This window comes from Lampetra planeri, chromosome 21 (genome assembly GCF_965212315.1).
Source record: "Lampetra planeri chromosome 21, kcLamPlan1.2.h2, whole genome shotgun sequence".
NCBI classification, from domain to species: Eukaryota; Metazoa; Chordata; class Hyperoartia; order Petromyzontiformes; family Petromyzontidae; genus Lampetra; species Lampetra planeri.
In genome coordinates this window covers 2,803,123-3,693,122 of record NC_136127.1, presented here as the reverse complement: position 1 = coordinate 3,693,122, position 890,000 = coordinate 2,803,123, and the positions used below count along the sequence as shown (strand labels likewise).

At 47.8% G+C, this 890,000-nt stretch overlaps 12 protein-coding genes and 1 long non-coding RNA gene across 29 annotated transcripts in view; 8 read left to right on the top strand and 5 right to left on the bottom strand.

Annotated features, from left to right (window-relative positions):
• The window catches only part of LOC144724529 (corticotropin-releasing factor receptor 2-like), a 101,126-nt gene extending 96,815 nt beyond the window's left edge, over positions 1–4,311 (top strand). For both annotated transcript variants that reach the window (XM_078603753.1, XM_078603752.1), the window contains exon 13: positions 1–4,311. This exon is cut by the window's left edge and continues 1,299 nt beyond it. The gene's annotated coding sequence lies outside the window, so the exon portion shown is untranslated.
• A 128,887-nt stretch (positions 4,312–133,198) lies between these two features.
• On the bottom strand, positions 133,199–182,240 carry RAB3GAP1 (RAB3 GTPase activating protein catalytic subunit 1). 2 transcript variants are annotated; one of them, XM_078603751.1, is made up of 24 exons: positions 182,150–182,240; positions 179,088–179,143; positions 177,156–177,231; positions 175,855–175,996; positions 175,144–175,222; positions 174,612–174,731; positions 173,619–173,784; positions 173,039–173,138; positions 171,398–171,479; positions 170,071–170,139; positions 169,012–169,085; positions 167,896–167,988; positions 162,612–162,787; positions 161,495–161,599; positions 159,954–160,126; positions 158,577–158,631; positions 157,649–158,152; positions 156,256–156,393; positions 154,441–154,506; positions 152,695–152,974; positions 151,907–152,010; positions 150,403–150,518; positions 150,115–150,217; positions 133,199–137,309 (listed from the first exon to the last, which is right to left on the bottom strand). In XM_078603751.1, the coding sequence occupies exons 1-24, from the start codon at positions 182,165–182,167 to the stop codon at positions 137,007–137,009; spliced, it is 3,198 nt and encodes a 1,065-aa protein (XP_078459877.1). In that variant the 5' UTR covers positions 182,168–182,240; the 3' UTR covers positions 133,199–137,006. The 2 variants fall into 2 exon arrangements, 1 of the variants encoding a protein (XP_078459877.1); XR_013586513.1 differs by lacking the exons at positions 133,199–137,309; positions 150,115–150,217 and having other exon boundaries at positions 150,425–150,518; positions 152,705–152,974.
• Positions 182,241–188,268: 6,028 nt separating this feature from the next.
• ABCB6 (ATP binding cassette subfamily B member 6 (LAN blood group)) lies at positions 188,269–233,277 on the bottom strand. Of its 4 annotated transcripts, none has more exons than XM_078603748.1 (21): positions 232,808–233,274; positions 226,198–226,470; positions 224,885–225,157; positions 220,773–220,910; positions 217,799–218,003; positions 216,052–216,144; positions 213,423–213,615; positions 212,396–212,517; positions 210,340–210,449; positions 209,058–209,123; positions 207,761–207,886; positions 204,715–204,791; positions 203,409–203,472; positions 202,111–202,196; positions 201,426–201,483; positions 200,210–200,314; positions 199,508–199,682; positions 198,529–198,641; positions 196,233–196,327; positions 195,176–195,244; positions 188,269–193,794 (listed from the first exon to the last, which is right to left on the bottom strand). In XM_078603748.1, the coding sequence occupies exons 2-21, from the start codon at positions 226,438–226,440 to the stop codon at positions 193,629–193,631; spliced, it is 2,577 nt and encodes an 858-aa protein (XP_078459874.1). In that variant the 5' UTR covers positions 226,441–226,470; positions 232,808–233,274; the 3' UTR covers positions 188,269–193,628. The 4 variants fall into 4 exon arrangements, with proteins under 4 accessions (XP_078459874.1, XP_078459872.1, XP_078459875.1 ...); XM_078603746.1 differs by having other exon boundaries at positions 232,963–233,273; XM_078603749.1 differs by having other exon boundaries at positions 232,884–232,902.
• A 3,345-nt stretch (positions 233,278–236,622) lies between these two features.
• Positions 236,623–609,949, bottom strand: EEF1AKMT2 (EEF1A lysine methyltransferase 2). 5 transcript variants are annotated; one of them, XM_078603761.1, is made up of 7 exons: positions 609,743–609,949; positions 247,259–247,383; positions 243,825–243,890; positions 241,617–241,731; positions 240,404–240,511; positions 238,660–238,891; positions 236,623–237,471 (listed from the first exon to the last, which is right to left on the bottom strand). In XM_078603761.1, the coding sequence occupies exons 2-7, from the start codon at positions 247,333–247,335 to the stop codon at positions 237,374–237,376; spliced, it is 696 nt and encodes a 231-aa protein (XP_078459887.1). In that variant the 5' UTR covers positions 247,336–247,383; positions 609,743–609,949; the 3' UTR covers positions 236,623–237,373. The 5 variants fall into 5 exon arrangements, with proteins under 5 accessions (XP_078459887.1, XP_078459888.1, XP_078459885.1 ...); XM_078603762.1 differs by lacking the exon at positions 609,743–609,949 and adding an exon at positions 249,609–249,628; XM_078603759.1 differs by lacking the exon at positions 609,743–609,949 and adding an exon at positions 248,947–249,127.
• On the top strand, positions 249,666–276,798 carry MLH1 (mutL homolog 1). Of its 3 annotated transcripts, none has more exons than XM_078603755.1 (21): positions 249,666–249,783; positions 251,596–251,729; positions 253,227–253,317; positions 254,003–254,101; positions 255,951–256,024; positions 256,765–256,837; positions 257,791–257,882; positions 258,692–258,734; positions 259,380–259,468; positions 260,351–260,463; positions 261,984–262,077; positions 262,569–262,722; positions 263,470–263,640; positions 264,454–264,566; positions 267,605–267,819; positions 268,753–268,861; positions 269,075–269,138; positions 269,674–269,838; positions 270,969–271,061; positions 271,953–272,072; positions 273,985–276,798. In XM_078603755.1, exons 2-21 carry the CDS (start codon positions 251,617–251,619, stop codon positions 274,129–274,131), a joined length of 2,232 nt encoding a protein of 743 aa, XP_078459881.1. In that variant the 5' UTR covers positions 249,666–249,783; positions 251,596–251,616; the 3' UTR covers positions 274,132–276,798. The 3 variants fall into 3 exon arrangements, with proteins under 3 accessions (XP_078459881.1, XP_078459883.1, XP_078459880.1); XM_078603757.1 differs by having other exon boundaries at positions 249,698–249,783; positions 251,589–251,729; XM_078603754.1 differs by lacking the exon at positions 249,666–249,783 and adding an exon at positions 249,784–249,869.
• Positions 286,636–320,641, top strand: UBXN4 (UBX domain protein 4). 3 transcript variants are annotated; one of them, XM_078603744.1, is made up of 13 exons: positions 286,672–286,877; positions 293,976–294,078; positions 294,686–294,714; positions 296,098–296,216; positions 296,858–296,927; positions 297,953–298,058; positions 307,891–307,945; positions 310,178–310,342; positions 311,270–311,397; positions 313,025–313,127; positions 315,083–315,214; positions 317,386–317,627; positions 318,478–320,641. In XM_078603744.1, the coding sequence occupies exons 1-13, from the start codon at positions 286,796–286,798 to the stop codon at positions 318,683–318,685; spliced, it is 1,542 nt and encodes a 513-aa protein (XP_078459870.1). In that variant the 5' UTR covers positions 286,672–286,795; the 3' UTR covers positions 318,686–320,641. The 3 variants fall into 3 exon arrangements, with proteins under 3 accessions (XP_078459869.1, XP_078459870.1, XP_078459871.1); XM_078603745.1 differs by having other exon boundaries at positions 286,673–286,877; positions 318,481–320,641; XM_078603743.1 differs by lacking the exons at positions 310,178–310,342; positions 311,270–311,397; positions 313,025–313,127; ... (1 more) ...; positions 317,386–317,627; positions 318,478–320,641 and having other exon boundaries at positions 286,636–286,877; positions 299,931–307,933.
• Positions 336,618–521,913, top strand: LOC144724525 (oxysterol-binding protein-related protein 6-like). Its single transcript, XM_078603742.1, has 25 exons — positions 336,618–336,806; positions 427,175–428,138; positions 439,226–439,318; positions 447,499–447,621; positions 449,520–449,573; positions 453,860–453,973; positions 457,634–457,789; positions 466,095–466,203; positions 467,793–467,896; positions 481,174–481,266; positions 483,704–483,792; positions 483,928–484,019; positions 486,445–486,581; positions 491,850–491,957; positions 497,685–497,819; positions 498,899–498,986; positions 500,474–500,721; positions 504,910–505,047; positions 508,827–508,890; positions 510,591–510,669; positions 513,887–514,031; positions 514,482–514,626; positions 515,297–515,423; positions 516,271–516,393; positions 518,439–521,913. The coding sequence occupies exons 2-25, from the start codon at positions 428,043–428,045 to the stop codon at positions 518,545–518,547; spliced, it is 2,769 nt and encodes a 922-aa protein (XP_078459868.1). The 5' UTR covers positions 336,618–336,806; positions 427,175–428,042; the 3' UTR covers positions 518,548–521,913.
• LOC144724762 (pejvakin-like) lies at positions 538,228–549,390 on the bottom strand. The gene is made up of 6 exons (XM_078604149.1): positions 549,180–549,390; positions 546,501–546,705; positions 544,985–545,150; positions 542,090–542,213; positions 540,742–540,900; positions 538,228–538,592 (listed from the first exon to the last, which is right to left on the bottom strand). Exons 1-6 carry the CDS (start codon positions 549,388–549,390, stop codon positions 538,228–538,230), a joined length of 1,230 nt encoding a protein of 409 aa, XP_078460275.1.
• On the top strand, positions 551,734–564,396 carry LOC144724524 (enkurin-like). Of its 2 annotated transcripts, none has more exons than XM_078603741.1 (7): positions 551,734–552,090; positions 553,597–553,678; positions 554,112–554,212; positions 555,587–555,732; positions 556,488–556,741; positions 559,865–560,011; positions 562,921–564,396. In XM_078603741.1, the coding sequence occupies exons 3-7, from the start codon at positions 554,130–554,132 to the stop codon at positions 563,092–563,094; spliced, it is 804 nt and encodes a 267-aa protein (XP_078459867.1). In that variant the 5' UTR covers positions 551,734–552,090; positions 553,597–553,678; positions 554,112–554,129; the 3' UTR covers positions 563,095–564,396. The 2 variants fall into 2 exon arrangements, with proteins under 2 accessions (XP_078459867.1, XP_078459866.1); XM_078603740.1 differs by having other exon boundaries at positions 551,952–552,090; positions 556,491–556,741.
• LOC144724523 (uncharacterized) lies at positions 573,382–607,120 on the top strand. Of its 3 annotated transcripts, none has more exons than XM_078603739.1 (16): positions 573,382–573,726; positions 577,153–577,311; positions 581,025–581,647; positions 584,065–584,195; positions 587,931–588,209; positions 588,556–588,628; positions 590,877–591,040; positions 592,140–592,298; positions 593,498–593,576; positions 594,804–594,877; positions 595,714–595,803; positions 597,019–597,144; positions 598,059–598,100; positions 599,276–599,363; positions 600,139–600,188; positions 603,594–607,120. In XM_078603739.1, exons 3-16 carry the CDS (start codon positions 581,122–581,124, stop codon positions 604,575–604,577), a joined length of 2,865 nt encoding a protein of 954 aa, XP_078459865.1. In that variant the 5' UTR covers positions 573,382–573,726; positions 577,153–577,311; positions 581,025–581,121; the 3' UTR covers positions 604,578–607,120. The 3 variants fall into 3 exon arrangements, with proteins under 3 accessions (XP_078459865.1, XP_078459862.1, XP_078459863.1); XM_078603736.1 differs by having other exon boundaries at positions 573,383–573,726; positions 603,570–607,120; XM_078603737.1 differs by lacking the exons at positions 573,382–573,726; positions 577,153–577,311 and adding an exon at positions 577,318–579,688 and having other exon boundaries at positions 603,570–607,120.
• A 4,319-nt stretch (positions 609,950–614,268) lies between the features above and the next one.
• LOC144724779 (uncharacterized) lies at positions 614,269–761,220 on the bottom strand. Its single transcript, XM_078604166.1, has 18 exons — positions 761,205–761,220; positions 760,877–761,065; positions 682,761–683,050; positions 680,654–680,816; positions 677,701–677,902; positions 676,053–676,140; positions 673,143–673,529; positions 671,142–671,611; positions 670,546–670,715; positions 651,036–651,169; positions 646,177–646,358; positions 639,669–639,796; positions 637,102–637,249; positions 634,308–635,278; positions 633,163–633,350; positions 632,663–632,794; positions 622,963–624,411; positions 614,269–621,980 (listed from the first exon to the last, which is right to left on the bottom strand). Exons 1-18 carry the CDS (start codon positions 761,218–761,220, stop codon positions 621,771–621,773), a joined length of 5,517 nt encoding a protein of 1,838 aa, XP_078460292.1. The 3' UTR covers positions 614,269–621,770.
• A 108,675-nt stretch (positions 761,221–869,895) lies between these two features.
• On the top strand, positions 869,896–873,663 carry LOC144724521 (uncharacterized). Its single transcript, XM_078603735.1, has 2 exons — positions 869,896–871,246; positions 871,756–873,663. The coding sequence occupies exon 2, from the start codon at positions 872,581–872,583 to the stop codon at positions 873,532–873,534; it is 954 nt and encodes a 317-aa protein (XP_078459861.1). The 5' UTR covers positions 869,896–871,246; positions 871,756–872,580; the 3' UTR covers positions 873,535–873,663.
• A 37-nt stretch (positions 873,664–873,700) lies between these two features.
• The window catches only part of LOC144724522 (uncharacterized), a 36,736-nt gene continuing 20,436 nt past the window's right edge, over positions 873,701–890,000 (top strand). The window contains exon 1 of the long non-coding RNA XR_013586512.1: positions 873,701–874,191. This is a non-coding gene — a long non-coding RNA (uncharacterized LOC144724522). The remainder of the gene's footprint in view (positions 874,192–890,000) is intronic.

Here is an 890,000-nt window from a genome sequence, read left to right as displayed (position 1 = left end):
AGACGTCGCCATCACCTGTGGTCCCCACGATGTGACAATCCATCTGGCACCCGCGAACGAGCTGACTTCATCGCTCCGCCTCCGCCGTGGACGTCCTCCCGGGCCGTGTCGCTGCCGCTCCGTTCTTAGTCTCGGCCGCCGGCCATTTTCCCCTTTCAGCTCCGTGATCTCAGAGCCACGGTCATTTATGTGCGGGAAATACTGTTCACTTCATACATTGCGTTCTTTTTTTTATCATCAGTTGCATTCCCTGCCCACACCCGCTTATTTTACCTAAAGGTAAATTTTATGTCTATAGCTTAAGTATTTTTCCGTGAGTTCCTCTTTCAATCTAAGAGTGTGATTCCCAGCATGCACCTCTCCATGCTTATTTGTACACTTTTCAGGTTTGGTCTCAGTGTCTTTGTCAATGTCCATGTTTCATTTGTCGTAGCACGTAATAATCACCGATTAAAATACATTTTTAGGCTCATTGCTGTTCTTGCTTCTCATTGTGAAGTTAAATTCCCGCAAATCACACCTTCTGCCTCTTTATTTCATCACTTTGGTCCCGTTTCACCTTTAATAACTTCCCTGGGTATAAATAATCAAATACATTTTCCCAGGTGTGACATCCCAACAGGTATCTCCAGTTGGCTATCAAAGTTGTGCATGACGTTTCTTCTGCTCAGATTTACCTTGAACCCCACCTAACAGCGTTTTTTTTATTAAGCTCGGCCACAACTCCATGTAGTTTGTTTCCACTGGTTATAACGACTCTGTTATTATCAGTATATATCAGCCAGATCCGGAAGAATGCTGTTTAACAGTGGAACAACGTGGACGTCCTGAATATGCAGCTCATTCGAGACCCATTTCCTGGCTTTGACATTCCCTCGACGACACTGGTGGTGGAACCATGAATCACATGTGCACATCGACAGGCCGATGTGCACATTCCCATCATGAATGAAAGATTTATGGCAGGCCACGGTCGTGCGATTTTGGCAATGCAACCCAAACGATTTCCCATAAATGTAAACATTGTAGTCTGCGCTCCTTCAACAAAGCAGCTGGATCTACAGACTTCCATTGTAGATTACTGGCCATGGGCAAGCAGGCATTGGAATCAAAAGTCGTGCAAGAGAGAAACAACGGAAATGTGGATTCACTGGATTTACCACCCCTCCACCCCCCCCCCCATATAGGGTTTGCGATAAGTGTACATCTTTGGCAGTGCAACGATAAGTAGGTGATTTAATTTTAAATTGTAGCCGTGAAACGTGTATTATTTAATTAGCCATCCTCCAGCATGCTAGCGAGAGAAAACGGGACGCATTCACGATTGCTGACATTTCTCCAACAACAAATGAAATAAAATAACAACATTTCGTATGACGGCGGTGAATGGGACTTGGACATAAAATGGCATTTTGTCTGGAGAACGTTTTCAACATACTTTAATTGTGAGGTTCATCAAAAAATTAATTGTTGATCGCTTCTAGAACACACACACACACGCGCGCGCGCGCACGGTGTGATTGTGCACATTTCCCAAACAAAAGCCTCGGACTTGCACAGACTTTGTCGACTCCGTTTTGCCCTGGAACAGAACGAGTCTGGCTGTTCGGAGACTTGCAGCGTGGTTCAGTTTTACCCATAACGAAGGTTTACTATCTGTCCACTGTGGCAGTATATCCCCAGTGCAATCATTTATCACAATGCTCGGAAGATCTGCCGTGCGTCATAATTGGGAGGTTTGTCCGTTGTGGACTTGTTACGATGTAAGTGGAACACGCAACGTGAGAGAAGACACAATACAACGACAAACAGCTTTTGTAGCTTACACACCTAGGCTCAATGAACAAGGCTCTCTAACATGAGTTTTGAAACCTTCTTGTTGAGAAAAAGACTTTAAATGGACATTCAGGAACACAGCTTATTTTGGCAGCGCCAGCGTGTCAGATAGCACTTAAGAAAGCTTATTGCACAGCCTAAGTGTGTAGCTAACGAAACGAAGAGTTTTTGTTTTGTCACGTGTTTGTTTAATATCTGCAGCAGAAAGAATTGCATTTGCATGTTTTATTTCATTTAATGGAATTTACTGTTGTTGTGCTTGAAACTGTACACTGTTGGCTTAAATGTTTCACATAAGGTACTGCTTATGGCACAAGCCCCGTGCATATCTTTGTATATATACTTACGTATAAAGTCATACACTATGGCTGGGCAATACTTTTATATTTCAATGTTAACAGTTTCGTGAATGATTACATTTTTTTTTAAACGGAGGAGCAATACGAAACTTGGCACAAGGCAGCAGAGGCTTCAGTGTCAGTGATCAATCGATGTCAGAATTAACAAAAATCACTTCGGTGCAGAATTAAATGACCATTTAAACTTGTCAAATCTTTATCGATGCAAACGAGGCTATTGTGCACCGAGTTTCCAATATGCATCTCATTGTATCAGTTTTATACGGTCGGTCAATAACTATGCCATGGTGGCATACAAGTATGTGTGAGTGTAATCTAGCCACTGTGGGAGTATATACAGATTAAATGTGTGCGCGTATATATATCTGTGTATGTGGTTAGCACATAGTGCGACAACTCCAGCAACAGGGGTTCAATTCGCAGTCATGGAATATGAACTTGTTCTGGACCTCCTGTGCCTCCTCGAAGTCAACTCAGTATTAAATGAGTGCCTGAGAGTGGCATTCCGTGACTCCAGTTCAGGTGGTCAGTGAGCTCCGTGCCGGGTTTTGCAATTGCAGGTGACATGAGCAGGTGATCAATGGATTAAGAATGCAATTTGAAGCGGTGGCGATGCCTAATGAACCAGGTTGCTGCCTCCCAGGAGGCCACGGAGATTTATTCACGAGAAAACCTGAAACGGAACCCATTACTCACCTGACCTGAACCCACAGTCCCCAATGGTGCCTGTTGGAATGACAGATATCTGCACTGGAGAGACAAAGGTGGCCGAGCACAGTACTATAGCCGTACAACCGCCTCAACGTGTCATGCCCCCCCCCCCCTAATAGATGCTCACTAACAGCGCTTGTCACTGTCATTTACGTGGCTGCATCGGCAACCCTTATCTGCGTGTGCGTAGAGTGCAGTGTACAATGCAGAGAATTAGCATAGTAGTTCATGTGCTTCACGTATCTCTGGTCACCTGGGTTCACCCTTTGCCAAGCAAAATACCAGTAGCAATTGGTATCTGTATCTATCACAGGCCTCTCCTAGGTGGACTAGGCCTGAGATGATTAAAACAAAGAAATTGCACCTTTACTCCAATAAGGGTTTGGCTGCGTTTATCTCCCTTGGCGGCACTCAGCCAGCAGTGGAAATTCCTCGTTCCCATGCCGGGAGCCACTCTTCTTCGTTAAAATGACCACTGTTGACTTCCCACAAAGTGGTACCCTTCTTACGACTGTGCACCGTTGTGATATGCAGCTCTCCAATGTGTTTTCAGATTGTGGCCGCTATCTGCTGTTAAGTGTGATGGGAGAAAATAAATGAATACTGACTCAGTTCCCGAAGAAGCTCCCGGCACGTGGAGCAAAATGGCAGACTTCACCGAAATTAATTTTCCTGAAGAAGCTCCTAGCACTTTGAGCGAAACGTCGGACATCATGCCGAACGACATGTTGTACAAGTGGAAGAATACATTGGAGAACTGCGGTCCTCGTAGTATCGACCTTGAGGGGATGATGGACTGAATCGACTGCTCATGCTCTTTGATTGTGACTCATGGTCTCTGACCACAGCACCCACCAAGGCTAAGCAGAGCAGCTGATGTGGGATTATTTCGATCAACAACCGCGCATTTTCTGGCCCCAACATCCCCTCGTATCCCACGTCGGTCTTAACAGCACTTCTTCGAACAGTGCATGAAGAAATTCAAATTATTTGTCTCTTGTATATTTGTATAGTAAATTAAATTATTCTGCTATCATATACAAGTTGAATGTAACGTTATTTTTAAGTGATTTTCTTTTTTTCTGCCTGGCAAGGAAACGTTTAATGTTGAGCTCAAGCTGGTCTTTATATATTTAGGATATACATTATTTTTACCGAGTTTGTTTTCTTTTTCTATATCGGTGAGAAAAATAACTAATTTTATTGTCCTTTAACCCTATACACTTATTTAATTTGACTGTGTATATGTTTATAAATGCATTGTGTTTTGTGTTACGTGTGTATACTACGTGTCATTTTCATATACTGAATGTGTGAATGTGTGTGTGTATATGTATGGGAATTACACGCGACACGCACATGTGTGCACAAATGAAAAATAAAACCCAAGTGAAATCTGTTGGCATTGATGTACGATCTCAGACTGATGAAATCTCACCGCTGACGTCATTAACAGTGCTCAGGCTGATAGCACGAACACGGCTCCCCGTGGGGGCTCAACAGTGGACGTCCTTTTCCAAGAGCGCCCTCATCATTCAGGACGCAGCTCCGCAAATCGCCTGCTCACGCCTCCTGCTTGGAAGACGTGGGGGTTACCCAAGACTTTAAACCCGTTGCACACGGTCCTTGCCCATCGACGGACCCGTCGTGTACCCGTTTATTCCGCTGCGGCGCACAGAGGCGTGACAGGAGAGCGAATCGAACCGGCGAACTGTCGATTGCAAATCCGGCGTGCGCTCACCGCTACGCCGCGGAAATGTGGAATCCCGCCGTTGGCTCGGAGAGGGCTTCCAGTGTAAACAAATGAACACCATCCGATGCTCAATTTAGCAGGAGAACGATTTGCATGTTTGCCTTCATGAAATAAACATATATTGTATATATATATGATGGGCAAACACTTTAGACACCGACGCATTCAAAGTAAAGAATCAACATTGCCTGAAAACGTCGGCCTCCTATATTTTTTTCTCTCACTATAATTGTCTCATCATAGGAATAATCATCATCATCGTCGGCCATGTTCAATACATTGCTAGCTGCGGGCTTTCCCAAGTCACTGCCATCGCTTGCGATCCTGCGTTGTAACCCTCCATCTGGACTATGCACGTGAGCTGATTCATTGCTCCATACAATGATGATGGCGGTTACCTATTTTCTCTACGAAAATGTTTGTTTTTTGCATATGCACTAAACACGAGTCAAGTCTAGGCATTTCCAGCACGAAATGTGAGGCAGTGCTCATATCTATTGGCAGCTCTGATCCAGTAGTGGGAATTCTGCCTTCTTCTTATGGCAGACGCCATTCTCTCCATGGGACAACGATTTGTTGACCTTCAACACAAAGTGGTACTTATTTTATCAACCACACAGAGTTCACAGGCTGAGCGAACTCACACCCGGGATTTGAACTTGCAGGGCATATTGAATTGTTTAACATTTATTTATGGGGGGGGATTTGAAATGTTGGGTGGCACGCAATGCCTTGCTCTTGTTAACAACATCACAGGGTCTTTAATATCCCCTCTCCCGCCTCAGCAGGCAAAGGGGGCATTTGGTGGATCACATGATCGCACTGCTGCAGTCAGTGGATCCCACTTGTCACACTCACTGGCTCAGTGCCCTTCGTCTGCAGCTAAGATTTACAAACTGAAGTCATTACGAACGGTTTGCAAAATGATTTTATTATCCTTAATTGGGGACGCACGGCTCGCGCGCTCATTCGCATTAAATATCCATTATTTCATTCGCATTTGCATTGAAAATAATTTCTTAAAGTTTGGCTTCAATTACAGCTAACATGTTTAGTGAGAGCAGAGCATATGCTCCAATTTTAGATCTGCAAACGGTTAACAATTGATCTGAAGGGGCTGTAACAAATTAAATTAAAACTGTGTTATGCAAACACAGCTTTAATTACTCGCAATTACAATGCAATGTTCTCAGATGAAAAGTTAATTGGTGAAATGTGTAATTAACCTGAGCGTACTGCACCAAGCTGTGATCCCCAAAGAAACGCAAAGCAATTTAACAATCAGTCTTGTTACAAAGATGTATTTGTCACGACAGCGAAACATGCCAATATGGGCTGTGACCTTTACTCTACCACTCTCTCCCTTCCTCAGTTTAAATTCCTATTTTATATATGCCATTGAGGAATAATGTTCTATCGCGTGTTAATTACCAATTCCGGACGGGTGGTGCTTGTGGAGCAGTGCTTTATCAGCGGGCGGAAGATTGAGAGCACAATTCCCAGTTGGGGGGGTGACTTAGGCCATACTTTTTCTGCTTTCAGTACAACTGGGACCACTTTGTGGGTCAACCCAATGAAAGACGGGACCAAACCATACGAATGTGGATTGTCCACCACCGGTTTCAGGACTCCACTGAGATGAACACTGCAAGTGTGTGAAATATACTTTAATGCAGTTGCAGCGAGGCACAATTAAGACAGGCAATTGGGGTTTTTTGTCGATCGGCTAGCGTGCTGTACAAGAGGTGGTGGACAGCCGATTGTTGAATACTCCACTGAAAAATCCCACCACTCATCATTACGTTTCATTTTGAAATGTGTTATGATTTATATCTCTGGTATTCACGATTGCATCCTTATTGGGCTGGCTTGTGCTTTGGCTAGAGGGCTTGACTTGCATTTGAAAAGTTGAAAGTCAAAATCCTGGTCAAAGAACCAACTTTCATCCTAATCGTCTATTCGTAGTCGAGATCTGAGCTCGTGCCTGTTAACCTGAGAATGTTGGAGATAATCTCCATTGATACGTCATACCCACGTAAATGTTGTGAGATTCCTCTCCAGCAACAACACCGGTGGTGATGCTGCTGAAGCTGTAATACGTTTGGCACGTTTGATTCATGTGAGACTTTTATTAATAGACTGTGCAGGGTGGAGGAAGGCTCACAAAAAGCTTGTTTACACGATGATCAAATCCAAAATACAACACTTACAGAGTGTATATCTTTGCAACCACGAACCGCCCATGAATGAAACTCTTACCACTTGAAAGGGCGTGGCATCGAGTTTCAAATGATTACCGCTAGATGTCTGTCCCAGTGCACAAACAGCCCCTAGCCTCAGCCATTCGCAAGACACGCTGCCTCAACGTTGGATAGGTAGCACGGGACCCCAAGACTTGGCGCTACACTCTTGGCCCCCAAGATCCCCAGACATCATCGCACCCTGCGGCCTTTTCTTGTGGGGATACGTCAAAGACCGTGTTTTTGTGCCACCGTTAGCGACTAATCTGGATGAACTCAAAAACAGAATCACGGCAGCGGTGACTTCAGTGGAAGAAGACACTTTGAGAGGCGTTTGGGACGAATTAAACTATTGTCTCGATGTTGTCCCTACAGCAGGTGGAGGGCACATAGAGCACTTGTAAAATGGTTAGTAAAACTGGAGAACTCATTAAACCGTTTGTAACTTGGTGTGTAATTGTAACATGTTGCCATCGTGAAATATACTGCTTTGAATTTGGGTCCATTTATTTAAAACCCCCTGTATTTTTCATAATATTGGTCGTGAAAGCCTGCGTATGAAATGAAATCGTAACCACTTTGTGGCAAGTCAAAAGTGGTAATTCCGCAGAGAGATTGGCCACAAGACATGGGAATGTGGCCTGGCAGCAGAAGTAAGCACTAAACAATTGTTTGATTGAGCTGGTGCGCATTAACAATACATTATTTTACGTACATTTACCCTCTCGTGACAGTATCGCACTTACAGATACCATCGTATGTTAGAACCGGCTCGTAAAACTGAATTCCAATAGCCTTGCCCGCACACCCATATTCCACTCTGCTCCTCCACGACAACCCCACCACCCTGTTGCAAGCTTGCCTAACAATCAACGACCCCTTTTAGAACGGCCACATCGCGAGCCAGGGGAAATGGATATGTCCATTCAGAGATCATTTTGGACGCGCAATTACAACGACCTAAATGCCTGGTGGCACTTCGAGTGTCGCCCCCCCCCCCCCACACAAATTGCTCTGGTAATTGCCCCGTTGCACTTTCCCACGTGGGTAGCCAAGCCTCGGGCGTAGCGCGCGAGACGCAAGCGCTGCCAAGCGTGCGGGCGTTCGGTTTGTCGGCGATCGAGCGGCACGAGAGAGGCGATGGCTGCACCCAGAGCCGGCCCAGCCACTAAGCGACCCTTGCAATTGCAAAGGGCCCCGTGGCCAGCAGAGGGTCCCCTAGAGTCACTGCTAGCGAGTGGGTGAAAAAATGCATACATCAAAGGGGCCTCCAACCAAATTTTGCTTAGGGCCCCCAAAGGTCTAGGGCCGGTTCTGGCTGCAGCTTCCTTCCGCTGGCCTTGCGAGCGCCGCTCGTTGTGATCGCTCGCCGGGTTATCGACGACGTGAGGTTTCGGAAGCAAAGGAACTTTTACATCAATATGTGGCATTTTGAGTTGAGCGTAAATTCAATCAGGTGCATTGAACAATTACGATGGTGATTATGGTGGTGGCAGAACAAGGAGCGATGGGGGGGGGAATGAAGGCGCTTAATTAAGGGAACCCAGCACGTGACTTGGCAACCATGTTCCAAAATTCGGGAGAGAAGCTTCACCCCTTCAACTCGTGGGCCGAACGCGGCCCGCTACTTAATTTTATACGGCCCATGGCCACATGATCAAGCCTTCCACTTTTAAATAACCTGTAAATTATATATTTCCATCACTTTGTTACTGCAAGGGCATCTTGCAGTCACATAAGCAACTGAAGTGTGTATTTTTCTTATTGTTTGGCATGCCAAATGTATTTGAGAGTGCTGTATGGTCCTCTCTAAGGAATATATTTCCCACTTCCAGTGGTAATTCATCATTCCTATGGCGCTGATTCATCTTTACATGGAATGGTGAATTGGCTAAGCAAACCTCTCAACGAGATTTGAACTTCTAACCTTCTGATTTGTGAGTTTTATAACCACAGCGCCACCCATGCAGTCCTCGCCATCGCAATATGAACATATAACCAAGGGCTCAATACCACCAATGTTCATGTGCATAGTCGAATGTTTGCATGACATTTTTTTTTTATAATAAAAAAAATTTGAATGATTAAAAATACAAAACAGTAATCCAGGCACTGGGACATTTGGCCAAAGACCAAGTATGCGGGGCATATATCCACAAATGCTCTGTATTTAGACCATTGAACGAACGTGGAACTTTAAATTTATTATGAATCACGAGAGATCAGGGCAGTCAGGTAAACGGGCGTTCCTTCGGGCACGTGCACAATCTGTAACACTCCACCGGAAATAGATTTTCCAACAGCCCCCCTTTCCCATGGTGCCTTCTGTTAAAAAAAATCCTGCAAATGCTTCTTAATTCTCCAGCGCCGGAGCCACAAGATTGGATTCCCCGCACAGCCGTGCGACGCGAAGTCGGTGCATAGGCATTGCCAGGAGTGATGATTAAACATCATGGTGAGCTGCTTCTGATTGAAAGAAAAAATAGACAGACAGAAAGCAATAAGGGCGCTCCTGTGGACACTGTGTGACCTTCCGAGATTATTAAACGTTTGCTTTTCACATTCTAGACACTAGTAAATTACTTTAAAAGCTTTTGAAAAAATGTAATAAGACCCTCGTAGGTACAAAGGTTCCGCGGCGAGCACTGCAATTAGATTTGCGTGGGGTGAGGCATTGCATACCATGGATTCACCTAGAAGAAGAAAAAAACATCCCCCAAGGAGTGATTGGTCATGAGAGTTTGCTCCGCCTGCCCTACGATTGTTGGTTTTCACCTGTCACGGGCTGCATATTTTAATAATTGACTGCTGATCTCCCAATGCTGGCAAGTGCTGATAAATGAATTATTCTGTGAGGTGGCCTCCTGACTCAAGGGGTTGAGACTTTTTTTTCTCTCTCTCTCTCTTCAGAATCAGAATGTTTATTCATACTGGAGGAATACGATGAGCCATAAATCTATTTTTCACTGATGTCCAATGGGAGCTAGTCAGATCGTTACTACAACAAACAATACAAAACATGATAGCAGTGCAAAGTGTAGGAAATGTAAACAAATCACATTCAAATGTAGACAAATAAAACGAAATTATTATTATTTTTACCAGGTGAAGCCTCCTGAGCCATAGAGCTTATTGTTCAGAAGCAACGAAGTGGCTTATCATGTGGAAATGTATAGCAGCAAAATTATCGAAATTACCTAAAAGCATGTTTTTTTGAATGATAACACAATACAGAACCCACAGTGATGAGGTCCTGTGCCTGGATTTTATCCAAACCCGTGATTAACACTGTACTCTCAAATTAATTCCCGGTGTCCATCTGGTTACATATGACTGCACAAAATAAAGAAATCGTCGAATTTTACTTTGTTTGCGAGTTCATTTCACTGATTGCAAATCTGAGGATTAAAAACTTCATTTTAATTGTTGTAGATTTTTTTTGTTCATGCTTTTTTTTTCTCCCCTATCATTACCCAGTGGCTCATCTTGGTGTGTGTATCTATGGGGACCTATTTGCCGGTATCAACAATTATTTTAAAATATATATAAGAAAAGGTTTTATACCCATTCTGGTATTCAAACAGGAGATGTTGAGATGTCTAATCACCAAATAGATGCCTTTTGCAAGGCATCAAGTCTGCATTAGCCACACGTACTAGTGGCAAAACATACCAACAAACATGCCGCCGTCGATGCATTGGTGTAGGCCCATCTGTTTCAAAGACAATTAATATATTATCAAAGAATGTTTGTATGTATGTATGTTTTAGTACGCGTGGTTAATGCAGACTTGATGCCTTGCAAAATAAATCTATTTGCTGTTTGGACATCTCAACACCTCCTGTTTGATTGCCAGAAAGGGTATAAAACCTCTTCTTATGTTCCCATAATTGTGGTGTGTGTGTGTGGGTCGTACGGTGCTTTGAGATGCAATCACATTTAACAATTTCCATCCAAGTGTATAGAATGATATACAAATACGTGTAAATTAATAAAATCATCATTATAGTTCAGGTACAGTTAGTCGACGGCAGGTGACGTGGGGATATTCCCCCACCTTTGCCCAAGCTGTCTCGCCAGAATGGTATAGAGTATACCAAGATAGACACAGGGATGTAAATTATCATTGTTTAATGATTCTCTTGTGAGAGAAGACAAAGTTGATCGTTGAACAGAGCCAAGCCACCTCAGTGATAGCACACGCATTGCCCTGTATATACAGATACTGATATCTAATACAGGTAGGAACAACAGTTCCACACTGCCCACCAGGGATTATTTGTCTGTCTGTCTGTCGTGCATAGCCCCTCCCAAACACGTACGCTCTCGGATTGGTTGAAGTGCGTCACGTGACCGCGAGCCAGCAGCCAACCAGAGATGCGCCCCTCCAAAAACATGTACGCTCCCTGATTGGTTGAACCAAGTTACTACCTGCCCACTCCGAAGGAACGTGTTCCGCATCAGTTAGAATGTATACAGTGTAAACAATGTTACAGACGTGTATGACCAAGTACTGCGTTGTACAGTTGTGCTCTAACGTATACACACGTGCATTAACCACGTGACATTCCTCGAAAAATTTGAATTTTGCCTCACTTGATACAGTAAATCTAGCTGTGACGGTCCCACCTGATGACGGGGACTTATGTTGCCTCCGAAACGTCGTGATTTCTAATTTTATTTCTATTATTATTTCTATTATTTTTATTTTATTTTTTATTTTTACTTACGTGACTTTACCGAAAAAACCTAAGAGTATGAATCCTTGCAGTCACGAAAGCTTCAAATCTAGAATTCCTCGAAGACAGCAACATAACCATCAACGGCATCAAAACACCAACAGGCCGATGAGCACATCTCGTGATGAATGAAAAATTTAAGACGAGCCCACAGTGCGACTATGGCCATGAAACCCAAGCTACGGACGGAATAGTTAACCAGTTGTAGTCTTCTTCTTGGTTCTTTCGGTAAAGTCACGTAGAAGAGAAATAATTTTAAAAAAATACAACGTAATACAAAACAATTCTCACGACGTTTCGGCCACAACGCAAGCCGCGTAATACAATAAAATTCAGGTGAAGAACAAGTCTGTCGGAAAGACAGCGTCTGAATGAACACCACCAAGCTTGGCAACGTATATTTAAGCTGGGTTAGAGGAGAAAGGGCGCCTTGACAAAGTAATTTGCATATCAACAGAGGAATTTAGCATATTTATGGCAAATGCAGATATGGGATTAGTCACTACAGTTGTAGTCTGCGCTCCTCCAATGGATGAGAAGTAACAAAAGTGCACAAAGTCTCTCCTGAAGCCTTCTGTAGCTAGCAACACCTCGACATTGGCATTGAGTGCCTAAACATATTGCTAAGTGAAAGAAAAAAAATTATGATTATATACAGCTATTTGTGAATACATTTCTTGATGAAGGCCTCACCACACCTTGTCAATCATAGACTAGGCCCAGGACCGGCTGAAATATCTTTCACCAACATTGTTAGTTTTGGCGTGAGAAATCGAACTCGGGTCAATGGGCTCATTGCTGCACAGTGGGGGGAACAGCTCAGTCACTGCTGTTAATTATTGGTTGTCAAAGTGTTTTGGTAGCATTTGTAAAAGCCAAAGCAATCTATTGATAGCATTAATGTATCACCCTGCATGGGCCAATAAATTAGGTATTCATCCGGATGGTGATGTGGTTAGGAGTTCATCTCACAGTCCGTCTAAAGCTCAAATGCCACGAAGAAAATGACTCAACTCACCATCCCTTTCGAGCCAATGAAGCGGTAATCACAATTGGTTGTCTTTTGGGCCCTGGAATTGTAGAATATCCAATCCTTGCACCAGAAACATTATCCAAGGCTTGTTAATACGTGAGAACAGTTTGGAACGTCATGTAATAGGATGGCATTAACACGTGATGATGATGATGATGATGAAAAATAAAATATCCTTTAGTTGGTGTGAATTTCCAAACTGTTAAATCTCCCATATTCAATATTTTTGACTAACTTTTGCATATCTGTATACACACAATGTATCATTCTGGCCGTCTCCAGCAGCATAGACAATTATTGTGTGGCTATAATGGGCCATTGGCTTCATTTATTTAAACTGCCTGAACAATATACCTTATCCATTATTATTGTCCTTGTTCTCCTACCAAATCCACATTGAGTCGCATGACGCGATTTCAAGAGAATCCTGCCAAGTTGTTATCAGTTTTTGCAGGAAGCAATGTGTCATCCCACTTGAGTTATTGCCGGCCATATTTCAGCGTTGGGATATTTACGTTTCGATTTAAATATTTCGTGACTGCAGGGATTCATCTTCTTGGTTCTTTCGGTAAAGTCACGTAGAAGGGAAATAATAAAATAATAAAAAATAAAACATAATAAAATACAATTCTCACGACGTTTCGGCCACAACGCAAGCAGCCATCCTCATGCGAAGAACAGGGCTGTCGAAAGAACCAAGAAGACCGGTTACGTTGTACGTTGTTTGAGCTATGGGAGGAAATTGGACAACCCAGAGGAAAGCCATGCAGAACAGTGGAAAAAACAGAAAGGAAACCAAGTAAAGAATCAAACCTAGGCACTTCCTGCTGTGAGGAACAAGTGTATCCAATGCACCACAATGCTGCCTTAAATACAGCAAGTTCAAGTTTCAGGTTTATTTTACTTGACCAGTTGAGAACTGAGCAGACCGGAAAGAGTCTCGTTTACAAGTGACCTGGGTCACCCAAAATGAAAAAAGCAAAACAAATAAAACATTCTAACAAAAGCAACTGCAGTATTGCAAATATAATTCCCTGCAGTGCAAATCGCCTCTCTTGAAATGTTTGAAATGTGTATCTCTATTAATTTATTGAAAAATAAATAATTATGGTGTGGGGCTTTTTTATGTGATATTAAACTGATGTGTCAATGTGTATGGTCTACGTACATTCCGTTCTCTTAATGTGACACTGTATACCCTTGCAGGAATGATAACACTGTGTAGCAATTCTTTTTTGTTCCTGGGTAGTAAGTGTTATTTCCTGTTCTTGGGTCTTTCGGTAAAGCCATGTAGATAGATAAAATAATAAAAAATAATAACGATATCACGACGTTTCGATCGCAACACAAGCAATCGTCATCAGGTGAGACAAATCGCGGGAGAACTGCTGAGAATATATGGGGACAGCGCTGCTAAGGTAAGGAGTTATAAAGGTGTGGGGTGGGTGTAGCCCAAGGGTCAGTGGGAGGGGCTAGAGATGAAATTTGCATGTAAATGTAAGATCGGGTAAATCTTGGCAAACTAAGCTGTGCGGGTGGCCATTGTATTGTGAGAGATTAGCATGTCAATGTAAGACATTTTCTCGTAAATGTAAGCTCGGAGAGAGCTCAGAAAAAGCCATCGCCGCATGGAGGTGGAGCAGGATTGCCAGCCGCCATTTACAAACGAAGCTGTGGGGGTGGCCATTGTATTTTGAGAGATTAGCGTGTCAATGTAAGAAATGTGCTTGTAAATGTAAGCTCGGAGAGAACTCGGCAAGAGCATCGCCACGTGGAGGTGGACAAGGATGGCAGGCCGCCATGTATTTATACAGCTAACGGTGGCTGTGTTAGTGAATGTAACTGCTAACATAGATAGGTAGGAAGGGAACATCACAGCCAGTTATGACCTAAACTGGTTAATAATGTGCTTCCAATGATTGCTCAGTTTGTACCCATCTTCTCGGCTGAAATTGTCTGTGTTTATATATCTGGATGGCTTCATGAACAAATCTTTGCTGATAGCCAGTGGGCTTGCAGAGTACCCTCGTCTTGGCAAAATCAATTTCGTGTGTGCCCCCAATTTGTGTGAGGCCTACAAGGCATATTTCGGCATGCCTGTTAGGGATCAAGACAAACCCTGGGCACCTCATTTCACCGATGAACAATGCTAAAAAAAAACTCTGGAAGGTAAGATGTACACTTGTTGCTCGGTATTTTATGTTATCAAATTTGTTGAATTTTTTTTTATTGTAAAAGTGTATCATTTTAAAATGTTTTACAATTTTAAATGTTATTGAAAACATATGTGAAAAATGTTGCGAGAATCTGTTACACATTAGTCATGGGTGAAATAAATGTATTTTTGTAAGATGGTTCAGAGGGGAAAAGAGAGCCATGAAGTTCGCTATCCCAAGAATTTGGCGGGAATCCACTGACCACTCAAGCAACTGCTGCTTCTGCATGGTGGACCCTTCCAAACGTCGGACTGGCAAGAATGCACCTGCTATCACGTATCCGGACCTTCCTTCATCCATCGCCCCGGTGCCACACTGCCATGAGCTCCCTGTAACCCCACCTCCAGAGAGAGAGCCGCCGTCTTTAGAAGAGAGCAGCAAGTCAGAGAGCGAGGAAGCTGTCGTAGATCCAGATGATAATTTTAGAGGTGGAGCTGAGGAGAGAAACCCATACTACCCCAACCAAAAGACCTCAACGACTTGATTAGAGATTTTCGTCTCACCAAGTCCAATGCCGAGCTTTTGACGTCTAGGCTGTCCCTGGTATATCGTGCACGTCAGAGAAATGGACTTCAACAAAAACACGTGTTACAAACTTGACGGGCAGGATTGGGTAAACAACTTGTGGAGGTTAAGAAAGCACGGCAGACGTAATCAGGAAGAGGTTGTGATGGGTGGGGCAGGTGTGCAGGATGGAAGAGAGGCAGGTTTACCGAGACGGGGGCATTGACACCCAGAGGTCAGCCACCACGGGGAAAGACCTCAAGCCGGGTGGCGCAGATGATACTGTGAGCCGGAGCGGACCTTGCGGTTGAGTCGCCGGCGTCAGCAGTTTGCGCGATTTGGCAAAAGTGTAATAAAAGACTTGACCACGATCTCTGGCTCAGTGTCCTTTATTCGGTCCGTACTGCGTTCCCACACGGCTGTCTCTCTTATTCTCTCTGTGCTGGTTCCGATGTCACTCCAGTCCACATCAGCAGCCCCGCTGCTGTTCTTGTCGCTCTTGCAGCCCCACAGCAGCTCCGCTGCTGTACTCTCACACAGCTCCCTTGGCTGTTCCTGCTGCAGCTCTGACAGCCTCGTGCTGTCTCGCCTTCTCGTCGCTCCTGCGACTCTTGGCAGCCACCCCGCTGCTCCTCACACACAGCCTTACTGCCTATCTCTATCTGCAGCTTTACACCTCCCAGTAGCTCCCTACTGTTCCCAGGGTTGGCTCCCGCTTCTCACGGTGCCCCCTCGGCTCGTACGCCCGCGTGGCCCCACACCTTCCCATTCACACCCCGACTGACTTCTCCTTCCGGTTTACCCGCTTAAGGACCCCCTACCTTTCACCCACGTCACCTGGCTCCGCCTCCTCGTGACGTCACATCCGGAAGGTCGCTTTCGCCCGCATTACACCACCCTCCCCCATAGAAAAAACCCAGCCGACCTCGGCTGAACAACACCAAAGCGTAATGCGGTGAACCGACCTTCCCCCTTAAAGGACACTAAGCATGCAATATAACAACAAGAACAACACACAAGTAACATCGACGAACGTACGAAAGCATGCGATAAATACGACGGCAAGAACAAGAACAATAACAACATACAATCAACGAAACGTAAGCGATTTGGAACGAGTGCGGGTCGCCGGCCCGTCCCGGACGGTCGGCGGCCCACTTGTAGAACGGGGACGCGATGGAACACGAGAAATGACAGGGGGTAATTCCCCTGCTGCGATTGGAAGTCCACCGACATCTCGTGTCCCTGACGAATCAGTCTTGGTCATATTCCGCGAATGCGCCTGCAGCGGGGTCGGAAGGGTCGCCGGGCTTGAAGGTCCCGCAGCCCTGGCAGGCGCCCTCCGAACAGGCCCACTCCTCCCCCGCGGTGTCACGGTCGGCCTGTCTGGAACAGGTACGACAGGCGCTCCAGCAAGATCAATGGACGCAGGCGGGGAAGAGTCAGAGTCAGCAGCAACAGACCCCGGCAAGGCAACATTGGGAGATGACGCATCACGTAGGGGAGCAACATATGGTTTCAACCGCGACGTATGAACAAACCAACGGCGAGAACCAAACTGAACGCGCGCCGACTGTGGATTGGGAACCTCAATGAGGCGCACAGGACCATGCCAAGGTTTGTGCAATTTAGGAGAGGTCCCCGGCCGCACCTGCGGGCAATGGAGCCAGGCCAGGTCTCCCACCTTCCAGGGGCACTCCCCCTCAGACCGCCGAGCATACCGCTCGTTCCGGGCCTGGGCTTTGGCCGTAGCCACGCGGGCGTTTTCCCGCGCCTCCGTAACCCGGCGAACCGTGTCCTGAATGTATTCAGGGAGTGGTTTACGAGGTCCCTTCACCCCAGTACCCAATTGCACATCCACCGGAGGCACGTTTTCCCGACCATACATAAGGTAAAACGGCGAATACCCTGTAGCCGCATGGGGCGTCATCCTGTACGCCGAAAGCACTCCGGGGATGTGCAGATCCCAATCCGATTGCTGTTCACTCACAGTATGGCAAAGCATGGCAGACAATGTCCTGTTCAGCCGCTCAACCATACCATCCGTCTGCGGATGGTATGGAGATGTCCGTATCTTCTTAGTCCCAAGGCCTGCGCACACTTCAGCCAATAATTTAGAAGAGAAATTTCGGCCCTGGTCCGTGAGGAGTCTCTCCGGCGCCCCCTTGTCCATAATGTACCCAAACAAAAAGGCGTCGGTGATGGCCGCGGCCGACTGATCGGGCAACGGCCAGGCCATCGGCCAACGGGAGAGATACTCAACCCCTACCAGCAAATATTTATTTCCCCTCGCCGATGGTGGGAAGGGTCCCAATATGTCCAGTGCCACCAATTCATTGACTCGAGACACCTGAATCGACTGGAGAGGCGGCACGTAAGGATGTTTAGGCGGCTTACGCCGGGCGCATTCAGGGCACGCGCGCACGTGCCCTACGACATCTGTCGCCATGCCGTGCCAAAAATAATGACGTTGTAACGTCAACAAGGTCTTCTGCACCCCTAAATGCAATAGTGTGTCACAATGGAGAGTTCTAATCAACTCAAATCGCAAGGACGTTGGTACCACCACACGCCAGCTTTCCTGGAACCTTTCTTGCCACATAAGCAGACCATCTCGGAGAGCGGTTCGCGGCCCCACAGCCGAACTCGGACTCCCATTGTCCCTCATAGACCGCTTCCGCATGGACAACAACGACTCGTCCATCATCAGTTCCCGAATCCAGACAGACTGCGGCAGATTCAAAACCCCATCAGTCGGTCCCGGTTCCATCGGAGTATCCGACTTCCCGACGGCCAACGTAAGCGGCTGAAGGGGGTTCAGAATCGGCGAACACCTATGCGTCCCCGACGCACATTTACAAGGGTCGCGCCCTGGTAATCTGGAAAGTGCGTCAGCGTTCGCATGGCGCACTCCCTTCCGATGTTGAATTTGGAAGGAAAATTCCTGCAGCGTGTCCAACCAACGTGCCCACTGTCCCGATGGCTGGTCCATTTTAAGTGCATATTGCAAGGCCGCATGATCCGTATGCACAATAAAAGAACGACCGTAAAGGTACGGTCGAAATTGCCGTAGGAAAAAAACAACCGCCAAAAGTTCTCTACGAGTGACACAGTAGCGTGTTTCCGCAGGCGACAAGACTCGGCTACCATACGCCACGACGCGCTCTACGCCCCCTTTAGACTGTGATAATACCGCCCCAATACCTGTGTCACTCGCGTCCGTATCAAGAATGAAAGGGCGATCAAAATCGGGATAATCCAATGTCGGGGCCGTAGCCAATAGATCACGCAGACTCCGAAAGGCCGCCTCTTCCGGCTCTCCCCAAACAAATTTCCGTCCTTTACCCGTAAGGAGATGCAAGGGCCTCGCAATCGTCGCAAACCCCGGCACAAATCTTCGGTAATACGAGGCAAATCCCAAAAAGCGCCGAACATCCCCCACAGAGGCCGGAGTCGGCCAATCCCGGACACACGCCGTCTTTTCCGGATCCGTGGACACCCCCTCTGCACTCACAATGTGCCCCAAATAACGGACGGACCGTTGCAGTAGGTGGCATTTCTTTGGTTTGAATTTCAAATTGGCAGAGCGCATCCTCGTGAACACTGTCTCCAGCCGCGTTAAATGTTCCTCAAATGTGCGGCTGAACACAATAATATCGTCCAAATATATAAGACACGTCTCCCACTGCAACCCCGTCAAAACGAGCTCCATCAATCTTTGAAATGTAGCAGGGGCCGCATTCAATCCCATCGGGAGACAGTTGAATTGAAATAACCCCTGCGGCGTACGGAATGCGGTTTTCTCCCGTGAGGACTCGTCAAGGGGAAGCTGCCAAAATCCCGAAGAGAGGTCCAGTGTGGAAAAGAACTTAGCCCCCGACAATGCGTCAAGGGAGTCGTCCATACGCGGCAGGGGGTACGCATCTGCCACCGATATCTTATTCAATTTCCGGAAATCGACACAAAATCGCAAGTTGCCATCCTTTTTCTTAACCAAGACCACAGGAGCGCCCCATGGGCTGTTAGATGGCGATATAATGTCCGCAGCCAACATGTCTTCCACCGCCCCCCGAACGTGTTCTCGCTCCGCTGGACTCATCCGATGCGAATTTAACCGAATAGGGGCAGCGTCGCCCGTCTCAATGTGATGGGAAAGTAACGATGTGCGTCCCAAATCCAAATCGTCGGAGCTGAACACATCCGAATACGTCAGCAACAATTTACGCAGCGCATCACGTTGCCCCACGGACAGGGAAGAATTTTCATCACATAAGGTAGCGATCCAACGATTATCCGAACCCCTTGGCTCGGAAACACCAGCGACCACTCCTCGGCGATGCGGACAATCGCGCGTCGCAAACGCCGTAGTGGCATGTGCCACAACCGTACCGGCCGGAACACGGATGTTTTCCACCCCCGCATTAAGCACCTGTAAAACCGGTAATTGATCCGGCCGGACGATGGTCTGTGCCCCAACTAACGCCAATCCCGTTGTTATCGTGGCGGATGGTGACAACAAGACCCCTTGTGCTCCTAGCCGATTGGGCAGGGGCTTCCGATACCGCAAGGGTATAAGCATCTGTGAACCAGGTGGGATGTCCACAGATGCGACGGACAGCGCCTGCACCTGTACGGCCGAAGCAGGTCGCCCCCAGGGCGACGGCAGAAACGAGATTCGACGGCCCCCCGGCAATTCAATACAATTCTCATTGATTTTAATCAAAATGGGCATCTTAGCCAAAAAATCCGTGCCTAGTAAGCAAGGAACCGCCAAAGATCTCGATATTAACACAACGCCCGAAGCCGACACATCCCCTATAGATATCTTAGCATCCACCTGGCCCACGATACCCATACTACCCCCGTTCGCAGCGACGCAAGACCCATAAACCGGACGCACAGCCCCCGGCGGAATGCCCAACAGATGGAAAATGACATCCGATATAATAGTCGCAGACGCTCCCGAGTCGACCAAAATGCGCACGTCCACACCTTGTATGGACCCCGGCACAGTGGACGAACCCGTAGCGGCCGCGACAACTCTCCGTGCCAATTTGCGCCACTGCGTAACTGAATGACAAGGCCCCGTCGATGGCCTTTCTTTAACAACAACAATAGGATCGCGCAACAAGGGTGGTGGGTGAGGTGTAAAGCCTTGCAGAGTGTCTGGTGCGTGCCGACATGCCTGTTTCGGAGGTTCCTTGGTCGGCTTGTCCGGTGTTGTGGGCTCCTGCTGCGGCGGACCCGGGAAGCGGGCCCAGCAATCTTTGGCGTAATGGCCCCTATGGCCGCAGCGGAAGCAATCGGCCTCGTTGCGCCGAAGCGCAGGTCTTGCATCCCGGCGGCCCCGTCCCGATGGCGTAGCGCGCGGCCCCGGCCTTCCGCGTCCCGACCATGGAGAGGAGGCAGCCGTCAGCTCCTGTGGACCCCGCTCATCCGGCACATAGATCGCCCTTGTGGGGTCCCACCCCATCGCGCCTCCTTCCTTGACGGGCCCACCCGTCCATGCCGCCACTTGCTTCCAGCGACGGAGATTAAACTGCGCATCCAGACACTTTGCTGCCGCCCGGGACGTGAGCTTCTCATGCCCACACACAGGCATGGGGATCCCCAGATCCCGAGACAGCTCCAGCATTTTTCCCAATATGAGAGGCTCGAGCAGATCCTGTGGCGTGTCAGGATATGCTGCCATGGCCAGCTCCAACACCGCACCCCTGAACGCCACGGGCGATTCTTCGGGTGCTCGTTGTCGTTGAGCGAATCGCCGATGCGCGTCGTCAGGTGGCTCATAGGCGTCGGCCATTTCCTCAAAAACTCCACATAAAGTCTTCTTCTTATCGGCCGTTATGGAACGGAAAAATCGAACAGATTCGTCGTCCAGTAGAGTCGGCAACACTTCCAAGGCCTCCGCATCGGTCCATCTTGCTGAACGAACCGCCGCCAAAAATCGGCAGGCGAAAGCGCTCCAATCGCCCCCGATAGAGAATTCCTTAACTGTAGTAAGGTGGCGACTCCGACTCCTCTTTACGCCGTCTTCCAATGATGGTTGTTCTGGAGGCAAATTCAAAATGGCGTCGGCCCGCGGCGTGGCCAAGATGGCGGTTTGGCGCCGCGGAGCGCGCAAGATGGCGTCTTCTTGCCGCGTGGCCAATGGCGGCGGCAGGGCAGGCAACGTGGCGGCCCGTGGAGCACCTTCTCGTTCCATCGTCGTCCTTGGCGTAACGAGGTGACATAGATGCGCCAGGACGTCCTTGAGTGTCTCCAGTTGTTCTGCCACCTGTTGCCATCTTTGGTGAGCGTCCGATGTTGTTGACGGACCCGCCATCGCGCCGACATCTTCCACGCCCGTCCCCGTGCTCGCCTCAGCAGGGCTCTCCTCCACCACCCCAGCAGAATCCGTGGTCGGAGGGAATTCGTCGTCGTCGGACGAAGAAGCCGATGCTGGCGCCGGGGGAATTTTCTTCCTTACTTGCTTAGACATGCCGTTTCACTTCTGACCCCAGTGTAATAAAAGACTTGACCACGATCTCTGGCTCAGTGTCCTTTATTCGGTCCGTACTGCGTTCCCACACGGCTGTCTCTCTTATTCTCTCTGTGCTGGTTCCGATGTCACTCCAGTCCACATCAGCAGCCCCGCTGCTGTTCTTGTCGCTCTTGCAGCCCCACAGCAGCTCCGCTGCTGTACTCTCACACAGCTCCCTTGGCTGTTCCTGCTGCAGCTCTGACAGCCTCGTGCTGTCTCGCCTTCTCGTCGCTCCTGCGACTCTTGGCAGCCACCCCGCTGCTCCTCACACACAGCCTTACTGCCTATCTCTATCTGCAGCTTTACACCTCCCAGTAGCTCCCTACTGTTCTCAGGGTTGGCTCCCGCTTCTCACGGTGCCCCCTCGGCTCGTACGCCCGCGTGGCCCCACACCTTCCCATTCACACCCCGACTGACTTCCCTTTCCGGTTTTTCCCGCTTAAGGACCCCAACCTTTCACCCACGTCACCTGGCTCCGCCTCCTCGTGACGTCACATCCGGAAGGTCGCTTTCGCCCGCATTACAAAAGTAAGCGATCGCGAGGGTGTGGTGGCATCGGCGACGTTGGATACGACGACCTCTTCGCCTGACTTGGACGCACACACAAAGACAAAGATCCCCCGCATAGCCTTAGCAGACTGTTGGGGCAAGTGCTGTTAGCGAGGACCTATCAACGGTACACGAGGGGGTGGGTGGCCAGCACCACGCCCGACCGCCTTTGTCTCGCCAGCAGCGATGTTTTTACACACCGCACTGGGGGCTCATTTGAGGCTGAGTAGACCTGGGGGAGGACGAGGACTGGTTCAGATAATCATGAGTGGGAATCGAAATCGGATCACCAGGTTCGTAGCGCAGCTACCTTGTCTACACCACCACTTCCCAGGAATACAAACACACACACTCATGCATATTGTATACAAACGTGTAAACGGCTACCTGCAATAAATATATGAATGCAACTAAAATGATCTTTGGAGAGGAATGCACTTTGAACTGTGACCTATTTAGCCTGGCACTCAGAACAAAAAAAGAGTGGTCATCATGGCCCCTTGCGAGAAAAGTAAATTAACTTTGGAAGAAATCCATTAATGAATGCAGACGGATGGCAGTTCAATGCTCTCAAACACAGATGGGGGCAAAGTTGAATTGATCTTCTGAAATTATGATTATCCTAATTATGTTTAACAATTCATTCTGATTCAGACATCAGTAATGAGCGCTACATTCAAAGGAAACTCGGCATGTTTAAACGTGCAAAATTCAGTGTCTTTCTGTACAAACAACAAATGAATGTTGTTCATCGTCATTGACGACTCTGAGCCAGTGGTAAACATTCCACATTCCTGTGCCAGTGGCCAGTCTTTTGAACAATGATGCTTGATTTCCAACAAAGCACAGTTAAACTCCTTCTGTGCGCGACGCTGTTATGCGTTAATGAACGTTGAACTTCTTTCGCACCTTACGTAGTCAACCGTGCTATTCAGAGGTGCGGGAAGACAACAAACTAGACACAAGCATGTTACCTGTATTCCCTCTAATCGTAAGTGCTATAGGATCTGTGAAAACTGCTAATTGCCATGCCTCTATTATTTATATTAGCCTCAGTTTCTTCAGAGTAAATTTACAAGAGGCATTCTATTGAAATGCGCCTATTCGACACATTTAAAGGATGGTGGTGCTGAGTTTTCTACCGCCCTTACCAACCAAATGTATCTTGATCATTATTTTAAAGTCATGTCTTTGTTGATATGAAAACCCGTCTGCTGAAACTCTTTCGGTCACCATAGCATTACATGGGCTCTGGAAACATTGGCCAAAGCTCAAACGAGACGCTCGCTTGCGCAATATTAGCATGTGCTCATTGATGCGCTGTAAGAACTGGTAAGAATTGTGCGTGTCAATCAGCCAATGTGCTGAATGCAGTGTTCCTCAAAAGTTTTTGACCACTCAGCCGATATTCTTGGTTTTTTCGATAAAGTCACGTAGGAGGGAAATAATAAAATAATATAAATTCAACAATAAAATTCTCACGACGTTTGGATTGCAACACAAGCAATCGTCATCAGGCGTGAAAACCACAGCAAAAAATGAAAAAAATTAACCCGTAAAAACCAAGTTTTTCACTATAAATCCTTTATATGCGTGTTCAATGGGCCACAACCCAGCCCACATTGGTCTTTGAAACGGGCGGCTAGAGTCCTCTCGTCCTCTGGCTTGAGATGGCTGCCACCTATGGGTTAGATGATTGCCTGCCACCATTAAGCAATTGGTAATTAAATATAAAAAAAAAATTCCTAAAAAGTGTAAAATTTGGGAAAAAAAAATTCACGAAAATAAATTGTCACGCACAACGAGTCTGTGTGCAAAATGTCAGCTCGATTGGATCACGGGAAGTGGGTTAAAAAACGAACGAAAGCTTTGCACGGTCGTAAGCGCGCAAGCAAGTGAACTTAATATAAATTATTTAAAAAGTGGCGTTTTTTTCTTAACGTCAGCACCACGGACAGCAACTGGTGGTTGTTCAGAAGGACGAGTCAATGTATGCTCGGAACGGAGGAGGGGGGAGAAAAGGAGAATGGAATGCGGTCTGAAAGTCACCGTAAGCGTGAACACAATCAATGAAGACCCGAAATGGTTTATCACATCCATCCAATGATTGCTAAGCCAGAATCCATCTTCTCGGTTGAAATTGTCTCTGTGTTTGTATATGTGGATAGCCTCATGAACGAATCTCTCATGGTAGCCGGATGTCTTGCAGAGAACCTCTGTCGATGCAAACATTTCCGCGGACCATCGTTTAATCAGGATAATTTGCCTAACTTCATTTTTTTTTATTAAATATCATGAGTAAAATATTAATTAACGTATAAAACAAAAGGATTAAACGTTGTTTTTATTGTCCGGATCAACCTGCATTTGCGGCACAGCCCAGCGGACCACCTCGAGGACCGTCACGGACCACCGATGGGATCGGGGACCACGCTTTGAGAACCACTGACTTCATGCACTTGTATGTATGTATATTGAACTTCTCTCGCACCGTACGGAGCCAACCGTTCTCATTATTAAATTACTTAAACTGTGATCCTCAAAGCCGGCATAGGTAAAATAGAGTGACAACTCCCATTTGCATGTGATAATAACGGACAGTTATTGGTGATCGGGCCATCAACCTTCCTTGAGTAAGTAAAATAGACTTTTAAAAATCTCAAATATACATGCTAGAAATGTTAGATTTTTAGATTAATCCAAGTATCTGAAAAAGCTGGCCCCGATACGAAAATGTGGATCATCCAAAGAAAATTTTGATTTGGATGGATCCAAAAAGGATGACAACCGAGAGATTTAAACCCAAGCCTCAGCAATGCCAGGTCGGTGTTCTGTGACAAACATTACCCCCCTTAAGGCACCTGGGTCACTGGAAACTACATTGCACACCTATGATGGGGCTGGATGTTCTCATGGCTTTCGGCTAACTTCACTGTGGGTAACTCAGAGGGTAACTGGAATAATAACAACAACGATCGTGGGTAAACAAAGCCCGGGCATGAGGTTTAATAAACAAACCCCTGGAGCCTGCAAGCTCTTTCCTAAATCATCCCCAGGGAGCTGTCAAGACCAGGCTCAGCGTTCGCACGCCGTAGTTGAGATGACACCCTCAGCTCCTCGTATCCGTTCACATCTCACGCACACCACGCTCTAATTAGTGCAATAAAGGCCGTTCTCGTCATGTCCTTGCCGCGCCAAGTCAAACCCAACGCGTCTCCCTCCTCAAGCGAGTGTAGTAAGGTGGTTTTCGTCTCTCTCTCTCTCTCTCCCCCTTCTAAATCCTGAGCCAGTCGTGAAATGTTCCACATTCCTATGGAAGGTGCCAAGGCTGTCCTACACTTTGCACTCCCATCGTGTTTTCGTATTGTTTGTTGTTGTTAACTTTCTGACCCACCCCTACCGGACGTCTGTTAAAAACGAGCTTTATAGCTCATCGGATTCCACAAATATGAATAAAAAGTCTTCCTCTGACTGGTGATTTTCCCATAAATTTTACTTGTTTTATTTATCCCAGAGAAATTATGAGATGAGTTTATCCTTTGGTGCCATTTGTAGCTGCAGCCTATCGCTTGTGGATTGACCATTTTAAATACAGCCCCAGCTGTCTGGACTGATTGCCCTATTGGAATGCTTTAATCCTACGCTTTAATCAGTTTCAAAAGTGTCAGACGTATCTTGTGGTGCCTTTGTAGCGCGCTCAACTGACAGTCAGTCATTAACTAAAATCCCCAGCAGGGTCGACTCAGTTCATCATACGTCTGAGGATGATGACATTATTTTATTTCCCTTGTGGGAAATCAACAATATCTCAAGGCCACCAATAACAAAAGACACCACCACCACGTACTTGACTGAAAGTTGTTTTTATTAGAACCTTCTGATATGTCAGTCCACTCAACAATATCCATAGATCATAGTTAGAGGCAATTTGACCATGACTTTTTGAGCAGACATTTAATTAGCCTTGATAGTTATTCATACAATGTTATATTTGACTATTCTAACAGTACATAACTGCCTACTCTTTCAAATTGTATCATAGGCTGCCCAAGTCACTTTACAGCATGGGCAATTCTCAACCGCTGAATGTCCATTCTGTCATTCTGCCACACGTACAAAACGAATGCCTGTGAGCTTCAGTGACATTTAGTGAGAGAACACACGATTTAACTGGTAGCACACCGGCTAAAACATTGGGTGGATGGGATGGGAGGTGGAAATCAGAGTTGGTTTGGACTTTAGGAAACCATGACTGGATTGGTAATGGAATGTCGCATTTGGGAAGTGAACGCTTACTGCGATTGGATATAGTAAACAAAGCTACAGTGAAGACACGTGGGGCGCAGCACAATGCTGCTGCGTGCGTACGGGAAGAGAAGGGTGAGAGAGGCGGAATTGGGCTTCTGAATTCCTCCACCCCCACCCCATCGAAACTGATGCTGTCCTCTGCCCATTCCATTCCCCCCATCGTTTCTGACAGACATAAGAGGTGGGGAGCGAACGTGATTAACAATGGCTAGAGACACAGGAAGTTGGTGTTCGGAGAGGACTCGAAAAATGCCTTTGTCGGCTTGACCTGGTTGCCAGTGACCTCAAGCTATCCATGTGCGTATGTGGCCCTGTCAGTTCACTCTCCCAACCCCCCGCTCCAATCTTAGCCTCCCTCAGGACCTTTCCACATTGAATTCATAAAGGAAATGGTAATTGACTGATGGCACTTTGCCAACTGTGGACGTGGTTATTGATGGCCAGTGAAAACACGTTTCGAGTATGCGGAGTTTAAAGGATGTGAAGATCAACTGAACGTGTCTCGATGCATTGTGGAGTGGAGCTCACACAAAGAGAAGCATTGAGCCGGTAACGTATTTCCACATTTTTAATGGGGGTTAGTGACTCCAGAAATCATTGTATATTGTACGACCTTGAATATTTAATCAAAATTGTGCCTCCCAATGTCAGCGCAGCGATTGTACGATTCAGTGTCATGATAAACTATATTCTTGTCAAATGGGCAATTAGTGCTTGTTGCAGAGGTTCACGGTTCGAATCCCACAACCGCCCTGATCAATACTGCAGGTGCATTAACCGTAAAAATTACACTCGGTCTGCTTGAGAGTGGACGTTAAAAATTGCATAATGTAATTCGTAAGAGTAGGTCATCGTGTGTCGGCGTCATGGTCCAATCTTGACTAGTTTTAAAAATTACCCGCAAATTATTCAACTGGAATCTACACGACTGTAAAAACTTGACACGACCCTCTTGAAAACGAGTCTTGGGGAAAATTAACAGAATAATACATTAATATAACTGGAACTGAACCAGTGGTGGAAACTCCACGTTGCTATGATAGATGCCATTCTCTCAATACGATAATCACCACTGATGTCCCCCAAAGTGGTAACCACTTTATCGACCATGTAAAGATGATGGGCTGCGTAGACCCCTGACTACCAGTGGTGTACTGCCCATGTAAGGCTTGTATTACATCTTAAAAATGCAATGTATATTTAAAAGTATATTGAAATTGAATTAGAAATGTACATTAAGGCTGGGAAATTGTTACGTATGCTTTAAATAAGTGCAAATAGAATTGCACTGCAATACATATAACTGTAAAACACGGCCTCTGGTGTACAATGTTTTTTTAAGTATTCCCGATGCAAATTGTTTTTGCTCAAGCCTCAAGTTTAAATACATTGCAGCCTCCTTTAGAGCCCAAATAAGTCAGGCGGCAGGCAGGCTTTGCAGTTACCGTGTGTTGCTAATCCACCGACCACCATAAATGGCATCGTGTATCCAAACGCGACCGTTCGTCTCTCGTTGTGAATGACCACAGCCCACTCCGTTCACAGCTACATATTAATTAGCACCGTCATCACCAGCTCTTTGGTATGCTACATTATTAAATCTCCATGCACTCATAAAATAAAATTTCCTACGTATTATTGCAGAATAGATATTTGTGCGATTGTGTATTTGTGATGTGGATTTAACGTGATTTGCTGCACAGTGGCATTAATACAGTGCGGTCATTATTGCAACTGCAAAAGGGGCTTTCTTTCTCCCAATTACATTCTCATTGTGCCCTATCACGAGATCAAAGCGCTGTCATTCGGGACTGCTTATATCAGCCGGTGTGAGCTCACCTGCGATTAATCACAAGTACAATTGTGCATTCTGTAGAATATGGAAACCATTTTGCATAGCCAGGTGCGTTTAATTTTTTGTATTATTATAAGTGAATGTTATGGCGATCAGAGATTGGGACCCCTGTGCCACCACGTGCACAATAGAGAACAAGGAATTTGGGGCTAACTTCTGGACGGTAAGCTGCCGGTCTACATTAGCTCCGATAATAGATCGCTTAAATTGTTCTCATTTGAATGTCCATCGACGGACGGGAACCCCCGTGATGTCAATTGACCGTCGATTGAGTTATCGGTGGCAATGAAAATATGCACAGTTGAGACTTTGCTATTCAAGTTGATTTCAATGTGCATCGATTGCTCGTCTAAAGTATTAAGGGGCCGTCCATAAATGACGTCACGCGATTTTGGACGATTTTTGACCCCCCTCCCCTCGTCACACGGCGTCACAAAAAGTCAGACCCCTCCACCGTCAAATATGACGTCACAAAGCTCTGCCCCCCCCCCAACCAAATTTCCATTTTGAAAATAAAACATGCTTCAAATCGCTTTAAACTATTGTCATTGTAGTGCGTATTTAATGTGGCGCTGCACTCTGATGTTGTAGGAGAAAACATTTATTAAAACGTCTATTTAATTAAGTAGAACGTGTTGTCTATATTTATTTAAAGTTGCGCATTTTGATGTGACATTACATGTTTAGAGCGGATGTTTGATGTTGGATGTTAAATTGTTTCTCGTTCAATGTTTGTTCAATAATGTATGTGAAATGTTGTTCAATATAATAAGCGGCTGTTATCATAATAGAGCTTTGGGCTATCTCTTGGACCGAGGAATTCATCTGCGGTGTTGTGATGTAGATGGGTCACTCTAATCGCTATTGCAGACACACAAATGCGCCCTTCTGAAGAGGACTCTTGATTCATAATCAACGTTTTTGGGTTTAGATCGCGTTATTTATAAATGTGTCGTAACACTCCACCACCCGACACGGCCAATCAGTAAAAAAAGTGTCACGTTGACAAAAGACAAATAGTTCACTGCTTTAGCCCACCGGTGTGTTGAAGCGTGAAACCACAACATTTACAAAAAAAATTATTGATCTCAAGTTTTTCCCGCTTCACAAACCCCTGGTGTTCAGCTGTTGTCAAGTCGCCCCCTTCTCCAAAGGACAGAACACAACGCAGAGTCTGCTCATCCTCTCCGAACTTATTTGTTATTGTTGTCTATTTAGCAGACCTGATCCCCCACTCCCTCGAAAGGATTCGCGACGGGAAGAGAGGGGACAGGGCGGGGCCGGCTACAAGCGCACTAATCTACGTCACACAGACTCCTCTGGAAGTTGTTATCATAGAACTACTTCTCAAGTCACTTCAATTGAGCTCTTTAAATATCACAGGGGGCACATATTGTAATGCCTTGCAAAAAAAAAAAAGAAATCATTCATTCGCAGTCAAATAATTGAGCTGAAAAATATCCAAATTAAGTCATAAACTATTGAATTATACGCTTCCTCGACCTTCAACAGTCTGGCTTCACGAGTGTAGTGTGGAGGGTCATCACGACAGCTTCCCGCCTCTCCACCCTCTCGCTGACCCCGCTTAGCATCTCGTTGAGGACCCGAAGGAGGGCAGTGATTCTCTCCCATCTGTCAAGCTAATTGCTCGATCTTTTCCTCCCGGAGGAGGCTCTGGTCTTATCTTGACTGTGGAAGCCAGTGGGGCCGAAGCTGACGATTTTTTTCCCTTGGCTCTGTCCGCCATTAAGCACGAGGTGGGGAGGGGGGGTCTCCCTAATCTAGCAACAGGAACAGACCCAAGCTATCTACAGAAGGCTTCAGAGGGTATGTAAATTGTCCAAAGACACGGACACTATGAAACAAACAAACAAACAAACCCTCTGGGATCCTAAAGTTAAAAAGGAAATAAATACATCGTCTATAAAAAAAAAAAATCTAGTGTAGCCAATGTACAAGGTTGTTTTCTAAAGTAGGGGTAGGGGCGGTCTGTTCAGCGCTGCTCACTCAGCCATTACATCAGCGAAAGTCTATCGTCAAAAACAATATTAAGTGATGGGTTTGTTTAAATATATACGTGCAATCATTTGTGACTAAACTTTGAAAATGAACTCGCTACATATGAGAACTGGGATTCGGAGGCATTATCTCAGTGGTGCCAGTTGAGTCTCCTGACCCATGAGCCACTGGGCCTCCACATGGAGTTGTTTTTTTTTATCATGGCAAATTAATCAACTGTTTTGGTATGGCGGTGTTGCTGTGTGTGCTTATGGGCCTACAATAAATAATATGTGTGTAGTGGTGATACGCGCTGGCAGTAGGGATCGTGGGGTAGCGCGTGGTGATTGGCTGTGTGTTGGTGACGCGCGCTGACGGTGAGGGATCGTAGGTCAGCGCGGGGTCATGGGTTATGTGATGGTGATTGGCTGTGTGTTGGTGACGCGCGCTGACAGTGATGGATCGTGTGGCAGCGCGTGATGATTGGTCGACTAGGGTGGGTGCTCACATCGCGGTCCGCATAGACTCCGTCTCCTTGGAGCGGAGGGCTATATAAGGCGGTGCGCGCGGGCGCTCGGGGAGTTGTTGGTGACCAGTGAAGACGGAAGACGGAGGAGGAAGAGATAGGGCCCTGAGACACCTAGTCCCGCTGTCCTTGTAGGGACCGGGGCCCTGTGTGGCTCAGAGGCGGGACCTTGGGACCCGGGGGCCGGACGTCCGTGTGAGGACCGGGCCGCGGGACCCAGTGGTCGTGATCCATACCCAAGCTGGGGTGGGTCTAGAGGTTCCCCCGGATGCTACAGGGCTGGAATGCCTGTGTGTGTGTAGCCGGGTGGAACGTGTAGCATGAGCTGTATTAACCACACGTGTCGGGTGGAACGTGTAGCGTGAGCTGTAGTGACCACACGTGTTATTGTGGAAACCCAAGTGTTAATAAAGTGTGCTACCCGTCAAGTGGTCTCCCGCCGTAGTTTACTATACTACATGTGCACTATACTCTTTGGTTCTTTCGGTAAAGTCACGTAGGTATACCTACGTGAATTTACCGAAAGAACCAAAGAGTATGGATTCCTGCAGTCACGAAAGCCTCAAATCAATATGTGCACTCCATATTCAGAGGCAGCTCGGGAGACACTCAAGCTAAAGAGCCATCGTAGCCGGTGGTGGAGTGGAAAATGGCCGCCTTCGCGTGGCCCACTCTGTTCAGTGAGGAATCACGACAAATGCTATCAACGCGGCGACTGAACATCGATCGTCGATCTCCCGGTCTCCAGAGCAACAACAACACAAGCCACGGCAACGGCCCTCTTCAGGATCAAACAACACGCCAGATGGGCCCTGTGACAAAGATCCTCCAATTGAATATTGAGGGATTCTCCCGGCTGAAGTATCTGGCATGACCACCTGAATGTGAAATTGTAGTTGTTGTTCTGCATCTACATCAGCCATACGAAAGAAGAAAACGACGGACAATGCTGTTGATATCACCACTTCTCACCATCACTTGTGCAGTCCACACCTCGTGACCCCCCATCGATCTATTGCTTATATCGAGGGTGTGAATGTGGTTGCTGCCCACACCTCCCAACCACCCACGATGTTTTAACCCTGGTGGTGTCTCCCCATTGGGATCCTGAAAGCAATGCCAAAAAGAACGTGTTACTGTGAAGGACATGGTACGCAACTGCTGACCAGGGTTTGAACTGGCAACCTTTCACTTGCGAATCAGTCGCTCTGCCGCAGCACCATCCAGCCGGATATTGCACGATCTGCTCGCAGATGTGGGTCTTTATAAATGTCACCAGTAGATGAGGTAGAGTTAAGAGCTCATGATTGAAAGGCTATACGTTCAAATCCCTGTCAAGATCAGCACAGGCTCCTATCATTATAAATAGCATCCCTTTGAACACTGGTCTCCTCCCACAGACAAAAAGGATAATACAATAATGACTCGAACAAACATACTCATTTTTTTATAATTACGCTTGTTAACCCAGGAAAGCCTCAATGAGCAGTGTGATTCTTTTTCAGGAGCAATCTGCCAAGTTTTCGAAGAATGAATGATGATTGCTACGTGCAATCCCAATTGAGTAATGTACGAGTAATTTTTTTCCATTCGGCAAATTTGGATGACACCGGCACACAATGGCGAATGACATCGAGTGACATTTAACGCCCACTGTGAAACTGACGGCATTTGTATTCATGGTTAATACACCTTCAGTAATAACCAGGATGGTCTCTGGAATAGAACCGTGAACCTCTGCACGACTATTCTAAAAGAGGGTCTTGAGGCTCAAGTTATGCTTTAATGAGTAAATAATACATCCTTTTTATATGATTTTTCACTTTTTAAAAACTCTATATATTTTATATACTATCTGGCCAAGAAGTTAGAGTGCATAAACCACATTTATAAGGTTGTGAGTTCAGATCCTGCCTGGGGCTTGATGCATCTCATCGGGACTAACACGGTGAGTAACCCTCCAGCACCAATACGATTAGTACCGTGTTGTGTAAAGTCAACAGTGGTTCTTCTTAGGAACGCCTTTTCCTTGCAATAATAACGTGGAATTTCCATCGCTGGTTCGAGGCAGCTAATGGAGATGATAATGATATAATATGAGCAGAGAAACACTTGGTTTTTTTTATTCCTTATTAAAATTAGAATATCCTGAAGGTTGAGGCCAATAGGCATGTTGGTGTCGCCAATGAAATACGTGGACTATTCTGGGGAACGTTTTGGCATTGACTTTGTCAGCCCGAGATTTAAGTCTGTTAATATCGTGTGACCTTAGCCTCAAGCTAAAGAAAATGCCACGGGGAAGGTAGGCGATAGACTTGGGTACACACAGATGGGGAGGGAGCAAGCAAACAGACACACATACCGGGGTCCTTTAGCCTTGGGAAGAATAAACAATGGTGTGGAACTGCTGACATCAAATATATAAATCAGTAAAAAGGACCTCTAAACACTGGCGGTTATTTGAATTTATGTTTGATAAACACGAGTCAGGCCAGCACGATTGTAAAACGCACCTTTAAAATAAGATTTCAATGCACAAGCCGCGCGTTGTGAGGCTCCTTGCAACCGTTTCATCGACTCAACTGCAAACCCTTGACACGAGTGTACGCGTGGATCGGTGTGCAAATGGGGAACAGCGGTTGCGGTGATTAACGCACTGCGCTACAAACCCTCGGTTACGGCTAATGGTAAAGTAGATAAATAATGAAGGGGTTGGGGTTGGCGGGGGGGTGAAGAGGCCCTGCAGCAATCGCTGCTTTCCACTGTGAACCCATCACCTGAGTTTGATTCAACGTGAGGCGCATCGTCAGTGGCGCTTGGTATCAGTGTCAAATTTTATATACGGTACCCTATACACTACGTAAACAACTTGAAGCAATGGAAGTCCTGCACGTGTATACATATTTCATGACGAATAACTAAAGTAATAAAAATAGAAAATAGTGTAATTCGGAATTTGACGGAGCACCGGTCTGAAGGCTGCATCAGTCCGACGATTGTCAAACACAAGTTGTTGAAACAAGAGTGTAATACTATGTACATCACCCCACGCAGAGTATTTTAGATTGTAGTGGTAAGTACGGTACAGTAAATACAGTATCTTTTAACGTTTTTTGTCTATTTTGTATGTTTATTTATGCCAATTTCATATAGTAAATATTGAAAACACCAAAAGTCACATACACAACACTTAAACACAATGTCATACAAGAATGTGCAAAAATAAGATATTTTAAATAATGATTAAGTGATTATCCAGTGTTTTTTTTTAATCCGGCGCCCCTGAAGCTGCCGGAAAATTATCGGTGATCTAGCGTGATTAAACTCAGGAATAATAGGAATCACCTATTTCCCCAGAGAAACTTCGTTGAAACGCAAGGCTTTTTTTCGCATGAACAGTAGTTGTCCTGTTCTTACTTTTGCCCACCCTAGGAATGTGGAATTTCCATCACTACCTCAGCATCGCCAGTAGAGATGACGTTAACCCAATGCTCGTTTGAGTAGTGGAAACACTTTGACTGATTTTGTTAAGTATTTCCCTACTCGAAATAACAGCGATGGCTCTTAGCTATTGATGGAAACTGCATGCTCATATGGCAGCATCAGTCTGGCCACACAACAACCACTTTTGACATCCCATATTGTGATGTGATTTATTTTAAAGACCTTAGGGGGACTATGGGCAGTCAACTCTGCCGTATGAAAGGGAGTATGCGGCTTAAACAAAATTAACTTCCGCTTTAGGGATGTATTCAGCGGATTTAATTAACTCCAAAGATTTTCTCATGAATACCCTAACGTCTTCCAAATGTCTTACACTATGTACATGAAATATCCAGACTCGATTTAATGTGTTCAATGTAATCTTATTCTTTTTTTAAACGTTATTAAGTTATTATAAGTGGGCATGCGAGTGGAAATTCCTGCAACATTAATTTTGTACCTTTGATTTGCAATCAGTGAAATCTGTTTTGACATTCGGAAAAATATCCCCGTTGGTGGCTCAGGCTTTTAATCATTTCCCAAGATCAATTAATTTCCTCTCTTGCCTGAAGACTCGTGTATTTTAAGGCATTTGCCGTGATCACAGAAATGCTATTTCACCCCACGTTAACCTGCGTGCGAAATCTCTTTTTTATTTTCCTTTTGCTCATTTGATGTGCTCGTGTTTATCGTTCTTGATAAGAGCATGATTTAATATGAACCTGTTTCGCATTTTATATATGCTTTGTATATATCTCATTTGTTTGGCATTGTTTCAAATGTTACGTGTGTTTTTTTTTTCTACAATTAAATAACATTCGTGTTGTGTTCACTAAAATTTCCCAACTCTAGGTCTCGCGGATAATTAAGTTGACAATTTTTGCGCAGCACACATCTCCATTAATTAGTGTGAAACGAAATGCCTTTAGACACACAGCCAAGAAAACATCCAACAACTCCCGCACTTTAATTCGACACAACAACAATAGCTGCCATTTGATGCAACGTATGTATGTTGAACTTCTTTTGCGCCGTACTTAGACAACCATTGCTAAACGAAGGTGCGCGGAGAAGGAGCACAACGACTAAACACGAAAAAAAGTTTCAAAGTAATTTGATTTTAAAAAGTGCATAGCTCCAGTGACTTCCTAATAATGGAAGGAAGAGCGTTCCAGACGGCCACAGAAGCGCACCTGAAGACACGTGATGCGGTGAGCACCGTCTTTGTCGAGTGACGGTGACCTCTCTCCACGCCGCTTGTTTCGTAGCTGCCACCCAGCGGCGATTACACTGGTCAACACACTTTTTCTGGCATAAGGTATTCCAACGGTTTTAAGGTAATTCGGGGTGCTGATTCCAAATCTGGCATCAGTTTTTGTCTATCACATCAGGTTTTTGAGATATCAAATATTGCATTTTCAATAAAAGCTGCAGAAGAAAAATATTAAATAAATGTGGATATCTACATAAAATTATATTCTAAACACACTATCCTAAAAATACAGCACCATATTTAACACTAAAGCAGTCACTGACTCGCAACAACTTGCAATCATAAGTGACAGAGTTAATTTCGGGTAAAATCAATGAAAATGAAGTATGCCGATAGCATAAAAATTAGATGTGATAGAGCAAATCTGAGATCGGATTTGGAATCAGCACCCTGAAATTAAACAGCTGCAAAAGTCCAGGCCAGAAAAAAATGTTTTTTTTTTGTTGACCAGTGTTATTGTTGAAGTCATTCTAAATCCACAGCCGATCAATCCCGGGACAGCGAACAACCTTCTCCATTTTCCCCGCTTGCACGAACGTTCGTCTAACGGTTCCAGCCACGTGCCAACGTAGGCCCAACGTTGGATGCTTACTGGGTATATACAAACCTACGTCTACATTTGTATTACTCTCCCTTGGTTGAAAATGACTCGAGGTTTTAGTGTTAAGTTTCATCAAACACATTCCTGCGGAGGGAGCTGGTAGGAACGTTGGGTTGCTCGGTCAATGGACAGGGTCAACGGCGGCGTGGTGTATTCCGCAAATATGGCCGACTGTGAGAGCGGGCACAAGCCGGCGTGAGTAGGTTAAACGTTGAGTTTTATAAGGGCACCAAGGGGTGACCAGCCCCTCCCCACCCAGCCCCAACCCTCCCCACCCAGCCCCTCCCCACCCTCTCCACCCAGCCCCTCCCCACCCTCCCCTCCCCACCCAGCCCCACCCTCCCCACCCAGCCCCTCCCCACCCTCCCCTCCCCACCCAGTCCCTCCCTCCCCACCCAGCCCCTCCCTGCACGACGGACACAATAATCCCCTGTGGGCTGGTGTAACCAGGAGGTTCCTACCAGTAAAAGTTTAGTACTACTACACTATGTATACTTTGTCGCATAAGATATATTCATTATCTCGCTGCTGTCCTCGCATTGACCCAAAATGTTAACACCATCATTCCCCCTTTCTATGATTATTCTATAATTAGTTTTAATATATAAAGTGAACGTATGGTACCATAAACCCGAAGGGTAATAAGCCAGTGTGTGTCAAGTCAGAGTAATCCAATCACACGCTGAAAAGGGTAATGATAGGCTGTTACAATTACTGGCATTTGGTAGTGTGGTGATTGTAATGCATTACTTTCGAACGGTGTCTTTAACGCTCTCACATTGAGGTTGAAAGCGTTTTGGGCATTAACTGTTCGTGTGTCTGCGTAACTGGGAGGGGGTCACGATAACTCTCATAGATAACATACAATATGAACACTACTTGAGTTGCTTTTAGGGAGATAGAATATTGAAAGCTGGCCAAATTGATCAAAGGGTTTCCTTTAACTTGGAGGACATAAACCAGCACTAAAGTGACCGCCGCCACTGCATGCCCAGCACCTGTGGTCAAGGCGCTCACTCCATCACCGGCAGAAGCGCTATCAAAGCCTCGTTTGTCTCATCCATGGCATAAGGACGTGACAAATTCCTGATACGGGGCACTGACGTTGTTATCGCCAATTTAAGACGAGCTGCAAAGCAATTGTGGCCATGCCACCAAAACTCTGGATCATATATCAAACCACTGTTGTCTGCGCTCCTTCAACGGAGGAGGAACAGCAAAACCACACGAATTCTCTCTCTCTCTGCTGAAGCCCTCTCGTCGTGTCAAGCGGATCTCGACATTGGAATTTAGCTTCTAAATTGATTGCCAAACAAAGGATTAGAATGAAGTATTCACGAATGAGGACGATTCAACGGACAAACTCATCATGGAAAATGTTACAGAATACATTCACGGACGTAGTTATTTCTTGTTCATGCATTATGTTAAATGACAAAGACACGCTGTGGAATGTGCTTTGTACAAAAAAACAACCAGAAATATAAATACAAACCGACATTTCCAATTCAAACATTTCTTTGAATTTACGTTTGCACAATAAAATACATCTCTTCCATAACGCCTAAATACTGTAGCCCTTAATTCCATAGGCATGTGGAATTTTTCACCAGCGGAATGCGTCAGCATTGGAGATGAGTAATGGAAAATATTTGAGCATTGAGAAATAATAACAGAAAATATTTAAAAAAAAAAATTCAGCTTTGAGAAATTATGACTTTTTTCATTCAACATTTCCAATATTTTTCCTGCATAGCTGCGCTTAAAAATGTGTCAATTGTGTCGTCTGTGTGCATTCGTTTTTCGCCTGAAATCTGTCTGAAAAGAAGGCATTAACTCGTCATTTTAGCAGACTAAATATAAAAAGATTGATTTGAAGCTTTCGTGACTGCAGGAATCCATACTCTTTGGTTCTTTGGGTAAAGTCACGTGGGTATATATTTCTTTTATTTTATACCTACGTGACTTTACCGAAAAAAACAAAAAGTATTAAAAAAAAGATGATTTCCCAACGCAAATATATGCACAGATTTTGACGACACACAGCGGTATCTCGCTTGCGAAAATACAGAAGAGACAATGCTAATCCGTACGTCTCGCTCCAAACAACATATTGCGTATCAGTGAGTACGCATCGTTTCCAGTAAATGGTAAACCACTGTGGTGTTTCATTTATTTTGCCAGGCCTAGTGACGCACGCATGTAATCCGGTGCTTGAAAAGCTGGGTTCATGGATCACGCGGAGATCATTGTTTGCGTAGCACTAAACAGTAGCCAAGTATAAATGGAGTACAGCAAGTGGGATGATGACCTACATGGATTTTAGAGTATTCTCTGGGGTCAACCAGGTTCCTCCCACAAGCAAACTACTAAATCAGGAACTGGTCAATCCTTTTGAACAAGACCCTCGTAAAAAAATGCCATGAGACTTAGACTTTCCACAGTCAACCCCCCCCCCCGCTCACCCATGAACCCGATGATGCCATTGCGTAAAGGTTAGCACGCCGTTCGATTCGACGCGATTTTCGCTGACCTTACATCGCACGGTACATCGCAATAACTGGACTGAGCCCTCTAAAGTTGGCGGTCGTGTGTCGCAAAAGGTAGTTCTGTAACTCTGACCTATTGTCGATGGACGCTACAAAAGTGCAGACTTGCAACTTGTCACAACACGTCCCATGCAGCCTGGAATTGGTAGCGGTGAGGCCTTGCGAGCAACGATAGCAGACGTGGATGCACACAAGTGAAAATACGGTTACTGCACACCTGATGACATGTGGCATGAATATTTCATATGGCCGGTCCTTTCAGAATAACAATACTTTTTGAAGATGTTTTCAGTGGATTTTTGTTGTTTTGGATCTACATTCAAGTTGTTTTTTTAAAGAGCTATGCTGTCGTGGAGTTGCGTTCAGGTAAGTGAAGAAGTGCACACACGTAACCCCTAGCGACACGGCACGAGGCAGAGAATGCCATTTGATATTCATCGTTTGAACGGATGTGATTGTTATTGAAAAGAGATGCTGAAAAAAAACAAATCTTGCCAATGTCTGGCTGGGTAGTAATGGAGTCAGAATCCTCGGATTACAGATTGAAACTCGAGGGTTCAATTCTCAACGCATCTGTGGTCAGTGGTCAATGATATGTATACTTGTTATTTTCTTTTTACCGCCTCCAGAGTTTATTTCTGAGCTCATCTCCCAGGCTACGTCACCGTTAATACAAAACGGAAAGGGGGGTGGGGGCACTGGGGGAGGGGGGGGCACTGGGGGGGGGGCACGGGGGGGGGGGCACGGGGCGAGGGGAATCTACGATGACAAAAAGGGGGGGGGGAGGATATGTGTACAACTTAATCAACAGCTTTGTGACCCATGGTCTATACTGGTCTCTATTATACGAATGAGGGATTTCCACCACTGGCTCAGGGTCTGACCATACTGCTAAACCTAAACCCGTGGTATGTCGCTGCTATTTCTGATGTTAAATCATCCAAATGTATATAGAGCTTACATTTCATCTAGAGCTGTCCGGGGCTTAACTCCAGAAAATATCTCTCCCCACCTCACGCTGCCTAATAACCAGATGGCCGCAGAAGCGCATCCGAAAGCGCGCGATGCAGTGTCCGTCTTTGTTTCATGGCCAGCCAAAAAAACCCCGCTGCGAGGATGACCGGAGTTCACGCGATGGTGTATGCCCCTTGACGAGATCAGCATTTGTGGCAAGCACTTTGTGTGTAATGGGTACGACCTTACAATGTGTTCGTTCAGCAACCGGAAGCCAATGGTCGCATCTTGCAGCAACCGATTACAGTGAAACGCAAGTCCTTGCTAAACAAAAGGACTCGCACACACACACACAAATTCAAGTGTACAGGAAAGAGGTTTGGCTATGACAGCGAGCGTTTAAAATGTTCAGCGTCTCTCTGCTCAAGCGAGCGTGGAGTGGTACTTTATATCTGGTTGGTGGCCTCAGGCCAGGAGTGGAAAACAATTTAGTTTCACATGCCAAGTTATTATAATTTTTAATCGTGATTTTAAGTGACTTTTATCTTGCATATCACTTGGGCGTTGTGCTATTTGCACTCAAATTGTTTCTATTGTTGTTTCCGTTGGTTGACTTTTTACATTTGTGTTTTTGGAACGGTTCTTTTCTGCATCCAAAAGTTGATTAGTGCCGCGTTTCTTTTCTCTTCCCTTGCGTTTGTCTCCAAGGGGTCCCACCTGGCCATGAATAAAGCACTTGGAATGATTGGCAATATGACGGTGAGGGGCAATTGACTCCCCAAAGAGTGCTACTCTGTGGCATTTTCACTTTCGACCTCATCACCATCACTAGCGGGATGGCACAGTAACACTTGTAGTATCACAGCGAAAAGGCTCTGGGTTCGATTCACAACTCGGGCACGATTTCCACTGTTCTGCATCGGTTACATCTGAGTTCTCCGATTTCCTCCCGTGGAGAGAAAACAACCCATAATTGTAACCAGTATTAACTCAACATCGCAATGGTGCAGAAATATTACCTGCCAACTGCTGCATTGGGATTACATTCAGCAGCAACATCGCCCCCCAGCTACGAAAACCTGGCAGGACCCTCCTCAAAACAATCGTCCGACTCGGTGAAGCTTTCCTGGGTAAACAAGCAGAGTAACAAACACATTCCTGCGGAGGGAGCTGGTAGGAACGTTGGGTTGCTCGGTCAATGGCCAGGGTCAACGGCGACGTGGTGTATTCCGCAAATATGCCCGACTGTGAGGGCGGGCACAAGCCGGCGTGAGTAGGTTAAACGTTGAGTTTTATAAGGGCACCACGGGGTGACCAGTTTCCACCCACCCAGCCCCACCCCTCCCACCCCCCACCCAGCCCCACCCTTCCCACCCAGCCCCTTCCCACCCTCCTCACCCAGCCCCTCCCCACCCCACCCTCCCCTCCCAGCCCCACCCTCCCCACCCAGCCCCTTCCTCCCCACCCAGCCCCTCCCTGCACGACGGACACAATAATCCCCTGTGGGCTGGTGTAACCAGGAGGTTCCTACGAGTATAATATATTTATACTCTTTGGTTCTTTCGGTAAAGTCACGCAGGAGAACTGCTGCTGCGTCAGCAGTTCTCCTGCTGCTGCTTGTCTCACCTGATGCAGGTTGCTTGTGTTGCGATCGAAACGTCGTGATCTATTCATTTTCTACCGACGTGACTTTACCGAAAGAAGCAAAGAGTACGGATTCCTGCAGCCACGAAAGCTTCAAATCAATCATATCTTTGTTGACCTGGGTTGCGAGTGAGGCTTTCACAAGAACAACACCACCAAGTCCAATTAGCTCATCACGCGAGAGGTGCCAATGAAGCGGGGGCTATTTAAGCGCATTCTCGATTCGGCACGCGCCGTGCCTACGTGCGCCGGGACACGCTTGGGCCTCGTGAGCGATCGCCCCTTTTCCGATGTCGTGGAAAAAGCGTTCAGTTGCCAGGTTTGTGCTCAGGCCATCAGGAGGCAACGCACGGACGGGGGAGGTGCGGGGGGGGGTGCACACGAGGGCGACGCTTTCGTGGTGGCTGACGCGCGTGTCGCCATCGGACACGGTCACCAATGGCGAGATGTTAACTACCTCGCCTGGTGTGCAGGAGGTCGTGGTTTTGATCTCAACCCTGACGCCTGCTGCTGTATATTTGAAGTTTGCGTGTCTTTCTCTCTCTCTCTACCCGTGATGGTCGCGTGGATTTATCTCCGGGTCTTGCGGTTTATCCCTCCACATTTAGAAAAGAGCATTTAGAGTATTTGGCTGCGATCAATTTCTAGGTGATAAGCCACTTCGTTGAGCTGTCATTTGTGGCCAGGTCGCTTCTGAAGAAGGCCTACATAGCTCAGTGAGTTTTACCTGGCGAAATAAAAAAAATAGTTTATAGTTTAGTCAATCCACTTTCTGGTTGAAAGCCTCCCTCAGAATGCTGCGACGTAATAACACGCATCAGCACCTCCCGTTAAAAAAAAAAAATCTCGAGCACAAGATCGTGCGCTGCAACCAGTGCTGTGGTTTTTTTTTCGTGAGGTTGTAGATTTTTTTTTAATCTAGAAAAGCACTCATACTTCCGACTCTCACGAAATGCCACAGGCGTTCATGTTTTTTCTATACAGTACATGTTTTAATTTTGTATTTTTTTCACGAAAAAATGTACTCATCCTAAGAGATCAACTACAATGTTGACCTACAAGTATTACAGTTTTTGCGATGAAAACAACTGATTTGCTCAAAATGTTTGTATACAAAAAAGTAACCTCCTTTGTCAATCCACTGCTGGATGAAGGCCTCCACAAACAGACATGGGGTTCTAGATTTGAAGTTTTCGTGACTGCAAGGATCCATACTCTTTGTTTTTTTCGGTAAAGTCACGTACTGTAGGTAAACATATATATAATAAACGTAAATGAAAACAAATAAATTCAATCACAATTAAATCACAATTTATTTGTTTTCATTTTTTTATTATATTTTTTTTTCCTACGTGACTTCACCGAAAAAAACAAAGAGTATAGGCATGGGGTTATTTAACCATACTTCACCACACTGGTCGGTGTGCGTTTGTGAGGAAGTGGGGCCCAAAACCATTTGAAATCTTCTTGGTTCTTTCGGTAAAGTCACGTAGAAGGGAAATAATAAAATAATAAAAATAAAACATAATTAAATAATATTACATTTTTATATAATAAAATAATATAATAAACTAATTCTCCCATTTGAAATATCCCTCGGTGTAAATCTTAGCCATTGCCATGAATCAATCTCGGGTAACTGGGTGCATCACACAGTGAGTTAACCATTGTGCCACTGCTCCCCTTTGATATACTGATACACCTCACGTGATTTCAATATGGTATCTACTTCCCCATTGAATTATGGATAATACATAAATAAATTCGGATGAATATACAAGTCCAATTGTTTTCCAATGTTAGGCTATATTAAATTCATACAAAAAGGTCATCGTTGGATTATGAGAATCCTCTTATCGTGTCTTTTTTATTTGTCGAAAACTTACAAATGGCAGTATTCATCAACCATATGGTAGAAATATCTCTTACTTTCCACCCGTTTACAAACAGTGTAGTTGCTGCTTCTGCTGCTGCTGCAGTGTGATTTCTTTGCGCGCTGGACTTGTGGTGCAGAGGTCGTCAGTTTGATCTCCCGGTGTGACAGTGGAAACAATGGTGCATGAATCTTAACCCCCCCTCCCCCTCCCCACACTGCCTTTGCCCACCCAGCAGCATAATTGGAAACGTCGCAGTCGATCGCCAGGTCGCGTGTAGTGGGGCAATGTATGGTGGTTACTCCCACCTCTTAAAATGTGTCTGGCCGGCGTACAAACGCAGGCCAACGTCACCCTGTCGAGGGGCTCTGGAGAACTCCCTTTAGCGGAGGCCCTGTTGCGATCAGTGGTGGTGAGCACCTGAATAGGACATTTGCTCTGAATATTTTCAACGAACAAAATGTCCTTTAATGACACGAGTAAATGTACTTTTAATAAAAAATTATGGAACATCGTGCTTTATCTTACCTTTTTTACACATTCATTAAAAAGTTGCAATGTCTCCCAACTCCACCGAGCATGGAGGTGGTGATCTTCTTTGTCCATGATCCATGTGCAAAAATTCCACATTCCCATGGCAGAAGACAATTTCTGCAACCACTCCTGTAAAACGGCACTCATTTTTATCAATCACAGACAGATGATGAAAGCTGAGACGATCCAAAATGTACATTGGACTCTCAACCCTCTTGATTGCGAGTATTCGACCAATCATGCCACTGACAAGGCCACATTTGTCAGTCACACTCCCGTTCAATCAGGATGCAACACATTTATTGCTTCATAAACGTCCTTAGTTTATCATGTTTGATCCGTATTTGTTTTTTGGGTTCGGCCAAATCGGTAGTTGTACCGTCGTTAACCCTCAAGCACCAAACAAGATTATGCACGGGCAACGGAAATACTATTATCATTATTTGTATGTGTCAATGCATTGATCAAATGTTGACCAAATAAATCTCCTCCGCGGTGGTGGCTTCAGACTTTTCACGACTGAATGCGGCATCAACATTCTCATGAAGTTGCACCACTTTAAAGAAGTCACAACGACACTGCGAAAGGCGCAAACAATAAATATCGCCGTAGGTGGGCAAGTGTTCATTAGAACGGAGTTCGTCATATCTCTGCCTTCGTAATATGAGGCTGGTAATGTAACATCGTGAAAGTTATTAACTCGATCAACGCGTACCAGATGTCTAATAAATCACTAGCGTCGCGTGAGCGGTGGGCCGTTAAAATGACTCGTGCAAATTCACCGCCGACACATTACCTAAACAAACAATTCGCTCGTAAAGCAAAATTAACGGGCACTCTCTTCTCTGAAAATAAGCAAACAGGCAAATGCATAAATACATAAATAACGAACGCAGCTTTCCCAGATCATAAAAAAAAACTATCCGTGTATTCTTTCTCCAATCTACCCCATTTAATGGCACGTTCTCTGCCAACTGCAGAACGGTTGTGTTTATCCACATTCCCTAACGCCCTTGATGTACATTTAGTCTGGGTGGGTTTATTTTAGTTTACCAAGGGGATAAAGGCTGGGAATTCTAACTAACTTTGTTAAAGGGCCACCTCTATGATGAATATATTTCCACATTCTGTTAGCAGCGGCCGTATAATAGCATTAATTTCACCCATAGGGATGATAGGCTGGGCTAAACCCATCAAAGAGCCCATTTAGAATTGTTATCTCTATTTTGACTTAAAACTTTAGTGACTGCAGGAATTCATATTCTTTGGTTCTTTCGGTAAAGTCACGCAGATAGAAAAAAATAAAGAAAAAATAAAATAAAGTGAATAAAAATATCACGACGTTTCGATTGCAACACAAGCGGTCGTCATCAGGATAAGGAGTTAGCATCTAAAGGAAAACTGTTTATAAAGGTTTGGAGATGGGCGTAGCCCAAGTGTATCAGCAGCACCAGCAGTATGGGCGGGGCAGCAATGCCAATGCAGCAACAATGCCAATGCAGCAGCAATGTCAATGCAGCAGCAATGTCAATGCAGCAGCAATGCCAATGCAGCAACAATGCCAATGCAGCAAAGGGCCACCATAAAATCACTGCACCCCACTCCACACACCACACTGCTGACGGTGGAGGTTGATTGACAAAAAAACACAAGTCAAGTCATGACCCAAAGTGGTTGATGACATCTTTACAATGTTTCGATTTAAAGCTTTCGTGACTGCAGGGATTCATCTTCTTGGTTCTTTCGGTAAAGTCACGTAGAAGGGAAGTAATAAAATTAAAAAATATATATATATGTTTTATTTTTATTATTTTATTACTTCCCTTCTACGTGACTTTACCGAAAGAACCAAGAAGATCTTTACAATGATTGCTGAGTCTACAACCTTCCTCTCGGTTGAAATTGTGTCTGTGTCTGTATATATGGATGGCTTGCAAAGTACCATCGTCTTAGAGAAATCAATTTCGTGTGAACCAGCCGCATTAAAATAATGATCAGCCACGGCAGAAGTATTGGTCCTACCCTGTTTCAGATCTGCCTTATGTTCACGAACAGGGTCCGAGACATGTCGTTTAGTTTCCCCAATGTAACTGCTGCTGCAGATACAGCTTAGTTTGTAGACGTCGGGATATTGCATGTCAGGAATCTTGTCCTTCACAGATGAGATAAGATCACAAATTGTATGTACTGTGTTAAATCGGACCTGGATCTTGTGTTTGTTCATGATTTGGGAAATATTTTTGGTTACCCCTGCTATGTATGGCAGGGTGATGGTTTTGATTGGATCCTCAGATGGCTCCTTCCTCACGGTTCGGGTGATGGCTTTGTGGATTGTGTAGTCAGAATATCCATTCGCCTTGAGAGCTTGGTGTACGTGTTTGAGTTCGCTGGTTAGGTGTTGATGGTCGGAGTTACATTGAGCTCTATGGTGTAGCGTTTTGATGAGGGCATTCTTCTGGGATGGATGGTGGTGGGAATCAGGTTTTAGGTATGCGTCAGTATGGGTTACTTTCCTGTAGACAGAATGGCTCATTGAGCCATCTGGTTTTTTTTTTATTAGGACATCCAAGAAAGGTAGCATGCCATCATTTTCTACCTCCATGGTGAATGTGATGGCTGGGTGTATAGAATTGATGTGGTTGAGGAATTGGTTTAGAGCCAGTCGGCCATGTGACCAGATGACGAACGTGTCATCGAGAATGTTCCATTCCAGGTGAAGTATGTATTGGTGAGGCAGTGTCTCACCAGGGCTGGTACATCAGCATTCAATCCTTGTTGAACCAAATCTTCAATTATTGCAATGATATCGGGCACAGAAACTTTGGTGAACAAAGAAACTATACCTGGGGACGATACCAGGTGAGCTGAGTTAAGTACAGAAGAAGTGGTCTTACCAGTGAATGGCTGCAAGGTTTCAGACAGATATCAGGCCACTTTTTAGGTGGGTGAGCCAATAGTGGAGACGATGGGACGAAGAGGTGTGCCTTCTTTATCGGTTTTTGGTAAGCCATATAATCTGGGTTGTCTAGCAGCAGAAGATTTTAAGGAAAACCGTTTGGTCTGTTCAATTAATGAAGCTGAATCAGTGATGATACTGTTAGTTTTGTAATGGGTGGCTCACGCGAAATTGATTTCTCTAAGACGATGGTACTTTGCAAGCCTACTGGCTATCAACAAAGATTCGTTCATGAAGCCATCCATATATACAGATACAGACACAATTTCAACCGAGAGGAAGGTTATAGACTCAGCAATCATTGGAAAGATGTCATCAACCACTTTGGGTCATGACTTGACTTGTGTTTTCTTGTCAATCAACCTCCACCATCAGCAGTGTGGTGTGTGGAGCGGGGTGCAGTGATTTTATGGTGGCCCTTTGCTGCATTGGCATTGCTGCTGCATTGGCATTGCTGCTGCATTGGCATTGCTTCCCCGCCCATACTGCTGGTGCTGCTGATACACTTGGGCTACACCCATCTCCAAACCTTTAAAAACAGTTTTCCTTTAGAGGTTAGCCCCTTGTCCTGATGACGACCGCTTGTGTTGCGATCGAAACGTCATGATATTTTGATTTACTTTATTTTAATTATTATTTTTTCTATCTACGTGACTTTACCGAAAGAACCAAATAATATGTTGTCTCTATGTCAAGGGAGTTGTAAATGACATCATATGGTCCTTGATGTGCCCATCTTTAAAACAGGCAGCTCATTTGGTAACTCTAAAGATATTACCAGACTCTTTATGAAGAGTACTGTAGTTTGAGGAGGTGGCCGGGTGGCTCAGATATTAGATCGCTGAGCTGGTACTGCTGAGACACTGCGTTTAAATTCAGGTTTCAGCTGCATGCAGCTTAAACCGGGTTCCTAGCAGAGGTGGGACAAAGTCATTGTTATGCAAGTCCAAGTCGAGTCGCAAGTCATCAAATTCATGACTCGAGTCTGACTCGAGTCCAAGTCACATGACTCGAGTCCACATCTCATAGGTGGGACAAAGTCATTGTTATGCAAGTCCAAGTCGAGTCGCAAGTCATCAAATTCATGACTCGAGTCTGACTCGAGTCCAAGTCACATGACTCGAGTCCACACCTCTGGTTCCTAGGTGTAGTGAGTTGTATGTATGTATGTTGAGCTTCTTTCACACTATACATAGCCAACCGTGTTAATCGGAGGTGCGCGAGTTAATGGTCTCAGCTCAGTCACCAATACCAATGAATTCACACGTAAACAAAAACAACCATGACATCCAATGTAGCTCTACACTTATTTTGGTAAAAATTCCAATTATTAGAATGAAATATCGGTTTCAGCGTCACGCATCGAATAATCACACGACCGAGGGTTGAGAGACACGCAGACTCCAAATAGACGGCAATCTTCAGGTTCGGGATCGAACCCACGGCCCCTGTATACCAGGCGAGGGAGTTAACATCTCGCCACTGTGACACCCAGGTGGCTCAGAGGGTGCGAATCCCGACAGCCTCTCGTGATTAATTGGAGCCCATGCTCTCAGCCAAGTCACCAATGAATGCACAACAACAAACCATCACATTAAAGTTACTGTTGCGCATACTTTGGCTATATTCCAGATCCGAGAAATTAAAATAGCAAACATTTCAACACATTTATTAATAACAGCGTGGCCTTAAAGTAGATATATAATAGGCAAAAATGGTGTGCAATGGTCGTTGTTCATGACACATAAATGTCACATGCTATATATGTTCCACTTAAAGCCAATGTTATTAATTAATGTGTAGAGGAGTTTTTGTTTGTTAATTGTGCTCGTGCATCATTGCCAACGGCGGCATCACCAAATAATGACAATGTCACTATGGCTGACACTCAACGGTCAAATTGAGAAGCAAAGTGCATGGGAAAAGTACAACTCTAAAGGGGAGGGGAGGGGGGAAGGGGGGGAGGGGGGGAGGGTGCAACAAAAAGAAAGGCCAATTGAAAAATTTGTTTGGGAGAAGTTTCTGTGAAAAAAATCTATAGTGGAACCAATCTCACACACAGGGGGCACACTGCTCTGTGGGACTTCCAAATGGCAGGACGCCGATAGGACAATTGAAATCAATTGTGGGAAAAGATGAAAAAAAAACGAATTAGGATTGCTCTTTGATACACTTAGGTTTTTTCGGTAAAGTCACGTAGGTAAAAAATAATAATACAACACAAGCCTCCGTCTTCAGGTGGGACCGTCACAGCTAAATTTACTGTATCAAGTGAAAAGAAATCCAAAAGACATTTAAGATCTTGTCTTTTGGATTTCTCCAAACGACAAGATCTTAACTAGTATTTAAGATCTTGTCTTTTGGATTTCTTTTCACTTGATACAGTAAATCTAGCTGTGACGGTCCCACCTGAAGACGGGGGCTTGTGTTGCCTCCGAAACGTCGTGATTTATTATTATTATTTTTTATTATTATTTTTCCCCGACGTGACTTTATCGAAAAAAACCTAAGAATATGAATCCTTGCAGAGTCACGAAAGCTTCAAATCTAGAGTTTTCTCCTCGATGTCAGAAATAGTGCTGCGACTGGCTCGTAAAAATTCCCACAATCCTCTACCTGCCCCTCTGGCTTTCGACGCTGCGAAGAAGGGCCATTACCCCAAAACGTCTGGTTGCTCTGTATTTCTTAAATTCTACGGCGCGGCGTTTGTGAGCGATGAGGGCGGGTAAAAGTATTTCCAGCCAGAGGCAACAAGCCCTTTCAATACCGGCGTTCTTCAGCGTGAGACCTGCGTGCTAGATTTTAGGAACAGATTCCTGCTTGCCGCAAATGATGTGACACAATGTGCAATTTACCACCACCTACATTTAAAAGCAGATGCAATGCTTTTTCTCATTCCGTACCATGCGACAAAAAATATTAAAACGGAAATAAATGAATGCTGCTTTGCACATCAATGGCAGTCCACACATAGATATCGACACATGCTCGTGTACATGCGTTTCAAGATAAAGATCCCCTTATAACCTGCATAGACTGTCAGGGGAGGTGCTGTTTAGCCAATTCCTATAAATGCCAGGATGGTGGATAAGAGGGCAGAATGGTCAGCACCACGCTAGGCCGCCTTCGTCTCCCCAGTGGTGGTGTATGCACACCGCATCAGGTACAAGGCATTGAAGGCTAAATCGACCAAAGGGAGACCCAGAACCGGTTGACATGTTCGCCACTGATATTGGCAGTGCGTTAAATAACAAACACGTCCCAGTGAAGGGCAGTTGCTCGTAATTAAGAGCGACATTTCGCAATTTTGTCATTTCAATAAACTTTTATTCATATGTGTATATGGAGAGGCAGGTTTTCATCATAGGAATATGGAATTTCCAGTCTGCTCTGGACCATCAATAGAGAAGATCAATGCTTAGTGAATGGTGGAGTAATAACTTGACTTTATTGATCATATATATTAACTTCACTTTATTGATGCATATGTTTTGCGAATTAATGAGAAGTGGATGGCATCGTGGGTAAAATGACCATAATCCCATGCAGTGTGAATACCTGGGAAATGAGGGGTTGGCGAAGGCAGGGAGCATAGACGTGGGACCATAGAAATACAGAACAACATTGGATTTTTCTGGACTGCCCACAATATATCCCCACAGATGCCGCCGCCTTTAACACCTTCCTTTTTCGTGGTGGTCACCCATTCAAGCACTGCCAAGGCTCAATTCTGCTTAGCGTCCGATATCTGAAGAGATCAAGGAGCATTGTTGGTAATTTGGTCATAGGTGCCATGACAACGTGAACTCCCAGTCAACCTACTCTTAGGTTTTTTCGGTAAAGTCACGCAGGTAAAAAAAAAATAATAATAATAAAAAAAAATATAAATAAAATAATAAATCACGACGTTTCGGAGGCAACACAAGTCTCCGTCTTCAGGTGGGACCGTCAAAGCTAATTTACTGATACAGTAAATTTACTGATACAGTCAACCACCCGTGATCTATTTGGCTTCCCTAAATACGGACGTTGTGACATTTGTAATAGAAGTCGCAATAGGTAAACTACTGAGGAAAAGTAAAATCAAAAATGTACAACTTTTTCCCGTGATCTGCATGTTTTCTCTAACCCTGTAGCTTTATCTCCACAAGCTACAAAGTAATAACTTGTAACGTCACCAAAAATCCCACTGAGACTCCTAAAACAAGTTTTGAGACTTGGTTAAACATTTATGGAGAACACATCTAAATAAATACGAATAATTTACAACCCCACCCCCTGTCAATCCATTGCTGAACGGAAGTCTCTTCATGATGTGTCATTAGGTGGGGGTTGTTGCAGCAGTGGCCCCGGATAAAACGTAGGGCACCGGGTTTATGGCACAGTGCGCGACCCACTGCAACCACTGTTACACCGCTATACATACAGAGCATAAATTAAACTTTTTTTATTTTACCGGGTAAGGCCCACTGAGCTATATAGTTCTTTTTCAAAAGCGACCTGGCTTATCGCGTGGAATGTATAGCAAGAAAAGACACTAAACGCGTGCTGATTTTAAATGTGGAGGGAAAAACCAGAGGACCCAGAGAAAAATTCACGCGACTACAGGGAGAACATGCAAACTCCAAATATACAGGGCTTCAGGGTCGGGATCGAACCCACGGCCTCCTGCGTACGAGGAGAGAGAGAGAGTGAACATTTCACCACCGCGAGTATAGTTTAACATTTTGAAGTACACAATATTCCTTAATATATTTAGTCCACTTGTTTGCCGTCAGAAGCAATAATCGTCCCCTCCACCGCACAACCACAGTGCTTAATTAACACGATACTTACAACCGCGAGCCTGGCTCGCCCACGTAATAAAACTTGACACTTTGCACGACTTTAATCACTTTAAATTCGTAGCCATGCGCTAAAACAGAGCGGTAGTGATTTCTGGTAGCCTGAAGCGTGCGTAAAAAAAAACGCCTTGCCAAATCGCGATAATAAAATTTGTCCCCGCGATTTATGGGGCATTGCGGTGTTTCATCACAAGCTGTGAGTGAGTTAGTGTTCGGGCATATTAAGGAGCCAGCGCCACACTTGGTTGCGGGAAAAGTGGAGGCTTTGTCTACTGTGGGCACCGCTCAGATCTGCTTGCATTGACACAAAGTACAAATTGTCCCCGTGTTCACGGAGCAGCACTTATCTCCATTAGGGGGGCCCGGAGCCGGTAATTCGATTGAAATTCACTTGAACAGAGCAACCACCGTTCATTTCCCACAAATTAGTACCAATTTTATCTGACATCAAGATATAACGTTCAGTTCACCCCCTTCCCCGTTCTACTCCTGCTCCTCTCCGCCAAACAGTTTTTTGTTGAACTTGTGACCTGATTGTGCGTGACCTTCAAGATGGCCTTGAGTCATGAATTAATTTAATGTCGCCTGGCTAAATTAATGAATAAAGTTATTTGTGCACTCAGCTACAAAACTGGTGGAATTCGATTCCTGGCCAAGAATCGTAGCAGTGGTGAGTGGTATTTGAACCAATGCGGGACGCTGTCTTCACCAACTTGGTGAAGTATGGCCATACAACCCTGATAGCGAACGCAGCATCGGGGAACCTTTCACCCATGATTGGATTGACAAAAGGCCGTGAATTATTATCACCTTACCCACTGTCATTCTGGTTCCAGCCAGACCACATTTGTCAATTTGGGATCATTACTGTGAGCGCTGACTATGGGTAAATCACTTGGAATGTGCCCCAAGCTCGTCACATCTCATAAGCTAAACAGAGGTGAACCTGAAAACGCAAAAATGACATTGCAAGAAGCAAAATATCGCATTCCTATGTGTAAAACATCTCTTTAGACCGCTGCACTCGCTAAAAAGTAATCGCTTGCTCGCCGCACTGCTGACAGAAGGGCCTCCACTCGAGGGAGCTCGAGAAAGCCCCTCTAGAGAGTTGTTGTCCTACTTTTACAGACCAACACACACAGCAAGCCTGCCGATCAACTCACCACCATGTGTCCACGCGTAAGCACTCGGACCGAGCCAGGCGGCGTAAGAATGGCATTGTCAATTACGACATGTTTTCACGCCCGTCAAAACAACTGCGGATTATTACGAAGTTCCCATTCTTCATTGACAAAAAAAAAACAGTCACCGTTCGTGAGAACAAGAGACACGCTGACACCTTCCTAAAATACGCCACCCTCCTCACGCTGCACCATTGTCTCGGGGATTGCGCGCATGGCGAGCTCTTCCTCCGTCGATTGTCGTCGTCGTCGTGTTCTTTCCTGCCAGAGAAATGCGCGTGCCCGCAGTGGGACCTCTCGTCTCATCCCATCCGTTGCTCTCAATTTTCGCAAAACAATTCTCAACGTGTCGGGCTGAATCTAACCAGCATTTGCGCCGGTGTTCATCTCGGTTGGCAGCATGCTGCTCATTGCCGTGGGAAGCTCCCACAGTGCGGCGCATACTGGGCTTGCAAACCCGGAGGTCGCCGCCTCGATTTTTATCTCCCGGCGTGGCAGTTGAAACGGCGGTGCAAGGCTCTTAATTCCACCTTGGTCGACCGGCATGTTTGCGTTGCGGTGGGGTAAAGTGTGCGTCCCCTCGCCTCTTCTAAGTCTGACCAGTCTGGAAGAGCGGGCTGCCTTACCCTCTAGATGGACTTTCTAAAAGCCGGCAGTGGCGCGAGTAAGAATTTGCAGGGCTGCATCTTTGCCCGTCTCTGTTGAAGGGCTCTGTGCCAGTGGTGAACACGTCACATTCCAGCATCAGAAGCCGTTCACTCCAGCCAATCATCACTTACTTCCACAAATAAGTACAGTACTCACTGTATTGGCCCCGAAAGATAATGAGCTGGGTTGACCCCTGATCTGGATTTGAACTCTCAAACCTTCTGATTGGTCAAAGGGTCAAAGGGCAACCTAGTTAAAAGTAGAATTGGAAAGCTTATAGTGAAAATATTTGTTTACATTCTTAGTGACATTGTTTACATTTTTAAATAAGCTCCATCACCTCAATATGTTTTGAGATTCTTCAATGAGATAATCGCCAATTTAGATGGAATAATGGTTTGGTGGTTAGCGCTTTGCACTAAGAACCCATTGGCGAATGATATCTAAGCCTGCCCTGGTTACCCCTTCACCAAACCATACAGACTAGCGTGCTGAATCTATGATCAAACAATTCCCACTACCAAAAAGGCATGGAAAGGCCTTCATCCAGCAGTGGATTGACAAAGGATTCTAATTCTTCTTTAATATTTCGGATACACCTGAAGCCTTGCAGGGTGGTGCACGCTTGTCATGCAGCGCTTTGCAATGCCAGGTTGGCAGATCACAAAGAGGCCATCAGGTGCTGTAAGGCTACCAAAGGAACTGGGATGCAGAATGGCCAGGGTATGGCAATACAGCAACTGGGCTCATAATGTCTCCACAAACCTTTGGGCGGTGTTTCTTCCCAGACACCCTCGGTTTCCCCCACATGCAAAACCACGGCTCCGACATTAAATTGTCAAGCGCTTAATGAGCAAATTGTTTTCCTTTAAGTTCAACTGTGAGTTGAAGAACAATCCTCACAACCAAGTTTAGCTAATTCAATAGGTTTGTGAGAATTGTCCTTTAAACATTTCAAGTGGGCTGAAATTACGATTACTTGGCGTGTCGTTAAACACTTGTACACCACGTGACGATTTAATTTGTTTGGCTGAGTCAGGGGTGGAGGGCCTTAACAGCACACATTTTTCTAGACTATTACCAAAAACTCAATTATAAATCGTAAAATATTGTCTGCGAAAATGTACATGTTAACTACTTAAATGGTATTGAGCCAAACAGTCAAATGCAGGACTCTCCTGAAAGAGTTTTGAGTTTCAGTGAGGCTCACCTGGACAATAAAGAGCATACATTATTATTATTATGCTTATACAATAGTGGCACCACCATCGTTTCTCTCACATGCATGCAGGCATACATGCGTAGCGTAATAGCACCGGCTGGTGGACAGCAGCAGCAACTGTGGTGGACAGACAGTACACACGCCTGTGAAGGTGTGCACGGTGTGTGGGCAGAGAGGAGGAACTGCGGCAAGGGTCACGGAAGACCCCGTCTGGAGGCCCCTGGAACCTGCTAGCGGGTTCTAGAAGAGAGGCGCGGTCAGGGCGGAGCCAGGCCGCGCTGGGAGCATAAAAGGAGCTGAGAACGGGAGCTCGAGGCTGCCGGTTCTGGGAGTGGTCTCGTCGTCGCTGTCGTCTCGTCGCCATTGTCGCTAACATCTCCGCTAGATGTTGCGCTACGAAGGAGAGTATTTGGCTATCTCAGTCAGCGCCGTCAGCGTTAGACGGCTAGTGTTGTGTGCAGGCTAGGCTGAGCTACTGTGGAGAGTGTGTGAACGAGAACATTCATACGCTGCCATCAGCCACATGTGGCCATACAAGGCCACTTGAGCACGGAATCTCCTGCCGCTGCCAACACGTTAATTTGAACTGGGAACATCTGTGCTTTGTGCTGCCAGCATACAGAAACATGCCATCTGCTTATCCCATCGCTTCTGATCACGTTAGAAAGGTCTTGCTTGAAATACCGAATGCCCTGCCGCCGGTTACGTGGGTAATCACACGGACCCTGTGCCAATCACAAGACCCTGACCTAAAGTGTATTATTAACATTATTATCATTCCGATTATTATTTCTACATTAAATCCTGCTTGATGTTTTATTTTGTTTTGCGTAAAAAAAAAAGTGTAAATGAGCATTTGGCGGCAGATATCTCTGTTGGCGGCTCTGAACAAGTGGTCGAAACATTTCCACGACACTGACCCGGTTTCACCATGGAATTAGCAGCGTTGGCTTCCCACAAAATGGTACTTGTTTTTATTGGCTCTGGAAGGATGATGGCCTCCGTTTACCCTCTGCCAAGATTTGAACTCACAAACCTTCCCATTTACGAGTCAAGGGGCTCTCATTCGCATTGCCTCCCAGTCAGATTATATATTTTTTAATGCCCAACCATTGTAATAGAAAAAGTGTATAATAACCGTAACATTATATTTAAATATAATCACCCACATCGTCCTCGTAAAGGAGAGCGAGAATGTCAAGTGGGCTCCCACCTGGTTAAATGAAGGACACTGACTCGAATTAACATACTGCTGAAGCGCATTTCTCAGCCAAAGAATAATGACTGAGTGAATAATAAATTGTGGAAGTTTTAATGATTTTGTGTTGAGCTGGAAATTCGCTCAGAAGTCACAACCTCCACAATTCACTTTGCCGCCTGCCTGCCCGAGCGTACAGCTCACCTGCAGCTTACAAAAGGGACAGCATAACCCGATGAAATACAAAGCGCACCCATGCTAACTCGTGCAGCCACGAGCCAAGGGGGTTGATCAATGCCACCTGGGTGGACAAATGCTACCAGTGTTTAGCAGCCACGACGGGCAGTATGCACGATGAACCAAACGATCTGCGTATATACTGCTTGTATTATTGACACACTTACGATTCATAATATTCCATAGATGTTTCATCTCAATATTTGTTTTCGTCTCAAACACAACACAGGGTCCCTTTTGGTGAGATGTGTCTCACAAACAGCTACCACTGTGAACTTGCTATAATATAGATCTGTGATATAGAGATCAAATTATTCCAGAAAATAATTCTTAGAATGTGCCACCCTAGGTTGTACCAATAAATATTTTCGGGCCAGTGAGCTTAATGACCAATAAGCACGCATTTAGTGCCTATTCATGATCCATGAACTGGATTTCGTAATTCGTATAGAGCACACATCACTATAGGTCCTGGCCAAATGCAATAATAAGCATTGCCCGAAACTTATTTTTTCTCGAATAGCGGTATTGTTGACGAACGTGTTGAGTTGGGTTTTTATTTTCTTTTAAAATCAATGATGACCTGCCACCAGCAATTACGTAGGGGAGCACCTTCATTTGAAAAGGGTCACTACAGGCAATGGCATTACCATTGTGTGGGTCAAAGCAGGTCATAGGCAAGCATTCATTTGCTTTACGTGTCTTGGGGCTCGCTTTGGCATGTGTCTGCCCTTCGACATTCCCCAAATTAAAAAAAAAATTTACACGGTTGATTTGGAGCCAATGGGTTCCGGCTCTTAACCCAGCAGCTGTAATGAATTGTGTTTACGGGACAAATGACAAAGATCCCCCATATAGCCTACAGACTGTCGGGGCAAGTGCAGTTAACGAGTAGCACCCATGAAGGCCGGCAACGGCACGCGAGAGGTTGGGTGGCCATCAGCACTGCAGGGGATACAAAGACAAAGATCCCCCATATAGCCTTAACAGACTGTAGGGGCAAGTGCTGTTAGCGAGCACCTATGAAGGCCGGCACGGCACACGAGGGAGTGGGTGGCCAACACCACGCCCGTCCGCCTTTGTCTCCCCAGTGGCGATGTTTACACATCGCACCAGGTGTTCATTTGAGGTTGAGTCGACCTAGGGGAGGCCCAGGACCGGTTCAAATAATCGTCACCAATGTTGGCCGTGAGCGGGAATCGAATCCGGGTCGCCAGGTTTGTAGCGCAGCGCGCTAACCGCTGCACTACCGCTCCCCATTGTGTGCTATGCTCGTCGGTCAATGTTTTACGTGCTGTGTTCATCGTGCACAACTAGGCAATGTTGAAGGTTCAAAGTTTGATTCCTGAAAAAAAACATCCACTAAACAAGGCGGTTAAAATAGGTACCACTTTGTTGGAATTGGACAATGTTCATTCTCTCGAGGGACTGACCTGCCACGGAAATGTGAACATATTACCTCTGGCTCAAAGCTGCCAGCTACTCATATGCTACTTTAACCGGGTGCACTATATACAGGAGGAATGGTAGTTGATTGGCATAAGGGGTGGCTGAAAGTATTCCTTGAAGAGGTAGGTTTAATGAATAACAATGTTTTTTGTTTCCATTTTTTAAAAAGAAAATCAAAGTTCAAAACAAGGGAGCGCAAGCACATCCGTCGTGCCGTGAACACATCCACGAGTTCGCCGATCGCGTCAGTCCACCGCGCGCTCTGCCCATGGTCACCATGCCCTCCCTCATCATGTTCAGCTTCTGGTGGTGTTTTGTCTGGTGGCACAGTGGTAACACTAAATGTCTAACAGCAAGAAGGGCCTGGGGTTTAATTCCTGACTCGGGTGGCATTCTCTGTGACCGTTTCTGTTCTCTCCCACTGGTCTGCATGGGTTTCCTCTGGATTCTCCGGTTTTTAGAAACATGCGATTCGACCGTTTAGATGATTTTGCTGCTATAAATTTCCACATGATAAGCCACCTCGTTGAGGTATCATTTGCGGCCGGGTCGCTTCTGAAAAATAAGCTAATAGCTTGGTGGACTTTACCTGAGAAGATAACAAAAAATATTTTAGTTTTATTTGTATATTCTTTTTAAAGCGATTTGTTTCCCTTTCCTGTACTGTGCCCTCCTATCGTGTTCTTGTCTTGTTTGTTGTTGTAACGTTCTGACCAGCCCCCACTAGACATCTGTGAAAAAGATCTTAACAGCTCGTCGGATTCCTCCAGTATAAATAGATATTCTGAGTCTGTTTCTTCCCATAGCTGAACATTTAGCATTGGTCAAACATCCCAATGCTGAAAAAAATCCTGCACATTACCATTTGGGAATACACAAAGCAGCAGCAGCAGCAAGGGCATTGCCTCCTACTGCAAAAACTTGGCAGGACCCTCCTGAAAAGGTATTGAGACTCCGTGAGGCTTTTCTGAGTAAACAAGTAAAATAACTATAGTTGTATCGGCTGTATGTATGTTGAACAACTTTCGCACCGTACATCACCAACCATGCAAATCAGAGGGACTGTTTCTAAATGCAATCTAGTAAATAGGTTTTGAGAGGCCTCAGCTACATTTAATCAGTAAGTTATAACTAAGAATGGTGGTGCATGCCTGTTAACTAGTGACTCGGACTGAGGGTTGATGGATCATGTTGAGATTGGGTGTGCGAGACACCAGCCTGTACAAAAACAGCGAGGTGCCTGTCAGAGGCGGTTCGTCAAAGGAGGTTCCTGATTCTAGATTTGAAGCTTTCGTGACTGCAAGGATTCATATTCTTAGGTTTTTTCGGTAAAGTCACGTAGGTAAAAAAATAAAATTAATAAAAGTAAAATAAAATAAAAATCACGACGTTTCGGAGGCAACACAAGCTTCCGTCTTCAGGTGGAACCGTCACAGCCCGACAGCTGTATCAAAAAGTGGGCAATTCCTGCCCCCCCCCCCCCCTCAACCATTATATATACGGAGTGGTATCTCCTGTAATCTCTCATTTACTTGATACAGCTGTCGGGCTGTGACGGTTCCACCTGAAGACGGAAGCTTGTGTTGCCTCCGAAACGTCGTGATTTTTATTTTATTTTACTTTTATTAATTTTAATTTTTTACCTACGTGACTTTACCGAAAAAACCTAAGAATAGGTTCCTGATTACCGACACGACTGTAGTCTTAGTCACATGTATTCCTAAAATAACACACAGCTTGAAATGGTAGCTTACGAAACACAAGAAAGTGTTGTGTAAATTTCAATAAGCACCAGTGAAAAACATGGCGTAACGCACGGAGCAGCGTGTCCGTAGTAAAAACGCGATGCCCGAGGCTGCCGTATTGCAAATGTGTTTACGTAATTCAAAACTCTTGTCATTTCACGCTATGCGTGTATTATTTTAGGGAAAATAAACGTGAAGAATACTCGATTGTGTGTGTTTTTTTTTTCTTCATCTGAAGACCCCGTGGTGTGGGATTGGGGTGTTTTCCCCCTCACCTTCATGCAGGCACTTCAAATTCTTCCCACACACACAAGGCACAGAGCAGAACCCGCTTGAATAATCAGAATCAGACTATTTATTTACACTTGAAAGAATCCGATGAGCTATGAAGCTCTTTGTTTCACAGATGTCCAGGAGTTCCACAGACGTCCAGATGTTCAGTCGAATAAATATATCAAGACTCAGCAGACTGGCTTGCAAGGACTATTGATGATTGAAAATGAAATTTGTGGCTTCTCTCTCCTCGAATGCCTCATTGAGTCTCAAGACTCTTTCAGGAGAGGGATGTTTGGCTGATGGGTCATTGTGTGTTGAGTGGAACAAGGAAATGCAAATTTCAGTAATTGTAAAATAGTTTGAAGGCAAATTCTAGAAATAAAAAACCTAAAATCTAGATTTGAAGTTTTCGTGACTGCAGGAATCCATACTCTTTGGTTCTTTCGGTAAAGTCACGTAGGTATAAAAATAAATAATACATATGAAAACCTAAAATGCTAAATATCTTGGTTTGCAGTCAAATAAGCTAGGGGACCGTTTGTTATTAAACGGCCGGTTATTACACAAATTAATTGACTATCAAAATGATATAATATGCGCAAGTAATGCGTGATAAAAAATATAAATGTGGCATTCACAAAGTAGGCATGGTGTCATATATACGGGTGTGAAAGAAACACGCTTTTCACCAGTCAGGAAAATTAAAAAATGATTGAAAAATAAAAATAAAATAAAGGCACTGAGTAACACCTTTGAATATTTTACAGTTATATAATAACGTATTAAAAAATAACACTTCTGGAGAAAATTAGATATTTTTGTTTACTCTCCGTGTCACCAAACGAGCTCAGGACGACTGGTGGATAATTGCGATTTTATCGGTGTGTTTTTTGCCACACGTTTATTTTGTAAAACACAAGGAACAGGGACCCAGAGTGTGACGTGGCGTGCTGTTGGAGACATGTGCAGACGAAACCTTCTAGAGATGTGATTTGTGGCATTGCACAAAGAAACTCCGCTGTAAGGAGAGCGACGAATAATCGAATGAGAAGAATCCATCGCGGAATAAGGACCGACATCGAATTGGAAGAATCCAGAAATCTTCTTGGTTCTTTCGGTAAAGTCACGTAGAAGGAAAATAATAAAATAATAAAAATAAACATAATAAAATATTTCGTCTTTTTATTATTTTATTATTTTCCTTCTACGTGACTTTACCGAAAGAATCAAGAAGATGAATCCCTGCAGTCACGAAAGCTTTACATCGAAATAGAATCCAGAAAGGCAAGCGGTACTGCTTGGGCACGATTCTCAGAGGTGAAAGGTCGCCGCAGAGCGTTCTGGAGTGAAGGATGCTGGGAGAAAAATAAAAACAAATCTTGCTTGACAACTTGAAGGCAGAGGTGGGGGGGTCGGGAGCAGAAGGTGAAATGAAGAAGAAAGCAGCTCGAGATTGTATCTCACCGAGATGTATACAGAGCCTTCGCCAGGGCGATTTGCAACAATTATAAAATTGTACACATAGGATGATAATGATTTTTGAATAAAGAATCGGGTTGATTTTAAATGATGGTGGTGTTGCTTCGATGGCAGTAAAACAAGAGGGATTGATGGGGGAAGGGTTGGGATAGGCCTGGTCGTAGCTTGGGGGCAGCTGAAAATGAATGAGACGTCATTGCATTGAGAAGACAAAGGGGGTTGGCGAAGTGCGGGAGCCAGGAGGGGGGAGGTGGCCAGAGCCAAGTAGCCCCCCCGCACTGACGCCGACGACGTCCGCACAGCAGAGGTCGCAACCGGGTACCCGATACCCGTACCCTGCCCGATACCCGGCTACCCGTACCCGGCCGGGTAAAGGTAGGCCGTGAGTCACTGGTGAGTAACCGTTTGTCACTCATTTCCCAACGTCTTGTCTCTTCTCACAATTCAAGTTCCTAGAATCAACACACCCGCGCCTGCAACATGGCTTCATCCCAGAGGTCGCAATCAGGTACCCGATACCCATACCCTACCCGTACCCGGCTGGGTACGGGTGGGTACGGGTACGGCTGGGTACGGGTACCCGTTTGCGACCCTGGTGCGGCCGGGTACGGGTAAGGAATCAAAACCCGTTTGCGACCTCTGCCGCACAGCGCAGCGGCGGAGTGCCGCCTGCCTGGGCCCTCGACGAGGGAAGAGAGCAGCGCTGAGCGGCCTGGCCGGCTCGCTCGCCACGGAGGGGAGTGTTCGAGGCAAAGGCCCGGACCATATGGCAGAAAGATTTAAGAGACGAGGGCCGAGAAGACCACGTTGTCGGAAAGTCATTAAAAGTGAGCCACTTTATGTAAAAATGCAGTACTTTTTTGGTCACCGTTTCATACTTTGCAAAAATCTAATCGTGCATAAATAAAAAAAATATATATATGAAATGTTCTCGATTTTTTGGTTATTAAAATTTTCACTCAGTATAACAGATCATTGAATTGTGATTTTTACGAAAAAGATTTATATCAGCCCAATATTTTCAACGCTCTGACATGATTATATGAAGCGCTTAAATTTTGATTTAAAATTCACTACATTAGTGTGAGTTATATTTTATTGGTCATGGGTAAAAAAAATTGAAACGTCATATCTTGACAAAAAAATGTGACAGGGACCTGACATTTTGACTGTATTCATGTATCATAAGTAAATATATGCCAATTATATTCAAGAAAGTGTGAAATGGTCAGGCGTGACCCGTTTCAGATGACCTGAAATTACCTTTATAATAACCCTGAGCATGCTTCTGGGTTAAACTCACATTGAGGAGGTTGAGAGTAAATGTATTTATTTATGTATTAAAACATGTATTTTACCAGGTAAGGCCCACTGTGCTATGTATCTCTATTTTCAGAAGCGACCTCGCCACAAATGATAGCCTAACGAAGTGGCTTATGTAGAAATGTATAGCAGCCAAACACTCTAAACACGTTTCTAAATGTGCAGGGGAAAACCAGAGGGCCTGGAGAAAAATCCCCACGACCACGGGGAGAACATTCAAACTCCAAATATACAGCAGCAGGCGTCAGGGTTGGGATATAATCCACGACCTCCTGTATATCTGTCAAGGAAGTTAACATCTCACCACCGTGGCCATCACGGTGGCGAGATGCATCAGATATCGATACAATTGGTACAGTTAGACTGGCCCCGCCCACAGGAATGTGTACATTCCATCATTTGTTCAGAGCTGCCAGTGTGAATCAGCATCGGCCAAAGCTGACGTGATCAGGGAGACACTACACCTGTCCCCTGACTTCTTTGTCCAGTCGTTGCTGACTGGGCAGAGACCATCAACTTACTTGCACTGGAAAACCCGGTTTATTCATGGGTGGCCACCCAGACTTCAAGGCAGGAATCTCAGCAGTGCCGGACCGGGGTTCTGTCGTAGGCGTAGAAGAACTGTATCCTGCGTTGAGATTTGAATTTGGAGACCTAACATAAACACACTAAGAGATAATAAATGTTTCAGCAAGAATAATTGCATTATCCCGATTGATGATACGACCCTGGGCAGCGAAGCTAAGCCTAATTATCATAGCTGCACACATTAGCATAAACTCATACATTCGCATAAATTAATACGATTATTAGCATAATTTATTTATTAGCATGTTTTACGATAATTACGCATTTCTTATTTCATTTTATTTTCATCAATTTTTCTAAACCCGACATATACAACACGTAGCATTGGTAACCCCTCCAGCTACGCGGCCACCTTGACGTTTTCCACATTCAAACGCTCAGATTTAAAAGGGGCCACAAAGCAAACAGGAGAGTGACGCTTTGCCAAGTCCGTGATTGATTGCGATGTTTATGGAAAGAGGCCAGCTCCTGCGAGATCCATCCTGTGTGTGGGGTTGCTTCGGTTCATTGTGGGGAGCGGTGGTGCAGCGGTTAGCGCTACGCTGCACTAAGAACCCGGCGACCCGAGTTCGATTCCCGCTCACGGCCATCGCCCGTGACGATTATTTGAACCAGTCCTGGGCCTCCCCTAGGTCGAATCGGCCTTAAATGAGTACCTGGTACGGTGTATAAACATCGTCACTCGGGAAACAACGGTGGCTGGGTGTGGTACTGTCCAGCCCCCCCCCCCCCCCTTGTGTTCCGTACCGGCCTTCATAGGTGCTCGCTAACAGCACTTGCCCAAAGAGTATGTTAAGGCTATACGGGGGATCTTTGTCTTTGTTCGTTTGTGAATCGAGGAGGGGTGGGGGGGGTGGCAGAGACTATTGCAGTGGCCGCACGTCCCGCCCGTGCATTCGAGAGGAAGCCTCCTGTCGTGTCGTAAGAGCCGTCGCACGGCGATCCTGCTACGCTTCACGGGACCAGGTTTCAGGCACGGTCGGTCCGACGCAGTTGCCTGGAACCCGGCCTCGTGACGTTGAAGTTTCACGATGCGGGGGGTTGAAAGAGACGCTGGTTCCTAACGCGGTCCTGGTAGTGAGGGTGCCTTGTTCACATCCAGAGCGCAGTTTCGGCCAAAACACTCCGCGTCACGTTTCCACAAATTAGTTTGACATGTCTTCTTGGTTCTTTCGGTAAAGTCACGTAGAATGGAAATAATAAAATAATAAAAATAAAACATAATAAAATTATTCTCACGACGTTTCGGCCACAATGCAAGCAGCCGTCCTCAGGTGAAGACCAGGTCTATCGGGGAGACCACTGTCTCCCCGACAGACCTGGCCGAAACGTCGTGAGAATTATTTTATAATGTTTTATTTTTATTATTTTATTATTTCCATTCTACGTGACTTTACCGAAAGAACCAAGAAGATGAATCCCTGCAGTCACGAAAGCTTTAAATCGAAAATTAGTTTGACATGCTACATAAATCTCACTTTGCATTGCCTATAAAGCTGTTCGTAGGATTATAGGAATATAGGGCTCAATTATATGGGTTCATTTTGCAGAGGTTACCTTCAGAGCAATTTTACCACTGGAAACTTTACACACAGTGATGTATTCCAAAGTGATGGGTTGAGTCAACATCTGCTGGATATTTAACTTACACAAGACTCACAAGACTCACAGTCTTGTGTGCGAACCAAAGAGAGAGGTCGTTTATGTGTGCCGATATGTGTCCTCTCTCTGTGTGTCCTTGTGATGTCTGTCTGCTTGTATGTCTGTCTATAGTTTTCTAGTTAGATGTTTGTTGCTATTTCTTTTACGCTTGATGATGATTGCTTGTGTTGCAATCGAAGCGTCGTAATATGCTATTATTTAATTTATTATTTTATCTTTAAGTGGATGGGCAGGTTAGCGCGTGGTGGGGGGTAAAGTGTGCGTACGCCCACCTCTTCCATGACGTTTGACCAAACGTGTAAGAGTAGGCCAAACACGCTCCAGAGGGGGGGGCACTCTAGTGGAAGCCTTTCTGCCAGCATTGGCTCGAGCGATTAATCGCAGCGCTGCATCTTTGCCTTTTCCATTCTTGCTCTCTTCCACTGCAACGAACTCTCACTGCGCATAAAACAATCATCTTCACGAACCAGCCTCCACTCCTCACTGAAAGCAACCCCCATCTCTTCTCCCTAGCCCAGTTACGACCTGCCCCCGCCCCCCCAGATACGACCAGGCCTACCCCAACCCCTATGACGACCTCTATCACGACCCTCATCGCTACCCCTGCCCGCTATCCCTACCCCCAACCCCTCCTTGACGGCTCCCACTTGCTCTTCCAACTCTCGCCGTAACTCCACCACCACCACCACCACCACTTTAAATCACCACACTCTTTATCTCAACCACTTTTCATCTAATGTACCATATTTTTTTTTTTATAATTCCTGTAATTTAATAAAGGCCTTGGCTAAAAAGGTGCAATATAATCACAAGTTTCAGAATCAGAAGTGTCCTTTGCCGAGTAAATCCCACCAAAAGTTCCCAAGAAATGAGTTTACAATCTAGATTCAGAAGTGCACAGCTCCAGTTGGCTTCCTAATAACGAAAGCACTTTCCAGCAGGATGTTTAATTCATCTGCCTCAGCCCCAAACATCCGAACGACAGGGTGCCGCCCGGTGTCATGTGGGGCGAGTTTGAAAGGGCAGAGCACAACTTACTCGTGTGTTTTTGTTTTCACCATTAGAAATAGAAACCAACGGGGTGGGAACGACACTACGGCCTCAGAGTGTGCGGTGATAGAAGAGCCATCCGTTGGGAAGAATACTTTCTACAAACAATAAATCTTGGATCACTTGTCGCTCAAATATTGAAACGGAAAATAAATCAACAAACACTATGCAGCGTGCAAGTGTGGTCAACTAGAAGTGTCCGTAGAAAGTAAAACGACTCGATGCCCGATTGACAAATAAGCCAGAGGCATCACGGCGAGGCACCACGCCGCTATTCCAAACGAAACGAATTGACTCAGCCACCTCAAAATAATGATAATCATATTGCAGTCGTTGCTCTGCATCAACATCAGCCACATTAAGTACAAAGCTAATAAGTATAACCCGTAAAAACAAAGTTTTTCACTATAAATCCTTTATATGCGTGGCGGCTAGAGTCCTCTCTTCCTCTGGCTTGAGATGGCTGCCACCTATGGGTCAGATGATTGCCTGCCACCATTAAGCAATTGGTAATTCAATATAATATTTTTGTCCTAAAAGTGTAAAATTTTGGAGAAAATTTTCACGAACATTAATTATCACGCACAACGAGTCTGTGTGGAAAATGTCAGCTCGATTGGATCACGGGAAGTGGGTTAAAAAACGACCGAAAGATTTGCACGGTCCTAAGCAAGCAAGCAAACTTAATATAAAGGATTTAAAAAGGGGTCACTTTGGTTCCAGCCAGACCACATTTGTCAATTCGGGAACATTACTGTTGCGGTGCCTCTGAGTAAACCACCTGGAATGTGCCCCAAGCTCGTCTGAAGTCAAATTCTAAACAAGAGGTGAGCCTGAAAAAGCAAAAATAACATCGCAAGAAGAAAAATATTGCTTCTTATATTTAAGTAAAACATCTCTTTTAGACCGCTGTATTCGCTAAGGCAGGGGTCGGCAACCAAAATAACAAGAAGAGCCATTTCTTTCCAATTCGGTACAAAATTCAGTATTTCAAGAGCCGCAATGCATCTGAGTACATACTGTACATACGTACATATCGTCAAGAAGCAGCCCGTAAAGAGCCGCATGCGGCTCCGGAGCCGTAGGTTGCCGACCCCTGCGCTAAGGGGTCATCGCTGGCTCACGCCACCCCTCGAGGCGGCTCCAGAGAGCCCCTCTGGAGGCTATTTGGGCCTAACCCTTCCATGATGACCACCAGACGTCACAAAAGAGGTGAAAGTGCCCACACTTCTTCTCCACCAATTCTGAGTGGACAGAGATTGGTCGACTTTAAAAAATACTTGCAACGTCGTTTCAACTTCCGAACCGGGACGGATGAACCTGTGACCTCTGCGCGACAAGTCCTGTGTGCTTAGCAATATGCCACCAGAGCAGTGGTCCTTTATTTTGGTGATTTCGAAAAGTGTATTGGTTTAGCCATGTTTGTTTGTTGTAGTACAGAGTTAGACTGATGGCCATAATCTAAGTTGTCTTGTGGTTGTTGTTGGTTGTTTGACTTGCATCCCACTGGGATTTTTGCACACAGCGTTGGTGTACGGTGTTTTTTCTGCAATATTTTGCTGTCTTTTCTTGGATTTTCTGTTTGCACTTAGTCACATATTCACTTTAAGATGTTTTCTTGTTCATGTTTTTGTTTGTTTGTTGCGGTTGCACCCGATTCAAGAGCCGAATGGCTCACAGGGCTATACCTAATAAATTAACTTGAACTTCTTAACCTGGGGTGCATGCACCACCTGGGGGTGCGAGATGCCCTTTCTGGGGGTGCAAGACACGGACAGGTTTTTTTAGAAGGTAAATAATCGAAATACAAATAAGCACGGGCACGTAAGTAACATCTTACTTTGTTTCATCAAACACTATGTGTTAATTAACATTTATAGATTTTGGTTTTACGATTGAGAGCCAAAGGAGTGCAAGGATGCAGTAAAGGCTCAGAACCCACTGCACGAGAGGCATTCCGCGTTCATTGTATTTGATTGGTGTGAGCCTGCGTGTGTGTGTGTCTTTGTTGTTGTCGAAAGCCTTGCGATCTCCAGGTGAAAGGCGTTTCAGTAGCGTAAGTTATTATTTTTATTGTCATCGTTATTATTACAATCGATGTATGATGAACAAATTGAAGTAGATCCCGTTACAAATTCTTAGGTTTTTTCGGTAAAGTCACGTAGGTAAAAAAAATAAAAATTAATAAAAGTAAAATAAATAAATAATCACGACGTTTCGGAGGCAACACAAGCCTCCGTCTTCAGGTGGAACCGTCACTTGATACAGCTATCGTGCTGTGACGGTTCCACCTGAAGACGGAGGCTTGTGTTGCCTCCGAAACGTCGTGATTTTTATTTTATTTTTATTATACTTTTATTAATTTAAAAAAATTTAACTACGTGACTTTACCGAAAAAACCTAAGAATATGAATCATTGCAGTCACGAAAGCTTCAAATCTAGAATCCCGTTACAAATTTGCCTCGGAAATAGCAGCGCTGTGCTGCGGCACTGCACTGCTACGCCTGCGCGTGTCCTTGCAATGATCCAAGCCGCTCACGTCATTATTTAGCCCCTCCCCCATGCCTCCTGTAACAGTTTGCATTGTTAGAGTTGTTATTTTGTTAACAATGAAATTCATCATAGACACGTAGGCATATTCGAAGCCAGAGTAATCTGCATTCAGAAAGTTGAGAAAAAAATATGGGCTTACCAATACAGTACCTGTCTTGGGTAGTCTATGTGGAGGAATGGATTACTCTTACAGAGATGAGTGAATACTGGCAAATGTGATCTCATTGTAAACTAAATAATTGCCTGGTAGTTACAGGGCAACACATTTCGTTCGGTTGATTTTATTACAATAATAATAATTCGCATTTCATCTCCCACCAATTCGCCGTGTATGGAAATCCAGGAAATAAACAGAACCTGCGGGATAAATGGCCAGAACTAGTGGGGCTGAAGGCCAATTTAAAGGCTTGAGTTTTCAAGACAGACTTAACGATATCTAACGACTCTGATTGTCTCATTAGCAAAGGAAATGCGTTCCAGAGCCTGGGAGCAGGAGTGGTGAAAGCCCGATCACCCCCAGGGAATGAACCTTGACCTCGGAGTACATCAAAGAAGGTGATTCGAATATATCAGGGACCTCGTTGGAGTGTAAACGTGAATCATGTCCTCATAAATATGGAAGCAGTTTGCGTATATTCATTATTACTCGACACATAGGCCACGTCAAACGTAATGCATCTCTTTATCGATTAGCATCGATGCCTGTGCTGATGATACACGCATCAAATCCAGTCGTGTGAGGCCCACCGCATTTGCAACGAATGTAAAGTGGCACGCGTGCCACGCATTCTCGTTGTTGGCCACGTACGGTGCGAAAGAAGAAGTTCAACTTACGTACGTGCGCAGGCTGGTGGGGTCAATGAGACCACGCATATCAGACGGAGTATGTATATGTAGTGGTGATACGCGCTGGCAGTAGGGATCGTGTGGCAGCGCGTGGTGATTGGCTGTGTGTCGGTGACGCGCGCTGACAGTGAGGGATCATAGGGCAGCGCGGGGTCATGGGTTATGTGGTGGTGATTGGCTGTGTGTTGGTGACGCGCGCTGACAGGGAGGGATCGTGTGGCAGCGCGGGGTGATTGGTTGTGTGGTGGTAACACGCGCTGGGAAAACGGATCGTGTGGCAGCGCGTCGTGATTGGTCAACTAGAGTGGGTGCTCACATCGCGGTCCGCATACGCTCCGTCTCCTCGGGAGCGGAGGGCTATAAATGGCGGTGCGCGCGGGCGCCCGGAGAGTTGGTGACCAGTGAAGACGGAAGACGGAGGAGGAAGAGATAGGGCCCTGAGACACCTAGTCCCGCTGTCCTTGTGGGGACCGGGGCCCTGTGTGGCTCAGAGGCGGGACCTTGGGACCCGGGGCCGGACGTCCGTGTGAGGGCCGGGCCGCGGGACCCAGTGGTCGTGACCCCTACCCAAGCTGGGGTGGGTCTGTAGGTTCCCCCGGATGCTACGGGGCTGGAATGCCTGTGTGTGTGTAGCCGGGTGGAACGTGTAGCGTGAGCTGTAGTAACCACACGTGTCGGGTGGAACGTGTAGCGTGAGCTGTAGTGACCACACGTGTTATTGTGGCAAGACAAGTGTTAATAAAGTGTGCTACCCGTCAAGTGGTCTTCCGCCGTAAGTTACAATACTACATAAAAAGAGACATCTTCTTTGGGTCTTTCGATAAAGTCACGTAGATAGGTTAAATTAATTTTAAAATATATATAAATAAATAACCATTTTAGTCAAGATTTATTTCAGAGACAATACAAATTAAGGCATTAAAAACGAATCGAAAACAAAATTCATTATTGAAATGTGTAACACCACCCACGCCCCCCCGGCACCACCGAATCTCGAAGAACCATCGCATTTTCCAGGGCCTGTAAATCTTTACGTTGCACGATGAGTATATGAAAGGGCCCCTGCCACTCTTATCGTCCCGATTTCAACTTCGCACGCGAGGACTCACGTGCGTTCATTCTTTATTGGCGATTGTGTTGACATCCTAACCAACGTTTCCCAACATCGTCGAATGCGCCCTCAAGTTCAAAGACAAGCGTAAGGGCGCGACGGCGTTGTACGTCGACTTCTTTGAGCGACGTCAATGTCGTCTATTTTCGGAGGGCGGTTGTCCTTGCGTAAGGACCAGAGGTCACATCGGGATACACCGAGCCGAGATGGGATCTATAGACTAAACAAGCCTTCTCCATTGCACCGGCCCCATTATTGGCATCGTTCCCGTCGCGACGTTCAAACTAAACCCCAGGTTATTCTAGGACAAAGTGAGGCTCAGAGCATTTTTGCCGTAATGCAAAACCCACACACATTTTGGATTATTCCAAGCACGCGTTGCTCATGCCCATCTTTTAAGCAGTCAGAATAAAAAACCCCTCGTGATCCGAGGGCCAATTTACGCAGTGAAATTCCCATAGCCTTTCGGTAATGTATAGGGGCAGCGTGGTACAGTGGTAGTACTTGTGCCTCACAGCAATTCTCTCTTGGGTTCGATTCCCGACTCAGGTGCCGTTCTGCGTCGAGATGAAATGTTCTCGACCTATTCTGCAGAGAGTGAGTGGAATATGTGTATGACATCCCTCTGTTCTGCAGAGTGCGAGTGAGTATGAGTGAGTGGAATATGTAAGATCTCCCTCTGCTTTGCAGAGTGTGAGTAATTGGAATATGTGTATGACCTCCCTCTGTTCTGCAGAGTATGAGTGAGTATGAGTGGGTATGAGTGAGTATGAGTGAGTGGAATTTGTAAGATCTCCGCCTGTTCTGCAGAGTGTGAGTGAGTGGAATGTGTGTATGATATTCTCCTGTTCTGCATGTGTTTTCTCTGATTTCTTCAGTTTCCTCCTATTGAAAAAAAAATGAAACCGGTAGTGGCTAAACAGCCCAATGTTGGAAAATCCCCTGCAAGTTACTAGAGTGAGATTACACAGAACAACATTGCCCCGTCTATAAGAATACTTGGCAAGGCCCTCCTGCAAAGTGTATTGAGACTCAGTGAGGCTTTCTTGGAAAACATGCGTAGTAGTGGTGGTAGTAACAGTAGTAGTGATAATAAGCGTGTTTTGCAAATTGCCAGCTGGTCCTGTGGTTGTGGGTTCAAACTCCCGGTAGGAGACAACTCAACCTATCATCTCTCCAACAAAACGAGAAAGGCTATGTTGGGGAAAGACAACATTGACTTTCTTCAGGAGAGACTGGCCGCTGCCATAGCAATGTGGAGTTTAAACCCTTGGCTAAGGGCCCTTCTTCTGAAGATAGGGACCAAGCCGTGCTCGCTCGAGACTCTCTGATTTTTGGCCGCTGAAAGGCGGACATCAAAGAACCTGTGGGCATCATTCACAAGAGCGAGTAAGTGTGTGCTAGAGTGATTCATTGCCCGTTTAAATTTATTTACAAAAATCTACAACTTGAAAGTATAACTGTTCCTAGACAATACAGAGTAATATTACATATTTCAAATGAAGGACATTGAGTTGTTATTGTTGTTGATGTAGTCAGAGCTTAATTTCTGAATGAAAATATACCGGGTCCCTGGGAGACTGAATTTGCCACATGGCTAGTAGCCAGAGCCAAAACGAAAGGTATCGTGGATGTGGCGTGCCAGGGGCATGCGTGTGCTCTGGTTTCCCGCACAGCACAGACCCGGTTGAAATTAAAACTCTGGTTATCATGATTTAAAGTAATTACTTTATCGATAAAGAATGCAGGTTGCTTATTGATTAAGAGATAAGCTATTTGCAAACACGCGTTACTCCAACGTCTACACGTGCACACATAAATAACGGTCGTAATTTTCCAACAAGAGACAATGACGTCGGCGCTGCACTTGTGCCAGGCTAGGTGCGCTTTTACGCCACACGAAGGGTAGCTGGCAGGAAGACAATGGACAGATTCACGTTGTTGGGTTATTAGGGCAGTGACTGGGAAAAGCACCACAGGCGACCCTCACGCTTATCGCTCCTTGTTTTATTATTCTTCTTACGCTTGTTTAGCCAGCAGAGCCTCGCTGCGTCTCAACTCTCTTTCAGGAGGTTCCTGCCCAGTTCTCGCAGTCGGGGGAAGGCGATGCCGCCGCGACGTGAATTCCCAATTGAATGAAATGTGTGCACGATCTTTCGCCATTGAAAAATGTGGCCGCGAACAGTTGCATTGTGTGCTTTTCTTTTTTACCTTTATCCACCCAACACTCTGCTCATTGTTGTGAGCATCACTTGACTCCCGACCGCTGCCAGCTAGCCAGTGGCATCATTCACAATCCTTTTACACACAAACGTTCCTAATTCGACTCATACACAAGAGCGGTTAGCAATCATCTTTCAAGTATAACATGGCACACGAGGAGGTGGTGTGACCAATAACCATTCCCGGCCACCTTTGTCTCGCCAGTGCGGATGTGCACATCCTGCACCACCGGAAGGTTGACTCTGGCTGCGTTGACAGAGTGGAGACCCAGGAGAGATTCCAATGCCACTCGTCGCGAATGGTATTTCCGTGGCCTGGAATCAAACCCAGGTCACCGGGCTCGTAATGCGTGAACCACTGTGCAACACCGCCAATGCAAATATCCACCATGTGCCACTAAGTGGCAGTTACATTTCGATTTAAAGCTTTCGTGACTGCAGAGATTCATCTTCTTGGTTCTTTCGGTAAAGTCACGTAGAAGGGAAATGATAAAATAATAAAAAGAAAACATTATAAAATACAATTCTCACGACGTTTCGGCCACAACGCAAGCAGCCGTCCTCAGGTGAAGAACAGGGCTGTCGGAAAGACAGCGTCTGAATGCACACCACCAAGCTTGGCAGCGTATATTTAAGCTGGGTTAGAGGAGGAAAAGCGCCTTGACAAGAGAGACTTGACAAAGGAAGGTTGGCCAGCTCCATGCTCAAGCCGCCTTTGTCTCTCTACTGGTACTCATTTGAGGCCCAGCACCGATTCAGATAATCGAGTCTCTCTCACACACACGCACAACAATCTCTGCGTGAGCTGCCAACCCTATCTTGGCAGCCCTGGATTTCGGGCCATGCACCGCCGAGATCGATCAACCCCAAGGCGCACAAGACTCTTGAAGGCAAATCCGCGCACTTGCAAAAAATGCGCATGTGGTGGCGTCGTCGTCGTTGAACAGGTGTATCGGGGTTAATTGGGTGAACTTTCCCTGCAGGCGCAACATAAGTGCCGTGTTATTCCCCCATCAGGACGAGCAAGGTAACAACGCATTAGTCCAAAACAGCGCGCGGAATTTGTCTCCCGTCTCACGCACACACACACAGCTCGTCTATTATTCATATGCGTATGCTCTTACTTATCCATGGACATCACCTCCCGTAGGACTTAGCATTTTGCAAGTTAATGTCATCTCCGTATTATACACAACACAGCCTTCAACTGCATAGCTATGATTAATTGTTTTTTTCCACCTCATCCCATGTCTTTCTTAACGCTTCACCCCATTTGACCCAGCTTCTATGAGGATAGCTTTTTTTGTTATTACGTTGCTAGCTTCGCCCGGGACTTGGATTCACCACGCCCGGCCGCCTTTGTCTCCCCAGTGGCGATGTTCACACACAACACACCAGTTACTCGTTTGAGGCTGAGTCGACCTAGGGGAGGCCCAGGACCGGTTCAAATAATCGTCACCGGTGGTGGCCATGAGCGGGAATCGAACTCGGGTCGCCGGGTTCGTAGCACAGCGCGTGAAGCACTACGCAGATGTGACGTCACCGTCCACTTGCCGTGCAAAAAATATGGATTATTGCGCCCTCACCCCCCAAAAAAATACAAAAGTCTATTTTTATAATTTGTGCATGGTGTACAGTCTGGAAAGTACCCACATGGAACATTTCAAGTGTGTTGCATGTCCGGAGGTACGCTCAACATTTTGAAAAGACACACATAATCACAAATTTCCCTTTTATATATACTGCATAGATTTCAGTTTCGTCGGTTTATTGTTTTGAGAACAACGTTAATTTTATCGTGGATTCCTGCGCTGCGTGTTGATGAGCAGTCGCCGAGTGTGTATGGACATGCTGATAAAGGAAGCTCACTTTCATTTTGTAGAGCCGAGAGCTAATAAGTATGCAGCAAAAACTCTGTTCTGTGGCTCAACATGTGGATGCAAATACTTTATGATTAAGTTCATCAGCCTAGTGGCTTTCCAAACCGGTATTATCCAAGCAGCATTTGTTTAGGCAAAGACACTCTTAATCTCTTCGGACCTTCTGGGTCTCATCAGCAGTCAGGCTTGTCTAAACAGTCACTGCTGAATGACCAGATGCTATTGGCAAGAGCACTCCATGTAAACTTTTGAACCACGTTCAATGCAAAAAAGCAACACCATACACACACTCGTTGTTTTGTATAGAAGCTTTCAACGATCTTCGTCTAAGCACTGAACGAGCTATAAATGACTGGAATGGCTTCGCTCGTTTGTTAGCAGGGCTACCAATCATGTGCTATGAAGAAGGGCCATCGTACCGAAACGCCACGTATTTTATCCTGTTTTTTTCCCATTTTGAGATAGGGGCCGTTCATAAATGACGTCACGCGATTTTGGACGATTTTTGACTCCCCACCCCCCTCGTCACACGGCGTCACAAAAAGTCAGACCCCCCTCAAATATGACGTCACAAAGCTCTGCCCCCCCCCCAAACCATATTTCCATTTTGAAAATAAAACATGCTTTAAACTATTGTCATTGTAGTGCGTATTTAATGTGGCGCTGCACTCTGATGTTGTAGGATTGTTATAACAATTAGTGTTATAACAATTCTATATTTATTTAAAGTTGCGCATTTTGATGTGACGTCACATTTCTCAACCCCCCCCCCTCGTCACAATAGTCTGACCCCCCCCCCTAGGTGCGTGACGTCATTTATGGACGGCCCCATAGTGATATTTTGTTGTTAACTGTGCTTGTGTACCACTGCCAACGCAGCAGCAGCCGCATCACCAACATAATTCGTCCAATAATGAGGGTTTGGATTAAAACCCTGGTCAGGGTCAGCATCATCATCAGCATCATCATCAGCATCATCATCATCAGCAGCAGCAGCCGCCATCAATTCAGCAGCGGGTGAAGGTCTCCCCAAGCCAATGTCATCTACTCTTTGGTTCTTTCGGTAAAGTGACGTATAAAGAGAAAATAATAAATTAAATACTAGCATACGACGTTTCGATTGCAACACAAGCAATCGTCATCAGGTATAAATGAAATAGAAACACAAATCTAGTATACTTAGAAATGTAATGTAATACAACAGAGAGTCGGATAACATAGCAGTCAACACCCTCAGTTTAACACGTAGGCTTTCGCGACCAATGTTATTCATAATCAACGATTTTTGGGTTTAGATCGCGTTATTTATAAATGTGTCGTAACCCTCCACCACCCGACACGGCCAATCAGTAAAAATGTGTCACGTTGACAAAAGACAAATAGTTCACTGCTTTAGCCCATCGGTGTGTTGAAGCCACAACATTTACAATTTGAGTACGACGTTTCGCTGGTAATTGCATCCATCATCATCGGGCAATTCGCCAGAATGGTGAGGCTCTGCTGTGTCTCCCGTTCTTATATAGAGCAGCAGCAGGGTGACGTCATCATTAACTCATTAACTCATCAGGTGCAAAGATTCAAGGGGGGAGTGATTGTAATTATATACTAGATTAGTAATCAGGCTATTGTTACGATGCGAGTTGTAGATTAGTAATAATTTGGAATGTGTTTTATTGTGATTATGCTACATTAGTAATCAGTTAGTGGTTGTTTCCCTTATAAGGAATTGTAATGTATCTTATTTAATAATACGCTTCCAGGCCGCACTAAGCCTGTAGCTGTCTGAGCGATTAAAGTTATTTCTGTTTCTCTCAATTTCAATCGATTCTCTAATTAGTCTTTGCCAGTAGTGACTAGTTTTACACAACACTTCCACGTTGTCAAAATCAATTGAGTGTCCCTGTTGGCATGCATGTTCTGCTACTGCCGACAGTTGTGTTTGTGATAGTTTAATATTTCTCTGGTGTTCTTTTAGTCTTACACTAACGTTACGCCCTGTCTGTCCAATATAGCATCTGCCACATACAATTAATCCGATATACACCTTCTGTTGATAATTTAGGTAATTCGTCTTTAGTGCACGTTACTAGTTGTTGAATTTTGTGTACTGTACCAAATCTTACTGTAATGTTTTGCTTTTGCAGAACACGGGCTAATTTGTCAGTTACTCCTGAGATAAATGGTATTTTTATTCTTTTAATAATCTGATCGCTTTCAGCAGTGTTGCTTTGCGATCGTGATTTGGCTTTTAGTGCTCTGTTAATTTGAGCATTATTGTAGCCATTCTGTCTTAGTGCTTCTTTAACATGTTTAATCTCTCTCACTAGACTTTCACCATCTGACACTGTTTTAGCCCGATGTATGAGCGTCTTGATAAGAGAGGATTTCTGAGCTGGGTGATGATGTAAATCTGCATTCAGATAGGCATCAGTGTGCGTTTGCTTTCTGTAAACGCTGTGTGTTATTTTACCATTTAGGCCATGCCCAAGTAAAATATCCAGGAACGGGAGTGTGTTATTCACCTCCATTTCCATGGTGAACTGAATGGCGCACAGGCTGATTTCCACGCTCCATCTCCAACCAAACTCAATTTTATCTTATCCTAAAACAGTATATACATCGCCTTGTCCAAGGCACTTTACGCAGAATTAACAATGGTGCATATGAATGTAATGGTGGCGATTAGGTGAATGCAATAGATGAGACGAAGCATTGGAGGAGGGGGCGAATCTGTGATGCGTGAATTCGGTGAAAGCGAAATTGACGACAGTGGATGATGATGATGAATGGATTGATTGGGGAATGGGTGAAAGCCGTGTGGGAATGTGAGAGAGGAAAAAGTAACGGTGGCAGTTATGAGGGTGAGATTAAGGGGTCGTGGGGTGAGCGTGGGGACAATGAGTGGATGTTGAGTGCGGAGCGGAAACTAGTGAGCGAAGGTGACTGCTTTATGTGGAGTGGGAAGTGTGTTCCAGTGAAGGGGGGTGAGGAGAGAGAGAGAGAGCGTGGATTGAGCACAAGGACAAGGAGGGAGAGAGAGAGAGAGTGAAGATTGAGAAGGGAATGATTATCTTAATTTGGCACGTAATGATGCATCAGCGATGCACGCAACAGGTCATGCATGTGAGCATCTTTTACTTGATCATTTAGGCGAATTATGTTCGGTGCAGTGCTTCGTACATTGCGCTAAGGGGCCGTCCATAAATGACGTCACGCACCTAGGGGGGGGGTCAGACATTTGTGACGTCACATCAAAATGCGCAGCTTTAAATAAATTTGGACAACACGTTCGACTTAATTAAATAGACTTTGTAATAAATGTTTTCTCCTACAACATCAGAGTGCGGCGCCACATTAAATACGCACTACAATGACAATAGTTTAAAGCGATTGAAGCATGTTTTTTTTGGAGGGGGGGGGGGGGCAGAGCTTTGTGACGTCATATTTAAGGGGGGGTCTGACTTTTTGTGACGCCGTGTGACTAGGGGGGGGGGGTCAAAAATGGTCCAAAATCGCGTGGCGTCATTTATGGACGGCTCCTAAGAACGCAGTAACACCAGTTGAATTACCAGCCTTGATTAACGTCAGTCGATTAACGTCAGTGGTTATGGAAGCTCTCATGGGCTTTTGCTGAGTGCACTGAGCCTTAAATTAATAGCCGGCGTGGAGTATAGAGATGTATGTTGAACTTCTTTCGCACCGTAACTAACCAACTGTGCTAATCGAAATGATAACAAACTAACACACACAATGCAGTTCTAAAGAAATGAGTCTTCAATCTAAATTTAAAAGCGCCTAGCTCCAGTGGCTTCCTAATATCGGAAGGAAGAACGTTCCAGACGGCCACAACAGCGCATCTGAAGGCGCCGTGCGATGCGGTGACCACCACCGTCTTTGTTCGATGGGTTAGCCAATAGCCGCTTCGAGGATGACCGGAGTTCACGTGATGATGATTTATGCTCCTTTGACGAGATCAGCAGCAAGGTGTCGTGGTTCATTTGTGACAGGCACTTTGTGTGTAACGAGTGCGAAGTTGCAACGTATTTGCTCGGTAACCGGAAGCCAATATAGCTCGGCGAGCACTGGACAGACATGGTCGGATCTTGTACCAACGCTGGGTGACACAAATGTGGCCGGGCGTCGTGCCTACTGACCACCTCCTCGTGCTCCATAACAACACTTACGTACACACAGTCTGAGATATATCTGTGTATGCGTCTTTGCCTTCTATCCTCCCACAAATACAAATACGTTGGGTTACCAAGCATCTGTTTAATGCCAGTAGAGCACATGTTTGAGTACAACCCTGGATTGGACTTAAACGTGGAACTTTTTTTGATTGTGTGCTGAGCACTACAACCATCTCAATTATCACAAACAAAAGGTCAACACAATCGCCAGTAACACTGCGACCTTGAAAGGCAAATTATGTAATAGGCGACGTTTCGAGCAATGCCCCTTCTTTTGTGCCTGCGCGCTACTGCCGGCGCAGCGTCACCAGATATTCATTAAGCATCACTGGCACGAGTGGAGCAATGCACATTCGGTGTCAATGCATTGACAGGCAGGCGGAGGCTTTGTTTGGAACCGCGCGGCTGATCTCCGATTGGATGACAGCCGACAGGCTATCGCTGGAGGCCACAAATGATATCAGGGAGAGGTCGACCGCTAGATGGGGCGATGTCATTGGGACTCGAGCCGCGGCTGACAAGGTCACAGCAGAGCCTGTTTGGATTACACGGCAATGCGCCGGTTGCCTGGCATATTTTTTCATATCCTCAGGAACTGCTTTTAGCAAACTTGACATTTAATACCCCTCTATAAATGTCTCGGACGATTTGGTGATGTTCATATTTCTCCTTTTCTTTTTTTGTTTGGGCTGCATAAAACCAAAACGGAGCTGCTAACACGCTTTGCGAGGTGGTGGTGTCCGCTTGCATCTGCTGCACAGCAAAGAGGTGTAGGCGCAGCCCTGCAATTACTTGCTTACGCCACTGCTGGGGTAAAGGGCCCTCCCTAGAGTGAGCACTCGAGAGCCCATCTAGCCTCGGTGAGATTTACTCTTAGGTTTTTTCGGTAAAGTCACGTAGGTAAAAAATTAAAAAAAAATTACTAAAAGTAATAATAGAAATAAAATAAAATAATACATCACGACGTTTCGGAGGCAACACAAGTCTCCGTCATCAGGTGGGACCGTCACAGCTAAAATCACTTGATGCAGTAATTTTAGCTGTGACGGTCCCACTTGATGACGGAGACTTGTGTTGCCTCCGAAACGTCGTGATGTATTATTTATTTTAATTTCTACTATTACTTTTAGTAATTTTTAATTTTATTTTTTACCTACGTGACTTTACCGAAAAAACCTAAGAGTATGAATTCTTGCAGTCACGAAAGCTTCAAATCTAGAATTAGGTGAGATTTCCTTTCACGTTGTCCAGACGTCTTAGATCGGGTGGGACTACCCACACTTTAGCCCAGGACACGCGACCCGCAGGTTGAATAGGAGTAGTTGTATCCATTTATCCCGCTGCGTGAACAAAGGACACGAGGATTTAATAACCACGTAGAAGGGAAATAATAAAATAATACAAATATAACACAATACAATTATCACGACGTTTCGATTGCAACACAAGCAATCATCATCAGGTGTGAAAACCAAAAATGTTCTTGCTGTGGTTTTCACACCTGATGATGATTGCTTGTGTTGCAATCGAAACGTCGTGAAAATTTTATTGTTTTATATTTTTATTATTTTATTGTTTCCCTTCTACGTGACTTTACCGAAAGAACCAAGCATATGAATCCCTGCAATCACGAAATCTTTAAATTGAAATTTGAAGCTTCATAACCACGACTTCACTGGGCCAGAAGATACTGGTAACCGGCAGCGGTTATTACCCTGCTGTGTAAGCGCAGCAGTGTAATTGGGAACTGACATTAAGTGTAACCATTCAAAAGGGTCAAGTGGCCCCCCGATCAAACGATCGACGGGACGATCCTTCGGGATCGTGAATGGGTAGGGGACGGCGACGGGATGGAGTGGAGGGGTGAGAGGCGAGAGAAGAGAAGAGGGGAGAGAATGGACAAAGTGGAAAAGGGTGGGGGTTTAACCGAAGGAAGTTAAGGAGGGAGACTCGTTAATGTAGAGCGGAAGTTGATTCCAGTGGGGGGATGCAAGGAGGGAGATGGGCCGAAAACGGGATTGGGCGCAGGGAGGAGGGGCAGAGTGGGAGAGACAGAGAGAAGATTGGGAACGAGGAGGAGGAGAGGAGGGGACATGGAAGGAAATGAGAGAGGCAACACTCTTCTGGACTTTAGCCTCTTGGGAAGTGAGATGTGTCCGTGCAATGGATGCCATGGACCGTGCAGCTGTTTCGTTTCTCTTTCTTCGTTGACGATGACCCCGTGCCACTGGTGCCGGCCTTAATGGTCACGAGGCAGTCGGACAAAGAGCGTGGGACTGACTTTCAAAATCCCGGTGGTGGCCCAGCAGGATCGATTGAGTTCAGTATCAATGTCGTGTGAATGGCTTGGGTTGAGCGAGCAAAGTGAGGCAACATCGCTCCACAATTGGGCAACACAGAGCGCGACTCGGATGCTCTGAGTTGCGTTTGCGTCATAACAACAGACATATCATCGACGTCGGTATGTGGAGAGACATATGTGTTGTCCGCTTATCTATTTTGATCGTCTTCCCAACTTCCCATTTTGTGTTGGCTATTTTTGGAGTACATTGTTACTGGAATTCAATTTCTTTTGACCGATTATTTAATTGAAGTAATAAAAAAAAACCTTTCTCGAAATGTCATTCCAATTGTTGCTATCGTCGTCACGTCACGAGTCGAGGAATCCATTGGGAATCTCACAGAGCAAAGCGACCCTTCTTGATTAGATTACGGCCCACAGAAGCGGATATCACAGGGCTATCTCTGATTTCCCTTTACAGTACAGGACAGCACTTCCACAAAGACAAAGATCCCCCATGTAGCCTTTAACAGACTGTTGAGGCAAGTGCTGTTTATGAGCACCTATTAGGGCCGGCACAGCACACGAATCGGTGGGTGGCCAGCACCATGCCCGGCCGCCTTTGTCTCCCTAGTGGTGATATTTACACACCGCACCAGGTTCTCATTTAAGGCTGAGTCGACCTAGGGGATGCCCACGACCAGTTCAAATAATCGTCACTGCTTTTGGCCATGAGTGGGAGTTGAACTCGGGTCGCCGGGTTCCACACCCACCCTGCCACAAACAGTAATACCCGTAGCTCGAGTCAAACCACGTGTTTATTGATTAGCACGGTTGGCTACGTACGGTGCGAAAGAAGTTCACACATACATACACACAGAGCTGGTATTCATTCAAATGAAGTGCAGAAGGAAATGTAACGCGATTGATTCTTTGTGTGCAGTCATATATGACCGGGCTGAAACCATCGACTCACTAACACTTGAGAACCCGGTTTCATCATAGACACGTGCTCATCGAATGACAGTGTTTAGTCTCATCTGACCCCACGGCGCTTGGCCTCATGTGGGAAGCACACACGCACACACACACGTGCCTCCTGCCAGGTCAGTTAGGATGCGATTATGAACATATCCAAGTTCGGCGTCTCGGTGCGCACACAAGCGTGGGATGCTGCTTACCTCTCTTGGCAGCTCTGAGCCGGGAGTGAAAATTCCTCATTCCCATGATGAGGCCAGTCTCTACATGGGACGGCCGCCGTTGTCCTTCTACAAAGTTGTATCAAATAATTAATTAATTTCACCATTAAATTATTGTATCATCTCCAAGTTGAACGAGGTGAGAACTCAACACTCAAGGGCCAGTATCAAAGTATGAAAAATAAGAATAGGGTGTCGGTCAATCACTTCCAGAGACAATGCGTATATCATATCAGAGCATGTTCGTTTGCATGTTCACCACAGATGCGTGTGGCTAATGCAGACTTTGATTTCTTGCAAAAAGGCATCAATTTGGTGTTTGGACGTCTGAACACCCGTTTTATTTCCAGAGAGGGTAAAACCCCATTCTTATTTTTCACACAAGGAAAAGTCTCATTTGCAAACGTGACCTGGGTTCACCGAAGATGGGTTGAGTTGACTCACAACTGAGGTGTTTGTTGTTGTTGTGTGCTGAGCACTCTAACGAAGCGCCGTGCAACCCAGCCATGTTTGGTTGCCAGTGAAGTTGAAACGTAATTGCTGCTGCTCCATAACTTCGTGCTGCCTTGGGTGCGATGGTGGGCACAATCGAAGGGGTCGCTGGTTACTAAACGCCCTTTGCGGCTGCTGAAAAATTGATAAAAAAAAATTAATATAATAAAATATAATTCTCACGACGTTTCGGCCACAACGCAAGCAGCCGTCCTCAGGTGAAGAACAGGTCTGTCGGAAAGACAGACCTGTTCATCATTCAGACGCTGTCTTTCCGACAGACCTGTTCCTCGCCTGAGGACGGCTGCTTGCGTTGTGGCCGAAACGTCGTGAAAATTGTATTTTATTATATTTTATTTTTATTATTTTATTATTTCCCTTATACGTGACTTTATGAAGCTTCACTTACGATGAGAAGTTTGTGGATTGAACTCCTCAGGTTCTGAGCAACCAGTGTTGATAAAATTAGTGCGACATTGAAGCAAGTCAACGGTGGTTATCTCCTCTGGAAATAATAGCCCCTGCCATGGAAATGGGGAATTTCCACCACTAGCTAAGGACCATCAACATTGAGAGCGTAGAGACACACTATATTAACCATGTGTGATCAAGTCAGATTCGTGATCATCTGTAGTGTGGGCTCCGGTAGAGGCTGTGGTGTACATTATATGAGGACTGTATTGTATATAATATATATAACAACCAGGTCTGTCGGGGAGACAGCGTCTCCCCGACAGACCTGGTCTTCACCTGAGGATGGCTACTTGCGTTGTGGCCGAAACGTCGTGAGAATTATTTTAATATGTTTTATTTTATTATTTTATTATTTCCATTCTACGTGACTTTACCGTAAGAACCAAGAAGATGAATCCCTGCAGTCACGAAAGCTTTAAATCGAAATATATATATAACAAATCTAGAATGAGGACTGTATTGTATATAATATATATAACAAATCTAGAATGAGGACTGTATTAATGAGCACGGACTCTGGGACATTGCCATACGACAAGGCAGCGCCGTGGTTAATCACATCATTCAATATTACATATCTGACTCACTGGGAACTGAGATGTAGGCGGATATCTGAAAAGGTTGGATATGTGAACATCTTTAGAAAATGACAATTACACCCATGCTCAATCACTGCAATGAGCGTGGGTGGTTAATTGGTCGGGGCAGATGTGAGGTGGTTGGCTACGTGATGTATTGTATGCGGGGGGGGGGGGGGGAATCTGCTTCATTATAAAAGATAATCAGTGTAAACAATGAATGCAGGCGATAACATTTAATCATCGAGCAGAGAATCTTCGCAAAGTGGTTAATGTGTCTCATTATACGTTATTCACAGTAGTATTTCAACAAGTCTGATGGTGTGAACGTTTACTGTATTACAATGAATACATTACTAAAAACTGCTCAGATTTAATTGCCCATGAAACTCATTTAATGTAATTAAGCAATCACCATAAAATATTACTCACATCACTTAGCGGGCATTTAAACAATGTGAAATCATAATATGGTCTCAGAATATTTTTTTTTATATCTTGGCAGATGAAAATATATATAAATACTGTACTATTATAGACTCGACTTTCACGAAATGTCAACTTTGTTGCTTCTATTTATTTATGTTTTCAGCCCAGCTGGGTTACACTCTCAATAGAATGCGAAAGCTTTGAGGCCAAGCCTCAGCACGGTGCCAACTCAGCTCATCACCCAACACACTCGTGGCACACTGAGCTGTGTTTGGCCCAATGTTCGCCCTAAACATTGGATATTTTACTGAGCAGAGGTAAAAAAAAACGACTCATACTAAAATTCACCCGTAGTCGTGCTATGAGTTAACAAAAATCCCTGCCATGGGAATGTGGAATTTCCACCGATGGCTCATGGCCACCAAATATGATGAACCCTATATGTGGTGAAGATGCAAACAAAAAACACAAAAAGCGCATGTTCACCACACGTGGTTAATGCGGACAGGATCCCTTGAATAGGGATTCTATTTGGTGTTTTAACATCCTGACACCTATTTTATTGCCAGAAAGGGTGAAATCTCTTGTTATATTTTAATATAATGGCAAGAAAGGTCCCGTATGATGAACCCTGCCAAACGCTCGCTGGCACAGGGAAACTCAACGCACATTTTTGGTGGGGGGAGGGCGAAAAATCTTCATTTGTTTGCAAACCAAGTTTTGAATCGTCACTGTGATAACACCTTTTCATTTCTCCTCCAGGATTTTGTCAGAATTTCTACTTCTCTGCCTTTTGACCGCTCACGCTGCGCAAGGCGCACGGTGACCTGCCTTTATTTATGCTACGCCACTAAACACCTGGTTTATAATCGCTCCGGCACGGTCGGGGAGACGTAGCGACTAAGATTTGTGTGAAGGAGCATGAATCTGACACGCCGTGACGGCCTCCCGTGAGTAGATCGAACAGGGCAACGTGGGGGAGACACAATGACAGATGGCGCCACAAGTGACCGACAAAAATTCATGTTAATGAACAGGCAGACGAGAGAGAGTGAGAGACAGACGAGAGAGAGTGAGAGACAGACACGAGAATTAGAGGAACAAGGAATCTGCGTACAGATAAGAGAGACGGGGGAAGGGGGGGGGCTTTGAACCTAGAACACAGATAAGAGGCCGGTGATAAATTTGGGCCACGGAAATGTAGGACGCAGATAAACGAGGACTGAAATTTTGTTACATAAAATGCAGTGCAACAAAACGAACTACGAAGTGTAATACTGAATATAATTTACTTTTCGGTCATTTCGGTAAAGTCACGTAGGTAGAGATAAAACAAATAAATTTTTATTTTATTTTATTTGTTTTATTTCATTTCTACCGACGTGACTTTACCGAAAGAACCAAAGAGTATGGATTCCTGCAGTCACGAAAGCTTCAAATCAAGATTGAATATAATTGAATGAGACGTATATCACGCAAAACTAAAGTGTACAACATACGTGTTTTCAAGGAAGGGGGGGGGAAAGGATTATTTAATAATAATAGCTGCTTCGTGTACTTTAGTAAGGGCAAGAGGTGATCACCACGAGTGTCATTAATGCAACCCATACTGGGCGAAGACCACGGGATCAACCCAGGACACGCTGACGGGACGATGTCACTCGGCTGGCCTGGGAAGGCCTGGGAATTCCCCAGGAAGAGCTAGAGCCTGTGTATAGTAGTGTAGTGTATAGTGTAGTGTATAGTGTAGTGTATAGTGTAGTGTAGTGCATAGTGTAGTGTATAGTGTAGTGTATAGTAGTGTAGTGTATAGTGTAGTAGTGTATAGTAGTGTATAGTAGTGTAGTGTATAGTGTAGTGTATAGTGTAGTAGTGTATAGTAGTGTATAGTAGTGTATAGTAGTGTAGTGTATAGTGTAGTAGTGTATAGTAGTGTATAGTAGTGTAGTGTATAGTGTAGTGTATAGTGTAGTATGTAGTGTATAGTAGTGTAGTATATAGTGTAGTGTATAGTGTAGTAGTGTATATTGTAGTATGTAGTGTATAGTAGTGTAGTATATAGTGTAGTAGTGTATATTGTAATATATATAGTGTAGTGTATAGTGTAGTATATAGTGTAGTGTATAGTAGTGTGTAATGTATAGTGTAGTAGTGTATAGTAGTATATAATAGTAGAGTATATAGAGTAGTAATATATCGTGTAGTGTATAGTGTAGTATATAGTGTAGTGCATAGTAGGGTAGTGTATAGTGTAGTAGTGTATAGTAGTGTGTAATGTATAGTGTAGTAGTGTATAGTAGTATATAATTGTAGAGTATATAGTGTAGTATATCGTGTAGTGTATAGTGTAGTATATAGTGTAGTAGTGTATAGTAGTGTATAGTAGTGTAGTGTATAGTGTAGTGTATAGTGTAGTAGTATATAGTGTAGTAGTGTATAGTGTAGTGTATAGTGTAGTAGTGTATAGTGAAATATATATAGTGTAGTGTATAGCGTAGTGTATAGTAGTGTAGTGTATAGTGTAGTAGTGTATAGTAGTATATAATAGTAGAGTATATAGTGTAGTATATCGTGTAGTGTATAGTGTAGTATATAGTGTAGTAGTGTATAGTAGTGTGTAGTAGTGTAGTGTATAGTGTAGTGTATAGTGTAGTAGTATACAGTGTAGTAGTGTATAGTGTAGTGTATAGTGTAGTATATAATGTAGTGTATAGTATAGTGTATAGTGTAGTAGTGTAGTAGTGTAAAGTAGTGTAGTGTATAGTGTAGTAGTGTATAGTGAAATATATATAGTGTAGTGTATAGTGTAGTGTATAGTAGTGTAGTGTATAGTGTAGTAGTGTATAGTAGTGTATAGTAGTGTAGTGTATAGTGTAGTATATCATGTAGTAGTGTATAGTAGTGTGTAGTGCATAGTGTAGTAGTGTATTTTAGTGTATAGTGTAGTGTATAGTGTAGTAGTGTATAGTGGAGTAGTGTATAGTAGTGTGTAGTGCATAGTGTAGTCGTATAATGTATTGTAGTGTATAGTGTAGTGTATAGTGTAGTAGTGTATAGTGTAGTGTATAGTAGTGTATAGTGTAGTATATAGTGTAGTGTATAGTGTTGTAGTGTATAGTGTAGTATATCATGTAGTAGTGTATAGTAGTGTGTAGTGCATAGTGTAGTAGTGTATTTTAGTGTATAGTGTAGTGTATAGTGTAGTAGTGTATAGTGGAGTAGTGTATAGTAGTGTGTAGTGCATAGTGTAGTCGTATAATGTATTGTAGTGTAAAGTGTAGTGTATAGTGTAGTAGTGTAGTGTATAGTAGTGTATAGTGTAGTAGTGTATAGTGTAGTGTATAGTGTAGTGTGTAGTGTATTGTAGTCTATAGTAGTGTATAGTGTAGTAGTGTAGTGTATTGTAGTGTATAGTGTAGTGTATAGTGTAGTAGTGTATAGCCCTACAGAGACCCAAGTTCGATTCCCGCTCACGGCCAACACCAACTAGTGAATACTTGAACCGCTCCTGGGCCTCTCCGAGGTCGACTCACCCTCAAAACGAGTACCTGGTGCGGTGTTCAATATCACCACTGGGGAGACAAAGGCGGCCGGGCGTGGTGCTGGCCACCCACCCCCTCGTGTGCCGTGCCGACCTTCATAGGTGCTAATCGCTAACAGCACTTGCCCCAACAGTCCGTTGTGAATACGGTGACAACTGCATGGATCTCTTATCATTTGTTCATTACTGTGTAATAATTCTCCGGAGACGGATTCGGAATCAGTCCTCTTTATTTTCACTTGACGGTACACTTGCTCCCACACGCTCCGTTGCTGGCAGACAACGTAGCGTCAGCGGACTCCCACCAGCTCCCACCGCGCACGTGGCACCCGGAGCCCCGTACGCGCGTGGCTCTCGCCCCCGTTCAGTTCCCAGACTCCCTCCTCGATCCTTCCTCTCTCTCCCTCTTAATCCCTTCGTCACGTGGTCCTCCCAGCCAATCCTCCATGGACAATCTCGACCGTTCTCGATGGTTCCCTGTCAATCCCGGGACCACGCCTCTTACCCGGGTCCCCATTGGCTGGGGTCCCAATTGGCTGGGCCAATCACTCCTGCTGACATGCCGTGATCACGCCGGCCCCACACTCCCTATCTCAACCCTTATTGGCTACAAGCAGGACCGGCAAGCCAATCCCCCACGTGAACCCACGATAGCTGTTATTACATCACCCCCCCCCCCGGTGAAAAAAATAGCCGTCTCGGCTGGGAAAGGGTGATAAACCAATTCCGAAACATATTATTAGGGCACCGAGGTGCGTTTAACGATATAAGGGTGAACCGGCGTCCCTGCGCCTACAACATATAAAAAGTCACCCATACAACAAAAACAACGACATACATTAGGGCGCCCCTGCAGCGCAGTAACAACAGGGAATAAAACAAACGACAAAACGTTAACGAAACGGAAGAGATTTCGACCGCGTACGCGACGCGGGACCCCCTCCGCTCTCAGCGCCTGATCCCTTTGTTTCCGGATGGACAGGAGGTGGTAGGCTTGAAGAAGAAGTAGGTTGTGGATGCTTGGTCACGTCCAGGTCAGGTCTCCTTGGAGGGGGGGCGGCTGGGGCCACCTCAGCCCTCAGAACCTGTTCATCTGTAGGAGGCACAACACAGTCCCCCTTGGGATCAATGGGTGTGACAAGCGGCGTGGTCGGCTCGACGGAACCCGGCAGGTCAACTAATGGGGATGAAGGGCCGACACGCGCGTCAACATAGGGTTTGAGCCGTGAGGAGTGGACATACCACCGCCGATTTTCATACTGAACACGGATACTCTGCAAGTTCCGAACATCTATTAGTGTTACAGGCCCCCGCCACGGCCTGTGCAGTTTGGGGGATGTGCCCGCCGGTACCTGGGGGCAGTGGAGCCACGCTCGGTCCCCCACTGACCAAGACATGTGCGTATGCGATCGACGCGCATAACGTTCGTTCCTCGCCTGAGCACGGGCTGTCGCACACCGGGCAGCCTCTCGCGCCTCCGTCACTCGTTTAAGCGAGTCACGCACGTGGTCAGGCAAGGAACGGGACGGCCGTTTGCCTGGCTCACCCAATTGCACGTCGATGGGTGGAACATTTTCACGGCCATACATCAAAAAGAATGGTGAGTATCCCGTGGATGTGTGCGGAACCATGCGGTAAGCCGCTAAGACGCCTGGTATGTGCAGGTCCCAATCGGTTTGCTTTTCACTGACCGTCTGACAAAGCATAGCCGAGAGGGTGCGGTTAAATCGTTCCACCATACCATCTGTTTGTGGGTGGTAAGGAGAAGTGCGAATTTTCTTCGTACCCAACGCGTCACAAACTTCCTTAAGCAATTTGGAAGAGAAATTCCGCCCCTGATCTGTGAGCAACCTTTCAGGTGCCCCCTTGTCCATGACATACCCGTTCAAGAAAGCGTCGGTAATGGATGCTGCCGTCTGGTCGGGTAGGGGCCAGGCCATCGGCCATCGAGAAAAATATTCCACCCCGACGAGAAGGTATTTATTGCCCCTCGCCGACGGGGGAAACGGGCCCAGAATATCGAGCGCGACCAATTCGTTAATGCGGGACACCTCAATGGAACGTAACGGTGGTACATAGGGGTTACGAGGCGGCTTCCTCTTTGCACAGTCCTGGCATGAGCGAATAAAATCATTGACGTCTGTTGTCATACCGGCCCAAAAGAAATCCTTCTGCAGTGCGGCCAAAGTCTTTTGGACGCCGAGGTGCATCAATTTATCAGCGTGCAAAGCACGAAGCAGGTCGTAGCGAAGTGAAGTAGGCACGACCAAGCGTGGCCGATCAGACAACCCGTCAGTACACATTAACAATCCCGACTTGCCTCGGATCATCTGCCATTTCCAACCCGCCAATCGAGATTTTTGTTTCCCTATCAATTTCCGTAGTGGAGACAGCGAGGCATCAGCCTCCTGCTCACATAGCCAAACCGCGTGCGGTAACCGCAAGATATCATCCGTGTCCACCGACCCTTGCTGGTCGTCCTCCTTCGCTTCCGCCCCTGCCTCGTCATCCGCTATCGCCCCCATAACCGGACAAGGCGAAGCGGCCGGTGCCGCACAGCGGTGCGTGCCCGTCAGGCAAGCGCACGGAGGAAGGAGCGGCAGCCTTGAGAGCGCGTCAGCGTTCGCATGACGGGCCCCCTTTCTGTATGTAATATCAAAGGAAAATTCTTGTAACGATTCCAGCCACCTGGCCAATTGGCCTGACGGTTGATCTAATTTCAAGGAGTATTGTAAAGCCGCATGATCCGAGCGAACTAGGAATTTCCGTCCATACAGGTACAGCCGGTACAAACGGACAAAGTGAACAATTGCCAAAAGTTCCCGTCTTGTCACGCAATAGCGTGTTTCCGCAGGGGACAAAACCCGGCTGCCGTACGCCACTACTCGCTCTACCCCGTCCTTACGTTGCGACAAAACGGCCCCAATGCCGATATCACTAGCGTCCGTATCGAGGATGAACGGCTGTGAGAAATCTGGGTAATCCAGCGTTGGCGCCGTGGCAAGGTGGTCCCGAAGTGCCATGAAAGATTTTTCCTCTTCCGCTTCCCATTGAAACCTTTGATTTTTGCCAGTCAGAACATGTAATGGCTTTGCCAACGTCGCAAAATTTTTAACGAAGCGGCGATAATAGGAAGCGAAGCCAATAAACCGCTGAACATTTCCCACCGAAGTGGGTGTGGGCCACTCTCGTACGCATTTCGTTTTCAGCGGGTCAGTGGATACGCCGTCCGAACTGACGATATGACCCAAGTAGCGGACAGAGTGTTGCAGAAGGTGGCATTTTTTAGGTTTAAATTTAAGGTCAGCCGTACGCATTCTTTGAAAAACCGCCTCTAGACGTTGGAGGTGTTCTTCGAACGTGCGGCTGAAAACAATTATATCATCAAGATATATGAGGCACGTTTCCCACTGCAGTCCAGTCAGCACCAATTCCATGAGCCGCTGAAACGTCGCCGGTGCCGCATTCAAGCCCATAGGCAACCGATTAAATTCAAAGAGACCTTGCGGCGTGCGGAATGCCGTTTTTGCCTTCGACTCATCGTCGAGGGGAAGCTGCCAGAACCCCGAGGACAAGTCAAGGGTAGAAAAAAACTTAGCACCCGATAAAGCGTCCAACGAATCATCCATCCTCGGTAAGGGGTATGCATCCGCCACCGAAATTTTGTTTAACCGGCGGAAATCAACACAAAATCTTGTACCGCCATCTTTCTTCTTTACCAGAACGACGGGCGCGGCCCAGGGGCTGTTGGACGGCGAAATGATGTCCGCCGCCAACAATTCATTTACCGCTCCGCGCACGTGATCCCTTTCCGCCGGGCTCATGCGATGAGGGTGCATAGAGATGGGAGGCGTCGCACCGGTGTCAATATGGTGCGACAAAAGTGACGTGCGGCCGAGGTCCAAATCATTTTTACTGAAAACATCAGTGTACTGTATCAACAATGAACGCAGGGCGTTCCTTTGTTCGTTCGACAAGGAAGAATTTTCTCCGCACAAATCTGCGATCCAACGTTCTTGAGAGCGATCGTGTGGGGGCCTACCAGCGGGCATTCGTGCGCGCGGCGCTGCGTCCCAAGAGGCGAAGTCGGTAGTGGCGTGAGCCAACACCGACCCCTCTGGAACAATAACGCGGTCAGGTCCCCCATTTAACACCTGTATAAAAGGTGCTTGACCCGGTCGTACGATCGTTTGCGCCGCCGCTAAAGAAAATGATTTAGATGCCGAATTAGATGGGGATAGCAGCACGCCTTCTGCACCCTTCCCCATTCGAAGGGGTTTACGGTAACGCAACGGTATCAACATCTGTGCTCCCGGCGGTACTTCTACCGTAGCAGCAACAACGGCAGTGACTGCGTTACCTGTAGGCGCGCTGGCCAACAAGGAAGGCAGGAACGCCATACGACGACCCCCCGGCATTTCTAAACAGTCCTGGTCGACTCGTATTTTCAGCGGCATCCGACGCAGGAAATCAGTACCGAGTAAGCATGGAACAGCTAGCGAGCGAGAGATTAACACAGGTCCTGCGGCGGTAATATTACCGATAGCGATGCTCACATCCACCTGGCCACAGATACCCATGCTTCCCCCATTCGCGGCGACACACGCATCATTAACCCTACGTATCTGCGACGCAGGGATGGACAACAGATGGAAAATAACATCAGAAATGATGGTGGCCGACGCGCCCGTGTCCACTAAGATGCGCACATCAACGCCGTCGATGGTACCTCGTACCGTCGACGAGCCCGAAGCCGCAGCTACCACCCTGCGAGCCAATTTTTTCCACTGCGTAGCAGAGCGCGTAACTGTAGCGGGGGAAGTAAATTTTTCCCGAGGAGTGTGAGAATGAGTGCGAATGGATGGGTGATGTGACAGGACCTGCCGGGTGTCCGATGTGTGCCGACTCGCCCGAGGTTGTTGCAGCTCCGCGGCAGGTGGAGGAGATGGAGGTCCCCTCGTCGGAGGAGGCGACAGCAGAGGCCGACAGCGGCAGTCACGGGCGAAATGGCCCCGTCTGCCGCACTTGAAGCAAGCCGCCGACGTCGGCCGGCGGTCGGACGACCCGGCCCTTGCACGCGGACGGCCCATGTAGTTGCCACGCTGGTCGCGCAGCCGCCGTCCCGGACTCTCGTGCTGAACAGCAGCAGCCAGCATGTCGTCGTCGCCCGAGTCGTCGGAGCAGTGGACCACTAGTCGTGGAGACCACCCCAAAGGTGGCCCGTCGATCTCCGGCTTCCCCGTCCACGCCGCCATCTGGTCCCAACGCCTGATATTAAATTTTGCGTCCAGGCAACGCGCCACCCATCGTGATGTAAGTGGTTCGTGGCCGCACACTGGCAGCGAAATCTTGAGTTCCTGAGCCAACTCCAGCATACGGGAGAGGATGAGAGGATCCAAATGGTCGGCCGTCGCGTCGGGGTAGGCAGCCATGGCCAGCGCCATCAATGCCCCCCGATAGGCCAACGGCGATTCCTCCGATGCTCGGCGACGTAACATAAATTTTCTGGTGGCTGACGTCGGTGGGTCATAGAATTCCGCCATCTCCACGAACGCGTCCCGCAGTGTCTTCTTCTTGGCCGCCGGAATGGAACGGAAGACCCCCAGAGAAACATCGTCGAGCAGTGTAGGTAGCGCTCCCAGTGCTTCCTCCTCCGTCCAATTGACGGATCTAAAAGCTGATTCAAAGCGCCATGTGAAAGCACTCCAATCACCTCCGGCGATGAATTCTTTGATTTGTGGAAGGCGATGTCCGCGGTGGCAAGCGCGCGCCGCGGGCGTCTCCGACTGGCGTTCCCGCTCTCCACCCGTATCAGACAAAATGGCGGCCGGCGGCCGCGTGGCGGTAGGCGCGCCCAAAATGGCGGCCGACGGCTCTGGCGCAGCTGCCCCACCCAAAACGACGGCGTCCTCCCGCGTAGCAGAAGGAATGGCGGACGCAGGTTCCTTCACCGGACTCCTTCCCACGGCGTCCAGTTGATCAGCAATCTGGCGGCCCGCGGCTGGTGAGGATGCCACGGCGGTCACCAGACTAAGCAGAATGGCGCGTAATGATTCGATCTGCTCCGCCATCAGCCGCCACTCGTCTTTTGTTCCTGCAGCGGTTACATCTGCCGTCGGTCGACGCTGAGAGACGTCGAGAGGTACATCTTCAACAGGAGGCATAGGGGCTGTAGCTCCCAACAGCTCATCTTCATCCGTCTCGACTTCCTCCTCCGATAGAGGCACAGGCAGGTTCTTTTTTCTGGGGTGCTTGGACATCTTGACGATCGTCCAAACAGTCGCAGAAGAACTTCTGACACCAATGTAATAATTCTCCGGAGACGGATTCGGAATCAGTCCTCTTTATTTTCACTTGACGGTACACTTGCTCCCACACGCTCCGTTGCTGGCAGACAACGTAGCGTCAGCGGACTCCCACCAGCTCCCACCGCGCACGTGGCACCCGGAGCCCCGTACGCGCGTGGCTCTCGCCCCCGTTCAGTTCCCAGACTCCCTCCTCGATCCTTCCTCTCTCTCCCTCTTAATCCCTTCGTCACGTGGTCCTCCCAGCCAATCCTCCATGGACAATCTCGACCGTTCTCGATGGTTCCCTGTCAATCCCGGGACCACGCCTCTTACCCGGGTCCCCATTGGCTGGGGTCCCAATTGGCTGGGCCAATCACTCCTGCTGACATGCCGTGATCACGCCGGCCCCACACTCCCTATCTCAACCCTTATTGGCTACAAGCAGGACCGGCAAGCCAATCCCCCACGTGAACCCACGATAGCTGTTATTACAACTGGATCCTTTGCATGGTCCAATGACAGCCCCTACTCCGTGTCTCTTGTGACAACGGCGACTCGGGTGACGACAAACAAACGCTGAGTGGAGAGTGCTGCCCCGTAGCATCGCAAGGGAGCTGGAGGCGGCTTGGCACTCCCCCCCCCCCCCCCTTCTGAAGACGGCACTGTTGTAGTCAAGCTAAGGGATGCAATTTACTCAATATTCACTGTGTCATGCCCCCCTCTTCCCCTCTGTGATTTCTTGTATGACCCCCCCCCCCCCCTCCTCGTTTAATCATATCACGCGACACGGTTGTAGAACGTGTAAACACATTCCTGTGGAGGGAGCTGGTAGGAACGTTGGGTTGCTCGGTCAATGGCCAGGGTCAACGGCGGCGTGGTGTATTCCGCAAATATGCCCGACTGTGAGGGCGGGCACAAGCCGGCGTGAGTAGGTTAAACGTTGAGTTTTATAAGGGCACCACGGGGTGACCAGCCCCTCCCCACCTAGCCCCACCCCTCCCACCCCCCACCCTCCCCACCCAGCCCCTCCCCACTTAGCCCCTCCCCACCCTCCCCACCCAGCCCCTCCCCACCCAGCCCCACCCCTCCCACCCCCCCATCCAGCCCCACCCTCCCCACCCAGCCCCTCCCCACCCTCCCCTCCCCACCCAGCCCCTCCCCACCCAGCCCCTCCCCACCCTCCCCTCCCCACCTAGCCCCACCCTCCCCACCCAGCCCCTCCCCACCCTCCCCTCCCCACCCAGCCCCTCCCTCCCCACCCAGGCCCTCCCTGCACGACGGACGGACACAATAATCCCCTGTGGGCTGGTGTAACCAGGAGGTTCCTACCAGTATCATTCAGATGCATGCAGTAACCAGATTTTCACCTTGGGGTTCAGTGACACCGCGACACTCCGGTCTCATTTTGACATCGACCAGAAGAGGCGAACACCGCATTGCTTCGGTGTCACGGTTCAAACCGTGTGCGGGTACGTTTGCGAACTCGCCGAAGCCTTGATGCCAACATTCTCTCTCCGAACGTGGCGGTCTGCTGCTGTCTCTCCCACGACACGTAGGCCCTGACAAGAGGTGGGACGATTTACCCGAAACGGTCGCTTTTCTTGCATTCAATTCGGCGATAAAAGAAAGTTCCGCCTCCTGAAGGGCCGGGACGTGCACATCGGAGCCCGCGTCAATCAATCGCCACCGCCTCTCATCCTAATTCCGATGTGTCTCTCAATCAAAGGGTGGCGCCACTGACCGGCACCCACCCAGCAAACTGCGCCATCGCAAGGGAGGGCTCTGTAATCATCTATTTGGGGGGGGGGAGGAGGGAATTGCAGGTTGACAGAAATGACGGTAATAGCAGCACGCGTCTTCCCTGGACGTTGTTATTTCGGTTAATAAAAGGCACGGCCCGCTTCAAATTAGGTGATTTTGTGTGATTTGCTGGGGGGAGGGGGGGGGAGATGTCTTTGTGAACTCCTCCTCGCTACACAGCCCTGGGTGTTGGCTTCCCAATCCGCGTGCGCAAGGATTTTTTTTTGGGGGGGGGGGGAACGAGGCTTGTGATGTGACAGAATTCCCCGCGTGTCAAAACGAGAGACACCCCCCCCCTCTTCCCGTGGATGTCATTGTATCGGGGCAGCCCACCCAGCCGCTTGACGCGACAGCGATTTGCAGACGCGAAGTTCGGACGCCAAAGTCAACGCGCCGTCGTCTCTCGCTCCGGTGGCTTTGACAAGCGAACAAAACAAAAAAAAACCACTAACACCTCCTTCCCATTATTCTTTGGTTCTTTCGGTCCCGTCACAGAAACGACCTCTCTCTTTGTGCCGATATGTGTTTTCTCTCTGTGTGTCCTTGTGATGTCTGTCTGCTTGTATGTCTGTCTATAGTTTTCTAGTTAGATTTTTGTTGCTATTTCTTTTATGCCTGATGATGATTGCTTGTGTTGCAATCGAAACGTCGTAATATGCTATTATTTAATTTATTATTTTATCTTTAGACGTGACTTAACCGAAAGAACCAAAGAATAATTCCTGCAGTCACGTAAGCTCCAAAATTAAGATTGATACCTCCTTCCCATGTTGGTCTCTACAGTTCGGTTCGCCATCCTTAGAGCGCATCCCATCTGCAGCGTTGATTCGGTGCAAGCAAACTGTGGGCCGGTCAGGCTTGCTTGGACCTCCGCTGGTGAAAATTGCGCGATGTCCATAGGCAAGGACCTTTTCTGTAAGGAATGGCTCTTGGTTGTGTGAGGTCAAACTACCCTTCATCATACGTATTTTTTATGATGCAAGGTATCTTTTAGAAGCCGTGTGTGTTCGGTGAGCTTCATGACCAGTTTCAAAGGTTATCAGAAGTGACACGTTTACTCTGCTTTGATGTGCCGCGCGCACAGACGCGTTTTGTTGTTGTTTGGATTTTTGTTTCATGATGTGGCGTGGTTTGACGTCTGTATCTCCTCGTGTTTGTGCTTTGGTAAGAGGGATCGTCTGACTCCGAGGTGAAGCCAATGATCTGCCGCTGAGAATGGTGATAATTTCAGCATTAATCTTGTTCATGAGACGTGATCTATCCACTACCGGTTAAAGGTCTCCCCTCTGTCGTTGACCTTTATCAGGATGCCTACAATGTCACAATCCATCTTGAATGCACGTGTGTTGAACTTCTTCCACCCCGCACGTAGCAACCCGTGCTCGTATTGCTATTGCACGTGACACTTATCTGATCGTTCCGTGTCCCTTATGGTCACACGCTCAGTCACGCTCCCTATGTTGACAGTCATTCCACCACGAGTCTTGTCAATGGACCATCATCCTGTTATCGCAATGTGTTCCCGTTATTTGGGCAACAATGAAGCATGTTACCAATTTGCGTTGGTCTGTGATCCGCGTGCTCTTCTCCCCGTCCTGGTGTGCGTGGGCTGCTTTGGACATGGATGCGTTCGGCATTTCCGTTCACATTTAAATTTAAAATAGAGCGGTGGTCAACTTTCGATTTAACACTTTCGTGACTGCAGGGATTCATCTTCTTGGTTCTTTCGGTAAAGTCACGTAAAAGGGAAGTAATAAAATAATAACGACAAAACATAATAAAATAATATAATTCTCACGACGTTTCGGCCACAACGCAAGCAGCCGTCCTCAGGTGAAGAATGAAACACCACCAAGCCAGGAGCGTATATTTATTATACCCTCCAACCCAGCTTAAATATACGCTCCTGGCTTGGTGGTGTTTCATTCTTCACCTGAGGACGGCTGCTTGCGTTGTGGCCGAAACGTCGTGAGAATTATATTATTTTATTATGTTTTGTTTTTATTATTTTATTACTTCCCTTCTACGTGACTTTACCGAAAGAACCAAAAGCGGTGGTCAACTTTAAAGCAGCAACCCGATTAAAGTGGCACATTGCTCCTTCGTACGAAGCCAATTCTTAAAATATATATTTTTTAAAACTCTGAAATTAAGAGAAACACAGAATAACAAACGTACAACATAAACGATTTGAATAACGCCCTCGGAACGCATCGCCATGATTTTTGCAGCGCGATCTTATTGTGTATTGTTGAGATTGTGAGACCGAAAAAACATAATGCAATACAAGATGAAAGGAGGGGAAGTAGCAGGCACTGTGGGTGTCTTGGGGGTCCGGAAACCCCCACCCCACAGCATTTTGGACAGAACTCGCGGTGTGTTTGAGATTCCAGATTTTCTCTCTCTTCAAACAAGGCCACATAAAACACTGACCGTTCTGATGACAGAAACCTTAAAATGCACAACGGCGCACTAACAGTATTAGGCTCAGTAAACTTGTATTTAATTTTACCAGGTGAGGCCCACTGCTACACAGGCCTTTCCCAGAAGTGACCTGGCTATCACAAATGATAGCTTAACGAAGTGACTCATCATCATGTGGAAATGTATGGCAGCCAAATACTCTTAAGAGCATGTTTCTAAATATGGAGGGAAAACCCGAAGGACCCAGGGAAAGATCCACGCGACCACGGGGAGAACATGCAAACTCCAAATATACAGGCGTCAGTACTGAGTCTGTATCCAGTAGTTGCGTATATTTAACAACATAATAATAGTTATAGTAAAACTCCTCTTATCTGTCCCGAAGTGTGTCCCGAGGTGAAGTTGGCAGACCCATCAGCAATCTACCCAGTGACCACCGGAAACCATTCGCTAGTCTGACTGCCACTACTTCCACAGAGTGGCTCCGATCCTGAGGTGAGGCCCTATCTTAGGTCACGTGGGGGCCCAGCTGGACTCAAGGCTTAGGTATGGCAGCCGTGAACCGGTATGCAGTTCATTTGGATGGCGAAAAACTCATTGATTTTGTGCCGGACACCAAAACTCAATCTCAAGGCTGCACAGCACAGAGATATTTAAAACACCCCTAGGCGGAGCTAAACATGCAGCTCTAATCCCACAGTTGCATTACATTTCGAAATTTTGCTAGGTTTATTTAATTTAGTGTGTTTCTCTCTCTCTCTCTGTCTCCCATCATTTTGTCGTTTTTGCGCTGGCGCCGTGCCACTCATTGACATGCTAATTTCTCTACCCCCCCTCCCCCTCTCTCTCTATTTAAGGCCTCGACACAGAGGCGTGGTTTCTCTGTGTGCCTATGTGGGTGTGTCTCTCTATGTGTCTCTGTGTTATCTCTCTCTCTGCTTATATGTCTGTCTATATGTCTCCGGTTCTTTGTTTTGTCTCTCTCTCAAATTTAGCATTCTCTGGAGAACGTAATCAACCAGGTACGGTGTTGACTGTTATGTTAACCGACTCTCTGTGTTGTATTGCATTATATTTCTAAGTATACTAGGTTTGTTTTCTCTTTCATTTATACCTGATGATGATTGCTTGTGATGCAATCGAAACGTCGTATGCAATTATTTAATTTATAATTTTCTCTTTATACGTGACTTTACCGAAAGAACCAAAGAGTAATTCCTGCAAGTCACGAAAGCTCCAAATTAAGTTAGATACAACACAGCCAATGCTACACCAGCACCCTCATGAGGGTCGCCACCTTTTCCACAGGCAGCCCGAAACCAGACGTATTTCTCAGCCAGCTTCGGTCTATTAAACTTTGCAGCGCACTGTGATAAAGTTCAATGCAATACCAGTACCAAATCAATTCCTGCCACCAGAACACAGACGCCAATTCCCAGACTGCACCGGGTCACAAACCCAGACAGGTGGCATCCCTTCCCCCAAGTTCGCGTCATCCTCGCTAGGTGCTCCAGTGCATAGAGTATCGTAGTTTCTTGATGTTGTATTACCGATGTATGGCTGTATGTTGAGCTTTTGCACGATACGTAGCCAACCGTGCTAATCGGAGGTGTGGGGGGGAAGGACAACAAACTAAACACGAAAGCAGTTCTAAAGAAATGAGTTTTAAACCCATGTCATTTTAAGCACAGGCGATAATAAATATTACATTTGCAGTTGTGGAAAAAAACACTTCATGTTACCAAATGATTGTCCGAGATGTGAAATTTTACATTTTTGTAACTGTCAGTGACACAAATAATGGAAAGATGAAGCTGAGACATGATGGTAATGAGACATTTCTTCAATTAATGATGGTTCTCCTTTCAGATTACTTTCATAAACGAGTTATTTACCGTTTGGGAAATCTGAACATGTAGTTTTTCATTATTGCATCAAAACATAATTTGGGCTTTATCTTGTTTGAATTATCGATTTGTGTCATATTTGCACGTTCAAGGTTATAGGTTAGGTGGATCACCATTGGATTGGGGGTGGTGTGGGTTAAAATATTGAAAGCTGCTGGCTCATCTTAAGTTGCAAGAAAATCATCATCATTGTCGTCACGATTATCATAATTAATTCTCATAATTCATCACCTTCATTTGCTATGACCATCATCACCATTAGAGCCACGATAATCATCGCGATCATCACCTTTGTAATCATCTCCTCCGAAATCGTCAATGTCATCGTTGTGTTTACATTCCAGTAAGTAGCATGCCAATCGGTGGAAAGTCTTAAACTAAATGCACAGTGAATGCCAGGTTTAACTAACCTAACACGTGGCTTTTCCCGTAACTTATTTTTGGGTGAGGCCACGTAATGATCTGGCCACATATGCGTCATTAAGGCCCTCAACCTCCCGATATGGCCAAACAATTTAAGTTGCTGTCCATAGAAGCGTTCAATGCACCAATGGTTATTGTTTCAGCTCAACCATGCGGGTTAGCTGTAGAACAATTTATTGTCACGAGTACATATTTTGATAAATGTAACTGCTCAACCCGAACTGTTAATACTTTTGTAAAGGAGAGCCGACACAAGGTTGCAAGGGGTTCGTCCTTTATTCCTCTTCTCCCATCCACACCTGTCCCCAGCCGTCTCAATCTCGTTCCTGCCAAAGCTCCCCTCTTCCCGCCCGTTCTCCCCTTATATCTCCTCGATTACCCCCCCCCCCTTCTCCTGTCACTGCCCCACTAACCTTCCTATTGGTGGGAATCCTTCCCCTGACACCCCTATACAGTAAAACCTTGGATTGCGAGTAACTTGGTCTGCGAGTGTTTTGCAAGACGAGCCAAATTTTAAAATAAATATGAATTTGATAAACGAGCGAGGTCTTGCAATACGAGTAGTACGTGTATACGCTTTGTCTGCCGAGCGTCACGTGATCACAACTGATACACTAGTGCTTTGATATACGAGTGCTTTGGATTACAAACACGTTTCCGGAACGAATTATGCTCGCAATCCAAGGTTTTACTGTACGTTGATATTTGCATTGTCTTTGTACTGTTCGCATTTTGTGCGTGTTTTGGACTGACACTGGTGGTGAGACAAGGCCACAAGAAGGCTGTCTGGTGTAGTTCTAGATGTGAAGCTTTCGTGGCTGCAAGGATTATTTTATTTTATTTCCATTATTACTTTTATTAACTTTAAATTTTATTTTTTACCCACGTGACTTTACCGAAAAAACCTGAGAGTATGAGTCTGGTGTAGGCCAATCCGTTTTAAAGACAACGCATATAATATCAGAGCATGTTTGCTTGCATGTTTTTACCACAACTATGTGTGGTTAATGCAGACTGGATGCCTTGCAGTAGGTTATCTATTTGTTGTTTGATCATCTTGACACCTGACAATAGGGTTTCCCCTTTTTTCTGGCAACAAAACAGGCGTTAAGTTGTTAAAACACCAAACTGAAATCTTTTACAAGGAATCATGTCTGCATTGTTATATTTTAATACTGGCAAAGAAAGGTCCCATGTGATGAACCCTGCCAAATTCTCGCTTTAACACCTGTAGATAATGTGTTGCTATGTTGGGGGTGTGGGCGATGTTGCTCATGTGTAATCCCAGATGATAAAAACACATTTCTGTAATGCAAGCCAATCCCAGTTCATTTGTATATACTTTTTTTTGGGCCTGTAAATTACCAATTCACGTGACATGTTCTTGCTTTAGAAATCCAGATGAATGTGGATGCATGTTGTTGCAAATGCTGGTGATGGAATTGAAGAAAAACACATCAGAACATTGACATACTCTTTTTAAAAAAATCACAAGAGAAGAATCTACCGTAACTAATACTCGCACTTTAAACTGGACGACATTTTAGAATACCAATTAAAACGCTCACGTGTTCACGTGGCAACGTACATTAAAGTCGGATAACCCAGGGGACCCCAATCAACCAGCAGTCTCCTTCACTTATAAACGCATACAAAGGGCATCTCTGTAACGGTGCTTAATTGCCTTTACTTTGCCCACTTGACTCCTAGAAACATGAGGTCCCATGCCGTCAGACAAAATGCGCCACTAAAACCGGGAACAAACCCGCATGGAAAAGTTCACATTAATTTCAGCAACAAAGGTGAAAGGTTAACAAGTTTGCTTTTGGAAATGAGACTTGATCTCGAGCTACCCCTCCAACCCACCATGTTAGACATGATTGACCTTTATCCCCCGCCCCCCCCCTTATATTATCACGAAAATATATATTGGAGCCTCTCGTGTCAACTGTGGAGCAGCTGCTGGTGGTGGATGTGGCAGTCAATCGTACGCATGTTCGTTCAACTTCGTTCACAGCGTACGTAGCCAACCGTGTGAATCGGAGGTGCGGTAAAAAGCGAGGTGTGGTGACATCAACAGCCACGATGGCATCTCCATCGTGATAAAAAAAGGTAATTAATTCACATTTTACAATATTAAGCTGGTGTTTCAAATGACAATTATTCAATCCATTTGCCTAAAAGGCCTTTATGACGTTTTGCTGCCAGTTTATTTTTTTTCTTTATTATATCGTGCAGAATTAATTGTTCGCGACGAAGGAAGACACTGCGTGTGTATTATTATCGGGTTAGGATGGCAACAAATTTTATGTTTAAATTGTAACCATTAAACAAAGGTTGATTAGCTTTCTGCAGAACCCAACAATGCTGAAACATTGCACGTGGATGTGTATTCATCGCACGCCATTAAACCGCCACCATAATAATTATTCCTGAATACGGTCATGTCAGTAAAATGTATTCATCATAAAAAATATGAGAATTTTTTAATTACGTGCTTATTATTATATATTTAAGGAAATATGGGAAACCACACGAGGACTTTATTGTTTGTTTACGAGTTAACAGTTTTGTTGTAGCAAACGAGGTAATCAGTAATCTGCGAATATAATTATTCTTTATTCCTGATGGAGGTATTAGAAGACATGTAACAATCTCATGTTTGGTATTTTCAAAGTTTTCTTCTATAATCCCAAAAGGAAGCTTGAGTGTCCTGGTTAAGGACTCTTAATAGACACAAGAACTGCTCTGTCCTCACTGGGATAAGGAGACAGATGTTAGCCTTGTTAATGCTCTCCAACAAAGGTTGAAAGTTTTAATGCATTCGCTCTGCCCATCTGCCTGTCCGTCTGTCTGCAAGATCACAGGCGTGCACCACCACCAACTACCACCATCAAAATACAGAGATCCCCCCGATAGCCTTAACAGACTATTGGGGAAAATGCTACGAGCAAGCACCGGTAACGGCACATAGAGGGGTGGGTGGTCAGCACGCCACCCGGCCGCCTTTGTCTCCCCCGGTGCTGATTTCTAACACACTGCACCAGGTACTCGTTTAAGACTGAGTCGACCTAGGGGAGGCCCAGGACCAGTTCAGATATTCGTCACTGACGTTGGCTGTGAGCGGGAGTCGAACTCAGTGTGTTCACCACTGCGCCACCACTCCCCAATCACTCCCCAGACAAAAGGCAAAGGGGGTAGGTTGGCAGCACCACGCACGACCACAAAGGTCTGCCCAGTGGCGAAGTTTACACACCGCAACAGGTACTCACTATCACCGCCATCACCACATCCAACAACCACCACACCTGGAGCTGTTCGTTACGCAGTCGAATTCTATTCATCAGCTGGGTCAGTTTTTTGAGACACTCCTTTGGGTAGAGCTATCAGCTTGTTCCTCCATAGACGCGACTTGGGAAGCTCAATCTTCTTCTTTCGTACGGCTGCTGATGTAAACGCAGAGCAATGACTACAATTTCACATTCAGTCGGTTCAAGCCAGGAGCAGCGGAGTGTATCATCGCTGTAATGTCTCCTTCGTATTTATGGATCAGAGGGCATTGCACCGTTATACGTCCTGTTCTGGATGACCACAGTCGGGCAGCTCAATGGAGACGCGTGGGGCAACTGGCAGCTCCTACCTCCACCAGCCCCGCCCACTTTTGCATAGCCACGCCCACCGAGGCACTATCCCAGAACGAACGGCGAGTTGCTTTTTCTAAGTGTCTCGTTCCGAGTGGCTCATTCTGCGTGGCTCTTTCTGAGTGGCTCCTTCTGAGTGGCTCTTTCTGAGTGGCTCTTTCTGAGTGGTTCTTTCTGATTGGCTCCTTCTGAGTGGCTCTTTCTGAGTGGCTCTTTCTGAGTGGCTCGTTCTGAGTGGCTCATTCTGATTGGCTCCTTCTGAGTGGCTCTTTCTGAGTGGCTCTTTCTGAGTGGCTCTTTCTGAGTGGCTCGTTCTGAGTGGCTCTTTCTGAGTGGCTCATTCTGAGTGGCTCATTCTGAGTGGCTCTTTCTGAGTGGCTCGCTCTGAGTGGCTTGTTTTGAGTGGCTCTTTCTGAGTGGCTCATTCTGAGTGGCTCCTTCTGAGTTGCTCTTTCTGAGTGGCTCGCTCTGAGTGGCTCGTTCTGAGTGGCTCGTTCTGATTGGCTCTTTCTGAGTGGCTCGTTCTGAGTGGCTCTTTCTGAGTGGCTCCTTCTGAGTGGCTCATTCTGAGTGGCTCATTCTGAGTGGCTCTTTCTGACATTGGCCTCGATCATTGCTCATAGGCTCCACCCGCTCTTGTGCATCCACGAATCAGGAAGCAACTATTCTCTGTGCATATCAGGGGCTATGTAATGACAAAGGCAGAAAATATTTAGACCTGGAAGAACATTTCAAAAGCTTTCCGATACCAGGACAGCCATTCTGATACTGGGATGTTCGTTTACCATAACGCACAGGTGCAGCTCCTTCAGGACTCACCGAATGGTTAAACGCACCCCTGGTTTATTTTTTTAAATAGATACATATATACGAGTTTAATACATATCAATCATAATCGTGAGGAAATGTGAACAACGTTGCCTGTTTACATATATACAACAGCGTTACACGAAATACATATGACGCAATAGCACAACGATGAAAATGTATTTAATTTTCTTTTTCTTTTACGATTTCCATTCATGTGGTGGTGTTGGAGATATAAAAAAAAACCTGAACCATTGCAGGAACAGGTGAAAGTCTATCAACCTCTCGTGACAAGGGGTGATAAAAATGAAATAAGAAATAAATAAACCAGAGCTGTAGATTTTGTTAAGGTGTTGCTCGCTGATGACTTGATTTTGAATTTGTCAAAAGAGCAGAGTGGAATTCTTTATGGACTCCATGCAATCACACACCGCTCACCCCACTAACACCGGTCAAGCGCAGGGTCAGATGAACTGTCGCTGGCGCCAGTACAAAAAAACAATCCGTATGGTGCAGCAATTCAAGGCCTCTCAACGATTCGATTAATTATCCTGATTCAGGACCTGTTGCAATCCTATGAAGACCGACCATTAAGAGAGCCTTTCGACTACTTCGTATCAGAGTTGCTGAATTGCGACCGCATCCACCCACCAATTTCACATGCCCTGTATATGAAGGAGTTTCTCCGTATCAGAGTAGGGGGCGGGGGGGTCTTCATCCCCAGAATCGATGCTATCATGCGAAGTCCCCTCGGGGTTTTGACCTTGGCACCCTGCGGTTTGCACCCAAAACGTCTCCCATTGACCACCCCATTGAGAGCTTTCGTGTTAAATACTATTCCTACGCAGATGACGTCCTTCTGATCACCTCTGTTTTTTATTCCACCGATGCCTCTGGATTGGAGAGGCTCTCCGAGGGCACCGCAGCCGTGGAGTAGTGGCTCAGGGTCCACAGTCTCTCTCTCTCTCTTGGAAAGCTTCCACGGTCGAAGTCGTCCTGATCACCATCAAACAGTGACTCGCCATGCCCTCGCTCCCTTCGTGTACATTAACCCTTTCCCGTTCCGTGACGCCTGCAAGTTGCAGGGTGGGTCCCGTTCATTGCTGAATCTCGGAACGTGCAAGCGGTTAGCGTTAATTGTATTTAGAGAAGCGTTGTTTTAAAGACACTGTCCTCTACTCACCGCAGAAAATCGTAGCGACACGACCACACTCTATGACGGCTGGCACAAAGTGAGCTCCACGCTCTCCCACGTGGTGACGATGCACGTGTTCATTTGATGACGAACACGTACGTCATCGGAACGGGAAAGGCTCCACTGCCCATTTGTTCGACGGCATCAAGTTCCTTGGCGTCACCCTCAACTCCACCCTGCCCCTCAACAGCTACACCAGCCACATCGTCGGATCTTGCAGCTACCACCTCAGGGCCCTCTGTCATTTATGTCCGCTCATCGCCGCCGACATCGCCGACACCCTCACCCGCAACTTAGTCGGCTCTGTTCTCGACTACCGAACCAACAGTTGGAAAACAATCTCGCCTGTATCGTCCTTTGGCGCCTGTGTAGTGTTGTACAGACGGACTCTTCAACGTCTTTTGTAGCACACACTTTTATTCGTCTTATGAACACAGTCCCTATGCACTGAGGGGTATTCGGTCCCCTCACCCGTTACACTCAGAACGTACAAGCCTCCGCACCCTACAGGCTACTTAATATCCCGCTCTTTCAATGTCCTCCTAAGGGATGTCTCCCCGACCACTGGTTACTCTGAACCCTAGCCCTTATAAGGGCTGGAGGGCTTGGTCCAGGGTCCTAGGCTTCTTCCGCCGTCTTGGGTCTTTGTGTAGTCGAACTCCCCGTCGAGCTCTGAGCGCTCTGGCTTTATACTTGTTCGTGGCCGGGTTGTCCAATCCCCGGCCACCTTGTGGAACCCTGTGATTGGTCGTTCCCAATCTGCTTTAGGATCCCAATTCACCCTATCTGACCCTGACCGTTAGGTCGCGCGGGAATACCTTGTTTACGGTCAGCTCTCACAACTTGTGAGACCCTGACCGTTAGTTTGAGCGGGAAAACCTTGTCAACGATTAGCTCTCCCAGTTTGTGAACATGGAGTGGGTAACTCTACTACACCTGTATTCATTAACCTCCCTCCACTCCTTCCTCTGCTGGCTTCCCATCGCTGGGCATCTTTCCTCCGTGGCAGCTTCTTGTCGCCTGGTGCGACATCCCGCTGGAAGTTCGCGGCATTCAATCCACACCAACTTTTAAGAAACGCTCACATGTCCCCACCTCCTTCATTAAGGGCCACACCGCTTTCCCCCGGCATTCCAGCTACACTCAGCTTGTGGCTCCACGTCTCAGAGTGACGGTGATTTATGTCTGTGAAATACTGTGCGTTGTTATGAATTGCACCATTATTATGATTATTGTTATATCCGGGGCAGTGCGAAGCTACACGGGCAGTGATTTAGAGTTCTTCGCCGCAGTCACACACAGCAGAGAGAGAGAGAGACGGGCCTTGATTTTCCACGTGTGCATTAGGGACGTGCTTTGTACGGATGCAGTTAAGATTCAGGACCACAGTTCTATTAAAGATTCGCTTATTTTTTGTTCCGTTTGTATGGTATGTCGTATGTTTTCTGCCCTAGTTTTTTTGTCGTGTTTATTCCATTCATAAATAATACATTCCATTCATTAATAATACATCATTCATTCTCAGCTACAAGATTGAATCTGTGTATTTTGAGCATTACAATCTATTTTTTTATTATTACACGCTTTTATTTAACTCACTCTGTCTGTTGTTGTCATATCCTCAAATATTGTAACTGAAATTTAACCCACTTCCCAATGTGGTATCGACTGAAAACTTCGTATACTTAAGTCTTACTGATGACAATACTATATTCTATCATAAAAAAAAATTTAAACAATCTTTTTACACGCTTTCTATTAACTCATTGTTGTTGTTGTCGTATCCAAAAATCTTGTAACTCAATTTTAACCCACTCCCCAATGTGGTATCGACTGCAAACTTGGTATAAATATGTCATACTGATGTCAATACTATATTCTATCATTAAAAATAAAATAAAATATTTTTAACCATCTTTTGTATGTCATGTTTCGCCTTGGCTCTCACGTTGGCTGTAAATCGCCACGGCCCCTTACGTTATGGCAAGCTTTGCCACTTCCTGGAAATCGTGGAGTTCTGACATTACTCGTACGGTACATTGCATTAAAGCGTGTTTAAAAAAAAGTATTTTTAAATATTACTTGTTATAAAATGAACTGATGAATCGTTGCACAGGAATTTCCCCAGCAGTGATGCAAAACAGAGCTCTGTGTGGCTATTTGTAGATTTGGCACCGGACACGTTAAGGAAATACCTCTTTAGCTTCATGGCATCCTCACACATCACGCCAGTTTATACATATCTAATCTCCAATTTCTATTACAATTCTGCTACAAGCATCATGGTATGAGTTAAAAGTACTGTCATGATAATGTGTTATTTATACTCTGTTTAACACAACACAAGTCACAAAGTACCATACAAACTGAAATCAACACTAGTAGTGAACGGTAAATAACAGCTTCAATATGAAAAAAGAAACCGGCAGATACATGTGGCAACATTAATAACAAACATCAACTGACGCGCTGAGCTGACATCATCTCCGTTAAACTAAACTATCTTTTATTTTACCAGGCAAGGGCCACTGAGATATACAGTTATTTTTCTGACCATCGCAAATGATAGCTCAACGAAGTGGCTTCTTGTCATCGTGTGGCAATGTATTGCAACCAAATACTCTATTAGCCGCCTTGCGCCAGTGGTGGAAATCCCACAGAGGTGGAAATCCCAAAGTGGTGAAAATCCCATAGTGGTGGAAATCCCACAGTGGTGGAAATCCCATAGTGGTGGAAATCCCACAGAGGTGGAAATCCCATAGTGGTGGAAGTCCCATAGTAGTGGAAGTCCCACAGTGGTGGAAATCCCATAGTGGTGGAAGTCCCATAGTGGTGGAAGTCCCATAGTGGTGGAAATCCCACAGTGGTGGAAGTCCCATAGTGGTGGAAGTCCCATAGTGGTGGAAGTCCCACAGTGGTGGAAATCCCATAGTGGTGGAAATCCCATAGTGGTGGAAGTGCCATAGTGGTGGAAGTCCCATAGTGGTGGAAGTCCCATAGTGGTGGAAATCCCACAGTGGTGGAAATCCCATAGTGGTGGAAGTCCCATAGTGGTGGAAGTCCCATAGTGGTGGAAATCCCATAGTGGTGGAAGTCCCATAGTGGTGGAAGTCCCATAGTGGTGGAAATCCCACAGTGGTGGAAGTCCCATAGTGGTGGAAGTCCCACAGTGGTGGAAATCCCACAGTGGTGGAAATCCCACAGTGGTGGAAATCCCATAGTGGTGGAAGTCCCATAGTGGTGGAAGTCCCACAGTGGTGGAAGTCCCACAGTGGTGGAAATCCCACAGTGGTGGAAATCCCACAGTGGTGGAAATCCCATAGTGGTGGAAGTCCCATAGTGGTGGAAGTCCCACAGTGGTGGAAATCCCACAGTGGTGGAAATCCCACAGTGGTGGAAGTCCCATAGTGGTGGAAGTCCCACAGTGGTGGAAATCCCACAGTGGTGGAAATCCCATAGTGGTGGAAATCCCATAGTGGTGGTGGAAGTCCCATAGTGGTGGAAGTCCCATAGTGGTGGAAATCCCATAGTGGTGGTGGAAGTCCCATAGTGGTGGAAGTCCCACATTTCCACGGGGGCTGGCACATTCTCATCATCGGATGGCCACTGTATGGTGTTAATGTCATCAATCACAGGTGGGGTGAACCCTTGGCCACTGCTTGCTTGCGCATTAAACCTTGAGCAAAATAGTTTCCCAAATGCAGAGCTAAGGTTATTCCATCCATAACCCCCTACCACAACAAAATAACATTTCACGTTGAGATGTATCATTGCATCCATTCTCTTGCCATACTTCAAGCGTCTATACAACGTAACCACAATGATGATATTTAAGACCGAAAAAGGAAGATTTCTCTACAACTCTGGCTGTCGCTTGATGCTGGTTATAATTACTAATAACGCATTTGCACGTTTTCTTTACATTACAAACCTTACTAATTGGCTGTGTCGGGTGGTGGCGGGTTTAACTACACACATTTACGCAATCTCCCCCAAAAAAACCTCTATTATGATAAGTAGTTTAAAAAATATGATTACACTTGTTTACCCAAGAGGGTCCTGCCATGTGTTTACAGTAGCAGGGACCATTTCTCTATGCATCATCCCAATGGAGACATTTATAGGTACATTTTCATAATTATGTTGTTTGGCCAATATCGCTTACATTTAACATTTGTTTGCATTTTATGTTTTTATTTGAGCCACATAACAATGCATCGATTCATCGACGACAATTAACGTACGTGTGTAAGCTCACGATACGTGCATGAGATTCCAAGTGTGACGATCGCTGCCTTTCAATGTGATCGAGTTGTACACAATGAGACGTACGCAATGGGTGCAGCCATCAGAGGTGCTGCCGTTTACCGCAATATATATGAAAATCAATTCTTGAATTGTGACAATTTATCAAATTGCCGTGGGGGCGTGAATGGTTCCCGTTTTCGTGATGGTTCCGTGAGTGTTGGTTGGTTGGCTAACAGGCTGTTAAAAATAGAAAAGGGTTAAGTTATACCAAAGAAAGATGACGCGAACAAGTGTGGCCACCGTGGTGATGGGTCTTTTTCTTGTCATTTACAGATTCGAGGAGGACAGACTTTTTTTAAATAAAACAAAAAAGGGCTCAACTATAGAACAAATTGTTCCATCTCCACATTGTTTCACAATCAATGTTTCATCATAATGGCTGTTCCAATGCATTTGATGGCTTGTCGCAGAGTTACTTTCACAGCCGCAGCACGCCGGCTCACGCTGCGTAGTAGCGTTGCGCTCGAAGTTGTACATCATTCGACATCCACTTCGCTGGGCTGGTAACGTTGTTTGTGTGTCCAACTCCAGACTCCCGAAGCAAGGCTTCTAGCCCCAGCTGAAATCGGAATGTGCGTTCAAGAGCAGGGCAGAGAAAGCGCTTCAAGGATATCGTCCTCAAGGCCAACATGAAGAAGGTCACCATTGACACCAACTCATGGCAGACTTCTTCTTGGTTCTTTCGGTAAAGTCACGTAGAAGGGAAGTAATACAATAATAAAAATAAAGCATAATAAAAGAATTCTCACGACGTTTCGGCCACAACGCAAGCAGCCGTCCTCAGGTGAAACCAGGTCTGTCGAGGCGACAGCATCTGAAATCATGGCAGACTCTTGCCCAGGATCGCCTCAGCTGGAGACGCAGAGTCTATTTCAAGGATCCAAATATTTCTCGATTTAAAGCTTTCGTGACTGTAGGGAGTCATCTTCTTGGTTCTTTCGGTAAAGTCACGTAGAAGGGAAATAATAAAATAATAAAATAATAAAACATAATAAAATAAAATTCTCACGACGTTTCGGTCACAACGACGGCTGCTTGCGTTGTGGCCGAATTGTCGTGAGAATTTTATTTTATTATGTTTTAATTTTATTATTTCCCTTCTACGTGACTTTACCGATAAAACCAAGAAGATGGATCCAAATAATTTGAAACTCAACCGCGGAAATAGGAAGATGAAGAGCGGGAACGGCGGAAACAGCAACGCTGCAGCCCGATTAACTAATCCAGTCCCAAACCACCACCACTCTTGCTGGACACGTGTGCCCGAGCTGCGGCAGAATCTGTCAATCCCAGATCGGTCTCGTCGGCCATCTTCGGACCCACAGACAATCCAACTTTTCTGTGGAAGACAACCATCCTCGATTGCGAGGCATAGCCTATCATGATTTGCAGGGACTGGACAGGGCCACCCACCACAACACCCGTCCGTTGCAATATTTATCCACGAAACAAGCCATGGCCAAGAGAGTAGTGTCAATAGATTTGTGTCGCTCGGTACAAACGGCTACCTAAGGGCAACGAGCGTTGCAGAGCTGAGACCGCCGCGAATGCGACAGTGGCTTAGGCAACCGCACGTAGCGATCGGAAAGCCAATCGCACGCACGAGCCATGCCACTTCACCTCCAGCGCCGTGCTCGCAACAGAAACGTTCTGAGCTCATCAACTGACTTGAATTTTGGAGAGACCGCACATTCCGACGTCAGAAACGAAAGTGGCTCTTCCGCTCAGACGAGCGTGGGACGATGATCATTCCCGAGCCGAAGGTGGAGATGCAATATTCCCGTGGCAGAGGTCAATCAATTTATAGGACAACCGCCGGTGACTTCCCCGAAAAAAAGCAGCGCTCGATTTATCTACCCGGCAGGAATGAGGGTCCGAAGTCGACCCGCCTGAACCGGAGTTTTGAGTTTGCGACATTGCGATTACGAGTCGCGCACTTTCACCGACAATGCAGCGAAAATACGGGGATGTTGAAACAGTTCATTTAGGAACGGTGGAGCAGAGGCCCGGTAATTGGTTTGCTGTGAACCAGGCGACCCTGTGTTGAATTCCCGGTCAAGGATTGATATCAATGTTCTTAATCAAAATCAGAATCTTTATTTAGACTGTAGGAGGAATCCGGTGAGCTATGAAGCGCTTGTTCACAGATGTTCAGTATGGGAGGGTCAGCTAATTACAACAGGAAACTATACAAAAACAAAGATCGGAGTGTGAAATGGAGAAAAGGGTAAGTCATCTTCTTGGTTCTTTCGGTAAAGTCACGTAGAAGGGAAATAATAAAATAATAATAAAATAAAACATAATACAATAAATTCTCGAGACGTTTCCGTCCTCAGGTGAAGAACAGGGCCCATTGTAGTGCGTATTTAATGTGGCGCTGCACTCTGATATTGTAGGAGAAAACATTTATTTAATTAAGTAGAACGTGTTGTCTATATTTAAAGTTGCGCATTTTGATGTGACGTCACATTTCTCAACCCTCCCCCCCCTCGTCACACATCGTCACAAATGTTTGACCCCCCCTAGGTGCGTGACGTCATTTATGGACGGCCCCTAAGTACATTTCCCTTCGAACCTCTTCGGACCGAGTTTGACAGTTCAATTCCCAGTAATCCTTAAATTTGCAACATGTGCCTTTGCATCCACGAGTGGCAATGCGACTTTTTACATATTTGAAAGGGTTTACTCCCCCTGCTTAATATATAAAAAGTGGCTGATTAATGTTAATGCGCGTGTACCAGAACGGCATAATAACATCAATTCTTTGGGACTTCCATACTAGCACAAATCAAATAAAGTTTTTTTATTTTTTATATATATATCAAATCTCAGTCACATTTCGTTACTGTGCATTGCTTTCATATTCTGTAATAGTTAAACTTCGCGCACGATGGATGTTTTATGCCGTGTTGCGTGCACCGTGGCATATGATGCCTCGCTCGAGTCTAAATGTCTGAATGTCCATGGTGCGACGGTTTCTATTTTATCTCGCGAATTATTTTCACACGTCACTTTTTTACACGTACATTTTTTTTCACACGTGACTTTTACACAGTTAGAGCACCCGATACGCAAGAATTTTATTTTTTATTCCATTAACACACGCTGTATATGCCTATGTTAAACATGCGAGCGGACGTCAGCCCCCACGTAGCCCACAGAGCTCATGCGTGACAGCCCCCTCCTCCTCCACCACGTGCAGGGCAACCAAGTCCACTGCGGCCACGCGCTGACGAACTTCACAGCCGGAGACGATGCGCGCGCCGCGGTGCACGGCGACACGAGACGACAGCCCGTGGTGCCGTGAACACCTGGCAAGCCACGCACACACACACACACCAACACACCAACCCACGCACGCGCGCGTCGCGTCGCCCGTGTGTTCGCTGTGCCTCCGCATTGCGGATCGCCCGCCGAGTGGCTGAGCGGTGGAGCGAGCGAGTGGGCTCGCGAATGAGTGAAAGTTTTGCGAGTTCAAATGCTGGCCGCGGGGGTTGACTCAGCCCCCAAACTCCGTCTGCGGTCGATCAAATGAGGCACCGCCTTGTGGGGAAGTCGACAGTGGTTGTCCTGTGGATAGACTCGTCCCCGTCATAGGAACGCGGAATTCACCCGAAACAACCTCAGGGCTATAAACAGGAGGAGAGCACCGCCTCAATTTTCGTCCGAGCAGGAAATCACTTTGACGTTTGTCTGGACACATTTACACAAGCGCTCGATGCACAGTCAATAGGTGATGAAAGAAAAAATCCCCGTTTGGGCTCCACTCAGCCCATCGTCTGTCACTGGGGTCATTCAAACAATTATTCTCCACTTTGTGCAATGTCTAGAAGAGTTTGCCCTGTGGCGAGATTGGTCCCTGCAACAGGATCGTGGAATTTCCACCACTGGCTCAGGAAAGGCAATGAAGATGACTACCTACTGGAGCAGGGAGCCACTCCAGCTTGTTGAGTCTTTTCTACCAGGTAAGGCCCACTGAGCTATATTGCTTTTTTCAGAAGCGACCTGGCCACAAATCGTAGCTCAAGGAAGTGGCTTATCAACGTGGATATTCATAGTGGAAGTAAAAAACCCGGAAGCCCGGAGAAAAATACACGCGACCGTGGGGAGAACATCCAAACTACGAACGTACAAGCGTCAAGGTCGGGATCGAACCAGCAAACCTCATGCATACCGGGCGACGGTAGTTAACATCTCGCCAGATAGATGTTAATCGATGTCGAACGTGACATTCACATTCGCAGTGCGGTCATGGCATTCACGGGTTTAATTATTCACCCTCTCCGAGCTTAAGTCCGGAACGGCCCTTTTCCGTCGCTTCGTTAACAACGGTGGGCTCCAGGCCACGTGGATGGGCGCAAAATCGAATGTTACTCGAGTAACATTAAAAATGCATGCTCACTCTGCTTTCCCAAGGGCAGTGTGAGTCGTTTATTTATTATGCTCCATTAAACTACCTGGCATCGCCAACTGCCAGGGTGGATAAGAGGTGCGTAATGTACTGACCTGTGTGAGGATGGCAATATGGGACTGCCAAATTTAGAACTATAGATACAATTGAATGGCCTATTTAAGAATTAATCAAAGTCAATAAATAAAGGGTCAAAATAAGAAGTATATATGTTGGCTCTGTCATGCATTCATGGCTCAATACAGACACCCTTTTACATAAGGAACTAAACAGATATTATACTCATTGGTGTTTTCGGTAAAGTCACGTATGTAGAAACTAAAATAAAATTTAAATGAAGAAAATATATTTTTATTTCTTTTTATTTCATTTATTTAAAATAAAATAAATAAAATAACTTTTATTTCATGTTATTTTATTTATTTCCATTTTAATTTATTTCTACATACGTGACTTTACCGAAAAAAACAATGAGTATAATTTCTGCAGTCATGAAAGCTTCAATTCGAGATGAACAGATATTCTCGTACAAGATGCTCTTGAAGTAGTGTTAAAAATCAGTGTGGTTTTCCCGCATGATAAAAATGTTAATATTTATCCAATCAAAGTGAGCATGAGGCATTGATACTTTCTACTGGAAGCCTTTTACTCGGAGTGTAAATTCCACATTCCAATGGCAGGATCCAGCCCTTCCTTAGGACAAGCACAGCTGATATTCCACACAATGGCACTTGATTTATCAACCGCAAAGTATTATGGCCTGAATCAACCCCCAACTGAAATGTGAACTCACTTTTCAATTGAGTCTTTGCCACCATGCCACATGGCTATTTTTAGGAAGCCACTTAGGTAGCCACCGGAGTTTTAAATATAAATTGAAAACTAATTTCTTTAGAACTGCTTGTTGGGTTTAGTTTGTTGTCCATCCCCCGCGCCTCTGATGAGCACGCTTGAAAACATACAGTGCGAAAGAATACATACATTCATGGCTGGGGATGTATTTAAAATTGAAGACTTTTCACGTTTAAAAGGAATGACATGAATACGATATATATAGCTGTTTACATCTCCATATATATAAAAGGAAAAGTTGTGAATATGTGTGTCTGTTCAAAATGTTTCGCGTACTTCCCGACATGCAACAAACTGGAAATTTGCCATGTGGGTACTTTCCAGACAGTACACCATGCAAACATTATAAAAATACACTTTTGTTTTTGGGGGGGGGAGCTCAATAATGCATATATTTTTTGCACAGCAAATGAGCTGTGACGTCAAATCTGTCATGTGACCCGCGCATGTGGAAGCGTCACGCATTGTAGTGTAGTGGTGGTTAGCGCGCCGCGCTACGAACCCGGCGACCCTAGTTCGATTCCGGCTCATGGCCACCACCGCTGACGATTATTTGAACCGGTCCTGGGCCTCCCCTCTAGGTCCACTCAGCCTCAAACGAGTAACCGGTGTGGTGAATTAAGTCCCGGGCGAAGCCGGGGTAGTAAAGCTAGTACTGTATAAATCCAAAGCATCATCAGCCGTGGACTATTCTCAGCTGGATGAAGGTGTCGCAAGACCGTGGAGACATGCAACGATCCGCCGAGCTCCTGCACACGAGCGAATTTTCTCACTCCACCTCTGCGGTAGAAGACCCCCTCTAGGGGCGTGTTTCCCTCCTTTGGCTGCCATTTTGTCACCAGACTTGACCATCATCGCCCTGTGCGGCGACATGCTCTGCCCGCGCCCACTTGCTTTCTTCACCATCAATAGTGCCGTGAATCTGCGTATGTTCCTCTTCCCTGTCCCCTACATGCACAGTATGTTCTCCTATAACGCGGCAGTTGCGTTCCTGAAGAACACCGCGTTTTTAGGGGGGGGGGGGGGGGAAATCGCGTTATAATAAATATATAATTGCGTACTCTTTGGTTATTTCGGTAAAGTTATAAAATAGATCACGTGATCTATTTTATTTTATACCCACGTGACTTTACCGAAAGAAACAAAGAGTATGGATTCCTGCAGTCACGAAAGCTTCAAATCAAGATTATATAATTTCGGTTAAGCGCAGTCCGTCATACCACGTGAGATGCATAAGCAGGCTGAACAACGACTGAGGCACGTGGGTAGCATCTAGAAGCATCCAGCAGCATCCCCGCCTCGTGTGATGCTACGCCGAGGCAGCCGTACAGCCGCTTATTCCTACTCGAGCGACGGAGTTCTGCTCGCTCAATCGCGTTATATCCAATTCGCATCCGCGTTATAACAAATGTGCACCCGAATACATTCATCGCGTTATATCCAATTGGTGTAAGGAAAACACGCAGCAGCATTATTGGAGAACAGACTTCAAATCAAAGTGTGCATCTCTCCATACTCCTGTGTACCCTTTTTAGCTTTCGTTACATTTTCTTTGTCAATGTACACGGTTCAGATTCACGCATCATGGCAGGTCATAGACACTGGTGAAAGACATTCATTTTTAGGTCCGTTTGCAACTTGTGTTTTTCATTATTAAGCTCAGTCTCCAAAAAGCTCTCCAACCCGCATTCAATAACTGCGCATGGTATACATAACTATGATGTGTTTTCGAATCCCTCCGAAAGATATCTGAAATTATCAAGCAAATTTGTGGACGAGTTTTGTGTTGCTCGTATTTATCTTGAGCTCCACTTTGCAGCGTTTTTTTCATCATTATGTACCCTTATCACTTCCTGTAGTGCTTGATTACTAAGTCATCGTGAAATCTGAGATGGTCAAATATGTGCCTTTATTTATATTAACTTCTTATATTGTTCCAAGAGTGGCCGAGTAGCACAATATTAACACTTGTGCCTTACACCAAGAATATATTGGGTTTGATTCCCGACTCGGACAACTTTCTACGTGAAGGTTGCATGTTCTCCCCCGTTCTGCATGATTGTCCTCCGGGTTCTCTGGTTTCCTTCCATGGATATAAAAAAAAACAAATGAGGTTACTGGTATTGACCAAACATTCCAATACTGAACAAAAGCACCTGAAATTATTCAATTGGGATGACAGCAGCAACATCGCCTCCCTACTGCTAAAACTTGATATTCACATCATCACCACGATCCATGGACAGATAGACCATAGGCGTCCACTGCACATTTCGTCATTTATTTCCACTTTCCTCTGTTTTGTGCCAATATGCTCAAGTAGTGGCCACATCTTCCTGGCACCGATCTCTTTCTGTCATTCTCTATTGGGTCTTCCTCTCCTTCCGGTTCCTTCCATTTTTCCGAAGAACACATTTTTTTTATTTTCCTGTTGTTGCCCATCATCTATACGTGTCCAAATAGTGGCAGTGTCCTTCTCGTCACTGCCTGCATCATCAGGTTGTCTTCTTCTGTGTGCAACCTTTGCCTTACCTCTACGTTGGTAACTCTTTGGGTTGGCATTACCCTCCTGGAAAATAGTCTTGAGGCTTTCTGGGGGAAAACAAGCATAACAATAATAATGTCTCCAATCACACGTCTGGACATCTTCAGCTTCTGTGAATGACTCTGGTGAAAGCACGTCTCTTTGTCAAGACTCCCTTTGTTGCTTTCGTATCGCTGTTTCGTTTGTATAAATGTTTTTCTCATTCTTTAAAAATATTATTCAGTTAGAAGTTGCTTTGTGAGAGCTAGGATGACTGCATCAATTTGCACCGAGTCAAATCCCTATTTGTAGTCGAGGCAATGGGATGATGGTATGACATTCATTGTCATTTCCACAATCTGGTTGATGTGTCGTGATATAGAATGGATCACTCCGGCGCGTAGGGCTAAGTACAGTAGAATGAGGAAATATTGGTGTAGAGACGAGCACACCATGCAGTACCACACAGTAGGTCGCTCGGGTACGTGGTACTGGGTGCCAGCAGAGAGAGGCTGATGAGTCCTACCGACAGAGTAGGGGGTGGCAGCCACTCCGCCAGCACAGCGAGTGAACGCCACGTGATTGGTCACTCGGGAGCGTGATGCGGGCTGCTGGCGAAAGGGGGCATGTGAGGACGAGTCACACCGGCCTCGGGTGAAGCACGTGATGGGCCGGGGTGAGGAATGTGGGGTCAAAGGTGACCGAGGGGTCACGGGAAGTGTGGCCGGGAATCTTCTGGAGAGTTCCTGAAGGGGGCGTGGTTAAGGGCGGAGCCTGGCAGGTGGCACGTGCAAGGTAAAGTCACGTAGGTAAAAAAAATCACGTTTCGGAGGCAACACAAGCTTCCGTCTTCAGGTGGTACCGTCACAGCACGATAGCTGTATCAAGTGAGAGCTATCGTGTTGCCTCCGAAACGTGGTGATTTTTATTTTATTTTACTTTTATTAATTTACATTTTTTACCTACGTGACTTTACCGAAAAAACCTAAGAATATGAATCCTTGCAGTTACGGAAGCTTCAAATCTAGAATGTGCAAGGTAGCCTGGAACCTTCGGGAACGTTCCAGAAGGGGGCGTGGCCGAGGGCGGAGCTAGGCCGCGCCGAGAGAGATAAAAGGGAAGCTCCGATTAAAGATCGGGGTTGTCTGCAGGTGAAGTGAACCCGAGGTGCTACGGCTTACGTGATGAGTCAGACAGCATGTTGGCTACTCTGACCCTTTTATAGTTATCCCGTGTGTAACGGTGTGTAAGAGATAGGCATGTTGTAGTCCCGTGTGTAACGGTGTTATATAGGGTAGAATAAACGTCATTGCCTCATAACTAGTGTCTCCGAAGTGACTCACTACAGATGGTATAAATCCAAAAAGTGTGAATTGAAAAACTAACTTTGAAGGCACCACACTGGATACCTGTATTATCACCTCCAAAATATCTGGAGGCTACTGGGCGATTGATGCTGTGAAACTAAATGTCGTTGGTTATCACTTACCGTACTCAAAGCCAAAGTAGCGAGGTCTGGGCCCCCCTACACTTTCGTGTTCCATCGTCAAAACATCTTTCACAAATACAATTCAGCTGCAATATACGCTGGTGTGTCCGCTTGGGCAAACATCCTAAGTGACTCATTTTGACAACAGTGGCCCCACAACCCACGCAGAGACGAGTCAATTAATTGACCGTAGACTTGTCCCGCAGGATATAAAAAAAAAATCACAGGGCTGACAAAAAACGGTGGCCTCAAATAACTGTGGCCTGTGGCCACTGCGAGTCACGCGCCTCGCCCCACCCACCTAAAAATAACCTCGCGTGCAGTCAAATACAGATGGGGGAAAAATAAAACTTCGCAACATCTAAGTTATAATAATTAAAATCTCTTTTCCTTAAATGAGTCTTGTGCAAAGCTGAAATCAATCGGAGGTCCTGAGCCAGTTAGAGGAGCTTCCACATTCCTAGAATTCCTACATGACTCAATTTGGATTACACATAGCAATCATTGCCCCCTTATTGGCAGACTAATGCCCGTTTTTGCAGAACTAGTGCTGAGTTGCGCCCACGGGACCAGCTGCCACTGGGACTGCAGTTTCAAATGCGTTGAAATGAGATGTGATGTAAAGCACCCTCGAAACACCCCCCATTGTATAGGGCGCTATATAAAAACAAATCATTATAATCATTACAGTACTCTTGGGAAGGAGATGTGTAAAGCACAAAATGCCTTCGTTTAAACACACACAATAACTGGTGCAAGTAAAAATGAAGCCTAGCCAGGTTCCGTATTCATAATTATTATGGCTCACTGCCAGTGTTGGGACATTGATTTCTGGAGAGTAATCAAACATCTATAACCGATTACTCGATTTTAAAAAGTAACGTGACCTTTTTAATTGACTTTACAGATACATTTTGATAATTATAAATTGGAAATATTTTGCGCTACGCTTTGTATCTGATACAAATGCAATGGTTCCGGATGCCCTTACACCAACCCAAGATGCTGGCACAAATAATTTAGACCTATAAAAAAAACATAAAACTCAACACATTTATCAAACAACCTGTGGCCTTAAAAGGAAGAACATAAAGCATCTTCTCCATAGCACATAGACAGGCCAGAGTCGGAGACTGCACTTTACACAATGGGCCTGATGAGAATTAAATTTTTTGAGTTTAATGATGACGAGTTTTTAAATGGGCCTATAATAAGTGTTATTGACGAATGTGTTGAGTTTTATTAATTGGTTTTCATGCACCGCTGCCAACGCAAAATCAGCAAATAATTTGTCACATTATTTAAATCAATTTAGATTTTTATAAGACGTAATCGTAAAATATAATAAACTGGTAAAGTACATGGTGAGGGATAATATAATTATACACTGAAATCAGTTCAAATATTAAGGAATTACTTTGGATATTTCATAAAAGAACCACACGGGAATGAATTACTTCCACTACAACAGCATATCAAGGCCACGAAAGCAATGGAGTGAAATCCAAATTGGCAAACATTGGTCAAGTGCACATCGAGCGCTGTGAAAATACGCCGCACTAAATCCGGCCTCTTCCAAAGAAAAATGTTCCACAGTATTGTGGCATAAATCAGGAGGGGCCCGATTCTACTCGCTAAATGTCAGCTGCCTGCAATTTTCAGATTAAGCTTTGAGCTGCACGCATCCCGAGTCAATTCTCCTTTGTTCAAGGGATTGTCTGTGTCAGGGTTTAGTGGTCTGGTTGAAACGTACCCAGCCAGACATTGTGGGTCTGGTGGTGGGTTCGGTGCTGTAGGTCGGCATCCTCGACATGTAAGTGGTGCTGGTGGATCACACACAGAGCATGCAAGACACCCATCTGCGTGGGCCCACGGTCTTTGCTGCAAAGCATTACAACAAGTAGGTTAATGACATATCTGTTGTTAATGGAGTTGGAATGTTATCTCAGTTTTCTATTAATTTCTCCAGAAGTTTGGTTTCCTTACTTCCTTGTGTAATAAAAACCAAATTAGTCGGCCAAACATTTCAAACAGCACCCATCTCTGAACGTCTTTAAACTCAGGTGTTCCTGGTGACATTAAGGTTTCACGTTGGTTTTAGATCATGTTTGTAAAGTAAACGAATAGCCATGACATTGTTCAAAATTGAGTTATTTTGGGTGAGATCGTGTGGGCATGCCACAAGTATTGCAGCCCTCCACCACTCGACACGGCCAAAAAAATCGGCACACGTGCTCATTGTTAATCAGCAAACCGGTTACGTTTGTAATGCGAACAAGGACAGGGTGGGCGCTGCCTCCGCACCACTCACACGGGCCGGAGTATTGGGGAGGCGGAGCCTGGTCGACGGGGCGTGTGGGAGGAGCCACTGCTCACCTCGGCTCCAATGGGAGTCGGGGTGAGTGGGGGCGGAGACAGGGGCAGTGCGGGAAGGAGGAGTCAGGGTCACGTGAGAAGGAGGATATAGGGTGAGAGCCGGAAGAGATCTGGGAGTCGGGAGAGAGTGGAAATAGGGGAGAGCCACGCTGGGTGGTGGTGGAAGAGTGGCGCCATTTGCCACGTGGTCGGAGTCACGGCACCGTCGGCCAGCGGTGCACGTGGGGTAGCAGTAGCTAGCGGAGTGTGAGGAGCTAGCGGGGTGTGAGGAGATAGAAGCGTGTGCGGGGCACAGGGAGCAGCGGTGTGGTTGCGGGGTGTGCGGAGCACATGACGCGTGCACGGGGCGCATGACAGAAGAGGCGCGGGTCCAGAAAGCGGACATCGCGGGGTGCGAGACAAGAACCCAATAAAGGACAAACGGAGACCTACATCGCCTAAAGAGTCCTTTATTACACGGTGATGAGCGAACCAAATTTTAGATTTGAAGCTTTCGTGACTGCAAGGATTCATACTCTTAGGTTTTTTCGGTAAAGTCACGTAGGTAAAAAAATAAAATTAATAAAAGTAATAATAAAATAATAAATCACGACGTTTCGGAGGCAACACAAGTCTCCGTCATCAGGTGGGACCGTCACAGCTAGATTTACTTGATACAGTAAATTCACTTGATACAGTAAATCTGGCTGTGACGGTCCCACCTGATGACGGAGACTTGTGTTGCCTCCGAAACTTCGTGATTTATTATTTTATTTCTATTATTACTTTTATTAATTTTAATTTTATATTTTTACCTACGTGACTTTACCGAAAAAACCTAAGAGTATGAACCACATTTTGACGAATTCGACGTTTCGCTGGAGATTGAATGCAACATCATCAAGCGTCAACAAGAGCTCAGATTCTAGATTTGAAGCTTTCGTGACTGCAAGTATTCATATTCTTAGGTTTTTTCGGTAAAGTCACGTAGGTAAAACATCAAAATTAATGAAAATAAAATAAAATAAAACAAAAATCACGACGTTTCCGATGACGGAGACTTGTGTTGCCTCTGAAACGTCGTGATTTTTGTTTTATTTCATTTTATTTTCATTAATTTTGATGTTTTACCTACGTGACTTTACCGAAAAAACCTAAGAATAAGAGCTCAGATCTCGCGTTTTAATTGCTCGCTCATGCCACTGCTTGACAGAATCGCCTCTATGAGGTGGAGTTCTCGAGAGAAACCACGAGAAAAATATATACATTTAAAATGTATTTTACATGTTCTAGATATTCTCTTTCGCCTTGCTTCATATCAGTTTACGTGCAGTTCATACGTATATTGAAAATTCAAACTAAAAACTAGTTTATATTTTATCAGGTAAGGCCCACTGAGCTATATAGCTCTTTTTCATAAGCCACCTGGCCACAAATGATAGCGCAACGAAGTGGCTTATTACATGGAAATGTAGAGCAGCCAAATACTCTTTAACACATGTTTCTAAATGTGGAGGGAAAACCCGGAATACCGGGAGAAAAATCCACGTGACCATGGGGAGAACATGCTCTCTCTCTCTTGTTCGTCCATCATAGCTGATGATGACCATGGCACGTTATGGTAAAAAAAAAAAGTGCCATGACTTGCGCAGAGAACTTGGATTTAAGTGAGGGTGATTTGCGCAGCGTCAACCTCACTCTCTCGACTAGCCCCATCTGTACCCAGTGGCAAGACGTAGTCAAGACGACTGGAGATGGTCCTGGTTGTAGTGGAAGGTCCAACGATCCTTTTGGTGGAATTTCCTCCACCAGGTGTTCCACATGCCCAGGCTCAGACAAGCTGAGTTTTCCGGGTTAATCTTCTTGGTTCTTTCGGTAAAGTCACGTAGAAGGGAAATAATGAAATAATAAAAATAAAACATAATAAAATAATTCTCACGACCTGTTCTTCACCTGAGGACGGCTGCTTGCGTTGTGGCCGAAACGTCGTGAGAATTGTATTGTATTGTTTTATTTTTATTATGTTATTGTTTTCCTTCTATGTGACTTTACCGAAAGAACCAAGAAGATGAATACCTGCAGTCACGAAAGCTTTAAATCGAAATTTTCCGGGTTAGTTAACCGCCGCCCGGGGTTCGGCGTTGGCAGCTGCTGAATGTAGCGACTCACCAGGAATGTTGAGCCTGGTATGCGCCTACGGTAGCAGCTAGAGGGCCGGCCCAGATGGAATAAGCCTGAGGCACAACTAGCTGGTCATGCAAACTACACATGTACAAGCGTCAAGGTCGGGATCGAACCCACAACCTCCTGTATACCGGGCGAGGTAGTTAACATCTCGCCAGATAGATGTTAGGCAATGTTGAACGTGAACAAACACACTTCTCAATGTGCAGGGAAAAACCGGAGGACCCAGAGAAAAATCCACACGACCACATGTCAGTGTCTCGGGGTCGAGCCCACGACCTCCTGCATACCGGGCGAGATAGTTAACATCTCGTCACCATGGCGCTCCTATGACGACACATGGACGAAAATCATCAAGCGTGACGATGACTACGACAACTGCCCACCAAAGAGAGATCAAAGCGCGATGAAATGAGATTAAATTAAAGAGCATCGGCGAAGACGCAGACGAGGCTGTTTTTAGTAACGTCATTAGAGACTCATCTTCTTGGTTCTTTCGGTAAAGTCACGTAGAAGGGAAGTAATAAAATAATAAAAATAAAACATAATAAAATAATTCTCACGACGTTTCGGTTACAACGCAAGCAGCCGTCTTCGGGTGAAGAATGAAACACTGCCAAGCTTGGAGCGTATATATAAGCTGGGTTGGAGGTGGAAGTCATTAGAGACTGCAGTGCGCTGATGAAGACCAAACGTGCTGTCTATGTATATAAGTATAAACAGGTGTGACTAAAAGCTTGAGTCAACTAGACTAAGATAATTAATACATCGATTAGAAAAGCCCGTCGTTCCGTTTGCCCGTCAGCTAACAGAACACCAAAGGAAGATGGAAAAAAACCTCCCAAATACAACTGTCAGCAGTAGCAGAACACGCGTGCCAACAAGGACACTCAATTGATTTGATGATGTTGAAGTTCTGTTCAAAACTAGTTACCACCGGCCAAGACTAATTAGATAATCTATCGAAATTGAGCGAAATAACAATAACCGTTCTGATAGCTACAGGCTGAGTGCTGCTTGGAAGCGAATTATCAAGTAATACACCGTTTAACTGCATGCCCATACAGTACAGGTCACCAAACGTCAATGGTGATTAACTTTGAGCAGACAATAACAAGTATTTATAATGTGCATGCATAATGTATGTCGATTACCATATGCATAACCCAACCGGCAATGGGTCTCCATTGTAATTCACGTGCATACATTCAATGGCGGAGCCAGGATTTTCAGCAATGAAAAATGATAGTTGTTAGTTAGTAAGTAAAGACTTGTCCCTTGCTTTTTATTCGACGCGTGTGCGGCGATGGCGCAGCCATCGATCGAGGGTCGAATTCGAACCGCGTTGTGTGATCGGCATCGCGCTCGCTGAAGGTGAATGCCTTCAGAGAAGTCGTATACTGTATACGCAACTGCGCACAATTCTGAGTCACTGATAACCGCTTTGCCGTTACTTATTGCCAATTATGGACTCAGACTATTGTCCTATCATCTCAGAGTCGCTGGCACGTAATAATATGCTACACAGTGGCAGTGGGGGTCGCAAAAGGCCGATTTATTACTAATAAACCCCAATGATCTGATCGAAATTAGGGATTTGGATCGGATTATTGGGGGGGCACGTGCCACCCCCCCCACTGGCTCCGCTAATGCATATATTAGCCCCCCCCCCACTCTTGGCCGTCGTCCCTGATTGGCTCATGAGTGACATCATCACATTGATCCCTCTCCAGTATTTAAGTCCGAAGCAGGATTTCTCAACAACTCTGCCTGTCGTCTGACGATGCTAGTTGTAATTACTGGCGAAACGTCGGACTCGAATTGAAAAAAATGCTGTGGGTTTACTCTCCAACACACCGGTGTGCTGCTGTACCTGTAACGAATGGGCACGTTCTGTTCACGTGACAAACCTTACTAGTTGGCTGTCGGGTGGTGGCGAGTTTATAAGCGAAAGCCTGCTACGTGTTAAATAGAATTAAAAGACACAATCATGTCCGAGTTGCCACTGGTGCTGTAGGAAGTGTCGAGCTAACCACGAAGGCGTCGTGCTTTAGAGGAAATCCAGTGGAGCAGTGAAGCCGCAACGCATCGTCCAGACACAAGAGACGTAGCGACAGACCCTTTTGCCTGTTTTATTACAGCAATATCAAGGGCACGAGTGTCACATAGGCAAATGGCAACGTACAATCACTGCCTCTTGGGATTTGATACAAGTTCAAACTCGGTCTGAGCAGAGAATAAACCGCTGTTTCAGGTTTTCTGTAGATTTGTCCTACTTTATCCAGGAATTGTGCGTTATTTTAGTCAAGTCGACCCTTTTCTACAGATGTCATTGATTAATTCACGTACTATGTGCACGGAACTATGTTACACAATCTTGGCTATTCATTCTGGGTGAAACAATTCACCGCCAGACGCAATGCACTGTTGTGATTCAGGGTCAAGATTCGATTCAAGCATCAACAATTTTTTTTACATTTTGGTGAAAGGTAGTGACTCTAATGGCTGCAGGCATGATGTGAACACGTTTCATAAAATACACAAAACATACAGGGATCTAAAACCATGAGCTTTTCCACGCGGAAATGTATGCCTACATCGTGAGCTAAATAATAATAAATGTTGATATTTGGTTGAATATTAATCTGCTATATTAATCGAGGCATCATTCCATCCATGCTACTCAAATGTAACATTATGAACGTGTTTATCTTCTTTAATATTCGCTGTATTCACTGAAAGGGAGATGAGAAACAATTGCACGTTAATTTAAATAAGGAGCCGACAAAATTAATGTCAGTGCCAACTTGATGTCCGAATCATCGCCAAAAAGGGTCAAGTGCTCAAACAGGAGTCCACAAGCACTCGCCCTTCCTAACAACTCTAACGCAGCAGTGGGAATTCTACATTCGGATGGCAGAGGCCAGCATCTTAGAAGTAAAACCATTGTCTATTTCTTCGAAAAAAGTGGCACCCATTGTATTGACTCGGAAAGGGACGAATGAGAAAATGTGTCGACCACCAATCATGAGTTGAATTCGCAACCTTCGGATTGTGAGCCAAGTGATCTAACTACGGGACAAACCAGCCGGATACCAATCTCTCAATTACAAAAAGGAATGCTATTTCATGAATCCCCTACAAAATGAAATACTTTGGCTGCAACACTGGAATAGTTGCATTGATGACAATGTCAATGCTTCAATTATGGAATATGCTATGGTAGCAGTTCTCACATTCTACAATGTAGGCTCAGCTTTCGATGCCTTTCAATCAACAGACACATGACGGGACACATTAGTTCACCTGTCAATCTTTACCCGATTTGCATGCGAATTGGATCCCGCATAGGCTATACCTTGAGAATATATGAGGTCATGAGCGCTGGGAAATTGAGAACAGCTGTTACCAAAACAATGGGCAGCTATCAGATAACAGAAGAGAGGCAAACACATGAATGGACTGACCTCTCATTAAGCACTGGTTGGCTGTGGGTTTCTACATCAGGCCTTGGTTGTGGATTGGAGAGCATGCGGAGGAGAGCTGTGAGATGAGAGAGGATAGGTAAGTCCATGGAGGTTCTTAAGTGTGCAAAAGCAGATGATCGAATCGTACTATAGAAACACCACGCTTCAGATATGACCCTGAGAGCTTGTGTAGCACAGCAGTGAATAAATATTACATAGAGCAGAACATTAAGCTGTCAATGGAGTGGGAACTCTTCCCTTGCTTTATTTAAGCTCCGTGTGGCAGAGCCTACAGTACACCCTTTGGATTTCTAAAGATTAATTTACATCTGAATCCACGTGAAGACCTGTCCAAAATAAGAGAACGTGTCCATAGTACGAGCTTTAGAAGATGCTTTTTTTATATACAGAAGTTATATTTGGAGAGGTTTGGCGACCACAGGACAAAGGGGGATTGGAGACAATTGTATGGTGCAGGCGAGTATGACGACAGTCACAGAGAGGAGACAGCCATCGAAGAGAGAAACACAAATCCTTCGTGCAGAACTTTAACAGGGAAAGTAAACGAAATGCGTAAACAGCCAGGGGAAGAAAATGACGATCTAACAGGGGCAGCAGTGGAGAAGGAGCGACCTCCCATTGCACAGTGCTTGACAGGGAGTTTCGACGTGAAGACACTGATTGCTAGGGCAGACGGCACGTAGCTGGCAGCGGAGACGGCATGGGAGATGACGGAGGAATCCGTAAGATGGACAAGCACGTGACAGAACCTTTACTGCCACGAAATAGGAAGTTATTGAGACCCGGGGGGGGGGGGTCTTACTTAACAGCTCATTTAGATTCCACATCAAACTGTTACAATTGAGAACTAAATGTACCGAAAGGGAGAAAATCAGCTGACAAGTTCACGGTAACCCAAATGCCGCATGCAGTTCAGACTCATGTCATGCTAATGAGAACAGCTGACATCATTGGAATTTAAGTGCACTCTATTAAAGTGCCAGTCTAGACGAAGACACGTTGTGATGGCGGTGTCATGGTGTGAATGTTTGCATGGTTTTTAGAGGGCAGCAATATTGGTAAATTAGCGGGGGCCCAAGTCATAAGGTATTGGGTTCAGATCCTAGTTAGGGTAACATATGCCCACAGTCTTGATCATGAATTTCCATCATCATCTATCCAGGGTTGGTAAAATAGGTACCACCTATACTCTTTGGTTCTTTCGGTAAAGTCACGTAAAATAAAGAAAGTTTATAAAATAAATAACGTTTATTTATTTTATAAAATAAAATAATTTTAATTTATTTTATAAAATTAAATTAAATTTATTTTATACGATGTGACTTTACCGAAAAAACCAAAGAGTATAGATCCCTGCAGTCACGAAAACTTCAAATCTAGATTGGGTACCACCCAGAGGTGGGACAAAGTCATTGTTATGCAAGTCCAAGTCGAGTCGCAAGTCATCAAATTCATGACTCGAGTCTGACTCGAGTCCAAGTCACATGACTCGAGTCCACATCTCAGAGGTGGGACAAAGTCATTGTTATGCAAGTCCAAGTCGAGTCGCAAGTCATCAAATTCATGACTCGAGTCTGACTCGAGTCCAAGTCACATGACTCGAGTCCACATCTCATAGGTGGGACAAAGTCATTGTTATGCAAGTCCAAGTCGAGTCGCAAGTCATCAAATTCATGACTCGAGTCTGACTCGAGTCCAAGTCACATGACTCGAGTCCACACCTCTGGTACCACCTAGTGAGGGTGATGGGAAGTCAAAAGTGGAACGCTTAAAGATTGCTATATAAACGTGGACTCCCCTTCAAGGGTTCAGGTTCAGCAACGGAGATTTGGTGCAATCCGGTGCTGAATTGAGCATGCCATCTCCGGTATAAGTAAATATTACGCTCTGTTTAAGGCATGTTTAACTTGAACAATGTTTAAAAGCTAATAGTGCCCTGTCGTTGGATCTTGTTTTTTCTTCTTCAAAATAATATACGGCCAGACGGCACGGTGGAAATACCTCACAATACCTTTCAATAATATCTTAGCGATATTTAGTTTTTTTACAGAATCAATAAAGCTTTCAACACGTGAGAGTAGCATTTAATGCATATATCACTGCATTATCAAGGGCATGTGTAAGGATTAAAAAAAACCAACACACTAATATTCACTATTAAAATTAAAACCAGATCACAGTATTACGTATTAATGCAAGGCTTCAAGTAGGCTACACATTTAGAACAACAATTTAGCCTGCAACGTTTCCAAAAGTCTTGAGAATATGCGGCAGCGTTTCACTTTAAAGCGTTGATAAAGGCCAAGTAGGTTTTAAACCACGTTTCTTGGCGAAGCAATAACTCAGAATAGACAACAGCTGGTGGAAATGAGCACCGGCGGTTTTGTGTGCGGGTACTGAAAATTAACACAAATTTGCAAAAACCGGTCAACATTTCTTTGTTTCAAATAGCATCCGATGAGAAATAATTTATCGACGAAAAAAGGTCAGCGCTTTAAAATATGGTTAAAGTAATGGCGCATCAATAATTCAGGCTCGCTTCGCCCTGTTCTGTTACAGCCGTTTGTATTGCGAGAACGAAATTGACACCAATTTGTGGAAGGTTAAACGGCAAGAGGACAAACTATGCATCTTGCTGGCACGTATCACACACACAGAGAACGTGACAGTCAAATGATAAACTAGAGCATAAAACACGAGCGCTTGATTCTCAGGGCGAAACCCATACTGTTTAAAGCTTCAAACGTAATCGGTCTAGTTTCATTTAAGATTGTTTAGGAAAAGTTTCTCCTTATTAAAATTCAGCTCTCACACCCCCGCTGGCAATCCACCACATTCAAACTCCAACCAAGTTGTGAAATTATAACCTGATTGTGAGTCAAGAATTCGAATCGCAGCACCGCCCAGCGGGGGAAAAAAATTGGACTGTGCGGATGCATTTACAACCCTTTTTAAACCCCACCCCAAACGGGTCACGTAGGTTATTTGACCCACACCTCACCATGATAGTGGGTATGGGGTGGAAGGCAGAAAGCACACATGGTAAGAGCGTGGACGTACGGTACAACTTTGGAAATTGCTGATCTGTCCTCGACGTAGCTCCGCAGCAAGGATATCATTGAACGTAAAAAAATTAACCCGTAAAAACAAAGTTTTTCACTATAAATCCTTTATATGCGTGGCGGCTAGAGTCCTCTCGTCCTCTGGCTTGAGATGGCTGCCACCTATGGGTCAGATGATTGTCTGCCAGCATTAAGCAATTGGTAATTAAATATTTTAAAAAAATTCCCTAAACAGTGTCAAATTTTGGAAAAAAAAATTCACGAAAATTAATTGTCACGCACGAGTCTGTGGAAAATGTCAGCTCGATTGGATCACGGGAAGTGGGTTAAAAAACGACCGAAAGATTTGCACGGTCGTAAGCAAGCAAGCAAGCACGCAAGCACGCAAGCAAGCGAACTTAATATAAAGGATTTAATTACGACGGATTCTGTATTTATAAGATGTACTGGGGGGAAATTAATACGCACCCTAAATGTGTTCGGTGCCAATGAACATGGCCACTGACCAGATTATAAGATGGGACCCCCAACATTTGCTTTTAAATACAGGGAAACGAGTGTATCTTATAATTCACAGAATACAGTAATTGAGAAAAAAAATGCTTCCCGACATTCAAATATTACAAGACTGAAATGTCACTGGCCACAATACATCTCAGTTGGTATCATAGCAGCAGAGCTGTGAACCACCAATCGGGGTTCAAAAATTAGCTCAATGGGTCTTCGCCGAGACCAACTGATCGAGTGAATGACGACTCATGCCCAGGCTGTGGCCTCTTCAACTAATTGTCCTGCCCATGCCTGTTGGGAGATACTGAGCCAGTTGTTGAAATCCCCGCATTGGGTTGTCGAGACGCCAGTGTCTGCCCATGTTCAATTGGATGAGCCCCGCCTGGTGAGGCATAAATCAGGAGTGTGCTGGAGAGGAAGTGGCTACCACAATAAGAACGTGGATTGTTTTCTTTCACCGAAAGCTCGACAGCCATTGGGATAAGAGCATCGTCAACACTTATTTTAGTATACGGACATGACAAGATGCCGACACTTATTCACATCATACCCCGGTTACCTTTGCAATGGTTTCTGAGTCGGTGAAACTAAGTTGGTGATGATGCAACGCCACATGCCCTAAAATCGGGTGGACGTTGAATTTAGTTTTGCGTCAGAGGTCGCAACCGGGTACCCGATACCCATACCCTACCCGATACCCGGCTACCCGTACCCTGCCGGGTACGGGTACCTGTTTGCGACCCTGATGCGGCCGGGTACGGGTAGGCCGTGGGTCACTGGTGAATCACCGTGTGTCACTCATTTCCCAACGTCTTGTCTCTTCTCACAATTCAAGTTCCTAGAATCAACCCACCCACGCCTGCAACATGGCTTCATCCCAGAGGTCGCAATCGGGTACCCGATACCTGTACCCTACCAGATACCCGGCCGGGTACGGGTAGCCGGGTATCGGGTAGGGTACGGGTACCCGATTGCGACCCTGGTGCGGCCGGGTACGGAATCAAAACCTGTTTGCGACCTCTGTTTTGCGTCGGCTGGTTTGAATTCACAAAAATGTCACCGTGACGTCCCGCGCTGGTCTCCCCAACATGGAGTGGCCTCATCCGACACCGCCGTCTGCGCCTATTCGGCCAAGTAGCTCGTCTTCAAGCGGACGTTGCGGCTCCCCTCGCCCTGCGTGGGAGCGTCCCATTCGTATATGGAACCCCGAAAGTGCGTGGCTCTCATCGCCCAAAGGGACACCCACGCGTGGTCACACCTCATCACACTCAACGATGCCTATCCAGGAGGCTTTGCTAGGGGTACCGCGGTGGTGAGATGTGAACGACCTCACCTGGTAAACAGGGGGTCGTGGGTTCGATCCCGATCCTGACGCATGTATAATTTTGGTTGTGCATGTTCTCCCGGTGGTCGTGTGGATTTTTATCCGGGTCCTCCGGTTTTCGCTCCACATTTAGAAACATTCGCTTAGAGTATTTTGGCTGCTATACATTTCCACATAAGCCACTTCTCATTGGGCTATTTGTGGCCAGGTCGCTTCGGGATAAAAAATATTTCAGTGGGCCTTACCTGGTAAAATATAAAATGTTTGTTAGTAGTTAAATGGAGGAACATTTGAAGCGGCCCAGTGATAGCTTAGCAGCTATGACAACTACCAAACTACGAGTTGTAATGACATGAATCTTATTGAAAAATTGTAATTGGAAATTAAGAAAAGTTTAACTCGGGTTACCCGATCAAACAAGTACGAACTTCAATTGACCTGTGCCATGTTTGGCATTTCATTAATCAGAATCGGCAGCAATAACGCGCTAGACGGTCCATATCCTTTTATTACATTCGAGCAGCCATCTCGTGAAGCCACATACATGGCAACGCATTGTTGGCACCACTGACAGCAAGTAATTCAATCTGGCCAAATTACAAGTAGCACTTCCGCGTCAAGTTTCTTACAATGCTCACCCCATGTGCTGATCGCGGCCTAATTTTGTTGCACGAATAAAATGAACGACAATGTGGTGCATAAACTTCAGGGTTCTGAATATGTTATGACCAAATGACTTCCGTTTATTTTAACATATCGCTGTACATACGACCACCTAATATACCAGTAGCCAGTCACGCAACCCTGTAGTAGCATGCCAAACTGTTTAATTAATCGTGGATTTCTGTTCCTGTATTGAAGTTTTCCTAGTAGGATGTGGTTCTTTAAACAAACTTTGGTTGGGTTGCTCAAAATACTCTGCTGGTCTCATTACTTAACCAGATCTTCCTGGTCTTGCAAAGTGAGCTCCTAAATATTTAACCAATTTCAAAGTGATGGCTTCAAATTCACGAAAGCTATCATATATGTTTAATTTGATATAGACCAGTGTCTATAAAGGTACCACCCATGGTGAATAAATTATAATAAGCCGGCATTTTAAGGCAAGTCTATAAAGCAATGCACAGATGTATGAAGAATGTATCACATGGGTTTCATCCCTCTAAAACTGTATGCCCGTCACGGCATTGGTTAAGTCATGGCGGGCATGCATCAGAGTCCCAGGTATGTGGCAACATCTCAAATACGTTTTAACTGTTCTTGTTACGTGCTCAACACGTGTGTCAATTAGACTGCCTAAAAGGGAATAGGTGACACTCTAAGGCAATGTCCCTAATTCTGACATTGGACACTTTATGGACTCCGTGGTATCCACAAATGTGTGTAAAAACTAGGATTTAAAAATGGTGGCTGAGCACAGGCCACAAAAACCAAATGGCCAGCAACAAACAGCACTCTTGAAGGCGTCAAAGATGTGGTTGGTACTCATCTCCATGTGTGACCCTGACAGCCAGTGAGGGAAATTCAACATTCCCATGGTGGCAGGTGCCAGTCTCGTCCTAGGTCAGCCATCATTACATTTCCACAAATGTGGTACTGATGTTATCAATTCTAAAGAGATGCTTGGCCCGAGTTGACCCCAACCAGGATTTCAAATAATGGATTTCAGATAGAGTCAAGGCACCGAACTACCACGCCACCCTGCCAGTTTTGAGTCAATGAGTAATAGTGCAGTGTATGTGTTCAAGTGCTGTTGGCATAGCTAACTGGTGCCCCTCCATAGTTCTGGGGATTAAGGTTACAGCAACATTTCCCAAACACTATCCCTCAAACACGCCACCGTTTTATTTTTACAAGAATTTAGCTTTACATGTGTACCCATCTTCTTCACTTGGCATGACGGAGACACAGGAAGTGAGGGATCTAGAGAAACATGAGAGAGCTCAGGAGACACACATGGATGAGCGATGATGATGCTAGGAAACGAACGTGATATGATAGGGTAAGCAACTTGGAAGTTCATAGGAGAATGTGACAAAATGGTTGTAGGCATAATTCGTTCAAGGGCACAGATATATTTCAAGTGTCCGCTTCTCTATTGCCCATTTTCTTCGTCTTCCCTCCCCTCGCCCATCCACTCCTTGCCATCCCTCCCCTACCCTATGGTGATCCCTAAAAACCCTCCTATCGTGGTCACTCATTCTTCAACCCTTGCACTGCCCTGCCACCTAAATCATTATATTCTGTCAAACCATGTTAAGCGTCGTCAGTGAAAGCCCTCTACGGATATAACATTAATTTTGCTAAAATGTGGTAGTACCAATTTCTTACAAGGCCATTCGAAGTGATTTACGTGATAACATTTTCAAAATGAGTTGTAATATCATTAACTTGTTTTGGCCTCATAAACAGAGATCAGTGAAATAAACTTGTTGCCACCCGAAGTCATACCCATTTCTCTTATGGCCCACCGTGGTCAAACAGGCAGAGGAGGTTGCGATGGGCCAGTGACATATGCAGGACGGTGGGCAGATTACCGAGACAGGAATTGGCGTGGCACAGAGAAGTCGGCAGCCAAGATAAAAAAAACCCTAAAAGGTGGTGGTGGCGATGATGAGACTGTAAAAGCAGACCTTGGATGTCCCGTATGGTTCGAAAGAAGTTCAACATACATACGTATACTGTGTAACAAACGCAAGATCCAGGATAAGGCAGTGATGCCAAGGCGATGGCAAGATGCGGTGGCATGACAGTACTTTACCATGATGACCTCTGTGAAATTTACAGCTGGCCCCCATAGCTGTTACAACTAAAATCACAGGACAAGCAACCTGCTCCTTGGGGCAATACCCATACATTTCCCTGGTTCTTTGACCGTGACAACACGTTTAGGGTGAGAAATGTGCAAGTGGACAATTACAGGGATAGCAAGAGTCCTGCAATACATTTCGGTATGGCAGGCGTGGGCGGCTGATAAATAACAGCAGTAAGCCCAAGGCTGCACTTGCCTTTTCTTGAATGGGAAAAATGCCACTGTGTTTGCTACATTGTCAACTTCTCGAAGACAGCATACTTGGTTTGGATATAGCTCAGTGGGTTAGAGGAAATGTCCCCGATTGTGAGAAGGTATAATATAAAAACTATTGGGTGTTATTCTAGAGACCTCGGCCGTGTATATCACCCTAACGTGAGTTTCAAGCATGGCTAATGAGAAAAGTACACTTTGTTGGGATAAAATTTGTTTTCACTGTACACGCATTTTTAACTCCTTGTGATGTCACAAGGATGCAACAATACATGCAACGTGAAGATAAAACAAGTGAATGTCTGATTGGACACGAGGTAAATCCTGACATGTTTACGAATGATATTCTTCTATCAATGCAATATCAAACAGCGCAGTAAGCTATGTGTGCATATAGATGCACCCACGATGAAAATTCCTAAGCCAGCTGGAGTCTGCTCACCTCCATTAAACACAAAGCGATAACCGAAACACCATGGCTACATCACGACATACAATGGATTGTGAGAGCCATTCCATATTTTGTACAGCATGCGTGGACATGATACCCCCAAAGTGCTGATGTTGACACACCATATTAAATAAAATCCAAAAGGTTGAAGTGTATAACGCCTCCTCTATACGAGCAATTGGGAGGTGATCATCTCTGTTGGCGGCAGTGAACCAGTGGTTAACCGCTCCACATTCTTACAGCAGCGGTCAGTCTCTTCAGGATGACCGCTGTTGGCTTTCTAAATAAGTGGCAACCATCGTGTTCATTTACATCACAATAGCAGACTGCCCTCTCGCCAGAGGCGAAATGTCAAATGTAATGTTTGCCGAAGTTGATTACATCTGCCCATTAAACATGAATGGATATTCTGACAATGTTTAATCAACACAAAGTCAATTTCTGTCTTAGGTTGCTCTTTCATTTTTATCTGGCTAAGTGGCACCAGAGTTACAGCACTAGAATAACATTTTGTATGGCTGCGAATTTAAATCCCATTTAGGAACTGATGCAGCCTATCATCCCCCTGGGGTCGATACATTGAGTGTCTCACACTGGCTCAGGGCCTGCCAACAATGATGGGCTCCACCCCTATTGCCCAATGGAGGCCAAGTTTTGAAAACTAATATCTCAGCACAGGGCTCAGCGCGCACTCGTGATCACCTAGTTTATAAGAGTTGCGCATTTATAAACGTACTTACTCGGTGCCTCTGCCTTGGGCAAAGCATCGCAACATTTTCCAAAAGCCCCCGTCCGAAATTCCGACGCCGACAGTGTAAATCGCTAGTAGAAGGACGTGTCCGAGGAGAAGGCCCCGGCGAGGGTGAACTGGTCTTTGGAGAGGACGCAGAACATCCTGTGGGGCAGCGCGCGCGAGTACGGCGCAGGCCGCGGCACGGTGCAGCGCAGGATGAACTCGCGGCCCCGCGGGGCGGGGAATCCGTTGCCCTGCCCGCCCTGAGCGGAGCCCCCAGCCAGGCCCGCCGCGGTGTGGCTGGCGGGAGCCGCCCCACGGCGCTCTTCCGAGCCGCCCGCCGTCCCCGCGGCCAGCGAGCGGTCTTCGTCGACTGGCGTCAAGGAGGTCACCTGTCGGAAAGGGGAGGCCGGCATGGTTAATTTGAGAATTCCAGAGGAAAATGTATGGGGGGTGTATTGGCGACATGGAAACGTCGGCAACAAAACAGGATTTGGTCGTAGACAGTCGAGGGCTGTTGCCAGACGTTCGCAAAGCCAGCGGCCTCTCCGTAATGGAGCTGAATGAGAAAGACAGATAGTTTGGTGGTGGTGGCGCACAAGCGCCACCGCCACAAGCACCAACGCCACCATTAGCACTGCTCAGGTTGTGAGTTCAAACACCAGTTCAGAACTCACTGAGTCTAACATCTCTCCGAATGTGAGTACGATTACCACTTTTTTGGCAAGTCAAAATCATTCGTGATATGGAGACTACCTCTTGTAACGTAAATATTGAATGTCTAACTGGTCACTCTGTTTCAGGGCTGCCTAGGGAGACTAGCGCCACCTACGTTCATTAGAACAGTAAGGAGACACTTTGATCATAGGAACTATAGATTATCAGGCTAACACTTTCAACAATTACCCTTTGCCAGGGTACTAACAGGTGAGCCAGACTGACTGTCATGGCCGGATACCACACTTTATAATGTGGAGCCTTGAAAACAATGGGACATTGTAATATATTCACTCTCCAACTACAAGTCAGTAAACTTCATTGGCCTTTCTGCTCTGAACGAGAGACATTGTTTGAAATGTTCGCCTCCGAAACATTTTATGTTATGACGCAATATTCATGCCAACATTTTTCAGTTTGAGCATCAATATTTCAAATCCTTTCGTTTAGCTTTTGTATTTCGGAATTCCATCAGCAATTCTATACCACTATTATGCTTTTTCCCACAATTATATTCTCATTGTGCTATCGACAAATTTCAATTCAGAACGTGAACAAGCAGTGCCCTATCTCGAGAGAGAACAGCTCTGAAATATGACATCACATAACTTCTTCTCGAGTTGCTTCAACAGGCCTCTTTATCCAAATTAGGGACACACCTTTTAAATACCCTGCAAAGGGCGTTCGTCAACAGCAATTCACACAACACATTTAATTATCGGAGTTATAGAGTGCTGAATTAAAGCGTCGAACCAAATGTCGTATATTTGTTCTAGGCAATGGTGACCAGACGTAGACCATTATAACTAATCATGTGTGAATATCAAGTTTGATTTTTTATGTCTGAAACCCAGGCTGACACCCAGGGCCTCCGTTGGTGCCAGCTACCCGGCCGTGTTTCTCAGGAATGGTGAAAATTAACTGAAGGTCTCCAACAGACATCAGTACTACCCCCACTGGGTTAATTTAGAACAGAGATGCTTACTCTTTTTTTTGCTTTATATTTAGTTTATAACCAAAACGTCTGGAATGCACCCGCTATTATAAAATCTTAGAACCTAAGCAGGCTTGAGCTTATTAGACGCTCTCCATGTTGAGCTTGGATAGCAGTAGTATGTACTGAACATAAGATGCAATATATACACATATATTTGCGCAAAACCTGAAAGTAACAAAGTATCGATTTAAAGCTTTCGTGATTGCAGATATTAATCTTCTTGGTTCTTTCGGTAAAGTCACGTAGAAGGGAAATAATAAAATAAAATAAAAATTACATATTGACTTTTATTATGTTTTATTCTTATTATTTTATTATTTCCCTTCGTGACTTTACCGAAAGAACCAAGAAGATTAACAAAGTAACCAACAGTGGGTTGCGAGACAAGAATAGCAGCTAAGCGTATGCTTACATAGCAGCTTTAAAGACTGGCAGCCACTTAAAAGCCAAAAGGGACATATGTTGTGCATAAACAAAATCCGTGAATAATGCATGAACTGCGAAAACTTGCACGGCTTTCACTGAACTCCTGTGGGATACATGCCCAGAGAATTTCAGTCGAAGAGGAATTTGCATCATTCATAGCACTGCGTTCAACATCTGCCTTAAATAGGAAATATTTGCAGCAGTGACATTCCGGTTCGGTGGGTGCTGTGGTCGTAGCTATATTCCAGTCGGGGGTCGACTCGGAGCATCAGTTCCCTCGAGTAAATTCAATGAGTACCATCCTGTGAAAAAGCAACCTGTGGTTGTCATCTGGATAAACTGGCCCCGCCATGGAAACGTGGACTTTCCACCATTGGTTCAGCACCGCCGCCACATTGCTCATTTACGCAGGGAACCACTTTGAAATGAAAATGTTGAAGCGTGCGAGACGTGGCTGCTGATGTTCACACAATTTGAAAAGTACAAATCATCTACTCATTGCACAATCATTTGACCGTCCACACACAGGGAGTCAGAATTAGCTTCAACAAATAACTTTCATCTTTTACACCATCACATTTCAATAAAGGGAATTGTTTTACGTTAGCGGTGGTGGGAAAATATTATTCTAAAAACACGTTTAACTTTATAAAAACAAAAGCGTTAGATGTGCTGTACACAAGTACAAAATGTGCAGGATGGCAAGGTTCATATAACCAGCACTCACCCTAGCAGCAGATTGGAAATAGGCTTCCTTAATGTCAGATAACACATGTTCTTCGTAACGGTTTGCTGCCATTATTTGAAATAAAGGGAATTTAATGCGGACAGTTCAGCAAACACTCCGAATTGAGTTCTGTCAACAACAGAGGCTCCATCTGGCCAAGTCAATCTCAAAGCGGACGGGCAATGTCCTAGATTTAATGATATTAATGCACTGCAACGCCTTGAGAGGACACCTATTCATCGACTGCGTGTCAACCGCTGAATTTCAGCAAGTTGGTTCAGAAGAGAACTCTCAGTGCTCCGCAGCACAGGGAGCCGAGTCGATAGTCAAAGTGTTTCCTGGCACAAGCGAGCGTGGGGCAGTGCCGCGCAGGTTTTGGCCGGTCGTGCTGCATAGGCCCCAGATGTGTTTCCTGTGTGCAGCGCATATCGTTTGGCATGATGTCCCATGTTTCACTCCACGCGCTGGAAGCTTCTTCAAGGGTAGTGCCTCATGACAATTTATGGCCTGAAGGCAGAGCTGGAAATTACATCTTCCCCATAAGGCAGGACCTCATTTCACTGATCCCAAGGGTATGAAGAGGTGACCAAAATATGAACTCAGAAATGTATGCGGATGAGCCACATGCTCGAAATGGTTAGCAGGGGCAAGAGGACAAATTAATTGCTCTCTGATAATGTTAATCTACGGGTAGTGTTCAAATGCATGCAATTACTTTATGTTGATACATGGTAAAAGAAGGTGAATGGCCCGTTCATTTAATGATCGTTTAAAGTCTGTGTTCATGCTGAAAAGAGCATCAGTACATGCTCGGGTGAAATAAATATAGACTTCAATGCATAATAGAAACACCCATAACCACAAAACTCAGAGTTTTGTGGCAGTAGGATGGCATGGCTACACTGAACTGATCCTTAATAAAAGTGACAATTGCTACATAGCGTGGCAGCATTACACTGCAGGGATGTAACACAGTAAAACTGAAACTGCTGGTATAAGGCTGAAAGTGAGGGCCACACTTTCAGCCTTTTCATTTACTAAGATCTGGTAACTGTGAACTGCAATTACTATAATTTAGTGAACAATTTTGAATTAAACCCACATGAGAGCCCATTAAGATCAACAGCTTATTTTCTCGAGATGCTCCTATCCACGTAGGTTCAGATCTGTTTCCAGGATGCCATCTGACTACTACCAATGAAGAGAGGGCAATGCAAGTTGTAGGAGATTCTCACTAAATCCCTTCCAACCTAAATACATTTGATCTTGACATGCACTACTGAATTGCAGGTCAGAGCGTGCAACTTATGTGTTTGCAAAAATACCTTCCAAGGATTACAGTAAGCGGGATTCAGACGGCTAAACCACAGCAATCTGCCTTGTCAGTGGAAAACATGTAGATCATAAGGGAAACCAGCCATCCCCATGCCTGTTTTGATTGAGCTGCTATGTTAATGCATTGCTCATGAGCCGTGGTTTTAAACGCTAGCCCGATTTTTGATTTAAAGCTTTCGTGACTGCAGGGATTCATATTCTTGGTTCTTTCGGTAAAGTCCAGTAGAAGGGACTTTGCCGAAAGAACCAAGAATATGCTAGCCCGATTGTTCAACATGTCTCCATCCAAGTAGTGCACACCCAAGCATGGTTGTTCTATGAAAATAAACTGCAGACAAATGAAGCTTTTTTTTCGACAGAGAACATCTGTGATTAAGGCCAGCAAGATGGGGAGCCCCACTGAGAGCAATCAATAGAGATGGTGAAGCATCAGACAGTTATGGTGACATGGGAATGAGTGATGCATTCAAGACTTGATTTTTTTTCTGATTAATGAATTACTCTCTAAATAGCTCTTGAACATACTGCACTCTCCATTCCAAATACTATCAAGGAATACGTGAGGGCAGATGCATGACATGTACCTTCATGTATTCATGTACTTGTGCATTTCTGCATTAAAATCATTTTATGTAAGCAAATGCATGCAATGCGGTTGCATGTATGAAGGCTTTCATGTAAAGATTACCGTATATTAAACCATCCTCTTGCTCAAACAAATGTGGACAGGTGCTGATCCCCCCCTCTTGGTGCCACTGAACAAGCAGTGGAAATTCCATGTTCCCATGTTCGGAGCTAGTATCTCCATAGGAGGACCGCTGTTGACTTACCGCAAAGTGGAACTAATTTTATCAATCCGCGAGAGACAATGGAAAGAGTAAATCCCCCAACCAGGATGTGATGATTTGTCGAACTGAGTTGAGTGTTTCACCGCCAGTGAGTGTGGAGTTGGGCACTGCTGCAGAAGGCTGAGATCCAGCTAAAAAGCAACTGTGCAGAAACTCTACCGCACGATACCGCACGACCACTGTTTAGAATCGAATACTTGTGCTTCGTAACTCCTACTCCTTGGTTTTTTCGGTAAAGTCACGTAGGTAAAAAAAATTAATGAAAAAAAAACTCAATTAAATCACGACGTTTCTTCAGGTGGAACCGTCACAGTAAATTTACTGTATCAAGATTTTTGCATTTTTTCATTTAATTTTTTTTTTCATTTAATTTTTTACCTACGTGACTTTACTGAAAAAACCAAAGAGTATGAATCCTTGCAGTCACGAAAACTTCAAATCTAGAATTCATAACTACTCCCTTGTTCACGTAACTTATTTTCTCTCGAGCTTCAAGAGGCAAGACATAGAACCAATTTCGGAGCCAATTATTTTGAAAATGGGCACATTGGCTGCCTTCAAATCCATGGTGCAGATTGTAATTTCCACCAAGCAGCGTTGGGATGATTGTAATGTGCAGCCACGGGAAAATATTTATTTATTTTAAGATTCATATAACATTGTGAGCGGTCCTTCCGTTAATAGGAGCGACTAAAATGTGTGTCCCTTGTATCATGCACACGTTTCACCCCTTTAACCTAACAGAGGTGGTGTATTGTTATTACCTAGCTTCTACAAATGCAACGCGTTTCACATTGTCAAAAGTTAAGGTGGTTGCCCTTCAGAGAAACGGACAGCTGTTATAGAAACAAGCCCGTTCCGACCACTGGATCAGGTCCACCAATAGAGATGAGTACTCATCACTGCCCACTTCAGTAAGCAGACACTATGCACACACACAAAGTATATAGCTAAAATAGATCAAATGTTGCATATATGAATTCCTTACGCTCGTGTATGCGTACATACACGTGTCTGTATGTAAATTGGGAAGCGGTAGTGTAGTGGTATGCGCACTGGCCTACGAACTGGAGAACCGAGTTCGATTCCCGCTTCATAATGGTGTTGAATATTTGCTGGTCCTAGGCCTCCGCTAGATAGACACAGCCTTAAATGAGTACCTGGTGTGGTGTGTAAGTATTAGTACTGGGGAGACAATGGTGGTTGGTCATGGTGTTGGCCACCCCCCCCCCCCCCCCCCCATGTGCTGTACAGGCCTTCATGGGAGCTTGCTAACAGCACTTGCCCCAAAAGTCTGTAAAATGGCCATAGGGTTCTGGAACCTTGGTCTTTGTACGTAAATGACACTACCGTGATGTGCAACAGTGCGGCGCTTGTGGAGGTATCAGGTGACATGCTGGAAAAATGTCCAAAAGCCGCAGAGGTAACAAATAAAAAAAAAGCAAAGCTTGCAATTCGAGGCGGGCAGTGAAAATAATACACACAGGGTGTTAGTAGAGAGGCGTTGAGTTACCTCATCACTGGTGTCAGAGAGCTGGCAGAAGAGAGGGCGGAATAGCAGCGGTCAAAGAACAAGCGAGGGAAAAGGAAGAACGAGGCACAGGACAAGACAACAATTATGGAGGCTGGAAAATGATAGAAACATACACAAGGTTCCACCAGATATTAGTCCTCGGCTTAGAAACAAGAGCGCAGACCTTTTCATTGCACAGTAGAGCACCGTAGAGGGGAGAAAGATTACAAAAGTTGCCAGCACAACTTTAAAAGGTTCGTGGCTTCGACTGACCACGAAATTTCATGCCGTCAATATTTTTCTGATTGTGAAAAACTTCCTGAAACTTTGGAGTGATTTTAAGTTTCGGTAAAATGAGCGACCTGACATTTTCTAGACACTCAAAGTCCAACCTTTGGTCCACATTTTTCTATTTGTTGTTGTTGCAAAATGTCCAATTGTGATCTGAATGTATTGTATTTGTCAAATTTGACGATATGGAAAAAACTGAAACATACCAAACACTGTTGAAAGGTTTACCTCGCAATCAGAATATGAAATAAGTGTTGCTTATTCAGTCAATGTAGATGCAGTTACTGGCTAACAAAAGGAAATAATGAGCAACATTTTTCTATTGTGCCAAAGAGTTCAGTTGTTGGAACAAGAGGCCGCTGTTTTTGAAAAATCTATGTCTTCAAAGATAACCGCAACAGGCCAGACTGATATCAGCCAATTTTCGTCACTCAAAACTAGATTCATTTCAACGTACGTCACAAGAAATCTGGCCAGTTACAGCCAGTGATATTCCTAGAGTTTAATCAGATGTCGACGTTGTCCGGGCCAATGAATAAAATGGCTTTTACACCACAGTGTTTACTCAATGTATAATGATGGGTTTGACAAAGAATATATGTAGCTCAAATTAGAATGGAAATATGTAATGCTATTATTCTCTACAACAGTGCGTCTCAATCTGAGGGTCGCAATCCCAAGAGGCCACGAAAGGCAATTGTGGGATCGCAAGAGGTCTGTCTCGGGCCCCATGTCTCTCTTGCTGTGAGCAACTCCCTCTCCCCAAGTCTCTCCTTGTGCTGTCACTCTCTCCTTGTACACCCAACTGTCCTTCATCTATGCCCTTTCTCGTTTCTCTCCGAATAACTCTCTCTCTCTCAGTGTCTCTCTCTGCATGTGTCTATCTAACCTGTGTCTTTTTTTCCCCGTGTCTCTCTCTTCACGACTACCTCCGTTTGCCTCTCTCCTCATGTCTCACCTCATTTCTCTCTCTGTGTGTCCCGTCTCTGTGCGAACGTGAACATGTGCCTGCGTGCCCGTGCGCTTGTGTGCTGTACAAGCACGTGCATGCGAGTGCATGTGTGCTCATGTACTTGTACGCATGTGTGTGTGCAAGCAGGCGCATGTTTGTAAATGCGCACACTTGTCCGTGTAACTTCTTGTATGTTTGTATTGACGTGTGCACACTCGTGCACGTGCGCGTGATGATGTGTGTGTGTATGTATTGTAAATTTAGCAGTAGTGCATTGGTTGCGCATTGCGCAATGAACCCCACGACCCTAGTTCAATTCCCGCTGACAGCCAACATCAACGACAAATAATCTGAGCAGGTGCTGGGGCTCCCTTGTACATGGTGTGTAAACATCACGACAGGGGAGACAAAGGTGTCTGGGCGTGGTGCTGGTCACCCACCCCTCCATGTGCTGTGCTGGCCTTAATAGGTGCTCGCTCACAAGTAATTGCCCCAACATTCTAGATCTGAAGTTTTCGTGACTGCAAGGATCCATACTCTTTGGTTCTTTCGGTAAAGTCACGTAGATGAAAAGAAAAATGAAAATAACTAAATTAAATCACGACGTTTCGGAGGCAACACAAGCTTCCGTCATCAGGTGGAACACTACAGTAATTTTGCTGTGGCTGTTCCACCTGATGACGGAAGCATGTGTTGCCTCCGAAACGTCGTGATTTAATTTAGTTATTTTAATTTTATTATTTAAATTTTTCATTTACGTGACTTTACCAAAAGAACCAAAGAGTAATTGCCCCAACAGTCTGTAAAGGCTATATGGGGGAACATTGTTTTTAGAAATAGATGGTGTTTGTAAGACGGCACTAACATTAGCATATTGAAAAAGAGGTCGCTTTCCTGAGAAGTTTTAAAAGGACTCCTCTAGAGCATTGGATGGTGCTATTCTCTGTTGGCAGCACTATACCAGTGGTGGAAATTCCACATTATTTGAGAGGGGCAGTCTCTCCACAGATGCACTATTGTCATCCCACAATGTGGTATGTATGTTATCGACACCCAAGAGATGTTGGGTAAAGTTTCCCTCCAACTGGGATTTGAATTCACAACCTTACAAATTCAAGTTGGACATTGTGCCAGTGTCTACCAGCTGAATACATTTATTTTGGTTCGTAATTTGCTTAAAGCATCGAAAGATACCTCGGAATATTCTAAGACTCTAGCTGGAATAATGATCATTCTTGACATAAACCTTTCCACATGATTGCTATCCCCACCGATATTAAGGTCTAATGCCATCTCACAGAATAGCACAATTAAATCAGTGTTTTTATGCAAAATCTAAACATAAGGCGTAATCCCATTTGATGGGCTGGATTGCTGGTTTGTTTCAAGAAAGAAATAGAGAAACAGGCGTTGAGTGTCCGTCTGTTTGGAGACGAAACAGCCGCACGATGACGCAGGTAACCAATTTAACCGAGACATTTCCTGCAGGTATGTACATTGCCAACTGGTTGACGTGACACAGCTAAAGCATAGAGAGGAGACGTACAGCTTCTCAAAACACTGCAGAAGTATTTGACGACAACTTTTCCCGAACATTTTTAGTGTGTAAGTGAAATTAATTTCAGAAATTTACACTAAATAATTCCAGGTGAAATGAGCAAACGTCATGCACATGTTGTTTGTGTTGTTTGCATATTCCCTTCACTTACATAGACACGTATGTCTTAAATGAAATTTAAACGTATGTGTATGTGCGTTTGTGTTTTAAAGTATAAAAGCTTTTGAACGTCATGACGAATTGCAATCAAATTGTGCTGCGGGAGTGACATCAAAGGGAAAATAAAGTCCACACCTTATTCAGAAGACACAGCATCTTCACATCATGCCACAGAATGGCCCTCGTAAATGACACCACACACTCAAGGAGTCTGTTTGACCCAACACTAGATGGCAGTCTATCAAATCCTAATATTAAAAAAATTCAGCTTCATAGCTAAGCTAAGCTGAATGAAATACAAAACATATACTAAATATGATATCGTTGGTGATTGATCCAAGAACAACAAACCTTCAAATTAAATATATTTGACAATCTGGTTTGATCATGGACCCCTGCGTGGATTCGAACCGAGGTGCTCAAGAGTTTGCTGGCTGATTGTTCTGACTTGGGCAATGAGGCCCGTGAGACACTTAATCCTTTTGAGCGTTTTCACATACAGGATTAAAATCTCAGCCTTGATTGTTGTTGGGTTTAATAATAATCCACTGCTGGATGAATGCCTCCCCAAGCCACGTGGGTCATGGAAGTTGTTTGACCTATACTCTACCACGCTGGTCAGTGTGGGTTGACGATGGAGGGGGGGGGCAAACTCAGAACCAGTTCGGATGTCACTCACCACTGGTGAGGCCAGGAATTGAACTTAGGTGGCAGAGTTTACAGAACAGTGCGCTAACCACTTTGGCAAGACTATATGCAGTCGATGTAAAGGAGCTCCCTGCATCTTCTTGGTTCTTTCGGTAAAGTCACGTAGAAGGGAAATAACGACGTTTCGGCCACAACGCAAGCAGCCGTCCTCAGGTGAAGACCAGGTCTGTCGGGGAGACATTCAGACGCTGTCTCCCCGACAGACCTGTTCTTCACCTGAGGACGGCTGCTTGCGTTGTGGCCAAAACACCGTGAGAATTATTTTATAATGTTTTATTTTTATTATTTTATTATTTCCCTTCTATGTGACTTTACCAAAAGAACCAAGAAGATGAATCCCTGCAGTCACGAAAGCTTTAAATCGAAAGAGCTCCCTGCAATTGCTTGTTAATGCTAATGCTGCTGGACAGGCCTCAACTAGAGACTCATATTGCGTATTTTGTCTACTCTTCCACGCTTACCAGGTGTGTTGAAAGAGGTGGGCGTAAACCACATTTAAAACAGCACATTGCCCACACATTAGTGCAGTATATGACTCATTGCTTTAAGTCACTAATATATCAATCCTGTGATTGCTTTTCTACTGAAGCATCCCTAAAACACTGCTTTAATGTTTGTAAAAGCACTGCTGATAAAAATATATATATACGAGCTGACATACAAGGTTAACTTAGAGCAGTCATGTTATCCTGATAGCTTTACTTCAAAGGCTCAGCAAAAACGGTATATGCATAAGCGAGGTATTTTGAAAAGGCCATTGTTATATTGGGATTTAAGCCTCTCAGCCTGTGGTCACATTAACCATTTATGTGTCCTTGCGAGTGGGCTGTCGATACGTTTATCACAGTAGAAGTTAGTGCCTTTAATATCCGTCTGGGTGGCACTGTGGTGAGAGAAATTGTGAATTAAAATCCCAGTCAGTGGCCAACTCAGCCCATCATCATCATCATCATTCTGAGAACAAAAAAATAGGTACCACTTTGTAAGTAGTCAACAGTAACCATTCTATGGAGAGGCTAGAGTAACTCTGCCACAAAAAAATTGATTTTCCACCAACTAATTCAGGACTGTAAATGAATAAAAGCAGTGAACTACGCTCATTTGACATTGGACTTGTGAGGGCTTATTGTATTGGCCATTATGGAAGCATTATCATTGAACTTTGTTCATGAGGCTGGTGGCACAGGCTAATGCGCATCTATGACTAATGGACAAGACCACGAAAAATTGCTGTGATGGCTTCTGGCTCCAAAAAACGATTACTTTCACAAGTGATTGAGCAATGCAAGTGACAGCACAGCTGGCAAAGCAAGGTGATTCAATGCACAGTGTTACAGCGCACCCTACAGACATTTAATTTTAAGAGCAACTGTGCGGATCTTTAATAGATTATCTTTTTTTTATCTCCAACTGGATGACTGCACAATCAGAAGACTGTGCGTTCAAATCCAGGTTTGGAGTTGACTCATCTAAACATTCATCCACAGTTGATCAAATGAGGAGCCCGATATGGATACTTTCCTCACAATAGGAATGTGTAATTTCCACCACTGACTCCGGGCCGCTAATAGCAATGAGCTCTACCCCAATCTTATATGAGCAGGGAGACACATTGTGTATAGCATACAATCTCAGAGCTGGTCTTGAAATGAACACAATTTGTTTATGCTTTCATCCTTGTGCATATCTTGATTTGAAGCTTTCGTGACTGCAGGAATCCATACTCTTTGGCTCTTTCGGTAAAGTCACGTCGGTAGAAAATGAGATAAATCACTGTCACTCTCAAATCACTCTCTCTAGTTATTTTATTTCTTGTGCATAATTCGCTGGTCACCCCTCGGTGCATACTTTGTTACACTTAACAACCTGCCTTTGTTATTACAAATGGCTGCACGAGTGTGAATCAAGAATGTCAGCGGTCATGGCTTAGTCCTCTAACATGGGCACGGCATTAACGCCTCTCCCCCCCCTTCTCGGAGCCAGTTGGCCACCTTACAACTGCGCTAACGATGGTGTTGCCACACTGGCTGGGTGTCTATTGTTGCACAATGTTGATGTGCTCCAGCTAAACAACCAAATAGTACTCCCAAATGACTCAATGTAAACGTATGCGTGTACGGATAAATTCGCACACTTGATGATGAAGTGCAAATGTGCACATACGTAATTTGACAAAAACAATAGGTTAGTAAAAAATTAAGGTTTATTTTACATATATGTATAGTGCAAGGAGATAAACATTTTATATGACTGGCCTTTAGGAATGATATTGAGTTTTACAGAGCATTCACATAGTCTTGGTAGATGAGGTTAGGTTGTGGGTAGTGTCAGATTATGAATTCACCAGAGAGCAATGAGTCATCGGCGGTTGTTTTTTGCCCATTCTCAAGTTAATAAGCGCATTGCCTGTGTTGAGTGTAATACGTTTTCTCATTATGTGGATATCTAAAAAGTTGGCTGAGTGTGATCGTTCGATTAAATCTGGTGTAAAGAATATGACTGTGAATGTGAATAAGCCTTTTGGAGAACAAAATAACTGCACTCTGTCCTACATTCCCGCACGTATAAACAGTCGTCAATTCACTGAAAACACCTTAAGATCAAAACCTAATGCAGGACCCTCCTGAAAAAAGTCCTAGGAATCAGTGTGGCATTCGTGAATACAAATAAGTAAACTCTTATTATAATTTCATAGTATAAAAAAACTGTTGATTCCCTCCATCCAAGGATCACTACTGGTCCAGCATGGTTTGTGTGTAGCCTCTCGTCTTTGTGATAAACAGCCTGTTACTTACGTGATGCGACTTGAAAGCGCACCCAGGTTAGCGATTGAGCCCGAATCACTTAAACTTCAAAACATAAATGCCACTGCCAGACCAGCAACCATGAAGCCATCCCAAACACGTGTTGTCTGCACATGCACAACACTAGCCCGCAGCGGAGCGGTGAGGCGTGGCACAGCGTACCTGCTGTGCACTCATGAAGAGACGGTGGATGATGCTCCCTGCTGGGCCCCTTCCCGCACCAAAGACTGGAACCTCCGGCTCCTCCAGCAAACTCGACACAAACCTGAGGTCAATAAAACACACAGTGTAGGGTTCAGGTGGATTAAAATAGCGTAAACAATTATTGCAGTAATTAATGTAATGCTGCTGCTATTACTGATAAATGTGATAATTAATAAACGCATGATATTAAAGCTGATGTAATGATGACACCGGTGGTGCTGATGGTAATGATGGTGGTCCCATTACCTCTCCAGCTCCGTCTTCTCTTCCTCCTTGTCAAATGTGTTGATGGCGAACTTGGCACGAAGCGAGCGCCCACGGGCGATCACCGCCTCCGCCAGCGTCACTTGGCTTATCACCTCCTGCAAACGGGAGCACAAACGCATTCAATCAATCCACTCAAGCATCCTCTGCCTAACCAGGTGAGAATGCAATAAGATTAATCTCCATTGAGAAGGAACACCTCGATACAGTAAAACCTTGGATTGCGAGCATAATTCGTTCTGGAAACGTGTTTGTAATACAAAGCACTCGTATATCAAAGCACTCGTATATCATCTTCTTGGTTCTTTCGGTAAAGTCACGTAGAATTGAAATAATAAAACAATAAAAATAAAACATAATAAAATAATTCTCACGACGTTTCGGCCACAACGTGACTTTACCGAAAGAACCAAGAGGATGAATCCCTGCAGTCACGAAAGCTTTAAATCGAAATTTAACTTGTATATCAGTTGTGATCACGTGACGCTCGGCAGACAAAGCGTATACACGTACTACTCGTATTGCAAGACCTCGCTCATTCATCAAATTCATATTTACTTAAATTTTTTGCTCGTCTTGCAAAACACTCGCAGACCAAGTTACTCGCAATCCAAGGTTTTACTGTACCTGTTATTACATTCAAATAAGGCAAAGTGTTTCCACGATCAGGGCCACCAAGGAAGATGCACACTTCTCGACACTCATTTTAGCAGGGAGACAATTTACTTAAATTGACTTCAGCAACTGGGCTACATCACTTAGTTGAATTTTCAGTAACGTAACTAACATTTTCAAAATCAGATGTATTTCTTTTTATCAGCCACTACTGGCATCATAGACCATTATTTATACACTGTTTTTTTTAGTATGTTCCAGATTACAACTGCAAGTGAATGGAAATAATGACATACATCCACGTTCGACTTACACCTAATTTCACTGCATTCTAAATGCATTCCACAAAACATATCGGACGTATATACAGTTCATCCGGTTTGCAAGTGGGGTAGATTTTTTCGATAATTTTGCTGCTATAAATTTCCACGTGATCAGCCGCTTCATTGAGCTATCATTTGTGGCCAGGTCGCTTCTGAAAAAGAAGCTAATAGCTCAGTGGGTTTTGCCTGGTGAGATAAAAAATTTTACATTTAGTTGCATTTTTTGGTGAGTGATTTGTTTACCTTTTCTATACTTTGCACTCCTATCGTGTTTTTGTACCATGTGTTGTTGTAATGTTCTAACATGCCCCAACTGGAAATCTGTGAAAACGAGCTTCATAGCTCATCGGATTTCTACAGTATGAATAAACATTATGATTCTGACTTATTTGGAAGGATGTATCCATTTGTGTCCATCCCATTGATTTTTATGAGCTATTTTTTTTTATTAATCAAATTATCGCCATTTGTTTGAGTTAAAAAGTGAAATGAAAAGCCGCCCAAGAGCCCCCGGCCAGCGAGTTGTGTGGGATGCATGGGGACCCGACCTCCAGGCGGCGTGGGTCGGGGTTGGGGTGGCGGAGGATTCGGCTGGCGAGAGACACGGACGCCTTGAGCAGCTTATTCACTGTCGGCACGTCCTCCGATGACTCTGCAAACGAAAGCGACGTAAACGAGCGAACGCTCCTGTGCAGGTGTCCGCGGTTTTTCCGCGCAGCTCTCCCGACGTGTTACTCGGCACGTCGACGCGCTACGTTTGGCTCCACGCACTGGGAGCTTATTCAGGAAACGGATTTCGGGATGATGACCGAAACTTCGAGCATAAAGCTGAATAACACACGGTACGACCGAAAAGCAGATCAGAAAACATTCCTTCAGTAGAGGCACAACATTGGCTTATGGAGGTACAAGCTGTTAACAACACGTTCTATGGACAGGGTGATCCTTTCCAACACTGAAATCCTTCATAACATTTTATTGCATCAAAAACCAAAATCTTTTTAAAGTTTAAAACTTCACAATATAAGCATGAAGACATAATGGGTCCCCTTTTTACTCAGGTCAAAGGTCAATCCCGATAGTCGAAAGCCACTGGGGCTATTCACTTTTAAATCTAGATTGAAAACTAATTTCTTTGGAACTGCTTTTTGTGTTTAGTTTGTTGTCCTTCCCCCGCACCTCCGATTGGCACGGATGGCTACGTATGGTGCAAAATCAGTTCAACATGCATACAAACACATAGGTTCCTACATAGCTCATCATCAACATGACAGGTCCCCGACTGCTTCTAGAATGAACGAGCCCTCGCTGCCGACCTTTCAACCGGGAACCCCACCTTCCTTGACCTTGAGGAGGGCGGCGTGAATGGCGCAGGGTAGCAGCTGGAGGGTCACATCGGCCGGCCGCATGCCCGCCAGGTAGTGCAGCACCTTCTCGGCCTCGCGCGTGTCGTCAAACAGGCGTCGCTGGCGGCGAGCGGGTATAGGGCGCGTCGCCTCCCACGCCTCCACCCACACGTTGCCTGGCAGCTGCATGCGAGCGCTCAGACGCCCACGGGGGGCGACGGCTGGAGCGCCCGACTCGTTGGAGTCGGCGGCGTCCTCGTCCGGAGGAACCTGGAGAGCCGTTGCCAAAGCCTTTCTTTTTAACTGTTACAATAGAAAGCATGCACTCATTCGACCGCAGTCGGAATGCTGTTGTCGTAGTTGGGGAGCACCCCGGTTCCTACCTCACCGCACTTGACACAAGTCAATGTAAAGCAGTCAGATTGATTGATGATGTAGCACGAGCTGATTCCCTCCTGTCACTCGCCCGCGATCAGACGTCTCATCACTCATCTGTCACGACTACTCTGGGTATTCTTTCAATGCACTTCACTCATTGATTTCTCCACCCATTTTAAGGACTCAGTCTGCACCAACTGGATGCTTTCTTTCATCCACACTCGGCAACGAGCACACTGCAGGTCACAACACGACTCTTTCTGCTTCTTTCCTCGCACTGCTCGACTTTGGAATACTCTCACATCGTCTCTCTTCCCAAGGTCTTATCATAATCTTGCTCAATTAAAAAGAAGTATTAACTCTCATCTACTACACCTTCAATGGTGTTGTTTGTTGCTGGCCTTCTGGGGCTTTGGGCCTGTGCTCAGCAATTGTGATTAATAAAAAGTGTCGCCAAATGCAGAAGATTGATCACATAAAGTCTGCAAATTTAAGAGGCAGAAGACAGACATGCTTATGAAAAAATATAAAGATGCAATCCATAAAATAATGAGGTACATTACTACAATATCAAAGCAATACCAATACACACCAAAGTGATGAGTCAAATCGAATTCTTTATATATATATATAAAACTCGTATTTCATCTCAAATCTATGCTCCAGGCAATTACATTATCCTGCGCTCGCTGGTCAACTCCCACAATGAACCCTGCATTGCGATGTCGCTGGAGTCATGGGGCTGCCACTTTGTGAATTGAGAAATTATTCCACTGCGGCTGAAAAGCCTCCATAGGGAGCTATGGCAATGGACCCGAAAGTGCCATGAATGATATTTAAAAAAATATTTCCCCTCATTCAAGAAAGCTTCCAAAGTGTCATACAGCCAAGAATGCTTAGCGCAGTTATGTGCATCTCCAAAGCATCAGCTGTTTGCTTTTTAGGATTGCATTTGCCCTTCTATTAAAGATAGAGGGTCACTGCATCACACACTTTCAGACACACTTATGCGACCGTCTGGAACGCTCTTCCTTCTGATATGAGGAAGCCACTGGAGCTATGCACTTTTAAATGTAAATTGAAAACTAATATCTTTAGAACTTTTGTGTGTGTTTAGTTTGTTGACCTTCATCCGCACCTCCAATGAGCACGGTTGACTACGTACGGTGTGAAAAAAGTTCAACATACATACGTGGGATAGAACCCCATTTTCACAAACAATTTAGCGAACTAGCCTAATGAACAAAGCAGATTCAATCAAAAAGATAAACCCACACACTGACAATTAGAATTCAACTACTCGCATATGACATATAAAGTATTGGTATTATTGGTAAAACAAAAACATGAAGTCATACCTCCTCAAAGTCACGTGGGGAGTACCAGCGGACAAAATCTTCCAGATGGCAGCCTGGATTTGCAGCCTGCAACCCAAATAGTAACAAGAGACACTCTCTCTCACAAACACAATCTCCCAGAAAATGTATTGATTTCCATGCCCAAATGAGCAATTGGGCACCATTTATCTCCTTTGGCTATTGCAAGCCAGATAAAAATCCGAAATTGCAGACAGGTGGTTAATTCCATAGTTTGGCGATTTGATGATTGCTATCTTTAATTGCGATTAGATTCTTACCATCGAATACAAATGTGAAAATGATCGTGGGATCAGTGGAACCGTGGAACTGTGGAGGGGCCAGACTCTGTGGATCCCGGGTGGCCGGGTTGAAAGTGGCTCTCTAGTATCGGGGTCAAAACCATGTGGTCGTTGTTGCCAGAATCACCATTTAAAGATATTCCCAATGCTTAGAATGTGTCTAGTACTTGGAACTGGCCTGAATTCACCATGATTCTATCATGGCATTCAAGAAAGACGGGAGACCCTGGGGTCTGGTTGAGGGTCTGGAAAACCCCAGGGTTTGGAAGGCCGAGTTGAAACCTAAGCTATACACAGATCAACTAAATGCACAACCTAACATTTACTCAGGTATCTATGCCCTTGCATGCGAGATGCGCAAAGACGTGGGTAATGACTGTGCCCGTGATGGCATTCACTAGGCCGTCCATGTCCCAAGGGCCTTCCATTTTTGTTGAGCAGCTCAACCTCTGAGTCAAGTAAGGGCTCAATGAGGCCCCACACCCACTCCAACCCCCCACCAGGAACAACCATGTGGAGGACTGGGCCCAATGGGAATACAACTCATCTTAGTGGGACCACCACAACTACCACTGGGACCGACATGACTTTTATACTAAGGCAAACCTGGCTTACTACTGAGATGTCCAGGACCACTACTTGGACAAATATGACCACCAGCATCAGCACTCAGACCACTGGAACTACCACCGGGACCACAACTGTTTGAAACCATGTTCGTTTTCCAATATGGGATGAAAATGTGAAATATATTCTCAACGTAACACATACTTCAAATATATTTTCATTCGGCACGGGTTGTGTGATATCATTAGCATTCTTAGGTTTTTTCGGTAAAGTCACGTAGGTAAAAAATGTAAATAAAAATTAATAAAAGTAAAATTTAAATAAAATAAAAATCACGACGTTTCGGAGGCAACACAAGCCTCCGTCTTCAGGTGGAACCGTCACAGCACGATAGCTGTATCAAGAAAGAGAAATTCCAAGAAAACAGTCCTTGTATATATACTGGTTGAGGGTGGGAGGAGCCAAGGTAGGCCCTGGATATTATTATTGTGAGGTTCGGTGCGGCTGAAGCACGCTGTTAGGAATTAGCCTTTATTGTGTAGACTGGTTAAAAAGAGTTGTTAAGGTGAGGCTGATGTATATCAGCCTAAGAATATGAATCCTTGCAGTCACAAAAGCTTCAAATCTAGAAATGATATAATTAGTGATGATGATGTATGTTATGTGTGCAGAAAAATGGATGCGAATCTGTGTGTGTGGGTTCATGTCTGTGTGTTGTCTCCATTGCCATCATCTTCACGGTCTCCATCGTCATCATCTTTATTGTTGTATTTTTTATTGTCTACAGTAAATGGGCTTCATTCAAGCTCTAAACAAGGCAGCAGTATTGATCAATGTGGTAAGCTTTTTGTGTTTGTACACCGATACCAACGTGGTCTCCTAGTTTATTTATTTTTCAGAGTGAAGATGCGAACACGGGTCTTCTACGGAGAGGGCAAGACACACATACCTTGAATGACTCCATGTCTGACAACAGGCATGCGCTCTGCATGCGGGCACGCAGATGAGCTCCCTCTGCTGAGGTCCCAAGCTTGGCGAGGACCTCAGTCTGTTCCTCCAGCATGTCCTCCGTCATGGGAGCTGGCTCCTGCACATCACAGACACCATCCACCAGTAAGTGGCAGTGAAGTCATCACAGCACTTGTATCCAGGCTTGGGGTGAACATAAATGCCCTTTATACTGGTAGGAACCTCCTGGTTACACCAGCCCACAGAGGATTATTGTGTCCGTCGTGCAGGGAGGGGCTGGGTGGGGAGGGAGGGGCTGGGTGGGGAGGGTGGGGAGGGGCTGGGTGGGGAGGGTGGGGAGGGGCTGGGTGGGGAGGGTGGGGCTGGGTGGGGGGTGGGAGGGGTGGGGCTGGGTGGGGAGGGGCTGGTCACCCCGTGGTGCCCTTATAAAACTCAACGTTTAACCTACTCATGCCGGCTTGTGCCCGCCCTCACAGTCGGGCATATTTGCGGAATACACCACGCCGCCGTTGACCCTGGCCATTGACCAGCAACCCAACGTTCCTACCAGCTCCCTCCGCAGGAATGTGTTATTGGAAATTCTGACCTCATGGAGGTTCATTGAGATCGGTTGTACCTTGGAATGTTTACTAAATTATCTTCGAATTAGTATTTTACATGTGGGAGGAAAACTGATTACCAAAAGAAAATGTGTTCATATGGAGTGATAACGTAAAAAAGTGTAAAAACTCAAATTTCTGCAATTGTCGTCTCCTGGTCATCTCACAATCAAGCAGGTTTGAGAGTCAGCAGATGACCCAAAAAACCCCACTCCAAAGTGATCAATTACGGACCAACACCACCACTACACAGTGATACCCAGTCTCTGCATAGGATGACCAAGTGCTGTGGATTTCCCACAAAAAGTGATAAAAAAAATTGTGACTTGAGATTTCAAGCCCTGACTGGGATTTCAACTTGCAACCTTTTAATTGTAAATGCAGTGATCTAAGCACAGTACTATGGGGCTGGATGTAAAAAAACACCAACGATGTTCTATTCATTGTTGGCTGAATATCCCCCAAAGTTATCACCATCACGGTCTTTAACAGTTAATGTCTCGAACTTGCAAATTATCTGAAATGTAACACTTACTTAAAAAAGTATTCCTATCAAATGAAAGCCCATCCTTTTAAAGTGAACCTAGTAGTGAACATAATATTCTCAATTCAAGAATCAACACAAACAAAAGTGAATCGTAACCGTTTCCACCACACAGGTTCGCGTGCACGCAAAGTGAACAAGCGGTCCAAAATTCCGCCCGAAAGCAAACAAGCATTACACCTCAAACCGCCTGATGTAAAGACAGTCGCACAGTTTGCTGTTGCAGTCACCTGCGTGATGGGAATGTACAGGGGCTCCCCGCTTTCGATCAGCGTGATCTCCCCATGCTGGTGTAGACGTCCATCAGGCTTGCGCAGGGCGGTCGCGTTGGCAGCAGCTGTCGCTTTGCGCTCCTCCTTTCTCTCCGCGACTTTGCTCGCAGTGTCCTCGTTCGTATCGCCAATGCCACTCTGTCTCGTCCCTTCTGTCGATCCCTCCCCTCCCTCCTCTGCTCCCTCGCCACCGTCGCTCAGGTCACTCTCACACTCAAAGAACTCGTCCTCGCTGTCCTCACTCCAGGAGTCCCATGGCTTCTGTGCAGCCATCTCAGCGGATGTGCCACCCTGCTGCTGTCTCTCCACGGCCCTCCCGGCTGCCGCCTCCCTGCGCCCGTTCTTTGAGGTTGACGGAGCGGTGTCACTGCCGCCCGCACGCCCTCCTCCTCCTCCAGCGCTGCCCGATTCGCGCTGCCTCTCCTCCCTGCTCTTCTTCCTCTCGATGCAACAGTTGAGCATCTTGGGGACAGGAAGGGCATCGCATGGGTAGGATGCATTATTAGCCATGAATCTACTAATGGCGTATGCAACGAACGGAATTAAGCCAAAGTGTCTCCTCGTTCAAACATGTGAAGAGCGATGCTCATCTCAGTCAACAGCCTTGAGCCAATGGTGCACATTCGCATTCCCATTGCAGGGGACCAGTCTCCTCATAGGACAAGCACTGTTCATTTCCAATAAAATAGTGGTGGATGCCTGTCCTGCCCAGGGACAACCATATATTGGCTTTCCCCAAACTGGTAGTCGTTTAATTAACGCTGAAAAGATCAAAGACAAAGATAGCCCCTGACCAGGAATTTAACTTACCACGTCCCATTTTAAGTGAGGCACTGTGACTGACTACAGCACCGTACAGAAATTTGTATTTCCATATAGCAAATACCTGTAGCTTTTGATGCAATAAACAGCAGCTGTAGTCAGGAGGGCCAGGTGTTAATCTGGAGGTGAAAAAGATGGCCATCATAAATTAAGCAAAACCAAATCAAAGACATACACACACAACCATGTATAGTAACATAGGCCTTACTCACACTTCAAATGTTAGACAAATGTTGAGCTCTTTAAAAATGTTCACTTCTCTCACAAGGTGGATTACCTCATCCAACAATGTACTCGCACGCAATAACATCGTAGAAAGCTTGTACTTTGAAACGTTTAAAAATAACTTCAGAAATATATATTTTAAAGACAATCATGCATGAAACTACCTAAAGACACAACGTTTTCTCCTAAATGTACAACCTCACATCCTTTTGACACCTGTGAGGGTGCCACGGTGGCTAGATGTTAAATACCTTGCCTGGCATACAGGAGGTCGTGGGTACGATCCCGACCCTGACGCCTATATATTTTGAGTTTGCATGTTCTCCCCCGTGATTGTGTGGATTTTTCTCCGGGTCCTCTAGTTTTTCCCTCCACATTTAGAATCAACATGCGTTTAGAGTATTTCACTGCTATAAATTTACACGTAATAAGCTGCTTTGTTGATCTAGGTCGTTTTGAAAAAGAGCTAAGGAGCTCAGTGGGCCTTAGCTAGTAAAATAAAAAAATTAATTAGTTTAATTATTTTTTTCTTATTGCCTTATGTCCCATAGGAGATGAAGATGAGAAAGTAAGGCGTTTTTAGTTTTAACGGTGAAAAAGGCCCACTCCTAACCACTGCTTTATCCCTAACCTTGATACCCTACTATCCAGCCTCAGTACCAAATGTCTCAAAAGCTAAATCGTTATGGCATTGGATACGACTGCATGAAAGTTTTAAATAAAATGTAGTGGGAAAGAGATAATGAGGAAAAAGAGGTTGTCATGGGTGGAACGTGTACTGGATGGAACAGGGCAGGTTATTATTGAGCATGACGCAACAATTCATTGATTTCTCAATTAAAACTAATTATTACACTCACAATAAAAAAAACATTGAATAGCGCACATTACAATCAATTATTTCCGAGTCAAATTTGTTTATCACGCAATATATTACATAGACTCACACCAATATAGATGTGTATATCCGCCACAAGTATTAAAATATCTATTTGTATTTTGAATCAAAACGCCAAATCGTGTCAACTCATCAAATCATCGAGTGTGTAAATCTTGACAAACCTCTTCTCCGAGACAGTCACTGGTAATGGGCGCCCAGAGACCAAGAGGAACACCCAATGCCAGATGCAGTCACATTTGCAAAACTCCTTCTAAACTGAAGACAAACTCAACGGACGAGAGTGAAAGGATCCCAAGCAGTGCACGATCCTCTTACCCGGAGATAATGTAGTTGTTCTCCCAGCGGTAGCGCATCTCCAGCACGAACTCCTGCCAAAGGTGAGCCACTCCCTTGAGGCCGCCGTGCTGGTAGTTGACGGTGCAGAGGCACAGCGCAAGTTTGTGGGTCAGGCTGTCAGCCGGCGCCGACTTGAGGCTGCGATGCAGAGTCTAGCGGGGAGATCAAGCGGAGAGATTGTGAGCGGTGCGCAGATGCATAAATACACACACACACAGAGTATAGACAAAAAACATATTCTGTGTGCAGCCACAAAGACTGTGTTTGCGAGCACCTACGAAGGCCGGGACAGCCCATGAGAGGGTGGTATGGTCACAACCATGCACGGACACCTTTGTCTCCCCAGTGCTGATATTTATACACGATAACAATCATTTAAATCAGAGTCAATCTAGGTAAGGCCCAATACCTCTTGATATAATCACCACTTGTGCTGGCCATGGCCGGGAATCAAACTAGGTTAGTTTGGATAATACCAGGTAGTTGGTCTATGTGTTGAGTAGTGAGTGATGTCATGTCACGCTCGCCTCCGGTACGGTGACGGGATGTCCCCCTGGGGTATTTAAGGGGGGACCCGTGACGTAAAGGGGGTCGTCGTAGAAGTCCGAGAAAGGTGAAGGCTGAGAGTGGGACCCAGGGTAGAGGAATCTAACACGGGACTAAGAGTGGCTCTGTTCCCGACTGACTAGGGTTGGATCATCCCTCGGCCAGTCAGGGAGAAAAACCCGGATAGTTAGGGGGGTGTTAGGGATTCCCAGTACCCTTCCCTGGGAGGGGGAGAATAGAATAGCCAGGAGTGTAGGCGGGAGCAGTAACAGTTTAGGTGTAAGCCTCCAAATAAACCTTGGTGTCAGCCCTTCTGAAGATCTGTCTCCGTGTCATACTTTGCACCACAACTTATGAATGCATACAGTAAGGTCACAGAGTACGCAGGCTCAGAGTATGCGGAGCCGCTCATACGCGACCGACCCCGATTAATACTTACACTTGTGACTCGTACTTTCGCAACACGCACGGCGTGGGAAGCAAGGAGTCAAATCGGCGCCCGCCATCACGTGAATGTGTATTTGACAACATGTAACTGTATCACTCGCGCAAGAAACGAGTCCAAAAGCTATAGTGTTCTATCTGACGTGGATGCTACGCATTAGTGAATAATTTACTATACAGTACTGTAAAATGTATATAAATGTACATTTATGTACATTTATATACATTGTACATACACTTGTATAGACGAACCCCAACTTTCACGAATTCGCGCTTACGCAGGGGTACACGGAACCTAACCCCTGGGTACTCTGAGACCTGTTTATGAAAGTGTATTCTTCAGGAGACAACGGAGAAATATCAGAGAAAAAACAGATACACACAAGTGACTACACTGCAAGGACTATTTCTACTGCACTACCATCCTACAGGCAACTTATTACCAGGCTAATTGGTATGCCGTGCACAGCAGCATATCACGTATGTTTGTGTGATCCACCAACCGCCCCCCCCTCCCCCATATCACTTACCACCATTTCATCGTCTTCAGTAACTGGAGCTGTTGTGGCTGAACTAGTAGTGGGTTTAGCATCTGGGCTTTCTGCCGACTTGTCAGCTGCATCTGGGAAAAGGTACTGCCACAGCACAAGAAAATGTGACGAGCAGCAATTAGGGAACGCATCTGTCACGTGTAATAATCTGAAGCCACGATTCACACAGTGCTAGATGAAGCCCGTGCAGTATGCGGATGTTCAAGGAGACTTGGAAATTGATTTAAAACCGACCAGAATGAGATAGGTAATTCAAATTGGGTTCAAATCCCATTGGAGGGGGGTGACTCATCTATTGATGAAATTGGTGCCAAGTATTAAAAGTTGCGTGGAATGACCACTGCTAATGCCAACAAAAATGCTTTTTAGGTATGGAAACATTTTGAGTTTGGACTTTGATACGCAAAAAATTAATGAACCTCCTGTTATCCTTACAGATTGTAAGGATAAGTGCTATAAGTGAGCACCCACTCAGTTTGGCAAGGCACACAAGGGACAGTATGGCCAGTACCATACATGCTCAGAAAACTTAAGTCTCCCTATTTGCTGTTGTTCACACACTATAGCAAGCACAGTCAATCTATCGGAAGCCCAGGATAAGTTTAGATACCACTTAGAAACCATGTAGTGCCATGCACTCAGCACTACACCACTGCATAACAGTCACCATTCCACATTAAGTGGTGGTGGTGGTGCTACCACAACGGGATTTCTGCCACACTGGGTGCAATTTAGACAGCTTTAAACAGGCTGTTGGGATGAAAAGCCAAAGATCCCCTGGAAAGCCTTCACAGACTGTTGGGGCAAGTGCTGCTAGCGAGCACTTATGAAGGCCAGAACACAAAGGGGTGGGTGGCCAGCACCATGGAGCCTTGTCTCTCCAGTGGCGATGTTCACACATCACACGGGGTACTCATTTGAGGCCGAGTCGATTTAGGGGAGGCCCCAATACCAGCTCAGATATTCATCACTGGTGTTGGCCGTGAGCGGGAATAGTACTCGGATCGCCAGGTTCGTACCGCAGCGCACTAACCACCACGCTTCCACTATACTCGCACACATGCACCCATGCGCACAAACACGCGCAAATGCGCACCAGCAGCATAGAGTTGAGCAGGGCGTTGGGGATGGGCGTCTCCGAGGCGCGAGGCCGGCGGCTGCGTATGCGCTTGCGCGCGCCCTGCACCATGCTGCTCATGGAGGAGAGCGTGGGCATGTGCACGGGAACGGGCTCCGTCAGCCTCTGCAGCGCCTGGCTGATGTCTGCTCCCTCTGGTGACGGGGGGCGTGGTGGAGTAGGCAGCAGAGACAACAAGAAAGGTGAATTAGACATCAGAATCGCCACCTGGCCGCACGCACCACTGATGTGACACCTTCAGAACAAAGGGACGTTGCGAGGGGAACTCAACAAGTGCGCATCGTGCTGTTTATAATGCGGGACATGTTTCTATTTCATCTTCATACTTTCTGTAGTGGTGGCACAGTGGTTAGTGCACTGTGCATTGATCCAGCAGTGGTTGAACAAAGTGCTGTGAATTGTAAATGTTTGTCCTTTACAACAGAGATGGTAAAATGAATAAACTGATCACCACATCTCCATGCTGGGTTGAGAAGGGACAAACAATAGTTGCTGTTCTTGCAATATTACATTATCAAAGGACGTGATGCTGCGATTACAACAACTGAATCAGCTCCAAATTAAGTTTGAACTGAATCACATTCGAAATTTCAAGCGTACATAGTAGCATTATTACAAAATGTAGCGCAGTTGGCTACGTACGGTACAAAATAAGTTCAATATACATACAATATACCCAAATAAGATTAATAATACATGTTCTCATAAGATAAAACTACATCAAATTATATAAGTGCATTGCTAAATTCAATCCAAGATGAAAGTATATATATTACAGACATATACACAGACCAAACATATATGCAGAGATGAAATGTCCATATAAACAGTAACTTTGTTTAGAAATAAATCAGCAGAATTAAGAAAATTTTTAAATGAAGAATTTAAAAACTAATATAAAAAACACATTGAGCAGCGCTTATCCCTATTGGCAGCCCTGAGTGAGTGATGCAAATGCTACAATCCTGTGATAAGGGGCCTTTTATCCAAAGCTCTATCACTGCTGACGTCCAAAGCAATACAAAACAGCATTTTGCACTGTGCACATTGTTGTGCAATCAGCTCCAACGAAGGAAACACTTCTGCTGGTATTGTAGTCGAGAGATATGTTACAAAACAATGGACAATGCTTTGCAAAACAGCTTTAACCTAATAAATACGAATGACACCACAATACCACATTCACAAAAATGTACTGGCATAATCATGGTCACAATTCACGATTGTTCACCGCTACACAATAAAATGCGAAGTTCTCATTAATTTACCAGGCGACAGCCCGTTCAGCCACAATGTAACTTTAGCATGGGAAACTTTAGTCAGCAGAGGAGATAAACGTGGCACAATTTAGCTGCTGCTAATGTTACATTTAGACTACGGGGCATCAGTGCTATTGTTACATTTTTGTGGGACATCAACAGTGGTTTCTGCTACAGCTCCCACCGTACAAAGGTGAAATTATCCACGACTGAACCATGGCTGTCAAAAAGATGCAGAGCATCGACACATTATTTGAACAGATACACTACGACTTTGTCTAAAGAAGCACACACTAGCTTACTCTTATGAAGAATGTCACAGGTTGTTTAATGTCAATATTACAGCTTCGATAAACCCCCATGAACAAAATCGGATTGCCAACAGTAGGAATCATTGGTGAAGGCAACAATTCTAGCAGGTACACAGCGCTGCCTACATATCGAGCAAAAACTAATCAAATCAGTGACACAAATTACCCGTCAAGACGCGCCAACGCAGGCTCTATGAGGAGCCGATCTGGACAGTGGAAGGACACTTGTCCACACGGTGAGCTGCTGGATTAATTGTCTCATCCAATGGCGGAGCCAGGATTTTCAGGTAGGGGTGGCAACCCCTCCAACAATGAAAAATGATAGAGTTGTTAGTAAGTAAGGACTTGTCCCTTGATTTTTATTCGAAGCGTGTGCGGCGATGGCACAGCCATCGATTGAGGGTCGAATTCGAACCGTGTGTGATCGGCATCGCGCTCGCTGAAGGTGTTGATGCCTTCAGAGAAGTCGTGGACTGTATACGCAACTGCGCACAATTCTGAGTCACTTATAACTGCTTTGCCGTTACGTATTGCCAATTAAGGAACTCAGACTATTGTCCTATCATCTCATAGAGTCCCTGGCACGTAATAATATGCTACACAGTGGCAGTGGGGGTCGCAAAATGCCGATTTATTACTAATAAACCCCAATGATCTGATCAAAATTAGGGATTTCGATCGGATCATTGGGGAGGCACGTGTCACGCCACTCCCTCCACCAGTGGTCTCATCCAGGAGCAATGTCTCAGGGCTTTCAAGCTGGGTTGCTTGACAAAAAAACAGATTAGCAGGTCGATCCTTCCCAATTTAGACTGCACAGTTCTGCAACTCTGCCTTTTTTTACAGCACAGGAGCTAATCAGAGGCTCTAAGGCAGATAACAGAATGGCCAGCAAGATAAAATTACAGTTAGAAAAGTAAAGGACAGTGTCAGTATTTTAGCATTTAACTTAAAATATATTTTACATTATTTCTTGTATTGAATGCAATGTTTGTGTTTCTCCTTGCCTCTCTGTCATCAAGACAATGAAGATAAACATATATTAGACTTTCCCGGTTAAATATTTTAATAATATGAAATAATAACACTTACAATCAAGTAGCAGGAAAGGAATCAAGCAAAAGTGGGGTAATATCCAAGGACATTTATTACAGGGTACAATAATATAACCACACGATGCACGGTAAATACATAACCTGGTAGGTTGGCGCTATAGAAGAGTATTCGGCTCACCGTCAACATGGTTTGGTTCCGAGCTGAAATCTAGAAGCGGCCAACTCAGTCCATTATGACCCTGGGGTCGTTAAATTAGGTACTACTTTATTGGAAGTCAAGTGACCATCCTGCTGGACATCTGAGCTACATAGCTCATCGGATTTCTCCAGTATGAAAAAAAGATTGTGATATGGATAAAACTGGCCAAAGGCATGGGAATTTGGAAGTTCCATCTCTGGCTCAGGTCTGCCACTGGAGATGAGCGCCGCTAAATGTTTAGCACGGAGCTGCCACTTTTGACTCTACATCGTGTTGTTGCAACCCTGGGTATTAGAAAGTCAATGGTGTCACAGTTACCTGCACTTGCCAAATGCAAGCGTCGATTGCATTTGTCTCTAAGTCCCTGTTAATTTGAAAACATAACTCAACAATTCCTAGGTGGAGATTTTGCAACATGTTTTGAATCATTATCCTACTATATATTTTATGCTGAAGTTTTTTTTTTAATCTCCGAACGAATGCTGCCTCAAAATAAGGATGAGAATTGGTTTTAATTTTAAACACGTAGGAAAAGTTAAAGATAAATAGAAAATAGCACGTGGGTCAAAAGTGCTTTGTTTTTTGTCATTATTTTACTCTAAAATCAACACAACTGTTGCTCCGAATATGAATATGGTCACTGTGATTATCCGGAACATCTGTAGGACAACTAGCCATACGTATGGTTGCAAAATAGGGGTGCAATGATACGTTTATTCACACTCATATAATGAATCGTGGGTGGAAGAGTCGTAGCTTTTCAATTTGATAAGTTATATGTCATGGGTCCACGTGACCCCTGTAGCTGACAAAAGAGGTCGCTACATTTACCGCACTGTTAAAAAAGAATCGATTCTTCAATCAAATCATGACTCTTCATCATGACAGAGGTGAATCATTAAACACCCCTACTGCTAAGGGAACAAACTGAACAATGCAATAATACCAAAATCCCTATCAAATCATCATCCCTGCTAATCTTCACGTGCACTGCAATATCTTTATCAACCTTACCTGAACTAGCATTACATGCATTATTGTGCGCGTGCTGGTGCATTCATGTGTTCATGCACATGAATACAAATACACTGTTAACGCTGTAACAACCAGGTCAGTAGTTGTTGAGGTGTAATTTATACAAGTGTTTATATATTGTGGACACCCTGGTAAATGAGATTTTCCATGTCAAGGGATTTTCCAAATGAAATACATTGATGATAAAAAATACGTTATTTTTAAGTGCTTTCCAACTAAGACTAAATTGGGATGGCACTATCTTTGGTGTACAGCCCTGAGCCACTATCTTTGGTGTACAGCCTTGAGCCAGTTGTGAAAACTTATCTGGCAACGGCGAGTCCAAGGGCGAGTCTATCCACATAACATTCAATATTGCAACCCATGGTCGCGTGGATATTTCTCTACAGGTCTTGCGGTTTTTCCCTCCACGTTTAGAAACATGCATTGAAAGTATTTGGCTGCGAAACATTTCCACGTGATAAACCCATTTGTTGAGCTATCATTCCCGACCAGATCACTTCTGAAAAAGAGCTATTTAGCTCAGTGGGCCTTACCTGGTAAACTAAAAATCTCTAATGGTTTTTCTCACATCAAGGAACCTGAATGAGTAGCACATCATGCTCAATCCAAAATTTGTGCTTTCAGAGGTAACAAAAATTGTCGTAGTTTTATGTAAATTCATTTCAACTAATGCACTCCTGCAAAATAAATTCCCTTTGGCTAATTGAGAAAAATAATAGTGCACTGTTTGGGTTGCATTTTCTTTTAACTGTGGTCATGTTGTTCTTGATCATAACGTGCATGGCAGCTGAAAAATTCAAACCACACTCACAAATACAGATAGTCTCCGAATTACGGTGGTCCGACTTACGATATTTTGATCTTACGATGGCGATAGCGATACGACAAAATTGTAAAATATTAAAAATTTCGCGCGGCAGGCAATCGCAGCAGCGAACGATACGTTCAATGCATGTACGATACGTAGCTTTAGCGATTTCATTTTAGGGTTACCACGATACGATACGATACGTTCAATGCATGTTAAAAGTTTTTTAATAGCAGATAGGATTGTTTCCTGAAAAAACTTTCTATTAAATTGCAGTTCAAATATATAGTCTACGAATTTACCTTGTTATTTTACTTTATATTTTACTGTGCAATACAGTGTTGTAATTAATAAATACATACAGTATATAGTATATACAGTACGGTAATGTAAATTGCTTTGTTTTGCTAAATTATCACCATTCTTTAAGACTCCTGGGTAGGCTAGGCCATCTTCGACTTATGATATTTTTGACTTACGATGGGGTCATCGTAACGCATCTCCATCGTAAGCAGAGGACTACCTGTAGTTGCACTGTCAATGTTATATGGCGCATCAGTTTCAACAAATACCTTTGGCTTCATCGTCGAAGACCGCCTTCCCCAGCAGCTCGTCGGTGGATTCTTTGCGATGGCACAATGAGTGGAACTCGTACAGGAAGTCCCCTGCATCAGAAAATACAAGGAGCCTCTATGAATGAACTCTGCGCTTGTGACTAACAGCCCACATCGCATGAACAAATACTCAGTGCAAAGTTGAGAGGCTCCATTAAAAGGATGACAACACAAGGACGCGGCCTGTTTTTAATTAACAGTAAGTTGGTGTAACTTGTGTAGAAGACACTTTGGTTAAATTGCCATGTTTTGATGAGCCCAACATGTATGCCAAAAACGCTATAAACGTGTAGCTTTAGGGAAGTGATCTTCTCCGGTTTATAACCATAAGTCAGCTGAATAAACGATAAACATGACATTTTTACGTCCTGAAGTTTCCTTTTTTATTCACATTTCATGGCAACATGGTTACATAGGCTCTAGGATGATTTAGACTTCTGCAGAGAAAATTATGCAAATGCGGAAAGTGTCACTTTCGCAAAATTATGTTCTTGTTAAGCAATGCAATAAAAATATATTTTTTCATTAAGAGAAATGATAGGTCAAGCCTCATATTTTGGCAAAAATAAATCACTATGGGAAAATAGCCATGGACTAATACTTTCTAAAAGGCAACGTGGGCAAATGGCCATGTTCAGATTTACTAAAAAGCAAATGAATGCAAACTGGCATATATCAACTTACCCAGTTACCACTGTAAACAAGTAACCATGCTACACGTTTACCAAACATCTTTGGAATGAAACATTTTTGGAGTTGAAGAGCTAGGTATAAAAACATAAGAATAGGAAGAATAAACAGATCACCGATGCTTTTGTTAAAGCAAAAGAAATCAAGTGGAAATGGGCAGGACACGTCAAGAAAACAATTGACGAGAGATGGTAAGACAAAATTACCTTTGGAGTGGAGACTGAGAAAAGGAAAAATAAGCAAAAAGAAGTCAAGGGACAGACAAGAACTAAGCAAAGGAATGATATAAAACGTGGGAGCCTTTGCCCAGCAGTGCGACGTTAGAGGCTGATAATGACAACAATGACAACAACAGTGGGCACTCTGGGTAAAGTACCAACTTACCCAGAAGGCACTGTGGGTTATCAGCCATTCTCACTCGCACGGACCACTGAGGGGCTTGAACTGGGTCGAGATCACTGGACAGCAAGGACACAGAGACAAGAATGTCACTGTCAATTGTAGTAGTAGTAGTGCTAAGTGAAAACAACTCAATTAAATCACGACGTTTCGGGCGCAACACAAGCGCCCTTCTTGAGGTGGGGACAACGTAGTGAAAGCACAACCGCTTAAGTGTGTCTAAGAGATGTCTGTGACGATGAATTATATAGTCGCGGGGGATGGAGGGAGGGGAGGGGCCATGGTGAGTGTGTGGGCGGGCTGTGGACTGGGAGGCAACGTTGTGAGGCATGGGGGGGGGGGCGCTGGGAGGCAACGCATGGAGTTCAAACTGAAGCTTTGTGATGCAGGCGGCGGTTGTGCTTTCGCTACGTTGTCCCCACCTGAAGAAGGATGCTTGTGGTGTGCCCGAAACGTCGTGATTTAATTTAGTTGTTTTCATCTATTTTATTTTATTTTTTACCTACGTGACTTTACCGAAAAAAACAAAGAGTATGAATCCTTGCAGTCACGAAAGCTTCAAATCTAGAAGTAGTGCTAAGCTCTGAGAACAGGCAGACACTTCTTAGTAATTTGTGGCATGAGACTTGGCTCTACAACACCAGGTTTCAGAATATTTCACAGACATGAAAATAAATATATTTATGCTGACACCACCTGCAGACTTTGATCAATTAACCAATGATGTAGAAACATTTAATTGTGCATAAATAATAAAGCGCATCCCTCTCCAAAAAAAACATTGGGGAACATTCATCTCCATTCGCGGCTCTAATTCAGCAGTCCCAATTCCACATTCCCATGACAGAAGACAGTTGATTTATAAACGAATCACTTGACTTCTCATACAGATGGATTGCGAACTGCGTTGAACAATGACAGGGATTTTAATTGACAATCTTCTCATTGACCAAAGCCCCATCCCTTGCCACAGCACCACTTGGCAACACGTAAATACTCACCTGATATTTACAAGACTATGCAATGCGTGCACGCTCTACTTACGAGTAAACGTCATTATCCACGATAATGTCTTCTGTTAGATGTGGCCAAGTGGTGGCGAGGTGCAGTTCACTGCCAAAGGAAGACCACAGGATCAATACGACACATCTGCACTTCGTAAATTAAACACTAGCTTTACTACCCCGGCTTCGCCCAGAACTTGCATTCACCACACCCGGCCGCCTTTGTCTCTCCAGTGGCAATGTTCACACACCACAGCAGTTACTCGTTTGAGGCTGAGTCGACCTAGGAGAGGCCCAGGACCAGTTGAAATAATCGTCACCGGTGGTGCCCGTGAGCGGGAATGGAACTCGGGTCGCCGGGTTCGTAACGCAGCGCGCTAACCACTACACTACAATGCGTGACGCTTCCGCATGCGTGGGTCACGTGACAGATTTGACGTCACAGCTCACTTGCCCCCCCCCCCCCCGGGAAGTACGCTAAACATTTTGAACAGACACACATAATCACAACTTTGCCTTTATATATATATATGGAGATGGAGTGGGATGATAACTCGGGGGGGGGAGTAATGGCATTATCTAAACACTGATTATTACAGTCGAGGCCAAATCTCGCTGATGCTGTGCCAGTAAACTTCTCCACGACGCATCATCGTAGTGCTGCCCAGTACTGTGTGGACCAGAAGTCATCATAATCAACATGATCTTCATCATTGTCGTAATTGTCATCTTTGTCATCACTATTAATAATCATCATCATCATCATGCCCAGTCATCAATCGTTACCATCATGAAAAAAAACACACTGTAACTGGTATTGGTCAAAAACATCCCAATGCTGAAAATGTACCTGAAAACCACTCGATTTATATTACAGATAGCAACATCGCCCCCCCCCCCCGCCAAGACTTGGTAGGAATCTGAAAAAGAGTTTTGAGTGAGGCTATCGTAGGTAAACAAGCATTACATGCTGGAACTGCCAAGAACCTGGATTCGACTGTTGGGCAGTTTAATCATGGCTAAACTAGGTCCTCAAGCAGAGTGAATTTGGTCAACAATGAATTTGCAAAATAAAAACACTCATAGAAATTACTAAAAATATGTAGGAAACTGAACATGTCGATGTTTCATTAAGTAGATAACCACCATCGAAGTGTATCTGCTTAACCGATGATGGTGCTATACTCGTACCCATTGGTGACCCTTTGCAAAGGTTAAACATTCTACATCCTCTTGTTCGAGATCAGTCTTCTTCACAGGATAACCAACACAACGGCTCTCATTTCATGGTCTGTTCCGAATTCCCCACATTGCTTTCAACAAAGGGCACTCAAAAGGCAGCTCATCGTATGTGCATTGCCACTCACCTCACAGGGTCTTCACACGCGCCGAAGGGCAACTTGCCGAGTTCAAGAGCACCAACCTCGCCACCGACCAGGGCATCAAAGTCTGCGACAAGCAAATCCGCAGCACCATACAGTTCACGGTGTTCAGAGAATGAGCTTCAACGTAAACATCATTAGGCTCTCGCTTAGAATAATTAATGTTTTGCTGATCACATAAACTCTGGGGTGGCATTTAATTCCTTTAGCTGCCATGAACCAGCAGGGGAAATTCCTCATAATCGTGATATTGTGTTGAGAGTTGTGCACAAGCAAATAGGACAAAAAAAATAACACATAGTCATCAAGTGCATTATGCTAATAGTTAATTATATTGAAATGATAAGTTGGAACGAGGAATGCATTACTGCATGAATTATGTAAAAAATATAAATCAGGAAACGTTTTAAAAAAAATGATAGTTCTTATGAAGCCTTATGGTATATAAAGCTCTTGATAAAACTCTTAACCACTCTACCTCTGGCCTCTCTATGTGCTGCGCAGAAGGGCCATTGCCTGAAATGTCGTCAATTATAGATTTTTCTTTTAAAGACAGTGTTACTGGTTGGAACCACCTGGTTCCACCAGCCCACAGGGGATTATTGTGTCCGTCCGTCCGTCCGTCGTGCATCCAAAAATGGGAGGGGTGGGGCTGGGTGGAGAGGGGAGGGTGGGGAGGGGCTGGGTGGGGAGGGGAGGGTGGGGTGGGGAGGGGCTGGGTGGAGCCCTGAGGGTGGGGAGGGGCTGGGTGGGGCTTGGTGGGGAGGGGCTGGTCACCCCGTGGTGCCCTTATAAAACTCAACGTTTAACCTACTCACGCCCGGTTGTGCCCGCCCTCAGTCAGCCATATTTGCGGAATACACCACGCCGCCGTTGACCCTGGCCATTGACCGAGCAACCCAACGTTCCTACCAGCTCCCTCCGCAGGAATGTGTTATTGATGAATGTGTTGAGTTTCATAATTATCAAGGTAGAATCCAGTCTCCCCACAGGATGACCACTGTTATTTTTCCACTAAATGGTACTCGTTTCATCAACCACAGAGAGATTATGGGCCGAGTTGACGTCTAAGGCTGGAGATCGCAATCTTATAATATTGACTCCATCACTTTGTCACAGCGCTACCGAAAATGTGGCATGTATAATTGCATAAAATGCCACGTTAAAATAATGCTTAAACTTTACAATGAAACGGTAGAACCAATTCACAGTGAGTCACTATGTATCGTCGTGATCGTTATAATCACTCCTAAAAAACCTTAGCTCTGTAAGTTAATATAATATCTCATTTGCACAGCACATTTCAATAACAACCTTCAGGTCATACATTAACCAAAATACCATGACAAATGCAGCCTAAATTACATATTGAGAAAAAGTAATATTCTAGTGGTTCTACTAAAAAAAAACATCAAACGATACGAAAATGTAAATGTGTCCTTCGGTTCAAAAACATGAGGAACTACGCCAATTGAACCCACAACTCAAGAGTATAGTGGCTCAGGAGGTCCCATGATGGCTCAGTAGTGTCCACAGCTCGGCCATCTGGCCATCCCATAATCATGACGAGACAGTTGGTGAGAATGATGATGATAGTAATGATGTAATAGGGTTAGAAGAGCATACCTGGAGGTGGCTGGGGCCATGAGTACTGCTGGCAGTCCTGCAGCACATAGGTGAAGCGAATGCTGACACTCACAGGAGGTATGTGGGACAATGGGCAGGCCTGCAATCAGACACAACCAACATGAACCTTAGTGCCCATGTAAAAATAATACATGTTAAACAATGAACTTGGCCAAGAAAAAAAATTGAACAGCCAAATTCAGCAAATCATAGCATCGCTTACCACCAGTGTGTCAGATTTGTCACAGACTTACAATTAAAATTAATAAAAGTAAAATAAAATAAAAATCACGACGTTTCGGCGGCAACACAAGCTTCCGTCTTCAGGTGGAACCGTCACAGCACGATAGCTGTATCAAGTACTTACTTGATACAGCTATCGTGCTCACTTGATACAGCTGTCGTGCTGTGACGGTTCCACCTGAAGACGGAAGCTTGTGTTGCCTCCGAAACGTCGTGATTTATTTATTTTATTTTTTAAATTTAAATTTGAATTTTTTACCTACGTGACTTTACCGAAAACCTTAGAATATGAATCCTTGCAGTCACGAAAGCTTCAAATCTAGAATTACAGACTTACAATTTTAGACTTGAAGACGTCCAGCAGGCCCGAGAGGTGGTTGTAGTGATTGGGCGCCTTGCGCAGGTGAACCATTTCAAAGTCCGTACGTACGCCGGGACCCTCGCACAGGCCAGAGAACATGCGGCGCCACTTCTGCTGGATCTGCACGAATACTGGCACCTGACTGCAACAAAAACAAAGATCCCCCTTATAGCCTTTAACAGACCGTTGGGACAAGTGCTGTTAGCGAGCGTCCATGAACGCCGGCAAGGCACACGAGGGCGTGGTTGGTCAACACCACGCCCGACAGCCTTTGTCTCCCAAGTGCTGATGTTTAAGGTTGAGTCAACCTAGAGGAAGTCCAGGACCAGTTCAGATATATTTTACTGTTATTGGTCGAATCAAACATGGGTTGCCGGGTTCGTAGCGCAGTGCCCTAACCATTGCATTACCACTTCCCAAATGGATGCAACACAAATTGTGGATGCAACACACGCACACACGCATATACAGAGACAAGAATGTTTAGCGACGAGTGCACACAGCTTGGCACATACATAATCAAAATCAATAAATAGTAACAAAAAAACTACGAATATCACAGGAAGCAATCACTATTGTTTGGAATTGATGTTCCTGCTGCTGCTGTTGTTGTCGCTTTTGTGATTGATTATGTTAAAGATAATGCTATAGCTGGTTAAGCTCATAGTGATGCTACTGGTGGCGTGATGATGGTTATGTTACTAGACGTAATGCTAATGGAACTAATTATGTTGATGATTAAGTTGATAATGAAGATTGTTACTGCTACTGCTAACAACAATGTAATGCTAATGGAACTAATTATGTTGATGATTAAGTTGATAATGAAGATTGTTACTGCTACTGCTAACAACAATGTGCGAATAATAATGCCCCGAATGGTAACAGTAATGTTGTTCATGTTGCTGCTGGTGATAATGTTCATAAAATGCCAGGTGGCCCTAAGTATCTTCATGCTGGACCACCTACCAGCCCGTGTTGCCCAAGGCGATGCTCACAGAGCTCAGGAGCAGATTGCACTTGGATTCTGTGATCACAGCTTCAGAGGCAGCCGAGGGAGCAATGATGACAAAATTTCTCAGGCCATTCCTGCGGAAAATGGTAAACACACACAGACAGACGTGTGAAGCAATGGTAACCAGGCAGACGTAAGGGCTGGGTAGATAATGGGACGAATGCCTGTGTTAGTGCAAGGAGTAATTTTTTTTAAAACTTGGCTCAAAGAAAAAATGCTCAGCAGTTTAAAGACAATTTTAACAAAACAAATAGACAGGAAATGGTGTTCAGTGTAGACTAAAGTGGAAGGAATTGAATCGGAAATACATAAAAGTTATTTGCGACTCAAGCAACAGCGGCAGGAGAAAATAATGGAAGATACATCATGAGTTTGTTTTGTTTGTATTTCTACACAATACGAATCCAAATTGCACTGCAATGCATTGTATGCTGCAGAAGTAAAGTGACATGGGCTTGCATGCGTAAGCTGTGCTCGAGGCCTTACCAGCGCACGAGGCAGTGAGCTCTGGGAGAAAAGTCATTGTCCATGGACACCAGGTCCTGCATGGCTTCGGGAAGAGCATCTGCCACAATTTCCACAACACAAGGTTTTTTAAATTTACGGAACTTAACGACAAAAGAGCTGAATCTACAGTGAAACTAATCGCTATCAGCAATATATATATATATCTGGGAGTGGTAAGGTGGTTAACATTTCACTTTTACAAACTTTAAATTGTAATCATGCGGAAAGGCAGTGGTGGATACCAAGTTCCAAAATTTTGCAGTGCAGGGTAATTGCATCATTTAAAAGGGTATCTTGCTCTACCTAGGGTGAGGCTGTACTCCGTTCCTTTATCAGTCAAGAGCCAGTGGTGATAACTCTATAATCCTACGTCCGGTGGCAATCTATTCATAAGGCTTCTGACCACTGGCTTGTTGCAATTTTTCTCTAAGTTTATCAACACCAGAAGCACAACGGGAATTTGAACTCATTACAAATGTGTCAAACATCTTGCCACCAACATCACCCAGCTGGATATGTGTGCACAATGCACTAGAAACACATACCCATCCTGTATTAATTCACTAATTCATATCCCCAATGATTCAAGGTGTGGCAGCATCAACAGCATTTCCCACGATTGAACTCTTGACCCTTTTGACCACGATCTAAGTGTGTAAAGGGGCGCTCTAACACCAGGGCACGTTGTACCATCATCCTCGGCAGCCTCGGCCCTGCCCTCCTTGCCGTCGACGCTTTCCTGCTTCAGGTAGTGGTGGATCACCGAGAAGCGGAAGTTCGCGAACATCACCTCCTCCGTCTCCTCCTCCCATGTGCCCGTCGTGTACTCCCCCTCGTGGAAATCACAAATTTCACATTTCACTGAGTTTACTGATGGAGGTACGATAGGCCCAGTAACTATAACTGACGTGATAATTCTTATTAAGAACTAAATAACAATTGTTCACGTATTCCGCTAAAGGGGTCTCCTCTAGTTCTGTAACAGCATTCTCTCTTTGGTAAGGTAGACGTGAGTTTCTTTAATATATATATTTTTAATATATATAGTTGCAGGTCATTTTCTTACTTGTCAATTTGAGCTACAACACAAAGCACACAATGCCCTACCCTTGCAAATAATGTCACTTTTAACATCACATAATGACAAATCCTTGATATATGGACACTTATAAAAGGTCACAGGTTGCAAAACACTGTACACCACAACAACATTGTATTGTCAAGTCCTGCCGAAGCCAAGACTTTAAACAATGGGATTTTACGGAAAGAGGTAGCTTAAACAACCTTAGAGGTCAGTGTCAACCATGGAAGACTTGAATCTGGTGAAACAATGGGTCTATTGTCTGATGCATTAAGTCAAATTCGACTCAATGTAGTGTCATCAATGCTTAGCATTGCCTCGCTAAATATGTCTGAACAATTTTTACAATCAATGAAAGATGTGCATGCTACTTTGTGGCAAATCAACAGCAATTGTATAGTAATATATTATCCACCATTGGCTGAGGACTGCCAATAGGGAAAGATAAGCATTGCTCGTTTGATATAAAGTATCGGATCGGAAGAATAAAGGCATAAAGATTATTAAAGTATGAACCAACGCCGCTTCACCGAGATGCGGATGGAACATATGGGACAGAGAACAAACGAGAAATTGGAGAGATCTTGACTGTTACGAAAAGTACATAAACTTGGACATAATACATTGCTACAAGGATGATGGCCGATGGACGAGAATGGAGACGGAATTGCAACCAAAGAAGAGAACACAGCTGAGACGATGACCACCACAGAGCTGGGACGATGAGATCAGCTCATGCACGGGAGTGCGATGGATTGTGGCATCGCGGGACAAAGAGAGATGGTGACGACGTGGGGAGGCCTTCATCCAGCAGTGGATGACTTATAATGATGATTATGATTTAAATATGTGATTAAGAAAAATATTCAAATGCTGCCAGATGTATAAGCATATCATACAAGGTATTTACTTTGCGAACCGGTACAGACGGAGTGGTTCCAATCAGCTTCCAGTCGTTCATAACCTCCTCCACGCGGGAGATAAACCTGCATAATACAAAAACATCCGGAGTAAAGGAACAATTACATTTCATATATTGAAGAATAAATATGCATCGCTCATGCAATCAGCATTTATCCAATCAGATGGCACTGTGGTTAAAGTGCGAATTCACCATTTGGGAAGGTTAAAAGGTCACATCCTATTCAGAACAACCAATTTGGGAGAAGTCAACAGTGGTTATCCTGTGAAGAGCCCGGCTCAGCGCAGGGCTGCAAATGGACATGAGTGCTGTCCCTTTGACAGGAGAGACATCCTCAACTATGTTCATTAGCATTCAGAAATAAAATGAATTTTTCATTAATTTTGAAAGCTCATGAAGGAAGATGTAGTGGCAACACATTAACTTGTCTACAAAGGACATCAGTCGAAAGGTTTACAAGATTACAACCTCCAGCTTCAGCTATTGAGCTGTGCAGACAAATTAGACTCGTCCGTGTCTCAGCAAAAAAAAAAAAAGCTCCTCGAGAAAGCTTTGGGAATCTTAAATGTAAAAATGTAAATGAATTGATGATACTGGGATAGAGCGATGGAGCAGTGGTTAGCACCACATGGTGATTGTAATCTAAACCAGCCTACCCACCCTCCCTTCACCAACCTGAGCTCAACAGTGTGGTGAAGCATGGTCAACAAGGTGTGGGAAGACTTTCATCCAGCAGTAGATATACAAAGGACATTTTTTTTTATATTACAGCAGTTATTGTGTGGTCATTCATGACAAGACAACGTTCAATCCGTAGAAATGCATCCATCCACCTATGAGTGGAGATAAATTCAGTATTTCAATATATATAAAAGGGAAATTTGTGAATGTGTGTCTGTTCGAAATGTTTAGCATACTTCCCAAAATGCAACAAACTTGAAATTTGGCATGTGGGTACCTTCCAGACTGTACACAATGCAAAAAGTATAAAAAAAACTGTTGTATTTTGGGGGGGGGGGGGGGCGCAATAATGTATATATTTTGCACGGCAAGTGAGCGGGGACGTCACATCTGTGATGTCACCCGCATGCGGCAGCATCACGCAGTGTGCCTGCTGACGTCATGCATCCCCCCCTCCAACCCTCCACGTAGGCCGTGTATTAATCCAAGACAAGAATCCAAGTCTCGGGCGAAGCCGGGTAGTAAAGCTAGTCTGTTATAAAAATGGCAAGCGAATTTAAATAGTTAAAATTCCCTATAATTAGCTCCATGTGTACCTATGATGTATCTAATTAAATGAATAACCCTTTAAAAAAAAGTTCCAGTGAACCACACTAGTTTGCTGAATTATTAATCTTAACAGGAATGCTTAGTCTCTTCACAATCTCAATATGTGATTTAATTCAGTGTTGTAATATTGTATATCTATTCCCAGATGTTTCTTCCAAAGAGATACTCGACTGTATACGTTGCTAACAGACCAATCAATTTATGATTACACATTATATATACATTCGCATACGGTAAGTAGACTAGAAATTGACAATATCGGTTCACATTATTACTAAAGTAAATACACCAGCAGTATAAATACATTTCCAACAGCGAGAACCATAATATGTCAATCCACAGCCTTTCGTCAACGCTAAAACTAAACTGGTTTTCTTTTACCAGGTAACAAGCTGCTGGAACGATAGCGGCCCAACACTGTGTTGGTCATACGTGTAGTTGACCATACTTCACCATGCTACTTCGTGTGGATTAGTAAAGTGGGGGCCCCGCGACATCAGTTCAGATGTCATCACTCGCCAATGATTTTAGCTGTGGTCAGGAATTGAACTTGTATAGCAGGGTCTCTAGCACAATGCCCTCCACCGCCAACAATGACAAGACAAACACAATCCAAACACTGCACCGTACCTTTCCCATTCTGATGCAGTGGTGAAGTCTGTGATCTCAAACACCTCCGACTCGGGCTGTAGCATGACAAACAACAGAAATAAATGTGCACATTAAGTAGTGTCATCGAAATATAGTGCAAACGTTTTCAAACTAAACAACTTTGATAGTGACAGTGGATGAAGTTGACAACCGTTTAAAAAAATCATAGTTTAAGTGAGGATCACAACAGGATTGAACATGTTGTTGTTACAAGGTAGGGGCCATCTGTGCACACATTTGCCTCCTCTTGACCACACTGAACTCTGTCAGTCGAGTGCGAATACCAGATGCTCAAATTCCTAAGTGCACGGTTAAACATTTCGGATGTCAATATGTCCGAGTCATACAGGCAGTCTAAGACAATCTAAGCATTATTAAGATTCAATAACTACAAAAGTTTGACTGTTGAAAGGACCATAGGGAACATTACGATTTCGTGTGAATACCTGAGACTCAAAGTCAAATAAGATAACACGAAGAACCCTCGGGTTGAATATCAATTTGATGTATACTGAGGTCATAAAATAACAAAGCTGCCATACTTCACTGATTAGCATGGTTGACTAAGTACGGTGCGCAAGAAGTTCTACATACATATAATTGTTAGTTGGTTATTACTGAACATGTACATTTCATTTTAATGCATTATGTATATGTTAGCGTCACAAATCAATTTGATGTGGAAGCCTTGAGCCGGCAGTGTAAAACTGCTAACGAGTACCAGAGAAGGAGACTTGGGCTGGTGTACGTGTCTCTCACCCATCCTCACACACCAAGAACACCAATGTAATACAGATAGTCCCCGAGTTACGATGGTCCGACTTACGATATTTAGATCTTACGATAGTGATAGCGATAAGACAAAATGCATATTAAAAGTGGGATTGTTTCCTGAAAAAACTTTCTATTAAATTGCAGTTCATATAGGTAGGCTAAGAATATACCTTGTTTTTTTACTTTACATTTTACTGTAAAATACAGTATTGTAATTAATAAATACATATAGTCTATAGTTTATACAGTACGTACTGTAAATGGCTCTGTTTTGCTAAATTATCACTTTTCTTTAAGACTCCTGGGTAGGCTAGGCCATCATCGACTTACGATATTTTTGACTTACGATGGGGTCGTCGTAACGCATCTCCATCGTAAGTAGAGGACTACCTGTACACACGTCTTCAAATGGGATGGCGCTCATCCCCCAATGGCTTAGCTTGACACAGGGGTGAGAATTCCACATTCCCCTGCTGGGGCCAGTTCAACCATAGAAAAACAACTAGTTGACTATCCGCAAGGCTGTACTCATATTGATGCAATAACGCAGGAACTGTAATAATACTGGTAGGAACCTCCTGGTTACACCAGCCCACAGGGGATTATTGTGTCCATCGTGCAGGGAGGGGCTGGGTGGGGAGGGAGGGGCTGGGTGGGGGGTGGGAGGGGTGAGACTGGGTGGGGAGAGGCTGGTCACCCCGTGGTGCCCTTATAAAACTCAACGTTTAACCTACTCACGCCGGCTTGTGCCCGCCCTCACAGTCGGGCATATTTGCGGAATACACCACGCCGCCGTTGACCCTGGCCATTGACCGAGCAACCCAACGTTCCTACCAGCAATCATCATCCGTATACATACCAATTAATGTACCACGGTAATATAATAAGAGTAACAGTTAAACATTTGCATAGAATGCCATTGGGACAGCAATAATGCAAGACTAATAATCATAATACAGTATTGTACCCTATTTTATACACGGTATGGTAGAGGCGGTGTGATGGTTGGTGAATGCACTGCGCTACGAAGCCGGCGACCTCGGTTCGATTCCCAGCTTCAGCCAACGTCAGTGGCGAGTGACATCTGAACTAACACGTGGGATGGACTTTTTATTTATTTTTTCCAATAATGTCCAATAGTGTATTGTATTACATTGCTCTGTTTTTACATTTTTTACATTTTCTTGTTTCATTGTATGTAATGGCAGAGATTAGAGATTAATAAAGTACAACCATAACCACAATCATATAAACAGAAATCTATTTTAGAGCAATATATTGGGGGGACATTTTGAGCATATTTTAATATTGGGGGGGATTTGTGCCCCCCGCAATATTTATTATAATAACGACCTTGCAGTGAACCCTCTATAACCGGCACGGCGTGGAGAGGGCCTTCAATTATTAGTGGATTGACAAGAGGCTGTATATATCCATAATTGTAATTATTAGCACCATGTCAAGGTGTCTCTCTGCTCAAACAAGGGCAGGGGGGTGGGGGTGAGTGGCCAAAGTCCATTGGCCGCACTGCTTTCGTATGGATTCATAGCAGCAAATTAAAGATGTAACTTGAGATTTGATATCCACTCAATTGCCTGTTCAGAGTGGCTATCTCCTCCTTTAAAAGGGGTCAAGAAATCAGCTTGTTTACAATGTGGGTCCCATCGTTCGGGGAGCGGTGCCGAATCTTTGATGCTATTGGCCGCACCGAGCTAGGACTGTAGCGGGAAAATCCACATTTCCATGGCGAGGCCAGGCCATCCGGCCACTGCCGGATGACAGCCCCCACCCCCCTCGTCTCACCCCACGCCGTTTGCGGGGGCTATTTGACCATACTTCACCACGCTGGTCCATGAGGCTTGGTGAAGGATAGTCACAAGTGACAGGCGGATTTTGCTGCACTGCCCACTGAACGGTCACGTAATATCCGCGATAATAGCACAAACAATATGATTGTAAGGGTAACGTATGTAGCGTAATAAATAGCACTGTGATATAAAACAAAACAACGCAGTAACAACTACAAGTGTCATGTCACACATGTCGGAAACATGTTTACATTATACTTCCATCGGCACGCCAATGATACCCGTACCAAAAGCATTATCCTTGAACCTGACGTGAAATAATGTGACAGCCGGTCATCCATACTCGCAGGCCAAATCACAACACGCAGCTTAGACATTAGCTACAACAAATTATGTTGTTGTTGTTGTCAACGATTGGTGTTAGTCGACGGACTGGTGTTTGAACGCGTATTTATCTACCTCGCTGTCAGCGGCCATGGCTCCGGGCTGCGATGGTGAATCGGCGGAGAAGCCGCGGGGATGAGGCGACCACGAAGGCGGCGGTCTCACGGTGGGGCGGTCCCGGCCGCCATCTTACCAAGGGGAGCTTCCACAACCACCCACCACCAACCCCCCCCACCCACCACTAACCCCCACCCACCCACCACCACCAACCCCCCCCCACCCTCCGCCAACCCCCCCCCACCCACCACCAACTCCCCCCCACCCACCACCAACCCCCCCCCACCCACCAACCCCCCCCCCACCCACCAACCCCCCCCCCACCCACCAACCTCCCCCACCAACCCCCCCCCAACCCACAAACAAACCCCCCCCCCCACCCACTACCAACCCCCACCACCAACCCCCCCCCACCAACCACCCCCCCAACACACCAACCACCGACCCCCACCACCCCCACCAACCCCCCACCCACCACCACCCTGTTGCATGGGATGGAACAGGGTCTACGTCACCGCAACGCGACGGGAGGCCCCATTGAGCCCTGCTAAGGAACAGAATCCCTGAGCAAGATGGCCACACGACGGATGTACAAAGACAAAGGTCCCCCGTATAGCCTCTAACACACTTGTTGGGGCAAGTGCTGTTAGCGAATACGGAAATTTAATTCTCAGGTCCATACGGCGTACATCCGTTTCAGTAGGGGCATAAAATATGTTTTGTCTATTTTTTTGTGTTGGGACTTTGTAAGATGAGCGTTGGAATTTATCAGGGGCACGGGGTGCCCAGTTAGGTCTTAATTGGTCTGTCATAAGGTAGGGGCACTGATAAGAGGTTGACAGGTATGGGGCCGTCCATAAATGACGTCACGCACCTAGAGGGGGGGGGGTCAGACATTTGTGACGATGTGTGACGAGGTGGGGGGGTTTGAGAAATGTGACGTCACATCAAATGCGCAACTTTAAATAAATATAGACAACACGTTCTACTTAATTAAATATACTTTTTGATAAATGTTTTCTCCTACAACATCAGAGTGCAGCGCCAGATTAAATATGCACTACAATGACAATAGTTTAAAGCGATTTGAAGCAGCATGTTTTATTTATTTTTTTGGGGGGGGGCAGAGCTTTGTGACGTCATAGTTGAGGGGGTCTGACTTTTTGTGACGCCATGTGACGAGGGGGACGGGGGTCAAAAATCGTCCAAAATCGCGTGACGTCATTTATGGACGGCCCCTTTGCACCTGTATGAAGGCCGACACAATCGATTAGGTGGGGGGCCCAATATATTTGATTTGTCACGCACGGTCACGCCTCGGCTATTTAACGCGGCTCCTCTTATCACGTCACTTGGCATTTTCATAAACAAATACATTTAAACCGCGATTTAAATACGTTCTTGTTGAAAATATCTCACGACGGTTGTCAAAAGGGCCCCCAACTCGTAGCTTTGGCCACCAGAAGTGGAGGCAAGGCCCCCCCTGCCTACTGCCACCACGGCCCACGAGGGGGCGGGTGGCCAGCACCACGCCCGGCCGCCTTTGTCTCCCCAGTGGCGATGTTTACCACACACCGGGTACTCATTTGAGGCCGAGTCGACCTAGGGGAGGAGGCCCAGGAACCGGTTCAGATAAATTTCGATTTAAAGCTTTCGTGACTGCAGGGATTCATATTCTTGGTTCTTTTGGTAAAGTCACGTAGAATGGAAATAATAAGAACAGGTCTGTCGAGAAGAACAGGTCTGTCTTCTCGACAGACCTGTTCTTCACCTGAGGACGGCTACTTGCGTTGTGGCCGAAACGTCGTGAGAATTATTTTATTATGTTTTATTTTTATTACTTTATTATTTCCATTCTACGTGACTTTACCGAAAGAACCAAGAAGAAAAGACGGTTCAGATAATTGTCACTGTTGGTGTTGGTGCGCGGGAATCGAACTCGAGTCGCCGGGTTCATATGACAGCGTGCTCACCGCTACACTACCGCTCCCCACAGTACACAATTTGTTGTCGTTGTTGTATCCTCAAATCTTGTAACTAAATTTTCACCCACTTCCCAATGTGGTATCGACTGCAACCTTGGTATACTTATGTCATACTGATGACAATACTATATTCTATCATAAAAAAAATTTAAATTAATATTTTTAAACATTAGTTTTGATATGTTATGTTTCGGCTTGGCTCTAATTGTCCACGGTCAACTGACGTTGGCTGTAATTGGCCACGGTCTCTTACGTTATGGCAAGCTTCGGGGCCACATCCTGGAGTCGTGGAGTTCTTCCGTTACTAGTACAATTCATAAAAGCGTGTTTTAACTTTTTTTTTAATAATATTACTTATTTTTTTACCAGGTAAGGCTCACTGAGCTATACAGATATTTTTCAGAAGCGGTCTTCGCTCGTCACGCTCGGCTTCGTGGGTCAGGCAGTGCGTTACTGACTGACCCAGTTATCTAGTTACCCCGTTGTGGCCTAAGTTACTCGTGGTAGTCATCACCTATGTCAGTCTACCGTACGTTTATGCAGTTACCCTGTTAGGGTGTTAGAATAAACGTGTTGCCTCCAAGTTTGAGTGTGTCTCCGTGGAGTCCACTACCCTAAGAAGAGCCACTTTTATTAAAGATTCCCACAATAAGGAACCCTACTATAGTATTCCACAATGAGGGACCCTCGGCTTCGTTCTTATCTTCCTGCTTGTATCTTCCTCCGAGCGTCGCCACTCCTTGTGCTCTCCCCTCATATATCCCTCAACCCCCTTTCTCGAACCTTCTTGTCCTTGTTTTTACCTCGAGCCAATCCCTGTCCTTTCCCTTTAATGGATCCTTTCTGTTTTCCCGTTCAACCCTTATTCTCCAATCCAGGGGCGGTTTCTTCATTAGGGCGATTGGGCGACGCACCACCAATGTCATTCAACCACAGAGTCACGCTAGCCGTCACTGTGCCGCTGGATATAGTCCAATCAGCGTCATGTCACGTTCTGTGGAGTACCGCCTCTTTTTGGGCGATTTCCCTCCAGCTGAGAATCGCCCCGAGTGGTCCCATAGACTTACATTCAAAGATGTTTTTTTTTCGAACGGGGGCGCTGCAATGCATTCTCTATGGGTTCCGGGAGGGCTCGCCCTAACGTGCTTACGTCATCATACGTGCTTACGTCATCATACGTAAGCACGTTTCATCCAACAATATAATTTGTCGCCACCTAGTGGAATCTTTAATAAAATAAACCTGAGTGGTTTGTTTTAATAGTGAGTATAGAAACAAACAAGATGTATTGTAAGAGTCACTTTATTTTTCATTAATATTAAAGAAGTGAAGTTGCCTTTACATGCTTAAGCTGTTAATTTATCCATTGCATGGGTGGACCTTATCCTTATCAATCATCCAGACATTTGCCCCCCCTGAGAGATTTTGCAGGAGCCGCCACTGCTCCAATCCCTTTAAAAGTTTGCCTCCCGACCAATCACCGTGGAGGCCTCTTTCTTTCAATCGGAGACTTTTGTTTATTTTTAAATATCCATTAGACTGCATATGGTTTGGGGTCATTTTTCGGTCATTACATCGGTATGCTGCACTAGTCACGGAAAGCGCTGGACAGTGTACGAGTGTCGTGATTAACGTACCTCTTCAATGTTGCATGGAAGGCGGGTACAATACCTCTGGATTGGCAAACTGGGGTCATGGTCCCCATTTTACAGGTAGGAACAACAGGTTCCACACTGCCCACCAGGGATTATTTGTCTGTCTGTCTGTCGTGCATATCCGGAATTCCGCCCAGCCATGCCCCTCCCCACCGAACACCGAGCTACGCCGCGATTGGTTGACGATGTCGGGGAGGGTGGGGGGCGAAGGGTCAACACGCCCACTCATCCAACTGCCCCCCCCCCCCCACCTGAACGCCGCGCTGTCCAACCAAGCTTCCTACCTGCCCACTCCGAAGGAACGTGTTTAAGAAAGGGGGCCAGAGGGTGTGCTCCAACTAGAGAGAAATCACACTCCGCAGATTCCCGGGTAAAGCCTGTGCCAGAGTGCTGGAGAGAAGGCCGCGCCCGATGGTCAAGCCTCAGATTCAGGAAGGAACAGTGCAGATTCCGTCAGGGTCGTGGAACAATGGACCAGCTCTTTTCCTTCTCACAGATATTTGAGGGGTCATGGGAGTAACGTCCCGAGTCTGCCTCTGCTTTGCAGACTTGGAGAAGGCAGATGACCGAGTTCCCTGGAATATCTTGTGGGAAGTGCTGTGGGAGTATGATGTACTGGTGCCGCTTGCGAGTGCTTCCTGGTCCCTCTATTCCCAGAGTGAGAGCTGTGTCCGTATTCTTGGTGTTAAATCAAAGTCGTTCACTGTGGGTGTTGGACTCCGCCAAGGGTGCATCTTGTCTCCACTCCTGTTTGTGATTTTCATGGACAGGATATCAAGGCACAGCCGAGGTATGGAGAGTATTCAGTACGGAGGCATGGAGGTGGCGTCGCTGCTTTTTACAGATGACGTTGTCTTCTTTGCCTCATGAGTCTGTGATCTCCAGCGTGCACGTGAACGGTGTGTGAATCGGCTGGGATCAGCACCTTCAAATCTGAGGTCATGGTTCACTCCAAGGAGACGATGGAGTGTGCTTTCCAGGTGAGAGGGGAACAGCTGCCCTTAGTGGAGGAGTTTAAGTACCTCGGGGTCTCCTCCACGAGTGATGGTCAGTGGGAGCGGGAGATCGGCCGGCAGATCGGTGCGGCGTTCGGAGTGATGTGGGCACTGTAACGACCCGTGGTAGTGAAGCAGGAGCCGAGTTCTCCAACAAAACTCTCGCTTTACAGGTCGATCTACGTTCCCACCCTCACCTATGGTCATGAGCTTTGGATAATGACCGAAATGATGAGATCTCGGGTACAAGGGGTCGGAATGAGGTTTCTCTTCTGCAGGGTTGCTGGACCCACTCTCTGCGATCGGGTGAGGAGCTCGGTAATCTGAGAGAGCCTCAAAGTCGAGCCACTGCTCCTCCGCATTGAGGTGGTTCGGGCATCTGGTAAGGATGCCCCCCCCCCCCCTGTAGACTCCCCCTGGAACTCTACCAAACACGTATCACTGGCCGAAGACCCCGGGGCTGGCCCAGGACACGCTGGTGGGACTATGTCGCTCCGCTGACCTGGGAACGCCTGGGAATTCCCCAGGAAAAGCTTGAGTCCGTTGCCAGGGAAAGGCAGGTCTGGACCGCCTTACTCAACATGCTGCCGACGCGACCCTCACCATGACAAGCGGATTGAGAAACGAACCAACAATTAAGCTCACGAAACATGGATCATATCGTGCATGTGAGAATGGAAAATTGACACTTTACACAAATTGTATACAAGTTATATGATGTGAAAATTATACTAATGGAGACAAATTCTACATCCAATAAGTTACATGTTAATGTGCCTGGGACTATATATTTAAATTGTAGTACTGTTGATTATTTTGGAAATGTTAATATCTGTAAGGTACAGAATGCCACTTGTGTTGTTTTCATTTTACGAGTTTCTCAAGGCCAAATAAAAAATAAAGATTCGTAATTTTTTGGGCTAATAATTGAACAAATGTGTTTAAAAAGATTGCTACCACATGATGTAAGTTTGAGATTTGCTTTTTACACACAGTATTTTAAACTTTTGCATTTGGTAAATGTGCATCAGGACAAAAAAAACATTCTTAACAGTTCTTAGGTTTTTTCGGTAAAGTCACGTAGGTAAAACATCAAAATTAATGAAAATAAAATAAAAACAAAAATCACGACGTTTCGGAGGCAACACAAGTATCCGTCATCAGACTTGTGTTGCCTCCGAAACGTCGTGATTTGTTTTTATTTTATTTTCATTAATTTTGATGTTTTACCTACGTGACTTTACCGAAAAAACCTAAGAATATGATTCCTTGCAGTCACGAAAGCTTCAAATCTAGAATTCTTAACAGTTTATTTATGGGGGGAAATACAGCCAGGGCCTATAGCAATGCTCAACTGAGCAATGGTGCGGCGCGCATCTCAATTGGTGGCCCAGTGACAATATTGAAAATGTCCATGTCCCCTCCAGGACCTTTCCATTGGACAACCACGAAGTGGTATATCAATCAAGGGTGTCAAAAAATGAATAGACAGAACCAAAATGAAAGTTCCAATAGTTTTATTGTTATTCGAGATACTGACATACATTTCATATGAATATATGCATTAGACGAATACATTCTAGTTGTGAAAATTGATTGGCACTTTCTGCTTCAGGAAAACGTCATTTCAGATATTATGACACGTCTGCCCGTTCACACTAAACGAGCAAAAAAGGGGACCTTGAAGAGCTTAAACAATGTACCGTTGATGTTGTTGTGTCATCATCCATCCCGACAGATGTGTTGGAAAATGTTTTCTCAGTTTGAATGCCAAATTTGATTGATTAGTGAATAATGGACACGTATAATGTATGAATAATTCTAGGATATCTAATCAATATCATAAAAAAAAATTATAAACTAAAAGTTAGTCTATCACATGCATTCATATAAAATTTACGTCAGGTTCTCAAAGAGCAATGACAGAATTTTAACAACCGAACTGCGAGTCAAACTAGTGCCACTTAGTCATCAACTTAACTTCTGTTTAAACGACGCCCTGCAAAATGAGTCACATGTATTAAAATAAAAGTAGTATAAACAAAAAAAACAATACATTTCCTCGTCTTGTATTTTAAATTGTAGAATCCAAAAATATTTTCTAAATACGTTGAGTGATACAACATGCTTTATACAGTATACATATCCATATATTGAAACTGTGCTTGTATTTCAATCACAACATTGCCTTTCCCACACGTGGCTTTCAATGCAAGGTCCGCTGGGCATTGGAAGCTGCTGGTGGCCTTTCGTTCGGCCCCCGACAATACACGAATGTGAAAACACCCCATCGTGCTGTCAAACCGCAATGGTTTCAAAGGGGCCGTCCATAAATGACGTCACGCGATTTTGGACGATTTTTGACCCCCCCCCTCGTCACACGGCGTCACAAAAGTCAGACTCCCCTCAAATATGACGTCACAAAGCTCTGCCCCCCCAAATATAAAACATGCTTCAAATCGCTTTAAACTATTGTCATTGTAGTGCGTATTCAATGTGCCGCTACACTCTGATGTTGTAGGAGAAAATATTTATATAAAAAAGTATATTTAATTAAGTAGAACGTGTTGTCTATATTCATTTAAAGTTGCGCATTTTGATGTGACGTCACATTTCTCAAACCCCCCCTCGTCACAAATGTCTGCCCCCCCCCCAGGTGCGTGGTGACGTCATTTATGGACGACCCCAAATGTGTGGCGGCCCTCACACCGATGTATTATCCGTCAAAGTGTCCCCCCCCCTGAGAATGAGTGAATAACACTGCTGTACACCATACTGGAACAGACTGCGTCTCTTAGGCAGGAACACACAGCAACACCCAAGAAAGGTTTAAATAAACAAAACATACAAAATAAAGACCGAGTAATCTTCACCAATGACTTTCACTTCCCTAATTATCAAACTACCTTGTTTGTATGATGAATTACAAAGGCGACAATACTACACTTGCGAGCACAGTTACGATCCCAAGAAGTCTAAGGGGGAATCCCTCTGCTTAAATGAGCAATGGAGCAGCTCTCGTATCACAATGGTAGCCCTGAGCGAGTGGTGCAAATTCACGATCTAAAAAAACAGGCACTGTTGATTTCCCAAAATATCTTGAGGGACCATGGATGGAGTCGTTCCTTCAACTAGGGCTTGAACTAGCAACATTTCGATTGTGTGTTAAAAACTAAACGGCAATACACATTAGTTAAACAATGTATCATATTTTATAGTGTCTTATTCCGAGGCGCTGCACAGAAATTATACAAGTTGACAGTGGTTGAGATAAGGAGTGGGGTTTTTTAAATTGGTGTAGCTATCGTGACAGAACAGGCGTGAGGGGGTAGTGATAGGGGTTGGGGTAGTGATAGGGGTTGGGGTAGTGATAGGGGTTGGGGTAGTGATAGGGGCTGGGGTAGTGATAGGGGTTGGGGTATTGATAGGGGTTGTGGTCGTGGTAGGGGTTAGGGTAGTGGTAAGGGTTGGGGTAGTGATAGGGGTTGGGGTAGTGATAGGGGTTGTGGTAGTGATAGGGTTTGTGGTAGTGATAGGGGTTGGGGTCGTGATAAGGGTTGGGGTCGTGGTAGGGATTTGGGTAGTGATAGGGATTTGGGTAGTGATAGGGGTTGGGGTAGTGATAGGGGTTGGGGTAGTGATAGGGGTTGGGGTAGTGATAGGGGTTGGGGTAGTGATTGGGGTAGTGATAGGGGTTGGGGTAGTGATAGGGATTTGGGTAGTGATAGGGGTTGGGGTAGTGATAGGGGGGGTTGGGGTAGTGATAGGGATTTGGGTAGTGATAGGGGTTGGGGTAGTGATTGGGGTAGTGGTAGTGATAGGGGTTGGAGTAGTGATAGGGGTTGGGGTAGTGATTGGGGTAGTGATAGGGGTTGGAGTAGTGACAGGGGTAGACCTGGTCGTAGCTGGGGGGGTGGGAGCATTGAGTACTTATCAGTGGCAGGATGGGCTAGGGCAGTGCCTTTGACAGTGTTGTGGGGCAAGTGCTATTAGTGGGCACCTATGAGAGTTGCCACGACGCACAAGGGGGTGGGGGGGATGGCCAACATCACGCACAGCGGCTGTTGTCTCCACAATGCGGATGTTTATGCACCGCACCCGGTAATCATTTAATGGCATGTCGACCTAGTGGAGACCCAGGATCGATGAAAATGTTCGTCACTGTCGTCAGCAGGAATCAAAATCAGGTTGCCAAGTTTGTAGCGCAATGCGCTAACCACCGTCGCTCACCACAACTGCCTTCCACCCACACGTCCGATAAGCACAGTTGCTTATGTACGGTGCGAAAGAAGTTAAATATATGTACAACGTACACACAATCCAGGTTAGATTGAAATGTAACAAATTACATGCATTGAAGTGCATTTCCTTTGGTCTTAATAATATTCAGCTTGAGAGTTTATGCATTCTTGTGTTTTAGTGTCGGTATATTTGTAACCTTTGAAAACTAAATCCTCATCAAATTACATTTCACATTGTGTCAAGGACAAGCACGCCACCTGAATTGTGTGAGATAGAGCGATCGAAAGCTATTCTTTTCACACAAAAGCAAATGGTTGTGACAGGTGCACATCCATTACATTTGTGAATTACATTAATATGTACTCTAAGGTTTTTTCCGGTAAAGTCACGTAGCAAAAAAATAAAAAATAAAAAAAATGTGTACCTATGTGACTTTACCGCAAAAAACCTAACTGTATGATTCCTTGCAGTCACGAAAGCTTAAAATCTAGAACATTAATATTAAGACTCGACAGAAAAAAAGATGGTCTTCATTAAGTAGAAATATTCAGGTGCTACAGCAGCCTTCTACGTAATAAGTTTTTATGCACACCAGTATATCAATTGTGCCTACTAAGCCAAAGTATGATGCGATAACTCGCTCTTTACAGTAATTTGCCACAGGAAGCGGAGAATTAAATCACAGAGGGAATTGCCCCTAGAAAATAACACAGCACAACTATTCTCTTAAAGCAAACACAAAGGTGAGGCTTAATTTGCAGCGGTGACAACGGTTAAAAACACATCCATAACCTAATACGGTAAAACCTTAGATTGCGAGCATAATTCGTTCCAGAAACGTGTTTGTAATCCAAAGCACTCGTATATCAAAGCACTCGTATATCAGTTGTGATCACGTGACGCTCGGAAGACAAAGCGTCTACACGTGCTCCTCGTATTGCAAGACCTCGCTCGTTTATCAAATTCATATTTAATTAAATGTTTTGCTCGTCTTGCAAAACACTCGCAGACCAAGTTACTCGCAATCCGAGGTTTTACTCTAGTCCCACATACAAGTTATCCACCAAGAATATTGGCTCAATTCTAGGTGACCGTGTGAGACCATTAACCACAAGATTTGAGAACCAAGTGCAATCAGAGGTGGTTGCCTGAATTTCAATCCAGGATCTCAGCAGTGCCGGTGGCTCATTGCTCTGGGGCGCCGCGGTGGTATGATGTTAACTCCCTCGCCTGGTATGCATGCACTCCCCGTGGTCACGTGGATTTTTCTCCGGGTCCTCCGGTTTTTCCCTCCACATTTAGAATCAACATGTGTTTAGAGTGTTTGGCTGCTGTACATTTCCACATGATGAGCCACTTCGTTGAGCTCTCATTAGTGGCCAGGTCACTTCTAACAAAGATATAAATAGCTCAGCGGGCCTTACGTGGTAAAAAAAAAAATGACAAATAGTAAAATGGCCATTGTGAACTCAATGAGCCACCAGCCGGTGATTTCAGAAAGCTGAAACACATCCCGTATTTACACCATTGGAACCTCATTTGCCAGTAAAAAATATGATAATTGATTTTTACCCTTCTATCTGGCAACAAAACTGACACCTTTTTTACAAGGAGTCATGTTTGCATATACCACAATACCTGCAGTCATAATGCAAACAAAAACATAACTCTGATAATATGCACTGTCCTTGAAGTTGATTGGTTCACACCCGAGACATCTTTCGGGTGTGGACCAATCAACTTCAAGGACAGTCTTTTACGGATTAACATTCTGAAACAGCAATTCCCTTACAATAACATGTTTTTTGTGCCTGATATGAAATAAAAGTTTACAGATATGACACACAAAGATCGATCGGCTTGCTGCAAAACAATAATAGATCAGCAAGCATAAACGTACGACAACAATTGTTAAAGCGTGCAGAACATCCTGAGAACAAATCATTCAAACCTACGTGACACGGAAAAAAGTGTTCTTCTCTTTAAACATTGACAACTTTAAAGAATGTGCAAAGATATATTCAGAAACACGAACAGCACACGATCAAACTCTCCACTCCAGGGACCGGGCCAACCATGGAGGGGGGAATCCGATTGAAAATCTTTCGCAGTTTGTTTACATTGAGCTGCAGTTCTCTCTTCAAATTCTCTTCCCATGTCCCTGTGGAAGCTGTTAATCAGATCTTTGCACTTAAGGTCCTTCCACAACATCCAATAACTGTCAGACTGTGGGGAATCGTGTCAATTTTCACCATATACAACTCTTGATCCTCTTCCGTAAATACAGAATAATTCCACTTCAGGGTAGTGAAGACAACATCGGTTGTGCTCAAGCGCACCGATCTACCAAACACACACACGCACGCAATACACACGCGAATATACCTTAAACTTGCACCGAAACACACACTTCTTTTCGGGTAGGTTTTGCTCGCGAGCTCAACTCTAGATGTGTCATCGGCAGCGCCGACACGGAACCATGAGCGTCCCCGCACGTGTTGTGTGGAGGTAGAGACAATCACACAGGCGGGCTTGACAGACTCGTCCATGAGCGAGCTTCTCCCTTGCTCACGGACAGGGCTGGAATGGGGCTGTGCCAAGGCCCCGTGGTGTCTGTCTCTCAGTGGTGGTGTGCGTGGTGCCCACGTTGTGGGTTCCTGCCCGCCGGCTGCAGCTTCTCCGAGCTCTTGTCCTTGGTCTCCGTGTCGGACTCGGACGAGGCCTCTTGGGACTGCTTGCTCCACATGTCTGTGTATATGCCCCCTTTGGTCAGAAGCTCATCGTGCCTGCGATGCACGAGGAATGGAAAGGAAGGCAGAACTTAATTAACAAGAATGATAAGTGGCTTCCGTGGTACGTGTGGCATTGTATCACCACAGCGGCCAGAGTGGCCGTGGACAATAGAAGGTTGCGCCGTTTGGCTCGCCAAGTTAAAAACCCTCCAGCGGTGTGCGACTGTGATCATCCAGGACAGTCCGTAAAACACATAACGACGCAATGTCCCCAATCACAAATACGAAGGAGACATCACAGCGATGCACTCCGCTGCTCTCCGACACGATTATCTGGCTTGAGACCACCTGAATGCGAAATTGCAGTTGTTGCTTTGCATCTACATCAGCAGCCATACGAAAGAAGTTAGAAGCAGAATTATGCTCCTGCCCACAATGAGCAGGCCAATAGCGAGAGAGCCTTACTAACTAGGCCCTGAGTGACTTTCCTTGTGGCAATAAGCAATACATGTCACGTGCTGGCATTCCTTCATGGCAAGGCAATTACATTTTTGGAAGTTCTCCAAGTCAGGTCATGCCATCCTTGTACTGACACAATAAATAGTGTTACACCGATAATGGTCCATTATCCAGGAAAGGCTTATCGAGTTTAAATACTCTTATTTTATGAGGGTCCTTGTTGGGCAGCACTGTTAGCAGAATTCTTGGCTCACAATCGGAAGGTTGTGACTACAAATTCTGCTTATTGGTATCTAAATAAGTACCACTGTCTAGGAAGTTAAGTGTGGTTGTCCTACAGCGAGACTAGTTTATACCATAGGAACGTTTCATTTTTCACCACTGGCCCTACAATCACGATAAGTACCTCCCAACACTTTATTGAGCAGCAAAAACTGGTTTGAGTTGACTTTACAAACGGCAGGAATTCCAAATACTCACAGAAAACTCAACTATCCCAGGAAATTGTCAACCATTATTTCAGTGAACAGGAATAATAATAATAATATGGATAAGTACTATTTGGTTATTTCGGTAAAGTCACGTAGGTGAAAATAAAAATAATTTTTATTTTATTTTCACCCACGTGACTTTACCAAAAGAACCGAAGAGTATGGATCCTTGCAGTCACGAAAACTTCAAATCTAGAAATATGGATAAGGTGAAGGTGCAGCCTTGCACCTTTACCGTCACTAGAGGGGCCTCTATAGGGTATTTTGGCCTACTTCAGAATCAGAATCTTTATTTAGAATGGAGGAATCCCATGAGCTATGGAGCTCTTTGTCACAGATATCCAACAGGGGCGGGTCACAATTAACTTGAGAAACCTTTCTGCATCGGTCAACTGCCTTGGGATAGGTGGGCGTACCACACTTGACCTCACAACCTGCTGCTCGACGAACTGTGGCGCGTCCATTTAGACAACCAAGCCACTTACCTCCCTCGCTCCACAATCTGGCCGTCCTGCAGCACAAGTATCTGGTCTGCGTTGATGATGGTCGAGAGTCTGAACAGAAGCAAATGCAGGTCCGGCATTAATGTTCCATGTTTTATTGTGGTTAAGCCATCTGGGTGGAGCATCAGCAGAGAGCCGGGGGCCTTGCGCTTGGATAGGATGAGAGTTCAAATCCCGGTTAGATGCAGACTCCGCCCTTAATCGCTCTGGGTTGAATAACATTAGTACCACCCTAAGGAGCAATCAACAATGATTGTCCGATTAAAATACATTTTCCTGTCATAGGAATGTGTAAACTAAGCGGGACAAATTTTAAACACTGCCCTTTGTGTCTTGCCGTGGCAGTTTTTCCAGTGAATGAGATGACATAGGAGGCTCCCTGGAGCACTGTGGCGTCGACTGTGATCACCTGTGTGTATTCAAGTTGCCACAGTAGGGGGCACAGGTGGTGCATCAGCCAGTCATCTCGGTCATCTCAGTCAGTCGACCCGTGGCACCTGGGTCTGACCCGTGGCACCTGGGTCTGACCCGTGGTACCTGGGTCTGCCCCGTGACCTCCTGCCAGCGGGCGTTCGACACTTCACGTGGCCTCAAGGTGCACATGGCCTGGCACGAGTGTCGTGGTGACGTCACCGCCACTTAGTGGCGAATGGCGGTTGTTGTTGTTGTTGTATTCATGTGGTGGGGGAGTGGAAGGGCAGCGGTTAGTGCGCCACGCTACCAACCGAGCGACCCGGGTTCGATTCTTGCTCAACTGATCCTCGGCCTCCCCTAGGTCGACTCAGCCTCAACTGAATTCCTGGTGCGGTGTGTAAACATCGCTACTTGGGTTACAAAGGTGGTGGTGCTGGCCACTCACCCCCTCGTGTGCCGTGTCGGCCTTCATAGGTGCTCGCTAACAGCACTTGCCCCGACAGTCAGTTAAGGATATACGGGGGACCATTGTCTTTGTATTAACGTGGAATACATTTTTTTTGTACTCGTGTGTGCACACGCGTGTGAGTTAGCGCCCTGTCACCGACGGGCGACGCACACGTACCTGTGCGCTATCACCACGGAGGTTCTGTTGGCACAGATCTTCGCCAGAGAGGCCTGGATGTTCCGCTCCGTCTGTGTGTCGAGAGCGGACGTCGCCTGGAAAGACAAAGCGGTACCGCGCTGACGTCACTGCGCCGCCGCCGTTCTATGCACACGGCGACCAGAGAGGACGGCCATCGACTCGCAGCACGTTATGGCGCATCATTCATACCAAGGCCGTAGCCATGGAGTCAACATTGCGGGGGACCAAATCTTCCAAGGGGTCTGGGGGTGCACCCCCATAAAAAAAATCTCAATTTGAAAACGAATTTCCTGCCTAGAATTAAAACAAAAATTCACTAACACATATGATTGACTTTTTATTTATTTTTAACAATAGTGTATTGTATTACATTGCTCTGCGTTTTCTTTTTAACCTTTTCTTGTTTCATTGCATGTAATGGCAGAGATTAGGGATTTATAAAGTACAACCATAACCACAATCATAAACAGAAATCAATATATTGAGGGGGACATTTTGAGCATATTTGAATATTGGGCAGGATGTGTCCCCCCCCAATATAAATTATAATTACGGCCTTGATTCATACTACCAATGATTCCCATGTTTTTTTCTTCACAGCCACACATTGCGGAAGCGCATGCATGAAAACACAAAGCTGTCCTGTAGCCCTGAATTGACTATTTCTGTAAGCAAGTATATATCAAAACCTGGCGCAGAAAACAATGGGGACCCTCAATGTGGCCAACAACCATGCCAGGGCCACCTTGGTCTCTCCAGTGCGGATGTTGTACACAGCACCAGGTACTTGCTTAAGGCCGAGTCAACCCAGGTGGAGGGCCCATTACGAGTTCAGACAGAGCTCGTCACCGACGGCCACGATTGGTAATCAAACTCAGGGCGGCCGGGGTTCGTAGCGCAGTGCTGCATTCATCCCTCCTTCCTAACTCCACCACCGCCCCATGATTTGGCCGATAATGCTACACTGGGATTCACTGTTTATGTATTTATCTATGAGTATATATGTATAATGTGTGAATGTGTCTGTGGATGCCTACATGCACACGCGCATAAATATACGGACATATGTGCAAAGACAAGCATGCCTGCATGCAAACACGCGCAACAATAACAGACACCATTCGTCACTAAGTAACGGTGAAGTTACAACAGTGCTTTTGACAGGCTAGGTTATTATTTATTATTATATCCATTACCCAAAGAAAGCCTCACTGAGTGTGACAGTTTTTTTTAATGAGGGTCCTGCCAAGTTTTTTTTCAGTCGGGGGTGATGCTGCGACTTGCAATTCCAAATCAGTAATTTGCAGGTAACTTTTCAAAAATGGACCATGACACCAGCACACAATGGCCCATTCTTGCGAATGACGTCACGGGATCTGGCCCGTTGGATTCGAACGATGAACCACTGCAACAGACGGGGAACACGCTACCGCTAGGCTGCGCATGTTGATGCCATGTAAAGCGCCCAAGACTCCCTGGCAGGAGGTCATGGAACAGACTTAGATGTGACGGGTTAACTATGCATTTTATTATTATTATTATTATCATGCTTATTTACCCAAGAAAGGCTCATTGAGTCTCAAGACTTTTCAGGAGAGTTCTGCCAAATGTTGGCAGGAGGGGGCGATGTTGCAATGTGTACTCCCAATTTAAATAACTTGCAGCTCATTTTTCACCATTAGGATGTTTGGCCAACACCGGTTACATTGCACGTGTTTTTCAACTATGGAAGGATAAATGGAGAACCCGGAGAAAACCCACGCAGAACAGAGGGAGAACACACAAACTCCACACAGAGAGACACCCGAGTAGGGAATCGAACGCAGAGCCGGGCGCCTTTCTGCGTGGAATTTGAGATGATATCGCGGGTCAGGCAACCCAAGCACAAAGATCCCCCGTATAGCCTTAACTGACTGTTGGGCAAGTGCTGTTCACGAGCACGTATGAAGGCCAGCACGGCACACGAGGGGGTGGTTGGCCAACACCAAGCCCGGCCGCCTTTGTCTCTCTCGTGGCGACGTTTACACATTGCACCAGGTACTCATTTCAGGCTGAACCGACCTCGGAGAGGTCCAGGACCGGTTCAGATACTCGTCACTGGTGTTGGCTGTGAAGGGGAACCGAATTCTGGTCGCCTGGTTCCTAGCGCATCGCGCTAACCGTTGCACTGCCGCTCACCACACACACACACCCCCACAAGCCCAAACATGCCTGGGCACACCCACACACACACAGAGACAAGGACACAGCCAATCGTTGTGCTGCAGGGCGGCACCTCATCGAGCAGGATGAGTTCGGGGGCCTTGAGGATGGTGCGAGCGATGGCCACGCGCTGCTTCTCCCCACCGCTTAACTTGAGGCCGCGCTCCCCGACCTGCGTGTCGTAGCCTGCGCAGGCACACGCACGCACACACGCACGCAAGCTTACAACGATTACAACGGTGACAATCATAATCAACAACGGTCGCACTCATTACACCACAAATAAACTACAATACGTTGCTGATCTCGTCAAGGAGGATAAACCATCAGGCGAACTCCGGTCATCCTCGCAGCGGCTTTTGGCTAGCCATCGGACAAAGACGGTTACCTAAATGCGCAACAGATGTGCTTCTGTGGCCATCTGGAACGCTCTTCCTTCCGATAATAGGAAGCCACTGGAGCTATGCACTTTAAATCGAGATTGAAAACTCATTCCTTTAGAACTGATTTTTGTGTTTAGATTGTTGTCTTTCCTCCCGCACCTCCGATAAGCACCATTGGCTATGTATGGTGCGAAAGAAGTTCAACATACATACATACCTTCACTCACTCTCGGAGAGAGATGAACGACTCAGAGACGCAAGGAGCCACAGAACAGCGGGAGAGACAGCCACGCTATAATCCAGCACTGACAATTACTGCGGTCCTCCATATATTAAGGTGTTATCAGCCAATTCATCAGGGTTTGCATGCTGGAGGAAAGTGGAGCACCCGGAGAAAACCCAACGCATGCAAGGGATAAACACTCTACCTCATACAGACGAAACAGGGGAGTCCACATTTGTTGTACTGCCTTCTCCCGGCAAGCCAGGGTAGAGCACCTTGACGCAGATGGGGAGTTTCGCGACATTCGTGCGGTGATCCACCAACCGCCGCTGCCTCCACTGTGCTGGATTAGAGGCGTGCGCGGCGACCACGCGACAACGACGACGACTTCTTATTGATTTATTCACACGGCGCATCTCGGCGAGACTCGACACGCTTCGTCTCACCCTCCGGGAAGGAGAGGATGCGGTCGTGAATGTCCGCAGCCCTCGCCGCCTCCTCCACCTCCTCGTCGCTCGCCGTCACGCGGCCGTAGCGGATGTTGTTGCGGATCGTGTCATTGAAGAGCACCGTGTCCTGCGGCACCACCCCGATGTGCTGCCGCAGAGACTTCTGCTTCACCTGGACGAGGCGCGCGGCGTTCAAAACGTGGACAGCACGGTCACCCTCGGCGCTGTTGAACACAATCCTCGACTCTCTCTCTCTCGCAACCACCGATTCCCTCTCACCTCGCTTTACTCCCCTTCGCGTTCACACCGCAGCAACAACTACTTCCAACTTTTTACAAATTGGCACACACATCATTGACCCCACAGGGACAATGGTGGGCTGAGTCAACTGCGACCGATATTTCAACTGGCAACCTCACTCCATCTGTGAGTTGAGCAACCTAACAGCAGCACAACTCAGCCAGCCATACTTTCAGTGATAGCACTGACTAATTAGCACGATGGGAGTGCCACCTAGGGGTTGGAGACCAAAGACCTGAATCCACATGGGGATGGGGCGGAATTACTGTAAGAGCAGACCTTGCAGGTCAAATGTCAACTTTGCAACAGTTGAGTGATTTGGCAAAAGGAAGTGGTAACGAGGCGTGGGGGCATGAACAGCATTGGCCGTTATGACATCTTGAGGTTGACTCTACAAACCTTGGAGATGTCTTGACCATCAATGCTGATGCATCCAGATGTGACGTCGTAGAACCGGAATAGCAGACGCATGACTGTGCTCTTCCCCGCACCCGATGGACCAACCTGCAGCACAAGATCCATTATGGTGCCAGGTCAGAGCACAAACAGAATCATCGTGGAATGGAGCAACCTAGTTACATTTCAGCAAAGGAGTTAACCGTCCTGCTACATTAATCTGCGGGTTAAAGTTCCTTCTGCAATTGCCATCATGTGTGTCTATATCTCTTTATACAAGGTCTAATTGAAAATTGCATGGCCTGACAAAATGACGACTGTCCTTGCCGAAGCTGTTATTTCCCTACAGTGCGCTTGGGCACTGCAACTTATGTTGAACTTCTTTCGTACCGTACGCAGCCAACCGTGCTCATCGGAGGTGCGGAGGAAGGGCAACAAACTAAACACAATAATCAGTTCTAAAGAAATGAGAGGATTTAAAAATGCAAAGCTGCAGTGGCGTCCTAACAGACGGCCGAAGAAGCGCATCTGAAAGCGCGCGATGCAGTGGACATCTTTGTTCGGTGGCTAGCCAACAAGCCGCTGCTGCCAGGGTGACCGGAGTTCGCGTGAAATGTCCCAAGGCTTCAATCCCCAGCTGGAAGCACACTTTGTGTCACTCCTCAAAACCGCTCGTTAGCAGCACACGTCCTTCGCCTGTCACAAGAAAACCGCTCTCTCCAAGGGTGGCGGCTAAAACCGAGAGACAAGTGGAAGCCGCTCGGAGCCAAGTCCGTTTAGGAAGGGAGTTTTCTCCAGGTTTCACCAGAATTCTCAATTTTTCAGTAAACACATTTGGGATGTGTTTTCCATATGCAAGCTTATACTCTAAGACCTACATAACAAGCGGCTCATCTGTACATTTGTAAGTCCATCTGGAAAACTCCTCCTTGACTACTCCACCGATTAGAATGATGTATTATTTGAAAGCTTATGATACATCGTTTAAACAAACGAGGCAAAGTTTACAACTTTGTTTTTTACCTTTGACTCGATAATTTGGCCCATCGGCCTCAATGCTGCTTATCTACTATACCATGTGAAATATAATTCAAAATCACAGCAAATAGATGCATTCCATTGGAGGAATCTACCTCCGAGTAATTCAATGATTGTTGAATTTCGACGGCATATGCACTAGTTAAAATGAAATAAAAAACAAATCCAAGAGTACACTTACCAGAGCGATGGTTTTTCCTGAAGGCACAGTAAATGATACATTCTTCAGGATGTCCCTCCTGGTTCAGTGTGTGCAGTGGAGTGAAAAGGCCAGACATTTGAGAATGGAGGGAATTGAGAACATTTCATAAGAACAAATGTCAAAATGTACAAAATAGTCTCATAAATGACAAGCAATTAGAAAAAAATGTTTATTATTATTACTTTATATTCCAACCGTGCTGTTTGTGTTATTAAAATGTAACGTTATTTGGTGATACTGTGTTGGCAGTGGTGCAACACGCACAAATAGCAAAATAATACAATATTCGTCAATAACACTGCGGCCTAAAAATAAAATATATATTATAGTCTTTCTGCTTTGCAAAACTGTGTTAATCACATTTCAACCAAATGGAATTTGTGGTCATGAAACTCTGAAGAAGCCAAATTAGGTGAAAAACCACATTTAATGCAATGGCTTTCTTTATGCAGACACTGAGTGCCAGCACTGAGACCATCAACTCGCAACAACTTGACAACCAGGTTAACGAACGGCTGACCAGATCCAAACCCAAGATCTCAACGGTAACGTCTCGCGGTGCTCCGACTTAAGCGAACAAGAGGTAACGCTGCCAAACATTCCGCTGGGCCGTGCAGACACGTGGCCTTGACTTGCGAGCGAACTGTGAGGAAAGAAGAATTACCCGTTGACGTAGTTGAAGGAGACGTTGTCGAATTCCACGTTGCCATGGGAGAGATGCAGACTCACCGCGTTGACATCGTCCACCACCTACAGAGCCAAATAGTTCCACGCATATTACAGACAAGTGAATCAGTGTTACCTGCATAGACCAAATAATGCACTCTGATTACTAATCGAGTATATAATTACAATAACCCCCCCCTCCGCCTAAAATCGTTGCACCTGATGAGTTAAATGATGACGTCACCCTGCTGCTGCTGCTCTATTTAAGACCGGGAGCAAGAGCAGAGCCTCACCATTCTGGCGAATTGCCCGATGATGCTGGATGCAATTACCAGCGAAACGTCGTACTCTAAAATTTTAAATGTTGTGGTTTCACGCTTCAACACACGGGTGGGCTAAAGTGGTGAACTATTTGTCTTTTTGTCAACCTGACACTTTTTTTGCTGATTGGCCGTGTCCGGTAGTGGAGGGTTAGGACACATTTATAAATAACGCGATCTAACCCAAAAACGTCGATTATAAATGCACTCTTAATGACTGAATACTGTAGAGGAGCCGTTCCCATCTTGTGGTTCGGCGGACCCCTGGTGGTCCACGAGGTTACTACAGGGGGTCCGTGGAAAATCTAAAAAATAATATCGTCACCAAGGAAAGGTACAATTTCAAATAACACGAAGCGTGTGGTTGTCCACGAAATGATTGGAGGTTGAAACGGAGTCCGCACACTCGAGAAGGTTGGGAACCGCTCCTCTCGAACGATAATTATATACAGGAAGCCCTTCATTCGGTTTATTTGTTACATCTTATTTAAAAACGATATTTCGCCTAGAAAACCCCCTCGAGATGGAATATCTTCTTCGTAAGGATGTCCTGTGCATATTTTATTTAAATTGTGTGTTTTCTTTCTTGTTTCGTATACACATTGAACTTCGCTGTGTATAATTATTTAATGTATGATTGTATGTTGAATCTCTTTCGCACCATACGTAGCCAACCTTGCTAATCGGAGGTGCGAATTTAAGTCAATGTTAAAGAATGTTAACAGTTATGATTTCCTGTAGTCTTCATCAGAGCTGGTTTTAAAATGTTTCAAACAGTGTTGTTTTCTGCACTCTTTTTCACTTCATACATTGGAATGCAACATTGTGTTCTACCTTGTTTAAACGCAGGCCTATCTCCAAAGACTCCCGGAGTCTCGCCGACCTCTCGGCTGCTTAAACACGAAGGTCGTCTATCGCTCTCTCACTCTCTCTCTCACAGAGTCGCGACAGCCATGCAAAGTGACGAGTCACTCACCTCTTTCTCCTCGCCAAACAGCTCGAACATGTTCTCCATGTCGATAAAGGAGCTCTGGATCATCCTGAGAGAGATGGGCGTGATTGACAACATCAGCGCCTTTCACTTTTAATTATAACAATAATTTCGACTTGTAACGGCGCTGCACACTAGTATTCGCTCGCTCGATCTCCGAGACAGAGAACGACTCGGAAGCGCAAGGAGGAGCCAGAGACGACCAGGATAGGCCGCCACATGATGAACCGGTGCCCATTTCCACCTGCCAAGCTCTGTGATCCTCTATATATTAAAGTCTTCTTGGCCAATTAATGCACGTTTATATTTGTGGGAGGAAAGCGGAGCACCCGGAGAAGACCCACGCGTGCGAGGGGGCAACACTCTATCCTATGCAGATGGAACAGATGGAGTCCACGTTTGCTGTACCGCCTTCTCCTGGCAAGCCAGGGTATAGCTCTTCAACTCCCACGGAAAGGCAGTTTCACAACATTTGTGCGATCCACCAACCCTTGCCTCCACGGTGCTGGATTACAGGCGTGCGCCACGACCGCCCAGCAATAACACCATAGATGCCCTAATTGTCGGTGTCAATCACATTCAAAATTGACACTATACTCTTAGTTCTTTCGGTAAAGTCACGTAGGTAAAAAATTAAATTGAAATTAATAAAAAATAACAATAAAATAACGACGTTTCGGAGGCAACACAAGCGTCCGTCTTCAGGTGAAACTGTGACGGAAGCTTGTGTTTCATTTTTACCTACGTGACTTTACCGAAAGAACTAAGAGTATGATTCCTTGCAGTCACGAAAGCTTCAAATCTAAAATTTACACTGACATTCTGCACGACGAAACTCAATTACCATTGTGTGTTCTGTATTGTATGGGTGTGCGTCAAACTAGAAACCATTTCTAATGGATAGGGTCTTTGCCTTTAGACATCCGACAGTTCAGCAGCATTGGTTTAAGCAAGCCTGACTCTGCTGATGAGACAATTCATAGCGAAGCCAGTTCCTGAGTTTGCTTGTATTAAACCAATGCTGCAGCATAGATGCACTCCAGGAAGGATGTGTGGCTGATGGGATGTGTTAAAAAAAAAACGTGGAGAGACAAATATGGGCTGGAGGCATTACGTCTGCTTATTGATTGTGTGCCGTGAAATAATTAAATGATAAAAAACACACACACACATTGCAATTACAAGACCTGTTCTGCCACTACGCAGGTTTTCCTGATGGGGATTCTCAGTGACGGCATGCAATATGCGAATGTAATCAGGCCCGAGGGTGCTGGGCACAAAGCAGCCTCACCTGTAATACGTTCCGAACCAGTTAAGAGGCACGTAGAGTTGAATGATGTACGTTCCAAACAGCACAAAGTCGCCCACCTGGAATGAGATGTGTACAATGACATTTGGCTTTGTATCTACGTATGTACGTTGAACTTATTTCGCAGCGTACTTAGACAGCCGTGATAATCGGAGATGCAGGGGAAGGACAACAAACTAAACACAAAAAGCAGTTCTAACGAAATGAGTTTTCAATCGGGACCCCACAGGACCAATTACGAAACGGCACAGGAAAAGTGCTTCTCTTGAATACGGTTATAATCAGATTGCGCAATGAACGATATGCAAAAGCAGAGTTAGGAATTCTCTTATGAGTCCAGCCCATCGTGAAATCGAGGCTACTGGACTAATCTTTTTGGAGTGGTCCCTTTTGATGAGGTATGCTGCAGAGAAAATGCATTTGCTGTTGTGTAACTCTGATGTAATTACATCTTATTATAATCAGACATCTGTGTGTTCTGCAGGCCACGCTCTGCCTTGATGGAGGTAAACATGTTTCTAGATGTATTTTCTGTCAAGTTGTTTTTTTTATGGACTTCTCATTTCATATTTACACAAACAACATCGTGTATACTTTATTGCATATGGCAATGTAATAAAATGTCCTGTCAAGCCTAAAATTCATCCACTGCATTGGTGCTCAAACCTTAGGAAAAGCCCGAAGATTAAGCCCGGCCCTAGCTCAAGACTTAAAATGAACCCTGACATCAACAATGGAGGAATGACAGGTGAAGTCTATACCTGGCCAGGAATGTAACTCTCAACCTTTGAATGCTATGACCCCCGAGTATTTAGATGCTATATTAACTTTCCTTATTATGACTATTACCGCTATAACCCTAATTCTAATGCAAGCTTCAATCCTAGCCATTAGGGCTGCACTGATGCCAGCCCTAATGGGACACTCTAAGCCCCAGCAAAATCCCAAGTTCTATTCCATAACCCTGATGCCACAACCGTTGCTATAATTATATTCACGAACATAGTCTTGGCTCATCGCACCTCCGATTAGCACGGTTGGCTACGTATGGTGCGAAAGAGATTCAACATACTTACATACGTGCATACATGCTAAGAATATAGCCTTAACCAGAACCAAACCAAAACAATAACTCAAGCCCCAATTTCACCCCAACCCAGGCCCGGTGACATGTCCAAGCGGTACCGTGTTTGCTGCAGAGCTTTGCAGTTCAAACCCGACAGGCCGCGTTGGTTACGTATTCAGGTGTAGTAACCTTACATTACGTATTCAGGTGTAGTAACCTTACATTACGTATTCAGGTGTAGTAACCTTACATTACGTATTCAGGTGTAGTAACCTTACATTACGTATTCAGGTGTAGTAACCTTACATTACGTATTCAGGTGTAGTAACCTCACATTACGTATTCAGGTGTAGTAACCTCACATTACGTATTCAGGTGTAGTAACCTTACATTACGTATTCAGGTGTAGTAACCTCACATTACGTATTCAGGTGTAGTAACCTCACATTACGTATTCAGGTGTAGTAACCTTACATTACGTATTCAGGTGTAGTAACCTCACATTACGTATTCAGGTGTAGTAACCTCACATTATGTATTCAGGTGTAGTAACCTTACATTACGTATTCAGGTGTAGTAACCTTACATTACGTATTCAGGTGTAGTAACCTTACATTACGTATTCAGGTGTAGTAACCTCACATTACGTATTCAGGTGTAGTAACCTCACATTACGTATTCAGGTGTAGTAACCTTACATTACGTATTCAGGTGTAGTAACCTCACATTACGTATTCAGGTGTAGTAACCTCACATTATGTATTCAGGTGTAGTAACCTTACATTACGTATTCAGGTGTAGTAACCTTACATTACGTATTCAGGTGTAGTAACCTTACATTACGTATTCAGGTGTAGTAACCTTACATTACGTATTCAGGTGTAGTAATCTCACATTACGTATTCAGGTGTAGTAACCTCACATTACGTATTCAGGTGTAGTAACCTTACATTACGTATTCAGGTGTAGTAACCTTACATTACGTATTCAGGTGTAGTAACCTCACATTACGTATTCAGGTGTAGTAACCTTACATTACGTATTCAGGTGTAGTAACCTCACATTACGTATTCAGGTGTAGTAACTTTACATTACGTATTCAGGTGTAGTAACCTTACATTACGTATTCAGGTGTAGTAACCTTACATTACGTATTCAGGTGTAGTAACCTTACATTACGTATTCAGGTGTAGTAACCTTACATTACGTATTCAGGTGTAGTAACTTTACATTACGTATTCGGGTGTAGTAACCTTACATTACGTATTCAGGTGTAGTAACCTCACATTACGTATTCAGGTGTAGTAACCTTACATTACGTATTCAGGTGTAGTAACCTTACATTACGTATTCAGGTGTAGTAACCTTACATTACGTATTCAGGTGTAGTAACCTTACATTACGTATTCGGGTGTAGTAACCTTACATTACGTATTCAGGTGTAGTAACCTTACATTACGTATTCAGGTGTAGTAACCTTACATTACATATTCAGGTGTAGTAACCTTACATTACACGGTCTCCTTCACAGTGGACGTGAAAGATTCCCTGATGTAATTGGAAATGAGTAGTAAATTGTGCGTTGGCGGACAAGTCCAAATTTGCAATTGAATTTCCTCAATTGAGATTACACGTAGCAACATTGCCCCCTAGAGTCAAAATTAAGTTTTGTACCTTGGTAAAAACTAGTTTTCTAGTCCACTGCTGCAATGTTATGAACGAAGAAAAACTACTACAGGCTGCCTGTCAAACCCAGCACTTTCGTGATAGCCTTGCACTATAACAATGGCACCAGGCTATGATGCATACCAAATGTAATCAATCATTATTATCTATAGATATAAACACGAGCACATGCTCTTGACTTAACAACTAAGCCTATCTCGTGCCTTGGCCCCTAACCATAACCCCTTAACCGTGACCTCGACCACCCCCGGGGGAGGGCTTCAAATCTGCGCTCACCTGTAGCTTCTTGTTGGTAACGAAGTTGGCGCTGAGCAGGGAGCCGGCCAATAGGCCCAGGGCGATCACCACGTTCTGCGCTTGATTGAGTACGGCCAGAGAAGCGTTGGTCTTCCACTCGGCATCCTTCCCAGCATCAGCGAGACAAAGACAAATATCCCCGTATAGTCTTAACAGACTATGGGTGCAAGTGCTGTTAGCGAGCACCTATGAAGGCCGGCACAGCACACGAGGGGAGTGGGCGGCTAGCACCACGCCCGGCCGCTTTTGTCTCCCCAGTGGCGATGCTTACACTCAGCACCAGGTGCTCATTTGAGGCCGAGTCGACCTAGGAGATGCCCAGGACCGGTTCAGATAATCGTATTGGGCGTGAGCGGTACTCGAACTCGAGTCGTCAGGTTCATAGCGCAGCGTGGTAACCGCTACACTACCACGTCCCCAGAGCGACACAGCCACACATTCACACATTGCGTATTTCAGCAAAAAAACACTTTCACTTGGCGAATGTAAATATAAACATATAAAGGAGTTATATTTTTGTCATCTCCTTCCATGACGTGTACGCGTTTTTGTCTGTTGTTATGATTATTATTGTTGTTACCACTACAAGAATGAAAAGGATATTTTATTAAGTGACACGCAGTCCACCTATGGCCAAATAATGTGATCATTTCAACTGGTAACGCACCACCGCCGCACAGTATTCGCTCGCTCTCTAACAGAGAGAGCGACTCAGCGGCGCGAAGAGGAACCACAGACAAGTGGGGAAGGCGGCAGCAGCCAGGTGGTGAGCCGATGCCAATTCCCCCCCTGCCACGCCCAAGCTCTGTAATCCTCTATATATGTTAAGGTGTTATTGGCCAATTAATGAGCGTTTACAAATCACCATGAATGTGCCCGATCTCGTTAGATTTAGGAAGCTATGCAGGGTGGAGCTTGCATAGTACATGGTTGGCCAAGCCGAAACGTCGTGAGAATTATTTTATTTTATTATGTTTTATTTTTATTATTTTATTACTTCCCTTCTACGTGACTTTACCAAAAGAACCAAGAAGAAGAACAATAAGATTGTTTTAGGCTGCAGGGCTATGCGGAGGGCAGAAAATTTAAAATCAATTGCGCTGCTGTGCTTCCAACGATCAACGAAAGTACGCCCCGGCCTTCACAAACCCATAATGGCCACAGTAAAGTGTGGTAAAATAACCCGCACATGCCGCATGGCGTGGGGGAGGCCCTCGTCCGGTGACATGTTCATGACGTGCAGTGTAGTAGGCGTGGCTTTAAGGTGCCTACGCACCTGATATTCCACAATGGTCTGGTTGAATCTTTGTACTTCGTAGCTCTCAGCATTGTAGTATTTCACCTGCAAGAAAAATTACGACACTTCGGGTCAATGCCATTTCGTTCAACCTTTTTTTTATTCCTCCAAGTTTGCGGTTTTTTTAAGTTAAAAGAGTTGTGAACAACTTTGTAAGATGAAGAAAAATCAAGGTAACACTAATCGTGCTTCTGTATTATTGTCTGAATGTCACATACTTCCACATCGGATAATTGAGATGGGAGTAAATAAAACGAGTTGAATAACTAAAATTTGTCACGTAATTAAAACAAAAATTTTATTTGCAACAATTTAATGCGTATAAGACATTTGCAATATCAATAGGATGGGCTGGTACCAACCTGTTTCACAATAATGTCCTTCATCTAAAACATCCTTATCGTGCCTTGAGACTTTTTTTGGACGATCGTGCATTGAGATATTTTACCAGCTCCTTTATAGTGAAAGCCCACACAGAGGTCATGAACCCTACTTGCTGACCAACTCCTGACCAAATCGCAGCCTCAGCAAGAAGCCCAGGAGATGGGAGCCTCACGTACATGATCATTGCTGCGTATTTCCACGAACGCTGTAATAAGCATTTGCCACCAAGCATAGATCACATGGGTACAGCCACTGGGTGTAGGGATTGTCTGAAGACCCAGAAGATGTTTAGAGACACATCTCAGAGACACACGTTTTTTTGTATCATGGTAATTTGGAGTGATGTTTTTTTCCTTCAACAAGGCAACACTAAATGTTGATTATGCTGACGACGGAATCTTTTAATACACAGTAGCACTCACGGACACAAGTAGGCTCAGTACAGAGTTGGCAGGCAGTAGTAGCCAGTAGCTGTGTAGATTTAATATCGCACACAAAACTCCTCTTCCCTACGACAAAGTGGGGGGGGGGGAGGGCGAACTTCACCAATCAAATCTCCAATCTTCCCAATAACCACCAGGAGCCAGTCACTAGCAGGAGTCTCCCAACTTCCAGCGTGGCTGCGCCCCTGGTAGCCGAAGCTGCCACCTGCACCCGATTGGCAGCGGAGGTCTCTGCAGGGCGCGGTGGGCCCTGTTTAACACCCGAGTGTGGTCATCTGGGTCAGACTGCACGTTGACAATTTCTTCTCTCACAGGCTTTTGCTACGTGCTATACTGCAGGCATCTCCGCTCTACAATTCGGCCTAACCCCTACAAGACCGCGCGTGGATTACGAGCGGCTGCGATAACTTTCTTGCGCTAGAATTGCGCATTACCGTCTCGAAGTTGAGCAGCGAGTCCACGGCCTTAGACTTGGATAGGTTATCTTTGGTGTTCATCTCACGCCGGTACTTTGTCCTCCACTCGGTGATCGCGATCGTGATGCCTGGAGGGCCAATCGTCATTGTTGTCAGCAGCGTCGTCACCATTATTTTGGTCACAGTCATCGGCAAACATGCTTCACAATCATTCACGAGTTGGGCGATGGTCCATTGAAAGAAAAGCTTCAGACAAATTGACAAGTGGCTTGAAACCTTCATCATCAGTGCTGTTATTCACGATCGCTCATGGCAGCACCAATCTCCTTTGATACTGCATTGGCAAGTGGTGCACAAACACAAATAACAAAAACCCAACAAATCCAACAATAAAACTTACCAAACATAGGAATAATCTCCATATATATAAGGCAAAGTTGTGATTATGTGTGTCTGTTCAAAATGTCTTGCGTACTTTCTGACATGCAACAAACTTGAAATTTGCCATGTGGGTACTTTCCAGACTGTACACCATGCAAAAATTATAAAAATACACTTTTGGGGGGGGGGGAGCTCAATAATGCATACATTTTTTGCACGGCAAGTGAGCTGTGACGTCAAATCTGTCACGTGACCCGCGCATGTGGAAGCGTAACGCATTGTAGTGTAGTGGTCAGCACGCCGCGCTACGAACCCGGCGACCCGAGTTCGATTCCCGCTCACGGCCACCACCGGTGATGATTATTTGAACTGGTCCTGGGCCTCCCCTAGGTCGACTCAGTCTCAAACGACTAACTGGTGTGGTGTGTGAACATCGCCACTGGGGAGACAAAGGCGGCCGGGCGTGGTGAATCCAAGTCCCGGTGGAAGCCGGGTAGTAAAGCTAGTCATCTATAACAGAGGAAATTTGGGGCAATGCCCTTCCTTCAGAGCAAGGGCCATTTCCCCAAACTTCACCATTTTATTTTTATTTCCCTTCCGGGTCAGTGTTGTCGACAAACGTAATGAGTGTTTGTGACTTGAGAGCAAGCGAGGGAGGGCCCCCACCTCAGACCAGGAGTCCGGTTTTCAAAAGGGACTCGGATCAGAGTAAATACATCGGCACGAAACAACAGGATCAAGTGCAACGGACGTAAATGCCGCAAACAGCTCCTGGGGTGCAACCACCAATTAGTCGCTCTCTCGCGGGCGGTCGCCAAACTAATTACTCTTCTACTGCCAGTACCGTGGTTACACTTCCCCTCTGAGCCTCACTCATTGAGGTCGTCCACCGATGGTCGAGCACTCCCACACCGACCGTTTCATCCCATCCACACCGGGTTCACACAACGTGCTGCAGGTCACAAAGAGTCTCTTATCCTTCTGCCCACGCACCGCTTTACACCATGGAATTCCCTCCCATCGTCTCTTTTCTTCAAGCTCTAATAACTTCGCTCAATTCTTATCGATCATAACTGTGATAGTGCTGGCTGTTGCTGGACACACGACGTTTTGGGCCTTAGCCTTGTGCTCAGCAATTGTGTTAAAATAAATCAAAAAAAACTATTGTAAAAGGACTAAGTAGAACCCTGACTTGGCTTTTGAATTAATTCATAACCTTCTGCTGCTCGGCCATTATAAGACATTGTCCACGGTGGTGATAGCGAGGGTCTTGGGTCTGTGTTAATTGTAGTGGTGGTCAGGCCTGTGGTGAGGTCTTGTGTCTGTGTTAATGATGGTAGTGGTGAGGTCTGGGGTCTGTGTTAATGATGGTAGTGGTGAGGTCTGGGGTCTGTGTTAATTGTGGTGGTGGTCAGGCCTGTGGTGAGGTCTTGTGTCTGTGTTAATGATGGTAGTGGTGAGGTCTGGGGTCTGTGTTAATGATGGTAGTGGTGAGGTCTGGGGTCTGTGTTAATTGTAGTGGTGGTCAGGCCTGTGGTGAGGTCTTGTGTCTGTGTTAATGATGGTAGTGGTGAGGTCTGGGGTCTGTGTTAATGATGGTAGTGGTGAGGTCTGGGGTCTGTGTTAATTGTAGTGGTGGTCAGGTCTTGAACCTGTGCTGGTAGCCACCCAGAGTGGGTAAGCCTCCACTCACCGAGATAGACGCACATGCAGACGAAGACAATGAGGCCGAACCAGGCGTTGAAGAACGTGACGAAGTAGATGATGGCGATCACGATGTCAACGATCGTGGGCAAAATGCTGAACACAATGTAGCTGCAGGACCACAACGAATTACGCATTAAGAGATAACGCAATCGTTACGAGAGTTTATTCCGGGAGACTTCATTATAGAATGAGGCTCACAACACACACACACACACATGGAATTGTGCATGTAAAATCTGATTAGCTACATTGTATGCAACTTGTAAGCAAATGCTATGCGCATGCTGCATTTCGATAACGATGTAGAATGGAGATTGAACAAACGAGACACAATATAAGCGAAACGAAAAAATATACAAAAATAAATTATCCAATTCAATTTGTCAAATCGCTAAGCAGGAGAACCGTGACATGCGTAGGCTGGCATGCTCGCTCATCTCGCACACACACACACCCACACACACCCACACACGAGACACACACCTATACCGGAGAAGCGTGCACACACGCACTTGACACACACCTGAGACACACACACACCTGAGACACACACACACACCTGAGATACACACCTGAGACACACACATACCTGAGACACACACACACACCTGAGACACACACCTGAGACACACACACACACCTGAGACACACACATGAGACACAAACACACACACCTGAGACACGCACATACACTAGAGAAGCAAGTCCTGTTAACGAGCACCTACTAAGGCCAGCATGGCACACAAAGGGGTGGGTGGCCGGCACCACCATGCCCGGACGCCTTCCTCTCCCCGGTGCTGATGACATTCACACGCCGCACAAGGTACTCATCGAAGACCGAGTCCACTACGCACTTGAGGAACACGCACGCACACACGCACACACGCACACACACACACGCACGCACGCACACACACACACACACGCACACACACACACGCATGCACGCACACGCACACACACACACGCACACGCACACACACATACACGCACGCACGCACACACACACGCACCTGAGCAGGCTGTTGATGCTGCTGGTGCCGCGGTCGACGCTGCGCAGCACCTCGCCCGTCTTGCGGCCCAGGTGCCAGCGCAGCGACAGCGAGTGCAGGTGCTCAAAGAGCTGCACCTGCACCTCGCGGTTCGTGAACTGCTGCACGCGGATCCACACGAAGGAGCGCATGTTGCTGATGAAGCCGGACGAGCCTGCTCCACGACACGCGGTGGGGGGGGGACACGGAGACAAGAAGGGGGAGGAAAGCCGTGAAACCACTGCCGCTACTCCCTGCCCTCGCCCCCCCCCCCCCCCCCAGCTACGACCAGGCCCACCTGGACTCCTATCACTACCCCTTATCACTACCCTTGCCACTACCCCTGTCACTACCCCTGTCACTACCCCCTATCACTACCCCTGTCACTAACCTTGCCACTACCCCTGTCACTACCCCCTATCACTACCCTTGCCACTACCCCTGTCACTACCCCTACCTCTATAACAGTGGTTCTTAACCTTTACTGCAGCCTGGCACCCCTTTGGTTCTCAATCGATGAAAAAATGTACAACGTTAATAAAGACATAGAGTTTGATTAAACAAAGTAGTTGTACTTAGGTGCCCGTGCGTAATTTATGTTTTCGATGATTTACCCCAGAAAGGGCATCTCACACCCCCAGGTTAAGAACCACTACTTCATCACTACCCCAACCCCTATCCCAACCCCCTATCACTACCCCTACCCCCACCTCTACCCCTATCACTATCTCTATCACTCCCCCTACCCCAACCCCTCCTTAACCTCTCCTGCCCGTTCTCCTGTTACCATAACTACACATGTAAGAATCCCACTCTATCTCAAACACCGTTAATCCTACGTACAATTTTCTAATTTCTGTAAAGCGACTTCGAATAAGACACTACATCATTAGACCTCCTTTGCCAGTACCAAAAAATAATAATAGGGTTTTTCCCCTTTTTTCTGGCAACAAAACTGAAACCTTTTTACAAGGATTCATGTCTGCATTAACCATTACTTTGATAGTGCATTGTCTTTGAGCTGTACGCCTTTTGGCGTCCTCTGGTCGAGCACCAATTGGGTCGAGACTCAAAAGAAAGCTGTTCCTGGTGTGGACCAATGAGTTTCAAGGACAATGCCAATATATTATCATAGTGTGTTTTTTTTTGCATTTTGACTGCAAGTATTTTGGTTAATGCAGACATCCTTGTAAAAATGTTTCAGATTTGTTGCCAGAAAAAAGGAGAAAACCCCTATTATTAAGACACTACATATATCTTTGTAAGATAGAGTAAGATAGCTACTCAGATACGTTTGCAGTGATTTCGATGGTGAGGCACGATGCCGACTGCAGTGGTTGATCGGTGGATAGGCCATTAGAATGTGTAATTTCCACCATGAGCTTCAAGGCCAGACGCACCGACACACTGCACATTTCAGCAAGGGAACGCGTAGGGAGAGAAATTGTGGGTTGCGACACCACACACACATCGTGTTCGACTGAATGGATTTCAGTGAATAGATTCGGTTCCCGATGAATCTTCCAGCACATTGCGGCGCAAAGTCAGATACTGTGCCGGACGACACGCAACCTGAAAAGATGCTGTCTTTCCGACAGACCTGTTCTTCACCTGAGGACGCTGTCTTTCCGACAAACCTGTTCTTCACCTGAGGACGCTGTCTTTCCGACAGACCTGTTCTTCACCTGAGGACGCTGTCTTTCCGACAGACCTGTTCTTCACCTGAGGGCGCTGTCTTTCCGACAGACCTGTTCTTCACCTGAGGACGCTGTCTTTCCGACAGACCGGTTCTTCACCTGAGGACGCTGTCTTTCCGACAGACCTGTTCTTCACCTGAGGACGCTGTCTTTCCGACAGACCTGTTCTTCACCTGAAAAGACGCTGTCTTTCCGACAGACCTGTTCTTCACTTGAGGACGGCTGCTTGCGTTGTGGCCGAAACGTCGTGAGAATTATTTTATAATATTTTATTATTTTATTATTTCCCTTCTACGTGACTTTACCGAAAGAACCAAGAAGATGAGCCTGAAAAGGCATCGGTCAGCTACAGCCGCCATGGGATCCCATTGATCTTTTCCACCTGCCAGATTCAAAATATTCACATGCGACTTTTAACAGGAGCACGATCATCAACATATTTGGATGTTCGTCGTCGCATGTAGAATGCCTCTCTCGAAGCGTCTCCTTGCTGAGATGTGCAATGTGGCCATGCTCATCGGTGTAGGTGGTCCTGCAACAGTGGTGGAAATTCCACATTCTCCTGGCTAGGGTCAATCTATTCAAAAGTCAATAACTGCAGTAGGCATCTGCCTCATTGCCAAATTAAAAATGTAACTGAAGACCACTGACCAATGGACACACTGGACTCATCAGCAAGGAGAGGCCAGTTTAATAAACAATGCCGAATTGCCCAGTGTTAAGGAGGAAAAAGGGCGAGACAAACACGGTGAGGCCGTTGCACTTATTATTCAGCTTTTTTTTTTTTACCATCGTTGAAAACGTTTAGCCAAAAGACGACTTCGCAAACGAACCGGCAACTCGCTTAAAAACCCACAAAAAAACGACCGCTGAAAGGAGCTCGACAGCGAGGCCACGCTCAAGTGCACACGTACCTGCCCCTCCGCCCTGCAGAAACTTGAGCCCCACATAGGTGACCACAGTCCAGGCCACGGTGCTCCACGGAGCCTCCTGCGTGAGGTCATTAACTGGGTAATCCACCACGGGAAGAATAGACAAGGGGCAGCGTTTATTATGGTCGCCGTGAAAACGTGAATTCTAACCTTCTTCAATGGGTGTTTGCGGTGGGCAGGGGGGTGGAGCAGTGGTAATAATTGTGCATTGCAGCAAAAAATGGCCTGGGTTCGATTTCTGCCTCGAGCACCTTTCTGTGTGGCAAGGCCCACTGAGCTATATAGCTCTTTTTTAGAAGTGACCTGGCCACAAATGATAGCTCAACTAAGTGGCTTATCACGTGGAAATTTACATCAGCCAAATACTCTAAATGCATGTTTCTAAATGTGGATGGAAAAACCGAACGACCCAGAGAAAAATCCACGTGACCATGGAGAGAGAGAGAGAGAGAACATGCAAACTCCAAATATACAGGTGTCATGGCCAGGATCGAACCCACGACCTCCTGTATATCAGGCGAAGTAGTCAACATCTCGCCAACGTGGTGCCCCTAAGGAAGAGTCATTGGGCTTAGTGTGGCTTTGTGGGTAAATAACGGACAATAAGTGAAAATGGGACAAATCACACGCTTACGGGGTAGGAAGCAAAGTCCAATGTACCATTGTTTTTAAAGGGTGGCCGGTTGGCTCAAATGTCGGCACACATGGAGCTGGCACCGCTGAGGTGCTGGGTTTGAATCTGGGCAGGCACCCATTGGTTAAATATGGCTCTCAAGTGCAGCTTTGTTGCCAATGACTGCACACACACGAAAAAAAATGTTCGTAAAATTTTGCCGTGTACTCAATTCGTATGAATTGTAAATCTGGCAAATTTAAAACATCAGTTTGTGACGAACATTCCAAATACTGCTTATGGAGCAAGGTGGGTGGGAAAATGCTGCCCGATAAGCGTGGATAAGAGGTCAGCTGAGATTTCAGTAGTTCTCTGGTATCTCTTTGTTGCTGTTTGGTCGAAAACACGAGGTGACGAATTGCTCTGTGAGAGTTGCAAACGGATCACTGGTCTCACGACATTGGGAGGGAAAGACAACAATGTACAAAAAGCATTCCTAAGTAGATGCAACGCCTTTGAGTTCATTGCATACTGCCTGACAACCACCGGTGAACAGTGACCTATTTTTGACACATGCATGCGTGCATTCGCGACAGAGCGCTATAAATACTTGGAGGCTCAATTTAAAGTTCATATTTGTTGGCCGACTGTGTGAAGGGAATTAATAAATGATCTGAATAACATAGGGTACTTATTCTAGTGTTGGTGAATATTCATTTCTATCAGTTTTTTTTTGTTGTTGGTCAAAACACAACACATCCAAAATAACTAGACAAAGCATTCCCTGCTTTGGGTATCTCTGTGTCGTCTTGAATCCTGACCACTGGCCACCATCCCCTTCGACCGATACGTCCTTACCCTCGCCCACTTACTTTACATTGCAAATCACGATGTTGAGGTGAACATTAAATTTGCAAAACCGATTCTTGGTTTACCGAGGTTCCACGAACCAATACAACTGGGATTACACATTAGCACCCATCAACCCCACTGCTGGCAGAGAAACTTAGTTATTTATCATTGTTTAATCTTCGTGACTTGCTAACCTTTTCCCTATTTTGCACCGCTATTGTTTTTTTGTATTGTTCTTATTTTTTGGGGGGGCAGGCCACGCACCGATGTTCTTGTAGTAGAGCGGCACGAACACATTGACGACGCGCTCGCCCGCCAGCATGACCAGGCAGAGCAACACGGCGAGCTGCAGACGCACGCTGCCCCGCGGCCACATGTACGGCACCAGCAGGCGCACCTTCTTGCGGAAGTCCACCCACGCGGAGGCGTTCGGCGCCGCTCGCGCCGCGCCAGCGCCCCCCAGCAGGGGCTGCAAATGGAAAAGCGTTCCCGTTGATTTTTCGTTGGAACGAAATCGCTGACGGGAATAGGTTACGCGTTGAACTTCTTTTGCGCGCTGTACGTAGCCAAACATTCTAATCGGAGGTGCGGGGGGGGGGAAGGACAACACACTAAACACAAAACAAACTAAACACCACGCTGCCGATATGATCGTCAACGGGGCGTTTCTCTATTTGATTTGTTTGAGTCCGCGATGGACTAAGAATGGGTGATAATCGTCAAGCGTGACGATGACTATGGTTGCCCGCCAAAGACAGAAGCACGACTGACTCTTGATATTCTTCTTTCATATGGCTGATCCGGTGATGCAAAGGAACAACTACAATTTCGCATTCAGGTGGTCAAGCCAGATAACCGCGTCAGGAGCAGCGTGAGTGGATCACTCTGATGTCTCCGTCGTTATTTGTGGATCGGGCATTGCGTAGTTATATCTTGTACAGTCTGTTCTGGATAACCACAATTAAGATCATTTGTAATGTCATGAAAGACTGCAGTGTATGCACAAAGACCAAACAAGGGTAATTGGCTATCTAGAAAGAGATGTAATTAATTATATTTGCGGAGGGAAATTTGCACAACCCTCACACCAATATTTGGTCATTATGGGTGGACAGAATTTTTTTTCGAATTGGTCAACTAGACCAAGAGAATGACAATTAAAAACGATGACCAAATTACGATTGCTACAGTCAACTTGGGTCATGAGGGCTACTTTGGAGAGAAACGTAGTACGATTACCTGATTACTCTTAGACATTCCTCAATTCCGTGGTGGAAGTTCGCATTTCAATTATGTGACCACTGTCTCGTGCCAATTAAGTGGTGGTCATTTTATCATCTTCACACAAATTATGGGCCAAGTCACCCTCCCACCGTGTATTGAAGCAAGACCTTTTTAAAATGTTTTTTCTATGTGTAGTGACTGTGAATGTCACTGTGTGGTGCCGGGCTTGCGAGGCCAAGGCGGATAATATGTTGGCATTATGTGCAGCCCACTTACTGGGCCTAGTACCAGCCCTAGCGGGGCTTGGGTGAGCGCTGGTCAGCACGGAGGCAACGCGAGCAGCGTGCGGTGCGGGCTCCCGGTGAAGGAGCGAGAGGGAGCGTCAGCCAGCCAGGGTTACGTTGGGGCACGATACGCTGGTTGACCTGCTGTCACGTGACCGGATGTTATTGGAGGGGGGCCACCGGTGGACGGGGGCCGCTGGGCGGTCACGTGGTATAAAGGAGCTCTCGGGAGCCTTCGGGAAAGAACTCGAGAGAGATCTAGAAGGTGGGCGGGGCGAGGGGCGGAGCTAGCCCCAGCCCGGGCCGATATAACGGGGGCCCCGTGAGGGGCTCGGGGTTCTTCTTCGTGTGGCTGGTGATGAAGATCCACGTCGGGTTGAAGAAGCCTCTAGCCACGTGGTCCGGGACCCAGCTCGTGGTCCGGGCCGGGATAGCGAACCGTGTCTAGTTCTGCCGTAGCGTGGCGAGATGGGCATTCAACACCCGAGTGTAGGTTGCAGAGGTGGGACAAAGTCATTGTTATGCAAGTCCAAGTCGAGTCGCAAGTCATCAAATTCATGACTCGAGTCTGACTCGAGTCCAAGTCACATGACTCGAGTCCACATCTCATAGGTGGGACAAAGTCATTGTTATGCAAGTCCAAGTCGAGTCGCAAGTCATCAAATTCATGACTCGAGTCTGACTCGAGTCCAAGTCACATGACTCGAGTCCACACCTCTGGTAGGTTGTGTTATGTTGAGTTGATGTAATAAATAGTGTTGCTCCTAAGACAACGTCTGCGACTCAGTTAGACTCACTACATATGTAATGGGTTGTCACGTAACGAATCACAATGGAATGCAGCCATGCCGTTTGAACGTTTACGCATTTACATTGGCTTCATCATTACTCAAAATGAACTTCAATCTTACCAAGTCCGTGAGTTTTGTAATTAATAATCGATTCCGTAAAAAAAATGACGAAAACTCAACAATCGAGCAAACCTATCTGCAATACCAAACAAAGATGCATGACGCTGCATTGGCAGCTGTGCACAAGCACAATTAACAAAAACTCGTCACATTTTCCAATAACACATTCACCACAGTTCTCTTCTGTTCAGGGTCACTTTTAGTCAAAGTGATTTCCTGCTCAAATGAGCATTGAGGCGGTGCTCATCTCCAGTTTAAAGTCCTGAGCCAGAGGTAGAAATTCGACATTTCTACGGTGGAAGAAAGTCTATCCACAGGACTGCCTCTGCGTATTCCCCCCCAAAAGTGGTACCTATTTTATCGACCTCACAGTGAAGAATGATGGGCTCGGTCAACCCCCAACCAAGATTTTGAACTTCTTGGTTCTTTCGGTAAAGTCACGTACTTGACAGACCTGTTCTCCACCTGAAGACGGCTGCTTGCGTTGTGGCTGAAACGTCGTGAGAATTATTTTATTATGTTATATTTTTATTATTTTATTATTTTCCTTCTACGTGACTTTACCGAAAGAACCAAGAAGATGAATCCCTGCAATCACGAAAGCTTTAAATCGAAATTCAAGATTTTGAACTCGCGACCTTCCGATCGTGGGCAGCTCGCTCCACTACAGAGCCGCATGGCCGGTGGCAGTATCCCTGATGAACACGTGGAGCGTTCACGATCTGCGTCGCCAAGATTCAGGTGAGAAGGAGTGAAGAGTGGCGACGGGTGAAGAGGAGCGACGAATGAAGGAAAGAAGCGACGAGTGGAGGCCCTCACCCTCGCCTGTTCCACGTCCCGCTCGCCCTCATTGATGAGCACGGAGTAGGGTCGGGGGGGCAACCCCGGCGCCCGCAGTCCCAGGACGAAGAGCGCCAGGCCGCACACAAAGCGTGACACCCACAGCCCAAAGTCAACCTGCATGACACGGGCCGACCGCATGCCATCAGTTATCCAGCACACGTACCGAAGCAACAGAACGAAACTAGCACAAAACAAATTTCGATTTAAAGCTTTTCGTGACTGCAGGGATTCATCTTCTTGGTTCTTTCGGTAAAGTAACGTAGAATGGAAATAATAAAATAATAAAAATAAAACATAATAAAATAATTCTCACGACGTTTCGGCCACAACGCAAGCAGCCGTCCTCAGGTGGAGAACAGGTCTGTCAGACTGTCTCCTCGACAGACCTGTTCTCCACCTGAGGACGGCTGCTTGCGTTGTGGCCGAAACGTCGTGAGAATTATTTTATTATGTTTTATTTTTATTATTTTATTATTTCCATTCTACGTTACTTTACCGAAAGAACCAAGAAGATTTCACGAAACAATTTGGCCATGGCCACAGCAGCGCAAAGTCAACCTGCAAGGCACACGTCATCCAAAGTCAGAATTTCACGTTACACTCACCAACATTAGAAGAGAATCGCAGTACAATTTGGCGACAACAACCAGGGTCCATTGTCAGTCTGATTCGAGACGCTAATCCATACACTGGTCATCTAATACTCTCACCAACGTTACAAATGAGTTACAATACAATTTGGCTGTGTTGGAACAGTGGCACAGGTAGTTGACATCACAGCGAGTGTCATAATGGCATTCCTGACAGTGACTTTGAAGTCAGACAGCCTAAGTGTGTATCTCTGAGATAATACCGTTGTTTCTCGGGTTGCATCTTCCTTGAGAAAGCAAGCCAGGGAGAGGGAGCTGCGAAGATCACGGCCAGCGGAGATGAACTGGCCACATTTTTTCAACTCCTTGATTGGCGATCTAAATTAAATAATGGCCACACATTTAGTTATTTAAGCTGGTGGTCTGCTTAAGACTGAGAGCCTTTTTACATGCAACACACCTTTGTAAACATCGTACACCTCTGTGTGTTGTTAACGCTCAAGCCGAATTAAGCAGATGAAAAATCAAACTTACACAACTTTCGTTTATTGAGCAGGTAATGTTGGCATCTGTGCATTGAGTTCAATCTTGAGTGGCGATCAAAAAATATAATTTGTTTTTGATACAACGCCCTTGATGCTGGAGTATGTCAGAGTGCTTTACATCGTATCGCATATAAAACACTAGCTTTACTACCCGGCTTCGCCCAAGACTTGGATTCACCACGCCCGGCCGCCTTTGTCTCCCCAGTGGCGATGTTCACACACCACACCAGTTACTCGTTTGAGGCTGAGTCGACCTAGGGGAGGCCCAGGACCGGTTCAAATAATCGTCCCGGTGGTGGCCGTGAGCGGGAATCGAACTCGGTATCAAAATGTACAAGTTCTTTCGGTAAAGTCACGTAGGTAAAGAATGAAATAAAAATTAATAAAAATAAAATAAAATAAAACTACACGCTTTATTTTAACTCACTCTGTCTGTTGTTGTTGTAATTGTTGTATCCTCAAATCTTGTAACTCAATTTTAACCCACTTCTCAATGTGGAATCGACCGCAAACTTAGTATACTTATGTCATACTGATGACAATACAATATTCTATCATAAAAAAATAAAAATAAAATATTTTTAAACATTCTTTTTTATATGTTATGTTTCGGCTTGGGTCTAATTGTCCACGGTCAACTGACGTTGGCTGTAATTGGCCACGGTCCCCTTACGTTATGGAAAGCTTCGGGGCCACTTCCTGGAGCCGTGGAGTTCTGCCATTACTAGTACATTTCATAAAAGCGTGTTTAAAAAAAGTGTTTTTTTTTTATATATATATTACTTATTATTTTATCCGGTGAAGCCCACTGAGCTATTGGCTTCTTTTTGCAGAAACGACCTGGCTATAAGTGATAGCTCAACGTAGTGGCTTATCATGTGACATTTATAGCAGTCAAATAATCTAATTAATCAAAATAACCAGTGTAACACTATCTCCTGAAATTGGTTTCAAATGTTACTGATAAACAGACGCTAAATACAAACAAAGAGCAACTGCCCAAGAAGAGTAATGAATACAAGACAGAAATCACACCAAGTAGGAAAAATCCACTGCTGGATTGAGCTTGTTGGTAAGGTGTGGGTGGCTCCCAGCCGTCTTGTATTGGTTGTACAGGACACTTTTACTCGGGTTAGGCAGCTCTCACTCTCACCTACCCACATTATAAAATTTCCAATGAACTGTAATGTTTAAAACACGGCTGACCTCTGACGAACATGACCCAGCAAAAAAACGCCACTGGGCACGCCGCAGAAAAGTGCGCAGTCATGGCACATTCTTGTGTAACTCTCACTGCACATTGGACCTGCATGACCTGCACACGGAGTAAACAGAGCCTAAAAATAGCACGGCGAGCTTGCAATGTGCATCCTTTGTGGCATACTTCCTTTTTGAAACATTTTGCAGTGTCATTGTTTAACCGCTCCTCGTGGGCACAGATTGCTCCATCCATAGAGCCGTGGGAAATGATTAGTCATCCTCTACTACGAACCACCCTCAATTGCCACGATACCGGCACATGCAGAAACACAGACTCGCGACTTTATTTCAGCCGGTAAAAGCCCATTGAGCGAAATTGGCAGCAATTACAGGACATTGCAGTTACAGAGAGTTGCATACATATCCATAGAGTTACATACAGAACCATAGAGGTACGTACAGATCCGTAGAGTTACACACAGTGATACAGTGACACAACGACCAATATCATTAGATAGAGCCCCACAGACTTCGGCCGGTAGGGCCCACTGAGCTTAGCAGCTGTTGCAAGGACGACCACAGCCCAAGACCCGACTTGAATAACGGCAGTGACAGGACATCGCAGGGTGGGAATGTGTAACATAACAAGGACAACCAACAAAATTATTCATATGGAACCAAAGCCAGAAGTTACTGCAGATGTATGTAGACAAACTGGATCTACAGACTTGGGCGGAAGGAAGCTTGGTTATAGCAACACAATCGCTGCCCGCCATCAAAAGTTTGCCTGACTGCATACCAGAGTTGTAAGCCAGCCAATTTTACTTTATGTTTACAGCTAAACTGCAATGCAAGTGAAGATGTCTCTTTGCTTATACAAGTGGTGCTCATCTCCAATGACGGTCCAAATACTGTGTTGGGAATGCCACATTTCAATCGGCTGAAGCTGCTTCCTTTAAAGCTAAGTTATTGACTTGAATTATATTATCATCATCCGCAGCAGCAATGATCATTTAACTGCTGGACTGAGGTTGAAAGGCAGAGGAAGGAAATTCCAAAGCCGAGATGTGAGGAATATATCGGACAGTGAGGTCAACTGTACACTGCCGATGAGAGGTTTCAGCCAAGTGTGGAGAGCGTCACAGAAATTGGAGGAGGTATCAACAACCATTCCTGATATGGCGGCAGGAGCAGAAACGAGATGGCGACGATGAGAATGGCTGTAGTAGCAAAAATTACGATAGCAGTAGCAATCTGTCTTTAAATACTCATATAATTAAATCAGTAGGTAAACTCCAGCACATTGTTCCTACTCGAGCACTTCATGCTATTGGCCAATTATGGAGACACATCCTGTGCAGGTCAACCACCGGTGGCATGCCAAAAACTGGTGGTAAGTTGAGGACTCTAACCGTAGCTCCACTTGGCCGGACAAATGAGTTATATGAGACCGTAGCACGAATCAAACCCAGGAATGGAATCCAGGTTTCCACTAACTCGAAGGTAAGGGCAGTCACCACATTGCGTGCTTTTAGGTGTGCTTACGTGGCCGTTGGGAATGCTATTCATTCTGAAAATAGGAAGCCACTTGTGCCATGCAATTCTAAATGAAGATTGAAAACGAATTTCTTTAGAACAGCTTTTTTTGTTTGTTGTCCTTCCCCGGCACTTCCAATTAGCACAGTTGGCTACGTACGGTGCGAAAGAAGTTCAACATCCTGTACACACATAACACTGCTGACAGCTCACGCACCTTCTGCTCGCTGCTGTCGAGCCGCCACCACCACAGCGAGCTGCTCCACGAGACGAACGCGACGATGTCTCCCGCGAACGCCAGCCCCCAGAACGCCAGCAGTGCGGCGCCATGGCCACGCACGCGGTTCCCCGGCAGCGCGCGTCGCCTCTCAAGGCCCAGCAGCGCCAGCGAGGCCGCCCAGCCCACCGCAGACAGAGTGGCGTACGCCACGACGGAGCCCGCGACGCCGCCGCCGTGTGCCGTCGCGCCGTGGTACGCGCCGTACGCCACCTGCGGGTACGACACGCGGGCATCGACGATCGGGGATTTAGACGGGAAGATGCGATTCAAATTACAGTCTGTTCCCCTATAACGCGGTGGTTGCGTTCCTAAAGAACACCGAGTTATGGAAAATCTCGTTATAATAAAGAATAAATAATGTAGGGTAATACACAGTCTGCGATAACCCGTGAAATAAATATTCTGACTCTCATAAGACCTAGTGGCAATATACGCAAGAGCGGGAAATGTGTGCCGCATGATAACCTGAGTGGCAATTATGTAAACGAAAAAAAAATTAAGACCTTTCACCCATCGATTCCTTGGATGTGTTCCTGGACTATTTTTGTCACCCACGAATGTGAATAGCCAGGCACTGAGGGTCCGTGGTTAATAATGAAGGTACATAAACAGACAAGATATTTGGCCTATTTTTTTGTGTTTACATTTAGAAAGCCAAATATGCAATTATGACTGCAATCCAACTAATAAAACAACCACTCTGACTTAAAATCGATTTCGGTATCTTCATGTAAAACTATTTAGGACCACATGCACGCTTATATAGATAACTGATATTTGTTTTAAGTAATCAAGGTCAAGAGCTCATCGCACCCAATGCCAATGACGCTGCCGCAATTGAGCAATTGCTTCCTTCCTTCTGCCAGAAAGATGCCTCTGAGGTTATCATCAGCACCATCTACCTGGCTCCCTTCAGCCTTCCCCTGGCAGAACCAGTCTCAAACTACTGCTTGACTTTGTCCCGCATGCATGGACGACCTATTAACAAAGTAACAGCAATAGGGCAGCACCCAACTCTGCTGAAGCCCAGAGGTACTGGTATAAACTCCACATTACCGTGGAGTAATTGGAAAAATACAAAGGACATCACTTCCCATGAAGTACATTTTTCAGTTTAATCCAAAACAGAAAAAAACATTGGAATAGTAAAAAATTTCATCTTTAGGCCTAAATTTCCGATTACTTTTTTGTTGTAATGATCCAGAAATTGGGAAGGCACCCCAGATCCAGATCCCAGCAGGGCAACTCACCGCGAGTGCCGCCATGGCGACGGTGAGCAGAACTTGCAGGCGGTGCAGCAGCGATCGCGGCACGAACTTGGGCTCCATGGGCACGGCACGGCGGGCAAAGCGGACGCCCTGCACAGCGCCCAGCAGCAGCAGGGCACCCGGCGGCACAGCCCCGCACAGCGTGCGGTACAGGCAGGGGGACACGCCGCCGTCCACCCACGCGTCGCTCACCGGCCGCCCGCCCTCGCAGTATGGGCCCAGCATAGCTCCGCCGTGCGCAATGCCAATATCCGACTGCACGGAGGAAAGAATGAGGGAAGAGATCGGGACAGAGCGGGTCCCCGCGTGTTAACTTCACGGTGCGATACTGTGAGGATAGATTGCATAGGTCCGGGTGTCGGCTGTGGAACAGCTGAGGGGTGTGTGGCAAAGTGAAGAAAGCAATGGTGGCAACCAAAGCATTGGCCACAAGGTGAACTCTTGGCCTTGAGTCAGAGACAAACGAGTTTGAAGAAGTGCGTGGCTGTCCTGAGTCACCGGTAGAACGCCACATTCCCATGGCCAGGGACTAGATGGATTTTAAATCGATCACTGACCATGGCTGTTAGTGTAGATGCATTATGGGAAAATAAGCAATGGCAGAGTTTCCAATCGAGATAATGACCACCTGATGCTCATTGGGGCATGAAAACACGTTTACTCTTTATTGTATAGCATTACTGTGATCCTGTAGTGACCACTGTCAGACAAATGCCCACATTACCAGGAAATGTTTATAGAATTATAGACTGCAATAGCTACAGATCCTTTCGCCACATTTTAGTCTGCTGGGTGCAATGAAGCAGTTAATTTGTTTCACATTTAGTGCGTTTATGGGCTCAGCCCGTTCACCAATGACTTCACGCAAAAAAACTCCATCACGTTCAATTTAGTTCTGCGCTTCATTTAGCTAATTTCCAGCTGAGGATTAAATATCAGCTTGACTCATCTTCTTGGTTCTTCCGGTAAAGTCACGTAGAAGGGAAATAATAATAAAATAATAATAAAACATCATAAAATAAAAATTCTCACGACATTTCGGCCACAACACAAGCATCCGTCCACAGGTGAAGAAACAGAGCTGTCGGAAAGACAGCGTCCCCCCACTCATCCATCTTCCCCTGAGGACGGCTGCTTGTGTTGTGGCCGAAACGTCGTGAGAATTTTTATTTATTATGTTTTATTTTGATTATTTTATTATTTCCCTTCTACGTGACTTTACCGAAAGAACCAAGAAGATGAATCTCTGCAGTCAGGAGAGCTTTAAATCGAAATCAGCTTGACTGTCATGCTATGAACATTGCTCTTATACGCAGAGGAGGTGGAAAGTACTGCTTTCCACTGTGTGCGGAACAGAGTGCACTTGTGGGACGACCGCGGATATAGTTCGACGATATCCGCTTCCACGGGCCGTTATCTAACATCAAGGGTTGCACTGCTCTGTAAGAGTTGCGAATGGATGCTTCTAGATTTGAGGTGTTCGTGCCTGCAAGGGTCCATACTCTTTGTTTTTTTTCGGTAAAGTCACGTAGGTAAAAATAAAATAAAAAAGATATTAATTTACAACGTTTCGGAGGCAACACAAGCTTCCGTCTTCAAGTGGCACCGTCACAGCAAAATTACTGTAATTTTGCTCTGAAACGTCGTGATTTAATTTATTTTTATTTAATTTTTTGACCTACGTGACTTTACCGAAAAAACCAAAGAGAATGGATACGTCGTCTCATTGCATGGCGCCGACAGCGCTTGCGGGATAAAAACGGAAAAAGAATACGGATCAATACAAATTCATTTGCAACTTAATTCTTGCAACCACTGATCTATCCAGAACTGGCTGTCACAAGAACATTTCCCCCCGGCGGAGAGCAGAGAAGTTTAACAATGCAAGGGACATACATGGTTATTAAACACATTCCTGCGGAGGGAGCTGGTAGGAACGTTGGGTTGCTCGGTCAATGGCCAGGGTCAACGGCGGCGTGGTGTATTCCGCAAATATGCCCGACTGTGAGGGTGGGTACAAGCCGGCGTGAGTAGGTTAAACGTTGAGTTTTATAAGGGCACCACGGGGTGACCAGCCCCTCCCCACCCTCCCCACCCAGCCCCTCCCCACCCAGCCCCTCCCCACCCAGCCCCTCCCCACCCAGCCCCTCCCCACCCAGCCCCTCCCCACCCAGTCCCTCCCCACCCAGTCCCTCCCCACCCAGTCCCTCCCCACCCAGTCCCTCCCCACCCTCCCCTCCCCATCCAACCCCACCCTCCCCACCTAGTCCCTCCCCACCCAGTCCCTCCCCACCCAGTCCCTCCTCACCCTCCCCTCGCCATCCAGCCCCACCCTCCCCACCCAGCCCTCCCTCCCCATCCAGCCTCTCCCTGCACGACGGACACAATAATCCCCTGTGGGCTGGTGTCACCAGGAGGTTCCTACCAGTATTAATGCGAATGAACAGGAATGACTTGACTTCGCCCTCTCATGTTGACCGTGAAAATATTTATGTAGTTCAACTACTCATGAACCAGGAAACCACTAATCAGAAAGTGTAGCAGTTGTGTACACAGGCACACTTAAAGACTCAACAGTGGCCGGTTACTTATCAATGTGTCGTTGAAACGCACGAGCAAAATCTGTTAAGAACAGGAGTTGTGCAATCGTTTGGCATGCGTAATCGTTGGCTGTGCGAGATGAACATTACCTCCCGTCTTCACTCACCCACAATGACCCAGAGCGGTGCAGGATGGTCAATTAGTCAAGTAACCCCCGACAACCTCCAACGGCGTGAAGTGGCCCTCATCTAGCAGTGGATTAACAAGGGCCATTACGTGCACAGGGGGAATATTAGAAATCACCGTTAGGATTTTTCGGGTCCACTGATGATGCCCAAGGCTCAATGGGCAGGTTGTTTGGAATTTGAATCAGGTAGCCCAATATGACGTCAAAACGTATCGACGCTTACATTAGAATTTCAAAAACTAGTTTTTTCTTTCTTCGTCTGAACCAGTGTTTCTCAAACTTTTATTTAGGCCCGCCAACTACTTAGCCGATGCAAACATTTCCGCGGATCAACCAGCCCCCCACACACCCCTGGTGATATAACACATTCAGTTTTTTCACTCTCAAGACCAGTACTAGTACAAAATTATTAATATTATCAGAACATAAAAAACTAATTGATTGTTAATGCAGCTATAAGGTTGTTGTTTTTTTCTCTTGGGGGGGGGAGGCATTTAGATCATAGGGTTAGGGTAGTTTAATCAGGGTAGTTAGCTAACTTAATATTTTTTTCATTTAATGTCACAAGTAGAATGTTAATTAATGTCCGGAACAAAATGTTAGCGTTAAAAAAATTAACTCAACTATTTTTTTATTTTACCAGGTAAGTCCCACTGAGCTATGTAGCTCTTTTTCAGAAGCGACCTGGCCACAAATGATAGTGTCTACGAAGTGGCTTATCACTATGTGGAAATTATAGCAGCCAAATACACGAATGTTGATTCTAAATGTGGAGGGAAAAACCGGAGGACCCGGAGAAAAATCCACACGACCACAGGGAGTACGTGCAAACTCCAAATATACAGGTGTCAGGGTGAGGATCAAACCCACGACTATTTCAGGATTAACCTGCATTTGTATCTGCAGGACCATCGCGGACAACTGGTGGTCCGGGGACCACACTTTGAGAACCACTGATCTAAACCAACGCGCTTGTTATAGGATGGATATCGGTGTTACAAAGTGCTCCATTGTGTGCTATTCAAGTGACGTGGATGACGTAGCGTAGCGGATTTAACGGATATAACGTAACGCTGCTCCGAATCTAAATGAATTACAAGCGGGAAAAATTAGCGAGACGTGGCAAAGAGAATTGGCGTTCCACTTGGCACATTTGAAACCGGTTATGTGGCTGGGTGGCATTGGAAATATTCTGCAGTGCTCTCCAACAACACTGGTGTGCTGAAGCAGTAATACATTGACACCTGTGTCAATGTGACAACTATCTTAATGGGTCGCCCCTGGCGGAGGAGGGGTTTATAACACACATTTTGTCTACGTGATCCGACCCCAAAAGAAACTATTAGAAATCATTATACAGGGATTCCTCTACTTATGACCGAGTTAGGTTCCAGAGGTCTGCTCGTAAGTCGATTTGTTCGCAAGTCCAACTTTACTCCTGTCGATTCCAAACGTGTTGTACACTAAACATGGGGGGGGGGGGGGTGGCTTCACAAGTTGTATAATGTCCTGCAAATGTAGATGCCACTGGTTCTTCATTTGGCATCTACATGACAAACGGACAGGTTTGTTCGTATCTCTGAAAGATCGTAAGTCGAATGTTTGTAAATAGAGGAGTCCCAGTATTGGGTGACATTGTGTGTGCTTGACCCCACACACATATGCTCCAGCCATAGGAAGTTGATAATTGTACTTTGAATTATCAACCTGTGGATATTTAACCATGACAAATTACATTAAAACCTGACACCCCGAAGATAAACTGCACTATTATGTCCTGATGGGATGTGTCGATGCCAAGCCATTGCAAAACGTGGGTTTCACAAGGCCGTGTATTTCCAAGTCTAAGTTTGCATGCAAGCACAGAGCCTTTGAAGAGTGCAGCAACTGCACATAGGCACCACAGTGTGATATGCTTGTTGAATGGTAGTAAGCATGGAAATATAAATGTTCAGTTTTAAATTAGTATGTGATGTCATGCTTACGTGATCGAACCCAACAAAAACCTCCTCAGATGGATATTTTCCGCGGCAGCCTAAGTGTTAAACTTACGAATTAGTGCTTGTGCTTAGAGATGCATTTCCCTTCTCTGTGTTTATATATATACACACACACACGTGTAGCCGATGTGTCGATCCACTGCTGGATGAGAGCCTTGCTGCGCTTTAAGTAAATTTGACCATACCTCACCGCTGATCAGTGCGGGTTAGTAAGGGTGGGAGGTTAAATGCTGCACTGCTCTGTGCTGTCCATGCTTGTATTTGTGTGTGTGTGGTCACCCATGCCAGCACTATCCTGGCTCAAACTTATTTGGCCTTCGAGGTCTGACGGATCGGCCTACTTGGGAGCGATTTAGTCATCGGGTTCCCTTGTGTATACAGCAATAACAGCAAACAGTCCCTGGGCTGTTAAGCAGTAGTTAGTTAACAAAGGAAATTATGTCAATGTCTCACTGCCCAAACACGTGTAGGACAACTCATGAGATTATATGAATATGATGACTGCCAGTGATGGACATTCCACATTACATTGGCAAGAGCCCAGCTCTTCCATACACTTTGAAAAAAGTGAACACTCCAAAATCACCACTCCAATCGACACTCTAATTGACACGTACAAGTCCTCATTCAACAAGTCATTGCACAATCAATATCAGACTAATCGCACCTTTCCACCAAACAATAGAGTAAAAAAAAGGTGTGTTTTACTCATCACCATTATTTACACATTGAAAACGAAACTTTAATTTACCAGGTAAGGCCCGCTGAGCCTTACCTTACGTCGTGATAATTTTTTATTATTATTTTATTATTTCCCTTCTACGTGACTTTACCGAAAGAACATACAATATGAATCCCTGCAGTCACGAAAGCTTTAAATCAAAATTTATATAGCACTTGTTCAGAAGAGACCTGCCCACAAATGACGGCTCAACGAAGTGGCTCATCATGTGGACAATTATAGCAGCCAAATACTCTCACAACGCGTGTTTCTAAACGTGGAGGGAAACACCGGGGGGACTCAGAGAAAAAAATCCACGCAACCACTGGGAGAGGGACACGCAAACTCCAAATATACAGCAGCAGCAGGCGTCATGTCGGGATCGACCCCATGACCTCCTGCACACCAGGCGAGGCAGCTAACATCTCCTAGCTACCGTGGCGCCCCAATAACCACGACCATCGTCAACAACACCAAGCATCTCATCACCACCACCACAATCGTTACGAAACCTGTATCACAATTATAATTACCACCATCGTCAATGTCATCATCATCATAATTCTGGCAATTACCACCACCAATACAACTATCACCAGTACCATCAGCTCTAACGTCATAATCCCCCACCACCACCACCAACATATTCATGTCAAATAAATAATTCTCATCACCACCACCAACTACATCGTCACAATCAACTTGATGCCCGCCAGTATCACTCCCATCATCAGCACCGTCACACGCATCACCAACACCAGCCTTAACAGACTGTTGGGGCAAGTGCTGTTAGCGAGCACCTATTAAGGCCGGTCGGCACGGCACACGAGGGGGTGGGGGGTGGCCAGCACCCCCCAGTAGCGATGTTTACCACACACCGCACCAGCTAACTAATTTGAGGCTGAGTCGACCTAGGGGAGGAGGCCCAGGACCGGCTCAGATAATCGTCACTGGGTGTTGTCGATGAGCGGGAATCGAACTCGGGCCGCCAGGTTCCCAATAGCATCACCAAGACAAAGATGCCCTCAATAGACTGTTGGGGCAAGTGCTGTCGCACCAACATCTCCATCATCACACCCATCACATCTTCACCACCAAACCCACACACACACTGCCTAGGCAACACAGCCCAGCGCACATTACCTTGACAAAACTCCGGCAGCAAGCGAAGCAGCAGCAGTAGCAGCAGCGCGGCAACGCCGTGCCCACACACACACACCAGGCGGAGTGGTCGTTCGCGCGTGATGCGCTGCTACGAGTGTGTAAGATAGCGGTGACGGCGCATGTTTATAGCTTACTGGTGGTGCTTGTGAAGAGTTAGCAGCGAGGTTGCTAACGCCCCCCCCCCCTCTTCTCTCTGTGTGTGTCTCTCTGCCTCTTGCTCAATGCCTCCCACACACAACCGCAGCGTCCTGCCACTCTCGTTACCCGCCCTGCACCCCACCCCCCCGGGGTCGAACAGCTGTTTGCGGACGGAAGTGACGTCGCCCGGTGGGGGCGGGGGGAAGGGGGTCGACACGTGCGCGATTCTTAGGTTTCTTTGCAAACACGTGCGTCACGGTGACTTTTTAACTTTAATTCTAGATTTGAAGCTTTCGTGACTGCAATGATTCATACTCTTAGGTTTTTTTTGGTAAAGTCACGTAGGTTGAAAATAAATAAATAAATGTAAATACAAATAATAGAAATAAAATAATAAATCACGACGTTTCGGAGGCAACACAAGCTCCCTTCATCAGGTGTAACTTTAGTTTAACTTAACGCGTAGGCTTTCGCAACAAATATCTTCCATGAATACAGATTTTTTTTGAGGGGGGGGAAGGGTTAGATCGCGTAAATATTTAAGTGTGTCGTTAAATCCGCCACCACCCGACACGGCCAATTAGTAAGATGTGTCACTTAAACAGATCGTGACAATTCGTCACTAGTACAGCACACCGGTATGGTGGAGAGCCAAGCAACAACATTGAGTACGACGTTTCACTAGTAATTACAACTAGCTTCATCAGGCGACAGCCAGATTTTTACTTTTACACTGATGCTGGGTTTTGTGGCGATGCAAACCCAAGATTTGGGGGCCGCGTGGTAAACTACAGTACAGGTGCTATCCACGTGTTTGTGACCCCCATTTAATTATCTAAAACGGATCTGTATATTTTTTAAAGGTTTAGTTAGCTGCTGTGCATATTGTCACGTAAAATACAATTAAAGTAATTATAAAATAAACCAACATTCGTCAATAACACGACATTTAAAGAGATCAGAAAAAAATAGGCAAAGTTTTGGGCCCTTCTCCATAGCACAGAGGCCACTTAATACCATGTCGCGTTGATGCAAACTACATTTCACATTCGCTTTTTTAATGACCAGTTTTTGTTAAATTGGCATATTAATCGTTACACTGGCAATCACTATTGGGGAAGAGACACCAAAAAGCATGTGCGACGAAGGGCCATGACATGAAAATCTCGCCTATTGAATATATCTATAATTCTAATTTACATTGGTAAGGCGCATTTCATCCAAGGATCCCAATGCGCCGTGTATGGAAATCTGGGTAATAAGACAGAGCCAGCAGCGTAAACTAACCAAATTATGGGAAAAAAGCTGTGAGTTTTCAGGGCAGATTTAAATAGCTTTAAATATAACGATTGTCTTATCAGATGCAACGCGTTCCATTGTCTTGGAGCTGCACTGGCAAAATCCCGATCCTTTAATTCTAGATTTAAGCTTTCGTGACTGCAAGAAAACTTGGCTGTGACGGTGGAACCGTCACAGCCAAATTTACTGTATCTAGTGAAAATAAATCCAAAAGACAAGATCTTAAAAAGAAATCCAAAAAGACAAGATCTTAAATACTAGTTAACTAGTATTTAAGATCTTGTCTTCTGGATTTATTTTCCCTTGATACAGTAAATTTAGCTGTGACGGTCCCACCTGAAGACGGAGACTTGTGTTGCCTCCGAAACGTCGTGATTTATTATTTTATTTTTAACTACGTGACTTTACCGAAAAAACCTAAGAGTAAAAATCCCGATCACCAACTTTTTAAAACGTTCTACAAATCCACATTTGTATTACATCATATTAATGCTCGTCGTCTGTGCAACCATTTTTTTTTAATACTGCGACCATGCGTTGCCGAGTAATGGGCGAAAAAGAAACGCACTTATGCGGACTACAGAATTCAAAACCCCGCTGTGTGCAATACGAAATCAAATGTTTCTCTGCTGGCCGCGAGGACCAAACGCCAGCCTAGCAACAGGCGTCCCCATCAGCGGTGTCCCCAGAAACGGTATCCATAGTAACGGTATCCACGGTAACGGCATCCCTAGCAACGACCAGGCCTTCCGGAAGCCAAAGGTGAGCATCAGGGAGGAGCCTAGTGGGGAGTTCTGGACGGAATGTTTTACTGGTAGGAACCTCCTGGTTACACCAGCCCACAGGGGATTATAGTGTCCGTCCGTCGTGCAGGGAGGGGTTGGGTGGGGAGGGGAGGGTGGGGAGGGGCTGAGTGGGGAGGGGCTGGGTGGGGAGGGGAGGGTGGGAAGGGTGGGGAAGGGCTGGGTGGGGAGGGGCTGGGTGGGAAGGGTGAGGAGGGGCTGGGTCGGGAGGGTAGGGCTGGGTGAGGAGGGGCTGGGTGGGGAGGGGCTGGTCACCCCGTGGTGCCCTTATAAAACTCAACGTTTAACCTACTCACGCCGGCTTGTGCCCGCCCTCACAGTCGGGCATATTTGCGGAATAAACCACACCGACAACCCAACATTCCTACCAGCTCCCTCCGCAGGAATGTGTTACTGAATGAGGCAATAATGAGAATTGATTAAAACAGGTCCCTGCGGGGTGGGCTGGTAGGAACGAACAAATACGATACGAAGGGAGAGTTTGAGGCCTAGTTCTAGGCTTTAGGCCTAGCTGTAGGCTTTAGGCCGCTGTGAGTTAATTTTTAATTAAAATGTTTTAATTATTAATGTAAAAGCTTTACATTTAAATGTTTCTATTTAAAAACATCAGGGAATGTAACATTGTTAAACATTAACTCCCTTTCACACACGCGGGGGTACGATACGAAGGGAGAGTTTGAGGCTTAGTTCTAGGCTTTAGGCCTAGCTGTAGGCTTTAGGCCGCTGTGAGTTAATTTTTAATTTAAATGTTTTAATTAAAAACTATCTCAGGGAATTATAAGGGAATGTTACACTTGTTTAGCCAGGAAAGCGTCACTGAGTCTAAAGGTTTTTGTAGGGTCCTGCCAAGTGTTTGCAGTAGGGGGCGATGTTGCTACACCTAATCGGACATCGGACGGACGGACGATATAATCTATTGTAGGCTGGTTCACTTCGTTCCTACCAGTATGAGTCATTGAATGCATGCAACTTCCCAGGTTTAGAATGCAGGGTTCCAGAGCCTTCTCAATGGTCACGCATACATTTTGCAATGGTCAGTACACTGAAAACTGTATTACTCCCGTCTCTACATGGCTTAAGATGATTGCTTCAAGACTATTGCTGCCACGAATTCGAATGCAATTCCTAATTATCCAAATGAAACACTGAAATATTGAATAACATTACTTGTCACTCTGCACGTTTATTGAAATGCTCTACGCGTTTGTTGTTGCTGATTGCTAAGTTTCTGCATTTGCAGGCCTTCCTCCTGAATTATCATTTTCTTTTTTAAATGCGTTTGTAATTTATATTTCCTCTTTTAATATTTTCTGTATGCTATCACTCCTTGTAATCCCACTTTAAATCAGCGGGTCGCCCTTGAAAAAAACTGCTGTTTATCTCAATGGGCCTTGTCTCAAAATATATTTTTAATTAATTTTGGGAAATGATATTGCATACAGTGCTAAAGCCAACAAAATCATTGTGATACGGTCAGCCTGACTGATTTGCGAACAATAACTAAGATGTCATCTCAAACGTTACACTGCACTGCAAATGCTGCAACACTTTAACTCAGGTTCTCACTTTTATTAACAATGTAATAACATAGTGAAACCGAGCCATATACAAACTGTTCAATTACAAACACTTCACAATGACAAAATACATCATCATACTTTTCATAAACATAATCACCACTACTATTTATGGAAAATATAATTCACATTCAAAAGTGAAACATGTCAAAAAGTTTTTTTAAGTTTATGAAAGATTGAAATGGTGAGGAAAGCAGAAAGATGAGATAGATTCAAGGGGGAAATATAGAGAGAAGAGTAAGGGACCCAGCAACAAACCCTGCAGAACACTCACACTGAGGGGAGGGAGGGGATAGAGACTCGTGCAGTCAAAGTTACATTCTCTCTCCCTGCTCAAATGAGCGATGGGGCAGACCTCATCTCAATTGGCTGGCTTTTGCTGGTGGTGGATTTCCACATTCCCATGTCAGACCAGTAAATCCATAGAATAACCACTATTAATATCCCAAGCATTTTTATTACATTCATAGAACCTGGAGGTATGAGGAGCCGAGTTAGCTATTGACAAGGAATTGAACTTGTAACCTTCCAAGCGATGTGCGCTAACCACAGTGAAACCTGGCCAGCCAGTATGTACACAAGCCTTGCTTAATTTTATACCTGAAGAAATATTGAAGTTCATATTTCATTTGTAAGTAAAAAATATATAAAAGCTGGTGAGTTTTTTTTCATGAATAGTATATGCTGGTGCATTGCTTCAATTGGCACGGTGAGATGCTTAGGCGCTGTCAGCCCCGTCTTCTGAAAACCAGGGAGGTGATGCTGTTCCCTGTGCTGCCCCCAAAGGTGAAGGTCGGGGTCGGGATCTGCTCTTCCAGCTCGAACCCTGAACCAGGGCGACAACACGCACAGAGCTCAAACTCCGATCATAAACATAGAGCTCTGACCTTCAAGACTTCATCCAAATACAGACCTCAAATGCAGATCTCTGACACCAACCTGAAGCACACAATTCCATTCATTACAGACAAATAAACCCCACTTAGAGATCTTAAACATACTCCATACTGCACACTCCACGTATATATTGGATCCATCCAAAATTGACCATATAGATCCTAAATATCGACAAGAAAAAGGGACCTAAACATTCATCCCAAACACACACTTTTCCAACGCAGACCCATGAGCAAGATCCCAAACTCAGATCCTAAATAAAAACTCCAAACACAGACTCTACAAATAGGAGCATATTACAGACCCCAAAAACAAACGCCAAAAGAACACCTCATCGACTACAGATTATATATAATGTAAGGATGCTATTAAATAAATGGTAAAAAAAACATGGAAACTCAATCGTGGGAGATTCATGTCAAGCGACTCTCAAACGCAGCCCCCAAATACCTCCTCAATGGGAGATATTGTGTACCTATGTATGTTGAACTTCTTTCGCACTGTACGTAGCCAACCGTGTGAATCGTAGATGTGGGGGAAGTACCACGTGGTCGTGTGGATTTTTCTCCGGGTCCTCCGGTTTTTCCCTCTACATTTAGAAACATGTATTTAGAGTATTTGGCTGCTATACATGTCCACATAAGCCACTTCGTTGTACTATCATTTGTGGCCAGGTCGCTTCTGAACAAGAGCTGCATAGCTCAGCGGACCTTACCTGGTAAAATAAAAAAATTAACCCGTAAAAACAAAGTTTTTCACTATAAATCCTTTATATGCATGGCATCGGTTTTATTTTATTATTTATTTCTGTTTTTCTTGAGTAAGAGTTTCATTTTTATCACATTTGTATTTTAAATTAAATATGAAATTTATTTTTTCCTAAAAAGTGGAAAATTTTGGAAAAAATTTTCACGAAAATAAATTGTCACGCACAACGAATCTGTGTGCAAAATGTCAGCTCGATTGGATCACGAGAAGTGGGTTAAAAAACGACCGAAAGATTTGCACGGTCGTAAGCGCGCAAGCAAGCAAGCAAGTGAACTTAATATAAAGGATTTAAAAAACATAGTTTAGTTTAAGTTTGAAGCACTGTCGAGTATTACGACGACGTTCTCACCGTCGGAGAAGTGCGAGAGCAGCTCGGGCCGCGTCCAGTTGCACGAGGTGATGACGAAGAGTCCACCGGGCGCGAGCACTCGCCGCAGAGCCTCCACGTAGTCCGCCCGCCGCTCGGTCGCCCCATCGGGGCTCAGTGACACCGCGTCCAACGTGCCCTTGTCCACGCACACGTCGAACGGCCCCAAACCGCGGTCCCCCGCCGCCGCTGCCAGGGCCAGGAAGTCCGCCTCCTGCAATTAGTCCGTTGGTTAATGAGGGTAAGTCGACTCTGTTTGGTTTATCTACGAGGCCTCAGAACCAGATGAACAAAACAGGCGGCGAAAACAAGTGGCACTTTGCTTTATGTATGTCGAACTTATTTTGCACCATACATAGCCAACCGTGATAATAAATGTATTTTTATTTTACCAGGTAAGGCCCACTGAGCTATGTAGCTCTTTTTCAGAAGCGACCTGGCTATCACAAATGATAGCTCAACCAAGTGGCTTATTACGTCTCTATTATGTGAAAATGTATAAAACCGGAGAACCTGGAGAAAAATCCACGCGACCACGGGGAGAACATGCAAACTCCAAATATACAGGCGTTGTGGATGGGATCGAGCCCAAGACCTCCTGTATATCAGGCGAGGGAGTCAACATCTTGCCACCACGAGGTATGGGGGCACATAGGCTGTGAATCTCTGAAGGCTGCATTAAGATAATCTCGAGTTTAAAATCGCCATCACGCTTGCAATGCAGCACTTTGAAGGCAGGGATTGGTGAATCATGCAGATTAGTAAACTGCCAAAGCTGCTGGCCTGCGAGTTATCTCGAAAATACATCTTGAATCAAACTGTGCAGAGTTTTGTGTGTTATTTCTATTTACCTTTGGTTTTTTCTCTGGGTACAGTACAGATAGTCCCCGAGTTACGATATTTCGATCTTACGATGGCGATAGCGATACAAAAAAATTGTCAAATATTTTAAATTTCGCGCGGCAGGCAAACGCAGCAGCGTACGAGGTACGATACTGTACGTGGGACGCTGCCGGGATGTACGCATCTCCCGCCTTGTGTGGTGATGCCTCATTTCTCACCAGCGGTCGATGGAGTTAAGTGTTAGCGCGTGTATTTTTTTCTCCTGGGTAGGTAAGGCCATCTTCGACTTACGATATTTAAGTAGAGGACTACCTGTAGTCTGTTTTCCTCCCATGTACAAACTGACCAAATATCTGAACACATGACCCGTCTTGAGAATCGCCACCATACTCTAGTGACATCACTGCAGTGATGTACTAAAACCTTCGGCGTGATGCTGTTGACTTTCTTTCAAATACATTTATTACTAAAGCTTCAAACACATGCCAGTAGGAATTGGTCACAGATTTAATATACAAAAGGAGTCGAAAATTGGTAGCAAATTGTTTGGCAGTAGAGACATCAGTGCTTTAAAAAAAAACATCGTGTCAAAATATTGAACAATAACTGACAGACCTTCGTCAATCCACTGCTGGATGAAGGCCATGCGGTGTGTGTCAAGGGGGTTACTTGACCATACTTCACCATGCTGGTCAGTGTGGGTGAATGAAGGGGAGCCATTGCTGGTTCAGACATCACACACCACTGATTTCAGCCGTATCCGGGAATGGAACACGAGCCGCCAGTTTCACCGTGCATTGCGCCACCCACTGCCCCACTGCTCCACTCACAATGTGTCTATGGGTCTACGTAATGCAAACTCGGAGTGACGTGGCGCTAATACCTGGAATACGATGTGCGGGTGTCCTTGCTCAGATGCGATGGACTGGGCCAACCTGACAGCAGCCGCAGAATAATCAATGCCAGTCAGCCGCGTGAATCCTACCTTGGCCTGTGGGTATAAGACACAGATATACGGACACGCTTGGACATGCTCATCAACACGACACAGCCAGAAGACAAGGGTGCCAGGCAAGCCGGGCTTATCTAGAGATGCGGTCAAGTGTCTCGGGGTGCTAACATTATGCCCATGTCAAATTCAGATATAATCTGGCATGGCTAAGTGATGCTGTGGCAGCGTGGCTCAGGGGTCTATAATTCTATGCCCATGTTAGAGCACCATGTGGCAGCCTGGCAGTTACTTTGTTTCAATACCAGGCTGCTACAATGTATGTATGTTGAACTTCTTTCGCACCATACGTAGCCAACCGTGCTAATCGGAGGTGTGGGGGAAGGCCAACAAACTAAACTCAAACAGCAGTGATAAAGAAATTAGTTTTCAATTTAGATCTACGAGTGCATAGGTCTAGTGACTTCCTAATATCAGAAGGAAGAGCGTTCCAGATGGCCGCAGAAGCGCATCTGAAAGCGCGCGATGCGGTTTATGCTCCTTGACGACATCGGCAAGGTAAAATGGTTTCATTTGCCAAAAAAACAAGTCCACGAGTCTATTGTTTGTTTTAGAAGTCTCCAATCATCAAAGTAAAGGGGTCATCAAAACTAATGTTCTTGATACCACCACCCCTTCCTTATCTCTCCTATACCCTGAGCAGATACTGAGCTAACACATTGGCCTATATTGTGTCTTTTTAGTATTTGTAAAGTTTCATCTCGCAAACCTAATTTACTACCCCTGTGTACCTTTAATCTAGGCGGGTACAGAACATCTACAGACAATGACAGTTACACCATGCACAAATAGGTTAGCAGAACAAATTAAGCACAATTTACAGAACTTTAGAAGTGAATGCACGTGAGATAAAGAATACAATACTGAGCATGACGTCGGACCAGGAATATATCTATTTAAAAAATGGCACTTACACCACACGGACAAATATTGTTGGTGTGGGCGGTTAATTGGTCGCGGAGAAGATGTGACGTCGGATATGTGACGCTGTGATGTAATACTTATGCAGCCTGTGTAAATGGGCGATGGAAGTAATGAGAGGTGTTCTGCGGTTCCGAGGCAGCATTACGAAGACAAGAAACTGCACCAGTTCTAGCAGCAGGACGCCGTTCCCTGTACCAATGTCCAGCACAGAGCTGTCCTTGTCCGTCCCGCGAGCTTCCATCCAGCGCACGACACGCTTCATGCTGTCCCGTCCAAACCTGCGGTCAAGAGTGACAGTTCAGTGCACCCAGCCGCCCGGGAATTAGCAAAGCGCAGAGTGTGCTGCAGAGGTCGCAATCGGGTACCCGATACCCGTACCCTACCCGATACCCGGCTACCCGTACCCGGCCGGGTACGGGTACCCGTTTGCGACCCTGGTGCGGCCGGGTACGGGTAAGGAATCAAAACCGTTTGCGACCTCTGGTGTGCTGTAATGGGGGCATTAAAGACCCCGTGACGTAATTCTCAAGGGTAGACCATTGGGTGCTGCTGTCGTCTACGTTTGAACAATGGCTGTGACTTGCCTAAAAGATGAATGTGTACAACTACATTCCAAACTGGACTTTCAAATTCTCTTTTAAAAAATCTCAGTTTACTCTTGACTGGTTAAATAAAGATTAATTAACTATAAGATCCAGTAATATAATTTTCGACACAAGTTCCATTGTTCTAGTTTAAATATCTCAAGTCCCAGTCTGGATCTAACTTTTAAATTAAAGTCTGTGAAGTCAGAGAGTCTCCATGCCTAATGAAGCACTGGGACAACCACTGTTGACTTACAAGAAAGATGTGCTCATATATAGGCCCCAAACGGAGGATGGGCTGAGTCGACCCCTGGCCAGGATTTGAACTGTGAGTCAAGAGCTCTGCCCACAGCGTGACAAAGCTGGGCATCAGCAAGAATATGAATTACTCATACATACAGTAAACACGGTTTCCCAGTTCTCCCTTACGATAGAAGTAATGAATCTCATACCACGGTCTCACGGCCAATAAAATATCGGCTGGCCTGCATAGTGAATCGGCTAGTAGACTCAAACCAGTTTCCTATGGTAGCCTTACCGGGCCAAACCAGCTCAAAACAAGCCATGGTAGCATGCTTTTCCTGGGTCACATGGCTTGCTTTGTGAAGGAAGCTACACATTTTTTTCCGACGTATGGGGGAGTCAACAGTTGTGAAATCCCAGGCTCAATACAGAGGAGAATGACGCACCATCAATGACATCTCTCGCTTAGGTCAAGATCATGGCCATGTTTTTGTAATAAAACAAAATAGCCACTTGAAGGGTTTTTCTGAAGTTCTGCGAAAAAACGATATATTGTGCAAACGTTTTCAGAAACACAGAGCCACATTGCTCTGAGAGATTTCAAAATCGATTATTTCTTCAAAGATTTCGATAACACACGAGGAATAAAATTGTGAACAATCGAAAACAAAAAAATTACAAAATCTAAAATAGAGAAAGCTTTCCCCCAAGCAAATGTAAAAATTTTTTAAAAGCTAGCAATTCCGATCGCTTCCCTCTGGCTGCAAAGGGGAGGGAGGGAACTGGAGGATGGAAGTGTAGTGCCATAAGAGGGGAGGGGCTGCTGGGGGCTCTGGGATCCTAGGCAGATAAGCCTTGGCGCCAGGCGCTGGGATCCCAGGCACCCCAGCCAGTTAAGCCCCTTGGCGCCACCAACGGGGGGGGCTGTGTGTGCTCTGTGGGATATCTGGGGGCGCACACAACCCCACCCATCGTTGGGGACGAGGCATAAAAGGGCAGCTCCCTGGCCGATCGGGGCCAGTTGTAGCTCAAGACCCAAGACCCGCCAGCCAGCCAAGCTTAGGACCCTGGACCCCCTCGTCCCGCTTGTCCTTGTAAGGGCCGGGACGCTGTGAGGGCCAGTGGTGGGACTCTGGGACTCCCGGCTCTACGTCCTTGTAAGGGCGAGTTCCGAGGAAGCCAGAGTCCAGACCCGCACCTTGGCTCGGTCGGGTCAGATAGGCTCCCCTAGGGTAGTTGTAGCCGGAGGACCCCAGAGCGTAGCCAGAGTAGTGTATCTAGGCTGTGTACCTAGGCTGTGTACCTAGGTTGTAACAGAGTATGAGGACTGAATGGAGTGTTGTATTGTAATAAAGAAGTTACCTCTACAAGTGTCTCCGGAACCCATTACAGAAGGGTGGAGCCAAGGCCACTGAATCACGTGGCTTATTGAAGCATTGGGGCAATAAACGAGCACTGCTCAGGTCTGATTTCTAATCGTCATTGGAAAAGTGGCATCCGTGATGTTTTAACGGGCCTTGCACGTGAATGAGTGCTGTGCTTACCAGACCTCACCCACGTCCCCCGTGTCCCTGTATAGAGACAGTTCCCGCTGGTAGGCATCCTCCCAGCTGCAACATCACACCAGCATACAGCCTGAGTGGGCACATGCGATAATACTAACAATACAAAATATACATTTTTTAACGTAGGCTTTCACATTCAAACATTGATTCATAGTTGTGTTTTTGGGTTAGGTCTGAGATCTGCTGTTAACCTGATGATGCTGGATGTAATCTGTCGTGGAACACCATACTCATTTAAATGTTGTAGGCTTCCTCTCCAACACACCGGGAGTGTGCTGAAGCAGTGATCAATTTGGCACGTTTGTTCACGTGGCACTTTTATTAATTGGCTGTGTCGGATGGAGGAGGGTTTACGACACACTTTTTTTACATGACCTAACCTAAAACCCCAATTATGAATCACAACACACCATATTGGGAAATCACAGAAAATTCATTGTTGCTTTTTCAGTCCATTTGTGCAGAGCTCTGAGTATTATCCTTGTGTGTATGTTTTTTTATTTTTTACCTACGTGACTTTACCGAAAAAACCTAAGAGTACTTGTGTGTATGTGTTGGCTTACTCCATGTATTCCAGTTTCTTGCTACATGTAAATACAATCAGTAATGGGAATTGCTAAATATCTCAATGTCAGACCCTCGTGATAAGGTGTCTTGAGATTGAGGCTTTCCTTGTCATAGGAAAAGAATATAACTGATGCCTCAATAATATATGTATGTAGCAAACTGTGCTAATCGGAGGAGCAGGGGAAGGACAACAAACTAAACAGATAATGATGTAAATATAAAGACATCCCTTTGCTATAAACCAGATGAATCACAGTTATAAGGATGGAAACATTCCTTTATAAATGGGTGGCAGCAATGACCTGATAATATAACCATATCAGAATAACTATGAATATAGCAATGATTGCATGATTTGTAAAGAAACGTGAAACAGGAACTCATTTATTCTAGATTTGAAGCTTTCGTGACTGCAAGGATTCATATTCTTAGGTTTTTTTCGGTAAAGTCACATAGGTAAAAACATTAAAATTAATAAAAGTAAAATAAAAAAAAAATCACGACGTTTCGGAGGCAACACAAGCTTCCGTCTTCAGGTGGAACCGTCACAGCCATAGGAACTCATTTCTAAATGTCCTAAATATGACAATTATAGTAACATAAGATGCACTTAGTTCAACTCATCATCCTGCTAGAAGTTGATGAAAATTAGTACTACTTTGTGGAAAGTCTGTCAACAGTGGCTCACTTGTTAAGAAATCAAATGTATCATTCCGGATGACCGCTGCAAAGTATGATCTTGAATTTTTATTATAGTGTGCTGATCTTTAAAGGTGTATTGCATTTTTTTATACTGCTACTGATACTCCTGCTGTTATGGAGTGACTCATGCAGCCAGCTATGGCTGCAAAGTTTGGTCATACATGTTATGTATATCGTTTATTGTTAAATTTGAATCACAGTTCCTATGATTACTGTTACATTGTTTTTACAGCTTTATTTTGTTGATTTTGAAAACGTTTTGGTTTAACCACGTTTGTCTGTTGTAGTACAGAGTTAGCCTGATAACTTTAATCTAAATTGTCTTATGGTTGTTATTTTTTACTTGCATCCCACCAGGATTTTTGCACACAGCGTTGAAATACGGTGTTTTTTTCTGGAAGATTCTGCTGTTTTTTCCTGGATTTTTCTGTTGCGTGTAGTCACTTTAAGATGTTTCTTGTTCATGTTTTTGTTTGTTGCGGTTGCACCTGAGTCAAGAGCCGCATGGCTCACAGGCTTATACCTAATCAATGAAACTGAAAACTTAAAAACAGCCCGGTCATGGGAATGTGGAATTTCCACTCCTGGCTTTGGCCCATCAACAGATTAACACTGCCCCATTGCTCACTATGCATCGAGAAAGAATGGCATTACATCAATAAAATGTCCCAGTTTAGGAGCTATAGTGAGAATAAAGGACTTGATGCTTTGTTGTGATTTAAATCAATTTAAAAAAATCTATTCTGCATATGGAAAAAAGCTTACTGTTGCCAAGAAAAATTGCCAAGGCCCTCTACGCAGGAGAGATTCAGCTTAAACATGTTCTTGTTGAATCTCCCCTGGCAGGCACTCATCCCAAGGAAATTAAAGTGGCATTAAAGCAATATGTTGTTGTTGCAAGTACTGCAGTCAATCTTATTTATTTGACAACTCCCAGTACAGATTACCCCGACACTTAGCAATTAAGTGCTGTTGCTGTAAAACGCGGTACTAACGGTGCTCCTGATCCAATCACTATTGACAGGTCTTTCTCGAATGCAAAATGGATAGCACATTTACTGTTATTGGCAGCAGTTAGGGTAAGATACATGAGTTTTTACAGGCAGTAACTGCCTGGTTGGCTCACACCTTTATATTAAAAAGTTAGATCCCATTGTGAATATTTTATACCTTACAGTTACATGCTAATTTCTCACATTAACATCATGCTAATCTCTCACATTGACATAGCCACTTTCGTACCCTCGTCGAGGAGGCCGCTCTCCTATCTTACAGTTACATGCTAATTTCTCACATTAACATCACCAGCCCCGGCCACTTCTTTACGACCCTTCGGCTACACCCATTTCAAACCTTTTAAAACAGTCTGCCTCAACAGCAGACCATGATTTCCCACCTGATGACGGACGCTTGTGTTGCGCCCAAAACGTCGTGATTTATTTTATACCTATGTGACTTTACCGAAAGAACCAAAGAGTATTTTACATCTGTTATGCCAGGACAATTTTTCTCCATCGTGTCAAAAATGTGCCGTGGATAATTTATAAAATGTTGGGAGTTAGGTTATAACACGAGAACAAAAATGCTCAATAAAGAATACCAATGCATACTCAAGAGTTTAACAGCTGGCGGCACACTTTGGTTGACAATAAATGCCCTGCAGAAATGAATGGGAATCGAACTTTTGTGTAAAGTGTCAACCATGCTACCTCACAGCTTTCATGTGACAACAATGTACCCTCTACTATGATGTATTTAAATAATCCAACTGTACAGCTGAGATCAGTTTATGGCAGCATAGCAAGTACAATAATCTGATGACCTCTTGGGGACTTTGGAATCCACTCTTGCTCATTAAAACATTGGCGAAAAATCCCATTGTGCCATTCATTGAAAAGAACCCCTTCAGTATTATCTGGTTGAATCTTTAAAAGTCAAAGTTCGTCATACAATCAAACAAGCGATGGATCTCGTTTTTCCCTAGGACAAGCACTTTTGGCTTTCCTTAAAGCAAGACTCATTTCATCTACCCCGGAGGAATACACCCTTGACCAGAATAACTCACGATCTTCGAGCGTGATAACCACAATGTCACCTGGCTATATGTGCACGTGTGTTGTATAAGTTGCATTGAGTTATCTTACTAGGACTTGGTCCCCAGTTGCGATGGTTCGAAATCTCCATCATCCTGCTCATCCACGCACCCGGGCACTTTGTTCATGTCCACGTCCACCAGCTCCTCTCCTGAGCTTAAATGTTCACCGCTTTCCTAAAACAGCAGCGCAGACAGGAGCACGCCAAGTTTATTACACATCATTTCAAAGCAAAACCACCAGATCTCCGTTACAAATCAGTTAATTCCAGATAGCAATTCCCAGACTATTCAGGTCAAACCCCAGACAGGTAGCAAGCCTAATTGGGAATGTGTCAGCCCATAGGCCAGACACGAACTCACTACTTCATTGAATATGCCCCGTAGCCACATGACGGCAGTCTGTGTTGTGTGCCGGTGAGTGGCCTCGCAAACTATTTCCATCAGTGAATGCATCTTGGCCGCACTAATCGGGTACTGGTGGGGGTGGCAAGGGATGTTTTCGACTCGGTAACACGGTGTTTAAAATGTTAGCGTGCCCATTCAACTTCTGCAACTGAAAGGTCCCCTTTCAGTGTCAGAAGTTACCTCTGTGTGTGTGTTAAAGTGTCGTTTCCCACCAAAGTATGTGAAAGTCTTGTTTTTGCGTGTATGTATTCTAAACACACATGTTTAGAATACATACACGCAAAATGACTGATCTGAACTCCACTGCACCCTCAGCCACAATCGATTGCTTCTCAAAGGTCAGCTATAGCCTCACACGGTCATAAATGCACCCAGATACATTAACACGGCTAACAGAGATTATATACTCAGATCCGAAAGGCTCAACCACAAACGCATTTAGTGAACTTGAACGTAACTTCAGTAACGATAGATTAAACCTTTAAAATTGTGTATCAAGCACTTGCCCAAAATTTCAAATCGGCCTCAATCTCACATTCTCTCAGATTCACTCTCTACTCAATAATAGTTTAGTTCCACAGTCCACTCATAAAAACGTACATACTTAGTACACTTATCAGCCGTACAAACTGTTTACACCACTCAGCAGCAGTACACACACGATACTGTGCATCACTCATCAGCAGTACACACACAATACTGTTTACACCACTCATCAGCAGTACACACATAATACTGTGCATCACTCAGCAGCAGTACACACACAATACTGTGCACCACTCATCAGCAGTACACACACGATACTGTGCACCACTCATCAGCAGTACACACACAATACTGTGCATCACTCATCAGCAGTACACATCACGATACTGTGCACCACTCATCAGCAGTACACATCACGATACTGTGCACCACTCATCAGCAGTACACATACAATACTGTGCACCACTCATCAGCAGTACACACACAGTACTGTGCACCACTCATCAGCAGTACACACACGATACTGTGCATCACTCATCAGCAGTACAAACGCAGTACCGTGCACAACTCATCAGTAGTACATAGTACACACACACACACCATTCATAAACAGTAAACAAACGTATAAAAGCTACTCGTTAGCAGTGCGTACTCAGCACAAACAGCACTCATCAGCAGCACACAGCCAAACGTGCCGCTGCACCCAGGTACACGTGGTGAGGCACCACGTGTTTACCCCAGTGGCCCTAGACCACAACCCATGTGGAGTGTCTCTATCCGTAGCACGCCACTTCACAAGCCCCGGTGTGTGTGTTTTAGTTTGTAATTCGTGTTACAGCATCTCACGGACTCAAGTGCAAGACGCTTTGTCAACTGTGGAGCAAACGCAAATGAATGGCGATGAGAGAGAGAGCGAGAACGACGATGAAGGTTTGAGCTGAAAACAGAGAGCGCTCATCGCATTTCTGCTCGGGCGCATGCAGATGACGGGAGAGAAAGTGGCGTGGGCTATTACGTCATGCACGTAATATGAAATGCGTGATGACGTCATCGCGCTGGTTCTATGCTAATGTTAAATGCGTGATGACATCGCGCTGGGACTGCTAATCGAATGCGTGATGACGTCATCGCGCTGGTACTGTGCTAATGGCAAATGCGTGATGACATCATCGCGCTGGGACTGTGCTAATGTGAAATGCGTGAAGACGTCATTTCGTAGGTACTCTACTGTGCGCCGAATGCGGGATGACATCACCACACTGGTCCTGTCCTAATATGAAATGCGTGATGACGTCATCGCATCGGTACTGCGCTATGCGCGATGACGTCAAAACGCCAACTTACGTGATTGCTTCTAGATTTGAAGCTTTCGTGAGCGCAAGGATTCATACTCTTAGGTTTTTTTTCGGTAAAGTCACGTAGGTAAAAATAAATAACAAAAATAATATAAATATTAATATAAATAACTAGTAAAACATTTTTTATCATTTACTTTTATTTTTACTTACGTGATTGCGTCACCGAACACTTTCGCTTGACTGACGCGCTGCGTTGTTACTCTGCGGAATGACGTCACGCCGCCGACTTTTATTTTTGGCGGGGAAGTTCGCTGCGTGGCCCTGGGCGCGAATCGTCGAGTGAGAAACCTCGACAATCGTTGGCAGCGTCGTCGAGTTGCGTTGCGTGAGTCTCCCGCGCGCGTCCCTCCCCCCCCTCCGTCGACGCGACTCGAGCAACGCAAACATTCTTAGATGAGCAAAGGCGACACGGTGAGCATCACGGCCGCTACTACGCGCCCCGTTACTGTAAACAAAGATAGAGATCCCCCCCCACCCCGTGTAGCCTTAACAGACTGTAGGGGCAAGTGCTGTTAATCGAGCACCTCTATGAAGGCCGACACGGCGCACGAGGTGGTGTGGTGGCCAGCACCACGCGTGGCGATGTTTACACACCGCACCAGGTATTCATTTGAGGCCGAGTCTACCTAGGGGTGGCCTAGGACCGGTTCACATCGTCACTGGCGTTGAATAATAGATCGCGACGTTTCGATCGCAACACAAGCGACCTTCATCAGGTGGGATAGGTACAGCAGGAGAACTGCTGACAGGAGAAAGAGCTGCTGCTGCAACAAGAGTTTATACTGGTAGGAACCCACTGGTTCCACCAGCCCACAGGGGATTATTGTGTCCGTCCGTCGTGCATCAAAAAATGGGAGGGGTGAGGCTGGGTGGGGAGGGGCTGGGTGGGGAGGGGCTGGGTGGGGAGGGGCTGGGTGGGGAGGGGCTGGGTGGGGAGGGGCTGGGTGGGGAGGGGCTGGGTGGGGAGGGGCTGGGTGGGGAGGGGCTGGTCACCCCGTGGTGCCCTTATAAAACTCAACGTTTAAGCTACTCACGCCGGCTTGTGCCCGCCCTCATAGTCGGGCATATTTGCGGAATACACCACGCCGCCGTTAACCCTGGCCATTAACCGAGCAACCCAACGTTCCTACCAGCTCCCTCCGCAGGAATGTGTTATCGGATTTTGGTGGGCTCAACACAGAGGTAAATGGGCGAAGCTAAAGAAGGAATAAGTATGTAAATGTGAGAGTAATATGAATACCTGCAGTCACGAAAGCTTTAAGTCAAAATTGGGTTTTAGGTAAAGCCTTGCTGCTACGACTGATGAGACACCAAAAGTCGAAACCCAGTTGCAGAGTTTGTGCCCGTGTTGAACCAATGCCGCTGAAATATTGCACTCCGTCCCCAGAACAAGGCCGTGTCGCTGATGGGATGTGTTAAGAGAACATCAAACCTTGTTTTACTCATTGAAGGCACACTGAGTCGTTGGACTATTTTTGCAGGAGGGTCCTGCTTTGGGTTTTTATTTTAAGATGTTTTCAGCCAATGAATGAGGGTTTATACAAGTGGGAGGACACCAGAGTAGCCGGAGAAAACCCACAAGCACAAGCGGGAAACACTATCCCTGTGCAGATGGAAACGGATGGAGATTATAAATGGTTTTTTACCCTTTCATCTGGCAATAAAACTGACACCTTTTTTACAAGGAGTCATGTTTGCATTGACCACAATGACGCCAAAAGGCCATCTGGTCCAACACCATGTGAGACTAGGCTCTAAGAAAAGCTGTCTCGGGTGTGGACCAATCAATTTCAAGGACAGTGCATACATTATCAGAGTTGTTTTTTTTTCATTCCGACCGCAGGTATTGTGGTCAATGCAAACATGACTCCTTGTAAAAAAAGGTGTCAGTTTTGTTGCCAGATAAAAGTGTAAAAAAAAATTCTCATATTTTGCTACTGGCAAAGGAGGTTCCAATGGAGATTAGTTTACATGGAGATTAGTTCACCAACCCTCGCCTCAGCAGTGCTGCATAGCCACCACCGCACAGGTGCCACTGTTAACTTCACTATGCCACCTGGCGAGGAGCAACCTTTGTTGAGCTGTGCTTTTTACAGAAGTGATTTTCTTGTGCCACCGTGTGTCTTTGAGAGCCCAGGGGGACAAAGTTCAGCACGCCATGGCTGCACCGTGCGTGATCCGGCGCCTGGATGAGGCCGTCGTAAATCGGATTGCGGCTGGGGAGGTGATCCAGCGTCCAGCCAATGCCATCAAGGAGATGATGGAGAACTGGTGAGGGGCAGAGCATCTGGACTAACGCACGTCCACGACTGCAAATCAAGCTGTCAAGCCAGGGCCAATAAGATGGACTCCACTTGTATTTGTACTGACGAAGTTTATTTACCTCTAATCTAGATTTGAAGTTTTCGTGACTGCAGGGATCCATACTCTTTGGTTCTTTTGGTAAAGTCACGTAGGTAGAAAATAAATTAAATCACGACGTTTCGATTGCAACACAAGCAATCATCATCAAGTGGGAAAACCACAGCAAGAACATTTTTTGCTGTGGTATTCCCGCCTGATAATGATTGCTTGTGTTGCAATCGAAACGTCATATTTTATTTTATACCTACGTGACTAGCGAAAGAACCAAAGAGTATTTATTTACCTCTCTTGAGCAGCACTGTGTTTAAAGCACTTAACTCCTATTCAGACACTTGCAAGTTCACAATATATTCAGGATCAACACAAAAGCCCGTCTTTTCAGCACCGCTTGCTCGGGGCTATCGACAGAATTGAGGACTACAATATACTGTATGTATATCATTAAAATATAGAAAAAAATATATAAATTATAAACTTCTTAAAGGCATCCTCTGAAATTTAGTATTATTCTTTCAGAAATATTACTTATATTAAATTTTTATCGAAGTTTTATGTATTACCATTTCATTGAAAATATGTATGCAACTGTATGCTTTACTCTACACTATCTGCATTTTGTAATATAATATGCTATAATAGTCCTGAATTTATCCAGGAATGCTTGCCATGGATTGGTAAATGTTGGCAATTTCCATGTTGAGTAAATAGTTTCATTGTTTTATTTGAATTAACATTAATTTAGCACGTAGGCTTTCGCGACCATTTATCCATAATACGGGTTTTTTGGGTTAGATCGCGTAAATATATAAAAAATGCATTAAACCCGCCACCACCCGACAGCCAATTAGTAAGGTTCCTCACGTAAACAGAACATGCCAATTCGTCACTAGTACAACACACTGGTGTGTTGGAAAGCAAAGCCACAACATTTACAATCTGAGTACGACGTTTCGCCAGTAATTACAACTAGCTCCATCAGGTGACAGACAGATTTGTGGAGAAATCCTCCTGTTTCCTTCCTTAAATAGAGGGGTAGATGTCATCACATCTCGTAATTACTGGCGAAACGTTTTACTAACATTGTAAATGTTGTGGCTTTGCTCTCCAACACTGGTCTGCTGTACTAGTGATGAATTGGCATGTTCTGTTTATGTGACAAACCTTACAAATTAGCTGTGTCGGGTGGTGGCGGGTTTCACGATAGATTTATATATTTAAGCGATCTAACCCAAAAAAACAGTTTTTTGGATAATTAATTCACGTTGCCTTTTGTCAGATTATATATATTGTTTAAAATAATTAAATGTCATGTCATGCTTGGCGGCCGCATAACATCATAAACAGCTAAGTGTCTCCTGTCATTTCCTCATATTTGGATTGTCTTTTTTTGTTTTGTACTTTTAGTTTGGATGCTAAGGCCACGAGCATACAGGTGACAGTGAAGAATGGAGGACTGAAGCTTATTCAGATCCAGGACAATGGCACGGGTATTCGCGTGAGCCTCGCACCCCACGAAGGCCACTGGATGCCATCGGTCAACAACTGTGTGGCCAAAGTGAGGCCACCTAACCGATCCCATCCCAATGTCTGTGGCCACCGAATTCACGTGATGGAATTGGGGCACCCAGTTCTCATTACTTTGGGGTTAATATGGTATTGAAAAATCATTCAGGTCTTAAAGTGAAAGTGTCTCCTGAATCAAATATCCAATGGGGGCAGCCACTTTGTGCAAACCGGGTTCTCAAGTATCATAAATAGATGTTCTCAGCCTGATCACCAATTATGGCACTAAAAATCCTCTTTAATTTAGCTTGTCACTTCACCTATAAGGCTTAAAAATGTTGCCCTTTTCATTGTTAACGGGGCGTTTTGAAATGTGCACTGCCAAGTATAGATAATATGCCTATTGAAGGAACCTCCAAATTTGTCATTTTCTGAAGGCTGTTGTTCTCTGATACAAGGTGATCTTACACTGGTCTCGGTAAAAGTTGCAAATGACAATTTCTATGTCATGGAACATGATGCTTAACGTAAAATTTAAATTCAATTGAGAATCAAAAAAAAAAGATGATAGTAATAAAGTACCCTAGGCCACATTCATTGTAGCCCTCCTGACCAGTAATACGTGCTATGGGTTCTCATCGCTACCATTTGACCAATGTGATGCGTTTGACCAACAGAAGGAGGACATGGAGATCGTGTGTGAGCGTTTCACAACCAGCAAGCTGGAGAAGTTTGAGGACCTGTCTTCCATCGCCACCTTCGGGTTTCGTGGAGAGGTCTGATAACCTACACTTTCAAGCTACTCATATTTGAATGAATTCATGAATATTTCAAAACAGAAATAAGCAATATTCTTGGTTCTTTCGGTAAAGTCACGTAGAAGGGAAACAATAAAATAATAAAAATATAAAACATTAAAATTCTTATAACGTTTCGATTGCAACACAAGCAATCATCATCAGGTGATTTATTATTTTATTGTTTCCCTTCTACGTGACTTTACCGAAAGAACCAAGAAAATGAATCCCTGCAGTTACGAAAGCTTTAAATCAGAAATAAGCAAGTTTAACACGTACGCTTTCGCGAACAATATCCATAATAGAGGTTTTTTGGGTTAGATCACCTAAATATAAATGTGTCGTTAACCCACTACCACCCGACAGCCATTTAGTAAGGTTTGTCACATTAACAAAACGTTTTGATTAGTTACTACTTCAGCACACCAGTGTGTTGGAGAGTAAACCCATATCGCCTGATGAAGCTGGTTGTAATCACCAGCGAAACGTCGTACTCAAATTGTAACACACCAGTTTGCTGAAGTAAGTAGTAACTAATTAAAACTTTTGTTTACATGACAAACCTTACTTATTGGCTGTGTCGAGTGGTGGTGGGTTAACAACACATTAATACTGAAACGATCTTACCCAAAAAATAATTATTATACAAATAAGCAACAGCGAAAAATAAAAACAAAAATGTGATGTTATATCTAAAGTGTACAGTCTGGTTGTATTCATAGGATTGGCTGATTTCATGGTATTATTTCTACTGAAGGGGAAGGTGGTTGAAGTGGGATGGCAGAACAACACTATTGTTCTGGATCACCGTCATTGTCACTGCGATACAAAATCAGTTTAAAAAAAAATTATACGATTTGATTTTCTAAGTGTAGCATATATCTAATTTGAATACTCAAATAATGAATTAATCTTTTCTTTTCTCTTACAGTAGCTAGTAATATCTATTTATGAAAGTGTCAATTTTTTGAGTATTGTCAAGTTTTATTTTTAATCTCCATATATATAAAAGGCAAAGTTGTAAATATGTGTGACTGTTCAAAATGTTTAGCGTACTTCCCGACATGCAACAAACTGGAAATTTGCAATGTGGGTACTTTCCAGACTGTACACCATGCAAACATTATAAAAATACACTTTTTGGGGAGGGGAGCTCAATAATGCATATATTTTTTGCACGGCAAGTGAGCTGTGACGTCAAATCTGTCACGTGACCCGCGCATGTGGAAGCGTAACGCATTGTAGCGTAGTGGTTAGCGCGCTGCACTACGAACCCGGCGACCCGAGTTCGATTCCCGCTCACGGCCACCACCGTTGACGATTATTTGAACCGGTCCTGGGCCTCCCCTAGGTCGACTCAGCCTCAAACGAGTAACTGGTGTGGTGTGGGAACATCGCCACTGGGGAGACAAAGGCGGCCGGGCGTGGTGAATCCAAGTCCCGGGCGAAGCCGGGTAGTACAGCTAGTCATCTATATGAACAGCAGCCCTTTTCAAAGGAAATTTGCAAATGATTGGTGATTGGATGGAATTAGTCCACCGAAGTTGGACTGTTGTCAATGGAAAAATGTAACTCAAGTGGTTGTACTATGGACAATAGAGATTAGATCCCCACCACAGGATGACTACATTTTCACCACTGGCTCAATACCATCAACGGATATGAGCATCAGTCCACACATGTTTGAGTGGGGAATTACTTTTTATCCATCTTTCTACAAAGCTGTTCTGTCGAGGTATGTATGTAAGGATCCAGAGGTGTAGATATAATTAGGTTGCTCACCGGTCATGTGTGTTTCCATGCCCCAATTCTGGTTCTTCCCCTCTAGGCTCTAGCCAGCATCAGTCATGTGGCGCACGTGACGATAACTACCAAGACAGCGGACAGCATGTGTGCCTACAGGTGCCAGCACAGAACATGTGACGCAAAAGCAATAATGCACTATAATTTACCCAGAGGAATGCTGATTTGCAATTGCACGTGAACAACCCCGGGTCGGTAGAAACACAGTGCCTGTTTTTATTTCATGGATTACAAAATAATTAACATTTAGTTTCATTGCATTTACATGCTCAGGGTGGTGCTTATCTCTGTTGGTGATTTGGAGTAATTTGTAGACATTGAGCAATTTCTATAGTTTTCTCACAATGAGTTACTCTTCACATTGACCCTGGTGGGAAGATGGGACTGCTGCACCTTGGATGTATCTTTGACATGCATCCTTCTGGATACTTTGCATTAGCAAAATGTCTCCAAACCTCAGTTTCCATGCTTAAAGGAGTAATGGAGTGGTGCTATTCTCAGTTCATTACTAAACTAATGGTAGATATTCCACATTGTGGTGTACACCTCACCTGTCTTTTATCGAGCAACCATTGACTCTTCCCAAAGTGGTAGTCATTTACTTGAGTCTAGAGAGACCAATAAGCCAAGATGTCCCCTGACCAGGATATGAACTCGCAGCCTTTCAATTGTAAGTTGAGCACTCTACATGAATGATTGTACTTATTGTGCTTATTAAGCGTACACTGAATTTTAATTCCTTCTTATCCTGTTATATTTTCCCCATTGCAATGGAGACTTTATACCATTAGAATGTCTCTTGGTTCCACCTAAAGGACTTGATTTTTTGTGCTTTTCAGGGCAATGTACTGCGATGGCAAACTGAAGGCGCCTCCCAAACCATGCGCGGGAAACCAGGGAACGCAGATTACGGTAATCAATAAAGCAGCTGTCCTTCAACCTGTCCTTGCGGTGTTTGTGCTCAGGATCCAAAAACACTTGTCGCTTGGAAAAAGAGCTGAACCGATAACTTACAAATAGGTAAAAGCTCACCGTCTTCATAATGAATACTACATTATAAAATAAACGTATAGTCGTGTGATGTTTCAGGCAATAGACCTTCAGAGAAGAGAAAACAGAGACCACCCTTTACAATGCGTTGCCATGTAAACACTTGTTAATTTCAAGGAAAGAGCATGGACACTTTTATTAATATGAACATTTTAGCATAACCGAATATTGAGCAGCAGCTTTTTACACGGTAAGAATGGATGCCTCAATGAGTATATTTCTATTTATGTAACCATTTTGACTGCAAATGAAGACACATTTCACATATAAAGTATGTGCTGACACTCCCTGTTTCTATCGTAAACTATGTACGCACAATTTTAACAAAGATCTGGACCATATAACATCTGTACCGTCGCAGGATGCCCATGAAATAGAGCCTAACAGCTCATTGGGCCCTTCCTGCTGAAATAATGAATATCTAAATCTTAAAATATATATTTTACTCTTCTTGGTTCTTTCGGTAAAGTCACGTAGAATGGAAATAATACAAATAAAACAATAAAATTCTCACGACGTTTCGGCCACAACACAAGCAGCTGTCCTCAGGTGAAGAAACAGAGCTGTCGGAAAGACAGCGCTCCAATGACAGCTCTGTTTCCTCACCTGAGGACGGCTGCTTGTATTGTGCCCGAAACGTCGTGAGAATTTAATTTTATCATGTTTTATTTTTATGATTTCCCTTCTACGTGACTTTACCGAAAGAACCAAGAAGATGAATCCCTGCAGTCACGAAAGCTTTAAATCGAAATATATTTCACTGTTATTTGCCAAAAATATATTTGAAGCAATAAAATTTGAACATTTCCCTACAGGCTGAGGACTTGTTCTATAATGTGGCGACCCGACGCAAAGCCCTCAAGAGTGCCAGTGAGGAGCACGGCAAGATCACGGAGGTCGTAAGCCGGTGAGAGAACTCCCAGCGGTGTATCACCGTGCCGTGTAATCCAGCACTCGCGAAGCCCCATTTATGCAGTCAGGTCGGGACATGTCACAGCGCTCCCCTCAAAAATCCCAGCCAGTTAGTAGGGACGATTCAGCTCATCAGTCCTTGGGGTTGCATAAAATAAGTACCGTTCCGTTGGAAATCAGCAGTGGTTCTTCTTTGCATAGACTGATTCATCCCTGATGTGAGAATGTGGAATTTAAACTATTTGGCTCGGGGCAAATAATGTCACTTAATTTTTGTTTATAAAGTACAATTTGTATGCCAGTATGTTTATAAGAGGGGAGATGGTGATAAATACGTAAGCAGGTACTATCTCCTTCATTCCTTTATTCCTTCACATTAAAAAATAAAAGTTTTTTTTACATTTCCCGTCAACCACAATGTCTTCTGGGCTTGCATAATTTCAGCAGCATTTGGTTCAGTGCAAGCAAATCGGACTGGTTTTGACATAGTGTCTTATCAGCAGCGTCAGGTTTGGTTGAACCAATGCTGGTGAACTGCCAGATGTTATAGGGACATAACACGCAATAATCATTAGTCGTTTATGAACAATTAGTAGACATCAACTGGGTGCATCCACAGACAACATTGATTTCTCACGTGGAGGCCATGGGAAATACAGCTAGATGAGTTATTACGTGTAAATTTGCTCCGTGGAAAATATGACATTTTTATTTGAGTTCTTAATTGTGGGAGACAGGTGATTCTTTGATTTGTACTCTTAACATAAAATAAATTTGTAATTTTAGATGTTTCTATTTTGTCAGGTATTCAATACACTACTCCGGAGTAAGTTTTACACTGAAGAAGGTGAGCATTTAAGATGTATGAGAAACATCGACATATATGAGATATTCATTTTTATTGTGATTCTATAGGATAACTGGTTATTGGTCTCGCCCATTGTGTGATCACACTTGGTGGATACGATTACAGTTAGTGCCATGGTATGATCACATGTTTCTGCCATGATGTGGTCACACTTGGTGCCACATTGGGAAAGTTGAGTTAAAATCCTGGTTGAGATTGCCATGGCACAGGATTGAGCAAGCTGAGGTCCTGGGTTTGTCATCTGAGAAGCCACCTGCGATGATTAAACTGAGCTCAAGTGTAGAAAGTCCATGGTCTCAACCTAGTAACCAGTAAATGTGCAAAAAACATAATTTTTATAGTATTTATCACGTGATTTGTACATTGATTGGGTCTTTAAGCGAGGAGGTTGTATTCAGCATATCCCATCGCTGAGGATTAAATATTTCATTTTAATAATTTTACGGACACTCTTTGAAGGGCAGGCATATAAAATGTGTGCAACTTAGTTTACACCAAAGGGTCCATGACATCACCTTCCTGTGTCATTCTGTGGTATAAAATGATGTTTTCTGCTCTTGCCTACTACGAGACATCCAAGTCTCCTGGACGAATGAATGAGTGACGGAGATTGTATCCCAACAGCAAGGGGAGAGCACAGCCGACGTGCGCACACTTCCTGGAGCCACTACGGTGGACAACATTCGAGCCGTGTATGGAGCATCCGTTGCTCGGTGGGTCTCAAACAAGCGTCCTTTCCTCATGAATATTTTATCCTTATTTACCCAGGAAGAGTCTTTGAGATTAAAGACTGTTTCTCGAAGGATCCTGCAAAGATTTTTTGCTGTAAGGGATGATGTTGTTATATGTAATCCCAGTATGAGTAATTTTGAGGTATTTTTTATGCATTGGGATGTTTGCCAATACCATACAATTATGGTTTGTTTAGCTGTGGGAGGAAACTGCAGAACGCGAGAGAAACGCATGCAAAACAAGGGGAGAACGTGCCCTCTTGGAAAGAGCCATAATAATCGGTGATACTTTCCTGGGTAACAAGTGAAATAATACCTCCTATAATATATAATATAATTACCCAGGAATGTTTGTCCTTCACGCTCGTGACGTCACTCCACATCGACCAGCCCCCATTAATAATCATGAACAGGTGACGTCCTCCAAATGGACACCCCCCCCCCCATTCATAATAATTAGCGGCTGACGTCACTCCACATGGGGGGGGGCCGAGGCGCCTCCTCCCCCCTCTTCGGCGTCAACTCACAACCCTCGCTACAAAGGCAGAACCCTCACGTCACGTGATCTCCGTAACGCTGTTGAGACGTCAAAGTAAAAAGGACGTCGTGATGAACAAGGGATTATTACCTTAAAATGAAATAAGTCTGTGTCACCGCGCCCTTACAAATTGCACACGCATTAATGCAATTAATATCACGTCCCGGTGTGCTTTTTGCCTGCAAGTTTCAAAGATTTACTGCAATACACCCGTCCTTGGACTGGCAAAAGGCGAGTAATAGCCAAATGGACCGTCAGCAACAGACTTTGATGAACCCAAAATATTATGCGGGAGGCATTGTGACCTGTCCTTGGCTGTCGTACAGGGAGCTCATTGAGGTGGACTATGAAGATAAAAAGCTGGTGTTCAAAATGCGAGGCTACATCTCCAACGCCAACTACTCCATGAAGAAGTGCGTCTTCCTGCTCTTCATCAATCGTGAGTGCAGGCACCTGTTCATCGTCAATTTGTATCTGCTATTTGTGCAGCAAATATCCATGAAGAATTTTGCTATCAGACTACAAGGATGGGTCATTAGAGAAGTGGGGATGTGATTCCTAGGGCCAGCACCACTGAGATTTAGGATTCAAACTTTTAATCAGCCACCTGTAATTTAACGAGGCTCACAGGTGGAACAACTTAATGGGTTCGGCCTGACCACCGTTGACTGCACAAACAGTATCTATCGTATACATTGTGTAGTTCAGCTAAGTCTAGTTTTGAGGGGTACGTTTGAAAATGTTTACGATCATTTAAGTGTGTAAATCCAATCTGCCCAGCATGACATTGTCTTCTCGTGTTGGGTAATGGAGGCCTTTCAAAGTGAGTTTGTAAGTGCAGTTCGTTCAAGTTTATCCAGGGGACTATGGGGCAGGCTTAGCCCAGATCTGAAAAAAGAAAAGGTTTGTAAATTAGGTCACGAAATGTATTAATTGCTTACCTATGCAGAATGGTGGTGAAGATGTATCGTTTACACCATTGGAACCTCCTTTGCCAGTAGCAAAATATGATAATTGTTTTTTTACCCTTTTATCTGGCAACAAAACTGACACCTTGCACCTTTTGGCATCATCTGGTCCAACACCATGTGAGACTAGGCTCTAAGAAAAGCTGTCTCGGGTGTGGACCAATCAATTTCAAGGACAGTGCATACATTATCAGAGTTGTGTTTTTTGTTTGCATTCCGACCGCAGGTATTGTGGTCAATGCAAACATGACTCCTTGTAAAAAAAGGTGTCAGTTTTGTTGCAGGATAAAAGGGTAAAAAAACAATTATCAATGTATCGTTTGTTTTTCTCGTTTTTTAAGTATCGGGGTTTACTTGCCGACCTGTTTGCGGACACTTACGTGGGTTTTGAGTCACTGATCTATGACGGTTGAGGAGTATACAAGTTAAAATCCATGGGTGAGCACATTTAATCCGCAACCCAGATAATCTGCCCGCGGATGATCGAGAGTAAGACCCTCATTATGTGATGTCTCTTCAAGATTCATGTATGTCCTGAGCTGACGGAAGGAGTTTCTGAATAGGCTTTGATGGTCCTGAAGCAGAATATTAGTGCTGAATACAACCATATTAGCAAATACTATTTGTAACTTTGATCTTTACCCGTATATCGAGAGTTCAATTTTAATGTCAATATTATTGAGGGATTGTGTGTTGTCTTGGTGTGGTCTAGGACTGTTGTTGTCATTGTTTTGCTGGCTTGATGTACTTTTGAAATTTGTACTTGTATACTTTATCTTTATTTGTTCATTATCGACTTGCTGACCTTTCCTATCCTCTGCACTCCTATTAGTTTTTTGTATTCTAATTTCCTGACTTGACATCTGTTAACAAAGAGCTTCATAGCTCATCCGGATTCCTCTGGTCTAAATAAAGATTCCGATTCTGATATTATTCCTTTCCAGAAAACTGAAATGTTGAAATGGAGATGTTTTTGCGGCGTTGTTTGCAGACCGGCTAGTGGACTCGACGGCGCTGCGGAAGGCAATCGAGACGGTATACGCGGCGTACCTCCCCAAAAACTCACACCCCTTCCTCTACATCAGGTGCGACACGACGCTGTCACCCGTCACCTCCCCCACCCACCCAGAGTAAAAAAAAATGGTGTTTAAAGTCACCCCAGCCCCAATGTTGTTCACGAACCATTAATATCTTGAGTGCTCTAAAAAAAGCCTTTGTTAATATATTAAAAATGGTGTTTAAAGTCACCCCAGCCCCAATGTTGTTCACGAACCATTAATATATTGAGTGCTCTAAAAAAGCCTTTGTTATGGATAATATTGGTCGCGAAAGCCTACGTGTTAAACTGCTCTAATTTGTTTAATTCATAAAAATAATTAACATTTATAAAGCACCCTTAAACAATCGTTCTCGGGGAGCTATGCTTGAAAAGGCGGATATAGTTTCACATCAACCAAGAAAAGAAGAATTGAGAAAGACGTGTGTGTGTGTTTAGCCAGCCTTCAGCGGTGCTCGCTAACAACGCTTGCCCCAAAAGTCTGTTGGGGCTATATGGGGGATCTTTGTCTTTGTTTAGCCTGGAGCTGGCTCCACAGAACGTGGATGTGAACGTTCATCCCACCAAGCACGAGGTGCATTTCCTGCACGAGGACAGCGTCACGGAGGCCGTGCAGCAGCATGTGGAGAGCAAGCTTCTCGGCTCCAACTCCTCGCGCACCTACTTCTCACAGGCAGGCGCGCTCAACCGTACCCACACACTGTGCTATGTACAAAGACAGATCCCCTGTATAGCCTTAACCGACTGTTGGGGCAAGGTGCTGTTAGCGAGCACCTTTGAAGGCAGGCACGACACTTGTATGCTTCATGCATCCCCGCTGCACATTCGTGCGGGTAAGGACCATGCCCTGCCTTGAATTCACTAGGCCATCGAGGGCTCATGGACCCTCCCTTCTGGCCTGAATGCCACACCAGATTTGGGGTGGAATTGGTAGAATTCTGCATTCTGGGCATGCTAGAACGCCATTGAAATTCATGAAGATGTTACAATAGGAATCGCTCTTTGAAGAATTGCAAATGCAACACACATATCAACAACAAAAATAACATTCATCCACCTGGACCATAACATGTTTCTATATAGGACATGAAGCATGTCTACATAAAGAGTTAAAACACCACACATCTACAGGGCATACACCAGACACATCCATACACAACACACATTCAGACGTGACATATATGTATACAATACAATACTCCGTAATCGAGAACATGGAACTTCTATAGCACAAATCATGATTGTTTTTCTACAGTGCCGTCACAATGGAAACACTTCATTGAATGTATGCCACCCAGAGGCATAATTTACTTAACAGTTGAATGCCGTGTGAGCCCGTTACATTTACTGGGTTCGTAGTTTGCGATTGCATTTCTACGCTGTATACATTTAAATCGTTTTTGTTGTTGTGTTTGTGAAGGCGCTGTTGCCGAATGCTCCACCGGTGGGGCTAGAGTCCACCCAGGAAGGTGGCAGCACCAGGCCGGGACCCTCTGCAGCCTCGGACCGCGTGTACGCCCACCAGCTGGTGCGCAAGGATGCGCGCGACCAGAAGATCAACATCTTCCTGCAGCCTCAAGCACGAACACAGGTAGGGAGGGCTGCCACCGGCTCATCAGCTGGGCTATTTCTGGTCATGTGTGTCTTGGTTTTTCTCTCGGGGAAAGTTGTATTCATTTGATCTTTGCCACATTCTATTATCTGTATTGTCAGTGTCTCGCAGATCCCCACAAACCTTCAATTGTGTCATTTATTCTGTTTGCATATCGTTGTATGTGTGTCTGTGTGTGTGTGAGGTGCTCGCTAACAGCACTTGCCACTACAGTCTGTCAAGGCTATACAGGGGGTCTTTGTGTGTGTGTGGGGAGCAGTAGTGTAGCGGTTAGCGCGCTGCGCTACGAACCTGGCTGCCCGAGTTCGATTCCCACTCACGGCCAAAATCAGTGACGAATATCTGAACTGGTACTGGGCCTCCCCTACATATACTCAGCCTCAAATGAGTACCTGGCGTGGTGTGTAAACATCGCCACTGGGGAGACAAAGGCAGTCAGGCGTGGTTGCTGGCCACCCACCCCCTCGTGTGCCGTTCCGGCCTTCATAGGTGCTCGCTGACAGCACTTGCCCCTACAGTCTGTTAAGGCTATATGGGGGTCTTTGTCTTTCTGTGTGTGTAAGTCTCGGCTCAAAAGAACATTGGAAGCCCCGAGGTAGTAGTGAAAATTCCACATTCTCTTGGTGAATCGAATTGTCTCCTTAAGATGAATAACCATTGACAAAACCACAAAATTGTATTCTATTTGACAAAAATACTAAGTCCTTTAATATTATATTGTCTCCGCAGGACACCTACTAATGCATTGTTACGATTAATAAGTACTGTATATATGTAACCAAACTTTCACAGAACACACTCCCCAAGCCCCAGCAAGAGGAGATGGAAGAGACGGACGCACCGAGTGAACTCGCCATTATGGAGATGCTGGAACGTGATGGGGATGTTGCCAGCTCTCCTCTCTGGTGTGTATTTTGTCAACTTCATCGTCATTGAACATCTGTGCTGAACTAAGCAGGTGCTTCATTGGTCAAACTGATGGGCAATAAAACACATGCGAGTGCAGCAGATGTTTTACTCATCATCATTATCCAAAATAGAGGTTTTTTTTGGGTTAGATCGCGTAAATATGTGTCATTAAAACCCGCCACCATCTGACACAGCCAACTAGTAAGGGTTGTCACGTAAACAGAACGTGCCAATTCGTCACGAGTCCACCTGTTTCGTTCCTTATATAGAGGCCTAGATGTGGTGACCACACTTCTGCTCTCAGTGGGGGGGGGTGGGGGATTAATGAGTCAACGTACATCATGTATGCGCATTATGCGAGCCCTTTGATCTTGTCCTTCCTGTCCATTGTGAGTATTAAAATAGCTGTACCAACGGTAATCCCTATAGAAGTATGGTGGCCTGTATAGGCATGCATTTAAACAATGTATTATTTGATGATTCGCTTCCACGCAGCACTAAGTCGGTAACTATCCGAGCGGTTAAAATTATTTTTGTTTCTTTAAATTTCGATAGATTATCTAATTAGTCTTGGCCAGTAGTAGCTAGATTTGCACAGAACTTCAACATTATCAAAATCAATTGAGTGTCCTTTTTGGCAAGCGTGTTCTGCTGCTCCTAACAGTTGTATTTGGGAATATTTAATATTTCTCTGATGTTCTTTTAGTCTCGTGCTGATCATTCGTCCTGTTTGCCCAACATAGCATTTGCCATAAGTGCAGTTAATCATGTACACACCTTGTGTTGATAGCTTCGGTAATACATCTTTTGTACCAGATATTAATTTCTGTATTTTTTTATGTACCTTGCCAAATCGGACTCGGATGTTTTTGTTTTTCCAAGCATCTGGCTAGTTTATCAGTTACTCCGCAATGTATGGTATTTTGATCATTTTAATTACTTGGGCAGTTTCAATGCTCGTGTTATTTGATTTGGTTTTGGCATTCAATGCCCTGTTGATTTGTGTATCATGTTAACTGTTCATTTGCAACGCTTCTTTAACATGATTAATTTCACTTCTCAGACTTTCACCATCTGACACTTTCTTAGCTCGATGAATCAGCGTCTTGATAAGAGCAGATTTCTGTGCGGGGTGATGGTGTGACTGCATTCAGATACGCGTCATTATGCGTTTTCTTACGGTAAACACAGTGTGTTATTTTACCATTTCGACCCCGTCCGAGCAGAATATCCAGAAATGGTAGAGTTCTGTCAGCTTCCACTTCCATGGTGAACTGGATGGATGGGTTTTGCGAGTTGAGATGATTTAGAAATGCGTTTAGTGTAACTTTGCCATGTGGCCAGACCACCAATGTATCATCCACGTATCTAAACCAAGCAGATGGTTTTAGTGTGCTTGAAGCTATTGCTTTTGTTTCAAAATCTTACATGTACAAATTTGCTATCACAGGAGACAAAGGAGAGCCCATTGCTGCTCCTTCCTTTTGTTTATAGAAGTCACCTTTCCACAAGAAATATGTGTTCTTTACACAGTGTTCAGCTAGTCTTGGGATATATTTGGCTAAACCTTTGTTCGTTACCAGAGTGTCGAGTAATTGAATTGACTTGTTGACCGAAACCCTCATGAACAGAGAAGTCACATCAATACTTACGAGAATATCATTAGGGTTAAGCTTAATATCTTTGATTATATTTACGACATGTTCAGAGTTTTTGATGAACGAAGAGGTCCTACCATTGTAGGCCTGTTTTTGTTTCGTTACGTATTGTGCTCATTTGTATGTGGGAGAGCCTATTGTACTAACTATGGGTCTTAATGGGACATCAGGTTTGTAAATTTTTGGTAGACCATAAAGTCTTGGTGGTTTTTATGCCCTTGGTTTGATCAGCTATTGCTCTTCCTGGGAATTGATGGCTTGGCAATTATTGCCGTTGTTCACGTTCCAAACCTTCATCAAGTAAATCTTTGATTAACTGGCTTTTGCCTTATAAAGCTCGTTATAATTACTGCCGAAACGTTGTACTCAGATTGTAAATGTTGTGGCTTGGCTCTCCAACACACCGCTGTGCTGTACTAGTAACGAATTGGCATGTTCTGTTCACGTGACAACCCTTACTAGTTGGCTGTGTCGGGTAGTAGCGGGTTTTAGCGACACCAAAAAATCTCTTAAGGATGATATTGGTCGCGAAAGCCTACGTGTTAAATCATCATCCTTGTAAGTAATTATCCTCCACATCGATAGTTATCATCATCATGTCCATGCTTTGCTTGGGTTGGGTGGTAGAAAATGTCTCTGCCAAGATTTTAAAATTTTCCATCATTTGTCAGTTTCAAAAGCAATTACTGTAGGAATATGATGTAATCCATTACCATCAGGTCTATCACTTGTTACCATCCATGCAGGAAAACCTTTGGTGGTACTGATTATATGACAATACATTGTGAACTTTTTAAAATGAATAGTTAATTTCGTAATCAATTTTATTGGCCATTTATAAAAATCAGTACAACTTGGATTTACCACTCATGGTGGTACCAATTTCAGCTCTGGCTCCTGGACTAATTATTCAGGTCCTTCTGATATTGGGAAGCCACTGGAGCTTTGCACTTTTAAATCTATATTGAAAGCGAATTTCTCTAGAACTGTTTAACATGTAGGCTTTCGCGACCAATATTATTCCTAATAAAGGTTTTTGGGTTAGATCGCGTTATTTATAAATGTCGTAACCCTCCACCACCCGACACGGCCAAACAGTAAAAAATGTGTCACGTTTACAAAAGACAAATAGTTCACTACTTTAGCCCACCGGTGTTTTTAGAACTGCTTTTTGTGTTTAGTTTGTTGTCCTTCCCCTACACCTCTGATTAGTACGGTTAGCTATGTATGGTGCAAAATAAGTTCTACATGCATACGGGTCATGGTAAAGTTGCAAATGTCACATCACACGAAGTGAAACCTCACTTAACGGACTGGCTTTTTTTCCTTCTCATACTCTGTTCATAATCTCATTGGCCTGCAAACTACACCGCCAGTAAGAGGCCGCGCACGGACGCAGATGGGGCGAGGGGCTGCGAGGCGGAGGCCTTTGAAGGTGGCTCAAGAGTGGAGGAGGAGGCGGCGGCGGTGGAAGAGGGGATGGAGGAGGAGCAGGAGCCACTGATGGCAGGCGCCCTCTCCAAACGCCGTGTCTTCAGCTTCGTCAGCCTCCTTGCTCTGCAGAGTGAAATCGCCTCCAGCAAGCACGACGGTCCGCACAGAAAGCACAGCACATGCATCATGTATAACGACTGGTTTCTTGTCGTTTTTTATTATTCTATACTTTTTTCCCTATTTTTCATCAAAGTGAAATATCCACAAACCATAATTGCTGTGGATATTACAGAGCAGGACGAGGAGAGCAATGTCATAGAACTGCTTCTGAGATCACTTCAAGTGATATTCCTTGTCCACACAGCGTCGTGATTTAACTTATTTTATACCTACGTGACTTTACCGAAAGAACCAAAGAGTATGGCCCTGCAGTTACGAAAACTTGAAATCTAGATTAAACCGCCTCTACGGGGAGGGTTTCCACACATCTGTTCTGTGGTTGTCCCACCTGATGACGGACGCTTGTGTTGCGCCCGAAACGTGATTTAATTTATTTTATTTATCCCTACGTGACTTGACCGAAAGAACCAAAGAGTAGGCTCTACACTGTCACACGTTCCACTTTAGAGAAATGTTTTTTCAAATAACAGTGAAAACAACATCTATTTTTTGTTTGTCAAAGCTGGAAATTAACCAAAGTAGGTATCACACCAAAGTCAGTATTTTTCTCCAAAAGTCATTGGTGACTGGATTGTGACCATCAACCTGCGATCGTGGAGAACCCGGTTTAATCTCTGGCAGCTAAATCAGTTTTTAGACCAAAGATCTCAGCAGTGGCAGTTCACTGACCCATTCGTCACTTGACCACCTCATATCAGGGATCTCTATCCTACCTGGCTGGGTTCGTGCCTTATGCAGTGTGCTGTAACTTAAAAATCGAAAGGTTGGGCAGAATTTTATTTGCATTGTGTCCGCCATGAACAAACAATTGGAATGTAACTGTGTTTTTTTAATAATATGTCAAATTGCTGTGATGCCTTTCTATACGTTGCATGTCGTTGAGGCTGCGCGTTTCCGTGGTTGTGTTCAGGCCTGCATGAGGTGATCAAGAACCACACGTTTGTGGGCTGTGTTGACCCGACTTGGGCTCTCCTTCAGCACCAAACCAGGCTCTACCTTGTCAACACCACGAAGCTCAGGTCCAGTGAGACTTTGCGCTACACATTGAGATGCCGTTGTTTCCAAAGCAGGCATTGGTAATAACAACAGCTGATGAGATTCCCAATGATAGTGCCCATCAGCTTCCCAACGATCGCAGCATTACCACATGCCTTTTTACATGAATGTGTTTGAAAAAAAGTCTTGTTCCTTTGTGTGATGATATTTGTCTCCTGGCGTATTCTTTTCCACAGCCAAGAGCTATTTTACCAGATCCTCATACAAGACTTTGGAAACTTTGGAGTTCTTCGTCTCTCTGTGAGTGCCTTGTCATGCCTGTGGATGCATGCTGAACACTAGGGTCACATTTGGACACTGGCGTTGTAGGGCCATGCATTCTATACAACTTAACAGGGATGGTTATTTGATAATTTCTGCGTTCAAATGTGTATGCATTTGTTTCTGTGTGCATAGATATAGGGTGAAATATGTGTACGTTTACATTTATGCGAATTAATCTAAACGTGTGTGCTTGCAGTGGGGAGCGGTAGTGTAGCGTTTAGCGTGCTGTGCTACGAAGCCGGCATACCAAAGTTCGATTCCCACTTGCGGCCAACACCGGTGACGATTATCTGAACCAGTCCTGGGCCTACCCTAGGTCGACTCAGCCTCAAACGAGTACCTGGTGCGGTGTGTAAACATCAGCATTGGGGAGACAGGCGGTTGGGCGTAGTTCTGGCCACTTAGCCCCTCGTGTGCCGTTCCGGCCGTAATAGGTGTCCGCGAAGAGCTCTTGCCCCAACAATCTGTTGAAGGCTATAAGAGGGATCTTTGTCTTTGTGTGCGAGTGCAGACTCCGGCGCCCCTGTACCAGATTATCATGATGGCGCTCGAGGATCCGGACAGCGGCTGGACGGAGGAGGACGGTCCTCGGGAGGAGCTTGCAGAGCACGCAGCTGCCTTCCTAAACCAGCGCGCGGAAATGCTGCAGGACTATTTCTCCCTCGAGATCGATCAGGTGCGGTGGGGGACGATGGGGGCTGTAGAATGTACCTACATCAAGTCCGCATTAACCACACATGCTGTCTCTGGTGTTGGCCAACTGGCTTCAAAGACAATGCATATCTATAATACAGGTTTTTTGGGTTAGATAGCAAAAGCCTACGTGTTAAACTGACTGCATATATTATCAGAGCATGTTTATTCGCATGTTTTGCCGCAACTAGGTGTGGTTAATGATCAGACTTAATGCCTTGCAATAGGTATCTATTTGGTGTTTGAACATCTTAAACCTGTTTTATTGCCAGAAAGGGTAAAGCATACAGGTAGTCCCCGACTTACGATGGTCCGACTTATGATATTTCGATCTTACGATCTTACGATGGTGATAGCGATATGACAATTGTAAAATATTTTACATTTCGCGCGGCAGGCAAATGCAGCAGCGTACGAGGTACGATACTGTACGTTGGGACGCTGCCGGGATGTACTGTACGCATATAGTTTATACAGTGCGGTACTGTAAATTTCTCTGTTTTGCTAAATTATCACCATTCTTTAAGACTCCTGGGTAGACGAGGCCATCTTCGACTTACGATATTTTTCACTTACGATGGGGTCGTCGTAACGCATCTCCATCGTAAGTCAGGGACTACCTGTATTGTTCTATTTTTTGCCATTATTTTAGGAATGTGTAATTTCAGCACTGGTTCAAGGCTACCGCCCTCATACGAGTGCTGCCCCATTGCTCATTTGTGAAGGGAAACACTGTGACTTGAATTTTTATTTAAAGCTTTCGTGACTGCAGGGATTCATCTTCTTGGTTCTTTCGGTAAAGTCACGTAGAATGGAAACAATAAAAATAATAAAATAAAACATAATAAAATAATTCTCACGACGTTTCGGCCACAACGCAAGCAGCCGTCATCAGGTCTCCCCGACAGACCTGATCTTCACCTGATGACGGCTGCTTGCGTTGTGGCCGAAACGTCGTGATAATTATTTTATTATGTTTTATTTTATTATTTTTATTGTTTCCATTCTACGTGACTTTACCGAAAGAACCAAGAAGACTATGACTTGACTTTGAAGGTGAGAGTTGGTCAAGATCAGCTTGTGTTTGTTTTGTTTTTGGGGAAACACGTGCAGGATGGTAACCTAACTGGACTCCCTCTGCTGCTTGACAATTACATCCCAACTATGGAGGGGCTTCCTCTCTTCATGCTGCGCCTCACCACAGAGGTAACCAGGGGGTGCAGCTGTAAAGGCCTGGCAACACCACTCATATCTGTGTTAAAATAGCCTCGCATCTGCCTGTCCCAACGCTTATATTTTACTAATTACCTCATTGTTCATAACAGTGTGCTCCAACCTCCTACTGGACATCTGTGAAAAATATGTTTATAGCTCATTGGATTCCTCCAGTATAAAAAAATATTCTGATTATGAACTTTGTGGTTTTAATTAGACACGACCAAACATTCCAGTGCAAGACCTACTTAAAATTGCCTTCAAACTTGGTGTCGCTTTTCTAGATGAATGACATTATACTTTTTAACCTCTATTTGCGGACCTTTGAGTGTTATTCTCTCATTTGCATTGTGGTCCTTATCGAAAAACACGTGTCAAAAATGTTTATTCCAAACATCCCAATGCATGACTTTTCTGAAAATATGTTGAATCTCAAATGAGTGTGTTAATAATTTGAGACAGCCCAGCATACCCAAACCTTAGCTAGCTATGTCCCTATGACAAAAAATGCACATATATGTTTTAGGCTGCAATCTCGCTCAACACATGTGATGATCAGTAAACATTGATATCGGGACTCGATGGTGTATCAAGGTCTAGATTTTAGGCAATTCCTGACCAAACATAACAAAACATCATTTCTGTATGTTTTATTCAACCATGCAAAGGGCTGTATCTCACTAGGTTGCACAGTATCTGTTCTGTAGCCCTAACACATACAGTTTATGTGTGCAGCTGATCGTGCATAGCTCCACACTCTTCTTCAAACATGTTGCCCAGTGGCTCAACAAAGCTGCTGTCTGGCCACTGATTTCAAAAGTTGCCGTTTTTCTATCGGCTTAAGGAAATTCACGTTGCTTTTTATGTAAATCTGCCACGCAGGTGAACTGGGAGGACGAGAAGGAGTGCTTTGAATCTTTCTGCCGCGAGTGCAGCCTATTCTACTCGGTGCGGAAAGAGTTTACCCTGGAGACGACGGATGAAACTGAGCCCAGCCAGGAGGCAAGCAGCACAGGCATAATTCCATTTATAACACCAGCTATGCATGTACCCATACTATACCCCACCACCCGTGATCTGCAGCTCAACTAACTTTTTATAGGGGAGACCAGAGTAATTAGTTACATAGGAAGATATATTACGTTTGAAACTGTTCGAGTTGGAGGTTTTTAAATCCTTTATATTAAGTTCACTTGCTTGCTTGCTTAGGACCGTGCAAATCTTTCGGTTGTTTTTTAACCCACTTCCCGTGATCCAATCGAGCTGACATTTTCCACACAGACTCGTGCGTGACAATTAATGTTCGTGAAAATTTTTTTCCAAAATTTTACACTTTTTAGGACGAAAATATATTTAATTACCAATTGCTTAATGGTGCAATGCAATCATCTGACCCATAGGTGGCAGCCATCTCAAGCCAGAGCACGAGAGGACTCTAGCCGCCACGCATATAAAGGATTTATAGTAAAAAACTTTGTTTTTACGGGTTATACTTGTTTAACTTTGAAAACTGAGCAATGATAGTGGCAGAGGGTGGCCTATTTAAATGATTTACAAGGTAAACGCAGTCATGTTTAGAAATACAATGAAGATGAATTTGTTATTAGTTCCAGATAAAATATAAGGCTATGGGTATTATGGCTAGGGAAATGGATGTGTTTGGCTGAGAGTTATTAATTAACTTAATATTAGAAATCCATATTTGTTTTTGGGTTGGGCCGTGTAGCAGTAGTTTTATGCCAAAATCCCTGTCATCAACCCTCCACCAACTTTAGTTTTACTCCATAGCCCCTTATTACATTAACCAATGATTCATTACTTGGTGGCATCACTGTGGCGAGATGTTTATTACCTCGCCTGGTATAGTATACAGGAGGTCTTGCGTTCGATCCCGACCCTGACGCGCCTGTATATTTGGAGTTTGCATGTTCTCTCTCCCCATTATCTTATAGATTTTTCTCCGGGTCCTCGGGTATTTCCCTCCACATTTATAATCATGCGTTTCGAGTATTTGGCTGCGATACATTTCCACGTGAAAACCCACTTTGTTGAGCTATCATTTGTGGTCAGGTCGCTTCTGAAAAAGAGATATAGTTCAGTGGGCCTTACCCGGTAAAATACAACAATGTTTATAGTTCGATCCATATTTGTTTTTGGGTTAGGCCACATGTTAGTTTTATACCAAAATTATTGTCATTACCACCAAATAATATCTTTGCAAACGTGACAAGCTTGTCACGTGGTGGAGGGTTGACGACAAGGATTTTGGCATAAAACTACTGCTACGCGGCCCAACCCAAAAACAAATATGGATTTCTAATATTAAGTTAATTAATAACTCTCAGCCAAACACATCCATTTCCCTAGCCATAATACCCATAGCCTTATTTTTTATCTGGAACTAATAACAAATTCATCTTCATTGTATTTATAAACATGACTGCGTTTACCCTGTAAATCATTTAAATAGGCCACCCTCTGCCACTATCATTGCTCAGTTTTCAAAGTAAAGAAAACCTCCAACTCAACAGTTTCAAACGTAATATATCTTCCTATGTAACTAATTACTCTGGTCTCCCCTATAATAAGTTAGTTGAGCTGCAGATCACGGATGATGGGGTAAAGTATGGGTACACCCATCTCTTCCAAGACATCTGTGGCCAGCATGAAAGAGGGCAAATGTGCCCTCTAGGCAGGCACTTGAGCTCCCTCTAGTGTATGCCCTTCTGCCAGCATTGTCGTGAGCAAGTAATTGCATGGCCGCATCTTTTAACATTACCTTTCTAAAATTGTGCACCTCATTGAACTCTGATGCATCGAAGTAAAAAGACTTAATCATCTTCGCTGTGATCATTAGAAGGGTCAGACAGGTGTTGGTATAGCATCTTTACTGCCTGTGCCCCTTTCCCCGCAGTTTCCGCATTGGAAGTGGACAGTGGAACACTCGGTCTTCAAGGCCCTGCGCTCTGTCCTACTGCCGCCTGGGCAGTTTGCGGAGGATGGAACGCTGCTGCAGATCGCCAACCTCACCGACCTCTACAGGGTGTTCGAGAGATGCTAGACTCCCTCCTGGGTTTCATCAAACAACCAAGTTCTGGTCTTTTGTGTAAAGCCACATAGGTAAAAAAATAAATTAAATCACGACGTTTCAGCCACAACGCAAGCAGCCGTCCTCAGGTGAAGAAACAGAGCTGTCGGAAAGACAGCGTCCTAATGAACACTGCTAAGCTTGGCAGCGTATTTTAAGCTGGGTGGGAGGAGGGGAGCGCCTTGACAAAGGAGTTTGCATGTAAACGTCGTGATTTCATTTATTTTAATTTTTTACCTACGTGACTTTACCGAAAAAAACAAAGAGTATGAATCCTTGCAGTCACGAAAACTTCAAATCTAGAATTAAGTTCTGGTCTATATATGAAAAGGCACACGAAAGATCAAGTGTTAGTAATATTGTATTAGTTATGGTGCAGTGCATGGCTGCAGCCCAGAAAATTGCTAGTGGGAGTTAGTGCATCCATACAGATATTAGCCATAATTTGTGAGATGCCCAATCTACTAGACAACTGCAGCAGTACCTTCTTGAAAAGCTCATGAAGATAAAAGTTAGACTTTCCTGGATATATATGTATAAAAGCCTTTCATGATCACAGTATATTCAAACCGCTGATGCAATCGTGGCATTATCCTATGAAGCCTTTCTCGAACTCCCTTCTGTCCCAAAAACGTTAAACCCTTTTAAGCCTGGGACTTTTTTGGTGTTGCACTAAATTCCATTTTCACTTTGTCAACATAAAAATTGCATTTTAACAAACTACATTCCTTGAAGGGTGTACAAAATCATGCAGATATAATTACTATTTCATGTAATGTTTTCTGCTCAAGGACCATTTCCAGAAACATTCAATTGGCATGGCACGATTTCACATAGATTATATGGCGATATTTTTGAATGATGGTCACATTTTAGTTCTGCGGTTTTCTTGTTTTTTTTTGTGTGGTCGTTTGATGTGTTTTCTACAAAAAGTTGAACGCATCAATATATTTACAGTAGGAAATGCGGTATTTAACATTTATCATCGTTCATAGGTTTGTACATTGTGTCAGGAACCATACCAACGTGATGTTCAGATGCATATTTTGTAATGATCATTCTATTTGCTCGAGAGAGTCTGAAAGTTATGCCCTTGTCGGAGGTATTTAACGATGCTCCTCCTTGGCAATTCGATAATGGCCACAATTCCAGGTGGCGATTTGTTTAAAGTTTTTTTTTTGATAGTACAGCAATAGGTGCCTGTGATCTACAGATTTGGACCACTCACCTGACCCATCTTTGCAGAGCCTTTGAGTGTTATCCCTTCCTATCAAAGTGGTCCGGCTACTGCCCACATGCTAAACATCTCAATGCAGGACCCTCAGCGTTGAAACTAAGGGTTTTATTATTATTATACAGTAAAACACCGGCTAGCCAGATTTCCAATTTAGCGTCACCAGGTAGGCTAATTAAATAGTTGTACATATGTAGTATTCTTGAATGAGACAGAGACTTCTTTTAGAGGCAACACGCTTTATTTCCAATAACCACTCTATTCTACTCACTCACTGGGGGGGGAACAACCCAACCACACAACCTAGGGAGGTATGGCCTCCACTCTATGCCCTACCACTCTACCTCCCTAGTCTATAGCTACTTCGCCAAGGACGCTTTAACGGGGCCCTCGGCCTCTCAGTCCCGGCGGGGCGGCATCCTCGAGGCTTGGGGTCCCGGATCTCCGGCGGCACCTCCTTCAGCTCCAGATGAGACAGACTGGCTCCCGCTCTCCGGGAGCCGTCTTATATATCCCCTCCCTGAGGGGTGGGGGTGTCTCGGGCCCTGGCTCTCGCCAGCCCCCTCCCCTCAGAGCGGTTCCAACCGCCTCTCATCCCTGCCGGTACGAACCGGTCCAAACCGGTACGTACCCCTCCCCTAGGTTGTGTGACCTGGATCATTCTTGACCACCACACATATATAATGCAAAAAATTGTAAATAAAATAATGTACATCCTATAAGCTTTGGAACATGTTACGTACAACAATGAAAGTACACTAGAACAAGTTATATTGTGATATATAACATGGAAAAAGTGGTCAGTGTACTTGCAGAATTTCGTTAGTGCTAGGGGGGTATGGTGGGGTGGTGAGGGGGTGATAGGGGAGGGGTGTTGGGGATGGGGGACCGGCATATCCTCAGACTGACCGCCATAAATACTGGACAGCACAGTACACAACAGCGTCCCATAGTACTTATTTTTGGTCTGCACAGTAACAAACGCCACAGTAATACATTTATCGTGTTACATTTCCAGAAAAAAGTTGTTTTTACATTTTATTAGTTTTGCAGCTAGCCAGACCAGTTTTCCCCACTATTAGCCCACCTAGTTACAGCACAGTAGACGAATTTAAATGATTATTGCATTCATGATGCAATTAAATGATCAAAACCACAACAAATTGGTACATCATTAGATGGTTTAATAGGCATTAGCAGCTACAACATCAGAGAGTGGAGAAATACGGTGTCCTGCAACGGCAGAATTCTGTTAAATGGTGTAGGATGTCTTAAACAGCTGACCCACGAAGCCACAATCCATGTGTACATGTGGAGACGGCCTCGTTTGTGCATATTACAGCACATGTGCATAAAGTGTGTATATTTGTAATTGTATAATAAAATCTGAGACTTTAAAGTCAAAATGTGTAATGCATACTTCCCGTATACATTGGTGTGGTAAACCACAGACGAGGGGAGGGGAAGGCAGCCAGAACGGGCGCCAACAATTGCCCAAGCTCTGTGATCCTATATTGGGACGTTTGGACAACTTTTAATGTTGGAGGAAATTGGACCACCCAGAGAACACATTCCTGCGGAGGGAGCTGGTAGGAAGGTTGGGTTGCTCGGTCAATGGCCAGGGTCAACAGCGGCGTGATGTATTCCGCAAATATGCCCGACTGTGAGGGCGGGCACAAGTTGGCGTGAGTAGGTTAAACGTTGAGTTTTATAAGGGCACCACGGGGTGACCAGCCCCTCCCCACCCAGCCCCATCCCCCACCCAGCCCCTCCCCTCTCCACCCAGCCCCATTCCCACTTTTTTGATGCACGACGGACGGACACAATAATCCCCCACGACTCACCCATTGACACGACGGTCAATGGTATAGTGCAGGGGTCCTCAAACTTTTTAAACAGGGGGCCAGTTCACTGTCCCTCAGACCGTTGGAGGGCCGGACTATAGTTTAAAAAAAACTATGAACAAATTCCTATGCACACTGCATATATCTTATTTTGAAGTGAAGAAACAAAACGGGAACAAATACAATATTTAACATGAAGAACAAGTAAAGTTAAATCAACAAACTTGCCAGTATTTCAATGGGAACTATGGGACTGCTTTTGGCTAATGAGATGGTCAATGTACGGTTCCATATTTGTCACTGCTAGTCGTAACAAGTGATGCAAGTGTGCATCCGTTAGTCTAGATCTGGTTGGAGATTTCAAATGTTTCATTCTGGAAAAAGTCTTCACAGACATAAGTGCTGCCAAAGATGGTTGCCATTTTGAGTGCATGGTTCCTGAGATGAGGATATGTCTCAGAGGGGAGAGATGCATAGAAATTATGAAGGCTGCTTGACTTGAATGCGTCTTTCAGAGAGTCACAATTCTGCAGTTCAGCCAGTTCCATTTGGTAAATTGTATCCACATTTTCAATGTCAATAGAAAATGGGTTACGGAAAAGCTGTATGTCCTGTTCATGGAGATGAAGCTCTTTAAATCTAAATTGGAACTCCTTTTGCAATTTTTCCAGTGAATCCACACATGTTTTGTTTGGGAATTGCAACCAATGGTTTTTCCGCTAACAGATTTTGAGTTGTGGGGACATGGCAGAAGTTTTCCTCCTTAACTTGTTTGATGAGGAGGCCTAATTTTACTTCAAATGCTTTGACATGTGATTGCATATCACAGAGGAGCTTCCCCTTTCCTTGAAGTTGCACATTGAAACTGTTGAGTAGCTCTGTTACATCTGTCAGAAAGGCAAGGTGCCATTTCCATTCTGCATCATTGAGCTCTGGTACTTCTTTGTTTTTTGAAAGCAGAAAAGCTGTAATCTGTGGAAGTAAGTCATAGAAACGTTTCAAAACTCTCCCTCGACTCAGCCAACGGACTTCTGTGTGGTACAGAACATCTTCATAGTCAACATTTAGTTCAGACAGAAATTCCTGAAATTGTCTGTGGTTTAGTGCATGAGCTCTAATGAAGTTAACACAAGATACCACAATTTTCATAACAGAGTTCCACTTCAGTGATTTACTACACAGCGCTTGTTGGTGGATGAGGCAGTGTATGGCTATTGGATGAGAATGGTTATGTTTGTCCATCTCTTGGTTAATGCGAGCAATTACTCCTCTCTTAGACCCCACCATGCTAGGAGCACCATCAGTTGTCACACTGGCTAGTTTAGCCCAATTCAGCTCCAAACCATTCACAGTTTGGCAAACCTTTTCATAGATATCCTCTCCTGTAGTTGTTCCTTTGATGCTTTGCAGTGCAGCAAGCTCTTCTGTGACTTCGAAATAGTCATTCATCCCACGAATAAAAATTAGAAGTTGTGCAGAATCACGAACATCATTGATTTCGTCGAGTGCCAAGGAAAAATAGGAAAGTTTTTTTGTGGAGTTTTGCAAATGCTGATGCATATTGTCTCCCATTTCTTCAATCCTCCGTGTAATTGTAGGTCCTGAAAGACTCACTGTACTAAATAAATCGGCCTTCTCTGGACACATCTCTTTGGCAACAGAAATAAGGCATTCTTTAACAAATTCTCCCTCCACGAATGGTCTGCCAGTGCACGCTATTAGCTTGGCAACTTGAAAACTTGCTCGCAGTGATGAAATATTAGCTGCTTCTGCTTCACAAAAGTATTTTGCTGAGTTGTTAATGTATTTTTCAGATTTAATATTTTATCTTTTCTCACTTCTCCGACCAAACAATCATATTTATCTTTATGTTGAGTTTCATAGTGTCGACGTAAATTGTATTCTTTGAACACATACACTATATTCTGGCATATCAGACACACAGCTCTTTCCTTGTACTGCATGAAAAAGTAATCATAAGTCCACTGTTCTTTGAATATCCTACACTCTGAGTCAATTTTTCTCTTTCTTGACATCAGTTTCCTAGGGAGTCAAAATTGCTATTAGTAAAATACCAATATATATATACAGTGCTACAAAAACAATATACCAGCAATAACTTTGCCCACACAGAGACATACAGACTGCACTGCCCATCAATGCAGTCTGATTGGGGGAACTCCGCTTTTACCCCAGGCTCACACTGGTGCGGGTGTCATTAAAAAGTTAATTACACCTGCAGTTTTGTTCACAGATCGCAGTACATCCCCAGCACACAGGAATATCACTGGGAGTGGAGCCGAGGGGCAAGTGAGGGAGCTGAGGGAGGGGGAGCCAGTCAAGCGCAGCCAGGGGAGGGCTGGCAGCCTTAGACCTGGGGGGCAAGTCCAGTCAATTGGCCCATTGACCCATTCACCAGCGCAGCCCAATGAGTGCCCACCGCCGCAGCTCAATCAGTGCTCACCAGCGCAGCCAAATCAGTGCTCGCCACCGCAGCCCAATCAGTGCCCACTACCGCAGCCCAATGAGTGCTCACCAGCGCAGCCCAATTAGTGACCATGGGCCGGATAAATGTCCTCGGCGGGCCGCATGTGGCCCGCGGGCCGTAGTTTGAGGACCCCTGGTATAGTGTATAATAACAAATAGTATAACATTGATATGCTTAATACAATGTACAAAGTAATATATAGTATCGTAATTGTATAGTAAACATATAGCAGTGTGATACACATTAGGGTGGGTAGAATAATACATAGTGTTATAACAAGACAGTATATAATTTAATGTTGGGTTTATCTATGGCAGTACGGTGTATGCTCGTGTGATGTAAGAGAATAAAGTTTAGATGGAAGCATATTATATAATTTTTACGACGTAGAATTGTAATGTATTACTTGCTGTTAGCAACTCAGCTTATTGTAGAGTATAGTAAATTTACTGATGGTGCTATGCAGTTTATACTTTAGTTTTTTATGTAGTTTATACTTTAGTTTTCTACGTGGTTGTTTAGTAACTGCAGCTACATACTATTAACATTCCTTTCCTTTGTTAATGCTACTCCCTGCACCCTTCCTTGGTGCTGCTGATCCTGCATAATGCATGGGCATAATATGACTTTGAAACCCCCCCGCCCACCTCCTACGCATTTCCCATGAATATGCTAAATTCCTCTTGATATGCACATTCTTTTGTTAAGGCTCTCTTCTTCTTCCACCTCCAACTCAGCTTATATATAATCTCCTAGCTTGACAGTGTCTCATTCTTCACCTGAAGACGGCTGCTTGCGTTGTAGCCGAAACGTCGTGAGAATTATTTTATTATGTTTTATTTTTATTATTTTATTACTAATAAACACTATCCAATGCAGATGGAGATCGGTCCACGCTTGGTGTTACCGCCTATTAGGCCGCTGTACGTGAGCTGTATCGTTCAGTTTCGTTCCGACAAACGGGGCACTACTTTTTATTTTGCTCAATATGTTCAACGTTAATAAAAGGTATCCAAGCAAAAAGTTCTCCACGCATTATCCTGCAGTTAATGAGAAAAGTGTAATTTATTGGCGCACTATATTGACTGCGTATTGAGACATATAAAACTGTTGAGCTAGATTTTCAACCAATCAGCATCGAAAATGTAAGTAGGTCAGAGCCAATATCAAGCCAATATCACTACGCACATGTAAACATGGAGGACGTAGGCAGTGCAGCTTCATCTGATAGCGGCGATCAAGCTCGATTAAGGTGAGTTCCACACAGCCATGTCCTTTATGGCAGTGATAGGCAAACGTTTCAAAGAAGCAGGACTACAGGATATGCTGATTGAATCAAATGTCGTAGCTGTTGGTTCAATAAATGGAGTCATTAGTGGACATCACTACAACCGTAGCATTCGTGTACACAAACTCCTATTTGAGGCAATGCATATCTTGCGGTTGAGGTCATTTCTTCAGTCCCTTCCTGAGCAACAGCACACTCGTTACATATCAGCCATGGAAGATCTAGTACGAGAGTACAAGTCTGAGGCAGGATTTTCATCTAACTCAGTGTCTGACATATTATCAGATATGCTGTCCTGCTATGATAGATATGTACATGAGATGAACTCTGTTATTCCCACCTTTGGACTTTGGAGCTCATACATTGAAAAGGTTCAACTGTTACTGAGTTTCATTAGAGCAACCAGAGACTCTGACTGGAGCCTTCACTTAGCAACAGTGAGACGTATGCTGGCATGGTATTTTGCATATGACCGCCAAAATTATGCAAGGTACCTATCAGCATATTGGGTCGAGATGATCAATCTTCCAAAGACTCATCCACACTGCTATGAAGAAGTTACTGCAAAAGGAAACTGGACAGTACAGTGTAAGGATGCTAACTGGTTCTCATCCATATCTTGTGACCAAGCAATAGAACAAACCTGCAACCGTGATTCAAAGACCAAAGGCGGCATAACTGGGATAAGATTGAACAGAGGTGCCGTCCAGCGATGGATACTGTCTCATCCTGAACGTTCTGCAATCACAAGGCAGTGTGAAATGATGGCTGGAATGCAACATGAAGAGAGGGGTCATAAAGAGTTGGATGCAACAAGAATTACAAAAGGCAATGCTGCTGTTATATCTTTGGTTTCAGCGGTTGAGTCTATGATCAATCCCTTCCTGCCTCGTGAAGATCTTGTATGTATTAGCTCTGGTGTTGTTGCTACAAAGACTGTCAGAGATGATATTCTTAGGTTTTCTCGGTAAAGTCACGTAGGTAAAACATCAAAATTAATGAAAATAAAATAAAAACAAAAATCACGACGTTTCGGAGGCAACACAAGTCTCCGTCATCAGGTGGGACCGTCACAGCCGAATTAGCTGCATCAAGTGAGGCAATGATTCAAGAAGTAATCCCTTATAAGCAAGTTGAAGGGGGGAGGAGAGGGGGGGGGGGAGCTCATCAGAATGTGGTAGCCAATGAATGGAACTTATGGGGAGGGAGGGGGGCGGGGCTCAAAGACAGCACGGAGTGCTAAGTACAACGGCTTGGACGCGGTTGCTGCTGCACACGCCAACACAATGGACAGAGAGGGGGGAGGGGAGGTCTGATACACATGATAGACAAAAGAACGAAAATGCCCATGTTTATACCAATGCTGGCTGAACAATGAAGAGAGCACTGCCAAAAAATAACTGGGGATGTTAACACTCGGTAAAGTAAAGTAAAATAGTGCCTGTCAGATAAGATGGTCCAAAAAAGTGTAATTAAGTCTTTTTTGCGTGGTTGATAACATCTTTCCAATGATTACTAAGATGTTATCAACCACGCAAAAAATACTTAATTACACTTTTTTGGACCATCTTATCTGACAGGCACTATTTTACTTTATATTCTTAGGTTTTTTCGGTAAAGTCACGTAGGTAAAACATCAAAATTAATGAAAAAAAAATAAAACAAAAATCACGACGTTTCGGAGGCAACACAAGTCTCCGTCATCAGGTGGGACCGTCACAGCCGAAACTTGATGCAGCTAATTCGGCTGTGACGGTCCCACCTGATGACGGAGACTTGTGTTGCCTCCGAAACGTCGTGATTTTTGTTTTATTTTATTTTCATTAATTTTGATGTTTTACCTACGTGACTTTACCGAAAAAACCTAAGAATATGATTCCTTGCAGTCACGAAAGCTTCAAATCTAGAATTATTTTACTTTACTTTACCGAGTGTTAACATCCCCAGTTATTTTTTGGCAGTGCTCTCTTCATTGTTCAGCCAGCATTGGTATAAACATGGGCATTTTCGTTCTTTTGTCTATCATGTGTATCAGACCTCCCCTCCCCCCTCTCTGTCCATTGTGTTGGCGTGTGCAGCAGCAACCGCGTCCAAGCCGTCGTCCATTGTTTTGGCCCTGCTCCCCCCCCCCCTCCCGATGCGTTGTACTTAGCACTCCGTGCTGTCTTTGAGCCCCGCCCCCCTCCCTCCCGATACGTTCCATTCATTGGCTACCACATTCTGATGAGCCCCCCCTCTCCTCCCCCCTTCAACTTGCTTATAAGGGATTACTTCTTGAATCATTGCCTCACTTGATGCAGCTAATTCGGCTGTGACGGTCCCACCTGATGACGGAGACTTGTGTTGCCTCCGAAACGTCGTGATTTATTATTTTATTTCTGTTATTTTCATTTATTTTGATGTTTTATCTACGTGACTTTACCGAAAAAACCTAAGAATATGATTCCTTGCAGTCACGAAAGCTTCAAATCTAGAATTGTCAGAGATGACATACAAAGTGCTTGTGATAAAGGTGAAACAGCTCTGAAAAATTTCATCCAAGATCGAGTCCAGTCATAAAAAACAGACTTCTTCTCTCCAATAAAGTCCTTGAAGCTCACTACGTTTGGGGATCAAATGAAGAAATCATCCAAGACAAAAGATGGAAATCAAGTCATTCTAAAAAATGACAGGAGACTCTTTGCACGACTGTTAGTGATAAGTCAATCCCGGTCTGTAAACTTGAAAGAGATTCTGACATATTCACTTGGCAATATCTCATCCCCGCTAGCAAGCACTGATGGTTCATTAGCCAAAACAAATAAGGCTGCTCTTCTAGCTTGTTTAGAATCAAAGATCAAGGACTGTCATGTGAACAAGACTGTTGGTGATAATGGTGCCCTACTGATAGATGGTATGGCATGGCATTGATCAGGAGTCTCAAGAATATACCAGACACATTCGGTGAGCTTGCTGATGATCTTCTTCAACTTATGATTAAGATGGGTAGAAAGTTCAGTTGTCCAAGGGTCGATTTTGTCATTGATCGCTACCCGGCAGTGAGCATCAAAAATGCTGAACGATCAAGACGTGCTGTTGCTGGACAACAATTACTGCAAATATACAGCATCAAGCAGAAGACTCCAAGTCAGTGGACCAAGTTTCTAGCCAGTGGTGAAAATAAAGAAGCCTTGACAGACTTTCTCTTTGAGACATGGAGAACTGCCTTTACAAGCAGCTGGAAAAGACATAGCTATCTTTGTGGCACACAGAAATGTATGTCATCGACTCACTCTTAAAGATGGCATTATGTCTGTCAAAGAGGTAGAATCTTTGACTTGTGACCATGAAGAAGCTGACACGAGGCTCCTACTTCATGCAAAACATGACTGGAGTGAACTTTATAATAATATAATCATCCAGAGTCCTGACACTGATGTTGCTATCATTTCACTTTCAATAATGGCTAAGCTTCCCTCAGCAAAGATGTACTTCTGACAGGAACAAAAGACAGGCAAAGAATGTTCGATCTCCAGGCTATTGGTTCTGCTTTGGGTCCTTCACTAACAGAGGCACTGATAGGACTACACACATTCACTGGCTGTGACTCATCTAGTTCCTTTTATGGGAAAGGAAAAGAGAAACCACTAAATAGTGTCTGGAAATGCAGAGTACATCAGTGCATTTGTTGCTCTTGGGAGGCAATTTGAAATGGACAGCACCACATTTGTGACCATAGAACGTTTTGTGTGTGAGCTGTATGGAGAAAAGGTATCAGATGTTAATTTGGCCAGATACAATAGGTTCTGTGTCCAGGCCTCTTCCGAACAGGCATTACCTCCAACAAAAGATGCACTTACAGAGCACTTCAAGCGTGCTAACTACCAAGCTGCAATCCACAGGAGAGCATTGGATCCTTTTATAAATGCTCCCAGTCCAGACGGCTTTGGATGTATTGTCAATTATGGTGATCTCATCATATCATGGATGACTTAAGATCCAGCTCCTCAACAGATTTTGGGGTCACTCCACTGTGGGTGTAAGTCTGGTACTTGTACAGGTGGAAGGTGCTCATGCCACAAGGCTGGCCTGGCCTGCACTGACCGATGTAAATGTGTTCATTGTGACAATGTGAGATTAACTGAGGATATTGTTTCATGTGAATCTGATAGTGAGGACAGTGATCTTGATATTTAGTGATGTGTATATGATAATACAAATAATATAGGACATATATATTTAATATAAATCAATCAAAATTAAATCTTGTTTACAATAATCATTCCTGTGAATATGTACATGTAGTGCAGTTACTGCTCGTGTATGCGAATTGACAATTCACCATTAAATGTGTTATTTTGAAAAGTGTTTTTTTTATATATTATATTTTGGCTTAATTATATTTGTTATTCAGATTTTACCTCAAATATTACCTTTGAATTGGAACAACATAATGAGAAGTAATTGGGATGTTAATGCTACAGTAGAAGTTTTCTTGATAATCTTATCATGTTTACTGTGCATAGATAGCAACTTCAGGTATATCACACATTTCAAACTGGTTTATTTTGTACTTCAAGTGGTAATTCTGCATTTTTGAGTTTATATGATAAACAGGTTTGAAAGTGCAAAATTCCCTATGGTTTCCCTTTTTTCAAAATGGGCACCTTTAGCATCATTTTTCACAAAAACTGCAAGGTTGTGTGCGGAGAACTTTTCCCTAAGGAATCTCTATATATTTCTGATGTTAAATATAAAAAAGTAGGTAGTGCCCCACTTGGTGGAACGAAACCCTATTTCTAGGCCTCTTTTAGGCTACCGACAGCGGCCTATATTGGTGGGCCAAGGTGTGGCATCTCAGCACCCACGGTAAGGGAGTTGCATCGCTTTTGTGTGATTCACAAACCCTTGCTGCGTCCACAGTTCTGGTTTACAGGCGTGTGTTGTCACCACCGCCCGGGTCACTGGTTTTTAAGGACAATTGACAATCTCTATGCGTTATGAGTACTGCTGCAGTACAAGTGATCCTTCTATGCAGTGCAGGCAGACCTCGACTTACGTATGGGTTCCGTTCCTGAGACCCGTTCGGAAGTCGGAACACAATGTACTGTATTTAAATGTACATAAGGTCAGTTATAAAATGTTACAGTTCAACAAAAAGGGAAGCATTGTGAAACTTATAAGAAGAAATGTACATTTGCATGTCAAATATTGGATGCTAAATAAAACAAAATAAAGAAACATCTGTTTTATTTTCACTTACCTTGAGTGCCGATGCTGGCTAGGCTGACGCCTTTCATCTCGCGGAGGATTGCTCCGCCAAACACAATCGTTCCCTGGTTTAGTTTGCATGTGCGAGTTCGCGTTTTAAGTCGATGTAACAAAAATATCTCGTGGAAGCTGCTGGTTCGTAAGTCGAGTATTCGTAAATCGAGGACTGCCTGAACTCCAATCTCGATGTATAGGAATCGATTTGGAATTTTTAGCGTGACAGGGTCTCGATTATTGAATCGCTACCTGTGCCTGCAATCTGGGGGTGAAGACATCCATCGATCCACTTTCGCTTCGCGTCACGACTCGATTCGGAATCGCCCAATATGGCAAAGACAATTACGTCGAGCGCACATCCGCCGCCTTTCCGCCAATCGGAATGGAGCGCGTAGGGGGCCACGTGATGCGCGCGGACCAATCCGCCGGCGCGAGTGGCCAGGGCGAATTGTAATCTTCTCGAGTTAAATAAACCGCAGGCCTCGTCGCGCGAAGACGTTAACATCGCACAGTTCGTATCGCCGTAGTTAACAACCATGCTGTGGTTCGATAGAACCATTCCCGCCGCAATAGCGGAGGCCAAGAAGAAGAAGTTCATATTCGTCGTATTTATTTGCGGTGAGCGCACTTCCTGACGGGGCCTTGCCGAAGTGGTGGTGGGTGGGGGGGTTGGAGGCCCGAAGCCTTACGCTTTTCCTGAGTGCGGCCCCCGCCTCAGGCGGTGGTCTCCCCCCCGCCCCGCGGCTCGAGGGGGGTACCTCTGTTATGGTCTCAATTGTATACAAATACAGGATACACGCGCAGCAAAATGTTGTCAATCCGTTGCTGGACTAAGGGCCCCTTACCCGTGCCTGTTGCGTGGTCGCGTTCGGGGCTTATTTAATCACAATCCGCGCTCGTCCCCGTGCTTAGTTCACCGATCTCGGCTGACAAACGCAGCACCGCAATTGTATCCAACAAGACTACACGCCGTTTGGTAAACCCACCAAAGATGTATTGTGTAGGGGTTCAGGCTGGCTTGACTTGTGATTTTCTGACGAAGCTGGGCGCGTTCCGAGTAATTTGGCCCTAGGGCCCACATCACGTCATCATCGTAATGTTGTACAGTGTTTGATCAGGTGTTTTATAAGAGCAGTGAACGAGCTTTTAATTAAATAAGTAGAGGGGACCGTATATTACCTCTTATTATGTTAACATTTGTATCCATAACGCTGTTACAACTAAATGTGAGCTGGAAACTTGGTCTATTCACATTTGCATACTTCTACCGTGTTTCACGTCTCAAGAACGTCACGTTTATTCCATAAGTACTTTATTACGTTTTACATTTCAATTCACTGTATAGAATTTAACATGTATAGCTTAATGTGTGTATGTATATTACATGACCGTATTCACAATTTGTAGAACTTTTGAAAAATATAATTTGTATGATGTTTCCCTGCGAATATTTAGCACCCTGTATTCACACCGCAAGTCTTACTAAATACAACATTTTATTGGGATCTCCCTTGTTATAATTCATTTCATATCTATATACCGTATGTGTGTGTAATAGGGTATATGTAACTGCACACGCTGGTTCGTCTTGTATGTGACTTATAGAGTTTGTGATTATCTCCTGCATTATTACAATGTATTACTGAATGTGATATCCTGTAAATTGTCTCGTATATGTAGTCAACTAATCTATTTTTTTCTCTATTTAATGGTTAATACCAATAACATCTAAAATAGTGACATCTGCCAGAGACAGGAGCTGGCTGGGTGACGAAAAAGTTAGAGCACTGACCTGCTTCTACCACTGAGAAACCTTGGTTTGAATCATTAAAACCGAGTTCAGAAGTGTGGTAAGTTCATGATCTCAGCCTGGTTACCAGTGGCTGCTCACAAAAAATACCACTTAATTGGGCATTCATTTATGTGTCACCTTGTTTGTGGAACTCTGGCTCAGTTGGGATATTCAAGTCCCACCTAAAACATTTCTATCATGAGGCCTTTGCCAGTAGCAAAATATAATAATAGGTCTTTTTTTACCATATTCTTGGTTCGTTCGGTAAAGTCACGTAGAACGGAAACAATAAAATAATAAAAATATAAAACAATAAAATTCTCACGATGATTGCTTGTGTTGCAGTCGAAACGTCGTGAGAATCTTATTGTTTTATATTTTTATTATTTTATTGTTTCCCTTCTACGTGACTTTACCGAAAGAACCAAGAATATGAATCCCTGCAGTCACGAAAGCTTTAAATCAAAGGTTTTTTACCCTTTTATCTGGCAACAAAACTGACACCTTTTTTTTACAAGGAATCATGTTTGCATTGACCGCAATACCTGCGGTCGGAATGCAAACAAAACACACTGATAATGTATGCATTGTCCTTTAAATTGATTGGTCCACACCAGAGTCAGCTTTTTTTAGAGCCTTGTCTCATTATCAGTGTGTTTTTGTTTGCATTTTGACCGCAGGTATTGTGGTTAATGCAAACATGATTCCTAGTAAAAAGGTGTCAGTTTTGTTGCCAGATAGAAGGGTAAAAAACCTATTATTAAAACATTTCTCTTTAAGCACCATATAAGCGGTAATTAATACTGAAATCTTAGCTCTGAGAATTTAAAACATTGGTTTTTACCGTTATACCGAAAACATTCTTCTCAAATCAGGTGAAAAACTGCTGCCCCCTACGTCATGGAACAGAGGTCACTTAACTGCCTCACATGTTATTTTGTGGTAGTATCTGCTTCCGTGGGCTTTTCTCTAACTAAGTTTGTAACTACTATACCCTTCAGGAAATCCACATTGATTTGTCGTCTCGCATCAAAAGAACATTAGGAATAAAATGTGCAACGTTGCTTTACAAATTTTAATGAGAGAAAAAAAAGGCCCACATCACAAAAGCACCACTGTCTGCTTGCTCATTTGAAGTGGGTGGCATTTTGACGTTTGTGATTTGTTACGATGATATGTGTGTGGTACCAATACATAGATGCGTATGCAGTTCAATATATGAACGTGATTGATGTACACGTCATTGTCATAGGCTTTCCACGTGTTTGCCTAGACAGTACAGTGAGTAAACTAACGGATGGCACTAGCATTAGCTTACGACTATTGGAATGTTGTGAAATTCAGTTAAAATCTCTGTTGGTGGTCGACTTAACTAATACTAAAATGAGCAATGAGGCTTTGCTCATCTGTTGGTTATACATTGTCAACTTTAAAATCAATATTCATTCGACGGACATAAGTCTGAAGAGGACAACCAATGTTGCCTTTCTGCTAATTTGTACTTTTATATTATTCAAAGGAATTTTGAGCTGAGTTACAAATTATCGAGATTTTAACTTTTTGTTTAAAGAGTCGAGCACTCTAACCACGGTGCCTTCCAGAGCGATGGAGTCAATTCATGGAGCAAGGTGGATCGCATCTTTGCAATGTCTTGAGAGATGCGATTAACACATTCCTGCGGAGGGAGCTGGTAGGAACGTTGGGTTGCTCGGTCAATGGCCAGGGTCAATGGCGGCGTGGTGTATTCCGCAAATATGGCCGACTGTGAGGGCGGGCATAAGCCGGCGTGAGTAGGTTAAACGTTGAATTTTATAAGGGCACCACGGGGTGAGCAGCTCCTCCCCACCCAGCTCCACCCCTCCCACCCCCCACCCAGCCCCACCCTCTCCACCCAGCCCCTCCCCACCCTCCCCACCAGCCCCTCCCCACCCTCCCCTCCCCACCAGCCCCTCCCCACCCTCCCCACCCAGCCCCTCCCCACCCAGCCCTTCCCCTCCCATTTTTGGATGCACGACGGACGGACACAATAATCCCCTGTGGGCTGGTGTAACCAGGAGGTTCCTACCAGTATCATCTGGCAATAACTGCTGATATATCATAATGGACGGTGCATTGATATAATACATGAATGGTTCTTTCAATTAGGCCTGAGGAAGAAAATACCTAACACATGTATACTTTATTAAGTTTGTTTACTTTATCATATATCTCCTTGTTTAGCAGCTGATCACTGAGTGTACAGCACTTTATATAATATAACAGAGCCGAGGCCAATTAAGCTCACACTAAAGTCACTGAAAGCTCTTGCTACAATTACAGGTGCTAGCTACCCAATTCCAATGCAACTTGATGTTGTTGCATTCTGATTGGAATGCCACCATAATTTTGCCTTCATGTGCCAACACCATGGTCTGGAACCCAGTATTCTGAAACGTATATTTAAAGTACAAAGTGGGCCAGTGTCGCTAACAATCGCATGATCTTACGTTATTTTAATCACTTTCCCGTGCTAACTTAAGCACTTCTAACCTGTATTCCTGATTTTAAATGTTGGGCATTTCATGTAAATTAATATTAGGATATCAGGCCCCAGATTATTACTTCCACTGACCATGTGTGATATAATGTACATTATGTATGTAGTGTAAAATGTACTGTATATATTTGACACTGAAGTCAAGTAGCTACTTTTTTTTCCCGTCATGCACATGGCGCCCCGATCGCCAGACTGGTTACAAACTTTGGAGCGTTTTTCGGTTTCACCGGTTCAGCGCGGGGCCGCCGGATAATGTTGGAAGCCGGATAATCGCGCTGGATAATCGATGATCAACTAACTGTATTTACACTAGAGCACAAAATATACACTAAGAGAAAGTTCTTGCATTTTTCCTTACTGCACAGATATGAGTAAACGCCTGTTAATACCAGATTAATTAACTATGATGTGCCCATCACCATTCATATCTTTGTCTTCCAAGTTGACGACTTTACCACAGACTAAGTAGTGAAATTGTTTAATGCTAAATTTACCAAATGGGAGGCGTAGGATCGGTTGAGATGGCAGTTGTCACCAGCTTGCATGGCTAAATCATAAGCCGATGTTACTTGGATGGGAAAGACTCCATATCCAAATTAATTTAAACATCAGCTACTTCAGGCCACATAATATTAAGTGTAAGCTTCCCTGCATTATACACGAATGATTCACGTGTACTCAGTTCAGCTATATATAACTAGCACATGCCACTGGTAGCACAAACACCATGCAGCTGCTGTCTGCGAATGTGTCATTGAAATTTTAAATACAATTATGACTGTTAGCATGTTTCGTCATTATTTATGTCTCATTTCACAATTGTGCATTTGGGCAACATGGTGATTATATAGCCCTGGTATGAATTGTATAACTTCCACAATGCCAAGATCAATAGCCGTCTTGTCTGGCCATGTCAGAAAAAGGGGTTCAAAGAAAATACCGTCATATATCGTAATTTTATTTTTTACTTATAAGTTAAATCGATGTTAATGTAAATTGGTGGTGGGTTTTTTTGTCACGTGGCATTTTGTTTAAATTAACGACCGGTGCAGTTAGAGCTTGCATAGAGATGCATTTAAGAGATAGAGCTGATGCTGTGAAAGAATATGTGTTCACAAAGCATTTACATGATTTAAGAATGTCGGCTACAAACATATTTAATAAATGCAGTGATGTTCGAGAAAGGAGATGTAGTCCGATGTGAAAAAGGATTTGGACACAGTTAATGAATCAATTTGTATTTATCCTGGAGAAATGCGATGAGCTATGAAGCTGTTTTTCACAGATGTTCAGTAGGGGTGGGTGAACACAGTTCATGAACACAGTTAATTATCGATTATTCATGGGTGGATATCTTTGTTGTGGATTCACCGTTGAAAAAAAAATATATGCATGCTGGTTTAATCGCTGCTCTTCATCTGTCAATAATCAGTGACTCAATACCCACGTGACCACAACCACCTTGGTTAGTCGATTTTATTTTATGCAGCAATAAAAGCAGAAAACAGTTTACATTTCCACCCCCATTTCACGTAGGTAAGCCATGCCATACATATTGTTATCGCCTGATTTACTTATATTTTCATTGTTTGATCCAGGCCCACCCTTCCTTTATTTTCTTGGATAATTGAGAGTTGACTAAATGTATTGAAGCAAGGAAAGTTGTAGACAAGAGAAAGATGAGAACTTGCTCAAAAAGAGCATAAAAACGCACCCCCCCCCCAAACACATACACCCAAGAGATGTCACAACCACACCAGTAAAGTAAAGGTGTATTGTCGCACGCAGATGTGTGACGTAATTGAAATAAAATGCCTCATTAATTTTATATGTATCCGGCTTATATTATTTTAGTCGTTACTGTTTGGGCACACCTTTATCGTAAAAAAACCCTTTGTATTTCAGCCTGAGCTCAATACAAACCTGTGTTCAGTGCACTCCAATTATCATCCGTATATCACGATGCAAGTGATTGGAGATCGTTAATAGACAGCACATGTATAGGGGTTTGTGTATTGTCTTACTCGTGAACAATTGGGTCTGCTTCTAGCCATGAGAAAGTGATGGAAATTAAACATCGCCATCGAACAATACAGACACTTTCACATAGGACGTAATGCAAAACTCTTTAAATATATTGTTGACTCACAACCTCTATTCCTTTGTGGTGATCCCCGAATTAAAACAATGGAATGGTATGTATATAGTGATGATCTCGTATCTAGTTGGATGGCAAAATCTCACCACAAAGAGGAGCTGAGTAGGTGATTTGCATCTTATAACTGGGAGATGTGTCATTAAAAAAAATGGGGAAAATAAATTAAAGTGCAATAAAAAAAAGCAAAGTCTGTACCCACCAAGTCTCTTGCTGCAGCTTATTAGACTCAAGATAAAGTAAACATCTTATTAGTGCAGTATATCAGAGTCATGTTGTTATACGATGTTTGCAGGTGTGTTATGACTCAGTAATAATTGAAAAGGATACCCATATTTTATTGCTTCATGTGTAATTCATATTTTTTAAGTCTGGCTTCAGCAATTGTTTAATGCTTGTATGAGTTGTAGTGTCAAGCGATTTTATGCCTGAGCACTCTTTATCAAGAGTGTTTTATGAGACATGTGGAGGCGCTTTGGTGTACTGATTAGCACAGTGCGCGATGCACCCAGTGGCCTGAATTTGATTCCCAGCCATCGCTAACGTCAGAGCGAGTGACATGTGAACCTGATCTGACCTTCCCCCCCCCCTTCGTCAAGCTGCACTAACGAGGGTGGTGAAGTATGGGCAAACAACTCCCGTGACGGACACAACAGTCAGGTTTTCATCAAGTAGTACAATTTGTACATGAAAACACATTCCTGCGGAGGGAGCTGGTAGGAACATTGAGTTTGCTCGGTCAATGGCCAGGGTCAATGGCGGCGTGGTGTATTCCGCAAATATGGCTGACTGTGAGGGCGGGCACAAGCCGGCGTGAGTAGGTTAAATGTTGAGTTTTATAAGGGCACCACGGGGTGACCAGCCCCTCCCCACCCAGCCCCACCCCTTCCACCCCCCACCCAGCCCCACCCTCCCCACCCACCCAGCCCCTCCCCTCCCCACTCAGCCCCACCCTTCCCACTCATGCCCTCCCTGCACGACGGACACAATAATCCCCTGTGGGCTGGTGTAACCAGGAGGTTCCTACCAGTATTACTGGTACATCATTATGTCTGGTCAGAAAGCCACTTGCTCGCCTGTAATCAACGAGTTGCCTAGTATCCCTGAGGATAGAAAGTGCCACACACAAGAGGCACTGAACCCAACTTTATAAGGGTACTACAATGAACAGTTCACTATATCTAACCGAAAATAAAAGACTGTTCTGATTTTCAATGATGATGATCCACACAGGTGATGATGAGGAATCTGTGGCGATGAGTGCGAGCTGGGAGGACCCAGAAGTTACTGAGGCAGCTGCCCAGGCATGTGTGGCCATAAAGCTGCAAGCTGCCAGGTGAGAACCCGTTCCTATGTGTTTGTTTTTCAGGTGAGTTGGAAATGTGATGGCATTAAAAAGCAAGTGACTTGGATGTTCAGAATATGATATGGCAGGAAAGAATTGAAAACGTCATTGAAGTGATACTGAAGGGTCATCAGCCAATGGGAAGCTTTAAATCCAGTTGGTGAGGAATAGTAAGAACGGACTTTTAACGTTTGGTTTTTACCATTGTGTTTGGTAGATGGAATCAAAGGCGAGGTATGGTGACATCAACGGCAATGCCATGATGACCTGTTACAAATGTACTATGCAGAATATCTAGTTTATTTGAGGACCCCCTACACTCGTGGCAGGCAAAAAAATGCTAGAAAATAATTAAACTCGTATAAAATCACATGATAAACACATAATACTTAAGCATTCAGGTGACGCTGTGGTTGGAACGCTTGCCTTGCATTCGGAAGGTTGTGCGCTTAAATCTCGGGTGAGCCACTGCTCAGCCCATCATCACTCCGGTCTAATAAAATAATTGCCACTTTGTGAGAAATCAACATGAAAAACATGTTTGATATTTTCTGAAAGAATGCTGTCCATCTAATATTTTCACTTTGTGTCTTTACAGCGAACCCTGCATGCAGTTTTCACAGATTTGTATCCTTTCTGGGACATTGTCCACTCTGCACAAGCAATTTTATCTCATGATCTTTTCACACAATAATTGTTATGGCAAATACGCAAACCAAATATTGACCTTTGGTGTTTTAATTGTAATGCTATAAATACTTTTTTTACCACAAAAATAAGACTCTTTTTACGTGTTATCTGACGGGCCTTCTAAGATAACGTGTAAAGTATCAGCAAGTTTCACTGGCATGTTAATGTAAATTAATTTACAGTAATATTGTCGCACAAACCCATTTAAAAGAATATTATTTGTCTACTTATCAGTGTGTTTTGCAAGCTAAGTGGAATCAACTTGTTATACAAATATTCTCTATTGCACAAAATATTGAGGACTACTGTGGAACATTTAGCTAAAATTTCAGTCATTTGTTTCATGTGAATCCCGTATTAAAACTTAAGCATCATATATTAGTTATTAAAAAGTGGCTGTCCTTTGACAAGACAAGTTCCAATAAAAAGGTTGCGTGCAGTTGCCTTAGAATATTAACCCAATTCCGCACGCAGATAATGTGTACCGGCCATTGTGTATTAAAACGCTTTTCACATGTATAGGTTGGAAGGTGTAACTTATGAATTAATCACAGTGGGTTTGAAATGAATGTGAAAATATTGACCCCCTACACTCGTAATTAGTTATTATTCTTACAAATGATTTCACAGGATCTTTAATATTTGTTTCCACGCTAATTCCTCGAATACATTTTCAACGTGTTGCTGAGGTAGCATGCATTCATAAAATGGCAGGCGACCTGAGGCATCACTGAAACACACATCTGCTTTTATGTGAAGAGCGGACTATAAGAGCAGTTGCTAAACACTCTTATCTCTGTTCTCCATGCTGCCTAGTGGCTGTGTAATTTATCATTGCTTATTGTAAAGCCAGGCATTGTCATGGTAAACAATTGGTGTTTATTTTGGAATACTATGCTTTGTTGGAGTGTTCAACTCACAGTAGAAAGGTTGCGAGCTCAAATCCTGCTCAACATAATTTATTTTGGGTCAATAAAATGGGCACCATTTTGTAGGATGTCACACGATAGAGGGGCTTTTCCCCTACCATAGCAATGGTCAAATTTCTTGACTGGTTTACAACTGTCAACATAGTTGAGCTATGCCCCACAGTTGTGTGAGTAGGGGACACGTTTGCCTGGACAATGACTTTTACATAAATTGGAAAAATAACGCATTCTAAAACCAACAGTTATTTTATCTAAGGTTAACTTTGAAATTATAATAATACGAGATCAATAGCCGATTTGGTAAGGACAATTTAAAGTCATAGTTGGTTTGAGTGTGAGTCCAAGCACCAAAGATCGAAGTTCCTTGTTATTCTGAACACACCGTATCCAGACCCTTTATCGGGCGTGCCATCCAGCTACTTCATCGGGGAGAGCGGCGTGCCGCTGGAGGTGATCAGGGGAAGCCTCTCCGCCCAGGAGCTGCTTGCCAAGATTGCCCATGTCAAGCAGGTGAGTGGGATCGTGTCCATTGTGGCAATACGTCATGTCCCATGGTCTAGCTGGGAAGTGCTGTTGTTGAAGCACTTCGTTCATTAGTCTACCCACTAGTTGGTGGTGGGCTATGCCCATCATTTGCCAAGGATTGAGAAAATCAAGCCACTTTGTGTGAAGTGACAACGGTCATTCTCGGGAATGATCAATAGCATAGAAATATAGAATTGGCATCACTGGATTAAGGGTTGCAATTGGACATTGAGCTATGCCCCATTGGTCAATGTGAGCCAGCACACTGATTTTCTGGCACACGCTTTGAAAACACAAATCAACATCTTCTTGGTTCTTTCGGTAAAGTCACGTAGAAGGGAAGTAATAAAATAATAAAAATAAAACATAATATTTTTATTACTTCCCTTCTACGTGACTTTACCGAAAGAACCAAGAAGATGAATCCCTGCAATCACGAAAGCTTTAAATCGAAACACAAATCAACAGTTCAATTAAATTCCAAAATGCCGAGTAATGGATTTTCAGATGGGATTACTTCAGCATGGACTCTTCAGCCGCACCATCACCTTCTCATATTCAAATCTCTTGACTGAGCTATATCCACGAAACATGTGTTGCCCATGCTGCCGTGTCTTCCCTCCCAGATGCACGTAGAGAAGGGTGCCGTTGGGGGTGCGGCTGCTGTGGCTTCTGCCACTGCACCACAACCCTCCAGTAAGTCTCGCCCATCAGGTCCTCACGCCCTTGCGCCATTGATGCCACACCACCACACCTCGCCATTGAGTCCCTTCTTCCTGCCAGATCCAGCGACTGTCGTGTAGTCAATACCTGGCCCTCGTACGTCTGTATTATCGCCAATATTTGTTTCGTCTTTGACTGATCTTCGGTGCCCACTCCATTGTCTGCTTTGGTAACCAGCTGTTTCTTCGTCCTGCGCATATACCAAAACCTATGACAACGATTCCGTTGCCGATTGTTGTTCAAATGCTTTAGTGCCACATTTTACTCAACTTAAAATATGCTTAACCTTTACTTCCATGCAATTGCTACATAAAGAACTTGAATAATAAATAGGATTGGGACATTCTCACCTGGCAGTTTTGCACCTTTATGGCGACCCACACTTTTGGCAAAAGCTTGTGTAACTTTTGGGTCCTCCCAGCTCGCGCTTATCTCCACAGATTGCACTGACCTGCTGCTCACCACATGGCCTCAAAACCTATAACTACCTGCTGTTCATGGTAGTCACCCATATAAGCTCTGTATAAGCTGCACCCTGCTTAGCTTCCGAGATCTGGTGAGATCGGGCACATTCCCCGTGACTTGTAGGAAGTTGAAATCAAGTGTCTTTGGTCAAAACTTCACTTAAATAGTAACATTGCCTGAACTTGCTCAGGGTTGCCAGTAGAGATGAGCACCGTCCAACCCCCATGAGAGATCAGACATCGCTTGTTTTGTCAGCAATTTTGGGATAATTTTCAAGAAGGTGAGGCAATCGCTCCAAGTTAGCCACGTCATTAGTGAATGTCCTGTGCATATACTCCATTTCGCAATTGTAGTTCGAAATCTCCACCCTTATTTCAAGAATATAAACACTGGATGAGTGCTGCGCCATGCTCATTTGATTGTAAAACTACGACTATTACCGTACGTATGCATTTATGTGTGTATGCGCACCACGTGTACATATATGGTATTGTTATGGTGACGACTAATATTGGTTCATGATTGAACCACAGCATCGACGCACGTGCTGGATGGCAGCAGCGATGGAGGCGCGCAGGAGCTGATGGAGGAACATGGGTTGCCGCTCTCGGCGGAGGAGAAGGAGGCACGAGTGGAGAGGTAAGGAGCTCTGGATCCTTTGCGTTTATTCACAGCACGAAGGCATTGTTACCCCAGGCATCACTTAAGCTGTTTGTGCGCTCATCTCCTTCCAGGATCGAGTAAATGAGTGACACTTTCTGGGGAGTCAACGAGTGCTAGTTGGATGACGAGACGTGCTGCCATTCTCCAAATGTGGAATTGCCGCCACTCGATAAAGCCTGCCCAAGGAGATGAGCATTGCTCAACGCTTGAATATTAAAATATTATTCATATGTTTCTCTCAGTATGCGTAATATAAGCAGCATTCTTCAAAATACCATATGCACCATTTTACAGAATAACGCATGCAACCCGTTGCAAAATGATACATGCATAAACAAAGTGTGGTTATCTGGATCTTGATCATATATAACATCACTCTTTCTGTTCTGGCTGCCGGAAATCAATTTTTCTCAGCGCTCACTGTGCTTGTGACCCTCATCCATACATTGCGCATGATCCGCTTGGATGCACCACGTGTGTGTGATCCTTGGTTTCCTCTGTCTATGCGGTGTTTGTTTCTGTTAGGGTATTCATATTTATTTTTTGTTATCTGAAGATAAAGTCAAATGGCTCAACTTTTCGGCAATAACGTTGCCAACCACAGTGTTTACGTGCTGTGGCTCTGTTTAATATGGGTTCTAACAACCTAAGGCGAATTAGCGGGTGTTTGGCTCTACAACAGAACTCTTGTGCGACACCGTTTTTGATTGATGTCATCTTGGCAACACGTTAATAAGGGTTAAATTGCAGGTTGTATTTTTACATGTGGTTGATTAATAATATTGTTTTTATCGATCTTTAAGAAGCCACGCAATATGTTTCTCTTATTTTACACGTACCGTATCATTTTACACGTACCTTATTTACAGCATTGTAATGCTTATTTCTGTATTAAAACGTTCTGTTTTGATAGCATGAGTGCCACTGGTATTTCCCTAGGTCACGTGGTTTTGGTAAAATTTTGGGCTGGAGCACCTAAGCAGGAATATTTTTTACCCATCGATTACTGCTTTGATTAATCGATTTTCTTTTAAATGAGCATGCAATTTGAATGTGATTTGCATAAGCAACATTCACGTTTGAGGCTCTTGACATGTGTGTTAAGCACAGGATTTAATGGGATATCTTGCGATAGTATTTTTTTCCCCTTTGTCATTAAGCGTCATCACTGCGTCACCCCGCGCATGTTTTGTAGACGGGATTTCCCAGTGTTCAGCATGTAGAAATGGCTGCCTGCTGATGAACCGATTACTTATAATAAAATAAAAAAATTTAATCAATGATTTGTCTTAGCACTAACAGAGGTTCTTCACCATCTTCATACCTTAACTGTATTAATGAGTAACTTTATCAGTAGTGAATAACTAATTCTAGATTTGAAGTTTTCGTGACTGCAAGGATCCATACTCTTTGGTTTTTTCGATGATGCCATGTAGGTAAAAAATAAAATAAATTGTTTGTTTTCATTTAACTTTTTTTTTTACCTACGTGACTTTACCTAAAAAACCAATGAGTGAATAACTAATGACTCACTTTTGTCTTTGTAAGGCAAAGCTGTAGTTGCTTAATATTTTGAGACTTTAAAAAGTGCAAATCAGTGCTGCGGTGTAACTTTAGCTGCTGGGCGACAAGTTTTCACATCGTTACGTGTTGCGCCGACACAATGCCACGCAGTACACTCCCTGAAAGCAGCACCACTGCCTCCGCACCTCCAGTTAGCACGGTTGACTATGTACGGTGCGAAAGAAGTTCAACATACGTACACGCATATATATATACTTCACGGCGGAGCGCGATGCGTAAGCTCATGCGCCGCTATTGTGTGTTTCCTTTGTGTGGTACACACAGTACGCCTGTAGTCGTCATGTCTGCCACACGCGTGCCACCACCAAGTTCCTGCAAAGGAACCAAGAGAAAGCGCAGCGTTCTGCCTCTGAAGGAGAAAGTCGAAATCGTCCGCAAGATCCGCAAGGGGGAGTCGTTAAAGTCTCTCGCGACCCAGTATGACCTCGGCTACTCGACCATCAGGGACCTCAAGATAAACGCCGACAAGATCCTGAAGTTTGTCTCTGAGAATGACTGCGAAGTCACCGTGGCGATTCGCAAGACCATGCGTATGGCCAAGGACGTGAAGCTGGATGAAGCTCTGCACCGCTGGTACTTGAACAAGCGCGCACGCGGGCACACAGTGAGCGGGCCAATGCTCTGTGAGAAGGCGCGCGAGTTTGCACGCGCGCTCTACAGCAACGCCAATTTCAACGCCAGCCAGGGATGGCTACAGCGCTTCAAGCTGCGCCATGGCATCCGGCGATCAGGCCTTCAGGCAGGCCTTCTCGCAGCCGAAGCACACTCAGCACGGTCATTACAACTGAAGTTCCGGGCGCATGTCAGGAAAGAGGGTCTCTGCCCCACTCAGGTTTACAACGCTGCCCAGACAGTCTTGGCCTGGAAGACACTTCCTCGCGGAGCTCTGGCCATGGAATCGGCATCGCACACACAGGGCCGTGAGACTGGCAGGGAGAGGATAGCCGTGTTTGCATGCGCCAATGCGAGTGGGACGCACAAGATGAAGATCGTATGCGTGGGCAAAGCGGCCAGGCCGCGTTCGCTCAAGAACTCGGTGCTAGACCTTCTGCCAGCGCACTACTACAGCCAGGCAGACGGCCGCATGGATCCACCACTCTTCCACTCCTGGTTCTTCGAGAGATTTGTACCGGCCGTGTCCGAGGCCCTGCGAGAGCTGCACCTGCCCCAGCGAGGCGTCATCCTGGTGGACAGCTCTCTCGCGATGCCGAACGAGCACGTCCTCTGCACCGACGACGGCCGGTTCACGGCGCTGTTCATGCCTCCAAGCATTGCGTCGCTGCTGCAGCCCATGGACCAGGATGTGCTGGGGTCGCTCAAGAGAGGCTTCCACCGTGAGCTGCTACACAAGCTTCTGTTTTCAGACGCTGTCGAGGGGGGCGCTTGGAGCCTGCTGAGCTTCTGGAGGGGCCTCGCGGCTCGTGATTGCCTGTACTTAGTGGCAGATGCGTGGGAATCGGTCCCGAAGGAGCTTCTCATTCGTAGCTGGATGAAGCTGTGGCCAAGCGTCCTGGCATCGAGTGTGGAGGATGAGCATCGAGCATCCTCGCCACCGCGCGCGGCTGGACCCGTTGGGATGAAGGAGTTGTATGAAGCTACGGTGGAGTTTCTCGAGGTTTTGCGCTCGCTGCCCGGTTGCGAGGAAGTGAAATATGCCAGTGTGGAAGAGTGGATCAAGTTAGCGGATAGAGCGGACAGTGGTGGCAACAGAACAGCCCATTCCTTGACAGCAAGTATGAGCATTCCGAATGAGGGCTGCGGTGGTGGTAGCAACAAGAAAACCGAAGAATCTGTTGGGACAATTATGGTGAGCCACTCGATTGCCGTGCAGTCAGTTGAAAATCTTCTGCTCTTTCTCAAGCAACAGCCCATTCTTCAGAACGCTGACAGGATGGCAGTGATTAAAAGGCTTCGGGATGACATAATTGATCTGACCAAAGAGGGCAGAACACAGCTCCACGTGGCAGCTGAATTGTTTGGGGACGATACTGGAACATCACAAACAACAGTCACACCCTGTACTCCAAGCTTAGCGCCCATGACGTTGCTTGACACAGGAGAGGATGCGTGCACTGTACCGCCCAGCTGGACTGGGTCACCATGGTCTTAACCACCACCACCACGCGGCCGTCTTGATCTTCACCTCCACAGCAGGCTGACTATAACCGTAGGAACTATAGTGCAAGCTTAATTAGTGACTGCATTACCAGAATACTGTGTATTATACGAAGATTTACCTTGTACTTATCCTCACAATATTGAAACTGTGCTGCAGTACATTTGTAAGCATAGTGACTTGCCAATGTATATTTTATGAAAAAAAAATATGCTGATCCATATGATCAATATTTTTTTCAGTTGAAGCTTTGTACTATTTGCACATTTCTGTCTGTTTTTAATAGCGTTTGTGCAGTTCCGCAAATTAGACAACCTCAATTTTTATACTTTCAACTCTATCCTTGTAATAATTATAGAATGACATGAAGGTGATGATGCATTGTTTTATAAAATAGGGCTTATTTATATATAGAGATGTACAGTTATGGTTTGACACTTGAACAAAACTGACTGCAATGGATAATGTCCAAAAATCTGAGACAAAAATAACTTGGAACACAATTATCTTTTCTCACTTAAAACTAAGGCATACTAAGATGGGGTTATAATTCTGGAAATGAAAGTTTATTGGCTTGTGCCTATAGTGTTTTGTTGCTAATTTATCTACCTATATATTCACTTTATCCATGGCAATTTCCACATTCAATCTACAAAGACATGTGATACATTCTCTACACAAACTGACATTTTTAATTCTTTGAAAATGGATGGTCTCCACGTATCTTTTCCTGGGGCTGTCAATGTCAAGATTGTCTTTACAGGTGATGTATTCTTCATCCAGGTCAAATGGGTTTGTAAAAAATGGGATTTCATTCGTATTGTCCGATTGATTCTCATCCACGGTGGTGGCAATGTTGCAATGTCAATCGGTGGACGCTAGATGGCAATTCTCCCATTGCGATGAGGGATTTCTCACTCATCGACTATAATGACACAAAAGTCATTGCCTGTGGAGCTAATGTTCTCCATTGATTTAAATGAGTTGGTCACCCATCAGAGGCAATATTCCAAACTTGGCATGAGTTTCTTCAAACCCATTGACAGAAATGACACTAAAAGTCATGGGCAATAGAGTTACTGTTCACGATTCCTTTGAAAGGGTCGTTTTTTTTATTCAGGTAAAATGGTGATGTGAAAAAATTACTGATGAAGCATTGACTGCAACTTCCTTATCAATGCTGGTAATAATAGTTGTGCTCAATGCGAGAAAGTAACGTAACTGGCCATGTACAATTAGGCGCGATGTATGATGTCATAGACAATTGTATGCGTTGGTGATCATAGCAACGGGATCGGTATATTTATTGTGTAGCTGGCTACGCATTGCTGCGGAGAAAATGTTAGGTTACAACACTCGTGAAATATTTCATAATCTCCAGCAGAGGTGCACCTTAGGCAAGATTGACAAGACTTGTTTTTATGTACAGTATTACCGTACAATTGTGAAAGTGTATTGTGTATACTGCATTCATCAATGTGTCTGTTGAAAAGTGATATGTACCATCGTAAGCCCTGGCCGGATTAAATATAAAATGATGATTAGTAATCACTTTTCCAGGAACACATCTTGAGCGCATGTGTATGTTGAACTTCTTTTGCACCGTACTTAGCCAACCATGCTAATCAGAGGTGCGGGTAAGGACAACAAACTAAACACAAATAGCAGTTCTAAAGAAATTAGTTTTCAGTCTTGATTTAAAAGTGCATAGCTCCAGTGGCTTCTTAATATCGGAAGAAAGAGTGTTCCAGACGGCCGCATAAGCGCCTCTGAAAGCGCACGATGCAGTAACCGTCTTTGTTCGATGGCGAGCCAAAAGACGCTGTGAGGACGACCGGAGTTTGCGTGATGGTTTATGCACCTTGACGAGAATTTATTCTCCCTAACGCTAAGTGAGGTCTGGTTGTACAGCATGATTATGCTTTATCCAGCAAAATCTTAATGAGTCTGATGACCTTTGTAGGAGGGTCCTGCCAAGTTTGCACAGTAGGGAGCGATGATTGTTCAATGCATAATCCCAATTTAGTAATTTGCAGGTAGTATTTCAAATTTGTGAAATTTGGACTATTTGCACTGGCACGCCATGGGCCTACCCTTGCGAATGACTTGGCAGGATTTTAACGTACACTGTGAAGCAGATGGCGCGTAGTATTTTCACGACTATTACACCCACAGTAATAATCAGGGCAGTTGCTGGATTTGACCCATGAGCCTTTCCAACAAGCTGTGATTCTGCCACCCCTTGGGTCCTGTTACGGCTCAATTGGATTTGCGGTGGATGTTTGCTGCATTGCCCTCTACTCGCGATGCAGCCCACAGCAGCCGAACTGCACTGTCTCTGCATGGTGGTTGCCCATCCAAGCGCGATGCAGTAACTTTTCAGAATCAAGCCTTAGTTGGCTTCTGAGATCTGATGAGAATCAAGTGCATTTTGGGTGATCTTTGAGTATACTCATAATATTAGCATATATATGAAAAAGTAACTAACCATGGACATTTCCATAATTAAATCAAAGGCGGCCCGGGCGTGGTGAATCGAAGTCCCGGGTGAATCCAAGTCTCGGGTGAATCCAAGTCCCGGGCGAAGCCGGGTAGTAAAGCTAGTATTTAATTCAATGAAATCACATTTAAATTCCATATTGAGCATTCCAAATGTTTAAGGGTAATTAAATAACTTCTGTTAAAAGACAGTATCACAAGTTTGTGGAATAAATGTTAGCATTTAGTCTATAATTGATAAGCGATCGTCCTTAAACATATATACATTGTCAATACCGGTTTTTTTAGTCTTATTAACCAATAAAGGTTGCAGGATTTCATTAAATAAAAATGAACTGGTCAAAACCTATCTTGTGGATGTCACTGGGAGTGCGTACAATTTTGGTGTCTATGGATGGCAGCACAGCAAGTAGGTTGTGGGGTTTCGGGGCTCATCTGTTAACAGCCCAGAGGCAGTGGTGAAAATTCCTTATTCCCATGGTGAGGAGCGGGTCTTATCATAAGGACAACCACAACCAAGTTAAAATCATGCCGGTTTTGCATGTGGGATGCGCCAGTGTTTTAATGCAGGAAAAGTTTCAGTCGGTTTTGGGCCAGTGTTCTGGAATCCTCTGATGGAGGAAATCTCTATCTGTTATACCCACACGGCACATGGACGCTCCTGCCATTTATAGCGTTTCAAGAAATAATGTTGGATGTACATTTATTTTTTCATGCTCGAGACCCTGTACATCCGACACCACGGTTATCAATAATGCAGTGCTTCTTAGATGTATATTGCCAATTCATTTAACTTCTTGGCATATTCTAGTGATCGCTTAATGTCAGCGGTACCATTCCGCCTCAACATAATTCTTGTTAAATCTGATTATTCCTGAGAACAATGTTGATAAACAACACCAATCACACCATAAGTTCACGGAAATTAAATTCATATCAAGCATATCGGTCAATATAGAGTTTTGAGTATTCATTTCGTGAGCTGTCCTAATTTCAAGGCAGAGAGAAAGTGAAGTGAAAATTCATATCAAGCATATCGGTCAATATAGAGTTAGTGAGTATTTTGTGAGCTGTCCTAATTTCAAGGCAGAGAGAAAGCGAAGTGAAAATTCAAAGCAGAAAATGCAACCACTCTGCTTTGGTTGTCCCATTGACCAATAAAGAAGAAGCTGGCTGGAAGACATGCATGAAGTAGTGAATGAAGGAACATTCTAAATACAGAAAAAACCCTAAAGAAAGGTCGGCCGAGGAAGTTCAATGCAATACCGGCACCAGATTTCAGGACAAATTAATTCCGCTAACCGAACACAGATGCCAATTCCTGGACTGTACCGGGTCACAAACCCAGACAGGTGGCATCCCTACCCCATCCTCGCTTGGTGCTACAGTGCATAGAGTATAGTAGTTTTTTTTTATGTTTTCTTACCCATATATGGATCTACGTTGAACTTATTTCGCACCATATGTAACCAGCCGTGCGAATTGGAGGTGCGGGGGGAAGGACAACAAACTAAACGCAAAAAGCAGTTCTAAAGAATTGCGTTTTCAATCTAAAATTGCTTAGCACCACAGTGGCTTCCTATTTTTGGAAAAAAGAATGTTCCAGACGGCCGCATGGCGCACTTGAACGCGCGTGATGCGGTGACTGTCTTTGTTTGATTGCTAGCCAAAAAGCCATTGCGTGGACGACCGTCGTTTGTGGGATGGCTTGTTCCTTAATGAGATCAGCAAGGTATTGTGGTTCATTCGTGGCAAGCACTTTGTGTGTAGTGAGTACAGCCTTATGTTTGCCACTTGTGTATTGGTGGGGGTTTGATAAAGGCACACCGCAGTTATTTTTTTACATCGGTCTTGAAACATTACAAATATTTTCATACTATACCAGCATGGATGGCAAAGTAAGATGGTCTAAGTACATCCCGCATTGTTATTTTACAAACATTTTTCCGCTTTTCTAGAAGGGTGCACCGCATTATTAAAATCTGAATTCCAGTTCTAGCTGGTTCAAGTTCAAGTTTATGTTGTTTAACCAGGTGAGAACTCAAGAGACCAGGATAATCTCATTTGCAAGTGACCTGAGATTAATTCGCCAGTAGGGGGTGACGATGCTTGCTATGTATAATCCACATTGAGTAATTTGTGATTAATTTTCTAATGTTTGTAAATGCGGAAAGCCATGCTGGCGGTAAAGAAAAGAAGCATGTTTATTCAGATGGAGAAATCAGAGCTATCCAGTTTTAAGAATTCGGTCAAATCGCCTTCATACGGCAATCCATCTGCACAAGACTCGCACATTACATATTTCACCTTCCTTGTATTTTGTTTCGTTGAATGACGTTCATTAAAATTTGAGGCCAAATTCTGCCTTTTGTGTATTTTTGCCCAAGCAGCTGGTTCAGAGCAGCAGGTTTCATTTTGGAATTGTCGTGGGGAAAGCTTCCAAAGAAGTGGCTGCCTGCCAGTCGCAGTTGAATGAAAGTGTATGGTCAAGGTTGTTTTCCAGCGTGACTCCCTGGTCCTCTGTGGCACCACCTACAATTTCAATCAATGCATCATATAATTGTCAGTGCCCAAGGGCTGAATTCCTAAATTTATTTCATCATTGAGACTAATACAGAATCCACATTGGTGGCATTACATTGTTGCGCACAAATGTCGGGGTTTTTTCGGATTTCAATTCATCTCGTTCACACTCCACGTGTATCTGTTCTCGTATCACGAGAATCGGAGCAGAGGTGTTTTAAATATGATTTTGCGTTTGAGAAGCACTGGACAATTGTTTGAGTTTAGCAAGTCCTAGTACAAGTGGCAAGATATGTCAGCTGTTGTTGATTCAAACATGTGTACCTAAAGCATTAATTTTACACTAACCTGCGGTACAAGTTCACAATTGCTTTAATGCTGCCACCTGTAAATTGGCTGCAATTGTGGCACTTAAGCAGATGCTTGTATCTGGCTTCAAAGCCTCTCGATAAAAAAAAAACTCAAGGTTCAAAAACAGAATTGCCAAATTAGCTCCCTTAGTTTATGGGCCCAAAACGAAATAAATGTTTTCTTTATAATATTATGTCATACTTGATTTCAGTACTTCTGAAAATCTCCAAATGCTTTTTTGAAAGGTCCATAGCCCTTAGTTAATCAATGTGAACGTTTAAACATTTTGAATGACAAATTTTAGGTGCGAAAAATAAAACGTTTAGGTTTTACGTATTTTCAGTTATAAACAGTCAACTGTATTCCAAATGTTACCTCTCTTCCACTTCTATCACATCATGAGCATTGCCATCATTTACTCAGTCCCAAGTGTTTACTTTGGTAGTGCTCGCAAGATAATTCTTATTCCCATGCTGCTGTGAAATATGAATATCTTTCAATTGGGTGCTCTTTATTTAATTGCACACTGTTACAGCTCTCGAGGATTGCAAATACGTCACGTGAGCTTCTGCGTGCACCAGTCAGGAGCTTGCACTATCATTTACTGTATAATTAATTGCCTGTGATTCACTCTTGCGGGTCGTGTTCATTGACCCCTGTGCCCATTCACCTCCGTGTTCATTCACCCCTGTGTCCATTCAATGACACCTGCATTCCTTCACCCCCTGTTTTCAGGCTCAACCGCAAGCTGGAAGAGAAGCGGCAGCAGAAGGCTAAAGAAGAGGAGGAGGTAGGCAACGTGATGTTTTAAGCTTGTCAGAGAGACGGTGTAATTTGACCCGGCCAACAGTTCTCCCTGGATTGAGTCCTTCTTAAGGGGGCGCCACGGTGGTGAGACGTCATCTTACTCGACTGGTGTGCAGGAAGTCGTGGGTTTGATCCCGACCCTGACGCCTGCATATTTGGAGTTTGAAAGTGAACATAACATATTTCATTGAGTTTTACATTAGGCAGGGGTGCACAAACAATTAACAACTTAAACACATGCATCAATAAACACTGCCTTTTGATCAGCATTCCTTTGGCTGTGGCACCAACGATTGGGTACGGCGTGTTACACTGCTGTTCGGCATTAAGAAACTGAATTCGACTACAACGCAAGCAGCCGTCTTCAGGTGAAGAATGAGACACTGCCAAGCTAGAAGAAGAAGATAGCCTTAACAAAAGATCGAAATTTGAATTCGACTAATTAACAAAAGATCGAAATTTGAATTCGACTAATTTCGGACGTCGTGCTGAACAACAAGCAATACCAACCCCAAAGCACATCAGCATAACTGTGCAAACCTAGATAGCAATAAGAAAATTTCTTGCAAAGACAAACTTATTGGTGATGTATTTGCATGTATTCAGAGGTCACACATCACCTTGTGTATAGGTATTGGTGATTGGTAATTTAAAGTAGATGGTGAAACTTTGTTAATGTGTTTCTGTAGCTGAGAACAATGGACCTCTGTGGGCATGATCTTAGATCGTTTTGATTTTGATTATTTTTTTAATGATTTGTTTACCTTTCCTATACTTGGCACTCCTGTCATGTTTCTTGTATTGTTTATTGTTGTAACGTACGGACCCGCTTCATAGCTCTTCGGATTCTTCTAGTATAAATCTTGTTATTTTCTCTTTTGCTGAAGGAGACTCAAGTATTCAACACTGTAGCATGTGCTCCTTCAATGGACGAATTGCAAAACTACACAACCTCTGCTGAAGCCCTCTCGTTATTGCAAGCAGGCCTCGACATTGCCATTTCGCTCCTGAACATATTGCCATACACAAGAATATAATAGCATCATGTAGGAACAGCTTTCGGATTTATTTGACACTTTATAAGTAGAAACTTTTGTGTGGGACATCATGTCAGGACAGTTTCAAATGATGTCAGAGTTTCATACATTCCAGCAGATGGCGCATTTTGGTTATTTCTGACAGACAAAGTTGCAGGTATGATTTGAAAACATGAGCATCCAAATATTAAGGCCAAAATCATGTGTTGTTGGAGCCCACCTTTTTGCTGCCAATATTTGATTTAAAAAATACTCCCAAAAAGTTGGCAGTTTTTCTTCAACTAATAAATTACTTGTATTTTATATAGTTTAGAGCCCATTATCAATACACAACTGCATAAACATGTCTCAACAAGGTTGTTGTTTGGTTATGGGGGTTGTTTGATCATACTTTACCGTGTTGGTCAGTGCAGGTGGGCACCACGGTGATGAGATGTTAACTACCTCGCCTGGTATACAGGAGATCGTGGGTTCGATCCAAACCCTGACGCCTGTATGTTTGGAGTTTGCATGGTTCTCGCCTGGTGGTTACGTGGATTATACTCCGGGCCCTCTGGTTTTCCCTCCACAGTTAGAATCAACGTGCGTTTAGAGTATTTGGCTGATTTTTATGTCTACATGATAAGCCACACCGTTTAACCGTCATTTGTGACCAGGTCGCTTCTGAAAAAAGAGCTACATTGCTCAGTGGGCCTTATCTGGTAAAATAAAAAATGGTTTAATAGTTTTTAATGGATGTGGAGGCATAGTACAGAACGATAATGATGATTATGTTTTTGATATTAGCTCCATGTATACCAGGGGGCATTTCCGGAGCGCTTTGCATCTCGTCTCAACACATTTGAAATAGGAACCCTGAAGCCCCCAGTGACAGCTGTTCCTAGCTGGCATGCAAATGGCCTGCCCTTGTGAATGACAAGATAACTTGGTGTGGGCCTTACCTGTTAAAATAAAAAATACTACTAGTCGGTGGTAAAGGTGGACGTCTACGATCAGTTCAGATTTCACTTGCTTCTGATGTTCGCCTTGGCTCAGGTTAATAGCACAGTGCTGGAAAATACCGTTCTGCCTATTGCTGACTTGGTGCCCGCGATTTTTATTTTTTTACGCCAGCAACCCTCACACGTCTCCGTAGACCTCGTCCTGATTCGGCCTCTCTGTGGCTTTTTATCTTCCAGAGCAACATCCGGCGGGAAGTCGAGCGCCGCAAGTTGGGCAAGGACATGACGGAGTTTAAGCAGCGGAAGGAGGAGGAGCAGGCCAAGCGAGTGATGGATGAGAGGAACCGCGAGAAGGCGGAGGAGCGCGCTGCCAAGGATCGGATCCGCCAGCAGATAGCTCAGGTACCCACGACGTGCACACGTCGAGCGCCGTGCCGGCCTGTGGCTGCTCGTTTAACCGCACGTGTCCCTGGGGTCTGTGAATCCTGATCCACAGCTTAGCGGTCAGTCTCAAGTGTTGTTTGCGTGCAACCGAATTGCTTACGTGTGGACGTCTCTGCTTCCATTGGTGAGCAGTTGCGCAAGAGATGGCCTCGACTTTCAAGCATTGGGTCTGCTCAGCGATTTGCAGTGACATTTCATCATGTGACGCACATTTGTGAACTCTGATTGGTTGTTATGATGCTAAAAGGCTGATGAGTTCACATTAATTTGACCAATAATAAGACTGCATTTGGGATTCTCGTGCATTTCAGGCCATCGTTAAAATTAATGGAAACCATAGAAAGAACAGACAGCACTGAAGGAGTCTATTCCCGAAGTTTATCATAAAAAAACTATGCACACTTCCAAATGCAGGAATATTATCGCGCAGTTACTCGCACAGATGTGGACAAAGTTGCGCGATTTTGAGAGCGATTTGGCTGCGCAACTGAACGCTCAGGAGTGTGATGCATTTTAGAGGCTGAACGTTGGGCTTTTATCTTTGTGGTTGTGTACGTGTGTGTGTGTGCATGTCGGTGGAAAGCGGTGGTGTAGCAGGTAGCACTATGAATTCGGCGACCCGGGTTCAACTCCTGCTCACGGCCAACACCAGTGACGATTATCTGAACTGGTTCTGTGCCTCCCCTAGGTCGACTCGGCCTTAAATGATTACCTGGTGTGGTGTATAAACATTTCCACTGGGGATACAAAGGTGGTCTGGCGTAGTGCTGGCCACCCACCCCCTCGTGTGATGTGCCAGCCTTCATAGGTGCTACGCAATAACTGCACTTGCGCCAAAAATCGGTTAAGGCAAAAGAGGGGGATCTTCGTCTATGTGCTTGTCAGGACCGCGCTGAGAGAGCCGAACGCTACAACAGGGAGAAGGAGGAGGTGGATGCGGCTCGTGTGGCCGCTCAGCAGGCCAAGGAGGCGGAGAAGCGAGCCAAGGAGCAGCAGACACAGCAGGATCGCACGTGAGTGCACTTGCATCGGTCTCAAGCAAATTAATCCAGCCGGGTGGCTCCACAGTAGAGCTGGCAGGTGGCGATCCTAAGGTTGGGGGCTGACTTTGCACGTCATCCCTCCGAGCTTAATTTTTAATAAGTGTCCTATGGATAAACTCACCTCGACCATAGGAATGTGGAATTTCTATGACTGGGTCAGGGCTGCTCGTTTGAGCAGGAAATCACTCCACCTTTAAAGCAAATAACCCAATTTATGTACATGTAGACTTCACGTAGCGCTACCCTGTAGTATAGCGCTCTTTGTCCTGAAGAAATTTTTTACCAAAAAAATGCGAAGAAAATCCCAAAAATCTAAAAAGCACTTAGGAGTGAGAACACGCAGCGTTGGCTGAGCAAATATACCCGCCGCCATCTTTATTTACATTCACTTAGCCAATGAGAGTGGGGCATGCTCTAAGCCAAGCAGCGTTCACCAGTTTAGAAAAAACACACACCCGCCTGCCGACGTGTGTTTACTCCGCCTTGGTCTCTCTCTGGACTTCACTACCTGTGGAAGGTGGTTTTCCTTCCGCTGAAGACGACTTCCTTTCTCCAGCCTATGGATTAGGGCGTCACGTCAAATTTCAAAGCTTACTACCTTCGACGTACCGTTCAAGCAGCTGGTGGAGGCAGCGGATGGTCAAGATGAGCAGTCAATTGGGGACTTCTGTAAGTCCTGCAACATCACGAAAGTCATCGCAAACATAAGCACGTCCTGGGGAGGAAGCCACCGGCACTTGTTGTATGAACAATGTCTTGCGGACGGTAAGGCCCGGAGGCACGTAACAACTTTGTGAGGTTCGTGGAGGTGAAAGCCAGTGACTTCGATCGTCCAGCTGGCCAACCAAGTAGGATCAAACGAATAAGACATTGACTATGTCGAGGAGTTACAGCAGGCTCATGGGAAGAGCCTTGCCAACAAGGAGCTGTTAGGAGCTAGAACAACAGCTCGCTCTTGAGGCAGAAACACTACTGCAGAAGAGGCTCCACCTAAAAAAAACCTCACTACGGAAATGTTGACTGCAGGCATCACTAAGGTCACGGATTTCCTGGAGATCTTCTCTGAGAATGACCTTGATTGGGAGCGCAGTGAAGAGCTTTGCGCTTGATGGAATGTCCTGTAACAGAGAAATGTTCCGGCAGAAGAAGCTCCAGGCAAGACGGTCAACTCTGGATGCCTCCTTCAAGAAGGAGCCTTCAGTTTTGCAGGAGGATAAGCCACAGTCTGGCCCATCTTCCCAGTCGTAGCTCCTCTTACCTCACCTCCCACGGTTGCCACATAGGAGTACAGTAGAATGCACCGATTAGCACAATACCTCATACTTACTGATGTTATTATAATAAAAGCATTATTATTTTTCGTACCTTTGATTAGCACGGTTGGTTACATACATTTCGAAAGATGTTCAACATACAAACATGATAATTAATAAGTTAGTACATGTGGTGTTCACGCCATTCCTGCAGAGCGCAAGGCCATCACGATGGCGCCATGTGTCACAGACGTAGTCCGAGGTAGTAACTCGATCTAACCCTCTTCAGTATCCAAATCTAATTGTAACATGTTTGGTGTCTCTCATTCCCTGTGTGCACTCAGCGCTATAGCGAGGATTCAGTATCGCCTTCCCGATGGCTCCTACTTCACAAACCAGTTCGCCTCGGAGACGACACTCGCAGAGGCCAGAACGTTTGCACAGCAGGTAACGGTGTTTGTACCACCACCTTTTTGTTTCGTCTTTTACACCGTACTAATAGTGCCAGTAGTATAAGGCATTCATGTAAATGGCCAGGTGGTTAGAGTGCGCTGCTTGCAATTACGAGGTTGCGAGTTTGGTCATCAACTCGGACCCTCATTAATGAACGATTCTCCTTAATAACCGATTGTCTTGATTGCTTCATCTGTAATACTGCGGTAGCGGATGTCGTATAATAAAAATAATGACAATTGTTTGTATTGCTGTAACATTAAAAGCCACATACGACGACTCCATTAAAGTGTGCCCGCAGCTATTTGAATCCTCATAAAGCGCCTTTCACATTGGTGCGGTTTCTTTGAGCGTGACTACGGCAGCGGCCTTTCATCGTGAGAGCCACGGATGTTCAACGTGAGCAGCAAACGAACTTTAAACAAGTGGTCAGCCAATGGGCCAGTTAGCTGCAGGTAAATATGTTAAAAAGGTTCAAGTAGGTAGCCAATCAGTAACAGGCAAATGTGTTAATACATTAGCCAGTCAGCTAAACAACGAATTAAATGGAATGTATTGGCAGCGGTGCAAAAACATGAATAATCAAAAAACAACCTACAAGTGGCTTGTACAAAATAATATATAACGTGTTTATGGGTAAGAGCTAGCCGATGAGCCACGGTAAAATGTGTTGTGTTAAAGTGAGCCAATCAGAATTGAGAGATTCGCAGACATGGCGATCCAATAATGACACAGGCTTTATCGGTGCTGAAGTCCATTTTTATTTGTAAACCCTGAGGTGCAGTGTCCATTAACTTTGACAACTCATTAAGAAACACAACGTTTCAGCTTTTGAAAACGCCGCATAATTGTTCTACAACTGCTGTGTTAGCAGCAAGTGCAGAAAGCACGTAATTTAGCTTGTGTGTGCCACCATCACTTGTGGCTCATGGCAAGAAGGCCCTGGGTTTGATTCCCAACTCGGGTTCACCGGTTTCTTCCCAAAGCTAAAAAAACAAAACATACAATGTAACTTCCTTTGGTCAAACATCCCAATGCTGATGAATTATCTGCAAATTACTTAATTGGGATTACACACAGCAACATCGCCCCCCTACAGCAAAAATTTGATGGAACCCCCCTCCTGCTAAAGAGTCTTGAGACTCAGTGAGGCTTACCTGGGTAAGTAAGCATACATAATAATACATTCATAATAAGTAACTCCAGAGGTAGAGTTCATAAATGTGGATGTTGTCCAATGTGACATTACCGTCTTTCTGACTGCAACAGTTGGACAAGACTTGTCTTTACCTCCTAAACATTTTATGCTCCTCGTGATACACACCAATGCGGTATAAATCAGAGTGTTACTCTTTGCCCAGTAGCAAATGCTGTTACTCGTGACAGAACTTTAGGGTACCATAAAACTCACTCCCCGTGAGATTTAAGCCGAAGCATTACTTCAATGATTATACCATCGGTTCTCAAATTCCGTTGTGCGCACCACTCCTAAGCTTTGTGGCACAAGTGAGACAAATACCGTCAGCTGTGCAGTTTGTTTAAAAAACCTGACAAAGCAGAGTTTTTTTTTATCTCTTTAAGGGAACTGTATCACGATTGTTGGCTTCTTTTTGATTATCTTTTTATAGAAGTAAGGCTTTTCTGTTCATTACCGGCAAAGTCCGGCTTTGCCCACAACCACTCCCACGTATTGCCGTGGCAGTCTTGGCAGGTGCTCGCCAGCGTCGGTGAAGCAAAACAAAGGATCTTTTTAACAGGCAAAAACCTCAAGTTAATAAATTAATGCGTTGATCTCCCTACCGTTACCCGGTGTTCCTTTAAAAACAAGCTATATTCTCCGTTGTCCTGGTGCATAAAGATCTTCGCGCTTTAAATGAGCGCCATTGCGTGCAGGCCCCATGCCCTCGCTGACGGCCGTCTTTTCCCCCACCTCCCGTATCCCCGCGCAGGTGGTGAAAAACGCGTACGGAGACTTTACCCTCGCGACCGCCTTCCCACGCAGGAACTTCACCGTTGACGACTATCCCAGAACCCTGCAGGAGCTGGGCCTCGCACCCAGCGCCGCCATCATCGTTTTGCCTGTACGTCCACGGACACCGCCGGGCGCACGCACCCGGCTCCACCAATGCCACGACGCGCAGCCCTTGTGTTAATCCACTGCTGGGAGAGGGCCTCCTCATGCCGTGCGGTTTTTGAGAGTTAATTGATTGTACTTCGCGCTGATTAGGTGGCTAGGAGATGTTAACTACCTCGCCTGGTATACAGGAGGTTGTGGGTTCGATCCTGACCTTGACTGACTCCTTTATATTTGGAGTTTGTATGTCTCTCTCTCCCCATGGTCACGTGGATTTTTCTCCGGGTCCTCCGGTTTTCCCCTCTACATTTATAAACATGCGTTTAGAGTATTTGGCTGATTTTTATTTCTACGTGATAAGCCACATCGTTCAACCGTCATTTGTGGCCAGGTCGCTTCTGAAAAAAGAGCTACATCGCTCAGTGGGCCTTATCTGGTAAAATAAAAATAGTTTAATAGTTTTTAATAGATGTGGGGGCATAATACAGTACGATAATGATGATTATACTATGAGATCTCTTTTACCAGTGGCAAAATATAATGGTAGGTTTTTACCCTTTTAACTGGTACAAAACTGACACCTTTATTCAAGGCATCATGTTTGCAATGACCACAACACAAGTAGTCAATAAAGCAAACAAAAAGAAGCAACTCTGATAAGGATAATAATATGCACTGTCCTTGAAGTTGATTGGCCCACACCCGAGACGGCTTTCTTTAGAGCCTAGTCCCCATTGGTGTAGGGCCAGATGACACCAGAAGGCGTACAACTCAAAAACAGTGCTATATCAGAGTATTGAGAGTTCGGGGTAAACATTTACACTATGAGATCTCTTTTACCAGTGGCAAAATATAATGGTAGGTTTTTACCCTTTTAACTGGTACAAAACTGACACCTTTATTCAAGGCATCATGTTTGCAATGACCACAACACAAGTAGTCAATAAAGCAAACAAAAAGAAGCAACTCTGATAAGGATAATAATATGCACTGTCCTTGAAGTTGATTGCCACTGGTAAAAGAGATCTCATAGTGTAAATGTTTACCCCGAACTCTCAATACTCTGATATAGCACTGTTTTTGAGTTGTACGCCTTCTGGTGTCATCTGGCCCTACACCAATGGGGACTAGGCTCTAAAGAAAGCCGTCTCGGGTGTGGGCCAATCAACTTCAAGGACAGTGCATATTATTATCCTTATCAGAGTTGCTTCTTTTTGTTTGCTTTATTGACTACTTGTGTTGTGGTCATTGCAAACATGATGCCTTGAATAAAGGTGTCAGTTTTGTACCAGTTAAAAGGGTAAAAACCTACCATAATGATGATTATGTTTTTGATATTAGCCCCATGTATGCCAGGGGGCATTTCCGGAGTGCTTTGCGTCTCGTCTCAACACATCTGAAATAGGACCCCGAAGCCCCCAGTGACAGCTGTCCCTAGCTGGCACACAAATGGCCTGCCCTTGTAAATGACAAGATAACTTGGTGTGTTTCACTGCTTGCTGTGTATAACATATGACAATAAGTGGCGATGATGGTGTATACTGGTAGAAACAAAACAATGTAAATGCGTTAATGTGGAATTAATAATAATTGGCTCGGGATTGTGAGCAGAGCATGGTCACCGGTGAACGTGAAGTTAAGAATGTAGGCACATGTTTCATCTGAACTATCATTAACACAACGATGTACATTGAATGTAGAATACAGTTTACAATTAATAGTCAAGTCAATAAAGTCAGTATTGCTACTGCTCCACAGGACACAGGGCAATGCCTCCATTGGCAGCCCTGAACCAGTGGTGGAAATTCCACATTTTTTTTTATACGTAAAGGGCTTCACTCACTCTAAAAGGAGACGCTTATTGTGGACTATCCAAAGTGCTACTCATTTTATCGACCCCAAAGGGATGATGAGCTGAACCAATCCTGTAACTCCGAATCCCGCACCTCCGATTAGCACGGTTGGCGACGTGCATTGCGAAAGAAGTTCAGCATACATACATACATAAGTGGCATGTGAACTCGCAACATTGCATGAGTAAGGCATTTATATACACACCCTATAAAACTACAAATTCTAATCCTTGTAAGTTTAGCTTGCCACCCGACCAATCACTTAATCACTCAAGCCAGCGCTCCGCCAACTCACCACTCCCCCCTCCGCTTGGCTCCGTTTCAGGGCAACCGCACAGCAGTGGCAGCGCGTTCCCCCGGCGGGACGTCCGCTTTCAGCGTGGACGGACTCTTCGCGCTCATGGGCACACTGCTCTTGCCCATCGTCGCCGTGTGGCGCTTTCTCGGCAACTTCCTGTTCGGCCAGCCGGTGCAGCACCCACCAGCGGGCCACATCAGCGGTGGCGGCGGCGGTGCGACGGCGGCGGCAGCGACTGCGGGTCCACGAGCAGCACGGGACCCCGGCAGGTAAAGTGCAAGGCCCAGAAGTCGGCGCTCCGTAAACGCGGTCAAAATATAGCGGCAGCCGCTATTCACGTGCGTTCTGAGTCATTGTACGTGTCGCAAAAAAAAAATTCTCGCAACGGTTATGTATTCGCAAGGTTTAAAGTTATTGGAAAGGTGTTATTCTATTTCAAAATAACATGTTTTAACCCTCACTAAAGGTATTGTAGTAGGCACCAGCTGTTGTTTTTTCGTGATTTGGTGACACGATTACCTCTGTAAAACACGCTGCCTTGGCGGACCTAAACTAAATCTAGTAACAAGTATTATCAATTAATGACACTGTCCTGCCTGGAATTGATGCGTGTAGAGTGCAAGAAAATAGTGGTTTGCTTTTGTTTGCATTCACTCAAGAGTAGGCAGTTGTCTAGCTCTAGTTGGTAATGCCCATGTAGCTCTTTTGGAAGTTCTCAGCACTACGCAGAACCTGAGTTTGAGTCCAAGAAATACAGTAGAGAGCGTGCTTCGCCCTTTCCCGTTCCAAGATCTCTGCAAGTTGCAGGGTGGGTGCCTCGTTCACCGCCGAATCTTGGAACGTGCAAGCGGTTAGCGTTAATTTTAATCAGAGGCGTAGTGCTGCTGTTTTTAAAGATATTGTACTCACCGCAGAAAACCGTAACGACACGGCCGCACTCTACGATTGCTGGCTGTGCCACGCTCCCTCCCGCATGGCCTTTTACTTCCGATTCCGTTCGGACTCAATTCGGAACGGAATCGGAAGGACAACCGATGACGTACGTGTACGTTAACAGTCCGCTGATGCACGCATGTTCCTTTTGTGTTACTTTGCTTGTGGCGAACGACGAATGGGCAGCAGCAGCAGCAGCGCTGGCAGCGGCACCACCGACGTCAGAGGGGAAGGGGCACCGCGACGCAGGAAGCCTGCGACAGGAACCGGCGCAACAGGAGGCGGCGGTGGGTTCAAGCGCGACGGCAACGTCTACCAGCTGGGCTCACGGGGCGACAGCGACAATGATGACGACAACAACACGTGGAACGGGAACTCGACGCAGCAGATGTGATGGGCCCCCCCTCGGGGCACGGCCCTCTCGCAAACCGCGCCGCGCCGCTCCCAGCGCACGCGAGTCGTGGACCCCGAACTTGGCACACAAACACACTCGCCCGACACTTGACTGCACGACACGGAGCGCTGCAGATAGCCGCTTGGTTAGCAAATTCCCGACTCGACTGGACCCATTCAGCAGTGCCGTTAAAAAAATTGCGTCATATATCACAAAATAAGTACAGTGTCCGTGGATACGCAGCAGTTGAACTCTACGCCTGTAAATATAAAATAAAGATATTACATTTCCAGCTCCCTGGCTTAATATGCATTCTAAACTCTCCGAGTCATGCCCGGCTCCATAGATCAACATTGAATGGCTCCCACAATGTGCTGCGTGCCCTCTTGTAAGCGGGGGTCATGTAACTCCCACCTTTGTGGATGGAGCTCAGGAGCGGACTGTGACACCTCCACAAGAAGGTGTTATGACCGTGCACTACTTGACAGTCGCGTAGCTGAACATTAACACTCGTGTTGGACGACGTGATGCAGCTGTCACGTGTAGCTACAAAACAACAAACATTTAACTGTTTGAGTTGTGTCTTTAAAGAAAGGTACAACCCAAAGAATTACTGGATAATATTTTGTGCGTTCAGTTTGGCTGTGCATCTCGGGCTGCGCGACTATTCTGAAAGTTCAGTGGCAAGAGAAACCACACTATCTTGGGTGAAATCGTGACATTTAAGTGTCATGCCATTTTGCCCTATAGTGATATAACGAAAGTGCAACTGACTTACTATTATGTGGAAGAGGTTGCGAGTTTGAATCGTTTGAATCAATCAGTTTGAATGTCAGGCCATTATCCCTCGGGGGGGATGAGAACTCGGTAGCTATCCTCTCTCTCTCCTGCGATGCTGTGCCATTTTCCCTGATTATTCATCATAATTAAATCTACTGCAAATACAATAACACTATATGCATGTATGTAGTATGTCTCGCTGGGTAGTACTGTGGTTCAGATGGATGGCTCTAAATCAGAAAATTCTGAGCTGAAAGCCACAGCTGCGGTCATCAACCCATTATCCCACCCAGTTTGACCAATGATTACCACTTGTGTGAGGTTTGCCGCAGTTGCGCAGATGCATAGAGCAGCCCCTGCCAGATAGTGGGAACTTTACACCATTGTCTGAAGGCTGCCATAGGAGATATATGGATGTTGAACTTGTTTCGCACCGTACGTAGCCAACCGTGCTAATCGGAGGTGCGAGATGAGGAAACGCCTGCTTGAGTTTGAGCACCGAAACGATTTAACTTGGTTTATAAGATACTGTGTTAAAAATCTGGTGCATTGTGGGAGCGCTGTGTTGGCCCATGCAGCTGAAATCTAAATCTGGCATCACACTCCCGTGATGAGAGTTGGAATTTGAGAGAAAATCACAAACATTTGACTTGAATAGATTCCAACTGCTGCATAGAATCAATATTTTGATATTTAAGGAAAATAACACCCACATTCTTTTTTGATTTCTCTTAGGCAGAGCAAGAAAGGTGCATTGCACAAGTTATGGTGAGCCTGTTCATTAGATTAGAAGCTATTTTTTTTTCATAGGGCTTACTAAACCATTGCTTTTTATGTTTAAGGCAAACAGGACATTCATGTATCCCTCAAGTTAACATGAAAAGGCAATGATAAAATATTATAATTACACTCAATTGCACAATTGTTAACCTGTCATATCAGTGCTTACCTCCTGACGTAGCAGACTTTGCTATACTAGTGTATATTGTTTGGTATTTAAATCGCCTACATTGTGTTTTCATTCTAAACTTACACCAGCATTGTGAGTGGTTAAAAGAATATCGCATTTAATTTGAAATATAGTCAGCAAATCGTTCAACTGAGATCCTTGTAAATAAAGGCATGCTGTCTCAACGGGCTCTCACTTGGCTTCAATAAAAAAATCAATTTCATCGACCTCTCCGTCTTTGTAATTTGGATATAAAATTTGAACTCTTAAAAGCCTTGTCCTCAGCAAGCCAATTATGTGCAGTTTCCTTCAATGTCTATTCTTCTGCAACACCAGTGACCCAGAGCTCGGATTACCAGCTTCACGTGCTCCATTAAGGCATGTTACAGGTAGCAACAACAGTTCCACCAGGGATTATTTGTCCGTCGTGCATAGCCCCTCCCAAACATGTACGCTCCCGGATTGGTTGCGTGACCGCGAGCTTCTGTCGTGTACGAATGCGCTGTCCAACCAAGTTCCTACCTGCCCACTCCGAAGGAACGTGTTTATTGAAAATTCCGTCTATGAAATGGGATCGGCAAAAGACAACAGCAACAAAAGAAAATCACCCGTTAGAATTGGTCCGTCACTAAATTTTCCCCATTCAGATCTGAAAATAGAAATTTCAGATGTGTTTAACACTCTTGGCAGGTTTTTTTAATAAAAGACCTGCCCAAACTTGTCTGAGGAAAAGCCTTCGTCCAGCAATGGATTGACATGAGTGAATTATAATTAAAGGTACTTCCAAAATAGTTTACATCTTTTAGGGGCATTTCTTTGGCACAAGGTGATGCATTGCTCACTGCGAGGGTACCACATGTTATATGACCATTGAAATTGTGAGGAAAAATATATCTTTTTTTTTTTTTACCAAAAGTGGTTGAGCATATGCAGCTCAATGTGAAACGTACTTGAGTGGGCTGTGATATCAAACATCATTGTCATCTCAGTCTTTCACCCTATTTCCTATGGATCCCACATAATATACACATATAATAGCCCAGACCTGTCCTTCTGTGACTGTGATTAACGCCCCCGGATTGGTTGAAGTGCGTCACGTGACCGCGAGCTGGCCACTTCCTGTTGTGGTGTTCCCTGCACCTCAGAGCCCGAGAAGCAGCAACATGATGGCCACAGCCCCGGAAAGCTGACGGTCGGATCCAGTCACACACGGCTCACTCATACACACAGCTCACTCACACATACAATCGCATGCAGCTCAGAGGAGACGGGTGAGTCAGAGTAAGACAGAGCCGTGCTCCGTCCACTGCTGCCCTGAGGGACCCCCGTGCTCTCCACTGCTGCCCTGAGGCAGAGCCGCGCTCTCTCCACTGCTGCCCTGAGGGAGAGCTGCGCTGTCTCCACTGCTGCCCTGAGGGAGAGCCGCGCTATCTCCACTGCTGCCCTGAGGGAGAGCTGCGCTGTCTCCACTGCTGTCCTGAGGGAGAGCTGCGCTGTCTCCACTGCTGCCCTGAGGGAGAGCTGCGCTGTCTCCACTGCTGCCCTGAGGGAGAGCTGCGCTATCTCCACTGCTGCCCTGAGGGAGAGCTGCGCTGTCTCCACTGCTGCCCTGAGGGAGAGCCGCGCTGTCTCCACTGCTGCCCTGAGGGAGAGCTGCGCTATCTCCACTGCTGCCCTGAGGGAGAGCCGCGCTGTCTCCACTGCTGCCCTGAGGGAGAGCTGCGCTATCTCCACTGCTGCCCTGAGGGAGAGCCGCGCTGTCTCCACTGCTGCCCTGAGGGAGAGCCGCGCTGTCTCCACTGCTGCCCTGAGGGAGAGCTGCGCTATCTCCACTGATGCCCTGAGGGAGAGCCGCGCTGTCTCCACTGCTGCCCTGAGGGAGAGCTGCGCTGTCTCCACTGCTGCCCTGAGGGAGAGCTGCGCTATCTCCACTGATGCCCTGAGGGAGAGCCGCGCTGTCTCCACTGCTGCCCTGAGGGAGAGCTGCGCTATCTCCACTGCTGCCCTGAGGGAGAGCTGCGCTGTCTCCACTGCTGCCCTGAGGGAGAGCTGCGCTATCTCCACTGATGCCCTGAGGGAGAGCCGCGCTGTCTCCACTGCTGCCCTGAGGGAGAGCCGCGCTGTCTCCACTGCTGCCCTGAGGGAGAGCTGTGCTCTGTCCATTACATTAGTACTCGAGGTTTTTTGGTGCTTAGATCCACTGCTGGATGAAGGCCCACCCACCGCACGCTGTGCGAGTGGATCGTAAGGATTTACTTGACCAGTCTGTTGGGGGCCGCCACACACACTGGTTGTTGGGGGGTGCCACCCACACTCACCCCCTGATGACGGACGCTTGTGTTGCGCCCGAAACGTGATTTATTTTATTTTATACCTACGTGACTTTACCGAAAGAACCAAAGACTACGTTTTTAATCCGTCGCCCGCAAACTGCTGCGAACCGAAATATCTGTGAATCGAATTTAGGAATGGCCATGAGTCTGCAAGAGAGATGTTTCCACTGACAAAACAGAAAACGTGATGGGAACTAAGGCATTCGAGGTCTAAACGCTCATAAATTGGCGTCGCTGATTGGCTGAGGACATAGCTCAGCCCCGCATACGAGCGCTCGGATTGGCCGACATTGGCGCCCGCGTGCATATAACGTAAACAAACTGTTCATCGACAATGTTAACGTTAGTCGAAACCACGGGGTCCCATGGGAGGTGAAACGTTAACCGAAAGTAACGTTAACCGATGTCACTTTTAACGCAGGGACTGCTGTATATGGAATGGGGTGTTGCCCACTTGCTCGTGTGGGCTTTTTTTTCGTTCACCGGTGTCCTGCCACGTGTAAATATGCATTAAATGGCTGAAAGCATCTTTTACCATATATATAGAGGACCGCAGAGCTTGGAGGTCGGGGGGGATATGGCACTGGCTCATCGCCTGGCTGCCTGTCCCCGCTTGGCCGTTGCTCCTTGCGCTTCCCGAGTCGTTCGCTCTCTTCGAGAACAAATCAAATCTTTATTTTATGTGCCTGCAATAATGTAGGCATCAGTGCACTCCATAGCAGGACGGGAACAGTGCAGGGGGCATACAGCAAGAGGAATGAAATCAGAAGCCCGACCCCAAGACCTCTCAGCGGCAACCACCGACTGAGCAAAATAGATTGCAACCGCACGCAAAAAATAAAATACAACCGTACGCAACGAATAGCATAAACATAGGGAGTAAAATAAGTAAAGAAACCGGGTTTTTTTTTTGCTTTTCATTTTTTTATGGTATGGGAAGGCAACTCTGCGTAGGTGAGTCTTGCACAGACCACGCAATTGAGAGACACTCGGTACGTTGCGGACGTCCGGTGGCAGGCGGGCGGGCGGGGGTGGTGTTCCAGATTGTTGAAGCCGCTCTCGGGAAGATCGGGTGAAAGATCCCGTTCACAGAGAGTGAGTGAATACCGTGTGCGCATTACAAGTTGTGAAACCATGAATTGTCCTTGTCTGCTTTGTCAGAGAGCAGCTATTGAGGCGGGCACACGAGGAGTTGCTGTCACTTTCATCACACTCGGCCACCTTTATTTCCAGCGTGCTTTACATTCACGACCCCATTCCAGGTATCATTTTTTTACGCTGAATCAAACCTGGGGAAGGTCAACGTACACGTTTCCATGGCCAGCCATTGCAATGGCCAGCCATTGAATACCCAGGCCACTGAAATCATGATCACGATCTGGTTCGAGAATCGATTCTCTGCACGTCGTGGTGAATGTTCGCAATATCTCGTGGACTACAGGGGCCAGTTCAAAACACGACGACCGCAATGTTATTCGTATGACGTCTAAATGCGCTGCAGTACGTACAAATCAACACGTGTTTGATTCTTACGCAATTCGATTAATTGCATTGTAAAAGTTAAGCAGCCAATGTTAATGCGTCATTGCATCCGGAGCAAACACCAGTTTTGGGTCAGAAAACACGACTGGGCATCGTTCTGGCATGTGACCTCTTTGTTTTACGAGCTCTCCGTGTCCTTGCTAATAGCGTGACAACCTGCCGCCTATCAAGTTAATGGGAGGAATTATTATGGCGAGGTTGTGTGTATGTACGTGGGATGACATTGGCCCTGGATTACATACATTTCCTGGGGAGCATCACCACGAATAGAGTCACGGACAGCCTTCTTCACACGTGCAGTTCATCCATCTATTTCACGTGCTGCTTAATAATGCAATTGACACGCAAAGCCTTAGTGAGTCTCAAGATTGTTTTCAGGAGGGTGCTGCCCGAGATGCATTGTGAATTCACTACAATTGTAACTTTGTTTTGACCAGGTAAGGCCCACTGAACTCTATAGCTCTTTTTCAGAAGCGACCTTGGCAACACAAATGATAGCTCAACGAAGTGGCTTATCACGTGGGAATTTACAGCAGGCAAATTCTATAAACGCATGTGTCTAAATGTGGAGGGATAAAACCGGAGTATCCGGAGAAAAATCCACGCGACCACAGGTAAAACATGCGAACTCCAAATACACAAGCGTCAGGGTCGGGATCGAACCCACTACTTCCTGTATACCAGGCGAGGTAGTTAACATCTCGCCACAGTGGCACCCCCCAATTATTTATGAAGTGTGCCTGAATGGAGTGGGGTAAATCGGCGTACCAAGATAAATACGTTTGAAATGTTGAGAGCAGTTTTGTATTGAGTTTAATCACTTTTCATCCACATATACGTTAATCGTATCACTCCTCTTTGATTAACTGGGATGGCACTGAAGCGTTTTCATCATGCACACGATATTGGCTGAAAGCTGCTTTCATTCAACAAACATTTTCAAAGCATCGGGTTATGTTGCCCCATGGCTTGGAAGCTAACGTTGGCTTCAGCATTAACCAAGCCATGTTTTATCCATGCTGGATACGTTAGCCCGCGGGTTTCTCTGTGTCTCGTATCATCCACACAATATACTCTCTCATTTTATCGCAGGAAGACGCAAAGGAGGGAGGGATGTTTATGTCTGGTGTCCACTCTGCTTGCAAATTTTCAACAAGAATAGAGCGTGATGTGGTGAAATAATGCATAATTCTCCCACACTGAACCATATGCCATTTTTATATTTTGTTTTCCACTTTCATCAGATATTGTAGTGGTTATAAATAAATAGCATTTGAATTTGATTGACTCATCACATTGTATACAGCACAATAGCTCACAACTTGTATGTAGTTTATTTTTATGGCACGTTTCCACCGATGGGTTTCAAAAGGTCCTTAGATAAGTTACTCAAATAACTGCATTCCTTTTTGGTTCTTTCGGTAAAGTCACGTAGAAAATAAAATAATAATAGAATACGACATTTCAAAGCTTCGGGTTATTTTGTTTCAAAGCATCGGGTTATTTGTTGTCAAACTTCCAATTTCTCTCTTTAAATGTATCCTTGCTTGTCTGTTCCACACTTAACTTCTAATTTAGCAATCTTTCGAAGAACGTTAATCAACCAGGCTATGTGTTAACTGTGTGTAAACCGACCCTCTGTGTTGCATTGCATTACACTTCTTAATTTTACTAAGTTTGCTTTCTCAAACTTTAGATTTTCTTGCTCTAAACCATTGTCTCTCTTCCGGCCACTGTGGTCCGCAATTTCACACTGCTCCCTCCTTGTCCCCTCTCGTCTGTACGCCACCCCAGTCCTCCCTCTGCCCCGGCCCCTCCCCCCTCTCTCTCTATTTAAGGCCTCGGCACAGATTCGTTGTTTGTCTTGGTGTGTGTCTCGCTCGGTGTGTCTCTGTATGTGTGTCTGCCAATGTTGTTTCCGTGTCTGTGTTTTATCATTCATTCTTACCTGATGATGGCTGCTTGTGTTGCAACCGAAACGTCGTATTCTATTATTTGATTTTATTTTCTGCGTGACTTTACCGAAAGAACCAAAGAGTAATTCCTGCAGTCACGAAAGCTTCGAACTGCATTCCTGGTTACACACACTTTAACCAAACTCTTAAGTGAACTTAAAGCTCGATTGATCCTTACATGTTCTTTCCTAAATACAAGAAAAGTTGGGAGCAAAACGTCTCTCAACCAGTAGTCCCACAGTCCTGGTGGTTCCATTCTACTCTTGCCAATGGAAATACGTTCCGGAGCTAAATGGCAATGTCGAGATCCGCTTGACACGACGAGAGGGCTTCAGCAGAGAGAGATAATTCGTGTGGTTCTGCTGTTCCTCCTCCGTTGAAGGAGCGCAGACCACAGAGGTGTACTATATTGTCCATAGTTTCGGTTGCATGGCCACACTCGCACGGCTCTAGACTGTCTTTCATTTCAAATGTATGAAGGGAGCTTTGCGCATTGGCCTGTTGATGTTCTGACGCGGAGGAGGAATGTAAAAGCCGTGAGATGCGATGATGTTTGGCTCTCGAATGAGGTCTTTATTCAGGATTGTCCGCGTTGTTCCACGCTGTTCGCCAGCGTCCCTTTGGAACTGGGTGAGATCCTAGGATGGTGACGGCAGCGCGATCCCAGAAGGGGGATCGGGACTGGAGTGGGCAGCGAGATGCTTGGTTGAGGTTTTGGTTGATTGGTTGATGGGTGGGTGGTTTTTCATTGCCAACAAAACGTGCAGACTCCTTTGCAGTTTGTCCTTTCATTGAGAAGGTGTGACACCCAGTCGTTTTGCTGAGAGCTTCTTCGGGAACTGAATCCTTCAGGGTGACCACTATTTTCCACTACCCTAACAATGGCAGGTTAAACACTGGGACAGGGTTACTTGGGCATATCAATAATGTAAAGTTATTTTTAAAGGGTCATTTACCAAGTGCCTCGTTAAAGGCCACAGATTATCTACGCTCTCTGAGATGCATTTATAATGGTAAATAACAAAAGTATTAGAGTCTCTCCGTTTCAAAATCAAGGAAGGCCGCAGGTTGTCGCTCGCAAGCTGTTCAATACTGACTTGGTGACGTGGAAACTGTCAGATACTCGACCAGAGAGCCAGAGGGTTCATCATCTCTCTCTGATTATGTTGCAATGTCGGTGGGATCCTGTCTCTAATCTGGGTGATTCTCTAATCATATACATCGTAGAACTGAACAACAACCATCCGAGAAGGACTTTTTTAAATCCTTTATATTAAGTTCGCTTGCTTGCTTGCGTGCTTGCTTGCTTACGACCGTGCAAATCTTTCAGTCGTTTTTTAACCCACTTCCCGTGATCCAATCGAGCTGACATTTTCCACACAGACTCGTTGTGCGTGACAATTAATTTTCGTGAATTTTTTTTTCCAAAATTGTACACTGTTTAGGGAAAAACAATTGAATATTTAATTACCAATTGCTTAATGCTGGCAGACAATCATCTGACCCATAGGTGGCAGCCATCACAAGCCAGAGGACGAGAGGACTCTAGCCGCCACGCATATAAAGGATTTATAGTGAAAAACTTTGTTTTTACGGGTTAATTTTTTTTAACTTGTAGAGACGATCATGATCTACCAGACCATTCACCACCCTGAGATATTTATTTGGTGACCCCTTGCTGTGCTGATAGCCCGAGCAATGAAAACCTTCCATGCTTGGACCAGAGCCTTCCTGTATAATTTACATGATTCTCGATAGGACTCTCAATAATTATCAATTCCAGACCACCACCCACGTTCCTCTCATTTGCTGCCATCGTTTCAGCTTACACAGCTCATCATTAAACCATGGTGAGCTCTGAAGCTGTCTGGGTGCCACCTGGTTGATAGTTCCGCTCAGTATATGTCAATACTGAGCCGCCAGCTCATCCGCATTTGGTTAAATAACACTGATCAGTGAATACCACCCGAAGAGCAACCCAAAAACCAATTGGGTCTATTTAATTTGCCTTATTAATTTAGGTCGGGAGCTCAGTTAAACACATACGTTTTCAAATTAAGGAGATAGTCATTAGTTCATGATAGGGGAGTTCATTTCACCTCCACTACGTAGACCAACACCAAATCAAGTGTTTCGCCACAAAAGTGTGTGCCGCCTGCAAACATGTCGAGTCAACAAACCCATGGATACCAAAGAATCTATCTAACACTGAGCCAGGTAATTATCGGTCACATTCATCGACCGAGCAATTGCAATCTTTGAGAATCACCATTACAGGGCAGCTCACCGGCCAAACTAAACCTAGCCCAGAGAACGCATATAATAACAACAACACATTGATGTATGTGGGTGGTCTACGGACAATTGGCAGTTTGTTTTGTCCAACAACTTCCCGGTTGTAGCACTCCACAAAAGAACCCAGGTAAATCTTCACATTTCAGATGAGTTCCCAACCCCATCAAATCTGACAAATCCCATATTTTGGGAGTATTTAATATCCCCATGAGACAGGACTAAAATCAGTCCTGCAGTGTCATCCAACCGGCTTTCCTTGATAAATGCCAGGTCAAGGCCCCCCTCTTCAATTAAGTCGTGGAGGCTAAAAATCTCATTAGCCGTTAATCTGGGAATAAGCAACACAAAATTCAGGTCTCGACTTCTGTCATTGCATCTCTTACCTGCCTCGGGCATCCTTGACGGGGGTTATAGGTCACGGGATTCACAGCTGTTTGGTATTCCTTCCGTGATTACTAAGAGTACCCCTACGCCCCGTGCCTGTCACAATCCGAATTTTAAAAGGACAAACCCCAAGGCTTTCAAAACTGGCTGAGGCATGCTCGCTATATGCCCGGCTGCCTACATTGTTCTAGATTTGAAGCTTTCGTGACTGCAATGATTCATACTCTTAGGTTTTTTCGGTAAAGTCACGTAGGTAAAAATAATATAGATAATAACAGAAATAAAATAATAAATCACGACGTTTCGGAGGCAACACAAGTCTCCGTCATCAGGTGGGACCGTCACAGCTAGATTTACTGGAGACAGTAAATCTAGCTGTGACGGTCCCACCTTATTTTATTTCTATTATTATCTCTATTATTTTTTATTTTTACCTACGTGACTTTACCGAAAAAAACAAAGAGTATGCCTACATTGTCTCACTGTGCAGCCAACGTTGTGGTACATACCCCCCGGAAAAAGGAAGAGGCCATACAGCTGTGCAAATAAATAAGTAAAGTGATTGGAGGACGCGGTGAGGAGTGTCACCTATCAGGATCCCATGAAGATGACGATTTCTCCGGTGCTTCAGAGTTGTAGATTTGTGCCAGAAAGGTGCCGTGCGTGTAAGCAAACACAACAATTGACTTGACAAGTGATAGTGACGGTGCCCCATGATTCTCTATAGGAGCTGTGCATTTGGGGAAGTTGGTAATCCATCATCGACGATGTAGCTGCCCCGGCCAACCCAGCTGCCTCATCCATTGCACATACACGTAGAGCCCGTTTTGTCAATCCACTGCTGGATGAGGGCCTCCCCACACCGTGCATGTAGCGGGGGTCATTTGACCATACTTCACCGCACTGGCCGGTGTCGGTTGGATGTTGGTGAGCGGAGATACTGGAGCACAGTCCAACACAACAATGTATTTGTCTGTGCTGCCGTCGGCTAGTAACCCTGCAGCAACTGTTTTATATAATGGTCAGCCATCTATGTACTTATCCAGGCTCAATATATCCTGCTTAGCTGCCAAAATCTGACAGAATCAGTCGAATTCCGGGTGATTTGGTTGGAGGCGTTCATTCCATAAAGCGCCTAAATGCAAACACGCCCCCCAAGACGCTGTGTGAGAACGGGATGGCACGTGTGTAAAGTGGCCAAGGGAAGTACAGGGGAGAGGGTGGGGAGACGAGAGTATGTGTCAGTGATGAGAGGATGATGAACGAAGCAAAGTGCCGAATACACCGAGCATCTTATTGTTTCCACTGATCGTAAAAAAAGAAAAAGAGAGGATGGCTTCAGTGGAGAATGAATAATAGCACAGAAGACAATTTCGTCGTGGGGAAGAGAGGCATACGTGGAGGAAGAGAACGGATCTTAAGCAATGGCATGAAAACACGGACAGAGCAATGTAGACAACAGGGAGCAGAGATCTCTAGGCCAACGGGCACACCAGAGAAGGAGTAAACTACACAATGTGTATAGAGTGTGTACTCCGAGGTGGGCCAGGGTTTAATAGTAGGAGTTTACATTACTTATGCGTTTTCATGGCGTTGCCTATAAGCGGTCCGTTTTATGAACACTGTAACACCGTAGGGGTGGTGGGGGTGCAATGGTTCGCACGATGAATCTGGTGATCCGACTCTTTAATTCCAGCCACGGCTGACATCAGTACCAATTTAACACGTTAGGGTTGCTTCCGGTCACCCTGCTGACACTGCTCTATTTAAGGCCGGAAGCAACAGGAGAGCTTCACCATTCTTGCCCGATGAAGCTGATTGTAATTATCAGCGAAACGTCGTACTCAAATTTTAAAATGCTGTTGATTCTCTCTTCAACACACCGGTGGGCTAAAGAAGTTAATTATTTTGTCCTTTGAAAAACGTGACACATGTTTTATTGTTTGGCCGTGTCGGGTGGTGGAGGGTTACGATACATTTATAATTAACGCGATCTGACCCAAAAACCTATATTATGAGTATCAACTAAACTAAACTATTTGTTTTAACCAGGTTAGGCCCACTGAGCAATAAAGCTCTGTTTCAAAAGCAACCCGGCCAAAATGATAGCTCAACGAAGGGGCTTAACGTGTGAAAATACTTTATAACAGCCAAATACTTTAAACGCATGTTGATTCTTAAAATGTGGAGGGAAAAGCCGGAGGAACCGTAGAAAAATCCACGCGACCACGGGGAAAGAGACACACAAACTCCAAATATTCTGTACAGGCGTCAGGGTCAGGATCGAACCCACGCCCTCCAGTATACCAGGCGAGGTAGTTAACATCTCGCCACCGTGACATCCCATTGATATCTGAACAGGTCCTACTGCCACACCCAATTTTCTCCAACCCGCAATGACCAGCGTGCTGAAGTATCCTCCAATTCCTCGTGTAGCCAGTTACCCAGCTATTTTCTGTGGCAACAGGCCGCAGCCACTACCAATTGAGTTACTGTTGGGGTAGAGAGGAGCCCAGGCAGTAGCCGTCCAGAATACTCGAGGCAGAGTTTATGTTTAATAGCTCTATAATGTTATAAGAACGCCAGTAGGACAAATTGTGGGTTTGGAGAAGGCTAATAGTTTCACTGTGTTGTCTCACAACAGCTCACTCTTATCATGGGACCTTTTTGCCAATTTCAAAGTATGAAAAATAAAAATAGGGTTTACCCTTTCTGGCAATAAAACAGATCTTCAGATGTTAGAACACCAGATAGATACCCTTTGCAAGGAACCAAGTCTGCATTGACCACACGTACTTGTGGTGAACATGCAAACAAACACACTCTGATAATTATATATATGCATCTTTGAAACGGATTGGCCTACACCAGTGACAGCTTTCTATATGGCCTCGTCTCACCAGTGTCAGACCAGAGAACGCCAAAAGGTCCTTCCTTGCAAGCGCACTCTTGCAAGGACCTTTTTTCAATGTAAGAGTGAATGGGAACAGCTGGGATTGACAGGTCTCTTCAAAGACCCAAGAGTAATGAGGTCAAGGGCTTTCACTCCACGAATCTGATTTTGATTAAAATCAATCTCTTGTGGACCCCCCTCCCCCCACAAGTCCGACCCACAATCTTGGGTTCTTCATTTCACCGTGAAAAACTCGAATTGGGTTTCATATGGATTGTAAAAATAACCTCTTCAAAAAAAAGGTTTGCCATAAAAAAACATTATACATAATTTAAAACCACTTTAAAAAATTCAATAGCAATGAAAAGCAGAGCGTGTTTGTTTGGCTGATAATGAACAAGTATTGCACACTTAGTTGTAGCAACCGGTATCTCTTGCAAATGAGGCTACCCCGGCCTCTTGAGTTCTCACCTGGTTAAGCAAATAGACTTGACGAACAGTTGCTCCGAGAGGGAATGTGGGGTGCTGCGCGTTGCTCCCATGATGCCTTGTTGCGATAAAGTTTGAACAACACATTCATCTACAAATTAAGAAGATAGTGATCACCACCCAGACGAACACCAAATAGAGGCTCTCAGCATTGCTAAAATGCAAAACCACCAGTTCCTGAAGAACTGCATTGTCTTAAGTCAATACGTTGAGCAAATGTGGCGATCAACGAGAGCAGCGAGACAGTGACAACTGTAGATCACTATGGGAACCTCATTTGCCAGTAAAAATATGATAATTGGTTCTTTACCCTTTTATCTGGCAACAAAACTGACACCAGATGACGCCAAAAGGCGCCTTTTGGCGTCATCTGGTCCAACCCATATGAGACTAGGCTCTAAGGAAAGCTGTCTCGGGTGTGGATCAATCAACTTCAAGGACAGTGCACATTATCAGAGTTATGTTCTTTTGTTTGTATTATGGCTGCAGGTATTGCGGTCTATGCAAACATGACTCCTTGTAAAAAAGGTGTCAGTTTTGTTGCCAGATAAAAGGGTAAAGAACCAATTAACTGTAGATCAGTTTATTCAATATTAATCACAATCAGAATACGCATTTATAATGGAGGAATCCGATGAGCTATGAAGCTCTTTCTCACAGATGTCCAGTTGAATCATCAGTACAGTCACCGATTTGGCCTGAACGGGCAATTGTCTCGCAGCTTGCGTGATTGGACGAGGCGAAGAAAGTGAGAGCCTTATGCAAATGCTCCGTCGCTTCCTGATCACTCTGCCATCGCTACTGCCACAGCGGCTGTTACACAGAACTTCAAACGCCGATTCCTCCACCCATGTTGAAGACTCGGTCTTGCATACTGTGTGCATACTATGATATTGGATGTAATTGACGGATTTTCACTCGCGGCAGATATAGCACGGTTGATAATATGCGTGAGAAGAGTGCATTTGAAAGTCGTATTAAGCCAGGGAAAATTCACAGTGTAATGCATTTTTGTTAAAATGACGTATTAACACATTTATTTATTTACGTACAATGTTGTGACCCTTTTTATAACCTGCATGCTAGCCTGCTTAAGTGTCACACTCGCAGAATATTGCCTCTGGGCTGCAGCAGAGCTGTTTGAGATGTCTATGAATATTTAATATGCACATTGTCATGAAAGAGCACATGTGAATTGTTATCAAAGTCTGCTCGGGTCTGGTGGCCTGTGTACGTGTCACATTTATGTCAAATTTAAGCATTAGGCGGTCTTTGTAAAACACACACAATAATTCAGAGAAGCTTCAGCGAATAACTCACACGACACGGCACTAAGGAGTATCCGATAATATTAATATCAATCATGGCAGAACACCCTGGTACTGTATGTCCTAGGTTTGTTTGTGCATTCACAACAGAGTCATTATTATGCATTAACAGTCTCCAAAACTTGAACGTTAAGATGGAAATTAAGGGACTGCACTAGCAGCGGTATGCACGTAAAATGTAACAAAAAAACTCAACACCTTAATAATTCACCGTCTCATCAAGAAAATATATCAGCAGCCATCACATATCCACAGCTGGATGAAGATCCTCCCCACACCGTCACTATCATGGTCCGAGTAGAAAACATCGTAGGCCAATGTTTAGGGCTACGACCCATATTCACGTGGCAACCTCTGCCCCATATCAGGCAATATCTGTGCACTCGTTGCTAGCCTCTGCTCTGCATTGTCCAGGCTCGCTGCGTGTGGGTAGACAGTGCGCCCACGTCCCTCAAGCGTGAGAGGAACGTGTGAGGACATCGCCTAGCAACGTTCGCTCTCCGATGCCAACCCAAGGAGTTCCTCGTGGCACAATCCGCCAAGCGAGCTCCCTTCCCCATCCCTCGCCCTCAACCACACATTTGCTGGGAGGCTCAGCCGAGACACGTGGGTGAGCTGGCAGCCCCAATCCCTACGTTGGTCACGCCCACTTTTAGATAGCCACGCCTACTCGGTCACTAGCCCTGCGTGCACAGTGAGTGGCACGATCTGACTGTGGCTCTGCCAGTATATATAAAAATACGGTTTAATTGGAATGTCTCTCACTTGATACAGCTATCGTGCTGTGACTGTTCCACCTGAAGACGGAAGCTTGTGTTGCCTCCGAAACGTCGTGATTTTTATTTTATTTTAATTTTACTTTTATTAATTTTAATTTTTAGCTACGTGGCTCTGCCTGTTTGCTCAAAGGCCCTGCCTTCTGCTCTGCAGATCCGCCCACGACTCAGGTAGGCACACCACGTACCAATATCTGAGTCCTACATTAAGTCAAAGCATTTTAAACTTGGACGCTTTCCATAGTTTCACAAATCCATCAGGGACATCAGAAAAAATACTTTCTGAAATCACTGCGGCTGTCGCAACTAAACTGGGACGTTTGGTAAGTTTACACCTGGATTAGATTATCATGAAGTATCTTCCAGGACCCACCAACCCCCCCTGAAAACCCTTCCCCGCCAACAGAGAGAAGGGGGTGGGGGGTCTTTTCTGGCGGTCAGCCTTGGACAGTCCTGTCTGGAATGAGCCCTGGCCTCAGCAGTAATTATTCTAGCCACCATGTGCCCTAGCAGAGATAATCTGGTTAGCAGGGCCAGCCAAAGAGAAGACAGACACACGTCCAAAGTATCATGCTTCCCCGGACCAGTCTCGAGTTAAGCCAGTGTTTTTCACTAATTTTCGCCGATAATACCTGAGTGTAAGGGGCCACCACACCGCCTACATGGGGCACCGCACTAAAGATCGCCAGGGGCCGCCAGTGAAAGAACAGTGCATGGGTTAAGACATTAAGTCTTTCACCAGTCTACGTACCAGTGACGACTTCCGATTCCAAGTCTCTATCCCAGCATTGGGTGTGCCTCTCTCCATATGGAAGCGGCCCTGTCCCGTTCCAGAATGGTCAAGCTCTGCTGCAATATTTTACAAACCCCACACTATGTTAACAAAATCCACATATTTGACCATCTCCACCCTGTGAGGCAAGCCAGTCTATTTTGACTTAGAAACTTTCGTGACTGCAGGAATTCATGTTCTTGGTTCTTTCGGTAAAGTCACGTAGATATAAAATAAAAGGCAAAAACTATTATTTATTTATTATCTTAGTATTTTATTATTTTATTTACATTTTCTATCTGCGTGACTTTACCGAAAGAACCAAGAATATGAAGCCAGTCTATGTTATGTAAGCCCTGCCGCGCTTTAAACGATTTATTTGACCAGGTAAGGCCCACTGAGCTACGTAGCTCTTTTCCGGAAGCGACCTGAAGTGGCTTACAATGTGCGGACATTTACTGCAGCCAAATACTCTCAATGCAAGTTTCTAAATGTGGAGGGGAAAACCGGAGGACCCGGAGAAAAATCCACGCGACCACGGTGAGAAAGACATCGTCAAACTGCAAATATACAGGCTGCAGGGTAGGGATCGAAACCACGACTTCCTGCATACCAGGCGAGGTAATTAACATCTCGCCACGGTGGCACCCACTTGTGTTTGATACGAGCCCCACGCCATTGCACAGTGGTATAAGCATGTGTGTGTCTTACAGCAGCAAGCGTCTTGGTTCGATTCACGACTCTCTGTGTAGAGTTTTTATGTGTTCTGCATGGATTTCCATCCGAGTGCTCCTGTTTCCTCCCATAGCAGCAACCCCCCCCACCCCCCCATACAATCTAACTGCCATTGGCCAAATGACTCAATTGGAATAACACACAACAGCAGCAGCAACATCGCCTCCCTATTCACGGCAACTGGACAGGACCCTTCTGAAAAGGAGTTTTGAGACTCGGTGAAGTTTTAATGGGTAACACAAGCAGTGTGTTATGAACTCCGCCCCGTGCTCAAATAATTGCCACCCACGTTTATATTTTTGCTCGCCGAACCTGTATGCTAATCAAGCCCCTCCCTTATAACCAAGCTCCGCCCTCTACGCAACACGCCCAGTGCTTAAACAGCCCCACCTCGATTTAAAGCTTTCGTGACTGCAGGGATTCATCTTCTTTGTTCTTTCGGTAAAGTCACGTAGAAGGGAAATAATAAAATAATAAAAATACTATTATTTGATTGTGTTTTATTATTATTATTTTATTATTTCCCTTCTACGTGACTTTACCGAAAGAACCAAGAAGATAAGCCCCATCTCGTTACCCGAAGCCCCCACACCCTACATGAAAACACCCGCCCTCTATTTACATAAAAACGCCCACAGTCATCAAGCCCCGCCCACTATCAGCCAGGCCACGCCCCCAAACGGGTCAAGGGCGCCGCCCTCCCAGCACGGCTGCGAGTTCCATCAGCTGATGCGCGCTACGCCAGTGCTGCTGCTGCTGCTGATGCAGCCCGGAGCTGCTGCTGCTACGCCCGATATCACCGCCGTCAGGAGCACCGTGCGCGCGTGTGAAGTAGGAGATGCAGCAGGGCCCCTCCTCCTCCACACACTCTTCACCGTGAAGTGAAGAAGGTACGTGCCACGAACAACACGCGCTGAGACCGCTACCGGCTTTGCGTTCAAAGGGCTGCAAGGGATTGGATAAAGTCGACTACGGGGTGTGTGTGTGTGTGGGGGGTCTTCTTCATTTGTTGTGCTTACACTGGGCAGGTTTAGGACTGCTTTGGCTAATGCGCTGTTGTGCTGCTTTAAGAGTGTTGGTGTTAGAGCGTTAGCGTGCGCGTGTTGTTTGCTGTGGATTCATCCGAGCCGAAGGGATATTTGATTTTTAACTGTGCACAATAATTTCGTGTCTCGCTTTAAATTCATACGCAATGCAGCAAGCCGACCTCGTGTGTGTGTGTATATAATAACGCGAACGCGATCTTACGCTGCACTAAATGCAGAGATCGGGCACAGACCGTGTGAGCAGAGAGATGTAAGTTTTATTTTATTATTTTTAACCGGCTTAAGTGCATCACGCACGCACGCGATGTGGTAGCGGGGACTCCGAGTTTCGAACACATCTCACGTGTGAATTGTAGCAGCGGATTGCGTCGGTCTCGCCTTCGACCGTGCGGTGTTCACGCCGGAGTAATTGACGTGAGATAAGCACGATCAACAACCCAACACAGGAGTGGATGGAGCGCAACACGCGGCATTCGGGATTATGGCCAACGTAGTGAATACAATATAAAGAAATGCAGATGGCATTCAGTGGATTCACTCACATAGGACCGGCACTCAACGCAGCAGTGAATACGACAACAACCCCAAGAATCTCGGCTTTTAATTCAGCAGATTCGCGCAATGTGCGAGTGGTTGTTAAGTCACGATCGTTAGACATGTCCCATTACGTTTGTCCAGCAGTCTTTCGATTTTTTGTGTCCACCCCTCATTGTGCCGTTGTATAGGAGCAGCAGTAGCAGCAGCTCGCTCGGCACGGGAGCTCTCTTCTAACGCGTTCTAGCAGCAAATATCGAGCGGCTCCAACTCGGGTGTGAGCACAACCACTGCGTAGAGAACGGTGCCCCATAGGTACAACAAGAACACCGCAACGGCGCTCTCTGTACATTATTAACTACCTGCTACCAGCACATTACCTGTGTGGCGCTAAACCCGTGACAACATTGCGGTGTGCGATTAACAGCTGCCTCGCAGTTGGTGGCATCTTCGCGTGAGCGACGTGAACCTACGGGGGGGGGGGGGGGTTAATCATTATCATCGCTGTGGCCCTTTGCCAATCCACTGCTGGATGAATGGGGGGCCCCCTCTCTCTTCTCGCGCCGCGGTGTGGTCAGCGTGCGGAGGATCGTTTTGAGCTTCGCCATACTTCACGCCGGTCACTGCGCATCGACAACGATTCGGGCGTGGGTGGGCGTTGGGGGAGCGGAGAGGATTCGGTCCACAGTCCGTGCGGACAACATCACTCGGCGCTGTCGTTGTTCAGTGAAGCCGTGGCCAGGAGTCGAACTTCGGCTTCGCGCGGGGCTTCGGTGGTGCAGTGCGCTAAACCGCCTCGTCCACCGCTCTCTCCGCCACGCGAGCAAAGGGCGACATCGCCATTCATAAGAAACGCGGTTGCTGTTTGCGGTGCGTGGTGGTGGCGGCGCGTTCGTGCGTGGTAGCGATGAGCGGGGGGGGGGGCTCTCGGCGGCTCTGGAGGGAATGATGCTGATGATGCTGCTGCTGCTGCCGCCCTTGACGTGGCTGCCGTGGGTTGACGTCACCCCCCCCCCCCTTCTGGCGTTGCTGTGCTGCGCAATATCCCCCGGCGGTGCATGCGTCTAACCAGCCAGCATATCCCTCCTCCCTCACTCCCTCTCCTCTCACTCCCTTTCTCTCTCTCTGCCTCTCGTTGTCTGGGGCTCGTCCAGACATTCGACTGTGTGAGCTGATTAATCAATCGCTGCCGTGGTCGCGCCCGCCGTTCATTGCTCACGCCGGGAGCGGGCAGCGAGCAGAGTGGGGAACCACGTTGCTCCCGACGTTCATCTCTGCAGTCGCGCCGGTGGCACCGTCGCTGATGATGACATCTCCCACGTGTGTGTGCGCGTGCGTGGGGGATGAGGGGCCATTGGCAATGTGGTGATGCAACGCGGTGCAGAGTTTACGGGGCGGCGAGACGGAGCCGGCAGGAGGAGGGCGTTCGGCTGAGTCTCCCATGAGGTCATCGTGCGTCCCTCCATTCCGTTGGCTATTTGGCTACGTACGGTGCGAAAAAAGTTAAATGTACATACATGTTACCTTTAATAGCGACTGCACAATTAGGAAACTAACTATTCATTGGATTCACGGTGATTTGTTTGAAATATTGCCCGCGTTCTAAATTGCATTATATGGCAATTTAAAAGCTGGGCGTCAGAAAACAGGTTTTAAAAATAAAATTTTCATCAGTCCCAACGCTGTAAACTGCAGTCTCCAGCGCTTATTATTACACCCCCCTCCCCTGCTCTCGTCTCTGTGTGCAATGAAGTCGGACCATTGTCCGAAACGTCGCCTATTACTCTATATTATTTACATAATGTATTGATTCTAGATTTGAAGTTTTCGTGACTGCAAGGATCCATACTCTTTGGTTCTTTCGGTAAAGTCACGTAGTTAGAAAAAAAAACCTCCTTAACCCCAGCTTCTCTCCCACTTCAGTAAAAATGTTCTTGCTGTGGTTTTCACACCTGATGATGATTGCTTGTGTTGCAATCGAAACGTCGTGATTTAATTTACTTTTATTTATTTTTATTACTTTTTATTTTATTTTTCACTTACGTGACTTTACCGAAAGAACCAAAGTGTATAATGTATTGAGGTGGGTATTTTTTGTTGTTGTTATTCTTGATTGTGCTTGTGCGCATGACTGCCAACGCAGCAGCAGCAGCAACAATAGGGGCGGCGTCACCAAATAATGTGTCCGAAGGTGGCCCAGGGTTGTTGCTCGGCCGCTCTGAGTTCCTGGCCAGCTAGCGTGACGGGGATTTGAGGCTCCGCTCTATGAAAGCGGAGAGGTTTGATGTGTGCGAGTGTGTCATCCATAATCTATGCAGTATTATATAGCCACTACAGCACCTGTAAGCGTGAGTCAAAATGGGGGGTGGGGCGGGAAGGCTTTCGATTACATTTATCCTTTGAATTTTCTGTCTATATGCAAACCAGCCAGGTGGCTCATCGGCAGAGGGAGCAGCTCGCAATCGGAAGTTCCCGAGTTCAACTCCCGTTTGGGGTTGACTCAGCCCATCATCCATTTGGGGTGCATAAAATAAATATACCACTTTGTGGGCACGTCGGCAGTGGTTATTCTATGAAGCCCTCCCCATAGGCATTTTTTTGTATTTTCATGGCTGGCTCAGGGCTGCAAGACAGGAGATGACTACTACTAACTCAGTGCTCATTTGAGCAGGACATTACATTGACTTAATAATAATAGACGTTTGTGAGCTGAGTTCAGTTCCAGTGGTCAATATCTGAACTGGTCCTAGGCCTCACCTTGGTCCACTTGGCCATACGTCAGTTGGCTACGTACGGTGCGAAAGAAGTTCAACATACATGCAGTACTGGGGAGACGAAGGCAGCTTGGCATGCTGCTGGGCACATGACTTATTTCGAGTGCTATATCAGCCTTAATACGTTCTCACGAGCAGCACCCTCAGGGGTCGTCCATAAATGACGTCACGCACCTAGGGGGGTCAGACATTTGTGACGATGTGTGACGAGGGCGGGGGGGATTTGAGAAATGTGACGTCACATCAAAATGCGCAACTTTAAATAAATATAGACAACACGTTCTACTTAACTAAATAGACTTTTAAAATAAATGTTTTCTCCTACAACATCAGAGTGCAGCGCCACATTAAATACGCACTACAATGACAATAGTTTAAAGCGATTTGAAGCATTTTATTTATTTTGGGGGGGGCAGAGCTTTGTGACGTTATCTTTGAGGGGGGGGGTCTGACTTTTTGTGACGCCGTGTGACGATGGCGGGGGGGGGGGTCAAAATCGTCCAAAATCACGTGACGTCATTTATGGACGGCCCCATATAAAGGGTGACTATCTCTGTCTCTGAATGGGGGAGGGGGGGGTATGATCACTCTCTGTGTGTGTGTGTATGTTGAACCTCTTTCGCGCCGTACGTAGCCAACCACGCTATTGGGAGGTGCGCGGTGGCGAATGAAATCCTGGTGAAAACCTACCAAATGTATCAAAGCATTTCCACAAAACTAAAAATCCAGCGCTACAATAATTAGCCTTGCCGTTTTCCTCTCCTGAATGACATGAAGCACACATTATGGATTTTACACGTGCTTGGGTGTTGCTGGTTTTCCAGCCTGCACTATAATTCTCTGGTGGTGGGTCTGTCTCGTCATTTACAGATTCGATTGTTGTTGGCGCGAGCCGCGCTAACGGGCCCCATCGCCACGCTCCTGGGCCCCCATCGTGTGCAAGTGGGAACTCCAAATATATATGGTGCCCAGAGGCAGACTTTACAACTTAGAACATCGGTGACCATACAGTGGGGGTCAAAAATCGCGTGACGTCATTTATGGACGGCCCCTGTGCGCAGGTTTGTATGTTCTCCCCCATTGTGCTGCGTGGATTTCCTCCAGGTTCTCTGCTTTCCTCCCATGGCTACAATAAAATAAATTCCTTGTAACCCGGCGATGGCAAAACATCCCGATGCTGAAACATTACCGAATGTTATCGCCCCGCACTGCGAATAATTGGCAGGATCTCTCCTGAAAAAAGTCTTGAGACTCTGCGAACTGTTCATGGGTAAATGAGCATAATCATTAAATGGTCATGTTTTTTTTTATTGCTACAGCGTTTGTGTTTGTCTGTGCAGTGGGGAGCAGTCGCACGCAGTGGTTAGCGCACTGCGCTCCAAACCCGGCGAGCCGAGTTTGATTCCCGCTCACGAATAAAACAGTTGCCAATATCTAAACTGGGCCTGGGCCTCTCCTAGGTCGACTCGGCCTTAAACGAGTACCTGGTGCGATGTGTCAACATCGCCACTGGTGCTGGCCACCCCCCACCCCCTTGTGTGCCGTGCTGGCCTTTGTATGTGCTCGCTAACAGCACTTGCCCCAAGATTATGTTAAGGCGATACAGTGGCATCTTTGTGCAGTGGCGTTCAATTCCTTGCCAGGCACAAAAGCAGTGACAAGCGGCATGTGAATACCCGGTGCTCTGTGTAAATTAACACCTTGTGCTGTGTGTAAACATCAATACGCCGCGGTACATCAATTATAGGGAAACAACGGTGACGGATACAGCCAAATCCATTGTTCTGTCCATCCACCTTCACCAACCCGTGCGGTGAAGTATAGTCAAGCAATCCTCGTAGCTCGTAAAGACGCGGAGAGGCCCTCATCCAGCATTGGGGCTAGATTGCTTGCCAACCCCACTTCTAGCTGTGCCACCCTTAGTAGGTGGTGACAAAGGCACTTGCCTCGAACACGTTCCTTCGGAGTGGGCAGGTAGGAACTTGGTTGGACAGCGCATTCGTGCACGACAGCGCTCGCGGTCATGTGACGCACTTCAACCAATCCGGGAGCGTACATGTTATGGGAGGGGCTATGCACGACAGACAAATAATCCCTGGTGGGCAGTGTGGAACTGTTCCTACCTGTATATTCTGTCAGGTTAAACAGGGGATCTTAGCGTGTTTGTTCATGCGCGACTGTGTGTGTGTGTGGAGGCTTGAGAATTTTTGTCTCTATATGTAGTTTTATATATATACATTGGTGTAGAGTAAACGCTCTCCATTCACGAGGGTTACGTTCGCAAAAAGCAGGAATTCGCGAATGCAGAAACCTCGTTCCAATTGGGAAAATGGTGTTACGTTCCTGGTACGAGTGAACATAGGGGGCGGAATGGTAAATGTTCAATAACAATGACAATAAACAATATTGTCTGTATTTCATGATCGGTTATATACGAGTGTAAAGTTGGGAGTGCAAGCTCATCTGCGTGTGCTAAAAAATATAAATAATTATTACTTACTGTCATTGTCAATCCACTGCTGGATGACGCTTTTCCCACATCATTTCGGTCCTGTGCGTTGTTTTGGCCATACGTCCCCACACTGGCCATTGCGCATCGGTGATACAGGTGCACAGGACTGGTTCAGACATCACTCTCCACTGCATTGCGCTCTGACTAGCGTCAGAGTGATCCCCACCCCCATGCATCCAACGACAAACTCAGTGTCTACCTGCTCGTACGTGCAAGGGGGCAACACTCGATTCCCTTGGTGACCTTGGGACAGCGGAGACAATTACACATTCCCGTGGCGGGGATCAGTCTCTCTATACGCCACGATGGTGAGATGTTAACTACCTCGCCTGGTATACAGGAGGTCGTGCTTTCGATCCTGACCCTGACGACTCTTGAATATATGGAGGTTGCATGTTCTCCCCGTGGTCACGTGGATTTTGTCTCGGGGTCCTCCGCTTTTCCTTCCACATTTAGAAGTCTGCGCTTCGAGGATATGGCTGCTGTAAATCTCCAAACGATAAGCCACTCCATCGAGCTACCATATGTTGCCAGGTCACTTCTAAACACAGAGCTGTATAGCCCAGTGGGCCTTATCTGGTAAACGAAAACATAGTAACAAAAAAGTAAAAAAAAATAGAGTAATACAATAGCCACCGTCGGCTTTGCAATAAAGTTGGTACTCATTTGCATCAACCCCAGAGGGACGATGGGCTGATCCATCCCTCAACCAGGATTTGAACTTGCAACCTTCCAATGGTGCGTTGAATGCCACAGCTACAGCGCCACCCAGCGAATATAACAATAATTTAAAAAATGATGGAAGCATCATCATCTGTGGTCTATCCACTGCTAGATGAATACCTCCTCATGATGTCCGTATGCATGTATGTTGAACTTATTTCGAACTGCGCGTAGCCAAACCGTGCTACACGTGCACAGCCCTGCGATTCCACAGTTCGTCTGGGTGCCTTAGCGTGGACCCATCTCGCCGTGCAGTCTCCACGGTGGGCTACTCCCTGCTCACCGCGTGTCCTCGTGCAGCATGTTCAGCGTGTCGTTCCACACAGCTCGTGTGCGAGCAGTAATCGTCTGTGCAGTAATCCATGTTGTAGAGGGTTGCAATGCTGCGATAGTTCTGCAGCCATCCCGGTACGTGATGCGGTCCCACAGCGGTGTAGCAAGAAAACGCCCTTGACAAGGCCATTACAAAATGGGGCTTGAAAAATGAAAATTATGGCAGTGACTTAATACGTAATCTTTTGGGAAAAAATATTTCTCCACCAATCCTGGCTGTCGCCTGATGATGCTGGTTGTAATTACTGGCGAAACGTTGTACTCGAAATGTTAATATTGTGGGTTTACTCACCAAAACACCGGTGTGCTGTACTAGTAACGAATTGGCACGTTCTGTTTACGTGACAAACCCATTACTAGTTGGTTCTGTCGGTTGGTGGCGGATTTAACGACGCATTTATATTTACGCGAGCTATCCCAAAAAGCCTCTTCTAGATATGGCAGCGACTATGCAGTATTGGGCATCGCACACGTAATCCCGCCCGGGATAACATTGTACCTTTCGTTGTCGCAGCTGCAGATCATTTCCGGCTGCTGCTTGGCAGGGCCATCGTTAGAAGCGTGGGCGCGGGTGCTCTTGAACGGCAGCGTGATTCATCTGTGGGGAGGGGCTCTGGGGTGGAGGGCACCGTCGTGACGCCACGGGCCGCTTGACATGCCCGCTCATCGTGCACCAATGGGGGGGGGCATTATTTGCGGCTATAATCATTGATTTTATTACAAAGGTCGTGATTACAACTCAGCGCTGCCTTTTCGATGCGTGGCGCTCACGGTTAGAACGCTTCGCTTGCAGCCCCGGCGAAGGTTGCGAGATCAAAAATGCGGTCGAGATTCGACGAGGCGGCACATTTGGCCCACGTGGGTTTAGTCCCCTGTTTGTTCTGGTTATGGTCTCCAAGTTGTCGGGCAACCATTTGATTAGAATCATAATCATAAGCTGTATTCATATTGGAGGAATTCGATGAGCTATTAAGGTCTTTTTCACAGATGTCCAGTACAAAATATATGTGGCGGGTTTTCACAAAGGCAAAACCCTTAATAGCATCACAACGTTGTACTGGAATTTTATTCATATTGGATCATCTCTTCGGTGGTGAGATTATGGTATCTGCCTCGCCTGGTTATACAGGAGGTCGTGGGTTTGATCCCAACCCTGATGCCTGCTGTGTATTTGGAGTTTGCATGTTCTCCCCGTGGTCATGTGGATTTTTCTCCGGGTCCTCCGGTTTTTCCCTTCACATTTAGAATCAAAACGCGATTATAATATTTGGCTGCTATAAATATCCACGCGATAAGCCACTTCGTTGTGCTATCGTTTGTGGCCAGGTTGCCTCTGAAAAAGAGCTATCTGTTTGGTGGGGTTTACCTGATAAAATAAAAATTGTTTAAATAATTTTAAATAGTCCAACAGTTCCCCCTTACCCGCACAGATACGGTTCGGATAGACAATGAATGTACAGACCGTATTAATGTGCGTCGACGCTTATACCCGTGTGGCATGGTGGTGAAAGCACGTGATTCAAACCCGGTCTCGAGTCCACTTGGCCCTTGAGGCTTGATACAAAAAATTGGCAACGCTATTTCCTTTTGGAAGTCAAGAGTGGCCATCCAAAGATCGATTCATAGGAATGGGAAAGTTCCACAGTGGCTCTGACGCAGATGAACGCTGCAGAGATGACGATAATTTCCTCGTAAAGTCGTGTCCTTTCACCAAATCGTGTGCTTCTGCGGCCGTCTGGAACGCTTTTCCTTCCAGTGGCTTTCCGATATTAGAAAGCCACTGGCACTATGCACTTTAAAATAATCTAGATTGAAAAGAATTTATTTAAAACATATTTTTGTGTTTAGTTTGTTGTCCTTCCCCTGCACCTCTGATAAGTCCAGTTGGCTACGTACGGTGCGAAAGAAGTTCAACATACACACATATAAAAAAGTAACATTTTGGAACTCCGAGTGTTGTGCTGGAGAGCAGCCCTGGAAGATGGCAACCCAGAACTACTTTTGAAAACGGTCCTGCGGTATTTGTCCCGCAATGTGGAATTTCCACGGCTGGCTCAAAGCCGGCAATGGATGTGAGCACCATCTTCTTTCGGGCGAGAGAGACACTCGCTCGGGCCTACGTCTTTTGCACAATAGAACGGCGACGCTCAACACGGGAGGGGGGGCAATGGGGCTTTGTGTGTTGCGCGCACAGATATTTACTGCAGTTTTTGTAATTTAAATCGGCATTATTCATCCGACGCGCTAGCAATCGGTGACTAAGTCGACATCACTCAAGGGGCTCTATAAAGCCAGGGGGGGGGGGGGGGGGCTTTGATTTCGTCAGTGTGTGTAGCGCACCATTCTGCTTTTGCTCGGCCCAGTGCCAATGCAATTTCCGCTGAGTCTGTGCCACTCTTCCTTTACACTCAAGGACAGCCGCAGTGCTGTTGTGGCACTTTTGTCACGAGCGCGATGGATGTGGGGGTGGTGGTGGGGGGTGATTGAAAAGCCCACACGACGTTAGCTCGTGGAGCTAATCTCATTTTCGAGGCAACCGAGCCGGCCCAGCTGACATCCTCGATTTGAATTTGGCTTTCAGCCTCTTTTGATGAAATCAGGTTTCGGGGAAGTCGATTGGAGGTGTGAGGATTTCGTTGACTCGTTTTACGAATATGTATTGTACGTCTCGACGTACATTTCGTCGGTAATGTTTTGTTCCGTTCGTATGTGTGTTGTATCTAATTGGGTCACATGACCCCGCTGCGAGCATTCGTGACCACGACATTAACGAGACTGTAAAATGAATATGTGCGTGTCCAGTATTGTTCAATTTATCAATTTAGTTTGTCACTTTAATTCAGCATACAGTATTCTAGTTCTAATCGTTAATGGTTTTGGTTTGATTGCCAAGCGACAAACGCTCGTTGCAGGGAATCGCAAACGTGCAGGACACATTTGTCGATAGTTGAGTGGCATCAGTCGTAGTTCTATGATGTCAACTTTTGGGAGCCGCCCTGAAGCTATTTGTAGCCACACCACTGCGGACCGCGAGAGCTCCGATTGGAGATTTATTTGTATCGACACGGGACTGACAGTGAGCAATCCAAACATACATTTTGAGAACAAAAAAACAATTCAATAAACAAACTCTTTAAGTTTGCCACCAAAGCCTCACGTAGCCTGGGGTTGTCATCTCTGGGGTATCATCACGTGACAAGGAATACCTCACAACACCGTAAGAAGAGAGAGTTACATGTGAATGCAGCGTCTTGGGTAGTGTATTATTACTATTACCACCACGCAACTAGTAAGCAGTCATTGTATTAGAAGCTTGCACCATTTTTTTTCCAACTGCCAGCAACCTCTGTATTGTCCAGTGTGCTAACCATTAACACCACGGCAGAATCCTGATGTTAGATACTGACTTGTTTATCACAAAGATGCCAGTTTATAACATGGATCATTCTGAGTAATGACGTTGGGGGGGGGGGGGGATTGCCAGAAAGAGTAAAACCTATCATTGTTTCAAGTACAACTTACTTTGCGCTCGTTACACACAAAGTGCTTGCGACAAATGAACCATGACACCTTGTTGATCTCGTCAAGGAGCATAAACCATCACGCGAAATTCGATGATTCTCGCAGCGGCTGCTGGGCCATCAAACAACGGCGGTCACTGCATCGCGCGCTTTCAGATGCGCTTCTGCGGCCGTCTGGAACGGTGTCCCTTTCCGATATCAGGAAGCCACTGGAGCGATGCACTTTTAACTATCCTCGATTGAAAACTAATTTCTTTAGAACTGCTCTTTGTGTTTAGTTTGTTGTCCTTCCTCCGCACCTCCGACGAGCACCGAGGGCCATGTACGGCGCGAAAGAAGTTCAACGTACAGAAAATACTTCTTAAAGTCATCGGCCAAATTGAGTTCAGTGCCACATCCATCGGTTGCAGCAAGTGACATTTCTTTGCTAGTGCGGTGCACACTTTATCGACTCCAGTGGGATTATGGGCCGAGTCAAACCCGCCCCCCGACCAGGATTTGAACTCTCAATCCCCCCCCAATTTCGAGCTGCTCGCTCCACCGCTGAGCCACCTGGACGACTACGTGGTAATGATTGTTTTTTGTTTGTACTCATTGCTACCCACAGCCTGTATAGCAATGTTCTTGTTGAAAGGCGGTGATTATTCCACACAAATGGCTTCAGGGGGCCGTGTCTTCGCGATGTATAATTTGCATGCAAAAGTCAGTAAAGCTGCCCCCCCCCTCTCTTCCTCCCCCTCCTCCTGTGTCCTGCACGTGTTCCCCACCCACCGTCACCTCCTTTTCCTGACTACATCCTCGATGATAACGCGCTTGTGGTCCAGGTGCAGGCTTTGTGACTCGGGCTGTGCGTGGAGCGCACCCCCCCCACCCACCTCCCCGTGCTGCTGTTGGGCATCGCCGGGAGTCGAGATGAAGGCGTTGCTCTTTCGTCATCGTCGTTAAATTGAAAAATCTGTTCCGGAAATTTCGCAGGGCGGTGTCGCCACCATCGTGTGTGGGAGAACGGCTGTTGCGAGCTGCTCGCTCCACCGCTGAGCCACCTGGACGGCTACGTGGTAATGATTGTGGTGTTTTTTTTTGTGTGTGTCGGAGAACGGCTGTTGTGGAAGCAAATAAATGAATGCAATTCTCTTCCAAGAAAATCCTTTGAATTTACCTTTTTTAAATCCTTTATATTAAGTTAACTTGCTTGCTTGCTTGCGCGCTTACGACCGTGCAAAATTTTCGGTCGTTTTTTAACCCACTTCCCGTGATCCAATCGAGCTGACATTTTGCACACAGACTCGTTGTGTGTGACAATTTATTTTCGTGAAATTTTTTTCCCAAAATTTTACACTTTTTAGGAATTTTTTTTTATATTTAATTTCCCATTGCTTAATGGTGGCAGGCAATCATCTGACCCATAGGTGGCAGCCATCTCAAGCCAGAGGACGAGAGGACTCTAGCCGCCCGTTTCAAAGACCAATGTGGGCTGGGTTGTGGCCCATTGAACACGCATATAAAGGATTTATAGTGGAAGAGCTTCCCATACGCCCTCTGCAATGGATGCTGCCACAGTGGTGCAATGGTTAGCTACACCGCCCTTGCAACCCAGAGGTCCCTGGTTCGATTCCATCTCCCGGCACGGCAGTCGATATAATTACAAGGAGTTTTTTTTGTTTTAAATACCACCCCTCCCCCCCCTCACCTCTTGTCCACTTAGCAGTATAAACGTGAGCGCCGCAGGAGGTCAGTAAGGGTGGGACAAAGTGGCTACTCCCACCTCCTCCATGGCGTCTGGCCAGCGTGGAAGATACAAAAACAACAGTCCAAGAGGGGCTCTCTGTGGCTCCCCCCAGTGGAGGTCCTTGTGCAAGCAGTGGCGTGAGTGGGCAATTGCTCCCACCCTCCCCCTCCCGCCTCGGCTGAACGCATTGCCGGGGGACGGCTGCCCAGAGGACCCCCCCTGCCGAGCCTTCCCCTCCTGGGTCACCGGTGCGTCCGATCGATGCCGACCGGTCGATGCCGACCGGTCGATGCCGACCGGTGGACGTGCGGGCCAACTCCACGCTGCCGCCGCCGCCTTACAGGTATCCTGTGAAGCTATACAACTTTTTTTTTTAAGATGGCGCTTTGTCAGAAGTGACCTGGCTGTCGCATACAATCGCTCATCCGAAGTGGCCAAATACCTTCGTGGAAACAACGTCCGCTCTGCTGGCCCAGGGCGCTGCCGGGGGGCTGCGCATTGACCTTCTGCTCCGCTATGGGACGAACGCGAGCTCCGGTTTGAGACGAACGCTTGGAGCCTTCACGAGCTAAATTGCCCACTCTACTTCCTCCGCCTCGTCGCTCCAGGAGGAGTGGCTGGGTTGGGGCTGCGCGGCGTGCGGTGGGGGCAAGTTAGGGAGCCCCCCAGGGACGGCGATGTCGATCGACGTCAAAAGACGTTTCTCACGCCTGGAGACGGGAGCTGCATTCGGCATCGGTGACCCCCCCCCCCCCCACTATCTCTGAAGCGTCGCAAACGGTGTCTCCCCACTCGCATCCATTTTGTGACCCTTCAAACCGGTGGTAGATATTCCACATTCCTTGTGGCAGACGCCAGTTTGTGGATAGGAAAAACACCGTTGACCTCCCTTAAAGTGATACTCAATTTATCGCCCTCTGCAGGATGATGGGCTTCGTTGAACTCCAATGAGAATTTGTGAGAATGATGTTCTGATTGTGAGTCGAGTCTTCTCATGCTGGCGCCACCAGCGCAAGCATGATAAGTACACGTACAGCACCTTTGTCGGCGCACTGCTGGATGAGGGCCTCCCTATGCCGGTGTGGGTTGTGCCCGGGAGCTAAGCAGGTTCCAGCCTGGAGAGTGCTTTAGATGGTCGCGGCAGAGGGCAGTGAGGCTCAAGCCACTGTCGCTTTGGTAGCGAGGCGCTCCATCCAGCAGCGGATTGACAAAACGGTCCGTACATTGTACGCTCGCATAAGTGGATACTCGCGTGCTATTGGAGGAAAAAAAAACACCGGGTGCTTTAAAGTGGCCGTGATATATGCGTGTACGTTTAAATTTAGAGCCGCATTAAAACATATTTTCCGTTGGCTCGTTGTTCCGCGATCGGGGAACTCAATCCGAGCCATGCGGGGCCCCTCAATAATTCAGGCGGGTGCTAAGTGCATCGGCCACCCTCGCCCACACAGCCTTGGAGCGGGGGGGGGGCAGCGGCAGCGGCAGACGCGGCAAAAACCCAGCACCCCACCACGCGGCGACGACTCCGCGAACACACGGCGAGAGGTGGGATGCCACAACAACAACAACAGCAGCAGCGGTAGCAGCAGCAGTTGGGCCGCTATCTAGTTACATCATCACAACAGTATTGATCCCCCCGCAATGTGGCAGGCTGAAATCAACTTCGCTATACAGTGATGACAATCATAGAAAACACGGCGGAGTCACCGTGCGGTTGCTCGCCGCTGCTCACAGGATGGGGTCCTGCCCGATATGGTGGGTTTCAGATTCTCCTCCACATGCTGGGCACCATAGAGTTCATTTTGCTTGGCCAGGTGAGGACTGCACAGACCAGCACGAGTCTCGTTCGTAGGAGTGACCCGGAGGCATTAGTCGTGCCAATAGGGGGGAGATGATTGCTGCTGTGTGTCTCTTTGTATAATCCCAATTGAGTAATTTGCGGATCATTTTGAAATTTGGAAATGTTTGGACCCCGATGGCGGCACGCGATGGCCTACTATCTTACAACGCCCGCTCTTCAAAGTGTGAACCTCTCCCTCGAGCGCGTGTGGCTAACGCGCGACTGCTGGCCCACGTCGCCATCCGATCGTGGAGTTTGCTGGCTTGGGGCAAAGCGGCGTGCGGTGGGGAAGGTTGGGAAGCTAAGGAGCCTTCACGGACGCCGAAGTCGATCGACGCCAATAGACACTTCCACGTCCAGAGGCGGAAGCCGTGCTCGCCATCGGTGACCCCCATCCCTGAAGCTTCGCTCGCCACGTCGTCCCCTCAAAATATTTGACGGCCTATTCCTGCGAACGACATCGAGGGATCTTGTCACGTCCACTCGATTTGAACCGCTCCGACGAGCGCGCTACCGCCGGGATCCATCGCCGTCCCATCATCGAGCTGCTCCCAACGTGCACCGCTCGCTGCGACGCAGCTGGGAGTTTCGATGTAAAGCTTTCGTGACTGCAGGGATTCATCTTCTTGGTTCTTTCGGTAAAGTCACGTAGAAGGGAAGTAATAAAATAATACAAAATAAAACATAATAAAATAATTCTCACGACGTTTCGGCCACAGCGTCTGAATGCTGTCTCCCTGACAGACCTGGTCTTCACCTGAGGACGGCTGCTTGCGTTGTGGCCGAAACGTCGTTAGAATTATTTTATGTTTTATTTTTATTATTTTATTACTTCCCTTCTACGTGACTTTACCGAAAGAACCAAGGAGCTGGGAGTGTTGAGCGGAGGTGGAAGACCCCAGCGTGGCTGCCACTTTCGGGTTCCTTCTTTTCTTTGAACGCTTTCCTCCCATATTGGGCGTCACGATATCTCGTGAAGATGAACCACCGCAAACCGAACTTGAGAGTTGAGTTTCGCGATTACTCGGGACTTTCACCCCGATGGTAACCGGGCACATTTGGTCAAAGGGTTGGCCACGTAATTTATTAAAGACGCAGACAAGCGCCGATAGTGCTGCCTGGGTGTCCCAACCCTGCTGGTCCCGGGTCGAGTTGCTATCCGAATCCCGTGGTCTCACTGCGGCCTAAGGTTGATTGGGGGAATCACCTTGATGACTACTTTGATGATGATGACGATGATGTTTGTTCAGCGATTTTAAAAAAACCTCCGAGGACATACACTTGTAAAGAATTACAGATTGTTCAGCGATTTTAAAAAAACCTCCGAGCACATACACTTGTAAATAATTACATTAACGATTAAGCACGGTTGGCTATGTACGGTGCGAAAGAAGTTCCACATAAATACATAATCCATTACGTGATGCATTCGTGCACGTGATTTTTCTTATTTCTCATGAACGAAGTTCCAGGCTCATTGTGTGGGACGGGCCAAAGGTGAGGTGTGTTTGTGTGTGGGGTGCAAATAACAGCCATCATTTTGGCTTTCATTTCCCTTTTGAAATAAAGAAAAAACCTGGCAACGAAATGAATCCCCAACAGGGGGATTACACCTCAAACACGCATTAACGATTGGCACGTTAACTAATGTGATAATTTAACCGATGTGTGAATCGTCAATATTGTATTGATACGGTAATGCACACGGTGTCGCACATTTGTATTTAATGTGTTGCAGAGAGGCCCTCTGGCAAAAAAACACAACACCACCCCTACTACGTTTTACAATTGTTTAATTGGAGAAAAGTGGTATATTCAATGCAATGTAGTTTTTGCTTAAGATGTATAACCTCGCCCACATCAGCCTATAGCAACTGTTGCTGCAATATGCAGGAAGAAGACTGCTTGGCATCCGCTTCCTTGAGCCTTGAGCAAACCATGCTGACCAGCGCGTGGGTGACGTGTGGGCGAGGTGGGTGACGTGGGTGACGTGAGGGCGAGTTGGGCGATGTGGGTGACGTGGGTGACGTGGGCCACGTGGGTGACGTGAGGGCGAGGTGGGTGAGGTGGATGACGTGGGTGACGTGGGCCACGTGGGTGACGTGAGGGCGAGGTGGGTGAGGTGGATGACGTGGGTGACGTGGGCCACGTGGGTGACGTGAGGGCGAGGTGGGTGACGTGGGCGATGTGGGTGACGTGGGTGACGTATGAGCTATTGCAGTGTTTCTCAAACTCTTTTAGGCCCACGGACCATTCAGCCGATGCACACATTGCCACAGAGCACCCAGACTCCCAACCCTGGTGACAAAACGCATTCACTTCTCTCTCTCTCAATACCAGTTACTGGTACGAGATGATTCGTATTACCGGAACATAAAAAAGTGTTTATTTTTAAACGCAGCTATAAGGTGTTTTTTTTTAGCTGAGGTGGGGGGGGGGTCCGTTTAGATCTTAGGGTTAGGGTAGTTTTATCAGGGTAGTTTACCTTACTTCATTTTTATATTAGATATCATGAGTAAAATATGAATCATCGTCCTAAACAAAAGCTATAAATATTCTATGGGTCTTTCGGTAAAGCCACATAAATAGAAAAAATCAAAATATCATGACGTCGTGATAAAAATAATAAAATATCATGACGTCGTGATATTTTTTATAATTTTTCTATCTACGTGGCTTTACCGAAAGACCCATAGAATATGTATTCCTGCAGTCACGAAAGCTTTAAGTCAAAAGGTACAAACGTCATTCTTGTCCGGATCAACATGCACTTGCATCACAGCAAGTGGTTAACCGGGGACCTCGCTCCGAGAACCCCACTGGGCTATTGCCATCGTATCATGAGGGGCAAGGATGCCCATGTGGAACCCTGGCAGAGCAGTGCATCTGTAGAGGTGTCGTGGGTGACATCACGTCACGCGCGCCCTCGGAGAGAGTGGCTTCGCGGGACGTGACGTCAGGCGGGCCGTGGGGGACGGTGACGTCATGCCCCCAGGGGGGTATTTAAAGGGGGAGCCGGGATGTAACCGGGGTTCGTCGGGGGTAAGAGTGGAGACTCGGGTAGTTGGTCCTCACACGAGGCTAGGGGAGGCTACTCCGCCTGACCGGCCGAGGTTGGGGGTGGTCCCGGGCTGGGGCAGGGAGGAGAGCCGGGTTAGCCGGGGTGTAGGGATCCCAGTACCCTGTCCCCTGGGTAGTTATTGGCTAGGCGGGGGTGTTGGTTCGTCGTAAGCCCTTAATAAACGTGGCGTGAGCCCCTAACAGCAACCTGCCTCGGAGTCGTGAATTGCGCTACAACACATCGATAACCTCACGTTGGAGAATGGCTTTGCCGAAGGTGATATCCCACTTACCTCTGGGAACAAAGGCACCTCGTGACATTCGTGATTTAACGCTGCCTTTTAAAAGAAGGAAAAAAACTATTTGCCAACGTTTCAGGCAATGGCTCTTCCACAGAGCAGATGGAGGACACAGTTGACTGGCTTGTAGTTCGCGATCACACTCTACACTGTGGGGGCTCTGATACAACTGGGACATTTCAATACAGTTGACAAAATGAACTCAAGGTCTTCACATTTGATGTTGAAGCTTTCATTTTCCCAATGAATTGAAAATCGTAAGTCTCGTCTCATTGAGGCTCTCCCAGATACATAAATGGCATTATTGTTATCGAATTACATTTGTAAGCATTGCTACACAGGCTAGTTCTTGTTGTAAATATTATTCTGTACAATGCCTTTGTCATTCTAAAGTATGGTTTACATGCAACAATCAGTCAAAGTGTTTCTGTTATTCGAATGAGTGGTGGATGGTACTAATATTGTTGGACATGACATCGTGGTGGAAATTCAACATTCCTGTGATGGGGCCCAGTAATTTTGAGTTGCTGCAGTGGCGAGATGTTAACTACTTTGCCAGGTTTACAGGAGGTTGTGGGTTCGATCCTGACCTTGACATCTGCGGAATATTTTGAGTTTTTGGTGTCACTCTTGCTTTGGTCGCGTAGATTTTTCACCGGGTCCTCCGGTTTTTCCCTCCACATTTAGAATCAACATCACGCGTTTTGGAGTATTTGGCTGCTTTACATTTCCACATGATAAGCCACTTCGTTGAGCTACCATTTATGATAGCCGGGTTTCTTCTGAAAAAGAGCTACATAGCTCAGTGGGCCATACCTCGTAAAACAATTCTTGTGGTCAGAATGCAAACCAAAAACATACTCTGATAATGTATGCATTGTCTTTGAAATTGATTGGTCCACAACAGAGACAGCTTTCTTTTGAGCCTCGTCTCAAACGGTGTTAGACTTTTGTATGTTTTTTGTTTGCATTCTGACCATAAGCATTGTGGTTAATGCAGAGATGATTCCTTGTAAAATGTTTCAGTTTGGTGTTTTAACATCTTAACACCGGTTTGGTTGCCAGAAAAAAGGGGAAAAACCTATTATCAAAAATAGTTTAGTTTTTAAATAGTTTTTAGTGTAATACAACCACAGTTTATTTCTCACTAAGTGGTGCAGCCTCACCAGTTGCTTCTCATTTCACTCGTCCCAAAGGGACGGCGACGATGATGATGGGGCAGAGAGGACATCACGGCAATGATTTACATTGATCTCAGCCTTCTGTCGAATTTAAATTGAGTTATATTTTTAGAATTCAAAGACGGCCGTTGCAACGGAAATACTTACACATTGGGCCATCACCCCCCTTATAAAGAATCTCATTCCTTTCATTACGGAGATCAGGCTGTTAACGAGTTTATCATTATTCCTCTGCCAAGGCCGTTCTCGAGCTTAAGTACAAAAAAAACTCTGATTAATTTCCCCGGCTACTGCACGGTTGTGCGGCACCTACCACTGATCGACCAGTCAGTTTAACATCCATCGGAACAAATTATATTTCCATTGGTCAAATTTGGTAATTTGAACCACAGGTCACAGAGGTCAATTCTTCTGTGCAGTAAAGCAGTTTGAGATAACAAGCCCTGTGCCCATTCCCCACCGCCGCTGGTGATCAAGGGAAGAGGATGGCTGTGAAAGAAGAATATTGGGGCGCTATCTGTTATGGTCATGAGGATAGCAAAGGCGGACTGCGATCGCCAAAGGTTAAAGGTGCAGCGATGCTAATTCTTGCCCACGGTACTTTTGCCGACTTTAATGCTGGCCACACATCTTGGAAGAGGCAGGGGGAGTACCCACGCGAAGGGCTGCATAGTATTGTCCATGTGTAGGGGTGTTACGGAGGGGCTGTATACATAGGATCACACGGGAAACAAACACAGTGGGCGGGGCTTCGTGAGTGCACGGGGAGGTGCTCTCAACGACGTCCGCACAGGGCAGCCTGGGGGGCTGGCCCCACCCCTCAGCGGGGGGGTTTTGGTATAAAAGGGGATGAGCCGGAGAGCTCGGGGTACAATGTTAAAGCTAAACCAGTGAAGACCGAAGATCGTCTAGCTAGAGCCCTGGACTCCCCTGGGTCGCCGCCCTTGTCAGGGCCGCGCAGGACCGAGCCAGCGGCGTGGTCCCGAGAACCAGAGCTTGTGCTCTGGGACTCCGGGTACCGTAGCCCGACTTACCAGTGTCGGGCCAGACAGCCTCCCCTAGCCCGTTAGTGGAGGACTAGGAGGTAGGTCAGAGATAGCTAGCAGTGTATTCCCAGCTAGCCGGGTGAGGGGGCCGATACCCCCTCCAGTGTTGTATGTCCGCGGTTGTGACAACTGTTGCGGAATAAATACGTGTGCCTCAACCCCGGCGTCCAAGAGTCCTCAACGATATTACACATGCAATCAATCAGCCGCTCAAACGTCATTTAATGAAACGTAGTGACAGCGCTTCAAATGTAAACACAACGCCACATCATTAAAATGTTAAGATAAACAAAATAATTTAGTAAAAAAAAGTATACGCAGTTCAAATTATATCAAATAGATTATAAAATACATATTTAGTCCAATTAAAAAATCAGCAACACCTTTTTATATCAGATGGTGTTTATGGTGCACTCCACGTGAAAACAACGTACACCAGCACCCTGCACCATGAACACCCTACACACTGCACCATGAACACCCTACACACTGCACCATGAACACCCTACACACTGCACCATGAACACCCTACACACTGCACCATGAACACCCTACACGCTGCACCATGAACACCCTACATGCTGCACCATGAACACCCTGCACCATGAACACCCTACACACTACACCATGAACACCCTACACACTGCACCATGAACACCCTACACGCTGCACCATGAAAACCCTACACACTGCACATGAACACGCTACACGCTGCACCGTGAACACCCTACACACTGCACCATGAACACCCTACACGCTGCACCATGAACACCCTACACACTGCACCATGAACACCCTACACACTGCACCATGAACACCCTACACACTGCACATGAACACCCTACACGCTGCACCATGAACACCCTACACACTGTACATGAACACCCTACACGCTGCACCATGAACACCCTACACGCTGCACCATGAACACCCTACACGCTGCACCATGAACACCCTACACGCTGCACCATGAACACCCTACACGCTGCACCATGAACACCCTACACACTGCACATGAAAACCCTACACACTGCACCATGAACACCCTACACACTGCACATGAACACCCTACACACTGCACCATGAACACCCTACACACTGCACCATGAACACCCTACACACTGCACCATGAACACCCTACACACTGCACCATGAACACCCTACACACTACACCATGAACACCCTACACACTGCACCATGAACACCCTACATACACACTACACCATGAACACCCTACACACTGCACCATGAACACCCTACACGCTGCACCATGAACACCCTACACACTGCACCATGAACACCCTACACACTGCACCATGAACACCCTACACACTGCACCATGAACACCCTACACACTGCACCATGAACACCCTACACACTGAACCATGAACACCCTACACACTGCACCATGAACACCCTACACACTGAACCATGAACACCCTACACACTGCACCATGAACACCCTACACGCTGCACCATGAACACCCTACACGCTGCACCATGAACACCCTACACACTGCACCATGAACACCCTACACGCTGCACCATGAACACCCTACACACTGCACCATGAACACCCTACACACTACACCATGAACACCCTACACACTACACCATGAACACCCTACACGCTGGACCATGAACACCCTACACACTGCACCATGAACACCTTACACGCTGCACCATGAACACCCTACACACTGCACCATGAACACAGTGCACCATGAACACCTTACACGCTGCACCATGAACACCCTACACACTGCACCATGAACACAGTGCACCATGAACACCCTACACGCTGCACCATGAACACCCTACACACTGCACCATGAACACAGTGCACCATGAACACCATACACCCTACAGGCCTACACCATGAACACCCTACACCTGCACCATGAACACCCCACACACTGCACCATGAATACCCCACACACTGCACCATGAACACCCTACACACTGCACCATGAACACCCTGCACACTGTACCATGAACACCCTACACACTGCACCATGAACACCCTACACACTGCACCATGAACACCCCACACACTGCACCATGAACACCCCACACACTGCACCATGAACACTCTACACACTGCACGATGAACACACTACACACTGCACCATGAACACCCTACGCTGCACCATGAACACCCTACACACTGCACCATGAACACCCTACACACTGCACCATGAACACCCTACACGCTGCACCATGAACACCCTACGCTGCACCATGAACACCCTACACACTGTACCATGAACACCCTACACACTGCACCATGAACACCCTACGCTGCACCATGAACACCCTACACGCTGCACCATGAACACCCTACACACTGCACCATGAACACCCTACACACTGCACCATGAACACCCTACACACTGCACCATGAACACCCTACGCTGCACCATGAACACCCTACACACTGCACCATGAACACCCTACACACTGCACCATGAACACCCTACGCTGCACCATGAACACCCTACACGCTGCACCATGAACACCCTACACACTGCACCATGAACACCCTACACACTGCACCATGAACACCCTACACACTGCATCATGAACACCCTACACGCTGCACCATGAACACCCTACACGCTGCACCATGAACACCCTACACGCTGCACCATGAACACCCTAGACACTGCACCATGAACACCCTACACACTGCACCATGAACACCCTACACGCTGCACCATGAACACCCCACACACTGCACCATGAACACCCCACACACTGCACCATGAACACCCCACACACTGCACCATGAACACCCTACACACTGCACCATGAACACCCCACACACTGCACCATGAACACCCCACACACTGCACCATGAACACCCTACACGCTGCACCATGAACAACCCTACACGCTGCACCATGAACACCCCAAACGCTGCACCATGAACAACCCACACACTGCACCATGAACACCCTACACGCTGCACCATGAACACCCTACACGCTGCACCATGAACACCCCACACACTGCACCATGAACACCCTACACACTGCACCATGAACACCCTACACGCTGCACCATGAACACCCCACACACTGCACCATGAACACCCTACACGCTGCACCATGAACACCCTACACGCTGCACCATGAACACCCCACACACTGCACCATGAACACCCTACACGCTGCACCATGAACACCCCACACGCTGCACCATGAACAACCCTACACGCTGCACCATGAACACCCTACACGCTGCACCATGAACACCCCACACACTGCACCATGAACACCCTACACACTGCACCATGAACACCCTACACACTGCACCATGAACACCCCACACGCTGCACCATGAACACCCTACGCTGCACCATGAACACCCTGCACACTGCACCATGAACACCCTACGCTGCACGGGTTCCATTCCTTAGACCCGGTTCGTAAGTCGAACGATCCGTAAGTCGGAACACAATAGTGTACCGTATTTAAATGCCCCAAGCTAGTTATAATTACTGGCGAAACGTCGTACTCCATTTGTAAATGTTGTGGCTTGGCTCTCCAACACACCGGTCTGCTGTACTAGTGACGAATTGGCACGTTCTGTTTACGTGACAACCCTTACTAGTTGGCTGTGTCGGGTGGTGGTGGGTTCAACGACACATTTATATATTTACGCGATCTAACCCATAAAAACCTCTTATGGAAGGGCAGTATTGTTAAACTCATGGCCAAAAGTGTTTCCCCTTTCTCCGACTGCTCGATTGTGTCCAGCTCCATCTCCAGGGCTCGGCGTTCCGTCGACGCGCCAACCTCAGTTCCTTTAGTCTTCCATTTCTCAGACACGGTGAAAGTCACTACGATATCTAAATGAAATTCCCGCACCTACGATTAGCACGGTTGGCTATGTACGGTGCAAAAGAAGTTCAACATACGTACGTACACATATGCAGTAGCGTAAACGGCGCACGATGTTATGCATCCAAAATGTCGCCGACCCGTTCACTGCCGTTTTTACGCATCATGCGGGACGCTGGGACTCATCACTTCGCCGAACAATATAGTTCAGCGGTTCGGTTCGCAAGTGCGAGTTCACATTCACAGGTGGGATGGTTAAAAATAACTATCTCACGGAAAAGCTCGTTCGTAAGTGCGGATGTTTGTAAGTCGGGCGCTTGTATGTTGGGGACTGCCTGTATAAGAATAGATTATCTTGTAATGATGTTGATTGCGGGGAAATTGCATGGAGATTTTCCACTTTAGGCTCGTGGTGCAACGAATCGGAAAATATAAATAAGTTGGAACGACTCCGAGGCAATGCAAAAGAGAGGGTAAAAATTTGACAGAAAATAATTAATTCTTCAGTTGAATCTAGTTTGAATAGCGATACCAAGCATGGCATTTCATTACATTGCATTGTGGGAGGTGTGAGGGTGGGGGGGAGGTCATTATATCATTACATGCCTCCTATTAACAATTTATCCAAGATTACTAACAAGCGTGATACCAAATGCTACAAAGATAGCCTATAGGATAATTACACATTCAAAATATATCGCACAAAATCATGATGTGAGCATTGTGCTAATCAATGAGCTGGCTGTTGGAAAGTATATAAACATCACTTTGAAAGAAAAACAATCAAAGGAGAAAAGATGAATGTCACTTGCTTACTCTTTGGTTCTTTCGGTTAAAGTCACGTGGGTATAAAAAAATAAATTGAAAAATAATATATAACGACGTTTCGGTCGCAACACAAGCGGTCGTCCTCAGGCAGAACAAAATAATCTAGCAGTGGAACTGCTGAACCAGGAAGAAACACGGCGTGAGCGTCACTTGCTTATAAAGAAGGATTCTGAAGTAATCTGGCAATGTTCCAGGACTGAGAATGTTTCAATGTCACGCGACGAATCTCAATGGCAGCGCGGGTGGGGGGGGAGTGCTGTTGTCCCCCGACTGTGAATCAGAGGTCACTTACTTGAAAGGATCTCAGACGTAGCTCTGTAATATCCATTTCTCTGGGGCTGTTTTTTTCCCCGATACTCCGCGTGAGATCTGAATGGACTCTCTTCCCTTGTGATGCGATGCCATGAGGTGGATGTTAACTCCCTCGCCTGGTATGGAGGAGATCGTGGGTTCGATCCCGACCCTGATGCCTGGTGTATATTTGGAGTTTGCGGTGTCTCCCCGTGGTCGCATGGACTTTTTTACGGGTCCTCCGGTTTTTCCCTCCACATTTAGAATCGACGTGTGCGTTTAGAGTATTTGGCTGCTATAGATGTCTACATGATAAGCCACTTAGTGGAATTGTCATTTGTGGCCAGGTCGCTTATAAAAATGAGCTCAGCAGGCCTTAACCTGGTAAAACAAAATAAAATAAAATTTTCATTGAGAATCGCTGAGCGAACACTGTCGAGCTGCCGGGTTCGACCTACGCAGCCACCCGTTTCCACGCTCGCAGGGAGTACAATGCTTTCAGCTTCGTCGCCGGTGACTGCGCGCACACACACACATAAAACACCATGTATGTGCATGCAAAAATCTGCTGCCTGCCTTAAGTGTTTTTTCTGCTCCAATGCGCGTCTCCCGCAGCGGTCGGTCAACCATCTTGTCAAGGTGCAATGTTGCTCTGCAATTGTATTATTTTCTTCTTCTAAATTTCAAAATGGCAATGAAATAACTGCTGAATGAGCGGGAGACGACGCATGGCTTGGGGGGGGGGGCTCTTCGAATGATGTGCAGCCTCGAACGATCTGGAGACCAATTGTGATGCGTGGTCAATATCGTCAGAGGATCGAGCAAACGCGGCAAGGAATGTGTGGTTATGGACCACAGCACTTTGCTTCTTTTTGCTTTGTGCTGGCCTTGATAGCATTTTGAGTGTCTGATGATACTCAAAGGGTTGAAAACCAGTCCCAAGTTTATTTTTTTCTGCTTAAAGTGCTGGATCATTGGTCTAGGAGCCTAAAAAACTAAATGTATTTTTTTTACGTGGTAAAACAAGCCTTGGTCTGTTTAATTTAGATGGTATCGTCTATATTTGCCGTGCATAGTTTGGTGTACATCATACTTGTGTAGTGAGTCCAACCGAGTCGCAGACGTTATCTTGGGAGCAACATTATTTATTCACGTAACCATACGTAACATAACACAACCTACGCTCGGGTCTCGAATGCCCATCTAGCCACGCTACGGCAGAACTAGACACAGTTCGCTATCCCGGTCCGGACCCAAGCTGGGTCCCGGACCGCGTGGCTAGAGGCTTCTTCTCCCCGACGTGGATCTTCCAACACCAGCACATAAAGAACCCCGAGCTCCTCACGGAGCCCTCCTTATATGCCCCCGGGCTGGGGCTGGCTCCGCCCCTACCCCCGCCTACCTTCCAGGCTTCTCGAGCCCCTTCTCGAATGTTCCCGAGAGCTCTTCGGGACCACGTGACCGCCCCTCGGGCCCCCGTCCACCGGTACCCCTCCCCCCCCCCCCCTACCAGTATCGTCCGGTCACGTGACAACAGGTCAGTCAGTGTATCATGTCCCATGGTAACCCGGGCTGGGTGACGCTCACTGTCGCTCCCTCACTGGGAGCCGGCACCGCACTCTGCTCGCGGTGCCTCCGCGCTAACCAGCGCTCACCCAACCACCCCTAGGGTTGGTACTGCAGCCCGCAACCCGGGCTGCCCGCAATGACAACATTACCGGCCGTGACTTGGCAAGTCCTGGCACCACACAGTGACAAGTACAGTCACTACACTTGTGTTGATCTCCCAATCTTGGAGGACAGTAGTTTCAAAGCAGGGCACGATGCTGTTACGTGTTTTCCCAATTCAGTGATTTGCGGGTAACTATTCAAATTTGGCAAATTTGGCAAACTTGGACCGTGATGCCGGCACGCTTGGCAGACTCTCTTTCGAACAACGCCACGAGATCTTGAGCTGTGGAAGCAGACGGCGTGTACTTTACGCTTCGTACACCCGCAGTATTAACCGGAGCGGCCGCTGGGTCTAGGATCGCGAACTTCTGCAACAAAGCGGCAAAGCGTGGCACCGCCCGGCCACGGCACCGCTCCCCCCGGTGATGTCATTGTGAGAAGCCGACCGTGGTCGTGCTATGGACGGACTGGCCGCTTGCCATGAGAGTGTGGAAATTTCTACCGCTCCGTCCGTGCCACTGGCAAGAGGTGAGCGCTGACCCCCGTTGCTCACGTGAAGAAGGGCACACTGACCGGACACCGTGAACAGCGCAGCTTGTGCCCAGTAGTGTGAGAGCGAGCCTCGCACGGAATGGTGCGTTTCTGTCTGTGGACTGTGCGTTTCGGTCTGTGGACTGTGCGTTTCACTCTATGGACTGTGTTTCAGTGTGTAGACTGTGCGTTTCGGTCTGTGGACTGTGTTTCAGTGTGTAGACTGTGCGTTTCTGTCTGTGGACTGTGCGTTTCTGTCTGTGGACTGTGCGTTTCTGTCTGTGGACTGTGCGTTTCTGTCTGTAGTGGCGCTTCGCCATCGTTCTTCCTTCCAGTTCTTCCTCTTCCCCCTCCTCCTCTCCCCTTGGCATTCTTCGAGGATTCACCGTCCCCCATCACCATGGTTATTTTATCAGAGAACATTGAAGGCACCCGTTGAGCATGATGCATATGGTTTTTTTTTTCTATAAAAATGCTAAAAATTAAATAGTCATCATGTATGTTGAACCTCTTTTGCAACGTACGTAGCTAACCGTGCTAATCGGAGCGTCTCCCCCAGGCTATGTCGGTTGTCGTCGGTTGTCGTCGGTGTCGTCTTTGTTGTCGTAATCGTTATTGTTGTCGTTGTTGTCATCGTTGTTGTTGTTTTATTTGTTTTCGTTGTTGTCGTCATTGTCGTCAGTGTCGTCGTCATAGTCATTGTTGTCGTCATAGTCATTGTTGTCGTCATAGTCATTGTTGTCGTCATAGTCATTGTTGTCGTCGTCGTCATTGTTGTCGTCGTAGTCATTGTTGTCGTCGTAGTCATTGTTGTCGTCGTAGTCATTGTTGTCGTCGTAGTCATTGTTGTCGTCGTAGTCATTGTTGTCGTCGTAGTCATTGTTGTCGTCGTAGTCATTGTTGTCGTCGTAGTCATTGTTGTCGTCGTAGTCATTGTTGTCGTCGTAGTCATTGTTGTCGTCGTAGTCATTGTTGTCGTCGTAGTCATTGTTGTCGTCGTAGTCATTGTTGTCGTCGTAGTCATTGTTGTCGTCGTAGTCATTGTTGTCGTCGTTGTCATTGTTGTCGTCGTTGTCATTGTCGTCATTGCTGGGGCCCAGGCTGTGCCGTGGTGCCGCTCTCTCTCCTCTTCCCCCGCCTTGCCCTGCCCTGACCCTCCACCCAACACCTCCCCTGTTCCATCCTAATAGTTTTTGTTTTTATTCATTTTAGTAACCCATCTTGCGATGCGATTGCGCTCGGACGAATCAACCTCAGGTCCCCCCTGGTTCATCGTGCAATGCGCTATCGGCTCCACCACTGTCGCAACCAATTTTAATTTGGCACCCATTAAATTGATGCATTTTTTTAGGCATTAATTAGGCTAAACCTGTATTTCAGCACTCGTGATCTGTGTGGCAAATTGTGTATTGCTCTGGAAATGTTACTTAAACCAGATTAAGAGCACGTGTGTGTGTGTGTGTGCGCGTGAGGCATTAGGGTTAGGGCTCGTAAAATACCACGGCGCAAAATGTAAAATAAAAAAGTGTGCGCACTCTTTCATGCGCCCTCCGCGGTTCCACAGTCGCATGCCGAGCCAAGTTTTACGTTTTAAATTTCGCTAATGGCTTCCCATAATGGCAAAACAAGTGTTTTGCTGCAAAGCATAACTCGGGGCAATAAACGGGAACTGGTTCATTGCTGTAGTCGTCTATGTCCCACGCTTATACACAACTTGCGTATGTGGTTCACTTTTTTGTTGTTCATGTGGTGGTAGCTATCACAAACTGCTTAAATCCCAGCAATGCGGGTTCGATATCCGACCGTGACTTAATGGTCATCGTCGGCGTCTCTCCATGAACCGCAATGGGTCGTGCGGGCACCCACTGATGCCTCTGCTCTTATAATAATAACAGTTTAAACTTTTACCCCGCGCCACGGTTTTTGCTCTCCCGCTCGAAGACGGAGAATGGCTCGGAGGCGCGAGGAGGGACCACAGACAAACGGGATGGGCAGCAGCAGCCAGGCAATGAGCCGACGCCAAAAATTGCCCAAGCTCTGCAGTCCTCTATATATGAAGGTTGCCCCCTTGCACCCACACGTGCGAGGGGGCAACACTCTATCCCATACAGATGGAACGGGTGGAGTGTTTATGTACATCTGCCCTGAGTCTCTTCAAGGGTTGATTCAGCCTACAGTTAGTATTCATGCTGTGTTCTCACAACCACTAAAAAGCCGGCCAGCCGGCCTGGTTTGCGATCCGGGCAAGTCGGCTCCTATCAGGCCAAGTAAGCACAAACTGGACCACGTTACCCCGGGCTACGTTACCCTGGGCTACGTTACCCCAGTGTTAGCAGGGCTACGTGGCTCGCTCAGGAAACTGCTCTCCTGTCTCTAACTAAACTATAAGCAATTGTTTTTATTTTACCAGGTAAGGCCCACTGAACAATATAGCTCTTTTTCAGAATGGACCTGGTTATCACAAATGATAGCTCAACGAAGTGGCTTATCACGTGGAACCAAATACTCTAAACACGTGACGTTGATTTTACATGTGGAGGGAAAACCCTGAGGACCCAGAGACAAATCCACACGACCACGGGGAGAGAAACATGCTAACTCTAAATATGCCGGTGTCAGGGTCGGGATCAAACCCACGACCTCCTGTATACCTGGCGAGGTAGTTAACATATCACCACTGCAGCGCCAGCCTTGTAAAATTATGACATCATGGGGTCAACGCAGAAGAATCCAATGCCATCTTCCACATAGATCAAAGTCAGGATTGTTTTTTTTACATAGCTGAAAATCATACAATTAATATATTCTTGCTTGTGATGTTGTAAGCGAACCTAAGCGTTTGTTATCCTTTGTTCAAGTAATTACGATTTGTTTTCCTTCCCAGCTGTGGATGGTAGGAAAGGGGTAATGGGTCAAGGGTCAGAGCAGAATGCTCTGTTACCGCTTGGGTTTCTAATGACCGTGGAAATGCAGCATTTGCCTGATGTGGTCAGCATCGGCACTAGGGAACCAGAGGATGGGAGGCGTGCGTTGCGTGTCGCTTACTACACTTTTTGTATTAGAATCAGAAACTTTACTTAGATTGGAGGAATCCGATGAGCTATGAAGCTCTTTTTCACAGATGTCCAGTACGTTGATTGATGCATATGACCGAAAACGACGCTGGGAGACAGGAGGAGGAACACTTTGGTCAGAGAACAAACGCGGGCGAAAGATTTCGCATTGAGTATTCAAGTTTATAAGTGGGCTTGGGCCGGACACTTCACGAGCAAGTATCATGGCCAATGGGTGAGACTGGTGGCCGGAGTGAAAGCCAAAGGAGGGAAACATTCTTGAGCCGTGACCGCAATGGAGATGGAGCGATGAGATGATTCATATGTTGGTTTTTTCTGACTTTATGTGAACGAAAAGACACAAATTTGCCCGTTTTCTCATCGAAAATAGGTAAATTTCAAAATATCACTGTCCTCGTCACTAAAGCAAAGTTTGTGGGGAGTAATAGCCATTTTCTGTACTTTTTAAGCATTAGCAATTGATCCTCATGGCGGTACCCCGGGGTACCAAATAATACAAAATGGCCGAGGCAATTAAATATTTTATTTCTGGGACACTTTTTTTCCAAGGGGTGTAGTTAACTCCGCGACTGGGGTACCAATCAATCCAAAATCGGTGCTAACCCACGATGTCGAATCGCAGCAAGGACGATGATTGCGCTGAAATCCTGAACGCTCGTACGCAGCGTAGTAGTGCATCGTGCACAGCTCGTCGAGATGAGTTGATTGCCGCATCGCCGACCATCAACAGACTAAAAATGACTGCATCACGGACATTGTGCGAGAGCCGGGGCACTATGGTACCCTGGGGTACCGCCATAAGGTTTAATTAGGAAATAACACTTACTACCCAGGAACAAGACAAAATGTGTTACACAGTGTCATGGTCATGTGTGGCTACCGCTGTTGGTGTTTTTTTTTGATAGCTGCAGGCTGGGCCAGCAGGAGTGTGCTCCACCATGTGGCTCTGATCACACAGGTCAGCAAGCAGCCAGAGTGCCAGGGCAAACACGGCGCCAGTCAACAAACGCCGTTTACCTTGGAGAAAGCCTTCCCACAGTTGCCAGGGAACCGCCTGCGTTCCTAAAGCCATTTATCCCCCCTCCCCCCGCCCCGCTCAACCCATAAACTTTTAGCGATGTGACGCATTCGCAAACACATGTGTCAGTCCCGCTGTCGTGTAAATGCGTTGTCCTATGCAGATACACACGTGTCATCCTGCGCAGCTTGACGGGGTGGGGGTGACCGGTCACTGAGCGGTCGCCACCGCTTTCCCCAGTGCCCGCGGAGCCGTGCTCGCTGCTGGAGGCTCGTCCTGCCTGTGGCGGTGCTTTGCTGAGCCAGGTTCCCACTTTTAAGTAGGCCGCTTGTTCATCGCTCATTTTCAGAGGGGGAGTGGGGGGGGGGCACTTTTGCCGATAACACATCATCAGCAGTGTGAGGGGCTGCCACACATTTGAAGCCACTGGGGTTTGACAGCAGCACGACGACGGTGGGTGGGCGTTTTCACGTTTGTGTCGGGGGGCCGCACGTCAGGGGCCGCACTAAAGGCCACCAGGGACCGCCAGTGGCCCGCGGGCCTTGCAATGAAGGACGCTGCACACAGCTGTTACGGTGTCACTATTCTATTCGTGCCTAGTAGGATGGCAACATGTTGAGGGTCTGAATGCAACGCAGAGTCACGAGACCACTTCGGGAGAGTTCCTTCGTGTAGTTTTGCTATTCCACCTTCTAAGGGACGCTGGCTATCGGTGGTTTACCATTTGTTCCACAGCAATGTCAGAATCAGAATCTGTATTTATCCTGGAGAAATCCGGTGACCTAAGAAGGTCTTTATTCACAGATGTCCGGTAACTGTTACTCCAAGGAGGGATTATGGGTTGAGTTCAACCCACCAACGAGGTCTTGAATTTGGCCACCTTCCGATTGCGAGCCACTCGCCCGTCGCTATGGGAGACTCGTTCGCCTGTGCCGACGCAATGCGTACACGGCGGGGTAATCGACACGACTCGATACTCGTCTGACTTTGACAATTGCGAATTGTGCCAGATTAGAGGTCCCCACGACGTTTTCAAGTGGAGGCCCCTTCGTGTAATCGCTTTCGGACGTCCCCTACTCACGGTGCCATCGCCGCTCTCTCCTGACGAGGATTGGCACTTAACAGGTCACTGACCGAGGCAAGATGACACGAAGGCCAATAGTGGTTCACGTGATGAGACACTGAGAGCAGTACCTTTTTGAAAGTCAGTAGTTGACCGTGCAACAGCTGAAATTATCTTGCAGAAGGAAGGGAGCGATGGCGAGCCCATAGGTGCCACCAGCAGCATTGGCCATGGCGACCTCTTGCCCTTGACCTTGATTGGCATGATGAGAGTTGATGCAGCTGGTGGTGAATGGGAAGCCATTGGTATACGTTGAAATACAATGAGAGAAATTAACATTAATCCCTGAACTGCTTTTCTTATCAGACTGATTGCATAATCTGATCTGGGAAACCAGAGCTGCGTAGTGACTTAAAAAAAAGGTTTTTTCTTTTGAGCCACGGAGAGTTTTTGGTCTTCGGATTTGGGCTATGACAGCAGTTTATAAATTCCTCATGACAATTTAAATCTGCGACGAATAAAAAATCATTATCATATCTCTCTCTCTCATTTATATTCAATGCGTGCTATCGGCGCTAGGATGCCAAGACTCAAAATCCAGAGATCGTCAAAATTCGATCTTTCAGTTGAAACGACGGGGCAAGTTTCTTAAATGTTGCCACCTCTGTTTACCTATTCATGCAAATGGGTATACCACAGTTAGTTAGTTTAACACGTAGGCTTTCACGATCAATATTATCAATAATCGAGGTTTTTTTGGAGTTAGATTGCCAGAGCACACCAGTGTGCTGTACTAGTAACGAATTGCCATGTTTTGTTCACGTGACAAACCTTACTCATTGGCTGTGTCTAGGTGGTGGCAGGGTTAATGACGCATTGACATTTATGCAATCTAAGCCAAAAAAGACCCTCTTATGCACAGTTGATCGCCAGGCCGCATCTGGTCGGTTAAAGCGTGGAGACTCTAACCTCTTTTAAGATAGCCAGTGTGGAAAATGAGGACAAAATACCCTTCTAAATCTTCTTGGTTCTTTCGGTAAATTCACGTAGAAGGGAAATAATAAAATAATGAAATAAAACATAATCAAATACAATTCTCACGACGTTTCGGCCACAACGCAAGCAGCCGTCCTCAGGTGAAGAACAGGTCTGTCGGAAAGACAGCGTCTGAATGAAACACCACCAGGCTTGGCAGCGTATATTTAAGCTGGGTTAGAGGAGGAGGGCGCCTTGACAAAAGAATTTGTCAAGACGCCGTCGTGAGAATTGTATTTTATGATGTTGAATTTTTATTATTTTATTATTTCCCTTCTATGTGACTTTACCGAAATAACCAAGAAGATGAATCCCTGCAGTCACGGAAGCTTTATACCCTCCTAGAGTTAGAGGCCCTTCCACACTTGATAACTCGGCTTTCTCATGGGTAGTTTGAAATCCAGATTCAAACCCAAGATCCCAGAAAACCCGGCGGCTCGATGCTCTGGCGTGGTGTTCGCCCCTTGGGCCACCCAGACATCTCGTGGTTTTAGCGTCCACTTGGGAAAAACGAGGTAAACTTCAGCAAGTCAATGCAGGAACCGCAAGGCAGCTGTGGGAACCGAGACACCACCGACTCTGGGAAAAGTGTCCCCCCCGGGCTTCATATTGACGTCCTGCGATGTGCCGAGAAAGTGCCGACCCCGACATGTCTGGTGCACGTCTCGCGCGCGTGGCTTTGTAAGCGCCGCTGAGGGGTCGGTTTTGCCTGCGCTGCACTACCTACCAAGAGGGTTACTGGAGCCACTGCTCCTAATGATAATGCTGACATTAGTCAAGTACACACACACACGTGAAATAGGTATGCCTCCTGGTATAGCTCACTGATTCAACTAATTCGTCATCAGCAATGATCGTTTATTCGTTTAATTACGAGAGGCAGAATTGTCATGCAATGATCTCAGTGGAGCCAGTTTTTCGCACCCGGTGCAGATTATGAAACATATCAACGAAGTCGTACGTTGCCATATCATCTCACGAGGCCACTGTTTTGTAAACAAGAAATGACTGGTGTAGTACAGGGTGATCCCATTGGTTCCCAATGCCCCTCTTCTCAACAGGTATATTGTGGTGACGATGGTGGCGTGTCTGAGAGAGGAACCCCGGAGGAAGCTGTGCGGCAATTGAAAACGAATTTCTTCAGAACTGCTTTTTGTGTTGTGTTGTCCTTCGCCCGTGCCTCCGATTAGCACGGTTGGCTACGTACGGTGCGAAAACACATTCCTGCGGAGGGAGCTGGTAGGAACGTTGGGTTGCTCGGTCAATGGCCAGGGTCAACGGCGGCGTGGTGTATTCCGCAAATATGGCCGTCTGTGAGGGTGGGCTCAAGCCGGCGTGAGTAGGTTAAACGTTGAGTTTTATAAGGGCACCACGGGGTGACCAGCCCCTCCCCACCCAGCCCCACCCCTCCCGCCCCTCCCCACCCTCCCCACCCAGCCCCTCCCCACCCTCCCCACCCAGCCCCTCCCCACCCAGCCCCACCCCTCCCATTTTTTGATGCACGACGGACGGACACAATAATCCCCTGTGGGCTGGTGTAACCAGGAGGTTCCTACCAGTATAAGTTCAACATAATCCTAATTTGAAGCTTTTGTGACTGTAGGAATCCATACTCTTTGAACCAGAGTTGGTTCAGCAGTTCTACTGCTGGGTTCTATTTTTTCCGCCTGAGGACGACCGCTTGTGTTGCGATCGAAACGTCGTGATATATTATTTTTTGCTTTATTTTATTTTTCTACCTACGTGACTTTACCGAAAGAACACAAAGAGTATAAGTTCAACATACAAGACGTGTCCAAGCATTGAATTCAAATGGTATTTTTTCCTGTGCAAGTAATTTCTGCCAATGATTTTGGTGGGGTGTTTATAAATGGTTCACGCCATAGGAATATGTAATTTCCATCACTGGCCAGGAGCTGCAAAAAGAGACGAGGGAGGGGATGGACGGCGAGCATCACACGGTTAACTCAATCCGGTAGCGATGTAGACGCCTTACACCAGCCAACTCATTGTACGGCTGAGTTCATCTTGCGAAAGCCTTCCATCACCTTAAGATGCCAATTACCACCGACGTCGTCGCAGCACAGTGTGCTAATTACCGCGTGACCGCTCCAAATGCAGGCACTGACGCACTTGGCACACGCACAGTGTACCGATTTACCTGGCAGAAAGTCACGTGCTCGCATTGCGTCCATGAAAAAACAATCGACGACCGTAAACGCCCTTCGCAACAACAAAAACAAAAAATGTCATCTCTTTCTTTCCTCGCCAACGTTTTACGCCAACATCCATCCTCGTTGTGCGCGGCGCGTGCCGCCGTCACAGACTCATTGCGCGCGTCTGCCACGGTGCTTGCCACCCCCATCCATTCCCCGTTTCACTCGCGGAATAACTACCGCATTGGCTGCCGCCGCCGCCTCCATCCGCACAAAAGGAGCTTCTTCGGGTTGAGTTGAGGAAAACAAATTGAGAGGCGCGGCGAGAGCGAGAGAGATCACTCCAGATTCAGGAGCCCCGGGGCCTGCTTTGGGGAAAAGGGGGCCCCTTCTGCCCCTACTTTTATTTCGCGGCCGCGTCTCAAAGGCCAGTCACACACACGCGCACGCACAAAAAAGGCGAGCGGGGGAAAAAAACTACTTTCCTCGCCGTAATTAAATGTCACGTCGTGTGTTCTGGCATCGATGGGGGGGGGGATGGAGAATGGAGCCGAGGGTCAGCCGCCGGCGCCTGCGATTCGTGCGCCCGACGATTTCAAACGCAGTCGCTTGCCCCGTTCATTCCCGTGGACATTTACCAACGCTTATGAGAGACGCCCGCTGCTGACAAATGGGGCTCGCGTGGCAGTGGATATGCCGGGGTGGCCAGATTGTTAACTGCCTCGCCATGATGCGCAGAAGGGTCGTGGGTTCGATCCCAATCCTGACGCCTGCTGTATATTTGGAGTTTGCGTGTCTCTCTCCCCGTGGTCGCGTGGATTTTTTTCTTCGGGTCCTCCGGTTTTTCCCTCCACATTTAGAATAGACGTCACGCGTTTAAAGTATTTGGCTGCTGAAAAAGAGCTGTATAGCTCAGTGGGCCTTACCTGGTAAAATAAAATTTTAATGTATGTTGACCTTCCCTTGCACCGTATAGAATCAGAATATGTATTTATACTGGAGGAATCCGATGCGCTATTAATATCTTTTTCACAGATGTCAAGTAGGCAAGAATGTTACAACAGGAGTGTAAAGTATAGGAAATGTAAGCAAATCCCTTTAAACCAACCGTGGTAATCGGAAGTGATGCTCGCATACAAATGTTGAAGTCTGTTCCAATCCCGAAGCGTTTGGCTCATTCAAACTATGAACACCACCAGGTCAACAGTTTTGTTGGGCTTTGGATCGACTCGCCCCCGCCATAGGAACGTGGAATTCCACCACCGGCACAGGGCCCACAAACAGGAGTTGAACGCCGCCTCGTTGCTCTTTTATGCAAAGGAATTACTTTGCCTGTGTAATTCAAGTAAAAATGTCTTCGCGTAAGTTGAGTACATTTCCGTTTTGAAAAATTGGATTATTTTTCACGGCTGCCACTGGCGCCGTGTGATGTGATCTGTGCGTTGTGTATTCCAATTTGTTCCGAATTATTTATATCCGTAATGGGATACAATCCGTCATGTAAAGCTTACAATCGATTGTAATTTCTTCGAAATCCATTTATTCTCAAATAATAATAAGGACGTTTGAAATTATCACGCTGCTTGTGAGTAGGATATGGTTGTGAGGGATGCAAACATCTTAATTTTTCAAAGATATCTCACTCCATTCCAAGAAACTTATCCAAAATAATGCATGAATTGGAAAACCAATATATTATCACTGAATGAATGCTGGATGAAGTCCTTCCCAGTATATGAGTTTGTGAATCTGGCGACCATCATCATTGTCTATGCTGAAGCAGAGCCCTTGCCCAGAACATTGCGTTTCTACAAACTCTCCTGTTATAAGCAATGCTTCATTTTAGCCGGAACAACGTTCCGGGAAAGATTCTGGTAAACCGCGTCCTTCTCTCCTCGCCTTCCTGTATCCTCGTGATCCTGCAGTGGTGTGCGTGTGCGCAATGGGTTAGCGCACTGCGCTACGAACCCGGCGACCCAAGTTCTATTCCCGCTCACGGCCACGAACACCAGTGACGATTATGTGAACCGTTCATGGGCTTCCGTATGTCGACTCACGCACCTCCGATTAGCACGGTTGGCAACGTGCGTTGTGAAAAAAGTTCAACATACATACAGAGTCGGCCTCCCCTAGGTAAACATTGCCACTAGGGAGACAAAGGTGGCCGGGCATGGTGCTGGCCACCCACCCCCTCGTGTGCCGTGCCGACCTTCATAGGTGCTGCTCGCTTAACAGCACTTGCCCCTACAGTCTGTTAAGATTTTACGGGGGGGGGGGGGGGTTGTGTGGGGACAGAACTTTAGGCTGATTGTAGGATCGATGCCTTACGTTGGCAGTGCCTTACGCCGACAATCCCTACTCCGAGCCAGCCTGGCAGATTTCGTGGAACACATCGAGCAAGACATTACGGCCTGGGTCGTTAGGCCGCCATGTCTTGTGTTGAAACGCCAGGGCCTACGGCAAGGCGAGGCTCTTGGTGCCACGAAAACAAATCCACGCATCGCTATCCCGCCACGCACGAGGCCTGAAAGCTGTCTTGTCGGCCTCCTGCTCAGCTCGAGTTTTAAAGCCACCGATCCAGAAAGAGAAGCGTAATGTCACCGTAGCATCAGCTTCTCAGGTGTGTCGCGTGTTTGACGGTATGTGTGTATGTTGAACTTCTTTCGTAGCCAACCTTGGTTAATTGGAGGTGCAGGGGGAAGGACAACAAACTAAACACAAAAAGCAGTTCTAAAGAAATTAGTTTTCAACACCACATTTAAAAGTTACGTAGCTCCAGTGGCTTCCTCACATCGGAAGGAAGAGCATTCCAGACGGCCGCAGAAACACACCTGAAAGCGCACGATGCGGTGACCGTCTTTCTTCGATGGTTAGCCACAACCCGTTGCCAGGATGACCCGAGTTTCGCGTGATGATGATTTATGCTCCTTGACTAGATGCAAGGTATTGTGGGTAATTTGTGGCAAGCACTTTGTGTCTACTGAGTGCGACCTCATAATGTATTTGTTCGGCATCGGGAAGCCAATGGCAGCTCGGTGAGCACCGGACGGACACGGTCGGATCTTGCAGTGCCCGTCACGACACGTGCCAGAGAATGTTGTACACGCTGCATCAACACTGGTAATTGTACGAGCACATTTTAAAGAAGGGGGGGGGGGGAGGTTGGGGGGGGGGGTAAATAATGCATTCGCATTAAATTTGGGAGTGTTTGAGTAATGGTGAGATATGAAATCCGGCAACCTGAGTTTGATTGCTGGCCATGGCTGACATCAGTGGTGAGCGATATTGGAACCGGTCATTCGTGACTCTTTACCAAACCGCGCTGACCAGTGTGGGGAAGTATCGTCAAACACAACCCCCCCCATCACCGACATTGCATGGAGAGGTAGTCATCCATCAATGGAGTGACAGCGGCTCTCAATAATCATTACATGACTTTTCTAGATTTGAAGCTTTCGTTACTGCAAGGATTCATATTCTTAGGTTTTTTAGGTAAAGTCACGTAGGTAAAAAATAAAAATTTATAAAAGTTAAATAAAATAAAAAGCACGACGTTTCGGAGGCAACACAAGCTTCCGTCTTCAGGTGGGACCGTCACAGCTATCGTGCTGCCTCCGAAACGTCGTGATTTTTATTTTATTTTTTATTTTACTTTTATTAATTTTAAATTTTTACCTACGTGACTTTACCTAAAAAACCTAAGAATATTACATGACTTCTTAACACGGCCCACCCAGAGGTGCTGCTGTGATAAGAGCGCTTGACTCCAACAGTCAAAATCCCAGCGTGGGCTTGACTCAATTCATCGTCCTTCTGGGGTCGATGAAATCGGTACAACTCTGTGGTGACTCAACGGTGCTTGTAGAGCAGGATAAACTGGCCCTGCCATGGGAATGTGGAACTTCCAGCGTTGTCTCGAGAGACGCGAGAGGAAATGAGCATTGCCTTCGCCGCTCCATGGAGCGCCGTGGCACTCTTGAGCTGACTTGGACTCCGTAAACATAATTGCTGCATTAGCGAGTCGCAGTGGCTGAATGACAGCACTGCTGTGCTTTCCCGCTAATTCACTTCATCAATTGATTGGGCACATAATGATCCAAGAGCACTCGGTTGGTTCCCAAGGCTTCTCCATCGGTCTTCAAGAGGGCCGGGCCACGTTTCATGCTGTGCGTGGGTGGATGATTTGCTTCAGGTCTCTCTCTTTCTCTCTCTGCCCCCCCTCCCCCTCTTGGGACTTCCTCTGAAGTGAGAAGTTTCATCTCGAGGGCCCCGTGAAATAAAATTGCATTTTGGCCAGAACTCCCTCGGCCCGGTCAGTGGCGGCGTAACCTCGCAAATAACTCGGCTCACTTCTCCCTGCTGTCAACTGCAGGTGGGACAATGGTCGCACGTGTCGTGCACTTAGGCCGTGATGCTCCTGCTGCTGCTGCCGCCTGTATTGTTAATGGCCGTTGATGCAATATAGTTTCGAATTATATACACGCTGTTGGTCAAATGCTTCCCCGATTTACCATTATTCTCTGGATTGTAACACACTCTGGAGAAATTAAGATGCACCACAAACTTGTGTCTGTTGTCAATAAAGTTATACAAATGTGATCAACAACGTGAAGTGTCCAAGGCTCGCTGTCAGAACGTCACGGGAGAAACCCAAGTGCCATGAGTTAATATCTCTGGGATTTGCCTGGTAGGATGTGGATGGTCTAGTTATATTTGTGTTTTTGGGTGATTTGTTTACCTTGCTTGTACTTTGCACTGCTGCCGTGTTTTAGTATTGATTGTTGTTGTAACCTTCTTAGCCGCCCCGACTAGGCATCTGTAAAAAAAGAGTTTTATAGCTCATCGGATTCCTCCCCTATAAATACATATTCTGATTCTGAGTGAGATGACTGGCAGATGCACCACCACAAATGTGGTCACAAAGACACACACACACGTACCCCTTCCAGATTATAAGGTGACCCTCCCCCCCCAAATTTCTGCTTTAAAATACAGGGATAGAAAGGGCATGTTGTAATCTGGAGGATACGGCATATCAACAAGCAGCTATGTAGGATGGCTCTGGACCTTTGATCTCAGTGCGTGTGTAGAGTCTTTGATAAGTGGGTTTAGTTTGGCTGTTGGAGTCTTTGGCATTTACACTTTATCTTCACACGAAAAAAGTAATTCCCATCGCCGTTGAGAATATGACTCGGGCAACTTGGAATTCAGTTATCGCTAATGGTTGGAATTCAGAAAAATTCAATCAATGCTAATACCATTGATTTGTTTTCGAATTGTTGGACTACCTCCGCAAGTGTACGCAACAGCATCCCTAAAAAATGTATTCGTTTCCTTCTATATCTATGTGGCGTATAACAACGAATCAATCACACGGGGTCATTGTGGTCACGGTACACGCATTCGATTGTGTGCCTAAGAATGTACATTCACAGTGCGTGTGCATTTCTTGAAGGCAGTAGGGTGGCACAGTGTTAACACGTGCACCTCGTAGCAAGAAGAACCTGGGTTCAATTCCAGGCTCGGGTGCCTTGCTGTGTGGAGGTTGTACAGCCCGCATGGGTTTAATTCGGATTCTCCAGTTTCCGCCGAATTTCTCAAAAAGACGATAGTATAACTCGTCTTGGCCAAACAACCCAATTCTGAAAAAAATACTAGAAAATCAATCGATTTGGGGGCATTACACGCAGCATGCAAACATCGTCCGCCTACTGCTAGAAAAGAAAAAGAGCTCACTGGACACTCCTGAATAAAGAATCTTGAGACTCCGTGAGGCTTTCCCGAGTAAAACGAACGTAATTGTAACATCGATTAAAAAAAAAGAATAAAATCTAGTCGTCTCTTCGTTTGTGAATCTGATCCAGCCTCGTGGTCAGTGACAGCAATCTCCACCGCTTTCGCCCGCGTGGTGCTGCGAAACTGTCCGGTGCGCTTCTTCATCGACTTAATATCCAATCTCACATCGCTTGATGCAAGAATAAATGTACATTAGGGCCCTGTTCATCCGTACAGTCCTTATTGGCAAATCTGCGCTGTACGTTGGCTGATTCATTAACGCCCCATTGTCAAACCCAATAAACCTAAGACGTCTATTTAATTGCATTTGAACTATCCCAACCGTGTATCAATAGTTCAAATTTAATGTGCAATTCTATTGAGGGTCTATTGCGTGTCGTTGTCTTGGTGTGGTCTGGGACTGTTTTTGCCGTTGTTTTGCTGCCTTGCCCAAGCGTGGGAATTGGTGAACCTATATACTCTATTTTACGTATTTATGTTTAGTGATTTGCTTACATTTTGTATACGTTGCAGTCCTATCGTTTTTTTGTCTTGTTTGTTGTGGTAACTTTCTGAACCGCCCCTACTGGAACATCTGTAAACAAAGAGCTTCATAGCTCATAGGATTTCTCCAGGATGAAAAAAAAATCAAGTTTAACACGTAGTCGGCTTTCACGATCAATATTATCCATAATAGAGGTTTTTTGTTGCGTTAGATCGCGTTAATATAAATGTCTCGTTAAACCCGCCACAATTCGAGTACTTGTAATTGTAAATGTTGTGGGTTTACTCTCCAACACACCGGTGTGCTGTACTAGTAACGAATTGGCACTTTCTGTTTACGTGACAAACCTTACTAATTGGCTGTGGCGGGTTTAACGACACATTTATATATTTACGCGATCGAACCCAAAAAAAAAACCTCGTTGGAAAAAAAAAATCAAGATTCACCATTGTGATTTACGCTCGACCCGCCACGCTCTCGCACGTTCCACTGAACCTGACCTTATACTGCTCCCCTCCTGACCTTAAACCCACTCCCCTCCTGACCTTAAACCCACTCCGCACGCCCCACTCTGTGCACCTGCCACAGCCACACACCTGCGGCAGGGGGTGGAACGCTCCACTCTACGAACACAATCTGGTGGCCCCTTTTCAGTTTTTGTTTTTTTGAGTGCAGAACTCCAATTAAACCGTGCAGCGATGCCAACCCTTCTTGTGCACACACGAGGCAGCATGTGCACGTCAGAGGCGACGTGCGCTTGTTATTTGAAGATCGTGAGGACGTAACAAAGCACGCGTGTGTGTGTATTATATTGTTAGGTTTTTTCGGTAAAGTCACGTAGGTAAAAAAATAAAATTAATAAAATTAAAATAAAAATAAAATAAAAATCAAGTTGATACAGCTATCATGCTGTGCCGGTCCCACCTGAAGACGGAAGCTTGTGTTGCCTCCGAAACGTCGTGATTTTTATTTTATTTTTATTTTACTTTTATTAATTTAAATTTTTTACCTATGTGACTTTACCGAAAAAACCTAAGAATATGAATCCTTGCAGTCACGAAAGCTTCAAATCTAGAATGTGTGTGTATTGTTTTATATGTTTTGATTGTTTTCTCAGGGAAGCCTGGCTGAGTCCTGCCAAATTTTTTGCAGTCGGGAGCGATGATCACTTTGTAGATTGAAATTGAATATAAAAATGGAGTGAAAATTAAATTAGGATGTCCGTCTCGAGTTCTATTCAGGGCATAGAACAAATACAGCCAACAGACTCGTGTTGGCTGCATTTGTATTTGGACGTGTGCTTCATAGCTGCATAATTCTGCAAAGGTGCATTTTAGGTATTTTCTCATGCAAGACGAAATATAATGGGAGTACTGATGCATCGCGTCATTGATTAATATTGATTCTTCAACTCATGGTACATGCGTTGAATCGCATGTGCAAAAGTTCATGATTCATTGTACGTATATTCTGTATGTAATGGTTTTCATGACACCCCTGCAGCCACAAGAGGCCGCTACATCCTCCAGAGTGAAAAAAAAGATCAATTCTGAGTAGCATTGCGACCTTGAATCAGTGGTCGCAACCGGGTATCTGATACCCGTACCCTACCCGATACCCGGCTACCCGTACCCGGCTGGGTACGGGTACGGGTACCCGTTTGCGACCCTGGTGCGGCCGGGTACGGGTACGGGTAGGCCGTGAGTCACTGGTGAGTAACCGTTTGTCACTCATTTCGGGTAGGGTACGGGTAGGGAATGGGTACCCATTTGCGACCCTGGTGCGGCCGGGTACGGGTAAGGAATCAAAACCCGTTTGCGACCTCTGCCTTGAATCGTGACAATTAATTGAATCTCTACTCATCCACCGCGGAATGAAGACCTCCCTCTCAAAGCCATTGCCGATTATCTGTGTTGCACGCCTACTTGCCCGCGAGGTGATCTCCGTCGCTCCTCCGTCTCTCCTCCGTCTCTCCACCTTCCCCGATCTCTTGGCTGCGTTCGTTTACCCCTCCATTGTGTTTTGTTATCGACTGCGTGGCCGTCACCCCCACAAGCGACGTCTCTCTCTCGCCCCCCCCCCCGCAACTTGACTTTGGCGATTTTAAGCTCTCGCATGGCAGCCAAATTCGCAACTGTAATTCGACGGCTGTGAATTCGCGAGCGTGATGTATCCTACCTTGGCATGATTTTTAACTGCTGTTAGATATAAACTAAATTCTATCCAATATGCTGTTGTTTTGTTCATGTTCTATGTACAGTTGATTCATGTTTTTACCCGTGTAGCTTCCTCTATAATTTTACCGCCAGTGCCGACCCCAGCGTGGGTTGTGGCTCCCTTTATGAAGCGGCTTCACAGCTCTTCGGCTTCTTCCAGCTTACGTCAAACGCCTATGGTCCGTGTCTACGTTCTTAGCCGTCAATGTGATGTTTCTAACATGCGTGTGTCCGCTAATCCATCGCACAGTTGGCTTAACTCTGGGTGCACAATCTGCACGAGCAGAGAACCAGTAGTTCTTAGTTGGCTGCGGTTCAGACGAGGCTTTCGTGAATTGTAGTTACATTCTAAAAAGTTTTTTGTTTAAAATTCTACAGAATCTCCATTTTTAGCTTTGAGCCATTGCTGTCAATAATCATCATTCCCCGAGCAGCATCCAGCCTGTCCACAAGTCAATCAATAGTCACTTTCCAACAATTATTGCTCACGTCACCCACGTGGGATGCAGCCGTGGGATATTGGTGAGCACGTTGGAAAATTACAAATCCTGGCATAGCAGTTGCAGAAAATAGCAGGTTGCTTATCCCCCCCCCCACCTTTGTTCTGATGCTGATTCTATCCAACCAGTTGTATTATGTGTACCACCACAGTTATTCCATTGGCAAGCCACGTGATGGGGAAAAGTATAGACTGGCACTTCTTCCAAGATGTCCCCCTGGCTGCCATGGAAGAGTAGGCCAACTTATCCTCTGGAGGCTCTCTTGAGCTCCCACGAGTGGAGGCCCTTCCACGACAAGTGGCGTGAGTGGCTAATTCCAGGGCTTCACCTTTCACCCTTTACCCTTCACCTTTCCACCCAATGCAGCTTGGACGCCGCTCGGCAACACCCTGCGTTGACGCAGCAAAAGAATCGACAGAATTGACCCCACCGCCGTGTTAATTCCGAGGCTCGTGGCGCAATCGGAAATCGTGTTGTACATTTTGTACAATTATTATTATTAATGTTATTATTCGCCGGCTGCAGCCGATCCCCCGTTGACCTTTATTCCTGCAATTTCTCTCCGTCGCTCACAAGGCAAGCGAAGCAACTCCATCACCACGCAGACGGGCTGCTCGGGCAGAAGTCACCAGAAGGCTGTGCGACGCGACGGGGGAGGGAGGGAGTGAAAAACCGTGCAAATCACCCGTTCATGCGTTATTTACGTGGAGCCTTCCAAACAAAAAAAAAACGGGTATCAAAGTACATAATTTATTTACCCGAGTCTTATTTATTTCAAACACATACACTGCTTGGGCAGGATATAACCCACCAAGGTTGCATATATCTTATTTACAAGAATCTGGTGCCTCCCAGGGGCCCAGAATTTATTTAATAAATTATCCAGCTTTTGGGGGGGGGGGGGGGGGGTGAATCTTGGCCGAGCCATAGATCTTATTGACCTGCGGTGAAATTACTGCTGCCTGTGCTCTTTTGGCAGAGAGCGCGGGGGGAACATTTGTCGGACTCTGTATGAAAACACTCGGGTCACATTCACATCTTGACGCAATGGGCGGAACACCGTCGCTCTGCCGATTTGCCGCATTACCGGCGATGGCCGTCCCCCCCTATCTAGCCAGGTTTATGGAGCGTTCGCCAAAACGCAGGAATCGAACCTCTCCCCGCCGTCAATATAACCGGACTCCGGCAGCCTTGGGTGTGATTCCCAGCCATGGCAAGCATCAGTTGGCAAGCCGCATTCGAACCGGTCCTGGCCCTGCCCGATTCGCCTACCTGCACGGGGATCGGTGTGATACGGTAGAACTGCTTTTTGTGTTTCGTGTGTTGCCCTACTCCGGCACCTCCGATTAGCATTAGTGAGAAAAATATATAGAGGAGCTTGTATAAAGGTTTTTATTTCCAGAGTCTCATGAGCAGTGTGACTGCTGTTGCATTCTGTGATGGAGAAAATACTTCTTCGCAAATACAGGGTGTTCAAAAAAAGATGGACCCAATTTCAAAGCAGTATATTTCACGATGGCAACATGTTAGAATTACACAAAAAGTTACGCATTCAACTATCGTCTCGGATAAATCGTGATTTGTAACTTTGATCCTTACCTGTGTGTCGATAGTTAAATAAAAATGTGACATTTTATTGAGGGACTTGGGTGCTGCATTGGTGTGGTCTGGGATTGTTTTTATTGGTGTTCATGGTGCTTTGTCCAAGCTTGCATTTAGTGTTGAAAAGTTATAAGAACCAATTTATTATTTATTTTTCGTGACTTGCTTACCTTTTTCTCTGTTCCGCACTCCTGTCGGTGTTTTTGTGTATTGTTTGTTGTTGTTGTTGTAACCTGCTGACCACGTGGCCCGACTAGACATCTGTGAAAAAGAGCTTCAAGAGCTCATCGGATTCCTCCTCGAGTCTAAATGAAAGGTTCCGATTATGAGATTCACAGATAATAACTTTCCGGATAATAGAATGCATGATTAGGCGAGTTCTGCTCTATGTATATTTTTCGACGTGTGTTTGGATAAAAAAATGTTTAATCTTGTGCTCGCAATACATGCATCGACCCGGCATGTGAATCTGTCATACACTACAACAGAATTCTTAAATTTCGATTTAAAGCTTTCGTGACTGCAGGGATTCATCTTCTTGGTTCTGTCAGTAAAGTCACGTAGAAGGGAAATAATAAAATAATAAAAATAAAACATAATAAAATTATTCTCACGACGTTTCGGCCACAACGCAAGCAGCCGTCCTCAGGTGAAGACCAGGTCTGTCGGGGAGACGCTGTCTTATCCACGACGCTATTATCATCCACAACAAATGCAGGGATTGGCAACAACTATTGTTCACTATTTTTTGGCAGATGAGAGGGGCTCGCGCTGCAAATGAATCCTATTGTTCACGGTTATCCACATTTGTTTCTTCTGCCAATAAGCGGAGCAAATTTGCGAACAACGTCGCGGATAATCGGAATTCCAATGTTCGTTCCACACATTGCCGCAGATGAGAGGCATTCTCCTGTACTATATGCAATATGCAAATTATATGCTCTGGTTACATTTTGGAACGTGGAGAGAACAACACTTTGCAAATGAGATGAACGAACAAGAAATAATACTAATACGGAGGATGGGATAAAATAATCCACTGTCGAATAATTTATTGTTAAATAATCGATTATGAAATTGAATCACGACCCCCGAATCGTGACAATGCATTGAATCGCTCGGGCGGTGAACGGCACCACGCCGATCATGTACACGCTGTGCACATACTGCACTTTGTATGGGAGTCGTGTTGCCTTTACAAAAAAAAAGAACACTTTAATAATTTTATAATCAATTGAATGAAACCATATCCATGCATTGCAGTTCCGTAATGTTCCACGACATTTCAAATTCTATTCAGAATCCCCCACCCCCAACCCCCCACCCCCAAATAAAAGGACATTTACGGTATAATGTGCACGGCAGCTGTGACAACTTACATCCGCTTCTGAAACTGCTCGCCCACATTACATTTGCAAAGCTCTCAGCCTAGGGGACATTGTTCGGAAGCCAGTGGCTCTAATCCGCATTTAGAAACGCTGTGCATTTTTCAAACGACGTTTCTCCCCTCCCACAGCCACCACCACCACCTCCGTCATTACAATCTCTCATCTGTGACGTCTCCTCTTGGCTCTCGGTGGGGCCGCCGGTGTCGTCGCTGCAGAGTTGTGTGCGTGCGCGCGTGGGAGACCGGCGGGCTCTTGACGCGAAACTCATTAGCTAAGAGGGTTGCAATGGCATTCAAGGGGAAAGCTCGGCCGCGTGTATTCCGTTGACCTGCTCGACGCGCCGTCTCAAGGCTGCCGTGTCGGCTATGTACGAGCCCGTGCTGCGTCGACGATACGAGGGAACGCTGTCGTAACGAGCGGTGCTCGTTGGAAGTTGTGGACTCGAGGTCAAAATGTCCCCCGTGCTCAGATGAGAAGCTCAGCTTTGGCCCACGTGACAACGCAATTTGATTGGCTCAGACTGGTGGTGGAGGGTAAGGGTAAAAAAATGAAAATAGCATCTCACTCCCCAAAGAATCATAATAATTAGGAATTGCAATATTTTGGTTGTGAAAGCCTACGTATAATGTAACATTGCACCTGTACAGTTCTGTAAAAATCGGCGCAATGCTGCGCCCTTGTGCTTTTCGTGTCATTGTCACATCCACTAGAGAGCAGATGGCAAAGTTAGGTAATTTGCAAAGCTGTAAATATCCCAACGGAATGCAATTCGACATCTTCATTCAAACTATCCTGGTGGTGACGGCCGCCAAGCACGATGCTGGCAAGCCAACGAAAGCGGGATAATTTTATCTAATGAACTTCTAGTTTGATCATAATCGGATCTTAATCGGATGAATACATGGGTATTGTTTGTCAAGGAAAACTCCCGACGGCGGGCCTGTAATTAATTTCTGACATGGATAAGCATGGACACGCATGCCGATTCAGATGGGTGTTCTTTCAGAATTGCAGGATGCTCAGGGCCTCCAGCTATGTCCGTATATTCCGGACTATATGACGGACTTTACCCCCCCACCACCCCATACTTTAAAGTAAAAGTTGGGGGTGCGTCTTATTATCCGATAGGTGTGTGTATCCTGGGCCGCCCCTGGGTCGACTCAGCCTCAAATGAGTACCTGGTGCAGTGTGTAAACATCGCCACGAGGAAGTCAAAGGCGGCCGGGCGTGGTGCTGGCGACCCACCCCCTCGTGTGCCGTGCCGGCCTTCATAGGTGCTCGCTAACAGCACTTGCCCCAACAGTCCTGTTCAGGCTATAGAAGGGGGGGGGGTCTTTGTCTTTGTTGACCAGATCTGCATAAATGTATTGGCACTGGGCACAAGTTTTGGGTGCGTCTTATAGTCCGGAGAATACGGTCGTCATGATTTGTACCACGGGTTTTCAAAATCTTGCTTCAGCATGCATTGCTTACCGCTTTGGCTGACAATAAACTTTCGCACCCCAAATTAGCATGTGTGGTCCTAAAGAAGTTCAACATACATACATACAACAGACGCTGTGAACTAAGCGTGTACAAAATGCGATATGCAGTGTCGTGTTTATTGCAACGATGAGAATGATGTTGCAAAATATAGAGCCTTTTAGAATGGATAAAATGTAATACCGTAAATAACTTTTGGTCCTTTACGTTGCATTTTTCATTGGAACAGCGCAGAAACACGTTCCTTCGGAGTGGGCAGGTAGGAACTTGGTTGGACGCGCACGACAGAAAGCTCGTGGTCACGTGATGCACTTCAACCAATCCGGGAGCGTACATGTTATGGGAGGGGCTATGCACGACAGACAAATAATCCCTGGTGGGCAGTGTGGAACTGTTGTTCCTACCTGTGTTATTATATCGCTGTGAAGCCACGAGCATTGCAATATTTTACATTCTAATACAATTATGAGCTGTACCGCTTTCTATCATATTAAATCACGTGAAGAGCATTACAATGAAAGTGTGCAGTTGTTATATTAATGATGCGTTATTTAAAGACAAATACATTAAACTGTCAAACTTGATTTGGAGCTTTTGTGACTGCAGGAATGACTCTGTGGTTCTTTCGGTAAAGTCACGTAGAAATGAAATAAAATAAATAATAGCATACGACGTTTTGATTGCAACACAAGCAATCATCATCAGGTACAAATTAAAGAGAAAACAAACCTAGTAAACTTAGAAATATAATGCAATACAACACAGACAGTTGGCTAACATAACTCAACACCCTACCTGGTTGATTACGTTCTTCCAAAGATTGCTAAATTTGAGAGAGAGACAAAACACAGACACGGAGACACACAGAGACAGACACATAAGCAGAGAGAGATAACACAGAGACACACAGAGAGAGACACACATAGGCACACAGAGAAACAACGCCTCTGTGTCGAGGCCTTAAATAGAGAGAGAGGGGGGTAGAGAAATTGTCAATGAAAGATTTGGAGCTTTCGTTACTGCAGGAAATACTACAACACGAGGACACAGAGAGAGAGAGAGAGCGAAAAAACACACTTAATCAAGCAAACTTAGCAAAATTTGGAAATGTACTGTAATGCAACACAGAGAGTCGGCCAACACATACCAGGCTATGCGAGCTCTTTTTCACAAGCGACCTGGCTGCCACAAATGACAGCTCAACGAAGTGGCTTATCATTTGGAAATGCATAGCAGCCAAATACCCTAAACGCACGTTTCTAAATGTGGAGGGAAAACTTGGAGCACCCAGAGAATAATCCACGCGACCAAGGGGAGAGAGACGTGCAAACTCAAAAGAAACAGGCATCCGGGTCGGGATCTAACCCTCGCACTCCTGTATACAAGGCGAGGGAGTTGACATCTGGCCACCACGGCGCCCCTACCTTTTCAATGAATGGGAACGTCTCATGAAATGCAAACAGAAATGTAAAAATAACACACTAAGAATTGTTATCTTTCCCGTTGAGCAATTTTACTTGCTGGGAGAAAAGTTCCGCTTCGCAATCGGAAGGTGACGAGTGGAAATAGGTACCACTTTGTGGAAAGTCAACCTTATTTGTCCTGTGATAGAGTGGCCAACACCAAAGGAAATTGGAATTTCCACCATTGGCTAAGAGTGGCGAATCGAGCAGAGTGCCATCCTGCGCCTGTTTGAGAATTGGTGATATTTCAACTGTTGATTTTGTGCCAAAGATTTTAATGCCATTTTTTTTTCTTCTTCCCCATTTCACAACTTCCCTTGCCCCTGACTGACACAGTCTCCCTTAATTCTCCGAGGCGCGAGATTAAGATGTCACGTCTGATTGCGTTGTCTGCGGTCTCGGAATCCACATGGGGCCTTCATGGACGGTGTGCATCGCAAGACACATTACATCGAGTGCAGCTTCTTTTGAACCCAGTGTCCCCGAGCTTAATCCAGAAAATAAGTATTGGATGTAAGGGGGGTTTGAAATCCAGCTTACAGGGCTGGGTATGAGGATGGATCGCTAGTTAATTGGGCTAAGCCTGAGAAGAGGATAGCAAACCAATACTTTTTTTTTACTTGCGATCCGAAAATGCATTTTTGCAAGGCGGTGCTTGGAAAGTGTCGCCTTCATTTAAAACTCGTGTTTTCACGATTTGCAATTATTTATTGCGTTAAATCCCCTCCCCTCCCATTATTATTTTGCGTGGTATCTGCGGAGGAAAAACATTTGGGGGAGCTAACCACCTCTAAAAGATGTCCCCCGTTGTGTTGTTATTGCGAGCAATCAAAATGTAAAATGTCCGTGTGCGACCGCCAAATTCTCAACACGGCCTGTCGTCCCGTCTCTCGGCTCACAAAACGGGGGGGGCGGGGGGGGCATTGCCGGAAGCAATTTTCGACCACTAATTTAGTTTTTTTTGCGATGAGCTAGTAATCACGACACGTGGTCAAGTGTTTATTGCCTGTTGCTTGCTCAACACTGCTAAAGCAGTCGCTTAAGTTTCCTATGATGGGCGTGAGGGCGTTTTACAATGGCGACAGTCACCCCTAAATGCCTCTTATATGTTTCACTTCAACTCGGACCTTTCTCAACTCAAGAAACGTATAAACAATGAGCTACTACCTGTGATTAAACTGGGCCCTAATGTATAGTCAGGTGGTGGTTTCAGCCCATTCACCAAAGGCGACACAAAAAAACTATCACATTAATTTTGATTCTGCAGTCAGTTTGGCTAATTTCCAGCTCTGATAATTTAATTATGGGGTTTGACTGTCATGAAGTGAACCTCACTCTCACATGTTGAGTGAGTAGGAAGTGCCCCCCTACTGGGTGTGCACTAGAAGGAGTTTTCAACTTACTCTAAATTGAAATCTCATTTCTTTAGAACAGTTTTTTTGGTCTTTAGTTTGTTGTCCTTCCCCCGCACCTCCGATTAGCACGGATGGCTACGTACGGTGCGAAAGGAGTTCCTCATTCAGCACATACATGTGTATATATACATATGGTATATTATGCTGAGTTTTCCAGTTGTCCCTCCAAATATTAAGTGTCGTATGGTAACAACAAGCCCGTGGCCAACACGGCCTGGGTAGGCCTTTACACAGCAGTAGATTGGCAAAAGCCTCTTCTTGGTTCTTTCGGTAAAGTCACGTAGAAGGGAAATAATAAAATAAGAAAAAGAAAACAATATTATTTTATTATTTCCCTTCTACGTGACTTTACCGAAAGAACCAAGAAGATGATTCCCTGCAGTCACGAAAGCTTTAAATGGCAAAAGCCTGTTCACTCTTTTCCCTGCACTCCAGTAGCTCCCCCAATGCCTGTCTGAGCGGTGACACGGCCGTCCCGCGGTGGCGAACGCGTCCGCCGCTTGTTGCAGAGGTTCGACACCTGGCAGGCCGCCCTGGTTATCACCGCGGGTGTATTCACCGTGAAATTCCACGCGTCGTCTGCTTCACAGTGGACGTTACGGAATCCGTGACGACTTGCGAAGAGAGCAGGCCATTGTGTCAGCCGGCGTCGTGGTCCAAATTTGCCACATTTCAAAATTTGCCACGTTGTAAAAATCTCCCGCAAATTACTCGATTGGGATTACACACAGCAGCGTTGTCCCTTTGTCTGTGAAACTGCTGCAGACTGTCTGTGAAACACACCGCCTTCGTGGCAGCCTTGCGCCGTGCGATATGTCGCACGCACCAAATGTGCTACAGTATTCTCTTATCGTTATCAAGCATAGACATAAAGTATTACAATGTGTCTCATGTACCCTCCATCCGGTGCTGGGTATATCGTCGTGGCAAGGGCATCAATCAGTACGAGCTCGCCGGGTGAACCCAGCAACGTTAGCAATGTATTTTTAAAATAAATACCTTTCCCAAATGTTTGTATTGCTTTAGAGTTTGCATTTGTTAAACTTAAAGCCACCCCACCCCACCCCCCTTATCAATAGCTGGCGATTCATCAATATTAAAACGCAAATCCAATTACAGGCGCACTTAATTAGCCCCATGAATTGGAGGAGTTATCTGTAGGGAGCAGCAGAGGCTATTTATCATAATCAAGGATTGTCGGTCTGACTTTCCGAATCCATCACCGTTGTACAAATGGCCAATGGCAATTTCTCAGACGTATTACAAATACTGAGTAGAGTGCATTGCTTAATGGGCAAATGTTTTTAGAATAAAGGGGTTGTTTTTTTTGCGCACCTAATTCATTTGTGGACTCATTGATTATTTTCAATTTCTATACATTACATTTATATGGTCCTGCGATGGTTCAGTGGTTTGTGCACTGCACTATGAACCTGACAGCTTGAGTTTGATTCCCGATCAAAGGTTACTTCGGTGGTGAGTGGTGTCAGAGCGAGTCCCGTGCTCCCCCTTCACTGGCCGATTGTTTTAAATCGCCTCGTTTGATTACATGTAAAATGGTAAAGGTGCAGCCATACAATTACTTGCCCGCACGACTGCTGACAGAAGGGACTCCACTAAAGGGAGCTCTAGAGAGCCGCTCTAGAGGTTGTCTTGGCCTACTTTTTCAGACTGGCCAGACATATTGGAATAGAGGGGAGTACTCACTTTATCCAACCACCCATTTAGGGGTGCCATGGTGGCGAGATGTGAACTCCCTCGCCTGGTATACAGGTCGATCCCGACCCTGATGCCTACGTATTTGGAGTTTGCATGTCTCTCTCCCTGTGGCCGTGTGGAATTTTCTCCAGGTGCTCAAGTTTTCCTCTCCACATTTTAGAAACATGCGTTTTAGAGTATTTGGCTGCTATAAATGTCCACATGATAAGCTATTATTTGTGATAGCCAGGTTACTTCTGAAAAAGAGCCATATAGCTCAGTGGGCCTTACCTGGTAAAATAACAACAGTCTACTTTACTGCTGGGTGGACAGAGGTCGAGGGATTTGAGAAACTTGCCCCGGGACATCGAACCTGTGACATCTGGATTGCAAGTGCAGTGCGCTCTGACCGTTGTACCTTGGCAGCATCCTTCCGTTGTTTACCGGAAAATAGAGAATTCGGAAAAATGCCAAGATTTCTTGGCAGAGGCTAATAAAAAAAATAAGAACTATGGAAATCTGGATGAAGCCCAACTAAAAAGGCCCTGGTATTCCAGCAACTTTGATGCATTTTTCACAGATTATGAATCGCTTGTGGGGGAAGCAGAATTCTCTGATTTTGTTTTACGTGCGTTGTGAGAAAGTTGATCGAGGAGCCAGATCGCGATTTCTTCTGGTTGGAGAATAAATCGTTTGGGACATCGTGAGGTTCAAAACTGCCCTTCAAAGGGACCACGTAGAGGAGTAACAGAGACCATTCATTGTCTTCTATGTCAGGCTGAAACGATTCAATCACCCCTCGCGTGAGTGTGCTTCTTCTTTCGTAACGGCTGCTGATGTAGATGCAGAGCAGCGACTACAATTTCACATTCAGGTGGGTCAAGCCAGCAGATAACCGCGTTAGGAGTAGTAGCGGAGTGGATCATCGCTGTGATGTCTCCTTCGTATTTGTGGATCGGGCCATTGCGTCGCTATACGTTGTACGGTCTGTTCTGGATTGACCACAGTCGCAAACTGCTGGAGAACTTTTAATTTTCCATTTGTGCGTCAGGGTATCCGCAACTGCCATGGCTTGTGCAGTGGATGCGGTTTAAGGTGGATCATGAGCTTCGTGGAAGAGAAAATACAGGGGGATCTTCTGCGTTGGGTATTTCACAACTCACTGTTTGTGAGTTTTTTTGAGTGCTGATGTCACCAACACCCCACCACCCCCCTCCCCAATATCTTCAGAATAAATTGTCTGGTCCAAACTCAACATTCTACGCTTGTACAGCCACAACATCTCTGCTGGGACTTTGCAACTTGTTTGATGTTTTTTGGCTGCAGCCCAGCCAGCATTTCATGCCACTCAAATAGCAGCTTAATATCAACCGTAGGGACCTTCTGTGTGGGTATGGGTAAAGAATGGTCATCAGCATGCAAGCCACTCGACTCGCAGACCGCGATGGTCTGGGAATGACTGATCCGGTTTTGTATTCTCTAATGATGCCACACCATCTAAAAACTATAAAACTATGAACTAAACTTTTTTATTTATTTTTACCAGGTAAGGCCCACTGAGCTCTATAGCTCTTTTTCAGAAGCGGCGTGGCTATCATAAATGATCGCTCAACGAAGTAGTGGCTTACGTGGAAATTTACAGCAGCCAAATGCTCTAATCGCACGTTGATTCTAAATGTGGAGGCAAAAACTGGAGGACCCGGAGAAAAATCCACGCGACTATGGGGAGAGAGAGACACCGCAAACTCGAAATATACAGCAGGCGCCAGGGTCGGGATCAAACCCAAGACTTCCTGTATACCAGCCGAGGGAGATAATGTGGTGCCCTGCTCCTGCTGCTGTCATTATCCTGCAATTCGAGCTCACGGTAGAATGTTCCGCAGAGCGACTCACAATCTTCTCCCTCTATGATGGACCAGGGCTGTCAGTGCCGGGCGTGGTTTCTTCGTGGTGGCAGCAGCACCAGCCGTCTGGAGCGCCGTCCCACTGCGCGTCAGCAGAAGCGTTCAATCTACGCCGACTTTTCAGGGGCTCTTCAAGAGCCCCATCTCTTTCTCAATGGCCTCAGTCTCTTTATTGAAGGCCCCAGCTCCCTCGCCTGGCATTCGAACGGCACTGAACCGGGCTCCGCCCCTCGGGGTCACGGTCATTTATGTCCGTGAAATATTATGCAGCTTACACGGTCGTATTGTTGTTGTTAAGAGTAGCGATTAGATTGCAGTGTTATGGGCTGTGACAATTCTAATGGGGGGGGGTTGGGGCAATGTGCCCCCTAATGAGCAGCGGTGCCCTCCATGTACTACAACCCCCCCCTCCCCCAATGCAGATGTAGCTGCTTGGCGAGGAACTGCCGTCAGAATAAAATAAGCCAGCGTGAATAACGCCACCACTCGTGGCGCAACATTGGGCCGACCGTGGCACCGCACAGCTGTGATCCAGCACTTTCCAGGACTGCTTGGGTGGATCGCGAAGAGTGGCAAAACTCCCAAACCTGATGGGCTGGGAATTGGCCAGGAAAGAGCAGCAGAGCAATTTATTTTTTATTTTTCTAATCCAGCTGTGCGGAGAATTGAGTTGTGTCCGCTCGTATGCGTGGGTTTTCCCGGGCGTTCCGGCTTCCTCCCAAGCGCGAATCACTTCCCACACCGCCGATCAGCGCAGTTGGCTACGTACGGTGTGAAAGAAGTTCAACATGCATACACAGATACATGCTTCGGATTGAAACTGGTTGAACGACCGAATTCGTGATCCTCCTGAATAAAGCTTTGCAACTCGGTGAGGCTTCTCCTTGCTAAATAAAGGACGTTCTTTAATAATCATAATAAAGTACAATCATGTATAACGCGCCTGTATGTTAGATACTCAAGGCACTGAACAGCACAACACAATATATCGTCACCTCCACGGTCTGCCGTCAAGTATATGGTGGCTTAGCAGTAGCGTGTACGGCTCACACATTTGGAAGTTTGCGAATTGAGACCCTGGCTGGTGGGTTGGCTCAGCCACTCATCTCGCCGGGGACAATGAAATGAGTACGACTGTGTGGCTGACGTCAATGACAGTAGTTGTCCTGTGGATGAACTCTCCGCCGCCATATGAACGTGGAATTTCCACCACTGGCTCAGGGATGTGAACGGGAGATGAGGACTGCGTCAATGCTCATGTGAGCAGGAAACCACTTTGACGGCATGGGAGAGTAACCTAGCCAGTAATAGGTGCGGCATATTCTCAGATTAACATGGATACACTGTAACTTATAGGATTACACTAGCTTTACTACCCGTCTTCGCCTGGGACTTGGATTCTTGTCTTGGATTAGTACACGGCCTACGCGGAGGGTGTGGGGGGGGTGTGACGTCAGCAGGCACACTGCGTGACGCTGCCGCATGCGGGTGACATCACAGAGGTGACGTCACCGCTCACTTGCCGTCCAGAATATATACATTATTGCGCCCCCCCCCCCCCCCAAAATACAAAAGTATATTTTTACACTTTTTGCATTGTGTACAGTCTGGAAGCTACTCACATGCCAAATTTCAAGTTTGTTGCATGTCGGGAAGTATGCTAAGCATTTCGAACAGACACACATATTCACAAATTTCCCTTTGATATATATAAACCCACCCCCTGGTCTTCGCTCCTGATAGGCCCACAGTGATGACATCACCTTTACCCCGTCTATTTAAGACCGAAACAGGAAGACTTCTTGACCATTCTGGATAATCACCTGATGAGGCTGGTTGTAATCACCGGCGAAACGTCATGGTGCTCCAATTGTAAATGCCGTGGGTTTACTCTCCTACACACAACCGGTGTGCTCCAGTAGTAATTGGCACGTTTTGTTTACGTGGCAAATCTTACTCATTGGCTGTATCGGGCGGGGGTGGGTTTTATGACACATTAAAATTTACGCGATCTAACCCAAATAAAACCCTTTATGATTGACGATATGGGTGATGGGTACCTCCCACCCAATTTGAATAATTACCTGGAGGGACTGATTTGTCTCCGTATTTGCTGAAGCCGAGAGCAGAAAAGGGCCCTTTGTCAGAGGTCGGCAAGCCAAGGGGTTGTGAAGGGAGTGGCCGGAGTTTTCGATTTAGGTAAAGCCCTACACGTGAAAAACGTAATTTGAGACGCTCCTGCTTGTATACAGAAAGGTGCTTTACATTTGGTGCCAGAGAACGTGCCGTGCCGTAGTCATAAAAGGCTTTGGCTCAAAACCTCGCGTGCAGCGCTCCATTAGCAGCAACCGCTGCTGTAACGAAAGCAAAACAATGCATTAACATTTGCATGACATTTGCCTTGGGGTGGGAAGGTGGGGGGGAGAAGATTTGCTTGCAAATGAAGTCGCCCAAACCATATCTGCAGCTTGATTGGTATGAAAGCCATGCTCTGCGATGTTATTACATTTCATTTCAACACAGTGAGTGACCAGTATGACGTTGGCACAGAATTGATCCGGTGGAACTAGAGCGGTCGGATAGAGGCAGCCTCCCTGCACCGCCTTCCTTTACGCCCCACGTCCGCGACTCTTATGCGGCTAAGGTGGGGGGGGGGGGGGTCGGTTGCGTAGATCTCCCTCCTCTCACTTGTCGGTCATAAGCCTCCCTCTCTCTCTCTCGTACTCTGGCCGGACGGCCCCATTGGGCGGCGGTGACGTGGCCCAGCCGTACAGCGGGTAGCCGCGCTCACCTGCTCGTTGCAGAGGTTCGCGGTTCGAATCCGCCCTGGTGAACGCTGCGGGTGCGTTTAACCGTGAATGACGACGCACCCCGATGCCCCCGAACTCCCCACTCGTCCGCTTCACAGTGGACATTAAAGACGTCCATGAGGTCATTTGAAAACGAGTAGGCCGTCGCGTGCCGGCGGCACGGTCCACAATTTGCCGCTTTTGAATATTTACCCCACGTATGACTCAATTGGGATCTTCTTTTTTGTACGGCTCACGTAGATGCAGAGCAACAATTTCACTTTCAGGCGGTCGAGCCAGCAGATATCCGCGTCAGGAGCCAGCGGGGAGCGTATCGCTGTGATGTCTCCTTTGTATTTGTGAATCGTGGCATTGCGTCGTTATAAGTTGTACGGTCTGTTCTGGATGACCACAGTCACACACTGCTACCGGAGAGTTTAACATTTTCCACTAGTGTATCAGGTATTCGCATCTTCCATGGTTTGTGCAGTGGATTCGATTTCGGGTGGACCATGAGCTTCACGTGCAAGAGCAAATCCCAGGGGTCTTTCACGAGGTACTCAATTGGAATTACGCAAAGCAACATCGCCTGCTACCGCAAGACTACTTGCCTGTGAAACACGGCACCTGCGTGATAGTCTTGCGCTCTAGAATTGCACGGGCACCACCAACGTTACCCGCACTTTAAATTGCTGTCGTCCCAGCCACCGTGCCGTCGCGTCCCCCGTTAACGTCATCCCACCATCGCGTCTCCTGCTCTCCTCCCTGTAACCCAGGCATGTCCAAAGTCCGGCCCGCGGGCCAATCACGGCCCGTGGTCAGATTTCATACCACTTTGCATTACTTATAACTCCTGTTTAAAATGTTCATGAGGCAAAGATATTTAACTCATGGAAATTTAAGGTATTCTATACAGTTTGTTCAATGTTATCTGACTGAATGAAAGGCAGAATTGTGTTTTTAGAGTTGTTCACGTCTGCCTGAGTGGCTTATATTTGGTTACATTTGGTTACATTGTCATTTGAAAAATAAAGGTAATTGTGACAATTTTTTTTTTATTTAACGGTGTGTATTTTCACGTAACTTTTGTGGTTAAAAAATGTCAGAAGGCACTATTGGCCCCCGGGCATCTTCACTTTATCAAATTTGGCCCTCTTTGCAAAAAGTTTGGACACCCCTGCTGTAACCTCTGTGTTCAACCCACCCTTGATGAAGCACACTTTGAGCTGTGGACTCTCTTTCAGCGGCGACCTGGCCACACGCGTTTCGCTCAACGAAGCGGTGTTTCTCGTACGTGGGAGTTTATAGTTTGCTGCCAAGTAATGTACAATAAGTCATATTAAAAAAAAACTTTTTTAGAAACACGCTTTAATGAAATGTATCGTACTAGTAATGGAAGAAGTCCACGACTCCAGGAAGTGGCCCCGAAGCTTGCCATACCGTAAGGGCCGTGGTGATTTACAGCCAAAGTTAGTTGAGCGTGGACAATTAGACCCAAGCCGAAATATAACATATAAAAATGATGTAAAATTTAATTTCATTTTTAATGATAGAATATGGTATTGTCATCAGTATGGCATAAGTATACCAAGTTTGCAGTCGATACCACATTGGGAAGTGGGTTAAACTTGAGTTACAAGATTTGAGAATACGACGACGACGACAACAACAACAGACAGAGTGAGTTAAATAAAAGCGTGTAATAAACCGGAGGACCCGCACCAAAAATCCAAGCGACCACCACTGGGAGAGAGAGAGAAATAACACGCGGACTCCAAACATGCAACAGCAGGCATCGTCAAGAGTCCGGGCTCGAACCCACGAGCTCCGCGCCTGGCAGGTGAGGGAGATGACACATTTGTGCCTCGTCTGTGGCGTGTCTCGTCAACCGCGCGCACGCTAATCGTCGTCGCAACGCCAGGGAGAGCCTCCTGGGGACTTTGCGTTCCCGACGTCGGATGCCGCAGCCGCCCGCCTCGGGTTGCGCGTGCAACACGGAGCCGCAGGTGTGGATTGCAGGTTACTCCGCGGTGCCCTTTGCGATATTATTAGTTTCCCTCGCCGGGCGGAGGGGGGTGGTGGTGGTGGGGGACATCTCATCACTGCCACGCGCACGTGCGCTTAGGGGCCGTCCAAAAATGACGTCACGCGATTTTGGACGATTTTTGAACCCCCCCCCCCCCTTCGTCACACGGCGTCACCAAAAGTCAGACCCCCCCCCTGAAATGACGTCACAAAGCTCTGCCCCCCCCCCCCAAAATAAAACATGCTTCAAATCGCTTTAAACTATTGTCATTTAATGTGGCGCTGCACTCTGATGTTGTAGGAGAAAACATTTATTTAAAAAGTATATTTAATTAAGTAGAACGTTTTGTCTATATTTATTTAAAGTTGCGCATTTTTATGTGACGTCACATTTCTTAAACACCCCCCCCTCGTCACACATCGTCACAAATGTCTGACCCCCCCCCGCGTGACGTCATTTATGGACGGCCCCTTAGTTGCTCCACTGGTGTATGGTAATAGCCGGTGGTGATGGTGTGTGACGGTTTTATTACCGGCACGTCGCGCGTGTAGCAGTGACCTGAATTCGAGTCCCGCTCACGGCCACCGACACCAATGCTCCTTATCTGAACCGCTTCTGGGCCTCCCTTAGGTCGACTCGGCCTCAAATGAGTACCTGGTTGCGGTGTGGAGTAAATATCGCCACACTGGGGAGACAAAGGCGGGCGGGCATGGTGTTGGCCACCCACCCCCTCATGTGCTGTGCCGGCCTTCAAAGGTGCTACTCGCTAACAGCACTCGTCCCAACAGTCTGTCAAGGCTATACAGGAGATCTTTGTATGGATGTATGTACTGTACGTTCAACTTCTTTCGTACCGTACGTAGCCAACTGTGCTCAGAGGTGCGGGTGAAGCACAAACTATAACACAAAAAGCAGTTCTAAAGAACTTAAGTTTAAATCTAGATTTAAACTGGCACTTTTCACAATGACACATTTTGTCTACTCTTGTGAATGAAGTCAAGGGCATTCGACATCTGCTTGCTGAATGGATCTTTGGATATCCTTCACGCGGTCGTCAACAACATTGGCAGTCATCCCTCCGACGCATTTTCGGCTTGTGCCGCCCACCGCATTCTCAAGCAAGGTGTCCCAACGTTTCGATTGAAAGCTTTCGTGACTGCAGGGATTCATCTTCTTGGTTCTTTCGGTAAAGTCACGTAGAAGGGAAATAATAAAATAAGAAAAATAAGAAAACATAACAATTATTTATTATGTTTTATTTTTATTATTTTATTAATATGTCCCACCGTTCCAACGTTTCTCCTCCGAACGAGAGGACCTTACGCAGTCTCCTTTCCGGTGGAAGCCACCCGACAGACGCACGGTGCCCGACCGACACGCGGGGTGTCGCAGCCTCCGTGAGCCAAAACGCGTCAACGAAACGAAACGTCGACCCGAGCTACCGCTGCAGCGCGACAACCCGCGAGCCTACGACCGTCGTACATTTCGCACGAATCCCTTGTCGGAATCGACGGTTCCGCGCGTAATCGTCGAACCGTTCCCACCCCTTGCTCGCAAAGGGCTCGGCTGCTGTGGCAAGCCGATCGGGAGGGCCCACGCACTGCCAAGGGAGCCACGGCCTAATAAGCGTGCTCTGGGATTTGCGACGCGCGCCGAGCTTGATTGATTCGGGAAGCGTTTGTCACACCCGGTGCTTGGCTTGGTGGTGGTGGGCGGGCGGGCAGGCGCACGCGGAATTGTAATTTCGCCGCTCGCTGTTGGGATGGGGGGTGGTGAGGGTGGGGAGACGATGATGTCACCGTCTGCAGTCGGTGCCGCACAGCGGATAACGTCCACGTGGGGAAACGCCGCTCGCAACGCGGGCCCCATCGGCGGCTCCTCTCGGGGTTCGCTATGGGCCGGGCCGGCGGCGGTGGCGCGAGGTTGTTGAGCCAGATTCTTGAGTGCGGAGAGTTGATGGTCGAATAAGCCTCGTGACCAATGACCATCCGCATACTAAAAAACGCCTGTTCGAATTAAATTTGAGTTTTCACTAAATGTGGTCTATTACAGTTGGATTTCGTTTTGCTATTGCTTTTATTGACCTTAAACGGAACATTCTTCAGCGGGTATATAAACATTGCGGTCCTAGTGTGGTTCAAGAGGTCCACGGATGCGAGATCAGAAGTAGTTCCTTGACGTCACGTTCCTGGAATCATTATCTGAGACAAGGCACGGCTCGCTGCTATCATGGCCAATAGAAATCTGCTCAGTTCGTGACAGCGTCAATAGCGCAATTGTACAACGATTAGGATGACATTCATGAAAGAGAAATGCCACATAGGCTTAACCGTAGCCATTGACTCTAAATACGCACTCATATACCATTGCCATCACTCACGACATTTATACAAAACATGCAATGAGATAACGTCTAGGTAGTGGTGCTTCTTCAGAGCAGTCACTCGCTGATCCAGAACTTTTGTCGGTGACAAGCTGCCATTGGGAGGTCCCTTAGGCTAACAAAACAAAAATGCCGCGCTGGCGAGATGTTAACTGTCTCACCTGGTGTGCAGGAGGTTATGGGCTCGATCCCGACCCTGACGCCTGCTGTATATTTAGAGTTTGGATGTTCTCCCCATGGCTGCGTGTGTTTTTATCTGGGTCCTCCGGTTTTCCCTCCACATTTAGAATCAACATCACGCGTTTAGAGTATTTGGCTGCTATAAATGTCCACATGATGAGCCACTTCGTTGAGCTATTCTTTGTGGTCACTTCTAAAAAAGAGCGTTATAGCTCAGCGGGCTTTACCTGGTAACATTTAAATAAGAATTAAAAAAATAGCTTCGTTGTTTTGTCAAGTTGTCGGTGCAATATAAATTCAAGTCGTATTATGAGTATTATTCCCGTTTTGAATTGTTTGCAGCTTAAGTCTCAACTTATTTTTTTGCAGGAGTGTCATACAGTGTGGGGTACATATTTACGACCAAGTGAGAGCCCATTGAGACTGCAAGTCTCTTTTTGAAGAGACACCTTTGTGGAACTTTGTTTATTCCTGCAAGGGGGCAATGGAGTGCCCGGAGAAAGCATATGCGTCCGAAGAGGTGACAGGCATGGAAGGGCATGTGAACCCAGGTGCTGTACTCGTGTCCATCTTGCAGCATGGCAGGTTTGGGAGTTTCAAAAACCTACGTCTGACGACGACACATTCTAGGCGCACGCCTAGAATGTGTTGCACGCACTCAACGACTAAACTGCAGAGGTCAGGTGCCAACTGTGGAACAGCTGTGGGGTCAAGCAAAGGGAAGGAAGCGATGTTTGAGAGCGTCTAATAGCAGTGTTCTTCACTCATTTTCACAGGCGGACCACTTTCGCCGGTAAGACCTCAGTGTGAGGGCCGCCACACATTTGAAACCATTGCGGTTTGACAGCGTGATGGAGTGTTTTCACATTTGTGTATTGTCGGGGGGGGGGGGGGGGCGCACGTCAGGGGCCACAATCAAGTTGACCAGGGGTTGCCAGTGGCTCGCGGGCCTTGCAATGAAGAACACTGCTCTGTCGCTTCGCCCGTAATGACCTCTTGAACTTTGATGTTATCAGGGTGTATTTGTAGCCCACTGAAATGATCGCACCGCTTTGTGGGCGGTTAGAAGTTGTTGTCCTACGGATAGACTTACCGCAGCGTAGGAATGTGGAATTTACATCACTGGGTCAGGGATTCAAATGGAGGTAGGTGCCGTCAAGTGCTCGTTTGAACTTGGAGATATTTTTTTTTTATCCAAGTGGTTATTACGATTATTATACGATTCCTACACAATTTCTGTTACTACCAATGGTGTAGCATGAAACTGAAATATAAATTCCTGATAATAATCTTAAGAGTCCGTTGAGATGGCGTTTTTTTTTCGTAGCGTAGATATAAAATAATTCTGGTATCCTCTTGTATTACTTGGGCAACCGCTGATCGTCCCTAATTAATTGGTTGTCTAGGCAACGTTGACTCAAGTGGAAATCACGAAAAACACTCGGCACTCCAATCATAATGACAACTCTCGCGTTTCCGTTTTTATCTCTTCGACTCAGCTGCTGTCACCACCCCAAGGCCGTTATCGTCATAGACGATATGTTTTAGATGAAAATGTTATTTTATCTGCAATGGCTTTTAAGTTGTGACGGATTGGGTTCGTAGATTTATTTCGATCACAACACCCCAGCAACGCGACATTTATGTTTCGTTCAGAAACCTTTGCACGCGTGGTGGAAATCGTAAGCACCGTTAATACATTTGTGATTCTTTTTTTTACCCAGCTTTTCTTCTTCAAATCGGTTACATTCCTGCGCAACTTGTCAACGCCTTCAGCATGTCTGTCAGCCGTGCTGCGTATCATAAAGGTTTTTTAAATCATTTTTCGACGGCCACTTGGCTCAGAAGACCTAATGTTCTTGTGACAGCAAAGAGCCATCAATATCAATCTCCTGGGTGTGAATGTCACCCTCCCAAGAGATTTCACTTCAGCCCTTACTAATAGCCCGGCCCAGTCTGCTTCTCTGTTATTTGTTGTTATCATCATTATGACTCCTGCTATGCTAGTTTACGCAGAAAAGCCTCACTGAGTCTAAATTCTCTTTTGCAGGAGGTTCCTGTCCAGTTTTTGTTTCGTTTCAGCACAGAACAATGTTGCTGTGTGTAATTCAAAACTGAGTAATTTGCAGGTACATTTACAGCTTCACTTGCAGTGCATGTGTTTCATTGAGCTATGGGAGCACACTTTTAAGGACCCAGCGGAAACCCATGCCGAGCAGGGAGAGAACATGCAAGCTCCACATACAAATGCAGCCGAGTGGGGAATCGAACCCAGGCCCCTTCTTGCTGTGCGGCGCGAGTCTAACCACTGCACCTCCGCTCTGGTGCTCAATGCAGCATCTCATCGCTGCCGCTGCGATGGATGGACCATGGTGGCGGTGGTGTTCAGTTCTCTCGTGAAGTCGCTTCCCGTTTGATCCGTTTTGTCGATGGTACTTTGCGTTGCTCCCTCCTCCTCCACTTCATCCCCTGAATTGTGTTTCCTTGCTGACGTACAGCACAAAGCGCTTTGCCTCCTCAGTTGTGCATCGTGCTGCTGCGCTCCGAAACTCATTAACTTCCTCTGTATTCCCACCTGATTACAATTGCAATCTCCTACTATACTGAGTCGCATTCGAATATTGGTTTTCTAACGGTGGTCATGTTTAAATTGAATCTTGGCCTTTTGTCAGTGACTTTCAATTTAAAACGATAAAAACAGATTTAAATGTTCTTATTTTTGGGGGTTTCCAGTAACTACTGGCTCTTTAAGCAAATTCCTCTTGTGTTTGCACTGCGGAAAAGAGAGTACACTCTGGTGGGTGTATGAGACAGCCTCTTTAAGAATATCTCGAAAGGCTCAACACATGTGTTACCCAAAAGGTAAAAAAAATATATATAATTCGTTATGTGTCTTGATACACGCTGTAATGAGAAAATGTCGTGAAAATATCTCCCCGCTCAAATAAAAAACGCGCAAATGCTCATCTCCATGAGTGACCCTCGGCCATCAGTGGAAATTCCACGTAATGTATGTACATTATTTGTTGACCTTCCTTGGCCACCGTAACGTAGCCAGCCGTGCTAATCGGCCGTGGTAAAACCACTTCTGAATGAAAGCCGCCCGCCACCTCTCACCTCTCCTGATCCTGTGATGGGACAACTCACCAAGGTACCCGCACACGAGCTCAGCTCGTCGCTCCTCCACCGCGTCGGTGGAGTCCCTCTCGGACGTGTTCCGTCCCTTGATTGGCACTCCACGGATACACCCTTGACCATTGGCCATCATCCCTTATAGCGACGTGGCCTGCCCGTGCACGCTTACGTTCGTGAGTAGTTCAAGTGATGTCACTACCCCCGCGTATGTTCTCTAAGCCAGAGGTCCCCAACCCCCAGGCCGCAGACCGGTACCGGTCCGTGGCCTGTTAGGAACTGGGCCGCACAGCAGGAGGAGGTGAGCAGTGAGTCCGCGTGTGGCCCGCCCCCATTATTTTAGGTAATACCCATCGCTTTCACACTTACATCTGCTGCTGTATCTTCACCCAACGTTAAACGGATTCCAGTTGTGCCTCCCAGCGCACCCCTGGTGTTCAAAACGTTACCTCCCAGCCCACACCCCACCCCCACACTCACCATGGCCTCTCCCCCTCCCTACATCCCCCGCAACTATATGATTCCTCGTCACAGACATCTCTTAGACACACTTAAGCGGTTGTGCTTTCGCTACGTTGTCCCCACCTGAAGAAGGACGCTTGTGTTGCACCTGAAACGTCGTGATTTAATTTAGTTGTTTTCGTTTATTTTATTTTTTACCTATGTGACTTTACCGAAAAAACCAAAGAGTATGAATTCTTGCAGTCACGAAATCTTCAAATCTAGAATCATTATTTTATTGTTTACCACTGCCATCCGTGCCTCTTTCCCGCACTGCTCACTTGTCTCAGTCACAGTTTTGGTGAGCCCACAAGCTCTAACCCCTAGCCAACATGAGTACAAAACAAACGTCGCTGGACAGCTTCTTTGAAAAGGGGGAAAGACCCAATGATGAACGCCCCTGCCCCGGTCCATGAAAAAATTGTCTTCCACGAAACCGATCCCTGGTGCCAAAAACTTTTAGGACCACTGCTCTAACCCACGTCTTCACCTTTCCGTCTCTCCATGTAATTCCGAGACGTGCATCTCTCCACGCTGCTCTGTGCACTTTTTGGTTTTTAGTCTTTATTTCACATACTCACAACAGGGCCCAATTCAGTCTACGGAGCTAAATACTGATGACTTCCCAAAAGTATGCCTAAAAGTCACTGATGAGTGTTTAAAATCTATACTTTTGTAATAAAAGACTCGACCACGGTATCTGGCTTGGTGTCCTTTATTCGGGTTCGTCTACTTTTCCCACACGGCTCTCTCCCTCTGAGACCCTCCGCTCGGCGCCGACGCTGCTGTCGCTCCCGTAGCCTCTAGCAGCCTCGCTGCTGGTCTCCTCGTGTCGCTCCCGTAGCCTCTAGCAGCCTCGCTGCTGATCTCCTCGTGTCGCTCCCGTAGCCTCTAGCAGCCTCGCTGCTGATCTCCTCGCGCAGCCTCTCCGGCTGCCCTCGCTGCAGCTCCACCACTGCTCTCCCTCTCTGAACAGTCCCACTGCTGCCTCTTCGTGCAGCCTCGCTGGCTGCTCTCGCTGCAGCCTCGCCGCTGCTCCCTGGGTTGGTCACCGCTGGCCGACGGTGCCAATCCGCTCTCCGCGTGTGTGTGGCGATCTCGCCACTCCTCCCAGCCTTCGCCCTGCGTGGCCTCACCCTAGTCCAGTCTCCAACCACCTCCCTTCCTCTTCCGGTTTCTCCCCTTAAAGACCCGAACCCTTCTCCCACGTGACGTAACTCCTCCCCCCCGTGACGTCACATCCGGAAGGTCGTTTACGCCCGCATTACACTTTGACCACAAATTAAAACAGAGAGAAAATTCAATGAAAACGCTCTAATGTCAAAATGTGGTACTTTACATTTGCATTCTATGACAATTATGAATAATAATTTCAGGCAGATTAGAATCAATATTAGAAATTAAAGCATTGGACAAGAGTGTGTTTGGAGCACTGAATGTGATAATGAAAAGCAGCATACCAAAGCGTGCCTAAAGGAACATTTATTTAATCAGGTGCGCATTACCGACTGTGACGTTACGGATCAGAAAACACGGACGCTGACAGAAAACGGAGCAAAAGCTGAAAAGTGCAGAACGAAGCAAGCGGGGAAGGATTTGTTGCTCGACATTGCATCGAGAGGCAGAAAGAGGGAACACGTGGATCAAGAAAAAATACGCAAGTGCGGAGACATCACAATTGACTGCCAAGAATTGTAAGCAGGGCTTGGGCAGGACACGTCTTTCGAAGGGCTGATGGACAGTGGACAAGGCTGGTAAAGGAATGGCGGCCGAAGGAGAAAAAACTTGCCGGAGAGGATTACGAGCAGTGCAGAGAGATGGTGATCTGTTCCATGTGCAGGAGGGAGGTGGGTTGTGGTGGCAATGGCATGGGGGAGGCCTTAATTCAGCAGAGACTTGACGAAGGCAACTGATGATGTTGACTGGTTAACATGTATGCCGTTTATCATGTGCATACGACATTCAAAATGTATTAGCAAAACGTGTTTAACAATGTAAAACTAGTTATTAATGGACACTGTCATAACAGCTCAAAGTAAATGACCGTATTGAATGGAGAAATTGAAAATAATTTGTGGTATTAGAGATGGCTGTCATGAAGCTTTTATATTGGCCACGTGTACCGGGCGTGGTGGAATGAAAAAGTAAATTTGGAGCGCACCGTTTGTCGTATGCTGATATTTGAACATGAATAATTAGATTTCGATTTAAAGCTTTCATGACTGCAGGGATTCATCTTCTTGGTTCTTTCGGTAAAGTCGCGTAGAAGGGAAATAATAAAAGAATAAAAATAAAAGATAATAAAAGACGCTGTCTTTCCGACAGACCTGTTCATCACTTGAGGACGGCTGCTTGAATTGTAGCCGAAACATCGGGAGAATTGTATTTTATCATGTTTTATTTTTATTATTGCATTATTTCCCTTCTACGTGACTTTACCGAAAGAACCAAGAAGATGAATAATTCGCTTGAAAAAAACAACACAGTTATTATTTTTACTTGTGAAAATGTTGCGAATGAAAATGTTTGTCTTGGGACAAACCCCGAATGGTCAAATCGATCCCATCGATTCTGAAAAAAGAGGACATGATCGTGCTGCAAATGTTTGCTTTGGCGAGACAATCATTTTGTTCAAATGCCTCGCATCGCATCCGGTGGTAATGCCAGTCATTTCTAAGGAAAATAGCGAATTGACTTCCCACAAATGTACCACTGATTTTCTTGACCTCGTGAAGAAAGCTGACTTGAGATTTAATGCCCTTTATTTTACCCAGCAAAATGCTCACTGAATCTCAGATTTATTTTCCAGGAGGGTCCCTACGTTGGAAAGTTTTTTTTTTTGGCAAACTCCTTCAATGAGTATACTCTTTGGTTATTTTGGTAAAGTCACGTAGGTGAAAATTAAAATGAAAATAACTAAATTCCTTCAATGAGCTTTTGACTTCATGTGGGCGGAAGTCGGAGTACCCAGGGGAAAACTCGACCAGGGGACATCACCACAAAGCTACGAATTTAAACACACATTACACTTGCCCACACCATTTGACATTGCGAGCATAAGGACCAGTTTTAATCAGTGTATTGAATTAATGAATGCAGGCATCCATTGCTGTACTGCCATCTCTTGGCCTAATTTGAATCCTTACAGTTAATCTCGGCATGCTCCAACCACCGTGCCACCCAGCTAGATGATGGTAGATTATAGGAATTGTATAGAGTATTATTGGATTCACTCCATCTATGATTCAGCGAGTTGCATTGTATTTGGATTCACAATCCTATTCAAAACCACGTGTTTAACCATCGCGGACAATGACACCTATCTCTTCTCTCAAGCTCATCTGTATGTATGTATGTTGAACTTCTTTTGCACCGTACGTAGCCAACCGTGCTAATCGGACGTGCTGCTCCCTGTGCTCGTGCCCAGCTATGACCAGGCCTACCCCTATCACGACCCCAACCCCTATCACTACTCTGATCACTACCCCTCCTTAGGGGCTGTCCATAAATGACGTCACGAACCTAGGGGGGGGGGGGGTTAGACATTTGTGACGATGTGTGACGAGGGGGGGGGGGGTTTGAGAAATATGACGTCACATCAAAATGCGCAACTTTAAATAAATATAGACAACACGTTCGACTTAATTAAATAGACTTTTTAATAAATGTTTTCTCCTACAACATCAGAGTGCAGCGCCACACTAAATACGCACTACAATGACAATAGTTTAAAGCGATTTGAAGCATGTTTTGTTTTCAAAATGGAATTTCTTTTTTTTTGGGGGGGGGGGGGGGGCAGAGCTTTGTGACGTCATATTTGAGGGGGGGTCTGACTTTTTGTGACGCCGTGTGACGAGGGGGGGGGGTCAAAAATCGTCCAAAATTGCGTGGCGTCATTTATGGACGACCCCTTAGCCTCTCCCGTCTGTTCTCCTGTCACCATAACTACACCGCCACTTTGAATAATAACCCCACCCTTGATCTCAGCCACTGCCAACGTATGTAATATGTCATACATGCTGTAAAGCGCCTTGGAATAAGGCACGACAACACGAATCTAAATAAAACAAGAAGATAATCTCCGAGTGGCTGCCATCGTTTCTAATAGAAGTTGTTTACAAATGGCAGTGTAAATTTCGATTTAAAGCTTTCGTGACTGCAGGGATTCATCTTCTTGGTTCTTTCGGTAAAGTCACGTAGAAGGGAAGTAATAAAATAATACAAATAAAACATAATAAAATAATTTTCACGACGTTTCGGCCACAACGCAAGCAGACGTCCTCAGGTGAAGACGTCGTGAGAATTATTTTATTATGTTTTATTTTTTATTATTTTATTACTTCCCTTCTACGTGACTTTACCGAAAGAACCAAGAAGATGGCAGCGTATCAATTTCAAACGAGCAAATTCTGTTGCGTCTATGTTGGACTTCCAGCCTCTACCAGTAAGCACTGACACAGCGTGGTAAGCATGCTCCAATAACCCCCCCTCCCCCACCCCACGACCTGCATGGGACGAGGAGGCCCTCTCACCCAGCAGTGGACAAAACAAGAGGGACCATTCGTGTGCGTCGGTGTCGGCGCATCGACTCGCAGGAGCTTTGTGGACGAGAGCCACCCTCCGTTGTCACAGTTGGGTGATTGTGAGAGGCTCCTCGTCCTCAAGTGCAATGCTGTCCATTCGGCTTCTCCCAATTAGGTCTCACGCTGCGTCGTCACTCCCCTGCCCATTAAAACTCACTCACATTCTGGCCTCTTTTTTTGTAGACTGCAGACTAAAACAACAACAACAAAACCCCCAAGACGCCCTCCTCTGCAGCGTAGAATGTTTATCGGCATCGTTCCTGACGAGGATCTTTGTCTCGGAGGAGAGGCCAGCCGCGCGAGAAATGCCGACTTCCTTCTTCCGCAGCTGCAGTTGTGGGAAAAATGTTCTCCCGTTTGTATTTCGTGTTCTCAGTTCAAACTTTCTGAAGCAAGGTTAAACGGTAAAGGTGCAGGCCTTGCAAGGGATTGTGAATGCCACCGCTGGCGGAAAAGCCTCCGCTAGAAGCTCTACCAGAGAGCCCCCCTCTAAATCAAAGGGTTTGGCAACCAAAATTCTAACAAGTATAACCCATAAAAACAAAGTTTTTCACTATATATCCTTTATATGCGTGGCGGCTAGTCCTCTCGTCCTCTGGCTTGAGATGGCTGCCACCTATGGGTCAGATGATTACATGGCACCATTAAGCAATTGGTAATTAAATATAATATTTTTGTCCTAAAAGTGTAACATTTTGGAAATTATTTTTTCACGAACATTAATTGTCACGCACAACGAGTCTGTGTGGAAAATGTCAGCTCGATTGGATCACGGGAAGTGGGTTAAAAAACGACCGAAAGATTTGCACGGTCCTAAGCAAGCAAGCAAGCAAGTGAACTTAATATAAAGGATTTAAGAAGAGGCAATTTTTTGTTTTTAATTTGGTAAAAATCTATTTTGAGAGCTGCAACGTGCGTCAATACGAGAGGGTGGTGCTGAATAAATAACGTTACAAAAGCGTTCCTTCAAGAGCTGCATGCAGTTCCGGAGCCACAGGTTGCCGACGCCCTAGATCGTATTTTGGCCTACTCTTCCACACTGGTTTAGACGTCTTGGAAGACGGTGGGAGTACCCACATTTACCCCACCACATCAGATCTGTCGTTCAACTAACTGCCGTGACCCATCTATTGTGGGGTGGGCAGAGGTGGCGGGATTGATGAAACCTGTACCAACGTTTCAACTTCCCCAACGGGAGATCGAAGTGGTGACGTATGGACATACATAGTATGTATGTTCTACTTCTTTTGTACCGTACGTAGCCAGCCGCGCTAATCGGAGGGGCCGAAGGTGACCTCTGGATTGCAAGTCCAGTGTGCTAGCCGTTGCAGCACGGCAGCGCCCCTGATTAACACGGGTATAAATCATTCCGTAAATAATAATCTTTGTTTACTTACTGAATTCTAAAAACCACGCCAATCTATTTGCCTTTGCGCCTTTCACACGGATAGTTCCCGGCCATAACTCTCTGGAAATAAATTGCCCCACGGTTGTGGGTTAATGGATCCGTGTCTGTAGCATCGGGCGATGTCAAGCGGCGTGTGGAGAATGCTAGGAACGTCATGGCAGGATCGGGCAAGCGACTTGACAGTGGCGCGATACGTACAGGCGTGGCCAGGAAGGGAAGGTTGCGATGGGTGGGACACGTGCGCAAGGATGGAGGAGGGTACGCTTTAGCGAGGCGGGCATTGGAGCGACACACAGGAGGTCAGCGCCCAGTGAGACGCATCGGGTGTTAACCGTGCATCAGATGTGGCATCCGGCAGGAGGAAAGAGGCGATGGCTAGGTGTGGTTGGCCATCAGCCACATTGGCCGTGATCACCACCTTCACCTTCATTTGCAGTGGCAGCTGCAGGAGCAGACATGCCTCTTGTGCGCTGTCAAAGCCCATATCCTACATTTTGCTGAAGAAAAAAAAAACATACCTGCAATGGAAATATGAATTTGAAATCTGTGTCCCTACATAACTATAACCCAGCTTGACCTGCGCCATAAAGATAATGGCTTGGGGGAAAAAAATTAATATATTTTTTTTCACCAAGTAAAATAAGATCAAATATATTGATCGAATTACTGGTAATGTCAACATCATCCTCGTTTGACTCGCGCCGTCTTACAAATACAGCACTCGTAGATTGCCCGTTACGAATTTGACGAGGGCATCCGTTTCATGAAATATTGACGCACTGAGTGAATTACGCCCCTCGCTTTGTCTGCATATCGAACATTGCGCACGTCGCCAAAATGCCCTCAAGCAACGTCCACGGAATAAAACGAACCTGTGCTTTGCACGTGGCCTTTAACTTCCACGCACAGGACGACGCACGCTCCATTACAAGATCTCCCCAGTGACCAAAACACGGATTTTGTCAGATATCCTTCCAGGGTATATTTTTTCCCCCACAACTTGCAGAATGTGGCCAGTTTAACACTTCAATGAGTACTATTTGAAAGCGTATGACATCCCAGTTTACGTCAATAAAATGCGTTTTGCGTAAATTACAAATAAAATAATTTAACTTTGACCTCACAATACATAGCAGGGGTAACCAAAAAGATTTCCAAAATCATGAACAAACACAAGATCCAAGTCCGATTTAACACAGTACATACAATTTGTGATCTGATCCCATCTGGGAAGGACAAGATTCCTGACATGCAATATCCCGGCGTCTACAAACTAAGCTGTATCTCTAAACCTTTATAAACAGTGTGTCTTCAGAGGCTAACCCCCCTTTTCCTGATGACGACCGCTTGTGTTGCGATCGAAAAGTTTATTTATTTATATTTTTTTGATTATTTTTATTATATTTAGATTACTGAAAGAAACAAGAATAAGTCTAACATTATAAACTGCCAGTACGCTCACTCAGTTTAATAACCATTGCTAGTCTACATCATAGACTGCCAATACGCTCACCAGCTTTAAAACCAGGCTACAATCTACATTATAGACTGCCGGTACACTCACCAAACTTAAGAATCAGGCTACAGTCTACATTAGACTTGATTTGAAGCTTTCGTGACTGCAGGAATCCATACTCTTTGGTTCTCGATAAAGGCACGTGGGTAGAAATTAAATAAAACAAATCACGACGTTTCGATCGCAACACAAGCAATCCTCATCAGGTGGGACATTTTTTATTATTATATTTTATTCACTTTTTTATTATTATTTTTATTCTTTCTACGTGACTTTACCGAAAGAACCAAAGAATATGAATTCTGTTTATCTTGATTATCAGTCCCGGCATTGCTTATCTGATATACCATTTGAAAGAAAAACAAGCATAGAACGCATAACACCATTTCATAATCATAGAATGGATAGGGTTGTGTCATGGAAATTTTTTTTCATTAAAAGATTTCACCTGGGAAATCCTGTGAGATAGAACGTGTCATTTGCAAGGGCATCCAGGGTGTCGATTGACACCTGCTTAGCAAACAAGTAATGACAGCGCGTATACACACACACATGTATATGTGCTGAGCGGTGTATGCGATCGTGGGGAGAGTCGATAGTGGGGAGCGGTGGTGCAGTGGCTAGCGCACCGTGCTACAAACCCACCATTCCGAGCTTGATTCCCGCTCACGACCAATAACAGTAGCGGGTATCTGAACCGAACCTGGTGGGTCTCCCCTAGGTCGACTCAGCCTTAAGTGAGTACCTGGCGCAGTGTGTGAACTTCAACACTGGGGTGACAAAGGTGACCGGACGTGGTGTTGGCCACCCAACCCCTCGTGTGCCGTGCCGGCCTTCATAGGTGCTCGTTGACAGCACTTGCTCCAACAGTCTGTTAAAGGCTATACGGGGGATTTTTGTCTTTGGTTTCAGTTTCATTTCATTTCATTCATTTATTTGGTATAGCCCTGTGAGCCATTCGGCTCTTGAATAGGGTGCAACCGCAACAAACAAGAAACAAAAACATGAACAAGAAAACATCTTAAAGTGACTATGCGCAAACAGAAAAATGCAGGAAAAAACTGCAAAAAAAATCTTCCAGAAAAAGCACCGTGCACTAATGCTGTGTGCAAAAATCCCAGTGGGATGTAAGTCAGACAACAATAACAACCACAAGACAACTTAGTGGTGGACCGATAAGTCTCAGCGGGTTTTCAACTCGCATGTAAATAAATACATGCTCACTTAATATATAAACATTAGCTTCTTTAATCTGGTGAAACACAATTTGAGATACAAATCTCGTGTTCAGGTGAGTAAGTTGGTAAAAAAAACGCGACAATTTAAAACCGCAATAACAACAAAATACAACTGCAGATATTTCATGTTAACGCTTAACGAGCGACGATTAATTGCTGTTTTCTCGCGAACAAAACTCAGGGATTTCCTGCTCAAATGAGCATTGGGGCGTTGCTCCCCTCCCAATCACAGCAGCAGAAATTCCACGTTCACACGGCAAGGGGCGAGTCCCTTCGAAGGGCACCCCACTGTTTTCTTCCCCGCAAAGTGGTACTTGTTTTAATCGACCCCAGAGGGATGATGGGCCGAGTCGAGCAGGATCTGAACTGGCCGCCGCCAATGGCTCTGCTGCCGATTCCCTTGGCCGGTTTGTGTTCTTACATCGCTACCACGTAAAACAACCCCACGTACGCCAATCGTTGGCGATTCACGAAGCAGACTTATACTTGAATGGCAGAGGAGGTTGTGTTGCAGTTAAGGCGATGTACTGAAAATATTTTTTTCTGAATTCATTTTTTTTCTTCTATTGATGTACTTGTCTGTTAAATTATTCTTCAGTGCTGGGCTTCGGAGTCACAGATCGAATTTAGAAACACCTCACCGCTGACGTACCGCACAATGCCTTCTGTTAAATACTGTAAACAGCAGGCTAACATTCAGAACAAACCAAGAGGGTGGTAGTACTTGTTTTGAATAATAATTGGATGTTACACGGTGACTTTAAAAAGAGTGAAACGTGAGGAATTTTACACGTCTAGATGTGTTCATGGTTTAACTATAGCCTTCCACCACCTGACAAAGCCAATCCAATCACATTGTCACGTGGGCAAAAATGCCAATTGATGTGGTTTTTCAGTAAACCAGAGAGGAATGTTGAAACGAAATTTTAGCTTTTCAGCATTTACAGCATATATATACATTTAAGCAATTAAACTACTTTAATGAAACCATTCAAAATTATATCATGGGAGGTGCCTCCTCATCACCTCTGCCAATAGGGTCCCTTAAATGTCAACATGCTACATATCTCGATTTAAAGCTTTCGTGACTGCAGGGATTCATCTTCTTGGTTCTTTCGGTAAAGTCACGTAGAAGGGAAATAATAAAATAATAAAAATAAAACATAATAAAATAATTCTCACGACGTTTCGGCCACAACGCAAGCAGCCGTCCTCAGGTGAAGACCAGGTCTGTCGGGGAGACAGCGTCTTTCGTGAGAATTATAATGTTTTATTTTTATTATTTTATTATTTTTCTTCTACGTGACTTACTGAAAGAACCAAGAAGATATGCTACGTATTGATGTGCCCAGGAAATAGCATGCCTTGTCTGAGTATCCATCCGTGTAATGATAAAAAAAACATCTACAAAATCTCGAAGTCGATCACTAACACAGCTCACCGGCACCAATGCCCATATCTGTATACTGTTTGGTCAAGATGGGTAATGAACCCTAATAATAATTAAAACAATTGCACGGAAAGATGACCATTATTCTTCGTACCAATGCGATTGTACGCACGTCGGTGTGCTCCCGCGCACCGGGCACACTTTGTACGAACAAAACATCGACAAATGTGGAGGCTGCCAATTATGGATTGGTCTGCCAGAGCTCTTTGTGTTAATATAACTGCACTTGGATTGCCTGCTTCCAGATCAGAATGTTGACCAGGCCATTTAGCATTAACCCCGCTCGGCCACGTGATTTTTATTTACCACCAACATTTGCGTCAGCGCATTGATTTTGTGGCTGTATTTTACATTGCAAGGACGCGGTCCACTGTGATTAGCTTATTAGGTAAATTAGCTGACTGTGGGAATCAAAAGGAGAAAAAAATATCCAGCGTGAGTGAGTGGCTCTTACTCCATTGTACCAGACATTATTCACTGGCTTAGTCACGTCCAGTTCTGAGAACTGCTGGTAAGTGGATTAGCGGGAAGTTTGTGGCATGCGTTTAAGGGGGAGCCTGATTAGCAATCTCAAGTTCTACGTTTATTTAATTATAGGCAGTGCTTCTTTAATCTTGAAAATGGGGCTCCTATAAGGGGCACACGGTGTGATTTAGATTTTAACTCCCTCGCTTAGTATGGAGGTGGTGGGTTCGATCCTGACCCTGATGCCCGCTGTCTATTTGGAGTTTGCGTGTCACTCTCCATGGTCGTGTGGATTTTTCTCCGGGTCCTCCGGTTTTTCCCTGCACATTTATTTCGCTGCTATAAATTTCCAGACGATAGGCCACTTCGTTGAGCTATCATTTGTGGCCAAGTTGCTTATGAAAAAGAGCTATATATGTAGCTCAGTGGGCCTTACCTGGTAAAATAAAAGTATTTACTACTATAATAGCCCAGAAATGTGTGGAACGCGCGTGACGTCACCCCACACGCCGCATTCCCCGTCATTAATAAAATAATCATGAGCGAGTGGAATTTTACATTCATGCGGAAGAAGGTCGAGTGGAAAGATACATTTTTTCGCAAAGTCGTTTCAAATATGACGTTTCTTTACAGAAAGTGACGGTCAAAAATAAATATACGTAGCACAGTGCTACATCCGTACGTGACAGCGTCCTTCAGACGCTGTATTTCCGACAGACCTGTTCTTCACCTGAGGACGGCTGCTTGCGTTGTGGCTGAAACGTCGTGAGAATTGTATTTTATTATGTTTTATTTTTATTATGTTATTATTTCCCTTCTACGTGACTTTACCGAAAGAACCAAGAAGATGCAGGGAAACGTTTTGAACAGAGATAATAAATTAACACAAAATATCGTATACCGAGAAATTTTCCAAAGTCCTTATTTTCATTTTTTAAGAAAAATGTATTTACGTGTAACAATTCCTAAAAAAATTACCATCACACAAGAACACGTACATGTACATCTTTAATATTACAGATTATGTCCTAGGGCGGGCAAAAGGCTAGTAAATAGTAATAGTTTAAGGCAAAATTAGGCACGGTACATTTTATTAAAATTCACGACCAAGGAGTGGGGTAAAAACAAAACAATTCATGGTAACGTCACGGAATAAGGTGGGCAGTAGACCGTGTAAACAAATTAAACTTAGCATGTATTTACTTTTAAATGAAATAAAAACCGTTAAAATAATCGTTTATAAATGAAATAAATTGAAACCCTACAGCTACATTTGTATGCAGTATATGTAAAAAAACTAATACAATTTGCATTTGGAATTCTTGGACAGAATCGATTGAAAAACAATGGAAACATGGGGCGCCGAGCCGCAAGGGGACAACCCCTCCCCCCCTCCTACCATACATTCGCTAAGATTGCAGCTTTGTATTCCAGTGCATGACGTGCATCATTTTTGAAAGGAAGAGAAGGAAGCGCATACTGCTGCGCTTTCTACAACAGTTCCCGCGATGTCACGGAGTTATTCAAATTTACGAGATATCTGTGACCTTCGTGCAAAATATTCCGTAGCCTCAGGCATGATTAAATATCTCCAAATGTTTTTTTTTACACTTCCTAAAATTCTGAAATAGTTTTAAATGAATGACCCACGATGCAAAGGGACAGCGTTCGTCTCTGCGTGGAGATTTTCTCGTACTTGTCGGTTTATTTCATCCGTGTAAGCTCGATCTTTTGTCAGGGAACAAAAAAACGATGACATCCACAGCCAAGTACATTTTTTTCACCTCTGGAGGTTGAGAGCTTTGAGATAATATGTAAAATGTATGTAATATGTCCCGACATATATGTCACTGTACGTATTAGAGGTGTGGTTGATTAAGTAATATTGACAGAGAGGCTTTCGCGACCAATTTTATTCATAATAAATGTGTTTTTGTGTTAGATCGCGTCCCTATAACTTGGTCGTTAACCCGCCACAGACAATTTAGCAATGTTTGTCACGTTAACAAAACGTGCCACAATTCTGGCAAAATCACCCGATGATGCTGGATGTAATTCGCAGCGAAACGTCGCAGTACCCAAATTGTAAATGTTGTGGATTTACCCTCCAACACACCGTTGGGTTGAAGTAGTAACTAATTGACACGTTTTGTCTACGATACAAACCTTACTAATTGGCTGTGTCGGGTGGTGGCAGGCTAATGACACGTTTATACTTACAAGATCTAACCCAAAAAACCTTTATTATGAATCAATTAATATTGATTCTTTAATTCATGACATGTGCATGAAGTCGCACGTGTAAGAATAGGAATGTTAAATGTGTGTATTGTGTCCGTATTGGATTCCCATCTCTCCTCTTCAGCCACTACCGCTCACTACGATACATAGCAACATCGACAACACGACTTTGCTTAGTCGATTGAATTAAATCTAGATTGAAATACTAATTTGTTAAGAACTACTTTTCGTGTTTAGTTTGTTGTCCTTCCCACGTTCGGAAGACAATTCGATGATTGAATCCCCCGCAACTCCGATTAGCACGGTTGGCCACGTATGGTGCAAAAGAAGTTCACAATACATACATGTACATTAAAAGCTGTTCATTTGATCAAATTGTGCCTCTTAGAATCAAATTATTTACCAATTATGAACATTTTATGCCAATGGTATGCACACGTTATAGTTGGCTCATGGTACAAACAAAAACTAAATTCGAAAAAAATGTAAACAATGCAAAGCATGTGGTAGAAACGAGTCACAACATCAATTGTTGAATTTAAGCGCAACGCTAAAATGTATCGTCAAGTTACAGACCGAAAAGTGTGAGCACGAGTTTTCATCAAGAGGTATATATATGTACACACACGGGTGAAATGTCAGTCGCATATCACTGAGCAGCAGACTCCTTCAATTTAAATAAAGATCCAAATACTCGTTTAGTTTTTTGGCAATAACCCTCAAGTCCCACCGAAAACCCATTGTTGGCACGCACGGTCGCTTTTCTCACCGATTCATTATATATATAAAAAAAATCCAACGCAGGGCGAGAGATTATCATTCCTAATTTCAATCCCAGCAAAGAGAGTGTGAAAAAATAAAATGAGTCGACGCAAAGTACACACAACGTATCCCCACTAGTGCCCCACACCTAAGGGCAATGATGTTGGAAATGGTAATGTAATATTAATGCAGCTATGTCCGTCTAGCTTCCTGGAATCGCACGCGATGAATGCGAAATGCAGGGGGGAGGGGGGGAGTGGGGTCCGTGTGCATGACCCTTTGCTGGGCTGTATCTCGTCTCACCTAGCCAGACAAGCCATCATCATCCACTGCTCATATCTCAGCAGGGGGCTGGCAGTGAATAAAAATAACGTCTTTCTTGCTGCTACTGCCAATAAAAATAGTAATAACTCGCCGTCCTTTGTCAATGCACTGCCGGATGAAGGCCTCCCCACGTCGTGTCGGTCATGGGGGTTTCACTGTAAATCATCACAACGGTTGCGCTGGGTTTGGTGAAGGGTGGCGGGGGGCCCAGGACTGGTTGGGACATCGCTCGTCGCTTATGCGAGCCGTGGCCGGCAATCAGAACTCAGGCCGCCGGATTCGGTGAGCGAGCAGCGTGCGAACCACGGCGCCACCGCTGCGCTCCTCAACTTGACAATTCCGAGTGCGTTCACGTTCACGCCAGGGGGGTCGCCACCGTTAACAGACCAGAGCAAATTTTGGTAAATTCCACATTCCTTTGATGGGGTCCGTGTCTAACATCTATCCACTAAACCACTATTAACTTCCTAAAAAAAAGTGTTCCTCATTTTATTGATCCCAAATGGATGTTGAGCAGAGTTTGGCTCCTTATTGGTACCTGCACTCCGAGCCTTCTGAATGTGATGCAGTCACTCGAAGCCTTACCTGGTAAGATAAAATAAAGATTAAAGTTTGGCTAAGTTTTTAGTTTAGCTTTCGACAGGCAAATAAAAGTGGCTGCAAATTGTAACCACGCGAATCTCGTGGGTGTACAGCGGCAGTGCGATGGCGAGCATACTGCACTATGAGCCCGGCGGTCCGAGTTCGTATCCCAGCCACGTTTAATCATCAGGTGCAAGTGATATCTGAACCAGTCCTGAGCCATCGTTAACCAACCCTAACCAGCAAAAGTTATGGGAAGGCCTTCATCGAGCTGTGTGGCTTGACAAAGGGCCTGGAAGTTACAAGCAATATAATTGTATCGGGTTTTGGGAAGCTCTAAACTCATTTGCCATCCCCCCTTAAGTTTTTGAAAAGCGAGATAACAAAGATAGCGGTTTATAAATGAAAGCGTGTGTGCTGGACAGGCTGCTTGCCAACTCGTTAAGCCAAATTGGGATGTCTAAGATTCACTGGCAATGCCCAAAACTCAGAGGTCTTACCCCCCCTCCCCCCCCCCGAGATATTCGGTTGAGAACTATGAACGGCAGAGCATCGCCTCGTGCTCAGCCAGTCCTGCCTTGGTTCGCTTGGTGCCTCTCTGCCACCGAGGGCCGAATTAGGAGGACACCACCCAGGCCTGGCTCCAGCTCCTCTCTCGGATGGGGGGGGGGGGGCAGAGGGGGGCGGGGGGCAGTAGAGCTTCTGTGTGTGTGGGCTCCTCTAACAGTGATTTGCTGCTAGGGAGAGTGAAATTGAATGGGGGGCCTACTCCAGTTAGCCCCCCCTCTCTCCCCCACTAACTAGCACTCGCCTTAACCACACCCGTGTGCGGAATCGGATTATTGATGTATTATTAAAAGCAGATGATTGCAAGTGGTGATTGTGAGGATAATGGTGCGTGTTAAGTCAATTATGGTGGCCTTGTCACGTAGTATCCAGTCCAACGTTTTTGCATCTGTGCGCCAACGCGTGTGAAAACCCAGCTCTTGATTCTTGGGTGGAGAAAAAAACTAGGAAAGGTGTTAAATAACGTGATGATGAGTTTCCAGGGTGGCTCGAGAGGCTAATGTAGTGTCTATGCTGATTCACTGATCCAGCAATGCTGGAATCCAGGACTTAATTTGTGACCAGCCATCTGATATTAATCCAGGGCCTCAAGTTTAGCGAGTTGATGGTCACAATGATTTTTTTTTTTTTACAAACGACTGCGTGCACCAAGAGCCCATCACCTTTCCAGAACCTGATGGGGGTGAGAGCCAGGACGGGGTGAGAGCCAGGACAGGGTGAGAGCCTTGAGCTGCTGCTGTTTTAAGGTGGACGGTGCTTGGATGCTGCTGCTACTGCTGCGTGTGTGCAGTGGGAGAAAGTTCCAGACGGCTGCTAGTGCAGCTACGGAGAAACAGCACTCAGCCAGGACAGTGCTGGTTCTAAACTAAAACTAAACTATTATTTTTATTTTAGTAGGTAAGACCCACTGAGCAATGTAGCTTTTTTTTCAGAATCGAACTGATAGCCCAACGAAGTGGCTTATCACGGGGAAGTTTATAGCAGCCAAATACTCTAAACGCATGTCGATTTTAAATGTGGAGGGAAAAGCTGCAGGAAAAAGAGAAAAATCCACGCGACCACGGGGAAAACATGCAACTCCAAATATACAGCAGGCGTCAGAGTCGTGATCGAACCCACGACCTCCTGCATACGAGGCGAGGGAGTTAACATCTAAATCACACCGCGTGCCCCTGATAAGGACCCCAGTTCCAAGATGACACAGACACTGCCTATATTTACATAATCTAGAACTTGAGATTGCGAATCATACTCTGTAGGACAAGGCGGTTTGCCGTATTCAGTGGAGTGAGAAGGGTGGAATATTGTGAAAGTGTTGGCCCAATATTGGAGAGAGGAAATTAAGTTGAATAAGTATACATGTTGAGATTGGTGGGACACGTGCAGAGGCTTTGAAATTAAATGTTGTTTCTGCAATGTCTGCCTATAATTTTAGTGGGGTATCTATACATGGATGACTTTGTACAAGTGAAATATGTACTGTACAGGAACTATTATTTAGTTAGAGGATGTCTTACCATATGATAAAAATGTATTCAGCAACAAAGCAATATTTTGAATTAAAGCTTTCGTGACTGCAGGTATTCATCTTCTTGGTTCTTTTGGTAAAGTCACGTAGAAGAGAAGTAATAAAATAATAAAAATAAAATATAATACTGTAAAATAATTCTCACGACGTTTTGGCCACAACGCAAGCAGCCGTCCTCAGGTGAAGACCAGGTCTGTCGGGGAGACAGCGTCTGAATGAAACACCACCACGCTTGGAGCGTATATTTAAGCTGGGTTGGAAGGGGGGAAGGGCGCCTTGACAAAATAATTTGCATATAAAGAGGAATTTAGCATATTTATGGGAAATGCAGGTATGTGATTAGTACTACTTGTGAAATGCGTAGGAGGAAGGCGGGGGGGGGGGGGTTCAAACATTGCAGAAACAACAGCATAATATGCCACACTGGGAAATGAACTCCACACCGTACGGTTGTGAGTTGAGGGCTTTAATCACTGTGCCACTGGACAGATGTGTGAATGACTTTCGATGCTTTTAATCGTGGCACTTACACCAAAGGATCCATTTGTGATTATATCACTGTTTCAGAAGCCATTTTAAAACCTGCATTTCCCCCAAATAATGTTCTTCACGTTTAATTGTAATATTCGCTTTTGTTAGTTTTTTTTATTCATTATAATCCAATATAACAAAAAAAAACATTGTATCCTTTTTAACATTGCGTGTGGCAGGTTAAATTAATTATCCCGCGAAGTGCTAGTACTCAATTATAGGCTCTATGTCAGAACCATGAAAATGTATCCCTCCCCCAAAAAAGTCAGTGGCTCCCGGCTCAAATGAGCAATAAGGTACTGCTACCAATCTCCTGTGGACAGCCCGAACACAGCGATGGATACTCTGCATTGCTATGGTGGGGGGTGGTGAGCACTATCCATAGGAAAACCACTGTCCACTCCTCCACGAAGTGGCACTTGTTACCGTATTAAGTTTATTGTATTTGACCAGTTTGAGAACTCAAGAGTTCGGGATGAGTCTCATTTGTAAGTTACCTAGGGGCGATGACTGCCACGTATAATCATTCCCAGCATTTCCGCTAGCACACCACACCTGCTCAGGGTCAGATTAAGGTTCTTGTAGGCCCCCTAGGCCTACAGTGACAACTCTCTCCACTTGGCACTGCTGCTGCTGCCCCATGCTACTGACATCGCTGGCACTCGCTTGATTGTGCAAAAAACACCATTTGAAGATGTTATTGCTAATTTTGCAATGAAAAAAATCTCCAAAAGTTCATGTTTGCTATTTAAAAATATTTATTCGAGAAGATATCTTGGTTAAACATTTTATCATACAAACAAAACAAAAACATGGTCAAAATTGTTTTTCCTAGGCACAGGGACTACTGTGCCTAGTGGATAGTACGGCCCTGCACCTGCCGTCTTGTCTTTGCACTGGCTACCAGTCAGGTTTCGAGTGGACTATACGATCCTGCCGCTGACCAATGGCTTGGCCCCACAATATTTGCAGGAACTGATCCGTTCATACAACAAACCGGTGTGCTGAACTAGTAACGAATTGGCATGTTTTGTTTACGTGATAAACCTTACAAATTGGCTTTCGGGTGTTGGCGGGCTTAACGACACGTTTGTATTTATGTGATCTAACCCAAAAAACCTCCACTGGATTTTGGTCGAGAAAGCCTACGTGTTAAAACTGATCCGTAAAAAATCTCCATTGAGGTCTGTGAGATTCTGGGATTGCCTTTTTTCTTCACGCTCCGATGTTGAGGCTCTGTTCCTGGGGTGACCGGGTGTTTGACAGTGCAGCTCGCCAGACTATGGAACGCTCTGCATTTGCTAATGAGGCAGCTATGTAAGTCTGTTTTGAAAGCTCACCTTTAAATTGGCCTTTTACCCCCCTCACTCTGGTCAAGCCGATTGTTTTATTTTCTGCTTTCCACACACGTCGTATTTGGCTCTATGGATGAAACACACCTTACAAAATGGATAATTTCAGTAATTTGGGGGTAATTGTTTTATTTGGCAAATGTGGAACCCCAAGCAGAAACACAATGGCCTACTCGCAACCTTCCAATCGTGAGCCACTCACTTGAACGCTGATCCACCTGGCTGGGTTATTACTGTTACAGAAATAGCTGTCTTCCTGTGTTCACCTGAGCTGGGTATATGAGTGTTTGCCGGAATGAAATTGCTCACCCAATGGTTTCCGGGTAGCTGGCAGACTGGAGTGCGTGGCTCGAGACGAGTGACCGCAGCCAAGATTAAAAGGTGTGTACCGCATGCGGCATACCGCATGTGGCATTCCGCATGCCGAAATATTTTCTGGGCTACTAATCCAAACCCGGGTTACATTAAGCCCTGAGTGTGCATGAGAATAAATGGGGAGCGGTGGGCCAGAGGTGAGCGCATTGCACCGCGCACAGGGCGGCTGTGGTTCCGTTCCTGGCAATGGCTAACATCAGTAGCAAGTTATATCAGAACTTGTTCTGGGCCTCCCCTAGGTCGACTTAATGGAGTACCCGATGTGGCGATTGGCTCTGGGGAGACAAAGGTGGTTGGGCATAGTGCCGGAAACACTACTCGTGTGTTACATGGGAGAACGTTCAATGTGAATACGGGTGCATGTATGTGTAAGTAGTTGCGTGGATGTGCTTGCGAGCCTTTGTAGGACTTGGGGAAGGTTCTTGGGCATTTTTTTAAAACTTTATTTAAAAAAAAGACATCGCCAAGGCCTTGAGTGCAGGTAGGGTTTTATTTAGTGCATTGCACACATATTTGAAAAATTAACAAGCCAGCTGTTATTTTCATGTGGTTCAGTATTAGACATTTTTGTACGGTAAGGGAGCTGCCACAGTGGTTTAACAGTGAACATACCAGACTTACCATCCAGCGGTCGGGGGTTCGAGATCCATCTCCTGGTGCGGAATTTCAAATTTTAGGACAATTTTTGAAATCTCGCCACCTCTGCCGACCCAGCAGGATACGTGGGGACACCAGTTAGTTGATCGGCAGCTTATGTGCTGTGGGGTGCGGTGGGGTAAAGTGTGGGTAAGCCAACCTCTTCCAACACGTTTGATCAATGTGGTAGAGTAGACCAAATACCACTGGAGAGTTCGCTCAAGTGGAGACGTTTCCATCAGTAGCGGCATGCGTTAGCAGCTCCAGGGTCACACCTTTACCACCTGTACATTAATAAAGCATGCGTTTAATTAGCACAGAGGCTTCACATTTCAGCACACAAAATAAATTATGTATTGCATAATATGAATCCACAGTACTTACTGCGTGGAAGCTACATAACGTACCGTAATCACATTCCTGATTATTATCATTTCCAACCAATAGTAGATAAGAAATGTTGGCTTTGGTATTATTTAGCAGATTCTCTTGTGTCCATTTCATAGCTTATCCAGCAACTATGCGAGTGTTTGAAGTAATCACCGTTTGGCAGCCTCATTAATCAGAGCGCCTTGTAGTGCCACACATGGCTCACGATTGTACAGGGCCACGATTTAAAATCCTGCTTGCAGAACGATTCGTCAAATATTGATGCAATGCATATTCAGATTCCAAAGAACACAGGATGAGATGTTAATATCCTTTGTGCAAGCACTTCCAAGAGTTCATGAACAGTGAGCCTGGTGAAATTTGGGGAGCGCATCGTCAGTAGTGAACCTTTGGTTCCTAGGGTGTTTCGGCCTTTCATACTATACACCCTCCCCAAAGGCGGCCAGCGACAGGGTGTTCAATCCTACGCTTGCGTCCCATTCCCAATTAGTCATAGGAGTTGCCTTGTTGTTGATAGCCAACATCCCATGGGACTATGCATGGCAGGGGCGTCCTCCTCCCTGAGTCAAGCATTGTTGACTGCATACCTCCTGGCCCTCTCACTTTGCCGCCTCCGATACAGCTCTGATTGCCGAACGCTGGCTCTGGCCCTTAATTCCCAGGTCTCTAAGCAGTCTGGTTGTAGATGTTGCCACAAAACCTCTGCAGCCCACCTCCACGGGTCGGACTTCTGTGTTCCAGCCATGATGCCGTGCTTCGGCAGCTAGATCGGCATAGCGCAGATGTTTTCGCTCATAAGCCTCATCTACTGAGTCCTCCCAGGGTACTGTGAGCTCAATGATGAATACCTTCTTGAGCGAACGGGACCAGAGCACCATGTCAGGTCTTAGGGTGGTGGTTGCGATCTCCGGAGGAAACACAAGTTGCTGGCCAATGTCAGCTAGCATTTTCCAGTCGCGGGCCAAGCGCAGCTGGTCTCGCTCTATTGGTGTAGAGCCGCTCTTCGGTGGTTTAGCCCCTTCGCGGACAAAGGTCGTCCGTAAGGGGTGTGATGCTGCTGGGGGTGGTAGGGAGTTGGTGGCAGCTCGCTTGTCCTCCAGGGCGGACGCAAGGTTTTTAAGGACTTGGTTGTGACGCCAAGTGTAGCGTCCTTGGGTGAGGCTTGTTTTACACCCTGTGAGAATGTGCCTGAGGTTGGCTGGCATGGAACAGAGGGCACAGTCCAGATCTTCACCATACCATTGGTGAAGATTAACTGGTGTTGGAAGGACGTCATATGTTGCTCTGATGGAAAAGCTCAACCGCCTCGCTTCCATGGCCCACAGATCCTTCCAGCTGATCTTCCTCTTCTCCACACTGTCCCATCGAGTCCACTGTCCCTGTTTGGCAAGAGAGACTGCCTTGGCCCACCTTGCAGCCTCCTCCTGATGGCGTACTTCCTGCACTACCATCTTCCGCCGCTCTGGTGCACTTCAACAGGAAAATATCCTGTGGCCCCTGATATTGTAATGTTGAATTTTTATTTCTGGCTTGGAGCCCAACTGAGCGTAGAACCATTGGCTGACTTGGAGCACTTAAACAATGAAACTTAATAAATAATACAGAACACAATGTACATTGTCACCAATTGAAACACCGATTCTATACTCGACAGGCTGTGGGCTCGTGAAAGAATTAGCAACGGCCGCTTGTGCCTTCTCCGCTTTGCGAGCTGTAAATCGCCGCCTGCAAGGCGAAGTATTCACTGCAGACTTCACGGCCGCTCGACTCGAGGAAGCCTCGGATGTAGGCCAGGCTTTTGAGAGCGCCAGAGAACGTGTAGGCTGGCGGTGTGGCGGAGGCCACCGTTTCACTTCCCGTGACGTCGCCGCCGCTGCTGCTGCAGCAGCACACCGCGTCGTCCGTCTGCTTCGGACTGACACAGACACCCGCGTCGCGCTTCTCGTCCTCCGTTGCATTATCAGCAGTGACACGCAACGCGTTCGAGGGGTCACGCGTCGCGCCGTCGGGAATTTCGACACTAGGGTCGTCGCTACCTCCTCCTGCCTCGTCAGGGAGCGTAGGCTCCTGCCTCCCTGTAGCAGCTGGCTATTGTGGCCGGAGTCGCGCAGATCCACGCTTCCTTCTGCAGGTGAAGCGAGTCTAGCAGATTTGGACACTTTGCAGGAGTCGTCGCCGTGGGCTCCCCACTCCCGTCCTGGATGACGCTCGCGCGCCGGTGCTCGCGTGCCAGCGCGAGAGCTCTGTAGCGCCTCCTGAAGCTCTCTGCGATGCCTGCGTTCACGGGCTGCACGGGAGACGTGCCGTTGCTTGGCGGACGCACGATCTTTACGTTGCTCAAAGCGCCGTCCTCGCTGCCCATTGCGCAGCTGTCGCACAGCATGAGGATATTGCGATTTTGCAACCGCATGCTCTTGTTCACTTTTGCCAGCCAACCAGTTCGGCCGTCACACACGCGCGTGTTTGTGTGCCTCGTACGGCAGGGGCAGTTTCTTGGCGTTTTTCAAGCAGCGTTGGGTTCTTGCTCGTGCCAACGACTAGCGGGGGGTGCTATTCGCTGCCGTCCAGGTTTGCGCAGAGCAACAGGGCCACCCGGTCCTTTGCGGCTTTAATTCCAGAAGCTCCTCGGGCATTAATTTCCAAAGTCGCCGCGGGAACGGCTCGCCAGTGCAGGCCCATTTCGTCCACAATGAAAATGTCTTTGGGCGCGTAGCCCTTCAATAATTCTGGAGAGACCTCCTCGAGCCAGTGTTCCACCGCGCGTGTACACGCAATTCGTTTCCTGCCCTGTTTCCACTGCTGCTTGAACGAAATCGAGTTGCGCGCCTTCCATCGCTCGAGCCAGCCGGACGTCGCTTTAAAGTCCGCCCGCCCGCCCGAGATCTCTTGCCAACTCGTGAGCCAGTGAGCCAGTGAGCGGCAGCGTGCTGTCGCGGCTCTGCCTGAACCAGCAAAGGAGAGCTTCCTCGACGGCACCCGCTTTTCCCGTGCGCCGTCGCTTCCGGTCGGGATTGGCACTGGCGCGCCACTCGTCACGGATTTTCTCCTTGTCCCTCGCAATTCTCGATACCTGGCTCTGGTTGACGCCAAAGACTGCCGCTATCGAAGTCTGACTTTCCCTCCTTTCGATTATTTTTAGCACGTCAACCCTCTCGGCGAGACTTAACGTTTTATGCCGGCGCTTTGCCATGTTGGCAAAGGAACTGTGCTGCAGATGCTTCAATGTTGAAACTAAATAAATGGAATGCTGTGACAACCAGCGTTTGCAGCTCTAGTATCTAGGCAAATACTGTACCTTTTATCTCAATGGAATATGCACTTCTCTGTACTGTTTCTATGGGTTTTATACAGCGGGGTGCTCATGCCCGCTAAGTAGCTACGTGAATTACGCACGTAAACAATATGCTTTCAATACTGGTAAGTAGTGGCTGCAAAACTGTAGCCGGATTACTCAATCACACTGTGCATAGTAGAGGAGTTGATATCACGGTACTGTAACAGTCCAGTGTAACCAGACTACTATCAGGAAACAAATACATTTTCATTAAAGGATCCTTGTTTGACAGGTGCTGCCAAACGTCACATTACAAAATGTTAAGTGCCAGCCAATTGCCTGGCAATCCTTATCCTATCCAACCACGACGCCTAACCCGCTATCTTCAGCTGTGTACAGCATTTCGTACGATGTCTCTGCATACTAAGGCACTCGAGCTGGTCTCAAGGGAGCGATGTGCAACAACCACATCAGTGCCCTTTGTTCGGTTACCGTTAACAAGGTCCGAAACAATCGCCTCACTCCACATTGAACCAGAGCCCACACAGCTGCTCAGCCAAAGCCATACGCCTGTTGCTCTGTGCAGTTTCCTGGTTGAATAGACTGATGAGAGGAGGCCTGTGGCGTAAAATCTTCACACGTTTAAAATACAAGCTTCAATATCTATTCTTGTAAGCATGCACTCGGCAATACAAGATGCCCTTTGCAACGGAAACCTATGCGGCTATGCGAGGATTTTTCTTAACTATTTTGTACCCCATGCAAGAAATAAAAAAATATATAAGCAAATCATATTCAACTGTATTTACACCTACATATAGACCCTTCAGGGCAACTTTAATTTGCTCCATATTCCTTGCTTAAATGGTTGTCCGTCTGTTTTTCGCCGAAGGCTCACTTATTGTACCGCCAGTCCAGCTTGTTAATTTGTTTTCGTTTCGCACCTCTCTCTTTCTTCTCGCTGCAGGGATGGCAGAAGAATACTGAGTGAAGCCAACACAGGCAGATCCACCCCCCCCCAACCAGTCTCGTGGGAGCTTGAGCAGCCTGCACAACCACGCACGCACAAACACCACACACACACGTGTATGCCGCAGTGCCTGCTTGCGCAAACGGCACCGCTCAAGAATCGGGAAGGCAAATTCCACCGGTTGCGCTCTCCGCAGTTTGACAGAAAGCACTTTCATTAGAATTCGGGCCAACGATCGCCGTGCACACGGTGTGTACATTTTACACACGGTGGGCGGACTCGAGGCGTTACGCACAAATGATCTGGCAAACTCACTCGGCTCTACAAGTGTGGCCTCTCATCTGCCCTTCCGCACAGCTTGTCAGCAGCAATCTGCAATCGTTCCAAAGAGACTTTCAATTGTGAATTTGCTTATTTGGCGCTGATTTGGATGGGACTGAGGAATTCCCAAAACTGAACCTCTGCAGTGCTGCATTGTCGAACAAGGTCGGCTGACGGAGACTGCGCGAGTGAAAAGAGAGCGAGGGGCAGCGATAAGCAGATAGAAAAGAGAAAAGAGATAAATACACTGGCAGGAAGAAGAAGGGAGGAAGACTCTTGAGGAATTGGCCAGGTCTAAAGAGGCCAAGAAGAAAGTGGACAGTAATCATTTATAAAGCATCTCAATGCTAACTCGTATCCGGGCGCTGTCTTAAATCGACAGAGAGACAGACGTGGCTACAAACGTGGAGACGAAAAGTGAGCAGAAATTCGGACACCACAAGCAATCGCGCACACAAGCAGGAACTCATATTCGCAAACATATATATTCACACGAATCGCAAGCGGTGAGCTCGGGGTCCGGGCACCGACAGACGGAGGCAAGATGAGCGGGGACGAGCGGATGTCGTGCTCATCGCCGTCACACTCCCACAAGGCCGTGACGCCCCGTGGGAGCCAGTCGTCCCGCGACGCGCGGCAGGTGGGAGCCCACGCCTCCGCATCCCGCGCCACGTATTACCATACCACATATCACCGTACTAGCACACCACGACACAAGACCATCACCACACCACGTATCATCACATCACCACCGCACTACACAAGACCACCACCACACCGAGTATTAACACATTATAACACATTCCTGCGGAGGGAGCTGGTAGGAACGTTGAGTTGCTCGGTCAATGGCGGCGTGGTGTATTCCGCAAATATGGCCGACTGTGAGGGCGGGCACAAGCCGGCGTGAGTAGGTTAAACGTTGAGTTTTATCAGGGCACCACGGGGTGACCAGCCCCTCCCCACCCAGCCCCACCCCTCCCACCCCCCACCCAGCCCCAGCCTCCCCACCCAGCCCCTCCCCACCCTCCCCACCCAGACCCTCCCCACCCTCCCCTCTCCACCCAGCCCCACCCCTCCCATTTTTTGATGCACTACGGACGGACACAATAATCCCCTGTGGGCTGGTGTAACCAGGAGGTGTTCCTACCAGTATCACTACGCATAACCGCACTACAACCTCACCACGACACCAAAGGCCACCAGGCCACCGCAAAACATGTATCACGGCACCCGTCCCGCGTGCGAGCCGAGGGAAATTCTCACACGCTGGCGGAGATCGCATTCACGCATTTCTTCCTTAGATCTACCGTCTTGTCAATCCCTCCTGTAATCTCCAACTGGGTGAATAAGGCGATGTGTGATCAAACATTACCCAACTCCTTGATACCACGCGTTTAACAATATCAGGGTAAAGAGGTCATCATAGCCAATGACATTTGCCAGAAATATCTATGGAATTCTCTTTTTGAAAATATTTTTGTGGCTCAGCTATTAGCCAAACTATGTACACGTGTAATAAATGTGTGCTAATGTTTCGGCAATTTCTGGTTTCCTGTTGTTCCTATCTGGTGGTTCTCAATGCCAAACTCACAATCTAGAATTTTGAGTTCAAATCCCTCTTGGGGACTGGATCTGTCCATAAACTTTCCAGGGATGATAATTGCAGAACACTTCATGGAAAATAAAACTTTGAAAACTCAACTTTTTTTTTACCAGGTAAGGCCGACTGAGCTATATAGCTCTTTTTCAAAAGTGATCTGGCCACAAATTATACCTCCATTTGTGGCCAGGTGGAAATTTATAGCAGACAAATACTCTAAATGTATGTTTTTAAATGTGGAGGTAAAAACTGGAGGACCTGGAAACAAAAACGCGATCACGGGGAGAGAGAGACTTGAAAACTGCAAATATACAGGTGTCAGGGTCGAACCAACGACCCCCTGCATACCAGGCGAGGGAGTTAACATCTCGCCACTGGAATCAGTGGCTGAGTGCTGTCAGTAGGAATGAGCAGTGCCACATTTTCATTTTTTAAATCGATGTTTTAAAGTGTGCAATGTGTACACAATGTTTGTTTGGATTCGAACTTCATTTATCTGAAGTTTATATGAGAAAAAAATCCTATAAACAGCACACAAAGTCACACTATAGTAGCCTCTTCTTGGTTCTTTCGGTAAAGTCATGTAGAAGGGAAATAATAAAATATTAAAAATAAACATAATAAAATAATTCTCACGACGTTTCGGCCACAACGCAAGCAGCCGTCCTCAGGTGGAGAACAGGTGTGTGAGGCTGGGTGGGGAGGGGCTGGTCACCCCGTGGTGCCCTTATAAAACTCAACGTTTAACCTACTCACGCCGGCTTGTGCCAGCCCTCACAGTCGGCCAGATTTGCGGAATACACCACGCCGCCGTTGACTCTGGCCATTGACCGAGCGACCCAACGTTCCTACCAGCTCCCTCCGCAGGAATGTGTTATGGGTAGACTGACTGAGATCACTGGCAGATGCACGACCTGTACACCCCGCTGTGCCGACTTGCTGCGTTTTAGCCGCCCGGCGCTCTGATCGTTGTTGTGAGCGTCGCTCCTTTGTCGTCCACTGTACCGTCCTTCGCGAGCCTCCTCCAGAGGCCGATTTAAATCGCACACAAACACGCGCACATTACTATACAAAGTCGTAGCCACGGTCAACCCAGCCGTTCAAGTACCACAATACGCAAAAGCTCTGAAACTGGATAATTATATATATATAAAAAAGGAATTATAACTGCAAGTCTGTGAACCTATTTCACGTGATACTGTGACATTTTTTACTTGACCCACTCGTACAGCGTGCAGTCTTGTAGTCACAAGACTCGCTCAGGGCGAGGTCACTGGGGGTCAACTAAGCTACTAAGCCCTCGTGCATCAGGTGAGGAGGGAAACTGGCCACGTGCTTTCCTCTGTACAGCCCTTCTGCCTTCGAGCTCTGAACAATTGTATTTCTCATTTCTAAACGTATCTTATAAATAGCTCCCCCCACCCGCCATCGTCTCTTCTCAATAATCTCTGAACTATCCGGTCTGAAAACATCAACATCATCATCTCTCACGTGCCACAACATGGCCAATGTTGCCACAACATGGCCAATGTTGCCAACGTTGACCCAGTCTAACCCCGATCTGACCCGGTGTAACCCCGATCTGACCTCCCACGTGGCTTGAACTGCGCTGCCGGAAAACGTGATCGCTTTCAGGGACGGATTCTCCACATCCCGGCGTGGATTCCCTGGCCAAGATGGCACGCGGAGCGCAGCGCGCATGCGCAGTGGTTGTGACACTGGGCGAGCCCCAGCGTGGAATGGATCCTGCGATAGATGGCACTCCGGAGTGGAGCAGTTCTGCGCATGCGCTTGTTGCATTGTTAAGGCGGAATCCTGGAATGGATTCTCAGGCGGTGGCACGTGGAGCCGAGAGCGCAGGCTGCTGTGGATGCCAAAACGCGGCCTGGAGTACGGGGGAGCAATGGAACGTTTATGAAAACCTGGAAAAACATCAGAAGGAAATATATTCTTTGGGTCTTTCGGTAAAGTCACATATAATTTTTTTTTTTTTGGGGTCTTTTGGTAAAGTCACGTAGATGGGTGCAAAACAATTATAAATGATAAAAAATAAAAAAAATGTGTAAAGACGTTTTAACCTATCTACGTGACTTTACCGAAATACCCAATGAATATGAATTCCTGCAGTCACGAAAGCTTTAAGCCAAGAAGGAAATATGTTTAATGGATATTTTTTTTGTTACTAGTAGCACAAAAGAGTAATGTAAATATTCAAAGGGGATGTTTCACGTCCAAGGTAACAATAGAATAATACAACAATCCAATAATTAAAAAGCAGACGGCTGCAGTGAGAACATTCACCCAACAGCAAACTTGGTTCTCCAGTGCAGTCCAGAATATTTACTTTAAACACATCTACCCTATATACACCGTGGCCTTTAAAAAAAAAACAAGTTACGTTTCGGCCAGTGACCCTTCCCCAGAGCGCACAAGTCGAGAGACCAGGGAGAGACAGTGGACGATAATTGCTGGAGACTGCTTGTTAACACCATTTTGCCTCATTGGAATGATTTATTTATTAAGCGCAATCTGCAACATTTCTCATCCACTATCTTCGGGCCTCTCTCTCCATGTGCTCTGCAGAATTTCCATTATTCAAAATGTCACCTATTGGGCGCCACGGTGGCGGAGATGTTAACGACCTCGCCTGGTATGCAGGAGGTCGTGGGTTCGATCCCGACGCCGGTATATATTTGGAGTTGGCGTGCTCTCCCCGTGGTCGCGTGGATTTTTCTCCGCGTCCTCTGGTTTCCCCCCTCCACATTCAGAATCGACGTGCGTTTAGAGTATTTGGCTGCTATATTAATGTCCACGTGATAAGCCACTTCGTTGAGCTGTCATTTGCGGCCAGGTCGCTTCTGAAAAAGAGCTATATAGTTATGTGGGCCTTACCTGGTAAAAAAAAAATTGTTTATGTTTTATTATATTTAGGTCGTAGTGCTATTCGCAAATGTCAGTTTTGTTGTTAACTGCGCTTGTGCACCACTGCCAACGCAGCAGCAGCATCGCCAGATACGTTGTCGAATGTATACCGCTGTTGGACGGCGTTTCGAGATGGACCAGGTTTTTCTTTCATCATCAAAGCGCTTTAAACATGGGAAGGAAAACAAATGGACGTCTCAGAAAGTAAACACCAAATGTTACCGATGTATCGATGTTTTTTTGGCCATCCCAAGCCTGATAAAACTATAAACGGGGCTCTGTGCATCATCATCATCGTTGTCATGGACACTGTGACGAGATGAATTGGGCACAGGTTCGAAAGTGTGCAATAAAGCACATGCATGCATATTTGGAATTGTATCGTAGAAACAGAGGCAACCTCACGAACTATAGAACATATTAACATGTTTATTTTCCCGCGATTCGCAACCGCGGTCAGACAATCTTGCGGGGTGTGTTTAACAATCAGTCCTCGTGACGTCGAAACGGTCGGACGACGAACGTTTACGAGCAGCTGAACAACGAAGCAACACAGTCTGTTCCCGTATAGCGGCAGCACCCAGCCTGATGACGATTGGGCTGGCTCCGTGTTCCAAAGGCAAGGATTTGACTCCTCGTGCCCTCCACTTGGTCGGACGGTTCCTCCATTGAATGGACCCAAATCAACGGTGAATACTGTATTGACTTTTTTTTGCAAGTCTCAGTCGACTGAATAAACCTTCTAGCCATGCAAACTTGGTCAATCAAGACTGATAGATTTGCCGATTCAAATTTTGATTTTAGATTGTTTTATGAAGACCGGTGTGTAATGCTGCATTGGCGTATCGCCAATATGTCCATATGCAAGTTAGATGCATCATATTGACTCTGAAGGAAAGTCAACGGGGCTTGGGCAGTTCGTGTCACTGAGAAGAGTCGATGACCTGTGGTCAAAACTAATGACGGGGAGTGACAACTCAACTTGGGAGCACTGTCATGAGAACGTGCACGCGGAGATGGAGTGGCTTGGGAATCAGTTATATTGTAGTTTGATGGTGAGGTTAGTAATCTATCCAGCTTGTGTGTGCAGGTGCTATATGGATTGTTACATTGCAGGACTTTGGGAGTTCATGACGGCTTTGGGAGCCCTTGATCCAACAGTCGCTATATCACGGCTGGTTATCATATTAAGGAAACATTCTAACCTCATCCTCAACGCATTCATGAAAAAAAAAACTTGACATTCCAGTTAGTGAATGCAACCTACGGACGCATTTGCCCGTTAGTTGTGCACTAACACCCACGTGCATGTTCCAATTCACATTTAAATTGCAGCAGTACACAGTATAAAACTGCACATTTGCAGCGGCGTTCAATCTGCACCGACTTTGAAGAGCGAGTTAAAGGCCCCACTTCTCTTGCGTGGGTTTCGAGCAACACTGAGCTCGGCTTCGCTTCAACAGAGTCGGTCATCCACGTTCGTGAAGTAATGTGCGCGTAAACAAATTAATATAAATGTTCAAACTTGTAGTGCCAAGTCTTGCCAAAAAAAGCCATATAGATCTGAGAAGTGTTGGTCATTTGTGTACACATTGGTATTCGTGTTTGCTTTGGGTTTCTTGAAGTCTTTGTAAAATAATTTAAATGCCCTGAGTTTGATGGACGAACAGCATTTTCTCCGTGAGAGCAATACATAACGCTGCCCAGCTCCTTCAATATAAAGGAGCTGTAAATTAAGATGGCCTTGAGTAAGACGTCTAATTGAAGGACGTTATTTCTGTATACCTAAATAATTTCTCCAAACGTGTAATCAAAATCCCATTGTGAAACAAACCGCATATTTGCACCGAGCGGCGACACACATTTCCCTCCTGAAAATGTCTTTGTAAAACATCACAGCCACCCACCGCGGCTGCATTGTAATGGTGCAAAAATACATTGCACCTCTGAGCTTATACCCTTTGTCCTCATATCGTGTCCTTTGTTTGATTATAGCCACATTAAATCGAGTATTGAATGCCCCCGCACAGCTACACGTAAATGCCAAGGCATCTAGGCCACGTGACACCCTCATTTAGCAACTCGGATGAGGCTGCTTTTTGAACAGATTAATCGTCTTTTTTTGAGTTGCCAAAAATATATGGTAATCCTGTGTAGAGGCTGTAAGCATATCATGTTTTCCAGGCACACGATTTTACTAGTAGAGAGCTGAATATACAAGTGGGTATGTTTAATCCTACACCTAGAATTTCCCAGAATCGGTATACGTGGAATTAATTATTGTGTTTAAGTGGATTTTTATTTGTGTTCTCATTAGCAGAAAGTCAAAGCACATTCACAAACGTGCATATATGCAAATGAATGGATACACCTACGCACCGATTTATTGGAGTGACTAATTTGAGTCTAATGTTTCAAGTGGTGTTGCATTGCGCTGCATTGCACCTCCATTGCATTTTGTGAAGCTGTTTTCGAACACAAATTATTGCGAAATTGTTTCATGTTGTGGGGTTTTATTTCTCTCCCAAGGTTATATTTTATTGCCACTTAACTCGTCAGAATGCCTGTTGTTGAGCCATGGAACCCACCGTTCATAATCCCCTTCCATTGCTGCCTGGTTATTACTGGGGAGAATCGCCAAAGCCATGCCATCATTGTAAAGTGGATGTTAAATACCCTGTGACATCAGTTATTCTCTACCGTAGGCCACGATGAACTTAAATCGTAGCCTAAAGTCAAAATTGGAAAGCACCAAAAACATGATTTAAATAGCCTTCTCATTATGTATAGTAGTAATGCACCTTCAATGTTTTCTGTGCTCACGAGATAACACATTTCATTCAGCCCTCACATTTCTTGTTATATAAAGCACTGACATTTTATGTTACATAATCCATTATTTGGAGAGAAAAAAGCAAATACTTTATCTTTAAACCCATGCGAAATACTAAAACAAATTGTACAGCAAGTAGCTTTTTGACCCATCCGTGTGGAGTTTAAGTGCTATCTTCTGTTATGTCTTGGTATTTTCCAGGTGCTACAGTTTTGCTGGTAGGAACCTCCTGGTTACACCAGCCCACAGGGGATTATTGTGTCCGTCCGTCCGTCGTGCATCCCAAAATGGGAGGGGTGGGGCTGGGTGGAGATGGGAGGGTGGGGAGGGGTTGGTGGGGAGGGGTTGGTGGGGAGGGGTTGGTGGGGAGGGGCTGGGTGGGGAGGGGCTGGGTGGGGAGGGGCTGGGTGGGGAGGGGAGGGTGGGGAGGGGCTGGGTGTGGAGGGTGGGGCTGGGTGGGGGGTGGGAGGGGTGGGGCTGAGTGGGGAGGGGCTGGTCACCCCGTGGTGCCCTTATAAAACTCAACGTTTAACCTACTCACGCCGGCTTATGCCCGCCCTCACAGTCGGGCATATATTTGCGGAATACACCACGCCGCCGTTGACCCTGCAGGCCATTGGCGGAGCAACCCAACGTTCCTACCAGCTCCCTCCGCAGGAACGTGTTCTTCAACAGGCAAACATACCGCGTACAGAATTGGCCGAACATCCTCAGTAGAATCCTCTAGCAGAAAAAAATTATTGAGACTCGGTGAGTCTATCCTGGGTAAACTTCGAGCAAAATCGTAGCTCAGATGAGTGAGCAATGTGCTCACCTGTGTGTATGATCTTGAGCCAGTGGTGGATATTGTTGTATGTAGCATCTGTTGGTCTGTTTGCTAGACAAACATGCGACCGTGGTAGCAGGACACGAGACTAAGAATACTTCCTACAACTTAGAATTACTTTCATTAACCCCAAAGAGGGATGGTCAAACGAATAATGGAATGACAACCAAGGAACGGAACTCATCCGACAGGGTATCTATGAAATCCGCTCATGGATTGTAAGAGGTGGGAGTGGTTTGGGGAGGCCTTCATCCGGCAGTGGATTGACCATGGCTGATGATGATAACGGCTGCTGTACGTGTGCGGATTAGTGAAGCTCATGGCCAGATGCACAATCACTTCAAATTAGTTGTGCATCATGGTATTTATCTGTCATGTCGCCAACATTTTTAATTCTGCTGCTGCTCACCAGCTGAAATTGGAAGCAATTTAATTGTATTTTGCTGTTGCTAAAGGGTTTCATCACTTGGCCAAACCAAGACAAACAATTGCAATGCTTTGAGATGTAGGAGACGTATACAAGCATAACTTCCTGAAATGACACAAATGTAGCATTGATTACATTTCTTAAATCATGTAATGTCATTATGCGAAAGTTTTAATTGTAATAGTTTTTGGCAGCCGAGGTGTTAGCATCCTAACTCAATTTACATGCAGTGAATGGTTTTATTCCAATTCAGGCCTATTATTTCTGCAGGGAATTATACAATCTTACATTATAAAGGCTAAACATGTACCAGTGCATAGATTCATTGATTAAAAATTTACAGTACACTCACGATGCAGCACTGCCCCGAAACACAATGTGTTAATAGATTTTATTTAACAAGCAAACAGTAACATAAATTGTACAAAATGATCATTAACATCTTCACTTAAAGCTTTCGTGACTGCAGGAATTCATATTCTTTGGGTCTTTCGGTAAAGTCACATAGATAGGTTCAAAGAAAATAACAAAAAAACTTTATTTTTTTGTTTAAAAACTTTATTTTTTTGTTATTTTAGATTTAACCTAGGTTCAAATAAAATAACAAAGAATAAAGTGTTTTTTGTTATTTTCTTTGAACCTATCTACGTGACTTTACCGAAAGACCAAGGAATAAATCATTAGCATTTCTGTGTAGAATATAAGCAATAAAGAAGCAGTCCATAAGCCTCCTTCCCATATTTGTCCTTCCGCTTAAAAAACAATTTTTTTACACATCCTTCCAGCCACATGGCCTTCTACAAAGTGTATAGTATCGGCTGCATCGGTTCGACACAAGCACTCTGGACTGGTGTCGGCATTCAACGTCTAATCGGCAAAATTCAGACTCTGCTCGAATGAACGCTGGCAAAACTGCCAGATGTTTGCTGGCGGATTATCGACGCAAAAAGGCACAATACGTTGCACAACATAATCACGCTCATCGCTGTGGAGGGTAGAAGCACCGAAATAAATAGGCACACGATACATATCGTAAATTGTAGGTTCTTTTTGGTATAGAGTAATATGCATGTTGTTTAGTATTCCTGTCACAAGGTCCTGAGGCTACACGATAACCAATGTTTTCAGCCTTGTGGCTCCTTTGCCAATTGTGTAACCAACACACGAAAGAAATTTGTTGCCAACCACAACATTGGATTTTTTCCCCCAGTATTCTTTTTTCTAGGCTTTAATGACTACGGATTTTTCTCCCAGCAGCCTTAATGAAGTTAAACTTTGAAACACTGTTCAGAATCGGCTGGCGATGTGGTGCAAGCCTGTAACGGTGCAGCGCTGTGGGGCAGTGAACATGTCCGCACGGTAGCGCGTTTGCCGCCTGTCACAGAGGTTCACGGTTAAAGCCCAGCTGCCACCCTAGTTAATACTACAGGTCACCCACCCTACTAGATGACTATACAGACTTGTGAAAACAGCACCTTTGTGTTTGATAGAGGGAGCTAAAAGGGGCGCGGCACGGGCTAGAAAAAAAGATGCGCTGATGTGGTACAGATGAATGTGGAGCTCATTGGACTTGCCCGTTAACCGGCACCAGCGGTGTCAAGATCGGCCTCAAGAGGAGGTTCGTGAAGGACGGTACTGGGCAGTTGGAGGCAGTCACTATCCAGCAACAACAATGAGCGGAGCGCCGGGTGGCTAAAGCACAACAAGTTGGCACAGTGGGGAGCACAGGTGTTGTATCTGCCAGTCATCGCAGTCGGTTAACCCATGGCACCTGGGTGTGTTCTGTGACCTGCCGGTGAACCTTAGACACATAAAATAGCCTCAAAGTACACCTCGCCTGGCACAAGTGCCATGGTGATGTCACCACCAATTATTGGTGAACGGCAGTTGTTGTTGTGATAGCTTTGCCTGATAATAATTTGTACAAATTCCAAATGTACTGCATTAATATTCCTGTTTGTAGGCGAGGTAGGTGCATTGCACAGATTAGGGTCGATGGTGGATCATCACGTGCTGTGACACTGGCTAATCTACAGATGGCAGCACATCACGTGGGCAGCCTCCCTACCTGTTAGGTCACGTGAGGGTTATGCGATTGTAATTTGGGGTGTTTCTTGCTACTGCAGTTTTCTCTTACTCGCCACTCAACCGGTGATTGTGACAAACTTACGAACGTCGGACCCCAGTGAAATATGTTGAGGCTCGATGAGGCTTTACTCGGTTGAAGGACACCTCTTTATATATTAACAAAAAAGCATCAATACATTCGACAATAATAATGCTGATAATAGTTTTTTTACCCTTTTATCTGGCAACAAAACTGACACCTTTTTTACGAGGAGTCATGTTTGCATAGACCACAATACCTGCAGTCATAATGCAAACAAAAAACATTATTTTGATAATGTATGTACTGAGTTATGTTTTTTGTTTGCATTATGACTGCAGGTATTGTGGTCTATGCAAACATGACTCCTCGTAAAAAAAGGTGTCAGTTTTGTTGCCAGATAAAAGGGTAAAAAAGCAATTATCATATTTTTTACTGGCAAATGAGGTACCAATGGAATAATAATGCTTTCGGTAAAGTCACGTAGAAGGGAAATAATAAATAAAATAAAATAAACTGTCACTTTGTTCAAATTTTCTTGCTGTGGGTTTCACACCTGATGATGATTGCTTGTGTTGCAATCGAAACGTCGTGAGAATGTTATTGTTTTATTTTTATTATTTTATTATTTCCCTTCCACGTGACTTTACCGAAAGAACCAAGAATATGAATCCCCGCAGTCACGAAAGCTTTAAATCGAAATTTAATAATAATGCTGTAAAAGTACTAATTTATAATAGGGGACTTTGTGGGCAACTATTGCCCTTCATCATCACGTGATTAATGTGCTTTGAAGAAGAGCCGTTTCCCATTACGTCACCTGTTATCTATTTTATCACCCGTTCTATTTATATTTACTAATACGATTACGTTATTTAAAGCAGTTTGTTATATATTAAAAAAAAACTTTTACAGAACATTTCTAGGTGATGTTTTTGGATGATAAAAAAATGCAACTATAATACAACGTCTGACTTGCCTGTGTGTGTCTGTTTGACTGTGTGCCCTCCAGTCGATGACAAGCGCAGACGAGAGTCCCGTGTCTGCAGGCCACGACTCCATCCTGGCCTCCCGTCTCACGTCTGCACAGCCCTCCCCCAAGAAAGTGGGTTCACGCGTGCATTCATAAAGACAAAGATCCCCTGTATAGCGCTCAACAGACTTTTGGGGAAAGTGCTGTTAGCGAGCACCGATGAAGGCCGGCACGGCACACCAGGGAGTGGGTGGCCAGCACCACGCCTGACCTCCTTTGTCTCCCCGGTGGCGATGTTTACACACCGCACCGGGTACTCATTTGAGGCTGAGCCGACCTAGGGGAGGCCCATGACCAGTTTTAGATCATCGCCACTGGTATTGGGCGTGAGCGAGAATCGAACCCGGGTCGCCGAGTTTTATAGCACAGCGTGCTAACTGCTGCACCACCGCTGCGCTACAGCACCCCACACATGCACTCACACACGCACACACAAGACAAAGGCCCCTTCTCCGCCGGAGAAGCGCATTGCGCTGCAGTGGGTGTGCCGAGGCAGCCCAGCACGGCTCAGGGGGTGCCAGGTTGTTGTTTTTTTCCACTGCAGAACCCGGGCCGTGCAGATAACGTCGCACGTGATGAACGAGTTGAGACATGTATGTGTGTAGAGTGGGGAGTGGTAGTGTAGCGGTTCGCGCGCTGCGCTACAAACCTGGCGACCCGGGTTCGATTCCCGCTCATGGCCAACACCAGTGACGAATATCTGAACCGGTCCTGGGCCTCCCCTAGGTCTACTCAGCCTCAAATTAGTACCTGGTGCGACGTGTAAACATCGCCACTAGGGAGACAAAGGCAGCCGGGCGTGGTGTTGGCCACCCACCCCCTCGTGTGCCGTGCCGGCCTTCATAGGTGCTCACTAACAGCACTTGCCCCTACAGTCTGTTCAGGCTATACGGGGGATCTTTTGTTGTGGGTAAATAGCACGGTGGGTGATGCCACGTTTGAGTTGTCCAGACTTGATGCCGCACGCCTTGCCCCCCCCCCCCTGGTCCTGCTTGGCTCTGAGCCAGATTCAGGAATTTCACCGTTTGGTTTTGGCCTCTACTCCGCAACTAGCCCAGTGGTGAACCACCAATGCCGTGATTTCTGCCGAGTGCCGTGTAAAAGAGGTTAAAGATCCATATTCTTAGGTTTTTTCGGTAAAGTCACGTAGGTAAAAAATTGAAATTAATAAAAGTAAAATAAAAATAAAATAAAAATCACGACGTTTCGGAGGCAACACAAGCTTCCGTCTTCAGGTGGAACCGTCACAGCACGATAGCTGTATCAAGTGAGAGAAATTCCAAGAACACAGTATTTTTATATATACTGGAGGTTAAAGATCCCCCGTGTTACCGCTGAGGCCTTGGGAGCAAAGTCATTTAGTGGGAACCTTTTAATGCCGGAACAGTGCACAAGTGTGTGGTGTGACCGCCTTTGGGTCCCCAGTGCGAATGTTTTCGTGCCACACCAGCTATTCGTTTAAGCATGAGTCAAACCAGGCAATTGCCAGCACAGATTCAGGCATCACTGGACTCATGTTATCTGTGGCCGGGAATCGAATCCACGTCGCTGGGATTTGAGAGCGCATTGTACGAACCGCTGAACCACACGTACGCACAAACACTATAAAATATTTAACACTCATGACCCAAGCGTAACAAATCATATGACAGTATAATTGACATTGCATCACCAGGGATTAATTTGCCGTCACGTTTACAGGTACATTAATTGAAAATGTTAGAGTACAGCATCTTAGAGGTAATTCATTTTAATGTGCCACGATAATTTCTGTCTCTGGGTCTTACAGATGTTTGCAGGCTTTCTAGTGTCCCTCATAGGTAAAAAAAGAAAATCAATCTATGGCCGTACTAGAAAATGTTACCGTTATTACAAAACTCAAACGAGCAAATGTGTCCAGATATTGAGTTTATTAAATCTCTTTTGTCACAAATTGAGTGTTCTTGGAAAATCGCGACACTGCAAATAAAAGGAAGGAATTGCTTTGAGAAGGTTCCATTTCAGGGTGTATTGACACACAACCACGTCTCTCTATTAAAAGAGGAGACAGTCCACAAATAGGAATACTAATTTTAAACAGCATCAATTTAACAGACCTGTGTTCAGGCAAATGCTTTTTGTTTATCCCAAGGGTCTAATCTATCCATTGGCAAACGATGGAGTAAATCAAATGGAATGCAAATTAAACATCAAGGATAGCCATTTTGTTAATGGCTTGCTGGAAGAAAAAAAATCATTGGCATGTTACGTGCTTGGCTAAATATACAGGCACTACTGAGTGTGCGGTGTCCATCTTGCCTTGTGCCTGTGGCTATTTGTATCTTATCTTCGCACATAACTCGAGCCTGCCCTTATGTTCACATACGTCTTGTGTCTCGGTCAAAAGCGTTTGGATAAGTGGTATGTGTGCAATGATTGATTGGTTCGTTAATTTGTAAAATTTAAAATAAATTATTGCAACCAGAAAACATGAAAAATTATAAGTGTAAGAATCATTAAATGTTCCTCTGATTCCTTCACATTTATACAAATCTATTGCTTCATGTAATTATATCATCTCCCTGCAACACAGAATTAAAAGAATACAAATTGTGATTAAAATCAGAACCGTGAGGGCGCCACGATGGTGGTGCATTGACACAGGCGCCTCACGGCGTGAAGAACCTGGGTTCGATTCCCAACCGGGGCACCTTTCTTTGTTGACTTTGTACCCTTCCTCCCCCTTGTTCCACTTAAGTTTCAATCCACGTTCTCCCAGTTTCCTACCATAACAACATTTGCACTTTTTTACGTACCTTCTAAATAGTCTACGAACAATCATCACCTCCTGCCGGCAGACGAATGCACATTGCCGAGCCAGGCATTGAGTTACTTCGTGCTGAACAGGGACAGCTGCCGATAGGGGGATGTGCGCTCCGAGACATTTCGTTACACGATGGAGAGAGAGCGCGCAATACAAGTTCGTCCATCATTTACGAATCATGACGCTTCATAGAATTGTCACAGTGGATGAATCCTTCCATCCCGAGTGAGTGGGCAGGCCCTGATTGCACATTAGCACTATAATCTCAGACCCACTGCTTCGCAGGGGTTTCCACAACAACATAGCTTTGCCACGATGATGATGATGACCTCAGGGCCACACCAAGTCCTCACATGAACCCTGCTAGTTCGGCCTCAGTTACCCCAACAGCGAGAGTCAACTGTTTATAATATGGGCCCTGTAAGAGGGTTCATATATGGACAATAGGTCGTACTATTGCGGTGGAATTTGCTGGAAAAAGTTTGAATCTTGCTCGGGGAGTGGGCGAGCGTTTGGAGAAAAACGTTCTGCCGAACACAATCACCCACCAACCACGTCTCCCACCACCAGCTCGCAATGCAATCACGGCATGAGTTGTTGCTCCAGATCCAATTGATTAATGAATTCAGCGAGTGCGTAATCGCCCAGCCGTGCGACAGCATCCTTTGGTGGCGATACTGTATCATGTTTATAATTATCCGCAGAGCTCCGCTGAACCTAAGTCAGTGGACGGTCATGAACAATGGGTGCGACATTTTTTTTGCACGATGCCGCAGCCGCCCAGTGTCGGTCGTCGCCGATTGCCGCACCTCCGATTGGCACGTTTGGCTACGTACGGTGTGAAAGAAATGCAACGTACGGTACTCCACGTACGGTACATACGAAGACCCCCCTCCCCGATAGTGGAGGTTGGCCACACAGAGACCCTTGCCCTGTCCGGAACCTGCTCAGCAAGGACCACTGGCATGGAACACCAGGTTGAAGAAGCCAGGCGGACAGACAAGACGGACTTCAGTTTAACACGTAGGCCTTTGCGACCAATATTATTCATAATAAACGTTATCTTTGGGTTAGATCGCGTTATTTATAAATGTGTCGTAACCCTCCACCACCCGACATGGCCAATCAGCAAAAAAGTGTCACGTTGACAAAAGACAAATAGTTCACTACTTTAGCCCACCGGTGTGTTGAAGTGTGAATCCACAACATTTACAGTATTCGAGTACGACGTTTCGCTGGTAATTACATCCAGCATCATCGGGCGGACTTGTAGATTCTGGTGCCGAGTTTTCCCACCATTCCTCCCGCCAGCCGGTCTCTTAACGTTCGCTGAACTTCTTTTGCGCCGTACGTAGCCGACCGTGGCTCATCTAAGCAAGCAGTCCTGGTGCGGCTGTTCGGGCCGCGGCCGGTGGACGTGATGGGAGACCTGGCGGCAGGTTTGTGTTTGCCCTTCATCTTCTCCGGGAGCTCGCCGGTTGTTGCAACTCCCCGTTGTACGTGAGGGGGGGCAATGTCGCTCAGGGTCGGATAGAGGGGGTCGGTCGAGAGGCCCCGAGATGATGATGATGATCATCAACAGCAAGTGTCGCTGGATATCGACGAGCCTAGTGCGTGACGACCGACTCGAGATGTAACGGCCCACATCGGCGAACCTCCCTGTAACGGAAGAAGCAGCCTCGGAGATAAAAACAAATATCGGCGTTCACAGCTATTAACAAGCCTGGGTTGCGTGTCGTCGTGGGCTGTACGGAGGGCAGCGCAACGCTTTGTTCGTGAGACATAAACCATCGAGAAGCGAAAGCCACACTCTTTGGTTATTTCGGTAAAGTCACGTAGGTAGAAAAATAAAACAAAATAAAAATAATCTATCGCGACGTTTCGATCGCAACACAAGCGGTCGTCCCTCAGGCGGTCCAGCAGTTCCACTGCTGGATTATTTTTTCCGCCGGAAGACGACCGCTTGTTGTGAGGCAACACAAGCTTCCGTCTTCAGGTGGAACCGTGACAGCACGATTGCTGCATCAAGTAAGAGAAATTCCAAGAAAACAGTCCTTGTATATATACTGGTTGAGGGTGGGAGGAGCCAAGGTAGGCCCTGGATATTATTATTGTGAGGTTCGGTGCGGCTGAAGCACGCTGTTAGGAATGAGTCTTTGTTGTGTAGACTGGTTGAAATGGGAGGTTCCAATAGTTATTAAGGTGCGGCTGATTTAAAGATGCGGTTGCTGTAAATGGGACTGAGCCTTTGTTATGTAGAGGTGGTGCGGCTGAAACCGCTGCTAGGAATGAGCCTTTGTTGTGTAGACTGGTTGAACTGGGAGGTTCCAAGAGTTGTTAAGGTGCCACGTTCGTTGAGCCACCATTTGTGATGGCCAGGGCGCTTCTGAACAAAAAAAACTGCATAGCTAAGTGGGGTCTTACCTGGTAAAATAAAAAAACAAATTTTTAGTTTATCGCCCTCTTTGCTGGCAGACTACAGACTGCTTTGTAAATTTCCCATGGCAACAGTTGGATTGCGGTGGATAAATGGAGCCCGTCGACCGGGAACTGTTAACATGGCATGGCATTCCACGCTTCAAAGGGCAACTTTAAAGAGACTTCCTAAGCGCGGGCGATATTTAATTATTCACTTATTTGCTTGAACAACCTCGTTGAGATAAAGCAGCCTCGGTCCCTGGTGCAATATCTGTTTGATACAAATCTGTATTTCCTTGAACCATGCCACTTCAGATTTCCGTGAAGATGCTCTGGTGCCTACGAGATAGCTCAGAAGTCAAAGATTGTTGCCTGCCTTTAGCACTCAGAGATATTGCATCTGGTATACCTGGAAAATTATTAAACCCCGTTAAAGGTTTTGCACATAGGTCTGAGAACCCTAATGTTTTATTCATCACGTGGTCCGTTCCACTTAGATGCCGATACGGAACAGGAATAACGGTCCTCGTCATTTGCAGCCCTCAAACCAGTTGTGAAAATGCCAAATGACATTCTGCGTACGGTATCCACCAGCTCTCGTTGCTGAAAACTTGTAATTTATCATCAAACGATTGACATGCTGGGTGTCGTATGGTCTTGGGTTAAGGTAAGCTCCTGTGAGCGACTTGGGAATTGTTCTGCGTGTCGTCTCATCTTCAAACTCCCAGGCGTGAGCTGAGACCACGCTTGAAGTGGGATTGTTTTGCCTTGACTTCTTAAACACGTAGTGAGGATATTTTTGGAGATGTGAGCCCATCCCTTTGCTATTCGAGGAATTGTGCGATTGAGTGTCACAATTTGATTCCGTAATTGATTTTGTTTTCACGTTAAAGTGAATTGTAGCCTCTGATACAAAAAAAAGGAATCAAAGTTCACGCGCGTTTCAATACAGGTCTCGTGAGAATGTGAACTTATTCTATTTCACGAATTGATGCATCAAACTGCTTACAATACAGCTGCAGAAGTTGTCATTGTTCCTACGCTGTTGATTTTGTTGCATCACTTCCATGGCTTCCAACCCTCAGCCTGAATCCTCTACAGCTGCACAAGTGAGACCTCGCCGCCGAGGACTCCTCTCACATTGACCCACCATAAGGGGCGATCGATCTCTCCCTTGGTCGCTGACCTCTGGGTGCCACTCCAATTACGTGCCTCGGCCACCTGCCCTCCTCACATGTCCCACCCATCACAACATCCTCTTTCGGATCACATCTACAACATTTTCTTGTCGTCTTCTATGCTGAACTTCCAAGTTGCTTACCCTATCCCGCCTTGAAATTCCAAGAATCACCTGAGCAATGGCACTGAGAATGCGGTCGGTGTAAATTCTACATGAAATATTTCATACGCAATCGTGAAATCTTTCAAGTGCAATTTTACACTTCCAATGTTACACGTGCAAAGTTACATTTGTAAAATTACACGTTCAAAAGTTACACGTGCAATTTTACACGTGCATTGTTACAAGTGCAATAGTACACGTGACATATTACACATGCAATATTACACTTCCAATGTTACACTGCAAAGGTTACATGTTCGAATACAATAGCACACATGCAATATGCCCACAATGTAACCAATTTCTGCACCCTTCGTGCAAAAACAAAGCTTTAGCTTTAAGCAGTTCCACCAAACATCTATTAACAGCCTCGTTTAAAATACAATTTGCAGCGAGGATCTTTTTTTGGTTCGTTATATTAAGTAAGCGTGTACGGGGATGCAGTCGTTATTTCGCTGTCTTTAAAATAACATTCAGGTCTTTTAATATTCACAAACTGTCCAAAAGTTTTCATGGAAGTTACAGAAGAAAAAGAAATAGCACATTGGCCTCGGAACATTTTGTGACGCAGACTGCGCAACATTGGCTGCCAGCAGCTTAAATTTGTAAAACACGAAGTTTAATTGATTCCGTTTATTAAATCCTTTCTATTAAGTTCGCTTGCTTGCTTACGACCGTGCAAATCTTTCGGTCGTTTTTTAACCCACTTCCCGTGATCCAATCGAGCTGACATTTTCCACACAGACTCGTTGTGCGTGACAATTAATGTTCGTGAATTTTTTTTTCCAAAATTTTACACTTTTTAGGAAAAACAAAATTTCATATTTAATTTAAAATACCAATGTGATAAAAATGAAACTCTTACTCAAGAAAAACAGAAATGAATAATAAAATAAAACCGATGCCATGCATTTAAAGGATTTATAGTGAAAAACTTTGTTTTTACGGGTAAATTTTTAAGAAACACGAATGACCTCGCAAAATGGCCGTCTCGTTAAACGAGGTTCATTGCTTAAATTCGGCGTGGTTCAGGTCTGACGACGGAAACGGTCGGCGTGGTCCGGCTTTGATTTCGGGTCGATTTGCCTCGGGGCGAACACGTTTGGCAGGGTGCACAAGAGGGTGTGGAACCCAAGCGCCTCGTGTGGATGAGAGGCGGTTAACGGGACGTTGCTGATGTAATTCCCTTGATGCCATTTTGTTTTTTAATGAGGGCTCCGAATCGAAATCCCTTCATCTCGTGACATGACATCCTGAGCACGCATAGAATAGAATTTTGGAAAAATAGATAATTGGATAAAAAAAAACTTGCACCAAAGTGGCAATATGTTAAATACCTCGCCTGGTATATAGGAGGTCATGGGTTTGATCCCTACCCTGACACCTGTATATTTGGAGTTTGCATGCTTTCGCTGTGGTTGCGTGGATTTTTCTCCGGGTCCTCCGGTTTTTCCCTCCACATTTACAATCAACATGCGTTGCAAGTATTTGGCTGCTATAGATTTTCACATGATAAGCCACTTCTTTGTACTATCGTTTGTAGCCAGGTCACTGCAACAGAGCTATACATCTCAATGAGCCTTACCTGGTAAAATACTAAATTTAGTTTAGTTTTAGTGTATCCGGTATTGTTTTGAGCCTCAGTTTAAACTGCCGCTCTGTTCTGTCCTCCCATTTTGCTCTTCCCAGGATGCCCAGGGGTGGGAGATCATCGAGGGCCTCCGGTCAGGGCAGCCGGACGTTCACAAACCCGAGAGACACGAGGGCTTCCTGCTCAAGAAACGCAAGTGGCCTCTTAAGGGCTGGCACAAGGTGGGCCACGCTTTTCTCACGCGGGGGTGGGGGGGGGACACCTGGGAGCTGTGTTTGCGTTTCAACGGAGGGAAGGGATTGCTCGCATATGACCGTCAACTTTAAAAACACATTTTTTTATACATATTTTTTTTATTTAATGGGAGCCCCGTACAGAGCACAAACTGCCATGCAGGGAGGGGGTACGGAAACTCCGCGGGGTGCAGATCCAAACACTGCGGCGGAGTTTAGAGAATGAGGGGGACCACAAGCGGGGTGTGTGTGTTTTTACAGGGGGGGGCCCCATCCATCATCTTTTGAAGGAGGGGTTGATAGATTATCCCCGCACCTCTGATTAGCACGGTTGGCTATGTACGGTGCAAAAAGAAGTTCAACATACACGCATTCTAAGATAATCATATTTATGTATAGCCCTTTGTCAATCCACTGCTGGATGAAGGACTCCCTGTGCTGTGTCAGTCATGAAGATTATCTGACCATACTTCACCACTCTGGTCAGTGTTGGTTGGTGAAGGCGATATGCACGGGTCCAATTAACTACCTCCCCAGGTATGGAGGAGGTAGACCCTGACGCCTGCTCTATATATGGAGTTTGCATGCACTCCCCATGGTCGCGTGGATTTTTCTCCGGGTCCTCCAATTTTCCCCTCCAGATTTAGAATCGACATACGTTTAGAGTATGTGGCTGCTATAAATTTCGACATGATGAGCCACTTTGTTGAGCTATCATTTGTGTCCAGGTCACTTTGGAAAAAGAGCTATTATAGCTCAGTTTCGTTTTTTTGTTTATATATCACTTGCTGATTATGTCTGCGAAAAGGATAACGAAAATAAAATGTAGTTTTATTTTGCATCGTTTGTGCAAATTGCATCTCTCAGTCGCTGAGGAACCACAGACAACTGAGAAGGTGGCCAAGCGGTGAGCTGGCGCAAACAATTGCCCAAGCTCCGTGGTACTCTATATATAAAGATGTTTGCAGACAGTTAATGAGTGTGAATACACGAGCCGTGACTATAACTCAGGCTTGCCGGGTTCATAGCGCGGAGTGCGAAACCACTGTGCCACAGTTCCGCTCCGCCACGCTTACTCCATGGCGGATTTTGGCAAAGATGAAGTTCTGCACACACATCGGAAGCAAGTGCGGCGCCTATATGAACCAATAGAGCAAGAAGGTTTCTGACCTCACCGTGTAGAGTTCGCATGAACCCTCTTGTAGACACCGACTCTCTTCGAGCACTCCAGTTAAGCTGCTATATATTGTCGCGATGCAAACAGGAATTAGCCACACGTCTGAGACGGGGCCCTCCTGAAAAATATTCTTGGGATGTTTGTTGTTGCCACCACGGTTTAATTGTGCGACATCTACAAATACCATCTTAACTTTTTATTTTTAACTCGCCTATTATTATCTTTTTGACACTTTACGTGCCGTCTTTCCTCCAGCCTGTAACGAATGCAATCATCCGAAAAAACGTGCATGTGTGTGCGCTGGTGGGGCGCTATCCGCGATTGAAATTTAAAGTGGGCCCGTTATTATAATCGGAGGACTCGCTCCTCTGATTGTTCGCGCTGGGTAATGATGCGTCAGCGCGGTTCATTTTGCGTGCCTGATTGCATGAGGCCTTTTCCGGGTCGGTGCCGGCTGAACGTTTTGGAAATCGCCGCAGTCCCGGGAATAAAAATGATCATCGTTTTGCCTATCAAGCTTGGCATGTCACAACAATCCACCGTAATTCTCCCCCGGGGGAAATTCTTGTGAACGACCACACCCCGCGGCTTGAAAGCGTTGGGAATAAAATTCCAACTACCACAACAACAACAACAAAATAGCCACGTTGAGGAGCAGTGCGAAGAAAAAGAAGCGGTGTTGTTGATCTGCGTCTCTTCTGTGTTGCAGCGGTTTTTTGTGCTGGAGAATGGGATCGTGAAATACGCCAAGTCTCCAGCGGAGGTGATCCTGCCCTTCATCGTTGTGCCTGTCATCGTTGAAATCCAATGCTTTTTGTCAATGATGAGCAAAGCCATCACAACAGGAATGTGCGCGCAAGCTCGATGAAAAATTGGTTGAGCAACGTGCAGGGAACGGTTTCATTTTCAACTCTTCCTTTCATTTGATGGAATTTTAAACAATGAGACGGCTGCACGTTCAGCTCTGTGGAGCCGGTGGCTTAGACAAGGCTGAGAGCACTGCACATGCAGTGTGGTGGTCACGTGACACGCATACATATTGGACAACATATAAGAATGCAGAATATGCATTATCGCAACTCGTAATCGTATTCCTGTTCCAAAATCACGTGTTTCTTGTTTGTCCTCTTTAGTAAGTTCCATTCACTCCCATTTGCTTAGTTGTAACACGAGCATGTTTTTTTTATTGATTTAACTCACGAACGTTGATCCTCACTTGCATGATTATTCTCAGTCGTCAAGTGTGCCTAGAGCATGTTTTAAACGTGACAGATCCAGCACGTACAGGCGGACATGCTCCCAATGATGCGATACAGTAATCCACTGCTGGATGAGAGCCTCCCCAAGCCGCTGCCATCTGTCACAATCCTGCGACATCATCTTGGACAAGTTCCATTTCTTGGCTTCCACTTCATTACCGCTCTTCACAATTGTCCATCATCCCTGTTTACGTGGACTGACTAAGTCTTTTGGCGTCATCTGGTCCAACACCATGTGAGACTGGGCTCTAAGAAAAGCTGTCTCGGGTGTGGACCAATCACTTTCAAGGACAGTGCATACATTATCAGAGTTGTGTTTTTTATTTGCATTCTGACCGCAGGTATTGTGGTCAATGCAAACATGACTCCTTGTAAAAAAGGTGTCAGTTTTGTTGCCAGATAAAAGGGTAAAAAAAACAATTATCATATTTTGCTATTGGCAAAGGGGGTTCCAGTGGTGTAAGCCCGTTTAATTTAAATCACTTTCCTTAAGAGAATGATGCCATTAACTTCCGTATATATATTCTCTTATGTATATATGTTGAACTTCTTTTGCACTGCACGTAGCGAACCACGCTAATTATACATGTGTTCCTCTTTCTGTATCTTCTGCCTCTCACGATAATTCAAAAGCATGCATCTCTCCATGCGTCGCGCTTGGAATTACATTCAGAGCCTTGAAAGAGGAGGACGTGGATTCGAGACCAATTCAGACTTTATTGGTCACCCGTACCCCTTATAAATCTCAACGTTCATCCTACAAAGTCCCATCACAAGGGAGAAACACAAACAATTAGACAAAAAAGACGTTTTTTGCTCGTATTGAAACGGCTGAACGCCGTATGGACCTGAAACCTCAATTTCCCTTTTCAAGAATACGTAGTAAACCGTATGGGTTGACAGGTATGATAAAAAGTGTGCATTGTATGCGAATGCAATGCGACCAGTGCAGACTTGCATGTAAATGCTGTGGCATTAGCTCCAAACGTTTTTTCCCCGATAGACTCCAGTGCGATGATAAAAAAGAGAAATTCCCGTTGAGGCAAGTGGATGTGCATTTTATGCTTCCACCCTCGTTGTCGTGGCGTGACTATTCACTCAAACAGACTCATCTTTGCTCAGCAATGTTACATTTGTGTGTTTTTGTGAAGCCAAATAGACAATTCTTGCTTTTAGCAAGGTGGATGAATTGGTTAACTTTGGTTCTCAAGCTCACGACACGCACGCTGAGTAGTCCGAATGGACATGCGGTGATGGGTTCACATCGCCCCCACCGCACGAGAGCCACCACAATTCACAGCGACGTTCGCAAGAGAATTCGACAATTGAATCCTCCGCACCTCCGATTGGCACGGTTTGCTACGCACGGTTGCGAAAGAAGTTCAGCGTAAATGCATGTACGTACACACGTGACGATTCGTCAATTTGCAAGAGGCGGGGGAGGGGAGGGGGGTGGGTGGTGAATTGTTAGACACGTGTACGATTCAGCGGACAGTACAAAAAATAAGAATGTGTTTTTACCCTTTCTAGCAATAAAACAGGTGTTAAGATGCATTGGTTCTTTCGGTAAAGTCACATAGGTAGAAAAAGAATAGATCACGACGTTTCGATCGCAACACAAGCGATCGTCATCAGGTGGGACAACCACGGCAAGAAACAATTGCTGAAGTAGGCATCTACTTCAGCAGCTTTTTCTTGCTGATGACGATCGTTTGCGTTGCGATCGAAACGTCGTGATATCTTCTTGGTTTTTTCGGTAAAGTCACGTAGAAGGGAAGTAATAAAATAATAAAAATAAAACATAATAAAATAATTGTTACGACGTTTCGGCTACAACGCAAGACGGCTGCTTGCGTTGTAGCCGAAACGTCGTGAGAATTATTTTATTATGTTTTATTTTTATTATTTTATTACTTCCCTTCTACGTGACTTTACCGAAAAAAATCAAGAAGATGAATCCCTGCAGTCACGAAAGCTTTAAATCGTCGTGATATATCAATATTTTTTCTACCTACGTGACTGTACCGAAAGAACCAAAGAGTATGGATTCCTGCAGTCACGAAAGCTTCAAATCAAGGTGTTAAGATGTTCAAACACCAAAAATATACCTTTTGCAAGGAATCCAGTCTGCAAAAAGGTCCTATGATATAGCTGCTCACCCCGAGTTATCTATAAATGCTCTGATAGTGGCATTGTCCTTGTGCTGTTCGCCTTGTGGCGTTCTCTGGTCTGACACCATAAAGAAGGCTGTCTCTGGTGTAGGCCAATCAGTTTCAAAGTCAATGCGTATATTAACACATTCCTGCGGAGGGAGCTGGTAGGAACGTTGGGTTGCTCGGTCAATGGGCAGGGTCAACGGCGGCGTGGTGTATTCCGCAAATATGGCCGACTGTGAGGGCGGGCACAAGCCGGCGTGAGTAGGTTAAACGTTGAGTTTTATCAGGGCACCACGGGGTGACCAGCCCCTCCCCACCCAGCCCCACCCCTCCCACCCCCCACCCAGCCCCTCCCCACCCTCCCCTCTCTACCCAGCCCCACCCCTCCCATTTTTGGATGCAGGACGGACGGACACAATAATCCCCTGTGGGCTGGTGGAACCAGGTGGTTCCTACCAGTATCAGAGCATTTTACTTGCATGCTCACCACAAGCACTGTGTGCAGTTAATACAGACTTGATTCCTTGCGAGAGGTTTCATCTATTTGGTGTTTGAACATCTTAACGCCTCCTGTTTTATTGCCAGAAAGGGTAAAATCTATTCTTATTTTTAATCCTTTGATACTGGCAAAAAGGTCCCGTGGTATAGCGTGCAGTACACTCGGCGTACGGCACACACGACAATTGATAACGACGAATGAAATGCACTGCGCTAAGGCGGCGATTTGTCACGGATGCAGTTCCACCAGCAACCTCCCCGGGTAATTTAACCTCGCTCATAGAACTGCGAGCAATGCCGTGGCGGTTGACGTCTGATTGAGGGCGCGCGCGCTGCCTGAGCGCCAGATGCGCTGGGGGGGGGGGGCATTTTTCCCGGCTCGCAGCAGCGTTTCGCAATTTGACTTCTGCAGCCTTCGCACGCCTTTAAAGGGATTGTACCACATCGCGAGAAATGGATTCCTCCACTGCATTTAAGTAAACATCGTACCGAGGCTTCAGGCCACGTGCTGGAATGCGAATTGAGGATTTTAGATTTCAGATTCTGGGAGAAAGTTAATGGCGGTGTCCGTTACCAACTTTCAGGGCGCAAAGCAACAAGACAAATGTGTTTAGGTAATTGATAGTCAGGCTGCAAGGTCTGTTCCATAATGTTTATCTGCCCAAACGTGCGTGTGGTGGTGTTCATCTGCGTTGGTGGCCCTGGCATGGTGGTGGAAATTCCACATTCCAATTCCAGGCACCAGTTTCTCTAGAGGAAGAACAACAACAAAAACCCACAAAACACTGTTGAGTTTCCACAAAGTGGTACCTAATTTACTGACCCTCACAAGAATGATGGGCCGAATTAACTCCAGGCATAATTTGACCTGAAAACTGTCTGATTGTGAGTCGAGCACTCTTACCCGGTTTTCCATCATGCTGGACACACAGGCACACATATATTCGCACAGATAACATTTAGATTACGCTTATTTAATTCGCGGAGACAGCTGTGGGATATAAAAAAAAAACATTTGAGCATAGTCGCAGGGGAGCGGTTTTCATGCAGGCAAGAATTGAAGAACCAAAAGCTCACGCTCGACTGCTTGCGCACCGAGCAGTGCAACTGTAATCCTGCTGTGTCTGCGCATTCAGGTGCAGCGTGGAAAGCTGCACGGGAGCATAGACATTGGCCTGTCCGTGATGTCCATCAAAAAGAAGTCGAGGCGCATCGACCTGGACACGGAGGAGTACATCTACCACCTCAAGGTTGGCGACGGTCTCTCGCACGGGCGAAACATTAACCCCCCCCCCACCGCCCGCCCCTACCGGAGCATCCCAGCAGCCCTGTCGCAGCGTGGCCTCTGCCCCCCCATGCTATCCCTTGAGATGAATAATGGCACAGCGAGCGGCCTCTCCCGAGAGTAATATTCGCTTGCGTTCGTTATTCGTTCCCGTGTGACAAATGTGTTCGTGCAGAGCCTTACGCGGTCCGGGACCGAGAGTTGTTTTTTTTTAAGCGGCAGCGTTGTGTGACGGACGATGGGCCCTATCGGAGCGAGGGAGTCGCCGCCACCGCCTCCGCTGCTCTGAGCTCCTGGGCTTCGAATCCTCCGTCATTCTCACCTTGGATTGTAAATGTTGTGGATTTGCTCTCCAACACACCGGTGTGCTGTACCAGTAACGAATTGGCACGTTTCGTTTACGTTACAAACCTTACTAATCGGCTGTGTCAGGTGGTGGCGGGTTTAACGACACATTTATATTTACGCGATCTAACCCGCAAAACCTGTATCATGGATGGTATTGATCGCGAAAGCCTACTAGGTGTCAAACCATCTAATATCAAGTCAACAGATGTACATTTTCTTCATTTGGTCACCAATACATGCATTTTGGGGGTATGTATTTTTTGTAATTAAACCAAGCTGTATTGTTTATTTATTTTTATATATAAAATTATACCTGCAGAAAACTACTCAGGAAGACAGACAACTATCTAGTGTTAGATGGTCAGGACCTGTTAATGTGGCACTGCAAGCAAGGTGGTCCAGTGGATGAGAGGTCAGAGCACTGATGGAGCACCACTGAGATGATGAGTTTCACTCTGGCCAGCTGCCCATGATGAAACCAGCTTCTTGAGCGTCAGAAAATTTGATGGTCTCAGCCTCGTCACGAGCGCAAATAGACCACGGTATTAAAATTATAGCTTTGAGAAAATAACATTATCGGGTTGAACTGTCATTAGATGGGCATTGCCGTTAGTAGATAAGAGGGCACTTGAAGAGACGTTCTTTTTACAAGGCGGCACTGTGTTAATTACGAATCTCGTGAGGTTTTTGTTTGTTTGTTCCCAAGGTCAGAGGTCACTTCTCATAAGCAGTTCTGTGGCATCACCTTTGGCAGGCCATTCCCTAGCGCGGGGTGATGCACTGCCCTTGCTTGCCGCGTGGATTCTTCATCTGATAACTTGATGCAAATGCGCAATTTGTAATAACGTTGGGGGAAGTCGACACACGAATTAATAATTGACACTACGAGTGGTTTGTCTGGTTAGGTGATTCTGTAAATCGCATGCATAGTTAAATAACCACATCCAGTGGTTGTTTGATGCAATATTTAATGCCAGTTTTGCTCTTCAAACTGAAAAGTTCCAGGTTCAAATCTCGACAAGTGAATTGACGCGGTATTTCTCCCGTTCTAGGGTCATACAAATTGAGTACCACTTTTTTCCAAGACAACCGTTGGTTGAGTTGCGTGAAGACTGCCTCTCACCATAGGAACGTGGAATTTCCACAACGATGTCAGCTATGAACGGAGAGATGAGCACCGCCTCTGTTTGTTTGAGCAGGGGGAGGCCCTATGATTGTGATAAGTAGTTCTATGGTATCCTCTTACAGAGTATCACATAATGTGATGCTCTACTTTATTTTATACCTACGTAACTTTACCCGAAAGAACCAAAGAGTATGGATTCCTGCAGTCACGAAAGCTTCAAATCAAGATTGACTATAGAAAGTTATATCATGGAGCTTTTCCCTCTGTGCCATGATAGTGACATTTGAATAAGGAAGGTGTCTCTCCCTGTTCAAACAAGCATGGGGCAATACCAATTTCTGTTGCCATCTCTAAAACGGTGATGGAATTTCCACATTCCTGTGATGGGGACCAGTCTGTCCGTAAGGCAACCACTGTTGTATTCTTGTAAAACTGTGCTAATTTTTTTAACCCGAATGGTTGATGGCCTAAGTCGGCCTCCCTCTGGGATTTTAACTCGTCCGGATTTCTCCAGCGAGCTGAGTGCTCCTGCCACATTGCCACGTGGTCGGCTTAACAGCAAACACGTCAAGTTGAAGTATTGACTCTGATCGCCCTCTCTGTGCCCCGTATTGTGTTTCTGATTTGTAAAAAAAGATATATGGCAAAGCAGTAACTCTTTAAAACAGGTTTGACAGGCCCTAATATATCCTCCGGTGCATGTATGTCAAATGCCCTGTGAACGAATTCTAATACCCACGTTGTGCATGTGCTGGCTTGCTTATGCTGTGTTTCACTGCGTATTAGGTTTGTTGCATTTTAATTGGTCCCGGATACCTTCTCCGGGCTAATTAGCCCGCTGGGGAAGCACGCTGCATGAAACAACAGTGTTGTAAGATTGCTCACGTGCGGAAACGATTGGGAATGATTTGTTTTTTGATATAGTGCCCAATGCGCCGGGGTGTCTCCGCCATACCTCGTCTCAAACACATGAAAGGGGGCAGGGTGGAATCCCCAGGGGCAACAGGCTCTGTGGGCCACGTGGTGATACAGCCCCTGGCCTGTAAACAGGCATCAGTCTTAGCTCGTAGGGGGTGGGGGGGGCGAATGGGTAAGGATTGCCATATTTTATCTCGATGGAACAGTTTTTGCAGGTCATTTTTCTAATAAAAAAAAAATTTGGATCACAACTCCGCCACGCGCTAGCCGACTCTGCGGTGGCCGCTGTGCAACAGGCCGCGCGTATATTCAGGATTAAGACACCCCGCAGTAATACATATAATTAGGGTGGCCTCTTATTTTGAACTGTGAACCTCCGCAGCAAGCTGCGAACGTGCTCCCACTATGCCACTGTCCCATTGGAAATGCCAGTGCTGATGTATGTACTTTTGTGTGCAGTGGTTCTTGTTGGTGTACCACATATGCGAATGTGTGCAAAATATGCCAGTGTGTATTTCCATGCTTGGTCACTGGAATGTGTGTGCGCATGGGGGAGACAAAGGCGGCCGGGCGTGGTGATGGTCACCCACCCCCTCGTCTGTCGTGCCATCCTTAATAGGTGTTCGCTAACAGCACTTGCCCCAACAGTCGGTTAAGGCTATACGGGGGATCTTTATCTTTGGGTGGAGGAGCGGGGGTGATATCATGGTTCACGCACTGCGTTGCGATCTCAGCAACCACGATTCAATTGTGGCCATGGATAACATGAATCGCAAGAGGTATCTTAATCCTATCGTGGGCGTCCCCTAGGTCGACTTGACCAGAAGTGAGTACAGTACCTGGTGCAGTGTGCCAATTTGAGCACTGAGAAGACAAAGGCAGTGAGACGCGTGGTCCTGGCCACAGCACCCTCATCGTTGCTTGCTCCTTCTGACCTGAACAGGGGCTTGATAATATCCAAGATGTTCCTGACAGCAGCTGCTGACCTTCCTCAAAGTCAATAATATTGTATCTTCCCCAGAGAGAGATGATGATGATGGGCCGAGTCGAACAATCACGACCAAAAATTTAACTGTGCGCCCTTGCGATTTCGAGTCAGACGCTGTACCCCGCGCTTCCGCGCTGTCGGATCGCGAAACCTCGGCGGGCCGGCGCCGTACCGCCGCCGTACAACGTCCGAGGGCCACCTCGCTCGGAAACGTGACCTCCGGCCGCGCTCCGCTCTCTCGGCAGATCAAGTCCCAGGAGATGTTCGACGTGTGGGTGTCCAAGCTGCGGAACCACCGCCTCTTCCGTCAGAACGAGATCGCCTGCTCCCCCGGCACCGGCAGCCGCCACCTGCTGTCCCCGCTGGACGTGTGCCCAGGGCAGCACTTTGCGGATGGAAAGGTGCGTGCGCTGCATTTGCCCCGCGCTGCACCGGCGTGCCCCGGCGGAGGAGGAGGCGGAGGAGGTCCCTGTGTCTGCCTCCTGTGCCTCCCTTCCCTCTCTCGTCTACCCAGAACCGGCCCTAGACCTTTGGGGGCCCTAAGCAAAATTTGTTTGGAGGCCCCTTTGATGTATGATTTGTTTCACCCACTAGCTAGCAGTGACTCTAGGGGGCTCTCTGCTGGCCACGGGGCCCTTTGCAATTGCAAGGGTCGCTTAGTGGCTGGGCCGGCTCTGCGTCTACCCCAGGCCGATCAACTCGGTCGTCTTTAGAAACTTCCGGAGCGTGCATCGCGCGTCGCGCGTCGATTGGCTGACGAGCCTTGCTTGTTGTTGCTGTATTTGCCTCTCGTCTCTGCTGCGTGAACTGTGATTTCCTGCCGAGGTGCTGAATGCAGAATTAGAATATATTTTTTATACTGGAGAAATCCGATGAGCTATAATGGTCTTTTTCACAGATGTCCAGTTGCTCTGAGAAGAGAACACGAGCTTAGGATCAGTTAGTTAGTCAGTATCTATTCATCGGGAGATTAAATACACCGAATGAGATATCACATATTGTCTCCTTTGTAAAACTGGAGTTGCATCAATACAGAATCAGAACATTTATCTGGAGGAATCCGATGAGCTATGAAGCTCTTTTTCACAGATGTCCAGTAAGCGCACATTGTCAGAACGGTATAACAACACAATACAAAACACGATCGGAGTGCAAAGTATAGGAAAGGTAAGAAACTCACCCAAAAAATATATACAAATAAAACTAAACTTTTTATTTATTTTACCAGGTAAAGCCAGCTGAACTATGAGCTTATTTTTCAGAAAAGACCTGGCCACAAATGATAGCTTAACGAAGTGGCTTATCACGTGGAAATGTTTAGCATCAAAAAGAATATAAATATATGTGATGCCGGGAAATTAAAGTTTGAAAAGTAATCGGTCTGATAACTTGATTACTCGAGGTGTTACGAGTAAAAAAAAAAAAAATTTGCATTCCAACATGAAATTATTATTATTGTCTTGTGATTGCTTTGATTGCAGGCTTTCTTCTACCATCTTTATTGATGGCTGCGGCTGCCCCTCGCATTCACTTCAGCTGCTGACTTGATCATCTTTTAACTCCTTGAATGGTTTTAAGATTCGTAGTAATTTGATTATAGTATCGTAACAAGATTCCTAGTAATACGATTCTAAGTGAGGGTAATACAGAATCATTTGCCAGCACACGTTATTTAATGGTCATATTATTTCTTGCTGAAAACGGATTAACGTTATGGCATTACCAGTACCTGCCTTTGATAACCCAATTATCGTAATTTATTCATCTCTAAGATTGGTAAGACATGACACACAAGTAAACAATTTCTGGTTGTTTGTACAGATATGTTTCAAGGTAATTTATGAATCTGTGTACCCATAATAATTATTTTATGCCTATATGTGTCCCTGAATGTTTGAGTTTGTGTGTTTGCTCGTACGTTTGTGATACTGTGGGAAGTGGTACCATCTCAGTTAACAAGCCTCAATAGAATCCCAGCGACCTAGGTTGGATTCTCGTCCATGAACAACACTGGTGAAATGTGGCACGTGTATATATATATAAACACCGGGGCCTGGACCTCGTCTAGATTAACTCTGTATAATTTTAATAATTGGTGCTATTTGTCAGGATGCACCTTGGGGGAGTCAAAGAGAGCCGGGTATGGAGCTGACCTCTCTGCTCCCTTGTGTCTCACGCTGGAATTAATAGGCGCTCTCTAATATCACTTTATCCAGCAATCTTTTAGGCTAATTGGGAAATTATAGTGTGTGTTTTTTTTGTCTATTCATGAGCGCATACATTTGCATGCCTCGGAGCATCCCCGCGTGTGCGCGTGCATGTTTCCGTTTTGCATTTGACAGGTCCGCATAAATGCTGCATAATGAATGTGCAGTGCATGGCAGTTTTTTTTTGTTTACCCATTTAAACCCTGCTGCATCCCCTTTCTCGTGGCTTCTTTACGTGCGGTGCACGATGTCCGTCTATAATAATGATAATATTACTAGTCGCGGCGTTATACTCGGGTGGTGGCGCGGCCCATCAGGAGCGCATTTGCTGCTCGCTGTCGAGGCTCGCGGCTCGAATCCGGCAGGATGCCCCGGTGAACGCCGAGTGCCGTTTCTCAACGGTCGTGGTGACGTCAACGAATAGCAGGCTTCGTGGTCCAAATAAAAAAAAATGCTTACAAATTTGCCGCATTCGAAAAACTCAGCAATCTCCTCCTCCTTCTTCTTTACTTAATTTATAGACCTGGAGAGATGATGGACTGAGTCAACCTCAACCAGGACTAGAACTTGCAACTGTCAGCTACTGAGTGATGAAAACTCGATGTTACTGGACGGCCCTTTTGTCACTCTACCGTTGGACGAGGGCCTCCCCGCACCTGCTGCAGGGTCATGGGGATTATTTCACCATACTTCACCACGCTGGTCAGTGTGGGTTGGTGAAGGTGGGGGGATTCGTAAACGTGGAAGGATAGGAGTGAAGTACAGCGCTCGATGTTGCTGCGCTGCCGTCTGCGGCACACAAGGTAGCACATGCCCCCCGCTGCTGCCCTCTGACAACCTGCCATGCACGGTGGTCGCCCGTCCAAGCAATAGCCAGGCTCACGCCTGCTTAGCTTCCGAGGTCTCACGAGATCAGATGCACAGGTTGTGTAGACGAACGCATTCGGTACAGCCGTTGGTTGGTGTCTTGGCTGGGACCATAAAACATTTCTGCAATTTGAGAACCTGGTTTAGCGTCAAACGATTGAGCAGGACTCGAATGTGTGACCTCGGTGGTGCTGAAAGCGTGCTCTATAAACTCCACTGTATATTTGTGTTTTTTTTATTTGACCGGTTAAGGCCCACTGAGCTATACGGATCCTTTTCAGAAGCGACCTGGCCACAAATGATAGCTCAACGAAGTGGCTTATCACCGTGTGGAAATTTATAGCAGTCAAATATTCCAAACGCAGGTTCATTCTAAATGTGGAGGGGAAAAGACGGAGGACCAGGAGAAAAATCCACGCGATCACGGGGAGAACGTACAAACTCCAAATATACAGGCGTCAGGGTCAGGATCCGAACCCACGATCTCCTATTTAACAGGCGAGGTGGTGAACATCTCGCCACCGTGGCGACAAGGGTTGTCAACCCCCTCCCCCCCCACGCCTCCGAGTCTCCCAGTCACCTCACTAACTGCCGCAGTCATCGTTAACCGGTCTGGAATGGAAGAGAATTGGCAAGCTTTGTTTCCACGGAAAATGAGGCTTAATGAGTTTTCACGGGCGCGTTGACGTGCCCGCTGTGGGGGATACCGCTGGATATGATTCCGTCATGCCCTATTTCTGGCCATAAGGGCTCTGAGGTGCAAAATAACGACTCGGCACAGCTCGGAAATCAATTAATGCACATGGCCGCTCGATGGAAAGTGAACGTGCAAAAATGCCGTTGCCGAGTCTAGCCGGCTTCCGTGTGCATGACTGCCCGGCACGGCTCTTACTCTAGCCTCATCAATATTTCATTAAAAAAACACACACAAAGCTACTGTATTTGATTTTTTTTTTAAACTGCAATCTTATTGTGCTTAATAATTATGCCGCAATACTCGAGCCCAGCGATTCGCAACCTGGGGGTGCGAGATGCCATTTGGGGCCGTCCATAAATGACGTCACGCACCTAGGGGGGGGGGGGGGTCAGACATTTGTGACGATGTGACGAGGGAGGGGGGGCTGAGAAATGTGACGTCACATCAAACTGCGCAACTTTAAATAAATATAGACAACACGTTCTACTTAATTAAATAGACTTTTTAATAAATGTTTTCTCCTACAACATCAGAGTGCAGCGCCACATTAAATACGCACTACAATGACAATAGTTTAAAGCGATTGGAAGCATGTTTTATTTTTTTTGGGGGGGGGGGGGCAGAGCTTTGTGACGTCATATTTAAGGGGGGGGGGTCTGACTTTTTGTGACGCCGTGTGACGAAGGGGGGGGGGTCAAAAATCGTCTACAATCGCGTGACGTCATTTTTTAGAAGGGTAAATCATCGAAATACAAATTAAGCACGGACACGTAAGTAACAGCTTACTTTGTTTCATCAAACCCTTTCTAGTTATTAACATAATTTTTTTTTACGATTGAAAACCAAAGGGGGGGGGGGGGGTGCAAGACCGCAGTGATGGTTAAGAACCACTGCTGTAGCGTGTACAGGCAAGCATCGTGTCTGTGCTAATTCTGGGGTGGTGGGATGGTACCAAATGGTCGGGTGAAGGGGTGTAAACGTGAAGAGGTGCAAGGATGAAGGGGTGTAAAGATGCATTGATTAATTGATCGATATCAATTCTCAAGTTACTCTTCGCATGCTTGGGCGGTGCAGCTGAAAGTGGGGAACGTAGACACGGGGACATAGAAAGGGCAGTACAACAATGGATTTCGCTGTGCTGCCCACCACACAACCCTGAAAGCTGTCCATATGAATCGGAAGCAAATACTTACAGCACAAGTAGGACGCATGAGATCTGGTGAGATGGATTGCATTCCTGGTGATTTGTTCGCAGATGACAATAAAATAGTTAAAATCGAGCACTGGAAACTTCCCGCATATTATCACATTTCCCCGGGCTAATTAAAAAACAATATTAGCTAAGCTATCTCGGCGGGGTATCAAATGTTTTAAAATTAAGCAATTTAGTTTGTGAAACGGCGCTGGAAGTAGCGCGCAAAGCACCGGCCACAAAAAAAATACACAATTTCAACACAAGCTCCAATAACACTGCCTTAATAGAAAAGCACACACATATAGGGTGCTTTAAAAGATGTTAACACTTATATGGGACTATCGTTTTTAATGGAAATAGAACGGATAATACACTGTAACATAGTCTTGGTTCTTTCGGTAAAGTCACGTAGAAGGGAAATAATAAAATAATATAAATATAAAACAATAAAAATTCTCACGACAAATGTATGTCAAGGGCTTCAAAAGTCAGTCTCCACTTGTTCGCCAGCATTGTCAACGCGTTGCCTGGAATCTTCTCCAGGTGGTCTCCAGAGCCTGGAGGTACATTTCTTGCGGTATTGTTGCAAATTCTCTTACCTGTATATTTTTAAAAATAGGTACAAATAGGTTTCTATTCTAATGCAAATAAAAAAAAAGTGTGAATGAGGAGACATTTTTATTCTCTTCAGACCGCACGGTCGAAAGTGGAGTCTCCCAACTTGTATTATTCACTCCATCCCTCTGGCCTCTACATGTGCTATGGAGAAGCACCATTACCTGACACGTCCCCTATTACGTTGATGTCCTTTTAAGGCCACAGCTTTTGTTGACGAATTTGTTTTAATGTTAGGGTTTTTCCCCTTTTTTCTGGCAACAAAACTGTAACCTTTTTACAAGGATTCATGTCTGCATTAACCACAATACTTGCAGTCAAAATGCAAACAAAAACACACTATGATAATATATGCAGTTTTGTTGCCAGAAAAAAGGGGAAAAACCCTATTATTATATTTTGGTACTGGCAAAGGAGGTCTAATGATGATGATGATGAATGTGTTTTAATCATTGAAAACTTTCCACGGATTCACTTTTTTAACAACAACAAAACTGCTCAGCAATGTGTTTGAAGGCACCCAGTGGAGTACATAGCACACACCTGTGTAGACTCAAAGGAAGACAAAGTCACGTGTGTGTCTCTCCTTTTACCGGTTGGCGGTTAGCCCGCTAACCATTATAGTGCAACGGTTAGCGCGCTGCGCTATTGACCCGGCGACCCGAGTTCGATTCCCGCTCATGGCCAACACCAGTGACGAGTATCTGAATCACTTCTGGGCCTCCCCTACGTAGACTCAGCCTCAAATGAGTACCTGGTGCCATGTGTCAACATCGCCACTGGGGAGAAAAAGGCGGCCGGACGCGGTGCTGGCCACCCACCCCCTGGCCTTCACAGGTGCTCGCGAACAGCACTTGCCCCAACAGTCTGTTAAGGCTATACGGGGGATCGTTGTCTTTGTGCATCTCTTTCTCTGCACACTCAAAGGTGTCGTGGGTTTGAGCCTTCACACCTCAAAAGCAACTTCCGCAGGCATTTCAAAGGAATATTGTTTTCCTCCATCTCTTCCACCCTCGTTCGCGCTACCTACAAACGCACTATATCAGGCGATCCTGTCCCTCGCCGTCTGTGGAACAGTTGGATCTGATGGAAACTATAAATACCCGCTATTGATTTTGAGGACGGTGTGGCAGCTGCGCTGTTGCTGGACGCCCCCGCACCCCCCACTCCCCCAGCAAGCGTTGCATTTGCACCTGTGTGCGTGTGTGTGTCGCTGTGCGGTTGGCACACACGCGCACGCGTCTTAGCGGAGCGGAGGTTGTGCCGGGAACGCTCGAGGCTGGTTGGGTTTTGCCGTGTTTTGGAACACGCGAGCGCATTTGTGGGCAGTGCGTTTCTCCACACCGCCGTGTTGCATTGTTGCTGCGCGACACATGGGGCCTCTCGATGTAAAGCTTTCGTGACTGCAGGGATTCATCTTCTTGGTTCTTTCGGTAAAGTCACGTAGAATGGAAATAATAAAATAAAAAAAATACAACATAATAAAATAATTATATTTAAAGCTTTCGTGACTGCAGGGATTCATCTTCTTGGTTCTTTCGGTAAAGTCACGTAGAATGGAAATAATAAAATAATATAAATAAAACATAATAAAATAATTATATTTAAAGCTTTCGTGACTGCAGGGATTCATCTTCTTGGTTCTTTCGGTAAAGTCACGTAGAATGGAAATAATAAAATAATATAAATAAAACATAATAAAATAATTATATTTAAAGCTTTCGTGACTGCAGGGATTCATCTTCTTGGTTCTTTCGGTAAAGTCACGTAGAATGGAAATAATAAAATAATATAAATAAAACATAATAAAATAATTATATTTAAAGCTTTCGTGACTGCAGGGATTCATCTTCTTGGTTCTTTCGGTAAAGTCACGTAGAATGGAAATAATAAAATAAAAAAAATACAACATAATAAAATAATTCTCACGACGTTTCGGCCACAACGCAAGTAGCCGTCCTCAGGTGGAGAACAGGTCTGTCGAGGAGACAGACTCTGTCCCCTCGACAGAGTCTGTCTCCCTCATCATCGTTTATTTGTATATTGCGTTTAAACATAAAAATAATAATTATTTATATATATATATATATACACATACACTGGAGGAATCCGGTGAGCTATAAAGCTCTTCTTTTCTAATATGTCCAATTAAAATAGCAGGCAACAGTAGCCATGCTTTTTTTGGCGATAGTCTGTAACTGTAATACGTCTCGGAAATGTTGTACTCCGTATTCACGTCCGTTCAGCTTCTAACCTGCGTGCGTGCCAATTACGGAGGCTGAAATCTACGAAGCTAATTGGATCGGAGTCGAATTAATTTTACCGTACAAGTTCACGGACAACACATGTGTAACACATATGTAACACATTATTTGGTAACAACAACACAAAAAAAACTCAACACATTCATCAATAACACTGCGACCGTAGGAGGAGGAAAATATCTCGAAGGTGGCGTTTCAGGCATGGCCCTTCTTCAGAGGACAATTGCCCAAAAACTCCACCCATTTCATACTTCAACCTCTAAGGCAATGGTCTGTGATGAACGCGTCGAGTTTTTAGACAAGATACACGTAGATGTGCGCATTTAGATGCACGTTCAAAAATATCTGGTTGCCCGGAGAAGGACGGTGCGGAACGCAGCCTCTACTGATAGGGTTTTTCCCCTTTTTTCTGGCAACAAAACTGACACCTTTTGCAAGGAATCATGCTTACATTAACCACAATACTTGCAGTCAAATGCAAACCAAAAACACAATACTCTGATAATTTATGCATTGTCTTTGAAACTGATTGGTCCACACCAGAGACAGCTTTTTTTAGAGCCTAGTCTCATATGGTGTTCGACCAGATGACGCCAAAAGGCGCACAGTTCAAAGACAACGCACTACCAGAGTAATGAGAGCTCGGGGTGAGCAGCTACATCATGTGACCTCCTTTGCCAGTACCAAAATATACTGATAGGGTTTTCCCCCTTTTTTCTGGCAACAAAACGCAGCCTCTACTTTGGCGTCTCTGGGCAAGAGCCGGTCTATTTGTTGAACTCCGGGGTCGAATGGCAATTGTGTGGCGCCGATGCCATTGGGTTGTCTTGCTCTGTCCCTTCCCCTCTTGTCGAAGCACAGATGTCGCGCTCGTCCAGCAGCCCGGGCCTCTCGGGATCCCTCTCCAACGGTCAGATCAAAATGACCAGCTGGCTCCTGGACACGGAGGAGATGGACCACTGTGCAAGAGGTAGCCCAAAAGCGATTTTAAAATCTCAGGACGTGGTGGATGTGCCGTGTGCGTGCGTGTGTGCGTGTGTGCGTGCGTGCGTGTGTGCATGCGTGTGTGCGTGTGTGTGTGCATCCGCCAAACGGCTAAAAAGCAAGCGAGTTGGCAAAGCGGCGGGGAGCACAGGCGGTGGATCTACCAGTCATCTCGGTCGGTCAACCCATGACACCTGGCTCTATTCCGTGACCTGCTTTCAGTGAGCCGTTGACACTTCACATGGCCTTAAAGTGCACCTAAGACTGGCACAACCGCTGTGTTGACATCGGCGCAACATTGTGGCAAACGGCGGCTGTGATTGTGCACGGTTAACCACGGTCTGTCTTGTGACTTCCTGCCAACAAGTCATCAACACTTCACGTGGCCCCGAAGTGCACCTCAAGTACAACAAGTGCTGTGATGACAGTGGCAGATGGTGGCTGCTGTTATTGTATGGGGAGCGGTGGCATATTTGTTATCACACTACCCTACGAACCTGGTTACCCGAGTCCGATGCACGGCCAACACCAGTAACTCAGGAAAGATACATGTGTATGTTGAACTTCTTTCACACTGTACGTAGCCAACCGTGCTAATCGGAGATGTGGCGGAGGGACAACAAACTAAACACAAAAAGCAGTTGTAAAGAAATTAGTTTTCAACCTCGATTTTAGAAGTGCATAGCTTTCAGTTATTTCCTAACATCGGAAGGAAGAGCGTTCCAGACGGCCGTAGAGGCGCATCTGAAAGGGTGCGATGCCATCACCCCGTCTTTGTTCGATGGCCAGCCAAAAACCGCTGCTGCGAGGATGACCGGGTCTGCGAGGCAGATAGAAAATGTATCTTTTCGACTTTAGTCAGGGCGTCTGCACGCCGTGCGGATGAGATGAGTCGGCCATAACACGGAGACCCACGACCTCGACGTGTGCAGTCAAGAGCCGCTGCTCCTGAGAGCGACGAACGCGACAGTAAACGGTAGCAGAGAGACAAGGAGAGGTGACAGATCGAACAGCCGTGCATAGGAGCAGTTGCGAAGAGAAGAAGAAGAGGAAGGCGGAGGAAGATTGACGATGAGGGAATGATTTTAGCACATTGTTGGGTAGGGAATCATAAATCAAGTAGAGATGCTGCTTTCTATACGGGTTGGATAGAGAGCAGGACATTCATCCCAAATGCGACAGCGGTATTCCAATGTTGACCCGTGGCGTTTGGCTTATTTAGCAGTAGGAAACGGTTTTGGAGTAAAGAGTGACTTGGCACTGTCGAAACAAGCCAGGTTTTTAAAAAATATATATACTCTTACACAGATTGGTTATGCAATGACCTAACGATGAGTAAGATTTAATTCGCTTCAACAAGTACGTTTTACGGATTCAGTTTGCACAATACATCGAGTGATATTAGGAACCAGGGTATGATCTACTGGACATCTGTGAAAAGGAGCTTTTTAGCTCAACGGATTCCTCCACAATAAACAATTATGCTGATTGTGATCTCTTCTACGAGACCTTGGCGTTGACCTGAGCCACCCAACCGCACAGATGCGAGCGTCATCTCCTGTCGTCTGCGCGTAGGCCTCAACGACTGCCAGGCGAATCTCGCTCAGCTGAGCGGCATCTTGAAGAGCCTGGAGATCCTGCAACGGACTCAGTCGGCGCCTTCGTTCTCCGACATGCAGGTGAGAGCTCGCGCGCGCCTCTGCTCAGCACAGCCGGTTGGCCGTTGACACGCACGTCACGCACTGTCTGGTCTCCGATAACGCTCCGTTGTTTTCATAACGCAAATGGGATATAAATCGATTAATGTATCGGGGGGGGGGGGACGCATGTTTTTATAACACGAATTGGATATGACGCGGTTTGAGTGAACGGAATTCTGTCGCGCGAGTGGGAATAATCGGTCGTACGGCTTTCTCGGCGAAGCATCGCACAAGGCGGGATGCTGCTGGATGCTTCTAGATGCTGCCCACGCACCTCAGTCTTTGTTCGCCCTGCGTACGCATCTCACGTGTTATTGCGGACCATACTTTACCCTACATTATATATCATTTATTGTAATGCGAATTTTCCACAATGCGGTGTCCTTCAAGGACGCAACTTACTGCCGCGTTATAGGAGAGCACGACTGTGTTCTGTGGCGTGACCGTCCAAGAACGCTTTGCATGAGTGGAGCCATCGGCCCGGCGGATTGATCCGTTGGGCGGTGGTGGTGTTGTCTTTGGTGCGCAGCACAACAATCCTGGGCCAACTGGGGGACTGCTTGTGTCGAACCAACGCTGCTGAAATGATGAACTGGCAGGCTGATGGGATGTGTAAAAAGGAGACATGTTGTATGCTCATTTATGTTATAAGAATAGGTTTTTTACCCTTTCTGGCAATAAAACGTGTTAAGATGTTAAAACACCAAACTGTTTTATTGCCGGAAAGGGTTAAACCTATTCTTATATTTCGATACCGATTTATGTTGTTCGTTTATGTTCTCAATGATGCTCATGATTATTTTGGATTTGTTTCCAGGTCGTGTACAAATGGTATCGGAACATGCGCTGTGCTACCTCGTGGTCAACTCGGTTGTGAATAAGTGTTTGTGACCGTGTGTGAAGATTAGCGCTTGGCAGTTGTGGTGCAGTCGGGCACGGTGCTGGCCACACCCACCCCCTCGTCGTGCGCCAGGCCGGCCTTCAATTCTTTTAGCAGCTCAGGAAGTTAAGCCACGTGCTTTTGTTACGTGACAACTGCTACAAACCTCTACCACACAGCTTGCCAATATCGATGCACAGAACTCTTTTAGGCAAGATTGGCCACGTATCTTTTTAAACAGCCTCCTAATAAAAGGTATAAGAATAATAATGTTGTACTGCTTACCAGCATGAGTAACACGCTTGTAGTAGAACCTGAAGCATGCGGCGTGAGCTAGTGCTTGTGTGTGCCCTTGCGTGTTTACATTTCTTTGTACATCGGGATCTCTAAACTAAACTGTTTTTTTTTTATTTTACCAGGTAAGGCCCACTGAGCTATATAGCTATTTTTCAGAAGCAACCTGTCCATCACAAATAATATCTCAACGAAGTGGCTTATCATGTGGAAATGTATAGCAGCCAAATACTCTAAACGCACTTTGATTCTAAATGTGGAGAAAAAGCCACGTGACCATGGGAAGAACATGCAAACTAAAAATATACAGTCATCATCAGCGTCGGGATCGAACCCACGACCTCCTGTATAACAGGCGGGGTAGTTGACAGTTCGCCACCATTGCGCCCTCATCGCTGATCTCATAACTGTATGGAGGCTGCCTCAATGGACTGGCGCGGAGATCATGGGACACAGAGAAGACTCGGGGAGGAATACACGAGGCTGATTTTACAAGATAAGAGATTTGAGCCACGGGCCTGAGCGATGAGGGATACAGAGCATTCAGCAGAGAACCCATGGGGGAAGGTGATTGATTGGGGAGGGATAATGGAAGGGAAGGAGACTATATTAGTTGATATTTCTGCATCGAGCGGTGAGTAGAATGACCTTGGTGTTCGATGGGGGAGGCTGGGGTGTGAAGCCTGCCTAGACGGGTGCGAACCGAGGGCAGTGCATGTCGCGTTCAGCTGTCGAGGGTCGTGGTGCAAATAGGTGTGAGGGTGGGTACCCTGAGGTTTAGTGAGGTCAGAGGCACCTTACGTGGAGCATGTTGTGTTGTATTTCAAACTGCACCCCTAATGAGTACACGCCAAAAATCATAATGAGTTTGTATCCCAGTTGAGCTAGCAACATGTGAACAGAATAAGACATGTTTAAAATATATATTTTTATTTATCAGGCCCTGCTGAGACTCGTGTCACTTTGGGGATTCAACGGGGGAGTGGCAAATTGCAGCGGCTCTTCTGACACCCCTCAAGGGCAAGGCCAGTGCTGTAGTGAGTTGGGTGCTGGGGTGGGCCCAGTGCTCTAGTGAGTGGGGTGCTGGGGTGGGCCCAGTGCTCTAGTGAGTAGGGTGCTGGGGTGAGCCCAGTGCTCTAGTGAGTGGGGTGCTGGGGTGGGCCCAGTGCTCTAGTGAGTAGGGTGCTGGGGTGGGCCCAGTGCTCTAGTGAGTAGGGTGCTGGGGTGGGCCCAGTGCTCTAGTGAGTAGGGTGCTGGGGTGGGCCCAGTGCTCTAGTGAGTGGGGTGCTTGGGTAGGCCCAGTGCTCTAGTGAGTAGGGTGCTGGGGTGGGCCCAGTGCTCTAGTGAGTAGGGTGCTGGGGTGGGCCCAGTGCTCTAGTGAGTAGGGTGCTGGGGTGGGCCCAGTACTCTAGTGAGTGGGGTGCTGGGGTGGGCCCAGTGCTCTAGTGAGTAGGGTGCTGGGGTGGGCCCAGTGCTCTAGTGAGTAGGGTGCTGGGGTGGGCCCAGTGCTCTAGTGAGTAGGGTGCTGGGGTGGGCCCAGTGCTCTAGTGAGTAGGGTGCTGGGGTGGGCCCAGTGCTCTAGTGAGTAGGGTGCTGGGGTGGGCCCAGTACTCTAGTGAGTGGGGTGCTGGGGTGGGCCCCAGTGCTCTAGTGAGTGGGGTGCTGGGGTGGGCCCAGTGCTCTAGTGAGTAGGGTGCTGGGGTGGGCCCATTGCTCTAGTGAGTAGGGTGCTGGGGTGGGCCCATTGCTCTAGTGAGTAGGGTGCTGGGGTGGGCCCATTGCTCTAGTGAGTGGGGTGCTGGGGTGGGCCCAGTGCTCTAGTGAGTAGGGTGCTGGGGTGGGCCCAGTGCTCTAGTGAGTAGGGTGCTGGGGTGGGCCCAGTGCTCTAGTGAGTAGGGTGCTGGGGTGGGCCCAATGCTCTAGTGAGTAGGGTGCTGGGGTGGGCCCAGTGCTCTAGTGAGTAGGGTGCTGGGGTGGGCCCAGTGCTCTAGTGAGTCGGGTGCTGGGGTGGGCCCAGTGCTCTAGTGAGTCGGGTGCTGGGGTGGGCCCAGTGCTCTGGTGAGTAGGGTGCTGGGGTGGGCTCATTGCTCTAGTGAGTAGGGTGTTGGGGTGGGCCCAGTGCTCTAGTGAGTAGGGTGCTGGGGTGGGCCCAGTGCTCTAGTGAGTTGGGTGCTGGGGTGGGCCCAGTGCTCTAGTGAGTAGGGTGCTGGGGTGGGCCCAGTGCTCTAGTGAGTTGGGTGCTGGGGTGGGCCCATTGCTCTAGTGAGTTGGGTGCTGGGGTGGGCCCAGTGCTCTAGTGAGTAGGGTGCTGGGGTGGGCCCAGTGCTCTAGTGAGTGGGGTGCTGGGGTGGGCCCAGTGCTCTAGTGAGTGGGGTGCTGGGGTGGGCCCAGTGCTCTAGTGAGTGGGGTGCTGGGGTGGGCCCAGTGCTCTAGTGAGTAGGGTGCTGGGGTGGGCCCAGTGCTCTAGTGAGTAGGGTGCTGGGGTGGGCCCAGTGCTCTAGTGAGTGGGGTGCTGGGGTGGGCCCAGTGCTCTAGTGAGTGGGGTGCTGGGGTGGGCCCAGTGCTCTAGTGAGTTGGGTGCTGGGGTGGGCCCAGTGTTCTAGTGAGTAGGGTGCTGGGGTGGGCCCATTGCTCTAGTGAGTAGGGTGCTGGGGTGGGCCCATTGCTCTAGTGAGTTGGGTGCTGGGGTGGGCCCAGTGCTCTAGTGAGTGGGGTGCTGGGGTGGGCCCAGTGCTCTAGTGAGTTGGGTGCTGGGGTGGGCCCATTGCTCTAGTGAGTAGGGTGCTGGGTGGGCCCATTGCTCTAGTGAGTTGGGTGCTGGGGTAGGCCCATTGCTCTAGTGAGTTGGGTGCTGGGGTGGGCCCAGTGCTCTAGTGAGTAGGGTGCTGGGGTGGGCCCAGTGCTCTAGTGAGTAGGGTGCTGGGGTGGGCCCAGTGCTCTAGTGAGTGGGGTGCTGGGGTGAGCCCAGTGCTCTAGTGAGTGGGGTGCTGGGGTGGGCCCAGTGCTCTAGTGAGTAGGGTGCTGGGGTGGGCCCAGTGCTCTAGTGAGTAGGGTGCTGGGGTGGGCCCAGTGCTCTAGTGAGTAGGGTGCTGGGGTGGGCCCAGTGCTCTAGTGAGTGGGGTGCTGGGGTGGGCCCAGTGCTCTAGTGAGTAGGGTGCTGGGGTGGGCCCATTGCTCTAGTGAGTAGGGTGCTGGGGTGGGCCCAGTGCTCTAGTGAGTGGGGTGCTGGGGTGAGCCCAGTGCTCTAGTGAGTGGGGTGCTGGGGTGGGCCCAGTGCTCTAGTGAGTGGGGTGCTGGGGTGGGCCCATTGCTCTAGTGAGTAGGGTGCTGGGGTGGGCCCAGTGCTCTAGTGAGTGGGGTGCTGGGGTGAGCCCAGTGCTCTAGTGAGTGGGGTGCTGGGGTGGGCCCATTGCTCTAGTGAGTAGGGTGCTGGGGTGAGCCCAGTGCTCTAGTGAGTGGGGTGCTGGGGTGAGCCCAGTGCTCTAGTGAGTGGGGTGCTGGGGTGGGCCCAGTGCTCTAGTGAGTAGGGTGCTGGGGTGGGCCCAGTGCTCTAGTGAGTAGGGTGCTGGGGTAGGCCCAGTGCTCTAGTGAGTGGGGTGCTGGGGTGGGCCCAGTGCTCTAGTGAGTGGGGTGCTGGGGTGGGCCCAGTGCTGTAGTGAGTGGGGTGCTGGGGTGGGCCCAGTGCTCTAGTGAGTGGGGTGCTGGGGTGGGCCCATTGCTCTAGTGAGTTGGGTGCTGGGGTGGGCCCAGTGCTCTAGTGAGTAGGGTGCTGGGGTGGGCCCAGTGCTCTAGTGAGTGGGGTGCTGGGGTGGGCCCATTGCTCTAGTGAGTAGGGTGCTGGGGTGGGCCCATTGCTCTAGTGAGTAGGGTGCTGGGGTGGGCCCATTGCTCTAGTGAGTAGGGTGCTGGGGTGGGCCCATTGCTCTAGTGAGTAGGGTGCTGGGGTGGGCCCATTGCTCTAGTGAGTAGGGTGCTGGGGTGGGCCCAGTGCTCTAGTGAGTTGGGTGCTGGGGTGGGCCCAGTGCTCTAGTGAGTAGGGTGCTGGGGTGGGCCCAGTGCTCTAGTGAGTTGGGTGCTGGGGTGGGCCCATTGCTCTAGTGAGTAGGGTGCTGGGGTGGGCCCAGTGCTCTAGTGAGTTGGGTGCTGGGGTGGGCCCATTGCTCGAGTGAGTAGGGTGCTGGGGTGGGCCCAGTGCTCTAGTGAGTTGGGTGCTGGGGTGGGCCCAGTGCTCTAGTGAGTAGGGTGCTGGGGTGGGCCCAGTGCTCTAGTGAGTTGGGTGCAGGGGTGGGCCCATTGCTCTAGTGAGTAGGGTGCTGGGTTGGGCCCAGTGCTCTAGTGAGTAGGGTGCTGGGGTGGGCCCATTGCTCTGGTGAGTAGGGTGCTGGGGTGGGCCCAGTGCTCTAGTGAGTTGGGTGCTGGGGTGGGCCCATTGCTCTAGTGAGTAGGGTGCTGGGGTGGGCCCAGTGCTCTAGTGAGTAGGGTGCTGGGGTGGGCCCAGTGCTCTAGTGAGTAGGGTGCTGGGGTGGGCCCAGTGCTCTAGTGAGTTGGGTGCTGGGGTGGGCCCATTGCTCTAGTGAGTTGGGTGCTGGGGTGGGCCCAGTGCTCTAGTGAGTTGGGTGCTGGGGTGGGCCCAGTGCTCTAGTGAGTAGGGTGCTGGGGTGGGCCCATTGCTCTAGTGAGTAGGGTGCTGGGGTGGGCCCAGTGCTCTAGTGAGTGGGGTGCTGGGGGGGGCCCATTGCTCTAGTGAGTAGGGTGCTGGGGTGGGCCCAGTGCTCTAGTGAGTGGGGTGCTGGGGTGGGCCCAGTGCTCTAGTGAGTGGGGTGCTGGGGTGGGCCCAGTGCTCTAGTGAGTGGGGTGCTGGGGTGGGCCCAGTGCTCTAGTGAGTGGGGTGCTGGGGTGGGCCCAGTGCTCTAGTGAGTGGGGTGCTGGGGTGGGCCCAGTGCTCTAATGAGTAGGGTGCTGGGGTGGGCCCAGTGCTCTAGTGAGTAGGGTACTGGGGTGGGCCCAGTGCTCTAGTGAGTAGGGTGCTGGGGTGGGCCCAGTGCTCTAGTGAGTGGGGTGCTGGGGTGGGCCCAGTGCTCTAGTGAGTAGGGTGCTGGGGTGGGCCCAGTGCTCTAGTGAGTAGGGTGCTGGGGTGGGCCCAGTGCTCTAGTGAGTGGGGTGCTGGGGTGGGCCACTTGGTGGCGAATGGCAGTTGTTGTTTTTGTTGTTGTGTGCATGCATGCACCCCCTTTCTCAAGGCAGGGCTGTCGTTTAGAATCACATCCGGTCTGAAAAGCAATCTAGATGTCAACGAAGGGCACTCGTATATTTTCATCGCCTTTTATTGTTGCTCACCCCCCCTCCTCCCCGAAGTCCAGAGGCCACACACAGAGTGTCTGTCATCAAAATCACATTGCACGCTCGTATATATTGGTGGGTGATGCATCGTCAGGTGCGCCCAAACGCACGATAACGGCACAACCAAAATAAATGCGACGGGGTTTAAGGATTACGGTAGGAATTTTGCGAACGCCCGGCAATGAAACATGTGTTTAGATATTCAAACACCAAATATACACCTTTTGCGAGAAATCAAGTCTGCATTAACCACACGTACTCTGTAGTGAACATGCAAACACAACATGCTATGATAATATATGCATTCTCTTTGAAACTGATTGGCCTCCACCTTCTTTAGTGCCTGGTCTCACCAGTGTCAGACCAGAGAACGAGCAGTACAAAGACAATGCCACTATCAGGGCATTTATAGCGTGGGGTGAGCAGCTACAAAACGGGACCTCTTTTGCTTGTTTCACTTGAGCCAGCAACACTCAGATCGTTGGTTCAAATGGAATATTTCCACGCAAAATTAAGCCTGGTTCTTAAGCGTAGTTTAATTGATATTTGTGCTGCATCGGTGATTTATTGTTATGCTTACTTCATGGCTTTAAAGTTTTATTGGAGAATGATACATCGTGTACAAGGCTGCTCGGTTTATGAAAGGTGCCATTGAAGAAATTAAGTTTGGACTGATTTGATGATTGTGAAAATAAAATATCTGATAGAAACAGATGTTTTTTTTGCAAATTTAGATTGAGCTACTCATATGTGAAGCCGTTTCTATCAGTGAGGATGCCCAATTATAGTTGTAAGGTTGACCCATGGAAGATGTCTCTTGGGGAAAATCGTAGTTAATTCCCAGTGTAGCTTATTAATTACATTTGTGTTTATATTCCAAAATAGGGGGAGAAAAAAATGGGTGCAGAATGCCAAAATAAAATTAAGATATATTGACTATGGACAGTATATACACTAGAAATATCATTCTTGATTGGAAGCTTTCGTGACTGCAGTAATCCATACTCTGTGGTACTTTCGGTAAAGTCACGTAGGTAGAAAACTAAAATAAAACTAAAATTAATTTATCACGACGTTTGGATCGCAACACAAGCGGTCGTCCTCAGGCGGAAAAAATAATCCAGCAGTGGAACTGCTGGATTATTTTTCGATTTAAAGCTTTCGTGACTGCAGGGATTCATCTTCTTGGTTCTTTCGGTAAAGTCACGTGGAAGGGAAGTAATAAAATAATAAAAATAAAACATCATAAATAATTCTCACGACGTTTCGGCCACAACGCAAGCAGCCGTCCTCAGGTGAAAACCAGGTCTGTTGAGGCGACAGCGTCTGAATGAAACAGCACACGTGCTTGGAGCAATCCAGCTTATATATATATGCTCCAAGCACGTGTGCTGTTTCATTCAGACGCTGTCGCCTCGACAGACCTGGTTTTCACCTGAGGACGGCTGCTTGCGTTGTGGCCGAAATGTCGTGAGAATTATTTTATTATGTTTTATTTTTATTATTTTATTACTTCTCTTCTACGTGACTTTACCGAAAGAACCAAGAAGATGCTGGATTATTGTTTAATTAAATTTTTCTACCTACGTGGCTTTACCGAAAGAACCAAAGAGTATAGAAATATCATATAGGACAATCATATAATACTTTTTTTTTTAACCCTTAACACTTTATGATTATAAGTGGGATCGAATTCAGCCAACCATCCTTAATTCATTTATGTTCTCAGGTTTGTATTCTTTGGGTCTTTCGGTAAAGTCACGTAGAAAAATAAAAATTGTTCTACGTGTCTTTCGGTAAAGTCGTGTAGAAAAAATTAAAATGTTTGTTCTACGTGACTTTACCGAACGACCCAAAGAATAAAAACTCCTGCAGTCACGAAAGCTTTAAGTCAAGATTTATGTTCCCAAGTGTAGTGAATTTAATGATCTCAGCATGGTCACTGGTTATTGTGAAATAAATATTAGAATCAGTTTTTTTTTATTAATTTCAAATTAAAATTGCTCGGATGGGTGCATTCAATTATCAAATGTATTTGGTTATTTCTGTCACTTGGTGTGAAGCATCCCTTTTACAGAGCCCGGAGTACTGTCCAGTTACGGTAATGTGGATTTCCGGATCGCCCAATTACTTAAGTAATCAATTACTCCTCCCAAAGATTTATTCAAATCACTCGACACGAGTGCCGCTGGACGGGAGGTCATAGGTGGAGCTTGGTGACATCATCGCGCATCAGCTGCCTCGCGCTGGGCGTGGCTTGTAGAACATTTCCGCCTGTGGAGTGGCAGGCAGATCTCAGCAGTTGAAAGCACTTTCAGATTTGTATGTTTTAAACCATGTGAGCAATGAAGAGATGGCCAGGATACAATAGTCTAATTTACAAGCATGACCTGGTCACCAAAATCGAAGAAATAAAAACATGAATTAAATAAAGTACGCCAATGAAGTAAATAGAAATCAGAACAAAAGAACGCAAAGTGCCCGAGTTATGAGCCGCAAAAAGAAGTCGATTTAATGTATTGTCCCCGCTCTCGTAAAGATATCTCGCAGTTGTTTGCCGAGAGGTTCATGGAAGTGACTTCAGGAGGAGCTCTGTGGGTGATCTTGCAGGACCATTCCACGATGTGATGTTTTACTGACTGAATTGATGTTCGTGTATTGAAGTCTTTGATTGATGTTGATTGGCGTGGCTTTGCTGTCCACTTTGTGGGCCGAGTCTTCTGAGCGTGAGCTGGGAAGTGTTATCACTGAGCACGCGCATCGATCGGTTTGTTTTTGTATGGACTTTTGTAATCAAACAAGATCAATACGTTCTTTCCTGCAAAGTTATGTTTTGTATGTTGACAAACAACATTTTCTGAACTTAAACATGATTTCTACCAATATTAATGGTTTTTGGCATAGAGATCCACAAGAAATCTTCTTGGTTCTTTCGGTAAAGTCACGTAGAAGGGAAGTAATAAAATAATAAAAATAAAACATAATAAAACAATTCTCACGACGTTTCGGCCACAACGCAAGCAGCCATCCTCAGGCGAAGAATGAAACACCCCAAGCTTGGAGCGTATATTTAAGCTGGGTTAGAGGGGGGGGAGGTGGGAAGAAGAGCGCCTAAACAAAATAATTTGCATATCAAGAGGAATTCAGCATATGGAAAATGCGTAGGAGGTGGGCGGGGGGGGTTCCAAATCAATACTATGCCCGTGCATTATGCAGGATTAGCAGCATCAAAGGGGGGGGGGGAAGGGGGGGAGCATTAACAAAGGAAAGGAATGTTAATAGTATGTAGCTGTAGTTACTAAACAACCACGTAAAAAACTACAGTATAAACTGCATGACAAACTAAAGTATAAACTACATAGCATCATCAGTAAACTTACTATACTCTACAATAAGCTGAGTTACTAAACAGTAAGTAATACATGAAAAATTCTACGTTGTAAAAAATTATATAATATGCTTCCATCTAAACTTTATTCTCTTACATCACACGCGTCTATACCGTACTATATACTTCCATAGGCAAAACCAACATTAAATTACATACTGTATTGCTATAAACCACCCTATACCTTATACATTTTTAATATAACACTATGTATTATTCTACCCACCCTAATGTGTATCAAAATGGTTTATTACGTCCTTCCAGTGATTGCTAAGCCAGAATCCATCTTCTCGGTTAAAATTGTCTCTGTGTTTGTAAATGTGGATCGCCTCATGTACGAATCTCTCATGATAGCCAGATGGCTTGCAGAGAACCTCTGTCTTGGAGAAGTCAATGTCATGTGAGCCCACTGAGTTGTAACAGTGATCTGCCACGGCTGAGGTGTTTGTCCTACAGTGTTTCAGGTCAGCTTTATGTTCACGGATGCGGTCCGAGACATGTCGTTTGGTTTCCCCAATGTAACTGCTACCACAGAGGCAACTTAGTTTGTAGACACCAGGGTACTGTATGTCTGGAACCACATCTTTTACAGACGGTACCAGATCACGGATTTTATGTACTGTGTTGAATCGGACCTGGATCTTGTGTTTAATCAGGATTTTGGAGATCTTTTTTGTGACCCCAGCAATGTAGGGTAAGGTGATGGTCTTGAAAGGCTCCTCAACAGGATCTTTCTTGGTGGTTGGAGTGATGGCTTTGCGGATTGTGTAGTCGGAGTAACCATTAGCCTTAAGAGCTTGGCGTACGTGTTTGAGTTCACTGGAAATGTGTTCATGGTCGGAGATGCATTGGGCTCTATGATATAGAGTCTTGATGAGAGAATTCTTCTGGGATGGATGGTGGTGGGAATCCGGTTTTAGATAAGCATCCGTGTGGGTGGCTTTCCTGTAGACAGAGTGGCTCATTGAACCATCAGGTCTCCTTTTGATTAGGACATCCAAAAAGGGTAGCTTGCCATCATTTTCGACTTCCATGGTGAATCTGATGGCTGGGTGTATGGAATTGATATGGTCGAGAAATTGGTCTAGAGCAGGCCGGCCATGTGGCCAGATGACAAAAGTGTCGTCTACGTACCTCTTCCATAAGGTCGGGCGTAGAGTCGCAGTCTGGATGGCGTCCGTCTCAAATTTCTCCATGAAGATGTTGGCTACAACCGGAGATAAGGGGGAGCCCATTGGGGTGCCCTCAATTTGCTTGTAGAAGGTTCCATTCCAGGTGAAGTATGTATTGGTTAAGCAGTGTCTCACCAGGGGGGGTACCCCAGCATTCAGTCCTTGATGAACCAAGTCTTCAATGATTGCGATGGTGTCAGGCACAGGCACCTTGGTGAACAAGGAAACCACATCAAAACTGACAAGCAGGTCGTCTGGGGACACGTACGCCAAGCTCTTAAGGCTAATGGTTACTCCGACTACACAATCCGCAAAGCCATCACTCCAACCACCAAGAAAGATCCTGTTGAGGAGCCTTTCAAGACCATCACCTTACCCTACATTGCTGGGGTCACAAAAAAGATCTCCAAAATCCTGATTAAACACAAGATCCAGGTCCGATTCAACACAGTACATAAAATCCGTGATCTGGTACCGTCTGTAAAAGATGTGGTTCCAGACATACAGTACCCTGGTGTCTACAAACTAAGTTGCCTCTGTGGTAGCAGTTACATTGGGGAAACCAAACGACATGTCTCGGACCGCATCCGTGAACATAAAGCTGACCTGAAACACTGTAGGACAAACACCTCAGCCGTGGCAGATCACTGTTACAACTCAGTGGGCTCACATGACATTGACTTCTCCAAGACAGAGGTTCTCTGCAAGCCATCTGGCTATCATGAGAGATTCGTACATGAGGCGATCCACATTTACAAACACAGAGACAATTTTAACCGAGAAGATGGATTCTGGCTTAGCAATCACTGGAAGGACGTAATAAACCATTTTGATACACATTAGGGTGGGTAGAATAATACATAGTGTTATATTAAAAATGTATAAGGTGGTTTATAGCAATACAGTATGTAATTTAATGTTGGTTTTGCCTATGGAAGTATATAGTACGGTATAGACGCGTGTGATGTAAGAGAATAAAGTTTAGATGGAAGCATATTATATAATTTTTTACAACGTAGAATTTTTCATGTATTACTTACTGTTTAGTAACTCAGCTTATTGTAGAGTATAGTAAGTTTACTGATGATGCTATGTAGTTTATACTTTAGTTTGTCATGCAGTTTATACTGTAGTTTTTTACGTGGTTGTTTAGTAACTACAGCTACATACTATTAACATTCCTTTCCTTTGTTAATGCTCCCCCCCTTCCCCCCCCCCCTTTGATGCTGCTAAGCCTGCATAATGCACGGGCATAGTATTGATTTGGAACCCCCCCCGCCCACCTCCTACGCATTTTCCATATGCTGAATTCCTCTTGATATGCAAATTATTTTGTTTAGGCGCTCTTCTTCCCACCTCCCCCCCCTCTAACCCAGCTTAAATATACGCTCCAAGCTTGGGGTGTTTCATTCTTCGCCTGAGGATGGCTGCTTGCGTTGTGGCCGAAACGTCGTGAGAATTGTTTTATTATGTTTTATTTTTATTATTTTATTACTTCCCTTCTACGTGACTTTACCGAAAGAACCAAGAAGATGAATCCCTGCAGTCACGAAAGCTTTAAATCGAAATCCACAAGAAAATTTATATATATTTTTTATCTGCGATTTTTAATTATCCGTGGCCATCCTCCCCGTCATTAGCGCAGATAATCAAGTCTTCTGTACATGTATTCACCTTGTGTCTTGTTAATATGATTGTGAAATTCAAACAACAACAAATACAAAGATAAAGATCCCCCGTATAGCCTTAACAGACTGTAGGGGCAAGTGCTGTTAGCGAGCACCTATGAAGGCCGGAACGGTACACGAGGGGGTGGGTGGCCAGCACCACGCCCGATCGCCTTTGTCTCCCCAGTGGCGATGTACTAATTTTAGGCTGAGTCGATCTAGGGGAGGCCAAGGACCGGTTCAGATAATCGTCACTGGTGTTGGCCATGAACGGGAATCTAACCCGGGTCGACAGGTGTATAGCGCCGCGTGCTAACCAGCTACACTACCACTCCCCCATATATATGCGCACACACACGAACCAGGAGCAAAACAATAAAAATGTAACGTCTGAAAAAATGTCATGTTGATGTTGAAGAGTTGTAAAATTCAACACGGAACTTTAAAGTGCTGTGCAAGCCTTACACCGAAGTGGCTGTCCTTTTGATGACCAAAAAACGAATCTCTGTTTTCAGGGTGCCTGTCTTGAAAACGGAAAGAAAGAAAAGCGGAGCGCTCGCCGCTGGAGAACCAAAAGCGTGAGCAAGGATTCTAAAATGCATTTGCAGGTAAATATATTCACTGTAGCGTGGCAGCGTGGCGCACCTGGTAACACCTGTGGCTCACAGAAAGAAGGGGGCCCTGGGTTCGATTCCCAATGCAGCGTGCTTTGCTGCGTGGAGTTTGTGTGTTCTCTCCCCCTGTTCTGCATCGATTTCCTCTGGGTTCTCAGGCTTCCTGTCCTAGGTAAAACAAACATTTTGACACTCTGTGAATTGGAATTGAGATGCTATCTTTTAAAAGGGCACCCCCATAGACATGAGATCCCAGGTCAAGGTGGTTTCCTGCTCAAATGAGCATTGAGGCAGTGCTCAACTCCCGTTTACAGCCCTGAGATAGTGATGTAAATTCCACATTCCTATGGCAGGGGCAAGTCTAATAGGACACCCACTAGTAACTTCTCCCAACAAAGTGGTTTCATCTTTTTATGACCCCAGAGAGATGATGGGCTGAGTCGACGCCCAACTAGGATTTGAAATCGCAACTTCTGATTGCGAATCGCTCGCTCTCTACAGCTGAGCCACATGGCAGGATAGCCACCAAGACGAGTTAACATCCGGGAGTTGGCACTGGTTGGATGGATCAACTCCCGATAGAAGTGTTACGAGCTAAAATCTTTGCCCAATCCAACGAGCGGGAAGGCAACAGCGGTAGTTCACCGACTACTGATGACAGGTTTAAAACTAAACTATTAAACTAAACTATTTTTATTTGACCAGGTAAAGTCCACTGAGCTGTATAGCAATTTTCAGACGTGACCTGGCCACAAATGATAGCTCAACGAAGTGGCTTATCACGTGGAAATGTGTAGCAGTCAAATACTCTAAATGCATTATGAGATCTCTTTTGCATGTTGATTCTAAACGTGGAGGACCTGGAGAAAACCCCACGTGACCACGGGGAGAATATGCAAGCTCCAGATATACATGCGTCAAGTATGGAGATCGAACCCATGACCTGAATACCAGGCGAGGTAGTTCACATCTCATCACCGTGGCTGACTACTGCACGAGTCTCCAACGCTGGGCCAAGTTCTGCCGATGGAGATGAGCCAAGCTGCATTGCTTGAGTGAAGACAATTGTACCTTTGCTTGGAGTGTGCCCAATTAACTGAGTCGTAAAGTGCATAATCTCCAGGAAGCCCCTTTTAAATCTATATTGAAAACTCATTTAAATTTCGATTTAAAGCTTTCGTGACTGCAGGGATTCATCTTCTTGGTTCTTTCGGTAAAGTCACGTAGAAGGGAAATAATAAAATAATAAAAATAAAACATAATAAAATACAATTCTCACGACGTTTCGGCCACAACGCAAGCAGCCGTCCTCAGGTGAAGAACAGGTCTGTCGGAAAGACAGTGTCTTTCCGAAACGTCGTAAGAATTGTATTTTATTATGTTTTATTTTTATTATTTTATTATTTCCCTTCTACGTGACTTTACCGAAAGAACCAAGAAGAAAACTAATTTCTTTAGAACGGCTTGTTACGTTCCGTTTGTTGTCCCCCCCCGCCCCGCACGTCCGATTACCACCGTTGGCTACGTACGGTGCTAAAAGAAGTTCACCATACATACGTAACATTACAGCAGAATTCATTATTAAGAACTAACGATCTCCAGGAAGATCACTACCGTATTTTCCCGCATATAGCCCACATACGCATATAACCCGCAGACGCATATACCCCGCAAAAATAGCGTCTTGTGTCAAACAAATTTCAGATAGCCTGCACCTCCATATACCCTGCATGCATTCATATCTTTAACGTCGTTACCACAGCTTAATTCCATCATATTAATAGAAAGTTTACATTTGTAATACATTCCACTATCAATTGTTCACATTAAAATCATAACGTGCACAAAGAAAACAAACTAACCTGAAACGAGTGAACTTAAAACAGTAAATAAGTAACAAAAGTAAATATCCAATAAATAAGCAACACATAATTGGTAGATAAGTAAGTAGAGTTTTAGCACTGGTAGATTGTGCACTGCGCAGACAATAGTGGCACTACGGTAACGCCGTTGCCCTGCCCCCAATCCCCCCATCTCTCTCCCCCCAGCTCTCCCGTCGCCAGTAAACAAAGTGCCCCCACTACAAACATTGTCGTTTCATTGTACAAACAATTCGAATCATTTAAAACGTGGTAACGTGCAATTTTAGTGTGAGTGGTTTATTCAGCGGTGCTTTAGTCAAAGGTAAGTGTTGCATAGTAGATAGTCCTTCCATGAAAAAATTAAACGAGTTATGACATGTAGGGTAGCCAACACCTCCATATACCCCGCAGGGTCTTGTTTTGTTTGTAAAAAGTGGTATACCCCGCGGGTTATATGCGGGAAAATCCGGTACTTTATGGTGCGGAATCGTGTCATTGAGCTGTGAACGTAAAGTTTTGCCCCTGCTTGTGTCCTCTCTGCCCCCCCCCCCTTTGTGTGCTCCCCCCAGCTTCCAAACAGCCCATCCACCTCTCCCATCCGCCTGCACGCCTCCAACCCCAACCTGAGCATGGACGGAGGGGCGGGGCTGGGCCCAGGGTTGGGCGGGGCAGGGCTAGGTGTTGGCCCTGGGGTGGGGCTAGGGGTGGGGCTAGGGGTGGGGCTAGGGGCGGGGCTAGGGGCGGGGCTAGTGGAGGTGGGGGTGGAGTCTCCGGTGAGGCTGCTGAGCTGCAGCAAGGCGCGCGTCAGCATCGCCGAGTCTCTGGACGGCTGCTCCACCGACTACAGCCGCCTCCAGGAGGAGTTCTGCTGCGTGGCAAAGAAAGGTGCCCCCCCCCCCTTCCCCTGCCTGCCCCCCTTCTGCCCCCCATCCCCACCTAACGCATAAAATTTGATTAATTATGGGGTCAAAATAATTAGCTTTCTACTTTTGAGTGCAAATAAAAGTGTGCGCGTTGAAAATGTTATCGTTTTTGTCACCTAATAGTTATTTGTTGTCCTTGTTGGTCTCGCGCCAAAGAAGAAAATGGCAGCTACAGCGGCCGCTCCGGCGCCATGACGAGGGGCGATAGAAGCGCGCCTCTCATTGGTCAGAGGCTGGGCCCAGCAACAGGCGCTGTGATTGGACCCAGGCCGCTTGCCGTCGTAGGGTGTGGGCACGACCATTCGTGATTTAAAAAAGAGGCGGGAGGGGGTGAAATGTCAACGATTATCGGTAAAATTTAGTTACAAAACACGAATAGGACCACGATGAACGGGAATCTGGACCGGTTTATTTTTATGGAATCTTGAATTGCCACTCGAGGCGAGTCAGACGCTGTCTCCCCGACAGACCTGTTCTTCACCTGAGGACGGCTGCTTGCGTTGTGGCCGAAACGTCGTGAGAATGATTTTATTATGTTTTATTTTTATTATTTTATTATTTCCCTTCTACGTGACTTTACCGAAAGAACCAAGAAGATGAATCCCTGCAGTCACGAAAGCTTTAAATCGAAATTTTAGCTCGTTAGGCTTCGTAGATCCGAAGATATTAAAGCGTCAAAGATTCCTTAGAATACAAACAGACAACACGGCAAGTTCGATAAAAGTGCGTAAAATAACAACAACAACGACGACGACACTTTGTTTTCGTGCCGTTCTTATGGCGCAAGCTTATCACGGGGGCGCCACCTCTTCACAGACAAATGTAGCCTGCGGTTGTGCTCTCTGTTCTCCGGCATGAATAATTTACACTTTGCAACATAGTTATGCGCGAGCGGTCTCACACCATCAAACTCTGCAATTTTAGAAGTTGATTTAATAATGACACGGCCTGGCTACGGTGATTCACATCCACAGTGGGGCTGGTTCAGTGCTCCGAAATGGGGATTCATTTCCCCCAAGCGGTCCTCCTCCTGATGTATAAGCACGTGGCGAATGCGAGGAATTTATTGACAGTAAAAGGGCAAGCAACGGGTGACGGAATAAAATTTGGCAATAAAGAGTTGGAGAAGTAATTGGGGGTGTAGAGGGGGCGGGGGGGATGCAGTCGTGGCAGTTTGACATTGTTATTGCTTAACTCGTTGAGAACCCAAGAGACCAGGAGAATCTCATTTGCAAGACTGAAACTGGGTCAGGGCATTAGTCTGCCAGTCGGGGGGTGATAATTATTGCTCATAATAGAGGGTTTTGCGTTGGGCTAGATCGTGTGAATATAAATGTGTCGTTAAACCCGCCACCACCCGACAGCCAATTGGTAAGGTTTGTCACGTAGACAACACGTGCCAATTCGTTACTTTTTCAGCACACCTGTGGTGTGTTGGAAAGTGAAACCCACAATATAAAAAAGATATATATTTACGCCAATCTAGCCAAAAAACCTTATGGATAATCTTGGGCGCGAAATCCTTCCTGTTAAAGTGATAATTGCTGCCGCGTAAAATACCAATTGAGTAATCGGTGGGGGGGGGGTTTCGCATTTAGCATATTGAACCCCCGACATTGGAGCGCAGTGCGAGTGACTCAAGCTGATCGCTAAAGTTCACCATGAAGCAGACAGCGCGCATGATTAAAAACTGGCATAAGAGTTGACCTCTGAGGTTAGTGGGCAGGGAGAAGCCCAGAAGCCAGGTGTAAGAGGTGACGCGAAGAGAAAGGACCTTGAAGATTGGGTGTGGCCTAAAGGATCTAACGGGGGAAGTAAGCGGTGACAAGGTTGGTGACATAAACAACCGTGGCGACGATGACTTCTAAATCCTGACACTTCAGTACACGTGCGCACACGTACAGCCCTTTCTTAAAATCTTATTTTGGATAAGGGGCGTCTGAAAGCCATGCTAGTTCTACGAGATGTTCACAATACTTAACCGTGCTGATTAGTGCGTGCTAATAAAGGTGGGTAACATAGACGTAGGAGCATAGAAGTACCGTTAAACAATTCATTTGTCCACACTGCCCCTTGCTGACCACCACTTGGCAGAGCTCCGCAGCTGCCTATGGCAGCCTGGCATGCATGGTGGTCACCCGTCCTAAGCACAGGCTCGGGCCCCGCTTATCTTCCGAGATCTGACAAAGATCGGGAGCTCTCCTCCAGGTGACCCTCAGCGCCCTCGGCCGTGTGTCCACACGGCTGTCGCCGAGATGATGAAGCGTCAGTGGCGTGTGCGTACGTGCGCGTGCACGTTGAACTTCTTTCGCACCGTACATAGCCAGCCGTGCTAATCGGAGGTGCGGGAATCTCCTCCGCCCGCCCCCTCCTCCGCATGCGCGCAGTGCACGTGACGCTCAAGTCCGTCTTCAACTCGGTGGCCATCGAGAAGGAGAAGCTGCGGCAGGTCGCGTGCGAGCACGAGGCGGCGGGAGCCGGCCACGCCGCCCACGTGCTCGCGCTCAAGAAGGCACTCGCGCAGGTGAGCACTCGCGCAGGGGTGGAGGAGGGCACGGTGGGCAGAGTGATGTCCGGCACAAATGCGCCACACAGGGCAGAGCCGCGAGTTGGATCTTTTTGCGCCAGGGGCAAGGTACCATCTTTCCCGCTCCCCCCCGCCCCCCACATCCCCCCTTCCCCATCCTTGCTACCTCACCAAAGATTTGAGCCGCTGCTGGATATGTTTCTAATAATTTGGCCTTGCACTCAGGTGCCACCCCCCCATCAGGAATGGCGCCCTGGGGCACCGTGCCAGTGAGATATGTTCAGTCGTCCCAATGCAGAAGCCTCCTGGAATACTGTCACTTGATGAACGAAGTATCCTGTGTTTGTTTATTCTTTAGCTTCAGTTTATTTGGGTTGTTGCACGGACGGTCCCGTTTCGCCAGTTCGTTGCACGGCTTTTGTGCAAGGCAGATCCGTGGTGCATCAGCACGACAGCAGCAGCAGTAACAACAACACAAGACAACATCATTAGCCAGCCGCCTCTGCTAATTTACAGTAAGCATTGTTATTATTCATATCCAGCCGGGTAGAAAAAAGATTGCGAATAAGCCTCACCTTTCAGCTCAGTGCAGTTTAATCCTGGAGAGTTATGGTAAAACTATGTTGGCCATGTGCGTTAATGTTGTTCGGCCATACACGTTTTTAAGAAGAGTTTTTAAATCGTCCTTTATTCTACAACTGGGGTTAAATACAATCTGGACAACTCTTGTCCAGCAACGTCAGCACGGAATGTCCACTTATACATTTTTGAATGTCATTTATGTGAAACAAAAAAAAAGTCTAAGCTTATAAATAAGCAAAAAAAACAATTAGTTCTGTGTCACTATAGCTCCCCATGAGGGGGGAAAAACAAACTAATTGGTTTATTTGGCAGAAAATATGCATGAGAAATTGTGTAAACGATATTCTGTGTGAGATTACATGTTTACTTAAGGGTGGTGAGTTATTAATCGTGTGTGTGGGCTATCTGGCTATTACGTGAGAGTGCCTCTAACCTGGCTGAATAAGCTGCCATATCCAGGTAAGCAACCTGAGAACTGGGATTGCAAACCAAAAACACCTGGAGCGGCCTCATCCCAGAGTGGCACGGACACAGTGACTCTCGACTCCACCCTAGGCCTGTGTGTAGATCCATTATTCTACGTGTATGTACAAGTAGTCCCCCATTGGCAATCCACTGCTGGATTAACTCGACGCCATGCGGATTGCGTTCGGATATTTGACCATACTTCACAACCCTTGTCAGTGTGGGTTGGTGTAGGCGGGGAGGGGGGAAGCTGTTCTACTCTCCGCTGCCCACAATGTTGCCCTGTATCGGCACCACACAAGCTGTTTGGGTGCTCGGCACCTGTCCAAGCGCTATCCATGCTCGGTCCTGCTGAGCTTCTGAGATCTGATGAGATCTCGTGCATCCCAGATGATTTGGTCGTGAGGGGGTGGGGGGGGGTGTAGCCGTGCATCGGTTTTCCTTTTGAAACTGATTCCCCTGCTCATTTCTATTGCATTGAATCGTGTGTGCGAGGAATGATGGATTTCGATTTGCGCTTGTGTCCTTATGTGACTGGTTCACGTGCCCTCTGTAGCCACTAGCCACACGAAGTAGGGGGAAAAGATAACGAGTCGAATTACAACCCCCGAGATGTGACAATTCATAGACTCGCATTGAGGACTAACACATGTATGTATATTGTCGTTCAATATTTCAATATGAATATCATTGACGTGTTTTTTTTTATGTCAGCCGAATTTCTAAGCAGTTGCACTTTAATGACTGAACATTGCGTTGGCTCATCGTCATCATCAGCCACGATGAAATCCACTGCTGCCGGATCAAGGCCCTCCCCAATCCACCATCACCTCTCACAATCCAGCGGTGTAATCATCCACCCAGCACCTGCTGCACACGAAGAGCTGTTTTAATCTCTCCTCGGCGGACGTCCTCTCGGACGCGTTCCGATCCTCCTGACCTGTCACTCCATCGTGATTCTTGACCATCGGCCATCGTCCCTTGCAGCGATCGTCACGTCCTGCCATAGGTCCACTCGCTTTTCCAAAACAGCTTGAACGATGTCATTTCCCTGCACCGGTTGTCTCATCCACATGCTGCTCTTTCTGTCACCCCGAGTACGTTGGCCCATTTGTCTATTATCACGAGCTGTGGTGCAGTGGGGGCGAGAGCGGCATTGTTTCTTCCAGGGAGGTGATTTTATACTCCAAGGTCGCGGCCACGGAGGGAGCAGGTCATGCCTCTGCTCTGATGATTGATGCCCGTGCCTTTCTTCGGCAGCTGTCCTTGTAAGCCAGCACCATCTCCACGCCCCCTCGTAGTGCTGCCTTGTAGTGACTAAACGCATGGAAGAGGACACATTATGCTTGTTTCACATGTGCAGAGTAGGTTATGTATGTTGAACCTCTTTCGCACCGTACGAAGCCAACCGTGCTAATCGGAGTGCGGGGAAGGACAACAAACAAAATATTGAGATGATGAAACTGCTGAAACTCAGTGCAGTAAAATTTAAGGGTGAGCTTGCAGAGTACCCTTTGTCAAAACCCGATGCGCTTCCAAAAATGACTCGTGCGTATTTTATAGAGCACAGCAAATTTACGGATTCCTTCAGCACAGCGGTGCCTTTTTGGATGATACGGATTTTCTGGCTGCGTCAGGGCAGGAAGCAGTTGTCCGTTTCAGTGCCCCCACCCCCGCACCCCCGCTACGGACAGCGCAACCTTGTGTTGCATCGAGCAACGACGCTGGAAGAGAAACCGCACGACTGCCCCGAGAACCCCCTTCTGAGCGGAGAACTTCCCCCCCCCCCCCCCTGGTTATTAAATAAATCGTGAAATACGCGCCATCCGCATCGCAGCGGACGTTGAAGTTTCCCCCCGGACGTTATTCGAAAGGAGGAGGCCGTCGTGTGCTGGTGTCACGGTCCGAATTTGACAAACTTGAAAAGATGCCTGCGAGTTTTTCACCTCCCGACCGTGAACCTGCTGCAGACTGTGTGCAACACGAGAACGGCGACAAATACCGAATGTACTCAAGTATTGTTATACTGGTAGGAACCTCCTGGTTACACCAGCCCACAGGGGATTATTGTGTCCGTTGTGTAAGTAGGGGAGGGTGGGGAGGGAGGGGAGGGTGGGGCTGGGTGTGCTGGGTGGGGAGGGGCTGGGTGGGGGGTGGGGCTGGGTGGGAAGGGGCTGGGTGGGGGGTGGGGCTGGGTGGGGAGGGGCTGGTCACCCCGTGGTGCCCTTATAAAACTCGACGTTTAACCTACTCACGCCGGCTTGTGCCCGCCCTCACAGTTGGGCATATTTGCGGAATACACCACGCCGCCGTTGACCCTGCCCATTGACCGAGCAACCCAACGTTCCTACCAGCTCCCTCCGCAGGAATGTGTTTTAATACACAACCCAAAAAAGTTAAGCGCAGTGTCGCTAATCTCAAACATGCACGAGGGAGTCCTCGTTTCCATTCGTGATCCTGAGCAATTTCTAAGAATTGCACATTTCTGTGGCCTTAAGCGGTCACTCCACAGTCACAACCACTGTCAGCTTCCCACAAAGTGGAACTCATGTTATGACCACGCACAGGGATGATGGACCGAGTAGGCCCTTGAACAGAATGTCACCTCGCCCCTCAACTCATCACGTGCATCCTTCCACCCATCCTCCTTCAATCCATCAGCCCGTGCACCATCAACCCAACCTGTCCACCTCACAACTTACAACCATTCTGGATGTGAGTTGAGTGTGTGTGTAAATTTTTTGTTAAAATAATATTTAATTTTATATAGCGGTGAAATATAGAGCCTTGAGTGGCTGCAAGGGTGCTATGAACCCCCATTGCATGCAAAGATGCGACGATAAACACCACGCTTATTCCGCACGCGATTCCGCAAGCTTAAAAATCGATTACAATAATCGATGCATCGTTCCACACTTGCTGGATGTTTATTATCTACATTGTGTAGTTGTTGGGTCTTCTGCTAAAGTTAAATTAAATGGCAATGTTTTTGTGTGTGTGTGTTGGGAGCAGTAGTGTCGCGGTTAGCACACTGCGCTACGAACCCGGCGACCCGAGTTCAATTCCTACTCACGGTCAACACCAGTGACGATTACCCTTGGTCGACTCAGCCTCAAATTACGAACCCTGCGACCCGAGTTCAATTCCCACTCACGGTCAACACCAGTGACGATTACCCTTGGTCGACTCAGCCTCAAATTAGTACCTAGTGTGGTGTGTAAACATCGTCACTAGGGAGACAAAAGCAGCCGGGCATGGTGCTGGCCACCCACCCCCTCGTGTGCCGTTCCGGCCTTCATAGGTGCTCGCTAACAGCACTTGCCCAATAGTCTCTTAAGCCTATCCAGGGATCTTTGTCTTTATAGGCACGAGTGACCGAGCTGAGATATTTTTCTTGTGGAAACCTTGCTTAATCGCAAATGGGAAGCCTGGCATTTAGACGCCGGCTCAGTAGTCGGTCTTTGCGTACATTCCACTGGGACATTAGGGGAGTAATTTGTGTAAATTCAAAAGCAAATGTATTGTTTTGCAGAGCTGAGGAGCGCTTCTGTGAGCAGAATTGTAGCAAAACGAACAACGTAGCTACGTGTAACATGTTTTCCGCTTGTTGCAAGAAGTCCGCGGTTTGAATCCAGTGGCTGCTCTGGTTAATACTGCGTATGTCCATAATAAAGCCGCCACCACCTGACACGGCCGATCGGTAAGGTTTGTCACGTAAACAAAAACGTGCCATTTCAGCACACCGATTGTGTGTTGGAGAGTAAACCCACAACATTTACAATTCGAGTACTGCGACGTTTCGCCGGTGGTTGCAACCAGCATCATCGGGCGATAGCCAGAATTTACCGACACGTTTATTTTTCCAGGGACTGTCCCCGGAAATAGTCGTCAGATTCAGCGAGGCTTCCCTCGGTGAACAAGCGTGTTAATAAATAAGTAGGGAAATACATTTGAAGGCGACACCTGGTGATCGGAGTTCAATTGTTGGCCATGGCCGACATTCGCGGTGAGTGACACCTGGACCGGGGCTTTGGCTTTTAGCCCCCTCGACTAACCCGGCACCGACCGTCGTTGTTGAAGTGTGGTCAAATAAAGCCCCCCCCCCAAGCCCCCACCCCCATGGTCCGCACGGCGTGTGGACGCCCTCGTCCAGAAATGCACTGAAATTTGACCTTCGCTCCGTAAGCGCCCCCCCGACCTTCCCCCTTTCCTGCACAGGCCACGGCTCAGAATGGGGACCTTAGGAGCAGATTGAGTCGCATTCACGCGGATTCAAATCTCACGGAACCCCTTGTCAACATCAACATCATCCCCAGCCCAGACATGGTGAGAGCCAGAGCACATTGACGCCAGCTTGTCTATCGTTTTCGTTTCTGTGCTTTTAAAAAAATAATTTACTTGTGTTCTAACGAGTTGCTTGTGTTAATGTCACCATTGTTTCCATGTGTGTGTGCGTGTCCGCTCACCCTTCACACCCATCCAACCTGTGCATGCTTTCCACTCACCCTTCTTCAACCCTTCAACCCATTCTCTGATCAACTCGTCCACCTCACAACTCGCCCAACCGTTTAATCCACCTGCGTTTACATTCTGTCCACCCTTGAAACCACTCTTTAACCTATCCTTCCTTTTTAACCAATTCGCTCCCTATCCAACAACTTACCCGACCACTCTTTGATCACTTCAACTTATCACATACCCAATCAACCTCACGTATCCTTCCCACTCTTCACTGCTTCAACCCTCCTCCACCCTCCAACCCCCCCCCTCCTAAACACCCAACCCTGGTCACACAGCCCTTCAAATGGGAACTCTGAACGCCTTGAAAATTCACCACGACAGCAGCAACACGGCCCCGTGTAACACCTGTCGTGCAAGGAATGTTAACGGGGGAAACCTTGCCCCCAATCACTTTACTTTTGGGCTAAAATATTCGCCGCACGTCGTGCGCATGCAACGGAGAGTGTAGAACGTGAACGATCGGCGTAAAATATAACGGTGTGAGTCGCCCTGTGCTGTACAATGGTCCCGCTGGTGGTTGTGCTGAAGTTAGGAAAAGTTGGAAATATTGACGATGAATGGAACGTCTTCTTACAGTCGCATTGCGGAATTTAAATTCTGGGTCGTGATATTTCTGAACGGTGTTCATTTTTTGGTTGTTCAGTTTGTCCCCCATTAATTGACAATTGCAGCTCTGACATTTGAGGTGGTGCGGGGATTCTCTTTCTGGACATCCGTCTTGGTTTCTTCATAATGAGTTTTGAAAGGAACCTTAATTGAAAATTATTTTTTTTTGCACGCTGTGATTTAATAAAGTACAATCTATATTTTGTCTCCTGTAATTTTTGCAATATAAATCACTGTTTGCCTTAGGTTAATTGCTAAATTATCTGCTGTATTGTTATTTTTATTAATTACTTGCTATTAAGGATTGTATTTTCACACACGAAGCTCCATGAAATTACTTGAGCAAAGTTCCACTGGTGATGAAATATTTATGGAAGCAGAATTCCTGCGTCTTCCTGCGAAAGGGAGTGTTGATGGGGCAGTGCCCAATGGGTTTCGTGTCCCTGAACCAAACATGGACAGTCGACATCTCCACGGTGGCGAGATGTTAGCTTCCTCACCGGGTACACAGGTGGTCATGGTTTCGATCCTGACGCCAGACGCCTGTATATTTGAAGTTTGCGTGTTTCTCTCTCTCCTGGTTGCGTGGATTTTTCTCTGGGTCCTCCGGTTTTTCTCCAGGTCCTCCGGTTTTTCCCTTCACATTTAAAATCTACATAACGTGTTTTTAGAGTGATTTTCTGCTATGATAATTTCCACATGATAAGCCACTTCGTTGAACTATCATTTGTGATGTCCAGGTCGCTTCTGAAAAGAGCCGTATAGTTCAGTGGGCCTTACCTGCTAAAATAAAAAAAAATTGTGTAGTTCTATGGTAAATTAGCATTACTGGGAGCATTTTATGTACATTTTATGGGTAAAAAAATGGTAAACAACGACTTACATTTGTATAGTAATGTGACACGTGGCCCGGAGCGCAGGATTACACAGGCAGAGAGAACGGGAGGCAGTCACACCGTCCCGATGTCTCTTTAAGTCTCAGACAAGACTCGTCTCAATTAAATAGAACGATTGGGTCCATTCGCCTTCCCGACTTATGTTACCTCATGCCATCTTACGTTACCCTATGTTCGCTTATGTTATCGGGCATAAAAACAAACGGCGGTGAGAAAATAGACAACAAAAATGTGATTTTTAAAATATATTTTTTTATTTTGTCACCAGCCGGAGCAATTTGTGTTTGCAGGCTGGAGGCGGATGTAGTGCAACAGGCACTTCACCAGGCAGTGGTGGGGGTTTAACGAGACAAGTGACTCCGCACTCGCTTGCCGCTCTCTCCCGCATGCGCACGCACACAGACACGCACAAAGATCCCCCCTATAGCTTTAACAGGCTGTTGGGGCCAGTGCTGTTAGCGAGTAGCACCTATGAAGATCGACTTTGCACTCGAGGGTGGCCAACACCACGCCAGGCCGCATTTGTCTCCCGAGCGGCGACGTTTACACATCGCACCACTACACTACCGCTGTAACACACCCAAAGACAAGGATCACCCGTATAGCCTTCCCAGGCGCTTGGGGCAAGTGCTGTTAGCGAGCACCTATGAAGGCCGGCACAGCAATTGGGGGGTGGGTGGCCAGCACCACGCCTGGCCGCCTTTGCCTCAACAGTGCTGATATTTTACAAACCACATTCGGGAGGCTGAGTCGACCTAGGGGAGGCCCAGGACCGGTTAAGATAATCGTCACTGTTGTTGGCCGTGAGCGGGAATCGAACTCGGATCACCAGATCCGCAGCGCAGCGCGCTAACCACTACACTACCGCTCCCCACACGCGCACTCACATGCGCACACAACAATAACCGCCGTTCGCCACTAAGTGTCAGTGAAGTCACCATGGCGCTTGTGCCAGGCTATGTGCACGTTAAGGCTACGTGAAGTGTCAAACGCCCGCTGGCAGGAGGTCACTGGGCAGACCGCGGTGCCATGGGTTGACTGAGTGGACTGGCAGATGCACCACACACACATGCACACACCACCTCAGGCACATTTCGCTTGGATGTGGTCTCGCTTGCCCTTCCCACACAGTGTCCCCTGTCTTCCAAATCTTCTGCTGTTTTGAGGCCCGCTTCCACGTGGCCCACTAGTAAACCTACACAGTGTGTACCAGCCTCGTGTACCGACCCACTCTCTCTGCCCCTTCAATGCCGTTGACACGTCACAGGAGGTCGGGATCCCTCTGATAATGATCCACAAGAAGTGCATGAGTTTTAAATTATTAAGTGCTCCTCTCCCCCCTTTTACCCTATAGAGTCGCGTTTCTCTATTAGCTCGCTTCACTTATTACAGTGACTTTGGCTGTAATGGTTCCACCTGAAGACGGCAGCTTGTGTTGCCTCCGAAACGACGTGATTTAATTTAGTTCTCATTTTATTTTATACCCACGTGACTTTACCGAAAAAAACAAAGAGTATAAATCCTTGCAGTCACGAGAGCTTCAAATCTAGAATTTTTATTATTATTTTGACTGGGATCTGTTTTTTTTTGCCACTGATGTAAATTCCACATCCTTATGGGAGAGGGATCAAATTGTCCTTGGATTTTCATTTGGAAAGCGAGGCATGTATAAGGCATTGCAGCGTGATTATTGTGGAGGCCTTGTACTCACCGTGTGGACGTGGACTTGCTCACTGCTTCCCGTCATCATGCTCATGCTCTCTCTTGGCCTCAGTTGTCACCGTAATCCCACTGCTGCCTGTCGGTCAGGTCACAATTGGTCAAGTAGATTTTTACGGTGACCTCAAACAAGAGCTCCACAATGCAGTTCTTCAGGAGCCGCTGATTGTTTTTGCATAATGCACAATTTGTACATGTGTCTGCTTGTTCCTTCAAACGTTTGGTTTTTTCCAGCCTGCACTGATTTTTTCTGTTATGATGATGGCGTTTGCTGGTCAGTTACAGATTTGATTACTGCTCGCCTCTTCATCGGGAGAGCTGTTTGTGAACACGCCGATCTTAAAACCGCACTCTGGCAGGTAGTGGAGTGGTCTTTTTGATCACTTCAGAGGCAGTTTGCTGAGGATAGGCGGGTAAATTCCTGCTGCTGTCTGACCTTTGAGGAATTACCAAAGTATGGCATTGGCAACGAAGAGTAAAGTGAGTGTTAAAGACATGTTGGTAAAGTTACCCAGACAGAGCGAGTAATTCAGCTGCGTTGTCATTACCAGAAAATTATATTGGAGATAAAGAATGAAAAGTCAAATAGATGTTTTCATTAAATGAGCACTGAGGTGGTATTCATCTCCTGAGCCAGTCATAGAAATTGCACATTCCAATGGTGGAGGTGAGTCTGTCCATAGAACAACCACTGGTGACCTACCCACAAAGTGGTACTCATTTTATAGACACCTGTAGAGCTGATGTGCCGAGTCGATCCCCAACCAGGGTTCGAACTCGCAATTTTTATAATTGTGAGTCGATCGCTCTCCGGCTGAGTCAACTGACCGTTTTCGGTGAACAGAAGAAAAAAAGCCCTCGTACATTTAAGGGAATGAAAACCTTTCGGAATTCTAGGAGTTTTTTTCTTCACGTTGACAGTCCTCTACTGCAAAATGGATCTTGAATTTGAATTGGCCTCACCTGCTGAAATAAAGTACACACACAGCACATGCATAATGTAGGTTTTTTGGATTAGATCGCATAAATATAAATGTGTTGTTCAACCCGCCACCGCCCGACACAGCCAATTAGTAAGGTTTGTCACGTAAACAGAACATGTCAATTCGTTACGAGTACAGCACATCGGTGTGTTGGAGAGCAAACTCACAACAACTCTCCAACATATTGGTGTGCTGTACTAGTAACAAATTGGCATGTCCTGTTTACGTGACAAACCTTACTAATTGGCTGTGTTGGGTGGTGGCGGGTTTAACGACACATTTATATTTGTGCGATCTAACCCAAAATAAACTATACTATGGATGATATTGGTCGCGAAAGCCTACGTGTTAAACACACAGCACACAGTGTACCAACGATAATAATAGTTATATTTCTATAACGCCTTTTATCGGGGATTTCAAAGAGCTGTACAAGAAGAGACTGCAGCAAACACTCGGCATACAAATAACTCGTGGAAACGAAAACACAGCAAAGTAATTATAATAAATGCTAAAAGCCATTTCCTGGATTAACAGAAAGTTACAAAAAACATGTCTACCTGAGATGTGTTTCCAATTGTCAGATTAATAAAGGACATTTTTTTTCAATCCAAAAAATCAGGCTTAGTTCATGAATTTGTATTCGTGAAGCACACCACACGTACGCCTGCATTTCAGAATTCTCCACATTAAAAACGATGTAGCGGTCCTCAATCGCCTGCGCCCGCACGTTATCACTAAAAATAATAAAAGTCTCGGTGTCTCTGCACTCAAACGAGTGCTGCCCCCACACTAATGTCTGCTGGAAGCTCTGGCCCAGCAGTGGAAATTCCACATTCTCATGACAGGAGCCAACCACTCGCTTGGTATGGAGGAGGTCGTGGGTTCGATCCCGAGACTGACGCCTGCTGTATATTTGGAGTTTGTATATTCTCCCTGTGGTCAAGTGGATTTTTCTCCGGGTCCTCTGGTTTTCCCCCTCCACGTTTCGAAAACATGCATTTAGAGTAATTGGCTGCTACGATATATTTACACACAATAAGCCACTTCGTTGAGCTATAATTTGAGGCCAAGTCGATTCTGAAAAAGAGTGGGGCTTACTTGGTAAAATAAAACATTGTTTAGTTTGGTTTTTAGTTTACTCCATGGCCGGGGCTCACCGCTGTTATCTTCCCTCGACGTTGTACCCATCCTGTTGGCCCTGGAGGGAGGGAATGATTGGGCCGAGTGGAGAATCATGGAAAGGGAGAGTTGATGGAATGTGCGCACACGCGTGTGCACGTGCTCGTAACTGTGTGGCCACAATGCCCCGTGTGCACGTGTACCAGCCCCCCGAGCCCCCCCAGGAGGGACCCCTCGTGCCGGTGCCGCTCAGCGAGAGCCGCCTCTCTGTTTCCGAGTCCGTCTCGGAGTTCTTCGATGCCCAGGAGGTGCTCATCTCGGCGAGTTCCTCTGAGAACGAGGTACCTGAACATTCGCAATCTTTGTTTTTCTTCGCGCCGCGCAGTTCAAACTTGCCCGCCACGTTGGTGTTCCGCGCCCGTGCTGCTGTGGCCCTCTCCGATTGGACTGGCACAATTTGTCCGGCATGACTTTCTGACGTTTCGGTCCAGCTGTGCAGCATACTTCAGGAACCGAATCTCCCAGCACGCAGAGCGAAACGTCGGACGTCGTGTCGAACAATGCGCGGGAAAGACCTGCAGATTTTCAATTATATTCTGGCGATATTTTGGACTTGGCACTACTACTGTGTTTCTAATTTTAGAACCGCTCCATCACGTCTATCACCGTCAAGGGCCTTTCTATACTCGCTCGACACGTGCGTGATTTTTCACGTTGTTTATCACCGGGGCGCCTGTTATTGTGAGACCCAGCCAAAGGTTTTTATTTGAAAGTCATATTCGGCCTCCAGGTAAGGAAGAGGTTTACCACTTCTGCTCGAACATAATTATTTGCAGCAAGCCTGACGCTATTGATGAGACCCTTTACGTTGAAACCGGTCCAGAGTTTTGTTTGTATTGAACCAATGTTGAAATTATGCACTCCCAGAAGGCCTTGTGATTGACGGAAAATGTGAAAAATAAGTTTATATGGTTCATGTGGAGGAACAGGTTTGTGAATGAGGCGTATTTTACTCCTTTCTTTGTTGGTTATATTCTTCACAAAGACGCTCACTATTTTGTGTTAAGATCTAAGATGCTTCTTCTGAGTCATCGTTTTAGTGACGTGATCGTGCCATATAAGGGACCAGGAATAGATGATGCAAGTTCTGTTTACCTTGATATCAATGCATGCAGTTATATATTTTTCGAACTAACTTTTAAGCAATCGTGCCTTCATATTTATGTTTAAAAATTACAGTAAATTTGACCCATTTCACGTTAAAGCCTATTCGTCTCACCGAAACCCTTACCTGGTCAAAGGAGACATTGGATCGATTTGGTTTCGTATATATTTTGCTTGCTATTTCTCACTGCGATAATGTGCGCGTGTGTGTCGGCCGCGTCGCGCGGGCGTTGCTCCCTTCTCGCCGCTTTCAAAGCCGTCGGACGACGAATCCTACGTGAGCGACGTGAGCGACAACGTGTCGGAAGACAACATCAGCGTGACGGACGGGGCGCCGCAAACGTGTGAGTTGCCTCCGTGGCCCGCCCTGCGGATCTCGGTGTGGGACCGAGGCCTCGCCATCAAAAGCACACCCCCCCCGCCCCCGGGGCGGTGACGCGGCCCGGTGGTAGCCGCGTCCGCCGCTTGGTACGGAGGTTCGCAAATTCCAATTCCGACGACCACCGCCCCCCTGGTTAAATACTGCGACCTGCGGGTGCGTTAACCGCCCGCTTCACGGGTGGACATTGTCGATGGCGTGAGGTCATTCGCAAGAGTCGGCCATTGTTTGCCGGCGTCAGAGTCCAAATTTGTCAAATTGTAAAAAATTACCCCACAAGTTTGGATTATGCACCGCAATCAACAACCCCTACTGGCAAACCGATGCCTCAGGTTACTCTTGCGAATGAAACTTATCTTTGTCTGTTGAGTTCTTACCTGATTATTATAAAATAAACTTGAACAACTTTGTGTTTGCAATATACCGGTGTATGCTGGTACATCGTACCGCACTTCTCAGAAACCAAATATATAACCCGGTATTTTTTGAAAGGTCCCTATCCCTGTGCTGCGATGTTTATGTAGAGGCGAAACAACCATTAGATATACGCGCAGTCTTTTTGTCAATCCACTGCTGGATGATCTCCACGCCGTACAGGTCGTGGAGGGTTTTCGCAAGGCCCAATTAAGGTTACGAAGGGCCTAAGGGCTAATCGGTGGGCAGGGCCTAAGTATGTGTTACATTTTGGAAAAACATGTATTAAGGCATCAAATATTTACCTTTGCAAAATGAACAAATGTAACCGAATCAAGGTATATTCATCAAAGACAAATGACCCACTGAACTCATTTAATCAAAGAAACCATTTTAGTTCTTCGTAGCTTTGACTGTGGCAAAGTCATGAACGATGTCATTGAAATTTGAAAGACAAAAAAATGGTGAGGGCCGCCCTGGCGTCACTCAGCTGTTACTTCAAAATGGAATGGATGGCCTACAGAATATGAGGGCCTAAGGCCTTTATTAGCCTCATTAACCTATGGGCCATGCCGGCCCTGGTTATTTGTGCGTACTTCACCCAAGTTCGTCAGCACGCGTTGGTGCAGGCGGTGAGCGTGGTAGAGTACAACGATGAAGTTAGCCGCACCGCCTTCTGCTTGACCAACGTTGCTCGCAGAAGCCTTTTAACACCCATCTCGTGCATGGTGGTGGTCGCCCATCCGAGATGGATCCAGGCTCACCCCTGCTTAGCTCCTGAGAGCCGACCGTGTCGGTGTGCATTGCGAGTGATGGGTGAAGATGACTTGTCGATTCCTCTTCAAATGAACCACACAAGTTTAAAAATAAACCCGAAGAGCTGTTTTTTCAGAATATATATATTTTAATGCCGCTCAAACACACCTCATGAAGCTTCGGGAGTCACTTAAAAAAAAAACCTGCACCCGAAGATATTTGTTTACGCTATGCCTGCTATAGAAATGCAAGTTATTGTTTTCGTTGCTGTTGTTAATTCAGCGTTAAGCACACGGGAGGGCGGCTTCCGCAACGGCAGACGAAGCTTCCTGCCGGCGCCGTGCCCGGACACGAGCGGCGTGAGCCTCTGGAATATCCTGCGCAACAACATCGGCAAGGACCTGGCAAAGGTCTCCATGCCGGTGGAGCTCAACGAGCCCCTCAACACGCTGCAGAGGCTGTGCGAGGAGCTCGAGTACAGCGAGCTGCTGGAACAGGCGTCCGACACGGAGGACCCCGCGCAGCGCATGGTACGAAGCGATGGGAGGCTTCCCACAAAGCAGTAAATATTTTACCGACCCAAAGGGATGATTGGCCGAGCCGACCCTCAACCGGGCGTTCGACTCGCAACCCTCCCAAAGGTGGCGCTCGAACCAAAGTGCCCGTCGGCTGAACCAGCGCTGTGTAGAAGTGACCGAAACTACGAGGGATGTAAACACGACCTCAGATACATGACAAAGTGTGCTGCCCCCCCCCCCAGCACCTTCGTGTGGCTTTCTTATTTTGCTCGCACTTCATCAACCAATCACGCTTCACTTGTCCTCCTGCGGCGTTGGTAAGAAGCAATGATGTGCCCGAATGTGACAGGGAAGCTTTTCAGAGTGGCTTTTGCCGTTGTTCGTAGCTGCGTTTGATTGTGGGTTTCAGCCGTCTGCGGTTAAAGCCAGGTTCGGGGCGCCGCGGTGGCAAGATGTTAAGTACCTCGTCTGGTATGCAGGAGGTCGCGGGTTTGATCCAGACCCTGATGCCTGCAGTATATTGGGAGTTTGCATGTTCTCCTCGTGGTTTTGTGGATTTTTATCCAGGTGTTCCGTTTTTTTCCTCCACATTTAGAATCAACATGAATCAACATGAGTTTAGAGTATTTGGCTGCTAGAAAATATCATTTGAAGCCAGGTCGCTTCTGAAAAAGAGCTGCACAGCTCAGTGGGCCTTACCTGGTAAAATAAAACATTATTTTTTGCAGCCAAATATTCTAAAAGCATGTTTCTTAATGTGAAGGGAAAAACCGGAGCACACCGAGAATAATCCACATGTGCAAACTGAAAATACAGCAGGCGTCAGGGTTGGGATCAAACCCACAACCTCCTGTATACCAAGCGCGGTAGTTAACATCTCGCCACCGTGGCGCCCCTACTATTAAAGGAACCTCTGTGGTAGTTGATAATTTTCCCATTTGTGCAATGATTTATGTGGCAAATTACCAAAGCGTGACCTCGTCTATGAAGATGACATTAAAGACCCTTGGAAATAATTTGTAATGGGTTAATTTGTGTCTAGCGGTTTCCCACACGAGTCCATATGCACTGTATCTGTCGAACATTTTTAATTCAGCTCCCTGCGGAAGTGGTGTGTGTGTGAGCAAAGCCTTGTTTGTCAAATATTACAGCTCCTGACACGTAGATAAAATGTATTTGTTTCTGGAGCATGTTCATGTCAGTGGTGTCAAATGCTCTGATCATCCGCCATCTCTTTAAATTCTATTGTTTTCACACTAGGTTGTTGGGGGGCGCCTGTGTCGACCCCAAACAACCTAGTATTCGCCAACGTAATGGAACGTCTGTCCCTGCGACTTGTTGATTGTTGATAGCGTATCCGGGAAGAATTGTAAATTGTCGTCGTCGCAAAACAAATGGCAAAGTCGTGTCGGTGGGGGCTAAGTCGATTCTGGGAATCAACACCGAATCCCCTCGTTCTCTCTCTCTCAAGCGTTGATCATAGACAGATAGAGAAAATAGTTTTTTTATAAATATAATTTTACATCCGGAAGACTTCATTGAAAACGACATTTCACGTGCATTTTCTCTCGTTAAATAGATGTCCTTGCTGGGGGTTCGGTTCGATGCGGACTTTCACCTGTTTGGGATTGCGGGATCGAGATAAGGCGACATTAGAGAGGTGCTGGCCGTGCGAGAAGACCGCCGTCTGCAGATCGATTCCAACGTATTCGAACGTCTGTCCCTGTGCCTCCGTCGTTTATGCACGGGGCGTGTAGGTTTGCAGTGACCCCTGCATGAAAACGACGGGAAGTGCAGCGTTCATCATATTCGTCACAGATAAAGTTGGGCGCTTACATTATTAAATATTAATGGGGTGGAGGGGGCATGGCCTAGTGGCTAGTCTTCTTTTTCCTCTTCCTCCTCTTCCTCCTATTCCTCCTTATACAGCTGATGTAGATGCAGAGCAACAACTACAGTTTCACATTCAGGTAGTTAAGCCAGACAAGCACGTCAGGAGCAAAGCAGTGTATCGCTGTGATGGGAGGCGTTGCGTCGTTCTACGTTGTACGTTCCGTTCTGGATGATCACAGTCTCGCACTACTGGAGAGGTTTTTTTTATTTCAATTTTTTTTTCATTTGTGCATCAGGGTATCCGCATCTCCCGCCATGATTGTGCAGTGGATGCGGTTTAGGGTGGACCGCGAGTGGTCGGTGAGCGAACCACAACTGGTCGATGTCATTTGGGCTGAAGGTTCCATTCCCGCAGCTGGCCACAATTTCCCGCAGGAAATGACGTGAGATTTTGAGCTGCAATAATAGGAAGAGTTAATTTTGATCAAAGCAAAGGTAAAAGCAGCTTTTGTATGTACTGTAAGACCATTCGAGTACATTTTCTGTCATGCTACGGATAGATTGGGTCCCACCATAACAATGTGGAATTTCCTTCACTGGCTGAGGGTTGCCAATTGATATAATGCATTGCCGGACGGTCACTTTAGCAGGAAAAGACTTTGATTGTTCCAATTTATAGCACACTTTGGTAATTTGTTGGAAAAACGCATTATTATTATTATTGAACCTAACAATAGAATTGAGCATTGGGTGGTACTCAACTTCATTGAAAGTGCTGAGCTTCAGGACACACAATTGACAATAATTAACACCAAAGTGTCAACGTTTTTTTTTCTCTGAAGCTAAACATCTTTGCAAATGATGGATCTGCAAAACTGTTATAATTACAAAATGTTTGATATTTCTTGGAAAGACAATCTCACATTCGCATTTGGATTAAAAGCCTTGAACACATAACCCTATCCGTTTTGCCCCTGTTTTTGGTGAGTAAAGAAATTATATATGTATGGTGAACTCCTTTCGCACCGTACGTAGCCAACCATGCTAATCGGAGGTGCGGCGAAAGGACAACACATTCACCCATACACACTCGCTACTATACTACACCCACTACTACACACTCACTACTGCACACTTAATACTCACTACTCGTTACACAATGAGCACATTTTGAGAAAATAAGTTTGACAAAGGGAACATTTTTTGCAACACGTAAATCCCTTTATAGTTAGTTCCTCGGTTAACAGTGACATCGGTTAACGGTTTTTTGGTTCATGTTTCACCTGCCCATAGGACCCCGTGGTGTCGAATAACGTTAAAATTGTTAATGAACGGTTTGTTTGTGTTATGTGCATCGTGCGCCAATTTCGGCCAATCCGATCGCTCGTAAGCGGGGCTGAGCCATGTCCTCAACCAATCAGCGACGCCCATTCATGAGCGTTTAGACCTCGACTGGCTTTGTTTACGTCGCGTTTTCTATTTTGGCAGTGGAAACAGCTCTCTTGCAGACTCAAGTGCTTTTACTTATTTTTCAACTTACAAGTGAATTAGATTAACAGTTATTTCGGCCAACAGTAATTTTTGTGGAATGGATTAAAAACGTTCACCGAGGGACTACTGTATAATGTATAACCGGGGGTCTTGCCAGGGCCTAGCCTGGCTCGGATCAGGGGTTGCCAGGTTGTTTTCCACTGCAGGACCCAAGCTATGCTGCTGACATCAAAACACAATGAACGCCCGGTGTCGGCGTCGCACTTTTAAGTGTGCCGACCGATCCAACGTATGACGGAAATTGTTAACCCCTGGCCCTGCTTGCACCTCCCCAAGCGAGATTCAAATGGCTTCTGTGTGCACGTATCTATGTATGTTGAACTTCTTTGCACCGCACATAGCCAACCGTGCTCATCGGAGGTGTATTCTATTTCCTTATTCGGCACCTTACTAGCTAGTGTCGTCAAAGATGATCGGCACTCAGGATGATCTGGAAACAAAATAAAACTCTTTCACGATGATAATGATATAACGGGAACAACCACAAATCACGGCTCACTCCAGCTCGCACCATCGCTTGCCCTCACTGTTCCAAAATGGCGGCAAGGAAAATGGCTCAGCTTCTTTTACCATGACGACCAAAATGTAAGTTGTCTACATTTGTAAGGTTTGGTTCTGGCTCAGCCCGGTAAACAGTCTGGTGGACAAGTGCCCCCCGCACCGTGGCAGGCCCCCATGCTGCCTTGGCCCCTGGATGTGCCAGCGGTAAAAAAATGGCTTTCACGAGTTAAAAAAAAAATTGTAAGGCGCGGCGCCGGCTGCGTTGTTGCTCTTTGCGTGGCCCCGGATTCGGTCCCCCCCCCCCCGTTCCGCCAGGTGCTGGCGGCGGCGTTTGCTGTGTCGGCGTACGCCCCCACGTACTACCGCTCCGGCAACAAGCCCTTCAACCCCGTGCTCGGCGAGACCTACGAGTGCATCCGGGAGGACAAGGGCTTCCGCTTCGTGGCCGAGCAGGTGAGCCACCGCTGCAGTGTGTGATGAGGAGGCCTTCGCTTCTAATCTCATCCGTATTTTTAGAGAGCGCCTTCACTCCAGGTGCCCTGACATGGCTTGCAAAGCGGTGACAGAGAATGGAATGATGTAGTTGGTGGGGAGGCGTTGCTGCGATGAACTGGTGGAATGAGTGACAGCGATAGAGGGGTACACCGAGGGATCGTGGAAGGGCCACAGGGAAGGGACGGGAAGGAGTGGAGGGATGAGGGGAGAGAAGAGGAAGAGAATGGGCAATAGAGCAGAGGTGAGATGTTAAGAGAGGAACAGAAGAAGGTTAAGGAGTGGCACTGCCTAATGTACAGGGACAGTGTTGAGTCTATGGACGGGACGGTGTTGAGTCTATGGACAGTGTTGAGTCTATGGGAAGTGCTGAGTCTATGGACAGTGTTGAGTCTATGGGCGGTGTTGAGTCTATGGGCGGTATTGAGTCTATGGTGCAGTGTTGAGTCTATGGGCAGTGTTGAGTCTATGGACGGTGTTGAGTCTTTGGGCAGTTTTGAGTCTATGGGCAGTGTTGAGTCTATGGGCAGTGTTGAGTCTATGGGCAGTGTTGAGTCTATGACAGTGCTGAGTCTATGGTGCAGTGTTGAGTCTATGGTGCATTGTTCAGTCTATGGGCAGTGTTGAGTCTATGGTGCAGTGTTGAGTCTATGGGCAGTGTTGAGTCTATGGTGCATTGTTGAGTCTATCGGCAGTTTTGAGTCTATTGTGCATTGGTGAGTCTATGGTGCAGTGTTGAGTCTATGGTGCAGTGTTGAGTCTATGGTGCAGTGTTGAGTCTATGGTGCAGTGTTGAGTCTGTGGTGCAGTCTTAATTTTAGAAACGTCGTATGCTATTATTTAATTTTATTTATTATTTTATCTTTAGACGTGACTTAACCGAAAGAACCAAATAATAAATCCTGCAGTCACGAAAGTTTCTAAAATTAAGATTGAACCACTTCTACGGGGAAGTTTTAAGCCTATCCTTTTTTTCTCTCTCTCTTCTCTCTGCCTGTGTCCTCTCTTTGGAATGTTCACACTTAAATTCTAACTTAGCAATCTTTGAAATACGTAATCAACCAGGCTATGCGTTAATTGTGTGTTGACCGACCCTCTGTGTTGTATTACATTACATTTCGATATTTTACTAGGTTATTGAATTTTAGTTTGTCCTTCTCCTGATTTTCAGGCTTGCTTGCCGTGTCATCGCACTTGCAGCACCACGTTTTGTTGTCCACTCATTGATATGCAAATGTTTTCTCTAACCCCCTCCCTCTCTCTGCCTCCTCCCCCCTCTGTCTATTTAAGGCCACCCCACAGAGATGATCACCCCTCTCTGTTACCTGTGTTGCTCTCTCTATGTATCTTGGTGATATCTGTCTGCTAATATGTCTGTCTATAGTTTTCTGGTTAGATTTTATGTCGCTATTTCATTATACCTGATGATGATTGCTTGTGTTGCAATCGAAACGTCGTATGCTATTATTAAATTAAATTTATTATTTTATCTTTAGACGTGACTTCACCGAAAGAACCAAATAATAACTATGGTGCAGTGTTGAGTCTATGGTGCAGTGTTGAGTCCGTGGTGCAGCATTGAGTCTTTGTGCATTGCTGAGTCTATGGGCAGTTTTGAGTCTATGGTGCATTGTTGAGTCTATGGGCATTGTTGTGTCTATGAGCAGTGTTGAATCTATGACCAGTGTTGAGACTATGGGCAGTGTTGAGTCTGTGGTGCAGCGTTGAGTCTATGGTGCAGTGTTGAGTCTATGGTGCAGTGTTGAGTCTATGGTGCACTGTTGAGTCCGTGGTGCAGCATTGAGTCTTTGTGCATTTGTAATAGTGTTCCAGGAGACTTGGATGCCAGGGTTTGGAGGCACACGTATTTATTCTGTGTTGGTACAGCACAACACTGACATGCAACACTGGAGGGGGTATCGGCCCCCTCACCTGTCTTACTGGGGATACACTCTCTAGCTACGCCTAGCCTACCTCTGGGTCCTCCACTAACGGGCTAGGGGAGGCTAGCTAGCCCGACACTGGTAAGTCGGGCTCACGGTACCCGGAGTCCCAGACCAGCTCTTACAAGAGCACCGGCTCTGGCTCTCGGGACCACGCCGCTGGCTCGATCCTGTTCGGCCCTGATAAGGGCGGCGATCCAGGGGATTCCAGGGCTCTATCTACGACGATCTTCAGCCTTCACTGGTTAGCTTCAACATCTCTCCCTGAGCCCTCCGGCTCATCCCCTTTTATACCAAAACCCCCGCTGAGGGGTGGGGCCCCGGGGGATCCCAGCTCCGAGTCAGCCCCCCAGGCTGCCCGATGCGGACGTCGCTGGGAGCACTTTCCCGTGCACCGACATAGCCACGCCCACTGTGTTTCTTTCCCATCTGATCCCATTGTATAACAGCCCCTCCGTAACACCCCTACACATTTCTGAGTCTATGGTCAGTGTTGAGTCTATGGGCGGTATTGAGTCTATGGGCAGTGTTGAGTCTATGGGCGGTGTTGAGTTTATGGGCAGTGCTGCTCAATGTACAATGGAAAGTTATTCCAGTGGAGGGGTGCGTGGAGGGAGAAGGACCAACACCGGATTGGGTACAGGGAGATGGAGGGACAGAGAGAGAGACAGAGAGAGATACAGGAGTTTGTGAACGATGGCCCGAGGAAGGCAGTGAGGTTGTTACAGCCCGCTGCCGAGTCCGGTCAGGATAAGTGGGAGTCCGCGGGCCGCGTCGTCTGCATCTGTGGCGCCCAGATGGCAGCGCACTTTGTCGCCTGTCTCAGGCCGTGTTTACATCCCTCGTAGTTTCGGCCACTTCTACACAGCGCTGGTTCAGCCGAGAGGCACTTTGGTTCGAGCGCCACTATCACGTTCGGTGGGTTGCGAGTCGAACGCTCGGTTGAGGGTCGACTCGGCAAATCGTCCCTTATGGTCGGCGAAATATGTACTGCTTCGTGGGAAGTCGCCCATGGCTCATCTAATGAATAGACTTGTTCCTTACAATTGGAATGTGGAATTTCTATGAATGATTCAGGGCCACTAACGGGGATGACCGCGTTTAAGTTGCTTATTTGAGAAGAGTAAAGCTTTGACTTATAATTGCGGTTAATCTTGTTAGACCGTGGGTCAGAGTAAACATTGAGTAATAACAATGTATTTATGTGGCGAAGTACATACGAAGGTATACATGATTACCTTTCCACAGTGATCACAGTCAAACATGTATTGAAGCACACAACAATGTGTAGCCTAGACAGACAAATGGGGAAAGTGTTTGTGATCAATTATATTAAGGCTCCCATAACACACAAATAAGTTGTGTGATGAGCACTGGGCCCAGCCCAGCTTTGGTCTCTTCACCAATGTCATTTTAGGCTGATTTCACCTTAGAGAGGTTCAGACCACTTGGATACCGTTTTGCCACCAATGCTGCGCATTGTCAGCAATCATACCACGGTTGTTAAGACCCTAGCACGTTTGCGTGCACACGTGGAAACAGTTGCTAGGATTACATGTGGTTTGGAATGTGCATAAAATGTACTAAACCCATTTTAACACGTGCATGATCATGTACAATTCCGGAAAACCGTAAAATGCGATTGGCACATGTCAAGGCATCTAAGCATGGCCATTATTTTACCATCAATGTTCCTGAATCTGTGGTTTATGCTGCGCCTGACCTGCATGATATTGAACGGATTTCCTTGTGCATTTGTGATTATATTTCGGTTCTTTTTTTCATTTTTTCATTCAGGTCAGCCACCATCCACCCATATCAGCCTGTCACTGTGAGTCAAAGACATTTGTGTTGTGGCAAGGTGAGTCTTAAAAAATAAAAATGCACGGCACCTTTGTTTGAACATTTTACGTGATATTTCATTGGCTTAAAATGCTAATTTTATAGAATATAATTCATCCAACAAAGGCCAAGTTCTCAATGTCAATGGCTTGACATTCCCGGAGATGTATGGACTGGTTTTTCAGGCCACTATTGTGTCTCAAAGTAGAGGGACATCAACAAGAATACGTGCATAATTTATCCAGACATTTCCAGAATTAAATGTGGACAGGTCTAGTCATCGGTACACTAATCTCTGTCCAACTAAGCTTATTTAGGTTTGCACCAACTTATTCAGGTCATGGGGAATTATCATCTCGCTTCCTGTACGAACGTCGATGTTTAAAAACTTGTTTGCCCAATAATCAATCCTCAGTGCCCGCTCAGGGTGCAAAATTCTAACTGCGAGTTCCTGCAAGCATTTAATCTCCAGATCACTAATACTAGCAAGGTCACCACAGTCGGATTGTAGCTTTGTAAGAGAAAAATTATGTTGTTGCGTCTGACAGTGTATTTTTTACGTGAAATGCCAACAAATATGCTTGGATAATGCATGCACTGTCCTTGAAACTGATTGGCCTTCACTTTAGATGGCCTCTTTTTTTTGGCCACGTCCCACCAGTGCTACAGACCAAAGGTGATCAGTGCAAGGACGACGCAAACACCGACGCAAACACCGACGCATTAATAGCTCGGCTTAAGCAGTTACGCCTCGTTGTAATAGGTGTCTCTATTTGGGTGGGTGAACATCTTAACACCTGCATTGATGCCAGAGAGGGTACAAAGCTTTTCTTCATATTGAATAAGGTAAACACTGGCAAAAGGGTCGCGTGGAAATCATGCGAAATGTCTACGGAATATTAAAATGAATAGGGAGAGAGCGTCTCTGAAAGGGGCACCTGTGTGTGTGCCACAAAGCGTTCTGCCCATGCTGAATACTGCCTATGGAGGACACTGGTAACGTTCACCACCCAACTTGGTACTGACCATCCCCCTCGGCTCGTGTGCTATGACATGGGGAGGTGTGTTGCAAGCGAAGGTCATTATTGCGCGCTTGTGTTTTTGACGGTCAACATCCCCAATTTCGGGTATAATCGCCCACGAACAATAGATTGCAATATCTTTCACATGCAGCGCATGACTATGACCAGCAGTGTGTCGGCTGCAAAATTTGCAAGTTAATTTAATCTGCTGAAATTAAGACAACATTGTCACTATGTGTAGAGCCTGTTTGGTCTGGTGAATACAATGGCTGTACTGAAATTGTATCTGTGTAATTAAACACCAAAATTACTTCGGGATGTTTTTTACTCTCTCTCCATTACGCCAAAACACGTCGACACATGCATTTTTTATTTTTTAGCAGACGTTTCAAAACACCGCAAAGATGCCTCTTTTCATTAATCTCGCTCGGAACGGCGATCAATTCGGCACAATTGTTCGGAGGAACCCATTTATTTTTCGTGCATGAAATGGCATTCAGCGTTCGCCGCGGACGGGAACAAATTTGCAGATCCCTCGAATAATAAATGTGCTTCGTAAGCTGGGCCTTTAAACACCACCACGCGCCCTCCTGCATGCAATTAGTTGTCTCGTTTCTGTGATACGGTGTCTGCGTCACGGCGTATTTGCGAGCCACCCCCCCCCCCCCCCTTTGCGTGCCTCCCGATTGTCTCCTAGACGTTCGATGGAAGAATAAATTTTGGGGCAAGTCAATGGAAATCCTGCCGCTGGGAACAGTCAGCCTCAACCTACCCAAGTGAGTGTCGCTGGTCCATTCGCCCCCCGTGGCAGACACATACGTAGAGGACAACCGAGGAGCCAAAATAGACCCCATAAAAAAAAGTCCGCTCCCGTCCGCTCGGTCTCTCGCACATTACCAGGCCGCCTCAGGGGGCTGAGGGGCTCTCGTTGTGTGTGTGCGCGTGTTTAGTTTGTTGTCCTTCCACCCGCACCGCCGATGAGCGGGGTTGGCTACGTACGGTGCCAAAGAAGTTCAATGTACATACGTAGATGAGGGTTGTCCTGGGCTCCGGGAGGTTGTTGTCGTGTGAGTGTCTCTCCGGGATTGTTTTTTCACCACACCGACAGTTGCTCTTAAAGGGGCAGTAGCCCAGCAGCAGAAATGTGCACGTGACCATCGCAGCATCGGTATTCTTTGTAAATCTGCGTGGCACAATGCTAAATGATCCCGCTGGGTGGCAGTGCCCCAAGAACATTTGACTTCGCTTGCAGAATGTTGTGAGTATCCATCCCAGTCAGTCGTTCACTCAGCCCGTCATCCCTCTGGGGGCGGGTAGATAAAACGATTACCACTTTGTGGGTAGTTTTTTTGTTATTTTTTGTTATTTTCTTTGAACCTATCTACGTGACTTTACCGAAAGACCCAAAGAAAACTCTGGGCAGTCGCGCAGTGCTTGTCCTATGGAACGACTTGCTCCAACTACAGAAATGTGGAATTGTCACTGCCGGCTCGGGACTATTGACAGATTAACCCCAGCCCCTTGCAATGCATTTAGGGTAGACTATTTTTGGTTGCCTTATTGAAATTGCAATGACGTGGGAGTATGTCGACTGGTAATAACAACGCTTGGGAAGATCCGACACGGACGCAGAATGCATGCCGTGGCACGGCGATGCATCGCTAAAGGACGCTAGGAAGAGCAAGAGGGCGCTGGATAGACACAGAGGAAGGACACGCGAGGAGAAAGGTTGAGATGTGAGCAGTGCAGGAGAATTGGTGCAGAGCAGACGCGAGCGTGGGGAGGGACTTTCATTCGTCCCCAAAGCTGACGGAAGGCGTAGCAAAAACAAATTGTAAAATCCACCCTGCTCACCGTGGAGATGCTGGCGTGTGAGTGAGTTGTTCAGAATATGGTAATCGTGCACTTTATTATTTTTGAAAGTCGTCTCAGGCTCTGATTTTGGTCTCCTCAGCAAGTTTGGCTGTTCATAGCAATTTATCCGGAGATGGCAGTTCATACGGATAATAAAACCTAACAGCCCGTGAGTGTCTCCTTCACATGCTGTGCGTGGGATTGTGCCACACTGACACATCCAGCCCGTGCAGCCAATTATTAGCGTCACTGGCAGTTAGGAGCGTGACTTTTGGTAAAAAAAAAAAAAATCCTGGACGCATTTCGCACCGTGACACTATTGTTGTGCGTTGTTGCATACATTTCTGCTTTAGTATTGATTCCTATTTGTCTATGACGATTAATAATTATCTATGTTGAACTTTCCCACCTTACATAGCGAAAATCCGAAGTCCTGGCGACAACAACAAGCTAAACACAAAAAGCAGTTGCAAAGAAATGAGTTTGTCAATCTAGATGATTTATGCATAGGTCCACTGGTTTCCTAATATCGCAAGAAAGAGAGTGTTCCAGACGGCCGCGGAAAAGCACATCATGGACGAGCGATGACGCGAGCGATGACGCGACGAAAATTTTCCATTGGCTGCGAGCTGACTTCACAGCCCGTTGGCCAGAAAGCGTCGTTTTGATAGGGGGCGACTTCAAGCTGCGGTGGCAGCAGCAGCGGCGGTGGCGGCGGCGGCGATGTTCCTGGAAAAGCATCCCGGTGCTCGGTGGCTTGGCCTCGATGGCGATATCAGCACAGAGCTTGAGCGTTGCTCGGTGCAGGGGGTGGGCCGCACAGGAAATCTATACCGGGGATCTGACTGGCGCAGTGTCCACCGGCGCCATTTGAGGCTCGCCCTCATACACACGCGTGTAGACACGTAGAGAAAAAATTAACCCGTAAAAACAAAGTTTTTCACTATAAATCCTTTATATGCGTGGCATCGGTTTTATTTTATTATTCATTTTCTTTTTTCTTGAGTAAGAGTTTCATTTTTATCACATTGGTATTTTAAATTAAATATGAAATTTATTTTTTCCTAAAGTAGAAAATTTTGGAAAAAAAAATTCACGAAAATAAATTGTCACGCACAACAAGTCTGTGTGCAAAATGTCAGCTCGATTGGATCACGGGAAGTGGGTTAAAAAACGACCTAAATATTTGCACGGTCATAAGCGAGCAAGCAAGCAAGTGAACTTAATATAAAGGATTTTAAAAAGACAAAGATCCCCCCCCCCCGCCCGCCTCTATAGACTTAACAGACTGTTGGGGGCAAGTGCTGATGGCGGAGCACCTATTACGGCTGACACGGCACCCCTCCCCAATGCTGATGCTTAGAGACCAGGTACCCATTAAGGCTGAGTCGACCTAGGGGGGAGGCGGACCATTTCAGATATTTGTCATTGATTTTGGCTATGGGTGTGAATCGAACTCGGGTCGCCGGGTTCGTAGCATAGTGTGCTAACAACTACGCTATTGCTCCCCACACACACACATGACTCAAATGTCTGGGGCACGCCATATACTGTAATATGCTTAATTCCTCTGCCCTGGATTTTGTTTTTGCCAAAGTGCCTCCTGTGACACCACTGGTAATTTGACATTGTAGTTATTTCCGGAATATAACAGAAATAAACCACGACTCCACAAATTATCCTTCCGAAGTGATTTTTTATTTATGTACATGTTATACAATGCAGTACATGTTGTATATCGCTCGATAGCTGGTTGGCACTGGGGTTAGGTGATAGCAAGTAGGTCGATCCTCTGGCCGCCGTTTGGCGACATTGGTTGTGTGGCCTTGAAGCAGGCATTGCTTCAAGCTGAATTGGATCAGCTGCAGTCCTTCCACATGCAATGCCAAAGACGCCCTCTTTGCATTTGATGGTTCGACTTCATCAGAAATGTCACCGTTGCATCTGCGACCGGTATCCTAGGGATTGAGAGCCTAGTTCGAGGGAGGAGATGGCTGTCGTGATGCGCATAGTGTCGGGATCGAATCTCACGACCTCCTGCATATACCAGACGAGGGAGATAACATCTCGCCACTGCTTATTGTCGCGGTTTGGGCATCGCTCGAATCGCATTTCTGCGCCCCCACGCTGCCACGGCAGGTACGGTGACCTGTACGAGTGGAACAAAGTGACGTCCTGCATCCACAACATCCTCAACGGGCCGCGCTGGATCGAGCACTACGGCGAGATCACCATCCGCAACCGCCGCAGCGGGGGCTGCAGCTGCAAGCTCACCTTTGTCAAGGTGCGGAAAAGGAGACCCTATATCTGTCATGCAAATGTAGAAACTTTTTATTTTATATTTTTGGCACAAAAGCCAAAAATGTGAAGCGGCCAGAAACAAGCAGCACTATCGAAGGTGTGATAGATAAAGAGTGAATACGTGTCTTGAATTGAGCAAGGATATTATAAGAACTGCGGAATACGCGACAACGGGAGGGAATTCTTAAGTTGAGCAGTCCCAAGAAAGAAGCTGGGAGAGTGAAATGTTTTGCCCTGCGGTGGGGTGTTGTCGAACACAACCCGGATAAGGTGCAACGGTCAGTCTGGGCCCCCACCCATGGGCAGAGGAATCAATGCGCGAAGCTCAGCTCTGGAACGTATCCGACACTGGCCCTGCGATCGCGTTCGACCTGTCACGATCGCGAGCGGTCCGTGGGCGGTCAACGTGAGCGTCCGCGCGTTTTCTGCGCAGGGAAACTACTGGAACTCCAATGTGAACGAGGTGCAGGGAGCGGTGATGGATGCCGACGGCAAAGTGTTGCACCGGCTCTTCGGCAAGTGGCACGAAGGCCTCTACTGCGGCGTTCCTCCCTCCGCCAAATGCATCTGGAGGCCAGGTTGGTGACCCGATGCACGCGCGCGCCCGAATCTGTCGTCAGCCTCTCGTGTATCCACTTGTGGAGGAGATGTGGCGCAGTTGTGGCAGATCAAAGTCACTGGTGAACTATCCATCACACCAGAACATCAACAAGCCGACGCACACATCTCCTTCATATACGTGCAATTAAAGACGATCCCCAGGAGTGCGATTGTGGCCATTCAACCCAAATTATGGACCGTCCAGTAAACCAATAGAGCTACATACAGATGCACAGAGATTCATAGAGACCCATAGAGATAGATATCCATAGAGACAATTAGAGACTCGTAGAGATACACAGAGGCTCGTAGACACTGAGATACATAGAGACTCGTAGAGACCCATAGAGATACATTAAAGATCATCCACAGGAGTGCAAATGCGGCCATGTAGCCCAAACTATGGACCACACGGTAAAAACACGACAGTCTGCGCTGCTTCAATAGAGGAGGACGAGCGACACGACACGAACGCCTGAAGCTCTCGTCGTGACCAGCAGCAGCAGCAGCAGCCGCAGGACCTCAACATTGGGCATCGAGCTCCTGCAACCACATGGCCATGCACGAGAAGAGAGTCGCTCCTCTTGCTCTCACATCTGCCCTTTGCCCCCTCCCCCTGCCCCCCTCTAACACTGCGCGCTGCCCCAGGCTCGATGCCCAATGACTACCAGCTGTACTACGGCTTCACGCGCTTCGCCATCGAGCTCAACGAGCTGGACCCCGCCATGGCGGCCGTGCTGCCACCCACGGACACGCGCTTCCGCCCCGACCAGAGGTGGGACTCCCCGTTGCGTGCGCTCTGCGCTGGATAGGCGACGCAGTGGTGTGTCATGGAGAATTTAAAAAAAAATTGCAATTTAATTGCGATGGTGTTGTTTAACACATCCGTAGGCTTTCGCGTCCAGTACTATCCACGGAGGTTTCTTTTTTTTGTGTTAGAGCGTGTAAATATATTTTTAAAAAACTCCTAATATGGGCAAGGTATTGGTTTTATCTTGATTTAAAGCTTTCGTGACTGCAGGGATTCATATTCTTGGTTCTTTCGGTAAAGTCACGTAGAAGGGAAATGATAAAATAAAATAGAGCAATTGTTTTATATTATTTTATTATTTTCACGTAGAAGGGAAATAATAAAGTAATATAAAACAATACATATTTTATTATTTCCCTTTTACGTGACTACCGAAAGAACCAAGAATATGAAGAAGGTATTGGTTGTTAAATGGTATTGGGTTTTGGTGTGCCACGGTGGCGAGATGTTAACTACTTCGTCTGGTATACAAAGACAAAGGTCCCTCATATAGCCTTAACAGACTGTAGGGGAAAGTGCTGTTAGCGAGCACCTATGAAGGGCGGAACAGCACACGAGGGGGTGGGTGGCCAATACCACGCCCGACCGCCTTTGTCTCCCCAGTGGCGATGTGTACACACCACACCAGGTACTCATTTGAGTCTGAGTCGACCTAGAGGAGGCCCAGGACCGGTTCAGATAATCGCCACCGGTGTTGGCCGTGAACAGGAATCGAACTCGGGTCGCCGGGTTCGTAGCGCAGCACGCGTGTGTGCGTTCGTGTGCATCGTGTGTATTACGCATGTGCCCGCGTGTTGCGTGTGAGCCCCAGGTTACTGGAGGAGGGGAATGTGGAGGCGGCGAGCGAGGAGAAGCGGCGCGTGGAGGAGACGCAGCGCGAGCGACGGCGCGACCTCGAGGAGATGCATCTGCAGCACCAACCGCGCTTCTTCCGGTGACGTCTCTCAGTGACACTCGAGCCTGCCAACAACCCCTCCATCTCACCCTGACAACCCCTACACCTCACCCTGACAACAACCCCTACACCTCACCCTGACAATAACCCCTACACTTCACCCTGACAACAACCCCTACACTTCACCCTGACAATAACCCCTACACCTCACCCTGACAATAACCCCTACACTTCACCCTGACAACAACCCCTACACTTCACCCTGACAATAACCCCTACACTTCACCCTGACAATAACCCCTACACCTCACCCTGACAACAACCCCTACACCTCACCTTGACAATAACCCCTACACCTCACCCTGACAACAACCCCTACACCTCATCCTGACAATAACCCCTACACTTCACCCTGACAATAACCCCTACACCTTACCCTGACAACAACCCCTACACCTCACCCTGACAATAACCCCTACACTTCACCCTGACAATAACCCCTACACCTCACCCTGACAACAACCCCTACACTTCACCCTGACAATAACCCCTACACCTCACCCTGACAATAACCCCTACACCTCACCCTGACAATAACCCCTACACTTCACCCTGACAATAACCCCTACACCTCACCCTGACAACAACCCCTACACCTCACCCTGACAATAACCCCTCACCTCACCCTGACAACAACCCCTACACCTCACCCTGACAATAACCCCTACACTTCACCCTGACAATAACCCCTACACCTTACCCTGACAACAACCCCTACACCTCACCCTGACAACAACCCCTCCACCTCACCCTGACAACAACCCCTCCACCTCACCCTGACAACAACCCCTACACCTCACCCTGACAATAACCCCTACACCTCACCCTGACAATAACCCCTACACCTCACCCTGACAACAACCCCTCCACCTCACCCTGACAACAACCCCTACACCTCACCCTGACAATAACCCCTACACCTCACCCTGACAACAACCCCTACACCTCACCCTGACAATAACCCCTACACCTCACCCTGACAATAACCCCTACACTTCACCCTGACAATAACCCCTACACCTCACCCTGACAATAACACCGCTGCACTATACCTGACCCTGACTCTAACCCTATTCCACCTGAATATGATCATAACTCGAGCCCCATACCTGACCCTGACCCTAACTGTAACCTTATAAATTACCATGATAATAATCCGCCATGATAGCTGAGGCTGACTGCTACTACCCCGATGCCTGGCCCTAGCCCGACCGTTTATACCTGATCATAACCCTAATCCTGCCCCTATAGCTGACGATGATTATTCCTACCCGATACCTGACGTGAACTCAAACCCTATCCCCATACCTGACCAACAAAAATTCTACCGCTATAACCGTTACCCTCAGCCTTCCCCTATGCCTGACCTTGACCATAACCCTTCCTCGATACCCTGACCCTACCAGCGATTAGCACTGTTGGTTACGTGCAGTGTGAAAGAAGTTCAACATGCATAGATAATGCCACTAAACCAGCTGCTGACCCTAACCTTACAGTAACCCTGCCATACAACATAAAAACTACAAAAACGTCTAACACTAAATGAAATTTGAAAAATAAAATCAGCATGCCAGTGTACTGAAAGAAGAATGTCTAATCATCATCATCAGCTGTGCTCTATCCACTGCTGGATGAAGGCCTCTCCCAATCAATTGCCAATCGTTCGTAGACTCACAACGCGACGATCCCTTTAGCTGCCGCACACGACCTGTGACCTCATCGCTCCATCTCCACCGTGGTCGTCCTCTCGACTTCTATTGGTTGGGTTGGCTGCCAACCTAAACCCCCACCGTGCCCCTTTGACCGCCGGCCATCACCCCTCCCCAAGCGACGTGTCCTGCCCAAGCTACCTCGTGACACTTGACACCTCTGCCTTTTAGACACTTTTTGCTGTGAGCCTCAGAGTGTAATGATTTTCTGCCACTTGTTTCCACATCCCCATTTCTGTGAATGTTACCCCCCCCCCACCCCCCGCTCCCCCACCCCCCCCACCTCTGCCCCCCCCACCTCTGCCCCCATCGCAGGAGAGTGGTGGACTCCAGCGGCCGGGAGTGCTGGGTAACGAACGGAACCTACTGGGAGCTGAGACGAGAATCTGGGTTTGCGAAACTGGAAAGCCAGGTTCTCTGGTGACGTCCTCACCCGGGAGGGGGGGGGGGCGGCGGCGGCGCGGTGTCACACCGGCCGGAGGGTCACATTCATATTCAAACGTAAGACCCATTAGGTGTGCTCCATCAGGACCTGCCACTATAGCCCAATTATTACCAGGCAGGTGGAAATCCCACCGCAGTTTTACAGCGGTCATTTGGCCCCGCCCCGTTCTCGCAATCCCCTCCCACTCATTATCCTAGCCCCTCCCCCCGTTTAGAAGCTGGCTATACCCCCCCCTCTCTCCCTTCCCCAAAAGGCTCTTTGCCCCTTCTGTGCACTCATATACCAGTTAAGACTTCCGTTTGGTTGTTATATAAAGTATATATGTAAAAAATACCATAAAGTCATATAAATTGAGAAAAACAAATATTACGTATTATCCAAATTGTCCGTATCTTATAGGGAAGTGTATCATAGCACGAATTCAATGCAAAGATTCTGTATAGCGCGATAGCCTGTGCAGCTCTGGAAACAAGCTGCGTGCATTTTTTTTTCTTCTTTCATAAACCTGCTATGAATGTTGCAACATTTGCACAATTTCTAATTTAAAGTCTTCACCGGCGGTGATGGTGGTGGTGCCGATCGTAATCGTGCTAGGAGAATACTATGACACGTGCAATTCTGTTCTCATCATTAACAATGCTGTAACGACTGAAATCCGCAAACGTTGTTCTCTGCTTCCGTTCGAGTTAACGGATAAAATAGGACTTACAGAAGATAAATATATATATTTTTGCTGCTAAATTTCGAACTTGACATTTTGCATGTTGATATAAATGATGAGCATCGTATTTTAAAAGGTGGAAAATTATTACGATGAAACAATGTTTTCCTATTTAAACTGTAATAATTATTAGCATTGTAAGTAATTCTCTATTAGCTACTGTCAGAAAATGATCCCCATACATTGTGATATTAGCACTTAAGCATCAATATAACCTGTATTCAAATAAGCAAATAATAATGTCCGGCCCTTTGTCAAATCCACTGCTAGATGAAGGCCTTCCCACACGGTATGGTTTACGGTGATACGCTATTACCGCAGTAACAAGATATCACCAGCTGCAATGCGCAAGCCCTCTCCGCTTTCGTGAGAAACAAATATGTCCCTTTGACTCCTTTCCACAAGTCAGTCGTGGCTTTTCCCCGTCCATAAAACGTTGAGAAATACTCACAAGACGACTGATGGGCACGACCTCTCCCGCGTCAATTGGGAATGGCGAGTCATTAGACATCGTTCTGTCACTGATCAAATGACGCACTGATCCACGCACAAATGGTAGTTTCCAATTGAGACTCGCAGTCCCATTGATCGCACAACTGAAACTCAGCGAAGCCCCTGAAGGCTCCCTCCCGTATAGAGGGTTTCGTATTTGACTTCATGGCTCCGCAACGCAACGGGCTTTGACAAAAAAACTACTAAATAATTGTTCGTGGAAAAGTAGTGATTTGTAAGCTGTGTAATACAAAGATAAAAATCCGCATCATCATCATCATGATGAAAGGCCTATCCACTACTGGATGAAGGCCTCTCCATGCGATCGCCATCCCTCACAGTCCTCTAATGCTGTCAGCGGTAAATCTTTAAAACATTGAAATGGTGTGATGTCGACTGATCTCTTGTCGCGTCTAAACAAGCTGCAGACGATTCACTTAAAGCTCATTTCATTTTGCACCTTCGGTTTCATAAAGTTCGCCAATTTTTCAGTTTAATATCACTTGTCATACTTGTTTATTTTCGTTTGTAGTCTTATCATAAATTTTAATTTTCATTGGGTTGAGCAAGCGAGTCTTTATTAAACCGCGTGAGGTCGAATTACAAAATGCGTTTGCTATTCAAGGGGAAATTTAAAAAATAAAATGTAACCACTTTTGGCAATGACTCCCTTAAATCAGAAAACTATTTCGACTTAGATTTAGGGCAGTTGGGCCTTCTTCAAGGGCTCTCAAATACACATTAATCTATGCCATTGCACAACTGCTAATGCAGTCCCTCAATTCATACTTTACCTGTTTTATTTCGGTTGTGCTCTTGCCATCGTGTAACGAGGTGGTGCCATCGCTCCGGAACTCGCACAAAGCGGCGCTTCCACCCCATGTTAGAGAAGAGGCCTCAGCATTTAAATTATTATCATGGTTAGAAGTGGGCACCACAGATCTACTTCTCCAATCCCTTAAAGTGACCTTTTTTTAATCTATACACAGCGGGTGGAAACTTTGCCCATGCCCCCTTGCTAGGGGGGAGATATTCGCCGCATTGCATGTCAATTTTGTTATTCATTCTCAGAGCTGTAAGTTAGTCGTCAGGTTAAGAGAAAAAGACAAAGTATAAAGTGACGGGTATTTTTTTTAACAGTCATTGGTGACCGGCTAAAACGAGATAATCACGAGGCTTGAGAATCTGGTATTAGAGTATTTGGCTGCTATAAATTCCCACTGAATACGCCACCTCGCTGAGCTATTGTTTGTGGCCAGGTCGCTTCTGAAAAAGAGCTAAATAGTTCAGTGGGCCTTATCTGGTAAAATAAAAAATTATTTAATCACAGGCAGCCAAAACCCAGAGTCGAACTGGGCATCTCAGCAGTGCCAGCTCGGCGCTTTGACCTCTTGAGCGCCGTGGCTGGCATAGCCCCTAATATTAATTTTTAAAATTTTACAACATAGACCTGGGACGGAATAGAAAAAGATGATTACAAGCAATAAGCAAATCAACCGTGATAATCACACCTCCGATTAGCACGGTTGCCTATGTATGGTGCAAAAGAAGTTCAACGTACATACGTAGATACAAAACAACGATGGGAGCAACTAATCTGTTGGTGGAGGGGACACCCGATGCTGGTGAATCACTCCGTCTCTCTTCGGAGCGAACGGAGAATCAGGTAGATGGACTGCACCGCCAGGTGCAGATTGCCCTTCGGAGACTCATGAACGATAACCGTTCTTGTTTAAATTAACATTTTAAGCTCTGGAGCCTGTCTTGTATTTGGAAACTTATGTGGACACATGGCATCTTAATTAATTTTAGGAACAATTGCCCACGTTAGGTGCTATGAACCCGGGTGACCGTGAGTTTGATTCTCAGCCTTAGCGAGCATCCAGTGGCGAGTGATACCTTAAGCGGTCTTGAGCCCCCCTTCACCAATCCTCACTAGCCAGCGAAGTGAAGTATGGTCAAACAACCACCGTGATCGCCATGGCGCCAGAGGTCCTTCATCTAGCAGTGGTTTGACAAATGTCTGAAAGTTATTATTACGAGCTGTTTGCCAATATACTCAATGGCAGATGAAAAAATTTAGCAAAACAAATTTTGGTCTCCAAATGGTTAAATAAATAACATCAAATCGATTTAAGTTTCATATCATGTTTTGCAGTGCTTCAGTTAAAGTAATTGTCTTCATTATTTATCGATTACAGTCCATTACTTAGGTGAGTGTGCATAGCGTAATCTCATCTCGTGGTGTTAAAACATATAATTCGGTTGAAATCAAGAAAATCAATTTGCTCTGGAGAGCCCCACTAGAGAATATTTGGCCTACTTCTCTGTGCTGGCCAGCCGTTTTCTAAGAGGTGGAAGTAGCCACACTTAACTCCACCGCGCGCGACCATCCGATTGACTTAACTACCTGCGATGTACAACATCTGATACCGCTGGGTCAACAGCAGCCGGGGGGGGGAGGTGGATTTAAGACATTTTAAGAAACGTGGCTCTGTTGTTTCAAACTGCCACGGATGCCGGTCGATGGAACCGGAGATTCCTGGCTTTGCAAGTCGATTTGTGCTAAACTGTTACATCACAACAGCCGCACTCCCCGCCCCGCGCCTGCCCCAGTGCGCGCCCGCGCGGGGATTGATGTCAAAGAGGGATTGAGAAAATTCAAGGCACGTTTACGGCTTCCAAGAACCCCGTTCCAGATTCATGAGATCTCTGTGTTGGGGATGATATTTTTTTGTTTCAATCATATAATTGCTTTTTACCGTATTTGTTGTTTGTTGTCGTCAAGGAAAGCTCGTTTGCCTTTGATGTTTTCCAGCAGACCCGTTGCCTCCGTCAGTTGAACCACACTTGACTATGGATTTTTTTTTAAACCTGCGTAAAGCTCCGTATGGATAATGACAGAGCGTGTAATTGTACCAATATTTCTAAGTCTTGAATTTCGATTTATAGCTTTCATGACTGCAGGGATTCATATTCTTGGTTCTTTCGGTAAAGTCATGTAGAAGGGAAATAATAAAATAATTAAAAATATTTCAGATAAAACAATAAAATTGTTTATTTTCAGACGGATGGACGAGTGTCCACCTTAGAACACATTCCTGCGGAGGGAGCTGGTAGGAACTTTGGGTTGCTCGGTCAATGGCCAGGGTCAACGGCGGCGTGGTGTATTCCGCAAATATGGCCGACTGTGAGGGCGGGCACAAGTCGGCGCGAGTAGGTTAAACGTTGAGTTTTATAATGGCACCACGGGGTGACCAGCCCCTCCCCACCCAGCCCCACCCCTCCCACCACCCACCCAGCCCCTCCCTCCCCACCCAGCCCCTCCCCACCCTCCCCTCCCCACCCAGCCCCTCCCTCCCCACCCAGCCCTCCCCACCCTCCCCTCTCCACCCAGCCCCACCCTCCCATTTTTGGATGCACGACGGACGTACACAATAATCCCCTGTGGGCTGGTGGAACCAGGAGGCTCTTACAGTAAAATTAACCTTTCCACCACTGGCTCAGAATTGCCAATCGAGATAATCGGCCAGCCAATGATCAATCGATCGCAGAGGCCACGCTTAATGACATTCTTTCACTACAGCGTTATTGAACGCAATTATACAGCCATAATGCAGATTAAAAACAACCGTTTTTTCCTTTCCAAGAATGCATTGAAATAAATGCTGTAAGGATTTTCCATTCGTCATGTATGGGGAAAGAATACTTACCCAGGATTGTTACTCTGTATCTGTGGCTGTGCTGTTTAGCTCAACTACGTATGTTCTGGCCATACCATGTGGTTGTTCGGCAAAGACGTTCGACGTTAGGACAGCGGCATGGCCCAGCGGTAGCGCGCCCGTCGCATCGTTGCAGACGTTCAAGATTCGAATCCAGCAGGCCACCCTGATTATTACCGTAATCATACGCACCGTTTGCTTCATGGTCAAAGTTTAACATCCATTGATGTCATTTGCAGGAATAATGCCATTGTGTACTGGCATCATGGCCCGACCTTCAAATTGCTCAATTGAGATCATCCAAGCAGTCGTCGCCTCCCTACTGGCAGATTGATACCTCAGGTCACTCTTGCAAATGAGACTCACCTGGTCTTTTGGAGTTTTTCACCTGGTTCAAGAAAATATAACATTCCTGGGAGCTTCTTCAGGAACTGAATTACAGGAGTTCCAGCATGTAAACAGAAATTTGCATCGAGTATGTACACTGTTTTGGATTAATTCAATTCAGAGGTTTTTTTTCCCTTCAATTCCAGATTTCATAGGAAGGCAAGTCTGAATATGTCCATCTTGCACAGACCACAGAATTGGATGGTATTCCAGATTGTTGGACTGTGAGAGGGCTTTGTCCTCCCGGCGTCGGGTCAACGATTCTGGCCTGGGCAAGTCTTGTTGTTCCGGTACAACCCAAATATACATAGCTGAGCGTTCTTTACCCAGGAATGCCCTGTGGGTTCTACGTTTGTCGCTGAGATGTGATAAATACATTGCCCCTTTCCTACCCCCGTTGTCCTGTTCAGCCTCTGCCTGAAGCCAAGAGGATATTGCTATGATATCAGAGATGTGTACGTTATCTATAATGAATATTACTGCTGCGGCTATGTACATTCTTGCGGTTAAGACATTTGTGTGTTGAGAAGCTTGGATCTTTTAAAGAGGCACTGTGTAGGCAGCATGTAGTGACAATCATCGTAAGTTGAGATCTTTAGCCAGGCAAGCCTCATAGAATCTGAACTCTTTATTAGGGCTTCCTGCATGAAATGTTCTGACCGATTGTTTTGGGGTTTTTTGCACGTAATTATAATCCGGTTCAAATATATATTTTATGATAATGCTCAACTGCCACACATAGGGCTCATTAGAAACCAACTTTCTGTACGGCCCCTGTAAGGCAATCCCTTACCCAGAACGTTGGTATAGTTCACGCACATGACCTCTGCGTGACCCGCCAACCCCACCACTAAATTTATATATAGGCATGTAGTGCCACCAAGAGCTCATCCGTTTGTGTATAACCATGTATGTTGATAATATGTTGAACTTCTTTTTCACCTCACGTAGCCAACCATGCTAACTGGGGTTTACTACTGTAGATGCACAATATCCATGTGTATGCTGTATATGCAGACATATTATACATCAATATACACTCAAGAATATAAATATGATGTCCCTGCCATATGAATGTGGAATATTCAACCACTGGCTCCGGGCCACCAAAGGAATACTGCTACATACACAGAACTCTTATCCGCAGCCCTATTACCCGCCACTCATCTTATCCGCAGCCCTATTATCCGCGACTAATCTTCATCTGCAGCCCACTGAGCTAATAGCTCAGCGGGCTTTACCTGCTACATTTGAAATTGTTTAGTTTTAGTGATTTGCTTACCTTTCCGATACTTTTCACCCCTATCGTTTTTTTTTGGGTATTTTCTGTTGTAACTTTCTGACCCGCCCCTACTGGACATGTGTGAAAAAGAGTGTTTCATAGCTCATCGGATTCCTGCAGTATGAATAAAGATTCTGGTTCTGATTTTTTACAGTTCATTAAAACCCAACGGCATTAGCTGTAGGGGCCATGCACACCTTCAATCGCATTGTTGGCGTTGGCGGGTGTCTGACCGGGATGCCAGCAATTGATTCGCTGGTTCCTGCAAGAGGCATGGTGTTTCTTGATATTGAGGTGTCCATGAGACAGTACAGCCAAGCAGGTTGTCTGGCTGGCCATCAGGTGCAGAACGCACCAGTTGTTCAGGTGCACGTGTGGCTTTCCTCCTTGCGCCCTACCTAGCCTCACGGCAACGCGCACAGATGACGCCCCGAATCGAGTTGATGAGACGTTCCCAGCACAACCCCCTCTGCAAGAGTGACACAGACCGAGGCTTTTGTGGGTTAAGGCGATGATTTCAGCTACTTTGGATTAAATATAGAAATGCTGAAATGTAATTGTAAGACTTTTTTTTTTTACATTTCTAATATGTGCAATCAAAAGTGATGTGTTTTAAATATACTCTCATTTGTCTACGGCCCCTGCAACCCTCGCCCAGACTCCCTGTCCATCCTTCGTGCCAGAATTACCTTCAAGATCGCTTGCCTTTGCTCCCGCGCCCTAAAATCCGGCTACCCACCGTACCGAAGTTCTCTGCTGACGCCTGACACCACTTCAACGATTCGTAGACACCTTCACAGTGCGACGCGGGACCTTGAAACCCCCAGGACAAGGACTGTCATTGCTTCTTCTCGTCGTTTCTCCGTCGCAGCCCCCCGTCATCTGGAACGCCATGCCCCCCCCCTCTATTCACATCTGTAACGATCAATAGTTTTCTTCGTCTAAAAACCGTCTCAAGGCACGCCTCTTCAGCTCGACATTTAACGGAGTCTCACCGGACCGCGCGACGCGATCTGACACCGAGTTCCGCTTCACGCCTCAGAATTGTGTCTTCGGTCCGCAACATTGTGCGCGTTATAAATTATATTATTATTATTGCAACTTATGAAGACGCTTTGGGTACATTGGGAGTCGGCATTAATGCACACGGCCTGTTGCGATCACAGCCTTGTGTTTTAACAACAATAATAACCATGACTTATTTACCCAGGAAGTCACACTGAGTCCAATGACTCTCTTTGTCAGGAGGGTCCTGCATTGGGTTTAGTTTAGTTGTTAAGATGTTTGCAGCCAATTTTTGATGAGTATTTTTGCACGTGGGAGGAAATCGGAGCGCAAGGAGAAAACCCACGTGTGCGGTGAGGGAAACGTTCTATCCCATACAGATGGGACACATGATCCCATGCAGTTGGGACAGAGTATCCCATACAGATGGAACAGATCATATATATATGAATCCGAACTTTGCCGTGCCACCTTCTGGCGAGCCAGACTGGCATCTTCCCCCAACGCCCATGAGAAGGGGGGTTTCACAACAATGTTTGCGATCCAACCAACCCTCGCCTCCACGGTGCTGGATTACAAGGTGCACATAAGCCACCACCACCGACCAGCTCATAAGTGCCTCCCAAAAATGATAGGTTTCTTAATTTTCTACGCGCAAATTTGAGCCATACTCTTTGCAAATTATATACAAGGCCAAGAATGCGTACGTTAGGTGCGGCTTCAGATTGATATTAAATTGATATTAAACGCATGCACTCCCTCACTGCGCTATTTCATTTTTAAAGACATTAATTCGTAACAACACGTGTTCCGTGATGGGTACGTGAGGGCTAGTGTGTAATTTACATTCTTAACAAATTTAAACTCAACCCTCGTGCATTATGTAATTATGTGAAAATGCATTGTTAAACAATACGTTGTATAATGCTACACATACGTGTAGGTATAAAAATGTACACACTCGCACAAACATATATGGACAATGAGTGGACCTTGCGCATATATTTTGGAAAATGTCAGCCTTTACGATGCATCCATCTTCTGACTTTCATACGATGCAGTGCCTCTTTAAAAGCCTGTGCTCATATTTGTGTTGCAGCCTTAATGCTTTCAATGGTTGTCGGATCACTTAAGGAAATGCAATTTTTTGCAATCATGCATCATCTCGACCAAAGGTTTATGGGCACCGGTGGACGTTTAGCGAGTTTTTCTGCCGGCAGTTTGCTGGTTAATCACCTCATTGCTTCAGTCTCGGATCGGAGAGCAGCAATGCTAATCAAGTGCAATTTCAACTGTAATCTTTTGGTTAACCAGGTGGAGGTCTTTGTTGATCTGTACGTGCTTGCAGCGAGACATAAAATCTATTTGCTTATTTTATAAGTCTTGTCGAGTGATTTTCTCGCGTGGAGTTTGAACTCGCGTGCCGGTGTGACGAGGTGTAACGTTGATGATACTTTCCAGACTTCGATTAATCCGCTGCTGGGTGAGGCCCCCCCACAACCTCCTCCTCCATATCATGTGGATCATCGATGTTATCTGGCCATGCTTCACCACACTGCTGAGTACAGATTGGTAGAGAGAAGGCACCCAAGGACTGGTTCAGATATCGCTCACCACTCGACCTGAGGTGACGGACATAATTCACAGCGTGGTACGCTAACCACTGCACCACCACTCCCCATGAAAAATGCATTCTATTATTTGTACGTTATGGTGTATTCTTGGTGTGTTTTTTATGAGCTAGTCTAAAAAGCCTACTACATCATTCGATTGCAACAATTGTCTGGTTACCTCGGGAGACAATTACCAAATGCACCATCTCACTTGTACAACGGACTTTGAAGACATTACACTGGTCAACACACTTTTTCTGGCATAAGGTATTCCAACGGTTTTAAGGTAATTTTGGGGTGCTGATTCCAAATCTGGCATCAGTTTTTGTCTATCACATCAGGTTTTTGAGATATCAAATATTGAATTTTCAATAAAAACTGCAGAAGAAAAATATAAAATAAATGTGGATATCTACATAAAATGATATTATAAACACACTATCCTAAAAATACATCACCATATTTTAACACTAAACGCAGTCACTGACTCGCAACAACTTGCAATCATTAGTGACCGTTAATTTCGGGTAAAATCAATAAAAATGGGGTATGCCGATAACATAAAAATGAGATGTGATAGAGCAAATCTGAGATCAGATTTGGAATCATCACCCTGAAATTAGTCTAAAACCGCTGCAAAATTCCAGGCCAGAAAAAAATTCTTCTTTTGTTGACCAGTGTTATCTTTAGTTTCACCTGTAAGCAAGTGTGTGATGCCGCCGCCACGAAGCCGTTCAGCAGGCGCCCCATCTACGACCTCGCCACCACCAAGTGACGGAGCCGACCCCGCGTCCCCCTCACCTCACTTCACATGAACACACCCGCACGCATTTTCCCCCCACCCATAGCGCTCCGAGGGGAGGTCACCTGACCGACCGGTTTTTATCCGAGAAACCCTTATCGGGATTAATTTTCATGGTTTCCGGCGACCAGGGAATTGGACGATCTCCCCTGACGCTACTTTACACCGCGGCGCTGCGACCGGCCTTAAGATGGTATGGTTGCGGCGAAGGGCATTCGGCCACCGCGGTTGAAACGCATCCCCCCACACACACCCCCACGGGTCGACGAGACAGGCAGAGGAGGGACGGGGCGGCATAGTTTAGGGTGCGCAATTGATGGGGCAGGTGGTGGGGACTTGCGGAGGCTCCGCGCTTAACTTCCGCAGCAGGCCGTGGTGATGGACGCCGCTGCATAATGCGCAAGAGCACGGCGCCATGCATGAGAAAGGGATTCATTAGAATTAACGCCGCACACGCAGCACATCCGATTAGCATATCAAAGGCGCCCGGAACCGCCGCACGCGCCCTGACGGGCACGCGCGCCCATTGTTAAAGAAACTGGAAGGGGAGCGACGACAGGCGGGGCAACATCCCTTTGATGTAGGGAGGATAAAAAGGGGGCGCAAAGGGGAGATCTCTCTCTCACTCCAGCGCCAGGTGACAAGACGCTCTCCAGCCCAGCGACCCGAACGTCCGTGAGACGCATCGAGGTACGCTGCGAGTACGGGATCAACGGACCGCCGTGGGCACCTAACAGTGAGTAAGGAGGTGAAGTAGGATCATAGCCGATAAATAGGGAATAGGTACAGGGGTAGTGGAATAGGCCAGCCTCGTCGATTAATACTGATTTAACATTAATTCCTAGGTAGCAGACAATAAATCATTAATAGCTGACCGTGGCCTCGTGTGATCTCGTTGAGCAGTGTGCCACGTGTGGAGCGGCATGTGTGCACGTGTGTTCCCTCCGTGTATGATACAGGTGCGCGATCATAACGTGAGTAGTCAGTGTTGAGTTGGAGTGCACGGAGCTGCGTGTGTGTGTGTGGGTGTGCGTACGTTCGCTCCGTGTGGGTTGCAGGTACGCGATTAGGAAAAGGAGGTATCGTGGTAGCGTGAAGGGGGGCATAGAACTACTCGGTAACTAACCATGCTTACTACGTGGACCCGCGGTGGAGGGGAATCCTCGAGCGACGGCTCCCACACCAGGGGTGAGGAACCCAGCAGCGGTTCGCCTAGCAGCGGGGGGGGCGAGTGATGATGTTTGCCTGGCCGTTAGCGTTATCGAGGGCGGGATCTCGGGGGCCAGCGAACCCCACAAATGCGAGAAACTCTCGGGTGAGCGCGCGCAGCCTCGAGGGAGGGGACGAAAGTGCGCTGTAGCGAGCCTACTCTCCGACGAGGAGGAAGAGCTCGCCATCGCAGTAAGGGGACGGGCAAGGGAGCCCCAGAGACCCAGCGAGACAACCCCAGGGTGGGTAGCCGGGTTACAGACCGGCATGGGAGATATTGCTGGCCGGGTAGACCAAATGGACAGTAAGGTAACCCACGTAGGTGAGAATATGACCAAACTGCAATCCTCCGTTGAGACCATCCGATCCGAAATGGGGGACCTACGCGCCACGGTAGGAGGGTTATCTGGAAGGGTAGCCCGACTAGAGGCGGAGGGTGGACAGCGGCGTAATGGGGGGGGAGAGAGTGGACAGGGGACCCACTACGGAACCGCCCCCCCTCCCCGGACATGTTATATGTGCGATCGCCGAGGGCATCTAGTGAGAGACTGTCCTGAAATCACCCGAGCTAGGCAGACGCGGGGGTTAAACTCCAACGCCCCCTAGAGAGCGGACCAACTAGGGGTGCAATCGACGCGGTCCCGATACAAATAGACGATAATGAGAATAATGGCGAGCGAGTGATCTCCACACAGGTTCCAGCAACAACGCCCACGGAAACGGTGACTCCTGGCGACTGGCTACGGGAAGCTGGTGGCGGGGATCACGGGGGCCACGTCGCTGGTGGAAGGGGAGGTGAACGGAATGCGTACCCGAATCCTGCTGGACACGGGGGCGGTGGCCTCGCTCGTGAGCGCAGCGCACTGCAGCGCGATCGGGGTCGACGTGCGTCACCTGCAGGCCCCGGACCGCACGCTGCACACGGCGAGCGGAGCCGGAATGGGGTTGCTGGGGAGAGCCACCCTAGAGGTCCGCATAGGCAGTCAGGTGTGCACCCAGGAGTTCTACGTGTCGAGTGCGTTGTATCCACGAGTGTATCGCAGGTACCGACCTCCTAGAACAGCTGGGACTCAACGTGCAACCCCGCTAGCGATGCGCCACCATGGAGAGCAACGGCGAGCGGATACCGTTCCTGGGACGAGAACCAACGCGCCCCCCGCTTCGCACCTGTGGCCGCTATCCTGGCGACGGCAGTCACCATTGGGCCGCTCACCGAGATGCTGGTGCCGGTAGCAACATCCCCCACCGACCCCGCACTCCGACCATCAGGGGAGGTAATGCTAAGTCCTCACCCGGAGTTGGCCAAACGGTATGGGGTCGTGGGGTCCGCCACGTTGGTAAACGCAGATGGGGACCGATTGTTTATGCGGATGTTTAACCCCCACAGCACCCCAGTGATACTACAATGGTGCACCCCGATAGCCACCGTACACCCCCTGCACGCACGCCACTCTAACAACTCGGTGTTCGCACTCTGGGCTGAGGACCCCGGTCGTCCTGAGGGTGACCAGGACCTGGCCTGGCGAGTCGGCCCGACTCCCCGAGCCGAGGTCGTTCCCCTGCTCGACGCGTTACATGTACCATGGGCGGATTTACCTAAGGGAGAGGCCGATCGGCTGCGCGAGTTACTGCGGGAGTATGCGACGTATTCAGTAAACATGACTCGGACGTGGGTCGGACCGACCTTGTTAAGCACCAAATTGACACCGGTGCAGCCCGACCCATCAAACTCCCTGCATACCGAGTGGGCGCACCCGAACGCGCCCAGATCAGAGGCAGTTGGGGACATGCTTCGCGATAACATAATTCAGCCCTCGGCGAGCCCCTGGTCAGCCCCAGTGGTACTAGTAACGAAAAAGGATGGGTCAACCCGGTTCTGCGTCGATTACCGTAAACTGAACGCAGTCACGCTTGGCGACGCCTTCTCCATACTCCGCATCGACGACACCTTCGACAGCCTCGCCGGAGCGCAATATTTTTCCACCCTCGATCTCGTGTCCGGGTACTGGCAGGTGGAGATGGCGGAGGAGGATCGGCCGAAAACCGCATTCACCACCCCGATGGGACTATTCGAGTTTCGAGTACTCCCGTTCGGACTCACCAATGCGCCCGCGACGTTCCAGCGGCTGATGGAGTTGGTGATGCGGGGCTTGCAATGGGAACAGTGCCTGATTTACTTGGACGATGTGATAGTGTTCAGTAGATCTTTGTCTGAGCATTGGTCCAGGTTACGAGAGGTATTTCAGCGACTGCCAGCGGCTCATCTCAAGCTCAAGCTACGTATGTGTTACATCGCACAACGCGAGGTGGGGTACCTCGGGCATCGCGTCAGCGAGGCAGGCATGCACACCGATCCGGAGAAGGTACGCGCCGTAGTGGAATGGCCACGGCCAAGGAATTTGACGGAGATCAGATCATTTTGGGGCTCGCCACCTATTATCGTCGATTTGTAAAGGGATTCAGCGAGATTGCACGCCCCCTCACCCAACTCACCTCCCCTAAGCACCCCTATCAGTGGACGGGGGCCTGCCAGACGGCCTTCACCACTCTCAAAGACCACCTCACCCACGCCCCCACCCTCGCTTTCCCCGATTTTACCACCGATTTTATTTTGGACACCGACGCCTGCAGCAGCGGGCGCGGTGTTGTCACAGGTACAGGATGGGACGGAACGAGTCATCGCGTACACCAGCCGGACCTTGAGTGGGGCCGAGCTGAACTATTGCGTGATCGGCAGGAAATGTCGCGTACGCACTAACCATTATGCTCTGCAGTTTCTTTTTACATTCAAGGAGCCGCGGGGGCCAGATGGCCCGGTGGTTGGCGCAGTTGCAGGAGTAGAACCTGCAAATCGAGTATCGGGCTGACCGGACGCATGCAAACGCGGACGCCTTGTCGAGGCGGCCCATGGTGTACGCGAGACAAGGGCGGAGGAGGCCTGCCCGTGTTTCATGGGGGGAAGCTGCCGGCAGGCAACGGACCCCCGAGAGGCCGCGGCCACTGACCCCCCCCCCCCCAGCGAGAGAGAGTGCAGTGTGCGCCACAGAGACCCTCACAGGTGGCACCGAGGATCCCTCGACCGCCCGGCAAGCGCGGGACCCACGGCTCGGGACCCGGCGGATCACCCCGCCCCGATCGGACGGATCCAGGAGGACATCGGCTGCGCCTTCCCGGGCCTGAACGACGAGCAGCTGAGACAGACCCAGCAGCGGGATCCCGATCTGGCAGCGGTGTAGGCGGCACTGCGGGAGGAAAAGAGCGCCCTACCAGGACCCTGGAGCGGTTTGTATGGCCGGTTGTGTGTGCAGAACGGGGTGGTACGGGAGTTAACCGAGGCCGGCCAGCTGGGGTGCATCTGTGTTCCTGCCCAGGTACGACCCCAGCTGCTACGGCTGGTGCATGACCACCCACTCGGGGGCCACGATGGGGAACGACGCACTCGAGAGACCCTGTGTCGCCAGTATCTCTGGCCCAAATTGGCACAAGACGTGGCCGCCTGGGTACAGGGCTGCCGCGCCTGTCAGCAGTGCGGGCCGAAACCGGCACGATACCAGGTACCCCTAAGGCCGTTCCGCGTCAGCCGCACGAACCAGCTGGTCGGGATCGACCTACAAGGGCTATTCCCACGGTCCCATCGAGGCAACCGGTATATCCTAGTCGCAGTAGAGTATTTCACCCGCTACCCCCGTGGCAGTGGCCATCCCTGACAAAACGGCCCTGGTGGTGGCCCGGGCGTTCGTGGAGCATTACATACTTAAGCACGGGATCCCAAAACGAGTCCTCACCGACCAGGGTAGCGAGTTCGAGGCCGAGCTGTTCCAGGCACTGTGCCGAGAATTCGGAATCCAGAAGGACCGAACCACAGCGTACCACCCCCAGGCGAACGGTATGGTGGAGCGCATGAATCAGTCCTTAGCGGGGAAACTCAAACGTATGGCGGCCGCAAATCAACGGGATTGGGACGAACACCTTCCCTACGCACTTTTCGCCTACGCCACCACCGTACAAACCTCGACGGGACAAACCCCGTTTTTGATGATGTTCGGCCGTGAGTCTCGTTTACCCGCAGATCTGCTGTTCGGCGTTCCTTCCCCCCAGCCGGAGGAGGGCAGCCGCCCCGTGGAACACCTGATGGAGACCCTGCGAGAAGCCCGAGGCCGAGCATACCCGCAAGGGGAAGCCGCGCATCGGCGGCAAGAACAGGGCGCCCGACCCCGCATGGAACCCCCCTTATTCCTGACCGGCGCTAAGATGTGGCTAAACACCCCTCACATCGGGGCCGGGCAGGTGGGGAAACTGACGACCTACTGGCGAGGACCCTGGACCGTGGTGCGGCAGATCTCCCCCTGGACGGTACTAATCTATGGCGGGGAGAGGGGTCGAGAGACGGTGGTCAACGTCCGCCGCTTAAAACCATGGAAAGCGGCCCCGGCGAGAGAGAACCCCGTCGCCCGAAGGCCCCGAAATCCCGGGGTACCCGCACCCCTCGTGTTGGGGGGCCTCGCACACTACATGGGCCCCGCCGGGCCCCCGAGACGCCCCGATCCAGTCAGGAGACGACGCGGACGACGGCTCCTAAACCCTTCTGCTGCTGAGTTTGTGCCCCAGCCCGCAGGTACTGAGGGAAAGGGAGAGCCGCTGGAGTGGAGGAGGAGGCCGCCGCAGGAGCTACAGAGGACGGACCCACCCGCCCCGAGACCAGCCACAAGGTCCGGACGGATCCCCCGGACTCCGCAGCGTTTCCTCGTGGGCGCGGCCCAAGCAAGGTGCTCCAGTCAACCCGGGACGGGGACTGGCACCTCGGGTGGCTATGTGATGCCGCCGCCACGAAGCCGTTCAGCAGGCGCCCCATCTACGACCTCGCCACCACCAAGCGACGGAGCCGACCCCGCGTCCCCCTCACCTCACCTCACATGAACACACCCGCAAGCATTTTACCCCCACCCATAGAGCTCCGAGGGGAGGTCACCTGACCGACCGGTTTTTATCCGAGAAACCCTTATCGGGATTAACTTTCACGGTTTCCGGCCAGGGAATTGGACGACCTCCCCCGACGCTACTTTACACCGCGGCGCTGCGACCGGCCTTAAGATGGTATGGTCGCAGCGAAGGGCATTCGGCCACCGCGGTTGAAACGCATCCCCCCACACACACCCCCACGGGTCGACGAGACAGGCAGAGGAGGGACGGGGCGGCATAGTTTAGGGTGCGCAATTGATGGGGCAGGTGGTGGGGACATGCGGAGGCTCCGCGCTTAACTTCCACAGCAGGCCGTGGTGATGGACGCCGCTGCATAATGCGCAAGAGCACGGCACCATGCATGAGAAAGGGATTAATTAGAATTAACGCCGCACACGCAGCACATCCGATTAGCATATCAAAGGCGCCCGGAACCGCCGCACGCGCCCTGACGGGCACGCACGCCCATTGTTAAAGAAACTGGAAGGGGAGCGACGACAGGCGGGGCAACATCCCTTTGATGTAGGGAGGATAAAAAGGGGGTGCAAAGGGGAGATCTCTCTCTCACTCCAGCGCCAGGCGACAAGACGTTATCCAGCCCAGCGACCCGAACGTCCGTGAGACGCATCGAGGTACGCTGCGAGTACGGGATCAACGGACCGCCGTGGGCACCTAACAGTGAGTAAGGAGGTGAAGTAGGATCATAGCCGATAAATATGGAATAGGTACAGGGGTAGTGGAATAGGCCAGCCTCGTCGATTCATACTGATTTAACATTAATTCCCAGGTAGCAGACAATAAATCATTAATAGCTGACCGTGGCCTCGTGTGATCTCGTTGAGCAGTGTGCCGCGTGTGGAGCGGCGTGTGTGCGCGTGCGTTCACTCCGTGTATGATACAGGTGCGCGATCATAACGTGAGTAGTCAGTGTTGAGTTGGAGTGCACGGAGCTGCGTGTGTGTGTGTGGGTGTGCGTACGTTCGCTCCGTGTGGGTTGCAGGTACGCGATTAGAAAAGGGAGGTATCGTGGTAGCGTCAAGGGGGGCATAATACTACTCGGTAACTAACCATGCCTACTACGTGGACCCGCGGTGGAGGGGAATCCTCGAGCGACGGCTCCCACACCAGGGGTGAGGAACCCAGCAGCGGTTCGCCTAGCAGCGGGGGGGCGAGTGATGATGTTAGCCCGGCCGTTAGCGTTATCGAGGGAGGGATCTCGGGGGCCAGCGAACCCCACAAGTGTACGTCCGTGTTCTGAACCAAATGACAAGTCTTACCCGCAGCGCATCTGCACGCTTGGGTTCGCGCTCTTCAGATTTACGGTGGTTTGCATCGGTTGATGCTATTAATTTAATTAATTTGGATGGAGTACTTTGAGGCTTGTTTAAGAAAGTCACAAAAGTATGCAATCACTCAACACAAACTCTTATGTAAGTATGTATGTTGAACTTCATTCGCACCGTACGTAGCCATCCATGCAAATCGGAGGTGCGGGAGCGAATCGGAGGTGATGTCCAAAGTGATCTAAACTTCCGATCTACGTGTGATGGAAATATGCAATGGCATGATGATCAGAGTACAATGATTCATGAATGAGACTCATCGTGTTTAATCAGGCGCAGTAACTTAACAGATGTCTCACTATCAGACCGATGCTGTCACCTTTTTAGATCCAAGCTTGATTCCTGTGTAAAAAAAAAACAATAAATATGACATCTTCATTCTGGCTCATGTCTACACGGGCCCAATATTAAAATAAAGTCAAGCCCATTTGAAGTTGATTTAATTCAAAGGGTGCGAATACAAAATGCATGCGCAGAAATCTGCTAATATCAATAACTTAAAAAAAAAACCTTCAGCAAAGTCATGATACACAGCATGGACAACAGAGGTTATGAGGCAGGTTGGTGTAGGCAGGCAAAGAGTTAGGTAGGTAACTGATCCTCTGCTAACCACATGAAACCACATTCACAATGAGCCAATTTTGACCTGTGACTGCATCAGAGGAAACGGTGCATCTTGGATTACGGTAATTGGAAGCCGGAATCAAAACCCTGCCATATCCCTCGGGCTCCATAGGCAGTCAAGCATCATCAACAAGAGGCTTCATTTATACACAGGCCTTGATATTCACAGCCCTGTGCGTGACAGAGCCTGATGAAAACTAAAATCCATCAGGCACGGACTAAAAAGCGTTGGGGAAGAAATTGCCCTCGCCAGGAGACACCGACAATGGTGCCAAGTATTTGCAGGGACATCTCGCTCCGCTTGGGAAGTACAAGGCGTTACAGCCAGAGCATCAACGGCGTTCACAGATTACGACAGGGGAAAAAGATGCCGCTGTGCAGTGGACGTTAAAGATCCCGTCGTATTACGGTCCAAACGTTCAGGCAGATTTAAAAAATGATCTGCTTTTGTACTGAATTGGGAGAAACCCCCCCCCCCCCTCCACAAAGTAACATCGCTCCCCTACTGACAGACTGATCTGCACTCGCAGGCCGGTGCTGCATACACCTTGCCTGTACAGGGTCAAACCACCATCAGGCAGTTCAGTTTCCTGTGAATGCGAATCCTAAATCTCGTCCGGTGTTTCTTTTACGTGAAAACATGTAGGCACTGTGCTTTGGGGACTTTGTAAACACGGATTTGAAGTACAAAAGCACAGCCTGTGCCTGTGGGCAGTTTCTATTCGGCTTTGATGTGTAGGCGGTTGCTGCTGTTGCTGCTACCTCATGTTCCTACAGCACGGTTTGATCCTTATCAGTCAGTGGCTTCGGCTGAAATGCACCTCTGGCCTCGGTTTGTATCTCGGAGTTCTGAGGCCTCCGTCACGTGCTTATGATGCCATGTCACTAGGTGTAACTCAATCCCGACAATCAGCGATTTTTTTCTGGTTGGAATAAGACCGCAATCTAAATAATATCATAAATGTGGGTGTGTATCTGACCTCCCGGTATGGTTATTGCTCAGGCAATATCCCACACTCCATGCCCAGCAATTGGCCACTGAATGTATCTGCCAAAACCACAAGGTAGCAACTGTGGTTGCCAGCATTCCAAAATTAAATGCACAGAAGGCTGAATGAGACATTAAGTCCTGATTCGTGCGTTGGCAAAAGTTGCTTCTACCAATATTTTGTCAGAATATGACCAAATACCTGGGATTTTCACCTGATTTCACCATTTTTCACCAGAGTAAAACTGCGCGCGATGCAGTGACCGCCTTTGTTCGATGGGTTAGCCAAAAGCCGCCGCTGCGAGGATGGCCGGAGTTCACGTGACGGTTTATGCTCCTTGGCGATATCCGCAAGATATCGGCGGTTCATTAGTGGCAAACACTAAGCGTGTGTGATGAGCCCTGCGACCTTATAACCTAGAGAATGAAGAGGGGAGGGCCCTGTCACTCGGCAACCACTAAAACAAGAACCCGAGGCGGGGAGTGGGTTAGAGGCGGGGGGCAGTCGACGTTCAACTCTTCATCTTCCTGTGCCAGAGGTCGAAGCAGGGCACTGCGTGGAGCCTCACGTACTTGTGCCCCCCCCACGCGCACTCGAGGCAGCCGTACACCGTGTCCCTGGGCCGCGCGCCCAGGCCGCAGAGCGCGCACGGACCCTTGGAGACGCCCTGGTGGAGCAGGTTGACGCGCTGGTGCGCTCCGGGCTCCTCCGGCGGGAAGCCACCACCGCGGCCGCCGCCGTTGCTGGCGCTGCTGGCCCCGACACCGCTGGGCCCCGACAGGTCGGTGAGCGTGGCCGTCTGCTCGTAGAAGTCGACGGTGGTGGTGTCCGCCGTCGAGCTGCGGCGGCTGGAGGGCCGGTAGCCCCCCTTCATGTCTGTTGCCCGTGATTTCCCCGACACCACACAGGAGAGATGGCGTTGTTAATTTACTTGTGGGAAAAACATCTTTCGAAGTTAGAAAGCTATGAGTTGAATTCTGAAAGGAAGAATCTCAGAGGTCAGGCGGAGTTCCTACGGGCAGCGTGTTCCACGCCTGAAGACCGAGGACCGAACCAAGCCTGAGCTGGACAGCGATTGTGATGAATCAGCTCACATGTCAGAGTTAACAAACGTAACGGCGGAGGTGGAGACATTGCTCACGCCACTACTGTGGCACAATGGCATTGGCTTAGAAGGAGCTCTATAGAGCCCCCCCCCCCTCTATTGGGGCACTTTGGCCTCCTCTTCCACATTCGCCAGACGCCTTTAAAGAGGGGAGTTCCTACAATGTATATCTCCACCCGTGACCTGCCGATGGTCTAACCGTGGTGCATCCATTCACTCTGCTTGGTGTGGACAGAGCTGCTGCTGGTGGTGGAAGCAGTGGGTGGGGCTCGGTGGATTTAAGAAAATGACACCTTTCCGGTAATAATACAGGAGGGTGTTAAGATGTCCAGACACCAAATAGACACCCGTTGCAAGGTGTCAAGTCTGCATTAACCACACATCATGCTTATGGTAAAACATACAAACATTGACAACGTTACACATTGTCCTTGAAACTGATTGGCCTACACCAGACAGCCTCCTCTACGGCCTTGTCTCACCACCGGCGTGAGACCAAAGAACAACGCCTAAAGGCGAACAGCACAAAGGGAACGCAAATATCAAAGCATTAATAGGCCGGGCTGAGCAGTTACATGGTCAATGCAGACTTGATGCGTTGCAAACGGTGTCTCAACATCTTAACACTCTCCTGTATTATTGCTAAAAAGGGTAAAGCCTTTGGAACCTAATTTGCCAGTAAAAAATATGATAATTCTTTTTTTTACCCTTCTATCTGGCAACAAAACTGACACCTTTTTTACAAGGAGTCATGTTTGCATAAAACCACAATACCTGCAGTCATAATGCAAACAAAAAACATAACTCTGATAATGTGCACTGTCCTTGAAGTTGATTGGTCCACACCCGAGACAGCTTTCCTTAGAGCCTAGTCTCACATGGGTTGGACCAGATGACGCCAAAAGGCGCACAACTCAAAGACAATGCACCATCAGAGTATGAGAGCTCGGGGTAAGCCTTTACACCATTGCCAGTAAAAAAAAAATATGATAATTGTTTTTTTGTTTACCCTTCTATCTGTTGCCAGATAGAAGGGTAAAACAACAATTATCAGGGTAAAGCCTATTATATCTCTTTTTTATCATCTTGATACCGGCAAAAAGTGTCCCCGAAGATGAAACTTGCACCGATGTTGCAACTGCCGCGGGGGGGGGGGGGGGGAGATGGTACAGATGACCTGTGAAAGTCTGGTGTGCCAATCTTTGGAAGTGTGAACACTCGAGGTGGGGGTGGCCATGGGATTCTCGTCTTCCATCACATGGCGGCTGATGTCGATGCGAAACAACTACAGTTTCACATTCATGTGGGTAAAGCCAGATAAGCGTGTCCAGGAGAAGCAGCGGAGTGTATCATCGCTGTGATGTCTCCTTTGTATGTGGGGCCGTCCATAAATGACGTCACGAGATTTTGGACGATTTTTGACCCCCCCCCCCCTTCGTCACACGGCGTCACAAAAAGTCAGACTCCCCCTCAAATATGACGTTACAAAGCTCTGCCCCCCCCCCCCAAAAAAATATTAAACATGCTTCAAATCGCTTTAAACTATTGTCATTGTAGTGCGTATTTAATGTGAGGCTGCACTCTGATGCTGTAGGAGAAATATTTATTAAAAAGTATTTTGATGTAACGTCACATTTCTCAAACCCCCCACCCCCTCGTCACACATCGTCACAAATGTCTGACCCCACCCCCCCCCCTAGGTGCGTGACGTCATTTATGGACGGCCCCTTTATGGATCGGGGCAGCATTGCGTCCGTTATCTGTTGTACGGTCTCTGTTCTGGATGACCACAGTCACGCACTACTGGATAATTTTTTTTCATTTATAAAAAATTTCCATTTTCGTGCATCAGGTATGGGAGTGAAGTTGGAAGGGTGGGGGAGAGGTGGGGGACTGATTGATGGGATGACTGCGCGTTACCGGACGGGGAGGTGCGGCCCTCCGGAGCGGCCCGGAGCGATCGAGAAGGACCCCCGCTCCCACGCCACACGGCCAGACGGGAGACGAGGCGACGCAGCCGCTCGGCCAGCGTCTCTTCGCGCTCGAACCCCCCCGGCAGCTCGGCGGCAACGCACAACTCTTCATAGGGGCACAGACAAAGATAACCCCCCACCACAGATTGTTAAGAGCAGTTGGCTGCTACATTTGATCATCGATTATATTATTCGGCTGCTTCCAACGTTGTCCCGCGCCAAAGGCTGTAACCCGGTCTGGCTATTGGCACTGTGTGTGCGGGACATAAAAAGTAACTGCTTAATTTCAGTGTCAAATGTTTCTACAGTACATTGTACACTACGTACAGCAACTTAATGACAATATTGCACTATATACATCACCCCACCCCCCCCATGCAGAGTCTTTGGGATCGGAGGTGTAAGTATGGCGCAGTAAATACAGTACCTTTTTACAGGTTATTTGTGTCTATTTGTATGTTTGTTTATGCCAATTTCACGTCGTAAACACATTTCAAATACAAAAAGACATCACAACACCTAAAAACACAATTTCATACAAGAATGTGCAAAATAAGCTATTTTAAATCGTGACTTAGTGATTATCCGGCGTGTTTGAAAATTCGGCGTCCCCTCCACCCCCGAAGCCGCCGAACAATCGATGATCTCCACATTTAGAAACGTGCATTCAGATCATTTAGCCGCTATACATTTCCACATGATAAGCAACTTCGTTGGGCGATCATTTGTGACCAGGTCGCTTCTATATATGTTGAACTTCTTTCGCACCGTACGTAGTAAACGGTGCTAATTGGAGGTGCTCTCTAGCTCAGTGTGCCTAACCTGGTAAAATGAAAAGTTTAGTTTCGTTAGCCTCAACAGACTGTTGGGGCAAGTGCTGTTAGCGAGCAGCACCTATGAAGGCCGACACGGCACCCGAGGGGGTGGGTGGCCAGCACCACGCCCCACCGCCTTTGTCTCCCCAGTGGCGGATGTTTAAACACCACACCAGGTACAGTACTCATTTGAGGCTGAGTCGACCCAGGGGAAGCCCAGGACCGGTTCAAATAATGTTGTGAACCATTTGTACGGGGATAGAGTGTTGCCCCCTCGCCCGCATCAGTTTTCTCCGGGTATTCCGGTTTCCTCCCACTGGTATAATTAACACAACTCATCCCTTAATTGCCTGACATAGGAACTCAATGTAGCGGCAGGACCCTCCCTCTGAAAAAGAGTGCTACGACTCGGCGTGGCTCTCCTGGATAAATAAGTCGGCGAAGTAAAATGTGCGTGCGTGTGCATGCGTGCGCAGCCACCGAACGATCCGTCCAAGCGAATGTAGAGGTCGAAGACGCTGAAGGCGACCGTGGTGTGGGCCGGGATGACGATGGTCTTGTCGCGGCCCTTCCCCTGACGGACGCCCTCCTCCGATGCCCTTCCCTGCGTGTTGCACGCGCGCAGCGAAGCCGCTCTCATCCGGGAGTGGGGGAAGCTCTTCCTTACCGAGGGCCGAAAAGGACTTTCACATAATTGTTTTTTTTACCCTTCTATCTGGCAACAAAACTGACACCTTTTTTTTACAAGGAGTCATTTTTTGCATAGACCACAATACCTGCAGTCATAATGCAAACAAAAAACATAACTCTGATAATGTATGCACTGTCCTTGAAGTTGATTGGTCCACACCCGAGACAGCTTTCCTTAGAGCCTAGTCTCACATGGTGTTGGATCAGATGACGCCAAAAGGCGCACAACTCAAAGACAATGCATCATCAGAGTATGAGAGCTCGGGGTAAGCATTTACACCATTGGAACCTCATTTGCCAGAGTTATGTTTTTTGTTTGCATTATGACTGCAGGTATTGTGGTCTATGCAAACATGACTCCTTGTAAAAAAAGGTGTCCGTTTTGTTGCCAGATAGAAGGGTAAAAAAACAATTATCATATTTTTTACTGGCAAATGAGGTTCCAATGGTGACTTTCACATACTTTTGGCGAGCGACCACACGCCAACACGCGTATGAGCATTACGCAATCGAAGCGCGCGTGGTGACCGAGTAGAGGGAGGCTTTTGCAGGTGGCCAGATCTCTCAGAGGTCAGAGTGCTGAGATGGCAACGCTGCGAGTAGGATCAGGGCATATACATTTGTATCCACTCATCAAATTTCCAAACGTTTTTCTTTCCAAACAAATGACATTTATTCGCATGCAAAACTCAATTGTAAATCCAATACGCCGACGATACCTATCGATGTGTTTTTGTTTTTAATGGGTAGAAATTAAGGCTCACGATTTATGTATAATGTAAGAGAAAAGGTGAGGTAAACGAAATTGCCCTCCCGATTGGGCAATGGTTTTAACTCCTGCAAGGGGAGCCCTGAGATTAAATGTACATGGTTATTTATTTAGTTTTCACCTGGGGTAGGGCCCGTGAGCTAAACCGCTCTTTTTACACGCTTTCATTTAACTCACTCTGTATGTTGTTGTCGTTGTCGTATCCTCAAATCTTGTAACTCAATTTTAACCCACTTCCCAATGTGGTATCGACTGCAAACTTGGTATACTTATGTCATTCTGGTGACAATACTATATTCTATCATAAAAAATATTTTTAAACATTAATTTTTCACATGTTATGTTTCGGCTTAGGTCTAATTGTCCACGCTCAACCAACGTTGTTCGCAAATCACCACGGCCCCTTATGTTATGGCAAGCTTCGAGGCCACTTCCTGGAGTCGTGGAGTTCTTCCATTACTAGTACATTAATAAAAACGTATTTTTAAAAAACTTTTTTAAAATATTACTTATTTCATGGGTGACCCCGGTGGAGGGGGAGGAGGATACAGAACAACACAACGCTCTCTGAAATCACAGCGCATCGTATAATTGAAACTAAAAATATACCAGTGGGAAATTTGCAAAGGATTTCAAATTGGAACATTTAGCGTGACAGTGTTCTACAATATGAAGACTTAAATCTAAACAATGTACACTCAGATAAATCCCACTCAACGTCAATACCTTACTGCCAATCAGACAGAACTGATCATGTGAATTAACATACACACTGGGCAACATGCAAGCAGACATATAAAACTAGTCGCTGTGTGTTTATGCAAAGAGCAGACGCGCACATGCACTTGAATGTGAACAAGAAGCTGCCTCTTTATAACATTCTTCCGTATAAATGTACCTTCTAATATTAGCCTGAAGAGTTGGAATGAGATATAACCCATTATGTCATTAATTCAGTGAGAACCCTTGGAGACGACACCTTTCTTTTTTCTAGGAAGATGTTGAATTCCTTTGTGAGGTTTTTGCCTACCATTCCTAAAATTCAGGTGAGAATCAAGCTAGATATTGGTGGCGAGATGTTAACTCTATTGACTGATATGCAGGAGGTTGTGGGTTCGATCCCTGATGCCTATATATTTGTAGTTTTGATGTCTTCCCTGTGGTCGCGTGGATTATTCACCGGATCCTCCGATTTTCCCTCCACATTTAGAAACATGCATTCAGATTATTGTGATTATTTTGCTGCTATACATTTCCACACAGTAGACCACTTTGTTGAGCTTTCATTTGCAGCCAGATTGCTTCTGGAAAATAAGTTAATACCTCAGCGGCCTTTGCCTGGTAAGATGGGAATGGTTTAGTTTCTATCGTATGTTTTTGGGTGATTTGTTTGACTTTCTTGTACTTTGCACTCCTGTCGTGTTTTTGTATTGTTTGTTGTTGTAATATTCTTACTCGCACTTACTGGACATCTGTGAAAAGGAGCTTTATAGCTCATCCGATTCCTCCAGAATAAATAACTATTCTGATCTGATTATGATTATTTTTCACAAATGTCCAATAGAGGGGCACGGGATCAGAACGTTACAACTACGAACAATAAACATCGGGCATCACTCCTCTTGGCTTCTTTCAGTAAAGTCACGTAGGTAGAAAAAATAATAGATCACGACGTTTCGATCGCAACAACAAGTCTTGAGGTGAGTGCTCTCACCTGAAGATGGTCGCTTGTTGTTGCGATCGAAACATCGTGATCTATTATTTTTTCTACCTACGTGACTTTACCGAAAGAACCAAAGAGTATGGATTCCTGCAGTCACGAAAGCTTAAAATCGGGCATCACGCGGTGTGAACCCGGGAAGAAACCCGACAGCGATGACCGGGTTAGAGGCGCGCTTGAGCCGGGGTGCGCGTACCCTCGCTCGGTTCCGATGGCTCTGCACCCGCAGCTTCTGCTCGAGGGAGGCGCGCACGGCGAGGGAGCATTGCCTCGTCGTGCGGATGCTCTCGGCCACGACGCACAGCACGGCCCGGCCGCTGGCGCGAGTCTGCCGCACCAGCCAGTGCTCCACGTCCACCCTCCTGCAGGCGACACGGCACAGCGGTGGCCAAGGGCCTGTAGGCAAACTTCTCATGTTCTTGGTTTTTTTTGGTAAAGTCACGTAGGTAAATTTTTTTAAATAAAAATAAAAATTTAATAAAAATCACGACGTTTCGGAGGCAACACAAGCCTCCGTCTTCAGGTGGAACCGTCACAGCACGCTCGTTGCCTCCGAAACGTCGTGATTTTTATTTTATTTTTTATTTTTGTTTAAATTTTTTACCTACGTGACTTTACCGAAAAAATCCTTGCAGTCACGAAAGCTTCAAATCTAAAACTTTTCATGTTTCACTTGCACTGTTTTGCTGCTTCATTCGTTCATTTGTTCAGGTTTCTAAGCCGGCCGGCCAGGATTCAATTACAAACAAATTAATCAGCGTCTAAATTATTTCAATCTGTTTTGCTCAAGTCATGAGACAAAGTATCCATGTCATGACAAATCCCTGACAAAGGAGTGCGATTCTTCATGTTAAAGAATAGCTCATCGAAGTAGATATTACAGAGCTACCTCTGAGATCCCGAAAAGTGTACTCTGGTCCACACATTCGGTGGTAGCACTTTCCCACTGACTCTGCCAGAGCTGCTTCATGTGTTTGGTTTGTTGTCCTTCACCTCCGATGAGCCCGGTTGGCTACGTACGGCGCAAAAAAAGTTCAACATATATGAGAATAAATTGTCATTCCATGATAGTTAAACTGATATTTTAAGTTTCAAAGTTAGAATTCATACATATTGGGCGCATAAACCAAATTTTACATGATGTTTTTTTTTCGTGCGGTCATTCGTGACCGAGAATGAGAACCACCGACTCACTATACCTGACAGCCGTTTTAATAACAGACGGCTGCCTCGAATCGAACGATAAAATTCTCAGCGGTGCCAAGCTCAGTGCTCTCACGTCGGAGAAACCCCGCCAGCCAAATTTATGCGCGGTCATTTGAGACCGGGGGAATGGGTGTTGATCGACGGGGCAGAGAGGTGGTAGCGGCGGTGGCATGGCACCTATTATTGGGTTTTTTCGGTAAAGTCACGTAGGTAAAAAATTAAAATTAATAAAAGTAAATAGGTGGAATTCCTTCACGTAGAGGGTATTAATTCTAGATTTGAAGCTTTCGTGACTGCAAGGTCCTATTCTTGGGTTTTATCGGTAAAGTCACGTAGGTAATTTTTTTTTTAATAAAAGTAAATAGGTGGAATTCCTCCCCGTAGAGGGTATTAATTCCTATTTACTTTCATTAATTCAAATTTACATTTTTTACCTACGTGACTTTACAAAAAAAACCCAAGAATATGACCTTGCAGTCACGAAAGCTTCAAATCTGGCATGGCACCTGTTGCGCAATAGGCGGAGGAGGAGAGGCACGTCGAGCTCGTGCTTCGTGACGATGCCCAGGGACGCGTGCACCGCCACGTTCTCGGAGTGCGCCACGCTGAAGCCCACGCCGGCCAGCACGCCCTCGGAGCCGTGGCGCTCGCGACGGCCCGGCGCGCCGTCCGACTCGTCCTCGTAGTTCACCAGCTGGTACGACGTCACGTCTGCGGCGTACACTCGTCTTGGTCAGGGTTCTGTGCGCTCGTCACGGTTTTAGGCGAGTCGACGACGGCAAACTTGCGGGTTTCGTTTTAGTCGTCGTCGTCTCAGTCCAGGGGCGGGCATCCTGCGGTTTATGCGGCTCTTTAAGGACTGCTTCGGGGCGTTATTTATTCATTCGCTCCGATGACTTACGTGTTTACGCAAGTCATCAGAACCGATGACGTACGTACACGTAAGTCATCGGAACCGGGAGAAAAACGAAATACCTTTATCGGTAGCGAGGCTCCCACAGAGTGCAGTTGTGTAGATCCCATTCTCTGCGGTGAGTACAATGTGTTTAAACACAATTACGCTATGCTTCTCCAAATAAAATTAACGCTAACCGTTTGCACGTTCCGAGAGCCTGTTGTGAATGGGGCCCACCCTGCAACTTGCAGTCATTTGGGAACGGGAAAGGGTTAAGGACCGTCTCATATTCACATGCGTTGTGGCTTTTGAATTATATTTTTTACCAAATAAAAAAAAGCTCTTCTTGTTATTATGTGGGAATATTCACACGCGTTTTAGCTCTTGAATTATTGATTTTTGTTACCAAATTCGAAAAAAATGGCTCTACTTGTTATTAGGTGGGCAATTTGTCTCCCCACATTGTCAGGTCAGCCAATCAGTGAACAGGTTTTTTTTATATACCGTATACACCAGCAGTGCCCGCGCGTTTGCGTGGAATACACGGCCGAGGTGGAGGGAGGGTGGGTGGGTGGAGGGGGGAGGCGAGACGTTTGCACGCACGAACCCGGCTCAATGCTGTGGGGTGTGTGTGAGGTCATCACGCAGATGTGGAGTGGTGATGTCACCCACACGCGAGCCAGCCAGGCAGCCAGCTAAACTTTTTTTTTGTCATTTTTTGGTCTTCAACGGTGCATTGAGGTCTCTAATAAAGTTACGAAATTGTCTTAGACCGCGTCTTCATTCATTCATTTGATCTCATAATCAGTTTTACTGTGGTCTTTAGTGGATAGTGGTATAAAACAAGTTGTTGATGAATACTTTCTTAATTAATTTGGCTCATAAAACTAATACAGTTTAACCTTCGATTGCGAGTAACTTGGTCTGCGAGTGTTTTGCAAGACGAGCAATTTTTTTAAATAAATATAAATTTGATAAACAAGCGAGGTCTTGCAATACGAGTAGTACGTGTATACGCTTTGTCTGCCGAGCGTCACGTGATCACAACTGATATACGAGTTAAATTTCGATTTAAAGCTTTCGTGACTGCAGGGATTCATCCTCTTGGTTCTTTCGGTAAAGTCACGTTGTGGCCGAAACGTCGTGAGAATGATTTTATTATGTTTTATTTTTATTGTTTTATTATTTCAATTCTACGTGACTTTACCGAAAGAACCAAGAAGATGATATACGAGTGCTTTGATATACGAGTGCTTTGGATTACAAACACGTTTCCGGAACGAATTATGCTCGCAATCTAAGGTTTTACTGTACTGGTCTTCACGGGTGCAGACACATGCGATTTCCGGCAGAGGCTTCCCCTTAATCTTGCCTGCTCAGCACAACCAGCATTGCCTGCTAACACATTCAAACACTTTCTGTAGAAGCTCATCAGACAGAAAAGCACGTGGAGGCTATAAAGAACGGTTATCATAACAAAACACACCAAATATGACTTCTCGACAGCAAAAGGTACGATTGTGACCATAGTCTCCGCTTCACATCATGCATGTTACGTAACCGGTACCGAATAGAACAAAAATTGCACTTGTCACAGACTCAGGACCTTCAGAAGAAAAATTTACAATTTTTTTTTTTAAGTTCCAGTTTGCATGTTTGTCTAAAACACTCATATACGCAAGGGTGTATCGTTCAAGAAAGATGACAATCCAGTTTCATCTCCCGTGCTTAAAAAACACTTGTGTCCCACGGGCAGAATGCTGTGAATACCCTGTTCCTTTTACACGGAAATGAAAATGAGAAGGTGTTGCTTGTGTATATTTTGTAAGCATGGAATGAATGAAGCACCAAAGCAACCGCCCATGCCTGTAGGCTGCACCGTCTGTTAGGTTCTGAATCTCACATCACCACCAGTCCATACTGCGCGTGTACAACGCCACACAGCCTCGCTTCTTTTTGTTAAACTACCGACTCAAATGGAGGAATAATTGCGTCCGATTTAATGTAGGCATCGCATGCTGCTGCCATTCACACTTATTTACAGTAACATCGGGTATGTATTTTAATTTGCAAAGTAATGAGTACTATTTACATGTGTCTGTTACAAGGCAGTATTGCTTACAAATGTTATTTTTTGCTCATATTTTATATTCGCATGTGTCAACAGCGTGGCAGCAAGAGCAGCAGTATTTATGCGAACATTGTCGCAAGAGGTCACGCGCTTGGCGCAACGCTCCGTCGCACGAGAACACAAACGCCCGGGCATCAATCCGAACCGTACCAAACGTACCAATGTCGATGTCCTTCTCCCCAACCAAGATGTCCTTGAGGGCGAAGGACGTGGACGAGTACTTGGCCTTCTGCCAGAGCCAGGAGCGTCTCTTCTTGGTGACGAGGCTGAGCGGGTGGTACCGGTCGGCCTCGTTCAAGCTCGGCACGGGCACCAGACGCCCGTTGCTGCCAACTTGAGTCACGAAGTTTTTGGTGGCTGCGGCGAACATCTCCGACCCACCCCACCTACTACCCCAACCCCAAATCTCTCCGTTCAAGGGAAGACGCCGTGCTTACAGAGAGAATTAATGTCTGGTGCGTAACAATACGCCCTGTCCGTTGAAGTTGCATGCACCCAAGGACATACCTGTCAACCCCTTATCAGTGCCCTAGCTTATTCAGACCGTATTGGTGACCCCGTGACCCCTATGAATCTCAACGTTCATCCTACAGTCCCATCACAAGGGAGAAACACAGACTATTTTAGTTGTTGCCCGTATCGAAACAGCTGTACGCCGTATGGACCTGAGAACTCAATTTCCCTGTACAAGAATACGGGGTAAAACCGTGTGGGTTGACAGGTCAAGGATGACACCTGTACAAGAGGTGACTCCTCTTCCCACAAGGCTCAGACTCTCGATTCCAAACCACGCAGATCAACGGCAGCTACCCAGTCACCACCGGTCAAGCCCGATCATTGATGAGCTCACGGGAGATGTTATGAAGGCCCCCTTATCTGTGTCTCCATGCTCCCAAACAATGCAATGACAACGAGGCCAACTGCAGGAGGCTGTGTTAGCGAGATGTGGTGGGTTTATGTTCGGCCTGGGTCCTTGCTATGGGTACGCGCGCCACCCAGCACTCCAATTCAGAGGTCATTTGACACCACGGCAGAGACTCTTTGAATAATGAATGGGTGAAAGCTTCTCACGTGTGCCACTGCGATGAGTGACATCTTAGGAGACTAGTAATTGGCACGTTAACACTACGACGCTATTTTGTTATGTTTTCACATGTTTTGGGTGTCGCTGCGGGCCTGTGTTTTAAACACACACTAAATCGGTAAAGTATAAACTCACACAAAACTCACGCGTGTTGTAAACGTGTACACAAAAATAACCACCTTGTAATAACTTTAGCCCATTTTATAATCCACCGTTCAATAAACGGCCCACGACACGTCGTCATCAGTCACGGGTGTTACTTGACCATACTTCACCACGCTGGTCAGTATCAGGTTTGTGACCTGGTGGGGGGGGGGGTGAGTAGGGGGGGGTGAGTGGGTGGGGGCTGAGTGGGTGGGGGTGGGGGGCTGAGTGGGTGGGGGGGGGGGCTGAGTGGGTGGGGGAGTGAGGGGGTGGGGGTGAGTGGGTGGGGGCTGAGTGGGTGGGGGGGGGGGGCTGAGTGGGTGGGGGGGCTGAGTGGGTGGGGGAGTGAAGGGGTGGGGGTGAGTGGGTGGGGGTGGGTGAAAAAAGTAACCTGCAGCGCCACACCTATTACCATCATTAGGGGAAAAAACGGTGATCCAATCTCCGACCCACAGAAACAGGTTTGCAGATTTGCTGATCATTTCTGTGAAGTCCTGGGGGAGGGAAAATCCCTCAGCCAGGAAATCATGGCCCAAAGTGGGGATAACCCTGCTAGGGCTTCGGTGCCTCAAATATTGGAAGAGGTCACCCCCTGTGAGTGGCTGGCTGAGGTGCCATCTGTTGAGGAAATACTGAAGGCGATCCAGAGTCTGAGACCAGGAAAGGCACCGGGCAGAGATGAACTCACAACAACGAGCGGAGCGCCGGGTGGCTAAAGCACAGCAAGTTGGCACAGTAGGGGGCACAGGTGGTGCATCAGCCAGTCATCTCGGTCATCTCGGTCAGTCGACCCGTGGCACCTGCTGGGTCTGCCCCGTGACCTCCTGCCAGCGGGCGTTCGACACCTCACGTAGCCTCAAGGTGCACATGGCCTGGCACAAGCGTCGTGGTGACGTCACCGCCACTTAGTGGCGAATGGCGGCTGTTGTTGTTGAGCAGGTAGGGGGGGTGAGCGGGTGGGGGTGAGTGGGGTGGTGGGTGGGGTGAGTGGGTGGGGGGTGTGGGTGGGAGTGAGTGGGTGGGGTGAGGGGTGAGTGGGGGGTGTTGTTGTTGTGGGTGGGGGCTGAGTGGGTGGGGGGGTGAGTGGGGTGAGGGGTGAGTGGGGGGTGTTGTTGTTGTGGGTGGGGGCTGAGTGGGTGGGGGGGCTGATTGGGTGGGGGGGGTGTGAGTGGAGGGGGGTGAGTGGGTGGGGTGAGGGGTGAGTGGGGGGTGTTGTTGTTGTGGGTGGGGGCTGAGTGGGTGGGGGGGGGTGAGTGGGTGGGGTGAGGGGTGAGTGGGGGGTGTTGTGGGTGGGGGCTGATTGGGTGGGGGGGGGTGAGTGGGTGGGGGGGTGGAGCCCACAGGAGCGCGCTTGACCAATACGCCCACCGCTCTATGCGGTCTACCAAATGCAACGCGTCCCTAGCAACGGCGGCGCCCTAGCAACGCGTCGCCTAGCAACAGCCAGCGCGTTGTAGTCCTGCGCCCGGACTTAACCCCCTTGCAGCCACAACCTCGCTCCAGGTGTACCTATAGTGCTGTACCTACACCTCGCATCCCCTCTGCAGCAACAACCCCTATATAGTTATAGTACTGGGCCTGTACTTAACATCCCCTATATAGTTGTAGCCCTAGGCCTGTACTTAACAATCCCCTATATAGTTGTAGTACTGGGCCTGTACTTAACAATCCCCTAATAGTTGTAGCCCTAGGCCTGGACTTAACATCCCCTATATAGTTGTAGTACTGGACCTGGACTTAACAATCCCCTATATAGTTATAGTACTGGGCCTGGACTTAACCCCTCGACAAGACCCACAAGTCGAGTACAGCAGCAGCAGCACCAACTTGCAGCTTGCTAAGGTATGTATATTTTTATTGTGTTTTATTATAAATATACTCTTACAATCCCGTGCATGATGCTTGATACGTGCTGTTGCAGCTGTGGTGATGGTGGTAAATGACGTGAATTTACGATAGAATTAGCGTGGTCAGCTATAGCGGTTACTCTGCCGTTAACCGTGGTATCGTATAATTACCAATCTACATCGTTTAATATACAACAGTGTGGCAAGCTTCACTACTAACTACCACTATTGCCAAGGTAATGTACTCGAGTGGCTACTGCAGTTAATTACACGACAGTGATTGCTTTGGTACGTTACGGTAATTCTATAGTAATGCGTTTACTACAACTATTTCGACGGCGTTTATTATACAATACTGTGGTAAAAGTACGTGAAAGTAAAATACTGCACAGTGATTATATTATTACAGCGATCACAATGCTATGGTGAACTGGTAATTGTTGTGGAGTTTGCTTTGTTACGACTTGATAAGACACTTGTAATTACGTACAGTGTTTACTATACAAGAGTAAACTGCGCTTGTTACTATGGTGTTTACTGTTATAAACTACACTGATCGTAATAGTAGCACATATACATACTGCTGTATAGTACAGGTAGTCCTCTACTTACGATGGAGATGCGTTACGACGACCCCATCGTAAGTCGAAAAATCCTAAGTCGAAGATTGCCTCGCCTACCCAGGAGGCTTAAAGAATGGTGATAATTTAGCAAAACAGAGCTATTTAGAGTAGCGTAGTGTATAAACTATATACTGTATGTATTTATTACAATACTGTATTGCACGGTAAAATGTAAAGTAAAAACAAGGTAAATTCTTAGCCTACCTATATGAACTACAATTGAATAGAAAGTTTTTTCAGGAAACAATCCTAATCTGCTATAAAAACTTTTAACATGCATTTTGTCTTTGATTTAAAGCTTTTGTGACTGCAGGGATTCATATTCTTGGTTCTTTCGGTAAAGGGAAATTATAAAATAAATATAAAACAATAAAAATTCTCACGACGTTTCGACTGCAACACAAGCAATCATCACCGGATGATCACCTGATGATGATTGCTTGTGTTGCAGTCGAAACGTCGTGAGAATTTTTATTGTTTTATATCTATATTATTTTATTATTTCCCTTCTACGTGACTTTACCGAAAGAACCAAGAACATGCATTTTGTCGTATCGCCGTCGTAAGATCGAAATATCGTAAGTCGGACCATCGTAACTTGGGGACTATCTGTAAACTATACATTCAACTATATAGTAGAGAACGCAATGATTACCTACACTACACCGAGGCATATTATGTTCGCCAGGGTTATCTTTAGCCAGTGTTACCACTCCCACTCAATCTCAACCCTTGCCTCTTGTCGAGATCTTACCACGTTGGCTTCCTTGGTTTAATGGACCCCTTCCACGCCCGTGTTGTCGCTTGGTCGAATATATTTGTGTTGTTTATACTTCTAACCGTTTTGCTATATCATTATTCTTTTTGTTCACCCTCAGCACAAAATATCGGTGACGAAGAACGCTCTTCGTTCGTCTTTGTCCGGCATTCTGCGGCATTGGAACTACCCTGTATTCTAAGGTAGTGTATATCACACTAAATATATCCATAATACAGGGGTTTTGTTTACGATATTATATCAATTGTTCATGGTGTGGCTTTGCTCTCCAACACACCGGTGTGCTGTACTAGTAACGAATTGGCACGTTCTGTTTACGTGACAAACCTTACGAATTGGTTGTGTCGGATGGTGGCGGGTTTAACGAAACTTTTATATATTTACGCGATCTAACCCCAAAAAACCTGTATTATGGATATTGGTCGCGAAAGCCTACGTATTAAACACACGAAATATGACATAATGTGCTATACCTATCTGCTAAGCACGATATAGGTCTTGCCTTCAGCACTTGTACACAGCTTCCAACAGAACACCTTTAAAACTGTCCACTTCAACAACAACATCATCGCATCAACATTGTGTGTGTGTGTCCGACTGTTGTGCTTCACACAGGGGATACAGGCGGACACGATGATGGCCATGATGAACCGCCAGGAGGAGAGTGTGTACAATCTGATTCCGCGGGAAGAAGTGACTCCGGAGAAGCCACCCAGGTAAGCAGTCACCTGGCACTGGGCAAATGAGCAGTGCTCGCTCGAACCGACGTAACGTCGTAGACTCCGCAAAGCATGCTGCGGTGTCAGTGAGGGAAGATGGAACATTAAGCCAGCCGACAGGCAAGTATATCAAGGGCGTAATTATAATATATCTTGGGGGGGGGGGACATCCCCAATATTCAAATATGCTCAAAATGTCGCACCCCAATATATAGCTATAAAATTGATTTCTGTTTATATGATTGTGGTTATGGTTGTACTTTATTAATCCCTCATCTCTGCCATTGCATACAATGAAACAAGAAAATGTAAAAAAAGAAAAAACAGAGCAATTATTGTAAAAAATAAATAAAAAGTCCATGCCATGTGTCAGTGAATTTTTGAATATTTTAGGCAGGAAATTCGTTTTCAAATTTAGATATTTTTTTCTGGGAAGGGACCCCCGGACCCCCTGGAAGATTTGGTCCCCCCAATGTTGACTCCATGGCTACGGCCTCGAAGTATATTAAAGACATTTGTACCGCTCGCTGTGCTCGCACTCAATCACCTTCGGGACCACATCTCGCCTGTGCTCATGTCTCCGCTTTGGCTTTCAGTTCAAACCTGATTTTCTAAATCTACGTATTTCCCATAGCTGGAGTATGACAAAAGGTAAGTGAAAACTAAATGAATATAATGTATTATTAAGCTTTTTCTGCAGCCAATGGTGACCGGATTGATACCAAGATTCCACCTTACGTATTTCATTGCAAACGGTGCCGTGTGGTGGTCAACAGAGGGCAGTACAGCAACATCCATTGTAGGAGTTTCACGCGTAGGAGTAGGCTTTTGGCGACAAATATTATCCATAAGTTGTTTTTAGGTTAGATCGCGTGAATATAAATGTGTTGTTAAACCCGCCACCACCCGACACACCCAATTAGTAAGGGGTTTGTCACGTAAACAAAACGTGCCAATTCGTTACTAGTTCAGCACACCGGTGTGTTGGAAAGTAAACCCACAACATTTACAGTTCGAGTACGACTTTTCACCGGTAATTACAACCAGCATCATCAGGCGACAGGCAGAGTTGTGTATTTAAGACCGGGTGGTGGCGGGTATAACGACAGCAAGTTACAACAACATACAATGCCACCTTCACAATCCCCGCTCCTCAACCCGTGCTGCTGCAAACTGCATCCAATTGCTTTCCGAATTTTTGGTAGTAAAAAATACCATGCAACCACGAATCCGTGAGGAGCGATTGTCAGGTGTATTAACATATAATTGAAGCTGATGGATTTAAACCTAGGATGTCAGCTGTGTAGGCTTCAGGCTCAGATATTATGGGCATTAGCTCACTGAGCTGCCCGGTCTCCTCCGTGCGTTCAGGTACATATCCAGGTTCCGAGAATCAATCCGCCTGGAGACCAACGAGAGGAAGAAGGGCCAGCGCACTATGGGTCCAGCCAAGGTGGAGGTGCCATCTCCACAGGAATACCTCCATAAGCACTCCCGGGATGCTGCTCTGCCTGAGAGTGAGTGCTACACTTTGCTCAGAGGGCTGGACACCATTCTCTGAGTTTCCCATTCATGCACATTTCATATACTTTAATAATGATTATATAATTATTATCACGAGGCATTTTCTATCTATTCCTCTGTCCACACTGCCATCATCTCTTAGTATGGTGCTGTGTTCCGACTGTCTCCTGCGCATGGACTGCTCTCATCACTTTATCTCTATCTTGGTCAGCTTCTAAGGTGCATTCTGTCACCAGGATATTAGCTGTAATCTCTTTTAGTGACATGTCCTGCCTAAGCACATTTACTTTTCTTATCAGTAAATACTGTATATTGTCTCTTGTTTTTGTTCCCTGATTCGCATGCTACTCTGTCTAACCATAACCCTTTTTCCATTTATTTGGCAGTATCAATGATTCTGATTCATGTATCTAAGTTGACCATATGCTCTAATTAACAATGTCTTCTGGTACACGGTTCAATCATATCTGGCAAATGCATTTAGGATTATTTGCATTTGGGAGGAAACCAGAGCACTTATTAACTTCCTTGCTGTACTTCTGTATGCTGCTCACCTATCAGCCCACTGCTAGTTGGGAGTTCTTTGCACATGGAGCACATCTGTGTCCTCCACGAAAGCAAAGTATTGCAGGCATGTGAGATTGTCTCGTGGGACTGCTCTACCTCACGAAAACAATTGTGAAGCATTCTTGATTATTGCCCTAAAGCTGCCTCGATGTGCACCACCCGTCTCGACGGTGGCCACAAGAAGGCGGTGTGACCCCTGTCGCAGAGAAGCCCTTCCATTATCCGGATGAGGGGAGGCGGCGACCACGAGTGCCAGGGCATGACGAGAGGCCGCCCATGGGCCTCCACTCCAGGAAGGACTTTGTCAACACCAACGCCGTGGACGTGATCACAGCGGTCCCACGCCGCCCGCAGCCCACCTTGGTGGACACGAAGAGAGGTGATCGCCAGCCCTTGGATCCCTCGGGGCTCATGCCCAAGTTCGTGCACAAGAAAGTGAGTGGAAGTTACGGGTTGCTGGGCGGCTGATGGGACTAGTGTCGTGTCAGAGCAATGAGCCAGCACCAATGAGATGCTGGGTTCCAACCTGGGCAGCCAATGGTGATTAAGCTGGCTTCTCAAGTATAGAGAGTTAATGATCGTAGTTGAGTCAATACTGATTACACCGAAAAACCACCAGGCTAACATATATATATTTTATTTGGCTTATTCTAGATCCATTTTAATGTTTTTGATTGCCATTTAACAAACTGTTTGCAATAAATTTCGATTTAAAGCTTTTGTGACTGCAGGGATTCATCTTCTTGGTTCTTTCGGTAAAGTCACGTAGAAGGAAAATAATAAAATAATAAAAATAAAACATAATAAAATAATTCTCACGACGTTTCGGCCACAACACAAGCAGCCGTCTTCAGGTGGAGAACAGGTCTGTCGAGAAGGCAGAGTCTGAAGTTTCAGACTCTGCCTTCTCAGACTCTGCCTTCTCGACAGACCTGTTCTCCACCTGAAGACGGCTGCTTGCGTTGTGACCGAAACGTCGTGATAATTATTTTATTATGTTTTATTTTTATTATTTTATTATTTTCCTTCTACGTGACTTTACCGAAAGAACCAAGAAGATGTTTTTATTAATTTTCTCTTTCAAACTATAGGTTTTATTTAGTTTTTACATGAATAACTTAACATCATGTTCTTATGTTATATGATAATTGTTGACATTGAAACTATTCCAAAACATATTTTTCCGTCTCTTCCTCATGTCATAATACAAAGAAATGTCAATTTGTAAATCTAGCTGAGAATAGTCTACAGAAGGATGATACGATAGAATTATTGATGTCCTTTCAAGTGACTTCTTATCCGCACTAGCGGTGCTGCATTTTCCCACATGCCCTGTTTGAGAAATATTAATCGCATGGCAGTCAAATCAACATTTTTTAATTGTCATTTTGTGAAGTAATTTGTGAAACAGCTGAGATGATTAAGTCGCTACAACTGTAAACCCGGTTTAATCACAGGTCACTGGGTTCAAACCCAGGATCTCAACAGTGCTGACTGAGTGAGCTCCCTGGTCACCTCACCTCAATGTTTTGTTGAATAATTGATGCAAAATTGTATAAAATAAACCAAATGTATATTTTCACATTTAGCAGTTAAAAAAAATTCAGCATTTTTTGTGGCATTTTTTTTTACAAGAAACAGCATATCAACCATTCTATTTCACATATATTATCAACAATGATTGACTTACAACTATCGATTGAAAATACAAAATAGCCCACCGTTAACGCGTTAGCGATTAATGCTGCGGGTGTATCAGCTGTCAAAATGTGCAGCGTCTACTTAAGATTGGACGTTAAAGATCCAATGGTATAATTCACAAAAGTACGCCATTGTGTGCCAGCATCATGGTCCGCATTCGTAAAATTAACCACAAATTTATCAATTAGAATCTATGTAACAATCATCACCCCCCTGTGAATACTTGGCAGGACCCTCTTGAATAAGAGTTGTTAGACTCAGTGTGAAATTTCTGTTTAAACAAGTGTACTAAAATAAATAAAAGGAAGAAGTTCAGATCACCGCCAAATGGTACAAATACTCATGGTCATGGAACAACATGCCACATTTATCAAAGGTCATCTTCTGTGATCCAGCAGTGAAGTGGGTTAAAAAATACTCGGCAACACTGGCATGTTTCTCACATGACACCATTTATACCTTCGGTATCCTTGCTGAAATCTACGACACGTCAATAGAGAAGATAAACTGGACAAACGTATAAAATGTAAATTTTAAAATAAGTTGAGTTAAATCATCCTATTCTTTGGGTCTTTCGTTAAAGTCACGTAGATAGTTTCGATTTAAAGCTTTCGTGACGGCAGGGATTCATCTTCTTGGTTCTTTCGGTAAAGTCACGTAGATAGGTTCAAAGAAAAAAACAAAATCCTGTTACTGATGACGACCGCTTGTGTTGCGATCGAAACGTCGTAGTTTTTAGTTATTTTGTTATTTTCTTTGAACCTATCTACGTGACTTTACCGAAAGACCCAAAGAATATGAATTCCTGCAGTCACGAAAGCTTTAAGTCAAGATTCAAATCATCCTACCTGGTGCTGAAAAGCACCTGGCTCACAATCATGAGTTCAAATACTGATTATATGTCGACTCTTCTATCTGGGGTTGATAAAATAGGCACTAGTTTGTGGAAAGTTAAGATTTGTATGATTATGGAGAGACTAGTTGCCACAATAACGTATGTATGTTGAACTTATTTCACACCGTACGTGGCCAACTGTGCTAATGGGAGGTGTGGGGGACGGCAAAACATCGCAACACAAAACTTCCACCACTGGCTCCGTATAAACAACACAGATTTAACGAATTATTGCTCATTTACTTCAACTCGCAATCTTCAGATGTTCATTTCGCAATGTGCAGATTTCGAGTTGAACATTTTTCAACAGTGGTACCTGACTAGACATCTTTATTTTACAAGATGCTCATTAAAGTTGGTCCTGGGAAGTTAACAGTGGTTGTCCTATTGAAATAGCACTTATAATTGGAATTTGGAATTTACACCATTGCTGCAGGGTTGCCAAAGGAGCTAAACACAGTGAAAGAAACTCTGATTTAATTTGACTATTCAAAATTCTATCAATTCGTCATCTGAGCTTTGCGACGTCAAGACATACCAGTGTGCAATTTTGCGTATATGCGGATAACCTATTTCAACCCAAAATGCTCTATATGGGGTTGGAATTCACTCAGATGCGGCTATACGGTCGGACGTGGGACAACATTGTGTGTGGACTATCCACTACTCGGCAGACGACGGTCTCGTGAGTTTGCGCTTTGTGTGCTCTTTTGTTGGAACGCATCTGCCGCATAAAGTGAGGGAAACCTGAAATGTGACCTAAACATTTCATATTGGTTATTGCTCTTCATAAGTTTTTCCTATTAAACAAGAACATACAAATAAAGTAATGCAATATCCTTGCACCTGTTTACCCATATATCACAATAGTGATCATTATAACATTTATTGTGATTTGGTTACTGTTTCGTTGAGTATCTTAGCAAACCATTTTAGCATGAACTCCCACTCACATCCCACAGGAGTATGGCCAGGTTCCGGAGTACATCGTCAAGCGCAACGAGGAGATGCGGCAGGCGCAGGAGGAGTATGACGCGTACGTGCGTGAGCGTTTGCGTCGTGGGGCCCTGAACCAGATGTCCGAGCAGGAGAGAAGCAGCATCCTGCAGGTAATCGACCGGAGATGGCCAGATCCATACAGACTACTTCACACTCATGCTCTTGGGGCCACATTGCAAGCAGGAGTTAGATGACCATTTTAAGTGTGTTGGGTTTGAATCTGGGCAGCGACTTGTGGTTCATCCGGGATGTCAATTATCGTGTGTTTGATGAGCTCAACCAATTCACCAAATCCTTTAAATACCCATCATATACTGTTACTTTTTCATGTACTTCCTCTAATAGAGCTCTGATGGATAAAAAATATATGAAATCATTACAGACATGCAGGAAACCTCACTTTATAGAGCATATAACTTACACATGCAGATGCCTCTTATATTGCGGTATTGGGTAAGAAAGATCCATTGGATTTTAAATGTAGTGTTATAATGAGATCGTGCATTTCTGTTGTCTTCATTAATTGCGGTGCTCTGGTATCTGAATGAACTATACTACAGCTCTTCATCTCTGGAAATGATTGTTGGCATAGTTTTGATTTCAAAGTATAGTAAAAATGCAACAAAATATTCCTGCTAATTTGTGACCTCACTCTCAAATCAAGTAACTTATTATTAATGAGGTTAAAATGTGGCTCCATTGGTGTCAATGGGTCTCTACCACATTGTTACAAAAATGCTGACGGAAAATGAGCAATCATCACAAATAATACCAATGTCAACTTGCAATACCTATATGATACGTACAAAATATATTTTCGATCTCTCTTTAAATTTATTCAACAGAGTATGCTGCTTGTTTAAAGTCTCACTGAGTCTCATGCCTGTTTTAGTAGGGTCCTGACAATATTTTGACAACATAGGCAATGATTGCAATTAAGTAATTTGCATGTTATTTTTCACTTTTTTGTACAACTTGGATCATGACGCCCAGCACGCAATGGCCTACTCTTGCAAATGCTGCCATGTGATCTTTAACGTCCACTGCAAAGCATACAGAGCGTGAAAAATTGTGTTTTCTTACACCTGCAGGATTAATCACGGCGGCCGCAGGATTTGAACCGTGAACCTTTGCAATAAGCAGCGAACGCAATACCCCTAGGCCAGTGGCTCTCAACCATTTTTGTCTACTGTTACCTCCCTCCCTTGTTGAATTTTGTTTCAACCGAGTTATGCCCCCCACCCTCCCCTTGTCTGACCCAACATGGTTGTCTGAGAAATAAATGTAGGAATTAATGAGCATCAATATTTTAACCAATTGTCCATTTTGTGAGGTGTCATAACTAGCGAGTCACTGCAAGCGAATAATAAAAAAAAATGCGTGACGTCATTTGTTGGCACTCGCTGGTTACTCGTGGAAACCGCATTGTTTACAATCAGTAAGTTTAGAAAGGTCTTTTATATCGTTCCAAGTTACCATATGGATTTAAATTGTATCGTTATTTTATATTCGTAAATTCTTATATGATTATTCACCAATGACTCATGTATCATATAATTTCACACATTTATAAATTACCTCATGTACCCCCTGGGAAATTTACACGTACCCCCGGTTGGGAACTACTTCCATAGGCCATGTCACTACCCAACAGTACATATCCTAAGTGTATATAATTTGTGTTGTGGCTCTAAGAAAATGTGTTTATATTCCGCAAAGCCAACATAGACAGCAAAACCATACCGCACAATTGGAAATTACTTTTCATGTAATATCTCTTGCCTTTTTACTCAAATAATTTTAACATTTACATTTTCTCTGTGTTGATAACTGAGCTTTGATACACATCATGCTCCATTTCGAGATAAGAACCTCTTTTTGCGTATTTTTTAATCTTGAGGCTTGCAACTCTGGCATTAAGTCTTGCAACTCTGGCATGAAACTATTGTACTGTTTTGCCACCAATGTATTATATTTCTTTAAGCTGCACATTTTCAATTAGAGATGTTTGTGAAACATAGCAAAGTTGGTCCTGCTTTGTATGACCATTTTGCCTTGCAATAGACCCATACAACATACGTGCTAAAATATTTCCCTCTGCAAACATTTGGGATAACATGTTTACCATATGTTTAGATCGAGCCCATGAGTTCATAAGGTGTGTGCGTTTCTTCTAAAGTCCAATGTCCAAGGATTGGCAAGACAGTCCAGGTCGGGTCACGTGATAACACGAGCACAGCGTCATAAAAGCAATGTTAGTAAATAGTTTAGAGACAATTTGCATTACTTTCAAGGGAGCCCTGGAAAACTTATATTGTTTACAATTACATTTTTGGTTACATGTTGAACTATTAGGGTGGAGTGCGATTGACTATTATTCTAAAATACATTGGATAGTCTTTACAGCATTGTATTAAAATAATTGCCTGCAGACATTTATGTGGGACGGTTAAATTTAAACCGTTGATTTTATGCAAGTGCATTGACCAGTAGGATACCCAGCCACACCCATAGGACCTTAAAGCTGCAATAAAAAATAAACAGTATTATGGAGGGCCCTGCATTGGGATGTTCTAATATTTGTTCATGTAGGGGGAGACAGGATTAGCTTGAGAAAAATTTACTTATATGAGAGCGGAACACTCCAATTATGCGTGGATAGAGTTATAGTGGAGCGATGGTGCAGTGGTAAGTGCACTATGCTATGAACCCAGGAATACTGGGTTCAATTCCTGGCCACGGCAAACATCAGTAGGGTGTAATTTTCTAACCGGCCCCCCTTAACCAGCCTGCATGGATCAGCGTGCTAAATTATGGTTAAACAACGCCCACGAGAAACACGGTGTGAGGAGGTGTACTTCCAGCAGTGGATTGACAAAGGGCTGTATCTTTTTTACTTACGTTACCAAATTTCTATAGAAATTGTCAAGCAGCCGAGTGCCTCCATGAAGGCTTCATCGGCGTATGATGCACCAACCCCAATGAAATGCTGTGCTTATCGTGCTGATTATGCATGCAGGGCCTGAAGCAGAACTGGGATGAGCTGCATCGCCAGTACCAGGGACTGTCCGTTGTGACCGACACAGCCCCCAAGAAGCATCGCAAGGAGCGCCTGGAGACGGAGATGAAGCAGCTGGAGAAAGACATCGAACTCATCGACCGCCACAAAATCATTTACGTCACCAACAAATGAGTGCACAAGGTCCAAGGGCCAAAACACGAGCCATTAGCACAGAGGTTTCCATCATCTATGATTGAGCAAATGTAGGCTTACACGGCTTATAGCCTACAATACTTCTTAAACTCAGTAGATTTATTAGACATTTAACTCATTAGATGTACTCATCAGAACACAAATAGAACATGAGTGTTAAGCATGCTATGTAAGGCTGAATAAACATTTACATATATTAACCTGTGTTACATTTTGGTTGGATATTTGTAAAACCTTGAAGTTTTCTCCAAAAGTGCTCAGACTTATTTTCCAGAATAAGTTTGAGGTCTTGGTTTAGACATACGAGGGCAGACTTGTGGTACCATCCCTCCAATCAGAGGAGATCTGTTTTACATGTGGTAAATAAAATCCCCAACAGAGTAACCATGCAGATTAGCAAAAATCTGCCTGAAATGTATTGAGTGTGACTCACATGCTGGTGGAGAACTTAAGCCTGGCAGAGCGCCGGGTGCACTTTTCCCATCTCTGCATTAAAAGGCAGAGCGATCCGTCGTGCAGGAATTGACCCTCAACCAGCATGTGAATAGCACACATTCGAAGAATTTTGGCAGAGCAGCAAATATACGTCACCCACCAGATAACTTTGGTTGCATCAGTGTATACTACTGCATTGTTCGCATTGCACCAGCCAAAAATAGATTTTACGGACCAAGTGGCCCTGTGGTTGTAACGCACAACTTACACTTGGAAGGTTGCAAATGTGAAGCGTGGTTGGAGGCTTGACTCGGTTTTTCATTCTGCGAGGGTCAAGAAACGATTGCCACTTTGGCTGCCACTCCAAGTTCGTCTCAACCACCGCCCATTGTCCCTTCTAGTGATGTGTCCTTCTCAAGCCCGCTTACTTTTCTTAGCAGTCGAGATGTCTCTTACAATGTTTTTTTGTCAATGTCCATATTAATGATTACATATGCCATAGGTAATATACTATACAGCACCGCACCTCCGATTAGCATGGTTGGCTACGTACGGTGCAAAATAAGTTCAACATACTCTGTCTTGTACAGTGACTATCCTCATTATGGGGCATAAATGGAATTCCCGGTACTACCAGTGGGCTGGTAATATATAGCATCTGTAAGCTTATGCAGATAAACTATGTGATATTGACAACGTATATACATAGAGTGTATTGCAAGCGGTTCAACAACTCAAGCCTTGTGCAGACGTATACAATATTTGTTTTGATTTTAAAAGGTTACTCGAAACGTGTTATATCACTTCTCTGGAAATAAAAACACTAATCCATTTGACTCATCTGAATACCTTTAAAGACCACGTTTTCTAAGAGCATTTATCGAGAGTGAATAGTATTTTCCAATTTATATTTATAAATAATCTACCTAAAACGATTTGTAGTATTCCCATGATAAAGTAAGTATGTGTTTTACTTAACTTACCTATTATTGTTGTTGGTATCTTATTGTCATTGTTGATGTAATTGCTGATATGTCAAAACGTCCACCGAAGAGATGGAGCGGTGAGATCAACTCGACTACGGGAGCTTAAATGGATTGTCGCATTGCATAACCATTCGGGATGTTGACAGCTCGGGATGATGATACTCCTGTGGCTTATGATGGCCGATTTATGTTTGACAATGTGCATCAATAGTCACGGAATTTTTAAATATCTCAGCATCGTCAGCAATCGTTACTCCTGGCTCTCGCAAGAACAATGTAGAGCTTCCACATTCCTATAACTGGGGCACGTTCTTGTGTGGATCTTCCACATTCAGGGTACATATTCCATAATATGTAAAGTTATTATTGCTCATTGGAGCGTGGAGGCACTAACTTTAAACATGAATTAACCACAAACAACGCATTGCACATGCATCAAGCATAACATGTGCAAAATTTTAAACAAATTGGTAAGCCAGTGTTAATCATTCCTTGAGCACGTTTAGCAACCAGTTAAATGACTAAACGCCATTGTTTTTAAGGGTTTTTTTTTTTTACAAGAGAACCTTCGTTTGCAGGGGTGGACCAGGGTGTTAAGTAACACAAACACATGCGGATATTAAAAAATATGAAACTACAGCATATAGAGTCTACATGAGCGCATTCTCAAATACATGTCTACACTGTCAATAAGTTATTACAATGATTAAGGCCCCTAAATAACTCTTGACCTTTATATTTTACAAGAACAGTAACTTGATATCACCCACAAAACACCTGAATATCAAACAAAAGAAATATGGTTTAGTCAAATATGAAGATGTTCCAGTGGTTTATACGCAGCTGGGATATTTTTAGGGTCGGCCACACCGGCTCCATGACATATAAACAATGGAACAATAAACTATTGCAACACCACCAGTAACTACAGCAGCAAGTGCGTCAAAGTGTTTGTGGTGAGTGGCAGAGGTGGGACAAAGTCATTGTTATGCAAGTCCAAGTCGAGTCGCAAGTCATCAAATTCATGACTCGAGTCTGACTCGAGTCCAAGTCACATGACTCGAGTCCACACCTCTGGTGAGTGGTGTCAGTGCAATCTGGGAAAGCACTATGGCAGTTCCGATAAACAGTACTTTACTTATTTGCTCTTGAGATTTTCATAACTTTAAGATGTTAAAACATCTGCGTTCGTGGTGGGGGGTGGGGGGGTAACATTTCTCCATAACATCGTTGCCCTCTCTTCTATGTCAGAGTGTAATCGTTACAAATGTTCGCGTATTACTGAATAAAATACTGAATAGCGTCGGTATAATATTGCTGAAATTACGCACTGCCAGAAGGCCGGGCTGTGTAAAAAATATAAACTTTTGCGTGGAGAGATATGGGACGTAAGCATATATTGGGGTGGCGAAACATTATCTCTCTTGCCTGGTGTGAAAGAGGCCGTGGGTTCGATTCGTGACCCTGACGTCTGTATGTATTTCGAGATTGCGTGTCTCTCCCCCCGTGGTCGCGTAGATTTTTCTCTAGGTCCTGAAAATGAATATGCGTTGAGAGTATTTCGCTGCAATACATTTCCACATGATAGGCCACTTCGTTGAGTTATTCGAGGCCAGATCGCTTCTGAAAAAGAGCTAGATAGCTCAGTTGGGCCTTGCCAGGTAAAATAGTTTAGTTTTTTGTGTCTGCTTGGTTGTTGTATCCCTGTATGCCGTCTTTACGCTATAAGAGTGATCATGATAAAAGTGGTGACTTTTTTGTAATCTGTGCTTGGGCACCACTGCTAAAGAAATCCGTTATATTTTAGTTTAATATGCTCCTAACTAAAAATGTTAATCATAACCAACTGCAGTATTCCATTCATAATCAACTTTTTGGGTTAGATCGCGTTATCAGTAAAAAAGTGTCACGTTGACAAAAGACAAAATAGTTCACTGCTTTAGCCCAAATTGTAAATGTTGTAGTTTCACGCTTTAACACACCGGTGGGCTAAAGCAGTGAACTATTTGTCTATTGTCAACGTGACACTTTTTTGCTGATTGGCCGTGTCGGGTGGTGGAGGGTTACGACACATTTATAAGTAACACGATCTAACCCCAAAACGTTGAATATGAATAATATTGGTCGCGAAAGCCTACGTGCAGTATTCCAGCATTATCATTGCTTGCTTGTAATTAATCATGTGATTATCATCCTGAACATCTAGTTTCTAAATCATCTGGCTTTTCAAGCCAAGTTTGTCGATTGTAATTATTTGGCAAATTCTATACAGGTACATTTACTCTGAATGGGGAATTACTCAGGGGCCGTATTATCTAACAGGTACAGTAGGCACTGTGCCTCGGGCCTACATAAATTAAAGGGCCTATGACATGTTTTACTATGTATTTTGTTGTTTGTATGATACAACATTTTTTAACCAAAACATCTTCTTAAATAAATATATTTATATCGCAAGGATAGGCACAGTGTATATCCAAAGAGGCAGTCATGTGAATCGTTTTTTTCACAAGTTGAGATACATTAACACTTTTCGAGATTTTTTTCATTGCAAAATTTGCAATAACATCTTCAAATGGTGTTTTTCGCACAATCTCATTCTCAATAGAGAGGAATGCAAGTGAAGACAAAGTGGCGTTGTCCTCTGGTTGATGGAAAAAGAACGCTCCCCTTCACAATTCGTTAAAAAAAATAGTTAATCAAATTTTAGCTTCGTATATTTTTAGGCTTACCTTGTTTTTTTATATCAATCAATTCAAATTAAATCTGTTTATCTGCGGCACACAGCGCGCTTCCATCGAATGAGGGCACAGACTAAATAAATACATTCCTGCGGAGGGAGCTGGTAGGAACGTTGGGTTGCTCGGTCAATGGCCAGGGTCAACGGCGGCGTGGTGTATTCCGCAAATATGCCCGACTGTGAGGGCGGGCACAAGCCGGCGTGAGTAGGTTAAACGTTGAGTTTTATAAGGGCACCACGGGGTGACCAGCCCCTCCCCACCCACCCCCACCCCTCCCACCCCACACCCAGCACCATCCTCCCCACCCAGCCCCTCCCCACCCCAGAGGCGTAGCTAGGGGGGGGGGCAGGGGGGTACATGTGTCCCCGGGCGCCAAGGTAAAGGGGTGCCAAAATGAGGCTTACAACGTTACATTATAACTTATTGCGGCGGGCGCGGCAGCCTGAAACTACTGCACAAAGCTACACCTCAACCTAAAAGTTTAAATATCCCGCCACACACAGCCTACATGTCATGTAATTACATTTTGGTACGCGCGCCTATTAAGAACTTGCATGGAAGAACGTCCCAAACAACAGACAGGCGCAGTCTTTCAGCCTTAGTCACTGGCCTGTTATTTGTGGCGGAAACTACGACGGCTTGAAACACGCTGGAGTGCACGATCAGAAGCTGTTAAAGCTATCTATGAAGGACTGGATGAACTAGTAGGGCTGCTAGACAAATTATCGGAGGACGTACAGTGAGGGGAAAAAAGTATTTGAGCCCCTGCTGATTGTGTACGTTTGCCCACTGACAAAGAAATGATCAGTCTATAATTTGAATGGTAAGTTTATTTGAACAGTGAGAGACAGAATAACAACAAAAATCCAGAAAAACGCATGTCAAAAATGTTATAAATTGATTTGCATTTTAATGAGGGAAATAAGTATTTGATCCCTCTGCAAAACATGACTTGGTACTTGGTGGCAAAACCCTTGTTGGCAATCACAAAGGTCAGACGTTTCTTGTAGTTGGCCACCAGGTTTGCACACATCTCAGGAGGGATTTTGTCCCACTCCTCTTTGCAGATCTTCTCCAAGTCATTAAGGTTTCGAGGCTGACGTTTGGCAACTCGAACCTTTAGCTCCCTCCACAGATTTTCTATGGGATTAAGGTCTGGAGACTGGCTTGGCCACTCCAGCACCTTAATGTGCTTCTTCTTGAGCCACTCCTTTGTTGCCTTGGCCGTGTGTTTTGGGTCATTGTCATGCTGGAATACCCATCCACGACCCATTTTCAATGCCCTGGCTGAGGGAAGGAGGTTCTCACCCAAGATTTGACAGTACATAGCCCCGTCCATCGTCCCTTTGATGCGGTGAAGTTGTCCTGCCCCCTTAGCAGAAAAAACACCCCCAAAGCATAATGTTTCCACCTCCATGTTTGACGGTGGAGATGGTGTTCTTGGGGTCATGGGCAGCATTCCTCCTCCAAACACGGCGAGTTGAGTTGATGCCAAAGAGCTCCATTTTGGTCTCATTTGACCACAACACTTTCACCCAGTTGTCCTCTGAATCATTCAGATATTCATTGGCAAACTTCAGACGGGCATGTATATGTGCTTTCTTGAGCAGGGGGACCTTGTGGGCGCTGCAGGATTTCAGTCCTTCACGGCGTAGTGTGTTACCAACTGTTTTCTTGGTGACTATGGTCCCAGCTGCCTTGAGATCATTGACAAGATCCTCCCGTGTAGTTCTGGGCTGATTCCTCACCGTTCTCATGATCATTGCAACTCCACGCAGTGAGATCTTCCATTTGCGAAAAATCGCACCAACTGTTGTCACCTTCTCACCAAGCTGCTTGGCGATGGTCTTGTAGCCCATTCCAGCCTTGTGTAGGTCTACAATCTTGTCCCTGACATCCTTGGAGAGCTCTTTGGTCTTGGCCATGGTGGAGAGTTTGGAATCTGATTGATTGCTTCTGTGAACAGGTGTCTTTTATACAGGTAACAAAGCTGAGATTAGGAGCACTCCCTTTAAGAGTGTGCTCCTAATCTCAGCTCGTTACCTGTATTAAAGACACCTGGGACCCAGAAATCTTTCTGATTGAGAGGGGGTCAAATACTTATTTCTCTCATTAAAATGCAAATCAATTTATAAAAATTTTGACGTGCATTTTTCTGGATTTTGTTGTTGTTATTATGTCTCTTACTGTTCAAATAAACCTACCATTAAAATTATAGACTGATCATTTCTTTGTCAGTGGGCAAACGTACAAAATCAGCAAGGGATCAAATACTTTTTTCCCTCACTGTAACTATGACGCCTGAAACCATAAGTGATGCAAAACAGTTACAGGCATGCGTATTAAATTTTAACTTCATAGTTTTATTACATTTCTGGAATGTCATTCTTGGAAAAATTGATCGTGTTCAGAAGCGCTTACAGGATCCTACTATGAATTTAAAGGAAGCAGCAACTGATCTTGAATCTTTGGAGCATGAATTTGTCAAGCTTCGTGATGATTTGAGCCAAGTTGCTGTAGATGCACAGCCTGGGGGATCGATGTGGACAGAAGAATAATGCGACGTCGGAAGATGCCAGGAGAACTGGCAAGAGATGCAGGACTTTCAGCAGAAGAAGAAATTGTGCGCGTTATGAAGAGCATATTTGATCGATTTCAAGTAGATGTCAACACGGTTTTTACGACTAAAAGACCTGAACACAAAATTTGGATTTCTGCTGGACGTCAAAACTCTTCTATCCGACACAGATGTCGATGCAATTCGTCGAAATTGCACAGATTTTGGAAATTTCTATGACACTGACATCAATGGCCACGAACTTTTCACAGAAATTGGAGATTGCAAAATGCTCCTCAGTAACCGGAATTAAGTTCTACCAGAAACTCCTTTGGATCTTCTTGGTTTTATTGTGTTTTATGGAGACGACATATTTCCGAATTTGCGAATTTCACTGCAAATTTTATTAACAATAGTTTCAATTATAAGCTATGAGCGGTCGTTTTGCAAATTGAAACTTATTTTGTCGTATTTGCGTGCTTCAATGGGACAAGATCGTCTCAGCGATCTTGCTCTTCTTAGCGTTGAAAGAGAAACATTGGAAAAAGCAGATTTTGATTCCGTGATTGACCAGTTTGCGACAGTGAAATCAAGAAAAATGAATCTTTTGTAGACTATGTCAACCAGTCTAGGACAGTGACTGAGTGAGCCATGCATGTAATATAATTTCTATACATTTGCTTCTTTAAATACAATGTTTCATTAAAATTTAAATTGTTATTCCTTATTCGATGTAATAGGAAAATGTGATTAAACGGTGGGGGGGGGGCGCCAATTTTATAGTTCGTCCCCGGGCGCAAAATATCCTAGCTACGCCTCTGCCCCACCCTCCCCACCCAGCCCCACCCTCCCCACCCAGCCCCTCCCCACCCAGCCTCTCTCTCCCCACCCAGCCCCTCCCCTCCCCACCCAGCCCCTCCCTTCACGACGGACGGACGGACACAATAATCCCTTGTGGGCTGGTGTAACCAGGAGGTTCCTACCAATATGAACGTGTCAGCAGTAACAACATCTATCCAGCGGCTGGACCAAGTACTGCGTGAGAAACGAGCGGAGTGACAGTGGCGGTAGTAACATGGGACAGCAGCATGAGTACCATCTGTAGAGAGTTATCACTGAAGGCCTACGAAACAGCAGTGCATAGGCCCTAGGGCCTATAAGAACCTTAATCCGGCCCTGGATTTCAATTCGTTTCAATGAAACCTACGATTGACACTCCCATACCCTCCCGTGATGCCACGGATTTGTGCGATTCAGAGCAATTATTTAGTTTTAATAAGTCACTTGACATTGTGGTGCATGGTGTCGTGGAAATTAAGAGACTTGCATGAGTCACCTGAGCCAATTGTAACAAACACAAATCTCACGTGCAAATTGAGATTTGTACGAGATTAAGTCAACACTACTCGATGAATGAATGAACTCCCGACTTGCTATGCAGCTGATACAGCCGGTTTTAAATTATGTTGTTCTGAAGCCTTTGCACATTTGCCAGGCGAAGTGCGTCTAATAATAATTTCAAAGAAAGACAATTTTAGTACGGCATACTCTCCCTATACTCACTTTGATGCATTGTCAGTGCGCTGTAGAGGTATGCGTGCCTTGCATTCTGGTATTCTGTGAATGGATATCAACAGTTGGCGTTCCTGCAAGCGGGTCAGTCTCCGGGTTGTTTCATTTGACATTGCTTCGTGTGACCTTAACACTCAATGGTAAAACCTTATTTTGTTTAGAAAATATGCATTTATTGTAAACCCGACGTCTTGGGGAGGCGGAGGGGGGGAAACCCCTGGCTAAAATAGCAGGATTAATGTAACTGCATTTAAACATTTAAGCGATGCGTGTCGTAAGAATATAAAGCTTAATGTAAAATAAAGTAAAAACTCAACACATTTGTTAAAATATATTGCCTTCATATGTATTGTATGTACAATCGGCAGCTATTTAGGAAATGGTCCATCCTCGTACATAGAGGCCATGTATGTATGTTGAACTTCTTTCGCACCGTACGTAGCCAACCGTGTTAACGGAAGGTGCGGGGGCGAAGGACAGCAAAATAAACATGACCATGACATTTCTAAAACATATTTTCTGATGATTCGTTTTTAAATTGTCATCTGAAAAGTAGCTCATTTCTGAGTGGGCTTTACCTGGGAACTAAAATTTAAGTGTCATACTGTAGAAATAACATTCTGCAAGTGCTGAAGTTTCATTGCCGCTATAATCTACAGACCAGGCTTGGGTACAAGATAGCCGCTTGAAGTTCGATGAGCTCTCAAAGCAACTCGAGCATCTTTCGTCTTTCATTGATTGTTTTACGACGACATTCTGCATCGCCGGCGACCTGAGCATACGTGTGGACTGGACCGTGCGACGTTGTCGCCTGTGTGTGGGGGCGCCACGGTGGCTAGGAGATGTTAACTACCTCGCCCGGTGTACAGGAGGGCATGGGTTCGATCCCGACCCTGACGCCTGCTGCTGTTGCTGTATATTTGGAGTTTGCGTGTCTCTCTCATCATCATCATCACGGTGGCTAAGAGATGTTAACTACCTCGCCCGGTGTACAGGAAAGCGTGAGTTCGATCCCGACCCTGACGCCTGCTGGTGTATATTTGGAGTTTGCGTGTTCTCTCGCTCCCCGTGGTCGCGTGGATTTTTCTCCGGGTCCTCCGGGTTTTCCCCTCCACATTTAGAATCAACATCACGCGTTTCGAGTTTTGTCTGCGAAACATGTCCAACATTATAAGCCACTTTCATTGAGCTATCATTTGTGGCCAGGTCGCTTTTGCAAAATAGCTATATAGCTCAGTTTGCCTTACTTACCCCGGTAAAAAATAAAACAATAGTTTTAGTTGTATAGTGTGCGCAACGTACTGTCGACGTTGGGGTATCTCTTCAAAACTCAAGCGTTTCACTCCCCGCAAGTGACGGAGTTCCATCTCCTTCTGGTTGGAATGGATTGCCTTCGTGTTGTTGTTGTTGTTTGTTCTGTGCCCTTGTAAGAATAGCTTGCATATCGAAATTGTCGATATAATTATGATTACACGTAGCACGTAACACGGTCCCGACTTGAGGGGTCGCTACGAGCTTCGTCTCGTCAAGGGAAAGCGCCTCCTTTGTGTGTGTGTGTTCAACTTCTTTCACACCGTACGCAGCCAACCGCGCTAATCGGAGGTGCGGGGGAAGGACAACAAACTAAACGCAGACAAAAACAATCCTACAGACATTCGTTTTCAATCTCGGTTGTGATTTAAAAGTGCACCACAGCTCCCAGCGGCTTCCTAATATCGGAAGGAGGGAAGAACGTTCCAGACGGCCGCAGAAGCGCATCTGAAAGGGCCGCGCGATGCTGTGACCACCGCCGTCTTTGTTCTGGCGATTAGCAAAACGTAGGAGACACCCTTTACACCGGCGGTGACTCTGGCAAACAAATTAAAATCCCCCCCCCCCTGCAGTTGTACAGCAAACGGTGATTCATTTGATGATAACAACAGCGCACACACGCGCTCACAATAGTTAACTTTTTCCCTTCTTTAAAAGTCAACAGCCCTTGAGCTGCCACCCCCATTAACAACGGATAACGTTGCTCGGGATAATTCCCCGCGTAAACAACTTGCTGGCGAGGCAGTGAGCTCCTTGGGTGTGATGCCGTCACCGTGAGCACTTTAGCCCCCCTCCTGCAATCCCAGCACGCAGCTTGCCCCAGTCAAGGTGCCAGCAGCTGGAGGCGGTCACGCTCACTCGCGCGCACACAACGCGACACGCGCAACCGGGTGGTGAACTTCTCTTGCGTGTCTACCGAAGAGGAAATTGCAGGCAAGAGGTTGGAGGGAGACGCACATCAATTGTGGCAGTCACGGCTAATTGAAGCTGCCACAGGTGGGAGCCAATGGTAAGTGACTTCTCCAGCATTGAATGCGTCCTTTTTGGTGATTGCGATTGCCCTGCGACCGTGATACAGATCGACACGCGCGTGTTTGTGTGTGTGTGTGTGCGAACTTCCCGAGATATACGTGGGGAGCGGTGGCGTAGCGGTTAGCGCTACGCTGCGCTACGCTGCGCTACGAACCCGGCGACCCGGGTTCGATTCCCGCTCACGACCAACACCGGTGACGATTATCTGAACCGGTCCTAGGCCTCCCCTAGGTCGACTCAGCATCAAATGAGTAGCCGGTGCGGTGTGTAGTAAACATCGCCACCGGGGAGACAAAGGCGGCCGGGCGTGGCGCTGTCCACCCACCCCTTACGCGAAACCGTTCCAGACTTCATAGGTGCCACTCGCTAAACAGCACTTGCCCCAACAGTCTGTTACAGGCTATACGGGAGATCTTTGTCTTTGCTGTACGAAATGAAGCAACTCCCCAAGATATCTGCCACGGAGAATGAAACGTAATGTGTTGTTTGCGGCAAAAAAAATGTAAAACAATCCTCGTACGAGAAATCGTAGAGTCCTGCCATGAGTGTGTGTGTGTATATGCACGCACACGCACAGTACCTGTTTTAAAGTATGCATCGTAAATTGTTGGCTCTCAATGTTCCATTGGAATGTGTGTATGTATGTGGAACTTCTTTCGCACCGTACGTAGCCAACCGTGCTATTCGGAAGTGTCCCGGGGGGGGGGGAGAGGCACAACGAAACTAAATAAATTAGTTTTCAATTTAGAATGTATTTATTTATTTACTGGTGTTGTATAAAACATTGAATGACAGGGTATTTCTTTCACCAAACAAACGAATTACATTTCAACTAACATACGTTCAAAATATACAGTCATCATCAGCCAATGTTCGCCTTTTGGCGTCCTCTGGTCTAACACTGTTTGAGACGAGGCTCAAAAGAAAGCTGTGGACCAATCAATTTCAAAGACAATGCATCATATACTACCAGAGCATGTGTTGTTTCATCTTCTTGGTTCTTTCGGTAAAGTCACGTAGACTTTACCGAAAGAACCAAGAAGATGAATCTCTGCAGTCACGAAAGCTTTAAATCGAAATCATGTGTTGTTTGTTTGCATGTTCACCACAAGGACGTGTGGTTAATGCACACCGGATTCCTTGCAAACGGTTTCTGTTTGGTGTTTGAAATCGTAATTAACTAATTTATTTTTGGCGACTCCGTCCCACTGCGGACACAAACGCCGCGACCCACCAGAAATCGATCCTCTCGTTCTTCACCAATCCCCCGTCGTTGCCAAAACTGCCGTAGTCACAAACAAAACTTTGATTAGCGCATCGTGCAGAGCTCGTCGAGAGGAATAGATTGCCGTGTCGTTCGCCTTCAGCAGACATTAAATGGACTTAAAAGCTTCGTGACTGCAGGAATTCATATTCTTGGTTCTTTCGGTTAAGTCAGGTAAAAAAAATATGAAAATAAAATAAAAATAACAATATAAAATAAAAAGAATTAAATATTAAATTGTAAATAATAAAAGCAAAAAACCCACGACCTTTTGATCGCAACGCAAGCCGTCTTCTTTTCTCTCCGCCTGATGAAGACCGCTCGAGTTGCGATCAAAACGTCGTGGGTTTGTTGCTTCAGTTATTTATAATTTATATATATATTTTTTTTTAAATAGATTTTTTTGTTTTCTATTTACGTGACTTTACCGAAAGAATCAAGAATATAGACATGAAATGACGTCGCAACGCAGTTTATGCGAGAGCCGGGGGGCTTATGGGACCCCGGGGTCCCGCCATGAGGTTCATTTGCTGGGACCCACATACCAGCATGCTTCACAGCCCAAACAGGTTCGTGCGTTTTGCATGCACACGATGCAATCGACACAATCCATCAACCATGGCCTGCCGCCGAGTGCTGGATTGCAGTGCCATCACGCACGGGCTCCTCCACTTGAACATTCCACCACACTGAGGGGGGTGGCACGTGCCCCCCCAATGATCCGATCGAAATCCCTAATTTCGATCGGATCATTGGGGTTTATTAGTAATACATCGGCATTTTGCGACCCCCACTGCCACTGTGTAGCATATTATTACGTGCCAGGGACTCTATGAGATGATAGGACAATAGTCTGAGTCCATAATTGGCAATAAGTAACGGCAAAGCGGTTATAAGCGACTCACAGAATTGTGCGCAGTTGCGTATACAGCACACGACTTCCCTGAAGGCATTTACCTTCAGCGAGCGCGATGCCGATCACACAACGCGGTTCGAATTCGACCCTCGATCGACGGCTGTGCCATCGCCGCACACGCGTCGAATAAAAAGCATGGGACAAGTCAAATCAGATCATCGGCGTCGTGATAATTTCTCAAGGGTTGAAGTTTTACCCACCAAGATAAGTGGTACACAACACCAGGCAAGTTGTATATAGAGAGAAACTGGCTGCTGCAGATATATAGAATGTTGGCTTTCCACGTCACTGTGGCTGGAGTACATTCCACACCCAATGATAAATAAAATAAATGTTAAGAAATGTGAAAATATTGATACGCAATATTGGGTGTGTGAGTCGGGCTTGGCTAACGTGAGTTTGGAGCTTAGTTAATGAGGAAAAAACACTTAAAAGTGACTTTCATGAATGCACTTTTAAAGAAGTCACTGCAAGTGACAGCTTTAAGTACATGCACTGTACTGGAGCTGCACTGCTGTGACACCACTCGTGACGTGGTAGAATTGAAAGTTAATTGATTTGAGGCTTTCGTGACTGCAAGGATCCATACTCTTTGGTTCTTTCGGTAAAGTCACGTAGGTAGAAAAGAATGATAAAAATAATTTAGTTATTTTTATTTTATTTGATTCTTATTTTCACCTACGCGACTTTACCGAAAGAAGCAAAGAGTATAGAATTGAAAGTCTTTTACCATTGAAGCTTCTAACTTATCTTTGACAGGCTGGGACACTCAGCCTTTAAGAAGTGTGGTGATCCCTGCCCATTATCATGATCGATCATCATCAGCCATGATCAATCCACTTCCGAATGAAGGCCTGTCCATCTGTGAAAAACAGCTTCATCATAACATCCTCCACTTTCCGTCTGCGCCATAGGAATGTGGAATTTCCACCAATGCCTATCTTCGTTTGACTTGCGTTTGCTTTCGGACCCGACGACGGAGATGACGCCACGGGGCCCAGCGTGGAAATGAAAACAAAATTAAACGTCACTGGGACGTTTCCAGTGTGTGCACGAATGGTACAACTCCACTTGCGTCCCTTCCAATCGACCTTGTCAACGTGCTCACCGAAAAAAAAACCCGTTTTTTTTTACAAGAAGCCAAAAAATGTCGTGCGAGAAGTCATTTGCATATATTTTAATCTTGGAACGCGTGTCGCCCAAACCACTCCCTCGATACACAGGTATACAGGACAGCCACCGGTACTATAAATATATGAGCCGTGCAGAGAAATGTGCATTGAAGACGGAGTGACGATGGCAACCACACGGAGAAGTCCGGTGGACATTGTGTCAAAGTGACCGAGGGACTCATCAAACCGCAGTCAAGTGCCGGAGTCGAGGTGAGATTCAGATGTTTCACCAATTGGAAGAAATCCTTTTTGTGTATCTGTGTCGCGGGTTAGCACCCCATACTACGAACCCGGTGACCCCAGCTGGATTCCCGCTCACGGCCAAAACCAGTGACAATGATCTGAACCGGTTCTGGGCCTCGCCTAGGTCTGCTCAATCTCAATTCAGTACCTGTGTGCAAAACATCGCCACTGGGGGAGACAAAGGCGGTCGGGTGTGGTGCTGGCCACCCAACTCATTGTGTGCCATGCCGGGCTTCATAGGTGCTCGCTAGCAGCACCTACCACAAAAGTATGTAAAGGCTATAGGGGGGATATTTGTCTTTGTGGGAAGTGGTGGTGCATTGGATCGCACACTGCTGCACAAATCCTAGCCGCCCCGGGTTCGATCATTGGCCAATGGCAGTGGCTGGTGGCATCTGCACCAGTCCTGGACCTCTCCAAGGTCGATGCGGTATTGTGCGACTCAACATCGTTATTATTATTATTATCATCATGTGTGCCATCCGAAAGGTGCTCAACATCAGCCACGTGCTTACGCAAAAGCTATCGCGCCAAAACGGGGACAAATCCGTAAATGACGAGAAAGTTAAATGTTGGGGTGACCACATTTTCTCAACTCTACGAGTTGGATGGCCCCTCAACGACAAAACGGCCACACGTTCAGTTCTTTTGAACTAGTGGTCTGGACCAGGTTGAGAGCTTTTCTTTTATGAATGCAGTGCTGCACACCTCTGCGTGCTGTTTTTGGTTCTCCCCCCCGCCAGCACCTCCGATTTGCACGGTTGGTTATGTGCGGTGTGAAAGAAGTTCAACATAAGCACATGCGTACATCACGTCAAAATGGGGACGTTCGTCTTTTTTAATGTTTTTAGTTTTTTGTGCATTTTTAAGCCTCTTAAATAATACCGCCTCCTTGCCGGTGAGCCTTTACTAATCCAAGTGGCCACAAAGTGCACTTAGCCTGGCACAGGCGCTCTAGTGCCGTCACCGCTGCTTGTCATCAAATTGTAACCGGTTGTTGTTGTTGTTGTTTTGTGTACAGTATTTAAACAGACACATACACACACGAGTGGTACGGTGTATCCTTCTCGAACCTGCAACGTATTACTCCATGCAGCATATGCACGCTACCTAAATTCATCGCTCCGTCTCCTCCGTGGACGTGGTCCTCTTGACGCGTTCCATTTATGATGTGGTTGCGAGATGTTAACTGCCTCGCCCGGTATACAGGAGGTCAAGAGTTCGATCCCAACCCTGACGCCCGTGTATTTGGAGTTTGCAATGTTCTCCCTGTGGTCGCGTGGATTTTTCTCCGGGTCCTCTGCTGTTTCCTTCCACATTTAGAATCACGCATTTAGAGTATTTGGCTGCTTTAAATGTCCACGTGATAATCAGCCACTTCGTTGAGCTATCAATCGTGATAACCAGGTGGCTTCTGAAAAAGAGCTATATAGTTCAGTGGGCCTTACCTGGTAAAATGAAAGGAAAATAGTCGACCAGCGGTCATCGTTCCTTCTAAGCGATTCGTTCTGCCCGAGCGAACTTTACTTTGCAGCACCGCCGCTTGCACAGAGGGGCCTTCATACAGCAGTGGTTTGGCTGATGGATGATGAAGTAAGGTTCACACAATAACCTGGCCCTCCCTAAAGTTTGCTTAACCTTAAATGAGTACCTAGCGCGGTATGCACTGTACTACAAAAGCCTCTTTGAAGCAAAGTCCAGCCGGGCGTGTTGCTCCTGTCACCTCGGTGCCGTGTCGGCACTCAATAGACGCTCGCAAACAGCGCTCGTTCCAGCAACATTCGGCTTTAAACTTAGGCGATTGTTCTCTCTTTCCGTGTCGGTGCTCGTGCGTTGACTGCTTACACACACACGTGCGTGCGTTTGTGCGCGTGCACTTGCCCCAAAACTCTGTGTAAAGCTATACGGGGGATATTTGTCTTTGCCGTATACGTGGGGAGCGGTGGCGCAGCGGTTATCGCGCCGCACTACGAACCCGGGTGACCCGCGGTGTGTAAACATCGCCACGAGGGAGACAAAGGTGGCCGGGCGCGGTGCTTGCCACCCACGTCCTCGTGTGCCCTTCCGGCCGTCGTAGGTGCTACTCGCCAACAGCACTTGTCTCAACAGTCTGTTATGCCTATTTAGGGGGTCTTTGTTTTGCTGTATATTCATGTGGCCAGAATGCAACCTATTCAAATCCTTAGTCTGGATCACCGGGCTCCAGTTTGTGAATCTTCTCGAATCCATGTGGTTGTAAGCCAAGCAGATGCAACCTATGCGTTCTTTCTTTTTGTGACTTGTCAGCTGTTGTTTCATTATCTTTACCAGTTTGTCCAGGTTTCTGAGCCGTACGTCACAGCAGGTAATATTCGGGGCACTGAATATGTCGTATACAACTATTTACTTACTCTTTGGTTCTTTCGGTAAAGTACCTACGTGACTTTACATAAAGAACCAAAGAGTATGGATTCCCGCAGTCACGAAAGCCTCAAATCAAGATTGAACTATTTACTTAGCCATGTTGGAATGTTGCTTTTCATGATCGAGTTCGCCTTTCCAAATCAAATCCAGCCTGCTCGTGTCCACAACTTTCTTTCAATAGTTTGGTTCCGGGCTCACCTTCAATAACTGCCCAAGGTACACACATTCTCAGATGGGTTTTCTGAATGTGTCCGTGTCTGACAGACATCTTAAATTATTGTGCGAACTCGTTGTGCACGTTATGAGTTCGATCCCGACCCTGACGCCTGTATATTTGGAGTTTGCGTGTCTCTATCTACCCGTGGTCACGTGGCATTTCTCTTCCCGGGTTTTTCCTCCACATTTAGAATAAACACGCGCTTAGAGTATTTGGCTGCTTTAAATTTCCACGTGAGAAGCCACGTCGTTGAGCTATGTTTTGTTATGGCCAGGTCGCTTATGAAAAAAGGCTGCCTGACCTGGTAAAATAAAAAAAAGTTTGATCATTTTAATAGTTTTGCTCAGGTTGACCTTGAGCCCCACATTGCAGCTTTCTTTCATGAAAATCTTCGACCACAATTTCTCGAAGTTAATTTTTATTGGTCGCGGTAATGTCCGTGTCGCCAACGTATTTTGGGATGGCTTCGTGTGTTTACTTCAAATTGTGTCTTTCAACTTGAACGTCTTGTAACGTTGCTTTAGCGAAAGCGCTGTGGTGTCACCTTGCATGACTCCCCTCCCAATGTTTATTTGGTAACCTTCTTGATTTAGGTACGTGTGTGCTCAACTTCTTTCGCACCTTACGTAGCCAACAGTGCCTCATTGTGTGTATGTTGAATTTTTTTCCCACCGTACGTGGCTCTTACCGTGCCGAATCGGAGGTGCCATGTCAGTGTGGCTGTTCCATTTTTGTAGTTTTATCGAGGCCCTTGGCTTGAGAGAGCTTGGATATATTTTCACAGTCTGCAAAAGCCAAAAATGATGCTATTTGCTAATCACAAGTTATTCCAGAATCCGATCAATTTGTATTTAACTCAGTTTCTTCCCTTGGTTGGCTGGCCTCTAAATGTTCTGTTATTCTGTTCACAATAATTTCTGTAAATCATTTATATACGGGCGATAAGCTAATGTGCCATTAGATAAGCTAATAGGTTCCCTTGAGTCAGTTTTGCGTGCCATTTTGAAATGTCTCGCATTTCACCGATCTACCTTCTTACGCGTGCGTTCCTCCCGTGCAGATCTATCGTCCGGAGCCCACGGTAAGCCATCGACCGATCTCGGCCGGCTTGAACATCCCACACGGCGTCGTCGTTACGCGCACGGAGCATCCCGGCGATGTCGTCTCCCGTCATCGCCAGCAGCGGCCCGGACGGGGGCCTCGGCGGACACGCCGACGAGTCACCCCGCGCCGGCGAGCCCCCTCCGAGGCTGCGCCTGCTCACCGACGGTCAGAACCGCGGCAGCGAGCAGGACGCACCGCAGTCGCCCATCTGGGTGCTGAGACCAGGACGGCTGAGAGTGCCGCGCACGGCCGCCGATGACGACGACAACGACGACGATGACGGCGGCGGTGATGACAACGACGACGATAACGACGACGACAACAACGACGACAACAACGATGATGACAACGACGACGACGGCGGCGGCGACAACGGCGGCGGCGGCTCATGGTCCGAGAGCCCCAGCGGTTCCCCTTTGCCGACGGTGCGGCCCGACCCCGGCGTGCTCTCTCTGAACCTCGAGTCACTGTCGGAGCCGGACGGCGTGCGACGAGCCGGAGAGGCGGCGGGCGTGGACGGGGGTGGCTTCTCCTCGACGCCCGCGTCCGCCGACCGCTCGATCTGCGGCCCCTGCGACGGTGAGTTGGCGACCGGCCGGCCTCACGGGGCGTTGACAATGAGACAAGGATCACGCGCTATGTAACACGATTTTTGTTCCTGGGTAGTAAGTGTTATTTTCCAATTTCTTATGCCTCAAACGTACAGAAAATTGATATTATATACCCCACAAACTTTGCTTTTGTGACCAGGACTTTACGTGAAGGAATGACACAAATGCATTGAAAATAGGTACATTTAAAAATATCACTGTCCTGGGCACAAAAGCAAAGTTTGTGGGGAATAACAGCCATTTTCTGTACTTTTAAAGCATAAGCAATTGGAAAATAACACTTACTACCCAGGAACTATTTTTATTATTACACAGTGTCACCCGTGTAGCCTTCACAGACTGTTGGGGCAAGTGCTGTTAGCGAGTAGCAGCACCTATGAAGGCCGGCACGGGCACACGGTGGGTGGCCAGCAACCACGCCCGGCCGACTTGGTGATGCTTCACACCGCAGAAATTACTCATTTGAGGCTGAGTGGACCTAGGAGAGGCCCAGGACCGGTTCAGATAATCGTCACTGGGTGTTGTCGAGAGTGGAAATAGAACTCCCGTCACCAGGTTCGTAGTGCAGCGCGTTCACCTTTGCACGACCGCTCCCCACTGACAAACACACAAAAGACAAAGATCCCCCATATAGCCTTTACAGGCTGTTGGGGCAAGTACTGTTGGCGAGCACCTATGAAGGCCGGCAACAACTGAGGATGGGTTGGTTGGCCACGCCCGGCCGCCTTTGTCTCCCTCGTGACGATGTTTACACATCGCACCAGGTACTAATTTGAGGCTGAGTCGACCTAGGGGGGGCCCAGGACCGGTTCAGATAATCGCCAGTAGTGTTGGCCGTGAGCGGGAATCGAACTCGGGTCGCCGGGTTCGTAGCGCAGCGCGCTAACCACTGAACTACCGCACACACACACACATGCACATTAACACAATAATGATACAAATTATGTTAATTGTTTGTCTCGTGATGGTACTTGTTGTGGATTGCGGCGGTTGGTGCACCGGACTGTGAACCCAGCGACCTGAGTTTTATTCCAGGCCAAGAAAAATGGCAAAACATTTATCCAGCAAAGGGTCACCGAGTCTCAGGACTCATTTCCAGGAGAGTTCCTTTGCAATGAGATTTTTGACAGGTTCCATCAATGAGTTTCCGATAACCCACAGCTCACAATACTTGCGTCTGTGCTGTGAACTTCAGTGTGCACCAAGCCTGGCACAGGCTATGTCGTGATGCCATGACCAGCTTTTAGTGGCTTTTGGCTGCATCGCGCGCTTTCAGATTTTCGTCGACAGCCGTCTGGAACGCTCTGTGCCTTCCGATATTAGGAAGCAACTGGAGCGATGCACTTTAAAACGTAGAATGATAACTCAATTACTTAGAACTGCTTTTTGTGTTCAGATTGTTGTATTACCCCCGCACGTCCGAGCGGTAGTGGAACTGTCAGCGCTACGCTGCGCTTCGAACCCGGCGACCAGAGTTCGATTCCCTCTCACGGCCAACACCGGTGACGATTATCTGAACCGGTCCTGGGCCAACCCCCTAGGTCGACTCAGCCTCAAATGAGTACCTGGGGATGTGGGTAAACATCGCCACTGGGGAGACAAAGGCGGTCGGGCGTGGTGCTGGCCACTCACCCCCTCGTCTACCGTTCTGGCCTTCGTAGGTGCTCGCTAACAGCACTTGCCCCTACAGTCTGTTAAGGCTATACGGGGGGGGGATCTTTGTCTTTATCTTTGTGTAATTATTCATGCGCCGCCTTACAATGCAGGCAGTCTGGGTTCAATTTCCAGTGGCAATCATTGGCCAGAGTTTATGTGACCCTGTCCTGACTCACTCAAATATTGACCCTTGCCTTTAATAATTACCTGATGGAGAAACAACAGCACTGGGGAAACAAAGGCTGTCTACACGACCCTTTCGTGTACAGTTCTAGCCTTCATTAAAGGGCCGCTCAGCATGACACCACTTCTGGTGGAAAGGCCTCCACTGAAGATCCCTTCTAAGAGTGTATTTGACCTCATCTTTCATCACTGGCCAGACATCTTAGAGGAGGTGGGAGTGCCCACACTTCACCCACCATACGCAAACTTCCCATCGACTAACTCTTTGCGCGCACACATTTGCACTGCTGACAAGAGGCAGTGGGGGGTGGGTGAGGTGAGGAATCGTGGCCCTCATCGTTTCAACTGCCGCCGCCAGGAGCTCGAATCGAACTGCCCAACCTCCGGATAGCTGCTCACCGCCACAACCACCGTGGCAACTTATCTTGCCTTAATAGGCGCTCGCTAACGGCAACCCACCCGCAACTCTCCCCCTTTCCAGGCTGCTTCCCGTGGGCTAATCAATCATTGCGCGCGCGTTCTTCTGCCCAATGTTTTCTACTCAAGACACGACGCCGACGAGGGATGGATGTGGCCAGGATTTCAGCAGCGCCCCGACCTCCCCATGCAGGGAGCTGTCGCCCACCATGCCCATCAAGCAGGGCTGGCTGCGCTACTGCCACACGCACGATGGCAAGGTGGGTCCCTGCGCGTGCCTCTGCTTCACATTGTCGTCATCATCATCGCGATCCATGGCGCGGGCAGCCCCTCGTCATCGGTTTACACTCTCCGCTGTCGTGTGTCAACGTGGCTCAAGTAGCGGTCACATCTTTTCGTCGTCGTCAAGACATTTCTCTGCGAGGTCTTCCTCTGCATCACTCGTGAAGTCAACGGTGGCCACGTGAGCGGCCCTCCCTCACCTCGGTGGGCCGCATGCTCGACACCGTTGCTTGTACGCTCATCGTGACCCCCCCCCCACCACCCAACGCGTCACCCCGAGACACTCCGAGACCAGGCCACACCACGTGGGGCTCCACGCCACGCACTTTGCCCACCGCTGCTCTGTGGCGCCCTGGTGAACCAGGATGCACGTGCGTATGTTGAACTTCTTTCGCACCGTATGTAGCCAACCGCGGGGGTGAGGACAACAAAATAAATAAATACAACTTTGAGCCAGCGGTGGGCATTACACATTCCTCTGGTGGGACCGAGTCTGTCCACAGGGGAGGGCAGTCGCTGTTAACTATTCCCGAGGCCGGAGCCATGGAGTCAACATTGGGGGGGGAACAAATCTTCCAGGGGGTCTGAGGCCCCCCCCCCCATCCCAGAAAAAAAATCTCAATTTGAAAACGAATTTCCTGCCTAAAATATTAAAAAAATTCACTAACACACAGGATGGACTTTTTTAAATTGTATTTACAATAATGTCTAATAGTGTATTGTATTACATTGCTGTTTTTTTTTTCGTTTTTACCTTTTCTTGTTTCATTGTATGTAATGGTAGAGATTCGATATTAATAAAGTATAACCACAATCATATAATATATTTTATAATTACGGCCTTGTCTACTCCACGCAGCGAGAGACATTTTATACATCGCTGAGTTATGATGGGCTTAACGCCTGTGTAGAAGTTCTTGACGCATGGTTGTTCCTGTTCGGTGTTTTTTTTGTTAACACATCAACGCACTCGTAATAACTCATAATCAAGGTTTTTGTTGGGGGGTTAGATTGTGCAAGTAATAAATGTGTCGTCAACCCGCCACTCCCCAACGCAGCTGACAGGTAAGGTTTGTCACGAGAGCAAAGCGTGCCAGTTCGTGTGACTGCTTCAGCCCACCGGTGTGTTGGAGAGTACATCCACAACATTTACGATTTGAGCATCGTGACGTTTCGCTGGTGATGTACATCCAGCGCGTCATGGGGAGGCGATCGGTCCACGCCCGGAGAATCGCCTCGCAAAAGCCCCGATCCCCTTCCTGGCTCGTCCCATAAGGGGCCGTCCATAAATGACGTCACGCACCTGGGGGGGGAGGGGGTCAGACATTTGTGACGATGTGTGACGAGGGAGGGGGGGTTTGAGAAATGTGACTTCACATCAAAATGCGCAACTTTAAATAAATATAGACAACACGTTCTACTTAATTAAATAGACTTTTTAATAAATTTTTCTCCTACATCAGAGTGCAGTGCCACATTAAATACGCACTACAATGACAATAGTTTAAAGCGATTTGAAGCATGTTTTATTTGTGGGGGGGGGGGCAGAGCTTTGTGACGTCATATTTGAGGGGGGGGGGGGTCTGACTTTTGTGACGCGTGTGACGAAGGAGGGGAGGGTCAAAAATCGTCCAAAATCGCGTGACGTCATTTATGGACGGCCCCTAACCTATTTCTGCCTTTTCCCTTTCAACTCTCCCTCCTGCCCCCCTCCCCCTACTCGGGGCGAGCGGTTAAGGTGGTCCCATTGAACTCGTCGCCCGCCCCCCATCCCTCCCTCTCACGTCACGCGGGTGGCGATGCGTTCTCTGCGACTCACACCGGACTTGTATATTGGCCACGGCCAGACACGGGGGTCGTCTCCTCGACGATTGTTATCGGCTGCGTGTGGTTTTGCTGGTAACCCTTCAAAGTGAAGGAGGGGTGAGGTGATTCGTGTAGTCAACCATTAACCATCACTTTGCGTGCTCGCGTACCGGACCGGATGAGTGTCGAACTTATTAAATGTAATTATAGGGAGCGCTTTGTGCGCAGATCGACGCTCAGATATCCGTGGGCGGGTTATGGAGGATGCGCGTTGACCACACTCGTGAAAAATGTCACCGACAAATTAAAATGAATACAGCAACAATTAATATAATTTCGATTTAAAGCTTTCGTGACTGCAGGGTTTCATCTTCTTGGTTCTTTCGGTAAAGTCACGTAGAAGGGAAATAATAAAATAATAAAAATTAAACATAATAAAATACAATTCTCACGACGTTTCAGCGCTGTCTTCCCGACAGCCCTGTTCTTCACCTGAGGACGGCTGCTTGCGTTGTAGCCGAAACGTCGTGAGAAATGTATTTTATTATGTTTTATTTTTATTATTTTATTATTTCCCTTCTACGTGACTTTACCGAAAGAACCAAGAAGATCTTAATATAATTCACAGCCCTTTGCTAATCCACTGCTGGATGAAGGCCGCCCCACTCCGTGTCGGTTGTGTGGTTTTGTTGTTGTTGGTGTTGTTGTGTGTTTATCGTACTTGAACCCGCTAGAGATCCGCGGGCTCGTGAAGAAGGAGGTGTGCTTCTCGGTCACGGAGCCGAAGTCACTCGCCATTGACGTTAGCCGCGACCGGGAATTGAACCCATGGGGGTACGGGGTTCGTATGGGGGGGGGGGGTAGGAGCGCTCGCACGCGCGTGTTGATACGCGCGCGTGTCGCTTCTGTCGCTAGCCGCTCCGAGCTCGTACCTCAATTTGAGAAACAACAAAACGAGATGTCGCATTCTATCCAACCCCCCCCCCCAATTCTACACAGGAGAAACAACGTTGTGTTGTGGCCTTCATGCATTTTACTCGGGTTGTTTGGGGGGCTTTGCGGTGACATCCGTTCGAGCGATAGGGTGGCTCTCACGAAATGGAAGTCCACTCGCAAAGTCTCGTCCCCTCTTAACGCAGTTTCACTCTGGCGTGGAGTCAGCTGGGGATGAAAACCAGCGGAGGTGGGAATGTACGTGCGTATGTTGAACTTCTTTCGCACCGTACGTAGCCAACCGTGCTGATGACGACAAGAACGATATCGCTCTCCACGTGGCTTGTTTCTAAGCTTGAGCAGCTGATGCGCCTTCGATTCGCGCGGTTGGCTACATACGGTGCGAAAGAAGTTGAACATTCAGTATATACATCCAACACGCAGACGTAACAGGTGACTCCTATAACGACGTTGCTCTTCACTTGTGGTTTGTTTCTTAGCTCCAGAAGCAGCTGATGACGACAACAACGATGTCGCTTTAAACGTGGGTTTATTATGAAGCTTAAGCAGCAGCAGCTGATGATGATGACATCAATAACGATGTTGCTCTACTCGTGGTTTATTATGAAGCTCCAGCAACAGCTGATGATGATGATGACAACAATTACGATCTTGCTCTAATTGTGGTTTGTTTTGGAAGCTCCAGCACCTGTTGTTGACAACAATGACGACGTTGCTCTACTCGTGGTTTATTACGAAGCTCCAGCAGCAGCTGATGATGATGACGATGACAACAATGACGACGTTGCTCTACTCGTGTCTTTGTTTCCAAAGCTCCAGCAGCACCTGATGATGATGACGACAACAATAACGACGTTGCTCTACTCGTGGTTTATTACGAAGCTCCAGCAGCAGCAGCCGATGACAACAATGACGACAATGACGTTGCTCCACTCGTGTCTTTGTTTCCGAAGCTCCAGCAGCCAAGCCGCCGGCTGGCCCCGGTGTACGTCGAGGTGAGCGCCGGGCTCCTCGTGCTGCACGGCGGCGCCCCCCCGGCGGGACGCGCTCGCAGGCGCCAGCGGCGGCCGCGGCGGATCTCGCTGGCGGCGTGCGCCTGCGACGTCGTGTCCAGCGAGCAGCGCGGCGTCCACGTCCTGGGCCTCTCCACGCACGACGGCCGCGACTTCCTCTTCCACGCCGAGGGCCAGGCCGACGCGCTGGCCTGGGGCCTCGCCGTGCACGAAGCGCGGGTGAGACGCGCGCGGGGGGGTTGGCGGGGGGGGGGGTTGAGGGGGGTTGATGGGGGGGTCACAGACTCGGCCGTAGCGGCCGCTGCTGCTTCTTGGTGGTGTTGTTACTGCTGGTGCTACTGCTGCTGCCGCTGCTACTGCTTGCGGGGTGGACGGAGGGAGGAGTCCATTTGCGAAGGGCACGTTGGGCCAACGTCGGCCCGATGCGCATCCCCACTTGAGAACCCCGTCTCATCACGCGGCCCGGCGATGCTGTCCTCTGGAGCGAACCGGGGCCAACCGTTTGGCCGTGCCGACGCCGGCCACTTGACTGACCGGGCACGACTCGTCCTCTCCCTCTCCGCAGGCTCAAGCGCTGGGGCAGAGCAGCGACAGATCCCCGCCCGAAGCGGATGCTGGCGACGTCTTCCCCCGAGCCTGTGAGCAAACTTCCTCCCCGACTCTTCCACCCGAGACACCATGGGAACGATTGGCTGGCACGGCGCAAAGACGGTGGTCACCGCATCGCGCGGCGCTTTCAGATGCGCTGATTCTGCGGCCGTCTGGAACGCGCTCTTCCTTCCGACATTAGGAAGCCGCTGGGGCTATGCACTTTTAAATCGGCTAGATTGACGAATTAATTTCTTTAGTTTGTTGTCCTCCCCCCCCCACCTCCGATTAGCACGGTTGGCTACGTACGGTTCGAAAGAAGTTCAACATGCTCACGTGTTTACCAGACTCGTGCCTCTGGAACCCTCGCAGGAGCTGTTCACTTTGCCCTGAAACGTTTCCGTCTCACTTCTTTTTGTTTCTTTCTTTATAATATAAGTTATGAAATATTTTTGTTCATTTCACCTGCAAGGCCCACTGCGCCATGTAGTTCAGATCAGCCTCTCCCTCGATGTCGCGGTTTCTGAAACAATATCGACAGGTCTTCCAAATTGGGCTGTGCCACTCAGCAAAGAGGAATTGGCAAAAACTAAACTATTTAAAAAAACTAAACTATACTATTTTTAATTTAACAGGTACGGCCCACTGAGCTACGTAGCTCTTTTTCAGAAGCGAACTGCCTATCACAAATGATAGCTCAACGAAGTGGCTTATCGTGTGGATATTTATAGCAGCCAAATACTCTAAATGCGTGATGTTGATTCTAAACGTGGAGGGAAAAACCGGAGGATCCGGAGAGAAATCCACGCAATCTCCAAATATATATAGCAGGCATCAGGGTCAGGATCAAACCCATGACCTCCATATGATAAGCAACTTTGTTGAGCTATCATTTGTGGCCATCTCGCTTCTGAAAAAGAGCTTTACAGCTCAGTGGGCCTTACCTGGTTAATCAAAAATAATTTGTTTAGTTCAGTTTTAATTCCGAACACCGAAACGATGGAGTTGCACGCACCTGTGCGGAGACAGTGGGTGAAGGCCCTCATTGCATTGCAAGTGCCTGTTGACATCACACGGTTGTGCAACATTGTCAAAGTTAATAACGAAGCACAGTTCAGGTTTGTAACGCCTGAAACAGTCGAGTCGATTGTTGCTGCAAATGAGAGCATTCACCCAGCCCAGCCGTCACTTCCTGGGCAATTTAAAAAAACCGCCACGCTATAAACTTCACTATCTCTCGAACAAGGGCAGTGACGGTAAAAAAGAAACCCCTCATAAAACCCAGTTACAAATCTCTGAAAAGGGTAAAGTTGAGCGCTGAAATATCTTGCTGATGCCACTGCTGGTGCAGCACTGGCGGAGTCAGTGGGGGTGGGGGGTGGCACGTGCCCCCCCAATGATCCGATCAAAATCCCAAATTTCGATCGGATCATTCATTGGGGTTTATTAGTAATAAATCGGCATTTTGCGACCCCCACTGCCACTGTGTAGCATATTATTACGTGGCCAGGGACTCTATGAGATGATAGGACAATAGTCTGAGTCCATAATTGGCAATAAGTAACGGCAAAGCAGTTATAAGCGACTCACAGAATTGTGCGCAGTTGCGTATACAGCACACGACTTCCCTGAAGGCATTCACCTTCAGCGAGCGCGATGCCGATCACACAACGCGGTTCGAATTCGACCCTCGATCGAAGGCTGCGCCATCGCCGCACACGCGTCGAATAAAAAGCAAGGGACAACTCCTTACTTACTAACAACTCCTCTAGCAGTTTTCATTGCTGGAGGGGTTTCCCCCCACTACCTGAAAATCCTGGCTCCGCCATTGGGTGGAAGGGCCTCCACTGGAGGTGCTCTGGAGAGGGAATTTTGAGGCTACTCTCATACCTGTCAACCCACACGGTTTAGCCCCGTATTGTTGTACATGGAAATTGAGTTTGCAGGTGCATACGGCGCTGAGCCGTTTCAATACGAGCAACATTTTTTTTGTCTATTTGTTTGTGTTTGGACTTTGTAGGATGAACGTTGAGATGTATAAGTGGCACGGGGTGACCAATAAGGTCTGACTTGGTCTGTAACAAGCTAGGGGCACTGATAAGGGCTTGACAGATTTGTACCCTTCAACGGTAGCCAGACATCTCGGAAGGGGCCTGAGCACCCACACTCCACCCCACCACGCCCGACCTAGTCGGTGCGGCGACCGACCCTCCTGGCCCGCGGTCGATCGGCATTCTCCTTCGTCCGCTAGAGGCCTTAACCGTGCGCTGCGTGCGTCCCCGTCCTGTGCGTCTCCAGCGTCGCTGTCCCGCCGCTCGTCCTGGAGCAGGTCGAGCTTCGGCAAGGGCCTCTGGCAGTACGTGGTGAGCGGGGGCTTCGGACGCAAGTCGCGGACCTCCCCCACCAAGGGCGTACAGACGTTCGGGGTGCCCCTGGAGGACTGCCCGCCCTCCCGCAGCAGGGTGAGAGCCGCAGCCACGCGCCACCATGGCCCCCCCCCCCCTTTTTTTTCTGCACCCCCCCCCCACGCACGCGCCCCCCCACGCACCCCCCCCCCATGAAACCCCCCCCCCTCCACCTCCACCTTTGCCAACCCTCACCGAGGAGTGGTTAACTCTTGTGTGGTTGTGTGTCTCTATCTGTGTGTGTCTCTATCTGTGTGTGTCTCTATCTGTGTGTGTCTCTATCTGTGTGTGTCTCTATCTATCTGTGTGTGTCTCTCTATCTGTGTGTGTGTCTCTATCTGTGTGTGTGTCTCTCTATCTGTGTGTGTGTCTCTCTATCTGTGTGGTTGTGTGTCTCTATCTGTGTGTGTGTCTATCTGTGTGTGTCTCTCTATCTGTGTGCGTGTGTCTCTATCTGTGTGTGTATTTCATTAACTATGTGTGTGTCTCTGTATATATTACTGGTTAATTCTGTTTGTGTGTCTCTATCTGTGTGTGTCTCTCTCTATCTGTGTGTGTGTGTCTCTCTATCTGTGCGTGTGTCTCTATTTGTGTGTGTCTCTCTATCTGTGTGTGTCTCTATCTGTGTGTGTGTCTATCTGTGTGTGTGTCTATATCTGTGTGTGTCTCTCTATCTGTGTGTGTGTCTCTATATCTGTGTGCGTGTGTCTCTATCTGTGTGTGTGTATTTCATTAACTATGTGTGTGTCTCTGTATATATTACTGGTTAATTCTGTTTGTGTGTCTCGATCTGCGTGTGTTTCTTTATCTGTACGTATCTCGTCAACTGTGTATATGTGTGTGAGCAGCACGGTAGTGTAGCGGTTAGCGCACTGCGCTATAAACCCGGCGACCCGAGTTTGATTCCCGCTCACAGCCAACACCAGTGATAGCGATTATCTGAACCTGTCTCGGGCGACTCAGCCTCAAATGAGTACCTGGTGCGGTGTGTAGTAAACACTGCCACTGGGGAGACAAAGGCGGTCGGGCGTGGTGCTGGCCACCCCCCACCCCCTCGTGTGCCGTGCCGGCCTTCATAGGTGCTCGCCAACAGCACTTGCCCCTACAGTCGTATTAAGACTACGAGGGGGTGGGGGGTGATCCTTTGTCCCCGCAGTGCGTGCCCAAGGTGGTGGAGGCGTGCTGCGAGGCGCTGGAGGTGCACGGGGGGCTACGCGCCGAGGGCATCTACCGCGTGCCAGGCCGCACCATGAGTGTGAACACCCTGCTGGAGCAGATCGACTTGAGCGGCGGCGTGCTGGACACGGAGGAGAAGGTGAGCTCGGAGCCTCGCGCGCCGCACCCCCCCTCCCCACGTCCGCGACGGCACCCCCGATTGGGTTTGCGATGCTGCCCGGATTTTAATTATTAGAAAAAAATGCTTTACCAGGTAAAGCCCAACGAGCTACGTAGCTCTTTTTCACATAATGACAGCTCAACTGACGCGGCTTCTCATATGCAGGAATTTATAGGAGCGGCCAAATACGTTGATTATTAATGTGGAGGAGAAAAACCGGAGGACCCGGAGAAAAATCCACACGACCACGGGGAGAGAGAGATACGCAAACTCCAAATATAGAGCAGGCGTCAGGGTCGAGATCGAAACCCAGGACCTCTTGCATACCAGGCGAGCGAAATAACATCGGCGCCCTACAAAATATATATTTATCCGGGAGAGGCACACTGACTCATTCATGAGGGTCGTGCTGCTGTATTGGGTGTTTATTTCAATATTTTTCAGCTAATTAATGACGAGTCATGTTAAGTATACACGTGGAAGGAAACCGTAGCACCCGGAGAAAACCCAGGCGCGCAAGGGGGAAACGCTATATCCCTGTACAGATGGACACAAATGGCGTTTAATCCACTTGCTGTACCGCCTTCTCCTGGCGAGCCAGGGTATGGCACCTCCTTGACGCCCACGGAGAGGAAATTTCACGACAACGTTTTGTTTGACGACCCGCCAACCCTCACCTGCACAGTGCTGGGCATTCGAAGGGTGTGCACCCTGGTTCTTTGTATTGTTGTTTCAAATATATAAACAAAAGAAAGAAGGCATTTTACAGAGAAGAGGCTGCCCATCAACGGCAGAGGAGAAGAGGAAGATCTTTAAGCTAGACTTGAACAGAGGCAGGGAACCGATGGCACAGATGGCCGGGTTGACGGAATTCCAGTCTACTTTGGCAGCAGCCGGAGCAGCCTCCCACTGCCCAGAAAGTTCATGGGTCCTGAATGAGAGGAGGTGACATGGTCAGCAGACTTTTCGTGGTCGTTCGGAAGGCACATCTTGCACCTCGTCGTGGGATGACCATCGTTGACTTCCAACGAAGTAGTCCTCACTTTAGCGATCCGCCAATGTGATGATGCCCCAAAATAACGAAGTGAACACATTCACGTCGTCAAAGGCTGGCGCTTGACACGCAGACCGAGCGAGGCACTGATCGGGTGCCGCTGGTTCGTCTCTCCCTTGCACAGGTCTGGCAGTGCCCCAGTATTGTGGGCTCGCTCCTGAAAGGCTTCTTCAGCAAGCTGCCCGAGCCCCTCATGACCTACGGTGGGTAGCAGCACAACTGCATCATAATTGTTATGATTATTGTTTGCACGTTCAACGGAAGAGCACTGTGAACTTTGTCGGCACGCAAACTGTCACCGGCGTGGCAGCAGGCACACTAACCGTTAGGCCACCCAGCTTTTCCTGCATATTAGATGTAGATATACGCAAGTACGCATGTATGGATACGTGCGTATGTTGAACTTCTTTCGCACCGTACGTAGCCAACCGCACAAATCGGAGGTGCGGGCGGGGAGGCGAAGGACACCAAACTAAACACAAAAAGCAGTTCTCGAGAAATTAGTTTTGTATTAATTGAGAATGATTTTTCAGTTTACTGGTGTCGTCAGACCGTTGAATAAGACGGGGGATTACAGCTTTGCTTGTGCAACAACATAATGCGGTCAGCCACAAAGTGAAAGGGGTCGGTCCAAGTGTATTGTAAAAGGTTTCAGTTTTGTGTTCTAACATCATAAACACCTGTTTGTTTAATTGTAAATGTCGTGGGTTTACTCTCCAACACACCAGTTAGTGCTGAACTAGTATACTACACTATACACTACACTATAATTGTAAATGTCGTGGGTTTACTCTCCAACTCACCAGTTAGTGCTGAACTAGTATACTACACTATACACTACACTATAATTGTAAATGTCGTGGGTTTACTCTCCAACTCACCAGTTAGTGCTGAACTAGTATACTACACTATACACTACACTATAATTGTAAATGTGGTGGGTTTACTCTAACACACCAGTTAGTGCTGAACTAGTATACTACACTATACAATATACACTATAATTGTAAATGTCGTGGGTTTACTCTCCAACACACCAATTAGTGCTGAACTAGTATACTACACAATACACTACACTATAATTGTAAATGTCGTGGGTTTACTCTCCAACACACCAGTTAGTGCTGAACTAGTATACTACACTATACACTACACTATCATTGTAAATGTCGTGGGTTTACTCTCCAACACACCGGTGTGTTGAACGCATCGCTAATTGGAACGTTTTGTTTACGTGACAAACCTTAATATAATTGGTTGTGTTGGGTGGTGGCGGGTTTAATGGCACGTCTACATTTACGCGATCTCATCCAAAAAGAGTGACCTGGGTCACCAAAAGCACAAAAGCGATGGGGGTATGCGAGCGGGAACAATACTTGTGACGGATATTCACCCGCCCCCCACTCCCCCGTGCTCGTGTTTCTGTTCAGAGAGTTATGAACCGTTCCTGGAAGCCATGGGTCTGGAGGACTTGGACGAGAGGCTGGAGAGAATCAAAGAGCTGGTGATTCACTCACTCGCTCACTTTCAGAAGCCTTCACACACGCGCACACACACACACGGAGTTTTTCACATTTTGCTGACTTCTCAGTGCAATAGTCAAAGTGATGTCCTGCTCAAAGTGAGGTGGTTGTGTGTATGTGGGTACGTTGAACTCCTTTCGCACCGTACGTGGCCAACCGTGCTAATCGGAGGTGCGGGGGAGGGACAAACAACTAAAGACAAAAAGCAGTTTTACAGCCCTGAGGCAGTGGTGTAAATTCCAAGTTCCTATCGCGGCGGTCAACCGCTATTGACCGAGTACTCCACAAAAGGGTACTAACTGTACTGACCCTGGAGGGATGATGGGTATAGTCAACCCCCATCCTGGATTTGAACTCACAGCCTTCGGATTACGAGACACTCGCTCGACCGCTGAGCCACCTGGCCCAATCAACATGCACAGCGCTGTACATACAGACCCAGACCGCTCTAGGGTGACTGTGCGTGTGTAACTGCGGGGAGCGGTGGTGCAGCGGTTAGCGCGCTGCGTTACGAACCCGGCGACCTGGTTCGATTCCCGCTCGCCGCCAGCACCAGCGACGATTATCTGAACCGGTGCTGGGCCTCCTTCCATAGGTCGACTCACCCTTTAAATGAGCACCTTTTGCGGTGTGTAGTAAACATCGCCACTGGGGAGACAAAGGCGGCCAGGCGTGGTGCAGGCCACCCACCCCCCTCGTATGCCGTGCCGGGCATTCATAGGCGCTGCTCGCTAACAGCACTTGCCCCAACAGTCTGTTAAGGCTATACGAGGGGGATCTTTGTGTAACTGAGTGATCTTTCCCATGTGCCGCCCAGGTGGAGAACCTGCCCAGATACAACTACCACACGCTGCGCTACATCATCCGGCACCTGCGCCGCGTGGCCGACAACTGGGCGGAGAACAAGGTTTGCAGTCCCTTGGGGTTTCATATATACTCGAACAAGTAGCGGCCAAACTTCCCAAGTAGGACTGGTTATGAAAATTTGGATGGTGGTGATTTCAACTTGTAACCCCCCGCACAATATTGGCACGTTCTCAGAAAAAGAGATAACAACTCGCAGGAGGCTTGAGCAGGAACCACAGGTAGTGAGCTGGTGCCAACAATTGCCCAAGCTCTGGAGTTGTCTATATATACGTGTGGGGCGCTGCGGTGATGAGATGCTAACTACCTCGCCTGATATACAGTTGGTTGTGGGTTCGACTCCGACCCTGATGTTTGTATATTTGGATTCTGCATGTTTTCCCCGTGGTGACGTGGATTTTTCCTCCACATTAAAAAAAACACGCGTTTAGAATATTTGGCTACTATACATTTCCACGTGATAAGCCACTTCGTTTGAGCTATGATTTGTGGCCAGATGACTTCTGAACAAGAGCTATGTAGCTCAGTGGGCTTTACCTGGTAAAATAAAAATTGGTTTCATAGTTTTAATAGTTTAAGATGTTTTCAGTCAATCAATTATCGTTCCTACATGTGGAACCAAACCATAACCGAAGTGAATGGTTACAGGCATGCGCCATCGAGATGAGCAAGTTTTACTTTCACCGTTAAGTAGGCCCCACCTCTTTCTTATAAGATGCCACCTCTATCGAGCGACACTGAGTTTGGCTCCGCGCCTGACGAAAGGCAGGAGGGCCAAAGTGCCACCATAAAAAGTCAAACAAGATAATCGACTCAATGACATTGATGTCACCATGTTCAAACGAGCCCCGGGATGTTTCTCACGTGTGTCGAGCGGCCCCGAGCCCTTGGGTGGAAATTTCAGATTCCTCTGTCCAGCCAGCAGGACAATTAATGTACACCGCAACCGATCGATCGGCAGGCAGCGTGTGGTGGGGTAAAGTGTAGGTAATCCCACCGTCTTCCAACAAGTCTGGCCGGTTGGTGAAAGAGTAGGCCAAACACCCCTCTTAAAGGGAGCTCGAGCCACTTCGAGTGGGACGCCCTTCCGCCAGCAGTGGCACGAGCTGGCAATTGCGGGGCCGCACCTTTACCCTTCAATCAAGTTCGAGTTAATTTCGTTTGAGCAGGACGAGAACTCGAGAGACCGGGGATAGAGGAGTCTCATGGCGAGAGCCGGTCTTCATAAAAAGGGTCGCCGTGTCTTTCCTTGTGGCAGATGAATGCTGAAAACCTGGGCATCGTGTTTGGGCCCACGTTCTTACGATCCCCGGCAGGGGACATGACCAAGCAGCTGATGGACCTTGGAAAGCATAACACGATCATCGAGACGCTCATCAAACACGTGCGTCTCCTCCCGCGTGTGTTGCGTGTCCTCCCGCGTGTGTGCATCCTCCCGCGTGTGTGTGTGTCTGCTCCCATCTCACCTTTGTTGATGTCACTGCCCACCGCTCCCATCGCTCACTACCAGCGTGTCAGATATCCACCAGGATCCTCCTGAAGCCATCCACAGGCTCACTTCGCCACCCTTTCCGCACCTCCGATTAGCACGGTTGGCTATGTACTGTGGGAAAGAAGTTCAACATACACACATACGGCACGAACATAGAAACATTGCTCATCGACTCTCTGCCATATCAAAGAATAAGCGTCTCTTAAAGTCCATGGGTCCGTCTGTGAGTCTATGGGTGTCTAAGTGAGTCTATGGGTTTTTATGTAAGTCTATGGGTGGTCTCTTTGCAAGTCGACGAACCTCCAAGTGAGTCTACGTGATTTCAACGAAACTATTTCTGCAGGCTTGGGTTACAACCAAAGTTAAAGTGTCCAAATGGGCGTTGGAAATTCCACATTCCCTTGGCAGGAGCAAGTTTCTCCAATGGGTGCACATTGTGTACATGTTGTTGCCAGACTGGAAATTCCCACTGGTGGGCCAAGGCCTCCTCATTCCTCTTCTGTTCCCTCATTGCTCATGTCCAGCCATAGCCTCCTAAGTCTGTGATGTGATCTCGCTGCTGCTGCTGCTGCCGTCTCTTGCGCTGTCTCCCTCCACTTCTCTTCCCGTTGCTCTCAGTCCGCACTCTGTCGTGAGTTTCCGTCTCTCATCCCTCGTCAGCTGTTCTCATCACGTCTCTCCTGCCCGTTTTCCACTTGATTTCTCTTGCTTCAACGTTGCACGTTACACTTAGACTCACAAAATCTGTGAGGAGTCCTCCAGTATAAACATTTCTGATTGTGCCGAGTTTTCCTCTTTCGTTTCAGTGCCACTGGATATTCATCGACGGAGATACGACTCCCAAAGGGGTAAGCGCCTGCCCGGCTTATTCTTATCGTCGAATCCGCGCGTCGAATTCCGTAACGCAGCCCACAAGGAATTGTGATCGATGTCGCCTCGTAAGCAAGTGGCCAACGCCGTCACCACCGAGCCAGTTAGCGGGGGGCCAGTGGGAGCTCAGTATGGGAATGTTATCTCGTGACAGTTATGAAGTGACTACATCACGGGACCTCCTTTGCCAGTACCAACATATGAGAATAGGTTGTCCCCTTTTTTTCTGGCAACCAAACAGTTGTTAAGATGTTAAAACACCAAGCTGAAACCTTTTTGCAAGGAATCATGTCTGCATTAACCACAATACTTGTGGTCAGAATGCAAAAATAAAACATACTCTGATAATACATGCTGTCTCTGGTGTAGACCAATCAGTTTCAAGGACAATGCATATATTATCAGAGTACTTTTTTTTTGCATTTTTGCCACAAGTATTGTGGTTAATGCAGACATGATTCCTTGTAAAAGGTTTCAGTTTGGTTGTTTTAACATCTTAACACCTATTTTGTTGCCAGAAAAGAAGGGAAAACCTTTTCTCAGTTATGAAGTAATCACAGGGGGAAGGTGAGGGCGCAGCCCCTGCAATTGCTCGCTCACCACTGCTGGCAGGAAACGGCCTCCACCAGAGGCAATTCTACAGGCTACTTGGCCTACTCTTCCTCGCTGGCCAAGCACCCACGCCCTCTACCCCACCCCACCACACGCGGCCTGCCGATGGACTGACTGTATTACGCTGAGTGGACAGAGGCGGGAGGGGATTTAAGAAGCTTGCCCCCGTTGTGTCAACCACCGTGGTGACCAGCGCACCGTTACACCACGGCAACGTGGCGTCCGAACACAGTGTAGGTCGCATAACGACAGCAGAGGAGAGGGACCATTTTGTATTGGTGAAGGTGTGCTGAGGCAGTCGGGGGAAATTGAATCAGGAACCGGACGAACGGTGGTGGAAGAAATCTCATTTCTTGAGAACTGCTTGTTGCGTTTAGTTTGTTGTCCTTCCCCAGCAGCACCGATTAACACGGTTGGCTACGCACGGCGCGAAAGTAGTTCAACACACATACGTACATACGTTGAGCGACACCTCCGCTAACTACGATATTTGCTTTGCACGCTGCACGCTGCACGCCCGTCGTGTTCGCCGTGAGAGCAGAGCGCGGATGGCGAGTCCGACCAGCCGAGCCCGGGGCCCAGGAAGCGGACTGCAGCGAGCAGCAGCCCCACGGAGGAGTCCGACCTGGGTGAGCCTCGCGGCGACGCCACTGCACACCGTGACACGGGGGCTGAGAGATGCTAACCACCTCGCCTCGTATACGGGAGGTTGTGGATTCGATCCCGACCCTGACGCCTGCTGTGTATTTGGAGCTTGAGTGTCTCTCTCTCTCCGTGGTCGGGTGGATTTTTGTTCGGGTCCTCCGGTTGCTCCCTCCACATTTAGAATGAACGTTTAATTTAGGGTAGCTCAATGGGCCTTAACTTGTAAAATTAAAATAGCGGAGTTTTAGTTGATTGTTGTTGGCAGTCACCACCGCTGATGGGCCCCATAGCATGGAATTGGGGATTCCACATACATCGTGTCCAAGGGCAGACTTTGAGCAATGAGTACTGGTGACTGAGGTACTGGTGAGTCCTGATAATGACGAAACCAGTCTCGAGTCGTCTTCGTATCATTGCTGCTTTCAGTTGGTCACATTTGCTCACATTTGTTTTGACGGTGACCTCAAACAACAGGCCCACAGTGCACTTCTTTAGGAGCCGGTGATGGGTTTTTGTCTTTTTTTGCGTAATGCACAAGGGCTGAGTGCTCTGTAAACACGTTGTTTGAAACTCGTAGTTTCCCAGCGTGGACTTTCATTCTGTTATGACGACGATGGGTTTTTTTTCCCTCGTCAGGGACACGTGTCCCAGGGACAGCTGCCTAAAGCCATTCATCCCTCTCAGTGGACTGTCGGTGTGTTTTCCTTGTGATGGCAACTGCTTGACTGAATGGCAACTGTTGTTGTGCTCCGTTTGAAGATTACCAGTCGTGTGACAGCAGCAGTACACTCAGCAGACCGGAGAGCAAGGTGAGGGATGCACCACACACACACACGCACACACATGCACACAGACACAAACACACGTGTCCCGCAGTGCCACTTGGGAATACACATGTGATGCTTACACTGCATATGGGGGGCAGGGTGGAGGGACCTGGGTTGGACTCCTGACTCGGGCAACTTTCTGCGCGGAGTTTCTATGTTCTGTACGTATATACGTTGAACTTCTATCACACCGTACATAGCCAACCGTGTTCAACAGAGGTGCGGGGGAAGGACAACAAACTAAAGACAAAATGCAGTTACGTAAAATTAGTTTTCAATCTAGTTGATTTAAAAGTGCATAGCTCCAGTGGCTTCCGAATATCGGAAGGAAGGGCATTCCAGACGGCCGCAGAAGCGCATCTGAAAGCGCCGTGCGATGCAGTGACCTTCTTTGTTCGATGGCTAGCAAAATGCCGCTGCAGCGAGGATGACCGGAGTTCACGTGATGATGGTTTATGCTCCTTGACGAGATCAGCAGCAAGGTTTCGTTGGTTCATTTGTGGCAAGCACTGTACGTAATGAATGCAACCAACAGCGGAGCCAGGATTTTCAGGTAAGGGGGGCAACCCCTCCAGCAATGAAAAATGATAGAGGAGTTGTTAGTTAGTTATTCGATGCGTGTGCGACGATGGCGCAGCCATCAATCGATGGTCGAATTCGAACCGCGTTGTGTGATCGGCATCGCGCTCGCTGAAGGTGAATGCCTTCAGGGAAGTCGTGTCCTGTATACGCAACTGCGCACAATTCTGAGTCACTTACAACTGCTTTGCCGTTACTTATTGCTAATTATGGACTCAGACTATTGTCCTATCATCTCATAGAGTCCCTGGCACGTAATAATGATGCTACACAGTGGCAGTGGGGGTCGCAAAATGCAAATTTATTACTAATAAACGCCAATGACCCGCCAGTCAGTGCGACCTCATAATGTATTCGTTCAGCAACCTGAAGCCAATGGCAGCTCAGTGAGCACCGGGACGGACACGGTCGGATCTTGCAGTACCCGTCACGACACGTTTCCAATGAAACGTGTACACGCTGCAGCTCTCTCCTTGCTCTGCATCGGTGTCATCCGGGCTCTGCGGATTCCTCCTGTAACTAAACACACACGATGCCATTCGAGTCGGCCAAACATCCCAATGTAGCGAGCACCCTCTTGTGCAAGAGTAGTCAGACTGAGTATGGCATTCTTGAGTAAATAGGCAATTCGTGTTGTAGAGTAAAATATCTCAACTCCCAGTCGAACCTTAGCCGGGTATCGATTCAGCCCATCATCCATCTAGGGTCGATAAATGAGTACCACTTTGTGAGAAATCAAAAATGCTCGTGCCATGCAAATACTCGCCATAGTCACCAAATGAGCCAGTAACACCGCTCGGTCATCCCCACCTTAACGTAACTATTGCTTAGCTTCAGCAAGTTCATGGCTGTCTGACAATGTGCCGTCTGGCGTTATAGTTCAAGACTTCTTGAGTGAGAAAGCAACAGCCGAAAGTCCCAGCCCCTGTGAATTCAGGAGTGCAACCACAGCTCCCTCTAGTGACAACACAGCCACACGTTTCCCTGTGTGTCTTCTCTGGGTATGTATCTCTGCCAGAGGTCGCAAACGGGTTTTGATTCCTTACTCGTACCCGTACCCGGCCGCACCAGGGTCGCAAATGGGTACCCGTACCCGTACCCGGCCGGGTACAGGTACCCGTTCCCTACCTGTACCCGTACCCTACCCGAAATGAGTGACAAACGGTTACTCACCAGTGACTCACGGCCTACCCGTACCCGGCCACACCAGGGTCGCAAACGGGTCCCGGACCCGTACCCGGCTGGGTACGGGTAGCCGGGTATCGGGTAGGGTACGGGGATCGGGTACCCGATTGCGACCTCTGATCTCTGCTACCTTGTACCTCGTGTCTGTTCACGAGTCCGTATCCTCTGTTTACGTTGTTGTGTTCAAACTAGAAGATGAGCACAAGATTTAGCAGTCATTTGAAATACGTGCTCAACCAGGTGTAGTGTCTAACTGTGTTGTTGGCCGACTGGTTTTGCATCACGTGGTGTTTCTAAGGTTTGCTGAGTTCGCGTCTCCCATCTTCTTGCTGTATTTGCCTCCGTGCAGTTTGCCGTTCTCTGCGTGCTCTGTGTGTGATGTCTGTGTGTGATCTGTGTGTGATGTCTGTGTGTGATGTCCCTCTGTGTGTTCCCTCGCTGTGTGGTTTACGCCATTTTTACCTGAGGACGAGCGCTTGTGTTGCGTTCGAAACGTCGTGATCTATTTTTATTTCATTTTTATTTTATTTCTACATACGTGACTTTACCGAAAAAACCAATGTGTATAGTAATTCCTGCACTCACGAAAGCTTCAATCCTAGATTGATACCCCCGTATAGCCTCAGCAGACTTTTGGGGCAAGTGCTGTTAGCGAGCACCTATGAAGGCTGGCACGGCACACAGGGGGGTGGGTTGGCCACGCCCGACCGCCTTTGTCTCCCCAGTGGCGGTGTTTACACAACACACCAGGCAACTGAGGCTCAGTCGACCTAGAAGAGGCCTAGGACTGGTTCAGATAATCGTCACCGGGTGTTGACGGTGAGCGGGAATCGAACCTGGGTCGCGGGTTCGGAGCGCATCGCGTGGACCGCTGCACCACCGCTCCCCACTACACTCCACAGTCTCCCCTCACCTGTGCTCACAAGGTGAGCGTGGCTCCCAGCAGGAGGCACGGACCATGGGGCGCTCCCAGTTGTTCCCTGGAATGCAGCGCACGGAGGGGAATTTAGAAGCGATAATCGCGGCACGGCATCCTGGTAGCCTGAGAGTAAGGATTGGAGATGGGACTCGCTAAATAGTGTTCAACTGACGCCAGGAAATTTCAGCTGCGACAATTGCGTTGGATGAAGATTATTTTGAAAACGCATCGTCATCATGATCATCATCAGCAGTCAAGGTCAATACTGGATGAAGGCCTCCCCAAGCCACCACCACACTTCACTGTTTTCAGCGATGTAAGAATGCACTCGAGTAGCGTTTGGTGTGCCGCGGTGGCGAGATGTTATCTCCCTCGCCAGGTATGCAGGAGGTCGTGGGTTCGATCCGGACACTGACGCCTGCTGCTGTATATTTGGAGTTTGCGTGTCTCTCTCCCCGTGGTCGTGTGGATTTTTCTCCGGGTCTTCCGGTTTTCCCCTCCACATTTAGAATCGACGTCACGCGTATTTCCACGTGACAAGCCACTTCGTTGGGCTATCATTTGTGACAGTCAGCTCGCTTTTGAAAAATACCTATTATAGCCTAGTGGGCCTTACCTGGTGAAATTAAAAAGTAGTTTACCGTTGTGGTTCTTTTGTTTGCCTCGCGTCTCCTTACAAGGCGGGGGACATGGATCTTGCGCAGGGCAGGAGGAGCCTTTGCTCGAGGAAGGACGCCAGCGCCGAGTCTCCCGACGCCGAGCGGCGGCTCCTGGACTGCGCCGACGACAGCGGCGATGACGAGGGCAGCCTCTCCTCGTCGCTGGACGGGCGACGCTCCTCGCGGCTGCTGTGGAGCGCCGCCTCCGACGTGCGCCTCAACACCGCCGCGGGCAGCCAGCTGGGCCGGGCGGGACCCAAGCGGCGGTGGACGCCGCTGCTGTCCCCGGACGGCCCCCGGCTCTTGTCCCCGACGGGCAAGCCCTACAGCCTGAGCAGCCCGCCGTCGCCCGAGCGGCGGCACAAGCCCGCCGCCAGCCCCAGGACGCACCAGTGGAGCGGCGTGCGACGCTCGAGCCTGAGGGACGCCAAGGAGAGGGGGTCGGCGAAGGCGGCGGCGTCGTCGCCGAAGGTCAGCAGGTCCACGGAGTTCATATCCGGATCGAGGATCGTTCCGCCGGCCCCCCGGCGCGCGTCGCTGCGCGCGGACGGCGGCGGAACAGCGGGGAGGCCCGAGCGGCCGCCCGAGGGGAGCTCCTGCCGCATTTCCATCTTCGTGGAGCGCTGCAGCGACTCGGAGCAAGGGAGCGACGACGCGGCCTTCTTGGCCCCGGACGCCCGCTCCCGATCCGACGGGTCGGAGGCGGAGAGGCCCGCCGTCGTCGGTGCCGTCGACGGACCTCCGGGGGTGGGACCGGCGCGGGGAGCGCCGTCGTCTGCGAGGGGCGAAGCGGGCGACCCGCGGCGCGCGGACCCGCCGGGGGAGGCGCGTCGCTCCACGAGCGGCCGCGTGGCCAGGAGGGACAGCCTGTGGGTGACGGTGAGCAGGCGGAGGTCGGTGCCGCGCTCGTCGTCCTGCTCGGACATTCTGGCGCAGCTGCGGGCGGACCGCGTCGACGGCAGGAAATCTCCGATGTTCGACTTGCCCAAGTATTTGAATAAGTTGCTGGGAAGGGCGAAAAATCTCTAACTCGGTGAAAGTAACGCCCCCCGCCCCCTCGCGCGAAGACCCCGCGCGGTGCCTTGTGGTCGCGTCAACTTCCCAGGCGCAAGCGGTCCCGCACGTCGATTGATGCGGCGGGGAGTGCGTCGTCATCCCGCGTCGCTGCGGCGGCTGCGTGAGCGTCGCTGAACGGCACCCGGCAGCGGCAGGAGGAGAGTGAACAATCGGGCTGCACACGCTGCCAAGAGAAGCTGTGGACGGGCCATGGGTCATTCGTAAAAAGTCCAAACTGCAACACTTTTGACTGGTTTGAAGAAGAAGAAAAACAACGCGTGCTTAAAAAGCCACGTGGTCAGGACTTTACACGAACTATTTTTTTGTTGTAAACACAACGCCGGGAAGTTGAGGAGCCTTCCTGAAAATGCTTCCACCCTGCCGATTTCCGTGACCTCGCAAAAGGCCCGCCATCAGCAGGCATTCAAACGAAGCGACGGGGTGATACTGCCTTGGCAGAGATGCACAAGCACTGAAAGCAAAATAAAAAAAACTCAACACATTCATCAATAACACTGACTTAGAAGGAAAACACATAATGAAAGTATATATGTAAATACATAAGTACATTTAATACACAACGATTCAGGAAATGGACCTTCTTCTGCGTGCTATGAAAGAAGAAAGGTTACTGAGTATAATGTCACCGATTATATATTTTATATTTAGTTGCCCTTTTCAGGGCACGGTGTGTGTTGGGTGTTTGTGACTGCTACAGGGAAACACGCAAGTTACATCAAACGGAGGAGGTTTGCCCTCCCGGTTGTCTGAGCGACTGACTATGAATTACAAACACTGTGTTGAGCTCTTCCATTGTAATTAGGGTATCCTGGATTTAAACTAAATATAGAAGCGTTGTTGAGATATTACGAACACGCACCTCCGCTTAGCATGGTTGGCTACGTACGGCGCGAAAGAAGTCCCACGTGCGTACATGCACACTCAAGGCTTCGAAGCACTGTCATTTAAATGTGTATACATGTTTATTACGCCATTCTACAGTAATTGCTGCATGTGTTTTAAAGAAAAAATTGCTCGAAGATAATGTTACCATTGTTGTGATTGAGTATTTATCATCGTTATCATAACAGGGCACATCATTGAGATGGGGGAAAGCTGTCGTGGTTCAATGCTTAGCCACAATGGACTTTGCAATCCAGAGGTGGCCCATCACATGTTAGATCACTCCGGTGCGGCTGTTGGAACAATGGACGATTCAAACCCGCCAGCAGTACACATGGGGGGAACCTCACTTAGCGGATCGGTAGGTCGCGTGCATTGGGGTAAAGCGTGGATAGTACTCCCAGATTACCCCCAAAGACACTGGAAGAGTAGGCCAAGATAACCTTCTTTGGCGGGGTTCTCCAGAACTGCTGACAGCTGGGAACCTACCACCAGCAGTAGAGAGAACACAGCGGCAGCGCTGCACTTTCAACCTTTTCACGGAGGCGCGACTGTCCGCCCAGCGCTTGGCGAACGAAGGGGATGACGGGGGCCAACGGGGTGAGGACGGCGGGGTCATGTGAGGTGGGCCGCTCCTCGGAGGTCACGCGTGGCTGACGGCGCAAGTCGCCAATTCTCGAGGAAGGTAGAAAGGGAGCGATGCCGAGGTCCGGTGGCATCGGTGACATCGCCTGCGGCGGGCCTCTGAATTTTTTATGGGAAATCCACGTTGAGAAAATAACCTCGGCGCACGTTATGTAACACGCGGAGGCAGCGTGGCCCGACTGTTAGCAAGACAAACTCGAGTGCGGTAACTTGCGTGGCGAAGCATTCATGTACATACCACTTTTCAACATGTCAATATTTAAATGTATTAAACCAAATATTTAATCGATAGGTGACCTTCCAACGGCAGGGAACTCAGCAAGCAAAAAGTCTTTATCCTCGACAGAGGAGTGGGGCAGCTAAGTCCGAGTTACTGATGATTCGTTACGGGAGTGAAGACTGTGTACATTCATCCATATACCGTGATCACGAATACAGTTTTGTATATCCGCCATGCATTGTACATCCATTATATTTGCCCACCTTCCACCAACTCGCACTGACCGGCGTGGTGAAGTATGGTCAAACAACCGCCACCATCCGCAAGGATATGGGGAGGCCCTCATCCAGTGGTAGATTAACAGAAGGACTCTATTGATACGAACTGTGATATATATTTGTGTGTGTCCTGTATACTGAACACATTATTTGGTGATGCCGAGACGGTCAGTGGCGTACAAGCACACATTAACAAAATCAACTCAACGCGTTCGTCAATCTCACTGTGGCCATGAAAGGGAAACTATGTAATAGGCGACGTTTCGGGCGACGGCACTGATTGATGTGCTCGGAAAAAGAGGGGACATTTCGTGCCCCACCACCCACTCTACTCCCTTGTAAGGCGACAGCGTTGTTGAACTGAAGCTGTCCCCACCACCATAATCCTCATTTCTTTTGGCACAATCTTAAAAGGAATTGCAGTGAAACTAACGAATAAAATGATGGCGCGATGCATGTGCAGGGAAGTTCCCAGACGTGTGGTTGCTCTTTCTGGGTGTTTATTGAACAGACCAACGCAATTGTGTGGAGTCGTTCTGCTGATCTCGTCAAGAAGTGGAAACCACCACCACGCGAACTCGGATCAACCCTCGCAGCGGCGGCTTTTGGCTCAGCCATCGAACAAAGACGGCGGTGGTCACCGCATCGCGCGGCGCTTTCAGACGCGCTGCTGCGGCCGTCTGGAACGCTCTTCCTTCCGATATTAGGAAGCCACTGGTGCTACAGTATTTGCTTTTGAATCCAGATTGAAAACTCTTTTCTTGAGAATTGCATTCTGAGTTAAGTTTGTTGTCATTCCGCTGCACCTCCGATTAGCGCGGTTGGCTACGTACACTGCACAATAAGTTCAACAAACACAAAAGCCACGATGTAACAGTATACAATTAATCCGCGACTGAATAAGAAATAATATTCATAAGGAGGGAAACCAGGCAAGGGGCGGCCTAATATGGGGCTTCGAGCCACAAACCGTGTGACAAGAATCACTTTACCAATTAATAATAATTCACAAAAATTTTATTCAAAATATCACAGCTTCATCCAATGCTTGATCCCGGTGGTTGGGATGTCCTGTCCCCATGTGGCAGGGGAGCGGTGATGCAGTGGTTCGCGAGCTCTGTGCTTACGAACCCGGGCGACCCGAGTTCGATTCCCGGCTCACGGCCAACATCAGTGACGGTTATCTGAACCGGTCCCCGTCAAGGTCGACTCAGCCTCAAATGAGTACCGAGTGCGATGTGTAAAGTAAAAACAAATACAAACATCGCCACTAGGGAGGCAAAGGCGGCCGGGCGTGATGCTGGCCACCAACCCCCCTAAGTGTGCCTTTTGGGGCTTCATAGGGGCCGTCCATAAATGACGTCACGCACGATGTGTGACGAGGGGAGGGGGGTTGAGAAATCAAAATGAGCAACTTTAAATAAATGTAGACAACACGTTCTAACGAATTAAATATACTTTTTAATAACTGTTTTCTCCTACAACATCAGAGTGCAACGCCACAGTAAATACGCACTACAATGACAATAGTTTAAAGCGATTTGAAGCACGTTTAATTTTCAAAATATAAATATGATTTTGGGGGGAGGGGGCAGAGCTTTGTGACGTCATATTCGAGGGGGGGGGGGTCTGACTTTTTGTGACGCCGTGTGACGAAGGGGGGGGGGAGTTAAAAATCGTCCAAAATCGCGTGACGTCATTTATGGACGTCCCCAAACAGCGCTTTCTGTGAAGGCTCCATGGGTGGGGGAGGAGTGAGGGGGGGGTATTTGTGTGTATTGGAAACTGCCAGACTTGTCTGGCGCCCACAACGCACATCAAGTGCCCCTCCCCTTGATGTGCTTCTTGAGTTACCGGGATGAGCGGGTGAATTATCATTACATTTGTATTTCAGGGAAGCGTTCTGCACCGTGCCTACACAATAATCACGACCCCCTGAGAGACAGAGAGGGCTCATGCAGAGACACCGGTTTACCCATCTTTGGTCGTTAGTCACATTCCAGGAACGCATTGCGGGACACGTAAATGATGAACTCCATTGCAGGACCACTCTCTATGAAAGCGTGCTTGGCACATGGCATGCCTCAACTGTGAGCTTTGTGATGTGCAAGGCTTTCTCGTGTTGAAACGGTACTTGAGTCAATGTTTTGGAATGTGTTGGAAGCCGGTTGTCTTGCTTCTTGGGGCGGATGCCGCATGCTGGCATAATTCATTTCCACTGCTCCCAAGTGAATGAATGGCGAACGGAGACATACCACTCACAAAAAACAATGCACTTTAACCACGCGGCATCCTAAAGGGCTTGTCACGGCTTGTCACGGTGCTGCGAGTGTCTCCGTCTATGCGTGATCCCCCAACCCCCCTGTAGCGGTGATTTGGGTGCAGTAGTTTTTATCAACATTGTTATTACTACGGTATCGCGCTTCTTTGCACAGGGAAGCCTCGCTGAGTCTCATGACTCTTCTTCACGAGGGTCCTGCCGTGACGCCGTCACACAATGGCCTACTCGAGCCACCGTGGCAAGGAGATGGTAACTACCTCGCCTCGTATACAGGAGGTCATGGGTTCGATCCCGACCCTGACGCCGGATGTATATTTGGAGTTTGCATGTTCTTCCCGTGGTTGCGTGGATTTTTCTCCAAGTCCTCCGGTTTTTTCCTCCACGTTTAGAATCAACACGTGTTTAATGTGCTGCCGCCGCGACCCTCACCAGGATAAGCCACTTCGCCACCATACCTCTCACCTTGCACTGAAGGCTCATGGTAAAACGCATGCAGCGTCACTCAAAATCTGCTTCGGACACCAAGGAACTGTTACAGCCTTACGTGACTATACACATTTAACTACTATACACTCCACTACTATACACTACACAGTCTACACTACATTATACACTACTACACACTCCACTACTATACACTACTATACACTACCTTATACACTACTATACACTACACTATACACTACTATACACTACTATACACCAGAGGTGTGGACTCGAGTCATGTGACTTGGACTCGAGTCAGACTCGAGTCATGAATTTGATGACTTGCGACTCGACTTGGACTTGCATAACAATGACTTTGTCCCACCTATGAGATGTGGACTCGAGTCATGTGACTTGGACTCGAGTCAGACTCGAGTCATGAATTTGATGACTTGCGACTCGACTTGGACTTGCATAACAATGACTTTGTCCCACCTATGAGATGTGGACTCGAGTCATGTGACTTGGACTCGAGTCAGACTCGAGTCATGAATTTGATGACTTGCGACTCGACTTGGACTTGCATAACAATGACTTTGTCCCACCTCTGCTATACACTACACAATACACTACTATACACTATTATACACTACTATACACTACACAGTATACACTACCTTATACACTACTATACGCTACACTACTATACACTACACTATACACTATTATACACTATACTATACACTACACTACTATACACTACACTATACACGACTATACACTATGCTATACACTACACTACTATACACTACACTATACACGACTATACACTCCACTATACACTACACTACTATACACTCCACTATACACTACACTATACACTACACTACTATACACTACACCAGGGGTCGGCAACCTACGGCTCCGGAGCCGCATGCGGCTCTTTACGGGCTGCTTCTTGACGATATGTACGTATGTACATAGATGCATCGCGGCTCTTGAAATACTGAATTTTGTACCGAATTGGAAAGAAATGGCTCTTCTTGTTATTTTGGTTGCCGACCCCTGCACTACACTATACACTCCACTATACACTACACTATACACTCCACTATACACTACACTACTATACACTACACTATACACTCCACTATACACTACACTATACACTCCACTATACACTCCACTATACACTACACTTTACTGTTACAGCATCACGTCGGTTCTCTGCTGTCGCCCTCTCGGTGTGGAACTCTCGAATCCCGTGGCATATCCGCAACATCAAATGAACTCTGACCTTCAAGGGACATCGAAAGGCCTCTCTGTTCGCTCAGGGCTTTGAGCAGCCCTGAGTTTGGCTCCGCGCTTCTGAGTTGTCGACTTGTTTGCAAAATCTGGCGCGTTATGTCATCATTATTATTATAATAAAAAATATTTATATAGCTCAGTGGGCCCTACCTGGTAAAATAAAAAAAAATCGTTTACATGCTCAAAGTAGAGAAGACGAGTGGATACGACGCGTCCACCGCACTCCGAGAGGGCATTGCACCGTGGCTCTTCAGCCACGCCAGGGCAGAGGTCGCAAACGGGTTTTGATTCCTTACCCGTACGCGTACCCGGCCGCACCAGGGTCGCAAATGGGTACCCGTACGGGTACCCGTTCCCTACCCGTACCCTACCCGAAATGAGTGACAAACGGTTACTCACCAGTGACTCACGGTCTACCTGTACCCGGGTATCGGGTAGGGTACGGGTATCGGGTACCCGGTTGCGACCTCTGCGCCAGGGACATGTGGCGAGCGGTGTAGCGCCTTCCCCTCCCAGGGGCTTCCTCCGAGAGAGATGGCCGCCCCCGAGAGAGAGAGATGACTGCCCACGAGAGAGATGGCCGCCCACGGAATCGTCCCACGGCAGCCGACTGCGCCTCTGTGACGCTCAGCAGTGCAAAGTTGTTCGCGACATATTGTCGGAAACGTGGAGTTTCCCATCGAGGGGGGGGCACCAGTGGAGGGGAGCGCCACTCTGATTGCTCGATTCAGATGACCCCCCCCCCACCACCACCGCCCCCCTGTTTGGCTCTCGGTATTGATGATCGATGATGATCGATGATGATCGATGATGATCGATGATGATCGATGATGATCGATGATGATCGATGATGATCGATGATGATCGGTGGTCGTGCTGAGCTCGTTTTGGGATTGCTAAGGAGGCATCGTTTTTACCCATCCCTCCCCCCACACCTCGTGAGATGACAGAAGACGCGACACAAACATTTCCGCATGTTTATTTTGTTTTGTCAACACGATTTATGGGACGATTTCCGTAAGGTCGGTTTCCGTAAGTCGGGCCTTCCGTAACCCGGGGACTTACTGTGCCGTGTACATCAGGGTGGGGGGGGCGGTGGTTTTCCGGCAAATGAAATAACAATAAAAGTCTTTTTTTTCGTATTCGGTGAAGAGAAAACCTCCTCAATATTTCAAGAGCCTCAGTGCAATGTGACTGCATCCGAGACGGTGGTGGGCTATTGATGAACGCGTCACGAAGCAGCGGTTCCTTCAAGAGCCACCGCCATGCGCGTCCAGAGCCGCAGCGTTGCCGAGCCCCCTGGTGCTAGAAGGTATTTAGACAGCAGCAATGTCGACAAGAAAAAGAGAGAGACGTGAGAGATAGGATAGAGATGAGATGAACTATCGTTTTATGTTCATTCGCTTTTATGTTGATTAGAATTTGAGCTAAAACCAAATTAAATGCATCTTCTTGGTTCTTTCGGTAAAGTCACGTAGAGGGGAAATAATAAAATAATAAAAATAAAACATAATAAAATACAATTCTCACGACGTTTAGGCCACAACGCAAGCAGCCGTCCTCAGGTGAAGAACGGGGCTGTCGGAAAGACAGCGTCTGGTGTTCATTCAGACGCTGAGGACGGCTGCTTGCGTTGTGGCCGAAACGTCGTGAGAATTGTATTTAATTATGTTTAATTTTTATTATTTTATTATTTCCCTTCTACGTGACTTTACCGAAAGAACCAAGATGAATCCCTGCAGTCACGAAAGCTTTAAATCGAAATTTTATTAGGTTCTATTTTTATTATTTTATTATTTCCCTTCTACGTGACTTTACCGAAAGAACCAAGAAGATGAATCCCTGCAGTCACGAAAGCTTTAAATCGAAATTTTATAATGTTTTATTTATTATTATTTTATTATTTCCCTTCTACGTGACTTTACCGAAAGAACCAAGAAGATGAATCCCTGCAGTCACGAAAGCTTTAAATCGAAATTTTATAATGTTTTATTTATTATTATTTTATTATTTCCCTTCTACGTGACTTTACCGAAAGAACCAAGAAGATGAATCCCTGCAGTCACGAAAGCTTTAAATCGAAAAATTAAATGCACTTTCCTTTTCTTCTTCCTCCTCCTCCTCCTTCTCAAGAATCCGGCCTGGAGTCCGAAACTTTGCCTTGGCGGGCCTGTGCCGAAGCGCCACCACTTGTCGAAAAATATTAAGAGCTCTGGATTTTTTTAAATGTCAATAATTGTGACATTTACGTGCTTATGTATATTCATATGGATGTGAGGTGCCATGTTATGAATATGAATATACACAAAGACTACCAAGAGCATGTTTGTTGTTTGCATGTTCACCACAAGTATATATGAATCATTGCAAAGAGTGTCTGTTTGGTGTTTTAATTGCCAGAAATCATCTTATATCATCTTATACAAAGACAAATATCCCACGTATAGCCTTAAACAAGACTTTGGGCAAGTACTGTTATAGCCAGCACCTATGAAGGCCGGTACGGCACACGAGGGGGTGGGTGGCCAACACCATGCCCGGCCGCCTTTGTCTCCCCAGTGGCGATGTTTTACACACCGCACCAGGTACTCAGTTGAGGCTGAGTAGACCCAGGACCGGTTCAGATAATCGTCACGGATGTTGGCCATGAGCGAGAATCGAACGCGGGTCGCCAGGTTTAAAGTGCAACTGGCGCTCACCGTTACGCCACCGCTCCCCACATTCAACACACACACAGAGCCACGTCAGGACAAGGTGTAGAGTGGAGTGCAAGTCACGTGTCTGAGATCAACTCTGGACTGAGAGCCCCCCAATTAAAGTCGGTAAAGTTACCAGATGGCCTCGATGTTGTGTCCTAGAGTCGCACAAGGCACGGCGTTGTCACATTAACAGCAGCAAGACCTGCAGAGGGCATGCAAAGCTGAAGACGGTCGCTTGTGTTGCGATCGAAACGTCGTGATCTATTATTTTTTCTACCTACGTGACTTTCAGTTTAACACGTAGGCTTTCTGGCGAATTGCCCGATGATGCTGGATGCAATTACCAGCGAAACGTCGTACTCAAAACATTTTAAATGTTGTGGATTCACTCTTCAACACACCGGTGGGCTAAAGTTGTGAACTATTTGTATTTTGTCAACGTGACACTCTTTGCTGATTGGCCGTGTCGGGTGGTGGAGGGTTACGACACATTTATAAATAACGCGATCGAACCCAACAACTTTATTATGACTACGTGACTTTATCGAAAGAACCAAAGAGTATTCAGAGCTGCCTGCCCAACAAATACGTCTTCATCCCCTTCCGCCTTAAGACATCGCTCAACATGTACACTCAATGGCTGGTACCAGACCATGTAAGGCTGCCAACTCTGACCGAAGCTATTCCGGGGGAGATTTATTTTTAATTATTGAAATAATTCATTAATTTTCTGAAAATAGCCTATCATTAAAATCTCCCTCGTTGCTATCGATGCCAATTCCGGCCGAGACTCCAGGCCTATCTGGGAGGATTGGCAAACCGAAGCCCATGGGATGCCCCAAGCAGAAATGGGTTTCTGTTGGGGTCCGTCACGTGAACACACGCACTTCATACCGGACAGAAATCAGAATAAGAATATTTATTTATTTATACTGGAGGAGGAATCCGACGAGCCATGAAGCTCTTTGTCATAGATGTCCAGTCGGGGCACGGGGGGGGGGGTGTCGGAAGGTGACAATGTGACAACAACAACAGCGACTACGACACGTCTTCCTTATCCTCACGCTCATTTGAGAAATCGTGACTTTAACACAGCAATGGACAATGAACAATGACATTGTTTCGGTATCGTCATTTGAACGGTGAGCCTGGCTCTCTTTATTTGGATTCCGAATTCCGAACCGACGTGGAATTTGGTGCACACCACCCCCCACAGCTACTCCCCCCACCATGCCCCCCACCCCACCACCCCCCACAGCCAACGAGTGACACCTATTTGCACGTTGGTTAAGTAGCAGTGCTGCGTTCCGTAACAGCAAGACAGTAGGAAAAGCAACGTCGCACACCCTCCACCCCGCCTCTGCACACTTAAGGTGTGCGCCGCTTAAACACACAGCATTGTCTTAGCTTTAATCTAGCAAAAGAAAACAACCTTAACACGTCAACTTAACATAATGTGTGTGTGTTTTAATCAGTAGTATCCACACATATCGTCATAAAAAATATATTTGAAAAGGCACTTGGTTGAACTTGGCTACCATAGAGCGAGCGAGAAAGCCTCTGCAAATGCATCATCCTCCATCATGTAACGTCTTGTTTTTTTTTTAAAACTCATTCATTTTCTAATCTCAGTGTAACTCCCAAGTTTTAAACGATTACACGAAGACAAAGATCCCCCGCATAGCCTGTAACAGACTGTGGGAGCAAGTGCTGTGAGCGACCCCCTATGAAGGCCGGCACGGCACACGAGGGGGTGGGTTGCCAGCACCACGCCCGGCCACCTTTGTCTCCCCAGCGGCGATGTTTACTACACACCGCACCACACTCATTTGAGGCCGAGTCGACCTAGGTGGAGACCCAGGTACCGGTTCAGATAATCGTCACTGGTGTTGGCCGTGAGCGGGAATCGAACTCGGGTCGCTGGGTTCGTAGCGCTGACCGCTACACCACCGCTCCCCACACGCGATTTACACAGATTCATTGGGTTCATTGTGTAAATGCGCACGAAGCCACCGGAACACACCCTCGTCTCGGATGCAAACGTCAAGGCGCAGCCCTGCAACTGCTCACCTACGGCACTGCTCGTGGAAGACCCCCCCCCCCCCCCGTCCCCTTGAACGAATCAGAGGGAGCGCTCCAGACCCGTTCCCACATCAGAGTACAAATGGACGCAGTTGGCGGTACACACCGGTGCAGCACAACAACTCATCGGTCCCCGTGAATCAGTCTGACATTGTCGCCGTTGCTGCCCCTTGAGAGTGCCGCAGACTCTCTCCATCAGAAGTTGCACTCGGATTCATTCGGTAGCCTCCTTTCCAATTCGAACGTGGTGGTTGTGGTTGTGGTGGTTGTGGTGGTGACACCACGAGCCGTAAATCTTTTGATGCCACCGTCCGCCAAGGAATGATTTGGATGAAGCGTCCGACCACAAGCGTTGTGCACGAGGAGTCAAACCTCTCCCTTTGTAACACGGAGCCAGCCCCATCGTCATCATGGCTGGCTGCTGCTGCTGCGAGGCGGCAACAGACTGCGAGAAGCCACGTGTTCAGCCGCTCATCAACATTCACATTCAGACCGCTTCGACGTCACGAGAACCGATTGTGACGCAGCACCACCGCCACCACCACCGCCGCCACCGCCGCCACCGCCGCCGCCACCATCACCACCGCCGCCGCCACCATCGCCACTATCACCACAACCACCACCACCGCCACCGCCGCCGCCACCATCACCAGCAGCCCCGCAAGATTTTCTGACCGGGGTTGCGAATTGGGGGGAAATAAATAATCGCGAAAATTTTGCTTTTGTGTGTGTTATATACCGCGCACCACCGTTGTACCGCCAATACGACCATATACCGCACTCGCAGTGCCCACTCCGGTGGGGCAGCAGCGAGCCCAATCTCCTCCAAAGTCAGGAGCGTTCGGGACTTCTGTCCGCGGAGTTTCTGTACCGCGCACCCCTCTCTGTACCCGGGCTCCTACTGAATTATAATAATATACAAAAATACTTGACTTAAAGCTTTCGTGACTGCAGGAATTCACATTCTTTGGGTCTTTCGGTTATTTTCTTTGAACCTATCTACGTTACTTTACCGAAAGACCCAAAGAATATATATATTTTTTATAAACATTAAAAACAAAGCTCTGGCGAGTCCCTCTAGAAGCCAATGAATTGGGCCCTTCTCCTCCGCACCGGCTAAACGTCGTGGAAAGCAGATGGGAGTGTACCCACACCTTACCCCACCGCGCGCGACCTTCTGGGTGGACATAGATTGACCGTCGGGAGACGGACGGAAGTCCAGCGTAGCCGACCGCTACACCAAGGCAGTGCGGACTCGAAGCATATATCGCTGAATGCAAGAGCAATTGGTGACCCCCCCCCCTCATAGCCACAAGTGAACAATGCCGAAGGTTGGGCAGTCGGTGCCACCGTTGGGCCCAACCGTTCCGCGCTGGCCGCAACGACCAGTTGACTCCAGCAGGTCGTGAATTCGCCGTGTTTCTCGTCTGGGTGCGTCTGGGTACGTGCACACGCGCCGTACCTGGCCGACCGTGTTCAATCGGACGGGGTGCGGGGAGGTGGGGGGGGACAACGAGCTGAACACAAAAAAGCAAATTCTAAAAAGAAAATTCGTTTTCGACAATCGCGCACGACGGCGTTCGGTCGTCAATAGCGAACCCAGGATTTCAGCAGCGCCGGCAAAATAAGTGTCCGTTTTACGGAAAAATAATTGTGCAATTCTCCAGAGGCGTGAATCAACTAACAGAAAAACTTAAACCGATAGTGGTGGGTTGCATAATGTGTCTTAGGCAATATTTAACCTCAGCAACACTCTGCATTCGTCAATAAAGTAACACAGAAGAGGGAACGTATCGGGCACTAGCGCTTCTTCGGAACACCTAACCATCTTATGAGTTCGTTGTTATTTGCACGGCAGCCAACGCAGCATCACCAAATCATGCTTCATTTTCCATGACTTTGCAATGGAAATCAGAGGACACTAAGGGGGACACTTTATGTAAGTGGCCACAAGTCATGCGTCAGAGGACAGGGACTAAGGGTAGGATTATGCTCGGCCACCAATGGAGATTAGGAATTATTTATTTGATCGGGAATCATTAAATGCCCCCAATGTTCTTTTGAGCGGGGAAATCCTCAGACTACTTAAAATGTCAATAATACATGCAATTCTTAACACCTACAGAAAATGCGAAGTTTCAAAATAATCTCTTTGGCAAATGAAAAAAAACAATCAACTGGCATGTGAACTTTCATGGGAACTCCACTGGGACAACACTCTGACAAATCCATCTCTAATAGACCTTCAATATCGCCTGACCGTAACAAAAACAGACGTCATCTCACGCTCTCATCAAGAGCTTGTCTTTTCAAATTGCTCAACTTTCTGAGCCTGCTCTACAATTCATCAAAAACCCTTCGCTCACATTCCGGGACAATCTACGGGTATTTCCATCCCGCCATCCGCAAAGTCTTCTCAAGAACCGACCGCCGACACTCCCACACTGGCAGAACGACCTCCATTCTCTCCAGAGCTCAACCCTGTCGCGCGTGGATTTAGTAAGAATAAAAAAAAATCTTAAAATTGAGTTAATAATGTTTAATAATCTTTAACAGCGGTCAGATGTTTCAATTTAAAGCTTTCGTGACTGCAGGGATTCATCTTCTTGGTTCTTTCGGTAAAGTCACGTAGAAATAATAAAATAATAAAAATGAAACACATTATGTTTTATAAAGTCACGTAGAAATAATTACATTTACCGAAAGAACCAAGAAGATGAGCAGTCAGATGTCTTGTGATCCCCATGTCATCGATTCAGCAACCACTGCGCATTGCTCCGCTCACTTAGGTCTCCCAGGCCTCGTTGATTTCGTCCAAAAATTGATCCTGTGCAAAACAGCTTCATTCTTTTCGAGCATCGCTCATCGTTTTTTTCTGGTTTGTCATCTTTCACGGGCCCATACGCCTCCGCTACGAGCCGTTCATCAAGAGTATATGACCTCGTATCAGCCATCTGAAATAAATAAGGTTTATTTAAAACAGAAATGAATATGCTAAGGAGAACAAAAAAATGTTAGGGGGTCAATTAATTGGAGTTCACAAGATATCTGGACTACCCTGTACATTAATGTGCTCAGGTGGCGAGATGTTAACGACCTCACCTGGTATGCAGGAGGACGTGGGGTTCGGCCCCATCCCTGACGCCTGCTGTATATTTGGAATCTGCATGTTCTCGCTGTGGTCACGTGCATTTTTCTCCGGGTCCTCCACTTTTTCCCCTCCACATTTAGGAACACGCTCTTTAGAGGATTTGGGTGCTATACATTTCCACTTGCTAAGCTACTTCGTTGATCTATCATTTGTGGCCAGGTCGCTTCTGAAAAAGAGCTGTATAGCTCAGCGGGCCTTACCTGGTCAAATAAAAAAAAGATAAGTTTTAAAGTTTTAGTTTGCATTATGGTAGTGGGCATGCTTCGTGAGAGGGTTAATGAAAGAACCTGAACATGATTGATGATTTTTTTTACTCACGTGACCAGGAACCATGTGAATTCTGATCCAACCTACCTCACCATATGCACCACTGCTTTGACAGTGAATCGCATCTGTGTGGCTGGGTTGTTTAAAACACCTTCACTGCTTACTTTGCGCAATTTAAATGAGAAACGAACAATAGTTTTACGAATTTATCTTCCATTTACTTATCTATAGATTCAAATAACCGATCGACCCACTCCTGGGCTTACGAACCACGCCCGCACCTCCACCACGGTAGCTCTAAGACACAACAACGCGGCCGCTGACATTGCAAGATTACAATATTCGTTAAAGTTTTCCACCAGGGATGCTCCGATGCTCGACCAGGACTATAGGTGGACCGCACGCAGTGAGCCAGCGGCGTTGCGTGGCCGGACACTGCACGTGTTCTCCGCGACAATTCATCCCCCCGGCCTCGCCACCCCCTCCCCTTCTTCCTCAAGTTACTAAAATGTGACAATTCCAGATTGCGAATCTAATTCGCGAAGCTATCCTGTTGTTAATTTTTCACGCTGCAAATCAGGGATATTCCTTTGGAAGCATTATCCAGGATATTATTTTTTTCTTTTAAGGCCACACAAAGTTGTTATTATTGACGAATGTGTCGAGTTCATCGTTGTTATCCATGCTTGTGCACCAGGGCCAACGCAGCAGCAGCAGCACCAAATAAATAGTTTTACTTATTTCGTGTTTCGTTTACTCATCTCGCACAGCCGCGGCGAGACAATTTGCCGCCCGTGTCAACCACGGTGCCATCTTCGCCCCCTCCGTGCCCGCCCGGCCGCTGTCGCGCTGCCGGCACCGCCCCACCAAGGATCGGGAGCCACGAAGAAGCCGCCCACCGCTGCTCGCTTCGTTCCCAACAATCCGGCTTCCCCGCCCACCGCGCCCTGCCCAGGGCACAGCGCAGCCCTCGCGGGTGCACCGTTTGTGTCGGTTGAATCGTTTCGTGCGAGTGTTTTTTTACGACACGTCACTTGATTAGAATTTGTATGAAAGCGGACATAATCGATGCTCACCAAGGGCACGGTTAGAGGCATGGATCGTTGAGTGCAGGATAAGAAGATTTTTCATCGATTAATCGAAGCGTCGTTACATTGCTATTGCGACACGCCTGAAGAGAAACGTCATCATGACAAGCGGCCGTAACACACATTCGACAACAAAGCTCACTTTGACACGTGGGCTTTCGCGACCAATATTATGAATGATGAAGGTTTTTTGGGTTGGATCGCGTAAGTACGTCTCAGGGAGCTGAAGGCAGCGTGCGTCACACCAGGCGACACTTGCCTGGCAAGTCCACCGCTGACCAAGACGAGAGGCTTACGACCACCACTCGTCGCGATAGGCCGTGTTTGACAAGAAACGCGATAGGCCAAGTCTCCCAAGACTGCATTGCTTATTCACGCTGACGCAGGGCCACACCAATCCTCCGATTACATATATACACACACACACTTACATCATTGACTTTTACATGGATTTATATTTCTGTATTGTGGGCTAAAACTTGGGGGGAGTCTTCTCCTTTGCATACATCAGTCAACGCGTTTCATCGCTCAGACGCTCACGGTCCTGTTCAGAGCCCCGGCTGAGGCAGTGGTGGAAATTCCACATTCCTACTACGGTGGAGGCGAGAGTCCATCCGCGGGACAACCACCGTTGACTCGCCCAGCGTATTTTATCGACTCCACCCCCCGGGAGGTACGGTGGGCTGAGTCAACCTCTGGCAAGTTAGGATTCGAACTCGCAGCGCGCTCACCGCGCGCCGCTCCGCTCCGCCGCTGAGCCACGTTGAGGACCGATTCAAGCTCGGACTTTCATCAAAATTCGTAAAAGAGGAGTGGGCTGGCGAGTTTATTTTGCTGAAATAAAATAAAAGGGTGACTCCTTTATTAAAATGTGGGGTTACCAAAGCGGGGGGGGGGGGGATTTCAATAAAACGGCGGATGATAAACAGTGGAGGATATAATTCAAGATGTCTATAAAATGAAACCGAGACATCAGTGAGGAGGATTTGAAGCATTTTTTTAAAAGGCTACCTTTGTTTTGGTTGGATGTTGCTCAAAAAAATTGTGGTTGGTGGAACGGGAATAGAAAAAACACAACATAGTCACGTGAGCAGGACGCATTGCTCAGATTCTGGCTTCGAATCCTTGGGCTCCCAAATGGTGGAGAAAGAAAAACATCAACTATCATCCCAGGCACCAAATTTAATTTACCAAAATACACCATATAATATAAAACTCGGTTTTGCATTGATTGTGGTAAAGCAAAGTTTTTCAAAGTATTCAGTCAAAAACAAACCACCTACAGGCCCAACAGTGTGCACTCCCAGTGACGACGCAACGACAGACCACCACCAAGGGATGCGAGAGGAAAGCATCTCAACGCATTTCTGGAGGGCTACAACAACGTAAATAAATGGAACGCTGAGCCTAGACACACAATGACGGTGCAGTCAAAATACTACTCTATTTAAATAATGCTCTTTATGAAATAAAGCTTCAGGCATTATTTTTTTTTACAAAGAATCCCTGGCTGGGAGTTTTCAGCCAGTTTGTTTTTTGTAAAAAAAATTTTTGCTCGAGAAGATAAAAAAAAACAACCACAGCACCCGGAAAAGAATAATCCCCGCACATACGACGGTACGATAGAAAGAATCAACCTTCTGCAGAAAAAGTCCGATGTAACCGACGCGTCTCGGGCGAAACCAAACCAGGCGGTGAAGTCGAGCGGAACGACTGGAGGACGCCACGCAATGAGCCGGCGCGTGGCGGCGTCACTGCGCGGCCAAGCAACGGTTCCGCGGGCAGAACATCGATCGTTTGTGGCGCACGCCACGAGGCTCAGGCCTTGTTCTTGCGCTGCGGGGAAGCAGTGGGAGGTCCAGCGCTACCGCCGCCGCCGCCGCTGTTGCTCTTGCTGACTTGGCGCACGCTGCTCGTGATGCTGTGGAGGACGCGCATCGCCTTCTGGCCTTGCCGGGGAGTCGATGGCTGGGCAGTCGGCTCGGCCGTCCCCGGCACCGACGACGCCGACGATGGCGACTTGCCGTTCTGCGGGAGTCACGGCAACAAACAAAAAAAAAAACGGAACATTCAAGTTCCGTGCAACGATCCGACGTCGCGCGTTCGCCTTGGCCCCGCAAAGGTCGCACTCGTTACACACAAAGTGCTTGCCGCAAACGAACCACAATACCTCGCTGATCTCGTCAAGGAGCATAAATCATCACGTGAACTCTGCTCATCCTCGCAGCAGCGGCTTTTGGCTAACCTAGCGAACAAAGACGGTGGTCACCGCATCGCGCGCTTTCAGATGCGCTGCTTCTGTAGCCGTCTGGAACGCTCTTGCTTCCGATTTTAGGAAGCCACCGGAGCTACGTACTTTAAAATCTACATTGAAAACTAATTTCTTAAGAACTAGTTTTTATGTTAACTTTTTTGTCCTTCCCCGCATCTCCGACCAACACAGTTGGCTACGTATGGTGCAGAAGAAGTTCAACGTACGTACATGCACACAAGGCAAATCCTTTTGAGCGCTGGTTGTTTGTCGCCAAGATTTGGGCAACACTTTGATCCATTGCGCCTGGTTAAATCTCTTAAAAGCAACACAACTTTACACGAAAAACGTTGTTAATATCGGATCATCTTTACAGGGGCAATAATTGGCCATCCTCCACTGCAGACAGACAAAGCTGACGCATCAACGCAGCCAACCTTTCATTGGAAAGTGTTCAAAGAGTACCTCATGGGGAGTCCAGATGGCTGAGGGGGACTCACGGTGGCTGTGCTGTAAGAATGTACCAATTCGACCCCTTCAAGGTGCACATTTATGGGAAGCCACGCCCCCAAGTTATTCTCGCAAAACTAAGAGACGTACCTCGACAACCGAACGAGCAACTTTGGGCAAAAGCGAGCACCAAACACCGGCGTGAAAAGCGCAAAGCGAACCCCTCCCCGCGGCAGAGTGGAGGTGGCGACGAGAGACAGAGAGACGCCGTCACAGAGAGAGAGAGACAAGAACTTCCAAGTCAGAGACCTGCTCGGGAGCGAAGCTGGGCTTTGGCAGCAGAGGAGGTTTGGGCTTAGCGAGCGGCTTGGCGCGAGCGGCCTCGGGGGAAGCGGTGGCCACCATCCCTGCGGCGGGGAACCCCGCGGCGCCGGCGGGCGACTCGCCCTCTCCGTTCCGCCCGGGCCAAGTTACCGGATGCTCCGAGTCCGTCGCGCCCTCCGCCCAGCGGGCCCCGTCGTCGTCCGGGCCGTCGTCCGGGCCTTCCCCGCGCCCTGCGGCGGCCCCGTTCTCGGGCCTCGGCCGCCCGTCGGCCCCCTCGGCATCCGCGAGCGCCCGTCGAGACGGGCCGCCGCCGTCGACCTGCGCGTAGGGGTTCATGCTCGCCAGCGTGCCGTCGCCGTCCCCGTCCGACGTCTCGTCGCCGTCCATCACCAGCTCGAGCGTCTTCTTGCCCGAGCGCGTGCCCGAGCGCAGCGCCGACGTGAGCGCCGCCAGCTGCTTGCGCGGGAACTTGATCTTGAACTTGGATCTCGCGCCCGCGCCGTCCTTGGCGGGCGGCCGGTGCTCGGCGAGGCTCGCCGGTGGCCGGGCGGCGGCGGCGGCGCCATCGTGGTCATCTCCGCGCTCCCCGGGGCGGGCTTCTCGCGAGGCCTCCTCCGTCTCCTCGTCCCGCTCCTCCGGCGTCGCGGGCGCGGCAACGAGCGGCGACGCCGGCTCCTCCGCGGCCGCGCGGGCCGCCTCCCGCTCGTTGTACTCGAAGCTGCTCGAGTCGTCGTCGTCGTCGTCATCGTCCTCCTCCGTCTCATCCTCCTGGTACTCCTCGAGGTCTTTCTCCTCGAAGATGGTCGACAGCCGCTTGTAGGCCGAGCGGATGTCCATTGGCTCGTCGAAGATGACGATGAGCGGCTTCTTGTCGCGCAGCGCCACCTCGGGCGCCGGGGCCGCCTCGCCGCTCCCCGCATCTCCCGCCGATTCCCCCCGCGCGTCCCGACCTCCGCCTCCTCCTTCTCCTCCTCCTCCTCCGCCGTCTTCGTCGCCGGTGCCCCCAACTCCGGGGCTCCCGTCCCCTCCTCCGTCGTTGTCTCCGTCGTCCTCCGGCGGCTTGCGGGTGAAGGTGAAGGTGGTGACGCCGTCGCCGCCGGCGATCGCCGCCGCCTCGTCGTGCGTCACGGCCTGCACGTGGCTCTCGCGGATGAGGAACGCCAACTTCTCCTTGACGGCGCCCGGCGACGGCTCGCCGTCCTCGTCCGTCGACTCCGACGTGATCTCCTCGATGTAGCGAATCGTGATGGTCTTGGGCGCCTGGGCTCGACGGTCCACGACGTCCTTCTCCTGGAACACCACCTGGCTGCGCCGCGTGTCCCTGCCGCCGTCCTGGGCCTTCCGGCCCGCCGCACCGTGGCCCGAAGAGAAGTCGGTGATCTCCTCTTCGAAGGCCACCGCCGGTTGAGCGTCTTTGACGCTCGAAGCTCCGCCCTGTGTGAGAAAACACGCCCCAGGCTTTGGTGAGATCATGTTAAAACGTCCGAAATCGAGAATGTTAATTTATATCAACGATTTGAAAGACCTGTACGTGTGGAAGACCCCCCCTCGAACGTGCAGTTGCCACTACGTTTTGTATTTCTCTCCGATGTGCTTTCAGGCTTGTACCACGATATCATGGGACCTTTTTGCCAGTATCAAAGTATTAAAAGTCAGAATAGGTTTCACCCTGTCTGGCAATAAAGCAGGTGTTAAGATGTTCAAACACCAAATAGATATCCTTTTGCAGACTTGAGTCCTTGCAAAAGGTATATTTGGTCTTAACGCCCGTGTCATTGCCAGAAAGGGTTAAACCTATTCCTATTGTTCATACTTTGTACCGCGATGGCCGACGTTTCGCTCTGCGTGCTGCCACCTTCGTCAACGAAACCGGCCGGAATTTTAGTTCCCGAGGAAGCTCGCAGCACGCACGGTGCGAGGGGGGTCGCGACCTCGCTCCCAACAATGCGTGGCGTGACCACGACAACATCTCGGGGGGGAAGGAGCTGGAAAGCACATCCGTGAAAACCTAAGGCTTTCGTGACCAATGCACATGCATTATGCAAGTTGATTAATATGTAAAAAACTCAACCGGCAATGGATACCCATTGTCATTTATATGCATTCATTAATATCCCCCCCACTTCGCTCAAGAAGGGCTCACAAGTGATGTCAACGCATCTACCCCTCTATTTAAGGAACGAAACAGGAGGATTTCTCCACAAATCTGGCTGTCACCTGATGAAGCTAGTTTAAATTACTGGCGAAACGTCATACTCAGATTGTAAATGTCGTAGCTTTGCTCTCCAACACACCGTTGTGCTGTACTCGTAACGAATTGGAACGTTCTGTTGACATGACAAACCTTACTAGTTGGCTGTGTCGGGTGGTGACGGGTTTAACGACACATTTATATATTTACGCGATCTAACCCAAACAAAACCTCTATTACGGAAGTAAACTATTGAGTTGCCGCCAGCTACATCCCCACGTACGCATGTCGAACTTGTTTCGTGTCGTACGTAGCCAACCGCGCTAATCGGAGGTGTGGCTGGCGGTGCCAGAGAGAGCGAAGCGCGTTTTCACAGTCGGCGTCCACGGCATGACAGCCGGGGGCAACGCGCGCCGTGTGGTGGTGCAATAACCCAGGAGGGGGACTACAGCGGCATTCGTCAAAAATCCTCAACGGTCTCCCTTACCGTCACCTCCACAAACTGCGCTTCACGCGCGCAAAACGGTTTCGAAAATGTGAAGCCCTTCCAAAATGCTGAATCGTAAGCTTGTACCGCTTACAATAACAGCAGCAGCAGCAGCATCGCCAATGCGGCTAGATCTGCGTGCCGGCCGAGTGGTCAATTTGCCTGCAATTTTTCCAATGCTCCTCGACAGAGTCGCGGTGAACGCAGATCGAGGTGATGAGCTCAGAGCCCCCCTTGATCAACAAACGGCGAGGCTTGCAGGCAGACGGACAGACAATGGCGAGCGGTGAACGCGCACACGTGCCACGCGGCTCACTGCAGTGCGCTTCTCAAGCTGTTGGTATGGCGGCCCCCCCCAATGGGTGCCTGCGCCCCCCCCGCCAACACGACAAGCCCCACCCACCACCCCACACCGCCCCCCCCTCCCACCACACGTGCTTGATGTTGCGTAATCGTGTGTTTTGTGGCTACACTGAGACTCCGATGTCCTCTGCAGCCTTTCACAATTTCCCTGCATTCTATCCATGTCGTAGTGCGAGCCCCCTCCACCTCTGCCCTCCTCAAAATGTGCACGCAACCCCCTGGGGCCCAGGGGTTGAGAACCACTGCTTTAATGTGATACTTGAGGTCCCCTCTGGGTCCCCTCTCGGCACACGGCAGCCCCTGGAGTCGGCGTGCAAACGGCCGCCGCCACCCCCCCCCCCCGCCGACCGCTGCAGTCCAGCATGGTGGGGCGTGCGCTCGTGTCGAACCACAGCAAGATGGCGGACAACGAGGAACACAACTCGACAACTCGGAAGCACACACAAAAGAACGCAAGCAAGGACTGCAAATGTGAAAAACCAAACGAATTCATTTTTGGAGCAAAATAAAAAATGTATACACAATGTGGTGGAAGATTGTGGTTGTGGAAATTCTATTTTTTGTTGGTAACCTCAGGTCTCTGGTGTAGAAGAGATGTGTTGAGTATCTTAAGATGGTCTGGTGTTGTGTTGTCAACACATTTGGCCCTGGTCTCATTTAAATAAATAAAAACATTTTCAAAATCAAACCAAATCAAATTCATTTCGTCACCAATGACAACCTCCAAATGAATAACCCCGAGCTATATAAACCCTAAAGGTGTGTTCATATTATTCACGTATATAGTAATCGCCTTTGACCACATTTATAAACATAGCGAAATAAAAACTCCGCAATGTGCCCAACTTGTGAGAAGCTAAATAAAAACATTTAAACAAAACAAGTAATTCTGGAAGGTTAACAGAAAAGAATATAATGCAATTGGAAACAAATCCTTGACATCAATGCATGCTTGGCTCCAAAAATGAATCTTGCATTTGAGAAAATCCGAGTTAGTGTCGATGATCGTTAGGGAGGAGGTTAGCGAGGCGCATTAATTTGCAGAGCCGACAACGGGGCCACAGCAGCAGGGCATGGAACGGACACTCGCCTGCTCCTCGATGTTGAGGGTAAAGAACTGAGAAGGGAAAGACAGGCAGACAGAGAGACAGGCAGACAGAGAGACAGGCAGACAGAGAGACAGGCAGACAGGCAGACAGAGGTGACAGCTTGAGATGGGAGACAGAGCAATCAGGACGTCCAAAGGTAAATCCACGGGCACGTTTGTCACCAATCGCCACTTCGTTGAGTTACCATTTGTGATGGCCAGGCTGCGATCTGAAAAAGGAGCTAGACTATAGCTCAGTGGGGCCTTAACCGATAAAATAAAAAATGGTTTAGTTTAGCTCTCGTCGCACGTACCAAGCGCGGAGGTTTTGTTAGAATCTCCAGAGAGGTGGTGATGATGGCCACGTAGGTCAGGGGTAAGGGGTCGGAGCACTAAGACAGCACGGCGGATGTCCTGGGTTTGAATCCAGGTGTCGCCCGCCCGCAGTTAAACAGGTCGCTTCTGAAAAATGAGTTAATACCTCAGTGGGCTTTACCAGGTTAAGATAAAAAAAATAGTTCAGTTTTATTTGTATCTTTTTCTTAAAGTGATTTGTTTAGCTTTCCTACACTTTGCACTCCTGTCGTGTTTTTGTATTGTTTGTTGTTGTAACGTTCTTACCCGCCACCTTGCTGGACACATCTGTGAAAAGGGAGCTTCACGGCTCAACGGATTTCTCAGTGCCACTGGATATTCATCGACGGAAATACGACTCCACTTACCCGGCTTACTCGCATCGTCGAATCCGAAACATTGATTCTGAGAGTGAGGTCCATTTCATTACAGATCCTCGAGCCAGCGTCGAGCGCCCAACAAGTGGCTCTCAGTGGGCTACCAAGGGGCCTTTTCACAACGGGGCCCCATCTCTTACGCAGCAACTCCAAAACAACACGACACACTGGCTTAATGCAGACTTGATGCCTCGTAAATAGGCGTCTATTTGTCGGTTGAACGTCTGAACACCTGTACTGTATTCATGCCAAAAGGGGTAAAACGCAATTTTTACGTTTGGTTATCATCTCGATACCGGCACAAGGGTAGTGCGTAGCTATACGTGACAATGTTGTATTGATATACAATGCTGCCACACCGCAGCATTCGGAGAACAACACCCCGAACATCCGTGGGTAATGAAACCGCGCCGTTAATACATTCCCGATAGAAACGATATCGCAAACAGCGGGTAAAACAGGAATGCTTTAAATTGGCAGCTGCTATTGGTGAATTTTCACAAAGCTGTGTCACCATGCTTCAGGAAAGTTGTCCTCAACACTGTCAATCCACTGCTGGATGAAGGCCTCCTCACGCTGAACTCATCCATCACGGCCTTGCGATTCCACAATCCATCTCTCGTGGTCTCGAGATCCCACGATCCATCCCTTCCTTCACGGGTTAATTTCACTGCTCCATCTCCACAGTGGTTGCCCTCCCGGGTGCATTCTCCATCACCAATCTCATCGTTGCTTCTTAAGCGACGTCACGGCCTGCCCAGGAACACTTCACCTCTCCTCAACCCTCAATATGAGGCTTCCGATTTTTCATCTGTTATCTGATGCACGTGGTCCTCTCTCTCGCTGTCTCACGGTGCAATTCCAATCGCACCTATTTTTAAATCCTTTATATTAAGTTCGCTTGCTTGCTTAGGACCGTGCAAATCTTTCGGTCGTTTTTTAACCCACTTCCCGTGATCCAATCGAGCTGACATTTCCCACACAGACTCGTTGTGCGTGACAATTAATGTTCGTGAAAAGTTTTTTCCAAAATGTTACACTTTTTAGGACAAAAATATTATATTTAATTACCAATTTCTTAATGGTGCAATGCAATCATCTGACCCATAGGTGGCAGCCATCTCAAGCCAGAGGACGAAATGACTCTAGCCGCCACGCATATAAAGGATTTATAGTGAAAAACTTTGTTTTTACGGGTTATACTTATTCATCTTTAGGTTCCGTTGCGTAGGCCCAAGAAAAACAGGGTCCTGGAAAGTGGTGCAATTGAGGGTCTCTCAAGCCTCAACTCAGCTGTCAGTTGAGACAAAACAACTCCCCCCAACCCTCCCCATTCTCTAAATTACTATTTGGACGAGATTTGCGCGCCACACCCAGGCCGTGAGCATTCCAACGTGACATCAAAGGCGGAAAGATTCTCATTACATCAAAGAAAATAATTCTCCTGCACGTTTAGAAAACATTCGGCAAGGGCAGGTAAGAGTTCAGCGAGGAGGCGCCAGTGGGCGGTGTTCGCCCCAACCTGTCAAACTGGGAGCCGTTTTTGCTCGGAGCAAAATTTCCTTGGATTGACTCAACAGGCGTCAGACATGAATGAGAGCACTGCTCCTCCACGCTCGCCCGAATGGGGCTACACTCTTTAAGTTTTGTCACAATGCGATTGCTAACATCTGCAGACCATGGCCTGGCAAAAACGTGTATGCCTCCAATTACCACAATCAAAAAATGATTTGCATTTTTTTAAATCAAGGTGGCTTGTCATACACATGTGGCCTTGAAATTCAGTTACAAGCAAGCTCTGGTCAATCCATTGCTGAATGACGGCCTTCCCAACCATCGCACCACACAACAAAACTGACAAAAGTACAGATTGTTTCGTTACTTTTTATGTGCAGCCGTTCAAAACTGCTCCAACAGCCTCTGTATTCCATCGTTTAGAATCCGGTCCGCTTTCAACGGCTGCAATGGGTTCACATACTCTGCTGCGTTTTCCCAGTTGTGACCCTCCGACAGATGTCTTTAATCATTCAGTTACAAGGCCACCGACTGATCGTGATTTTGTGGCCTCACATCCCCATGGCTTAAGAGAAAAGGAGAAATTAGTACCTTTTTAATTATTATTCCATTTCCCAGCTTTGGCTTAGACAAATATTCCATCGGCTCCCAGCACGCGCTCGCATCGCACGGCTATTTCTGGCAATGCCGGTGGGAGATCAAGCACCCCCCTGCCGCTGGCGTGTAATAATCATCGAAGGCTGCATTAACCGGGCACCCGAGGGCCGGGCTAAAGATATAACGGTGCATTAATGCACAGCGTCGCCTCTCTCCCTCTCTCTCGGAGCCTCCGAGAGATAATAATCTGGTCTCTGGGTAGACACGCGATGTGACGACGCACCCGTAGTGCGTGACCCATTGAGGGCTCCGACGGGGGGGGGGGGGGGGGGGAGCGCGTTGTATGTGCCAGGCTCCGGGTCGCGTTCCTCATGGGCTTGCTGGAGTTAATTTTACGCTATTTTATTGTACTTTGGTATCCTTTGCCATGGGATTTTCGTATACATTTTATTAGTATTATTGTTATTAAATAAGATCTCAATACAGAATAGGACAATGTGGGGGGAGGAAGAGTTACAAGCAACCTTGCAAGCGACAAACCGGGGGTCAGGTGCCCCCCTCGGGGCAGGGACCAGGAAACGTTGCCTGGGGTCACCACCCTCCTCACGTGGGGGGGGGGGGGGCAACGATCGGGAGCGGTTATTATTGTTGTTGCGAAAACTAAACTATTTTTTTTTACCACGTAAGGCCCACTGAGCTCTCGAGCTCTTTTTTCAGAAGTGACCTGGCGATTACAAATTATATCGCTCAACGAAGCGGCTCATCATCATCACGTGGGAATCTACAGCAGCCAAATACCCAGGAAAGTCTCACCGAGTCCCAAGACTCGCGCTTTCAAGAGGGCCCTGCGCTCCACCTTTCCAGCAGCGGGGAACGACGTTGCTGCTGCTGCCTGTTGCTGCTGCTGCTACTACTACTGCTACTTGCTGCTGCTGCTACTTGCTGCTATTACTGCTACTACTGTGTATATTCTGAACGAGTAATTTGCAGGTGCTTTATTTAGCATTGGGATGATGGGCCAATGCCAAGTTACAATGTATGGGTTCGAACAGAAAATTAGAAACCTTTTGCAAGGAATCAGGTCTGCATTAACCACACGCACTTGCGGTGAACAGGCAAACAAACACGCTCCGATAATATATAAAACCTATTCTATTTTTCCATTATTTTGGTCCTGGAAAAATGGTCCCATAAATATAATGTATGGGTTGTTGTTGTTGTTTTTATCTATGTAAGGAAACCGTAGGAGACCCATGCAGAACATAGTGAGAAACTTATAGACTCCACACAGCGAGGCAACCCGAGCCAGGAATCGAACCCAGGCCCCTCTTGCTGTGAGGCACGACTGTTAGACCACCGTCCCCACCCTGCCACCCGTACAATTGCTGATCATTGATTTGCGACCTTGGCGAGTGACGTTCACGTTCGAGTCCACCCCCCCCCACCCTAATAATAGATGTTGCACTCCACTTGATTCTCACCTGACACTCAACAAAGGAAGGCATTCGCTCACTCACCCATCCGTTCATGCAGCTACAGTGGTGGAGCATGTGGTGTGGCATGGGCCCCCGAGGTGCAAGGAACGAAATGGGCCCCCCTCCATCCCCACCCCCGTGCCGCAGCATGCACCTTCTGGGCCCCTCCGCCCCCATGGGCCCCTCTCTGCGGTTGCACATGCTGCACACTCGCGTAGCTACGGCAACGGATTTCAGAGCGGGATGGCCGACTGGCTGACTGACCGGCCGGGTGCGCCTCCATAAATAACACATGGCTTCGAAAACGCCAGTGAAATATGGAATTAGCACAACCCTGCGATTAATATCGAAAAATATTTACCCTGGACGGGCTCATGTTTTGAGGAGGGCTCTATGAGGGACGTTTGGCTAATTCTGTTCTGAAAATAATTTTTGCATGTGGGAGGAAAGCAGATGACTCCGAGAAAACACGCCCGATAAGAATAGTTTTAGAATTTGGCACAGATAGGCCCTCCGAGGATCCCACTTGCTGGACTGCCTCCGGCGAGCGGCGCGTTTGCCCTACAGGAAAACGTGTTGGATACAACACAGCTTCGTCGCTGCAATGTTCTGCCTACCCCGGCTGAACACAGCGTGAGCATTACCAGTGCACCCGCAACGTTAGCATTCCTCACACAGTTTCTGATCTACACCAAATGCCGTGCCAACTTGGGAGTAATTTCTCCCACGGGACATTCATTATCACTACGGTAAAGGTGCAGCCTTGCAATTGCTTACTAATGCCACTGCTGACAGAAGGGCCTTCCACTAGAGGGAGCTAAAGATGACCGCTCCCCAGAAGGCACTTGGCCTACTCTTCCACGCTAGGCATATGTCTCGGAAGCAGTGGCAGTGCCCGCAAACAGACACTGGACAAACTGTGGCGTTTCTTATACCGCTGGGAGGATCAAGGCGGGGGGGGGGGAGAATAAATAAATGCTCTCATTTGCTTCAACCACTGCGCCGGGAGATGGAATCAAACCAGTGACCTCTGGATTGTCCAAAGCGTGCAGACCCGTTGCACCACAACAGCACAGAAGAGTGAAGAATTTGTAACGGTCTGAAGAATCAGGGCAGACTCGGCTTTCACCTCTCAGCAGCTCTGCGTATCCACCCTCCGCTTAACGCACGTGTGGAAATGTTGAACTTCTTTCGGACCGTACGTAGCCGACCGTGCTAGTCGGAGATGCATTTTAGTACCTGCACTTCGATGGTCATGTGACCTGTTTGACCGTCGTCCTCCGGTTTGGAGCTGGAGCCAGGAGGAGGCGGGGTCTGGCTGTCCTCCTCTTCCGATTGGTTGGCCTGCGTGTCCACTGCCAACTTGTTGGCCTGCATTGTTGTCGCGCGAAAAAATTACAATAAAAAACAAACACGCGATCAAAACGCCGTTCTCTCTTTGACCTTCGCTTGGGCCTTCAAAGTGCTCTTAACTTACGAAAAAAAAATACATCAACCAAACCGTGGGATTCCTCGGTTTGACCAAAGTTGTTGCCCGACGAAGCCGTCTGCTAATGACGGGGGATGGTGGGAAAAGTAACGATTAGACAAGCCGAGTAAAATAAACACCTCTACAAGCGCTTACACGCACGCCACAGCCGCCCGACCTCGTCACATCTCGGGGGCGGCCGAACAGGCCTCGGCCTACACAGCGCTCGGATGGGCGACCGCCACGCACGAACGGCTCGTCTCCCCCTCACCTTGCGGTTCATGAAGAGGACCTCGGCTGGCGTGGTCCTCACGAACTTGAAGCCTTTGCCGCCGCGTGGCGGTGGGGGCGGGGGGCTCATGGTGGGGGGTGGGGGGATATCCGCGTCCTCCGCCTGCTCCGTGGCCTCCGCCGGCACCGCCCCGCGGAGGGCGGACGAGCGGGACGCCCTCCCCGTCGCTGCTCGCGAGCGAAGAGCACGGAGAACGGAGCGTGGAGAACAGAGCGTGGGGAGCGGAGGATGCAGCACAGAGGGGAAAGCGGGGCAGAGAAACAGCACAATGTGGGCGTCAGTTACGAGGATGCAGACGGCCGCGATAACGACGTTACCCTGTTATCCGAGCGTGGTTCTGTAGTTAGTGCGCTGCAAACCCCTGGCGACCAATCCGCAAGTCCCTCTGCCGACACCCACTGACCAGCGTGGTGAAGTATGGTCAGACAACCACCGGCTCTGATACGGCGCAAGGAGCCTGTCATCCAGCAGCGGATTGCCGAGGGTGGGGAGTTTCACAACATTCGTCCGGCGATCCACCAAACCTCGCTGCCTCCACAGCGCTGGGCTACAGCGCACGTGCAGCGTAGCCACCACCGCCCTTTTAATATGTTCACTTGTGGTCCCAAATAAACAGGCTATTGTTATTTAACACCATCATCGGCAGCGTCGTCGTCGTTAATATCACAAACTTGGTGACTCCTTGCTGATCTCGTTTTAGCTTGCTGATCTCATCAAGGAGCACAAACCATCACGCAAACTCCGGTCGTCCTCGCAGCAGCAGCTTTCAGCTCGCCATCGAACAACGACGGTGGTTCGATGGTGGGTCGCCGGGTTCGTAGCGCAGTCCATCTCTTCTGTAGCCCATGCCATGCTCTTTTAGGCATGCGGTGGGCTGGGCATGCGGGCTACATGACCCAGCCAACGCAGCCTTGCCTGCCGGAGGAGCTCACCGATGGGAATTTGACCCAGATCTTTCAAGGATTTGTGAGCTCCTCACACAATCCAGCCTGGTTAAACCCAGGATGGATCGTAGTCAGGCCGGCCTAAATGTTTCCAACCGGCGAAGATGTTCCACGCATACACACACACCTACATACACACGACTCAGCGGCGATCGATCGGCGCGGGGGCGGTTTTCTCACCGGTCGTCTTGCCGCTGGTCTCGCGCGACGGCGCGTCGAGATCTTTGGCGAAGCTCACGCGCCGATTGCCGGTGTCCCTCTTCTCCGGCTTCCCCTCACCGACAGCGGCGGCGCCGGCTTCCGCCGCTCCATTGTCGTCGCGCTCGCTCGCGCCCGCGGGGGCCGCCCGCACGGTTGCCGGGGGCTCCTCCTCCGCTTCAAGCCCGCGCTCCGGAACGTCGGACACTTGCGCGAGGAACACCGTGATCGTTTCCACCTCCGCCCTGTCGGCGCGTTCGGGGCCGCCCGCGGCAGCCAGCGGTGCCTCGCTCCCCACGCCATCCTCCGCCCCGGAGGCCCCGCTCGGCGTGACCTCTGACCTCCTGACCTCCGTACGTGTGACCTCCTCTGACCCGTTCACCTCCGTTCTCGTGACGTGCACAGTTCTGTTCTGGACAACGACATCCGCAAGCGTCGTAACTTCCATTGTTGATGTCACCGCTTGCTGCTGCTGCTGCTGCAGCTTCTTCTCAAGTTCCTGCTGCTGCTTCTGCTGAAGCTGCAGCTGCTTCTGCTGTTCCGCTTGCTGTTGCTGAAGCTGCAGCTTCTGCTGTTCCTGCTGTTGTTGAATCAGCTTCTGCTGCTGCTGAAGCTGCTGCTGCTGTTCCTGCTGCTGATGAAGCAGCCTCTGCTGCTGCAGAAGCTGATTCTGCTGTTCCTGCTGCTGTTGCAGCTGCTTCTGCTGTTCCTGCTGCTGTTGAAGCAGCTTCTGCTGCTGCTGAATCTGCAGCTGCTTCTGCTGTTCCAGCTGCTGTTGAAGCTGCTTCTGCTGCTCCAGCTCCTGCTGCTGCTGCTGCGACAGCACGCTCCGGTGGCTGCTGGCAAAGTGTGGCACGTACGCGTCGCACTGGACAACCGGATCGAGGTCCGGTTCAGGCACAGCAGGTGGTGGCTTCTCTGGCTCGTTTACCGGGGTTCCTTCGACGATGGACCTGCGATTGTTTACAGATGGGAGGGGGGGGGGACACAAAACAGCAGGAGAGACGGTGCAATTAGTCGGGCTTCTTTAATCGACGACCGGACGAGGGCGCCCACCACGTCACGAGCGTCGTGGAGGCTGTTTTGACCGTACTTCACCACGTTGGCTGGGGGGGGGGGGTAGTTGGCGAAGAGAGCGTAGATGTGCACTGTGCAGTAAGGGTGCCACGGAAGCAGGAAGGCTTCCTTCACAATGCTGGCAAACCGCCCGAGGAAGCTGGTTGTAATGACCAGCGAGAACGTCACAGTACTCGAATAGAAAAATGCTGTGGGTTTCACTCCCCAACACACAACCAATCGGGAGTGCTGAAGTAGTAACTAATTGGCACGTTTTGTTTACGTGACAAACCTTACTAATTTGGCTGCGTCGGTTGGTGTTGGTGGTGGGTTTAACGACACATTTATATTTACGCGATCTAACCCATAAAAACCCCTTTATTTTGAAATTTCAAGTTTGTGAATGTCAAGGTCACACCCTCCTGGTTGCATTTATTTTGCTGTTAACCTGAACCAACTGCCAGTTTTAAACGACGATCGGTCAAAATTTTGTGGGTGCAGCGCAGCCATCGAATCAGAATCTTTATTGAGACTGCAGGAGGAATCCGATGAGCCATGAAGCTCTTTATCTCACAGATGTTCCAGTCGGAGTTTCAGTTTCATTTATTAGGATTTACCCTGTGAGCCATTCGGCTCTTGATTTGGGTTCAACCGCAACAAACAATACAATTACAAGATACACCTAAAATTCATTGTACACAAATCTTAATATCGCATACATCAACAATGAAATCCTACAGAAAAAAGCACCACCATGCTGCGTACAAAAAGTGCAAAAAATTTCCTTTCGATGTTTGATCCCAATAACAATCATAATACGATACAGATCAAAATTTTAAGTATAAATCTATACTAAATATAAAAAATCGGGCCAAACCAAGCCCCTCTAAAACTTACTAAAACAATGCTATATAAACAACGTAACAGTTTTTTCAAAAAAAATGTGATTAAAAGTTTACAATAGCGACACACACAACACACATCGCTAAACCTAGCATCCTTCGCTAGCTGCATAAGCCAATCCATAACAGCCGGATTAACAATAGCAGCAGCAGTGCACTATAATCACAATGCACAATAATTTCATACATCGGTCATCTATAGTGTAATATAGAGAAAATGGTAAGTCGCTGAATATGAATTAAATTATACATCAATGCACCATACAACTCTGATTTATCAAGCGTAGTGTCGGCACAGATGCAGAGAAGAGGAGCAGGGGACGCTGAGCAACCTGTAAATATGAAGGGGAATAGAAGCGGTTGAGTTCTACACCGAGACTAACAAACTTAAGAGGATTGGTGTGATCCTAAGAAACTGAACCTTTCCTTTTCTGCATACAAATCGAGTGGCCACCCTACTGCACTGTACTAACAATAGATTGCGCTGCACTCCCCACAACAACGTAGCCCCGGTAACCTATAACACCCGTTATGCCACGGCAAAACCACCCGGCCACGCGCCCGACCTTGGCAGATTTTTTTGGCAGCTCAAGCTAAATGAGGAAATAAAAACACACTGATATGGCGTTACGTGCAAAAACAAGCTTTGCATTTTAAGGAGGCGGCTTTGCGAAAATTCCATGTGCCTACGACGGGAACCAGCTCCTCTATATGACGGATGCGGTGGGGTGGTGTGGGAGGAGGGGGGGGTGGGGGTGGTGAGGGAGGGGGGGTGGGTGGGGAAGGGGTGGGTGGGGGTGGTGGGGGAGGGACTTCACCTGCGCAGGAGAACAAGGGTGGACGCGAGGTTGCGGCAGCCCCTGTGCAGCTCGTCCAGCTTGTGCGGCTCGTCCTTGAGGAACTTCATGGCTTCCACCTCGACGCGCAGGAGCCCTTGCATGCGCGACTGCATCGTCGGGAACTGCCCTGCGGTGCCGGGGAGAACGGAAGAGATGGTGTCAATGGGAGAGAGACGGGAGTGACGTGGGGAACGGGAGTGGTGAGAGAGAAGGGGGGGATGGGAAAGACGTGGGGAATGGGAGAGACAGGAGATATGGGGGCACAGAAGAGATGGGGACAATGGGAGAGACATGGGGAATGGGAGAGACGTGGGGAACGGGAGAGACGGGGGAGTTGGGGGGACAGGAAACAGGGAACGGGAGTGCAGGAGAGCAAAGAGATTGGGGGTGAGGGTGTGGTTCGGTTGGATGGAGAGAGGGGTCAGGAGGAAGGGTGAACATAGAGAATGGGTACACCGTGAGCTGAACAGAAAATTAATGCCAGAACGGTTACCACATCAGAGGCAACTGAAGAGCATTCTGGAAAAAAAGCTCCGACCAACCCTCACAGTCTCATTGTTGAATATAATTCGATTTAAAGAAGTTGAATTATTAAGGTCACTGTCGGCGGCCATCTGTGGAGAGATAACCCCCCACCCCCCCATCAAAAGTGAACTGCACAGTGGGCCAATGAAGGGAACATCGTTTTTTCTCTGAAGATATATCCAGGCATACGCTGGAAAAATAGGCGTTTATATTATGGTCCAACTCGCCTCGTAACGTTTTGGCCACACCAGCACCCCTCTTGGGAAGGTTCCCCTATAAACGGCTAAATGTTGGGATCGTGGTCTGGGGTTCATGGAGACCGAACGGGTTTATTTCTTTTAATGTATTGTCTCTGTGATGATCACTTTCTTGTTATTGGCATTTTTTTCTAGTTGTTTAAGTATTCAAATTCTTTCCCCTTTTTTCTGGCAACAAAACTGAAACCTTTTTACGATAAATCACGTCTGCATTAACCACAATACTTGTGGTCAGAATGCAAACAAAAAACATACTCTGATAATATATTGGCATTGTCCTTGAAACTGATTGGTCTACACCAGAGACAGCTTTCTTTTGAGTCTCGTCTCAAACGGTATTAGACCAGAGGACGCCAAAAGGCGTACAGCTCAAAGAGATTGCCCTATCAGAGTAATGAGAGCTCGGGGTGAGCATCTACATTATGGGATCTCCTTTGCCAGAACACCGTTTGAGACGAGGCTCAAAAGAAAGCTGTCTCCGGTGTAGACTAATCAGTTTCAATGACAATGCATATATTATCAGAGTATGTTTTTTGTTTGCTTTGTGACCACAAGTATTGTGGTTTATGCAGACATGATTCCTCGTAAAAAGGTTTCAGTTTTGTTGCCAGAAAAAAGGGGAAAAACCTATTCTTACATTTTGGTACTGGCAAAGGAGGCCTCATGATGTAGATTCCTTGGGTCTTTCAGTAAAGTCACATAGATAGGTTCAAAGAAAATAACAACAAAAAACTAAAACTACGATTTTTGATCGCAACACAAGCGGTCGTCATAAGGAAAAGTTTTTTTTCGAATGTTTTCAACTTTTAGTATTTGATTTGCTAAGTAAGTGGGGGTTTTGTTTTTGTATTGTTTGTGTAAGGGACCGGCTAATTGATGTGCAGCGTTGTGAGATGCAATTGCACAAATGACGCTCTATAAAATGAAATTATCATATAAATGTACATGGGTTAACAACCTGTTTCCAGGTCACGCCATTCCATGTTGCTCCCCCTTGACAAACCGTCCAAACGTGTTTTCCCCGGCTTTTAATTTACAATTATAATAATTATCTTTCCCCGCTGTTCGTTATAATCACGATAATTCCAACCTGTAACACGCCGCACAGTATCCGCTCGCTCTCGGAGAGACGGATCGACGACACGGAGGCGCGAGGAGCCGCTGACGACTGCCAAAGGCGGCGAGCCGGTGCCAACAATCGCCCAAGCTCTGCGGTCCTTTACATATCGATATGTTTTCGGCCAACGAGTGTTCATACACGTGGGAGGAAATCGGCGTGAAGAGAGAAAACTGTGCGAGGTGGCAACACTCAATCCCACACGGACGGAACAGCTGGGATTCATACTCTTAGTTTTTTCGGTAAAGTCACGTAGGTAAAAAATGAAATAAAAATTAATAAAAATCAAATAATAAAATTCACGACGTTTCGGAGGCAACTCAAGTCTCCGTCATCAGGTGGGACAGTCACAGCCAGATTTGCTGTAACAACCTACGTGACTTTACCGAAAAAACTAAGAGTATGAATCCTTGCAGTCACGAAAGCTTCAAATCTGGAACAGCTGGAAGTTCGCAGCGGCTGTACTGCCTTCCGCTGGCGAGCGAGGGTACAAGGGGGGGGGGGCACCTCCCCGACGCGCAGAGCAAGACAGTTGCACGACGTGAGTGGCGACGATCCACCAACCCCCCACCGCCTCCACGGTTGTCGTGCACGCACACCCCCAACTCCCTCCGCGCCGCACGCGGCCAAGCGAGCCGGCGCCTCACCCTGCAGCGCGGACGTCTCCTCCTCGAGCTGGCGCAGCAGCTCGCCCCCCTCGTCCACGTCCGCCAGCGAGACGACTCCCGGCAGGGACGCCCTCGAGCGCAGCGTCTCCATGGCCTCCTCCAGCTCGCTGTCGCGGTCACGGCGGGCGGCGGCGGAGGGTGTAGGGGGCGGGAAGTGGAGGGGTGCGGGAGGTGGGAGCGGCAGAGGGGGCAGAGGGGGGGGTGAGAGTAGCACCGCGATTAGTCTGCGTCGTTTGTGCGGCCCGACCAGGGCGAGCTGGGACGATAATCGTCGCGTCGATAAGTGCGTCGCGGCGATCAATTTTGTTTGGCTGCTTCGGGTGGCGGAGAGCTCATGCCGACAAGAAAGTTTGGTCAGAATCATCCGGTGGCCTGACCCACAAACCAACAATGCATCGTGCCGCCCCTGCAGCGCCGACGAGTTGACCTGTCATGAAAGATGTTCAAACACCAAATAGGCACTTATCACAAGGCGTTACACGTCTGCATTAACCAACACATGAGCCTTATGGCAGGAGCCTGGAGTCCCATAAGCCCCTGGCTCTCGCATAAACATTATATTAAAATGTAAACTAAAACTTTGCTTTTCTTGAGTAATGGGTTTGAAGGATGGTGGCAAGTGTTGTCTTGTTAAACTATGCCTTTAAAATTGAAAACTACTTACCTGCAGTACCTCTTTGTAAGTACACTATCGACAAAATAATTTAGACCCCTTGGTCAATCATCGTGTTTCTCAGTGTGGATTTGTGAACACACTTTGTAAACAGTACTTAAAATAGTGCGTGTTTTAAATGCGCTGTTCATATTGTAACAAGCGTGTTTATACCAATGTTACTCTACAGAGTAGTGGGTCACCGCTCCTCTTATCCGCATTGATACGAGCGGTATGTGGGGACTATGGCTTAACCGCAAAAAAAAACTATCTGCACAAATGCATACGGACAAGAGAAGTATTATCAAACAGGAAGAATTAACGGTGCACAACGCATCTCATCTGTTAAATATCTGCAGGTAATAGGATTGTCATCGATTGATCCTGCCTGCAGACATTGGTAGGTCACAAATAATAATGAAGCTAAGAGAGCAGTTTCACCGTATTATGCATCCCATTATGATAAATAAAGGACTTAAGTCGTGTCGACAGTTTGAGCAGCTTTGGGTAAGACTTGTGATTCTGCCCATACTCGAGCATGGAGTGCACTCGCTTGTTCAGCTCTTCTGCGCATTCGTCCTCGCTGCTGCGCTTGGACGTGACATGACAACAGAATGATCCGGGCCAGGTGGGTCGCGGCGTTTATGTGCGCGGTGGGACGGGGTCGCCAAAAATAAATTAATTACGATTTTGACTTCCATTTATTCGGGACCCCGGGATCCCGCCATAAGGTTCACTTGCTTGTGGTAATACATGGCAACGTTTGGGCGTTTGAACATCTTAACACCTCATGCATTCTTGCCGGAAAGGGTAAAGCCTATTTTTTTATCATCTTCTTGATATACCGGAAAAAGGGGGGGGGGGGGGGGTTACTCCCAAAGAATCGAATTCCGTGGGCTCGTTCGTCGGTCGTGCCACTTCAACTAAAGGATCAAGAGCAGCCAAGGAGGCGTGTCCCATCGTAGCCACCCTGGCTCGGTGCCAACACCGGCCGCCGCTGAAGCCAGCCCATGTAACACGTGGACATTGAAAATGTGTACGTATGTATGTGCGTTTTTATGTATGTGTGTGTGTATGTGTGCAGAGAAAATTCAGCAAGTTGGCACAGTAGAGGGGTACAGCTGGTGCATCTAACAGTCATCTCAGTCAGCCAAGCCAAGGCACCTGCTGGGTCTGTCCCGTGACCTTCTGCCAGCGAGCCTTCAACACTTCACGCGGCCTCAAAGTGCACCTGGCCTGGCACAGGTGCCGTGGCGAATGGCGAGTATTGGTGTATGTTGAACTTCGGAATTATCTGGAACTCTGAAATAATCGGGAACGGGTGTGGGACTTAAAAGCTTTCTAGCGGTGGGAGTGGGAGGAGGAGGGGATTGGCAATGGATGGGGTTGGGGGGGCCCATATGTGTGTGTGTATGTTGAACTTGTTTCGCACCATATGTAGCCAACTGTGCTAATCGGAGGTGCGGGGGAGGGGGACAACATACTGAAACACAAAAGCAGTTCGAGAAAACTGAGTTTTCAATCTAGATTTAAAAGTGAATAGCTCCCAGTGGCTTCCTAATATCGGAAGGAAGAGCGTTCCAGACGGCCGCAGAAGCGCATCTGAAAGCGCGCGATGCGGTGACCGTCTTTGTTAGATGGCGAAACAAAAAGAGCCGCTGCTGCGATGATGACCAGAGTTCACGTGATGGTTTATGCTCCCTGACAAGATCAGCTAAGAATTGTGGTTCATTTGTGGCAAGAAATGTGTGTATAATGAGGGTGCCCTTATAATGCAGAGTGCCATCATTTTGTTTTAAACGGCTGGGTGTGACCCATTGCTTTGCAGGTGAAGTTAGTAGATTGGCCACATTTCACGAGTGTGTGTGTTTGAAGTGGCCTCAAAGTGCACCTAGCCTGGCACAAGCGCCATGGTGACATCACCGCCACTTGGTGGAGAATGACGGCTGCTAATGTTTTGTGTGACGATTGTTTTAGCCGTTCCTGGGCTTCTCCTAGGTTTACTCAGCCTCAAATGAGTATCTGTTGTGGTGTGTAAACATCATCATAATTCAGGAGACAAAGGGGGCCGGGCGTGGTGCTGGCAAATCACCCCCTCGTGCACCGTGCCGGCCTTGACAGGTGCTCGCTAACAGCACTTTCCCCAAAATTCTGTTAAGGCTATACGGGGCGACTTTGTCTTTGTTTTGTGACTCCCACAAGATGTGCTGTTGGGTCCTCTTAGTCATGTAAGCTGCCACTCCCACCAGCGACGTGAGGAAATGTTACGGTGCAGGGTAAGGGATGCCAGCAGTCTGGGAATTGGCATCGGTGTTCAGGTGGCAGGAAATTCATTTGTGCTGGTATTGTAGAGATCTGGTGCCGGTATTCTTTTTTTCACTTTATCCCAGTGACCTTTACAGCTATTACAGACCTAAGCCGTCTGAGAAACATGGTGCTGTATGGTCTGCAGTGGAAAAGGTGTGGAGACCCTAAATTCGAGTCAAGTTTATATTTTACTGGCATTATATTTGCTGTTTATGACGGCAAGGGCGTGTACAGTTTCGCTCACTCCATTAGCCTGAATGTAACAATTGCACATTATTACCAATAATGATCAAGTATCATGAACAATGGATCCCCGCATCACAAGCCGACGCGTGTATCAGTCGGCTTAGAGGACAATTAAACAATAAAATTGAATAGATGAATCGATGTGTCATTACACGCCTGGTAGCTATGGCAGACAGTACGGCAAATGGGCGACTGGCCCAACTACACCTATTTTCTGTGGCAGGCACTTCCGGTTAAAGATAAATAAATATTATTATTGTGGGAATTGGTCACCAGCATTGGGGCAGCTCCACTATGGTGAACCGGGTATTTTAAACTGGGCGTGATGAGTTTAGGGCGCGAGCCGCCGGATGAATCTCACCAACGAGAGAGTCCAAATCGCGGTGATGGCATCGGCTCGGCCCGTCGTCCATCGACGAGTCAACAGCGGCTGGTCAATGAAGAGACCACGCCCGGTAATTGGAACGTGGAAGTTGCTGCCGATGGGGGATGATGTGCACTGCCCAATGCTCAATTGAGCATGTGGAGAAACTATGTAATCCACACGCCTTTTGTCTGGGGGCCAGTAACCGCTCAGTGAACGAGTAGGCATGTAACAATTCCTCATCCTCCAATTGACTGTCACGATTCTACAACACGTTTCTTTGAAAGTTTTTGCCTCATTTTAAATGTTTTTCCAACTGATGTTGAAAGCGTCAAGGCATCAACTCTGTCTGTGCGCCTGTAGGGACAGGGCACGGTGCCTCTCGCAGAGATGATCCGACGCGACTTAAATTCGAGTGTCATCTTTGTTTTGCTGTTGGGGACTTTTCAGACAGATAGAAAAAAAAGGGAAAATTCATCAAAGGGTTATTGCCCAAGAGCTCAGTGATGAATAACTATCGTTAAACACTAACACTATTTTTGTTTCAACAGGTAAGGCCCATTGAGCTATGTAGCTCTTTTTCAGAAGTGACCTGGCAATCAATAACGACAGCTCAACAAAGTGGCTTATCACGAGGAAATTGATAGCAGCGAAATAGTCTAAATTGCATGTTGATTCTAAATGTGGAGGGGAAAAGCCCGGAGAATTCGGAGAAAAATCCATCCCAACACAGGACGAGAGAGACATGCAAACTCCAAATATACTTCAGGCATCAGGGTCGGGATCGAACCCACGACCTCCTGTATACCAAGTGAGGTAGTAAACATCTCGCCATCGCGGCACCCAAATACACCTGCAGCTTGGCCCATCTTGACGAGGGCAAAGTGTGGCCAAATAAAACAGCTGCACGGAGAGACGACACTCGCCAAAAACGGGCTGTCGCGCTCATTACAGCGGTTTAATTTCCCTAATCCAATGATGTCACTGTAATTGGATGGCAATCCTTTTGCAACACGATGGGGGTAACGCGAGCGGCCTTTTCGTCATTTGATCGCACCGCTGTATCAGCGCGCACGACCGACAAGCGCTCACAGTTTCATTCCCAGCGCGTAACACGTGCATGGCAAAAATAGCGCTCTCCTATTTTAATTAAAAGATCAAATCACTGAACCAATTGTCATAGTTAAACCTTACTGCTGAGCATGCCAACGCTGTATTTTTTTCCTCACGATTAGTTTTCAGTTGGAGCCCGGTACAGAGCACAAACCGTGGCGTTTGTGGGGGGTACAGAAATTCCACGAGACAGAATTCCCGAACGCTGTGGCCCCGAGTTTAGAGGAGGGGGACATTGGGCTCGCTGCTGCCCCACCGAGTGGGAAGCGGAAGGCGAGGGAAGAGGAACTTCAGGGAGTAGAGGGAGCGGGGTTACATGCGTAATAAAAAAAAACCCATCACAATATAGCGTAAATATATGCATCGCCTATGACCCACCCACCTGGAATGTGCCCGCTTTCTTTAGATCTCGGTAGCCAAGCAGCCTTGGGCCCTGCGTGGGTGACCATCGTGCACAACAGGTGCTACGGGGCTGCTGAGAGGCTACGTGGTGAAGCTAAATCCCTCGTTTCACTGTACGTCTATGCGTCCCGCCTTCACCAACCCTGCGCTGAGCGAACGTGGTGAAGTATGGTCACGTAGCCTCCACCACCCGCATGGCATGAGGAGGTTTCTTATCCAGTAGTGGAGTGGATGCATGCATGTGCAGCGGTAATACCCAAGCCTAAAGCCAAGACGAAGTACAGTCGTTTATTGGCAGTGACAAGAGATGGCAGAGAGGAGGGAATGTATGCAGATTGAACAGAAGTCATTGGCAGTTAAGCACAGGTGCCCGAGGCAGATGCCGAGGATTTGCATGGCAAGACCGGGTAAGCAATGCAGCTGTCCGGAGGAGAATGTGGCAGCTGAGTGCGGTGGATGTGATTCGGAAAAACTGCTGCGCTTGTATGCATGCAGAACTTCTTTCGGGTCGTAAGTAGCCAAACGTGCCAATCGTGAGACACGTTTGCAGGATGGGGGGGAGGGCAGGTTAGTGGGAACTTCTTAAACGTAAAACGAAACTACTTTATTCACCAAGTAAAGCCCACAGAGCTGTTAGATGATTTTAGCGGCGACCTGCCCACAGATGATGGCTCATCGAAGCGGCCGATAATCATCACATCTCACGTGGGATTTGTTTTTATAGCAGCAGCCAAGTAATCTAAACGCACGTTCCTAAATGTGGATGGGAAAACCGGAGGACCCGTTGAAAAGTCCACACGACCACCACGGAGAGAACGTGCAAACTCGGATATAGAGGCAACATCAGGGTTGGGATCGAACCCGCAACCCTCCTGCATACCAGGCGAGGGAGATAACATCTCCTCGCCCCCGTGGAGTGGTCTCCACGAGATCCATGAGCACGGGGGGCGGGGTGATATCGTGAGGGCAGATCCCCGAGGTGGCTGCGTGTCTCTACTGTGCAGCGAATGCGGGACATGGCGGCGGGTAGCTGGTAGCGAGGTGGTGGTTGGTGGTTGTTTGTCGATCGGTGGCGTCGCGGTCAGCGCGCTGCGCTAAGAAACCCGGCAAACCCGAATTCGATTCCCACTCACGGCCATCGCCGGTGACGATCATCTGAAGCGGTCCTGGGCCTCCCAGCAGGTACTCAGCCTCAAATGAGTAGCTGGTGACGATTAGTCAACATCACCGCCGGATGTGGTGTTGGCCACCCACCCACCTCACGCGCTGTGTTGGCCTTCATAGGTGCTACCCGCTAACAGCACTTGCCCCAACAGTCTCTGTTACAGGCCATACAGGAGGGGGGGGGGGGGGGATCTTTGTTACGAACCCGGCACCCCGGGATTCCCCCGGGCCGGCCCTACCTGAGGCGGTGCTGTGCCGCACGCTGCCTCTCCACGTACGCCTGCCGCCCCTCCTCGGCCTGCGCACGCAGCCTGCGCGCGGGCTCATCCCGTGCGGCCCGCGCCGCCTCGCCCGCCAGGCGGCCCGCGATCTCCTGCCGCACGGAAGCCACCGTGGCCTGCCACGCCGCCCGCTGGCTCAGCTGCATCACGAGGGAGACACAGAGAGAGGACGCCACGCCGTCATGCCGCTGCTGCCGCTGCTGTTATTCATACTGAACGGTTATTTTTGGGTTAGATCGCGTAAATATAAATGTGTCGTTATCCCACCACCACCCAACGCAGCCAACTGGTAAGGTTTGTCACGTAAACAAAACGTGCCAATTAGTTAACACTTCAGCACACCGATGCGTTGGAGAGTAAATTCACATTTACAATTTGAGTACGGTGACGTTTCGCTGGCAATTACAGCCAGCATCATCGGGCGATTTTGACAGAATTTTATTACGAATAATATTGATTGTAAAAGCCTACGTGCTCAACTGTTGCTGTAATTGTTAGTGGCACTTGATTGATTGTATTTAATACCTTTGATGAAGGTGAATAACATAAAAAAAACGGTTCTCGCAAATATACTATTGAGATGGCAGGAGGCTTGCAAGCGATGAGGAATGGGTGACCGCGACAGAGGGTGGGCAGTTGGGGCTTAGGAAAGAGTAAGGGAGGGATGGGAAGAAGTGGAGGGGCGGGGGGAGGGAAGAGGAAGATGATGGGCAATGGAGAAGAGGCGAGCTTTAAAATCTTCTTGGTTCTTTCGGTAAAGTCACGTAGAAGGGAAGTAATAAAATAATAAAAAAATAAAACATAATAAAACAATTCTCACGACGTTTCGGCCACAACGCAAGCAGCCGTCCTCAGGCGAAGAATGAGAACATTATCAAGCTAGGAGCTTATATAGGTGTAGCGAGGAGGAGCGCCTTAACAAAAGAATGTGCATATGAAGAGGAATTTAGCATACCAATGGGCAATGCATAGGAGGTGGGCGGAGGGGTTTCAAAGTCGCATTATGCCCATGCATTATGCAGGATCAACAGCACCACGGGGGGGCGCAAGGAACAGCGTTAATAAAGGAAAGGAATGTTAGTGATATGTAGCTGCATTTGCCAAACAACCACGTAGAAAACCAAAGTGAAAACTACATAAAAAAAAAAACTAAAATATAAACTGATACTTACTATACTCTACAATAAGCTGAGTTACTAACAACAAATAATAAATTACAATTCTACGTCGTAAGAAGTATATAATATACTTCCATCTAAACTTTATTCTCTTAGCATATACAGTACTATATACTGCCATAGATAAACCCAACATTAAATTATATACTGTATTGCTGTAAACCACCCTATACTTTATACATTTTAATATAACACTATGTATTATTTAACTCACCCTAATGTGTATCGAAATGGTTTATTACGTCCTTCCAATGATTGCTAAGCCTGAATCCATCTTCTCGGTTAAAATTGTCTCTGTGTTTGTATATGTGGATCGCCTCATGAACGAATCTCTCATGATAGCCAGATGGCTTGCAGAGAACCTCCGTCTTGGAGAAGTCAATGTCATGTGAGCCCACTGAGTTGTAACAGTGGTCTGCCACGGCTGAGGTGTTTGTCCTACCGTGTTTTAGATCAGCTTTATGTTCACGAATGCGGTCTGAGACGTGTCGTTTGGTTTCCCCAATGTAACTGCTACCACAGAGGCAACTTAGTTTGTAGACGCCAGGGTACTGTATGTCTGGAATCACATCTTTTACAGACGGTACCAGATCACGGATTTTATGTACTGTGTTGAATCGGACCTGGATCTTGTGTTTAATCAGGATTTTGGAGATCTTTTTTGTGACCCCAGCAATGTAGGGTAAGGTGATGGTCTTGAAAGGCTCCTCAACAGGATCTTTCTTGATGGTTGGAGTGATGGCTTTGCGGATTGTGTAGTCGGAGTAACCATTAGCTTTAAGAGCTTGGCGTACGTGTTTGAGTTCACTGGAAATGTGTTCATGGTCGGAGATGCATTGGGCTCTATGATATAGAGTCTTGATGAGGGAATTCTTCTGGGATGGATGGTGGTGGGAATCCGGTTTTAGATAAGCATCCGTGTGGGTGGCTTTCCTGTAGACAGAGTGGCTCATTGAACCATCAGGTCTCCTTTTGATTAGGACATCCAAAAAGGGTAGCTTGCCATCATTTTCGACTTCCATGGTGAATCTGATGGCTGGGTGTATGGAATTGATGTGGTCGAGAAATTGGTCTAGAGCAGGCCGGCCATGTGGCCAGATGACAAAAGTGTCGTCTACGTATCTCTTCCATAAGGTCGGGCGTAGAGTGGCAGTCTGGATGGCGTCCGTCTCAAATTTCTCCATGAAGATGTTGGCTACAACCGGAGATAGGGGGGAGCCCATTGGGGTGCCCTCAATTTGCTTGTAGAAGGTTCCATTCCAGGTGAAGTATGTATTGGTTAAGCAGTGTCTCACCAGGGGGGGTACCCCAGCATTTAGTCCTTGATGAACCAAGTCTTCAATGATTGCGATGGTGTCAGGCACAGGCACCTTGGTGAACAAGGAAACCACATCAAAACTGACAAGCAGGTCGTCTGGGGACAGGGCAATCCCCTTGATTGTCGATACCAGGTCAGTAGAGTTTAGTACTGCAGAGGTGGTTTTTCCAGTGAAAGGCCGTAGGATTTCGGACAAAAAACGAGCCAGTTTGTAAGTGGGGGAGTTGATAGTAGAGACAATGGGACGAAGAGGTGTATCTTCTTTATGTATCTTTGGCAAGCCGTACAATCTTGGTGGCCTGGCTGCAGAAGGTTTCAACGAGAACTGTTTGGTCAGATCAATTAATGCGGTTGAAGCAGAGATGATGTTGTTGGTTTTGGAGACGAGGCTGTTGGTGGGGTCTCTTTTTATTTTTGTATAGCTGCCATCGTTGAGTAGTTCTTGAATTTTGTTGTTGTATTCTATTTTGTCCATGATGACAGTGGCATTGCCTTTGTCGGCTGAGAGGATGACAATGTCATCCCTCTTTTTTAATTGAGCTAATTCAAAACGCTCATCTTTGCTGATGTTGCTAGCTGGCATCTTAGCGTTTTTGAGGGTTACAGAGATTTCAGATCTTGCTACGTCTGCAGCGATGTGACTCAAGCCCTTTTTTGTCATCTGGCCACATGGCCGGCCTGCTCTAGACCAATTTCTCGACCACATCAATTCCATACACCCAGCCATCAGATTCACCATGGAAGTCGAAAATGATGGCAAGCTACCCTTTTTGGATGTCCTAATCAAAAGGAGACCTGATGGTTCAATGAGCCACTCTGTCTACAGGAAAGCCACCCACACGGATGCTTATCTAAAACCGGATTCCCACCACCATCCATCCCAGAAGAATTCCCTCATCAAGACTCTATATCATAGAGCCCAATGCATCTCCGACCATGAACACATTTCCAGTGAACTCAAACACGTACGCCAAGCTCTTAAAGCTAATGGTTACTCCGACTACACAATCCGCAAAGCCATCACTCCAACCATCAAGAAAGATCCTGTTGAGGAGCCTTTCAAGACCATCACCTTACCCTACATTGCTGGGGTCACAAAAAAGATCTCCAAAATCCTGATTAAACACAAGATCCAGGTCCGATTCAACACAGTACATAAAATCCGTGATCTGGTACCGTCTGTAAAAGATGTGATTCCAGACATACAGTACCCTGGCGTCTACAAACTAAGTTGCCTCTGTGGTAGCAGTTACATTGGGGAAACCAAACGACACGTCTCAGACCGCATTCGTGAACATAAAGCTGATCTAAAACACGGTAGGACAAACACCTCAGCCGTGGCAGACCACTGTTACAACTCAGTGGGCTCACATGACATTGACTTCTCCAAGACGGAGGTTCTCTGCAAGCCATCTGGCTATCATGAGAGATTCGTTCATGAGGCGATCCACATATACAAACACAGAGACAATTTTAACCGAGAAGATGGATTCAGGCTTAGCAATCATTGGAAGGACGTAATAAACCATTTCGATACACATTAGGGTGAGTTAAATAATACATAGTGTTATATTAAAATGTATAAAGTATAGGGTGGTTTACAGCAATACAGTATATAATTTAATGTTGGGTTTATCTATGGCAGTATATAGTACTGTATATGCTAAGAGAATAAAGTTTAGATGGAAGTATATTATATACTTCTTACGACGTAGAATTGTAATTTATTATTTGTTGTTAGTAACTCAGCTTATTGTAGAGTATAGTAAGTATCAGTTTATATTTTAGTTTTTTTTTTTTATGTAGTTTTCACTTTGGTTTTCTACGTGGTTGTTTGGCAAATGCAGCTACATATCACTAACATTCCTTTCCTTTATTAACGCTGTTCCTTGCGCCCCCCCGTGGTGCTGTTGATCCTGCATAATGCATGGGCATAATGCGACTTTGAAACCCCTCCGCCCACCTCCTATGCATTGCCCATTGGTATGCTAAATTCCTCTTCATATGCACATTCTTTTGTTAAGGCGCTCCTCCTCGCTACACCTATATAAGCTCCTAGCTTGATAATGTTCTCATTCTTCGCCTGAGGACGGCTGCTTGCGTTGTGGCCGAAACGTCGTGAGAATTGTTTTATTATGTTTTATTTTTTTATTATTTTATTACTTCCCTTCTACGTGACTTTACCGAAAGAACCAAGAAGATGAATCCCTGCAGTCACGAAAGCTTTAAATCGAGCTTTAAAATTTCCATTTTCTAGCTATTGTCACCAGTGTCACCAATGTCACCAATGCCCCCAATATCTCCGGTGCCGCGAGTGTCACCTGCAAGCGGCGGATCTCCTGGAGCTCGGCGCGCAGCTGGGCGATGCCTCCGTGCAGCCGCGATGCCGTGGCGCGGGCCTCCTGCCCAGACTTGTCTCTGCCACGCATGGCCCTCGCTGTTCTGCCGCCAAATGCTGGGGAACCGAAGCAAACCCAGCGGAGATAACGCAGCGGCAGCAGCAGCAGCGGCAGCAGCAGTGGCGTGGGTGGCAGCAGTAGCAACAGCGGCAGTAGCAGCGGTGGTAGCAGCGGCAGCAGCAGAAGTAGCAGCAGGAGCGAGCAAGTAACTGCGTTAATACACAGAACCAGACGCGGGAGCGCAAGTGAATTACCTATAAATGTGTGGGCTTGTACACAAGCTCGCTCGCTCACTCACACACACGGCACAGCATTGTTATTGCGGTCGTGCGCCTGTGGTTCAGATCGGCAACTACAAACACGTTACGGCACTGAACATTTCAAACGTGCGCCTACCACTAGCCTTGAGCACAGGCGCCCACTTCCACATACAGAAGCACGCACAACGGACAAAGATCCCCGGTAAAGCCTTAACAGACTGTTGGGGAAAGTGCTGTTAACAAGAACCTATGAAGGCTGGAACAGTACACGAGGGGGTGGGTGGCCAGCATCACACCCGGCCTCCTTTGTCTCCCCAGTAGGGATGCTCACACACCGCACCAGGTACTCATTTGAGGCTAAGTCGACCTAGGGGAGGCCCAAGAGCTCCTCACATAATTGTCACTGGTCTTGGTGGCCGTGCGCGGGAATCGAACTTAGGTCGCCAGTTTCGTACCGCAGTGTGCTAACCACTACACTACCGCTCCCATGACGCACGCACGCTCATACACAGATATCCACATTCACACTCAAATGCGTGTGTAAACTTCGCACTAGGAAGATAAAGGTGGCCGGGCGTTGTGCTGGCCACCAACCCCCTGGTGTGCCAAACTGGCCTTCATGGGTGTTACTAATAGCACTTGCCTCGAGAAGTATGTTAAGGCTATATCAGGGGATCGTTGTCTTTGTGTGCCACAGCAGTGGTGTACGGTTTCAACGGGATCTACATCTCTACTTAACTGACCTGGTCAGGCCTATGATACCATCAACAAGCCTGGGCTTTGGGTTGTTTTTGGTGCTTTTGGGGGTCCCTGACCCCCTGCTCAGAATCATTGAGGGGTCCTTCATGATGCTGGGCAGGCCCAGGTAAAAGTTGCGTGGCTGGGAGTCAAAGCCATTTATGTTCACCTTGGGATACGACAGGGGTGCCCCCTCTGACTCCGACATCACTGAACATATTTTTTGACCATATAGCTTGAGAAGCCATCCATGGCTGTACCAAATAAATTTCTATTTATTACAGATACAATGGGAGGCTGATAGATGCTCGGGTGCAGTCAAGGCATGTCTCCCTTATGGTCCTACCAGATTATGTTTGCTGATAATCTGGTAATTGCTCCTCACTCTGACGAGTTGGAGACTCTACTGTTGAACGTGCGCCTACCACTCCCAAAAAGAGATGCGCCTTACCATCAGCCCCACAAAAATACAATGGCCCTCCCTGGGTATTTGATGTCATCACATGCCCCACCCTCTCAACTCCCCATGAGTAATGGGGCAGTTGTGGAGAGAGTTGAGAAGTTTCATACCTGGGTAGTGTGCTTATGGCTAGCTCCGGTTTGGCAGCAAAGGTATCACTCTGAATCAGTCGGGTGGCATTATGTTTTCATCAGCTGTGCAACGTTATGTGGAAGCTATGTGGCCTATCCCTCCATATGAAGCTCCCATTCTTCTTGGACATAGTGATGCCATCTCTTCTCTAAGCTTGCACACCATGGACCCCTCTAAAATAAACATATGGGCCGCTTTGAAACGTTCAGGCTGGCTTGCCTACAATCCATCCGAGGTTTACGCAGACTGAATTGTGTGAGCTCACAGATCCTTGCAAAATCTGGACAGTCCCATCAGTGAGCTCCTCCAGCAAGCGAGGTTGCATCATGTAGTTTGCATGCCAGAGGTCGCAAACGGGTTTTGATTCCTTACCTGTACCCGGCCGCACCAGGGTTGCAAATGGGTACCCGTACCCGATACCCGGCCGGGTACGGGTAGCCGGGTATCGGGTAGGGTATGAGTATCGGGTACCCGATTGCGACCTCTGGGATGAAGCCATGTTGCAGGCGCGGGTTAGGATGATTCTAGGAACTTGAATTGTGAGAAGAGACAAGACGTTGGGAAATGAGTGACCAACGGTTACTCACCAGTGACTCACGGCCTATCCGCACCCGTACCCGGCTGCACCAGGGTCGCAAACGGGTACCCGTACCCGGGTACGGGTAGCCGGGTATCGGGTAGGGTATGGGTATCGGGTACCCGGTTGCGACCTCTGTCACATGCCCATTCACCGCATGCCCATTCACCGCATGCCCAAGTGGCTTCTGTTTTGCTGGATAGAGGGGGCTAAACGGGTGCGGCATGGGCTGAAGATATGGGCCGATGTTATACTGGAGGATATGGAGCTGAGTGGACTTTCCAGTGACTGATATCAGTGGTATCAAGATCGGCCTCTGTGGAGGAGGATCGTGAAGGAAGCTACTGGGCAGTTGGAGGCAGTCACCCTCCAACAACGGCGGAGGGCAAAGGAGCGACACTCACAACAACGAGAGAAGCGCTGGGCGGCTAAAACACAGCCAGTTGGCCCAGTAGGGGGCACAGCTGGTGCATCTGCCAGTCATCTCAGTCATTCAACCCATAAGTCTGTCCCGTGACTTCTTGCCAGTGAACCTACTACACTGTAACGTGGCCTCAAGGTGCACCTGGCCTGATACACGTGTCGTGGTGATGTCACCGCCAATTAGTGGCGAACGGACGGCAGTTGTTGTTGTCGTTGCTTGTGAGCTTGTGCGCATGCGCTTGGGTCAAGCATTGTGCGAGTGGGTCGGCATTTCGGTGTGCGAGTGGGTCGGAGTTTCGGTGTGCGAGTGTTAAGCGTGCGAGTGTTGTGTCACCACGCGGGGGTGTTCGTGTGAGTCTGCGTGGGCGAGCGAGTTGGGCGTTGCGTCCCGCACATGCGCGTGGGCGAGAAGGCATCCAAGGGAGTGGCGTTCGGACCGCAGGGTGGCATGTTCCATCATGCCTCCACTGCGTCGTCCACAGCCCTTAAATTATCCCCACCCACCCACCACCCAACCCTCCCTCATTCACGATGGTACAACTTATATGATTAGTACGTTCGCCTCAACTTCACAATCTAAACTAAAAACATTTTTTTTTATTTTACCCGATAAGGCCCGCTGAGTTACAAAGCCATTTTTCAGAAGCGACCTGGCAACAAATGATAGCTCACCCACGTGGCTTATCACGTGGACATATTTCGCAGCCAAACACTCTAAAAACCGGAGAAAAAAATTCACGTGACCACGGGGAAAACGTGCAAACCCCAAATATATTAGGCGTCAGGGTCGAGATCGAACCCATGACCTCCTGTATACCATGCAAGGTAGTCAACATCTCACCACCGTGGCTCGCTTGTATCAGACGCACACGGCCCATCTTGATGTCTTGTGCAAATAATCCCAGGCGTTCCGAACGTCTGACTCAAGCCGATGTGAGGCGAGGCTTCGCGTTATCGGGTCAAGGTGGAATGAATTACGCGTACGGAATAACATGTAGGAATAAAAAAAACGCACTACCATTTCGATTCTTTCTGTAACTCTCTCTGGGTTTCGGTTGAACACTTTCCATAACAAACTGGCTGAGATTTTGCAGCAGCATTCCTTTAGCCACAGATATACGCCATGTATTATTATTACACGCTTTTATTTAACTCACTCCGTCTGTTGTATCTTCCAAAAAAAATCTTGTAACTCAAATTTTACCCACTTCTCAATGTGCTATCGACTGCAAACTTGAAATACCTATGTCATACTGATGACAAGACTATATTCTATCATAAAAAAAATCCAAAACATATTTTTTTTCACATTTACACGCCGAGGGGCGGGGGATGTGGAAGGAGGGGAGGGGCGATGGGGGCAGGGGGAGGGGCAGCTCGGACAGTACATTTCATTAAAGTGTGTTTAAAAAAAAAGTATTTAAAAATATTTTTTTCACATAGCTCTCTCGACAATACTGCAAATGGCACAACACCGATTAAGCTCCGAGTCCTGTCTTAGCAAAACAAAGTTTTGTTTGCGATTTTGGTAAATCGGGGCGCTCATGCCCCCCCCTCCCCCGTCACCTACTCCACCGAGGTGGATTCCGTATCGCCGTTTCAACAAAGTGAATCCAACCCTAAATATTCACTGCCGTTTTGGTAAAAAAAAAAACATCTTCCACTCAGGTTTGCGCATGGATTATAGCAGATTCCGCGCAAGAGATTTTCATCGGCATCTCCAACAATCGTGCGCGTGCGTGACAACACGTCTGTTAGCGTCTCGGTAATCGGTGTCAGCACACAGTCGGGAGGCCAAGACATCTGTGAGAAAGAGCTTCGTGGCCGATTCTAATAAGTGGCGGTGACCTTTCAACCGAGTGACTCCTGTACTTTATCAGAGGCAAGCGGTGGCAGCACTTTTATTTTACTCTTTAAAAACATTTTCCTGCCGTGCACAGGGCCCACGAAGGCCCAAGACGTCAGGCTGCCAGCAACAAAACAGTTCTGTTAAAGCTGTAATAATCGACAAAAGTTCACGCGTATTTATTGAATTGAGCAATAACTTTTAACGGGCAAGGAGCCTCGCCGTTCGATATGGGTCCCAATTCGACACAAAACGATAGTAATACACGACAACAAATAATTATTGAGCGGCTCGTTGGAGAGAATAACAAAATATATTCGCAGAGAATATATATGTGGAGATACCTACGGCATTATGCTGTGCTGTGGGCCCAGAGGTACAATCAAATCTTGCTTACCCAGACAAAGTGAGCCGATTTCGACACGGAAGGCAGCCAAAACACCACAGTACAACGTCGCATGTCCAACAGTCATAGATCCGCCTCGACCAATTTGTCTGCCGAACTGACAATTTCTAGAGAGGGTTCACAAACATTGACAGATTGTCATGCAGTCGCGCTCGTTTGTGTTTTAACCTCGTGTAGAATTTGCTCACTTCCGAAGTACAAGTAGAACATCTCCGCACGTTTAGAGAAGTTTGCACTGCATTTCTGTTAAGTAATCCATTAGTATAATTTTATTTATAAGTGTTCACATATCCGCCAACACTGTACCTCAGCCCTCCCAGCGATCTGGATACGTGACGTACTGTATTGGATTCAGCCTTTTTTGCTTAGGCCGAGGGTAAACTTTAGCCAAGCCAAATGCACCCAATGTTGACACACTGTTATCATTCCACATTGCAAGGGGGCACAGTTAAACGGGTCTGCGGGACACGACAAATAAATAAAAATGGTACCATTAGTTTAGCTGGTTTAATGTGAATGTTGCTTGAGGCCAAGAAGTGAAATGTCTAGGATTACCAAATGACGTGACAAGAGCTGTTGTCATCTAAGCTCCTGAGGTAACAAGATTAGAATAGTGCAGTAACTTAACAACCCGGTGCAGTCGAATAAGAAAACAATATATATCATTCACTCTCCGTAGCATACAACAGCAGTCCGCTGATCTGTTCCTGTGCCATAGACATGTTGGACTGAACAAAACAATAACCTGTCGCCATTATACAAAGACAGTAGTCTCACTGCATCGTGTGCTTTCAGGTGCACATCTGCGGCCGTCTGGAACGCCCTTCCTTCCGATATTAGGAAGCCACTGGGAACTATTGCGCTTTAAATCATGATGTAGATGGACAAACTCATTTCTTTAGAACATTTTGTTGTGTTTAGCTTCGTTGTCCTTGCACCGCACCTCCGGTTAGCAAGGTTGGCTTGTGTACAGTGCAAAAGAAGTGCAACATACACACGTACGTACAGTAGTGAGTGTGTAGTATAGTCGTGAGTGTGTAATAGAGAGTAGTGTGTATTGAGTGTGTAATAGCGAGGAGCGACGCTCACAACGAGCGGAGCGTTGGGCGGTTAAAACACAGCAAGTTGGCACAGTTGGGGGCACAGTCAGTCGACCCATGGCACCTGGGTCTGCCCTGTGACTTTCACGTGGCCTCAATGTGCACATGGCCTGGCACAGGCGCCGTGGTGATGTCACCGCCACTTAGTGGCGAATGGCGCTTGTTGTAAGATCGACGACACGTGAAGCGCTTCACCAACGACCTACGTTGCCCGAAACGTTCGAAAACAAAGACTCGGCAGTAGCGTAACGAGCATGGGGCAGGGAGCCCTCTTGGCAACCGCAATGAGATATATTCTGAACAAGTGTAAAATAAAAAACACTTACTTAAAATCGCGGTTTTTATATTAACTTTTATGGAAATGCCTCAATTTACGTTCCACGTTTTTATCGTAACATTTAGCATTCCGCAAATTGATTAATTCAAATATTGGGTCTCCCCCCTGCCCACCCACACCTGACCGATTGCCCACACTGACCCGCGCTGATGATAACGGCGTTGGTTTTACGATGCCGCTGACTCTGTGACTAACAGGGCCACTTGACTCATCGCGAGCATTGGTCTCACGCACGCCTCCGGGCAGCGAGCATGTCTTTATTGTAGACTTGGCCTCTTCGACTGGTTTATAAGCATTCCACTGCACGGGCACAATAGTACAGTAAGTACACAGTGCGACTGGCGTTTTTTTTTATTTTACAAAGAGTCAACACGCAAAGATGTATAAGAGAGACTATCGGTTCTGACAGGGGTAGAGGTCGGCAACCAAAATAACAAGAGCGGCCATTTTTTTATATTCAGTAAAAAAAAGCCTCAATGTTTCAGGAGCCGCCAATGCACGTGAATGTGTCCGAGACCACCAGTGGTGTGGTCCTTGATAAATAACGGTCTCGAAGCAGTCACGTGCGGCTCCGGAGACGCGGAGTTGCCGACCCCCCTACACGTTAAGAGGAATCCCAGAAAAATGTGAGACCACAATTATTTTCAGAAGCAACCTGGCCACAAATGATAGCTCAACGAAGTGGCTTATCACGTGGAAAATGTATAGCAGCCAAATACTCTAAATGCGTGTTGATTGTGCAGGGATTAAGGGTTATGGCGGTGGGTTAGCGGTGGGTAAGGGGTGGGCACAGCGGTTCGCGCACTACTGCTGTGTGAACTCGTAACCCGTGTTTGATTCCGGGCAATTGATAACCTCAGTGGCGAGCGGTACCGGCCCTGAGTCCTGCGCCCGCCGCTTTACCAACCGACCCACACGAATATATAACGGGCGTGATGACAAGCCACAGAACCCTTTTATCCAGTAGTGGATTGACAAAGGGTGGCAAAGAGTTATCGTTACTACGATTGCCTTATAAGATAACACAGAGCTGGCGGCTTTGTTGACACACCGGGACAATCGAACTTTGATCGTTTTATTGTCCCATTCCACCCCCTTACGCACGATAGTAATTCTCTCGCTTAGTCCACTTTACCAGATGACTCTCAACAAGAGCTCTACGTTTATAGACAATCAGCTTTAGTGAGTTCCCGAGATTTGTATTTGTTTCGCCAAGACACCGCTGAGTGCCATAAGCTCTAGTGAAGAAAAAGAAGTGGATATCACCGAGTGAACAAAATAATTGCGGTAAATGTTTATAGAAATTAGCACATCAGCCAAAAATCAGGAGTCTAGATACAATGTTCAGCCCTTTGATAATCCACTGCTGGATGAGGGCCTCCTTTCCGCATGTCGTCGTGGTATGGTGGGTGTTTTAACTTCGGGTAGAGCTCACGACCTGCTCAGGTATCACTAGCCATGGGCGGGAACCGAACTCAGGTCGTCGTGTTCCCAGCGTAGTGTGCTAGCCACTTCGCCACCGTTCCAGTCAAAGGAATTCGCAACTCTCTGGGCAATACAGACAAACAAATGGTTGCTGTAGCATCGTGGGCTTTCAATATGATTTTTTTGTCTCTTTAGGTGCTAGTAGTAAAAATAAATTTTTTAAGTGATCATATGGTTTTTTAAATAATGCAGTATTTATACTCATTCAAAAACACAATTGAACGCATTTAATTCAATTTAATTAATGTTCAACATCTGCTCGCACACCGATACGAATTAATTAACGTACGCCTTTTGGCGTCCTCTGGTCTAACACCGTTTTGAGACTCGGCTCAAAAGAAAGCTGTCTGGTGTGGACCAATCAGTTTCAAAGACAATGCATATGACCACAAGTATTGTGGTTGTTCAAACATTATTTATTTTGCATTAACATAACTACAGCCCGTTTTCCTATAACGAGGTAACAGTTGCGTGTTCCTAAAGAACACCGCGTTATGGAAAAATCGAGTGATAATAATATGTAACACGGGGTAAACCACAGTCCGCGATAACACGCGAGATGCGTACGCAGGCCTAACAAAGACTGGGATGCATCTAGAAGCATCCAGCAGCATCCCATGCCTTATGCAATGCTACACTAAGGCAGCCATACGACCGCGTATTCCTATTCATTTTCTTTGGGTCTTTCGGTAAAGTCAAGTAGATAGGTTTAAAAAAAATTAGAACAAAAAACCTACGACGTTTCGATCGCAACACAGGCGGTCGTCATCAGGTCGAGCGACGTAGTCCCGTTCACTCAATCGCGTTATATTAAATTCGCGTTATGGAAACACACGTTATAGGAGAACAGACTGTACATTTAAAACATCCCCGTAAAAAACTGGTTAACATACCCATTGGTTTTTTTTTCGGTAGAGTCACGTAAGTAAAAATAAAATAAATTTAAATTTAATTAAAATAAACCACGACGTTTTGAATGCAACACAAGCGATCATCACCAGGTGGAAATTGGGTAAAACACATAGCGAGGGAACACATAGGGGGACATCACGCACATAGCACATAGAGAACGGTAAACTGCATGGAGGCAAATACAACAAGAAGATGGGAGACGAGAACTCGACAAACCTTAGAAACACCACGTGATGCAAAACCAGTCGGCCAACAACACAGTTAGACACTAACCTGGTTGACCACGTATTTCAAAAGACTGCTAAATTTCGTATTCAACTTCTGGGCTGAACATACCAACGTAGAACAGAGTGTACAAGGTAGCAGAGACACATACACAGAGAAGAACATACAGGGAAAGATGTTTTGGGCAGCACAGAGGGACAACCAGAGTAACACCACAACAAGAGACATGCACACATGGAGAGGCACACGCAGAAACACGCCTGGAGGGATAACGTACAGGGAATTTATAGAAGCTGTAGAGGTGGGGGGGAGGAGGAAGGGCGAAGAAAAAGCAACAAAACGTGGGAAAACAATAGGGAACCGACAAGGAGGGAGCACATGGGAAAACGAAAAGGGGGCAGAAAACAGAAACGGAGACACAGACCACGGTAAACAAAAAAACTAAGTAAATTGTAGCACGTAGAGATACATACGAAGAGAAGACAACACAGGGCAAGATGTTTAGGACAGAATTGTAAAGATAAACTCCCCGTAGAGGTGGATTAATATAGAATTGAAGCTTTCATGACTGAAGAAATTTTATTTATTTAGATTTTATTTCTACATACGTGACTTTACCGAAAAAACCCAATGAGTATAGTAATTTCTGCAGTCACGAAAGCTAAAATTCTATATTAGCCTGGTAAACAGTTTGCCGCACACAGAAAAGTCTAGAGGCGGTGGTTCTTCTTAACCTGGGGTGCACGAGACATGGCCAGATGGTTTTTAGAAGGTAAATCAACGAAACACAAATCGAGCACGGGCACGCGAGTGTAATTACTTTGTGTCATCAAACCCTTCCTATTTATTAACATAATTTTTTTTTAACGACTGAGAATCTAAGGGGTGCAAGGTTGCAGTAAAGGTTGAGTACCACTGGTCTAGAGCAATGAACGTGACATTAAATTAACGAGTAAGCTTTCACACTACCGATACTACTCGTAGTTTTTTTTTGGGTTAAATTGACGTGTAGGCGTAATCATTTTTTTTATATAAAACCCTCCAGCAGCCAACAAGAGCCAATCAAATGAAATTGTCACTTCCTGGGCAAATGTCAAACTTACGCTTGCGTTTCAACATCCCTTCTCCAGTATGAAAAATAAATATCGGTGTTACCATTTCGGTTAGAAAGACCATCCTAAGCTCCCGGAAGAACCGTGGGGGCCCCTCATTCACCGTAACTCCTTATTCACCCTAACAGCTTTAGAACACCTGAGTCTGAAACTGAGGAATTGGGAAGTTCACCCAGATCTGGGACCCCTCGTGAATGCCATTCCAAAGACCCCGAGTTTACTTGACTGAGCATGCAATGCGACTGATTCCCACTTCTCCGCCCTCTTTCCCTCTTCCTTCCCTGAAGAAAAGGTATCTGACGCACGTACCACACGTCTGTGTTGGTTATCTGTCCGAGCCGCCTATCCCACAATGCACCACTCACCTGTCGCAGAAGTTGTACACACCTCCCGCCCCGCCCCCGTGTTTGGATCAATCAAAATAAGTTACATAAAAATAGGTTTTACCCTTTCTGGCAAAAAGTCAGGCGTTCTATTTGGGTGTTTGAACATCTTAACGCCTGTTTTATTGCCAGAAAGGCAAAAATCTATTGTTTTTTTTCACACAATAACTTTGACCAAAAAAAAGGGCCCGCAGATATCCATCATTCAGCCGGGTTGAAAACCCAAATCAATTGGCATATTTGCCCAAGCGGCAACTTCCTTCGATTGGCTCAGTCCGAACGGTGGAGGGTTATAAAGTAAAACTAAAATAATGACATTCCATTTCACCGACACGCTAATCTAACCCGAAAAGCAACGGATGATGAAAAACAATGTGACATTGTTACCCTTTTAACTGAGAAACGAAGGCAGGTTGCTGCCACGAAGTTGTGATGGTTCACACACAGGACTTCCCATCCAAAGGTCACCGCATCGCATCGTTCCCATCTCCCCACCCCTACCATCACCCCACCCCCACCATCTCCCCACCATCACCCATGCCTCTGTCCACCCGGCAGTATAAATGGGTGCACCGCAGTTAATTCGATCAGCGGGTCACGGATTGGTGTGGTAAAGTGTGGGTACGCCCACCTCCTTCCAACTATCTAGATATAAAAAACACTTTTATTTACAACTGCTTTTTGTGTTTCATTTGTTGTCCTATCCCCCCCCTGCACCTCCACTTGGCTACGTAGGGTGCGAGAGAAGTTCAACATATTTACATACAACTACATTTCTGCAGAAAACTATTTCCGGTTCCAGAAGTTCAGATCCGCTGATCGATTGTCAAAGCGGTTAGCGGTTTATCTGGGTACCGATTAACAACTTTAACTATAACCCAGAACATGGAACTTCAGTAGGGGCTGTGGATATCTTAGCCGAGTGCCGTAGAGGCACAGGCCATCAGCGCCCATTTTTTACATACTCACAGAATCATCCAGGATAAGTCTTTAGCGCAAGTGGGATCACATTTTACTGTGAAAATTACTTATTTGCGAGTTTATCAGACTGTAAATCATTTGCCAATTTTTTGTTATTGCATCACAGTTTTAGATATGTAAACATAAAGCCCTCTGCCTATGCACTGGAGGATGAGGGGCCTCCCCATGCCGTGCGAAAAGTGGAGGTTGTTTGACCATACTTCACCACGCTGGTTAGTGCGGGTTTGTAAAGGCGTGGGAGAAGAGTAGTAGAGTAAACCCTTGCTAATTCGACACATATGTGACTCTAGGCCTTGCCGATTATCCAATATTCCGCATTATGTACAATAAAAAAAATCCACGTTTGTTTTCCAAACGCTTCACACACCGTACGCATTGACACACGCCCTGCATCAACTCGATCCAAAACTTTGGATTTGTCTCGCAGACTAAGGGATTTATACTTGAAGCCCCTTTCTATTACTTCTTGATGTAGGTGCAGACGACATTTATGAGAGGGTTGGCTTGCACAAGGTAAAGTCCAAAGCGACGGGTCTGCACTGACGCTCACCACGCGCGCCGCCATCAGACCGAGTCGGTGTTTTGGTCGTGGCGCGAGGCGTCGCTCCACGTGTATGCCGAAATTGGACCGTTCGGTACGGCAATTCGGCTCGTGGCGAATTACTAACACACCGTATATATATGCCGAAAGCACAGCCGTGCCGAATGATCCCCAATTACGAATGAACAAAGACCGAAATGACGAGGTGTTACTGTACTGTAGCACAATTTATGTTTCTGTACTGCCTTCGGTTACCCACAATGTTGTCCACCGCCTATAACAACCTGTTGTGCGTGAATGTCGCCCATTCAATCACTATCCATGCTCAACCCTGCTTAGCGCCCGACATATGGCACATTCCGAGTGATTTTATTCATGGGCAGTTTCAGGTCATGGCAGCGCAGTTTGCTTCCAGCGAGTTCGACTGTGCTATTATCCTTGCCTACGTTGAACTTCTTTCGCGCCGTACGTAGCAAACCGTGCTAATCGGAGGTGCTAATTTTATCTGCACCTCCGATTAGCACGGTTGGCTACGTGCGGTGATGTAAGACGTTCAACATACCGTATGGCGAACTTCTTTCACACCATACGTATGAACTTCTTTCACACCGTACGTAGCCAACCGTGCTAATGGGATGTCTAGTGTCGTTGTCTGCATACACACGGTACAGTAATGTTATCCTGGATAATGCTGACAAAACACAGGAGGCTGCTCCTAAGCACACAGCTCTCACCCACACTCAGCCCTCTGTAAGTCACCTGCCAGCGGCTCCGTGACCTCCCCCAGTTCAGTCATCGATACGGAACGATAGAGTTTGGTTGCTTATTAACCCCCCTCCCCCCCAAAGTCGATCTCGTAAGAAGATTCACACAGGCAGACGCAATAACTCGTGAATCTTCTCGAAATTAACTTCGAGAAAACAAGCGGTTCCTCGCCTCATGACTGAACATTGGCTTCCCGTAAAATGTAATGCCCAACGCGCCTGTTGTCGCATCGTGCGACCGACCGTACGCATTACCAGTTCATCAATGAACAGAAGCAGCGATCGCCGGGCTCAATTTCACTACCAGCCTCGCGCGTTAACGTCGGCGCTTAGAGGGCGCGCCGATGTCTAAACCAGGCCCGAGAAGACTTTCACCGACCCGGCGAAGTTACGGGTCGTACAAACATTTCGGGAAAAGGTCTTCCAGCTCGTGTTGGATTGCCACAAAACGAGACGCGTTGCGTTGGTGCTAGACGAGCGTGGCCCTGTTCTCTCGTGGGGCGGCGGTAGCAAGTCGCGTTCATGAAGAACGCCGGCGTTGTTATGGAAAGCCACAGTCCGCGATAAAAACGTGAGATGCGTAATGCAGGCTGAACAAAGACCGAGGCGCGTGGGTAGCATCTCGAAGCATCCAGCAGCATCCCAATGCCTTGTGCGATGCTACGCCGAGGCAGCCGCACGTCCGCTTATTCCTACTCGCACGATGTAGTCCCGTTCGCTCGATCGCGTTATATTAAATTCGCATCCGCATTCTATAAAAAACAAAAGTGTTCCCTAATACATTCATCGCGTTATATCCAATTCGTGTTATGAAAACACTCGTTACTGTAATGCTCGGAGACCAGCTTCAACTTAGCCGAGACTCATCGTCAGGATATTGCCTCATAAACCAAAGCGAGCGATGCGGCCATAAAGCAAGGCTGGGTGAACTAACCACGAGGCACCTGCGAAAAGTAAATATCACTCAGAGCCCCCCCCCCCCCCCCCGTCAGATCACGCAGACTTTGAACCCGCACACTGACGAACGTGAGCCACGTACCTGACATCACGCATCAAGGGCAGGCGGGCCGAGTAACGGCAGGAACCCGTCCAGGTGTGTGGGAATCAGTATGGGCTGGGAGACGGTGGCTGTGACTGTTAAGCCACCGATTGCGAGAGGGCCCCCCCCCCTGCCCCCGCGCTTGCCCCGTGCGTAGCCCCACGCGAGCTGACACCCGGCCACACAGGAGCCGTTGTGCCGTGGACGACGTTAAGGTGGAAATCCGCGGTGTCGAGATGTTAGCTACCTCACCTGGTATACAGGAGGTCGTGGGTTCGATCCTGACCCCGACGCCTGCTGCCGTATATTTGGATTAACGCGTAGGCCTCCGTGACCAATATTATTCAGAGCAAACGTGTTTTGGGTTCGATCGCGTAAGTATAAAATGCGTCGTAACCCTCCACCGCCCGACACAGCTAGTAAGGTTTGTCACGTTAACAAAACGAGCCAATTAGTTACTCCTTCAAGCCCACCGGGGTGTTGGCGAGTAATTCCGCAACATTTACAACTTGAGTACGACCTTTCGCTGCTAATTACATCCAGCATCATCGGAGTTTGTGCACCGTGTGCGCTGCGCGGCAGGTGGCCATCTCACGCGGTGCATTGTAGGTTGGACGATGGTGCAAGTCAACGCTAAGCGATTTAGCTTCTTTGTTTTTGGAACGCTTCTACCGCACAAATTGAGGGAAAAACCTGTACGAAACAGGCCTAGCGCTCGCTTTGCCATCCGATGAGATCGGGCAACAAAATCGTGGTGATTCCATCACCAATGGTGTACTGAAAGATCGGGGCGTGTCCGCCGTCCAGTGCTCACCGAGCTGCATTGGCTTCTGGTTGCACAGCGAACACGTGTTAAGGTCGCGCTCATTACACACAAAGCGCTCACCACAAATGAACCACAACACCCTGCTGCTGATCTCGTCAATGAGCGTAAACCGCCACGCGAACTCCGCTCGTCCTATTTGCAGCGGCTTTTGGCTAACCATCGAACAAAGACGGGTTCAATTCCCAGCTATTTACATCACTGCAAAGTGGGATCCCTGAGGTCGCCTCACCTTACACGTGCCACGAGTCAAGCTCAGCGCCGAGAAGAGGTGGCTGAGGGTGCTGCTGGCCACACCACCCCCCGGCATGTGCCGTGCCAGCCTTACAAGGCACTGGCAAACTGCGCTTTCAGATGCACTTCTGCTGGCCGTCTGGAATGCTCCTCCTTCCGATATTAGGACGCCATCAGAGCTATGCACTTTTAAATGAACTATATTGAAAACTCTATTATTATTTAGAACTGCTTGTTGTCTTTAGTTTGTTGTCCTTACCCGCCCCACGTAGGGTGCGAAAAAAGTTCAACATAAATACACACATACGGGCCCCCACCACCCATCCATTGCCAATCCCCTCGCCCCCTCCCTCCAACTCCCACCGCTAGAAAGCTTTCAAGTCCCACACCCGTTCCCGATTATTCCCGAAGCAAGCACCGCGCCACCAGCCACCGCTCTAACGTCTCCCAGAAGCAGACGAGGCCCGCTCAGCTCCTCGGCCATGAACTACGTTGAGCACAGTGCTTGGGCGGCGAGTCATCTTGATGGCACGCACGGCAGCCATGCCCTCCGTGCGCGTGCCAGCGTGCGCGTCTGCGTATGCCCTGGGGTGTGCGTGTAGCGGCAAGCACGCCGAGCTACGAACCCGGTGGAGCCGAGTTCGATTCCCGTTCACGGCTAACACCAGGGATGATTAACCGAACTGATCATGGGGCCTCTCTTAGGTCAGCCTCAAATGAGTAGCTGGTGCAGTGTGTAAATATTGGCACGAGGGAGACAAAGGTGGCCGGGCGTGGTGCTGGCCACCCACCCTCTCGTGTGCCGTTCCGGCCTTAATTAGGTGCTTGCTAACAGAACTTGCCCCTACAGTCTGTTGAGGCTATACGGGGGGTCTTTGTCTTTGTGCGCCCTGGGGTGCGGTCCCGCGGTGGTTAGCACGCAACCTAAGCTACGCCACTTCAAATAAATTCCCGGCCACGGTTAACATCGGTGGTGATCATCCGAATTGGGCCTGGGCCTCCTCCAGATTTACTCAGCCTGAAGAACCCGTAGCGCGCACACACAACAGCAACGGGGAGGACAAAAGGCGGCTCCCCCCCCGCCCCTTGTGCGGTTCGGGCCACGCCAACAACTTCTCTGTGCGCCACGCCGCCCTTCCCGGCTAACAGCACTTGCCCCGACAGTCCGTGTCGGCTATACGGCGATTTTGTCATTGCGCGTGTGGCGGTTGCACGGCAACACCCCCCCCCTCCACAACTATCGTCGCCCCCCCCACACGTATCTCTCCCCCCCCCACACCTATCTCCCCCCCCCCCCCACACCTATCTCCCCCCCCCCCACACCTATCTCCGCCCCCCCCCACACTTATCTCCGCCCCCCCCCACACTTATCTCCGCCCCCCCCCACACTTATCTCCGCCCCCCCCCCACACTTATCTCCGCCCCCCCCCCCACACCTATCTCCGCCCCCCCCCCACACCTCCCCCCCCCCACCTATCTCCGCCCCCCCCCCACACTTATCTCCGCCCCCCCCCCACACCTATCTCCGCCCCCCCCACACCTATCTCCGCCCCTCCCCACACCTCCCCCCCCCCCACCTATCTCCCCCCCCCCCCACACCTATCTCCCCCCCCCCCCACACCTATCTGCCCCCCCCCACGCCATCCGCACCTGTTTGGACTTGAAAGGCCAAAGTCAGCTCGCAGTGCTGACAGCAGCCACGGTGGGACTCGGTGCCGCGGGGGCTGGAGGGAACGTACCGGAGCGATTCCACAACACTCGCCTGGGCACGATCGAGGCGGAGGTGGGGGGGGGCGGATTTTAAAAGTGCCGCTGTAACCCCGCGATGAATGCTCTCGCGCTTATCAATAATGATAATGTACAGTAAAACCTCGTTATTTCGGGATTTGATCATTCCTGAATGGGGATCACTCGGCACGAGCCGAACTGCCGTACCGAACGACCAAAACACCGACTCAGTCTGGTGACGGCGTGCATGGTGAGCGTCAGTGCAGACCCGTCGCTTTGGACTTTAACTTGTTTGTGCACTCTGTGTAAGCCAACCCTCTCATAAATGTCGTCTACACCTACATCAAGCAGTAATAGAAAGGGACTGAAATATAAATCCCTTAGTCTGCGAGACAAATCCAAGGTTCTGGATAGAGTTGATGCAGGGCGTGTGTCAATGCGTAGGGCGTGTGAAGCGCTTGGAAAATAAATTTGGCAAAAAATAAATATGGGGGCAGGAGGCACTGGGGAGGACAGTCGTAAAAAATTCGGAATATTGGATAATTCGGCAAGCCCAGAGCCCCATGTGTGTCGAATTAACAAGGGTTGACTGTAGTTGTAAGGTGCCTTAATGTCTCAAGGCACCTTGTAAGAATAGGGAAAGGGCCAAGAGAGACGGAGAAGCTAAATAGAATAAACTAAACACAATAAACTGACTTAAGAAGATGTGGATTTTAAGACGAGATTTAAAAGTATCCACATTATCAGATGAACGGAATTTCCAACGGTAGGGAATTCCACAACCGTGGCGCAGATTAAGTAAATGCCCGTTCAATTCAGTTGCTTCGATGAGCAGTAATTATCTGCGGACTAAAATATAATACGGATGTAGCAGAGTATAAATGCTGTTACAATATATTACTATTGTCTATTTAATTCACTTATTTCTACACTGCTAACCTTTGTCGGCGCAATAATTGTGATCATTACAGATTTGACGTGGCTTAATAAAGGAATTGCTTCGATGACAATAACTTCTCTTCCTGATATTATCTATGGCCACGGACAGGTTCTGACGGCACTGCCCCTAACCGTTGCGCCACCACTCCAACGTCAAACACAATATAAATGCGCATTTACTCCTGCTGAAATGAAACTGTGCACGTGAATATTTGCCACAGCCTACGCTCCCCCACTGCTCTAACTGCTCCGATTACGGCCGCACGAAACTTCTGTTTAAATTGTTCACCTACGCAGAGCGAGGGGCGAAGACTTTTTATTCCCTCTCGAAGCAATCGCGGAATGACCCAGCGCGATGAGTGAGGAGCATCTGATGGCACCGTGTAACATCTTTTTTTTTCCTGGGTAGTAAGTGTTATTTCCTAATTGCTTATGCCTCAAAAGTACATACAATGGCTATTATTCCCCACCAACTTTGCTCAGCACTGAATCTATCTGGAATGTTTTTGAAAAACAGGTAAACTTCAAAATATCACTGTCCTGGTCACAAAAGCAAAAATTTTGGGGAATAATAGCCATTTTTTGTACTTTTTAAGCATAAGCAATTATGAAATAATACTCACTACCCAGGATAAAAAATTGTGTCACATAGTGTGATTAAAGCAGGACGTGTGAAGATATTTTCGATATATGAAGCTTATAGCGGGACCCCAGGGTCCCATAAGCCCCTGCCTCTCGCATCAACTGCATTGCGACGTCATGTTACGTCTGTTGAAGGCGAACGACACGGCGATCTATTCCTCTCGACGAGCTCTACACGACGCGCTAATCAAAGTTTCGCTTGTTCAGCTCTTCTGCGCATTCGTCCTCGCTACGCTTGGACGACACGACAACAGAATAATCCGCGCCAGGTGGGTCGCGGCGTTTATATGCGCGGTGGGACGGAGTCGGCAAAAATAGATTAATTAATTACGATTTCGACTTCCGTTTATTCGGGACCCTGGGGTCGCGCCATAAGGTTATATAAAATATATAAATAGAGATTGTATTTATTTCAGCAGGAAGGGCCCAATGAGCTGCTGGGCTCCATATCATAGGCATCTTGCGATGGTACAGACGTTATGCAGTTGCAGGTTCTCGAGCGGCAAGAGCGTGCTTACATCGGTCGTGATGCAAACGGCGAGTATCAGCACGCTCGTGACATGTCACCGACGTATGTTGAACTTCTTTCGCAACGTACACTGCCGACCTTGCTCATCGGAGGCGCATTACATTCTTCACGAACAAAAACAAAGGAAATGAAACCAGGAGATAATTGAACAAAGATAAAACACGATGAGTAACCGGGAAAGCCTAAGTACGATCCACACACACACACTCGGGCTCAACTTGTCGCAGGCACGTCTGTGAAAGGAGCTTGACTTGCAGCAGTTGAACGGAGGCCTCTCGGCAACGATCATCGACATTCCGAATTCAACGCGACAGCTGTCGCTCAGCAAACCCGGACGACCCACGCACGGGTGTTGGAGGAGGAGGCTGCTGTACATTTCCACGCGATAAGAAGTCACTTCGTTGAGCTACCATTTTCGATGGCCAGGTCGCCATCTGAAAAAGAGCTACGTAGCTCAGTGGGGCCTTACCTGGTAAATTTTAAAACATTGTTTAGTTTAGTTCTCGTCGCGCGTGCCAAGCGCGGAGGTTTTGTTCGAATCTCCAGAGAGGTGGTGGTGACGGCCGCGTGGTTCAGGGGTCAGAGCACTAAGACAGCACGGCGAATATCCTGGGTTTGAATCCAGGTGTCACCCGCCCGCAGTTGAACAGGGCTCTCCCGGGCGGAGCGGGTTGATGGTTTCAGCTCGGTCACCAAAAAAAGTTCTGACTTTGTGGATTTTTTACAGAAAGGATACATAGCTCTGTGGGCCTTACTTAGTAAAATAAAAAACATAGTTTGCAGTTCAGTTGTCGGCTGCGCTGGGTGCGGGCGTACCAGGCTGGGCGGCGTATGAGACGGCGCTGGCGGCGGTGGTGCCAGCGCGTGCCGACTGCACGGCTCCCGACAACGAGGAGGTGGTGGCGGCGGCGTCCTCCCGTGTGACGCTGCGGTGCAGCAGCTCCGTGAGCGACGCGATCTGCCTCTCCATCGACTCCATGCGCTCCCTGCCGCGGAAAAAAGACAAAGATCCCCCCCCTATAGCCTTAACAGACTGTTGGGGCAAGTGCTGTTCAATCACTATTTTTATTTTGCCAGGTAAGGCCCACAGCCTACATAGCTCTTTTTCAACGAAGTAGCTTATCATGTCGAAATTTATAGCAGCCAAATACTGTAAACCAAAAAAATTGGACGCAACCACGGGGAGAGAGGCACCTCAAACTCCAAACATACAGCAGGCGTCAGGGTCGTGATCGAACCCACGACCTCCTGTATACCAGGCGAGGTAGTTAACATCTCCTAGCCGCCGTGGCGCCCTCTCTTCCCCGCCACGAACCGAACCTCCAGGGAGAATGGGGGGGGGGGGGGTGATGTGGTGGGACGGGGGGCAGGGGGTGGGGCTCTCCCCCGGTGCCCCGGGCCGCGCCGCTCACCGCGTCTCCCTGTCATCGACGTGGCCGATGGGCCTGAACGGCGTGACGGTGCCAGTGTCGGAGGAGCCCACCGACACCTTCCGTCGCTGCTGCTCGGGGGGCAGCGTCGCGGTGGCGGTGGCCCCCCACGCCGGCGGCCAGCGCCGCCCGGCGCCGAAGTCGGGCTCGTCCAGCGCGATGGGCACCACGGTGCGCGGGGCGAGCGACGCCTGCAGGGCGTGCAGCGACGCGGGCGGCGTACGCGACCGCGCGTGCTGCTGGTGGTGGTGCTGGTGGCCGCCGCCACCGCCGTCGTGGCCGCGCCACTGGGACGAGCCGGCGTAGGCGCGCGGCAACGCCGAGTCGTCCCACGGGCCCGAGCGGCCGCCGCGGTCGCCGGCCGAGTAGGAGGAGGCGACGGCGTGGCCCGATGCCGCCAGGCTGTAGCGGCCGCCCCCACCTCCTCCACCTCCGACGGTGCCGACGAGTGCCTGCGGTGGGACAATGGGTCAAGGCACAGCCCTGCAATGACTCGCCCCCCCCACGTCCCTCGTCGTCCTCCCCACCCCCCACCCCCCGCACCTCCGTTAAGCACAGTTGGCCACGTCCGGTGCGAAAGAAGTGAAAGATACGTACTGCCGGTGGAAGGGCCTCCCCCGCTAGAGGGAGCTCGGAAGCCACCTCGACAGAATACTTTGGGGCCTACTTTTTGACACCGGCCCGACATCTGGGACGAGGTGGGAGGACCCATGCTTCGCCCCACCGCAAGAACCATCGGCTCGCCGTGGGGTGCTCGCTTACACCGCCGGGGTGGAGCAAGCGGGGAGGTTTGGGAAACTCGCCGCGTCGCTTCCACCGCCGATGCCACGCCGGGAGATAAAAAAACAACTCCACCGTTGCGCACTGCCATTTTTGGTCTTCGTCAGCGCACCACAGCTTAGAATAACATCTCAGCCTGTATCGTAATTCAGACTTGGAGGTGGCGAGATGTTAACTACCTCGCCTGGTATACAGAAGGTCGTGGGTTTGATTACGACCCCTGACGCCTGCTGTGTATTTGAAGCTTGCGTGTCTCTCTCCCCGTGGTCGCGTGGAATTTTCTCCGGGTCCTCTGGTTTTTAGGGTGCCTTATACATATCCCAGTGAGAAAAATGTTGCGCATAGAGGAAAACAACCTGATGAGGCAAGCAGTGATGAGAAGGAAACTGGTACCATTTGTAGCATGGACAACAACAGGAAAATTAAAAGCGTGTTTCTTCAGAAGAATGGAAGGATCCGGAAAGAGAGGAAGACCTCACAGAGAATGGCTTGATGACGACGAGGCCACTACCTGAGCCATATTGGCACTAAGACAGAGGAGGAAAGTGGAAACAACAAATGACGAAATGCACAGTGGACACCAACGAGGCTACCTGCCCATGTCGTCGTCACGATCCAACACGAACCCAAACCCATAGCAAACGTCGCCGCGAGAAAAATCGGCCTGCGCAAAACGCTGCTTGCCCGAGGTTCGCAGCCGTGGAAATCTCCGGAAGGGGCGGGGGAGCGGGGGGGCGGGGGCTGGTGGGGGGTGGGGCGGTGGGGCGGTGGGGGTGGTTGCTGACCTGCGGGTAGTGCAGGGAGCGGGGGTAGCGGGGGCTGGTGGGGGGTGGGGCGGTGGGAGTGGTTGCTGACCTGCGGGTAGTGCAGGGAGCGGGGGGGCGGGGGCTGGCGGGGGGTGGTGCGGTGGGGGTGGTTGCTGACCTGCGGGTAGTGCAGGGAGCGGGGGAGCGGGGGCTGGCGGGGGGTGGGGCGGTGGGGGTGGTTGCTGACCTGCGGGTAGTGCAGGGAGCGGGGGCTGGCGGGGGCAGTGGGGGGTGGTGCGGTGGGGGTGGTTGCTGACCTGCGGGTAGTGCAGGGAGCGGGGGCTGGCGGGGGCAGTGGGGGGTGGTGCGGTGGGGGTGGTTGCCGACCTGCGGGTAGTGCAGGGAGTGGGGTAGCGGGGGCTGGTGGGGGGGTGGGGCGGTGGGGGTGGTTGCTGACCTGCGGGTAGTGCAGGGTGCCGGCGTCGCTGCGCACCAGCAGCACGTCGCGATTGCGCAAGTCCTCGTCGGGGCGGACGTCGCGCCGCTCCAGGATGGAGCCGAGCGCCGCCACGGACGAGGTGGAGGCCGTCGGCGACGGCGGCCCGAAGAAGGCGGCCGCCGGGGAGAAGGCGCTCGGGCCCTGGATGCCCGAGATGAATCCGGCGACGGCGGAGGACTGCTGCAGCTGCTGCAGCTGCTGCTGCTGCTGCTGCAGCTGCTGCTGCCGCTGCTGCAGCGAGTAGTGGCGCTGAGCGGGGGACTGCGGCACGGTTGGCGTGGCGGAGCCGGAGAGGGAGCCGTGTCGGTAGCCGCCGACGCTGTGCGAGCGTCGCGCCGACTCCTCCTGGGCAAGGGAAGATGACAAGACGGTTAAAGAATGGAATGAAAGTCAGAAGTGCCCGGCTGCTATTAAAACGATTTTAACTTTTTTTTATTTTAACAGGAAAGGCCCACGGAGCTATGTAGATCTTTTTCAGAAGCCATCTGGCTATCACAAATCATAGCAGCTCAAATACGTGGCTTATCATATGTGCAAATGTATAGCAGCCAAATACTCTAAAGGCATGTTTCTAAACGTGGAGGGAAAAAAACGGAGGACCTAGAGAAAAATCCACGTGACCACGGGCAAAACATGCAAACTCCAGACATACAGTAGGCATCAGGGTGGGGATTTAACCCATGATCTCCTGTATACCGGGTGAGGGAGATAACATCTCGCCACTACGGCATCCCGGCTAATGCCGTGGCCAACGGGGCCAGTGCAGAGAAGCGAGAATCCCTGCTGGTCACGTGACTACGATACTTGGTCGACTCTTCTCAGCACAGTGGCAGTTAGTGGTATAGGAAATAGTTTCAAGTACACATTTGTTTTGTGTAACCAGGCGAGAGCTCCAGATGCTAGGATGAGTCTCGTTCGCAAGAGAGACGCAGGTCATAAAAATGACAAAATTCTAGATTTGAAGCTTTCGGAACTGCAAAGATTCATATTCTTAGGTTTTGTTTTTTTTTTCGGTAAAGTCACGTCGGTAAAAATGTTTTTAATTAAAATTAATAAAAGTAAAATAAAAATAAAAATCATGACGTTTCGGAGGCAACACAAGCTTCCGTCTTCAGGTGGAACCGTCACAGCACGATAGCTGTATCAAGTCTTACTTGATACAGCAATCGTGCTGTGACGGTTCCACCTGAAGATTGCTGTATCAAGTCTTACTTGATACAGCTATCGTGCTGTGACGGTTCCACCTGAAGACGGAAGCTTGTGTTGCCTCCAAAACGTCGTGATTTTTATTTTATTTTTATTTTACTTTTTATTAATTTAAATTTTCATTTTTTTTACCTACGTGACTTTACCGAAAAAAGAATGACAAAAGCCAAACGGCAATGATGTAAATAGAAATGAAAACAAAAACAACTGCACGACGGAAGGAATCGGACAAAATTGCTAATATAAATCGATGTTAAATGAAGGTGAAATATATTATGTTTGCTGCAGTGGAAACCGGATCGGGCAGATTATCTCCCGGCTGATGACAGCGCAAATTACAACTGGCTGTCATAGCCTGTATAGGGCGGCCAAAGTACGAATCAGTCAACAAACAAGGATCTATATATTCTAGATTCGAAGCTTTCGTGACTGCAAGGATTCATACTCTTAGGTCCTTTCGGTAAAGTCACGTAGGTAAAAAATTATAATAAAATAAAATAATAATAAATGAAAACAACTAAATTACACACGTGATTTTACTGGAGCAGTTACACCTGATGACGAAGGCTTGTGTTGCTTCCGAAACGTCGTGATTTAATTGAGTTATTTTCATTTATTATTATTATTTTATTATTTTGTACCTACGTGACTTTACCGAAAGGACCTAAGAGTAAGGATCTATATATATCAAATAAATAAAGGCTAAATGCAATTAGAGAGGATGATGCAAGCATCCAAATGTGATGAACATCAAACAACACATGAACGATGAAAACTATAATACCACCTTGATTTGAAGCTTTCGTGACTGCAGGAATCCATTCTTTCTGGTTCTTTCGCTAAAGTCACGGAGATAGAAAAAAATAACAAAACAAAACGCGACGTTTCGGTCGCAACACAAGCGTCCGTCTTCAGGTGGACGCTTCTGTTGCGACCGAAACGTCACGTTTTCTTTTGTTATTTTTTCTACCTACGTGACTTTACCGAAAGAACCAGAGTAATATTAATACTGCTCTTTTACAAACTTCATTCGAAACGCAACCCATCTTTCTGCAGCTCTCAAAAGCTAAGCGGGGGGGGGGAGGGTGGGGGGAGTTCATCCTGGTAACAATTCGACGTGCGAGCGGCACACGTAACACGGCTGCAGCAATAGCCCAGGGCACCGTCAGCCTGCCCCCCTAGTCCGTTCGCACCTGACCCCGGGGGGCATGTCATTGGCGTTCCGCACGGTTTCTCCTATCGACGCGGCAGTAGCTGCGTATTCCTGAAGAACACCGCGTTACGGCAAAAATCGCGGTGCAATAAGTGCGGTACGGGGTAAAAGCATGCTCCACGCACGAACACGTCAGATGCGTACGCGGGCTCAACAAAGACTGAGGGCGCCGTGGGTAGCGTCTAGAAGCATCCAGCAGCATCCCACCTTGTGTGACGAAGCTACGCCGAGGCAGCCGCGCGACCGCCCATTCCTTCTCAGCGGCGTCAGATCCAAGTCCCATCCCCATTATAAACAGATGTGTTCCCCGATACACTCATCGCGTTATATCCAATTGGCGTGATGAAACAACTCGCGTTATAGGAGAACAGACCTGTATTGGGCTCTTAAATAAATAATAAAAACATCGCTCGTGCACATGTCCGCTGTGATGGTCTCTCAACGCTTACCCACATGTCTCCTCCGTTCACCGCCTGGGGCTGTCTGCTGACGGGGGCCCTGAAACCGACCTTCAGGGTGGCCTTGTTTGTTATCTCCCTGGAACATTGAGATGATAATCGGACAGGACGATCAGTGCGACTGGATTAAACGTGCCAGTAAAAAAAAAACGCGTGTAGAACATGCGTCGGGTGTGATGTTCACTGTATAAATGCATACCGTGTAGATTTGACACGTGAGTGTGTGCGTGCGTGCGTTATGTGTTGGTCATGCAAGGCATTAATCCTGGATAACCGGGTGAAATTTTTGTTTAATATATAATCAGAAACAGAATATTTATTTATACTGAAGGAATCCGATGAGCTATAAAGCTCTTTTTCACAGATGTCCAGTAGAGGTGGGTAAGAACGTCACAACAACAACCAATGAAACGATTATAGTAGTGCAAAGTACAACAAAGGTAAACAAATCAACAAACACATACAAATAAAACTAAACCATCCCTACCCTACCAGACGAAGCCCCACTGAGGCATTCACTTACTTTTCAGAAGCGACCTGGCCACAAATGATAGCTCAACAAAGTGTCTTGTAATGAAATTTGGACATTTATAGCAGCAAAATGATCGAAACACCCTAAACGCACGTTTCTAAACGTGGAGGGGAAAACCGGACGACCCGGAGAAGCCAATCCAATATATATATTACCCGCTCTGGACGTGCGGATCACAAACACGGACACCGACAAAGCAAATGGACACATTGGCAAAGAACAAAAGCCAAGGACTGCGCAGAGCAGCAAAGGAAACGGTGCACGCGGTTACGACGCTGAGAGACGCCAAGAGGGCCACGAAGATTGGAGGAAGCGGATCTCACAGAACTACTTCCGAGTGACCCTCTGATCCACCCACCCAGCCGCATGGTAACATTTGTCACTGGGCAGTCAAACCGATGTTTTTAATTCTCAAGAGACGGTTTATCATCCAATAAAGTTAAAAAGCCCAATTTATCATGCTGGGTGGTTGTGCTGAAAAGCAGCCAGAGACCACCAACTGACTTGACATGAGAATCCAAGTTTATTCAATTCCTGTCGAACAGCCAGTTTGAGTTTCATCCATTTCCAACATTAACCTTTCAAATCCGTTCTGCCGTTTATGTTAATTATGGTGAGACAGTGCTATGTAAAACAACATTTTCTTAAATAAATATGATGCCCACGTTGCAGCATGAAAGTCAACGGACTGGCTGGACTTGACAACCAGGTTCAATCGTAGGCGGCTGACACCCAGATCCTAACCCAGTGTCACCACTACTGTGACACCCAGATCCTCCCCCAGAGCGTTACCGGTGCCGTGACACCCAGATCCTCACCCAGAATGTCACCAGTACCAGGCTTGCCAGAATTGTCCCATGAGCCACATGTATGTTGAACTTCTATTGCACCATACATAACCAACCGTGCCAAATCGGAGGACGTGTGGGAAGGACAACAAACTAAACACAAAAAGCAGTTCCAAAACAAATGAGTTTTCAATCGAGATTTGTAGACTGAGACGAGCACATCAACTCTGCGGCTCCCAAGCCACTTAAAAAGTTAGAAACCTCCCCAACTCGGAAGGATCAACGGGATGACGGTTTTGGAGGGAACCGCCGTGCCTACCGCAGGTCGGAGAGGAGGCGGAACGTGGCGGTGGACCCAGCGTCGCGCAGGAGAAAGGCGGCGTCCGGGGCCTCCAGCGCGGCCATGCTGAGCATGTCCGGGAAGGCCTTGACGAAGAGGGCGCGCACCGTGTCCAGCGTGGTCACCGCGTTGGGCATCACGGTCTGCCGGGTCTCCCCGCCGTAGTGCAGGAACAGCACGCCTGCACGAACCCGAAACAAACACACACACACAGATTCGTCTCCGCTCGCACGGCCGGCCGGGTTGTCTTGCCGCGCGGCCCAGAGGATTATTTTAATATTATTGTATCATTATTTTAGTACTATACTTTTTATTATATATTTTTCCTACTGTAGTACCCGAGCAGCACCGCTGACGTCACACGCAATGAACGAGTCTAGTGGATTTTTATATATATAAGATGAATGAGGAACCCCGCCACCCTGGCTCTGCTTGGCCCCCCAACCAAGCCAGATTCATGTATCTCTTCATTAAAAAAAAAGAAAATTCAATTTAATCAAATATATCGCCGGGAAATTCCTTCCAGATGGAACACCCAAAATAGGCGAGTTGAGACGTGGTTAAACGACGCAGCCTAGGAACTGCTTGTGCCCCGAGCCAGATGCAGATCTCTCGCGAGAACAGCGCAATCACGGCTCAGTTCTGGCTCAGTACAAAAAAAAGAGCCCCAGTGGAAAACCACCCCGTGCCACGAGGGCCTCGCGCTGGCCTGACTCGAATGTGCCAGTGGAAGCGGGGTAAACGATGTCCTGCGTGGCCCGCATGGACCGTTGAGGCAAGTGCTTTATAAGCGAGCACCTACGAAGGTCGGCACGGGGCAGGCACAAAAAGGGTGGTGTGGGCAGCGACAATCTTGGCCCCCCTTAGCGGTGATGATGATTTACACACTGCACCAGGAGCTCATTTAGGATCGAGTCAGTCTTGAGGGGGGGGCTCAGGAGGCCCATTTCATTGACGCGGGAAGGAAAGGTGGAAAATGGGCTCAGCCAATCCCTCTGTGAGCGAGCCGTTTGCTTCAAACACAGAGCACACCGAGCCAAAATGACGTCAGGTACTCAGAATTCAGGCCGAGTTGACCTAGGGGCGAGTGGGTATCTCGGAAGCCAAGCAGGGCCTGAGCCTGAACCACCACGCAGTACGGAGAGCACAGAAAAGCACAGACACAGCAGCGATCGTCCCTGTGCCCCCCATGTCGATGCTCCCCTCCACTGCTCCCAACCAAATAGGTTGATCGCGTCAGCATGAACACGTGACCAGGGTCAATGGTGCCCGGCTGCTAAGGACGGCGGTGGCGGCGACCGTGGCAGGAGCTAGCGGAGGTAGGAAGACGGCGAGCTGACGGGACGTCGAACGTCGTCAAACGCCCGACGGGATGGAAGCCGCCTCACTTGAAAGAGCGCGGCGACGGACAAGAGAGAAGTGGAGAGACGCGGCAAGGAGATGTCGGTGAAGGGAAGCGGTCCGTGCGGCCCCACAACGGCTCAATAGGCCAAGGGGACTGGGAGAGGAACACGGCAGAAGCCGCACGAGAATGTCCTCCGCCGGACGGTGGCGGCCGGCGTGCCACTCGTCCAGGCTTCCCAGGAGAGTCGGGCCGGCAAATGTCGAGCCCTGGAGTGGAGCGTCGCCGACGTCGCCTTCTCGGTGAGGGCACGCCCGCCGAACCCGGCACGCCCGCAGAACCCGGCGGGCGACTCAATGTGATGGGCTCACACAGTGACGACGTCAACTTCACTCCCCATCAATTTAAGACAGGAAGCAGGAAGACTTCTTCACAATTCCGGCTAATCGCCTGATGAAGCTGCTTGTTGTAGTCATTGGCGAAACGTCACAGTACTTGAGAATTGTAAATTCTGTGGGTTTACTCTCTCATCACACTCGCTGTGCTGAAGTAGTCACTACGTTTGTTTATGCGACAAACCCACACCTATCAACCCACACGGTTTACCCCGTATTCTTGTACAGGGAAATTGAGTGTTTAGGTCCATATGGCGTGCAGCCGTTTCAATACGGGCAAACATTTTTTTTTTGTCTATTTGTTTGTGTTTCTCCCTTGTGATGAGACTTTTGTAGGATGAACGTTGAGATTTATAAGGGCACGGGGTGACCACTGAGATCTCAGAATTGGTCTGTAATAAGGTAGGCCACTGATAAGGGATTGACAGGCATGCAAGCCTTAAGAATGTCGAGTGGTGGCGCGTTTAACAACACATTTATATTCACGCAATGCAACCCCCCCGAAAACCCTTTTTATTATCGACACCAAGTGTGTCGTCAGCCCACCAAGCCGGAGACGGGAGATGCCACGGAAGAAAAAAAAAGTCGCTGCTTCGCTGAAGACGGCATTATAAATGCCGGTTTCGTTAATGGTGAAAAACCGGGCTGTTTTTCATTAGGATTTAGACATTTTTGCCACGTGCCTTTTTGGGTCACATATTTCAAAGACAGATTCCACGGTTTGGAGAATCCAGGGCAGCCACCCAAAATTAACTCAGCCATTCGCAGAAGCCGCTGCCGCTTCTGCTCGAAAACACGTGAATGCCGCTTTGCTAAATTTGCACCCGGGGTGAGGACCTCACCGTGGCATGAAGGTCGTGGGGGTAAATTGGCCATACTTCACCGTGCTGGTCCGTGCACGCTGGTGAAGGCGGAAGCATGCGTTTGGGGACTTTGGAGCAAAAGTACAGGAGAATTAGAGTACAACGGTAGATTTTGTTACCGCACTGCCCTCTGCAGCCCACATCACAGCCCCGTCGATAGCCTGCCTGTGCGTGGCAGTCACCCATCCAAGTACTCCACAGGCGCACTCCTGCTTAGCTTCGTGCGATTCGGTCACAGCCCTCCCAAAACGATCTCGCTAAAATTCACAATTCCCCTGTCCGCTTCCTCCTCTCTTCTCGGTCGTGAAAGATTGGCCGTCATCCCACCTTACCGAGCGTTTTCTCTTTGCTCTGGTTGGCCGAGCGGACGACAGGAAGTGACACGCGCTGTTTGGTCCCTCTGATGAACCTTGGGTCATTCTCCGACATCACATCCGGCCCCCCCTTCATGGGCCGGTAGGGGCCGAAGTCGGTGTCGGCGGCCTGCATGGCGTCCTGCTCGCACACGTTCACAAGGGATGCAAACACAAAGACAAAGTTAACCCGTGAAGCCTGTAACAGACCATTGGGGGCAAGTGCTGTTAGCGAGCGCTGATGAAGGTTGGCATGGCAACCTTCATAGGATGGGTGGCCAGCACCACGCCCGGCCACCTTTTTTTTAGCCAGTGCTGATATTTACACAGCGCACCAGGTACTCATTTAAGGCTGAGTCCATCTAGGGGAGACACAGGACCGGTTCAAATGTTCACCGCTATTATTGGTCGTGAGCGGGAATCGAACTTGAGTCGCTGGGTTCGTTGCGCAGCACGGTTTCGGAATCTTTATTAATTGTGGAGAAACCCGATGAGCTATGAAGCTCATTATCACAGATGTCCGGCAGTAACCGCTAACGCTACCCCACTAAGGAGCGTGCACACCCACACACACACACAACGTAACAACACCTTCAACGGAACCTTACTGACGGCAGAGGCAAGTGCTCTTAGCGAGCACCTATAGTGCGGTGCGATCAGCACCATTCCGGAGGTGCCTTTGCGTCTCCTCGGCGCCGATAGCTGAACACACCACACTGTCTTGGCGGCCGACCATGTCCCGCCAGGCACGAGTGCGACTACACGACTGTCATGATAATGCGCAAGGCCGGAAACTGAAGCCAAGGTTTGCGCAATTGATGTCGCCAACACGTCCCTGAGCAACGTGGTGAAGTATGGTCAAATATCTCCCGTGACCGTAAACACACACACACACAGCCCTCAACGCCCCCGCCCTGCAAAGACAAACTTGGCAGGACCCTCCTCCAAAGATTCATGCTGCGTGTAGTCACTTTAAGATGTTTCTTATGCTTTTGTTTGTTGCGGTTGCACCCGAGTCAAGAGCCGCATGGCTCACAGGGTTATACCTAATAAATGAAACTGAAACTGTAACTACAATAATAGAGATACAATTAAAATGTGATTTGTTTGTGTACGTAGTGGTAGGTACGGTACTGCAGGAGGCACAGGCGAACATATGACAGACACAACATTGTTTTGATTAAGTTCATACAAAAACCTATAAACTGAAGTTGACGTAGTAACATCCAACAACGTATCATGATAAAATAGTTGCACTGACCATTTGCACTGTCGACTTAACGCATAACATCACACATTAGTTCCTGAGCAACAGAGTTGCAACAGAGTTGCTCAAGAACTAAATCTAAACAATGTTTTTGTTTTACCAGGTGAGGCCCACTGAGCTATATAGCTCTTTTTCAGAAGTGACGTGCTCACAAATGATAGCTCAATGAAGTAACTTATCATCACGTGGAAATGTATAGCAGCTAAATACTCTAAACGCGTGATGTCAATTCTAATTTTTGAGGGGAAAACTGGAGGACCCGGAGAAGCACAGCAGGCGTCAGGGGTCGGGATCGAACCCACGCCCTCCTGTATACCAGGCGAGGTAGTTAACATCTCGCCACCCTGGCTTACTTGTTTCAGACTCACACGGCCCATCTGGATGCCTCAAGCCGATGCGAGACAAGTCTGTGTGCTACGAGGTCAAGACGGAATGAATGATGCGTACGGAATAATAACGTTATAGGAATGGGAAAAAAACCCACACCCAAAACCATTTTGATTCTCTCCGTACAACTCTCTCTCTGGGTTCGAGCTGAACTCTTTCAGGCATTGGACAGTCGGGATCGAACCCACGACCTCCTGTATACCAGGTGAGGTAGTTAACATCTTGCCACCTCGGTACCACCGAGTCTGAATTACGATGCAGCCTGAGATGTTATTCGAGGCTGCGGTGCGCTGACGAAGACCAACAATGGCGGTGTAACCGTACGCAACGGTGGAGATTTTTTGATCTCCCGGCGTGGCAGCGGCGGTGGAAACGACGCGGTGAGTTTCCCCAAACCTCCCCGCTTGCTCCACCCCGGGTCGCGCCGCTCACCTGCAGGTCGGGCTGGCTGCGCAGTCCGCTGAGCCGCACGTGGGCCCCGCCCGCCGTCGTCGCCGCCGCTTGGGGTCGCGCTGTCGCGGGGCCGGGGTCGTCGACGAGCCGCACGCCGATCACCGTGTGCCGGCGGTTGTCGCGGGCTGCTCGCTCCGCCGCCACTCCTCCTCCACGCTGCCGACCGGCGACGACGACGCCGACGCGGCCGCCGCCGCGACAGCGCCCATTGCCCGCCGGGCCGGCGTTGGCGACAACCGCGCGCGGAGACCGCACGTGGGGCCCGCACTCTGTCGGCACAGGGGAAGAGGGGGAGGGTGAGGAAGGGAGGGGTCGCGCGCGGGGTCACGCGCACGGTGCTGCCAGCCCGCCCACCGCGGTGCCGAGACGCTGACCACCTCGCCCGGCACACGGGAGGTCGCGCGTTCGATCCCGACCCTGACGCCTGTGAATTTGGAGAGCACACGTTTCTCTCCCTGTGGTCGCGTGGATTTTTCACAGGGTCCTCCACATTTAGAATTGACATTGTGCGTTTAAGAGTATTTGGCTGCTATGGAATTTCCAGAACACCGCTCTCTCTCTAACTCTGTAGATTCCACGCTACGACTCCCTGCACAGATCTCCGGGTCGACGGCGCTCGTTACACCACGCTCGCGTGTTTTTAATTTCGAGGACAGCAGAAAGCAATTACTGGATTCCGTTTCAACGCGACGGTGGCCACCCACCCACCCATCACCACCGCCGCAGACACAAAGGGGGAGGTGGGAAATTCTTGGCCGCAACCGATGGAACATCTGGCCACGGGTTTCGTGGCGTCTGGGTCATGTTTTACGGCACTTTTAATTAGCGAAGGGGGGGAGGGCATCGCGTGACGCGAGTACGCCTGCAATTGCGCTCGAACAAATCACCGGTGGCCGCAACGATGAACACGGACGTCTTGGGCAGCAGGCCGCTGCCACCTTTGGGGCCTGCGCGGGGTTCAGAGACGGGCTGGATGATAATAATGTTGGGAGCCAAAACTTATGGGAGGGCAGCCTGATATATCATATACTCTTCAGAGCCCAAGATGAACTTAACCCAGACAAACGAGACTACACTTTGCATTAGAAGTGGCCGAGTCCGCCTATGTATGTGTGTATGTTGAACTTCTTTGGCACCGTACATAGCCAACCGTGCTAACAGTGATCAAGATGCAGAGCAAACGACTACAATTTCACATTCAGGTGGTCCAGCCTGATAACAGCGTCAGGAGTGGTGGCGTGTATCATCGCTGTGATGTCTCCTTCGTATTTGTGGATAGGGGGAACTCCGTCGTCTGACGTTGTACGGTCTGTTCTGGGTGAGCACGGTCGCACACTGGAGAGTTTTTAATTTTACATTTGTGCATCAGGGTGTCCGCATCTGCTGCTGCCATGGTTTATGCAGTGGATGCAGTTTTAGGGTGGACAACGAGCTTCGCGGAAGATCAAAACCCAGGGGATCTTACGCATTGGGTCTTTCACAACCAGGCGTTTGTTTGCGATGTCTTCTGAACGCCACTCAGCTGGCCACTGAGCCTGGGCGAAGGTTCGATTCCCGCTACGACTAGCCAGGAATTCCCCTGACGCGCCACCGGCTCGTCCCACCGCCGGCGAGGCGGAGGGAACGGTTTAAGTTACGTTTCAAGTTCTACTTTGTGCACTCAGGTGAGCAACCAGGGATGGAGTGACCCCGGGGTCACCAAACCGACGAAATCAAAACAAAATAAAGGACAGCACGGGCAGGGGGGGGGCAAATAAACGCAACGCAGTCCTCGGGCGTCAGAGAAGGCCATCACACTTGAGTTGCAATGTTTAAAATAACTAGAATATCAAGGGCCATATGCGAAGGGCTTCTTAGCATTTCGTGCCTTGCCGGTCGCAGCCACTGATGTCCGATCCCGACCCTGAGGCCTGCCGTATATTTGGAGTTTGCTTGTCTCTACCTGTGGTCGCGCAGATTTTTTTTCCCTCTACATTTAGAATCAACGTGCATTTTAGAGTTTCAATTTTTACACGAGGATAAGCCACTTCGTTGAGCTATCGTTTGTGACGATAGCTCTAAATAGCTCTGGGCATTAGCTGCTGAAATAAAATAAAAAGTTTGGTTTATATTTCATGGCAGTCAAACTCATAAAAATTTTTTTACTCAGAGTGAATTTTTTTGTCAAATGTAACTACTTTTGGGGGCAGTCATTAGCGAGCGACCATGCTGAGACCATCACCTCTGCTAACCGCGAGAAGACGCTTGTACCCCGATGTAGCCCCACACCCGGTTTCAAACCCTCCGCTCCCAACGCCGGCCACAGTGTCAACCTTCGCACAAACGCCATGTTCAAAGTTGCCGGTTGGAACATCTAAAGTATGTACGGGTTCATCAAAGTCGTGCCGATTACAACCGCGCACAGGGACATCCCATTCTAACGAGCAACGGCGAAAAGATTGCACAGCACAGCGCCTTATTAAGGAGGGGAATGAATCAGCCGTCCCCGTAATTTGCCGAATCGTCGCAATCCAGGATCACGATCCGATTCCATTCAATGCAGCATGTAGGAATCGAAGAACATGGACCGCTGCACACGTGTATCGTGGGCTCAAGAATTCTATTTGTAAAGACCGTGCTTCATAAAACACAAGGCGTGCGGGGGTTGTGTGTATGTGTACGACACTCGTTTAAGAGTTACGCTCAGTGAGAGAAATCCATTTACCCTTGGGCCCCCCCCCACGGCTTCTCAAAGCCCCCCCCCACCCCCCGTCGCCCCCTCCCTCTGCGTGACTCACTCAGCAAACTCGTGGAAGGTCACGCGACCCCGGTGTATGGCACCGCAGTGACAAATCCGCGGCCGAATAATCTAGATTATTTCAAAAGGTTCGCTTTTTCGTTCGGTGATTTCTTGTTTCTTTCTTCCTTCGAGGTAAACTAAAAATATTAAATAATTTTTTTTACATTTTATTTTACCAGGTAAGGCCCACTGAGCTATGCAGCTCTTCTTCAGAAGCGAGCTGGCCACAAATGATAGCTCAAATAAGTGGCTCATCACGTGGAAATCTACAGTCGGCAAAACAATATAAAACGCCTGACGTCGATTCTAAACGTGGAGGAGAAAACAAAAATGGCCCGGAGAAAAATCCACACGACCGCGGGCAGAGAGAGACACGCAAAAACTCAAAATGTACAGCAGGTGTCAGGGTCGGGATCACACCTACGACCTCCTGTATACCAGGCGAGGTAGTTAACATCTCCTAGCCACCGTGATGATGAGAGAGAGGCACGCAAAATTCTAAATATACAGCAGGCGTCCAGGTCGGGATCACACCCATGACCTCCTGTATACCAGGTGAGGTAGTTAACATTCTAGCCACCATGATCATGATGAAAGAGAGAAAGAGGCATGCAAAATTCCAAATATACAGCAGGCGTCAGAGTCGGGATCGAACCCACGACGAGGTGGTTACCATCTCCTAGCCACCGTGACCTTCCAAAGTGGTACCGTGAATTCCCCAGAACATGATTGCGCCAACTCGCTCGGTCGCAATCCAAAAACTTTGCCTCCTTCTCCTCTCAATCTCTCTGGCTGTCGCCAAAAACACAACTTTGGGAATTCCACTGGGAGCTGTGGTGCAAGGCCCCCCCCCCCCCCCCCATAAATCCAGCGCTTTTTGGTGTGCGATGTCGGTGGATCTCACACACGGGCAGAGATCACAGAGCCGTGGGTTGAGCGGCTCACACCCAGCAGAATATGGAAGTACAGCAAGTAGGTCCACTCACCACCAATGCATTTTTTTTTGGTAGCAGTCAGCCCCTTCCCCCTTCTGCTTTGAAAGTGCATTTCCCATTGATCACATTCCGTCCGCCGCCACGATCAGAAAAATACATACAAATACACAAAAGCAGGGCCCTCTTTAAAAGACTCTTGAGACTGGTAATTCACATTGTATTAATATATCTGGCGTCGAACCCACGGCGGCCTCCTGCGTACCAGGCCAGGGAGATAACATCAAACGCACCGCATTTAATTTGAACGTATCAGGTAATAGTCATTTAAGTAACGCGCGTGAATACATCACAAGGTTCCCATTAGTTTACAGGTGGTTTTGTTTTGCGAGTGGCAGAAGAGCCTCTCTGGGTCACTGCGAACGTCAACGCGCAACTCCGCAGACATGCGGGCGGCGTCGCCTGCGGTTCGTGCGGCGCACTCCGAACCCGGCGACCCGGAGTGCAATTGCCGGGGCACCGCTCACATCAGTGTCGAGCGACATGTGAGCCGGTGCCGGCTCACCCTTCCAACCAAAGCCCCCACGCTGCCCAACGTGGAGTCATTACGCTCACACGACCACCCCCGCTCTGCCCGCCACCATGACTAGCAGTCCCGTAAGGAGCACTGAAAGTAAACTGAACTATTTTTTAAATTTTATTTTACCAGGTAAGGCCCACTGAGCTATACAGAAGCTCTTCTTTCAGAAGCGACCTGGCAATCACAAATGATAGCTCAACGAAGTGGCTCGTCGTCATGTGGAAATGTACAGCAGCCAACGACTCTAAATGCATGACGTTCATTCTAAATCTGGAGGGGGGGAAAGTCTACGCGACCACGGAGAGCGAAAACTACAAACTCCAAATAAACAGCAGGCCTCAGGGTCAGGATCGAACCCACGACCTCCTGTATACCAGGTGAGGTAGTTAACATATTCTAGCCACCGTGATCATGATTAGAGAGAGAGAGAGATACACGCAAACTCCAAATATACAGCAGGAGGCGTCAGGCTCAGGATCAAACCTCCGGCCTCCTGCACACCAGGCGAGGGAGAAAACATCTCGCCGCTGCGGCGCCCCTTGACAAAAGGCTGCAGATGATGATTGTAATATTCAGACAGACGGGATGATGCAGGAAGGACTAGTGTCTCTGGCCGCAACCCCCAGTGTGGCAGAATAAACGTCCGTTTTGTTCCCTTAGGACAAAAAAATACCTTCAGCACGTCGTCAAATTAGGCCGAAATATGTCCCCCCCTTGCCGCCGAGGAAAATGAACAAACTAACCACCGCTGACAGCCAAACAATAAAGCCGCTCATTAGCATCTTGTCATACAGCGGGTGACCCCCGTGACGCTCATGTGTGCGTGTATGTCTGTGTGTGTGTCGAGGTGTGTTCGATTCCCACTCACGGCCAACACCATTGACGATTATCTGCACCGGTCCTGGGCCTCCCCTACGTCGACTCAGCCTGAGCACCTGGTGCGGTGTGTAGTAAACATCGCCACTGGGGAGACAAAGGCGGCCGGGCGTGGGGCTGGCCACCCACCCACCTGCTCGTGTGCCGTGCCGGCCTACATAGGTGCTGCTACTCGCTCACAGCACTTGCCCCAACAGTCTGCCAAGGCTACACGGGGGATCTTTGTGTGTGCGCGCGGGCGCGTTAATGTACATGTACTTCAAAGCAAGTGCACCTAGCCTGGTGCCAGCGCCGTGGTAACGTCACCATCATCTTGGTGTCGAATGGTAGTTGCTGTTGTCGGTGTTGGTGTTTGTCTGATGTGTGTTTGTGAATGTTTATTTCCAAGTTAATAGGCGCTCGCTAACAGCACTTGCCCCCTATAGTTTTTAAAGCTAACAAGGCGGGGGGGGGGGAGTCCTTTGTCTTTGTGTGTCCACACAAGTGGACGAGTGGGACAGCGGTTAGGGCGGTGCAGGATTGCACGCGTTACAACACTTCTGGTACGGATGTCTCGCCCATCAATCGCTGCTGCGATGGCCAAACAAACACCGGGGCTCCCACTCGGCTCGACTGATCGATGGCCCTCAATCCAGCAGTGGAAATTCCACATTCGCCACGGCGGGCGCCAGCCAGGCCCTCGCTCAATGCCGTGATTTAAGCCCGACGTGCCTGGCTCCGTAGACTTCTCGTGTGTGTGTGTCTGTGTGTGTGTCTGTGTGTGTGTATCTGTGTGTGTATCTGTGTGTATCTGTGTGTGTATCTGTGAATGTGTATCTGTGTGTATATCTGTGTGTGTGTGTGTATCTGTGTGTGTGTGTATCTGTGTGTGTGTGCATCTGTGCGTGTATCTGTGTGTGTGTATCTGTGTGTGTGTGTCTCTGTGTGTGTGTGTATCTGTGTGTCTGTATCTGTGTGTCTGTATCTGTGTGTGTATTTGTGAGTGTGGGGAGCGGTGGTGTAGCGGTTAGCGCGCTGCGCTATGAACCCGGCGACACGAGTTCGATTCCCGCTCACGGCCAACACCAGTGACGATTATCTGAACCGGTCTCGGGCGTCCCCTAGGTCGACTCAGCCTCAAATGAGTACCTGGTGTGGTGTGTAAACATCGCCACTGGGGAGACAAAGGCGGCCGGGCGTGGTGTTGGCCACCCACCCCCCCATCGTGTGCCGTGCCGGCCTTCATAGGTGCTCGCAAACAGCACTTGTCCCTACAGTCAGTAATAGGCTACACGGGTGATCTTTGTCTTTGTAATGCGTGAGCAGGGCAATCCATTTACAGACGCCCACCGATTTCCAATGCGCCTCTTCTCAACGCAACCACGCAAAGATCAGGGGTTGGGGTTCAATTCCGCTACGCGTGCGCCCACACTGGCGAGAGATGCGGGAGGCTTTGAAACAAAACGCCGGGGTCTTCCCCATCATTCGATTTTCTCTTTGGGGCACGGCACCCCCCCCCCCCATGGCCTTCTGGGAGTGAATCATTCCATCGGCATTGATTCAGCGCAAGCAACGGGAGGCGGCTGTCACAAACCGTCTACCCGGATTCCCCCACAGTGACGTTGATGTTTATTTTGCGTCGTCACCACTGTAGTGAGTTCGCCAAAGGGCTGTCGAGTTTCGCTAAGTGAAAGTTATGCACGTGCGTGCGTTTTGAACTTCTTTCGCACCGTACGTAGCAAACCGTGCTCATCGGAGGCGCTGGGGGACGATGACAAACTCACACACAAAACTGCTCCAAAGTAACGAGTTTGTCAATGTAGATGATTTCAAAGTGCTCATAACCTCCCCAGTGGGGCCTTTCCTAACGATGCGAAGGAAGAGCGTTCCAGACGGCCGCAGGAGCAGCGCGTCTGGCCACGTGACAACGGGCAGGGCGTGTGCGCGGGCTGACAGCGGCTTCTCTTGGTTGTGTGCAATGTTTATTCTGCTGCTGCTGCTACGCTAACAGGTCATTGTGTGGCGAGGTGTCGCGCGGCGTGTACCGCCTGTTCAAACAGCAGGACACGGCGGGTGGGAGGGAACTCGACAGCAGCTCCCCCCAAACTCTCGCACAAAGCAGAGTTACGAATCTTTAGGTCAGCGGTATCCTGAACCTTTACCGCAGCCTTGCACCACCCACCTCTCTTTAAAAAGTAATGCACAATGTTAATAAACACAGGGTTTCGATGAAACAAAGTCAGCTGTTACTTACGTGCGCGTGCTTAAATTGTGTTTTTAGATTATTGACTTTCGAAAAAAAACACATCTGGCCACGTCTCGCACACCCCCAGAAAGGGCATCTCGCAGTTTACTGAAAGCAGTGGTTCTTCTTAACCTGGGGTGCACCTCGCGACCCCCAGGTTAAGAAGAGTCACTGCTTTAAGTAAACTCCATAAGGAACCCGCAATGTACACACACACGCGCCCTCCTACAACCGGACAAAGAATCCACCACGTTAGCCTTTTGACAGACCGTTGTGCCACGTTAGCGAGCACCTAACATGGAGTAGGTGTAGACAAACCCCCCCCCGGCCACCTTTGTATCTCCACTGCTGCTGTTTACTACACCACCGCACCAGGAACTACGACATCTAATGCCGAGTGGACCTTGCCGAGGCCCAGGAGCAGGGTTCAGACAATTGTCACCGATGTTGGTTGTGAGCGGGCAGGGGAAGAGAACGCTCTGGTCCCCCCCGAGTTCGTGGGGGGCAGTGCGCTAACCGCGGCGCCACCGCTCCCCACTGACAACACAGACACAATTATCTCCCGCGAAGTGCTAACAGACTGTAGGAGCAAGTGCTGTGAGCGAGCACCTATGAAGGCCGGCACGGCACACGAGGGGGTGGGTGGCCAGCACCACGCCCGGCCGCCTTTGTCTCCCAAGTGGGGATGTCTACACACGCGCCAGGTACGCACTTGAGGCTGAGTCGACCTAGCGGAGGCCCAGGCCCGGTTCAGATATAATCGCCCCACTGATGTTGGCCGTGAGCGGGAATGGAACCCGGGCCGCCGGGTTTGTAGCGCGGCGCGCTAACCGCTGCACCACCGCTCTCGAGACACACACCCACACTTACACACACCCACACTTACACACACACAGAGTGTTACAGTCAGGTTACAGACTCAACTCAACTGTCAAACCACTTGCTAACTCTTGCCAAATCATTCCCCCCTCTCCCCCCAGCCTCCATCCGTTGTGAACAAGCACTGGAAGGAGATTAAACCGGAGTGGTGGAATGTGCTTAGTCGTGTGTAAAATGTGCAGCGGCCACAAACACACACGGAGGGGGGATGATGGGGGGGGGGGACTTGGTGGCATCGGCGGTGTTGACACTCCCGAGAGCGGAAACGCGAGACAAGCCCAGGAGGGGAGAGGGAGGGAGACAGGGAGACAGAGAGAGAGAGAAAGTGGTTAGGGTACGGTACGCTGCACGCAATGACGAACTCTCACACACAGAACATCGAGGCGAGATTGGTGGTGGGTCCATGCGGACGCGTCCCGCAAATCCGTGGCGCGCCGCGCGGCTCGGAGTTTAACCTCGACTTTTTATTTCACCAGGTAAGGCCCACTGAGCTGTCTAGCTTTTTTTTTAAAATCAGAAGCGACCTGGCTATCACGAAGGATGGCACGACGAAGTGGCCTATCGCGTGGAAATTTGGAGCAGGAAAAGACCGAACCGCGTGATCCCGATTCTAAATTTGGAGGGAGAAACCGGAGGATCGGGGCAAAACATCCACGCGACCAAATGTACAGCAGGCCTCAAGGTCGGGATCGAACCCACGACCTCCCGTATACCAGGCGACGGAGTAAACATCTCGCCACCGTGGCCCCCGGAGTGCCACGTGTTACGGGAGGTTAACAAAAACACAATCACCAACTACAGGGGAAGCGCGCGGGCACCTGACGAGCGGTCACAAATTAATCCGCGATAAATTCTCTGATTACGAGGTTACACGGGGGTTTTTTCCCCCCCAAAGAACCAAGGGGCGCATATCTGAGTCCACCTCGGGGAAGCCCAGGACCGGTTCAGATGATCGTCACCGTTGTTGGTCGAGAGCGGGGGATTGAGCTCGGGGTAGCTGGGTTCGTAGCACAGCGCGTTAACCGTTGCACGACCACTTCCCACATGTATGCCGCACACACACACACGCGTACACAGACCCCCTCCCCCCATGGTCTTTAATAGGATGTTGGGAAAGTGCTATTAGCGAGCACCAATTAAAGCCAGTATGGCACACGAGGGAGTGGGTGACCAACACCATCCCTGGCCACCTTCGTCTCCACAGCTCTGATGTGCGCACACCTCACCAGGTATTGAATTAAGGCCGGGTCGACTTTGGGGAGGCTTCGGACAGGTCGAAATATGCCACCGATGTTGGCCATGAGCAGGGACTGAACTCGGGCCGCCGGGTTCGTAGCGATGCGCGCTAACCGCTGCACTAACCAAGAGGGCTCCACCACACGTGTTCAAACACACGTGCATCCGCGCGCACACACACACACGCGCAGAGACACACAGACACACACACATGCATGTCTACTACTTTCCCCCGAAGCTGCAACACGTTCACACCCGTGGCTCCGGGCGCTCATTAAACGGCCGTTGAATTCCACACCTTTGGAGCCGAGGGGATTGTGAGAGAAGCCAAGTAGGCAAAACAAAAGACGGCGGGGCTCGATGGGGACCCCCGATGGGCTCCCCAACGACCCCCCTGATGAAGCCCCTATGACCCCCGACGGACCCCCCGATGGTGAGTGAACGAGTGAGTGAACAAGTGAGTCTACGAGAGAGTGAGTGAGTGAGTGAACAAGTGAGTCTACGAGAGAGTGAGTGACCGAGTGAGTCTACGAGAGAGTGAGTGACCGAGTGAGTCTACGAGAGAGTGAGTGAGTGAACGAGTGAGTCTACGAGCGAGCGACGAGTGAGTCTACGAGAGGGACTTTTTGGGTCCGGCACACTGATTAGCACGGTTGGCTACGTGCGGTGCGTAAGAAGTTCAACGTACGTGCAAACATACATTTCATTTCGGCCAATAATTCCTATTTGACTCGCCACATTTAATAAAAAAAAATGAAGTTATGTAAACCACCCTCATTAAACTACCCTATCCCTATAATCTAAATGCCCCCCCCCCTCCCGAAAAAAACCTCATAGCTGCGTGAAATAAAATAGTGTTCCCGTAATATTAATCATTTAGTACGAGTGGCATTTCGAGAGAGAAGTGAATGCATTTTGTCACCAGCGGTGGGTGTCCTCGGAGGTCCGTGGGAATATTTTAACTATAATCACCCAGGAATGTCATTAACGCTCGTGACGTCACTCCACATCGACCAGCCCCCCTCATTAATAATCATGAACAGGTGACATCACTCCACATGGACCCCCCCTCATTAATAATCATGAGCAGGTGACGTCCTCCAAATGGACACCCCCCCCCATTCATAATAATTAGCGGCTGACGTCACTCCACATGGGGGCCCGAGGCGCCTCCTCCCCCCTCCTCGGCGTCAACTTACAACCCTCACGACAAAGGCAGAAAACCCTCACGTCATCACGCGATCTCCGTCACGCTGTTGAGACATCAAAGTAAAAAGGACGTCGTGATAAACAAGGGATTATAACCTTAAAATGAAAAAAAGTCTGTGTCACCGCGGTCTTACAAATTGCACACGAATTGATGCAATGATTATCACGTCGCGGTCTGCCTTTCGCTTGCAAGCTTCAGATTTACTGCAATACACCCGTCATTGGACGGGCAAAAGGCGAGTTTACAATAATTACCCCCGTCCCCTCCTCGCCCATCCAGCGCTCCAATGAACGTTCGTGAATCAGGGTCACGATCCGATTGAAGAATTGACTCTGCGTTGCCTCGTTCGCAACAATTCTCACTTCACGTCCGTCTCGTGCGCATCGTTTTAGCTTGCGAAGGCATCTCAACAAAAGTCACGTCAGAATTTCGTCCGCGCATAATTTGCACGCGTCGCAAACAATGGATTGCCATCTGCGAGATATGATGCATACCGTGGGGAGCTCTGCATCATGCCTAGTTTAAAATTAATTCAAAACTAGTTAAATTACCGCATTTACGTGCAAGTGAAAATCATTCGCATACAAACAATGCCCCCAGTCGCCACACATCTAAAACAGCTCGGGCAGCACTGAAAAGTAAATACAAATTATTTTCCGTGTGTTGCCACGGTGGTGAGATGTTAACTACCTCGCCTGGTGTACAGGAGGACGCCGGTTCGATCCCGGCCCTGACGCCTGTATGTATTTGGAGTTTGCATATTCGCGTACATTTTTCGCCGGGTCCTTCGGTTTTTCCCTTCCACGTTAAGAATCAACGTCACACGTTTAGAGTAGTGGGCTTGCTGCAGATTTCCACACGATAAGCCACTTCGTGGCGCTCTCATTTGTGGCCAGGACCCTTCTGATAAAGAGCTCAGCGAGCCTTACCAGGTAAAATAAAAAATAAAATGTTTCTCGTTTTTTATTTATATTCACCACATGGCTCAGGGCGAGCTCGCGAACTGCAACACGGAGCCAGACCCGCGAACAGCCTGCCTTTGAACTCCAAGCTGGAGGTAAAACTGGATTCTCATGTGTTACATGTTTGATCGTCTTAACCGCGGGATACCGGGGAATGCGCAAACAAAGAAATAGTCGTCACACAAAGCAGCGGGCGGCCAAACATCTCGACCCTGCGATCCGCTTACTAAAAACATATTCCCGTTGGCCGCGAGTGCGCGTGACGTCACAACGCGCGACGTCACAACGTGCGCGTGACGTCACAGCGCGCGCGTGACGTCACAGCGCGCGCATGACGTCACAACGAGCGCATTCTCCAAACGCCGAGCATCGTTGTGAGTGCAGCGGTGGTCGGCCGCGCTGCCGGTTCCCTGCGGAGTTCTGAATTTAGAAATTGACGGGAGCACCCCAGGAGGACTCTCAAGTCTGGCTCAGCTGCCAGGGGCGGAGTGGTGCCTCGGGCTCTGCTCCAACTTCCACGGATTTCTCTCTCCGTTTCAACAAGTGACGTTGAAAAGTAAAAAAAAAAGTTGTATCCGAACGCTAAGCATTATCCGCATATCCATGGAGCCGTATTTCAGTGGCCCGGCAGCCGCGTGTAGCTTGCGAGCCAGCGGTCTGGACACGCGTGCGGCTACCTGGCTCTGCCCTTTACATACGTACGATTAGCACGGTTGGCGATGTACGGCGCGAAAGAAGTTCAACATACATAGCATGCGTACATATACGTGTCCAGTGGCTACAAGGGCTGAGAAACTTTAGTCGACGCGAAGTGGGGTGCTGATCATCCCGAGTGGCGGTGCTGATCCAGTGGTGGAAATTCCACAGGGCGTGTGAGGAATACAAGCTGCAGCGTGTACAATATTGTCAGCCAATGCAGCCGAGCTGCATTGGCTTTCGGTTGCCGAACGAGCACATTATAAGGTCGCACTCATTACACAAGAAGCTTTTGCCACAAATTAACCACAATACCTTGCGGATCTCGTCAAGGAGCATAAACCATCACCACGTGAACTCCGGTGGTCATCCTCGCAGCAGCAGCAGCAGCAGCAGCTTTTGGCTGGTCGTCGAACAAAAGACGGTGGTCACCGCATCAACCGCTTTCAGACACGGACTAACTCACTCACCCGCTTAAACAGCAGAGAGGAAACGCACAACTCAAGCGCACTTACAGGAGATATATCCCCTCTCGCCCTCCGCTGAAGAGCGGTCACCGCCTCCACAGCAGCAGAAGCAGCAGAAGCAGCAGAAGCATCTCGCACACGAACCCACCACGGGACAACGCGACTCCGCCCGCGAAACGCGACACGCGGGACACTCGACCCTCGGGTTCCCATGGAGTTTCCGCGCACCACCAGCGACTCGTGGGGGGGGGGGGGGGATGGTGCCCTCATCCCTCACCCCTGCCGGCGTTGGCATGCCAGCGCCACTGCCGCCGCCGCTGTTATTGTTATCGTCGTCGTTGTCATCGTTAGCGGAGCTCAGTCGATCTTGGGTTCATCCGCGCTAACGAGGTCGAGCGCGCCGCAAAACACGTGGACGACCGCTCCCGCCGGGAGAAAAAAAAGAATACAAATACAGAATTAAAAACAAACAACCCCCCGGATGTTTCCCCAACGACGACCGCTGCGACGGGGTGGGGGGGGGGAGACTTCGAGTGAACGCTCCGGCCGAGCGGACAACACAGCTGTCCAAATAAGCCGCGTGTTTGCGGCCGGCGCTCAGTCCGCAACGACACTCGCACACGCCTGTGTTAACCACGTGCGCGCGCGTCGACCACGTGGGCGCGCACGCTGCGCACAACCACCAATTGCCACCAAGTGACAGTCTTCTTCTTTCGTGTGGCTGCTGATGTAGATGCAGAGCAACAAGTGAAACTTATGGCGGGACCCCGGGGTCCTATAAGCCCCCGGCTCTCGCGTAAACTGCGTTGCGACGTCATTGTACGTCTGCTGAAGGCGAACGACATGGCAAGATATTCCTCTCGACGAGCTCTACACGATGCACTAATCAAAGTTTCAAAGTTTTGTTCATGACGACAGCAATTTTGGCAACGACGGGGGCTTGGTGAAGAACGAGAGGATTGATTTCTGGTGGGTCGCGGCGTTTGTGTGTGCGGTGGGACGGAGTCGCCAAAAATTAATTAGTTAATTACGATTCTGACTTCCGTTTATTCGGGACCCCGGAGTCCCGCCATGAGTTTCATCCACAATTTCACATTCAGGTGGGTCGAGACAGATAATATAATCGAGACAGATAATATAATCGCGTCAGAAGTAGCGAGCGGAGTTCATCATCATCGCTGCGATGTCTCCTTCTTCGTATTTGTGGATCGGGGTATTGCGTCGTTAAACATTGTCCGGTGTCTGTTCTGGATTGACCACAGTCGCAGACTACTGGAGAGTTTTTAACTTTCGAATTGTGCATCAGGGTATTCACATCTACTGCCATCGTTTGTGCAGTGGATGCGGTTGACAAACGCCCACAGAGCTCATGCCAGCGTAGGTGCAATCCGGGACCACGTGAAGAGTTTCTGGTAGGAGGTCACCGGGTTAACTGACGGAGATGACTGACAGATGCACGAAAGTGTAAAGATAAATACAAAGGTACCCACCTCCCACCAACCCTCATAAAGCCTTTAGACTGTTGGGGCAAGCAGTGTTAGCGAACACCTGTTAAGGTCGAGGGAATACGTGTGGCCACAACATTACATTCCCCCCTGCCACCTTTGTCTCTCTGGTGCTGGTGTTGACACCGTTGCAGCTAATCGTTTATAGGCCGAGTTAACATAAGCAATTGGCGGTGACGTCACCAACGCACTTGTGCCAGGCCACGTGAAGTGTCGAATGCCCGCTGGCAGGTCACGGGACAGATCCAGGTGGTACCATGGGTTGACTGACCGAGATGACTGGCAGACGCACAACCACTCGCTCACTCACACACACACTTACATTGCACAGCGCTTTACGTATTCGCAGGCGGTTGGCGGCAATGCTACACGTGGCGCGTGGAGGCAGCGAGGACGGTTGGTGGACCGCACAAACATCGTGAAACTCCCTTCCCTGTTGGCGTCGAGGAGGTGCCGTGAAATGGGCTCGCCAGGAGAAGGCGGTAACAGCAAAGTGCGGACCAATATCATCCGTTCCTTGTGTGTGCGATCGAGTGTTGTCCCCTCTCCCGCAAATGTTAGAACAAATTAATATGCTGAAAACATCTTCATATATAGAGAAGCCTGAGAGCTTGGGCAATTGTTGGCAGAGCCAGCTGACCGCCTGGCTGCTGACTTCACTGTGGTTCCGCCTCAGCGAATGCGAGATGCAATTTTCGAAAACAACAGCGTTATATATAACGAAACACAATTCCCACGTACGCACTCAGCCCTGGGGCTGATTGAGTTACCTGGGGGTGCAAGTGACGATGTTTGATGAAGCTTCAATGGGCTGTCGGCTCGGGCGATAAACATCATCCTCACATTGCAGATTCACCTTACTGGTCCATCCGGTTTAAAAAAAAAACTTTTGTCATTGAAAAACAAGAATAATTTCACGAGACTGAGTGACTTCAAGTTTTCTGTATTGCCACAAAAAGTGGAGAATCACCGTGGCCCACTGAGGCGTATGCTCACTTTTTTTTGTTTACACACAGAGACCTGGTTCACTTTGGCCAAAGTTAAATTACTGCCGCTGTTGGGAACCACCGTGCGGTAAGCGGTGGGGGGGGGTAGCTTGAAGTGTGGATCTGTAAGGCCCCCCCTCCCCCCCAAAGCTGGTGGTCTTTGGCTCCCCCCTTGTGACTCTTGGGTGTTTAATTTGCATGGACATCATTCCCTCCCACGCCCATCCTCGCGATTCAATCAACTGGGGCGCCACGGTGGCGAGATGTTATCTGCCTCGCACGGTATGCACGAGATCGTGGGTTCGATCGCGGCCACGATGCCTGCCGTATATTTTGAGTTTGCGTGTCTCTCTTTCTCTCGGTGGTGGCGTGGATTTTTCTCCGAGTCTTCCGGTTTTTCCCTCCACATTTAGAATCGACATGCGCTTAAGAGCCGTATAGCTCAGTGGGCATTACCTGGTAAAATAAAATAAAATAGTTGAATTGCCCTCGTTTGTATTGTCCATCTCTAGGTGGTGTCCCACCTGTTTTGTGTCATTCAATTGCACCGTGCCTACCTCGCATAATGTGCATAGCACGTAAATAAATCAAGTATTACGTGCAAGTTTCGATGCAATGTATAATAATGAGTGGAGAGAAAAAAATCTGCTTTAATCGCTGAATGCATGAAGTGTAAAAGCTCTATTCCTTTCATGACAAATTTAAAGCAGAGAGTGTGGTGTGATGGATGGATGGGTGGTTGAACTGCGAAGTGGGTGCACGGGTTGTTAGAATAGTTCAACAGATGGATGGATGAATGGATGGATGGACGTAAGGGCAGATGAACGAGAAAGTGGATGAACGTTTGGGTGAATGGACGGGTGGAATGCCAAGCGGACAGACGGATAACCGAATGGAATTCCACGGGGTGCGTAGTCGTTCCGCGGACAAGCTGTCGTCACCGTCAACAACTAACTCGCTGGACGCAGGGGAGGTAGTGACCGAGCGGTGCGACACGGGCGCCACGACTATCCGCACGCCCGCCTGTACGCTCACGATGGTGACGGCTGTGGCGATCGACAGCGGTGGAAGCCGTCTGCTCTGCAGGACGGGGATTTATGGCTGGGAAAGAAGGGGGGGGGGGTAGCTCTAGATATTTGCCCGAGGGTTTGCGCCGAGACAAATGGTGCCAGCCGACGGCGGCTGTGGCGGTGGCGGCGTTGACGTGCAGCGGCCCCGGAGGGCAAACGTCTTCGCTACGAGGTTTGGCGGATCGCAGCAGAACAAATTTAATTTCATAATTGGAGTTTCGGAAACGTCTAAAAATTGCCAATGCTCGTACAATTATGACACGACTATTAAATTATCTGCCCTGTATTTGTCTGCTATATATGTCCACGTGATAAGCCGCTTCGTTAAGCTATAATTTGTGGCCAGGCCGCTTCTCAAAAATACCGAAATAGCTCAGTAGGCGTCACCTATTAAAATAAAATTGTTGAGTTTAGACTTCCCACAAAGCGGTACGTTTTTCTCCAATCTTAGATATACGAAGCGACGAGTGGACCCCCGCGAAAAGCGATTCGAACTCCCCCGGTCTCCCGAGTGACACCAGAATCCTGCGAGTGAATCACACGGCACACGCGCTCACACTCGCCCGAGCTCACCGGCCCTCGCAAGCAAAGAATCAGGATGTGTATTTATCCTGAAGGAATCCAATGAGCTATAAAGCTCTTTTTCACAGATGTCCAGTAGTGGCAGGTCAGAACGTGACAACAAATACAAACACACGGGAGGAGTGCAAATTATACGAAAGGGGAACAAATCACTTTAAAAAGAAATAAAAATTAATATATTTTTTTATCTTACTAGGTAAGGCCCACGGAGCCATTAGCTTCTTTTTGGCAAGTGACCTGGCCACAAGTGATAGCTCAACAAAAGTGGCTGATCACGTGGAAATCCACAGCATATACTAAATAATCAAAATAATCTCCATGCATGTTTTCTAAATGTGGAGGGGAAACCCTGGAGGGGACTGGAATAACAACAAAAATCCACGCGACTACAGGGAGGAAAAAAAGAGACACGCAAACTCTAAAAACTGTCCAATTCAGCCGTGTTTCTAAATGTGGAGGGGAAAACCGTAGGACCCGGGGAAAACATCCACGCGACCATGGGGAGAGAGAGAGAAAGAGAAAAACACGCAAACTCAAAACACTGCAATCCAGCCAGGCACATCGCTGTGCTAGTAAGAGATACAACACAGACACTGACACTCTGTTGGCCCCTACTCTGATAAACACTGACATTGAAGGTGTCTTTAAACTCTACTTTACAACAGAGGACGTGTTTGGTGATTGCGAGCAGGGAAAGAGTACAGTAGATTTAACAACACACACCACACACACGCCCGAAGGCAGGCATTGCAAGCGCGAAAGAAACCGAGATCAAAACCAACGGCTCCGTGCGAAGTGGCTCGGCAGAAATTCTTCACGTATTCATCAAGTTTGGGGAAAAAATGAAATGCACACGCGTGGGTTTTATGCAACAGGATTTGGGCAAAACCTTGATGGACGTTGCCGTTTTTTTTAATCGGGCCAAGTCACTAACAGCAACGGAACGTGACAATGAAGTGAGTTCCGATTTAAAGCTTTCGTGACTGCAGGGATTCATCTTCTTGGTTCTTTCGGTAAAGTCACGTAGGAGGGAAATAATAGAATAATAAAAATATAACATAATAAAATACAATTCTCACGACGTTTCGGCCACAACGCAAGCAGCCGTCCTCAGGTGAAGAACAGGGCTGTCGGAAAGACAGCGTCTTTGTATTTTATTATGTTTAATTTTTATTATTTTATTATTTCCCTTCTACGTGACTTTACCGAAAGAACCAAGAAGAGTAAAGTGAGTGTCACGTCACTCACCTCTGACAAGTACGGCCTACGTACGGTACAAATTTTGCCTGTTCGCTCTCCCCGTCGTCATGTGGATTTTTCTACGATCCCTCCGATGTTTCCCCTCCACATTCAGAATCACCAACACGCATTCAAGAGTAGTTGGCCAGTTTAACACGTGGGCTTTCGCGACCAATATCATCTGTAAGGGGTATATTTTTTGGGGGGTTAGATCGTGTAAATATACAAGTATTTGTCCACTATAAATCTCCACGTGATGGCAAGTCACTCCCCGTTGAGCTATCATTTCTGATGGCCAGGTTGCTTCAGAAAAAAATAGAGCTGCATAGCTCAGTGGGCAGTGGGCCTTACCTGGTAAAATACAAATTGTTTAATAGTTTAATACCGAAGGTCGTGGGTTCTATACTGACCCTGACGCCTTTATATTTGGAGTTTGCATGTTCTCCCCGTGGTTAGTTTGTATGTGATGTGGCCACGTGACCCCGCTGTGGCCACAACACTAGAATCGAATCTCCAGGGGAGGGCGGGGGAGAGCGTGATAAATTACAACCCCCCCTCTCCGTCCCAAAGTATGAAGCTGTTAGAAGGACAGGCAAAGACTACACTTAGCAGGAAAAGCGAGAGAGACACACAAAGTCACAGGCAAAGGGGGAACAAGAGATGTCGACCCTGGAGTTAAACAGTAAAAGTCTCAGCTGTGTAGAGAACCACTGGGGGGGAGTGGGGAGCTCCAGACAAGCGGAGGAGTGTGCACCACATCCCCGTAAAAAAAATAAACGACGCACAGCGACGAGAGACATCGCCTCTGCGCGTGACGGGGCTTCGTTCGGCAGCTCCTTTCACGTTCGAATGGCACCGCGAGAGTTCCTTCAGGTTTTGTTGTTATTAAATTGTAGCAGTAAGAGAGCGTGGAAGAGAGGCTCAAGTGATTGGTGAAGTGGCCGCCACAGCATTGCTCGAATTCCTCCACTGCGCGCGGTGCAGCGGCAGCTGAAGAATTCTCAAATCCGGAAGCGCAATCGATGTCCTTCACGTAAGCGAGCGCGAGCCTGTCGTTCGGCACGCCCGACCCCGCTGAAGAGACACAGGCGGTCGAAACCACTGGAATAACGACGTACGCGCAGCGCCTGGCATCTCGTCATGAAGCATAAACCACCGTCACGTGAACTCCGGTCATCCTCGCAGCAGCAGCTTTTGGTTAAACCATCGAACAAAGACGGCGGTGGTCACCGCATCGTCCGGCGCTTTCAGATGCGCTGCTTCTGCGGCCGTCTGGAACGCTCTTCCTTCCGATATTAGGAAGCCGCTGGAGCTATGCACTTTTAAATCAACTAGATTGAAAACTCATCTCTTTGAAACTGTTTGTTGTGTTAAGTTTATTGTCCCCCCCCCCCATCTCCGGTTAGCACGGTTGGCTACGTACGGTGCGGAAGAAGTTGAACATACATCTGAACAGAATCCTGGGTGGCGGTGGTGGCTACGCTTCACGTGGTCTGCAACTGCACCCAATAAAAAAAATGGAAATGTGAGACCAAACATTATTGTCTCTTCTCCAGATTACGTTATGCTCACTTTCTCTCTCTCTCGAAGAAGAAGAAAAAGATAAGAAAATAAACGTGGCGTTTTGAAAAGGGTGTTTTTTTTGCTGATTGCCGGCTTATTGTGCATCCTCGTACCACTTGTGGTTTTTCAAGTTTGCAGCGGAATGCAAACATTTATTTTTATTCACTCAGATGTATTACTCCTATTGCTCGGGGCAGGGGGTGGGGTTTCTCTTGCAGTTTTACACTTGCCGGCTTTAAGAGTGGAGGAGACGTGCATGCCTGTGACGGACCCAGCCACTTGAGAGATTGCGTGCGTGGATCCACGCTGGTATGGAACTTAGAAATGACATCCACTTGTACGTAAGCTGAACTTCTTTCGCACCGTACGTAGCCAACCGCGCTAAACGGAGGCTGCGGATCACGCAAGCCACGATGCCCGCCTGAAGTGTCAAGTACGATCTTTGACTGCGAGTCAACGTCTCCATCCTGAGGAAGTTGCATTGCCCGGAACGTCGGCCTATTGCCAGGTCAATGCGGTACCCATCAGCAGTTGCTACCCCCTATTTGCAAAGTGTGAACGTTCTCGCCATGTACGAGAGCGTAAAACCCGGACGTAAAAAATTCTACCAACATACAAAAACTATTCATTTAATGCAATTGGCCAAATTTAACCAAAGCGGGGCATTCATTAAAAACAAAAAGCCCTGAGACTTAGTGAGGCTTTCCCGTGAAAAACAAAGACAATGCTGTAATGAGTGAATATTATTATTAAAATTGCTTACCTTAATACCGGACCAAGTGATTTAGTTAAGAAGGCCCTACAGTAATTATCGTTAGGCTGCCAGTAATCAAATATTCATCCGCTTTACGCACCGGCTAAGTGTTAGTGTTGATGCGGCGTAGTGGCCGAGCGATAATCACACTCAGCTACGATCCCGGCCGCCTTGGCTTGATCCCTGGTAACGAGCGACAATGGTGGCACGTCGTGCACGACCCTCTCCCGAAGATCCCTCTGGGTCAACTCAGCCTCAACCCCGACGGGAGCAACTGGCTGATTGTGTGAGCATCAGCAAAGTGGAGCCAACGGCGGCCAGGCACGGTGCCCTGCCGCCACACCGCTCCCTCACGTACCGATGCAGAGATCAATAGGCGCTCGCTAAAAGGACTTGCCCTCTTTGGCCTATATGGTTCTTGAGCAGAGCTCTTCATTGCAAGGCACGTGGGCCACTGGCGGAATTTAGTGCGCCCACCCCCCGGCCCCGATAATACACAAATGATGAAAACACTCCCCCCCCCCCCATCATCATTATCATCGTGCTGTGAAACCGCAATGGTTTCACATGTGTGGCAGCACTGCTGATGTCTTCGTAAATGTAATGGATTTGCTCTCCAACACACAACCGGCGTGCTGTGCTAGTAACGAATTGGCACGTTCTGTTTACGTGACAATCCTTACTAGTTGGCTGTGTCGGGCGGTGGCGGGTTTAACGACACATTTATATATTTACGCAATCTAACAATCTAACCCCCCAAAAAACCTCTATTATGGACTGCTGATGTCTTATCGGCAAAAGTGGCCCCCACCCCTCTGAAAATTAGTGAAGAACGCTGCTCTAGATTATCCATCAGTCATTTTGGTGGATAGTGTCTCCCTCATATAACGGTTTCTCCACACCAATAATACACCCAACTCCTCGGGGCCCCGTGGCCTTCTTTCGCACCGTACGCAGCCAACCGTGCTAATCGGAGGTGCCTTAAAAGTTACTCGCAAGGTGTTCACACCATGAGTGGAATGTAATTCTTGGGCCACGTGGCTGGCGGTTTCCTTCACGTTTCCTCAACATTCTACAGGTCCAAACGCAGCGGCACATTCACTATAACCTTGGACTGTGGAGCTCTGTGGATGGACTGTAGAGAGCCCGATGGCAAAATTGTTGTATGGTACTTCTATGCTCTGGTACGTCTACACTCCCGGCCATAAAACACACTCGGTTTGTTCAGCATGGCAAAGTATAATCAACTAACACCAAATCTAGTCGTGGAACTGAAAAAGGGCTGCTACACTTCTGTGCGGTCACGTAATCGAGGCCTAGGCAAGGCATTGCATTAGGTGCGTTATAGAGACCCAGTGCGCAGCCACCTTTACGTTTTAGAATGATAAACTAAACATTTTATTTTGCAGGTAAGGACCAAAGAGCTATATAGAAGCCACCTGGCTATCACAAATGATAGCTGAACGAAGTGGCTTATCATCACGTGGAAATTATCGCAGCACCCAAATACTATAAACGCGTGACGTTGATGCAAAACGTGGAGGGAAAAACCGGGACCCGGATAAAAATCCACGCGAGCACGGGGAGAGAGAGAGCACGCAAACTCCAAATATAACAGCAGGCGTCACGGTCGGCATCAAACCCACAACCTCCTGTATACCAGGCGAGGTGGTTAACATCAAGCCTGGTAAGTGCACCTAGCTTGGTACGAGCGCAGAAGCAGCCCTACGACGACGACGACATCGCCGCCACTCGGGTGGTGAGTGCCGCCAGCTGCCGCGTTTTTGTTATGGCACGCGGCGCGGGGGACAGCGACGCCGCGGCCAGCTGCTCCCACGCTTAACGCCGCGGGGGAAAACAACGACGCCGCTCACCCACTCGGTCGCGTTCCACGGAGCCTCCCGCCCGACTGCTCGCCGGCCGGCCGCCCGCCCAGGCGCGCAACTCTCGAGCCAAGGCCCTTATACAGCCGGAGACTCGCGCAGCCAAACGCACGGCTACCAAACTTAGCGTGCTTGGGTAGACCGGTGGGGAGGGGGGGGGAGTGCATGGAGACTTTGGCAACGATCGCACCGCTCGCTTTAGAAGATTGAGCCTGTTGCGCCGCTGCCGTCTGTTCCCTCGCGAGGCACGGGGACGGGCAAACAAACTGACGGCAATTTTTTTTTCTGCGAGGTGAAACGGCGATGGCTCGTGTTGTGGGGAAAAAAGAGATCAAATTCGGCGTGCGTGGAAAACGACGGCACGGGGCCTTGCCGCGACTGCATGCAACAACGCGCTCTGCCCGTCCCCTCCTTGACGTCCACAAATCGCTAAGCGCCGCGTAATAAAAAAAGTTAATTAAAAAAGGAACGTAACAGGAGGTGGGCCAGGGTGGCTTCAGAGGTCAGAGCCGCTGAGCCGGCACCGCTGAGATCCTGGGGGTCAAATCCAGGCAGCCGCCCGTGGATTAAATCGGGGTCCTGGAGAGTAGTGGAGCGATGATGGCCTCCGCCCGGTCACCAACGACTGCGCAGGAACCATCACAGTAAAGTGCCAAATTTGGCTCTCCACTTAATTCGGTCAAATTCCAGCTCTGAGAACATCGGTTCGATTGCCATGCGACGAACATTGCCATCATGTGCAGAGCGGGCGGGAAAACGCTTCCCAATATACCGTGTGTGGACCAGAGGTCACTTGAAGGCAATCTCGGGGGTAGCGTTGTGGTATCCGCTCCTATCGGCCGCTCTCTCTCCGATCGAGGATCGGACCGCCACGCGAGAGATCCAAGAGGATACATCCGTCTCGTGATGTGACACTGACTGCACAGTCGGGATAAAATGTGAGCGTAAATTACAAACTGTGTGAAATTCAGTTTCTTACCCACCTCAAATTGAGCAACAATGAAGTATACGTTCTATTAAACCGCACTCTCTCAAAACAGATGGTACTGCGCTAAAAAACTATTTCATAAACGGCCCAATACATGCTTCATAAGTTCAGCACCAGCCGCGCATTTGTGTTTTGCAGATCCGTGAGTGCTATCCGGGATTCTTGAATTTTTCCCGAAATTCGTTGACCGTTTCGGCATCGTCTTGTTGCAACATTCGAGGCGAGGGTTTTGCATGCTGGGTTTTTTTCTTCCTTCGCCGCTAAAATGTTGTTGTTTTTCACCTCATATAGAAACAGAACGTTATTTACGGCCGTGTTCTTGGTCACTCGTGTAACATTGCTCTCGGGATCTTTCCCAGGGACTGCCATGCGAACGGAAAATACGTCTTCACGGAACTCCCAGTAGTGAGTTTGCTATTCTAAACTAAACTAAAACGTAGCTATTTTTTTATTTACCAGGTAAGGCCCCACTGAGCTATGTAGCTCTTTTTCCACCTGGCTATCACAAATGATAGCTCGACGAAGTATCGTGTGGAAATTTATAGCAGCCAAATACTCTAAACGCGTGACATTGATTCTAAATGTGGAGGGAAAACCCCGAGGGACCCGGAGAAAAATCCACGCGACCACGTGGAGAAACATGCCAACTCAAAATACACAGCAGCAGCAGGCATCAGGGTCCGGATGGAACCCACGACCTCCTGCATACCAGGCGAGGTAGTCAACATCTCCTAGCCACCGTGGCATCCCTATTCATACATGGGTAGTCAACAGTGGCTGTCAAACCAGACTGTCCTCTAGATTTGAAGCTTTCGTGACTGCAAGGATTCATACTCTTAAGTTTTTTCGGTAAAGTCACGTAGGTAAAATAAAAAATAAATAATAAAAATAATAATAGAAATAAAATAATAAATCACGACGTTTCGGAGGCAACACAAGTCTCCGTCATCAGGTGGGACCGTTACAGCTAAATTGATACAGTAAATTTAGAAACAGGGGCCACGAGCAATTATGTTTCGGAAAATTGCCGGGCGGCGTATGCGATGTTAAACACACGTGGTAATAATGACGTGGTAATAATGACGTGGTAACAATGACGTTAAACACACGTGGTAACAATGACGTTACACACACGTGTTAACAATGACGTGTAACAATGACGTAGTAACACACGTGGTAATGATGACGTGTCCTGATATGAGATTGCGATGGTCAGTGATGTAAATTGCACGTGGCGCTGGGGACCACCTTCCCAGCAGGAGCTCGAGACGCGAGGCATCCGTAGAATCACGGCGACAACTCGAGTCCGCCAGGCCCCGGTCTAACCTGAATTTCCATTCCCCCCCCCCCTGTCTTTCAGCGCGGGGTTTCTACTGTGCAACGTCTAATCTGTGTGTCAATTGGTGAAATACTAAGCGTGGGGCTGGGGGATGAGAGGGTAGAGAGTGGGCAGACCAGACACACACAGAGGCAGACTTTAAGAGTGAATAGCAGGTGAGGCAAACGTGCAGACAGAGAGGCAGTGACAAGCACACAAAGACAGAATTGTACGTACATATATACGCTGAACTCCTCTGACAGAGTAGAGGCCATAGTGTAGGAGCGGCAGAGGCACGCAGAAGCAAAGTAAGGGTAGAAGGCAGACAGACAGAGAAACTGAGAAGCAATGAGAGTGAAAAAGACTGAAGCAGATGGGTCAGAGATAAACACAAACACAAATAAATGCACAGACCGTACAGCAAAGTGGGACACGCAGACACATGTAACATTCTCACATTGTGGTTTGTGTGCCATGGTGGCGAGATGTTAACTACCTCGCCTGGTGTATAGGAGCTCGTGGGTTCGATCCCAAACCTGACGCCTGCTGTTGTATATTTCGAGTGTGTATTTCCTCCCCGTGGTCGCGTGTATTTTTCTCCGGGTGGTCCGGTTTTTCCTTCCACATTTAGAATCAACACGCATTTAGAGTATTCGGCTGCTATAAATCTCCACGTGATAAGCCACTGCGCTGAGCAATCACTTGTGATAGCCTGGTCACTTATGGAAAATAGCAGAGGTGTGGACTCGAGTCATGTGACTTGGACTCGAGTCAGACTCGAGTCATGAATTTGATGACTTGCGACTCGACTTGGACTTGCATAACAATGACTTTGTCCCACCTATGAGATGTGGACTCGAGTCATGTGACTTGGACTCGAGTCAGACTCGAGTCATGAATTTGATGACTTGCGACTCGACTTGGACTTGCATACCAATGACTTTGTCCCACCTCTGGAAAATAGCTGTATAGCTCAGTGTGCCTAAGCTGGTAAAATAAAATAAAATGTTTTTTGTTGTTTTTTTAGTTTACACAAGGCCCCAAAGAATGACATTTGACCTTACAAAGTGACTTGTTGTGACACTTTGCCAGACTGACTTTGGATTCCGACAATCCCTTGTGGGCCTTGTGGCTTTTTGCAAGTGGGAGGAGAATTTGACTCTCTTCACAACACGCACACAAGAAGCACTCTGCATTTGACGACTTCGGGATTTAACACGGGGAGGGAAGGGAGGGAGGTTGCCTCGTGATGGGATGGGGGAGGGAAGACAGACACACACACGCAGAAGTACGTGGCGCATCAATCCAGACAGAAATAACAGACCGGCAGACAAAGCCTTAATTCAACCAGCTGAGAACCCACTTAAAGACTCGCTGTCTCTTGGTCAAAGGTGGAGCTGGGTTACCGGGTGAAACAAGAACAGAGGCGATTGCGCAAGCGTTGTTATCCAAGGGCCAACCTCCATAGCGAAGATAGCGACACTTTAGCATGAAACAAATAACAAAACAACGCATCCAGGCATGGGTCGAAAACATGAAACGCCTTCAAGTCCCGACCAGAAGTAATCACAACCAGTTTCGACTGATACCATCACGCCTAGCCGTCGCTTGCTTCTGCCAGATCTAACAATTACATAGACAACAGTCGGCCTCTGCAAGGTCCGCTCTTACATTGTCACGCCATCTACCTTGAGGTCTCCCCCCTGGTCTCAGACCGACTGTCCCACCCATGACAGCCTCATCTTCCTGATTACATCTGCGTGACATTCCTACTACATTCTGTTGTGGCGTTACAAGTACTAATGGTCAGGTTACCGTGACAATAATAGGATTGTAGGCATGTATGTTACAATAATAGGATCGTATGCATGCATGACTGCAGACCTATCCATCTGAATGTATTTAACACTTATTGTGATTCCCTCTTGTTACTTGGTAATGTTTTTTCGTACTCTTTGGTTTTTTCGGTAAAGTCACGTGGGTAAAACATAAAATAAATGAAAACTAAATTAAATCACGACGTTTCGGGCGCAATACAAGCGTCCTTTTTCAGGTGGGGACAACGTAGCGAAAGCACAACCACTTAAGTGTGTTTAATTTAGTTGTTTTCATTTATTTTATTTTATTTTTTACCTACGTGACTTTACCGAAAAAAACAAAGAGTATGAATCATTGCAGTCACGAAAGCTTCAAATCTAGAATTAATGTTTTTTCGGTATATTTTTCCATTAATTCTAAATATGCGATTGGTTTTATGGAATACGAAGAACAATGCAACGTGTGTGAACCTCCTCGGGCGCTTCAAGCGCGTGTCAAAGAATGGCTGCAGAAGATATTTGTCGCACAGCTCTTCCCAAATAAAACATTTGGCCCTTTTATCTTTTACAGAATGGACGGGGGGAGGGACACACCTCCCCACACACCCGACAGTAACATTGTCACAAAAACAGTCAACCGATATTCTTGTTTATTATTCTCAGAGGCTGGAATTCATCCAAATGAAGGTAACTCAATATATATGCGTTCAGTGATAGCGGTTTTTTTTGCGTGAGCCCTCATTGGTGATCCGGCTGAGAACATAAAAAAAATCGCAAAAATGTAAATCACCCAGTTCAATCACCGCCGAACGAAACTCCGATTCGAACCCAGGGAATCCCTGTTGTGGTGGTGGTGGTGGTGGTGGCGGCGGTGGCGGCGCTGGCGGCGGCGGCGGTGGCGGCGGTGGCGCACTCCACTACGAACCCGGGGAACCGAGTTCGGTTCCCGCTCAAGACTAATACCATCAGTGACGATTATCTGAACCGGTCCTGGGCCTCCCCTAGGTCGACTCAGCCTTAAATGAGTACCTGGTGCGGGTGTGTTGACATCGCAGCTGGGGAGAAAAAGGCGGCCGGGCGTGGTGCTGGCCACCCACCCTCGTGTGCCGTGCCGACCTTCATAGGTGCTCGCTAACAGCACTTGCCCCTACCGTCTGTTAAAGGCTACACGGTGGGGGGGGGGGGGGCACCATTGGCGCTCCGACCTCTGAGCCACGCCACACATCGTCCCGATGCTGTTACCGAGGTCACCCTGCACGCCGGCCCGCACGCGATCGCCGTCGCTGTCGGCCGCACGCCGCCGGAGTGCGTCCACCGTCGCTGCGGAGCTCGCGAGGATGGCAACAATCGCAGGAAGAATCCATCACGCTTTGTTGGACAAGCGCCACCATCCCCCACCCCCTTCCCAAACCACAAGACGAAGGATGCCACTTAGCCGTTAACCCGAGCTTAGGGTCGGGGTGTGTGTGTGTGTGCGCCCAATGGTGTAAACTATTGAAGACTATTTTTTTATTTTACCAGGTAATTACCCACTCAGCTACATAGCTCTTTTTTCAGAGGCGACCTGGCTATCACAAATGATAGCTCAGCAGAGTGGCTTACCATCACGTGGAGATATATAGCAGCCAAATACTCTTCAATGCGTGTTGGCGATTCTAAATGTGGAGGAGAAAACCCGGAGGGGGATCGGAGAAATATCCACGCGATCACGTGGAGAGAGAGAGACATGCAAACTCCAAATATACAGCCGGCGTCGGGACCGAACCCACGATCTCCTGTATACCAGACGAGGTAATTAACATCTCCCCACCACGATATAGTGAAGTCACACCGGCCAGGTGGCTCAGCAGTAGAGAGAGAGAGAGCGGCACGCACTCCGATCGCGACGAGTTCGAATCCCACTTGGGATTTGACTCTGCCCCATCATCCCTCTGAGAGCCCCTTTTAAAATTAGTCCCACTTCGTGGGAGAAGCAAACGGACGTTGTTGTCCTATGCAGAGGCCTCTCCCATGCCGTGCGTGAATGCGAAATTCCCACGGCTGCCTCCGCAGGGCTGTGAACGGGAGACGGGCAGAGTGGGGCAAGGAAAGTCATCTTTGACCTCAAGCCAGACCGATTATAGTGAGCGTACAACCAAAATGGGAAGCCGGGTTTACATCCCGCCCGCAACTGTGTGAGATCGACCCAGGATTTGAAGCACGCAGCACATTTTAGTGCACTCAGCCTGCTCGCCAATTACTGTACTTGACCCAACAGGAATGGTGACCGATGGAACCAGATAAACTTGTCGCCAATTGTCTGGCTTTTTGTGTGCGCGAAAAATTTGGGCAACAGAAAAAAAAGACAGCGACGCGTTTCATTACCAACGCAACGATAGTTTTATATTTTTTTCCAAGATGCGGGTCTCTGCCCAAGTAAAACTCTCGCTGGTTTGTTTATTAAATAGCTACGCATTGATCTGTATGGCTACAACGCCTTTGAAGGGGAAAGATGCGGGCGCTGTCTTGTGAGGTTGGTTCAGTACGCGCGTCTTTTAAATCGGTGATTAGACCCGAATGCCCACTCACGATTTTTACGACGATTATAATTCCACGCTTTTAGCCAGGTAAGCCTCACTGAGTCTCAAGATTCTCTTTCGGGAGGGTCCTGTCAAGTTTCCCCATTAGAGGGAGGAGGGGGGGCGATGCTGCTTTGTGTACAATCCCAATTGAGTTATTTGCAGGCAATGCGTCTCTAGAGCATGTAGATGTTTGGGTGAAATACCGATTACACCGTATGAGTTTTTTGTTTATTTTAGCTATGGGAGAAACGTGCAAGAGCGGAGGGGGGGAGAGAACATACAACACTTCACTCAGGAAGGTGCCCGAGTCGGACATCGAACCCAGGACATTCTGGCCATGCGGGCACACGCGTTGCCGCTGCGGCGAGCTTACCGCCATACACCTGGGGGGAATGATGCGTGTATTTAATTGGAGTGACGAACAAGTGGTGTCAAGTATGTGTACTTGTGTTGAACCTCTTTCGCACCGTACATAGCCAACCGTGCTAGTCGGAGGTGTAGAGAATACGTGAAGACTAGATGATGTTGACAACGAACTAATCTACAAACACCAGGAACAAAGGGCAAACGAGACCAACCACAATACGTGACGTGTCAACGTCTGACTGTACGCTAATGATTTGTCGAAATACTTCACATTCCAACGTTAAAGTGAATAACAATAACACATTTTAACCACAGTTTACAGATGACACAGACGTTGAGTAGAGTATACAGTATCACAATCACCTCACACATTGCACAATTGCTGTGCACAAACATAACTCAATAAAAAACCTGTTATTATTATTACCACGTGTGTTTAACGTCATTGTTACCACGTGTGTTTTAACATTATTACCACGTCATTATTACCACGTGTGTTTAACGTCATTGTTACCACGTCATTATTACCACGTGTTTAACGTCATTGTTACCACGTCATTGTTACCACGTGTGTTTTAACGTCATTGTTACCACGTGTGTTTAACGTCATTGTTACCACGTCATTATTACCACGTGTTTAACGTCATTGTTACCACGTCATTGTTACCACGTGTGTTTTAACGTCATTGTTACCACGTGTGTTTAACGTCATTGTTACCACGTCATTATTACCACGTGTGTTTAACATCGCTTACGCCGCTCAGCCCGGCAATTTTCCAAAACCTAATTGCTCGTTGCCACCGTTTCTAAGGCAGTGCTTGAATTCGTGGCTTTCTTCCATGGCTTTTATTATTTCGGCAGAATCTCACCGAGTCTCAAGGCTGCTTTTCAAGAGGCTCCTGCATTGGGATTCACAAAACGCCGTGAAATGAACACGGCGCGCGCCCGCGATGGGTGGCACTGCGGTTGGGGTACCCGGCTCGCAGGTTGAAGGTTGTTGTGAGTCAGGGAGTCAACTCGGCCAATCATCCCTCCGGGTCTGGGTCGATAAAATCGGTACAATTTTAAGGCACATCAATAGCGACCACCCATAGGACGTCCGCTGTTGGGACGGGTTATGAGAGAGAGGCACGTTGTTTTGTTTATCTATCAACGTTGTTACACGTATTTTCGACGACACTAATCATTACGTATGATATAGTTTTGTGTCACATCTGGCAGTACGCCAGCCAAGGCAAGCCTGGCTCTGCCGACACTGACCGTTGTGAAAACCAGTCCAGAGTTTGCTTGCATTGAACCAATGCTGCTGAAATTATGCACATCCCAGAAGGCTGTGTTGGCTGATGGGACATGTAAAAAAAAATACACTTTGCAGGGATGGATACGTGAAAGAGGTGGTATTGTCCGCTAATCAATCCCAAGGATAGACTGCCCTCGCCACAAAAACGTGTAAATTCCACCGCTATCTGAGGGCCGGAGATGATAACCATTGCATCAACGCTCGTTCCAGTGGGGAGATTCTCCGGCTGCTAAACTCAAACTAAACTATTTTGTTTATTCTACCAGGTAACGGCCCACTCAGCTATATTGCTCTTTTTTCAGAAGCGACCTGGCTATCACAAATGATAGCTCAACGAAGTGGCTCATCACGTGGAAATGCATCGCGGCCAAACACTTGACAAGCACGTTCAATTCTACACCGTGGACGGGAAAAAAAACCCGAAGGACCCGGAGACGAAAATCGACGTGACCACGGAGAGACACGCACCCACGCGCAAACTCCAAATATACGGCACGCGTTAGGGGTCGGGGTCAAACCCACGGACCTCCTGCATACCAGGCGAGGCAGTCAACATCTCCTAAGCCAATGTTGACTGCATGACGCGCCACGCAACACACACGCACAACACACACACGCGCCACACACACAACACACACAACAGTTGTGTTGCGGGACGGGGGGGCCAGACAGGGCTTGTTCACGAGCTGCAACAGCCCGGCTCCCCGGATTCTGGCCAGCGCTCACCTCGCACTCGCGCTCTCTCTGTCTGACAATGAAAAGGCGGGCGATGTGGACAATCCTGGCCACGCCGGCGTGGCGCGGCTTGCACTGCGCCCTCGGGGTGGTGGACGACGACGCCGCCGCATTCTTCGAAAAGCTTCGCTCGAGCCCCCCCCCACCCCACCCACCCACCCACCAACTCGGGGGAATTGTAGCCGTCAATTTGGCTAAGAAACAACAAAGGTGATGACAGCCCCCTCCCCACCGCCACCGCCGCCTTCTCGCCCAGCCTATGTAGACTTCTTCTTCTTCTTTCGTGTGGCATTCTGTGGGATTGCAACAGATTGGTGTCGAGATCTGACATCCATTCCGACTGCTTCGGGAGCTGCCGCGTGGCTTTGTTTCGGACCGCCGTCGAATCATCGGATGGGGCCGTCGTTCGCGACACGCTGGGGGCCTGATCGGGGCCGGGTGTTGTTTGTTGGCGAGTGCCAATCGAGGGGGCTGAGAGCGCTCCATCGCACAAAGGGAGTGAGAGTGGTGTGTGTGTGGCCACAGAGGCGAAGACACCCGGGCATTCGATCGCACATTTGTACGATACGTAAACACCGTGTATTATATAGATGCTTTACTTACCTATGAAATGACCGTATCGACTTACCGGTAGCAGTATACGTATCGTTAATCTGTCACGCATTGTTGCCGTATCTTTTAAAACTCATCTGTCACGTGACCCTGTCAAAGCATTCCTAGCCGTGGTGCAATTAATGATTAATCTAGAAAGTCAAAGCGTCTCCTAAATCAGGTCAAAGTCGCCGCACAAAATAATACGGCAATAAGTCAGACACGTCCCCCGAGGGCACGGCGAATCGGGGCGAACGCCCCGGGCCCCGCGCTTTGGGGGGCCCCGTTATTGGGTTTGAGGGGGTGGGGGGGCCCACACGGTGGGATTAACCCCCCTATCGCGCACCTATTAATAACGCAGCCAGGAACGGATGATCGCTACATCGAGATGTGGCGTCGTGTGTCTCGGTACCGAGATTAAGTTTAATTCTCAAGCGTTACCACCTTTGTGGGCCCAACCCCATCCAGGACTGAATCGGGTGACTCATTAAAAAAACAGGCGTTGTACTTCCAGCACCCGCTCACTTGCTTATCCAGTCCGGCATTTAACGAAAGGCCAACGGAAAAAGCTTTGGCCTGCAGGTGGCTGTGTGCTGAGGCTTCTCAAAGCAGCTCCACCATGGCTCACGGAGTAATGCCATAACCCAGCCGCAAACGTTGATATTGTGGGTTCGCGTTTTGGGTCCCTCACCATCGCCAAATACAAATGATCATTCACAGCAGGTTTTATGGTCTCCGCCCGATGACCACCGGTGCATACAATCCCTGTAAACTTCACATTTTGAGGTTAAGTTGTTGAAATTCACTTTGGTGGATATATTTTCCAAGCCAAATTTAGAGAACCCATTTAGGCTGCTAAGCATGGAGTGAGCGCAACTCACTGATTTGAACACAAGCAGAGCCGATCGGGTCTCGGGAGTTGCGATATTGAAAAAAATAGACCCTTGACGGGTGGCTGGTTGAGACTTGTGAAATAATTCACAGCTCACTAGCCAATGTACACTTGGGTAGGGGAGGGGGCTTTGTTGTAACAGAGGCTCAGCTTTGAATCAAAATGAAGAGGGATTTGCGCTGCACAGGATGTGCAAGCACTGTGCTGCACTAACAGCGTTGATGTCATCACGGGAGGCTATCCATGCCACGACAAGTCACTGCCAGCGCTGCAGTCACTGACACACACAGGGTGTGGCAGCTTCATTTTAAACGCCTGTGCTGAAACGGCAATTAAACGATGTAAACAACGAGCCACTCCTGTAAAAAAGTACTGTCGCTTCTTATTCTTATTAGTTCGTATGGCTGATGTCGATGTAAAGCAACGACTACAATTTCAGAATGTAGGTGGCGTCGAGGCAGACAACCGCGTGAGAAGCAGCCGAGTGCATCACCGCCCGTGATGTCTCCTTCTTCGTATTCGTGGGTCAGAGCATTGCATCGGTGCACGCTGGTACGGCGTCTGCTCTGGATGACCACAGTCGCACGCTCCTGGAGAGTTTTTTTTAATTTCCCCATTTGTGTCATCGGGGTGGGCCGCATCTGCCAGGGTTTTGTGCAGTGGATGCGGTTTAGGGTGGACTGTGAGCTTTTGTCGAAGATCAAATCCAGGGATCTTCTGCCGCTTACACGCACAAACACGTCAACAATCGCTCCCTCATCGGGCCACGCCACCGTTTTTTGTTTTTGCCGAAGGATGGATTCGTCCGATTTCGATTCCCAGGGCTCGCGATTCATGCGTCGAAATGTTGGCAAGGGTCGATAGATCACATTTGATTCACATACACCGTGCGTCATGGGGTCGTGTGACCCCCACATCGCCCCCCTACAGCCAAGAGGGACCGCTCTCGTTCACTAGAAATGTCACGCGTTGCATAACAAAAATAACTGATCCTTGAAATGGATCACCATCCTGAATCGTGACAATTCGTTGAATCTCTGGGGGGTGGGGGGAGGTGAAATGATGACAGCCCTAAGCGCACGCAATGAGATGCGACCGTAAAATTCGATTTAAAGTACCACATGTAACAACCATGGCAGACCCCAACAAAAAGGTGACAATGTTCCACCGTAGCCACCCGTAACGGACTCGTTCTCCACGTCGTGTTCAGCCTTCCCTCTTCACCTCATCCCCTGCTTTGACCTTCACCAAATGCCGTCCCTCACCCCCCCCCCCCCTAAAGCGATCTGTTTGCTTTCTGCTGTACACCACTGGCAATGCGGTTGTCGTTGCTGCTGCGGTTATTGTAAAATGCGAAATGTCGGATTTCACAACGCCTTTAGCTCCGATTCGCACGGCTGGCTACGAACGGTGCGAAAGAAGTTCAATCATAATCTTTATTTCTACCGGAGGAATCCGATGAGCTACGAAGCTTATTTTTCAACGATGCCCAGTCGTGGCAGGGCAAGAACGTCACACATCCATACACAGTGGCGCGCTGGCTCAGGCCAACGCCACACATCCACGTTGCAGGAGACGCTGTGGCAACTTGCCCGCACACATTTCTGGCCAGCTCAGCGCGAAACTGACCTGCCGGCTATGCCCAAGGCTGGCTTCGGTGGCCGTCATGAGGCCCCGCCAGCCCGATCAGAATCACCTTGCCGCAGCTATTTGGGTATCACCGAAACGCAATCTGAGCGGCTTAAGGGTACTACTTGCCAGAACTATAACCGGAGCGAACGTGAAACTGGGTACGGCATCCCAGTGATAACGACCGTTGCTTTGTTCAAAGCTACGCACACACACACACAGATGCTGCAACATTACTGCACGTCAATTTGCTCTGGGCGCTTTTTACGAATTTGGTAATATACCCCCTTTAGCCTGGGCAAATGAAACTGTGCGAGCACATGTAATTATGATTAATACCGGCATGGCACACGATGCTTGGGGGTGGAGTGTTATCAGCAGGCGGCGTGTATGCCCATCCACCTTCGTGTCTCTCCAGTGTTGACATTGCTCCAGATTGGACACCAAGTTTAGGCCGAGAGGGCCGTGGGGAGGTTTAAGCGAAAATTAAAATAACAATCTTGCTCACGCGGCTTAGAATAGAACCCACGTTGCTGGCGATGAAGTTGACTGTCCTAATCACCGTGTGTCCCATAGTTCCCCATGACAAAAAAAACTAAGCACATTATTTTGTATTTTACTAAGTAAGGCCCCACTGAGCTACACAGCTCTTTCTCAGAAGCGACCTGGCCGTCACGAAGGATGGCTCAATGAAGTGGCTTATCGCGTGGACATTTACAGCAGCCGAATACTCTCATCGCACGTTGATCCTAAGCGTGGAGGGGACACCCCGAGATAAAAATCCACACAACCACGGGGAGAACATGCAAACTCCAAATATACAGCAGGCATCAGGGTCGAACCCACGACCTCCTGTATACCAGGCGACGAAGTTAACATCTCGCCACCGTGGCGCCCCTACAATCCTGGGTAGGATATCGCCATCATCTTAATCATTATGCACGGTCAATCCACAGCTGGATGAAGGCCTCTACCATGTAACAGTAATCCACCTAGCGCCTGGACACCAGCTGATTTCATTGCTCCATCTCCTCGGTCGGTGTTACGGTCGGAACTGCTGACTCGGAGCTGCGTAATTTGCATGAGAAAATTACTGCAACTCGGAGTTGAAGTGCGTCAACACCATCGTAATGGGTGACTGCAATGCAACAAAAGTGGGTAAAAGGGGGGCAGCTGAGAATATGATTGGTGTACGTTTGGCACTGGAGTGAAGATTTAGTGATGAGCGTGTATTTAAGCGTTCGCAGCCAGTAAGGACACGAATACAATGAATAATGTATTGAAGTAGACGAAGTTGGAAATGATAATTAATGGCCTCCGCACGCCATGTCGGTCGTGGTAGTTTTTTTGACCATACTTCACCACACCGGTCAGTGCAGGTTGGCGAGGGAGGGGTGGGAGGGGTAGGGGCGGGGGTGGTCAACCCGAGTTCGATTCCCGCTCACGGCCAACATCGGTGACGATTATCTGAACCGGTCCTGGGCCTCCCCCTAGGTCGACTCAGCCTCAAATGAGTACCCGGAGCGGTGTGTAGTAAACATCGCTAGCACTGGGGAGACAAAGGCGGTCGGGCGTGGTGCTGCCCCCCCCCGCCACCTCACCTGGGCCGTGCTGGCCTTCATCGGTGTGCTACTCGCTAACAGCACTTGTCCCAACAGTCTGTTAAGGCTACACGGGGGATCTTTGTCTTTGGTGGGGTGCAGACCCTCTTCAGATATCACTCGCCACTGATGTGGGCCGTGTCCCGGGAACCCGACTTCCTCGTGGTTCACGGCAACAGTGCGCAAACCACTGCGCCACCGCTCCCCCAACGCAGTGGCGTACAACGTCAACCTGTACGCTGACCGCGAATTTAAATACATTTAACCATACACTTGACTTAATATATATAATGCACGAACAATGTTCTACTAAACCACACACACACACGCGCCTAACATTGTGCAGCAAATAACTGTATGGAAACCTTCCCCAATATCAATAATAATTATTAAACCAGAATTAAAGAATATCAATTACTGTACTACGATACTTTCAGTACCGCTGTCTAAACCCTCCCACGTATCGTATAGAACGCAGTCCACCCCCAGCCCCCCCTGTAAAAACACTACAATGACACTTTTTGAAAAGCACACACCCACACACCAAGCCCTCGTATAGGAGCGATGGATTCTACCACTGTAAAAGGCAAATGATCTCATAAGCCAAACAACGCTGTGTGTTGATAAACAATGGAAGCAGTTGCAGTATTAAACAAATATTAAACAAATATAGAACTGGGTGGTGATGATGATGCTGCTGCGCTGCCAGTCGTGGCGAAAGCAGAGGGCAGCAAATCTCCACGCAATCTCGCCAGTAACTCCGTAGCTTTTAAAAGTAAATTAAGAATAAATGAGCACACATGTGACGGACGACGTTTCGGGGAGACGGACCCTCTTCAGTGCTCGCGGCGCGCAGCTTGGCGTCAGTCACGACATGACGAGTGCTCTTTGAACGTCTCGGAGGCAGTGATTGGGTTCTTCTTAACCTGGGCGTGATCTCGCTACGAGGCATGGCCAAATCATCATGGGACCTCCTTTTTGCCAGTACCAAAATGTGATAATAGGTTTCCCCCTTTTTTCTGGCAACGAAACAGGTGTTAAGATGTTAAAACACCAAACTGAAACCTTTTACAAGGAATCATGTCTGCATGAACCACAATGCTTGTGGTCGGAATGCAAACAAAAAACACTGAGAATATATGCATTGTCTTTGAAACTGATTGGTCCACACCAGAGACAGCTTTCTTTGGAGCCTAGTCTCAAAAAGGTGTTAGACCAGATGACGCCAAAAAGCGCCTTTTGTGGAAAAGGGGAAAACCTATTCTCGTGGCCAAATCATTTTTTAAAAGGTAAATAATCGAGAACGCAAATTAAGCTCGGGCACATAAGTTTAGAACCCTACGTGTGAATCAACATTGTAAAATAAACACGTTTTAACGATTGAGAGCCAAAGGGGTGCAAATGCTGCGGCCAAGGTTTAAGAACCACTGGTGTAGATTGAGTCGTTTGAATGGTTGGGACACGGGTTCTATGATGGCTTGCTGGTCCGTGAATTGTAAATACAGGATGCCAAGCAACGCGTGTACATCGACTTGCGAGAAGCACACGCAGGAGTTGGGGTAAAATAGTTCAGCTTTTTTTTAAACGAAATCACAACCCCCACGAAACATTCAAACGGCGTCGTAGTGAATGAATGACTTGAACGAGTGGCAACAGCGAGTGGAGCGAGTGCATACGTTGGTTGTGAACACAGAAACGCCCTCGCTCCCCCCGTGTCTCACCAACCACGGGAAGCATGGCAAACTTTGTAAGCCCACAATCGTGGGATTCAGTCAAAGCAGAGAATCGTAGAGACACATACTCAGGTGGTACGTAAACTCAGACAGACTCACAGAGATTCAGACTCAGGTGGTACATTAACTCAAATACTAGAGACTCCCAGAGATGCACTCAGATAGTGCATAAACGCAAAGACACTCAGAGATACAGACTCAGAGACCCATGGACATACATGGAGACTCGTGGATACACACTCACAGAGAGACCCATAGAGACGTAGAGACCCACAGAGACTCTGACACACAGAGTCGCAGGGACGCATTCACGACAAGCCACGGGCAGTGCACCACGTAGCCAAGGTTAACCGGCGCCGTGCTTCTCACAGCAAACCGGGCAGGGGCTATAGCAACACCGTCCAACACCAACTTCTCCTCTTACCGAAGCCACGTGGGTGGGGGGTTCGTCGCCGTGGCTCGGAGTAGGTAAACCCTCGACAATTGTTTTGGGGCGTCAAGAACTCAAGTTAAGACTCAAGTTTTCAAGTTTCACCCGCCACAGGCGAGGGGACGGAGGAGAGTCGCCCACGCGGTGCGAGGTGTCACCCTCGCCCGAGTCAATCCCGAGCCGCGCGAGTCTGCCGTGGGGCGGGCGGTGTGCGCACTCACCTCGGACTTTAAATCCCCGCGACTCGACTGCAACAACGGCGTCGCAACGATGGAAGTTAACAGCAGCAGCAGCAGCAAAAACATAAACTCTGTCCGCACTCACTTGACTCTCAGCGATTACACGCCTCCTTTAGAACTTCACCGTTGAACATTCACAGTCTCTCTCGCTCTGTGCGTGTCCTCCTCCTCCTCCCCCTCCTCTCTGATCACAACCCAAGTTGACTGACTGGGCGGTACCCTGTGGTGGTGGGGGTGGTGGCATCATCATCATCATCACCGCCACCACCACCCGCCGTCAGCCTCTCTTCCTCTCCCTCCTCCACTCCACTCCCAGCCCGCACGATCCCCGCTCGCTGTTTCAAGAGCGTCGGGGTGGTGGCGCTTTCTGCCGTCCAATTGGTGAGGCTGCTGAGAGTGCGAGTGCGGGGGGGGGGATGCAGACAACGTGCACCACCCCCTCCACTTCCATGCCTTGCCCGAAGCGGGCGCGTTGGAGGGAGATGGCCACTAGAGGGCAGAGCGGAGGCGGTCCCCCTCCGCACTTCCCCCATTGGGCCTCGAAGCGCATCGTACCTGGAAGCCCCGAATCAGTGCCCCTACCTCGTTACAGGCAAATGCACACGTTGTTGGTCAGCACGTGCCCCTTATAAATCTCGACGTTCATCCTACAAAGTCACCATCTCGCTACTATAGTATACTACTAGACTATTTGGTTCTTTCGGTAAAGTGACGTAGGTAGAAAAAATAACAAATAATATACTATACTACTACACTACTATACCACTACACTACCATACATGGCAACCCCTTATCAGTGCCATACCTTGTTCTAGACAAATTCACACCTTATTGGTCAGCCCGTGCCCCTTATACATGTCAATCTTCATCCTACAAAGTCCCATCACGCTACTATAGGAAACTACTTTACTACACTACTATACTTAACACAAATAGGCAAAAAATATTGCCCGTATTGAAACGGCTGTACGCCGTATGGACCTGAAAACTCAATTTCCCTGCACAGGAATACGGGGTAAACCGTATTTTTTGACAGCTATGATGCATGCACATGGCCTGGCACAAGTGCCACGGAGACGTCATCGCCACTTGGTGGCGAATGGCTGTTGTTGTTGTTGATGATCCTCTTGTGATGAGTAAACATGACTACAAAAGCAGACTGTAACACCCCACCGACATATGCACATCTGTACACCAGCATGTATCCTTCCACACTCTTGAAAAAGAGCCGAGTAGCTCAATGGGTTATTTACTCACAGAATAAACTTCTGATTCCGTTTGTGTTTTACACATCCCGACAGCCACACGACCCTTCTGAGACTGCAGCATTTCGGCAGCAACTCAAGCAACATTCGGGACCGGTTTCGACCATTCGGTTTCTCATCAGCAGTCAGGCCTCCTTGAAAACAATGCTGGTGAACTGCCCAGATGCTAATCGGCAACGACCTCCTCTGTTAGATATGGGTCCGAGTTCGACGCAAAACCCGAGTCGTCGTTTTATAATATAAGTAACAAAACGAATAATAAATACGTATACATATTAAGTTACATTGAAGTAACTCTGTTTAGTATTTTCTGAAACGTCTAGGCAGTTCAAACATCTCGAGTTGAAACGACAAGCCGATATCAACCCAGGCGTTGTCTTCCTTCAAAGGGGGCTGTCTTAACGATTATAATTTTCATCCCCTTGCCAATCCGCTGCTTGATCACAGCACTTGCACGCCGTGTCGGTCATCGGGGGGGTTTGTTTGACCATACTTCACCACACCGATCAATGCACGTTGGTGGAGGAGACAGCCCAGAACCAGCTCAGGCGACACTCGCCATTGATGTTGGGCACGGCCAGAAATCAGACTCAGGTCACAGGGTTCGTAGCGTAGTGCGCCTACCGCTGCGACACCGTTCCGCACACCGCCGCGACTGAAATGTGCAGCTGCGGAAACAGTGACTGGTTTTCTTCATGCGACATTTCAGAAATGAGCAAAATCGGATTTTGTCACGTTGGGTTTTCTGAGCAGTCAGTTCTGACTGAATTTGGGGCACGGGTAAACCTGTTCCTTTTCAATCTCAGCAGAAATCAGAAATCACAGGATTTGAGTCCAGGACTACTATTTAAAAAAATGTTTGGGCTATACAGCTCTTTTTTTTAGAAGCGACCTGGCCACAAATGATACCTCAACGACGTGGTTTATCACATGGAAATTTATAGCAGCCATGTTTCGCAATGTGGAGTGTTATACCAGGAGGTATCAAGAGAAAAATCCACGCGACCACTGGGAGAGAGAGAGACGCAAACTTAAATTATACAGCAAGCATCAGGGTCGGGATCGATCCCGCGACCTCCTGTACACCGGGCGAGGTAGTTAACATCTCTCCACCGCGGGGTCCCCACATAGTGCCAGCTCCAACATGCGTCACAGACACAAGCCTGCTGCTTCTGAGCCACCAAAGCTGCCCGGCTCCCCATATAAAAGTAGTTTGCACGAGCGCCACTTCACGTAAATCATCGCGAACGTTGGGACGACGGGGACACGGCCGACCTCCTCTGCACGGCGTTCTCCTGCCAACGTCTCCTGCCAAGGCGCCGAACGCGCGTGGCTTCATTTGGAAATTAGAAACGGAACGGAGTGGACCCGAGTTGAGACCGAAAGGGCCCGGCGGTAATTTTTAGCTCGCCTTTCTAAGATTAGACTCGAACCGGTTGGGTTTTTTTTTTATTCCTTGAAATGATGAGAACTGCGTAACACGCGTTATTTCACAGCCGCGTCTGGCGGAGTCTACCCACACCGATAAGCCAGGCGTCGATCTCAGAGCAGAGATTGCGAGGAGCGCTTCGTCTGCCGGAATAAGCTGCCGAAGGAACGGATAACAGAAGTATTATAACAAACGAACACACTTTCGCGCAAATCTGGCCGGGCCGCGTGGTTCATGAAGAGCAATGCGACGTTTCCGCAACTGTCGTGTTTTTGACGATTTGTAAAAATGACACTCGCTTGTTCGGGATGCACCGATGCATATCGATGAAAGTCGGTTCTTATGTTCGTGAGCCATGCATCGAATTGTGCGCGCAACGAAGAATAACTTTAAGTGCACGCACGTTATGTGCAGATAAATTGCCGACGTTACATTTAGGATGAGAGGGTACACCAAAACTACGAACGTGACATAAAAAGAGATACAGATGCAAAATAAGACGGCATAAAATAATGGAGTATTCAGTCTAATCATGACCCATCATTGCTACAATTCATGAAATCGGATGAGGGGCGGGTGAAAGCCTGAATATTCCGACGAGGCAGCAATCATCCACGTACAGTTGATTTCCGCACGGAAAAAAATCACACTCGTGACACATCGCCTTCAGATGTCCCATCAATGCCTTGCGTGTCACACGACGTATCAAGCATACAGCCTTGATCTTAACGATTATAAAAAATGTTTTCGTTAACGTTTCGAAAACAAATTCCGACCATGCGTACACCTAAAATATGTCACCACGTGCAGCAGGGGTGGAGTGGTGGGACAGCGCTGAGCACTGCGCCACTAAGCCAGTGGAGGAGTGGTGGGACAGCGCTGAGCACTGCGTCATTACGCCAGTGGAGGAGTGGTGGCGCAGAGCTGGGCACTGCGCCACTAAGCAAGTGGAGGAGTGGTGGGACAGCGCTGAGCACTGCGTCATTACGCCAGTGGAGGAGTGGTGGCGCAGCGCTGGGCACTGCATCACTAAGCCGGTGACCTGAGTTCGATCCCTCGCAGCAGCTCACATTGGTGGCGAGTGAAAGCCAAACCCGGTCCTGACCCCCCTCCTGCGCCATCCCACACTGAGCATCGCTACGAAGCACGGTCAAACTACCTCCTGCAATGGACACGGCTTTGGGAGGCATTCATCCAGCAGTTGATTTATGAAGGGGTGAAGATTGTCACTGTATTATTATTACTACTTTGCTTTTCGTTGGTTTATTCGTTTCATTCACGACTGCATTTTTAGAGACGCTCTGCTAAGTGAGCAGCACTCCAATATTACGTAATTTGCATTCATGAAACTCAAGACGTCGAGACAGATGCGATTCATAAATCATACAGCGAGAAGTTGTAACTCCTATTGGACAGTTTAACTCCCGTCACCAGCCAACCACAGGTTATTATTTACATTGCCGTGTCTGTTTAGCACCAATATCATCCATAATACAGTATTTTTTTGGGTTAGATCGCGTAAATATAAATGTGCTGTACTAAAGTGTTGTGGGTTTACTCTCCAACACACCGTTGTGCTGTGCGAGTAACGAATTGGCACGTTCTGTTTACGTGACAGACCTTACTAATTGGCTGTGTCGGGTGGTGGCGGGTTTCACGACACATTTATATATTTACTGCCGTGTATGCTAATCACAGCAAAGCTGATTTCGGGAAATCCTACACACACACACGAGTTTCAGTCTGATGAGTTTCCCATCGTTTTACAGAACGTGCGCAAATTAATTTATTCTGCTTTGTCTGCTGCAAAGTGTAAGTTTGAGACTCCCGTTACATAAGTTGCTAAGCTAAGGCGTGTATGCTAAGCTAAGGTTTTCGTGTATGCAAGTAACATACAGTGCTCATAGCGCGGTTGGCTACGTACGGTGGGAAAGAAGTTGAAAATAGAAACTTACATGATCCCACATTTAAAATAATACTGACTACTGCACACTGCATGTATGTATGTATGTTAAACTTCTTTCGCACCATACCTAGCCAACCGTGCTAATCGGAGGTGCGTTGTATGAACAGAAATAGTCTAAAGAAGCCTTCACGAGGCTGCATTGAAGGCGAGTCATTTAATTCGGGTAGCGGAAGAGTTGACGCACAATTTTATGCGTTGCATAAAAGTGTTCAATGTTTGCTTGCCTTTCAACATTCCAGTTCGCTGAAAAACCCAAATCGATTGCCATCTGTGCCGACGTGACAACTTGATTTGATTGGCTCTGTCAGGTGGTGAAGGGTTATAGGTAAAGAATAGACATCATACGTACACGATCTCACCCAAAAGGTGCCAATTTCGAATAAAAAAAAACACTTTTATTGTTTTACGTGGCGGGACAGATATGCGAAGGAGACGGTGCATCGTCCCACTTATTTACGCTCTCGGCAAATGTAGCGCTCCGATGTCTGCAGCGCGTGCTGTTCGGCACGGAGTCCGACGTTTCGCCGCGCGTGCCGGGGAGCATCTTCGGGAACTGAATTGACGTCAGACAAAATAGGCTACGACCCCGGAAACGACCACGCATGCCGACGTGGTAGGGGTCCCCGGCATATCGACGGTGGATACATCGTCCAGCGTTCAGCACCGTGCAATTTGCGGTGCTACAGTGGCGAGACGTTAACTACCTCGCCTGATATACAGGAGGGCGTGGGTTCGATCCCTGTGTAGTAGGTTCGAATTAGGTGCACACACACGCAACTTGGAGGCAACACTATTTATTAAACGGTAAATAATATAACACTCTACATGAGGTGGTGACCACCTTCCTCAACTCACTAACACTCTGGAACACGACACAGACTGGACCAGGCAGGCAACGGCCTGCCTGGCCCAGGACGACGACTCGGGACTTGACGACCGATGATGTCTTCACTTTGGAGTACAGTACAACAGCCGCCTCGCTCCGCGTTCACACCACGCTTATATTTGGTTTGGCGTGGCTGGCTCCGCCCCGGCGTGGCTGGCTCTCTTCAGGCCACGCCTCCCTTCCCAGGACACGCCTCACTTCCCCCACCTCTGGGAGGGTCCGGATCCCTCCACCACGTGACCCCCCAGGCACCCCCTTGGGGCCCCCAGCCTTCGTACGGGCCGACACAGTAGTGACCTTTCTCTGTCACTACACCTGTATATTTTGAATTTGCGTGTTCTCCCCGTGGTAATGTGGATTCTTCTCCGGGTCCCCCCGGTTTTCCCCTTCACATTTAGAAACACGCGTTGCGAGTATGTGACCGCTATACATTGCCACGCGATAAGTCACTTCTTAGAGCAAATAATTTGTGGCCAGGTCGCTTCTAAAAAATTGCTCTATTGAGCAGTGAGCCTTACCCGGTAAAATAAAACAAGCATTGCTTATAGTCTAGTTTCGTTTAAATGTCCCTTTCGAATGCAGTTTGAGCTCCAGATCCTTCCAAGTTGCACCAAAGAGTCACGGTCCGTTACTCAACCCAACAAAACCCCGACGACGAGCACCACGTCGGATCGTCGGCCGCGTTACGCAACGCACGAGCTAATCCGTTACTCCCGACGACTGCAGCACATTCTTGCTTTCGTCGTCACTTATCGGCCGCCAAATTAGAATCCTCGCATTTATTCCTATTAAGGGGGGGGGGGGGTGGGGGGCAACGTGTGGGGGTCCAGTGGCAGGCTAATTATTTTCGGCGCGATGATGGCCGGCCTTCGGGAATGTTTCCAGATTATCCGGCCACATTGGCTGCCGTTCAAAACTCCCTGGAACGATGTCACGTGCGTCCGATTTAGCGCGCCTACCTGCGTGTTAAAAACGAAGAGACGTCGGGTCGTTTGAGATGCATTATCCAGGAGGGTTCTGCACGGGACGTTCCATTTGTTGTTGTTGTTACATACCTCGCCTGGTATACAGGGGTAGTGGGTTCGATCCCGACCCTGGCGCTTGCTGCATATTTGGCGTTTGCGTGTCTCTCTCGCTCCCCGTGGTTGCGTGGAATTATCTCCGGGTCCTGCGTTTTTTTCCTCCACATTTAGAACGAACATACGTTCAGAGTATTTGGCTGCAATAAATGTCTACATGATGATAAGCCACTTGGTTGAGCTATCATTTGTGATTGCCAGGTCGCTTCTGAAAAAGAGTTACATAGCTCAGTGGATCTTACCTGGTAAAATACAATTAAAAAGTGTATTGTTCAGTGTTAGTGTGTTCAAGAAGACGTGCAATGGTAAAAAGGCAGCCCTGCAACTTCTTGCTCACGCCGCACGCTGGCGGAAAGGCCTCCAAAAGGGAGCACCTCTCGAAGGCAGTTCTTTGCCTACTTTTCCCTGCCGGCCGGACGTCTCGGATGAGAATACCCACGCTTTAGCTCAACTACCACCACCAACACCACCACACGTGTGTCCTGATGATCGACTGACCGTGGTGAACTCATTTGTGCTCTCCGGAGGGATTTAGGAAACTTGCACCATCGTTGCCGGGCGTTTGGATCGAAGCGGCGACATCCGGGTTGCAAGTCCAGCGTGCCAACTGATTACGCAATGCCAGCATTACCTCAAAGGATGATCCTGGTATTGGATTGGGAGGCAGCGCAGGGATCGGAGGATTGCGCTGTGTACGAGCGTGCGGGTGGGGACCCGGCCAACGGTCTCGGTCAACCCATGGGGCCTGGGTCTGTGCCATGGCCTCCTGTCAGCAAGCGAGCCTTCGACACTTCACGTGATAGCCTCAAAGTGCACATAGCGTGGTGACGTCATAAGCTACTTAAGTGGCGAATGCTGGGCTGTTGTTGTTGCTGTTGGAGTCGGAATAAGAAAAAAATCGCGCTTATGTAAGAGGACTCCCGAACTCTGCCACAGAATGGTTGGAATCTGAGGCCTGTATTTCCTTCAACAGACAGTGCCTTAATGCTAACCGCCCATCTATTGTTGTGAAAGTATTATCACAACTGTCCTTATTTCCCGTATGCTCCTGGAAAGCTTCGACCGAGAGGCGAGGCTTTTTCAGGCATTTCCTGTTGAAATGGGATGGTTTGGCCATTTCCCTATTAAGTATTTTGTGAGTGGGAAGAAACCGGAGTTCACAGAGGAAACACTTCACACGTGCAGTATTCCCTTCGTTGTTGTCACGAAATTGCCATCCGCGATTTTGGCAATCTGCAAATCGCATCTGGCACTCTCCACGACTGCTTAGAGAGAGAGAGAAAGAAAGTGACGAGATAAAGTGATGAGAGATAAAGATATGTGTTATCATGATATTTTTGACACCATCGCATCTATCCCTCTATTTAAGAAACGGAACAGGAGGGTTTCTCTACAAATCTGGCTGTTACCTGATGATGCTAGTTGTAATTGCCAGCAAAACATAATACTCAGATTGTAAATGTTGTGGATTTACTCTCCAACACACCGGTGTGCTGTACCAGTAACGAATTGGCACGTTCTGTTTACGCGACAACCCTGACTAATCGGCTGTGTCGGGTGGTGGCGGGTTTAACGACACATTTTTATTTACGCGATCTAACTCAAAAAGCTATATCATGGATGATATTTTTAAAAATGTATTTCACAACTTATTTACGTATTTATTTAGGCCAATAGCATTTCTCGCGAAATTTGCTCTTCACGAACATCTCCACAATGTATCCCTCGCGAATAACGAGGGAATGCTGTGCGAGAAGCCAACTCTGAAACGAATCCACAGAGACAGGTCAGCGAACTGCTAACTACATTGCAAATTTTCCGATCGTCTTGTAGACCCGCAGACGTCAAAACTCACGCCGATTCCAACACGGTCCACCAGCCCAGGCAAAACATCTCCAACACGAAAATTCCCGACGCTGACATCCCTCGAGGGTTGTCAATGATCCCAAGCTCCCGTTCTCTCCCTCACATCTGCCATAGCTGTCAACCCCTTATCAGTGCCCTACCATATTACAGACCAATTCAGACCTCATTGGTCACCCCGTGGCCCTGAAACATCTCAACGTTCATCCTACAAAGTCCCACCACAAGGGAGAAACACAAACACATCGACAAAACATGTTTTTGCCCGTATTGAAACGGCTGTACGCCGTATGGACCTGAAAAAAAGAATACGGGCGAAACCCGTGTGGGTTGACACGGTATGCACATCTCCCACGCCCGCAATGTCCCTACCCCCAACCGCCATTGTGACACACTCGTGATTGCCCCCCCCCTCCCACGTTCGCATCCTGACTCTTCTATGGCCTCGATATCATCTCCCCCAAATCCCTCGTCTCCAAACTCCAGATCATCCAAAATGCCACCGTCAGACTCCAAGGACAACAACAGCTGCTGCCATTCGCCACGAAGCGGCGGTGACGTCACCACATGACGTGCACTTTGAGGCTATCACGTGTGGTACACGAAGGGAGGTCACGGCACAGACGCAGGTGCCATGGGTTGGACCGACTGGCAAAGTCCCCACTGGCGTCCACACACAACCCAATGCTCCGATCCGTGCACTGCCCTCCAATCCAATACCGGATCAACCACAAGATCGTCCTCGCCCTCTCAATCGATCCTCCATAGACTCGTCGATTTCCTTCATCTCCCCTCTCATCTCACTCTCCTCCAACCTCTCATATCGCTTTACCCCGTCCCCACTCTCTCCTACCTCTCCTGTCTCATCTCACTCTACTCTCCTCCACACACTCTCCCCTCTCATCTCACTCTACTCCATGCGCTCTCCTATCTCTCCCCGGTCATCACACTCTACTCCCCTCCACGCACTCTCCTACCTCTCTCCTCTCATCTCACTCTACTCCCCTCCATGCGCTCTCCTATCTCGCCCCTCTCATCTCACTCTACTCCCCTCCACACACTCTCCTACCTCTCTCCTCTCATCTAACTCTACCGCTCTCAACTGAAAAATGTGTGGGGCCATTATTGAAATTTGGACCATGACGCTGGCACACGATGGCCTACTCTTGCGAATGATGGCACGGGATCGTTAATATCCACTCTGAAGCAGACAGCACGTATTTTATGGTTAGCACAGCACCGCTGTATTAACCAGACGCGGCCGCCGGATTTGAACCGCGAACCTCTGCAACAAGCGACGGACACGGCTACCGCTGGGCCGCATCTCCGACCTAAATCCAAATCGTGATCGCTGCGACCCTGCCTCCACAGCGCTGTGCTCCAGGCACGTATCGCCACCAAAGACAAAGATCCCGCGTGTGGCCTGTAACAGACTGTTGGGGCAAGTGCTGTTAGCGAGCAGCACCTGTGAAGGCCGGCACGGCACACGAGGGGAGTGGGCTGGCCAGCACCACGCCCGGCCACCTTTGTGTCCCCAGCGGCGATGTTTTTACACACCGCACCAGGTACTCATTTCAGGCCGAGTTAACCTAAGGGAGGCCCAAGACCGGTTCATATTATCGTTACCGGTGTTGGTGACCGTGAGCGGGAATCGAACTCGGGTGGCCGGGTTCGTAACGCAGCGCGTTAAACCGCTCCACTACACTCCATGGCGCTGTGTTCCAGGCGCGCACCACCGCACCACCACCACCACCGCACCACCGCCACCACCACCACCACCGCACCACCACCACCACCACCGCCACCACCGCCACCACCACCACCACCGCCGCACCCCAACGCTATTATCGTCGTGACGTCTGTAAAGGATAATAAACTGGATCCCACTCCAGAACACGGGGCACCATTGGGAAATTAAAAACAAAAGCGGCGTTTGAGCGACAGACGATGTGCAAGCCTCTAATCCCTTTTAAACGTGGAGCCAGGAGACTGGGGTTCACTTGGGGATAGAGGATAGGGCCCGGCAAGCCGGCTGGCGTACGCACACGCGCGGTCAATGTCGCGGATTTTTACTCGGGGTGTTCAATGGAGGATTGACCCATCGATTCAAAATGCGATTTTTTTTGTCCCACAATTCACGCGTCGCAGCGCGGCGTGCGAGGAGCGATGAGGTTTATGCAAATGACCGATCGACTCTTGGCGTGGCTGCGGGGCCCCAGCTGTGCGAGCAAATTGAAAGGCTCGCCGACTAAACGGCATGCGAATGAGATGCTAACGTGCATATTAGGACGAACGCAACGACCGCATAGATGCGGGGACGACCGCGAATTAGGATAAAAAAAAAACTAAAAATACAAAACGGGTCGTTGAAACAACGAGACGTAAAACGAGTCGGCGCTCGAATACGATGGCGAGGATTTTGTGACAATCGGAACAGCGGGTGCATCGTTAGATCCCTAATACACGTCCATATGTAGCCCATTCCCAATAAATGCATCATTATTCTTATTACAAGGAATGTCTACCCGAGAATACTTTTTTCACGACGGGTCCTGCCAGATTTTCGCTGAAATAAGAAATAATACTTGTTTAATAAACATCAATAATGAATAATATAGTTTTTTTTTTATGACATTGCGCCCTATATACGCTGGGGCAGTGTTCTTCACTAACTCTCAGAGCGGAGGGGGAGGGCACTTTCGCCGATAAGACATCATCAGTGTGAGGAGGGCCGCCACACATTTGAAACCACTGGGGGTTTGACAGCAGCATACCTGTCAACCCACACGGTTTACCCCGTATTCTTGGACACGGAAATTGAGTTTTCAGGTCCATACGGCGTACAGCCGTTTCAACGCGGGCATAAAACACAATGTTTTGTCTATTTGTTTGTGTTTCTCCCTTGTGATGGGACTTTGTAGGGTGAACGTTGAGATTTATACGGGTCACACGGGGGTGACCAATAAGGTCTGAATTGCTCGGGCATTGGTAAGGGGTTGACAGGTATGCAAGCTGCACGATGATGATGGGTGGGGGGGGTGTTCGCAATTTGTGTGTTGCCGGGGGGCCCCACGTCATGGGCCGCCCTAAAGGCCACTCGGGGGCCGCCAGTCGCCCCGCGGGCCTTGCAATGAAGGACCCTGCGGAGCACTTTGCATCGCACTGGGAGCTGTCTCTGTGCCGCACAAGTCGACAGAGCTTCTCGCCTGCAAACAGGAATTAGTCTGTCAGCAGGACGGGAGGGGTGATGATTCCTGCTATGTTTCATCTCAATCGAGTAATCCGCAGGTCATTTTTCAGCATTGGGATGTTTGCCAAACACGAGTTTCGTTGTACAGTTTTAATGTAAAAAAAATGCGGGGAGACAAAGGTGGTCGGGCGCGCGTGGCTCTCGCCCCACACCATCCCCACGTGCGTTGTGTCGACCGTGGCAGTGTGCTCCATAGCTGCACCCTGCCCCTACGGTCAACGCCGGAACACATAATCGGAAATACCACCGTCTTGAACGCGAGTGTTGAGACACGTCGAGTATTTTCTGGCCAACTATTATAACCAAACGAAAGTATTTGTTTGTATTTTAACAGGTAAGTCCCCACTAAGCTGTATAGCTCTTTTTCAGAAGCGACATGGCTATAACAAATGATAGCCCAACGAAGTGGCTTATCACGTGGAAATGTATAGCAGCCAAATACTCTAATCGCATGACGTTCATTTTAAATGTGGAGGGGAAAACCGGAGGACCTGGAGAAAAATCAACATGACCACGGGGAGAGAGACACGCAAGTTCCAAATATATAGCAGGCGTCAGGATCGGAATGGAACCCACGACCTCCTGTATACCAGGCGAGGCAGATAACATCTCGTCTGGCTCAAAGAAGAGGAGTCAAAGAGACGAAATCCTGCTGAAAGGAGAAACCAGTCCAGGGTGATAACCACATCGTAGCATCGTCTCTGAGGAGTTGTGAAAGGGCGCCAAGCCTAGCAGGCGCCCACTAAAGGCCAAACGACAGAGAGTGATGCGTCCCACGAGTACGACTGGAGTTTGTGGCTGCTTCTACAAGATCACCCATGAATCAAGAGGCTTGCAACAAACTCCCAGGCACCCTAATGCGTCCACTGAATTGCGTGAAATAGCGGATTGTTTAAAATATTTCGTTTTGCCTTTTGCAGCCTGAAATTCTGACAGACAGCCCTAGGTCTCCTGGAAGTCTTCCGGTCAAATTGTCCGCGTTCACCCGCGCACGCGACAGTCATCATGGCACGACATCGTGAGCTACTCCATGCGAACTTCGGACACTCACAGCAGCGGCAGCAGTTAGTGGGTGTCACGGTGGGGAAATGTTAACTATCTCGCCTGGTATAAAGGAGTGTGTGGGTTCGATCCCAACCCTGACATTTGTATACTTGAAGCTTGCATGTTCTACCCGTGGTCACGTGGATTTTTCTCCGGGTTCTCCGATTTTTCCCTCCACATTTTAGAATCGACATCACGCTTTAAGACTAGTTAGCTGCTATACATTTCCACGCGATTAGCCACTTCGTTGGGCTATCATTTGTGATAGCCATGTTGCTTCTGAAAAAAAGCTACACAGCTCAGTGGGGCCTTACCTGCTAAAATAAAAAATAAATAGTTTAGGAGTTTTTACTTTAGCGGTTCATTCAGCCTCGCCTGAAGGCCCCCCCCCACCCATGTTTTTTTTAAACTTGGATATGGCTCTTTAAGTTGTTGTTCGCTAAGCCACACGCAAGGGCGGAATACGAATTGCGTGCCCGCAGTGCTGTGTACACACACACACAAACACGACCACCTCAACTGCATTTTGTAATCCCCATGGACAACACTCCACCACGGGCTGTAATCCTCCGCAGCGCTGCACCAACACCGGCCGCCCTTGAGAAACAACGGCACCGCGGGTCCGGCGCTAAAAGGATTCCATCATCTTTAACTCTACGCCAGGTGAAATACACTCGGCTGGACGGCGTAGGAGGTTAAATCCGTGCCCCTTGTCAGAGCACCGAGGCAGCAAACCCCACCACGGACGATGCCTGGGCTCGAGCCGCAAGGCTCCAAGCTCCAGATGAACGATGCAGAAACGTGCGCGGAGAGGCGCGGAGGGATGCGTGCTCCGGATTACGCCGAGAGACGGGAAGAGCAACAGGTGGATCAGAGACGATGCATGCACAAAACAAAATTCACAGACGTCCCCGTTAAGAAAGCAGGATTTGGGCAAGACACATCTTTGTGAATTGATATATTTATGCAATTTCAAGTTCTATACTTCATGCGTTTTATATATTTTGAGTGATTTGCTTATCTTTCCTATACTGTCCACTCCTATCGTATTTTTAAAATTGTTTGTTGTTGTAACTTTCTGGGGAAAAGAGCTTCATAGCTCATCGGATTTCTCCAGGGTAAATATTCTGAGTGCATAGGACGGATGCTTGCCGGTGATTGGGACTATTGACGGAGAGCGGCGACCATCAGGGAGATGGAGCAACGGAATCAGCTCCTGCACAGGTGCCAGATGGATTGTTGCATCAGGAGACCGAGACTGATCACAACGGCCTGGGGAAGACGTCAATGCTGATGTATTGCCGCTGCACTCCTTGCTCAAATGAGCGCTGGGCAGTGGCCATTTCCGAGGGGCTCGATTAGACTTACTGACTCCTACTCTTTGGTTTTTTCGGTAAAGTCTCGTGGGTAAAAAATAAAATAAATGAAAACAACTCAATTAAATCACGACGTTTCGGGCGCAACACGAGCGTCCTTCTTCAGGTGGGGACAATGTAGCGAAAGCACAAACGCTTAAGTGTGTCCAAGAGATGGCTGTGACGAGGAATTACTCCCCGTGGTCAGGTTGGTGGCACAGCGCTCTAACCACTGCACCACCGCTGCCTACACACACACACACAAAAACCCGTATAGCCTTAACAGACTGTTGGGGCAAGTGCTGTTAGCAAGCACCGATGAAGACCGACACGGCACACGAGAGGTGGGTGGCCAGGACCACGCCCGGCCGCCTTTGTCTCCCCAGTGGCGATATTTAAACACCGCACCGGGTATTCATTTTGAGTCTGAGTCGACCTATGGGAGGCCCAGTTCAGATATTCGTCACTGGTGTGGCCGTGAGCGAGAATCGTACTCTGGTCATTGGTTTTGTAGCGTAGTGCGCTCAATGCTGTGCCATTGCTCCCACCACGAAGACAAACATGCACATAGACAACAGCCGCCATTCGCCACCGAGTAGCGATGACGTCACCACGGCGCCTGTGCCAGGCAAGGTTCACTTTGAGGCCACGTGAAGTGTCGAAGGCTCGCTGGCCGGAGGTCAGGCGACAGACCCAGGTGCCATAGGTTGACTGACCGAGATGACTGGCAGATGCTGTCAGCTGTGTCCCCCTACTGTGCTAAACTTGCTGTATTTTATCCGCCTGGCGCTCTGCTCGTTATTGTGAGCGTCGCTCCACACAAACACACAGCGAGCCGGTCAACGCAGGCAGACACGCACAGACACGCAGGAGTCTCGCACACACGCACACACACGCACACACACACGCACACACACACGCACACACGCACACACGCACATACACACACGCACACACGCACACACGCACACACGCACACACGCACACACGCACACACACACACGCACACACGCACACACACGCACACACACGCACACGCACGCACGCACACACGCACGCACGCACGCACACACACACACGCACGCACGCACACACACGCACGCACGCACACGCGCACGCGCACACGCACACACGCACGCGCACGCATACGTACGCACACACGCACGCACGCACGCGCGCACGCGCGCGCGCACGCTCACGCACACACACACGCGCACACACGCACACACACAAATGCTGTATAACCTGTACCGTCTGTTTTTGAACGCTGGCGAGGTGACGCTTCGGGTGATATTTTAGCCCTGAATGTCTACGCACTGCCAGCAGGGACGACACGGCACTAGAGAGCTGAATGGAGTTCACAATAACTTACAAACAGTCGCGTGTGCTCGACCCAACGTAGAAGATCCCCTGGGTTTGAGCCCATGGTCCACCCCAAACCGCATCCGTTGTGACAATCCATGGCAGCAACTGTCTCCAGTAGCAGTGTGCGACTGTGGCCACCCAGTGCAGACACCGTACAACGTGTGACGACGCAATGCCACGATCCACACACACCAAGAAGGAGACATCACGGCGGTGATGATGATGATGATGATACACTTCCGTGCTTGACCCACCTGAACGTGAAATTGTAGTCGTTGCTCTGCATCTACCAGCCTTACAAAAGAGGAAGACTGCACAGAACTGCACACACTCCACACACACCGTGAACATCCACGCGTGCATGGACATGTGTGCACAGCACCGAGATTTACCCCGCCAAACCAGAACCCGATTGTGGCTTTCCAACCCCGCGGGGTGTTGAGACAACAGCTGGTAAACCGATATTCGTCAACCAATTAATAATACTCGATCGCGAACATCAAAGCATCGACCGCAAAGACGCAAACGATTAAAATACACATTTACAAAGTGGGCTCAGGATGGAAAGTCGTTGGCAAAGCCTCCGATTTGCACGGTTGGCTACGTGCGGTGGCGACAGGGTTCAGCAGCAGGGGCGATTGGGCGACGCACCACCAATGTCATTCAACCACAGAGTCACGCTAGCCGTCACTGTGCCTCTGGATATAGTCCAATCAGCGTCATGTCACGTTCTGTGGAGTACCGCCTCTTTTTGGGCGATTTCCCTCTGGCTGAGAATCGCCCCGAGTGGTCCCATAGACTTACATTTAAAGAAGTTTTTTTTCGAACGGGGGGCGCTGCAATGCATTCTCTATGGCTTCTGGGAGGGCTCGCACTAACGTGCTTACGTAAGCACGTTTCATCCAACAATATTATTTGTCGCCACCTAGTGGAATCTTTAATAAAATAAACTTGTGTGGATTGTATTAATAGTGAGTATAGAAACAAACAAGATGTATTGTAAGAGTCACTTTATTTTTCATTAATATTAAAGAAGTGAAGTTGCCTTTACATGCTTAAGCTGTTAATTTATCCTTTGCATGGGTGGACCTTATCCTTATAAATCATCCAGACATTTGCCCCCCCTGAGAGATTTTGCAGGAGCCGCCACTGTTCAGCAGGCACGCATACAAAACACGACGAGATAAATCATGATGCTCAACTAAACTATATAGTTTTTATTTTACCAGGTAAGGCCCACTGAGGTATATACATCTTTTTCAGGAGCAACCTGGCTATCACAAATGATATCTCAACGAAGTGGCTTATCACGTGGAAGTGTATAGCAGCCAAATGCTCTGAACACGCGGTGTCGATTTCTAAATGTAGAGGGAAAAATCGGAGGACCCGGAGAAAAATCAACGCGACCACGGAGAGAGAGACACACAAACTCCAAATATACAACAGGGTCGGGATCGAACCCACGCGATCCTCCATACCAGGCGAGGCAGTTAACAGCTCGCTGCCGCATCTGTGTCCTTGATACTCGTTCACGAAGGATAAACATGTGATGCATTGACCGCTGCATTCTTGCGCCGCCCAGCCAAAGCATTATCCTCATGCTACTACGATGATCCTACTACTAGGATGATCCTAGTAGCAAAAGTAGCTACATGTGCAGTAGCTGCGGGTGCAGTTGCTACATGTGCATTTGCTACATGTGCAGTTGCTACATGTGCAGTAGCTACATAAGTAGTAGCTACATGTGTAGCTATCAATTCCGGTTCAGTGACTATGCACTTGCTCTATTGCTACAGTACTATACCGCCTTCAACTTTTATGAACGACTGGGTGTTCAAGGTTAGCGATTTGTCGCATTATCTGGCTGTATAGCAAATGAAAAAATACAATTACTTTACTACGCATGTTAAAAATTCGTGTTTTTATATTTATGTTTTTAATTTTAACTTCGGGCCCCTTTATAACATCATGCTACAGGCCCAGCACTTCGCCTCATGCGTCACTGGCCACTGGGCCACACGGAATGACCCACGCGGGCTGTCGCCGGAAAACGCCGTGTCGGGGCATGGCAGGGGCGGCCACTTAGCGTCTGTCTGCGCCGTTGGCGAATTCACAACATTCCAGCGGCGCCCAGACATCAATAATAACAACAACAACCACAACAACAACCACAACAACCACAACACAAAAGCAACAGCCCCCCCCACCACCACCACCAACGTGTTCCGCTCCAGCGGCGCCCAGACATCAATAATAATAACAACAACCACAACAACAAACACAACAACAACCACAACACAAAAGCAACAGCCCCCACCACCACCAACGCGTTCCGCTCCACACCTGCACTCCCATTCAGCACCGGTATAGGTGTATCACCTCCGCTCTGTGCGGTGTGCGCAATGTTGAACTTCTTTCGCACCGTACGTAGCCGACCAATGCTAATCGGCGGTGCGGGGAAAGGACAACAAACTAAACACAAGAAAGCGGTTCTAAAGAAATTACTTTTTTCGAACGAGATGATTTAAAAGTGAACAGCCTCCGGTTCAGGATGTGTTCCAAAAAATGGGGCGCACAAAGCGAAACCCGCAAGGGTTTAGACAGCTGCATGCCGAGTAGCCCTAGAGTAGCACAAACACAGCACACAGAGTCAGTATACACAGTACACACACAGCACACACATAACACACACAGTACACACACACACAGTACACACAGTACATACACACTGCGCACACAGTGTACACAGTACACACACACAGCACACACATAACACACACAGTACACACACAGCACACACAGTACACACACAGTACACACACTACACACACACTGCACACACAGTGTACACACAGAACACACACACCGCACACAATACACACGCACAGTACAAACACCGTACACACAGTACACACACCGTACACACACCGTACACATAGTACACACACAGTACACACACAGAGTACACACACAGTACACACACACAGTACACACCCAATATTGCCACCACGTCCGACCGCACAGCCGCCCGTCCAGGGTGCTCCAGATGTCCCGTGACCCCCATTGAATTCTCTAAAACTTCAAAAATCGCATTTGCAAGGGTGCCGAGGAAAAGCTCGATTTCCCTGGTATTGGACATCTGTGGAAAATATCTTTATAGCTCCAGTATTTTAAATCCATATTTTGATTCGGATTGTTTCTGGCTCGGCTTGGTAAACAGATGGTGGAAATCCACCCTAGGATGCCCGTGCTGGCTGGGATTGAATCTTAGTTTAGTTTAGGATCGTGGCTCAGATTGGCAAACCAGGGTTGCCATTCAAACAGCGGCTTTTTGGCCACCAGCCTGGTGCCTAAACACTGAGCCAGCCCCAGTTACTACTGTCCATGGAAACTGAGAAAATCACTGAGCCAGGAAGGGCAGGTGGGAGTGAGACCCAGGGAGTCGTGGAGGAAGGGAGGCATTGAGTCCACGCTGGGGTGAATGAGACGAACGAAGAAAGGCAAAGATCCCCCGTATAGCCTGTAACAGACTGTTAAGGACAAGTGCTGCTAGCAAGCACCTATGGAGGGTGGAAAGGCACCACGCCAGGCCACCTTCGTCTCCCCACTGGCGATGTTTACACACCGCACCAGGTGCTAATTTTAGGCTGAGTCAACCAAGGGGGGGGCAGGACCGGTTCAGATAATCGTCACCGGTCTTGGCCGAGGTTCGTAGCGCGCGTGCCCTGACCGCACACACAAAGCCAGTGGCAGTCACTTAACAAAGTTAGTCACGTGATTATGTTTTTTAATTGGAAAACCAACAGACCGTTGACTTCCCGCTCCCCGCCAGGGTGCTCGGGTTGGGCTGGCTGGGAGCGGAGGGGGGGTCGACAGAGAGGGATAAGGGCGGCTCAGGTATTTTCCCATCACCAGCCGCCACAATTATACCAATCTCCTCTCCCTGTGCTCCTCCTCTTACTTCTGTAGTGGTGATACGCGCTGGGTGTATATGTCGTGTGCCAGCGCGTATGTACGGGTGTGTGTGTGGTGACGCGCGCTGACGGGGAGGAGCAGGCGTCAGTGCGCGGGTGGGGGTAGTGCTGCTGATTGGCTGTGTGCCGGTGACGCGCCCAGAGGGAGTGATCGGGTAGCAGCGCGGTGTGATTGGTCGGGGAGTGGAAACACGCGCTGAGCGGAACCGGATCGTAGGGATAGCGCGTGGGGATTGGGTAACTGAGGAGCGGTGCCGACGTTGAGGTCCGCATCCGCTCCGTCTCCCGGGAAGAAGGGGTATATAAGGTGATGCACAGAGGAGCAGGGGCAGAAGTGGAACCATCTAAGAATGAAGACGAAGGTGCAGAGATAGAGCCCGGAGAGGAGAGTAATGGAGAGTAATGGAGAGTAGAGGAGAGTAAGGTATAAGTGTGTAGCCAGCGAGAGAGAACGGTCTACACGAGCTGAGTAATGTATAGTGTGTAGCCAGCGAGAGAGAACGGTCTACACGAGCTGAGTAATGTATAGTGTGTAGCCAGCGAGAGAGAACGGTCTACACGAGCTGAGTAATGTATAGTGTGTAGCCAGCGAGAGAGAACGGTCTACACGAGCTGAGTAATGTATAGTGTGTAGCCAGCGAGAGAGAACGGTCTACACGAGCCGAGTATGCATACGGTGTAGCCAGCGAGAGAGGAAGGTCTACACGAGCCGAGTATGCATACGGTGTAGCCAGAGAGAGAGATGCAAAGTCTACACGAGGCGAGTGGAGAGTGTAGCAGAGGCGCAGAGTCTACACGAGGCGAGAGAGGAGTGTAGCCGAGGCGCGGAGTCTACACGAGGCACAGAGAGCCGGCAGCACAGAATCCAGAGTCAAGAGAAGCGCATTGTGAAGAAGAGAGGCCACGCGTTGTATTGTTACAAGTCAAGATTTAATAAAAGAAGTGTGTTCCCGTCAAGGAGTTTCCTGCCGTCATTTTCCAATACTTCATCTGGCGTCAGAAGTGAAACGGGCTTCCAAGTATGGAGACGAGGAAGACCCGTAGGACCCACGGGATTGACCGCGAGGAAGACCTGGACGACTCGGGGCCGCTGGTGGCGGGGGGTGAGGAAGAGGACTTGCCCACGCTGCAGGGTCCGTCGACGGCGCCGGCCGAGCGACCGGGGACAGACGCCGGGCTTCGTGAGGCGCACTCCCGACTGGCGGAGCTGCTGCTCGCCGCCGCGTCCATCTTGGCGGAGATCAGCTCGTCGGGAGGAGCGGGGACGGTGGGGGACATTTTACAAGGTCGCCCCGCAGATTCCCGCCAAAACGAATGGGGGATTCCCGCCATTGCGCCTGGGCCTACTTTTGGCGGGAACGGCGAGCGCCACGTGGTGGTGGGTTCCCAAGCGCGCGCATCGACGTCATCAGCGCGCGAGGGGGTCCGCCATCTTACGTCTGCTGCTGGAGCCGCCATCTTAGACACCGACGGACAGGCGGAGAGGAACCACGAGGCGGATGACTTCATTTTTCAGCAGCGCCTGCCCACGTTGTCAGCCTTCAAGGCGGAAGGCGGAGACTGGGGCCAATTTCAGCGAAGGTTTTTGGCGCATCAAGAGATGTCAGCGTGGTCCGATGCTACGGCGCTGCGGGCATTGCCCGCCATGCTGGACGACGATGCGCTCGCGGCCTTCAGGGTTGCACGGAAGTCGGACCGCTCCACGCTGAAGGATGCGCTGGGTTTGTTGGCCAGGGTCTACGGGCCTCCCTCTACGTGCCGCCATCAGTTCTACGCAAGACGGAAAGCGGCCACGGAGACCGCGCTGGCCTATCGCACGGCGTTGCTGGCTCTTGCTGATGCTGCGTTCCCTCGGATGGACGAGGAGGGCCAAGACGCGATGGTTTTGGAGCAGCTGCTCAAGTTGGCGCAGGACCTGGGGGTCCCTATCAACACAGCTGACGAGATTGATATTTCTTCTTTGAGAGTCGCCACGAGTATTCAAGCGCACGAGGCCCTACAACGGAAGCAAGGCGTTGGTTGCAACGCTGCTGTCGTCGCAGCCCCGGGTTTGGTGGTCGCCGAACCCCAAGTCGTCAGCCCACGAGAGGAGGCGTTCGCCACGGGACGACCAGGGGACTGGAGGCCGGGGGCCCGGTCGCCTCTGCGATCGGGCCGAAAGTCGGAGCAACCAAGATCTACTCCGACCCTCGTCACGTGCTATAACTGCGGCCTCCGGGGCCACGTGGCGTCCGGGTGCCGCGCTCCGCGGCAGCGCGCCATGGGAGCTCGGCTGGACGACGACCGAGAGCCCAAGTCATCTCTACAATCCCCGGCAAGTCGCGGCACCTCACACGCTCGGCCTGTTTATTCGGCACACATGGGACGCCGCGTTGCGGCGGAGGAGGGCCGGTTAAGGTTCGGGGATTCGGTTCGGCGAGGGGGGTTCGGCCGGGACCAGGGAGACATTGAATGGGCGGAATTGGGGCATAGAATTGTGGCTGCTTCGGCGGGTTCGTCCGTTGTTACGGGATCTATTGATGGGGTTGAGATTAGGGTGTTAGTGGACACGGGGGCATCGGCAACTATTATATCGGACCTCATTTATAATATTCTTCCGGTCCAATGTCGTCCGCTGCTTCCAGTGGATGTGCCATTTTACGCCGCTAATGGGGGATCGTTGGGCATTATCGGTCAGGTTAGGGCGTCCATTTGCATTGGAGATATCAAATTGTCGGGACCCGTTTTCGTTTCGTCTTCTTTGGCAGTTCCGTGTCTTTTGGGCACTGACTTTTTGGCTAAAATGCCCATTAAAATTCTTATCGATCAACGATGCATTGAACTGCCATCGGGTCGCCGGATTTCATTTTTGACGGGCCCTACTGACATTCGGACGGCGTGCGCTACGATACAAGCGGTGGCGACGCAGACAGTGCAAGTGCCCCCGGGTTCACAGATGTTGATTCCCCTCCGGTTGCGGAAACCATGGGTGAGGGAGGCTTCGGGACAGAGTATGCTTTTGGGTCCTTCTAACAAGGCTGTCGGGGGTCTTGATTTATCGGTGGCTCACACTTTGGTGCGGGCTGACAGGGATCCGTTTGTGATGGTTTTGAACGCGGGGTCGCGACCAGCTGTCATTCCGCAGGGCACCGTGCTGGCTCACGCGGCGCAGGTCCCTGGGGATGATGGGTTGGTTGCGCAGGTGGGCTCGAGCCCCGCGCGGAACGTTGAGCCAAGGGAAGACCTTGAGTGGGTCCATTCGTTATGTGCCGCCTCGGACGATTTGTCGGCGGCGCAGTTGGGTGCGCTGCGCGAGTTGCTCATTGAATTCTCTGATGTATTCAGTAAACATAAGTATGACATTGGGTGCACGGATTTGTTGCACCATCACATTGAAACGGGCGATGCGGCGCCGGTCAGGCTAAATCCCTTCCGACTGAGTCCCGTGGAGAAGGAACATGTTCAGTCGGCTGTTAACGATATGCTAGAAGCCGATATTATTTCGCCCTCCTCTAGCCCGTGGGGAGCGCCTATTGTGCTGGTTAAGAAGCAGGACGGGTCCCTGCGATTCTGCGTTGATTTCCGTCGCCTGAATAAGATCTCTGTGGCTGACGCGTATCCGCTCCCCAGGATGGATGAGTCCCTCGATGCATTGTCTGGTGCGCGATATTTTTCGACTCTTGATTTGTTATCGGGGTTTTGGCAGTTGCCGCTCGACGAAGAGTCGAAACCTAAGACAGCATTTCGGACTCCAGGGGGGCTGTTCCAGTTTAACCGGTTACCCATGGGACTTCACTCCTCTCCAGCGACGTTTCAGCGACTTATGGAGCTGGTTTTGTCGGGCTTGCAGTGGGATACATGCTTGATTTATATGGACGATGTCATTGTTTTCAGTAAAACATTTGAGGAACACCTCCGGCGATTGAGAGGGGTGTTCTTGCGAATGCGATCGGCTAAGTTGAAATTTAAACCGGCCAAATGTCACCTCCTTCGTAGGTCCGTTAGATACTTGGGTCACATTGTCGATTCTTCGGGGATCTCCACCGATCCCGCGAAGACGGATTGTGTCGGTTCGTGGCCGACACCTACGTCCGTTTCCGACGTGCGTAGTTTCATCGGGTTTGCTTCTTATTATCGGCGGTTCGTTGAGCACTTCGCCACTATTGCAAAACCCTTGCACGCTCTAACGGCGAAGGGAGTGAAGTTCAAATGGGGACCGGAGGAGGAGGCCGCGTTTCGCTCCCTCCGGGACGCCTTGGTGGGTGCCCCACCCTTGTGTTATCCCGATTTTGCCAGTCCCTTTTTGCTGGACACGGATGCTAGCAACACGGGCATTGGGGGGGTGCTATCCCAAGTCGTTGGGGGTGTCGAAAGAGTTGTCGCCTACGGTAGTAGGGTGTTGTCTCCGGCGGAGCAGCGCTACTGTGTCACCCGTCGCGAGCTGCTTGCCATTGTTTTTTTTGTGCAGCAGTTTAGGCCATATCTTTATGGTCGTCACTTTACAGTCCGAACGGACCACGCGGCGCTACAGTATTCATTGAGGGTCGCCCAGCCCTCGGGCCAGTTGTCGCGTTGGTTGGAAGTCCTCCAGGACTATCAGTTTACGACTACGTACCGTAAGGGGTTGCGACACACGAATGCCGATTGCTTGTCGCGGTTGTTGCCTTGTGATGAATGCGCGTGTTTGTCGGGATCGGCGCGCTGTAAACCGACGCTTGCGGGGGAGATGGGGGCACTGGCTGCGACAGCGGGCGCACCGATCGGGGATGATTCCACTGCCTCTCAGGGTCGGGACTCGCTGCTCTCGCTGTCGCTCAGCGAATGGGGCCGCCTCCAGATGGCGGACAGCTCGCTGCTAGCATTGCGCCGCAAGGTTGGGGGTCCCGAGGGGGACCAGGAGCGTACCGGCTCCTATGTACTTGAGCGGGGCGTGTTATTGAAATGGGACAGTTTGTCCCGGCGGAACGCACTCGTGGTGCCTTCCGCTGTGAGGGGGAGGGTTGTCTTGGCGGCACACGAACGCCTCTTGCACTTGGGAGTTAACAAGACGCTTGCCCTGCTTCAGCGTGACTATTACTGGCCGGGAATGGGAAGTGATGTGGTGCATATTCTGAAGGGGTGCGTTGAGTGCGCCAGGCGTAAACCACCGGCCGTGGCAGCTAATCCACCGCTGCAATCTATTCAGGTCTCGCGTACCAACGAGCTCGTTGCACTCGATATTTTGGGGCCCTTCCCAGTCACGCCGAGAGGGAATAAATATTTGTTAGTGGGGGTCGAATACTTTACCCGATGGCCTATGGCGTGGCCTCTCGCTAACCAGTCGGCAGCGGCTGTGACGGATGCCTTCGTCCAGGGCTATGTCCTGGACAAGGGGGCTCCCGAACGCCTGCTGACCGACCAAGGTAAAAATTTTTCGAGTAAATTGTTGCAAGAGGTGTGCGATCTGTTGGGTACCAAGAAGGTGCGTACCTCCCCGTACCACCCGCAGACTGACGGGATGGTGGAGAGACTCCACAAAACCTTGACTTCCATGCTGTGCCAGCAGGTGTGCGAGGCACATGTAGATTGCGACCTGCAGGTCCCGGGAGTCCTTGCCGCGTATAGAATGGCCCCCCATGCAGCTACGGGGTTTTCCCCATTCTATTTGATGTACGGTCGGGAAGCTGACCCGCCAATAGAAACGCAACTTGGCCTGTCCGCTCCACGAACTAATTCTAATTTGGCAGAACATATTAAGTTTAATATTCACAAGCTGACAGAGGCGAGGGAGGCCGCGCGGCTTAATTCGCGGGCTCGCCAAATTGCTAATGAACGGTTGCGGGCACGGAAGGTGTCCATGCACGAATGGAAACCAGGTGACAGGGCCTGGCTGCATTGCCCTCAGGCACCCTTGGCTACGTCGCCTAAATTGTTGAGACCGTGGAGGGGACCCGTGGAGGTCGTGCGCGTTGCACGGCCCCAGTGCGTTCAGATAAAGTGGGGAAAGCGCCGGTGGTACGTTCACCCCTCCCGACTGAAACCGTTCTCGCCTCCATATGGCCTCCCCTTGTGTCGTGATGGCCGGGCGTGTGACGTGACCGGCGACCCAGAGGGGGAAATGTCTCTGCCTGATCCACACGTATTTTCGCCTGATCTGCTCCCAGGTGTCTCGGAACTGACAGCTGCCGATCACCGGCGGCCGGATCTCCGCGGCGGGGCCGGCCCTTTCAGGCCCGTTCCGCGCCGTCTGGAGCAGCCGGAACCGCCGGACGGTCGTCAGTGTCCCGCCCCATACGATGGACCAGCCAGACGGACTCGCGCCAGGTCGTGCTACTTTGCATGACCTGCCTCATGAGGAGTCGGGGCAGTTGGAGCGCCTCGTCAATGCGTGTAGTCGCAGGGACGTGGGGCGCGTTCGTTTCGAATTTGCTCGTATCGTGTTATTGTTGACTTTTCGGGTTCATTGTCAATCTGTACATAGTTATTCTTGTTGTTGTTGTTGTTGTGTTATGTTACGGGGCACACTCGGGGGGTTACGGGGTTTTTTTTTGTTGGTTGTCGTTTTATCGTCGCGGTTGGTTGTTGTTAGCAGCCGGGCCGGCTGCGAGCTATGTGGGAGGGGGTGATGTAGTGGTGATACGCGCTGGGTGTATATGTCGTGTGCCAGCGTGTATGTACGGGTGTGTGTGTGGTGACGCGCGCTGACGGGGAGGAGCAGGCGTCAGTGCGCGGGTGGGGGTAGTGCTGCTGATTGGCTGTGTGCCGGTGACGCGCCCAGAGGGAGTGATCGGGTAGCAGCGCGGTGTGATTGGTCGGAGAGTGGAAACACGCGCTGAGCGGAACCGGATCGTAGGGATAGCGCGTGGGGATTGGGTAACTGAGGAGCGGTGCCGACGTTGAGGTCCGCATCCGCTCCGTCTCCCGGGAAGAAGGGGTATATAAGGTGATGCACAGAGGAGCAGGGGCAGAAGTGGAACCATCTAAGAATGAAGACGAAGGTGCAGAGATAGAGCCCGGAGAGGAGAGTAATGGAGAGTAATGGAGAGTAGAGGAGAGTAAGGTATAAGTGTGTAGCCAGCGAGAGAGAATGGTCTACACGAGCTGAGTAATGTATAGTGTGTAGCCAGCGAGAGAGAACGGTCTACACGAGCTGAGTAATGTATAGTGTGTAGCCAGCGAGAGAGAACGGTCTACACGAGCTGAGTAATGTATAGTGTGTAGCCAGCGAGAGAGAACGGTCTACACGAGCTGAGTAATGTATAGTGTGTAGCCAGCGAGAGAGAACGGTCTACACGAGCCGAGTATGCATACGGTGTAGCCAGCGAGAGAGGAAGGTCTACACGAGCCGAGTATGCATACGGTGTAGCCAGAGAGAGAGATGCAAAGTCTACACGAGGCGAGTGGAGAGTGTAGCAGAGGCGCAGAGTCTACACGAGGCGAGAGAGGAGTGTAGCCGAGGCGCGGAGTCTACACGAGGCACAGAGAGCCGGCAGCACAGAATCCAGAGTCAAGAGAAGCGCATTGTGAAGAAGAGAGGCCACGCGTTGTATTGTTACAAGTCAAGATTTAATAAAAGAAGTGTGTTCCCGTCAAGGAGTTTCCTGCCGTCATTTTCCAATACTTCACTTCTAAACGGAGGTCGCCTTGCGCTTCTGGAGCTAAGCCCAGGAGAGGTTTAGGCCACGTTTGCTCAGACCCTTGTCACCTTTTCGCCAGGTTTTTTTTTTAGAGGCAGCCCCCCCCCCCCCCCCCCCGGCTAATCTGGTTCTTTCTTTCTTCCGGACGGCTGCCGATGTAGATGCAGAGCAACGAGGACGATTTCACGTTCGGGTGGTGCAAGCCAGACAACCTGCGCTAGGAGCAGCTGAGTGATCATCATCATCGCTGTGATTTCTCCTTCGTGTTTGTGGATCGGGGCATCGCTTCATCCGTGATACGTTGTACGGCGTCTCTTCTGGATGACCACTCCTGGAGAGAGTTTTTAATTTTTAATTCGTGCATCAGGGTGTCCGCATCTGCCGAAGGCATGGCTCGTGCACTGGATGCTGTTTAGGGTGGACCAGGAGCTTCGTGGAAGATCAACACCCAGGGGGATCTTCGTCTGCGTTGGCTGCCTGCTGGACAATGTCGCAAATCCCCGTCACAGCGGCCACCGCACAGTGGAGGAGCCGGGCCGGTGCTCGGGATGGTGCTTAAGGTTGGCTGGGTCCTAGCACCACCCAAAAGTCCTTGTGATCTACCCACCCATGCTCACTCTCCCCCACGTAGCGGTGAATCACAGTTACAGAGACAAAGATCCCCCGTGTCGCCTGGAACAGACTGTAAAGGAGCACGTGCTGTGCAGCGAGCAGCACCTATGAAGGCCGGCACGGCACGCGAGGGGTTGGGTGGCCAGCACCAGGCCCAGCCGCCTTTGTCTCCCCAGTGACCCCACTCCCATCCGAGATGAGCCGGAGCTAAGTCTGTAGCAGAGCCTGTTCAGCCCCCGTGAGGCCACACGCACCTCCGAGTAGCGCGGCTGGCTAGGTACGGTGCGAAAGAAGTTCAACATACATATTGTTCATACACGCGGCGCAATGCGTGTGGCCTCACCGCGGATTCGCTCGACCCCTGTTTCCAGAAGACAAACTAAAATTAAAGTCTGGAATCATCGGAGAAAATAACTCATTCATATTCGTTTTGTTTCTGCAGGCCCAATATGTCTCTGAGTTGTAAGGAAGAACGAGTCCAGATAATTCCACTCGTAGGAAATTGGAGTCAGAGGGAGGTCGCTGTTGAATTAAACAGACTGCATCCAGACCGCGAGGCAATGACACAGAGCTGTGTGTGTTTGTCCCTATGATTCCAGACTCACGGGACACCCTGTATTCTTTAGTTTACCAGCTAAGGCCCACCACGGAGCTGTACTGCGTAGATCTTGTTTCAGACGCGGCCTGGCCATCACCAATGATAGCGCAGCAAAGTGGGCTTCTCGTCATCGCGTGGAAATTCAAAGCAGCAGCCAAATGCTCGAAAACGCGCGTCGATTCTCAACGTGGAGGGGGATTAACTCCGCAAAGAAAAGGCTGCCCCGAGTCCAGAGTCGAACCCAGGGCTCCCTTCTTGCTGCGAGGCGGCACGAGTGGTTATCAACTACGCAGCCCACACCCCCTCCCGAAACAACAACAACAACACGCTGTCTTCACGCGCAAAACAAATAACAGTCCATAGCTTACCCCGTATTCTTGTACAGGGAAAATTTAGTTTTCATGCCCAGATGGCGTACAGCCCTTTCAATACGGGCAAAAAATATGTTTTGTCTTTTTGTTTGTGTTGGAACTTTGTAGGATGAACCTTGACATTTATAAGGGGACCGGGGTGCCCAGTAAGGTGTGACTTGGTCTGTAACAAGCTAGGGCGCTGATTAGGGGCTGACAGCGATGGCAGATGTGGGGGAGAGAACGGGAGCTTGAGATCGTTGACAACCCCCTAAGGGATTTCAGCGTCGTTCCGTTCGTGCACTCTCAGATTGGGAGGTGTCCGCCCCAACAACCAAAGAAGTCTCCGCCGAACTGGTCTGCCGTAAGCTCGGGCACCGCTAAGGGATCGACAGTTACGTAACACGAACGAACGTGTCCCCGAAGCGAGCGTGCGAGCATGGCGTGGCGATGTAGACTTTCGCTCGCACACTGTGCGTTCCCCCATTCCCCCATCGGCAGTGCAGGTCGTGTCCGGTTCCGTGTCGGCCCCGCATCTTCCTCGCGGCGGCGGGAGCGGCTCCATGGCTGGGGCCACGCAACAAAGACTTCCCACGTGTTAGGAAGCCACTGGGGAGGGGGTGCTGGACTTTTAAAATCATCGTCGTCGTCGTCATCATGCACATCGACAAACTCACTTCTCACCAACTGCCCTCTGTGTGTGTCGAGTTGTCATTGCCCCCCCCCCCCCCGGGCACGCGTGCACCTCCGATTGGGGCGTTTGGCTACGCACGGTGCGAAAGAAGTTCAGGGCACACCGCACGCGAGCACACCACACTGGACTCGCGACCCAGAGGTCACCGGTCCGGACTCTCGTCGCGGCAGTCAAAGCGACGTAGCGAATTTCTTAAAAACGCCCCCACCCGCCACGCAGCGGTGTGAATGGGGGCACCACAAGTGGAAGAGTAGGCCAAAACACCCTCTGCACAGTTTCTCAAGAAGTCCCTCGAAAGTGGAGGCACTTCCGCCACTTCTCAGCATGCAGACACCACGGCTGACCGCCTTTGTCTCACCAGTGCTGATGTTTACACACTGCACCAGGCACCCGTTAACGGCTGAGTCGACCTCGGCGAGGCCCAGGACGGGTTCAGACAATCGTCTCTGGCGTTGGTGGTCGTTACTAGAAATTGAACTCCAGTTCGCCGGGCTCGTAGTGCGGTATGCTGACCCCTGCACTACACACACACACACACCGAGAGACACGTGCCAAACACTGCACGTGCTATTATGAAAGCAAATAAAGGTGCAAACATTCTCCAGCTGTCACACACATACACACACAGGTACATGCTGTAGATGTGAGTAAAGTCGAACACTCAAGCACCCAAGACCAAAACAGTACACCATTGACACAACACACACAGGGAAATATAAACACTTGACATTCTCGGCAGATCGTGTGTCTGGCCTTCAAGACACGAGGAACTGCCAACCTGAAATGTAAGCAATCGCATGAGGATGATCATCGCATGATGATGTAAATGTTGCGGGTTTGCTCTCTAACACACAATCTGAAGGAGCTGAAGTCGTCACAGATTGGCACGTTCTGCTCACGTGACAGGCCTTACCAAGTGGCCGTGTCGTGTTGAGGTGGGTTTACCACACATCTAAGATGCGCGCCGCAGTGGCGAGATGTTAACTACCTCACCTGATATACAGGAGGTCGTGGGTTCAATCCTGACCCCTGACGCCTGCTGTATATTCGAGGTGTGTGTGTTCTCTCCACGGTGGCGTGGATTATTCTCTGGGTCCTCCGTTTTTTTGCCTCCACATTCAGAATCAACGTCACGCGTTCAGAGCATGTGGCTGCTGTACAGTAAATGTCCACACGATGATAAACCACTTCGTCGAGCTATCATTTGTGGCCAGGTCGCTTCTGAAAAAGAGCTCTACAGCTCAGTGGGTCTTACTTGGTAAAAATAAAATAGTTTAGTTTTATCGTGTATGGTTAACTTTATATCAATGCTAGCGGAACATGCCAAAATACAATGGGAAAAAAAACATGCCCGGTTTATCCTTTTATTTATACACAAGGTGAACTGCTGTTTATAAGTGCGTATTAAGGCCGGAGCAGTGTATGACGTGGTGGTGTGGTGTGGCCTGGTTGGCCTATCTCTCCCGGATGGCGATGTTTGCATACCGCACCAGGTCGTCATTTAAGGTTGAGTTGACCTAAAGTGGCAAGGCCAGGACAGGTGCATGTACCCCAACGCCCCTAGTGGACGAACCGCGCCTGCTCCGAGAGGAGCCGAGGAGGAATTGAGTGGAGGGGCCAGGGGAGGTCGGAGCAGAGAAGAGGAGGGGGGGGGACGAGATGTGGGCCCAGACTGGGAGATCCACGTGTGAAGAAAGATAGCCCCTTGTCTCTACGTTGAGCCTCCGCGCTCCTTCTTACATTGTGCATCGCTCGCCGAGAGCCGGGCCTCAGCATGGGACCGCCACGGAGAGGCGCGCAAACTCCACACAGATAGATATGCACACAGTACACACGAGTGCTCAAAGTCTTAACTGTAGAAACACACACTGGGAGCAATGCAAATGTTTGCATGACGCTGTACACACAGACACGCACGTGCATTTGTGTACGTTGTCTGTGGGGAGCGGTGGTGCAGTGGTTAGCGCGCTGCGCTATGAACCCGGCGACACGGGTTCGATTCCCGCTCAAGGCCAACAGCAGTGACGATTATCTGAACCGGTCCCGGGCCTCCCCTAGGTCGACTCAGCCTCAAATGAGTACCTGGTGCGGTGTGTAAACATTGCCACTAGGGAGACAAAGGCGGTCGGGCGTGGTGCTGGCCACCCACCCCCTCGTGTGCCGTGCCGGCCTTCATAGGTGCTCGCTAACAGCACTTGCCCCAACAGTCTGCTAAAGGCTACACGGGGGATCTTTTGTGTGTGGCGCAGTGGTTAGCACGCGGCACCGACGAACCCAGGGACCAGAGTTCGATTCCCGCTCACAACCAACATCTGTGACAATTATCTGCACCGGTCCCGTGGCCTCCACGAGGTCGACTCAGCCTTAAATGATTACCTGGTGCGGTCTATAAACATCATCAGTGGGGAGACAAATGTGACCGGGGAGGGGTGGTGCTGCTTGACATCCGCCCACTCATATGTTCGCTATCAGCACTTGCCCCAACAGCCTGTATAGGCTATACGGGGGACATTTGTATTTTGCGTGTCTCTGCACACAGACACGCCGATGCCAGAAACTCTGCACACAGATGCTGGCGTATCGCGTGAGCCTGTACCGACTGACAGATTCCTGCGTAGACTGCAGGGCCACGTGCTGTTGGCGAGGGCATAAGGGGGGGGGGGGTGCAGGTGGCCAACACCATGCCTGGCCGCCTTTGTCTTCCCCCAGTGCTGCTGTTTACGCAGCGCATCAGGAACTCATTTACAGCTGGGTCGACCTGTTCAACTATTCCCAGCTGTTTACTGGTCGTGAGCAGGAATTGAACTCGGACGGCCGGGTTCATCGTGAGCACTGCCCCTGACCACTGCACCACCGCTCCCCACATGCCAACAACCCTGTACACACGCAGGTGCAAAACAATAATACGAGAGTACAACCCTAAACACACGTATCAGTTACCACGAGCACAGATACATACACGTGCATACCAACGTGCCTACAGACAAAACACACAACAGGTGCTTTTCATTAACACAGATTGTCATGTTCAGTACAAACTAAAACTTTATTTTATTAAATTTAGATTTAAAACTTTCGTGACTGCAGGTATTCATATTCTTGGTTCTTTCGGTAAAGTCACGTAGAAGGGAAATAATAAAATAATAATAATATAAAACAATAAAATTCTCACGACGTTTCGACTGCAACACAAGCAATCATCATCAGGTGTGAAATCCACAGCAATATTTTTTTCTTCCCTTCTACGTGACTTTATTTTATTAACTCATTTATTTTAAATGCCATACATCAGTTGGAGATATTTCACTCCATCTCGATGATGATAAAAACAGGGCATTTTCACTCAACTTATTATTGTATTTGTACTTTGAATTAGGGACATTTCCCGACACGTGGGCTATTATATACTGTATTTTTTCATGTTGATAAGGCCACGGCTACTCTGGAATGTGTTGAGTTTTTGTTGTTGGCATTTGTGCACCACTCGTCCATGTGTGCCAGAGCGGGTACTTAGTGCCACCTTAAGGTCGCAAAACTTGAGTCATTTCAACTTATTCACACGAATAAATCACAGTGCTTTACTTGACGATCCCACTAATTTCAAAGGGTGTTCACATAATTCACTGGTATTAGCCGCACAAATAATTGGAAACACGAGAAAGCGATGCCACCGCAGGTAAAATATCCGCGCAGTGGCTCATAGACTGACCGCCAAAGCAGCCTCGTCACCAGATTTTTGTGTTTCTCGATTCGTGGCGTGCGTTTCATGAGCGATACTCCCAGCCCACAAACAAAGAGAGAGATCCCCCATATCGCCTACTGCTGGGGCAAGTGCTGTTAGCGAGCACCTGTGAAGGCCAACACGGCCCGGCATCACGCCAGGACCACGTCGACCTACGGGAGGCCCAAGACCGAATCGAATATTCATCGCTGATTTCAACTCTGAGCGGGAGTCGAACTCGATCCGTGGCGCAGTGCGCTAACCACTGCGCCACCGCTCCCCTCCCCCCCCCCCAGGGCACACACGCATGAACACACGCGAGCTTACGAACCCCACAGTCGCGGCACACCAACCCCACCTCCTCTGAACCAAAACAAGCCACATTCCTCAACAATCACGTAAGGCCAACCAGAGTTGGGAACAGTGCTCAGGACACACGAACGGTATGGCCAACTGCAGGGTGGTCCATATTTCTTGTGACACCCCCCCCCCCCCATATAATTCCAAACATAAAGAAAATTTGAGGGGTCAATTAATTGGGGGGTCACAAGACATCTTGACCTCCCTGTATGGAACTCTGTTCTTTGTCCCAACACAATAACAAAGCAATACTTTAGATCATCATCCTAGGGGACGATGTTTGACCCCCCCCCCCGTCGTCACACAGCGTCACAAAAAGTCAGACCCCCCCCTCAAATATGACGTCACAAAGCTCTGCCCCCCCCCCCCCCCCAAATAAAACATGCTGCAAATCGCTTTAAACTATTGTCATTGTAGTGCGTATTTAATGTGGCGCTGCAATCTGATGTTGTAGGAGAAAACATTTATTAAAAAGTAAATTTAATTAAGTAGAACGTGTTGTCTATATTTAATTAAAGTTGCGCATTTTGATGTGACGTCACATTTCTCACACCCCCCCCCCCCTCGTCACACATCGTCACAAATGTCTGACCCCCCCCCACCCTAGGTGCGTGACGTCATTTATGGACGGCCCCCTATTGACTTTCCGGAGCACCATTACCCAGCCGCATTTGTTTAAGCAAGCAAACTTTGGACCGGTTTCGACCTTCTGGGTCTCATCAGCCGACTCAAAACACACACACACACTCGTCACCACAAACGCCCAGCTCCAACCTTCACGCGACCAACGCAAACACGTGGCTTCAATTCGACCTCCGGCGCTGAAACTGTCCAAATAAATAACGCGGCGTTATTATTTATTTATATGCCCAGTCCCTCCCGTAACCAGCCAGCCCTGGCGCAGGCTGGTTTCAGTCACGGGCACCACAACCACCACCACAACCACCACCTCCACGGCTACCACAACCACCACCACAACCACCACCACCTCCACGGCTACCACAACCACCACCACCACAACCACCAGCATCACATCCACCACCACCACAACCACCAGCATCACATCCACGGCTACCACAACCACCACCACAACCACCACCACAACCACCACCATCACCTCCACGGCTACCACAACCACCACCACCACAACCACCACCATCACCTCCACGGCTCCCACAACCACCACAACCACCACCACCACAACCACCATCACCTCCACGTCTCCCACAACCACCACAACCACCACCTCCACGGCTACCACAACCACCACCACCACAACCACCACAACCACCACCATCACCTCCACGACTCCCACAACCACCACCACCACAACCACCAGCATCACATCCACGGCTACCACAACCACCACCACAACCACCACAACCACCTCCACGGCTCCCACAACCACCACCACAACCACCACCTCCACGGCTCCCACAACCACCACCACAACCACCACCTCCACGGCTACCACAACCACCACCACAACCACCACCATCACATCCACGGCTACCACAACCACCACAACCACCAGCATCACCTCCACGGCTACCACAACCACCACCACACCACCACCATCACATCCACAACCACCACCACCACCACAACCACCAGCATAACCTCCACGGCTACCACAACCACCACCACACCACCACCATCACATCCACGGCTACCACAACCACCACCACCACCACACCATCACCTCCACGGCTACCACGGCTACCACCACCACCACCTCCGCGGCTACCACAACCACCACCACCACAACCACCACAACCACCACCATCACCTCCACGTCTCCCACAACCACCACCACCACAACCACCAGCATCACATCCACGGCTACCACAACCACCACCACAACCACCACAACCACCTCCACGGCTCCCACAACCACCACCACAACCACCACCTCCACGGCTCCCACAACCACCACCACAACCACCACCTCCACGGCTACCACAACCACCACCACAACCACCACCATCACATCCACGGCTACCACAACCACCACAACCACCAGCATCACCTCCACGGCTACCACAACCACCACCACACCACCACCATCACATCCACAACCACCACCACCACCACAACCACCAGCATAACCTCCACGGCTACCACAACCACCACCACACCACCACCATCACATCCACGGCTACCACAACCACCACCACCACCACACCATCACCTCCACGGCTACCACGGCTACCACCACCACCACCTCCGCGGCTACCACCATCACCACCACAACCATCACCACCACCTCCACGGCTCCCACAACCACCACCACCACCACCACAACCACCACCTCCACGGCTCCCACAACCACCACCATCACAACCACCAGCATCACATCCACGGCTACCACAACCACCACCACCACCACCTCCACGGCTACCACGCCGCCACCGCCACCATCCACCTACTGCCGCGACCACCAACCACTACCGCCACCACCATCCATCGCCACGACCACGAAATCCACCCACCACCACCATCAGTGCCGGATGACCCTTGTAGCAAAAGTAGCTACATATTAGGGCTGAACGATTTGGGGAAAATATCTAATTGTGATTTTTCTAACATATTGCGATTGCGATTTGATTTGCGATACATTTTTTTTAAGTCAAGCTTCAGTTAAATGTTCACTGTACATTAGATTTAAAACACGTGATGGAGCATTACCACGTGATACGTCAACATATGAACTGCTCTATATATTCTAATGCAAGGATGAGAACTTAAAATATATGAATTGCTTCCAACATGTATTTATTAAAATGTTTTAATTTAAATAGAACAATCAAACATAGAACAATTGTTAAGTTAAATAAATTAAAGTTATAATTATTAAAAATAAAACAATTACAATAAGAAAGTAAGAGGACTTTTCAAATCGCAAAAAATCGTAGCCTTTGCTAATCGCATTGTTTCAAATTGCGATTTCGATTTAAAATCGATTAATCGTTTAGCCCTACAACAAGGGCCCCGCGCTAAATGCTTTCAAACTATCAACTCCGGTTCAGTGATTCTGCACTTGCTCTATTACTATAGTACTATACTGCCTTCAACTTTCATGAACGACTGAGTGTTTAAGGTTAGCGATTTGTCGTATTATCTAGCTGTATAGCAAATTAAAAACACACAATTACTTTACTATGCAAGTTACACATTTATGTGTTTTAATATTTACGTGTTTGTTTATATTTAGGGCCCCTTTATAGCATATGCTACAGACCCCCGCACTAGCTTAATCCGGCACACTGTATCCAAGGTTGGCTCAACTTTGGCATGTTTACGGGGACTACCATCCCCTGTGTATGGAACTTGTCTATGGCAGTGTTGTTCACTGCAAGGCCCGCGAGCCACTGCCCCCCCCCCCCCCCGGTGACTTTTACCGTGGCCCCCCACAATACACAACACGTGACAACACCCCACTCAGCAGCATCATCATCATCATCGTGCTGCTGTCAAACCCCCGAGTGGTTTTAAATGCTGTGGCGGCCCTCACACTGATGATATCTTATCGGCGAAAGTGACCCTCCCCACCCCCCACCTCTGAAAATGAGTGAGGAACCAACTGATGTTCGTTACAAAAAAAAACCTTCGCGCGGTACGTAGCCAACCGTGCTCCGCGCAGGTGCAGATCCATTCAGGAGCAAGGTTGGGGCCGGGGAGATGAATGCGCGTGCCCACACGAAGGGCTGGGGGGATGGGGGCCTCTCTATTCGCGATGGCCACAGTCTCTGCGTTTGTCGTGGCAATGTCCTCCACCCGTTATTCATCCTAATACAGCAACAGTGCTGTGCTGTCAACTTCTAATGCGCAACCGACACACACACAGAGAGAGAGAACGACTCCGAGGCGCGAGGTGGAGGAAGCACGGTGGAGCTGGGAAGGCAGCCACGCGGGTGAGCCGCCACTACCAACAATTGCCGAAGCGCTCTGCGGTCCTCGATGTATTAAGGTGTTTTCCGTCGATTAGTGAGTGTTCGCACGTGGGAGGAAACCGGAGCGTCCGGAGACACCCCACCACGCACACACGCCAAGGGGGCAGGGGGGTGGGCAAACATTCGAATGAAACAGCCGCTGGGCAAAGCAAAGCACAGCGATGAACACGTGCGATGCATCGGCGTCACACCAGTAGCACGATTCGCGTGTCAGGTCTAACGCTCTTTCCGGCTCCTCCCATGTTTCACAACAACAACAACAACGCTGTTGTCCACTCTACACGTGTGTCCCAATAGTGCCACCAGCACCACAGCGTGCAATGAAGCAAGTAAGTTCGTCCCGAGTGTCAAGTCTGATACGACCGTGCGCTCGCCTGTGAGAAGTCTGCATTGAATCACGAGGGTTAAGTGATTGACAAACTACGTTCCCGAAGTAAAACAAAAAGCCACTTCGTCAACGCACTCATTTCCCCCGCATCTTTCAAGTGCCCGAAGTGTCCGTCTGACCCCGGTGGACCCTGCAGCTCAGGGCCACACATGTCCAAGCACAGCTCTCTCGTATTGTAGCAGCAGCAGCAGTAGCAGCAGTAGAAGCAGGATGAGCAAGAGCAGCAGCAAGAGCAGCAGGAGCAGCAGCAGAATCAGCAGCAGCAGCAAGAGCAGCAGCATGAGTAGCAGCAGCAGAAGGAGTCGCAGCAGTAGGAACAACAGCAGGAACAGCAGCAGCAGGAGCAACAGAATCAGCAGCAGCAGCAGGAATAGCAGCAGCAAGAGCAGCGGCAGTAGCAAAAGTAGCAGGAGAAGCAACAGGAATAGCAACAGGAGAAGCAGGAGTAGCAGAATCAGCAGCAGCAGGAGTAGCAGCAGTAGCAGCAGGAGTAGCAGCAGGAGTAGCAGCAGCAGTAGCAGAATCAGCAGCAGCAGGAGTAGCAGCAGCAGTAGCAGAATCAGCAGCAGCAGGAGTAGCAGCAGCAGTAGCAGCAGCAGTAGCAGAATCAGCAGCAGCAGGAGTAGCAGCAGCAGTAGCAGAATCAGCAGCAGCAGGAGTAGCAGCAGCAGCAGTAGCAGCAGTAGCAGCAGGAGTAGCAGCAGGAGTAGCAGCAGCAGTAGCAGAATCAGCAGCAGCAGGAGTAGCAGCAGCAGTAGCAGCAGCAGTAGCAGCAGCAACTGCAGTAGCAGCAGCAGTAGCAGCAGGAGTAGCAGCAGGAGTAGCAGCAGTAGTAGCAGCAGGAGTCGGGCAGACTCTCCTGCACGAGGCAGTGTCCACATCGGCACTGAATGGCGCTCATACCCGCCGGCAGTCCTGCACCAGTGGGCCTAAACTCCACATTACCATGCCAGGCACCGGGACATTAATCACAAACACAAACCTGTTCTGTGGACCTTTCCGCCGAGTGGTGCAACCCCTCACTGTTTGGTGCTCACTGTACAGACCCCAGTGGGAATGTCGATGCTGATAGTGATGCGATTGGGTCAACCCACGTGTGGATATGAACTCAACCCACGAGCAAGCGGGCTCTGCGGGAGTGGAGGGTGTGGCGCGGTGCGATAGCTCACGGTCACGCAGCCCCACCGAGATCTGCCAGAGGGTGAGTGAAATGCCAACCTGGGCACGAAACGGTTGCAAACTCAATGCGGATTGACAACTCATTCTGGATTGAAAACTCATTCTGGATTGAAACTCATTCTAGACTGAAAATTCATTCTGGATTGAAAACTCATTGCTGGATTTAAAACTCATTCTGAATTGAAAACTCATTCTGGATTGAAAACTCATTCTGGATTGAAAAATCATTGCTGGATTGAAAACTGAATGGATTGAAAACTCATTCTGGATTGAAAAATCATTGCTGGATTGAAAACTCATTGTGGATTTAAAAACTATTCTATATTGAAAACTCATTCTGAATTGAAAACTCATTCTGGATTGCAAACTAATTCTAGATTGAAAACGCATTCTGGATTGAAAACTCATTTCTTTACAACTGACTTGTCGTGATTAGCCTGTTGTCCTTCCCTCCCGCACCTCCGGTTGGCTACGTACGGCGCCCAAGACAAAAAAAAGATTCCACACTGAACGCAAAAGGGCCGATGGAACGCAGCCGCTGCTCACCTTGGCGGCTGCCTGCCTGCCTGCTCGCGCTGCAGGCGCTGTGTGTGCTCAAGCGGAGGGTCCGTGCGAGCCGAGATCCACGCTGGTCGTCGTCGCTACTGCTGCTGCTGCCGCACCTGGCTGAGAGTGTGGGATGTGGGGGTCCCACCTTCAGCCCTTCCTTCTGTCCGAGACCTCGCACAGCAGCAACTCACGGGCTCCGCCCACTCACCTCCACTCACTCCACCCTGCTCCCCCCCTCCCTCCCTCCTCCTCCTCCTTTCAGCCCTCCCCCTCCTTCCCTCCTTGCTCCATCGCTCCCCTCCCTCTCATTACCTCTTCCACCCACTTGCATCCCTCGTCATCGTACTCCCTCGCTTTGTATCTCCCTCCCTCCTTCACTCCCCATCTTCCCTCCTCCCTCTCCTTCTCAATCCCCCCTCTCTCTCAGTCATCCTCTCTCCTCCATCTCCCTTCATCCCTCGACTTCTCATTCCCTTCCTCTTCATCTCCTTCCTCTCTCTCTCTCCATCTCTCTCCTGCTCTCTCCCTCCCTGTACAGAACGAGAAACGCCCTCTGTACCAACGTGGACGACACCCTCGTGTTCACCTTCTGAAGCGCTCGCTCGTCACCATGGCGTGCGCGATGACCACCACTACCACCACCACGTGACTTTTCTTTCGTGTTGTGCGCGGTGCTTTTAGCGCCACGGCGCGTGGATTTGTAGCGTTTATTTTCATTTATTTGCTGGTGATTTTGTGTATTTCATATCGAAATCGCCTCCAGTGTTGTTGCTGCTGGCGGCAATAAAAGTTGTTTAAAAAGTCAAAAGCATCCTCGCTCTCTCTCTCTCGACCTCAGACTCCCTGCCACAAAGCGGCCATGAAACCCACCCGACCGGTTTGGGAATCTGACAGCTTGCCACGGCTTGCTCGTGTGTTTAGTCAGGGACAGAGGAGTCTCTTTCAGGCCTTCACAGTCCGGTAGGCGAGTCAATGAATGAGCGAATGACCACTTAGCCAGTCTTACATTGAAAGCGTTATTACTGGACCGAGTTAAGAGTCCGGGGGGAGCTTAACAGTGGTGTAGCTGTCGAGTGTGCAGGCGGTGCAACTGCACTGAGGCCTTACGGGACAGAGGAGGGGGGGGAGGCAAGCGCCAGGCTACGAAGAAGGAGAGGGACTTGGATAGAGGTGGGGGCGGATGGGGCCCATTTAATTCCTAGCGCTAGAGGGCCCATGGCAGGCACGCTACCACGCCACCGGGGAGGTGGATGCCTGTGGTCGTACAGGGGGGGGGGGGGCATTCATTACACTCCTCGTTCCGCACCTCTAGATGAGCAAGGGTGGCTACGTACGGATCGAACGAAAGTTGAACGCACTACGTACGCACGGTCGGTATTGCGATGCACGCTAATTCAGTTTGGTGGCTCAGATGAGCTGTAATTGCTACATAAGGGCTCAAGATGTCAGAGCCTAAATGCCACAACTCGGCTAAAATGTTAATCCGTGTGGCCACGCGACGATTAACTCGGCTGAGTTGACGGGCTCGCAGCCAAGTCACCGATGAGTACGCGGTAAAGAGATTCATCCAAAGTTTGACGTTTGGAAACGTTAATTTATTTTTTGTTTCTGCTGGAGGACGCAACATTAGGTGGTCGGAGACGTCACAACGAGAAGCTTGAAATCTGCGAAGAGGAAGCTCATGATTGGCAAATCGCAGATTGGAGACAGAGACAGAGCAAGACGAAACCTTAACCATTGACGGAGACGAAATCGTAAAACACGTGGAGCAACTTCATCAAACTGCTTCACAACGTAAAATGTTTCCGCCCCCAGACGTCGCACTCGAAGAAGGAACTGCCAACCTTCACAGCGTGAAAACTAAGAAATGCTTTCAAGTGGAATTAACAGTTCAACAATATCATCAGAGATGCGGGACCGGCTGTTGGATTTAAAACTTAGCTGGCCCTGTGTACGACATTTTTGCACGGAAACGAAAATTCCTCGATCGTCGTTACGGTGACTTAATATTTCGTTCAATAAAATGGAGAGAGGTAAATCAACCATTTTAATGGTTACAGAACTCGTCAATCTCCCATCCCACGTACACTAAAGACATTGTTGCTCAAATCGCATATGTTTAAGACCATTAAACTTTTTGTTTGTTTTACCAGGTGAGGCCCCGCTGAGCTGTATAGCTACTTTTTTTTTCCAGAAGCGACCTGGCTATCACAAATGATTGCTCGACGAAGTGGCTTATCATCCCGTGGCAATATATAGCAGCCAAACACTCTAAACGCGCGACGTTCATTCTAAATGTGGATGGGGAAAAAACCGGAGGACCCGGAGAAAAATCCACGCGACAACGGGAAAATAGAGACATGCAAACTCCAAATATACAGCGGGTGTCAGGGTCGGGATCGAATCCACGGCCTCCTGTACACCAGGCGAGGTAGTTAACATCTCCTAGCCACCGCGGCTGATTCTGATTGCAGTCCGTGGACAATTCTGGATGGATGAATGAATGACTGCGTAAGAGTCCTAGATCCTCAAGACGCCGCGTGACACGGCGGGGCATGGGTGCGTCTTGAGGGGAGAAAGGAGGGGCGCGTTTATATATTTTAATAGCCGCGTATTGAAGTCACTCCAGGAGAATCTCTGTGATGTCATCTTCAAAACCGATTTTTTTTGGCTTATTTGCGATGATTTGCCGACTGAAGGAGTTCCAAATTTATCTCTCTCTCTGTTTAGGGACGTGACTGAAATAATAATTGTGATTTCAATAAACGTATTGTTATTATTGTTGTTCAGACGGAAAATTGAAGAGTTAATGGAAAATATTATCATATTTTTGGATGTTTTCCACACGTTGGCGTCCCTTTGAAACCCCACGATGCGCAGGGCCTCTGACTCTTGCGACAGCTGAAGTCACACTTTGGCAATTCCTCTCGCATGCTGTTTGTTGTTCGTTAAGGTAAAAGATAAAAGTCCAGGGATGCTGTCAGAAGAGTCTCCACTGCCGGCAGAAGAGTCGCCACAATAATCCCTGTCGAGAGGATTTGGTCTACTCTTCCACTCTTGCCTGATGTCTTCTTGCTCGAGGTGGGAGTATCCACACTCTGGCCCACCACACGCGACCCCTTAACAATTGACGTATGCATTCAGGAGAGCCACACCGAGTCGTAGTCGTCATGCAGGAGGGTCCTGCTGCTGTATCGGGTGATGATTTTAAGTTGTTTTCAGCCAGTGAATGATGAGGCCCCGATGAGGGTCATCACGCAAACTCCGCTCATCCCTCGCAGCGGCGGCGGCTCTTGGCTCAACCGTCGAAGGAAGACGGCGGTGGTCACCCCATCGCGCGGCGCTTTCAGAAGCGCTTCTGCGGCCGTCTGGAACGCTCGTCCGTCCGATATTAGGAAGCCACTGGAGCCATGCACAAATCGTCTGGAGTCGTGTTTATTACACACATGGGCGGAAACCGAAGTACCAAGAGCGAAAAAAAAACCCAAGCCTTGCACGAGGGGGCAACACTCTTACACCTCCAATTAGCACGGTTGGCTACGTACGGTGCGAAAGAAGTTCAACATACATACAGGATCCCCCGTACGGATGAAAACGGATGGCGATTCGCCCACTTGCTTGAGCGCCGTCTCCTGGCGAGCCAGGGTACAGCGCCTCCTCGACGCCCACGGGAAGGGGAGGTTCACGGCCCATCGGTGCAGTGGTGATCCACCAACCCTCGCTGCTGCCTCCAGAGTGCTGGATCACAGTCAGCCACGTGCAGCAGCAGCAGCGGCGGCGTCGGCGTAGCAACACGTGACAACACCACATTGTGATGTCAAACACCCAGTGGTTTCACATGTGTGGCGGGCCCTCACTGATGATGTCTTATCGGCGAAAGTGCTCTTCCCTCCACACCCCCCCCCTCTAAAAATCAGTTAAGAACATTGCCCCAGCATATATAGGGTGCAATGTAAAAACAAATATTATTGTTGATTAAACAAATATAATTTATTATTTCAGCGAAAATCTTGCAGGACCCGTCGTGAAAAAAATATTCCTGGGGAAACATTCCTTGTAATAAGAATAATAATGATGTTGCCTTTATTGCGAATGGCCTACGTGTGGGCGTGTATGAGGGACGTAACGACGCGCCGACCCTGCCGTTCAGACCTGACCGTGGTGAGCCCACTTCACACGTCGCTGGGTAGACACACGGAGGGGGTGGTGTGGGTGGGATTTAATAGTCATGCCCCTTGTTTCAACTTCCGTTTTTTTTTTGGGGGGGGGGGGGGATTGAACCGGCGGCCTTTGACTTTTACAAGTCTGGCGTGCTGCCGTATGGCTGCTGATGCAGAGCAACGATTTCACATTGAGGTGCCCGAGCCCAGCCGACAGCCGCGGCAGGAGTAGTAGCGGGAGTGTATCATCATCGCCGTGAAGTCTCCTTGTACCACGCCCTCTGCTCTGGATGACCACAGTCGCACACTACCGGAGAGAGTTTTTGTTGTTTAGAGGTATCATCAGTGTCACGGAATCAAACCGCTGACTTTGCAAGCTGGCTCAGTGAGTGGTCAGCGAGCGCAAGGCTGACCTCGAGGCAAACCCAGCGGCCGATACCGGCTAACGCTGCTGATGATGATGATACCAACGACGCGGATGATGGATGGATACTCACTTGATGGACTGGCCAGCCAGTTTGTTGCGACATTTTTTTCGTTCCGCTCCAGGGAGCAACCCTAATCTGCTGAGCGAGACATTTCTCGGACGCATTAAAATCTCTTCCGCCGGCCGCAATAGCGCGGCAGCTGAACGAGCAATGTGAAAGGCAAACAAAATCCCCAGGACTCTACTGGGTAGCCATCAACAGACTGTTGGGGCAAGGGCTGTTGGCGAGCACCGCCTATGAAGGAGGCCGGCACGGCACGAGAGGGGGTGGTGGGTGGTTAATACCGCGACCGGCCGCATTTGTCTCCCCGGTGACGATGTTTACACACCGTACCAGGTACTCATTTGAGGCTGAGTCGACCTAGGGAAGGCCCAGGACCGGTTCAGATAATCGTCACTGGTGCCGGCCGTGAGCGGGAATCGAATTCGGGTCGCCAGGTTCATAGCGCAGTGCACTAACTGCTCCGCTACCGCTTCCCACAATTGGACACACACACTAAACACACTTTAACGCGGATGGAAAACCCAGAGGACCCGGAGAAAAATCCACACGGCCACGAGGAGAGAGAGAGACCGCAAACTTGCAAATGTACAGCACGCATCAGGGGTCGGGATCGAACCCATGCCCTCCTGTGTACGAGGCGAGGTAAAGTTAACATCTCGCCACCACGGCTGATTATGATTATACGCAGCATCAACAACAACAAATCCACGACACGTGTCAGGCCTCCACGCTGCTCAGAAGACCTTCTGAGCGGGACCCTAAACGTGGCTTGCCGGGCGACGCGCGGAGATCAAACAACGCGCCAGATGTTACAGCAAACGACGCTGAATCGCGTGAACACCGATGTTAATGATGAGTGAGGATTTGCGTCCAACGAATCGCGTGAACGCCACGGCATTTCAAAGCAGCTTAAAGGAAGAATCCGTTGGCAGCCCGAAAGCCACGCCGGGAATGGGGAGTGTGGGCGTACGGCACTACCACGGGAGTGTAAGTCCCGCCTATCCACAAGCAGCGCTATATTATTGTTCCCGATGTGAAAATGATCCTATGAAGGGGCTTGTCAAAACGTACAAGACGTGGTTGGGGCTGTGGACGCGGTCTGTAGTCCAGCGCCGTGGAGGATTGGTGGATCGCACGCAGATGGGCCGTGGAACTCCTCTTCCCGTGTACGTCGAGGAGGTGGCATTTGCCTGGCTCGCCAGCAGAGGGCAGTACAGCAAGTGGGCTCATCGCCTGTTGTTTCCATCTGTACGGGGATAGGGCGTTCTCCCCTCGCTATGGTGTTCTCCCGCGTGTATCATGAACACAACTCATCATTAATTGGCTGAAAAAAAATATCAAAATCAAAACCCATATGAGCAAAAAAAATAAACAAGCAACTCAACAAATAAAGGGTATTTTTGGCCTACTCTTCCACCCCGACCTGACGACGTCTTAAAAAAATATAGGAGTACCCACACTTTACCCCACCACACGTGACCTGTCAATTGACGAACTGTGGTGTAGCCAAACAATTGTGGCTGATTGCCTGATGAAGCTGGTTGTAATCATCAGTGAAACGTCACAGTACTAGATTTGTTAAATGTGGCTTATGTACAGTATCATCATCATCGTCATCATCACCACCATCGTCATTAAAGTAAGAGGCGCTATGTGTATGCATGCTGCGTACATTAAACCGTCTCGACAGCATGTGGACATGATGTATTGTGGAACGCTCGAAGGCTACACACCAACACACGGTTACACCGTGTACACACACACACACACTGCATATGCGTGTAACGATATGTGAACCATAATAGAGGGGTTTGTGGGGGGGGGTTTGATCGCGTCAATATAAATGTGTCGTTAAACCTGCCACCACCCGACATAGCCAATTCGTAAGGTTCGTCACGTAAACAGAACGTGCCAATTCGTTACTCTCCAACACACCGGTGTGCTGAACTAGTAAATAATTGGCGCGTTATGTTTACGTGATAAACCTTTACTAATTGGCTGCGTGGCGGCGGGTTTACGACACATTCACATATTTACGCGTTCTAAGAGGGGGGGGTGAGTGGTGGAGGGAGGGGGTTTAAAAACAACAACGTGGCCCCATCGTTCCAACGTCCCCGCCGGGCGAGCGAGTCGAACCAGCCACCTGGGGGTCGCGAGTCAAGTGTGTGTGTGTGCGCTGTGAACCCCGCCGGTAGCGGTAACTATTATCGTTATTATTTGTCGCCGCTGTAATTAGGCTGCATTTAAGACTTTTACATCAGCTGCCTCCGGAGGCATGCACACGCAGCTGCCGTGTGAAGCGTTGCCAGAGGGGGCCCCAAACTCGTGGGAGCCAAAAGGCTCCGGAACATTGCAATTAAAATGCCGCCGCTGCTGTGCCATTCAACGCGATGGGCAGAGGGAAAAGCGACTTACACTGGATACGAGCCACACAGCCAGGGGAGCTGTCGCCAAATCGTCATCATCATCATCAGCCATGATCAATCCACAGCAAGGCCAGCCAGAGCTGGGACCAGTGGCTCATTTCCTACCGATACCCAGTAATTTTCAACAGGACCCTGCTGCCAACTCACTCTCTCTGTATAATGTATGCTCATCATCATCAGCCATGATCAATCCACAACAAGGCCAGCCAAAGCTGGGACCAGTGGCTCATTTCCCACCGATACCCAGTAATTTTCAACAGGACCCTGCTATGCAATTCACTCTCTCTGTATAATGTATGCTCATCATCATCATCAGCCATGGAGGCCTCTCCCCACGATGTCCTCATCTCTCACGGCCTTGCGAAGCAAGAATCCACCAAGCACCTGCACTTGATGGCGAGATGTTAACTCCCTCGCCTGGTATACAGGAGGTCGTGGCTTAGACCCCGGACTGACGCCTGCTGTATATTTGGAGTTTGCGTGATCTCCCCGTGGTCGCGTGGATTTTATTCGGTTTTCCCTTCCACATTTTGAATCAACGTGCATTTTCGAGTATTTGGTTGCCATAGATTTAACACATGTCGATACGCCACTTTGTTGAGCTATTATTTGTGGCCAGGTCGCTTCTGAAAAAAGAGCTAAATAGTTCAGTGGGCCTTACCTGGTAAAATGAAAAAAAACGTCGGAATCGAACCCACGACCTCCTGTATACCAGGCGAGGTACTTAACATCTCGCCACGGTGGCGCCCCGATTATTATTGACGAAGCAAGTCAACTCTGGACCAGTTTCGACCTACTGTGGGTCTCACCTGAGTCAGAAGGGAGAGGGCTCTTTGGGAAGAAAACAACAGGAGAATGGATGTGTTTGTTGTTGGTGGTTGCCATGCCTGTCAACCTTTTGTCTCCTACCTTATTACAGACCAATTCAGATCTTATTGGTCAGACCGTGTCCCTTCTAAATCTCAGCGTTCATCCTACAAAGTCCCATCACAAGGGATCAACACAAACAAATACAGTTTTTTTTTGCCCGTATTGCAACGGCTGTACGCTGCATGGACCTGAAACCCCACTCTCCCTGCACAAGAATACGGGCTAAACCGTACGGGTTGACGGGTATGTGTTGATGTTGCTGTTGCGAACCACGCGAGATCCACGAGTCCTCAAGCGCCCCCAAGGGGAATCGTTCGCTCACTGCTGTGAGTCGGAGCAACATCAACCTCGTTCCCCGTGGGACTTTTGTATGTGGTGTGCGTCCACTCGCTCGCTCACGTTTGCACAAACCGCGGCAGGCGCGGGGTTGCTACCTGATGCATAGCGGCGCAACGGGCGACTTCAATGGGGGCGGTGGGAGGGGCTATGCCCCCCGCCCCCTCACTACCCCCCCCCCCGCCTTTCTCCCCACGACACTTTTACTGAAATCGATACGGATGGAGTTTTTGTGTCTGTTGTTTAATTGTTTAACCCGCTATCAACAATAATATGTAGGCTATAACTATATAGGTTATTGTTCTCAGATTTTTTTTGTCGAATAACAATTTTGCTTAACATTAAAAAAAAATTGTCAATCTGTTGCTTTGCCCCCCCCCCCACTTCTTGTGGCCGGCTGGGCATGACGCTGCCACATACCCCCCACCCCCCCATAGTTGTGCCCCTGCTGATGCACAAATGCAAACCTGTCAACCCATACGGTTTAACCCGTATTCTTGAACAGGGAAATTGAGTTCTCAGGTTCGTACAGCGTTACAGCCGTTTCAGTGCGGGCAAATGTTTTTTGTCTATTTGTTTGTATATCCCTTGTGATTGTGACTTTGTAGGATGAACGTTGAGATGTATAAGGGGCACGGGGTGACCAATAAGGTGTCTGAATGGTTCTGTAACGAGGTAGGGCGCTGATAAGGGGTTGACAGGCGTGCCCATGAAGATAATTACCAACGCTCCCCAGCCGTGTGGGCACTGCGCTCATCCAGAACAGGCACCGCACAACGTACGAAGAGAACCCCTCTTAACGACCAATCGCTTAACGACGGGCCTCGATAGAGCCCAACGTGGCGTGTATAGTGTAGAGTATAGTGTAACGTAGTGTGTTGTATAGTAGTGCATCGTATAGTAGTGTAGTGCATAGTGTAGTGTATCATAGTGTATAGTAGTGTAGTGTATAGTAGTGTAGAGTATAGTGTAGTGTAACGTAGTGTGTTGTATAGTAGTGCATCGTATAGTAGTGTAGTGCATAGTGTAGTGTATCATAGTGTAGTGTATAGTAGTGTTGTGCATAGTGTAGTGTATCATAGTGTATAGTAGTGTAGTGTATAGTAGTGTAGAGTATAGTTTAGTGTAACATAGTGTGTTGTATAGTAGTGCATCGTATAGTAGTGTAGTGCATAGTGTAGTGTATCATAATGTAGTGTATAGTAGTGTAGTGCATAGTGTAGTGTATAGTAGTGTAGAGTATAGTGTAGTGTAGTGCATAGTGTAGTGTATAGTAGTGTAGTGTATAGTAGTGTAGTGCTTAGTGTAGTGTACCATAGTGTAGTGTATAGTAGTGTAGTGTATAGTGTAGATAGAAAATATAAATACAATAAAATTTAAATTTAAAATAAAAAGAACTTGAAAGTAATAAAAAAAAGACTTTACCGAAAGAACCAAGAATATCAACACGTTCATCAATAACCACACTGCGCGTGGCCTTGAAGTGGAAAAAAACGACGTTTCGGGCAACGGCCCCTTCTTCATTGACACATGGACGTTTTTGAATGGGCCCTTCTTGAAGTTGCTATCGGAGGTCGGCGATGGGTTGGCGGTGGGTGGCACAAGTGGTTCGTGAATTCGTTGTGCGCGGCTCAGGAGGGATTATCGTGCCGGGCCAGGTCCGGTCTCTTCACCTCGGCGATTCCTCCTTTTATTGTCATCGTCAAGGAAGTTGTTTTTTTGTTTAAGCCCTGGCGGGGGGGGGGGTTAGTGAATCCACCACGACTTTTCTGCAAAGCTCCAGCTCCAGACGCCACCACAATGCTCCTCCCCACCTTCCCCCCCACCAACTTCCCCCCACCCTCCTCCCCGCCTTCCCACCCCCACCTTCCCCTCAACCTCCCCCCCCCCACCTTCCTCCCCCCACATATCCCGCCACCTTCCCCCCCCCACCTTCCTCCCCACCTTCCCCCCTCCCACCAGCCCCCCCCCCCACCTCCCCCCCCCCACCTTCCCCCCCACCTTCCCCCCCCACCTTCCTCCCCACCTTCCCCCCCCCACCTCCCCCCCCCCACCTTCCTCCCCACCTTCCTCCCTCCCACCAGCCCCCCCCCGCACCTTCCCCCCCCCCACCTTCCCCCCCCACCTTCCTCCCCACCTTCCCCCTTCCCACCAGCCCCCCCCGCACCTTCCCCCCCCCACCTTCCCCCCCACCTTCCCCCCCCACCTTCCCCCCCCCCACCTTCCCACCCCCACCTTCACCCCCACTTTCCTCCCCTCACCTACCCCTCACCTTCCCCCCCAACTGCCCCCCCCCCTATTTCCCTCCCCCCACCTCCCCCCCCCCCCCAGAGCTGTCGGAATGCAACACCCTGAGTGGCCGCGGCTCGATCGAGATTGTCCCGAATTAAAAGACGCTTCGCTCCGTGTCCCGGGAAGCACGAGGAGTTCCCAGGACACGGCTCGCATCAGTGGCGAGTGACATCTGAAGAGGGTCTACACCCCACCAAAGACAAAGATGCCCCGTATAGCCTTCAACAGACTGTTGGGGCAAGTGCTGTGAGCGAGTAGCACCAATGAATGCCGATAAGGCACACGAGGGGGTGGGTGGCCAGCACCACGCCCGGCCGCCTTTGTCTCCCCCAGTGGCGATGTTTACACGACGCACCAGGTACTGATTTGAGGCTGAGTCGACCTAGGGGAGGTCCAGGACCCGTTCAGATAATCGTCACCGGTGTTGGCCGTGAGCGGGACTCGAACTCGGGGTCGCCGGATTCGTAGCGCAGCGTAGCGCTAACCACTGCGCCACCGCTCCCCACAGTGGTCGCACACACACACACCACAGACACACACACTCACATAGACACACACACACACAGACACACACACTCACATAGACACATACAGACACGTACAGCTTCTGGATTATAAGGCGCACGCCCCACCTGGAAAGAAATTTCTTAACACTTCACCAATCAGCACTCACCAGCATGGCAACGTAAAGTAAAAAGACCCATTGACAATGTGCCATGTGGAGGCCTTCATCCAGCAGTGGTTTGACAAATATTTAGAGGGTGGGCTCGCCCACACCTCACAGGCACCGCCCACTACTCAGATAGCCCCGCCCACCACCAATATAGCCCCCGCCCACTACTCGGGTAGCCCCGCCCACTACTCAGGTAGCCCCCCCCCACGACTCAATTAACCCCGCCCACTATTCAGGTAGCCCCGCCCACTACTCAAGATGCCCCGCTCACTACTCAGGTAGCCCCGCCCACTACTCAGGTAGCCCCGCCCACTACTCAAGACGCCCCGCCCACTACTCAGGTAGCCCCGCCCACTACTCAGGTACCCCCCACGACTCAAGTAGCCCCGCCCACTATGCGGGTAGCCCCGCCCACTACTCAAAATGCCCCTCCCCACTACTCAGGTAGCCCCGCCCACCGCCAGTGAGGCCCCGGCCGCTCCTCAGGTAGACCCGCCCACTACTCAAGTAGCCCCTCCCCACGACTCAGGTAGCCCCGCCCACCGCCAGTATAGCCCCGCCCACTACTCAAGTAGCCCCGCTCACTTCTCAGGTAGTCCCACCCATTCCTCAGGTATCCGAACCCACTGCTCAAGTCAAGCTCCGCCCTTTGCCTCGCTGCAACACGAGTTGAGCACGAAGCCAGAACATCTCACACGGGGACAGCCTTTCTGAGCCCACCGGCTGGTGGGAGGGGGCTCCTATGAAGGGGGGGGGGGGGCACTCAAAACAGGAATAACCCGAAACAGGGAGTGGCAGGCACACACCTCACCGCTCTCTGGACATTGACGCCGAGAACACAATCGGAACATAATTGGCGAAAGGCAACGTCAGAGTCGAGACAGGGGTGAGCTTACCCCCCCCGGGGGTTGAGAGGTCGTATACCCACCCCGGGGGCCCAGACAACTCACGTGGGAGTTCATCGTGCAGCGAGCCTGACCGGTTCGCCAGCGAGGTGGCTACACGAGATGCTGAGACAGCACATCGTCAGCCAGGGCGCCGCGGTGGCGAGGTGTTAGCTACCTCGCCTGGTATGCAGAAGGCCGTGGGTTCGAATCCGACTCTGACGATGCCTGCTGCTGTGTATTTGGAGTTTGCGTGTCTCTTTCTCTCTCCCCGCGTGGTCGCGTGGATTGGTTCTCCCGAAATAATATACAGCCATGTTACCGACTTCGCACAGCGCTAATGTACCGACCGCACACAAACACTCACGTAACGACCGCACACAGGCACCATTGTAGGGCCCCGCTCTTGTTCTGTATCGCATCGAGAGACACTTCCGAAACTCGAGTGCACTTTATAAATACCAAACCAGCGAAAGGGGAAAAAAAAATCTATCCTCCTGGAATGTTTTTTTTCTCTTTCTGTTTAAATCCTAACCTCTCCCACATTGAGATGGAAATAAAGTCCATTTGGTGTGGGGGGGCGTGATACGAAGAGGGGCAGTGAAAGAGGCAGGATGCCGTGGGTTTGTCAAGCACTTGTGTCGGACAATGGAGATGCCACCCGAGCAGAGCCGGATTAACCCTCGGGCTAAACCAGGCCTCGGGCCGGTGTTCTTCATTAATCTTCAGAGGTGGAAGGGGGTGGGGTAGGGGGGCAACATTCGTCCATGAGACATCATCGCTGTGAGGGGCCGTCACACATTTGCAACCGTTGTGGGTTTGACAGCAGCACGATGATGATGATGATGACGACGATGATGATGATGACGACGACGACGATGATGATGATGAGGATGATGACGATGATGACGATGATGACGATGATGATGATGGGGCGGTGTTTTCACTCTTCGTGTATTGTCGGGGACCGCGCCAGAGGCCACCAGGGGCCGCCAGGGGCCCGCGGGCCTTGCGATGAAGAACGCCGCTCTGAGGCCCTCATAGTTTGTGTAGGCCCTCCTTTAGGCCCTCCTTTAGCTGTTAACCCACACGGTTTACGCCGTATTCTTGTACAGGGAAATTGAGTTTTCAGGTCCATACGGCGTACAGCCGTTTTAATACGGGCAAAAAAATTGTCTATCTGTTTGTGTTTCTCCCTTGTGATGGGACCAACGTTGAGATGTATAAGGGTCACACGGGGGTGACCAGTAAGGTCTGAATTGGTCTGTGATAAGCTAGGGCACTGATAAGGGGATGACAGGTATGTCCACCAGGCATGTCCACCAGGCATGTCCACCAGGCATGTCCACCAGGTATGTCCACCATTCCACGTTGAAGTAACAACTGAGCGGCCATCGCCCGACAATTGGATTATTTGTTTCATTGTTTTGACCTTTGTCACAGCAGCTAAATTTATAAAGACGTTAATATTTTTGTTGTTGTAAAAAAATGAGTGTAGCGAGTAATGAATTCACCTTGGGCCGAATAAAATATGTTCGTTTTACCACGGGTTAATAGATAAGTATGTCCGATGACCGCGTGTGTATTACCACATTTCGCAATGTGGTAATAATACCCACTTGGGCCCTTCCCTCCTTCTTAGCCCTCAGGGGCATCTCGTGACCCGACAATCCAGAGCCCCGGGGGCTTCCACGTCGCACGCAAAGTTCCGCAGACGACCGCGTGGGGGACGGCCCCAGTCCCTCATCGGCTTCGTGATGGCCGCGCTCATCCGAGAGATGTATTACCGGAGCCGCCACAATCTCGTACGGGGTCACTCCCGTCGAACCTGTATGTGTGTGTGTCCGTTGAAACTTCTTTCGCACCGCACGTAGCCAACCGTGCTAATCGGAGTTTGCGGGACATCTCGCTTTCAGATTTCCACGCCCGCCAACGGGCCGAGCCGTCGACCCAATCGGGACCGGGCCACGTGGCCGAGGCGGCCGGGCCGATGTCACGGACGGCGCCATCGAAAGATCCGGCGACCTGCGATTGCGCGTGGCCACGAACCCGGCAAAACCAATCGACCGCATCGTAAACACTCCGCCGCTGGCGAGGGATGGGCGAGACCCACTCTGCTTCTGAACAGACAATTGAGTGGATGACAACGTCTAAAATTGCATCTTCAATCTGCTGTTATTAATCTACACCAGAGAGAGATGAAGACTTGTAGCCGCTGGCACGGCTGAGATCCTGGGATCCAACCCAGGTTCCCAGCAATCCCAAACAATAGAATACGTAGCAATTGATTGTTTTTCTATCCAGGAGAGGCACGCTGAGTCGTATGGCTCATTGTCACGAGGGTCCTGCCACTGCTGCTACATTAGGTTTTTATTTAAGTTGTTTTCAGCCAGTGAATGCATGATGAGGCCCCGATGAGGGTCATCACGCAAACTCCGCTCATCCCTCGCTGCGGCGGCGGCTCGTGGCTCAACCGTCGAACGAAGACGGCGGCGGTCACCGCACGCATCGCGCGGCGCTTTCAGATGCGCTTCTGCGGCAGTCTGGAACGCTCTTCCGTCCGATATTAGGAAGCCACTGGAGCTATGCACAAATCATCTAGATCGACAAACTCATTCCTTGAGAACTGTGTTCAGTTTGTTGTCTTTCCCCCGCACCTCCGATTAGCACGGTTGGCGACGTATACGGTGCGAAAGAAGTTTCAACGCACAATAACCAACAATCATCCTCGCTACACCAACCTGATTCCGTTCCACCCTTTAAACAACCCCCCACTCATCTCCCCTAGCCCATCCTGACTGCTACTGCTACTCCCGGCCCCTCGGCTACGGCCATGCCTACCCCGACCCCGAGCCAAGTACAGGACATCAATAGGATCGTGTTTCCCAGACAGCGCAGCCCCCCACAGCAGCCTATAGCACCTGTGTGAGTGAGGTGTGAGTGAGGTGAGTGTGGTGTGTGTGAGAGAGGTGTGTGAGTGAGTGTGGTGTGTGAGTGTGGTGTGTGAGTGTGGTGTGTGAGTGAGGTGTGTGAGTGAGGGGTGTGTGTATGTGGTGTGTGTGTGTGAGTGAGGGGTGTGAGTGAGTGAGTGAGGCATGAGTGAGTGAGGAGTGAGTGGCTCAGCGAGTGGGACTCTACCCCCCTCTCGCTGTGTGTGCGTGCTCCTCATTCTCGTGTCTCTCTCTGCTCTCGTCACTCGGTGCAGGGCGGGGGCAGCCCCCCGGAGTCAAGCAGCACGGCCACAACATGCGGCCAAACGTCGAGTTTCTTCATGATGAGAGTTACGGTGCAGCCCAGGTACACGCCTCACTCACACACAGACCGCACTCACGCAGGACACTCACACCCCACACTCACTCACACCCCACACTCACTCACACCCCACACTCACTCACACCCCTCACTCACTCACACCCCACACTCACTCACACCCCTCACTCACTCACACCTCACACATTCACACTCACTCACACACTCACACATTCACACTCACTCACTCACACTCCTCACTCACACACACCTCACTCACACACCTCACTCACACATTCAATCACTCACACTCACCCACACACACTCACACATTCACACTCACTCTCACACACACACCTCACTCACTCACACCTCACACACTCACACACCCCACACTCACTCACACCACACTCACTCACACACCACACTCACACCTCACTCACTCACACCTCACTCACTCACACCACACTCACTCACACACCACACTCACACCTCACACACACACACCACACTCAAACCTCCCTCACACCTCACTCACTCACACCCCTCACACACACCACACTCACACACACCACACTCACACACACCACACACCCCTCACTCACACATCTCTCACTCACTCACACCACACACTCACACCCCACACTCACTCATAGCTAACACCACACTCACACACACACACACCACACTCACACCACCCTCACACCCCTCACTCACATCCCACTCACACCCCACACTCACACCCCACACTCACACCCCACTCACACCCCATACTCACACCCCACACTCACACCCCAGACTCACACCCCACACTCACACCTCACTGACTCACACACTCACTCACACACTCACACCTCACACTCACACCCCACATACACTCACACCTCACTCACTCACTCACACCCCACACTCACACCCCACACTCACTCACACCACACTCACACACTCACTCACTCATACCCCACACTCACTCACACCCCACACTCACACCTCACCCACACCTCACCCACACCTCACTCACTCACACCACACACTCACACCTCACTCACACACTCATTCACTCACACACACACTCACTCACACACTCACACACACACTCACACACACACTCACACCTCACTCACTCGCACACTCACTCACACTCACTCACTCACTCACACACTCACTCACACACTCACTCACACACTCACACCTCACACTCACACCCCACACTCACTCACACCTCACTCACTCACACCCCACACTCACACCCCACACTCACTCACACCCCACACTCACTCACTCACTCACACCCCACACTCACACCTCACCCACACCTCACTCACTCACACCACACACTCACACCCCACACTCACTCATAGCTAACACCACACTCACACACACACCTCATTCACTCACACCACACACTCACACACAAACCTCATTCACTCACACTCACACACCACCCTCACACCCCTCACTCACACCTCATCAACACCTTACTCACACCCCACACTCACACCCCATACTCACACCCCACACTCACTCACACCCCACACTCACACCCCTCACTCACACCCCACACCTCACCCACACACTCACACCTCACTCACACACACACTCACACCTCACTCACACACACTCACTCACACCTCACTCACACACACACTCACACCTCACTCACACACTCACTCACACTCACCCACTCACACACTCACACCTCACTCACACACACACTCACACCCCACACTCACTCACACACTCACTCACACACTCACACCTCACTCACACACACACTCACACCTCACTCACTCACACACTCACTCACACACACTCACTCACACCTCACTCACACACACACTCACACCTCACTCACACACTCACACACACACTCACACCTCACTCACACACTCACTCACACTCACTCACTCACACACTCACACCTCACTCACACACACACTCACACCCCACACTCACTCACACACTCACACCTCACTCACACACACTCACTCACACCTCACTCACTCACACCTCATTCCCACACTGACCCACACCTCACTCACACACACTCACTCACACCTCACTCACACACACACTCACACCTCACTCACACACACTCACTCACACTCACTCACTCACACCTCATTCCCACACTGACCCACACCTCACTCACACACACTCACTCACACCTCACTCACACACACTCACTCACACACTCACACCTCACTCACACACACACTCACACCTCACTCACTCACACACTCACTCACACTCACTCACTCACACCTCATTTACACACTGACCCACACCTCACTCACACACACTCACTCACACCTCACTCACACACACACTCACACCTCACTCACACACACTCACTCACACTCACTCACTCACTCACTCACACCTCATTCCCACACTGACCCACACCTCACTCACACACACTCACTCACACCTCACTCACACACACACTCACACCTCACTCACACACACTCACTCACACTCACTCACTCACACCTCATTCCCACACTGACCCACACCTCACTCACACACACTCACTCACACCTCACTCACACACACTCACTCACACACTCACACCTCACTCACACACACACTCACACCTCACTCACTCACACACTCACTCACACTCACTCACTCACACCTCATTTACACACTGACCCACACCTCACTCACACACACACTCACACCTCACTCACACACTCACTGACACTCACTCACTCACACACTCACACCTCACTCACACACTCACTCACACTCACTCACTCACACAATCACACCTCACTCACACACACACTCACACCCCACACTCACTCACACGACAGTCGAGCTCATTGTCGATCTATCGGGGGGGGGGCGAGGGGGTGGAGGTTCCCCCTGGCTGACGACAGGGACGTGACCGGGCTTTGTCTCACCGTGGCCGGGAGCTTAGCGAGCGCTGGGGGGGGGGGTAGGGGGGTGCCTTGCCCCTCCACTCGCTGCCCCCCCCCCCTTGACAATCACCACGAGCGATGTTTTCAACAACATTGTTGTGGCCTGCCTCTCCAACACACACGCGGTGTGTTGGAGGTGTTGTGGCCTGCCTCTCCAACACACACGCGGTGTGTTGGAGGTGTTGTGGCCTGCCTCTCCAACACACACGTGGTGTGTTGGAGGTGTTGTGGCCTGCCTCTCCAACACACACGCGGTGTGTTGGAGGTGTTGTGGCCTGCCTCTCCAACACACACGCGGTGTGTTGGAGGTGTTGTGGCCTGCCTCTCCAACACACACGTGGTGTGTTGGAGGTGTTGTGGCCTGCCTCTCCAACACACACGTGGTGTGTTGGAGGTGTTGTGGCCTGCCTCTCCAACACACACGTGGTGTGTTGGAGGTGTTGTGGCCTGCCTCTCCAACACACACGTGGTGTGTTGGAGGTGTTATGGCCTGGCTCTCCAACACACACGTGGTGTTTTGGAGGTGTTATGGCCTGGCTCTCCAACACACACGTGGTGTGTTGGAGGTGTTATGGCCTGGCTCTCCAACACACACGTGGTGTGTTGGAGGTGTTGTGGCCTGCCTCTCCAACACACACGTGGTGTGTTGGAGGTGTTGTGGCCTGCCTCTCCAACACACACGTGGTGTGTTGGAGGTGTTATGGCCTGCCTCTCCAACACACACGCGGTGTGTTGGAGGTGTTATGGCCTGGCTCTCCAACACACACGCGGTGTGTTGGAGGTGTTATGGCCTGGCTCTCCAACACACACGCGGCGTGTTGGAGGTGTTATGGCCTGGCTCTCCAACACACACGTGGTGTGTTGGAGGTGTTATGGCCTGGCTCTCCAACACACAAGCGGTGTGTTGGAGGTGTTATGGCCTGGCTCTCCAACACACAAGCGGTGTGTTGGAGGTGTTATGGCCTGGCTCTCCAACACACACGCGGCGTGTTGGAGGTGTTATGGCCTGGCTCTACAACACACACACGGCGTGTTGGAGGTGTTATGGCCTGGCTCTCCAACACACACGTGGCGTGTTGGAGGTGTTATGGCCTGGCTCTCCAACACACAAGCGGTGTGTTGGAGGTGTTATGGCCTGGCTCTCCAACACACAAGCGGTGTGTTGGAGGTGTTATGGCCTGGCTCTCCAACACACACGTGGCGTGTTGGAGGTGTTATGGCTTGGCTCTCCAACACACAAGCGGTGTGTTGGAGGTGTTATGGCCTGGCTCTCCAACACACAAGCGGTGTGTTGGAGGTGTTATGGCCTGGCTCTCCAACACACAAGCGGTGTGTTGGAGGTGTTATGGCCTGGCTCTCCAGCACACACGTGGTGTGTTGGAGGTGTTATGGCCTGGCTCTCCAGCACACACGTGGTGTGTTGGAGGTGTTATGGCCTGGCTCTCCAGCACACACGTGGTGTGTTGGAGGTGTTATGGCCTGGCTCTCCAACACACACGTGGTGTGTTGTCCTAGTGACGAATTGGCCACGTTCTGTTTACGTGACGAACCCCTACTATTTGGCTGTGTCGGGTGGTGGCGGGTTTAGCGACACATTTATATATTTACGCGATCTAACCCCCCCAAAAAACCTCTATTATGGATGATATTAGTCGCGAAATCCGACTAGGTGTTAAACAGCGTCAAAGAACACCAACAGGAACTTATTTGGAAATTGAACGAATTTTTTATGAAAATGCTTTCATTTACGTACCAAGTTTTTTCTTTGTATTTTCATTTAAATTCGAGCGGCCAACGTGAAGCTGCGAAGAGGTAGCGACGGAGCTGTCGTGGCTGCATTATGCGACTACGGATCGCGCCTACCCCCCTCCCCGCTCCCTCCCCTACAGCGTCAAATGTTCGAGACCGTGAGCCTAACGACGATGCGATTCAGGGCAAGAGGTGGCCGCGCCAAACACAGCGGGGGGGGGGGGGGTGCTTCAAGAGAAAATGTTGACACCTCTGAGAATTTGCAACAACGCCGCGAGAAATGCGCAAACTTCCCTGGCCTCTGGAGAGCAAAGTGGGGAAGATTCCAGGCGTGCGTCGACAATGATGCAGAGCTCGCAAACGGGTTTTGATTCTTTACCCGTACCCGGCCGCTCCAGGGTCGCAAACGGGTACCCGTACCCGGCCGTACCCGTACCCTACCCGTACCCGGCCTGGTACGGGTAGGGTACGGGTATCGGGTACCTGATTGCGACCTCTGGGATGAAGCCATGTTGCAGGCGCGGGTGGGTTGATTCTAGGAACTTGAATTGTGAGAAGAGACAAGACGTTGGCAAATGAGTGACAAACAGTTACTCACCAGTGACTCATGGTCTACCCGTACCCGTACCCGGCCGCACCAGGGTCGCAAACGGGTACCTGTACCCGTACCCGGCCGGGTACGGGTAGCCGGGTATCAGGTAGGGTATGGGTATTGGGTACCCGGTTGCGACCTCTGCAATGATGGCGAACAAGTGGGAGACCCCTTGACTTGTTGAAGCTATTGAATTCAACACGTAGCAGGCTTTCATAATATAGGTTTTTGGGTCAGATCGCGTTATTTATAAATGTGTCGTAACCCTCCACCACCCGACACGGCCAAACAGTAAAGAGATTGTAATTATCAGCGAAACGTCGTACTCAAATTTTAAAAGGCTGTTGATTCTCTCTTCAGCACACCGGTGGGCTAAATAAGTGAATTATTTTGTCCTTTAAAAAACGTGACACGTTTTTTACTATTTGGCCGTGTCGGGTGGTGGAGGGTTACGACACATTTATGAATAACGCGATCTGACCCAAAAACCTATATCATGAAGCTATTGACGTTACATGTGTTATCACGTTACGGTGTATTATTATAATAACCCGTTCTTTTTTTCCCCATTACTAAAACGAGAGTCCCATACAAGTGTTAACATTGTTTTGAAGCGCCCCGTATACTAATTACAGCCTCGAGGCGCGACCCGGCGAGACGCATCGAATATCGGGAGCACCCCCCCCCCCCCGGGAGCCCCCCCCCCGGGAGCCCCCCCCGCCCCCCCCACCACCTGAGCGATGGCCGCACATCCCTGAGCTGAGAGTTGTCCTTCACCACGCCACTTACAGTGGGGGAAGGTGGCGACCCCCTCTGCATCGTGCACGCTGCTGTTACAACTCTCGTGAGAGGGCGTGAGAGGGAGAGTGAGGGTGTGAGAGAGCGTGAGAGAGTGTGAGAGAGAGTGTGAGAGATTGTGTGAGTGAGTGTGAGAGAGAGTGTGAGAGAGTGTGAGAGAGTGTGTGAGTGAGTGTGAGAGTGTGTGAGTGAGTGTGAGTGAGTGTGAGAGAGAGTGTGAGAGAGTGAGTGAGCGTGAGAGAGAGTGTGAGAGAGTGTGTGAGTGAGCGTGAGAAAGAGTGAGAGAGCGTGAGTGAGTGAGTGAGTGTGAGAGAGAGTGTGAGAGAGTGTGTGAGTGAGTGTGAGAGAGAATGTGAGAGAGTGTGTGAGTGAGCGTGAGAGAGAGTGAGAGAGCGTGAGTGTGCGTGCGCCCCCATCTCTCTCTCCAAAGGAGCAAATATTCAGATCCCCAAGCCGCCTGTGTTCGATCGGTGTTAAGTTCCCTCCCTCGTCCATATTTTATGACTCTCCTCCTCCTCCGCTACGACCGCCGCTGGGGGTGGTGGTGATGGTGGTGGTGGGGGTGGTGGTGGTGATGGTGGTGGTGGGGGTGGTGGGGGGGGGCGGTGGTGGTGGTGGGGGTGGTGGTCTTGGCAGTGAGAGGGCCAAGAGGAGCAGCGAACGCTCACAACAACGACGAGCCGAGCAGCGGGGGGATAAATCGCAGCGAGGTGGCGCAGTGGGCTGCACGTGGCGGTGCATCCGTGTCAGTCAACATCTCACGTCAGTCGACCCATGACAGCTGGGTCTGAACCGTGACCTCATGCACCTAGCCTGGCACAGAGGTCAACGGAGGACACCTGGGCCTGTTCTGTGACCTCCTGCCAGCAGCAAAGGGCCTTCCGGGTCGATTCACACTTAACGTGGACCTCAAAGTGCACATAGCCTGGCACAGACACAGTGTTCACTCTACGGACATCACGGCGACTTCGTGGCGATGGGCGGTTGTTGGTGGTGGTTGTTGTTGGTGGTGGTGGGGAGCGGTGGCGCAGCGATTAGCGCGCTGCGCTACGAACCCGGCGCCCCGAGTTCGAGTCCCGCTCACGGTCAACACCGGCGACGATTATTTGAAGCATTCCTGGGCCTCTCCTCGGTCGACTCAGCCTCAAATGAGTACTTGGTACGGTGTGTAAACGTCGCCACTGGGGAAACAAAGGCGGTCGGGTGTGGTGCTGGCCACCCACCCCCTCGTGTGCCGTGCCGGCCTTCATAGGTGCTGCTCGCTAACAGCACTTGCCCCTACAGTCTGTTAAAGCTATACGGGGGGTCTTTGTCTCTACACGGACAGAACAGAGTGACGAAACTGTACAGACCCCCGTGTGTGTGTGTCTTTCTCTCTGTGCAACACAAAACCAACACAGCAGGAAATACTACACCCATCATCATCATTATGCCATGTTGACGTACAGTATCCATATACTGTATTGTAACCGTACAGTCGTAGGCGTATCCTTCATTTAACAGGAGATGGAAATGCAGGGAACGATGCGGGAGGCACATGACGATACTTATTTCGGGTTGCCAACTGTCCGGGATCGATCCGGGTTCGATGTGGACGGGCAGTTTGGCCCATGGGCAGATCTGCCCGGGTTCGGGTCGATATTGTATTGCATTTTATTGGAGTGAAATTGCACAGTGCTGAGAGAGCCTTGGCTGACTTGTATGTATGTTGAACTTCTTTCGCACCGCACGTAGCTAACCGTGCTAATCGGAGGTGCGGGGGAAGTACAGCAGGACTAAGAAATGTGTCTACAGTTTGGTCTCCTGCGGAAAAGGTGGCAACCCCTAAATATATCGCCTCTTTTCGCAAGGGCGCCGTGAAATATGATGACCTAAATTATGATCATCAAATATGGGTGTGTAATGCCCAAATAAGGTTACCATGGGTAGTGTGTGTGACCAATATAAGGAGTTACGGATCAGGAATCGAGAGATAAAATTGCGATTACGATTTCATGCTCGACTCCAGGGCTCGATGCTGCGGTTTCTCCCTCCACATTTACAAAATCGACGTGCGAGAGTATTTGGCTGCCATATTCTTTGGCAAAGTCACGTCGATAGGTTGAAAGAAAATTAATATTTAAAAAACTACAACGTTTCGATCACAACACAAGCAATCGTCATCAGGAGGAGACGAGTGCTTGTTGTGATCGAAACGTCGTAGTTTTTTTTGTTGTTATTTTATTTTAACCTATCTACGTGACTTTACCGAAAGACCCAAAGAATATGAATTCCTGCAGTCACGAAAGCTTTAGGTCAATATTTATTTGGCTGCCGTTGTGAATTTCCACCCGACGATGATATCAGCCACTTGGTTGAGCGATCATCTGCGATGGTCAGACGGCTTCCAAGATAACAGAGCTGCGAAGCCGGCAGTGGGGGCCTTGCCCCGGGTACAAATACTGAAACACGGAGGGCGACAACTCGGAGCGCATGCCACGGCGCAGACAAACACACAATCAGAATATTTATCCCCACTCGAGAAATCGGATGAGCGATAAAGCAAAAAAATTTTCCATAGATGTCCAGTAGGGGTCACGGGGTCAGAACACGGCCGCGTGCGGTTTGCAACACGCTCCCTCCCAGCCCCCACCAGCCCCCACCAGCCCCCACTAGCCCCCACCAGCCCCCACCAGCCCCCACCAGCCCCCACCAGCCCGCGCGTCCGTCCTAATTGCACCGAAGCCGCGGCGCAGTCGTCCACGTAGGGGAGGTCTAAGTGGGCTGGGTGGCTCTTGTGGCTACTTCTGTGGCAAGGGAAATGCGCAGATCCAGCGCCCCCTGAGATCATACATGGGGTGGGTTTCCAGCCATCGAGTAGCTCCACCCAATATTACATTCGAATGGCGGTTTGAATTTTTTTTGTCCTAGCCGTCGTTCCAGGTTCACGTACGCAGTGATTTCAGAGGCGGTCACCGTTGACTGTACAACAATCCATTATTTAAATAACTGGTTTCAGTGGGCGTAGCGTGCGGTTGGCACGGGCCCCGGTACAAGGATTAAAATGCCTCCCCTCCCACCCATCCACCCACCCCGCCACTGCTCAGTTCCACCCCCACGGGGCTTTGCGTAGCCCGGAACCTTGGCTCCTCCGGCTTGTGGCGAGATGTTAACGCCCTCGCCTGGTATACATGAGGTCGTGTGTTCGACCCTGACGCCTGCTGCTGTATATTTTGAGTTGACGTCTCTCTCTCTCTCTTTCTCTCCCCGTGGTCGCGTGGATTTCTTTTCTCCGGGTTTTCCGGTTTCCCACTCCACATTTAAAATCAACATCACGTGCTCAGAGTATTTGGCTGCTATACAGTGCCACGTGGTGATAAGAAGCCACTTCCGTTGCGCTATCATTTGTGATGTCCAGGACCCTTCTGAAGAAAGAGCTACGTAGCTCAGTGGGCCTTAACTGGTCAAATAAAAAATAAAATATCTACTTTGTGGGCCGTTGCACCGCCTGCACACTCGATAGCCCACACACGTGGTCGCTTTTATGCATCGACGAGGCACGGGCAGCGATATTTAGCCGTTCGCTCACCGGGTCCAGAATAAAACCTCCTCGATCGAGACCCACACGCATCGTCGCATATCACGGCTTTGGGGCCGTCCATTGATGACGTCACGCGATTTTGGCCGATTTTTGACCCCCCCCTCCTCATCACACGGCGTCACAAAAAGTCAGACCCCCCCCCCCTCAAATATGACGTCACAAAGCTCTGCCCCCCCCAAAATCATATTTCCATTTTGAAAATAAAACATGCTTCAAATCGCTTTAAACTATTGTCATTGTAGTGCGTATTTAGTGTGGCGCTGCACTCTGATGTTGTAGGAGTGTTGTTGTAAAAAAATATTTTAGTTTTTGTAACAATTCTATATTTATTTAAAATTGCGCATTTTGATGTGACGTCACATTTTTCAACCCCCCCCCCCTCTCGTCTCACATCGTCACAAAAGTCTGACCCCCCCCCTAGGTGCGTGACGTCATTTATGGACGGCCCCTTTGATGTTGCTCCTTCTCCTCCGCCTCGACACGTGTCGCTGTCACCGTCACCAAGCGAGTCGTGCTAACATCGACACCGCCAGGCGGGTGCGCGCGTCTCGTTCGCGAGTGTTCAAGTTCAAGTTCATGTATTAGGTGTAGCCCTGTGAGCCATTCGGCTCTTGAATCGGGTGCAACCGCAACAAACAAAAAACTAAAATACGAACAAAAAACATCTTAAAGTGACTATGTGTGACTGAGTGCAAACAGAAAATCCAAGAAAAGACAGCAAAATATTGCAGAAAAAAACACCGTACACCAACGCTGTGTGCAAAAATCCCAGTGGGATGCAAGTCAAACAACAACAACAACAACCACAAGACAACTTAGATTAAGGCCATCAGTCTAACTCTGTACTACAACAAACAAACATGGCTAAACCAATACACTTTTCAAAATCACCGAAATAAAGCCATGAAACCAATGAAACAGTGGAAAATCGCGAAGACAACGAGCCAGGGCCGCGCGATGGTGGCCTGTAAACCCGAACTATGGGCCACGACGTCGGCCCACAGAGACGCACGCGGACGCATCGAAATATTCGTAGAGGAGATGCATCAAAAGAACAAACCGCAATGCGACTGTGGCCATGCGATCATAACGACGGACCGTACATTGAAACAACTGCAGTCTGCCACTATGAGACATCTCCTTTGCTAGTGGCAAAATGTAGTGATAGGTTTTTACCCTTTCAACTGGTACAAAAACTGACACCTTTATACAAGGCATCATGTTTGCAATAACCACAACACAAGCAGTCAAAATGCAAACAAAAAGAAACAACTTTGTTTCTTTTTGGACAGTGCATATCATTATCATTATCAGAGTTGTTTCTTTTTGTTTGCATTTTGACTGCTTGTGTTGTGGTAATTGCAAACATGATGCCTTGTATAAAGTTGTCAGTTTTGTACCAGTTGAAAGGGTAACAACCTATTACTATAACCAGTCTGCCCTCAAGGAAGGCAGTGGAGCTGTGCACTTTTAAATCATTTAGATTGAAAACTCACTTTTCTTTTTCGAACAGCTTTTTAGTGTTTAGTTTGTTGTCTTTAGTTCATTAACCTCCACCCGCACCTCCGATTTAGCGCGGTTGGCTACGTACGGTGCAAAAGCAATTCACCGATGTAGTACAAAACAAAGATCCCCCGTGTAGCCTTAACTGACTGTCGGGGCAAGTGCTGTTAACGAGCACCTCTGAAGGCCGGCACGGCACACGAGGGGGTGGGGTGGAGAGCACCACGCCAGACCGCCTTTGTCTCCCTCGTGGCGATGTTTACTACACACCGCACCAGCTACTCATTTGAGGCTGAATCGACCCACGGAAGGCCCAGGACCGGTTCTGATAATCGTCACCATCGGTGTTGGCCGAGAGCGGGAATCGAACCCGGGTGGCCTGGTTCGCAGCCCGAGCGTTAGCCGCTACACTGCCGCTCCCCGCAAAGATGCCCCATATAGACTTAACAGACTGTCGGGGCAAGTGCTGTTAGCGAGTAGCACCTATGAAGACCGGCATGGCACACGAGGGGGTGGGTGGCCAGCACCACGCCCGACCGCCAGCAGCAGACCTCCTGAGCAGATCGCCACAGGCAGGAATATAATCCGTTCTGCAAAGGAATCCGAAACTAGCATCGTGGATAAAAAAAAACGTCAAGGGTAAAGGGAACTCCACGCCGCCTCCACAAATGAATAACAAGTTAAACCGGCCCGGAGTTTGCTCGCTCTGAAACAGGTGCTGCTCGATTCAATTTCTCTGTTAAACAAATGAGGCTGCTGGACCGAAAACACGTTCTGTGTATTTATACGTGGAGACACAGAACGGAGTTCGGTATATAACGCAATTTCATGTTACCCCGTAATGCTTCAAATCTAAATTGAAAACACATTTCTTTAGAGCTAAATTTCGATTTAAAGCTTTTGTGACTGCAGGGATTCATATTCTTGGTTCGTTTGGTAAAGTCACGTAGAAGAGCTGTTTTAAATGCCATACACAGCCTCACTGTGCGTCGATGTACGTGTGCATGCACGCAACGCTGAACTTCTTTCGCACCGTACGTAGCCAACCGCGCTAATCGGATGTGCTCGGGGAAAACGACGACAAACCAAACACCAAAACAAAGACAGCTCTAAAGAAGTGAGTTTGTCGATCTCGATGGTTTAAAAGTGCACAGCTCCCCGATGGCTTCCTAACGTCGGAAACAAGGGCCCACATTTTCCCCCGGGAACATTAGAAATGTTTCCTGCACGGTACCCATTGCACAGCCTTCCCCCACTCCGCCGCCACCACCGCCGCCACCGCCGCCACCTCTCAAACGTCTGCCTCGCGACACGCGCCGCGGCTCAGAAGGTTGGGGCGCCACAGGCGGGCAAGGGCACAGGGCAGCTTGGAGACGATCTCGGCAGAGCCGCGCCACTCTGTGCGCTTTGAGGCAGCCGAGTCGCTCCGCGGACCGCAGCTATAGGCAGCAGGCGACGCACTTGGCAACGCAGCCCGTAGCGATCTCGGCCTTCATCACACTCGTTCCGCAGACGGATCTACTCCAGCTGAGCGAGTGTGCGGGTCGGGTCGGCGCGCTGCGCTCCGAGCCCGCCTACCCGAGTTCGGAATTCTCGCTCGAACGACCAAAAAACTGCGGCGAATATCTGAACCGGCCTCGAACGAGTGCCTGGTGCGGTGTGTAGTAAACATCACCACTCGGGGAGATCAAAGACGACCGGGCGTTGTGCCGGCCACACACCCCCTCGTGTGCCGCACCGGCCTGCACCCGCGCTCCCTAACAGCACTTGTGTCGACGATAAACTCTCCGACGTACAAACTAGCCCGTTTTCTATCAGATACTCTGCTCCCCTTCACAGGCAAGACCTCTTCGGCAGTACTCAACTCAACCCAATTAGTCTCTATGGTTAAGGACATGGTGCTATCTTCTGATGACATCCTCGTCAGCTTTGATGTAGTATCTTTGTTTACCAAAGTCCCAGTACCGGACACCCTAACAATAATTGAGGACTTAGTCCAACATGGATTGAATTCTGATGTACCTGCGCTGGTTAGGCATTGCCTCACCAACACCTATTTTACCTGGAATGGCACCTTCTACAAACAGAATGAGGGTACCCCTATGGGCTCCCCCTTGTCACCAGTTATAGCCAACATGTTCATGGAAAAGTTTGAATCAGACGCCATCCAGACATCCACCCTGCGTCCTTCCCTGTGGAAGAGATATGTGGATGACACTTTCGTCATCTGGCCACATGGCCTCCCAGCATTGAACCACTTCTTGGACCACATCAATTCTAGACACCCATCTATCAGATTCACCATGGAAGTGGAGAAAGACGGTAAACTACCATTCTTGGATATTCTGTTTAAGAGGAGGCTTGACGGATCCTTGGGACATTCTGTCTACAGGAAAGCCACCCACACAAATTCCTACTTGAAACCGGATTCCCACCACCACCCATCTCAAAAGAATTCTCTCATCAAAACGCTATACCACAGAGCCCATGGCATTTCTGACCAACACCACCTGACTGATGAATTAAGACATGTACATCGGGCCCTCAGGATGAACGGATACTCTGACCGCACTATCCGCCAAGCTGTCTCTCCCACCACACAGAAACAACCACATGAAACTCTGACCAAAACTATCACGTTACCATACATAGCAGGCGTGACCAAAAAGATCTCCAAAATTCTAAACAAACATAAGATCCAAGTCCGATTCAGTACAGTGCATAAAATCCGTGATCTGATTCCATCTGTGAAGGATGTCGTTCCTGACTTACAGTATCCTGGAGTCTACAAATTGAGTTGCATTTGTGGTGATTGCTACATTGGAGAAACAAAACGTCATGTTGCTGATCGTGTCCGTGAGCACAAGTCAGATCTGAAACACGGCAGAACTGATTCTTCGGCCGTTGCCGATCATTGCTACAACTCGGCGGGCTCTCATGAAATTGTCTTTTCCGAGACCAAGGTTCTCTGCAAACCTCCGGGCTACCATCAAAGGTTTGTACACGAAGCCATACAAATATACAAACACAGACATAATTTCAACCGTGATGATGGGTACAAACTCAGTAATCACTGGAAAGATGTTATTAACCACGCAAAAAAGACTTAATTACACTTTTTGGACCATCTTATCTGACAGGCACTATTTTAATTTACTTCACCGAGTGTTAACATCCACAGTGTTTAACAGTAATCTCTTCATTGTTCTTTGATCACCGCTCGCCACGTTTCCATTCATTGTGTTGAGCACTACGTGATGTCTTTGATCACCGCTCGCCCTCCGTCCCGGCGCGTCTCCATTCATTGTGTTGAGCACTGCGTGCAGTCTTTGATCGCCGCTCGCCCTCCGTCCCGACACGTCTCCATTCATTGTGTTGAGCACTGCGTGCAGTCTTTGATCACCGCTCCTCCTCCCTCCCGATACGTTTCCATTCATTGGCTACCACAGCCTGATAAGCTCCCCCCCCCTCTCCACCTCCCTTCAACTTGCTTATAAGGGATTACATCTTGAATCATTGCTTCACTTGATGCAGCTAATTCGGCTGTGACGGTCCCACCTGATGACGGAGACTTGTGTTGCCTCCGAAACGTCGTGAATTTTATTTTGTTTTGTTTTATTTTACTTTCATTAATTTTAATGTTTTTACCTACGTGACTTTACCGAAAAAATCTGAGAATATGAATCATTGCAGTCACGAAAGCTTCAAATCTAGAAGCACTTGTTAAGTCTACACGGTGAGGGGGGTGATCTTAGTCTCGTCTCTGAATGTGCGTGACATCGCCGTGTAGTGAGGACGTGCAGACTCACATACCGGTGCGCAGACACAGCCCCATACGCAGACTGATACAGACAGCAGCACACGTGGCGACGCGGCTTGACCCGCCCCTACCGGACGGCAGCAAAACGAGGAGCTTTGCAGCTCATCAGATTCCTCCATTATATACTAATACTTCAATTCGGACGCACGGGTGGGTGTGGTAGCGATGGGATGGGAGAGGGGTGATGGGATGGGAGAGGGGTGATGGGATGGGAGAGGGGTGATGGGATGGGAGAGGGGTGATGGGATGGGAGAGGGGTGATGGGATGGGAGAGGGGTGATGGGATGGGTTAATTGACCTCACCTTGGAATCCCCACGTGTCCGTGCGGAGTGGCCGGGACATGCTGTCGTCAGCCGGCTGCTCCAGACAGCATGCGCACCCCGAGGTACAGGCGGTCCTTGTCTCCACGCAGCACAACATAGGCTATGGGGACCAGCTCGGATTACCACCAGCTCGCTCTGGTGTGTGTGTGTGTGCTCCTCCTGTATCCCTTGTACCAGCACTGTGTGCGGTGTGTATCTACAATACTATATCTCGGGACACACAGACGCACACGCGCGCAGACACGGAAGACTACAGTGTGTGTGTGGTGTGCGTGTCAGCACTGCGTGTGCGTATCTAGAATAGTGTATCCCTGAACCCACAGAGTACACGCACAAGCTCACAAGGCGCGCACACACAGGGGCAGGCGACCGAAGCGATTAGACATTCGCTCATCATCGAGAGACGCGCGTACCTGAGTTGTCTGGCCGCGTGATTCACCGCTTGCGGCAACACTCCACGCTGGATGGGAGGGGAGAGTTTGTCAATGCAGGAAGAGACCATCCCAACCGCGGACAAAGGCAAAGATCCCCCGTATAGCCTGTGACAGACTGTTGGGGCAAGTGCTGTTCGCGAGTAGCACCTGTGAATGCGGGCACGGCGCGACACGCAAGGGGGCGTGACTTTAACACGTGGTACTCATTTGAGGCTGAGTCGACCTAGGGGAGGCCTAGGACTGGCTCGGATGATTGTCACCGGTGTTGGCCGTGAGCGCGAATCGAACTCCGGTCGACGGGTTTGTATCGCAGCGCTCTAACCACTGCGCCACCGCTCCCCTCTGTATACTGCATCTACAAAGACAAAGATCCCCCGTATAGCCTTAACATAATGTAGCTGCAAATGCTGTTAGCGATCACCTATAAAGGCCGGCACGGCACACGAGGGGGTGGATGGCCAACAGCACGCCCGACCGCCTTTGTCTCCCCAGTGGCGATGTTTACACACAGCACCGGGTACTCATTCGAGGCTGAATCGACCTAGAGGAGGCCCAGGACCGGTCCAGATAATCGTCACCGGTGTTGGCCGTGAGCGGTAATCGAAGCCGGATCGCCAGGTTCGTAGCGCAGCGCGCTAACCGCTGCGCCACCGCTCCCCTCCTGTATCCTGCATATCGAGACACACAGACACACACACACAAAGACACCCACACCCCCCCTCACTCATCACGCAGCGCGCCCGCCTGAGTCACATTCCCTGGTGAGTGGGCGCGCGCGCGCTCACCAATCTCGCACGCCTACTCATCGCCGTACTCACCTGCACGCCCGACAGCCGGGTTTGCGATCCACTGCTGGATGAGTGTGCCTTCCCCCCCCCCACCGCACCGCGCCGTGTGCGAAGCGTGGAGCTGGCCTGCATGAACATGGCTCGCCGTACAAGCGCCAGTTGCGGGATAGTTGTTCTACCGTAAGCATAGAGAGTACGGTACAACAAGGCGTTTTGTTCCACCGCTCTCTGCTGCTTACGACGTCGCCCGAGGCGGGCCGATATAACAACCTCGTTATGCACCGTGGTGGTGGTCACCCATAAATGTACTCGTCCTATCAAATCTCGACTCGTTTCCCTGAGATCTGTGGCGAGATTTGGGCGCATTCCGAGTGATTTGGTCATGACCTGCTGTATGTGTACAATACGTGCACTGCTGGAAGAGAGAAAGTGAGAGAGTGTGTGAGATTGTCTATGGGTGTGTGGATGAGTGTGATAGTGTGGTTGTGTGTGTGGATGTGTGTGACTGTGTGGATGTGTGTGTGTGGATTTGTGTGAGTGTGTGGATGTGTGTGAGTGTGTGGATGTGTGTGTGTGGATGTGTGTGAGTGTGTGGATGTGTGTGAGTGTGTGGATGTGTGTGTGTGGATGTGTGTGAGTGTGTGGATGCCGGTTGGAAACATTTAGGCTGGCCTGCCTACGATCCATCCTGGGTTTAACCAGGCTGGATTGTGCAAGGAGCTCACACATCCTTGAAAGATCTGGGCAAAGCCCCATCGGTGAGCTCCTCCGGCAGGCAAGGCTGTGGTGGCTGGGTCATGTAGCCCGCATGCCCAGTCACCGCATGCCTAAACAGCTTTTGTTCGGCCGGATCGAGGGAGCTAAACGGGCACGGCACGGGCTAGAGAAGAGATGGAGTGATGCGGTACAGGAGGACGTGGAGCTGAGTGGACTTGCCGATGACTGGTACCAGCGGTGTCAAGATCAGCCACTGTGGAGGAGGCTCGTGAAGGACGCTACTGGGCAGTTGGAGGCAGTCGCCCTCCAACAACAACGGAGGGCGGAGGAGCGACGCTCACAACAACGAGCGGAGCGCCGGGTGGCTAAAGCACAGCAAGTTGGCACAGTAGGGGCACAGGTGGTGTATCAGCCAGTCATCTCGTTCATCTCAGTCAGTCGACCCGTGGCACCTGGGTCTGCCCCGTGACCTCCTGCCAGCGGGCGTTCGACACCTCACGTGGCCTCAGGGTGCACATAGCCTGGCACACGCGTCGTGATGACGTCACCGCCACTTAGTGGCGAATGCCGGTTGTTGTTGTTGCTGGATGTGTATGAGTGTATGGACCGCGCCCTACAAAGCCTGGCCAGAGAAACAATCAGTGGCGAGTGATATCCGAGCCACCGGCAAACCGGGACCTTATTTAGGTTAACTCAGCCTTAAATGAGTACCTCAATCGGTGTTAGATGCCATGCCATCACATAGGGAGACAATGCGTAGGCGTGGTGTGGCTAGTCTCACGACCCGCTCTAAAAACCCGGACGGTCTTAATAGGTGCTCGCCAACAGCGCTTAAACCCCTACAGTTTGCGTGTATCTTTCCTTTTTTTGTCGTACTTACGTTTAAAATGTAAACAGTGTATTTGCTTGGTGGCCACATCCACCAAATTGCATGCACTCTGCGACACATGATGCCGTTGGTTAATTCATGCGGCACACAAGTATACACTCTAAAGATTATTCAATGCGCAGATGCCCATGATTTAAGTATGCCCCGGCGCATTATGCCAGAGTATTGATTTGATTCGCGAAAAAGTAACCTTAGAAGGCGTCCTGAAGCTCGCGCTTAGTTAACAGCTTCGATCAGAACATGTTTCTTCATGTGTGTGTGAGCGGTGGTGCAGCGGTTAGCGCGCTGCGCTACGAACCACGGCGACCCGAGTTCGATTCCCGCACACGGCCAACACCGGTGACGAATATCTGAACCGGTCCTGGGCCTCCCCTAGGTCGGCTCAGCCTCAAATGAGTACCTGGTGCGGTGTGCGAACATCGACACTAGGGAGACAAAGGCGGCCGGGCGTGGTGCTGGCCACCCACCCCCTGGTGTGCCGTGCCGGCCTTCATAGGTGCTCGCTAACAGCACTTGCCCCAACAGTCTGTTTGAAGCTATACGGGGGATCTTTGTCTTGGGTGTTTGAAACGGTTCGTTTCGCTCCAATGTTACTCTATGATGGTAGTTATCATTACATTGACTGCTGCGCAGTATAATCACTTGCTCCGGGAGAGAGAGGACGACTCAGAGGCCCGTCAAAGGGACCATCAGGATCACAGTGTGTGTTCATAGTGGAGGAATCCGATGAGCCATGAAGCTCTTTTTGACACACGTCCAGTAGGAACCACAGACAAGCGGCAATGCAGCAGCAGCCAAGAAGAGCTGAGCCGGCGCTACCAACAATTGTCTCAGCTGTTGTCTATTTTTTGTTTTTTGTTTTTAGTTTGTTGACATTCCACGGCACCCCCGATTAGCACGGTTGGCTACGTACGGCGCTAAATAAGTTCAACACACATACGTACACGGACACATTCACGTGTTGCCAGCCAATTAATGAGTGCTCACAAGTGGGTGGAAACCGGAGCACCCCGCAAACCAATAAAAAACCACCCCACGTGTGCGAGAGGGAGAAACACTCTATCCCGTACAGATGGAACAGGTGGGTTGTCCACATGCCGGCGTAGCGCCTTGTGCTGGCGAGAGCCTGGGTTTGGTAGCACGAATTGGTCTACCGACTTGCCGGCGAGCTGAAGCAACGAGAGTTCAACACTTGGCACGGGGGGGGGGGGGCAATGTCACGCGTGTGGGGCCCCATCTTCCGCGCGTGCGTGATGTTCAACTTATTTCGTCATATTCTTAGGTTATTTCCGTAAAGTCACGTAGGTAAAAAATTAAAATTAAAATTAATAAAAGTAAAATAAAATAAATATATATACGGAGTGGTATCTCTTGTAATCTCGCATTTACTTGATACAGCTGTAGGGCTGTGACGGTTCCACCTGAAGACGGAAGCTTGTGTTGCCTCCGAAACGTCGTGATTTTTATTTTATTTTTATTTTATTTTACTTTTATTAATTTTAATTTTTTACCTACGTGACTTTACCGAAAAAACCTAAGAATATGAATCTTTGCAGTCACGAAAGCTTCAAATCTAGAATTGTTTCGTCACCGTGCGCAGACAGCCGCAATGCATCGGAGTTGCGGCCCACGTCGGGTCGCGAAGAGGTCTGTGACGACACACAGCAGTGCAATTACGCTCCCGGATTAATTACGTAAAGCCTATAAATAAACGATGCACACACATTTGCGTTGCGAAATGTCACGGTTAAGACGACCCCCTCCTCCCGCTCTCGACTCACTCAGCCCTTGCCGCTCCCTGGCTCCGCAACAACAAACGACGAACCCCAGCACGGCATTATCCTGAGCCGGGCACCACGCCTTAGCGGTCGAGTTACGTCAACCTGGTTGCATGCAACTGAATTGCCAGCGACCGGTTGCGCAACTGGTTTTGTTCCGCGCGCGCCGGGGTCGATTTGTAGCGGCTGCTACAAATCTCGCCTCACCCCACCCACCCACCCACCCCCCCAAACTGCTCGCTCGAGTTGCGGACATGAAGTCGTCGCAGTCGAGGCGTTGAAAGTTGCGCGATGTCGAGAGCGATTTGTGGCTGCGTCGACCGTGGCTACTCTAGTGGCGTTGTGGACTGTGGGCTGGAGCCAGTGCCGGATGAGGCTAAGTGCGGGGCCTGTATCATCTGTTATAAAGGGGCCCTAAATGTAAAAATTAAAACACACATTTTATTACTTGCATAGTAAGGTAATTGTATTTTGTCATTTGCTATACAGCCAGATAATACGACAAATGGCTAACCTTGAACACCCAGTCGTTCGTAAAAGTTAAAGGCGGTATAGTACTATAGCAATAGAGCAAGTGCAGAATCACTGAACCGGAATTGATAGCTTGAAAGCGTTTAGCGCAGGGCCCTTGAAAGTGCGGGGCCGTAGCTACTACAAGTGTAGTAGCTACTACACATGTAGTAGCTACTAATACACATGTAGTAGCTACTACAAATGCAGCTACTACACATGTAGTAGCTACTACTACACATGTAGTAGCTACTACAAATGCAGCTACTACACATGTAGTAGCTACTACTACACATGTAGTAGCTACTACTACACATGTAGTAGCTACTACACACGTAGCTACTACATTTGTCGCTACTTTTAGCAACTTAGGATCATCCGGCACTGGCTGGAGGGGCGTGCATGGGACTGGCCATCTGTTGAAAAAGAGCTTCATAGCTCATCGGATTCCTCCAGTCTTCATAAATATTTGGATTCTCGTGAATAATATCATAATAATAATAATTGACATTCATAAAGCGCCCATTGAAGAGGACAAAGGCGGTAAAGAACTCGGGGTGAGAGGGAGGGAGGGAGAGAGGAAAAGAGGGAGCTCAAGCAAGGACTTGGTGATCGACAGGGACCATATCGCGTCGCTCCTCATTCCGTTCGTGGTCGAAAGTTTGCGTAACATTCGCTGTGCGCAAACATCGCCACTGGGGAGACAAAGTTGACCGGGCGTGGTGGCGGCCACCCCTTTGCCGCCCTTCAAAGGGTGCTACTCGCGAACAGCACTTGCCACAACGGTCTGTTGAGGCTACACGGGGGATCTTTGTCTGTTGTGTCCGCACCTGCCCGCCAGAACACTGCCACCCATTGTCCCCGTGGTCGCACAATCTCCTCTGTGTTTGTAACCGCGCGCAGGAACCCCCCCCCCCCTCCTGGCGTGCGGTAACCAAGTTAACATAAAGATACAGACAAAAATCCCCCCCCCCCCGTATAGCCTCGACTGACTGTTGGGGCAAGTGCTGTTAGCGAGAAGCACCAATGAAGCGGGCCCGCACGGCACACGAGGCCAGTGCCGGCTTATCCCAGTAGCGCAAGTAGCTACACGTCACGCTACGGCCCCGCACTTTCAAGGTGCCCCGCGCTAAATGCTTTCAAGCTATCAATTCCGGTTCAGTGATTCTGCACTTGCTCTATTACTATAGTACTATACCGCATTCAACTTTAATGAACGACTGGGTGTTCGAGGTTCGCGATTTGTCGTATTATCTGACTGTATAGCAAATGGAAAAAAATACTTTACTATGCAAGTAAACCATTTGTGTTTGAATATTTATGCGGTTTTGTTAATTTAGGGCCCCTTTATAACATGTGCTACAGGCCCCACACCAGCTTAATCCGACACTGCACGAGGGGGTGAGTGCGCCGACACCACGCCCGGCCGCCTTTGTCTTGCGAGCGGCGGTGTTGTCACATCTCGCCAGGTGCTCATCTGTGGCTGAGTCGACCTCGGACCGGTTCGGATATTCGCCACGTCAATTGGTCGTGAGCAGCAATCGGAGTCGGGTGGCCGGGTTCGGTGTGTAGTCCGCTAACCACTGCGCCACCGCTCTTCGCAATGTATCAATAACAACAACAACCTCCATTCGCCACACAGTGGCGGTGACGTCACCACGACGCTTGTGCCAGGCTACGTGCACGTTAAGGCCACGTGAAGCGTCGAACGCCCACTGCCAGGATGTATATATGCATACACACAAAAATAATGGCGTTTCATGTATAGATACCCCCACTCAAAGAGCAGGGAGAAATGACCGCAGTTAAACGAAGGGTGTACGGTCATACCTCGCTTTACGTCGGGGATGCGTTCCGGAAAGGTGCGACTACGAATATCGAGACGACGTAAATCGAAGCGATGTACAGGGCAGTGGTGCAGTGGGTGGTGGTGGAGGCTGAGGAGCGACGGATAACGAGGCAGGGCGGACGATGATGCTGTCAGCGACGTAAGTGTGGGGTTGAGGCGACGCGAATCAGGTAGCGGTGTTAATAAAGTCACGACGTTAAAAGGGGAGACGTAAATATGTATATATACACACACACACCGATGTATACACACGAATACAGAACGACGATCCATTTATAGATACCCCACGCAAACAACAGCGAAAATTTACTTTAGAGAAGACAAGGGTGTATTTAAAACATGTTCGGCAACCAATCTCAATACACGGGTTTACATCTCTCGACTTTCTCTCTCTCTCTCTAACATACAGAATCGTCGTTTATTGCAACAATACTCAGCCGTTGAGAAGTAAGCATTACAAATCAGTGGGGTATCTGTAAACGGATCGCCCTGTCTATTCACAAATTCTAAACTAAACTTTTCTTTTTGATTTAAAGCTTTCGTGACTGCAGGGATTCATATTCTTAGTTCTTTCGGTAAAGTCACGTAGAAGGGAAATAATAAAATAATAAAAATATTAAACAATAAAAAATATTTCCCTTCTACGTGACTTTACCGAAAGAACCAAGAATATAAACTTTTCTTAATATATTTCACCAGGTAAGGCCCACTGAGCTGCATAGCTCTTTTTTTTTCAAAAGCGACCTGGATATCACAAATGAAAGCTCAACGAAGTGGCTTATCACGTGGACATCTATAGTAGCCAAATCCTATAAACGCACGTTTCTAAATGAGGAGCCGGAGAAAAATCAACGCGACCACGGGCAGAACATGCAGACTCCAAATATACAGGGTCGGGATCGAACCCACTACCTCCTGCATACCAGGCGAGGTAGTTAACATCTCGCCACCGTGGCGCCCACATACCTCTATCAACAACGTCGTGTCGATCACAGGAGCGGGGGGGGGGGGGTTCGTTTGACCATACTTCACCACTCCGGTGAGTATGCCCGTGCTCTAGTTTGAAATATAAGGTACTGTGTGTAGATATATCAAGTGGCTGGGTGGCTGTAGCTCTTGCGGGACTTGATGCACAAAGCGAGTGGCGAGAAGCTGGGCTGGAGGATTCCACGCTTTGCCAGGACCCCATAGCAGCCCGAGCCAGGAGGTCAAGACACATTCCTTGCTGCTGCTGCTGCTGAGTGTGGTGTACGAGCACAGACGACAATAACACTCGAACATAATGACTGTGCTACGAAGAAGGGCAATTGCCAGAAACGTCACCTATTATATATTTTATGATAACTCAAATGTATGCAGCGGCATTCCATCCTATAGGATCGCAATGCGCAATGCAGGAAAAGCAGCAAACAAGAACAGAACAAGGCCAATTTAAAGAGATGGGGTTTCAAAGCAGATTTGAATCGATCTACCGACTCCAATTTCCCTGGTTTCAAGTGGCGAGGCGCTCCGTCGCTTGGGTGCCACCGCTAACGAAAGTCCGATCACCAAAAGAGCGAAACCTAGACCCGGGAGTGGCGAAGCAGTTGAAGATCAGAATATCTTAAGGACCTTGTTGGAATATCTACATGTATTAGTTCCTGCAAATAGTGTGGGGTTGGCCATTTTAATGAATTACATTCTTTTTACAATTAAGGCCACAGCGGTATTGACGGGCCGTGTTGAGTTTTGTTGTTGTTGGCCAACTTGGAGGAGAGTGTGTTGAGCATTAGTATGGAGTTTCGCTATAGAGGCCAATGCATTGATGATTAAATATTTATCAGACTCAGAATCTTTATTTATTCTGGAGAAATCCCATGAGCTATGAAGCTCATTTTTTTAACAGATGTCCAGTAGGGGCCTGTCGTAAAGTTACAAAAATGCAAAATAAATCGATCGAAAGTATAGGAAAGGTAAACAAATCACTTAAAAATAAAAAAATTAATCTATTTTTATTTTACTTGGCACAGCCCACTGGGCTATACAGCTCTTCTTAGAAGCGACCTGGCCACAAATGATAGCTCCACGACATGGCTTATCACGTGGAAATGTATAGCAGCCAAATACTCTAAACGCATGATTCTAAATGTGTTTCCACATTAATTAGACGGTACCTAACTGCTGCCCGCCTTCCCCGAGGCTGTGAGGAGGAGGATATTGTGTTCCTCTCCTTCACTGCACCCGAGGGAGCCGTGCGCACGTCTTCTGTTCTCGCGTGACTAACGCCGCCGTTAAAACCAAACGCACCGCGAGAGCCACACAGACCCGCAGCGAACACTGCGGAAAGTGGTCACCCCAACGAATGACTCTGAGCCAGTGGTGGAAACTCCACGTTCCTATCGCCGGTACCTGTCTCCTTCCTACGTTCCTCTCTCGTCCGGCGGTTGTTACTCCTACGTGAGCTGTTGTCACCCAACTCACCCAACCCACCAAATCCACCCAACCCACCTTCAAACCCAACTCACCCAACCCACCAATTCCACTCAACCCACCAAATCCACCCAACCCACCCAACCCACCAAATCCACCCAACCCACCCAACCCACCAAATCCACCCAACTCACCCAACCCACCAAATCCACCCAACCCACCTTCAAACCAAACTCACCCAACCCACCAATTCCACCCAATCCACCAAATCTACCCAACCCACCTTCATACCCAACTCACCAAACCCACCAATTCCACCCAACCCACCAAATCCATCCAACCCACACAACCCACCTTCCCACCCAACCCACCAAATCCACCAAAACCACCTTCAAACCCAACTCACCCAACCCACCAAATCAATCTAACCCACCCAATCCACCAAACCCACCCAACCCACCTTCCCACCCAACCCACCATCTCCCCCCGGCACCCCGTCCAGCCCGAGACCATTCCGCTTGCTCTATCGAGTCACGCGATATCCTTGATGTGAGCTTAGTTCTCTGCTCCAGGCGTTTTTTTTTTGGGTCTCTAAATGAGATTCACAGAATCTACCTCGACACGCAGTGTGTACTCTTCTGTTGTTATTGTTGTTGTTTCATTCTCACGGTTAGGTTCCACGTTTCTAATTCACACGGACAGAATGCGCTGCTTGAAACCCTTCCTACGTATGCGTGGACTGCACCCGTTGCTTGTCGTTATCGGGTGATCTCTTACAAGCACTCGAACCACAACCCCCGGTCCTTGTCTCTGTGGCAACGCTTCCATTCCAAGTTTGACACCCGCAAGCCTTTCGCAACCAATATTATGGACACTCTCTGGTTATTTCGGTAAAGTCACGAAGATAGAAAAGATTAAAAAGAGAAAACACGACGTTTCGCTCGCAACACAAGCGTCCGTCGTCAGGTGAGAAGAAAAAATATCTGCTGTTGTGGCTTTATATAGGCACAGGAGGGGAGAGGGAAGGGGGGGAGGAAGGAAATATCATCAATACATTAGGAGTTAGACACGTGGGGGGAAGGTGCTCTGCAAACCATCGGGCCACCATCAGAGATTTGTTCATGAAACCATCCAGATATACAAACACAGACAAAACTTTAATCGAGAAGATGGATTTAGATTGAGCAATCACTGGAAGGATGTGATGAACCGCGTCAATTTTTAACTGCTGTGATTTTCACTCACCCATCCGGTTGTCGTCGTCTGATGACTACATGTACTACAAGTCCATTCCCTTGCTAATTTTTCCAGCCCCACCCGTCCCTAGACGCCACAAACCCTCCTCCTCTCCCCTGTGAACTCCCACAGCCAAACCCCCCCCCATCCCGTGCCTACATTAAGCCACAACAGCAGATTATTTTTCTCACCTGAAGACGGATGCTTGTGTTGCGACCGAAACGTCGTCTTTTCTTTTATTATTTTTTCTATCCGCGTGACTTTACCGAAAGAACCAGAGAGTATGGATTCCTGCAGTCACGAAAGCTTCAAATCAATATTATGGATGCACAATATATTTTTTTGGGGGGGGTCAGATGGCTGTACGTAGATAAACGTGCTAATCCGAGGTGCGGGGAAGGACAACACACGCAAAAATTGTTAAAATCGTCGCGTGAACAAACGTGGCGGTTCGTAAATCTAGATTAAAAGCTTTCGTGACTGCAGGGATTCATCTTCTTGGTTCTTTCGGTAAAGTCACGTAGAAGGAAAATAATAAAATAATAAAAATAAAACATAATAAAATAATTCTCACAGAGTCTGGCAGAGTCTGCCTTCTCGACAGACCTGCTCTCCACCTGAAGACGGCTGCTTGCGTTGTGGCCGAAACGTCGTGAGAATTATTTTATTATGTTATATTTTTATTATTTTATTATTTCACTTCTACGTGACTTTACCGAAAGAACCAAGAAGATGAGTTCGTAAATCGTTAACAGTCGCTTAATGTGCGTGGCACGTTTGGTTCATCACGTGACAACTTCATTTCATTGGCTGTGCCGGGTGGTGGAGGGTGTACGACACGCACAGTTTACTCACGATTCGAGTCCACTTCGCCTTCGACGCCCACCCGAGGTGGAGATATATTTTGCCGTGCGTTCAGGCTGTGTCCCCATATTTGTGTCCCTGTTGCAAAAAAACATTACCACGTTTCTGTTTCTATCCATATGCAGTGATCGACGCCCTGATAACAAATAAGAAATCAGCTTTGGGGCAGTCATCTACTGGCCATCTGTGAAAAATAGCTCATAGCTCATCGGATTCCTCCGGTCGAGATATTTGAGATTCTGTCTAGATAAAGATTCTGATTCTGACCACAGCCAAGGAAGGCTCGCAATGTGAATTGTGAACCATACTCCAATACACCCTGCCCTGCATGCAAAACTTTTAAAACTTTCAACTAGATTTGAAGCTTTCGTGACTGCAGGAATCCATATTCTTTGGTTCTTTCGGTAAAGTCACGTAGGTAGACAAATAATAGATCACGACGTTTCGATCGCAACACAAGCCATCGTCCCAGGTGGCAGTAGCTCTCTCGCTACATTTCCTCCTGCCTCAGCAGTCCGCCTGCTGTATTGTTTCACCTGAGGATGATCGCTTGTGTTGCTATCGAAACGTCGTGATCTATTATTTTTCTACCTACGTGACTTTACCGAAAGACCCAAAGAGTAACAAAAACTATATATATATATATTTTTTACATTAACAGGTAAGGCATGTTGAAATTCCAGTAAAATTTAAAATCGATGTTGAAAACTCATTTCTTTAGAATTGTTTTTTTTTGTGTTTAATTGCTTTGTCCTTCCCCCGCACCTCCGATTAGCACGGTTGGCTGCATACGGTGCGAAATAAGTTCAACGTAAATATATGCAAGATGGGCCATTGTCCGAAACGTCGCCTATTCTATCTATATTTGTTTCCATGTCAGGCCACGCAGCGTTATTACTGACACGCAACCTGTTGAGCGCCGTGCCTTGACTGTTCACCACTGCCAACGCAGCAGCAGTTGCATCACAGAATGATCCTATACAGCAAATAGAACTCCGTTCCGTGTCTCCACATATAAATTATATATAAAATATGTGTGTTTAGTCCATCAGCCTATTGGCTTTCCAGAGCAAAATTTTTCAGCACAATTTGTTGATGCGGACAAACTCTACAACGGCTTCTCCCTTCTGGATCCCATCAGTAGGCTTGTTAAACAAATGCCACTGGATTCCGGAATGATATTGGCAATATATGGGGCCGTCCATAAATGACGTCACGCACCTAGAGGGGGGGGGGTCAGACATTTGTGACGATGTGTGACGAGGGGGGGGGGGTTGAGAAATGTGCCGTCACATGAAAATGCGCAACTTTAAATAAATATAGAATTGTTCTAACAACACTCCTACAACATCAGAGTGCAGCGCCACATTAAATACGCACTACAATGACAATAGTTTAAAGCGATTAGAAGCATGTTTATTTTCAAAATGGAAATATAGTTTGGGGGGGGGGGGCAGAACTTTGTGACGTCATATTTGAGGGGGGGTCTGACTTTTTGTGACGCCGTGTGAAGAGGGGGGGGAGGGTCAAAAATCGTCCAAAATCGCGTGACGTCATTTATGGACGGCCCCTATGTATGTAAGAGGACGCAATATATATATACGCTACGCCACGACCTTGGCGACCAGAGTTCCATTCCCACTCACGGCCAACACCGGCGACGATTATCTGAACCGATCCTTGACCTCCCCTAGGTCGACTCAGCCTCAAATGAGTACCTGGTGCGGTGTGTAAACATCGCCACTGGGGAGACAAAGGCGGTCGGGCGTGGTGCTGGCCACCCACCTCCTCATTTGCCGTTCCGGCCTTCATAGGTGCTCGCTAACAGCACTTTTCCCAACAGTCTGTTGAGGCTATACGGGGGATCTTTGTCTTTGCACACCATACAAACCATGCGACCCCTTTTCAAGGCAAACAAATCGTCCATAAACTCATAATCCGTTGCAGTGCAACATTATGTAGCTAAACAATGTACACCACAGCACGTGCCTCCGATTAGCACGCTTGGCTACGTACCGTGCGAAAGAAGTTCAACATTAATACTTAACTCCGTTCTGTCTATCCACAGACATATTGTATCAATAAAGACTGAGTTTTAGTGCACCAGCCGGATTGGCGTTTGACAGAGCAGCAGTATGATCTGCTCTGTCAAACTCGGCACGGGCCGTTTGCCACATTCTGAGTCGCAACCGCCGCGTCGAATCCCCCCTTGACCTCAGTCTCCTACCACGGGGGCTACATAACAAGCAAAAAAATCTCTACACCAAACCCACAGCTCAAGGGCGCAGATTTCCCCTCGTGTTTCATCACCTGCCAGGTAACAATTTTTTTTTTAATCGACGACTCGCTCGAGACGACGGCTGTACGGGAATGCTGTCGCGAGGGGCCGCGCGTTTGGCGCAAAGCTCCTTCGCAGACTGTGCCAACGAACGAAGGTCGTTTTTGTTTTAATTATCGCGATACGATACTAAATGTTCATTACGTGAGGACGATTATCGCGATATCAGACCCACGAAACGTCGTTCGTTGGAATTCCAAAACCATGACCGTGGTTCATTCCGAACTTTTTAGCGTTTGTATGTTATTTTTTACTTTTTACCGTTCATTATGACCTTTAAATCCGCGCACAGGCCGGGAGTGTCAATTGGAACCCGCGGATTCCGCTCGCTCGACAGACGGAGCCCCGCCCGGACCAACCCCCCCGTCGAGTCGACGAATCCGTCGTTCTCCGCTGTCACTTTAAAACCACAAAACAAAAACGTGGAACGATCGCCGCCTGCCGCGTCGCGCCTGCCCGCCCGCAAGGGCCTCGCCTCGCGTCATCGGCACCGAGGAGCTCCGCAAACGCAAATCGGTGGCGCCTTGAGACGCTGGCGGAAGGCACCTCGCAAGTAAATAATGTAAACTATCAATTAATTAGCGCCTTCCGGGGAGAGCCACGGTTGGCCACGTGCCGTGCGAGAGAAGTTCTACACACGTACGTGCGGACATACGCACACAGAAAGTGATTAGTCAGAAATTCACGGTCAATTCCATTAATTTCTCCAGGATAACAGCGTTGTGTTTAACATGTCAGATATATATATAAAGATAAAGATCCCTCATATAGCCTTAACAGACTGTAGGGGCAAGTGCTGTTAGCGAGCACCTATGAAGGCCGGAACGGTTAACGAGGGTGGGTGGCCAGCACCACGCCCGACCGCCTTTGTCTCCCCAGTGGCGATGTTCACACACCACACCAGTTACTCATTTGAGGCTGAGTCGACCTAGCGGAGGCCCGGGACCTGTTTAGATAATCGTCACTGGTGTTGGCCGTGAGCGGGAATCGAACTCGGGTCGCCAGGTTCATAGCGCAGCGCGCTAACCGCTACGCCACCGCTCCCCACAGATACATATATATACATACACACCTACAGTTAATTCTTATTACAACAACAATTATTGCGTTTGCCAGTCCCTAAATATTTTGTCGCGATGTAGAATGTGTAAACAAATCGTATTTTATTAAATCCGCAGCCACGAACACGATATTCACGATAATACAAAAAGAAACCGCGAGATACGATTATCGTGGTAACGCCGCACGATACACATCGCGTGGTATCGCCGTATCGCCAGCAAAGTCTTTTACCACGTGCCCCAAGCTGTGAATTGTCGCGAATATGCGCGCGTGATTCGCTGATTGAAGCAGCGATGGATGGTGTTTTTGTTTGCTTAAACAATCTGCTTCGTTTGTATCGTTTGTCCTTCTCTTCTCTGTCGTTTGTGAACCTTTAATCGATCAATTATCCCCAAATGTAACGCTCGTATATGATTAGCATTTGCTTTTGCATACATATAGTTTATATACATAGACAGTGCTGTATCGAGCAGTGGTTCTCATACTCTTAGTTCTTTCGGTAAAGTCACGTAGGTAAAAAAATGAAATAAAAATTAATAAAAAATTAAAAAATTTTTTTAATTAACTTTATTAATTTTAATTGAAAAAAATTACCTACGTGACTTTACCGAAAGAACTAAGAGTATGAATCCTTGAAGTCACGAAAGCTTCAAATCTAGAATCAGTGGTTCTCAACCTGGAGACACGCGGAGCCCCTGGGGGATAACGGGGCAATGCCCCCGGGTGTTACGTGATGAGAAGATTTCGAAATGTGTGACATTGTATCATGCATGAGTATGGTAACACAGAGCGATATTAAAGACCTTTCTAAACTCATTGATCGTAACCAATGTGGAAACTTCAACAGCAACCAGCGGACGCGTTCATCTTCTTGGTTCTTTCGGTAAAGTCCCGTAGAAGGGAAATAATAAAATAATAAAAATAAAACATAATACAAATAAAAAGCGAACGCGTTGTTTATTATTCGCTTACAGTTATTAGCTAGTTATGCTACCTCACACAATGGACAATTGGTTAATATATTAAACGTTCATTAATTGTATTTATTTACATTTATTCCTTAGATAAGCACGTTGGGTCCAGGCAGGTGGGTTACTCGGTTTAAACAAAACTTTAACATAAACAGAGTGAGCACCACTGGTACAGATATCTTGAGCCTTAAAGAAGCGATGTTGACATTTCTCTCACTCGATATGTTTATTCCGGAACGCTGCCACGAGGCTACCTTTCTCGCGGGGTTTATCGGCGTAAGGCACTACAACTGGAGTACAAGGTACGCCTATTCATAATAAACCTGTTTCATCATGGCATTACATTTATACGATCCTATAAACAACAGGTTTAGTATAATAATTATAGTATTTGTCAGATTTATGAACTCGCTGCTGTGGACAGTTCGCTGTTCTTTAACGAGAACGAGATTGGAAGAGGCTTTTCCGGCTGAAATGAACCACTGTTTACCAATCAATAGCCATCGATTAAATCAATACGGGGTTGCCCTCGCTTTACGCGGGTTCTGTTTGTGAGATTTCGCGTGGAGTACATGCGGCTAACCTTGTTTATAGCCAAAGCTCGTTATTATATGCGGTTTGAATTCACGTCTTCTTCATTCACACGGCTGCTGCTGCGGACGCAGACTAACGACTACAATTTCACGTTCAGGTGGGTGAAGCCTGCAGATAATAATCGCGTGAGGAGTAGCGAGCGGAGTTGTATCATCACCATCATCGCTGTGATGTCTCCTTCGTATTTTGTGGATCGGTGGCATTGCGTCGTTCTACGTTGCTCGCTGCCTGTTCTGGATGACCACAGTGGCACACTGCTGCTGGAGAGAGGTGCATTCACTCGTTTGCGGCGTATGCCGCCAGACGTGGGACAACTTTGTGTGTGTACTGTGTGTATACTGTTTGTGTATACTGTGTGTACTGTGTGTGTACTGTTTGTGTACTGTGTGTATACTGTGTGTACTGTATTATGTGTACTGTGTGTACTGTATTAGTTGTACTGTGTGTGTGTACTGTGTGTATACTGCGTGTACTGTGTGTATTCACCATCATCACCACCGTCGTGGCAGACGAACGGTGCACGTGATGGAAAACCGCGCGTGTCGAACGACAAAGATCCAAAGGTGCGTACAGGAAGTCACGAATCGAAGGCAACACCCAAAGTGAGCGCGGCTCGATTGAGATTGTCCCGGATTATGAGACGCTTCGCTCCGTGTCCCGGGAACCACGAGGAGTTCCCGGGACACGGCTCGCATCAGTGGCGAGTGACATCTGAAGAGGGTCTACACCCCACCAAAGATAAAGATCCCCCGTATAGCCTGAACAGACTGTTGGGGCAAGCGCTGTTTGTAAGTAGCACATATAAAGGCCAGTACGGTACATAAGGGCGGGGGGGCAGCTCCACGCCCGGCCGCCTTTGTCTCTCCCAGCGACAATGTTGACACATCGCACCCGGTACTCATTTGAGGCTGAGTCGACGCAGGGGAGGGATGCTCGGGACCGGTTCAGATAATCGTCACCGGTGTTGGCCGTGAGCGGGAATTGAACTCGCAATCGCCGGGTCCGTATCGCTAACCGCTACACTACCGCTCCCCACGTATTGTGCAACAACAACAACAACAAAACAACAACAACAAACCCCCCCCCATTAACACACTTCCTCGATGAGCAGTGCATCACGGTCCTCTTGCGAGCATTGGTGACTATACCATACCGTGCTGATGAGTCCTCATGAGGACGAAGCCGGCCCATCGGGGTAGTATCACGCTGCGTTCACCGCTGCTGCTGTCAGCCGGGTCGCGTTTATTCGTGACGGTCACCCAAGACGCATGTGCATGTACAGTTGGAACTTCTTTCGTGCCGTACGTAGCCGACCGTGCTAAGAGGAAGGCACGACGTTTTACCTTCGCCCGGTTTGACTCGGTGGCTCTGAGATGTTGACTACCTCGCCTGGTACACAGGAGGTCGTGGGTTCGATCCCGACCTTGACGCCTGCTCTATATTTGTGTGTGTGTGGACTTTGCGGTGTCTCTCTCTCTCGAGCGCGCGGTGGATTTTACCTCTACACATTCAGAATCAACGTCACGCGTTATAATTCTGAAAGAAAACAAGACCCATATAGCACAGCGGAGCCTTACCTGGTAAAATAAATAAAAATGTTTATAGTTTCAGTTTTGTTGCCAGAAAAAAGGGTAAAAAACCTAGTATTATATTTTGCTACTGGCAAAGGAGGCCTCATGATTTAATGCTTACCCCGAGCTCTCATACTCTGATGGTGCGTTGTCTTTGAGTTGTCCGCCTTTTAGCGTCATCTGGTCCAACACCATGTGAGACTGGGCTCTAAGGAAAGCTGTCTCTGGTGTGGACCAATCAATTTCAAGGACAATGCAGACATTATCAGAGCTGTGTTTTGTTAGCATTTTGACCGCAGGTATTGTGGTTAATGCAAACATGATTCCTTGTAAAAAAGGTTTCAGTTTTGTTGATAGAAAAAAAGGGTAAAAAACCTATAGTTATATTTTGCTACTGGCAAAGGAGGCCTTATGATGATGATTTATAGTTTCAGTTGAGCCTCGGGTTCGTGATCACCGGAGGAGCGGTCACGGACAAGCGGGGAGCCGGTTACCAACTCCGACCAGCAGAGGGCAGCATCGCAGAAGAAGAGAACGCTCGACACGCAGACTCTTTGGTTATTTCGGTAAAGTCACATAGGTAGAAAAACAAATAGATCACGACGTTTCGATCGCAACACAAACACACTAATCCAGCAGTGGAACTGCTGAACCAGCGAGAGAGCTGTTGTTGCGATCGAAACGTCGTTGATCTATTAATATTTTTTCTACCTACGTGACTTTACCGAAAGAACCAAAGAGTATGGATTCTTGCAGTCACGAAAGCTTCAAATCAACGGTCGACACGCTCGTTCATTATAACACCCTAAAGCACACAGCAAGTTGGCACAGCAGGGGGCACAGGTGGTGCATCAGCCACTCGTCTCAGTCATCTCAGTCAGTCGACCCGTGACCTCCTGCCAGCGGGCGTTCGACACTTCACGTGGCCTCAAGGTGCACATAGCCTGGCACAAGCGTCTTAGTGGCGAATGGCGGTTGTGGTTGTTGTTGATGGGTCGCTAGCAGCACTTGCCCCAACAGTCTGTTAAGGCTACACGGATGATCTTTGTCTTTGTGACGTTAGAAGGGAAAACGTGACAGTCGACGTTTCGGGCAATGGCCCCTTTTTCACAGCACGTTTCAAGACAAAGATCTCCCGTATAGCCTTAACAGACTGTTGGGGCAAGTGCTGTTAGCTCATCGTACCTACGATAGTCGGCAGGGCACACGAGTGGGGGTGGTCATTACCACGTCCCGGCCGCCTTTGTCTCCCCAGTGCGTAAACACAAAGACAAAGCTCACCAGATTGCTCGGCAGAGTTCTCTTAGCGAGTAGCAGCAGCAGCAGCCCCTATGAAGGCCGGCACGGTACGCGAGTGGGGGTGGGGTGGCCATCACCACGTCCCGGCCGCCTTTGTCTCCCCGGTGCTTTTTAAACACTCGCGCCCTGTTTCAATGCCGTCTCCGTGGTGACGCCACCGCGGGTCGCGCGGGTGGTGGCGGGGCGGGGGGCGAGCGGGGGAGGGGGGCTAGAGGGGGAGGGGGGCTAGGGGAGGGGGGGGCGAGCGGGGGAGGGGGGCTAGGGGAGGGGGCTAGGGGTGGGGGGGGGCTCGGGGGGAAGGGGTCCTATGGGGGAGGGGGGCTATGGGGGAGGGGGGGCCAGCAGGGGAAGGGTAGCGGGGGGGGGCGCTTTTCGGGGGAGAGAGCCCCGTGCATAATTATGCTAATGAGGCCATAGCCTAACCAATCAGAGCCACGGCAACCGCCGTACAGGGAGTGAGTCCATCTTTACATCTCCTGTCTTTATTGTTTCTGTTTTCATTCTTTTGATGCCGGCAACAACAACAAAAAGTCCCTTCGATAGGGAAAGTGTTTTATCATTATTTTTTGCGCAACCTTAATCGCTCTCCGTTATCAGGTCAATTCTAATTTCGCTTTTCAGACGCAGATTCGAATGGCAAGTGACGACATCGCATTTATCCCCGCCTCTATTTAAGAACAATCCTGGCTGTCGCCTGATGATGCTGGTTGTAATTACCGGCGAAACGTCGAACTCGAATTGTAAACGTTGTGGGTTTACTCTCCCAACACACAACCGGCGTGCTGTACTAGTGTAGTGGTGATACGCGCTGGTAGTAAGGATCGTGGGGTAGCGCGTGGTGATTGGCGTTGTGTTGGTGACGCGCGCTGACGGTGAGGGATCGTAGGTCAGCGCGGGGTCATGGGTTATGTGATGGTGATTGGCTGTGTGTTGGTGACGCGCGCTGACAGTGATGGATCGTGTGGCAGCGCGTGGGGATTGGTTATGTGCGCTGGCACAAGAAGGGATCGTGTGGCAGCGCGTGATGATTGGTCGGTTAGGGTGGGTGCTCGCATCGCGGTCCGCATAGGCTCCGTCTCCTTGGAGCGGAGGGCTATATAAGGCGGTGCGCGCGGGCGCTCGGGGAGAAGTTGGTGACCAGTGAAGACGGAAGACGGAGGAGGAAGAGATAGGGCCCTGAGACACCTAGTCCTGCTGTCCTTGTAGGGACCGGGGCCCTGTGTGGCTCAGAGGCAGGACCTTGGGACCCGGGGGCCGGACGTCCGTGTGAGGACCGGGCCATGGGACCCAGTGGTCGTGATCCGTACCCAAGCTGGGGTGGGTCTAGAGGTTTCCCCGGATGCTATGGGGCTGGAATGCCCGTGTGTGTGTAGCCGGGTGGAACGTGTAGCGTGAGCAGTAGTTACCACCCGTGTCAGGTGGAACGTGTAGTGTGAGCAGTAGTTACCACCCGTGTCAGGTGGAACGTGTAGCGTGAGCTGTAGTGACAGCACGTGTTATTGTGACAACCCAAGTGTGAATAAAGTGTGCTACCCGTCAAGTGGTTTCCCGCCGTAGTTTACTATACTTCAACTGGCGTCAGGAGTGAAAGTCTTCCAGGCATGGATACCAGGAAGACTCATCGGACTCACGAGATTGACCGCGAGGATAACCACGACGACGCGGGCCAGCAGGCATCGGGGGGAGAAGAGGAGGAGATGCCTGCGCCACAGGACCCCTCATGGCCGCCAGACGAGCGGCTGGGGGCTGATGCCGGACTCTGCGAGGCGCACTCCCGCCTGGTGGAGCTGCTACTCGCTGCGGCGTCCATCCTGGCGGAGATCACCACGTCGGAAGGAGCGGGGACGTCGGCGGACATTCAAAAGACTCGCCTCGCTGATTCCCGCCAAAATGACTTTGCAGTTCCCGCCATTTCTTCCGAGCGGACATCTTTTGGCGGGAATGGCGAGCACCACGTGGCGGGGGTCCTCCAAGCGCGGCCGCTTACGTCATCGGCGCGCGCTGCGGGCCGCCATCTTCCACCTACCATAGGGGCCGCCATTTTGCAGACCGACGGTGCGGCGGGGGAGAGCCACGTGGCGGAGGACGACTTCATCTTCCAGCAGCGCCTTCCCACGTTGACAGCCTTCAAGGCGGACGGCGGAGACTGGGGCGCATTCCAACGGAGGTTCCTGGCGCATCAAGAGATGTCGGCCTGGTCCGACGCTACGGCGCTGCGGGCACTGCCGGCCATGTTGGACGATGACGCGCTCGCGGCCTTCGGGTCCGCATCGAGATCGGCGCGCTCCACGCTCAAGGCTGCGCTGGGCCTCATGGCCAAAGTTTACGGACCACCTTCGGCCTGCCGCCACCTATTTTACGGCCGACGGAAGGCGGACACGGAGACCGCGCTCGCCTACCGCACGGCGTTGCTGGCCCTCGCCGATGCCGCGTTCCCTCGTATGGACGAGGAGGGGCAGGACGCTATGGTTTTGGAACAACTGCTCAAGTTGGCACAGGACCTGAGGGTCCCCATCAACACAGCCGACGAAGTGGATATATGTTCGTTGCGTGTTGCAACGAGTATTCAAGCGCACGAGGTCCTGCAGCGGAAACAAGTGGTCGTCTGCACTGCTGCCGGGGTCTCAGCTCCGGGCCCGGTGGTCACCGAGCCCCAGGTCGTTCGCCCATGGGAGGAGGCGTTCACGGCTGCACGGCCGGGGGATTGGAGGTCGGGGGGTCGCTCGCCTCTGCGATCGACCCGCAAGCTGGAGCAACCGAGACCTCTGACGTCCCTCATCACGTGCTACAACTGCGGCCTTCGGGGCCACGTGGCGTCCGGGCGCCGCGCTCCACGTCAGCGCGCCACGGGACCTTGGCTGGACGACGACCACGGCCCCAAGTCGTCCCACCTACCCCCGGCAAGTTGCGGCACTTCACATGCTCGGCCTACATACACGACACACATGGGCCGTCGCTTTGCGGCGGAGGATGGGCGATTGGGGGTCGGGGAATCGGTTCGGAGAGGGGGGTTCGTACGGGGCGACGGGGACATTAAATGGTCCGAGTTGGGCCACAGAATTGTGGCCGCGGCGGCGGGTTCGTCGGTCGTTACGGGTTTCATAGACGGGGTCGAGGTCAGGGTGTTGGTGGACACGGGAGCGTCGGCCACTATAATTTTAGACCTCATTTATAACATTCTCCCCGTCCAATGTCGACCTCTGCTTCCGGTGGACGTGCCATTTTACACGGCAAATGTGGGCTCATTGGGTATTATTGGTCAGATTCGGGCGTCCATTTCCATAGGTGATATTAAATTGGCGGGACCTATTTTCGTCTCCTCTTCCCTAGCGGTTCCTTGTCTGTTGGGCACAGATTTTCTGGCTAAGATGCCCATTAAAATTCTCGTGGATCAACGTTGTATTGAGCTGCCATCGGGTCGCCGTATTTCTTTTTTGTCTAACCCTACTGAAATACGGACGGCGTGCGCGACGATCCAAGCGCTAGTGACACAGACGGTGCACGTGCCCCCGGGTTCGCAGATGTTGATACCCCTCCGGTTGCGGAAGCCATTGGGTGGGGAGACTGCGGGACAAGGCGTGCTTTTGGGTCCATCGAATAGAGCTGTCGGGGGTCTGGATTTGGCGGTGGCTCAAACGTTGGTTCGGGCTGACGGGGACCCGTTCATTATGGTGTTAAACGCGGGTTCTAGGCCGGCCATTATTCCGCAGGGCACCGTGCTTGCTCACGCGGCACGGGTCCCTGCGGAAGAGCGCCTTGTTGCATATGTTGATCCCGTCCCGGCGCAGAAAATTGCATCGGGTGATGACCTTGAATGGGTCGATTCGCTGTGTGCGGACTCGAGTGATTTGTCAAGGGTGCAATTGGGTGCGCTGCGCGCTCTGCTGATCGAATTTTCCGATGTGTTCAGCATGCACAAATATGATATTGGGTGCACGGACCTGTTACGCCACCACATTGAAACAGGCGATGCAGCACCAGTCCGGCAGAATCCCTTCCGGCTGAGTCCTGCCGAGAAGGAACATGTTCAATCGGCCGTCAATGACATGCTGACGGCCGACATTATTTCGCCCTCATCCAGTCCGTGGGGAGCACCTATCGTTCTGGTTAAAAAGCAAGACGGCTCCTTGCGATTTTGTGTGGATTTCCGTCGCCTGAATAAAATCTCCGTGGCCGACGCGTATCCGCTCCCCAGGATGGACGAGTCCCTGGACGCATTGTCCGGGGCGCAGTATTTTTCTACGCTTGACTTACTGTCGGGATTCTGGCAGCTGCCACTCGACGATGAGTCTAAACCTAAGACAGCATTCCGGACCCCAGGGGGCCTGCTCCAGTTTAATCGGTTGCCCATGGGACTCCACTCCGCTCCCGCGATGTTTCAGCGCCTTATGGAATTGGTTTTGTCGGGTTTGCAATGGGATACTTGCTTAATTTATATTGACGATGTCATTGTTTTCAGTAAAACCTTTGAGGAACACCTCCAGCGATTAAGAGGGGTGTTCTTGCGGATGCGTTCGACTAAGTTAAAGTTCAAACCGGCAAAATGCCACCTTCTGCGAAAATCCGTAAGGTACTTGGGCCACATTGTCGATTCTTCAAGGATCTCCACCGATCCCGCGAAGACAAACTGTGTCAGTTCATGGCCAACGCCCACGTCGGTTTCTGAGGTCCGCAGCTTCATTGGTTTTGCGTCATACTACCGCCGATTCGTGGAGCATTTCGCCACCATTGCCAAACCCTTGCACGCTCTAACAGCCAAAGGAGTCAGGTTTCGATGGGGGCCAGAGGAGGAGGCCGCGTTCTGCTCCCTTCGGGACGCCTTGGTGGGTGCCCCGCCCTTACGTTACCCTGACTTTACGAGTCCCTTCTTGCTGGATACTGATGCTAGTAACACGGGCATTGGGGGGGTGCTCTCACAGGTCGTTGGGGGAGTTGAACGGGTGGTCGCCTATGGTAGCAGGGTTTTGTCGCCTGCGGAACAGCGCTACTGCGTCACCCGTCGCGAGTTGCTGGCTATTGTTTTTTTGTGCAGCAATTTCGGCCTTATCTCTATGGCCGTCATTTTACGGTCCGGACGGACCACGCGGCGCTTCAGTATTCATTGAGGGTCGCCCAGCCCTCGGGCCAATTGTCACGGTGGTTGGAAGTCCTCCAGGACTATCAATTTACGACCACTTACCGTAAGGGGTTGCGCCACACCAACGCGGATGCCCTGTCGCGGTTGTCGCCTAGTCCTGAATGTGCGTGCTTGATGGGGTCGGCGCGCTGTAAACCGCCAGGTGCTGTGCCCGAGAGTGAGTTGGTCGCGGCCACGAATGCGCCGATGGTTGACGTTCCCGCTAACCCTACGGGCAGGGACTCACGACTCTCACTGTCTCTCGTTGAGTGGGGCCGACTCCAGATGGCTGACAGCTCCCTGCTCGCGTTGCGTCGTAGAGCGGGGGGTCCCGAGGAGGGTCGAACACCGGCTGGCTCCTGGCTGCTCAAGCAGGGCCTGCTAATGAGGTGGGACAATATGTCCCGGCGGCACGCACTCGTCGTGCCTTACGCTATACGGGGCAAAGTTGTTTTGGCTGCACACGAACGCCTCTTACATCTGGGGGTAAACAAAACGCTTGCCCTGATCCAGCGGGACTATTATTGGCCGGGGATGGGGAGCGATGTGGTCAATATACTGAAGGGGTGTGTGGATTGCGCCAAACGGAAACCACCGCCCGTTGCGCCGAATCCACCCCTGCAGTCTATTCAGGTCTCGCGCACCAACGAGCTCGTTGCGCTGGATATTTTGGGGCCTTTTCCTGTCACGCCTAGGGGTAACAAGTACGTGTTGGTTGGTGTGGAATACTTTACCCGATGGCCTATAGCGTGGCCACTCGCCAACCAGTCAGCGGCGGCCGTGGTGGATGCTTTTGTCCAAGGCTACGTCTTGGACAAGGGGGCTCCCGAACGCTTGCTGACTGACCAGGGAAATAATTTTTCGAGTAAATTGCTGTAGGAGGTGTGCGACCTTGTGGGTACTAAAAAGGTGCGTACCTCCCCGTACCACCCACAGACTGACGGGATGGTGGAGCGACTCCACAGGACTTTAACCTCCATGTTGTGCCAGCAGGTGTGCGAGGCACAGGTTGACTGGGACTTGCAGGTCCCGGGGGTCCTCGCCGCGTATAGAATGGCCCCCCACGCAGCTACGGGGTTTTCCCCATTTTATCTGATGTATGGTCGGGAGGCCGATCCGCCCATGGAGACTCAGCTGGCACTTTCCGCGCCACGGCCCAATTCCAAATTGGCCGACCATATTAAATTTAACATTGCAAAACTCGCCGAGGCACGCGAGGCCGCACGGCTTAATTCAAGATCTCGGCAAGTCGCCAACGAGCGCTTGCGTGCACGGAAGGTGTCCGTGCACGATTGGAAACCGGGCGATAAGGCCTGGCTGCACTGCCCTCATGCACCTTTGGCTACGTCACCTAAATTGTTGAGGCCATGGCGGGGACCCGTGGAGATCGTACGGGTTGCACGCCCCCAGTGTGTGCAGATAAAATGGGGAAAGCGCCGGTGGTACGTTCACCCCTCCCGGCTAAAACCGTTCTCGCCACCATATGGCCTTCCTTTGTGTCGTGATGACCGAGCAGGTGATGTGACCGACGACCCGGGAAGGGGGATTTCTTTGCCTGATCCTCACATGTTTTCGCCTGATCCGCTCCCAGGTGTCCGGGAACTGACGGCTGCCGACCACCGGCGACCGGATCCCCGGGGCACGGCCGGTTCTTCCAGGCCCGAACCGTGCCTTCCTGGGCTGCCGGTGCCACCGGACGGTCGACAGCGTCTCGTCCCGTACGACGGACCGGCCAGGCGGACTCGCGCTAGGTCGCGCAACTTTTCCTGACCGAATAAATGGGGTGGGGATGCGGGCCAACGCGGCCGGAGCGTCTCGTCACTACGTTCCCCGTCCGCTCGACCACTTTATCACCCGTTCAAGGAGTGTGCGGAAGGGGGATCGGTAGTCAAGGAGACACTGGACACGTTTTTTTCAGAATTACTTTATTGTGTTGCTCGTCGGTTTGTACATAGGTTGTTGTTGTGTTGTGTTGTTGTGTTGTCTTGTTGTGTTGTTGTGTTGTCTTGTTGTGTTGTGTTGTTGTTTTGCGTTGTTGTTGTGTTACGGGGCACACTTCGGGAGTGGGGTTTTTTTTTGTTGGTTTGTTGTTGTTTGGCAGCCGGGCCGGCTGCGAGCTATGTGGGGGGGGGGGGGGGTGATGTAGTGGTGATACGCGCTGGTAGTAAGGATCGTGGGGTAGCGCGTGGTGATTGGCTGTGTGTTGGTGACGCGCGCTGACGGTGAGGGATCGTAGGTCAGCGCGGGGTCATGGGTTATGTGATGGTGATTGGCTGTGTGTTGGTGACGCGCGCTGACAGTGATGGATCGTGTGGCAGCGCGTGGGGATTGGTTATGTGCGCTGGCACAAGAAGGGATCGTGTGGCAGCGCGTGATGATTGGTCGGTTAGGGTGGGTGCTCGCATCGCGGTCCGCATAGGCTCCGTCTCCTTGGAGCGGAGGTTATATAAGGCGGTGCGCGCGGGCGCTCGGGGAGAAGTTGGTGACCAGTGAAGACGGAAGACGGAGGAGGAAGAGATAGGGCCCTGAGACACCTAGTCCCGCTGTCCTTGTAAGGACCGGGGCCGTGTGTGGCTCAGAGGCGGGACCTTGGGACCCGGGGGCCGGACGTCCGTGTGAGGACCGGGCCACGGGACCCAGTGGTCGTGATCCGTACCCAAGCTGGGGTGGGTCGAGAGGTTCCCCCGGATGCTACGGGGCTGGAATGCCCGTGTGTGTGTAGCCGGGTGGAACGTGTAGCATGAGCAGTAGTTACCACCCGTGTCAGGTGGAACGTGTAGCGTGAGCAGTAGTTACCACCCGTGTCAGATGGAACGTGTAGCGTGAGCAGTAGTTACCACCCGTGTCAGGTAGAACGTGTAGCGTGAGCTGTAGTGACAACACGTGTTATTGTGACAACCCAAGTGTGAATAAAGTGCGCTACCCGTCAAGTGGTTTCCCGCCGTAGTTTACTATACTTCACTAGTAACGAATCGGCACGTTCTGTTTACGTGACAAACCCCTTACTAGTTGGCTGTGTCGGGTGGTGGCGGGTTGAACGACACATTTAAATATTGACGCGATCTAACCCCAAAAAATAAACCTTTATTACGGGTAATATTGGTCGCGAAAGCCTCCGTGTTGAACTGCATTACTCTTGCTGAGTGCATCATCGCCAGAACGATATCTTTCTCGAGGTTTCCTCGAGTGGACCTGTCCACCACGACCTCTATAACCCCCACCGCGAGGTCGATGTCGGCTGAGTGTTTCGAGTGAGGTCCCTTTCAATCGACCCCCCCCCACCACCGCCACCCCACCCTGCTTTGCGGCAGGGCACGTCAGCTTGCATTTGACTCTGCTGGGAAATCAAATAACTCGAAGGTCACTTTGAATTGACTTTCATTTTGCTGGGTCACTTGCTCGTTTGACCTCTCTTGTCAACGTCGCCACCCTAAATCAGTAGTCCTGCACCGCTTTTGATACGGCTAGCGCGCACCCCCCCCCCCCCCGCACATCTCAAGATCCCTTTAACCCCCCCCCCTTGCCCCCCCCCCTCTCTCTTGGGGCGGCGGCATTGACCAAGACCCACAAAACCATCACACGTTACAAGTGGAAACAGTGGGTCACTTCTGCGCGGTTGTTATGATTATACTGGTAGGAACCTCCTGGTTACACCAGCCCACAGGGGATTATTGTGTCCGTCGTGCAGGGAGGGGCTGGTTGGGGAGGGAGCGGCTGGGTGGGGAGGGGAGGGTGGGGAGGGTCTGGGTGAGGAGGGTGGGGCTGTGTGGGGAGGGGAGGGTGGGGAGGGGCTGGGTGGGGAGGGTGGGGCTGGGTGGGGGGTCGGAGGAGTGGGGCTGGTCACCCCGTGGTGCCCTTATAAAACTCAACGTTTAACCTACTCACGCCGGCTTGTGCACGCCCTCACAGTCGCGCATATTTGCGGAATACGCCGCCGTTGTCCCTGGCCATTGACCGAGCAACCCAACGTTCCTACCAGCTCCCTCCGCAGGAATGTGTTTATTGTCATGGCCATTGAGCACCAATAACAATTAGCGGCCATGACTGCTCACACACACACACAGAGATGAACTTACGCATGTCCCTCTGATAAAACTCCACGTGCGGATCAGTGCAATAGTCACTGCCACGGTCTTCTTCGTCATCCGTGTAACTGATGTTGCCGTATAGAGAGCAACAGCTGTGATTGTACATTCAAGGTGGTGGATGGGACAGATGATTGCAAGTGCATCTTCGCTGCCACCATGCCTCTTCCTCTTCGTAATTGTGAATCGGGGTAATTGACAGCCTCACGTTTGTGACACGCTCCCTGGTTCTCTTCTGGTTGGGTGGCGAGCCCAGTCTCCGCACACTGACCGGAGAGAGTTGTAATTGTCGATTTGTACATCGTCATCATCATCAGGGATCTGCATCATCTGCTGCTGCAGCTGCTGTCATGGTTTGTGCAGTGTAGGGACCACGTGGGCTGGTAGCGCCGTGTCTACAGCCCGTGTTGGGTGTGCAGGATAACTGTTCGGGCTACTGCGGAGTTAATTGCCACGGTTAATTAGCGCTCGCGCGGTAATTGGGGGGTGAATGGTTCGCGGCTGATGCCAGGGGCAGCCCTGTCGGCGTGAGTGCTGTCACGCCTCGAGCTGACGCTGCCTGTGCACCCACCGCCTCACGTGGGCTGGCTAGGATCTGGCCTCGTGTTCGTGCTGCCGTGAATGTGTAGCGTTGTAGGATTCATGATCGTGTTAGGGCTTATGGTGATTCAATGTAGAGTTTAGGGTGAGTATTGGAGTCAACGTCATGGTTATATAATTATATTGGACTGTGTTTATAGTGGTAGGTGTAGTGTTTAGGAATACTGTTGGCGTTCGTGTCACGGTTATACCAAGTCATAGTATTTTATCTTGCAGTTTCTGCTACGAGTGCTCTACGATTCTATAGTACAGTATTATACTTGTAGCGGTATGTAGTAGTGTTTATGATGAGTGTTGGCGTTAGTGTCACGGTTATGCCTGTCGTTATAGGACCGTATTAATCCTGCATTCTGCTTGAGAGTGCTACACGATTCCACAGTGCGGGTTGCACGTGTGAGGTGCGCCGTGTGTTTAGGATCACGTTGCAATGAGCGCGCGGGGTGTTGCTGAGCATTGGGCTGGGTTTTATCACGGAGTTGACGCTAGCGTTGGAACTTTCCCGTTCAGAATCAGTATTCGGATTACGACCGCGTAACTCGAGTCGATAATTAGCGTTCGCACTGAACGATTTAGGGTCAGGTCAACAATGATTTGTATTCGAACAATAGCGCTGTGGTCGCGTAGCGAGTGAGCTGGTCTACGAAGCCCAATATCCGAGGTCGATTCCCGCTCACGGCCACCAGCACCGGTGACGATTATCTCAAGCGGTCGTGGGCCTTCCCTGGGTCGACTCAGCCTCAAATGAGAACCTGGTGCGATGCGTGGCCACCCACCCGTACGTGTGCCGTGCTGTCCTTTATAGGTGCTCGCGAACAGCACTTGCCCCAACAGTCTGTTCTACGCTACACGGGGCATCTTTGTCTTTGTTTCGTCAGTGGCGGTGCCGGGCTCAGCGCACCGCGCGCGACCCGAGTTCGATTCCCGCTCACGGCCAACCTCAAGCGACGGATATTTGAACGGCGTCCTGGGCCCTCCCCTAAGTCCGCTCAGCCTTAAACGTACGCGCTCGCTTCAACACATCGAGGGAGTTTACGATAACTCTCTGACGGGAGACAGTTTCGCGGGGAATCGAAATAATAACCAGATGAAGGGATTGCGCGTGTGCAATTACAGACATAATTACTAAACATCCGAGCGCACCAGTCCTTTCTTAGTCGCATCTCGGTCAGACGCGAATGACATCAGCACAGCTAATAATACTGGTCAACACACTTTTTTCTGGCATAAGGTATTCCAACGGTTTTAAAGTAATTTTGGGGTGCTGATTCCAAATCTGGCATCAGTTTTTGTCTATCACATCAGGTTTTTCGAGATATCAAATATTGCATTTTCAATAAAAAACTGCAGAAGAAAAATATTAAATAAATGTGGATATCTACATAAAATTATATTATAAACACACTATCCTAAAAATACAGCACCATATTTTAACACTAAAGCAGTCACTGACTCGCAACAACTTGAAATCTTAAGTGACAGAGTTCATTTCGGGTAAAATCAATGAAAATGGGGTATGCCGCTAGCATAAAAATGAGATTTGATAGAGCAAATCTAAAATCAGATTTGGAATCAGCACCCAGAAATTAGTCTAAAACAGCTGCAAAAGTGCAGGCCAGAAAAAAATGATTTTTTTGTTGACCAGCAATTGAACCGGTGGCAACTTCACTGACCCTCGCATCAGCAAAGCGTGCAGGTCTTATAACCCCAAATGATTAAACGCACTCGCCTCTCTGTCCCTGCAATTAGCGCCGTGCGTATAAAGTGTGGGGGGGGCGACTGCACATATGACAGTATACAGCGACGGATTGTTGCATCTATCTGTGCGGAACTTTGAGTTGTTAATTCGCATAGGGGGAGGAGGAGGGAGGCAGGGTGGGTGATCATGGTCGTGGTTTCCTCCCACGAACATAAATTGTGGGAAAAAAATTGAATTGTCCAAACATTCCATGGATACTGCAGGACTCTACCAACTCACAGTCTGATGGGGGGGGGTGTGAGTGGACCACCCAGCGCGATTGGAGCGGATTAATTATCCACGTGACCCCCCCCCCGCCGCCTCGCCGTTTGGTAGATTCAGTAAGTCCGGTCAGCTCCAAATTCTCCCGTGAGGTTCTCAATCAGCCAATCTCTACGCCGAACTATCCCGTGCAACGTTGACAACAACAATATGAATGTACGAAAAGTAAGAATACATTTGACCCCTTCTGGCAATAAAACAGGGGGTGTTGTGATGTTCACACACCAAATGGGTAACTTTTGCAAGTGATCAAGTCTGCATTAACCACGCGTGCTTGTGAGATGTTTTCTTGTTCATGTTTTTGTATTTTTGTTTGTTGCGGTTGCACCCGATTCAAGAGCCGAATGGCTCACAGGGATATACCTAATAAATTAAAATGAAAACTGGTGAAAATGCAAACAACACGCTGTGATAATGTGTATGATAATATATGCATTTTCTTGGTTCTTTCGGTAAAGTCACGTAGAAGGGAAGTAATAAAATAATAAAAATAAAACATAATAAAATTATTCTCACGACGTTTCGGCCACAACGCTAGCAGCCGTCCTCAGGTGAAAACCAGGTCCGTCGAGGCGACAGAGTCTGAATGAAACAGCACACGAGCTCATTCAGACTGTCGCCTCGACGGACCTGGTTTTCACCTGAGGACGGCTGCTTGCGTTGTGGCCGAAACGTCGTGAGAATAATTTTATTATGTTTTATTTTTATTATTTTATTACTTCCCTTCTACGTGACTTTACCGAAAGAACCAAGAAGATGAATCCCTGCAGTCACGAAAGCTTTAAATCGAAATTTAATATATGCATTGTGAATTTGTCGGAGCATGTTTGTTTGTACGTTCACCACATCTACCGTGCGTGGTTAATGCACGTCGATAACACGGTGTGGCCTTAAAAGAATAAAAGTATATTAACGTTGGGGCGAAATTTTGGACACTGGCCCTTTGTATGTGCTACGAAGAAGGTGCATTGCTGGCAACGTCGCCCGGTGTATATTTATCGGCCTAAAACGCTGCAATTATGGCTATATTTTCTTCTCTTAATTTAATTTCACGATAAACAAACGAACAAAAGAAACAAATAAATAACAACCCGGGGGTGGGGCAGGGGAAGTGAGGTCTGCGTGTTTAGAGTTCCGCGTGATGCGTCGGGGGGGGGGGGCAATCCCTTTGTTGTCAATCAACACGAACGATTACAATCACAACGTGGTGGAGGGGGGGGACTGTGAGGTGAGGGGGGGGGGGCTGGGTGGTGGTGGGGGCTGGGTGGTGGGGGGGGCTGGGTGGTGGGAGGGGCTGGGTGGTGGTGGGGGGGGTGGTGGTGGGGGGGGGCTGGGTGGTGGTGGGGGGCTGGGTGGTGGTGGGGGGCTGGGTGGTGGGGGGAGCTGGGTGGTGGTGGGGGGCTGGGTGGTGGTGGGGGGCTGGGTGGTGGGGGGAGCTGAGTGGTGGTGTGGGGCTGGGTGGTGGGGGGGGGGGCTGGGTGGTGGTGGGGGGCTGGGTGGTGGTGGGGAGGGCTGGGTGGTGGGGAGGACTGGGTGGTGTTGGGGGGCTGGGTGGTGGTGTGGGGCTGGGTGGTTGGGGGCTGGGTGGTGTGGGGCTGGGTGGTGGTGTGGGGCTGGGTGGTGGGGGGGGCTGGGTGGCGGTGGGGGGCTGGGTTGTGGGGGGGGGGCTGGGTGATGGGGGGGGGGCTGGGTAGTGGTGGGGGGGCTGGGTGGTAGTGGGGGCTGGGTGGTGGTGGGGGCTGGGTGGTGGGGGGCTGCTGTCAACCTTCGCGCTGTGATCGCACTACCCGTACGCACACGTAGCGCTGGAATATCCTCGAGCGCGCTTCAGCGACCATCCCGTTATTATCTACACACACACACGTGCAGAGATGACACCACACACACACGTGCAGAGGTGACACTACACACACACACACGTGCAGACATGACACCACACACACACACGTGCAGAGATGACACCACACACACACGTGCAGAGGTGACACCACACACACACACACGTGCAGAGATGACACCACACACACACACACAGAGGTGACACTACACACACGCGTGCAACAGTGACACCACACACACGTGCAACGGTGACACCACACACACGTGCAGAGGTGACACCACACACACACACGTGCAACCACACACACACACGTGCAGAGGTGACACCACACACACACATGCAACCACACACACACGTGCAGAGGTGACACCACACACACACGTGCAACCACACACACACACGTGCAGAGGTGACACCAACAACAACAACAACAACCGCCATTCGCCACTAAGTGGCGGTGACGTCTCCACGACGCTTGTGCCAGGCCATGTGCACCTTGAGGCCACGTGAAGTGTCGAACGCCCGCTGGCAGGAGGTCACGGGGCAGACCCAGGTGCCACGGGTCGACTGACCGAGATGACCGAGATGACTGGCTGATGCACCACCTGTGCCCCCTACTGTGCCAACTTGCTGTGCTTTAGCCACCCGGCGCTCCGCTCGTTGTTGTGAGCGTCGCTCCTCCGCCCTCCGTTGTTGTTGGAGGGCGACTGCCTCCAACTGCCCAGTAGCGTCCTTCACGAGCCTCCTCCACTGAGGCCGATCTTGACACCGCTGGTACCAGTCATCGGCAAGTCCACTCAGCTCCACGTCCTCCTGTACCACATCACTCCATCTCTTCTCTAGCCCGTGCCGCGCCCGTTTAGCCCCCTCGATCCGGCCGAACAAAAGCTGTTTAGGCATGCGGTGGCTGGGCATGCGGGCTACATGACCCAGCCAACGCAGCCTTGCCTGCCGGAGGAGCTCACTGATGGGACTTTGCCCAGATCTTTCAAGGACTTGTGAGCTCCTCACACAATCCAGCCTGGTTAAACCCAGGATGGATCGTAGGCAGGCCAGCCTAAATGTGACACCACACACACACACACGTGCAGGGGTGACACCACACACACACACGCGTGCAACTGTGACACCACACACACAAACGTGCAAAGGTGACACCACACACACACACACGTGCAGAGGTGACACCACACACACACGTGCAACGGTGACACCACACACACACGTGCAGAGGTGACACCACACACACACGCGCAGAGGTGACACCACACACACACACGTGCAGAGATGACACCACACACACACACGCGTGCAACGGTGACACCACACACGCACACAGCCACGTCATAATTCACTTCAGTCGGCCTCTCTCTCTCTCGCAATAGTCAAAGACAAAGATCTCCCTCTCGCCTCAACAGGCTGTTCGGGGCAAGTTCTGTGAGCGAGTCGCGCCTATGAAATGAGCCGTACAATTTTTTTTTATTTTTTTACCGGTTAATGCCCACTGAGCTATATAGTTCATTTTCAGAAACGATCTGACCAATAGGCCGACACGGCACACGATGGGGTGGTGGGGCCAACACCACGCCCGGCCGTCTTTGTCTCTCCCGTGGGGACGTTTACACAATTGGAGGCTGAGTCGACTTAGGGAGGGAGGAGGTCAAGCCCAGAACCGGTTCAGATAATCGTCTCTGATGCTGATCGTGAGCAGGAATCGAACTCGGGTCTCAGCTCGCTAACCGCTGCGCCACCGCTCCCCATTGTCTGAACCGCGGTTGCCACGTGTCAGGCATCGGCGTTAATTATCGCCAACACAGCTCGCATCGACCGGATTAACCGAACAATACGAGAATGATTGTCGCGAAACAACACCGCGTAACGCATTGGTTTTTTGTTGGCCGTTCCGGTCACGAAGGTTCAACTCGCAAATGCCATCGATCAACTCGCTCCACTGGAGATTCCCGATTAACCACCAGCGGCTTAAACCTGGGTTCGAACCCAGCGTCGGTTCTTGTCAATGAACACAACAACTCATAGCGAATACACCATCCGTTGACCTCTCATCTCTCTGCCGTAAAGAAGGGTGGTTGTTTTATATGTTCGGGCCAAGCAGTGTAATTGACGAAAGTGTTTGGGATATTTGTCGTTCGTGCCTTGCAAAGATAATTATGAAAAGTGTAATTCGCCATGTCCATTCATGTTGAGCCCAACTAAAGTTGCTGATCAGTAAATGTCAGCTGAGCTCCAGATGTAAAACGTCTAACTTCGTCCATCAGACTTTCCAGACCAATATAATGTTTTCTAATGAAACGAACTCTGGACCGGTTTTGAATGTACGGGTCTCATCAGGGGCATCAGGCTTGTGAAACAAATGTTGCTGAATTATCAGATATGTATGGATTGAATGAACTTCTTTCGCACCGTACGTAGCCAAACACGCTAATCGGCGGTGCGAATTGTCAGGATATATAATTGTCCAGGACACTCGATGTGAACTGTAACAAACCATCTTGCTTCTGCTACTGCTGCATTAGCACAAATAGGAAACGTATCATTGGCGACGTTTCGAACGAGGGCTCTGTTTCACAGAGTTGGAGGCTGCACTTGTGTTATGATGGACATTCTATTTTAAAAGGGTTTTTTTTAATGGGAAAATAATAAATAAATAAATAAATAAGCCACGACGTTTCGATTGCAACACAAGCAATCATCATCAGGTGTGACAACCACAGCAAGAAAAATGTTATACTGTAGAAAAAAAATTACTGTAAACATTTGTAATTGCTGTGGTTGTCACACCTGATGACGATTGCTTGTGTTGTAATCGAAACGTCGTGATTTAATTTTTTTTTCACCTACGTGACTTTACTGAAAGAACCAAAGAGTTTGGATCCGTGCAGTCACGAAAACTTTAAATCTAGAATATTTTTAACGACCAATTTTTTTTTATTGACGTATGGATAGTTAAACTAATATGAACACCAGACCAGCCATTGCTACAAACAAAAAAAGTCTTACCAAGTATAGAATAATAATAATAATGCCAATGTTTCATGCGCATTCCTTCCTAGGATACCAATGCGCAATGCATCAAAAGCAGGGAACAAAAACAGAATCAGAGGCAACCGGCCAAACATAAAGAGGGGCGGGGGGGCAATTTGGGTTTTCAAAGCAGACTTAAATCGATCAACCGACTCTGTTTGATTCCCAGTGGCAAGGTGTTCCATAGGCTGGGCGCCACGCGAACGAAAGCCCGATCGCCAAAAGAGCGTAAACCAAGACCCGGGAGATGCTGAGCAGTTGGAGATCACGAGCTCTTAAGGCCCATGATGGAATGTGTAAATGTGTTCCGTCCCTGCAAGTGTGAAGTCAAGATGTAAGTGTTGTGTTGGCGAGGCCCTCTTAAAGAGGGCGTGCGATGCGTGGGCGTGCAGAGCGCGCACACAATTCGCGGCTTCTCCCGGCCAGCTTTGTCCCGTCAAATGGGCAGTGGTGGCGGAGCGCAAACCGAGTGTTGAACGCGCGCCTCTGTGTGCTTGGGTGCACGATGTCAAAGAAAAAGAGCGCTCGCTTTGGGTGCACTGTGTCACAAACAAAGTAAAAAAAAAGTCGCGCCTCGCCCTCGTCCCTGCGGGGACGCGCGTGAAGTGGGAGAGATAATTAAAACACAAGATCACACGATGTGTGTGTGTGTGTATCTAGGTGTGGGTGTGTGTCTAGGTGTGTGTGTGTCTAGGTGTGTCTGTGTGTGTGTGTGTCTAGGTGTGTGTCTGTGTGTGTGTCTGCGTTTGTGTAGCGGTTAGCGCGCTGCGCTATGAACCCGGCGACACGGGTTCGATTCCCGCTCACGGCAAACACCAGTGACGATTATTTGAACCGGTCCCGGGCCTCCCTTAGGTAGACTCAGCCTCAAATGAGTACCCGGTGCGATGTGTAAACATCGCGACTGGGGAGACAAAGGCGGTCGGGCGTGGTGCTGGCCACCCACCCCCTCGTGTACCGTTCCGGCCTTCATAGGTGCTCGCTAACAGCACTTGCCCCTACAGTCTGTTAAGGCTATACGGGGGATCTTTGTTTATTTTCTCTTTGTCCTTGCCTCGGGGGAGCGGTGGCGCAGTGGTGGTTTAGCGCGCTGCGATTACGAACGCAGCAGAGACCCGAGTTCGATTCCCGCTCACGGCCACGAACACCGGTGGCGATTATCTGAACCGGTTCTTGGCCTCCACTAGGTCGACTGGTGCGGGGTGTAAACATCGCCACTAGGGAGACAAAGGCGGCCGGGCGTGGTGCTGGCCATCCACCTCCTCGCGTGCCGTGACGGATTTCGTAGGTGCTACTCGCTAACAGCACTTGCCCCACACAGTCTGTTAAAGGCTACACGGGGGGAGGGATCTTTGTCTTTGTCTTTGTGCGCGTGAGTTCGTCACATCGAGCAAGAAACGACGGTTCCGTGCGCTGTTGCCCCCAATGACCTGTCACTATGCAAATGTTGATCGCAACCGGTGGCTCGCCGTCGTCTTCTTATTATTATTCTTTCGCGCGGCTGCTGATGTAGATGAAGAGCAACGACTACGATTTCACATTCGGGTGGGGCAAGCCCAGCAGACAACCGCGTCAGGAGAAGCGAGCGCAGTGCGTCGTCATCGTCGCCGTGATCTCTCCTTCTTCGTGTGTGTGGATCGGGGCATTGCGTCGTCACACGTGCACGGTGTCTGTTCTGGATGACCACAGTCGCACACTGCTACTGGAGAGAGTTTTCTTTTAAATTTTCTCTTTGTGCATCGGGGTGTCCGCATCTGCTGCTGTAACGGTTTGTGCAACGCGTGGTTGATCACGTGGCAGGGATAGTGCCATGTGGTTGATCACGTGACACAGATAGTGCCACGTGATCAACCACGTGACACAGATAGTGCCATGTGGTTGATCACGTGGCACAGATATTGCCACGTGATCAACGGCATGGGCACAATCTGCGTCTTGTCAAACGAGATTGCGTGTCTGTGGGTACCGGTTTTTTTCTGCCAGCATCAAGATGATGAATAAATCAAACAGGCGTTAAGTTGTTCAAACACCAAATAGACACCGATCGTGTGTGTGTGTTTTTATGTATATTTTAATCAGCGTGTTTGAATCATTAACACTGCTTAGTAAAATGACGAAACATTACTGAAAGCGCCTTCACACACGCACACACAACAAATTAAAATAAAATCCAACGAAATGATTTCATCTGGACACTTAGAGGTACGCGTTGCATGAAGTAATTCGTACATCCTTTGTATGTTTACCGGCGGGTTTAATTATATTTATATTGCAAACGAATCAAGTGCAGAATTGATTACAAAAAAAGAACAGAGCATGCAGGATATCAGCTGGGGTGGCACTCGACACGCCCGTGGGAAAGTGAAATGTCACTTTTTCTGGGATCATCACATCCTCATCTCGATTCGCTACTTCTTGGCGTCAAAGTGAACGGCTGATTATAATCTCATTCTAGTTTAAGACGTAGGAGTTGCCTTTCGCGACCAATATCATACAAAAGATATTTTTTTTTTGGGGGGGCGGGGGGTTAGATCACGTAAATATGAATGTCTCATTTAACCCGCCACCACCCGAAACAACCAATTAGTAAGGTTTGTCACGAAAACAGAACGTGCCAATTCGTCACTAGTACAACACACCGGTGTGTTGGAGAGAAAATCTACAACATTTACAATCTGAGTACGACGTTTCGCCAGTAATTACAACCAGCATCATCAGGCGGACAGCCAGATTTGTGTAGAAATTCTCCTGTTTCGTTCCTTAAATAGCGGGATAGATCATTCTGACGTCTTCGTATTTACGGGTTGTTCAGCATCTTTCAATGCTTCTCTGCGTCTATGATTCCTGCTGTGCGTCTTCAACGCGCATTCAATGCGATGCGGGTTTTTTTTCTAGATTTGAAGCTTTCGTGACTGCAAGGATTCGTATTCTTAGGTTTTTTCGGTAAAGTCACGTAGGTAAAACATTATTAATTTTAAAACATTATTAATTTTAATGTTTTACCTACGTGACTTTACCGAAAAAACCTAAGAATACGATGTGGTTTTGTTCCCTTCCAAACGCTGTTGAGCCCCCAGTAAACATTGAGCGTTCTGAGCAATTTTGAGCAAAACTCGCAGCGACATCATTTTAACAGCAAACCGAATACAACCAAAGAGGCGAGACTTTGAAAATAGAAGAGAAACTTGAATTTCGATGAAAGAAATCAGCTTCAGCCGAGTCTGTCAATAATACAGGATGTATATTCTTGGTTCTTTCGGTTAAGTCACGTAGAAGGGAAGCAATAAAGTAATAAAAATATTAAACAATAAAATGCTCACGACGTTTAGATTGCAACACAAGCAATTATCATCAGGTGATTTTCAAAATGTCTTACTGTGGTTTTCACACCTGATGATGATTGCTTGTGTTGCAATCGAAACGTCGCGATAATTCTATTGTTTTATATTTGTATTGTTATTGTTTCCCTTCTATACGTGACTTTACCGAAAGAACCAAGAATATGAATCCCCGCAGTCACGAAAGCTTAAAACAAAAAAATACAGGGTGTGTTAAGATGTTCAAACGCCAAATAGATACTTAATACAAGACATCAAGTCTACATTAACCCACCATCATGCTTGTGGTAACATATGTAGAAACAAGCATGAGTCGATTATACAATTGAGTGGCATCCTACACTGTACAAACAAAGCCAAGGGTCGCCCTGTCTGGCATAAACGCATTTTACATTTTGTGTTATATTTACGAACTATTTACAATACTTTCCACGTGGGAATTCTCTTGAGATGGAAACGTCTCTCGTTTGCTAACGCTGCCCGATCAGGGTGTCGAGAGACGCGACCACGTAACACACGCGCGTGGCAAATGTAACACGTTACACGGTGTGTGTGTGCAACACTCACGGTGTGTGTGTGTCACACCCACGGTGTGTGTGTGTGCAACACTCACGGTGTGTGTGTGTCACACCCACGGTGTGTGTGTGTCACACCCACGGTGTGTGTGTGTCACACCCACGGTGTGTGTGTGTGCAACACTCACTGTGTGTGTGTGTATAACACGGCGTGTGTGTGTGTACAATACTCACGCACGAAGCAATACCCCACACCCCAAGCGCCCTCCACCTTGCGCGAGCAGCATCCGAGAGATCGAGCAAAAACAACGGATCACGACCCACACGCACTGCTCCACCCGATCCAACAACCGCACACGCAAACCACGCGGTTGGACGGATGGCTCTCACGTGCGAACGGCCGTCATCCTCGCAGCAGCAACAGCAGCAGCAGCGGTGGCTTGTGGCTTAAACGTCGAACAAAGATGGTGGTCACTTGCATCGCGCGATGCTTTCAGAAGCGCTTCTGCGGCCGTCTGGAACACTCTTCCCTTCCGATATTAGGAAGCCAACTGGAGCTATGACCTTTTACATCTCGAGTGACAGCTCGTTTATTTTAAAACTGCTTTTGTGTATTTAGCTCGTTGTCCTTCCTCCGCACCTCCAATTAGCACGATTGACTCCGTACGGTTTCGAAAGAAGTTCAACACACACACACACATCATACAATAGGCCAACACGTGACATTGCCCCCGTTGCTTCAGCTCGCCGGCCAGTCGGTAGACCAATTCGTGCAACCAAATTCGACCCCGCCCCCCAGGCTCTCACGAGCGCAAGGCGCTACTCCAGCATGTGGACAGCCCATCTGTTCCATCTGTACTGGATAGAGTGTTTCTCCCTCTCGCACGAACGCGATCCCCACTCTCGACTCTATCATCACGACGACATTCACAACTCAACAATATATCTCCGTGCGCTTGCGTACAACAGCAAATAACTCACATCCACAGTTTGCTGTTATTTGTTTTATATTATAAACGGCTCTACGTAGTATTATATACATGTGCGTGTGTGTGTGTTGTCTCACTGTATAGCATTGGCTATGTTTATGGGAGTATTAATGTGTTGACGCTTTGGGTGGCAGATTTGTTCCAGAAAGGTGCCATTGTGTTTAAGCAAAACAAAAATGACATTTAGGTGACTATATAGTGAACATCACACCCAGTTAAATACGTAACTAAATACACACCACTGGACACATTCGGCGATAGCACCGTGTGGCATTAAAAGGAAAATTATATATTTAATAGGCGACGTTTCGAGCAATGGCCCTTCTTTATAGCACATCTATGAGAGGTCAAAGGAGAGTAGATGATGCAAGTTGGAAGACTGCACCTTTGGGACGTGATGAGAATTAAAACGTTTAAACATTTTATTACGACTGCTTTTTAAATTGGCGTGTGAACACTCACACTTACTTCCGGTACAGACAAACCCCTTCAATAGTAAAACAATAAATAAACTAAACACAGACAACCGTGAAACACAACTGCACAGCTCCTCGGATTTCTCCACGATAAATAAAGATTCAGATTCTGAACTAAATTACCTACGGATCGATACGCGTTGACACGTGACTATGTATGGGTGGACATCAACTCGCCACATCGATTTTTTTTGCACTGAGAGATCGATTGGCATTGACACGCTAATCTTGCACGTGCAGCCAAGGACAGAGGGAGTTCACTCAGCACGTCAGCAGCACGTCGCGTTTCTCACGAAATCACAATTGATAAGAATGTTTTTATTATGAAGGGGGGGGGGGGGGGTGGAAATATCGCGGATTAAATCCCCGAGGACATTTTTTAAAAAGTTATGTAAATCGTAAAACTCATTGCTTTACGCGGTTTTCCCCGCGGAGGCATTGTGGCTAAAGGCGAATATCGTCCGCGTATCTACCGAAAATACAAATATGTATTTTTGTTTAGTCCCGCAGCATAATAACAGTGAACAACTCTTCTGTGGATTTGTCATTGACACACAACAACAACAACAACAACAAATCCCAAACGAAGCGCACTGGGTTATGTAATTGAAGGTAAAATTAAAACTCACAACTAAATAATCTCAACGCGTCGGCTTTCGCGAATCTGGCTGCCGCCTGATGAAGCCAGTTGTAATTACTGGCGAAACGTCGTACTAAGATTGTGAATGTTGTGGATTTGCTCTCCAACACACCGGTGTTGCTGTACCAGTAACGAATTGGCACGTTCTGTTTACGTGACAACCCTTACTGATTGGCTGTGTCGGCTGGTGGCGGGTTTAACGACACATTCCTATTTACGAGATCTAACCCAAGAACCGGTATTGTCAAGATCTAAATAAACATCGCGTTAAATCCGTAACGAGTCACATGTCACATGCTGCAACGTTTAATTCTACATCTCACCCGATAACGCGTGTTCACTCCCGTAGATTCGTTTAAGCAGCGCTATTAATTAAATCCACGTGTGTGCGTGTGTGGTTAATTGCAAGTCACATTGGCGTTTCAATGTATGGGTAATTATGGAGCGGTGGCGCAGTGGTGAGCGCACTGCGGTAATACACCAGCCACGGTTAACACCAATCCTGGTCAACCACGATATGACTGACCAGCACTGCGAGACGAGCGTGGTTAATGCCTTTAATCCAGCAGTGGTTTGACAAGGGGCTTTGCATCGCTATATATGTGCACGTTGAACTTCTTTCGTAGCCAACCGTGCTAATTGAAGGTGCGATGGAAGGACAACAAACTAAAGACAAAGAACAGCTCTCAAGGAATGAAAGCAGTTCTATGATAGAGTACAGTATAGGATCACGCAAATGTATCTCACACCACGTAATATTCATTATCATATTACATTTTGAGATCATGACGTTTTTTGTAGCCATTACGTAATATTTCCATTTATCTTACGTCTTTTGAAATCACCAATATTAAGTATATGTTGCACATTACCCATTACGGTGTTTTACATACAAATGACCACTATATATGTGTACCGATGCTGATATAAGCTTGATGTTATATTGACGGTCGAGTTATAATGCTTGGGAAACGATGGCGTTTGGTTCGCATTACTGTGGTAATTACACACGCCAACATAAATGCATGCTGGCTATCTGTGCACGTTATGTGTGTATAGCAACGTTATGGATGTTGACCTTCTTTCGCACCGTACGGAGTCAACCGTGATAATCATAGGTACGTTGATCCTTCTGGACTGCTGTTTGCCACTGCTGTTACTCCTTTGCGAGCAATTACAAACACTTTAAAGTGACTATCAGAATTTAATTTAACACGGGACAATATATAATGATATAAGCTGCGGGACTGTAATTTTCAGTGACAATATTTATAGGAATTTTAATTTATGGTCGAGACGTTTTTGACGTCATTCACATCGCTCCTCCGACATAAAACATAGAAATAAAACAGCTACGCGCATTACAAAATCAGCGTTGACTCTCCACGTACGGGCCCTCTCTCATTGTGTAACCCCATATAATCTAAACTACGTTTGTTTTTTTTACTTTGCCAGATTAGGCCCCCCTGAGCTACGTTTTTTAGAAGCCACCTGGCCGTCACAAATGACAGCTCAACGAAGTGGCCCATCATCATCATCATTGTGAACATTTATAGCAGCCAAATACTCTAAACGCGTCACGTTCATTCTAAACGCGGCGGTGGGGAAACCCGGAGGACCCGCAGAAAAATCCACGCGACCACGGGGAGAGAGAGAGCGAGAGAGAGACACCGCAAACTCCAAATATACAGCAGCAGGCGTCAGGGGTCAGGATCGAACCCAGGCCCACCGAGTGAGGTTCAGTTTTGCCCCCGCGAACGCTGTGTCAATGTGACCGTCGTATCCGTCTCCTGCCGCGTCTCGGCCGAGCCGGGGTTAAACGACCTCTTTGTTTGCCCACCTCTCTCGTTCTCGAAGGTGTCAACGATGGCTTTTAACCTCCCTTGTACAACTCCCGCGCACCATGCAATTGGCTTTTCCCGTTCACCCCTGTCCTGCCTTGTACCCCACCCTCGGTGAACGAGATTATTTGGTTCCGCGAAAACTCGTCGTTAATCGAAATTTCCCGTTAATCGAATATCGGAAATACATGTTCAAGACGATTGGAAGTTGACCCCTTTTTTCACCCTAAAAACTGTTGCTCTCAAAACGCTCATAAAAGGTGCGAGTCGCTGATTGGCTGAGGGTCTTCCGAGTCCGACTTAAGGGAGCGCTCCGAATGGCCGAAATTGGCGTGTCCGCGTGATACCGTAAACAGGCATACCGTTGATCGAAAATGTATCGTTAAAAAAACCAATGAGCGGTCCCTACGGGAGGCGGATCGTTTATCGAAATATCGTTAATCGATGGCATCGTAAACCGAGGAACCACTATATATGTGTGTGTGTGTTAGGGGCCATCCATAAATGACGTCACGCGATTTTGGATGATTTTTGACCCCCCCCCCCTCCACTTCACACGGCGTCACAAAAAGTCAGACCCCCCCTCAAATATGACGTTACAAAGATCTGCCCCCCCCAAACCATATTTCCATTTCGAAAATGAAACATGCTTAATGTGCCGCTGCACTCTGATGTTGTAGGAGAAAACATTTATTAAAAAGTACATTTAATTAAGGAGAACGTGTTGTCTATATTTATTTAAAGTTGCGCATTTTGATGTGACGTCACATTTCTCAACCCCCCCCCCTCGTCACACATCGTCATAAATGTCTGACCCCCCCTCCCACCTAGGTGCGTGACGTCATTTATGGACTGCCCCTTATGTGTGTGTGTGCTATGGTGCAACACACGCATCTGTGGGGAGCTGTCGTGTAGTGGTTAGCGCGCTGCACTACGAACCCGGTGACCCGAGTTCGATTCCGGCTCACGGCCAAAGGTGCTGTACTATACTGACAGTGGTAACCCTCTGTACAGGACTGCAGCGATAATTCCTTAACTCGATTCGCAGTCGGGCTGAGCTGTAATTCTCGTGCAGACGCAACACACAAGTCGCCCGGGTCTAAAGAATTTACAATTCATGATTCATTTATGGGTTAATTATTGTAATGGATCGGTCCTGGGCCTCCCCCTAGGTCGACTCAGCCTCAAATTAGTATATGGAGCGGTGTGTCAACATCGCTACTGGAGGGGGGGGGGGACAAAGGCGGCCGGGCGTGGTGCTGACCAACCACCTCTTTGTGTGCCGTGCCGGTCTTCTGCTCGCTATTAGCACTTGCCCCAACAGTCTGTCAAGGCTATACGGATGATCTTTGTCTTTGCTTGCCTCTGATACGCATATTTTGCAACTGAATCGTGTCCATGTATCTAAGCAAGTGCTATTGGCCTGCAGTTAAGTTGCGATGTGGCTCGCATTGATGATGCAACCCGATACGACCGTTGCCGTGGCTTTAACGTCGGCTGCGGTAATAATAGTTAAGACTCAACACGTTCGGCAATAACACTGTGACCTTAAAATAAAAATCTAAACATATATATAATAGGGCGGCGTTTCTGGCAATGGTCCGTCTTCATATCACATGTAGATAAGAGAGGCCGGGAAGAGAAGCAGGGTGAATACGAATAATAATACGAGTTGGAGGCTGCACTTGTGTTACACTCCAAAACGATTTCAGAAGAAAAAATGTGCTCGATGTGTTTCAGGTAGACTGCCTGAAACACAACAGACTACAGTAGAACCTCGGAGATCGAACGCACCAGAACTCGAACAAATCGGTGTTCGAACGATATTTCCGAACATTTTTTGGCCCGGAAACCGAACGAAATTCGGAGGTCGAACGGCCAATCGCGGCTTGAAAGAACCTGTACGGCTGAGACGCGTATGGCCAGCGTGCATGACGCTTGCCCAGACAAAGGTTTGACCTCCTCCTCCTCCTCACCACCTTCCACTCAAGCCATCAACTCTCCTTACTACAGGTAAAGTGAAGTTCAATGTTCATTTGTTTCATTTATTCCATATATTTATTCATTTATTGCATTTTTTTATTGAGTTTCTTGTTTTTTGTATGATTTATGCATGCAATTACTGTAAACTTCGTGTATAAATGCTTTATATTGAGAGATGTCTTGTGTCTGGAACCAATTAATGTCATTTACATTAATTCTTATGGGGAAAATTAATTCGGTGTTTGGACAAATCGGTGTTCGAATGGCCTTCTGGAACGAATTAAGTTCGATCTCCGGCGTACCACTGTATTCAAATTTTAGAATAATTTTTTGAAGACTAATTTAATTTGAGAAGTCTAATATAATTTGAGAAGACTAATTGAATTTTCATGCCTCGCAAAAAGAAAATCGACACAATTACCTAAAATTCACCAATTATTACCAACCGAACATCTGTGAAAGAAATACAAAGTTTTATACCTCATCCAATTCCTCCAGTATGAATACATATTCTGTTTAAAAATATATGTTTCTTCAAGGTTTGGATCTCATTTTAAAAATATGTGGGATATTTTCAGGTTTCTAAACTCAAGGACTGTGTGTGTTTTTTTACCTGAAAATGTTATATATGCAAAATGTCATCTAAATGACCTCAAATTTCAGGCCTGAAATTCCAGGCTTTTCTCCCTCCCCCCCCTTGAATCTTTAGCTTTCCTCGAATTGCGTGAAGCATTTCAGGCGCTATTTACCTGAAATTTAAGTCACTATGCTTGTTTTGTACAATGCAAGCTAAACACGTCTGTCTGTTGTGTTTTATGTACAGTTTTTGCCACGTGTGTTGCTGTATATGGGTGTAGTGCGGCTCAAACTATTAAATCCTTTATATTAAGTTCGCGTGCTTGCTTGCGTGCTTGCTTGCTTGCTTAGGACCGTGCAAATCTTTCGGTCGTTTTTTAACCCACTTCCCGTGATCCAATCGAGCTGACATTTTCCACACAGACTCGTTGTGCCAGACAATTATTGATCGTGAAAAAAAATTCCCAAAATTTTACACTTTTTAGGCAAAAAAAAATTATTTTACATATATTCAAATAGAACGCATTCATGGCTTTGGCTGAACGTCAGAGTGTAAGAGCCCAGAGCGTAACCCCTCCACAGGCCGTGGCGGAGTAGCGCAGTTGGTAGCGCCCTCGCTTCCCATGCCAAAGGTCGCGGGATCGATCCCCGCGTCCTCCACAAGCGAATATATTTTTAAATCCTTTATATTAAGTTTGCTGCCACGCATATAAAGGATTTATAGTGAAAAACTTTGTTTTTACGGGTTATACTTATTTTTTAACATTAATTAACACAGCATATACAATGCAACTTTGCACAGATTGTTATGGAATTTTAATGGTGCTATGTATACTCATAATACAAAACTACTAAACACTATTCACTTGTAATAAACATTCCAAGGAGCACAATTTATTGAGAAAAAAAAACAAGCGTTCTTAACAGTTTATTATAACGTGCTTTAACATTGATCAAGGTTACATAACAATACAATCGAAGTCTCTATGACAGCATAACAGCCTTCACACATTCCGTAATATATTAAATTGTCAGTGGAATATTAAGGAACAGAAATGTGCTCGGCAGTAAATATGATTGCATCATGTGTAACACAACACACGTGTGTACAAGTGAGACATATAAGACTGCAATTTCAGAACAACGTTGATATTTTTGCCTGGATTTCGGTTCATTTTATTTTTTCTGTAATTGTGATGAATACACATTTGTCCTCAGCTTCCAATGAGTCATTAAACCAGTATGTATTTATTTTTTCAGTCTTCACATCCAAATTACTTCCTCGTGATATTACCACCGCCTTACTGAGGGTACCGTTTTTCAAAAGGGGTTTGAAGTCCACAATCAAACTCAGCTTTTTGCGAACTGCTTTTTTGCGTTAGTTTGTTGTCCTTTTCGCGCACCTTCGATTAGCACGGTTGGCTACGTGCGGTACGAAAGAAGTTCAACATACATACATCGTACACACAAATTAAATCTGCTCTATTTATAGTTTTAAATGAGCGAGTTTGCAGCAACCCACCTTTGAAAATAAATGCAACCTCTGCACTTACAACTTGTTGAAACTGAAATTGGATGACTTCTTCCCGCGGACCATTTCCAAACCAGATCACCCGATGTTTGGATAACTCAATGAGACACACAAACTAACGAAAGTTAAAGGTTACGTAAACACTGATGCAGACTGTAAGAAAAAAAACTGGCTTCAACATTTTAAATTATATTTCTAGATAAATATGTCCAAAACGACTTCATGCAAAAAATATAATCTTTTTAAGTCTTAGTTTTAGTTTTAGTCTTCCACCCACCATTTACAGGTCCAATAACAAGAACAATTACATTTTGGATATTTCTGATAATAAGCAGTAAGTACATGGATGTTGTTTAGGCTAAATGTACGCTTTGTAATCCTCCTCCAATGTTCCCTCGCCCGCCTTCCGATGAAACGGGGCCCAAAATTTATAATAGTTGTTGTTGTTCTTGATGTTGTTTTGCTGTCCTGCCCAGGCTTGCATATGATGTTGACAAACCTGCAGGCTTGTACGTACTCGTGCATTTTGTACCTTCCTGCTTTATGTATATCTAGTTATTTTGTGGTGACTTGCTCAATTTCCCTCGATCTTACGCGTGTATCTTTTATTGTTTGCTTGTTGTTGATGTAACTCGCTGACTCCGTACCCCGACTGGACAAGAAAATCGTAGCTTATCACATTCCGCCAGGATAAACAAAGACACTGATTCCGAATAACACTTTGAGCATATTTATGGTCATAAGCATTGTTTAAACACTACCTCGGCAATATATTACATTGATAGCTATTTTTGCAAGTGTCATACGTCACACATTTCACATTTTAATCTCTAAAATGTTGGGGGGTGCAACATATACAGTTACATTTCGGGATATTTACAGTAAAATTATTAATTCGACTTAATCAAGGTAAAATTTGCAGTCTTCTATCTCTTATGGAAGTACCAGAGAATAAAAAAAATGAGTCCACCTATTAGAATTCGTTTTCTAAATATTTATAATCATAAGGGTTATTTAGGCTTCATGTAGAAAAACGTTAATCTTTCTATCCCTCTGGAAGTTTAACCTCAGTCACTCACAATATGCTACATCGCATGTATACGATACAGCATAACATTTAAACGTTTAAATAACAACATTACACATCCTAGATTTGAAGTTTTCGTGCCTGCAGGGATCCATACTCTTTGGTTCTTTCGCTAAAGTCACTTAGGTATAAAATAAATTTAATCACGACGTTTCGGGCGCAACACAAGCATCTGTCATCACATATAAGCACAATCTTTGTAATAGGTAACAATATATTAAGGAAAGAATACATTTAAAATACTCGATGCTAAAAATATACCGCAAACATTGACGTCACAATAACTGCCGCCTCCGTCCAACGCGGACGACGTTTGAGTGGGCGGATGTGACGTCACGGTCGCCATTTTATGTTTCGCGAAGAGAAATTCTGGGCAAAGTGCCTGAATTATTTTCTTGTTTTACATTTATAAAGCGCCTCTGAATAACCCGACTTCACGCGGTTCCTGTAGCATTCCAGGCAAAGCCTGCCTGAAATGTATTTACATTGTACATCGTTGGCTTCATGAGAATTACATTTTTAAAATATATTTTCTGATTACAAGTTTTTTTTTATTGACGTATCAATGAATAGTGAATAGTTCACATATCAGTTTGTCATCATATATATTTTTTATCAGAACACATTTTTAAAATGTAATTCTTATCGGGCCCCATGTTTGTAAAAGTGCAGCCTACAATTCTTATTATCCATCTATCGCTCTAATCTCTTTATGTATTTTCCATAAAGAAGATCCATCGCCTGAAACGTAGCCTATTTATATATATTTTTCCTTTTAAGGTCACACACATAGTGTTATTATTGATGAATATGTTGAGTTGTTACGTATTTATTATTAATTGTACTTGTGCACCACTGCCAACGCAATAGCGGCATCACCAACACAATGAGTTGTTTTACGTTGGTAGAGCAAATCTGCTTCGGCAGACCGTGACGATTATGAATTGTACTCTTGTGTGTGTACCGCCGAGTGGGAATAACCATTTATATATATTTTTTAAACATATCTCACTCTAAAATGTTAACTACAGTACTTGAACAAAAATAGTTCATGATGGGAGTTATGCTGTATTTTTACAAGGTTAAAATGACCCATGAAGTTGAATTGTTAAGTTATTTTAGGCAATTGTACACACACCACGGTGATAAGTGTTTATAATATTGTCATCTTTGTAATATGCATCATCACGTCAGCTGCTTTATCATAAGAACACGCGTTTAATTTGCACCCTTTCTAAACGGGGGTTTTTGCAACACACATACACAATAACTAACGATAACTATTTTAACTTTACAAGGTAAAGCCCACTGAGCAATATAGCTTGCTTTCAGAAGTGACCTGGCTATCACAAATGATAGCTCAACGAATTGGCTTATCGTGTGGAAATTTGTAGTAGCAGCCAAATACTCTAAACGCGTGTTTCTAAACGTGGAGGAGGAAAAAAATGGAGGACCTGGTGAAAAATCCACGGGACCACGGGGAGAGAGAGAGACACGAAAACTACAAATATACTGCAGGCGTCAGGGTCGGGATCGAGCCCACGGCCTCCTGCATACCAGGCAATGGAGATGACATATTGCCACCGTGACGACCAGCGTGGTGAAGTATGGTTGGCTATGTACGGTGCGAAAGAAGTTCAACATACATGCGAGTAAGGCCTTCATCCAGCAGTGGATTAACAAAGGTGCTGTACTATACTGGCAGTGGTAACCCTCTGTACAGGACTGCAGCGATAATTCCATAACTCGATTCGCAGTCGGGCTGAGCTGTAATTCTCGTGCAGACGCAACACACAAGTCGCCCGGGTCTAAAGAATTTAGAATTCACGATCATTAATTTGTGGGTTAATTATTGCCATTATGTCGAAGCGTAATAGCATACGCATCATGACCAAAGCACCGCATTGTTGTTTCTGCGTTTGTAAGCAACATCAGCAAATGCGATTGTCACATTAGCGTGTACTATAAACGACCCTAAGCTCTAGTTAACACAATTAGCAGTCAACATGTGCTTGATATATTGTACATATCCCAGTACTTTGGTTTAAAAAAATATATATGTATTTCTGAATCAATTATTGGGCTGTTGGGGCAATTGCTGCTAGCAAGCATCTATTAAGGCCGGCACCACACCGGCCGCCTTTGTCTCCCCATCGCTGACGTTTACACACGACACCAACGCACCTCCGATGAGCACGGTTGGCTATGTACGGTGCAAAAAAAGTTCAACGTACGCGCAAAGATAAAGATCCCCCCCGTTGAGCCTTGTCTGTAGACTGTTGGGGAACGCGTGGTTGCCGGGCAGATGTTTAGGCTCTTTGGTTCTTCGTAGTTATAAAATAAAATAAATCACGACGCTTCGATCGCAACACAAGCGGCCGTCATCAGGCAAAGGAAGGAGCTATCGAAAACGTCGTGATTTGTTTTATTTTATTTCTAACCACGTGACTTTGCCGAAAGAACCAAAGAGTATGGATTCCTGCAGTCACGAAAGCTTCAAATCAATGTTAGATATGTAGGCCTTGATTGGACACGGCACGACCGGGTGGTTTGGTACAACTCACTTCCAGCCGCCTTTGTCTCTCCAGTATCGATGTTTTAAACACATGCAGAACGCCGCGGCTCCCCAGCTGCATTGACACAATAAAAAAAGCAAAGATCCCCCGGATAGCCTGAACAGACTGTGGGAACAAGTGCTGTCAGCGAGTAGTACCGATGAAGGCCGCCACGGAACACGAAGGGGTAGGTGACCAGCACCACGCCAGGCCGCCTTTGTCTCCCTCGTGACGATGTTCACGCACCGCACCAGGTACTCATTTGAGGCTGAGTCGACCTGGGGGAGACCCAGGACCGGTCCAGATAATCGTCACTGGTGTTGGCCGTGAGAGAGAATCCACAAAGACAAAGATCCCCCGTATAGCCTTAAGATACTTTTTGGGGAAAGTGTTGTTAGCGAGCACCTATGAAGACCGGAACGGTATACGAGGGGGTGGGTGGCCAGCATCACGCCCGGCCGCCTTTGTCTCCCCAGTGGCGATGTTTACACACCGCACCAGGTACTCATTTGAGGCTGGGGAGCGATAGTCTAGCGGTGAGCGCTACGCTGCGCTATGAACCCGTCGACCCGGGTTCGATTCCCGCTCACGGCCAACACCAGTGACGATTATCTGAACCGGTTCTGGTTCTCCCCTAGCTCGACTCGGCCTCAAATACATACGCACACGCACACACAAACTTCCTGCGGCATTTTAACTTGACTGTGCAAGTGTCACTGACGAGCACCGCTGCAATGTTGAACAGATCTCACGTCCCACGCTCAGCTTGCTGCGTGTTGGTGTCAGCCGTGATGCGCCGTGGCCATTCGCAACCCCCCCCCCCCTTTCTCGACTAACGCAACATGCAGCCTCTGCGGTACAGCTCGACACGACGGCGGCCACATCCGACCTACAACGCAGAATAAGTATTCATACTGGCGGAATCCGATGAGCTATGAAGCTCTTTAACACAGATGTCCGGCGCACGCGACAAAGCATGGAGTGTTGTCAGGGTCAGGTAGTCGTTTCACTGCACCAGTTGCATTCTATCAATCAAACAAACCCTTGCTTTATTAATAAAGGCGCGTATATATCATTAATAAGCTATAAACGAAACTATAAACATTTTTTTTCTATTTTACCAAGTAATTCCCGCTGGGCTGTACAGCTGTTTTTCAGAAGCGACCTGGCCACAAATGATAGCTCAACGAAGTGGCTTATCACGTGGAAATGTATCGTGGCCAAGTAATCGAAACGCATGATTCTAAATGTATGGGGAAAACCGGAGGACCCGGATAACAATGCACGCGACCACGGAGAGAGAGAGACACGCAAACTAAAAAATATACAGCACGCGTCAGGGTCGGGATCGAACCCACGACCTCCTGTATACCAGGCGAAGTAGTTAACATCTCACCCTCGTAGCCCTCCTTTTTATAATTCTCTAACAACTTTAAACGGTACAATTAGCACACTCATAATAATCAGGTTATGTGCTGCTTCTTCTGCTTCTTCTTCCGTACGGCTGCTGATGTAGATGCAGAGCGACGGCTACAATTTCACTCCGAATGGACAATCACCTTCATAATTCATAACATTGCGAAAACAAAATCTATTTCGTTATTGCCATCATCATCATCATTTACAGGCCTTTGCCAACCCACTGCTGAATGAATTGTTTATACTTCACCGCGTTAGGTCAGTGCCGGATAAAGCGAGTTCGGGGCCTGTAGCATATGTTATAAAGGGGCCATAAAAAAACACAAATATTAAAAACACATTTTTTACTTGCATAGTAAAATTATTATTATTTGTTTCACTTGCTATACAGCCAGATATTACGACAAACCGTTCACCTTAAACACGCAGTCGTTAATAAAAGTTAAAGGCGGTATAGTACTGTAGTAATAGAGCAAGTGCAGAATCACTGAACCGGAATTTATAGCTTGAAAGCATTTAGCGCGGGGCCCTTGAAAGTGCGGGGCCCGTAGCTACTACATATGCAGCTACGACATGTCTCGGACCGCATCCGTGAACATAAAGCAGACCTGAAACACGGTAGATCAAACACCTCAGCCGTGGCAGATCACTGTTACAATTCAGTGGGCTCACATGACATTGACTTCTCCAAGACGGAGGTTCTCTGCAAGCCAACTGGCTATCATGAGAGATTCGTTCATGAGGCTATCCACATATACAAACACAGAGATAATTTTAACCGAGAAGATGGATTCTGGCTTAGCAATCATTGGAAGGACGTAATAAACCATTTCGGATCTTAACTGATTGTGTTCACATTTACGGTGACTTTCAGACCGCGTTCCACTCACTAGCATTGTATTCTCCGCAGGGAATGGATTCTTTGCTCCGTTGCAAGTTTCCCCCCACCACTACTCACCCATTGACACGACGGTCAATGGTACAGTGTATAATAACAAATAGTATAACATTTATATGCTTAATACAATGTACAAAGTAATATATAGTATCGTAATTTTATAGTAAATATATAGCATTGTGATATACTATAAAGTGGGTAGAATAATACATAGTGTTACATTAAAATGACGTAGAATTGTAATGTATTACTTACTGTTAGTAACTCAGCTTATTGTAGAGTATAGTAAGTATACTGATGATGCTATGTAGTTTATACTTTAGTTGTTCATGCAGTTTATACTTTAGTTTTTTACGTGGTTGTTTAGTAACTGCAGCTACATACAATTAACATTCCTTTCCTTTGTTAATGCTACCCCCCTTCCCCCCTCCCTTTGATGCTGCTAATCCTGCATAATGCACGGGCATAATATTAACTTGAAACACCCTCCGTCCACCTCCTACGCATTTTCCATATGCTAAATTCCTCTTGATATGCAAATTATTTTGTTAAGGCGCTCTTCTTCGCACCTCCCCCCTCCAACCCAGCTTAAATATACGCTCCTAGCTTGGTGGTGTTTCATTCTTCACCTGAAGACGGCTGCTTGCGTTGTGGCCGAAACGTCGTGAGAATTATATTATTTTATTATGTTTTGTTTATTATCCGGAACTGCGTTGGGTCAGTCCCGTGATATTGATGCGTGTCGGTGGCACGCATCAAAGCGTTTCAGAAGTCACTCCGTCCAACCGACGTTGTAGGCGTGGCACTGAATCGAACTCAGGTTACTCGGAGTTCACAATCGCAATGCGCTAAGCACTGACTGCCTGCCACCGCTCCACCCCGCCCGCGACTCCGCATTGTCGAGTGTCTGTGCATCCAAAATGCCAGCAGACCCCTTGAAATGACTCGGTCTGTTGCGAGTTTAGACGCATTCAGCGCATCTGGTCCATTGCATGCGCTGCACGCGGTCTCCACGTGGAGTTGATAGCGAGGTGTGATGAATCGTTCACAGGAGCCGTGCCTATGGAAACACAGGCCCCGTGGCGGGCACAGTCGCTACAGTTTGATCTCACGAGTGAACTCGCTTCTGCCTGCGTGTGTTAACTACCTCGCCTGGTATACAGGAGGTGGCGTGGGTTCGATCCTCGACCCTGACGCCTGCTGCTGTATATTTGGAGTTTGCGTGTCGCTCTCTCTCTCCCCGTGGTGGCGTGGATTTTTTTACCCGGGTCCTCCGGGTTTTCCTTCAACATTTATAATCAACGTGCATTTAGAGTATTTGTCTGCTAGAAATTTGCACGTGATAAGTCACGTTCGTTGAGCGATCATTTGTGATGTGCGGGTCGCTATTTATCTCAGTGGGCCTTCCCTGGTAAAACAACAACAACAACAATAGTTACTTTTTAGTTAGTTGATATGGGATCACAACATGGGCTCCATGCGTGGAGGGTCAATGCTGTCCCAGCAATTCACGTAGCTGCTTTATTTCTATTTTTTTTACGTGTCGGAGGAGTGACGCGAAGTTTCCATGGCCGTGTTCCTGTTGTCAGTGGCCGTACTTAAATTTTTCCCCAATCGCCAGTTCTTGCAAAATATATTTCGTGATGCTGCCGGCGCTGCCGCTGCCTCGTCGCTGGCAGTCAGTTTAGAAAAAAACGAGCAACAACAACCTCGGACCTTTGCCCGAAACGTCGCCGATTATATATTTATTTTCTTGTAAAACAGTGTTGAGTTGTGGAGCGTCGCTGAGCTTCTCGCAAGAGAGACTGCCCTCTTTAATTGCCCGTCGCCTGGCTATACCCAAATATGTATTCGGCATTGTGTATGTCTGTATGTGCCGTGAGCGCGAATCGATTCCAAGCTCACGGCCAACGCCGGTGACGATTATCTTGAACCGGTCCTGAGCCTCCCCAAGGTCGACTCAGCCTCAAATGAGTACCCGGTGCGGTGTGTAGTAAACATCGTCACTGAAGAGACAAAGGCGGCCGGGCGTGGTGTAGGCCACCCCATCCCCTCGTGTGCCGTGTCGACCTTCATAGGTGCTCGCTTAACAGCACTTGCCCCAACAGTCTGTTACAGGCTATAGGGGGATCTTTGTCTTTGCTTTTGTTCCGCGCCGGCCTTCATACTCGCTTAACAGCACTTGCCCCAACAGTCTGTTACAGGCTATACGGGGGATCTGTGTCTGTGTAATGCAATACAGTTTTTTTCCATGCAACACAATACAGCCCTTTGTCAACCCACTGCTGGATGAAGCCCTCCCCTAAGGCGTGCGCGAGTCGTCGCGGTATGGAGCCTGACCGTGCTTTCAACAGCACGCTGATGATGTGATATATATGCAGACACCGGTTAGGGTAGAGCGAGGTTATCGATCGCCCCACTCTTGTTGACCGTGGCCGGATATTGAACCTCGGCTTGTCGGGTTCAAGGTGCCAGCCAGAGGAAGGCGCTGGGGCGTGTGAGCAAACGAAGCAAAACAACAAACAAGGTCCAGCCCCCCCCCCCCACTCGCTCAAGGGGTCCGAAATGCAGGAACCACGAATGTATACAAAGTAACGTTTTCTTTACATTCAAAGTGCATATATATAGAATAATTCTCACGTCACTCTGAACAAAAGAATGTAACTGTATTTAGTCTGTCAACGTATTTATATATGTATATGTATGTCACACAACTGCGTCAGTTCATAAATATAGAACAGAGGCCTCTCCCAACCCCCAAAAAGGCCACGTTCTGATGGGATGGCACCACCCCTGCGTCGTGCAGTGCGCTAATCACAGCGCCACTGCTCCTACTGTGGCCAGATGTTGACTACCTCGCCTGGTCTACACAGGAGGGCGTGGGTTCGATCCCGACCCTGACGCCTGCTGCTGCTGCTGTATATTTGGAGTTTGCGTGTCTCTCTCTCCCCCCGTGCTCGCGTGGATTTTTCGTTGGGTCCGTCCTCCGGTTTCCTCCTCCACATTTAGAATCAACGTCGCGCGTTTATAGAGTGTACTGGCTGCTCTACATTTCCACCTGGTGATGATGATGATGAGGCACGTTCGTTCAGCTATGTTTCTGAAAAAGCGATACATAGTTCAGTGGTAAAATAAAACAAATAGTTGTTTTTGTATGCAAGAAACGAATTATCAACTGCTACGGCTGCGTTGGCAGTGGTGCACAAGCACACTTAACAACAACAACACAAACTTCACACATTCGTCAATAATAACAACAACAACAACCCTGGGAACCGGAAAAGTAAAATACTTATAATATGCGACATATAGCATGCGAAATATCGCCGATTCGTAGATTAAAATTAGTAGGGTAAGATTTACACGTGCTCTGCACGAGGGCCATTGCCCGAAACGTCGTTTCAAGGCCACGGCGTTATTGCCGCATGTGTGGAGCTTCGTGATGGCTTGCGCCTGTGACCACTGCCAACGCAGCAGAAGCAGCAGGTAATTCGTTCAACAGCCCTCTGCATATACAAACAAAAACGACTAAATGGAAGGAGATATAAGCATACTCTTAGTTTTTTCGGTAAAGTCACGTAGGTAAAAAAATGAAATAAAAATTAATAAAAATAAAATAATAAAAATCACGACGTTTCGGATTATTATTTTATTTTTTATTAATTTTAATTTCATTTTTTACCTACGTGACTTTACCGAAAAAACTAAGAGTATGAATCCTTGCAGTCACGAAAGCTTCAAATCTAGGGGATACGCATCTCAATGATTATATTTGCCAGAAGGCTGCTACGGCTGGCTTGTACAAGCGATTATCGGCTTAAGGCACTATCACTAGCAGGCAATGTACGCCTATCAATAACAACCCTAAATCATTGTAACCCACATTTCTATAATCTGACGAACGGGTTTATCAATATACACACACATATATATGTATATGTAAAATAAGGCGAAGTGGATCTGGCGTGGACAAACGAATCACTGGAACAGCGTCCCGAACTCTTCTGGCTGAAGTGAATCACTGCAGGATGCACGAATTGCGTGTCGTTGTGTTTGTGTCATTGTGTTTGTGCCGTTGTGATTGCGACATTGTGATTGTGTCGTTGTGTGTATGTAATTGCGCTTGTTTCATTGTGACTGTGCAATTGTGTCTGTGTCATTGCGTCTGCGTTATTGTGTTGTGTCATTGTGTCTGTGTCGTTGTCTTTTGTGTGTAATTGTGTTAGTGTGTCTGTGTCATTGTATTTGTGTCAATGTGTTTGTGTCATTGTGTCTGTGTTATTGTGTGTGTGTTCGTGTCAATGTGTTTATGTCATTCTGTTTGTATCTGTGTAAGTGTGTTTGTGTCAGTGTGTTTGTGTACTTGCGTTTGTGTCCCTATGACTGTGTACTTGTGTTTGTGTCACTGCCATTGTGTACTTGTGGCGTTGTGTTTGTGTCATTATGTTTGACATCTCCACGTGACTGCGTTTCCACTGACCCCTGTTCACTGCCGCACACGACGATTTCCAGGAGGAGCATCATTCAATGGGCGGGGTGGTGGTGTTGGTGGTGGTGTTGGTGGTTGTGTTGGTGGTGTTGGTGGTGGTGTTGGTGGTGTTGGTGGGTGTGGTAGTGGTGGTGATGTTGGTGGTGGTGTTGGTGGTGGTGTTCGTGGTGGTGATGGTGGTGGTGTTGGTGGTGGTGTTGGTGGGTGTGTTGGTGGTGGTGTTGGTGGTGTTGGTCTTGGTGGTAGTGGTGTTGGTGGTGGTGTTGGTGGTGGTGTTGGTGGGTGTTTTGTTGCGCAGGCAAATTGAGTTTTCAGGTCAATTTGGGCAAAACACGACGTCTATTTGTTCGTGTTTCTCCCTCGCGATGGCGACGTTGTAGGATGAACGTTGAGAGTTATAAGGGAAACGCGGTGACCAATAAGGTATCTGAATTTGTCTGGAACAAAGCAGGACACTCCATTCAGACTCTGTCTTCCCGACATACCGGTTCTTCACCTGAGGACGGCTGCTTGCGTTGTGGCCGAAACGTCGTGAGAATTATTTTATCATGTTTTATTTTTATTATTTTATTATTTCCATTCTACGTGATGACTTTACCGAAAGAACCAAGAAGATGAATCCCTGCAGTCACGAAAGCTTTAAATCGAAATTTAAGGCAGGACACTGATGAAGGGGTTGACAGGCGTGTGCCTGCGTGTCATCGCCTGCTATGCATAGCCTCCTGTGTCGAGCGTGGCGTATCGAGTATATACATGAATAGTATTCATAGTTCCGAGTACAGAGTGTGCTGTTGCTTGAACACATTGTCCGTTGGCTATAAATAGTCTGCTGCTGCATGTGTGTGTGTAGGAGTAGTAGTAAGTCATTTTATCTACATAATTACACCTTTCCATACTTACAACGTGTAATCTTATTTGTATTTTAAGATTTTTTAATACGGCTAATTAACATTTTACATTTCGCATTTTATGAGGTCTACTTATTTATAATTTTAAAGATTTTAGCCTTTTAGTATTACTTATACTTTGTAACGTTAGTATAGTTAGAGTGTATACCTTTTATATAAGTTAAGATTCCTACTTGTTCAATGTATGCACCGTCCCGCCATAGTGAATTCCTTGTTTGTGCAAACTTACATGGCGATTAAAACCATTTCTGATTCTTTTCTGATTCTGAAGTCGTCTGCTGCTGACGCTTTAAGGTTCCCTCGATGGAGTTGAACGTCCGTGAGATGCTACGAATGAGAGGGAGAGACTCGCGCGCGTGTGAGTGTGAACCATACGCAACTGTGTACACACGAGTGTGCACACGTGTATGTACACACATACACACACACTTGTGTATATAAAATACACACACGTGTAGGCACATGTACGCACGTGTATGCACGCACGCACATCACCACACAGTGGCGAGCCATCCCTCTCTTTATAAGACCGCTGAGGTCGACGGTATGACACGGGGTATAGGCTTTCGCGACCAATACTATGCACAATGGAGGTGTTTGGGCTGTCAGGCTGATGATGCTGGTTGTAATTACTGGCGAAACGTCGTACTCGAATTGTAAATGTTGTGCGTTAAGCAGAGGACAGAATCGAATACGCCCCACCGCCTTTGTCTCTCTAGTGTTGACGCTGACCATGCCGACACCAGGTGCTCCATTCATTCATTCAAGCCTTACGCCACTGGGGAGACAAAGGCGGTCGGGCGTGGTGCTGGCCACCCGCCCCCTCGTGAACCATTGCGGCCTTCATAGGTGCTCGCTAACATCACTTGCCCATACAGTCTGTTAAGGCTATACGGGGGATCTTTGTCTTTGTTTTTGTGTATTGGTGCATGTGTATGGCCTTAACGTGCACATAGCCTGGCACAAGCCCCGTGGTGTCGTCACCGCCACTTTGTGGCGAATGGCGGTTGTTGTTGTTGTGTGTGTGGTACGATGTGTAAATATAGCTACTCGGGAGACAAAGGCGCCAGGGCCACATCACGCATCTCGTCCGCCCTGTGACCGGCCTTAATATGTGCTCGATAAGAGCACTTGTTGTAACAGCCTGTATGCGGCTATAGGGTGGTATGCAACACACGCATGCACGTGTTTCTCTTTACACACGTGGGTCGGGTAAAGGTTATGATTCAAGAAAACAACGGCGTGATTTGGGGTGTTAAACGCACGCACGCACAGGCACACAGGCGCGGCACGCAATTCCATTGCTCAGCAACGCCGTGGTTAGACCCCGACATAAATTTACCTATCGGTGTAAGATCCCCGTGGCTGACGCGACCACGACTGTTACTGAACCTCGCTCGTCGATTGTTCATTCACCCGTGCTGAGGACACGGCCAATACCAGACACTGACTGTGTATCCCCATCCTGTACACGGTGTGCAACCACCACCACTACCACACTGCAGGCCACAACAACGCACTCACCTTGCAAACTCTCTCACTTGTACAGCCACTCCTCACCCTCTCACTCACCCAATCACTCAATCACCACTCTGTATTCAACCACCACTACTAACACTGCCGGTCACAGCAACGCACTCACGTCATAGACTAAACTAAAAACTATATTCCGTTATATTTTAGCAGGTAAGGCCCTCTTGAGCTATGCAGCTCTTTTTCAGAAGCGACCTGGCCACAAATGATAGCTCAACGAAGTGGCTTATCATGTGGAAATTTCTAGTAGCAGCCAAATGCTCTAAACGCGTGATGTTGATTCTAAATGTGGAGGGGTAAACCCCACGCGACCACCACGGTTGGAGAGAGAGAGAGAGACACACCGCAAACTCCAAATATACAGCAGCAGCAGGCGTCAAGGTCGGGATCGATCCCACGACCTCCTGCACACCAGGCGAGGTAGTTGACATCTCCTCTCCACCGTGGTGCCCCATTTGGAGTGGACACATCAGAGTAGGAGACCGCACTTGCTAACACTGTGGGGCCTGATTATGAATATTTGACAAATATTTTTTTATTATTTGGTTCTTGCAACACAATCGAAACGTCGTATTCTATTATTTAATTTAATTTATTATTTTATCTTTAGACGTGACTTAACCGAAAGAACCAAATAATAATTCCTGCAGTCACGAAAGTTCTAAAATTAAAAATATTTTTTTACAAATATTTTTTGACAAACAGCTTGAGTGATGCAATGCCGCTGACCTACAGGGCCCATCGATGGGTTGGCCCCACGATATTTGCAGGAACCGATTTCGTGTTGACTCTCCAACGATGTGCCGGAGATCTTCCAAGTGATGCGAGAGCAGGACTCTGTTCCTGCGGGCGATCGGGCTTCTGCCGAACGCGCAGCTCCCAACTTTTGGAACAACGATTTGCCTAGGACTAATACGACTCAGAGTCGTGATAGATAATCTAAGTTTGTCTTCTGCATTAGTGACGGGGTGGGCGAGTGCGTGGAGAGCACAGCTGGTGCATCTGCCAGTCGTCTCAGTCAGTCAACCCCATGGCACCTGGGTTTGTCCCGTGACCTCCTGCCAGCGAGCGTTCGACACTTCACGTGGCCTTAAAGTGCACGTAGCCTGGCGCAAGAGCCGTGATGACGCCACTGCCACTTAGCGGCGAATGGCGGTTGTTGTTGAGTGGGTGGGTGAGTGGGTGGGTGGGTGGGTGAGTGGGTGGGTGGGTGGGTGAGTGGGTGGGTGAGTGGGTGGGTGAGTGAGTGGGTGAGTGGTCGGGCTGTTGCCAACTGCGCAGCTCCCAAACTTTGCAACAGCCTTTGCCAATGAGTCAATCATTTGGAGACATGTAAGTCTATAATTTAGCACTCACCTCTTTACCCTAGCCGTTTACCCTGCAGGATCTGTTGATTTCCTGCTTTCCTTGCACGGTGGCGCATTGGTGGGATCTACGGATGATAGGCGCCACTTTATAAATGTAATTTATTTTAATACATTTATTATGTTCGACTCAACTCTGTTGGAGTGGTGGTTTGCTGATGAGCCCCTGTGATGGTGAAACGCGTCCGTCTCTCTCTCTCTCTTACGTTGCCCATTGTCCCAGTGGTTTTGTTGGAGGAGGCCTGACAGCCGTGATGATTGTCGGTCATTATCTGTGGTTGTCTGTGATTATCTGTTTGTCCGTGATTATCCGTAATTGTCCGTGATTATTTGTGATTGTCGATGAATGTCCGTGATTTGTCCGTGATTATCCGTAATTGTTTGTGATTATCTGTGGTTGTCTGTAATTGTCTGTGACTGTCCGTGATTTGTCCGTGATTATCTGTGATTGTCGATGATTTTCTGTGATTTTTCCGTGATTTGTCAGTGATTATCTGTGATTGTCCATGAATAATCCGGGATTGTGCATGATTAGTCCGTAATTATCTGTTATTAATTATCTGTGATTGCCCGTGATTTATCCCTGACTAGTACGTGATTAGTCCGTGATAAAGAAGACTGCACCCTCTGGATTGTACAGGGTTGACCCAAGACTCAGGACATTGAGAGTTATTATATATATTTTAACAAATCACATGAGTCTACGTGTTAAACAAATCACACTGGGCTACTTAATTTACTTTGAAAAATGTTCAAACTGACTTCCAGTAACATTCATGCACGATGCATGAATTTTTTTTAATGAATTAAGGACTTTATTTATTAAAAATTTCGGGAGTAATCTCTGAGCATTCATCAATGATGTTTTCTCTCAATCAACTCGGGGGTTCTCGGTCGATGATTGTAAACGACCGATTTAAGGTGACCCCCACGGGGAGAAATAAAAACATGAATATGAATAAAGAAAATAGATGACAAAAATCTTTTGAAAAACAAACAATTAAAATGTTTTAATGCAAGTGTTAAAATAAACGAAATAACCCGATGTGTCCAGACGCTTGGGCCACCGGGTATATATGTAATCTGCACGGCTATGCGTGTGATCGTTATTACAACACCTTTGTCAATCCACTGCTGAATGAAGGCCTCCTCTCAAGAGTCTGCTGTGGAACTAACCACCCAAGCGACTGTCACGAGGCAGCGGGTGTCGTTGATTTGTCAGCACGGAAGGCACGTTCCATTTATAAGTAGTCGTGCAAATGATCCGGAAATCCGAAACGTTTCCACCCGAAAGTCATCCCTGACATGTGTGCGTTTGTTGAACTTCTTTCGCACCGTACGTAGCCAACCGTGCTAATCGAAGGTGCGGGGGGAAGGACAACAAACTAAACACAAAGGCGGTTCTAAAGAAATGAGTTTTCAATGTAGAGTATTTAAAAGTGTACCACAGCTCCCAGGGGCTTCCTAATGTCGGAAGGGAAGAGCGTTCCAGACGGCCGCAGAAGCGCATCTGAAAGCGCCGCGCGATGCCGTGACCGGCGCCGTCCTTGCCCGATGGTTGAGCCAAAAGCCGCCGCTGCGATGATGACCGGAGCTCAGGTGACGTTGGTTTGTACGCATGCACTGTATATGCAATGATCCGTACTTCCTGTAACGCTCATCATCCATGCATCTGTAATGCTCCTTAATAGGAGCTCGCTAACAGAGCTCGTTAAAGTTATTTATATTAAGGCGTACAAAAAGAACATAACACACGTACATGCGTACACCTACAAGAGACAAATAGCCCCCGTATAGCCTTTAATAGACTGTTGGGGCAAGTGCTGTTGTCCGACACAGAACACGAGGGGGTTGTATGGCCAGCAACCACGCGGGACCGCCTTTGTCTCCCTTAGTGGCGATGTTTACTACACACCGCACCAGGCGCTCATTTGAGGCTGAGTCGACCTAGGGGGAGGCCCAGCACCGGTTCGGATAATCATCACCGGGTGTTGGGTGGCCGTGAGCGGCAATCGAACCGGGGTCTCTCACCAGATTCGTAGCGCAACGCGCTAACCGCTGCGCCACCGCTCCTCACGCACTCACACACCAGGGATCCGTGAACTCCACCGCGTTCGTTTGCGATTCGCTGGTCGATCGGAGTCGCGCGTTTGATGAGCAAGGCTGTAGGTGGATGCATACGGGATGTGATGCGTCGGGTGCCGAAATATATTCCGGATCGCAGACTCGGACGGAACCCGGCTGAACTTAATCAATGCACACACAGACACGAATGCACATGCTGTATATATATATGAGTATACCTGATGCGGTGTGCAGTAAACATCGCCACTGGGGAGACAAAGGCGGCCGGGGATTGGTGTTGGCCACCCACCCCCTCGTGTGCCCCGCCGGCCTGCATAGGTGCTACTCGATAACAGCACTTGCCCCTACCCTATGTTAGGGCTATACGGGGGGACTTTGTCTTTTTTGCATGTATGTATATATGTGGGGAGCGGTAGTTAAGTGGTTAGCACCCTTAGCTACGAACCCCTGGGGTCAGAGTTCGAATCCTGGCCACGAACATTACGAACGGTGAATATTTCAACCGGTCTTGGGCCTCCCCTATGTCGACTCATCCTTAAATAAGCGCCTTTTGCGGGGTGTCTAAACATCTAAACTGGGGAGACAAAGGCGGCCGTGTTTGGTGTTGGCCACCTACCCCCTCGTGTGCCGTGCCGGCCTTCATAGGTGCTCGCTAACAGCACTTGCCCCAGCAGCTTGTTGAAGGCTACGCAGGGGATCTTTGTATTTGTGTTTTTTGTATGTATGTATATATATGAACGGTTATGAGTTTAACACGTAGGCTCTCGCGACCAATGTCATCCATGAGAGAGGTGGTTTTGGGTTAGATCGCGTAAATATAAATGCGTCGTTAAACCCGCCACCACCCGACACGGCAAACTAGTAAGGGTTCGACACGTAAACAGAACGTGCCAATTCGTTACTAGTTCAGCACACCGCTTGTGTGTTGGATGGGAACGATTTGGCCACGTTCTGTTTACGTGACGAACCTTACGAATTGGCTGTGTCGGGTAGTGGCGGGTTTAACGACACATTTATATTGACGCGATCTACCCCCCCCCCAAAAAAACCCCTCTATTATGGTTCACATATCGTTACACGCATATGCAGTGTGTGTGTGTGTGTACACGGTGTAACCGTGTGGTTGGCGTGTAGCCTTCGAGCGTTCCACAATACATCATGTCCACATGCTGTCGAGACGGTTTACTGTACGCAGCATGCATACACATAGCGCCTCTTACATTAATGACGATGGTGGTGCTGATGATGATACTGTACGTACTGGATATTGGCACACCCATTGGGAGCAAGGCCTGTGTGTGCTTATATCCGAAGTGGTTTTTGTTACATCACGAGCGAGCCCTTTGACTTTCTCCCATCCATGTGATGTAAGCGTGCGTTGCTTCGATGGGAACTGTGCTTATAAGAGATGTGCTTTAATGCAGGGCCAGCTATAGTAGTAATAATAGTAGTACAGTATGCGATTTAATTATACAAAAAAAATACCCCATTCTCCGAATTAAAAGACGCGCAGTCTCTCCCTCCCCCATACAGTTTAAAGTAACAACAACAATAACAACAACAACAACCAGTTTGGGGCGCGTCCTATAATCCGGTAGCTGTGCGTGTGCGTGACCAGGTTTGTGTTGTCTCATTGACAACGTGCAATGAATGAGGCCCATCGCACGAAACGTCGCCTGCACATATACATTTATGGCCGCGCAGAGTTCTTGACGAACGTGGTGAGTTGTTGTTGTTACTTTCCGGCGCGTCTTATAATCAGAACAATCGTCAATGACACTGTGGTGTTCACAAGGGACAAGAATATAACGCGAGGCGACGTTTCGGGCAATGAGCCTTCTGCGTAGCACGCAGAGAGAGCTGCACAGAGGCGAGCGTGTTCGTGTGTACACGCGCGCACGATGCGTGGTATGTGGGGGAGCGGTGGCGCAGCGGTTAGCGCACTGCGTTACGAACCCCGAGCGAGTGAACGATAATTATCTCAACCGGTGCCGGGCATCCCCTAGATCGACTCAGCCACAAACGAGTGCCTCGCTCGTGCTGTGCGTAGCAAACATTCACCGCTGGAGAGTAAAAAGGCGGCCGGGCGTGGTGTGAGCCACAGCACGCGGCAATTTGATGTTTCTTCCACGGCCTTCATAGGTTGCTGCTCGCCAACAGCACTTGCCCCAACAATCCGTAAAGGCTAAACACTTGGGGGGGCCCTTCACCTTAGCGTGTGCAGGCACGCCGCGGCGCCTGCGGTGTCCGCGAGACGCAGCGAACGAAATCGAAATCCTCTCGAGCAAGGTACTCGCGCGGAACGGAGGCCGCGTCTCGCGAGCCGCGTGGAAGGGCGCAAGCCGCCTGCGAGTGGTGCCGCGGGAGGGGGTCACGTGTGGGACGTCCGTTGAACTTCTTTCGCACCGTGCGTGGCCAAACGTGCTCACCGAAGAACAAACTAACGCAACACAAAGGAGCAGGTACATTGCCCGAAACGTCGCGCAGTGTTGTTGACCCACGGCGTGGAGCCGTGCTTGTTGTCGTGAAGCTTCGAGTTTGCCGTTCGACGACCCATCTCTCTCCTCCCTCCGTCTCTCTGTCGCAGAGCTCAACGCAACCCGTTCCGCGCTCTGAGGTCCGAGCGGGCGGCTTAGACAACCCCTGACTTGACCGGGTGGTCGATGTGGCGCATTGCGAGAGCGCGTCAGCCGATCTGCGACTGATCCGCGTGCCGCCGAACACAAGACAAAGAGCCCGTTGCGTCGATGTCGTCTCGAACTCGCTCGCCGCTGCCACCAGCGCCGCTCCGAGGCGTTCACGCGCGGCTCGATACAGAACGTGGACTCGCTCAGTCGTGCGTGTGCAACAGAGGAAACCACTCCCCAGTTTATTTAGTTGTTTGTAGAGCAAAACCGATCGTCGTTTCCAAATCGTGTCGAAAAACTTCGCCTTAAAAAAAAGACGCACTCACAGCTCCACACAAAAGACAAAGATCCACCGTATAGCTTCGACACAGACTTTTGGGGAAAGTGCTGTTAGCGAGCACATATGAAAGCCGGCACGGCACACGAGGGGGTGGGTAGCCAACGCCAAGCCCGGCCGCCTTTGTCTCCCCAGCGGCGATGTTTACACACCGCACCAGCTACTCAATTGAGGCTGAGTCGACCTAGGGGGAGGCCCAGGACCGGTTCGGATAATCGTCACCGGTGTTGGTGGGCCGTGAGCGGGAATCGAACTCGGGAAACTACTGCCGTGTTCGTAGCGCAGCGCTAACCGCTGCACCACCGCTCGCCACACACACACACCGACACACAGCGACAGCCCCAGCACCACTGAGCGCGCGAGATGAACGCAGCCGAGGGTTCTTGTCAAGCCACCCGGACGTGTAAACCAAAGAGCCGCGATTCCGCCAGGCTCAACGCGAACACACACACACGCACACAACAGACTGTTGGGGACGAGCGCTGTTAGCGAGTAGCACCCTGTGAAGGCCGGAACTGTTTCCCTACAGACACACAAAGACAAGTATGCCCCGTGTAGCCTTAACAGAATGTTGGGGCAAGTGCTGTTTGCGAGCACCTATGAAGGCCGGAACGGTACACGAGGGGAGGGTGGGTGGCCACCACGCCCCACTGCCTTTGCCTCCCCAGTGGCGATGTTTACACACCGCACCGGCTACTCATTTGAGGTTGAGTCTCCCTGGGGGAGGCCCACAACCGGTTCAGATAATCGTCACTGGTGCTGGCCGTGAGCTGGAATCGAACTCGGGTCACAGACACACACACAGACACACACAGACACACACACACACAGACACACACACACAGACACACGCACAAACAGACACACACACACAGAAACACACAGACACACACACAGACACACACACAGACACACACAGACACACACACACACACACACACAGACACACACACACACAGACACACGCACACACAGACACACACACACACAGACACACACATACACCCACAGACACACACACAGACACACACACAGACACACACACAGACACACACAGACACACACAGACACACACACACACAGACACACACAGACACACACACACATACACAGACACACACAGACACACACACACATATACACACAGACACACACAGACACACACACACAGACACAGACACACACAGACACCCACAGACACACAAACAGACACACACACACAGACAAACACACACACAGACACACACAGACACCCACAGACACCCACAGACACACACAGACACACACACAGACACCCACAGACACCCACAGACACCCACAGACACACACAGACACCCAGACACCCACAGACACCCACAGACACACACAGACACCCACAGACACCCACATACACACACAGACACCCACAGACACACACATACACCCACAGACACACACAGACACCCACAGACACCAACAGACACCCACAGACACCCACAGACACCAACAGACACACACAGACACCCACAGACACCCACAGACACCAACAGACACACACAGACACCCACAGACACACACATACACACACAGACACCCACAGACACACACATACACCCACAGACACACACAGACACCCACAGACACCAACAGACACACACAGACACCCACAGACACCAACAGACACACACAGACACACACAGACACCCACAGACACCCGCAGACACCAACAGACACACACAGACACCCACAGACACACACAGACACCAACAGACACACACAGACACCCACAGACACACACAGACACCCACAGACACACACAAACACCCACAGACACACACATACACCCACAGACACCAACAGACACACACAGACACCCACAGACACCCACAGACACCCACAGACACACACAGACACCCACAGACACACACAGACACCCACAGACACCCACAGACACCCACAGACACACACAGACACCCACAGACACACACAGACACACACAGACACACACAGACACCCACAGACACACACAGACACACACAGACACCAACAGACACACACACACACAGACACACACAGACACCCACAGACACCAACAGACACACACAGACACCCACAGACACCCACAGACACACACAGACACACACAGACACACACAAACACCCACAGACACACACAGACACCCACAGACACACACAGACACCCACAGACACACACAGACACCCACAGACACACACAGCCACCCACAGACACACACAGACACCAACAGACACCAACAGACACCAACAGACACACAGACACCCACAGACACACACAGACACCCACAGACACCCACAGAAACACACAGACTCCCACAGACACCAAAAGACACCAACAGACACCCACAGACACCAACAGACACAGACAGACACACACAGACACCCACAGACACGCACAGACACCCACAGACACCCACAGACACACACAGACACCAACAGACACCAACAGACACCCACAGACACCAACAGACACCAACAGACACGCACAGACACACACAGACACAGACAGACACAGACAGACACACACAGACACCCACAGACACCCACAGACACACAGACACCCACAGACACACAGACACCCACAGACACCCACAGACACACACAGACACCCACATACACACACAGACACACACAGACACACACAGACACCCACAGACACCAACAAACACATACAGACACCCACAGACACACACAGACACCCACAGACACCCACAGACACACACAGACACACACAGACACACACAGACACAAACAGACACACACAGACACACACACACACAGACACACACAGACACACACAGACACCCAGACACCCACAGACACACACAGACACACACAGACACCCACAGACACACAGACACCCACAGACACCCACAGACACACACAGACACACACAGACACCCACAGACACACACAGACACCCACAGACACACACAGACACACACAGACACACACAGACACCAACAGACACACACAGACACCAACAGACACACACAGACACACACACAGACACACACAGACACCCACAGACACCCACAGACACACACAGACACACACAGACACAAACAGACACACACAGACACACACACACAGACACACACAGACACACACAGACACAAACAGACACACACAGACACCCACAGACACACCCAGACACCCACAGACACACCCAGACACACACAGACACACACAGACACACACATACACCAACAGACACACACACACACCCACAGACACCCACAGACACACACAGACACACACAGACACACACAGACACCCACAGACACCAACAGACACACACACAGACACCCACAGACATCAACAGACACACACAGACACACACATACAGACACACACAGACACCCACAGACACACACAGACACACACAGACACACACAGACACAAACATACACACACAGACACACACACACACAGACACACACAGACACACACAGACACCCAGACACACACAGACACACACAGACACACACAGACACCCACAGACACACAGACACCCACAGACACCCACAGACACACACAGACACACACAGACACCCACAGACACACACAGACACACACAGACACCAACAGACACACACAGACACCAACAGACACACACAGACACACACACAGACACACACAGACACCCACAGACACCCACAGACACACACAGACACACACAGACACAAACAGACACACACAGACACACACACAGACACACACAGACACACACAGACACAAACAGACACCCACAGACACACCCAGACACCCACAGACACACCCAGACACACACAGACACACACAGACACACACATACACCAACAGACACACACACACACCCACAGACACCCACAGACACCAACAGACACACACAGACACACACAAACACACACAGACACCCACAGACACCAACAGACACACACACAGACACCCACAGACATCAACAGACACACACAGACACACACATACACCAACAGGCACACACAGACACAGACAGACACACACAGACACACACAGACACCAACAGACACCCACAAACACACACAGACACCCACAAACATACACAGACACCCACAGACACACACAGACACCAACAGACACACACAGACACCCACAGACACCCACAGACACACACAGACACCAACAGACACACACAGACACCCACAGACACACACAGACACACACAGACACACACAAACACACACAGACACAGACAGACACCCTGCCCCGGCACGGCCCTCGTCAGTGCCGAGCAGACGAACACATTGAGGTGGTGGTCTTGGTGCCACACCACGTGGTTTGTGTTCAAGATGTCCTGCACCCCCCCCACCCCCCCTCTTGCCAAACCTCCAACCCCCCACACCCCAACTCGCACTTACACACAGCACGCAGCACGGACAACCGATCCGCTCGCTATGCACACACTCACTTCTGACACACGTGCACACACATGTACCCTGTGTGATAACGCGTACCAGTCAACAAAATGCGTACACTCGTCGCCGACTCACACACGCACATTAACAACACCCAGTACACACACACACACACGCTTGCTACATACAAAGACAAGATCCCCGTGTAGCCGACACAGACTTTTGGGGCAAGCGTCGTGAGCGAGCACCTATGAAGACCGCCACGGCACACGAGGGGGTGGGTGGCCAGCACCACTCCCCGGCCGCCTTTGTCTCCCCAGTGGCGATGTTTACACACCGCACCAGGTACTCATTTGAAGCTGAGTCGATCTGGCGGAGGCCCATGATCGGTTCACGACATGGACACAAAGTGCACATACCCATAACACACACAACCATTGGGTTGGCTACGTACGGTGCGAAACAACACAGTCTAAAGCAGTGGTCCTTCTTAACCCGAGTTGCACGCACAGTCACACACACACAAGACACAGTCTAAAGCAGTGGTCCTTCTTAACCCGAGTTGCACGCACAGTCTCACAAACACAAGACACAGTCTACAGCAGTGGTTCTCTTAACCCGAGTTGCACGCACAGTCTCACAAACACAAGACACAGTCTACAGCAGTGGTTCTCTTAACCCGAGTTGCACGCACAGTCACACACACACAAGACACAGTCTACAGCAGTGGTTCTTCTTAACCCGAGTTGCACGCACAGTCACACACACACAAGACACAGTCTACAGCAGTGGTTCTTCTTAACCCGAGTTGCACGCACAGTCACACACACACAAGACACAGTCTACAGCAGTGGTTCTTCTTAACCCGAGTTGCACGCACAGTCTCACACACACAAGACAGTCTACAGCAGTGGGTCTTCTTAACCTGGGTTGCACGCACAGTCACACACACACAAGACACAGTCTACAGCACTGGTTCTTCTTAACCCGAGTTGCACGCACAGTCTCACACACACAAGACACAGTCTACAGCAGTGGTTCTTCTTAACCCGAGTTGCACGCACAGTCTCACACACACAAGACACAGTCTACAGCAGTGGTTCTTCTTAACCCGAGTTGCACGCACAGTCTCACACACACAAGACAGTCTACAGCAGTGGGTCTTCTTAACCTGGGTTGCACGCACAGTCACACACACACAAGACACAGTCTACAGCAGTGGTTCTTCTTAACCCGAGTTGCACGCACAGTCACACACACACAAGACACAGTCTACAGCAGTGGTTCTTCTTAACCCGAGTTGCACGCACAGTCACACACACACAAGACACAGTCTACAGCAGTGGTTCTTCTTAACCCGAGTTGCACGCACAGTCACACACACACAAGACACAGTCTACAGCAGTGGTTCTTCTTAACCTGAGTTGCACGCACAGTCACACACACACAAGACACAGTCTACAGCAGTGGTTCTTCTTAACCTGGGTTGCATCACGCACCCCCTGGAGATGCACGATGCCCTCTCTGGGGCTGCGATACGTGGCCGGATTTTTGTTCGAAGGGAAATCGTCGAAACACAAATTGAGCACGGGCACATGTGAGAACAGCTTACGTTGTTTCATCAAACCCTCTGTGTTCATGGACATTATAAATGTTTAACGATTGAGAATCAATGGGGTGCAAGGCTGCAGTCGAGGTTAAGAACCACTGCTCTATGCACACACCAAACCCATAACCGACACACACACACCCACTACACACACTACACGCCCACAAAACACACACACCCGTAACCGACAGAAACACGCACAAACCCCCACAACACACACGCGCACACGCCTAAGGCAAGCGCTCCCTGCTTCTGACAGCACGGGGTCACCTCAGCCAGGCAGACCTCCATCACCGCGCGGACTGAATGACCCCCACCACCCCCCTCCATCCCACCTCGGCTGGCCCAATCATCCACAACGCAGGGCGTGCCACGTGTGCTTGCAGATGCAGCCTTGTTCTCGCGACAAAAGACCTCCCTCGTGTAGCCTGCAAGTGCTGTTCGCGAGTAGTAGCACCGACTACGAAGGCCGGCACGGCACACGAGGGAGGGTGGGTGGGTGGCCAGCACCACGCCCGAACCGCCTTTGTCTCTCCCTCGCTATTTCTCTTTCTGCAGTGGCGATGTTTACTTCACACCGCACCGGGTACTTATTTGTGCCTGAGTCGACCTAGGGGGAGACACCAGGACCGGTGCAGATAACAATCGTCACTGGTTCGCCGGTGTTGGCCGTGAGCGGGGAATCGAACTCGGGATACGCCGGGTTCGTAGCGCAGCGCGCTAGCCGCTACACTACCGCTCCCCCATTTGTCCAAAAAAACCCCACGTACATAAGCAACTGCACTATTACCATTACCTGCGTCATTGCATTTCGCCGTGAATATAAATCACTCTGCGTCTTCGATTGCAAAGAAGCGATTCGCGAGGCACGCGCGTGCCAAATCAAGTATTCCATGTTGCCATTGTTCTTTGTTGCACACACACCACACAGAGGGACAGGGGTGTATAAAGTCATATTGCCATTTATATACAATTATAACAAAGACAAAGATCACCCGTATAGCCTCAACAGACTGTCAGGAGCAAGTGCTGTTAGCGAGCACCTATGAAGGCCAGAACGGCGCACGAGGGGGTGGGTGGCCAGCATCATGCCCGGCCGCCTTTGTCTCCCCAGTGGCGATGTTTACTGCACACCGCACCAGGTATTTATTTGAGGTCGAGTCGACCTATGGGCGGTCCAGGACCGGTTCAGATAATCGTCACTGGGTGTTGATCGTGAGCGGGAATCAAACTTGGGTCGCCGGGTTCGTAGCGCGGTGGGATAACCGCTGCACCACCACTCTCCCCCCCCACCCACATACAATTATAACTCACACAAAAACAAAGATCCCCCGTATAGCCTTCAACAGACTGTTGGGGCAAGTGCTGTTGGCGAGCACCTGTAATTCACAGACAGACACACACAGGCAGACACGCACAGGCAGACAGACACACAGGCAGACACACACAGACAGACACACAGACAGACACACACACAGGCAGACACACACTTGAACAACAGTCTGATGCTTCATTCGTAATAGGTCACCCAGAGCCGCCTGTGCACCACACCGAGTAAACCACCGCCGCTGCCTTTCATCTGAAGCCCTTTCCGCGACATCGCCCCCCCCCCCCCCCGCGACATCGCCCCCCCCCCCAAACATCACCTCCCCCCCTCACTGGTGCACTCTTACAACTGCTGCTGCACCTACGATTGGAGCCATAATCGCGTGCAGGCGCAGTTTAAAACAGGAGGAGGGGTAGCGGTGGCTAGGAGATGTTAACTACCTCGCCTGGTCTACAGGAGGTTTTCGTGGGTTCGATCCCCACCCCTGACACTGCTGTTACATTTGTGGTTTGCGTGTTTCTCTCTCTCATCATCATAACGGTGGCTAGGAGATGTTAACTACCTCGCCTGGTCTACACGAGGTGTCGTGGGTTCGATCCCCACCCCTGACACTGCTGTTATATTTGTAGTTTGCGTGTTTCTGTTCGCGTGGAGTTCCCCCCCCCCTCCACATTTAGAATCAACGTCGCGCGTTTTCGACTATTTGGCTGCTGCTAGCAACGTCTCACGTGGCGACGATGACGACGACGAGCCGCGTTCGTGTCGACCTCTAGTTCGTGACGGCCACGGAGCTTCTGACAAAAGAGCTACGGGAGCTCGGTGGGGTAAAGTGAATTTTTATTTTATTTTATACGAATAGGGCTTGGAGGAAGTGGGATTTGGATAAAGGGCACCCCCTATTGGATTCCTTGTACAATTGGACGGGGGGGGCAGTGACCGTGTCACGGGGACGCACCGCGCTATTTCAACGGGGGGACTGGAGGGGATATGCGACACACGACTAGCCCCCCCCCCCCTTTCTCCCGACTACACTTTTACTGAAATAGCTACGGATGGGATTTTTTTTTGGTAACCCGTATCTACAGTAACATGTAGACTACAACTATATATCGCACTGTTCTCATATTTTTTTTGTAAAAAATACATTTTCTTCTAATTAACAAAAACCGCATGTATCCGTTGATTCGGGGGCCCCCTTGTGGCAGACTGGGCCCCTATTCGTCACATGAAGCTGCTGCCACACTGTGGTTAGTCCGAACTAGTTACCACTTCTCTCATCTCGCCTCTCTCCGTATTGCGATTTCACACCGAGCCCAGTCCCGAGTCGGAGACACGGCGCTCCAAATCCGCCGCGGATCGGATCGCCCCCTCCTCCTCCTCCTTCCTCCATCCCCCACCACCCCCGGATCTGTAAACAGTTCTCGGAATCCGCGTCAACAAACGGGCGCGGCTCCCCTTCAAGCGATGATCGTCGACGAGGTTTCTACCACGGTCACCATCGTGAGAGAGCAGACGCGCAAAACACCGCACGCTTTGATGTATCCTCCTCTCCCTCCTTGTCTCTCCCTCCTCCCCCACCCCCCCTTCTCTCTCTTGTTCGCTCCGTGCATTTCTGTGAAATGAACCCGCACAGATAGATGGGGGCGGGCGGGGGAGGTGTAATAAAACTTGAGTGCAATTTTTTGTTGTTTATATAAAAAACACAATAATATTCATTCATCATTCGCATCGTTTCTCTTCTCCGCCTCCGCACGCGTGTGCACGGAACGCTGCTTCGGACCCCCTGCTCGAGGGTTCTCATCAGCGGTGCTGGCGGGGTACCCCCCCCCCCCAGCTCACTGGGGGCGAGGTGGCGTCTTTGTTGCCCTCCTTCCCTGAGCCACGACGAGACGTCGCGGTGACGAGGAGATGTTAACTACCTCGCCTGGTATACAGGAGGTCGAGGCACCGCTCCCGACCCTGACGCCTGCTGCTGCTGTATATTTGGAGTTTGCGGTGTCTCTCTCTCTCTCCCCGTGGTCGCGTGGATTTTTCTCCGGGTCCTCCTGGTATTTCCCCGAAACGTTTTAGAAGCAAGAAGAGTGCACGTTTCGTGTATTTGGCTGCGATAAAAGTCCACGTGACGAGCCACTTCTCGTTGGGCTATCACTTGCGACCAGGTAAGGCCCACTGTAGCTCAGTGGGCCTTACCTGGTAAAATAAAAAAACATAGTCGAGTTTTAGTTGACATTCACCACCGCTGCTGCATTGCCTCACCCCCATCACACCCCGCCCAGGTTAAACCTCCTGAACCTGTAGCTGGGTGGTAAAGGGGTCACTGCGGATCCGATGTGCCAGCTGACTCGTGGGTGGTATACAGCCCCACTCTGCAGCAGCTGCTGCTGATGATTCTGCTGCTGTTGCTGTAGCAACAGCATTCCTCGGTATCGCCGCGTGGAATGTGCGGGGCACAGGTCACCGTCTCGACCCAGGGCGAGTGCTGCGGGAGTGGGGAAGTTCTCCATGAAGCTGAAGGGCCTCTTGCCGAGGAGACCCACCACACTCGCACCAGCACCAGCAGCAGCACCAGCAGCAGCACCAGCAGCAGCAGCGGCCCCCGCTCCCGTGTGAGCGGGGTTCGATCCTGGCACCAGCGCAGCGCCTGACCCAGCACCTGACCCACAGCCTGGCCCAGCGCCTGACCCAGTGCCTGACCCAGCACATGACCCAGAGCCTGACCCAGCGCCTGACCCAGAGCCTGACTCAGCGCATGACCCACAGCCTGACACAGCACATGACCCAGCACCTGACCCAGCACCTGACCCACAGCCTGACCCACAGCCTGGTCCAGCGAATGTTCCAGTTCCCACCGCCGTCTGACCCCGGGCGTGTGCGCCCGAGGCGCCCAGATGGTGCGATGGAGGAGGAGGAGTGGGGGGAGCGGCTCGCCGCCTCTTGGGCCAGGCGATGACCTCCCGCGTGGAGGAGCCGCCATCATCATCACCATCATCGCCACCACCATCATCGTCACCACCACCACTATCGTCACCCTCCTCCTTCATTAGCAGCAGAGGAGGAGGATGAGGAGCGCGAGTTTTGGACTGCCTGAGGCTCCTGCGGGGGGACATCGCCTTGTCTCCTTGCTGCACCAGCGCGCCGCCGCCGCTGCTGCTGTTGCTGTTGTTGTTGCTGTTGCTGCTGCTGCAGTTGTTGTTGTTGCTGCTGCTGCTGTTGTTGTTGCCATCATGACTGATGCTGTCGCTGCTCTTGCCGACACAGCTGCTGCTGTTGCTATGACGACTGCTGCTGTCGCTATGACGACTGCTGCTGTTGCCATTATGATTGATGCTGTTGCTGATCTTGCTGCTACTGCTATTGATATTATGAGCAATGCTGTTGCTGCCGGTATTGTGAGTGATGCTGTTGCAACTCTTGCTGCTGCTGTTGGTATTGTGAGCGATGCTGTTACTGCTGCAACGCTTGCTGTTGCTGCTGGTATTGTGAGTGATGCTGTTACTGCTGCAACGCTTGCTGTTGCTGCTGGTATTGTGAGTGATGCTGCTACTGATGCAACGCTTGCTGCTGCTGCTATCATGAGTGATGCTGTTGCTACTGCACTTGCTGATACAGCTGCTGCTGTTATGGCCCCTGCTGCTGTTATTGTGACTGCTGCTGCCGCTGCTGATGGTACCGTGGCTGTATCTGCTATTGTAACCGCTGCTGTTGCTGCTATTGTCGTCGATGCCGTTGTGTTCATTGCTGATCGTGCTCCTGCTGCTGCTCCTGCTGCTGCTGCTTCCTTTGCTGCTGTCACCGCCATCGCTACTGCTGGCGTGACTGCTGTTGTTACTGCCACAGCTATCCATGCTGCTGCTGCTGCTGCTGCAGATACTGCTGTTGTTGTTTTGACTAGACCTGCATTTGCCGTTGTTAATGATTTTGGCATTAACTGTTTTTGCGCTACTGATATCAATTGCTTTGTTGGTGCTGCTATTAATACTGTTGCCGCTGCTGCTGCTTTGTATTCTCTTGCTACTGTTTCTGCTGTTATCAGTTGTATTGCTATTGCTGCTTATGCCATGAATTGCATTGATGTTGATTGGAATTGTTTTGCTCTTTCTCGGAATTACGTTGCTGCTGCTATCAAATATATTGCTGCTACTGCTCAGAATTATCTTGCCGTGTGTATGAATTGTTCTGCTGTTGATATCAATTATACCGGTGTCGCTACTAGTCGTGTCGCTGTTGCTATTCACGCTATCGACATGTGTACGAATTGCGCTGCTGCCGATAGCAGTCGTATTTCTGATGCTACTACTCGTCGTTATGCTGCTAGGGATCGTGTCGCTATTGCTGTTGCTGCTATCAACTCTCTTGTTGCCATGAGTTGCATTGCCGCTGCTGCTGCTGCTGCGTTTGCGACGACTTTTATTACTGCTGCTGTCTGTTATGCTGCCGCTATGAATTACACGTGTGATGCTGCTGCTGCTGCTGCTCATTCTATTACTGCTGCTCTTGCTACTGCGAATTACATTTGTGATGTTGCTGTTGTGAATTACATTTGTGATGCTGCTGTTGTGAATTACATTTGTGATGTTGCTGCTGTTGTTGTGAATTCTATTTGTGATGTTTCCGCTGCTGTTCATTCTTTTGCTACTGCTGCTGCTATTGCTGCTGCTGCTATTACAGCTGCTATAGCCACCGTCCCCGTTGCTGGCTATTGTTGTTGTGAACGCCTCTGCTGCTGCTGCAGTTACAGCCGCCGCTGCTGCTTTTCCCACCGCCACCGTCTCCCACACACGAACCCCGACGGCTCCGCGACGGGACCGAGCGGGTTCGGTCGTTCGACCCCAGCCTCGTGTCCCCGGGTGACCCTGGGCACCCCCTTGCGAGCTCTCGTCTCCCGCCTCCCCCGTAACGGCCTCGTCGCCCGGGTCTCGGCGGCGTGGCGAGCGCGCCCGGCGTCGCGATTCGGGACAAAGAATCCGCGAGTCCACGTGGCAGGCGACTGTGAGCGGTGCATCCACGCGCGGGCGACGAGGGGGCGAAGCTGGGCGAGGTGGGCGATGACGGCGACGAGGAGGAGGAAGAGGTAGAGGAGGAGGAAGAGGAGGAGGTAGAGGAGGAGGTGCGGGATGGTGGCGATGATTCGGAGGAGACGCGAGCAGCTTGGCAGGACTCGGGCATTGTAAGCGTTTCTTTATCCGCACTTTGGGCGAGCGAGCTGCCGCTGCTGCTGCTGTTACCGTTGATGTACGCGGTGATGATGTTGATGATGTTGATGATACTGATGGTGATGATGTTTTCGCTATCGCCGTAGTGAGCGCAGGCTCCGCGCCGCGACCGTCCGACAACGACGCGAAATACGACGACGATGGTGGCGATAATGATGATGACGACCATGGCGGCGGCGGTGTTGGTGATGATGATGGTGCTGCAAGTGGCGACGTTGCCGACGCTCTCGTTTTTAACGACGTCAATGACGACGACGACGTTGACGACGTCGACGAGCCGAGCGACTGCCGCAGCCTCGCCTGGGCTTCGCTGCAGGCAGCGCCGCGGGCACCCCCGGAGGGGTCCCGCGAGGCACACGCGGCGCGCTCCGCGAACGCGGCGCACAGAGACCACAACAAAGAGGACGAGGAGCAGGAGGAGGAGGGTGGTGACGATGTCGCTGTCGTTGTTGTTGTTGTACAGGCCGATCCGAACACACGAGGCGACGGCTCCGCCACGGATCTCCAGCCGAGGAAGGCGCACGGATTACCCGCCGATCCACCCCCACCACCACCTCCTCCTGCCTCGCTGAGCCGCGCTCGCGGATCATGGCGAGGCGGCGCGGCAACGGCACTCGGCTCCGTGCGCACGCGGCTGCCGAAGGCGGCGCCGGCGAACTGCGCGAACTGCGGGAAGCCGAACGGAGACGCGGGGAACGGGCGGCCGGGGCGCGCAGGAGGAGCGGGAGGATGGTGGCGATGAAGAAGAGGAGGATGGTGATGGTGAAGAATAGGAGCTGAAGGAGGATGATGGTGGCGAGGATGAAGAGAAGCTGGAGGAGGAGGAGGATGATGGTGGTGATGAAGAGGAGGAGGATGGTGGTGATGAGGAGCTGGAGGAGGATGATGGTGAGGATGAAGATGAGCTGTAGGATGAAGATGAGGATGATGGTGGTGATGAAGAGGAGCTGGAGGATGAAGAAGAGGAGGAGGAGGCAGGCAGCCGAAGCCGACTCTCACTCCTCCGCCATCGCTGCTGCTGCTACCGCCGCCGCCGAACCCCGCCCGCCGGTAGCGGATGCTGTGCAGGGACGCGCGGCTCGAGGCCGAGCTCGAGCCCGAGCCGTAGCTACACGAGCTCTCATCATCATCATCCTCATCATCATCATCTTCATCATAATCCGCATCCTCCTCGCTCGAGTCGCAGTAGTCGAAGCCTTGCTGCTGCTGCTGCACACTCTTGGTCACTTCACTCTCGTCTTCTCCATCATCGTCATCATCCTCCTCGGAGATTCCAGACGAGAGGCTCATGCTGCTGCTGCTGCTGCTGTCGAGGCCGCCGTGTGTTGCTTCTCGCGCCGTCGCCTCCTCCTCCTCGCTCCCTGCGGACTCGCTCACAGTCACCCGGCCCGGACACACTCGACCACCGACAGCCGGAGCTGCTGCTGCTAGGGCTGCTGTTGCTGCTGTTGCTGCTGCTGCTGCTGCTGCGTCTTCACGGCAGATCGACAGCCAGAGGCCGCGGTGGGCCGGAGCCGTGCATTTGACGTCTCCACCACCGCCTCCATCTCTCTCCCCGCGGCCCGACCTCTCGGCCTCTTTCCCTCCCGGCCGCCGCCTTCGCCGCCACTGCCGGGGACCCCTCTCAGCCGCGGCGCTCGGCCGAGAGGGCGACTCGCGGGGCGACCTCGGGGGAGAGGCGCCGGACCTGCCGGGAGGAGTGGAGCCGCCTCCGGGCACGACGGGGCGCGCTCTCGTCGCAGCCACCGGCCCCGCGTCCTCTCCTCCTCCTCCCGCCGCCGCCACTCGCCACGCGCTCCCACCTCGCGCGAGTGCCGACCGCGCTTCGTTCCCAATGATGGACGCGTTGTTGGTGGAGCCGCTGGAGTCATTGGAGTTGTTGTTGGAGCCGCTGGAGGCGAAGTCTTCCCTTGCGGCGGCGGCGGCGGCGGCCGTGGAGGAGGAGGAGGTGGCTAGGAGGAGGAGGCGTCGTCGTCGCTTTGCCGCGCCGAGGACGCGCTCCGCGCGACACGAGCGGCACAGCAGCCGCACGTCCGCGCGCGAGATGAGCGTGCACCTGGCGGCGCGCACGGCGACCGAGCGGATGGCCTTGAGACGACGCAGCCCTGCGAGGCCGCAGCGCTGCTTGGCCACGCGCAGGCGGTCCATGCGCTTGTGCACGGTGGTGCGAGGCACGTGGCGCAGGAGGTCGGTGAACACCTGCGCCAGGGCGAACATCTGGCGGCCGTCGACCAGCAGGTAGCCGAGGGTCGCGCCGTTCACGCGGGCGAAGCCCGACGCGGGGACGGAGTCTCGCTCGCACGACATCGGGTGCCTGGCGGGGATAGGGGGTGAAGGAGGGGTGGCAAGGAGGGATGGCAAGGAGGGATGGCAAGGAGGGATGGGAATGGGGGATGGGAATGAGGGATGGGAATGAGGGATGGCAAGGAGGGATGGCAATGGGGGATGGGAATGAGGGATGGGAATGAGGGATGGCAAGGAGGGATGGCAAGGAGGGATGGCAAGGAGGGATGGCAAGGAGGGATGGCAAGGAGGGATGGGAATGGGGGATGGGAATAAGGGATGGCAAGGAGGGATGGCAAGGAGGGATGGCAAGGAGGGATGGCAAGGAGGGATGGCAAGGAGGGATGGCAAGGAGGGATGGCAAGGAGGGATGGCAAGGAGGGATGGCAAGGAGGGATGGCAAGGAGGGATGGCAAGGAGGGATGGCAAGGAGGGATGGCAAGGAGGGATGGCAAGGAGGGATGGCAAGGAGGGATGGCAAGGAGGGATGAGGACGGCGAAAGAAGTAGACAACAGAAAATGACGACAAGAGGAGTGTTTTGCTCGGGAGGCTGAACGTGGGTTTGTGGGAGAGTTGGAAAGTGGATGCCGCCGTTGCTGCAACGCATCGTGATCGGTGAGTGGAGCGAGATGATCACCACTACCACCATCACCACCACCAGCACTATCACCACCACTACTACTACTACCAGCACCGCCATCAGAACTACTACCACCACCACTACCACCATCACCACTATCACCACCACCACTACCACCAGCACCACCACCACTATCACCACTACCACCATCACCACCACCACTACCATCATCACCATCACCACTACCACCATCACCACCACCATCACCACTCACCACTATCACCAGCACCGCCATCAGAACTACTACCACCACCACTACCACCATCAGCACTACCACCACCAGCACCACCACCATCACCACTACTACCACCACCACCAATCACCAGCACCGCCATCACCACTACTACCACCACCATCAACACGAGCACTACCACCACGAGCACTACCACCATCACCACTACTACCACCACCATCAACCACCACCACCACCATCACCACTACTACCACCACCACCATCGCCCTACCACGTGGGGATTGCGCCGCCTCGCTCAGCGCAGACTCACACACTACTACATCGGGAGTTGTCGCCGCATTCGTAACATCGATGTGTGTGTGTGTCTTTGTTAAGATGTGTGTGTGGTACGGTGTGTGTGCGCGTGTCACGGTATGTGTTACGATGCTTGTGTGTGTGTGCGCACGTGTTTTCCTCGATCGCTGGAGTGATAGTTGAGCTCACGAAGAGAGCAACGATGATGTAACGAACGTGAAGAAAGCACTTCGCAGCCAGAACACAGAGAGAGAGAGCACACACACACACTGCGGCTATTTGCACCGGCAGACTGGGAATGCGTCTCGTCAAATTGGCGCTATTCGTTTATCTGCTACGAAAAAACACACAAACTCAACAAAAACCCTACAAACCTGTAAGGACATGGGGGAGACACACTTGGCTGGGGGTGGCAAGAGATTGTCCAAACTCCTCCCGTTGTCAACCCCTGCTTTCGCCCGTGATTGGGAAATTCGGCCAAATCTCCCTGTGGTGGTGGTGGTGCTCGTCGTGGTGGTGCTGGTGGTGGTGCTGATGGTGGTGGGGCTGGTGCTCGTGGTGGTGCTGGTGGTGCTGGTGGTGGTGCTGGTGGTGCTCGTCGTGGTGGTGGTGGTGGCCGCATACGAGTAGATCGTTCCGCGGCTTTCCAATTGGCGCGGAGCAATTGAAAGTAATAACTCGACGTTTCAGGACGTTACCCAAAATAACATAGATTTTTTTTAAAATACACGCTTTACCGTATGTGTGTGTGTATATATATACACGTGTGTGTGTATATATATATACACGTGTAAAGATATCCATATAGCTCTAAGAGACCGCATACATTAAGACAAAGATCACCCCATAGTCTTGAACAGACTTTTGGGGCAAGTTCTGTTAAGCGCGAGCACCTTCGACAGCCGGCACGGCACTCAAAGAGTATCGGTGGCCAGCACCCCCCCCCCCCGACCGCCTTTGTCTCCCCCAATTGGCCACGTGTGTACACCGCGCCGGGTTACTCAGCCGCTGCACCACCGTTCCCCGCAGTCGGGGACGCGCGCGTACCTCGTAGCAGCAGCAGTAGCAGCAGCAGTAGCAGCAGTCGTCGTCGTAGTAGCTACGGTGGGTTGAGCAGTGAAGTGGTTCACTCATTCCGCGTCTGATGCAGGGTGTAAGAGGGCGAACACGACGTCTCCACCACCGTCATCATCACGACGACCACCATCATCACCATCATCACCATCACGACCACCACCGTCATCATCACGGGAGAGGGGAGACAGACGGGGAAGCTGTATCACTGCTGGCGACCAGACGAGAATACCCGGTCTCTTTGCTTTCTCTCTCTCTCCACTGCTATATACCTTCATCAATTAATTTCCTAGAACTCTGCTATGATTGGACGGCGCAGACAGGTCATGGAATGGAAAAGGGTGGGAGGAGGGGGAGGGGAGGCGGGAGGAGAGATGGAGACGTGGGGTGGGAGGGAGAGAAGCAGAGCCGTCATCCCCCCCACCACCCCCCTCACCACCGCCCCCACCTTCCATCAATGCACAATGCCGCACCAAGGCATACATTTGTACATACATACAATCCATATTCAACCTCCACCCACTCTCTCATCCCCCCCCCACACACGCTCCGACCCGGTCTACCCATTAAGATGATTAGCATACGACGGGGATCTCCATCTCTGTGGAAGGTCAACTAAAATGTAAATACTCTACGGACAAGCTGCTCTCGTGCGCACGCTCGCCGGGAGTTTTCATCCGCATTGTTAGGCGCCGAAAACAATGGACACGGATTCGGATGGTTTTTTGACAATTTTTGGAGGCACGTATGTGTGTGTGTGTCTCTCTATGTGTGTGTGTGTGTCTCTCTATGTGTGTGTGTGTCTCTATGTGTGTGTGTGTCTCTGTGTGTGTGTGTGTCTCTGTGTGTGTGTGTCTCTGTGTGTGTGTGTGTGTCTATATGTGTGTGTGTGTGTCTATGTGTGTGTGTGTGTCTGTGTGTGTGTGTGGGGAGCGGTAGTGTAGCGCCCACCCGAGTCCGATTCCCGCTCACGGCCAACACCAGTGGCGATTATCTGAACCGGTGCTGGGCCTCCCCTCGGTCGACTCAGCCTCAAATGAGTACCTGGTGCGGTGTGTAGTAAACATCGCCACTGGGGAGACAAAGGTGGTCGGGCGTGGTGCTGGCCACCCCCACCCACTCGAGTGCCGTGCCGGCCTTCATAGGTGCTCGCTAACAGCACTTGCCCCTACAGTCTGTTCAGGCTAAATGGGGCATCTTTGTCTTTGTGTGTGTTCGTGTGTGGGGAACGGCCGTGCAGTGGTTAGCGCTAAGATCCCGGCGACCCGAGTTCGATTCCCGCTCACGGCCACCGGCACCATTGACGATTATCTGAACCCGTCGTGGGCCTCCCCTCGGTCGACTCAGCCTCAAATGAGTATCTGGTGTGATTTCTAATATATCAGCACTGGGGAGACAAAGGCGGCCGAGCTTGGCGCTGGCTATCCACCCCCCCCCCTCATGTGCCACTCGCTAACAGCACTTTCCCTACAAGTCTGTTAAGACTACACGGAGGTTTTTGTATGTGTGTACGTCTCTGCGTACGTGAGCATGCACGCGTACGTGTGTGTGTGTGTTTCAGAGTTTGTGCGTGTGTATGTGTGTGCGTGTGTAAAGCAAAGTGCACCTAGCCTGGCACAATCGCCTTGTGCTGTCTGTGTGTGCGCGTGCATTTGTGTATGAGAGAGTCTGTGTGTGTGTCTTGTATCGGTGAGAGAGAATATCATTGTGTGCGTGTCCTTTTGTGTGTGAGAGATCTTGTGAGTGTATGTGTGTGTATGTCTGTTACACTCTGTGTGTGTCTCCCTTTGTGTCTTTGTGCGTGTGTGGATGCAACTCCGATTAGCACGGTTGGCTACGTACGGTGCGAAAGAAGTTCAACATACATACGGATAATCTTCATGTATGTGCATATAATCGGTATGTGTATTTTGAGAGATGCGTCTGTATGATTTTTCATCTCTGTGCGTACGTTTGGGCTAAATCATCTTTCACGATGCTCCGTTTGTATGACCCGAACCAGAGCTTTCACGATTCGCAGTTTACATCTGAACCACGTAGTTCCTCCTCCAGATCAACTCGGCCTTAATGACGACCCCGGTGCAGTGTGTAATAATAATCACACCGCTCCATCTCTCACGCCTTGCCGGCCTTAATAGGTGATCGCAAACAGCACTTGGCCCAACAATTCCATACGGCTAGAATTTGTATTTCGCGTCTTTAAGTCACTTCGTGTGTGCGTGTCTTTGTCTCTTACTCTGCCTTTTTGTTAGTGTGTGTGTGTCTGTGTGTGTGTGTCTCTTGCTATGCCTGTTTGTTAGTGTGTGTGTGTCTCTTGCTCTGCCTGTTTGTTAGTGTGTGTGTGTGTGTGTCTTTGTGTGTGAGTTTTGCTCTGCCTGTTTGTTAGTGTGTGTGTGTCTTTGTGTGTGTCTCTTACTCTGCCTGTTTGTTAGTGTGTGTGTATCTTTGTGTGTGTCACTTGCTCTGCCTGTTTGTTAGTGTGTGTGTGTCTTTGTGTGTGTCTCTTACTCTGCCTGTTTGTTAGTGTGTGTGTGTCTGTGTGTGTATCTTGCTAAGCCTGTTTGTTAGTGTGTGTATCTTTGTGTGTGTCTCTTGCTCTGCCTGTTTGTTAGTGTGTGTGTGTCCCTGTGTGTGTCTCTTGCTAAGCCTGTTTGTTAGTGTGTGTGTCTTTGTGTGTGTCTCTTGCTAAGCCTGTTTGTTAGTGTGTGTGTCTGTGTGTGTATCTTGCTAAGCCTGTTTGTTAGTGTGTGTGTGTCTGTGTGTGTGTCTCTTGCTCTGCATGTTTGTTAGTGTGTGTGTCTGTGTGTGTCTTGCTCTGCCTGTTTGTTAGTGTGTGTGTCTTTGTGTGTGTCTCTTGCTCTGCATGTTTGTTAGTGTGTGTGTGTCTTTGTGTGTGTCTCTTGCTCTGCCTGTTTGTTTGTTAGTGTGTGTGTGTGTCTTTGTGTGTGTCTCTTGCTCTGCCTGTTTGTGTGTGTGTGTCTTTGTGTGTGTCTCTTGCTCTGCCTGTTTGTGTGTGTGTGTCTTTGTGTGTGTCACTTGCTCTGCCTGTGTGTTAGCGTGTGTGTGTCTTTGTGTTCGTGTATGATATGTTGAACTTCTTTCGCACCGTACGTATCCAACCGTGCTACTCGGAGCATGCTGGTGTTGGGGGGGGGGTAACCGGTCCAGGATCGCCTCCTATGCCCCCTCGGCCTGAAGTGAGTACCTGCTTCATCACCGGGGAGACAAAGGCGGTCTCGTGAGGTCGACGGCCTTAACATGTGCTCGCTGACAGCACGTGCCCCAACAATCGACTGACTCTCGCCCACACGCCTATGAGAGACAGCGTTGTGTTTCCCCTGATGCGGGCGATTTCCACTTCCGTTTCGCGACTCGGGCCTTTCGCAGGCGAGAGGTATCCTACCGATTGCTCCCTCGCTCGAGACTTGCTTCTACCTTTCACACCGCGGCCAGCTTCGCGGGGACAGTGTCGCGAAACGTTGCACGCAAAGACAAAGACAGCCCACCCCGTGTATAGCCTCAGCAGGCTGTTGGGGCAAGTGCTGTTAGCGAGTAGCGTCTACGAAGGCCGGCACGGCACACGAGGATTTGGGTGGCCAGCACCAGGCCCGGCCGCCTTTGTCTCCCCAGCGGTAGTGTCTTTTACACACACCGCACTAGGCTACTCAATTGAGGCCGAGTCGACCTAGGTGAGGCCCAGGAACCGGTCCAGATAATCCATCACCGGTGTTGACCGTGAGCGGGAATCGAACCCCGTTTCGCAGTGCTCTAACCGCTGCGCCACGGCTCCCCCACACGCACGCAGACAACACAACACGCGCACACAACGAGATCGAAGCGTTCACCAGGCGAGCCAGAGCACTCGTCCCATGATGCTTCGTGCACTCAATGTGCGTGTGGACGCGGCAGACGGATCTGGTCAGTGATGCACGATCAGCAACAACAACAACACGTTCCGTCGTCAGTAACAACACTGCGTGGTCTGAAAGAGAACGACGTTGATAATCGCCGACGTTTCGGGCAATGGCCCTCGTTCACAGAGCATAGCACAGACCCGTCTCTCTCTATGTGGTGCTGTGAAGAAACGTCGCCTAATTATGTACAGTTCCCCTTCACAAACCCGCACTGACCGGCGTGGTGAAGTATGGTCAAACAAACCCTTACGGAGCCGACACCGCACCCCCGGCAGAGGCTTTAGTCCCGCAGCCCCATCATCATCATTTTCACCATTATCATCTTCACCATCATCACTATCATCATCATTATCACCATTATTATCACCACCATCATCACTATCATCATCATTATCACCATCATTATCATAATTACCACCACCATTATCACCATCATCACCATTCTATCCCCATCATTATCACCACCATCATCACCACCATCATCATTATCACCACCACCATCATTATCACCATCATTATCACCATCATCACTATCACCATCATCACCATCATTACCATCATCACCATCCTCATTATCACCATCCTCATCATTATCACCATCATTATTACCACCACCATTATCACCAACATCACCATTATATCACCATCATTTTCACCACCACCACAACATCATTATATCACCATCATTTTCACCACCACCATCATCACCATCATTATCACCACCATCATTATTATCATCATCATCATTATTACCACCACCATTATCATCATCACCATTATATCACCATCATTTTCACCACCACCATCATCATTATCATCACCATCATTATCATCATCATTAGCACCATCATCATTATCACCACCACAATTATCACCATCATCATTATCACCATCATCATTATCATCACCATCATTATCACCACCACAATTATCACCATCATCATTATCATCACCATCATCATTATCACCACCACCATCATGGTCGTCATTACCATCGCCCCTGCACTGTGGATGTATTTTATTGGACGTGGCGAATGTTTTTTCGCAGATGAAGGTCCGACGTAAGTGCTCGTTATTCCGTCAACCTTCCTCTCTCTCTGATCCATGCCATAGCCTAAACGCCCCTAGAGTGTACATATATATACCCGCGTGTGTGTGTATATATATAAAACACAATACTGAATTGACCGGTACTACTTTCAGTCGACTTTAGCATCACACTCCACGGCAGGCCAATGACTGTTCACCGATGACGGCCGGGGCTTGCGTGTGTGCGTGTGCGTGTGTGTGTGCGCGTGTGCGTGTGGTTGCGTGTGGGTGCGTGTGTGCGCGTGTGTGTGCGTGCGTGTGTGCGTGCGTGTGTGCGTGCGCGTGTGTGTGTGCGCGTGTGTGTGCGCGTGTGCGTGTGCGCGTGTGCGTGTGCGCGTGTGTGTGAGTCCGTGTGTGAGTGCGTGTGTGTGTGTGCGTGTGTGTATGCGTACGTGTGTGTGTGTGTGTGCGTGTGTGCGCGTGTGTGCGTGTGTGTGCGCGTGTGTGTGCGAGTATTTAACGCAGCAAGCTGTTCGCGTGGATCTCTAAGGTGAAGATTCGCCTCCTCCGTAAGCGTTTAAACCCATCAATACAACAACAAACACCCGTCCAGTTATAGGACGCAGACTCGACTCCGCGTCTGTACCAACATTGCATCCGTCCAGTACTCGAACGTCCACGGGACGTTTGGTCACGTCACCGCGATCGTGTCGCGTCTACACCATATAGGTATTCACGGCCGCTAATTATTGATGATTTTACTCAACGAGAAAACAACATTCCCTCGTTTTCAAATATGTTTTTCAAGAGCGTGCAGCCGTGTGTGTACGTATGATCACGGGGGAGACAAAGGCGGCCGGGCGTGACGCCTGCCACGCACGGTGCTAGCCGCTGACAGCACTTGCCCCAACAGTCCGTCGAGGCTATATGGGGCGCTGCAGTTGTGTCTTTGTGTAGTACACCGCCGTGTAGGTTGAGGCGGGGCTACATCACGCGAAATTCCTCGTGAGTTTGTGCCCGGCAGTGATGTTCACGGCTGCAAGAGCCGACAGTGAGTATCGGTGGCTCGCCAATTTCCCTTCGCCTCCAAACCCTCTCCACCACATCCTAATTGACATTGTTGTAGTCGCATGGCTATATAAAGACAAAGATCACCCGTATAGCCTGCACATACTGTTGGGGCAAGTGCTGTTCGCGAGTAGCACCTATGAAGGCCGGCATGGCACGCGAGGGGGTGGGTGGGCCAGCAACCACGCCGGGCCGCCTTTGTTTCCCCAGTGCTAGCGATGTTTGCACAGGACCAGGTACTCATTTGAGGCTGAGTCGACCTAGGGCAAGGCCCAGGACCTCTTCAGATAATCGTCGCCGGTGTTGGCCGTGAGCGGGAATCGATCTCGGGTCGCCGGCTTCGTAGCGCTAACCGCTACACCCACCGTGTGTGTGTGAGTCTATCATGGCTATAGCTGGCTAAACTCACACACACGCGCACTCATGCATGTAAGTGCTGTATCAATTAAAATGTCTTACATAGGGGGGGTGGGTTCGTTACTTGATTATTAATGGGAATAGCCACGGGGCCTTATAATTGGCCATGCCTACCATTAGAATGTGTGTGCGCGCGCGCGCGTGTGTTGCTGTATATCTCAATGATCTGTTCTGAAATATACCCCGCTATGTGTATACCTTTGTCTTTGTGGTCGCGAGCGGTAAAGTTTTTGCGAAATGTAGCGCCACGCTGCGTTAGGAAACCCGAGTTCGATTCCCGCTCACGGCCACCGACGCCGGTGACGATTATCTGAACCGGTCCTGGACCTCCCCTAGGTCGGCGCAGCCTCAAATGAGTACCCGGTGCGGCGGTGGTGGTGGTGTGCGTAAACATCGCCACTGGGGAGACAAAGGCGGCCCGGGCGTGGTGCCGGCCCACCCACCCCGTAGTGTTACCGTGTCGGCCTTCAATAGGTCCATAGAAGCACTTGCACCGACACTATGCTGTATTAAGGCTATACGGAGGAATCTTTGTCCGTGTGACACGATGTAAATATAACAACATGTACGCAGATAAATCACGGAGTGCGTGCAATCGGGAATATGTGTTTCTGTACATTTCACGAACATTGCTTGAATGTAAACACCCCCCCCACGCCCTCATTGTGCGTTCTTCAGGCACACACGCGCACACACAAAGACAAAGGTGCCACGCCTTTGTCTCCCCAGAAAGTGATTGTTATTATTTTGTGTATCGGCAGAAGTGGGGACCAAAACATCATTCGGGCACCGTCGGTGATCGTGCTCGGTCGTGAATTGAACCTACAAAGATAAAGATCTCCCGTATAGCCTTAACAAACTGTAGGGTGAAGTGCTGTTAGCGAGCACCTATGAAAGCCAGAACGGCACACGAGGGTGTGGGTGGCCAGCACCACGCCCGACCGCCTTTGTCTCCCTAGTGGCGATGTTTACACACCGCACCAGGTACTCATTGAGGCTGAGTCGACCCAGGGGAGGCCCGGGACCGGTTCAGATAATCGTCACTGGTGTTGGCCGTGAGCGGGAATCGAACCCGGGTCGCCAGGTTCGTAGTGCAGCGCGCGAACCGCTACACCACCGCTCCCCACTAATTGAACCCACTTACACACACACACCGACACAAAGACAAAGATCCCCCGTATAGCCTTTAACAGACTATTGGGGCAAGTGCTGTTAGCGAGTAGCACCTTTGAAGGCCAGCACTGTGGCACACGAGGGGGTGGGTGACCAGAACCACGCCCGGCCGCCTTTGTCTCCCCAGTAGCGATGTTTACTACAGGCAGCACCAGGTACTCATTTGAGGTTGAGTCGACCTAGGGGAGGGCCCCAGAACCGTTTCAGATAATCGTCACCGGTGTCGGCCGTGAGCGGAATTCGAAGCAGGGTCGCCGCCGGGTTCGTAGCGCAGCACGCTAACCGCTACACTACCGCTCCCCCCCCAACACACACACACGTGCACACACACGTGCACACACACGTGCACACACACGTGCACACACACGTGCACACACACGTGCACACACACGTGCACACACACGTGCACACACACGTGCACACACACGTGCACACACACGTGCACACACACGTGCACACACACGTGCACACACACGTGCACACACACGTGCACACACACGTGCACACACACGTGCACACACACGTGCACACACACGTGCACACACACGTGCACACACACGTGCACACACACGTGCACACACACGTGCACACACACGTGCACACACACGTGCACACACACGTGCACACACACGTGCACACACACTGGCATGTAGCTGAGTAATTGGTGGTAAGTGGTTGGGGGAAGCGCGCCTCTTCGGCTTGCGTCTCTCCGCCACGGCACCGAGAATCATCGTTCCAATCACGCGCTCGACTGAAAGCCCTTCCGCGATTGTATTCCTGTTAATAATATACAACGCTGCTATATTTAATTTAACACAAAACATCATCATCATAGTGATGATGACTTACGCGGTAAGCTTCTCGTGAGCGTTCGGTGAGCGTTCGATGAGCCGTATGCGGTCGTTAGAATGCGTCCACTCGTTCGATAGGAACATTGCGCTCGTGTGTGTGTGAGATGTTGGGTACACACGTGTGTGTGTGTGTGATGTTGGGTGTATGTGTGTGTGTGTGATGTTGGGTGTACGTGTGTGTGATGTTGGGTGTATGTGCACACGTGTGTGTGTGTGATGTTGGGTGTACGTGCACACATGTCTGTATAGGTCGACTCAGCCTCAAATGAGTACCTTGTGCGGTGTGTAAACATCGCCACTGGGGAGACAAAGGCGGCCCGGGCGTGGTGCTGGCTACCCATCACTTCGTGTGCCGCGCCGTCCTTCACAGGTGCTCGCTAACAGCACTTGCCCCAGCAGTCTGTTAAGGCTATATGGGCTGAGGGGGGGGGTCTTTGTCGTGTGTGTGTGTGTGCGCGTTGTGCATCACAGTCTCGCGTAGAACGTGATGAATGAAGATGCAATTGGGCCGAATGGATTGATCCAACCGCGGTTGTGGCCTTCCATCCAACCCCCAGCGACAGGGCCTCGGCTCAGGTCGGCTTCCCCCATCGCTGTTGTTGCTCTCTCTAAATAATTAGCGGAAAAAAGTGTGTGCGTGTGTGTACATATATATGTAGATATGTAACTAAAGAAACAAGCAATACACTGGTTAGCTACAGCGAGCGACAACATTGACGGGCACACTGACGCAACAAAGACAAAGATCCCCCGTGTAGCCTTAACAGACTGCTGGGGGCAAGTGCTGTTAGCGAGCAGCACCGTTTGAAGGCCGGCACCACACACACACACACACAGAGACAGACAAAGACACACAGAGACAGACAAAGACACAGAGACAGACAAAGACACACAGAGACGCGGGTGCGTACTTCATAAGTGGTGGCCCATTTACATTATATATATGTTCATTGTATGACCCGGGTTCGATTCCCGCTCACGGCCAACACCGGTGACGATTATCTGAACCGGTTCTGGGCCTCCCCCTAGGTCGACTCAGTCTCAAATGAGTACCTGGTGCGGTGTGTAGTAAACATCGCCACTGGGGAGACAAAGGCGGCCGGGCGTGGTGCTGGCCACCCACCCCCTCGTGTGCCGTGCGGGCCTTCATAGGCGCTCGCTAACAGCACTTGCCCCTACAGTCTGTTGCAGGCTATACGGGGGATCTTTGTCCTTGTGTGCTTGCCATCAGTGCAGTTGTACACACACACACACGCATATGTGCTTTGTGTATATGTGTGTGTGTGTTAGGCATAACGCAGTAAAGCTTTGCATGTTAGTTACTATACTGTATATATACACATGTGTACACACACTTGTGTGGTCTTTCAAGCACATATACCCAGCGTGTGTACATGTATACATGAGCTATTATAATGCCACCCATTGCATACCTGCATGCGTGTCGCATACACGATACGTACGCGATGTGTGCACGTGCATGCGTGTACGTGCTCTTCCCAGTGTGTATGTGCATGTCTATGGCATTCACACGACGTACGCACAATTTGTATGCATGCATAAGTCATTTACATTATATCGATCCATTGTATACATGTGCATGTAAAACGCGTGTACATACTATCCACCAATATGTATACATGCATCTACTATTTACATGATATACCCATTGTAAACACATGCATGTAGAGATGTTGTACATGCCATTCCCACTCTGTGTACATGCATGCATATGCTATTGACATGACATACACCCAATGTGTATACGTGCATGAAATTTTCCATTTACATTACAAATCCATTGTATATGACATGCACGTGAAATGTACTACATGCATGTTCTATACATGCATACATATTTGCATGTGTATAACATTTGCACAATGTACACCGCGTGTATATATACATCCATATCGCATTTGCATTATACATCGATTGTATATGAGTGTGTGTATGTGGTATTAACATGCTATTCCCAATGTTAGTTGCATAACATGCACCAATTGTGTGTACATGTTGATATCATTTGTATTATTACACATGCTATTCTCCGCGGCTATGCATGTATGTATATTGCCATACAAACTTAGTATGGGTACATGCATATGCGTGATATTCCCAGTGCGTATGCATGCATGTCTATGCTGTTTACGCGATATACACCCAGTTTTGAAATAATTCGTGCATATGTTATTTACATTAACATAGTACATGTGTGCATTTTTGCGTGTGTGTATATACATATACGTTGACCCAGCCTCAAATGAGTACCTGCTGCGGTGTGTAAACATTGCCACTGGGGAGACAAAGGCGGCCGGGAGGGGTGTTGGCCACCCACACACCCTCGTGTGCCCGTGCCAGCCTTCATAGGTGCTACTCGCTAATAGCACTTGCCCCAACAGTCTGTTACAGGCTATACGGGGGATCTTTGTCTGTTCTTTGTGTGTGTGTATACACACGCACACACACGAGTGAATGCTGTGTATCCATCACATTTGAATTACAAATCACCCCTCCGCTTTTGCCTCGCCGTGAATACCGCATCTGAATATCGCCTTGTTGTTGTAGTGTGCCCCCACGGTATTTTACATATATATGTATACACACATTCGCGTGGTTATTTTATAACTTAGAGACTCAACAAGCACGCTCGGTTAATCGCTTGCACATCATTGTGGCACGTCACATTCACAGTGAGTGTGCGTGTGTGTGTGTATACGTTTATTTGTGATGGTGTGTGTCAAGGCCGTAACCATGGAGTCAACATTGGCGGGGACCAAATCTTCCAGGGTGTCTGGGGGTCCCAACTCAGAAAAATATCTAAATTTGAAAACTAATTTCCTGCCTAAAAATATTTAAAAAAATTCACGAACACACGGGATGGGCTTTATATTTATTTTTTTACAATAATGTCTAATAGTGTATTGTATTACATTGCTCTGTTTTTACTTTTTTTTTTACCATTTCTTGTTTCATTGTATGTAATCGCAGAGATTAGGGATTAATAAAGTACAACCATAATCACAATCATATCAACAGGAATCTATGCATTGATTTATATGAAGACAAGTCCAGATATTGTGGCCAAGGTTTAGCAAATTGTTGTTTTTATTTACATAGTATAGCAATAATTTTTTATACCAAAATATTGGGGGGGGGGGGGACATTTTAAGCATATTTGAATATTGGGGAGGGGGGGGATGTGTGTCCCCCCCCCAATATATATTATAATTACGGCCTTGGTATGCGTGTACGCAGAGGGTGACTGCACGTGTTCACGAGCCTGGGTACACACGCCCGCTCATCTCGGCCACGTGTGCACTGTATGTGCTTGTGTGTTTGCCGGTGTGTGTGTGTTTGTGTGTGTGCAGTATATGCGATTAAGTGTAGGGAGTGGCAGTGCATTCAATTCCCGCTCACGACCAATAACTTGCCCTAGGTAGACTCAGCCTTAAATTATTTCCTGGTTCTGTGTAGTGTGGCGGCCACACCACGATGACATGTTCCGTCCTTCATAGGTGCTCGCCAACAGCACTTGCCCCAACAGTCTGTTGAAGGCTATACGGGGGATCTTTGTACGTGGGTACGTGTGCACCTCTGAGCACACGGTATGCAAGCCTGCATACCGTGTGTGTGTGTTTATTGATAGGACACCATTGTGTAGTGACGTGCGGTACAGCACGCGTGTCTTCCTATTCGCACACAGTCGCTCTCGATTTGAGTCCACGTGCACAAGGGCCGGTCAGGCTCTCTCCACTGCTGGCCGCTCCATCCCTCCTCGTCGACATATGCCGCCCTCCCTGAGCCCGCTTGCTATTGTATCGCTAAAGCATCGGGCTTCTCCTGCACACACACACACTATATATACGATCTCACACGTTTACTCGCTGTGGTTTTGTGTAGCTGCGTGTGTGTATGGGGAGACAAAGGCGGCCGGGCGTGGTGCTGGCCAGCCCACACCCACCCACGCACCCCCTCGTGTGCCGTGCCGGCCTTCAATAGGTGCTCGCTAACAGCATTTGCCCCATCAGTCTGCTCAGGCTATACGGAGCGGGGTCGTTCTTTGTCCTTACTATACATATATACGTACAGCCCAGAACAATGCGGTGAGTATGTTGCTGCCGCATCTCAGCGTGCTGTACAGAAACCGCGGGGTTTTAATGCGCGTGCGTGTTTAGAGAGGCAGTCGTGCACGAAGGCTCACTCCGCGTGTGTGTGTGAGAGAGTCTCTGTGTGAGAGAGTCTCTGTGAGAGAGACGAGGAATGGGGGGGGGGGGTATTTAAGCGTGGACACGGCGCGAGGCGAGCGGCACGGCCTGGCGTGCCCGAGGTGAAGGGAGTCACGGAGCTGCGGCTGGCGGCACGCGGCTGACGCTTGCCCGGCAACAGCCACAACGCTTGTGTCCACGCGTCGCAAGTACGCCACGGGCCCCGTTACCTATAAACCCCCATAGGCGGACTCGGCCCTAAAACAAAACCGGGTGGTGGCACCGCAAGCACCGAGGAGACAAAGGCGGCCGGGCGTTGTCGGTCCTGACCACCCGACACCTCCAGACCGGACCGCGCTCGGCTCTTCTCGCTCCCGATAATCATTCAGCCCTGTCAGCTGGGGCTGTACGGGAAAACTATTTTAGAAAACAACTATTGTTTTATTTTCTAATAGTATTTTACCAGGTAAAGCCCCACCGAGCTATGTCGATCTTTTTTGCTCAACCAAGTGGATTGTCGTCGTCATCATCATCATCACGTAGCGCAACGCGTAGCGAGCCCCAGCGTGCTCTGATCGCGCGGTGGAGATTCTGAAGCGTGGAGGGGGAAAAACCGGAGGAGGATTCAAATACAATCCACGGGAGGAGAGGGAGAGACCGCAAACTCCAAATATACAGCAGCAGCAGCAGGCGTCAGGGTTTCGGATCGAACCCAAGGACCACCTGTATACCAGGCGAGGGAGTAAACATCTCGTCAACGTAGAGCAGAGGGGGGGAGGGGGGCAACGTGCGGCAACGGAGCCGCGTGCGGGGGGGGGGGTCTTCAAGGAGCCGCTGCTTCGTGACCCTTCTCTGTCAAGGAACCCCGCCACCACCATCACAATCACCACCACCACCATCACAACCACCATCACCACCACTACCACCATCACAACCACCACCACCATCACCACCACCATCACCACCACCACCACCACCATCACAACCACCGCCACCACCATCGCCGCCACCATCACCGCCACCATCACCACCACCACCGCCACCACCATCACCACCACCATCACCACCACCATCACCGCCACCATCACCACCACCACCACCATCACCGCCACCATCACCACCACCATCACCACCACCATCACCGCCACCACCGTCTTCGTCGCATATTCAGTCGCCTTGCACCGCGGCTCTCCACGTAGCGAGCGGGTTTTGTTTGTTTCACCGAATTCGGTCGAACATTTTATTTTGCTCGCCGATCCCTCCTGTAGCCACAGGCTGCTGACCGTGGGGGTTGTGTGTGTGTGTGTTGGGGGGGGGGGGTAGTAAAGTTAGCGAGCACCTATTAAGGGCGACACGGCCACACGACGGGGTCGCGTAGGCCGTGAACTACGCTCGACCGCCTTTGTCTCTCCCGCGCGTTCAAAGTCGGACGAGGCCCCGCGGGGGGGGGGGGGACCCCGCGTTGACCGGTCGTGGTCACCGCCGTGCTCGGGATCGTAGCGCCACCGCTCCGCGCACACAAGGCAAAGATCCCCCGTGTAGCCTTAAGAGACTGTTGGGGCA

Excerpts from the sequence above, each read along its gene's own strand:
- LOC144724524 (XM_078603741.1), top strand. The coding sequence starts at position 554,130 with ATGATGGCCATGATGAACCGCCAGGAGGAGAGTGTGTACAATCTGATT. Across the intron at positions 556,742-559,864 it reads CCAAGTTCGTGCACAAGAAA|GAGTATGGCCAGGTTCCGGA; the intron begins GTGAGTGGAAGT and ends CACATCCCACAG. Across the intron at positions 560,012-562,920 it reads AGAGAAGCAGCATCCTGCAG|GGCCTGAAGCAGAACTGGGA; the intron begins GTAATCGACCGG and ends TTATGCATGCAG.
- LOC144724521 (XM_078603735.1), top strand. The coding sequence starts at position 872,581 with ATGCTGCTGCTGCTGCTGCTGTCGAGGCCGCCGTGTGTTGCTTCTCGC.
- LOC144724525 (XM_078603742.1), top strand. The coding sequence starts at position 428,043 with ATGAGCGGGGACGAGCGGATGTCGTGCTCATCGCCGTCACACTCCCAC. Across the intron at positions 467,897-481,173 it reads CTTCGTTCTCCGACATGCAG|GGTGCCTGTCTTGAAAACGG; the intron begins GTGAGAGCTCGC and ends CTCTGTTTTCAG. Across the intron at positions 491,958-497,684 it reads TCATCCCCAGCCCAGACATG|CCCCCCGAGCCCCCCCAGGA; the intron begins GTGAGAGCCAGA and ends CACGTGTACCAG.
- MLH1 (XM_078603754.1), top strand. Across the intron at positions 259,469-260,350 it reads TATGGAGCATCCGTTGCTCG|GGAGCTCATTGAGGTGGACT; the intron begins GTGGGTCTCAAA and ends GCTGTCGTACAG. Across the intron at positions 267,820-268,752 it reads CGCCTCCAGCAAGCACGACG|GCCTGCATGAGGTGATCAAG; the intron begins GTCCGCACAGAA and ends GGTTGTGTTCAG.
- LOC144724779 (XM_078604166.1), bottom strand. Across the intron at positions 651,170-670,545 it reads CTCATACGCCGCCCAGCCTG|CATTTGGCGGCAGAACAGCG; the intron begins GTACGCCCGCAC and ends TCGGTTCCCCAG. Across the intron at positions 639,797-646,176 it reads GCGGCACAGCACCGCCTCAG|CGAGCTGGAGGAGGCCATGG; the intron begins GTAGGGCCGGCC and ends TGACCGCGACAG.
- RAB3GAP1 (XM_078603751.1), bottom strand. Across the intron at positions 175,997-177,155 it reads CGTCTGTACCGGTTCGCAAA|GGGGAGTACACGACGGGCAC; the intron begins GTAAATACCTTG and ends GATTTCCACGAG. Across the intron at positions 158,153-158,576 it reads TATTGCATCAAAAGCTACAG|ATGCTCAACTGTTGCATCGA; the intron begins GTATTTGCTATA and ends CCTGTCCCCAAG.
- LOC144724762 (XM_078604149.1), bottom strand. The coding sequence starts at position 549,390 with ATGTTCGCCGCAGCCACCAAAAACTTCGTGACTCAAGTTGGCAGCAAC. Across the intron at positions 546,706-549,179 it reads GGAGAAGGACATCGACATTG|ACGTGACGTCGTACCAGCTG; the intron begins GTACGTTTGGTA and ends TGTACGCCGCAG. Across the intron at positions 545,151-546,500 it reads CTCCGCCTATTGCGCAACAG|GAGGGTGGACGTGGAGCACT; the intron begins GTGCCATGCCAG and ends TGTCGCCTGCAG.
- ABCB6 (XM_078603748.1), bottom strand. The coding sequence starts at position 226,440 with ATGCTGGGCCCATACTGCGAGGGCGGGCGGCCGGTGAGCGACGCGTGG. Across the intron at positions 207,887-209,057 it reads AGACCATTGTGGAATATCAG|GATGCCGAGTGGAAGACCAA; the intron begins GTGCGTAGGCAC and ends GATGCTGGGAAG. Across the intron at positions 202,197-203,408 it reads TGTTTGGCGAGGAGAAAGAG|GTGGTGGACGATGTCAACGC; the intron begins GTGAGTGACTCG and ends TTGGCTCTGTAG.
- LOC144724523 (XM_078603736.1), top strand. The coding sequence starts at position 581,122 with ATGTCGTCTCCCGTCATCGCCAGCAGCGGCCCGGACGGGGGCCTCGGC. Across the intron at positions 588,629-590,876 it reads CGACGTCTTCCCCCGAGCCT|CGTCGCTGTCCCGCCGCTCG; the intron begins GTGAGCAAACTT and ends GTGCGTCTCCAG. Across the intron at positions 597,145-598,058 it reads TCGAGACGCTCATCAAACAC|TGCCACTGGATATTCATCGA; the intron begins GTGCGTCTCCTC and ends CTTTCGTTTCAG.
- EEF1AKMT2 (XM_078603761.1), bottom strand. The coding sequence starts at position 247,335 with ATGAACAAAGTGCCCGGGTGCGTGGATGAGCAGGATGATGGAGATTTC. Across the intron at positions 243,891-247,258 it reads CAACTGGGGACCAAGTCCTA|CTGGGAGGATGCCTACCAGC; the intron begins GTAAGATAACTC and ends GTGATGTTGCAG. Across the intron at positions 240,512-241,616 it reads GCGTCCTGCTGCTAGAACTG|GCCAAGGTAGGATTCACGCG; the intron begins GTGCAGTTTCTT and ends TTATACCCACAG.
- UBXN4 (XM_078603743.1), top strand. The coding sequence starts at position 286,796 with ATGCTGTGGTTCGATAGAACCATTCCCGCCGCAATAGCGGAGGCCAAG. Across the intron at positions 294,079-294,685 it reads ATAAAGCTGCAAGCTGCCAG|CGAACCCTGCATGCAGTTTT; the intron begins GTGAGAACCCGT and ends GTGTCTTTACAG. Across the intron at positions 294,715-296,097 it reads CATGCAGTTTTCACAGATTT|ACCCTTTATCGGGCGTGCCA; the intron begins GTATCCTTTCTG and ends CACCGTATCCAG.